General features: G+C 33.3%; 1 protein-coding gene, 1 long non-coding RNA gene and 1 other non-coding gene across 11 annotated transcripts; 2 read left to right on the top strand and 1 right to left on the bottom strand.

Moving 5' to 3' along the window:
* Nucleotides 1–106,046: 106,046 nt before the first annotated feature.
* On the top strand, nucleotides 106,047–106,120 carry Trnaa-cgc (transfer RNA alanine (anticodon CGC)). Its single transcript has one exon. It is a non-coding gene; the product is annotated as a tRNA-Ala (tRNA).
* A 130,499-nt stretch (nucleotides 106,121–236,619) lies between these two features.
* Pcdh9 (protocadherin 9) lies at nucleotides 236,620–1,102,923 on the top strand. Of its 9 annotated transcripts, none has more exons than XM_047552459.1 (6): nucleotides 236,620–237,154; nucleotides 238,957–241,535; nucleotides 298,786–298,962; nucleotides 557,537–557,638; nucleotides 799,835–800,036; nucleotides 1,100,743–1,102,923. In XM_047552459.1, the coding sequence occupies exons 2-6, from the start codon at nucleotides 239,157–239,159 to the stop codon at nucleotides 1,101,114–1,101,116; spliced, it is 3,234 nt and encodes a 1,077-aa protein (XP_047408415.1). In that variant the 5' UTR covers nucleotides 236,620–237,154; nucleotides 238,957–239,156; the 3' UTR covers nucleotides 1,101,117–1,102,923. The 9 variants fall into 9 exon arrangements, with proteins under 9 accessions (XP_047408415.1, XP_047408409.1, XP_047408407.1 ...); XM_047552453.1 differs by having other exon boundaries at nucleotides 238,368–241,535; nucleotides 799,961–800,036; XM_047552451.1 differs by having other exon boundaries at nucleotides 238,368–241,535.
* LOC124984623 (uncharacterized) lies at nucleotides 406,778–462,236 on the bottom strand. The gene is made up of 3 exons (XR_007108718.1): nucleotides 462,152–462,236; nucleotides 409,501–409,603; nucleotides 406,778–406,905 (listed from the first exon to the last, which is right to left on the bottom strand). It is a non-coding gene; the product is annotated as an uncharacterized LOC124984623 (long non-coding RNA).
* Nucleotides 1,102,924–1,123,477: the final 20,554 nt, after the last annotated feature.

Raw genomic sequence — 1,123,477 nt, 5'->3', positions numbered from 1 at the left:
ACCATTTAGCTTAGAATTGCTTTGACTTTTCTGGATCTTTTATAATTCCAGATGAATTTTATCACTGTTTTATGTAGTTCTGTGAAGAATGCCATTGGTATTTTGACAAGGATTGCATAGAATCTGTGAGTTAAATGACATTTTCACAACTGTGATTGAAAGACCTGACAAGAACAATTTTAGAGGAGTAACAGTTTGTGTGTTGCTTATGGTTTCAAAGTCCATAAATGACTGATTCCATTGCTTGTGGTTGGAGGTGAGAAAGTTCTATGAAGCTGTACTACACCTCCAACCAAGAGCTTCATAGTGGAAAGGCATGGAAGAGGAAAGCAGCTTAGGACATGACAATCAGGAAGGAAAGAGATCTCCACTCAGCAGGGACAAACTCTATACCCTAAAAGCATGCCTCTAGTGACTTGTCTCCTCCAGTCACTTCACCACATCTGCAGTTATGGCCTAATTAATCCATATCAGTGGATTAATACACTGGTTACTTCATAACCTAATCATTTCACCTCTAAACTTTCTTGCATTTTCTTGTACCTGTGCTTTTGGGGGATACCTCATGTCTAAATAATAAGAATCTGTATATTGCTTTGATAGTATGGCCATTTTAACAATATTACTTCCTCATGAACGTGGGAGGTCTTTCAATCTTCTCATGTCTTCTTTTTCTTCAATTTCTTTTTCTAATGTTCTATAGTTTTTATTGTAAAGGTTTTTCACCTCCTTGGTTAGATTTATTCCTAGATTTGTTTTTGTTTTTAAGGTTATTGTGAATGGTATTACTTTCCTGATTTTTTTCCACAGATGATTCCTTATTAGTGTATAGAAAAGCTATTGATTTCTATTTAATTTTAGTACTAGAAATTCTAGACAGAACAATTAAGGAAGAGAAGGAAATAAAAAGAATTAGAGAGAAATATGTCAAGTTATCACTGTTTGTGGACCATAGAATCTTATATTAAAAGATCCAAAACACTCCACAAGAAGACTGCTAGAACTGATACACAAATTCAGCAAAGTAGCAGGTAAGCAAAGCAACCTGTTACTTTGCTTTGGGTTTGTCATATATAACCTTTATAATGTTGAGGTTTGTTCCTTCTATCCCTAGTTTCTTCAGTGTTTTTATCATGAATGGATGCTGAATCTTGTCAAAGATTTTCTCTGCATGTATTGAGATGACTAAGTGATTTTTGTACTTAGTTCTATTTATGGGATGAATTACATTTATTGATTTATATATGTTAAAACATACTCGTACCTTGGGATAAAGCCAATTTAGTCATGATGTGCAATCTTTTTAATGTTATTGAATGTGACTTGCTAATATTTTATTAAGAATTTTTGTACCTAAGCTAATCAGGGTTATTAGTATATGATTTTCTTTCCTGTATATGTCCTTATCTAGTTTGGGTATGAATGTGATACTGGCTTTATAGAATAAATCTGAAAGTGTTCTACCCTTTTCCATTTCATGGAATAATTTGAGAATGATTGGCATTAGTTCTTCTTTAAAGGTGTGGTAGAATTTAGCTGAGAATCAATTCCTGGGGACTTTGCTGTGTTTTTATTATGGCTTCTGTCTCAATGCTAGTTATTGGTTGGTTTTTGTGTCTTTTTGGTTCAAATTTGGAAGGTCATATGTTTATGGAAGTGTTTTTCCTCTTGAGGCTTTTAAAATTCTATTCTTATTCTGTATGTTAGGCATTTTTATTAGAATGTGTCGGGGAGAGTTTCATTTTTGATCTTGGTTTTTTTGGGGTTATAAATGTCCCTTGTATCTGTATATTTATCTCGTTCTCACGGTTTGGAAAAATTTTTGTTATTATTACCCTGAAGAGGTTATCTATGCCATTAAATGGCATCTCTCAACCCTCTTCAATGTTAATGATTTTTAAATTTGGTCTCTTAATGTTGTCTCCAATTCCTTGCATATTCTAGTCATGGTTATTTGCTTTCTTTCCTTTATTACAGTCTGAGTGCTCAAGGTTAGCCACTTTTTCTTCCATCTCTCAGATTCTGTCTTCAGCATGGTCAATTCTACTAGAGACACTTTCAGCTGAACATTTCATTTAATGTATTGTTTTTCATGTCTGAGATATCTAATTGTTTGATTGGTTCTTTTTCAATATCTGTGTCTCCTTACTGAATTTCTCATTCATATTTTATACTGACTTCTTTAATTTATTAAGTTGTTTTTCTGTGTTCTCTTGCAATTCATTGATTATTTTTATAATCATTCTTTTAAATTCTTTATCTGATATTTTATCCACTTCAGTATCTCTGGGGTGAGTTGCTGATGAATTATCAACTTTAAGAGGCATCACATTAGCTTGATTTTTTCATATTTCTTGTATTCCTGTATAGAGTTTTATGCATCTATTGGGATGGATTTCTCTTCCACTGTAATGTATGGACTTTTTTAAGGGAATAGTTTTCTCTTGCCAATGTGTTCCAGAGTGATCTAGATTGAGACCTCCTCAGAGGTGTGGTATCCAACAGCCCTTGTGTTTATTCTCTCTGTTTTTGCTGTAGGAATGGTTGGGACCCATGGGTTGGGACGTGAGGGCCTTCCCCATCCAGTCCTATTTCAGACCCCATCATTAGTTTGAAATTTTTGTCTGTTCTATTCTTTGTACTAAAGTATAGCTGATTAGATTGTGGTTACCTTGTGTGTGGAAAAAGTTTCAATGTCTTTTTGCTGGGTTCAGTTCAGTAGCAGATTCAATTCTCTATCCTAATAACTTGTAATGTTCCTATAGACTCCCAGCACCTCATGGATAAGGGAGAAGCAAACAATAGCAACCACTAAAGCAATTTTCAACATTAAAGTAAGTACCTGGTTCCTACTGTGACATCTACAATAGTAATTACCACAAAAACAGGAATGAGGAGTTAGCAATTGCCAACAACAAAAAACAAAACCTCAAACTACAGTTGGCATTAAAGTAAACAGCAGGTATCAACTATGTTAACCTTAGTATTAACAACTGCAACAACATAAATGATGGGGGCAGGAGTTATATAACCTGAATAGTTCTAAAAGATGGTAAAAACACAGTTAACTAATGTTACAGTTTAGAGATGAGGCATCCCCCAAAAGTTTATGTATAAGACAATATAAGAAAATTCAGAGGTAAAATGATTGGGTTATAAGAGCCTTAACCTCATCAGGGCATTAATTGACTTGAAAGGATTAACTGGGTGATAACTATAGGTAGGTAAGGAGGAGGTGGATCACTGAGGGTATCCCTCTAGTGCTTATATTTCATATTTGCTGAATGGAGCTCTCTCTTTGCTGCCTGGTGCCATGTTCTGAACTGCTTTCCTCTGCCACACCCTTCCACTATAATGTTCTATCTCACCTCAGGCCCCAAAGAATGGAGTTGGTTTGTCTATGGACCAAGACCTCTGAAACCATGAGCCACAAATAAATCTCTCCTTCTCTAAAATTACTCTTGTCAGATCATTTGGTCGGAGTGGACAAAAATCAGACTAAAATAGCTAACAAAAAATAAAATGTGATAGTAAAGTAGAAAAAAAAGTTTAGATTGTCCAAAATATGAACAGGGAGAATGCAGAAAAGATGTAGCAAGTGATGACTATAAAGAATGAAGAGAAAAATAGAAAAAACAAAATAAAAAAGGAGATAAGAAGAGAATTTTGCTGTTAGCAGAAGAAAGAAAAGATAAATGAACTAAACCAAAATAAACACACCAAAACCCTACCCTCAAAAAATAAGATGAGAAAAAAAATGCTATCATTTAAAAAATTCAAAAAATTAGGTGAAGAAGAAGGAAATATAGGTATATAATAAAATATTAAAGAATTTTTTCTACTGAGGTGTTCAAAATTGTCAATGAGTGTAGATGATCACTGGCTATGCCTGGCTGTCCTTTTTCTGTTCCATTTTGGGCTATTTACTGAAACAGAGAATAGGAGGCAATAGCTTGTTCATGAGGTCTGGAGTTTGTTGATTCCTTCTATTTGTGTTGCTCACCAAGCTGCCAGCTGGAGTGGTATAAAACTGAAGCTGGTGGAAATAGCTCTCAGATTTCCTTCTCACCAGTATAAGGTAGGATAGAATGGGAAGTACTGCTGTTTGGAATTTTGTCTATACAGACCAAATCTATGTACTCTCAGGATGGGGCAACTGCAGAGTTCTGTGAGGGGAATTCTGGTAGCTGGAGCTTAGGTCTTATCAGGTCTTAGGGGCTTCCTTGGATGGTATCTGTTCTGGAGAGATTAGATCAACACACCCATAAGGCTGGGCAGATAATGATCTCTGCTGGGAGTCTTGATCTTAGGGGCCTCCCAAAATTATACTTCTGGGGCAAAAGGAGCCAAACCTCCACACAGTCTACTGTCCATGATTATTGCTTTCCCAGGCTTAGTCCCTTAGTGTATTCACACTCACCTGTTCCCAGTTTCCCAACCCTCTTTAGCTGGTCATGTGAACCATCAGCTTCAAAGAGAAAGTGAGTTGCACGCTCTCCCATTTTTTTGACTTGAATCCTTCTGGATATAATCTTCTCTGTGCCTGTTTCACTCCCATTCTGTTAGGTACATCCTAGGTCACATGGTAGCTCTTTGCTGGGAGAGGAGGCAAAGATTGGTACAATCACGCAGGTTCCCTCAGCAGCAAGCTACGTAAACTGTTCAAGATGACTCCCACCTCAGCCCTCTGCTTGCCAGTTGAGAAATACAGAGCACTTTCCAAATACCCGTTGACTGTGTAACCTCTGGATTGACTAAGCTATGGTTGCTTTTCTGATTTATAGGTTTTTCTCTGCAAAATTTCCCCCTTGCATTTTTCTCTCTCTGTTATCCCTCCCCTTTGTGGTTAATGAGCACTGCTGCTGCGACCACTGCCACAGCCAACTTGGCCCCAGTGTATTCCTTCTTGCTTTTTGTTCAATGCACCTGAATTTCTGAGCCTCTAAGAGACTCTGACTATCCAATATTGAATTTCAGTGAATTCCTGCTTTCGCCCACCTCACTGAGAAGCAGTACTCCTGCTGCTCAAATTCTTAGCCAGAGAGCAATTAGAAATGCTGCCTTCCTCTAATATGCCATCTTGAATTTTCTCTCCTTTTCCTTTTCAAATTATAATTTTCAGGCAATGGCTTGTGAACCCAGGTCTGTGTGCACAGTTTATGACCTTTCAATGTAGGATTTCTTCTTACTGTTTAACTTGTCTGACATTTTTTGTGAGATTCTATCATTCTTTTGCACTAATTTCCCATAGTAAAATGGCCTTGGAAATTGCTTCTGAGATTTATGGTTTCCTAATTTTTCTTCTAAATATGAGAAATTAGCATTGTTTTTAAATGATGACCTGAGTTAATACTTTCTTACTTGTGAAAAGGCTACAATTTAGTCTTTCATCTATTTCATAATGTTAGAGACAATACAACATATTGAACCTTTTCATTTTAGGGTTTTTTTTAAATAAATTAGTTAAGAAGTAGTTTTTTTTTTTTTTTTTCCAGAAAAGTTTATTATTGGACTTAAATAATAATGCAACTTCCAAAAGTAATAACATTCTTCCAGGGTGTAGCATACATGCTGGGAACATTCTTCTTCATTTCTCTGATGATGTTAGTAGATAATAAAGAAAGGAAACTTTCATCAAAATGTAACACTATGTCCTTGGGTATAACAAAAACAACAACAAAAGAAAATGATCACTTTCCAAAATGGTAAATTGGCTTTTAAATATATTTCTTAAATTCACTGAAGTTTCTAAAATAGACAGGAATAAGATAAACAATGACCTGTAGAGAAAAATCAAAGACCGACAGACACCACTGCTCTAATAGGTAGCGCTGCTGTTAACAAACCACCTATATCCATCAAAAGTTGATTCAAAAAGATTGAAGGCAAGGTCTCAACCCTGATTGAAATGAAATGTCAGCAAGGATAAGAGAAGAAAGATGGAGATTGTATTAAAAAGAGAAACTATGTTCAGAAATAAGCTTTGGGACATACAAGAATCTAAAATGGCATCTATATCCAGCAGAGAAAATTCATGGGGTCTAGAAAACTAGGTTAGTTTGTCTTTTTTGAAGCACTTGTTGAATTCAGAGTTGAATCTGAACATAAATGGATTTAAAAGAGAATCCTTTTTATTGATTTTCAAGGTAAGATGACATATGAGGAAGAGAAGTAGAAAGGAATAAAAATTGCTAAAGCTGTAAAAGCTTGTTATTTTCTTTCTTTCTTAAAGTTCTCAGCATAAGTATAAATTATATACATTAATCTACTTTAAGAAATTGTTTACAGTATGCCAAACTGAAAAAATTGGCCATTTATTTCTTTGATTGTCTTTATGCCAGCCCTGACTTATTCTCTGCACACCAGAGATTATAGAATGCCTAGAAGTATAGTCTCACCACTAATCCTGAGTTTGAACACAGAGACCAGAGAGTTAGTTCTTCATGGTGGGTGGGGAGTTGGGGTGTGGGGGTAAGAATATTGTATTAGGTTTAAAAGTCTAGATTTTTAATTTTAGCTCTAAGAGCTCAATTTGTATGATCTTGAAAAAAAATACCTCACTTTTTCTGAACCTCACTTTACAAATGGGGAGATAATCACTGATGCTTCCCTGACTTACTCAAAATTTGGGATAAAAAATTATGCTATAAAAATGTAGCATGTTGCTATTTCTGTATATATAATTTTAAAAGTTTTTAAACCTCTCAGTCTCTGCTTCTCTGTGGTTTACCTTAAAAGACCTCTTTAAGGGCCACTCCCTAGAATGTGACTGTTGACTTCAACTCCAACTAAGTCTTATGGCAATCTTCTCTTCTTTACACCATCACCTTCACAATTCTCTTACAATGATAAATTTTTCGTAAAAATTGCCTTGATTGTTATATTCCTTTTTAAGTAACTGATTCTACTATTTTTATTTAATGTATGAATGAAATTATTCAAAGTATTGTTCAATTAAATTAATTGTGTTGTTTACCATTTTACCATCTTTATTACCCATTAGTACAACACAGAAAAATCAGTATGATGAGGATAGCATCAAGTACTTCATATACAGAAATATTTTCTTTCCTATCAGTTATATGCTAAAAGTAGTCAGTTAAAATATAAAGTACAATACTGGCAATATCTAAATCAAAAAAATTTTTCACTCAATGAAATTAACACAGGAACAATACAAAGAGCTTAAAATATAAAAACATTCTTCTAATAAATATCCAATAATTAGCATACATGGTTACATCATAATTGAGCAGTCTTATATTTCTTCCTTCTGGGGTTTAAGTATGAAATAAAACTGTGTTTACTAAAAGCAAATTAAGTAAATATAATTTAGACCTTTTTATTATTTTTATTTAGCTTTTAATTTTTTACAGACTGCATTTTGATTCATTGTACACAAATGGGGTACATAATTTCGTTTCTATGGTTGTACACGATGTAGATTCATACCATTTGTGTAATCATACATGTACATAGATAGGGTAATGATAATTGAAATATGAAATTCTTTTTTGTTACTTATTTGTAAGAGTTTAGAACCCAGTTAGAAAATTTAGTACTTAAAACTCCGTTTTATTAGTTAAAATGTGATGTCGCATTATCTTTCTAAAGTATTATTTTTAGATCAAAGAAATTGCTGAATACAAACATGTCATTAAATTAACAGTTTATGTTTATTGTTTATGGTCATGTTCCATAAACTGTTCTATCTTCTTTGACATGTATTTTCTTTTTTAAGTTATAAGTTCCCTGAACTTGGCTATTATCATCATTGGATTAATCCAGGCAGCCAACAAAACATGTAAGTCATATATGTGCATGTGTATGTATACACACACTGAATAGATTACGTTCTTTACATTATTAAACAAAATTTGTGATAACCAAATCTGTGCCAAATCTGTGCCAGTACATAATTTTTTTTCTCATTTTTCAGATAGATTTTCAAGATGCCCTTTCTTCTTCATTGGCAATAATATGACAAAAGACTCTCAAAATTGCTTTCTACTCTGAGATAGCCCCATCAATGGATAAAAATTGCCTCCATATTCTGTGATCAAAGACTATGCCTTCAGAGATTAAGAATGTGCTACAGTTATATAGAGATGAACAATATCTCATTATGGAAATAGTGTGCATTCTGCAAAAGACAATAATATTGTAAACATAAGATAATGAGGAGAAAATCAAATACAATATTGAGCAAAACAAAACATTAGTTCTCCTTATCAATTTCACACTAGAATACTCAAACAATACATAGTAAAGAATAACAGTGTCAAATTAAAGCAACATGTGTGCATAGGAGTGTTAGATAACTCTACTACCCTAAGTTCTATGTCCCAGTGGGAAATGAACTGACCAATAGTATCAGCTGTAAAGAAATAATGAGAGTAGAAGTTAACATCAAGAGCTGAATGTACTAGAAAAACATCATAATTTTTCATGTAAACACAAAATTCATTCAGTTTTATCTTAATACATTATGTGTACAATATTCTTTAGGAAAATTTTATTCTCTTCTCTCATAGTACAAATTTCAGAGATTTTTGAATTTTCAGAGATTTCAGATATTCATGCCCCTTTAAAAGACCACTTTTAATGTTACTATTTTCTAAACAATATGGAACAGCATTACAACCTTAAATAAGATCATCAACAAAACTTTAAACATACAGTTAATATTTATTTTCAGAGTAAAAGTAAATTAAATTTCTACACATTATTTTTATCTTCTCTTGAGGAATATTTGTAAAGAAAGCACATTAGGATGAGATTACTCCAGACAGTTTGTAACTAAGTTCACATATCTCCAACACTTACCAACAACCCCACACTATGTTGTGTGCTGCATAAATACACACTCACCACCTCATATGTTGCTTGTCTTTGTATTATCAAGTGTTATTTCTTGTAGGCATGCATAGTCAGGTTTTGAAAAATAGATGCAATCAATAATATTTTTTTAAACTTGGCAAGAAAAAGGAAACATAAATGATGCTCAAATGGCCCATAGCAAAGGCCTATGTATTTTGTGAAAATGATGCATCCTAAAAATTTACCTGAATGCCTTTTTGAGACTTAAAGTATCCAAAGAGAGATCAAAGCACAAGAGACAACTGGTATCTGATCTATTGGGAAGGAAGAAAATGATAGAAATGCTATTTGTAATAATTTTCGCCCAAATTAATTTTTGCTGATATTAAATATAATATATCTGATTTTTTCCCCTCATGTGTCAGGTGAACACTCTCCATAAGATAGGTTATATATAGTATTTTTTAAATTTTAAAAAAAATTTTAGTGTGAAGCCAGAATTAAAGACAGGCACATAATGTAGAATGGGTAATTGGGTCAAATCAAGAAAATGGAGGCCTATCTGAGTCTGGAAGTTGGAAACTAACCCTGTGCAATATTGGAATGTTCATGTCTCCAGAGCCCTTTGATACCACCCCTCCCAAAAAGATTTTTAATGAAGCAACTCCCGAGCAGACAGAGAGCTACTAATCAATGCCCCCTGGGCTGCTGCTCCCTTCCTGCCAAAACTCTACCTTGGCCCTTACAACTCAATCCCTGACCATTGCACCTACACCTCCCAGGCACTATGCAGGATAGAGGGAAATGAACAAAATAAGGGGGAAGAATGCAGGAGAACAAAGGAAACTTTAGATGTATAAAAGGGACAGGACTTCCTTATCCCATGGATTCCACCTCTGGATCCCCTTCTTCCACCTGGGGGAAGTCATTTTTACTATTCTTTAATAAAGTTTCTTTCTTTCCACTCTATGCTTTCTTAGCATGCTTCTCTGGTATTATACTTCAACCTTTGAGGAAGCAGGACTCATCAAGATAATTGGTAACTGGTGGTATCAACAGCAGCTAAGCTCTTAGAACTTAAGCATTCACTCTCACTATACTGAGATCATTGTAGTTTATGTTTCTAATTGAGTAGTCTGCAACCGATTCTATTTACATTTAATCAAACTAACCTTCAATAAATTGATAAACAGCTAAAGTCTCCTACTGAAAGCACCCAGAAACCACTCTGGACATGGGAACTCACTCAAGAGATTTTATTAAGCGGACAGGCACAGTGTCTCCCTGCAGGGTGAGAGAGAGAGGGAGAGAGAGAGAGCAAGAGACGGAGCAAGAGTGAGGAGGAGAGAGACAGAGACCACAGCTCACAAGAGTGAGAGCGAGGGAGAGAGAGAGAAAATGGTGGTGGAGCCATTCTTAAGTAGTGGAATTTCGTGGGCTAATAAGAACGAACCAATGGCTGTTCAGGAGGTTCAGCAGGATAACAATCTGGATCAATTACTGGCGAGGAAGTTCACGGGCTAACAACCTGGGTTGTAAAGTGGTGTGGGGGAGGGAGAATAATGGAGGCAGCAAAATAGATCTTATGCCAATACCTACTCCTCCACCCAAACTGAAGATAAAGAAAATACTAAATATGCAAACATAAGCATGAACAAACAACAAGAAAAAAAATCACAGCAGCAAATCACTTAATTTCCAGGTAAACACAGTTATAAATCATGAATTATATTAGTCATAGGTCAGATATTGAACAAAGTTGTTATAATAAATAAATAAATTACATTGATGAGCCTAAATATATAAAATCAACACCTCTAAACTTAGTTTATGGTAAGTTGTTAAAAGATACAAAGTACGTATTAGTCTGTTTTCTGTTACCATAATAATATATATGAGGGTGGGTGATTCATAAAGAAAAGAAATATTTTATCTAAAGTTTCTGCACATGCAAGGTCAATGGGCTATATTTGTTGATGACTTTCTAACTGAGAGTCCAGAGTCATTCCAGGGCATCAAAAACCTAGGGCATGACAAGAGACAAGGAGTGAAAAAGAAACATGGAGTGTGTGTGTGCATGTGTGTGTGTGTGTGTGTGTGTGTGTGTGTGTGTGTGTGTTCTGGTTCCTCTTCTTATTAATCTTTCATTTGGGAGTTCCACCCAGTGACTTTACTGATAACTACCTCCCAAAATCCCTACCTATAGACACCATGGTCAGATCAAGTTTTTTAATTCTCACAATGGGAATTAAATCTCAGAATGAGTTTCCAGGGAAAAATATATTCAAATGATAGCAGAGTGACCTTAAGGAAAAAAAAAATGTTCTTTCTCCTCAGAGTTTTACAGTAATGCATAGAGAAATGTAAATGGTTATAGATATTAAAGTTAGTGTTTTCCTTTATAAGAAAGAAAAGATACAAATTTGTTGGTCTAGTGTTAGCATTCTGATAGATGCAAACAAAGTAGTATTTTATCAATAGTATTTCAAGCCAGGTGCAGTGGCGCGCGACTATAATCCCAGTGGCTCAGGAGACTGAGGCAGGAGAATCTCAAGTTCAAAGCTAGCCTCAGCAATTTAGTGAGGCCCTAAGCAACTCAGTGAGACCCTGTCTTTAAACAAAATACAAAATAGGGTGGGGATGTGGCGCAGTAGTTGAGTGCTCCTTAGTTAATCCCTGGCACCCTCCCAAAAAATAAAAATAAAAAATAGTTTATCACTATCAGCTCTTGGTTAAAATACACACATCCAATCTATATATCAAAAAAAAAAAAAATGGGATATTGTAACAAATAGAATGTAAGAGAACTTGGAAAGAAATGTATGCTATGTAACAATGTTTTGGAAATAGATACTAAGAGATGTTTTGTTATTTTATTTAGTTCTCAGAAGTGACATAAATGTACTGTTCATTAAGGAAACCTATACCTGCACATAAGAAAAAAACAAAAACAAATAAGACATCTAGGAAATGGAAATTCCTGTGTTTAAAAAAAATCATCTTAAACCTGTTTGTAGATTATGAAGCCACTTGTAAAATATAAATAAATAAGTAAATAAAAATTTCTAAAAAATTTTTAAAAATCATTAAAATGAAGATTTGTTTTATAATAGGAAATACATATATTAAAATATGGAATTCCTGTGTAATTTCAATCAAAATGTCTTAAAAAGTGAATGTAACTGGAAAATGACCATCAGGATGAGATTTAAAACTACTTGATTCTCCCATTTAGATATTTTATGAACTATCTTCTTCATCATTTAAAGACACTCAATTAAATGAAGAAACCAGGATGAGAATCAGAATTTCTTCTACAGTATTAAGCAAGGTTATTTGAAAATATTGAGACCTATTATTTTAGAGTAATTCACACATTTTTTTATAACAAATAAATAAATACACATATACAGGGCATGTTTGCCCTATTTTAAAAGTTTCTGATAATTGGACTACAGAATAATTATTATAGTGCCAAAATGACTAAATAGGGCTTTTAAAAAATGTGAATAGGAAGGTAGGTTAAGAAAAAGACAAATAATGATAGAAAATAAAAGATGAATCAAAGAGTTAGTGGTTTAAGTTAAATTTATGAAACTCTCAGGTTGAAACTAGAAATTGGATAGAAGATATAAGAAGGAAGAAATGTGTCACTTGTGACAACATTGATGAAACTAGAGATCCTTATGTAATGCCAAATAAGCCAGGCATAGAAAGATAAGTACTGCATAATCTAATTCATATGTGGAATATCAAAAAGTCCATCTTAGATAGGTTGAGAGTAGAATAGGGGGTTTTCAGAGGCTGAGAAGAGGCTGGGGAAGGAGGGATCGAGCTGTGCTATTGCGTAGCAGAATGACTATACATAATGATAATGTAAGTATATTTAAAAAGGTATAAATAAGGAAGTATTTTGAATGTTTTCACCATAAAGAAATGATAAATGTTCAAGGAGATAGCTATGTTTAACCTGATTTAAAATTAATGTATGCATGTCTGAAATGTTATATAAAATTCCATAAATATATGCATTTTTATGTTTTTATATATCAGTTAAAATTAATTTTGAAAAGGAAAGAATAAAGTCTCATGAAAGGACATTGATGTTAACTGAAGCATTGTCTCATTTAATTCTTATGACTCAATAGCCATGTCGCCAATACAATACTACTAACATTTTACATGTGAAGAAATAGAAGTTTAGCGAGCACAGGTAAATTATACACGGTTACCAGGAAAACGATCTTGCTACAAAAATGAAATCCCATGTATGGGTGTTTTCTCTTAAAAGTCAACTAGATAAATTATGAATTTTAACCATTCTATATAAATAGGAATATACAAAATGTAACATTCAGCAAACAACTAATGTTAAACTAATGATCTCATGATAAAAAAATGATGCTTACTAAAAAGGATTAAACTATAGTAAAAGTAAAAGATAAATCATAAAGATGTAAATGTTAAATAATCTATTGTGATTATTTAGGTACCATCAATAAAGTTTTAGTCAAAGATTTTTCTGAAATGTCTAGAGGTAACTATTCTGTATACATATACTTCTGAGAATCATTTTAGAGTAAAATATTATGTCTTCTTTTAGTGGCATGTTTGTTTTTGCATTATGTAGAATGAAATAAAAGATCACCACCTTTGATAGCCATAATGAATTATATTTTATTAATAGTTAGTTTCCATATAAGACCATGCAAGCATAAGATCATCAACTTATGTTTAATTAAAAGACAAATAGACTAAACATAACTGGACTTTGAAAATACACTTAAATCTGATTTTTGATTAGTGAAGTCTTTCTCTCATCAATAATTTAGTTACTCAATTGATAAATCCCAAACCATTTCTTTTAAAATCCTATTAGCATACCTACATCCTCATTTCCCTGTAACACTTGTTTAATTATACCAAAGACTTTATTCAAATACAACCCCAGAGAAAAAATTTTAAAAGTGGCTCTCTAGCAGAGGTGATATCTAACTAAAGGTCACATGAAATTATACAGTAAGCTTAGGGGAAACTGTAAAGTGGTCGTGGAAGACAGAGGAATTGTCCTTGGGGAAATGGTCCTCCTTAGATCTGTGAATGTGCTGAATATGTCATGCAAGTTAAACTCACACACATTTTCTTCATTAAATAATTTTGAAATTAGCTGCAAATCAACTAATGTCTCCTTTTTCTCATTTTCACTATCAATTTTCGATTTCAATTTCTTCTCAAAATTCATTAGACAAATGTATTTGTCTTATGATCTTATGAAAAATATTCTAAGAATGCTTATTTTTATTAAAACTTTGATAGTTCAGCTGAAATCTAGTAAGAAAAAATACAAAAGAGAAACACACTGTAAGTTCAACCCTCCAGCAGCTTTTTAGAATGCAACCCTAGATATCCTTATCAGACTTGTTAGGTTTTCCTGTCATTTGGTCTCTGTCTACAAACTTCAGCCTATTTTAGTTTCATCTTCTGAGAAAAATAATAGCCTGGTGCCTGCTCAGTGAATGTAGTACCCTTTGGCTCTTAGAATTGTCCCTACCTTAACCCTTATGCTCTTAGAATTGTCATTAGTTTAACTGCTGAATTGCAGACCATCCAAGCAGTCCTATGTCAGGTTGACTTGTCCAGAATCATGAATCTACACTTAAATCCAGGCTGTGGGATCCTATCCCAATTTAATGCCTGCTCATTTTTTTTTTTTTTTTTTTTTTTGGTAAAATGATTAATCTTACTCTCAATGATGACTTTTCTTTATTAATATAATAATCTTTGTGAACTTCTCTTGAAAGTGTTTAAAGACTTTTATATGTGATATATTCTGAGATACAAAACATCTCCCTTCATTTGTTCAAATATGTTCTGTAATTTTTGCCTATTTTACAAAAGCACAAGTAAGGAAGAATTCACTTATAGAAATGGAATTTTTGCTTCTTGTATTTGTTTTTCCCATGTAAGAGTTATAATTTAATGGCTTCAAGGTGTTTGCAAAAAGCTTTGCTCCAAATCCTCCATCCTATATAAAACTGCTTCTAGTAGTAGAATATTAAGAAAAGTAAATAAAGTTAAATTAAAATTGAAATGAAGACTTACTTAGAAGTCCTGAGTACTTGATTTGCAGCTGAAATAATTATCAACCAGGAAGTTGAAATAATACCATTTAATATAAACTTGTAAAAAATAATTTTAAACAAAAAATTCTCACAACCATTTTTTAAGCAAAATGGTGTTTCTTTTACTTCAGTTTATATCAAAAGATTGGAACTCCTTGCAGCACACTCCTTTTAGTCAGCTTTTTCACTATTGTGACTAAAAGACCTGATAAGAACAATTTTGGAGGAGGAAGAATTTATCTGGGGACTCACAGTTTCAGAGATCTCCCTCCATAGGCAACTGGCTTCATTCCTTGGGGATAAGGCAGAACCTCAGGGCAGAAGAGTATGGTGGAGAGGAGCAACTCACATGATGATCAGGAGGCAGAGACACTAACCTCAGCTTACCAACTACATAAACAAAAGACAAGCCCCCAATGACTCACCTCTTCAAGCCACACCCTTCCCACCTTCAGTTACCACTCAGTTAATCCCTATCAGGGGATTAATTCACTGATTGGGTTGAAGCCCTGATAACCATTCATTTCTTCTCTAACCCTTCTTGAATTGTCTTACACATGAGCTTTTGGTGGACACCTCACATCCAAACCATAACATTCCTAAAGATCCTTATGTTGCTATAATTGGAGCACATTATTTTCCACTTCCATTTCTTGAATTCATATCTTGATATCTTCTTGCTAAAGTAAATTCTCAAATCCATTCCTCTTTTACAGTTTCTTAGTAAAACTGAAGAAACTATAAATTCCTTCTTTCGGATAAACCTGTAGATGCTGCTGTGGACTTCTCAGTTATATCAGCCAACACATTCACCATTACCACCTTTCATGAGAATTAAAGTAGTTTGAACTAGGTATTTTGTCTCTCAAACAGGAAATAATCTTAAACAACACATATAAAATTATAAAAGTATTTCATGATTCAGTTTCTTTTAGGATATATATATAAATATGTATATTTATAAATATGTATATGTATATATGTATATATATATAAATATGTATAAAGATATATTTTCTTGAAAAATAAGGCCTAATGCAAAATTTATATAGTACAGAATTATGTATCATACAAAAATGTGTCCTGCAGTACCCATATATAACAGAGAATGATCTCAATATAAGTTTTGATGTTTGGCTTTGATATAACATTCCAATACCATTTATATTAAAATTTTGCAGTTATTTACAAGGGAGACAGGTAGAATAAAGAAAGGGAATCAGGAAGAGAAGAAGCAGTGAACAAGGGAGTTACCAGGGGATGAAATCAATCAAAGTATGTTATGTGCATATATGAATATGCCACAATAAACCCCAATAATAATTATACCCAATAATAATTGCATTTAATTTATTACTTAATCATAAATCCAATTAGAGTTAACAGAATATTAGATTTTAGGAAGACTATGTAGATACATGATCCATCCTATACTATTGTCAATGCAGGTGAGATATTATAGCAGCACATGATTTAACATCATACGATATAATGTTTCTGAAGATATTTCACCCTGAATTTAGAAATTCCAAATTAAACCAGGTATTTCTTTAAAAGAAACAATTACTTTTTGAAATTTATGATTGAGAGTGGCTTCACAATTGAACTGATATGTATAATATGGGTCATGTGATTCAGTTCCACTTCTACTTTTGTGATAACACTTTTTTATTCTTTCTTTAGTTCCCAGTTGGTTCAAATACATACTCTTCTGCTCAAGACATTTTCTCTCTACTTCATGCCAACAGGCACCAAGCTCAACTACTATCATGCCTTCCATATGTTTAATGGTTAAATGATGTATTATTATGACTTTCCTAGGAAGTGCTCCCTGAAAAGCTCATATGTTTGAAACACATATGAGACACAATATTCAGAGGTAAAATTATTAGGCTATGAGGATCAAACTCTTATCAGTGAATCAACCCATGTGATGGATTAATAATCTGAATAGACTACTGTATGGTATTTGTAGGCAGGTGGGCAATGACTGGAGGAATTAGGTCACTGGAGACATGCCCTTTATAGTATTGGGTATACTTTGGCCCTGCATCCATGTTCTCACTGCTTCCTGAGTGACATGAACTGTACTGTTTTTCTTCACCACACTCTTGCACTATTGTGGTTTGCCTCACTTCAGGGTCAGAGCAATGAAGTCAGCTGATGGACTGAAACTCTAAAACTGTGATCCTAAAATAAACTTCCTTTTCTGTGTTCTTCTTTTCAGGTATATCCGTCACAGCTATAAAAATCAGACTAACACATCTATTCAACATTAAATTCCCCTGTCAGGCACAGTTTTTATATTAGGCTACTGCCGAAGTCACAGCTCTTAATTTCCAGATGAATGTGGTTGACTTTGGAAGGGCTTCAATTCTTGTTTGGGCAACTGCAACACAATTATGCAACACAAAATATATGTGCAAAAATATTGGTTGTTTTACTTTATAGAATTATTTGGGAAGTGACATGATGTGCCAGGTTTCATAAACTTTATAAAAAACTTATTTATAACTTTATTGTTCCCTTATTTGTTGACTTACAGTTTGAGAGTAAATTAAGTGACTATTAACCAATCTAAAATATTTCTAGACATTAGAATGGTGGAGTATAATAGTTCAAACACAAATAGTCACTAAATGCCCAGTTGCTCGATTCTCCATTATAGGATCTAAACTAGAAGATTCTTGGTGTGAGACGTCTCCTTGCTTGCATTTGGCAATTTAAAACAAAATAACAATGCTTCTTTTGAAATTATGACTCATTATGTAGGTCTTCATTGTTCCTCACTACTAATAAGAAAACAAAAAGGTAGAGTTGCATCTCAGGTCATTGTTATGGTGGAATGGATTTAATACCTACCTTAGTTTCTCCAGCCCACATACAGGATTCACATTATTTATAGTGTCCCCTTCATTGGGGGTGGGGGAGTAGAAGCACAGTAATATTAACAACCACTTCTCTTCCCCAAAACAAGATATATTAAGGTTTATACTACATGGCTATTATTCTCATAATACCAAGGATAGAAGAAGAAATTGCATTATCATTGGTTAACAAATTTACTTGGGAAGATGGTTTACAGCTGATCAAAACTGTCTTCTGTCTAGGTGATGCTACTGAGGAAATCTGATTTGGGGTTGTGGTTGTGAGAGCAAACTAAATAAAGGGAGAGAAAAGCACCTGGAGTGAACACTTGGCAGAATCTTCCTCCTCTTTTTCTCATTTTGAATGTCAAAATGACTAATTTCAGACAGGATTGTAAGTAATATGTATGGTACTCCATTCTTTGCTTATATGTTTCCTCTTTTTAATGTAGACATGAGGAAGATTGACTTTTATGTTAGGAGTTGATTTAATGGCCATTAGCTTCTTCATCATGCTTAGTACTCCTTCCAATTGACCACTTAAGACTTGTACTTGGCATATATATTTCACTATCTACAGTGACTATTATGTTTTCTGAACACATGAAGGTGCTTTCAGTGTGTCTGTATGGAGCCTGCTTATTTTCCCTAATATAGATTGTGGCTGCTGTTTTCAGTAACAGATTTGAAATACACCAAATAAATTGTTGTATATAAAAACATTTTCACACACTGTATGAATCGCTACACAAAATTAAAACCTAATTTGTATAAATCTTTCTTAGATGAGTGCTAATTATTAAAGCTATAAATGTGTTTGCATACTAGAGAGGGTTGAGTCCCATGAAGAATCACTCTATGGCCTATTTATTTACCAAGAATGAAAGTTCACATCTAGCAAGGAAGTAAAAGGAGAATAATTGTTGAAGTGCAGAATTAAATCAGACTATGAATGTGAGTAATCAGACTATAAAAAAGAAGGAAATATGATCTATTGTAGTTAATCTTTTCTTATTTTTCAGTATTTTAGTTGATTTTATCTTTCATTTCTTAGCTTGTAATGTTTATTATGCTACAGGAGATAAAGGACACAATAATGGATATGAACATAGTATATGTTGCAGGCAGATGAAGTTGCTACTCTGCACAAGTGCTGTTTACACTCAACTTATCTCTGTGCTGTTGCTAGGCTGGAAATATGATTATAAATGTGGTCAGATGGCAAACACAGACAACTCAAGATCAAAATTCCTCATCCAGTTAATGTAGAAGAATCACATCCAAATTACTATCAGAGAAATGTACACAAATATATCATGACCCAGAGGAAGTAGCTATACCAATGCAGGTTGTTTCTTTGTTGGCAGAGAAATATTTCAAAATCATTATGAGAAAGTATTAAATATAAGGTGTTAGCCATCACCAGCATCTTCATCATCGTCATGTGCTCCCTCTCACAGGCACAGTCTTACCTGCTAACAAATAATATTTTATCCAACTCACATTATTTAGTTGCCAGGGTCTTTAAATTCTAAAGACAATAAGGCATAAAATAAATTTGAACAATTAAAGAGAATTTTGGAAGTTAGAAGTTGAGAGAGGAATCAAGAAAAAGCCTCTGATATTCTGTCCTTAATACCCAGACTTTATATATAAGATGAAGTTTGTGGATCATCCAGAATTATTTTATATATAAGTACCAAAATCTTGTTTGAGCAATTGTCAGTTTATTTTGTGTTTGTTTTATGTAGCTGACAGAATAAGTCATAATTTTTTCCTGTCATTTAAATACATTCATAAAGTGGCTCTAAATTGAAGAGTGCTTGCCTTGTTGAATTTTTGCTCACTCCTACAAAATGACACCATAGTGGCAGTCTGGCCATAAATATACTGTTGAATAAATCTGAGAATATGTGTATTCAATACTATTCCAGGTTTAAAAAATAGACAGTAAGCACTTAAACTGTAACCAGACCTTATATTAATATTCCTAGCATGTCCACTGACTAAATAACATCTATCCTTTACTTCAACATCATTCCTTCAAGTAGAATTACTGGATGATACGCTGCACTTCCTTTGCAACATACCATATAAAAATTATTAAGTAAGATAAACAAAAATATGGAACTTGCTGTATAGTTCTCAAATGTTACATTGCAGTTACTCTCCAATACCCTTAAGTATATGGCAAAATATATTTGCGAACTAGCAAAATTTAAAAAACTGAGGAATTTTAACTACTGATAAATCCTAATCAAAGTATTTATTAAACCAAAATTTCATGTCAAGGTATTTACTTCTGTAATGTGATAAAACAGATGGTATATGCACATACACAGATACACATACAATACATAATGAAATATTTTACTTAATATCTGTCATACTTGCTCTGTCAGATTTTGATCGCTGTAATGGTTAATTTGAATTGTCAACTTGATTGGATTAAGAGATGCTGATGATTATGTCAATGAGGGCAAGTCTAGGAATGATTGGAATGTGGGATAGTGAACTGAAGTGGAGACCCTCCCTAAGCATGGGCAGCACCTCCCAATAGGATGATGACTTGGATGAAATAAAAGTTGGAAGAACAAGGAAGCAGATGCAGATGCAAGCTCAACTTTTCTTGAACAGGTTCTTGATTGCTGCTTCGATCATCTGAGGATATTGGACTCTTGCTTCTTCACTCTTACAAAGTGAACTCTGCCTGTGATTCTCCAGGGAGTTTCCAGAAACCTTGATCTTGGACTAGGGTAGCACTGTTAATCCCTCTTATTCTGAGGCTTCCGACTGCACAGTTACTGGTTCTTTCAGCTCTCCAGCCTGTAGATGGCCATTGTGGACAATCCAGGTTCTGGTCACGTAAGCCAATCTGATAAGTCCCCTTTTTATAATCATACTTCCTGTTATTTCTGTTACTCTAGAGAACCCTAACTAATACAATCACCTTATGCTATTTTATAGATTAAAATGGTCACTTCAAAGTTTGTGGGTTGGACTGGGATAATAACTCAGTTTTACAGTGCTTGCCTAGCCCCACACATACAAAAAAATTGGGGGTGGCAAATTCCCCTAATTCTGAATTTTTTTAAGATTAATAATGCTTGTATCAACTCAATAGTTGCATTTTAGAATACAAAAACCTAGGTTAAGGATAGGATCAATTTAGGGGGTTTTGTATAAAACCATAAAATTCAAGTTCCCAAAAAGCTTAGTCAATGAATTTCTCTGTATGAAATTGAGAATTGGTTTCTGTAGATACGTAATTTCTCTCCATTGTCACCTTCCATAGCTTATGGCAGAACACCCACCAACATCAGGTAGCTCTGTGAGTGCAAAATCTTGTCAATGACACTTTATTTAAAGAGTAAGCAGTCCTTCTGGAATAACAGGTTTTCTCTATATGTGCACATAGCAGTGCAAAGAACATGCTGATGTGATCTCCAGAAGGGGAAGCGAATCTTTTTCTGAACCTGAATGCACCCAAGCTTTCATACTATTTGCTCTGATGAGCTCAAGAAGAAAGCCATTTTCCAGTTTTGAAGTCTCTTGGGTTTTGTGTGTGAACCTGAGTTCTGGTGCTCTTCCCCTTTCTAGGACTCAGGTCTAGCCCACAAAAGCTGGATCTTTACTCAGTTTCTCCACTAGGTTCATCACTCTCACCCCAAAAACCACACCTTCAGTAACTGTCTGTAGGACTCCTCACCAAAACCCTCATCTTTCTACGTTCTGTTCAACATAGACCTGGAGTTTCCTAATAATGTAATTTGTGTGCTTTGCATTTTCCTTTACTTTTTGTGTAAACCATGCTATTTTTATATATGTGTTCTATGTTTTTGCTATCCTAAGAGAACATCCCTGGAGAAGATACTGAATAGTAATTTGTTTATTCTTTGGAATGGGAGATGGGCAGTTTAACTTTTTATTTTGGAACTTGCATTTAAATTGTAAAGCTTAAACATACAACATTTTATTGAAATAATACTTTGAGCAACTTGGCAAAGACCCTTTTATTCTTCCTGGAGTTGTTTCTGTAGTTTCTGCTATTATTAAACTAAAGAACTACTTGATTTTCTTATTCTGTGCCTTTTTGATAGAAATGTAATTGTTATTTTTTTAATTAAATATTCAATATTTTTTCAAGGTTTTCTTGTAGCTTTTCTTTTTTTTTTTTCATAAAGAGTACAATTTCAAAGTAAAAGTTATATTTTAAATTACATGAGCACCTAAATCAAATGATAAAGTTGATTTAATTATTATAAAGTAAAAACTCTATTGAGAAGGGACTATATTATTAGTGCTCAATGATCTACCTTTTTGGGATCAGTTGCCCAAACTCAGTTTAAATCAACATTCGCACTATTAAGAATTTAATAGTGCACATAAAAGTGAAAGCTGAATTATTCACATATGCCACTGTTTCTTTAGCATAAGAACACAGATGTTTCCAATTAAAAATCTGAGAGATTTTTAGTTTACTTGTCTTATTTGAAATAATAAAAATGAATAAGATTGTCACATTATTTGTAAATCCACAGTATTCCATAGTGAAGATATAATTTGTTTCAGCAGGGGAGGCATGCATTTTAATATTGATTTTTAATATAATCACCACCTATTGCATCTTTGAATTTGAAAAGTAATTGGGTTCAGCATTTATACCTCACATTTAAGAAACAAGAATTAGGTAGTTAGCTTTAATTAATACTTCTTCAGTGTTAGGCTTTGGCAACACAAACTGTATCATTAGTTCTGATAGCATTTGCACTAGTATATCCAGAGAGACTTTTCATTGCACCCAGAAATGACCTCAGAACCACTGGCTTTGAGTAAGTCTGAACTCAAGAGACGCACTCATGTAGCCATGAACTCATCTGCCAAGTGATCTGTGTTTTGTAGAAGGATGCGGAATTGATTGCAGTGTTCTAAAGCAACAAGATATGAGCAATTTTAAGTGACACTTGACCTGAATAATAATCTTTGTGGTTCTTAAAATCGCACAGCAGCAACTCATATCATAAGTTTATCCATCTTTCTTCCTCCTTTAAAAAATTCTCCTCTGTGGAATTGATTGGTTTTGACAACTGAAATATTTACAACTTTATAAACATAAGCACTCTCTTTTGGTGAACCTTATGATCTCTAGCAAGGTGAGGAGAGAAAAATATATCTGAAAATTGCTATCCTTTCTTTTCTCCTCAAACTGTATTCTTTATCTGACATAATAGGAAGTCTAAGTCAGATGTGACAACAAATTCTGATAAATTCAAGAGAGTACAGAGATTGGGATGATTTGTTGTGGTATTGACTTTAGCTTTGTAACCATTTCTTTTCAGTTTAAACATATACACAAAGGAGAAAATTTAAAAATCATAAAAATGATGGTAAGAATATTGCACCTGAATATTCCTCAGTACGAGTATCAGTCCTATAGAGTAGAGTTGTATCTTTCTGTAGATTTTTAGGACTTACAAAGTAAACTGTTTATTATAAAGTAATAAAATTTTCCATAAAAATAAAAGTTACTGTCATAAACCTGAGCTTCTAATCCCAAGAAAATAAGTAAACATTAATGAATTCTTTTGCATTCAAATAAAAATAAAGATACTTAAAATTTCAATTGTTTTGAGAAACTTTATACAAGGGACAAGAAAAATTTCCAACTGGCATTTCCAATTTAAATGACAATTCTCCCTTTGTACCTTATCAGTCTACAGTGAAAATTGGGTCCAGAGAACAGGAACTTGGAAAACTTTCTATAGTTATGTACCAATATACAGAAGGCTTATTTTAAAGATATAACATGTATTCCTTTATTCAGTATTAAATAATAAAGCTCAGAAAAATGTTCAAATGTTAAAAATTATTTTATCACCAAATAGTAAAATATTTTCTTAGAGTGGGACAACAATAATATATTTTTTACCTCATGTTTTGATCTTGGTCAGTCAGTAGACTGAGTAAAGAAGTTCCATCATCATTAATGTGGAGAGGTATCTGTAGTCCACTTATGGAACAATAATAGAACATAAAAAGGAAGGGTGAATTTACTCTTTTCTTGAGGTGAGACTTTTATCTTCTCTTGGCGTTGGACATCAGTCCTCCTGATTCTTGGGCCTTCCAGCTCTGGAGCTTACAACAGATGTTCCCTTCTCTCTTTTCTCCATTATTCATCTTTGAACTGGGAGTTCCACCATCATTTCTCCTGTTTCTCAGAAATTTGGGCTAAGACTGAATTAGGCCATGAACTTTCCTACTTCTCCAGCTAGCAGAGAGCATATCATGGAACTTCTCAACCCTTGCATTCTCATTACTCAACTCCAAAATCTCCTCTTATGTGTCTATATGTATCCCATTGATTCCATTTCTCTGGGAAACCCTGATTAATAGAGTTGGTGAATTTATAATCAAGAAAAATATTTGAAATATGTCCAGAGTTCAATTCAGATAAGATAAAAGATACTAACCCCTGATATCCAATAAAATCTACCAGAAAAATGAAAATCAAGTAGTAGTTAGTCATTATACTCTATCATATCTATCCTTTAAGGGTATTGTCAATCTTATTTAATAGATTCTACTACAAAGTAAAGATTCTTATTAAATCTTCAGTATTACAGGCAGATTTAGCACCAGTGTCTTCTACCAAATTGAGCCATCAAATTTAAGACCTATAGCTTTTATTTCAGAGTCTCTCTTTCTCTCTCATACTCTCTCTTTTATTATCTCTTTCTCTCTTTCTCTCTCTCTCTATATATATATGTCTCTATATATTTTTTTGTTTGTTTGCTACACATTTTGGGGTCATTAATTGTAGTCTATATTCATGGTATAATATATTCCTGGTACATGTTGCTGACATAATGGTGAAGAATCATAACTCCAGAAACTGGAAACAATAATCAAAGGCAGACATTATCAAATTAATCAAACAATAACAGTTTAACAAGTTTGAGAAATAAATATTATGTATGAACGGTTAAGTAATTTAAAATATATGAAATATTTCAAACAATGCTTAACATGTAATACTGTCTATATAAATGTTAGCTACTACTATTGTTAAGAGGGGAGAGGGCAGTATAAACATATATATGAGTTTTTGATAATTTTCTGCAAGACATTCTGAGAATATTAGTTTTGAAGCAATAATGGTGAACAAGAAGAAATGAACCCATTTTTCCCACAATGAGGTATATGATGTATGAGAAAATGAACACTTCTCTCTAAAAGACTGGAGATAAAGTAATGTATTCAGCTTCTAAGAAGCTTGATGTGAATATCAAGGAGTGTGGTAACAATTAGAAGGGCATAGTGTAATGTTTGTGAAGGGCAGAGAGAAATGGAGATCTGGGAAGTATAGATCACTGTTGGGCCGATGGTGGGAAAGTGCATTGAAAGTCAGGACACCTAAACTTTTGAAATAGAATGCTAAATAACAATAAAAAAATAGACATAATATATTTAATTCAAATTACTTTATTTGAGGGGGGAGGCAATGGGTTTAACCAACAGAACATTTGGCATACTACACCTGGGTGTCTGGCACAGCAGTATCTTCAGTCTCAGCCCATTGAGGTAGAGTTACATTGTGACATCACAAGTGACTGTGGTATTTGCATTATGGTGGCTTCCACATTTGGTGATTACAGTGACTACAGACTGCACTAGAGATAAAAAATGTACATAGTGTTCATGTGTTCATGTATCACTCATTCAATTAAATCACAAATTTAGGTTGAGGATAGGGAATGGTCTTTGAAAACAATGAGAATCTAGATTTGTATTGGTCTTTTTTAATTATCCTATTTACAGATCTCTTATACTTTTGCTTTCTAGTATATTTATTTTTTCAAATTACATAGTACTTTTTCCAGTATATGCAGAGTTAAAGAAAAGATAAATAAAATGGTACGTGTTCACCTATTTCTCTTAATTTATCAAACACAAAATTTCTTTAAAGGACTAAGGAGGAGTATGAATTTGTCCTAGATAGTTTTCATAAATGATCCATTCATTCTTAATCATTTAACTGTGACTCCAATTTTGATAGTAATTTTTCTATTTTTAACAAAAAAAAGGCAACAGAATTACATTGTGCAATTTGTCTAAAAAATGGTGATTGTTTCTTTTTATTCCTTCTTTTACTTTCACTCATAAAGATTATGCAACACATGAACAATATCCTCTATTTTGTTTTTTTTTTTTTTTTTTTTTTGGTACCATGAATTGAACTCAGGGACGCTCAACCACTGAGCCATATCCTCAGCTCTTTGTGTATTTTATTTAGAGACAGGGTCTCACTGAGTTTCTTAGCTCCTTGCTTTTGCTGAGGCTGGCTTTGAACTTGGATGCTCCTGCCTCAGGCTTCCAAGATGCTGGGATTACAGGCGTGTTCTACCACTCATGTTCTAACTTCTTGAAAGTCTTGTTAATATTATTTCTCAAATGTTCAGATATACTGCTATACTACTAATAGCACTAATATTTAGATTATGTTACTAATGTCTATCCAGGGCTCCATTTGCATTCTCTGACAATTCACAACCCATTGGTTTAGCCTCCAATAATCATTTGTTTCCATATGATCTCTTCGAGAAGATTAAGACCAATTCCTTGGGCATTTTTATTGCCATGATCTACTTTTCTTTACCCTCCACAGAAAGAAAAACTTCATTATTTGATATCTAAGAAATTACATTCTCCTTCCTTACTTTATCTGATTTTTATATGTGAATAGTTTAATGATTCCTACTTCTCAGTTTCATTTCTGATTCAGTATCATTTGGCTTGTTGCCTCTCTCTTGGCCTGAAGTCCATGGTTAACTATTTTTTCTTGACCTTGTTTCAGAGTCAAGCAAATTTGTCTTAGAATTCCAGTACTACCATGTGGTATTTAATAGTGCAACATCTAGGTTCAAATGATCTGTATTTGAATTGAAAATGGCATGATAACTGTGGTTTATTTCTTTCATCTAGAACATGCAATCCCCTACTACATAGAGTTGTGGTAAAGATTAATGGAGTTAAGGAGTGTTGAGCATGTTAGAGTCTAGTTAATAAGAGCCCCCATAAAACCTTCTGAATTAAACCACTATTTATTTTTTGAAATGGCCTCTCTGTGTTGCCCTGGTTGGCCTCAAATTCCTGGGCTCAGAAAATTCTCCTGTTTTAATCTCTCAAGTAGCAGGGATTACAAACATATGTCACTGTGTTTGGCTTGAACTAATTCTTATGAAGCACTTGGTTATTGCTGTCACATAGTAAGCATTTAATAAATGACAGAAAATACTACTATAACTCATGATAATAGTAATATAATATTCTGTGTTATGGAAACCGTAATAACCTATGGGATTATCCTTAAGGTGGTTAGATGAGTTCTGTGAAGTAGCCATCACAGCACTAGGTCCATGGTGGGTGATCAATTACTGGCAGTTATTAACATCCTGGTCTCTCTTGCCTCTAGAACTTTGGCTATCAATCAATAAAAATCAAGACCTCCCCCCCAAAATGCACTGACTTCCTGAAACTTTATTTTATAATTTCAATAGTACAAAAACCATGGAGACATACATAATGTAAAATTATGTTGCTTATCTTCAACTGGAAACTTGAATCATTTTCTTATTCCCTTGATATGATTTCTTAAAATACTATCAAAGATAGTTGTTTTAAAGATTTGTTTCCCTCACACCTGAATTTCTGCTATTAGTTGTAGAAAGATGCAGTTTTTTTTAATAGACTTTATTTTTAGAGCAGTTTTAAGTTCACAGTAAAATTGAAAGTACAGAGATGTCTCATATACTTCCTGCCCTCACACATAGGTAGCATCTTTTTTTACTTTACTAAAAGATCAAGTTTGACTGACATGATTTCCCCAATATGCATTTCTATGATCCAAAATATTTCAGTCTTTATAATATTCTTTTTCCTTCTTCACATTCTCAGTAGCATTGATGTTCTACTGCCTTTTAAGACAAAGTTTCCCAATTCTATTCCCTTCTTTATCCTCTGGGAACCCACTCCTTTAATTATCTCGTCACGCTGTAAAATATTTAACCTGCCCCTCTCAATTGGTTTCTGACATTTTACTCTCCAGTGTCACAAGCTTTGAAGAAGCTTTATGTAACACTTAGGTTTCCTTCTCTGTTATTTCATTAGCACTTCCAAATTTCTCAAAAGAGTGATATGTATTGACTGCTTGTACTAAGTCACTAACACTCAGCTTTCTTAGAAACTTTTTAAATGTTTGGACGTTGAAAGATACTACTCACCTTCCAAAAGTTACCAATTACCAATCCTCATACTAGAAGCTCTCTCCAGCCTTCCTCTCCTTACATCTACCATGAGCATTTGGCCACACTTTGAAATAGCCACAGAAACAGTGTAAGAGAAGACATAAAAACAGGAGGCATCTATGTGTTCTGGGAACATATCCAAGATTAGTCCCCAAAATTACAGGAACCAGGAAAAAAAAGGAAAAAAAAATGACAAGTAGTGAAAAAGAGCACATATTTCCAAAATCAAACTCAGAGTTAGAAAAAGGAGTTTCAACCATGAGATGTCACTGTTTAAATACTTTTTGTACAAGGCAAGTGATCGAGCTTCCATTTAACCTGGTAATTTGTGTTTGTGTGAAATTGGCACAAGTAGCTTAAATCAACAGGGTCTACAGTCATTACTAAGCTGGATGTTTTTCTCTCTGTGATTTCAATATTATTGATTAAAATGACAAATTAAAATGAATTTGAAGAGGCCTGTGAATGTGGCTAAACACAGCTGGAAATACGGTAGTAGGGAGTCATCAAAAGAACAAAAATGTTTAAATACTGTTCTTGGAAGTAGGAATGCCTCCAATTATCCTTGACACTAATTGATTACCAGCAACTGATAATTGTTAATATCATACACAATCATCCAACTTAGTCCATAATTTTGAAAGTTTATTTCACTACTAAATAGAACTAGAATATCATGGATAGGTATGGATTTCAGTAAAATAAGCAGAAATTTCTAAGTTAAAAATGAGTCCATTGCATCAAAATCACACTAAGACAGAAAGAAAAAAATCACCACTGTTGTGTTAAACATAAATGAGGCTTTTTCTCAGAAAGCAGAACACTGAAAAAAATGTGTCCTGAAATTTCTTGCAAAGGGGTACTTTTTTCCTGTATATAAGATTTTGAACCTTTTTAATCACTATTAAAAAAAAGCTAAACATAGGTTATTTTGTGCTCTCACAGAAATAACCCTTTCTGATAAATGTTAATATTAGAACACTTAACTTTCTCTATTTTTCCTAAAGAATGAACATGAAAAATTTCAAGCAAACGTGTAAAAAAAAACCACACACACTAACAAAATAGACAAAGTCTAGTATCTATACAGTATTAAACTATTAGTAAAATAGAAGAATTATGTGCTGTGGAATTAGTAACTGAAGATGATTGTAATAAAAGTGGAATTTAAAATAAAAAGAAAACAGCAATCCAGAAAATGAATAATAGAATTGCAGAGTATTGTGAAGTAGCTGTTTTATATCATCCTCACAATTTTTATAAAATTTGTACTATATGTTCACTAATAATATAACCCATTTTTCTTTCATGGAGACCTTGAATGTACTTCCTAATAAACTTATTTTAATATGAAGCAAAAATTCATATGAAGTTATAGCTTTAATACACAGTTACACTTTTTCTAGTATATATTTAAGCAAATATATGAAATTTAAAATATATGTCTACGCACCACCTACAATCATCTTGCAGCGTGACTAGTTGTAGGACAAGGAGATTAACTCTCTGCAAATTCATTTGTATGTATTTAGAGAAATAATCAGTTAACAATTTCAGTAGTGATAATTTTTCTCATAACATTAAAGAACATGTTAGTATTTAAGTTTTAATATTTGATATTTTAAAATTTATGTCAAATTGCAGCCCATTAACATTGTGACAAGTAGAATTAGGTGCATTACCCAATCTTTCCATTATTTATGAGTTACCCTTCATTTTGAATTGGTTTTAGCTTTCTAATTTCTGTCATTACTCAACATTCTAATCCCTGTCATTACTGATAGTACTATTGAATTTACAAATGATTCTTAACATTTAGTAATGAAATAAAATCCAAATGTTCAACTTCATTTATATTATGAAACCAGTAAGGTTATAAACTAAAAAATTCTGCCCTATGTGTCCCAACTTCTCAGTAATGGTTGGTAGTAGTGGGGTGTGACATGCACCTAGATCATTGTAGTGCATAAGATCAGGTGTTGGAAGTGAGGACAAATGAATTACATGACAAAATTAAAAATAGAACAATTTCAAATATTTTATCAAGATGAAATGTTTTTATAAAGTGAATTTAGGTATACTTTATACAAAATAAAATGTAAGAGTGCACTCCTATAATCCCAGTTGCTTGGGAGGCTGAGACAGGAGGATCCTTAGTTCAAAGCCAGCCTCAGCAAAAGTGAGGCATTAAGCAACTCAGTGAGACCCTGCCTCTAAATAAAATACAAAATAGGACTGGGGATGCGACTCAGTGGTCTACTGCCCTTGAGTTCAATTCCCAGTACAAAAAAAGAAAATTTTTAAAATAAAAATAAATAAAATATACCTATTTTAAAATTAATTTGGGGAAATTTTGCAAATGTATAGGCCTGTTCAACTGCCACTCCAGTCAAAAAAAATTTCTTTTTACTCTTCATCTTTTCTTACTCAAACCTCTCAACTATTAATATATTATTTATCATAGAATTTCATATACATGAAATTAAATATTTTGCCCATCCTAGCATATTTTACCTATCACAATATTTCACATAAATGTAATTATATAGAGGGAAGTCCTCTGTAACCCTTCTTTCTTGACTGCAGCCCTGACACGTCTTTTTTATTTTTTTCTTCCACATTTTTATTGATGCATTATAGTTGTACATAATGGTGGGATTTGTTGTTACATATTTGTACACGTATACAATATAACAATATAATCTGTCCATTATCATTCCCCAGCATTTCCCCACTGCTTCCCAACCTCCTACCCTTTGATCCTTTTCTTCTACTGATCTCACTTTGATTTCTGTAAATCCCCTCCTTTTCTGTTTTCCTTTCTAGTTTCCTCACATGAGAGAAAAGTTCCAAACCTTGACCTTCTGAGTTTCTTTTTTTTTTTTTTTATTGTAAACAAATGGGATACATGTTGTTTCTCTGTTTGTACATGGCGTAAAGGCATGCCATTTGTGTAATCATAAATTTACATAGGGTAATGTTGTTTGATTCATTCTGTTATTTTTCCCTTTCCCCCCACCCCTCCCACCCCTCTTTTCCCTCTATACAGTCCTTCCTTCCTCCATTCTTGCCCCCCTCCCTGACCCTAACTCTAACCCTAACACTAACCCCTCCCACCCCCCATTATGTGTCATCATCCACTTATTAGCGAGATCATTCTTCCTTTGGTTTTTTGAGATTGGCTTATCTCACTTAGCATGATATTCTCCAATTTCATCCATTTGCCTGCAAATGCCATAAGACCTTCTGAGTTTGACTTATTTCACTTAACACAATGATCTTTAGTGTCATCCATTTTCCTGAAAATGACATAAATTCATTTTTGTTTATGACTGAATAGAACTCCATTGTGTATATATACCACATTTTCTTTAGCTATTCATCCATTGATGAATACCTGGACTGCTGCCATAGTTTGACTATTGTGAATTGTGCTCCTATAAACATGGGTATGCATGTATCACTACTAGATACATGTCTTAATGACTCTTATTTTCTTGTATTTATAACATTCTCCACAATTATAATTAAATAATTATGTTTTGTAATAATACAATATTTATTCTTTTCATGTATATCAAAAGATATTAAGCTGCTCAAGAATAGAGTCTTTCTTGTATGTAACTGCATCTTCTCTTTCTAACAGTGTCTGGTTCAAAGTATCTACAAGTTCTCTGAGAAGAAGAATCTATGTATACTCTTTTTTTATCTTTAGCTGTTGCAGGGATAAAATAAATATCTCTTGTATGAATGAATGATGAATTGAACACATAATTAAAATGATAACTTATTCTTATTTATTTTTTATTCTTCTTAGTTATAATTCAACGCCAGGATGCACCTTGACATAATCACAAAAGCATGGAACCCAACCTGCTCCAATTCAATCTCAGCACTTCCCACTCACTCCCTACTCCTTTCCCTCTACTTCACCCCTCCTTCTTCAATCCATTTACAGTTTTTGTTTGTTTTCTAATTAAGAGAAGATACATTCTGCAAAGTAAGAATGTTGGGTTTTGGTGTTGTATTTTGAAAACACTACTTTAAGTCACTATCCAGCACTATAATTCTAATCAAGTTCTACTGCATCTACCTATAGATTGAATATGTGTGGCACTAAGGGCTGAATGGTAGGCAGAATTTTTACAATGACCCTTAATATCTTGATATTCTGACTTCTAGTCTACACATACCTTCTTCTGGTTATCCTGTACAACACCAAATTAGGTGCTGCCTTGAAAGGATTTTACATATGTAATTGAAATAGTACCTCAGTTAAGTCTTCAGTAAGATTTTATAGGTGAGAACTAAGACCCTTTAATTACAGGCCTAAAAATTAGATTCAGGGAAAATCAGAGAGATTTGAAGTGTGAAAGAAATTTCATGCAAGGAAAGTTATCTTTTTCTGGTTATAAAGATGGTGGGGAAAGTGGCAAAGAACATGGGCATCCTCTAGAAGTCAAGGGGGATCCACAATTGACAGGCAGAAAGAAAATGGGGATACTCGTGCTACAGCTGCAAGGAACTGAAATGTGCCAAAAACATGAATGAGCTTAGAAACAGATTCTTCCCTAGATCCTAAAGAGAAAACACAACCTAGACAATGCCTTGAATTGCAGGCATTGACACAGTGAGTACAGACACACTATAACCAGATTTCTAACCCACAGTCTTGTAGGATTAAAAAAAAAAAAAAAGTGGGTAATGTTTTAAGGTAGTCAGTTCATAGTAATTTTCATGCAACAATAGGAAAAGAATTAAAGGTATCTACAGAAACAATTCGTTTTGCATGTGCAAAGACCGGTTTTACAGGGTTTAAATGAATTCAGTTTGATCATAATGTTTCAAGACAAATTTTAATTGATTTATCATAAAATCTAGATGAAAGAAAGCAAGTGTGTTAAATTATTTTATTGCAAACTTCCTATAATTTAGCTCTAGTCAAAAAGACAATGTTAATGGTAATTAAGAAGGTTTAAACAAGGGCTTTCAAACAGACATTGGATATTTGGCAGGGATTTTGCTATTCATGCTCCAGTACAAAACCCATGCTTACTTGTTTGTATATGCCAGAGAGATAATCCAGATTTATAGATTTCAAGAGTTTGTTTCCTTCAACATCAGTTGACCTTCATCTCTATGGTTTCTTGTGTGTGTTTGATCCCTGCGGCTTCATGTGGAAATCACAAAGAGAAGAGAAAAGGCACGCCCCCCATTGTGTTTGAAGATCAGATCTGTGCCATTTCTCTGTGGCTTTCCATAAAAGAGGTGAGTCTGCAACCTGCAGACTACAATAAGCATACCTTCTCTGTGTAACTGAAACAATGCAAAAATTCTGAATCAGGAGAACAGGACGTGGAACAAACAAGGCAAGAAGGGGCAAGATGGAGAAGAATTTGTGATTTTCTTCAGTACCCAGACAACTGCTCTGCTAAATTATATATGACCCCCAGCACAGTTCTTCTCCATAATGTGTTGAGAGCAGCACTGAGCACCCCTTGTATATCTGAGTCCCTAACATTACTGTCTCATGTTGCTTTATTACCATAATAAACTTGTGAATCCCAGTAACTAACACAGTGGGGCTCTGACGGCAAATTCATTTTCATAACCTCTTTTGTTGTCAAAAATGTGATCCAAAAGGGTGCCAAGTCAGCAGTTCCTAGCTGCTTATTAATATAGCACATTACAGAGATTCGTTTAAAAATTCAACAGATGTACTATAATGAAACATTTTACTTATAATTACAATTATGCTAACAGTTAATAATAATTGGGCTTCTGTGCCTATATTTCACTTTGCTCTAAAGACAATTGGGTCTTTTCAAAAGTAGATAACCTCTCAGCAGGTATTCCGCTTAAGAAGCCAGCATAATCAAGTCCAAGTAAAAACTGGTTATGGAACAAGCAACCAGTGTGCACCTAAGAAACAAAGGAAAGTGTTTTGGGGATAACTTGTTCTTAAACAGAAAGCAGTGATGCAAAACAAAAACCAGGATGTTCAACAACAATAAATAAACACAGGACATAGGAGGCAGGAAAAATGTGTCTTGTGATTAGCAAAACATTGTTTGAATTTATTTGATACATAGAATTAGATATCATGGCAATAAGCAAGCTATTCAACAACAGCTCATCCCTTACAAAGGCGATTCTTGAAGATTTGACAGAGGCAGGGAATTTCCATTTTAATGATTATCATAATATCTATTTTCCATCATATGACATTTACCTCTGTTACAATATCTATATCTTATTATCAAATGCAACATAAAAATTATATATCAGATACTATGATGAGATATTCAATAACAAATAATCAAACCTCTCTAAATACAAAATGTACATTTCAGGTTTTATTGAATAAAAAATTCCTCAGAATAGAAGTGTTTAGATGTCACAGTGAAATGTGTAGTTTTTAATGGATTCCACTAAATGCTGCTATTGCCTCCGCATGCTGAATTTTAATGTTAAGTCAATAATCAAGTAGAGATGGCTGAGTTTTAAACTGGTGGTGCAACCTAATGATAAATAATAAACAGGTATTCATCGTCTATGTTTTAAGAGAATGTACTTGAAAGTACTCAAAATTATACTTTAATTATAAAAGCTTAGCAAATAACAAGTACTAATTATAGAGTAGTAAACAATCAGATATGCTTTCTTCCTTCAGGGAATTTACAGTCTATGGAAAGAAGTACAATAAATAAATATATGATTATAAGTTGTGAAAACTGTTGTAATTAAAAGTAGAATTGTACTTTTATCTCAGGCAGACAGAGTTAATGAATGGTTTAGACTGGTACATCTCACACCGAGCCATTTTAGCTGAGACCTCATTGCTCAGAGAACAAACTTGAGTGAATGGGTTGAAGATGTGGCTCTAAACTGAGAATATGCACAAAGGTCTCTGAGATGTAAGCCAATGTAAATACAGCAGATTATGAGTCACCTGGGACACTGTTGAACATACAAGGTGAATTTATTTGATGAGAAATCTCTTAAGGCAGGTTAAAGAATTTGGGCTTTTATTTTAACTACATTGCAAGTTCATGAAATTTTTCTAGTATATGGAGGATAATGATGATTTTTCAGAACATCACATTGAATGCTCTGTGGAGATAGAGCAATATGTGTGAGACATGAGTCTCACCAGGGAAATCAATTTGGAGGATCTATAAAAATCTAGGTGAATAACAATAATAACTTAAACTCAGCACGCAAAACTGGGTCATTGGGAATGATAACCGTGCATTGAGTCTCTAAAGTTTCAAGATACATTATGCTGTTAACACTGCAGAATTGAATTTATTTATATGTTTGCAAAGATTTTATGACAATTGTTGCATAAGATTTTATTGAGTATTTTAGTAATGTTATAATTAATAAAATGAATGCATGGCAAATCATGAACATTGAGCAAAAAAGTGAAGTAAGGCTCAAAACTATAGTATCCTAAATATTTACTGGAAGGGAACACAATTTGCATATCAAATTTCTAGAAACTAGTAAAAGGAAGGAAACATGATTTCAATTTACAAAACAAAACCATTTCAAAAAATTCTAAAATAAAACTATTTCTGTTGAAAAAAAGCAATTCTCTATGCTGATATTCAATGGGAAATTTCTCATGGAAACCCCAAATGAAAATATTAAATCTGAAAAAAAAAGACCACCTTAACTCCTTAGATCTTATTCTAAAATGCTATGCCCAGATTATGGCAAATTCTTCTTGAAAATTATTTTTTGCTTATCCCAGCTCTTCTTTCAAATGGTCCTGGAGTCTTAATGAAGCATTAAGTCCAGAATCTGATTTTAACATCACCTTAGTTCATTATAAATTGAGGCAAATTGTCCAATATGGGGGAAAGGTCAGAAAAAAAGTATGAACATCATCATTACGTCTACCAGGTTTGTACACACTGTGCTGAAGCATGCAACTAGTAATCTCTAATGCAATAACTCCATTCAAAGCTGTCTCCTTATCATGTACAACAATGGCCTGAACATTAGGAAAGAGGACTGTATTGGTGCATGGGAGCTGGACAAATTAGGAAGACCAAGGATTATACTCTCAAAAGGCTTGGGTTTGAGTACTAAATCTATAATCAGCAAAGTTTTAAGTTCTTTAAGCCTCACTTACCTGGATATAAAGTGCTGATAAGACTTGACTAAACCGCCTTGAGGATTAGATGAGATGATGCATGAAAAGTATCATTACAGTGTCTGGTGCATGATAAGCTCTTAACACATCATGTCTATTTTACTTTACTTGTTTTATACAGAAAATAAAGTTTATTTAATGTTGCTTCCAAAAATTTAATGCTTTCAAAAATAATGCCCAGTGAAGTTGACAATCTAATGAAATTGACATGTAGCAGAACATTTTATTTGCTTATCGAATTCCAGATACCACGATGTATTTTAGATGGTAACTTATCATAGTATATAAAACTTACACTGATCTTCGTACAATTTCTCAGAGCAGGAATGATCCCAGCTATTCTTATCTATCACTAAGGGAATGTCTGCAAAGAGATTTCAGGGTGTGGGAGTTGGAGAACTGTAGCAGATGGAGAGTTATAAGGAGGGGTACATATAAAAATTACACAATAGTACTTTATCTGTTTTACTGGAAAGCAAACCTTCATTTCAGATCAAATGATATGTTGATATTTTAGCCTGAAAACAAAACATATTTATGAATCAATCTTGTGCCTTCTTTTTCCTCTTCTGTATATATTTTAACACTGATTCATTAATTTTAGATACCTGATAATTTCATATATTTGTCCTATGAAATGACTGCACAAGAAAATATACAAGAATTTATATCATCTAGCTTTTGTGATTATTCTCAAAGATCTTATCTATAACTGTGCATAACTAAAAGTCTTTGGTCTCAAGAGCTGAACAACTCTTTCTCTATATGTTTTATAACCTAGAATAACTGATACAGAGTTTACAAGTTGGTTTCACTTTTCATTTACCTTTCAGGCTTTATTTACAAATATAAGGACATTAAAGATAATGCAACCTGAAATTTGTAAACTCCATATTTCAACATGCTTTCCTGAAATAGCAGTGATTTGGAAATATATAAACAAGTAGGATGTAAATACATTTGTGTATAATAGTCTGCAATTTTTTACCATTCTCTTATCCATTATGAGCACTTGAATATACATTATGTAATATTCAGAGGTAAAAGTGGCCTCAATTCTGAGCATTTCTATAATCAGAGCAAGCAGGGGATATATCAAAAATTTGAATAATACTTTTTAAAACAAGTGTAAGTTGTAATGTTTGTATTCATATTCATCTTGTACAGGGAAGAATAGGACCAAGTGTCTCTAAGGAGTTGCTTTGATATTTAATAGAATGTGCTGAACAGCTACTGGTGCAATATTTTCCAATTTTCTTCTAAGTATTCATGAAAAGTCAAAAGCATCCAAGAACTGGTTTAATGCACAACAGGACTGGCAGTAAACCTGTTATCAGAATTGGGACAATTTTTCCCAAAGTACAAAGTCATAGAACTGAATTGAATTGTGTAATAGGTATGTCAATTAGAAGATATTTTGTTCACCTCCTTCTTGCATTCCTTGGTTTACAAGTACAGTGTAGAAAACAACTAAGAAATTAGGCATCCAATCATTGATGATATCATTTGAGACAAACTTGGTGCTTTTGTTGGCTTAAATCCCACTCAGAAATAGTCATTGTCATAAAACAATAGGCAGGATACTTTGGAATTAGGAAAAATTGTAGTTGTATGTTGAATTTTGAGATTTTTATTTGTAAAAGTAATTTGTTGTTGGCAGACAGAGTAAAAGCCTTGGTAAATTAATTATTATGATATCCCATATGCTCTATCCATACAAGGATCAGAGAGGCAAGAAAAATGGGCAGATGGAAGGAATCACAGTTTGTCAGAACATTACTGGTAAAGCCCTCAGAGAGTAGAAATTAAGCCATATGCTAACGCACACTGACCTAATGTCTATGTTTGGTTCAGAAAAGAGGTTTCAATCAACGGCCAAAAGACTGAGATCTGAGCCAAGTGAACACCCAATATTCCATTGGTAAGCATGAGATTATGACAGATCATTCTCAATTCAAGGATCAGTAAATCGAGGATAACCTAGGACTGAAAAACAGATTCTCTTCTCTGCTGAATTTCATGTCACAATGCTTGAAACTCAATATCTTTGCTGTCACATTCTCATAGTGCCCTCTACTGCCTTGCTGGCAAGCTCAGTGACAACAGGTTGAATGACAGCTGAGGAATGGACTTCCAAGTACCAGGGGTCATTAATGAAAAGGAAAAACAGCATGAAGATTTCCTTTCTGCATGTTCTTTACTAATAGAAGACCTATTTTAAAAAGCCATACTAAGTTTCTTGTAAGTAATACTTCTCCTTCAGTTCCATGTCAAAGATCCTTCATAAATATCTCTCAGACTATTCTATACAGAGAAATGAAAAAAATGGATTTTAATTGAACAATTATTAAATTTCAAGTAAAAAATGTTTGATACACTAGTTCTTTAATTGATGGAGAGTTAATTGGTAAATTATAAAATTATTGCTTAAAATTTTACATAAAAACATAATGTTCATACTGAAGATTAGGAACCCATAAAAGAAGCATACTATCTCATTAATTGTTGAAATTATCATTTTGTAAAGCCATAAATGATGCTAAAATGCTTTTATGATTGAGACAGTCCAGTTCTATTTATAAAATTGAGAATTATCTTTTTAAATCAAAATACTTACAGAGAACATTATGCAAAATAAACATTTCAGATGATTGCAAAGACAAATGAAACAAACGAGAAATTATTTTGAACAAAGCTCAAAACTGGCAGCAGAACTTTTCATATTAGCACTATTCCACCTTTTAAAATTCAGTTGATGGGTCTCAGGAGAATTGAGAATGACAAGTAAAACAGAATGCAAAATAAAGAAAGTATTCTGTTCAAATTAACATGGCTTGATGATTTTAAGGCTATTTCTTTTAAAGACATTCTGTACTAAGTGAATATAAAATGGGATTTAAGATACCACGTGCAGATTTAAAATTGAGCTCATAATTAGATTCAGTGTCACAAGTCAATTTTATAACACATACACAATAGAAGATAGTTTTGTTTTGAAGTTAGTTTTATGTCAAATCACACTTCGATATTTCTTTTTATAATAACTAAAGGTAAAACCTGATGTCAAAGTGAAAAACAATATGTTTTATACCTGGTTTATATTAATAGTGCAAATTTATCAATGAATATTATAACCAAAAGCAGAAAGAAACACAACAATTTGTTCTCTTTCCAAAACAGAAATAGTAAATCACACAAACACATAATTTGTTTGGTTATATATTGTAAAGGTTATGTTTATACTACGAGCTGTGAATGAGATTAATGAGTTTTCTCAGCACAGTAAACCTCCTCCACGGAAACAGAAGCTAAATTGCAATAAATCACAGGTTTATGTTCACGTATTTATGGGATGGGGAAGATTTAAGGTTCCTCAGTAGAGAAAGCATTCCAAAGTAAAAGAGAAAATTATGGCTTCTGTAACATAAAGGTAGATAAACTGGGGTAGGCTCAAAATTGTGCATTCAATACACTTTAATGATGTCAGTAATTTATTAAAAGTAATTATCATGGCACAGTTTCATGCTCATACTTTACCAGAAGTGACAAAATGCTAGTTCAATATGTTAGTTACCATCACATGATTATGTATCAAGACCAATTAAAGTTTTGGATTTTTCTGCATTTATCTAAAAACTCAATACTACTTTTTTTTTTTTTTTTTAATGAGTTGGCGTTATCATTGGGTCCTAATGTACATACTTCATAAAGACAAGGTCTTTCACATTATTTTTAGGGGAAAAAATCTACCAATGGTATTAGGCTATCTGATGAGAGCATAATCCGTTAAATTGACTTATATATATAAAGAAGTTTTTAACACAGATTTTGTGCACAAATCTTGAATAAAATTCATTTTTAATTATATTTTATTTTTATTCACTATCTCTCTCTATCTTGTGAATTTGTTGTACCTTTCTTGAAAAATTAAAATCAAATGCAGACATACAGTTATAGCAATATAGACCCAGATGCCAAAGTCCTAGGGATTGTTACTTTGTCCATTTATTGAAATGGCACTGTTGAAAGCAGCAGTTACCTTTCTACACAATATCCCAAAAAATAAAATTAAATAACAGTAGAATTTGATATGTATTTTGCTTCTGGGAATGTCATTCAATCTGATTCGAACACAATGCATGCAAAGAGAAAATCAGATTGTTTCAGAAAAATCAAAATCATTTCAAATGAAAGATTGATAATCAAAAACATTCTCATAAGAGAATCAAGATAATAATTCCAATCCCTACAAATAATGACACCTCAATAAACTTGAACAAAACATTGTAGGGACTGAAGTGCCTTCTTCAAGACATTTCAAATGAACTTGCTCATTCATCTATCTTCCAAAAGAAATCATAAATTATGTACACATGAAAGTGGGTAAAAAGTCTTTGTGAAGGTTATACATACTTAATTAGTTCTTCAGGAAAAAGGGATTTTTGAAAGAAGAACAAGATGTTTCTGAAATTTAAGAAAAAAGTAATTTTTCTAACAGATTTTATTAGGTCATTTAAGAAATTTGTATCTATTAATAAATAAACAATTTCATATTTCTCTATTATTTGAATCCATCTAGTTTAACTATTTCCAAATTGCATATGTCTAATCAGCTCTAGTAAACTGTAATGCAGAAATTCAAAAAAATGATAATATAAAATAGTACCCTTAAAACAGTGAAGAATCCATTTGTGGATATAAGATTAATATAATACATCAAAAATTCTGATATTTTCTGAAAAAAAAATGCAACATATTTTTGCACATTATGCAATCTCAGAAAAAGAACATACCCTAATTCTAAATAGTAAATTGTCAAAAGGTGAACTATTTTTGAATTGGTACCTTTTAAAACATGACATTGTTATTGAACACTTCAGTACATATTGTATAAAAGTGTTATGTCACCTTTTGCCCATACCATCTCTGTTTACATGTTTTGATTCTTCTATACAGTAAAACTATCTGTTGACAATGACTTGCACATAAAATAAGTATATTATTTTATTTTATTACAGAAACCAACAAAATGACTTGTCTTATTCCCAGCCAATTTCTTCACTTCTGTCTGAACATGAAAAATTATTTTTAAAAAGTTATGTGTTTTTAGTAATGGTTCACACTTGTTCAGAATTTTTATTGGTCTGAAAGGAACTATCTTATTATAGAAAATTATAAAAGGTGACACTTATCAAAAATAAGGCAATCTGTGTACTATATTTGTTTTATAAAGTTATGCTATATAAGATGAGGTTCAGAAGTAAGAGTATATTCAATTTAGTTCTTTCTAAAAATTTGCTCATTTTTTTACAGGGAGTTTTACTTAGAAACATTTTAAATCTTCACATTTGCAAGAAAACTGGCTTGCTAAACTAAGTACATAAATTTATTTTTATTATAAAACCATAAAGGCATACATTTTATTTAATAACTTTCATGAATGAAATAAGAATAAAGATAAATCTGTCCCCATAACAAGGAGCATCACAACCCACCTTTACACATAGCATAGTTTAAGATTTATTAAGAATTAGTTCAAGAACACAAAAGTTTAAGGTATTTAGTGTTGTTAATAAAGAGTTGGGGGAAAGCAAGCAAGTGTTTCACAGGTTCAAGGTAAATTCTGATATACACAACATCCCAAATTACTAATATTATACTAAGGTTAAGATACAATAAAGACAGATAAAATAAGCTAATACCAACTTGATGTCAGAAACACTTATTTTTCATTCATTCTCAGGTGAATTGAAATTTCCAACAAGTAAAAGTAGGCACAGATACTTTCATTGATGAATACATCAAACATAAAAGGGGAAAACAAAACCAAATTTACCTAAATCTTGTTAGAATATAGAGCAAGTGGAAACATACTCTAACTTGTTTTATGATATCAGCATAACACCATTCTGAAAATATGATAAAGACATCACCAAAAAAATTTGCAAATATATCATTAGTGAAAAAAGCTTTGAAAATGTGGACAAATAAAATTCATCAATATAATAAAATATAATACAGTATGTCAAGTGGTGTTAGCTCAGGGAATGAAAGAAATGATAATTCTTAAAAATGAATGATATCCCATATGCTCTATCCATACAAGGATCAGAAAGGCAAGAAAAATGGGCAGATGGAAGAATTTTAAAAGACAGAGACACAATTAAAGGCATATTTATGGTTTTTAAAAGCTCATCAATTAAAAAATGAATATAGATAGTATTTTAAAAATCTATATCAAGATAAATCATCAGGAAGAACTTTGTGTTTTTATTCAAACATTTTCAACATGGCAAGGAAATAAACTCTCAATAGTTTTATTCAAAATTTTACTTGGTACAAAGTCAGGATAAGAAAAGACAAGAAAAATAAATTTTAAAAACTAAAAGGAATAAAGAAAGAAGTGAAAGATAACTGTCCCTCTTGACAAACAAGATTGTTTATACAGAAACCTGATATATAAAATTCTAAGAGCTCTATAAAACATCTAAAATTATAAGTGAATTCTGTAAGTTGGAGCAAAGTAAGTATACAAAAAGGAATCAGTATAATTTTTATAGTAATGTGTAGGTAAATAATGTATAGCCCAGTACCTAGCAATAAAAAAGAAAACATGAAGATATCATCAATAGGTACTAAAACTAGTCAATGGAAATTTAATGAAGTATGAAATTTTTATAAATTTTATAAAGATATTCCCTTGAAGTACTAATTAATCACAAACCCAAATGAGAAAATGTAATGGAGAAACCCAGGAAATACCAAAAAAGTGATCACCTGTTACTAATATTAAGGCAGACTGACATCAAGTAACTCCTGATAAGAAGGTTTGAAAAGGCATGATATCATTTCTGCACTATTCCTGATAAAAATGCATAGCCTGGAAGTAATCATAAGGAAACATCAAATAATCTCAATTGAGATACAATCTACACAATCCTTGGCCTTTATATAGTCTTCAAAAATGTCAACTTCAAGAAAGTTAAACTGAGTATATGTTCCAGAGAGTCAGGGCAACCAAACACAATGAATGCATCATCCTTGGTTTTTGGATAAAATAGCTATAAAAGACATTATTGGGGCAATTGATGAAATTTAAATATAATAATGACAATTTCCCAGATTTTGGTAATATACTGTGGTAATATAAGGAAATGTCCTTATTCTGAAGAAATACACATTAAAATAACTGAAAAGAGAGGATAAAAGTTTCTAACATTTTGAATTATCTGGAAAAAAGTTATATCTGTATTCAAGAAAGAAATAATAAAAAAAAACAGAAAAATGCAAGCAATTTGTGAATTGCATAAAGGAGTCACAGAAATTTCTTGTACTGTTTTTAAATTTTTTCTCTGAATTTAATGTATCAAAATAAAAACCATATTCGTGCAAATGAAGAGTAATATGAAACAGGAAAGAAGGGAGCTTGTTGGGGGTAACGTAAGTCAAGGAGGTAGTACAGCAGAAATGTATGGTTGGAAGACATGATTCCTTCCATTTTAAAAGATAAAATTGTTGTCCCATGAAGGATAGTAGAAGAAAACCGTGGATTAAACAGTTGAGGAAACAACTTGCCATCTGAAAGATGACTGTATTTAGAGGAAGGTACATTTGTTTAGGAGATCTGTTGTGTCCTGGAAGAACAAAACAATAAAGAGAATCTCACAGGTCCAACTTACAAATGAATTTCATTAATACTACATGTTTCATTCAAAGACCATTACAAAACATATAGTTCAATATCAGTCCTATATCTACTAATTCTCAGTTGAATGTGTAATTTAAACTTTATGTGCATGACTTTTCTCACATGAAAAAGGAAAAATGATGCCCAGTATATGCTATTGTTTGAAAATGTTATGTGTGGGAAACGTAAATCATACGAAAAATTTCAGAGTACGAACCACATTCATTATATAATTAAATTCCTTAAATACTCAATGAGAAGTAGTTACACACCTGTATAAATATAAAAAGTCATACCATCTTTCCTTATTAGTAAGTACAAATTGTGCATATCACTGGATTTCATCTTTTATGCTGTAAACACTTGCAAAAAAGAGACATCAATAGCTAAGGTAAATTTTCATTGAAAGCTTTTGACTTAATGTATGACCTTTGAAGATAGCAAATAATCATTAAGATATTTGATCTTGATTTTTTCTGCTTTTTGAGCATATCTTCTGTTTTGAATAGTTTGATCTGTGTGCTATTGGTAAATACAGATTTTTGCTAAAAACAAGCAGCTTTGCAGATGTTTTTTCAAATGTATCTGAACTGCTGTCTTGGGATCTTGGCCATTTCTTATAAAATGAGTTGCTACGTATACTTTAAATGTCAAGGCATGCTCTCAAGATTATACAGGCTTTTCATGATGTCTAACTTAGCATATTGTCACATTTTTAATTCTACTTACACTGATTTATGAACAATCACAATAAATTCTTTTGACGATTTATTTTCTGAACTTTCAAAGCTTGATCTAGCACTCCTGTTAAGTATGTTTTCTATTATGTTCCATGGAATACTGACTCATCTAAAACTTCAGTAAAAATCACAATCATTATGCGCATTTCAAAAGTCATTGAATGAAATATTAAATTTTAGTCATGATGTTGGATATGATAAGCATATTTGTGCTCATATGTATGCATATGTAATGAAATATACAAATGTCATAAAATTTCAGCAGATTAAACCCTCACTTTAAATGCTTCATAAATCAGTGATGATAATATATGTAGCTCACGACATGAGAAGAAACTTCAGAATACATTGCATACTTATGGTAAATATGAAAATATTATAAAATAAATTTAAGGTTCCACCTGCTTATGGTGAAGAAAACTATCCTATACTTTCTAGTCTTAAATATTTTAAGGCCTAACCATTTATTGCTATGATGATCTTTGATAATATATATTACAATCTCATTGCTATATATTTAGAGCCATAGTTAGTTACTCAGTTTGGTAGTGGAATTTTTGAGAAATGGTCTGACTATACAAGAAAAACTATTAAGGTTTGTTGAAATTAAAGTGATACATGGAATATGTATTAATATAATACTCAGGATATTTGTCCATGTATCTGATTTTAATGATTAATTTATTTATCATGCCACCATAATTTTCTCCACTTTAACTTATTGAATTAAAAAACGCCATAAAACAAAAGATTTAAGACTGATTCCAAAGAAACACCCTATGTATTGTGCAGCTAAGAACTTTAAATTTAGCCTAAGTTTGAAAATAAGCAAGAAAGACAAGTCAAAGAGAAAATGATGGGACTTACATTTAGAATCCTTAATTATAGGTGATTGTGCATAGTGGACTAAGTAGAATTCCTTACTTTTTTAGGTTAGTCCAGTAAGTCAATAAAATGACCAGAAAAATGATTTCTAATTGAAAATAAATTCAAACTAATTGTTCAATAGATGTTTGGTCCTTCTTGTTATTTAAACCAGCTGTTTTCTTTTCTTCTCCTGAACACATTTAAGAAATGACTCTGAGATTCCGCAAATGGGTCAAACTACCATCCAAAGAAAGCACATTAGAGTATGAGCTCTTTGCTCTCTTGCTCCAGGATCATTCTCTCTTGTCTGGACTGTCAGAGAGATCTTTGTAAGATATAAATCAAATCCTTCACTCTTCAAACCTCCAATGTACTTTACCAAACTAGATAAAGCATCTGACCTCCTTACTAGGTTCTACAAAGCCCTTTATGAACTGTTCCTTGACTAAGTCTCAGTTACAATCTTATAGCTAGCATATTTGTGCTATTCTCACCAAACTTCTTTTTTATTATTTTTAAATGCTAAAAAATTCACATTAGAATTAGCCAGTTGGACTCAGTTTAGTCAATTCCAATTTTTCTGGCAGCATCTGAAGAGGAGAAAGTTGAACATATGCCTTCTTCTCTCCATCAGGCCTAATCAGAGCAATGACCTTGGCCACATCAATGTCACAGAGCTTCTTAACTCCTTGTCTGACTTGATGCTTTTTGGTTTTGGCAACCATAATAAACACGAGTATCTTGTCATCTTCTGCCTTCTTCATAGCACATTTAGTGGTCAGGGGAATCTCAAGCATAGTACAGAGGTCAAGCTTATTTCTCCTGAGGGTGCTCTTCTGATATTTGGGCTGCCTCAGGAGACTTATTGTTTTAGGCTGCCAAAGGTGGGTGACATGCATACCTCCCTTTTTTGTGTCTGTGGATACTTTTACACCGTGTCTTCTTGGCCCTCAAAGCCTCAGTTTTGGTTTTGACTTTGGGAGGTGCAGAAGCTTGCATTTCTCTTTCAGCACCATCTTGGTGAAGAGTCCTCATCATGCTTCTTAAATGCTACCCTGCTTTCTGATGTTCAAATAAGCCAAATTCAGTACTGTTTAGGGTTATTGTATTGCTTCCTCTATTTCGTGGAAGGCTTTACCTCCAAATGTTTACCTGCAGGTCCATTTCAGTTCATTCAGAGAACCTATCTAAGTAGATATTCACTTCTACAAGCCAGTTCCTTCATTATGATATTGTTTTATCATTTTCACAGAACTTACACATATATGTGATGATATTCACATATATGTGGTGTTATTTTGACTTATTGGTTACTTATAGTACCATGCCACAAATACTAATAATAATATGACATGGACCAAGGAGCAGGTGATTGACTGTTGCTTTGCTACTATAACCCAGCACCAATAATACTGTCTGACTTATATTTTAGTCATTTAGTAATGAGTGTTACATGATTGAAAGAATGAATAACTAAGAAAATAAAAACTGAGTACATAGTTCTTTGATTGTCTGACTAGCAGAAGAACATGAATTAAATTATCTGAAGGAGTCATTTTCAATCCTCAAAATCAGAAAATCCTGTGTTAGGGTCCAACAAGGCCGAGCCATTGAGAGGATGGATGACTATAGATGCAGTAATGCTCACATTCTTCAAACTGAGTATATTTTAAAACTACACTCAGGTATAAGAGTTGTTGGAGAAAAATAGTTCTGTGTATTGAGACAACAATAATATAACAATATGTTAAGAACATTGATGTACAGGAATGTGTGCAATATCCATAAGTTTAAGGCAAACCTATATCAATTTTTTTCTCTTCCAACTAAAATGTAAGACATTTGACAATATTACGTTCAGTATTATTCCCCTGACAAATCACTTATTTATATCTTAGTTTTCATACAATTTCTTCCTATAGGCAATATAATATAAATATATACATGTTACAGATTTATACACAGGTAAGTATGCTATAAATATGTATATAATTTGTAAATTCATTCAAGAACACTTCACTGAATATAAGATTCTTACATCTCTTTTTGAAAATGAATTGAGGAATACAAGTTTTTAGGGTTAACTGCTGCTTTAATAGTCAAATATGTTGTATTTGAAGACTCTTCACACTATCCCATTTAATTACTCTTTTTGTTTCAAGGCCATTAGGTGATGGATTATCTTCAAGAAGTCTTATTTCAGTTGAGTATGGTGGTGCACATCTGTAATCATAGCACCTTGGGAGGATGAGGTATGAGGATCATGAGTTCAAAACCAGCCTCAGCAAATTAGTAAAGCCCTAAGCAATTTAGCAAGACCCTGTCTCTAAATGAAGTATAAAAAGAGCTAGGGTTGTGGTTCAGTGGTTAAATGTTCCTGGGTTCAATCTCCAGAACCAAAAAACAAAAAAAAAACAGGATCATTTCATTTAGTCCTCAGAATAATTCTGTAAGGGACATATTATTATCGTTTCCATTTTAGGGATAGTTCATATGTTTTAACTCTTTTACTCTCGAGACCTTAAATTGTATTAAAAATAATTTTAACTAAAATATTAAGCTTGCTTAGTAATTTTATAAGCCTATTAAAAGTTGAAATAGAAAATTTTCCAAAAAGCATCTTTAACTCTAATATACACAAATTGGATCTTATATGTAATGATTGATAACAAGAATATTAAATGAATCCAACTCATAATTATAGAGCAGTCACAGAATTTTAAACATATGCACTAGCCCACACATATAATATATAAATATATATGCACACACATATGTATACATATGCATTATATACATATATTTAGATTTATATAAAGTATACATATAAATGCACATTTTTATATGTATGTGAGATTACTCTTCAGGACAGCTAGTAAAACAAACATCTCAGGTAGTCTGTTATATCACATCATTGAAAAATACATTAAAATGGATCATCATACTCACAAGCATTTATGAAGAATTTTATTAAGACAAATCTACAAAATATCATTTTCAGGGCAGCATGGAAAGACATGATTCTAAAGAAAATCAATAACTGGAAATCACTAATGTGCATATGTTCATGAGGGAGGTTTTAGGAATATCTATCTATAAAACCCAACGCTGAACAAATGTCAATCAATCTAAAATATATTTACAATCCTTTCTCCTGTTAAATGCTGGAATGAGAAACACAGGATTCCATTGAGAACTAAGCATGCATTGTGGATGAAATTATAATAAATTAATAGATTGCAATATTGGATGAATAATATGAATTCATGTTTAAACTCCACAAAATTCTGTTTATTGCAAGATATTTTCATTACAGGGACAAGAAGGCCTTCTGCAGTTCAGGACACAGCTGAATAGGAAACTCAGCCAGACGCCAGAAGGGTCTTCTATGACAGCAGGAGCTGAAGTGAGACCAGATCATAAATTACAGCTACTGAGGTTTTCAGTTACAGTTGCCAACATATCAAGCAGCAACTTGATGGCCAACAGATAGTCCTAGAGAAAAGAAGTCCAGATGTTTCCACTTCAGAAAATAGTCTGCTTCATGACCCCATCACAAACCTGCAAAAGCCAAATCTCTCTTGCAATACACCCTGACATTGTAATGGAATGCAGTGAGGGAAGAAGCATGAAAGATCAAGAAATCTCAAACACGATCATTTTTATCTTCTTTTCATAGAATATTATTTTAATGATCAGTTCAATATGTTTTAAACTATGTGAGAATAAAATTTAAACATCATATTATTCTAAGTGATATTTATGGGCATAGATAAAATGTGAGATTAGTTCAAGAAAAAAATTAAAATGGTATGATTTTCTTGAATAAATAAACTTTGTGGCCATTTTTTCTATACTTGATGTACTTATAGGTTCTCATTGTGCACAGTTTTACTTTGTGAGTTCAACTTAAACAAACACTATTCTAAAAAATATTCACATTAATTATTGATGTTTTGTCAAATGTTAGTGGAAATTTCAACTTGTTTCTATAAATCAAGGTCATAATAATATTTTAAAAAATAAAATTGGGATATACAGAGAGCTTTCTGCCGAGTTTATGTACGTTTTCATAATGGGCTTGTGGAAAAGATGATCTTTAATACATTTTTCTAATCTTATGACATTTTAGTTGTCCACCAATTTCCAACTGAAAAGTCACCAAATACAATATTCATTTGTTTTTTACATAACCCACACTTATTAATTGTGTGCTGTGTACAGAAATCTCTCCTTTTAGACTGAAAACACAAAGATAAATGTAATACCATTATTAATATCAAAGGGGCAGATATCTTCACTGGATATGTGTTCACTGAGTTATGCAAATAAGAATAATGCAATGAAATAAGATCTGTTATAAAGTAAAGTTCAAACTGCCTGGAGACCAGAATGGGAGAACAATAATATTGCTTTGACTGCTTAAAAGTACTTCAAAATGTAGGTGACTTTTGAGTTGTAATGGAAAGATAAATATTTTGGTAGACAAAAAACAAGGCAATGTTACTTTAGTCCATGCAAGTAGCTTGTAAAAGGCATAGTACCATGAAGAAAATGTGTATTTATAAAATACTAAATAAATCAGTGTGCCCCATATATGGGAGGCCTGGCAGTAAATGACAGGAGGAACAACTGGAACAGAATCCAGTGACTGGACATGTCCAGTAAGCAAATGACATGAATGAGAAATTGCAATTTATTTAATACTAAATAAAATAACAGAACACAGCCATTGATTGAGCTGCCAGGATTCTTATTATTCTCCAAAGTATCTCCCTTCTATCACAATTATTAGCTTCCTAAAATATGTGTTTATTAATAAGGGAGCATTTGCTTTATATCTTATTATTCTTAGGCTTAAAATGGTCCCCAAATTCCCTATTATGTAAGAGACATTGCAGTGATCCATTTTTTTTTTAATAGTAAATGCATAAAATTCTACATACTTATGAGGTGCCATGTGATGTTTCAATACATGTATACAATCTGCAATGTTCAAATAATGGTAAAAATCTAATTTTCAAACATTTGTTATTTCATGGTGATAAAAACATTCAAAATAATTTATTCCAGCTTTTTGAAATAGGCTGTAAAACACTGTTATCTATAGTCCTCCTACTATGCAATAGCACACCAGAACTTCCTCTTAGCTTAGGACCCGTTGCTCCTTTGTATAGTATGTAAGGCACTTCACAATCTGGCAAGGCCAGCTTTTAGTGAACTTCCCACTTTTCTCTCTCCCACACATTACACTCTAGCCTTAGGGAAATCTGGCTTTCTAGTTCATGCTTCAACTCAGTCTAATTATCACTTCCTCTTTTAAAGCTTCCCTGGTGCCTTTAGGCAGTCAGTCACACTCCTCTGTCTGCTCCCATGAAAGGAAATAATTGGCTGTCATTCAAGGATCTTATGGATAGTATTCCAGTTATTGAGACAGACGCTGGATTAAATAACCTCAAAGGTCATTTCCAATACTTCATTACTTTTCTACAAGCTATTATATTTACATAAACATTACTTACATCAACAAGCACAATTACAAACTGAAGTTTTGCATTTGTTATTCAAATAAAATAAAATTATGTCTCACTTAACCTATCAGCTACATTTATATTTTAGCTTAGGAACTTCTTGTGTCTTCCAGAATGGTGGCACTACACCATATAGTGTGCATATGTGTGTATATATATATATATATATATATATATATGTATATGTATATATATATATATGTATATACATATACATATATATATATATAATGGAGCTATCTAGCACTTATGTATTATATATAAAATTAGTATAAACATGTAAATATGTATTAGTACAAATACATAAGTACTAGATATATAATATATACTCATATATATAGTATTTATTATATATATAATAGTATAAATACATAAGTACTAGATGACTCCATTATCTAATAAAATTGTGTATTAGTTGACTAGGCCTGCAATACAAGTTACATAAACTGAATGGATCAAACAACAGAAAATTCTTGCCTCGAGTTCTGGAGCCTAAAAGTTCAAAATCAAAGTATTAGAAACGTTAATTCCTTCTGACAGTTGTGAGGGACAATTTGTCCCATCCTTCCAGCCTTGCTCCTGGTGGTATGCTGACCATCTTTGTCATGATTTGGCATGCAAAAGCATCACGCAATCTTTGCCTTCATCTTCACGTGGCATTTTCTTTGTATACGCTTCTGGACCCAGATTTCTCCTTTTATGATGATATCAGTCTCACTGGATTAAGGAGCCATCACACTCCAGTGTGACTCATTTTAATTAATTATAACTGTAATGACCTTATTTCCATATTATGACATACTATGAGGATATTATGACATACCATGAGGTGCTAGGGTTTAGAAATTTGATATTTGAATTTGGGGGGAAACATTATTAAACCCATAACATATAGACACATATAGTATACTATTGATATACTATTATATTAGCATATGTTCATACTATTATAATAGTATTTAGACATAACTATCATACATTGATAATATATAGAAATACTATCAGCACATCCTCATCCTAGATAGACATATCATTATATTTTATATTATGTAGATACAAAAATTATCAATAGATATATAATCTATAAGAAATGGACATCATTGACCCATTCCAGACAAATCTGTAAAGTGATTTAGTTGTGAGTTTCCCTGAGATACTTGCCAAGAGCAATCTTTTCTCTTAATCTTTTCTCTATCTAATAATTCCTTGAGGAGAAATCCACAAAATTTTAAGTGTGACATATTAACAGCATCTTATTCAATGGGTTTATAACACCAACCTAATTTTTTTTTTCTTTTTCCAGATGAACTTCCAATGGAACATGAATTTGAGGCTGTAGCTTTCAAAATTATAATACTATGACTCTAATTTTTTAAGAAGTATGATAGTTGAACCTGCCTATAGTAAGTATATAGACCCATTTATTCCTTAAAGACATGGAAAAATGGGAAATTTTTGATAAAGTCACATTTATACTTTTTTTTCCTTTCATATTGGTAATTAATCTTTCAATGGCAACTTAAAATACAGTAATATGAATCAATATTATGTGTGTTTGTGTGTGTTGTCATTTGCTAAAACCTATTTTAATTGGATCTCCAAAAATAACTAATTACATGAGAGCTGATGAAGTAAATAAAGCAGCTTATGAGTAATTGAGTGGTAGAAAGTTATAATGCCTTTTGTGAAATAGTTCTTGTACTAAACTTTTTTGCATAAACTGAACCTCTTCCCCTTTTCCCTCATATATAATCTTTCCCAGAGTTTCAACCAGAGTTTGGAGAAGCATCTGAAGTAAAATTCATGTTGTTTTTAGAATTACTGCTTTCATACAACAAAGCCTTTGTTAACTGGGGCAACATTTTAATGCCTGTCTCCATTGGGACAAAATCCTTTCCACAGAGTTTATTCAATCATGCACACATACACAAACATTATTTGTGTTTGCATGTACAGCAATAAGTAATATATGGATATTATGCATGTATATATATAAATGATTTTTTCTGGTAGATTGTCACTAATTACTTGCAAGAAACACATTTGTTTCTAAGTTAAAGCTTAGGTTTTTAACTGGGATTCCTGCTATATCAGCGTGACTTTTTTCTATTCTTATTTCTGTCACTTATTAACTTCAAACCTCAATTTTCCTCATTTGGATAACAGGGATGGATAATGACATTCTTATGAATACATATAATATCATGATGGTAAAGCAGTCAAACAGTTGAAGAGATAATAGTAAAATCTCAATTAAAAAAAAAAAAAAAAAGAGCTATCATCATCAATATCACCAGTAGCAGCAGCAGCATGGTCATTTAGTTTTGGGGGATTTATTTATTTATTTTAGACCAGAATATTTATTGGGTGGCTAATCATTGAAATTCTCAAGATGAACTGGATGCTGCAACAGCTGCCCTCTTGGGTTTCAGAGTTGTTCCTTCATGGAATCTGTGCATGATTCTGTGTTATACAAACTGTTTTTTGGGGGGTTTTATTTGCCAGACTGGGGATTTAATCCAGGTCCTTAGGCATGCTAGGTGAGCATTCTACCACAGAGCCACACCAGCCCCATTGTTGTTTCCTTTTGAAAAAATATAAACCAAAAATGCCCATCTCTATATGTTGGAATTAAAACTGATCATTTCACACATTTTAATAGACTTTTCAGAAATTTTAAAAGACTGTGAATGACATTATTTAATCAGCAAAATAATGTTTCACATGAAATTTTAAAAATCCAACACAATCTAACATTAATAAACCGAGATATTTATTACATAAAATAATGTAAAATAAATTTTATATCAAATCATAATATATAAACTAATCTTTGATTATCATCATGTTACAATCATGTTATCATTACTTGTTTCACTAAAATATTTACTGGAAATCTTGAAAAATTTCAGTGTGACACAGGCAAATGATATTTGGGACATACTTTCTTCTGATTTGTTGACATCAGAGCTTAGAGTTATGTAATGGTTTTCAAATGGTTATTTTCTTCTGTTTTTATTTTTGAATAATTCACCCTGTTTTAAAATACTTATAAAAGATTATCTTTGCCCTTATAATACTATTTACCTTGCATCCTCATTTGATAGAGCTTAACTTGCTGTACTAGGATTTATGGATAACATTTACTGGAGTACACTTTTCTATCTCTTTTCACTTGACTTTCCTATGTCCTCTACTTTAGATATTTCCCATAGAAGAATGCACGTCTAAATTTTACCTTTTAGCTGATGGAAGATTTTTTAATCATCTAATATGGAGTTAAGCCTGTTTACATTTGTTCCAATGACTGACAGAATCAAGAGTTTCATGCCACTTTCATTTGACACAATTTTATTTGCTCATACCCTATCTGGCTTTTTTAGGTTAATTGCTTTTTATTTTTCCCCTTAATTTTCATTTTCAGAAAAACAGAGATTTTTTTCCCCAGACCTTCAGTTATTAACATTTCTACTTAAATCTGTTATTGTCTAACAAATGCTTATATTAATCAATTCCTTACTCTTTATCCAAAAGAAGGTAAATAGTATTACATATTTTAGTTTCTTATTAACTTTTTTCAACCTCTATCATGCCATTTTTCCCATTATTTACAATAGATTTATAATTAAATATATTGATTTTTCTATTTTCTCTTTTGGTTATAGATCTCATTCCTTATTTTTAATTCTTGGTAAACTTGTTATTAGACTTTACCAATATTTGTTCATGTTAATTTTTATCTTTACTTCTACCTTCATATATTTAATTGTGGAAGCACATCTTTTATCCACATGTCTATAGGAGTGATCTTTCTAAGTAATTATTTAAATTTATTTTCACAGTAACAAAATAATACCTGCTGTTCTGACAGTATTCTTCTGTAAATAATCTGAATATGTCTCTCTGCTGGAGTCTAGGATATTCTCTCTCTCCTGATCTTTCGTAATTTTACTAATTCATAAGCTTTCATTTTAGAATAACCTCACATCTTATTTTTATCAAATTCTTCCTCTCTACCATTCACTTTATTTCCTCCTGCTTATTGTTCATTTGGAAGTATGTTAGAGAGTCCCATCATAATAACCACATTCCCTCATTTCTGTTTCATGGTTGCTATCTTGCTATTCTTCCATAGTATGTTTTGGAACATTCTCTTGCTCTGTCTTTTAAATATCTAAATATCATTATTTATATATTTAAGTCATGATATCTAAATAGTGATATTTAAATAGATATTTAATAACAATTTTAAATATAACTGAATATCTTTACATAAATATCAATTTCAGTGTTTCTCAACCCTCACCCTGTCATATATATTAATATTTGTAGGGTTCACTTGGATAAAGGGCAAGTCTGCTCTTTCCAATAGTTTGTTTTAAATTTTTAGTGGAACGATTGATGTTTTTCAGTAATGTCCACAAGATTTATAACTAGTGCTATTATCCAAGTATAGTCACTAATATCTTTCAGTCCATCAATTTGTGATAAAAGTATTTTTGAAACCAGGTACAGGGGTGCATGATGGTCATCTTAGTTATTCAGGTACCTGAGGCAGAAGGACCACTGGAGTCCATGAATTCAAGACCAGTCTCAGCAACATAGCAAGTCCTTGCCTCAAAAATAATTCTTTTGTTTTAGAAAGATATCTCTATCAAAGTGGATATCTATATCAAAGTGACATTTTATCATTATGGATAGTAATCATGTTCTTCAAAAACCGAACCTTTCTATTTCTTTTGTTTTATTGGCAGCAAACATGTTGTTGACAATTGTTTTGACAGTTGGTTAAGAGAAATGAACCTCTGTAAAAATGAACCTCTAGCCCAGGAAAAAGCTTGGGTGACCTCTAGTTTCTTTTCTCTTGCCATCCTCCTGCTATTATTCCTTGTCTTTACCCCTTGAAATTAAAGATAGTTTGTACGTTCTCAGAAAACCCAAAAACTTGAAAAGAATGTCTGGACTTTAGCTCATCTGTGTGTCTGGTTTGACTAACCTGCTGAGAACTGAAAGTGGCACTCCTCCTGGGTCTTCAGGGTGGTCTCATGGAGGAAGAGCCACCACCGAATATCAGGCACTGAGTGGGATGTGGGCAACGCTCATGTGACTGGATAGAGCTTTGACCATATTTTTGGCCATGATCTCTTTCCTCTTCCTTTTATAAAAGTAAATAAATGAATCAAAATTAAATAATTCAAGCCCTGACTTCAAAATAAAAATAATTTTTAGTATTATTTAGCAAAAACAAATTCCCAATTTTTTTAATGATAAAAAACAAAAAAAAATGAGTATGCTCTTGACTTCAGTGTCACAAGACATTGGGATTAGCTTATTGAATTGGAATCTGATATTCTTGTGGGTCCCTCATAAAAGATTTAATCCTTTTATGCCCACAATGGATATTTTGTAGTAATTTGCAATAATACTTACATATAATGCCCAATGCTATTATAGATATAAATATGCAATGCCCAGATCATTGCCTCATTTGATAAATGGCCAGTAAGTTGTTTAACCTGAGAACAAAAAGAATGATTTAGGTACACTGAGGCATATTTATGTGTGGAACAAAATTGATGGGACATGAAGATATGTAAACACTAAGTTATGTAAAGTATAAATCACATTAGTAGAAATATCTGGACTTAGAATTGATTTTTTAAGAAAAGTGAAGTTTTTTAAAGCTGTAATGAAAAGTTTGAAAAGTTTGAAATAGTACCTTAATTCAATAAATATTATTCTATAAAATCACAGAAAAACTTATTTATATATGACAAAGTACTAGCAAAATCAATTTTTAGAAGTTAACTTTATGTATCAATAGTTTTTTAAGAAATAAACTTTTTTAATTTTCTTAAAAGTAATTCACTGATAATTTTCATCAAATATTAAACTGTGACTAATATTTAGTAATAAATACAATAATGATGAAGGATCTTTTTTTTTTAAAACTAGTACTACTGTTGACAAACCTACATCAAAGACAAAAAAATAAAACAGCACTTCCTTATTGCTAAGACACAGAGATCACCTCTTAGAGCTCTAATTCATTTTTACTAAAATAAGAATCCTTCCTTTTGAGTCTTTTGTTGTTTTTATTTTTTATTTTTTATTTTTTTTACATTTACATAGGGTAATGATGTTTATTTTTTTCCCTTCCCCCCCACCACTCCCACCCTTCTTTTCCCTCTATACAGTCCTTCTTTCCTTCATTCTTACCGCTCTCCTTAGCCTAACTCTATACCTAACCCTAAACCTAATGCTAACCCCTCCCACCCCCCATTATATGTCCTCATCCGCTTATCAGTGAGATCATTCGTCCTTTAGTTTTTTGAGATTGGCTTATCTCACTTAGCATGATATTCTCCAATTTCGACCATTTGCCTACAAATGCCATAATTTTATCATTCTTCATTGCGGAGTAATATTCCATTGTATAAATATGCCACAGTTTCTTTATCCATTCATGATGAAGGATCTTAAAGAAAAATCAAGAAATTGAGATAGTCAAAGATGTTCTATTTAGAAAGAGCTAACAATTGGAATAATAACAATGGCCAAAACAACTCAACAAAAGTTCAAGATTACAGAAAAATTATATGTGAAATCAGAGAATACATTTTATATTCTTATAAAACAAGGAACATCACTGACAGTAAAAATTGCAATAGCTAATCATTTAATTACCTGAGAATTGTGACTTTGTTAATGGTCTGAATGTTTGTTACTTCTCAAAATTCATATGTTGAAATTAATTGCTAATGACATGGAATTAGGAAATGAACCTTTGGGAGGCAATTAGGTCATGAAGTCAGAGCTCTTCTTAATGTACCTAGTGCTTTTATAAAAGAGGCCCCAGAGTGCTTTTTTGACCTTTCTACCATGTAAGAATGCAAAGAGAAGTCTACATTTAAGTACCAGGAAAAGGATCCTCAACACCCAGCTTGAACTTGAACTTCCCAAAGTTCAGAACTGTGAGAAATACATTTCTGTGGCCTATAAGTCATCCAGTTTATGAAATTTTGTTATAGCAGCTCAAATTGACTATGAAAAAATGGGAGATCAGGGAGAGGACTACACAGTATGGCCAATACAGAGCACTATCCTGTGGTAGGGACCAAGAATAAAGTCACACAGTTACACATGAATCATGAATTCAGGCACTTAACAGAGGAAAATAAAATTATTTTCAATAAATTTCGGTTCTAAATTCCCAGTTGTTATGAAAGTACTTTAAAATTTAAATTTATGAACATTTATATCTCAAAATAAACTATCACCGTAATGTATAAAGCTGCTCTCCCGCCCATCAGGTACAACTAGTTTCCCCGCTGCCCAACCACTTGTCAATCTGTGAACATCCTAGCTAGCTATTGGTTCATCAGTCAGCTTGCAAGTATCCTTCTCCGATATTGGTCCCCTGTTAGCCCAGCGGAATTCATCTGTTTTACTGTAGCTTCCTTGCCATCTTTTCCATTCTTCTGTCTGTCCTACTCACTTTTCTCTATCCTCCTGGCTTTCCACTCTTTCTAGCTCACGCCCTTTCTTCTCCTTTCTGTTTTCCTCTCATGTTATCACTTACCCTACAGTGAGACACTCTGTTTGCTTAATAAATTCCCTTATGTGATTTCCCGTGTCCGGTGTGGTTTCATGGGATTTCCTTACAATTACTTATTCAAAGAACAACCTTGTCAGGAAGCTCTGAGTTTCTTTATTCTTTAAAACTATGCTGAGTTTTTTTAAAAATAGAACCCTACTTTAATTTCCAAATTTTTGTATCATTTTATGCTTGTTTCGTTGGAGCTATTTTGACCCAAACTCTTTGAATATTATAAACTACTATCAATATTGTAGAATCAGCTGAAAAGTTTAGATTTGATCAAACTCTCTGAGAGTTTGTCTACTTCTATTTTTCAAAGACTGTGCTGAAGTTTCAAACAAATGCCAAAACCACAATTTCTAATATAAATTTTTACATATCCTTTTAACCTTCTGCTACTCTCTACTCTTCTTGGGAAATCTGCTATGACTGCCCCATTTGAGTCAATAGATGTAATATTTCCCATACACTCTATGTTTTTTGTTTGTGAGTTCATCCTCTGCAGTAACAACCTTCCACTTTGTCTCTCTGGACAGTTTCCACTGTTATATTTTTCTGTGAATCCCAAAATGGTACTTACATTTGACAATACACTATAAGTTTAAAAAGTCATTGTGAATTCAGCTGATACCAGTCTTCAATTTAATTTCTCATTTCTTTTTACTAAAACAGACACAGAGCAAAGTTGACTTTTTCAGTCTTATAATGGTTGATTCTCCTATAGTTTAGCCTAGGTAAGGAACTGTCTTCAACTGAGGCCCTAAGTCAGCAGACAGATTTGTTCTAGTCTTTGTTTATACACGAAACAATTCCTTTATGGCTTCCAGCTTTATTCAGATCAGTTTTAACTTTGAGTGTCATGAGTATTTTAAACCCCATTTCTTAAGATCCATATTTGCTTCTTCTCTTTCTATGGGCCATGTGACTTCAACAACAGTTGAATTCTGAATATTTCTTTTGTTGTTGGTCATTTGGACATTTCTTCTTATTTTTGAACATGGATGTGTAGTAAAAGTTCAATGAATATATTTGCTACAGAAAGTAAGGTATTCTAGCATGTCATTAATCAGTCATCTTCACTGGAAATCTTGAACACTGTTTAAATATAAAGATATGCTTCTCTGAAATAATTTTGTTCAGATTAGCAAGTGAATTTTGCTTATTTTATTCTTGAAAGTCATAGTTTCTCTTAACAAACTAAATCTTCAGTGTTACCCAGAAATTGACAAGCTACTAAGAAAATTTAAAATAAATTAGTTTATTACATTTATTTCCTCAGAAATATATACCTGGATATTTTAAAACACTACAGTATTCTCTTGAAATATGATCCAATTTTTATCCAAAGTATAAAATCAAATGTCATTCACAATATGACTGGTGACTTGCTGGTGGTTTAATAAAACAATAAAAAATTGACTAAGCTCTCAGAATTCTTCTAGGCTGAAATATTTAAATTTATTTTTATAGTTAACCAGGTTGCCATAGTAATGGTCAAACGATAACTAGAGATAATGATATTTTTAAGGTGAAATAACAAGAGATTTAATTTGTCCAGAATGAATACATTTTCTCCATTGTCCTAGTTAGAAGTTAAATCCTATTCTTTTTTTTTTTAGTGACATATTAGCAAATTAGAAACTACCTAATATTAGCAAATTAGAAACTACCTAAATGCTTTAAAAAATCTTATCTGTTGAAAAATTTACGATCAACCTTAAATTTAATTTCCATTTTCTCATTTCTAAGATCTTCTTTGTTCCTTAGGCTATTGCATACAATACATTCACATACATTTAAAATCATAAAAAGACATAATGATTGTGTTAACTTTTTGTGGGAATGCTTATGTCTCTGTATATATTCTTTTCACACATTGATTTTTGACATTAGTCTTTCTCTCAAAAAGAATTAATCTCAGCTAATAAAACTGTCTTTACTTGATAAAATTTTTCCAATTGACCAGTCCTGTTTCTTCATTTTCTATATATGATTCCCTATAAATTTATTATTTTTCTGTAATGTTACACCCTACTACTACCTTCAATATTTCTGCTTCCTAATAATGGAAAGCAAACTTATTCAGCAATGAGGCAGTAATAATTTGTAAAAGCAACGGTAATGTTTCAAACGCCAAGTTCTTAGCTTGAAAAGTTAAAACTTGGCAGGCATGCTTTATAGTTCTGATATTCTATCAAATTTTAATAGTTTTAATTGCCTAATTATCTGCTCCAGTGCAATAATAAAGCCTTTTAATATTTCATTTTCTAGTACAGGAAAAGGTATTCCAGTCTGTGCTAGAGAACCTTCTAACCCTTTATTGAATGCTAAGTTGAAATTCTTTAGTATAATCTTGCACTTTTGTAAGCCAGCTCCATCTGTCATCTCACTTTTGTTCCCCCCACCTCCCTCTTTACCCAAATGTTACTTGTTTATTCAAGGAACACCTCTGTTTCTTTCTTTTATCTTTTTCTCTTTGGCAGCTCTGCTTTTTATATCCATTTTTATACTCTTCAATAAATGTCTCTCTATTTCTATGTGTCTGTTCTTTAATGCAGGCAATAACTGCATTTCTGAATTTTATATGCCTCCCCACGCCTCTGAAAAGTTTTTCTCTACTTCCGATCTTGCCATTAGCACCTCTCTTAATCTGCTGGTCTGTGCTGTACTGAATAGTTAGGAGAGAATCAATGCTTCTTTTCAGGCACTGACAGGAAGAACTGCCTTGGGCACACTCAGCAGAACAAGAGACCAGGAGGTCAACAACAATAAGAGGATTTAAAGACAACTTCTAGGCACTGAATTCCTACTTAGGAAATTCTGTGATCCATTTTCTGTCTCCTTTATTGAACTGATCAATCGCAAAGAAATAACTCATGAAAAATTTATTTATTTACAATTTTAAGGATTTAGTCCTCACACCAAGCATACATGAGGCATTCCAGGGTTTTATGTACAAAAATACTGTCATGGATATTCAAAATAGTACTATTTTTGTATCCAAGATCAGAACTCTGTTTCTATTTCCCACACTGTTTTCATTCCTCCTGTCTATCAAATTATTCAGCCTTATTCTTTATTTGGGTATTACCTGCTTGTTCTGAAAATTTTGACACCTCACAAATGAAAATGTTTACTTTCATTTTCATTATAAGGTAGCAAAAGAACTAGTCAACGGAAATTAGGACTTTAAATATTCTTCAGTAATAATGCTTAAATTATAATCAGCTTTAGAAAATGATTTCCTTAGGGAAAGGTAATTTTCAATTCTTAAATTTGATAAGAAACCAAAACAGTCACATTTTAAACATCATTTATCTCTAACATACTATTTCTTCATGAAAAGTCAATGCATTGCTATTCACAGGAAAATATTAAACCTAATTAAAAGATTTCCCTAATACAACTACTCCCATCATTAAACATAATACATCTCAAATGCATCTCCATAGGTATTAACTATATTACTATCTCTACTTAATTAGTGATTAAGGGGGAAAAAAATCAAAGTTCTTTTTATGACTTCAGGCAAATACCAATTGGAAAGTTAGACATAACTGAAACCCATAATCAGTCTCAAAATTTGATTAGTTTTAGTAGGATTAGAAATAGAGATTACATATGTCTTCAAATAATACTTTTTTCCAAATAATGCATCTGAGAAGAACCATTCACAAGAAAGGATATTTACATGCTAACAATATACTAAATCAGGCTTAGATTTTGTGCACCATACCTGGCTTATTATTTTACAGACATGTTGAAAACAACTAAGAACATGGGTCATTTGCTTTTAGAAGAAGATTTTGATGAGAATTTCAGTGACAGAAAAAAATTCAAAATTATAAATGATGAAGAATACAAGACACAGCAAATGAGGATTTAGTTAAAAACTGAAGATTAGCATTTGATGAGAAATTGTCTTTATTGTAATTTTAGAGATCAGAACTCTGTAGTGATAATCATGAAACTCAAGATCTGAGACTATAAAGGATAAAAACTTTAAAAGAAAATATATATTAAGGGATAGCAGTTTATGGATTTTTTTACATTTTCTTTGAAAACATTTCTAAATAAGTTAAACATCTCTGCTTTGTTTCCAAATCATCTCTCTTAAAAAAAAATGAATTAAAATATTTACTTCTTTAACATGTTTATTGATGTCATTAAAAGTCACCTAACTTATATATAGGCTATATTAAACTGAACTCTTTTAAATCAGGGAAGAGAAATCTTAAAAAAAAAAAAAAAAAATAGGTAAACCTGTGATCAGTTCTAAAATTATGCATTCATAGCTGCTTTCAAAATCCAATTTATGAAGAAGTAAACAGAGCTGATATCTTAAATGAACAAACTCCATTTAGCCTCACCAAAGACATGCCAAATGAGTTTTGCAGGTACACTTTATTAGATGCGTCTGTAGGTTCACTTGTATTTCAAAAGTGTTGCAATAGTTAACTTTACACCTAAGCCACAGAGTGAGCTGCAGGGTGGAGTGGTCGCTAAGCAACCTTACCAGGAGAACATTAAGTACCAGATTTTCCTCATTTAAATCTGTTTGAGAGCTCGAGAAGTGAGAGATTTTTATGGGAAGAACTTTTCAAGTTGATTTGGCTAAACTCAACAGACTGTAATTTGTATGCCTGAAATCCTGTCAGATTGGCAAAAGCCAAAACAACAGAAATTGCTTGAAGAGAATACGATTACTGCTGTGGGAAGGATTTTTCTCTGAGGGGTAGACTCAGTTTCATTGTTAAATAAAAAAGACATATTTTTCAAAACTTGTAGAAATTTCATATTTGGTGTACTTCTATTCCAATTCCACTTGATGACCTTAAAATAATTATTTTATTCCAATTTATTATACCATAAAAATTAATCCAAACTTCATCACAGATATGACTAAATAGAAAAATCTTTATTTTTTTTGGTATATTTAAATAGGAAATATTTAAATTTTTAAAAGGTTCCCACATTAGCAAGTCAAGAGGAGGAGGAGGGGGGAAGAGACTGGATAGATCTTTATATTATTTTTGCTTTCTTTAACTTTTAGAAATAATTATTGCCTTCTTTGAATGTACACATTTTAAACTATGTGTGCACCTGAATAATTAAAAATAATTTTAATTATCAAAAGTAATTAACAATTTTGCCTTTTTTTGAAATTTATATTAATAGCCAGACTATATTCACTTATAAATTGTATTTTTCATTGAATAATAAGTCTGTGAAAAAAAAATCTATGGTTTTGTGTGAGCTATATAGTCTACTAATGTTATTCCAATATATTATTTTATTATATAAATATGATTTATATAATTAATTGGCTCACATTAGTAAATAAAGTGCATAAAATATTAATTTTGTATTTTATTCTTAAATGTAAATTCAGGGGTATTAAAAGCAATTTTGCCATGATATGCTTGTATATGTCTCCAAGTGTTCCTTGGTGTATAGAAGACTAGGTCACAAAGATGCTATATCTTCAACTTTACTATAGACTAACAAATTGGTGTCCAAAATTTTCTACAAATTAACACTCCCAGTACAATATACGAGCATCTTAGTTGTCAAAGTCTTTAAATTTGTTACAACAGACGTTTTCATTTTTTTTTCATTTTGCCAATAGAACAAATCAATACCTATCTTATGAGTGATAATGAAAATGAGTATCATTTAATATGTTTCTTGTCTCATGACATGCACTTAGGGAGATTGCATGAATGTTTAAAATCTTCACCATCCCTACTTAAGGTGAGCATCCACATGTTACTTCTCACTGCATGAGGATTCAATTCCTCGGAGCCATTAAACCAATTAAATGTGAGTGTCCCTTCTGTGCACAATATTAAAAAAATAATAATAACAGTTGTGATGTTATCATCTTTCCTCTGTCCTGATATTACAGAACAAAGGCCTGCAGCTGAGCTCAGATGGCCACAGTGGTCCTTTCTAACCAGTTCTTGTGATCACACCAGGATGATTTCAAACATGGCTCTCAGAGAGGCAGGCATGAACTTTTTAGGAGGGATAGAAAAAGGGATAAAGAGGAAACTTTCAAGGGAGAAAGTAGGTCCTCTCAGAGAGAAGAAAAATGGCATGACCCTCCTTCCTTTCAGTTTAATTGGCCGTTCCCAGGGAAGTTTCCAGAGAGTCCCACCAATGTCCGCCTCTCAACTTTTGACTAACAGCAGGATTGCATAAGACTTCCAAATATCCACTGCGTGGTAAAGTTCCCGGGTAACTATGGGTCATTTTGACCCATGCTGATTGGTTCTAATTAGAACTTCTTCTTACAGATTTTATGTTTAAGGAGAATTCTTATATCCCTGAGTTCTGGAATCTTGTCTGAGGGTCATAAAAGTTCCTCCTTCAGGGTAACATGTGTTCTCCTTATCAGCAGAGAGAAACCTTTCTTCAGGCCTAAATTTCTTCTGAAGTTAACAGGTTGTTTACTAAGGAAACAACCTATTTGACTTAACCAGATAAGGCTGCAGGTAAATGGCATTTTAAGAGGAAGCATGTGGGGGTTGGCACAGTAGGCCCAGTTTTTAGAATTATCCCTTAAATCATATATTCACTGCACACTGCTTTACCTCTCACTGAGATCAGTAATGTTCCATATGGGTTTGTCGTAAGTCTTACCTCCCTAAGTAAGACCACGGGGCTCGATGAAAGCCCACCTATCAATGAGCATTCAGGGTGAACGAGAAATTGCTATTCTAATGGTTCCTATGAGTTCTTAAAATAAATTGTGGGCACTAGTTTTTGATGAACTTAAAGTGTTGGAAATTTTATCTCTATGTAACTATTTGCTTTTCATTCTTTCTGTGTCATCTTTTGATGAAAAAAATTCAAATAGTTCTTGCTAATTTATCAATAGTAGCCCTTCTGATAAATTCTGTATAAGAAAGTCTCTTTCTATTGAAATTATTATATATTAAAACTATGTTTGCCCTTCACATTTGAGCAGAACTTCAGTATGAATGTCAATTCTTGAGTCTTTTTGTTTATGTGTTTGGAGAAACATTTAACTATACCTTTATTTTTAAGTATAAACTCAATTATAGTATCTGTTTTTCCTTTATCCAGTTTTAATATTCTATTTCTCTAGGGATTTATTTGCTTCATATACATTATCTAATTTATGGGCATGAAATGGTTTTTAAAAATAGTATTCAGCATGTTTATTTATAAAATATCATATGTCAAAGGTAATTGTATCCTCTTTATTTTATGTGAATTTTTACTATAACTTTATCATTTCTGTTAGGTACTTTTACAAGCAATTATTTCTTTGATGTTCATTTTTGCATGCTTAATTTTTTGATACTTAATTTTTAATTAACTTCTGCTTTTTTTCTTTCCTTCACTGTAAATTTAATTTCTATTGATATTTGCTCATATCTTGAAATTGATGCTTTTCAATAAGCTTTCAATCTTTTCCCTTCTTCATTTAAATTGCTAGTTCTCTACTTAGAAGTTACTGTTTTTGTTGTTGTTATTTTTTATGCTGGGGATAAAATCTAGGCCTCACCAATGGACTGGAAAATGTTCAATCATGGTGCTACACATTCCATCATGTCAATTATAAATTTTCTATATATATTTTCTATTACTTTTGCATGGCCTACCAATTACAAATTATGAGTACAATTATGATAACGGTACTCATAATTGTATATTAAAATTTATTAAAAATTCCAACTATTAATTTTTATATATTTCTTCTTATATTTCTCTTAACTTTTATTTTATTTATTTGAATGTTATATTGTAAAATGTTTTATCTTACAGGTTTTCTCTCTTTTGATGTTTTATCTTAAAATAAATTTATCAAATACTACTATCCTAATAACATATAAAAAACAAAAATAAGTGTTGCAGCAAACATCACAATAATGTTAATGACATAATATTTCCAAAGTGTGAATGTATAAAATTATCAGCCTAGATGTGCACAGCAAAATACATAATAAATGTCATTCAAATAAACTAAAACTTTACCATCAACAAACATTCTGTAAAGGAAGTAGTATGGTTTTAATTCAAGAATTTGGCAAATGATCCAAGATGTTAGAAACTAGGTGAAAAAAAATAATATGTTAATAATGACAAATCCAAACATGTAGGCAACCTTTAGAAATCAACAATTTCTGAATAACAGAATGAAGACAAAATGTTTTTGATCTAAATTTCAGTAGTTAAGCAAGTTCCTTTATCTTTACATATCCTGCTAGCCTACACCTAGTAGGAGCAAAAAACCTCAGAAATCAGGTGACAGTTCCATGTTTTCCCCAGCACAAATTTACTTACGGTGTAATACCTGGTATATTTTGTGAGCCCTTAATGGTATAAATATATATATATATATATATATATATATATATGCCTTTATATATACATAAAATTATTCATATATACATAAAATCATTTATATATGTATATATAAATATATATATGTATATATAATTTTATGTTTACATAAAATTTGTATTCATGACTAGACTTTGTCTAACACTTAAAAAATATTTCAGTGGCTATTGAACAGTATTTGGAAGACTCAAGAGGAAGAGAAAGAAAACCCAGCCAGTGAAAAGATGAACTCAAAAAATTATAAATATTATAAAATTATAAATATTTTTATATAAAATTTTATGTAAATTTTTCTAGTGAAATGATAGAAGAAATTCCTATCAGAAACCCACGTATGTTTAGAAATTGTTTCTTAATTAATTCTAGAAAACAGTTTGACTTATCCATTTATTTGGTAAAACTATATTTAAAAAAAATAATAAGTGCCAGAGAGAAGCATGATAAGTTTTTGTTTTATCATCTGTATAACTTTATAACAGGCATGACTTTGAATTTGTCTCTTTAATAGATTTAATGAGATATAATGTGCCTAGGAAGGGAAAGGAAAAAAAATAAACATTATGTTTTGTCTGTTTTGGTTTTGTAGTAAGCATAGGTTCTCAATAATACAGCATTGGAATGAAATGGTTCTTCTCTAAGAAAAGAAGTGGAATTGGAAAATATTGAGTACTGGAAAATATTTAGTACTAGAAGTAGCATTTACGATTTATCTGTATAATTACTGCGCAGATAAAGGATGAATTCACCTGTAGCAATAAAATTTTTATCACTGATGATTTCAGTGTCCTGAATCTTAATATCATCAGAGTAGCTAGGTTAGACTGTTGGTTTAGAATTTATAATTCCATAAAGTCTATTGAGTGGCAGGTGGCCATAATCATCCTCTATTTTGGAATACATCCTCCACTCACCAATTATGGAATTGTGTTGCATAGTACAAGTGCTTGATATTATCCTAGAGAAAATAAGTAACCTGCTTTAGTTTTTTGAGTGATATTTATTCTAGCTGAACATTCAGATCCTAGCCTAGAACAAGGTCACGTTGCTTCATTAAGTTCTAACCTTTATTTAAAAAAAAAGATGAAGAAAATCTATGTTCCTTTTAAATAGATCCTTGCGAATGACCAGCTACAGCAACTTATTTCCCTTAATCATTTTAGACAAAAAGAGATGACTACTCGCTATTATAGCCATAGACCTGCCCAAAGAAGCACCATCAAAGGACTTATGATGTAGCTATGTACTAGGCAAATTATATATTCCCCAGGGTATAATATGGAAAATTTAAGATTTAGAATGATGCTGAGACAGGTGTTTGAGAAAAAATAAATAGTTACAACATAAGAAGTATTTACAAAAGCCTGAATTGAACTGGCAGTAGCTCTCCTCATGAAACTAAATGAAGATGTTAAAACCCACGAATCTGAAGGTTTCAAAAATTACTCTAAAGAAAATGGAGAGAAAAAAGGTGGAAACATTGTTCACAGATGAATCCAAATGAGGAGAAACTGGGCCACCAACAAAAAAAATTAACAATATGGGAAAAATAAAGACTTGAAGTTAATCATGAATATTTTTTATTGTTACCTGTTATGACTTAGATATGAGATTACCCAAAAGCTCCTGTGTTTATGCAGGACTATTCAAAGATAAAATGATTGAATTATGAGAGCTGTGACCTAATAATTAGTATATCCTACTTTTGAAAGGACTGAGTCAGTGGGAAACTTCAGGCAGGTGGGGCATGGCTGGTGGTTTTCATTGGGGGCATGCCCTGGAAAGATTCTTTTCTGGGGCCTCTTTCCCCACACCTCTCTGCTTTATTACTACCATGAGGGGAGTATCTTCCCTCAACCACACCCTTCCCCATGATATTCTTCCTCACCTTGGACCTAGAGCAATGGAGTCAGCCATATTGAGACCACCTCTGAAACCATGAACTCCATATGAACTTTTCTTACTTTAAGTTGTCCTTGTTTAGTATTTAGTCACAGTGACACAAAACCTGATTAAAATAGAAAGTTGCACCAGGAGTGGAGTTGTTACTGTGACTAACCTGACAACGTGGTTCAGAAGCCTTTGGAGATGGACCACAGGAGGAATTTGGAAAAGTTTGGAGATGCAGATTGAAAAAACTTTAGAATGTTGCAAGCAGAGTCTAAGGGCAATTCTGATGGTAGCTCAGAAGACCAGAATGCAGAAAGTAAAGACTAGGCTCATGAGATTTTAGAGAGAGACGAAGACACTCTCTTAGGAATTGAACTCTGGACCATTTGTGTTACATTCTAGCAAAGAAGTTGTCTATATTTTGCCTGTGTCATGAGACTTTGTGTGTGGCTCAATTTTAAAGTGATGGATTAATTAATCTGGCAGAAGAAATTTCAAAGCAGCACAGCACTCAGTCAGTGGCATGGATTTTGCTGGTAGATTTTACCCAGGCTAACTGTGAGAATTGAGAACAGAAAGCAGACCTAAAGGATTTTAAAAACTTGCAGTTAGACCAGAAAAATGCATGAAATACTGGGGCCAAGGAAGATGTGTTTGTTGAAGAGATTACAGTACCAATAGAGATATGAAGTACTTCACATTGAGATAATAGGAACAATAGCTTGAGGGCATCTCAGGAATTTACAAAACCATACCCACTATAGGCTCTAGGCTGCAGACAGAAGAAATTGATTTGAGATCATGCACAGAGATTCCTGCTTGCACTGGAGTACCTTGGAAGTTGTTTCACCATACTCAACCATGGAGGTACTCAGAGGCTGCTATAACCATGATCACGGGGAGTGCAGCTACTGTATCAACTGGTAGTAGACCTTTGTGTCATCCGTGTGGTGCTACAGGAATGAGATTCATGGAGGTTTCACCAAGATTTCATAGTAAGGCCTGGGAGACCAGGCAAAAATGTAGCAGGATCAAAGTCCCTATGGGACATTCCTGAGATGGTGATGAATGAATCTGTGAAGGTGAAGTTAAAGCTGGAATGGAAACTCCAGGAATTAAAATATATTAGTAATGTGGGTTGTCTGCTGAGAAAAGCTGATGACTGCAGAGAGCTAGGCTAAAATAGAGTCCAAGTGCACTGCAAACCTTCAAAGTCAAAGGGGTGGGACTGCCCAAGCCCTTTAGAAGTAATATCTCAGTCACGTGTCCTAGATGCTATTCAGGGAATCATGGGATCTGTTTGACCAGTTGGGTTTTGTTTTTGATTTGACCCCTTCTGTTCTTTCTATTCACCTATTGGGATGAAAATGTTTACTATGCACCACTGTATATTGGATGTATGTAACTTGCTTTTGAGTTTTACAGGGATTCATAGCCAAGAGTTTGCATTGAGTCTCAGAAAAGACTTTGGACTTAGAACTTTGGGCTATTCTAGACTGTTAAGGCAATGAAACTCTTAAGGTTGAACTAAATGAAGCTTGCATTGTGAGATGGCCAGGATTTTAGGGGACAGGTACAGAATATTATGGTTTGGATATGCTGTATCCCCAATACTCTTCTATGAATATAAAAATATTTAGTGGAAAAATAATTGAATTATGACAGCTGTAACCTAATTGGTCCATCCTAGTTTGAATGGTTAACTGGGTGGTAATTGTAAGTAGTTGGCACATAGGTAGCTGGGTTGGGGAAAGTGGGTCACTGGGGGCATGTCCTGGAAGGGTTCACATTCCCTATGACATCTTTACCCACCTCTCTTTTCTTGGCTGTTGTGGGAGGAGCTTCTTCCCTTTGCTGGGTCTTCCCCTATAATGTGCTACCTCATCTTGGGTCCAGAACAATAAATTCAACCATCTATGAATTGAGACCTCTGAAACCATGAATTCCAAATAAATTTTTTCCTCTTCCAAGCTGCTCTTGTTGGATATTTTGATCACAACAATGCAATTCCTAACTAAAATATTACCCACAACATATCATGTATTATTTGATGTCTTAAAAATGAGCCAAAATCCCCTCAAATTTAATAGAAATTTGCAAAGCAACAAAACCAAAATAAAAAAACTTTTGATTTTAAAATACTGAATGATTATCAAGCAATAAAAGTGGTCATTTTGTAACACTTATCAGATAGCTCAGAAAATTCACAGGAAACATCCTACACAAATTTTAAATTTTGGTAGCATTGTTGGAATAAGCAATGACCTTCTAAAATTACTATTTTGAAGAACTGTCATTTGGATATAGAAGTTCTAATGTATACATTTATAAAAATTAAGTTATTTTCTTTTAGCAAAATACATAATTGTGTGTTTTTAATAAGTTCTTATTAAAAATACTTTCAACTCTTTAAAGATAAAAGGCAACTAATAATAATAAAAGGCAAAAAAATAATATCAATCTAATACTAGAGAGAATTCATAGCAGCTTAGTGAGGAGAGAGTAATACTTTAAGGAATATATTCAATTAAATTTAGTCAAAGCCAAAATTTATCTCTTCAGATATCTCTAGTTTTATATAAATCTCTAGTAAATTTAGTTTTAAAAATTAGTATTTTGAAAACTAAACACAGAAATGTTATTTCTATTTGGAGAGCCAAGAACATGATCTAGAAAAAAATAAGATAGTTAAAAAATAAGTCATGCTGTATCAATGGGTAGCAGAAAAAGAATTAACCAAATTGGATAAATAAAGATCATCTCCAGTCTCAAAAATGATACTCATCCCGTTAGAAACAGTACACAGTGAGGAAAGGCCTCCCAGCTTGACTGATAAAGTGAAAATATAAAAGTTTTTTAAAAAAACAATTATGGTAATTTCACAGTCACAAAGTGGATAAGGGAAAAAAAGCAAAAGCTTAAACTCTGCATGCTAGCTACATGGGGAAGAGTGGGTTACCCTGTCTGCCATGATCGCAGGTTTTACTCTATTACTGCCTGATATATTTGAGCATACCAAATAGGTATAAAATGATAGTAGATGACCTCCTGTGGGATTTTGTGCACCGAAAACGGAGGATGAATCAGCCTGAATTGAATTGTGTTTCTCTCTCCCACAGATAAATATTGCATACTAAATCAGTTTCAGTGTACTTGTGTTGCTTTCCCTTTAGCTTAATATATGCAGTGTCAAGTTATTTCAAACTGAGTACCGTTTGACTCTATGTACACAGTTTGTCTAAGGTAAAAATTGGAAACAGTTTATAGTATAATGAAATTCTCTTCCCACTCCTACTATTTTTCAGGGAAAAGTGAGAAAAATCTGTGAGCTGGAAAACTGACTTAACTGGTATTTCTAATACTATGTAGTGGCATGAAAAACCCTACCCTTCACATTGCAATATAACATCCTATATTATTTCATTCAAAGACTTTTGCAAACTAAGATGGTCTTTACTGTCTAGGCAATTGGAATAAATGGAGTTAGGTCATATTTTCCCGAAGAAGTTTTCACTAGGAAACTATGTTCTTGAAAGCATTGTCATCTCTATATCTTCTATCAGAGACATATATTTTTGTGTAGAACCGTATCCCTCTCTGAATTGTCTGTGTATGTGTGTTTGTGCATGTAATATGCACATAGTAGAGTTTAGAAGCAGATAGAGGGCACTCGATATAAAATTTTTGAACAGCGCTCTAGTGGAAATAGAATAGAACCTGTGCTGCTCCCTTTTCTCCTTCAGACTTTTTAACCAACACCTACACAAAAGGCAAGAGACAGGTAGAAAGGAAATTGGTAATTACTGATCTAGAGAACTACATAGTAAATTCAATTCACTTATATTGGTTAGGATATTAGAAGAACTGCTTTAGCAATATCCTAGAGTAATGATAGTTTAAAGAAAATGGACATTTATCTCTAATGCAGATCAAGGTCAATGTGGAGATTGACATTTATTGGTCTATTGCACTCTGTTTAGTTGTCTTTCATTCTTCTGGAGATGACCTGACCTCAGATGTTAAGGAAACTCACCATCATGTGTACACTCTACATGTTGGGAAAGGGGAAAAGAAAAAGAAGGATGGGGAAAGGAGAGGTTTCATTTATGGACTGGGTCATAGTTTTCTTTAAGGAAAAAATCCTCAAGATAAAATAAATAAAAGGTAGGTCACACTGACCAGAAATTAAGTCTCATGCCTCCCTTAGGTTTGAGAAAGATGGAAAATGAAGTAATCCTTTCAGGTAAACTTGACCCTGGATAAATTCCAATGATGGATGACTATAGATATTGGGGAATGACCAACACTGTCTGTCCTTTTACTGTAACTTGGAAACTAAAATTCATAGTACTCAATTTTAGCACCTTGACTGAAAGTGTCTTTGTCATAGTTCCCTAGTCTCCTTATGCTGTTAAGACATATATCCCAGATGAGAGATGATATGGTATGACTGTTTAGAAAATCATTTCTGCAGAAATATGCCTTTGATTAAGTCCTGATTCTCCTACTTTGTTGACAAGGACTTTCCTGTACTTCAGTTTCCTCATCTGTGAAAATGGTAAGCAGGTTACTATAAATATTCAACATATTTTTGGATACACACACTTAGAACAGTACTTGGCACATTAGAATACAATAAAATTAGCATGTAGAATCACATATCTGCTTTACTATAGACTAGTGATTTTTATCAGTCATATTTTTTCTTCTAAGTCTGGTTATAGACTTCTATTTTATTTTCTTTAAACTCATATTATTGAATATTAATAATATAAAACAAAATCAGGTCCTGAGAATTACAAGTGATCTTTTTTATTAAGTTGCAATATTTGTTAACTGTTTCTAACAAAAGGATTTTTTAAAATTTCATATCCATCTCTATGAATGATGATTTCATGAATTGGCTGAAAAGAATTATTGATTAACCTATTCTTATTTCTGTATTCCTAAAAATAATATTAAATTTATAAAACACTGCATATCTGACTAAAACACAAAATCAACCAGAAACTAATAACTGTTTAATCTTCCATTCCAAGCATATAGCAATAATAAAGATTTGTGAGTGCCTACCACAGCACAAAACAGCTTGAGGAATACAGCTCAGAATGTCGAAGGCATTCTGATGAAAGAAAGTCAGATAAAATTTAGGAAATTATGTGGAGTGTAAATTATAAGCAAACATTAAACACAGCAAAACCATGGCAAGTAGCTGGTGTTCTGCATAAGCACAGGGTGAGGCAGTAATAATAGAGTATGCAGTTCGTGCTGAAGCATGTGGATGTACAAATATCCAAGGGGAAAAACATCACTGCCTACCATGATGGATCAAGTGAATGGATTTTATGTCTCAAGACAGAAAAAATAGAGAACAAAATGCGGCTTTGAAAGAGGAAAATAGTAATGACAATAGAAATGAGAGAGAGAGAGAGAGAGACAGAAAGAGAAAAAGTTAAGAAGGAAAATAAATACAGAAAATCTCACTCAAATTCATGCCTGAAAATGGAGGTTAAGACACAAGACAGATTCCACACACAATTTAGTGTTAATTAGAATTCCGCTGCTTCCATTCTAATAGTGAATAGGTTTCCAAGTTCTTTCTTATCTGTCTTCACAACCAGAAACCACTACCTAGCCTCAGGCTTGATATTACACTTCACTTTTCATATACACTTAGCACTTGGGAGACTGTTGCTGCTTGATAATCAGTGAACCTCAGACCATAGCACCACATTCATGATTCTGGGGCCATATGCAGGCAAATCAAAACTGAAGGTAGGTATAGTGGTCTTTCAAAAACACCAACATTTGGAATACAGAACTATGCTGGCATTTATAACCTAGAGATATCCTCTCTGGCATGGTAACTGCCAGTCCCATTTGGCCATTAAGTACCAATTCAAGTTGAGATGTACTATAAGTACAAAACACATACAACATTGAAGACTTAGTACCAAAAATATGTAAAATATTGAATTACTGTTTTTATACTGACTACATCTTGAAATAACATATTTTGGTAATAGTGAGCTAAGAGCATTATTGAAAATCATTCCATTTCTTTTTACTTTTATTAATGTCAGTATTAAAATATTTTAAATTATATAGACTGTTCAAATTATATTTCTGTTAGACCGAGGTCATCTAAAACTTTACCTACCACAAGGACTTTATTTAAATTTAAAGAAGGTCTCTCTACTGAGTAGAGACTTATAATTATAGTGCATAGTTTGATGCATGCACCAAAGGACAAGGACACATGGTTGTCTTGGTCATCCAGAACACCTATACCTGTCCTTTATCGTAGGGCTTTAAAATATCTGCTTTCCAGAGTAAGAGTAAAAGAAAGAGTTAATACTCACTGAAAAAATATGGTCTCTGACTTATGTATTGACAGGAGGGTGTAGAATTTAATGGATCTATTCAACATTAAATATCTGAGAAGTCAGTACTTGATAGCCATGCCACTTAGTAGCAGGGAAGCACTCACTAGGTCAAATATCGCATTTCCTCCATTACAAGTTGCATGCTTGTTTGTCACATTTTAACATCTTTAGAAATCAAGATGCATCTATGATTGATGACATCCTATAATTTCTGTCTAGCAGACAGAATTAAATAACAAATACATCACTGCCTGTACATGAGCAAGTGTCATTGTTTTTTGTGGCATTATAATGCCACTAATATGTCTACATTTTCATCAAGTATTTAAGAACCATCTGAAAGAGAAATCTGAGTTTTGTGAATTTTTATATACCTTTGTAGACACATTCTAGTAAGATCAATGGAGTACCACCAGGAAGCCTTTTAGAATTGGTGTCCATATCATAAAAAAAAGTTATAGAGACAATGTAGAGCAATATTTAATAGAACATCCTTCATTAACTAATTTAATAGCATGGAACAATGTATATTGAAAATAAGTAAGAATATTACAAAGACAATGGGGACAGTAATTCAAACTTTAGATATGAAGAACTTTACACATAAAACAACTTATGTCACTTATTTTCCATTGACTGTGGTGATACAGAATCAAAATCTATGTATGTAAATCTAACAGTACTCTTTCAAAAATATAAAAGTTAAATGATAACTTATAGTAATGAACTGAATTATAGTTTAATTTGCAGCATTTTTTTCTTCAGGTTTTAAAAATAACTATGCTTTTGATGTATACCCTCTTAATTTAACAAACTAAGCCACCTATACTTTAAGATTGAAAAATAACCCATTCTCAGAGACAAAGTATTTAGTATTTATTTTTAGTTCACCAACTTTAATTATTAATGTTTTTAGATTATTCTATAATTACCAATAAAATACTGAAGTATAAGGTACTATATGTCATCTTCTCATTCAACTGTATTTAGACAGAATGCATTGATTCTCCAATATGAGAAACAAAAATATTAAAGGATTTTTTCCTACCTGTTCTAATTCCTTTCCTATCAGCCTCCTAATGTTTGTTTATGTTCAATAGTCTTAATCCTTTTCCTAAGTTTATATACATAATACACATTATTAATCCATTAATTATAGATAACATTTATTGAAACTATACATATGATCCCTCAGTCCTTCTGTCTTGTGATTTATGGCTGTATATTATTTGTTTATTTTATCCAGGTTTATAATATTTACATTATTAAACTATAATTAATTCTAAAACTATAATTTCCTTCTTCTTTATACTGATATACAAGACTCACAACATCATACTTAATTGGGCATATTTACTTAGTTATGTACCTTTTCCTTCCTTCAAGTTCAAATATGATCAAATCCATAAAGAAAAAAAACAAAATCAATGTAGTAAAATTGTGTTCCCTGAATACTTTAAAAATTATATCACATTGTTTCTGGAATAGACAGATTAAGGCTTCTTAAAGTGACTTTTGATTCTTTTAGATTACTTTTTCATCCTATTAATAGAAAAAATATATACTGAGAAAATTACAAATATCCTGGGATTGTGATTTCATATACTTTAGGCATTTTTGTAGGCATCTCTTTATTTCTTAATAATATCCTTTTAAAATTTAGTATTTAAAAAAATCTATTCTGGAGTTTAAGTTAACTGTTTTTTTTAATTTCATAATCTTCTGGGTATTTTTATTTCTTTTTCTTTTTTGTAATTTTGTGTGTCTGTATATATATACAACTTTAAGTATTTTTTTTCTCCAAGAAAAGTCTATGAAAGATTTTATGAGTTATTTTTCATGTGTGTGCTTGAAATTATCTTCATCTTTTGTCCCTAAACTTAATTTGGTTGGTGTACAAAGAGGATGACTGGCTTACTTAACACCCTTTCCAGGCTCCAGGTTCCCTTGCCAACCTCTAATATGAAGCCTCAGGAGAGTGAAATTCAGTTTCAGTACTCAATTCTCAGTTTCCTGACAGCAGTGGGTGGCTAAGAAACACAGTTACGTCTGACAAACCTCAGTGAAATTCTGCGAGCAGAGGGAAATATCTAAAAAAAGAATAATACTTATGTTTCTGTAGAAACACAAATAAAAAGACTCAGCTGATGTGCTCCATCTGCCCTCTCCAACCTTTTTACTCTTTTGCACATAACTGTGAAAATTAGCCAAGATCAGTATGAACATCTTGTGACCATGAAGCAACAAGTGTGAGGACAGAAGCCTACATGGTAAGCCAAGATTTAAAAAATTAACAATGTTTCTGGGTCCCTTCTAACTTGACTGAGATGTGAAACATCTGTCTACTCTGAAGTGAGTGGCCCAGCAGCATAGTGGTTAACACTGTCAGAGTCACTAGGCTGACTGACCACATTCTCATAAATTTGATCAGCAAAATGACAGAGAGCCCAAATGACAGGGAATGGTTATGACTTACACAGACACCGGACACAAGATCAGCATGGTGTCAGCTTCTTATACCTCTAGTCCAACAGGTGACACTGAAACAAGGACCAGAGGACAGAAGATACTAAAAGTTTTATTGGTAAGGGAGTTTTCAGCCACGTAATGGACAAAATGGAAATTCCATGTCTCATCACAAACAGGAAACTAGAAGTGAACCAACTTTATACAGCTCTTCAAAAGACTGTCTAGATTACCACGTTCCAGAAAGGATCACAAGGTATTCCTTGAAGAAATGAATGGACAGTCTGTGGTTAAGACATTCCTATGTGGGGACAAACAAGTTGCTAAGGTGTCATAACGGAGACATTTCCCTACAATTACTTGTGATGTGAAAAAAAGAAAACTTTGCTTATGTAAGTTTAACTTAGCCTGGTGTGCTTTTTACTAATGAGCAGTCTATGCCTACCTAATTTAATTGGGTAAAGAATTTTAGATTTGATAAAACTTTCCCTCTGGACTTTGGAGGTATTGCTGTCTTCCTGAATTCACTGTGACTTGGGATTTGGGATGCCAATCTGATTTTCATTCCTGCTTCAGTGATGTAGATGTTTTTTAAGGACAATTTTAAGATTTTCTCTATGTTCTGATATCCTGTTGTGTTGTGGGACTGTTCTCATTCACTTAACTGACCTTTTCAATCTAAAGAACTCAATTTGTCTTTTGGAAATCTCTTTAAACGTTTATTTAATAATATTCTCACTCAATTTTCTCTATTTTCCTTTCTGAACATCATATTAAATTACTTTAGGTCTTCTTTAAAATAATCAACTTTATTTTTTAGTTTTCTCTCAACTCATCTAATATTTCTCTTATATTCTGGAATATACTCTTGACTCTGTCTTCCAAATAGCTGATTCAATCTTCAGTTTTGTTCCTTGCACTAATCACTAGTCACTAATCATTATCTTATTGAGTTTTAAAATTTTAACATTAGCCATCATAATATACTTAAGAATATCTCTGAGATTAATAAATTAGAATTTTAAAATATTTATTTTTCTTTCTTGCATTATTTTTAGGTTAGTGTTTTATTTACACACCTTAAACTTTCTCTTTCTTGCTATTAGCTTTCTTCAAATCTCATGACTTATTGTTACTTTTTTCTGTTTTCGATTCATTGTACACAATTGGGGTACAACTTTTCATTTCTCTGGTTGTACACGAAGTAGAGTCTATTCCATTATCTTTCATTCCTATTGTTCATTTCTGAAATTTAAGTATAATCTTAACTTAAATACACTGCTTTGTTGAATTCTCATTGCAATTTCTACACGCCTGTATACTCAAAGTGAAGGACCGACTGTGGGTTCAGTGTTATTGGACAGGTGCTTTTAAAAGACAGGCTTCCTTTTAGGATTGTGATTTGGAAGAAGTAAGCATACATAATTTTGATCTATATAATTATTTCCTAAGTAACTGATTTTTATCCAGGTGGAGTAGTTTACTTTTATGACGTATAAAGATATATACTTATATTTTTTTTCCAGGCCAGTTTGGAAGTGCAGTCTTCTATGCTATGCTCTTTCTCTACACTCATCATTGAAGATATGAGTCGTTACAGATAAATTTCCACTTCCTGTGGGAATTTCTAGACTGTGTGTCTTCCTATACTTTAGTAAAAACTGGCTCACATAGCAGTTAAAAAAAATACTGCATCCAACTGCAAGAATTTAACCTACAGATGCATTTATATGCAAATTTGAATAAAGATATATAAACAAAAGTGTTTTGGTTGGAGCATTTATAACAGCAAATTAACAACCTAAATGTCCATTATCATAAATCAGTTTATATAAAGTATATATGCATATATCAGGATATTATAGAATAATTGAGAACAATGACAGATTTATTTGTGCCAATATGGAAAGAACTTCAAAACCTATATTAAGTGATGAAAATATCAAGTATACAAGTGAATAAACATTCTTTAATTTCTATATTTTATGTGCTATGTACATATGCATATAAATTCAGAGATAATTTTTTGAAAAGTTGTTATTAGTTATTGCCTCTGAGAACAGGATTAAGAGACTGGTAATAGGACATGGAAGCAAGAATTTACATTCATATTTTATATTTGTTGATATTTTTATCATTTGCATATATATATCATTTGCATATTACTAAAATATATTTCAATATATATATTCATGATGGTAGCATGATTCCATAAATATATGAAAACCATTGACTTATTATATATTACAAATATGTTGTTTTATGTTATTTGAATTATATCTCAAAAGAACAATTATTAATATATATGTGTGTGCATACACATACTTTTATCATATTCTGTTCAAAAGAATAATTTAAAATTTGGTTCTCAGGTCAAAGTCTAAGCTACAATGATATACAGGGAGCAAAGGAGCTAGCACTATTGTGAATTTTGAAAACAAAATACTGAGCACCTTGTATGTGGAAAGCAATGTATGTTTATAATGTAATTTGCCTCTAGTTTAGGTATAGAGGGATCATCGCCCTGTTTTAGAGATGAGGTAACTGAAAAAGAACATGGGTTATTTGCCAAAGATTATAGGGTATTTTGTGGGGGTTTTTTTTGTACCATTTGACTCCATGTAAGCTAGCAGAGAGGGGTTAGTGATGATAAATAAACAAAAATATGATTGATTCAAATACGGAATAAAATCTAATGTATTGCATGACAGGCACTTATATCAAAATATTATCTGATATTTATATGAAATTTAAAGTACACTAAACACTCATCCATGGATTATCTGAAATTCAAATTGAATGAGATTCTTTGTATGTTGGTTCGTTCAAGTTAACAATCCTAAGGTTAAGCACAAACACAAACTTACATAGTCTTATATAGAGGGGAGATATGTGGAGAAAAAGAGTATCATTGGGTTTCCAATCATAATTGGAATTATAGCCCTTTTAACATGGTGCAAGAATAGTCTTCATGGATTTATTTGCTCTGGGTGTCCACTTCTGTGGTGGGTCAGCTTCAAGAAACTTTTAAAGAACTGAGCTTCTGGTGAAGGCAAAACAGAAGAGGACCTTGTGAAGAATAGATGGAATACAGGGATGTACTTTCGGTCAAAACTTTTAGTTCAGTATTGGAAAATGAGCATTCTCCCAAAGTAGGTTTATGGATAAGAAATGTACCTAGAAGAATACAACCCCTTTGTCCAAAATGTTGTTTTCAAAGACTTCTATAAAAAGAGAGAGGTATTAATTTGCACCCAATACATAGTTGAAAAAAATGAAGAAAATAGAGAGCTGTAGGAATCAGTGATGTTGAACACAGTAAATAAGAAAACACATGTTTCACAGAATAATAAAGCAAAAACATTAACCCAGAGTGCATTTCTTGGGCATGTGAAAAGAGTTAAGATAAATTTGTTTTCTGGTTAGAAATATACAGTCTTATCTTACTGAGTTTATAAATTCTGTTACCTAAAATTAAATCCTGTTAAAGCAGTCTTTCACTCCAAGCAGTTTTAGGATCATGTCTACATATGTGTTTCCACACATAAACATGCATGTGTGTGTGTGCCCTCATACACATACATGTGCACCCTTCTATATGCAATCACATGCATGTTTCAAGTAGAGTAAGCATTAATTCTGCATAGAATTATAAATTATAAAATGCATATGCACATATATATCACATATGTCCAATCTTTAAGAACCCTGGGTTAGATTTTTAAAAGAAAGAATTTTCATGTAAAACTCTATTACCTTAAACTATAGTATTCCCTCCTCTTCTAAACAACATTTTAAAATGAGGATATATGAAAGATCTTCAGAGGAGTGACCCTTTGTTTTGCAGTGAAAGAAAATCTTCAGGGTTACCACCCTTGCTGCAAAATATCACAGAGTCTGTGAAATAAGAAAGTCAATATGTATTAGACAAAGAGAAGAGAGGAGTGGAGAGAGAGAGTGAACAGGAAGCCAGTGATGAGGAAACAGCAGGGGTTGCTTGTTGAGCCCAGTGACCTTTCTCTTTTTCTAATACTCTGAAGATTGTGTAGATCACTAAAAATATATTTCTTTAATTCTCTAGTTTTCTATATACAGGTAAAAATTTATCTCTCTATTTTCTATTTAACTTTAGCAATATTCCCCATTGAGGTTATTATGCTTGAAATTCAACTCAGTGTAAGCTAAATAGGAGAAAATAAGTATCTGGAAGTTTTTCCTAATACTATTTATAAAACTTGCCAAGAACTGCTAGTATTCTTCCCCTAACAAGTCATACTATATGCACCAAGGGAAATGAAACAGAGCTTAGAGTGAGTCTTGCAGCCTATTAAACATTTAATAAGTAATAAAGATCCATCAAAGTGTGGACTATTTTTCACATATTACAACTGCAGACAGTCATTTCCCAATTTGAACTATAGAAGTAAGAAGGAGGAAAGTCACTGTGACAGAAGAATCAAATATAAAGTGACTAAGAATAGCTGATAGATTGTTTTTCTCATTTGTTAATATGAATTTCCAATGTCTGAGTCATGAATGCAGCCAGTTTTGTGCCATTGTCTGTGTGCTTGTGTTGCTGGCACGATATCTTAAAATATTGAGATCCTGTTTCTGATCCAATGTCATAATACCTGTTTTGATATCTTCATTATTCAAATCCCTGGATTGTAATTTGTCTTGTCTTGTGATATCAGGGACTAAAACCAGTATAGGAGACATTAAACATAATTTGATAATTTGGCATACTTCTCCTCCTGTTGTGATTGTGAAGACTGGCTAAGTTCACCAAGTATGGTTGTACATTTCAGTGATAGCAGGTTCACCAGTTCACTTCACAAGGAGCATATCACTTGTTTCTTCTGCATTTCACCTTCCAGATCTAGCCTACCTTGTAGCCATTTTTGAATAAGGGACATTTCAAATCAAATTTCCCTTATGTGTTGTGGTAGGTAGACAGCTTTCTAAAATGCTCCTAAGATTCCTGACCTCTCCTCTTCTTATCCTGCATAATTCCCTCTCCTTAAGTGTGGGTGGACCTGTGTGTATGAAGGGATCTCACTGCTAAGGCTGTGCTATGTTAAATGGCAGAGATGAAGAGATTTTGCCTGAGTAGGTGCATTCTAATCAGAGAGCCCTCTGAAAGCAAACTCAGTCTTTTCCTGTGCTCAAAGATTCTCTTGCTGGCATTGAGGACATAAGTCATCTTGTTGTAAGAGGGTAACAGGGTAGGTACTGAAAGTGGCCTCTAGGAGCTGAAAGTGATCCTCAAATGATAGCCAACAAAAAAAGCAGGGAACTCAGGTCAAATCATAAATAAAAACTACTGTCAACAATGTGAATGAATTAAAAATTGGATTTATCTCTAGTCAAGACTTCAGGTGAGAATGTAGCCTGCCTGAAATCTTAATCTTAGACTTGCTAGAATCTGAACAGAGAATACAGTCAGGTCCAGATTTTAGACCTACTGAAACTATAAGCTATAAATGGACGTTTTTTACTGTTGAGGTAATTTTTTATGCCACAATAACGGACTGATACAAATGATTTCTAGGCCAAGGTCATCATAACACAAAGTAAAGTTAGCTGATATTATTTTGAGGATTCCAACACTCTCAGAAAGCAAGATGATATTAATATAAGGCCCCACTCTGTGTTGAACACAATGTGCATACTACATAAGAGTTGCATGTGTGTCTCAATAAATGATTAACCTGTAATAAAAACACTGCAGATTACAGATCACTTTGAGACATATTGACCTTTTAAATTTCAAAACATCGTTAGGAGAACCATTATTAACATACATATTTTGAAGTGAGAAACTTAACTCATAGAGAGTTCATGGAACTTGACAAAAGTCCCAACATTAGTTAAGTGCACAAAATTTCCACTTGAATCACTCTACCTATATTAAACAGAAGTATTAAGAAAGTAAGTATATGGCAATGTATTTGAAAAATATAATTCTGATTAACTCATTAAGTCAAAAAGAGATGGCATCAGGAAAACCACTTCGAGGGTATTATTTTAACATCTTTGAGCTTCTATTCTCTCATTTATAAAAATGAAATTTGAAACAGTACCAAAGGCATAGATGTAAGAACATTTACAGGATGCAGGTTGATAAAAGGAAAACATAAAAAGTGGAGTTTTAAGTTTATAAAGTTCCATACTATACTTATAGATAGCTTCAGCTATACTGAAGAGAATTAATTTTCTATTATAATAAAATTTTTAAAGAAATAGATTTGTACACTTAAAGAAAAATTGTTTCAGGCTGTGATTAAACTGTTCCAGTCTTTTTAAACAGTTTAATCAACTATTAAGTATTTGGATTGTTAACAAAAGTGTTGGTCACACCCACTCTTTTTCTATTCCCTCCACAGAAAAGAACATAGAAACCGAAGTTCATTTAAAGCAATAATAAAAAATTACAGTTCTCATTTTGCTACCATCTTTAAATTTCAAAAAAAATCAAAATCACTGTAGAATATTAGGCAAAGAACTGAGATGCTTCTTGAAAGATCTTTAGTTTTCTGAAAGGACAGGATGAATCTTTTCATTAAATACTGGAAAGAAAGTCGTTTAGTAAATACTTTGTTAAGACCTTCTCATTGAAATTACTTTCTTCTTAAAAGTAAAAGCTGAGACATCATCATTTTTGTACTACTTAAATATTAAAATAACAAACTAAAATATAATTTTTTGAGTTTAAATGGGTTAGGACTTGACAATGTATTTCCAAAATGTATTTAAAAATTTACTTTTTTTATTTCCCAAATTTGCACATACAATTTTGAGTCTGGTAATTACTTTTGAAATTTCCAAAAGGATTCACTTCAGTCATTTACCCAGAATAACTCCAATGACTCTTGAATAGGACTTCCTGACAGATACACTTAGATATGAAACATCTTGCAATATGATTGACAGATTCTCATATACACACTAGAACTTGAGATGGTAGATGTCATTTTTGGGGACTGCAAAAAAAAAAAATGAGTTTAAAATATCCAGTACTAAATTTAACTAGTAATTTTCTTTACAGTCATATAAATTAATAGATTGATAAATTGATTCATAAAGAATCACTCATACAAGATTCTATTCAGAGAAAAAAGTATAATAAAGCTTTCACTATTCACATATATTTGCTTCTTCATTTATTTTGTTACCATGTCTTGGGAGTGGAATATTCTCAAATTTTTAAGTATTTGTATTTGCTTCTTTCTAGCAATTGTGTTTGACTATGAAGTATTTGAAAAGAATAAAAAAAAAATCAAATCCTTTTTTATTTGCTGTAGTTTTATGATTTATGATTTATACTATCCTAAATCCTAATAGTTCTTCCCTAGTACATAAAGGCAAAAAAAGGACTAATCTACCATCAACAATATTACATTCACCCAAGATACCTTTACATAGTTGTCACAGGAAACAAAAGTCATCGTTCTTTCTGTGATGAATGAATCTTCATACACAAGAAAATTCCTGCATCTATCTGCACTGAAAAAAAAAAATAACAAGAAAATTGTGATTTTGATCTGTCTATATTTTCATATAGAGTAACACAAATGTAAATATCAATCTTATCAATAAAGAGAGGGAAGGAAATAAAGACATATATGCAAAGTAGGAAGTTTCAATTTTATAAAAGATTTGGAGATAGGTGAAAAAGAGCAAGCTACAATGTCTCTGCACCCCAGGCTACAGAACTACTGTACATGTTCAAGGTGCCTTCAAAATAGTGCATGTTGACAGTACTTCTTGAGTGACAGTACAGAATGTCAACATTTTTATAAACAACATTCATATGTATAAGTGATTATAATTATAGGCATACATATATACATGAACAATTAGTAAGCAGCAATAAAGTAATACTTTTAGTATTTTATTTGGTGACTTTTTATATTTTGAAATACTATACCTCTTGGATTGAGATTTTCCACGAATAAGTTTCTAGGAACTAAAAGAAAAAAATTGGGCTTTTACTTTGGCACACACAAGCATATCGTGAAGAACCTGCAAATGGATATTGTGAAGAAAAATCATAAGAATTACATATAATACTAAGATCAATTTTATAAACACTGAGAAGTCTCCTACAATAATTAGCAGATCATTTTTTGACTTGACAAATTGTTACTAAAAAAAAGTCTCTATCTCAAGGAGAAATTCAATTAGGGGCTCGAAGTCCCCATTGCCTGAGCAGCAGTTACATACACCTGGTCTCTGTCTCAGTGCTTGATATTATCTATAAGTGAGTGACAGAAAAGTCCAGGCTAACAAAGGCTCACTCTGTTCTTGTCAGGAAGCACTGGTGAATCTTTCTTATTAGAAGAACCCATGCATTTTCTCTGTAGAAGTGGAGTCTTGGAGTAGGTAAAAGCTTTTTCTTATTTTTAACCATTTAAATTCCCAAATCCAAGAAGATGTCTCCCTTTATCATGGAAATGCCTGCCCCCTTTTGGCCAAAAACCAGCAATTTAATTTACATTGAGAAAACACAAAGCATAATAACCTCTTTTTCTCCACCTATTTGTGCTTAAATTATAAAGTGGGCAGTTCTCAAAGTAAAAGAAAATGAATTATTATGGTGCAGAATTGTAGTAGCAAGGGAACTACTTACTATCTTTTCCGTTAATTGCAAGTGAGGCTTTGGAACTACCATATAATTTTAATTTCTGTGCAAAAGAAAAAGACTGTTCAAAGTAGTTCAATTAAAAGTAGTTAAAATTGCATGTTGTCAGCTATCACAAGTTTATTACTTCTCCCTGGATTTAAATAATTATAATACTAGCATTAATAAAAGGAATCTTAAGGTTAAGCAAGATTACAAGTTTGGATGTAGACCCGAGATATCTGTACTCATTTACAATTGATTTTACATATAAGTCAAAGGCATCACCAATTATTGAGGCTTAAAAGAAAAATAAAAACTTCCATTTTGAATCGGTTGTTAATTTATTACTTGATTCTGATATTGTGATCAGGAAATACTGTTTTGTGAAAAATATACCATAGAATATGAAGAACAAGAAATATCTAAGGGCAAAAAGAACCGATTCAATCATGAATGTGAATACTCAAGTAATGCCAAAAAAAAATTGAAGTTTTGGCAGAAAAATAGAATGATTTAAAGTGAGCTTGAGGTTGGTCAAATGCTCACCTTTGATTCTGTGATTAGGAATGAGAATTAGGTTGCAGTTCCTGTGACAGAGAGGAAAAAGGAACTCTTCTTGACTTTCCACTGAAATGGTGATTATTTAATCAGAATGACATCAGCTTTGCTTGCTTTTTTTTTAAATTGGTACTGAGTGCTTACATTTAGATTTGATGACATACCATTTCTTTGGCAGACAGAAAAATAAATGATCAATTTTTAAAAAATTACTGGAAAACCTATAACCTCTTGACAAAGACTTATTATTTTTAATAATTTATTTAATTAGGTAGGGTAACCATAAAGCAACATTTTCTTGAGTTCTTCTGGATCTTAAAAACTTCAATGGCTCTTTGTCTTGATTTTCTGGTTTTCTTATGTAATTTCAATTTGTATTTATTTGCCAACATTGTCCATTTTCTGAAAAATACCACACTCTCATACACACACACACACACAACATACACATAAACACACTAACCCTTACACGCAAACCCATAATCAGAAATAATGTGTCTTTCAGGCTCTGGTTTCTCTCCCTACTCTAGTTTATTAGGAGAAATTCAGTAAGGGGCTGTTGACAATGGCAACAGCGGCCTGATGGTTGCTCTCACTTTGACAAAGCTTTAGGTAGGCTTCTTCCTGACTCCTGGTCCTGATCTCCACTTTTTTACAGCATTAACATTAGAAAACTTGGAATTTCAAATTCTTCATCTTCCCTTTGGAGATGTAAATCTTTTTAAATGTCTCCTGTAACGTTTGCAATCCAAGGATGTGGTTCTTCAGGACCTGAGATAATCAAGAAAGATGATCTCCTAGCCTCTCAGTTTCTGTGGGAGGGTGGGAGCCTAACTTTATGTTGTGAAACCATCTATGAGAAAGTGCTTTTTCTTTAGGTAAAGTCAATAAACAAAATGTGGTTTAAAATACCTGTCCTCCTGCTCTGAAAAATAAACTCAATTTGACAGTCTGGCACCCCTGTAAACCCAGATCTTCTGAAGACTGAGGGAGGATTTCAAATCTGAGGCCAGTCTCAGCCACCTGGAAAGATCCTATTGCAAAATGGATATGGGATGTAGCTCAGTGGTGGAGCACCCTGGGTTCAATCTCCAGTATCAAAACAAACAAACAAAAATGACAACTTTTTTTTCACTGAAGTTTTCTTTCTTTTATACAGCCTCAGTCTTTATAAAGTTTTCTTGCCCTTTTTAATTTTGACTAGTGCACTTCTTATGACAGAACCAAATTTGAGGTGGTATGAAATGTTTTTCTTCATCATATGATATTGTAATTTTTTGTTAAAATTCTCCATCTAAAATCTCTTTCTGAAACTTCTTTCAATTCATATATAGGAATTTTTCTTGATAGTTATGCTTTTTTGAGTTTGTTTTTCCATGTGGACCAAGATTAGGGTTAGGTCATAGAATAAGAATTTTTAAATTTCTTTTGTGCCATGAGCACCTTTAACAGTCTATAAACTTGTGTTTAGAAATATAATAAAGTTAAAAACATTTGAATTCATAAGATAAAATGCATAAGGTTAAAATTGAAGTCAATTGTATTAAAGCACAATTATTAAAAATTTTAAATTATGATAAAACAACCTATTTGCCTTTTCAACACATTAAGTAACAAGGTATAGTTGCAGGTTACTTATCAACAATAACATCAAATTGGTGATATATGATATTTTGGTATTGCTGCCACAATAAGGTAAAAAAAGATAAAGAAAACATGCATTCTCTGCTGGAAAATATCAACAGATTTGCAATATAGTTGTGGAGTTTATGCATATGTATATATGAATAAAGTACAAACTTTTTGTTGGTGAAACATACATTTTTTTCCTATTCACTTACATGGATTGGTTGACTTACAATAAAATGTCCAGAAGAGAGCTTTGATACTAAACCAGACATGTCATTAAGGCCTATTGTAACTTTTGATCATTATTAATGAATTTGTGTACAATATTATGACTGAATCCTCAAAGAAATAAACTATAAATCTTTTTCATGTATCTTTCTTATAAAGCTAAAGCAACATTAGGACTGATATTCAAAAGGTTGGAATTCCAACACAATTTCAAATCATCTTTATTTTTACTAACCTCTAAGTTCATGAGTGTTAAATGTACTTATCATCTGACTATGCTAAGTTCAGATGCTTTAGGGACAAACTGCTGGTTTTCAGTGGTATTTTCATAATGTGAGATAGGAAAGAAGCCCCCAAGAGAAAGAGTGTTTCAGATATGGCAGAGATATTGCAGGAATTGCTCACTTTACAAAGCATTCTTTAACCTCTTACACACATGAACTTTTATAAGAACATCTCCAGCAATAATATATAAAACTGAGTTTGTTTACATATTAAAAGGGCAATACATGTTTCTCTCAAATTCTGGCTGCTTTCTAGTCTCCGTGTTGTAAGGATTTTTTCAATTAAAATTTTGAGTAGAATTATACTTCATATATATTTAGCAAATTATCACAAATATGTATAGTTATTATGTCAATCAAAACTTTTAAAAGTCTTTAAAATTAATGAAAAGATAAGAATAAATAAACTATCCTTAAGAAAGAAGTGTTATATTTTACAAGAATTTGTAACTGACTGATTATACTCTTCCATTTATGTTTCATTATGATACTAGGAACTGTCAACCTTAATGAATGCAAAACAACTATGAATTTAAAAACAATGAACAATAACAAAACATGATTATAGAAAATAGGAACAAAATCAGAGTGAAAATATTAATTCCTGAATATAGTAGCTTATTCAATTCTCTAATGGGAGGTGAGAGGTAATGATAGTAATATTAAACTAAATACATTTAAATCCTATGTATTTATAAATCAGTCAGAAATTACTATTATGAACCTGAGTATGGTTTTTACTTTGCTATGCATATTTGGTACTTACTAGCAAATTTCCGTTTTTTAGTTAGTTTTAAAGATTTCCTTTTGAAAGTTACTAGGAAGAATATAAACAAAAATAATTCAACCCATATTTGTGTTTATTATATAAATCTGGTAAATCCAACCCATTCAGTCCCATCAAATAATGTCTATGAAAATTCCCTGAAATTAGAGCACTTTAGAATTATAAGATCAAGCTCAGTCATAGATCATTGTTATGGATTTGACCCACTAACAATTAAAGGATTTGATGAGTAGATTTGACCAGTGTGCCATCTCTCCTTGGCTGCATAAAACACACTGGAGTAAGAAAGAAAGGAAAAAGACATGACACTTTGGTTCCACAGTTTGCTCCTTTGCCAAGAACACTTGAATCTTTCTTTGGGGAGATGAAGGTCTGCCGTGTATATTTTGATGTGATAGCCGCTCAGATTATCTATTGACCTAGCTCTATTCTATCAAATGCCAAACAGAGAGAGAGGTTGTTTTAAAGAACAAGGCAAACAAAAGCTGCATCATGATATTTTCTGTAGAAAAGAACCAGCTCCATATTTTGATTTTATTGCATCAATAGCAGCTAACAAAGGAAAAATTTGTTTTAGGGGCAAAAGAAAGAAGTATTTTGTAGTATTTTTTAGGAAGAATCATCCACAAGGATGCAGCTTTCATGAGGTGATTTCAGTTTCTAATATACCCAAAGACATCAGTCAAGGGCAGATACATGGGCAACACACACATAAAGAAGCCTTAAAAAAATAGAGAGGAAGATATAATTGTGGAACCTACAGTAATGGGGCAAGACAGGTGCCAGTTCCAGGAACCCAGCTGCTGAGTAGTCCTACTAATGTTGTTTGTCTCCTGATTTATTATTACCCACAGGTCACTGACTGTTTTAAGACCTTTACAACTGTAATAACTGGTATTTAAGGGTTTCCAGTTACGTGTTCATACTCTACAACTTAGTTAGACCTAAATATTGTCTTATGCATATAGGATTGTTGATTAAGAAAATAATATTTACTTTTTGCTGAAGATATCAGCATGGTTCATCAATTAATGGAAGAGGTGATATTTGAATTATAAAGGTTTATGTAATATTCATAAATAGAATTACAAATTTATAAAATGTACTGAAACTACCTTCCTTCTGTGGCATTTAACTTCTAGATATAATAATAAAATTCCAATGACTTAGAGAGCAAATTAAACTAAATTGTTTATGTGCTCAATCTGAGAGATAGAATATAATAAACTACTATCAAAGGATGTAAACAGAATTTACAATTCAAGTTTTGGAATCTTCTCTTTCTTATTGCCCTGTGTGAATTGCCCTTCCATGAGAAGACACTGAATGTCTTTCATCCTATGAAGGACCAATAAAGTTTCTGGATTCCAGCAGGGGTTCACTAATGCAATAGCAAATATGGAAGTTCAGTTTATAACAGTTTTTCTTTATCAGAGCTACTTAAGAAAACTGTAACATGCATATACAGTATACTTGTATCACCAAGGGAATTAACTGCACAACTTTACTTCCTTAAATTTAAGGTATAAATAGTGAAATATCTAATTTGAAATTTTTTATCAATGTCATGTTTTTTTCTCAAAATAGTCTACCTATGATATTTGCTCAGTTTTGTGGTAATGAATTTAGTTCAATCACTGATATCCTTCTTCCTTTATAAGCTTACTCTAAAGCAAAATAAGTAGACCTTTTGCATATTAAGAAACACAACAAATGCAATTGCCTTATTTGCTATCAAAGACATAGGAAAAATTTTTAAATGGAAAATACAATTGAAAAGTCTTTTAAGTGAATTTATTTATTCAATGATACTAGCAAAACAATAGAAATTTTAGAGCCATATTTCAGTTACTGTCTGTGCAATTTGTTTCTACTCACATACGACATAATAATATTTTAAATTACCTGTTAGGGTTTGTGTTACAGGAAGATGCATTACATTCTCAGCTCTTGTGTCTTCACAAGAGAAGATTTCGAGCAAGATATGAGAAGAGGTAAACATAAAGAAAATTTTATTAAAACAGAAAGAAGGAGCAGGGAAGCATATGAGAGAGAGAGAGAGAGAGAGCAAGAGAGAGAGAGAGAGAGAGAGAGAGAGAGATCATCTCAGACAGGAGAGCAACAATTTCCAGTTTTTATTGGGTTTAAGGGACAGTTCCAGAGGGTCAGACACCACCTCCTATCTCTTGACTGACAGTTGAATTGTATCAGATGTCTAAATCCCTATTGTACATGTATTAATTAGAAGTGTCTTAGTGAACTCAGGGGGTTGAAAATAATAAGATTAAATATATAATAAGATTAAATAATATATTAAGGACCTAAAGGCAACTTTTTATCTTGACTCACACAGGCATATCGTGTTTGAAACTTGATTTCATAAACCTTGAGGATGTTGGATTCTCTAGCTTCCGGTCAGCGCAATCTGTCTTTCTTTTATCAAGAGAGGAGTTTTGGAAAATACTCTTCAGCCCTGTGTGTAATATGTATTTATGGTGCTATTATGTTGAGTTGGAGCAGGCCTAGGATGACTTTGCCTAAGTTGTTTCTTTAAAAAGCATGTTGATTATTAGGATATAGGCTGTCTTATAGTTAACCCCTCATTTTCCATGTTTTCACTGCTCATATATACCTGTTTCCTATAAGTTTGAATCTGTAATGCTTCTCCAAAAGTTCTACGTGTTGAAAACATGGTCCCTAATGCTGCAAGGTTCAGAAGTGGCACTTTTAGGCAGGAATTAAATCATGAAGGCTCTGATCTTACCAGTGAATTAATCCAGTGATGGCTAAAGGAACTATAAGGTAGTAGGACATAACTGGAGGAAGTAGGTCACTGGGGGCAAGCACTAGACAGGTTTACCTTCTCCTTAATCCAGCCCATTCCTCCTCTTTCTGTTCCCTGAACTGCCATGAAGCTATCAAGAAGCTGCCATGAACTGAACATCTTTCTTTTGCCATGCCCTTCCTCCATTATGTTTCTGCCTTGGAATCAGCCAACCATGGACTGAATCTCTTAAACATGAGCCAAAATAAATCTTTCCTTCTCTGAGTTGTTCTTCTCAGGTTCTATGTGTTTTGGTCACAGTGATGAAAAGCTAACACATTGCCTTTCCTAGTTTATGTGACTTTTTTTTAACTGAAGCATACACTCTCTGAAAAGGTAAATATACTTCATTGTTTTTGTTAGCTTTTTCACTGCTGTGACTAAAAGGACTCGACCAGCACAATTATAGAGGAGGACGAGTTTATTTGAGGGCTCACGGTTTCAGAGTCCATAGAAGGTTGAATCCATTCCTCAGCGCTCCAGGTAATATCATGGCAGAAGAGTGTGGCAGAGGGAAGCAGGTCACATCATCAGGAAGCAGAGAGAGAGTCTCCACTCTCCAGATACAAAATATATACCCCAAAGTCACGCCTCAATTTCAATCTCCTCTAACCACACCATACTACTTCAGTTACCACTCAGCTAATCCCTTTCAGGGGATTAAATCACTGATTGAGTTAAGACTTTTACAACCAATCATTTCTCCTTTGAATCTTCTTGCATCATCTCGCATGTGAGCTTTTTGGGGGACACCTCATATCCAAACCCTAACACTCATCTATTATTTTAAATACATCATCTCCCTTACATGTAATAAAGAAGTGCTTTTCTCTTTTGAATTTTTCTAGAGCTGAACTCAGTTCTGTATCTGAAAAGAGTTGAGAATATCTACAGCAGTCCAAATTTTCTCCCAAACAAAAAATGAAGTGTTATAATAGATGCTGAGAGCTCTAGTAACTAATCCCATTTTTGGTTTGTTCATTTGTAGTAGGATCCCACTGACTAGCAGCCAGTCCATGGCATTTGGCAAATGTTTTGGTTTCCTACTCAAGCTTCTCCCCTAATCTAGAATGCTATAGGTTAATCTAATTTCTTGACAATATCCACAGGTCTTCCATTTTGTAGAAAAATAAAGTGAACTATCAAAAGGAAATACCAACTTTTATTTAGTTTTTCTTAATCTCTGAATATATCTAACAGGTCATACCTCTCAGGGACCTTTCTCAATGTATCTTCTACCCTCACCCCACCTGCAACTAACTTAAGATAATTTTACAATACAGTTGATAACTTGTTTTGTATAAATCATGGATCATCCTTCAACATCTACCTTCCCAGAACTTTCACAATGAGTATATATTTAATACTGTCTTTCTTTTGCTTCTGTGACAACAAGCTCTTCCATTTCTTTTTTCATCCATCTCTCCAAGTTCTCCTTTTCTCTTTCTTTTCATCCCTCTATTTCATAAACATTGGCTTTTCTAAACCAAAAGAAAACTTGCAAACTGTTAAATCTATTCACAACATATTTTTCATCTAAGTAGTAATAGTGTTCATAACCAATGAGAAGCTCTTATAACCACTGAACTCTCAAATTCTGTAATTTATTTCATTTATACTTCCAAAGTTCTCCATCACTAAGGTTATTAGCCTAACTTTCATCTGTCTACATGGAATATCAAGAACTTCCTCCTTAACCATTTTCCCTATATTTTCTGTGGCCTCCTCTAATCTCTTATACGCGAAAACTGGAGAAACATTTCAAATATGCAACCTGAACGTATGTTATACACATGTATGTGCATACACAGTATGCGCATGCACACACACACACTTACACACATCATTTCAGATTACTTTTCTAAGGATAAAGGCAACATAGGTAACATGGTCCACAAAGTGCTGTATGGTTTTGTTTTGATTTCTGCCACTGCCTTATTTGGAATGACCTCTTGCTACGTGGTGGACACTAGTTGTCACTGCTTTACTTCTAGTTGCTTCTATGTGTCCTACTTTATTCCTGTCTGCTCAAGGTTTGGCGACTGATTGCTGCTTCTCTTTTAGAAATGCTTCCTTCTTCCCTTTGACATACTTATCTCTTATTTTTCACTCAAATTTTAGTTCACCCAGTGCTTAATTAAGGCACCTTGCTTTCTTTGAATTCTGAAAAAAAGATTTTTTTTTTTTTTTTGCAATACATAGTAGTCTTAGAAATATCAACATTCATTTAATTTTGTGGCTTAATTTATTTGATTGATCAGGGCAAATCAAGTCACAGTGAGTAAAATGATAAAATGTTCCTTACTCTTCTTCTACTGTCTTACTTTTTTGAATTTTGCCAATTCTTTCTATGCCTCTATGAAATTTCACCTACATTACCTCTACGGATTAGCAAAAATTTACCGTCTCCAGTCATTGGTCATTTTACTTATATTCTACTCTTATTTAAATGATTTTTCTAAACATAAAACTGATCTTGCTCTTCTTCTATTTAAATCAGTTCAAAAATTTTCTATGATCCTCAGAATAAAGGGAAAATAGCTTAATTTGGGTTATAGCTATTTTGTTCTTGGATAAGGACTCTTGGTGTTTATTCATGCCCCTCCCAACATTTTATGACAATGTGTCAAGGGCTTCCTTGCTCTCCTGGTTCTAGAAGAGTCCATTCTTGCTGTTTTCCTATCTACTACTCTCAGGGTATCTCCTTGATCACACAGGGCTGGTTTTGTGATTTTTAGTCCAACTTACTATAGCAGTTCAAGTAAAAATTACATTAAATAATATTAAATTAAAACTGCCTTCTTTTGTTTGTTTGTAGCTATCACTTAGCTACATCCTCAGCTCTTTTTAAGTTTTATTTTGAGACAGGACTTGCTAAAGTTTGCCCAGGCTGGCCTTGAACTGGTGATCTGCCTACCTCAGCCTCCCGAGTAGCTGGAATCACAGGCATACACCACCATGCTCAGCTTAAAAACCCATTCTTTAACTTCAAGTCATGTGCTTGTTACATTAATTTGACTGAGTGGCTTGCATACATTGTTTTGAGTGAATGTACACTAAATAGAAATTTCACTTTCCAGGGAGCTAGCATTGTACCAGAGAATTTTTGCGGTATTGTGTATTTAATTCCACGTAAAATGCATTTAGTTTATTTATTTTTTCCTGAAGAAATCAGGAATAGAAAGAAGAGATCAAGTGTAATTCAATAGTGGATGCAGAACTTTGATTAATATTAGGTTTACTATTATTTTAAAGGTAACATATCATTAAATTTCCTTAACACATGAAAATGTTCTAAAATAACTCATGATTAATCATTTAGACAACTTCCTTTCCATTTTAAAGTAAGTTTACATTTAAAATTGTATTGATTTCAGACTTAATATCCCTGTAAGTAACATGAATCACACTTGCCGTTATTCCTGTACATGCAAATGTAAATTATAAAAATGAGAAAATTATAGGCAATTTACATTTGTTGTAGCTTTGTTTCTATGGCAGTGAGGGAAGATGACCATAATCTGTCACCTTGGTAACCAGACAAGCACATAGCATCATTTGAGACTGCCCCCACAAAGTGCTTCTCCTCAATTCTCAATGACACAATAAGAAGGACAATATAATCAACTTTAAAATATCTTCAATAATGTGGCAAGCTTTGATCACTTTACAAAGGAAGTCATTGTCATTAACACTTCCCTAAGTGTCTGTATGGCATTCACTATTGCTGAATTTTTTTTAAAAAAAGAACACGAAAAAGAAAGGAAAAATGGAAAAATCAATGTCTTTGTCATTCTTAAATTATTCCCTGAGAAAGATTCAGTTTGTCACATTTATAAGAAGTAAATGTTCTTGATTTAAAAGAAAGAAAAGAGGGAAGAACAAAAGGAAAATACTAGGAATTTCTGTGTATCATTAGCTTTCAAAAATATCTTGGTCTTTAGTTTAAAATGATTTATTGGGAAGAAGAAATATTTCAAATATCTTCCTCTGGATTCATGTTATTTTTAAAAAGATGCTTATTTTTTTAAAAAAATGCTTCTGATATTCAAGCATGATTTTAGTACCCTAATGATCTACTGTTTGCTCTATTATACAAATGACTTACAGGATTTATAATTACTTAATATGTTTTGAATATAGAAATAAATATTCATTTTATACGACCTTATATAACTATGTACACACAAGCAGCTCAAGAAGAAATATGCATGATTGAAAGTATGTACACTTAAGCATTTCATAAAACAGTAACTCCAAAATCAGTTAACAACAATAATTTTTAAAACATACTATGAAGATGACATTCACATTCCTTAGGCTATAAATGAAAAGCTCTTGATTCTAGGGCTAAAGTCCACATTGTACAGAAGTGTTATGAATTAGATCAACAGTTGAAATGTAGCCAAGTATACAGTTAGTGAATTTATGAACAGAGGAGTCTGAAAATGTGTACAGTCTGATGCAAATAAAGATATTTTACATTTTTTGCTTAGATCACACAAGAGATCACTAATAGAAATCACTTTTGTTGTCTATAGACTACAAAGAGAAAGTGTAAACATTCTTAGGAACTACAATTAGTATTATAACATTGTTATTCCATTCCTCCATGTTAATATTGGATGCTTTCATACATTGTTCTAAATTTTTTCTATGGAAACAGGAATTACTGAGAGGGATCTGGTGTTTAAACAGCAGAGTTGATCAATTTTATATAGTGTTAACTTATTCATATCGATAGCAATTCCTTTATGTGACAGCTTATATATTTGTGGTTCTTAAGCACCAAGAACAATTGAAAAAAAAGTTGATTATTTGCAATCTATAGGTTTCACTGTCAATTCACACTGTGGAATTTAAGGTACCTATATGCTCAGTCATCAGCTTCTGTATATCACTTCTGCCCCATTTCTAAACATTTCCCAACACGACTCTGAGTTCACTTTTTCTACCTACATTTGTTTAAAACCTTCTTAGGAATTCAGTCCTCAATTTCTTTTTTTTTTTTTATTTTTATTTTTTGCCTTCAGCATCTTTTACTCCCACCATGTATAAACCATTTGGATAAGATTTACTGTTAAGAATGAATGGATATTAACTACAATTGAATAGCTGAAAACTTAAGCAACATCATTATACTTCACATACACTTTACTAGAATAAATCACAATGGGACAAAACAAATTCTACAATTTAGCCATAAATCTGTTTGGCCTATACTAAGTCATGAACAACACTATGCATCTTAAATGTGTAACTATCCTCAAGGCTTTTTTGTTTTTCATTATCGATTACATTCTGAAATCTGAAATCTTCACTCTCAACTTCCCATACTGCTTGCCACATCATTTCCAACCTTTGTCAATATTTTAGCCTCATTCCACCTAAATTGGTTTTGGATTCTAAACCACTGTTAAAACAAATCACAACATCCTACTGAATAGATCATTATAATCTTTGCTGTAAAATCATATTGAGCATTATCTTCATCATTTTGTGACTTCTTTTAGTTTCCCTTATGGGAGCTCTATCTATGTCTCCAGATTTCCCATTTTCAGTATTTTCCCTCCTTGTCTTGCTGAGCCAATGACACTGCCTTTTCATCCTTGAGTGAGACTAAAATCATTAGACCTTCTTTTCACTTCACCTTTCTCTAGATAGACCCAGAACTTGCTTCTCTCAATTCTAAAACGCACTTGTCTCTTAATACATCGATCCTCTTAGAAAACCCTTGACCCCAAACCTTCTTCTTTATTTATGCTCTAGCAAATATCCTCTCTCTAGTCCTCTGTACTCAACAACAGAAGTATTCTTTTGATAAGATATGTGACTTATCACAGAGGGAGATCCAAGTAACTAATCACGATTACTATGACCATTTCCTTAATGTCCATTGTTGGATCATTTTCAATATGTTAAGGTCATTATATACTACAGAAAATCCATTCTGGTATTTTAAAAAAGCTTCCATACAAGATTACCCAGGAAAGTCTGTTGCTGAGAATATAGGAGCTGGGAAAAGAGTGAAAATGCTTCTTGCAGGTCAAATTTTTTTGCAAAGGTAACATGTTTAAAGTTCAATGTGCTATAATACGAATAATTAAATATGTGCATCTTAACAGATTGCCCTTCAAGAGTATTTAATAGACACTTTTCAGTATGGAATAATACATCATTTGGATAAAAAAGTTATAAGTAAACTATTATGACTTGAAAATTCTAAGATTTTATATTCTGATTGGATGACATATTCAGACCCTCCCCAACAAACTTCTCAAATCTTTTACTCTTCATCCCAATTCTGATATTCTGATAATTCCCACTCCCCAGTCATTTTCACAAATTCTCAAAATAATACTAAAATAATTCAATGTGTTACACAGCAAAAATCGATGATGTCTTCATACTAGTCAACATGGCTCTGTGCGCATCCCTTATGAACATTTACTAATGGAAAAAACTCATAAGCCTATTAGTTCATTTATTTAATTCAGGTTCAGGATTTGAAACTTTGCTGGACAAAGTATAGTAATTGAATTAATAGCCTTTTGTACATTTTCCATTTAGCCTAATGCAACAAAAACTTATTTGTTGCCTATTTCACTCAGTGTCAACCTTGTGGTTGAGAACTAGGAAATAGAAGACGATGAGATGATTTCTCTAACTGAGAAACATTCCTCATGCTAGGTGTCAGATGCATAAGCTAAGATAAATCTCAATAATCGCAAAATACTAGGAAAGAAAGAATAAACAGTGCATACGGTGTAATGGGAGCATAGTTGAGGGGCACTTCACCCAGCCTAGCGTGGGTTTGGGGAGTGTCAGGAGAGTGAATGATTTCAGATAGCTTAAGGCCCTGAGTTTGATCCCCAGTACCAAAAAAAAAAAAAAAAAAGAATTGTCTGTCAGATAGCAAGATGAGTGCAACCAGAGGAAAGTAGATGTGAAATACTCTAAGGTGTTTAAGGAATTGTGAATATCTTCATTCAAATGTAGGAATTGGAGCTATGCAAGTTGGGAAAAGATTGACAATAGAAGGATTCGTTTAAATGAATTAAAAACAAGAATAATGTCAGTAGGCTTGATTCAGTGGTGGCAGAATTGAGACCATTGATAAAATGCTATATAATGAATGATATAATGATAGATAGAATGATGTAAATTTCCAATGTAGATGCACACCAAGCAGTAAAATGTACAGTTTTGAAAGGATAGATAAATGGGTAGAAAATATGTATCTGACAAATATATATAATTATAAATGAATGCATACTTGTAGAGACAATTATTTAGATTTTAGAGTTAAATACAAAAAATATGTCAAATGTGTAACCTCAAGGAGTTTGAGGAGGATGGATTTTGAAGCATCTTTAAAATGGCAACCATTAAGTCTCCAGATTTCAATTCTGTGAATATTTCCAGAAATTTGGCAGAGGTCAATTAAAATACATTAAACATCATAATCTAGTGCTTATATATTCTTTGTATGTATGTGTGTGTGTGTGTGTTTAATTTTTTTCAAATGTTATAATCATTCACCCCATTAATTTTTCAAAAGAATAGACCTCTAAAAAGCATAATAATTATATCAGAGTTAACATAAGTGGTATATTTGTTACTCAGTTCAGGTTCTGATATGTTTTCCACATCTGGGAAAATGGGATAAGATGGGTTAACTGAAGGCTTAAAGTAGTACAGAAAGCATGAGTGAGATTTTTTTAAGTTTATATAGAAATTAAATTTATCAAAAAGTAGAAAAACGAACATTTAATATCCAGATAGAATTTAGTTTAAAAAGATGTTTTCTAAACATAAAAGAATGTTTTTAAAGTTCAAAGGAAAAATATAGTGTAACTACACAAAATTAGCATGTACTTCAAAGGAATGAACTTAATAAAAAGTATTATCAAACCAGGAAAAGCATTTGAGACAAATATAATATGTGATTAAAATGATGGTGTATAAGAATTCACTATAATAAGGCTAAAAATGTCCCAATAGAAAGGTAGACAGAAAACATGAGCAGAGTATTCATAGAAAGTAAAATACTAAAACTGAAAATTAAATTAAAATGCTTAAAATCACCAGTAACAACCAAGTAAATTCAAATTACAGCAAGAATAAGGTAACATTTTTGCCTATCAAATTCTGCAGACAGTGGTATTGCTGGCTAGTTTGTAGCCAGAGATAAGAAATGTCAAACTTTGAAGATAGAGAGGAAATTAATGAAAACTGAAGAGCTATCTGGCAAAAATTATTCAGAATCTTAAAAATATCCATATTCTTTAAACCAATTCAACTTCTAGGATCATATCATTCCATTTGGTCATGAATATATAGGAACAAATATACTCAGAAATATGTATGCACATATATAAAAAATTAGCTAAAATAAATGTCTAACAAGAAATCAAGTCATGGTCAAAAGAGAGAATCTTTGTAAATATAAAAAATGTTTATGTCAAACTTTCCATGATTGGGTAAATAAAATTTAATTTTCAGATAACTCAAAAAAGTAAGAAAAGTGTAGCATAATTTAAAAATATGTATGTATTAACATGGTAAGGAGGTGAAAGAAATGTGTTTTCGGCAGAAAGTTCCAATTAAGCTGTCTGTCTTAATTACTTAGAGAAACCACTGGGACTATGGGGTATATTTTATTATTTATTTTTATTTTCATCTTTTTTTAAATTGTTGTTTTTAGTTATACATGAAGTAGAATGTATTTTGACCTATTATACATGTATGAAATATAATTCCCATTCTTGTGGTTATACATGATGCAAAACACGATGGTTAACTGGGGATATTTTTAAAGTGTGCTTATCAGAAGATTTCTGGGCAATAATCTACTTCAAGAAAAAGAAGATAGCCACAGTGGTGCATGCTTGTAATCCCAGCAACTTGGGAGGCTGAGGCAGAAGGATCACAAGTTTGAAGCCAATCTGAGCAACTCAGGAGACCATAACTTGAAATAAAAAATAAAAAGGACATAGGATGTAGCTCAGTGCTGGAGTACCCCCTGGAATCATTCCCTAGTACTGGAAGAGAAAAGATAAAGGAGGACAAGGATGAGGAGGAGGAGAATGACAACAAATAGTATTGGAAACTTGAAACTTTAGATTTTTTCTTTCCTTTTTTTTTTTTTTTAAGTTTTCTGAATTTTGCTTCTAAAGTGATGCTTGACACCCTTCATGGATACACATATAAAATAAAACTGTTTCCCTTGCAAGCCAATAACATTTCCCTACACACCTGCAAATGGCTTTGATGCATTTACAAGTTGTTGACCAACAATTTGCAATAATATTTAATGGTGGAAATTCATCAGTGGACCGCAGAAAAAGAGCTGCACGCAGGGGAGAAAGGGAAGAATATGGAAGATGCTATTTTGTAGTTTTAAAGATATGTGCTCAACATGTGTGAACCACATTCTGGTAATTCCTAGAAAGAACTGGAAGAAATACTTTCCAAATAAAAGCAGTAAATACCTAAGTAAGACTATAGCAGTTTTTTGTTGCTGCTGTAAAGAATTGCCACAAATTTAGTAGCTTGCAACAATGCATATTCATTTTCTTGGAGTTTGGGAGGTCAAAATCATAAATGGTTTCACTAGGCTAAAATAAAAGTTCTGGCAGGCTGCATTTCTTCTGAAAGTCCTAAAGGAAAATCTACCTTCTCACCTTTTCTGACTTCAAGAGACTTCTGGATTCCCTGACTCCTGGCACCCTCACTCCTTCAAAGTCAGTAATTATCTGTGAAGCATTCCTAAGGACACCATCACTCTGTTTCTGACTTATTTAAGAAGCATTGCAATTACATTGGGTCTACCTGGAAAATCCAGGATTATATGTTATTTTCTAAAATTAATTCCTTTTTGCCATGTGAGATAACATGTTGACAAGTCCTGAGGATCAGGATTTTTAGCTAGGGCAGTGGTCAATTATTCTACCTATTACATACAGACTCCATATTATTTGATCTAGAATCTACATACTGGGTTAAAATGAAGGTCTTCATGATTATTATCAAGGAACAATTGTTATCACTGGAGGCTGTGGTGCACTCCTATGATCCCAGCGACTCAAGAAGCTAAGACAGGAGGATGGCAAGTTCAAAGCCAGCCTCAGCAAAAGTGAGGTGCTAAGAAACTCAGTAAGACTTTGTTTCTAAATAAAATATAAAATAGTGCTGGGGATGTGACTCAGTGGTTGAGTGCCCAGGAGTTTGATCCCCCTGTACCTGCCCCCTCCCAAAAATGGAGCAATTGTTAATTGGGTTTTGGAACAAATTTTTTTTTTCTTTTTTCTTTTTTTTTTCATTCCATTTTATTTTTATTTCTGTTATTTATCTGTTGTTTCTATTGTTCTAGTAGCTGAAACAATAATCTCGACAGGGGCTAAGGTCTTGTTTATTTCTTAATCATACTTAAATAACTTTTGTTTTGCTAAATGGTTTAGGACTTTTCACAGATTGTTTTTTAAGAAGGAGATACAGAGTGGTAAGTAGAATCAATGTATATGGGTATGTCAGTATGAAGGTTTTATGATATTTCCACAGATTTCAGGCGGGGAACTTTGGGAAGGAACAGGTTAAAGAGGATAATGTTATATATATATAATGTCATTAAAATCTCCACATACTCAAAATCTTTAGCTGAATACCTTCAATACTTTGGACATCATATTGTTATTCCTTTAGATATAATCAAATGTTAATATTAAATAATGGAAAGAAGGATGATATCCATTGGAAATCCAGAATAGCTGAGTTATGATAGTTAATATTGCGTTTAGGGTTTTGATCCTAAGTGCTTCCTAAGATGGGGTTTAGAACTATTTTTTTTTCTTTCTCTTTGTTTCTCTATATACTTACCAATTAGTATGTGAGACTCAGGAAGAATTCTCAGTGATGACTCCTTTGACCACAGAGAAATTTCTGATTCATTTTTTCCGTTTTCACTTGTTTGTCTGCGGTTTATTCCATATTTACTAATTCTCTAGGATTCATTTTTGCCCTTCAAAATTTGCATTTTGACAGTTCCTCAGTGTGTTACTATGTACATGTCTACTTCCAACAGACATCCACTCAATGTTAAATTCTCTGATGTGCACATTAGTAGATCTACCAGATAAAAATACCTGTTTGTATCAGGATACGTTATATATCTCTTTGGTTTAAATCTATAACTTGGGAGGCTACTTATATATATGCTATTTCAAAATATGTGTAGACATTGTATTAGCAAATCAACAATAGGTAATATAATCTATAGTTGATTGGAGTTAAGAAAAATGTATTACTTTTAAGTAATACTATTTAGTATTATATCCCTTCTTTCCATAGGATGAACCATATAACTTTATAATGTATATGTATATGTATTATACATATACATATACATTATAATATGAACACTCAATGAAACTGTCATTAATCTTATTTTCAATGTTTAAATTGTTAAAAGGAATAAATAGTACACCCTACTTTAATGTGTTTTGTTTCATTCAATTTACTCTTTTATTCTAATCTTATTAATGTAGCTGTAGGTCTTTTAACAAAATATTTTTATAGTCATAAATAAGATATCTTTGTCAAAATAGTAAAAATGTATACAATATAGCACAAGACATAGTTATTTAATTATTAATTTAATTTCTTCATATGCAAAAGATGGGTATGATGTTTTTCCTTATTTCTGAAAGAATTTCAAGGGAGATATTCATCTCACTGAACCATGGAAAAAAGAAATCACTTAAACCTAAAAATGTAAACTGGAAAGAAGAGATTCTAATGGCAGAAAGGATAGCCTGCATGCAGGGCAAGTGAACAGGTATATGTATTTAAGTATTCGTGATGCTATTAGAGCTCATAGAGTCATACAAACAAGTTGTACTTAATTGACCATAGATTTCTAAAGAAACACTCAAATAATATTATAATACCTTGAATCTTGTATAAAAAAAGGTTAATGAACATATACATATATACACACACACACACACACACACACACACGGTGATGTTGGAAGTCACTTCCCTGCCAAAAGCTTTAGTGTTTTATCTAGCATAGTATTTAAATGAACAATTATAAAATCAACAAAAGAATTCACTGAGATCTTTACTATTTCATTTTGTGCCAGGTTGCTTTGTCTGATATTGCATTGCAAAGACAGCAAATTAACCCAAACCTGGTCACTAAAAATGAAAATCAAAAAGATTTCTTCAGTAACAGAGTTCTAGGACCATACTTAACTTAATTGTTTCATATACTGATTTTATTTTTAAGAAAACATGGATTGCTATTATTTACATCCAGGGATATTAGAGACAATGAATCATAATTATTAAAAAATCACTGTATGTAATTCTTAAGACATCTACTTGTTCATCAACTCAGCATCCCCTTCTTGATCCTTTGAAATCACCTCCTCAATTTTAATAATTGATTTCAGAATAATAACAGTTAAAAGGAATACAGAAAACTGATAAACCATTAGCAGAAATACTTTAATAATGTTCTTTTCAGCTCCCTTAACATTCAGTATGTCTTCATGTTTCCCCTCTCCTGATGTGTGAAACAAGGGTTTTCTATAGTCTAAGCTCCACACATGCTCTGTAATTAGTCTGTGAAAGTGGTTCAGATAAACATTGAAGAATATCATAGTCAAAGCCAAACATCACATTAACATTGGTGTTATTTTTTTACTGGTTAAAATAATTGTGCCAAAAGAAATTGCAATTTCTCTTTATTTGGAAATTATAGTTACCTAGGATTCTTTTTTTTAGAACCAAGTGGAAGACAGAGAGAGAGAGAGAGAGAGAGAGAGGAGAGAGAGAAATGAAAATAAATCCTTGTAAACCTAAACAGTACAGAAAAAAAAATTGTTACTCAGAATTAAATTTTGACTATGTGCCTGAAGGAAGAATTTCCAACCTAAAATGAAAGTATTATTTGACTGTTTTCTATTGAAGTCTACAATAGTAGAATCATTAAAGATTCACACAGTGGTCTACTATGTGGTGCTAGGCATGCACCCAGTGGGTGTTCAATATGTTCTAATTATTGCTGCTGTTTCAGTACTCTAAAGCGGACTTGGAACACTGCTTAATCAATAGAAGAAGAATATGAATTACATTAGTGAACTTTTTTCTTTTTTTTCTTTTCTTTTTTTTCTTTTTACCTTGGGGTAAGGATAGCAAGGAGTAAATAGTAAATACTAGATCCCACTGACCCAGCATTGGTGAAAGAGACACAAGGGCAGCATGAACAAAATGTCTACCCCAGGGCTGGGGATATAGCTCAGTTGGTAGAGTGTTTGCCTCGCAAGCAAAAGGCCCTGGGTTCAATCCCCAGTACCAAAAAAAAAAAAAAAAAAAAAAAAAAGAGAGAGAGAGAGAGAGAGAGAGAGAGAAAATGTCTACCCCAGGGTCCAGGCATTACAACAATTCCCTGTCCAGCTTGGGTCATCCAAACCCATGTTTAGGGAACATGGCAAATTCAAGCTCCTGTTCTATTTTCTCTGATAATTCACAGGATAGTTAAAGAAAACATAAAAGGAAAAAAAGGTTAAAGAAAAGGAGGAAAATGAAGGAAGGAAGTAGGGCTGGGAACATTCCTTTGGAATTTCACTGTCCTCAGGGAGAGGGACACTAGGACTCTTGGTTAGAGACAATGATTCTCCCTTACTATGAAGATTATGTGCATTCCTGGCTCTAATTGTGACAACTGAGAAAAGCAAAACTGCCTGTAAACATTTCCAAATATACTCGGCAGATGATATCTCTCAGCTTTAAAACTACTATTGGACTTTATCTTATGGAGCGCTTGTTAAATTAAAAATATACCAAGGATATAATGCACACTGCACCAGTGGTTTTCAACTTTGGCTATATGTTGAGATCATCCAGAGAGTTTTTGAAATTCCCAATGTGCAGGCAAGGACTTAGTTCAATTATATCAAAGTGTGTAGAGTTAGGACCTACAAACTGTTTTTAAAGCTCCTCTTCTCCAGGCTTGTTATTTGAATGTCATAAGCCACTGTTGTGAACTACCCTCCTGCCAGAAACTTTCAAAACTGATATTTTAGCTTAATAACCAAGACAAAACTATAGCTGCCTCCCACTTATCCAAGTGTCTGGATCTAGAATTTTAATATGAGAAATGAAAGATGTTACCCATCATGGAGAGTCCACCATTTTCAGTATATGCTCTTTTATATACATAGAATCTCAATCAGTGCCACGCTGCCAAACATAAATTATTCCAATAATTTTTAAAATGAGGAGACCAAGGTTTTGATAATTGACTCAAAAAAAGTTTCCAGGTACAAACCTGAGGCTACCCACCTCTTTCTCTTTTAGAACTTGAAGTTATACTACAAAGGAGCTTTTCCATGAGATCCCTCCAGCAGGATCTGTGACCAGAGCCAGCCTATGGAAAACTTTTCCTTAAAGAGAAAGGGAAGGGAAGGAGGAAACCACAGTGTGCTTCTGGATCAACAACTCCAACATTTAAACGTGAATCTGCATAGGAAGGTTTTGTCAGTCAAGACCTAGCAGACACTAAAACATAAAATAATGGGACATGAACATGAACTCTAAAGTTCATGAAAAAATTTGGTGATGAATACAGGGGAAAGGATAGTATGGGCATAATAGTGCAATTTTAATTTTTTAATCCTTTCTATTAGGTCAGTGTTTTTAATATGCAAACACAGTCCAAAACCACATATAATCCCCAAATTAAAACAATATCTTGAGACTGGGACTGTAGCTCAGTGGCAGAGCACTTGCCTAGCATGTGTGAGGCACTGGGTTCAATCCTTAGCACCACTTTAAAAATAAGCAAAAGAAAACAAAGACATTCTGTCCATCTACAACTACAAAATCAATTTAAAATAATAATATCTTGAAGTTTCTAATTCTTATCTTGAAATGACAGAGACATAGATATTATGTACATGTAATGGTTGCAGCAATCAAAACAGAAAATGAGATATTGAGGGACTGCATCATCAGGAAAATAAAATCCCTGAGGAAAGTAGTTTTAAATATTGTAAATTTATATTTCATTTTCATACATTCTATTGAAGTAAAGGGGAAATGATGTGCAGAGAGAGGAGGAATAAAGAATTATAACATTCATCCACATAAAAGAAAAGGAAAAAAAAACTTAATTAAGTCACTGTGGAATATTACCTTATAATACAAAATGTATTCTGCTTCTTTGTTAATTATAATAGAAAACTTAATGCCATATTTCATTTTTCGAATTATGTGTGTTCTAGGTTTAAAGGCAGCTTTATATTTTTCTAAAATGTACATAATAATTATAATATAACTCTACAAGGGCTGCATATTCATATAAATCTGTTTTAAATTAATGCACTTTAGCAAAAAATATGATTAAAAATTAAAATTGTTCGTATTTTCCAAGGCATAAGTCAAGAAAATTTTATTTCACTGTTTAGTTCTTATTTCCTTGTTTTGTTTTCTAAAAGTTACTTGGGAATACTATAAATAAAATGTAAAGAGAAATTATGAGCTTTATGTTGAAAGAAGCATTTGTTTAGCATTTCCTTTTTATCATATTATATAAGAGTTTGAAATGACTGAGAGCATAAATTTTTAGCTACATGCTTATTTTACTTAAATTAAAATATTTTCAAATATTTTAAGCAACAAATTCTAAACATCTACAAGACAGTAGTTGGGAAAATAAATGACCTACAAGGACCAGCTACTGGGTTGGTAATCAAATCTATAATATCGTGTCTTGAAAGGGAATCATGGGGCTGCATACTAAATACCTGACATTATTTTTCCTACTCCCAAAGAGAATATGACTTTCCCCTGCAAAACATTTAAATTGTAGTTTGTATCCAATGCTCTCAGACTCTCAAATTGTTTAAGACTTTAAAATTTAATCAAGGGATTTCTTAATGGAAGCAAGGAAGAGCAACATCAGAAATACATTTGACAAAAGGGTAACAAATTTCTACTTAATTATTTACAATGGCCATATACAGCTACACAGAGACAGAAAAGTAGTCAGACTCCTGTGCGTCAAACTCAGCCGTCTGAAAGAACAAGGGCATCAATTCGTCCTCACACCATGCAAACAGTTTTCAAGATTGCATCTTGTTGATCTTGATGAAATTACAAGACTAGGATCTGAAGCTGCGTGCTGGTAATTTATGGCCACAAGTCACTCTGAATTGAACGTTTTCAGGGTACAGAGAGCTTACTTGTCATTTACATGCATCTCATTTTGTCAACTGAAACATGTTTTTCATCATTGCTAAAAGCCACCACTGTTTTTTACTTTTTCTCTGAGTCTGTCTCTCCACATCTCTCTTTCTAGAATAAAGCAGACATGCTTTCCACTGAGCCCAATATTATAACAAACATCAACATGAAATGATAGAATAAAACAATTTACCCTACTAAATTTAGATCAGGGATTTTCATTTTTTTGCCATCTACGGAGCTAGAATTATGGTGTAATCAAACATTTCAGTTGTTTTGTTCATAGAAAAAAAACCTTATCTATCATAGTTTGGATTATGCATGTGTTTATATTCTCCCACAAATAATTGTCATGGTTTTGTATTTATTTTCTCCCACAAATAATTATCCAGCTTTTCTGTTGCTTAGAAATAGAGATACACTTTCAGAATAATATCTACCATTCTTGAAACCTTTACTATATATTTACTAGCCTTGGTATTTTTAACTTTCAAATTGCAATATAAATTAGATTTTAAAAAATTTTCATTGGGGTATTTTTCTTCAAGGAATGATGGTGTGAATAAATTTAAACGTCTCTGAACAATTCTGGTTCTTGAAGAAATGCGATCAACCTAACTTTTACAAAAAAGGCAAAAAGTATAAGTAAATACTAGCTGGGTATGGTGGTGTACATCTGTAATCTTGTCTACTCAGGAGACTGAGGCAGGGGATATTGAATTCTAGTCAACCTGAGCAACTTCATGAGACTCTGTCTCAAAAAAAATATGAGTAAATCATGCATACATTTATGAGTTATAGGCTTTAATTGGATAAGTTAAACTCTCTGACTACTCCAGATTCTAAGAATTTATGTACAACCAGATGCATATCACGATTGAAATGCTTCAGTATATATTAAATCTTGCTTTATTTTTCAGAGTATCTAAGAACTGACACCAGAGAATCTTATGTCATATTAAAAGAAAGATGATTCACTAAGATAATTTAGTGATATATACAATATGCACATGCAACAAGGTTTTGTTAGAAAAACTGCAGAGAAACATTTGTGATTTCCAAAAGTTGTAAGATCATTGAGCCCTACAGTCAGAAGGAATCATATGAATCAGAATATTCAATCTAATAGGCAATTCGTTTACCACATTCTACATAAGAAGTCACTGAGTCACTGAGACACAAAACATGAAAATATACTCAAATCTAAAACCCCAAACCTTTTATTGCATATTAAGTATCTCATTTTTGTCTCTTACTGAAGCAAAAGAAACAAGTTTCCCTAGGATCTCTGTCTCTCTTCATTATGATACAAATATATATGAACTAGAAATCACATTTCCCACATTTAATTAACATGTTTTATAACTGATCTCTGTTCATTTCAGATTCAGCATCCTATCTACAAAGAATAATCACTTTTTAAACCTATGCTATTTGAAACTGTCAGAATTATTGTAGAATGTTGCACTTAACTTTTGCCACATAAACCATCCCCCAAATTCCTTCTTTTTGGTTTTAAGGATTTACTATAAATTTGAGAGAGAATTGATACAGGATAATTGAGAAACATTCACAAATTATGATACATTTTTGTTTAACTCCATGAGAACTCTTAGGCATTCTGTTTTCCAAGGAGTCCTCAAGAATTTCCATAAGAATGAGTGGTAGTAATAGATATAAAAAATATATACTTGCCAAGAAATGATAGTGAAAGAAATATCATTCTATATTTCAAGGACCGATCAGATTCTGAGATATTATCTAATTAGCAAGATAACTTGTTTTTAGCCTTCCCTGAGATAAATTGGAAGACATGAAACTCTGGGTTCAGAGTCAAAGAATTTTATTACTGTATTATTCGTCATGGAGCAGGCGACATATCATTCTCTATTGCCCCCAAGTTGCATAAAGAATAAACAGAATTTGCATGCGAAGTTTATGTCACAGCTGAAGAACTTGGAACTTAGGAAACCCTAATCTTTTTAAAGTGGCTACTAACAAAATCATCCACACTGTTCTTGGAGGGAGATATTATCACTTCTAATCTGGTCAGCAAACAAATTTGTACTCCGTTCTGAAGACTCTATTGCTATCAGCCAAGGTTGCTTTCCATACAAACATCCTTGAACTTTAATAGAGGACAAAAATTTGATACTACTGAGCAAATGAAATCGCATGAAGAACTGTCTCCTGACATTAATATGTGACATTGCACTTCACTGTAACTGTAGGATTTTAAAACTAGTAGAAACAACTAGATCGGGCAAATCTATTACAACGATCCAAAGAAAGACAAACACCTGACATATGTTTGTCACTAAGGTTTGTGGAAACTTTCTATTGAACTTAACTGATTTTTTTGTTTGTTTGTTTGTTGTTTTTTTTTTTTTTTTTTTGGTTAGAATACTTAATCATTTCTCTCTCTCTCTCTCTCTCTCTCTCTGTCTTTTTTTTTTTTTTTCCAGGGTGGCCGAGTACCGTACTCAGGGCCTTGGTGCATGCAAGACAAGCGCTCTGCCACTGAACTAAATCCCTGACCCCCTTAGTCATTTCTCTTGATCTGAGTACACTCTTGGTACAATAGCAGGGTCAGCAAAACTGTTAGATGATTTTTTAAATTGAAACATTCATCTGTTTTGCATGACATCCAGCCTAGTTATAATTAAATTTGATGAGTTTTAGAAATTAGTAGTTTTTGTTTTCAAGTTATCTTTCTCATTCTTTGATTGACGATAGTAAATTGCTTGTGACCATCAAAATCCATCTAATTTTTTCTCTCCCTTCTTCTGTATCTCAGAAATACAAGTTATAACATGTATTTCAGATCCCCGTGCCTATATCCAAGTTCAATCAATGGGCACAAAATAGGGAAAATATCTCTACTCCCATGCAAGTTAAATGACACAATAACCTACAGACTTACACTGCCTGGAATTATCAAAGTTCGTCAGAGATTTCACGGAAAAATCACTTTAATTCTTTGCAATCAAGGTTTATTTTAAAAGTCAGTGTGGGCATTATAAAAAAGGAAAAAACAATCCACAAGTAGGGAAGAAATGTTTTGCATTTTTTGCATTTACATATAAAAGGCATTAATTGATAAAAAATTAAAATGCTAATTACTCATAAAAAAACCTAGTGGAAATATGGACAAAAGATATAAGTAAATAAATCAGAAGATAATACAATGGTAAAGAAATACTTGAAAATATGCTCAACTTTAGATGTCAAAAAATATATAATTATATTGAAATAAGGTCCATATCACTAACTTGGCAAAAATTTGAATGCATATGAATATAAAAACCTGCATGTTTGTAGTGCTCAGGAATTTTCATACAATTGCCCAAGTATTTAAATATTGGTGTAATTATTCTGGAAAATAATTGAGTGACATAAGATGAATAAATAAGCACTTAAAAATTTGTCCCACGAAACAAGAAAAAGAGCACTTTAGCAGTATTGCTTTTAAATACATGTAAATGGAAACAAATCTCCACAAAAAGAATGATCAAATAAATTTTCATAGAATGAATAATGTGCGGAGAAAACTGATTGCATTATAGCAATGATCATCAAAATTGTACAAATAGAAAATACAACATGAAATTACCTTTAGAAGACAAAGATAAATACTGCAATTGTAAAAACACATGAACATAATACATATGTTACAACAAGAATAAAAGGAACGATAAATAGATTTGGAATTTGTGCGTTTCTCTCTCTCTTTAACAAAAAGACAGCATGGTGAAAAAAAATTACAAAACTAATGGCATCATTTCCTATGTTTAAATGAATAGTATGTTCACAGATTTTAATTTATTTATTATTATGATTCACAATTTGCACATAAAACACTGTGTATGTACCAAAAGATGGGAGTAAAACAGCTTGAATATGTAAAACTGCCAAAGGAATGGTAGATATCTGAACACACACATACACACAGGAGGAAGGAAAGAAAGGGAGAGAGATTTTAAGAATTTTTCTTATTTGGAATTCCTTTAATGATCATTTTTATATTGTCAAATGCCAGTTTTAAATGCACATATAAGTGCATTTTGTATATGCGGAATGTTTTAAATGAAAATTCATATTTAATAACTCTTACATGCATAAATGCTTTATTCTTATTAGAAGTATGGAAGCACGACCTAAAAGAACCATAGTAGCTTCTCTTTCTTTTTTTATTGACACATAAAACTATGTATTTATGAGGTATCCCATCATGTTTCAATACTGTATACATTGAGGGATGTTCCTATCAGGTTAAGAATATCCATCTTCCAGAAAATTTAACTATTCTTTTGTGATGAAAACATTCAAAGGATTTCTTCTAGTTTTTAGAAATATAAAGTATGTTATCATTTCCATCTTCGATACTAAGCTCTTAAATTTGAATAATAACATCTTTATATTATCTGTTGTGATCACATGACAAACTTCAAAGCAATTATGAGCTGGCCAGATTACTGCGATTCATTCTCCCATGTGGCTTATCAGTGTCATTATATATTTACTTGCTCAAAATAACTTTCCATTTTGGGCATATCACATCTTTTCTTTAAATTTGGATATCATTTTTGTAATATTCATTTTTCTTTAACATACAGCTATACTACATTAGTTTTTAATGAGGAATAAGAGAATGAGTAGAGACCTTTAGTTTCAAAATTTCATCTATAAGAAGACAAGTACTGTGAGTGAGTGTAAATCCATATCTGTTAAAAAATTGGTTTATGTAGAATTTTCTGAGTAAATTTGCCATAGTGTTGACAGTATTGTGTAATACATCTGTTTTATAGACTAATCAATTATTAATCATTGAATTTTAAAATGAGACTCTTGCAAAATTCCATTAATATTTCATGAAACTTTGCTGAATTTTTGTGGTGTCTAATCCATGTGTTTGTTTCTGTGGGATCTATTGATGATTATTTTAAAACACTTCCTTTATAAATAATGTCTGTATGATATGTTAATATTATGTATCATTGGATTAGAGATTTGGGGGACTCAGCTCTTCATGTCAATGATAATTTTCTAATTTCTGGAATTTCACAAACCATCATTAGACTTTCTTAAAACTACAGAGAATACAGAAATCTTAATTTTTGTAACAATGACATTCCCAATATCAATAAATAATGTAAGACACATAGAACCTTCTTTCTGATTTACTCTTCATCTTTAGCTCCTATAACAGGATAAAAACCTAGGCTTCCTTTGATTTTCTCAAAAATAATATTACACTAGAAATTTGAGGTTATATCCTAAATTTTAGATTAAAATTATACTTTAGATGCCATTGACTATATAGGATAAACTTATATTTGTTTGCCAAAAAATTATATAAAGAACCTCACTACAAAAATATAATTTTACCTGGTAATAAAACTTGCAACATTTGTAGCTGCAAAATAAAATATATGAATGTACTTATTTATTGCATAGTGAAATCAATTTTTTTCTGATGGTTTTTATTCAAAATTACGAAAACAAGGAATACAATTTGAATATGGAAGAACAATAACTGAAATTTTTTCTTATTTTTTGTAGTGAGTAATTTTCTCCAGTGCACAAAGCCAAACAAAGATGTTAAGTATAAATATGTAGATAGATAGAAAATTTGACCTATGATTAACATAATCTACAAGAATTTCGAACATCAACGATTATAGCATAAAGACAAGAAAAACTCTTATAATTAAAATACAAACTTCCCAACACTTTCCTCATTATTTACCAATGGCTCTCTACAACTGTTCATGCTGTTTCTTCTGAACAGAATGCCTAAACCATTTGTTCCTTTTATTTCTCTTTCAAGTTTTAGCTCCAGCATTACTTCTACCTACACACATTTCTCTGATCTTCCTTAGAGGAGAAAGCAATGCCCTACATCTTAAAAAAATTTTAAACCTCATTGCATTAACTTGGTCACCACCATGCTGTTTATTTTTTTATTTGTCAAACTTCAGTATCAAAAATTGTTAAATTATGTGTCCCTTTTATGGGACACAAAGTCCTTTGAAGACAAGATTCTATTCACCTTCTTATTACTAAATTTACTATAGGACTTAAACATCATAGGCTTTTAGCCAACATCTACTGAAAATTATAATGAAGTGAAACACACCAGAAAATAAGGAATATAAGATTAATTAAAATTTTGTTATACAAGTGAAATTAATTTTTATGTATTTATATGAATTACGAGTTTAAGTATTTATCATTCACACATTTATATGAAAATAAGACATCAAATTTTTCTGAAGTGCTGACTAGAAATGCAGATTCCTGGGCTTTACAGACCTAAGAAATCAAAATGTATGTTTCTTGGGACTCTGAACTCTATAATTTTAATTAACTCTCAAATTTATTCTTAGGTATAATTTGAGAATAAATCCTAACTAAATAATATAAGGAAAATGAGATTTTTTTTGTTTTCTTTTGATTTTCAAAAATGTTATTAATTTAGATTAGTTAAAAGACTGACATATCAGGCAAAACTCATTTTGGATTCAATAATGAACAGAGTTCTATTATAGCTTCCTCAGTCAGAGATTTTTAATAGTTTCAAAACAAAAAGAAAAATGTTCAAATGAACCATTTTTTCTAAATTACCTCTCTGTTGACAAAATTTATTGGAGTACAATCAAAGCTTTATGTAATAGTCATTTATCTATATCACACATATAAGTATAAAAACAGTAGTCAGAAGATATACCACACAGCCAAAATCTTTGAAACTTTAAATATAATATGTGAAACATAAAGTATACTCCCCTAGCCATACTTACTAAAATTGTTATACCCAATCCATGTTCCTAAATGTAATTATAGCCATGTAATGCTTAATGGCATTTCAGTCAGTGATAGACCACATATGACAGAGGTTCCATAGATTATTTAGTTCAGTGATGTTGTAGCTACCTCAAGTTTTTAAGTACACCATATAATACTTATACAACAATCAAATGGGCTAAAGGCATGTTTCTTAAGCAATGCAGAGTTTATTATACAATTAATGAAATAATATAAGTATATGTTTCAGTTATTAGCCTTCTCTTGTCAAGGAACTATATGACTTTCAAATGGATATGTATTTCTGTATGGATGAACACACACAAGCGCACATTCATGATTTTTTTTTCTTAAGTGCCATATGGTCTATTTTTAAATGTTTTGTCATCCAGAATGTATAAACTTTTACTATTGATTTGGCTTATCTAACTCATTTTCAGAAGTGAAATGAGATTTCTGATTAACTTGACTCATTCTTAAATGTATAGATTAAATGCCCTTTAATGTGTCTGCTCACATCTGGTATTCCAGATGTTTTCTGTAATAATCATGTGAAAACCAACACAGTATTTCCAGGGACATGAAAAACACTTAAGAACGAATGAAGGTAGAATTGTGTTTCTTTTTGCATATTATTTCCCAGAAATTATGTATTCTATACTGTACTACCTAAATTCAATTCACCAAAAAGCTAAACACTCCTAATCCAGTCTTAAGTAAATAGTATGAAATGTATTTACCATTTGAGGTTTCTTCTTAGTGCAGAAATCTTACCAACAGAATTTCCTTAAAGGAGAAAACTTGAAATATTTTCCTTATCATGATTTCTTTTTAAAATCAGAACTGAGTTTGATGAGTATAGTGCAATTTGAGCCAGATGACCATCACCAGAGGCTGCACAGCCACACAGAAACAGCCTATAAGGCAAGATTCCAGTTTCAGGTATTAAGAGAGAAGCTGGAAATAGGTAGGTGTCACTTCCGGAGTGGTTGACATCAGACAATAGGTGGGGACACTAAAGCACTGGGGCATGATGCATGTTTCTTGTGAGGGGCGGTTAGATTATTTGCATACAGGTGTGAAGGTACTCCTTTTTTATTACAGGAAAAAAAAAAGCTGAGACACAGAAGTTTTTCTTCGGCTCACCTGAATTAATATTTGAATATCACAATATGAATGCTAGCAAGCATTTCTGAGTTTATGATTCTATACAGGGAGAATTCAGTGAAAACCACTAATTTGATAGTTATTTTTTATTCAATAATGGTGTTTTGTACAAAGCCCAAACTAGAGAGTATATTTGACAGTTGTTAATTTAAGTATTTTAATTCCAGTATTTTGACATGCTAAAATGATGGGCATAAAAAATTAAGAAAAATGAATAAAGAATAATGAGTGATTAAGACATCATTTATGAGTTAGACAAATTCAGAGTGGTAAATACAGAATAGGGAAGGCACAAATGAACAAAAATATCTATGGAAATAATTCTACCCCAATGTGAGCTGGTATTTATTTGGTGCTTCAAAATCAAATTAAAATATAAAAAGCACTGTTTAAGGCTAAATGGAGCAATATTTTATCATGTTGGAGATATCTTTTGTTCAATTCTGGACATCTATGTTACAAAGAACATTAGCCAACAATTATTTAATGAAGAGAACCACCATTTCAATTTACTTTAACTTCTATCAGCATGTTAATAATTTGCCAAGCACTTTGCTAGATATCATAGAGGGTTTATAAAGCATTTTATAGGGTACATAATTTGTAAAATTATGGTAGTGGTGAAGAAAACTCTGTATGAGGTGGAATGAAGTTGGAAGGAACACATTGCATTCACTTTGCATATATGAAAGAGTAAAGCCTTAGAATATACTCAATATGCATTTAACTGCATAGAAAAACAACTGAATGAACTATATTGCAAGGTAATAATTTTTCTATTAATCTACATATTCAAGCAGAAGATTGGTGACATGTTTCTGTACTCCATAAAAAAAAGATAGGGCTATATTTTACATTTGGTGAAACACTAGCAGTTCAAAATTTTCTTACCAGTGTTTTATGGCATGTGCAAAAATAGAACCTAAGGAGCCTGCCTCTCTTTCTTCCCAATACACTTTGACTTATCTGCATGATATTGACCAGGCTGCCTCATCTCCTTCAGCAGTAGATAATGCATTATAGCTACTTTATATTAGAAAAAATAGGCTGTGAAATGTTGTTCCAACTGTGCATACTGTGTCCAGGAGAATACAATAACTTCCCTTTTTAAGAAGGATCATGAGGTTATAAAAAGTCATTTACTACTTAGAAAAAAACATGGTTTTACTATTTCTGATGTCCACACACACACACACATATCTTTATCTTACTATTTTATTTATATTATGAAAATTATTTATATTTTGTCTCTTCTGTCATGAGAGGGCGATTTGGGATAAAATTTTAAGAAAAAATATCCAGTTTGCTTATTAACTGACTTTGACAAAAATACAGCACGTAAAAACATAAAGGTTAAGAATGTACTCATTTCGTGGGTTTGGGTTTTGTGACTCAGTGGTAATGTGCTCGCCTAGCAGGTGTGAGGCACTGGGTTGGATCCTCAGCACCACATAATAAATAAATAAATAAATAAATAAATAAATAAAATAAAGGCATGTATCCATCTACAACTAAAAAGTTTTTAAAAAGCATATACTCGTTTCATTTTGAAAAGTATAAGAGATCATTATGTGCCAATCAGGATTCTTAATATACCATACAGTTTTTTTCTCATATCAGTAGGTTTTTAACTATATAATACAATAACTCATTGATCAATAATGAGAGAAAAGTACATTTTTACATAAAGATATAGTAAATTAATTGATCATTGTTTATAATTCAAGCAATGTGTAATACAGCACTTCAGAATGAATGTAAGAAAGTTCTTGGAACTGGTAACTTTATATTTTGCCATTATATGGCCTTTATTTCTACAAAATCATGTTAACCTTAGGATCTCTTTGACTATGACCAGGGTAGATAACTTTTACAATAATCTTCAACATTTTTTATTATTGCATTATAATTAAATGTAATAGTAGGATCTGTTCTCACATATTTGTACAGACACATGACCTAATTTGGGACAAGATGGGAATTTGGGTGGGAACACTGACCGGTGTAAGAACAGAGACAGGGGTGGTAAATTTTTCAGTGATGTAGGCAACTGCACTATCCCTTGGGTACCACTTGATTCTGACTCCCACAGTCCAGTATCCCCTTGCTTCTGCCTCTCATCTGAGTCAGATTCTCTAATTTCCCCCATGTTTTCTGAGACCTATCTAGCATCCTTCCAACATGTATGTATTTTGAGCCTAAGAGAGTCAGTCAGAGTTTGGTTTTGGTGCTTACAGTCAAAGACCTGAGTGTGTGATATAATTAATTCACCAGGAATTTGTTTTGATATGTAACAGAACTACAGTAATATAATTGATACTTTCTTTTTAGAATTGAACATGTGGCTGTTAATTTGATCCTACATCCTCCTTGTTCCTAGAATATTCTCCTTTCCTTCAATTGCCCTATTCTTTTGGATATCTTAATATGTTAATATGATCTCTTAGCAGTCTGCTATCTTCTGTGATATCTTACCTAAACAGCCTTACTCATAGTTACTCCATTATTCCTTTTAGAGCTCAGATCTTTACCAGAACTTAAACTATATTATGGTAATCACTGTCCTAGAAAGTTCCATTTAGAAGTGACATGTATCACAATAAGAGGTCTGATACATTAGTATTGTATACTTTAGTGTCTTACAGTTGTATTTTTCACTGAAATACAGTGTTTCATACCGTTCATTTTGTGTAATAGAATTGATGGTGTATTTCTCAAGACTGACTTATTTAGCCCCATTTATAAGAATTGATTCATTTTGGAACATTTGACAAAATAGTTGGTACCCAAATAATGCTGTTTACAGAAAACATAAATACATTATTGAATGAAGAATGAACTGAACAATCAAAAGTTCTCAGAGATGATGCTCACAGCAAGAGAACTAAATTGCATAAAAATCAAGTCACTACTCTAAAATACATGGTGCAATAAAAACTTGAGTGAAAATGATGAACTCAGTGTAAGATGAACTCAATTTTTCAGCCATTGCCATGAGTGTAGATGCACATCCAGCTGTTATGTGAACAATTACCATGCCTGGAGGGAACTGAATGGATGCTGGCACCTATTGGTAGATGGAATAAAGGCCTAAGATATTCTTCCATCAAGAGGCTCACATGCCATATGCTACAAATGAATACATTAAATTGGCATAATGAAGAAGATAACACATTTTACCACTGTTGCTTACATTGCAAAAACCATAACACCATTATATAAATTGCCTATAATTCTTTGAATGTTTTTTTCTTGCAAATCTTTAAAAATTTAGAAGAACACAGTAGTGGAAAATAGTCCAGTAGTTTAGTTTGATAAAGAGTGTAAGGTACATTGAATTTTGACCTATATATTATTTCCTCCTTTTTTCCTTGATACTTTCAAGCTATATTAAGGTACATTGCATTTACTACTTCATTCTCTATGCATATTTTCAATAAGGTATGATACTGCATAGGAAATATGGAGGTGTGACACTGAAAAATATTATTTACATTAGGTGAATTATGAATGTTTAAATTGTCAAATTTTGACTTCTGGTTAACTGTTATTCCTGTGTTTCTTCTATAAAAAATAAACAATATATGGTATTGTTTAGGGTTTGAGTCAAGGGGTCAATAAAAGCTTGACAATTGGTTAAGAACTGATGTATAGAACTCTTAGAAATTAAAAAGTCTGCAGGACCAAATATCTTTAGATCTGACAAATCAAAGTGAGACTAAATGGGTAGGGTAGAAACTGGTAGATGGAATAAAGACCTAAGCTTATTCTTCTATCATGAGACACCTCACATGCATTATGCTACAAACCAATACATCAGATCAGTAAATTTGACCCATTACTCATGACAGAAACTTCACATCACTGAAAAGGAAAATGGGCAGACCAAGGTGAGAACACCTGGAGTGATAAATGGTGATGTGCATGTGATGAGTTATCCTAAAGCCTCTCATAATCAAATAGGCTGTGTTCTACATTTCACTATGCACAGTACAACATGCAAAATGAATTTAGAACATAGTCTTTCCGGCCAAGGACTTTAAAATTCAAGTCTGGTGCCAATATATGCAGAGTAAAATATGAAGAATAGTAACTTAAGAGAATAATAAGATGCAACTTAAATGGACTGGGTCAAATTTTTGTAAGACTCCTGAAAAGTTGAAGGTTTCCTGCAAAAGGTAGTTTGATGTGGTCCATAAAGGATAAAGTTAGGTGGGGAAAGAACCTTAGAAAAATGCCATGGAAAGAAAAGCCAGAAGCAGCAAAGCCATTACATTACCAATGAACAAGCTTTACTTTAGTGGAAAAAAGGAAAATAGCCTGATGAAATGTCAAAGAATAATTTGATAAATGTTTGGTAAGAAGGAGAAGATAGCTGATGAAAAATATTTTAAAAGTGCAAATCTTTGAACTTGACCTACTACAGAAAAAGGAAATACTGAAGAAAACACACAAATTTTATTCAAAGCTAATACATATTAATGCAATTCCCAGCTAATGCCTGACCAATGTGCAGGATGTAATCTAGCTAAAATAATTTCCCCTGCTTTATAGTTTTAAAGGAAGGAGAAACCTCCAGGAGTTAAATCATCTAGAATTTCCCAGATATTATTAATATTATGTTGGCAAAGTATTCTAGGTGTATGTGCTAGTATCAATTTCTGGTTTCTTCCTTATAAAAATGCTTTCTGTTTGCTTAGAGTTTATTTTGAGATTTCAAAAAGATAAAAATAAAATAAGGAATTTCTGCTTAAGATTATTTTGTAAATTGAGATTTTGAAACTTTTATTTCTCTTACACTCTGCTTCTTCTTTTCAAAATTCACAACAATGGTTGATTAAATATGTAAGTAGTTCCACGCATGGTGGCACATGCCTGTACTTGCAGCAGCTCAGGAGGCTCAGGCAGGAGAATTGTGAGTTCAAAACCAGCTTCAGCAACAGCAAGGTGCTAAAAAACTGGGTAAGACCCTGTCTCTAGACAAAACATGAAACAGAGTTTGGGATGTGACTTAGGGGTTCAGTGTTCCTGAGTTCAATCCTCAGTACCCTTCCTCTCCAAATAAATGTAAGTAGACATTTTAAATATCTAACAAAATAAAAATTTCCAGATATTAGTGACAGAATGAAATCAGTGGGTTGGGGGGTTAAGCCACATAGTTCCTGAATGTTATAGTCAGTTTTGAAACTCTTTAACAAATTCATGAGATAATCAACTTGTTAAGAGAAAAATGTTATTTTTCCTCATAACTTGAGAGGTTTCAGTCCAAGATTGGAGAGCCCTGCTGCTTTGGGCCCACAAGGAAACAACACATCATGGCAGTATCATATAGCTGAGCAAAATCACTCATTCCATGGCCAGCAAGTCAAAGAAAGAGAGAAGAAGGGAATGAAGTACCACTATCTCCTTCAAGGATATGCTTCCAATGACCTACTACCTCTTACTAAGCTCCATCTTTTCAAGGTTCACCACCTCCCAATAGTGCCAGTCTGGGATCCAGGATTTTAACATGTGGGCCTTTGGGGGACATTCAAGAACCAAAGTATAGACCTAGGTTTCAGGTTTCAGTGTAGACTGTAAATGCTTAAGTTTACTTTGTCTAAATAAGAACAATAGAAATTGTACCATAGATGATGGCAGACCAGAAGAAAGATCAATTTGTAAATTCAGGGCTAATAAGAATTTCAACTAATAGTAAAAGAAGCTTACATAAGTTCACATCAAATAGAGCTGAAGTTATAGCTTATTTAAATGTATCTGGGGAGTAGATAGACAATGGTCAACTAAAAACCTAGATCAGTCCACCTCCAGCTTAGGATCTAAATTTATAACTTCTTCAGTCTTAGTTCATTCAGGCTGCTTCCATAACAGGGTACCATAAACTGGGAAGTTTATAAACCATGCAAGTGTATTTCTTATAACCGTGGAGGCTGGGAAGTCTGAGATCAAGGCAGTTAATGTCTGGTGACGGCCTGCATTCTGACTCATTGATAGCTACTTTTTTTTTCTTTTTTTACTTTAACTTCATGTGGCAGAAATTGCAAGTGAGTTTCTGTGGTCTCTATTATGAAAGCATTAATCTCACTTATGAGATTGTGAATGATTTTAGGGTTTCAACAATCTTTGGTATGCCAGGATATATTTTCCCATCAGTTATTCTCAAACATTAGTGCTCATTAGTATCACCATCAGATTAATAAATCTGGATTGGTTTTGAAGAATTTGAATTTCTAACAAATTCACAAGTAATACTTAACCATGCCATGTACAACAGAAAACAAGACAATATGGAAGAGAAGCTCTTTTAGCTGTTGGGCACTAGCTAGGACTAAGTGCCTGACCATGCAACATCAATAGCAGGGTAGAATCACACTCAAAAAACCATAAGGTCAGGTGGATACAACAGCAATTCATCAAGCACTAGAAATGATACACTTGAAAATAAGCCCCTGAAGACCAGGAACAGATCAGGTAGAGAGGCAGACCAGACTTCCATATTACATCTTTGTGTCATTTCTGACTGTCCTTCAAACTTTATACCTGTGACCTCCCAGAAGACTCCTCAAGGCTGACTGACAAGATTGGACACTAATTCAGCTCTTATTTACAGATGAAAAAGTTGTTACTAAAGAAAAACATGCTGCTTCTGAACTACAAACTTTTTCAGAACTATATCTGAGACAATCACAGGAGGAAATGCTCTCCCAGTGCAGTCCTGTGCAGTGCCCTTGGTCATTTACTTTGGAGAAATAGAGATGTACTTATGTGCAGACACACACTGAATCTAAGGCATGAATGGCCTATCTGTTTGCTAAAGATATTTAAACATAAAGATAGGAAAATTGGAATGAAAATACTTGACAGTCAAGTGAATGGATCTATTGATTGGTGAAAAACACACGCCTTTGTGTCTCCCATTAATATTCACCAGAAAATAATGTTTAAAAAGCTTAACAAGGAAGTCATGTTGATCTTCCTGACAGCTGTCCATCAGCTTCTTTCCTTATCAACTCCCATGCTTGCACAAGTTATCCAAGAACAGAGAGTACCTGATAGCAGGACTGTAAACTAGGTATGTGGTCAAGAATTTATGTTTTCTTTCATCATCCATAAACCTGCCAGCAGAAGAGAACAACTCTGAATCCTTTGTCTTAGCACCATTCCTCTAAAAGATCTTTAGGTACCAGGTTAGATATATTGGATCCTTTTCACCTGGAAGGTGCAGCCATTCATTCTTTCTGAAATTGTTGTCTACCTCAGAAAGCAGTTTGCATTCCTTAAATGCTGCAATGCAGCTGTAAGCATTTCCATCGTAGGACTAAAGAACCTCTGATTTACTACATAAGATCTTGTACTACATTGCCTCACACCACAGAACTAATATTATGGTGAAAGAGGTGTGACAATGAGCTTTTGATCAAAGAATTTGTTGCTCCTACAACGTATAGCATAAACATACGACAAGCTTAATAAAATGATAGGATGGTGTTAAAGTCCCACTAAAAAGAAGTCATGATAAATATATCTGCTGAGTTTCAGATGGTATTTTCCATCATATTCACTGAACCAACAACTTATATATGGAGATAGATCCTCAGTGTCTAGAATGTGTTTAGGAAGCATGGAGTGGAAGCAGGATTGGCCTGTTTAACCATTACTACCAGAAACTGCTTGAGAAAGATGGGGGCAAGACTAGTGAAGTAGGTTTTGAAGAATAAATTTGAGAAGACTCGTTATATAAGGCAGAGTAACCGTGCGCCACTGGTATAGACTGATAAAATAGAACACATGGCAACAAGTTCACTGACAAATTTGGATTTTCAAAGGAGTAAAGAATAAATTGTTCATGTAGTAAAACTTGGATGATTTGTCAATTATATGAAAAATATGAAGCTGGAAGATTTTCTCATATAATAAAAAAATTACAGGTAGTGATCATTGAAATGTGAAAAAACAAAGGTTAAGACTATAAAAATAATATATAAAAATACAAGACCTCAGACTAGGGAAAGATATCTTAAAGATGTAGGAAGCATGAAACATACAAGAAAATATTTATAATTTTGATGAATTAATTTAAATTTTGCCTAAATAAAGCAAAGGGACCATTTTTAATAGAAAGAACAGTATTTATGCTGGGCATATGTATAAACCAAATATTGAATTATTTTATTGTTAGAACATCTCCAGTGGTAGTAAAATGATAGCAAAATGACATTAAAATGGAAAAACTGGCAACAAGGAAAACAATTTACAGAGCAGGAGATTCAAATGAGCAGTGAACACAGAAAGCCTAACATCACTAGTAACCAGGGAAATGAATATCGAAGCACAATTAGACATCATTCTCACCTAAATGGATGAGAATTTTAAAATGTCAACAATGACTGGAACTAGTGAAGATGTAGAAAAATAAATCCTGAAATTGTCTCATGCTCTTGATAGAACTGTAAAATAACAGCAGCATTTTGGAAATCAATTTGCTCCTATCTAGAAAAGCTTAAGAGGCACTGTCTCATTTAGAATGATATTCAGGTATAAGTAACTGCAAACCAGATTACATTGGTTTAATCAAAAAAGGGCTTTATCTCAGACATTAAAATAAAAATTATCTGGCAGGGCATCCCAGGGCTGCAGCAGTGGCTAACCATGGCCTCAAGGAACCAGACCTATTTTGTCACTCTGACTTCCTTAATGTGTGGCAGCTGCACCTCCTGGATTGTCACAATTCCAGACTAGATAAAGGTTAGGAATAATAGAGTCAGCACCGGCAGTGTATGCTTATATTGCATTCGCCAGAACTTTCTCACATCTTATCCACCTCTAGGTTCAAAAGAGATCGGGATCCACAGCAGTTTGCTTTTCAAAACTCTGCAGTTGAGATAGTTAAATGTAAGGGATTTTGAGGAGCACTGAGTGAACCATCCTTCTATACCTACTTCACAGGCATAGTTATTTGAATATGCATATCCTAGTTCCTTGCTACTCAAAGTGTGTTCTATGTTCAGTGGACAAAATGCATAATCTCCTTGAATCAGTACCTGCATTGTAACAGGGGTCTTAGATGGATCCATGAACCAATTAAAGTTTGAGAAGCACCACTGTAGAGAAAGCCCTGCACCTGTAATCACGTGTTTTGTATCTTACAAGAAAAAAATGTAAATAACCTAAATGCTCATCTATAATAGAATACATAAAATTTTCCCAATAGAAATATTGACAGGGCAGTTAAAATAAATAATAGGGTAAAATTAAATAATGTAGTGACTAATATTAATAAGGACAAGTTCCAGAAATATAGCACTGATTTAAAGAGACAAATGAATGCAAAATTAAATCAACAGCTTGATAAATATATGTGTATTTTAAATGCACAAAACAGTGTTTCACATGGATCCATACTGTTTGGAAAGCATGGATTAAAAGTTATATTGTTGGAAAATGATTGCTATCTTCATGATACTGGTTAACGAGGTAAAGATGAGAAAGAAAATGTGATTGGAAAAGAAGACAAGGTGATTTCAACTATCTTTTATATTTTATTTCTTTAAAAATCTGAAGCAAAAGTGGTACAATGTTAAGATCTGTGCTTGTGTATGTGCATCAGTGTCTGTAAAATTATTCTCTAAATTTATAAATGTTAAAATATTTCATAAAATATTTTTAAGATAAAATGAATATAGCTAATCTGGTAAAAAGATAGTAATGGTGTAACTCTTTTTACACTGGCAATTTGTTCTTAAATGATTTAGCAATAGCTGGGTAAAATGAATACATTATTTATGAAGATTGAGTAAGTCAGCATTAGAGCAACATTTGTAACTGATTTTTATGATAGTAAGTCCAGGACATCTCAGTGAATTTGTAGTACTCTCCTGGTAATAACAGTTAGGAAACTAAGAATATATCTGAATACATTCACACATATTTATAACAGGCATGCTTCATAACTGTTAAAGATGAATGGAAAATGTGCTGGAGTGGAAAATTATGCCTGTTGTTGAAAAGTAACTGAATACTCTTGGAACATATATGTCATTCTCCCAGGCTTTTCCTTTTCTGCTTTGACGTCATCAGTTATGTTTATTATGTTTACCCATTTTCAAAATATTAAGCTGCCTGGGAAATTTGCCCCCTAGTTTTCATCATGTTTGCACCATTTTTAGTATGCAGCTTTCTCTGGTTTCAGTGCTTAGCACCAAAACTGGAAATTGTGTATCATTTTACATGATGACATCTTTAGTATTCTTAATGTGTGGCAGCTGCACCTCCAGGTTCATCTTGATTCCAGACAAGATAAAGGTTAGGGATGACTGAGTCAGCACCAGCAGTTTATACTCATAATACTGCTAGAGAGAAATAAGCCTTGGTGATAAAAGTATCCACTTTGTTTCTTTGCTATATTTACCACTTTCATGTTTAATAGCCAAAAGATAAGAAAACTCACAGGGAGAAATGTAAGTGACACACTGTGAAGACACACGAAGGGTGTAAGAACCAGAGTTTGACAAAATCCCACACTCTTTTCACTCTGATCTCTTTGAATCTTCCACTGTCTTCAGAATATCTTAAAATTACAACCCAGAGATTTGTAGGTTCCTACTAAGATTTAAGATGTTATTCTGATATTGGCCTCCTATACTATTCCTTGTATTCTATAAGAAATGTCTAGATAGTTGATTTTTACAAGAAGCTGATCCATGGCTACTTGGCCATTTTTACCTGCACACACAAGTGCCTGAAGCTGGAACATTTAGAGGGTAATTATATATCTCGAGCTGTTAAACTTTCAAATTGGCAAATCAAAAAAGGAAAAAAAAAACTAAATTATCATTAGTTTCACATAATATATTTCTATTCCTAGTAAATGCAAAAGAACCACTTAAAAACTAATAAAACTAATGAGTATTCAGTGAAATAGCCAGATACACGGAAACATACAAAATAATAGCTCTCTCAAATGCCAGCAATAATCAGTTAGGAATACAAACACACAACTCAAAGTAGAAAAAAAAAAGTGACTAAATATTTAGGAATAAGTTCACAAATTAGGGAAATATATTATTGAACAAAATAGTAAAAGAGTATTAAAAAACACATACACGCTGCTAAGATTTTGATATGGTTTGAGCATGGTCCCCTATGGCTGATGCATGGGAAGGTTGGTGTCCCGTGCATTGATGTTGAAAGGAGATGGGACATCTAGGAGGTGGCGTCTAGAGGTGGTTCTTGGGAGCACACCTGTGGAATGGATTAAGGTAGTTCCCCATGGAACCCTGAATTAGCTCTCAATAAAGGACATTGTTATAAAAGCCTGTGCCTGTTGTGGTGTGATCTCTTGCTCATGAACACACTCATGCCATGATGCTACCTGCTGTTTGGCCCTTACCAAAACCAAAACAAAAAGGGTAATCCAATCTCAGACTTTCAGTCTCCAAAACTATGAACTAAATAAAGTTCTTTTCCTCATATAGCTACCCAGCTTCAGATAATTATTAAAGTAATTGCTGTAGTTTTGATCTGAAATGTCTTACAGAGCCTGTGTCAAACTCTTTGTCCCCCACCTGTGGAAACTTTTGGGAAGTGGTGAAAATTTCAAGAGATAGGGCCTAGTGGGAGGTCTTTAGGTCCCTGGGGAGATGACTTCAAAGGGGATATTGGGTCCCTCGCTTCATCCTTACTGTCTTGTGTTTTTCTGTCATGAGGTACATGACTTTGCTCCATCACATGCTCAGACCATGATGGATTACCAAAGGTCCAAAGTGAAGAGTACAATCAGTCATTAGACTAAATGAAGTCTCTAAAAGTTGTGTGCCAAAATAAAACTTTTGTCTTTATAAGTTGATTATCTCAGGTATATGTTCCAGTAACAGAAAGCTAATGTCATAACAAGAAGTATACTAATCAAGATATTATATTCCTGGATAGGAAAAATCAATAAAAGAAGTCAGTCATACTAAAATAAATATGCAATTGCAACAATCTTCTTCAAAATTATGACATGAAATAGACATATGTCAACATGGAAATATACTCAGTGTATATTATTAGTTGGTTAAAAAAACAATGTAAATTATCTGGGCCATTGCTATTCTTCAATGGTTGTAAATACATAGAATACTTACGGATTACATATATTTTCTTCTTTTCTCTCTATACACATCTACAAAAAGAATGGACTAATCCATCCCAAACTCTTGTTATTGTACACTCCAAGAAATGTTGGGGAGACAGGTTTTTATATATTTACATACCTCTGAATTGTTTGAAATTTTTATGATGATCATATATCTGAAAAGAATTTTGTTTCAATAAAGAAACAAGTTAAGATATTTCATATTGAAAGATATAAAGGAATTATTTTTGGAAAACTCTGGTGATTTTATAAAATAGTTTCAAGAAAGTTATTCATTTTTGTGTGGAACCTAATGAGTAAACCCTGGAAGCATAAAGTTACATCCCAGAGGCAGCAGAGGTTGGGTATATGTTGGTCCAAGAACACAAAATTTAAGTTAAACAGGGAGAATAAATTTAAGGGATCTGCCATAAATTACTGGCTATGGATCATAAAGATATATCATGTATATACTTGAAAAATAGCTAAGACAATAGATTGTACTAGTCTCACAAAAATGTGAAGTAATACATACGTTTTTTTGGATTGATTGACTCATTCCACAATGTACATGTATAGCAAAACTTCATGTTATACAACATAAATGTATAATATTTAGTTGCTTATTAAAAAAGGATAATAAGGCTTATTTATAATGGTCCCCAAAGTTGTCAACATAGGAATCTTTGAACCTACCAATGTGTTACCTTGCACAGTTAAAGACATTGAAAATGTGATGAAGGATTTTGAGATGGGAAAACTATCTTTGATTATCCAGGAGGGCTCAATTTCATCACAGTGTTCTTAAAAGAGGAAGGCAGAAGATTGGATTACAGAAAGGAGGAAAAGATGTCAAGACAGAAGCAGACAGTGACTGATGAAGCCATCAGTGGGAGAAGGCCAGAAACCTTTAAAAACTGGAAGAGTCAAGAAACAGACTCTCCCCTGGAGCTTCTAGAAGGAACCCACCTTTCAACTTCTTGATTTTAGCACTGCAAGACTGATTTTGAACTTCTGGGCTTCAGAACTCCAAGAGACAATATTTGTATTGGTGGAAGCTATATAAGCATGTGGTAAATTTGTTACAGCAGCAGCAACAAAACAAATATAGGCAGGAAAAGTGCAGTGAGATAAATCTGGTGCATAATTAGGGCAACTGGGCAAACTGTGTATCAGAAAACCTACAGGTTGATGAGACTGAGTAAATTTGTCAATGTGTAGCAAATCAAAAATACGTCTACCACAAATGAGAAATGAGAGCCACCTTGGTGTGAGTAAAGCCAAAATTTAAATCAAAACCAGAAATATATAAAAACCTAGGATAATAATGAAAGTAAAGACCAAGACCTGTTAGTCAGTCAATTAGCAAACCATTATTGAGTGTTTAATATGCACAAGACATGGGATGGAAGTGTGTTTAGGAATATGAATGTATCTTTCTAGAATTTAAAATCAGGAAAGACAAAAAACCATTGAGTAAATTTAGATAGATATGTGATATGATCAATGCTTTGTAGAATCATTACTCTGGTGATATTAATGAGAGTTAAAATAAAGTGACAGTTACCCACAAGAAGTGCAGAACCCTATCACCAACTTGGAAGTCCCAAGGAAAGCCGAGAGTAGAAGTGGAAAGAATCAGGTCACAAAAGCTGATGAGTTACAGATTAAAAGATTGATTGCGTCTATGTATTGATTGGAATCTACAGGGGTAATCTGGAGCTTTTCCCTGGGGAGGGAGGTCTTGAATTACGGGTGGGTATCTTAAAAAAAATGATGCTTTTATTTCCCTGAATAGAGAGCATCAGTCTTATATGAAGAAAACAAAAGCAAAAATTAAAAAAAAGACTACATCAAACATGTCAATGTCAAACTAATATTCATAGCCAAACTAATGCCAGTCTGCTTCTAATTATGCCTATAATAGTACCATTGATCTACTTCTAAATTGCATAATGGAGAGATGAAGAAAAATGTACATACATGTGCATGAACACAAATTTGCATACTTTTCTATGCAATATTTTGTATTCTATTACGGTTTTGGAAGGATAATCTATTATTCAATATTCACATTTGTTTTCATGCTGTAGTATTCGTTTTAAAACATAAAGTTTTTGAGAGAAGGGTAGTGTGGTCTTGTTAATCTGTTCCAAAGCCATTTCAGTGTCATGCACACATTACACACTAATTGGATTCCTGATGCATCTTTAAAAACTAATTTCAAAACACTAAGTAATCAGAGGCTTTGTCTTCAATACAAGACATTGCATCAGCAAAAAGTGTTTATTACTCAGCCACCTGTGTTCTGCACAAAGCAATTTAAGCAGACACAGTCCCTGCCCTGAGGAACTGTCTAAAGCCAGTGCCATTGTAACATTCAAAGACTGTCAAACAACTGCACTAATGACAAACACAAACCTCTAACATTGAAAAATAAAAGCACCCACTTCAAAATGTTACTTGAATCAAAAGATAAGCTAGTACTGGAAAAAAGTAACATGAGAACTTGCTAAATATTCAATCAACACTGTTGAACTAAATAATGCATACAACAATCATATTTAGAGTTGAACAATGAAAAAATTAAAATGCAAATATAATTTCTTAATTAGAGTCGATGACACATGGTACACTCCACAAGAAATGGACTTTAGTTTGCCTACTAAAACCAGGTTCCTATATGTCTTTTTACAAATTTCATTAGATTGTGACCCACTTGCAGGTGGGGACCAAGAGATATCAATGTTTATATATCAGTTTTTACCACAGTATATAGCATAAAATACAGATCTTACAGAAATTTTGAGGATGACTAAGAATGTACAGCATAAAATGATAATGGAGTAAGTTTTCTACAAGTAGAGAAGTTCCTGTCTATGCCTTCACCTTACCAGGCTATGTAATATTTGTGGAGAATTATGAATGTGTTCATTCCCTTTAGTGAAAAGGGAATGTTAGATCTCCATGACTTTTCTATAGCATTTTTTCTCATCGTACGGTTTTTCTCTCTTTGCTTTATACCCTCCACTATCAAACATCTCTTCAATTACAGACAGAAGGGTTAAATGAATTTCCAGTGCAAAGCATGTGAATCTGTTAGATAAATCAAACCCATTAGATATGGTACTCAGGATCACTGCAGGACTCCAGGGGACCCCATTTATACAGCTGCATAAATGTAATTAGGAATGCTATCCCCTAAGTTGTGCATGGTGGTGGCTCTGAGTGAGCTAAGACAGAGCATGGGTAGTTCTTAGTACAGCAACGACCTTCTCACAAACTTATGTGCACAGACACTATCCAGTTAAAACGATGTCTTCTCTGGAACACTTGGTCTCCTTACACTATACATGTGTTTGTTCTCTCAAAATATAACCCATTATTTTCCTTTCAGTGGATAATTACAACATTAGAATATTCACAGCATCCTCATAAATCTGTTCTAGGGAAAAGGAATTACAGTACTTCTATCCAGCCCTGGAATATTTTAGTCAATAAAAATTTGAGACCAGAAACACATTAAATTAAATTAAATTGTTCAAATTAATTTTAAATTGTTGATGATAATCTAAAATCAGATATGTGCTGGAATAGGAGATTTAAAAAATGTCTGCCTTTAAAGAGTATTTTTTTGGGTGTGTGTGGGGGAGGCACAGATAAGAATTACCGAGTGCATATAGTGATGTTTCAGAATCAAGGTATCAGGGAAATTTTCATGAAACATTTAAGAGAGATTTTTTGTATGACTTACATTGCCTTAAAAATTCACATCTTATTTAATCATTTTTAAGTGGTATCAAAAAGAAGGACAAAAATAAAGAGAGACAGAGAGAGAATGATACTAAAGAAAGGGAAAAATAGAATCAAAATAGTAAGGAAATAAAATGTTCCATTTTACATGTTCTGCAATAGGCTGACTAATGGGCCTATATCAAATCATAATCTGCAGAATGTGTAAATGTTACCTTATTAGGAAAAGAATCTTTGCAAGTGCATTTAAATTAAGTATTTCAAAATAGATTACCCCCTAGGATGGTCCTTAAATGCAATCCCATGTGTCTTTATAAGAGATATGTTAGAAGAGATAGGGACATAAGACAGAAATGAGGACATGTGAAGAAAAAACAGAGATTTGAAAATGCTGTGATGCTGAACTGAAAGACGGAGACAGACCACACAAATTGAGGATTCAGTCCAAGAAGTAGCAAAGAAACATTTTCTCCCTAAAGTCTCTATAGTAACTTTGTTCTCCTAACACCTAGGTTTCAACCCAGGAGATTGTACAGTAGCTTGGACTTCTGATTCCTGAAATACAAGAGAATAAATACGTCATTTAAACCTCATGGTAATTTGTTAAAGCAACCAGAGGAAGCTTCAGATACAGAATTGGAGTCCTTAAACATTCTTCAACCGAGTTTTCTCCTTTCTTAAAATAATAATTTCCAATACAACAACTTCATGAAAGTTTAGTAAGTTAGTAGATATTTTTCTGTATCTCTATATTTATTTGACCTACACCATTCGTTTATTGCATTTTCCTCTAACTCAAAAGTTTACAGTTAATATCTCATCTCATGTGATACATACACTTGGCATATCTTCATGATAATTTATTTTTGTTTAATATTTGTCTGTTAGTTCACAAAATTTCCCTTAATATAAATTATAGATATTTTATCTTCATTTTATGTTATCAGAATTTAAAATCCAACAGAATCAGTAATTTATTCTGTTGTTGCTGGAACAAATTTGATGGCTTGAACAACACAAACTTACCACCTTCCCATCCTAGATGTCAAGAAGTCAGGCATATACTTTTCTGGAAAAAAATCAAGGTGTCAGTGAACTTACTTCTTTCTGAAGTTTCTGGAGTAAATACCTGTTTCCTTGCTTTTCAATATTTTGAAACTTTTTCACATTGCTTGGCTAAAGCCTTTTCTTCCCCTTCGAAGCCAGCATCAATGGGTCTAGTTCTTCTTGTGGAATCATCTCTCTGTGCTCTAACCACAATGGGTAAAGGCTCTCTGCTTTTAAAGAATCTTATGAATGGATTAGGTGAATCTGAGTATTATAAGACAATCTCTTATCTCAAGATTTGTACCCTTAATCATATCAACAAAGTTTGTTTTGCCATGTAAGGTAATATTTCCATGTTGTTGTGGTTTAGGCATGAGAAGTCCCCAAAAGCTCATATGTGAAACAATGCAAGAAAATTAAGAGGTGAAATGATTGAATTATGAAAGTTTTAACTAATCCCTGATAGGAATTAACTAGGTAGTAACTGTAGGCAGGTAGGGTGTGGCTGGAGGAGGTGGGTCTCTGAGGGTGTGCCTTAGGGGTATAGAATTTGTCCCTGATGAGCTGAGCTTTCTGTTTCTTTTTTTTTTTTTTATTTATTTATTTATTTTTTTTACGTTTATATAGGGTAATGATGTTTATTATATTTTTCCCCTCCCCCCACCCCTCCCACCCCTCTTTTCCCTCTACACAGTCCTTCTTTCCTTCATTCTTACTGCTCTCCTTAGCCTAACTCTAAACCTAACCCTAAACCTAATGCTAGCCCCTCCCACCCCCCATTATATGTCCTCATCCGCTTATCAGCGAGATCATTTGTCCTTTAGTTTTTTGAGATTGGCTTATCTCACTTAGCATGATATTCTCCAATTTCGACCATTTGCCTACAAATGCCATAATTTTATCATTCTTCATTGCGGAGTAATATTCCATTGTATAAATATGCCACAGTTTCTTTATCCATTCATCAACTGAAGGGCATCTAGGTTGGTTCCACAATCTGGCTATGGTGAATTGAGCAGCAATGAACATTGATGTGGCTGTATCTCTGTAGTATGCTGATTTTAAGTCCTTTGGGTATAGGCCAAGGAGTGGGATAGCTGGGTCAAATGGTGTTTCCATTCCAAGCTTTCTGAGGAATCTCCACACTGCTTTCCAGAGTGGTTGCACTAATTTGCAACCCCACCAGCAATGTATGAGTGTTCCTTTTTCACCACATCCTCGCCAACACGTATTGTTCCTTGTATTCTTGATAATCGCCATTCTAATTGGGGTGAGATGAAATCTTAGGGTGGTTTTGATTTGCATTTCCCTTATTACTAGGGATGTTGAACATTTTTTCATATATCTGGTGATTACTTGTACATCTTCTTCTGTGAAGTGTCTGTTCATTTCCTTAGCCCATTTGTTGATTGGATTATTTGTATTCTTCGTGTAGAGTTTTTTGAGTTCTTTATAGATTCTGGAAATTAGCGCTCTATCTGAGGTATGGTTGGCAAAGATATTCTCCCACTCTGTAGGCTCTCTCTTCACATTTCTGATAGTTTCCTTTGCTGACAGAAAGCTTTTTAGTTTGAATCTATCCCAGTTGTTTATTCTTGCTTTTATTTCTTGTGCTATGGGAGTCCTGTTAAGGAAATCTGATCCTGAGCCAACAAGTTGAAGATTTGGACCTACTTTTTCTTCTATAAGATGCAGGGTCTCTGGTCTGATTCCGAGGTCCTTGATCCATTTTGAGTTGAGTTTTGTGTAGGGTGAGAGATAGGGGTTTAGTTTCATTCTATTGCATATAGTTTTCCAGTTTTCCCAGCACCATTTGTTGAAGAGGCTATCTTTTCTCCATTGCATATTGTTGGAACCTTTGTCTAGTATGAGAAAATTGTATTTATTTGGGTTTGTGTCCATGTCCTCTATTCTGTACCATTGATCTACCTGTCTATTTTGGTACCAATACCATGCCGTTTTTGTTACTATTGCTTTGTAGTAGAGTTGAAGATCTGGTATTGCAATACCCCCTGCTTCGCTCTTGCTACTGAGGATTGCTTTAGCTATTCTAGGTTTTTTATTCTTCCAGATGAATTTCATAATTGCTTGCTCTATTTCTGCGAGGTACATCATTGGGATTTTAATTGGAATTGCATTGAATCTGTATAGAACTTTAGGTAGTATAGCCATTTTGACGATATTAATTCTGCCTATCCAGGAACATGGGAGATCTTTCCATCTTCTAAGGTTTTCTTGAATTTCTTTCTTTAGTGTTCTGTAGTTCTCATTGTAGAGGTCTTTCACCTCTTTTGTGAGATTGATTCCCAAGTATTTTATTTTTTTCGATGCTATTGTGAATGGAGTAGTTTTCCTAATTTCTCTTTCTGAAGATTCATCACTTATGTATAAAAATGCATTGGATTTATGAGCATTGATCTTGTAACCTGCTACTTTACTGAATTCACTTATGAGTTCTAAAAGTTTTCTGGTGGAATTTCCAGGTTCCTCTAAATATATAATCATGTCATCAGCGAACAGGGATAGTTTGAGTTCTTCTTTTCCTATTCGTATCCCTTTAATTTCTTTGGTTTGTCTGATTGCTCTGGCTAGAGTCTCAAGGACGATGTTGAATAGAAGCGGTGAAAGAGGGCATCCCTGCCTTGTTCCAGTTTTTAGGGGGAACGCTTTCAGTTTTTCACCATTTAGAATGATATTAGCCATGGGCTTAGCGTAGATGGCCTTTATAATGTTTAGGAATGTTCCCATTACCCCAATTTTTTCTAGTGTTTTGAGCATGAAGGGATGCTGTATTTTATCAAATGCTTTTTCTGCATCTATTGAAATAATCATGTGATTCTTAACTTTAAGTCTGTTGATATGGTGAATGACATTTATTGATTTCCGAATGTTGAACCAACCTTGCATCCCTGGGATAAAACCCACTTGATCGTGGTGCACTATCTTTTTAATATATATTTGTATGCGATTTGCTAAAATTTTGTTGAGAATTTTTGCATCGATGTTCATTAAGGATATTGGTCTGAAATTTTCTTTCCTTGATGTGTCTCTGTCTGGTTTAGGTATCAGGGTGATATTGGCTTCATAGAACGAGTTTGGTAGGGTTCCCTCCTCTTCTATTTCATGGAATAGTTTGAGGAGTATTGGAATGAGCTCTTCTTTAAAGGTTTTATAGAACTCGGCTGAGAACCCATCTGGTCCTGGACTTTTCTTTGTTGGTAGGCTTTTGATGACCTCTTCTATTTCATTGCTTGAAATTGGTTTATTTAAGTTGTGTATGTCCTCCTCGTTCAGTTTAGGTAGTTCATATGTCTCTAGAAATTTGTTGATGTCTTCAAGGTTTTCTGTTTTGTTGGAGTATAGATTTTCGAAATAGCTTCTAATTATGTTTTGTATTTCACTCGTGTCTGTTGTGATGTTTCCTTGTTCATTCCGAATTTTAGTAATTTGAGTTTTCTCCCTCTTTCTCTTTGTTAGTGTGGCTAAGGGTTTATCAATTTTATTTATTTTTTCAAAGAACCAACTATTTATTTTATTAATTTTTCCGATTGTTTCTTTTGTTTCGATTTCGTTGATTTCGGCTCTGATTTTAACTATTTCCTGTCTTCTACTACTTTTGGTATTGGTCTGCTCTTCTTTTTCTAGTGCTTTGAGCTGTAGTGTTAAGTCGTTTATTTGTTGATTTCTACTTCTTTTTTTGAATGCACCCCATGAAATAAATCTTCCTCTAAGTACTGCTTTCATAGTGTCCCAGAGATTTTGATATGATGTGTCTTTGTTCTCGTTTACTTCTAAGAATTTTTTTATTTCCCTCCTGATGTCTTCTGTTATCCATTCATCATATAATAGTGTATTATTTAGTCTCCAGGTATTGGAGAAGTTTCTGTTTTTTATTCTGTCATTTATTTCTAATTTCAATCCATTATGATCTGATAGAGTACAAGGTAGTATCTCTATCTTCTTGTATTTACTAACAGTAGCTTTGTGGCATAAAATATGGTCTATTTTAGAGAAGGATCCATGTGCTGCTGAGAAGAAAGTGTATTCATTCTTTGTTGGATGGTATACTCTAAATATGTCTGTTAAGTCTAAATTGCTGATTGTGTTGTTGAGATCTATAGTTTCTTTATTCAATTTTTGTTTGGACGATCTATCCAGTGGTGAGAGAGGTGTGTTAAAATCGCCTAGTATTATTGTGTTGTGGTCTATTTGATTTCTGGAATTGAGAAGGATTTGTTTGACGTACGTGGATGAGCCAATGTTCGGGGCATAGATATTTATGATTGTTATGTCTTGCTGATTTATGCTTCCCTTAAGCAGCATGTAATGTCCTTCTTTATCCCTTCTGACTAGTTTTGGTTTAAAGTCCACATTATCTGAGATGAGGATGGATACTCCAGCTTTTTTGCTGTGTCCGTGTGCATGGTATGTTTTTCCCCATCCTTTCACCTTTAGTCTATGGGTGTCTCTTTCTATGAGATGTGTCTCTTGCAGGCAGCATATTGTTGGATTTTTCTTTTTAATCCAATCTGCCAGTCTGTGTCTTTTGATTGATGAATTCAGGCCATTAACATTCAGGGTTATTATTGTGATATGATTTGTATTCCCAGTCAATTGACTCATATTTGTTTTTGACATGATTTGGTTTCTCCTTTATTTGGCTATTCCTTTAGGCTAGCGCCTCCTGTTGCTGATTTGCATCGTTGTTTTTCATCTCTTCCTCATGGAATATTTTGCTGAGAATGTTCTGTAATGCTGGCTTTCTTTTTGTAAATTCCTTTAGCTTTTGTTTATCATGGAAGGATCTTATTTCATCGTCAAATTTGAAGGTAAGTTTTGCTGGGTATAAGATTCTTGGTTGGCATCCATTTTCTTTCAGGGCTTGGTATATGTTGTTCCAGGCCCTTCTAGCTTTTAGGGTCTGGATTGAAAAATCTGCTGATATTCTTATTGGTTTCCCTCTGAATGTAATTTGATTCTTTTCTCTCGCGGCCTTTAAAATTCTGTCTTTATTTTGTATGTTAGGTATTTTCATAATAATGTGCCTTGGTGTGGGTCTGTTGTAATTTTGTATGTTTGGAGTTCTATAAGCCTCTTGTACTTGGTTTTCCATTTCGTTCTTCAGATTTGGGAAATTTTCTGTTATTATTTCATTGAATAGATTGTTCATTCCTTTGGTTTGTTTCTCTAAGCCTTCCTCAATCCCAATAATTCTCAAATTTGGCCTTTTCATGATATCCCATAGTTCTTGGAGATTCTGTTCATGATTTCTTACCATCTTCTCTGTTTGTTCCACTTTGTTTTCAAGGTTAAATATTTTGTCTTCAATGTCTGAGGTTCTGTCTTCCAGGTGTTCTATCCTATTGGTTATGCTTTCTATGGAGTTTTTAACTTGGTTTATTGTTTCCTTCATTTCAAGGATTTCAGTTTGGTTTTTTTTCAGTATCTCTAACTCTTTATTGAAATGATCTCTTGCTTCCCGTATTTGGTCTTTTAACTGTTGATTGGTGCGATCATTTAATGCCTGCATTTGCTCTTTCATCTCCTCCTTCAATGCCTGCATTTGCTCTTTCATCTCCTCATTAGCTTCCCTGATCGTTTTAATTACGTACATTCTGAACTCCCTTTCTGACATTTCTTCTGCTGTGCTGTCATTGGGTTTTATTGATGTAGTATCTAGGTTTGTTTGGGACATTTTCTTCCCTTGTTTTCTCATAATGGTCAGTTGTCAGTGGGACCCTGAGATATTGCAGTTTTCCACTATTGGCTTATAGTGTCCCAGTAGATTTCCAGTGTATCACCTCCCAGCCTTCAGTAGCCTGATGTCTTGGAGGAATCTGATAAAGCAGCTCATTCGAAGAATACTGCCCCTAGCCCCCTACTGGTTCCACGTTTTGGAACTGGCTCTGTGCGGAAATGCTCTCACTGTGGGCCTGCACCGTGCAGCTGGCCGTGTGGGAAGAGCCCACTGCCGGAGTGTGGAAGACTACCTTGGGAAGACTCAAGCTGCCCTGCCCGGCTCTGCTAAGCCACCTCTATCTGGGCCTGCCACCCGGGTTGAGCTTTACCCAGTGGGCAGACTCACCCGTGGCTCCACTTCAGTCCGAGTCTCTCAATGCCTCCCCTTCTTAACTCCTGGGTTCTGGAGCGACCGGGGGTGCAGTCTCCCTCTAGGCCGCCATCTTGGATCGCCCCGTGAAGAGAGCCCGCAGCCGGAGTGGGCAGAGCCGCCTGAAGAGGTCTCCGGCTGCCCTGTCCTTATCCCTGATGCTGACTGCAGATCGAGCCTCTCCGCTGGTTCTTTGCAGGAGTACACTGCACTGCAGGGGCTCCGGGACTCGGAGCCTGCTCTGTTCAGAAAGGCTCTCACTAGCGGGCCAGTTCCGTTCCGAGAACCTGGAGAAGCTGGCTGTGTGGGCGGGGCCCACCACCGGAGTGCGCAGGACTGCCTGTGGATGACTCTAGCTGCCCTGCCCGGCTCCGATAAGCCACCTCTATCTGGGCCTGCCACCTGGGCCGAGCTTTACCCAGTGGGCAGACTCACCCGTGGCTCCACTTCAGTCCGAGTCTCTCAATGCCTCCCCTTCTTAACTCCTGGGTTCTGGAGCGACCGGGGGTGCAGTCTCCCTCTAGGCCGCCATCTTGGATCGCCGCTTTCTGTTTCTTATTGCGATGATCTGAGCCACTTCCCTCTGCCACACCCTTGCGCCATGATGTTCTGCCTCACCTTGAGCCCTGAGGAATGGAGACGGCTACCTATGAACTGGGGTTGTTATTCTTCCCAATACATCAATCTACTATATAAATTATATATATTTTGAACCATAGAAATTTAAAATATGTTGAAGATAGATACTTTAAATAATAATAGCAGTCATATTAAACAAAAACTTTTACACATAATATTTTATTCTTAAAACAAATTAGAGATGATTAAATAAAAATCAGAAAGAGTAAAAGTCTTGTCCAAGGTTATTGTAAAACCTAATACTCTTTCTAGTACATTCTTTCATACATGAATATTATATTTTCATCACTGTGTCATTATTTGCTCATGTTAATACCATGAAATCTAGTTTTTAAAAGATTACAAGTAGGTTTGTTTGTACCATGAAGTCTAGTTTTTAAATATTACAAGTAGGTTTGGTTGTACCTTCTAAAGAGAATCTAAAGATAGCCTCAGTCTTAAGAAGATAAAGGTGGAGAAATGAAGTCTCCAAATACAGACAAACTTAAACTTATAGGGCAACTAATGGCAGTTCCAAGATTTAACTGCTTCTTTTAGGTCTTTTAGAGCTCTCCCTCCCTATTGTTATAATATTCCTTAATATCCCTGACACAAGAGTTTATTATCCTTTCTATGCAAATTCAGTTTGATATGCAAAAGCAGTTTCAAGGTCAGTACTCTCTTCAAATCAGATTCCCACTTTGAACAATTCCTTTATAGATTTTTCTGAATTGACAGTATATTACCTTGTTACATGAGACCACATTCATTTTCTTTTTTTCCTCCAAACATTGGTATTAAAGCCATTTTTTCACATTTAAAATTATAATTTCTGGCATTTGCATATGTCTTATAATCAGTGTCGGGAGAAATGTGCCAGATGACAATTAGATTCAGAATTTGAGGTTTACTAACAACCCAGGGGTAAATCTTCCATGGGGCTTATCTATTAACCTTTTTGTATCAATTTAAGTTGTTTATTTGGTGGTGCAACACACTAGAGGTTTGAAATTTAAGTTAAATTGAAATCCTTAAATATTTTTTTAAAAAATGTCTTCAAAATGAAGGTATTATGATTGGGCATTGCAACATTTTTGTGTTTTATACACAGAAAATTGCCTGTCACATACCAGGCAATGTAATCAAAGATGGTAGAATTGCCAAATTTCTCAGTATAGGATGAATTCTTTCAAAGCTGGAAGATCATAGTGAATGGATTTATACATGATGAAAAATGACACAGATGCCAACAGCTATCAAAAGAAAAGTGCTTTGGCAGACTTTCAAGAAGAGCTAGTTAACTTTCAACAACATTTAATTCAATTATGATAAAAACAACAAGAATTTAGCCAAATAGGAAGTACAGAAAGAATAATGCTATTTTTTGATAAGACTGCAAATTTTATACTGATGTTTAAAGATGCTTACAGAGAGAGATTTAAAGACATATTAGAAGTGTGTCACAATAGCACAGTGTCTCTCAGTTACCTGTGGGTAATTTAGCAAAATTCTTTGTACTCTGCAATTATATTAGGTGTAGTCTCAAATTCTAATTATAACATTTAAGAGGGAAAATGAGAGAAAATAGAAAAGATATCATTATTAATTTTTGATTCATTGAAAATTGTTAACATATTGTCCAAAAGTCTATTATTGATTTTACAACTAACATTTTAGCTTAAAAAATATGACAACCAAGTCATAATTAAATGTTCTATCAAAATTTCACCAGTGTGCCAGAGATTTAAGGGACCATGACTCACTGGGTCCAGCATGATGTTGTTTTGAAAATTAGTGAGAACTTGTCAAGAGAAAGACGGTCTCATGAAAAGAGTCAAGGATATAGACTTCAACAGTCATTTCTAATATTATTCATCTATAAGGGTTAGGTTTTAGTTTTAATGAATTTTCATTAATAAATTTCCATTAATGTTATTTAATTGAGAAGTGGTCATATGATCCCAAATCCCACAGGCATATGTTAGTTTTAAAAGTTTACTAGTTTAATTCTTTCAATGCCACAGTTAAAGATGTCATGTTATATCATTTGCTAGTAAATGATGGAACTAGAGAACATCATGTTAAGTGAAATAAACCAGACTCAGAAAGCCAGGGTGAGGTGTTTTCTCTCATATGCAGAAGTTAGACCAAAATAAGGTAAAAAAAAAAAAAAAAAAAAAAAAAATATATATATATATATATATATATATATATATGGTGAAGGAATCTCATTAAAACAGAAAAGAGATCAGTGGAGCAGAGGAAGTGGAGTGAGGGAAAGGGATGATGGATGGGGAAAGGGAGGAATGGTGGCATGAATCTAATCAAACTTTCTATGTATATATATGAATTTAACACAGTGAATTTTACCTTTATGTATTTTTTTTTTTTTTTTTTTTTTTTTTTAGGTACCAGGAATTGAACTCAGGGGCACTCAACCACTGAGCCACATCCCCAGCCTAATTTTGTATCTTATTTAGAGACAGGGTCTCATGGAGTTGTTTAAGCACCTTGCTTTTTTGCTGAGGCTGGCTTTGAACTTGCAATCTCCTGTTTCAGCCCCCCCAAGCCACTGGGATTACAGGTGTGCACCACCACACCTGGCTTGTGTATCTATAATTTACTAATTTTTAAAAATATGTACATAAATAGAAGATCATTAGAGGAAATGGAATGAGGGAGAGATGAGGGGAGGGAAATGGAGACTGAATTAGAGCAAATTATATGCCATGCTTGTGACTGAAAGCAAACACTTCGGTGAGTCTTCATCCTTCATGGAAGATCTACATTGCTGGTTGGTTTCTGTGTGTTCCATGCCATTTAACCTTGGCAAGATTGCTTTTTGGAAGTTCAGGCTTATTCCTTACCATCCACTGAGTTTTCCATTGTCGTAAAAAATGAGTAGCCTGATGTTGGGCACCTCAGCTAAGATGAGCATTTACTATATTACAACCAGTAAATCTACAAGTCAGTTGAAATATTGTAGAGGGAAGGATACCCACTACAGCAATTCTCTGCCCATACAGCAAGAACACCAACTGCATGTCCAGTGTTACAAGTTGATATTTCCTGTTCATGAGGACCTTGTCACCTCCCTGCATCTTTCTCTCTACTTCTTTTCCATAATTAAAAAAAAAGACTGTATTTTCTTAAATAATCACTCCTAAATCTATTATTTTAAAATCCTACTAACCCTGTTTATAGGTACTCTGAAGCTATGAAACTTCAAGCTTTCATTGCTATATGATCCCCTACCAAAGATTGAATTACATAGTCCTTGTCTCTTATGGCTCTTACTCCTTTTCAAACTTGCTCTAGTTTTATTTTTACCTGTCCATCAATTTAAAATCAAATATTTGGGAAACTCATTAAGAAAAATCCTGTTGACTTATCCTTCTTTATATGCATGCTTATTGTCCAGAGGCAGCAAATTTCATGTCACCTGTTATTTAATAATTTCATCCATGTTGATAATTTCTTGATTTTTTTTTAATTTTTTGATATGATTGTTCCATTTCTTGATAGTTTACTTTTAAATATTACCTATGAAATTCTATGGATGTTTGTAGCTTTTATCTCTCATACTCAAACACCTACCATAGCCTCCCACCAATTCCCCAACCCAAAACAGATGTTTCCCAAACTATGCCATACAAGTAGAACAAAATTTTGGGGTATGGTGCTTTATGTTTTTTTTTTTCATCAACATCACTTTTTAAAATTCTTGGATATTATATACACAGTTGAGCTACATGATATATTAGCATCTTACTTGCTTTTACCATTTCCTTTGTTTGTTTCATGTAGTAAAGTTATTTTTAGTTGGTAAGAGTTTGGGGAGTATTTTTCAATAATTCATCCCCAAACTGTCCCACAGAATTAAATATTTCTTTAATGCAAATGTATCAAAATTTTCATTAGTGTTTTTCCTCATAAGAAAAACTATCTGAGGGAAAATTTTAATAGAATCCTCCCTTTCTTTGCTCCAACATAAATTTTTTCATTTGTATATATATATATATATATATAATTTGTATATATATATATACATTTGTACATATATATATATAAAACTTTATATATATATATATACATACATATATCAGTTACTTGACTATCATTCTGAGTATGTGCTGGTCTCTGTTTCATATATTAACAATTCTCCACGAGTGTCTCACATTCCATAGCTCTCAGATATCATTTAAGAATGAAGGATACATAACCCCATGCATTGGATTCATTAACTGGTGATCATTATAGGAACACATCAGCCTCATTAAGAATTTGTAGTTTTTTTCTCCTGAGTTTCTAGGTTTACTGTACTCAAAGAAAATTACTCTAATTTCAAAATTGCCACCCCCATCTGGAAACAAATTCAAGAAGGATTCCAGGAATTCCTGCTAAGTACATAGACTTTCACTTAATCCTGTTTTTATTCCATCAAGTCTATATTCAGGTCTACCTGTGCAGATTTCTCTTTCACAACTTTTTTAAAAATCCAATTTATAGAAAACTTACCAGTGTTTCCCATCTGAGGAGGATAGACAAGAGAATCTTTGAAGTTCATGGTACAAACTTTGAATCTTCAGGTTCCAACCACAGTAGCACCCCTTTTTACAATCTACTCCCATTCTTAAGATTCTCCATGACTAAAATACTCCCTAATCTCCTGCAAGATTTAAAACCAGATGACAGCGCTGAGTTTCATTCACATTCCAGGTTCAAAACTTTTTTTCATATGTTATCTTTTGCTATCTTCTTAACTCTCATTTTGGTGCTTATGTGTCTATGACTTCTCAAAAATCCTTAATTGCTGTATTGACAGAGTTTCCAGAGAATGTGGGTATAGAAGCTTGTGTTCAACTCACCATGTTTACTGGCTCTCTGCTTCTTTTTCAATCAATTCCTCATTAGTGAAAATTTCACCCTAACTGTTGTCCTCATTAGGCTGCAATGTTCTTTATTTCTCCCTTATCATAAAGTCATGATGCTTTCATTTCCTAGGAAATGGACAGAACTACTGTGCATTTTCATGATTTTCAACACCAGTCACCTATTGACTACATCATAATCTGGAATTAGTGATGTTTCTACCTGCAGTTACCTAAACAGGAACTTAATCTAGATAATGCAGAAATCATCCTAATATGTGCACTAGCTGAAAACAATTATCTCTCTCAGTCAACGATGGTTTAAAGTTGTTTATTTAAATACACAGAATCTATATGCTGTTTCTTGATGAAATTTGTGCTTCTCTAAGACATTTTCTATTGACTCATTTTGGAACATTTTTTTCCCCCAATTTCTACAATTTTTCAGCTTTTCTTTTTTATCTGGGAATTATGGTTTTGCTGCTTTACAGGAATAAGAAGTGCTATAATGAGTCACACAAAAGTATTAACTTAAAATGTGGCATCAGAATTCCTCTTAGAAAAGTAATGATTATTGTTCAGCAAATTACACCACTGAAATTATATGCAGAAAGAAGAAAAATCAAGCTCAACATTGTTAAAAACTAAAAAGAAGAAGAGATATAACCTAAACAGTTCTGCCTTAGTCAAAGAGGAATTTGTTTTAATGGAAGTTATAGAAGATTGGGTGAATTTGGAAAAGAAGTCAGTGAATAGTGATTATTTTGTATTAAATCCAACATATGCAGGTTCAGAATGTCTGGCCATGAATTCTTAGGAAGGGAGAAGAAAAATAAAATCAGGTGAAAGTACAAACAGAATTTTAATTCTATTTTAGTGCTTCATTTCTCAGAAAGAAATGTGAATGAACTACAGCAAAGCATTAGGATATATTAAACTATATGGTAGACAGAAAAAATGTTCCTAAGATTTCCTTCTGTATATTAACATATGCTTCAAATAACTCATAACTTAAGAAAAGGAAGTAGGAAAAGACTGTATACTATTACCTCTGAATTTGAAAATCTTATCCATATTGTGACTTAGTGAACAAGGTATGTGGTTGGAAATTTATGAATTTAGTCTAATCAGGATTTTCCCAGTCATGAATCTTAGATCTAGGATTCAACCAAACATCTGTCCAAACTTGGCCTCTTATATGAGAGATAATTTAAGGAGGGAAAGAAAATAGGAAAGTATAAAAGATGTGGCAATTATTTTCCACAAGAAAAAGAATTATCAGTGATGAAATAAGATATTGGAAAACTGGCCAAAAATAATGTCAAAGTTTTTCAATTATACCATACTATCCCAGGAATTATTTCCTGGTACATTTATTTGCATGCCTTATATTTTCAAGACTATATAGTTGATAATGTTGTCATTTAACATTATTCTGATTTGATTTTGTTAACAAATACTTTCTTAAAATAATTAGAATTGGTGGGCTGGGGTTGTGGCTCAGAGGTAGAGTGCTCATCTGGCACATGTGAGGCACTAGCTTCGATTCTCAGCACCACATAAAAATAAATAAATAAAATAAAGGTATTGTGTTCATCTACGAGTACATTAAAAAATTAGAATTGGAAGAACTATTTTTATTTTGTTTATTTGTTTAATTTTTTTAGGTTAGTTTTCAAATGTGGAATCTGTATTGTCATTTTGTAGTTCTAGGATCCATGGAATACACCTTGAAAATGATGGATTAGATGATTCCCTAAGGTGCATTCAAGAGCTAATATTAAATGATTTCATCATTTCCTTGAAATATTGCCCCTTCCAGTGTGTTTGGTGGATGTTCTGCTGCAGCTTATTAAACAGCAGATGCTTAGGTATCCTGCTGTCATCCAGGGAGCAGGTTTATTTTGTAGCAAGTGACACTTCCAGATGGTGAACTGGATGCAGTCTAGCAAGCTGTTGATGAAATGGCTGACAAAGTGGTGTAAGACATCCATGGGCAGTCCAAATTCCATTCAAGCTCAGACACTGACACCATGTTTTACATACACAAATAGTTCAGAACTTAATATCAGGGTTCAACTTTGTCCATTAAGTTCATATAGGTCATACTTTAGCATTGAACTTGATGTAATTATGATATCAGAGTACTACCTTGGTAGCTGATTGTATAAAGGGTTTCAGTTCTTCCTTACATGTAAAAATGTGTCATATCTACTCCACTATTGGTATATGACTTCTTTACACTTAACAACATGTAACCTTAGCATACATATGCTCTAGAATATAGGTAGCAAGCTCTGATTTTTACTTGCGTGTATTTCAAGGAAAATCAATATTCATGAACATTTTTCTTAACTGATTTTTAAAAAATGTATCATTTTTGAAATGATGACAATTTACACATTTAGCTGTTTGTATTAATGTATAGAAGCAGACTAATAGGTAAGAAGTATACACACTCCTAAACTGAAGAAAATATTGAATAAATGAGGTTGCCAAATCAAAAACAAAAGCAAATAAAGACTTATTTTAGAAATCTATTTGTGTTATTCTGAAATATATATGATGGCATTGGCATACTTTCCTACCTTATGCCTATGTGCTTCATAAGAATAGGATTTTACAGTTATCTCACAGCAAACTTTTCATAAATGATGTGTATTGGAATGTGCCTATGCTTTCACTAATTATATTGTTGTACTTTTCACAGATCTAGCAGTATCCTGATGAAACAAGATAATTTTGAGAATTAACCAAAGAACTTATATTCATAAATTTTATGATCCAGGTATAGTTTCATCTACACATAAAAATGTACTCTGTCCCTATATAAGACTAAAAAGAAAATGTTCAAAACTTACTAGAACATCTGTGTTAGTTATCTATTTATCACATAACACATTACTCCAAGTTTATCAGGTTAAAACAACAAATGCCTATTATCTCACAGTTTCTGTGGGTCAGGATTATAGACATAGTCTAACTTGGTTTTCTTGTTTATAGTGCCAATTAGATGAAATTGAACCGTCAGCAGGAGCCACAGCTTCATGTTAGGGCACATATAGTTGTTGGGGGTCTTCCTTGGTTCCTCGCTACACAGCTGCTTCATGTCAAGGTTGCTGATCTCTCCCATGATTAGTGATCCAAGAGAGAAGAAGCAGGAATATTCAATAGAAAAGTCATAGTCTTTTTATAACCTTCACTTGCACTGGAAAATCCAACACTTTTGCCATTTTCTCTTCCTTAAAAGAGAGTCCAAAGCCAGGCATGGTGGCACACACCTGTAATCCCAAGTACTCAGGACGCTAAGGCAGAGGATCACAAGTTCAAGAGCAGCTTTGTTGACTTAACAAGACCCTGTCCCCAAATAATATTTTTTAAATGGTGGGGGAAGGTGGATGGGAATGTAGCTCAGAGCCGGAATATTCCTGGGTGCAATCCCAAGTCCAAAAAAAAAAAAATAGTAAAAAGAAGAAAGAAAGATGAAGAGAATCTGAAAGTCCCACATATACCTACACTCCTACTCAAGAAGAAAGCGTTATTGAAGAACATGACTACCAGAAGGGAGAGATTACTGGGTGCCACCTTAGGGGATAACTACAATAGTATTTTCTTTCCTTAAGTAATTAAAGTAAAAGTAACTTTGCTTATAAGAATAAAGAATTAATATCCAAAAACTATAAAAAGCAATATTCCCACTGAGGCAGTTTTCCATTCCTTATATAAATACATCTAACTAAAATGTTAATAGAAAATTGACTTCACCTAATTTTACACTAGGAAAAATAAATTGTTCCTTCTTTAAGGAGACATACTTGACTTCAATGGAAAACATTTATGCATTTGGATATTATATATAAACACACATATTTATGATAAGTAATAAAAACACCATTTGATAAAGGACCTTTGTGAACACTAATTGTAATGCCCTGAAGCATTACAAATAAACACATTATAACATTGTAAAAGATGAAAGATTTTTAAATGTGCATTTTATATTTTGTCATAACATGATAATGCCTACTAATTTTAAAATTTATATCATTTCCTACCATAATTGATATTATTTACTGTATAAGAAAACATTTTTTTACTCTGAAAAAAAGAACAATAAAAAGGAGATTTTAGCCTATATCTGATATAAAAAATAGCTAACACTGAATTGGCAGTGAGAATGGTTTTTGTCTTCTTTTACATCATATTTTCTCTAATAGTTTTAAGATTTTTTTAACTTATATTTCCTATCATTCCAAGAACCTAATGTAAAACTGTTCCTATGCAAGTGAAACTTGAATTTTTTAATTATTATGTTTGCAGTTAGTAAACCTACACAATGAAGTAATTCAGCAGATTGATTCATTAGAAATGTGTAGAAAATATTTGTTGTTTCACAAAGTCATTCTCCAAAATCAATAGAACCTCCCACACTACAGATTAACACTCATCCTTTTTTTTTTCAAATAATCCTAATTACCATCTCATATCTAAGCCTTGAAAACGTAGCCTATTTCAGATCAATATTTCACAATAGATACCTTTAATGATAGCTATCCATATCACACAGCTTTTGTTTGTTAAGCTGACACAGAAAATTAGCTCTGCTTTTTCTTGCTTATAATTTGCACTTGCACATGAACCAGATGGCAGTAAGAATCAGATAAAAGAATAATAAACTTAAGCTAGAGAAATTGAGATTGTTTGAAACAACATATCATTTCAAAGATATAAAAACCCTGATGGTTAAATCCTTTCCCTTTTGCTCCTTGCATGAGCTGTCTAATGCATTTATTTCCATCTACCTTTATTGGAGAATCTGTCCATTAAATTAAACCACGGAAATGCAGGGCAGACGAGTCTTCGTTCAGGGAACTAATAAGCCCACTAAGTCATGAACAGTACATCAGATGTGCTGTAGTTTTTCACCTTTCTTACACACCTGGGAGGCATTAAACAATTTTTGCTCTGAAGGGGACTTTTTTTCTTGTCCACTGGAAATACTTTTCTTACACAGACTCTAAATAATGAGCCACTTTAAGGTAACTCTGTGTAGAGGGACTTGTGTAGCAGAAGTACATCACAGGATGCATGCTATTAGAAACCCAAGCTTATTACTTTGATGTGCCAAATGATGCCACAATTCAAAAACTCCTAAAGCTCTGTTTGGCATTCAATGAGGGAACCAAGTGACAAATAAAGACATTCTAATGTAGCCTTGCTGTCTCCACATCAAGGCCTGTGTGAAACAGAAATCTGCTTCCTATAAAAAATTTCTCTTGAGACATTTGCTCGAGCATAGATCTATTGGGAGATTATACATCTGTCTTTATTGCATTACAGCTATCTTTAATAGAAGATTAAATATAGTTATTAAAAAAGTTATTCTGACAATGGATTAAAAAAAGAACATAGGATGTTGAATTGGTGAATGTAAAAGAGTCAGATATGAAAGCCTAAGAACATATCAATTTCAAATTAAACAGTGAAATAGAGATAATCCATATATTCATATGATTTAATTTCTATAGCTGCATTAAAAACTAATATAGTAAAAATGGAAGAATATTTAAAAATCTTTTAAAAATTTAACCATATTTGCCAATTGTTTAAATGGATATTTCTGATGATTAGTTATCTATTTCAGATAAGAAATCACTTCATAAATCCAGGGCACTAAGAAAATGTGAATATGTGTGCATGTGAGTTTCTAAGTAATAAGCATTTTCAATAATAACTATAATAAGCTATAATTGCTCAAAAGCCATTTGTTAATAAAACCTGAATGTCATGATACTGTTTAAACAGTATGGTGTAAGTATATGAAATAATTCTTACATTTTCTAAATAAATAAAACAAATAAGTTTTGGGATAAGTTATGTATAAGTATTTTATTGGCTTTTGTCAGTGTTTTTTGTATGAAAAGTAGGTTAAATTATGACAGAATTGAAGAAAGAAGGATAATGAGAAATCAAATACATATAACTGACATCTACATATTTGCACCTTAAAATTTCATCTCTTTCTATAATAAGTGACTTCTATTCACATTATTAATAATAGATTTTAAATAAAGTATTTATAAAAAGATAATATTGATAGATATCATCTTGAATTGAGAGAAAAAGGTTGAATTAATTCAACTTATATTTGACAGTTAAAGATCTCTCCAAAAATAACTAGTTTACTTTTTAAAAAATTAACTTTCAAAATTCTGCAAATGAAAATAAGTAAAATTTGTTCTGCCAAAACAAACAAAATGCAACATTCCTTTCTGTCCTCAGAGTTTAGTGCAATTAAACAAAAATAAAACATTTATTATTCATATTTTAATATTTTTAAATACACAGATTGAATAATGGAAAATTTTTAAATATCATTATGTCTACTAGTTAGTAAAGCAATGTTGAGTGCCATCTGGACTATATTAATAGTTGCTCTAGTCTTGCATAAGAATACATTGGTCTGCTGGACAATTGCAAAGTATTCTCTAAATTTTGACAAATAGAGCATAGAGGTCCAGAGAGCCCCTAGGGGAAAAGATACCCAAATGGGAAGGGACAACTACCTAAATGTCATCCCTGGACTCTCAGGAAATTACAGAATATTGGAAAAACAGACTGCAATATGGAAGTTGGCTGCTAAGGAGTAAGGTATTTAATTATTCATCAATTCCATTCACAAAGAGCATTCGAAGTATGTTTTGGTGCATTCACCAAGATAAACCATTGGAGAGTTTATGAACTTACATCTGAACAAAGGGAAGATCCTACCAACTCCTTTAATCAACTTGACTATTTCTATTTCCCCAAAGATATTTTGAACTTCTTCGTGTTTACTTGTCTTGTCTAATAGGAGTTTTAGTTTTACTTGTCTTGTCTAAGGAGTGTTAATTTAGTATTTAAAAAATTTAAAAGTTGTATGGTTTTGGTTTGTTCTCCTTAGGAATAATAAATTATCTGATATACACAGAGTTTTTAAATCTTATTTTATTTCTCTTTTTTTTTTTGTTAATATAACCATGGCCTAAAATTCCTCAAGTCTGCAAAATTTGTCTATTTTATTTATTGTTTCTGGGCTAGACCTAGCCACTCCCTAATGAGATAAAGGCAGATAATTTGAAGATATCATGAAATAATACAGTTGGGTGGAAAAGCAACTCTCTCTATTGCAAGGTACCATGAACTAGTTCTTTAATTTATCTATAAAGTTTAATTTGGAAGTGTTAAGTATAGACTGCATGTGACAACCTCATCTTCTGATATTTAGGATATCAGAAACAGCATTTGGTATTTTAATGCTTTTGGAGACCAGATTATTGGTTGCTCTGTCAATATGATTGCTGATTGTAGGCAGAGATTGCCTCTCTTAGCATGCTATATTTTCTTCTTTATAGGACTGCAAACATGATCATTTCTTGCCTAATCTCAATTTTTTTTTCTAGTAATTCTGCTAAAACAGCAGAGAGCAGCCAAAACACACCATTAATCTAAATTTTTCTAACAAATTCTAGCAAAACTACAGACTTGGTAGGCATGTGGCTTGCCATTGGAGTCATCACCAGTGATAGTTATTCAAGTGTTTTGCCATGTCCTAACAGGACTCATCACCTTTCAGCCAGGACACATATGCTCTCCATTCTTATAGCAATGCCAATGGTACATAATTTGAATTTATTTTATAGCACCTCCTTTTTCTGTATTAATTAAAAACTAATAATTTGTAATATTTGATTACAAATAGACCACAAAATACTAGTAGTTTAATGTAGTTTAAATGTGAATTAGCCTATTAAATTGACATGAATTAAGAATGAAGTGATAACGAGCTTTCTGGTTAGTCCTATCAAGTAATAATTTTTAGATATAGATATACTACTCCATAGTTAAGGAGGCATAGCAAGATACACTGGAAAAATTGAAGTCATGTATTGTTCTAATTCTCTCACATATGGTGTGGTCCAGACTGGAAGATGGCATGCCTCTGTGAAGTTTTTCTGTGAAGGAACCCAGGTTCCTTCTGTTTTGTTTCTCTTTCCCCACCTTGGATACTGATTTCAACTATTTGTCCAAAAGACATTATTTTCAATCCATGGCTCAGCCTTTGGAAATGGAACAATCACACCGTGGATAGGCAACTTCCTTTTGAGCAAGAGATTCAAGTGTTGCCCAGGTTATTTCTATTGTTCATGTTCTATTACAGAGAACTCAATCACTTTGCCACACATAGCTGCAGAGACGCTGTAGAAGATGCCTCTTTGATGAAGGACTTGTGAAGCCCATTTCTTATAGTGTCGTCAGTAGACATATTTCATCTGTCATTCCTTTAAGGCATTGCCTTGATTGCAGTAAACACCCTCACTAGATACAAGCTCCATTTCATAGTAGACTATATATAATAACTAATCCATGTGGGCACATAGAGGTCTGATTGCTCACAAAATTAAGGACAACTCCGAAGGTTTATTCAAGTTCCAGAGTCATCATGTGCTTAGCCATAACTGAGCCTAAGAGGATTCTCTTTGCCCACTCTATCTTTCCCTGCTCCCACAGTTCATTCCAAGTGTCCTCCTTAACAAATATCCTATGCACTAAACTCTATATCAGAATCAGCTTCCTAAGGAATCCCCAAATCAACAATGATCAAGCATTTCACTTATTTAATAGACATTTAAGTGCATCTGAACCACAAATATTTAGTTAACCACATCAAGGTATACATTGTGAATTCTACACATGCATTTCCCACCTGATTCAAATTCACATTAGTATGTTGAGATTTTCCACTATAGTAAGTTATCCTCCACCCTTGCCTTTGTGCCTTCAGTATCAAATGCATAATGAGCATGAGAAAAACTATGAGGCTTTAATCATTTCAGCATATCTTCCCATGCTTTCTTAATATACTTTTATGTCTGCATCTGAAAGCTATGACTTAATAGGCATAAGAAAGCTCCTCAATACTTCATTCCAATTCACATCAATTTAGTAAGCAACAATAATATTCCTCCCCTCTCCACTTTTATATGTAAATGCAAACCTTCAATTAAATGGTAGATACTAAAGCTAATAAATTTCATACTACTGGAGACTAAATAAGAAAGTTATTGGTTGGTCTAATAAGCAATGCTTGTAAAAGAAAGAAATGCAAATATAGGAAGGAACATGAGGTTTATGAAGGTTTCACAAGAACAGAAAGAATAAGCTGCTCCTTTCCATTCTTAACAAGAGATGTGAGGGGAAGACCAGATGGAAGTTGCCAGTGGGCACAGGATTGACTTTTCCTTTGAATCAGGGAAGAGATGTTCTCTAAAGGTAGAAACAAACAAAGCTGATAAATTCCTGCTGGGTTGAAGATAAGGTTTCACTCTCAATAGCTTGTACCATTTCTATCCTGCCATTTCACATTTTTCTTGTGACAAATGAAGGCCAATATTTTAATACATTCTACATTATATCAATTACCATAGTGAAGTTTGCTGCTTTGACCTTTTCAGCATTCCTTCAATAATTTGATTGGGCAGTTATTATACTTGCTTTCTGTTTACAACATTTAACCTGAAAGAGAGATATTGAGCTAAACAAGCAAAAATACTAAAATAACACAGAGACTTAATTTGAGGTATAATGTGCTATAAGTCAGGGGACCAAGATGCCAGTAAGCCTGGAACTGCCTTGTGAATTTCCTGATTGACAGATGGAGCAAGACAAATGAAAATGATAAGTAAAGCAAGGACAACAAAAACCAATTATTGGTATTTTTTAAAGGTCATTTACATGAAAATTTTCTCTAATATATAAGATTCCATAATAAAATTTTTTTAAAATAAATTCACAATTGAGAAAAGTGAAATGTGCCAAACTTAAAATAGAAATCCATCAGGTGGCATATCTTGAGCCCCTAGAACAAATAATTCTTTGGGTTAGGAACTAAGTTCAAATAAACATAATACATGTTTTAAACAGCTTACCATCTCCAACTGAGATTACAGACAATGAGTGTGTACTGACAGAAATCCAGACAATGGAGTGATCTTATTCCAAGAGCATTCAAAAACATGAATAAAGAAGTAGAAGCAATGGGCAGTGGAAATGATGGACGGCTAAATCTTGCCAGTCCATGTAGCAGAAAGAGCAAAGAATAATAAAGCTGTGGTTGCTTGTAAGATAGTATTTTCAGTGAGTTATTGGAGTATGATGAATGGAATACAGCATGTGAAGAGGGGAAGAAAGACACAGTAAATAGTGAATAGGACATACAATGCTGAAAGGGTGAAGCAGAGGTTAGTTGAAATTAAGTATGATGGAGATGACATTTTTAGATATGAACAAGAAAGGCAGGAATGTAAGATGAAGTAGGAGAAGAGTGAAGTATATAAATCTCAATTTTAGAAAGATGATTTAAAATATAAACTAATTTTAAAAATACCTCAAATTCATCCAAAGTTCCTAAATATATTCTATGTATTCACTAACAAAATAATAAAATTTATATTTCAAATTTGTTAAAATCCATTGAATATGAAATCCCTACTGTTGTGAAATAATGACCCTAATATTACGAATATGAGTATAAAATTATGAAATTACTTACAAACAATATCCCAGTGCCCATAAATTGAAATTTATATAACTTTTAAAATTTACCTTGTATTTAGTTCTGAAATGGTACATAGTTTTTGGGGTTTTTTTTGGATCATATTATATTTCTAAATTGCTAATTTATGATTCTCAGATTAATTAATACAGCCATGTACTTTTAAAAAATGACAAAAATGCAAAGACATGAAACAATATCTCATATACTGTACATTTGATTGCTGAGAACTTCAATTGCCTGTACCTTTGAAAATGGCCCAGTTATATATTTTGTATGCAAAATATACATTTTATATTTTATCATGATAGTAGTGTAGATACTTTGAAAGGATTTTCTACCAAAAAAATCTTTTTGAAAACTTACAATTTTACATGCTGATAGGCTCTCAAGAAGTACAAAAACAAACAAACAAACAAACAAACAAAAAACTGAACTCTGCTTCTGGAAAGATGAAATAGGCATTCTTTCCCTTATTTTTTCCCTGAGTAGAATTATAAATACTGGTCATTACACATAAAATAAGTATAAGAAGACTCAGAATATATGAAAAGAAAAATTAAAATTCTCAATGGAGAACAAGATGAGTTCCATACATTTTTCTTTTGCTTCATATGTTTAAGACTTGGAGGTGAACTAGCCAGCAGCTCAAAATGCCAATGAGGACAAACAAAAAAAAAAAAAGAAGAAGAAGAAAAATAAAGTCACCAGAAAAGCCTTTATTTCACTGATGAAAAGATCAAAAATGTGCAAAAGAACAAAATGTAATACTTTGAGACATTAATTTATCTATTTCAGCCAAACAACATAGGAATAAAAACTTTTGCAAACAAGACTTAAAGAAGAGATTAGATTTCACCCTAGCCAGGATTTACCACAGCATTCAATATATCTTCCAGGGAAGTATCAGAGAAGGCCAACAAGAGAACCAGAATTTCCATCTTTTCCAGTGCATATCATCCAACCCTGCTTGGCAGCAAAGAGGTCCCATTCTTTTTCCCTGCTAGAAATGAACAGAACAATATAAGAAATAAAAAACTAAATAGAAAGACTCATTAGCACAAGGTAAAATACAAAGAAAAAATCAGTAAATTTTGATAACAAATTATGCAGTATGGAAAGAAGAGAGATAGTAAATTTTAAAAAATTAATAGAGTCTCATGGAACTGTGGAAATATAATAAAGAATCCAAACTCTATATCATCAGAGTGCTGGAAGGCAAAGAACAAGAAAGCAGAGATGGAAAAAAAAAATCTAGAGAAAATAATGATTAAAACACAAAGTTGACAAAAAATATAAACCTACAAATACAAGAATCTGAATGGATTACACAAAATTAAATAAAAGCAAGGAAATTCACAGCAAGACACATAATGTACAAACTTTGAAAACAAAAGATAAAGAACAGATACTGAAAATAGCAAGTGAAGAAACACCTCTGATTAGCTAAAGGACAAAACAACTGGAATGACAGCAGATTTCTCACCACAAATCTAACAGGCCAGATTAAATTGCACCATATTTGCCAAAGACTGATAGAATTGTCAACCCAGAATTCTATATCCAGAGAAAATATCCTTCAAAATAAAGAGAAAATTATGTCATTTTCAGATAAAGGAAAAATAAGAGAATTGTTTACATGTTTATTCTAAAAAAAATCACTAAAGGAAGTTATCTAAACAGAAAAGAAATAGCAAAAGAAGAAATCTTGGAACATTAAAAAGGAATTACAGACAGAGTAAAATAGAGCAAATTAATATCTTTTTCATCTTGAGTTTTATAAATGTTTTTGCTGATTGAAGCAAAGAAACTTACACCATATGGTTTTGAATGTATGTAGAAGAGTAACTTAAAATAATCTTATAATTAAATGAAGTAAAAGGAAGAATGGCACGTCAAGTTTCTGCACTGCATTCTAACTGGTAAAATGTCAATGTCAATTGTGCTAATTGTGTAGCTATCTTGCAATATCAAAGAGTTACACTCAAACAAATCCCACCAACAATGTATGAGAGTTCTAGTTGCTCCACATTCTTAGCATCACAGAATCTACTATTTTATGTGTTACTATCTTTAATTTGGGCCATTATAAAGGATGTGAAATTGTTCTCATTCTGGTTTTAATGTATAAATTCCTAGTGACCACTGATATAATTTTATGTCTTGTATTTTATTTTCTGTACTTATATTTTAGTGTGCAGAGATATTTATTTATTCTTTTCACTTTTGGGTAATGTGTAAGCACTGCCTCCTTCAAGATTACATATATATATATATATATATATATATATAATCTTGATATATATATATATATATACACAGGAATATATATATACAGGAATGTATATATACAGGAATATATATATATTCCTGTATTTTCTTCTACAACCTTTATTGTTTTGATTTTTATGTGTATGTGTGTGTAGTCAAATTTGAACTATAATGTGGTGCAAAACGGGGGACAAGATTCATTTTCTAATACATTTATCAAATTGTTTTAGCAACATTTGATAAAAAATAATTTTCCTTTTTTCCATTGAATTGCTTTTGTGCCTGTTGAAAAACAATTTAATCTATCAATCATCTTGCCATTCTGTTCCATCTATTTTTTCCATCCTTAGACAATGCCAGACTATTTTGAATACTGAGTTTATTTATTTATTTTTATTATTTTGGCAATACAGGGATTGAACCTATGGACTTACATGTGCTAAACAAGTGTTCTACCACTGAGCTATATTTCTAACCAGAACACTGAATTTTACAGTAAATACTAAAATAAAGTAGCATGATTCTTTCACCTTTTTTTTCTTTCATCAAGATCATTTGCTTTATAGGCTCTTTGCATCTTCATATAAATTTCTTCAAACAGACCTGTTGGGATTCTATTAAGGCTATGTTGATTTCAGAATCATTTTAAATTAAATTTATATTTTAACAAAATTGAATCTTTGACAATGATTATCATATATCATTCCAATTAGAACATCTTAGTTTGTCTCAGCATCATTTTTGGTAGGTTTTGATTTTTTTTAGTTTTCACTGTAGATATACTGTAACATTTCTTGCTTTTTTTCCTAAATATTTTCAGGTGTACAATACTATTATATCTAAGTCAATCATTAGAACAATAACAGCATAAACATAACAACAATATTTCTTAAAAATTATCCCATACACACTGAGTTGAGTGATTGCTAATTTATTATCCAATAAATTTACTTATTCCCTATGATAGTGGAATAATTATAAAAAGTATAGAATAAACCTAATTTATTTACAAAATATGCTAGTAAATATATCAAAGGCAAATATTTGAGATTATTGTTTTAAAGAGGTAAAAATTAATAAAACTTATGCAAGCAGTTAAAACTATATTATAATAAATAACTCATCTATTTAGTGCTAAGGAGGTTAGTGTTCTGGCCTACGTGTCCATGACTACCTACATGACTGCAGGCAAGTTATATAAGCTCTCTTGTCCCTTTACTTCAGGTTTATTCATCTTCAAAATAAAGAGGATAAGCTAATTGATCCCTAAGTCCCACTCAGTTCTAAAGGTATTCTATTCCAAAAGATCTCTCAAGGATTTCTCAGCTAAAAATGCAAATTTTTGACATTGAAAAATTCAGAGAAATTACTGTATATGTTCCATGTGGTATAGTGGAAACAATTATGTTTTGGAGACATGGTTTATGATCTCAATTATGCTTCCCTGCATTAAAGATATGATGATGTTCTAGTCACTAATACTTTAGAATATGAACTTACTTTGAAATACGGTCATTACAGATGTAAGCAGTTTTTTTAAACAAGGCAATACTGGAAAAGGGCCTTCAATCCAATATGACTGGTGTCCTTATAAGACAATTTGTAAGTGTACACATGGAGATTACAGAACACCATATGACAACAGAGGCAAATTGGAGTGATATAGTTGCAAGTCAAGGAACACTAAAAATTGCTGGCAAACCACCAAAGCTTGTAAGAGACAAGGAAAGACTCTATAACAGACTCTAGCAACACATCAATCTGGTAATGTGAGAAAATATGTCTATTGTTTTAAGCCACCAATGTATGGGACTTTATTATACCAGCTGTAGGACACTGATATATATGGGATACAGATTATTTATATAAGCTTTGCTATTTTCAGTATGTATGACCATAGTACTTAACTATGAGCATCAGTGGTTAAATGAGCTTTTATTTCATACAGTATAAATTTGGGAAAATATATCTACTTCCAAGTTTGATTCTTTGCATTAAATTTCAAAACATATAAAAATGACAAACATTCTCTCACCACAGGATATACTCAATAACTTAATATATAAAATAATTATATTATTAGTGGTTATTATTTGAACTCTCAGGGAAGTTTTAACATAAAAATCTTGCATCTTCTCCTGGTTATCATGTTTACCTATGTCAGGAATTCCATTAATTCTTACTTTGCCTGCTAAGTCTCTGTACCAAGAATCCCAGTATGACCTAGTTATATTTGCAACTTCCATTTCAGTGAAATTTTTACCATTTCCTCTGGTCAAAATTGTCTTATTGGGCTGAGGTTGTGGCTCAGTGGTAGAGTGCTTACCTAGCATGTGTGAGGCACTGAGTTCGATTCTCAGCTCCACATAAAAATTAATAAATAAAAGTACCATGTCCATATACAACAAAAAAATTGTAAAACTTGTCTTATTATACAGAGTATCTATTTCATCAGTGTTACTAATTCAGAGAAAGAATACACAAATTCCACAAGAATCACTGGGAGCCATGATGAGGGAGTTATGCTTCTTCCTCTTGATGGAACCATGTATCAGTCATTGAATGCACTCATGCACTATTTCCAGGAGGGCAATGCATTTGAGGTCTTTGTATTTTTCAAAATGGTCACAGTGATATTTTACATCACATACCCTTTTCTGTAATGTAAATTGTCAGTGACATGGCAGGGGGTGGAGTCTAAAGACACCATTTCCTTAACTGAGTTGATCTTAGTGAGTAGTATAGCCCAAAGTAGTGTCAATGATAATGTTATGGGCTAATCATAACATGTGTCTCAGAGAGCTCACTACTGGAACACTCTCTTTTATTTATTTTTTCATGTTTTTATTATCGATTCTTTTTAGTTATAAATGACAGCAGAATCCATTGTGATATAATTATACAAGCATGGAATATATCTTATTCTAGTTAGGATTCCATTCTTATGGATATATATGATGGTGGGATTCACTGTGTTATTGTCATATATGTACATGGGAAAATTATGTCAGATTCATTCCGCAGTCTTATCTGCTCTCCCCTCCCTACCCCATTGTCTAATATACTGAACTTCTAGTCTTCCTCCTACATCCCCCCACCATGTTGTGGGTTAGTTTCCACATATCAGAGAAAACATTCAACCTTTGGCTTTTTGGGACTGGTTTACTTCATGTAGCGCAAAGTCTCCAGATCTAACCATTTGCTGGCAAATATCAAAAAATCATTTCTCTTTATAGCTGAGAAATACTCCACTGTGTATTTATACCATATTTTCAGTATCCATTCATCTGTTGAAGGACACCAATGGTGGTTTCATAGCTTAACTGTCATGAATTGAGCTGCTATAAACATTGATGTGACTGCATCACTGTAGTATGCTGATTTTAAATATTATGGATATATACAAAGGAGTGGGATAACTGGGTCACATGGTGGATCCAAAATAGGCTATAAGACCAATAGAACAGAACAGAAGACACAGAAACAAATCCACAAAATACTGTTACTTCATTCTAGACAAAGGCACCAAAAACATACATTGGAGAAAAGGTAGCTTCTTCAACAAATGATGCTGAGAAGACTGGAAATCCATATGTAATAAAGTTTAACTCCTCTCACCTTGCACAAAACTAAGCTCAATGTGGATCAAGGACCAAGGTATTAGATCAGAAACCCTACATACTAGAAGAAAATGTAGGCCCAACGCTCCAACATATCAGCTCAGAAACTTTCTTAACAAGACTCCTAAAGCACAAGAAGCAAAATCAATAATCAATAAATGGGATGATATCAAACTAAAAAGCATCTTTTCAGCAAAGGAAACAATAATGTGAAGAGAAAGTCTACAGAATGGGAGAAAATTTTTGCCACCTGACATTTCAGATAAAGCATTAATCTCCAGGGTATACAAAGAACTCAAAAAACTTAACACTAAAAAAAAAAAAAACAAAAAAACGAATAAATGGGCAAAGGGACTGAAAAGACACTTCACAGAAGAAGAAATATGAAGGTTCAACAAATATATGAAAAAATGTTCAACATCTCTAGCAATTAGAGAAATACAAATTAAAACTACACTGAGATTCCATCTCACTCCAGTCAGAATGGCAATTATCAAGAATACAAATAACAATAAATATTGGTGAGGATGTGGGGAAAAAGATATACTCATACATTGCTGTATGAGTGTACATTGCAAATTGGTGCAATCACTCTGGAGATTCCTCAGAAAACTTGGAATGAAAGCTCCTTTTTCAGAATTAATCCTCAAGCCTAACCTATGTAAAGAGATCATGTATAGGTATCCAGCTCTCACTCTTAGGTGAGCTACTGACATGAACTGCAAGCTTTCTGCAACCTCAGCCCCAACCTCAGCTTAAAGCCCCAATTACCTGACCACAGTCAACCAAAAATTCCTAATGAGGACATTCTAGCTGAACTCAGACAACCAACAGAAAAGTGAAAGATACTAATAATATATTAAAGCTACTTAGTTTAAGGGTGATTTGTTGTACAGCAGTAGATACCTCATTTTGTTGACTCTAAATTGACTTCAATAGCCATTTTATAGGAATAATTACTTTTTATAAATAGAAAGCATGATTAAATGAGAAAATTTTATGATTATACTAGTTACCATGTCATTCCCATTATATAACACCCTTAATTAGATACAATGCCATGTGGGATATTTTGGTATTGGATTGGACATTCTGAAGATCATAAAATGGTGGCAATTGCAGAAATAGGGAAGGCAAACCCCTAACTAGATTGGGTATTGATTGCAGTGAGAAGAATCTCTACTCCCTTCAAAGTGGAAGGAACCTGATATGATCTGTCACCTGATCTTTTTCCTGAGTAATAGTGCAATAATCAAGAGCAAACACTGGTCTTTACTTCAGTGGTTGAACATTCTGCAGTATCTAATTGAACCTTTGTGATAGGCAACCCATATTTCAGGCAAATCTATAGTTTTTTTCATGCATGCTACTATAGTTTTTTTGTTCACAGGCACATTTCACCAGTAATTGGCTAAGGAAAGAGGTTTGTTGAGGGGTGCATCATGGGTCATCTAGTCCATCTGGTTTTGGAGAGTCTGCTACGTGGTAGAAGGTTACTAACAGACATTAAAATGAAATGCAAAGATCTTCATAATTTGTATCCTTTTCTATAAACCCATCCATATAACTGTTTTGTAGACCTCTTCATCCCCAGTCTTCAATTCTCATTCCCTCCTAGCTATTATTGACCACACAGAATTTTGTGTTTATTTATATATTAGATGAGATATCTCTTTCCATAAAAAGTGAATGACTAAGTATTTTTCTCACAGATTTGGCCTCCAACATGTCTCTATTCTACTGATGTCTTTCAGAGCAACTTACAAGTAAGGGTATTATGTAGTAATGGCCTTTTACTGATAATGCCAACAAATTGTGGCATTCCATCTGTGAGTCTCAGGTGTTTTTTCCTCTATCAATTGGTCAAAAGTTAGCTTCCATAAGGACATAGTTGTGAGTTGAAGGATAAACATTGAATAAACAGAAGTAAGTGACGAGGGAGTCTGGGCCATCTGTTCATCTAATTTACTTGTGCTTTCTGTATATGCTTCAGCCTACTCCTAAATGTGTCACTTCCATCGAATATTCAATTGCTATACCACCTGCCTAACCTTATGACTAACTAAATTCAAAATAATTTAGTTCATGGTAGAAAGTTCTGGTTATGCAATCTCTCAGTGTTTCTTGGTCAGTATTTAGAATCAGATGCTAAGACAAAAGTAATTGTACCAACTGTACATTTCCACAGGAGGGTAGTTATCTGCTCTGGTGGGCATAGGACCCTACATGATTGTTCTGTATTCAGACACAAAACAACATCTTTTTTCTACCACAGATACTTTTGATTTATTTTGTTTTTTTAATTATTTTTTTTCTACAGACTGCATTTTGATTTATTATACACAAAGGGGTACATCATTTCGTTTCTATGGTTGAGCACAATGTACATTCATACCATTTGTGTAATCATACATGTACATAGGGTAATGATGTCTTCTCATTCCACCATTTTTCATACCCCGACCTCTACTCTTGAATAAGGATCTGTGTATAAAAAGGCTATAGCAACAAGGCAGCCTGAATGGAAAACTACACTTGTGAATCTTATTCAATACTGATAGTGTTCAGAAATTCCTGATTAGGGTTTGGAGCTGTTTTCTCAAGTGATGTACATATTCCTTTTACAATACAAGAAGGTTTACCAAGCAAGATGGATCCTCCTTAGTGTTATATAGTATGGTCATCAGAGGTCCAAGGAGTTCCCAGAGAGGGGACCTTGGTTCAGGGAATCAAGAGGAGTTCTTGGCTTACATGATGGAAAATAATTTCAGCTGAGACCCAGATGAAGTTTTATTTATGAAAGCAAGGGAGAATGGGGGCTATAATAAAAGTAAGAAACTTTTAAGGTAAAGCAAAAAATACACATTCAAGGGAGAATGTGGGTTATCTCTAAAGAAAGAGATGGCAACATTGGTGTGCATGTTAATATTTATAGAGGGATAGAGGTGAACTAAAGGTGGAGTCAGAGCAGATTTACACAAGTTTGCATTTTTTCCAGCACTTGTGCCTTGCCCTCATATTACTTTATGAAGGCAAATCATGGATCAGGGACACCCAAGGGCCAAAGGATAGAAAAGGGACTGGGTTGCTCACAAAGACTTGCATTGAATTTCAAAGCTTCAAGGTCATATCCTGCATTCCAAGACTTCTTTGAAACTTCTGTTTTGAGACTCAGTCTATATTTCCTTTTCTGAATCTCCAAATTCCTCGCATTATTGTGTGCAATGACTTGTCTTTAATTTAATGCAAAATCTTCACTAATTTTTTAGGTTCCTAGGTTATTATCATCTTCTGGCAATATTTCCCTGTGGTTACCTTTACTGAGGTCATAAGGTAGCTTTGGAGGCTACACATTTAGTCTCTTGCAATGCAATCCTATAATCAGAACTTTGGTCTGATTTTAAGCACAACTTATCCTATAACTATGGAAGTCTTAAAATCTACCACAGAAGATCTTTAACTTTAATAACCTACCTACCCTAAGTTGATAATTACCTTATTGTAAGGTCTTCAAAGCTATAAAAACATTATGTTCCATCTTTGCTTAATTATAATTGACTATACACTGATCAGTTGTACTTACCTTACACTTTCAACTCAAGTGAAAATATGATCATAATGCAGTTGAATACAAGTAGCTATTAACACCCTGTTTCATAAGGAACATAGCTACTTTTCATTCACAGTGAAGCCAACTCTAAAGTTGCATTCTCACATCAACTTTCTAGGGCCCATCCATGTCAGTGACTTCAGCCCAAGTTCCCTTGAAAATGTGTTGCTAGCTAAGGTGTGCATGCAAATGCCTTACTAATGTACAATAGCCCAGGTAGAAAGTGGGTAGTCAAATTGAATGTGCAGCCAGGTTGGAAAAAAAGCTCATACTAGATTTGATACCAAAATGACTATAGCTTCAGACACTATCATATTTGGGGTTGGACTTGAGAGTTATTGTGACTCCCACTGCAGTAAAAATGATTGAGACTGACAGTACTGATTCCAGGAGAGGGGAGACACCTCTGCATTTGGGTATTTCCTGATGAAACAGAGGAATTTGTCGTCTGTGGTCTTCTACTGACAGACAACAGAGAAGTAAAGTGGGAATTAGTAAATTTAGGTGGGTGCATAAGTTAAACTGAAAACAAATTTATAACATGTAGTATATATTCAGAACTTAGTAAAAATTATGTTCATAATCTTGATCTTTACTCCAGTTATATCTGGATTAATGATAGTAATTGTTATTACTTTCTTTGGATACTCCACATAGCAGGTATTTACATACATTTGCCTTGGTGTTATACTACAACTAAAATGTATACATTACCTTTAGGTTTAGAGATGCACTAACTGAAGCTAAGAAAGATGCAATAACATCTAGTTTTATACAATTAGTCTTTGTGATTCCAATCCAGTTCTGTCTGAATCTAAAGTCCATTCTTTTTCTACTGCCATATAATAACTCAATAAAAACAAGTTGTTCCTTAACTGATAGAATAAGTAGGGGATATGTTATTACTCTTATTTTACAAGTAAGAAAACTGAAGTTCTAATAGGCAAAATATCATATCCAAGTTTGCATTCCTCAAGAAAAGAAGTTAAATAATGACTACAGGAAACAGAAACATTGTTAAAATATGACTCCACTTAATGTTATGTATTTCATTTTACCAATGCTTATTCTTCATTTCTGCCTTCTAATTTGGTTAATATTTTTCTAATCAGAAAGGAATACAAAATTCTATGAAAAGATGCCATAATATAGACTTTGCTCAGAAAGCAGTCCTGCTAATGGAAAACCACAGACAAATACAGTAACTCATAATGGAGAAGAAGAGGGGGTCTCTATAAATTCTTGTATAATGATTAATAAATCAGCTTTCTCTTCCTGCATTAGTAGAAAGTTCTAGATGTAACAGGGTGGTCTGTGGTGGTAATAAAAATGCTTCTAGGGTTTGTAGTGAGGCATTCAAGTATGCATATGTGCAATAGAAATGTACAGACCTGGGATTTAAACCTTGCAGTCACTTGATAATTACGAAACCTAGGAAAAGTTAAATGAGCCTTTTCTTTCCTTTTTTTTTTTTGCCAGGGATTGAACCCAGGGGTGCTTAACTACTGAGCCTTTTTATTTTATTTTTTATTTTGAGATAGGATATCTCTAAGTTGCTTAGCGTCTCACCAAGTTGCTGAGGCTAGTCTTGTACTTCCAATCCTCATTGGCTCAGCCTCCATAGCTGCTGGGATTACAGGTGTGCAGCACCACACCTGGCTTCCAAATAAGCCTTTCTGATCTCAGTTTTCTACTGTCAAAAATAGGGATATTCAACTTGTGTCAAGGAGAGGTAACATTTTCAATGAGTTTAATAGGTGCCTAGTTTCAGATTTTTAACACCTAGCAGCCCTGTGGTTCAATTTCACTATTCTAAACTCCTATTTTACTGTTTATATATAAAAAGAAAAGGCAGGGATTTCATTCATTTTACTGTCAGTCCTCATATATTCCCACAAAGTTAGTCACTAATAAGGTCAACTTTCAGCTGCTAAGTAATTAATCTGAAATTGCTAAATACTCACATGAATAAAATCCTGGTTTTCATCATGAGTCACTCACTAAAAACGAAGAACTGTTTAAGGTTGTGTAAAACATTGATTAACTATCTTTCAAAAATAAGAGTCCAGGGATATTTAAACTGTGTGCTTTTCAATAGCAGAGTATTTAACTCAAATCACTAAACTAAGACATTTTATGATTGAGGATGAAAAAATAAAAGAGCTCTTGACTGAGAAAGGGGTAACAGGACACAGGGGAATGACCCTATTCCCCATTTTTGTGACAGCATATGAAGTGTGGTGCTGTGAAGTGAACAAACAAAATCACATATGGGGAGAGGCAACAGCTGTCTCCATAAAGCCTTTGGCCTCCTGCTGCCCTCCATCCTAGAGGCAGACATGGTGGATGATGGCTGCCCACCATGCTATACTTTATTGCTTCATTGACTGTGTTGCAAATGCTGACAACAGTTTACCAGCCGCAAAGAAATTATTTGATTTACTCAAGTTCCTTTGCTACCATTCCAGAGTCTTGCATGTCCTTGGTTAAATGGTGCCCTTGTAAGACTGCAAGGCAAAAAATAAACTGTTTTCCCCTAAACCAAATAGATATAGTGCTGTGATGTGAAATTACAGGAAAAAAAAATGTGATTTGGGGAAATTACAGTTCCTTGTTTAGTATGTATTGTGCATGCCCTACAGCCTTCCCTAACCAGTAGCTCCCAATTTCATTTAAATTGTAATGATTTCCTTTAAGGACAATTAAGTTGCCTAAGAGCAGTGCATGCATACTAATGTGGCAGAGGCGAGGCTTAGTGTAGAAGAGAGTAATAACTGTTTATTAATATGATAATTAAGTGTTAATGCTTAGCAACTTAATGATATCTGTTAAATAACTTACATTTTGGAGCCAAATTCTGGCAAATGGAATTCTATTAAAAATAACAAAATGGAGCAAATATAAAAATAAATGATGCTAATCTGCCATTAAATCACATATATTTTTCTGATTTGCATCTCATATTAGAGAAGTTTCCTATTCTCAGTATCCTACCAAAAATGCAAAGCCAGTGCAATTATTCGCACCCATTTCAGAGAGTTTTTCAAGTTTGCGGAGGTTCTTATATTTTCAAAAGAAAGGAGAATAGAAAGCAGAGATGAAGATGGTTACCATTTTAGAATATCTTTATAAAGTCATTCTTCTGAAAATATGCATATTTTGGATTTTCAAAAAATTCTAAAATAAGAAAGTAAAATATCTAAAATGTGGTATTCAAAATTTTAATACTTTCTATGGGTCCTCATTCCCCAACCTCATCTGTTCATAAATTATTGCATAAATAATGAATAATTCCAAATTCCCCAATATTATCTGAATTCTTCTTCTATTACAACTCACTTTTCAATTTTCAAATGAATATTCTCAATTATTCATTATTAATAATGATATATAAATTTATATACATATACATTTTACATTGTCACTGACCATACTTAATTTAATATCATTTTACTCAATGTTAAATGCTATAGGAAAAGTAGAAATTGTCAATGTTCTTACAAAATGGGTAACAGATTAGCTTTCCAAGTGGGAGGTCATATTTCTATAAATTTAATGAACAAGGCTTCCATGCATTGGTATGCTGTTTCCTTTGGGGAATTTTTCAACCTACTTCTTAGGTTGAAATGAGATATTACTGTATCTTATTCATTGAGTAGGTTGTTTTTGTTTGGTTGGGGTTTTTTTTGCTCTCTCGTCTACAGTCTGAACCTAAAAATAAAAAGAGGAAAATATCCCAACAAAAATCACATTCCTGAAATCCTGTTGCTTTTGTGCTCTCTCAGGCGTCTCATCACTGTTCTGTTGCTAACACGTACCAAGTGACTGAACAGAGTTCTTGAAGAGAAAAACTGCATGGTGACATTCTCTCTAGAGAATGATGTACATAAGTATATGTGGAAATAAAGGAGGTGAGTGATGGGTAGAGTAAAAATGAGGAAATATTCATTGGGTTTAATCACAAATAACTTTTTATGACCTTTAAAAGGGAAATATTCTGAGAAAGAATATTAGGACCCACATTAGACTGCCAGGGGTTGAAATGTAAATTGAATTAAATTAAGTCACAAAATTTCATGAGGCTTGTCTATACAGGGAGAGAGAAATATAAAGCATTAGCAAGAAGAAAAATATAGAATTGACAATTTTAAAGGAAGAGAATACCTTTACTTAGTATGATTAGATATTAGAGAAATGGCAATTCAGAAGAGTGACTGAAGATTAGCATAAAAGGAATAAGACATGATCAAACAATTGGATTGAAAATATCAATATTGTTCAAATGACCATACTACCCAAAGCAATCCAGACTTGATGTAATTCTCATCGAACTGCTCATGAATGTCTTCCTAGAAATAAAAAAACTATCCTGAAATTCATATGGAACCAGAAAATACCCAGAATAACCAAAATGGTCCTAAAGGAAAAAATAAATCTACAGACATCACAATATCTGACTTTAAAACATATTATAAAGCTATATTAAACAGTATGGTACTATAACAAAAACAGACACATAGACCAATGGAACATAATAGAAAACTAAGAAATTAATCCATATTAATTTAGCCAGCTGATTTTTACATAGGCATGAAGAGCATAAGTTGAAAAAAGACTGTCTCTTCAACAAATGATTCCAGTAAAAACATATACACATATGTACAAAAATGAAGATAGGACCCTGATCACTGTACACATACACACACACACAAAAAAAATCTTAAAAGGATCAAAGACCTAAATGTTAAATCTGAAACCATGAAATTACTATAAGAAAACATTGGAGAAACACTATTGGAATAAACAGAAATTTTTTAGATAGAACCCCAAAGACCCAAGCAAGAAAAGTAAAAATAGACACTTGGGATTATATCAAACTATGACTCTTCTGCACAGAAAAGGAAATAATTAACAGAATTAAGAAATAACCTTCAGAAGATATTTTTAAACTATTCATCTGACAAAGTATTGATGTCCAGAATATATAAGGAACTCAAAAAGTTGAACACCAAAAGTCTAAGCTATTAAAAAATGGGCTCAAGAACTAAGCACACATTTCTCAAAAGAGGACATATAAATGGCCAACATGTATATGAAAAGTTGACCAATTTTACAAATCAGAGGAATGCAAATCAAAAACACTGTAAAATACCATCTCAACCCAGTTAAAATGACTACTATCAGAAATACAGAAAATAATAAAAGCTGACAAAGATGCAGAGAAAATAGAACACTTAATACACTGTTGGTAGAAACAGAAATTAGTACAGTCATTATGAAAAACAATACAGAAATTCCTTGAAAAACTAAAATCATAACTACTATATGATGCAGCCATTCTATTAGCAATTCTATTAACTGCTCCACTATTAACCAGCAATTCTCACTTATTATATATTCAAAGGAGATGAAATCAATATATTGAAAAGATACTTGCATTCCCATGTTTATTTTAGCTGTATTCACAGCAGCTAAGATATAGAATCGACCCAAAGGACCTACAATGGATAAAGGAAATATAGTATATTTGCATAATGAAATACTATTCAGCCACAAAGAGAATGAAATCCTGTCATTTGCGGCAACTCAAATATAACTGGAGGTCATTATGTTATGTGAAATAGGACAGACACAGAAAGAAAAATGTCACATGATCTCACTCATTTTCACAAAGTAATAAGTCAGTATTGTAGGAGAATCCAATGGCATAGTCATTACAGAGACTGAGAAAAGCAGGGAGTAATGTGGATAGAAAGACATTCCATAAAAGGTACCAATATACAGAGGGGAAGAATGACAAGTTTTAGCAGAGTAGGATAATAATCAATCAAAATAATCAATGATGTATTTCAAGTTGGTTAGAAGAGAATGACATTCCCAATATAAAAATGACGAATGACTGAAGAGATGGAAATGTCTGTTACCCTGTTTTTATTATTACACATTGTATATACATTGATTGAATTACCATGATGTACACCATAAAGCTGTACAAATACTATGTCTGAATTATCAAAGAAAGAAAGAAAGAAAGAAAGAAAGAAGAAAAAGATGAACTAAGATCCCTGAGGAGGAAGTAGGAGATAAGACTCAGGGCATAAAATGAAACATTGACCTTGAACCTGATGAAACTCCTCTCTCTAAAACTGAAAGAAATGGGGTGAAGAAGTTGTATTTGTAATTACAAAAACTGGAGCCTCATACTGAATTTGCACAAACTTCTCAATGAAATAAATAGCACTGTTACCTAACGTTTTCTTTACTACAAGCGGTTTTATGTTCAGAGTATTTCTCTGCAAAATACTAAGCCATGAAGTTTTCAAAATACAGACTCACAGCACAGCTGTCATTATATTCCTTTAGTCTGCAGACCTCTCAACCTTGAAGGTTGTAGACAGTCTAGTTAGTGTTTCCTATTTCCAACTTCTGGCCCAAGTTATTGTCTTGGGCCTGTCTTTGGATCTCTAGGGTGGTGAAGAATTCTTTCCTATTTGGCCCCAAGTTCATCCCTTTGGCTTCTGGTCAGAATTATACTGACATACTGTCTACCTCCCTGCAAACTTGGCTGATCTCCATAATGTAACTGGAGAAAACGTCTGTCTCTTGGCTAACACTTCTATCAGACAGGGGCATAAGTTCTGCTCCCTCTATTAAAGTATGCTAGGTGTTGTTTGTCTTTTTCTGCCTGACTTTGGTCATTCATCTTTCATCTTTTATAAAATGTAATAAAGAGGAAAAATGCAGAGAGGACATAAAAAGATTGCTTTGCTAGTAAACTACTGATATTCAGCAGTTTGAATTTCCATTAATATTCTAAAAGAATGGAAGTCATTTGTTATGTAATGTGTGTTTACTGAGCAACAAGTGAAATAATGGGATGCAAATCTCTTGAAATAGAGAATAATAGTTTAAGTTCTAATTTAAACGACTTTAATTTGATTTAATGATGGAAAGAATAGGATGTGTATATAAGATTCAACCATGTGGAAGTAGTGAACAATACATTCCAATGAAAATGTTTTCAAGGAATTTTTGTTTTTGTTTTTTTTTTGTTTGTTTGTTTTTGTTTTTGTGGGGAGGAAGTTCTACCTCTACCTTCCAATTGAAGAAAAAGCTAGAAAATGACAAGGTCTGACTGGAGATACTGCACACCAACAAAAGCTTTCCTTCTTTCTGAGCCTAATGGACAAACTGGTGTGCCAATGGTTTGGAGTTAGGTAAATGGATAACCAGCAGCTAAGTTTATTAAGGTATTGCAAGTATGTATAAGAAATTTATCCCTCAGTTCCAATGTTTGTGTTACATTTGTTGTAATGTTGCTTAACCAGATTTTCTAATACAACTTTATGTCAGAGTGCTTATAAGAAATTGTAAGCACTCCTTAGGGGAATGAGGTAAACTACTTTAAGTGGACCACGTTGTCAAGGAGATCATAAGACACTAAATCAAAAAGCTTTGTGCTACTATAAGCACGGAGGCTTTACTTTTTATTAGCTTTATTTTTTAAAAGGAATCAAAGATAATAAACTAATGATTTCAAGATGGAAGCCCATATGTTTATATTTCCTCCCTTTTGTCATAATAGAAATTAACAAGTAAATGTGATAAAATCTATAACAGAGCTGGGGAAAAAAAGTTTCAGTGCTGTTAGTAGAAAAAACATGGATTGATTTTTGTAAAGAGAAATCAAATATGATTGTATTAAAGAACAAGCCAATTTCTTTCATACAGCTTTTCATTATATATTCAAATTTTATGTGTGTGTGTGTGTGTATGTGTGTATATATATGTATATATATACATATGTATATATATATATATATGAGTGATGAGCAAAGAGAAAGTAGTTCCTTTTATACACCTGCAATTAATCCTCAGATTTTTATCTCTGCTTCTTACTCTGGCCCTCCATGCTGGGTGCTGACTTACAACACAGTGCCTCTCTGGAATTTTGAAGGATAGTTAAGTTCTCATTTCTCACTGTAGTCCCCTTATAGTATACTTCTGTATGGTTATATTTTAATTAGTTTTATCTCTGATTTATTAAGAAATGCTAATTATATATATATTTATATATAACATGATTTATATAATTTATATATATAAACATGATGAGGAAATAGAAGTTTAATAGACTCCTACTCTGCTAAAATCACCAGTTTGAAGTTCAGAGTCATTAGTGTTACATGTGAGATTATGCTTGTGCTTCTATCTTTATGTGTGTGTGTGTGTGTGTGTGTGTGCACATGCATGCACATGTGAGTTTTTTTAAGTGGGATATATTACAGAAGTCTGGAAACTTTGCCAGGAACAAAATTGACAGTGATTTACATTCTTAGCGGCCACTTGGTGAGTCAAGTAGATAGTTCAAGACAGAGCATCCAGTTCAAGAAGGCAATTAGGTGTTTGTTGACTATTCTAAAAAAGAAAAGGAAGAAAGAAAGAAAGAAAGAAAAAAGTCTTTTAACAAGTAGTAAAATTTCCAAATCACAATAGTCTTGATATTACCTCCTTTACTATGTGCTACTCATAACTGCATTTAGACTAAAAGGCATTCTCAATACCCCACAGACAGAGGATGAAAGAGTGTAGAGATTGTTGAGCGGTAGGCAGAGATTAGATCAAAGACTTAAGGAACCCCCTTAGCACCCTTCACTGAGCACAGCTGGAGACTGCATTCAGAAGTGAGCTTTGCCCTCCAGCTTCTATCATCAGAGTTGCTACCTCACCTGAGGATTCCTTCTGAGAATTCTCCATGCATAAGAAAATTCAGGGACAAGCAGCCAAAAATCGCCCATTCCCTTCATTCAAAAAACAAACAAAACAAAAACCCCAAACTTAATAACATGCCATAGTCCAAAACAAAAAAAAAGTCACATTCTTCGAATCTGAAGTAAAAATTAACAATAAAAAGTCAAACAGAACAAAAGACTATCCACTTAGAAATGTAATAGCATCTCTTAATGAACCAGCATTAAAAATCTAATTAAAATATGACAATACAGAAATATACTATGAGGGGACTACAAAAGAAATGAGAACTTAACTATCCTTCAAAATTCCAGCCAGGCACTGTGCTATAAGTCAACACCCAGCATGGAGGGCCAGAGTAAGAAGCAGAGATAAAAATCTGAGGATTAATTGCAGGTGTATAAAAGGAACTACTACTGGGCACTATTATTATAGACACACACACACACACACATGCACACACACACACACACACTGTTTTTGGTCAGTTTTTTTTGCCATTCTGACAAACAGATTTGGCAAGAAAATTTTTAGAGGAGGAAACATTCATTTGGCATTCACAGTTTCGGAGGTCTCAGTCCCTAGACACATTTTCATTGCTCTGGGCCCAAGATGAAAGAACATCATGACATAAGGGTGTGGAGGAAAGTAGCTCTGGACATGGCAAACAGAAAGTGAAACAGGGACAGTCCACCAGGGACAAAATATAAACCCCAAAGGTACCCAGTGACCTAACTTCCGCCAGGCACGCCCTCCCTGCCTACAGTTAACCCATATCAGTGGATTACTCTATAGATTAGTTAAGGCTCTCATAACCTAATCATTTCACCTTGGATGATTCTTACATTGTCTCACACATGAGCTTTGGGAAGACACTTCATATCTAAACCCTAACAAAGAACTTAACTCCCAGCAAAAAGACAAGGGGCTTTTCTCTGAGGAATTTAAAATTGCAATAAAGTGAGAATAAAACTTTCTAATGGAGTACTGGAGCCACAGAGTAAAATTCTCTCTCTTCTGGAAATTTCAGAGGCCTCACCTGACTATCCATATATTTACACTAAAGTGAAGACTGTCCATCAACACCAACTTTTCCCCATATATTAAGGTCTCTGCAAAATTTATAGTCACAGATAGTGATAAATTATACTCTGCACAACAGAAGAAGAAACCCATACCACATTTTCAGGGTTTAACTATTAAAATAAATGAACAACCAAAGTTTAGCAGATGTATAAAGAACACCAGTGGTATGAAAGATAACAATCAGGATCAGTGGGGGACAAGCTGATTTTCAGAGAAATACATAATTCAAAAGAGGATATTAAAAATATCTACTTAGAAATCCAGAAAGATTAGAAAAAAAAGTTAAATCTTTAGCACAAAAATAGAATGGGAAGGGGCAAAAGGTGATCAGAGAACAAACCACCCAACGATATCAGAACATTGGGATTTGTATGCAAAAATGATATGTTTGTTATTTCACTCAATCAACAATTACTTACCAAATGTCTGCCATGTGCCAGTGAGTCATACACCTTATCTCCAGACTCCTATATTGAAAAGATTTTGACTGAAGACCATACCAAATATTTAGGCTTAAAGTCCTATTACCACTGAGACATGAAAGAAAATGTCTAAAATATTAATGTGTAGAACATAAAAATCAAAATTGAGGTGAGAAAATCTGAACACTAGAGGGATTAGACAGGGTAAATTTTGATGCAAAATGATGGGATAAAAATAAGGAAGGATTTTGGATGCTGAAAAACAAAATCTACCTACATCCAACATCTTGTGAAACAGTTCTGAGTGATCAGCTTAAATAGCGAACAGGCTCTCCAGAAGTTTTTCCACTCCTGAGTAGTATCTTCTAGTACCACTGCCAGGCCTCCGTCCCAGGTGTGCTGAATCAGAACCTCCAGAGGCAGAAAACTAGAGAAAGCTAGGCTCCAAACAGGAACTAAGGAAAGGAAGGGAAATGTGGTGGTTGGAAGAGCAAACGCACAAACTTGAATACAAGGGTTAGCTCCAAGAGCACCCAAATCATAGATCACTATTGGTGGCAAGCTCAAATGCTTCCTTGCTGTGGTGAGTAGGCACCTCTGTTTTCCCTCTTTTTCTGCCCTTCTTCTCTGTTTTCTCTTAGAGTGATTGATTATTTCCCTACCATTGATGTGCAAACTCCAAACAAATGAGCGTTAATCAACGTGAGCTTAAGGCATTCATTTTGCTTTTCTTTTTTTTTTTATCATCTTTAAATTCTTTTTTTTTATTGTAAACAAATGGGATACATGTTGTTTCTCTGTTTGTACATGGAATCAAGGCATACCATTTGTATAATCATAAATTTACATAGGGTAATGTTGTTTGATTCATTCTGTTATTTTTCCCCTTCCCCCTCACCCCTCCCAACCCTCCCAACCCTCTTTTCCCTCTATACAGTTCTTCCTTCCTCCATTCTTGCCACCCTCCTTAACCCTAACCCTAAACCTAACCCTAACCCTAATGCTAACCCCTCCCACCCCCCATTATATGTCCTCATCCACTTATCAGTGAGATCATTTGTCCTTTAGTTTTTTGAGATTGACTTGTCTTACTTAGCATGATATTCTCCAATTTCATCCATTTGCCTGTAAATGCCATAATTTTATCATTCTTTATGGCAGAGTAATATTCCATTGTATATATATGCCACAGTTTCTTTATCCATTCATCAGTTGAAGGACATCTAGGTTGCTTCCACAATCTGGCTATGGTGAATTGAGCAGCAAGGAACATTGATGTGGCTGTATCTCTGTAATATGCTGATTTTAAGTCCTTTGGGTATAGGCCAAGGAGAGGGATAGCTGGGTCAAATGGTGTTTCCATTCCAAGCTTTCTGAGGAATCTCCACACTGCTTTCCAGAGTGGCTGCACTAATTTTGCAATCTCACCAGCAATGTATGAGTGTACCTTTTTCCCCACATCCTTGCCAACACCTATTATTGCTTGTGTTCTTGATAATCGCCATTCTAATTGGGGTGAGATGGAATCTTAGGGTAGTTTTGATTTGCATTTCTCTTATTACTAGAGATGTTGAACATTTTTTCATATATCTTTTGATTTCTTATACATCTTCTGTGAAGTGTTTGTTCATTTCCTTAGCCCATTTGTTGATTGGATTATTTGTGTTCTTGGTGTAGAGTTTTTTGAGTTCTTTATAGATTCTGGAAATTAGTGCTCTATCTGAAGTATGAGTGGCAAAGAAATTCTCCCACTCTGTAGGCTCTCTCTTCACATTACTGATAGTTTCCTTTGCTGAGAAAAAACTATTTAGTTTGAATCTATCCCAGTTATTGATTCTTGCTTTTATTTCTTGTGCTATGGGAGTCCTGTTAAGGAAGTCTGATCCTACGCCTACATGTTGAAGATTTGGACCTACTTTTTCTTCTATAAGATGCAGGGTCTCTGGTCTGATTCCGAGGTCCTTGATCCATTTTGATTTGAGTTTTGTGCAGGGTGAGAGATAGGGGTTTAATTTCATTCTGTTGCATATGGTTTTCCAGTTTTCCCAGCACCATTTGTTGAAGAGGCTATCTTTTCTCCATTCCATATTGTTGGCCCCTTTGTCTTGTATGAGAAAATTGTATTTATTTGGGTTTGTGTCCATGTCCTCTATTCTGTTCCATTGATCTACCTGTCTATTTCGGTACCAATACCATGCCATTTTTGTTACTATTGCTTTGTAGTAGAATTGAAGATCTGGTATTGCGATACCCCCTGCTTCGCTCTTGCTACTGAGGATTGCTTTAGCTATTCTGGGTTTTTTATTCTTCCAGATGAATTTCATAATTGCTTGCTCTATTTCTGTAAGGTACATCATTTGGATTTTAATTGGAATTGCATTGAATCTGTGTAACACTTTAGGTAGTGTGGCCATTTTGACAATATTAATTCTGCCTATCCAAGAACATGGGAGATCTTTCCATCTTCTAAGGTTTTCTTTAATTTCTTTCTTTAATGTTCTGTAGTTCTCATTGTAGAGGTCTTTCACCTCTTTTGTGAGATTGATTCCCAAGTATTTTATTTTTTCGATGCTATTGTGAACGGGGTAGTTTTCCTAACTTCTCTTTCTGAAGATTCATCACTTATGTATAAAAATGCATTGGATTTATGAGCATTGATCTTGTAACCTGCTACTTTACTGAATTCACTTATGAGTTCTAAAAGTTTTCTGGTGGAATTTCCAGGTTCCTCTAAATATATAATCATGTCATCGGAGAACAGGGATAGTTTAAGTTCTTTTTTCCAATTCATATCCCTTTAATTTCTTTGGTTTGTCTAATTGCTCTGGTTAGAGTTTCAAGGACGCTGTTGAATAGAAGTGGTGAAAGAGGGCATCCCTGCCTTATTCCAGTTTTTAGGGAGAATGCTTTCAGTTTTTCACCATTTAGAATGATATTGGCCATGGGTTTAGCATAGATGGCCTTTACAATGTTAAGGAATGTTCCCACTACTCCAATTTTTTCTAGTGTTTCAAGCATGAAGGGATGTTGTATTTGATTGAATGCTTTCTCTGCATCTATTGAAATAATCATGTGATTCTTAAATTTAAGTCTGTTGATATGGTGAATGACATTTATTGATTTCCGGATGTTGAACCAACCTTGCATCCCTGGGATAAAATCCACTTGATCGTGGTGCACTATTTTTTTAATATATTTTTGGATGTGATTTGCTAAGATTTTGTTGAGAATTTTTGCATCGATGTTCATTAAGGATATTGGTCTGAAATTTTCTTTTCTCGATGTGTCTCTGTCTGGTTTAGGTATCAGGGTGATATTGGCTTCATAGCATGAGTTTGGGAGGGTTCCCTCCTCTTCTATTTCATGAAATACTTTGAGGAGTATTGGAATGAGCTCTTCTTTAAAGGTTTTGTAGAACTCAGTTGAGAACCCATCTGGTCCCAGACTTTTCTTTGTTGGTAGGCTTTTGATGACCTCTTCTATTTCATTGCTTGAAATTGATTTATTTAAGTTGTGTATATCCTCCTGGTTCAGTTTAGGTAATTCATATGTCTCTAGAAACTTGTTGATGTCTTTGAGGTTTTCTGTTTTGTTGGAGTATAGATTTTCAAAATAGCCTCTAATTATGTTTTGTATTGCACTCGTGTCTGTTATGATATTTCCTTGTTCATTCCTAATTTTAGGAATTTGAACTTTCTCCCTCTTTCTCTTTGTTAGTGTGGCTAAGGGTTTATCAATTTTGTTTATTTTTTCAAAGAACCAACTATTTATTTTGTTAATTTTTCCGATTGTTTCTTTTGTTTCAATTTTGTTGATTTTGGCTCAGATTTTAACTATTTCCTGTCTTCTACTACTTTTGGTGTTGGTCTGCTCTTCTTTCTCTAGGGCTTTGAGTTGTAGTGTTAAGTCATTTATTTGTTGATTTCTACTTCTTTTGTTGAATGTGCCCCATGAAATAAATCTTCCTCTAAGTACTGCTTTCATAGTGTCCCAGAGATTTTGATATGATGTGTCTTTGTTCTCATTTACTTCTAAGAATTTTTTTATTTCCCTCCTGATGTCTTTTGTTATCCATTCATCATATAACAGCATATTATTTAATCTCCAGGTATTGTAGATGTTTCTGTTTTTTATTCTGTCATTTATTTCTAATTTCAATTCAGTATGATCTGATAGAATACAAGGTAGTATCTCTATCTTCTTGTATTTGCTAACAGTAGCTTTGTGGCATTAAATATGGGCTATTTAAGAGAAGGATCCATGTGCTACTGAGAAGAAAGTGTATTCGTTCTTTGTTAGATGGTATATTCTATATATGTCCGTTAAGTCTAAATTGTTGATTGTATTATTGAGATCTATGGTTTCTTTATTCAATTTTTGTTTGTAGGATCTGTCCAGTGGTGAGAGTGGTGTGTTAAAATTGCCTAGTATTATTGTGTTGTGCTCTATTTGATTTCTGGAATTAAGAAGGATTTGTTTGACGTACATGGATGAGCCAATGTTCGGGGCATAGATATTTATGATTGTTAAGTCTTGCTGATTTATGCTTCCCTTAAGCAGTATGTAATGTCCTTCTTTATCCCTTCTGACTAGTTTTGGGTTGAAGTCCACATTATCTGAAATGAGGATGGATACTCCAGCTTTTTTGCTGTGTCCATGTACATGGTATGTTTTTTCCCATCTTTTCACCTCTAGTCTATGGGTATCTCTTTCTATGAGATGAGTCTCTTGCAGGCAGCATATTGTTGAATTTTTCTTTTTAATCCAATCTTCCAGTCTATGCTTTTGATTGATGAGTTCAAGCCATTAACATTCAGGGTTATTATTGTGATATGATTTGTATTCCCAGTCATTTGACTCATTTTTGTTTTTTGACATGATTTGGTTTCTCCTTTATTTGTCTATTCCTTTAGGCTAGTTCCTCCTGTTGCTGATTTGCATCGTTGTTTTTCATCTCTTCCTCATGGAATATTTTGCTGAGAATGTTCTGTAATGCTGGCTTTCTTTTTGTAAATTCCTTTAGCTTTTGTTTATCATGGAAGGATCTTATTTCATTGTCAAATCTGAAAGTAAGTTTTGCTGGGTATAAGATTCTTGGTTGGCATTTGTTTTCTTTCAGGGCTTGGTAAATGTTGTTCCAGGCCCTTCTAGCTTTTAGGGTCTGGATTGAAAAATCTGCTGATATTCTTATTGGTTTTTCCCTGAATGTAATTTGATTCTTTTCTCTTGCGGCCTTTAAAATTCTGTCTTTATTTTGTATGTTAGGTATTTTCATTATAATGTGCCTTGGTGTGGTCTGTTGTAATTTTGTATATTTGGAGTCCTATAAGCCTCTTGTACTTGGTTTTCCATTTCATTCTTCAGACTTGGGAAATTTTCTGATATTATTTCATTGAATAGATTGTTCATTCCTTTGGTTTGTTTCTCTAAGCCTTCCTCAATCCCAATAATCCTTAAATTTGGCCTTTTCATCATATCCCATAATTCTTGTAGATTCTGTTCATGATTTCTTACCATCTTCTCTGTTTGGTCATCTTTGTTTTCAAGATTAAATATTTTGTCATCAATGTCTGAGGTTCTGTCTTCCAGGTGTTCTATCCTAGTGGTTTTGCTTTCTATGGAGTTTTTAACTTGGTTTATTGTTTCCTTCATTTCAAGGATTTCTGTTTGCTTTTTTTCAGTATCTCTAACTCTTTATTGAAATGATCTCTTGCTTCCCGTATTTGGTCTTTTAACTGTTGATTGGTGCGATCATTTAATGCCTGCATTCGCTCTTTCATCTCCTTCTTTGCTTCCCTGATTGTTTTAATTTTGTACATTCTGAATTCCCTTTCTGACATTTCTTCTGCTGTGCTGTCATTGGGTTTTATTGATATAGTATCTAGGTTTGTTTGGGACATTTTCTTCCCTTGTTTTCTCATATTGGTCAGATGTCAGTGGGACTCTGAGATATTGCAGATTTCCTCTATTGGCTTATAGTGTCCCTGTAGATTTCCAGTATATCACCTCCCAGCCTTCAGTAGCCTGAAGTCTTGGAGGAACTTGATAATGCAGTGCTTTCAAAGAAACCTGCCCCTAACCCGCTACTGGTTCTAGGACTTAGAGCTGGCTCTGTGCGGAAAGGCTCTCATTAGGCAGTCTGCTCCAAGAAGGTGGCCGTGAAAGGAGCCTGCTGTCGGAGGGAGCAGGGTTGCTTGGCAAAGTCCCTGGCTGCCCTGTCCTGGTCCCTGAAGCTGCCTGTGGGCCGGAGCTCGCCACTGGCTCCGGGACTTGGAGCTGGTTCTGTGCAGAAAGTCTCTCACTGGGGGGCCTGCTCTGAGAAGCTGGCCGTGTGGGAGAAGTCCACCGCTGGAGGGAGCAGGGCTACCTGGGGAAGATTCTAGCTGCCCTGCCCTGCTCTGAGAAGCCGCCCCTGTCCGGGCCTGCCGCCCGGACTGAGCTTCACCGGGTGGGGGAGACTCACCCCGTGGCTCAATTTTAGTCCGAGTCTCTCAATGCCTCCCCTTCTTGAATCCTGGGTTCTGAAGTGACATGAGATGCAGTCATCCTCTAGTCCACCATCTTGGATCGTCCCGTGGAAAGAGCCTGCCCTCATTTTGCTTTTCTAATCCTTTTCTTTCCTTTAAAATAAGGGCAGTAATACTTATCAAGAAGTACTTCAATGACTATTTATCAAAATAGCTGTATGAGGAATACTTCGCATAATACCTACTGCATACGTGGAATTCACTCATAGGGAACTCTTCGTACAGGTGAATTTGTTCTTGCTGGCAAATATTAGAGTCATTTTTATGAGATTCCCACTCAAATACTAATTGTGTTCCTTTTTCTTGAAAATATTTAAAAATACAATTAAGAATATGACTGCTACAGTTGTTGTTTTTATTGTTACACTTAAGACCATCTTTAGTAGGTTACTGATGTGAATATTCTTTCTGGGACATAATGTTTAAAATAATGCATAATTCCAATTAATTTTTTTTTTTTAACCAATAAAAGAAACTGAAAGGCGATGACTGGCAAAACTTAGAATGTACAAGAACCACCAGGAAAGTTTATTAAAGAATGCAGACTCCTCTCCCACAGTTTCTGATTTGAACTGTGCAGCATTTCATTCATCCAGAATTCCCTATTCTGCACTTGGGAAATCATTCCATGCACATAAATTTTTGAGAAATTAAAATATCTTCGTCTGTCTCTGAGTCAGCTATTTCTGGTTGAACCATTTATTATGTCTTAAACTATTAATAGAGTTTAATATCCCCATCTTTACTCTTACTTTAATTCAAGAGGAAGAGAGTTCTGCTGTAGGGAAGTCAATTAAACCACTCATTACTATAAATATGATGAAGGTAGAAAATTTTATATTACCATAACTCCTGTAAGGTACTTGCATACAGATTTAAGAGAAAGCTGGCCAGAATATTTATGTTGTATCAACTGCACAGGTGTAAACTGTGAATACATCTACAGTTGGGGTATTTGATTAGTGCTGGTGCTGTGACATGATGACTCAATACACAAAAAACATCCAGGATGAGCTTAGATGGGAAAAAGAGCTGAATGTAGTCAGGCTGCCAATCCAGATTCTTATTTGGGGATCTATAAAAGCAAAGTCATTTACTTTAACTTTCAATTCATCATGTACTATCCAGAAGCCATTAGTTCATTTGTTTATTCAGTAAATGACAACTGATCACCTTCTCTGTGCCAAAGAACTAGTATGAGATTAATTTACTTCACTGCTACATGAGGGCTTTTGGTACAAAAGCAGAGTTCCATTTTTTGTCCTGAGTTAAAAGAATAACATTGCTGTTAAAAGACAAAACTGGGTATGACAATTTTCATATGAAACCTATTTGAAGTTCTCTTTGCACCTCTGTCCCAGGGGAAAGCTGGGGAGTTGACTTGTTCTGAAGTTTTGCATTTATCAACCTCAGACAGTTTCACGTAGATGATTCTTCATTGGAGAACTACACAAATGATATCATTCTAATCCATAGTTTGATTTGCTTATCAAAAGAGTCACTCCTGTTTCAAAGCCTCAGGATTCTTTCAGTTTTCCATAACCTGTCTTGTAGAAGGCTCTGGGAGAGAGTCTCTTCAAACATGTCCATTTTAATTATACACCAAAAAAAAAAAAAAAAAAAAAAAAAAAAAAGCATTTCAGAACACTTTGAGCAAGTACAAACATATGCTCTTCATTTTTTTTTCCCAAATAAGTATGTCTGGAAGTATTAAAATAAGATTTAACTCTGGTGAAATATAACAACTAAGTCAATACTAAGTAATGTATTAAGTAAAATTGTAAGTGATTGAAAAGCTTGTTCCACTAATACCTCTGAAAAGATCTAGTATTCAGATTTTTAAAATTTATTCATACTGGGTTAAATATAAAATATATGGATACTTTTTAAAAAAAATTCTGTGCTATGCCTCTCTGTCAGAAATGATTTACCATTACTTCTGTAGAAAAATCAGGTTTGATTTATATCATTTTGACTTACAATACTTTTATAGTTCTATAACCTACCTTATGTGTTAAAACTATTTTCGCTTCACTTTTTTAAAAACTCAACAATTTTTCAAGGATATTAACTTTACAAAAACCACATCATCTGAAGAAAACAGAAAGGGAACTTTGAAATGACCTGAAAAGATTACAATGGTTATCTAATACAGTGAAGTCCAAGTAGTAAAACTGGTAGAAGGAAATAAACAAAACTGATGAGATATATAGATAGTAATCTGTTAATGGAAAAATAAATAAGTTCAAGGAAGATCTAGGAGAGATAATGAGACAGAGAGTGAATAAGACCTTCCAGAGAGAAAGCCATTTTAATGACAAGTTGATTTTAGTAATTAGAAATTTTGATACTGAAAAAAGCAATCATATCAACAAGGAAATGCTGGCAGCTTGAGGGTCACGTGGACTAAAAGGTCACTCTTTTGATTATAAAACAGTCTATGTAACCACTCTATTTCAGTGAGTTCAAGACTTAGTCCTGAAAGGAGTCACTGGAAGAATTAATGTGAAGGAGGCAAAAATTTTACAGACACCCAAATGGGTGAGAATTGTTTCAAAAATAGAAATTCCTCAAACTAAGAGAACAGAAGATAACAGAGCATAATGAAAATACTACAATGTGTCTGGTGCTTTAGAGAACTGTATAACATTTTTTCAACCTCTTTTATTTGATCCCTGCACCCACCAAGCAAGAGAAATGAAGGCCATATGATTTCTTTTGCACATGAAAAGGCTTACACTCAGACTAAATTTTCCAGACTGTCTGTAGTTTCCCTTAGTATTCTAACTGTCAGCATCTGTAAATGTTCTTTTTTTAAAAAACAAATTATTACTTCTGATATACCTTTTTTTTCCAGTCAAAAAACAATAAATATCATGATGACAAGACAAGGATGATGCATTCTCTGAGATCTCTTATGCCTTCCTTTTGGCAGAGGAAAAGAGGGTGGTATTAGCGTTCTACCCACACATGGTGGTGCAGAGAGCTGCTAAATCAGAGTTGCATGTCTTGTCATTGCTGAACTATCACCTACAAACCAGATTCCCTTCCCTCTGAATTTTGAGATAGATTTTTTTTTCTCCTTTTTTCCATTTAACCTTCTGCTGGGAGTTGGAACTGCTAATAATCATTCCCCTCTTCTATCTTCTAAAGGGATGCAGAAATGTGAGACTATGTTGTTCAAAATGTGTTTTAATCTGTGTTATCTCTACTGTGACTGAAAGACCCCACCAGAACAATTGTAGTGGAGGAAAAGTTTATTTGGGGTCTAACAGTTTCGGATGTCTCAGTTGGTAGACAGATGGCTCCATTCCTTGTTGCTCCAGATGAGGCTGGGCATCATGGCAAAAGAGTGGTGGAGGAGAGTAGCTCACTTGATGTTCAGAAAGCAGACAGAAACACCTGACCAGATACAAAATACATAGCCCAAAGGCATGCCCCAGGGACCCACCTCTTCCAACCACACCCTACTCTTCTCTAGTTATCACTCAGTTAATCCCATTAGGGGATTAATTTGCTGATTGTGTTAAGAGTCACACAGCCCAGGCATTTCTCCTTTAAATCTTCTTGCATTGTCTCACCCATTAGCTTTTGGGGGACACCTCACATCCAAACCATAAGAAAGTGATATGTCCTCACTAACACACATGCTAGAGAAAGCTGTTCATGGTGAACCTAGGTGCACCCAGGCCACTGTCTTGGCAAAGACCACTTGAGGGTAGATTAGAGGATGAGAACTAAACCACAGTCTCTTTCTGACCCTAGATAAGGAGGGAAAGAGCTTCCACTTAGGAATTTTGCTAGATTGGTATATTCAATTGAGTGAAAAGCAAAAGTAAAGATAAAAGTAAAATAAGAAAAAAGAAAAGTCTTACTATTTGATGTCCTTCCACATGAAAAACGGAATTATTTCCCCTGTAAAATAATCCAAATAATGGTAGCTAAAACATGGCAGAGGCTCAATTCTTTATCACTGAGTTCTTTAGGTAGTATAAGATTCTATAACAGCTCCAGAATCCTAAGGTTTCCAGTTTTTTTACTTTTTTTTAATACTCAAATACTCAAAATTCACCTACTTAATAAAGAAAACTCCTGCTTCCGCCACTAATTCCAATAGTTAAAAGAAAGGAGAAAAGAGAAGGGAATGATTAGGCACACTTCTTTAAAGGCAAACTTCAATTGCACACATCAGTTTATTTTACAGATGTTAGTCAAAACTAGGCCACTTCTAGTCCTACTTGCAAGAAGACTAGAACATGAAGTTTTGACCCCACATGCATATACTCCAAGTTAAAATGCAGGCTTCTAGTTCAATACTAGGAAAGAAAAGAGAATGCACAGTGGGGACAAGCAGCAATTTCTACTACACTGACCAACTACTTACATTCTAAAATGCTCCTGGAGGAGTAGAAAAACATTTACATTTTTAATCATTCTCCCTGTGATCAACAGTTTTCAAACTATCTGAGATTTTACCTTTTCCTAACTTGATGGATGCCAGTGTAGTCTTGGCTGCTTCAGTTTTTTCTTCCTTTTTTTTTTTTTTTTTTTTTTTTTTTTTTTTTGGTAGGTGTGAAGAACAGCAGTGCTTTGACCCTATGCTTCTCTGCTGTCTTGCTGTCAGCTCTTTCTTGTTTATGTTATCATACTTACTTGGGGTACTTCCTAGTCTTTCAGTCATGTGTGATATTTTCTCACCATATGCCTTTCAGAAGAGATGCACAAATAATTATATGATTATTCCAGCAGTGGTGACACTGAAAAAGAGAACACTGCCTAGCATGGTGGCCCAAGCCTGTAATCCCAGCAGTTTGGGAGGCTGAGGCAAGAGGATAGGGAGTTCAAAGTCAGCCCCAGCAAATTATGGAGGCCCCAAGCAATTTAGCAAGACTCTGTCTCAAAACAACAACAACAAAAAAATGGTTAGGAATGTGGCTCAGTTTTTAAGTACCCCTGGTACCAAAAAAATAAATAAATACATAAACAAACAAGCAAAAAACAACAGAACAGTAATGAGACTAGTACTAGGTTATTAATCTGTAAATTAATTGCCATGGAAATTTTAAAATGCATGAATTATTTACTGAATTAAACTCTCATGTGGTCAACTTTTTATTTTTTATTCTTTAAAAAGACACATTATGGAGATATGTTTAAATACAAAACCTATACTAAAAGCATAGAGTTTGATTAGTTTGGAGATAAGTATATATCTGTAAAGCAATCATTATAATTTATACCATAAATACCTATTACCTCTAAAAACTTTCTCCTATCTCACGTATTATTATTATTGCATATGATAAGGACATTTAATATAAGAGCCATCTCCCTTAGCAAAATTTTAAGTATTCTAATTTGTTAGATATAGTCACTCTACAGTCAACCTCTATGGTTTAGTTACCTTGTATAACTGACACTTTGTACTGTGTGACTGACACTTCCTTTCTTCCTGTAACGAGCAACCACCATTCTAGTCTCTACTTCAGTGTTTGGTTATTTTAGTTTCTTCAGATAAGTGGTATCAAGATTTATCCATTTTTAAATCAGATTCTTAGATTTTTATGATTTAGTTTTAAGAATTCCTTATATATTTTAGATATTAACCTTTTATCAGACATGGCTTACAAATATTTTTTTCCATCCCATAGTTCACCTTTTCAGTTTTTGATTTTTTTTGACATGTAGAAGCTTTTCAGTTTGATATAATGCCACTATTACTGCCTGAGATTTTGATGTCAAATTCAAATATTCATGTTCAAAATCAGTCCCCAAAACTTTTTCCTTGTTCTCTTCTAATTGTTTGAAACTTTCTGGTTTTGTTCTGTTGACCTCTAATCCAACTTTGGTTTTGTTTGTTTGTTTGTATTGTAGTGTTAGGCATCTAATTTCATTCTTGTGTGGGTAGACATCCAGTTTTCCCATCATCCTATGTCAAGGAGACTACTCTTTCCCTGTTTTATGTTTTTGACTCCGTTGCCGAAGATCAGTTAGCCACACACGTAGGGTTTGTTTGTGGAATCTCTATTTGGTTTCCTTGGTCTGTTTGCCTGTTTCTATGCCAGTATCACTCTTTTGATTATTTAGCTTTGTTATATATTTTGAAATCAGAAAGTGGAAGCTCCTTCTTTTGTTCCTGTCCAATTTGCTTTGTCTATTTGAGATCTTTAGTGATTCCACACAAATATTAGGATTTTCTTTTTTCTGTTTCTGTACAAAGAAAAAATGTCATTGGGATTTTGATAGGAATTGCTTTGTATCTGTAGAGTCTATCGGTGGGATCAACATTTTAACAATATTCTTCCAAGACATGAACAAAATATTTACTTGTGTCTGCTTTAATTCCTTTCATTAGTAATTTAGTTTTAAGTAGACACATCTTTCACTGTTAGGTGACAGACAGATGAGGATGGTGGGAAAACAAGGTTAAGAGAATGATTCTATAAAATGGGCCCACTATGCTAATCCCCACATGCTTTCTTTTCTAAGAAGCAATTTATCTGCAGCCTTGCCTGGCCTAAGTGGACAGGATATGTCACATTCCTCAGCAATCTGTTATCTACAGGAGAAATCCAGGCCCAAGATAACGTCAGTATGAGGAACCCAGGCGATTTTGTGACCAGATCCTAAAACTCTGGGAAATAAGGATAATTCCTCCTAACAATAAAATCTCTTAGAATATATGGTTAAGAATCCAATTGGAAGGCTAGGGTTGTAGCTCAGTGGTAGAGCACTTGCCTAGCACATGTGAGGCCCTGGGTTCAATCCTTAGCACCACATAAAAATAAATAAATAAATAAATAAATAAATAAATAAATAAAATAAAGGTATTGTGTCTATCTACAAAATCCAATTAGAACCTGTCAGCATGGGCCAAGATAACCTAGAGTTGTCATGACAGTGGGGACTTAAAAGTATGAGGTCATACTGCCATCAGTAAAAAGGCAAGAGATGGACCTGGGCAGGACTCTCTGGAAACTTCTCTGGGATCCCCAATAAAACTGAAGTGCAAAGAGAAGAATAAGAAAACTCCTGGTCAATTTGGGAAACTACTGGATTTGGGAAGCCTGACTCTTGCCCTTGGCAGGATCACCTGTTATGATAATCTTAGGTCTGCAATTCAGTCCTTTCATTTTAAACTGTGTGGTGGGGTTTGTTACAGCACACCTAGAGGCAATAAAACTGCCTGGTCCACTTTGTTATGTCACTCTAAAAGGCAATGGTCTTGACTTCTGGACCTACCTATCAGGCAATAGAATAGGAAGATCTTAAAAAAAATATATATATATATCCAGCTTTATAAACGTTGATGCCTTATATAATATAAACATGAATCAAAGGGAGGGCGTGAAAAGGGCAAGAGTAAGAGTGTAAGAGTGTTGTTTAAATTGTAACATTTCTATACTACACTTTGAATTATAGCTCTTAGGAGCATAAACTTGGTGCCTTGAGAAACTGCTGCCTGTGATAAAGGCCACTTCCCAATATGACTTGCAGATGTTTCTCCACCTGTATTCTGATTAAGTAAACTGCTTATCACAATAATTCCCACGCATGATCCTTGTTCATACAGGCCAAGAATTCAAGCCCACCAATGTTGTAATGGTTAAAAAATGATGTCAAATTTTCTATAAAAGCCCTGCGTATCCTCACTCAGAACCCAGACTTTCAGAGCAATAACTCATCTGGGTCCACTGGTATAAATAAACCGGAGTTTTCCAACCCTCCCAGTAGAACTTGGTCTCTTGGTGAACACAATTTCCACAACATCACCTCCTAGGTAAGTTTACTCTTAAGTTCTTTATTCTTTTCGCTTCTCTTTCAAATGGGATTATTTCTTAATTTGTTTTGGAAAGTTTGTTATTAGCGTATAGAAATGTGATTGCTTTTTGTTTGCCTATACATGTGATATTCTTAATCTCAGAATTTACGCAACTATATAAAAAACCAACACATACTTGTAGAAAAATAACAAAACAGATGAGAAAGAAGCATCAGGTAAAGTAGAAAAGTAAGAGGAAGTAAATATGCACGAATTCGTTATGCTCAATTTCATGAAAAAGAAATATTTGGAACTCAGGGAAGAACAGACTAGATAATCAAGATGATCAATGGAAAAAACAAGGATGTCCAATTTAAAGGACCTATCTATATTATATATGAATTGAATGACACTCAAAATATATAATTGAAAATATCCCTAAACAACTAAATTGTTATTCAAAGTAGGAAGGAAAACAAAGTCACCTTTTTATTGACTTACTTCTATAGCTGCCCACCATCAGTTGATGCATAAAGTAATTGAATAGTTACTATCATTTGTCATGTTTCCTTTAAAATAAATAAACCCAACTTTCTTGACTTCATGGAAAAAATGCTACCAAAAGAGAGAATCTTCAATCTTACTATAAAAAGGAAAAACTCTGGATGATATTATTTATAGGTAAGCATTACTTAACGAAAGCATGGCTAAATGAACTCTTAGTCTTGATGTTGTGTGTGGTCTTTTTTACCAGATTATGCCCATAATTAAAACATATATCTACCAAAACTAATATCTAATACTGCTGTCCACTGTCTGTTGTGACTCCTTTCAGACTTGTTTCTTGCCATAAACCTGAGGAAACTATGTGTTTCAATCAAATTTTTCATTGATGTGACTGAAGACCTAACAAGTACTATCTTCGAGATGGAAAAGTTTATTTGGGGGCTCACAGTTTCAGAGATCATAGTCCATAGACAGTGGGCTCCATTCTTTGGGGTTTGAGGTGGGGCAGAACATCATGGTAGAAGGGTTTGGCAGAGGGAGATAGCTCAGGGAATTGTACCAAGAAACAGAGAGCTCTACTCATCAGGAACAAAAAAATATACCCCAAAAGCACAACCTCAGAGACATACCTCCTCCAGCCACACCCTACACTTACTATCTAGTTAATCCCTATCAGGGGATTAATTCACAGATTAGCTCTCATAATCCAGTCATTTCACCTCTAAGAATTCTTGCATTGTCTCACACATGAGCTTTTGGGGGGATACCTAGCATCTAAACCATAACACTTTGTAATAAAAGCACTCCTGCCTTTTAGTTGCATATGAGTAAGGAAAAGTTTAAGGAGATCAGAGAGTTGAACATAGTACCTCACTGAATTATTCAATGAGGTTAAGGATAAATGAGAAATAGTTTAGAGAATATTGAATAATAATTCCTTTGGAAAGTGATAGTAGGCAAATGCATTTTTCTCAAATTATTTTCTCTACCTTCATATTTTAAACTAATTTTCATTTTATCTTCACATGAAGGTAATTCCCCAATGTATGTGTTGGGTTTCTGTATTAGTAATTATTATTATAATCATCATATCATATTTCAGTGCTACTTGAAACAGGGTAGATTAGGCGCCATCCTTGATCTCTAGGGTCTTTGCTACTAGACAGAAATGATAGTCCTTGAAGACATAGTAGATAAGGCTAACCTTGTTAGACCACAGAAAATTTTGAGTGTGTGTATACTTTTTTCTGTTGTATTTTCATTCTTGTTTTCACTATCACTATCATACCTAAAGTATGGTTTTCAGCATCAAGGAAGTAGGATAGTGAATCTAGGTACATTTTTAATTCTTCTTAGGCAACATAAAATAGTTTTGTGTCCAAAAGTAGGTTATTCTTTTGAGAATTATGCAATGTTAGGTAAAATGCAAGAATGGTAATTTTCAGACTGAAGGAAGATACCATGTTACAGCCATTGGCATCTTACTGAAATTTCAGTTGGTTGCATAATTGCTCTCTTAGGAAAAAATATGTATATGCAAAACCTGTTATACAGCTTATGAAACACACTGGAAAAACTGAGATACCCATAAAATATACCAGCAGAGGGATATAAAAGTAGACTAGAAAAAAAATGCCAAATAACATGAGATTCATCTGATTTTTAAAAATGACAACCATTAGGTTTTCTATGACAGGGAAAATCCACTGTTCAGATAGCCATGGAGGGCAGATCCCAAGATTCTAGGATTGAAGGATAGAGTAGAGTTCCAATCAGGTCACAGAATCAAGACTGACCCATCTTGAAGTAAAACTTAGAATTCTAAGACACAGCCTGCTTCTACTTATACAGAAGTAGAAAGCTGTGACTAGGGAACAGATGAATTCTGAAACATTCCCTCATAATGTTCTAATCTAGGTCCAACTCTGAATCATGCAGGTTAAAACATCCACAAGAAAGACTTTCAGTCAAATTGGCATTGGAAGATTATCAGAGGTTCCAGATAGGGGAGGTTAAGGACATCTTAGAGGAAATGAAGCAAAAACTTGAGTAGTGGAACACAATGATAAATATTCATCATTTGCTTTTGCACATAATAAGGATGACCAGCATGTAAAGAAATAAGAAATGAAGAAAGTTTTAAGATTTAACAGAAATGCTAATGAGAAATATGTAGAACAACTATTTTAAACAAAGGATTCTCAAATCAACACTGTGTAACTTGACATATTTAAGTCGAGAATAAATAATTAAAATTGGAATAGTCAAAAATGAAATTATGATATACTTTGTACTTATTACAGACTCTAAGAGGATATGCTAATTGTGATTTAGGAGCTGGGACATATGATGTGCAGAAGGAGACACTATAACATGAATAAGTATGCAAATTTAGGGCAGTCTCCAAAATTTAAGTTGCAATTACAAGCAAGACTGATAAAGATTTTATGTAATGAGATGCAAGAATAGTATGTTTATAAGCGATACCTGTCCTAGAACTATTTAGAAATTACAGGTTTTATTTTAATTTCCATTACTACTTAACCATCTAAATATCCTCTTTCTACCCCAATAAGGGAGCTAATCTTCAATATTTATCATTAATATCCAACACTGCAAATCTTCTTTAGCTATATTCAGACTTTCTGAGCTAAGGAAATCTCAGCTTTGTAGTCATTAGTGATCATTATCCTTAAATGAAAATGTACTGGAAATAACTTTTATATCATTCTTAGTGGGTAATTTAAAGAATAAAATGGGAATATTAATGTTGAAAAGTACAGTGTAATATCCACAAAGCCTGCTGAAGAGAATATCAAGCTATAAGCACACCAGGGAAAGAGGTGTCCTTCCCTGATAACTTCATGTAAGATCTGTGCTCTTCTACTGTCCTTACCAGAATGAAAGAAGAAGAAAAAACACAGTCCCATCTTCCAAAACCAAGAGAAGGAATGCCAACCATTTCAATCTAACAAGTGGCCACCTTACTTCTCAGTGACTTGAAGCACCATTCTATTGTTGAAAGATAAAATAGCTCACCAAGACCCCAATTCATTCTTGATCTCGCTACATTTTAATCTGGTAATTTAATGTAGCTTTAATTTTCAATCTTAATGAAACATTTATGAACATGAAGTCTAGCTTGGCAGATACTATCATTTTACTTATCAATAAACCAGACACTCAAGGATACCATAATTTTGTGGTTCTCCTGAAATCTTGACTCAATAGTTGATGGAATTTTAGGCGTGAGGAATGATAAAAGCAACAACACGCTGACCAGTCCACTACACAGGAAGCAGGACAAGGCCTCACTGCTGTTTCATTTAGACTCAAATTGTACAGCACCTACTGAGATTATGCCACATACCAATCCAAACTACTCCCAAATCCACTCACCAGAATGCTCCCTGTCATAGTCACTGACACTCCACAGATTCATTTAGCATTAAGGTTGGTATTTAATAATCAGAGGTTGATTCCATCCATATCTATCATTACAACAGTTTCTGGGGATTGTATAGCCTTCTACCTATCATTTCTTTCATTCTCAAATTAATATAAATCTTTCCATGCCTTTTATTTTGTGTAATCCAACAGCATTTCAAAAGAAATGTGCTGCATTCACGGACTAGTTCTAGAAACTTCATTTACTTCCTTAAATGGAACCTTGTTTTCCCCTAGAAATTGCAACATTTTTTGTATTCTCCATGATCAGAATTTGGTCCTCTTTTCACCTCACGTTATTGGCCATAAAGGCAGGCAGTAGAGACATGATCTAATCTCCCAAACATACTTTTCAATGCTGGATCATTATTTTTCACCTTCAAAAATTTTTTCTTTCCCTCAAATTCAGTCTCTTGTCTTCCTTTCTCATTAATATATTTCAATGGGTCATTTGCACACATTCACTCAGAAGTTAAACTGAACTAAAAGCCTCTGCCATCATCCCAAATCTTGACCTAAGACTGAAAAATATGCTTATCTATTTGAATATCCCTCAATATACCAAGTCTAATTTTAAAAATAGATACATTTTCTATTTGGCGACCACCATTGCATTCTATTTCAGCATTTCATTTCTAAGAGCATACCTGAAACTTCTAAAAACTTGAAATTATTATCCTAATTTGTCATCTCGAATTTCTATCCTTTTATAACACCATTTTTAAAATGGAATACCTGCTACGTAGAGAATGATTTTAAACATTTGATTTTGCAATGGGTAAAGAGGAGGAATGTAATCTTAAACTTTGAGAAGAATATAAATGTCAAAGTGAATTTCTTTAAGTTGTGAAAACAGGACATGAGAAATAAACAGGAGATATTTTTGAAATGCTTTCACTTGAAAAGAGTGAAATGTCAAAAAACTAATTATTTGGTAAAGTTTAACTAAATAAAGATATCAGTTTTGAGGTTAATCAAGAAAAACACAGAAGGCAAAATTAAAAGAAGATATAATCATATGTAAAAGGATTAAAATATGAGTGTCATAAAACGTATATTAAATGAAAATCTTAGACAAAGGAGCAGCTTTTTGAATAGGGCTTAAAATAACTGGCTCAGGTTAAGGCCCTAAGCAACTTGGTGGGACCCTGTCTTAAAGTAAAAAGTAAAAAAGGTTGGACATGTAATTTAGTGGTAAAGCACCTCTGGGTTCAAACCTCCTTGTTGTGGGTAAAGAGACTGGTGAAAACTAAGCAACACTCAGAAACAGTAGAACTTGGGCTTATTTACATATTCGGACCCAGATGAACTAATGAGAAATTCTGGGTCTGGAGCATTGGGGTTACAAAGGTTTTTATGGGGCAGTGCAGGAGATCAGGTTCTAAGGGAAGTTACTGGTTACTCATAGGTGGGTTTGAAATTGAGGGTTGCTCAAGAGGGAACAGCAGTTAGGACAAGGCCAGAAGCTTGTGGTGGAAAGCCTAGAGACAGAATCAGAAACAGTTCTCTGAGTGGGGACTTTCACGTTGGTCCTGGGCCCAATTCTGGTTTAACTGAAAACTTCTCTTCTATGGCCTAAAGGCCTGGGTCTGTTTTTGGTAATTTTCCTGTTCACCAGTATCCATAAATAAATAAATACTGACTACGGAAGTCAAAGAGAAATTTAAGTAACTATAAGCATGATGGAAATTAAGCCAGTAGCTGAAAACTCATAGGTGGGATATAAAGAAAACAAATTAAGTCTTATAGTTTGTGATCTTCTGTATCATATTGTTGGTTTACAAACTTTTAAACGAGATTTTCTGAAAGAAACTTTTAAGGTCATAAGTTCTCCCTACATACAGCTTTGTTTTTCAGTGTAAATCATTCAGAGAAGATATAATCCCCACTGTTCACAAAGGAAGAAGAAACAGAAAATTAGGCTTATGAAGTACATGGCCAAAGAGGTAGTAATCTCCCTAATTGTTCCAGTTACTCTGGGTATAAACAAACTCACTCAGAAGTCAGTGACTAAAAATGATATTTATTTTGCCTGTAGATCCACTACCTGGGAGGAATGTCAGATAATTCACAGACATATTTTAAAGCCTTTACATAGCAAAATCTGTGCTTTTAAAAGACACGAATGGATAAAAATAAATTCAGTCTTAGAACTGAGACTGTCCCAAAGAGAATAATTCAAACTCTCCAAGAACCTTAAAGTGTTTTATCCTTAGGAAAGGGTATGTCAGGTAGAAGGAGAAGGAGAGGCACATACATGCATCAGTACTAACCAGGATTCTAAGTAAAAAACAGCACAACTTCCCTTCTTCACAAACTCATGATAACTGATTCAGTACTAGCTTAAACTTGAAAATGGATTTTGATGAACTTGAATATGCATTTTGAAATGCATACTGAAAAATATCCACCAGAATGAATGTAATGCATTGATCTGAGATTTTTCAGAGAAATGAGTAGGAAAAAAAGAGTACCCCATCCCATTTTATGAAATTAATGGTACCCTGATAGAGTGTCCACCTCAATACCTTTTCCTCACTTTACCCCTCTCTAAGGGAAAACCAAATTCATTAGAGAAACAATGATCAATGATTGAAGTAAAGCAACACATCCTCAAGCTCCCTTAAGATTGCACCTAAAGAAGAATAATATTATGGCATTTGCAAATAAATGGATGGAATTGGAGAATATCATGCTAAGTGAAATAAGCCAAGCCCAAAAAACCAAAGACTGAATGTTTTCCTTGATAAGTGGAGAATGATATATAATGGGGGTGGGGGTGGGGAATGAGAGAATAATGGGGGAACTTTAGAATATGTAGAAGGAAATGAGGGGGGGTATGAAAAATGGTGGAATGAGACAGACATTATTACCCTATGTACATGTATGATTACACGAATGGCATGAATCTACATTGTATACAACCATAGAAAGGAAATTATGTACCCCATTTGCGTACAATCAATCAAAATGCAGTCTGTAAAAAATTAAAAGCTAAATAAAAATAATAATTAAAAAAAAAGATTGCAGTAGGCACATGACTATTTTGCCCAGAGTACTGATTATTAAATCAGGATTCCAACAAGACTTCTATAAAAGGGCTGATTCAGCTTCACTTCATTCCTACTTCCTGTCTAGACTGCAGATGTCACTATTAGAATGGTTGAAGTCATTTTGGAGTAAGAAGATTTGGTTCGTAATTATTTGTCTACTTGTAATATTTTATTTCCTCTTTCTAAACAACATGGATTTACTGCCTTTTCTTCATTGCTTACTCTTCCCTTCCTTTTCTCCATTATTTAATACTATATGAATGGAAAGGATATAACAACCGCTTAAAATTGATTGATGCTTAGTGAGACCCTGTCTCGAAATTAAAAATATTAATGGCTGGAGAGGTGGGTCCATGGTTATGCACCCTTGGGTTCAATCCCTGGCACCAAATAAATAAATAAATAAGATTTATGTTTCTTATATATCAAGAAATCCAGGACTAGGTTAATGGAACTAAGATGTCCTCAATATTTCAGGCACCATCTATGTATGGGCCCTGAAATCTTTGAAATGCGGCTTTTATTCTAAATTATACCCTAGATTCTACACTCCTAAGTAAAACAAAGACATTATAGAAGGTAAAAGGGGAAAAAATGGTCAAAGTGGAGTGACAGCTGAATCTCTCTAAATCTAAGAATCAACAACTTTTCCAGGGAGCACTACCAGATATTGTGCTACTGTATTTTTTGATCAGAAATATGCTTCTTAGGTTCCACCTAAATGGGGAAAGAGTCCGGCAATCATATTTAGCTGCGCATGTTACCAAACCAATCACAATACTGTTTCTGTTAATAAAAGAGGAATAGATTCAACATTCTGATCTTTATTTGTTTAATCTTGTGTACCAAGCCAAAATCATTAGAATATTAAAACTTACCCCTAATTAGACAAATGGAAACAATATTTAAGATAGGAAAAAATTCATGAAATTTCCAATGGCAATTTTAATTACTGTAACAAACAGGCCATTTGGAAGATCTTTTGAAGAGATCACATTAGTGTATGGCAGCATTCAGATTGTTAGATTTATGATTAAATCAGCATTCTGTCCCAACTTATTAAAATACAGCAAGGGTAAATTTTTCCAACTTCCCAGTAAAAGCTTGAATAGTATTACATTCTTAACCCAAATGTCCTTATTATATTTTCTTCAGGCGTTTTGCCATTTTGTTACATCTTATAGCAGCAATAATTCTCTATTCCATAAAAAATAGAATTTTACAAGCAAGACAAACAGTTCCATAAATTAAGAGGAATACCTGCCTATGCCGAAACAATACATTTCTTTCTTATTCATACTTTCGTGATGTATTTGTTTTGGAATCATGCTCTCATTTTTCTTAAATTTACCGCTTCTTTTTATGGGTTGAAAATCAGTGAAAAATCGGTTGACACTTAGATTATCAAGAAGCAAGGAATGTATAAGAAAAATGCATATTTCAGATATGAATGTTTTCTCAAAACATGTATCTCATCCTAAAATGTTTCTGAATGTACTTCATAGTGTAAGACTTTTTACCCAATATGGTTTTTTAAATTGACAAATAAAATGTGTGAGTGTGTGTATATGTGTGTGTGTGTGAAGTACAATGTGATGTTTAAATATAGGTACATATTATGTAAGGGAATTATGCTTATGCTAACTACCATATCCATCATTTCATGCATTTAGCACTTTCTGATAATAATGTTCAAAATCCTTCCATCTACTTTGAAATTCCCACTACACCATTGTTAACCATATCACCCCTACTGTGCAACACAATGCTGGAACTCTTCCTCCTACCTAACTCTAAGCTTTGTATTCTTTAATCAATCTCTGCCCAGATTCTCTTCTTCCTTTCCCCAGCCTCTGGTAACTAGGCTTCTAATCTCTTCTTCTATGAGATCAACTTCTTTATATTCCACTTTCCAATGAAATCATGAAATGTTTTTCTTTCTGATCATAGATTACTTGATATAACATCTTCGAGTTTTATCCATGTTACTGCAAATGTTAGGATTTATCCTTTTTTATGGCTAATAGATCACAGTGTGTGTGTGTGGGGGGGGTGTGTATGTGACAATGTACTTTTTAGTGATAGTGTGTGTATATGAACTATGTATATACCTATAGTATACACACAGAGTTGAGAATTTCCTATTGTTTTCCGTGGATCAATTTATCTCTTTAGCATAATATATTTTCTTCTTTAAGAGAACGCCTAGTAAAATTAATCTAATTCTATCCATGATAATTGCTGAAGAAAATTAATTTGTAGTAACAATAGCAGAGCAACAATAGCTTACACTTCGCCTTTCAAAGAGCATACACATTTTCTTTCTCAAACACTGCAAGTAAAGCCGTTGTATCTAGAGGAGTAAGTGCTTTCGTATTTTCATATTTGAATTATGTAGTTTTTGATAGAAGCAGAAATAGAACCAAGTGCCTTCTCTAAGACAGATACTTCAATAAGTCATGGAGGCGATCCAAGATGGCGGCCTAGAGGGAGACTGCACCCCCATTCGCTCCAGATCGCAGGAGTTAAGAAGGGGAGGCATTGAGAGACTCGGACTGAAGTGGAGCCACGGGTGAGTCTGCCCACTGGGTAAAGCTCGGCCCGGGTGGCAGGCCCAGATAGAGGTGGCTTATCGGAGCTGGGCAGGGCAGCTAGAGTCATCCACAGGCAGTCCTGCGCATCCGGCGGTGGGCCCCGCCCACACAGCCAGCTTCTCCAGGTTCTCGGAACGGAACTGGCCCGCTAGTGAGAGCCTTTCTGAACAGAGCAGGCTCCGAGTCCCGGAACCGCTGCAGCGCAGTGTACTCCTGCAAAGAACCAGCGGAGAGCCTCGATCTGCAAGCAGCCTCAGGGATAAGGGCAGGGCAGCCGGAGACCTCTTCAGGCGGCTCTACCCACTCCGGCTGCGGGCTCTCTTCACGGGGAGATCCAAGATGGCGGCCTAGAGGGAGACTGCACCCCCAGTCGCTCCAGAACCCAGGAGCTAAGAGGGGGAGGCATAGAGAGACTCGGACTGAAATAGAGCCACGGGTGAGTCTGCCCACTGGGTAAAGCTCAGTCCGGGTGGCAGGCCCAGATAGAGGTGGCTTAGCGGAGCCGGGCAGGGCAGCTTGAGTCTTCCCAAGGTAGTCTTCCACACTCCGGCAGTGGGCTCTTCCCACACGGCCAGCTGCACAGTGCAGGCCCACAGTGAGAGCATTTCCGCACAGAGCCAGTTCCAAAACGTGGAACCAGTAGGGGGCTAGGGGCAGTATTCTTCGAATGAGCTGCTTTATCAGATTCCTCCAAGACATCAGGCTACTGAAGGCTGGGAGGTGATACACTGGAAATCTACTGGGACACTATAAGCCAATAGTGGAAAACTGCAATATCTCAGGGTCCCACTGACAACTGACCATTATGAGAAAACAAGGGAAGAAAATGTCCCAAACAAACCTAGATACTACATCAATAAAACCCAATGACAGCACAGCAGAAGAAATGTCAGAAAGGGAGTTCAGAATGTACGTAATTAAAACGATCAGGGAAGCTAATGAGGAGGTGAAAGAGCAAATGCAGGCATTGAAGGAGGAGATGAAAGAGCAAATGCAGGCATTAAATGATCGCACCAATCAACAGTTAAAAGACCAAATACGGGAAGCAAGAGATCATTTCAATAAAGAGTTAGAGATACTGAAAAAAAACCAAACTGAAATCCTTGAAATGAAGGAAACAATAAACCAAGTTAAAAACTCCATAGAAAGCATAACCAATAGGATAGAACACCTGGAAGACAGAACCTCAGACATTGAAGACAAAATATTTAACCTTGAAAACAAAGTGGAACAAACAGAGAAGATGGTAAGAAATCATGAACAGAATCTCCAAGAACTATGGGATATCATGAAAAGGCCAAATTTGAGAATTATTGGGATTGAGGAAGGCTTAGAGAAACAAACCAAAGGAATGAACAATCTATTCAATGAAATAATAACAGAAAATTTCCCAAATCTGAAGAATGAAATGGAAAACCAAGTACAAGAGGCTTATAGAACTCCAAACATACAAAATTACAACAGACCCACACCAAGGCACATTATTATGAAAATACCTAACATACAAATAAAGACAGAATTTTAAAGGCCGCAAGAGAAAAGAATCAAATTACATTCAGAGGGAAACCAATAAGAATATCAGCAGATTTTTCAATCCAGACCCTAAAAGCTAGAAGGGCCTGGAACAACATATACCAAGCCCTGAAAGAAAATGGATGCCAACCAAGAATCTTATACCCAGCAAAACTTACCTTCAAATTTGACGATGAAATAAGATCTTTCCATGATAAACAAAAGCTAAAGGAATTTACAAAAAGAAAGCCAGCATTACGGAACATTCTCAGCAAAATATTCCATGAGGAAGAGATGAAAAACAACGATGCAAATCAGCAACAGGAGGCGCTAGCCTAAAGGAATAGCCAAATAAAGGAGAAACCAAATCATGTCAAAAACAAATATGAGTCAATTGACTGGGAATACAAATCATATCACAATAATAACCCTGAATGTTAATGGCCTGAATTCATCAATCAAAAGACACAGACTGGCAGATTGGATTAAAAAGAAAAATCCAACAATATGCTGCCTGCAAGAGACTCATCTCATAGAAAGAGACACCCATAGACTAAAGGTGAAAGGATGGGGAAAAACATACCATGCACATGGACACAGCAAAAAAGCTGGAGTATCCATCCTCATCTCAGATAATGTGGACTTCAAACCAAAACTAGTCAGAAGGGATAAAGAAGGACATTACATGCTGCTTAAGGGAAGAATAAATCAGCAAGACATAACAATCATAAATATCTATGCCCCGAACATTGGCTCATCCACGTACGTCAAACAAATCCTTCTCAATTCCAGAAATCAAATAGACCACAACACAATAATACTAGGCGATTTTAACACACCTCTCTCACCACTGGATAGATCGTCCAAACAAAAATTGAATAAAGAAACTATAGATCTCAACAACACAATCAGCAATTTAGACTTAACAGACATATTTAGAGTATACCATCCAACAAAGAATGAATACACTTTCTTCTCAGCAGCACATGGATCCTTCTCTAAAATAGACCATATTTTATGCCACAAAGCTACTGTTAGTAAATACAAGAAGATAGAGATACTACCTTGTACTCTATCAGATCATAATGGATTGAAATTAGAAATAAATGACAGAATAAAAAACAGAAACTTCTCCAATACCTGGAGACTAAATAATACACTATTATATGATGAATGGATAACAGAAGACATCAGGAGGGAAATAAAAAATTCTTAGAAGTAAACGAGAACAAAGACACATCATATCAAAATCTCTGGGACACTATGAAAGCAGTACTTAGAGGAAGATTTATTTCATGGGGTGCATTCAAAAAAAGAAGTAGAAATCAACAAATAAACGACTTAACACTACAGCTCAAAGCACTAGAAAAAGAAGAGCAGACCAATACCAAAAGTAGTAGAAGACAGGAAATAGTTAAAATCAGAGCCGAAATCAACGAAATCGAAACAAAAGAAACAATCGGAAAAATTAATAAAATAAATAGTTGGTTCTTTGAAAAAATAAATAAAATTGATAAACCCTTAGCCACACTAACAAAGAGAAAGAGGGAGAAAACTCAAATTACTAAAATTCGGAATGAACAAGGAAACATCACAACAGACACGAGTGAAATACAAAACATAATTAGAAGCTATTTGGAAAATCTATACTCCAACAAAACAGAAAACCTCGAAGACATCAACAAATTTCTAGAGACATATGAACTACCTAAACTGAACGAGGAGGACATACACAACTTAAATAAACCAATTTCAAGCAATGAAATAGAAGAGGTCATCAAAAGCCTACCAACAAAGAAAAGTCCAGGACCAGATGGGTTCTCAGCCGAGTTCTACAAAACCTTTAAAGAAGAGCTCATTCCAATACTCCTCAAACTATTCCATGAAATAGAAGAGGAGGGAACCCTCCCAAACTCGTTCTATGAAGCCAATATCACCCTGATACCTAAACCAGACAGAGACACATCAAGGAAAGAAAATTTCAGACCAATATCCTTAATGAACATCGATGCAAAAATTCTCAACAAAATTTTAGCAAATCGCATACAAATATATATTAAAAAGATAGTGCACCACGATCAAGTGGGTTTTATCCCAGGGATGCAAGGTTGGTTCAACATTCGGAAATCAATAAATGTCATTCACCATATCAACAGACTTAAAGTTAAGAATCACATGATTATTTCAATAGATGCAGAAAAAGCATTTGATAAAATACAGCATCCCTTCATGCTCAAAACACTAGAAAAAATTGGGGTAGTGGGAACATTCCTAAACATTATAAAGGCCATCTACGCTAAGCCCATGGCTAATATCATTCTAAATGGTGAAAAACTGAAAGCGTTCCCCCTAAAAACTGGAACAAGGCAGGGATGCCCTCTTTCTCCGCTTCTATTCAACATCGTCCTTGAGACTCTAGCCAGAGCAATCAGACAAACCAAAGAAATTAAAGGGATACGAATAGGAAAAGAAGAACTCAAACTATCCCTGTTCGCTGATGACATGATTATATATTTAGAGGAACCTGGAAATTCCACCAGAAAACTTTTAGAACTCATAAGTGAATTCAGTAAAGTAGCAGGTTACAAGATCAATGCTCATAAATCCAATGCATTTTTATACATAAGTGACGAATCTTCAGAAAGAGAAATTAGGAAAACTACCCCATTCACAATAGCATCAAAAAAAATAAAATACTTGGGAATCAATCTCACAAAAGAGGTGAAAGACCTCTACAATGAGAACTACAGAACACTAAAGAAAGAAATTCAAGAAAACCTTAGAAGATGGAAAGATCTCCCATGTTCCTGGATAGGCAGAATTAATATCGTCAAAATGGCTATACTACCTAAAGTGCTATACAGATTCAATGCAATTCCAATTAAAATCCCAATGATGTACCTTGCAGAAATAGAGCAAGCAATTATGAAATTCATCTGGAAGAATAAAAAACCTAGAATAGCTAAAGCAATCCTCAGTAGCAAGAGCGAAGCAGGGGGTATTGCAATACCAGATCTTCAATTCTACTACAAAGCAATAGTAACAAAAATGGCATGGTATTGGTACCGAAATAGACAGGTAGATCAATGGAACAGAATAGAGGACATGGACACAAACCCAAATAAATACAATTTTCTCATACTAGACAAAGGCACCAAAAATATGCAATGGAGAAAAGATAGCCTCTTCAACAAATGGTGCTGGGAAAACTGGAAAACCATATGCAACAGAATGAAATTAAACCCCTATCTCTCACCCTGCACAAAACTCAAATCAAAATGGATCAAGGACCTCGGAATCAGACCAGAGACCCTGCATCTTATAGAAGAAAAAGTAGGTCCAAATCTTCAACTTGTTGGCTCAGGATCAGATTTCCTTAACAGGACTCCCATAGCACAAGAAATAAAAGCAAGAATCAACAACTGGGATAGATTCAAACTAAAAAGCTTTCTCTCAGCAAAGGAAACTATCAGAAATGTGAAGAGAGAGCCTACAGAGTGGGAGAATATCTTTGCCAACCATACCTCAGATAGAGCGCTAATTTCCAGAATCTATAAAGAACTCAAAAAACTCTACACCAAGAATACAAATAATCCAATCAACAAATGGGCTAAGGAAATGAACAGACACTTCACAGAAGAAGATGTACAAGTAATCACCAGATATATGAAAAAATGTTCAACATCCCTAGTAATAAGGGAAATGCAAATCAAAACTACCCTAAGATTTCATCTCACCCCAATTAGAATGGCGATTATCAAGAATACAAGCAACAATAGGTGTTGGCGAGGATGTGGTGAAAAAGGAACACTCATACATTGCTGGTGGGGTTGCAAATTAGTGCAGCCACTCTGGAAAGCAGTGTGGAGATTCCTCAGAAAGCTTGGAATGGAAACACCATTTGACCCAGCTATCCCACTCCTTGGCCTATACCCAAAGGACTTAAAATCAGCATACTACAGAGATACAGCCACATCAATGTTCATTGCTGCTCAATTCACCATAGCCAGATTGTGGAACCAACCTAGATGCCCTTCAGTTGATGAATGGATAAAGAAACTGTGGCATATTTATACAATGGAATATTACTCCGCAATGAAGAATGATAAAATTATGGCATTTGTAGGCAAATGGTTGAAATTGGATAATATCATGCTAAGTGAGATAAGCCAATCTCAAAAAACTAAAGGACGAATGATCTCGCTGATAAGCGGATGAGGACATATAATGGGGGGTGGGACGGGCTAGCATTAGGTTTAGGGTTAGGTTTAGAGTTAGGCTAAGGAGAGCGGTAAGAATGAAGGAAAGAAGGACTGTGTAGAGGGAAAAGAGGGGTGGGAGGGGTGGGAGGGGTGGGAGGGGTGAGAGGGGTGGGGGGGAGGGGAAAATATAATAAACATCATTACCCTATGTAAACGTAAAAAAAAAAAAATAAAAAAATAAATTCTGAAAAAAAAAATAATAAGTCATGGAATTACTGAAAATAACATTTTAGAAGCATGACTTTCTAACATCTTTTCCTCCTTATACAAGTACCTACTAAATGTCAAAAAAAAAAAAATTCCAAAATTACTAAAGTTCTTAAAGACATATGTGGCTTAAAAACTTTAGGATTCTGAAATATTTCTTATGTTATTCTAAAAAAACTACCTTGACAAAAATCAAAACTTATTTACAGTTTTATAGATGTATATTAAATATCTCTGAACTTACATAGTTTCTCTTCAATTGGAGCAGGCTTCATTCTTAAAAATGTATTAAGCAACCACTATACATACAAGTTTTACTGGATGTGGTGGTGTACTCCTGTAATCCCAGAAACTCAGGGAACTGAGGTAGGAGCATTTCAAGTTCTAAGCTAGCCTGGGCAATTTAGTGAGAACCTGTCCCAAATACAGAATAAAAATTTCAAAAAGGGGCCTGGAGTTGCAGTTTGGCTGTAATGTGCCCTTGGGTTCAATCCTCAGTCCGTGCACGCGCACACACACACACACACACACACACACACACACAAAAGAAAGACAAAAAAAGAAAAGAAAAGAAAAAAATAATTTTAGTTTATAAACAGTCACAAAAAAATAAAAAGTTCTGGTTTGTTCAAGGACAAAATTAAAGCTAAAATTAGTTACACTTTAATACCTCATATAATTCTTTTAAAATTAAATGTTCAATACTTTGTTTTTATTTCAAATAAAATGCAGTCCTGGACTGCAAAGGAAACTTAGAAAGATATTCTGGTGTTGGATAATCTCTTCGGTCTACCAGCATTGTTAAAATTCTACTGGAAACCTCTAGATTATTAAGCAGACACAGGAATGAAAATATGTATGCTGTGGCCTAGAGCATGTAAAAATTTAGATAGAATTTGTTTCTCATAGGTATTCAGTAGAGAAGAGGGAGAAAGAGAATATTTTCTTTGAGACATCAGAAAAATGTTTTCTGTATTTGTTTTTTGTATTCTGTATTATGATAGACTTGCAAAGGTAAACATTCTTATTCTCATTTTATTGATGAGATAACATAAAGAGAATAAATTTATAGTCTCCATCAACTTTGTCTGAGAGACTTTGTGAAGTCAAGTACTTTCACTGCACTCTCACCCCTAATAACCTGCACTGCTCATAAAGTATTAGCAAGAAATAAATGCTTGCCAGGTTACATAACTTAGATTTGGGGGATGTCTGTTATGAGAACACAACCTAGGAATCCCCAAAGTCATTCCAGATAGAACAATAAATGTAAATATTTGAATATATCAAAAGTATAAAATATAAATTTACTTTAGTATCACCTATGTAGAGTGCTAATGGGAAATCAGATATTAAAAACCAGTTGGATCCATGTTATGGAAATCTTTCAATGCCAAATAGCGCCTCAGAAGGGGAAATTTAGTATACACTCAGCAGGCTCAATAAGAACATATGAAGATTAATCAGCAGTAAGAAATGTCTATAATAAAAATGCTTTCTAGGGTAATAAATCCAATATCCTACTTTTTTAATCTGTTCCTGTGTTAGATAGATATAGACAACCCTTATAAGATAGTGTTTTTAAAAAAGACATGTAATAAGATGAGCTGAAAATAATCACTCTTGGACTAATAGTCAAATATTAACAATACTTTGAGAAAACCTATAGATGACAATGATATTATTAGGAATATAAATGTTTTATACTATTTATTCAACTAACAGATACTTGAAGAAATGTTGAAAGCTTTTTTGGTAAAGGCATGGTTGTTTTCCCTTCCATTATTAGTAGGATTATTGTTATACTTTAAAAAATGCTTTCCAGGCACGTTGGTGCATGCCAGTAATGCAGAGGTTAAGGCAGAAGGCAAGTTCTAGAACAGCATCAGCAATTTAGCGAGGCCCTAAGCAATTTAGCAAGATCCTGTGTCAAAATAAAAAATGTTTAAAAAGGGCTAGAAATGAGGCTCAGTGGTTAATTTCCCTGGGTTCAATCCCCAGTAACAACAACAATAAACATGCTTTCCATGTGTTTCCTGTCAGTCATGGCTGGCTTCTATCTGCAGTATATTGAATCATAGATTGGCCATCTCTCACACATGATGGTGGGCAGTGGGCTGTAAGACCCTGACAATACTGCAAGTAAAAAATGAAGCTGCAGAGCTTGGAAGTGAAAAAAAAAATAGAGATGGTGTCCAGTAGTTTTAAGGAATCACCTATATTAATGAAGACAAGCAAATTTCCTAACAACACTAGGAAATATGATTGAGGGTTTTTTTTTTTAAATCGTGTAGAAAAATAGGGCACACCCAGGAACTCAGAAGAAAAGTAGCAAATTCTTGTACTATATCTCACCTCCTCCAACCATCCATGTACTAAGATTATAAACAGAATGACACTCAGTGAGTGTTAACTTAAATAAACAGTAACAAAAAAAAAAGATAATGAAATTTATTCAGGTCCTTGAAGATATCATAGAAGTGACCAGAAGACAATGTTGGAAGGAAGACAATAGCAGACCTAGTAAGAATGACTAAATTCATTTCTCTCAGTCCCAGCACCTCCCCTGAACAAATAATTGTACACACAACATCTATGCATATTAAAACTTCCAGATATGGTACATACTATTCTAAAACCTCTATAATAGTAAGTGATAAAGAAGAATCACTCTTACAATAGAAGTCATCTAAATTACAAAGGATAGCCCATATTTTTTATTACATTTGATTTGGTTTAAAATTAGGAAGATGAACTACAAAATTGACTTTTAAAAGTTTACTCATTTGTACATCTGATCCTAAGAAGCCTTGAGATCAAAAGATATTAATCCATTTCCCAAGAACAACAGATTTTATTTGACTGCCTTTGGAGTTGCTGTATAATCAACTCCTCTCCTGTAGCTTCATAATATAGTTAGGATATTAAAGCTTCCAAGATGTCCCACTGTAACAAATCATCTTTAATTTGATTTGAGTTAAATAAACTTATTTCCTCAGAGAATTTTTTTTGTTTATTTGCTTCTTTGCAAACCAACCTAGCAACATCCCTTTAATACCAGTTTGGGAAGTGATAGATCAGAATGCTTTAACTAGTGCTAACTCAGCTTTGGCACTGTGTATATGTGGGCCTGTATTTGTGTACCAAATCACAAATTTGATAACTTTAAAAAAAGCACATTTGTCAGCTTATGTTCTGTAGATCAGAATTCCATGACTTGAACTACTTTCTCCTGTGGAGTCTGAAGATTCTCTTCCAAACCCATTTCCATTAAGAGCAGATTCAATTCTTTAGGTTTGGGAGCAGGTAACTTATTTTTCTTGGGGGACATAAGTAAGAGACCACTCTTGGTATCTAGAAGTCCCTCTGTAGTCCTTGAATCATGACCCCTTACATTTCTTTGACAATATCTCTACTGTTAAATCCCCTTCATGTCATTATTGTCTATAATTTTATCTTCTCTGACCATCAGGCAAATACTTTCTGCTTTTAAAGGGTTAATACCTAACTATCTCCCTCCCTCAAGTTGACAGGACCATGTAACAGTCACAGGAATGAAATCTTATAATCTGCACAGTTCAAAGATTTTACTGGATCTGTACCCTAAGTGGGAGTGGTAAATCTTCAAAGCCATCCTAGAATCTTGTTTCTATAGAGTCAGATAATTATTTGTCATGGATAGTATGCATGCATTATATTTATCAGCACCCTTAGCCTCTACTTACTAGATCTCACTAGAAGACAGTCACCATAATACACTCCAGTTATCACAATTAAAACTCTAGAACTTGTCAAACATCCCTGACATGAAAAATTATCCCTCGTTGAGGATGGCCAGTTCAAACCCTATTTTATTACCATGGAACTTGATGCAAAATAAAAATATGCATAACGTTGCCTTATGTTTTAAAATATTCATCTTAATATGAATTTTATTAATTAATGTAATTTTGTTAATAACTTGGGATGATTAATAAGAATATTATTCGAACACCAATACAATGTGCATTTTTATTCATATGGAATCTCAGCCTTGGTTTAGTTCTTGTAATTGAGCAGCAAGCATGATAAACCCGTTTTAAAATATCAGACAGATAAGATGCAGAGTTTAGTAAGTTCAAGAACTTCAAAGAAATTGATCTCTACTTAAAATATTTAATAAAAATAATATCTCAGAACCATATCTGCCTTTAAGTTCTAGTTTTCCTTCAGTTTGTTACAGATTTGCCACCTATGGAATTTTTTCACTCTCTTCAGATTTATTTATAACTTCAATATGGGGCATTTTCAGAGTTTTAAGTTCCACAGTTTTACAACCAACTCTGTAAAATAGAAGTATCTTTTATTAGTTCTAAAAAGTATCTTTTGTGAGTTTCTGGGGACAGGCTCTTCAAATGTACTCAGATTGCTGAAAATATTCATGTCCATCCTCTCGTAATATTTTTGAATTTATAGATTTTGTAACATCCCTTCTTGACTTTTATTTCTCCAGGTTGAAGAGTTCTAATTTTTTTTTAAATCTCTTGTTATATGAAGCATTTTTGCCTCCATAATTCATGAGCCTAAACTTTTTTGATGAGAGGATGGTCTGCCTTTTTGAAGCCTTGCTATCAGTTGTGTGGAAAGAAGAAACAAAACTTGACACTGGTAAAGCATACATCAGGTCATACATGACTTCAGACAATCTAAACCTGGATTCTCATTGTCCTTGCTCTAACCTAAGAATTATATCACATATCATTTTGGATTACTAAAAATTAAAAGGGGTACAAGGGAAAAAATATAGTATTCAACTGATAGAAGTCTCTACTAAATTTATTCACTCAAGAAATACATTTTGAAAACTGATGCTGCAAGTTTAGAAGCTGCAACTCCTACCCCCCATCCCACCACACACACACACACACACACACACACACACACACACACACACAGATACCCATACTTGGTAGGGTCTGGTCCTCTTTTTGTCTCGTAATTCTTATACTGCTGTGAAGATAGGGAGAGGTGGACAAAGATGGTGCCTATCCTATACACATTCAACTTTTCAAACATTAATAAGTATTGCTAGAAAGCAATAATTCAGTAGTTTATGTTCTATGATCAACTCCTGGGCGGATTTTACTAAATACAGATGTCTAGACCACACCACAGGATTCTCTGAACCATTCATTTCTAGTGTGTAGTACTCTCTGAATGCTCAAAAGAAACCATTAGATAAATTTAGTGTATAGTCAAAGTTCAGTATTTATGGACAATTACTTATGGCTGTGTATAGCATCATCTATTGATCAATTAGGGACTGCCACCTTAATAATGTTATTGTACTGTTGTGAATTTTCCTCAAACTGGTAATTTCTTGATCGATATGCAGTTTTCAGAAATGCATATGATACTTTAGATCTGAGGGTACCATTATTTTGTAGAAGTGTATTGTGTTCAAAACTCCACATTTAAGATTCTCTGTGTCAAGTCATATTGTGATGTTATATTTAAGGCAAGTGCACAATTACTTTACTGGAATATGACTGACTTAATCAAATTAAAAATAGAGCAATTTTCAGGTATCTACTATAAGAATCTATATTTAATGTCTTGTGAAGTTGATTATCCTTACACCTTTCATAACATCTCTCTTGATAATCTTTGGATTTTGATACACATGTCATTTTATTCTCCAGAAGATTAAGTAACATCAATAAATAGGTTTATCAATCACTTTAGAATTCTTATTTTTAATAATAGGTTTAGAACCAATAAGTAAATGCAACTTTAAAAATATTTTACTCACATTTTCCCATCCATTTAAGTTCTAATTGATATTATTGACTTCTATTCAATTATTTAATCTATTACCAATTGTTTTCTTGTTTCCCCTAAACATTTGTTTCTTAACATTGCATGTGTTTTCAAAAATTTTGTATGTTTTTGGTCTTAATTATTTTTCTATTTCTAAAAGCAAATAAATGAATAGCAACTGAAACAAAACTCTATTATCTAACCAAACTGATTTCCACTAATGAAAAATTTACTCTTTTCCTTAATATATATGATTCCATAAATATACCTGTTATGGTTTAGATATAAGATATCCCACAAAAACTCATGTGTGAGACAATGCAAAAATTTTCAGAGGTAAAATGATTAGATTACAAGAAGTGTAACATAATCATGGAATTAATTCTCTAATATGGTTTAACTGAATGGTAACTATGGGCAATTAGGGTGTAATTGGAGTAAGGAGGTAACTGGAAATCTCTGAGGTTTATATTTTATTCCTGATGAGCAGAGCTTTTCTCCTTACTGTTGCCATGTCCTGAGCTGTTATCCTCCATCCTGCCCTTCCACCATGATGTTCTGCCTCACCTTGGATTCAGAGCTATGGAGTCTACCATCGATGGACTGAGACCTTTGAAACCATGGGACAAAATAAACTATTCCTTCTCTATGTTATTCTTGCAGGGTTTTTGTCATTGCAATAAAAATGTTGACTAAAACAGAAATTGATACTGGAGTGGGGTTGTTGCTGTGACTAACCTACTCATGTTCAGAAGCCTTTAGAGCTGATTTGTGGGGGAAGTAATTTTGAAAAGTTTAGAGAGACAAGCTGTAAAAGCTTTGGAATATTGTAAGCAGAGCTTAATGAGTAATTCCAGTGGAACTCAGAAAATCAGAATGCCAATAGGACTGCAAACAAAAACGCCTGGGCTTGTGAGGTTTCCAAGGAGAAGGAAAACTCTAATGGAAATTGGACAAGAGGTAATTCATATTGCATTCTGGCAAAGAAGTTGTCTAAATTTTGTCCATGTTCTAAGACTTTTTGTATAATTACATTTAAAGGTGTTGGACTAATTAGTCTTACAGAGGAAATTTCAAGGCAGCAAAGCACTCAGGCAGTATCATGGATATTGCTATGTCTTTTTGCCAAATTTACTGTGATAATAAGGAGCAGAAAGATATGAAAGCTTTACAGCTTGTCCAGAAAAGTGCGAATCAAACTGAAATTAAAGATTATGTACTTGTCAAAGAGATTACAGCCACCAAAGAGATGCTAAATACTTTATCCAGAAACAATAGAACAGATGACTTGAGGGCATTTCAGAAATTGGCAAGATCATACCTATCTCAAGTTCAAGAGTATAAAAGCAAAAAAAAAAATTAAAAGACCACAGGGGTACCTTGAAAAAACAGGGCAGCCTAGCAAGAATTTTCTTCATGCAAAGTCTCCCAAGCACCCAAAGGCTGCTGGAGTTGTGGTTCCAGGAGACTTGACACTGCTCCAGATGGTGATAGACCTTGGGATTGTGCTGGTTCTGTAGGATCTGAAGATGCCAGAGGTAGAGGGTAATGGAGGTTTCTTCCTAGATTTGAAAGGAAGACATAGGAGACCAGGCAAAGTGTAGCTAGTTTGGAATTCAGGCAGGCAGCCCCTGAGAAGACAACATGTGAAGATGTGAGAAGGATATCAAAGCTACAGTAGAGACCCCAAGATTAAAAGATGTCAGTAACATGTAATGTCTGCTCAAGAAAGTTTCAGAAATTGAGGAGAGACAAGCCAAGAAAGAGGCCATGTAGACTGCAACCAGCAAGACCATAGGGATGGAGCTATGCAAGTACTTTGGGCAGAAATTCACAATGGTATGTGCTCTAGATGTCCTATGTGGGGCTACACAACTTGATTGCCTGACTGAATTTTCATCTTGTTTTGTTCCCATCCCTGCTTTCTATGCACCTATTTCTTCCTTTTAGAATAGAAATGTTTACTCTGTGCCATTATATATTGGATATATGTAACTTGCTTTTGATCTTTATAGTCACGGTTGAGAGTTTACCTTAGATCTTAGGAGACTTTGCACTTGGACATTTGGGGGATGATTCTAACTGTTAAGACTATAGGAACTCTTAGAAATAGACTAAATATCATTGTGAGATGGGATGAACATTTGGGGCTGAGATGGAATTTATGCATTAGATATGAGGTGTTCCCCCAAAATCTCATGTTTGAGACAATACAAGACTTTTCAGATATGAAATAATTAGATATAAATTGTGGACTAATCAGTGGATTAATGCTCAGTATGGATTAACTGGGTATAGCTGTAGACAGATAGGGTAAAGCTGGAGGAGGGAGATAACCAGGGGTGTCTTTAGGGTTTATATTTTGTCCCTGATAAGCAGAACTCTCTTTCCACCTACTGTTACCATGTCTTGAGCTGCTTTAATCTGTTATGCCCTTCTGCCATGAAGCTGTTCTTCACCTTGGACCCAGAGATAATGTAGACCACTGTCTTTCAGAGACCTCTGAAATGTGAGCCAAAATAAACTTCCTCTCCTACACTGTTCTTATGGGGATCTTTTATTCACAGCAATAAAAAAGTTGACTAAAACAGTACCATGATCCTACCTTTTATTGCATGCTACCAAACAGAAATAAATATGTAAATGCTGCTAAACTTTATCCTTCTCAGAAATAAAATTGACTTGTATTCTTAAACTGTTGAATTACATAGAATCACATATTCATAATATTTTCCCCATATTTTTTTTCCAAAATTCCTGGTATTTTCTCATTTACTCATCTCTAGGTTTCCTTAAAATACTGGTTTTTAAGTGTTTTACCACACCTATCAGTAAAATATTTATTTTACATGGTGACCAAAAGTATATCCAAACAATGGATGATGATCAGAGGTCTCCCCCAATCTACATACTTCCCTCCAATTTTCTTGGATTATAACTCAATGTGTACCCATATATATATATGCCATTGAGTTTCTTGCTGAATATCCAGAACTAGATCTGATTTGTTTTGCAAAAATAAAACAATGTCACATTTCTTTGACTTCTAGTGTACCATACAATTAATACCAATCAAAAATGCAAGATTTTTTTTTTACTTTCTCCTAATATTAGTTTTTCAAAATTATTCTGGAATTCATCACTTCCTTTAGAAAGTCATAGAACAGAAACTGGATACAATTTGGGCTTTTGTAGTGTTCCAGAGTCAGTGTGTGTGATGCCCCATTTCAATACTGGACACAGTCCTATAATAAGAATTTAATCCACCTCCCCACCAAAAAAAAAAAAAATTTAAGGTTGGTGAACTTTGCATTTCTTTAAGAAACAAAACTTTTTGCCAGAAACTACTTGCCAAAGACACTAAAAATCATTTATTTTTATAAAGGTTATTCAAGGCAAGAATAGTTTGCAAATTTCTACTTTAAATATACAAAGGATCTGCTATATTTTCTAGGATGATGATGACTCGATTCCAAAAATACACACTTTTGAACCGAAATGTCTCACATGGGAAGAAAGCCTAAAGGCAAGAAAGTTTAGATATTTGAAATTACCAAGTTTTTTTTGCTAACTTATATTACTAACATATACATAAGTTATATTACAGTGTTAATATTTGTGGAAAGTACACAGAGTTTTTCTATAAATTTCTAGGGATATTATATTTATTATTTTCAGTTAGGACTCATAAGACAAGAAGGCCAGTACAAGAAATAATATCAGCAAATTGAAATAATTTATAGGAATTAGGACAACAAAGATTGAGACAGAAATACCACAATCCAAAGATTAAATATTTGCTGGATTATGTCATTAAATAAAATATAAAAGACTTGGCCACCTTTTTAATCTACTTACGCTATCCTACTTATGCTATCTAATCATAGGACACCATATTTAAATAGCAGAAAACAAAGGGTTATTAAAATACATGTAAAAATGGGTACTAAGTTACAGAAAATCATTTAAAATATCGGTAGTTGGAATTGTTAGTTTCTCTTTTCCGCAGTATTTTAGATTATGCAGCTGCTTTCTTTTAACAAACATTATCAAGTAATAAATATATTTCTTAGTCACAGTTCTAACAGTTTTAAACATTCTTTAAAAGTAGAATAGCTAATCTAGGAAACCAAAAATTTAGTGAGGACTGAACATGTAAACTAAGTATAGTATACGAGTTGATTGCTACAGATTTGGAAGGCAGTCTGTGTTAGAGAAATAGCCTGGGTTTTGAAGTGAAAATGAAATGAGTTTGAATCTGTGCTCTATCACCAAAGCGCTAGATGAATTTACCATGTCACTGAGTCTCTACATACAATTGTTCATCTCCAAAGTGAAGATATTAGTTCCCAGAGATGTGAAAAGGCTCACCTGAGAGTTGTCGAATGCGAAGTTCTTATTAGAGTGCCTACCTAGCTCATCTACACATTCCAAAAGGGGTAGCTATAATGTTAATCAGTGCCCAAGTTTTCCCAAGGATAATGACTTAGGATGACCACAGCAACTCATTCAAAATACAAAGTGTGAAATCTGAGTACCTACTTTCAACAAATTCAAGTTCTGTCACCTTTGAATCACATATATTTTGAATAAACCAACATGGACTTGATAAATTTCGCTAGGAATTAAAACAATTTCAACTATGTTTTTAACAGATTTTCAAAAGTACCCCTTGATATTTGCAATGAGTTGCTAGGAAGAGATTTCTCAGAATGCAAATAGGGAAATGAAATCAATTTGCAGATTGAAAATAGAAAATTAAATGATAATAGCCCTGCCATTTTGAAGGTCTTTAATCCTACAAACTCATATCATTTTGGGTCCTTGTTATGTTACTCTTCTATTCAAAGGCATGAGAAGGAACAATTGGAATAAGGGCAATAATTATCTTTTTTGTGTATGTGGAAAGATTGGAAATAGCCTTTTAAGAAGGACTGAGATGATGAAGAGTAATATAAATAGGTGACTAGCTCATGGTCCTTAGTTATATTTTCTGTATAAGTGCTTATGTTTGGTGTGAGAATATTTGGGAGTGTTTATATACAAAATCATTTGTCAACTACATAATTTCTAAGTTTCTGCAAGGTTCCCAGGATTAAGACAGGAGCTGCAGAGCACCCAAAAAGAAAAAAAAAAAAAAATGCAGTACTATCTCCACATCTTAAGAACTTAGTTTTTGGATCAAAGAAAATGTGTAATATATAAATATGTATAGAGGGTGTTCAATGAAATATAAGTAGACAGAAGGATAAGAGGACAAAGAAATGGGTAGGGATTAGTGATACAAGGAAAAAGGGAATGTTGCTTGGGGGAAGAATAAAGGTTTTCTGGATGAAGGGATGACTTAGTTGAGGAGACCTTGCCATGGAAAAAATAAGGAAATAAAGGGAAAACACAGGTATAAGGTGGGGAGGGGAATGGAATCTTAAGAGGGTGAGAAACCACAGTGATAGTTAAATTTTGGACTAATTAAGATTTCCTGAAATGCACATTCTTAAAAATAAAAGATGAAGATACTTTTAATTTTTCAGTTTTGCACCTATCTGTCCTCTAAATACCTTATATATCAGAATCTGATAAAGTAGAGGTGATACTGGATGACTTCATATCAAACATAGAAAAGAAGAACACATATATTTCTTGCTCAATCAAAAGTGTTTGTTGAATTTGCGGCCCATCCAAGAGCACAGACACATACATGTACAGTACAAATGCTGGTCTCTAGGGCAATAGGGCTGTTTATGGCGGCTCTGCATTGTTGAAAAGAGGAGGTTGGCCACAAGAGGTAGTTCAGAGAGACTGAGCAAAGACCCATATTCAAAAGTCAAAAAACCTAATCAGTTTTCAGAGGGAGGCTATTTGTTGAAGAAAGTTAATGTTGCCTGAAAGAAATGTGGACAAATAAATTAGTTTCTTGGCCATGTAGTTATGGGTTATTCACTCACATAGCAAAGCACAGTTACTTGCTTAGATTCCTTGAAGCTGCATGGAGCTAGGTGGATGGTATGCGAAGTTAGTGTACATTTTTAAAGAATGATTCCAGTTGCTCTCACACAAAAGACCCCACAAACTTCTAGGGTTTAGCTCCAGATCCAAACTTTGTAACCAAATTTTGAATCCAAAATTTTGTTTATTTCAAATTAATGCCTTAGAGATGAATATTGAAGATTGTCTGGAAAATCAAATGATAGACATTATCTTTCTAATTATCTGAACTTTTCCTTACCTGTTGGCTGTCAATGTGGAAAGAACAATTTCTCAAACTGGAAGATAATCAGGTTACTACATAGATTTATTTGTAAATAAATATAGAAATATAGAAAAATACATATACATATATACACATACATATATACATATGTAGCAAATATCTTTATCATATATCAAATATATATATATGTATATAAATTTTTGAAATGCCTCTTCTAATTGTTGTTCTTTTGTAAAAGTACTCCTTCAATAAATAAATTTGGGAAACATCCTTTTCTCGGGAGTGGTGGTGATTTTAAATGGTAGTACATATTACCATATAAAATGTTATATAAAGCTCAGATAGATTGAACAACAATCAAAATTTATTTGATCATAGAGCCAATTTCTCTAGATATTTTATACCTCTTATGAATGTTTAAAGTACACTTCATGGGAAATGCTGCTAGTAGTAGAGAAATGACCTTTTCAAATTCTCTCCCATCACCTACCTCCACCTAAGTGTTATAGAGGGCAGGATTATGGTCTTTATTCATTATGTATTCTCAATATATTGTGTGTTATATAAATTCTGGTTGGGTTCAATACCATTTTTGTTCAAATTCCCTTCATAATTTGTGTTGTTTTTCCATTTAAAGTGTATTAAGAATATTCATTATTTGCTAAGTGCACAGTTTTTAGATTTGGATTTTATCATTATCATGTTGATATATCTTTCAATAAAAATGAAGGGAAATTAAGTTAAAAAATGTTTGAAAGCCTTTAACTGCTTAACTAGCAAATATTTGGGGGGATGAGTAAGGCTTTATAGCTATGATATAAAATTCAGAGTTGGAAAGGAATCCATAACAGATTTGATTACATTTAAAATTTAAGTTAATATAAAAATATAATTAAAGTTGAAAAGCAAACAAGAGATAAAAATAGTTGCATTTTCTGACAGTCTTTCTATTCAAAATTCATTATTAGCTCCTGTATTTCAGTAAGATAATATTAAGAATTCATTTGAAAATAAAATGGTATGAATATGCAACTACCAAAAAAATCCAAACCCTATAGATTACTTTACTCTTTATTTAATAAATGATCAAATAAAGTTAAAAATAATTCATTGTTTTCCCAGATTATGATCAATATTTTTAACTTTTTTTAATTTTAGAAAATATTTGTGTACATATTTTTAGTATGTCTTCAAGTTGGTATTTGTCTGGAAGGCAATTTGGAAATATCTATCAATATATCATTTGCATTTCTTTTGCCCCCATAGTTTCAGTTGTAGGTACTTCTAAGTACTTATTCTGTAGAGAGATAAAGGAAACAGAGAGAGAGAGAGAGAGAGAGACAATACAATGGTCCATACTACTTGGATTTTTAGAAATAAATATGAAATGTTTGGGAATAGTTAATTTTTTAAAGTTTTCCAGCCTTATTGTGGTATAATTGATTAATAAAATTTTATACCAATATTTCCACTAGTACTAATAAAGTTGCATGCAATGTTCCCACTAATATTGATAAAAGTATTTTCACATGAAGCTGTCTATTAAAAATACAAGTATCTAGCCTGGTGCAGTGGCTCATGCCTGTAATTCCAGTGGAGTGGCTTGGGAAGCTGAGGCAGGAGAACTGCAAGTTTAAATTTAGCCTCAGTGACTTAGTGAGGCCCTAAGCAACACAGAGATTCTATTTCTGAATAAAAAACAGAAAGGACTGAGGATCTGACTCAGTGGGTAAGCACCCTGGGTTTAATCCCTGGTACGAATAAATAAATATATAAAATACAAGTAACTATATGCGTAATTGTATGCAAGTATTCAGTGGGGGGTAGGGAAGAGTCTGAGTCTTGTGTTGTTATGCGCCAATCTGCTAGCCAGGGAAGACACTAAGAGAGGAAACATTTTTGCTTTACATTTTAGATTTGTTCCTAAGGGGTTTAGATTTTATTCCTAAGAGGTTTAAGTGTTCTTTTTTAATTTAAGAAGACATTTCAACTTTGAAAAACATTTTCACATATGAAGACCTATTCAAAGTGAACCTTAAACCGTAATGTGAAAAACCAACAAATATCATATCATACTAAATTAAATAATCACATTACTTATCTGGATTTGTTAAAATATTTACAACACCCTTGCTTAAGTTTTTGACAAAAAAAAGAAATACTAATTTTCAGGTATCTGCTGCACTTTATTAGGGCTTCGAATTTAAATAGGCAGATTATATGAATTTAAGATAAAAAGTGACCAGAGAACACAATGCAGTCTTAACAGATACCAGAATTACAAGCGCCAACTATAATTCATACTGGCACTGTATTTTAAAATATAAAAGCAGTGAAAATTCTATTGTGTGAAAATGGTCAAAATTGGAAAAACAATAAAATCCATGTAATTCAATATTTAATATGAATGGTTTATTTAAGATTAGATTGAGACTGGGCAATACTTATATGAACCTTTAAAACAATAAAGTCCTAGTAATAAACCTATTTTTGTTTGTTCTAAGTAGTTATACCTGACAGCAAAATGCATTTTGACACATTGTACACAATAGAGCACAACTTTGTCATTCCACTGGCTGTACACCATGCAGTCACACGGGTTGTGCAATCTTACATATGAATACAGTAATAATGCCTGTCTCATTCCACCATCCTTCTCCCTTCCCTGTGTTGAGCATATTTTAAAGAAAACTTGCATATTTTGAAGAATACAGAATTTCCTGAGGGTTTTTTAAAAACGATTTTTGGAGAAAAGCAAACAATTTTTATTCTGGGTGACTTAGACCTCATAAAAGATTAATAGAATGCTAGTAACCTGGTCAGCACATATATTTATTTTACCATAATCAGCTGAGCTTTGTTAAATATATAATTCTGTGTTCCAGCAGAGATGCATGTGGCACATGGGACCACTGGCTGCTGTATGGTAGTGTCACATGTCTTGGATGGACCCACCCTGAAACCTCAACAACATCAACGACCATCACTAAGTCTGACAACCCCTCAAAGTGCAGGATAGTTGTGTATAATGCATTGTGACCTTTTAGATTTCCTTGTCCATTTCAAACACAGATAACTCTCTTTTTTTTTTTAAGTGATAGAATTAATAAGACAAAACCCAGACCTGAATTAAAAAGCAAACAATCTGAGAAATAGCTGTGCAGCAAATTTAAAAACTAAATGATAATTACCTCAAATGAATTTGAAAACTGCAACTCAGTCAGTTTGGGCTGTGATAGCAAATTACTACAGGCTGGGTAGCTAATATATGACAGATCTTTATGTCTCACAGTCCTAGAGGCTTGGAAGCCCAAGAGGCACTGGCAGATTTTCTCTGCTGTCTGATGAGGACCCATATCCTCATTGATGGTCTTTTTGCTGTAGCCTCACATGGCAGAAAGGGCAAGCAAGTTGTCTGGAACTGAGGGCATTGACCCCATTCATAAGGGCTTCAGCTCTCTGACCTATTCTCCCAAAGACCCCACCTCCTAAAAGCTATTGGGGATTAAGATTTCAACATATGAATTTGGGAAGGTGGCTGCATAACTATACAATCCATTAAACACCAATGGAAGATTTTTCAATATTCATGAAGGAAAAAGTAGAAAGGAAGGGAGAAAAAAGAAATGAGGGAGGATAAGGATGTATCTGGCAGGTAGCTGGGTCAGTAGACAGCAGGACAGAAGTATGTACCCTGAGGTTTAAGCTGGTTGTAGGAGTGTTCCCCAGGAAGTGCAGATGTGGATGAGGAAGTGGGTAAACATTCTAAATGTCAGCATCCAAGGCAAATTGATGAATTTATATATAAATTAGAACACACAGGACACTTAACTTGGTATATAAATGATAGTTGCTGCCCCTCTCCAGAATCAGGCCAAGAACAGTACTTTGTTTTCGTTTTTTTTTTTTTTTTTCCTATAGTTTTTGTTAGAGCTTTATGGTTATACATAGTAATAGGATTCATCCCAACAAACTTAGACATACATGGGAATCCATTGCAGTTCATAATTGCCCCTTTTCCTTCCTCCTTTTCCCTCCTGTTCCCTGCTCTTCCCTTATCTTTCCTCTACTCTACTAGACTTCCTTTCAGTAGTCTAATAATTTTTATTTGATTGCTTCTTTATGTGATCCTATCCTTCCCTCCCCCTTCCCTTTATTTTATTTTAGCTTCCACTTTACTAGTGTGAAGTAAAGTTTCTAGCTTTACTCTAGTTTCTGAGTTTGGCTTATTTCACTTAGCATGTTTTCTTCCATTTCCATCCATTTATGGGCAAATGCTATAATTTCATTTTTTTAATGGCTGAGTAGAACTCCATTGTATACACATACACCACAATTTCTTAATTCATTCATCTATTGACAGGCATGTGAGTTGATTCTATAATGTAACTATTGTGAATTATGCTGTTTTAAATATTGATGTGACTGTGTCACTGTAATATGCCAATTTTAGATCTTTTGGGAAAATAGGAGTGGGGTAGCTCATTCATACAGAGGTGCCATCCCTAGTTTTTTAAGGTATATACAAAATGTTTTCCTGAGTGGTTGTACTAGTCTACAGTTCCACCAACAATGTACAAGTGTTCATTTCTTCTCACAGCCTCATCAGCATTTATTTTCATTTGTATTCTTGATCATTGCCATTCTGAATCTTAGTGTAATTTTGATTTGCCTTTCCCTGATTGCTAAAGATGTGGATTTTTTTTTTTCATGTATTTATTGACCTTTTGTGTTTCTTCTACTGGGAAGTTTCTGTTTATTTCTTTTGCCCATTTATTGATTAGGTTATTTGGGGTTTTATTGCTAAGTTTTTTGAGTTCTTTGTATAGTCTACATATTAATCCCCTATGGGAGGATGAGTAACTGACCAAGACTTCCTTCATTTCTGTGGGCTTTCTCTTCACCTCTTTATTGTTTCCTTAGCTGTGCAGAAGTTTTTGAATTTAATGACATCCCACTTATTGATTGCTTTATTTCTTGTACTATGGGGGTCTTGTTAGGGAAGTCTGTGACAGCACCTACATGATATAGTGTTAACCCTGTTTTCTTCTAGCAGTTGTAAGGTTTCTGGTCTAATTCCTAAGTCTTTGATCCATTTCAATTTGAGTTTTGTGCAGGATGAACAATAGGGGTCTAATTTTATTTTTCTACATATAGCTATCCACTTTTCCCAGCACTATTTGTTAAAAGACTCCACGGTTTATTTTTGGCACCTTTGTCAAGTATCACTTGGCTATAGGTTTCTAGGTTTGTGTCTTTGTTTGACCTCTCTTTTATCCTATGAATTAGAGCTGACTCCAAACCTGAAGAGGTAGAGATGAGAAGAGAATCTAGTACATCAAGAAGAGGTGATTCTGGATGCCTGCCAAACTGGCTGGAATTCTGCACAGGATCAGGACATGGAGGAACTAAAAGTAAAACCTGGATAGACAAAAGACTGGGTAGAAAGTAATAGAAACATCAGAGGAGGCTGGGGCTCCATGGGTATTAATGCTCAAGCCTCATACTTCCATTGAGGATACCTAGTTACCACCTACTTACTGGTGGGCTCCTATCCTACTAAACTCAACATTCTTATTGACCTAGGACTGGGTAGGCTGCCTGCAGTAATTAAGGACTGAAATATGAAGGGACCAACAACAACCCTACAGGGAAAATCTAAAGAGCTCACTTGCAATTTAGATCCTGGGAGAGCATTTTGTGTCTAGTTTGTTTTTCTTTTGTTTATATTTTTTTGCTCTTTTCTATGTATTTGTCTTTCCACATAGAAACAGTAATTACAGACTTTTCAACATGATGCAAATTTCCTGCCAAGTAAAATGGAGGAAGAGATTCCATTTCTTAAGGCTCTTCTTCAAATGACTTTGCAAACACACATACCTTGGAGTTAATTCATTATCTCAGTAAAAAAATGATCTTTTTTCTTTTAATATTTAAATTCTGCTAAACAGTAAAGCAACAAAAACTATCTCTGCTCAAATGCTGTGGCTAAGGACTACTTTTCCAAACAACAAAATGGTATGACTCTATCCTGCGGAAGTGGGAGAACCAGGAGCTAGGGAAAGTGAGCAAGAAGCCATGGCAGCGCCCTGCGAAGGTGAGAGTTTTAAAGCATTTCCTCTGGATCATACAGTCTACATTCAAAATGACAGAGAAAATTAGGTGTTTGCAGAACTTACTTTCTTAAGGCAGAAATAATCAGATTACTGAAGGCTGTTCTAAGGGCAATGAGCACAGGTGATATAGTATTCATTCTAATATAAATTAAGGAACTCAACGAGATATATATCTAAATCTAATATATCCAGTTTATACAAACAGTTGTCCTTTGGTATCCAGGGGGTATTGATTCTGGAACTCTCCTGTGAATACTAAAATTTGCAGATGCCCAAATCCCTGATATAAACTAGCACATAATTTGCACATAACTCATGCACATTCTTGTGACTACTTTAAATCATCACTAGATTATTTATGACACCTAATATAATGTAAATGCCATGTGAATTTTTGTTATACTGTATTGCTTAGGGAATAATGACAAGAAAAAAATGTCTTTGCATGTTCACTATAATGCATTTTTTACCTGAATATTTTCCATTTTTTACCAGTTGATTCCATGGAGAAAAAATATACAGGGATATAGAAGACTGACTATATGTGTACATCATTTAAAATAGAATTTTTCATATATGAAATAATTTCATGTTTATTTCAACTCTCCTGAAAATACCTCTTGCAATAACAGTAAAGAAATGCAGACAATAACACAACAGTAAAAATCATGGAAGTTAATAAGCAGATGTGATGTTTCAATTAATTTTTGGAAGATGAAAAACAAAGGGAGCTTATATTCATAATACAGTAAGTTTGGAAGTGACTCTAGAGCAATTCAAACCTGACAATGAGTTTAGGAGTAAGTATGACAATATGTGACTTTAGGTTAAGCCAGCTGATATGTGCAAGGGAAACTTGAAATCCCAAATCTTAGTCTTAAAATATACATGATCATTCCTTAATGGGTACTCCTCACCTAGTATGGATTCCCTCCAAGACTTGAATCCTGGACCCTGGCTACACCTATCCTGTGCTTCACACAGCTTCACATGGTTGATTAAAAATCAACTCAAATCAAGAACTCTCTAGCATAACTAGGATAATTTGAGAAAAACTAACATTAAAGGAACAATAACAGGATTTAAAAAAAAAGGCCTCAGAAAATGCAAAGGAATATAGGAATATTTGGAATTAAAATGTGATTTAATTTTTTTTTTTTAAAAAAGCAATAGTAAAAGAGAGAAGGAAAGAAAAAAAATCTTCTGTACTCAACAGTGGCATATAATAAAATAAGAAATAATTAGAAAAAAAGGCTTTGTGCTACGTAACACTCTTATAGATTCAGAGATTCATGTGAGATAACCAGAGCTATCAGAATCACACAATGCCAATTTGTCCACTAGCAGAATATTCACAGTGAGCCACAGCATCCTCCCACAGATCATTCACTAGTTGAAAGGAGGGACAGGTTCTACAATGAAAAGAATTGCACTTACTTCCTTAAGAAACTTACCATACTTCACAAACCATTTGACACTGTGGTCTCCTGGAGTCACTGAATGTGAAGGAAATAACCTTACCTACGAAACATTATTGGCCAGAATGCCATTTAATCTAATCAAGGCCCAGTACTGTGTTATATACTATATGATAGTCACATGAATTGTAACTAATCCGAATTAAAGTGTGCTGCTAATACAAAATACATACCAGATTTTATATAGCCTTAGAAAAAGAAAGTTAAACATGTTAACAATTTTTAAATGTTGAAATGATGTACTTGGATTGAATTAAATATTAAATAACTCATGTTTTGAAAATGGCTATTAGAATATTTGAAATTATATCTTTAAGGGTTAGTACTGCTAAAGATCCAGCTTCCAGTTTACAAAAATGCATGTGACAGAATGAATTGAATCAACCTAATAGGAAGTAACTAAACAAATCCAGATTGTGGGATAGTCCACCCTACAACTTTCTTGAACTTATCAGGAAGTCTAGTCATAGCAGAAATTGGGAATTCTATTTTAAACTGGGACTGAAAAAAGAAAAATAGAACTACAAAGCCAATATGAAGAGATTAGACCAAATTTAGTGTGAGGAAAAAACACGAATGTTTATTAACTTTCTGAGAATGGGTAAAAAAATCAACATAAAATAATATATGATATTATGGAATGATTATTAATTTCTTATGTGTTCAAATGATATTGTTATGCAGAATATCATCTTTATTCTAGGAGATGTATTCTGAATGATTTTGTAGTCGTGTCATCTGTGGGAAGTCATCCTTATCTAGCAGAATCAGACAAGGTTGAGCCATGGGACACAGAAGCCTGGCTTCAGGAACTAGCAGCCACAGAAGTATGTGGTGCTGTGTGGGAGTGGTTCCCTGTCTAGTTTCCCTGAGAAAATGGCTTCCCTAACTCCACCCCATCCTGTTCATCACAGAAGAAGCTCCTCCCTTTCCAGGCCCCTTTACCTGTGTGTCTATAAATAAAAGAGTTGGGGTACACCATGTTGTTAGAGGCCAGAGCTGATATGGCCAGACCCATCACTCCCTCTCTCATTTAAAAGCTCTTGTGTGGCTCTTGTGTGTTTATTGACTAGATAAGTTTATGGGTAATTGATTGATTTACCGCCAACTCCATCCTCCAGGAGCTAACCTTTTACTCATCAATGCAGGATGTGGCTGAGAGACCCCCACAGTCATCTATCTCTTAGGTGTGAGAAAGAAATCAAAATATGGAATAAAATATTAAAAGTCACTAAAACTAGATGGAGGATTATGCTATTCCTTTACACATGAAGTTTTCTTATTAAAAAGACAAGAACCCAAGGGCTGGGGATATAGCTCAGTTGGTAGAGTGCTTGCCGGGTTCAATCCCCAGCACTGAAAAAAAAAAAAAAAAAAAAAAAAAAAAAGACAAGAATCCAAAGTTAGAGGTAATTAAGGATGGACAAAAGGTTTACATGGTCATCATTCATTTCTCTATTTTCTCCTTAGTGATGGATTATACAGAAACACCAGAAGTAGTATGATGATTATGCTGGTCAAAATTACATCATTATTATAAATATTAATTATAATTGAATAAAATTATATGAAACATTTATGGATATTTATTATAATTAAAATATTCAATTATAAAAATAAAAATTGCTTTTATACTACCTTGCCATATATTTCACCTTTAAATAGGTAATTTCATAACTAGCTTTATAGCAACTTGGCAAAATTGCATTTTAATATTACACATTTATCTTGTTTGACTTGATTTGAAATTTATGCTTTACTTTCTCTTTCTAATCATAAAATTAAATTTACAATCTTTAACGCTTTAAGTGCAAGTGAGCCTTAAAGAAAATATTATAATAGAATCCTAGTAATCCCCCCCAACTGCAAAATACACATAACATTGATTACAACTGATAAAAAGTAGACTTTTCCATAAGTTTCACTAGCAATCAATCTACAGTATACGGAACATATAAAAGTATGGTACATTAGACAACATTTCTATTATTTTTAAATATAATATGTATATTTAATACTCAACAAAGTCGGTACTACTGGTGCTTCTACATATTATCATAGAAAAACATTTTTTCTATTATTCATTCACTTTTGGGAGTAGAAACTTTGTTAAGTGCTGGTGTTTCAATTTAAATAGGCCACATGTAAAGGTACTTCTCTCTTTACATCTTTTTAGATCCTGAGTACCCTACAGAGTCTCAGTCCTAATGATTAATGAGTAACTCCCCAAGGAGACCTGAAAAATCAGCACGTGTGTAAGTTAATGAAACAAGACTGAAAAATGTTCGCATTAAAATTAACACAAACAGGAAATACAGGAAGAATATCACAAGAAGATAATTTTGTTGCTTTTTTGAAAGAAATATTTATTGTAAAGTTTTTAATCATATACTGACAGCATTATGTTGTTATTTTATCTACTGCTTCTTATTTATATTTTGCAGCTCTGACTTGATAATTAATTTATTCAAAAGCTCTAAATTACTATTTAACAAAAACATGGTTAATAAAAAGTATTTCATTCAAATAAATTATTTGGCAATGCATTATTAGTATTAATTCTTGAAGTCATAGCCAAAATTGCTTAATGGATTACTGTTATAATTAAGGTAATTTCATGATATATAGAAATCTTTGTCAGATTTATGAAATTTATAGATTAAAAATTATCCCTTAGATCTATACATTTCCCTCTTTTAGGTATTTTCATTTGTATGCATTACAAAAAATTTCCTCTAGATGGCAGTGTTGACCATAGTTAGAAATTATTTTAGAACAATTTTAACTCTTAAAATGACACTTGAGCTAAATAACGTTTAGTTAAAAATTGATTTTTTTCTTTGTACTTCTGCCTTTTTTATTTGCTTTGAATGAATGTTTAACCTAATTCAGCAATTTTGGGCTCATTTATTAGATTTTTATTGCAATTCGATTTGCACGTTTCCAGGAACAATTAAGTTGACCCAAAAACTTTAGAATAAAGTGATCTGTATCCTTTGGAGGAATTAAAGAAAGTTACAGAAACTGTGGTAAGCAGGATGAAAGTAAAGTTAACAAGTAACCACATGAATTGCATTATTTTTTATAACGTATCTAATCATAGATTTGAATTGAATTATAGGAAATTTATTAAAATTTAGACGTAGAACTGAGGTAGGTTTTTATCTTCTATTTGAAGTAACTATAGTTTTAATTTTATCACTTTGATAACTATCCTCAGTCACAGGTACATAATAGAATATAAGACAGCCATGTTTTGTCAAATATTATTGGTGGGATATTTTTAATTATTATATCGTAAAAACAATGACAAAGGTACAATATAAATTTAACTTTTATACTGACTATAATGCACACAAAGATAAAACAAAACTGTCTCAGGCATATGCCTCATAAAGTATACTATATTACATTTTCTGAAAACCAGGATGTGTTAGGAGATAAGAACATTGTTCAGTGAGTTAGAGAACACTTAGAATATACCCCAACCTCTACTTTATAGATGCCAGTAGCTACCCTTTGCCTTCTCACCAAACCTCCTTCCATCTTTCATTTGTGGCAATCAAAATACCTCCAGATACTGCTAAATGTCCCTTAAAGAGATAAAATAGCTCTCAGGTAAAAATCACTATTATAAATATTTCTCCTTTTTTATACATTTTCTTTTCTCTCTTACAATTACAAACTGCCAATACTGTTGTTATAGTTCATGTTTTAGTCCTTTAGTGAATAAATTAATCAGGAATAAGGCCAAGTAAAATTACCACATGACTGTAGTTAGCGCTTACATTCATTAGAACTCTTGTAAGTAATTGTTATAAAAACTTCTGGCACAGTCCTTGAGAAAGAGTGGCAAGGATATTATTAGACAACAGTAAAAAATAGAATCAAGTATTCACCAACAATAAGGATTTTCCCATTTCTGATTCTTTCTGTGCATCATCTTCACATTTCTTATTCTTTCTCCTTCTATCTTCCTTGGTATTCTGATCTACATAATCAAAAATTGCTTCTCATCTGAGTATGCATCACTTATGGTTCACTGTATAATTAGACTGATTTTAGAGTATCTCTCAGTGATTCAGGTCTTTTGGTGAAGGGTATGCTTGATATATCTTTAATTCACTGTCTTCATAAAGGCAGCCAACTATTGGCAGAATGGAGTGGATCCATCACTTCCCAGTATGCTGAGATGAATCCATACCATGTAAAAATAGCTACTTTGCCCATAATTGTGTGGATGGAATGGAGGAAAGATGTTTCCAACAAATGAGGAAATCATGTCAGCTTTGAGATGATGCAGAGTGAGGACCCATGAATTCTATTACCTTTTGTTAACACCTTCCATATGCATCCCCACATTGCTCAGCAAATGTCCTAAGTATTCTTTGGTAGTCCTGCCTTCCCCTGAAAGGTACCAGGCTCCAAAAAAGACTTCATTCTCACTTCCAGCCCAAAATAAAACTAAAATATAGTGCTAGATATCTAATCTCTGTGTGGAAGAAAATGACCTAAATCAAATTAACATGGCAATGGTGCAGAAATTCCTAGACCCTGAATAGTCCTTGTATCAAAAGATTGTTCGATAAAAAATCTCAGCATGATAAAATGATAAGTTTAGTTCTTTCTCCAAAGTTTTCTTTTTGCTTTATTTTTTCACCTGATAAACCTGATATTTTGCATTTAAGATGCTTTTTAGTTCCCTGCTACTTTTAGTTTGGTCCACATATCATTATCTTCTGTATCCTCTGGAAACTTCTTGGAAATGTAGGCCCTCAATTTTCACTAAGATCTAAAATATCAGAACCTTCATTGTAATTTAATGGGATTTATGGACAATCGTTGTTCACACTAAAGTAAAAGAAGACAAAATCAAGTAAAGGTAATAACACCAAAAGGCTACTTTAATCATTAAGAAGTAAAATTTAGTATAATATTAGGCTTATAATAGTAAACTCAGAAAACAATTTGGATAATAAGATTTAAAATGTACTAGAATACTAGTCATATATAAATATATAACTAAGACCCTGCTAGAGAGCATTCAAACTTAAGATAAAGATAAAAATAACAAAATTTTAAAAATCTGGAGTGAGATTATGATGGATATTAGCAATGTAGAAAGATGCTCAGCATAGAAAACCCATGTCCTAAAAAAATGAGGAGTCAGCTAAATCATGCTTGAGATATTATACATTTTTGTGCTAATTGTATGGATTTTTTCCAATAGAGGATGTTTTTTAAAACTTTTATTAGGTGCATTTTATATAGTAGCACTTTTTAAGTAGATTTTTGAATGAACTAATTAATAGGTTTATGACATTGGATTTATCCTTCATGTTTTATAATCATATAATTCTCACTTTCACTTTTTCCTATGAATTGGGTTATTAACCCGAAACATTACCTGATCGCTCAGATCTACTTATCTGTTATGCCAAAAAGTCAGCCTCCTTCCATGATAAGAGACAAATATTACTTGAGAATAATACCATTACTCTCTTTTAACATAGCCATTAGAGATACCTCCTCTGGTATGGTTACCAATGGTTGAAATTAAGCAAATAGATAATTTTACAATTAGGCCATAGCTGTAAAACACAGGTGCTTATTTATATTTAAAGATTAAACAAATACATGAATAGTTCTTCAACATGGAGACATTTATATTTTCAAAACTACCATAAAAGTATTTACCTCATGTTTACAAATGACATTTTTCCAAAGGAAATTTTTCTAATTAGACTGTCTTATAAACTTCATATGTAATATTTTTATACCATATTGCTTTTTAAAATGAATCTGTATTATATCTTTGTTTGCTTTAATTTTAAAAATTATTCTTATTCACAGTGCTGGGAATCAAAGTCAGGGCCAAATGAATTCTAGGTGAGCACTCTACCACTGAGATATACCCACAGCCCCTAGTTTACTTTGAAGCAGAGCAATCCCATTGTATACAGACAAGTTGCTTTGAGGCTCTCCTTAGCCATTCTGAATATTTCACCAATTTGAGGCTGGAGCATAGTAAAATCGTTTGCAGGGGAATGAAGTGAAATTCTGTATTTTAGAACTTTTAAAGGCTTATATTAGGAAATATTACAGAATAAGATTTTATTTACAAAATTAAAGAATATATGTATATGTGATATGGTCATGCAATTTTTGTAAGCAGAGTAACACTGAGTTAAATCCAAAACTGTAACAGTATCATTTAAAGGCTAGGCAAAATCTTCATTTCTATTACTTTGGTGTTATCAGTGATAAGAATTAAGCCCAGGACTGCAGAAGTAAACAGTACACCTGGTTTCCCTGACTTGTTCTAATTCAATTAGAGGGAACTGTGTTTGAAACTTGGTTGCTAAGAGAATACTGTAAGAGAAAAATGAGGTTTATCCATCTTGCCCTATATATTAGTATGCCTACTTATGTACACATTATGTTACAAATATACGTCAAGAAGAAAATCATGTGAGTTTATTAAAAAAAAAAACTGAAAACATTATGAGGTAAAAAGGAAAGAAGAAAAGGAAATGCAATTTCCAAAAATGTTGTTTCAGGTCATACAAAGTTCTCTTTTCAACAATATGCACTTATTAATGAGAATGTAGTGAAAGAGTTAAAAAAGAAAAACTCCTGTATTAAATTTTTTAAAAAGTCTTAATAGATTTTTAAAAATTGTAGTAATTGTGGTCAAATGTTGTTAAGCTTAAAATGTGTTCTCAATATTTTTTTCTCTATATTTTTAAGTGTAAATAGAGGTTCTTCCAAACAATGACATGTTTTTATACATCTTTGGATATTTATCATTTATATGTGTTAATGGAATAGAAAATACTTGATATTTTGATCTAACAGCTTTTACCTACCAGAAGTAAATTTTATACAGACCCCAAAAGGAAAGTTTTTCATATTACATTTCACTTGAAATTACATGACTTTAATCACATTATTTAAATTTAAACATTACATGTGTTTTTATTAATATAAAACCATTTTTTTTCATGTTTTTCTACATGATTGTCTGAGCCCTTCCAGTGAAGGTGAGAACATTTGTTATGAAAGCTGTCTATATATATTCTAGAATCTTAAGTAATAATAAAATCTGAGAATTCAATTTTTTTCTTTATTTATATAGTAATCATGGTAGAACAGTGGCATTGGAAAATGTCAGTTTATATTGTGATAACTATTAGGGCTACAAATCTGACATTTATAATCATTGTCATAAAAATATAGTAAATTGGTGTAAATTTAGTTCAGTCATTCAAAGAGCATGAAGGGTATCACCTGCTTTCCTTTGTGATTTGATTACCTTGGACTAGGTTTTCCTTTAAAAAAAGTTAGAGAGAGAGAGAGAGAGAGAGAGAGAGAGAGAGAGAGAGAGAGAGAGAGAGAGAGCCGGTGCTATTCATCAAAAGGAAAAAGAGCTAATAATAAATCTTGAAGAAAAAGAATTATCCAAGGAAGTTACTACCCGGTTACCAGTTTGCACAGCCTTAAAAGGTGTTAATTTTCTTTTTGTGGTGTTAAATTTCTGCATTGTCATTTTCTAAAGTGATAATGCACACAACCCAAAGCATTTTTAACATACTCTTTCCCCAGCAGTTTAATAGTCAAGTCTCTTTTGTGAAATGGGAATAATAATGCCTGCTGTGACATCATTCCTGTGATTGATTAATGTCTGTTGATACAATAAAGCATCTGGATTAAAGGAATGTTAGAAGTATAGGGCACAACAATACTTTTCTTTTAATTTTAAACTTTGGAATATAGAACTTGCATATTAGAGTTGAAAATATTAGTCTTGAAGTCCTTGAAGAGGGCATTTGGGCATGTTAAATACTACAGTCTATGTTTTCTCTATGGAATGTAACTTACAGAAAAAAATCTTTACAATCTCTATGTGAAACATAAATTTAAAATGCTATGCATTCATTAGAAAAATCCTAAGTGAGAATCCACTTAACAAACTGAACTGTCTAATAATTCAGGTTATTACATGGAAATTATTGTTTAATATATAAATAGAATAGTGTTAAATTTGGGGGAATATAAAATACATTAACTCCACATCTGTTTCTGTATAAATCTGTAATAGCAGTTTAGCCTTCAGTTAGATGGCCAAAGGTGACTTAGCTTCACAAGCATCCCATGACCTATATAACCAGTAGAAAACACTGAGGCAATTTTTATAATTGCCCAAATTGTATAATTCAGGTACAACACAGATGACAGCATCATAATTCCTCCTTATACAAAGTATGCACTGGCAAAATTGAGAAAGAGTTAAAAAGATCTAATTAAAATTTAATGTGATATATATATATGTATATATGTGTATGAAATCTAAATTGAAAGTAAAATAATTGGATATCTAATATTTTATTAAGTTTACTAAAGGAAAAATAATAAAATTCAACATAAAAATCAATAGATACTTCGTTACAAAAATAAAATTAAAGATATTTCCCTAATTCATAATTTTAAAGATACAAGTTTTTTAAAATAGTATAGGATAGATTGTGAATACTTCTCATTATGCAAATGTCTTGTATGGTGTTTTGGGCAGAAGTCTCAAGTTACGATAGCTAAAAGGTAGGAATATGAACATTTATATTTAATTTTCTTCCAGGAATATTAATAAAATCTCTAATAATAATTCTCACTGCAGAGTTCAGCAGTAAAAACATAATAGGGTAAATAAGCCTTCACTAGTCTGGCTTTAAGAGGTAAAACTAATATGATTAGGAATTCCAATAGTTCAAATAAACACCTACAAGACAGAATGCTGTGAGACAGTAGCTCTATTTCTATTTTATATTCAATCTCCTTTGAAAAAGAATCTAGACATATCTCATTCTGGGGCTTTGACCTGTGGTTTACTTTAATTGAAGTCTCATGGTCATAAATTTAATCCTGTGATGCTTTTTTTTTTTTCTTCCCTAACCTTCATCCTGTGTCCACACTAAGATTTCATTTATAAGCATGGGGGTAATAATAGATTCTGTCAACACATAAAGCTATCCCTTAGCAAACAGAAACAATTCTGCTTAATAATGATGTTAAATAATTATTGCTAAGCTATGTGTTGCAACTACATGACTTTGAAATGACTACAGTATGATTAGAATATAACTATAATGCTCATGAAATGAGCTGGAAAGTGGCTGTGCTGCTGTGTTTATTGTAAATGTATCAGAATGATGGTTCATTTATTTTAAAATAGTTCAGAGCAAAAAAATAGGTGACAACTGGAACAATGTACTAGCTTTAATTATAGATTTTGCAAATGGTAAAATGATCATTCACTATGGTAAGATAAAAGAACCATTCTTTTATTCATTCGGATTATTCTATGAGGTAGCATTTTTCTGTTGACATGTGGACACTTCAGTGGTCCTTTTTATTCTTAAGTTTTGTATATTCTTATCCTACAAAATATTACTGTAATTGTTTCATTGTATAAAAACACTATCAACTTACTGCCTGCAATATAAGTGATTTATATTTCACATATAAGGCATTAATGGTTTTTACATTAAGCTTTTAGACACTGTAGTTTTGCTCAGAATATTCACTATTAGAAAAGTTTGAATAAAAAAGTGGGGCTTAAAATTTCAAGTGGGATAATTGTGATGCCAAACAAGTTAAATAATGAATTATTTATACAATATATAGTTTGGTAAGTATAATTAGTGTTGTTTTCTTGACCTTTAACCTAAAAATAAATGTTCATATTTAAAAAGAAAACCAAGTGTTCAAAACCAAGAGATACTCCTGACCATGCCCTCACAGAGCATATGTATGTGAAGAGCCTTTAAGGCCCACACATCCCAGAACCGTATGGGGAACACAGAAGTTTAAAATAAATGTTCTTTATTATTCCTGTAAATTAGAACAAGTTATTTATGCATTAAGAGCTTCTCAGAAAACCTTTATAGTTCATTCAGAAAATATATACATATGTATATTACATATATATGCATATATATATATATTTTTTCAAGTGAACTGTTTAATACCTCAAACATTACTCAGGTATCTGGCATTATGGGTACAAGCAACTACACAAACATTTGTGGTTAACTGTTTCTAATACCTCAATCAACTATATATAGTGCTTTAGGGGCCAATATTTAAGGAATAAGGCTAATCCTTTCGGGAGTCAGTCCCTCCCGCTCTTGTATGAAAATGAGAAACGTGTGAACGGTATACTACAAAACTGGAGTCAGAAAAATGAATTGCATGGAAAAGAAGTAATACAGCAAAGTTGGAATCAGCAGAAAGTGCATAGGGAAAAGGAAATGTTCACAGCTTGGGAAACAGCTGCTCGGGATTCCTTCCAGCCTCTGGGAAGCAAAGTTTACAGTTAGGTAAGCTGGAAGCGCGTTTTGAAGCAGCCGCGTGTACAGGCGAGCTCGGGCTGTCAGGTTTCCGGGCGCAGCAGGAGCAGAAGGCAGGGACTGCCACCATCCTCTGCGGCTGCTCGTCCGGCTCCGCCAGAGAAGACATTGCACGCACAGAGGATCCCAGAGGCTGCAACTTTCCTTTTCCCCAAGCAGTTTATACGACCCTGCATGTAGAAGCACTAGATTAATTTTCTTTCCGGTCTTGATTGAGATTAAAAAATCTTCTGCCCCACCTTTAGCTATCCGCCCTTTCGCCCTTCTTTCCGTTGTCCCTGCCAGCAAAAACCCTTGCAGCACCAGGCATACGTTGTTGTTTAATGCGCTCCGGGATCTGCCTGACCGTGTTCCCCACCAAGAGGTGGCTGTGCGTGTCTCCCATCTGTGTATTTTGGCCCCTCCACTTAGCAGTCAGAAGCGCAAAATGTGCACCCAGAGACCAGCCGCCTCGGTGACCCTCATACGCCCGCAGCGGTGATCAAGGTTGCTTGGATCCGCGCTTGGGCGCCCAGCAGGACCGCTCGCGTTCGCTCCACCGCTAGAGCTCCGGGGTTCGCTGCCCGGCAAGCGCCTGCGGGCACCGGCGCCTCCCACCCTACAGACCCTTCCAGGCATGCTCAGTGCACGTCCTGGAACCCGGCTCTCCCGGGACCAGGATCAGATCTCCGGGTTTTCGCGGCTACCGAGGGGGCGCTGAGGAGGGGAGGCTGGGAGACAGTCAGCGCCTTGTTCAGCGACCCCTCCCTCGCTCGGGCTGCGGCCGCCCGCACCGCAAGATGCAGGCCAATCAGGGCCCGGGGGCGGGGCCGAGGCCGTCACGCCCTCCCTCTGGGCTTATTGAGAGTTATATCAAGAAATTCAGTTCAGAGAGAGGAGAGAGAGAGAGGGAGAAGGAGAGGGGGCAGAGGAGAAGGGAAAGAGGGAGAGCATGCGAGACAGGAAGGAGCGCCTGGAGTCTCTGAAGCACGAAAGAGATAGCCGATTACGAATTTGTCGGGCAACTGTCACCCGGGAGAGCAGCCAGAGAATTACCATCACCCCAACTCTGACGTTTCCTACAAGAAGTTAGAGACTTAAGCAGTATTGACATCAGATGGAAATGGTATGCTCGATGCTGTGGGAAATACTCCTGAGCTGAAGAAGTGCAACTGGATGTTGTGTGTGTTAAATACCAGAAGAGCCCAGACCCAGTGGGTAATAGAGATGAAATGTGGAGAGAATGACTAACGACAAATCTGTGAATTTGTTCTCGGGAGTTGCTAATTTGCCAGCCTGAAGCCACACATTTCACAAGGAGAAAACGTTTTGCTGCTTCTGATTTCTCCCCAAACTGGTGCTACCAGATGCATGGCTTTCTATGTGTTGGAACAAATCATTCCTAACTGCAGCATATCGGGAAAGGGGAAAGGTTGAGGCAACTAACGTAAGTGTAAAGTTTCGCATGCACAATTGTAAATTCTGTGTTTAGATATGTCCTCAGTGGAGACGAGGGATGTTTGTAATTGGGTAGACGGTTGGGGCAGAGCTCACCTACTCGGCTGTATCTGCATCCCTACCTGCATCACTCTGCCGGAACTAATCGCGGGCATCAGCTACCGTGCAGTCTAATGCAGATAAGATTAGAGCCTGAGAACTGACCAGTCCTACTCAAGTGGGTAGCTGCCTGGAGCCTTGCACCCATTTAAATTGCAGTCAGGGGAGCATCTGAACAGGAGCGTTTTTACGTGCATTACTAGGTTGCAGTATTTATGTGTGGCAAATGTTACTAATCTTATAACCAGAGATGGGGGTAAGAAACTGCATTTTTTCCTCTTTTTTATGCTCAGAAGAAAATATTGTGGTGTTACATGGGAATGTTAGCTGCATTTCACTTACATCTCAGCACTCTTCTCCACCCCTAGGACAAGGAATTCTATATTATTATACATTTTTTAAAAGTTTTAATGTGTGCATTAGTCCTAATGAGGATAATTTGACAATATGGAGAAAGGAGAACAGACTCTGGGTAAGAAATTTCAAGTCTTGGTATTGTGCTTTTAGGCAATAAGGATATGTAGTGGCCGGTGACTATTGCTTCTGATGCTGCAGCAGCATGTCCGGATGCTCGATTCCCAGTAAGATTGTATTCAAAGGCAGTTGAAGAACTGGTAGGAAAGAAAAAAGATACTCTTTTTAGAAGAGAGATGACTCAGTGTGGCAGATAAGAAAACACATCATATTTGACATGTGACAAAGCAATTAGCAGGAACCCTCACTAAATACTTAGGGTTTTTCACTTGAACCCAAAACAACTGAGGGAGGTGGGTTAGAGGCCAAGAGGTGGGTAAGACATCAGGAAGAGAAGAGAACAAGAATGCATGTTTTGAATTTAAGAGTATCCAAAAAAATAAAAAGCGTGGGGGAAATGCAGGTAAAAATAGCTGCTGTCCTTAATCCAAAAGTAGGTAATTTCATTTTCTCTGGGAAAATGCAACAAGCAGGGAATATTCAGTGTTTTACCCTCAGAGTTAACTTGCCAACAGTGGCAGAGCAAACTGCCATGTTTACTAATGTGCAGTGGAAAATGTGGTGCGATATTTTGTGACTGTGTTTTTATTTACTGAAGAATAATATTGTCTGTACAATTGTGTTGACAGTGGCTGTCTCCAAATAAGCGGTGAGATGTAATGCATCCTCCAGTCCATGCACACTTCCTCTTGCAATTCGTGCATCCCTCAGTGGAAACCTTTAAACCCTAAAATCCAGGAAAAGAAAATAAATACATTATCATGGACCTGAGGGATTTTTACCTGTTGGCTGCTCTGATTGCCTGTTTAAGGCTGGATTCTGCAATAGCTCAAGAACTTATTTACACTATTAGAGAGGAATTGCCTGAAAATGTGCCCATAGGAAACATACCAAAGGATCTGAACATTTCTCACATCAATGCTGCCACAGGGACCAGTGCCAGCCTTGTCTACAGACTGGTTTCTAAAGCTGGGGATGCCCCTTTGGTGAAAGTATCCAGCAGTACTGGGGAAATTTTCACAACCTCCAATAGAATAGACAGAGAAAAACTCTGTGCTGGAGCTTCTTATGCTGAGGAGAATGAGTGTTTCTTTGAACTTGAGGTGGTGATCCTCCCCAATGACTTTTTCAGGCTGATCAAAATAAAGATAATTGTCAAGGATACCAATGATAATGCCCCCATGTTTCCATCTCCTGTCATCAATATTTCCATTCCAGAAAACACTTTGATCAACAGCCGCTTTCCAATTCCATCAGCAACAGATCCTGACACAGGCTTCAATGGTGTACAGCATTATGAATTGCTAAATGGGCAGAGTGTTTTTGGACTGGATATCGTGGAAACTCCGGAGGGAGAGAAGTGGCCGCAATTGATTGTTCAGCAAAACTTGGATAGAGAACAGAAAGATACCTATGTGATGAAAATCAAAGTGGAGGATGGAGGCACTCCACAGAAATCCAGCACAGCCATACTGCAGGTCACAGTAAGTGATGTAAATGACAACAGGCCAGTGTTTAAAGAGGGTCAAGTGGAGGTGCATATTCCAGAGAATGCTCCTGTAGGTACCTCTGTAATTCAGCTCCATGCCACTGATGCAGATATAGGCAGCAATGCTGAAATCCGGTACATTTTTGGTGCCCAGGTCGCCCCTGCAACCAAAAGACTCTTTGCTTTAAATAATACTACCGGACTGATTACAGTTCAGAGGTCCTTAGATAGAGAAGAGACAGCCATTCACAAAGTGACAGTGCTGGCTAGTGATGGCAGCTCCACTCCTGCCCGAGCAACGGTCACCATCAATGTCACTGATGTAAATGATAACCCTCCAAACATAGACCTCAGGTACATTATAAGTCCCATCAATGGCACTGTGTATTTATCTGAGAAAGATCCTGTCAATACAAAGATTGCCCTAATTACAGTTTCAGATAAGGACACAGATGTGAATGGCAAAGTGATCTGTTTTATTGAAAGAGAGGTCCCATTTCACTTGAAGGCAGTATATGACAACCAGTATTTGTTAGAGACCTCTTCTTTGTTGGACTACGAGGGCACCAAAGAATTCAGCTTTAAAATTGTTGCCTCTGATTCTGGGAAGCCCAGTTTAAATCAGACTGCCCTGGTAAGGGTTAAGCTTGAGGATGAAAATGACAACCCACCAATTTTCAACCAGCCTGTAATTGAGCTGTCAGTTTCTGAAAACAACCGACGTGGGTTATACTTAACAACTATTAGTGCCACAGATGAAGACAGTGGGAAAAATGCAGACATTGTTTATCAGCTTGGACCGAATGCCTCCTTCTTTGATCTGGACCGAAAGACAGGAGTTTTGACAGCCTCCAGAGTCTTTGACAGAGAAGAACAAGAACGATTCATTTTTACAGTAACTGCCAGGGACAATGGGACCCCTCCCCTCCAAAGCCAGGCGGCTGTGATAGTTACTGTTCTGGATGAGAATGACAATAGCCCCAAGTTTACTCATAATCATTTTCAATTTTTTGTGTCTGAGAATCTTCCAAAGTATAGTACTGTGGGGGTAATCACAGTGACAGATGCAGATGCTGGAGAGAATAAAGCTGTGACTCTTTCCATTCTAAATGACAATGATAATTTTGTGTTGGATCCTTATTCTGGAGTCATAAAGTCAAATGTCTCATTTGATAGAGAGCAGCAGAGTTCCTACACTTTTGACGTCAAAGCCACTGATGGGGGACAACCACCTCGTTCCTCTACTGCAAAAGTAACTATCAATGTCATGGATGTGAATGACAACAGCCCAGTTGTCATCTCTCCACCATCTAATACTTCCTTTAAGTTGGTGCCTCTCTCAGCCATCCCTGGCTCTGTGGTAGCAGAAGTTTTTGCAGTGGATATCGACACTGGAATGAACGCAGAACTTAAATATACAATAGTGAGTGGGAACAACAAAGGCTTATTTCGAATTGATCCGGTAACAGGTAACATCACCCTGGAAGAAAAGCCAGCACCTACCGATGTGGGTTTGCACCGCTTGGTGGTCAACATAAGTGATCTGGGCTACCCCAAGTCTTTGCACACACTTGTGCTTGTATTTCTTTATGTTAATGACACTGCTGGAAATGCCTCCTATATCTATGACTTGATCCGCAGGACTATGGAGACCCCATTGGACAGGAACATAGGGGATAGCAGCCAGCCCTATCAAAATGAGGACTATCTCACCATCATGATTGCCATTGTTGCAGGGGCCATGGTGGTCATTGTTGTGATCTTCGTCACTGTTCTGGTGCGCTGTCGCCATGCATCCAGATTCAAAGCAGCTCAGAGGAGCAAGCAAGGTGCTGAATGGATGTCCCCAAACCAGGAGAATAAACAAAACAAGAAAAAGAAAAGGAAGAAAAGAAAGTCTCCCAAGAGCTCCCTTTTGAACTTTGTTACTATTGAAGAGTCCAAACCTGATGATGCAGTTCATGAACCTATCAATGGGACAATAAGCCTGCCAGCTGAGCTGGAGGAGCAAAGTATAGGAAGATTTGACTGGGGCCCAGCACCTCCAACAACCTTCAAGCCTAACAGCCCTGACCTGGCCAAGCACTACAAATCTGCCTCTCCACAGCCTGCTTTTCATCTCAAACCAGACACTCCAGTTTCTGTGAAAAAGCACCATGTGATTCAGGAACTCCCTTTGGACAACACCTTTGTCGGGGGTTGTGACACCCTTTCCAAACGCTCTTCCACTAGTTCAGATCACTTCAGTGCCTCAGAGTGCAGTTCCCAAGGAGGCTTCAAGACAAAGGGCCCCTTACACACCAGACAGGTAAACGAGCACTTTTACTGGTCTATAAGTACTGCATACAAGTGCCCAGTCAACCAGTATTAACGTGCCAGTGTGTCTATTGTTTTGGTCTAACTTTAGCTTAGTTACAAAGAGGGAAAAAAAAACTTGACCCCTTTTCTATTCCTCTGGGGCTCAGTCAAGAATTTTTAGAACAGCTTTGAAATTTCTGAGTTCTGAGAATTATTTAACCTCCCAGTTTCCTTCAAATGGCAAAAGATGAAAAGAGGAAATTATTCCAAAATGTCCCAAGATAATGTTTGCTAAAGAAGAAAACCCATCCTAATATGCCAAATTCTACTCCTGGGGTTTCCAAATTGACAGCTTCAAGATTTTCACATTACCTTTTGATCTAAAAAGTCACCTTCAAATCTCAAGTTTTAAATGACGTTTGAAGGTCTGATGCCACTTGTGTTGGAGCTGTGGTTGCTAAAGGGGTTAATTTTTTTAGTCTCTAAAGAAGATAGTAGAATATTAAATGTACATCAGTTGTGAAGCACATGATTGTTGATAGATTGCAACTAAGCCATATAGGAAGTCTCCTCTTTGATTTCAAATTGTTTTATTGTAATATAGTAAATTTGGTCTTTAATAGAAAGATTTTCAGCGTCCACAATGGCCAAATACACTTTCAAAAAAAAAAAAGAAAAAAAAAAGGAATGCTATCTCCCTAATATAACTGATTTATAGAGAAAAGAATGAATCCATTGTAAATACTCTCTCATCTTAGTAATGCATAAGTGATCTGTCATAACTCATTTTAAACTGTGAAATATGCCATATGAAGAGGGATTAAGAGGCTGAGAAACTCATATTTCAACCAAATCCAGAATTAGTTTTTCTTAGGTCTAATAATTCCTTGCTAATAAAGATTTAAATGCAGCGCTGTCTAATTTATTTCACTGGTGCTTGTCTGTTGCCACAAAATTTGAATGTCGATAATAGCCTGTAGATGGCACTAGGGTATCATGTCGCGTTTGCTGGCCAGGTGCCAATCCTGCAGTAGTAAGGAAAGGGGGGAGGGCAAGATCAAGCTGGTAGTACAGCCAAAGATACCTTTTATTTAATGATAGTTGCTCTGGAGCAACTAACATTTAAGTTCGTTTGCTTGCTCCTTTTGGTTTAGCTCTCACTACACCAACTTTCTGGGATTTCCTAATCCAACTTGTCTTTGTTGGTATTGGACCACCTCTGGTGATGACCCAGCTGTATTTGTTAAAAATCAGGAACATTCAGATTTCAGAAATTCAAGTAAAACAAAATTAGTTTTCAGAATAGTCTTGAGAGTCACTGATAAGACTGTGGAAAAATCAAGGGATTTTCTTTTCTGGGGGTGGGGTGGAGTAGGGTGTCTAACTGAAACTGTTTCCCCCTTACTATCTATTGCTTGAAATGACTTTAAGACTTCCTAAGATACTTAGAAAAATAATGTTGATAATTGATCACACAGATGCTCCCAGAATATTAAGCATATTGTCTATGGTTACACAAAGAAAATCTACATTTAATTTTTTAAATATCTAGAGCACTTTAGAGGTACACATATTTGGAGCTTAAATGTGCAGAATGAAATGACTTAAAATAAGTAAATTAATATTGAAGTCCTAATAGAGATTATAAGTTGAAGTTGGAACAGTGACTTATTTTCATGTTAACTTTATTAGAATTTGAAAAGAAGTTGATGTTTTAAAATTTAGAAATTGTCCTGGCTTAGTAAAGATTTTTAAAGGTTGATAAATATTTTATAATGATAATAAAATTAATTGATAGCACTAAATGGGCTTAATTAAAAAGTTGCTATTTTAATGAAAAAAGGAAATAATTTTTATTTATTTTTATTATGAAATTTCACAATACATTTATGGTATTTTATGATTTGCATACTACCTTGACGAAATTAACGTGATTTGAAACTTTCCATATAAAATTTGAAATTTGCTTTCCCAAGAAATATACTAATAAGCTTTCCACAATATCTTTCTTTTCATAAATCTGATGGGTATTAGCACTGAGGTGTAAGCCAATCTTTCCTGACTTCTTTCCAATAGTTGAACTTATATATAGTGCAGGGACATAAAAGTTAAGTGCATTTCAGCAAAGAATGGAAAAGACCTTTTGTTGAGGCTTCGTCAGTCCCAAAGATATTTGTTTATATGATGTAATCTTTCAAATAGGATGTTGAGTAATTCTCTAACTGGAACCAAAGTGCACTTTACACATTCTTTCTGACCATGCGTCACTTTGCAGTTCTACCATAGGCATTTCAATGTTCAAATGTAGCTATAATTCACTATTATGATAAAGAGCTAGTAAAATTGCTTTGCTTACACCTTTTAGAAGTTTTTGTGTTCAGAAAAGTAGTGATTTGAGAAAAAAGAAATATTGGAAGTAAGGAAAGAGGTAATGGTGATATGTAGAGCAATATGTACAATTTTAAGGAAAAGAAGCATATTTTCTATAAATAGGTGACATAAATTATATACTATCCTTTAAAAATTTGTTGTCACTGAACTACATGATAGTTGTCTGAAGATGTTGTAGTTAAGGTAAAAAAGTCAAAATGCTTTTTTAGTTCCTTCACTTCAACTAGTGACTTTTAAACAAAATGAGCTCCTGAAGCTGTACAAGTTTGAAAAATATACATGTATCACTACAAAAGAACTTTATAAACTGATATATAATCTCTGAAGATTTTTAGTTGGGTGGACAAAATTGCCATTAATGGTGATATTTTTCACTAATGGTGCTAATTGATAATGGGCAAAATGGAAGATTCTTGAGTTAAGCGTGACCAAAGTTAAATATCCCTAATTTGTATTGTCTATTCAGTGAAAACATAATGTCTAACTTCTACATCATGGGGTTGTTTGTGGGGCAGTGATTCCTATTTTGTTTGACTAGTTCCCACGTGCTTTTCCCTTGTGTTGACCCGCAAAGAACATACAGTTGTAAATTATTATTTCTCATTCACTCTATTTTGCTAAGCTTTTATATTTTTCAAATATAACAAATCCATCACTAAATTTTCCATAAATTTTTGAAAGTGACCTTAATATTCACAGATTGAGAATTTGCATTTTAAATCAAAAGATCATGTCCTGGTGTTTATTTATATGAAAAAGCAAAGTTCATTGGTCTGAGTTTAAGAGGATGACAACATAATAAATTTCTTTGGGGTTTTAAATGATAAAGTTAATTGGTGTATTTGTCTAAAAGGAGAAAGGTATTGTTGATGAATATGATTTAAAAATTGATGGATATGATTTAAAAACATGATATTGGTCCTCAAATTATGGAATGTTCCACAATTGCCTAGAGTACTTCTTAAAACACAAATTTTTATGCCCTCTCTAGAGAGGGTCTGATTGAGTACCACTGGATAAGATCTAGAAATTTACATTATTAACAGTTTCCTAGGTAATATTGATGTTGCTAGTCCAGGGACCACACTTTGAGAACCTGCCTTAGCATATTAGAACAAGAAAATATCAGCCTATTCCTCTTTCATATTATCATATCCAGTGGACCTGTTTTTGCACAGTCCAAATCTCAGCCCATTTATTGACAGCCGTTTTATTGTAGCTGGAGGCTTTACAGTAAGCTGTTTATTGCTGTTTCTCAACCCGTTGACAGCATTTGGGGAATTAATTTTCTTGTCCCCAGTGTGCTTTTTTTTCAAGAGGTAGGCCTGGAAATAAATGAAAATGTTAACATAAAAAAATGATCTATTTACATTTGACAAGTTCTTCAAATAATAAAATAATCTGTGAGAGTTTCACTAGAGTTTGATTCTGGGTAAACAGTCATATTTAATTTTCTAAATGAAATGCTCATTTTAGAGCTTAAGCATCCTGACTTTAACTTTTTGTAATCTAGACTATTTGCTCATATATACATTTGTATATAAATTGAAGAATTTGTACCTTGAAAATGTGTATGCATGATGTACTCAGGTGTATTTGTGTGCTTTTACAGTTGTAAAGGGAATTGTTTCAATTCCAAACCATTTAGAGATACTATATTACATTTATGATTACTTTTCATTTTTGAGTAATCCACTACAATCACTATTGAAATGTTATTATCTCATGTAAAATGCACAAGGCAGTCACAGAATTGATATTTAGAACACTCAGAAAGAAAAATGCAATTGAAAGTGAAGAGAGCAAATGTTAACTTTGAGGCTAGCAAAAACTTTAAGACATTTTCAACTACTATATTTTAGAGTACATACATAGTGATGGTTGAACACCAATGGCGTGTCATGAAAAACTGCCCCCTAAAATGCAAATTACTTAGCAGGGTTGTCAGTTGTGATTTTTATTTCTACTTCTCTTTGGCTGAGTGGAAGTCAGTTTTCAAACTTAGGAGGTAGAAGGTAGGAAGAACCCATTAGATACTGATGCAGGTTTTGAAATGAGGATGGTTATTGATTCAAACTGGTTGCCTTTTCTCTTGGATTTGTGAGACAAATATTTCATGATTTTATTTTCATCCTGATACTCCTAAACTATGAAATTCAAGGTACACTTTGGCATTCATTCCTGATAATCTTACGGAGAATAGAAATAAAAAATTGCTACTATATTAAATACAGACATACTTGCTGATCCCTAAATATTTGTTAACATGGAGAAAATAATTTTGGTAGTTAAAATATTCTATTCTCTTATCTTCAAATTTTGTTGCTATTGTAGATATAGAAACAATATACTTTAATGAGTTTCCTAAGTTTCAAATGAGTCATTATCATAGCATGAGAGATCAGGCTTTGGCATTAAAATTATCTTGCAGGACTGGGGTTTAGCTCAGTGGTATAACACTCGCCCAGCTATGAGCAAGGCTCTGGGTTTGAACCCCAGTACTGCAAAAACAAAAAATTACTTTGTAAATTTTGTACTTGTAATAATATATATATTCTTATGTTATATGCATATTATTATGATTTAAATAGTGGCAAGCTATAATTTACCCTCTCGATAGCACAAATTAAAATATGCAAAATAGAAAAATAGAGAATTTAGATTTAATTCAAAACCTCAAATCTAGAATCAGATTTCTTCATATCACTTTTGACTTATATTGAATCTTAATGTTTAATTTTCATATTGACATACACATAATAGCTGGAAATTACATCCAAAATACTAGATAAGACTTCTTAGTGCATTATTTTTCATATTGTATTATTTTACACTGCAGTATGAAGTAAGAAAGTGACACTTGTAAATCATATTATCTTGTAAGCTCTGTTTCCACAGTTATTTTCATTATTTAGATTCTTTATTTCTAAATATTTTTGGTTGGGGGAATTCAGAAGTCAACCAAATGCCAAAGCTACAGTGACTCTGTTGGTCCAGCTGCACCCGTCTGAGTGTTCACCCGTTTTGGGGGCCAAGTCAAACGTCTGTCTTGCTTTGTTTCAATACTTGCTTGCTTGTCTATACTGGAAAACAAAACAAAACTGAGAATCTACTGGATTGTTTACTACTTTTACTTGAAATCCTTAGGGTAAGCTTTCTCTAAATTTAGTCTGATGTTTTCATGAAGTGAATTCTTTATTAAGACTATAAATTAACCTTTGCTAATGTTAGTTAATCAGTTAATATATATTTAGCAAAGATGGAAAAGAATTAAGAATTATATGATGTGGAATTAAAAAACTTGCTTTCTTGACACCCAGTTTCACATTTAATATTCTTTCCAGACTTTGCACATATAAGGACCCTAAAATTTTTATCAGGCCTGTTTTTTTTTTAATTTTATTTTATTTTTGTATTTTTTACAGAATGCATTTTGATTCCTTGTACACAAATGGGGTGCAACATTTCGTTTCTATGGTCAGCTTGTTAAAATAAGATTGTAATCATAGATTAGACATTAGTGAGAATTTACAAAAGAAAACCAGGAGGAAGCTTACTCTAAAGTTTCATGGAGGCATAGGAGTCTGACTTTCCAAGTAGTAAAGCTAATATCTTATGAAATTTTTAATAGATAGCATTCCTAAATTTATATCATACTAGAGAAGGAAATTCAAATGTAACATAGAAATGTGAACATAAAAAGATATACTCTGCTGTTTAAACTTTTATCAGTTGTTATTTTAGAAAACTATAAAATCTGTCAAACATTTCATTTAGAAAGGAACACAAGCTTTTTGCCTTTGTTTAATACAAACCTATTGGGCTGTCAGTCATCAGAAACATAAAACGTGAATGATAGATTATCATGATTGACGTTTTGCTTTTGACTTATATTCTTTGTTCCCTAAGCCAACATTCATTATAATTTGAAATTCCTACATAACTTAACTGCCCTTTTTAATAGTAAAGAGTAATGACAGGAATAAACTGGAAAAGCAAATTATCTTTAATGTCTCTCATTCATATTTTTGTCCTATAGATAGTTACATCGCTGATGGATGAGAAGAGTGGCAAAATCAGTAGAATTTTCTGTGCCATAACATATAATTTTAAGGAATTCAGAACTCGGAGTCATTCATTCAGGATTTATTTTTATATATGTATCCATTATTTAATGGCTTGTAAAAATATTTACCATTGATCCTTATTTGATTACAATGCCATAAGCACACATTACATTTATTAAATGATAGATTTGAGACCACCTTTTATTACAGGTGGTGAAGATGTAAGCACGGGCAACATCTATGAGACATATTTGATTAGATTTTTTCTAATCATTTTACTCTATCCCAGTATTTGGAGGTAAAAATAAATGAAATTTACTTCTTTTTTCTTGACAGGTCTCCACTACATACAACTTCAGCACATATTAATTTATAAATATTTTTAATTATTTGAGCTGTTGGAAAGAATGAAAATTTGGTCAATTTTATCTTGTTTGTTTAGTATCTTGTATTTAACATTTCTTCGAAGTTTATCTATCTGATCATCTCTACATTTTATTATTACACTGCTTCACTAATATCCAGTCTCCAGGCCTTTTTCAGTCTGTTAGCAGTTGATTAGGAAACTCTCTAATCCCTTTCAGGGTATTGAGGAGCTAATGGTTTGCAGAGTATTTGGATCTTTAAGCTTCCATTGTAACTGGTATGAAGAATTGTCATTGAGCTGATATTTGCATATATCTCTCCTAGTGCTAGTTACTTTGCCTCCTTTTTTGTCCTCCTAATCTTCAGCTTTCATCCTGAGAATATTTATTTTAGTCGGAAATAAGCATGCCAGTGATAGAAATTTGGGATTCACCTCCAAATGAATGCCATCACAGACAGGGAAACTCTGGCACATTTTGCATAGATCTGTATGAACACAGTGAACCCTTCATAAGCTCTTAGATTGCAGGAAATCAGTGCTGAAAATTAAGTGGGGTTTTAAAGATTTGCAAAGTAGAGAGCTTTGTATAATGCTAGTATTGCAGGTGCCTATTAAATATGAAGTAAAGGCTTTGTAATATAACTAGCTAACACATTTCCTTCCATATTAGAGTGATTTATAGCCTAGGGAATTAGTCTTGCCTATTTTGTCCAAATGCAGAAACATTGGATGCATCTGAAAGAATAAAAATCTCAAATATTTGCAGTAGAATGGACAGATTTGGTCCTTGATGATTCTAATTATTAAATATAGATGATGCACACGGGCCTGCTTGTGGTTACTTGTGGTGCCTCCAATGCCCCTGATGTGGACTTCACCTCTCCTGAGAAGAAACTCTCAATTGTGCATGCAGACTCTCAACGTAAATCAGATTAAAACCCTAGGTGTCTATGAGACTGTATAACATTACTGTAATGAAGAGGGCTGTATCCTGAGTGGTTGTTCCTCATAGGAATTCTTGTTGAATCATTTCTCAGACTATTTTTTAATTCCTCTTTGCTTCATTGTATTTGTGGCTCAGTATTTCATTCCAGACATACATGATTTCATTATATCTACCTTCATGACAGTAAATGCCTTGCAGTTCTTTAATGCTCAATGTCTTTGACTAGCTAGCCCTGTTAGATGTAAATTGGTGGAAATAGCTATGCATATTTTTAAATGATTTTACAAATTCTATATTTTTTGCCTACCAGAAAATGTATATAATCCATGTGCAACTCACAGTAGGCACAGTGGCTGACTGAGACTCATCATAGATGATTCATTTGGAAAACAAAATAGGGTTTTGTGTGTGTGTGTGTGTGTGTGTGTGTGCGCGCGCGCGCGCAAGATAAAAGCAATCACAATTCAACAAATGAGGGTTTTGGTTGTTTTATTTTGTTTTGTTCTGGTTTGTTTTGTTTTGTTTTTTTCCTCATTAAACAAACCTTAGTAAGGAGAATAGAAACACAGAAGGATTTATGAAATGAAGCTGTATCTTTTAAAGGAAGAAAAATGTCTTCTGCTGACAGTAGTTCTATAGTAGATTTTTGCTGAGGAAAAAAAAAAATACTAGTGCTTTTTTGGATTCGAAGGATGCAACCAATCTATGCCTCTGTGTGATAACAGCTGCATGCTGAGGACTTTCAAATACATAGCCACATAGGATTCTGCGGGAAACTTTTTGTAGAAGGTGCAAGTGACAAATGGAGACAAAATAGAGTGAGTTTTGAGTTGTGAGTTGATGCCCTCCTGTGTCATATATTCATGTCATTGAACCGATTTTCACATTGGAAGTCTGGAATCACAATAGCCTTTCCTCTGTGTGTCAGCTGTGAACACACCTGGACTGGCAACTTTTTTTTGCTCCATTTCTTGTTAGTCACTAGGTGGACTGTATTTCACTTGTGTTATTTAATATACATCTAGGTTATTAGTTTCTGCATATATTTTCAAATGATATGAATTATTTCTGCAGATCTATCATCTATATTCATCTATATCTGTCATGCATGTTTTGTTTCAAGATATCCACAAATCGTGAATCAAAATCCACAAAATGTTCTTTCCTGCTGAAAATACAAAATACCTTTTTTTTCTAATTTATGGTTTCAGATAATATGTTTTTCCTTTGCTAGGTTTAAAATTGTTTTTCTTAATGATGTCTTTTCCAAAGTTAAAGAAAAAAACTAGATTTTAGCTATATAAGTCAATAATATCTCAGTACATTCACAACCCATTCAAATTTCCAGCATAAAAGATCACAGAATTTATATTACAGAAAATTGTGGGGTTTTTTTGCCTTGAAATTGAAATAATAATAAAAATTGCTTTACACTATAGTAAAAACAGACATACAGTCTTTAGGGCATTTTAGTGTGACATGAACTCATTTTCCTTCTTGGTCTTGACAGCAAGATCTTCTGCCAAACAGTGACAGAAGAATATGTTGAATTCATTGATTAATTTTTAAACATGGTAATAATTAAGAAAAGGCATTTTGACACCTAAAGTCTCTATTTTAGACAATTAAATTTTGCTTTAGCTAAGGGTTATTGATTTCTGGATGATACTGGGAGCAACACTCCTCAGGGTTTAAACTATTCCTGCAGGACCATCTGTTATTGGCAGGGCTGTGTATCCTCTCCAGCTGATGCAGGGTCAACCCCAAGCAAATAGTCAGGACTATTCAAAACACAGTCCTGGATCCCGATGCTCTTCAGTCTCAAATGGAAGACAGACAAACCAATTATTGGTATATTATTACTTATACCATAATGATTAAGGAGAACATAAGAAAGTCCCTCAAAATAAGACACTGTGTCTTACTCACTGTATTTCCAACACTGAACCTGCAATAGTGCTGAGAATTGTGAACTTGGTAGACATTTAGTAAGTGTTGATCTAACCTGAGAGACCTGCTGATGTTGGAATTATACTTTATGTATGTAAAGTTTTTGCAACTAAATATTCTAACACCATGTAAAGAAGAGATTGTCATTCCTATTCAACATACACTTCTCTATCACTCAGAGACATCTGTGCTTTCCATTTTTCTCCCTCATTTCTTACACACCATTATGTCTGCCAATCATACAATGTTTTCATGTATATATATTTTATAATATAATCAGAAGTGGAATGGTGAGCTAAATAAAAGTGGATCAGCTTCCATCTCTTTCAAGCTTCCTAGTCCAAAACTTTTATTAAGCCTATGAATACTTTAATTACTATCTACGCCTAAACATTATGATAAATAGGTTTACTTAGATACCTGTTTGATAGAGATGCATATATTGGAAGAAATAAGTGGTATTACAGTGAAGTTCCCTTAATAGAATTTTCAGCTATTCACACAGTACACTAGAATCCAGGATAAATTCTATAAAAAGAAGCAAAATAATAATAGAATAGTGATTAATGCAGCGTCTAGCTACTATATTAATTTTAGAAAGATAACTTTGGTGTCTAACAGAACTCATAGGATAGTTTTATATTCTCAATTCTCAAATGTGCCTGTGAGATTATTTAGCCTAGTTAATTTTTTTCCAGCTGAAGAAACAGACTATGAGAAATAGTTTGCTCTTTGGAATAAGAAAAATGATGTGGTAAACCACTACATAAAAACCGTGTGGTATCAGTTACATCATTTAGATGTACCAGATCTTGATTTTCTTGTCTGTAAAAGGGATGTAATCATGCCTAATCCAAAAGTTGTCCTGTGATTAAATGACTGAGTTTATTAGTTTTCCCATCCTTTTGTTAAAGGAGCTCCATTTGCCACTGACAGGAAACCCATCTTCACTTAATGAATGCTCTCTTATTTTGTTTTTTATGGTTTTCTTGAATCTGAGTTTCATTATCTTTTTTATAGGTGAGTCATCAGTGTTGTTCTGTTTTTCATTTAAAGCACTGTCTGACCTTTGGTTATTGAGAGTTCTGAAATGGGATCAGAACACAGCATATGAGATGTTTTGTTTTGGTCTCAGTTCCTAGTGTTTTACATTGGCATTATTGCTTCATCTGGAGTATTTTACCTATTTCATTTGCATGTTGTGTTTTAAAATTATTCTCTTCCTTTTAGTATTTGTTATTAATTTAGCTTTTTGTCAATTACCCATAGGAGCTCCACCCGTCTGGGGATTTTCACCTTATACATCACTCCTATTACAAAACATCATATAAGAGAGTGAATCTGTTTCACAGTCAGTACTTAACACAGCTGGAGTCATTTGAAACCTGCTGGTTCTTGCTTCCAATTATTCCATAGACTAGAAAGCATCCCTGTTGAAGTAATGGCATCCATGGTGTAATCAAACTAGTCAAAATGCCCCGGAGTATATGACTCATATTTCTGGGATTCATCAAATTGATGCCAGGGGCATAATATCCAAGAGTTTTTGCTAATTTTTTTCTTGTTTTAAAATGCTATACATTTAGTTATAAGAAATTTTTAAGGCTTAAATATATGTTTATAATGCTTGAGTATATGGGTGACATAATAACATAAGTGACACCCAACAAATAAAAAGGTAATGCAGTATGTTTGTACCTGAAAAATACATTTTCTTAATATCCTGGGGTCAAAATCATTTCCTTTTTTTCTTAAAAAAATTAACCCTATGGAGGCAGGGTTAGTTGAGATCATCAAAATAAATTTGCTGATTTGAATTTGAAGCAAATATAGTAGGGATTTGTAAATAATTCAATTAACATTATTGATTAAGAACTAGAAAGAGTTAAATTTTGATGGTTTCATTGTGTTTTAGAGAGCAGATATTAAAATTTTAACTTCTTATTGGACTTTCCTACCTTCTCCATGCATCCAAGTTGATTTTGAACTGGGGTTTGGGTTCAATTCTAGTTTTGTAAAGGACAATGCCTCAGAGAGAAGGACTTTAAAAAAAAAGTAACAACAACAAATAGACAAGAATACTTATTATTTGTGATTGGAAAAGTTTAATCAAACAGATAAAACATGGCAAATTGGTACTGCTTTCTTTAGGCTTCTTGTTTTACACTAAGATGTGATTTCCCATTTTATTGTGTCAGAACATGTGCAAAGTATGGAATAGTCTCTTGGGAACCAGAACTCATGGAGTTGTTTAATGTCGACAGCATGCTATATAGAGTAGATGCTCAATAAATTCTACCTAATTCTGCCACGTGGGCAAACATGGAGATATATAAAATTATAGTGTTAAAAATACTCTAAATGGTAAAAATTAGGTTTTACGGATTTGTTTTGAAATATACAGTGTTCTCCTGGTATCAAGTGCTATATGTGTATATACATGCTTTATATAGTGAAAGGTACCTTAGGGTGGTCCTATTTGTGTTGTCCATATTGGTATCTTTTATTAGCTTTTACAAAGGAGAGCTCTAGGCCATCTTATGTAAATTCCAGTTCAGATAATAACCAAATACTTACTCTATGAAGAAAATGATATTTCCTGCAGTTCACCTCTCCCATCTTCCCCTATGCAAACAGGGTTCACATGGTTTTCTCATTTAGCAACGTGAGGATACTTTTCTGACTGCTGTACACATATTTGGATATACATCTGACAACTAGACCATATCAAAACAGCACTAGACTATTACTGACATGTATATTTTCCTTGATATTAAATTTATTCCAGAATTGTCCTAGAGTTTAAAATTTATATTCTTTTAAAATTAGCTGACATGTAACTATGACATTTTCTGCTGCCAAAGATCTGTCATATAATCTACCCACTGATATATACAGAAATTTGTCCTTTTTACTTTTTATTCATTGTGTTACTCAACACACAACTAACAAGGGACTGCTGTTATACAAGAATAGTGTAAGACAACAGGAAGTTTTTTTAAAAAATTATTACATTCTCTTTGCTTTTGCAGTGAATTTTAAGCACAATAGTTTTTTTTTTTTTTTTTTTTTTTAGAATTTCCCTATTAAAAATGACGGTTCTCTCATTTTGAATTGATGTCATCATTTCCCTGAAATATATTTTTAAAAGTCTCTCTGTCTCTCTCCTTTTTTTTTTTTTTTTTTGACTGCTCTTGGAGACTTGATCTTTCAATGGGATAATAAAATTCTAAGATCTATTACTCTAATTATAAGAATGCCATGTTTAAATATATTCTCTAGTTAATTTAGAGAGAAATGTACTTTTTCATCCTTAAAAATCATAGTCCTTTTATAGGCAAAGGTGTTAATAAAATATAGTTGCAAGTAAAACTTCATTTCCTTAACTGAGATTACCCTGTTTACTGTACTGAAAATTACATGGAAAATGCAGCACACATTGATAACGTTGAGTAATAACCTGCATCAAAATGGATAAGGGTTCCAAAAATGAAGTTCCACTCGAAGAGGATTCAATTGTGAGTGGGATCTTCGAGTCATTATATTCTGAGAAAGAACATTTCAGCCTTCACTCTTTGGAAAGGTATAAGTTTAACATAGAAATGGAACATAGATGTTAAACTCTGACTAGAATAAATGTTTTGGTTTAATTGACTTTTGCATCCAGATGGTCATGATTTTGGCAAGTCCATTTTCTTATGAATATTTATCACAATATTTTAGGGAATCAGTACAATGACATAAACATTAAAAATAGAGACCTTTATTGTATATTCTTTTCCTTAAATTGAGAAACTTGTACTCTGAAAATTTGCTTTTATTTCATAGAAGAAGAAAATGTCACAATTGGGATTTACATTTTAGGCAAGATAGACTGTTATATTTAACTCATTCATTTCTAAAACACTAATTTACATATGGATGAATATTTATAAAAGTAGGTTATTCCAAAATTTCAGTATCACTTTTTGGCAAACATCTTTGTTTTTGAAAAATAATACATATAATGCTTCACCTGCACATTCTGTTGCAAACATATTTTACAAGAAAAACCTTTACTGCCAGAAAGAGTACTATTTTAATTGCAATTAGTCTTGTGTGATAACCATCAAGCTGGTGCCTAACTCTAAAAGGATCTTTCCAACTGCTCTGTGGCTGCTTAGGCAACTATCACCAAGTAATTACAGTAATTAAATAAGCTACAACATTGAAACCTTCTATAATATATAGATTTCAGGAATAAAATGTGAACTAACACTTGTTCATTGACTATATTAATGAAAATATAGTGCATTTTTTGGGAAATAAAAATGAATTGATACAAGCAATCATTTAAATACATGTAATTCACTTTTCAATCATATAAAAGTATGGACAATTTGGTAAACTAAGTGAGAACCAAGCAAAGGGAAGAGTAACCTTAGTAAGAGAGACACCTTTAAGTAGAGGTTGGCATGGAACTTATTTGAATTTTGTCCTGTCTGTAGTAACCAATTTACGAATAAACAGAAATATGGAAATCATACCATTACTCAGTGACAGTTATTTTGATGGTTTGAAAGTTTCAGTTATTTGCTTATTAAGTTTTTATAAGTGACTATGGATTGAATTACTGGAGAAAATAAACCAATAGTGTTTATTAAAATGAATATTTACATAGGCATGTTTTCATTTGTGACTACAATAATACCTATTCAAAACTCTTTATACTTTTCTAAAATTTCACTTGACATCTTGAGAATTCAGTTTTGTCCTCTGAAAATTAAATAATTGGACTCAAATTTTTCCATTTCTATTATTAAAAATTGAACTACAGCTTTTATGAATCACTTAGGGAAACATCACTCCTTGGCAGGTTTCCTCTTGCCGCCCAACATCCATCTGGTCTACTTCTTTCTATCATCAGTTGATATATGTTCAAACAGTGCAAATCAATGCTAACATTGGTTCAAGAAAGTCAGTGTCAAACTAAGTCACGTGGTTCAGTGTCTCTTGTGTCTCCTGACAATGAGGCAGTTGCAATATCTCCACTGTTTATATGATCTATGTTATCACTCTTGGGGATTCACATTGAATCAAGTTTTTTTTTTTTTTTTTTTTTTTTTTTTCTGGTAATGGGGATTGAACCCAGGTGTGCTTTACCTCTAAGTTTCATCCTTAGCTCTTTTTACTTTTTATTTGGAGACAGAGTCTCTCTAAGTTGCTTAGGTCCTCGCTAAGTTGCTGAGGTTGGTCTTGAACTTTCTATCTTCCTACTTAAGCCTCCCCAGTCCCTGGGTTAACAGGCATGTACCACCACACCTAGCTGGAGCATTATTTTTATATTCTTTGAGATCTCTGCTTAATTTTCTCCTACTAAAATAGAAAAATATACTTTTCTCCTCAAAAAAAAAAAAAAAAGGAAAAACCCAATACTGTAAAATCTCAAGCAGATCATTGGTATTTACTTAAAATAAGTACATAAATGTCATTTTAAATATGGAATATTACTCTTATTGTGTTTAATTTTCTGTAGTAAGGTATTAAGGTGAATTTAGTACAACATAGTTTTGAGGAAATATATAAATATATTAAAAATATGCAAAACATAATTTAGACTGATGATGTTATTAGCAATTAGCATAAGTCTTAGCAGAGCTAGTTAAATCAAATAATTCTCATTTAGACAGCCTGTTTATTCCAAGCAAAATAGAGTAAAATTGTAGAAATAATCTGAATAATCAGAATTGCCTAACTATTGCTGAAGGAAAATCAAATTTAGGATTCAGAGAACTTAATTGAAGTTTAGTTGAAAATAGCTCCCAAATATACCACCTGCATGTCTAACAAATGAAATTTGGTTGCATGGACATAAATTAAAACTGTGTCTTGCCATAGAAGAACCTATTCATTGTTTTTAGAATAATGCAGAATGAGGAGCTACAGACAGCTCTGAAGCCTGTGCAGCTCCCTAGACATCCATCCTACTGTAATATCTCAATCACTTGGAATATCTCACTTTATTTGGATATATCACAACCTACTGGATTGTGCTTCTTCTTATAAAAACTTGGAAAGCCAAACCCTTTTTTTGTTATTGGTGAATAAATGGTAAAGAGATTATTTTACATCATGGGTGAATGGATTTAGGAGTCATAGGCAGAGGAGACATAGCTCCAGAAATGCCAGATTTTGGCAGCACTTTTTTGTTTATCTTATTAAGTAACCTTTCCTAGTGCTCATACCCTGAATATGCAGCATCAGATATGCCTTTCTTAAAATGTTCTAGACACTTCTGTTTTCAAGATGGAGTAAAATTATAGATGGGGCAAACATATTATAGAGCAAACATAAATTCAGGGAAGAATTTATGTTTATATTTATGCTGTAGTCCTCCAAGTATGCCAAAATGTATCTTAAATACGTGATGCAAAAGTGGGGCATTTTGTATAATGCTTTAGTTTTAAGACACCAGTACCAGAATCATTCAATTCAGCTCTTGTAATACATCCTGTTGGCTTTCAGGACAAAACAGTGAACTCCAGTGTTTTTTAGGATAAGACTTTAGTGTTCCCCTATTTGAGGAGCAAATGGTATAGTCAAATGGTATATAGCAAATGGTATAAGAGGTGGGGAAAATATATAAAATTCATAATTTCTAAAGTTTTATTGACAGTAACATTTAAATAAAAGTTGGTTTAGAAGTTACTAAAGTTTTTTCTTGTCTGCGATGACCAATTTCAACACAAAATAAGAGATGTGGCAATGTTAGTATCACACCCAATGGCAGTCAACCTGGTGCTGTTGTAAATACTACAGATTTCACATCTCTATCCCCTTGCTTCTTTCTGTGCATATTCCTCCAACTGCTCACATCAAAGATCTGTGTCACAACAAGTGGTGACAGCTTCAGTAGTGACAGTTCCTGTATGCTTCTTTTTTTCCCTCACATTCAGAAAGGACCAGTGGCAAATGTACTTAAATATTTTTAGTCAATTCTTCATCATTTCTGGTGACTATAGTAAATGTGTTTAAAGTTGCAAAGAAAATGCGAGAAATTTCTTTGTAGTACCAGATGATTGAATCAGTGCCTGTGTATACTTAATTGTTTCTTAACCAAACACTTGAGATTTTCTAATTCGTGGGCCAAATTGTCCATTTATTATGTAGATTTTGCCCATACATGGAAAAATGATGTAAATAATATCAGTGCTAAATTAGTATTATAATATCAGTTAAATTTTCTACATATGTATATACACACATACATATATATATATTATTGGAGAATAACCATATACTCCATAGGCATGTAATGCTTTTTAAATATTTGTTCCATGAATATATGGTCATTAGAAGGCTACTAAAAATAAAAGCCCAAAATATTTGAATGTTACTAATACACAAGATAGCAAATTATAAGGAATATGAGGCAAAAATATAAAAGAAAAAATAGATTTGTGTCAATAGAATGCCCCAGGATTTTTGCATAAGACATATATGATCTGTTCTCAGCAATAATTGATTAAATGAAATATAAGCAGTCTCTGGCTAGGTGAGAAGCTGGACAGATCAAGATTTAAAATCCTGTGAGTTCATGGAACATTTGTCAGGTGAGCCACTCTGGGAACAATACAGCAAATCACAGCTATTTGATCAATCAAATCAGTTCTCTATTGTAAAAGTACAAAGAGATGTCATCACTGGAATCTGATTTGGAATTGGAAGCTTATAGATTAATGAACTTGTGTAGACTGTGCCTTCCAATGTCTTGACTGAAAAAGAAATAATTTAATTAGGAATTTGGACAGAAGCAACATCGGGAAACCATAATAAAGGTAGAATAGTATTCATATGGGGAAAGTTAACCTTCAAAAGAATAAACTTGTGGATACTATGTTATTGAAATTAAAAATAATTATTTAGTACTTTAATATATTTAGTCATTATTACTAAAAATGTGAACATACTTTTAAATCTATGTAAAAGTAACTGACCAAAATAATCTACAATAATTTCAAAAAATAGCAAATAGTTTCATAGGAGAAATGAAAGATATCTGAAGCTCTGTAAAAATATTCAGTTTGGTACCATTATCTCTTTATTTCTAGAAACTCCATTTGCAATGCTTTGAAATTAGGTTTCCAATGCCAGATAATAATAGCTGATGTTTACTTAATGTTCACTATGCATATAGTATTATTCTCTGCACTTTACATGTATTAAATCATTAAATAGGACCAACTACTTTGAGACAGGTATTATTATATTTTTTTCCCTACTTTAGGTTTCAGGTTATTGTTTCAGGATGATGAGAAGACTCTGAAATTCCACAGTTAGCAGTCCAATGCCAGAGATATTGCTCTCAACTGCTAAGCTATATTGCCTCTATCACTGAACTGTTTTGTGTGTTTTTATACTGGGGGTTAAACCCAGGGATGCTGTACCACTGAACTACATCCCTTGCCCTTTTTATTTTTATTTTGAGACAGAGTCTCTCTAAGTTGGTGAGGCTGAAACTCAAATTTGTTATTCTCCTACCTCAGGCTCCAGAGTCACAGGGATTATAGGTATGCATTACATGTCCAGCTTTTACTTTTATTTAAAAAATAAAATTATGGTGCACGACAGCAGAAGTCAGTTGTGCCACAAATAAATTATTTGTTTAAAGGGCAAAATTGGATAGTTGAAATCTAATTTAGCATTTTTTTCACTTCTTCAGTGTATACAATTTGTACACATAGCATAATGATACAACTACACCTGAGGCATTGGGAAATTCTCTACAGTTTACAATGAGCATGCACAGACACTACGTAGCAGAAGGAGTGATTAGCATTTGTATCTTTTAAGCAGTAGAATTTTGGATATTTTTCACCAACAGTATATTTTAACAATGAATTTAAAGCAATTCTCTTGTCTCAAAATAGAACAAAATTTGTGATTATTCTTATTTTAAACTACTCTTTGTATCAGAGAAGAGAAGAGATCTAGCAGAGTGGGAGATCAAACTTCAATAACAAGTAAATCTCACTTCTCTACTAGACTAGAATGATGCTTTCTTGTTTTTTTTTGGTTTTGTTTTGTTATTGTTATTTTCAACTTTTATTCTAGCCCCTGTTCCTGAATTGTTCAAAAATTTCACCTACCATCCACCTCTACACAAAATTGCCAGCAAAGATCAGCATGGGTTTTCCCCCAACCTATCTATCATGCATGGGAAAACACATCTTCATATCTATTTATAAACATGCATATAATAAATAACTTTATTGTTGTTTATAAAATTTGAATGTTTTTCCTAGAGTAGGTTATCCACTCTTATCACCCACAAACACAAAAATTATTCAGTTTTTTTATACAGTTCTATAAATGTATCATATTACTGACTTCTTTATGCCTTTCTTGCTAAAATCTGTAACAATTCATGGTAAAAATTTGTCAGCCATATGTTCAACTTTGAATATCTCCCTTATGCCTGACAAGGGAAGAGAGTCACTTCGGTATAATAAAATTAAATTTGTTTATCTTGGATTATCACAATGGATGCATTTTAATAAAGCACCCAGGTGAGAATGTTACAGTTTTAAACTGAGGTGAAATTGAAGGTAAAAATGAAATACTTGAGAGCTTTGGATGAACAGCTTTCCCTATCCAAATTTGGCAAAAGAAATTGATTCTGGAAATAACATGCGTACCTTTTATCCATTGTATCTTCATTTGGATCATGGAATCATTTTCATGCATGTTGTTATTTAGAGCATAAATTCTGTCACATTCCTAGAAATATATGCGATCTGCCTGTTCAGAGAAGGGTGTCTTAATATAAGACAAGCAGACTAATTTGTAATTCCAAAGCCTATAGTTTTGAAATTCATTTTACTTATGTTTTGAAGTAATTACTCAGTTTTTTCTCCAAACCTTGGTTTGAGATCTATTTTGGGGCAACTGCTTTTTTTTTTTTTAATTCATTTTTATTGTAAACAAAAGGGATATATCTTGTTTCTCTGTTTGTACATGAAGTAGAGGCATACCATTTGTGTAATCATACGTTTACCTAGGGTAGTAGTTTTTGATTCATTGTTATTTTTCTTTCTCACCCCCACCCCTCCCATCCCTCTTATCCCTCTATAGAGTCCCTCCTTCCTCCATTCCTGCCCCCTTCCCACCCCCTATATGTGTCATCATCCACTTATCAGTGAGATCATTCGTCCTTTGGTTTTTTGAGATTGGCTTATCTTACTTACTTAGCATGATATTCTCCAACTGCATCCATTTGCCTGCAAATGCCATAATTTTATTATTCTTTATGACTGAGTAATATTCCATGGTATATATATATACCACAGTTTCTTTATCCATTCATCAACTGAGGGGCATCTAGGTTGGTTCCACAATCTGGCTATTGTGAATTGAGCAGCTATGAACATTGTTGTGTCTGTGTCTCTGTAGTACACTGATTTTAAGTCCTTTGAGTATAGGTTGAGGAGTGGGATAGCTGGGTCAAATGGTGGTGGGCAACTGCTTTTTTATGATGACTCTTACTGACAAACATTAATAGAAAAATTTCAATAATTCTACTTAAAGAGCAGCATTGAACATGTTAATTGAAGGTAAAGTTGATGTTATTATACAATAAGAAGTTAGGCACACTTTGGATTGTCTGTTGATACAGGAAAGGTAAATTCACCTATTTGTTAATGAACTAGAGTTTCAGGGTTTTCTTTGTTTAAGTTAGTAAGTTATAATATTAGGAAAGCATTATTTTTAGATATAAACTGAAATGCAGGGATACTTACTTGGTTCTCAGTGGTATATATCAATGTGAGGGGGAGTTTTTGTTCATTTGTTTCAAAAGTCATGCTTATGAGAAGTGTTATTTCATCCCTTTGTGATGGAACTCATGTTTAGTCAGATAAAACATAAAAACAAGCACTTAAGTAATCTAATGTTAGCAGATTTTGGTGGAAGAACATGACACTGCTTTGGTTTCACTATAGGTTACAGTCTTCTGGTAAAATTCCTAGTTTGGGTGTGGAAATCCTTTCTGTCCTGTGCACTTGAATATGGTAACCTACAATGATCATTGATTCAACTTTCTATATTGCTTAAAATATAGCTGGAGTTGTCTTTATCTAGGGGCTAAACATATAAGGCTTTCTGCAGAATTAAATTAATTTTGCATTGACATTCTGGATGTTGGTGATAATTTATAGTGACATTATGCCTATTGGTTATGATTGTGACAGGCAGGCAGATGTGATCCAAATGGACATTCCAAGAGTCAAATTTAATAGTCTTAGCATTGAACATTTCTGCCTTAAGGAAAGCAAAAGCTTTCCAACATATATGTTGTCTTTTACCTCCATAATCATGGATTAATACACATCAGTTCTAGGCAGTTGAGTAATGACATGAGAGGATTAATAAAACTGGACAATATTTTGTGAATGTAGTTAAAATTCTGTAGCGTTTTTCTATAGTGATGTGGTAGGTATTGTAAATGGCACCAGCTTCTGGCCTTTATACCTTTAGAAATTCAACAATATGGATTACAGAAAGAAGTGGAAAACAGCTATGTAACTAATGCTCACATAATTTTTCTCATCCAATACATTTTTCACAAATATCAGGAATTGGTTTAATTGAGTGACCTGACCCAATATTGTAAAGTATACAACGGTACTTATTTAATTTTAATTACTTCTATTCCTTAAAAAAATATTTACAGAGATCTGGGCACCTGTAATCCTGGCTACTGGTTATGCTGAGGAGGATTACAAGCTAGAGATCAATCTGGGCAACTTAGGGATATCCTGTCTCAAAATTAAAAAAAAAAAAAATCAAAAGGACTGGTGATGTAGCTCAGTGGTAGAGTGGTAGAGAGCCTCTGGGTTCAGTACCTAGTACTGCAAAACAAAAAGGAGTGCTAGGTCCATGGCCACAATTAGAAAACTAGATTAGATGGAAAATGAATGCACACAAAATATCTCATATATAATTATATACATTTTGCTTTGTAAAATGTCCTTGAAAAGATTATTTTATATCATTCTAAAATTTTAATAAAAATATTTTAACTTTAATATATTGAAAGCTCCCCCAGTTCCCAATTCTGGTATTTTATTTCTTTGTTTTTGTTTTCCAAACTATGCAGCTTGTCTATTATATTTAGAATTGGGGCACTATTTTCTACTACTGAGGCTGTGTATATTTTTTTACATTTTTTGAGAACTTAGTGACCATATTCCAAATAACATTTGTTTGGGGTGGTAAGTATCGTACCCAGGCAAGAGTTGTACCACTGAGCCACATCCCCAGCCCTGGACTTATTTTAATACAGGTTTCTGTTGGGAGTGTGATTCTTTAGATTTGTTTGTTTGTTTTGTGGTGCTGGGGAATTGAACCCAGGGCCTTGTGCTTTTGAGGTAAGCACTCTAGCAACTGAGTTATATTCCCGGCCCTACAATGTGATTTTTTTTTTTTTAAAGGTCTTTTTAGTATAGCATGTAGACCTCTTTTCCTTAAATTCATGAATTCTAGTTTTTAACCACAAAATGTATTTGAATGCTGTGCAAGGATTAGCAGAAGTGAACTATAGTAATAAGAGAATTACTTTTTGGTATCACTTTTACAGTCTCAGATCACTTAAGGAATGGCATTCTCATAATTTCCTATATTTTTAAAACTTGCTTTTTTAGTTACTTCTTGAAATAGTAATTCTAAAGCTAAAAGGGTCAAGACTGCCAAATGTGTTAATCATGCTGCATATTGGGTGATTGAGATTGAGTCTTTTGAATTATAAAATCTACTAACCATAATGATGGAGTTCTAAATGCAGATAAAGTAAAAAGATTATCTTTAAGTTTTTAATAATTTTTTTTACCAAATTTAGAAATATTTTAGCTTGTGAAACCTGTCTACTTAACTTCCATAAATCAAAGCATTAAAGGATATTTATAAGTTCTTATTAGTTTCTAACATTATGAGAACTGTCAAGCCATTGATATATCTTAATTTAGTGGGAATGTGTACATATTTTTTGGTTAAATGAATCATTGCTTTGCTACTCTCAAGGTCTTAAAGCACAGTATTGAGAAAACATAGCAACTTGTTAATTAACCCCTGTTACCTCTGATCAAACAAACAAAAAAGATACTCTTTGCCAATCACGTTACTTGAAATACATTTAGTCCTCTTATTATCCTGGAAATATATTCCCACCTTCCTCCCCTGCACATCACACACACATTCACACACACAATGCAAATGTGGTCAAAAGGAACACCTCCACTAAGAAGTCAGTACATTCCTTCCTCCCATAAACAGAATGTCAATGGCTCTGATATCATTTATCTCAGACTGAAAAGAAAGTTGCCATGGTAAGTAAGGCAAAGCTCATGTTTTACAGTTTTATGTCCCTCACTAAAAGTAGATTCATGTGCACCCTCCACAGAGCCTCCCTCTGTAATGTCAATTGACTTTTTTGCAGAAAGTGTATATGCTTTCTATTCTGACCAATCAAAGGTAATTTTTGGTGAGTTTTAGAGATCGACTGGGCGCTTGACATGTGGTACTATTCCATTCAAATAGTGGGTGTTTGGTACTGGAGAAGTTTAGGATAAGTTAACTTGTCTTGCTTGATTTTAGATATAGTAATATCCTAATACTCTAAAAGTGTAAACATGCAACTTCAATTTACTTACAATAGATTTCCTCATACTGCTTTTGTGGTCCAGATGTAAAAAATGACAATTATAACAATATGCACCTGGTCATTCTATAATGGTGTTCTGATATTGCCCAGCACTTTTTTGTAGAAATAATCATCTAACTATATTGGTCATTAATTAAATGCAAAGTACATCTTTTCAGTCATTATTCCTTAAGTAACTCTTAGAGAATGATCATAAAGTGAGCCCTCAACCCACATCACTACTCCAAGATAGGTTTGTATGTTTATTTCTTTTTCCTTTCTCTTTCTTTCATTTAAGTAAAGAATCCTATAGAAAATAAAACAATTGTTTTCATCTTGGAAAGAAAAAAAACTTGGTGATTTATATTTAATTGAATTTCTGAAAAATAGCCCCTATTTACATATCCCAAATAAATTGCCATGTGTAACTATATGCCAAAATGGATTAAATGTGGCTAAAAAGGTCACTTAGTGTACTATACAATATGAATAATAAATGTAAAACACTTGATATCACATTTTCTTATAACAGTCTATAGGTAGCATTTACAATACAGTATATTCTATTGCTACTTTGTGAAAGGAATTCTTGAAATTCTTAGTGAGACATTATACAAAGCATTATTATTGAAGAGTTATAGGGGGAAATTTCCCAATTAAGAACTGATAATTAAAGGTATTTAAATTACTTATATTACAGAGTAGATAAGAAGCTCCATGTAACAAAATATTTCTATTTTGTTTCAACTAAGTTTATATTTCAGAAAAATAAATTGGACTCAAGAATTAAGTGATATAATTTAGAAAATTAAAAATAGCCAAAGTAATGTTGAAATGTGTTATATGGACAATTTATTAATACAAATTACTGTTAATAATTAGTAGAATTTTTTCATCCCTGTGATAGCAATTTAAGTTGAATGGGAATTTAGTATTATATAGGGATGCATATTAATATCTATATTTGCTGAAAAGTGTTAAACACACAATTAAAATCTTTCCTCATTAAAATGGACTTCTGTACACTATAATTTGAATTAAATAATGAATATATAAATTATTTAAAAAGTTGTATATCAAAATGTATAACGTTCCGTTTTTGGCTATATTTTGTAAAACATTTTGATGTTATCAGTATGACTCTCACATATGTCAAATCAATTATTCTATTTATTTAAACAGATATATACCTAATGTATTTAGAAGCTTATTGCACTCATATAATTGTATATATTGTGGCTTCAAAAGTCTGTACTTATTCTTGCTTTAAAAAAGTAGTGTGTGCATTTTTCCAATTTATTTTTAATTAATTATATTAAGGATAACATCCTTTACTAAATGTACTTTAAAATTCACAATAAAGTTTCAGAAATTGTTTTGTACAATGTTGAGACTTTGTGTTGAATTTGTTTGTGAACATTTTTTTAAAATTGTGCTCTGGTCTTCTGATAAGGAAACCCTTAATCTGCTTGATAAAGCGATGAGTTGAAACATGTGGTTTGGTAAATAACAAGCCCATTTCATTGGGAGGATGTTTTCCAAATGAAGAATTCTCGCACATGTGGAACCTCAACTAAAAAACACCAACTGGGCTATCCAACCACTAAATCCCTAGTTACTCATATGTCCACTTTTCAGCATTGAACTGTCAAGGAATTTGCACTTTTATGGAATGTTTTAGATTGCAGAGAAACAGTTATAAGAAGGTACTGTGGAAAAAATATATTCAGGTTCATTAAACCCGTTAATGCTCAATTTGCAGAAGTTAAACACATATTTAAGAATAAAACATGTTTGACATGCTATGGAGAAATATAAAACTAGATTCTCAAATATAGTAAATATAAATATACATTTTTGATTCAGGTTTGCTCATTGAAGGATAGACTCACTTAGTTTTCTAAGAAAATCCAGGTTTCTGGGCCATGAACAAGCCCTGTACCATTAGAAATTACCAAAACATTTAACGTCACCCTATGAAGCCTGTTGAGAAACAACCACTTGACTGTTTATTATCCCAGAGAAACACACTACATCTGTACTGCTGTGTAGGGGTGTATTTGCATTTGCTAAGTGTTTCTTCCTTTGATTCCCTTGAAAAGAAGGTGGGTGCTGAATTAAATTTACATAGCAAATAACCTTCCCATTTGCAAACTGATTATTTTATTTATATATTTGTTTAAAAAAATCATTAATGTCATTAAAAAAATTCCAGCATATTTTATTTGAAAGGGGACTAATTTTGTAGGGACATTGATTTTAAGTGCAGAGGTGAAAACTTACTGATCATAAATGTGGAATGAAGGTTCACAAATTGCTATGGATTTCAAGGTTACATTCATCTAACCAGAGCTATTTAGTCCATCTGCCCTATTTGATAGGCTTTTACATTTGTTTGTTTATTTTATTTTATTTGTAGATGTTTTTTATTTCCTGTTGAAAGAAATTTATCAGGTACAGTCAACAAGTGTAGGGAGTGAAAACATGGTCAGTTTGCTTTGAGGTTCTGATACTACACACAAAACAGAATACATGTTCACTTTCCACCCATAAATAAAAATAATTTACATATTGAAGTCAAATGTGCAGACTAATATGACTGGGTATAGGGCTTATTGATACATTAGTTAAATATTTAAAAACTGGACATGGTAAGATGCTTTTCTACAGAAAAGAAGTTATTTTAAATACATATTTTGCCTTTAGTTCTTTGAAACTTTTTTCTATTTTAATGACATCCAGAAGTTCTATCCATTCTTTTACTCTTTAATATTTTTTCATGAGACGTAATTATTTACAAAGGTATTGCCCACAGTTTTATTCATCAATAGTGCACATTTTGTCCAGATACATTAAATAAAATATTATCCAAATTCTTTCTCCACTTAATTTTATTTCGAAAATGTAGTCTGATGTTAAACTTAAAGGGCTAAGTATTTATCATTACTCATGTTTTAGAGGGAGCAAGTGATTTTTAACTGAGAAGAATTGGAGGGAAGGAAAGAATTTATGACTAACCAACAGTGTATTTTGATAGATAGTAACACTTAATTTACCCTCTGCTATTAATTTAACTACTTGATCACTAGAAATAAAGTGTGTAATCTTAGAAATGGATATGGATATGGATGTGTTTTCATATATTTATATTCTAGAATATATTATGGTACTATCAATATAGGTATTAGAATATATTTATATGCATATATATCAATATGAATGAAATATTAATTGTATACTGCAAAAGAATAAAATTGAAAATTATGTATTCATTAAATATGACCAGTTGTATTTTATAATCAGATTTTGACACATATGTTAATGCAATAAGTACCCTTGATATTATTTGAATAATATATCAGTTTTCTATTTTTGAATGGAAATAGTTCTTGAAATTATCATTAATATTTTTATTAAGTATCATATACTGAGATCATTATTTTTACTATAGCTTCTTCAGTTATTTTAATATATTTTCTTTTGTAGAGCACAACTGCTCAGTTTTTGAAAGCATGTCAGAAACTACTGAGATAAACATAAAAGTAAATTCAGAGTTCTCAAATTAGTTTAAATATATTATTATTTTGAATTTTCCTTTGATCATATTTAAATAGCATGACTTTCCAAAAACAACCAGGATGATTCCACACTTCATTTATTTAATAAGTATTAGTTGATCATCTATATTACAGTGTTTGTGCTTTACCATGTAGATCCTTTCACATTATTTGATGTTTCACATTATGCTCTGACAACCTCCTGAACAGAAGATTTATAAGTGAATAATATTAGGTGGGGAAGGGGGTAAAATTGAACATTGTGTTTACCAAATTGGATTTAATGACATGCTGCATATTCAAACAAAACATGGTAGAATTCCTAGTGTAAACTAGGCACTCTATTAAAGCATTTTGCATAAATGAATGACAAGTTACTCCTTATGATGGATTTCATTTTAAATACTTAATAATTATCATTTGCACTGTTTTTGAATAAAATTTCAGATAATCTTCTTATAGGATAAGTTACATACTAGGGTCAATTTTAGTTTTTTATTTTACTTCTTTTTCCTCTTGACATACTTGCAAGATAGAACAAAGTTGATTCCCTATTATAAGGAACATAACTCAAACACTTTGTTTTTTTTCTACAATATTTGTACAAGTATTTCATATAAGTCCAGAAAAGTCATCAGTCAACTATTTTTTGCCATCTTAAGTGTAAGTATATATCTAATAAAATGCTATTTTTTCTCTGAACTACCAAATACAATAAACACTGTAAGGCATTTTTCTTTTGTCGTGATAACTGTGTATTTTCTTTGCATTATTAATTCATGACATACAACCATGTAAGATTTTTGGAATTAATTCATTTATAAACCTTAACTATTAATGAGTACACTTCAGAGGCTGTTCTTAAATGTATGTATTAAATGCATTCATGTAATATTATGTCTTTTGGCAATTTCTTACTTTAATCATTTTGGAAATGTGCAATAACCTTAAGTATATAAATGGTTGTCAATAAAGCAGAGGTATATTTACTACTTTAAATATTTTATTTGAAAACCAGTAGGTATTAAACTTTTTTGTCTTAGACTTCTTTCAGTATCGTTTAAAAGTTGTAGGTTCAGTCTCCAGACAAATTTGTATATCTACATACATTTCTTTAAAAACTGAAAATGCAAATTTCCAAAGACTTCATGTAGCCCATCTATTAAAATCTTCCAGGGGCCTGTGGCCCTGGATAATTGCTAAATAATAAGTTATTTTATTCTCAGTGCAACTCTTAACAAATATGCTTTGAAAATAGCTTGGGGTTTTTCAAATGAAAGGAGTTTAATATTCTTTTCCCAGCACAAGCTATTTTTTTTGAAAATGAACTTTCTTTGGAACCAGTTTCTTCCATAATAATGGCTAAAACCTCAAAATAGTTTTGCTTCCTTATCTTATGCAGTAGAAAAATGAGGTAATGCATTAAAGACGTACATTTTGCCATAGGAATGAATACATTGATCACATCAATGAAATGCTCTTCATGGCATATATAATTGATGCTTTTAGCAGACGTGCAAATAAGCAGTCAGGGCTAGCCATGTGGAATAAGGCAGCTTTAAATTTAAACTTCCTTTTATGTATGCAGTCCTATTTGTTAAATTTGTTTTCTTTTTTGTATTTTGAAGGATGTATACTTCATCCTTTAGCTGCTCTAAGATTGCACAAATAATCTCTATGGAATAATACGACATAGCTACAGTTTCCTGTTCATTCTCATATTTCCAACCTAGACTTTGTCTGATTTTCTTTTGTTTTATAAAGTTAATAAAAATAAAATATTTTTCCTTATTACCATGTAAGTTTATAAATTAATTTCACAAAAAAATCATGTTTGAACCCCACAAAAAAGTGTCAATTCAGATTCTATACACACTTTTTGGAAAATTAAAAGTTCAATCTATGAAACTTTTTCATGGTCACATAGCTCATATTTGGCCCAGTTAGAAAGTTTCTTTTTAATTTAATCTCATCATTGCAATGATTATGTTGGATTTGAAAAAAGAGACAAAAATAATATGTGTCTTAAAGTAATGAAATGAAATAAAGTATTCGTAATATGCCCATTTATGAATACGCACCATGAAGTTGCTCAGAATTTATTTTTAAAAATACATACAAAAGGGGGCTGGGGAGATAGCTCAGTTGGTAGAGTGCTTGCCTTGTAAGCACAAGGCCCTGGGTTCAATCCCCAGCACCCCCCCCAAAAAAAAATACATACAAAAATATTTATAATATTTGGCAATATGTCTGATATGCAGAGATTTTCTCAGTACACTTTCAAGTTCTCTAATTCATGATCAAAAAAAGATACTCAAACTCATTGAATTAGTATCTTTTTGTTTTGTTTTGATTTCCTGTCAATTTTCTACAAGAATTGAGAGATGAGGGAAATTTCTCTCATGACACAGGGGTAAAATGTCCTGGGTAAGATTTCTAATCAATAAAAACTTACTTTCAAGTTCCTATTACCATTTTCTACCACTCCATTTCTTTGGGATGCATTTCTTTATTCCAATTCACTTAATTGCTCTTTAGTTTTTTGTCTAGTTCATGTCAGCATTAGGGCTACTGTACCTAGTAGTTGTCATTCACCAAACACCTTCCACATTTTCTTTTCTTTATAATTTATTTTTAATCCTCTAAAGAGTTCTGTGGGGCAAATGTTTATCCTTACTTCATAAAGAAAATGAGTTTCAGAGACACTAAATGATGTAACCAATGAATTTGATTAAACTTCACAGCAAACTATCACAAATTCAACGGAAAACCGCTTCAATGTCTTTTTTCCTTTCAAAGGTACTGATCCTTTATATTTTAAAACTTAATTGAGGCACATTTACAGTCTGTAAGGCACATTTATTGTGTTCAATTCCTTAACTTTTAGTAAAGTTACCAAGATGAGCGCCCATCCTAGTTTAGTTTTAGAAAATGTTGGTCAACCCCTTGTACCCATTTACTGTTTATTTCTGTTTCCACTCTGGGCCTCTAGCAACCACCAATTCCATTTTTGTCTCCATAGAACTGACCTTTCTGGACATTTCATATACATGAATACAATAGGTAATATCTTGTATCTTGCTTTTTAGTAATTATTTATGGCCCAACTTTTAAATGAATACATCTTTATCATTATAATTGTTGATATTGTAAAAATTTAGAAATGCTTCCATATTCTCCTACAAATGGGAATCCTTTTCCCCAGCAGTCTTTCTAGTAAACACAGATCCTAACTTTGCTCAAAAAGTTCTGGTGAAATCAAATAACCACTCACAAAAATAACACATTCTCATTATTATTTTCAAACTGGTGTTTCCGTCCTTTGACACTTAATAAGTAATACAGTAATTAGTTATATTTAAGTGATCTCCTATGAAAGAAAACAGCAGTCAGTCAGAGTATATTGAGTATATTTTCATACACTTTTTTTTTTTTTTTAAGTAGCAGAAATTGAACCCGGGGGCACTTAATCACTGAGTCACATCCCCAGCCCTTTTTTTAGTATTTTATTTTGAGACAGGGTATTGCCAAGTTGCTGAGGTCCTCATTAAATTGCGGAGGCTTGCTTTGAATTTGTGATCTTCCTGCCTCAGTCTCCTGAGCTGCTGGGATTACAAGTGTGCACCACCATACCTGGCTCATACACAGTTTTTTGACAGTGATTTGGGTATGGCTCTGATAGATCCTGTTATGGAGATTTCTCAGTTGAGGAAACTTATCCAGGTTTCCACTGTCTATCAGCCAACACTTCTCCCTGGATACATAACATAATCATAGCAGTTATTACAAAAAGCTCTCTTGTGTTCCCTATTTGGTAAACATCCCCTACTTTGTATTAATGATATCTCTATTACTTGTTTGAAACATTTTCATTTTTTTCTTCTATATTTTTCCTTCTTTTATTCCATTTGCACCCTCACCTACAAAAATTATAGAACAATAGAATTTTCCATCTCCCCATAGTACATTAAATTAGTAGAAATGAACATTCACTATCTCCTTGCAATTCTTTCTAGGGATAACTGCAAACTCTAAACTGCAAATTTTAAAGGAAAATAAATTTAACATAACAATAAATATGAATATTTTTATAAATGAGAAACAAATATTTATAATATGAAAGAGCATGCAGTTCAAAGTTTGTTTTTATCTTTAAGATCTCATTCCTGGGTTTGGGTGAGCGTGTTGAATTCCCTAATTGTAAATTTTAACCAAATTTGAAAATAATTTTATTTTCTGAGCAAATATTAAACAGATAATATGAGGTGACCAGAAATGACCAATATCAGAGTAGTTCACTGAGGACTCCTCATACCTGTGAAGAATCAAGTACCAAATAATAATAGTGATGAAAGAGGAGTTATGAAGCTCATTTTGTCTTTGTTCCCTGTTTTAATTAGGGGACAATGATTTTATGAGCATTTTTATATTTGTAAAGCATAGAAATACTAATTATGTTAAATTTTCTAAAGTGTTTATATGAGTGCAATAATCAGTAAACATTTATAGAAGCTTAGAATAGCATATAGCATAAGTAAGCATCATAAAGTGTTTGATAAGTGATATTCATAAAATTCCCTAACAATGTTTTCTTCCTAAATTAACTTTAAAAGCTGCTTTTGCTTCCACAGTCTTCTGTCCAATCAGCTTTAATTTTTTTATCTTGTTTCATATAGTAGACAAACCCTGCAACAATCTATATATATAAATTTGGAAGTCACATTGTTTCTTGTTTCTGTTGAGTGTGTATAACTTAAACACTAAGGATACTGAAGTTAAATATTAGCCCTGTTTGTATAATAAAATCTGATTTAACAAAAATATTTTAAACTAGTTTCACTTCCACAGAAGTATGGAAAGAATTAGAAAAAGCTCATTTCCATGGGGATTTCAGGAGTCTTTCAAATTGAAAAATTAAAAGAACATTTCTTTGAAGTTTCCTTAAACTTATAACTAGGTTTTCTCTTTAATTGTTACTTATAACAAAAGTTTCCCTTCCTTTAGACAGAAGTGACCAAAAATATATATCCAAGGTAATCCATGGTGAAGTAGACTTTGCATAAGGGAATATCTATTTTTATGACTTATTTCTTTTGCAAAAACTCAGGTTTTAGAGTTTCACAGACAGGCAACCTGGGATTCAAGATCATGTCTGAACTGTTCTCAATTTCAGACAAGATTTAAGGCATTGCACTTACTCTTCCGTTTTTATTTTTATTGTGTTAAGTATAATGAAACTCAACTAGACAAAAAATTACATAAAAGACTGCAAAACATCCCTTGTGAATGGAAGAAATGAAGTTGTAAGTGACAAATACCCGAGATGACTATCTTTTTCTTTTTACTTGTGTGTGTGTGTGTGTGTGTGAATCTCCTAGAGTACTCATAAACAATGGACCCAGAACTGAACCTTCAAGGAAGGAAAGCTCTTGAGATAATGACTTCTTTGATAAGGGATTAACTTGACATTTTCCACCTTAATAGACTAAATAAATTTATTCTGTATACATTCAAGATCAGGGATCTTGAATATACTGATCTTGAGTATACTGGATGTATACTTGTTTACAAATAAACGCGACTTTAGTGAGGTCCATGAGGATAGTAAGAATGCTTTGGGCTATAAATGGGGCTTCATATGCACATTTCCAGTTCATCTTTATAGAGTTTACAAAGGCAATAAGGTGTAGAGGGATAGGAATGGAGTTAGGAGGTGTTTGCCAACAGAACTGGACAGTCCCTGTTGAACAGTATTCCCTTCCTGCTACTTATAGAAAGATCAGACTCTTTCATGAGCTTCCCCCAACAAATACATGGAAACTATGGATACTTCTGGAAATTAATTTACTAGATGGGGTATTTAAATCACATGATTTTAAAAGGCATGACTTTTCACACAAAAGTATGGAAAGTAAAGTATGAAAAGTATCCCTCTTATAGATTATCTACATAATTTTATCCTTCTTGAAGTTTCTACGCTACTCACTTTAAATTCTACTATGCTAAGTTTAACCACCAATGCTTAGTTATTCAACCTTCCTTCCATTTTATAAGATAGCCTAGGGCCCTACTAATACATTTCTAACACTGCTCCTCCAGTTTTGAATTCATTTTGTTAAATCTGGATAAGTATGTTCTTGCCATTTGGAATGCAAAGCTCTTAAAAGGATTCTATGACAGCACTTATAAACCCATGGGTTTTATATTTGTAATATAAGATAATGTATTTGCAGCCAAGAAGTTCTATAGAAATGTAAACTATTCTTTCTGACCTGGATGTTCAGAGAAACCTTCACAAAAAAGTTTGAAGCTAGAAAGAAGCACCTTAAGTTTAAGTCAGTAAGAATTTATATTTGTTTGAAATTCTTATCTTTTTAGTGCGTATTTATCCAATATTCCCACTCTCTCTCACATACCACGCAGACAGATGCACACACACACATACACACACACAAACGAAAAAACAAAAAATAAACCAACAACAAAAAAAATGTAATGAGTTTGAAAAGTTCCATTTCAAAGATGTGGAGTATTTTTCTCCCCTATTTTAACATTGACAAAATTAAGACTGAAGGATGGAATATAAGGTAGAAGAAGAATATGTATTTATGTGTACTAAAAACTATGCTAATCCTTTAAGTCTTCCAGTAATCCTTTTAATTATACTTGGACTTGTCCAACTTTTTCAAAAAATTTATCTTCTTTGCAAACTAAAATGTGTATATTTATCATGTACAGCATGTTGTTTTGAAATACACACACACACACACAATGTAGAATGGCTAAATGGAGCTAATTAACTTATTACCTTATTAACTTGCCCCACTTTTTGCAGGTAAGCATCCAAATAGTAGCGTGACTTTCTAGTGTCAGACCAAAAACAAGTGGTGCAGTTCCAGTGAGAACTCCTGGTTTCTGATGAAGTTCTGTTTCTTTCTTTACACCGTTTCTTGAAAGAGGGCTAGCAAAATTTTAGCAGAAAGAAGAGGAAAGGGACAATGCTCTTGATAGTGGCCTGAGACACAGCAGGGAGATGAGAGAAAATAGTATGCACAGGAAGACAAGGTAAGCCCAGGTGAGGGGTTGAACAGGTTTGTGCAGAAAAGGGGATAGAGGTAGGCCTGAAGCAATTGACTGCAGGTAAATGGTCCTGAATGATGGGAACAAAGGAGTTTTTAGAGATACAGTCCTCATGTTCATTCAAATACTCATCAAATATTTAGTGCCTATTTTATCACAAAATCAAAGGGTCAACAAAAGGGAAAAGAACCTCCTCCCCATTTCCCAGAAATTATATTTTCAAAAATGTATATTTTCTAAGGACTTTACATTCTAGACAGGAAACTTTATTAAACAGATACAGTAATTATAATGTGATAAGTATTTATTTGTATTATTTGAGGAATTGAGATTTTGTCTCAAGTTTTAAAAGCTCAGGGAGTGAATTGCATCTTTTTAAAAGGAAATATTTTTAGGATGTACATCAAAGTAGTAATGGATACGCAAGATCAAACATATATCTCATTGCTTTGAAAATTCAGTTTTAAGAGATCACTTATTAGTAAAATGGAGGTCAAGGCCTTGAGAACATCTTATTTAATCATTTCTTAGTGGTTTTCGATAAGAAGGAAAATAGAATTAGTGTTGGATGATTTACCCCCATTCTCTACCTATATAAGATCCAACATTTTAAAATATTACTGGGATGGATTAAGAATCTATACAACATAGAACGCCAAGAAAACAGTTTCTTCTATCTGAAAAATAGAAAAAAAATGGTCTTTGCTATATTTTAAAAACATAGGATTTAAAATTTCAGAGAAGTTTGAATTAAAAATAGTAAGACAATTCATATTTTAAAAGTCCTTGTTGGCAGATCTTTATTATTTAATTTACTTGAACCCTTCTCCATTCTACACTTTAATCACTAATTCAGATTAACAAATTTTTACTGGATAATGACTAAATATCATTTTTGAAGTGGAAATCCAAGGTTCTATCTTGGAAACTACCTTGTTCAATTTGCTAGTTTACCTTTCTTCTCTATTTTGAATTAATTATGAAAGCAACAACAGAAATATTTTCCCCTAATTTAAGCTGTCAAATTCTAAGTGATCTTACCAGGAAGAAGTCTCAAATTGATGGAAGTAAAAATCGACCCCACAAATACTCATACGTTAATTAACTTAAACTTCAATACTGCTCATATTTAGCATCTTTTCCTCTTTTCCCACCTAATATTTTGATGTGTTAGAGATATGAACCACAGCACCACAGAACAGTCAGAGAGCTAGGTGTGAAAGAGCCAGTGACAGAAATCAGACAAGACATCTGCTTCAGGGTCCTGAATTTACAGTGGTTTCTCCAAGAGTCTTTGCATATTTAATATTACAAGAGAACCTTCCCCCAAATGTTTGGATATTGTAAGCCTTACAAAAGGAGTATGCAAGTAAGCTTTCAAGTGATCAATTTTAATGTCAAGAATGGCATAAATATTTGAAGTGCTTCTGTGACAATATCTATAGTTATATTAATTTTAATAATGTTATTCAAGGAACATTTGTTTCATTTTATTTAAAAACTCAACTCACTGCTGTATTAATATAAGCACATTAAAGCATCACTTTTTTCTTGGTGCCAAGTTTCTTTTTCCTTGAAGCATTTTCTTAGTAGCCCCTTTTTCTCTTGTTATGTTCCTTATCTTTACCTGGAACAATCTTTTTCTAGATTGTCACATGACTCTCTTCCTTGCTTTGTTCAAGTCTCTTATCAGAACCACCCCTGCAATGCCATCTATCCTCTTTTTAAAATTTAAATTAAATTTATTTTTATATCGATAATAGAAGTTTAAAAGTTATACATATCACTGTGGTAGCATGTGATATTATGATAAATGTATATACAGTGTAATGTTTAAATCAGATTAAATATATCTATCTCCTCAAACATTTTTATTACTTTATGGTGATGACTTTCAAAATCCTCTGTCCTAGCATTTTGAAATATTTAGTACTTATTGTTATCTGCAGTCAGTTACCCCACTGCCCTTGCATACCAAAACTTCTAACTCCAGGCAGTGACTTAGTGTCCACTGATAAAGCCCTCCCCCATCACTCTCTACTTCCTACACTCCCCTGGTGACCACCATTCTTCTCTCAACTTCTATGTGATCAATTTTTAGACTCCACCTGTGAGTGAGATCATGTGATCCTTGTTTTTCTGTGCCTGGTGTATTTCATTTAACCTGTTTAGTTACATCTTTCTCCATTTAGCATCATAACGCATATAATGTTATCTTGTGCTATGCATTTATTTTTAATTTTGTATATCCTTATACTAAATAGAAAAAAGTTTATTAGACAGATTCCTTTATTTACAGTTAATCTGTATCCTTGTATTTGCCATGTGTGACATAGCATATGAAGTAGACATTAGCCACCTGTGACAATTTAATTAAAAGTAAATAATACAAGACAATATTTGTTTAGTCACACTTAGCCACAATTTAACTAGTTAACAGCCACATCTATTTATTCTATGGACACCAACACAGAGGGTGACATATACTAGGTGTGTAATAATAATGCTCAGTAGACAATGAAATCCAAAATCTTAAACAAAAAATGTATACTTCTTAAATTGAGACCTTTGTTATTTAGAAGAAATTATTCACATGCAGTCTAGATACTTATTAAACAGTAACATCTAAGATTCCACTGAAAATCACTAGATTTTCTTCTCGTATCAAATGGGATTAAAATATTTTTTATTAAAAGAGGATGCATTTGTTTATGGATAATAACTTACTGATATTAGCATACAACTTATGTTAATAAAATTACATATTTATTTTAGTGTCAGAATACATGATTGATTATGTGAAGAGTTTTACAACTCCATTGACAAATAAAAAGTACTTGTAGTTAATTTTACATCCTACAATTTAATAAACAACATTGTCAAAACAGAAGTCCCAAAATCTTTTTAAAGGGGAGGACTTTCTTTGCTTTACATTTTCAGGTTCAATAAAGATTTAGACAAAGTTTTGATAATAAGAACTGAGAATGTTGAATAAGAAAGTGATAATGCTAGTACAATATTGATAAAACGAAGCAGTGACATCATCTCAGCAAGATCAGAAATCACATGTATGTGGGTTAGTAAACCCAATTTTCTTTTCTACTTCAGTGTCAAATTCAAATCTAGTATTAAGCAATTACAAATAAGCTGCCTTGTTAGTTTTATTACTGTATATTTTTATGACATTTTAAAAATTAGATTTTACTCTTGAAATTCCTCATCTTAAGAACACAGACTTTAAAATCTGTGTATTGTGGATATAGTTACATTTTTCTTCATCTCTATCAAAAAAACAAAACAGATAGATGTCTAAATTTTATTACAAGCAGTGGGCATATATGCGTGATGTGATCATGTTTGTGATTATACCCATATCTATGCATCAAGAAGTATGAAACCTTTGATGCAGTTGATAAGAGTATTATTTGATCCATTGTACTTTAGAAAAACAGAGTTTTGTAACTGTGCAATTTAAGCTGTCCGAATGTCTTCTGCTGGAATAGAAACCGTATCTAAGGAAACCCATTATCTAATCCTCACAGGTTATAGCAAGCCATACTGTGTAAATCAAATCCACCCTTGGATACTTTGGTGCACATTTCTATACTCTGCCTTTCCTTTATCCCCAGAGGTTCAACAGACACAAGGAAAGACAGTTATGATTGTTTTCAGTTACTGAAGAAAGAGGCTTTTTATATTTACTGGGAGGATCAGAGAGGCATCCTGTAACCTGGAGAGCTCCCTTGGCTCCAGGTTTTAAGTCGTTGGGTGTGTTTGTTCTTTTGTTTGTCTTTCAGGGCTGCCTGGAACAGCATGACCATCATGTTCAGCTTTGATGCCTGTGGGAGATAGGTTAGATATGAAACACAATACAGAGAAAGACAGATGCTTGCTGCATTCGGATTGAAAAGTTTGAAAGAACAAATGTTAAAATTGTTTAGATTCACATAGTGAAACAAAGGAACAATAACAAACAAAATCTAGTAAATTTCTGGGCAATTTATCTGTAGCTTTCTTTATTAATTAAAAATGCCCCATTGAAAATGGTCTGAATATCCCAGTTTTTGCTTTGCAATATCATCTTTCATGCAGGTTTTAACAGTTCACCCTTGTAAAATCCCATGATTTTTCCACAACCGAAATTAAAAGGCAGTTAATGTACATGTTTATTTAGGAAATATGGCAAGGCATTATGTTAAAAAATAAACATTAATGTGACTAACATAGTAGTTAGAGTTCTTTTTCAGTTGTCTTTCACCAGTTTGAAGTAATTGAAAGGAAATAACTTTTCCTTTTCCTGTCATGCATTCTAATCTTTTCCTCTTATGGCAAATCATTAAACATTAGTTCTATTTTAAGGCCTTGCTACTCAAAATGTTGTCTGCCCATAAACCAGAGGCATCGATTACTTGAGAGCTTTTCAGAAATGTGAAGTCCCCACACCTATTGAATGGGAATCTGCATTTCAGCAAGATTTCCAGGTGTTTAGAATGTATATTAACATTTGAGATGAGGTGTTAATGTGTGCATTATATTGAAGTAGACATTTCCTAATCCTACATACATTTTTGATTCTTATAATGAAATTGTTTTAACTATATCAAACAATCAAGTAATGAGTTTTCAACTTCAGAATTGTTCAACATACTCAAAGATGAGTCAACATAATTTATTTTCAAATTATCCTTACCTATCAAGATATGTATTGCTAATTTAAGCACATAGTGTTTAGATTCAAGACAGAATTTGACATGTAATTCTTTCAAACAACGTATAGTTTAATATTCATTGTTAGTTTATGTTTTTTAGTACCAGAACAGGTTTTTATTTTTGAAAAATCTTTATTGCTTATTAAAGATTTTTTCTGACTACTTGAAGCATATCATTTGTAGATGGTACCTATAGACTAAGCAAGAGAGGGTTTTTTTGTTTGTTTGTTTGATTGTTTTTTAAGGAATATGTTCACAGTGTTATGTCTTTAATAATTTTTAAATATAATAGCTTGAACATCTGAGCAAATTATTTCAAGTGGTTGGTTTTGGTTTGTTTACTCTGTATTTTATTAGATTCATGTGTAAAGATGTATTGACTTGTAAGGTTTTCTTATTTTGTATATTGTAATCATTGATAGTGTATGCTACCTATGTAATAATATATTTCACAAGGGGTCCATAATCCTGATTTATGACATTACATTTACCACACATATCTAAGATAGTATATTTTAGCCAATATTTGTCCTCTTCTCCTAGTTCTAATTTTAACTATTTTATGGTAATGTACTTGAGAAAAACTTCCTTTTGGCATTTTAACTAATGCTTTCTAGTTTGAAGTCATCCATTCATTCAACTATTTTTAACACCAGAAAATAATTAGTGAAAGATTACCATTTCAACTTGTGTATCAAAAGTCTCACTAATTATGAAGCCTAATTCATTTAATAAACACTTATTTTAGCTTAAAAAATTAACTTCTTTATGTGCCAAACATCTTCAACCATAGTAGAGGTGATTTGGACTCTTAAAGTAAAATTTAGGATTAAATAGGAATTTTTAGAATGTCATAGAATTCTTCTATTTATTGATAAATATTGCACAAAGTAACTCATGGTCCTATAGTTCCAGAAGTTTGATTATAGTATTATCTTAGCACAACTAAATATTAATGTATATTACTTAGTATATTTTCTGTGGAAAAAAAGTACAGAACACATAATTTTAAAGTTATTTATGTGCCTCATATACAGTGATTAATGGTTTTACACAATTACCTTAATTAATAAAATTAAGAAATACCCAAAATTGAGCAAATAGATTAGAAACCTGTATTGCAGAAACATAGTTAAATTTAACATGAAAATATAACTTGGTAGTGGTGGTAGTGTTCACTTTGATTTTTTAAAAGAAATACAAATAACATGTCTATTTTAATTGCCAGGCTCTCTAGTGGATCAAGAAATCAGGGCAATATTTGCTCAAGGATAGTGATAGATATGAATATATAAGTAGTTATCATGGATAGCATTATTAATATGTGCCATAAAAAAGGTGTTCACTATGTAGTTTGGACATTCTGTGGAGACAGTTATTGCTTGCAGCTGAGCGGATCAAAAAGGGATGCATAAAGATGACTTACCTTTTGACAGACCAGAAATGTTCAATCTAAAAGAATAAAAAATAAGGCTGGGGATATAGCACAGTTGATAGAGTGCTTGCCCCTGCTTGCTGGGGTTCAATCCCCAGTATCACACACACACACACACACACACACACACACACACACACACAAAGAAAGGAAGAAAAAAAGAGAAAAATAGTGAAAAACTACTTATGATGTCCATGTTTTTTTTTTTCCAAAATCAGTCATGTTTTCAGATAGAACAATTTATCAACAAACCTTACCCTACCCATATCTTTGTTTTAAAACCTATATTTCCAAAAATTCATAGAGATCTCAATAAGATACACATTATATTATCACATGGACAAAATTTATGCATTGGTCAGAATTAGCACAGAATCCACAGATGAAATTCTGACTCCTTTTCCCACTATAACCTCTAGCTTCAAAGTTCTTGCTGTTAAAGATGCTGTATGGCTTTTATTTACAGTTTTGTCTCAGTGTCATTTGATAGAATGCTCGGACACCAACCATCTGAAGGAATTTTTATTAGACAGTTTTACTGACCAGGGGATTATGATCTAATGACTACCTCCTTCTTTGTTGGGCATGGAATAGAAAATTTAGTTACACGTGCAAATTATCAGCTGTTTTAGAAAGAAGAAAGTGCGGCAAGTAGGGTACTACTTTTATGTTTTAAGAAGAGAATTATCAATGCATCATAAAATGATTTGCATATATATGAAAAGACACTGTGCATCAATTTTACATCATGTTTTCCAACAACTTAAAGAATATTTTATAATGTTGCATATTTTCTCAAACAAATGGTTATTTAAAAATAAAACAGTGACCTTTCATTATAAAAATTAAAAAGTTACATTGTGTAAACAGCACATTTCTCCTTTGACTTCATTCACAATATCTTTTTTTTAACACTTCAATTTTTGAAAAATAAAGTGTATAACATACAGAAGTGTTGTAATTAAAGTGATTGCTCTGGGCTGGGTTATAGCTCATTGGTACAGTACTTGCTAACATGCACAAGGCCCTGGGTTTGATCCCCAGCACCATAAAAAATGAATGAATGAATGAATAATGAATAAAGTGATTGTATTCATGCAGGCTTCTCTGAGGCATTTCTCTTTAATTATATACCAAAGATCCAATAGAGGAATAGTAAAATACTAGTTGAGATATTTGAGGTTTAAGGTGAATTCAGATAAAAAGAAAGAAAGAAAACAGGTTGTAGATGCAGGAACTTTTAGGGAGTCACTTCATAGTGGACTTTTTTAAAAACTAGGCATTTACCCACACTGCTCAAAATTCTACTTTCAATGTGTAATTTCATAATTTTTCTTATTTGTTAGAAGTCCAAGGTTAGAGTTGCTAGAAACAGATTTGATTCCTGCCACTTGTTTGCTTTCTGGTTTTGGGAAAAATCTTTGATCCTTAAATTTTTGCAGTATTTTGTAGTGAAGTTCAAATGTACTTAAAGGACTAGGCAAATATTATTTGTAATTATTATTAGTATTGTTATTTTGTTCACTGATAATTGCTATAATAATAGCTACAGTGGTTGTAGCAATCATTCATATCTATACATTAATTGAGTTTGATTTTTTTTTCCTCTCAGCATCAGGATAAATAAATCCACTGAGGAAAAAAGAGGCATTCCTTCTGATCCTTCCTATAATGGCATCTTCCAACATTCCAGGGATGTTAGGGATAGTAGTGAGAAAACTCTTGAAGACAGGATAGAAAAACCTAAAGTAAGAAGGATGACTCAAAATAAATGTCATCTATGACCTAACGTTTCCAGGAAGGACTAGTAAACATTTTATTCTACTTCTTTCAACCAATGGTTGCTTTGTCTGGGAGGTGAACATTTACTAGCAGTGTGTTAAAGGATTTTGATGAGTTGAGGAGTCAACAAAGATTGGTTCATTTAAGTTCTAGTCAGTAAAGATTTGGGATGCATTCCAAGTGGAAGGAAAAGTGACTCAAAGTTTTCAACAAAGGGATAACTTGGTATGGACTACAATTTAAGAAATCATTCCATTTCCATGTGGAGAATTGGCTTTAGTGAATAATAAATGAAAAGGAAAGACTAAAGGAAAAAGGTAATGGACTAGGATGCAGCTAAATGGTAAAGAATGTGGCATTTTGGATATGCACTACACAGGTGTATTTTGTCAGCTTTTTTGCCTCTGTGATTACAAGATCAACAAGAATTATATTAGAGTAGGAAAAGTTTATTTGAGGGCTCACAGTTTCAGAGGTCTTAGTCCTTAAAAGACAGGCTTCATTCCCCAGGGTCTCCAGGTGAGGCTGAACATCATGGCGGAAGAGTGTGGCAGAGGGAAGCAGATCACATGGTGATCAGAAAGCAGAGAGAGAGAGAGAGAGAGACTCTGCTTGCCAGATACAAATATATACCCCATAACCCCACCCCCAATGAACCTTTTCCTATAGCTACAACCCCACCTGCCTCCAGTTACCACACAGCTAATCCCATCAGGGATCAATTCACTGAATAGGTTAAAGCTATAACCCAATCATTTCTCCTTTAAACCTTCTTGCATTGTCTTACATGTGAGCTTTTGGGCGACACCACATCTAAACCATCACACAGGTGGTGGCTCTATCAGGACATATTGACAGAAAAGACATGGAAGTGTCAAGGAAAGAAGATTGTTTCTACTCTCTTGACTTCTTTAATACCTAAATGAAAGGAGAAAGGGAATTCTGGTTCTAGAGTAAATTTAGGAGAAACTAAGATTCCTGTGTTAGGTAGAAAGAGTTTAAAATGACTACTAAACATCTAAATAGGAATATCATGGCAGTAGTTTAATTTTTAATTTCTGAGAAGTAAGGAGATTGTGTTTGGAGAGGTGTATTTGGGACCCATCATGCTGGTGTTTTTGTACCTTGAAACTAGATATCAATGTTGGTAGCAGGTAAGAGAAGAGATCCAAGGACAAAGCCCTGAGACACACTCACATCACTGACAGGGGAAGGGCAGCTGCCCAAGTACACAGAGGAGGGTGTCCTATTGGGAGGAGCAAAACACCAAGTGTTCTGGGAAAGGGAAGGGCTTACAGGTAAATTTTCTGCTGAGGTTGCTGGCAAGTGTTAGAAACCAGAGAAGTGGCCACAGGAAGAGTGTTTTTCTGTGTCTTGGAAAGAATGGTTGTGCACCCATTTTGTGGTAGATTTTTCCTGTCCTAAACTTTCAATCACTAATATGTTCTTTTTGTGACTTTTAAAAGAGAAAACCTGATTCCTTTGTCCTTCCTTCTTTCCATGATAAGTCTCTGTACTTTGATTTTACACTCCCTTACGGAGCTGGCGCCCACTGTACTGCTGGCCATGTTTAGGATACTTCTACAAAATGCTCTTTTTGTACTGCCTCCCTTAATTGATTACCTAAAAAGACTTAAACACCATCCCATCCCAACAAGCAGCAAACTGCTTTAACTTTTAGGCTTTCTCGTTGTATTCATATTAATTTCACAAACACATTTGAAAATGGTGTGTCTGTACACTTCTTGGACCAATTCCTGTCTTCCCTTTCTCTCCCTCTCTCTCAAACTTCTTGTGCTATGACTTTTCTCTATAATTTATGAAATTGCTCTGTTTAATGACACCAATGATTTCCTAAACACTGAGACCAATAGCTTCTTAAAATTATTCTCCCTATGAAGCTGCTTTAAGTAGGACATTGAAAAAAAGCAAACATTTGTACTGTTTTCAAGTTTGATTTACCACTACTTAAATTTCAATAATAAATCCCCAGGAACTCCTCTTTGGACTTAAGCTTTTCATAGACCCTAGTTGGAAAGCTGCTCTTCCAGAAAGCCAGCATTATGCTAATGTCTTTTGTAGAGGACAGCAGCTAAGGTAAAGGGCAAGCTGATTGTCTCTGGGTTCCTACACCTCTCCCACTGTTAAATTTCACATTAATTTGAGATTGATTTTTAGTAATTAAAATCACAGTTATATTAGCCTCTTGACACAGATTTAAAATAAAGAGCTTTAACTTTATAAACGATAATGCTTATTGCGGTTGATGGTGCTAAAAGGTAACAATACAACATTTGGAGTTGCTATCCCTGAACATGAGCCAGCATCATAATCTGCTTATCAGTGAGAAATGTTCAGGGAGTGTGAAATTCAGCAAGACAAGCCAAAGAAAATTAATTCAGACTTGCCTCAGAAATGCCAATTGACCTAATCTCCCCAATCTATTAATTCTGAAGGTAGAAGGAGCAATAGATAGAAAAGCCCAGGGGGTAATCGCAATGACACAAGACTTAGGAGCTGCTCGCAAAGTCAGCTCCGCTCATGAAGACCAACTGGGGAATTCTGGATAGTTTTTCTAAATGGGCATAGGTCACGCTGAGTCTCATAGGTCAAAAGCAAACTCCAGAAATCAATAGCAAAAAGTGAATTAGGGCTCTTGAAGACATGCCTAATGTGATGTGTTGATTTAATAATGCAAGTGACTCTTGGAATTGGAGGCATTCTGTGATGATAGTGATACTGCCGTTTACCGGTGACGAGTTCTGCTCCCTCTAATGTCGAAGTCTGAACACTAGAGAAGCATGTCAAGGCAAGCATATTAAGCTGGTTTTATTTAAAAGTAGTAATAATACAGACATCTCCCAAGGGGGAGAAGGGAGTCATGTTCTAGAATCCCAAGAAGTGAGCATACCCTACATCTTTTATAGGCTAAAGTCTCTTTTGTTCTCCAGTTCTCTCCCCTCTTATCTCTCCTTCCTGCCTATGTGACTAGGCCTGGTTTTGCAAGTGTGATGCATAAATCGAGGAGCAAATGGGCAGGGGAGGGCCAAAGTGATTCAGCCAGGTAAGGGCCCAGGGGGCATTAATTAGCAGCTCCTTCCCTGCAGTCCTTGATTAGGGCAGGTAAATTTGGTAATCAATGGGCTCCGGAGATCCTTGACATTCCATTCTTCCAGGGGCAGTCTCCAACTTCCAGAGGCAGATGGCTTTCATGGCCACCATTTCTTTGATTTGACCCGATCCCCTATTTCTATACTAACTGCCTGTCCCCAATTCTGGCTTCAATAGCAAAACCATGTGTTCTGTGAGCCACACAGGAACCTAGCAGTTATCTTCATCAGGAGATTTGAAAATAACAAAAGCTTTTGAATTGCATATTTATGAAATGGTATAATTGTAAAAAACAAATGAACAAAAGAACAAAACAACAACACACACAAAATACCACTCCTGACAACTGTTGCCAGTTACAGAGCAAAGAGCCTATTTGAAAGTTAAAGTTTGTAGACATCAAACCCTTTAACTGTTCTTTCATTCTCAGTTGGATATAATAAAGGGAAAATATGTATAAAGTGATTAAACTGATATTCTAGGAAATACTATAGATTACTAAAAGGCATCTCAGTACATCATACTTAAATACTCATTTTCTCTGTCATTCTAACCTTCCACTTTTCCTTTGGAGGAAAATTTTTAAAGAAATTAAAATTATTTTCTACTGGTATTTTTCTTTTTTCTTTTTGTACCAGGGATTGAACTCAGGGCACTTAACCACTGAGTCACACCCCCAGCCCTCCCTTTTATGTTTTATTGTGAGACAGGGTCTCACTAAGTTGCTTAGGGCCTCACTAAGTTGCTGAGGCTGCCTTTGATCCTCCTACCTCAGTCTCCAAGACGCTGAAATTACAGGTGTATGCCACCAAATCCAGCCTATCTCCTGGTGTCTTAAAAGAAACTCTGGCCTAGGCAATTACTTGACCATAAATACTTGCAGCAATACCTAAATTTTACCCTGGATTTTTCTTGGGTGTTCGAAATACAGATCATGTAATTTCCAAGAGAGCATAGTTTTAAGACTACATTGCAATCAATATTTGCTTCATGTTCTACTACTCTTAACCTTTCCCCTAAACTTTGAGCTTGAAATAGGTTTTAAAAAGATGATAGAACTAGATTCCCAGGAAAAATAAGGATAACATATTTAAGAACTTAAGCAAAAATGATATGGTCTAACTTCTTTTTATCATTTTTTTCCCCAAATAACAACCCTTGGTTTTAGATGAGCTATGTAATACTTCCTAAATGATGACTTTAAAAGGCTTCCAAAGTAGTTAGCTTCAAGTCTAATAGATAGCATATGACAGGGATGAAAACTACATTTAATAGAAGTAATTTTTAAAAATTAAATAAACAGTTGTTAACACTACAGATCTGTTTTTGCTTAACCTGATTTGTTAGGACATAGTACCCATAGTTTTGATTGGACCTGTAATCTACTTACTTGAAAACTCACTTCATAGTCATTTAGCAGAGATGTACTGAATAGGAATTGGCTGATGGCCTGTAGATAGATTGCTATGGGTCAATCACAGTCACCGACCTTGCTTCTAAATCACCTCTACATACTTCACCCCGAGGCAGTCCATTATATATACTAGTTATGCAGATGCTCAAATGAAGAATAAAATTTCTACATGTAATTTTGTGTCTGGCATTTCTGAAAGTCAGTACTGGCTCTGAAAAAAAAAAAATCAAATGGGCCTTAGACAGTAACTAGATGAGGTCTTGATAGCTTATTTTTCTTATCTACAAAAATAATTTTAGTGTCCAACTTACAGTATTTAAATAATGTAAACTCAACACAGTGCCTGGGACAAAGTAATACATTCACTTATCCACCCCTTAACAAGTGTTTATTGAGTAATTACTATGTACCTTAACTATATTTAATTGGAAATACAAGCATAAATATACAAGTTGGTTTTTACAATTTTTGTTCTATGGATTTGACAGTAGAACTGGGAAGAAAATTAGGCAAGACTTTGCATTGTGCTATTTCTGGTACATACAGAGTATTTAAGGAATTTTTTTGCCAGGATATATATTTGACACTCGATTGGAACTCAGAAAAGTCTATTTTCCTCATGGGCTGTTTTGTGGAATTTAAAAATGAAATTATTTGTGAAGTCTTTATTCAATGTCTGAAACATAAGAATATAGCAAATGTTACCTATAATTGTACATGTTTAAGATGAAATATATGTTCTAAATCCAGTAAGATTTCTTTTGTAAAGGTGAAGGTGAGAGTGATTCATAAAAATGCCACAGCATAGGTAAAGACCTGGGGTGAACAAGAGTGGCACTTAAAAGAAGTTAAAAGGTTAGACATGACAACTTCATGGGCAGACTCACAAGAATAGAGCACCGAAGTCTGAAGTTATGAAGAGGACAATTGTAAACTAAGAAAATATGGACATTATTCTACTTTGTAGTTGGATTACATAACATTTTAATGTGAAGAGCTCACATAAATGAATGCAGACATTAAAGCAATACAGAATAGTTACTGAACACTAGAATGGACAGTTACTGTGTACTAAGTGCTTTACTCGTAGTATCTTATTTATTCCTTCTAACATATCATTTGCCTTCATTTTACAGTTGAAGAAATTGACACAGAAATAAGTGACTTTCCCCCAAATCATGCAACTACAATGGTGGAAATGGAATTCTAACATGATTTAGTTTGACCTTTAACTTCCAGATAACTTTTCTCCCATCCTAGTGATCTTAGCAGGATTTTTCTCAGTGCACATAAAGATAAGAGGAGATGGTAGCAGTAAGAATTTAAAAACTAATAGCAACTGGACTAAGATAATGGCAGTGAGATAAAGAGGAAAGAAGAAACTTGAGAGTCAACAGTATTTGGGACCTGATTTTACGTTGTGCTGGAGTAAGAAGTATATTCAAAGATGTCCTCCGGGAGTGGATCATCAGCTGTAGCTAATAAAAAGTGAAGCTTGAAGTCTCGCTTGCTGGAGGGTATAAGCAAGAGAAGGACAAAGCAGAGAAACACCGACATGGGTAATAAACACTAATATTCAAGGGTTAATGCAACAAAATTGTAGGGTTGGCAGGGGAATGGGATTCATCAGAGGGTGAAACAGAAAGTTATCAGAGAGGTCAACAGAAGGAAAGAAGGAAAGAGGATCAAACTATCAAATGCTGCCAAGATGTTAAGAAAAGGAAAGGCTAGAAGATTAACTGGATTTGATGAAAGGACTCTTGGGAGACTAATTTCAGCAGAATGCTAGAATCCAAATGGCAGTTGAGTGATGGAACAAAAAATTAGGGTAAAGAAATGAAGAGTCAGTGGAGATAATTTTTTTAAAAAATGTAGTTTCTAATACAGTAGACAAGATATAGAAACTTGGAGGGGTGACATGTGGCAAGGAAGTTTAATTAATGAGAGGAAGTGTCAATTGTTTCATAACTATAAATGATAGACATTTTCAATTTCATCTTTTAAAGCCAACCTAAGTCCTAAAAGTAGTAGATCAGTATCAGAGATTTTACATAAATTATGATTAACTGTAGAAATAAATACTAGGCACACTTTACTGAATGCTTTACTGAATGAAGAACTGGACACAAAATTCCTATTCATAAAAGGCACTCTTAAGCCAGGCTCAGTAGCATATGCCTATAATCCCAGCAGCTCGGGAGGTTGAGGCAGAAAGATCAAGAGTTCAAAGCCAGCCTCACTTGCAAACTCAGTGAAACCCTGTCTCTAAATGAAACATAAAATAGGGTTGGGGATGTGGCTGGGTGGTCAACTCTCCCTGAGTTCAATCCCTAGTAACCACCCCCACCAAAAATATAACACTACCAAAGGGCACTTTTATTCTCACAACAACCTGTAAAAAAAAGTATGATTGCTTATCCCAATTTTTTGAGATGAAGAAGTTATGACTAAGAGAGATCATATAGTTGCCAAGGTTATACCATAATTAAACTTTTTTCTATCTGACAACAAATCTGTATCACATATGGAACTTTTAATTTTTTGTGATAATCAGATCACAAGAATAATTATTTTTATTATAATTGAACAGATTAAAGTAAAGTAGCTACAGAAGAAGTTTGAAAGAAAGGAAAACCCCATAACAAAACCAGATTGATTATGGAACAGACAAGGATAGATAAAGAGCAGAAATAATCTGTTATTACTTAATGTTTTGTTGCAGATACATTATTTTCACTTTGTATAAAATTTTATTGCCATGGGAAAGTGAAGCCAGGGAGAGCTATAGTTGAAATATTTCTAAATACGGGTTTTTAGTCCTAATAAAGACACTCCCTTTCATGTTTGCTTTTTGTTTTCATTTCTGGAAATCATTCAATAGATGCTTTAATAATAATGTTTTGATAGTAGAATGATTTTAGTCAAAAGCCTTAACACTGTCCTGAAAGTACCTTTTAGTTGAAAAAGAAGCGAATAGGAAGAGTAGGGCAAGATGTATGAGTGAAGATCCAGGCAGATCATCTGGTTAAGCATGGGGGATTGAACCTTAAAAGACTTATGGGACCCTGAGCAATTTGCTTTATGTTGGTAATAATCACAACACCACTTATTCCTACTTCCCTTATTAACTTTCTCTGCATCACCGCTCTTTTTGAGTTCATCTATCTTAATGAAACATCCGTCTTCTGTCTTTCGTTCCTGCTTTGCATTTGAGACTTTATAGGGGATTGAAACTAGCTTCTCAGTTGGACATACGTACTAGCCAGAGGCTAACTTTGCTTCCAACTTAGACTCCATGCAATTTTCCCCATTAGGCGTTTGTTTCATTGTCTACATGAAAGCAATAAAACTTATCAGCTAGCTCAATCAAACACATCAGCTGGAAACATCTTCTTGCTGTGAATGAACAGACCAGTTCCAAAAAACAACAACAAAAAGACTTCCCTGGATTGTGCTGTGAAAACATTCTGGATCTACTGTTTGAACCTTTGACTCATTTTCATATCTGCATGTTTGTGTATTTCTAAAATTTAGTGAGTGCTGGAATTTTACAGAAGTAATTTCATATGGGTTTATATTAATGGAGGCATGGAATTGGAGGCATGAGTTTTAGGTGAATTTGGATTTATAGAAATAAGTATTTTATTCTATTTATATTGAATTTGAATGATAATTAAGTTTCCATTCTCTTTCTCATCCCAAGGGAAAATGTATTTAGGAGGTCTTTTCCATTCATCGAAGACACACTCTGAACACCAAATAGGGAGCATAATGGAATGGGTGGTATATTAAGAAAGTAGAAGGTGAGGGCTCAGGTGAACCATGAGAAGCCAGATCTCATCTTAAACAGACATCACCATCTGTATAAATGGGTACCAATCTGTTATTTCTTAGGGTAATTTGGGCCTTTTAATATCCCTGTTCGTTCCAAGCTATGCATATTCTCCTATAGATGGCTAAAGTGGTTTATGTATGGGACGATAAGTGGGAGAAGAAGTTTTCTACTTATACACATCATGATGATGTATTTGTGACACATTTTAGACTGTGATAGGTAGGAACCAAGTAAGTTTCCTTTTTATCAGGAACAATAAAGATTACTTTGTAACAATAATAATGATTTTAGTTGTTAAAAAACTAGCTTCTCTGAGGAAGATCATAGATCTCTCAGGCATGCACAACTGACCGTCCAAGCTTAAAGGATCATTTTGTACATGTGGAGGTGAATTTGACAAAGGACGCTCACTTCTACACACATGTGGGCACATCACGCAAGAGGAATTCAAAAACAAATTTCCTTGCAACCTTTCAGTTTATGGAAATGCCTTTTTATCAAAGAGCGTTTAGTTTTGTTTAGATCGAAGTCAATGAATAAGTATTTTTCTGACAAAAAAGAGACTTTAATTTTCTTTGAAATTTACAGTGACTCATTAAAAATCAATTTGACATTAAAATAAAATAAATTAATGAAAGGTCAATTTAGGATGGAAATAAGAATTCTAGGAGAGAGGCATTAGTCTTGTATTGAATGCTACAGCAAGGGTCTCCCACATTGAATTCCCCACTTCACTCATGCTTACCTGAACAATATAGTTTTGGTGATTGGCTCAAAGTACAGAGAAATTTATTACAATTGTGTTTATCATCAGCAATGTTTATATCCTATAGAGAAAACAGCATAGCATTCTTAGCTAAGGTGCAAACAGTACCATTTAATAAGCAGTAAATTCCTTCATGTTTTTTCTTTCCCTCAATGTCTGTCTCTATTATGTAGATATCATAGTCAGTATTTTGCTTCAAAATTAGTACTTTATCTACAAGTACAAAGGAGAAGTGGTATGTATAGAGTTGTGGGTACTTTAGTGAGATATACAAATTTTCCCATAAATTATTCTCCACAAATTCTTTTCCCCACAAATAAATGTTCTTGCTGTTTTAAACAACGTTTTGTACAAAGACCATGTGGTCTGTAGCAAAGTAAAGATACTTTTAATTTTTCTGAATTCATAAAAAATGAAATAATATCAATACATTAATTATAATGTTTAAAATCTTTAAATTATATGGACCGGTAAATTTTGTTGCCCCCTCTATTGGTTAGTTTTCACTTGAGAAGTAAAATCTGTCGAAAGTTGAAAAGAGTTAACTTTTGGTTGTGTACAAGATGATTTTTTTAAAGCACAAATAATTCATGCATGCAACTTTAGAGATCAAGCCTCTTGGAGGAACTTTATGGTTTGATAGGAGGGTGGTGGGGTTCTGTTTTATTTTTGTCTTTTAGCTAGAGGCATACAACATCATTTTCTGCCTGTAAAGAGTACTTAGAATTCGAAATTCAAAACATATCAAGGCTCACACTTCCTGTTGCCTTGCTAACCTATTTTCCAGGGTCATTTTCTTTCAAGTACAGTTAAAATTTTTCTCTGTCGAACTGAAGTATGTACCAGAGGCTCTTGGGATGTGAGTTCACCATTCCAGACTTTTATCTAGAGCAGGTAGCCTAAGTGAATTTTCCATCTTGTGAAACTCCTGCAGTGAGACCACAGAGGAGAAAATGGAGCTAAGTACTGACAGATGAGCCACAAGTCCTGATATTGTGAATTAGGGTTGTAGTTGGAAAAAATATATATAATTTGCTGATCTTAAAGGATATACCTTTCCAGGGTCTAAACTATTTACCCTTGCATTTCTGCTTTAATGCTTCTCACAGGAAGCAGGACTCAGTATCAATATTTCTCAGAGGATGTAACTCCTCACTATCCACCCCTATTTTCAGTTATTTTTATATAACAAATTGCAAATTCTGTTTATTCAAGATCACAACAGGAAAAAATAACTTATTGTAGATAAACTTCAATCCTCTCCTCCTGCTCCATTTTTTTTTCCTTTTTCAGTCTTTCTGTACAAGGCAACCAAGATATTCTAAATTTCTATTCCTTTGATTTATACTTAAGTAAACATTTTATTACTATTTTAAATTTTCAGAAACATAAGAAACAGAGTTGTGGAGAGTTAAGTGACTCCCTACTTTCAGACTTTGCATCTGGCTGCAAACTTCTAATTTTTTTTTTTTTTTGCCTTATATTACTTGGTCATACAATATTTTAATTTTGAATTAGCTGCCAGTGTCTTAGAAATCAAAAAACAATAGCTTCCATTGAATATTTGCATGAACTGGCAACATCACTCCATTTCTGAATAGTCACACACACACACACACACACACACACACATAACCTCTGGAGTCAATCCCTGTTACTCACTGGAGTTTGAATGATTCTCACTACTATCTATTATTCTCATCACTGGAAACCATGCCTTTGCTGCCATATTTCATCTTAATCCTCATTTAGCTTCATTTATTTATTTTTACTGCCTGTTTGTTTGCTGAAGTCATTTGAATTGGCTGAGCATCCTATAGGAAGGGCATAGGTGTTACAATTTTCTGCCAACTCTTATGAATTAATATATGCTACCTGGAGAGCTGTGTTTAGAATGATGCTGGGATTGTGTCTAGACTTAGCAAATGTGCCGTCACGAATTCTGTCTGCCAGAAGAGGCTGCAAGAACAGCCATACTAGGTAGAGCTGACATGCACTTGAGATTTGAAGGACAGAAAGGATGCCTGAAATAGTCCCATGACAGCAATTGGAAGAGAAGCTGATATTTACTGAGGACTTTTTTGTCACACATTAACATGCATTCATGGATTTAGGCTGCATAATAATCCTGTTAACCTCAATGTTCAGATAAGGAGCTGAGGTTCAAAATCTCATCTGATGTGATAAAACTAGTAAGTGGTGGTCTTAATTTTTAGCTGTGCATCTCTATTATATTATGTTTCCTTAGTGTTTTGAAAATTTTCACATCTTTTAGAGCAGCCAATGAAAAGCAGGTACCTCTAGCAGTGAACCCTTTAGGGAAATAAATGCAACTGCTCTCATTTATTGAGGGCTTACAATGTGCCTGTCACACTAATAGGTAGTTTATGCAGGTTATTTCATTCACTTCTACAATTTCCCAGTATGTAGGAAAGTATTATTATCACCACTTTATAGAAGAGAAAACTCAGGCCTCAGTGGCTTCCAATAAGGTATCCAAGATCACAGAACCAATAAATCACCCAGGCAGGATTTAAATCCTGAGGGATAATTTCTCAAATGGCTAGTTTCTATGCATGACACTGTTCAAAGTGCTGGTAGGAATGCATAACACAACCAGAGTTAAAACATTACAAACTTAATTTTGTCTGGGTCTAGTTCCTGAGAGTGCAAATGAGATCATAGGTAGCTCAATGGCTTGGCTCAAGTATCAAGTTTCAATTCTGATGCAGAAGTACAAAAGTCATTGGTGCCCTCATTTTAAAATTCTTCACTAACTAGTATATTTTTATGATTGCCTATCGGTCACGGTGAATCCCACTATTATGCACCAGTAAAAATAATGGAAGATTGAATTGGAGTGCATATAATTAATAAGAAATAATATTTCTCATAGGAAAATCTACTAAGAAAAATAAAAATAACAGAAATACATCAATGAAATTATGCTCCCACTTGATAAAAATGAAATTATATATGCATTATTTAATAAAGAAGAATTCAGTTTTTTAGGCCAGGAATTATCAAACTTTAGAGCATCACCCTTTGATCACTCCAATGGTACTATGACCACTTTTCTCTCTGAGTCATGACTTCATACAATTTTTGAATCATCCCCATAGCTCCCACTTCGTTTGGCAAATATATTCCATATGCATTTTCTGTCATGTGTCCATTAGAATGTTATATTGCAAAAATGTGATTTTTAAAGGACGGTCTCAGAGAATCTCCTTTGTTCTCACAAACAGAATGATATTTCTCACCAAATATTTCTTATGTTTTTCTAGAAAGCCACCCTCTTTATCTGGTATAGAAATAATCCCTTTACAGTAGAGTTTATCAATAATTTCTAAGAAAGCTTTAACAAACATTTCTTGAAAATTTATGTGAAATACATTCCTCTGTGTTAGGAGAATAATTGCTATCTCCATTCACAAGCAAATAAGTAATGTCTATAGTTGCGTTACATCAGTTCTTATTTCTTTAAAGTTGAACATTGCGCTCACATGATTATGTAAGTATTAAGTTTTCTTAATGAAACATTAAAATGCAAATACTAAATAAAACTTTACAAAATGACATAAGTAAAAGTAAATTGATAGTTCATAATGCTATAGCACTAATGCATTATTCAAAGGTCTGAATAACATAGAAAAGTTTTTATCCTCAAAGAATGTACCATTTAAAGTGAGATACCAACATATAAATATGAAGATAGGTATTTTGTAGTAAATGTTCTGAAAGAAGAATAGACTCATAACAAAATATTTTGCAAAGATACATTCCTGAGATTTGGCAAGCTGGAAGAATTGCCCACATTTTAAAAAATTTATTTATTTTGATTCATTGTACACAAATGGGGAACAGCTATTGTTTCTCTGGTTGTACACGAAGTAGAGTTGCACCAGTTGTACAATCATACATGTACATAGGGTAATAATGTTTGTCTCATTCTGTTATTTTTCCTTCCCTCACCCACTCCCCACCCCTCTTTTTTCTCTATACAATCCATCCTTCCTCCATTCTTACCTCCCTCCCACCACCCATTATGTATCATTATTTGCTTATCAGAGCAATTATTTGGCCTTTGGCTTTTTGGGATTGGCTTATCTCACTTAGCATCATATTCTCCAACCTCATTCATTTACCCGCAAATTGCCCACATTATAATTTCACTTAGTCAGTGAGAAACAGTAGAAAAAGGAACAAAAACCCATGTGAGTCTTTCACCAATGACTGGACAAAAAATGTAGAAAAGGAAAATATGGACTGAAAAGTTGAATTCTTGTACACAAGATCTTGGTTAAGAGGAGAAATTTTATTAATTTAATCATAAAATATGTTGCTCTTAAATATCTTATTAGGAAAACAGATGAAGATTTTGCTGGATTTTTCAGTAACTGACTGTTAAGATATTATGAGTGAAAATTGACATGGCAGTCTCAAAAGTTACTGAATAAGTTAAAGCTCTGTTTGGTTTAAAAAATAATCTATTTCGTTCATTGTGGAGTATATCAATGATAATAACCAAAAAAATAAACACTTTAGAATCTGCTATAAATTTCTAGCTAAAAGAAGTATAATCCACAATAATTTTATAAATCATCTATGCTAGAACTTTTGTTTACAATAAAAATAGAACTTTTCTAATGCAGAGCACTGGAACATATCAATATCAAAATTATGAATTTTATTAATGAAACATTAAGTTTGAATACAAATGGCAATGAGCATTGAAATTATACATATATGTGTATATATATATGTGTGTGTGTGTATGTATATAAACATACACACTAATTTGAGAATTTTATTACTTTGATTTCCTGAAAAGATGAATTTTCAAAAATTGCATAATTCTTGCTTCATACTTGCTTCCTTGGTTTGCATGTCAAATGCAGTCATTCTTTTGTGGTATGACTATGACTGTGGTCTCCATTCATAAACAAACATTGATTTTCTACAGTGATGATGATAACTACCACTGTAACCAAGGGAAGTAGGATAATGCCTCTGAACTTGAAGAATCTGGAATATTTTGTGAATATGTGAGTGTCAGAAAGAATACATAAAATATAGTTTGACTACTTATTCCACCAACACTCATTAAACAATTAGTGGAACTCTGGCTCAGACCTAGAAATGATAAAATGAATCTACTCTTCCTCATAAAAGGGCTATGAAGTCATTCCAAAAAGCATTTCAGGGATTCAGAGAAAGTGGAGCTCCTTCAAATACAAGATTTCAAATGCTTAAAGATTAGGACAATATTTTAAATAAACATTAAATGATGGTTGACAATCGGTAGACTTTTTTGGCCATTTTTCTGTGTATTCTTATAAACCATTTTTAGAGTCACTGGAATCCTTTTTCATATTCTTTGTGTAAAACTATTTTGCTTTCCATATTTCCTCTTCTTCCTTGTTTATTTCTCCATGGTTATGAACATTTTGTATCAGCCTTTAGCATCAATGTTCCTGAACTACAGCAATATAAGATGGTGATATGATGCTGAGGCTTAGCAGGGGGATTAGATATTGAAATCATGTCCAAATCAGATAGCTTACATCAGAAGAAGGGTGCAAGAATAAAGGTTTTGTCACAACTTGTCATTAATGTGAATGTGGATTTTCACCAGCTCTTGGATAACAAGTTATTTTTTAGAGAAGTTGTCTATAACACAATTGCATTTATCAGTGTATTTTCTTCTCTCCCAGGATTGTGTTTGTCTTTTTTAATATGAGCTTTTGTTATCTATTGCTGTAAAGCAATTTGTTTCTTTTTGAAATAGCAGGGATGGGACCTTAAGCTCTTGAATACAGTTCTGCTTTCCTATCCTTTGTTCCTTGGATCCATTAGGGCAAGCTTGGTTTCTGACTATTTCAGTAACTCTATGTCCCTTCATACATTAGTCCTAATGCTACTGCTAACAGTGGATTATGAATATAGCTTCAGATAACGGATCTGTCTTTGGTCTGATCATAACACTGTATTTACAGTCATGGTGGAATCATGAATAAAAGGGAAAAAAACAAATATTCAGACAGAATAGGTCTTAGAACTTCAGTATTTTTAAAAGTCTGCTGAAGCAAATTCAAAATGGATAGGTGCCAAAACTAGGCCTCAGTTCGTTATTTAAAGCAAATGACTCAAACTGTTGATTTTTCTGCCACAGGGGAATGTCAACACTTGTAAAGAAAAAGATATTGACTTGAAGCAAATGAGTCAGAAGGCCACATCAAAAGCCATTCTATGGTTAAGTGAAAGCTTGATGAAGAGTGGCTTTTCGACTTATGAAACAGTAAATTTGACTTTATGGACTGGGGAGTTACACAGTTCTTATCAAAGACAGGTACTGACTTTATTGATTTTTGTATTAACATCTTGAATCTTCACAATAATACTATAAAATAAGTACAGTTATTATCCTCTTCATTTTAAATAAGGGAAAACATAGCCACCACCGAGTTCAATTTTTTGAGAGCCATGATGTTATTAAGTAATAGAAACTGATTAACACCTGTACAGTCTGGTTTCTGTCTGCTTTAAACCATTTCACTAAATGACACATGTAACCTTTTAAAAACATCAAATAATGTAGTCTAAACATTTTATTCTTAGATTGGACTGATAATTTAATAAATCATACTTAATTCTTATGAATCCGTGACCGTAAGAATAAGGAAGGATATTATTATTATAGGTCAAGAAACCAAAATTCAAATTCTATAATGACTAAGGGCACACAGTGTTAAGAACCTTGCTTTACAGTGTTTTTTCTAAACTTACATGGTTACTAGTGCCATGCCAAGTCTTTTTACAGGGTTAGCGCAGCAAAGAAAAAATATATTTAAGACAATAGGAATTGTGATGAAGTTGTGGTTTTTTTAGGCAGACAAGTGTACAAATGCAAACATGGTACACAGAGACTGTCTATTCTCTGTAAGTCACTATATTCCAGCATTATGCATTTTTTTTTTTTTTTCCGTACTGGTGATTGAACCTAGGGGCACCTAACTGCTGAGACACATCACCAGATCTTTTTATGAAAATGTCACAGCCTCTGCTGACACTTCATTTAAAATAGCTTTCACATCCACCATGACTCCCTGGCCTCTTATTCTGTTAATAAAATTTGATATCTTTATGAGTACCTTACCTGTAATATATGGTTGCTTGTCTTTTCTGTTAAATATGAGTAAGTGTAGTGAAGGCAGTCTTTGGTTTAGTGTTGTATCCCCAACTTCTAATGTACAACCTAGAGCAGGTGTCCAAAAGCCCACTGTGAATGGACTGAATCCGTGAAATCATTCTGACCAGATGCCTCTTGGTTACTACCTGGATTTCATAAGAATCTACTGCAGAACCAGGCATCTTACCCAGTAGGCAAGCTGACTCCACACCACAGCATTTCAGACTTAAGAAAAACAATTTAGAAAACTAAATTAATCGTATTGTTTTACATGTTGCTAAATCATTACTTGTAATAAGTATATTAAGTCTGCAGAATGAGTAGAGTTATGTATCTTCTAACTTACAGGGTGTGATAGGCTGTTAAGAAGGAATCGTAATTCAACAAACTAGTTATTCAAATATGATTTGTTATACTAATAAAATGTACAAATGAAAATGCATCCTAGGAACTTTTTAAAAATCACAAGGAAACTAACTTATTTTTTAAAAACAAGATAACAATCAATCCTCATTCAAGCCCCAAAATATTTTTTAAATGATAATGTATCCAAAATTGACTTATGCTCCAAAAATAAACCTTCTCAAGAAGAGCTGCTTGCAATATAGGTGAGAATGACTTACTTTTCCCCTGGGAGAAATGGAGAAACAGATAATAGAAGAAGGATGTTCTCTTTTTATTGGGTTCAATCTTCTGACATTTAGATCAGTGTATTCATGACCATTTACAAAATAAAGCAACATCATAGCTACTGAGGATGAAAAGGAGTTGATAACTGTAAGATCTTTAATCACAGAACATAACACCTACAAAATATTCACTCTTTTTCCAATGTATACAATAGTACATTCTACAGTGACAAAAGTCAGCTTTAGAATTCAATGTCATACTGAAATTTTAGTAATATCTGGGTGAACTTTAAAATCCAGCATGCAAAGCAATATTTATAGTATGATCTCAATAAAAGTCATTGCATTTTATAACATCCAACCATATTTATGTTGTAATTTATTTCTTAGCTTAAGGTCTTTTTATTCTTTAACACAATTCACTAATGAAAAAGCAAACAGAGAAAAATGATATCATAATTGACAATTTTTTTTATTTCCAATAAAGATTTTATGTGATTTAAAATTTGTTATGAGTTCATTCTTTCCCATATTGTTTTTCAACACACATTCTCAAGTACCTATACTTTGCTAGGCCCTGTTTACAGGCCAGGGATGCTGTGGTCACTAAGATGTCCCGATTCTCCCCTACTGGGGCTTTCATGGAAATGTATAGTCAACAAGTCAACTGATAAGAGTTTATTGTCTGAAGAGCTAAAAGATACACTGAAACCAGGATGAGACCCTCACAGGCATATAAAGCACAATGTCTCTGAGGCCTAAGATGAGAATAAGCTCTGCTTGAGCAGATAAGGAAGGTGAGCAGAGCAAGCCATAGTGAGGCTAGAGGGATGTGGGAGTCTGGCAGGGCATCACAGAGCTGGATTCCGATGTTATATGCTTCTGCTAAGTTTTTAGTTTTCCTGTTCTAGATATATTCTGTATTTTTAACAATTTAGTTGAAATATATATCCATGTTATTTAAAAGGTGTCAAAATGTCACAAAAAAATGTATTGAGGCAGTTAGAATAGCAGAAGAAAAAACCTTAACGATGCATTATAATTGCAATGTGTCAATGCAGGTGCATTTGGCAGTGAGCAGAGATTGAAACTCATAACCACATCAGAGTGGATTAATAACTTAAAAACTAAATCCTCTAAACTTTCCGTTAGTTAATTTTTATAATAAGGTAAATGAAAAGAAACATGTTATTTATTCCCTTTGTAAACTGCAGGGACCTCTTTATATCTTTTGTTTCAAAATTCCTATTGGCTGTAATTATGCTTTTTCTATTGTGATGTGATTTCAGATCACTAATAAACTGAGATTATGTATATTGATAGTTTTCCTAACAATGTACAATAAAAAGTAAGTGACTGGTTATTACTTAAAGAAAGAATTGTGTATTCTGGAAACCCTTCCATAAATCAGTAAATGATCTGTTTAAATTTTTAAGTTCATTTTTAAGTTTTGTATTTACTTTTAATTTTTTGTTTGAGTTTCTTCAATATTCTGTATCTGAACACTTTGTAGATAAACAACTTGCAAAACATTACATGGTGTTTAAATTGAGTCATTTGATGGAGCAAGCCTTAGGATTAAGAATAAACATTCCTTTTGGTCTACTTTTTGGCATATGAATAACTAAAACCAAAAATTGTAATTACTACCTAAATGTATTACTGCAAGGTAAAGTAAGATTTTAAAATTATAGTTAGGGAGATTAATGTTTTTGATGTTAGTTTATAGAAATCTCTGGAATTTTATTTTATTTTAAGTATATCTCTTTAATTCACACAAAAAATTATACACATTTATGATGTAGCATGTGATGTTTCAATACAAAATACACATTGTATGATGTGTAAATTAGGGTAAGCTTATTTGTCTTCGCAAACATTTATAATTTCTTTGTGGTAAAAATTACAAAATTCTTTTTCCTAGCATTTTGAAATATCCAATATATTACTGTTTTCCATGGTTACCCTACTCTGCAATAGAACACAGAAACTCTCTTCTTTAACTGTAACTTAGTATATGTTGACTAACTTTTCACCATCCTTTCCACCCTACTACTTTCTCTAGCCTCTGGTAACCATTATTATTTTCTAAATTTCTATGAAGTCATCTTTTTTAATATTCAAGCATGAGTAAGACCATGTGGTTTTTGTCTTTTCTGTAAATGGCTTATTTCACTTAACATAATAAACTTTAGTTCATGTTGTCACAAACAACAGGATTCTATCCTTTTTTCCAGATTTACTACATTCCATTGTGTAATATAGCATTATCTTTATCCATTTACTAGTTGATATGTAAATTATTTCCATTTCTTGACTAGTATGAATAGTGCTGCAGGAAATATAAGCATGCAGAAGTCATTTTGACATATTGGTTTCATATCCTTTGGACATATATCCAGCAGTGAAACTGGTAGATCCCATGGTAGTGCTATTTTTAATTTTTTGAGGTGTCTGTTTTCCATAATGGCTATACTAACTTGCATTCCCATCAATGGTTTGAAAGATTTCTCTTTTCTCCACATCCTTGTCAGTACTTGCTTTCTTGTGATTTTGATAATGGTTTTCTAACTAAAGTGAGATGATATGTCATTGTGGTTTTGGTTTTTCAATTTCCTGATGATTTAGGATGTTGAGCATTTTTTATCATATACCTGCTTACTGTTTGTATGTATTCTTTTACGAAATGTCTACATAAATTCAGTGGCTGTTTTCAGTCACCTTATTTTTTTTTCTTATTTTTTATTTTTGCAATTGAGTTGTTTGAGTCTGAGACAGTCTTAAATATTCTGTCTCAATCCTTTGTAGATGAGGTTTACAAATATTTTCTTTGATGCCTTGGGTTATCTCTTTACTCTGTTGACTGTTTCCTTCGCTGTAAAGAAACTTTTTTGTTTTAAACAACCCCAGTTCTGGAATTTTAAATGCTTGGAACATAATGATAGTGAAGCAAATTTAAACTTTAAAGTTAACGCACCTGTAGATGATAATTTTTAATAACTGTGTTGGGAAAATGAAATGAAAATACCTGATCTACTTTCTGAAAGCACTATTCAAGATATTATTTTTTTCAAAAATGGCATTATAGATCATTTCTTAAATATGTATGATACCTGAAAGTAGCTGGGTTCATCTCCATTAAACACTGATACATTTATGAACAATTGGTGCAATTTTAATTGAAAGCAATGGCCTTTACTTCCACATTTTTATTTATCAGGACTGGCTAAGATCTGCGTGTGCTTCTTTATATTGGATTCCTTTTGATTCTCATTCATACACAGGGAGTTGCTACAGTAACGAAACATGTGAGAGCCAGGAGTAGGTTACTTCTCTTGGTTTATAAGCCAAACTTAAAAAGTGTCACTATCTATATTTGGTAGCTAATTAATTGTCCTAACTATTTAGCATCATGACCTAAATGTGGAAGAGCTGGGTAGCAAATAAAGGAATGTGAAATTACATCCAAGATTTTGACCATATTTTCTCATTAACTTTGCTAAATTTCACTACTGAATGTAATGACATACTGAAGAAAGCTATTTTTTTTTTCCTCTTTTAGTGACTTCAAATCAAAGAGCTAATTTTTTTTTTTTTTTTTTTTTTTTTGGTTCAGAGCACAGCAGTTGCGTATTCACAGACAGTTTTGTATAGTCAACTGTCTTTTTTCCTGAATACATTATTACTGAAATAGTAATGTCTGGGGTACCCGATCAGTTTTCCTTTCCCTCTGATGTGCAGAAAGATGTTAAAGACTCTGAAGCAGCTCATCTTCTCCACTCGCTCGGGAGCATTAAAAGAGGGCATTGAAGTATGGCCAATTTTATTTTCTGATGCGGACTCCTGCCGGTCAGGAAATAGGTCAAAATCTGCTGACCTTCTGTGAAGAATTTCTTCTGGTGATCAGATAGGAATGGCTTTTGATGGTGGTTCTGTGAGTTAGGAGTCCAGCGAGTGGAAGTCAACACTGCTTGAGGTATTTGGTATGGAGCATAAAAGATGAACTTATATAAAATTAAGTTATACCAAAATTCCCAACAGAATATATCCAGCCCACTTCAATCAACCAGTGTGTTGAAACTAAAGTTCTAGAGATAATCTTTCCAGAGAGTTAGAGTCTTTGAAAGTTAATATGTATTTTGAAATGGTTATATCTTAGGAGAAATTAGAAATATAATTCAATTCAAGAAAGAATCTGACCTATCTTCTTATCTCATCAAATGTTATAATCCACAAATGTTAGTTTTGTGCACATGTATACTATTTAGGATTGCTATCTAGGCCAATAAGTATTAATAAATGGAAGGAATAAAGCCAAGGAAAATTTAGCCTGAATATAAAAAATTAATAACACTAAAAATTATTGGCTTTTTAATTGCTTCCCAGAAGATGTGGCAAAAACTCTACTCCTAGGGTCATTTAAGGAGGCTGACTTGAACAAAATACTCAGACAGTGGATTAGGCTAGCTAATAAGTTTTGGCCCTCTCCAATTCCCAAGCACTGTTGATTGCACATCGAATGTCACAGTTATCACTTTAGTAAGTCCAGAGAAGGGCAAAACTCTTTATAATCCACAGAGGGATTTTATTGTTGCTATTATTATAACATCCCTCATTGTGAAACTAATGGGAAAAGGCACAAATTACAGACATTTAGCAAGGCGAAATAGTCTCCTTTTCTATTATTCTCCCTTATTAACTACTAATTTCCCTTTCCCTACTCACATTAACCCTGCCTGACAGTCTCTAGGAATTAAAGTGTCAATTAGGCCCCAACTCCTATGCATTGCAAAGGTACATTCTACAGGCAGCAGATCTGCTGTGAGTCCAGGACCAGAAGAAACTGACCCCGTCCTTTTGGAGTTTGGTGGTAAGCCTTTGAAGCTTACCCTCAGATAAGCGGCAAGAACCTTGGGTTCTTCGGATAATTTACGCTTAGAACAAGAATGAAGGAAGAGATTTAGCTATTCAGAGGAGGCTGGAGTCAGAGGGCACTAAGCCAGGTGTTTCTGTCACTGAAGAGCTGTAAGCATGGAAGTAGCAAAGCAGACTTCCTGAATAATTCATCACTGCCCTGCACTCTTCTGAGGCCATACTCTTATTTATAAACATAGATTATACTGTTATTGATTGCAGTCCTCACAGAGGCATTTCATTAACTGCATGGATTGTCTGCATACACGTTGTTCCTTGAGAGTTTCCTTGTATTCCAACAGAAATTTATAGTCAAAGTAAAATTAAATTGTCTAACAATTGTGACTTGTTCTGAGATCAGGAAGGGATTTGGAAATGGATTTTACTAGATATGCAGATCATTCTATCATTTTATTCCATTAATTGGACTGTGATACAGAAGTGTGATAAACAGCACCATAGAAAAATACTCTTCCTGGGATTCTCTCTACTTACCGCACTTGCCAGTCTTGTTCCAGTTGGACTGTCTGAAATTTCAAATAAATTCTTCCCCAGAGACTTGGGTTTCAGAGATGCTTAAAATATCTAATTGACTAGGAAAATTGTGTAACTGCTCCACAAACTAGCTCCTAACTGCATGAACTGAAAGGATGAGATTTTCATTGTAACTAGGACTGTATTGGTGTTCAGAAGGAAATCCAGAGGCTGACTCAGTAGAATAACTTATTTTCTGATGCTCTGGTGAGCAGAAGTAGCCTCCCTACAGGCACATACCTGTAATTGCAACAGGATGGGAGGCTGAGGCAGGAGGATCATGAGTTCAAAGCCAGCCTCAGCAAGTGAGGTGCTAAGCAACTTAGTTGAGGACTGGGGATGTGGCTCAGTGGTCCAGTGCCTCTGAATTCAATCCCCATTAATCCCACCCCCCAAAAAAGTGACCCGGAATGATTTTTGTGAATCATGCCACAGTAGCTGATTCAAATGAATTGCTATTTTACATTTGATTAAAACACAATAGCATGAAGGATACCACAGACTGAATGTTGAATTTAAATCACAACCCTGAGATAAGAATAGCATGGACCTAACAAGATTGGATTTTTAATCAAAACTGTGATATGAAGGCAATTTTCTACTGCAGGGAAGGAAACACATAAAACTTTTGGAGTTTTTGTTATTGTGTTTTGTTGTTGTAGATGATGACTCGCTAGTTTGAAATTTGGGAAGGTAAAGAAAAATGAATCATAACAACTCAGAGGAGTAGAGTTTCCCAGATGGCAGAGATGCACACCTCAGGAGTCTCTTCAGAATGTCTCTGAGCTGGATAGGTATTTTGAGAATGGAAAAAATAGGAAACAATTCACATCAAGCACTTTGCTCATTTGCATTGTTGCAACTGTGCAAAAAATTATTGGAAAAAAGAAACAAGAAACCAGATAAAGTCCCTCTTCTAAAAAAAGAAAATATTTTGTTGAATAGTTTAGTTTCATTGATATAATTGTTTCATTTTTTTCCAATAACAAGTATAATTTTCCCCTTTGAACTTTTTTCTTAGAGTTGATACTGAATGAATCAATTCTCTCTCTCTCTCTTTCTCTCTCTCTCTCTCTCTCTCTCTCTCTCTCTCTCTCTCTCTCTCTCTCTCTTTCTTTTGTTACTTGGGATAGAAGCCAAGGGGTATTTTACCATTAAGTTACATCCCCAGTGCTTTTAATTTTTTTTTTTTTTTTTTTTTTTTTGAGGTAGTGTCTTGCTAAATTGCTTAGGTCCTCAAAATTTGCTGCAGTTGACTTTCAACTTGTAATCCTCCTGCCTCAGCCTCCTGAGTCACTTGGATTACAGGTCTGTGCTGTCAAACCCAGTTTCAGTGAAGTAATTATCTAAAAAGATATATTGTCATATGTTAGGCAAAAGTCAAAACCAAACCAAAACAAACAAGCAAACAAAAGCAACTTACCACCTGCCTATTTAGTTATATTTCTCTGATTTTCTTAAAAACTCTAAAAAATGTTTAAATACATTAGAAATCACAATATTTAAAAAAAAAAAAAATTCTCCCATTTCCAGGACCCAGACTGATTTCTCTGACCTTCATTATTTCCTACTTATGATCCAAGAATTCACTCTATGACTTTCTTTTTGTAAATTCCATTATATTTTAAGAAGTACTGTGATGGTCCGCACATACCAGTGGAGTGCCAGAGGTGACAAATCACAATGGCTCCAAGTTATGTCAGTTCTGGCTTAAAGGGTGCAAACAGTGAATCTTTTCCCTTGCAAGAAATTCTGAACTCTTTTGCAGGGTTTAGTATATCTCTATAGTGTTCTCCACTGTTCTGGTTTGCCCGGGACTCCCTAGATTACCAGAGTCTTGTGTCTCAGGGTCTCAATTCCAGACAAATGAGAACAGTTGCTAGGCTGATTTCCCTCTCTAATATTCCCCACTCAAATCTCTCCCTTCCTTTCAATAATTTCCAGTTTTGTGATACTGAAGCAATCTTTTAACTTTGCCAATCTTCACTTCCTTTGATCTTGAAACAGGAATGTTAATGACTTCTCCTTTTCCTGGTTCTTTTGAAGACTCAAGATAGTGTCACTGGGCCAGTGTCTGGCTTATTATTCATGGAGTGATACTCTTCCTCATTTGGAGTTTGATATTGCTAATTCACACTAGGATAATTTTAATGTGGTAGTTTATGCATGTGGTAGTTTATGCACTTTTCCTAAAAATTATAGTTTTAGCAAAACATAAAAAAAAAAAATAGAAGGCAAGTCCCATTGACATTTTCATAAACTTTCAACAAAAAATATTTATTTCAGAGATATCCTGGTCAGTTTGGGCTGTTGTAAAGAATACTAGAAGCTGGGTGACTTAAACAACAGAAATTTATTTCTCACTGTTTTAAAATTTGGGAAGTTCAAGATACAGGTGCTAGAAAATCAGGTGTCTAGTGGGTGCCCTCTACCTGTTTATAGAGAACCATTTCTCTGTTGTATCCTCACTGGCAGAGAAAAGAGAGACAGTGACAGAGAGAAGGAACAGAAAGAGGAGGATGTGAGGGAGGAAAACATTGATTCTCTTTTGTTCTTATAAGACACTAATTCCATTTGCAAGGGCCCCATTCTCATGACCTAATTATCTCCAAAGATCTCATTTCCAAATACATTGCAATGGGGATTTAAGGATCAACAAATGATATTTTGCTAAACACAAACATTCCAACTTTCAGTCCACTATATTATGAGTTACATCAATCTTCCAGACAAGAATAAATAGACATTTTGTTCATTAGCTTAGGATGTATGGAGCAAAATGAAGAAACATATGTATTTACTTTCTTTGGGCCTAAAATAAGAACTAGTATCTAAACTATTGCAATTTGACTGTCAAAAATATTACTAGACATAGTGAAAGAAATTATAAATTATAAGAACTTGTATGTGATATACTCAGGAAAGATATTTTAATTATCAGTACTTTAGAAAAAAAATGTTAAGATTCTGACATTCAGTTACCTTTGTACGAAGTTTACTTTTCAAATCGCTCCATTTCATTTGGCGTCTAAACTCATCCACAGATGCTTTATGATTTTCTGGTTTTAATTAATGTCAACCCCCAGGTTGCAGTGAGAGTTGTTTTATTTTCCTGCCAGAGCCCAGACTGAGAGAATTATGCTGGCAGTGAAGAAATGATGATGCCCATGAAGATTTCAAAGTAAAATTTCAAACTTCCCTAAGATCCACATCTATTTATGTGTTAAATTTAAAGTTTTCTTTTGGTAAAAGACCTTTCTAGTCATCAGAAAAATGTATTTAATAAATATTTTACTTAAAATTGACCATATTAATAATCATATTTCTATTTCATTAATTCAAATGCATTGCTATTTAATTAATTTACACTAATTTGCATGACAAGTTTATTTTCCATTTTCTATTCAATAAAATGAATTTTTCAGAGTTATAACTTATCTTTTCATGATCTTGTGTGAGCTTGAAATCCAGTAGAGTTGACCCGAGTTATAGGTCAGTGCTTTGATCAGATCCATGCCATCTCAGAGTCTTAGAAAATTACTTATAAGCTACTAGGTGAAAGGGAAATAAATTGCCATTAATATAATCTATATCCATTCATTTAAATTTATTTGAGTAACTGGACACAGTGGTGCATGCCTGTAATCGTGGCCACTTGGGAGGCTGAGATAGGACTATTCCAAGTTTGAGGCTAGTCTCTCTACAATTTAGCCAGACCCTGTCTCAAAGTAAAATTTAATAGGTCTGGTTAGGTAGTTCAGTGGTAAAGCATTCTTGGGTTCAATCCCCATACCTAAATAAACAAATAAATAAATGAGACTAGTTAGTATATGTATGTCATAAAGACGTGAATGTTTCAAAAATGCATAAAAGAAAACCTAGCTCTAAAGAAATTGTCAATTTAGTGGAGTTACCCCCCCACCCCCACCCGACCCCTTGAGGTGTGTGGTACTGGGGATTGAAACTAGGACTTCATGCATGCTAAGAAGGGTTCTACCGCTCAGCAGTGTCTCTAGCTCTGTATATTACATGAATCATGAGAGCAGTAAGTAACTTAAGTAAAATATGTTCAAAGTGTTGGGACAAGGAGAAAGTAAGGGAAGGCTGGAGATATGATGCTGATGACATCTATTAATACTGAGGAAGAAATATGTTCATTCATTCAATCACGAATGTTTATTAATACACGTAGGGCATTGATCAAAGTACCAGAGATGTAGGGAAGAATAGAAATGATAAGCAACTTATTTTATAAAGCAAAAGTATTAAAGAGATAAAACATTGTAAAGTAATTATTTAACAGATAATACTAAACAGTCTGTGGAGCACTGTTAGAGAAAGAGGCAAGGGGGGTGTACTATGTAGGCCATATTCTTAAAGATACAATATTTAATCTGCGATCTGAAGGATGAAATTGGGTAGTCATGTGAGAGTCAGGAAGGTGAATATTCCAGGCAGAAAGAAGAGCAAGCCAAAAACTGAAGCAGGCTTATGTTTGTCAATTGTGTTAGCATTTATTTTGGGGTCGAAGGTATAGACAGCATTTAGCATTTATGCAAAGGCCAAAGGAGATTTATGTTGCTTTTACAAATTATTATTCTCACAAAATAACTTCCTTCTGTTTGTTATTTCAGAGTGAATCAAATGTTTTACTTATTTTTTGTACAGTTCTTAGTATTCTGGATATTTCCTTTAGGGCATCTAGCTTCTGTCAACAGTGAATAATTCCTCAGCAAATACAGAGGGAATAAGGGGACTGCCCCTGGGACTTAAAGAGAGGATGACTTAAAAAAAAAAATCATCTAATGGAACACATCACACATCAGTATATGTTCCATTGTTATGGAAAATACAAAAATACTTGTTTCTCCCCAAGTTTGGCAATTCGTACTTAAGATTAATATCCAATTTCCACATAAATAGATTTTTTTCCAACACTTCTCTCATTTGGAAATCTTTTCATGCTTTGGGAATGCTATAGCCTCTGCTACACTAATATCAAGTAATCACCAAACCAAAAAGCCTTATGACAAATTTTAACACATTAGAAAAGCCTGAAGCATTGAACTATCTCTGAAAGACCTGTAAGATTTAAGAATGATACTGGAATTATTTGAGTTTTCTGGCCTATCACATTCAGTTTCAGACAGAGTTTCAGTTCACTTCCGAAAAATAACTGATGTGCGTTTATAAAGGTGAGTTGGTGAGAAATTGTGAAATATCTGATAAACTAGGATGGGATGACAAAATACAAAATTGAAAATCATCTATGTAGACAGTAATACCCCTTTGACAAAAATATGCAATAAAAAGAATATGATGAAAATTAGGTAAAAATAAATGATTATACAATGAAATTCCTCAGCACAGCATAAGCCACGAGCATGAGATAGAATCTTTTTCTTGCCTATTCTAACCCGGTGATTGTCTTGTATGTTTATTTTTTACATCTCATATCAGAAAGAGTATTTGCCTTTTAAAATTTCTGTTTATTTTTATTAATTTATCCCTTTCATTTATTTTCAATTCAATGCACCAATTCTCTTTAAATTAGTTGCATGAAACAATATATGCCTTGAGCAAGGTGCCACAGTATGTGTGGGTATTCATCGTGTGTGTTTTTAATTCTGAGGTCACAAGGCCAAATGAGACTGGTATTGCTTTTGTCATTCTTACAAAATGATTTCCTTTGGCAATTCAGTTATTTCAGAGTAAACTAAATTTTTCATCAGTGCCTATTAGACTGTAAATGTATTATTTCTGCAAATGGTAAACCTCCAGCAACTGCAGATAAAAGCATCATAGAAGAAACCTCTGGGTAAGCTGAGGATTTTTTAATGTCTACACTTTTCAAAAACTTGCTTAAGTTTATGACTTCTATCAACCCATATAGAATGCCCTTAATGTATAAGGCATTTCAAGGGATACAAAGATGAAAATGAGACAATTTTTATAGGTGAGAGGCTCATAATCTGACAAACAGAAAATGTTTAAACAAAATTTTAAGTATGTTATAAGAAGCACCATAGTATTTTAAAAAAATCATATACATGTGATTTTTAAAATTTCTTTAAATATTTAAAAATATATTTAAAATACTTTAAATGTTCAAATATATATGTTTGTGTGTGTGTGTGTGTGTGTGTGTGTGTGTGTGTAGTTTTGTTTTAGGAATATAATGATAAGACCACATGCCTTTGAGCTGATGGGTTTTCCTGTCTTTTCAGAAGGACACTAGTCATTTTGTAGCTGCAGACATTTTGTTGAGATGCTTAGGTTTATCATGTCTAAGGGATTCAATTTAGTCAAAGATGTAGAAATACTCTGTGATCTACCAAAGACATGCTAATTGTAGCTAATTTACTGATGTGGAGAAGTTCAAAAAGTGTTCATAGGTTTAATCTGAAAACTGTGTTGTTCATAATTTTTTCTTCATTAATAAGGTAAAATCAGAAGTCTAGCAATGTCTTGTTTTTACTCTGAAAGGTACAGAGAGGCCTTAGGCACAAGTGGATTTCTGGAAGCAGCAGATTTCATAAATTTGAACTAAATTGTATCGGCAAGGAGTGCTGCCAAGTTCTAATTCATTAGTTCACTGCTTGCCAGAGTTCTGTTTCCTATCAACAGTAAAACATACAGGTTTATTCTAGGGGTATAGAATGTTCTTACTTCTAAAAGGCAGCTTATGATTTTATTGAATAAAAATTTTACAATTATTAGAACAAATATAACACAAAAAGGTCTTGTATGTCTTTTGGTTATAAGCAGATAAAATTGGTGGGAACATGTGAAATCTCATTCCAATTTCTCTCATATAACTTGTGATGAATGCTTTAAGAGATGGAAAAGTATCCTTTAGAATCTTTTCATTATCAAAGTCCTATGAAAAAAGAATTGTCTGTCCTTAAGAAAAATGATAATGCAGGAATAGGAGACCACCTGTGCACTAATGTCTTAAAAATGATGTGCCCAGAATTGAGTGAATATGTTCCTTGCAGCTCTACCATGGTTGTTATTTTTTGAGGTCTTTTTAAGGTCTTAAAATTATGTCTCTGGGCACAATATTTTTCTCCTCCTGATTATTCTGTACCTCAGTTTTGATCAATTGAAAGGATGAATTTTCTTCTACCTATTGAGCAAAAGATTTACCAGCTTGCAAAAGAGAAGTAGCCCCTACTGTGAGTGCTGTATGAAATGAGGTCCTTGGATCATACCGGATCTTCCAGCTCTAATGTTATAGAATTATAGAGTGAAGGATTTCATTTTGGATTCCCTACCTAAATCAGAATTATGACCATTTCTTCAAAAGAAAGTAAAGAATTTCAGCCATCTGTTTGCTAGTGAAACATAATTTTACCTACTTTTCATTCACAGATATATAAACACACACTCAGGAGTCCATTAACAGAAATGGCAAAGAAGTTAGGAAATAAGGTCATGTCCCTTGCTGTGTTACATATTAGTTTTCCTAAGGAGAGAGAGATGGGGAAAATATAGGTTTGGGAAGATAAAGATTCTGTTTGTAACAGAAGTTTGAATCTAGTAGCAGAAAAAAAGAAAGAAAGAAAAACAAACAAACAAACATAGCAAATAGCTTTATCTCAAGACAGTGCAAAGGTAAAATCCAAAAATGCGATTTAAAAAACTGACAACAAGGATATAGATATTCAAGTGAAATGATTAGTTTTGAATAGACTGACTCTCAAAATACAAGATGATCCTTTCACTGGACTTTGAAGAAGGCTGCTTTTTCTGAATTAAAATTAAAAAGAACAGAGGAAAAGGTAACATAAGGAAAAGTCACATATGGTTCAGATGGAATTAATACATAGGCAACATATCATTTACTCAGTGGACAATGGGGAGCAATTGGAAAAAGACTTGGGAAGAGGAGACCCTCAATTAAAATTGGTTAAATAAGGTTAATCTGGTTGCAGCACATAATTGGATTAAAGAGGATTAATTATGAACTCTGTTTGCAAGTAGTAATGCAGTGGACAGACACAGTCTTCCTGGAGTTCTGTTAGATGAGTAAACACCATGGAATGCCTGTGGTTACAAAGGGCAAGTACTAGTTACTCTACTATCCAGTGGTTTTATTGGCAAATTACAAACAAGTATGCATTAGTTTTAAACATTTATTTTATAAATTGTTATTCTCACTCCTTGGTATAATTACAAGCACTTATTTCTGATATACTATGTATTATTATGTCACATGACAAAATTTTTAATTATGAACTCAGCAAAACTGAGGGGCCTCATGGAAATAAGCCATGGGGTCATTGAAATGAACATGAATATCAATTACTATTATTGTGATTAACATTCATTCAAGTTTTCATCCATCCTTTTACCTAGCAATATAGTCAAAATATGGCTTAGTAAATGTAGAATTGCTACTAATACTGACCTTTTTTCAATTGCTATGGAAAGCTGTGCCTTACATTTATTGTCTTAATAAAAACTCAAATTTTGTTTAATCCTTAAAATATGTACTGCAAAATTCCTGCATCTGTATGGCCTGGATAAGACTTATTTTCAGGATTTTGGTTTCAAAAGTGAATGCCTGATACTTTTGCTACTGAGAAGTTCTGTTATCTTGAATCTTAGTTACTTCATCTACAAAATGGGGATTAAAAATGCCACGTATGTTGGTAAAGATTAGATATGCTAATTTATGTAAAAGTGTTCCGCTAAAAATGGAGTTTTTTAAACTCAAATCTTTACAGATGTATTTTCATTACTATTGGCATTTCCTGGTTTTAAAGTTAATAATCTTAGATTTTTTTTTAATAAGGAGAAACTTTGTTTTTTCTTTTTTTTTTTTTTTTCTACATGGAAGTCGAAACTGCATTTTCTTTGTGATTTCCATGTAAAAACGAATCATAAAACTTTATGGCCATTAGCACTTACAACTTGATTTTTTCCTTAAATATCACATTGTTTTATATGAAAGTATGTGTTTTATTATGGTTTCTTTCCTTTCCTGTAATACAATGAAAATCATAAACATGGTAATGAATATTTATCAAGTTCTAACAGTGTGCTGGGCACTGTACTTCTATTAAGATGCTGACTTTTCATCACATCTGTAAAGTAGGTACTATTATTGCAAACATGTCATAAATAAAGAAAATGAGGGTTGCACTTACAGTGTCAGATGCAGGGTCACATGAGTAGGGACTGAAGGAGCCTTCAAACTTAGAGGGTCAACAGCAGGAGCCCATGTTTACTTACCACCTGTCTTCATGCAGACTAGAGGGTTTTTAAGGATCACAAATTGTTGGACAGGTTTCTGCCTTGCTTTTTTTCCCCGACATAATTATAAGCTATTTATGCCTTATAGCACATTAGAGTAGGGGCTTGGGAGCAGAGGTTTTAGTACAAGCCCAAGGAAGAAAATGCCTGAAATTCTGTCACACAGATTTCTTACTCACCTTACTATAGTTGCAGCCTATGGTGGATACTGAATAAAAGGTTCTTTTCTAATATTTAAAAAAAATTTTAATTAGTTATACTTAACAGTAGAATGCACTTTGATACATCATATATAATGGAGTATAATTTCTCACTCTTCTGGTTATACATATGTAGAATCCCACCGGTCATCTAGTTATATATGTACATGAGATAATAATGTCTGATCCATTCTACTATCCTTCTTACCCCTACACCCCTCACCTCCTTTCACTCCCTTCTACCTCATCTAAAGTAACTCTATTCTTTAAAACTTTCTTTCATTAAATGATTCCATTCATAACTACAACTGGCAAGGCCACACTGTGGTTTCACACATAGGAATTAAAAACCTAATATAATACTATTTTTTTCTTTTTTTTCATTTTCCTGAGATAGGGTATTGCTTATGTTGCCCAGGCTGGACTGGATCTCCTGCCTTAGCCTACCAAGTAGCTGGGGCTTTTAGGCATACACCACCACACCGGGCCTATAATACATTTTTAAAGACCAAAATAACTTGTCTATTTATTATATTCATCCAGGGACAGTTTTCAGTGGCTGTATTTTTGCTATGTAATATGTAGACCAGAACCTATGAGAACATAAAACCTCCAGGCCTTGATCAGCTTTTTCTCAGGCTTTGAAGGGTAAATAAAAATGTTTTTATGACCTGTGTAAAGAATGTGAACAACTTCAAAAGGACATGGAGGGAAAAAAATAACTGAATTAAAAAAAATACTAAGTTTTAAATTTAAATGAATATGTTGATTGATTCAGAAAAGTGGTAATTTTAAAAAGAATGTTGGCTTCTTTTGCCTTAATCTTGTCATTTAAAATTAAAACTTGCACGGGTGTTCTCACCAAATGCTAGTTATTGCATATAACGGGAAACAATATAATTACTCTTTTCGTTTCCTTTTTCTTTCCTATGTCTCCCTGCACATGTGCACGCTTCTGTTACCTAGGAGAAGGAATGAATGTACATCAGCTGTAAAAATCCTAAGAATATAAGAATTCTTATAATTGGTTCCTAACTGTCTGGGGAGAGCTGCTTCACACAAAGAAATGGTCTTGAACAAATCTTATTTGGTAGTATGATTCCTTCAAATCACAAAGGGGAAGAAAAATACAAATTCCAATTAATGTAATTTTTCAGGAAAAAAATAAGAAGTAGAAGGTATCTTTACCACACTAGATATACTTATAAATTCTCAAAGCTACTGAGACTTAGTGACTTCTGAGGACTTAAAGTATGTTAAAAAGATAGACCCACATTTAAATGCTGATCTCAACTTTTCACTGGGGACCACTAAAAAGCCTTTCAGAAGAAAAGACTGGGATCAGCAAAACATGAAATCATTACAGCAGCAGACTTTCTAGGTCTGCTTTATATTATGCTTTTGAAAAGGACATTTGTTTAAGGGTATGATGGTTTTATCTTGCATGTAATGCTCACTCATTTACTGGGGTATACGGTGGGAGGAGAGGAAGAAGGAAGTGAGGTCACAGACTCAACAGCAAAGAGAACAAACCCAGACCCCAGCTATTTCTCAGCAATTCATCTGGAAAGGCATTGTCCTTGCACCTTATGAGAGGAAGAAGGGAAAGTGGATATTGTAAACGTGCCCATGAAATACAAGAAATGATTTTGCTTTGGGAAAGGTGATAGTTGGAAACAGTCCCCAGACTTCCTGGGCTTCTGCCAAAATCACTCCATCTCAGTTATTATTCCTTTCGATTGAAACAAAAATAAGAAGAAGAACTGGATATGGCAACTATTTCACGCCAATTAACACAGCTATGAACATTAGCCAAAGAGGTCACATTAAAGTAAGGACAGCATGGACTATCTCTAGGGAGAGCACAGGAGTCTGAAGAGGAGAGCAAAGACCCATACTTGCCTGTGTGACTGGATGTCCTCAAACAGCATGACCTTGCTATCCTAGTGCATCCACAGTTCTGTTTGTGATGTGAACTTTCTCTCCTTTTCTCCACCCACACCTCTGCTATTAAAAAAGTAAATAAAATACATGAGTCAATTTGGATAAGGGCAAAGATAAAGTCCTTTTATTTTGTCAAAAATGTTCATTTCTCATTCAGAAAATAAAGTTCCAATGGAACATTTTAGTCTCCTAGCACCCTATTTTCGGCTGTTGCAAATAAGAAATTGAATAAAACAGATTTCTGTCTAAAAACAATGGTTTCAGAAACCTTTTCAGATGAACCATAATACTTGCAGAATAGATAAAATGCTGTAGGCTAAAGGAGGGGAGCAGAGAAACGGTCCATTAGAGCATCTTTCCTACATTGTTTATCTACTTTGTATGTATAAAAATGCTTCCCTTTGCCTGTGGGCTCTGATATAACAAAATTCAGAACCATGAATGAATAACTACACTTTATAAGGAGCCAGAATCACAGAATCTGGCAAACTGGAATCTTGCTTCCCAAAGGAGGGAGGGAGGGAAAAAACCAGCTTCACTATTTACTTTATAATATGTTTAGGAAAAAAAAACAAAAAAAAACCAAAAAAAACCCTGGAAGTTTGTTTTGACTGAAGTAGACTGTTCTGGCAGAGTACTTTTAATATGAGGGAAAGAAGTTGCCAGTTATCCACAAGCACTGAAAGCATTTCAGAATTGGAACCCATTCATATGTCCTTAATGTAACCACTGCCACTTCTAAATGTGAGCAGTCTCAAAGATTCCTGGAAGGATCTATTTTGGATAGGGTCATTTGCCTGCTTCATAGATATTTTTTGTGCACTTTACAAAATACACTGAGCAGATGATTTTTCAAGATCTCCACTGACATAAATAATGTCAGAAAGTCTGAATCAAGAAGTCCATCAGATCAAACCAAGGAATTTCTAATTGCTTTGGTTTATTTTAGGGGAAATTGGCCTTACAACTCTATCAAGGTATTTCAGTTGGATGAAAGAATAGATGCCGTGTATGAGACTCTCCAATGTACAAATCACCATACATCCACAAATTATTTTCATATGTGTTTTTATTTTTAGCTTTGCAATATCTTAATTTATAAAATAAGTTAACCTGAGCATGTAGCTTCACTAACCAGAATCTTAGCAAGGACTTTACTGAACACAAGAATTTCTACTCCATTCACTACCAAATGTAACAAAGACTGTTTAGTATGAATTTCCTGGAAACATTTGAAGACATTTCAATGTCATTTTATGTTGACTGAAATGGAACGTGGACTATTTCCTCAATTACCTGCCTAAAACATTCAGCAAAAAGAGACCTATTAAATCTGAAGATTAAAGGCAAGCTAGCTTTATAGCAGACAAAATTAATTCTTAAACTTATTGCCTTGCAAGTTAAGAGCAAAAGACTTTCTGATTATAGATATTAAGACCCTATAATGTCATCTTTCAAAAGCAAGTGTTAATATAAAATCCTTTTAAAATATGATTTTGGTGTCATTTTATTGATAGATAAATCATCTGTTCTGAAGTTTGAGGAATGTCATTGAAGTGACTTTCTAAACACTTTAGGAAGACTTTTCATTCATTACACTAGTATATTTTATATCCTATAAAAAATAGTACAGTAACCAGCTAAGAGTAATTTGCCTTTAAGATGGACTAGTTTGCATTAATGCCTCTTAGTCTACCCATGAAAGTCTTCTGTTACTGATTGGAGGATTTGAAAAGTCATAGGATGTCCCTCTGAACATTTGACTGAAACTTTCAGAGATGTTCTTTACAGAGACTTCTATTTTATACTATGGAACATATGGCATAAACTATAGTCTGAGTGATAATTTAATAGGATAGATATGGTTTTCTACTGAACATGGATGGGCTCTTGTTGTTATTGAAAAATCATGCTTCATCTTAATTAAGACTCTTGAACTTCAGTGCTATGAAGGAGGTGCAGAAAAATCCTTCAACATTCCTATCAAGTATGAATGAGAAAAGAACAAAAAAGTTAACAAAGTAAAAATAATTAATTTAGAACACTTGGAAGAAAACTGAGCATATAGTTACTCCATTTACAAGCATTTTGCTTAGTGTAAGTTATGAGCTCTTGAATAATCCTACTTATTTGGTGCTTGATACTAATATTTAGATAGTTGTTCAAAGACAGTTTTGGAGAGTCATTAAGCAATACATGTTGAGATGGGTATTTTTTTGTATTGTCTTTGCATTATAATTATGGTGTATAATAGATTTTCCTTTTAAAACCAGTTACAGAGAAAATGAATGTCTGATTTCAGACTTTTCATTTCCCTGTTATTTTTATGTCAAACATCAAAGATGTTAGGGAGTGTGAAAATCTTATAAAACAGGCACTTATAAAACGGAATTATTTTTGTAGGTTAATATCTATAGGAAATCCTTGTAGGAATTATGGGGTCAAATTGACAGGTGGGATTTAAAGAACTAACAAACACAAGTGGTTTTTAATTCAAAAGAATGTAATGACTGACATAGCATTTCCTATTTCATCCTTTTTTCTCTTTTTTCTTTTTTTTATGTGTAAAATAATATTAAGTTGCAGAATATTTGTATGTTCTGATTGCCTGTTTTTCTCCCAAACGCACTCTACGCTCATCTTCTATCAATGGTTTCAAAAAGTCAGTGAGAGGACTCATAAGGACCATTGTATCTGATACAGAAAGGTAACCTCTGTCTATTAGCATTCTTTAGCAGTGTATGATAAAAATCATTCATACAGGGATTTAGGAACCTTGACATTTTTATTCTTTCAGTGTCAGTATGGTATATAGCAAGTGTCTAATGTTGAACACATTTAGTACATGTCCTTATTCCTAGAACTATAGATATTTTCTACTTAGGGACATTTTATGAAATGGGCAGATGTTTCATTAGTTGACTGAGGTGGTCAGAATTAGTTCTTTGTTTGGACTATAGTTTGTATAGTTTAGTAAAAACACAACAATATGATATTATATGCAGCAAGACTTTTCTTTTTTACCTGAACACTATTAATTAAGATGGAAAACAATATTATTGTTCTTAGAATACAGTTACATTTTACAAAGTTGCACCATTTTCTTTCATTTTAAAAGTTTCTTCCTTAAATTGTTCTTTGGGACGTAAGCCTACTATCATTAAAGAAAATTAAAAATCTCTTTTGGAAATTGTGTAGCAACACTAGGAATGGGAACTGTTATTCTAAAGAGTACAATTTGCATTTCCTCTGTGTATATTTTGTATTTAGAAAGCTTCCCAAATGTACCTTTTGCCTTTCTTTAGTCTGAAGGGAGTTCCTGCATGATGGTTACTATTGTCCATCAGGGATACCTAGGACCTGATTCTCGTGGGAAGAAATGAGCAGTGTGTTCCCTGTGGTGTTTATTCTCCTAAAATGTACAGGTGCACGTTGCTTATGACTCACCTGATTACCTACAAGAATGCATTCCTTTTTCAATTTCCCTTTTATAGTCTACTTAATGCATGTAACAGCCAGTACAACTTTAAAGGAGATTGGATTCAGCACAGGATTTCAGATGGTGCCCTCTGTCACTGAGGAGCCTTCATTTATGTGAGGTATCTCTTATCTTCTTCCTTATTCCGTGGAGACTTGCCTGCTGTCTACCTGGCCTGGAGAGTGTCCTCTGCCTTTCTCCTTTTAGATTTTTGGGACTTTCTTAAGCCTAACAGAAAAGTAACAGAGAAGATTAACACAGAAGGAATATCATTTTTTTTTTTTTAATTTAGATACTACAAATCTCTTTTCTTGCTAGATGGATCATTCTGAGGTAATTGTTTGGTACTAGGGATTGAACTCAGGGGCACTTAATCACTGAGTCACATCCTCAGCATTATTTTTGTATTTTTTATTTAGAGACAGGGTGTCACTGAGTTGCTTAGTGCTTCACTCTTGCTAAGACTAGTTTTGAACTAGTAATTCTCCTGCCTCAGCCTCCTGAGCCGTTAGGATTACAGGCATGCACCACCATGCCAGGCAAAGTAATTGTGATGCCTGAATGTTGCTGTTTATGAATAAAAGAAAAAGAAGGAAGAGATGAGTAAACTTCTTTTTGATCCATATCACCTTATATTCATGTACATCATGAAGTCAGTGTCACCAGTATCACCAATGCTTAGCACAAGGAACACTGTAAAATCTCAAGCCCTGGTGCATACTAAACTCAATGACAAGGTTTCTGAATTCCAAACCTTAAATTCCTAACTATTAAATCCTTGATCTACCACATAGGATTGTTGTGAAGTTCAGTTTGGGATATTTATGGTAAAGTTTAAAGAGTAAATGTACATAAAAATGAGTTATTAAAATGATTATTATCTTGGCCTATTGCTGCTCAAGATGCTAATAATGTATTGTTGAAACAAACTAATTATGCTATATTCAGAATATTTTAAGGGCTATAAATCTAGTTATGTAATACCTGTTTCCTCATTTCATTTGCTTACATAGGATTTATCAGTTTATTTTAAAGTTTTTCAAGGATTTCTATTTCAGAAACCAACTAATCTTCCGATTATTTATTTGTGCTCATTTATTCTTTGAGTATTTTATTTTTACCTTAGTTTAATACCTTTGTACTCTCAAAGGTAATCTTTCTTCATTCTGTGAAATTTTTCTGAGCACATACTATGTGCCAAACAATTTTAATTGCCTGGAGAAGCGCAATGATCTAAACTATCACTTTTATTTTCATTTAAAATTCAAAGATCAGCTTCAAATGGAGACATTGAAACTGTTGCTGTTTCTATAGCCATAAAATCAAAATTAATTATAAGTTCTAATTGTCAAAATACCGATTTTTGACATAGAATCAGTTTGAGCCCTTTGTCCTAGGTCTTTGATGTAGAGCAATCTTATTTCCATATTGAATCAATATAGTATCGTCGATGAAGCAACTAAGGGCGATAAATGGAACTGGATGAAGGCCCACTTATTAGCACACACAAAAGTTTAATCTGCTTGGTTTTCCTAAGATTTACAATTCCAAAACAGTAAGATGACAGGGGATTTATGGTCTACATTCTGGATCCAAATGAACATCTTCTGATATTTACATGTGTTTATCTTCCCAGGCTTTTACATCAGGAAAACTGTTGTTGCATTGATGGTAATGTACAATAGTAGTCACCAATACCACCATAATGTTTTCTAATCCAGAGTGTAAATAGTTATTTTATATACCATTTCAAATTCTATACTTAGAAATGGTGCAGATACAAATCTTGCAGTCACTGTAAGTACTCACACTTTATAAATAAAGAATTGCTGATGATGCAGAATGAATTACATATGATGGTGCCAGAAAATGAGGAATGATAAATGGGACACAATCTGTTGGTTGAGACTCCGGATCCTGTTACCCTATGCAATCCCATGTGGGTGTGCAAAGCTCATTCCCTGCCTTGCTACTTCTCACTACCCACCTTCCCTGTGTCTGCATTTCCACATTCATTTCTCCTTGTCCCACTCAACATTCAGCCAACCATTCCTGCTGCATCTGTGCTTTTCTAACTGTTGTCCATTTAACCAAGCAAAATAGATGAAACCTTTCTGTAGTCGTGAGAGATTTTAGGACCCAAACTGTAATCAATCACTTCTTTTTTCTTCTTTTTCTCTTTATTCTATACCTATTTTTGACATTTCAAGTTGTTCTCCAAAGATAGCTTCCCATAACCCACAAAACAGAAAAAAAGTAAATGTTAGAAACAATTGAGGAAAAATGCAATTGAAAGAGAAATCAGGATCATAAAAGTGACCTAGAAATTATTGTATGTCCTACAGCCTTACGAGGACAGACTCTTTACTTCTTACTTGACTTTAAACTTTGTAGTAGCCAAAGATGAGAGAAATGTGCTACACATGATTCACAAGATCTAGAGTGTCCCTTTCTCAAAATAAGAACAATTATGTTTATTCTGGGTAGAGGAAATAATTCTCTCCTCTTAGGATAAAAAAGATCATGAAATAAAGAGATCCATGGAAAAGACACATTGGAATTCCCCAGGGATTTTGAAGAAACATCGGTTTTAGGTGTCACTTAAGTCACTTAAATTAGAATCTTTGTGGTAGAAATCAAGAATTACTATTACCTTCAAAAGCACTGGAAGTGATTACAAAATGCCCTCATGTTTGAAAACACTTGCCCTGAGCCATACCTCCAAGAGAAAAGACTGGGTGTTTAGACTTGAAGCACCTAAAAATGAGAAGTATATGCTTATCTTTATTATTTTCTAGTGCTTTGTGATTTCTAAATCAGCCAGTTTGAATTATCTACTTTAATTGGCTTTTTGAATTTGCAATGCATATTTTCCTCCTTATTTTTCCATGTATGGATTTACATTTACCTTTGCTCTAATGGTATTCATGCTGTATGTTTTTCAAAAGAAAAGCCAAGATATACATGGATTGCTACCTGTGGTCATCATAATTAATGATCAGTTCTGGCAACATGAGCCAGACACTTGCTTTGTATGACTAAATTCTGGACCCCAGGAGGTACATTTAGTCTTTCAGACAATAATTGACTAAATGTGGTCTTGTCATAAATCAGTATCCACCGAAGCTAGAAAGCAAGTTCTTTTATGATTTAACCCTTCCTTAAACCCCACGAATATGGTTGTTCTAAAATATAAGACTGTGAGAAATGATTAGAAAATTGCATTTTCTAGTAGGAGAATGAAAAGCGACAAATGGAGTTACATTATGAAGGGTATATTTCGGATAAAGAAAATATTCAATACTGTCACAAAAATAATTCCTAAACCAAAGAAAGACTACTTAAAATAATTCAGTTGGCTTAATTATAAACGGCTTATCATTTGTGACCAAATATAAGCTGATGGAAACTACTTTGGAGTTAATGGAAGCTAATTGCTTTATTTCAAGGGTTCATATGCAGAGTCAGATTGGGCACTGCAGAGCAGATGTCATGCTATGGTGCAACCTGAACCTATTACCACGATTGCCTCTCAACTGGATTGGGTAACCAGATGTACAAGTCATACACTTTGAAAAGCAAAACTGCTAATTTTCAGAACACTTCTAATTTTAAAGTAATGGCCATGTATTTGGGATAAGTTCAAATTCTTGTTGATAATGTATATTAATAGCCACTGAAAATTCAAGAAAATAGAGCTTTCAAATAAGTCCCTAAGTGGTTTTGTTTTATTCACAGAGAACTGGGAGTAAAGGAGATGAAGTCAGAGAATTTTGTATTATCACTCTGTTAGTTTCATTGGTAACTTCTGTGCTGGAATCGAATGGGGAATTTGCTCTGATTGCAATATCCAACTGTGCTGAATTTCTGAGCGATTAAGACTTGTTAATAGCAGTGAAGATTCAATAAGGCTGCTCACAGATTCCAATGGCAATGTTGAGCAGTCAGGACAAAAACTAAATTATTTTAATGAAGCAAATTTGATTCACACATAGTGTGACAGCCAATGTCAGAAGAAAGTCTTTCATTACTGTTTCAGATGGTTATGTTATTACTTGGGTGATTTGACAGAATCCGCCATGGCTTATGCAAAATAGGACATGGCATATGTCAGGGCAGAAGAAGATGCACATGTGATAGCACTGACTAGAGTTTTGCCCTTGAGAATTGCAGGGAGTGGTGTTTTCTTCCTGGTAAAGGTATCATCTTAGTGTTTTGCCTTCTGACTGGGAGATCCATTTCCTCAATCACACAGATAAACATATTGTCAATGTTGCATTATATTATTTTACTTTAAAACATAACTGTTTCACTTTGTTTTGTAGGTGGTTTTTGTGTAGTCGGACCAAAGTATTTACTCTGACTTGTAGGGGTCATTCTCAATGACATACTAGCATATTAGAAATAAGTTTCATTGTAAATTTAGATCACTAGGTAGCACAGACTATAAAGAAAGCACAAACAAATACAAACCATGAAAACTATGTTTTAAATCTTCCATGAATATTGCATAACACACATGTGTAATACATACCACATATCGAGCATTTATGGTATTCCAGATAATATGTAAACAGTCCAAATAGTTCAACTAATTTGGTCCTTACAACTCAATGAAATAGGCAGATATCATCTTGACCTTTTTATAGAGGAAGACACTGAGGATCAATGAGACTGGGTACTTTGCTAAGAATCTCCCAAATGTAAAGATGGGATTTAAAGTCCTTCCTACAGAAAAGAAGTTCATACATTTTCCATTTAGCTAAAATGGACTTCTTCCCAGTGTGCTAAAAATTCTTATAAATACCAGTTTAGGTAAGAAATATGTCTCTCTGTCATAGAACATTTTCTTTTTCTTTACTACATGATTTATGCATGACTACTGAAAATAAGACTGGAATCAGATTGTTTATGGGCATTCCTTTCAGCTTCAAAAATTTTTAGAAATTTTTGACATGGAACTGAACATATTTTCTCTCCTTTTTGGACATTTTTTGAGTTGTGCTTTTAAGTAAAAGCCAAGTAATCGATTATGGACAAAGCAAATCAAATAATCCCTGTGGTTGATGACATTTTTAGGCCAAGCAGCTTTTTTAGTAGCTGGAAGAGACCACCAGTGAAGAAAGAATTCCCTTTCATTCCTGTATATAAATAGCACATAAGTAGCTTTAGCAGACTCTGTAACAATAGCACTACCTCTCACAGTGGCACACAGAGATGAAAAAAAATGTGGATAGGTTAAATGTTCTAAAATGTATTATAAAATTACATGTCACAGCAGCTGAAAGCCAATTTCCATTACAGCATAGCTTCACTGCACAAAAGTTGAGTCATCTCTATTTTGGTAACTCTTCTTTATCACCAAAGATAATTCACACTGTATTTTCATCCTCATGATGGAGGCAAGAGGATCACCCCAAAGTTTTGACCTACAAAATTACACTTGACAAAGCAGGCTGAGAAAATGGTGATAGATACTCTGATGCTTTCACTGATTTTATGGTTTGAGATTTCAATAGACAAGATTTGATTTAAATGGATTACCAACCAGTTGTCTTCTCCACATGACTACTTGAATATGACTTGTCTGATGTTTATAAATTCATGACTCTTCGTAGACGAAGGTAAAAAATTTACAGAATAAAGTGGTTTTATGAGAAGTTCTGGCTGCTCACATTGCTGCACAGGAACATGCCACGATAAATAAGTATAACTAATTTTCATGTCATTTTAGAGAAACTTCTATTCATAAACATGTATAATTAGGGAACAGAGAAAATGGATCCACAAGTATTTTAACATTATCATTATTAACTAACATTTGTAAAATATAAAGTTAAGGTCCTAATCTTTTTATTTTTATTTTTTTAATCAGTGTTGGAGCTCAGACCCAGGGCCTCATGCATGCCAGGCAAGCACTCTACCAGTGAGCTACACCCTATTGCAGGTCTAAATGTTTGACTCAGACCTCAGTTTCAGTCTCTATTTCAAACCATTAGACAATGTTTTCAATCTGAAACTGTAGCATTTATGTAGATCATTTAGCTAGCCTTTGTTTTTAGTGCAATTAAATATATCATTTAATAAAGGGTATACAATTAAACGGGGGTATTGCATTCTCAAAATACAAATTCAGTCCATCTTAAAATATTTTCTTCCTTTGGTATTATACGATGCAACAACTCAAGGGACTGATCACATGTCTAGAAGGGGATGCCATCTGGAACACAGGCAATATGAAGAGGACAGGTCCTGTGGTGAAGAGGCAATTCACTGCCCACCAGAGTGCTTATTATTAAAAGTTTGAGGAAATCAGGACAGTGGAGAGTCAGTCATAGTAGTTGAGAAAGCAATAGGTACCCTAGTGGACGTATCAAACAGGCTCTTCCTTGTTTCCAAGAGCAAGAAAAGTTATTTTAAATAAAGGTAGCACTGAGTTCTTACAACCAAATACCAGGTTTCTACTTCTCCTGCTATTGGTAAAAAATCTTTCAATCTGAAAAGAGTCTGACAGGAAAACAGAACAGCACCTCTGTCCACTTTACAAATCTACTGAAATCCCTCCCATTTATATATTTTCCAGGTCTTTTTGTTTTCAACTGACACCTGATACATGTACTACTTGCATTTCCAAATTCTTCTTGCCTTTTCCCATTCTTCCCTCAGACCAAAGTTGTTTATAATTCATTAATTATTGGAATATCATAAATACTGCCAACTGACTTTATTTATTTTGTGTATGTATGTATGTATTACAGAACTGGGGATCAAACTCAGGGCCTCCCACATGCTAGACACTCTCTTACTGAGCCACATTCTCAACCTTTTTTTTTTGTTTTAAGGCAGGATCTCATTAAATTGCCCAGGTTGACCTCGAATTTATGATCTTCCTACCCTCAGCTTCTCAAGTTGTTGGTATTACTGGTGTGTGCCACCTCACTTGGCTCCAGCAGGTTTTCTTATTGTGAAATTACCTTGTCTAGAAAGTACTAGTATTTGACTAGCTGTTCTACCTCATAATTTTAGAAAGTCATAAATTTTATGTGAATCGATATGAGAAAGATCAAAAAAGAAAATTATCATGATAAATGAGATCTATGGGAAGAAAATGGAGAGAGGTATAGGTCATATACACTGGGTAAACACAGTTGGGTTTTAGATTATTTTTTTCCAAGCCAAGTTCTGGAGGCAAACACAGTTTGACTGACTATGACATCTCCCAAGTAGCCTCCACCATCCCCTAAGTCAAGGCATTATTAAGCATCAAACAAAATAAGAACAAGAAAAGAAAATTGTTAATGTATTTTCACAACTCACAACAGAGTTTTTGATATTTCTGAATTAGTACTGTATCTTAGAATCAATGACATCTTATAATTAATTAATAATTTTTTTGTGGTGAATGAAATGACATCTCAGTATACTATTTAATTGATGGCAAAATAGAATCAATGAAATGCATTATTAGCAAAAATGGTGCATGGTAATATTCCCTATCCAGAAATAATTTGCATAAACCCATGAATATTGTATAGGAGACTGGGAATTTTTCATTCCTCACATTTCATTGCTACCTACTAACTGGAGCATCCTTCCAGTTTCTATGTTAGCAAAATCAGCCAATACGTTGTTTTGTTTTGTTTTTTTTAACCTTTCAAAAGTCAGTTGTTTGAAAGAGTTTTAAATATGCATTTGAAAACAGAGTTCAAGGAGTTTTAACTGCCACCTTAATTGTGCCAGATACCACCTTTAGTTTGTAAAGCTCCTCAGTGTATTTTTAGATGGTTTGGTTACTCCCATGCATGCTGTTAATTTTGTTCTTGCTGCTGTTGGTAGTATTTTCAAATGTCACCCCACAATTCAGCTTTTATCCCTTACTAATGTACTTTTGAATTAAAGAAAGAAAAAAAAACAACTTTAAATGAAGAATGCATCTGTTTAAAGGAAAATGCAGCAAGAGAGAATTGGCTTTGGAAACAAAATTTCATTACTTGACTCTCCAGAGTCATCTTCTGGCTGTGCCAAGAGAAGAATAGTGATTCCAGGTCCCCTTGGAGTGACCATGTACATGAACCAGGGTGAAGGGGAGTGCCAAAAAGGAATGGCTTATTCTGGAATATTAAAGCAGGTAATTCTGTGAGAAAGGGTGATTTATATCATTTATTGCAAGTTTGTGTTTTTATCTAAATGAAATGACCTATATCTAAGAACCTCAGGGAGTGTTTTGAATTTTAAATTCTTTTGAATGCTGATCTTTGCTATATGAAAATGGGAGTTAAAAATTTCAAAATGCTACTGATGCAGTTTCAAGTGCTAGTCTTAAAGATTGACTTTCATACATTTTCATTTCTATCTTTGATGAAACCTATCTGACTAGGAACATTCACGGGAATCTGTAGGTAGAAGTCTTTTCCATTCCACCCTCACTGTGGGCTTTTTAGAAGAATACATGAGACTTCCATATATTCCTAAACTAAATTAGGACATGAAACAGTCATCCTTTCAAGCATTGCTTTTGATTAATTTATTGCATGAAAAGTCAAACCTTGACTATTAAGATATTTTCTTAGCAATGTCTTTTTATAACCTTTCATTTCTAGATGAGCAACACAAGAAGTGGCAATGCAGTCATTTAGATAAAACACAAGCTGCCTGGCAGGGATCCTGGGTTTGTTCCAATTCTCCTCTTAGGCAAATCTTTTATCTCTCTTTGATACAGACTAGGGTTCTGTAAAGCACTAAACTAATGAAAAAGGGGTTGTCTTTTTCTCTAATGTTATGACATAGAATTCAGATTTGAATTTACAGAACTGTAATGGTGAACACGGCTTATAGTCATGTAGTGCAACTTTTCAAGTAATGTACAATTTCCAGCTCAAGGTTACTTGTGGTCCCATTCAGCTTCTATACAAATGCATATGCATATATAAACCCATAAGTTTTAAGAAAGCCTATTTTACTATGGGGTTTCAGTGATAGATAAAGCTAAAATCTACTTCTCTGTTACTTTATCTATTGTACCTATTTATATCTTCTGAAAGTAAAGTGGATTAAACAACTTTTCTCCAATTTAAGTGTTACCAAAAGTTTGAAGCAGCTGATTGTGCCCTTCTTTCATTGTAGACAGATCCAGATGTCACCTTCCACATGTATTTTATACTTTAATTTTTGAAATCCTGCATTGCTTTTAAAATCTAATATGCAGATTATGTATGGGCACAGGAAAGCCCATAGATAGACTAGCTATATAGCAGAATACTTTTGAAGCTTTGTTTCTCATGATTTGGATACACAATCTGTGAATTTTTCTTTTGAGGTGCATCACTAAAATATCTTACAAGATGTCATTTTAAACTCTAGTACACAAAATGAGTATGGCAGAAATTCAGAAAACATATAAAGTAGTCAGAATAGACTTCCTGGATATAATTGGATTGGAAAAGCAAGGGATGCTTAGACTTTTAACTAGAAGAAAAGCTCAGAAGCATTTTCCTTCTGTCTAACATAACATTTTGTTTTAAATTCTTGAATTTTATGGACTTCATAATACCTCAAGATCCTCAAATTATTTTCTAGGTGTACTTGGTCAACTGTATCTATCACCATATATTTAAAGTTCACTTAGGTTTTCTAATGCTGTGTTCTGTATTTGGCATGAATTACTATTAACTTCTATCTGGTTGATTTTAAATCACTCTTACAGTCTGTTAAAATTATTTTGAAATTTTGCTGTTATCTGCAATTTTTATGAACTACATGATGCCTTCTATTAGACATGCTTTTTCTACATCTTAATCTAAGTCATTGATTTAAACATAGTAAAAATGGAAGATTTTTGAACTGCCCTCAAAAGTGAAGTAATACCATTTTTTCCTTGTTACCACAGATAAAAAAGTCAACTTTAATTTTCTAACTCTTTGTTTCTCTATACTTTCCTAAAACCAATAGAAATTTCCATCATGTTTACATAAAGTTATATACATATAAGTATACAAAGCAACCAGATAGACATTTAAACTAGATGAAACATTTGAGTTTGTAATACTGGTGAAAAGAGAACACTTGGTTTCTGATGATATAAGAAATTCCAGGTAGGCATTTTACTGATCTGGTGTGGAGATCAGGTTGTCAAATCTGCTGATAGATGATTGTGCAGGTATTGAAATGTTATTGAAAGTTAGTCTGTCATCAGAACAATGAAACAGGTATGAAGACCATGGCAATACAATAGAACTGGAATCATGCATTTATCACACCCATAATCCCTGCCTTAGAGGCACTTGACCCTGGCAAAATCCTAAAGTTCATACTGTTTTCCCATTTGTAACTGAAAGTAGCCATTCAGGTAGAAACTGAAAGGTGTATGATAAGATGAAAAAATATATTTAGTTTCTTTGAATTTTATTTACTAATTCAACTTTTCTGAATTATCCCAAAGTTTTTTTACATTTTCCCATTTTTTATTAATGTTTTCTAATCAGTGATATTGAAAAATAACATGATGCTGAAATATTGTAAATGTGAAATTTTTGATCCTGGTTTTATCTTAGAACCAACCAATTTATAGGTTTTAGAAATCAAGATGTCAAAATTTCAGAAATGCATATGAAACAGTTGGGAGAATTTGCTAGGTGAAATTACATGTGCTAACCCTTTAAAATTAGGAAATTGTAAAGAGTTCTTTATTTTTCTTTCATAGCAATTGTTTTTTCTGGAGCAATGAAATAGTCATAGTGAGGTAAACTGTCTCCCATAATCAGTGGAGATAATATCATTTCACATCCATCCCCAAACTGATAACATGTACCACAGTCACATCTTCACCCCTTTTACAATCCCTTTTGTGGTCAATAATAACATGTTGAACCCCAATGGTTCAATTATGGTTTAAACATGTAAGCCTGAATTTCACATTCCATTAGAATATATATATCTGGTTTACACTGTAAATATATAGTCATCCATTTCAATCAAATATTTTAACACCTGATTTTTCTTTGCTTTGCTCTTATTTGTTCCTTATATTGTTCAATCTAGTATGACTTTATTATTTTTAATTAATATCTTACTAAAGTCTCCTCACTGAAAAGGCATCATAGAGAAAGAAATCTATAATAATAGCCTTTAAGCAATGTACCATTTTGGAGTATTATATCTATTAATTTTAGATATTCATATATGGAATAAGATTGAAGAACTACTACATTTAGGATTCAGGTTGTATATTTTATATGACAATCAACTTATAGCTTTGCATTTTTGTTTTGATTTTAAAACAGTTATCTTTGCAGTAGTTTGTTTCTAGCAGCAAGATAGTTTCAGCTATACATTAAAATATTCTTTACTGAAAAGTTAAGACTACATTTATTTCCTATTTCTGTCTTTGTGTGTATAGAAAGTGAAAATGCTCATTCATAATAAGAAAATGTAAGTCTGGTAGGCACCAAGGTTTTAATATTTAATTTTCTACATTATAAAGCAGACTCTTCTCTGCCTTCCCATAAATGCAGAAATGGAGAAGATTAATTAAACATTAAACCATTATTCTTCACAAAAGAAAAGTCCATTGCTATCATGTTTGATAGACTTTATTTCCAAGGTGATATTTCTCAAGTCTAACTCTCATCTCTTTTTAAAATTTTAAAAATAATTAATAATAAGTAATGTAGTTATTTTTGTCTGTTATATTCTTTCTGGTACTATTATGAAAGACTTTAATATGAACTCTGGATTGAACCAAGAATAGATTATTTTTGATATTATCATACCTAGCTCTTATCTGTTTATTTTGTAGTACAAGTATCTGAGAAGATAGGAAAACAAATATCTTTTCTAGGTCTCTTAGCTAAAGAGAACACACACACACACAAGCACACACACATGCACACATGCTTGATTCCAGAGAAGAGTAGAAAAGGCATCATAGAAAAAGAAATCTATTATGTTGAGTGAGGTTCAAGACTGTACTATTTAAACCAGGGACTCATATTGATAGCATGATAAATTCAGAAGGTTAAAAAAAAAAAAGCAAGAAATATTGTACTCAAAATGTACAGTTTGAATATTGAACACAAACTCATATATTTTTCATGTATAAGTTCAATCATGCAGTGTTACCTTTTAACATGCATAAACCTAACTCAGAATTCCCTGCCCTTTTTACCATAGGCATAAGTACCATGAACAGAACTATAGTATTTGCCAGATTCTGCTCATCCCAAAGAGGTTTTCTTTCATTCCCCTCCACCTTTATTTTTGGCTAGGCAAAGTTATTAGCTATTCTCAGTCAAATGGCAAATTGCTTTTCATATTCTTTAATGATATGGAGAGTATGAACATACAACCACCCAACATAAAATACAAACATAACAATTGCTGAGAACTATTTTTAATAGTAATATCACAACAGTGTTCTTAGAAGATTAACTTTTGTCCTGAGGTGGCATCATGCAAATATATAAATAAAAATTTCAGTGATCAGGTGGTTAGCACCAGGTCTACCATTGGGAAGACACAAAATGATTAGATAGACCAACTTCAAATTTACCTTTACTTTGTCTTCTCTGCCCCTTCCTGAGAGTAAGTAGTTTCAGTAAATCATTAAACCCAAGTATTACTAAAATTCTTTGAATAGGAATGTAGGCTGACTACCTCATCCTTCTCTCCCAGGAGGCACCTCATATTGTAACATAACTGCAGAAGCTCGAGATCCCCTAGGGGAATTCAAGCAATGGAAGCAGATGTAACATGATCATTTACCTCCAGAAGCTTCCCTAGTAATAGACTCCACTTTCTCAGTTTTACACATTAATAGAAGCAAAAGTTTACAACAAACAGTACAAACTCAGGGTGAGATGCCAGAGGGGAAAAGTAGAAGGTTGATAGTAATCCTACTGAGTGATATGACTTAAATAAAATTAATAAATAAATAACCGAAGGAAGGACTTTGTGGTACCCAACTGCCATAACTTTGATTAACCCTGCTGTGTTTCAGCACCAGGTCATGCAAACCCTTTGACACTGTTTCTTTCAGATGTCAGTCACATTTCAATAACTTTTCAGCATGGGCTTGTAAGTCCTGTCTCTTCATTGACTTTGAATGAGACAGGTTGCTTATGAATGCAGCTGAAAGTGTCACTCAGAGATACTTGCATTGTGTTATCTTTGATTGGCATGTCTGGAGATTGTGGAAAAATTCCAGCAAATCCAAATATGCTTCTCTGAACACTGACTATCTTTACATGAGTATTTTCTCTAGGAGAATTGACTCACTCATAGACATATGATGAGGATCCATTATTGCAGCGTTCCTACTTGCTATAAATGAGGTAAATCCTAAAGGGGCAGGTTCACCAGACCTGGTAACTCAGGCTGTTTACAATTTTGATTCCCACAAGCTTTTGGGGCTACAATCTAACTAATGGATCACATTAACTGCCACCTGCAGAGCCTATCTAACAACCCAATTACTTTGATGAGAATACCTGTGTAATATCCTCCTACTTGGCAAAAACAAGTGGTGCTAAAAAGATCCCTAAATATCTAGTTCATCTGGAAAAAAATAATAAAAGCATTTCCTTCATTAACGAAATGCTAGACACATTGCTGCTTTGTGAATTATTCTTATGGACAAAGAAATGCTTATGTCCCAAGTATTTACACTCTTGCAACAGATGTCACAAGCTGTTGATAGACACATTAGTGCAGTTAGAGAAGGTATGACTTGATATGAAGACAGGAAATGCATAGGGAAACTGACTCTGGAGATGCCTGGAGTTATTTGACTTACCTCAAATTCCCTTTCCCACAACACAAGTCACTGTTCTGTTGTAGTGTAAACAGGGTGGGAGACACACACACACACACACACACACACACACACACACACAGAGGAACCTGCAGCATTCTGTGTTATCTGAAAAAGGATCATTATTAAGGTCCCCTAAGCTCCCATCATCCCACTGGAAAGTAGGCTTAGACAGCATAGCTAGACTAGTAATGTAGGAAAAATACTCCAGGAGTGGGTTCCTCACCCCTACAATGAAATTAATGACAAACACACGTAGACAATTAGGTACTGATAGAATTTTAGTCTGCCACATGCCCTGGGCAGGGATGCTTTCACGAGCTCCCTGCCAGCCTGCTCTTGCACTGATTTCACTAGCTCTGCAGACCTGCCTTCTTATAAAGCCACCAAAACAGAGAAAGGTCACTTCCAAGGGCCTTTTGGATTTGTCTCTCTTATGTAGAGATCGCATTCAATATATTTACTATTAATCTCAGGACTATCTTTTAATATGCAAATATCTCTGGGATCAACATGAAGTAGCTAATTTATATATTATTATTTATTTAATTCTATTGCTTCCCACATAGCAAGGATCAATTAACATTACAAACTACAAATCTTGATACCATTGAAATAAAATATTGTGGTCTAAGATAACTTGTGGGTATGAGGGATATTTGAGAAATACCAAAGTCAAATTCTACCTAGTTTATTTACTTTGCAGGGGGTAGTTCTTGGGCTCAAACCGGAGACCTTTCACAAGCTAGACAAACGCTCGACCTCTAAGCTATACCCCTCGGCCCCCAAATTTCAACTATTCATACTTTTGCAAGGTGACAGCCCTATTTCTTATAAAAATAAGAAGGAAATTTGCCTGTATTCTTCTTGCCCATGCCTGCCTTTCCACTGGCAGAATTCCATAACTAATGATTTAATGATTGAAGAGATTTTTGTGATCTATCATAGGCATCTATTCATCATGTATTGTATTGTTTTCTTATTTAAACAACTGATCTACAAATTAAATCTTTTTAAAAATGCATTTGCAAATTGATTTTTGGTTAAACTGGATGAATACTTATGTAAAGAAGGTCAAATTTTAATCTATTCAAGTATATACCAAGTTTACTAAATGAGACTTGGGTTAAGATTGCTAAAAGTAACATATCTTCACGATAGTCCTCGACCTGTTACAGTGTACAAGCTAAAGCCCAGGCTCTGGAGCCAGATGGTGAGATGAGTAAGAGATTAGTGACATAGGTTCAAAAAATCTCCAGTTCTTATCTCTGTCACCATGTATACCGTGTCCACAATTAAACTGCAGCTTTTTTCTGTAGTTTAATATTTCTGTAACAGAAAATATTTTAATATTCTATAACAGAATATTTTAAAATTTAAATAATTTAATATTCTGTAACAGAAAATAATATTTCTATAAGACTATCTTCTTTCTGCCCTAAATTTTCCCTCTCCTACCCCAGACAAGGTTAAATTACAGAGCTCTAGTTTCAAACTAGCCTTGCACAACCCATGAAAGGTGTGGGTATAGGGCACATGGATTAAGAATAAAGGATAAAGGAAACATTTGTTACTAATAAATAGTATTATCTTTCCATTGGCAACACCCACACACATACTCCAAAGGAGCTTCAGTATCAGACACCATAGGCATAAAGTCACATTTGTATGAGGCCCAATTTATGACAGACCCAAAGCACTTTTCAGGCAGCATTATTCTTTATTGAATTGAATAACCTAAAACTTACTAGTGTGTCTCTCTGCCCAATTGTATATTGCAGAAAATACTGATCAAGAAGCTAGGAAGGCAAAATGGGTGAACATTTTATGAGTGTCTACTCAGTGTCCCACTTTTCATGCATTATTCTACCAAGTTCTTGCATACCTGTGAGCGTTCCTTCAGTGCAGATACCGAATCTAAAGACTTGCCCAAAGTCACAAGTTTCATGAGTTGCTGATCTGGGATTTGATTCCATGCCCAGGTGCTTCAAACTTCTTCCACATGATGTAATTTAGGAAGTTATTCCAGGACTGGTCTGGATCTTGGGAATAGCTAACTTAATAAAATCCAATGGTGTGAAACTAAATGCATTTGTGTCATTAATAGGAATGCATCACACAAAAGGGACACAGAAATCTCTTTCTCAAGACTGGTGAAATCATTCTAGCATTGCAGTTTAAAACTTCTTGAATAACAAACCTCTGCTAAGGCAGCTGGAATCCACTGTAGACAGCAGTGACTGTGGGGGAAGGGCAAGGACATCAAATCAAAGGAAATCCAAACCTCTTCTGCTCCCACTTGTTCTAATTCCCTGTGCATTTCAAAACAAAGGTCTCTCTGCTTTCTCCTGTCTCCTCTTCCTCCTTCAATAGTTTAATCTAGACAGAAGAGAATTCCTGCCTTGGGAGGCTTATAATCTACATCAACAATGCCACATGTACACAAAATAGGCAGAGAGACACACTAGTAAGTGTTAGGTTATTAAATTCAATAAAGAATAATGCTGCCTGAAAAGTGCTTTGGGTCTGTCATAAATTAGTACTGGGTAGGGAACAATAAGTTTATTGTTTTACAGCAAAGAACTGATTAAGAAGCCCCGCAGGACCTTCCACCTTGTTTTGGAATTAATCTTTAACATGTTTTTCTACTCCACAAGATTGTAAGCTACTTGAGGAAAGATAGCAGGTTGTTTATTTACTCATTTTTCATTACGCATTTAATATTCTTGTAAGTCCATTTAATATTCTCGTATTCTTGAGCATTCACTAAATATATATTATATTCTTCAAATGAATATATATGCAGACATCTGCATTTATCTGGTTGAGTTTAAAGTTTTCATCAGTGTTACATGTCATGAATAACAATGATCTGAACATATTTAAAAGTTGATAGTCACATGGCATACTACAAATGACACTGCTGTAACAATATGTAGTAGTTAATGAGTGCATGCTTTTCATTCTTTGAAACCGTGAATTACTTATTATTTAGTATTTTTTAAAAACAAAGCTATAATTCTAAATAATTGTATAAATTACAATAAAATATTCATATTCAGTCATGGACAGGAATGGTAGAAAGCATTTTTGTTCATTTTCCCTTTAATGATTCAGATAGAGCATATTTTGAAAATTAAGATACTGCTTGAGGAGATTCTTTGGGACTGAGTAATTCACTGATTAATCTGAAATAATTTTGAGTAATAACATGAAATAGGCATATAAATATATTAAGGAATTTTATGAAGAAATAGTACAATGATCCAACAATATTTTGATTTTTTCCATAATTTCTTGGAAACCTCTAACTTTTTCTCAGTATTCAGAACTATTCAGTTCTTCAAGACCTTGCATTTTAATTAAATAAGAGTGAGATGACAAATATTAAGTTTTAACTCTCTCCTAATCATGCTCTCACAGTTTAATAATCATACTAACCAACGATGGGTATCATAAAATTTCTTTAGTAAGACACATCTGAGTACAAGAAAATGAAATGAAAGTAGGGCTTAAGCAAAAGCTTAAAATGAAGCTTTTCAAGTAAGGGTATGTTTACCAAAAAAAATAGAAAACATCTTTTTGCCTTCTGCATGCAAATGAAGAGTTTTATGTCACAGGAAATCAAAGTCTTGATTGGCTCTAACTGGGAAAAGGCTGGTACAGAAAAGGAAGGAGCCCCAGGTAATTATGCTCCTCAACACTTCTTGGAGGAAATGAGCCACCAAGTATGCCCATCTGAAAGTAAGAGTCCACGGGTGCAATAAATATGCATTTGCTTTCTGCTCCTGGAAACCTACCTTTCGTGAATCAAGTAGGAATAAAAAAGAGGTCAGAAAAAAGGTTCCTTGCTACATGTCTAGAAAAATGAGTGGATTTTGTTCTCCCAAGTTCAAAGGTAGGAATTATGTGAATTTTAAAGTGATTTTCTTAATATATCAATGAAAGAATAAAGGAATGAATAAGAAAGACTAGAAAACTCAGGAAGTTTGCATAGTGATTTTGGTTAGCTCTATATAGTAACTGTTTTCAATGTCTATGTCACTTACAAAATTGTGACAGAATTGTTTCTCCAAAAGTATAAAATTAGTTTCATGGGTGACCTCAACTACAAATCAAAAACAATGTTATTTGTTACCCTAGAAGACTGGTACAATGAAGGTAAGTCTAACTGAAAAAGATTCCTTGCTTCCAAACATTTAGTTAACACTGAGCTTCAACTTTCTCATCTGTAAATGGAGGTAATGTATGCCACATGAGGTTATTATTAGGAATAGACCAGAAAAGATATATAAGAGGCCAAAGAGTTGAAGACATCAACAGATATTGTTTTCTTTCCCCAGGCATCTCTACCACAGGAGGAAAATGGTTAGTACTTTTATATTCAAGTGCCCTGAATACAGACCCTGGTTTCCTTTAATACTGTTGGAATTGCCACATCTGCAATTTACTTATTCACAATTAAGAAAAATAAATAAAAGCAAGAAAATATCACTATCAGGAATGTACACCAAATAATAGGCCTTGGATAAAGACCTAGTCAGTAAATTCAATTTGGTCATCTTGAACTTGATGCATGTTCTTCTTTGTTTTTAGAGTATATTCATCATAATTCCCCATACCATGGTGAAAACCAGAACAAAAGAAACAAAACAATTGAGGATATTGGGGACCAGAGTAGTTTAGTGACTTCTGTAAAAGTACGTACAGTTATTTAATGGCACAACCCAGATAGTGCAGAATCTTGTGTGCTAACAATCAAAAGACCACCTTTCACTTTAAAACAAAAAAATTTTTCATAAAGACAGTTCTAGTCATATGATCTTGCATTAAGAAGATACAGTTCACTACTATTATACAAGTACTTTCTCTAACCAAAAATCCTGAAGGATGTGTACACATAAATGACATTCCCTTGAGATTGCTGATAATATGTAAAAGATATGAAAAAGTGTGATAAAAAGGAATATGGAAAAGGGCAAGGAAAAATAATTTTTCTGTATGATGGGGGGAAAAAAGCTTAAGATACCACAACAAAGACATTAAAAGTTAACAGTGCTCCAGGCAGCAATATGTTGTAACTCTCTGGCAAAACACAGAACAGATTTTCCCAATCCCAATACAGTAACTCATGGGGCCTGCAGATTCAACAGTTTCAAATGACAGCTCATGCTTACTTTCTGCTTGTGGGACAAATAGTTGGAGCTTCCAGAAGAAGCAAGAATAGGAGTATGTATAAACAAGACTACATTTATAGCCAATGTAAAGCATACTTGCAAAACTTATAATGTACATTGATTTGTGCATTTCATACCAATTTCCTAATATGAAAAATAAATTTTTATATAAAGTAGTACCCTGCAAGAGAGGAAGATTATTTTATTTTGTTTGTATTTTTTACTATGTCTGTGTCTGTCTCACTGCTTTAATTTGAAGTAGAGCTGAATGACTAACTTTATTATAAATTTATGTCTTTTGAATCTTGCTGAGTATATACTAGAAAGTCAGCAGTTGGTAAAGAGATTAATAGATAGATAGATTTTGTTAACAATGAAATGCTCCTTATTGATGGAATACTGCCTCTATTCCAATTTCCTCTACAGTAGTCCAAGTAATTTCTTCAAAACTAAGATATTTTTCAGCTGTTTTTAAACATATGCTGGCTCCTTATTACAAAATCTATATTTTTACATCATTAATATATGAGAAAGTAATTTGAAAAATGTAAAGTATTACATCAATGGAGAGAAGTGCTATCAATTTATTTCAGCAAGTATTAAAAGAGGACCTAACATGTGACACTGAAGATTCAAATATTAATAAAACCTAATCTGGGTCATGTTGGATGAAGAATTTCTGTGACTAAACAACTGAGGAAATGGGACTGAACTATACATAAAGGACCATGTCAGCATTGAAGGAGCAATTGAGTTTATTGTGAAGGGGAAGAGTTAGAGATAATTACAGAGAACATAATAATTTAAACTAGATCTTCAAGTGGTAGAAAGATTAAAGGAGGGGAAAAAATAAGCGAAGAAAGAAAGATTGGGTAGGTCTTTCAAAGTTGTTGGTGAAAGCAAAAAGCAAAAAGCAAAAATACACACACTCCTTTCTAACTGTACATAATTCCAGGGAGTATCCATGGGGGCTAGTGAGTAAGGGACAGTAACCACTTCCAAAGGGGTGTCCTGTGTACAGAGAAAGATCTGTTGTTCATTTTATTATGAATTTCATAAAGACTAAGACAAGAAAAATGATGCAAATATAAATTCCTTTTTTAGATGCACTGTCAGCCTTCTTTAAGACATTTACATAAATCCTTATATTATCTTTTAATTCATGAGCACATTATGCAGTGTAGTTCAGTAGACTTGCTTTTAACTCATATACTACATGTACATGTATTGGATTGAGGAAAAAAAGAGAAGTCTTAAGTTCTTCAGGCACTTCAATATTTTTCTCTTCTTAGGGATGGCATGACATAATTAAGGAGTGACACATGAAGTTATAAAGATTTGATAAAATGAACACATATTTATTGTTTCCAGCATATATTTTCTGAAAAAAATCTATAAACAGACAATGGAAAATTTAGTGATATAAAACAAAAGTCACAAAGTGCTTAAAACCCAGTGTTCCTAGCCCAGCCTGCTCACTAGTCCATCTCTCAATATCTTCTTAACCATTCTTGTCCATCCTTTGAGGTCCTAAAGATGTCTGTTTGGTGTACTCCTACATGCCACATCCTAGTTGTTTAAAAGCCATTGTAAATAATTGCTTAAGTATTTCCAAAATATGTGGGTTTTCCCCTCTCTGGGTAGGTTGTGTCACTTGCCAAAGAATGCTTCATTTTAAGGGATACTCCTGAAACCCTAAGAAACAGAAGATTTTATGCCATTTCCATGACTAAGTAATCATTTCTTCCAGACTGCATAGCCTTCTAGGGCTTGCTTGACTCTAACTTTTGTCCATGACTCTCTTCTGTGCTAGTTTATTGTTGAATAGCAAGTTTTGCATTCATCTGTCTTAAATTAGACAATATATGCACTAATTTAAATGTCCAAAATTTTGTAATATTATGTTTTATATATATATATATTTATATGTATTTTTTATTTATATATTTTATATGTATTTTATATTTTATGTATGTATGTATATTTTGGTGCTGGGAATTGAACCCAGGAGCACTCTTGTCACTGGTCTGCATTATTTTTATTTTGAGACAAGGTCTCACAAAGTTCCTGAGTCTGGCCTCAAACTTTGATCCCATGTAGCTGGGATTACAGGGGTACACCACAGTTTCTGGTCACATTTAACCCTTAAATGATAGTAAAGTTGATATAAAATTAAAAAAACTTTCCTAACTTACTAATACAATGGTAATTTTCGTGATGGTGAGGAGGAGGATGCATTGATCTTCACAATTACAAACTTTCGTTGGTAACTGCTTATAGCAAACACCTAGATATGTCATGTATTTAATTCTAGGTTAAGATTCAGGATCTCCAAACCCACTTGATGAAAGGATGATGATAATAACAGCAATAACACTAACAACAACAAAATCAACAGTTAAATATTCAATGCTCCCCCCACAAAAAAGATAGCAAATTCTAAACCTTTCAGTGCTTGAGGCTCATGGTAGGTTTTACGAGAGGTTTTTATTTTTTCATCTGCAGCATGGCTGAGAGGACATTCTGCTTCTTACTGATGTATTCTAAACATGATCTGACACAGTTTGTGCTTTAATTCAGTGTTATAAACCACCTGCTACTACAAAGAAGATGTTTTAAATCCCAAGCACAACTAAATTAATAATCATATGATGCACGCCAGGTCATATAGTTTTTTTTTTTTTTCTGAGCAAATAAACTAATTTAAATAAGTTACTTGTTTTACATTTGGATGCTGACCCTAGTAAATTGTGGTGACATCCAGAAAATTACTTGTTAGGAAAAGGTATTTAGGATAAATAGGTTGTAGTGTGAAGGTGCTGCAATGCCATAGACATAAATATTTAGGAGCTTGATTAAATTTTGATCCAGAGTTCAGGCCAATCTCCAATTGAATACTATCATACTCTCTGTCTTCTTGCTTTGCAAAAAGCTATGGGCCACTTGCAAAGTTAATTTAAAGGTGGATGTGTGCATTTCACCTTGCTTGGCTTGCAGGCAGGCACAATTATAATAGATCTTACACAAAGAAAAGCTGTGAGCTCACTTTAATGAAGCACAGACAAACAAAATCCATTGTGCCATATGGCAATTATGCCATACCATTGAATTTATTACCAAATAAAATGGTTAGTTTATGCATTTCACAGTTTTTTAGTATACATATCCAGTGTTTTTTAGAGTTTTTTGTAGCATTACTTGTCCAGACTTTTGCGAAACAAAATAAAAAGAATTAGAAAAATTTTTTTCCTTGTTTCAGGAAGTGTAAGAAAATGAAATCAAACTAGAACAGTGAATAAAAGTACAGGCTATTTCTCTCAAGTCTTGCTACAACTGTCAGAAACAAGGGAAACATTTAACCCAGTGAATATAACATTTTTCTGTTCATTTGGATAGGTGTATTCCTGTATCCAGTCTTCACTGTAAACTTCTACAGCATACAATCTTTTGTTTTTAAAGAAAAAGTAGATATTTTCTTTCTTTAAATTGATTTAACATTGACCCTGGGAACTGTTAACTGCCAGTTAGGCTGCAAATTTTTATTGAGTTCGGACCATCTCAGTATTGAAAATTTAACATCAGTTTTCATTTATGGAGTGATATTATACTTTTCTTAAAATTTTATATATCCTAACCCTGCCCATTCAGTCATCTTACCACATTCCTCATGGGAATTATGCTAACACATCTTTTCTTGGGGAATCACTGATCAGTTCTTGCATTTTATGTGGATTATTTCAAAATCCTCAAATAAGTTATATTTGAGATCTGACATTTTTATGACTCAAAATCCTTTTTAATTTACACCCTTAATTAGGTCACATTAAGGAAAGTGCTTTAAAAAAATCCAATGCATCCATTCATCTGTGAAAGTGGACATTTATATTACTACTTCAGATAAAATTGCTCTCTGTGGTTCAGGACTCCAGATGCATTTAACAGTGCAATTTTGTAGCATGTATACATAGACAACATTATAAATAGGATTCAATGTAACTTTTATTCTGGCTATAAATTTGTATTTTATTCTTTCCCCTCCTTTCTGACTTTCACGTTCCCGTTTTCCATTAAAGCCATTCTCAAAACAAACTTAAAATATGATGATCAGTGATGCTTATGTGTAGAACTCTCTGCAGTCCCTCCCCTAGAACAACGCTCCATGTGAGCCCTCTTCATACTTCCACTTGGGTATGCAGTTTGACTTTCTCAATGAAGTTGGCAAAGATCCTCAAGGCTGAAAGGGAAGGAGGACAATAGTGCTTTTCTTTGGCAGTAGGGAAAGATGCAAGAGAACACAATTAATTCCCTACTCTAGCCTTCAATGGTTCAATTCAGCTGGGCCCGTTCACCAGCATTTTCAGAGATTGGCATGGAAAGGAGTACAGAAAAATGGATCTACAGATTTGCTCCTCAACAGACAACTCACTTATATATAACTTGTCAAATTTGCCACCAATTAGTGTCAGTATCATAAATTCTTTACAAATTGGTCAAGACACTTATTTTTCTTGATGTTTTTTTAAAAAAAGTTGGTTCTGTTCTAAGAATATATCCTTAAAGCTCATCTTCCTTGACTACATTTATTTCTTTTTAAAAATGGATATTGTAAAAGTATGATAACATAAACTTGTGAATAAAATTTGGCCTAGCTCATGTGGAAATGGAAATTCCCTGAGAGGCAACATTAATAATGGGTTGGCACAATAAGTTTGCTAGAATGGGTTTGACGCCTTGATTGCATTTCTGAGGTACATTTGTTGTTGCTTTGGGGAAAGTATGTATATTGGGTTCAACAGAGCATACAATTTTGAATTAACCTCTTACATTCCTCACCTTGAACATAATGATTGCAATAGGATCTTCTTGTGTATTTATGATCCGTGGAAAAAAGAGATAACAGATTTGATTTTATCAATATTACTAGCCTTATTTCAATCAGTTGAACTCAGAGGGAGAAAATATCAGTAACTGCTCACCCATCTGTTCTGTAGTATAGAGGTTGGTTGACTTAAGTCTCATTCCCAAGATTTTTTTTTTTTAACAAGTTGAATTCAACAATAATTAAACCTATTCAGGGATAATAATTAATAATAATGATATTTCAACTGGCCCTCTTAATCTTTTTCCCCTCTCTTCCTTCCTGACTAGATATGTAGAAGAACCTGGGATAATCACCAACTGATTTTCAGGAGTTGTATCAAATGTTGTCAGGATCGTTTTTCTGGGTAAATAATTTTTAAAAGTTGAGAGGCAATTAAAAACAATTTATAGGAATGAAGATACCATAAAGTTTTTAACTATAACTTTTATCTTTTTTATACTTTATCTTTTTTCTATAATTCTGTGTGGCTGTTTCCAGCATTCTATCAATTGGTATTACTATCAATATTTAAATATGTAGACTTGGGAGTTTTCAAACACAGATAGAAAGTCTTTCAATATCAGGTATCTAAGAGAAAGGGTGAACAAAATAATTTGTGTGGTGCATGGAATTATATCATTTCTTTAAGAGATCAAAACTTAAAAAATATTGGAATAAGGCAATGAGAAAAAAACAAAAATATGCTAGTCAAAAATGAAGAAAAATTAATGAGGATGTAATAGCAACTCAAATGGCACTAAGTATTCCCAGTGCTACTCCAAGCAGTTCCCAATATTTAGTTGTAAACATTTGCCAGTCCAAGTTCACTGCCTGTATTTTCTCACTTTTCTCAAAAGCACCTGAGATAGGAACTGATAGTGTTCCTATTATCTTTACAGGAAACAAAGTCTTATTGATTTTAAAAATATGAGAAAGTTCTATTTTGCAACTCCCTCCCTCTTCATCTAATGAAATGAATACTTGGAGAATTTAAATAATGTAGTCAGAATTACTTAACTGGTGGCAGACTCTGGATTCAAAACCATACACTCTGACTAGTGCCTTTGGTCCTAATGCTGTCACTGCTTATTTAAGTTGGTAAGTGATAAATTTTGAAAGAGTATGTATTATTATTCGTATCCAGATATGAAAAGAAAATGTCACATATTTGATTTATTAATTAATGGTGAATCAGTAAGCTATTGCATCTGATTCAAAGGAGATCCCAAAGTACTACACATTCAACTCAAATAAGGAATGCTGAAATAAATTAACAACGTATGAATGACCAGCAAAACAAGGCAGTATCCAAAGGGCTATAGTCAATTGCATTCCATTAGACAAAATTTGCGTTTTTAGTAATAGGAATTTTTTCTAGTAGTAACTGTACTAAATAAAATTTAATCATCGTAAGTGTTTACTCGCTGAAGAGACATCAGGACAGGCTATTTTGTCCTCAGAAAGTCCAAGCTTAGGTGGGAGCTTTACTTTTCACGTAGATACTTCTAGTTATATGACCAACAGTCACCTTGAAAACTCACCCAGGCTTTACCAAATCCATGTACAAATCACAAATCCAATTTTTATTACTAAACAATGCTAACACTGTGTTAGGTCCTATTCAAAAACAACATATAGACTCAAGGTTACAAAATATTATTTATTATGGTTAAAAAATTCTATAGCACTAGGTAAGTAGCTATGGAGATTAGCATGTGGTAAATCCAAACCAGCCAAACTTAGTCCATGCCATGTATTTTTTTCTACTATTTAAATTCTATCTGTATAAAACTGTAACTACAACAACAACAACAACAACAAAAACACCCAAATCAAACCAAAACAACAAAACCTTAAAGAAAGACAATGCAATAATAAAAGGAGGATATAAAACAGATTGGTGAGAGTTAGGGTACCAAACAAAATTAAAGTCTTTCACTTTTTTAAAAAATACAAAGTGTACAATATCTACAAAATACAAATCTTACCAGATATAAAGTAAAAACTCCAGGCATTTTTCTCCCTTAATTTCTATTTAGCACAAAATTTTCTAATACATGGACACATGTATTGACTTCCTCTTTTCTTCTTCCCTCACCTTGGAGACTTTGTTTATAAAGTCAAAATGCACAGAAAGGAACTGTTGCATAGTTCTGGAGTTATTTAGAATACTTCTGTAAACATAGTTGGGTTTTATATTTAATTTATATTTGTCAATATCATATCTATCCTACAGAGTAACTGGCAATCTATTACTTTAGACGTGTTTACAAAAATGTTTTTCAGCTTTTCTTCATTTGTCTCTTACTTTAAATTCTTTAACAAACTATGAGCACAGGTAAAACTATATAACTGCCAGATGCCTCAAAATTTTCTATTTTAAAAAATATATTTCTATTGTAGAAAATACATTTTCATTAAGTGAAATTTATTTTCATTTAATGTAAATGAAATTTTACTATAGTAAAATAATAAATTAATAAATTGATGACAATATACAGTTTTATCTGTTTTCTACACTGAACTAATCAATTGTTCTGTTTTCAAGTCCACCAAGCTAGAATTTTCTGCTGAGTTATAATGAAGTTATGTTGTGTTCTCTAATTTGAAAGTAAATAAATAAGGTATGGGTTACATTGTAGAAAGCATTATTTTTTATGTTTGTACTAAACTGAACATCTTGACTTTTAATTATCTCTATCCAGTAAAACAAGAGGGTTAATGCCTACTTCAGTAATCATTTTTTCATGTAATCCAGGTGTTTGATGAACAAAGTTTCAAGTTATTGTATCAGAAAACACTTGGCTTGACAGTGCATGAACCAAATGATATTATATGGAACAAAAGTAAGCATTTCTGTTTGGGGGACAGAAAGCAGATTCATGATTGGTAGTTTTTTGAGGAACATTAGTAACAGGTGACAGTGTTGTGGTTGAAGTTTATAAGATATGGAACACTGGAAATTACCTGCATTAGGAGTGCATAACGCACATTCTTTTGCCTTTTTTCTAGAGACAAATGCAAAAGAAACAGAGTCATAAATATTTTATGTGGTTTTCACTTGGATAAAGTCATATTTACCTAATTAAGATTGCAGGCTGCTTTGATCTACTTCACTACATCTGGGTACTATGCTTTTACTCAGTATTATATTATGAATTCAAAATTAATTCCAATAAAGTTTCAACCTGAGGCGAAATAGTAATAAGGAACTAGAGTCTAAGAATAGGAAATAAAAATCACATGAAAACCAATGAAATAATTTTATCTGAAATATTAAATGTTATAGTGGGATCAGACTCAAATCACAAGGAAAAGGAGGCCCACATACATGACATTATCTTAAAGAGGCCTTACACACATTTTACATTTTAATCAAAAGATAAAAATATGAGTTATACAGTTTTTTTTTTTTTAAGTTTGGAGAACTCATGTCTTCACTTATTCTTTTATTTCTCTGATAAAACCTTAATTAGTTTACTTGCTGTAGTAGGCACAGAAGATCCAGAGCAAATGCAAACCCCTTCCTGAGAGGAGTGGAGATGCTGAGGCTAAGGGAAAGCATTGCACACAGGGAGTTACAGGAGGCTGCACCTGCTGTGGATAAGAGTAGCATGCATAGGTTCACATATAGCAGGTTTACATACAAATCTTCCCCACAATAGCTATGTGTCCTTGGCTCAAAGGGTTTCCTCACCGATTAAATGACAATTGTAATAACTGTGTCACAAAAATACTTTGAAGGTAAATATACTCAAGCATTATACATCCTGCCTGGCACAGAATAAGTGCTTAGAGTAAACTTAAAATTAGAAATAAAAAAAAAATGTGATGAGGGGAATGGTATCCCCATACTTGTGTATAGAGCATTGTTAGAGTACTAAACAGGGCACACCTGAAAGATGGAGACTGACTCTACTAAATTTGTTGCAACGTAAATGCAGACAATCACACAGGTGTAATCTAAGTGGCATTAGTCTGATACAAAATTGCACTGTGAAAAATGTGACAAAATGAATGTGCTTACTGATAAGGTGAGGACACTGCCATGAGACACCTAATGGTGTCTCTAATAGGACAAGGGAGTTTCCTGAAATTTGTATCCACTCTATGATAATAATGCAATTAGTTATATAAAATTATAACTTTATCATAAATAAATGACAATGGAGGCATGAGAAGTTAAATTAGTATGGAAAGGAGTAATTCACATGTAATTCACATTTTTTGTGACTATTATGTTTTGTCTTCTGTTCCATTGGTTTTATGGATGTCACTCTGAAATGAGACCTGACATGCTAATTTCCAAAGACTATTCTGCCTTCACTGAAATAATTTTAAATGTATGCCTTTAGAAGAATGAGTGACAAAAAAAATCTTGTTGATTTTATAATGGATAATTAAAAATATGTAAATATAATATGATAGTAAATTTTAAATTTCTCCAAACTTACTTTTAAAAATTAACTCTTTGGTAGTACGCTAAGGATTTAGTATATATTTTTATCACAGATAACAACTTGACTGGTGTTTTTTATTTGGAGCTTTCGTTAGACCATAGATACACAATACAACCTAAGTTTTGCCCTTTTCACTTCTCATTCATCTACCTGAAAATAAATGTTTGCTTATTTGTTCAGGTAAGTTTTATGTAGCCTGCAGGATCATTTGTCTAAAAGAGTAACATGGAAAATGTGTATTATTAAAGCAGAATGAAAATGACTTTATCTTAATACCACATGCTACCGGAATCATTATTTCTCTTATTTTATATCTCAGTTTTCTGCACTTAATTTGACCTGTTATGTATGCTCTACAAAAGTGACTTGAAATTATGTTACATAAATAAATACATATATAATATATGTAAGTATACAGTGTATTATATAATTGTTTATACATAGAGGGAGACAGAGAGAGAGGAAGAATTAGATTTCATTTTGGTTAAAGGAATATTATACTAGGAAACCATTTGGAAAAATTGGATGTGATTTAGTGAAACGGGCATAAGATTCAGTCAATGCTACCTACACATTTGTTCTGACCATCAGTCAACAAGTAGGCATCAAGTAGTCTCTATTTCTAAATGCTAAAAATACAGAAGGCATTGGATTCATTAGCATTTCGGTAGATGAGACTATTGTTTTAGTCGGTTTTTTTGTTTCTGACTAAAGAACCTGACAAGAACAATTTTAGAGAAGGAAGTTTGTCAATCATTGTTTTATAGGTCTCAGTTCACATATGGCCCACTCTATTCCTCAGGGCCTCAGGTAAGGCAGAATGTAATGGCAGAAGAGTGTGGTAGAGGAAAGCAACTCAGAGCAACGTACCAGGAAGAGAAGACAGAGACTCCACTTGCCAGACACAAATTATATATTCCAAAGCCACACCCCCATCGACCTACCTCCTCCAGCCTCACCCAACCTGTCTTCATTTACTTCTCAGTTAATCCCTATCAGGGAATTAATTCACTGTTTAGGTTAAGACTTTTACAACCCAATCATTCACCTCTAAACTTTCTTGCATTGTCTCATACATGAGCTTTGGGGGAACAACTCATATCTAAACCATAACAATTACAATCCTTTGAACAAATAAATGCTATGATTTTATACTGAAATGATTACTATAAAGAACATGAAACAATAATAATTTTGGAAATCATTATTCTGTTTACTTAGTTGAAGTGTGTCATTACAGGCTTACACTTCAGAGGCCACCTGGTTTATCATCTGCACAACTTACTCTGTGACTTTAAAAGATTTATGTCCCTGCTTTAAATTTCTGTAAATTAATACTTTTGTGTAATAATTTCCACATGTTGAACTTCAAGCTATAATATGATGACTTAAAATTTGCACATAGATGTTGCTTTATCAGTCTATTTGCTATTAAATTATTTCATGTAAGTGTAAAGCCTCCTCAACTAAATTGTCAAACCCTTAATATCAAAGGCCCATCTACTTCTTTAAAATATTATGAAAATATAGTATTCATAAGGGTTACATGTGTAAAAATTGCTCATGTGTTGTAGTTAAATATAATGATATTATATAATGCTCTTCAAGAAACATATTGTCCTTTTACCAGAGATTCATCACAAATGTTTTGATTTTTTTACTCTCATAATTTTAAAAACTCAAATCTTCAAAATGCAAAAGAGCTTGTTCCAAAACCAAATACAGTAATATAATAAATATTGAGCCAGCTATTTTCATTAGCCCAAAGAACTATTCTGATCTAGAATAAAATATTCTACTATTTCTAAAATAGCTTGAAAGTCAATTTAACCTTAATGGAGACAGCTTTTTTTAAAAAAGAAATCTTTTGTCATTAGGATGCTAAATATTAGGATATTTTAGAGACATTTATTTAAAAGGTTAGCATAAATATTGATTACAGATTAGAAAGCATTAGGCACAAATTTTAGAAAAACCTTTTAAAAAATCAGTAGTGAAGGTTTATGTGTGCTTATGAATTAGGGAAGATATCCAAATTTGGACTGAGTCTATAAGTATACCAATTGAAGGCAGATACATTTGAAAAATGAAATATGCCAAACTATGTGATTAGGCTACATTACTGGCTTACTTAGGAAAATGAATTTGATCATTTTCATAACACAAAATTACCTAAATCTCATTGGCAAAATAGAACTTTAAAATAAATCAAGATCATAGCTGGTAAAATAATGTTAGGTTATGAGCCCAAAGCGGAGAAAAAAAGGATAGAGGGAGTTAAACTCAAGTTCAATTAGTTAAATAACCTTTTTTTTTTTTCTTGTGAGAAATGAATGATTAGTCTCTTTCTCTCTCTCTCTTACTCTCTTTCTCTCTCTCTCTCTTCTCTCTCTATCTATCTCCCTCCTTTTTATTACCAATTTTACATCTTCATATCTGTATTTGCAATTAGGTCTGTTGAAAGAAAATTTTATAAAATGTGCACATATTTATTGGTCTGCATATGTTTTCAAGAATCTGGACTGAGTATGTTAATATTATTTCACATAGACCGCACAACTTTAATCAAAAGTGGGTGACTGTAAGATGGCTATCATGGGCCTGAGTCAAAGTGTTGGAATCATGGTAAAATGTTTTGGTGACCTAATTATTAATTTTGCTCTGTGGTTCCATACTATAATATTATTCTTTATGACATCATTAATATGAAAAATCAGGCCTATTTCCTCAAATATGCATTATTGGAGTACAATTAATGTATACTTATTCAAATTTATTCAAATATGCAACTTGCCCTAACCCCAGTTTTTTTATTGATACCCAATTTTATTAAAATAGTGAATTTGTTTGATTTAAGTATGTTGATTTTAATGTTCAACGTGCAAATTTAATCAGTTTCTGCCATGTTCTTGTAGATTATTATTTATTTTTGTAATAAATATTTGGATTGGGCTACATACTATAGAAAACTAATGGTATGCAGAGACAAGTTTAGGTAGCCCTAGGATGGCTGCTGGTGTTGGGCCAAGAGGTGGCGCATAGTTAGTGTTAACACGGCGTGATCTACTTTTGCCTGATTAGTTAATGTCTCCTTTGTGCTAGTGGTCAACAGCTATTCCTTATTCTTTCTTGATTGGTACCCAGGGGTATGCTTCAATTATGCTAATCCTAAGCTGATTGGCTGCCTTAGTTATATAGGACACACACCTATAGGAAGCACCTCTGATAAGCAGCACCTCTGATAGATCGAAGATCACAGAATGAAGGTTGCAGTTCTTAGAATGGAGAACTAAAACCACACCTGTAGGTCGCAGGTTGCAGGTCACAGGATGCACCACTAAGAAGCACCTCTGATAGAAAGCACCTCTGATAGCACACACCTCTAGCACGCACCTTTAGGATGCAGGATGCAGGATGCACCTCTAAGAAGAAGCAGCAGATAATAATAGCCTCTCTGAAAGAGTAGCACCCCTAAAATTAAGCAAAGTCTCTCTTCCTCTAAGCAAAGTCTCTCTTCCTCTAAGCAAAGTCTTTCTTCCTCTCAAAGCCTCTCTTTCTCTAAAACTAAAAGTAAGCAAAGCTTCTCTTCCTCTATAAACTAGTAGAACAAGCAAATAAGCAAGTAAGCAAACAAGAAAGAAAGCAGCCCACTGGATAAAGTAATAAAAGTAGTTCAGTTCCAGTCCACCTCCAATAAATTACCGTGAGATTGTTGCTACAGGCGGCAACAATGGTACAAATGGAGATTAGTTTCTTCTCTAAAAATGGCTTCTTAATTTTCCTTAGGTGGTATGCTCTATCTTGAAAATGATATAATAAGTCATTTATCAGTTTGGCATTGGTAGCTTTTTTAGTGCATCTGCCTTATTCTCATTAACTGTTATGAATGAAAACATCATGTATTGCTTATTATGCATAATTTTCAATTCCATATAGCTGTGCTGTCAACTTACCAGCCAATCATCTGTGTGTAACATTTAGTTATTTTAATTATTTTAAATGATACTGCATCCTGAATCAGAACTGTATTTCTCATAGTACACCGTACTAAAATTAACATGGTAGTATGACCAAATTAACTTTCACCATAAAATTTGGACTCAGAACTGACAATTCACCTGCTGCATCTCACTTTAAGATGACATCTCTTAGTACACCGTACTAAAATTAACATGGTAGTATGACCAAATTAACTTTCACCATAAAATTTGGACTCAGAACTGACAATTCACCTGCTGCATCTCACTTTAAGATGACATCATCCTTTGTTAACTTAAATACAGAACAAGTTCAGAATTTAAACTAATGTTTAAGATAACCTTGAATATCATACATTTTCTTGTATTTTGTATAGAACAGTGTCTCTTTTAACATCAAGCACTTACATACATATAGCATATGACAGGTATTTAACATGTCTATGTTGAATGAGTGGATAGATTAATAAACAGCAAACATATAAAACACAGAATGCAGAGAACCTTTCATAAAAAATCCAACATAATTCTCACAATGGCTCTGAAATGAACTTGGGAATGGTTACCAACTGCCTTCTACAGAGGAGGCACTTTACATACTTAATCTCTCTTAGTCCTAACAGCATTATCTACGATTTGCTCACTTAAAGATTTGAAAAGTTGAATGACTTGGTCCACGATATCACTGTCTTATTGCGTATTGACCAAATTCTTATCCAACTCAGAATTCCATAAACACTTATTTGGCTGTACCACAAACTGATGTATAGATATAGGTACAGATAGATATAAACATACAAATGCAAGTATATTTAAGATACATTTCCCTGAACCATATATTTAAGTATATATATATATATGCTAATATATTTAAGTATATATATATGTATATATATATATAATTTCTGAGATTATTAGTTTTAATGATATAGATTATTAAATATTATGTATCTGATAAACTAAGCATACTCATCATGGGTTGTTAGTGTACACTGAAGCAAAAGTCAAAATATTAGCTTTTCTAAATTAATAAATATTATTCTTCAGATATGTGTAAATTTAATGGACAAAAAGAAAAATAGAAAACTGTGTATTTTTTTAAAAAAGGAATAAAAGAGAAAAGAAAAGGAAAATTTCATTTTTTCACTCGCTTTGAAAAGAAGCTATGCCATTCCAGCTCTTGTTAATCTCCTTAAGGAGGCTGCTTTTAACATGTAAGATTAGATCACTCTTGGTTGTGCATCATCAAAAAATCTTCAAAAAAATAATGTCTTCTTTTAAAACTAAATTTTTAAAAGTACAGATTTATTTCACAAATAGGCAAATTCTATAACTTCATGTGCTCATTTCATCCCTGGGTACACAGAAAATCTGTGGCTAGCATTATTTATATCAGGACTTTCCTGTCAATGACGCATTCTTTTCCAGTAATCTGGAATGTCATTCTCAAACCTGTAGCCAAATGGGATGGTATTTTATGAGCTAAAACAAAATGTTCTGGTTCTTGTGTCTTTATTTCCAAAGTTTAGAGTTCCTTCACTCAATGGTATGACTTCAATTAAGCCTTTTAAATTTTTCCTTTTACTTAATTTTATTTTAAGACCCACCCCTCCCTGCAAAGAAAAACCCAATTACAATCCCCTGTATGTTTTGTCTTTTGCCAAATAGTGAGCAATTTCACGTCATCTTTCCAAATCTAGTTGTCCTCCAACTAGAAAAAAGAGACACAATATTGAATGAATGAAACAGAAACTGTGAGGCCAAGAAGTTCCAATCTTAAAAGAGTATTAGTGACAGGATAGATGATTTTAGAGTAGTAGTGATACAAAGAGGGAGAGAATTTGTGTTCAAAGACAAGATGATGTTGTACAGGACAAATATCAAAAAACAAATAGGGAAGAGGAGATAGTTTTTATGTCAGTGAAGGAGAACTCATTTAAAAGTGAGGCTGAAAATTTTATTGCAGAAAATGGGAGTAACAGAAAAGTTACAACCATATCTCAGAGTTTGGTAGTTCTTGCCTATAATTGCAACTACTCAGGTGACTGAGGCAGGAGGATCACAACTTCAAGGTCAGCCTGAGCAATTTAGTAAGACTCTGCCTCAAGACTAATAATCAAAAGGACTGGAGATTTAGATCAGAGCAATAGGTTCAATAACCAATACCACAAAAAGTAAATGAATCAAAGTCATTTTTTAACCAGATGTGATTTGTATGTTTAGTTATTTAAAGGGTTCATTTGTAAAGTATTGTGTTATATAGATCTGAAACAAATTTATAACTACATGCCAAAACTTAAATTGTATATAATTGGTAAGAAGATGACTCTAAAACTCTAAGGGATATAGGGGAGTAAAGAACATCAAAGTGGATACATCTAGTCTGAATGTCTAAGGGTTCTTTAAACGTCCATGAGTATTTATATTTACTTTTTCAGATTTCTATAAAAATATAACTTCTCATGGATGGTTAAAAAATCTGAAATATTTGTGTTTCCAGTTGGTTACTGTATAGACTCATTGGTTAGAAATAACAGATATCCACATTTCTAGCTATCATTACAGTTAAATGTAGCCTAAAACCAAGAAGATAAGCTTAAAACTCCAGGGCCTAGATTGCAAAAGTAATGCTGTAGGTTGGTTCGTCACATGAACTTCATGTCATCCTTTTCATGACATACAGACAGGGGAAGACAGAGCTTAGAATGTAGTTGCGGGGTAAGGCAGTTAACAGCAAGCCCCTACTTTGAATATATATTTATTAGTTAAGTGTGTCCTTTTATCTAGAAATTTCTGATGCTACATTGTTAAGACCACTAAAATCTAACCCTACCATAACTACTGAAATTTGATTGCAATTGACTTTTTTACTACTAGATGCAAAGTTGTATTTCACTTAGCCCTGCAATTAGTCACCAAATTGACTATGTGAATTCCCTATTTGGAGATCTTCAATGACTCCCCACTGCCAACTCAGTGACAAAAATTCCTTAGACAAGTATTTGAGGCCTTATGCGTTCCATCACTCTCATGTATTCTACTGTGAGCTAAAGTATCCCATATTGTCCATGGTGCATCATTACAATTTGTATTAAGGTAACTTGTAACAATTTTTCTTACTATTCAAGCAACATAGTAGAAAATTGGGAAAAGGAAGAAGAGGGAAAAAGAATAGAAAGTCTTTGTCCTTCTACTATTTGAAGGAAATGTATACTAATTGCTGACATTGTTTGCAAGATTAAAATTATATTTATAACCTTCTAACATATTTAAGTTGTCCACTTTTTATAATATTAAATGATATATACATTTTGTGGGCATCTCTGTGTTACTTGTAAATAGTTGAAAGTATAATTGTTGAATCATAAGACAGAAGGATTTTGAAGTTTTTCAAATAATACCAATGCATTCACCTTCAGTCACACTGATTTAACCTCACAACAAGAAAGAGATCACTAATCATTTTCACCAATGTGTTGGTATTTCATATTTTAAATTTGCAAATATTTATACATTTTTTAAATTTTTTTCTAGTAATATTTTTATATTCTTATTTAGTTTTAAATGTATAAATATTTTATATGTATAATACTTGATCATATATATGAGACATTTACTCTAGTTTTTTACTTAAAATTGTTACTTGTTATTAACATTCAAAAACATTTATGTGGTAGAACTGTTTAGTTTCATTTTTTTTGTCATAATGCTTAGAAAAAAATTTTGGAAAATATTTACCTTATTTTTAATATGCATTTTAATAATTATTAGTATGGTATTGCCTTACTCTATAGGGAATTTATTTTTGCATGTTTTGAGAGCTAAAAATAAAAATGATCTTGTCTTTAAATTTTTCATTTGTGAATTAGCTTTTTTGTCACTATGATTATGATTTAAGTTCATTTATTTACTTGATCTCTATATTTTCATTTTATCACTCTTATCTGTAATTTATTATTTCAGTAGGTTAATGGATTTATAGTATGCTTTATATCTAGTAGTTCATGTCTAATCAATTCTTCTCTTTACCAGAATATATCAATCTTCTAAATTATTAGAAATTTTACATTAGAATCTCTTTATCATGGAAACTCAGTGACCCCAGGGAGAAAAAGAAGATATGTTTTGCTCATTTTAGGAAGTATGAAAGATATAAAGATGATAATGTGGGCATTCAACTCATTTTTTTTTCTAATGAAATTTTTTCCTTTCATTACTGAAAACTCCTTTTGACATTTCTTACTTTATATGTAAAAGCAAATATTTGAGAACTATTTTGGCAACAATAACATTTTTAAATATCAGTGTTTTATATTTTGATGTATGATTTCAAGTTTAGAATATGCTGGGAATTTTAGCTATAGTTTGCCCATTTGACAGATGAAAATCATTGAGACTCAGAAAGAGGTCATGACTGCAAGATCACAAAGGCACTAACAAAGGAACTCTAGTATTGCATGAATACAAAGTCTTGATTATTTTTATTCATAAACTGCTGAGAATCAAAGACTCAAGGTCCATTTCTAGTAGTTTCACAAACTCCCTTATATCCCTTGCATTTAATGCATTGTAGTTGCAGCTCTGAAGGACTTACAATTTTCTGATATTTTAGTGTTAAAAAAAAAGTCTATTGAAAACAGAGCTTTCTGCATTTTTCTGATAAAGAAAGCTTACTAAAATTCACATTTATACTATGGTTACTGTAGAAAGAAACATTTTCACAAATTCTTAGTATTGTGCCTGATATATTGTGAAGATTTAGAAATCTTCAATTATTTAACAGCATTGGTATTCTATGGAGAAATGATTCCATTGAGGAATTCCATTGCATTCCATAGCGACACTGGTACTCTATTTAACAGTGTTAGTTACCATTTGTTGTTGTTATTCTTTTTGTTTTTGCTTTCTATGTTATTCATTGATGCTTATTGCAAAAGTAAATTTATGTCATTATTAAAGATACTATAGCATAAACCTAGATTTTAAAATCACTCTGAGGCTAAATGTTCATGCAGTGACACACACAGAAATATTTGTTGGTACTTGTACATCAACATAAAAAAACAAATAAACAAAAATGTTACCATAATTTACAATTGCACTCCTCTACATTGGTATGTTTTTCAGTTTTGTAGATACACATAAAACTAAGTATATGGATAAATACACACACGCACAACTCAAGTGTATTTTAGCTGATGCTAAATTGGTGAAGAATTTATATCCTATTTAATTGTCAGCTAAGCAATCTACTTTTGAATTTTTTAAAGAAATCCTGCTAATGACTGGATTACATCGGATCTTAGAGAAAAGCTGAAATACAAAATTCTAGCAAGTTTGCTATTCACACACAAAATACTTTCCCTTAACTTCCTTTCTTCTGGCTGTACAGAGACTGATTCCATGAATGATGTTTAAATTGCAGTAGACATCACAAATACAGTTTTTGGAATACAGGTTCTTGTTTATAATCAGGTTGCCTCTAAAGTCTTTCTTTCTGAAGAAATGAATGAAAATATAGAAATCAGAGTTTGCTATTTTGTCTTATGTGAGAAACCTCCATTGCTGGGTGAAAGTGGCAGGAGATCAAGACAAGAAACAGCACTGCACTGGGCACTGATAGACCCTTGACATCTATGGCCCTGCTTTCTGTTGATCAAGAGTGCTTTGCTGGTCATGAACATGGCTAGGTATCCACACACACTCTCAAGAGTGAATCAGACATTGCATCCATAAATCACTCCGCACTCAAAAAATATACCCATTTTTGAGTGACTGAATTTCTTTCCCAGCAGTTTTCTCTCTTGGCTCCCTCTGTGCTTTGTGCTGCTTCTACAGAGGCTTTTTCCATAGATATCCTGTGAACAGCCTGAAGTGCAGATGTTCAACCTCAACTAAATAGGTTGAGGAGGAATGAAGAGCTTAGAGCAATTTGCAAGCAACCAAGCAATGACATTCTCAGTGTTTGCTGATAATAGAACACGATAAGTGGAAGAGGGAGGGAAAAAAAAAAAAAGGATTATAAAATATGTGACAGGAAGAGCAATTAAAGGTCTTTCTGGCAGAATTTTTGGCAAAACTGTGGTAAGATAGAAATTGCAGTGATTACTTCTTTGTACTTACTCATGCTGTTTCCAGTATTAATTCTTGCATTCATAGTTCTTATGTACATGTGATTCATGATGGAAATAATTCCTCATTTCAGTAGTCTGTACAATAATGAAGTGAGAATGATTTAAGATATGAATATTTCCTGTATGTTAGTAGGTTGTATTTTATAGGTATGTAACGGTTTATATTTTGGGTTTTCCAAGTGCTTTTTCTTCCTTAGACAAAAACTAAATAATTCATATAAAATTATTGCACAGTCCCTAGTACATACTGAGCACTCAGTAAATTAGCTCATTATTATTTTAGTGCTATGTTTACTATATTTCTTAATGAATGATATAGGCATAAAAAAGACAATAGAAGAGGAATCTATTTAATGAATATGTTATAGGTTAGCCAGCCTAAAATGTATTAAAACCTTAAGCAACAATCAGGTTCATTACAGACTGCAAAGGAGTGTTAAGGAAGATGTCAACCACTTCAGAGGCAAGAGTAGAAACACACAGACTTAGTGACATGTCTACTCTAATGTTTTCTTTTATTTTCTTTTAAATATAGTTCGGTGATTTAAAATCACTAGGAGGAGTGTGTTTGAACTTCTGGAGATGGGTAATAGATGTTATATGGTGCCACAGAGCACAGGGACCCATTATTATATTTCATTGTCTCTTTTATTACCTGAGGGTAAGTGCAGGCAATAGAACAAGGTGTCAAACTCACTTTTAACCTTTGCTAGAGGAGGAAGCTAGATGAAGGGTTGAAAGGTATTTCGAAGTTATTATCCTTAGAGACTCCTCACTTGCTGTCCCTTTGCAGCGACTGCATGAATGCAATCCAGTCTGAGGTGTCGGCCCCTCATAGCAAGTCCCATTCATTCCCATTGTGTTCTCCCAGGGGCCCTTGGCCTGAGTGCCTCTGCTTTACGTAATGCATCGTAGATGAGTTATCTCTCCCTGCTGTGTGGTCTAGTCAGATGAATTGTGCTTAAAAGCACAATAATCTCCATTTCTGAATGTTTATAAAAAGTTATTACCTTATACTTATTCCATTTAGAATATTATAGATCAAATGTTAGATTTATTGATTATAGTGTACTTTTGTAAGTGGAATGTAGAAGGTCAGGTAATAAAAAATAATATTAGAAGTCATTGAAATTTAGTTCATTTACTTGAATTTTACAAATTTAAGTCCATTAACTTTTGAATTGAATTTTTTTTTTTCTTTTGCACAGGACTTGCTACTAACTTGGCACATAGAGTATGTTCAAGTGTGTGGAGAGTGGTTATTTAGATCTGTCAAGTCAGATCAGTTCAGCCAATTCTCCAATAATCATTTCTGTGACAAAATGGAAAACTGGAGCATCAAACTGAAGTGCTCAAAAGTAAATTAATGGCAACTGTAGTATTGGAAGCCTTTGGAGATTCATGTAAACTGATTTTATTCTTGATGACTTTGGTGTGGCTTTGTGGACCAGAATGATGGAATGAGAGAATAATAACAATGTGAATCCACAGAAGTCTTGTAAAATGATAGATTGAGGGGTTCAATTTCAAATAAGTATTAAATAGGATTACCTGAAATGCCATTTAGTGAAACTGCTTTGTGATTTATTACATATCTATTTCCTTTCTAGAAGTACTTGAGCAATTAGTTTACCCAAACCTTTCACCTTTATATCAGGAATCATTTCTTTGCTGTTTTGTTTTATACTGTTTTATGATATCATTTGCATTGGTTTATTGTCTTTTTATACAATAATTAGCTCTCTTTATTTACATTTCAATAAAAACCATATTTTAACCACCTTACCCTATCGCATAATAATAATAAATCTACTTCATGGTATAAGAGCAAATTGTGGGAATACAAAATTTTTCTACCTCATTCTGACTCATGTTTGCATTATTTTGTTTCTATATTGTAACACTTTTGGTTTATGGTGACCATGTTAACTATAAAGCTTGAGACAATTTTAGGTTAAAAAAATTAAATCAGAAACAGGACTTAGCTAAATCCTATCCAATTCTACATGTATAGAGTAATAGATCTGGACCATGCTTCAGAGATCACTTAGTTGCTTTACATAACAGATGTGAATGTTCACAGCATTTCATGATTCAGAGATGACATGAGTGCTTTAACATCCTGCAGTTGATATTCCTTACTGCAGTATTCCATAGCATTATTTAATTCAGTTTCTAGAGTAATTTAATTTTCCTCTGTCTTCTGTTGTTGTTGTTTTTGCTGCTTGTTTGTTTGATTTAAATCTAGGTAATAAAATTATTTTGGTGAGTGGTATGCTTCGGGGACAGAAATTAATTGTGTGATTAATTTAGTGTGTATGTGATTATGTGTGTTCATCTGTGTGTTCAACCAAATCTGCAAGAATGACTTTTGAAGAACTGCTTTAGCTTCTGCAATGATTCTTAAATGTTTATTCATACATATCAATAACACTTATCAACTTCACCAGGATGTTATTTAGGATTAGCTCATTAGAAAGTACTTAGCACATTCATACAGGCTGCTGAGGTCCATACCTGATGACATGCCCCACAGTCAGCATTTTAACCCTTCACTTATTTTCCTCATTTTTGTCAGTTGTACATGTATAGTTTTTCTTTACATCAAAAACTCACAAGTGCTTTTTTCATCGTAAATTTGCTTTAGTGTGGAATCTAGGATGTTAAAATTAAATTCCCTTTTCTTCCTTTATGAAAAACATTTACCATAGATCAAATGACTACAAGAGCAGAAAGTTCTCTTAATGGCAGGTTATAAAAATTTGTGCACAACTACTGTCATAAAGAACCCAGTTACTGTCATACCCATAATGAGTTCCTTTTTCTCATGGTAAACAGTTTATTAAATAAAGTTTATTTTCCATTTTATTCTGTTGCTATACTTCATCTGCCCCACCCCCATCCCCTGCCCCCACCCCCTGCCACATTGGATGGTTTAGGCTTAAATTGGTTGGTGCCTGTACATGTAATTCGTTTATTTTGTGATGCAGGTAATGTGCTCAAATTGGCCATAATTTTCACCAGGGTAAATGAGAAGAGAAATTAACAGGATAGTTTTTAGTTAGCCTTGCATTTATATTTTGAAATTATTTCAGTAATTCGAATTCTTAAAATATTTTAAAAATTGTGCCAGCCAAACATTTGAAACTGAAAGGAAAAAATTTAATACCAGAAAATGATGTTATATTATTGTTGCTTCACACAGTTTTTAAAATAGACCTATATTTTAGAACGATATTAGGTTCACAGCAAAATTGAGAAGGTGCATCCCTCTATACTCCCTGCCCCCTCACACATTCTCCCCCTCCAACACCCTCCTGCACTAGTATTTTACTTTTACTACTAAAAAAGAAAACAAAAATGCAGAGATGAAGAAATAGTACAGTTACAAAATCTTCAGCACTGCTATCTAACATATGGATGCTCCATTGTACACTGTGTTTCTCCTTAGCGGTATAAAAGAGAACCTCTGATAAGAGCAGTTAAAGAAATGTGAACAGCTTCTAAAACTTGTCCTTTTGCCAGCCTTATGTAATTAATCATGATCCCATTCCTCGAGCTGCTGAGGATTCTTGTTGTGTTGCTGAGAACTATATCCATCTAGTGGCAAATTATCTGGAGAAAATTCAGTTTTCCCTCTCTTGCTTGGTGCAATGAGAATATGTTCTAGGGATAGAAGATTTAAATGAAATGAATATTTTTAGTAAATTCTGAAATAAACTCTTCTAAATCTAGGAAACAGAATGCTTTTGAAAAGATGTGATAGAACTTTGTAGGTTGTGGCTTTGTTGCATTGTGATATGACAGTTTAATTAATACAGTGACAGCAATGCTGTATCCTGAAAGTGCAATATGAAAAACACTACCCTAACACACACACACACAGAGTTTATTTTGTATTACTTCTTTGTTGATGGCTACCATATGTAGATATTAAATACTTTTACCAAAATAAGTCTCTATTCTAGTTTCTTTTATAAAGTATATTCTGTAAGACACTAACTATATTTTAACAAAAATGAAAAAGTTGCTTTTCTTTATTTTTACCAATATAATGTCTATAATGGTAAAAATGAACCTTCTGTTTCTTCTTAGTTTTTAAATATTTTTAAAATATTGCAATTGCAGCTTCAAGTTTGGTATGGTGGAATCAGGTATTCCTTTAGTTTCTTTCTAATTGTGACTATTGGCAGAATGTAATGACTCAAACTGCAGTTGTTTTGACCTTGTGTTGTTTTATAGCAAACCAAACAATTCATGATAAAGTATTGTCTGAGACCTTGCTTTACATTCATTTGGTTCAGCCAGAGAACTAATCATTTCTTTATGGCAGGCTCAGGAGTTAACAAGTACTATGATAAGCTTTTTATATACATTATCTCATTTAATCATTGCAACGAGGAACTCATTAGAGGAACTGAAGAGCAGAAAGCTAATAATGCATCTAAAGTCACACTGCTATAAATGACAGAAGTAGAATTTGCAAGAGGTATTGCCCTAATGATTAATTTGATAGGCTCATCTTTGTCAAACCTGTGCCTGCTCTTCTGCATTATTAGAGAAGCTGTGGTCCTGGGCACTTTTTTCTGACATTGTTTCACATTTTCTATCCAGATGAACACATGAACTAACCATGACAACCCTAATTATATTATCTCTTTTTTTAAAAAAAATAAAAACTTAAAATATTGTCTTCATTTGGTAATACTTTTGGTAATTCATACTTTTAGAAGTAACAACTTAGAAACTCCCTGAGTTTAGATCCAAACTGGAACAGTTAACATACAATCCAACTGGATTAAATTGTGGTATATAGAGATTGTTAAGAAACTCTGAAATCCTACTTGGACACAGCTGTATTCCACGCTGTCTGAGTAATTGGAATGCAAGTAACACTCGATTGAGTCACACACAAGCCAAAGACTAATGCCTACTTCTGTGCTATTCATGCTTCAGTGAAGGTGGTAAAAATGAACAAAACAATTTGAAAGAATATTTGTCACTTGGAAAAAAATCTCAGGCTTTAAAATCAAAATATATATGTCATAAGGAGAATCAAATGTTTCACAGTTTTCCTATCAGCTAAGAGAGACAACTAGATTTTCAACTATGGGTTGCTTTTTATTTCTTAAAAATATTATGGCTTCTAGATTTTAGTCTGAGATTTTGGCCAGTTTCTGGGGCTGAGGAAATAAATTGTAAGTTCATTGAATAGAATGAAACTACTTTTAATTCTACAGACAGTATGGTAACATGGTTGAATTTCCCCCAAGAATGGAATTCAGAAAATTTACTAGATTTGGAAAAGGGATAGAAGATTCATGAGCAAAGAACTGGGAAGAAAGGAAGAAAAAAAAAGGAAGGGAGGGAGGGAGGGTGAGAGAGAGAGAGAGAAGAAAAAAGAGAGAAAGAGAAAGGAAGAAAGAAGGGTGGGAGGAAGGGAAGAAGGAGCTGAAAACCTCTCAAGTCTTTCTTGGTAGGTGGCTCAGCAATGCTGGAATGGGGTTTTCTCTCAGCATTCTGTTTTACCTATGACACCTTGTGCATGCTACTCATTTGTGTCCATAATGTAAGAAGTAAAGATATGCTACACTTTGAATCTTGAATGTCCCCAAAGGCCAATGTGTTGAAGGTTTGTTCCTCAGTCACAGCACTATGGGAAAGTAGTGGAACCTTTAGAAAGTTGTGCCTAGTGGAAGGAAGTCAAGTCTTTGTGCCCATGAGGGGGACATTGGAAACCCAACTCCTTCCTATTTCTCTCGTTGCTTCCTGGGTACCGTAAGATAAGCTTCTTCTGTCATACTCTACCACCATAATGTATTGCCTCACCACAGGCACAAAAGTAATAGGCCAACTGACCATACACTAAACCCCTGAAACTGTGTGCCAAAACAAGCCTTTCCTCCTTACAAGTTGGCAGTCACAAGTATTTTGTTGTAGTAATGGAAACCTACACAGTTTTCTAAGGCTAGGACTCAAAGGGAAATGCTTTAGATATATATATTGCATACAACACATTGAATATACTCCATAAATGTCAGTATCATTCTTTCCTCCCCTGCTGAAATTATGACTATTAGCTCTATTAGAAAAGCTACTTAGGTTGGGTTAATCTACTTTCATCCTTGGCCTGGAAATATTATTAGCAAGAAGTATTTTTGTTACAAAATCATCTAAGTTATAGGAATGGGACACTGAAAGAGGAGAAGAAAATAGAATCATTATTTTATTTTTAAAATCAAGTATCCTCACTAGTTCATGATTAAAGTTCTCGTCGTTCCATACTTCACTGAGGACTGTCTTGTTCTGTTTGTGAATACCCAAGGAAAGTTCTGACTGCGTGTTTGAAAGTATACATGTTTTCTTTATTTCCTACAACTTTATGACAGTTAAAGTATAGAGACCATCAGTTCTATCAGCAAGAGTATTGGTCATAGTCAATAGGGATATATGAAGAAAATCAGAAAATTCTTGATTTGCTTTTTCTTTCATACCAAACTTACCCATTCCTTATTTGGCAACTTTCTGACACCTCCTTTTCCAAGTTACCTAAAATCAAAAATAAATTTACTAAGCTAAATTACATAAATAATACTGGAACTAGGCAATAATATAGTAATATTGTCTTTGGTAAGACTGTTACCACCGGTTACCAGTGATGATGCATTCCTCTTCCCCAGATGTGAAGATTGAACACCCAGTCAAGCATAGAAAACAAGTTTTATTTAAAGAATGTAACAGATTTCTCCACACAGAAAGCTGCTCAGAGCTGGGTGCCTGTGGAAGGGGGCACATCTTCTCCTTTTTATAATTTCCAGGTTTCTTTCTTTTGATGTCCCTTCCCTTTATCCAGTCCATGCAGTGAAAAGGCCGTGAGGGCAATTCAAGGGGAGCCTGCTGGGAAGGACAATCTCCCCAGAGACAGATAACTTTTGCTGAAAGTATTAACATTCCAGTATCCCAGAAGCAGATGACTTTGACCATAAGTGAGGGGAATGTGTCCTGAAGGTATCAACATTCCATTTCCCTACCTTCCCAACCTTATTCAGATTCCATCTTCCCAACCCTACAGGATTCATCTATCTACACTAACTGCCTGACTTTTGTTCTTGCTTCAAGACCATCGGTTCCCAGCTGCATGATCATCCGTAGAACACTACACTTTCTCAATGTCACTCCCAACACATATAATGGCCAAAAGCCCCAATCCTTCCTTTATAACTGCAGTCATTTTGGAGGCAGATATCAACTACACTGGCCAGGAACCTTTTAATTCTTCAGTATTTAAGTAGAAGCATTGGTCTCCTAATGAGAAACAGAAGCAGGGTATGCTAATTTTCAGAAGCATAATTAGAATTTTTTTTTTTTATCTGAAATCTGTTACTCCAAGGTGTTTTTGTTTGGTTCAGAGCCCTGAAATTATAGTTGATGATTTTAATTTTGCTGTTTTAAAGACAACTTAAACAATTACAATTTATTTTTCATTAATTAACAACAGTAGAACATTAAATATCCCTATATTCCTTATAGCTCTTGCCTTTGCTTTTCAAATAGTAACAACTGACATTTCTTTTTGGGTGTTGTGTTTTCAGTCATATGCTATCAGTATGATAACTGATAGTTGCCTATCTACTTACTATAGAGGTTCCTAAGATTTTTTTCCCCCTTTACTTAGTGTTCTAGAAATCTGCATCACTAATAACTGAGATTCCCGTCAATAGGTGAATCTGAAGGCTGATCAGGTCTTAGTAAAGCTTAAACAAATATGAGAAACTGATTCATATTATACACATTATTTTTCTGTAAGAAACCTAACGATGTTATAAGACAACGTTACAGTGGGAGAGAAAAAACTCTGGCTCCAAGGATATTCTCATTGTGTTTTTTATGGGAAATAAAATGAAATAACATAGGGGAGAAATCATGTGGTTTAGTGCTTTTGAGATGACAACTTTAGCAAACAAGGTACACTGCCATCCAGGAAGGCCAGAGCAGCATTAGGCAATGAGAATGTCTCCTCTGTCACGGAGAATAAGCTACAAGGGAAGAGTTACGATCCTGGCAGTACTTCAAATCTCTACGGGCCCTTAAAAGCAAAATTTTTGCTTTTATCCCTTAGATTTTTGCCTGGATTCTATTAGCTATACATGAATCCAAGTGATTGTTGAATAATTTCCTTTACAATTCAGTACAGGCTTAACAAAGAATTAATACCCAACTATGTTATTGAAGTTTTGCCTTTGCTAAAAAATGAGTGTTATTAATTGGTAGAGAGAAAACTACAGAAAATAATAGTAATTTTAAAAACCTGAGAATACTGGAACATTTGCATTGCTTTATATGTGTGTATCATGAGCCAGATATAAACTATTAAATTTTTTGATGCATGTATTAAGGAATTTTAAATCCCATAAAATAATCTTAGAACAACCTTGTAAATGAAAAGTGAGGGGTCTTATTGTTACCTTAAATTAAAATCAGAATGAAAATCAGTTTACCTAAAACTGGTAATTTCAGCATAGATCAACAAATCAAATCAAAGAAGAAACTATGGAACTGGTCTTAGGACATATCCAAAATCTTAAATCTTGTGATTGTATTGGATATTTTCCCCTGTGGTTTAGAAGTAAGTATAACAAATTCCATTTAGGGGATAACCCTAATATTCACACATACAAAAATTATAAAAGAATTTGAAAAGATATGAATCAAATTGGAAGAAATAATATTGGAACTTAAAGTTATTTTATACTAATTTCTTAGGGGTCACATTTGGATTGACACTATAAATAATCTAGGAAATTAAAACAGAAGTTTTGTTGACATACCCAAAGCAACATGAACAGTAAACTGCTGCCATGATATGAACCACGCCACAATGTTCATCTATTGACTTGTATCTATAATGATTATATGAATACTAAGCAAATCAGGCAACAAATAAGGGGCAGAGAAGGATCAGCTATGTGAGACTTCAAAGGCATTACTCTCACAACAATACAGTGTGTCCTTGCTGGAAACTCTGAACAAAATCAAAGGTTGTGACTGCTGTCTCTGAGTCTTGGGCATGTGCACTAAAATCTGCATATAACAGTAAGAGAACAACATTGGCAGCAAGGCCTACAAGTCATGGCAATCCGCATATTCACAAAAACATAATAATATTTGTAGTTGGAGTTTTATAAACTTCAGCTTTTGTAATTTATGACAGTGTGGCTTTAGGTTTGCAAAATCTTCACTGTATTAACTTCATCTCTTGCATTTTTCATGTAGACTTTTGTGTAGATAAAACATAGATTTTATTTTGCACTTCAGTTTTACTTACATTTATAATATTTAAGTCATTTAAATAAAGAACATATGTGAGCTTAAATTCCATTGCACCAAAGGGATGTAGAATTCATTTAAATTAATACTTGAGTTCAAACATGATATGAATTTACAAATTCACTGGAGGAAAAACAAAGTGTAACATTTTAAGAAGCACTGAAAGGAGAAAGAAGTTGAAACTGAGTCATCTCATACCCACTGCCAAACAGAACAAGATTTAAGGAAAAGTACAATGAAGTTCTTCAAATGATAGCACACTTTTTAGATCCACGATCTCTCTAATGTTAAACAAAAATAATTTTGGTGAGGATTGTGGAATGAGACAATATGAGTACTGGTTCTACCAGTTTCTAGCCATATGATCTTAGATCAGGTCATTTATCCTACCTGTGATATAATTTCTTCATCTATAAAATAGTTCCTGTCTCAGATCACATACAAGTTAACAAATATGAGCATGTAAAATGTGGTTGATTCAAGTCTTGTTGTGATTGTGATATATTCTCAATGGAATACCAGATCTCTTTACCCTCATATTTTCAGAGAAGCTTAATAATTTTCTTCATTTTTATTCTTAACACTTCAGAACTTTATTGCAATTTTGCACAACCTTTGATTTTATAGTTGGTAATGATCAACTCAGTAACTACTATTTTTCCCTTTTGATGTTACACAACATTCTTTTTTTCACCCTCCAAAATTTAATTTCCCATCATTTAATTGTTTATGCTATATGTTAAGCATATTGCAAGCACTAAATGAAGAAACAAGGACCATTGTTATTTTTAAGTTCAATACAGCATTACAACTTCTAATACCATTTTAAGCTAAGAATTTATGGCCTGAAAACATGTATTGAGAAAATGTAATTTTATAATAGTATCCTAAAGCCTTGCTATTAAGTGTTTTCTGAAGGCTAACATTAGCATCACCTGGAAACTTGTTAAAAATGCAGACTATCAGTTCCCACCCAAGACATAATAAAGCAGAATCCACATTTTCACAAATTCCCACAAGTGATTTATATACATATTAAAATTTGAGAAAAACTACTTAAACCTTTGATTTAGCTGGCATCTTTCTCAGTGATCATTTATTCTATTTGTTCAACAGGTATTAGTGTACCTTTTTTGGGTTCCTGAAATTTTTTCCTTCTAAGGGTTTGAGATTATGGTTAATGCCAAGGGGAAAGGTTGGTATTGAATGACCATGCTAAGGTCTCAATAGATGTTCACACCATAACTTGGAATATGGGAGAGTTGAAAAACTAATTAAGAAAAACAATGTAGGGTGGGCAATACTGTCTATTTTGAGGTGCTATTATATTTTGAGGTGCTATATATATTTTGAGGTGCTATTATATTTTGAGGTGCTATTATATTTTGAGGTGCTATTATATACATTAGAGATGACTCCTTATAGTTATCGGTACACTAAAATCTTCCTCCAGGAACAACAAGGATAAGAAAAGACACGACACCAAATACAGAATTTGTATGTTTTGCCCAGAGGTATCTCAATGAACATATGAAAAGGGACAAAAATAATACTGGAATGGAAGCAAATTGAAGGGAGGATATTCATGATTGAGAAGATTTACTCTTTGAACGAAGAGGTCCTTCAAAATTATGGCTTCCCTTATATATTTAAAATAGCTTTATTTATAGCATTCATTCAACTAAATAATTCTTTCTCAGAAGTTTTGTTTTTGGGACCAAATATGGTAACTTTTTATAAAAAACAAATAGCCGGGCTTGATGGTGCACATCTGTAATCCTAGCTACCAGGGAGACTGAGGCCGGAGGATCACAAGTTCAAGTTCAACCTCAGTAACTTAACAAGAACCAGTCTCAAAATTAAAAACAAAAAGGAATGGATGTAAATCAGTGGCAAAGCACCCCAAGTTTAATTCCCCATTAAAAATAAGAAGAAAGAAAAAATAGAGAAATGCAAAGAAAACAATTATAAAATACTTATGGTACTCTATATGGCCTGAGGCAGAATCCAAATTTGTTTATTCTTCAGTATACCTATGGCATAATTAAATACAAGTGTATGGTATATCTCAAAAAAAAAATGAAGGAGAGAGGAGAGTAGGGGGAGGGAGAAATAAGAAAGGAAAGCAAGGTATACATTCAATAAAGATGTAATGAATGGAACTTGAATTAAGTGGTTGGATGCATTCATCAGAATTATATAGTTCTTGAGTTAAATCATAGCTATCTCACCAATAAGAAAAAATAAGTAACAAACATTAAAAAATAAAAATATGATTTTATGTAAATGGGCAACTATTTTTATACTTGTATCTAATGAAAATGAAAAGAATGATTTATAAATCTCTATGCATCCCCCACACAACATATTTCTTCTTGTTACAGTGTTATCCCTCTGACTATATAATTGGATATTATAAAATAATACAGATAAGATTAATTAATATTTGTTATGTAGTTCAAACCTTAAAACTTCACTGGTTGAAAACATTTTAAATGAAGGCAATGAATACAAAAGAAATTTTGAAAGAGGTCCGTGTGTTCACTTAAATTCTTTTGTAAATATGAAATTCCATCATGTCTCTAGTTATGTTTTCTAGCATTATTGCTACTATGCTCAATTTTTTTCCACCCTATACTACAAATTAAATATGATTCTATTAATTCCAGTGTCAGAGACTTACACTACAACTGTGCTTTTCTTGCAGTGTTTCTTTTCTTTGAAATAAAATTGTGAGCTGAAACTGCTCAATATTTCATTTCATTCTTTTTTTTTTTTTTTTTTTTTTTGGTAATGCAACAGATCTTACAGAGTTTAGAGGCACTAAACCCAAGTACTCTGAATTCTGATGTCATATTGTGCTTTAAACCATAAAACACTTTATCCCTTGCCAAATGAAATAACAATTAGGCTATTTGCCTAAGTCTTCTTAAGACCTCCTAGGAAGAGTAATGACTCTCCCTCTTTAAAGGAGAACAAGATGACCCACTATCTCAGAAGTTTAAGCCTCATTAACTAAGATACTTAGTTCATTGTTAGGATTTTCTTATGACTGTTGCCAAAAGGCTAAATTATTTTATATCAATCTTAGGAGTAAAAGTCTAGAAGAAGATATCAGAGTGAAGGTACTGTTTTGTCACTAACCAATTCTCCATGGAAGATGTATGACTGGCACATACTAGATGCTTAATAAAACTCAGTGAATGAATGGATGGTCTGCAATACAAGTCCTGATTTAGAATTTCATCTGAACTTGCTTGCATAACCACTCATAAAAGCTGGGTAAAACTAAACTGCAATTTAAAAAGATGTGAGATCCAAGAGACATGGGTTAATGTAATGCATTAAACAACACTATGACCTCATTCACAAAACTAGAGATAAATGTCACATCAAGCCACTCAAGCAGAAATTCTTGTTCTTCAGGCAGTAACTCTGAGAGACTAAAAAAACCTATGAAAAAAGAGCAAATCCCCTATCTTTCACATTGCAAAGTAGCAGCAATTCCTAATAGTGAGGCTCAGCAGCTTTTTGGGCTGATCAGGCTATTTTGGTGCTATATCAAGAGAAAATTTTGACAGTCTTGGCTCACAATTTAACCTCCTTCAGAACGGTTACAATCTGGTGGGGGAATATCCATGGAATACTAAACATCTATCTTGTTTTAAAACCAGCCATTCTCTCATAAATAATAGCTGTATTTCATGCATGATCCTCTTTTTGTTCTGTTGCTACAGAAGCAGCCAACTAGGCAACAGAGGAAGCAAAAGTAAACTAACATATTCCCAGTTCTCTTGGCATCGCTGATGAAAATGTCTATGATGCTTATGATGATCCAAAAGAAACCAGAAGAAAAAACATGTTGGCTTGTGTTTTTTTTTTTTTTTTTTAAGTTAAGTGTGTGTAACAGGAGAATGGGGCACGGACAGCCAGTGTTTGCCAATTGAGAAGAACAAAGCTTGGAGGGAGAATGTTTTACAGCTCCAAAGCATGCTTCAGTTCATGGAGACTAAGACATGAGCTTTTAAAATATTTTTAACACTCAGAACTTGCTTTCACCATTTATCTGCTAGTAATGGTTGAATTACTTACTATATTAAAATTTATTTCTTAAGGAAGATTAGAAAGTATAAACCTTTCTCTCTGTAGATTAGAATAAAATGGGGTTTGTGACATATTTGTAAAATTGGTACTAAGAAGATTTATTCTTGTATCCTTTAATCTTGCTCTCATGGAGCATATCAAATACTTTTCTATGGCCTAAAACCCGGAAGCCTAGTGGAGGGTTTTAACACACAGGTTTTCTTGAGGGAACAGTAAAGCTCTTTTGAAATACAGGCAGTCCAGGTGTTGTGCACTAGAAAAGTACCTTAAAAATGACTGTGCATGCATAAACTGTGCAAAGAGATCTTAATGTTCAATGACAAAAATTAACAATTTTTCTGTGATCTTCTATTTTTCTTTCAACATTGAAATTCTGTTTTTTTTTTAAATATACAGAGAAATGAACAAATAGTAAAACTATTTTTAATGCATTGTAATTTACAAACTTACAAGCACTGAAAATGGGTTTATTTCTAAAAAAAAAAAAATGAGACTCACCTTCTTCTCTTGCCATGTAGCATGTGATATGGAAGGTACATCTTAGGTTTTGGAGAATTGCCATACCCTTTTCTTAGTTTGGATCAGTTTGCATTATTTCATCACTTGCAGTTTCCAGATTTTGGAGAATCTCTAGGAGTTCCTTAAAGGGGAAGACTTTTGCTGGTGTCACTGACCCTGGAATGTCATTGTCTTCATTACAGACACTTTTCCTCATTTACATCGACTACTTTTCTTCACTGTGTTCCTGGGCTGCAGATCAATGATATCTTGGGCTTGACTGTGTCAACATCCCTACATTCACCTATTTCTTGTATAGTAGTTATATTCCATTCAGATTTTACTTCTGATGCTATCACTTGTTACTTTGCTGTACTTTCATTTTTATTGACCACATACCTATTTTAAATTTCCATTTTTATAAAGTATCGTGTGGATTTGTCACCGGGATACAGAATACTGCAGAATTATACCCTTTGCTGTGTGTGTACTTTGAAAGAAGTGCCAAGGTTGGTCATTGATATTTACTTAGCAATTTGTGAACTGAATAGCTAGCAGCAAAGTTTGTGTTCTATAACCGTGCAAACTGTGTTTCACCCACAGTTAATATACCATGGTAGATGATATTTGAACTATGTTGTTGGGAAACGTGTTATTTAACTAAACCATGGTAACTAAAATTCACACATCAGCTATGTGCAAATGAGGCCTGCTTTTACAGATAATTTCTTATTGAGTCATATCATTTAAAATGCTTTACATCTAAAGAATATTATGCTTTTAGATCTTTATAAAAGAGTGAAGAGTGAGAGTCTATAGGAGATATGTAGTTTATTTTTAACCAAAATTACACCTATGTAGAATTTCATGAGTATTAATATTTCCCTTATTTATAAGCATAACTAATGAGAAAAGTATAGGTTATATCCAGTGGGGCTTCACAGTAACCACTAGAGGGTTCTTTTTGGTCAAGGATATTTGGTTTTTAATCACTTTACAGATTCTGAAGTATAACGTCATCAATTCAACTATGTATGTGATGAGGTTGTGTAGAAGTCACTCTTGTTAACTTATAAGAAAATACTAATTTATATTAAGAAATCTAACTATCCTTTACTTAACCCTTAGACAAACTTATTCTTTATCCAAAGTCAAACTTGTTCAGGCATGGGATAAAATTATTTATGGGAATGTTGTTTATTGGTCATAGAAATAGAACATAGAGTTGAGTTTCAAGGTATTTTTTAAATCAAATAACATTCAATTGTTTGTCTCTTGCTATTTGAGAAATATTTTTCTTAAGATCATAGATGCCAATTATAACGTGAGTACTGTTGAGTGTGCATTTAAGGAGTCTGTTGGTATGCATTTAAGTTTCCAATGCTCATTTGTCAACATTGTTCATAAGTGACCCAAACTAATTTATTTTATGACATTTTCTTTGCACTTTATAGTTAGTATAGTAATATTTCACATATATTTAAAATGACAGACACCAGAAGTGAATATTTAATGTTTCTTTATCCTTCTTTTTCTTATCATTATTTATTTTTGTTATTTTAGTTACCTGTCTTTAAGGACATAAATATTGCTTCATTTACAGATTATAAAGTTTAGGATTCTCAGGGCAATATTCATAGATCACTATCTTGAGTGTTTTTGTACTGGAAATATTTCCATCAGGAAGTCACCTTAAATTATTGGTGTAAAACTTCATTCATGGAATGAATGTTTCCCTTAAAGGAAAACACAGAAAGTAAAATTTTCCAATATTTATTCCCTAACAATTAGGGTGTGTGTTAATTAGATGTGTAATTTCTAATTAGTAATAATACTCAAGATTCGATGACAACATATATCAGAAATTAGTGGGGCAAATGTCATCTTCATAAACGTTTAATCCATGTTCTACATTTAGAAGAAATTTGGACTGGAAATTAAAACACAGTATAAAATCTCCTTAAAACTGAATTGCAAATCTCTTTGAAAACGAGTGTTCCCACCACATGCTAATAAATAGATCATGTCAAGTTTATATTTGCAATCTCATAAAGGCAGTTTCCAGAACAGTCTTCTCTGGTATTCATGGATACAGCTCTCAGAGTATCTTGAACTACGTGATGTATATTCTGACATACTGTATTTCAGAAGTCCTTTGTGTTCTGGGCTCGGTTTTCTGCTGACAATTTCCCCTCCAAGTTTTTCACCTTGTTACTAGATGAACAATACCCCGATAAAAAAAGAAGAAATTAAAATATATGTATATATGTATACATACACTGGATTGAGGAGGTCTCATATAGGTAGTTAAGAATGTTAAGCCATAGAGCTGATTATTTTCCTATTCTATTTATGTCATTTTAAACCATCATATTTCCTTTTCCCAGTTGAAGGTTGACATTTTAAATTAATATATAGACTCTGTCTGTTCAATAATGCTGGTGACACCTTTTTTTGTTACTCTAATGATTATTCAAGGCTGATGTAAGAACACTTCCCACTAGACATCACCAAATATGCCCAACCTAGTTATGTTTCCAGAGTGATTTTGTCACTGCAACATGATTAAAATGCCACATTAAATATGCAAAACTCTATAAAATAGAATTCAACAGATAATAAATGCATATTAATAATACATGACTTATTAATCTGTATATTTTGGCTGAATGAAACTCAGAATATGCCTTCAATTCATGGAGATTAGCTGTACCTTTTATAGTTACTTTCTTTACTTTGGATAAAAATTTTTTTTCAGGATCAACCAAGACTTGATATCCTGTCTATTTATTTATTTTATCTTCATAAATTAAAAAATTATTTGATAGATTGAAATTTTTCAGTTATTCTGGTATTTTTTTGAGTTCTTATTTTCATTCAATGAAGAACAAGTAAAAATCAATATTAGAAAAAACAGTTTCAGAAGTTTGCTGTTAATTTTATTTAAACAATATAAAATTTTTTGATCTCTTTATTTAGGAATCTAATACAGGTAGAGCTCTGAACACAGGTATTTTTGCAACAACATAAAAACAGGGTGAAAGTAAGAACTACTACTTGTCTGTTTAAATTTACAACAGGATTTTTTTCTCAAAATGTTTTTCAGAGAAATAAATGGAAATCTAGAATGAGAGGTTATAGAATATAAAGAGATAAGTAATTCATGTAATTTCAGTTTAAAAATTAAACCTCAACTTAGAGTAATATTAATCAAAGGTATGAATGTATAAAACCTAAATTACATCTTGTTGGATGCCAGATAGGGTCACTCCATGAAAGAAAGTTAATTATTCACAATAACCAAGATATAGAAACAACCTAAAGAAAGAAAGGATGAAGCAAATGGATCATTTACTACACCAGAATATTACTCCATCTTAACAAGGAAGAAAATCTTGCCAACTTGCGACATAGGATAAATCCAGAGAAAATTATGCTAAGGAAAATAAACCAGACACTCAAAGAAAAATATGTGGAATGTGAAAGAGTTCAGTTTATAGGAAGGAAGGATGGAAGGTTGTTGCCAGGGTCTAAGGGTGAAGCAGGGAGGTAGGTCACAAGGAATGAAATTTTAGTTATGCAAGATGGTAAAGTCCTAGAGATCTACTTTAAGGCACAGTGCCTATAGTTAACAATGCTGCACTGCTTACTTAAAAATTTGATATAAAGGTGGATATTAAGTGTTCTCATGACACATATATACAAAAACTAATAAAAGCATGTTGGTGTCAACTTTTGTAGGTAATAAATATGTTATCACATAGATTGTGGAAATAGTTTTAAGAATATATGCTTGTCTCCAAACTCATTGAGTTATATAGTTTTTATGGACAGAATACACTCTGCTTTTTGTATTTCAATAAGATATCAATAAAATGGTTTAAAACTTATTGAATTAAAAGTAGAAAGTCAAAAAAAAAATGATAAAACAGTTGAACTCCTGGTTCCTGCCAGTTAGTTTCTGGGAAATAATCAAAATAAGGAAATAATCAAAATAATCAAAATAATCAAAATAATCAAAATAAATGTTTTATTTCAGATATAAATAACAAATGTAAATAAAGGTAAGGTAGGATTTTATCAATTTAAGAATAAAAGATTTGCAGTACAGGAAAGTGAATATAGGAAATACTCAAAGGCTTTCAATATATTCCAAAATTAACCATATAAAGAATCATCCTGTTCTATGTCATTACACACAGATGATATTTGGTTAAATGTAAAACAAAACAAAACAAACAAATGTCACAACATGCTTAAAATATCACCACCACAACAATCATTTATCTCTTGTGATTGCCAATGTCCTCTATATCTCTATCTTGTATTTAAGTCAGTTCCCCCACTATTGTCAACAAAATTAATTGTATGTTATTTGAAGTTTTAACTATAGGACAATAAGATATGGATATTTCTTTTATTTCATATTATATCAGAAAGTTTTTATACCATCACTACTGCTTTAATAAAACAAAGCCTCACTTAATGTTTGGCAAAGGTGTAATGGATTCCCAATCAGAAAGTTGCTATGTGTACATTTTACAAAGCAATGAAAGTTCTTCCATTGGATTTCTTAACAGGAACATGCAAATGATTTCATAGGATTGTTTTCTTTATTACATACCAATACATATATCATAGACAATATAACTAGACATAATTTTTGTGTGCATATGTGGTGCTAGGCCCTCATGGATGCTACGCAACATAATATTCATGGAGAGGCTAATTCACAGTTTGTATCTTCTGTTTACTCTCCTCCATTCGGAACATTGACTATATCTGTTGACTGTCATTTTAATAAGATATTGACACAGGACAAGTGATCCTGAGTTTGCCTAAAATTCATAACTTGCTTTTAGTTTCTATTTTTTAAAATTCAAATTATTTCATTGATTCTGATTTGCTTATGTACCTTAATTCACAAAGTAGTCATAATTACTTGACAAGAGCATTAGAATTAGTAGTAACACTTTGTAGAATAGAGTTTAATAAATTACTAATTGAAGTTGTGCATAAAAAGAGTACTTTGGACATTGGCTACTAAGCAAAGAATGTTGTTATTATAGTGTACATCTATCAGATTACAAATTTTTGAAAATTTTGATTGTTATATATTTCTCACTAAAATTCCAAATGATGTTCTGACATATGTTAAATACATAGATAAAATATTCATTTCAATATATTGGTAATTTGTTAATGTTTTCATGTTTAGGAATGATAGAATTTTCTTTTAAATCTCTATAAATTTTATTAATTTACCAAAATACTGTTTCTTCTCCACTTAAAAAAACACATTTAGAAACTATTGTTTCACATAAGTCATCATTTTTGCAAATGGTAAGAATTGATTCATGACTATTATAATTTCTTAATATACCTTTTCTATGTTATGAAATGTATCCTAAATGCCTTTTTTTTTGTAGTCTTCATAAATCTGTCATTCTACGCCTTTCTTACTCTCGTTTCCTATGTTTATCTAAAATATTTTCAGGTCAGGGTGATTATACTCCTCATGTGTTTTCTTTTTTAAAAATCCATGGGTCTTGGATTTTGTCCACTACCAAAAAGTGACATTTTTCTAGGTTCTTATTTGTAGACCTTTATAGATCAGTTCCTGACTGGCAACTTCAGGGCAGCATTAGAGAATTGCATTCTGATTTATTGGAATGCTGTGAAAGAATTAGACATAAATGTGAGGGAGGGCTATAGATCATAAACAGCATTTATTCTGATATTTCAGCCTTACTTTTTTGTAATAAAAATCCCCTTAACAGTCTAATTTATTAAATTTGTACTGAATCTAGAATTTCCAAGGTGCTATGTTCACACCTTATAAAAATAAGTATGATGTAGCTCTTGTCACCAATTGGCTTAAAGTCCAAAGAGGATGAGATATTGTACAGGAAGAACTTTAATCAAAGACTTTTAAATAAAAGTTGACAAGTTGGAACGATCACAGAGGGGATGGATAGGAGGAACATTTGAGATTTGAGCTTGCCCTTATATGGCCAGGTAATCTTTTGACAGGTAGAAAGAGACACAATGGGAGGAAAAGCAAAGATGGCTTTGAAAAACATTAAAAGTTTTTTGAGGAGCAATGTGTTAATTCCAATTCTACCACAGGGAAAAACTCAGATGTAGAAGATGGCCTACGAGACATTTATTGGAGGATAAATGGGAGTGAGCTATAGAACACAGGGGGAACCATGACATTAATGCAGGTCTTGTATCTGTGAAAGAAGAGGTGATCAAGAAAGGCTCAGATAAGAAAAGTTCTATGAAAGCCTTGTTCAGCTTGATGGGGCAACTGAGAGTGGATGTCCCAGCACGAATGCTGGAGCCACATTCAACCTTTGGTGGGAAGCAACCTGGGATAGCATGGGTTCAGTACTGAAAGGTTGTTGCTGAAGTCTGTAGACGACTATGCTCCTATGACAGAAATTTGAGTGGCAGATGTCCATTGACATCACATCTATCTGAAGAAATACCAAATAGTTCCATTTGACCAGAACATTCAGAGTATAACACAGGAAGGGGCTGGGACCACATCATGAAGGGCCTGAATGTATAGATTAGGACTATGTAGCTAAAGGTAAGACACTGAAAATTTTAGACTTTTATACAGAAATATCACTTAGAAAGAATTATCACTTAGGACCATAACTAAATTCATATACATACACTGATATGCAGCATTGACTTCACAAACCCACTTAGTATCTACTATACCAATTCAACTGAAAATATTACGTAGATGTTGATATAGGAATGACTGAAATGCAATGTTAGAGAAACAGATTGACAGGAGAATCAAAGATTTGGTAAAAGATAAAACATAAGATGAAAGAATGGAATGATAAAAAGTTCTAAGTATAAATCTAGATTTCTCAATGTTTATGTCATCCATCCATTCATTCTACACCTATTTCTATTATGTGCTAAATATTATTTTAGATACTAGTAATATGCCAAATCCAAAAGAAATAAATCTTTTTTAAAAAGAGAGAAAACACAAAAATCCCTTTTTTAATGGAGTCCACATTTGAATGTGGTAAGATTGAAAAAGAAAAGTAATGATTTTATCATGTGGTAATAATAGTTATGAAAAAAAAATCAGAGCATGCATGTGAACAAGGAATGCCAGGAAGTAAGAGGAGATCAGGATGACTTCATCAAGTAATGATAGAAAACGAAGAAGCAGAAATAGCTGGAAAACCATTACTAGATGTTACCAGTGTATTAGGTTTCTGAGGGACAGCAATAGGAAGAAGAACCTAACAGGGCAAAGATCCTGAGGGAGTAGCATTTCTGAATTTCTGACTTGTTCAGTAACAGCAAGGAGGTTGGGAAATTTGGAGAAAAGAGAGTGATGGAGCAGAGTGGGAAAAATTCCAGAGATCCTTGCATGATGTTGATTAGGGATTGGGGTCAGGTATCTTTTAGGACAATACCCAATTAAAGGTTGATTTTTAAACTTTTGAGTGACATGCTCTTGTCTTCAATTTTCATTCTGTTAGGAGGAAAATAGATTGTATGAAAGAAAGTTCATAAGCAGGACAACCCCATATGAAGCTCTTCCTTTATCGGTCAAGCGATTTTAATGATGAATGTAGTAGGAAGAATTCAGAATTTGGATATATTAATCAGACATTAAAAACTGTTACCCTGCTATTATTGTGTGTATTTAATTCTCAGAGTTTGGAGTAATCATAAATAAACATATGTCATATGTTACTTTGAGTAAGAAAAATAACTCTATGTTGTACATACATTGAGAGGAGCATTCAATATGTCTTGAACAAATAAGATATTCTATGGATCTTTTTTCAGCAGTCTTCAGAAAAAGAGTTTTGCCGCATGAAATTTTATAATTACTTCCATTAACAGTGTCATAGAAATTAAAAAGGAGTTTGCAAATGCAGATTCTTCTGTCAAAAATGCTGCTCCTTTCCCTTAAAGTTTAGTTCTCCGTTTCAGCTGAGAAATCTTTCCTGACTGAGTATGGCCACATCACAAATTTCCCTGAAGCCACCTTGTGCTCCTGTGGCCCTCTCTGGCCTTGCTGTGACACCTAATGCTTTCCAGTTCTTGCTGATTTAAACTTCTGTCTTCTCCTCAGTTCAGTAGCCCTTAGCTGAGCAGCCTGGAATGAGATTTCTTCTTCTGCTTCATTATACAGCTATTTGATTTACCAATTAATGATGCATGTTTATAGTTATTCACATATTAAAAAGGCATAGCTTCTCATAAATTTACTGAACCTTATCCATTATCACAAATTCAAATGCCCTATTATGTTAAATTTCCATACATAAACTCTCTCCCAAGTAGAGATTTTTATTTATTACCATCTATGAGAGATCTATAACTGAAATAATGAAAAGAAAGTACATAGGGAAGATTCTGGCACACAGGAAGTGCTCAACATGTTCATGGCCATCATTTGTTTTTTTGAAATATTGGAAGTCAAATGTTTTAAGTGCAATAGTTAAGTTGATAAACATATTTGTTTATTTAAATTTTTATTTTTCCTTTTAATTTCAATTTGATTAAAAGTTTTATATAAAAATTAAATGTAAACCAGGCATGGTAGTGCACACCTGTAATCCCAGCAACTCAGGAGGATCATGAGTTCAAAGCCAGCATCAGCAAAAGTAAGCAACTAAGCAATTCAGTGACAACCTGTCTCTAAATAAAATACAAAATAGGGCTGGGAATGTGGCTCGATGGTCAAGTGCCCTTGAGTTCAATCCCTGGTATACTGCTCCTCAAAATGTAAGTGGCTAGAGAAGTAGCACAATGATAGAGAATGTACTTGTAAGATTCTTGGTTCAATACCTAGCATAAAAAAAAATTAATAATATATTCCAAATATTTTTGTCAATTCTTTCCAAATTCTTCCCATTTCTAAATTTATGCAATTGAATAATGGGGCTGTCCATTGTTTCATAAATAACATTAGAAGTATAATTTTGACATATAATAGTATTCTATTTTTATTTGCTATTATAATTATTGACATTCAATTATTACTTCCTTAATAAGTGATAAAACGCATTTGGACAATCCTAACTAGAAAATTCAGATGAAATATTCTACTTCTGTTAATAAGGAAAGGGATGAATATTGTTGCAGGGGTTTGGAGTTTTTTTCCATTCAAAGAAGAGAATGTATTCGGTTATGTATAAAAATACAGAACAAAGGACATAACTATAAAGTGTGATAGAATTTAATTCAATTTGAAAAGAGAGAGAGAGATTTTAGGAACCTTTCTGGGAAGTGTCTATCATAATTAAGAGAGTGACAATGATTCTGCGGTCCTTCCGGGAAGAATGAACTGTTACAAGGGAGAATTTAGAGCAGGAGATGGCAAAGCAAGGTTGAAACCCTAGTTTTTCCACTTCTCTCCCTTATGAAAGTCAGATTTTAAAAATCACACGTTTTCTTTGAGACAATTAATTGGATTAATTTAAATGTTATGCTACATGTGAATTAAAAGTGTATGCGAATTTAAAAGTGATGCCCTAGAATCTTCCTATATTCTACCTAGTGAGCACTAATAAAAAGCACCATGTCTGTTTCTTTCACTTTATGTTTATGTCAAGTCAGAATATTCCCAGTTCTTTTCCTCTTCTTTATTCATTCTTTCATAACTGACCTAAATAACCTTCATCTTCGTACACCTACAAGAACAATAATCTTGTTCCCCAAAGAAAAACAATTGTACTAGGTTTAGGACGACTGAGAAGTTTGAGGCAAAGCAAACTATTTCAAAAGAAAGAAAAAAATGTTGAAAAATGATAGATGAGGTGGATTTTATTCCTTGGTGTCATGAAATAGTTTCATCATTTGGCCATCTGCTCCTAAGAATTTTATTTTAAACAAGAGCTTACATTGTTTTTTCTTATCTATATCACACCAAGACACAAAGGGATTGCAAATAGAAGTATTCATGACAACTGATCCATTCCCTATTGGGAAGACACATGGCACCTAAAGAATGTGTATACTTAGGAGAGCAAATCCTATCTCCATCTCTATCTTACAGAGTGTCTGTTAAGGGACCAGGGAGTTCTGCTCTCAAGTGCAAAAATATGGTCTGTGAATGTCACTTAGAGCATTTGCCTAGCATGCAGGAGGCCCTGTGTTCCATCCCCAGCACTGAAAATAAAACAAACAGGAACAACCCCAAGTATAAAAATAAACTAATATATGTTGGGAACCAGAGTCCCTATAGAAACATTTTAGGTTCTTTGTTGGAGTTCAAAAGAATATTTTGAATGTTAATGATAATAAATCTATGTGCTCCTATAATTCATTTTTACTCTTAATACTTAAAGTAGATTAGACTACATTATAACCGTTTATATTTTTTACAGTTCAATAGAACTATTCCATAGTACTCGTTGGATTTTCTTGTTCCAGATAAATTAAAAACAAAACAACTTCGTGAAGAATACTTCAGGAAATAAATATCCTCTTGAATTGGTTTCAGGACAAAACTACCTTGTATTAAATTTACTCTATAACCTTTGCTACTATAAGGAAAGAGAGAGAGATAGGGACAGAGAGACAGAAAGAAATAGCATCTTAGACCATCCCAACTGCTATATGACAAATATCATAGATAGTGGGCTTTAACAATGAATGTTTATTTCTGACAGTTCTTGAAGTTGGGAAGTACATGTCTGGTGAGGATCTCTCTTCCTGGTTCCTAGACATCCAGCTTCTTGCATGGTGGAAGGGCTAAGAAATTCTCCCTGCATTTTTTATAAAGGCATCAATCCCATTCATAAAAAGAGCAATCATGAACAAAACAAACCCACCTTCTAATACCATCACAGCAGGCAGTAGGATATCAACATATGAATTTTGAGAGGACACATCCAGTCTATAGTAGATAGATAGGTAGAAATTTTTCATTTAATGGAATAAAGTTACGGATATAGGCCTAGATTTGCCTCAAGAAGGCAATAGCAAAACTGCTGTGGAACCAGAGGGATGAGACCTCAAGCTGTAGCATTAGAAATTAAAACCTCTAAACAACTTCAGAAAAAAATTACATTGGAAATCCATGTGCCTATTATTTATTAAAATTGAAAGTAGTAGAGATCTAGCTAGTATCCAAGAAAACTTCACATCTCAAAACTAGATACATTTACCAAATATATTTTATTACACATGGAATAGTTTGGGATAAGAGTTTGGTTAAAGTTTCTGCATAATTAAAGTTGAGAATGTGAAGATATGATTCACTGATTTTCTTTAATATTTTAATGATCTCTTGAGATTTATATGTGCTAGCTTCAGTTCATAGCCTTAGTTAGATATTATACTACTTTACATCAAAGAAATTCCTAATAGTTTTCATCTTTTCCCTCTGTTGCTCATAATATGCAATGTCATGTTTTTCTGTAACATGCTTTTATTTTAATCCTAAAAATTCTTTGGAGGGGATGGGGATTATGTTAATCAACCATATCATAATCTCCAAGATGGTATTTTTGTTCTTGTAACTTCTCTGCATTTAAATTAATTGGACACATGCATTTCAGTAAAAGCAAATATGAAGTGATTGACAGCATGAACCAAAGCTGCTTTTATTAAGATGGGTCTTGATACTTACTGTCAGATTGCATAGATCAACATTAATGCATGAGAAGCAAAATGGTTGTCGGTGGCAGATATTTGTCAAAATTAAATTGGTCAACTTTATACAGTCTCATGTACAAAATAAACTATTTTGATTACTTTCAGATGTGTTCCATTACCATACTTTCTTTGGAACTTTGAAACCCTTTGATACTTGATATACAAAATTACATCATAACTTTATTGAAAACATTACTTTAAAGCGGCAGGTCAGTGAAACTATGACAATTTTCCAGACCCATTCACCTTTACTTTGTTCTGGAATGACATTTCTCAAATTGTGATCCCCAGATCACTTGCATAGGAATTATCAATGAGTAATTTATAAAAATTTAGATCTTTAGGCCCTACCCCCAAATATTTGGTCATGTATACACAGCAATCAGCAATTTTAACAAGCAATATGTTTGATAATTATTGAATGTTAATGCCTGGATGCAGCTGCTGTGACTTGGATTTTATGAAATTAATTGGGCATCTTTAAATGTCCTTGTGTAAAACCAAACTATTTTCATCAAGAAAATATACCAGTCATTTTGCATGTTGTAAACCATTATTTTAGAAGTTTGTTGTCATTGTTCTTGTTGGAAGAGAAAAAATGCACTAAAATTGTTGGTCTCTGATATTCTATACCTTGATTGGATCTATAAAGGTGTAATAAATATTTGTAAAGCAACAAAAATACTAAAATTTTAATATTTTCTCATATATTATTATATAATGGAACACATGCTATAGTGTAGAAATTTTGGAATACTTACCATGATGCTACCACTATTTTTTGGAAAAATATTGCATAAGTCATTCCCTTTCTGACCTTGGATTCCCATATATAGAACTTCACCCTCTGCTAGACACATTTTGGAATTTGTATCCTTATGTGATCATATAGAGGAGAAAGATAATACTGTTTCTTCACCCATCAAACGATTTGTGGCTAACACCCCTATAACAAAGTTTAGCAAGGAAAAGTGAATGTATTTGTTTTACCACTGTTTTACATGACATGGGAGTCTTCAGAAATGAAGACCCCAAGCTCCAGAGAAAACTGTATTTTTATGAACAACATACAGAAATGTGATTGGAGAACAAAAGGGTATATAAGCCAATGGTGATGAACTGTGGGGAATTTAGCAGGGCCTACTGGTTCATATGCTTTTCTGTACCTTCCTGTCTTCATTTCTTTCCTCTGGGAATAGGGCAGGATCCTTCTGGAATTAGGGAACTTATGATTCATTTTCAGGGTAGGGACATTGGATAAACCTTTTTATGACCTCAGGGGACAATGGTGGGAGTCATTTAGAGAGTGATCTATAGATCTCTCAGTTTTCTTCAGCTTAAAATATTCAGTCTTTCAAGGTGCCATATTTTGGAGTACAATGTTCTTAATCCTATAATAGATACCTAGAAGTCATCAGTTATGCCTCAGGTGTTATGGGGCACAACTTAAGAACAGACCGATCACCACTGAGAAGTCCAAATTTGAGAGTCTTTATTAAGCTAGCCGGCTGACTGTCTCACACAATGCCCCAAAAAATGGCTATTGGGAGAACAGCCCCAACCATAGGATTGTAGGGGTTCTTATACCAAAAATCACATCAATCTTAAGTGTCTGTTGCTATGATTCGAAATTACAAACTAACTTGAGATCATCAACAGAGGGAGAAGTGGGTCAAAATGATCCTTACCTAGGTACAAAGTAAAGAATGGTTGCTAACATCCACACAATCCCTGTTCACATGGTACATTGTTTAAGAGCAATAGGAATCAAAAGAGAGCAATTTTTCTTTACATAGGAATTGTCATTCTGTATTGTTAAATGTGTCACAGTAAGTAACCGATTATGGGTACAGAGGCAGGGTGTTTATTTCCTCCATAAAATGGAGTCTCAGAGCAAAATAGAGTCTGTTTAGTCATTTCCCTTAGAGTTTGGCCTATAACATTCTCATGGAGTCAGATCTGTCAGTCCATCACACAGAGATATATATCAACAGACTAAAACCGGCTTTATGAAAATCTCTGCAGCTTTCAAAAAGAACTCAGTCGTATTAGTCATATTGTAACTTGTAAATTTTCTGGGCTTTATCAGGTTATTAAAACCTATATTTTCTTAAGTACTCTCTTAGTACTGAATAATTTTTCTTAATTTTGTGTTGATATTCTTTTGATAAATTGGTTCCTATAAGAATATTAAAGTGAGTTTGCCATACATATACTATGACATTTTTAGCTTTTGTAGATAGATATTACGGAATTACTTTCACCATTGTATAAATTTGTAGTTCTACCAAGTTTTTTCCAAGGGTGGAAATTATTGATTAGTTTTAAATGTTTAAAATTTTGTCAGTTGAAGAGTCATAAGTGATAGATATTACATACTGATAGTCATTGGCTTTTTATAATACTTAGTGAGTCTAGTCTTATATGTTTTTTCTTTTGTGATTTGGAGGGTGGTAACCATTCATTTTGGCCTAGTAAAATATCACTTTCAACAGTTAGGCATGCAGTCTAAATCACTAAACTATTAAAATTGATTATCCTACTGCTGTTGCATAATTTGGGTCTTCCCATTTTCTCTATTAGGCCTGGAGATGGAGGAAGTGTGGAAGGAAGGTTGATTTTCTTTAAGGAGAAAAATCTCTGAAAATCAACCTTCCTTGATCACTCCTTCCATCTTCAGGCATAATAGACATAAGGGGAAGACCCAAATTATGGGCCTTCTTTGTGAAGTTAGCAGTAATGAATATGCAAACCTGAGGGTTCTGATTATTGCCTCAATTTGCTTTTGTCAACATATATTCCAGACTACCCTGAGTTTAAGAACTTGATAAAAATATGGACAATTGACCCAGACCTATTGAAATGGAATCTCTGGCAGGGAGGGACAAAAAAATCTAAATTTTAACATTGCCTGTATGGAAACTATAATTTGAGTAGGAATGCTTTGGGGGAAAAAATTCAAGAAAACCAATTTATATGTAATTATTAGATTTTACATTCAGAAGCCAAATTGAACAAATAATTAGAAATACCTACTACAGATCACAATGTTTTTTGTAAAATGAGCTATTAAGATGCATAATTTACAGAGGAAATATACATTAAACCTGAAAATAATGATTTTGGATGTCCTCTGTATAATTTAATCGGTAGCAATTGCAATGTTTAGATGAAATAGTAAAGTTCAACATAAAGCAGTTGATTTGCTTGTTCTATGTAATCACTACAAACAAGCACAGCAGGCAGATTACTGAAACAATTGAGAGGCTGAAGAGGAAAGTTAAAAAACAGTAAAGACCACTTTCTTGCAAACCATGAGGTATTAATTCAGTGAAAATACTTCAGTGAAAGGCTACTTTTCTATACATTCACTCTTACTGATTGCAGATGTCTGTTGACAGATTTAAATGAATTTTTTTTTAACATGTGAAGGAGAAATGAACCTCTCCTTTTTTTTTTTCAGAGCAGTTATACTTGTCAGTATTTAATGTCAATTAGAGTTTAAAATTTATGATTGATGTCTTTAAACTTCTTTTTGGTAGGTGTATACAATCAAGTGGTAAATTTTTCTTGCCTTAGTCCATGATGAAAAAAAGCAGTAAAATACTAGTCATTAAAAACCTCTCCATCAAAACAATCTGATATTATTTAAAGTACATATATTTATATTAAAATATAATAATTTAGTCTGTGTCTCCTAATGGCAAGTCTGATAAAAATCAAGAACCTGCCAACTACTCTTGAAGCTTTCTGGATCACAGAATGTCAAGTGGGAAGCTTAATGAACTCTGTCAAAAGAAGTTCTTAGCTTTTTCCTTGATGTGACACCAAGGATGAACCATAATCACATCCCAGCACATTCTTATGAATATACCATGTGCCCTCACTTATGACCAACCCAAGATTTTTCTGGGAAGCAGAGCAATTAGTACCACAGATTCTTTATCAATTAATTTGCTTTAAACCTGTTCCCATTAGTACTGTTTATTCTTAGCCTCCATAAGGGTAAAAAGGCAACAGTTTAATTAGAGAAAATTTCCTCTCAGTAAATAAATGTAATGATTTCTTTACCATAAAGAAGTTTTGTGGTCTGCAAAACAAATTCAGAAAGAAAGGAGATGGTTTATTATTGGGTGTGAAAAGCACTGGGATGAGATCAAGCAGCTCATTCTCAGCACTGGGCAGCAAGGGAGAGTTAAGCTGGCTTGAAACTGGTTGAATCCTTTTCAGGCAGGACATAATCCTATCACTCTAAGAATTTGATTGAATTTTTTTTTTAATTAGCAGTTCATAATTTTAAAATACATATTTCAAATTATTTTTTGTTGGGTGTTATTACCACTTAATTCCAGTGCAGTTAACAAGAACAAACCTTTGTTCTATTTCTGGCTTTTTGAGGTTTCAGGGAAATTTGGAAGATGGAGAAGGTAACTACTGTCATTTATGATGTTCTTAAAAAAAAAAACCAAAACTTTTTTAAAGAAGGCTTTTTATAATCATTCTAATTTTCTATGAAATTCTTGGGACCAGAATGCATTTTATACTTGGAAGTTTTATGAGTTTTGGAATATTTGTATAGATTTAACTGGTTGAGCATCCTTAAACTGAAAAGACAAAATACAGTATGTTCCATAATTTGGAACTTTTCAGGTTACCACTCAAAAAGTTTCAGATTTCAGTTTTTGCATGCATTTTCAGATTAGGGATGATAAACTTGTATCAATACAAGAAGGAATTATGAAAATGTAAATTAAGTGCATTTTATTTTATGCTGCAAAAAGCGAGCATCAAATGTGAAGGAAGTGATTCTATTTAGCATTCATTTTTATATGAATTTTATCATAAAAATATTCACATCTTTAAAATGTCAAGAAACTTTTAAAAAATTAAGGAAAGAAGCTTTTTATGGAATTATATTTTGTTTAAAGATCTTTCTAATATAACAATTTTTCATTTGAAGAAGAACTTATGAATTGAATAGTTTGGACAAGGTAACAAGACAGTGAACACATTCTATTAGGATTACTCATTATGACATTTTTACATAATGGAAGAGTTTCACTATTCAAAGTTGTACTTATTGATTTAACATGTATAATTCTGATAAGTTAAATGTGCCACTTGGGGAAATGTTTAAAAGAGAGCTATTTATTTTTTTCTGCTTTTAATTTTTTGCTACAAAAAAATTTTGTAAACTGCAAGCCACAAGCATTCAGAAATGAATTTGAGGTTTGTTATGCAATACCCATGTCCTAATGGTAGCTTTGCCCCTTACTTGTTTAAAGAGAAACAGATCATTTCATTTTTCAAATTTTCATTTTATTCATAATTAAAATGTAGATAATAATATCCAACACTTAAAGATGTCATAAATGAATGTAATAAATATGTAGTGCCTCTTTTCTAAGAACAACAAATATGTAGTTCTTTCTTTCTAAAGTATATGGTTAATATTTACTTTCCCTTTTTCTACTTTTAAATTATGATCATTAAGATATTTTTGTTATATATATATGACTTATATTCTTCTTTTGGACAGTCCTTGTGAAGGACTTAGTTTGCCAATTGTGGGATTTTTGTTGAGTAACAAAAACATCTCTCATAATTAAATTGAAAAAAGTATAAAGTAGGTGGCTAGATATAGAAATGAAAATATTTCATTGGAATCCTGGGTTAAGAAAGAAGAAGCTATGCAGCAAATAACCCCGGTAGGCATGATGGCCCTAGGTGACTTCCAAGCTTAGCCACATGGCCAAGTGCAACATCACTAATAGGTGACAATGCTATTGAGGATACAGGCTCACACATTAATGTGAATATGTTCTATCTGCTGTGAGTATAATTCTGAAGTGACATTATACGTGCATGTCCTTATATTATGATTGGGGGAAATGTTTAGCAACCTTGAGCAAATTGCAGCCAACTTGGAAATATTGAAAATGGTCATATAGAGATAAAATCTATTAATGTAGACAATTAAGAGATGGATCATTTTATTTTATGTTAATCCTATTTTTTCTTCAGCAGGAGAAACATTGATAAAATCCCTATAATCTTAAAATTATATAATAAAAATGATGATTTCTTTTTTTCCTAAAAGTCCTCTTTCAAGATTTTTAAGTATACATTTCAGTCCAAAAAAATAAAAATTAAGAACAAGATTTCAGCATTTGTGGTTTAAATCAAAGTATACATTCTCTTTGGGTTTTAAAACTGATCCAATTTTATGGCTTGCTTTTTAATGACTGTTAATATTTCACTGAATTGATAGCTAAGCATGTGTAATTTACATCTCCCTTTTTAAAAGCCTATGTGAAACAACACTTAATGTGTACATCAAGCACATATCTTCTCATTTTAAAAATAAATTTCTTAAGGTAGAGATGCTTAATGTAATTAAGCAAATATTTTAATATGTGATTCGTTTGACCATTTTCTCCAGAAAATATATATTAAATTTTACTTTTACCAGAAATATAGCAGGCTGATTTTTTTCAACCCATGACTTTTAAATTTTAGTCTTTAAAAGCATGTACTGATTTTTATGTCCCAACCTGATGGCTAAGTATTCTAATTAACATGATTTCTAAGCATAGGCTTCCTTTTTTTTTTTTTTTGTCAAGTCTAAAATCAAAGTATAATGGAAGGATTTGCAAGAGCAAAGTTTTCATTTTTTAAATCAAGGGAAAGAGCTTCTCCTCTGGCAGTCATGAGGCTTTACAATTTTCATGTCAATTATTTGTGTCACAGTTACCTCATTTCTAAAGCAGGAGTGGTGGTAGACAGTATTCACCAGGAGAAATTTTCAAGTTCAATATTAATAATGGGTTAAAAGTGTGTATTAATTCCTATACCATACCATTATGGGGTGATTAGTGATAATCATATCCATGCATGTGGACATGATTAATCAGCTTCAAATTCAATTTTATCTCACTCAGTTTTATTGGAGTTGAAGTACAGTTAATATCAGAAACTAGTGTATAATTTTAAATTTTAAAAATTATTAGAGAATAATCATACATTCAATTGAAAAATAACTAAAATAACTGCTTGTTTTCACATGTTATTTTAGAATTAGACTAATAAAAAAAACTTTGGTTTTGTTTTGTTTTTTTTTTTGCTTTGCAAGTGAATATTGCTAAACTATTAGAGTTCACTCTTTAAAAAACAAAGTTCAGTTATGGAAGGTTGGGTGGGGAGAACACTTGACTGCTTTTCTTTTTATTCCAATCTGACAATGCTTAATGGGCTTACAATAAAGAAGGATTGGATGCATGATTAACATCATGTAAGCAAGCTTCACTCCAGTTTTCTGACAAGATACCAAATCCTCTGAGTTTTACGTGAGAAGTAATCCCAAGATCCAATGTCAGCCTAATTCCCCCAAGACAGCTTAAATATTTATCATTTTCTCTTAAATCAAGTAATTCCTTAGTTTCATTCAGATTCCATTTACACATATACATGCACACACACACACACAATCAATGTCTTTTTATGTCTATCTACCCATCTATCTGCCTGTTCACCTCTTTCTTTACACAGGGACACGTACACACACGCACACACACACACACACACACACACAATGTCTATTTGTATCTGTCTACCTACTTTATCTGTCTATTTACCTGTTTCTTTATACAGGGACACACACACACACACACACACACAAACACACACACACACATATATTGTTTCCTTTTGAATACCCTAAAGGATTACTGAAATGTATGTCATCTGTTTCTCTTCATAGCTCTTTGTTGAAATATATATTATAGACAAGCAAAGCCATCAAATTATATCTTTAGGAAAGTCTACAACTGGAAAAGATATGAAGGGGAGAGACATTTATTGTGATTACTAGTCTACAGTCTCAGTAGGCTAGGATTATTGTAAGTAAAATTGATTTTGTCCATGATTTGATTTTAATCTAGTTTAGCAGAATCATATTCTACAAGGAACAGATATTTAATTTAGTACATTATGATGAAAAGACTTCAGTTCAGAGTAGTTTCATGCATTTGATATGATAAAAGCACTAACTGATTATTAGGTTTTTAAAAATAGTTATTCCTTTTTATTCTATTACCACTTAAATAATTTCCTGTGCTCATAATATTTATATTAAATCTAGAAAATATTTTAGGCTCTTGTACTGATACTCAAGTTGATTGTCTCTGTAAAACACATCAATTTATGAAAGGATAAATAGAATTTAAAATTTTCTGTACAGGTTGTTTTTTCTGATCTAGAGATTTTCAGAGAAACCACTTGCCATAGAATGAGTTGGAGCTGTCTAGTTACAAGCTACAATTGTAAACAAGGGTCTATGGAAACCAATCTCCTGTAATTTTCCAGTCTACTGTTTTCCAATATCAAGAAGTTAGAACACTTGGCAATTTTGAAGATGCTGCCTAACAGAGGTCTCTAGCACTTAACAGTTGAGACCAGATGGTACTATTTTCTAAGGTTAACACTGAGTCCAGGAGAACTACCCAAGCAAAGAGAAAAAGCAAAGGGTAAAATCAGAGGGTGGTATCATATTTCTTTTTTTCTGTTGAATAATCTATGCAAAATTTTCTTGTTCTGTCTCCAAATTTCTATTGATGGGGTTCTTGACACTCTATAAATATCATATCGATTCATCATATTTCCTGTGGTCTTATAACCTACTTATTGTAGTTTTGTGTTACAATAAATATCAAGAATATATTCTTCGTGTACATGTGTTACATAAGACTTTTCTTCACTTTTCTGTAAATGAATGACCAAAAACATTTTTTCACTCTATGCCATTAATATTCTTCCCAGATGTTTTACTATATAAGATTACAAAGTTAAATCCAAATGACTCTATGTAGGCAGCATGCTTTTTGTTATTGTTTTAAAAATAAAGAATTAGGAAGCATGTCAGACCCAATGGGCAAATTCACATGGTAGAGAAGAAAGGAGGATGAGCATCCTAATATTGTAGTAGTTCTTTTTTTTTTGCTTTGGAAAGCGTCTTTAGTTCTATGAGCCTCATTTTCATTTACTAAGCTTTATTATATCTACCTGAAAGAGATATTGTGTGTTAAAATTATGCAAAGTAGATAAAGTCACTCCCCAAACTTAGCACAAAGTTGGCCATTAATAAATACTGCTTCTGAAATTTATGCTTCCTGGTTCCCTTGTGATCAGATAGTCTCTCATGAATTCTACACAGTGAATTGCCATTGGAAGCAAAGTATATCCCTGCCAGGCCAGAGCATGTAATTACTTGTGGGAGATTGTCCAGAACTTTATACTTCCTTATGCCATGGAAACCAGCAATGTTATGGTGAGTACTTGATCCATAAGCTAAGATCCTAAAGTGAATAAAACAGAATAGAGCCTTTAGCTGGCCTGCCATGGCCTTATAATATGAATCATGAATATGTCTCTCTGATGACTCCCTTTCCCTTTTAAAAGAAAGGTGATGAATACTGTTCGTCCTTTTGTTCTCAGACATATTAAAAAAGACTGCATTTATATCATCATTTTAATTAATCTGAAGCATGTTTTGCTAATTTCTCCTTGATTGTCTTAGGACTCAAATTCATTCCTAAATACTTCCAATTTCAGAAGAGTTTTTAATTCACTAGATTGCTGTATGAAATATATCTGTGTATGATTTTGCAAGTATAAAAAAATGGAACAATTCTTTAAGACCAGTGCTCCAGATGTTGTACAGAACACACAATTGTTCATAGTTCCTGATGATTTCCTTTTCTTTCCTTTTCAACATATATCTGCCTCTGCAAATGTGAGCTAACAATATGCAATGTGCAATATGTAGTCATAGAGGGAAATGGCAGGAGATGGGCTTGCCTTTTACATTATCTAAAATGGTTAACATTTTGAAAGAAATCTCGCATCCTCTGCAAATTTTTCTCCAACCATTCTTGGGAACTGCAAAGAAGGCTTTTCTTTTGTCAGATGACTCAGTAGTATGCTTGTGTTCATTCAGATAAACACTGGGATTTTTCCTGCAGTAAGTTGCAGGATTTGGGACACAGGTCACATGTTTTAATGTGTTGTGTTTTTCCGTTTTTTAATCTATCTATCTAATCTCTCCAATTTCTTGCCTGTGTTTCACTATCTATTTGGGGCAAATAAGATTGATAGTGGTACCTTGGTTTCCTGTCACTCGGGGTCGGTGAAGCTGTGTAAGATACATTGCCCCAGCTGAGTCAAGGGAGCTCCCCTTCGGCCTAGGCCTTATCAGTAATCTTTGACTTCCACTGGCTGGAACTGCTGGAGCGCTCCACTCCATCTCCTCCCTCTTCCAGATTCAGGAGTAATGAGAATTCCCCCGCCGTTACTGCCTGAGAGTCCTGGACTGAGATTACATCAGCTCATTTAGCTGGAGCTTTTCAGGCACTCCTTGGCAGGAATTGATTTCCTTATTTTGGTTTCTTTGCTTTTGGATTCTGCCCAAAAGACAAATTCAAGGAAGTGAATTCTGCCCTTACAAGGTCTGTTTCAGATAATTACCTGAAAATGTTAGAGAATGTAAGGGAGAAGGGAAGTTGTCTTTCTTTATCTGTATACTCACTAAGAACACATCTATAATGCACTTTAAAAAGGTGCCTTTCTTCTTCAGAGTTTGTTGAGAAGAAAAATGGAGAAGAATGAGAAAGTTAATTGATTTGCTTTCAAATGTTTTACTAGGAATATTCAAAAAGACTTAATGTCCTGAGGTTCTATAACAAAAAAGTAAATTATACATATATATGGATCTACATATATATTATGTATTTTAAACTGATCCTTTCTTCATCAATCATGATGTCATTTCAAATATGCTTTTGTCAGTTTTCAAACCACAGCTTCACTGCTTTTGAATATAGTTATTATTTTATAAGTATGCTAGATATATATACAGAGATATGATTAAAACATTGTTCTGGCTCTCAAAGACCTTGCAGTCAGCTGAGGCAGTCAAATTAACACAAGAAATAATACCTGCTGATAACTGCAATGATTGCAAGAAACCCGGGGTGTGATGGGGCGCTTCTGGCTTGCTTATCCTAGGTTTGTGGGAACTGTAGAAGAGTTAAGAGAATACACGACAATTGTTTGGAGGGAAAAGTTCAGATTTTGTTTTTGTTTTACTGTTACTAAACAACACAATTCTTTTTCTTCTCTATTTTTTTGATATAATCTAACTCTACATGAGTGAAAAAAAAAACAGTAACTAAAATATAGAAAGTCACTGAACTTGTCAGCTATGCAAAATGTAGCTTTGATTTTTTTATAATAATTTTTAAAAATTGAACAAACCAGACCTTATTTGCCAAGCCAAATAAAATGTTTTTATTTCCTTCATAAGTATTTTATGCAGGGGAGTTTGATCCTTTAAGGAAAATACATCACAGAAGGTTCAAATACAGTCATACATCACTGAATAAAGATGATACTTTTTGAAAAATGCATATTTAGACAACTTTGTTGTGAAAACATTCATAGAGTATACTTGCGCAAATACAGATGTATTTGTAGATGTAGTTGTACTTGTGCCTGCTCCACCGTGGGCTACCTGGTATAGCTTTTTGCCCACAAACCTGTATAGCATGTTATGGTGCTTACTACTGTAGGCAATTGCAACACAAGGTAACTATTCGTACATCTAAAAATAACCGGAAAAATAAACAATAAAAGACAAAAAAATGTTATATCTGTACAGGGTACTTGCCCTGAATGAAGCTTGCAGTATTAGAACTTGCTCTGGGCAAGTCCTTGAGTAGTGAGTTTGAAGGACTAGGACATTCCTATAGTTTTCAGTAGACTTTGTAAACACTACATACTCAGGTGATAATATCTTTATAAAATGACTTTTCTTTCCTTAATGAAAAATTGACTCTTCTGTCTATAATATTTTACTTATGAACTTTTAGAAAAACTTAAAAGCTTAGTATTACCTTTTATGTAGCAACACTTAGATTAAAGCCTCTCCCCCCAAAAAAAGCTGTATGAAAATACGAAAATATTTTCTCGTTTAGATTCTTATTCTATATGCTTTTTGTTTTTAATATTTTTCTTTTTAGACATTTCCTCCTCCAACATTTTCTTTGTTAAAACTTAAAACCCAAATAATCACATTATCCTAGGCCTATACAAGGTCAGAATCATCAGTATCACTGTTTTCCACTCCACATCTTGTCCCACTGGAAGTTCATCAAGGGCAATAACATACATGGAGCTGTCTTGTCCTATGAGAGCAAGGCCTCCTTCTAGAACACTTCCTAAAGGACCAACCTTAAACTATTTCACAGTTAACTTTTTTTTTTTTAATTAGAATGGGTATCATCTAAAATAACAATGAAAATTATAGTACAACTACATAACTACATAAACCAGGGACATAGTCTTTATAACTACATAGTGGTTTATAACTACATAAAACAGGGACATAGTCTTCATATTTTTATTAGGCTTTACATACTGTACGTAATTATATGTGCCATGTTTTTACAACTGGCAGAGCAGTCGGTTTGTTTACATCAGCATCATTATAAACACGTAAGTGATGCACTGTCATACTTTATAAGGTTGGTTGTGATGTCATTAGGCAATAGGAATTCTTCAACTTCATTGTAGTTTTATGGAACCTTTGTCTTGTATGCAATCCATCATTGATCAAAACTTTGTTATGTGGCACATGATTGTATGCGGATCCATAAGGAATTGTGGAGGGATATTCCAATACACATCAACTGGGTGGTGATTGAGGAGAAGATGGAATAATTCTATATTACTTTTGATGTTCTATTTGGTTTTTAATCTGTGAGTGTGGCTTTCAGAGTGGTTTATGTGTACTAATTTAGGAAGAGAGGAGGAAATAGAAGCTAAAAGGAGTATCTGAATTATCTTATATTTCTGTTACATTGTGATTATTGTCAGATCCATGGTACTGGCAGTGTGGGTGAAAATGAAGGGATTAATAAAACAGTCATTTCAAAACAATATCCAGGTCTGAGAATGATCAGCTATAACAACCAGGTGAGAAAAAAGTAATCAAAAGTGTTTATTTCTGAAGTGTCATGACAGAGTGAAAACAAAAGGAAACAAAACCAGAAACAAACAAAAAACCCAAGTGTGGGTGGGTATGAAGTAACTAGATTTGAAGTTCAGCTCTCCATTTCTAATATGCGGGAGTGTAGGGAAATTATCTCACTTTCCAGGACTTCCATTTCCTCCTGGGTTAAATAAAAGTAATAATTCATAGAGTGCAGGGTTACTGTAAAAAATCGCAGGGAACAAAGCACAGGACCTAAGCATCACATCGTGTATGACAGCCTTTGTCCTGTGGAGAGCAAAGTGGGGCTCAGACACTTTGCATGACTGGCCTCAGGAAGTCTTTCAGCAACATGTGGAGAGTTTGCTCTCCTCATGACTTACAACAGAGAAGGTCCAGTGATGTGAGCAACTGCCTAAGTCATACAGATAATGAGTGGCACTCCTGGAATTCATAACCAAGTCTCTGACTTCAGAGCCAAACTCCCTCCTACCCAGCTCACACTCAGTACACAGAATCTCTCCTCTTTACACAGTGTTCATCAGACTTTTTGAGGACATAGTGAATGAAGTGGGCTGTCATCCCAGCAGAAAACTAAAGCAAAGCAAAAACAAAAGCAAATAAAACAACCAAAGGACATCCATATAGAAAAAATATTCATTTTATGAATGCTCTTGAGGTAGTAAAAACCTCTGAAAAGCTTATAGCTTCAATAGTTATTACTGAAGAATTGAAAAAAAAACTATTCACTAGGAAATCAGTGCAGCAATAGAAATGAAACCATCCTTTTTCATTCAAAGTATTTTCCTCTGTTAAGTTTCTAGTGCTATTCTGTTTGATTAGGCAAGTATTTGGTATAACCATTTGTGTCTTAAAAGGACATTTAGACCCTCTGGGGTCCAGACCCTCTTTTCAAGATAACTACATGATTACACTCTTTCCTGTAGAGTTCAGGTCTCTGCTTAAATGTCACAGGTCTTCCTTGAGGGATTCATCAACAATCACCCTCTACAACATGTTGCATTCTATACCCTGTAGTATTTGTATTTCTAACACTATAATTAATTGACAGTAAATGTAACTTTTCCATTTTTTTTCTGATCTCCCCATTAAAATGGGACACCTAGAATAAGATCAGCACACACTAAGCAGTTGATATCAATTGTATAAGTGAATAACAGAGTTTCTAGAATGCCCAATATGTGCATGATGGTGCAATTGTACTTACTGTTTTAGGTAAAGGGGAAAAGAACAAGAAGAAGAGGGTAGAATTAAGTGTGAATTTGTGGTTCAGGGTGCTTGAGTTGCCCAATGAGAACTCAGACTTGCTGGGGAATGAGGGGAAGAAGAAATCAGCACAGAGTTAGTTGCAGATGGAATTTCATTTATGCTGTAGTTATCTTGTAAAATGCCCCTTTAACACATTTTACTCCAGAAATGTTGAAAGACCCCTTTAAAACATATAAACTACACCTAAAAAAAGGGAGATTTTATGTGTTTACAATTATCGGAAAGTTGTCATCTATTTTCAGGTTAGCTGTATCTGGTTAGTTCCAAAATATAGGCTTCTCTGTGCCCAAAGATGCCTTTATCTCCAGCTGAAAGCCCTTTTCAAAAGTGTACTAAGGTATAGAAGCTATTAATACAATTATTTGTTACCATTTGAGGGTCAGAGTTTAGCCAGTTATACAGAGTTTCTATTTAACATTGATCATAGGCATGCTGTTATTGCCATTTTAGATTACCCGTGTTCTTCAAAGCATAAAAGTCTGTTGCCCTCATTTATAGTGATACTTCTATAGTGGGAGGAAAAGTATGTGTAGTTATAAGTTCAATTACAGCTCCTGGTTTATCGGTGGCAGTGTCCTAAACTGGACCATGGCCCTGACGAGGGCAATGCAGTGAAAAATGAGGATCACGCTGAGTACAATGGAAACTTAAAATGAGATTGGGTTTAAATTCACAGCTGGGACTTGCACACTTGGCACAAGAGAACATAAGGTCAGTATAGTAAGATAAGGAGTGTTCAATCATATCCAGCTGAGAAGCTAAGATACTGATTTTGTGGATCTGTTTTAATGCCTAGAACTTTTCCTGGATGATGTACAGTTCATATGTGAGTGTGTATATATATACACACAGACACACAGGTCTATGTGCATACTGAACCTATGAGCTGGATTTACATGCTGAGAAATAAAAATCCTGAAGTCATAAAAATTCATTTTCCAGTAACATAGCAAATAGTCTTTTAAAATCTTTTAATAAAAGAAGAAAATGCCAGATCATATAAAACATAAAGATTTAGATACAATGTTTCATTGTGAATTTAAAAGCTTTTGTTTCAGCAGTTTGCTATTTAAATTGGATTTGTATGATATATATATGTGATATATATATGTGATATATATATGAAGACAGAGAGAGAGAGAGAAAGAGAGAATATGCAAGAAATATTAAATTTTTTAATTTCTATTTGACATCTGTAATTATAGAGTTTCAGAGAATAACACTCAAAGTGAGAAAACAACATAAAATTATAGGAAAGACAAGAAAGGAAAGAAAGAACACTACATTTTATTGATGTTAGGTAATAGTGATTCTATATATATTTTTGGCAGTTGTACTATTCATCCTTGGAATTAATATAAATGCCAACACTCTTCACTATCTTTAGAGGAAGAAAAAAAAAAAAACAAAATTCCTGATTCATTTAACGGTTTGAGAACAAATTGGTAGTTATTTTTAGGAACAGTTTCTAGACTTAATTCTTTGTGAATTCAGTCTTACATCAGATACTAGCCAATGTCTCAGCCCCCACTTCTTTCTACAAATTAATGTCAGCTTGTTTTATTTGTCTGCTTTTCCTAATACATAATTTGCAAAAGGTTATCAAAAGGGTATCAAAGAGTAAGTCCAATTTAATGCTAGGATTGCATGAAAATTTCACAAACCTAGGAAACACCTAGTTAGTAGGTTTAGTTTAAATACATTTCAGTTCTTGAATGGCCAACTATGGTGCTGATGATGATCTATGACCCACAGGTTGAACACTAGTTATTTCCAAGAGTTGTCATGTTGGGAATTTTCTCTCTGAGTTATTTTCCTATATCAGTTGACAATGGATAAAAAGTTTGAATCTAAAAAATACGTTAATAAATAAATAAAGAAAAACAGTATCTCCCTTTGGATCTCTGTCTTTTATTTATTCACTCATTCAACAAATACAGTGTGAGCAGTTAACTACTTTACAAACACTGTACCAGATCTGGTCCCAATCCTTATAAAGCCTCAAGGTTTCTACAAAGTTTGTGGATAAAATTTACAGTCAAGTAATATGGAGAAGAGAAGTGAACATATAGATCCATTTATAATTACTCAAAAGACACTGGCCAAATATAAAAGGGATTCCTGTAGCTGCTGCTATACATTTGCTCATTATTGTCTTGCAGTGATAAGGCAGCACATTGCCTAAAATATAACTTTTCAAGAGAAGGCAAAATAACTCTATATTTTTATTTGAAATCATTCATTTTAAAGTATTGGTACAGTTTCTTTTGTTGTTCTTGTTGTTTATCTGCAGAACAAACATATTCAGCCTAAAGGCTAACACTTTGAAATGCATCATCTATACAAAATATTTTGTTTAATGTGTTTTCCACTCTAGATACTGAGTCTCTAGTCCTAGAAGATTGAAATTATCACTGTGTATATGGAGTTTGGGAGGCAATGTGTTAGTAATGTTGTGTGTTTAATAAGAGAGCAAAGCTTGTTCTTTTAGGAAGCAATTGGTGATGCCAAATAAGTGCCCAACTGTGGCGAAAGTAGAAAGGAAATTTGCTTGAGCAACTACTAATATCATGGATAATTTGTGCTGATAGTGCTGTTTCATGATACAAGTCAATGTTGTTTGTATTGTTCGTTTTGTAAATGAAGAAAAATAACAAATCTAAACATACAATATAACACATGCATGTTCAAAATAACTGTAATCCTGAAATCATAGGTGTTTCAAATGATATTCTTGCAAGACATTGTGCAAGATAGTTGACTTTGCTGATCCTCAATTTCTTTATATGTACAGAGAATGTAATAATAAAACCTTGCAGAATTTCTGTGATATTTATCTGAAATAAGTTGAATATTATGAATTGCACTTCTATAGATATTGGTATACATGTATCACTGTAGCATGCTGATCCTAGTTATTTTGGATAAATATCAAGGAATGGGATAGCTGGGTCATATGGTGGTTCCATTTCTAGTCTTTTGAAGAATTTCCATACTGTTTTCTAGACTAGTTGTACTAATTTGCAATCTCATCAATAATACATAAGTATACTTCCCCTTCATATCCCCACCAGCATTTATTGTTATTTGAATTTTTGATGATTGTCATTATAACTGGAGTGAGATGAAATCTCAGTATAGTTTGATTTGCATCAAACTCTAATTTCTAGGATATTGAACATATTTTCATGTCTTTGTAGACAATTCGTATTTCTTCTTTGGAAAAATGTCTATTTAGTTCTCCTGCCCATTTATTTATTGGGTTATTTGTTTATTTGGTGGGTTTTTTTTTTTTTTTTGTCTTTTTTTTTTTTGTTTGTTTGTTTTTTTAGTTCTTTGAATGTTCTGAATATTGATCCTCTGTCAAGGAGTAGCTGGCTAAGATTTTCTCCCACTCTGTATGCTCTCTCTTTACACTCTCCATTGCTTTGTTGTGCAAAACACTTTTAGTTTGAGTCCATTCCATTTATTGATTCTTGTTTTTATTTCTTGAACTTTAGGGGTCTTATTAAGTGAGTCAATGCATGCACCTATATATTGGAATGTTTTCCTTGTTTTCTTCTAGTTTTGGAGTGCTTCTAGACTAATTTCTAGGTATTCAATCTACTTTGAGTTGTTTTTTGTGCAGGTTGAGAGATAAGGGTCCAGTTTCATTCATCTACATATGGATAGCCAGTTTTCACAGTACAATTTTAAAGAAATGTTGTCTTTACTCCAACATTCGTTTTTAGCAGTTTTGTCAGAGATTGAATAACTGTATCTATGTGGATTTGTCTCTGTGTCTTCTAATCTATTCCATTGGTCTTCCTGTCTGTTTTTTATGCGATGCTATGCTGTTTTTGTTTCTATAGCTCTGTGCTTTCATTTGAGATCAGATATTATGATGCTTCCCACATCACTCTTATTGTTCAGCATTGCTTTGGCTATTCTGGGTCTTTTATTCTTCCATATGAATTTTAGTACTGTTTCTCTTATAGTTCTGTAAGAATGTGATTGGTATCTTAACGGAAATTTAATTGAATCTGTAGATCATTTTTTTGTAATATGGCCGTTTTGACAATATTCATTCTTTCTATCCAAGATCATGGGGGATCTTTCCATCTTCTGGAGTCTTCCTCAGTTTGTTTCTTCAGCGTTCTGTAATTCTCATTGTAGAGGTCTTTCATTGTCTTAGTTAGATTCATTCCCAAGCTTTTTTATTTTGGTTCGGATTTTGTTTTGTGAGGTTATTGTGAATAGAATTATTTTCCTGATTTCTTTCACAGCAGATTCATTACTATAGTATTAGAAAGCTATGGATTTTTGTATGTTGATTTTTGTATCCTACTACTTTGCTGAATTTATCAACCCTATAAGTATTTTGGGGTAGAGATTTTAGGGTCTGATTATGGGATCATGTTATCAACAGAGACTTTGACATTTTTCTTATTCTCTTTGTATTCCTTTAATTTCCTTCTCTTGCCTGATTGCTCTAGCTAGCATTTCACGAACTCTATTAATAGAAGAGGTAACTCTGGACATCCTAAAGTGCTATTTTTATCCTCATTTAAGACAGGAGAAAATGGACAGAAAGGTAAATTAAAGAAGGTTTACCCACAATTTTAGAACCATGGTTTGAACCCAAGCATTGTGACTCCAGAACAGGTTTATAACCAACAAAGAACAAGAATCTCTAAAGAATATAGTGATCTTACTTAAATGATTACCCAGAGACACACTTTTATCAAGAAAGTTTATTGATCATCTGTAATATTGAACCTCCTTCCACTCTTGATTGATATAATTAATGTATTCTGCATTAATTGGAAGCAGGAAATCAAATACACACAAAACACAAAAATAAAGATGCATACATATATACTATATGGCCACCTAGTTAAATAGAATAAATATACTGATCAGATCCAGAAATAATCATATTTTTATTAGTTGGGTTTATATTGATTTGTGTGTGTGTGTGTGTGTGTGTTATCCTTATTCCAAACAAATAAGTATTTTTCTCTTAAATAATTAATTTGCAATTATTATGTCATTCAGCACATTAGCTACCTTATAAGAATTAACATATAAATTAATACCTACAACTTCTCATTTGAAAATAGCACTTGGTTTGGCAGATTTCACCCTAGTAAATCTGTTCATGTTTACATGTTGTGTCTTAAAGTATTATGTTTATATTTCCATTGTTTTTTTAATATTGCACAATTTGTATTTAAACACTATATTTTTCTTAGAATATGACTTTACCATTCCAGGAAGGTGTAAGATACATAATTCTATTTGAATCTTATTGAAAATATCCAGGAGGAACATGGAACACTTAAAAATGCCCAGTGAATGTGGACTGGATAATTACCAATTGTGTCCATGTTACCTGTTTAGGTATACATAAACTTAAAATCATAACAAATGTAGAATTTTCAGAACAGCTTGATAGTTATAAACTGTAACTACTCAAAGTTCATGTTGGCCAGTGAGTCCCAAAGCAACTGTTACTCTCATATTTAATATTTTGACAGGTATATGATAGCAATATAAAAAACCTCAGAGCAAACAAAAAAAATTTTTTTGTTTAGCATTTAGAATTTTTTTGTATACTATTTCTCAAAGGGAAGAAAACAGGTTGAATCAAAATAGTTCCATTACTGCATTAGTCCACTTTGCGTTAACTTAACAAAATAACTGAGATAATCAACTTAAAAAGAGAAAAGGTTTATTTTGGTTAACAATTTTGGAGGCTTCAGTTCATGTTTGGTTGACCTCAATTCTTTTTGACCTGTGGTGAGGCAGCCCATTAAGGCAGCATGTCCCTCAATTCCCTTTGAGGGCATACCCCTAAAGACTTCAAATTTCCCTCTAGATTCCACCTTTAAAGCTTCCACCATTCTCCTTAGCACCAAACTGGGGACTAAACATTTAACACATAAGCCTTTGGTGAGAATTTCAGATCCAATCTATAGCTGTGACTGTAAGTAGAAATAATTAAATATAATACACCAAAAGGAAATTGAATTTTATAAAGACCAATTCAATAGTGAGAACTATAGCAGAACTTTCTGCAAGAATTCATCCCTCAAGTTATTTTTAGAATAGTAACATTCTCCAATGTTTTTACTAAACAGAGATATGCTTATTATATCATTGCCAAACTCAACATAGTCTCTCTTTTCTATCCACAAAACATACATATGTATGTGTGTATGTATATATGTATGTATGTATGTATGTATGTCTCTATGTACCTATCTATCTATCTATAATCTATTATCATCTACTGAATACAAATTAGAGTACCGGGTAATATGACAAATCCAGGGACATTTTATAAATGTTCCTGATGAGGGACTGTGACTTTTCTCAGGATTAATTTGGTCCCATTATTTGTATTTTTAACTTTTCAAACTCCTTTGGTTATAGCAAGTTTCTTAGCATTAAAAAATTGCAATGTTTTCCTTCTGTTCTTTTCTGAGGTGTTGAATGGTAATATAATAACTGTCAAAAATTTGTGTATATCTATTATATGTGCATTAGGAAAAAAAGCTAAAACAACTTTGAAACTTTACCAATCCTAAATTGTCTAATTTCTGAGCTGCTAGTTATGTCTTTAAATGAATAATTTTCAGAGAAAAACAGGACATGCAGCATAATCTACAGTAATAAATCAAAAGTTTTTGAACCACTGTTTAAAAAAGCTCATATACTCCAAGATAAAATGTGAAAAGATATTTGTCCCCCTCTCTCTGTGTGTTCATGTGTACAACAGAATTTGTTCTCATTTTCAAATTACAATATATGAAAACAGGAATAATACAATTTCAAAATAATATATTTTTGAAAGGCTTATTCAATATTCAAGTTGGCATTTTCAACTAATGTGAACTGATACCTTGAAATTTTGAAAATTCATTCAAGTACATGTTCAGAAAAAAAGTTTCAACTTCAATGTTTTACTCTTCTCTATTTTTCTTTTTCCTCCAATCTATTTTTTATTTTCCCAACCTTTCTGCTACAATTGGTTGGGTGGGTGTTCTCCCCCAGGGGCATGTGAGGGAGATGGGGAGCAGAAATCAGCAGTATTGTTTTCCAACACTGATGCCTACTTAAGACTCATGATTTTGGAGCTTCTTGGAACTGAGGGGTTTCTTCTTATTGTATTCTTTCTAATGAAGGATGACAATTATATCTAGCTCATAAGGTTGTTTATGAGGATTCAATGAGTTAATATCTGTACATTGTTTAGAAGAGTACCTGGCATATATACATGTGATTAAATGGTAGATGGAGTCGGTACTGTTATCCAGGTAAATCATGAACTTTGCTTCAAACATGGACCTTGATAAATTCTGGAATAATAAACTTAAAGTATATCATCTGTGTCATCAAGAGTTCTAATGTAAGTGGCAACTTAGCTTAGAAGGCAAATCACGCATTGTATATATCACCCTTGCAGTGAATTACAAACATGTTTTGCATTGTTTTGGTGTGAAAAGATGGAAGGAGACAAATTCGGCACAAAGTCACTATTTTTATTTTTTGAGGTAGCTTATGGAGATTCTCTCCATCTGTCTCTCTCTCTTAAACATTAGAGAGAATTATAATGCCTTTTATGTGTATTTTAGTCTCTGCCTCCCTTCTAATACCCTTTACATGTTTTTAAGGCTGTTAACTGAAGTTTTCCTCTTCACAGTGTCACACTGCGTTCCCTGTATTCCAAAGCACTCTGCTGCTTCTTGTCCTACGTTTGTTTTTTTCTGTGCTATTTGTGGCTTTCCGTCCTTCTGCTACTCCCTTCCATTCTGGGGTTCCTGGAGGACAGAGCAAAAGTGAAGTTCTAGACATATGTATGGCCACTGACTTGGCACATATATTTGGACAAAACACTGCCACAAGTTCCTATTTCCATATTTTACAAAATGAGTTGGGCAACTGAGATAGAAACTGAAAATTCCCATTTTCTGTCACTTAAAAATGGCACCTAATATCAGTTCTTCTGAGACAATCTTTATTTGTCCAGGCTTGGGCTCTCTTCTGCTCCCACTGGCTTCTCTAGCACAAGACACTTCATGGCACATGACCTCAGCATCCTTTTTCAGATTGTGGGTTGCATCTCTACACCACAACTCCTTTCAAAGCTCTGAGAGAACTGCTTACTTGCCACGTCCATATGGAGAGCACCATATGGGCATCTGCAGCACATCAAATTCATCCTGTCTAAAACAGGACAATCCTCTGCTCTGCCTGTCCTGTTGTCTTAGTAGAAAGCATAACTACCTTCTGAAACTAGAAACCTTGAATTAACCTCTGATTTCCCACCCTTTACTCTCACCACAAAACGAGTCACAAAGTTTGGTTCTTTCTGCCTAATATATACATTGTGAATTTAAACATTTTTATATAAATTTATGTGAATATCTCATTTCCTCTAGTTCCACATTCACCCCCCACCACATACAATTTCTGCCTGTCTTTTGTCTGAATGGCTGCACGTCTCTCTTACCTGATCCTCTTCTATGTACTGTAATACAACCCACAATTTGTTTTTCAAGCTGCTGCTAGGGTGATCTTTTGTAATTCAAATATGATCCTTCTGTGCAAAACTTTCCATTTTCAGCTATCCTTCAGATAACCTTCCAAATCCTTAACCAGACTTATAAGGTGATCTGAGAACTGACCCCTGCAGACCTCACTTCTCTAAGTTCTTAGAGCCTATTAACCTCTCATTTCTCTCTTAGCCTAAGGACATGCATTTCTCCTGCCAGAAATCATCTTCCCTTACCTTTCCCTAACCCATTTTAAAAAGGTTAACTTGTACTCTCACCTTGATGTCATTCTCTCAGAATGGACCCCTAACCCCACTACTGGGCTCCCAGCAGTGTCTACTTGCTCCCCATTTGCTTACCTATGTCATTCTTGTTCATTGATGCTTCTTACTATTTAACACCAAATAATTATTTGGAAAGTCAAATTTTGAGTCAGAAATGCAAGTGCCAAATTTTAACAATATTTCTTGTAGTTAAGTGACTTTATGTCACTTGATTTCTCTGAGTTTTACTACTTTCACCTATAAAATATGGAAAATAATATCATTCTCTCAGGGATGTATAAATTGTAATAATATCATATGATATCTAACACTTCATGGAACACTTAAAAAACAGAATGAATGCTAGTTATTACATCTGAACATTCCCCAGTCCCCAAATTTTCAACTTTCCAATTTATCATTTTTGTAATACATTCATCCTGCCTATAAAATAAATGATTTAGCAAATAATATAATAGTTTAATGTATATGAAGAGAGAGAGAAACTGAAAGGCAGGATTTTTTTTTTTTTTTTTTGCCTGCCAATGTTGTAAAAAGCTTCCTTAATTTTTTTTTCTTAATTTTCTAAAGGATTATTCTAACACAGATCATGGAGACCATCTTCACAAAAGATGGTGACAAAAGGATAATGAGTCAACCCTCACTATCCTATCAAACCTAGCTGTCTTGTCTATTCTCCATTACTATAACAAAATACCTGAGGCTGGGTTCTTTACAAAGAAAAGAAATTTCTTCTACCAAATTAACTAGTTCTTCATTCTTACATTTGTGCTTCCACAAAGTCCTAGGGTATGAGCATAATGTATCTAGTTTCTTTACAGTGGTATTAAAAGGATGACCTTTACTTCAGTATCTAAAGAATTCTTATTTCTATGAAGAATAGTTCCTTTGTCTTCTCATTTCCTGAGCCCTCACCAGGATTGTTATAATTTGGATGTGAGGTATCCCACAAAAGCTCATGTGTAAGACAATGCAAGAAGGTTTAGAGGAGAAATGATTGGGTTACAGCCTTAACCTAATCTGTGAATTAATTCCCTGATGGAATTAACTGCAACTGAAGTGTCAGAGTGTGGCTGGAGGAGTTGGGAATTGTGGTGTGACTTGGTCGTATATATTTGTATCTAGTGAGTGGAGCATCTCTCTTGCTGCTTCCTGATCACCATGATGTAAGCTGCTTCCCTCCGCCACACTCTTCTGCCATGATGTTCCACCTTACCTCGAGACCCAAGGAATGGAACTATCCTTCTATGGGCCAACACCTCTGAAATCGTGAGCCCTCAAATAAACCTTTTCTCCTCTATAATTGTTAGATCCTTTAGTTACAGCAGCAAAAAAGCAGACTAAAATAAGAATCATCTGTAGAATCCTGCTTTAAGTATTCTAGGTTTTCTATACCTTGCACCTTCTTACTCTTCTAACCTCTTCCCATTATCCAATTGCAAAGATACTTCCACATTTTTAGATACAGTTAGCACAACTATCCCATTCCTTGGTACCAATTTTGTCTTAGTCCATTTTCCATTGTTACAACAAAATAGCTAAGTAGGATGTCTTATAAAGTAAAAAGTTTATTTACCTTACAATTTTGGATGCTGAAAGTCCAAGATTGTGTAGTCCCATTGATGTGGCCTCTGAAGAGGTTCCTTGTGGCTATGCCAACCACATCATGGAAGATGGTACTGTAATAATAAGAGACCATGTGAGATGTAAAGATCACATGGGAGACAGGGATAAAGAGAGCAGGGAGACAACAGTTTTGCTATTTTTTTTTTTTTTTGGCTCCTGGGATTGAACTCAGGGGCACTTAACCAATGAGACACATTCCCAGCCCTTTTTATTTTTTATTTTGAGACAGGGTCTTGTTTAGTCAGGGCCTCACTAAGTTGCTGAGGCTGGCTTTGAACTTGAGATCTTCCTGCCTCAGCCTCCTGAGCCTCTGGGACTACAGGCTGTGCCACCTTGCCTGGCCAGTTTTGCTTCTTTATTACAAAACTGTCACAAGAACTAAGCAGGGAACTACTCTACTCCCTTCTGAAGGAAGTACCCTCAAACCACTAATGAGCTCCCACTACGCCCTTCCTCATGAAGACCTCAACACCTGTTGACATGCCACACTGGGAACCTCTCTTTCAACATGTGGGTACTAGGGGGACAAATAACCCCCAAATCCTGCACAAGCTTAATGTTTTCATCCCCTCTAATAACATGTTTGCATTTTGTAAGCATTTTCTGGAGATAAGATAGCTTCACCCAAATGCTGTAGTAGTAGGCATTCCCATGCTGAGGAAATATTTTGGAGCAGAATATATTTCAGCAATCTCTAAACATTCTTTGAGCAGAGCCTGACTTCTGGTGCTACTGCATCTTCATTTGTGGCCATTAATACAATTCAAAAACCAAGTGAAAGAATAAGATTTCTAATCCCCCAAAGGTCTATACCTATTGCTTGTTGAGCTTTTAGTTGTATTTTTATTATGAACTATCAACAAGTTTGTATATGTGGAAGATTTCAATTAAAATAGACAGCAGGGTGATATTGAATCAATACTTGTTGTTTTGTATCTAGGGGAAAAGAAGTAATATGAAATATGGAAATCTGAGGAATGTAAATGCTCTAGGAGATCTGCTGTGAGACATACCCTCCTGCTTGTAGACAGACATGATTTTTAGAGCAGAGAATTTGCTGGCTTAAAGAAGACAACTTGCCAGTTTCATTAGTTTTGTATCTTATGCTAGACAGAGTCACTGTTCCAATCATTAAAGTAAACCATCCCATGCTTCCATTAAGTTCGAGCCAAATGACAGCATATTTTAGAAGTGCTTTGTACAATAACAATATGTAACTGCCTACTGCTCATAGATGAGTAAGCTTGTGATAACTTTACTATAAACTGCATTCTGTTCTCTCATTTTTTTCATTCTTGCTTAAGTTTAATTTTCATTAGCTTGCCAAGAACATAATTATTAGTGCTTCTTTTAAATACCCAGTGAGACCACACTGAAATAGAGTCATTTTTTAAAAAGTAGACTATTTGCAAATATAATCTAATGCACCAATATAGTAGAAATTGAGTGGGTGGGATCAGCAATTTTCATTCTGGTAAAATTAATTTTTTTCCTCTGTCTACTCAGGACTATGTAGAGAGTCCAAACACATTAGATAGGAAGAACAATGAATTGCTTAGGTATACTTAAGGAACATTTTAGAATAAATGCTATCAGATCGTGGGGTATCTTTTACAATCAAAATTAGGATGGGAAATCTACCTGTGAAGAGCAATTCTCTAGTGAAGAAAATGACATGTTTTCATTTTTAAAAACAAGGTATTTCATTATTTTGTGCCATACTGTGCGTTCTACATGGTATCAGCTTGGGATTCAGAAGAAACTGCAGGAAATCTGTGACAAACATTTAAGGTCAACTAGATAACATTTTCATTCTCTGTGATTCCCTCTGAATTTACTATTGTTCATTCCAAAGTCATTGTTCTCTGAAGGCAAGAAGCAGAACAAACACTAACTGTTGGATATCTTGTCTTGTTGTCTATCTGGAGACTTTTTTAACTGCATGTAGTTCTTCAGAACGTGGTAGGAAAAAATGTATTTATGTTTGTACATTTTGTGTCTTTCCTGAACATATCATTTTCCTATGGACTCAGCTTAAGTTTCTTAAATTGCTAATGTACAAGAATTTCCTAAATTAGCAGTTATTTGTTAGACTAGCTCAGTAAATATCTCCTTTGTTTGAAAAGTTAACCCTGAAGAAATGATGGGACTACTCAGTGAGCTATCAGTAAGTGCTTGGTGCCTTGTTTACAAGCACACGGGCTCCTTTACAGTCTTCCTTAGGCACCACAGATTCCTACAAAAGGTGTTAATAGGTTCTTGATATATGTACATATGCCTCCTGGGCTTACACTCCACCAACTATAATAATCTGCCCCTTGAGAAAACTGTTCGTTGCAAAGAGGAAGTAGCTGATTGCTTTTCCATAATGCTCGGAATACGTCTTATCCCTATAGTTATAGCGGTCCAAGTATGAAACACAGAATAGTAGCTGATTTGTTAATTTTCTACAATTTACACATTCCTACTCTTAGCAGCATCATTCCTTAATAGAGGCCTATAAAACAGTTTGTTGGGACTGCAAAAATATACGTTTAAGATTCATTTTAAAGCAATGCACTGGACCCATGAACTAATTAGGTCTATGTTGTTCAAATATTATTGTTCTTTCATTTATGCACATGTTTTAATAAGCATGGAGAGAGCAGAGAATTAACACAAGCCACTTTCCATTAAAGTATGAAGGACTGATTAAGGTAGGCTAAAAGTTAAACATAATAGATTATTTTTAATTTCAGACTATTAGAAATATCTGAGTACAATACAATTATCTGAGTACAAAAAGTAATTTGCTTTTTCAGGGTGACTAAAATTTTTGGTCTATAAGACTTTAAGTACATGTCAGCATCATAAACCCTGCAGTATTTTAGAATGGCAGCGTCATTCAGCTCCTATGCCTTCACCTGAAGCTGTTACAGGCCCTGTGTTTGTCTGCCGGCATAACAGAGGTACATGGCCAAAGATTCAGTTCCAGAGATGGGACATGAACAACTACTGTATGCAAATCTGTATGAGTCACTGGTCAGGAAATATCTGTGAATAAGGCAGAAGGCCTGCTGTATACTGCCCCTGACATAGTGGGAGAAGAAAAGGATTTACTGAGCTTTTGATTCAAGCCAAAGAGCTTCACAGTTAGCAGGTCCAGAAGAACTCCCCTCAGTCATATTTATTCTGCCCACCCCTCCCCCTTTCCTGTTATTTTTGTTTTCCTATACAGTCTGATTTCTTTCTCTTGGCCTCCTTCCTCCAAGGATGAGAATATACATCTGTGTGGGAGTAAATGCCCTGAGTCACTGCACAGCCACACGAAGAACAAACAGAAGGGACAGGCAGCATGCTATGCTTTTAGCAGTATGGCCTTATTCTCTTTCCCTACTGACAGTGTTACTTTAGGCTCTGAGCATATGGACAAGGGTTTTTCTTCAAAGCCACTTAGGACACATATATAAAATTTACTGTACCTTCCTGGAAAAATGCAGTGTTTGTGAACCTCTTGAGAGATGGATGGATTTATAGGTGGGGAGGAAAATGCACCCGGCCAAGCTTTTAAACACTGGTTTCCATGCCATTTTCAGCCACTAGGATATGAATGAGGAGCTCTCATGTTAGGCTATAAGATGAGCAAGTGTTTGAATTCTTTTGAAATAAATTACTTATCAAGATCTCTTTAAAGGATCCATCAATTTCACCAGTCTTGTGTTTGGAATCATAGGGTTTTTAAGCTCGATGATCAGTGATAAGGCAGTGGGCAACACATGTAATGACAGAAATGGTATGAAAGTTATTTTTCTATTACTGAGAAGAAGCACAATATCAGAAATAGCCTTTTCTCAATTAATCCCTTTAAATTGATTTTCAAAGAAATCTGCTTCATAAATTACACTGTATTTTGTTAGTACAGAAACTGGTAACATACCCTACAGTGTTTTGGATGAATAATCTTAAAGTATTAATCCATGTATATCCTTAAATTAACCTTCCAACTTGGCATTAGCATTCCCATTTCACTATGTAAGATATTTTTAAAATCAAGAGAGTTGGCTTTTGGTATAAGTAGGCATATATTAAAGCTCAAGAGTTTGATGGCATGCTGTTAGACCCTGTTTTACTTGGAATGGTAATGTACAGTCTCACTAATATATTTAATTTTACTAAAAGGCATTGCGCTCACTCCTCCTTGAATTTATCTATGAAGCTGTATCAAGAATGTTTCACGGTGAAATTGTGAACACAAATTGATAGGCAGCCGGGTGGGGAAAGAAACGGCACTCATAGAGATCTTCTGGATGTCAATTTCCAATGAACAGAAGGAGGGAGAGTCCTTTGTACATAACTATATAGTTTGCATAACTTAACCTTTAAAGTGTTGTGTGATTTATTTATATATAAGAAATCAAAAAGAAAATGCCACTCTTTTCTATTGCAGATGTCATTCTGGTTAAAGTTATAATTAGAAATGCACAACTTAAGTATTTGGACAGTGCTTTCTTTTCACTTGGGTGGGACTCAAGGAGAGAGAGAATGGGGATGGCAAGTGCCCTTCAGCAGGTGCTACTTGCTATGCAACTCCAGAATTTCCTCTCAGGGGAGCTCGTTCGTGGACACCATGACCTTCTGGGGAAGACATTATAGTGGGTGCCAAGAAATCTGAATTCTAGATGGTTTTGTAACTAAGGGACATCACTAGCCTCTGCTTATTGCCTCTCCTCCCCTGCCTATTGGCACACACTTACTGTGTTCCATACATATTAGAGTCCTAGTATTTTGTGGTTATGATATAATCAAGATGATAAGTTCTTTACATGCACTGCTGTATTTGAAATGTCCTACCAGAATATTTATTAGATTATTCTGAAATTGTCTGTTCATAACTCTAATTCTCCTGGGTAGCAAAGACTATATCTTATTGAAATATTAGATGCTCAATAAGATCTGTAAAGTTGTACTAAACTGAACCACCCCTGTTAGTCTTCTTTGATTTCTCTGTTGTTTGGGTTTTTACCAACTGTCAAAAGACTAAAAGATCATATTTTTTCCTTATTAGGATATGATGGGTTTCTTATGTGTTTTCTTTGTTAAAGTTATATTATAGTATAGGTTTTTTGTTTTGTTTTGTTTTGTTTTTGGTATATTATACTTCCTCTCTGATCACAGACTACTGCTATTTCAATTTTATATTTGTAGTTCAAATGACTCATTCAGACATGGTGAAATAAATATATACCCTTAATATATTGTTCCTAGTGAAAAACTAAGTGGGGAAAAATTGTAGACCCTTACTTTCACGACACATTGTAACATATAGCAAAGCCAAGGTGCTTGCTAAAATAGTAATCTTTACATTGATGCTGTGAACTTGATTTTAGGTCTTTTTTAAAAAAAGAAAATCTATGCTTTTAAAATGTATTTTAGTTGTTCATGTGATAGCTGTATTTAGATGTTACTAAGCTTTATCAGTTCTATCAAACAGAAGGAAGTATATTTGATTGACCAAGATTTGTTAAGTCTGTCCTTATCTGTTAATCTAAAAACATCTTTTAAGAATTATTTTCTAAAGTAGTCCTAGCATATCTCTCTTAATGCTGAGTGTAAAATCCATTAGCAGCCCACACTGAGGGCTAATTGCTAGAGTGTAATCTTGGCAACAATTTTATAACTGCTTGTGAAGCCCACATAGCTAAGGGGGAACATTATCCTATAATAATTATATTCTCAAGGGATTTTGTTCTTAACATATCATAATAGCATGAATAATGGCATGGGCCACTGGCCAATGATGGAATAATAATCAGTTGGGATGAAGAGCTCCTACCAGTACAAACTACATTTGAAGTATTTTTGAGTTCATTGTTCACATGACTGGGATTTTACAGTTAGTTAAACACTTGTCATTTTTCTTCTTGACCATTAAAACACTACAGTATCATTCAGAAGGAAGAGAAGGCAATTAAGAGAAAAATATGAAAAAAGAATAAGTAGAATATAAAAACAAAAACACAAAACAGATACAGAAAATAAACAATAACAATTAACCAAAGTTTGAAAGTTGCTATGGAAAGACAAAATGAAACAAGAGCTGATTCCTTTGAAAACTGGAGCACCCATCACATTCAATTAAATTTTAAGAGCAGGCATGATAAGGATACTAAAAGTCTTTAATACTTGACAAACCGTGATATATTTTCCACTCTATAGCTAAATAACATTTTAAAATCTAGGATTTAGTGACTTTGGAGACAATTTGAAACTTTTTTTTTTTAAGGTAAGAGAATAGCCTTTCTGTTCATTTTCTTTCAGGGTATCCCCATTGAGTTATCAAATATGAAAGCAAGTGATACAAAGCAGAAACCAGAGGTGGACAGAGAAACAAAGTTGTTTAGCATAGATGTCTCGACACCTTGAGCTGGGAAGCAATATTCAAGGTATCATGGATTGTGCAGGGAAAGAAAAAAGACTGGGAGGAAATTGCACAATACCCTATGTAGTTACCTGAACTTAGAATTTATGTAAAGCCTGGTGAAAAATCAAATAGTAAAGGCAAATCTGAGCCATGCTGTGCAACAACTCAAACACTCAGTTGAGAACACCCAGCATATCAAGGCTTATAGCTCATTACCAGGTCAAGAAATGATAAAGATACTGGCAAAGATTTGTGCTTCCAATGTTATTTTACCCAGAGCTCTGTTGAGTCTACCCCAAACTCTCAGGTATCTGAGTAATTTGCCCTACCTCCCTAATTCTCTATATTTTATGCATGACTCAGACTTTCCCCGTAATTTGTGAATTCCCGAAGGATGACATTTCTGTTTCTCTGCTATATTTCTGCCATCTCTGGGTGTACAATCTCTACTTCACCCTATATCTGGGAGGATATGTTTCAATGTCCTAAGATCTTCACCAAAATAAGAAAAAAATCCACCACCAGTATTTTATATTTTTAGTAACCATGCTGAAGATTTGAGAGGCCATGCCCCTAAATTTCTTCTTTTCCATTGTTTCCCTCTCATCTCATTCAGAGTATTTTATTCCCCTTTCTGAAGTCCTGATGCAAACTGACATCAATGCCCTAAGGGACTCCCCACTACCTTCATGAATTTGCTCATGTTCTTGAATTATTAATGTTCAGCAAGATTTAGTCACAGTCTTTTCCTATCTCTGAAACTGTAGTGTAAAGTCAGCAGCCTTTGGAAGTCCCAGGATATACTTTAACATCTGCTATTCCATTTATGATACTCGATTGAAAGAATTAGACTTGTTTTAAAAGGGATGGCCTAGAGCAAGCTTAGGGCATAATTCTCTTGGGAATAAAGAAATGAGTGAGCTATTGCACTTTGTACGTGCATGTGCATATATTGGGCACAAACACACACTTTCATACATGTAAGAAATGCAATGACTACTTCTGAGGCACAATTATATTCCACGTGAAATTGGCATTTTGGGAAACATTTTGATAGCTATACAAAATGTGCTGTGAATTTTATATCTTCTTCTTAGCCACATTAATAGAACATTATTGTCAGGTTATATTTCTTACTAGAAAAGGATGTTTTAAACTTTTCATTTTGAAGTGTTCTTTTTTCCCCCATTTTTTTCCCCATTGAAAAAATTCTCAGAATAGATTTCAAATATTAGTCCAAATTCTTTCTTCAGTCATGTAAGTAGTTTTGATTGGTATCTAATAGTACTTGTGGTTATACTCCTCATCCCAGTAGAAACCTGTGTCTGCGTGTCTTATATTGTCCCAATCTCTGTTTCAAAGCTAGTACATTATTAAGAGGAGTTAATTTTGTCAATCCCATTTATCTTTCCCTGGATTAGGCATGGCTGGTCTAAACCAATTTGAGTTGATTTAATGAGAGGTTTGCAATGGCATTGAAAACAGAGTGAAATGCCAGCACTTTTATGGGATATAAACAAGGTTATAAACACACAATCAGAATTATTATACTAAAGGACCACAGAAGGTAGCAAATTGATGATGAATCAACTACAAAAAGTAGAAATATACAGACTGGTCATTGGGTTGGGGAGATAGCTCAGTTGGTAGAGTGCTTGCCTTGCAAGCACAAGGCCATGGGTTTGATCCCCAGCACTGCAAAAAAAAAAAAAAAAAAAAAGGACTGGCCATTGATGGCAATAACTAAATCAGTTCTCTCTCTAACTGAATTCTTTAGATAAGCCAATAATCTTTTCATAATTTTAAGCTATTTATTTCCTTTCATTAAGCCAGGCTCAGCATTCTCTTATTATTTAAATCTCTTTTCAACTATGGCATATTTTTATTTAATATCCAAAGGTCCACTGATTTTCTGAGAGGAGGTGATCTTGGGGATAGAAACTGGGCCCTTGCATATGCCACCCAAGCACTCTACCACTGAGTTATATTCCCAGAACCTGGTCCTATGATCTACACTATTTCCAGGGTCCTATTTTCTATATATTTAATCATTGTTATGGCATCCCCATCCACTTCATCACAGAGAAAGAAACCTTAAGTTTTTCCCTTTCTTCCCTTCCCTTCCCACATCCTACCGATTACTGTTCTATCGATTCAAACTTCTCTCTCTCAAATTCAGAGTCCTTCTGTACCTACTTCAACAGTCTTGCTTCAAGTCTCAATCATTCTGTACATGGATTTTTGTAATAGATGCCATTCACTCTCTCAGCCTTCTACCTCTTACCCCGACAATCCATTCTTCGAATTGCTTCCAGGAGAAGATTTCTAAAATAAAATTTTGGCATGTCATCTTCCTGCTTAAAATCTGTAAGCAATTTCCTATTTCTCGCGAATAAAGTCCAAAATCTTTTGAATGACATTTAAAAACATTTTTTTTTCTTTTCCTTTTCATACATTGCCTAGCTGACTGCTGTATGAATTCATGTCCCAATTATAGTGAATTCTTGAAAATTCTCTATGACTTATTTCCTCACAACTTGATGGTTTTTCAAATCCAACTCCTTCCATGTATTATTTTATATTGCACAGTAATTTGTATTGCAAAATCTTTTTTTATTTTCCAAGACTGTCATGGATTAGCTTTCTAACACCTCTTGGAAGCATTCAGTTTTCCTCTGTAGGGTTCCCACAGTGTCGATCCACACCTCCTTTGGAGACAAATTATAATAGTTTATTTTCTAGTTGGTTTTTCTACTAAACTCTGAACTCTTGGAGCTAAGCACTATTTGTCAATTTTGTCATTGTAATATTTCTGGTATTCTCATTGTGCCTGGCACATAGTGGACAAGCAATGTTTGTTTTCAAATGAATAGTGAGGAAAAAATTGCTAATGTAAAGACAAGGCTATCTGTATGTGACATCAGACTGACTTGTTAAAAAGCTTCAAAGAATTGTTTTTGTTTGCAATTGTCCTTGTTATAACACATGGCCAGTTCCATGCTTGTTTGCCTTTGTTTTATTTTGTTTTAACTTAGCTACTTGAAACCTTGTTTTGTAGTTTTGCATTGTTTCTGTTCTGGATTATATTCAGTAACTTAGAGCTAAGCTGGCTTTGCCATTAATAAGAATTTAAATCACTAATCTGGAAAACCATCAAAATCACATTTTTCACTAACATTAAATATTATTAATTGATATGAAATTTAGGAATGTCATGCTTATATTGAAAGATTCTAGAACTCAAGATCATCAGATGATCTGCTGGAGATTACTTGTGGCAGATAAGATGATGTAATTAAGTGGATAATATAACAAAACACACACATACACATTCCTTCAAAATCTCGGAGACTCAAAATATCAAGTTTACATTTCATTTGTGTGATAAGTTTCGTGCTTTTTAGATACCTCCACTCCACACAGCCTTTCAGGACATCCAGACTGACAAAAGCTTGGGACCCAGAGATAAACCATCAGGAGGATGGGGCCTCTGCAAGGGCAAACATGTAGAAAGTGGAGAGTAGAACAAGTGTTATTTATTTGTATCCACAGCTTTAAGCTGGTACTTCATTTTGATCACTATTCAGAGGAATAGTTACATGCATTTTCTCAATGCCAGGGACTAGAAAGGTAAGGAGGATGGTTATTATTTTCTTTCTGCCCATCATGTTATGGAGTCTGTGTCATAGATGTGGCTGGAGCCTCCAGTCTTGGAAAAGTTTGTAAAAATTTTTTGAGGTATCAAGGAGAGAAAGTAAAGACATGATTTATTTCTTTCCAGTAGAAGCAATATTGCTTTTCATTTGACACTCAATTTTTAGAAGTTCATTTATGTTTGTGTGTGCCCATGTAAATATATATGTATATTTGAAGATATATTTCTGTTGAATTGCATATAGAACATTAAATAAAGTATAAATACAAATTTAAAAGTAACACATCATTTAACTTTTTTCATTAGGACTTTTTCACTGTGAAGTACAGTATCTATGTTTTTTAGGTACAAAAATGAATATACTGGCTCCTAATGCTGACAAGCCTAGGTTTAGTTAACACCAACTTCAGAGCCAACTGGGCACACTTGCTGCAATGAAGTCATTGGCCCTGGGCTCTCTTTCCTTTCCCATTTCCAGATACAGCTCTCTAGTTGAGCTTTGCTTCTATGTGGGTTCTTGTTACATATTGTTCTGTGTTTTCTGACTATTTTTACACCCAACTTGTTACATCCTATCTCATTTCAGGTGAGGTTATTAGGAGGATTGTATCAATTAATATATAAATGTTATGTATTTATATTACATATTATATATTAATATAAAGTAAAAGAGGATCTAATACTTAAAAATCATCACAAGTGTATTAGTTATTGTGACAGTGAATTTTTAAAAGATTTTTATTGGTGCATAATTATACATAGTGGAATTCATTGTGACATATCCATACACACACATAAAAAATATTAATTTCATTCCCTAGTACCTCCCCTTGCCTTCCACTCCTCTCTACATCTAATTCCCTTCTAATTACTTTACTCTACTGGTCTCCCTTCTGTTTTCATGAGATCCCCCTTTTCTCCTTTTTCTCTCTAGCTTCCACATGAGAGAAAATATATGACCCTTGGGTTTCTGAGTCTGGCTTATTTTGATTAATATGATATGAGTTGCATCCAATTTCCTGCACATGACGTAATTTTGTTCTTCGTTATGGCTGAGTAAAACTCTATTTTTCACACACACACACACACACACATACACACCCCTCACATTTTCTTTATTTATTCATCTGTTAATGGACACCTAGGTTGGTTCCGTAACTTGACTATTGTCAATTTTGTTGCTACAAACATGGGTATGCATGTGTTCCTATTGGTATTGCTGATTTAATTCTTTTGGGTAAAAACTCTGGAGTGTGACAATTTTGGTTGTTAACTTGACTGGATTCAGAGACACCTAGAAAAGTGTTAAAGTACAATTCTGGGTGTGAGGGACACCAGTATTACAACTTTTGCCAGAGGTGATTGGCATGTGGATCAGCAAATCCAGCATGGGAAGGAAGACCCATTCTGAATATACACAGCACTGACCAATAGGCTGGGAACCCTGATGGAGTACAAAGTAGAAGGAGAAGCTTGCAGGTGCACATGATCAATTCATCTTGAGCCAGTCCATATTTTATTGCTTTCAGTCTGAAAACAAACTCCAGATTCTTTAGCTTTTGAAGGGGGACTTGAAACGGCAGTTTCCCAAGGAATTCCCAGGCCTTATTCCTCAGACTAGGGCTATATCATCACCCACCTCTTTTTCTACAGTTTCCAGCTTTTTGAACTGTACTTCCCTCTGACCCAGACTGGTTTGCCTGACTCTCCAGATTTCAGACGACCGTATTACAACTATCCAGCCTCTGGTCATGTAAGCCAATCTAAAAATTCCCCTCATATAATTTATGTATATAAGCTATTGGTTCTGTTCCTCTGGAAAATTCTGACAAATACAATTATTATCTCTATCCATTTTTTAGTCAGAGTCCTAAGGTAGAATTCCATTGCCTTGGCTTCTATACAAAACTCAAGTCATTTAACTAAGAAGTGTGACTGGTAAATCATATAATATAAATTGTTAGGCCTCACGTTCCCAACCTTGGAGGATGTTTGGTTAGTTCCAGCTAATGTTCTCAAACTGGTTGTTGGAAAAGGGGTTCCTTGAAGGGAAATGGATGTTAGAAAGGCAAAACAAATGCACACCTACCATTTGGATTATCCTAATAAACACTTGCATATTCATTTAATCTACCCATATATATGTATGTATGTGTGTATATATATAAATATGCCATATACATGGCATATTGATGAATTATAATTTTTATTTGTAATATATTGTCTATGAATATTTTTATATATTTAAAAAAATCTACCAGTTATAATGACAGGATTATTCCAGAGTAAATAGAATATACATAAATTTATAAGTCATAAAGAAACAAGTTTTCCTTCTGAAAACTTATCTCTTTAGTATTTATTTATCACTCTATCACTTGATTCTTTCATATAGATAATTCTGTATTTTTTTCAAAATTGCAAATATTTTACTAGCAAAATTTATTAAATTTATTAAATATTTCTTATCTTCAACATTCTGACCCTCCACTCCCAACTCCATTCAGTATTACAATTTTTAAATTAATCATCTTTGTCAGTTCAAACTTCTATAACAAAGTACCACAGACTGAGTGACTTATAAAAACTAGAAATCTGTTTTTTATAGGTCTGGAGGCTGGTAGTCTGAGATCCAGGTGCCAGCTAATGTGATTAGGTCCAGGTTAGAGCTCTCTTTCAGGATGCTTATTCTTGAGTTCCCTTTGTATCTTCACATGACACAAAGAGGGGAAAGGAACTTTCTGGAATCCCTTTGAAAAGGGCACTAATTCTATTCACAAGGACTTCATCCTCCTGCCCACTTTCCTCCCAATGGTCCTGCCTCTTGATAACATCATACTGGGGGTTATGTTTCAACATGTGAATTTTAGTGGGGACATAAACATTGTTAATAATACTGAGTAAAAGATTGCTTTTTTGTTGCTGTTCAGTTTTGGGGATCACACCAAGGGCCTTGCACATGCTAAGCAAGCATTGTACCATGGAGCCATTTCCCCAGCCCAAATACTGCTTAATGAGAAACATAACTCTGGGCTTTTATTATGATCTATGCTTTTATTTTTGTAAACAGGTCATGTTAATGTGATTAGTATTAAGGGCTTTTACTATTATGAAGTAATTAAAAAACATTTCTGACATAATTGCCTGCCCCTCCACACCAACCAGTTCTCTCTCCAACTTTGTAAACAGATACCAACTATGTGACCTATAACTCAATATGATTCTGACACTGACTACCCAGAGTTACCATGGACCTCAAATGAGGGTCTTAATCCCATGGACTGACCCACTTCAGACACTAATCACAAGTATCTGGGCCCTAGGGTGCACACACTTCTGACATGGCTACAGAGTTGAGAGTCACCATGACTACCTCACATTCAGAATTTCACTAGAACAGCTTACTGAACTCAGTGAGCTTATTATTAACTCAGTATGCTTATTATTACTGGTTTATAGTAATGGCTATTATAAAGGATACAAGTAAATAGTCAAAGAAGTACAAAAAGAAAGTTCCAGAAGGTTCCCTAATATGAGAACTTCTGTTCCCTTGGAATTGGAATGCGAAACCCTACTGGCACATAGATGTTTTCCAAAGTCAGAAGTTCTCTGAACCCCACCATTTATGGAGTTTTGTGAAGGTTTAATCAAGTAAGCATAATTCATCATCAACAGTATATTCTTCCACTTTCTCTCCACTGAGGTGGGATAGAGCTGCAAGTTCCAAACTTCTAATAAAATTCTGGTCTTTTTGGAGAATAGTCCATATCCTGAAGCAATCTGGGGGAATGCCAATACTTGCCTCATTAGATCAAAATATTCTTCTCTCAATAACAAAATTACAAGGATTTTAGAAGTGTGGTGCCAGGAACTGGGTACAAAGATCACATTTATAGTATAAGGGAAAAAATGCAGCTCAACTCGGGACTCGGCAGTTCCAGCCCCCTCTCACTGAACTGCCGCTCAGCTCGCCTGTCTCAGTTGCAACTGGACAATAGCTCCCAGAAAAATCCACCGCTGACACAAGGCCTCACGCAAGAGACTTAATTACGCAGACGACTAGCGCGTCAGCTACGGGGTGAAAAGAAAGGAAAAGAGAGAGATGGCATGAACGCTTCTCCCAGATATTGGAATCTCACGGGCTGGAAGGAACCAATAGCAGAGGAGAATACTTGCAAGCTGACTGGTGAACCAATAGCTAGTTAGCATGTTAGGACTTAACGTGAGAAGCAGGAAAATGACTGTAGTGTAGGCCGGAAATTCCTGCAACGTAAGAGGTGGGGGGGAGGGGGGAGCACAGATTGACAAGTGGTTGGGAAAGGGGAGAAATGACTGCACCTGGAAGTACAGAGTATCGATTTTGTATTACATATAGTACTTATTATATTATAATACCATAAATAGAAAAAAGAAGAATGCATTATTTAGGTAGGTGTCTGTAACTATTAGATATACAATTCACAAGGAAACTAGATATAGTTTTAGCTTAAATCAAATCAGACTTTGGGCTTATGCAGGTTATTTCAGGCAACCCACAGTGCTATTAATTTATTAGAAATTAATTTACTATTCTATAATTTCTAATGTATAGTAATTATGTTATAAACATAATCATTTAGTATTAATCTCAGGTCTCCAGTAATCTTAAAATATCTCTTTAAAAAGCTTGGCATTTGGGGTCACTCATGTTATAGTCAATGTTACAGTATCTTCAATCCAAAAATATTCATCTTAAATTAAATTCATTTTATACTATAAAGTTCCAAAATGACTAAACGAGAAGCAACATCAAAGGTGATTTCCTTGGATTCTAGGTAAATTCTTAGGTCCATGTATGATTTTGTATAATTTATTTTAAAGCATTTGTGATCTCTATTTCCAGTCTAACACCTGTTTTCATCTTTTACATATGAACAGCTATTTATTCCTTAATTTTAAACTTCTAGGAATTGTTTCTTTACTGGACCAACTTACAACTATATTCTAGTAATTATAATCTTCTTCCTAGCATGACCCCTCCCATCTTTCCATTTCTATTTCAATTATCTTTTCAACAATTTGATTACCAAAAACCTGGTACAAAAGATTTTGCTATTCTTATTTTTCAGGTTTTTACTGGGTAAATAAACTGCTCTTCCACATTCTCAATTGGTTTTCTTTACCACAAGGTTCAAATGATGAGACATTGCAGTAATATGTCTTCACTGATGAAATAGAACAGTCTGGAACTGCCCCAGCTGAGAGTTCCTATCCTTCATTCCCATGCTCTAGGGCAGTGCTTGTAGTGCCAGAGAGAAATTTTATAACAGTTCTGTCATTTGAAATCAAAGTACAGTTCTTGCAAAACACACTTTCCAAATACCAGTCAGATTTCTACAGCAAGACAATAATGGTACTGTATAATCAATGTAAACCTGGAAATTTCTGTAAGGTGGTACATGTTGATCAAGAAACAAAGCTTCATAATTTTATATTTATACTGTTTGTCACTTTGGATCATAAGGGTTTCAAAAGACAACTGTCGTCATGAACAAAGAAACCAAAAAACCTTTCAAGTAATATTTTTAGGGTTGAAAAGTTTTATTGTGTTCTTGTATATCATAGAATTCATACAGCATAGCCACCTCCAGGCTCCCAGCTGAGCGTTTGTTTATATGTAAGTCAAGAAGCCAAGTACAGCAAGTATTTCAGTGCAAGCCAAGCAGGTGACATCAATGCATGACTTAACACTGACAAAGTCCAGTTCCAACACTACTTAACCTGGAATTGAAAAGGAGTTAAACAGAAACCCAAAACCTCTCCTGAGAAGATTTCATCACCCCCGCTTCCCATGAAACTGCAACCAGAAAATAGTGTAGGATTTTGTGGGAAGTTGAAGGGAATGTAATCAGGGATTGAGGGGCCCTCTAAAGCTGCTTTTAACTAAGTCTGCGGGGTAATCTGAAAACTAGATCCTCCAGCCTAGTGCTGGGTATATGTTAAACCCCAGTTTTAATTTACAACTGGTAATATAGTTTCCTTGGCAGTGATTCATAAATCTCCATTTCATCCGGACAACTGCTGCATGATAATGGTGCTTTCTCCGGAGCTGCTTCTATCTCCCCTAAGCCTGCTTCTCAGACCACGAAGGCTTCCGCTTAGAGAATACCACCCAATGCCAGTCTTAACAAATGCATAGCCTTATTGAAAATGTGCTGGTGCCTCATATTGTTATGCAGGTCCATGGTCATTAAAATTTTATCATATAAACCCTGCTGTCTGCATAGAAGAGGAATTGAAAATGTTGGCAAGGGATGATCACATATTTTATCAGAATCTCCTGAAAGGGAAAACCAACATGTTTAGAGCAGGAAGGAACCAAAATAACATTGCCTGTAATTTAAATAGAACAAAATGTCAAAAACCCTGAAATTGACATTTATCTACTGTAGTTCATTTTCACATTTCCCTTGAATGTCTCAGTTTCCCAAAGTTGTGTGACAGTTTGATCTAGTTGCACATGATATGATTTTCATGTTTCTCCTGGAAAGCTGATATTAATCAAAGGATGCCACAGAGACCTGAACCTAAAGGCAGCATGCTATTGATTGCAGTGTTGACTTATCAAAGACCTGAGAGATTAGTGTGTTTAGAGCTTTATGTATGAATAAGATTTGAATGGCTGGAACCTGATTTAGCCAGCATCTTTTAGCTTATGAAAGGAGATAAAATATAAAACAGTGGGGGGAAAATCCAATCCCACAGTACCTAAAGCATTCTCTTCAAATGCCCATGAATTTCCCCAACAAAATATCCTTCCCTACAGTTGTGTCTGACTGCATTTCATTGTGAGCACTTTATGTTTTTCTTTTTTGATTTAGGACAAACTGTGACTCTACTAGAATGCTCATATGCTGTTCCAATTTCGGTCAATGGCATGAGTAATCATTTTGAAAAATGAAAATCTATCCGTTTTGAAAATATATAGGAATTGCTTTTTCTTGTCATATTTTAACATTTTATTTTCTGGAACAGTTTCATGATTTATGTCTGTAGGTTTTCAAGGTTAAAATCAGAGTATGGTCAGATAACATGTTAGGGGATAAGAAAATCAACCAAGGAAAAACGTCAGAGTATGTGTTAACTTTTAACATTTGTATTATTCTTGAGAAAGGCAATTTCTTGTTTGTAAGCACGCTCTGAGTGGCATTTTGCAAATAATGATAGATTTGCTCTGTTCATCTTTTCCTCTTCAACATTTTGAACTGTTGTGAAGTTTGATGGGAAAATTTCTCTATGCTAAGCCAAGTTGATTAGATAAATTCAAATTTACTTCAGAAGTTTTATCATTATATATATCCTGTTTTTTCTGTAACAAATCAAAATCAAACATTTTAATTAGATAATTCAATACATAATTTAAGTTTCATATAAACATGTTATATATTTGTTTAAGCAGTTTGCTTTTATTGAAGTCTAATATGTGACTTTAGACTTAAAAGCTTCATCAGTTGAGGGAACCATTACATTCTGATGAATAATTATAAGCATTATACCCCTGACCAAAAATTTTATTTATATAACTGAGAAAATTCTTCAACTTTGTACATACCAGGAAGAAATCAACAATTATTTCATGGTAAGTGGACTCACATTCCTTTTTCTTTAAGCATCACATAACACAGGTGTCTACCTACTTACACATATATAGATAAATGTATGCACATGTGTATGCTCAAACTCACTACTATTAAGCTGCTTTTCTTCAGGACCTTTATATTCAGGAACTGGTCACACAACTTTTTTTCTGTAAGAGTGATATATGATTTATTAGGTTTGACTTGAGTAGTTGTGCAAATTGACTAAACTTTCATGTAAAATATCTCTAAATGATTATCTAAAGACACTTCTAATGGTTGAAAAAAATGCTTTTAATTGACTGAATTTTAAGAAATGGGAAACATTCTAAAAGAAGAATGTAGACCTAAATAATGCCATAGCATATTTTGCAAAAAATATTAAATATATTTTTCCTTCAGAGTTGGTACTCTCTTATGTTGCCTAGGGTACTATAGGTGAAATATTGATATGTATTACATTGCACATTGGTTTATGGTTTCATTTCTTCCTTATTTAATTGAATTTGCTAGATTATCCATAAAATTCCATTTCTACTATAAAAGGTCTTTGGGCTAGGCATGGTGGCACATGCCTGTAATCCCAGCTGAGGGAGGCTGAGGCAGGAAGTTTGTGAGTTCAAAGCCAACCTCAGCAACTTATCGAGGTCCTAAGGCAATTCAGTGAAACTCTGTCTCCCTGTCTCTAAATAAAATATGTATAAAAAAGGACTGGGGATGTGGTTCACTGGGTTCAATCCCTGGTAACAAAAACAAAACAAAACAAAGCAAAATTTCTTTGTATGGATGGCACACACATTGTTTATACTTCAAATAATACATAACATGTGTTTAAGATGATTTCCCTCTTTTATTTATGGAAAAATCAGAATCCTTAAAGTTTGCAAGTTGTAGTGGTGATTTTCTTAAAAAAATAATTTTAATCTTAATTTCTTCCTTATCTTTGCTACTTGCTGTGTTCAACAAATACATGTTTCTTTCATTTACCATTACTGAATTGAAATAGATGTCAAATGTTCAGGGATAGTGAATATCTTGAACATCTTGCTTCTTGAGATTTTATCAGGAGCTTTTTTTTTTTTCTCCCCTCCCAGTACTGGTGTTCAAACTCAGGACCCATCCATGCTAGGCGTGCGTTCGACCACTGATCTTTGTACACAGTCCTAAGGATGACTTTTAGTATACTACATATTCTATCAACTTTTCTTAAGCAAAGAAGATATTTAAGAATCTTATGTCACAGAAAGCAGAGGTGGCAATTTCAGGTTTCTGTAATATTTATATAGGGTAGTATTTTGAAAATTTTCTTGACCTCCCATCAAACTCATAAAAGACCTGCCACAACACTGAACATCATTCCCTCACTCATTGTTCCAGGAAGAAAGATTCATTTTTCCCCCTTCTTTTCTTTTATCTTTCTTTTTCTCTTTTTCCTTTCTTCTTCCTCTCTCTCTCTCTCCCTCTCCTCCACTCCCTTTTACACTGAGTATTGAATCCAGTGTGCTTTGCCTCTGAGCTACATCTTCCACACTTTTTAATTTTTTATTGTGAGACAGAGTCTCTACATTGCTGGTTGCTGAGGCTGACCTCTCAAAGAAGTTGTAATCCTCCCCAGTCACTGGGATTATAAAGTGTGTGCTACCACACCACCCTCAGAAAGATATTCTTAAAGCAACACACCATATTTATCAGAACTTTACATGCAACTTCAACATCTATCTTCTCATAGACTGGATAATGAAATTTGCTCTTATCAATGTTATACTTCCTCCCCTTTTGTCTTTCAGTATCTCAGCTATGACAAATGAAATCAGCCTCTAAATTTGTAAAACCACTTCCTGAATAATGGGTTATTTACCTCTCCCCTTAATTTTTACCTTTTCCTTGCTTTTCTGATGCTATCAATTTCATACAAACCTTGACTTTTTACTGTAATGACTCATAGCTCTAACTATGGAATATATTTCCTTTTTCCACTTAAACATCCAATGAAAACATAGATGCCCTTTTTAATAGCATTTCATCACAGAAAGAGAGAGGGAGAAATCCTAATTTTCATTGTGTAAGAGTAAGCATTAGGGTCTTCTTATTTCTGCATCTATATACAAGAAATAGCTGAGAAACTAGATAGAAAATCAAGGGAGTGAGTCTATTTTGTATGCTGAGGATTTCCACAGACCTTCTAATTTATTTTTATTTTTATCTGTTCATCACAGAAGTCAAGAGTGTGTAATTTAGAAGAAAACTCAACAAGCAGAATAAAAACATATTAGAAATCAGTGACTCAGATTTTGCTAACCATAAAAACCAGACTGGTAGATCTGCAAATAATAACTGATTCTGATTGCTTCAAAACACAGCAGTTAACAGTGGCTCAGAAGGGAAGCTCTTCAAATTGTTACTCTGTAACTTGTGTGGAACAGCATCAATTTTGTTATAAATTAAGGATTACCTTAAACATTGTGACCTTATTATAACCTAAATAATACTTTCAACTCAAAGTTCTAATTGGAAATGAAGACACTTGTCCTAATAGTCTCATAATGGCTTTCATTCAGTATTGTGCTGATAACATGTAAAATCACCCTACTTTTGTGCTTAAATCTCAATGGCTAATTTCAAAATTCTTTTTTGGTGCAACTATACCTGGTCTCTCTCTCCTTAGATGTTCACTCCTCTTATTAATACTAAACATTTTTTGGAGAAAATTATTATTTTTTTTCTCTACTTATGATTAGTAAATTTCTAAAATGTCAAAAGAATCTGACAGGTATGGATTTTTTAAAAAAGCACTGTCTAATCACATACAAAATAAACATTTCTAATTCTCTAAGCAGTGCATTAGTGAAGTAAATATTTCAGACATGAATAAAAGAAAAAAACCCAAATAATTAAAAAAAAAATACACATTATGGAATTATAAAAACAGACTAATGGACATTTTGGAGTTACTGAGTGCTATTTGAGTTGTAGATAGGAAAAGAAAATTTCTGGAAGAAATTATTACTGTGGAAAATGCAGATAATTTTTAACTTCATTATCTATATGTATATTTTAATTTTCAGAAATAACTTGTTTTCTTGCCTGTTTGCTTATTACAAAAATTATGGATATTTCCAACTGTAGATTATACTGTGTTTTCATTGTTGGTTCTTTTCTTAACACCTGCTTTCAAAATCATTTATGACTGGAAAATAAAATGAGGCAGCATTACAGCTATCTCAAAGATTTCTATAAATGGTTTGATTTTTTACTCCCTTATGCTTTGAATGCAAACTTACTTTGAAGCAGTAATTCTTTCTCTTGATTTTATTCTGAAAATGTCACTTTCAAAACCATAGCATATAATTATAGGACTACTTATTCTAAATTTTCTGTATCAGTATTACCAGGAATATGAAGAGATTACTGTGAATGACTTATTTAAAATACAAAATAAACAAACTGACTTTAGAAGTTAAGTATTTTAGATCTTCATAGAGCTACTTGTTTTTATTTTAATGTAAAAAAAATTAAAAATTTAGCTTTCTAGGTCATCAGATAGCACCTTGACTCACAATGTGAGAAGGATAAAGGTAACTTTGGATATATGGAGTAAGAAACTGATAACCTCCTGTGTAGAGGTATGTGTGTGTCAACTTTCTGTTGTTATAACAAACTCCTGAGATAATCAGCTTAGAAAGAGAAAAGGCTCATTTTGATTTACAGTTTTGGAAGTTTCAGTCCATGATGGGTTGGGCAGTTGCTTTTGGATTTGTAGTGAGGCAGGTCGCCATTTTGGGAATATGTGGCACAGCAAAACGACTCCCCTCATCCTGGTTAGGAAGCCCAAAATGAATGTGAGGATTGGGGGCCCCATAATCCCCTTGAAGGACACACCTCTAATGACATTAAGGCCTCTCACTACACTCCACCTCTTAAAGGTTCCATCACCTCCTAATAGTGCCCCTCTGGAGACCAATACTTAAATATAAGGACCTTTGAGAAACATTCAAGATTCAAACTACAGCAAGGTGCTAAGGAGAGATAAAAAGCAAACTGTTCTTTTGAGGAAGAGTGTAACAGAGAGTACCTTCTAACAGAGATACTGTCCTTGCTTCCGTTAAAGGTACCTAACTAGGAACGAATTCTGTCTTTAAGAATCTTCTAAGTATACTGAATTGCTAGAAACATTGTCTCCCACTATGCCCATTTATGCCCATTGAAAGTGTTTTACCATTGGTTTAAAACACAGTTTTGGAACAAGGGATGCCTGGGACTACATTTCTTCATTTTTCCATGCAAGATAAAGTGTAGTCTCTTTCTGATATTTGGGTCACATAGCAAGAAAAATGCTAAAATCTTGCAATACTGTGTGTTTTGTAAGACTTCTGCTAATTTTTACAATAGATTTGACAGGATGATGAAGGGTTTTGGTTTATTTTGAAATATTATTTATTAAATTGAGAGACTCACCTGGACAGATTGAAAACATAATAATAAAAAAACTTAAAATTTTTGAATTTGGGAATAGAAAAGAATAATGAGAGGTTGCATCAAGTGAGAATTATTATTTATGTTTAAATGTTCTCACCAGAATTTTGATGTGTTTTCCTGATTAGAGAAAATGATGAGTAAACATAGTTCTATAATGCATATTGATCATTCAAAAGCACACTGTAAACTAAATGGCAAAACAACTTAGTCAAGGCTCTTAAAACACATCCAGGGAATTATGCCAGTAAAGGAAGCTGCTTTCTAGGGAACACAGGGATATTAGCTTTTGAACGAAGAGGTTGAGGAGCTCTTTATATTAGAGATTTAAAAAGAAGAAGAAGAAGCAGATGTCATAAGAAAGATAAATAATTCTCTATGACTGATGACTGGGGAGAGAACCTGCAGGGTAGGACAGTTTTTGTTTCAAAACTATTGTAGGATGTTTTAAAGAACTAAAAAGTTAGCAAGTGTAAATAGCTATAAGATTGTATTAATATTCTTTTAAAGTAGCTATATTTTTCATGCTGCTTAGTTTGCATGGCTTTCATATTAAGTCCCACATAAGAACAAGTTGCAGGATAATATCACTCTCCTCTGGTGTGCTATTCCTTTCTGATGATAAAAAATAAAACATTTTAAGTATTTTATCAAAAAAATTTTTCCTTGTCTTTCTTGGCTTGCTATTATGAGTTCATTACAGCAAAGCATTATTTTTCTCATTCATTTTTATGTACACAGTATTTAAGTCAAAATATTTATTGAATGAATTAAGAAATTGAGGTGGGTGTATTAAGATAGTTATTTGAAATTACAAGTTCATAAAGGTTATTTTGGAAGCAAATGTGATTTCAAGCTCACATGATTTTCCCACAATTATCTTTCAGACACAATTCAGATCTAGTAGTATACATTAATTTAATAAAGGATAAGATCTTTGAGGTTGCAAAATATGTCTGCCTCTGGTAATTAAATTTGTGGGTTATTCATCAAAATTAAGATGCCTTTAATTCTAACATATCTCTGTGTGCAGTATAAACATAATATTTAAATAACACTCCCCAATGAAGAAATGAAATCATATTAGCAAAATACTTAGGAGAAAAGTATATCAAGAAAGTTCAAGAAAAGTAAGCTTTAAAAATCACAGACTCATAAGCCTTGATTAAATAACTCTTAATGGTTAAACATCTTTATCTTCTTATCAAAATGCAGCATGTTGAAACAAATTTATTATGGACATACAGTGCTTTACTCTTTTGAAATGTAGAATAACTATTATAAGAGAAAATAGTGTTTATTTTGTAAAGAACATAGCACAAAAGAGAGAAAGAGTAGGTACAAAATTATATAGACAGTGAAAATCCAAATAATTACACATATATATGCTTTAACTTAACTTTCTTCATTTTAGAAACTTAAAATTATTTTATTGATGTATAACTGATATTAAATAAAATGCACATATTTGAAATGCAACTTGATATGCTTTGATGTGTGGATATATCTGTGACAGTATCACTGCAACCAAGCTGTTACACATATTGAATACCAGCAAAAGTTTATTCAAACTTCCTAACCACTCCCTCTCACTCTGTCCCAGTAATTTTCAATCTATTTTTTCAGAAATGGAAAATGGTTTCAAATTAAGCACATAGTGGATATTCAAAAATGAAAATTAAGCATATTGATATTGTTTATGCTCTGAAGCCATTATTTTCCAAGAGTATAATTTAGTTAATATTTTTATTCCAGTGGCATGGTCATAATTATGTATTTTGAATGTTTCCCTGCAGTCTGGAGAGAAAAGAAGATAAAACAAAATAAAGGAACTTTCTCAAGAGCAGTAGAAACTTCTGAAAACACAATGCAAAGAGAAGAAACACATTCATATTAATTTTTCTGGGACATCCCACAAATTATACTAGAAGTCACCTGTTTGATGTTTTTTTATACTTGGTCAGTATTCTAATGTGGCCCTGTACCAGATACCCTGGTTTTTCACAGGAGAATTAAGTGGATACATGAGAGCTATATTCTTCCCTAACATAAATGTAACACACACACCCACACACACTGTACATTTTACTGATTTAAAGGATGCATAACTCACAATTTACAAATCATAACATACACTTAAATTTCATTTGTAGAATGCTCTGTTAATTGGCAGAAAAATCACAAAGGAGTACACTTTTATACATGTTGGTTATATTTTCATTTATGTTGGTAAGTAAAACAATTAAAAAAAGATGTCTTTCAAAACTTCACTCATTCATCAATGATATAAGAACTTCTTTGTTTAACCATGAAATCATTTTCAAATATTAGAGTATTACACCAATTTCTTTTTGCTATTTGCAATGTAATAGCTATAGACATAAAATATTTCAGTTTATTCTGCATTATTAATTTTTTTTCTGTTACTGTTTTAGTCTGGATAATCAACAAAGTCATGAATAAAACCCCACTATATAGTGTTTGCCACATTTTAAATAAAAGTACTTCTACTGTGACCAGTTGCAACCTACCAATGCATTATCACTAAATGTGAAACTCAAAAAGGATGCACATATCACATCAAAATATACTATTTCCACCACATAGATATGAGAGGTGGAAAAAACTTCAAGAATATAGATGAAAATAAAAAAAACAAAACTTATTAAATTATAAATTTATACATATTGATTTTCATAAGAGCTTTGTTTAATAACTGGCTTACAAAATTCCTGAAAATTTGACATGTTATTAGTTGTAATACATCATTACCCATGTAATTCAACAGAGGAACTGTAACCAATGGCTGTTCAGTATTATCATAGTTAACACAAGTCTGAAACAAAGTTTTGTTTACTAGTGATCACTGTTTTGGGTCACTCTTTGGTAATATCAATTTAAACTTTCAAGGGATTGTCAAGTTCTATAACTACTGGTGTAAATGACCAAAGGTTATCCATTGTCTCTTTAAGTTAGAATATACTGACTTTAGGTAAATTTCCCAAATCAACTTCTATTAGCTTCCTGATAAAAAATACAGATTAATACTCAGACACACAGTCTCAAGGCAGGTTTCACTTTTCAAAAGTGCTGAGGCATGATAAACAATGGCAACCAGAGCTTCCACTCTTACCACTACTTTTCCTCCTCTTCCTCTTACTTCTTTTTCTTGCCTTCTTTTCTCTGTTACAGATGCATGACTTACAACATAAAATGTCCTTATAAATATAGCATGGTCAATAATTGTTAAAAAATATTCAATTTATTTTTAAAAATTCTTCCTGATAGACTCTGTCTGTGCTTTAAATTACATCCAAATATGCATTCTTCCCAGAGAAACTTGTTAGTTTGTGTTTCCTAACTACATTTTTCTGATGTTGGTAGCTTGTTGCTGTGGCAACAACCAGTGGTTAGCCATCATGAGCCTATCCATCCAGGAGCTTTGGAAAGGCTGGTCAAATGCCAGGAAAATGTGTTGATTGAAAACTTCAAGAGTGTCCACTTACTTGTCCAATCTTTGATACAAATTGAGAGTTCTTTGCTCTGTTTGCTTCCCTTTGGGCAAACTATCTTTTATTTACTTGTTTCAAATTCTTGACTATTTGGTGTCACTTTGAGTAACTGTTAAAACAAAGGGGGGAAAAAGATTCACTTCAAAAATGTATCTATTTCATGTGCTTTCCTATTTCCTGGAAGTTGATTATGTTAGCATATATAAGAGGCAGTTTTACTACAGAATTTCTGGTATGTCTTTGAAGTTCAGAAATTGTGTTACAAAGGATGCTAATGTGATTGCTTTTTTATGAGTAAAGAAAGGCAAATGACAGTTGGTAGAAAAGAGAAAAAGGAGTGTAGGACTGGAGAACTAATTTGGAACAGGTGTTGATCATTTTTGCCTAGAATAAGTAGTGTAACTGTAAACAAATGGTCTTATAAAAGAAATCTCAAAACCAAAAAGGTTAAAAGCAAGGTTTTCCATGAGAGCTTCCTTAAACCCCCTCCTGAAAAAATGTTACTGGAAAACAGACGTTTCAGAGTGGTTAAAAGTGGTTGGTTGCAAATAAGAGCCGAAAGAGAAAACTGCATTGCAGTGATTGGTTTGATTTGGTGAATAAATTGCTATTTTCAGATTCAATTTGTATCAATAGGCAAAAGTCTGTACACCTGCAGAAACTGTCACACTCTGTATCCAGGACTCTGATGCAGCCAATCTTAAACAATCACTTATCTTTTGATGATAATCGTACCCCTGTTCCTGAAATCTTAGCAGAGGAAAGGAACCTTTGATATTTGATGGTCAAGCAACATTCTTTTCTTTCTCTAATGGAAAGAATATCCTGCTTTATACATTTAAAGAATATCACAGAAAATTCTACCTGTTTTTAGAATGACTTGAGGGTGTCGAATTGCTAGAAAGATTCACCTTTATTAAATGTTACTGAATATCGGAACTGCAAGATACTGTTTCCTTAAGAAAGTAAAGAAATTATGTTTTTGTTATTTAGAATGTCCAATGTAGCAGGTTGAGTTAAATAGATATTCCTGAAAGTCATGCATAGTGTCTATCTAAGAAGAAAAGAAGTGAAGTACTTTTGCATACTTTTTACCTTTCATAAGTGAAGGTTGGGGGTTTAATAACTCAGTCTTCTCAGGTTTTGTTTCAGTGTCCAAGTTCCTAAAGACCATCTCCTTGTCTGTCCTAGAACTGAGGACTGGGACATTCCTATAATAAGAAGAAATCTTCCTTTGTAAGTCCCTAATGCCCAGAAATTTATTGCTTCATAACATTTTTTTCTAATCTTTTACATGATGAATACTTAAAATATCCAGGTGATGTACACACATGTATGCCTGTAATATATATATATATTATATATAATATAATATATGTAATATAATATTATATATAATATAATATATATGCTTGTATATCACAGATATACATATGTTTATATACAATATGTGTTATATGCATATGTAGAGAACAAAAGTAATTTACCTTTTATAATGACTATAATTAATATAAAAAATGCTACCTCCACATCCTTAGTACATTCAATGACATATAAACTTTTAAACCCAGAGGTATAAGAAGAAAAATATGTAATTTATTTCAATGATACTTTTCTGGTATCAAAAACTTTTATGGGCACTTGAATAAAATAAAGCTATAATGCTTGTCATATAAGTGTGCATTCAAGTATTTAATGATTTCTTTTTCCTTGTTACATTCATTTATTAAATATTCTTTGAGTGCCTAGCACTCAGGCTTGGTGGGTGAGAGAAGTGCAACTCTGAGTGGTTCCTGCAGAATCCCACTTAATCTTCTAAGAGGGCTTGTAAGGTAGAGCAAAATATGCTTCTTTCTCTGCTACTAGTTGCACAGGATAGCAATACAACATGAGCAGTTGTCACTTTGCTTCTTGTTTGAAGCTTGACTAGGTCTGCATTGGGCATCTGAGAATGAGTTGTACACAGAATGACAAGAAATGTAAGGAGAGACTGAAGCTAAAACTGTGGAAAAGGAATGTGTTTGTTTCCCTCACAGAGAATGCAAAAGAAAGATTGAAAAGTCAACATGTAATGATATAATGTAGATATTCATGTAATAAAGAATTTTGCATTTAATTGCATATTTTCTCTGAATGTTGTTGATTTCTTATACATATTTTGGCTACTGATAGAGATTTCATATATTCTGATTTTGTACATACAGAGCACTGAATAAAAATATACTGTAGTCCCATGTAATTCAGGTCAATCGATGACAGATACATAATCCAACTTAAACCAAACACATTGTTATTGGTATAATGGTGATTATTCTATTCCCATAACTCTGCCTGTGACATATTACAACAGACTGGATTGATTTATTTGACCTCTTGTCAGATATTTGTTTATTGACATGTGGCATTTTTCCTTGTGGGGATCTGGCTAGTAAATAAAAGAAACATGCCAGATATGTATTTTACTATTTTGACTTTTGTAGCTGCTTTCTTCATGCATAGTCAGTGTCAGTTCCTTTTTTTTTTTTTTTTTTTTTTATCTTACTTTGCAATCAGTTTGGAGAGAAAGGAAGATAAGCACTTTATCTGCTGTTGGGGGATACTTTTTTTAGGTTCTGCTCTCCCTAGTCCCTGTTTTGTCTTAGGGTAATACAGACAGATATGGATATTGCTTGGGTTGTTATGTATTCAGCAAAGTTTTACGTAAGGATTGAATTAAAAAATAATTTTGACTGTCAGTGTACTTCAGCTTCTATGGAACTGCAGCTTGTCAATGACTGATGGGAGAGGGCAGGTGGTGAATTGTGTTGACATCATCTCATGTGAAATAGTGTAGTGAAACAGGGGTCATTGAACATCAAAAAATAAAATAAAACTTTTCTTTCTTATTTTGTGTTTCTGTGTTTTTTCTTACCTCCACAGTGTGTCTACTTGCAAGTGGTACTTTAATTTTATTTAAAAAGAAGCACACATTAAAATTTTAAAAATATATAATAAGATTAATTGATTTATGTTTATTGTGAAATATAATGGAAAATAAAAAGGCTTGTTTACAAAACAAAAAATATTAAATCTTTTAAATATAAAATAATTATCTGTAGTTAAAGAATTCTAGTTGGGGGGAAAGTGGGAATAATGAGATTATTCAACACAGAAAATTATGAGATAAAAACTACTCTTTTCTATATTTATCCAGACACTGCCCTATCCCCTGATACTATAAAACCAACACAGTGGGATCAATGTCCCAGGAATATGCCTGGTAGACTTCTCATCCCCATCCATGTATGGTTTGATCCTGTCCAAGAATCCCTTGCAGGTTTTTCTCTGCCTTCCACATAAACTCCATCACTGTCTACCCAGAATTCTCCCAGTTTGAAGTTATTCTTTCTTTCCTTAAATGTTTACTGAGAACTTACTGAAGGCAAGGTAATGTTCAGAACTTGGGAACACATCAGTGAAAGAATATGTTTTAGTCAGCTTTCTCACAGCCATGACCAAAAGACCTGACAAAAATAATTTTAGAGGAAAGTTTATTTGGGTCTCAGTTTCAGAGGTTTCAGTCCACAGATGGCTGCCTCCATTGCTTTATATCAGAGGTGTAGCAGAACATCATGGCAGAAGAGTGTGGTGGAGGAAAGAGACTTAGGACATGGCCAGTAGGTAGTAGAGAGAGAGAGAGAGAGAGAGAGAGAGAGAGAGAGAGAGCACTTCTCTTACCATGGAAAAAATATAAACTCTAAAGTCACACCCCAGGGACCCAGCTCTTCCAACCAAAACTACCCACCTACAGTTACCACACAATTAACCCCTATCAGGAGATTAATGCACTGATTATGTTAAAGCTCTCATAACACAATCATTTCACCTTTAAGTTTTCTTGCATTGTGGCACATATGTGCTTTTGAGGGATGCCTCACATCTAAACCATAAGAGAATACATTGCCTTCTTTCAAAATACTTAGTCTTGCAAGTCCACTAAAACATTATAGTAAAAATAAGTAAAGAGTAAAAAGCAAGAAAGTATTAGGGAAAAACTTTGGGCAACTATTTGAATTGGCATTTAAAAAAAAGAGTGGAAAAGAGGGGTGGGAGGGGTGGGAGGGGTGGGAGGGGTGGGGGGGAGGGGAAAATATAATAAACATCATTACCCTATGTAAACGTAAAAAAAAATAAATAAATAAAAAAAAAAAAGAGTGGAAGATTCTTATAATAACTTTGTGAAACAAGTTATTTTAAGGAAAGGAAAAAAAGTCACAAGAAAACAATGACATTAATAATGGAGTTGATCGAGGAGTTGCAGTTGTCTTAGTGGTAGTTGAGAGGAAAGTGAGAATCTCAATAGGACTGGCATAATAGTAGAAATAAGGTAAGACTGAGTGTAAGAATCTTCAAATAAAAAATAATGGCATTGGTCAAATAAATTCCAGCTTAAATTTTAAAATGATTTTGAGTTGGGAAGAGGGTCAGATAACCATATTTAAGTTTCAGAAAGAAAATTAATCATCGATATGCAGATTGTATTAGTGAGGTTAGAGAAAGAGATTAGAACAGGCTGTTTTACAAGGAAGGACTGAGTGAAGTGAGAGAGCTGAGGTATTTAGAGGAGAAGACTATTAGTATGCAAATTTTGATTAGTTATGGAAAATGAAGAAGAAGAAAGATTTAGGAAATGGATGGGAGATACATGCCATCTCACCTACCACCTGCCCTCAGACTGAGTACTAATCAGACTGCTTAGTGTAGTTAACCTGCTTATGGCTCTAGAAGCCAACATTTCAGAAACCTACACTCATCAGAGAGGCCAAGCAGGGGGATATGTATTTGTCATCATTAAGATAAGATGACTCATAGTTTTCGTTTGCTTCTTTGGGGGATCTCATGGGAAAATTTCTTCAATCTATTTTTTAACTCTTTATTTGGCTATCCCTCCTGTTCTCATCTTGTCATTTGTTTATGTTTCTTTTGAAAAGTTATGTGATTTTTACTTTTTAATTCATTTTATCCATTTATGACTCTTGGATGACTATATTGCAAGTTCATTTAGACTCCTGATGATGTTATTTACCAAACATAACTTTCCTTATTTCAAACATAATTTGCATATAATTAGCAATTAGCCAAACATTCGCTAGATGGATTTGCGAGCCATGTTAGTTATTGCAAGATGGTGTGTAAGAGAACATACTGTTTTTAATAGGTGAATTACTTCATTTCAATAAAACTTTGTAAAATCAAAATATAAACAGAGCAACAGAAAAGAGTTGGATTACTACCAAAACAAGGGAGGTATAAAAGCATGCCTGTGTTCACATATTTGTTCTTAAATCCAACTGAGTTATGTATCTTTGGGTCTTATATGTTGCTATTTTTCCTTTACCTATGCCATTAATTCTAAAGAAATATGTACTTTCTAAAATATCAATATAATATTATTTTTATATGTATTTTTCCTCTGTATACAGCAAAAACTTTTAACATTTTTGTCCCTATTTACTACTTTGTTGAGTTCATGTGAACTATAGTTTTATAGTACCTCCCCCTTGTAGGATACACTCCAAGAGCCTTAATGAATGCCTGAAATTTTGGATTGTACCTAACTTTCCATATACAGTTTTCTCTATGCTTATATATCTGTAATAAACTGAAATTCATAAAATTAGGGACAATAGGAGATTAACAACAACTGTCAATAAAATACAAGTATAATAATATACTGTAATGCAAGTTATGTGAATGTGGTCTCCCTCTCTTTCAAAATATAATTTTGTAATTTATTTTCAGACTGTGGTTGACCATGGGAAATTGAAACCTTGGAAAGCAAAATGTTGAATAAGGGGTGGCTACTGAATTCATACATTATTCATGGCAATGCTTTTCTGAAATTCCTCGAGATTTGGTAACTTTTGCTTTGTAGGAAGTTGTTATAAACAATTGTTATTTTACATTTGGGGTATATTTGGGTTCTAAAGATATTAAAATAGTCAAAGTGTCTAAACTATGACATACAATTTTCTCTTCCATAATTGAGACAAAGAAAATTAAAAACAAATCTAATCAATAAATCTGGTATAATGAGTATATACCCAGTAACAAGTGGGTACCTCTCCTTCTCCACACAGATACCATGATGCCCATCTGTGGGTACCCATCTGCCTTATCCTTGTAAAAAGAGTTGCTTAAAATTATGAGGAAATATCAATGTCTGCAAATTGCTTACAAAGAAAGATTTCTTTAGATTTCCAAAAGTGATGGTATAATTTACTTAAAGTGAAACTTCATAAATTGTGAAACTGAGTGAACGTTCAGAAATCTAAAATGTATTGTGTTGTTTAAATTGCATTTTTGGTTTATACAGAGCTACTTCTTTTGGAGCAGAGTTTACTTATGAAATCAAATTGAATTCTACTCTAATTCTGTTCAACAGATCACGCTTCTGCTCAAATGAAATCATTCTATTTTTCTAAACAGTAGGAGACAGGATATGGACAGCTTTGTCTAGCCTGTGTATGATTCACATTTGCCCATGTATCAGCATCTCTTCTTCATACACCGAAGCTATTTCAATAGCATCCACATTGTTAAATTCAGAACTATTGGAAGTTGCACATTGATTGTATTGCCCTTCTGAGAGTGCTAGAAATGCTCTCAGAGGACAAAAAAATGCCTACTAGAAAATATCATTGAGCACTTAATGGGTGCCCTTGGGTCCTATGTAGTAGGTGCTATTATTGAAAAAGACTGCAGTGCAATAAGTATACTATTGAAGCTTAGCATGGTGAATTCTTATGTAGAACCTACATGTGAATATAATCATATGAAAAACCAAATGCTTTCATATCGAATCAATATTGTTATATGAGACTATTGCTAAAATATTAGCTATGAAACAAGTCAAATGTACTTATGTTCTGATTTTGGTAAGTAGTAACTTTGATGATGTAATGGGTCAGTGAACTATTGGATAGAATGTGGGAAAAGTACAAATAAAATTTACTGGATTGAGACCAAAACTCATTTTCAAGAAGTTCACTTGCAAAGCTCTATAGGAGATTCATGTGATAGTAAAGCCGAGGTAAATTGGCAAGATAATGGGGAAAATGACACAATAACTTCCTCTGTATAGAGGCTTTGAGCCAGTGCACTTATTTGTGAATCCAATTTATCACATTCATCTCTTAAATTATATAGCCTGCTTTTCCTGAGTAGCTCAAATTATTTTACAGACATTATCTCATTTGTCCTCATAAAGAGATGGGAAGTTACTTGAATGAATGCTTCATGGCGTGAATATGTTAATGAATGGAAATTTAAATAAGTGTTTTTAATCCCTACTGTATCACCCACTGGTTTTGTGACAATGATAAGTAAGTTAACCTCTATTAGTCTTATTTTCTTTATCTAAATGATGGGGAAATATTCATACTTCTCACTTGCTATCACGGGGAGTATTATTAGAAGTCATGCAGACTCTCAAGACAAATCTTCAAATTCTTAAGAAGAAAAGGGATGCTCTAAACTTAAATAAACTTAAAGCTACCCTAATGCATATTTTGTTACTGAATTAACCTCATCACATGACAGGTTATACTTGTGTCCCAATGACTTGAAGTATTGAAATTAATTGTTAAACTATTCCTTGAGCTTCAAATATTTACTGGAATTGTGCTGGTGTGAGAGTTATTGAGATGAATGCTATGGTTGCTACTTTTCAGGAATTCCTATTCTAACTGGAAGGACAGACACACAACAAACTCGATTAAAAAAAAAAAAAAAGGAGTTGAGATCTACAATTACTGTGAACAATGAGCCAGGGTTTATAGATGAAGGAGTGATTAGTTCTGCATGGACAGAATAAAAAGACAATATTCTGGAACAAATATTAGAAAAGGTGTTGGGGCAAAATGTGAAGGACTTGAAGAGCAGATACAGACTGAATCCTATTAGCAGAAACATTGAAGCTTTTGAGCTTCTCGAACCTAATCAGTGCACTGAATTTGTTCTATGTATTTAAAACATAATTGTGACAGTGGTTAAAAAAAGTAGAGTAGAAATGAGTTGCAAAACAGCAACAAAGAAGGATAAACCAAATATGATCTGATGATTTCTAAGCATGGTGAAACCACAGAACAAATAACCAGAAGTACTGAAAAGAAGCAAGGCTGAATGGGGAGAAGGTGTTACTCACAATGTATAATTTTTTTAGGTTGTTTATATTTTTCTGTATCCCACCTGCCAATTTGCATTTGAAAGTCAGGCTATGTTTTTAACAACAATCCAAATTTGATAGTCACATGCTCCTAGATAACAGCAGAACCATGGAAGCCAGTGTACCTGTCCAGGGGGAGTAGAAGGAAAAATAACACAAGAGAATGGGGACCAAATCCAAGTAACATTTACAGCGTTGTCCAAAAAACAGATGCCCTAAAAGATAGCAGGAAAAGATGGTGAATGAAGAAGCTGAAGTCAATTATGAAAATTTTGGAAGAGAAATCTCAACAAACAGAGGGTAACCTATTGCTAAATGCTTTATTCGTCAAGAAAATGCCCCTGGGACCAAATCTCATTTTGGAAGACATGGAGTTTGTTCTTTGGAATTAGTAATTACAGATTTGATGTGGAATTGGAGGTAATGGTTATGTTGTAATAAAAAGAAGATAAGCAAAGACAATTCAAGAAGTTTGCTAAGGGAAGGAAAGAGAGACAGCTTTCATCATTCCTCATTCCAAGAGAAATAGTCTCAGAAAAGATCTTTGAACACAGAGGGTGTTCTAGCACATAAACAAAAACAATAAAGATGCGGGCAATGGAAATTCAGAAGAAAGAATATGGTATTTTTAGAGTAAAAAGCCACAAGAAAGAGAAGAGGTATGAGATCAAAACCACAGTTTGAAACCAAGTGAGCCACTTTTTCCCAGGAGATAGAAAAGTAGTTGGCCTGTAGTGGTAAAGAACTAGGTCGCCCGCTGAAGGGTTATGTGTGGCAGGGACAGCTGGGAATTTGAGCAGAGCGGTTGTGGTCCAGAACATTGTTAAAGAAAATGGGAAAGGAAGCCAAGCTAGATGTGATTACTGTGCTTGGTGGCACTGAGGATAAAGCAGTGATTTTATCAAGTGAAATTCAGACTGCAGGTAAGTAGAAGAACAGAGGGAATGTTCTGGTAGAAAAGACTGAGGATATCCATTCTTTCTTAGCAAGTGAACAAAAAGTTTTATAGGACATAGTCAAACTAGAAAGGACATTGTACAAGAAAAGGTGAGAAAAAGTCCAACATAGGACCATGCAGGAGTTACTTGTGCTAGTTCCTACCTCCAAAAACTGCTAGTCCTTTGTACATGAAGATAAGAAAATCTTACCTATTAGGTAGGCTCAGAACAGTTATTTGGGGGGCGTATTCTAGCAAGAAGCATACAATGAAATTTAGCATTAGTGTCACAGTACAGAAAGTATCCCTTCTTTTAGTGGGGACAAATAAATTGTCTAGATTCATTGACAGAAAAAAGGTTATATAGTCTGACTGGTTTAAGATTTGAACAGAAAAATGCACATTTTGATCTGGGTTTTAAAACCTCAACTATGAAGGAAGCAAATATTTCTGAGGAGCAAGTAAATTGAGATCCAAATGGAATGGTGATAGAGCATAGGGATGCACACTGAGAATTAGCAGGAAAGCGTGAGATTCAGAGAATTCTTGACTTCTGATGCTAAAGACTTCCCTAGTAGTGCCCCTCCCTGGTCTACCCTCATGCCTTTTCTCTCTTGACTGCCTTACCATTTTTCATAGTTAAGTTCAATAGTCTTACATTTTAAAACTGTTTTTCTCCAATCCAAACTAGTTGTTATATGCTGAATCCATTATTTGTCCTATTTGACCTCTGATCTTTTTTTCTTGTCCATCAATAACATCCAACATCTGGGAAAAATGAGTTTAATGTTTGAGTAATAATCACTGAGCAGGCTAGGTCTATGTATGAGTTGTAGGTCATGTGGTCAAGACATGGACTTAGTTATCTGTTTAAATACAGAAAGTTTTATAATTACAGTTTGTAAAAATAAATGCCTTTATTTACTTCCAAGAGTTTATATAAGTGAAAAAATGTCAGAGATATGAAGAAAGAATTATATATACTACCATTATTCACAAATAAGTGGTTATGCATATGGCATGTTCATAAGACGAAGCAGTAATTTTTAAAAGATCATTTAATTATGTGGGAGAAAGGCTTATATTATAAATTTGTCTAACAAAATATAGGGTACAAAAGTATGATCAATATTTTAGGAGAGAGAAATACTTGTGACTGTGTGTGTCTATAAATTTGCATGGATATGTTACATGAAAACCAAGCATATGTTTAGGAAATGTCCTGGAGAATCTGCAATAGAATTTTAGCACTGGTTATTTCTGAGAGATTTCATGGTTGATTTATGTTTTTCTAATACCTTCACCTAGGTACTTCACAACTTTTATAGTGACCAGTATCACTTTTTTAATCATAGAAATGTTATTAATAAAAAAGAATACTTACGTGATCACAACAATAATCTTGTTATGCCACAGTTTTTAGGGCACACATGAGCGCATGCGCGCGCACCGCGCACACGCACATACACACGCATTTTCACACATTGTCTGGATCTTAAATGAATACAGTAACTTCACCTAGTAATTGGGCCTAATTATGTCCTCCAGGTCTGGGAAGTATGTTCTTTTTGTCACAGTGTCTAATGCCAGCCAATTTACACTTAGGTCCTGTACAATTGATCTCTGAGCCTATTATATAATAATATTCCAGACTTTCTCTATGGTGCGATGCTTTAATCTTTTTCCATTAAGAAAGAAATGTTGTGTCTATTTGGGGTATTTAAGTGTTAAGCATTTGACTTAGTTGAACGAGGGGAGTTGTAGGAACTATCACAATTATGGGGGTAGGAACCAGATGAATCAGAGTCTGTCTCCGCTGTTCATGAGATGGAAGCAATGTGATTCACTAACCATTCAATTTATTTGTAGTCTTCCTGTTCATTAGTCCATGAATAGTATTAACTGGGTGAAACAATGATTCAGAATTTTCTTATCAGTGTTCATTCAACAGGAGAAATCTTGAGGTCCCATGGTTTGTTTTGCTCTTTTCTCTCCTTCTTGCATCAATGATAAATTAGAAAAAGTAATTAAATACTGTTGGTAATAACTTGCTTGTTTTACCTTGAAAAAGAATGTAACTCATTACAGAAATCCCGATGGCCAGGTTTTTCTTGCTTTCTCTTTGTCTCATGCTTATGCAGGCACTTGCACACAAACTTAGTACTATGTATTTAAATATTGTTTGGTCAATTTGGCTATAGTCCATCTCACTAAATTTCATAATTACCAATAATATAACTATTACTAAATGTACTATTAAAAAGATGAGTTATTAAGGCCTAAATATAGACCAGATGCTAAAAAACATGCTGTACAAGAATGACTTATTGCTGATGACTTCAACATCCATTGGCTAATATTTATACTGAGTAATTATTTTATAACTTTCTAAAAGGGTTAAATTCATTAACTATCTCATAGCATAAAGTTCAGTTCAACAAATAACAATGGAATCACTCCTAAATTTTTAAATATGATACTTTACATAAAAATATGTGAACAATATAGTGCTTTCAATTTGCAAACAAAAAAAAAAAGAAGAAAGAAAAATAAGGAGGGTAGGAAGCAAGGAAGGAAGGAAAAAAGGAAAGGAGAGAGGGAGGGAAGAAAACCAGCTACTACTACTACATGAATACTCTTCTTAAAGCACGGTTCAATATTTATGCTTAGTTTCATGATTTAATTGATAATTGAATTAAAATAAGTTCTCTTTATAAAATTATAAAGGTTGGCATTCTGTTTTTGCTGAGTAAAAGTAAGATGAAATTGAACTAAGGCACTCAGTTATTTTGGAGTACTGGGTTGCTATTATTCATAGTCAACACATATTTCCAAGGAACAGGCAATCTATTTGTGAATGCATCTATCAGGCACAAACTATTTTTGCATGATAATTTCATGAGGAGCAGCCAACAATTTTTAGCTCTCTAACCATCATGCATGACTCTAAATAAGTTATTTAATCTGTTGGTACTGTTATAGTTAATTTGATTGGTCTTTTATAGGCTTCTCTAATTAAAAATGAAATGCCTCAGGCCTTATTACAATGTTCTAGTGATGTTTCATATGGGAAACTGTTTTTTACATGACCTCCATGGGTCTATATGCTATAACAGATATCTTATCATTGGCACATCAACGCTACTTCTCAGTAGTAAAGTCACCTCTAAGGTATTAATTTAGTAGATATCTAATGATAAGCACTTAGGAAACTTTTAGTCTCCCAAGATAAAATAAAATGCTAGTTTTAGAAAACTAGTCATTATTTTAGTTCGTCTCTAATACAAGAAGTCAATAAAAGGCATTTATAGATAATAGATTTTTTATTAAATATTTTAAATATATTCTTATTTTGTTATCTTTTAGACTGAAAATGCAGGGTATAAATGCAGATTTTCCTGTTTTCATGACTAAATTGAATATACTAAATACACTGAATAAACTGCCTAATAAGTATTGTGAATGACAGCTCTATAAGCAAGCATTTGATATTATCTTAACATAGAGTTGATGCAAATAACAGTATATATATATATATATATATATATGTATATATGTATGGAGTAAAAATGTGGCACTGTGAAACTGAGTAGCAATGTGTGAGTTTTTGCCCATATGTCTTAATTTCCTTTATCTAAGTTTTATATTGATATAGGGAATTGTATTATTCATCATCTAAGTCATATGATTATTATAATAAATATCATAACATCTGAAATTCTTTTGAATCCATAGGAGGGTAACTGATAGTGATTAAGAGTTAAATAGCAAATCTTTCTGGTTCAGAAAAAAATAAGTCAAATAATCCCGCACTTGACTTCACCCAATAGTTGCTGCCTTCTGCCAACAGTGATTGATCTAAGTTTGAATTACTTTCATTTGAATTGGCAAAGGCCAATAGAAATGTTAATATGCCCTGAGGTGTATTTCTGTCATTAGGGACAAGATAGTGCTCCATGAGTCAAGATGGAGAGTTTTCACAGATTGGGCAATGGTTTCACAGTTAAGAAAAGAATAATACAAATAGAACTGGATAATCTATTAGTAGGGGATTTGAAGGCTCATAGAACATTTATGAAAATAATCGCCATCATCATCACAATCTGTTAACTAGAATTTTATTATCCAAAAGCTGTGAAAAATGGCTTTTCTAATATTAGTTAATGCCATTCTCTTGACTTCCAAGCATACCTGTTCTGTTTAGAATTGGTATGGTGTTATGCCCTGTGCCACTGTGCTGCAACTAAGTGAAGTTAGCTTCCTGCCTCACAGGCTTCTGTAGGCAATAGAAGAGAGAAGAATGGTTGAAGACCTTCCCACAGCCACTGTACTTGAACATAATGGTTTACCTCTTCTAATTTAACTGACTGAGAATAAAGGCTGTAAAGTACTGTAGTATGGGGTTTGAATCTGTCTTCTATATTAGCTAAGGGATTTTGAGGAATATACTAATCTTTCTAGGCTTTGCTTTTATCTTAAAATAACCAACATCATCACAACAATAATAGTAGACTATTTCAGGGAAAATGAGAGCTTAGAACATAATGATATATATTAAGACTTTAGAACTGTGCCTACCAGTTATCATCTTTAATAAATATCAGCTGTTATTGTATCAGTTATTTTAATATTTAGGAAACGTAGTTTGGCAAAGTAACGTAGAAAAGGACTTTCCATTCAGTCTCTTTAAGGAGAAACACATAAAGAAACAGCAACAATGCAAGACAATTGACAGTCAATGAAAAAGGACCTAGATTAGTGAATAAAGAAACAGCTTTAAAAGCTAAGGATGGATGGAATTTGACATGGAAGAGAACCAAGCACAGGGCCAGGGCTAAAGGACTTGCTAAATAAGGGGAGCAGATCCAACAAGGTACATAAATGTGAAGGTCTTTAATATTTTCATAAATCAATTAAAAATCCTAGATAGCAGCAGGAGAGGATCCAGGTTTTGCATAACCTGAAGTATATATACTTTCAGAGTTCTTTATAACAAAGCAAACCACATCACAGATTAATTAATTATAATACCTTCAAAAGGGCCTTGTGCATAGGTATTAACTTCATCATAAATCCACATGTATCTAGCAAGAGAAATATGCACTAAGTATTATAGAACTGATAAGGGTGACCTCAAATTATAAACAGCTCTGAAATCCTGGAAGAGGAGTTTAGAACAGTGCCTTTGAACAGTGGTTTCTCAAAGTTTGGTACCAGGATTAGCAGCCTCAACTGTAGGTAAGAACTTGTTAGAAAGTCGCATTCTAGAGCCTAACTCCAAATTTCTGATTCAGGAACTCTGAGGCCAGGAGCCTGCATTTTAACAAACCCTCCAGGATTAGCATACCCACTAACATTTGATAATCACTGTGTTGGAAGATGGATTTTGGACTGTAATGAAGCAGAGTTTTTAACAGCAAACTGAATTTAAAGGATTTATGCTCACAGTCAAGAATTTAGTATTATATAAATTGGAGTAAGATGGGAAAGTGACGATGTTGTTACATGGATTGGTATATATTGCTTATACCAAAATACATACAAAAAGGGAAATTGATAAGATATGATGGCTACATACTGAATAGAAGTGCTGTGTTTACATATGAGTCCTGTTTCCAGGTTGCAACGGACAGCAACAATGAAAGTGAGTAAAGGCAATCGGATGAAAGAAGAAAATGGGATTGGTAGATGGGGTTAAAACTGAAAATTCTGTTTTGAACATGCTGACATATTGATGAGATATGTAAGTAAAAAGTGTGTGGTAAGCCAGGTACAGTTGCACATGCCTATAATCCCAGTGGCTCGGAAGGCTAAATGAGGAGGATTGTGAGTTCAATGCCAGCCTCAGCAACTTGGGAGACCCTAAGCAACTCAGTGAAACCCTGACTCTTAATAAAATACACAAAAGGTCTGGGGATGTTTTTCAGGGGTTAAGCACCCCTGGGTTCAATCCCCAATACAAATAAAAAAAAAATAAAAGTGTATGGTGGCTGACAGGGTAAATATGACTGGAGGTTAGAAGCAAAGATTGAAAGTATAGAGTTAGCATATATACTGGATAACAATATAATACAAAACAATGTGTAATTGCACACTCTCCTCACCTCACAAAAATAAACCAACAGTTTTATAGATTGTGCACTCGCTGATTTCTCCTTGTTCAAATTGTTGACATAGAAAAGAAATGTGATATAGTTCTTTTCCCAGTGGGTAGCTAGTACTTAAAAGAAATTCCACTGTTGGTTATTGTGCTTTTTACTTCCCAGTAACCTTGAATAGGCTCTAGCAATTTTAACTGCTACAAAGAATGTAAACAGAAACAGAATTTGTTGGGAGCTTTTTATTATTTTGTTCCGTATTATTACGGTATTGTTTCATTCACTGATTCCAAAATCTATACTACTATATACAATACTAATTGGGAATTATTCCAACTTTAATAAAGTCTATCTACTTTATTTATGTTTCTGTAGTATGTGCATAATAAATATATTTTAATATCATGATAGATGCTAATAGGAATTTAGAAGCCTTCCCAGTGGGTACAATCCAGAAGATGAGAAGCATTTTCATATACCAGTTATTTTCGAAGCAGTGATTTAATTGAATTCTGTCTTTAATGATATAAAGTTAATATACTCATGACTACCCACACTATTCCAAAATTGACTATCAAACATGTGAAGAAGGACAGCTGAATAAAAATGTGAGCCATAGGTACAAGTTTTCACAGATACATAGGTCCTGGTACTGGTCACACAAATTTCTGATCAGTACTTGCCAAAAGGAGAAATATGGAAAATTCAGTGGATATCACTTCTATGTAAGAAGGATTCTTATTCAAACTCCACAACATAGCCTGAGCATAGGACATGGTTAGTAACCTTTAGGCAGAGTAAGTGAATGGAAATTATTTCCTCCATCCATGCAGGAAAGCTAGGAAGAGAATAATGATGGTTTAAAACTATGGCACCAATAATATACTCAAAAGAATATTAACCACAGTCTGTAAAAATAAAAAAAAAATTAAACAAAAGATATTAACCAAATTAATATGAATATATCTTTACAGAGAATTTTAAATTTTAAGATCATTTTATTAAAGCATGTTTAAATAGTTAAATTTAGACTCTAAAAATTAAATATCTTAGCCGGGCTCTGTGCTGCATGCCTGTAACCCCAGCAACTCAGGAGGCTGACGTAGGAGGCTTTTGAGTTCAAAGCCAGCCTCAGCAAAAGCAAGGCACTAAGCAACTCAGTGAGACCTGTCTCTAAATAAAATACAAAATAGGGCTGGGGATGGGGCTCAGTGGTTGAGTGCCACGAGTTTCATCCCCGGTACCCCCCAAAAATAGAAATATCTTAAACCCCGCATAAACCTCACCATCTTACCGTGTTTTAACTTCTTTGGTTTTTTTCTTTTGGTCTTTAGACTTACACATAAATATATTTACATATTCATTAACACCGTGTATAATCTAATTTGTAATTATTATTATTATTAATAGCATGGATTGAACCCAACGATGCTTAACCACTGAGCCACATCCCCAGCCCTATCTTTTTATTTTTTATTTTGAAACAGGACCTCGCTAAGTTGCTTACAGTTTTACTAATTGCTGAGACTGGCTTTGAATCTGAGATCCTCCTGTCTCAGCCTCCCAAACCATTGGGATAGAGGTGGGTGCCTCCAGCTGTAATTTTTTTACTCAGTATTAAATCTTGAATATTTCTAAATGCTTTTACATTTTTACTATTGCTATTTTGATGACTTCGTTACTCATTGTAATAACTCATATTTTCAGATGTATTTATGAATTTCAACTATTAGATTTGCTGCTATAGATGTTTTCAGGGATTAGCTTCTTCTGTTTTTGTAAACATAGGAAAATTTTTCCAGAAAAATATATTTCAGAATAAAGTTTTAAGGGTATCTATATAATATATTCACACATTGCTGATAATGTTGAAACATGAATGTATACAAATACTTTGAGTCTTGACATTGGAGGTAACTTAGGCTTAGACATACTCTTTCTTTAAAGTGTACTGTCCATTTAAAATTGTATAAATTCCTTTTGAAATTGAATTCTTTATCATATATTGGAAAAGTAAGTGAAATCATATTTCTCTTTAAAATTATAAACCAGTTGTAACTGAGAATAAATCATGACTATGACTATGAATATGGCATTATTTCTACCTTATTAAATATGTATATTATAGTTAAGTATTATATAATAATAATATTGTATTATATATGTTGTAATATTCACCACATAATACTTAACTAAATTAATGAATGAAAGTGCTCACCAAAAGATGCTTTTTTAAGGCAAAATGTCCTTAACCCAAGGTATAAAGTTAAAAATAATTTGTTTTTAAATATATTTTTCCACTCATCATCCCCCTTCTTGTAGGTTATTTAGTTCCAAATGATGGTTCAAAGTCAAGTGTGGAAAGGTCTGTACAAAACCACCAGGAATGGCTAAAAATACTTATTTCTAGATATCACCAACCAAATATTTAGGGGCAAAACTTGGGAATCAGTATTTTTAATAAGCTCCCTAGATAAACTGATAACTTCAGACAGAACTCAGAAGCAAATGACCTAGATTGCCAGAAACACCCACTTCCTTTCTATTCTGGTTTTGTGTATCTATCTATCCACCATCCTCAATGCTTCAAATAAACCGCATTATCTTAGGGCTTGAACTAAAGGCATTATAATATTTCTCCATGTAGGAGTCAATGTTAATCCTGTTATTTAATGATGCCTGCTACACCCTTTTAGATTTATCATCTAACTCTGTCTAAGTACATTCTGGATATAAGGCAGGAATAAATACATGTGAAATAAGCAGAAGTATATTATATAAAAGATATTTAAATACCTTACTGATTCTTTGCTTAAATTGAGAAAATACAAATATTACCTAAATTCAGCACAATAGTTTGAAAATTGAAAATGTGCATATATTCTATAGAGGCTACATACAAATGCACTTACTGGCATTATCATGGATTAAGTTAGCATGATTGTCCATGTAGGAGTACAAGGGCCTGATGAAGAGGAGTTTGGCTTTAAGGAAAGCAAATCGTACATGGTATAGGGGATGCCAATCTTCTGGAGTACCCACGGAATGTCTGAGGAGAATGAAAGATGGGCTTAAGTTTTAAAGTGTGACTGCATGTGTATGTGAGTGGTGCAGGTTCTGAAAACAAAGAGACACTATAAATTGTTCAGAAAGGTCTGCATAGAGAACCACTTTGCATAGCAAAACCCTTAGCCAAGCATGCTTACTCAAATTCAGAATAGAACATCACCAGTTTAAAGCAAATTCAAATAATAAAATAAAATCCTTTTACTTTGCCAAATCAACTTCCTCTCCCATCTTACAAAATTGACACAAAATGATTGAAGAAACATCTTCAAAGTCACAAGTGAAATTTCCAAGTGAGAAAACCTGGATTCCAGCACCATGCCCAGAGACCTGATGATCTCTGCCAAAAGTCTTCCAAATATGTGCGTTTAAAAATGTGTGTTATGTAACGAAATTCTTATAATAAAATGTAAGGTACACATTCCTTTATTTTTTTTAATATGAGTTCAATATTTTGTCTGAATATTTCAGTGGAATTTAATAAATGTATAGAGTTGTGAAAAGGTTTTCAATGTACAATATGGCTTCTATCCATATGCTTGCTCTAGACACATGTATGTGTACATATACATATATTTACATATACATATATGAGTGTGTGTGTGTGCATATATAAAGAAAAGGTTAATTTTACCCTCCAGCCTACTCCCTTCTCTGGATTAAATCAGGGCCCCCTGATAACAACATATTACAGAATAGGAACATTTTTCACTGGCATTTTTCTCTTTTCAGTTTCTCAAAGAACTTCATCAAAACTAATGGGACTATAGAGAAGATTGATCTGAGGCTTGGTCGGGTCTGTTAGATCACCAGTGCACGTGGGAATGGGCACATCCATCTGCCTTCCCTGGAGTCCAGCAGGATGGGGAACTCATGACAGATATTATAACTTTCAAAGAGACTTTTTTTTTTTTTTTTAATAAAGGCTCTTTCTCCCAATGCTATTTTCTAATAATGAGTAGCAATCTTTAAAATAGTTCCTGTAAAGTGTTATTTAATTTTGTAGGTGTAATGGATAGGCTAGAGAGTGAAATACCTTGAGTATATCATGACTAATTTTACCACTGGGACAGACTCCTTGGCAGTATATGAAGTAATGAAAGTTCCTGCTTCAAACTATATTGGTTCTCTTAATCTTCATTTAAATAATTGGATGTGATGTTTCCAACTATATTCCAAATCCAGAAATCCTAGGTTTGTTTAATAATATGTATATCCATCAGGGGCTAGTTACAATTAAGAAACACATCTTGTGTAGATATCCCTAGTTACAAGATTGAAATATCAAAATAATTTTCTATCATTGTGATTCCTTAAAACAATGTGGTGATAATATATGTTAGTAATCATACTGTGGGATGACATTGTAAATTAATTGAACCTGATTTTTTCTTTTTCTTAATTTCGTTTTTTTTTAAAACATTACTTAAACTTAAATTGTTCACAGTCAGTGTAAGAGGACAAAATGTGAATTTTTTTGATTAAAAGGACTTTTAAGTATTCATCTAATATCTTCATTGCAAGGAAATTTTTGGAAAGTTTCTTTAAAAACACTTTCAGAAATATATTTGCTCATATAATGAATTTCTAAATTTTACACACTTACCATATATTTGTATGTGAATACACTGTGTTTATCAACAAAGCAGGTCAATCAGATTGCTTGGGATACTGTGAAGAGACATCTGGTAAAGGCCTGTATGTTGTGGCAGGTGGTTTCATTGACTGGTGGTTGGTTCTACTAAAATCATCTCTGTCTGAATGTGATTTCTGTTTTTAATTTTGAAAGCCAACCAACAAACAACAAAACTAGGCTTTCCATGTACAGACAAGAATTCCAGAAAGACCCAAAGGCAGATGGCTATAAATGAAAGGACTAGATAGTCTGATCATTTAATGGACAGATCAATATGTCACTTTTGAAGACTCTTCATAATATTTTTGAACAGAACCAAAAATAGATTAGTAAACCTCATTATTAAAATAAGTCATGTGATAAATGCATAGGAAAAAAGGAAAGTTCTTAGAAGATTGAACCATCTTTTTTTTTTTTTTTTTTTTTTAACCAGGGATTGAACCCAGTGGCACTTAACCACTGAGTCACATACCCTGCCATGTTTTATATTTTATTTAGAGACAAGGTCACACTGAGTTGCTTAGGGTCTCCCTAAATTGCTGAGGCTGGTTTTGAAGTTGCGATCCTCCTGCCTCAGCTTCTTGAGGGGCTGGTATTACAGGCTTGTGCCACTACAGCCCGCTAGATTAAACCATTTCTCAGGAAATGTTACTCTTTAGTGAAAGTGAATTCATGAGTAATGACATTTAGTATATCACTAGTCTTATTTAAAAATAAAACATTAATGATCAGTGGTCTCTAAAAATTAAGAGTTAAAGAGAGAAATAAGTGCAATGACTGGATTTTTTAAACTCAATTAATTGTAAAATTAATTTCTGAACACAATAGTGAACTTTAGTACTGACTCAAAAAATTTAAGAAGTCAGATTTGAACACATTTGATTATTATACCCAGTATAAAAGAGTTTTATGTTTATATCTAGATTAGAAGCATTTTCATATAAAATTTGAGAACTTCGTCATATCTATTTTTTATTTGTGTTTTGAGGAGGATATTGAACAGCATGCAGATTTATTATAAGCAACTTTAAAACCCTTAAAGAATATTTGCCAGTGAGTTTATTGACTTAGAAAATTAGATATTTAAAAATAATTTTTTAAAATTTATGATTACTCTGTTGCCTATATTCAAGCAATTTGTAGTGTAGTTTCACATAAAACCAAGTGCTTTAAATGTTAAAATTTTCACTTCAAGAAATTTTTAAGATAAAGACATTCAACAGAGGACTCTAACTCATTTTTTTTTCTTTTATAATGACCAGTTTGTTTGTAATTATTTCTGGGAACAAGGAGCACAATTTCACACAGATATTAATTTTACAAATGAGATGATACAATAAAAATATGTTTTGTACAAGAACTTTGAGGTATTATAAATAAGCTGAAAAATCTTCCTGATGATGACTAAATTCTCACAAGATTCCTGCAGAGTAGTCACCTGTACCAATAGAAATTAAAATTAGGAAAATAAGAAGTAAAGCCTAAAAATACTTAATATATAAAGTGTATACAAGTTTTTTGTTTTTTTGTTTGTTTGTTTTTTGTTGTTGTTGTTTTTGAATGGTAAAAGAGTGTTTCCTTCTAGAAGCTTCTCTCCTTAAGCTGAGTATATGAGAGCCACTGTTACCACGGGGGACTCTCCTGTTCCTTCTGTCCCACTAGGAGTTCACAGCCTGACTGTACCATCTACTTCTTAGATCCCATGTTGCTCTCTCTGTCTTTCAGTCACAGCCAAACAACGCTGGTCCTAATTAAACCAAGGGGATTGACATTCTCTCCTAGGTACTTAGAATGCTGTACCCAGAGCATTTTCAGACCTTGCCAGCCAGGAAACAAGCCACTGCTTTTCCCATTTTGGGATTTCTTCCTACTCTTGTTTTGTAAGCAATGGGAACAAAACAAACTAAAATTGGGATTTCTTACAGAACAGCATAGTCTATTATTCTTGCCCCTCCATGATTGGTGAAATAATTTTCAGGGACATAATTTTTAAGATTTTTGTGGCATAATTTTTAAATGTTGTACATGCATCGGAAATTATTATGCTATTTTATACTAACCAATGTGACCAATATAAGCATGATAACTAGATTCAAATCTTCAGACATTATATCTCCCGCTTTTATTTGTGTAAGGTAATTTTAAAAACTAGTCTATCAGCTGTGTAGTTAGAAAATAAGCACTTGAATCAGACAGACCTAATTGTGTGTTGAGCTTATTAGCTATGTGACTTCAGCAAGATGGTTTGACTTTCTAAGTCTGAGAATTTTGTAAAATGTGAATAGTTCTAATCACTGTCACAACTGTCATTTTGTAATGACATTTGTCTCTTTGGAAATGAGTAAAGGATGTTAAGTACTTAGAAAACTGACAGGCTCATACTAAGTATTCAATGAATGCAAGTCAATAATACCAAAAAAAGACGTTATATAAATGACTTTGCCACTTTAAAAGTACCAGGAAATTAATATTTTCAACATTAAGGAAATATTTTGATATTTATTTCTTATATTCACTAAAAATACAGTGAATAAAATCAATTGTTCTTGAATTAAGACTGAAATCTACTTTTTAGCATGGATAAAAAATAAGAATGGTATTGCTTTCTTTCTGTACAAAGAGATATTGATTCCATTCCACATGAAATACATTTTCCCAGAACTATGATTGCAGAATGGAAATAATGTCAAGTTACTTATTCTTTTAGAAGTTAAATATACTTAGCTTAAAGGTTCAAAGAAATAGGAGAAATTTGAAATACAGTCCTTAGAATTCTAAGTGGGTTTGTTCATCTCCCTTTAGTTCTTTTTCATGTTTTTTTCTTTGCTTTTCTCATCTAACATCAGCCTTTCTAGTATTTGCTGCTGACTGAAAACTGTATCAACCTTGATTGACATCTCAGAATGAATTAATTAAATTTAGATTTCTAATGCATGCAAAATGGGTCTTGAAGGATATATAGGAGTTTGCCAGACTAAGTACGAATGAAAAAATTTATAATCTGAGCAAAGGTAGAGAGTTCAGAAGCAGATATTCTAAGGTAGAGAGTAAAGAAACAGGTATTCTAAGGATGGTTGGTGGAAGAAATGACTCCCACAGAAGGATGGAGAGCATGTTGGTTTAGATTGTGAAGGACTGAGTCTTTTTAAAGAGTTTGTCGTTTTTCTTGGTCTCTATTATCGTCATTGGTATTGACAGAATATTTGGTTTGCTTCTTTTTTTTTTAATTGAAAGTTAATAGCACGACTTAAAAAACTTTTTTTTCATTGGACTAAATCTACATGGGCAGCAGTGGGGAAAATGAAGAACAACATGACAAAAGGGAAGAACCAGTAGCATTTATTTTGAACACTCAGAAGAGACAGCTGACGGGAAACTGAACTGAGAATTGCGTGTGGAGGCTGGTTATAAGAGATGTTTGAAGACCATTGCCAGGAATTTATGATGGGAAGTGGATCTGGTGAGTTATAGGCAAGAGGGAGTTTTGTTTTGTTTTGCTTTGGTAATTGTTAGGGCAAAAAGTTACTTCTTGCACCAAACAGGAGAGAATTTGAAGTGGGGAGAAATATAGGTTTAATTTGAGACTATATTGATTAAGGTAGTATATATGAAAACTAGAATCACAGTAGGCAGCTAAAAATGTGGTAGTTTGGAACTCAGAAGAGAGAACGGAGTTAAAGATAAACCTTTTAGATCTACCGGCCGTTGGGATATGTGATTTGAAGTTAAGACCCACTCCTGCAGTCTCCCAAAGGAGGAACTCCATTATTGACATATCACTTTTACTTTTTTTTTTTAACATATTACTCTTAATTTTCCTTAGTTGTAGCTCCTTAAACTAACAATGTCCAAGTTATCTTCTCCTTTCTATTTTGCCCTCTTTTTATATTTGGACGCTATTGCTCTTCTTGAAAGTGAATTAGCTCTTGCTTATTCTTAAGGTCTTCTCTAGCTATCCAATTTATATAATTCTTCACATTAACATTTCTCATATCATTTTGGTATCTTTGTAGTGTCTTTTTCTCTCTCTTCATATATATATATGTATATATATATGCACACATATATATACAAATGTGTGTATATATACACACACACACATATACATATGTGTGTATATATAAACTACATAAATAGTGTGTATATTATATATAGATATATAGATATAGATGGATATTGATATATATTTGTATATCTATAGATATCTTTATATGGCACTATCTACATATATAGATATCTTTATGTATAAATATCTATCTATATATGTGATTGTTTTGTGAGTGATATAAGGAAAAAATTAGCAAAAAAACCCAACTCTCTGTCTTTATCCTTACTATACTCTCAGTGTAGCATATAAGCATATAACCTGACCAGAAAAGTTTCCTCTCTCTCCCTCCCTCCCGTCTTCCTTTCCTAAGTAAATACATTATTCAGTGAATGAATGGATATGTTTCTTTTGAACATGCCCGATTTTAAGTTCCAATATCATAATCCTATATGAAGTCTCCCTTGTGCAATAAAGGGAATATGTAAAGGTTTATGAACCATCCCCTTACTCCAGTCTCTTCTGTATTGAAACTCTGTGCACAGTTGGGAGTACAGCTCTCATCTTGCCACCAACTAACTCTTCCCTTTTTTGTTCCTTCCTACACTAATTGAGATCTTAAGTAGGTTTTGATTCTATACTGAATTTTCTATAAAATCTTTCACTTTTGAATTCAGCATAAGGTATCCATCTAACATTTTAGCTTTTTCTCCCATGGTTCTATAAGTAGGGTACATTCCAACCAAATGGAAGTATTCACATTTAGAAAGTGTGTTCAGTAATTTCATGATACTGTAAGTTTGATTGGACATATATTCAGTAAATATTTTTGCATGCTTATTCTGCATCAAGTTTGTACTTGCTGAAGACAAACATAAACATGAATTATAATTTTGATGCTATTTCTTTTCTTAAAATACACTCTCCTACATGCATCGCTTATTAAAAATCATCAAGTCTTTGTTCAAATGTCACTGTCTCACTGAAGTCTATCTCACCCACCCTAATTAAAATTATAATTACTCATTCTCAGCATGGGGTACCCCAAATCACAAATAACCTCATTTGCTTTTTCTTTTTTTTTTTTCCTCTCAACACTTAGGTTTTAACATGCCATATAATGTATGCACTTATTTTGTCTACTGAATATTATTTGACTTCACTTAGAGTATATGCTCTACAAGGGCAAAAATCTTTGATCATTCAATAATGCATCCTAACTGGAAAATAAAATGTTCTGAGCAAAAACTCTTTTTTAATGAAATCTCCAAGCTTCCAAGCTGTGCTTTATGTAGCTCATTTCTTGTACCTCTCTGACAACACAGAACACTTCGCTGTGTCTTCCTATCAAATAAGAAGTTCTGCAAGTCTAGACAATGTTGTTCACATCTTTGTATCTTCTATAGCACTTAGCTCATTAGTTCAGTAAACAGTGAATAATTAGTGAAGAAAAATGAATGAGGATGATACACTGGGATGTAATCTACTGAGATGTTCTTTATCTTTGTTTCAAATATTGTTGCCCAGTCTGGACTAGGTGAGTGGTTGTCTCATTCACTTAGGATTTTAAAATTTCAAATTAGTGTGTCAGGTATTTTAGATAGCAATACTGTGGATGATTTGTTCTTTCTGACATGGTTGAATATATCTTATTTAAAATATTCTGCAATGATTTTATAGATTGAGATTGAACTCTGCTTGGAGGACGGGTTCAAAAGGCTGCAGTATTTGCTACAGGAGCACACTGTATGATAAATGTTCAAATGTTCTTTTCTTTTTTAGAATCACAGCCATCTTTACAAAATTAAAGGTTAGATGTGATGTCAAAATTGAACAATTATCCTAAGTTTCAAATCTAACTAACTCCCAAACTTGGGATTTTGAAAATTGATTTGAAAATTGGTGGCAGTTTTTTCAAAAAGAAACAAGTTTCTTTGCATGTCTTGGCCCCCACCTCCTTTAGTGATGGACACTGTCACGTACCAGCATTAAGCACAGTCTCTGACTTCAGGTGCATTTACCATTTGGGGAATGTGCTGCCCTTGTTTTGTTAGCCTCAGCATTTTCCAAAACCTCACTTCGCCCATGGTGCTTGTGAATATATCACTGTCCACCTCTTCTGCTGCTCGTATTTACCGTTGTCTTATGCTTCAGCGTTTCCGATGCCCTTGAGAAGCTGTAACCAGCCTTTACATTTGAAAGAGTGCCAGCTCATTTAGTTAGGCTGTGTTTGAGAGGCATGGATGAATTTTTTCTATCTAACATTTAATAAAAAATAAATTAAAAATGTGACTTATGCCATGACATGCTTAGCATTACCCTTCCAGGTTTAAATTTGAGAGTTGTCAGTGCCCTCCCTGGTCTGGAAACTGACATGTTATCAATCTAGTGCGTGGGTGACAAGGCCGCTGATGTCTTCCCAAGGCTCTTGTTTAATAATTAATTTTTCATTGCAGGCATGTTCAATAAATGGATTACAAAACTTAAGCCCGTTTAAAAGGCTTTAGAAATTCATTATTAGTTTTAAAAGATGAATGCACAAATTAACTGTCCCTTGATAGATGAGGCATACCATTTATAGCCAGGGCCTGTGTGATTTTAGCCTATATTTACACACACTGTAGAACAGGATAAAAAGTCAGTATGGTTTTGTACACAATGTCACTGAACCACCGAGGAAGCGATTCTTTTCAAAGAAGACTCAAAAGGAGAGATCAGATGACAAATTTGTGCTTTGAACATTTTCCTCTTTGCTCTTTCTCTCAGAAGTCCTCCACCATCTAGTCTCTTTACAGGCTCAGTGCTATTTCTGGAGTCAGCACCTTGAGCTCAAATTTTTCCACAGAATAATAGTATGATTTAGAATGAAAGGAATCTTATCAGTCATCACATCTAAATTTCCTTGATTAAATGTCAGTGGCAATTATTAAGCTGTTGTTTGTCAGCTCCACACTCACCCTTTGTGATTTCAGGATTGGAACTCTGCAAACTGCTTTTGCCCTTTACCATCTGGCTTCCTGTTAGGTTCTGCCAATAGAGCGCGCTGGAGGGAAACAGTATGGGGACAGGAAGCTTGCTTTGTCCTTTGCTGGCTCTTCCTTTCACCATTGCCCAACCAATGGCACTTCATCCTGGCAGCAACCATTCACTGGTTGCAGTACTAGTTTCTTTTTATATTCCTGGAATCAGTCTCATCACATCTCCTTGAATTGCCAAAAGTAGCCAGGCAGTGTCCTCATTTCAGAATTTTGAGTCACAATGCCGGGGTGCCCTCTGCCAGACTCCTAGTTTCTGCTAATTCTGAACTCTTTCTTTGTTTCCCATACTGTGCAGGTGTTCAACCTTCTCACAATTCGTCATAATATGTTAATATGTTGCCTCAATTTCTTTTTTTTTTTTTTTGTCCTAGTCTCACTTTCAGTGGGTTTCTGGGGTCCTGCAACACCTCGTTAGCGATCCCTGCATTAAATTCTCTGTGTTTAAACAACGGATAGGATTTCTCTTTTACCAGTTGGACCTTGGGTGGTACAAGCAGCACTGACAATCAATCTCTTAATCAATAAGTAAATCCGATTTTTCTTTAGCTTTTAAAAGGACTTAATATAATTGAATGATTAGAAAATTCTGATCACTTGTATCTTAAGATATTGTACATGTAATCATACTATACAGAATTTAAAACATGCCTTTTTAAATCAGATTGTTAGCAGGTTGCATCACAGTTTATTAACTAACTAATTCCTTCCTCCCACACTTCCTAGCTTTCCTGTGTCTGTCTTGCATATTAAGCCAACATTTGAGAAGGAAGGACAGTATACTAACTACAATTGGGAGAATGTTTCTCTATTAACTGCTGTGTGAGTGTGGGGGTCTGCTGGTTTAGTCTCTTTATTTCTGCTCCTTCAAAGAAATGAGAAGCTTCAGGTAAAAAGTAGAGAAGTTACCCTTCCATTGATTTAATTGCGGCACTAATAATTTTACTTTATAAAACTATACTCTTACTTTATACCCATGCCTCAGATTTTACTTAATAAAGGATATGTCAAGAAATATTCTATTTTCCCCAAATAAAATTAAGCTTGAGATACCAGCTGCAAATAGTTTTAGAAATTTAGAATCATTGATTTCATATTTTTCTAAATGCACTATCAAATGTGTTAGATATGTTCAGAAAAATAATCAATCTTTTTTTGGTTAATTATTTTCCCTTAATTATATTCATTATTTTCAAAAAATAATTCACAAATGGCTGTGATAGGTAACTTGACTGACTAAACAATAATGGAACACTTTTAGTAGATCATTCTTTGTGAAGCACTCTTTATTAAATAATAGTGTTATCCGTTTCATGAGAAAATTATTTCATGAAAAATGAAAATTGTACTGCCTAGAGTTCATCTAATCTAAAAATCTAAAATTTTATTTATTATTAATTATATATTTTGGTACTGGGGATTATATCTAAGAGTGCTTTACCACTGAAAAACATTCCCAGTCTTTTCTGTTTTTTGTTTGTCTGTTTGATTGTTTGAGAGAAAATATTGCTAAATGCTGAGGCTGGTCTTATACTTGAGATCCTCTTGCCTTAGTCTCCAGAGTCCCTGTGATTACAGGCATGTGGCAGCACATCTAGCTAAAATTCTAAATCATTGTGTCTCAATTTTAATGTAAAGTATTTCCCTTCTTTATTATGTCAAGCCATGATTTCTTCTTTGCTACTCTTACATTTTAACTGTGGTCCATTCAATATCATTTTTTAAAATCTAAATACAGAGTATGGACTTTTACTTTGTAGCATTGATTTGCAAGTTTATAAAGACAATTAATAGGCAAGAAAAATGATACAATTTGTCCCTCAAAATTTTTGGGGATGAAATTCAATGACCTGTTTTCTTGCTGTGCTGTTTTTTGTCTTCTGAGGCAAGAATTTTTATCAATTTGGTCTGTTGGTATGACTAGTCCAGACTCCTTGAGAGCTTGATGTCTGGAATTAGTCATTAATTAGCCAGTATGTTTGTACCACCCACTACAATCATCTGAGAATGTCAGGGGGTTGTGAAGTGGAAACAGAAATTAAGAAACTGCAATTAAGACTCATCTTTCGACAGGAGTATGGTAATATATATTAAAGAATAAATAAATTAATATCACATAAGAGGTATAAGAGTCAAAGAGAAGACCATTGCTTAGATAGAGTCAGGCTGGTACTGTGACAAGGAAAACACATTCATTTCTGAAGGCTTGGTATGGATTTCAAGTTGTCTCACTCAACTGGAGAGGATAATTTCCCCACTGTCAAGTTAGCTTCCTTGCTTGTCCTTGAGACAGTGACAGTGTTACCAGAGTTAAACCCAAGGCCCAGTCAGCTCTGGGGGTCTCAACAGACCAGGTCTACCCAACCATCCCAAAAGTCAAAACCCATCAAAGAGTTGAATGGCAGTGAAGGCAAAAAAGGAATTTATTCTCCATGTGATCACACAAGGAAAAATAAAACATCAGTTTAGGCACTGAAAGACTGAAACATCTCTCCAGGTGCTCTTGCAATTATTTGGGAAAGGATGGAAGACAAGGGTCAGAGGCTTGCATAGTTGGTGATCTTGGCCAGGACATGGTCTAGTTGATCATTATTTCAGTATCAGTCATGCAGAGCCTTGTGAGCTACAAGAAAAGTACTGCTTCCTGGGGTGTAGTTTCTACTCTTGTCAGAAGATGTTTATCGATCAGACTTTTGTTCCCGGAATCCAAGGTGACTGCAGGAGAGAATAACTCAGAAAGAACAAGTCCAAGACGGAGTTAGGACAATGACTTGTCTTCCTTCAGGCTTAGGGCAATGACTGGAGACTTCTAGATGCTGCTCTGGTGATCTGGAATGGGTTATTGTAAGAGCTGGTGGTTGGCGACCTATTGACTATGATGTCCCTATAAACCTTGAAGATAATCTTTGCTACTTTTATGTTGGTGCCTTCAGCACTGAGTGGGTTCAATTGGCAGCTCTAGACAAATTTTCTTTAAATGATTTACATGTGTACATGAGACTTGAGCAGGAATCCGACCCAAAGTTATTGATAGAAGGGAGACCCATACAAAAATGAAGGCAGAGAAGGCAAGTTTTTATCCTGCTTTTTAGATACACATCAGACATCTGTAGGCCCAAATGAAGAGTCTGTGCTTTTAGCAAATGCAGCATCAGTCACAGTAATACTTTTTCTCCTTTGTACTCCCACTGCTAGCAAAGAAAGTAAAAAACTAAGGTACTAAGAAAATACCTGATGAATAAGCATATCTATAAAGACAATGGAAGCATCTGTGTTTGTAAGGGAACAGCATCCTCCTTTCTTTTCCTTAATTCTTGGGTTATGATCTGCTCCCTGTCAGATCAAGAGTCAGAAAACAATTGTGTAGTGGTTACTGTTCACTGCCTTCATGTATTTCTCTAAAACCCTGAAGTTGTGACACTGTACTTTATCATAACATTGGTAAAAATGTTCTATAAGTGCAGATTTGGAACAATTACCAATTGAAAGGATATGATAGTAAAAAAAAAAAAAAAGTAATCTCCTATTTTTTCCCACCTCTGAAATAGTAAGGCATGAGACTTCTAATAAGCGGTACATCATGGTGGTTTTTACATTGCCTCCTCCTATTTTCATTTACATTTATGCTAGTGAATCTTAATAAGGAAACATTATTATTTTCTCTTGAGAAAATATTTTATTTCCTTTATGAACATATGCTTTACTTTAATTCTGAAATAAGCAATTTATTTTGGTTTTTGTTTAGGTTTTTGTTTTAGGTTTGTTTTTATGTCAAGCTCATTTTTAATGTTCATTTAATATTATTTCCCAGAGCCTGGTCCAGTGGTGCTTGCCTGCAATCATAGCTCCTTGGCAGACTGAGGCAGGAGGATGATGAGTTTGAGGTCAAAATGAAAAATAAAAATGGCTGGGTACAGCTTAGTGATCAAGCACTCCTGGGTTCAATTCCTAGTACTTAAAAAAAAAAAAAAAAAAAAAAAATTAAAAGTTTTCCAGACTTGAATTCAGGTGAAAATGTTAATGGGATTGAAAAGCAGTTAAAATTGCATAAATTAATTTGAGTAAAACTGAAATTATTAAAAAGGAGTTTATTAAAAAGGAGTTCATTAAGAAGTAGTGAATCAAAATTATACTTTAAAAATATGTAGCTAAAGAAAGTACTTTTATTTTGAAGTCTTTAGTGATTCTTTGATACATACATTAGTTTTCTTCTTAAGAGTTTGTATGCTTTAGTTAACATATACAGGAGACAGGTAATTTTTATAAAAGATCATTAATCATAGATTCCGGGTCTTGGCATTCAAGATCAAATAGCTCACAGAGCCACTACTCTTGCCCTTGTTCACTGCATTAGGAAAAAAAAAAAATGTGCCTCATGGTTCGTTTCTACTTATAGTTTTTAGATACTTAATGGATTGTTGCAAAATTGAGTTTATACCTGCTGATGTATTGGAGCTCCACCTTGATTCTCTCATAAATATACAGATAAATTACGCACCATGGACAGATTCAGGGCATTGCCTCATTAAAAAATAAGAGCATATAATATGAACTCTGGTTCAGATGAGATGTATAACTGGAAAACTGGAGTCTGAGCCATACTTAAAAAGAACACTAATATTGCAAATATGTTCTAATATGAGTCTTTTAAAAGAAACATTAACATTAAAAAATAGCAAGAAAACCAAACATGACGAAGAAATAATGCCCAGGTTCTATTTTCTTGGATATCCTCTGTAGTCAACCCTGTTCACTAAAAAAGGTGTTTCTATTTATGGAAAAAAAAAAAAATGAAAGGTTTTGGTCAAACTTAGGTTAAGTGGTTGGTAGAAGATGGGAATTTATTGTTTACCTGATGAATGATGAAAATATAAAATATAAACAAACAGTGAGTATTTTATTAGAACTCCAGTGTGGAGACTTTTTTTTTTTTTTTTTTGAGGCGTGGTTACCAGGGATTGAATTCAAGGGCACTCAACCACAGAGTCACACCCAACCCTGTTTGCATTTTATTTAGACAGGGTTTCACTGAGTTGCTTAGCGCCTCAAGTGCTGAGATTGGCTTTGAACTTTCAATCCTCCTGTCTCAACCTCACAAACTGCCAGGCAATGTGGAGACTTCCGCCATCTTTGGAAATGTGAATTCTCTTTGCATATAAGTGAGAAACTGCTATGAACTGTTTGCCACTTAATTTTGTTCATGACACTTACTTGTTTCTCACCTTTGCTTAACTGCCACTAATGTAGCTTTTCATCTTTATTAATTTATTATTTATCAATTCAATTCATTCATAATATTCAAGTGTAATTGTTACAGAACTGGGGTCTTCGAGAAACTGAGGCAATGTGAAATCCCCCTTCAAACCTCAGTTCTTGTGATCAAGCTGGAAGGATTTCAGACATATCACTCAGAGTAACAAGAATGAGTTTATTAAAGTGATAGGAAAAGTGGAAAGGGACACTTAAGGGAGAGAGTGGATTCTCTCAGACAGGAGAGGGACAATGTGCTTCTCTTGTGCTTCAATTCTACTGGGGATCCCAGTGAAGTTTCCAGAGAGTCCTGCCCAGGTCCCCTTCTTGATTTTTGAAGAAGTACCTATTGTCTTAGCAACTCCAGGTCACCGTGGCTCATGGATTGGTTCTAATTGGATTCTTATCCATTCATTCTTACAGATTTTGTGGTTAGGAGGAACTATCCTTATCTCCCAACATTTCAGGATCTGGTCACAAAAGTCTCCTGGGTTTTTCCCATTGACTTTATCTTGGGCCTTCATTTTTCCTGCCGTTAACAGATAGTTTGCTAAGGAATATGACATATCCTGTCCACTTAGGCCAGGCAAGGCTATAGGTAAATTGTTCCTTGAAAAAGAAAGCATATGGGGTTCAGCACCGATGACCCATTTCATAGAATTATTCTCTTAACCTCATGTTTCGATCATTCACACCGGACTATCCCCTAATATAATGTCCTCTTGAGAAAAAGAAAAGAGGGAAAAAACGGAATGCAATAAAATGTACTGTAACTCCTGAGGGTTCACTTGTCTGGCTAATGCTTGGAATTTGTTGCTTGTATTGTTTAAAATATTCTGAGTTGTAGAACTTAATCCTATTTTACCCCTCAAGTTATAGAGACAAACAAGATTATTATTTTAAACCTCATTTATTTTGACCTTTATATTAATGAAGCCATTCACTGGACTATTATCAGAATTTGCTAAAAAGTTAAAAACTTTGCAAACAATTTTTGACAAATAAAACAAACCAAAGAAGCCTAACACACTTTATTCTTCCATTTAAAGTAACTAATATCCTTTTATCTATAAAAAATCACAGATACTTTCAATATAATGCTATGTTCCAAAGAATTTATTTTTCGTCGATCTTTGAAATGTGCTATTCCAGAGCACTTTATTTGTTTCTTCTAAGAAAATGGCCTAGGTTTCTAAAAGAGCAGTAATTCTGAATTGCTCTACAATGCAGGTAAAACGCTGCCATTCTGAAGCAGTAGCCCTTCTTGCTCCATTTGTTGAGTCCCGGTTGTGTGGATGCCTCACTCTGTTCTTTAATATTCTGTGAGAGTCTGAGGAAGTGGCTGCTAAACCAAGTGCATAGTCAATTAGACACTCTGTCGCATGAAGTGAGAATGTAAATTTTAACAATAATTTAGATATCTAAAATAATTCACAAGTACACAGAATTGTTAGTTCATTATTCATGAAAAATGTGATTTAGAGCTGAAGCTGAGATGAAAGTCTTTCTGGTAAAGAGGTTGAATAAAAAAAGACTTAGGGGCATGGAGTAATTTCATAAAGTGCTATTTCTACAATCAGGAAGTGGCATTCATTACTTGATAAAATTAGTTGAGGAATAAATTTTATTCTGTTTCTCAAATAAATGTATTTGTAAGATCATAGGAAGTGAACCATTGGAAAAATGAAATTAAATTGTAGTTTATTTTATGGCTGAAATCTCTATATTAAGGAACTTGTCTGTCTCTAATAGCAATGTGACTTTCTGATTTCATAAGATCATTTGGGATTTGAGTGGTCAGGATGTGGAATACATTTCTTGTTAACAGATGAAATCCATAAACGAGTTAAATGATTTTTAAAATATTCTGCATTCTAGTTGCTCTGAACTGTTTCAATTGAAATCACAACCAGTTCAGAATTTGCAACATACTGAATATTGACACCAATACCTATTCACCATGATTGGGAAATGAGTAGTCTTTAATTTCTGCTCTCCAAAATTCCTTCTGTAAGACTCACCTGTGTTCTTAGTAGCCTCATTGTTCCTTAGCTTTTGTGAAGTTTTCTGTATCTCTTTAATATGTTAGCAACTTTGTACATCATTTATTTATCTGGAATGGCTCCCCATAGTCTTCTCTGCGATCACAATCAGTAACAAAGCTCTGTATAAGGTTCAGATCTCCATGGCACTACTACTAACACCGAAGCTATGGAAAAGTTTTCTAATGATTCTGGACATTCATTTCTTCATCTATAAAACAAAATAGAATACATGTTTGTCCCTATTGTACCTATGTCTGAAATTCTAATTTCTAATAACTCTTTCCTGATTATGTTTTCAGTGGTATTCTTGCCCTGTTCCTTAATTTATATTACATATGATAAATATTAGGGATATCCTACTTTCTAAACCACTTTTTAAGCACTCAGAGCATTATATAGATTAATGTTCTTAGATAAAGAAAATTCAGTAAATATCTCAAAAATCTTCTGTGTTAGAGTGTAATACCCTGTCTGACTTCTTTTTGAACACAAAATTCACTATCTTCCCAAATGGTGCCTACTGAAGAATTAACTGTATAAGGAACTTTTAAATTTTCTTTGTTTTAGACATTTGAGATTGGACAGGGAATGGGAACTGGAAAATCTGCTAAATGTGAGATTTTTATTGTAGAAATGACAGAATGAATGTTAAAGGCTTCTTCAAAATGCAAAATTTTATTTTCATCTTGCAAATACTCAAATTTTAATGGCTTCAATTAGCCTATATACTTTTCTTCAATCAGTTTTATTTCTTGGGAAGTACTGGGTTTTGTTCAAGTTTTAGAAATGAAATTCCCAGTTTAAAAAATACTTTCAAACAGATGTTTATAGTGTCATGGGGCACACTATTAATTCATTAGGATTTTTAAAATAAAACATCTATTTAAGTTTTAGAGACACTTTCCCTTGATTCAAATCATGAATATATTGTCCAGCCTCTTCATCTGGTAATCATTATTTAAAAGAAAAGTACAAAACAACGTGGAACATATCTTTTCCAATCATGAAGCTGTAGTATCAAAGTTTTGAGCTTATGCAGTTCTTTGCAATATAAATCCTGCCTAACAATGATTTAACCAATTAAAAAAATAATGAGGTGCATATCATCTGACTCTTTTTTCATTTGTAAATTTATTAGTATAATACACATTATGTAGGTTATTGAGTGTGATGATACACTAGAAAAAGTGCAAAACAAGGTCAAATTGGAATGCAGATGAGGTCGTAAACTTTTAAAATAGTCAATAAAGCAATTAATGTATCAACAGCATGTGCTATTAAGTAGTAATGTAATGATGCCACTGATCACACCAGGGTCCTCTGAGTGTTTATACATAAGTCGGGAATCTGGGCTTTGTAGACATTTACCATGGATGCTGCAGAAAAATACCATCAGTTAGCCTTGAAGTCATTAAAATAATTTTATTTCAAATGTTTCCCAGAGACTCAAAACATGAATATTGTAAAACATACTTTGAATAAAATGGAAACATCTAAAATATAATTCAGAGCCATTTTTAAAAACTTACTTTTTAAATTACAAAAGCAATACATATTCATTGTAATACATTAAAGTAAAGCTGAACTGCAGAAATTAAAAATGAAAATCTCTGCCTTATCCAGTACCATTTGAGGAGACAGAGTTGAGTAACAATTTAGTTTGAATTATTGTCCAAGTTTTCATCCCTTTTCTATGAATATATAGTACAGTGTATATATATCATATATATGAATATATTTGCCTATTTACTATATGTGCTTATCTAATGTATAGGAGCTAGGCTTGTCCAATATATGCATAGATAGTATAATAACAGAATCTGCAGAGCAGATTTATTTTCTTTCTACGATGTGTTTATTTTTAAGTTAATCTTGAACACTTCAGATATTATTGTGAATGAAGCCAATCATCTTATGGAACAGTACATATATTAATGTTCAGATCTTGCTACATATTTTTAGGCATCCCGAACTCTCATGTCTTCAATATCCCTAAAAAACTTGAAAAATCCCTGTTCAAAGGCTACTACAGAAATTTTAATAAGACATTCAGTTAATTTATGTTCCTGGAATAAAACAAGCAACTAAATGTCATTCTTTCTCCACTAATTCTTTAAATGAACCACCTAATATTTGGTCCTTATTTTCAATACCACATTTTAAGGATAATATAAAGTCATCCTTCATTCTATGTTCTACATATAAGACAGATTATTCAGTTGCATTTGTTTTGTCATGATCATTTATTTAAAAGGAGACCAAAGAAAGTACCAGAAATGCACATATTTCTGTTTTGTTTTATGTAATGAAGAGACCTTATAAGAAAAAAGAAAATGTGTGAATTTACGAAGTCTTAGGTCATATACACAAGTGAAGAGATTTGATAGAGTGGCTGTTGACTAGATGATTTATGCTAGGATTGATATTAATTTTTCTGCACCATTTTCTCCTCTCAGATTATGTAACAATTGTGGACCATTCATTGAAACTAAAGAGCACAATGTACTTCAACTTCAATATACAAACACCCACAGATATACAACTAAATATCCATTTTACTAATTTATATACATTCGTAGTTGAGAGATGATAAGCTATTATCAGTCACCTTGCAGTTATTATAGAGCTTGAACAGTACAGTAACTGAGCACCATTCAATGAATAAATAAATGTTCTATCGGTCATGCAAATAAACTAGCTTGATGCCAGGTAGGAATCAAAAGAGAAGTATAGCCTATGAACTTTGATATAGCCCATAATTGAGGGGAAAAACAAAACAACAACAAAAAAGACATCCCTTGGCTTGCTAACATGAAATTTCAAATAAGCTTTAAGTGGAAAACACCTATTGTAAGTATTTAACTAAATATACAATGCACTATACAAGACAGCAACTTGCTCATATGTCAGGTTATGAAAAAAACTTAAATATGTGGCATAATCATAAATAGGTAAATTTACTTCCTTGAGCCCAATATGTGACTCCATTTTGGAATTAGAATGTTGAAAAATTTAGCATTTATAAGATCTGAATATTTCCTCTCTTCCCTTTTACAAACGAGGAGGCCAAAGACCAGATTCTTTTAATGATTTGTCCTGGGTTGAATAATAAAAGACCCTAAAAATAATATTTCCAGAATGCTTGGGAAGTATTTTCTTGCAACATATGTGAATCTTATAGAAACACTCAAGAAGTTAAAAAAAAAATGATGATTGAAATTTAGATTAGAGATGTCTTAATAACATATGGCAATTTTCAGGAATATTTTAATGTTTGATTTAAATAGTTCTTCAAACAACCCTAATAAGTAATAAATATTGTCCCAGGCATTTAAAAAGACATAATAAATGTTCTAAGTGTTATAATAAGTGGAATCTGAGATGAAAAGAGATTTTCTCAGTCCTACCCTAACATTTGATCAAGTTACAAATTTATTTACATTTGTCTTCATTGAATTTTGAATTTTGTTGCTTAGTTTGAATATTTATTTTTACAACATAAGCATATAAAAAGACGTATAAGTTATAGCCAGATACCTACAATTGTGAGCATTTGTTTCTTGGTTAGATTGTGTTTCATTAGAGTAACAGTGCTCAGGATGAGAACTTTTTCAAAAAGTACCTTTTCAATACAATATCATAATTTTTTTTGAATTACATCAGTGGAAACAAGAGTGAGTGTATAATCTAAAATTTTATGATTTCTGTTGTCAGAGCACACACTAAACTTACGTTTTAATTTGAGAATATTTTAGAAGCCATCTGCTGCATCTCTAGTAATTTTGAGAATGCAATCAGTTCCTAATTACCTTCTCAAAAGAAGGGTAAAGTGAAGCAGTGAATAACCCAAAGATTATTTATATTTGCCTAATTACCTTTCTGTTTTCTCTTCCTCTTTTCTGTTTTCTTTCCTAAATTTTTCACACATACACCTCACCTCTCATACAAGCATTTTTTTTTTCATGAATTACAAATGAAATTCTTATTTTAGTCATCCAACTCTTATGGATAGGGAAAGGAAACAAAGTATTCTGTCATTTTACATAATCTGCAAATTTAATTCTATCAAGTAGCATTTCGAATTTCAATAGATTTTTTTTTCCTTTACATATAGTTAACAACTCTGATCAAAATCTTTTAGCCTTTCAGGAAAAGAATGTGCTCATGGAATTCAAAACTCATTCCATGGAAAACAACGAGATGTCTTTTTCCCTCCATTACTTAACACATGTAAATACGTATGCATGAAGAAACACATGTACCAATTTATATATATCTCTATCACATAACTGTACTACTAACTCTAGTAGGATCTCCATTTAAAGTTGCTCTGAAGTTCTTCAGCAACTTTTAAATTTGCTTGCATGTGCAAAACCACAGGATATCATAGCAGTGGTAGATACTCTTTGCTACCTGCAACAAAAATCCAATTCACACTCTCATAAACAAACAACCAAAAACATTGACTATTTTTATTGTTAAGACCAACTTACACAGGTTTCTATTGTGACTTGATGAGGTATTCTGCTTCATTTCCCTGTCTCTTTCTTTCTCCAGCTTTGCTTTGTCCTAAGATTATCTTCTAGTAGGCTTCCTTCATTGCAGCACAATTGCTACAAATGTTCTTTAGCTCCCATAGAACATGCTACCTAGAACTACCCAGCTTGAGTCCTAGGCTTCCCTCTTATTGAACCAGTTTGTTTGCTGGCTCATCTTGATGCTATTCCTGGTATCCAGGGGATGTGATGTGTATATTGATTTAGGTTGGGTTATGCACCTACCCTTAAACTGATTGCTATGCAAGAAATATAATAATACAAATTGGTAAAGTAACTAGAACCCACCTTTGAAGCCAGGGATAAGATCATCTTTTCTAAACTTTGATCATGTACAATGTACAAAAATACCAAATCATATAATATACTTCATTAAAGGAATAAAAAACAGGCAGAACTACATTTATAATGAGAATGAATGTAGAAAATTATTTTCTGTAGCTTTTGATTAAAATATCATATAATTTGCTTCATTAGTATATGTATTTTATTGTAGAAAGCACTTCAATTACCATCCATCCATGCTGTTATGCTAATTCAATAGCATAATTCTGAAATAAAAATAATAGTAATTGTAGTTTATTACTCAGCAATATTTTATAAATTAAATTTTTAATAATTACAAATTTGTATACTCTATACAAATAGTAATATTTGGAATATCTATTATTAATATTATTTTATTTATAGAATATAGTAATTCTATACCATGAATGATATTAATAGTATTTAGTTAATTTTAATGCTATTGATACTAGAAAATATATATTCATACTATAGAGTACTTAGAAGAATATTATTAGAGCCCGATTCTTTGATGTATGCCTGCAATCCAAGTGATTGTGGAGGCTGAGGCAGGAGGATCTCAAGTTCAAAACCAATCTCAGAAACTTAGTGAGGCCCTAAGTAACTTAGCTGGACCTTGTCTCAAAATGAAAATTAATTAAAAATGACTGGGAATGCGGATCAGTGGTTAAGTGACCTTGGATTCAATCCCTGCTACCCCCCCCCCCGCCCAAGAAAAAAGATTATTAGAACTGTACTTTTCAACTGAAGTTCTACAAATAAAAACAAGGGAATAGTTACATTTTATTGAATAAGTGTGCAAGATTCTGTCTTTGGGCTTTTGTAATTGGCGACCTGAGAATTTCTAAAACTTAATGTCAGATTTATTAATAGAGCAAATATTTATTGAGCACTGCCATATGCAATAAATTACCCCAAATCATTGCAATTAGGGGAGAAAGTAAACAGAGAGCATCTCAACAGTTGTAAATGCTATGAGATAAGGAGAAGGGAGGGAAGGAAGGAAGGAAGGAAGGAAGGAAGGAAGGAAGGAAGAAAGGAAGGAAGGAAGGAAGGAAGGAAAGAAAGAAAGAAGGAAGGAAGGAGAGAGAGAGAAAGAAGGAAGCGGATGGAAGTCAGGGTAGTGGATTCAAATATGGGTTAGGTGGGTTAAAAAAGGGACTTTCTGAGAGTGGAATTTGAACTGAGAACAGAAATGAGAAAGAAAGAGATCAAGAAAGTCCTTGTCTCATGGGTAGGAGTTTTGAGGGACACTGCTGGAGATATTCAGGGTTTAGGGGAAAATATGAGTACAGTGATCCATATCTGGAGTTCACTGGTTATTTCAGAAGCAAGGAGGGATAACATGAGGGTAAGAATGTAATGACTGGGGTCAGAGTAAACAAGGTCTGGAGGATCATATATGTAGATTTCAGATTTTATTGGAAGGAAGCTATTGTAGAAATTTGAGCATAAATGTAACAGAATCTGACATGTTAGGACTATCTGGGCTGTTGGATTAAAAAATTATGTGGAGGTTTAGGGTAAGTGTTTCATGTTTCATACTCAAAATATTTTTACTTTCAGTGTACCCTCACTGTTTTAATAACTACTTAAGTTGCCTCATTTAAATTCTGACTACAATTCTATAAATTAGATTGCATTTTTTATTTCCAATTGTCATATTAGCTAGTAAATCTGAGAAAGATTAAGTGAATTTCCTGGTGCTAAAGTAGCCAAGCCAGGGGTTACAACATAGGTGTGACTGCTTGACCACAGAGCCTGAACTTGCAAACAATAGTGTGGCCTTTTATCATGTCTCACTCAGCTTCTTATAGTCCATTAAGAACTGGTAAAGAGCATATTGTTCAGGACTAATACAAATCTAATTAAAGGACAAAGACAAAAGTACTTATTTTAATAAATATTTGCTTCACAAAACAATTTTAAAAAATAATCTTATCAATTCTGATTGCTTTTATTAGGCTAAGATTGTATTTTTTAAAAAACGGTATAAATGGGAAAAATGGAAATGTTTTAATTAAAAAATAAATTTTGCTTATGTATGGACAAGTATAATAAAATTATTCATAAATATATAACAATGCAATTTTAATCAACATAAAACAATATATGGCTTGTGATACATAGGTCATGCTTCAAGCTGCATTATAGGACATTTAGATAATACATACATAATCTCTCCCACAATCTTGCAAGCACACACATATCTGCATGAAAGTGTATATGTGTGGAGAGAGAGAGAGAATTTGTGTGTGTGTGTGGTATGGTGTCATAAAACAGAATATTTTCTACCAAAACATCTCTTGCTCAATAAATAATGATTTTTTATAAATTAGGGAGATTTTTGACATGAATCTTTTTAACCCGACTTGAAGAAATTATGTTACTGCTTTGAAAAACTATTTCCTGTCTTCAAAAGTGTATGTACATGCTCAGATATCCTATTTGAAAATTGAAATTCCATCAGTGACCAAGGATTGATCATTTGAAATTACTTTCGTTAGGTCATCATTTTTTTCACTTTTGTTGACTATCACAGAGATTGGTGTTGCATTTTTTAAAGGAAAATTGCAAATGTTAGATTCAATCTCTATCTCTGCCTAACTACACACACACAGACACACAGACACACAGACACATGCACACACAGAGAATTTTTAGTAGTCCATAGAGTATATAATTTGTCATGCACTAAAAGGTTTCAGATATCCACTGGATTGAAATGTGACCGAAAGTGCCCTTTTTGGGAATAATCCTTTAAATACCAATGAAGTTGAAATGTAGTACATATTGTGAATGGATATGCATTCTTCAATTTAGGCATTAGGGGAATTTATCTATGAAAAGAAAAAAACTGAAGATAAGGAAGAGAAATACAACAACCAGTACAGAGTAAACCCTGAAAAAATGAACTAAAGATTTTCTAGAGCTTTTAAGATCTTATTTAAATTTTTCAACAATGGTGAGTTAGGTATTACTGTCACCATTTTAAAAATGAGAAGACTAATTAACTGCTCAAAGGATGTTAGACCCAGACCCACTTGACCTCAAAGTTATGATATTCAAACCATATAGTTCAAATGCAAATATGTGAAGGAAAAACATATTTTCAAGAAAATCAAAGAGGTGTGTACAGAGGCTATTTGACTTGTCATATTCAAGAAATACATAAATGATCTTAATTTTGACAAAAAAAGAATGGGAGAAAAGATCAAAATCATTTTTTCCTAATTACCTTGAGCATTACACACTTACCTATCAGCAGTCTCTTTCTCAGAACTTGTAGTTAACTAATGTAAGCAAACTTTCTTTTTTATTATCTTTTTTCTCTTACAATGTCTTCAAATTTAAATTCTTAGTGAAATTATCTTTTTTGAAAAAATGGAATATATGACAAATATAAATCTACTTCCAGACCAAAAATTTACATTATTTTAAAAAACTGTTTATAAAATAATATTCAGAATATATAAATAACTCAGAGAATATCAAGCAAGCAAGAAAACACACACAATCAATAAATGGGCAACACAACTAAACAGATATTCCTCAAAAGAAGAAAAAAAATGGCCAACCAATATATGAAAAATGTTCAACATCTTTAGCAATTAGGAAAATTAAATCAAAACTACAATGAGATTTTATTTCTTTCTGATTGAAAATCAGCAAGAACAAAAATAATAATAAATGTTGGTGAGGATGTGCTTAAAGACAGATTTCATACATTCTTTAAATTTATCCAAAGAAAAGAAGGCCAATTCTAGTTCTAACTTTATAAACAAATATTGTATTATAAGATAGGTTTTGTAATCAAATACCTATCCAGATCTATTTTCATATATATTCTATAATTCTGACTTTTTAGTGTATCTTGGAAGCTTCTACAGGAAAACACACATTTTATAGAAACTGAAATAAAGGATTTGTTATTTTATTGTATATTTTTGTTTCTAGTAATAAATATTTATTGAACTAATTTTCCATTCTAAATCTTACCTAGGGCAGACATTTAGACCATGTCCTATGTCAATTTTCACTATTGTTTCAATTTCTTTTTAAGTGTTTAATAAAGTTTATAATTAGTATTATGAGAAATCAAGAAAGTGACTGGATATTGCATTCAGCAAGTAAAGAGATATATGTTTCATAATAGTAAGAATTCTGCTTATTGGTTAACCAAATAGGACTTTTTTTTCTTTTGGATAGAAATTGTAGAAATAACAAGATTTTTAATAAGATGTAAGGATTCATTAAATCTAAATTGAATCCAGCTTCAGATAAGTAATTATAGCAGCAATAAAAAATCTTATTCAAGTTTTCTTAAGAATAATTTATACTGCCTTTTGCCTTTTCATGTCTTTTTCTTTTATTACCATATTCTGACAATGTCTTTATGGATATTACTTTATGTAGTCTGTTAATAGATTTATCACAGAGACTATATAGCACATATTTAAAATAGTCTGGAAAAACACATGGAGCTTACTTTACTAACCATTGTACAAAGACTATGAAGAAACAAATATAGCCCATGAAACAGCTTGGGACTAGCATGTGTGTTTTTAAGCATTTTTTTGTTTATTTTGTGGTAGAATTACACCAAAGCTCACCTTAATGCTCCTTACTACTTGGGTTTTGCTAAAAGATGTATTTGACAAATGTTCAGTAAAAACGTACAGAGTGCCAAGTATTAAGCAGAGTTAAATGTTTTAATTAAATGGACAGGACAAAATATGATTACAAATAATGATAAGAATTGTAATGCAAAATAGGGGTTTGGAAAAGGATAGAGTAACCTAGTTTATATTGAATCAGGAAGTATAAGAAGTAATATTCAAAGAGAGACTTGAAAGAGAAACAGAAATTTCTAGAATATATTCTGAAAATGTCTTCTGATGAGTGGAGATTGAAGTGATTAGAAACTATGGGAGTTTATTAGCCAAGAAAATATTCATCTTATTTAAATGGGAAACCATTTTAGGTAGAGGGGTACATAATTCCATTTTTTTACAAGGTTATCTTGACTGCCTTGTGAGAAATTGACTTGAACTTGTGGAGATGAAAGTGTGTGTGTGTGTGTGTGTGTATATGTGATGATCAAGGTCATCTGTTGGTGAATTACACGGGACTGTGAAAGGGAATAAGGGTTTTAAGAATGTCTGCAATTTTTGAAGATGAATAATTGAATAATTAGTGTTGCCATTTTTTGAGATGGAGAAATGTGATTTGGAACAAGTTGATGGAAAGAAAGATGGATTCATAGATAGATACATATCACAAATTAATGTGTGCCATGTAAATGATATTTGAAGCAGTAGAAATAAAAGATAATACTTAGGAAAAAAATGTTACTCAGGGCTGAACCATGAGTAGTTTCAGCAGTCAGTTTTTAAATACAGGAAAATGAGATTAGAAAGCATGAGATATAGGCAAAAGGATAATGGAAAATAACTAGTAGGTGATGGAGTGAGCAGAGTCAGAGAAAGATGAATAGAAAGAGGGGATGGGAGAGAATGCAGAGGTTGGGAGATTTAAGTATATTGTGATCAATTGTGTAAAATGAGGACTGAAATTGTTCACCTTATTTGACAGCCACAAAGGTTATTGGTGGTCTTATAAATGTAGTTTTTGGAGCCAAAAGGGAGATGCTCAAATTGAAGGAGATGGTTTTTTCAAGAAGTTAAAGCCTGATTGAGAGAAGAGAAAGTAAATGGTATTTTGAATGTGATAAGGGATGGTTGTGTTTATCTTAAAATATGAATCACTGTGGGAAGTTTGTATGCTTTTGGAATATCATTAGGGAGGAATGATGAACATTCAGGATAAAGAAGGGAGAAAACGGGACGGGAGGAAGTGAATGGGTTCTGGAACACAGCATGTCATATCACCTTTTAATAGGAAGAAAGATACTTCCACCATAGTTAATGGACAAGACAATTAAAAAGATAGATCGGGGACAATGTATATTTATCAGCCTTTTGAACAAACTGTGAGGGACTTTTGAATGGCTCTTTTCTCAATAAAAGTGATGAAAGGGCTTGAGTTTTCCTTGGAATCCATAAAAAGGCATTGAGTTACAAAAGGAAAGACCTAATTATAATCATGCATCTTTTAATTACAGGGATGCATGCTGAGAAATTCATCAGGAAATATGTTGTATAGATGTCAGAGATTGAACATTAACTAACACAACTATGATGTTACTAGGTAATACAGTCTAAGGGACCATGGGATATGTTCAGTCCATTACTGACTGAAATGTTGTTATTCTGTGCATTATTATGAAAATTTGCCTAGAGTCCATCTAAGAAACACATAAGAAAACTCCAATGTTTACAGTTTTATTTTATGTAGGACCTTAATGTCTTTGATAAGGATATTTTTATATTGACTTGACATTTACAAATTGTCCAAAAGAAGTCATATTTCTCTCCAAACCAAATATGAATATTCACAGTAAGAATAAAATATAACTATATCATTCTTTATAAAAAGTATATATTCTTTACAAATACAAATGTTTATGATTTTGGTCCTTACAGTTTATATACATGTACTTTTCTTATAGTAGGTAAGTAGTAGCTTAAAATGAGAGAAATCTAATCATTGTATGAGTCTCTCATCTATGATTCAAAAACTTCTACATTAGAAGACTAGATAAATATATTTTCTAGATGATATAAAAACACTAAAATGGAAACATTTTAATATCACATAAAAAGTTTTTTCTATAAACAAAAATATCTGCACAATAGGTACCTTTCAGAAACATAAGTCACGCTCAGAAACATAATAAGTAATACCATTTTTTTCTTGTAGCCATACAGAAATTGCAGTAGCAAAGGAGAAAATCAGTGTTTTTTTCCCCATATTTGATTTGTAGAGTTACCTTACCATAAATATCTTAAAAAATTGATCTGAAAATAATCACTTAAATGGATTCCATTTTAGCATCTGATAATAATTCTCCTGTTCCATTATAATGAATGACAACAATAATAGCAAGACTAAAACTCCCAAACTAACAAGAATCATAATCCAAGACAAAAACATCAACATAAATAACCTGAACCTATTCATCTAAAATATAATTCTGGTATTTGGTAAATTAATCTTTCATATATTGACTTAATGCAAAACTTAAACAATGTTAAGGTTTTCTTTCTATTTATGTTATGAAAAACCTTTAGAATATTTTCAAAGATAAATCAGGTATAAATAAAAATATTATTTTGGCATATTTTCACTTCACATTATTTACATGTATTTTGGTTATGTGCTTCCTTCAAATATTACAGTTTTGCCTAATAATTAGAGATCTTTTAACTGCACCATAGCTATTTTCTATACAAAATCTGGTGTAGTGAAGCATTTCCAGGGAGGAGATCAGATTTCACCAACAGCACTATTTCCCAGCACTTCTTTCTGGTAGAAGCTGGGTTCCTACTGGAAATGATGCTACTATTAGGATGATCTGAAGTGCTCTGGAGAGAGGCCTTCTGCTCAGTTACCATTCAAGCTGGAACCTGCTATGACAGTTGTCAACAGTGCCCTTTTTGATGTCTCCCAGTTGTGTTCCATTTAGAATAAGTACTTTAAGTGACACCTGCTAAGAGAGCTAGAATAGAGAAGCTGCATGATTCTGGCAAACATATGTAGACAATAATATCCCTTCCCTACCTTGGGCAATAACTTAATAAAGCCTTTAAGACAACAGAATCTTAAGTAGTCATCCTTTTTGTTGCTCATGAGAAAGAGGGATATGGATAGCAGCATCAAAACTTTCTTTGTGTGCCTACAGCTGGGATCTGGGCACTACCGTGTTATCCTGCTGCTGTGACTCTCCAGCCATATGCTGCCGTTTACAGTACAGCCTATGACTGAGGTTGCAATGCCTGTGAAATTGGCATACAGACTGTCATCACTGTACTCTAAATACCCTGCAAGCCAGATTTTTCTTCTTTCTATGAAAATTCGACAAGATTTCCTAAGTGTCAAGTATATAGATGATATATATTCTAAATATAATGAAGTATACCATTCAAGAAGAGCAAAATAGTATATATTAATTATTACCTATAGAGTATAATGATCTCAAAATTTTATGAATAGAATGAGAACTAAAATGAAACAATCCAAAACTATTATAGGTTTCTGGTTAATTAGGAAAGTCATTTAAGCATAATAGAGTAAGTGTTTTGGATCATCGGGGCCAGGGAGGAGATCTGCTTTTCAGAATTAGAGAAATATTTAAATGAAAAACATAAATAAAAAATTGGGTTCTGGTTTCCAAAAGAGGTATCCAGTTGCAAGATTTTGCCTTTGTGCAATGAGAACATGATAATGCAGATAGTTCAATGGTTCAATGGTAAACTAAGGTAAAATAAATTCTCTTCATTCCTCTAAATATCAGATTTGTCCTTTTTCTGTTGATAACAAACAAAATGTAATATCCTGGGCTAGATCTGTCACAGAAATAACAAATTACCTCGTGAATTTAACTTCCCCATCTTTCCTAACTTCCACCCTAGAAGACTTGCCGCAACCCTAGCTCTACCTGCCTTGCCTAACTATTGGCTCCCGTTGTCTGTCTACATCGCTCTTGAACTTGACTGAGTTTGATTGCTTTCTTCAATAAAATATTGTATGTATGGGAATAAGGTATGTGTCTTGAGGAGAAAGATCTAGTTTATTCATGGAAATCATTTGAAACTCAATTATTTTACTGGAAATAAAAATCAAGTACTAAAAGATTCCATAGATGAAATGGACTTTAGCTAAAGAGGTCTCGTGTAGTCCTCTTCAGAGTCTGCCATGTAAGACTTTAAATACATCTCTAGTTTAAATGCTCCTTAGATTGAATGCTTTAAAAATGTCTATTGTATCTTGTACACATTTATTTGTATAAATTCTTTAAGAGGAATATCAATATTTTCCCTCCAATATTCAAAACTGAAGTAACTAAATAAATGCTTGTAACTGAAAACAAGTTGCCCAAGGAGATTTTGGAATTGAATTAGATTGATTGATGTGGACAGTAGGCAGCAGTCACTCTATATTTTTCCTTAAAGGACAAAAGTTTGTCCCTGTCTCACTTTTTACATGCCCTGTCTTTCAGAAGTATTTCCCCAGTGCCTCATTTATCTCTACCAATCTCAGCTCCTTATCTGTGTCTTTTAAGTGTAGCAAAAATCCACCTCTTATAGACTGCTTCATGCAATTAACTATTTTCCACTGATTACTGAATTGCTCTTCCACACAGTTTTACTTGGAAATAGATTACTTTTCATTTATTGTAAAGTTGCTGTGGGAAAGGAATAATATCACAGCACTTGTTATATAAATTTATTGCCTTTTGACCTATCTTCTTACTATTATTTCAATTTGTTCTACTATATTGAGATCTCCCCAAGGTCAAGTAGGTTACTTTTGTATTCCCAGCACCTATTTTTGTTATTGTTGTTGTTCCTAGCACATAGTGTGTACTTAATGAAGGTTTGCTAAATGAAAACTTTTTAATGAATATAGAAGTGACTATTGAGTGATTCTACTATTTCTTTGTACCCTTACCCACCTACATCTCTTTATCATTGCTCAAAGTAAAAATGGTCTGTGTTGACTAGAGTTTTTTTAAATTCTCAGAAATGGTTTTCAACTTCCTCAACAAGTGGTTATCCCCCATCTGCAAAGTGGTTAAAAGCAAGCTCTGTTAATTGTGCCTCATTCAACTAGCTGGGTGCACTTGGGCAAATTACTTAGCAAATGGAAATAATAATACCTGTCCACCTAGTGGGATGATTTTCAGATTAAGTAACTCCATACATAGAATGCACTTAGGATAGATAGTGTCTAACACGTAGTAGGAATCACTGTTAATCATTATTATTCATTCTTACCCTAACCAAAAATCCATTGAGATAATTTGACATTAGAATGGATCATTTCTCTCTCCCTAAATCAGTCATATTTTATTGATATCTTTCCAATTGAGCAAACTTCTTGGTGTTAAAGAGAATTCTGATTGGTATAATTTGCTAATTTGAGGTACTTTTATACCTGCTTTCTGTAACATGGCCTATCCATATCTCTTCTGCTCACTATAAACTCTACTAGGATAGACAGGTTTTGTAGGCATTCATCATGCTGCATATGGCAAAGAATGGACTTCTTAATGGGAATTTTAAACTCACAATTTTCTTTTATTGGTTTAGTACCATGATTAATATTCTCAAAATAAACAAAGGAGAAAAAGCCTGAGTATCTCTAACATCAGACAGGCTTTTATTAGTGTCATATCAAAAGTCATTTAACTATTATGTGGTTAAGACTGTCTTATTTAAACCAGGTTATGTCATAACACTGCTGTGGAAAAGGTGAATAGTTCACATTGTACTGCGTGTTCAGTCTCATAATTAAACCTAGCAATATAACATTTCATTGTAGAGCTACTTTTGATTTCTAATTGGTTTAAGACCTGAAAAAATCTCTCTATATGCAGTTTAGGAGTTTTGCTCCCAAAATGTGTGACTTAGTTCAATTGTTTAAAATTAGAAAGATATTTTACTTTAGAAACAAGGTGTTCTAAGATGTTAGGTACACTAGCTAGCCCACAATTTGTCCATAAATTACTTCTAAAAATAGTTCTATAGAATGCTACTAATACATAATTATGATGCAGAAAAGTACTTTCAGAAGTTGAGATTGGGATGCTAAGTCTAAACTCTAAACTGTGGTTTCCCCATTTCTCTGCTTCTTTTGTAATCCAATTTCTGTTCAGACGGAATCAAGCCTCTTTCATCTCAAACCTATTATAGTTCTAAGCAGCAACTTGGGAAAGGTAGGCACTGGAATGACTCTGAGGTGGGGTTGTAACTAGAGAGGGAAGACAATGGGGTTGGATTAAGGAAAACAACTGAGATTTTCTGTCCTATTTTTTCTTGTAGCTGCTCCTTTACATCAGTGGTCTCCAAAATGGAAAGCACACTCCCCAGGTATAGTTAACATTAACCCTTGTAACACAGGAAAACATACTAGACTCTCAAATTATTTTTTTTCTTAAAGATAACAAATAAATTTAACCTTCTGGTATTAAATGTGTGTGTTTTAGTCAGCTTTCTCACTGCTGTGATTAAAAGAACTGCAAGAACAATTTTAAGGAGGAAAAACTTGTTTGGGGGCTCACGATTTCAGATGTTTCAGTCCATTTACAGCTGGCTCCATTCCTGGGGAGTCAGGTGAGGTTTAGCATCAAGGCAGAAGAGTCTGGTGGAGGAAGTGATGATCAGGACGCAGAGACAGAGAGACTCCACTTGCCATATTTAACATATATATATACCCTAAAGGCATGCCCCCAAAGATCCACTCCTCCTGTCACAACCTACTCAACTTCAGTTATCACCCAGGTAATCCCATCAGGGAACTGATTCAATGACTGGATTAAGGTTTTTATGATTCAATCTTTGCACCTCAATATTCTTGCATTGTCTCACACATGAACTTTTGGGGGATACCTCATATCTAAACCATAACAATGTGGAAGATATTCAGTCTCATTGCCAGGGTCATTGTGGCTATATATGACTTTGTGAGGCACATACAAAGGTATCCCCAGGATATATAGAAAGCTGTATATCAGAAGAAGGAAGAATGAATGATCATAACATGGAAGGAGAGACAATGGCATGTTATCACACATTTGCTTTCATTGTAATGTATTATGTTCCAGTTTCTCTAATGCAGTTAAACAAAAAAAGCTATATTATTGCATTTTAACTAGACTAATCCTCAGTAAGTGGACCTGTGTTCATTTTTAAATAGTGTGTAAAATTGAACATAATACACACAAACATTAGGAAAATGGCATATCTACTCCTAGTTTTGCATCAGACACATTACACATTTTTCTAAAAAAAAAAAAAAAAACTACTGTATAATCTATCTGATCTGATAAGTAACATAAAAAATTAAATGTAAAATATTTTAAATTTTGGTGTTATATCATCCCTCTGTTATTAACAAAAATTTCACCATAGGTTTGTAGTGTGTCTTGATAGCTTGATAGACTGGTTAAAAATGAGAATTACCTAGATAAGGTTAAAAATGAATTGTTACTATAGCAGGTTCACATTCATTTTTCTTTTTCAAACTACTTGAAGTATATGATCAAGGCATTTTGAAACTATGGGTATAGACTACCAGCCAGCCATCTCTTTAGTTTTCTTTAATATTTCCATTATCGGTCTGTCCTCTTCCCCTTCTATCATTCTGCTTTGTGGCTTGTAAGTACACTAATTTTTAAACTGGCTATGAAACAACTCAGTCTCATGAATTTTATTTCAATTAAAATATAATGGTGTGGTATCTGTTAATTAATAGTTCCTTTTGTTTGTGCTTGTATCAACTTATATCATAAGAATGAGTAAAAAAAAAAAGGGGGAGCTTTTAGACTTCTGAAGGATTAAAACAATATTCTAAAAGGACTTGCAATTTCTAGTGTGAGACTGTTGGAGATTGGGAAAGAGGTTAGTGTTGAGGGACTGGACACAAGGACTTTGCCCTGGGGAGGGCACTACAAGAACAAAATGGAGCTAGGAGGGAGGCTAATTCTCCAATGATATTATAATTCAGTGAATGAGAACCTAAATTCAAAGGAAGCAAGGTTATAGGTTTAAAGTGTGGTTACACCCTGTTTATATAGAGTGTTGATTGTAAAAGGAGATGGGTTCACTAAGTGAAAAATAGAGGAAGAAAATCCCTGAAGCTACTTGATTGTTTACCTGCGCCAGATGACTGTTTTATATATATAGGAGGAGCAAAGAACAGATGGTGACTAGTCTTCCACCATAGCTTCATCTCTTTGTCTTATTTTACTACTTTAAAGGAAGGATGGCAGGCCAAGTACTGGAGTGAGATATAGAGTTCAAGTTTCCATCAGAATTACCAGACTCAAGTTGGTCTTTGAAACACTCTGGTTTGCCAAAACCAGTTTCAGAGTTTCTCAATCAATGTAATAAAGATTAGAACTGTGTCAAAACATTCTTGCGAAAAATAAATGAGTTTGTGAACTGGGTTTTCAGATGGATATTTTTGGAAAGTGCCATAGATCTGAACAACAGAGTCACAAATCAGTTATTTCAGGACAATTGTAAACTATACTCTAGTGGTTGAGAAAAATGAATTAGGAAGTATCGCACAAAGTCTTTGTGAGAAAGGATAAGTCATTTCTTAAGCAGGAGAATGACTAAAAGCATATAGCTTATATGAACTAAGCCATATCATCTTTCAGGACTCAACACTGGGTTCTAGTGCAAGGTAAGGAAAAACCCATAATAAGAATAGGCACTATACACAGATAAAATGCTTTTGAAAGATGATTTTTCTCTAGGTTTTATGGTAATTTTCTTCCATCCTTTACTGACTACTGTTTGTTTGTGAATGTACTTATTGTTTGATAGTAAGACATATGACTATAACACAGAAGAGAATTCAGTTTTCAATATTTTCTGGCAACTCTACAAAAATTAGAGCAATTACCTTGGATAAATAAATTGATTTCTTGCAATTTTGTGTGTGTGTGTATGGATATGTGTGTTTGAACAGGCATTACAGTTAAGTGGCTTTCTCTATACTCAATGTGGAGTAGCATATAAGTAAAATAGGAAATACTAGACAAACTCATTTTTTCCATTGATATTAAGTATGGTTGCATTGAATGAAGGTAAAATACCTAAGACAGAATTTATAATAACATTAATTGCATTTAAGTTCATATTTGATGATCTAATTTATCTTTTGGTATAGCACATCACCATTTAACAGTATCTTGAAGTCTTATCTCTAAAGTAAGAATACCACCTTACAAAAAGGTAAAAGAGCAAAGAGCTCTTTAGTCTTATGCCTTTTCACATAAAATATCTGTGGGGCTTCTAAGGTCTCTTGGATATATTTTTTGAAAACACTTTCTTTCATTTTATTATTCTTGTTTTGTTTCTGCTCTTCATCAGGACAAACACACGTTCAAGGACACATCGGAAGGATAGAATTTATGGCCTGCTTGTTCCCAGTGTGCATTAGATTTGCAGTCATTGAATAGATTAGTTTAAGCAATTAAAAGAGACACCATATAAACCTTACACAAGCATATAATGATGCCAGGAGGCAGTAATGGCCTTGGGAGAATATAAATCAAATAATCAGAATAAGATTATATTGTGGTTCCTTTTAAAAAATGCAAGAGAGAAAGCATAAACTTTTCCATGCATTCATTCTTGATCTTATTTAATGTTTTTGAGAAGACAGGAAAAATGTGGTTTTCTGAAAGGGATTTTTAAGGACACATCAGTAAACATTATTCTGGAGGTTTGTGCTTGGTTTTGTTTACATTCATTTGCATATTATGGACTGCTGTTTGCATAATAAGACCACTGTTATTTCTAGTCAGTCCACGGGTGATTACACATATGAATAACACAATCCTGTATCCTTTGTGATATACATTATTGTAATCTTTGAAAGTATCCTGACAATTCTTGGCACTGAGGAACAGTGAATCATGCTGCAGAGTGTTAGATGACAATTCTATAGTGTTATACTGCCATTTAAAAGGCAGAAGAGTCTAAAAACACACATACAATTTGTCCAAATATGCTTCAAATATGCAATGCTGTGATGAGAAAACTGAGCTTATGCACGAATACAGATCTGGATAAGTTGGCCCTCTTTGATCAATCTCTATGACTGACAGGATTGCACAGTGATCTGCATTTATAAGAAGGCCAAACAATTAGAAGGAGTAGGTGGCAATTCTGACACTGATCATTACAGGATAGACATAAAGATTTGATACAGACCAGTCTCTTGTTTTAATTTTTAAAATAAAAATATAACTTCAAAGATTTTTAATCATAATGGAGGAGAGCAGGTTGGATAGTAATATAAACCTCGCACTAGGAATACTCCTATTGCCCGCTGGAAAAACTGACATCAGTCTCAACAGGAAGGGAGAAGAAAACTGGTTGTATGTGAGAAGTGAGGCTAAGCCTTTTTTTAACTCCTTATTTTTTCTTAAGGGCTGCCAAAGAAATGAATCATATACTTGTTATTCTCAGAATTCACGTGAGCCCACAGAATACTACACATTTAAACAAATTATTTTTTAAGTTCTTCTTCAGTGAAAATTATGTGAGAGTAATAATCACCACTCTATGCCTAGTGTTAAGCATGTAGAGTTTTTGAATGTCTAATCAGAGTTTCAAGAAATATCAACCTAGATCAGCTTCCCTAGGTGTGAGATAATCTAGTTTCCCTTTATAAGAATATCTAAGGCAGGTATGCTTTACTATTTCCTCACTTTTCAAAGAGTATGCATTTAAAATTGTGGAAGAGAACAAGGGAGGATTTCATCTAGAGTAATACTGAAATAGCACAATATGTGCACATACTTTGTACACATGACTAGAGACCAAAATACAGTTATCATTAACATGATTATTTTAAGACCTGTGGTGTTTCCATGAAACTTTTTGCTATAAATTTTCATTCTCAAAAGATAAAATGTAGCTAATTATGTCTCAAGAGTGTGTACAAGCCACATTTCAGACTTATTTAGTTGAAAAACAAATCTACTAGCTAATAGAACAGATTTAGCTTCTATAATTGATTCTGTATATATCTGTGAAAGTAAGATTTTGATAGAAATCCATTTTAGATGCTTTAAGTCAAAGCAAGTGTATTCCTGAATTTTTTGATAACACTCTATAAAGTAAGTCAATCATTGCTTGTCATTGAAAAATGGTTTGAAAGGGTACTTAATTGATGTGTATGATCTTGTTTCATGCTGAAAAGTGCTGAGTAAGAAAGTCACATTAAGATTTCTCCATCATGCTATTGAAATGGAAGAGTACAAGATTCTTTTACCTGACAGGGTTATGTTATGAAAATAATTATAAGTTCTGGATTGTAGCCATTCAATTTATTATTACTATGTATACTTCTGAATGTACAAAAATGGCAACAAAATGATGAAGTGGAAAATATATGCATCATTCACTTTTCGGGGGGCTCTGCATTTCAAAAAAGTGTTAAATGATAGGTCTTAAAAAATAAATGTTAGTGGGCATGACACTGCTCATAGCAAAATAGGGGTCTGGATATTAGGTATATTTCAAACATTCAAGAAAAAATGGAATCACTGAGATGGCTTCATAATAGCAAGAGTAGCAAAAAAGAAAAGTTTATTTTAAATTCTGAAAAAAGTAAACCTGTCAGCTTATGGGAATGATATAGAAATAAATTAGCACTGTCAGTCTGGCTTTTGTAGGTCTTTATTATATTTTAAGGAATAAAACAGACACGTATGTTTGAAGTGTTAGAGCTAAGGGGCTCCAGTTATGCTTGAAGGGAGTCTGTGCCATGTTGTAACATGCAGGCTTTGAAATAAGAAGGTCCCAGTTGGAATTTCATCTCTGACAATATCTCCTTAAGTAATATTATGCCATTCACAGGTTCAGGATTTGTTCTCTATACAATGGGGATAACATACGAAATGGGATATTATAAGAGTTATAAATCATATGTATGTTATTTCTAAAATATTATAAGTTGTTATTTTAGTCAGTTTTGCATTGTTGTGACAAGAACAACTTGGAGGAGGAAAATTTTATTTTGGGATGGTGGTTTCAGAGGTCTTAGTCTGTAAACAGCATAGTCTATTGCTCTGGACCCAAGGTGAAGTAACACATCATGGCAGAAGGGCAGGGAGGAGGACAACAGCATAACCCATGGTGGCCAGGAAGCAGAGGGAAAGGGTTACAGGGAAGATGCACCCTTCCAGGGCACACTCTAAAAGACTTACCTCCTCTACCTACCTCCATTTACCACCCAGTCAGTCCATTCAAACTAAAATGGACTGATTAGGTTACAGCTTTCAGAATCCAATCATTTCACCAATGAACATTCCTGCGTTAATATAAGAGTTTTAGGGAGACACTTTATATCCAAACCATAAGAGTTGTCAAACAAAAATGTAATATGTTAGTATCAACTTAGAAGGAGGTTTCTGGTGTTGTATAGGGACATTTGTCTTTAGACTACTTTTTAATAAATGATTTTGATGTAGATTAATAGATTATGCTTATCATATTTGCATGCAACACAAACCTGAATTGACAGCTAATGTATTGGATGATTGACAGAATCAGAGTTTAGAAAAATTCGATGGAAACAATACACCTAAGCCATCAACATGAAATAATGTCCTCCACTCTGATACAAGAAACCAACTGCAAGAACCAAGGACAAAGGAGTCAGGATTTGACAACTTCTCATCATAAAGACTTGGGAACTCTTAGTTGATTGTAAGTGTACTATGAGTCATCCTGTGATGAGAGTGCCAAGAAAAGCTAATGGAATCTTGGGCATCATTATTAGAAGTATACTGTACAAAGCCATGGGAGGTAATTCCCACAGTTCTCTGCAGTGATCAGAACAGCTGGAAGATAATGTAATGTTTTGAACATTGCTTTTTTGTGAAACATTATAAAATTAGAAGAGGACAAAGAAGTGTCTAGAGATGATTCCATATAAGGAAAATTGGTAGGTTAAGTGTTATGATTACCTGCAAGTATTTCAAAGACTTTTTCATAGAAAAAGAAATAAACTTCTTCTTTTAAACTTTATCTGACAAAACATAAGATTAATGGAAGTTATATAAGCAGGTAAATTTGGATTTTCTGTAATGAAGTAACTTCTTTCTAAACTGAACTGTTAAAAATGGAATGCTTTCCCTTATGAGGTGGTAAATCTCTTGCCAATGTAAGTGTTGAAGCAGATGCTGAATGATCTTGTGTCAGAACTAGATGAGAGGCTTCTTCAATCCACAAGCATTTGCTGAGTGTCTGCTAGGTACCAGTGCTAGAAAATTGATAAACAGAGGCTACTCAATGACATTAATCTAAAAATAGCAATATGTACCACAATGTAGTGATAGAGCATCCAATCCATTCCCAGTCCTCTAATTGTTGTGAAATTCTATGTTAAGATTTAAGAGGTAAAAATGAACAGATCAAATTGAACACTTGGTGTCAAAAATGTTTAGTTTGATTCAATTTTAAAACTATACTGCATTTATTATTAAAAAGTTACATATTTTTATATTTGTATTCCTGTTTTCATATGAAATATAAAATTATATTTATGTATTGGGCTTATGTATGATTTTTGTCACTTAAATATACACAAGTCTCAATATTTGAGAAAACTGTATTACATTACAGCATCACCACCCTAAGGAACTTTCTATAATGATGGAAATGCTCAATTTATCAACAACAGCAATAACCACATGTGTTTTTTGAGCATTAAGTAGTGTAGTTGAGGAACTAAGTTTTAAATTTTATTTAATTATTATTTCTGTTAAACAGGCATATGTGATGAGTAGCAATAATTTAGGGCCCATGCTGCCTTAAACAAGAAGATTCACTTGATATCACTACAAATAATTGCACTGTCACTTAATAAACATGTACAGATATGATCAAAGGGACTATTTGTGTTCTTGTCCTTAGGAGAATTTAGATACATGCTTTTATTTAAGGTCATTTTTCCCTTTCAATATAATATGGAACTTCTCATCTTTGACAAAGTAAAGATTCCTTGGGACTTTAAACTTCCCTTTTCAGTTGTTAGGTCAGCAGCTACCTTGGTATAGGCCTTCTCCCTTGTTCCATTCTTTCAAGTTGGTCTCTGAGTTAGGCATTGATGTTTGCTTTTGATAAGTTTATTTATTCACATCTTTGGGCATCAGGTTGCATGCCACTTCTAGTTCATCATTTGATTTCACGCCATTCCATTTTGTTAGCTCATGCTTCCTGATTCTAAGTTACTAACAAATCTGTACAGAAAACTTCTCCAATTTTCTTGTCTTCACACTGCGTCTCATTCTCTAGCCTGTTTACCGTGGAGTTCATTTTTTCTTATAAATGTGCCACCACCTCTATGAACATGGTTTTGCTCTCTCAACCTTACAGGGAGACACCGGACACTAAACTCAGAGTGAATAGTTTTTACTTCACTATGAAAGCAGCTTAACAGAGGTCAACTTAAAATTACAGACTCAGAAATTTAGAGCAAAAATGCATTTAGGAAATATTTTAGTCTCTCTACTGCTCAGTGACAAAACTGCTTCTTTTTTCTTATTTCTACTCTTTCTAGGAAATATATCTTAATATTTTCTAATGAATGACACTGTTTTCGTAAGAAAACCCTCATTATGGCCAGCCACTGCAGGTCTATCAAGAGAGACTCCACAGAGAGTGGCATGCTGAAGAATGGGTAAATGCAACATATTTGGCCTTGGATGTTTCAAAGTTTGGAAATGTCTTTGCTACACACCAAACTTTCTGAAGCATTACTTGTTTGTTGTTTAGTACTTTCACTTGCTATAAATACTTTTTATGTTATCCATTTGATACTTCAAACAACTCAAACAAGTGGATTAATATCCCTCTTTGCTAAACGAGAAAACTGAAGCTCAGAAAGCCAAGAGACTTGCCCCAGAGTATGTGTATCTAGTTGCAGACACAGGAGATGAACTAGGTCTTCTCTTGCTTAAACTCCTAATCCCCATACCAAGAAATGAGGATTGTGAGAATACATGATACATACATTTAAAAGTAATATAATTCTGCTATTTTCTCATTCATGGCATATATTAGGAATGACAAAAATTGCCAAAAGATTCAGGTGATATACATTCAATTCTTAAAAGTGGAAAGCACTCTTTGACCTTAAAATTCTGGCTTCTGTTTTCCATTTGTAATTTGGTACTGCTTTGTCTAGTTAAATATTTATACTTCTAAAATACAGTTTGGATAAAATTTACATCTATTTTCACATATTTCGTCTTCTCTCTTATGCAACAACTATAGCTGACATTAAAAACGATCAGAACTTATTCTATTTATAAAGTAATAATGTTCTTGTCTTTATCATGTTATTAGGGCATAATGAGTTGCCGTGATTAAAAATAATCAGTCATTCATAAGAAATGTAATAAATAAATTATGAAACATTCTGCAATAGATTAATAATAAATATCTGATCTCAGGTGTGCTGACCCTGAAGGGGAAAAAGAAATAAGACATTTTAATATAAATGGGAGAACAGTGACTTGTAAAAGGTCGTGGTTGGAATGTTTGAGCAGGTTGCTTTTTGGGGTATATGGAGGAGGCTGTAATAACTCGAAGAGTGTAGTCTGGAAGACTTCCTAAGCATATGGAGTGGTGAGAAAAAGTGGCACAGAAATGCTAGTGAGGAAAGAAGAAAATTGGATGAATCAAGGGAAAAGCTTGGGGGAAGGGAAAGGCCTGAGGGAAGGAAGAGAGAACAGATGTCGAGATGGCCATTATGGGTTTTTTGACATCACGAGATTATTTTGAGTACATTTTTTAAAAGAATAAGCTCCTGTAATAGTTCAATAAAGGGCTGAACCGGCTGGAATAGCTAAAGAAGGTTTTACATGATAGCACTTTCCAGTTTCGGCATATTGGTTGAAGGAGATTTTAGAATTAAAAATGTCCTATGCTTGGGTATGCTGGAGGTTTTCATTTTATACAGCGCATAGCATCACAATGACTTTATTTTTTATTGTGTGTTATTTCCTTTCTGAATGTGAGAACATCATGCAAAGTCTGAAAGATTTCAAGTGCTCAATTTTTCTTATTTATAAAAAGAAGCATTTAATTGTTTTCCCAAAATGTGAAGAAACTTACTTTGGATAATTTAAGACATTATGTTTAATACATTAAAAAATAGATATTTAATAAATTTGGAATTTTATGTGATGATTGTCTGGCAGATACAAGTTTCTGCAATGCTTTCAATTCACATGTGTCCAAGATCTCTCACCCCCTAAATTACAACATTAATTAAACTTGTATATACACTTTTACCTGAAAAAAGTATTAATGTGTAGATGCATGTCTCAAGTATTTCAAGGAATGTCTGTGGACTGGTATCTAATCTATCATTCTGACATTGGGCAGAAATTTTGGCAAGAAAAAATCTCAAGAAATTAAAAGGAAAACTCTTACACTGAAGTCTGTTAGAATCCCCAAGGATCTTTTTCATATTCTACCCTGGAAGTCATCCAATAGATAATTTATAGTTATAAATTGAGACACAAATAGATTGAGTCAAGAAAAGCGCCCAGTAGGTCCACATTTCTTTAGAGAAAATATTTACTTAAAAAAAAAAAAAAAAAAAAAAAAAAAAAAAACAGAAGCAAAGAATTTGACAATGATCCAGTAGGACAAAGCCAGGGAATGTGTGAGCTCTAGGTCAGAGTGGTCTATCTTTTTACTGTTCAGTACTGAAGTGTGCTATCACCATGATTCATCTTCCTTATGGTTTCTGTGTTTACTAATACTGTTAGATTTTTATGCTTTCTCTATTTTTATCTGGTATGCTTAGCCTGTCTCAAAGGAAGCAATACATATAAATGCAAAGAGAAGTACTCCATTTGAGCCTAATCTTTAAATGTATCAGATTCTATTTTCTTGTCTAGAAAGTACTAAGAAAAAGATTGTGTTACATGTCTGTTTAATGCTTACCTTATTGTCAATAAAGACACCCATATCACTACTGGTTTTCTGAATATAAGCTGAATGTAGTATTGAGTTTGCACTATGTGCTCATTTTGCGCAGCTATAAAACTCAAGAATTATCAGTGCAGGTGACAATGTATTATTGTTTTCATTGTTAAGTCTGGAAACTATTCGTAGCATTTACCAGTAGTTTTAATATTTATACCATTACAATGTTAGTATATTACTATTGAACACACAGAATGAACACAAACTACTTTCCCCAAAGAAACATTATATCTGTTTTCTCAAAAGAAAAAGAAATAGGTTGCCTCACTCAAAATAGTTTCTAGATACAAGGTCAGGAACAAAGATCCTCTGCTTTTAGATTGACAAAGTGAGCTCCTGTGTCCATTTTATATTCACTCATTAAATTGTATTTTTATTATATCCCCAGAGAAGACTAATGAACATTTGAAGTTTTCTCAAGGAGATGCTGCCTCAATTTTTGTTGCCTTTGTGCAACAAAGTGTTTGGTAAGATGATTTGAATATTTTGTCATATCATCTCTGCATTGTTAGAAAAAGGGAAAATTATTTTCAAAAGTGCTAACACCAGTCATTAAAAACAAAGTTTATCAATTTAGTACATTTAGAATGGAAATCATTAAAATTACCTAAGTAGTTTTTTTTTTTTAACTTTAATTAGATTCCCATTGAATTTAAACCCATCTCCTGGATATTCAATTATGAAAAGCAACTAAACCAAGTAGCAAATGCAAAATATTGAAAATTAAAGATTGACTTGAGAACCACAGCTTAAGGACTTATTTGGCATTTTCACTCTTCCGAAAATGGAGTCTCTTACTATTCCAGTGTTTGACCTTTGCACATCATTTTTTCTATAATTTTTTTATAGATGAGGGTTTTACTCAACTGTTTCACTGTTGTGACCCAAAGGCCTGAGAAGAACAAGTTTAGAGAAGGAAAAGTTTATTTGGGGGCTCACAGTCTCAGAAATCTAAGTCCACAGATGGCTAACTGCATTACTCTGGGCCTGAGGTAGACAGAATATCATTAGAGAAGTGTATGGCAGAGGAACGGCTGGGAACATGGCACCAGAAAGCAGACAGAAAGCTCTGCTCAACAAGTACAAAATTAAATCCCAAAGTGTAGGGACCCACCTACACTAGGCACACCCTACCTGCCTACAGTTTCCACCCAGTTAATACCTATTAGGTGATTAATGCACTGATTAGATTAAAACTCTCATTTCACATGTAAGCTTCTTGCATTTTCTCACACATGAGCTTTTGGAGGACACCTTGTATCTAAACAATAACAAGAATCACATAAAAAATAGATCTGCTTATAATTGATGATGTTTTTCTTTGACAGTATCTTTAGTACTTGAGAAGTTGTTCTGACTCAATCTCTTTTGCACCTTTGAAGACAACTACCTCTAACCCCTCTCTACTCAATTGTGGACTAAGGAGAGTAACACATGCCTTCATTTAAAACTTTAAAACTCTTAAGTCAGCAAACTTTATTAATCAAAGTTCCTTTTCATTATCCCTTTTTCTAATGGAACAACGTTATCTGACGTATTAAGTAAATACTTGCTTAGCAATTTTTGTTAGACAAAGACTTCTAAAAGTATAGTCAAAAATTTTGAACAGCATTAAAAAGTTACTTTCATCAATTAAATTCTGTCCAAACATAATTATGTGATATTTTTGGCTACCTAATATTATGTTGAAAATATTTATATTACATTGTTAACTTAATTTCACTATTTCTTAAATTGTGCAAATGTATATAGGCTTCTATTACTCCCTTTGGGAGCTCTCTAAAGAATTCTGATTATTTTACAATTTTTTCAATAACTATTTAGCAACAGGGAATGTGTGTCTGATGTTGGGAACATAATGGTGCTATCAATGGAATTTGTTTCTTGCCAACTTGGTCCTCAAAGTCTAATTAAGACCTTCAATCAGTAATGTAATTCCCATGATTAAAAAAAAAAAGCACCAAACCTGAGTTCTTTGATTGCTTTTACAATGTCCTTTTAAAATGTCACACGAGTGGAGGATTCACATATATATCTTAACATATATCACATTGTTTCCATTTTAGTTCTATTTTAAATTATGTGTTTTAAAGAAAAATGTAAATGGCATTTTTTGTACTAAAACCATGTTAACATCAACACAAATCAGTAGAAAAAATAAATAGAAGTAGAAAAAATATACAGAGGTTTGTATATACAGAAGTGTGTGTATATGTATACACACATACACATATCCATTGAAATGGGCTTTCTAAGCTGTTACCTTTTAGAAGTGACCAATTCAATAAATCAGTTGTGTAAGGTTTTGATTATTTTGCCAGTTGATATTCTATACAGGTGAAAATGTGATGGAAGAAAGGTAACTATGCCTAAACATATGTGATTTTGGATAATTTGAAAATAAATCAGCAAAGTTGTTGCAATTTTATAAGTTCATGGAATGTGACTAATGTAATTTGCATTAGTGATATATTTCACTTGAAAAATATTTTCTTCATTCTATACCATGCCTTAAAATGGTAATGAATACTGCGACTTTCTGTTTTCTTAAATGTTCAATTATAAATTCTGCTAATGTAGCAATTGTAACATCAATGGATAGAATATTATGGCTTCTAAAGAAAAATATTCATAATCTTAACTACTACTTCATGTTAAATCCAAAGAAGTAAATAATAATGTGAGAGTGACCTTCATTATTTCTTGGGCTGAATTTAATTAACAGGAAACCAACTTTTTCCATGAACACACTTGGCCCTTTGAAATTTGTTGGAGTGATTGAATTCCTGTCATGAAGTCTTTATAGGATTTTCAAAATTACTGGAGGAAAGAAAGTAGATAAAACAAATCAAGATGTATAACTTATATGGCAGTTAACAAAGCACTCTAATTCACATGGGGTCCAGTGATATGCCATTGCTTAGAAATATGTAATTATATGTCACTTTTTAAAATTAAAACAATTCTTCCCTGATTATTTTCTTCTAGATTGCTTCTTTTAGATGTTTATAGAACACTGACATCTAATTTTGACTGATGACCAAAAGATATGTTTAAAAGTAAATGTATTTTAAAGTGAACATGAGGTCATCAGAAGTGTTTAGATCTCAGTTAAGTTGCAGAAATATGAAGACTGATTTTTATTGCATGAAAGTCAATTCACAAAGCTTTTAGATAATTTCTGAGATTTCTGTACTTTTTACACTCTTCTTCTTAATGCCAAATTGCTTCCTAGTCAGTACTGTTGATTCTTGGACAACATGAGTTTAAACTGTGAAGATCCATTTATATTTGGACTTTTTTTTTTTTTTTTTTTTTTTTTTTAGTTCTGTAACAATTTGAAAAACTCATAGAACTGCATAGCCTAGAAATATTGAAAAGGGCATGTCATTACAGGACAAAATATATGGATATAGTAGTCAATTTTACCACCAACTACCATAAAACATAAAATAATCTGCAGGCTTTGAGTTGTATATTTGTATTGGCATCTGGAAATCTTTCTGCTTTCTGATCATCATGAGAGCTGCTTCCCTCCATCATACTTTTCTGCCATGATGTTCAGACTCATCTTGAGCTTGATGGAATGCATCCAGCTGTCAATGAACTGAGACCTCTGAAACCCTGAGTCCTCGAATAAACTTTTCCTCCTCAACAGTTGTTCTGGTTGGGTCCTTTAGTCACAGCAGTGAAAAAGCTAACTAAAACACACAAACAGCATAGCCTTGAAATATTGAAAAAGGCATGTCATTACAGGACAAAATATATAGATATAGTAGTCTATTTTTATCAATAACTACCATAAAACATAAAGCAATATGCATACATACACACGCTCTTACCATACATGGGCTATGGCAACACTTGCAGTGCGGAGTAACATAAACAGGCAGTATTAAGTCATAACTAAATAAAATTTACTTTTGGACATACTATAATAATTTCCTGGACTCTTCCTGTTGCCATGTGGTGAGTTCAAGTGTTGTATCTGCTTGTACATTGGTGTGATGCTAATCATCTCCATGGGGGCAGCTAGTCTTTCCAGTAAATTGCATATTACAGTAAAAAGTGATCTCTCAGAGTTCTTGCAATTTTTCAATATATATTATGCTTGTAATAAAAAAAATTTGTGTTAATTAACTGTTTATGTTATTGGTAAGGCTCTGTCAACAGCAGATGCTTAATAGTTTTGTGGGACTCAAAAATTATAAGCAGAGTTCAAACCAGAAGCAGAGTGGGAACCCCAGAGAGCTCTGAGCAGCCCCACTACCACTGCTGACCTAGTTATCATCCCACCCCAAGAAGAGCTGAAGCATCTTCAGCCTGCTGAAATCACTATCACCACCATCATTACCCAAAACTGAGAGCCAGCAGCTGTCAGCAGTTACCTGCCCTCAATGTGGCCTATACCAAGTTAGTTACTGTGGACAGTGGCACAGGAAGTAGTGGCTCAGGAGGCTTCACACTGGTCATGCCTGCCAACAGCGACAATATCATCACAATGACAGTTTTGGAAACAGTATTATGGTTCAGTGGAAGCAATGGATATAGTTTCATCAAGAGGAATGACTTTAAGGAAGATATATTTGCCATAAAGAATGCCAGGAAGCACCTTCACAGTACAGATCTCACACGACAGACACTGTGCTTTGATGTTTCCCAAGGAGAAATTGGTGCAGAGAAAGCCAGTGTTAGAAGCTCAGAGGGAGTTTTAGTTCAAGGCAGCAAATATGCTGTAGACCATAACCATTATACTTCATGTCCACATCACAGGGTTCCTTCACACAATTACTAATAGAACACAAGAAAAATAAGAGTGGGAAAAAGAACAAGTGATCATAGAATGCTCTAAAGTCAGCTTCAGCAACAATAGCCCTGCCCAGGGTGAAGGTTTCCACCTTACTACAAGCACAGGCCCTAAAAGCATCACCACAGTATTCCAACCTCCTGCACAGGGGGAAGCAATGGAGGGTGCTGACAATCAGGGTGCAAGAGAACAATATAGACCAGTGAGATGGAATGTGTCAGGGTTACAGACCATGAGTCATTGGGGTCCTAGAGAGGTTGGAAATGAAAAAGGTAAGAAACAACAAGATGAGTCCCAACGTAGTAACATTAGTACCCCTGCAACTACAACTACCAACACAGACACAGAAAACAACCCTAAATTACAAGATGGCAAAGAGATAAAAGGAACTGATACTTCAGCTGAGAATTCATTCACTTCTGTCAGAGGAAGGCAGTCCTAGTAAATGTCTGCCTAGTATATCTACCATTATTGGTCATTCAAGACAAAGTCAATATGAAGTTTCACCAATGTGAAAAGAACAAAAGAGTTGAGTTGGAGACCTTAAAGGCTTGCTTTTTGCCTACTGACCATATTTAAACTTCTTTGGCAATTTGTCATAAAACTTTATCACTTGACTTTTTTTTTTTTTTCAAAAAAATTCAACCAACTGCAAGCCTTTCAATAAAAACTTAAATTTTTAAGTTACACTGGATTTTCAGCTGTGCTTCTAACTCCCATATAACTCAACACTTAACTGTTTAATAGTGTTCAGTGTCTATGGAAATGACAAAAATGTTCTTAGTGGGTTAAATGAGTTCAGAAATCATGGGGACACTTTTGACATGGCATTCCCAGCATTTCAGAAAAAAACATGTTGATTTCTAGTTTACTGGTTGTGGCTCAGTGACTTAATGCAAGAGTAACCCAGCTTCTCAGTTTTAGTTATTAGTTTACAAGAATGTTTTTTCTTATTTAATATGTTTACATAATTTCTTATCCAATATTTTTATTATGGACAGTTTACAACTGGCCAACTTTCTTGAGACTATCTTTCTTATTAAGAGAATGCCCTCATTGGAAGTTTGTAATTATCAGACACCTTTACAGTAAGAAGTGAGGCAAAATGTTATTTGTTAATGTTTTTAACTTTAAAACTGTAGTTCCCTTATTTCATCTGCTAGAGTATTTATTTAAGATTTTTGGAGGCTCTGGATGCCACCTTTTACACATACTCTGTATTATGCAAAGAGTAGTATATTCAAATAGGCATTTTTATCATGATCTTTAAAAAACATTCTGTGAATAATTCTTGAAATTTTTGTATACTTGAGGAATAAATCTGTTATTTAAAATTACACGAACCTGCATATGTTCTTACTTTAATGTATGTACTTGCCCGTCACCAATGGGACATTTGTAAGTGATCATTTTATACATAGGTCCAAAAGGTGGGATCAAAGAAAAAGATTAAATTTAGTATAGAAACAGCAGCAAGTGCTCAAAGGAAAAAAAAATACCATCAGACAAACAAGATGGGAAATTTGAATAGTTTCATTTCTCAGAAAAATGTCTAAGTATAAAACTCAGCATGACGAATCTCTGTAAGAGAACCGCCTCCTCTCTAGCGTGGGTAACTCAGCTGAGTGACACTTCAATGGAAATGGGGAGAGCTCCTATTTATGTTTAACTTAGCTTAAAAACAGCAGCAAAGCTCTGCGCCTAATATAGAAATGCTCTCAGAAGATCTAGCTTATTTCTTGAATAAAATAAAAGAACAAAACTTTTAAAAAAATTACATCAATGAATAGCCTGTCCTACTTGTTCTTGTAAGGGAAGAAAAATGAATGGAGATTTATTTTTGTAATGTAATATATGAGAAAACTAATATGAATCTCTTAAGTATTAACTGCTGTAGCATATACTATATATATAGTATATGTTTTTAAAATTAAAATCACTTAAATCAGTGTTACTGATTCCTCATCTTTCTTCTCAGTTTTTATCTCTGGCCTGATACAATTTAAGTCATGCCATGAAAAACTGAATAATACTCCTTCTGTACCAATGCTACTCTCTGACTCTGTTTTGTCACCCTGAGCAATCCCCTGTGTCATTTGATATTATTTCCAATCTGCAAAATTAGTTATGGAATTCCATATTACTCATTCAGTCCACCTTGTTAATGCCAATTTTGTAAACATTTCTCTTCAAATACTTGGTTTCCAGAATTCTTCTCTTCATCATTGGTTTTCATTTTAATGAATTGTTCTTTCAATTGTAGTGGAGGAAAGGAATCCATTTCTTCCCCATAACTGGGGCTATGGCCGACACCCTTATAACAAAAGACAGGTTAGCAAGAGAAAAGCATGAAAAATGGCAGCTTTCAGAACAAAGACCCAAAGACCGAGACATTTTATGCTTAGGTACAGTGAAGCAGGGCCAGCCATGCTGAAATGTTCTGGACAATAAAGATATGATGCAATTATAACAGACCAAAGCAGGAAACCCTGCAGTTTGTCCAAACTGTTCTTGGCCTCCCGGTTGTAGCATTTCTTCCTCTCAGCTTTGAAGCAGGACCCTTCTAGAATAAGGCCCTTATGACCTACTCATCACACAAGGGTTAAGTCAGAGAATTTATCTATGACCAATTCTGGGACAGAAAGGTAGAAAGAGATGAGAGTAATACTTTTATTTTTTATGTATGGCTTTGGGCAAAAGGAGCTAGTTTCTATGACCCATTTTGGGGAACAGAAATTTTGTTTTTTGTGACTTGCTTCAGGAGAGAAAGAAGGTAAAGAGATAGGGGAGTAGGAGCAGGTTAGGGAGGCCTTGGTGCTGAGGCTGCTTCTGCAGTTTTCCAATGACTTTTGGGTCAAAGTACCTGGTATGCCAAGTGCTATACTTTGTGCAATGTTTTCTGAGTCTCAACATAACCATATCACCCCCTGACACACATCAAGTTCAGTGTTAGGGTTATGATTGATTTCATTTTTTCTGCCTTCAAACAGGGAAGTCTCCTAGTCTTGAACACACCTTCATGAATCGTTCTTTTAGAAATGTCAATCATAGTTCTACTTGTTTTTGGAGACAAAGTTCTTCAGTTAGGTAATATATACCAAAAGTTTCCTCTGTTATTCTTATAAGTCTTATCAGCTTAAACAATCATGAAAAGAATAAAGGAACCTCTCAAAATCAATTCCTTTGTGTTTTACTATTGTATTAGTTAGTTTGGGATGTTAAAAGAACAGCCTTGGTGAGTTAAACAAAGGAATTTTGTTTCTCACAGTTCTGAAGGCTACAAATATAAATTCAGGGAACCCACCCAAAAGGTTTCTGGTGGGGATTCTCTTCCTAGCTTGCAGATGGTTGTCTTCTCATTGTGTCCTCACATGGCAGAAAGAGAGACAGCAAACTCTCTGGTGCCTCTTCTCATATGTCCACCATGAGGGCACCTCAGTTATGACCTCATCCAAACCTAATTACCTCCCAACGGCCATCTCCAAGTACCACATTAGACACACAGGTTAGGGATTCAACATGAATTTTGGGTGAGGAGGACACAATTCAGTTCATAGCAACTCTTCAGAGGTATGTAACATGATCTTCTGTTTTTCACTTCATGACACCCCAGCAGTGCATCTTCATTTGCTTTCTCTATCCAAATCTCCTATAAGGTCATAGCTTCCTAGCAGGCATCACATTTGCAGATAATGTGAAACCGGAGGTGTAGTATTCTGTTAGAAGGCTATCTTGTAAGCTGGACAAAAGCAAGGGTAAAAATAGAGTTTATTGCAGCTACCTGCACAAGTATGGTTGGAGGATTATGCAGCTTATCAGCACATGTCAGAAAGATGTTGGGATTTTAGTTGCGGGAAGTCTCAATATTAGTCAATAGTGTGATGTGACTGCCAAAGTGCAAATGCAATTTTAAGCTACTTTAGTCGGCACATAGCTTCCAAAATAAGGGAGATAAAAACCTCACTGTATGCTATGTCTAACTACAAAGCATTGTTACATTAGATTCTGGGTGCTACATTTCAACGATACATATTAGGGTGAATCAAAACCAACCCTTATAAGCAGCCTCCATGGAAACAGAAAATCCAGTCTAAAGCAATACTGGATTGGAAGCTAAGGCTTCAAATGCTTTATAAATTGAAATAAAATGGCATCTCCAAAAACAACTCCTATTTTCCTTGCAAGGGGTGGGGGAACAATGACAATCTAAATACACAAACATCTTAGAGATTTAAGGAACAGATTTATACTTGTTATATTTACATTACAACGACTGCTTGTTTACTGTCACACTGCATCAACTTCTGAAAACTTAATTCAAGCTTCATCATGATCAGTGTCTCATTCCTTACTAAGGTCACCTTGGAGTCATCTAATAAATCACCTGTTTCTAAGTCACTTGAGAAACAGTAATATTGGAAGGTGATATTTTCCCAAGAAATTTTTATTTCAAGACATGATTAGCCATATATCCTTGTCATTTGTTTAGTCTGCAAATAAGCACCTGGAGTATCTCCTCCCTGTAAGGCACTGTTGTAGGTAACAGGGCAACTAGTGAGCAACACTAACAAAGTCAACTTGTTACTAAAGTAGTCGTTTAACTAAGCTAATTATTAAACTGGTTATTAAAGCAAGATAATTGTTAAACTAGTTATGAAACTGTGTTAAAACTTCTTTTCATGTCTTTTTATTGATTGACTTCTTTAGGCATCCAAACTGGAAATGGGTTCATGTTCTTAAAGATGTGTATGTCTTCTTTAAATGGAACTCATAAAATTAAAATATCTTTAAGAGGCTGATAGAATATAATTCCTCTTTTTCTGAGGGATAGTTTTTGGAAAGATATTGCCTTATATTTAAGCATGTATGGTGCTTGATAAACCTAAAAAAGTGACTTGATGAATCCTTCATGCTCCAAAAATAATTTTTAAACCAGTATATCTCAACTGATTTTATTTATTTGTATACTTAAGTTTATTCCTTAATGTTATACTGATTACAGTATTCTGATAAGAATAGATAAAATGATTCACTAGGAGAGCAAGTTTCACAGGAAATCCTAACACAGAGTTGGATGACCAAAGATTGATTGATTGATTGAGAAAATTTACTGGAGAATCTGATTGCATTTGAATTCTAATTTGTAATATGAATATAGTCTGGTAAGAGTCTTGGGAATAATCTGATCATTGATATTCATAGACATATAGAGGAGAAAGAATAGGTGGCCATCAGAGTTATGATTTCAAATACATGATCTGAGGGAGAATGGGTTTAAGAGGAGGGTTGGAAATGTCCTTGGTCTGGGAGAGACTTGTGCTGTTTTGTTTTTGCACTCTATGCTCAGAGCATGAGTGTGGTTCCTGAGCTGAGACCTGCTGTAGTCTATATCTAGGAGTATGGGAAGGGCCCAGATTCCCAGCACTCTTGATAAATTAGTGATCATTGACACTAATGTTGCTCTTGTAATAACCCAGAAAGAACTCTCTGCCAACTTCAGCCTGTTTGAAATTTAGGCTAAAAATTTGTAGAAGGTAATGTGGTGAGTGGAGAGAATGGTCTAGGTTTGAATTACCATTTCTAGTATTACTAAGGTGACCTTGTGCAAAAGACTGAATGTCTGTTAGTACCAGTATTATAGATCATGGGGAAAAATGTTTTCATTTTGCAGGGTTTGAGATTACATGTGAGGAATATGTATGTGTACAATTATATACGTGTTTAATTACATGTTTAAATATAGTATACAGAGCTGCATATATATGTGTATATGAGAGGGAGATTCATAACTGTCATAGTGTCATAAGTCATGGGTTAGCAGAAATTGGGAAGCAAGAAGAAAATTTTGTTATTTTAAGGTTGTGACAACTGTTGGTACTTGGCAGATAGTGTTACCCAATGCCATTATTCTAGAGTATTGACCTTGCCTAATTAGAAGCTTCTTCTCTTCATATTGTGTCCTGGTCAAATTTATCTCCCTAGTGTGAGACATCCTGCTTGTCATGTGCCCCTGCAGTTTTGCTTGGTTTACTGAACTGCAGAACTACTGCATTCCAGCTGGAAGTCAAGAGGAAAGGTAAGGTAGAGGTGACTATTATGTCTTCCAGTGTCTCTGCAGAAAATAGACTGTGTTTTTCTTGGTCTTCTATAATTCAATTCCCCTATCCTTTATTTAATGTAAACTCACCCAGTAAAACTCTGAACCCAAGGAGAAAATATATATGTACTAGGTATACTGGGCACAATTATGGTGAAGAAAGCTATTTCCTACGCATGCTGCATGTTGGGTTTGTCAGTGTGGGGAATGGAAGTGGTAAATGAGGACCTGGCAGGGTTTACCAGCAGCACTCACTGTCATCATTAATGGGTAAAAGGTGTTGGGTGGACTTGGGATGAGTAAAGAGCAGAATAAAAAAGAAAGGAGAAGACATTGATGCAGTCAGAAATAATATGTGGAATATTTTTTTACAATAATTTAAGGCATTTTGGGGAAAAAAGTATATGTATAGAAGACAAAAAAAAAAACAAGTGATTTTACAATAACTGATCTTTTAAGAGAAGTTGTGGATGTTTTACTCATTCGGCAAAGTTTTTTTTGTTTGTTTGTTTTGATCACTATTATCCTCGGGTGTTGATGCTACTGGGGATGCCGGGATGAATAAATCCTACTAGGTAGCTAACTCAAAAGAGTATATAGTAAATAAATATAATATTCTGGCTTATGTCTTCAGTGTTAGCATTTTTAGGTAGAAAAAATAAAAATATATTCTCACATATGGATGGGTATTCTTTAAAACTGGAACTTTGTACAGACCAGTAGTGCCTGCAGCATGTGTTTATATGTGTATATTTGTGCATACACTTTCTGATTTAAAATTTTTTTTTCCCTCACAAATCATAAATCTGGTGACATGTGGTGTTATTTTCTGCATTCACACCATGAGGTGAACAGCCAAGATGTAATGTAAGTTACAGATATAATTGATGTCCCTTCAATCTGGACCTTACATTTAATACCTTACATTTCCTAGGCTTCTCCCTACTGTTTATCCTCTTGGTAAGCTAGTTCACTCTGTTATGAGATGAGTTTATTTTGTATGAGATGAGTCAGAAAAAATATAAAAACCAGAACACTCATTTCTAGAGCACATGTGATGTACTAGGCACTTCCATGTATTTGGAACAAATAGTTAAATTGCACTAATTTTTAAAGCATGTCTGTGAGGTTGTCAAATAGCTCTGTTGTGGGGAATGTCAGCTTGAGTAATTAGAAGTGTCACTGTGGATGCAGGAGGTTAGACACCACTCAATAAATGCAGGGAAGCAGGATCTGTATCAATTACTGCCCAAGGTGCCTTCCACAGTGCCCTGTGCTTTTGCTAGTATCCTATAGTGCACTATCAGCACCCTGCTAGTTCATGGAGGAGAAGCTAGCCTGTGCATAACCATATGAGAGGTTCATCTATGCAATGCAACAAAATTCAGAGAAGCAACTTGCAGAGTTGAGTTAGCAGGCCTGTGGTAAAGCCAGCTTGCTTACCTAAGCGCAGATGCTCACCCCGCCTTAAAACCATCTCTAGCAACAGATGAAAGAAATAATTGCAACACACCCCATGTTTATTTTATAGGGAGGGGATTAACATACAAATTCACCTTTCCCTTTGAAATTTTCTTTTAAACAGCTAGATCCCTGCAGGCACTCAGAAGATAGAAACTAAATCTACATATAAAAGGGAATTGGGAAATTAAGGTTGTTATCAGGACCCTGTGACCTCCAAATTACCCTCTGCTTAAACAAATACTCTAGAAAGTTCAATCAGGTAATCTAGTTAGCAACATGAATTCTGTTTTTTGTTGTTGCTCACCTTTGGTGAAGATCTACCTTCTGTGTCATTACAGATACTGACCCCATCAGGCAGACATGACCCGGGGAAATCATTTTGCTCAGACACATCATCTTTGCTCTCTTCAGTTTACTCCTCCAGCATTTAAAATAATCATGCAAGTTGCTTATATTTTGAAAACAGGAAATTTGGTGACAATTTCATTTGTGACTGCATCGTATTTCTCATTTGAAGTTATAAGTCCAGTGATATCAGTATTGGCTCTTTCTATTATGGCTGAGAGAGATGCAATCTGCTTTCCACACCTTCCACTTCAATTCAGACCTTGCTGGAGATACTCCTCTGTCCAGTTATCCAACTGTACAACTTCACCTCAATTTGCCATTGTCATGAGCAAAGGGTACATATTTCTGGTTCCCTTAAAGGTGAAAAAAAGAAAAAGAAAAAGAAGTAAATGAATAATCAAACCCAAATCTTCATTCTTATGGAGTATTTCTTAATATATTTGCATGTGGCCTTGGACTGGAGTCTTTGCAGAGAAGGTGCAGGGCTGATTGCACTGTGCACTGTGGCTTTACAAGGCAGGATGGAAGACATTTCACCTTGTAAACATGGAGAAAAATAAATTAAATGATAAAATTCAATATTTTCCTTGCTTACAAGCCAAGGGTTAAGTGTATCAGATAGAAAATTCACATTCAACCAGCTGTCCTGAGTAATGAGAAAAAATAAATACACAAAGGGAAAACCTGTCCTATGCCATATGACAGATGGATGGATAGATAGCTTGTGGAAGCAGAGCTGTTTGTTGTTAAGTAGACAATTTTAAGCTCTTCACATGGTTTTAATCATTTAAAAAAAGTCCACATGATCACCTGTCTTGAATGTTTATTTGCCTTGTCAAGGTCCTGGCAGGACTGAGTTATATTTTTTAGCAGAGTATTTTCTGTGTATAGACAGCTGTGGTCATCTGTTTTATTTTTAAAATCTTGCCACTTAAAATTATTAAACATTAAGAGGAAAATCTTCTATCTAATCAAATATGTACAGTGATTTAATATTCAAAGAGAAAGCAATATTTTCCCAGAACAAAAGCCAATATTTTCACTTAACTAATAATACTAAGAGTAAAAAATATTACAAATACCCCTTTCGGAGAACCTGCAGTGTTTCACAATCTTTGATATTTTACATCAATTATCTAAAATTTTTAAAAGATTTCTGCATGGCACAGTTTAACAATGGTGATTTTGTAGATGAGGAAATTAACATTTCTAAAGGTTGAATAAATCTCACAGCTGCAGATCTTTATGCTATTAAGTGACAGAATCTGGATTCAAATCTCCTATTTGATTGTATTCTATTGCTGTATGAAACCCAGACACAGGAAGTAAAACCCCCAGCTTCTGAGAGAAATTTGTGAATTAAATTGGAGGATACACAACCATTTTTTAGTTTTAGCTGAATCTCATTTTGCTTTAATATAGAGGTATTTTTCTTCACTGTATGCACTAACTTAATATTTACAAAAATTCTTTGATAGGCAGTATTGTTATCCATGTAATGGGCTAATTTTATTTACTCAGTTAACTAATGTTCCTATAGTTATCTAAAAGTGATTATGTTGGTAAAGAACCTAGACCTTAAGGGCCAAAGACATATTTTCTAACTACTGGATTCTTCTGACAATTAAAATTATTGAAAGTTGCTTAAACATCATGTTAATTCTAAGTCTGAAAGCCTTACTGTGTCTTTTAAGAATTTAATTGCTTTTTTTTTTTTTTTTTTTTGCTTACATATATAATCAGAACTGATGCCATATAACATTGTGAAATATAGAAGTTACTATTTCAGGGTCTTCTCTCTTCTGCCAGTATCCCTTTTCCCTTTATCTTGTTTCTCTACTCATTTTTCCAAATCTCTGTTCTATTTCTTGTTTCATTCCAACTAGTCTGCTAAGATGATAGTTGATAAAAGATTAAGGCTCTGCGTCTCCCAGGAGTATTTACATTTTAATGGGGGTCTCTTGCCGATCAAAAAAAGCCTCCAAGATGCAGAGGAATGAATTCTAAAGGTAACAGGCGGGAGTGATATTTTTAGATAGGAGCATCTGGCTTGCCCCTCTAATCACATCCCATAAGCTGCCTACTCCATTTATTTGTAAGACCTTGGCTTTGCTGTTTACAGTGAGAAGGTTCACTGTAATTGCACATGCTTTTTTCAAAGGTTTAAATCCCGTCTTAGAGATGGTGTGACATTGGTACCTCAATGTTTATTTTCTCTCCTAGTTCCACATTTTTGATGACTGGAACAAATTCTAAAATGCTTTTTCACGATGATGTAAGTCCTTGAACAAAATGAAAATCTGTTGTTTTAGTATATTTGGAAGAGAATAATTCAGCTGTCATAGGATGAAAGACTTGTCTAGAAATGCCATCTTTCCCTTACTGTGTTATGATGCACAACTAAAAGGGAAATACCATTTTGGATAAATGGTAGAGCCCTCTTAAATATGGAAAAAAATAATGCATAATAAAGCACCCAGAAAGCTTTTGTTATTTCACCTGCAGAAATCTCTCTTTAAAGCACGTTTAGCTAAGCTAGTACGCCTACTTGTTTTATCAACTGAAAGAACTGAAAAGATTAAGAAAAAGTTTTTTTTTTTCTTTTAAGCATTGATTTAGCATATATGCTAGATTGAATTGGGTGTTCTCACATAGTAATTTTCTATGCAAAAATAGATACCCTACTGGGTAGTTTCAAACCTAAATGCTGAATAATTTTCCAAAAGGCTTAGTAATTAAATGCGATGATAATACATTAAAAATGGAAAACAGAGGAGACTTTCAAACAAACTCTTGTAGTGAAGAAAGTTGAAGAAACATTCTGAAAAACTTGGTTTTCATTTGATCAATGAATTCATACCCTGGTATTTGAGTGCGGAGTACAACATTGCTATTTGACACAATATTATGGTTTAGATGTGGTGTACCGCAAGAGTTCAAGTGTAAGACAAAGCAAGAAGGTTTGGAGGAGAAATGATTAGGTTCTATCTTTAACCTAATCAGTGAATTAATCCCCGATGGGATTAACTGAGTGGTAAGTGGAGGCAGATGAGGTGTGACTGAAGAAAGTGATTCATTAGGGGTGGGGCTTTGGGGTTTATATTTTGAATCTTGAGAGTAGAGTCTCTCTCTGCTTTCTGATCACCATTTGAACTGTATCCCTCTGCCACACTCTTCCACCATGTTATTCCTGCCTCACATGGAGCCCTGAGGCATGGAGCCCCTGTCTATGGATTGAGACCTCTGAAACCATGAGCCCTTAGATAAATTTTTCCTCCAAAAATTGTTCTGGTCAGATCTTGTAGTCACAGCAGAGAAAAAGTTGACTAAAATAATTAGCATTTGCTACTAATTTTAATATTGGTGTAAAATTCTCTGGGCATTTACCTATTTCCTGCTTTATATTATTTATTGTTCTTACAGTCTGAGAATGTTTTTGCATTATCAAGTTTACAATTAAACATAAACTTTTTACTGCTGTTACAGGAGCTTGTCTTGTGTTCTCCGGCCTTGGGCTCTTGCATGAGAAAATTTCAGGCAAGACAAGACTTAGTAATAGAATAGAAAAGCTTATTGGAAGGGAAAGGAGAAAGAAAAAAAAAAAAAAAAAAGACACACTCAAGGGAGAGAGTGGGTCCTCTCAGGAGAATGATGACATGTCCCCTTTATTTCTCAGTTTTATTGGGCCTCTTAGGGAAGTTTCTAGAGAACCCTGCCCAGGAACCATCTCTCAACTTTTGATTGACAATAGAATTACACCTGATTTTTAAGTCCCTATGAAAGTTTGTGGTCTTACCCACTGGTAGCAAAATGAAATCCATGAGGGGAGGGGATTTTACTATTAAAATGATATGTTGAAGATCCAAAGGCAACTCTGGGTCACCTTGGCCTAGGTTGACTGGTTCTCATTGGAACTCATTCTCACAGATGGTCAGGGGTCTTTGCTTTAATTATTCTGTCTTTTTGAGTCCTGGAATCTTTGGTCTGTATAAAGGTCATAAAATTCCCCCTTCAGGGTAACATATTCTTCTTATTGGCAAGGAGGCCTGACATTAGCTCTGCAGATAACAGGTTGTTTGCTAAAGAATGTAAGTTGTCCTCTTGACTTCAGCCAGGGTAAGGACAGAGTAACCTTAGATAAATAGCTTTTAAAAAAGAAAACATGGTGGCAGTTCGGGGGTCATAGTATACCATTAACTTTATGTTCTGAGAACTCATGTCTATCTGCTTCTATCAAGGCTGTACTTGTTTACTTGTTTTTTTTTTTTTTTATGGTACTGGGGAGTGAATCCAGGGTTGTTCCACCACTGAGCCACATCCCTAACACTTTTTTGTATTTTATTTAGAGACAGGGTCTCACTGAGTTACTTAGGACCTTGTTAAGGTCCTGAGGCTGACTTTGAACTCAAGATCCTACTGCCTCAGTCTCCTGAGCCATGGGAATTTTAGGCATGTGCCAGGCAAGGCTGTACTTTTTAATTTAATTTTTTTTTTATCCTGCATCAAGATACACATGAAATAATGTAGCAAAATAAATAAGCATATACATTTGGACTCTTCAGTATAGATTCTGCATACCAATTAATATCCCAAGTGCAGGTATAGATAATTTTAAGATGTTAAAGGGCAAGAGAAGTAGAATACCTCATAGCAAGGAGCTGAATTTTTTTTTTTTTTTTTGAAAAGTCTGTATACATTATTTTGGCTTACTGATCAAATATTTCTCACTATAAATCAATTAAATTCCAAACGTATGTTAGAAATAATACTGGTATAACATATATCTATTTCTGATATCCAAATAAATATTAACATTTGGATAGTTTGAGTTCTTGATAACCTACTAGTATTTCCAAATAAATATGGTGAACCAATTTATGTCAATATCACCATTACTCTCTGACTCCTACAACTTTGATTTTTGAAAGTATCTTTAAAAACTGCATTAGTCTCCACAAACCCACATCTGTTACATCTTGTTAATTCTACTCCAGGAATATCTTTCGTACCATTTTCTACCAGTTTAAAGTTTCTCCACTATATTCTATTTTCCCCTAGCTTACATACTTCCAATAACTACTTGACTTTCCTCCCTTCATCCAATGCTTCTTGATTAACCCATCCAACTCACAGAATCCAGAGAACTTTAACATTACTGCTTCCCAAATAAAGTATGAGCTCATTAGCCTAGGTATGTATGATATACACAATATCACCCCCAAGCTACCAATCTAATCTCATCCCAAATGTTTCCCTTGAACATAATTAATTTACTAGCAAAAATTAATGATATATTCTTCCCTTTTAAAAAATCCCATACTTTTCTATCTCTTAACAGATATCCATGCTGTTGCAATCCTCTGGTTCAATCTAATTTTCATCTGCATGTATTCTATTCCCACCAACACCCCCATCTGACACTGGCAAAGGAGAAAAACAATTTGTAGTATGATGTTGTTCTTTTAGCTCTCCAGTGCTCATCTTTACCTTGCCTATGTAATTATATTTTGCATGCACTGCAGTAAACTGTATATTTGTGATAATGTTTATACTAAGAGGTAGTTTTTTTTTTTAAATGGAGTAAACAGTTCACTTTTAAAATTCATTATTTTTCAGTAAAATTTACACTAAAAGCTTACTGCTACTGACTCTTGGATTCCTCATCTGTAAAATGGGAATAATAATTTGTTAGCAGGCTGTTTTCACAGTTAAGTAAGATAACAGAATGTGAAAGCACTTAAGCATAGATATGTGTATTCTACCTTTCATTGTGAAGTATCAGAGATGGGTAGGCACAGGATGAAAACTTCAAAGAAGTTGTCTGACCTGAATTATTCCACCTTCCTTACAGTGTCTTGCTGCAATTCCAACCATGCACTTCCTGGATGGATAAGTTTGTAGTTGAACATACTTGAATCATACGCATTTAAATAAACCCAGTGTATGTTACTTGATTAAGATCTTAGATGCGTATCCTAAAATGTGGCTTCTAAACTACATTTCTCTTCATTTTAAAAGTAGTTTTCTATATTAAGGGGGGAAGATTCGTGGTGAAATCACAATAGTTTTTTTTTCCTGATATCTACTTATTTATTTTTGATCTTTATATTCCCTTTTCTTACTATTGACTAACTTCGCTATGTTTTTTAAATTTATTAATGAGGAAACTGTGGTGCTTGTTTTGAAAAACCTTTTTTAAAATTTCTAACAATGATTTTATGTCATAAATATCCCTAAAAATACTGATCTGTGGCATTTCACACATTTTGATAATGATGTATTTTCACTTCCATTCTATTCAAAATAATTTTTGATTTTCCAACTGGCTTCTTTTAAGAGAAGTTATGGGTGATATTAAAATGTGGTACTTTGTTTATAAAAATTTGAAGATTTTCTGAAGGTCTTTCTGTTATTACTCTTTCATTTAATCCCATTTTGATCAGAGAACTTACTTTTGAGTTGAATTTTATTTAAATTTAAACATTGTTTTATGCCTCCAAATATCAGCTATCTTTGTACAGGTATACTTGAATGTGTATTAGGCTCCTGTTAGGTAATGTGCTCTTTACAGTCAATAACAAAGAGTGGTTTAGGTTGTGAAATTCTTCTGTATACTTACAGATATACATTTCTCTTTAAGTGCTATGAGTTTTTGCTTCATGTATTTTGAAGTTTGGTTAGTTTATGCATTAATGCTCAGGATTGCTATGTTCTCTCTCTCTTTTGGGGGGGCAGAAGGAGGGTACCATGGATTGAAGTCAGGGGCACTCAACCACTGAACCTTATCCTCAGCCCTATTTTGTATTTTATTTAGAGACAGTCTCACTGAATTGCTTAGCTCCTTGCTTTTGCTAAGGCTGGCTTTGAACTTGGGATCCTACCACCTCAGCCTCTGGAGCAACTGGGATTACAGGCGTGTGCCACCATACCCAGTGGTGTATTCTGTTAATAGACATATTATTACAAAATGACCTTCTTTATTAATGGAAAAAAATATATATATATATATTATATACATATATATATATATACATATATATATTTTTTTTTTGTTTGTTTGTTTGGAAATCTACTTTAAGTGTTGTTAGTACACCCACTCTAACTTTCTTGTGAATAATGCTAGTATATCTACTTCATGTTTTTGCACATTTTTGCTCTGTTCTTACAATTAAAATGTACTTCTTGTAGTACATTAGTTAGGTGTTGCTTTTTATCTGTTATGGAAATTTCTACCTTTTTTGAGGGGCATTGATATTACTTAGATCAAATATGGTAATATGTAACAATAAGTTTAAACTTATCTTGCTGTTTGTTATTTATTTGTTTCAGTTATTTATTTCCCCCCTTTTTCAGTATTGCTTTATATTGAGTATGTTTGTGATTCATTATTATATTCATTATTGTAATATTGGCTGTAACATTTCACTTTACTTTACTCATAATACTTTACTCATCCACATGTAATACAGAAACTTCATAATAGTGTATTCTGTATCATAAACATTCTAAATATCAATTTTGTACTCAGAAACTCTTAAAAGTAATACTTTATGCTATTTTAAGTTTTTTGGCAGTGTATTCACTTATATAAGTGATATACCTTCTATAAATTTCCCCTTCAAATGTATGAACTATGAACAAAAAAGTTTTTCTTTTGTAATCTGGTCAATTTGTTTCCAAGAGCTTTTGAATACTAAAGATTAAAAGAGAACAATGTGTAGAAACATTTTCCCCAGTTTATGATTTTAATACAAGAAAAATAAATATAAAACAAGTTACTCCAAAAAAGTACTCTTTTTTTGCTCCTTTTAATCCTTTAGTCATATTGTATTTCTCCTATTTTTTCTTTGTACTTTTGCATAATGTACTATAAAATATTTTCTTGGATCTTTGTCCATATTATTAGAAAAAATAAACTTATTTGGGTGTAGATAGAAGAAAGTTTTGTTATTCAAACAAAGCATATGGATTTTCATTTCCATTCATTACTTTTTTTTATCTTATTTATTATTCAAAAGTTGAACATGGTATATGGATCACACAAAATCCATTTGAACAATACCTTTATCATAGTGATTAATAAGTAACTAGAATAATCAGAAATTTGAGAAAACATTTTTTAACATTCTGTTTTTCTCATCAACTCCAATTGCTCTCTGTAAACTGAAAAGTCTTAGTGTTTTCCTCAAGAAATTATTGACACACAGTATAATGTTTTTGAACAAAAACAACATTTTTAGTGAAGAGGTAACTGGACTAGAAATTTATTCTACAAAATCTCTCTTCTGAAATGATGTGTTTTAGAATAGTTGTTAACAAACTATTGTGATTTTAAAATGAAGAAAATTTTAGTAGAATAAAGACCAGTGAATTGAAAGTGGATCTAGTATTAAAAGAAAAATCAAATGTAAAACATTTTATTAAAAAATTTAAATTTTGCACAGATGGAAACCTAGTCAGCTTATATCTAATTGTCCTTTTAGACTTCTTTACAATTACACTTACTTTTCATTTTTACCAAGTATATATTTTGCTTTATCAAAGAAAACATGACCATTTTTCAAAGAATGTAGCACAAAAACATTTTAAAGTATGTGTAAAACTAGTAAAGAAGCCATGAATCAAGTCAAACAACTATTGTAAAACAATAAATACTTACCTTTCTCATTTCCAAAGATGTTGAGTCACAACTCCAAAAATAAATATTATCTGACTGTGTACTAAACATTACTTGTATATAGAGTTTCTATAGTCTTGAGGCAGACATTTTCATTCATAATCTTAACCTCTCAGTGTTCCAATTTTGATTTATTTAGATATAATTTATTTTTTATTAATTTTATTCTAATTAGTTGTACATGACAGTAGAATGCATTTATACATAATGCATACATAAATGGAGTGTAATTTCTCATTTTTTTGATTGTACATATTGTAGAATCACATCAGTCATGCAGTCAAAAATGTACATGAGGTAATAATGTCTGTTTCACTCTACTATCCTTCCTACCCCTATACCCTTTACTCTGCCTCCCCTCCCCTTTACATAATATAAAATAACCCTGGATATAAATAAGTTGTCCTTTCTTCTATAATAATTCATTATTAAAACCAAAAATGCCCCCATGAGAATCTGCTTATTTATATTAAGTAAGTACATATCCAGAACACATATGCACTCAGTTAGTAAGTGTTTATCAGGAAAAATAATATTTAGTCAATGTATTTTTTAGTGATTGTCATTGTTCCTCTTGTTTTCCAAAAAGTTTTATGTAGATTGATCTAAATAAAGTTTTAATGATTCAAAGTTAAAATAAAACCTTTCAAAATAGTTCAGCTTAAAGCAAAAACAACATGCTACCCAAAGTCATGCAGAAATCCATTTCCTTATAGTACCTCATTCATCATATGCTACTCAAGTGAATAAATCTTCCCTTTTTATGTGAACATTCTGATATTGTTTATCAACATGAAGAAATGCATTGATAGATACTTCTAAATTAAGTTGAATAATGCAAAAAATCAATAAAATTTTCATAATTCTATTGGAATTACCTGACCTGAGATAGGTATATATGTGCAATTCAAATTAAGGTGATTTGCATGTGTGATATTTGCATTTAGATAGACCCACACTATATGAAAATGATTCTCAATTTAACAAGAAAAATATTCCATAGACTTTCCCACTCTTCCAATGATATCATCGTGATGGTCTTAAGTCGAAAGAGTGACAGGGAAAAGATACAAACTTAAAAAGAAATTAGTTTCTCTTTCCTTTGTCTTAAAGCATAACATCAATACAGTGGTTTCTGCATGAAGATAGGAATTACTGAAAAGAACATTGCAAACCCTAAACAACCACACGTAAAGATTGCTTTTAGATTTGTGGCTGCTGTAGTTGTTTACAGGGTGTCCTACAGTTTGTTTCTTGTACCTGAATTCAGTCAAGGACCTCCATTCCAAAGAGTCAATATTCAATCTTCATAGAATTCCCTATCTCGTGACTACAGCTGAATTAATACATTATTGTGTCTTACAAATATCACTATATTCTTGTTCTCTGGCATTTTTAATATCAAGATTTATTCTCTTTTACCATGTTAAGGAAATCACTTCATTTAAGTTTCAACTATGTAACTATGATAATTTTAGCTAAAAACATCCTGCGGATACTTTCCTCTTTTATTTTTCCCAATGATAACTCATTTTGCCTCTGTGGTACTTGAGAACCTCTAATCTAACCATCAATTATCTTTGAGAGTTAAAGTCAAAGCTTCCCTAGTTTAGAAGACTAAAATATCTATCACATAACAGTGGACAATAAAGTGTATTCTGAACCATAGAGGATGAACCAGAGTTTTAAAGTGAGAAATACATCACGCAGTCCTGCTTCGTCTGAAAGATCATTAATATATTTTTTTTTCAAGAAATGTCAACTTCCTACATATATTCAGTTTGCACCAGGCATCAGGAATAAAAGCAGTGAACTATCAACAAGTTTATTGCCATCTCAGAGCTTAGAGATCAGTTGGAGAGAAAGGAAATAATAAGAATAAAAGAAGTATACAAATTTGAATAATGAGACATACAATACAGAAAAGGGAGAATGATCCAAGTTTCTGTTCTACATACAAAAATTTCATAGAATGGTTTGAAGTGTGATGTTCAGAATAAGAAATCTCCAGATGTGAAACTTGAAGCTTCTACTCCACAAACTTCTGCAAGTTACTAAGGTTGAAATCCTTATCTATAAAACAGAATAATAAAACTAACTCCCATATTTACCAAATAAGATAATACACATAAAATTCATAGTCAAATATCTGGCAGTATGTATATTCTACTATGATGAGTGTAGTAGTTGCTTCATGGATCTGAAAAATAAAGGTATATACTAAAAGGAAAAAATTTTATTAAGAACCAAGATTGCCACAAATGTCTATGTCCTATTTCTTATTGCCTGAGAGGAAAATTTACATCATCTAAATGGCAAGTGTTTTGTTTTGTTCCAAATATCTAATTTATCTATAGGTCATTCAGTCCTTGATGGATTAGTAAGATATGTCATAATTTGTGAAAAACAGTCTTAGATTTATCTTTAGGGGAATACATATTATCTTCATTTTATAGATAATCCCATTAAAATTTAGGAAGTTTAAGAAACTGGGCTGATAGTTTTTTCTTCTCTTCCTCCCTCCCTTCTTTCCTTCTTTCTTCTGGTTTTGAGACTAAACCCAAGGCCTTGTGTATGCTCTACCACTGAGCTACACATCTAGCCCTCTCTCACTGTTATTCATCACCAATAAAATTGCAATTCAAACTCATCTGTCCTTAAATCCAAAGACATTGTTGCTTCCATTATATTATCAACCAGATAATAATTTTTTCTCTCTTATCAGTTAATAAAAGAGCCAGGTATGAATTCAGGTCTCCCATTTATATGTACAGAGATCCAAGTACCATTTACTTATAGTTCTAACCTATCATTAATATTATCTATGTTTCTTTTGAATTTTAATTTTGTCACCCAATATCTTGGCATAACTGTGCATACCTTCTTCCAGAAATAATTAAATATATTTTTTAAAAAATGAACATTATTTTAAAATAATCCCTAATTATTCCCAGATACACCTAGCTTTTAGGACTCACAATTTTAATTGGAAAGCAAGTAAGCAAGCAATAAAACTGAAATTCAGAAAAATACTATAAGTTGTATTGTTAGATTGGGAAATGGTTCTGATGACTATATGCATACCTGTTGTTAAGCTGTGATGTACATTATCTCTAAAGAATATTAAAAATGGAATTAATTGAGTCTGCTAATGCTGCAAAGCATAGCTTACATAAGAAGTTAAGGAAAAAACAGTGATTATTTTAAACCCCAAGAAATGCCTTTGTATGATTGACCACTTCATGATTAATACTTATATGGGTGGTTCTGTAACTAAGTTAGAGAACAGTGACTGTTTTATGATAATTTAATTGGTTGTTTATTTATTTATGTTGCATAAAATATTCTTATCTCTCTTCTACTTTTCTGTTAAGGTATACATTATAACTGAAACAATAAATCTCTAATGAAAAACAACTGTTACAAGATAGTTAGGCACAATAATTTACTTTCCATTGTTTCACTGGAATTAACAGTAACAGTTCACTTTATCAGAGATTATTACTTCATTTTATTTGTGCCATTTGTCATCGTTTTTCTACTTCCACAAAGTAGACTTAGGTTTTTATGTTATAAATTGGGAAACACAGACCATTGAGTTAAAATCAAAACAACTTAAAATGATTTTGGCCACCTTAAGAACTCAAGTTATAAAATTGAATGAATTAGTGAAGTGTGAAAACACAAACATGAAAATGGAGCAAAAACATCAAAAGAAAATGGTATCACAAAATATTTACTAAAATTTCCTCAGCATATAATTATTTTGCTTCTTGCTTTATCTGCTTTTTGCTCTTATGCCTCATTGAGTTTTCACATTTTTCCTAGGTAGTATAGTGGTGAAGTTCATTGTGGAAAAGTCAACTTAGTGAAATAGCTACAATGCCTTATTACCAAGTTATTTCACTTAGTCAATGTCAAGTTGAGCTCTTGGGCAACACTAAGGGGGAGTCATGCTCTTGTCCATTGTCAAGACAGGTGTGCCGGCAGCTCTGAGTTCATTGAGTGTAGTTGTTTGTCAGTGTGATTTGTATTTATATGAGTTCTGAAATTGTAGAATTCATTACTTTTGGTTAGTATGATTAAATCTATGTGGATATTTGTCTTCTGTTAGTTCAGTTGGAAACTAATGATTCTTTTCCCCTAATGTTTTCTGCCTAGCCTATGTTTTTATAAAATTATTGCATTCTAAACGTTTCATATAAAAACAAATGTCATGTTTTGAGCTGTTTAATTAGAGCTAAGGCAAATTAATATAAGTTTTCTTACCAATGTTTACAAAATCCAAGACACTTTCTAGGATTCTAAGATTTGATTGATAACACTTTTTTTTCCCCTGCCTTGTTTGCCTGATATTCAAATTGCTGAAGATCTAAACAGAAGAACTGAACATTTTGTCTTGACGGGAAAACAACAACTGGAAATATCTCCTATTCTGGCAAAGTAATTTTATAAATCTAATTTATGAACAAACTAGGGCATTCTTATTCCCAATTTAGATACTAGGGTCCAATAAATCTATTGTGCTATTGTAGTGATAGCAAGCCTTGAAGTGCTTTTCTCAGTGGGTGTCAAATTTGGCTGTATTATTTGGATTATGAAAGCACACCAACTACAGCATGATTATATATACTGTTGACAAGCCATCTTGATCTTTCCTGTTGAGTTTTACAAACCAGTTACTTAACTTATTTGCCTGAGAAACTGAGAAATTTATTTTCTTTAAATGATTCTTTAATATTCTCTTCAGTGACACTACTGAAAATGTACTGATGTCAAGGATAAAATGTATTTTATATCAAAATTATTTTGCAAAGTTCTTCATAAAAAGAGTACATTTGCTTTCTGAAGAAAAGAGTCACAGAATATAAGAAATCACACACACGGTACAAAGTATAGGATCTAGAAAGGCAAAGTATTGTGTTAGTTTACTGTAAAATTGAATAGTGTGGTGGTTTTCTGAATGGAAATACATTAAAAAAAAGTCCAATATTTCTTTGTAAATATTATAAATTCTTTATAAAATGTTGTAAATCTAAATGTTTTTGTATTTTACTATACCTCTTATATGGCTCAAAAAATAAGTTTATCAGAAATGTAATACAATTAATTATGCTATTTATGTAGTAACATGTTATCTCCTATATGTAAATCTCCATATTAATATAGTTATCTTAACAATTTCAACCAACTTACAATTATATAAAAATTTTTGCATACTACTACATATTCAAGAAATGTTTTTGTGGATATATTTTCCTCTCATAACTTTGATTTCACTATATACTGAATTGCAAAATGGAACCTACAATAGTCCCACATGTTTATCCAAAGAGCTAGCTAGCTATCATTTATCTGTATCTATATACACACATATCAATCTCTGTCTATAACTAGATAGATAATTTGAATGTAAGAAAAAATGAAAATATTTTTCCTTAAATTTCCCAAAGTAAACAATGAAATTTATCTTTTTTATGAGAAAGAGCTAATATAATATTTAATTTGGAATTAAATATTACTATTAAAAATTATTTCTCTGAACATTTAAAAATATTTCTCTTTTTGTAGTTTTGTTTTGCTGATGTGTCTTTTGATTTTTCATCTGACTTTACAGTTACAGCAGAAATGTATCAGAAATCATTTTGGAATCAAAATCTATGAAAACCTTCAAAAGTTCATTCCTTTAATATGATTTAGGGCTGAAAGACAGTTGAAAGGGTGTTTTTAGCTGACTCTGATATTATATGGAGGAAGTAACTGAGACGCAGAAATGCTAAGTGAATTTACTTTAATATTAAACACCTAGCAAGGGGCAGAGCCAAGATTTTTACTCAAGGCTTCTGCATCCTCTGAATCAAAAGTGCTCTGGTACTCTTTCAAGAAACATAGTTTATAAATTATTCTGTAAGGTATCCAGAAAGACAGATCCTACAATTTCCTTCCTGTTGTTATAGCAGGTACTAATATTTGCATCCATTTGCCTACTGATTTTTCCCTCCTTAGCTGCCCATATGCTTTATTCCCAGTAACATAACAGTTTTATTCAAACAAGTGGAAGAGGACACATATACATTCGTGCATATACATACACATACATACATGTACTGGATTACCTCATTCATTTGTAGTCACTGCAAATACACATTCTTTCAGTCATTCCACAGTACTTTGTGATACAATCAAGTATTTGAGGGAAGGGACATGTTGGTAAGCATTTTCTGTCACTTCTGGATAAATCTTAAGAATTTTTTTTAAGTCATCAATGGCCCTTTATTTATTCATATGCAGTGCTGAGAATTGAACCCAATGCCTCACACATGCTAGGCAAGTGTTCTACCACTGAGCCACAACTCCGTTCCAAGAATTAAAATTTTTAATAGCATTAAACCAGAGCATAATTAGTTGGATGGAACCAATGTTTGATAATACTAGGTATTAAAGACTTCACATAGGAAATTTCTCCTTTTTAGTGGTTTTCTTGGAGAGCAGAATAGTCATGTCATCTGTCTGGTGCATCTTATTCCTGAGAGAACTGGAAAAACCAATGTGTGATGACATTTTTATCTTTGATTTCCTGTGTATGTGTGTGTGCATGTGTGAGTGTGTGGACATGTATGCTTGTGCTTGTGTCTGTGTATGGTGTTTCTTCATTTTTGAATAAAATTAAATACTTACATTTTTCTTCTATATCAATCACATTAACTTATACTTTGCTGAGGATATAGCATAATCCTTCTGATTGACCATGAGATTTTAGTTTTGTTTTTTTTATTTTTTTTATTTTCTACAGATACCTCAGTAATGTATTGTCAAACCACTGAATAGGAAGAGATGATTAAGGCTAGGTGATTAGGCCTGGATTTGTTTTAATCTTATGCTTGATATTTTGTCTGTAATGTAGACCTCATATATTCTGAGACTATATTTATATTTTTTATGCTTTTACTACAACATGACTAGCTCATCTTTGAAATTACACAAAGGAGAAAATACAAAGTAGTATTTATTAATGGAATTGAACTCATAAATAAAAATACACAATATTCTGTTCATAGATGATGCAGTCTTTACAAAACTCTAAGCCAATCACTTTTTTTGAAGTAAATAGCATGTGGGTGGTAGTTCAGAGCTGGAGTCAACAAAAAGAGAGCATGAAAAACATTAGTTGATGTGGACAGAAAAGATCGGTTTCCCTTCTGAAAACTTTAAAACCCTGAGCACATTCAGTGTGCAGGGACACTTAATGCATTGTTCAAGTATTTCCTGTACATCCAATTTTTATGAGAACATTAAAAGACTTCTAGTAGACAGTTTAATCACATTTTCTCTCACTACTTGTAAGAGTGCTCCTTATATGGAGGTCATCGTCATAAAATAGGGAAAGTCTCTTGGTTTCTCGGTATGCCTTTTCATTTTCATGTTTGGGAGGAGGGACAGGAGATGTGAAGGGAGAAAAATACAACAAAGCAGATAACATAATGCTTATGCTGTCTTGCCATTGCTAAATTCTTTTTCAAATGTGAGCTACTTAGTATCTGCAAAACACGTCCTTGTGTGTCTCTGAACTTGACTCCACCTTCTTCCCGGTTTTCCAAAGGAATCCATGTTCATACCCTTAAAGATGAGTAGCAACAGGACAACTGTTCATAATTCCTATAGTGTATGTATGGCCAGATGAAGTAATCTTGTAAAAATGGCTTTGTAAAATTTTCATGTGCATACTTCTTCAATGTCATCTAACCTAGATATCCTGTATTAATAGACTAACTGCTGTAAGGAATATGATTTGAACTCTGAATCAGGAAAATAAGGCACTGTCCTTCCCAGGTCTCATTTTCTACTTGTAAATAATTTTTAGTTGAAGTTTTAGTTACTGCTGTCACTGACAGGGCATAGGAAAGTACTAGATCAAAATTACTGTTTTAGATTACGTTTTATAACAAGAACAATGGAAGAAATAAATTTTGGTCATTACATGAAAATTGCACAAAATGATATCAAAGATCACAAATCATGTTTTGAATGACTAGAGCCTTGCAATGAGAGCAGAATGCCAAATAGCATTACCTTTAGGTTAAAAAAAAGACATATATACCACTATTTTGAGATAGTACTAAATTTGTACAGAGCTCAATCATACCAGAGGAATATAATTCAAAGGAATATAATTTCCTTATACATTTTACAAGGTAAATGACTTTTTTCTTAATGTAGATAATCAGAAATCAGAGGCAAAATTCTTATTTCAACCAGATAATTGTCAATTAGTAGTGTGACAATATATGCCTTACTTTGTCACTGAGATAGCATTATACATCACTTAGGAGCTTGTAGAGCACAGTAATCATACATGTTTCTCACTCTCAGGAATTACAAAGAATTTTGAAGGTACACTTACTGCAAAAATTCCCTATCTCATTATTTCTCTCAGTGTGTCCTAATATTTCCATTATTGTGTAGGATAGATAAGCAAAAAAGTTCTACAATACTCTGACACATTACAAAAGTACACCATTAAATTTCATCATGTGAATGAGTGATTGTACGTATGTGTGCAGACTGTTATGGTACAGCACAAAGTTTAAACTATTCAAAGGTGTGAAAGTCTCCGGTTTCATATTTTCACAAAAATGAGGGGATAAAAGTTATTCAACTTAATAATAAAAGTAACATTCAATAAGTTATAAAGTATGAAGATATGAAACAATATCATAATGAAATAGGAAATCTAATAATTATATTTTTAAAGTATGAAAGCTTATTCTGTGAAGATTATTAAAATATTTTGTTACCATACTTTTGGTAGCTTGAGTTTCTAGAATTTTGTGTACAATTTCAAAGAAGAAAAGGGGAAAAAATCTTATTTTGTTAAAAAATAATCTTTTTTAAGATCAATACACTAAAAATAATGAAATTAGGTCCTCATGTTTGTGTCTTCTGTATAAAAATCATTTTCTGTACACACACAAAAAATTAAGTACTTAAGAGGGAATAAAAGAACTTTTTATTAACTGTACAAGTCATGACCTTGATACTGTGGGTTCTGTGGTTGTGCTTCATCCTGATAGGGAAAGTTCTGAACTGTGGAAACACAAAACCAAATTCCTTTCTGATCATATATGTCTTAGTCTGTTCTGGCTACTCTAACAAAATACCTTAGATTGGTTCTTTCATAAACAACAGAAATTTATTTCACACAGCAATGGAGGCTGAGAAGTCCAAGATCAAAGTACGGACCTGCTTTCTAGTTCAGAGATTATAACTTCTTGCTCCATCCTTCAGTGGTGGAAAGGGGAAGCCAGCTTCTCAGGACTCATTTTATAAGAACTCATTTCTTTCATGACAGCCCTGCTCTTATGACCTAATTACTTCCTAAGGGTTCCACCTCTTAATATTATTGCCCTGGAGATTAGTTTCTGACATATGAATTTGGGGAAACACAAACATTCAAAATATAGCAATGTGACTTTAGAAAATTTCTTCTATGTTCTGAGTTCAATTTCCATATCAACAAAGTGGGAATAATACTAGCCACCTGGTTTATTGTTGTGAGAACATGAAATTCTAAACCTAAGAAGCAAACAGAATACAGCATCTGATCCTTGTGCTAAATACATGAAATCAGTTATTACCCTTTTCATCATCATCATGATCCTGTCATAGTATTAAAATTGAAGCCAGTCAATGCTTTTTTAATTGGTTCTTTTTAATTATACATGACAATAGAGTCCAATTTGATAAAATTATACATACATGGAATGTATCTTAGTCTAATTAGATCCTCAGTCTTGTGAATGTACATGATGGTGGGTGTTATGGTTTGGATGTGAGGTATCCCCCAAAAACTCACATGTGAGAAAATGCAGGAAGGTTCACAGGAGAAATGATTGGGTTGTAAGAGTTAACTTAATCAGGGAATTAATCTCTGATGGGATTAATTAAAGTGGTAGGGTGTAGCTGGAGAAGACTAGAACTGGGGCGTGGCTATGGGTTATATATTTTGTATCTGGAGAGTGGTCTATCTCTCTCTCTCTCTTCTTTCTGATGATACAAGCTTCTCTCTGCCACGCTCTTCTGCCTTACCTCGAGCCCCAAGAATGGAGCCGGTCTTCTATAAACTAACACCTCTGAAACTATGAGCCCTCAAATAAACCTTTTTCTCCTCCGCAACTTTGCTGGTCAGATCATTTAGTCACAGCAGCAAAAAAGCTGACTAAACAGTGGGATTCATACACATACACAGAAAAATTATGTTAGATTCTTTCCACTGTCTTTCCTTTTCCTACCCACTCCCTTCCCTTCATTCCCCTTTATCTAACACTCTGAACTCTATTCTCCACCCCTGCCTTACTGTGGGTTAGTTTTCACGTATCAGAGAAAACATTTTGGCTTTTGGTTTTTTGGGGTTTGCTTATTTCACTTAGCATGACAGCCTCCAGATCCATCCATATATTGGCAAATGTCATAAACTCATTTTTCTTTATGGCCGAGTGATATTCTATTGTATTTATTTACCACAATTTCCCTATCCACTCATCTGTTGAAGGGCACCTAGGTTGGCTATATAGCTTAGCTATTGTGAATTGTGCTGCTATAAACATTGCTGTGGCTGCATCACAGCAGTATTTGGAGGAATCTCAGAGTACTTCTTTCAAGTTTTATTTTACAGGTGAGAAACCTGAGACTCCCCTAAAGCTGAAATGCCAAGACCACCTGGAAAGTATGCAGCAAATTGGAAAGGAATTCATGGCTCATGACTTCCAGCCTTCTGTTCTTTGCACATTATATTATTTGGAGAGAGCAAATATAAATGCTTCTATCTAAACATTTTCTCACCCTTACAATGATTGTGACAGGGGTGCTATTAAGAGAATATGAATTCAAATAAGAACTGAAATCAATCAGTTTTATTTGATTAAGTATGAATACTATGGCTACTTATTTTTACTTTCTAGTTAACAAATGTGCATTGCCTAGGTCTTATGGACTGAATTGTGTTCCACTGAAATGTGAATGTTGAAGTCCTGATCACTGTTAATTCAGAATGTGACTGTATTTGGAGGTAGGATGTTTAGCAAGCTAATAATATTAAAATGAGATCATTAAGGGGGTCCTAATTTAGTATAACTGGTTATCCTTGTAAGAAGAGAAGATTTAGACACAGACACCCAGAGAGGGAAAGTTTTATGAAGAAAATAGCAGAAGCATCTGTAGGCCAAGAAAGACACCTCAGAAACAACCAACACTACTTTCATCTACATATTTATCCTCCAGAATGTGAGAAAACAAATTCCTATTGTTTAAACCACTCCTTCTGTTCTACTTTGTTATAACAGTCCTAGCAAGAGAATTCATAGGCATGGACACTCTTTTGACATTTTATTTACTTTGTAAAACAGTTGAAATTCAAAACTAGTCATTCCAAATTCAGCAGAAGAGTTAACATGCCCAAACGAAGACTTTAATAGTTTCCTTGATAAAGTGACCATCTGAGAATTAGAGGAAAATGATGATACCTAGAAATCTCTCACTTTTCTAACATATTTTCCTAGTCCACATTTCTCTGATTCTTTATGCTTTTGTGTGAAGTTCTCTTAGGAAACAATGCTCCCGATTCTGTGTGCCTATCATTTCCAAGAGAACACAAGAAAATAGGGACTCTACCTGCAAGCACTTATCACAACAAATTGTGTGGCACACATAAGAACCTGACAAATGCTCCTGAAATTACACTGGAACCTCTTCATAATGCTGCTCTACATACCTGTGTTATGTAACTGATTGCCTTGTTGGTAAAACAGTCTTATAACATGATCTTTTAAACATTTAGATAATTAAAATTGCTTGGATGTTCTCCAGGAGAAACTACCTCATGCCAATGTTAGTGTAATGAAATTCTAGAATGGCAATTCTGGTTCTTGGTTGTAGAGCTCATCCTTGGTACCTAAAGCTAATTAACATAGCAATACAAATCTTAATCCATGAAGCTTACAAGTAGAAAATCCAATTAAGGTGATGTGATATTAATTAGAAAAAAATAAGAAGGTTGGATTGAGAGGCCTGTGACAAAGCCTCAGTATCAATGCGATATGTGTTCGTCAACTGCAGGTCAGTGAGGTATTGCTTACATCACTTTCCAGCTTCAAATAATTACTCTGAACTACTGTGAGGATAATTTCAATCATTATCTCAATAATTCATTTTAATTCATTTATTCCAAAGCTTGAAGTGCAACACAAAAACTGGTGATATTTTTTTCCTTTGCAGATACTATATAGTAGATGAGTAATGGAACAGGGGGAAGTATACTCAGGGGGGTACTAGTTAAGAAGCACCTGCCCCCACACACTGCTCAGACAGCGTAAGGCTGACAAGTGCAGTGCCAAATCAGTAAGGAGACTGGTTCCTACTTAAACTTATTATTTTGGTTAATGATGCTTCTCTGGGAAAATGTTTTATAAAACAAAGCACTATTTGGTAACATAACAATGTGATTCAGGTATTACTATTTTCATGGCTGTTTTATTCAAATGATTATATATAGATAATAAATAAAGGAAGTCCTGCAATGAATGAATTATGATTAAATTACCATATCCAGAGGCAAAGATTCATTTTAAGAAGTATCATTTAAAATCGTTAGAAAAATATTTTTATGTTATAACCTATTTATTTTATTACATGTTATTATATTATAACACATTTATGTGTTATAAATGTTGTGATAAAGGGAACATAAATAATTTAAAAAGCAATCAAATATGCTATTAATGAAACAGGGATTGTATATGTAACAAGAATAAAATGAGGAAGTACAAAATTAACTTAACAGGGTTAAATAGAGGATCAGAAAGAACAATTTAAGACTTGATGAATGTGCCTATCTCAGACTCAGAAATGAACAAGGAATGAAGCTAAGACCCTTGCTTGAGGAGAAACAAACTTTTAGATTCTAGTGTTACTAAATTAAATCAGATCTATGCATTGTGGCTCCACTGCATAAAACTCAAAAATGAATGGATCCAGAATTCTAAAAATAATAAGTGAGTAGTATATTAGTGAGTATATATTATTATGAATTCAGTAGAGACACAAATATAAATAAAGGATTTTAGTACTCTAAGCATGGGGTAGGGAGTTACTTTCACCATCAAAAGCCATTTGATTGAAAGAATATTTCAGTCATATTTTAAACTCTCTGAATGAACAATAATCTATCACTATCCCTGTATTTTCTAGTCCATTTAAAAGTATTTCAGAATCAAATATTGACAGTTGAAACGAATCGACAGGAAATAGATTTAAATTTATTTTTAGTCTATTTATGACTTTTAACTTTATGATTTAAATTCTTCCTATTTCCAACATGACAATTTAAGATCATTTACTGAGATCTGTAATATTCTGCACACTCATACACAAAAATGTTTGTATTTGCTCCTTTTATTTATGTGTTCATGCTACTTGGTGAGTTCTGAAAATTATTAAGAGCTTGTATTCTATGTCCCAGCACGCTAGTATGCCTTCTATATATCCAGATCCTATCTACTGAAATAACAATTTGACTATATTATTCAACTTGAAATTCTAAACATTCTAACTGTAAGCAATAAAGTTTCTATACTATGGAATATACCTGCAGGTATTTTTTTTTTTACACAATGTATGTACTTGATGTATGCATGTATGTATGTGTGTTTGTTCATGTCTGTATACTTTTTATATAAATATTAATAATACTGAAAAAATTGTGAGACTGATTATATACTTTTCCATATTTATTATTATATGTAACACATTATTATATTATGATATTTGATATATTAATAGTAATTGATCAAATTTCTTATGATTATTCTTTAAATGAAGAGATAAAATACTGGTAGAATTCCATTTTACATTGCATTACTCAGAACATCAAAATTTTTAATCTGTATTCAGGCTTAATTTTAAATTCAAACTTCAGATTAAAACCCCACTGTGGGGAATATATGACAGGAGGACCCTCAGTCATTAAAACGTTTTTAAACATAGGGTTATTAAATCTTATTGATATGTCATGTACTACACATAAGCATCAAATGGACAACATTTCATGAGATAGAATATACCTACTTAAATGAAAAGAATTATAGAGATGCATTAATAATTTTTTGTTTATTTTTGGAAACCACTTCACCTTTATTAATAAGGCAGTAATAGAACAGTATCATGGCCAGTACTTGGGGATTGTAACCATGCCATAGAATTTGCATCTGGGTTTTTTTTTTTAAACCAATTATCTTTGTGTCTTTAAACAAATTATTCAATCACTCTATATTTCAATTTTCTTATCTATTAAAATGAGCATGTTCGTTGCATATCTTCTATTGAGTGGTGATAAAGATTCAAACAAATAATACAATGCTATATATCTGGCACAAAGTAATTCACATTACCTGTGATTATGGTTTTTTTTAATATTAATTTGGATGTTAAAATGTTCTCAGTTATATAGAACTACATATGTTATTTTTCTTGGTTAAGATAAAATCTTTATGAGTTAATTTATGAAATATAAAAATGTTTAAATACAAACTTTTCAGAAATGTCTCTGTTATGAAACAGGATTTAGATATAATTATATACATAACTAAAAGATGTGATGCATTTCTCCTCTCATTCTCTTCAGTAAAGATTTGGTAAATATAATTAACTATCAAGCTTGTGCCAATTACACAACTGCTTATGTGTCTTAGCCAGGTGTAGCATAGCTTATAAATTTTGTGAATCTGAAGAAATCGCCTGGGTTATGTCATTTTCCTAACTTCGTATAGTGGACATACAATTATTTATTACTTTCTAGGTGTTTCTTTTGAAATTAGTTTACATTTTTCAGTTATCTAATCATGCAGTATTATTCATGTTTTATCTTCAGTTTCTGATTTGAGCATAAATATTCTCTTAGTCTGTGTCTATGAGTCTATGTCTCTTAGTCTGTCTACTACTGGTAGGATATAATTAAATATTATGTAAGCTATAAATAAAAAGTAATAAAGAAACTTTGAATTCTATTGGTTTCTAAACTGTAATATAATGAGATTTTTTAAAAGATGATGAAAAGTGATGAGTTAGAAAAGCATGGCCTGATCAATAATAGCTAGTCTTTATATCATTATCCTTTTTCCAAAGAAGAATTGAAGGGAGATGATTTTGATCGGCTCTATCACCTGAAGAAGAGCTGAACTGTAAAGCCGAATGGGATTAAGATCCTCATATCAAACACAAAAGGTCAAATTAGAGCCATCCACAGTAGTAGCAATGAGAACAGACTGCATTATACATCATCATATCATTGACAGACAATTACATTCAGAACTTTCCAAGCATCACACAGTGACAATATCTGTCCACCAACAAAGTTATTCAAGCCAAAGACCCAGGGAAGATTTGAACATAAGGAAGTTACTTCTGGGTGAGTTGCTGGATTAATTTCTCTTATTACCTTCCTCCCACACATCTCCTATAAAATCATGAAAGTTAAAGTTAGAAAATGCCTATTAGTACTCCTTGAGTCCGCTCTCCTCCTCATTCAGAAGCACTTCAAGTACACTATCTTTCCTTGTTTCATAAGTTAGGCGGGGAGATCTACAGAAAAAGCATTCAGAGAAGTAGTTCTGAGTTGAAGAAGAAACATCTGATCTTTTTTTTTAATTCCAAATGCGATACTTAACACTTAGAGCTAGATATATATTTTATATATTCTCATATATTTGTGTAGAAGATTGTCAGATTTTGTGAAGTTCATGTTTGTCTCACATTTAATTTCTGCACCACTGAATCTGTGCAAAGTCAATCACAAGATTGTCAGTTTCACTCAGGGGCCTTTTTTAATACCAGAGAATAATAAATTGAAAAGATGACATGGTTCTCTGTATGAAAGGAAAACAAAATACTGCTACTACTTTATACATGAGGCAGGTTTACCTAGGTAGCAAGCTATCTCACTGGCAGAATGGAGTTGACAGTGTTTACAAAAACATTCTTTTCCTCTTAACAGTGATATTGGTGTGACAATATACCTCAATGCTCCTGCAAAGCAATGAGCTACACGACAACTGCCTCCAGTGACATGAGTACATTTCAGAACAGTTTAAATGACCACTAGAGCTTTTATTCTAAGGATTGGTCCAGAAGTCTTGCTAACCACTCCCGTTACCTCAGTCCCACTGTGCTCAAAATAGACAGCAATCATATAACACCCAAAGGGAAGAAAACCCAGCACACACAGTCTTCACCTGCTGTGTGATATTCTAACAGATTTATAATATATTTCAGTCTTTTCAAGTCTCAGTGAGGTCTGAATATGTGCTTTGCTCCTACTTTATGTGTATGTGCGGTGTATTCATGTAGCAAATTTTAGATCTGTTAGGACTTCCACTGGAATTGACTTTGGCTTCACATATTCTTGGTAAAATAAAGATTACTTACCTAATGTGAGAGAACTACAGGAAATGAATGTAGCTCTTCAGCCTGGTTTTGTCAACTGAATAATGCATCGGAATATACACAAGAGCACTGAGTTACCCGAGTCATACAAAAGAACAATTCTGAATCTAATTTTGACTTTTCTGTCTTAAAATATAGACTGGTTTTTTATGGAAATACAATCTCTGTGTCCACAGTTACCATAATTAAAGATAGTAAAGAATATTGAATTTTAAAAAGCTATCCAGTATTCCTAGTTTACAGAGTTTGGGAATGTAGAACATTTATTGTCTGCGATTTTCTGATTTACTAGAGAGTTCTCTGACATAATTCTGTTCTCAGGTCTAGGACCACGTTTTGCAGGTAGATAGATGATGTCTTTGTGAGAGGGAGCTAAAATGTACATTAGTTTGTTAAGCATGTATTTTTGTGCCTTTCTGTGTACTGAAATTCAGTACAAGCATTGAACATCCTTACTCAAAAAGGATGTCTCCTTTACTAAATTCTGAGAATCACACTAAGACAGTTTTATGTAAATGATAGTTTTGCAGATTCCAAGAATAACTCCATTATCTGGCGTCACCATAATTTCAGAAACATTCTTATGAAGAAACATTTTTTAAAAGACTGATTGATAATATACCAACATTCAGGAAGTTATTGTTTTAGGATGCCTTTGATTTTAGATAGGAGTTCGTTTTTAACTTTTTTCCTCACTGGAAAAAATTACAGCTCACTGGAAGCAGGAATTCACTCAATAGAATTGATTTGGAACACAAAATGCTACGTAATTTTCAATATATCCATGTTACATAAGTGCAGAAAGCTGCATAATTTTACATTACATGGATTGAGGATTGGGGATTTGTGTTTGTTTTTGCTTCCACAATTGCCTGTAAAAAAGATGATGAATTATGAGGTGGTTACAGGCTTTAATTTTTTGATTGAGTGGAGGGATTGTATTTATAGAAGGTCATTCACTCCTGTGGGGAAGGTTATTAATATAAGAAATTATGTGCTGAGGTAAACCACCACAGTCAGACAGTGAAATTCATCATTCAAGACTTGTTTAGGGACATGCAAAATGCACTGTAAATTGAGCGTCTCCCTTTCAAGGGGATTAATGCTGTAGCTGGAGAATTTTCAGAAACTTGTGATAAGAGTCCTGGAAATTAGAGACAGTCAAAAATATAGTTAAGTTTTTCTTTATTTACCTAGAAAATAAATCTTCTTTCATTCTTGTTGGACATGTCTTATTTAAATATTCAGGGTAAAAAATGTCTACCTATTCCTATTATTCCTGAATAAGTTAAAAGTACAAATCTTAAAACTTGTGGGTACATTAAGTCAAGTCTCTCCAAGTAAATGCAAGCAATGTTTATGTAATAAACACACATTCTGCTGGATAATAAGGTGCCACTGCTCACTCTGGGCATAGTGTTGTAAGGGTCACAGGCAGTGTATCATGAGGTTATCCTAGGGCAGACATGTTATTAGTTACATGGATATGTTCAAGAAACTAAGAGTGTGAAAAATGTTCTATTTGTTTAAGAAATGAGCACCGTGCTGGTTTGAAAACCTAATAAGGAGTAGTAAAGACACATTGTGTGTAATCTTATATTTTAGTATTGATTGACAGAGCCTCACTTTGTGTTGTCCCTCATACCTTTCCTTTTTTTTTTAATCTGATTATCACATTTGAGCCTATTAGCCACTTTCCCTGACAGGCAAGAGAGGGGTTATTATCTCTGTAAGGAGATTGGGGCTTAGGTGCTACATCACTTGCTCTGGTTTTACAGTGAATACAAGGTTTTTCCATTATCACACTCTAAGGGCAATGCCTCCATGCAAACTGTTTAACTAAAAATCCCAAATAGTCATTTTTTTCCAATTAGGCATAGTAAATCTATAGAGCTTTTTGAAGAGCAATATAACATGATTATAATGTGATTCCACAGCAGAACTGGAAGTTGAAGATGCTCAATTTGCTTGAAAAACCATTTTAAGAATCCACTACCTACCGGATACTGCACAACACTAGAGACATTAAAGTGAAAATATACACAAAAACAGGTAAATTATCATAAGAGAAATGAATGTTAAAGGAATTACATTTGCTGTAGATGCAAAGACTGACTAAGGAAGGTGTAAGTTAATGACTTTGGCTTTGGATAAGTGTCTTTAAGATGCCTGAAGGAATTAAAAATGGAATATTTAGCAAAAAGCAACAATAGCAAAAGTTTCTGGGGAATTAAACATAGGAGAACAGTTGGTTCTAAAGCAGTAAGTATATAAGAGACAAGTGAAATTATGAAATTCAAGGAGTTTCCCAGAGAAGTAAGAAGTAGCAAGAAGATAAGCTAAAGAAGAATGTGGACTAGGGAAACACCAAAGTAAAAGGTGTTTTTGATGGATAAGAAACGGTCAGAGAGGTGGAAATGACCACAGATAAAGAGAAGTGTCAAGTTAGTAGGGAAGAAAAAAAGAGTGATTGTTTTTCAAGGGTAATTGTCAGTGTTAACAAAGCTAAGGGATAATTGGGAACTAAAGAAGATGAAGAGGGAAGGTACAGAGCAGTCTTTTGAAGTGTTAAATGAGGAAAACAGAATTCAGAATGCCAGTGAGGTAGATTAAGTATAGGTAAATTTATTTTACCATGATGAAAAAGCATCTTAATAAATCCTATAGAAGTGACGAAGTTGCACCTTTATTTAGGTTTAAATGCATCTGATGCATCTGATTATAGAGGGAGTTAGTAGTCTTATCATGGTAGTATTGAAATAGTGGGTCATCCATTTGATCTCTGGGCACATATTCTACCTCTCTGTTTATGTATATTTTTCATATACATAAGGTGGGAAAATTAGTAAACACTATTATGACAGTGATTCAAAAGACTGCTAAAATGGTAAATAAGAGATTTTCATTTTCTTTTTCCTTAGTAACACTGAACTTGAAAATCTGTTTCTCTTTACCTTTCTTGCCCATACTGTCAAAAGAAGAGTAATAAAGTGCTGGGTCTGGGGGTGGAGCTCAGTGGTACAGCATGTTTGGAAGGCCCTGGATTCAACCCATAACACAGAATAAATACATATATGTAATGAAATTAAAAATAAAAATGCTAAGTCTACTAATAGCATTAAAAGAGTTTTAATGACATAAGTTGATGATGAAGACACTTTAATAAGAAGTACTCACACACACTAGGTAAATTAAAGCGGAAATCTGGAGTCTGAGGAGAGAAAATGAAGAACACTTGAGTTTTTACTGAAGTGGAACAAAGAATGATAAATGAGGTGTGTTCTCTGTCCCACTCTGTGCCACTTTTTCACTTTCTACTAAGTATATCTGTGTTTCCGGAAACTTCTGTGTACTTTCTCTACACTAAATCCTCTTGAATTGTACATGGAAGCTTTGAATGGGTCTTTGAATACTCCTATACTTCAACTTCAGTTTCAATCACCTACTGAAACTTTCTTCCTTCTCTCTTGTTTTACATTTCCACAAAAGCATGGGTGAGTAAACACTCATCTTTGAGTGTAGTTATATGGAGTTCTTAACTTAAGATACTGGCCATCCATATTTTGCTTCCCTTGGTGTTTTAGGCACTCCCCTTGTTCAATGTACCTGTTCTGCAGGGCAGGAGAATGAGAGCAAGAGGTGATGTGTTGGTGATGTATCTTCTATCGAGGGAGGTCTCCACGGATTTGGTTAAAGTGGAGGGGTCTGTCTTTAGTAAAGTTTATTGTATACATAGTGTTAAAATGAAAACAAGATGCGTAAAACTTGCAAAATTTTTCATATAAATAAAATATATTATTGCTTTGACCATTTTAGTAAAAGAAGGTTTGTGTCTATTTTATTTTTAATTCTTATTTTATTCTTTTGGTACTGGAGGTTGAACTCAAGGGAACCTAATCTCTAAGTCACATCCCCAGTCTTTTTTATTTTTTTATTTTGAGATAAGTTTTCGCTAAATTGCTTAGGGCCTCACTAAGTTGTTAAAGCTGGCCTAGAATGTATGATCTTCCCGTCTCACTCTCCCAAGTTGTTAGGATAACAGGTGGGGCCACCATGCCTGGCTCTTTTTTATATTTTAATGAAATGGAGAGAAATCTTCTTGCAGATTCTGTTTTGCTTATTTGCTATTTGACTTTCATTCTCACACCAATTGTCACTTATTTTTCATAACCTTATTTTAGACTGACTCACAATGAATAACTATCATAAAAACAAATGGCAAGCCAACACATTTATTTGACCAGAGCCCTCTTGAGATAATGTCTGAATTTCATCAAGACTATAGTGATTAGTGTTTCTGATTATGGTAATCAAATAACTCATTAGTGGTTATGTTTCAAAAAGGATTTAAAATATAAAATGTTTCTAGAATATGGTGAGTCATCTGACTTGGGCTTTTCAAAGATGGCAAAAAATTGAAAGGATAATTTTGGCCCTTAACATTCTACATTAGTAAAATATGCGTTAGGCTAGTGTATCCCATTTTTACTGGCAATATATTCTCAGAGGCTTAGCTTCATGGCACTTCATTTTAAACTGTACTCTTGTTTATACATGAAAATAAATTGTGTAAAAGTTGTTGCCTTGTCTCATTTGACATCAACATAAAACATCAAATGAGTGGATAAAGCTTTCAACAAGTGAAGTGTGTGTTTTATTAGTTGATATTCAATATATGAAGTAGCCAATTGAAGCAAGGAAAAGTAGGCACTGACTTCATTTTTAAGGAAACCTTCATTTGCAAGTAGTTTCAGTTTAATGAGCAGTAGAAAATGAGGTTTTGTTATCTTTCATGTGCACTTTCCACAGCTTGTTTAAAAGTTTGTAAATATTTGCTGAATGTGCCCTTTGTTAGGTGTATATGTGGGTAACGGGTTTTCCTTCCCTGGGCAAGCTTCCCTGGTTGTGTTTAGCTATTTATTTTAATAAGACTATGAACAAATTTCTCCACTTTTCCATGCTTTAGGGAACTCACCAGGGAATAAGAATGGAAAGAATACTGTGTATTTTGATAAGATATGTACAGTGCCAATTAGCTTTAAAGCACAAAATGTGAGTTGGTAAAATTTATTCAGGACATATAATCAACCATTAACACAAAAGGGCCTAAGTTATAGGGTTAAATTACATACATGGTTACCACATGTAGACCTTGGCTATATTCAAATGCATGTTTTTCAGAGTGGTTTTAAGTTCCTCAGATTCTCTGTTTTAGTGGATTTTTAGACTATCTTATTGGTCCTTTGGACCACACAGATTCTGAACATGGGGCTTCTTGGCTTGGAATGAGGAAAGGTGCGTTCTGTGAGTACATTTGAATATTGAGTTCAGCAGATGGTTTCTTAAGATTTGGTTAAAAGATCCTTCCAGAGGGAATTTTTCCACCTATTAAGCTGAATGGCCATCTGGACTGAATGTGCTAGAGACTCTAAATCCAATCTATTGATAGGTCTTTGTTATTAGCCTCTTGCATGGCAGATAGAAGAACTCATAAACTTTGTAAGTGTGTAATTTAAAATATGGGATTGAGAATATGTCTGAATTTGTCTTTGCTTCAATTATTTTAAATAGAATTAAGATAATTTTTTACCATATGTCACCTAAGTAAAACAAAATACATCATTCATTGGTCATTAAATATTTCATCCTAAATCAGTCAGTCTCTGCTCTTTAATTTTCCCATCAATAAAAAAGGTTAAGAAAGAAGTCTCTCACATCCTGTTCTAATGTAATATTCCATGAGTCTACCAAATGTTGAAGTCACTTAAAGAGCAAGAAATTGCTACAAATCCTTGCTTGCAAGTACTATTTTCAAGCCCAGATTCCAAGAACAGAGTTTTAGTGCCACAGTTGGGAGAAAAAGAGAGACCTAATAGAACTTAAAAAGAACTGAGGCTGAAAGAAAGGCAAAGAGGGACTCAGAGTTACTGAGCTCAGTGTCAGGAGAATGAATCATATTTATTCTGATTTCCCATTTCTTTTCATGTTGAGTCTCAAAAGAAGCCGACTATCTTACCCAGTTAGCTCCTTCTACTTGCCTACATGCACACAAACCTCCCACAAGCTCTGAGCCTCCATAATCTGGAGAGTGTCATATTTTGTTTTTTAACATGTCCTATAGCGATTTGAGTGATTGCAGAACATTCTGGATTACAGAGTTAATTTAAACAGTATCTTGTCATAGAGATAAGAAACCAACACAAATTAGTGTTGATGATCTCATTCTGTTTATCTTAAGTCTCTTGGCAATCAAATGGTAAGGAAAAAGATACTATGCGAATAGTGTAGCAGAATCTTTTTTCTTTTCTTTCTTTCTTTCTTCTTTTTTCTTTTCTTTTTTTTTTTTTTTTGATTGAAGGGGAGAGAAAAAGTCCACTCAGTCTTGTCACATCCTAATCATTTAAGGTTGGAAAAACACTGTTTAAAACTGTTTTATAAAGAACTCGAAATTATGAAAGAATGTCAATGAAAGATCACAAAGAGCTGTGTTTCAATAATAATGAATTTTAAACTGAGGCAATATATATGTTTTTCTAAAATTATAGAATTATATATTATCTTATCCATATCTGGAATTATATGTTATCTTAATTTGAAGTGGATTTCTATCAATATTACTAATATTAAAAGAAATGTTTTATAAAATGTTCTCTTTATTTATTGTTTAATCAAGTTGAATTATCATCCCCTTCTCCATGTTAATCTATCATAAACTTAAATATGAAACCTCAATAAGCTGCATTGAATATATTTATTTTAATACCATTTTAAGATAAAAATAGGCTATTCTCCCTCAAACAGCTATCATTCTGTATTCTTCTGAAGAATGCCATGTAGGGGTAAAACACCCCTATAAAAATGACATAATCAAATCCTACAATTTTAAGGTATTATCCTTTCTCCCCTTCTATTTTGAATTTTTGAAAATAATAGCTACATATGCTGCTGAATATATTTGGGGGATATAGAGAGTTCATTAAAATGATCACCTTTTGAATGCTGAAAACTCCTTAAAGACAATTATTATTTCTAATGAGTATTCTTTTAACCAATTCATTATAACGTACTTGGATGAATAAATGAATTTATTTGGAAGATTCCTCATATAAGTATTTCCTGAGCATTTTGTGTTTCCTGAGTAGAATTTTAATCATATAGTTTTTTATCACACATTTTTATACAGTTGTGCTTCGTATTTGTTAATATATGTTTTCAAAGTAGATTTCTCTTTGTTTCTTCAATCCATTTCTGTTTCACTTTCATACCTTTCTTCTCCAGGGGAACAATTCCCTGAGGACGAATCAGGGACATGTTCACATCTAGAGAGTCATCTAAATGCTAAGATTCTATCACCCGAGGATTAAAAGATGAACAGTAAAGCAGTTTTGCTAAAGTTATATTAGTTTGGAACTTGGAGACAAAGAAACTATTCAAAAGACAGACTCTATTAGCAATGACAAATCAACAGATATTTCCTTGTTTAATTATATTCTTGCAGGGTTTCTTTGCCCAATTCCATAAGAAGAAACATTTCTAAGATCTTGAAAGTGAGCATGTTTCTCAGTTTTGTTCCTTAAAATACACAGAACTTTAATTTTAAAAATAGATGTTAGAAACACTCTAGCCTTTTGAACAGTCACAGCTAGATAAATTCTAAAATTGTAGAAGACTTTCCATTCAATGTCACTGTTATTAGTTTATTTAATTTGACCCTATTTATTCTAAAATGTTTCAAAAGATATTTGAAGTACTAATTTATATCTGAAAAGAAAATGGAGGTATAGTCACTAAGTGGAGTTATAATCAATAAGTATCAGATGTTTGTGATTTTTTTCTTTCTGAATAAAAAATATAAAAGGAACTGTGCAAGGTGGTGACTACCTGTAAACCTAGGGGCTTAGAAGACTGAGCAGGAGGATCCCAAGTTCAAAGCTACCCTCAGCAACTTAGTGAGGTTTTTAGGAACTTAGTGAGATCCTGTCTCAAAATTAGAAAAAAATAAAAAGGGCTGGGGAAGTGACTCAGTGGTTAAGTACTTCTGGGTTCAATCCCTATTATCCTCCCAAAAAAATGCAGATGGAAAACAAGAGCTAAAAGTTGCAATTTAGTTTTAATACAGTAATACACATTTTGAAATATCTCAGCATTGAGCAAATGATTTTAACAAAAGCGGTTTTTTTCATTCCCTTTTTCTAAATTATGTACACTCTTTTATGAAGTTAGAGACTGTATTAAAAAAACCAAACTCCAACATAGGTTTCAGGGTGATACCTGAAATAATATATTACATACGTACTGCATGCTTTAGTCAGTTTTTTCACTGAGGTGACTAAAAGACCTGACAAGAACAATCAGAGAAGGAAAAGTTTATTTCGTGGCTCATGGTTTCAGAGGTCTCAGTTCAATATTCTGGGCCTGAGGTGAGGCAAAACATCAGGGTGAAAGAATGTGGTAGAGGAAAGCCACTCAAGACATCACACCAAGAAGCAGAGAGGGAGCTCCACTCAACAAGGACAAAATATAAACATGAAAGACAAGCCCCCATGACCTGCCTCCTCCAACCACACTCTACCTGCCTACAGCTACCGTTCAGTTAATCCCTATCAGGGAATTAATGCACTGATTAGGTTAAGGTTCTCATAACCCAATCATTTTACCTCTAAACCTTCCTTCATTGTCTCACACATGAGCTTCTGGGCGACACCTCACATCTAAACCACAACACTGCATTTGAGTCTTGGAGAGGTGGAGTAAATTCTCTACTTTAAATTCATTTTACAGACAAGAGCACTAAGGATGTCAGATAGTGGTAGAGCTGAGGTTCAAGTATAATTCCCCCAAATGCCATTTGGTAATTTCCAGAATATCCTGGAACATAACTTTTACAATCAGTAGTTAAAAAGTTGTGCATTTTTACTCAGATGTAGCTAGGGTACAATTTGTATATGTGAAATCAAAATATGAAATATTAAACTTAGAAGCATACATTTTGAAATAATGTTTTCAAAAAATAGTTTCTCTGGTTTTGATACCAGGTATTGAACCCAGGGGCACTTTACCTCTGAGATACATCCCCAGCTCTTCTTCAAAATTTTGTTTTGTTTTGTTTTGAGACATGGTCTTGCTAAGTTGCTCAGGCTGGACTTAAACTTGCTAGCCTCCTGCTTCAACCTCCTGAGTCACTGGGATTACAGGCAAGACTGGTTGGTTGTTTTTAATGTGCAATAAAAAAACAAGGCTTACTGTGTTCCCACCCCAACACCTCAGTACTATTACATATAAGAGTTCAAACTTCAGAATGTGGGTCAGTTTCAGAAATTTTTCCAGGAAGAAAAGAATATTAAACCATTGAACTTATTTAAGAATTTGCCTTGAAAAGGCAGTATTCAAGTAACTGGCACAGCCTTGAATTCTAAATTTACTTGAAAGCACTCTAGATTTGAATCTCTGAATTTGTTACTTGATGCCTTTGGCAGAAGGTTGACATATAGACTTGTTTCTAACTACTGGCATGCAGATAACCAACTCTAATATTATTTTAAAAACTTATTTTTTAAAATGTATTTTTCATAATATGAAGACAAGCTCAATTTAAATTTTTCTCTTTACCAGAGAAACTTGAAAGTACAATTATAATTCTCAGAATATTTCTTTAGTAATATTCACCCCAAAATGCAGAATCCATTTCTGCTAGACATTAACTATATAAGTTAGTGCAATATATGATTTGTTTATATCACATGTATAAATTTATAAATACATATTTATATAGCATATAATTTCTCATGTTTATATACTTTAAGCTAAAATATTTCAGAGAATATAGTATTCAATCATTGGAGTCAATTTGGTATAATAAGTAGTCTCTTAATACAAATATATGCATATATTCATAAGCTTGGTGCATGTGTTCATGTATGTGCATGCACATATAAATGGAATTCATAAGTGGCTGTTTCCATATAGGAGAATATTTACTGTATGTAGATCCCATCATTATGTTCCTGGACTCATCTGTTTTAGACCCAGTGTGCATCTTAATGCCATTGATGCTAGTTATAAACATGATATAAAGTTATATTGTTGTTTTCTAATAAGTTACTTTTAATATTGTATTTTGCACATTTTCAGAACTCTCAGAAATTTTAAACAGTTAAAAAAATGCATTTACTTGTCCATTCTTAAGCATTACTACCTAGAATGAAAATTAAATGCCAATATACATAAACAAAGGCAATGGTTTATGTTACATTCCATGAAATTTGTTCAATTTGAAAACGTAGCAGAAAGACTTACCCTCAGATTCCTAGCATACACTTCTAAAACAGGACCTCTTCCACTATGTTTGGAATTATAAGAATGCTCTTAGTCAATCTAATTTTATTTGTGTTGAGGAAATTTCAGTTATAGTTTTTCTTCAATGTGTAAATACAGTTCAATGATAAATGTATAGAAAAAAATCTAAGAGATTTTATAAAAATAATGAAATAAATTTAAATCATATGCAAAATAATGGTTTTGGGTATAATCTTGATTAATTTGGCACTGGATAGTGTCTCTTTTTAAATATGTGGAAAGTTCTTAAGTCCCACATTGCCTGCTACTATTTATTTGAAATGCAGAATTAAGTTGCAATGCGCAAAGCCAACAGACATTAACAGTGCTTTCCTCCAGCATATAACATATAATCTTTTTGTAATTTAAAAGCTTTCAATACATTATTGCTCTTGTAAAATAGCTGTACAGTAAGGTAAAAATACAAGGATTGGGGAAACCAATGGAGAAACCATAAAACATGGAACGTTAGTGTTTGAATTATACTTTCTGAGGAAATTTTATTTCAATTATGCCCATAACAACTGGGCCAAAACATTGCAAAAAACTCTACATAACATCCATGAACCATTTAAAGAAAAGTGTGGCAATGTTCACGGAGGCAGCTATTTTTGATCTACAGAAAGGTGGTCTTACATTGTTCTTCCTTGGTAAATAATGACCTAAAAATGCATTCGGTTTATCTATATTGAGTTAGAGAGGCTGTAGTAATTTCTTATGAAGGATTTTTGGCTGCATGTATTTATTTATTAAGCAAAATTGTATTCTCATCCTACACCCAGCCCCCCAGCACTTCTGCCTTAAGCCCTCTTTGTCACAGTTAACAATCAGTTCACAGAAATTTGCTCTATTTCATATTTAGAGGGACCCAGCTGAGTAACTTTGATACAAAATGCTATTATTAATTATTAATCTAATTTTCAAAAATTCTATAAAAATGCAAAACCCTTTATCCCTTATTCCCCAATTTTGCAGAAATGGAAGCAAAATTCATCTAGTCCTCCCTGAATTTGAAGGGTTGTTTGTATTTGGAATATAGCTGTACTACCAGTTCTATCCCTGTCTCCATTTATCTCTGTTCCTGCCCTTGTCATAGCCCCTTAAAAAAAGCTTTGCCCATCACACATAAAAAAGCAACAAAACTCACTCACTTTCTCAGAGAACAGAAAACACAGAGAGTTGCTAAAACTTTATACTAACCAAAATGTTTATGACAAAAGGTTGCTCTGAAATACCATTTAAGTAATAACACACGGAGAGAAAGCCATTTCTTGGTTATGGTGCTTGGCACCTATACATTTTATAAAACTGTTAAAATTGCTTAAAAAATGTCAGCCAGGCTATGACAGAGACCATTAAATTTAGAATAGCATATAAAGGTGGAATTTCTAAACCGGGGGCGGGGGGGGGGCAGTTTCATCAGGCATTCAGTTTACTGAATTTTTTCAGACTTAGACTTAAATTTCACATTCTTAGATATTTTTCCCCCAATCATTTCTTATATTTGTTAAGATGTTCTCTGTGTATTAAGTTTTCCTGTATCTTAACAGTTTTGGAACATATGACTTCCATTTATTGTACTATAATGTGGTAAATCGAGGTAAATATCACATTAATGCTTTAAAAGTAACCCACATGCAACAACAAAGTACACCATAAGATATTTATCTTTTTATCTGTTAACTTCACTTGATCAGAGGGACTATAATTGTGGGAACCAACTGGTCCATTTAATGGCCTGTACTAAAATACTATATAAAATCAGCTTTTGTTTTCTCATAAATCCCACTTGCAATAGTCAACTTCTCACTGTTCATTGAGCAGTTGTGACTACCTCCATCTGGCTAATCTCTTTGCAAATCTGGATTAAAAATGAAATGACTTTTTGGAACAGGAGAGAAAGAAAATATTTTTGAAGGAGAAGAAAGAATAGGGGCTACCTCTGAGACATCAATAAGGGACAGAAAAGGTGTCCTTAGATTGAAAGGAGATCTGGAATGGGGACCCTGAGAAAGCTCAAGAGAACTTACATAGAGGAAGAGAGGGGATTGTGGGTGGTTTCCTGGTGGTACTGAAGCAGATCCCAGTCATCTTGCATAAGTGTAGAAAGGCCCCAAGAGAAAAAAAGAGAGTCAATTTTGCAAAGTTTACTTGTGGGGGAAATATGGTAGTTTCCAGAAGTTGAATAGGACCTAATTTTTTCATAGAGGCAGTGAGTAAAAATATTTTCCACTTACCTTTTAGCATATTGCTGTGATGAAATTACTTCTTGTCATGAACAGCTAAGGGTCTAGGTGAAAGGACAAAGCAAGATGACTGAACTGCTGCTTTGTTTAATATTCCTGCTGTGAATACTCTCAAGTTATGGTTTCACTGTGCCCTGTTTTTGAAAAAGCATTTGTGATATAAAGTTTATGTATTAGAAATGCTAATTTTGCAAGTAGCTCATTTAATGGGGTCAAAAAAAAGAGAGAAAAATGAAAAAGTAGAAGGATTGACTGCAAATAAATCATCAGAGAAAAGTAAAATAGATGAATGTAAATTATCATATAATTTCATAAAAATTCATTTATTCTTTTTCTCCTTTTTTTACATTTGTGATTTTTTTAGATATACATAATAGTAGAGTGTATTTTTACATATTGTACATATGTGGAGTATAACTTCTTCTAATTAGGATCCCATTCTTGTGGTTGTACGTGATGTGGAGTTACATTGGTTGTGTATTTATATGTGAACATGGGAAAGATATGTCCCATTCACTCTACTGTCTTTCCTATTCTTAGCCCCACTTCATTCCCCTTGGTATAATCCACTGAACTTCTATTGCCCCCACCTTGTTGTATGTTAGCATCCACATATCTTAGATTTTTTTTATCAAAGAAAACATTTGACCTTTGGTTTTTCGGGGATTGGCTTAGCATTATTTCACTTAGCATGATAATATCCAGATTCATCCATTTACTGGCAAAAGTCATAAACTCATTCTTTTTTTGACTGAGAAATATTCCATTGTGTATATATAACTTTGATGTGACTATGTCACTGTAGTATGCTGTTTTTAAGTTCTTTGGGTATATACCTAGGAGTGAGATAACTGAGTCAAATGGTGGTTCCACTCTCTTCTACTTAAAGTACTTATAAAGTACCTACTCATAGTGCAGGCATTGGGCTATATGCTGGTAACAAACTCAGCAGGAAGAGCACATCCCCTCTTGAAATAAAAGAAAGCAAAACTACCTTTAAAGGGATTACAGAAAGAACTGAAAGCTTTAGTACCACAGCAGAAGGAAGAATAATCGTGCTCTTAACCTGGCTTTAGAAAAATATTTCCTACCAAAAAGGAGAGGATGGACTGTGAGTCAAATCAGAAGGGACTTACCAAGCACATATCTTGTTCCCTTCTGAAGGTTCATGTGTTCAAGACCTGATAGTTATTAAGCTCTTTCAAAACCCTTGTAGATAATCCTGTGAGGGGGATGCTATGGATTTTTAATAAAACCACAATAATTCTTTTTCTATCTCTTATTCAATATCAAGTATTTGAAAAGTTCAGAAAAAATAAAAAGAATTAAGAAAAACACCTGTGTCCAAAAATCTGAAAATCAAAACATGCCAACATTTTATATTTTTTTCAAATTAAAAAAATAAAGATGAGAGGCAAAACAAAAAATTTTAAAAAAACAACTGGGCTCCGTACGTACTATGTATACAGCTGACTTTCCCTTTCTAGCCTCTTTTGGTCTGCCTTTATAAAAATTTCACATAAGTAATCTCTACTGTAAAATTGACAAGTATTGTAGCCATTTGTATTATTATGATTCAATAAGGTATTTGTATAACATTTGGTTTTAACATTTATCATACTGTGTTTTCATTTTAAATCAAATTGTGTATTTCTAAAGCTGAATATATATATATAATATAAATGTATATTACATATACATTTACATTATACATTTATATTATATATACATTTATATTTATATTATATTTATACATTTATATTATATATATGTGTGTGTGTGTGTGTGTGTGTGTTCAATGAGGTTCAATAAGCATTTCACTTTGTTTTCTAATCCTGATGAAAGATTACAGAAAAATAATTTAAAGGTAAAGGATATATAGCAAATATTAGACAGAAATCCATAGGTACAGGTTCCAGGTCCTCATATGAGACAGATTATGTTCCAGGAAACTGAATGATTAGAACAATTTTTCAGAAAAGATAACTTACTGGGTCATTGGAATACAAATTTAATCAGTTTCTAGGAGCACTTATAAAAGTATGTGTTTTGATATAATATTGTTTAGGACAGCACATAGAGGTCTTTCTTTGTCTACTTATGCAGTGAAAATTGTTCATATGTGTTTGAGAAGGTATTGTAGAGCCAGGAACTGTTCTGTGTGTGCCCATGTGTCATACTGACAAACAGCATTGGGGAAAACACCTTCTAAAGAAATGGTCAACCCTCATCTTTTCTAGTTCTTTAATTTTTAATAATGATAACATAAACAACTAAATGATTCCAGAAAGAACACGAAGAGAAAGAAGGAAACGTGAGGGGGTGGTATCCTAGAAGGTTAGTGATAAAAATACATCCCAAAGAGAGAGTAGTCAGTAGTGCGAAGTTAGGTGAAGACTAAAAATTGACCTCTGAATTAAAATATGAAAATCCTTGCTGATTATGGTAGAGCAATTTCAGTGGGATTGAGGTGGTGAAAAATCTGATACAAGTGAATCTTTCCAAATGAATGCAGAGACGTTAGAGACACAAAGTATAGGAAATTCTTCAATACAGATTCTTTTCTGCCAATATGAATTTATTCCTTCAGAATTTTTAAATCAAAACTCTTAAGAATGTTTTATAATTCTTCATGAAAGGAATCCTTACTTTATTAAAATGGGGTAGGAATAACATTTTCAACAGGAGTTTAACAAATAGAATTGTTATTTAATGAAATCTATAGCACAAAATATGAAGCTACTGCTTCTATAATGATCCCAAGAATTTTATAACAGTGCCATTGATTTTTAGCAAACAACCATGATTTTTTAAGGAGGTGGGAGGAGTAGTGGAATAATAGTGCACATTGCTGCTCCACAAGAGATGGGTGGAAAATGTAAAGAACCACCTTTAAGCAAAGAAAACAGCTGTGTCTTATTTATGGTTATGTGACTTTCATGAGCCTTTTGTTGATTTGCTACTGTTGACATTTTTTCTCTTGATATCATGCCTATGAGGTGCTTTCTTAGGAATTTATGTCAAAAATAAAAGAGCTATAGTACCTGCTTATGTGGCAAGTTTGAGTGGGTATTTCTATAGGTAGTGAACAACAGTCTTCACAGGGAGTACAATAGGTGTTGTGGAAAAGCAAGATTTATCCATGTATTAAAATAAGGCTATCAATCACAGGTAATAGAAAGCATCAAATGGGTTTTAAAGTGTAAAACAAATGTAGTTACAGTGATTTCTGTTTAATATGATTGTTGTTATTGAGCTGTAGACCTCTCAAGTTTGATTTACATATGTACCTTGCAATATTAAATCTGATTTAGCAAATCCATTTTAACCATAGTTCATTATATAGTCATTCATATTTAATTTGGTGAGCAGTAAAATTTTTTGGTGGGGGAAATCTTGATATTTTTAAAATAAATCTTTCTGTTTCAGACAGCAACTGTTCCTGAGGTAGAAACCTGTTTGGAAGGATTCATTGTGATTAAAAATTTTTCCCTTAAGATTTTTTTTCTTCAAGTTTTGGCTAGTTATAATATTTGATCTCAAATTATTATTTGCAGTGGTGCTTTTGTTTTTTTGCTCGGATTTGTAGCTATGTAATTCCCAGAGGCAATTTGCATCATAACTCTCAAATATTCTAAAAAGTGAGGAAGTAACAGTGGGTTAACATTTTCCTTTGAAAATTTAACATTCACTGTTCTGCAAGTAGAGGCTGCACCAAAATTAGACCCAAAAAAGATTTGGTCGTGGAATTTTGCTGGGATAGGAGGACCTACCTCAGTGTCACAGTCCTATTTCAAATGCATTCATTTAGCTCATGTTTCATATTTCTTTGGGGTGTGGTTAGGAGCAAAGAAAAGATGGTTAAGGCTCACCCTTGGCACCCCAACTGGGTAGCACTCCTTATATGAAGTCCAATTCTATAAGGTCTCATTGGTTCTATGCTGATTTTAATGCACTAATGATTTCTGTCTATCCTTAAGTTAATCTTCACATGCTCTGTGATCAAACTACTATGAAACTACTCGTGACTCAAGACAATTCATTTTTTTTCAGCCTTTGTATATGTATGTTCCTCTGTCTTTTTTTTTTTAACATAGCTTTATCGTGGTCAAAGTGAAATACCATAAAATGTACATTTTTGAAGTGCACAATTTGATCAGATTTGACATGTATGTAACCAATACAATCAATATCAAAAGAATTTCCATTATTTTTAAAATTTGAAATGATGCATACTATTTTTGCACGATTTATTACATTGTAAATCAATCACCTTAAGATATATAGAACCCCATCCCCACATCAACTATTTCAAAATTAAATGGCACACTTATAAATATCTCAGAAGTCAAGGAAGAAAGGACAAGAAAAGTAAATAAAAAGTGTTTTGAATTAAGTGATAATAAAAGCTTAAAAGATCAGGATCTGTGAGATTGAAACAGTACTCACATAAGCATCTATAACAAAGTACTTGTATCAGAAACTAGCTAGAATAACAATCAAATTATTTTCAAATTATGTAGTAGGAAGGACACAATAAAAGTAAGAGCAGAAATATCTGAAATAGAGAAAAATAGTACAGCTAAAATTTGATAAAAATCAAACAAGTCTAATCAAGAAAAAAGAAAGAACATAAAAATTAATGTCAATGGAAAGGGAGCTATCAAAACAACCCTACAGATGCTAAAAATATATTAAGGTAATATTATAATTATATGCCAACGTATGTGGTAGCTTACATAATGTGGTCTATGTTAGAGAAGTATCCATGTGCTACTGAGAAGAAAGTGTATTCAGTCATAGAAGGATGAAATATTCTGTGTATGTCTGCTAAGTCAAATTATCAATTGTATTTTTTTAGTTCTATGACTTCTTTATTTAGTTTTTGCTTAGAGGACCTATCTAGTGGTGACAGAGGCATTTTAAAGTTAGTATTATTGTGTTGTGGTCTATTTAATTCTCGAAATCGAGAAAGGTTTGTTTGAATGTACATAGATGCTCCATTGTTTGGGGCATAAATATTTACAATTGTTATGTCTTGTTGATATGTAATTCTCTTAAGCAGTATGTAATAGCTTTCTTTGTCTCTTCTGATTAACTTTGGCTTAAAGTTCACATCATCTAATAAGAGGATAGAAACCTCTACTTGTTTATGAGATCCATGTAAGTGATATGTTTTCACCCATATTTTCACCTTCAGTCCATGGATGTCTTTGCCTACAAGGTTAGTCTTCTGGAGACAGCATATTGTTGGGTCTTGTTTTTAAAGTCAGTCTGCCAGTCTATGTCTTTTGATTAATGACTTTAGGCCATTAATGTTCCAGGTTATTATTGATATATAATTTGAATTTCTGGTTATTTGTGTTTATTTCTCCTTTTTAATTTGAATTAGTTTCTACTTTGGTTGATTCTTTAGTGTAGTCCCTCCCTTTGCTGATTTTCACTATTTTTATTTGATCTTCATGGAATATTTTGTTGAGAATGTGAAAATGTTCTGTAGTGCAGGCTTTCTAGCTGCAAATTCTTTCAAATTTTGTTCATCATGGAAGGTTTTATTTCATCTTCAAATCTGAAGCTTAATTTTGCTGGATATAGGATTCTTGGTTGGCATTCATTTTCTTTCAGAGCTTGGTATATGTTATTCCAGACCTTCTAGCTTTGAGGGTCTGAGTTGAGAAATCAACTGAGATCCAAATTGGTTTCCCCCTGTACATAATCTTATATTTTTCTCTTACAGTCTTTAAAAATCTATCCTTATTCTGTATATTAGGCATTTTCATTATAATGTGCCCTGGTATGGGTATGTTGAAATTTTGTACATTTGGGGTTTTGTAAGCCTCTTATATTTGATTTTTCATTTAATTCTTTAGGTTTGGGAAATTTTCTGATATTATTTCCTTGAAAAGCTTGTGCATTACTTTGGTTTGTATCTCTGTGCTTTCATCTATCCCCATAAATCTTAAATTTGGTCTTTTCATTTTATCCCATAGTTCTTGGAAGTTCTGTTCATGGTTTATTAACATCTTCTCTCTGTGGTCAATTATATTTTGAAGATTATATATTTTGTCTTCATTGCCTGAGGTTCTGTGTTCCAAGTGGTCTAGTCTGTTGGTGATGCTTTCTATTAAATTTTTAATTTGGTTTATTGTTTTCTTCATTTTGAGATTTTCTGCTTCTTGTTCTTGTTGTTTTTGTTTTTGTTTTTTTTTTCCAAACCTGTCTTTATTGAATTGATTGGTTGCTACTGGTATTTGCTCTCTTACATCATCCTTTACTTCAAAGATTGGTTTAACTATGTACATTTTAAACTCCTTCTCTGACATTTCTTCCACTGTGGTGTCAATGCATTTTGTTACTGGAGTATCTTGGTTTCCTTGGGGTGATTTGTTTCCTAGCTTTTTCATGTTGTTTTGTGTTTACTCATCTAACAGTGTGAATCTGAGGCAGCAGGGTTTCTACCCTGTGTAATTATATTGTCCCCAAAGGTATCCAGTACCTCACTGTTTAGGGGGAGACAAATAATAACAACAACAACCAATGCAATTATAGCATTAACCAAATAGTTCCTACCATGACATCTACAATTAATTATCATAATAAATTATGATAATTAATTAATTATCATAATTAATTAATTATCATAATTAACATAAGTTACACGATCAGTTATTTCCCATAATTAAAACAGTAAGTTTGCAAAAGGATTTACATTTTCAAATAGTGAAAGGGAGAGAACAGAAGTGATACAGGATGTAATAAATATGAGGGGGGAGGAGAGAAAACAGAAGTAAAAGATTAAAAGAAGAGTGAAAGAATAATAGAGATTGGCTGTTGGCAGAAGAAAAGAGAGAAGAAAGGGAAACAGGTAGGAGAAAAATATATACATAAAGCAAAATTTAAATTAAAAGATTAAAAATAAAATCAAAAGAATACAACACAAAACTAAAATATACTAATCAAACAGATTATTTAACAGAAAACTAATCCATGTAAAATAACTGGTTTCAATAATGCTAGAGATAAGAAGAAGAAAAAAAATCTAGGAAACTGTATAAATGTCAATGTACCATTAAGGTCACAAACTGTGGGAAAAAAAAAAAGAAAGAAAGAAAGAAAGAAAAGCAAAGAAAAAAAAATCTTGATGAAAAGTTAAAGAATTCTTGCCATGGCAGTTCAAAATATTCTCAGCTTCTCTTCTCAGCAGTTTTAGGTGGGGTCTTTTGGAGTGTGATGCTCCCCACTCTGGATTGCTGGAGTGAGAGAGGTAATCCTACAGGAAGAGTTCTTGGAGGCAGGGTTTAGGCTTAGGTGGACTCCAGGTTCTTCACTGAATGCTAATTGGTATGGAGATTTTAAATCAGTGCACCTCCAGTGCCCAGTACTTGCTGGTGCATGCTGGAGGACTTTACCCTACAGCTCCCCTGGGTTCCAGTTGTGTGGTGGCGGAGCCCATTCTTAGACCCCTACATCACCTGTGGACCACACATTTCCTGGTCTCAGGTTCAGTCTCCAATTTCTCCTGTCCCCACCCTTCCAATTCCTTGCCAGATGCATCTCTCCCAGCTGGCCCTGCAAGCAATAGGATTGGAGGAGTAGGGGCACAGCCAGGTGGGTTTCTGTGACCAGTTGCCCCCTGTGTAAATTTCTTTCCAAGTTTGATTTTTTTCCTGGTTATTAAACAAACTCTAGCATGTGCTTATTGGGCCTGTATTTCAGGCTAAACTCGGGACTGCCAGGAATTGGGCCCCTCTGTGGCTGGTCCCCCTCACAGCAGCTTCCTTTGTCCTCCACATACCGCCTGGAGAGATGGTGGTTTCTTTCCCCACACACTGATATTGTGCAGCATGTCTTAGATTTGCCAGGCAATGTCCTTGATCTCTAAATGCTCTGTACTCAGACATGCCTAGGGTCTCCCAAAAATGCAGGTTCCTTTAATTCCCTTATCCCTCCACTATGCTCATGGAGGGACTGCACTGGCTGGTGTATCCAGCCTGGTCGTAGCAGCCACAGTGGCTGTGACCCTGGGGATTTCTTCCTTATTTTTTATATCCATCCTCCTGAGTCCCTGATCTGCTTTGAATGTTTAGTTTTAAATTCCAGTAAAGTCCCTACTATTTTTTTGTTCACCCATCTTGCTGAGAATTTGCCTGTCTGCTTTCTTGGTTTCACTCCACGGAGCAGACAGGAAAACAACCTCCTGTAGTCAGCCATCTTAGGTCCTTCTGTCTTGAATGCATGCTAACCATGTTCCTCTGATCAGTTGATCTTTCGAGACTCTGCCCATGTTTCAAATCCAAGAGTCTAGTCATTCCTTCTTCTTTGCAATCTGTGCATATACTTTACACAGCATTTTTACATGTCGTGACGGCTATCTGTTTCCATGTGTGGTTTCACTGCTAAAGTGGGAATATTATGGATATTAAATGCCATATGTCAATGAGCTAGTAAAATCCTAATACAGTATGCAATCATCAAATGATTGAATATCAGTCAAACAACAAATGAACAGAATAAATGAGCGAATGAATGGGCAAATAGATGAACCCATTGAGGGAGATGTAGCAGGGTAGAAATAACAAACGTCTTATCACTTAGGAGTGCCTTTACTGGGCAAATAAATGTTACTGAATATTTCTGAATCTCTTCTCCATTTGTTAAAGGATTCTGTTTTCTATTCATTTGCAGAAGATTCTACTGGATAACACAGAGTTTCTTTCATGTGAAGGTATAAAGTGTTATGCAGATAAAGGTTGTTTTCAGGTTCAAAGGCATTATGATATATTCATGAAAAAAAAAAAAACAAAACCCAAAATATGACAAGTTAAAGAAAGAACTGATGCTGAGGAGGAAAATAAGAGATTGAAAGAAGAGTTTAGTATTCAAAATAGTGTCCTGAGGGTCAAAGAAGTTTTAACCTTAACTCAGGAATTAACTCTGGCTGCACATTAGAATTACCTGAGTATTTAAAAATAACTTATGCCTGAGCTCTAATTTAAGCGGTGTGAGGCAGGGCTCAGTCATTGACATTTTTAAGATGCTCTCCAGGTGATAGAACAGTTGTGTGAACAACTGCTGGGACACAGGAATTTAGGAAATGTTTCTTAGAAGAAAAACTGCATAATAAATGAGATGTTTGAGGAAGATTAATCAGCTTGAATACATATGAGGAGAGGCCAGAACAGAATTTGAGTGATGAAAACATCCAGAAACATTACAGATAAAAATAACCATCTTTAAGGCATACCCCCACTTTTCTTGTTTAGATAGCTAGGGAAACTGCTATGGAGAGATAGGTCCTCATAGTTAATAATGAAGTTGTTCAGACAAATTTAGGAACATGGAAGAGAACAAAATCAGCAAAGCAGCATTGTACAAACTACACATACAATTTATTCAGGTTGCAAGCAGAAGTTAAAATGTCCTTGCATTCCTTGAATTATCTGCATAGAGTTCCTAGAGGAGGCAAGTTTGAACAGCATTGAAATCAAGTTGTTTGTAGAGCAGACAGTCATGATAACATGTTTATAATATGGGTGTTTAGGATTTAAGGGTTAAGTTGTACCTTTCTAGATGTCTTTAGCTATTTCTCTTCAACAAAATAAATGAAACAGTTGATATCCAGTGTTTAAAAGTATATTTAAATATTTACTATGGTGATCCTAAAGTGAAAATATAGTGAGTTCAATAAACTAAATTCTAAAAAGTAATTTGTTTTTAAAAATATTTTTAACAGTAAATTCCCAAAAGATTTTTCATTGAGAGGGGCAAAGTAACATTTTATTAATGAAGAAGAAACATGGCATACTAATTTAAAAAAATAGTTTTTTCCCCTGTAACTAAAAACATGCTATGTGTTGGATCTTATGGAGGAAGAAAGGATATATATAAATGACATGCCTCTTCTGGAGCAATTGCAGTATGTTTTTATTAAAATAGAACACTTAGATATTACAAAGTTATGCCAAACAAATGACCAAGCAGCAATACTTTAAAATATTTATTGCCTTGCTGGGCAAAGTGATGCATTCCTATAATCCCAGTAGCTCAGGGGGCTGTGGCAGGAGAATCCCAAGTCATAAACCAGCCTCAGCAACTTAGGGAGGCCGTAAGCAACTTAGCTAGACTCTGTTTCAAAATAAAAAGGGTTAGGGATGTGGCTAAGGGATTGAGTGCCCCTGGATTCAATCCCTGGTACCACAAAAAAAAAAAAAAAAAAAAAAAAATTGCCTTGACTCAGTGAAGAGATTTAAGGCAGAAGGAAACAAAGAACCTAGAAGTTCATATGTTTTACTTTCATATGAAAAGCTCTTGTGAGGAATATGGAAAGCAGCCATTTTAACATTTTTTACAGAGAAAGGCCAAGCCATAATTTAATTTCTTAGGCTCTATAATTCACATCCACTTCCAAGGAATTATTTTAGTTTGTTTGTTTCTTATAAAGACATTATATTTAGAACAGGAAAAGTAAACTAATATTTTAAAACACTAAACTTTTATTTTATCAGTTTTATCTATTTCACATATATCATTTATAAAGGCAGTTTGTGTGCTAAAGAAGGAAATAGGGAATAGTGGCAAAATATTTAATAGATACAGGGCCATGTGGGGAAAAATACTATTATGCTCCCATTTCCCCATCTATAAGTAGAATAATAATGATATCTGTGTTAGAGGCTAATGTGTGTATAATATCTACCAAGTTCTTAGGTCATACCTCCCACAGAGAGTAGCACCATGTAATTAGCTACTGAAGTCATAAATTTAATAAATAAATACTGCTTTAAAAATAACAACCATACATTTCTTCAGTTTTGCAAAAACGTATTGACAATCTGTTCATCCAGAGAATATTTTTTTACCTTTTTGATAAAGGTTCACTATTAATGCATGCATCTGCAAGTGTAGACACTTGTTAGCTCCAATGGCATTCCATTATTAGGCTCATAGCCAAATAACCTCGCCTCTCAGTAGACAACAGTAGACACTCTAAACGTGGAGTGGTTTGTCACGATTATTTGGTAATCTCTTTCAGTGTAACTCACACAGCAAAAGTGACAATATTCCTGTCACTCCTCAGAATTGTCCCAGCTCTGCGGGTTTCCACATTCAGGAGAATGAAGAAAACCATTATGAGGTATGCCATATCTCTATCGAGACCATCTTAGTACTGAGCAATTTTCATTTTCCTCATGATTTTAAATGCTCTATGGTAACTATTACAGATATTTTCTTTACTGACCTCTTTTATGGTCACATTTTAATTTTAGGGCTTAAAGTAGCGTTAAGTAAATACTTTTACAAAAAAATCAGTGATAATCTTTTTCCTGTGGGATAATTGTCCAACTACTAAATACAATGTTCATGACACTGAATAAAAAAATGATGTCTTTCTAAACCTAGTTTTGGAGAAAGTAATGGGTGACTTTCTTTTGGACTTAGAAGTTTTGATTGATTTCTTTTTTAATTGAGCCTAAAGGATATGCACATCTGTTTGTTGGAAGAATGATTTTCTTCATTCCTCTATACTCAAGGAAGATACAGAAGACAATGGTACTTGGTGTGATTTAGTTAAATTGGCAGTTTCATTGATCTTTTCTTTTTTAACCACTTTTCCTCAATTTTATATATTTCCCTGCCATTTCACCTTAAAAACTATTACTTTCTTTTTTTAAAAAAAAATGAATTCATTCACAGTAAAATGGAAAATTGGTGGGTTTTTTCTCCTCCTTTTTTTGTTATTTTTGAGAGAGCAATTCAGTACCAATTATTCCACCACAGATGGATATAGAAATTTGTTTTCTTACATTCTATTTTTTAAAAGTGTTGAAAATATGAAATTTATCACTCTTAACCATTTTTAAGTGTATTTTTCAATAATTTATTATATAGTCACCTTGTTGCACAATGGAATGAGTTAAATACTTATAAGAAATTATGTATAATAGTTATCTATACTAATAACAATTAATATTAATCTATATCTAATATTAAAACATATATGCTGCTTCCTCTAGTTTTAGTCATAATATACAGATGATCCATAGATAAATAAATGTGTATGTATGTTTGTGCTTATGTTTTATTCCATTTTCTCACTGAATATAGGTGATATAAATTGATGTAACTAGCAAGATTTCATCATTAACTTATCATTCCTAACCTATCACTTTTAATTTAGGTATGATAGTCATTGTTTACTTAGAAATATTAACATCAGTTATTGAGACATTTTTGTCGACACTGCTCTAAGAACTTTATATGAATCGCTATAATTCTTCTAATCTATCACTGAATATAATACATGCTACTACTTTATCTGCCAGTATGGGAAAATGTAAACAATTAAATACTGATAAATGCTTATTTATGATTGATTTAACATGCATCTTGCTTTGAGATATGTTAGAAAAGGGAACATTTTTATACTTATTGAAATATTGTTTGCTTAACCCTGTCAACAACCCCATTAGGGAGGTATGATTATTATCATTTTGCAGATGGAGAAACTGAAACATAAAGGTTATGTAATTTATCAAAATACACACATTGTTGGTGGGGTTGAAATATAGTAACAACATGAGTTCTGAAATTACAAGGATAACTAAGTTGTGATGCTATCTTAACTAAAAACAAACATAAAGTCTCTCACAGGTTTCTGTCAGGAATCATAGAAATTACATAAAAACAATAGCGAGTCACAACCTGAAGACAGGAGAAGAGAGTAGATGACCTAAGTCAGATGCTAACTACCAATAGCAGTAGAAATAGTTCCGATCAGTATTTCTTATCTTGGAGTCATATAATGATTCTATTGTCAAACTGCATAAAAAGTAGTTTTCCAAGCAAGTGTTAAAGAAAATGGTTCATATCTGAAGTTCTTTCTTAAATCAGATTTCAAGCAAAGTGCCAAATTCAAACTAACTGTCCTGTTCAAGAATTCCCTTCCTGGCATACCTTCTGTTATTGGATACCCAGAGCACCATAGTAGTAAAAATAAAACAACCGAAGTAAAAAAAGTGCTTATTATTTTCATTCCTAAATGCATATCTACTTTACTTTGATCTATACATTTTATTTTCATTTCCCTCCTGCTGTGTCCCATTTCTTTACCATGAAAGAGCACAGGATGCAGACAGAGATTTCAGTGTCTATATTCTGCAATCTATAGGAAAATGTCTCATAGTTATTGGAATTCACACAAACCTGCATCTCAGTATGAGTAGCTGTTCCCTGTCACTGTTTTTGATGCTTGAGCTAAAGAGTTTTTACAAAATGGTCTAGTGTTCAGTGTATGAATTTTTGAGATAAGACTTCCCTTGTAGGAATGAAATCCGAAAATCAATGTCAGATGGAAATCTTAGCTTCAAGAGTTAGGGAGATTGGTGGAAGGGTTTAAAATGAGTGTGAATTTTAGCTGCCAGACCTTGGAAAGGTGGCGGTTATCATGGGTGTGAAATTCATAGGTGCAGATGGTGGATTAAGATATCCCAGGCTGGACCAGTGCTATAAATCTCCACAGCAAAATTGAGAAACCCATTTTGATAAGGAACATATTTTTGACCTTCTATAAAATTTTATAATGTAAGTTTTGCTGGATTAATAAATTCATACAAGTTAAAATTTTCATTGGTTTCATGAAAATATCAAATGTATCAAATATTGTGATGTAAATAATAGAATACAAGTATGTCATATGGTGAGTAAGAACAGTGAGTGGGAAGAGAATGTACCTGAATAAAATGATTCCTTTTTCTATTACTATATGTCTTGCATTTTACATGCATAACACATTTCAAGACAGTAGTTTCCAGGATAAATATAACCCATTCCCACTAATGATGAAGTTATGAGACTTGAGTCTAGGTCACCAACCAAGGGCATAGAGTAGAATGAAATGATAATGTTGTCTTCTACCTTCAAAGGAAAAAAAAATTTCTTCAGTCTTACTTGGTTTTGTCTTATATTTTGTTTTCTAAAAAAATTCATATACCAAATAATATTTAGTATATGAATACGCTACATACCTTTTATTTTCCTGTTCTTGCTAATTTTGAATATTATATGCCTGCATTTTCCTGTACTTAGAAACAATATAGTCATATTGACCAGCATACTTAGCTTTTAATAAATAATTATTAGTCCTTGGACAAGGTATTATAATCAATTAAAATTATAATAATTAATGAATGAATCACTTCAAAAATTACAGTTTTGTGTCACAATATTTGGGAGTGTAAGGGTATTTACAATTGTTAATTTTTTACTAATAATTAACTAAATTAAAATAAACCAGTTAATTTTCATTTTCTTCATAAAAGTAGGACTTCCCTAAAACATTTACTGTATTAAAATATATACCCAAAGACACCCTCACACACAGTATATGCCTATATTTTTGCATACATATTTTAGGGATAGTTCATGATATATAAAAATATTTTAATTATCAGTAACATACAAAATTGCCCTAAACATTCAATGAATTGAGAAAAATGATAAATAATGTGCTACCTCTCAGTCACTCACTGAGAAAGATCGCATATATAATGACCAGTGGAGAAAGCATGTTGACTAACAGTCTGGCTTACTAGATAAGGACGTAGTCCCTCCTTCACCCTTTTATCATGTAGTCCCTAAATACTAAAGGGAGTCACCTCAGTAATGTTTCTCAAAGGCTAAATAATGTACTTTATGTGGCTTTATGGAAAAATTTTCAGTTCAATTCCCTGTATTTCTGCAACAGATACAAATAAATCAGTTAATAAATTTTCTACCAGTTCAGAATTTTTTCAATTATTTAACACTATGTAAAGATTGGCCATCAACTTCTTTTACTCTTTAATAAACACATTCTGCCAATTCTTCCTTCACCACAGAAGAAGTGGACTTGGTTGTATTCACAGGAAGAGCCACTTTTGACAGATTTGCTGATGGTGTCAGCAATGGTCACAGGCTTGATGGACAGCCACAAACCTTGTGATGGCCCAGCTCCTGCTAATTAGTTGTTTGACGCACTCTGTGTGCCACAGTCTCAGTCTTACCAGCCAAAGACATCTTTACCATTCAGAATGACAGCTGTGATACAGCTGTTTGTGGAGAGAATGGAGTACAGAAAAAGAGGGAACCATAGAGCCTATCATCAGAGGTTTGTGAAGATAAAACAAACAAACAAAAACCCCAATGGGTGGAATAAAAACAGTATAAATCTGTTGAATGAGTATAGAAGTCATGTTCATTCATAAAATGACAACGCATAATATCTGACTGTGAGAATTAGAGAAAAATACAGGTACCTCCCAAGTTCATTTTAAAGCAATTGAAGTTGCATCTCTTTTGATTAAAGTCTTCAAGCATTTGCTTGTGGAATTAACATAGTTGTGTAGAGTTGTTGGAAGTTTCTGCCCATGTCCATGGACACTAATGAGAAAGTCTTGTATTTGAACACTTGCAGAGTTCATGGTCATACCACATATAGAAATGGAAAAAAAAAATAGAACCTCCTTGTGATGTTTAGAAAAGTGTACTTACATTGAAGTAATAATGAATGAAGCTCTTTGCATTTATTGCTGAGTGTGAACTGTGAGATTCCTTTTTAATCACTATTCGAATAATCTATCTGATGGAAACTTATAGTACCAAATATTAGAAGTATATATTGAGTTAATTAATTAAGTATATATTGAGTTAATCTAATTAAGTTAAATATTTTTCACATAAGTAGTTCATATTATAAAATCCTCATTTTAGTTTCAAAACATCCAATAAAAATGCTTTAATGCAATAACTAATAATTTATATAATAACCAATCACAGACATGATTTGTAAATATGTTCTAAATTATGACCCATATTACAGAAATCATAACAATGAAATACACTTTTATGCTTGTAATGGCATCTAAATATTTATAAAATATAAATATTGTTATACTCTGATGTCATGTAATGATTATTTCAGAGGGCCTGAAATATAATATGTTGTGTCATCAAATTGGGTAATACCAAGGTAGAATTATAACTGGTCTTATCTGTTCTATAGCACAAGCAGATATAAGCAGAAGAATGTTAAACCAATTTTAAATGATTCAAATAACTCATCTATGCCAGTAAAAGATAATATAAATTACATAATTCAACTTTGACTTGCTTTTAGCTTTTACTTTTAGTAATTTTAAGTTTAAATATATTAAAACTTATTTACAAATGCAGGAAGCTACATGGAATTATTCTAATTATTGAGGAATAATTACTGGGACTTTTATCTTCTATGGATTAGGTTAGACAGTGCATTTATGTCAGAATATAAGTATACTGTATTTATTGAATACAAACTAAATCTTGAAAAAGAATAAGCAAACTGGGTGAGGCGGCACTTGTCTGTAATTCCAGCAGCTTGGGAGGCTGAGGCAGGAGGAACGACAGTTCAAAGTCAGCCTCAGCAAGAGTGGGGTGCTAAGCAACTCAGTAAGACCCTGTCTCTAAATAAAATACAAAATAGGGCTGGGGATATGACTCAATGGTCAAGTGTCCCTGAGTTCAATCCCCAGAAACAAAACAAAACAAAAAAAAAGAATAGGGAGAGGTCTTTTCTTTAAGTGCTATTTTTTCAATTGTGGAATTAGAAGAAATCAAGATCTTTCCTTATCTACAGAATTGTATATGAGAGTGAGAGAGGGAGAGAGAGAGAGAGAGAGAGAGAGAGAGAGAGAGAGAGAGAGAGAGAGAGAGAGAAAGATTCCCTATTCAGCAGATCCATGGTAGACTCTAAACCCGAACATTTTTGAGAAACTTTTCAAATCCAATGAGTTTTTTATGGGTGTGGACAGAAGGACTGAAGGCAGAGTTTTAATGATGCTTAGCAGGTCATGTAGCAAAATTAGTGTCTTGCAATCTGAGGATCAGGATGAGTGTTTTGGTCTTTGTTTCTAATGGAACAGAAGATAGAAAAATTCAGCAAATTCTGTAGGACAGAATAAGTTGGGTAGAATGGAAAAGAGTAAGGAGACAGAGAATAAGTGTGAAAACATAGAAGAGAATGAGAATGGAAAATACTATATCCTATGATGTATATAGTGTAGCCAAGTGTTATTTCACTTAAACTACTGGTTTACTTTACTATGCATGTGTGTTTATACTTTGTCACAGTGTGGACTGGCCATTGTGAGTCAAAATTGAAAGTTTGAAAACCAGTGGTAATGACTGTGGGTGTGGATCAGTGGCATAACGCTTGGCTAGGAAGTGCAAGACCCTAGGTTCAACCCCCTACCCAAAATAAATAAGTGAAAAAAAGAAAGGGAAGGAGGGAGGGAAGAAAAAAACAAAAAACACTGATTAAAAAAAAGTAACACATACTTACAACTTATCATTTATCAGATTCTTTTCAAAAGCACTTTTATTATACTAACTGCACTAATAACTCCTTGGGATAAAATCTGCAACTCCTTGTTTACAATTTAGTAGATGAGGACATAGAGAGCTACCTAGCACAAAGTCATCTTAGCAGATAAGGTGCTCTAAAGGATTCAAACCCAAATGGGCTGTGCTCTGAGTGACTAATCTATGATTACTGACAAAGATGGCAGCAAGTCCAGGATTGACACTAGCCTTCTGACTTTCAGTGCAATTCAGTACTGCTCTACTTCATCAGTTCCCTCCCTGCTAGGAAGCTCCAAATCCCAGAGAGCATTTGCTAACCTTGGTTTATTGAATCAGTTTTCTAGACTGAATGAGGTTAGAAAGGATTGCTATCAATACTTCCTCCTGGTGTTTCACAAATGAATTCCCATATAAATGCATTCAACACACATAAAGTAAATTAACCTATTTTCATTTGATTAACCCATTCACTTGTAAAGTTATATGACTAGAAAACCATATTCAAAGAACTGTTATACCGTATAACCCATTTTTGGTGAATACTGGTCTAGATCATGAATGATACCACATGTGAGGGTAATATGAGACTAGCAGAAAAATAAATCATTATTTGGCTAAATTTTTTATTTAATTTTTCAAAATGCCAACTTACATGTTTACATTATAAAATTGGAATAAAAGTAGTGGGAATGCTACAGGAAACTATTTAATAAGAATTTATTTTCTAGCTGCAGAAGATGAAAGTCCGCTAATGCCCCGGACTCATAATGTCCCATATAATTCTATACAGTGCCAGTTAAAGTCTGAGAAGGAGACAAAAAGCAACAGCCAAACCCCGCAGAAAAACAAAGCATAATGCATGCAGAGTTTATAATGAATTCTAAAATAATGAAGTTCACACATCTAATATATACTACATATGTGAGTTTAGCCCACATACAGAAATAGGAATTTTTTTAAAGCATACTTTGGAGAAGCAGCTTATACTCTTTCACATTTATCTCATAGTCTAATATGCCTATTCTGTGGGTATATAATTATTTCTATATTTTTGGCCTGGAAGCTAAGCTGCTTTGAAGTGTACTTTCTGGCTGAATTATCTCAATTTTAACTTGATGACTATTTAGGACACAACATGTATCCAAAAAAATGCCTATTACAAAATTTTAGCAAATCTCACATTGCTATTTAATTTCGAGTAATTTGTAAACATGCATTGTTTTTCCTAAAAATTTACAAGAGTTTTATTTTTGTTTTCAAAGTGGTGGCTGGTTTATTTATTCTTTTATTGACCTAGTTATATAAGAAGTCTTTTAAGCGAGACCATGGAAAATCTCAGCTTTCCCTGGGAAGGAGAAAGCAAAATGCATTTTGGCAAGTCTAATCTCCATTTTGAATATATCTAGAAAACAGTATATGATAAGTAATGTCTTAAATAAGACAACAATTGATACAAGAAGGAAAGACAAAGTTAAATTCTAAATATGGATTGGAAAATATATAAACTGTAGAAGCACATAGTGTAATGCTTTACAGCAATAAAAAAGAAAACATTGACATGTGCGAAAGCATAAAGAATCTCAATGGTGTTATGATAAGTGAACAAACAAACAAACAAACCACAGACACAAAAGGCTACATGCTGTGGGATTTCAGTTCACCGACATATTAGAAAAAGCAAAGCTATAGGGACAAAAATGAGAACAATTGCCAGGTGTTGGACTTGAGGGAAGATATTAACTACAAAGGGGCACAGGGGAATTTCAGGGGTGATATTGATGTCCCATAACTTGATTGTAATGGTGTTCTTAAAGGAAACTTGCACCACTAGAGTTAAAGAAGTAAGGGAAACTCTATTTAAGACTATTGTAATAGAGGACTGATGGGGAACCAGAAGTTCACTGAAACAGAAGGCAGGAGAATTTTTAAACTTTTGGATGCGAGTTAATGGAAAAGTACTGGATGACAATATAGTTGGTCAATATAGTTAGGTCATCTGAGTTTGCTAATTGGCTTTTATCATGGTGAATTCCTTGACTTATCAGGAAGACTAGGAGGTAGGGGCACTATCTTTCCTGATGAGTACATTTCAAAGGAATGGTTTCCAGGTTCTTCAGAAAGGTGATTCTGGGTTTTAAAAATGGCAAAAAAAAAAAAAAAAAAAAAAAAAGGTACATGTCAAGTAAGGAAAGAACTAATTTATAATTGCAAGTTTTCTGGATTAACCCATAACAAAAAGAAAGCCAGGAGCCTACAGTCAAGAAGAAGCCTGTCTAAAACTAAAGAAAGAAGTTTCATCAAGCTGAGCATAATTATCTGTCTTAGATTCCATGACTGTGCGTTTGTCAGAACTCATAGAACACCACTCCTAAAAGAGTGACTTTTACTGCATGCAAATCATAATTCAACAAACCTGACATTTAAAAAATTCAGCTGGGAAAAATGTCATCACTGACGCACAATGAAGGCGATGTAATCATGATGCTATGGAGAAAGGAAGAAATGAGGCTGCAGCCTCACCAGGAAGGAGTCTTTTTCCCTTCCACCTATGAAACACCCAACATCTTTCACTGGTGACATGAGAATTTATAAATCTAATTATTCCCAGGTATCAGAGATCAGTTCAGAATTACAAAATAAAGACCATAGTTGATAGAAATAATGTATTTCCTTATGTATCTTTCTGTTTACTGAATAGTTAAGAAAAGCAAGAAGCCATTACTGGGATGAAATGTACTTGATTAAATTCAATAAACAGATATATTGAAGTGCTATTCTCAAACTCACTGTATCCTCTGCTTCACAGAATTGGAGCTACTGTCCTTTTTATTTCCACCAGAAGTTGATGTACATAGTTAGGTAAGAAAAGTGTTTCAGCAGAAGTGAACTTTGCTTGATGGAATGTGTTTTTCAGAATGCAATAGTGCAGTGACAGAAAGAGAAAAGAGAGTGTCTAGCTGTTGACTCCTGTACTGCTGAATACTTTAATTCCAGAATCAGAGAGTATCTACTCTCTTTGTACTAGGGGTCAGAGGGCAGTCCTCATTTGTAACATGGAGTAAGCCGAAGGGGCTTTAGGATATAAGGAACTAAGATCTTCAGGGAGGCATGCTTTAAGTTTCTTACTAACAGGATTCATGAATTTCTTTCTCCCCTGTTTTTAGTTACTTTTTGAAAATACAAAAGGCTCATTTACCAGCACCTGTAGGAATGAACATCACAGAAACAATCAATCAACACAAATACTTTTCCTATGAGGCTCCCCAGTGACCTTGAGAAGTGTGACTAATGACTTAAAGGATGGAACAGGCAGAAGTTTTGTGATAAACAAAAAAAAAAAAAAAGTTTCAGCTGCATGATGAAGAGAAATAAAATGAAGAGAGCTAGATATATGTTTAGTTTAAATAAATCCAATAAATTCTATAACTGCTTTGTGCAGCCTTGGTCCTGGATCAGAAGTACTCAGCCTGCACAGTAATCATGACTTTCTCAATAAACCTCAGCCTGTTACGGTTCTTACCACATTTACTTTCTCAATACGATAGTACATTACAGCTATCTACTCGATTATGGTCAGAGTTCCTAGCAGTTATTGATAACCGTACCATAGACTTTATATCTCAACCAGCACAGGCATGAGGAAGGCAATCAGAACAGTGAAATTTCTAACCTGGATATATCTTCCTGAAATTCAAAGATGATGACTCATTTCTACAATTGAGCTTGTGATTCTCACTGTGGCAAAACTTCTCGTGTCATTTTTATTTTTAGTTCTTTGGCACAATTATAGAAAATTATGATAGGAAAATCACAGCTCCCAAAAGGAGGAGCAATGACTGTTTTTAAGAATTCCAAATGTTGGAAAAATTCAAAAAAGTGGTACAATGCATTTCTTGGTGGAGAAAGGCAGATACAAATTTGTTTACTAAAAAAATGAAGCAAAATTGCAAGATGGTTTTAATTTACCTTTCCCCTGCTCCACCCTTTCTTTCTGTATCCTGCCTTCTATTCCCTTTGCCTTAGTTACTATAAAAAAATGTCTATGCTTAAGGCCTACCTTCCTCTTCAAAAGTCTCCTCTCAGTATTTTGTGTTCATTTTCTGAGTGTGCAGCAGAGCTAAGTTAGATGAATATATGGTTGATGAAACTGACAATTTTAAGTAGCTGGTCTCCCACTTACCTTTCACTGAGATGCAAGTGAGTAAAATGAATTAGCATAACAGCCAGAGGTGTTTGCAAGCTGAGTTCACAGAAACCATGCCACAGTGATTTGATGTATTAGAGTGACTTCTCAAGAACCACAACATATGGGGCCAACATTTCAGAGCAGTACCTGTATTTTAATGAATCATTACAATCCACATTATGCATATAGTTCTTCCTTAAGTTATAAGCAAAATGGTGCCTATTAGGTCTGCAATCATAAAGTTTTTTCATATATTCTTGTGAACTTTTTCATATATCTTTCTATATTCATTAGAAAAGTGATACATTTTACAACTAGGAATTCAGTAATTTTAGCAATAGGGGTATGCTAAATGTTTGCTTCTATTTCAGCACCTAATCTATTTAAAAACTTAGAGACAGTATGAAATAAAGATAAGAATGGAAGATCTAGGTAATAATCTAGCATAACCCTTGCAAAATAGTAACTTCTGAGTATATTAGTAATTAATATATTAATACAAATATAATTACTACTTAAGTATGGCAACAGCTAGTACTAATAGTTTTTTAGTGAGTTCAGATTATTATGAATACATGATATTTCTGAGGGCACTCTGTACTTGCAAATCTGTACATTCATTATTTGAAAGTTTCCAACTGCCTTTACTAACATCCCTCTATTACACAAATACTCTCATGTTTCCTTTCCTACTTAATGTTTGCTAAAAAATGTCTGCTGTAGAAAATAGAACATAGCATTTTTTTTCCAGGGCAGAATGCTCCGCTCCGTTTTTAATGCATGAGCAGGCGTTTTGGTTCATTAAGCTCAGTGGCACTGATAGTAAACTAAAGAGGAATGAAAGGAAGAGGACTGAAATACCATCATCCCACTAATGATACTGAAGCTGCTCAGCTTTATTGGGAGTTTGCCCAGACATCCACTAATAGAAGGCTTGGTCCAGGATGTGAACTTGGTATTAGAGTGCCAACATTGCAGATCAAGAAAAGGAAAAAAAAAATTGCTAGAAGAATGTCTGGAATAATTTAAGGAATTATCCAAAATAAGTGTGTGTGTGTGTGTGTGTGTGCGCGCGTGCACATATGTGAATGACTACATTGGTAGGTGGGATTGAGAGAAAAAGGGTGAGAGCACAATAGAATAGAAATAAGACAGAATAAATGATGGAAGTGGGAAGTATTCAGTTACCTAAAGACTGTTTTGAATAAGGAGTCACAAGGATTTAGGTATCTCAGAATGTATGAACTGGAGAATATCCAGACTGCTCTGTGTTACTTTTGTATTTAAAGCATTTAGTTCTTGAATGTTAAATAATTTCGGACAAAAGTGCCTCTCTTAAGCGGGGACTAGAATACATGGCACTTCAGATACCCATACACTTCCATATCGCTGCTATTTAGGTATTTACTAGCACTTACTTACAATAACTAACATTATTATTTCCTTTATAAATGAATATTATTGTTCCAGTTTACCCCTGTACATGAGGGAGCAAACAGAAATGTGCCCTTTGAAACTGGAGGGAAGAAAACAGATTCTCTGTTCAAATTGGGCCTATGCCCAGTTTGAACAGAGCATCACTCAGCTAGCTGGGGATGGCAGCTTTCGTGGCCTCTGGCTAACACAAACTCCTCAGTGGCTTTTCAGAGCCACTTAGAATCAAGTTCCAGCAGGCTCAAAGTAGAAGCTGCAGCTGCAGACACTGAGGAACACCTATATGGTCCTAGACGCATGCTCACTGGCCCCATTCTGAGTTCCTAATTTTGTGTTTATTTTGTGCTGAAATCAGAGGTTGCAGAAAGGGACATTCTTCTCACCCTTTTTCCCATCTTTTTTTTTTTTTTTTTTTTTTTTTTTTTTATTAGCCCTCAGAGTAAGATCAACCTTTTGGAAATTGCTCAGGTATGCTCTGAGATACAGAGCAAAGATTGGACTCAGTGACATCTTTGCCCTTTAAAAAACTCAGAGCTAAACACAGAAGTCCTTTTTATAAATTTAATGGTCTGATAAAAGCAAATGAATCAACAGAACAGAAACAGTAAGAAGGCCAGGTTTGATCACTACCTGAATTCATACTGGACATTTCAACAAAGTGTAAGAATTGATCCATGGTTAAAGCTTTTATTGCAGAGAGACTTAGCTACAGAGATAAAAAATGGTACTTTTTTAAAAACTATACTAAGAAGATGCTATAAGGGGAGGGCATGGAATATATGGAAGCAATGGGAGGAAATCCAGCAGAGATGTCCATAGTAGAAATACATTTTTAAAGTAAAAGTTTCATGAGAAGGAACTATAAACTATTTCTGGATCCAGGGTGGTCACACTCAGCAGAAGTCTCCATTTACTACCTATGTTATTGTAATTCCTTTAATTTACTTCAATTTTTATTTCTACATACTTCAAAATAAATATAGAGGAGAAATTAAGTGTTCTTATTAACTAGGAAACTAAAAGGCCTTTATAAAACTAAAAGCCTCTTGGAAATCAGGAACATCAGGTGTGAATTAGAATGTTAGTTGGCTTGACAAGGTGTAATTCCTCTCTCCCTTTCTGACCTGTTGCTTGTTCATCCAATGTTATGCTGAGAAAGTTTTATATTTCTGAAAAGATAACTGATTAAGGAAAAATCTTATACTTTAATGCAAACAAAATCTTGAAGAAATTGTACAACACAAAATGTTGTTTTCTAACATTATGGCTCATTCAGAATATCACAGATAATTAAACAGATTCTTTAACTATTCAATTTAACAAATAAACTGTTCATTTTAATAATGTACCAGTACATTGCTTATCTACTATAGACAGATATTTTCCTGGACACTTTGGGGATATACATACATTGAGTTCCTAACTTCTATGCCTTAATTTTCTAGAGCTTGAGACTGATCTTACACACATACCTATATTGCTGTACTTGATATATATACAAATATATATGTATGTATATATTACAGTGTGTGTATATATCTGATATATATTTGATATATATATACATATATGTAATATATTTTATGTGTGTGTATATATATATATACACACACACAATGTAATATGGCATTAAAGGGCAAACAGGATTTGAAGATAGCTTGATCAGGGCAATATATCAAAAAACAAATCATGGAAAGAGTGAGATTTGAGCAGGGCCTCAGAGGATAATAGGAGAACTACCAGGACCTTAGTAAGCTCATCAGCAAAGAATACTGCTGGAATGCAACAGTCTAGGAATAAGGGATAGGGAAAGTGAAAGGTATGAGATGGGGCCATTTAGTGACTCTTTGATGCACAGGCCCACAGTCAGCAGAAGTAAATGTAGATTAGTGATACTGCTGATATGAATTGGAAACCAGAAATGATTATCAAAGTCTTTTTGAGATAGGCAGCAACATGAGTCTTTAAAAATATTTTTATTTTGGAGAGAAGCAGCACAATGAAATTTGTCTTTTTTGCATGTGTAATTCACAAAACTTCTCATAAAGGAATTTTCCCCTTTCATAAAGTGATGTTTTAAGAGCAGGGAAAGAAGAGGATATAGCGTAGACAAATGTTTGTATCAATTAGGTTGATGTGACCCTCTTCCTTTATTTTCCTTTCCCCCTCTTTAAAGCCCTCCCTTTTTTTTTTTTTTTTAATTACTAGCATGTACTAATTATGCATATTTAAGAGGTTCAATGTGATATTTCAACACATGCATATGGCATACACTGATCGAGTCTGGCCTCTTTCCATACCCTCTTCCCTACCTTTAGTAATCACTAGTGTATTCCAGGTCCCTCCCTCCCTTTCTCTCTGCTCCCCCCCACCCCCAAACTCTCTCTCTCTTTTCCCTTCCCCCAACTTCCTTTAACTTTCACAAATGAGAAAGAACATGCAGTACTTATTTTCTGTGATGGTTTATTTCACTTAAAATGATGTCCTCTCATTCCATTTCATTTTGCTACAAATGACAGGATTTAATTCTTTATGTTAAATAGTATTCCACACTTTCTTTTTCATTCATTCACCAGGCACCTAGGCTGAGTACATAACTTAGGTCTTGTGAATAGTGCCACAAGTATGGTATTGCTTTGATATGCTGATTTCATTTCTTTTGGCTATTACCCAGAGGTGGCCTTCTTTCTATTTGAATACCTGGAAACATTGTAAACTTGATAGTTACAAAAACATTTATTTTACCTATGGCCTGGTTAACTACTGTTATGAAGTCAACTAATAAAAAATATTATAATGAAGAAAACTCAGTCTAGCTTTGGTATTCTTATGCTCTTTCTTTATAACCTTCTTCCAAATGAACAAATTACTACCAACCCATTCTCCCAACACAAATCCGCAGAAATCAGCAAATTCACAGAATTTTTTCAGTACTTATTGGATTACCTGGTGAGTGCAGCATGTTATACTCACACAGATCAACACGAGAGACAAGAATGAAATGAAAAAGAATGATATAATACTTACTATATGATAGATGCTGTAGGAACACAAAGAAAGCAAATGGATTCTGATAAAGACCAAATCGAAGGACCAGTTGTGGGGAATAGTTAAAGTGGTGATTGGGAATTCAGCAGAAGAGCACTTAGAAGCAAAAAACCCTGAAGGTGGAGGGAGCAGCAGGTTAGGGTGTAAGCAGCACTTGTGTACAGGAGGAGCTGAACTTCTGGAGCAACTGGAATAAGTTCTTCCCAAGTAAGGCCTGATGACAGGACTTTCTGGGGGAAAAGCAACAGTAGCAAAACAAATGAAAAGTTCCAGTACAATGAAGTTAATTATCTAAACCTTCAGATTTCTTTCCTGGAGGACTTCTTTATCCCTTTAATAAACCAATGTGACTCATTATTCTTCTATAAGCTGATTCATTTGATGAATATTAGTTACCTCAAGAGGTGATTAACGTGACTAGTGCTCATGGAACACATGACCATGAAAGCAGGCTTGAGTGCCCTCAGTCAACAAATAAAACGTGACTCTCTTGTTAGAGAAAGAGAGATGGAGATCTTTCAAGATTCATTAGATACCTCATACTGGGGCACTTTCTTTAAGGAAACTCACAACACAACAAACACACACACAACACACACATACCCACACATGCACATGTTACTGCTTATTATACATTTGACTATACACCTGTTATACCATAGACATAATAAATATATGAGTTAAAACAGTCTAAGTCATTATGTAACTTACAGCTACGTTCAAGTTTTACAAAGGAGTTAAAAGATTATTTCTACTGCCTGAAATAACGGAGCACTTGTGGAGCAGGTGGCATTTGATCAGAGACTTAGAGGAGATGTAGGTGTACATAAAGGACTTTCCAGGAAGAGGGAACAGAATGGATCAAAGTCTGTCCAGAGCTTCAGAGGATGGTAAGGAGACTTGGCTCAACTGAATGTGTATAGTATATGTTGAAAATTAAAGATGATAAAAAGAGTTTAATCATATCTAGAGACTGAAGGACACCAAGTGTCATAAGGCATTTAAAAGTCATTCTATAGATACTGCAAACTTGTAAGTTGGTGAATTATGATATCATCATGAGAAGAAACAAACTTTGAGGGACTTCCTGAGGTTAGCATCATTTATCTTCAATTACAATACTGTGGGCAGATATATCTTATGTACTGAAGTATTTTGTTGGTGACAGTTTTAAGATCTATCTATCTATCCATCTATCCTCTTTTAAGGGATTTATTTGCCCTTAATTTGTACAATAACAAAAAAAAATAGTTGCCAATACCTTGTTTTTAAACCAATGAATAAATTACTTTTTAGAATCTGTTTCTTTAATCCGGTTTAATAATATACAAAATTAAGCAAATATTCATTAGTCTAGATGAAGTCATACCTATATATGCAACATTTTGAGAACAATTATACACTGTGTACTCTGGATTTAAATATAAACAGTTTACAGTACAGACAGAGAAATGCAGGTTGCTCATCTTCAGTAAATGAAATGGAAAGAAAGCCAGATGAATGGGACAATTTGGAAGGACAGAGAGAAAGTATAAGCACTGCTATGCTGTCCAGTGTCCTTGCCTCACTGGCCAGGACTGGACTGACACATTATTTGTGGAGTAGAAGTACATTGAGGAAATGCCAGACACATTATGACCACCTGCAATTTCAATTTAGAGAAGAGAAAATGTTTTTTAGATTTTTAAAAATGTTAACCAGTTTCTCAGTGTCACATGAGATAAATGTTATTTTCATAAGTGATAATGTTTCCACCAAGAGAATTTCTGAGGAGTCAGTGTTCCAGATAGAAAATTACTTGCTTTTGCATTTGGTGACTCGACTTCCTACCTCAAAGCCTATATTCAGTAAGTTATGTTTTAGACAAGTATAAATTTGTTTTTAAGGATGGAGTGAATTTTATATATTTATAGTTTATACATAAAATGATGTAAATACCGATTTAAGAATAGCCCATGTATTTTTAAAGCATTGTTCATGATTATCTTAGATAAACCTGTAAAACAATCATAATTTATCCACCTGTAACGTTGGAGATATTTCCTTCCCAAAAGTCCACGGATGCATTTATTTCTTTCATTTTGCTATATTTCTATGGTTATGAATTCAGTAATATGCACAGCTTAGGTATTATAGAATGCATTATGAAACAATCCTGGAACTTTAAGACTAGAGTGCCAAAAAATAAATATTATTTATCCATACCTGGCATAAGAATTTTTAAAAGATTATTAATGTTGCTTTATTTATAAAATATTCTCAAGTAATATGCTTCAAAATGACATATTGTTATATATTTCCTAGTAATAGAAGCTTCCTAAATTGAAATAACAAATAATAATATTCTTCAAATAGCTTCATTTAGCTGCATTTAATAGATATTACATAGATGATCTTCTCACTACTACTAATTATACAAATATATATATATCATGTATATGTAAACTATTTTTCATGAATTTTCTCATTTAAAACTCAAAGAATATTAAAATCCCCATTTTTGACAGAGGAGACTACTGAGATAACAAAAGGTATAGCAACAGCAGAATCAGTGTTGAGATTTGAATTGTAACCCCAGGAACAATTGTTAACACAAGATCATACTCAACACCATCAGGTATTTACAGACTACTGAATTGATTAATGTATTAAATTATTCTGACAAGTTAAGGGAAAAAGCTGAATATATTCCATTCCAGTCCATTCCATTACACTGTCCATTACATGCTCTTTATATGTCAATTAAAAATTGTGAGTTAATCCTTCTCATGTACAGAAAATTTTTTTTTCTTGTGTAGACCTAAAAAGGTGATCAGTCCTTGAGATAGTTTGAGATCATTAAGGTTATTCATATCATTACTATGAAATAATGAAGTACAAAGGAACCTGAGAAAGATTCCTGAATAAAATTAGATATTTGGGGCTTTGAATATGTCATTTTTCTAGTTCAGCAATGTAATTTTTTTGCTTTTCTGCCATTTTTCTGTAGCCCAATGGAGTTTTGATGTCTTTTTGCTAATGATTGCCAGTTTTCAATTCCTGAGAGAAGACCATCTTATTTGAAAGGCACTTGTCTCATCCTTCATCAATTCTGTATTTTGGAGTTGCTGCTGTCACAAGTGATGATGTCTGACATTTGAACTTCATAGGATGATTGTACCCAGGGGCTTTGGAGGCAGCTGTGTTTGGTGTCTCATGGACATTAAAAGTAATGCCCTTGCCGTCGCTTCCTAACGAACTACTAGTCATATAGTAAGAACCATGAATCCAACCAGTGTTTTATCATTATTCTACTTACTTTGATTTATTTTTCAGTATTTCAATAGCACAATGCAGCCAACCTCTTGTTTGTTCTATTCACTACAGCTATGCATTGAGTTGAGTGCTTTGCAGCTATTTTTCTTTTAATAATAACATTTCCTTTCTTCTCTGGTATCCTGGAGCATTTTTTGGATTTGCTCATATTCCTTCTGTTTGTCTTTTGATTCCAGGATTTGTTTGCATTCATTTGTAATAAACTGATTTTTTTTTTTGTATTCAAGCCAAGCCTCTTAAATTATCTAAATGTGTCAGTAAGTTCTAGAGGATGTCTTATTTCATTTCCTGTTCTGCTTAATTTTATAGTATTAGGAATTGTGCAACCTATTGTAAAACTAATTTGAATAATTTCTTATTCAATTACACTTTTGATGTGTTGTCTTACAAATGCATTTTTGAGATTTCCTTTCATGTTCCCTTCCTGTCTCTATGTCTGGGCAGAAGGAGAGAGCCATCTTTTGTCAGAGATCTTTTAGTTGAGGTTATTTTTAAAATGAGCAAGGTGGGAAAATGGACTTCTTTCATTTCATGCTACTTACACATAATTAATCTTAAATTGCCACTTGATATTTGACAGTGCATTACTTCTTTTCCAAAACTACTGTGCCATCTGTAGGGATGTGTATATGTGTGTATCTTACAAAATGGGGAAAAGCAATGATAATTGGTAGCCAACCACTGGGGACTACAAGGAAAGCAAGCATGTTCATTTTGCGGAGCTCTCTCATTTTTAGGCATATTGTTTTGTAGCCATCTATTTTCAATATATGAATACATCTCAGAATGGAGGCTGGTCTATGACTGTTGCCAAAGCAATTATGTAGCCAGCTGTAAAATTAGCTTAAGATTTGTACTTGTCTGTTTTTCTGCCACCCTAGAGAATTCCTCCATGTGATTTGGAGACTGTGGATTCCTACTATTCAATTTGACACAATTCAAAAGAGAAGAAACATAATTAATAATTGTGAATTATATATATAATATATATGTATAAATGTAGCTTATACACACACCTCTCTGTATTCATTTGCCTTAGAATAAATCACTGCTTGCCACACTTTTTAAATGAGCTCCCAGCAAATCTTCTGATTTCCAAAATGACCATCTTCTCTTTCACAAGAGACGTTTTACCCTCAAAACAACATTGCTACTGTTTCTATAGTGATGCTTCCTCCCTGTTATGCTGAATGAGAGTGCACCAAGGTCCTAGGTTCTCTACACCAACTCCTGCATCCCCCCATTTGCTTTCTGTGCACGTGATGCTCTGTCCAACTGTAAGTGGACATCCACTGTAAAAGTAACAAACAAACACTGAAGCTGTCCTTCCTGTTTTTGCTTCTCCTAGACTCTGTTCTTCAGTTGCTGATCTCTGCTTTATTACACTTTAAATCCACCCAAACTCCTCCATAATCACAAATTCCTAATGGTTTAGTGTCTTGTAAAGTATCTTTGTTTATAAATGAATTTTTCTTATACTTTTTTTTAAAGTCCTAACATGTAAAAATTGTCAACTGTTTGTTATTCCTTGTTTAGGTCTACAGATGCTGAAATTCAGTTACAGATTTTACCTCTCCACCATCACACCTAGCATCACACTCTGCAAAGATACAGTTAGATTTTCAAGGCCTAAATGCAAAATGTTTTTCTTATTAATTCTATTTTTTAGTTGGTACTACTGCTTTTACATTCAACATGTCTGTGAATTTGATTGCCCTTACCCCTCTCCCTATTTCACTCTCTGCATCTTCTTTTTACCCCTTCAGACCCGTCATTATTTTTGTATCTTTCACTATCTGAGAGAATTATTTCTGAACGTTTTAGACATTTCCTAGATTGAAGACTGATGTCAAATGCTCATCAAGGAAAGGAGAGGATTAGATTAAAAGTTTTGTCTTCTCTAGTTTTCTATCTGTGTTTAGCAGGTTAAAAGTTAATTTAAGCACCATTAAGGTGAAGGAACTGGTGGGAGTCATTGAAATATGGGAGCGGGTGCTGTTCTTTACTGAGTTCAGAAGAATACAGTGCCAGATAAGGTATTTTAATTCACAGGAGCCACCCACCAGAAAAAAGAAAAATGTAGGTTCTAAGGAGTTGAAGAATATTTTCTCCTCTATGAACATCAAACATGGGGTATTTGAAAGAAGCAGTGCAATGAAGATGTGTTTCCCAACTGAGGAGTTGGTTTAAACATAAAACTGAAAGATGCCTAGAGGGAGAAATGGGAGAAAAATGATCTGATTGCCTTCGCACATCTCTGAAGCTTGAAATGGGCAGAAAGGCAGGCACATTTTCCCAGAGGAACCCCCTAAAGAAAGCCTGTTCTGAACCTGGTGATGCCAAGGCTTATCATATTCTCTAATCCTTTGGCCATTTCTGATTCAGGGTTCTCCTGTAAAACTACTTCACCAAGTTTGAGAGGCTTAGGTGAAAAGTCAGAGCCTTCTGGAGAGAGAGCAATCCCATGTTATTCAGATTTACCTTTTCTTAAATTTTGCTTCCTGTTAATTCTGTTATTACCTACTTATACATTGTCACTTGCCCTTTTCAATGAAAATGCATTTTAAAGACACATATTTGACTTTCTTATCTGTGAACTTATTTCATTTTTAAAACTTTGACTAAGATTTTTCATATACATTGTTTTATTTAAGCTACTCAAATAGATCTGTAAGTAGTTATTGTTTTTTTATATATAGATTATAATTACTACCACAATATGTAAGAGGGTCCATTGTCAAGTGTTGAGAGCTGTCTGAATTTTAGGATAGTTTTCTAAAGACAAAAAAATTCAAGAAATTATTTTGAAAGATGTCACCATATTAGTAGAAATATTACTCGTGAACTTCTCAAATTTTTAAGTTTGTGTTTTGCTTATTCATGTTTAAACCATTTGATTTTTAGAAGTCTCTCTTTTCTACTGATTTCAAAAATAATTTATATAGTAATACCTTAATCATTTTATTTATTTATTTATTTACTTACTTATAGTACTGAAAATTGTACTCAGTGGAACTCTACCACTGACCTATATCCCCAGGCCTTTTAATTTTTATTTTGAAATGGGGTCTCAGTTGGTTGCTGCAGCTGACCTTGAACTTGGAATCCTTCTGCCTCAGTATCATTATTCATTTTTAATTTGACTGCTAATTAATCTTAGACACTACACTTAACCTAAAATCATCTATAACGACCATGACTATAGAACAGAAACAAAAATTAAGTAATATCAAACACTAGAGAAACTGACATTTCTCAAAATTCACCCTTCTAAAAATTAAGTTCCATCAGGATTTTTATTGACATCAACTGAAGAATTGCATTTTAATTTAGAGTCAAGAAATAAAATTTAAATTAGCAGTATGAAACTTGATGCTCTGTGCCTTTCCCCTTCTTCTAAGGCAAGGTTATTTGTTATGCCATGCTTCCATTTTTAATTGGCAATAACTGAGAGTCTGATCTGTAGTTATGGCCTTATTTTTATACTGAGAAAGACAGATGCACAATAATTGAGTAATCTTTTTTTTTTTATTTCCTTACTCTCAAATTCTTGATGCATAGTATTCACTTTAATTCACAGTACAAAGTCTAATCAGTTCTGGTCATTGGTTTAAGTAAGTTCTGGCAATATTTTAGTGAATAACTTTATCAACTACTGAACACTGTGATAACTCACATGAGGCATTTATCAAGTCATCATTCATGTGATGGCAAGACAGGAAAGCAGAGTTTACAATGAAGACATTTAATGCTTTAATGAATTGTTTTGGTGATTAACAATATCTAATTTTAAATCCAAACTCAACTTTATAAAAAATAGAGATATTAGAATTGGCTGCCTTTCAAGAGAAAGAAAGAACTTTAGGGCCTGGCATGCTGCCTGATACATAACATGTGTTTATGGTACAATATTTAGGGAGAATTAAAGTATATACTGTAGGTCCCCCAAGTTATCCCATAACTGTATAACCTATGGATTCTAGTATAAACAAATATGAAGGGGTCATTAGCCTTTAAACTCTCTACAGAGCTTCAAACTCTTAGCAGAAAATTACAAATAAATTAGGAATTCTACTTTTTTGAGTCTGGTTAACAAACATATGGGATTATATAAGAAAAGACAGGGTAAAACGTGATTCTTATGGTAAGTGGGAACGTTTCCCTAGTTGACATTTAAAAATACATAGTGCAGTTCTTTTCACTGAAATAGACACTGGAATGGAAACTGCCCAAACTCTCTCATGTAGAAAAGAAGGAAAATGCTAAAGCAGCTCCTTACCCTATACTTTATATGCTTGGTGTATCTGGCATCATGTGTTTTCAATGAGAACCCACACGCATTAGTGTTTACTAAGCAGCAGGATGCACAATCTCCTACTGCAGTTCATGGGAAGGCAAGCATAACATATGCTTGACTATTCCACAATAATTTATAAGAAGATGCATGTAGATCTATATCTAATATGAAATTAATTTTTGCCCTCATGTACACAGAGTTCTGTAACCAGATTTTAACACAGTGGTTTGTGATATTGTAATCCCTCATTCGTGAGCCATGTGTTTGAATTATGGTTCTTGAATTATCAAAGTCATCTTGCTGTTTGAAGGCTGCTGGCATTGTATTTGAAGAAGTTTTATAATCAAGACTAGCACCTTTAGGGGAGATGTTGATATTATCCCTGTAAGGGGGTACAATAGATGTTAGTTGGTGGCTTGAAACCAATTTTATTTTTATATTTCATGTATTTACGGAACAAGCATTATTGTCCACAAAATACTAGAGTTCTTAGAAATTCTCTCTCTCAGTCTCTTTCCACCGCCCATCCTTCTCTCTCTCACACACACATAAACACAGGTGGATGTTTTTTAATTTACAATCTATTGTCTGCCTACTTAGCTCTAAAATTCTAATACAAAAAGAATAATTCAATGAGCTTCAAAAGTATGAAATACTTTAGCAATTTTATTAGAGAGAATTTAATACCTAGGGAAAACTTCAAACCTTCAGATGCATAGTGTAATGAGTCTTTATCTAGTTAAATGAGTCTTATTCACTGTTGTAGCCTCAAAACAATTATACCAGTATGTTCTTCTGAGCACCTATCGTAAGGCAGATATTCCCTAGGTATCCTCATTGATCTCATTTACTTCTCTTAGCTTGATAATATTATAATTATCACCACATTATAGCAATATAAAGTGAAAGGAGTTATATACAATTTTATTATCATGGAACATAGCACTGCCCCGTTTGAAGAATAAAGGAACTTTGGATAGTGTAGAGGAAAAAGAGGTGGGAGGGGGTGGGAATGGAAAAACAGTAGATGAAACAAACATCGTGTTTTATTTTTATTACTGACTTTGGTAAAGATCCACAAAATATGTTTATCTTATCTGCACATAGTGTGAAGTCAAATCTACAAGGTGGATGACAGAATCAGGGTAAAGAAAAATCTTAAAAGTGACTAGAATTTTTTAAGAAAACAGATTTATAAAACAGTTTTATATTATTGTTCAGCATATAAGTTAAAGTCAAGGAGAAATATAAATAGAAATTCATTTGACCTAGATTCTCAGTGAAAAAAAAATGATAAGATTTGGAGGATTAAATTGATTATAATCTATTGGAATCCAGGAGGTTTACATTGTCATTTAAAATGATATTGTCTTGTTCAGGTTCTGGGTTAAGGAATTTAATTATGTGAGCGCCCACCTGTATTTTGGGCTGGTCAGGTTTCAATTCACTTCTTGACATTAAAGTTTCAAGTAGGCATGGCTGCAGTGAACTGTATACAATGCAGGAAGTCTTAGAAGCAATTGGGCATCATTTCCTGTGGCAGCCAGGTGTATCCAGAAAACAAGAAGCCCTGGGAAGCCAGCCATGGGAGTTCGGGAGGAGCTATGTTTGTTCTGTTTATCTTCAATATCTAAAAGATTATCTTGAAGAACTGGAGTGAGCAAATCTATGGCATTCGCTTCCACAAGTGTATAGACATGAGGAGAAAAGCCTGACACATTAAGAGAAAAATCTTTAAAGTATAGAAGAACTGCTGCACAATGGAACAGGTTGAATTGATAAGTAATGAGCTTCTTTTCCTTAGAAATGCATTTCTCATATTAAAAGATAAATTGGATTATTTGACATTCACTGTTCCTTGAAGCTGGAGATTTTGTACTTAAAATGTGGAATGAAATAGTGAGAGAAACTCACTTATGCATATTTAAAGTGTATAAAATGGCATTCCTCCTGTAATTTAATCTTTATTTTCTAACATTTTTGTATGTAGTATGGCAACATTTCATAGCAAACAATTATAAGAAAATCTACTGTCTCATGAATGTTTGTTTACTAAAAAAATACTTTCTAATCAGACACAGGTTAGGTTGGTTTGATTTTTTTTCTTAACTTCTCTTTTTTCTCTTAACTTTTACTGAAAAAATGGTAAAAAGGATAACAGAATGGTTTTTATAATATGTAAAGGTAACTTAAAATGCATCTATCTTCATATTGAGATTATGTATTAGTTGTTAGAACTCATGTTTTTGACTCATAATTCTGAAAAAGAATCTATTTATAATCGTTCATAAGTAAGTGGTATGACATATCTCTAATTAGCCTGTGTGTGTTGCCATCATCCATTCAACCACTTCTAACCATTAGTAATAGATATTAATGCTCAAAGTCTTTCTTTCTTTCTTTCTTTCTTTCCTTCCTTCCTTCCTACCTTCCTTCCTTCCTTCCTTCCTTCCTTCCTTCCTTCCTTCCTTCCTTTCTTTTTTGTACCAGGCATTAAACCCAGGGGTACTTAACCACTGAGTCACATCCCTAGTCCTTTTTTTATATTTTATTTAGAGACAGGATATCACTAAGTTGTTCAGAGTCTCACTAAGTTGCTAAGGCTGGCTTTGAACTTGTGATCCTTCTGCCTCCGCCTCCTGAGCCACTAGGATTACAGGTGTGTGCCACCATGCCTGGCTTGCTCAAAGTATTTCTGACTTCATGAGCATATTGTCAAACTGGTCAAAGTGTTTGAATTTAACTGTTTAATTTTAAAGACTTGCAAGTTGAATCCCATGGAATTTGATCCAGAACTGTTTAAACATCATACTGGCTTTCACACATATATTTCATTTGGCCTCACCGAAAAAGGTAATATAAAGAAAATGAGAAATAATATTTTAAGAGAATAAATATACATAAAAGATTTAATTTTTAAAAGGCTCTAAAAATGTCTTACTAAACTCTTCTTTGTGCTGTTTGGGGGGTTTTTTGTTTGTTTGGTTGGTTTTTTCTTTTGTTAATTTGTCATGCTATTTTTTCCCAAGACGGTTTTATGGAGAGTTGCTCTATAGGTAAAGCGCCTCCAAACATTGTGTGTACGGTAGATAATAAGCATGGATGTAGGCGCAGCCAGATATGGGCAAATTACCTAAAGTTTTATTCATTAAATTTAGAATTCAAAAAGATATGTCAAAATTCTAGAGGAGAAAAAGAAGCAGATTCTTTTGTTCCCTTGTGAATTGACTCATTAACCCAGTGAACATAACTTACTTGTGCAATTCTTGTTTGAGAAAAGATGTTGCACATAGTGGAAGCCATATCTCACTCTCTTTAAGTCAAATATTTGAAACACATCAAAGCTTAACTAATTTTGACACTGCCCTCATATTTTGTTTCATATTTTTTTTATTTTGATCACGTATCTTTTACTGAGACTCTTTATTACCTGGTACTGCTTAAGATAGTTCTACAAGAGAACAAAGTTCTTGTAGTAGGTAGACATTTTTAAATAATCAAAATGCAGTTTCAAAATATCCTGGAGGAAGGGGATGAAAGAGTTGTCACATATTCTGATTGGGGGCTTGAAGAAAGCATTAAATTTTTTTTTTTTTTTTTTTTTTTTTTTACATTTACATAGGGTAATGATGTTTATTTTATTTTTCCCCTCCCCCCACCCCTCCCACCCCTCCCACCCTTCTTTTCCCTCTACACAGTCCTTCTTTCCTTCATTCTTACCGCTCTCCTTAGCCTAACTCTAAACCAAACCCTAAACCTAATGCTAGCCCCTCCCGCCCCCCATTATATGTCCTCATCCGCTTATCAGCGAGATCATTCGTCCTTTAGTTTTTTGAGACTGGCTTATCTCACTTAGCATGATATTCTCCAATTTCGACCATTTGCCTACAAATGCCATAATTTTATCATTCTTCATTGCGGAGTAATATTCCATTGTATAAATATGCCACAGTTTCTTTATCCATTCATCAACTGAAGGGCATCTAGGTTGGTTCCACAATCTGGCTATGGTGAATTGAGCAGCAATGAACATTGATGTGGCTGTATCTCTGTAGTATGCTGATTTTAAGTCCTTTGGGTATAGGCCAAGGAGTGGGATAGCTGGGTCAAATGGTGTTTCCATTCCAAGCTTTCTGAGGAATCTCCACACTGCTTTCCAGAGTGGCTGCACTAATTTGCAACCCCACCAGCAATGTATGAGTGTTCCTTTTTCACCACATCCTCGCCAACACCTATTGTTGCTTGTGTTCTTGATAATCGCCAATCTAATTGGGGTGAGATGAAATCTTAGGGTAGTTTTGATTTGCATTTCCCTTATTACTAGGGATGTTGAACATTTTTTCATATATCTGTTGATTACTTGTACATCTTCTTCTGTGAAGTATCTGTTCATTTCCTTAGCCCATTTGTTGATTGGATTATTTGTATTCTTCGTGTAGAGTTTTTTGAGTTCTTTATAGATTCTGGAAATTAGCGCTCTATCTGAGGTATGGTTGGCAAAGATATTCTCCCACTCTGTAGGCTCTCCACATTTCTGATAGTTTCCTTTGCTGAGAGAAAGCTTTTTAGTTTGAATCTATCCCAGTTGTTGATTCTTGCTTTTATTTCTTGTGCTATGGGAGTCCTGTTAAGGAAGTCTGATCCTAAGCCAACAAGTTGAAGATTTGGACCTACTTTTTCTTCTATAAGATGCAGGGTCTCTGGTCTGATTCCGAGGTCCTTGATCCATTTTGAGTTGAGTTTTGTGTAGGGTGAGAGATAGGGGTTTAATTTCATTCTATTGCATATGGTTTTCCAGTTCTATGAAGCCAATATCACCCTGATACCTAAACCAGACAGAGACACATCGAGGAAAGAAAATTTCAGACCAATATCCTTAATGAACATCGATGCAAAAATTCTCAATAAAATTTTAGCAAATCGCATACAAATATATATTAAAAAGATAGTGCACCACGATCAAGTGGGTTTTATCCCAGGGATGCAAGGTTGGTTCAACATTCGGAAATCAATAAATGTCATTCACCATATCAACAGACTTAAAGTTAAGAATCACATGATTATTTCAATAGATGCAGAAAAAGCATTTGATAAAATACAGCATCCCTTCATGCTCAAAACACTAGAAAAAATTGGGGTAGTGGGAACGTTCCTAAACATTATAAAGGCAATCTACGCTAAGCCCATGGCTAATATCATTCTAAATGGTGAAAAACTGAAAGCGTTCCCCCTAAAAACTGGAACAAGGCAGGGATGCCCTCTTTCACCGCTTCTATTCAACATCGTCCTTGAGACTCTAGCCAGAGCAATCAGACAAACCAAAGAAATTAAAGAGATACGAATAGGAAAAGAAGAACTCAAACTATCCCTGTTCGCTGATGACATGATTATATATTTAGAGGAACCTGGAAATTCCACCAGAAAACTTTTAGAACTCATAAGTGAATTCAGTAAAGTAGCAGGTTACAAGATCAATGCTCATAAATCCAATGCATTTTTATACATAAGTGATGAATCTTCAGAAAGAGAAATTAGGAAAACTACCCCATTCACAATAGCATCGAAAGAAAGCATTAAATTGAGATAAATTTTAACTTGTATCCAGAAGGAAGAGTAGAAGTTTGCCATGCGGTGAGATTAGGGGCAATATTTCAGAAGAAATGTGGAAAGAAAAAATAAATATAACTGACTGTAAAGTAGGCTTTATTTTGCATGAGTGGAGGAGGGAGATCTAGAAAGTTATATGAGGGCAGATTAGCTGTGTCTCATTTGACTAATGTAAATAATAAAAAAGTTCAGCTGATAGTGGCAGGGGCATACATGTATGATAGAAGGCCACTCTGGCTACAATGTAGCCTCAGGGATTAAAGTCAATTTCATTCTAACTCAGAAGGATGAATTAGAAAAATACCACAAAAATCCCTATGAAGCGATGAATAACAACAGTAGACAATCATAATCATTTTGCTTTTCTTACCCTCTGTGCTTAATTTCTTCTATGAAGAGCAGTCAAAAAGAGTGGTGTTAACTGGGCTTCAGTCACTCTCTTTAGCCCCAGTCTTACTTTCCTTTCTCTTTTTTCCTTCATTCCCCAAACATTTTTCCGTCATTAGTGTGTCACCAGTCTTGCGTTTACTGAAGAATCTCTTGTGAACAGTAAAGGTGATGTGACTTGTACATGTTAGTGTGTGAGGACAGGGAGGTTGTTTACAAGAATTTTCAAATTAAGGTGAACAAACACTTGAGTGACAAAGTGTCAGATTCACAACAGTTCCTGTATAAAAACTACCCATGTGGATATGGAGGATAAGTCCTTGTTTTTCTGAATTAATATTGTCATTTTGGGAGGTATTTCAGTTAGAATACAGTATATGGGCAAGAAAAATACATGGGAAAGACAGACAGGAAAGGAATGGAAAATTCTATTCTTTGCAGTTCAAGAAATCTGTGTTCAAATCTCATCTTTCTCGCTTTCTTACAGTAAAACCTTCCATAATTCATCTCAACTCTTTTCAAAGAGAAATGAGGAAGACACATCTATTTCCTTCCCTAGAGTATTGTAAACATAAAATAAACAATAAATGCAGCATCTGGCCCATTGTTGGCTTTCAATCAATGTCAGTTATGATGATGATTAAGGCTCCTTTAGTTAAAGGACACCATGGAAACTCCTCATTATTGTTTACTGCTGGTAGTTGTTAAACTCAGCATTAACATTGTCCCCTGAAAAAGTCCTTTTCAGTTGTTCAGGCTTTATTAAGAGACTAGATATGGTAGTGAAGGCACATCTTACTATAGGTAGCCTTGAACCATGACTGACAGTTGCAGGTTAGACCTAGAAAAGGCATGGAAATTGTGGTCACATTAATCAAGCAAATTCATGAATAAAAATCTTGTGTGGTATGGTTGACTCTAAATTCAGTATATAGTGTATCGAGCCAGAACTATTTAATTGTACCTTTTATTCTACCACAGCATAGCATATCTATTTGTATTACTTTATCGTATATAGGTTTTTAGTATAGCTGTGTAAATACTATGCTAATTTATATGTTCCTCAAACACAACCATATTTTCCTCATGTTTTTAAACCCTACAATTCCTAGTAATATATATGGTACATGGTAAGCATATAATGAATGTCCACTCACTAAATCAGATACACAATCTATTTTTCTCAATTTACTTTTGAACAGATTTTCCCAACTAGAATTTAACAATCTCCTGTTGTGCCTTTATATCATATGTCTCTTAATCTTTGTGCTTAACACCAAGTTTATTTCACAAGCAGATTTCACATGTCCAGTTTCCATTTTTGGTCCTTAATTACTCTGGGCTTATGTCTGTGATACTATTGCCTCACATCATGACAGAGAAATCCTACAAATACCTTCAACAGAGCACTTAACATATTTCTGTTCCCAAAGTCCTTAATAATACTTTTTGCATATGGCTAGTATTCCTCAAAAATTTTTTTTAAAAAAACATGTAAAAGGAAGGTACGTCAGTTTATTTGGGTAAATGCATTTGTTAGAAAACATGAAACTCACAGCCAACATTATAAATGATTCTAGTATTCGATTTAATTGTATATTATCTTCTATAAAAATTTGATGATGACTTGAAAATGAGTTAGTCAGTATTATCGAAATTCACCATGTAAATAAATGTAATTAGAAAACTAATTATAGTATTTCGTCATGGTGAAATTACCTAATTTGCCCAGTTGTACTGTTATCTTCGTAGACTAGTATTGAATTTAGCCATGCTAAATTTGTACTGCATATTATATTTTAGCAACAGTTTCAGGAACCCATTATTAACTGTCAGATGTCATATTATATCAGTGAAATTTGAATCACTCATTACATTTTGGCATTTATATTGTGACAGTAAATCAGTCTAGGAAGCCTATTTAGAGGGAGATTTTAATTTTTGCTAATTTATTATTTAAAAATATATATATTAGCAATCTACCAATTATATTTATATGAATACATTCAATAAACTTTTCTTGAATCAAAAGCAAATGATTTGAAATCCACATTCATTTGTTCATCAATTTACAAAACTCCCAGATTTTTTTATACTTCAGAATTTTTCACTTTCATGAGCACAGTTCACTAATATATAGTACCCTCAGATATGAGTGGTAGGATTTACTTTTTTCTTTTTTCCTTTTAAATATTACAATTGTTAACACATTTCCATACATGCACACATTGAGCTTTGGTCACATTCACTCTTTTCCTACCCTGCCCTGCACCAGCTTCCACCCCCTGTGCTACTGATCCCTTCTTAGACTCTCATAGTCTATCTTCTACTTTCAGATCATCTTTGGGTTTTTGTTTGTGTGTTTTTTTGCACATATGAGAGAAACCTTGGGATTTTTGTTTTTCAGTGTCTTATTTGCTTAACATGAATAAACTTGATTTGCATGGGAAAACAAAGAATAGAAAAAGAAGAAAAAATGGTTTTTGGCTATTTTCCAAAGGTTGGCAATACTTGAAAGAGTCAGAACATACTCATCATAGCATTCTATGCTTCACCCCTATGGATTTATTTACATTGTAAGTGATTTTTGAAAAGATTACTTTAGGCAATAGCAAAAATGAAGTCATCAAAGGAGAATGATAGCTTGACATAAATCCTGTAATAATGAATTTGGATACATTTTTTAATAGCATGGTTTAATAAATTATTTTCTTCTCAACTCTCAATTATTCAACAATTTCTATGTTTTTGTTTTTTATTTTATAGATATTCTCATCAAATATACATACTCTGCCATGTCTTTTACATTTTATAATTCATATCCAAATATTAAATCATATACTATTCAGTAACTCAGCATGACACTGTGCAGTCTCCCTAAAGGGAGAAAATATACTTGGAGATAAGCAATTAGGTATTTTAAATATTTAGATACCCAAATATCATTCCGCAGTCTTAGTCTCCCTTATTGAGACAAATTGTTCCCTGGTTCTGCATCCATAAACATCACCAGAGAGAACATTAATAATCATTAGGTATGATCCTCCATAGAAATTGGAAAATAGTTTAATGGGATTTTCACTTAAATGAAGACCAACCGTGAGCAACACTTCCTTTGCCATGCATGGATCCTCGAGAACTGAGAGATAACCACTAACAAGAAAATGATCACTTATCTTTTGGTTTGCTCTTTCTTTCTGTCTGAGTTCAAGAATAAAAGACTCAAAAAGCATAACTGAGATAGTGATCCAACACTATTAAATGTTGAATAAAAAAAAAAAAGAAGCATGAGAAGCTGATTTGGTCATTACTGAAAACAGTTTGAAAAACATGCAGATGTAGTATTTGGGTTTCCAGTGTTGATATCTATTGTTTTGGAATGATTGTGTTTTGTCTTAGATTTGCTAGATTTCAGAACTGTCAGAAATTTAGTATAATCCCAGTTGTGAAGTGACAATATCCACATACATATGTACAAGTCCCTCTCCCCGAAAGATTATGTATTTCCCCAGAGGCTTCTCTCTGTAGGAAATTCTTAAGGAAATTCTCATTCAACAAATACTGTAGGCACATATTTATTCTTGCCTTTTCTCCGTTCATGTTCTTTTTTCTACTTCTTCTCATTCTAGCAAAGTAATCTGCCATACATCTTTTATCATCAGTATTTTTTAAAATAGAGAAATAGAAAGGTACAATAACAAGGCTATCTTATAAATAAAAAAATATATATATCTACTAATGAACTTGAGACAAAATTTAGAGGTGGATTTGAACTATGGATAGGTCACACATACTTCTGGTTCAAATAATTTTATTTTTTAAAGATGTAGTCAGTCATGTTGGCACATGCCTGTTATCATAGCAGCTTGGGAAGCTGAGGCTAGAGGATTGCAAGTTCAAAGTCAGCCTCAGCAATTTAGTGAGGCCCTAAGTAACTAAGACATTGTCTCTAAATAAAATATGTATTAAAAAAGGGCTAGGGATGTGGCTCAGTGGAATGTAAGCACTCCTGGGTTCAATCCGTGCTACAAAAAAAAAAAAAAAAAAAAAAAAAAAAAAGATATCAATGTACATCCCATAGGATACATTTTCAAAGAAGGTGACCTCTTAAAAGTATTATGTGTCAGTTCTGGGTATATCTCCATAGTTTAACAGTTTACTTTGGAAGTAACTTGGAGGGAAAATAAGTGAAAATCATTTCTGCCACACTGGAATGAGGCTTTATAAGAGCATATTGAGAAAGAAATGAAATCTCCCAGTACAACCCATCTTCCTCCCCATAACATTTGTTAGACATCCCTAAGCAAGAGGGAAGGTATTTTGTCATGTTTCCTAGCACAGATTCACTAAAAATTATTCTATATTGCCCAATGTTTCTGACTTATGGAAAAGTCATAGTATTATAATTACCCCATAAAGAAAAGCTGATAAGGACCAAAAGTTGTACTTTTCCCCACAGATTTTACTTAATCAAAATTGTTGAATTATATTATTAATAAAACCATTGAAACTTATAATAATAACATCTGAATAAATGCTTAAAATTGTGAAAAACAATTTGACTACATACAAAAATAAAAGAACACAGCATTGTGGGACTGAATGATCTATTATTATATCATTAATATTCCATCACGAGGCAAATACATGCAGATACCTGGAGTGTCCATTAATGTCTGCAATGAGCACAATAGATTTTAATGTGCCTATAGTGTACTTAGGGTTGAATTAATTATGTTAGTCACATTTAAAATTTTATTTTAAAATTCTTTGGCCACTTTTCTGAACATTTAGACAATTTTTTTTTTCTTTAAGGAAAGAAGCAAAGTAAAGAAATCATAAAATTACAAAAATTCTCTTTTAGGAAAACACAATTTTAAAATTTATTATATTTGCAAAACTCAACAAAAAGGACTTGTTTTTAAGACTGGGCATAATCCTTTCCCTTCTATTTGTCCTCCTTCTCTAAGTCTTGTCTTAACTCCAGCTTCCCACCAGAATCAAGTGATTAAGAATATGCATTGGTTTTCTTCCTTAGCACTTTTGTTTAGTAACTGTTCCTTATTGGAACTTTCCAGGCAATTTGGTCAGCTTTCAAGTTTATTTGCATTTTTAAAACGACATGCAAAATAAAACACCCTCAGATCTGATTAATGCTTCCCAGTTTAAGTTCTGAAACACAAACAAACAAGCAGGGCTGGCCAGCCACCTGCAAAATACTAAAGGAGACTTCATGATTGTTGGGAGAGAGAGAAGTACATGAGGGATTTGGGGGACAGGAAGAAGTGGGCAGAATTGACTACAGAGAAAATGAGTTTGGTCATACATTTTGAATAACGTGAAATGTGAAAGAAATATTTTAAATGACCTAATATATTTTGAAATCTGCTTTGGTAATGTTATGATGAGCAGTTCAGAGGAAATCATTCATAATTACTTCTTTAAAAAAATTAACTTTAATGATGACAGCAACAACGAGAAAAAATGGAACTTACATAGAGTTTGGAGTTAAATTGATCCTCTTTCAAAGTACCCAATATCTACTTTTTCTGTTCGCTGACTCTTTAAAGGGAGGGAGTATCTTATAGTGAGCTTTGGGAACTGAATGGCTCCAAGAATGAAGATCCTCAAAAATGCTGCCCCTGTTAATAAAGGAGGTGGGAATAACATGCAAAATGTTTCCAATATAGTTCCTACAATCCTATGAATTTTTTTTATTTTATGATATCCTTTAAGGTCTATATGCTACCATTTTCCTAGAAAATTTGCACATCGTGTAGTTCCTATGGTAGCATTTTTTAATGTTTTTTGGTGAAATTTTGTGTTATTCCAATAAGTCAGTTTCGAAATATCCTTAATTATGCATTTTGTTTGGACAACTGAAACTCATTAAGCTGACTTCCTGGAGTTTGTCTCCATGATATCTTACAGAATATGTACTTTTTTTCCTCACTTATTCCTCAAAATCAATTTCTGAGGTGGTTATTAATATCACCCTGTTTTACAGATGGGCAAACTGAAGCTCTGAGAAGTTAAGTATCTTTCTAAAGGTTTCATAACCAGACAGAACAGAGTAAGAATTAGAATCAAATAGTTCTTTTTCAGACCTTGTTTCTATTTGTTTTCTAGTCTCATTGCAGCCCTATGGTACAACCTACATTAGCCTCTGAGTAGGGCTATTTATATATTTGAGTGATACTAACTACTTTTAAAGAAATAGGATATTGCATCTCTGAAAATGTGACTTTCGGCATGCCACTGTTAAGAAAATTAAAATATTATATACAGTTTCTTACTATATTATATCTGAGTTCTTATTTATGGTGGACTACTAAAAGCAAGCAAACAAAAAGTTGTATTTTCTCAAATGCCTAAAATTATATAATGAATTTTTACAAATTTAGGTTTTCTTTTATAATTATTTTTCAAAATGTTCTTGCTTATAGCTATTTTTTCTACTGGGGTGTTCTTAAGCATGATAAAATATAGAGAAAGTAGCAAATCTGTGTTAATTGGAAATCTTGAATACAGCCATGATGGTAGTCACGGGGGATTTTTTCCTGATGGAGATGTGCTCATTTCATCAATCTAGACTGCTCATGTTACATGATATGGTAATAATTTCTGTTAGCAAATTATTCCATCTTTCATATTAAAAATTACTGACTTTAAGGGATTTGCAGAGCAGGTGGGAAGAAACTTTGGGGCAAATCATTATAGTACAGAGTGACAAATGAAATGAAAGCTATAGGTAGGCAGGACACCCTGAATGTGAATGAATCAATCCAGACTAAGCCATCCTAATAGGTTTCTGGGGAAGAGAACCATCAATTGACGTTTAATGACTTAGGAAACTTGAAAATGGACTTTCCTTCCTTACCTGTTTACATTTCAGACAGCTCAAAACAGTTAATGAAAAAGAATGGACAACAAATTTTCCTCACACTACCATAATTAAAAACTAGCAAAACCAAAAGACATCTAACAATGTGAAATTCAAGGATTTATATTTAACTACCATTTGGGCGTAGGCTGTCTAACAAGCAGAAGAATATGGGCATTCCCTGATAGGCAATGATGCATGGAATTTAAATATTCTTCATTTTTCTGTAACAGGAAAATATGTGTTCAGTGAACAGAAAAAGCTTTTTTTTTTTTTTTTTTTTTTTTTTTTTTAATTCTGAAAATTGCTAGACATAGTGTGCTTTACAACTTTACACCTACTCACCCTAAACACATGCCATTTGAGTAGATGCTTTCCTGGCTTAGATCAAAGTTTTTAGGCAATGTTTCTTTTTGTGTGCACTCTCTTTTGAGCTAATAGAACACCCACAGTATATGCAAAAGAAGTTGCTTAGGCATGCACAACCCTTTCTTTAAACATTTTTAAGTATTAATAATTGAGGTTTCAGAACATATTATTTAAACGGTTACAAAGCTAATGCAAACGCACGAGAGGCAAGCTGTGGATAATGTTTAGAGTAGCATTGCTGTGACTAATGTGGCATCTTGCTGGAAAGTTGACTACAAAACAAACAATAGATGAGAATGTTGGAATCCATGATTGGTTACAGAACTCCCTTTGGTTCTACTTCTGGATTCCTCCTTTCATGAAATGAGGATGGCAGGAGAGGAGAGGAGATAAAAATGTACAACGATTTTTTTCCCTCCTAAGTGCTTTAATCCTTCAGATCCTGTACAGATTTGAATTTGTTCCTTGTTCTGTGACTTTCATTAATGATAGTGAATGAAGCATATTATCAGCGCTATTCCACTTATTTGAAAGTATGGCCATTTTATTTATTTATAGATGTGGAAAGCTCTAGAAAATATTAAACAATTTTTCTAAGAATTGAAAATAATGGGTGGATTTTATGTAATGGCAGCAACATAGCCCACTGGAGGCATTTAGTGTCCAGAGTGGAGTAGCCTTTGACTGATTAAGTGGGCAGACTTTATTGACTACATTATTAAATATGAAATCTATTAAACTTAAGTCCAACCTTTCCCCCCTTCAAATGTTAACATCGGTGCCAGTGCAAGAGTAAAACTCGTGACATTTAGAAAGGAGAGAGAATCAGATGAGATTTACCAGAAAGAGGATATATAAATAATTGAAGAGGAATGTCTGTAACAATACAGCTCTTTTAGATAATACGTGACAAAATATTTCTCTGTTTTCTGATGGGGAAGTTTCTAATAGCAGACTCAATCAGCAGTTCCTTAGGCAATGCACTCAGGGTAATTTTGGAGACCTCCTTCCACGTTTTGATTTATCACCCCCGTCTCCCAAGGGCCCTCTATGTGATTGCCTTGGCACTGATATTTATGCTGGATGAACTCAAAGTGCGGCACTTAACATGATGTTATCTTCCTTAGGTCACAAGAGTGCCATCTTTCAAGTACAGTTGGGTGATTTTCACACCACCCCATATCTCACCAACACTAGAAGTATCTCTTCCTCACAACGTAGAAGGAGTCCACTAGTCCTGTAAATAAAATTCAGCAAGTCTCACTAAACACTTTTCTTTCCCCCCAGTTGGGATGCCAGTTCACAAAAGAGGAAAGTCAATGCGCTGAAGTGGGATAAATTAGTGCATTGGCTCATAGTCCTAGCTATGCAGCTGTGTCATGATTTCCTTTAGGGGTCCAGGAAAATGTAGCTTTTCATGCCTGATATTCTTTCTATTATTGTTATCTATCCTCTTCCAAGGTGTAAAGAAATGACCTTTCCCCTTGAAATGCCAAACTGCTGCTTTCAGAGAGACTGCTATTGCTTCTAAAGAGACAGGCCTCTGCTTCGCTCTTTTGAAGCATCTGCCATTGCAATCACAGGTAAAGTACTTAGCAGGATGAAGACAGTGCCATGAGTCTCCAAGGTAGGCTCAGTCTCACAACAGGGCACTGGGGTTTGCCACTGCCTCAGTGCGTTCAAGCTGCCAGAGCACTTCTTGCATGCTGATATCTTTAGATAGCAAGACCTTCACTGTCCTTGTTTACATTCTTAAAGTGAGGCTTTTCTCTCTGCTGAAAGTTTGCTGTCTGACAGCTTTGGAATTTGAATTTTTCCATGTCTTTTCAGATCAAGTACAGTGGCACTGACAGGAGCTTCCACACTGCCTTGTGTTCTTTCTCTGTAAAACTTGGGCTAAAGCCTGGTGCCAGCTATGCTCACCAGCAAGCTGGACCCCAGGACAAAGATAGCAGGCTGTCCCCAGCTCATAAGGCACAGAAATGGCTTTGTACCAGGGTTTGCTGTGAATGTTTATATATATACATATCTTTTGATAAAGTGAGGTCTTATGGAAAATGGCTTCATTCATATACCTGAAGATTAAGAGTGAAAAAATTTTCCTTCCAATCCCTTCCCCAAACTGATGCCACTTCAAACAAATATTATTAGGTTGTTTTATATGTAGGCATTGTTTGGAAACTCAAATTGTTTTCTCTGGGAAACTTGAATGTAATCCTCTTCTTTCATTTGCATAACATTAAATGATCAGCATGCAACTTGATTTCCATATATTCTTTTGTGTACTCCAATCTACCTTCTACTGAAATAGACTGGGAACCTAAAGTATAGCAGGTCATAATAAGTCCAGGTTATGGGTGTCTGTAAATTTTTAAAGTGTGCAAATACATTATATTGAAATAGCTTTGTGTTTCTTTACGTTAAAAGCAAAGTCAACATTTTTAATATAGGGAATACTTTTCTTAAGGACTAAAGGTTACAAATAACCAGCAACTATGTGACTATGACTCCAGAATATAGCCCACCACATACCTTCTCAGTGGGTTTGATAGGTTTTTAAAATTTACTTGTTTGTTTATTTATTATTTATTTATGTATTTGTTGTGACAATGCGATTAACCTCAGGGCCTCATGCACTCTAGGCAGGAACTGAACCACTAAGCCCTATAGTGTTCTTTCATTGAACTTTTCTCAAAATGATTTAGAAATGCCACCACAATCAGATTAGTATTAACACAAGACAGGGAGAAGGGGAAGGAAAGAAGAAATACTGGGCATGGAAATGGAGAAAACTATGTTTTATGCATTTATGATTATGTCCAAATGAACCCCACTACTATGTACAAGTGCAATGCACTAATTTTTTAAAAAAGTAAAACAAACAAAAAAAATTACTTATTTATAATTTGATTACTATATTATATAATATTTCACCAGAAATAGTATCACTTATTGGCTTAATAACTAAAATTCTTCACTAAACATGCCCTCATATGATTTATGTTTGTTCCTGAAAACATGCAGAATTTCTGTCCCTGAGAGCATTTAAACTCTGAATATAAAACTCAAAGATAGTTTTTATTAGCTATTACATAAGTCTAATTACCTTACCTAACCTAAATTTTATCCTTAAACTGTTTTAAGATGAAGTGTTATTTAAGCTTTGGCATTTCAAAAACCCTCTTGCTCAAATGCAAACATTAATGGAAATTAATATGAGGAAATGCCAACTGAAGAAACAATGAATCAGCCTATCTATTTACTGCAACAAAAAGGAAATGTTAACAACAGTGGAATAAGACCTGAGTGTCCTGAAAACAGGAGGTTGTCTGCTAAATTAAATGTAGTTAAAGTTTGGATGTCTAATTAGTGATTTGGATAAAAAAAGATTGGTATTAGTGTTTTTTGCTTTCAAATGCATAAACCAGCATGATTGCTGTTTCTCTCTCTTCATGAGACTCCTGTGTTATCAAACCTACAAATGCAGGAAGGTGACATTGAGCCTTAAATGAATGTCTTTATTTTAAAAAGATTTTTTTTGCAATTTATCTGATATTCAGAACACTGAGTAGTAGACTTCCCAAAGCTCATTTTCACCAGTAATTACTATAAAATATTAAATAAAGCTATGCAGTGATTATGTAGACATAATAAAATTGATATCAGAGGAAGCAGGGGAGAGAACGGGAAGGGCCTGATGAGGTATTAAGTGCCTACTCTGAGCCAGACATTCTCCAAACCACTGTGAAACAAAAATCAATAGAGGCATGAGGAATTGTTACCTAATCAGGAGGCAGACATGTAAACACATAATTACAGCATGAGAGACTTATTAAAATAGAAGACAATAGAGAACTCTGGAAACATCTAGAAAGGCTTGGCAATCATGGAGATCGGTAGCCTGAAGGTGGCAGGACAAAGGACACTTCAAAGGAATTTTGAAATTTGAGCTGATTCTTAAAAATGAAAATAGGAGTTAAAAAAATAAAAGAGAGCTAAAGAAGAATACAAGAATGTATTTCCACATAGTGGGAAAGTGTGTTCCAATGCTTGTAGGCTAAATATATAAAGTATTTCAATAAGTCAATGAGGTTGGACCCAATGGTGTTATGTGTAAGTATGGCAAAAGAAGGATATGGAAAAAATAGAATGCAATCTTGTGTGTCTTGCTAAGGAACCAGGAAATTTCATCTATATCATAGAAAGGCAATAAAATATTTTAAGCAAAATTCATGTGAATTGAATTTGAGTTCCAGAAAACAAAATCAAAACCAAAATTGTTCTAGTGTTGGAAAGTAGCATGTAATTTTTTTTCAAGTTGATAGAGCTGGTTAATTTAAGACATGTCCCCTTAAATATCATCTCAAGGAACTGAAAGAGAAAAGTAAATGAAAACTGAATAAATTTGCCATGTTTAAATTTGGGGAGGAGTCTGACTGGATGTTAGTAATTTAATTTCACTATTCATACTAATACTAATATTATTTTAAAGATTTTTCAAAAGATTCGATTGAAAGAAAGATTCTATATAGTCCATACACTGAAGGCATCCCAAGACTTTGATAGTGAGCTCTTCTTGGGTTATTAGGTTTAAGGTAATGAATGAGTAGGTCATGGACTGAAGATTTTATGTTTTGTTACCTGCTTTGAAGCTTTGGAGCTATTATTATGGGCAGGATAGGTAATATCAGTGTGTATATAAATTTTCATGAAAACATGCTGTACTTTCAATATGTGGATCATGTTTCCAAAGAAATAACTATAAGGCAAAATGGTCTATGCAGTTTTCGTGTTTGCCACATTTCTTTTCCCTTATCAAATAATACTATCGAACCTGACATCACTGATCTAGTTGGACTTAAATGGCCCTAAATTAAACACAAAAGAAAAAGAAAGAGAAAGAGAAAGGAGATATAAACATACAACCCAAAGTGAGGAAGGAATTTATTTAAACCTCTGATGCATGAGTTTCACATTAGGGTATCAATATAGGGCAATATAAATAAATGCCTGTATATGTTCTTCGGTTCTGTTTGTATGTTGCAGCTTGAAAAGCACATTTTTCTGCAGCATACAAGTAGATCAGCTGCGTTTTCACAGACCACTTTGTAATTTCATAACATCTTTTTCTCATCATCTCTACCCTCACTCTCTTACACACCTATTGCTAATCAATAACATTTTTTTCAAAGTCTTGATTGCTCATTTGTTTTCTCTGAAGTTTTGGTAAACCATACGTACCCATGGAAAAATGCTTATTGATTCCAAGGCAAAGTAGACCTTTGAATACTGAAATTTAAACATATATTGTGTTTTTTTTTGTTGTTGTTGTTACAGTACACATCTCAGTAGTCTCTGACATCTTCAAAGAAATTGTTCTAAAACACTGCTAATCCTTACCCCTCCCACCAAATTGCTAATACTCAGAGACTAGAATTTAAGATAGGTGTGGAGAGTTTTGCAAGAGAACTTTAATCAGTGTGATTACATTGTCAAAAAATAGAAGCTTAAAACATTAAAACAAACTAAAACATTATAGAATTATAGAATGATTTTAAAGTGAAGAAGTAGTGCTGAACCAAAGGCATAAAATAGATAGGACTATTATAAAAATGTTAAAGGAGATTCTTGATGTTCCAAAGGGCAATGAGATAACATGCATATACTGGCTTTAAAGATCCACTGGGGGAAAAATTATCTTTCTATCATTGTTGCTACAGGTTTCAGAAAATACTTTCCACCCATAAAAATAGTATTTTAAAAGAAGCTATTTATTGTGGTTGGTAACAATTTTCAGGTGATCAGAGAAACTAATTATTACTCTGTTTCACATCCAATCTCTCTTACATGCATTAAAGTTCCTGTTGGGTTTGTAAGTTAAAAAGAGATTACCTCCAACTTTCTCACATTTCCCCTGATGTGTGGAGAATTTTACTCTTCTTTTACAATATCTAAGATGGTGATAAAACCTTTAATTTAAACGAATCTATCATCTGTCAAGCCTGGTTTCATGTACTAAAAATTATCAAAATAGTATCACTGTTTTATGTTTCTATTTGTACCCAATATTGAAGTTCATAAATTATTTATTTACTATTGTAGAAGGTCAAAGGACTGAGATAAGAAAATCCTCTTGAATCTGAAAGTAAAACTGTGCATATGAAGGTAAAATCATGTACGTATGCATTCAAATGAACCACATTCCCCTATTTACCTCTCTGTAGGAAGAAACTGATGAAACATTAGCACCACATTTTTTAGATGTATGATTTCATCTCTTTATTTTACTCCTAGAGGAATTTATGGAATTTCCAATGTTTCACCCTTTCAGTAGATCTAATGCATAAAAACTGATGTCTTACTTTTGCTGATGTAGATAGTTATATATGTATGATTTATATTTATGTATATGTAAATACCCATAAATTATAATCCCCTGTGAAAAGAACAGAAATCTTGGTAGGCAAGTACATTATCCACAGGCCCAATCACTCACTTGCCTGCCATGTACAAATCACTTAACTTGACAAGCATTTTATTTTAGTTTTTGGTCAGTAAGTTCAGATAAATAGAGCTTTAATAATAACTATTCTATAGACTTTCCATGAATATAGAATACATATATGTATGTAAACATGTACATTTATTTATTTATTTGTAAACTGTTTAACATAGTGTTGGGAATGATAACTAAATAAATGTTAGCTATTATTTTCATCCTTTGTTAATTGAAAAGCTGTTTATATTTCTCTGGCAAAAAAACAAAAAGTCTAGAGAAATCAAGAAATGAGTGAAGGCTACAAAAGCATAATTGTACTCTTTAATAACAGTGGTCCCATCACAGCAGATTGGGAGATTTGCACTTTGTCAGCACTCAGTGCATATTAAGGAAACAATCAATCAAGGCTTCGTGACAACACAGCAATTCCTAATCCATTATTCATTTCTGAAATTCTAGTTGTAAGGCAAAGGTCTGTATGTTAGAGCTGATTTCCCATTTTTTTCACATGTTATTATTTTGTGGTGAAAGAGAGGAGCGACTTCTCTCCCATGGACCAAATCCACACCAGTGTTGAACAAAATAAAATCAGAAGGTACTTTGAAGACATAAGAGATCAGCTTCCAGTCAACATGGGTAACACACTGCCCAAACCACTATTACTCCTTTTATAATGTCCTCACTTTGTTGACTATGACAGAGAAGAAAGAGGAATTCATAGGCACTTAATCTTTCACACTCTATATTTAGATATCCACTTAGAAATGAGCACATTCAGCTGGTGGCATACATAGAAACATGCTTTGAACTGCCTTTGAACACCTAATTCATGAATTCCAAACCTCTGCTCCTAGGGGAAATACGGGACTGGGTTCCTGGGAGATTTTGTCGCAGCATTTTCATGTATAGATCAATACATTATCATTTTTAATGTATGTTTCTGTTTAAAGACGTCTTGTTTCATACATACTGTTAATTCATTAACACTGAACTCATGGCAAAGAGCAGAGTGAATCATGCCAAAGCAAAGTTCATCTAACATCCATATTTTATTTATAATGTATGTCATAGACTTTTTGTGTCCAGAAGCACTAAACAGCACTTCAACACCATGTTCATAGTCTATATTAAATTTCAAAATCACAAAAATGTAAGAAACAAAAAGTGGCATTAAATAGATCTTAAAAAGGACACTCAATTAAGATATAAGATTTGAAAAAGGAATGGAAAGCATTTCCTTGTTTGAACTCCACTAGGAATGTGTGCATCAGGAGACACAATTTTCAAAGCTCTACACATTTCTGTGAATGTCTTAAAAATACTATGAATATTGATTTGGGGATTATGAAGAGATTTTAGCAAGTAGGCAAATTCACAAACACAGAATTCTTGAATGATGAAGATTGACGATCCCTACAACATGTTTTAGTTTTAAAAACTATATCCTTACTCTACCAGTGCAAAAAATGAATTATAATAGCAACAAAATGGCAATAATAATGATTTATTAGATGTATGTCATGTCAGGCACTGGACTAAGCACTCTCTACTTTTAACAACCATGATTACACTTCATTTCTATAGACAAATGAAGTTTTAATGAAATAAAACCAAACTGTCATGGTAGAAGTGGACTTGCAAGAATGTAATTGAATATTGCATTGTTTATAATGAGAGGGATATAGCAGTTAAGAGATTAGAGTCTTTGAACATGATTTGAACCCTAGGACAGATTTTGTGGCTCTAGGAATAGTGTCTTTCACTGAAGTACTGCTTTCATCTTTGCCTCTCTTGTTCAAGGATTTACTTCTTACTTCTGAACATGCTACAAAAATGTAAAATAATATTTCTCTCTTTGCAAGTTTTGTGAGACCATATTTCTCTAATTTTTGGTCATCTAAATAAATTAATATTTTTCTCAATATACACTCCCTTAAAATGGCTAACGAATCATTTCTGTTCCTGAGGTTCATTTGTAAATGAGTTTGGAATTTTCCTCTATAATTGTGGTGGGTAATATCCCAGACTAGTCCTCTAAGCACACTTATTCCATTGTGAATCTGGATGAGGTGAAGAACATCAACAGAACTTTGGGAACCACCTTTTATAACAGTGTTGACTTGGGAAAATGCAACTGCTGGATGGAATGACAAAAAAATTTATCCCTGGTGCTGATGATCACATTCACTTGATGAATGGCAGGGGTGATATGGGGACTCATGTAATTTGGAGGTGTTCCTGGAGATCTAAGAAAGGAAACAGAAGGACTCCAGAAGCTTTGGAGCTAGGTAGGCAGAGTGAGAAGAAGGAAACAGATTGAGCTTGGAAGATGGGAAAGAGGAAGGCAATGGAGAGTAAGGTAGGAAACCACAGGCATTGCTAGTTGTTTAACACGATTTCTACCTGGAAAGTCCTCTTGAGGCCAGGGACCCTTCAACCTGACAGGTATATCTTTTTCACTGTTGACAAATGTCGATATTGACTGATAAGCTATTTTCTTCACAACTACCACCAGTTGTGTTTGACCAGTTTTCCTCATCTCCCTACTGCTCTGAATATTTTTTTTTTCAAATCTTTCACGTATTTTCTTTCGCCAAAGCTCAAAATAATGGAAAAAAAATAAGCTTTTTAAAAGATTCACTACTATTCCTTTCCCTCTCAAAAATAAATTTAAAAACTTTTGTACAGATCTGGTACTTCCTAAACAATATAACATAACAACTCTTTGCATAGCATTTGCAATGTGTTAGTATTTTAAGAGATCTAGAGATGATCTAAAGCATGTGAGAGGACATTATATGCAAAAACTATGCTACCTTACAGGATTTTATAAAAGGGACTTGAGCATAAATAGATTTTGATATCTGTGGGGGTCCTGGAATCTACTACCCACTATAGGAACACTACTTGTTAGGGTAGCCCAAACAGACTAAGACAAGAATGGTAATATATTTCATTTTGTTGTGCAAAAATCAAAGACAAATTGGTATGACATACTTTTCACCAAAGAGTTCAAATCTAAAATAAGTTAAGTAGTTTGCTCAAAGTCAGCAAAATGTGAGAGAAAGGCCAGGGGTGGGGGTGGATTTAATTCAACCATTTTTACTCCAAAGCCTAAACTTCAAATAAGGAAACTATATATACTTCCCATAGATGTAATTTGACTTTTAAAATTTTATTATGGATATATCATTTAAATATTTTGCTTTTCCTTTAAAATCACTTTCATTTTATGTAATTTATTTTTTGAGAAATTTTGTAATTTATCAAGATATAAATGTATTGTTACATGCTGAATAGGCTCTTTGTTAATAAATATATTCACATTTCTGCCTTAAAGGGCTTCTGTGAGTCTTTACGATACCATTAGGAATTTTTCATTACTTTCCAAGGAGATTTTTTCTTCCTAATGTGTTGAAATATTTCTAGATACTAATGCTTTTGTGGCAAATTTCAAAGTAAAGTTGTCTCAGGGCAGCATGTAGTTTAGAAGAGTTTCTCAAATGCTTTCCTGTTCTTTGTTACACTTTGTATTTTTAAGTTCTTTGAAAGTAGGTACAGTTCCTCATATTCAAAAAGATGTTAGAAGAACCTAAACTAGATTTCTATTGGTTTAATTTGACATCTCTTTGAAAACATGCAAGTTGGCAGAGACAGGATTTCCTCAAGGAGGTCCGGAATTTCAGTTCAGAAAAGACCAAGGTTTGTCTATAGACTCACTGTTTCAAAGCATTAACGCTGTGATATAAGTTGAGAAGAACACAGGGCCCCACACAAGATATCTCAAAGATCAGCTGGGCGTATTTTCAAATGAAAGAATATCCTATAAAGTTGACTCTTCTGTTTGAACTAAAAGTTTCTAATGTTTCATCTCGATGTGTAATCCTATCAGAATTTGCAGTTGTTGCAAGTGGAAAAAATAATCAACAAATATGGGGAGCAAAACACTGGAATATAATTTCACTTAAGGAGAAGGGATCATATGGGTTGTCTTTAAATTAAATGTTAATAGATTTTAAAGTAATTTACTATCATTTATTTTAAATGATGTACAGAACAAAGGAAATAATAATCATCTGTTGCTATTTTGATGTCTTTTTCCTATTATGATGCTATTTTAACTTACTTTATAATAGAAATGCCTTACCAACAACAACAAAAAAATCTAAGCTTTTTTTTTTTTTTTTTTTTTTTTTTTTTTTTTTTTTTTTAATGTTGTCATTCTAATAGTCTCAGGCAGTCAAGATTCCTGGGCCTCAGGCCCTGTGATCATGTTTAGTGACATGACATTATTATTGTCTTTCTTTGGTAGGTGGTAAATTGAAAGAGCACCTTTTCTTCCTCCTTCAGCATATTAAGTGGCCAGTTGGAACTGACCCTGTCTTCCCTCACTACCGGGCATATAAGAAGCCTGATGTGGCATTCCTTATATGTTAATATGACAGCACCCTGGTCAGCAGCAGTCCTCAGCAGTTCATTTAGTTTTGTCTCTGGGAGCCCTGGGAACATTAAAATCAGCATCAGTTGGTGGTTCCTCATGTTACCAGAGACTTCTTACAACCTCATTTCTCATTGTCAGTCCTATTCATAATTGCATACCTCTGAGTCCTGCTTCTTTGACTCATCCAAAGGACTAAAAATCATGCTTTTCCCTGAGGCTAGATATAGACTTACTGACTCTTGGAATTCATTGCCTTTAAGTGGCATAACTCTTCCATTCCACTCATTCCTGAAAGGCATTACAAAGTGTGACTTACAATTTCTCTATCTGTCCACCTATGATTATCACTATCTATGAACATATTTATGACATCATTTGTAAAGTTATCACATGGGCCCCCTTTACTACTTGCCTACATACAAAACAGTGGCAAGATTACTAACCAAATTTAATGGATACTAAGGATTGCTGTCTCACAAGCTGTTTTAACAAATCAATCACTTCAATGCATTGTCAATATTAGCTATGTGTCACATTGAACTGAACTCATGTATTTTATATCTTATTTAGTAGGAGTAACAGTAGTAGTATTGGTCAAAGCACAATATACTAGCAGGATATTGCTGTGGAAAAATTAAGTAATATAAATCTTTGTATAACCAATTATTGTAACTTGAACAGATGATGTATACAGCTAAATGTATATACTAAAAATGCAAATGCATCAGAATGTTAAACTTAAGATTACATGGATAAGTATATTCAGTAGTGAATATTCAGTAAGCTGTTAATAACAATGAGAGAAAAACATTTTCTCCCTTTTCATGTATTCTAGAAATCATGTCCTGAAAGTGGAGTTATCGAAACTACACTTATGAAAGGCTTGAGCTACAGAGGGCTGTTTATATTTAGAGGATAGCAACAGAGCATGAACATTTATGAATACTCCCACATTAAAATAATGAAATTATACTTCCTAAGACTGCTGTTCTTTTTTTTTTTTTTTTTTTGCGGTGCTGGGGATTTGAACCCAGGGCCTTGTGCTTGCGAGGCAAGCACTCTACCAACTGAGCTATATCCCCAGCACTGTTCTTTTTTTAAGGCCAAATATTTGATTAATTATGTTTTGACAAAAACCAAAAAGGGTATTTTCCTCCTTTCATAATACAAGGAAAAAATAAAATGTCATTGGCCACCTGATGATATCCTGCTAGTCTTGGCAAAAATGGAGGTCAAAAATTAGTTGCAGAATCTAAAAAGCAGTTTAGCAATTTTAAAATTATAAATATTTCATGATCCTAACTATAGCTTATTTGTATTAAGCTTGATAATTTTAATATCAATTTATAATGTGGCCAAATAGCTGGGGAAAGCATTATTTGTCATAAAAAGACAAATATTACTTGCTTTTTAGACACTGCATTTTGCTGATATGCTGAGATTCTTACAGGAGATTTGGGTATTTTACAAATTATGGAAAAAGATATTGGAGATGCTACAACAATCCAACTGAAAACAGCATAGTCACAAACACACACAAATACACAATTTAAGTACATATCGAAATATATAAACATTTGAAGGCATGAAATAATACATTTCTTTTAAATTTTTTATCCATAAATTATAATTTTACATAATAGTCACATTCATTATGCCATATTTGTGCATGCACATAGCATAATTTAATCAACATTTTTCTAGTATCATCTTAAATATGACTTTTAATCATAGTCAAATAAGAAAACAACCTATTATAGAATCAAATTTCATTATAGACAAAGCTTGAAAGCATTAAAGAATTTTTAAGTATATGAATGCAATTTCATATGAATCTTATTTTTGAGACAACATCACTGAGTTTTCCTAAAGTGAGATCCTCTTAATAGTTAAATATATGAAACTCAGAAAATATGTTATTTTTCTGGGAACAGAGACAGAAAAAGGAGGATCAAGAGTTCAAAGTCAGTCTCGGCACCTTATCAAGGCACTTAGCAACTCAGTGAGACTCTGTCTCTAATAAAATATGTATAAAAAGGGCTTAGTATGTGGCTCAATGGTTGAGCATTCCTGGGTTCAATTCCCAGTACCAAAACCAAAAAAGTGTTATTATGACATAGTTTTTTATTTGTATGTAGAGTTTCTAAAATTTATTTTCCTCTTCAAAAGAAATGATGAAAGTGGTTCATTCAAATTTTGAAATCTGCTTTACTAAATTATCTTATTCATCAGCCAACAACTGTAATGTGTGGTATAGTGTGTGTGTGTGTGTGTGTGTGTGTGTGTGTGTGTAAAAGAGGAGAGAGAAATTGAGACAGATATTAGTAGAAAGTCTAGAGAGGGATCTTATTCTTTTTTCAAAGTAACTTTTTACTATTATGGTTTTTACACAGAAAGTCAAAGAGAAGGAAGACATACTTTAAAAAATGGTTGAGAAATTTGTTAAGTGGTTAAAAATTTTGATCCATTCTCAGTTATATGGCACATGTTTTTCAGAGATGGAAATTCATCTGATATACAAAGACTCTCAGCTAGAGTTAGGACTCTCAGCTAGAGTCTTTGTATATCAAAGACTAGTGCCCAATAATTTTATTTATCAAAAGAAAAGTAAACTAAGGATAAAAATAATATGAAAAAAGAACACAAAGAAAAGGAATATGTCATTATTCTTTCAGGACTAACAACATGAATCATCTTTCTAAAAAATGAAATACATGACAATATCCATACTATATTGGAGGATGGAATTATTTTATCCTCTAGTATTTTAGGTGGGTTATTAAAACCTCTGTTCCAACATATTAGTAGTGACAAAACGACATTCCTATCATCTGTCAACCAGACTGAAATATTCTTAATTATTTATCATAATACCTTAACCAGCAGTTGTTCACAATTTAGGTTTCCTTATATATATTTTCAAGTTTTTTGGAAATCATATTCTAAACATATACCCAAATCCTGTTTATTCTGAGAAGGCTCTGATTCACTGCTTGCATGCAAGCTGATTTGCTTGGGTTTTGTTTCTTGCCATTTCCCCACCCCTTCATTAATTGTATACATGTTTACATGTTTGACTATAATGGCCCCAGAAGAAGTATTACTGCCCATCTTGTTGATAATCATATGTTACACTCTCTAAATGCATAAATGACATGATCAGCTATGATTGTATTAATCCTCACTTTAAGTATCTAATGACTGATAATGCATTTACCAGTTTAATCTGTGTTTTAATAGACCCGTAAGTGCATGCTTATGTGACAAAGCATACTGACACATTGAAAACTGATGTTTTATCTCTGTTGTTATTATTATTTTTAAAATGAAATGCAACACAATAGGGTACATTTAAAGTAAACATTGAATTTCAGAACTTAAAATTTTCCTTTGAAGGAAATTGTTCTATAATTCATAATAAAAAGGATGTCTGTGGCTTTTGGGCTTTTTCTTTTCTTTTCTTTTCTATTTTGGTACTGATTGAACTCAGGGGCACTTAACCACTGAGCCACATCCTCAGTTCTTTTTATATTTTATTTAGAGACAGGGTCTTTATGAGTTGTTTAGGACCTCTCTGAGTTACTGAGGTTGGTTTTGAACTCCCGATCTTCCTGCTTCAACCTCCCAAGCTTCGGGATTACAGGCGTGCACACCACTGTGCCTGACTTTGGGCTTTTTCTTAACATTCAACTTTGTAAGTACTCTACAATTTTAAAAAAATATGAGCATGCTATTTATGACCCCATAAAATTATGACAAAAACTTTGTGAATCCTTTTTATGTGTGTGTGTATTTAAATTTTATTTTCAAAAGCCTGGAAACATATGCCTGGACAAGGTATCTGTTCCCCAATCACAAAAACAATCCTGTGCATGAAATAAGACTTTTAGACATTCTCCACTGTACAAAGAATTTCTTTAGACTGGATATTCAAGTTTAACATTCTATTTAGCTATGTATAGGAACTTTTATTTCACTGTCAGTGTTTGGAATATTTCCTTTTGTCTTATTTCTTTAAAACTTTATCCATTGATCAAACTGGAAACTAAATTTGTGTGTAACGTTAAATATGAAGAATTTGGAAAACAAAATTAAATACAAGTAATATATACATTTGTGGGTTTTTATTTTTTGTGAGTTTAGATTTAAATCTATCTTGCAGTTATTTACAGACTTTCACACACCACTTCCTACAAATAATTGTCTTTGTCAATTATCTCTCAGATATTCTTGAAAATATGTATTAAAAAAGTAGACTACTGCTAAATTTTAGTCAAGTCTCTTACTTTTACAGTGCACCAGACACCACTGAGTTAAGTTACGTGATTTAAATCACAACTGCATTTCTGTACAGGGTATCTCACTAAAACGACACTTAGTGACTTATAGTTTCAATGTATGCTCATTTAAGATTCAAGCAGTGGCATCAAGAATCATATCTTAATCCATTTCCTCTGAGTTGTTCCACTGATAGACTCTGCTTTGTGCCCAGCATGCATGCACAACTCAGATAGTCTCATAACACACCCTTGTCCAGGAGTTTACAACTAAGACATGATATTCACCATATCTCCTTCTGAAAATGGGCCACCTGATAATCACCCTATCCATCTCCCTGTGAAAATGAGCCACGTGCCCATACCTGAATACCTATTAATGTCTGGGAGGAGAGAAGGTGCTGTTTGGAATGTCCTCAGATTAAAGGATTCAAAGTAAATAAGTCCATCCAAGGCAAATTTGGGCACTATTCCTAAAAATGTGCAAGTAGATTCCAGACTGAAAACAACATCACATTTCCATTTCATGTCAGCTTCGAAATTTTAATATGTGTAGCCTCTGGTGGTCACTAGAGAACATTGCAGTATGTGTGTTTTGTGCTGTGTGTGAGAGTAGTCCTCTGATAGATTTTGGTCTTCTAGAAAACATTTAACTTCTTAAAGCAGATATTTTTATTAGTGATATTAGGGGGTTTGTAATATTTGGATTTCTCCATCTGTCTCTGTCTACATGTAAAACACAACCACTTAAATCTCAAAGCAGTGAATGCAGTAGCACTCCTACTTAATGAAGGCCTAGTCAGAATTATCTTTGCTGAGGGCACACACCTGCATGTAGCTGGCATCTCAAACCTGGGTCTACCTGAAGTTCACTGCTGATAGTAATTGATTTCCTTCCTTCAGTCAACTTAACATAGATCAAGAGTGAAGTGGCACTTGGCTCACGCACAATCTCAGCAGCTGCAATTTTGCTGTTGCCTGTCATACAAAGCACTTCCATGGTTTCCACAGAGGCTGGGCATGTTTCTGAATTAATTTTGAGACACAGACTGATTCTTCCCTGTACATCAGAGTTAGGGAGCATCTTACACTATTCATTCTGAAAAGAAAATTGCCCACAATATTATCATCCAATTCATATCTTTCCCTTTCTGTGAAACACTTATAATAACTTTAAAATATTTCACTCACATTACCTTAATGTTAGGAGGTAATGCTTTATTTGTATCTTCCAAATGTTAGGATTAATAAATCAATAATCATATTACCAAAACACCAATACGTACTAAGTTGATCTTATTTTTTCTTCAAGTTAAACATAGGTTTTTGCCATCCTGAGCTCAAAAACAGTTATGACATGTTCTTATTCTCATAATGTGTTGAAGATATAATATAGTCTCAGTGGCTATAACAGGTCAGATCCTCAGGGGGACACATGCTGGTCCTTTTGGAAGTGTCATACAAAACCTGAAAAAGTCAGCGAAGAAAAGGTTGAGTTAGGGAAAAAGAGGCCAGACTTTGCCCTTCCTTGTTCAATTTAAATGACTTTGAAGAATTAGGATTTGAATCACATTTAAATTAATTCATCATGTACACTTTGGGAGAACAAGTAAGGGAAATAAATTTTCTTTTGCTGGAGTAATGTTTAGAATAAGGCCCACATCATATGTAAGTGGTTTTGTAGCAGACAGTACCCTGAGACATAATACTGACATGTGAGGATTCATTAGTTTTCAAGAACTATATAACATATCATATGGAATAAAAAATAAGGCAAAATACAATTTTAAAGTATGAATTTAGATGAAGCTACTTTTGATGTTTGCAGTGTCACATCGCATGCTCTAGGAGTCTGTGCTACTGTCCTTTCCTTTCTCATATTGTCTTAATTGAGCCCATCCATGTTTTATCTAAATTGATGCAATGATTTCATTGCTGCTAAACCACTTTCTTAAGGAGAAAAATAAAACAATAAATAGATTTACTTTGGGGGGACTCCAGTTAAATCCTGTGTTCTGTGTCCTACATTCCATGTTCAATTACAGGTTTGTGTAAGGTACAAGGTAAATATTGGAGTCTTTCTATTAAGATTTGTTACAGTAATAATAGTATTTATTGTTATTATCAGTTTTTAAAACCTAGACTGGGTTACAATTAGGCATTCCAAATATGGCATAGTTCAAAATAATTCTTGTTGCTTTTATTTGTTGACTGTGAAAATTTCAGAAAAAAATGTGTTGTTTGGATAGCTCTAACATTTTAAACCTGTGGCTAATTCTTCATTAATATTACCATATTCTATGTTCAGAAAATAATTTATTTTCAATAACATGTTATGCTGCTTGAATTTACACTGCTTATAGTTTGTTTAATTAAACATGTGAAAAACAGGCATGTGTGGAGGAAGTCACATAATTACCATGCAGTGTTCATAGCCTAAGATGCTTGTAAGATGTTTGTCAAGAAGACTTTTATATGTGTCCATATTTATGCTTTCTTTATTTAGGGAGCTGTGGGCTATTGTTAACACTCATTATCAACATTTTTTGTTCTTTCTTTTTTTTTTTTCTTCCCAACTTCTTAAAGATATTCTCGGCCTTTTAAAAATATTTGAATATGATTTAAGTGCCTACAGGTTTAAATTTAAAAAAATAAGTTATCTTTTAAACAAAGATACTTTTCGCCTACCATTTTCATTTAAGCAGCTCATGAGGCAACAATTACATGAGAATTCAGACTGAGACAAGCCACTAAGGTACTGTTTTCAGTACCCAAGTGGTCTCCACGAAACAGAGCATCTAGGGGTATATTTTCTTTTAACTTGACTTCATTTCTCCCTAATTAGTAGTGTGCAATGTACCATTGTGATGCCTGCTTCACCCCCTTGGTTCTTGCACCTCCCCTTGGGGATTTCCCAGCTGTTTTGCTCTCCTGTTGTAATTGAAATCTTACTTGTTCCAGCCTGTAATTGATAGTGAACCCAACCATTTTATGTTTGTCATGCAACAGATGTACAACAGAAACACTCAAACTGGCATATGGAAAAACTGCCCTACTAGAGTGAAATCAGATCCGTTCCTATATCACAACCCCATGCTCTCAACATGTTATGTTTTTCTTCTCCTTACAAGTACTTGTTTTTACAAAGTCAATATGAAAGTCATAATATTCATTTGTTATGCGGTTATTCTTCTCTGGCCATATTATAAGACTGTGTCTCTGTAGTAAAGACTATACAGAATAAGGTAGATACATTAACGAATAAAATAGGGTGCTCTGCATACTGCATACTTCTTTTGCAAAGTTGATTACCAGTTTAAATAAAATAATTAACCTTACATGAACGAGTCTATTTCTATGAATAAATCAAGAAATATATGAATTAATTGAATTATTAACTGTATTTTTGGTTTTTAAATACAAACACAGAATGAAACAAAATCAATATAATTGCAGCTGTAGTGAAAAATCATAACTTTCTGCTTCAAGTAAGAATAGTATCTTTATAACATAATATATAGGACTTTTGAGTAGTTGATTGTTTATCACAGAATATATTATGTTGCAGAGATGGTACTGAATGCTTTGTGATATTTGTTGATAGACTTTTGTATGGATTGTTGGGCCGCAGTTGCTGGAATAATGTGGAATGAGACAGTGTGAACTAAGCAAGATAGGGACTAGGGGAATTGGTTACATCACAGGGTGGCCAACACTACGTCCAAGTGCAGTATCCATGACACTAAAACTTCTTGAGCAAGTATTTAATGAAGTCCTATCTTGAAGTAAAATATGCTAGGAAACTATTTGGGTGGTTGTGGATCTGGAAATGTAATGAATAATACTTATATAGGTCCAAGTATTCCTTTTAGTTTTTATTGGAACCCCAACCAGTATCTGAGAATGTGAGGACTAGAATAGATGGGAAACATAATTGGTAAGTGTTAGGAGGTGTGGTAAGTAACATTGAAGAAGGATCCAAATCATAGCTCTGAGTCTCAGTGGAGACATGAAGGGTTAATTAGCTAACGAGGGAAAGAAGAATGAATGACTGAGTAATGGGGAGGTAGTTCTGAAGATCTGATAGCAAGTAGATGTGAGGATGGAGAAGTAGAGGCAGACAATCGAGTTAAAGTCTATTAAAATACCAAGGTAAGATGCCAGAATGGAAAAGACAATCACAGTGGATCATGTGTCCAAGGACCTCCTACTGCTTGGGAAAATGTTTCAAAGGTATAATTGCCATGACTTTCTTCCATGCTCCATGAAATGTGAAGGAAAGTAAAAGAAGAAAAGGACCCAGATATCATTGCCTGACTGACTGGAACCTGTCATAATATTAATAAAAGGGGAAAGATATTAGAGAAGGCAAAACAAAATCAAAACAGATTTTGGTGATAAAGAAATTTGGGACATAATATCTTGGAAATTTTGTTGACATATCTGGGTGCAGTGTAAAGTAATTATTTAGAATTAGAAATCTGGAATCCAGGGTAGATAAATCTAATTGAACATAAACAATAAAAGTGATTATTATATATTAAAATGTTACATAATATTTGAACATATTTCAGAATCTCCTATAAGACATTTAAAAATAAATGAGTTAAGATATTTTTAATATAATATTATTTTTAAAGTTTCTTAATACCCTTCATCTTGTGGAATAAATAATTTTTATATATTAGGAAAATCATTAAAAGTTTATTGTTATACTCAGTTTACAGAAGTACAGATCAGATAATCATTTGAGAAAACTTCTTTGCACTGGTTCTAAATGTATTTGCTGTGCTCTTTGAATTATTCAAATAAGTGACATTATTTTCAAAGTGATCATTTCTCCGTTTTGAATTAAAGTCTGTTACTAAAGATATATAAAAAACTTTAAATATATTATATTATAAACAGAACAGAACATATATTATAAACAACAGAAAAATGAGTTGCTCTAAATAATTCTAATACATCATATTTTCCCTTTAAGTAAAAAGAAAGACACTTACATTTAGCTATGTTTGTAATAATACATGGCTAAAAACACATACATTTTATTTCAATTGTAATATTAAAATGCAAACATTCACATGGGTTTTTATGTACTATAGTTTTTCATGCTAGCATGAAAAATTGTGTTAATATTGGTTTAGTTTTAATGAGGTAGAACAAAGGACTATAAAATATATCTTGTACATTTTATCTATTAATATCAAAGTAAGTTCCCTCTATTAAAAACCTGGCTAAATTTAGCATTATTCTTAATGCATATATGAATGTGTACAGAGTATTTATTTTATTATAAAATTAGAACTTACCTTTTTCCAAATAAACCTTCAGAAGACATAAACATTTTCTTAAATATGAATATTTTCAAAGATTAGAATAAATAAAAAATATTTCTGCAAGTACAAAGTTTGAAGAACATAGTATTGTTAAGTTGATTTTACTAAAATATTTCTCAAATTACTGAAGTGTGCTTAGAGAAGGCCTTTAATGAGAAAGTAAAAATGGCTTTCTAGTTAGACCACAGTGCATTATCCAGGTTTACAGAAAACTGAAAGATTAGAAAAGGATAATATGGAATGAAATATGTGTTCTGCACATGAATATATATTAAGCTGGAAGTCATAGTAATAAGTACAAAATTGGAAAATTTGGCATAGTGGATTAATTTCATTTTAAATTTTCCATGCTTTAACTTTAATTTTTGATGTTTAATTTTTTATTTATGTTTCAGTGAAAATTCAGTGTCCAATTTCATTTGCAGCATCTTCCTAATACTATTGCATTTTCTGGCACATTTTGATTAAAATGGCAGAGGGAGAAACCCTTGGTGTTCATTCCCAAGTGTGTGTATTTGGCAGTCATGTTGTGTAGCTACATCTATTGCCTGGGGATTGCTTTCATCTTCTGGAAGCCTGTTTGACAAAAAATTTACCAAAACTCATAGCTACACAAAGATGACACATAAGATTATTGGTTAAAGAGAAAGTCATTTAATGTGAAAGAATTGAAACATGCAATGTTTTGTACCTGATTTTAGAAGGCTTTAGAGCAAAGGTTTCTCTTCACTACACGTTTTGCCCTTTCTCTTCCCTGGTAGTTGATTTAGAAAAGAGAAGCAGAAAGTGACAAAGAAGAGAAAGCAAAGGAAAGGGAGAAAGAACAAGTATATAAATGGATGGATATCTAAGGGAAGCTCAATGCAAAGGAGCTGGAGTTGACACAGTTATTCTGAGCAGGGTCTTTGGAGTCAGACTGCTCTGGCTCCTTCACGTATTCTTGCCTCAGGTGTCAACTGAGAGTCTCCAAAGTATAAGCTGAGGCCATTGACCTTCATAATTTTGGCGCATCCTATGACCAGTGTTCCATCCATGAATACATATGCCATTGAAACCCTCACAGTATTCACACAGGTCATCCATATATTGATGATGATAGCAGATGATGAGGATGCTAATGGCTAGCATTTAATTGTATTCTTATTACATGTTTGTGCATTTGTAAGTAGTTTTTCTGCATGATCTCTTTTACCCTTCTGGTTAAGTATGTGAGGCAGTATTTTATATTCTAAGGTTTAAGTCTCAGATAGGTTTCTTTTCACAGATGTACAGCTAGTCCATCAGGGATCTGGAATTCAAGTCAAAATAATCTAATCCAGAATCTCACTTTAGCTGACCAGTCATAGAAATCAGAAATAAGATATGCTAAGTATGGCTTCATTCAGAAACATTTCCTCAAAATCCATGAAGAACCAGAAACTGTTCAGATACCAATAAAGAAAAGGTGTGTGAGGGGGGCGGTGTGGGGGTGTTTTCAGCCTCAAACAATTCAGTTTGTCTCAAATAAGGCAGATAAATTAGCAAAATTTACCATTTAGTGAAATAAATGCTGATGTAGAAGCACAGAGAATATATTTAAACCCTGTGCTTGCAAGTGTAGGGTTCAAATGAAAACATATTAGAAGGAAACTGTTGAATGGATTTACCAAGGTCAAGAAGTTTGCTAGACAGACAGGTCTCAGTTTCAGGAAGATATTCCAAACAAAATGAATGATATGAAAATTTTTAGAAAAAATATGTGCAAATGACACTGAAATATAAAAGGATATGACTAAAGAAACAAGAATAGTTTGTAAAATTTTCATAACTAAAAAATAATTGATGATACAGTAGTCCTCAAATTCATCTTAGATTGTTAGGGAGAAGGTCTCTGGTCAGATTTTCATTCTCTTTTATTTCTAAGACATGTATAGCCAAAAGAGGGGTAAAGGTTATAATAGAAAAGGTTTTCAATTTTGAACTTCAGTGTTCACCACTGTGGACAATATCAAATTCAAACAAATACACAGTTTCTTTCAACTTTTTTTCCCCATGTGACTACATGTTTTCTCACTTTTTTTCCCCCTATCTATTCTGTGCACAGCTGCTGTTTTCTTTGTTTCTGATGTTTCAACTCACTTAACATTACTTTCATGCTCAAACCTCAGTATTTCTTACACCTGGAAAAAGGAATGCTAGTTCTTTCATATTTTAAATTGATATGTGTTTGATTTGGAACCAGTAGCTCAAATTAAATACTTAGAATTATATTCAAGCTTTTTTCCTCCTAGTTTTTTATAATCATGTAAATAACTCCTTTAGTGTCCTTGAAAATCTCCTTTAATAAATATGTTTTAAATGGATTGGGGTGGCAGTGGAATGACTTCAGTTTTCCCTTTTAATTTCAAAATACATGACACCTCCTAATATTGTTTGCACAAAAAAATAAAGTTCATTGATTTTAAAATTCATTAATTGAAATATTTATAGGTATCCTAATGTAAAAAAAAAATCATCATGTTTGGGTAATTAGGAAGAGGATGTGTTCTGTAGCACTACAACAAACCCCAAAGAAAAGTTAACCCAGCATATAACACAAATTCAGTGGGAAAAATTGAACTGCAGATCATCCATCACTTTGGTGTTGTGACCTCTGCTGAATCTACTAGCAAATTCTGTGTTATTGAATCACAATGACAGAGCCAAATACAAATGTCATGACTTTGTTGTGTTTCCTAGGTCTTGCCATATCACCATCACCATTTTATATTCCCTTCCTGGGGACACTTTGGAAGATTTAGAGGCTTTCAGCCTAATCTGACTGGCTCCACACAAACAGCTGGAGCTTTGCCAAGAGCCCAGCCTGATTATGTCAACAAGGCAGCCTCATCCACATGGGAGCTCCGGCCGGGTGTGCGGAGTTCTGGGAACCGCCATGAATTAGCTTTATATGCTCGAAGAGGCAATTTCCTACAAAAACAGACTTCAAAAGCTGCCAGAGGAAATTGTTTCCCATTGGAAAGAGGCCTAGCTGGCGATTGTCTTTAGTGACTATGTCAGTATGGTAGGCAATCTTCAGGTCATACCATGCCTGGCCCTGGCATTCAGTTTCTCCGCAGAACCACATCCATTTAGCACCACACACATGGATGCATTTCTGTAATGATTATGGGGCTCTTGTTCTCCACCCAATTATTTAAGTCATTATTTTTAAGTTTAAAAGTTAGCTAACTATACAGATATTTTCTGACCTCAACTTACAGAGAGTTGCTGCTATAATTTAAAAGAAGGCATTCTATTAAACATAGTATACAAGTTAAGGAGAGAAGCACAAAGTTCTCTGCAGTTCATTAGCCTTTTGCTAAAGTGTTATATGGAACAGCAGGAAGCTTCACTTATAGATGTATTTAAATATTAGTGGCATTTAAGTAAGGGTTATGCATTTTGACTAACTCTTCACTGTATTTCTTTCCATGGAGTGTTCAAAGGCTACCAGGAAGGTTAACTCTTAGATTTCCGATGTGCAATGAGTTGGCATCTTACAGACAACAGCAACACAATATGTGCTACTTTTTGTGCTTCCAATAAAGAAAACATCTCAAGATTTGAAAGGATTCTAGTGTTCTTCTTAATTTCTACAAAATTTAGCAATTCTAATTTGGGGTACAGTTTTATCATACATACACATCTGAAATTTCATAAACATTTTGAAACATCATTAGGAATATAGAAATTATACCCAGAACAACAAATTGGCAAATAAATGTTATAGGAACACAAAAGCATAAACACTATGTGTACATGAAATAGACATGTTAATGCCAAGGAATGAAATTATACAACTTTTTCACTGTGTGAAAGCTGGTCTTTTCTTCCAAAGGGACAGATATTTTGGTAGCAAGTTGATTGACCTTAAATATCTGTCAGTTTGTTATCAGCTTTTCTAATAGTACAAGTCACAGACAAGTCGTTTCTATCATCCATCATCTGTTCTCCACATATTTCTTCACAGCATAAATAATTTGTTGGAATTACAAATTAATAAAAATGGCTTCCTCTCCTTATTTGTACTTTGAATCTCTTTTAATCTCATAAAGTCCTACTGTGGAAACATTATTTGATACTTTGCTCACACAAATGTAACTTCTTTTTTACATGAAATTAAGTTAAATTCAAACTATAGGCAGAAGTAGGAATGTAAAAGTCATGATTCAATCATCTGTTAAAAAATTACAAATTAGCTAGATATCTAATTTTGTGTACCCAAATTAAAATAACCTTCTAGACATTGTGAAGAATGTGAAGATAAGAAACAGCACCCACCCTCCCTGATGTACTCCCTCAGTAAGAAAGACAGGGAAAGAATGCAACATGATGCTGACGGAGAGAGGCACAGATATAGGAAGATGGGATTATGATCCTGCACGGTGAGGTGGAGAGAGCATCAGGCCAGATGTTATGGGGAAATCAAATTTCAGATTATAAACAATCTGAATTTCACCTATAGAAATATGAGTAAAGTACGGAGAGAAGTTAATGCCACAAGAACCCAGCTCCAGGGATGAATTTCATTTCAGTTTTTTCAAAAGGAAGGAAGAAAGGAAATAAGTCAGGCATATTGCCTAATGTTGCTCTGAGAAATCAGTAAAGACATTACAGTAGCTGTTTAGAGCAGCACAGCTCTCCGTAAGTATATTTGCTTGGCATTAAGGTGTAAGATTGTTGGGAAGGGGAAGGACTGACTGGCTGGAAGTGGACAAAGTAGCATTTGTGATTTAAAACAGGAATAATGAGAATGAAAAGAAAGGAAGACCCTGATGCAAAGAGATAAGACAACAGATTGATGATGCAAAGAAGAGGCAGGATATTAAGATGCAGAGCCAGAGTGATTTGGGATGTGCAGTTTCCGTCAAGGGTATAGGGAGCACAGGAAGAATACAGGTGACAATAGAAATAAGTTCAGGAATGTGCATGACCAGCATATCACAAGTATGGCATCCCAGGGGCTTAAACTCTTAGGAGAATGATCAGGACCAGAGAAATAATTAGTAATCATCTGATTTGAGACAGTGTCTGAAAGTCTCTGAGTTGATATTTCCAACTCTTTTTAAGACTCCAATCAGAAAAAACATATACATTTTTAAATTTATTCTGTTAAATATCTGGACAAAACATGAAGACATTACAACCGAATTCATTGACCCCATATATAGAAAAAAATATATGGGTAGGTTGATAAATAATCATTGCTAAATATTTCCACTTATGCATGATATATATCTGATATGCAAATACATAGATAAGTGATAAATTCTTCTATAAAATAGATATACAGATTTTATACAGATTTGATTTTCCATAGGTATCTGAAATATATTAATGATTATAATTTATTATCAAGAGAGGTATAATTTAGGGAAAACATTAGAATGTTCAAGTAATTACATTTCTGAAAGGTGTTTATTTTAACAAGGAAGGACATCTTTATCCAAGATTATTGTAACAGGGGATAGGAAGTGGGCTAAACTCCACACATACTTACACACACACACACACATACCACACCACCACCACCAACAACCACACAAACCTGAACTTTCAGAACTGGGTGAGAGAAATTACAGGCCATTGGTGTTTGCTAATTGTCCTTACCCAAAGGAAAAATATACTTTATCCCATTTTCATGAGAGGAGGTTTTTATTTATTTATTTATTTTATTGTTTCTTTTCAGTTATACATGATAGTAGAATCTTTTGGGATATAATTATACAAGCACATAATATATTTTATTTAATTAGGACCCCATTCTTATGGATATACATGATGATGGGATTCACTACCGTGTGGTAATATGTGTACACCAGAAAATTATTTTGAATTCATTCCACTATCTTTCCTTTTCCTATTCTTCGCTCTTCTGTTCATTCCCCTTTGTCTAATCTACTGGATATCTATTCTTCCCTTCTCCCTTATTGTGGGTTAGCCTTCTCATATCAGTGAAAACATTTGACCTTTGGCTTTATGAAACTGGCTTATTTCATTTAGCATGAGAGTCTCCAGATTCATCCATTTACTGGCAAATATCATAAAGTTATTCTTTATGTCTGGGTACTTCTTCATTTTGTATATATACCACACCTTCTTTATCCAATTCATCTTTTAAAGGGCACCTCAGTTGGCTCCATAGCTTAGCCATTGTGAATTGAGCTGCTATAAAAATTGATGTGGCTTTACTACTGTAGTATACTGATTTTAACTTCTTTGGATATATACTGAGGAGTGGAATAGCTGGGTCAAATGGTGGTTCCATTACAGATCTTCTGAGGAATCTCCATACTGCTTTCCAAAGTAGTAGCACCAATTTGCAGTTCCAATAACAATGTATGGGTGTACATTTTCCCCTACAACCTCACCAACATTTATTGTTACTTGTGTTGTTGATAATTGCCATTCTGATTGGAATGAGATGAAATATCAGTGTAGTTTTAATTTGTTAGATACGTCATGGAATCCAAGGATATAATTTTGTTTTAGTTATTACCTTCTAATTCAAGAAAATGAATTCTGCATAAAAATTTTTATATGCCATAAGTTTGGTAAAAGTTCTAGTTTCATTAAAAATACCCAGACGATACAATTTTTATTTATAATCTTTAAAATAATATTTTGTATCATGGGTTAAATTTTGTTCCTCTCAGCCTTCTTTGCTCCCTTTGTACTGTAATTCTGTCAAAGGGAATTTTCTTTTAAGTTATTGATCAGTTATCATTTAATTTTGAAAATTATAGTGGATTCCTGTCATTTGGTTTGGACCCAAAACACACACAGACACACACAACTACTTGTGAGAAGATAATGTATTTGGAAAGTGGTGTTCAAGGAATTATGTAGAACTTTGGTGCTTTGTTTTTACCACTGAATGTGTATTACACTATTCACTTGCCCTTACCTGCCACATATCTTACCCTCTTAGAAATGTCCGATATGCTCGGGGCATGTCTCATGTGAAGGAAATATCTATACTTAAAAAATTTCCCACTAATTATAACCCAGTTTAATAATATGATGACTCATATGGTAAAAGTTAAGATTGAAAGCCAGTAACTCATTGATAACAATTGATTTGGACACATCTTAATATACAAGTTCACTTTGCAGTCTCAGTTTCAATTTGATGCTTCAGATGAAGTTCTATTTATGAAAATCAAATAGAGGTTAACCGAAGATTACACTGCTCTGTTGTTTAAATGTCTCGGCTTTGATCTGACACCAACATGATACCCAGGTTTGATATCCGTGTTCCTATCTGTTTTATCTTCCTGTCTCAGAGTTCTTTCCTCATGGCAGCTAACACAAGTGGGGAGCAAGAATTAGGACGCTTGTCACAGCTCGCTATCATTGTGGAATTCCCTTGTAGAAATTCGGAATATAAAAGACAAGGAACACGATGCCTGCTTAGTGGAGCTTAATTTCTAAGAAATATTGTTGTCCTAAATCTATGCCTTACACTTGATACTATTTTAAAGAGTTTTTTTTAGCTTGAAACAAAAAGATATCCTAGATGTGTTTTTAAAATGCAAAATGCTACACACTAGCTAAAAGGAATAATAATAGTATACATTTTGGGTAATCAACCTAACATGCATTAAAAATTTGTAAGACAGGAGACACTCCAGCCCAAGAATTAATAGCCTCATTTGTAGAGGGCATCCAACCACAGAGCCTGAGTCTCTATAACTCATATTCCCCTTTAGATTCCAAGAGACGGCTTATAGCAAACCATGGGATGAGCTTATATTTCTGGGTATTGACTTTTCCTAAGGGACCTTACTTATTTAATAGCTGCAGCTGTTTCTATTTTATGTGCTTTCTATTAATATTTTCACTTTGGTACTCAGCCCCAGGCACAAAATTTGTGGAAATTGTAATTTAAAAAGATGAAACTCAACAAAAATTAAATATTAGCTAGCGCTGTGTGTGTGTATGCTAATCATCTCTAATTCAACTTCCCCTTTTCTTGCCAGATCCAAGAAAAAAATATATTAAATTATTTTTGCAATTGTGAAACATAGTCAATTGCTTAACCATTTATTTAAAATATCATGAGTTAGTTTATATATTTTCTGGCATGGGTAAGTTGAAATATGTAAATTCAAATATTTTGGAGTTCATAGAAGGGAATTAGTGATTTTCCTACATAGACACCTACAATTAGGATACCAGGACTTGATTTTAATCCCTGCTGGATCTTTATTAGTTACTTAATCTCTTGATCATTTTTCATAATGTAAAAATAAACAATACCTTTTATTATACATATATACTTACTTATGGGTATAGGCATATTAATACTGTGTCTTTTGTTGGTATTACATTTCATTGGAATATATTCATTATTTAACTTTAAGAACTCTGAGAAGATGTTTATAGGAATAATTTCAGGGTGGTCTTCTCCTTTTTGGAGCATCTCATGATGAAGGAGAGTTAATGACCACTGACAAACCAGATAGCCTCTGATGAAGTAGCCTACAGCCTTTTCAAGTCAAGTTAGACTTTGAGTAGTCGTCAAGCCGTGAGCTCCCTATTTAATCAGCCAGTGTTCATCTCCCTTCAGGAAGAGTCTTGCCTCCATTGTTAAATTTATATTTTAAATATATGCCATTAGCCACTGAGGAGCAGAAGTTCATGTTGCATATTTTTTTTTCTCTAGCTGCAAGTATTTTTTTTTCTGGTTTTATTTACATTAAGTTTTTATTGATGTTTTTGTAATATTTATAGCATGGCAAGGCCAATTTGCTGTTCCTTTGTTTTGCTTTCCTATCAACAAACTCAAAACCAAAGGTAATAAAAAGTTGGAACAGTTTCCCTTTCTTTTTATATAATTTTTATATGCATTAGCCTTAGGGTTGAATGCAAATGAGCTATTTTTGAATATAAACTTTGAATTTCTGAATAATGATTTGAGGAGTTAAAAATAGGCTGAAAACTTGTGATTTTAAAATAAATCATAGAACTCCATAATTCTAAAACAAAATCTACATTTTTTGATATTCTCAAAAGGATAACTTTTTATTTCATTTCAGATCAATTAAAGTAAAATTTACATATGGTAAAATTCACCCTTTTCAGTGAATCCTTGTGCATTTGACAAACATATACAGCTGTAAAACTACCACTACAATTAAGCTATGAAAAATTTCCATCATTCCCAATAATTCCCTTATGCCTCTTCTAGTTAAACCCTCACTGGTCACAGGCTAGCCCACGGTAACCACTGACCTTCTATTTCTGTCCCCATATTTTTACCTTTTCCAGATGTTGTATAAATAGAATCTTATAATTTGTAATCTTTTAATTCAGAAGTGTTTTGATCACTTTTAATAATGTCATTACCTATAGCTACCTTCATTTGACTGTAACACCTAACAGAGTAAACAACCTTATTGAATGTGAGTGTGTCATGGCTATACCTTTCTACTGATAGTATACTAAAGAAATATGATTTTTTCCTCTCCAAATTGTTATTATTATTATTGGTGTAAGACCAAACACAAATTTAAGGAGCAATCATTCTGAATCACCACATGATTTTTAATAAGTAACTCAAATTTCCTTTTATAATGCTTTTGGTATTCTGCATCTTCTCTCTGACTCCCTGCACTCTTCATCACTTGTTAGTATAACATATTAATATTTACAAAGACAAGTAGTGATTTATGGCCATTTAAATTAGTTTAGCTTTGTTCTTCTGTTCTAAAACATTGAATGTGCTATCTGATAGACTTTTTCAAAACAGTGCTTTTCTTGGATGATTTATGATATGCAGTGTTGTTCATAGATGCCCACAGTTTTACCTTGAAAATAAATTGAGCAACGCAATTAGGGGAGAGATGCATATGGGTAAGAAAAGTGTGCACTTTTGATAATTGGAGGTAAACTCAGATTTGGTTCTGTTGTCGGAAGTGTTTACTGTCATTGGTATTGTTGAGTACTTTCATTATGTTAGTGTTGTTATATTTCTTTTTGAAAATGGTTGCATCACTGGAATTTTGAAATTATTTTGCCTTTAGGATAAAATAACTATCATATGAGAACTTTGAAAGTTCCAAACTATGCTGTGTTCTAAAGTTAACATTCCATGTTTCTTTCTTTTATTTTTTCTGTCAGTATTTTCCTAGGATGTTACTGAAGATTTCAGTTTGAATTTAAATTCTTAAGTGAATGTTTGTATTTTATCTTCTTTTAAAGCAGGTGGATAGAAAGACGATGAGATCTATTTTTATATTCTATAACAAAATAAAAAATATATTGTTGTTTTCATTAACACATTTTAAGAAAATATGTAATAACTGGGAAAGTTTATCTTTTGTCCTTTATGATGTGCCTCTAACTATCCCCTGGGTTTAGGAGCACAGAGGACTATTACCTTTATTGTCCCTGAGTATTCTCTTTAAGTGATTCACTGTTACACATTAGTTCACATTTACAATATCTTTGCTGCTTAGAATTGAACTTGGACCAAATATGGATGTATGATTCCCTTTCCCTAGGTTAACCATCTCTCATGAATAGTGCACAATCATCCAGTTGCTCCAGGTTTGGATGACTTTTCTTCACTTCATACATCCTCACCATCAACAAGTTTTATCAGTTCTACCTTAAAAATACAGCCAATGCTAAAAACTTTTCATCACTTCAAACACCACTACCAGATCCCATACACCTACCTAGAGTACTAATTAGAGCTTCTGACAGTCATTGCTTTTACTAGCATCCTACTAAAGTGACTCATATGATCCAGTCCCCTCAACCTCCATGAACTCATTTTCTGCCATGTCCATGTATGTTAGTTTCCTTATACTGCCCCAACAAATTACCATAAACTGAAAGTAGCAGGAAGTAATCTTACAGTCTAGAAGACCAGAAGTCCAAAATCATTTCAATGGACTAGGGTAAGGTGTCAGCAGGGTTTGTTCCTTCCTAGGGAAGATTCTACTTCTTGTTTTTCTTACTTCCTGCATCCTCAGCTAGTGATCTTATTTGCATCACTTCAGCCTCTTCATATCCTTTGTAGTCAAACTCTCCTCTGCCTTCATTATAAAGACACATGTGATTTCAAGTGTGTTCCATCTTTATGGCCCAGGAAAACTCCCTCCTCTCAGTATTCTTAGCTTAATCACATCTGTAAATTCTAGGAATGAGGACGTGGAGATCTTTGGGTGATGTGAATCAATGTCCCCCAGCATTTGAATTGCTATGCTGAACCCAAAGCCAGTTGTTTTAACAAATATAGCTCCTATATTTTTCTTTTCTTTTGTTTTTTTTTTTTTTTTTTTTGACTAAAACATGGCCTCTTCTTCATTTAGGCCTGTGCTCAAAGACCACTTCCTGAAAGAGATCTCCAACTCTGCATTTTAGAAATGTTTCTTTCTGTACATTCACTCTCTAGTTTTGCATTATTTTCTTCACAGCCCATATAACTGATATTACTTAGTTAATTCATTTCTTTTTACTATCTTAGCACCTCCACTACCATAAGGACAGGTTCTTTATTTGTTTGTTGACACATCCCCTGGACCTAAAGTATCTGAAAGAACATAGTAATCTCTTAAATACATATAAATAAATTAATAAAATTTTCCAATTATACAAGTAAACCTACTTATAATATTAAGTAAATTGTTTAAGGGCAGAGCTGAGATTTGATCTCAGAATTACCTGATGCCAAAAATCATATTCATTATATTACATCTCTTTTATAGGGGGATTCAACTTTAACCAAGGATTTTATTACTAGGCATTTATATAAGCAACAGGAGAAGAACTCACACCAGAAAACATATCTTTTGCATTTATTTCAGGGACTCCTAAAGAATGATATACTTGTAACTGGTATTTTATTTTTCCTGACTTTGTGCCATTTTGGAACCCATTTCATGACCATTTGGTGAATCCAAGCTCAGAGAACGATTTATGTAAGTCCTTGAATATGTTATACAATATGGTCCTTAATATGCAAGTTATTTTTCTATCATGCTAAAAATGTTTCTGTAACATTAAATATCATCATCCTTTAGGTAGATTCATTGAAATACTTAGGGAGTCTTTAGGTTTTAATTTGGACTAAAACATAATTTTATATGTAAAATGCTTTATTTTTCTTTATTAGTTTTTTAACGATAAACATTAATGCCTTACCAAATGATTGTGATCAATTATACAAAAACGTACAATTCAATTTTTAAAACAAGAATGATTTCCCTCTATAGTGCCACGTAGTATATGATTTCTTTTTGGCACCATTTAGTGTATCAAGCTGTTTGTCACCCAGCCAAATTCTTGAATCACTGCATTCATGTGGAGTAGTAGCTAGAAAGTGTTAGAAAACTAGCATTTCATCGTGTTGACTTTGTTCTGAAACCACATCTACTTTTATCATTTCCTTGGCAATTTTCATTTAGCTAAATACATAAGTTAACAAACTTCCATGATACTTTTTAAAAGTTTTTGTAACATTAAACGTTAACTTTAATCAGGGTTCAAACAATAATGTTTATAGTCCTAAACATTATACTAATTGAGTAAAACAACAACAACAACAACAAAAAACTACATGTCCAAAAGAAGGAAGGATGTTTGCTTTGTTCCATGTGTTCATTCATTAGCATCCCGGGTGGTACAAGAACATTCTAGAACCATTTCTTCACATTATTAGAAAGTGCTAACAAATTTAGAATTAATTAAAATTAAAGAATGGTATTTCATTTTCTTAAAAACAATAGCCTATTTAATTTATTGAAATATTTATCCTAATAGTTTAGCTCCTATTCTCTGTTTATTGGTTATACTGATAAGGGAAGTATCCTGTAAATTGTGATACCTGGCACTAGAACACTAAAACTGCTACAAAAGCCTATCCTGTTACAGAAGTAGAATCACTTATACAGATTTCGGACTTTTGCTTTGGACATTTCTGAAATATGATGCATTCTTTCACCTTAATCATTTTGATGAGTTGAAAATTTATTTAATAATACTTTATCTGATTATTGGGTGTAATGTTTTTGAACATTTAGCTATATACATATTACCTCAAGCCAATTTAAAAAATTTTTAAATTTCAAAATTATGCCAATTATGTATGGCAAGTCAACAAAATTAATTTATAAATTTTTATTTCAGATCTATTAATTCAAACAAGGGATTTAAAAATAGATATCTGAAGTGAAGTAATTCATTTCTATATGATTATGAAATGTTTTGATATAAAAAAGAAAAATAACTTTTATAAAAAAATTATTTAAATCTCTTTCATTTTTCAAGACCACATAGTATTTTCCTAAGCAGAATGCTTTGAAAATATTACGTACTACTTAAGTTTGAGTTTAGTGGATAACACACTTAATGAGATAAATTCACGGAAAAGAAAGTCAGATAACGTGATCTTTTCGACAACTCTTAATTTTGTGTCAGAGAATCAGTTTAGTTGACCAGAAGAAGCCATTTTATAATCTGAAATAAAAATAAATGAAAACATTTGGGGCATTTTGGGCTCCATATTAAATTATTTAGAATATTTAACATTAGAGCAGATGCTGAGATGAACCAATATATACTTTGAGGATGAGCTTTTAGACACACGACTGTTATCAGTCTGTTTTCCTAAATATTAACACATTATCATTTGCAATTAAAATCATGGTAAGATGTCCTATAGGAGCTCATTATTTAAATAAATCCATTAAGTTTTTCATGTAAAGAAGCAATTTGAAAAATGCTATTTCTATCCTAATCTTTGAAATATCTATTTATTTTTTAATTTATACTTTAGTCCATATATTCCAGATGTATATCAATATCTGCTAACATATATTTATAAGTAGCTTGTATTGTATATAAAACTGTGTGCATAAGTTGAGCACACTTTTATTTACAGATTCTTTCCTTCTTTATGAGTCATTACTCAATATGCACCCTTCATTTGATACTTTATATGAAAATAGTGTGATCATCAAAAATATGTAATATTTGCACTTTAATATTTATGAAAAACTAAAAACATACAAATACATATTGAAAGTAGAAGTGTGTTTTCAATGCAGCATATTAAAATAATCTCAAATTCCTTCATAATTGCAATCTTATTACTGTTAAGTTTATAATCTAACATAATAGAAATTATGAAATAGGCTGCATTATTTTACTCAAAATTTAATTTTACACTTACTTTACTATTAAATGTATAATTATATGTTACAATCCCTGAAAATTTTGAAATATCTGTTAAAATTTCAGAGTAAAATTTTATACCAAAATTTATTATCAATCCTTACCTGGTACATATTTGATAGCCCATATTTATTCAGAATTTATAGATTACTTGTCTTTATTTAACACATATCCTTTTAAATTCATAATGAAAGTGGTTATAAGTTAATGATTTAAAGTATCCAGAGTATTATAAATTCAGATTAATCCGTTGTTTGGTATAGCACTAGCACTACATAATGAAAATTTTTATTTATAATTATGACTCTGAACCATGTTATGAATTCAAAGTGGTAACTTCTTGATGTGATACAGATTTTAAATCTTTGAATATTATTAATTCATAAAACATGTTCAATTTAACTTTCAACTAACTTAATCAGAAATGTTCATTACCTAATAATTTTAAATAAATGTGAATGTATGCTAGCACTTTTAAGATGTGTGTCAACAAAAAATAAATACATAAAAAATTGGATTTTATATATATATATATATGTATATGTATATATGTGTGTGTGCAATTGTTGAGTCAAACCATGCTGATTTATACTGACATAAAGATATTTATATATGTTGAGGCATAAAAGTCAACAATAAAGGAAACAACTTTTAGCATTTTACAAAAGCAATGTTCATAAAGACTACTCTTTGTAAAAGAGCAAGATAGAAGACTGTATGCAGGCAAAATTAACATGTTGCTTAGCTAAGTCTCTCTGACATGTTGCTAATTATATACAGTTATAGTATCAAAGCACATTGGGGATTGAATGTACAACAAAATCTTCACCTAAGTATATCAAGTTCCTACAGAAACAATTAGTAGAAGAATTCATTTTTAAGACTGAGGTTCTGGACACAGAATTTGTAGAACTGCTATGAAATAAATAGGACTTACTAAAAACAAAAGTTTCTGCATCATTTACTGTTCAAAATTTATCTCTTTCAGAAAATAAATGTTCTGGCTTACTCTCTTAAGGATGCCATTTAAAATACTGACTTTTTCTATGAAAACTGACTAAGTACTTGGTAGAAGATATGTTGTGCCGTTGCTAGTGAAGTATGACTCTTATGAGTTTGGCTTCCCAGAAAGTCTCAGAGGGATATAAAATGGTCCGTTTAGCTTATGTTTATATAAACCCTATTACTCTGTAAGGTTCAAAAAGGAATAGCTACTATATTTCTGTGATTCAATTTTCCTCTTGTTGCCTATTACTTTCTGATCCTCTGAGGTATCTTCATTTTTTCTTAATCCAAAGGTCTAAGAAAGATCTGAGTGGGAAAACAGGATTGCACTTATTTATCTAGTATAAAGTACAGCTTTCAGCTGTACATAAAAATGGAGATGAACCTTTCCACCTTTAATGTACAAATATAAAGCAGAGAATTCAAGGTCACTGGAGATATAAAAGGTTTTCAAAATATAAATAACTAAAAACATACAGTTCAATTTGAATTTACACTATGATCACAACTTGATATTCATAGCTCATGAATAGAATAATTTTATCAGAGGAAGAATACTTGTAATACTCAATGAGATAAAAGGAAGATAGAGAAGCAGGGGTAGTGACAAAGAAATCCTGCTAAAAGCAGAAAAAATAATAAACTAAACCTAACCTTTCATCTTACTTTGAAATTGTGTCTAATATAGTACACAGCACAAAATATGGATTAGGTTTTGGTTTGTCTTTTAAGACTAAGCCATTGTATTTGACAAGCAGATACTAATTTTAGCTTAAATGTTTATAAAATAACTTACTGGAACAAGTTAAGTATAAAAATTTTCTGATTATTCACAATATTCCATCTTAAAAATCTTATTTACTTTGAATTATTTTTGAATGAAGTGTAATAAGTAAGCATTCCCTTTATTTCAAAATGCCTGCAATTCTCTTTTCTATTGGTCCTTTACCCTTTCTAATGAATTAAAATGAAGAAAAATTAAAAACGCACATGACAGTTATCCTCCCTACTTAATTCATTTTTAAGGACTACCTGAAAATCTAATGGAAATGTTTTTGTTTAATTGAAAAGTTTTCAATACCAAAAGAAATCTCCAAATGTTATCCTAGTAAAAGTATTTATGTTTAACTAATCTAGACTAGAGATGGGTAAGTAATAAAATCCAGAGCCTTTTTCTAAGGTCTTTTTAAGGTTCTTCATTTTATTAAAGAAAGAGTCAAGCAAAAAAACGCCTCATCAATTACTTTAGGAAGAAGCAAATGAAAAGTTTTACGATGGTAAAAATAAATCAATGCCTGAGTGGGCAGCTCTGCTAAGATTTGAGTACCCAATAGGATTTGGCAAACAAATGGTTCAGGTAGCTTTCTTTTATTTGTTTAAAATACTGCCTAGCAGCCAAGCACTTTATCTTTCTTATGCTTGATTGGAGGAATTTTGAACCAGAGCACATCTGTTGGCTTTGGCTATACCAATGAACCTCTCCTTCGTGTAGGGTATTTTGTTGTAATCGTGCATATTGACACCCACCTTAAATTCACTTAAACCTTTTGGATTTTCATTTGTTATAAACCATGAACCCCTTTTTGACAGGGAGTACAAATTCCTCTTTCTTCTGCTTATGTTTTCTGGCTTTGTCAGCAATTGCTACGTGGAAGGAGAGAACAACCATTTGTTAATAGTCTGTTTCACGTATTGTCAGTTTAAATTTCTCTTGTGTTTCTCTATTCTGATACTATATCAGAACATATGAGTTTAGATTTGGTCACCTTCTATGTTTATTCTATATAAATTAAAGTTTTATTTTTAAAAAATGATTAAAATTGGAATTGAAGCAAATCTGTGCATCTTAGAAACATTATCCAAATATTTCAAGTTTAAAAAGTAAACAACAAAATCTAAACATCGCTTCAATGCAGAAATACAAGTATAAAAGCAAATTTAAGTCCTGCTTATTTTGAGTTTATTTTAATTGAAATAGATGCTTTGTATTTCAATTGAATCTGCCCATGGCTAGGAAAAAAGGGTGGAATCATTCATATATCTGAATCTATGAAGACTGCTTCTCATCAGGCCAAAATCAGTCAAGGTTTCAAATCTTGATAATAAAAATGTATTCAAAAATGAAAATGTTATCAGTAAAGAAGCAAAACTAGAACTCTGTCCTTTGGGGATCACAGGAAATTCTATGTATTTTTAATTCAGGATTGTTGATTTATTTGAATTTACTTATTTTGATTCAAATTAAGATAGTCATCTGAAATCTTGAAAATAATTCTTATCTTTTTTTATCTATATGATAGTAAAAATCAATTCAAATGAATAATGGAATTGTTATAAATATACCAAAATAATTGTACTTAAAAAAGGTCAAAAGTATTAAAATATTACAATGTTATGCTATGAAAATTAGAACAAAACCAGAATATGCCAAAGCTGTTAATATGCTCATTTCATACCTCTTAAGTATTACTGTAAAACTTAATGTAGGATATTACAAAGGGTTAATTAGTTGAACTAAGTTCAGCAACATGTGTCAGAGAAGAATGTACTTTATATGAATTAAAATTCCTAAACAAAATCAGCCCATTATTTTTTTTCCTTATGGAATGCCTTTCATAGTCTGAATTAGGAGGTACAATGCAACATTCATCCTTTAAAAAGTCAGAAAAATTTCAACATTTTATGATTTTTGTTAACAGTGTAATTATTATTTACTTCACAATTAACTGAGTTCTACCCTAAATAGACAATACCACCAACATACCAAAGCCCAGAAATTCATGCTGTATTTTGCAAAATTTGTTTTTTTATCCATTAGAATTGAAAATATTTGTTGAAATGCATAAAAGCTTTTTCAATACCCAGAGGAATGTCTCCTCCCTTTTTCTCCCTGTGCTACTAAAACATGGAAAGAATACTAATGCTAAAACTATTCTGAATGTGAGTGTGAGAGAGAGAAACTTGAGCACATCCCATGCACTTGGATTCTTATTCTGGCCTTGTTCCTAATGATAATCATACTAATCTAGGATGGATTTAGTTTTAGTTTGTGTTTTGTAGACACCTTTGCTATCTTATTTAGGCCAGAGCATGATGTCCTGGAAAAGAATGTGTAATCTATCTGAGACATATATGTGCCACCCTCCATATTTAACATTATATGAATTTGAAGCAATTACTTAATTTCTTCACACCTAAATCTTTGGTTTACTAGATAGAATTACAATTGTTAACTTACAGAATTGTTCTGTGGCACATGTACATTATATATAAAATACCTGTTATGACTAGTGGCACTTAATAAGTTTTCCCTTAAACTCCAAAGAAAGACTTGGAAAGCAATAGCATATGTCATTTGTTTTGCAAGTCCAATATATTTGTTTTTAATTTCAAAGTTCAACTTTTAGAACTAGTGCATTTGAAAATGTTTTTTCACTCAGAGTCCCATAATGTCCATTTGATGTTTGCAACCATATAGATATATTTAAGTAGTTCTTTTCTATGCATCAAGTCAAACTTGTGTCAGTTTTGGGTGACTAAAAGGCTTCCATTATTATCTGTATGGATAAGTACTTATTTCTATAAAATTATAACATTTACAATAAAATCATAAGCTGTTTTAGTCAGCTTTTTCGCTGCTATGACCAAATGCCCTGACAAGAACAATTGTAGAGGAGGAAAAGTTTATTTAGGGACTCACAAAGTTTGAGAGGCTTCAATCCATAGACAGCTGGTTCCGTTCTTCTGGGCTGGAGGTGAGGCAGAACATCATGGCAGAAGAGTGTGGCAGAGGGAAGCAGCTGATATGATAATCAGACAGAGAAAGAGAGAATCCACTGGCAAGATATAAAATATATACCCCCAAAGCACCCCCACAATGACTCACCTCCTCCAGCCACACCTTACCAGCTTTCAGTTACCACTCAATTAATTCTGTCAAGGGATTAATTCACTGATTATGTTAGAGGCTCTTGTAACCCAACCATTTCCTCTGTAAACCTTCTTGCATGGTCTCACACATGAGCTTTTGGGAACACCTCACATTCAAACCATAGCATAAGCATTTAATATCATTTATATGAATTTATAAGGATACTTTGTAGCATCTTTACTATACCACATTTTTCCTATAATCTTCAATAATTTTTTAATAGTAGCTTAATAAATTTCTCCTAAAATTCTATGCAGGAAAGAAAAAAATTATGCAAAAACTAAACTAAATTAAATTGTTGGGGCTTAAATTTTCATGGTAGTTATTTACTCTGAGGAAAGTTATTGAATACTCTGAAAAAAAAACATTTTGTTGGAGGACACTACTTTCTAAACATTCTTTGTAAAAAAAAATGTTATTAACTACAAAGGACTTTAAGTTCCTCCATGAAATGTTACATATTGATTTTTCAGAAGTTCATAAATTGGATGTCCATTTTCTTTTTCCTTGTGAGCAATGCATAAGCTAAAACTTGGTAACTTTTTTATGTTTCACCTCAGGCCTACATTTATACGTTAATGTGACTGTGTTTTACTAATTAGTATTAAACTGTGGATAACTTGATTATCATTTGGTACATTCATTACTGCTGGTATTTTAAAGATTGTATTTTGGTAGTAACATTCACTGTTTTTTAACTTACCCTCTGATGCTTTATTTACACCTTTTCTTTAGAATCTAAGTTGTTTATAAACCTGAATTTCACGATATTGTGTGTAATATGGTACTTGTCCCCGTTTCATTTTAGAAGCAGTTGAAGGATAATTTGTCAGGTAGCATAGCATGGGCTAAAAAAAAAAACAAACAAACAAACAAAAAAAAACTACCATACTTATTAAATAAGGAAGTAATAGGCAAAATGTACTCAGTACTCTCTTGAAGAACTCCAGGAAATCAACGCATTATTTAAAGGTATTTTTCAGGCTTTAATTTTATATGCTTGTAATGTTTATGTCTACTCTGATATCTGTTTCCTTCTTTCCTTTCTTCTTTCTCCACTCATTTATACATCCACTATCATAATCTCTGTTGCTAATGTGTTAGTTTAAAGAGTAGGATAAATACAGCTTCCTTTAATGCACGCCTCTTCTGTGCATGCTCACAGCTGATACTGGTTTTTATTGCTGTAGCAGTCACCTTAGGAATTCTGAGCATCAGAATGCCTTCAGGTGGCCTTCTCTGTTCCAGTACAATTCATGCATCAGGCCATGGTAATGATCTTCTAACGTATTGACAAGAGAAAAGAGTTGGTGCTGGTGGAAAATCAATATCCACAAACATCACTGACTCCATTCGTCAATGCTCCTGTCAGAAAATGGGAAAGTGGACAGTTCTAGTTGAGCAATCTGTATTTGTGGGTGTGAGGAATTCCACTGACTGTTGGAAGGAGAATTCATTGGTCTTCTCTTGATCTCTCCCTGTGGAAACACCTGCAGGGTGACAAAATTAACCATGGAATTGGGATAGTGTTGGAAAAGTTGTGGTCTGTGATGATGACTATGCAAATTATAAATACCAGGGAGTGCTGTCACCATTTGACCTTAAAAGGAGAGAAAAGGTTTTAATCCAGAGAAAAAGGACACAACTCATAAACCTGTTTGTAATCATTTTTTTAAATATTGTTTTTGAAGCTGTAATGACTACACTGTGGTCAGCTAATCCTAGGTTTAGTCCTCCTTTTCAGCTGTTAGTGCTCATGGAAATGACATTCCATCCTTAGATGTAGTGATCTGCTCTATTGTTTCTTGGTACTCTGTTGCTCTCTTTCTTGCTAATACTATTTTAAATCCCCCCAGGCTCCATCAGTGCCTTAGGCTATAAAATCAGAATAGAAAATGAGTTGCTCCTAGACAAATCAGATACATTTTATATGCAAATAATTTCTCACTCAGTATCATCAGAATACATTAATTTGAGTGTTTGACAGAGTGATTTATCAGTGTCTATCATATGTCTCTTAAATATTAGAATCTTCCTGACCCAGCAGGAAGTGGGACTAAACCTTACAAGTTTGTCCTTTCTTATGTTCTGTTTTTCCTTAAATGCTTAGTATATTATTAGCTAATTCATATGAAATTTAATATAAATTTATGTTAGGGATTTTTGCCTCCATATTTTATATTTTGGCATCTTATTCCTTCCAGTTAAAAAGATCTTTATAGGTATTAAATTTATCCTAAAATTTCTTTGGTCAAGAAAATACTGAAAGAAGAGACTCAATTCATAAGCAAATTTATTAAACTTCATTATGAATTATGACTTCTTAAAAATTTATTTATATTGTAAACAAATGGGATACATCTTGTTTCTCTGTACATGAAGTAGAAGCGTACCATTTATGTAATCATACATTTACATAGGGTAACAGTTTTTGATTCATTCTGTTATTTTTTCCTTCCCCCAACTTCTCCCACCCCCGTTTTCCCTCTATACAATCCCTCCTTCCTACATTCTTGCTCCCCTCCCACCCCCCATTATGTGTCATCATTTGCTTATCAGCGAGATCATTCGTCCTTTGTTTTTTTGAGATTGGCTTATCTCACTTAGCATGATATTCTCCAATTTCATCCATTTGCCTGCAAATGCCATAATTTTATTATTCTTTATGGTTGAGTAATATTCCATTGTATATATACATACCACAGTTTCTTTATCCATTCATCAATTGAAGGGCATCTAGGTTGGTTCCAAAATCTAGCTATTGTGAATTGAGCAGCTATGAACACTGATGTGGCTGTATCTCTGTAGTATGCTGATTTTAAGTCTTTTGGGTATAGGCCAAGAGGTAGGATAGCTGGGTCAAATGGTGGTTCCATTCCAAGTTTACTAAGGAATCTCCACACTGCTTTCCAGAGTGGCTGCACTAACTTGCAGTTCCACCAGCAATGTATGAGTGTACCTTTTTCCCCACATCCTCACCAACACCTATTGTTGCTTATATTCTTGATAATCACCATTCTTATTGGGGTGAGATGGAATCTTAGGGTAGTTTTGATTTGCATTTCTCTTATTACTAGAGATGTTGAACCTTTTTTTTCATATATCTGTTGATTGCTTGTACATCTTCTTCTGTGAAGTGTCTATTCATTTCCTTAGCCCATTTGTTGATTGGGTTATTTGTATTCTTGGTGTAGAGCTTTTTTGAGTTCTTTATAGATTCTCGAGATTAGTGCTCTATCTGAAGTATGTGTGGCAAAGATTTTCTCCCACTCTGTAGGCTCTCTCTTCACATTGCTGATAGTTTCCTTTGCTGAGAGAAAGCTTTTTAGTTTGAATCTATCCCAGCTATTGATTCTTGCTTTTATTTCTTGTGCTATGGGAGTCCCCTTAAGGAAGACTGATCCTACGCCAACATGTTGAAGATTTGGACCTACTTTTTCTTCTATAAGATGCAGGGTCTCTAGTCTGATTCCAAGGTCCTTAATCCATTTTGAGTTGAGTTTTGTGCAGGGTGAGAGATAGGGGTTTAGTTTCATTCTGCTGCATATGGATTTCCAGTTTTCCCAGCACCATTTTTTGAAGAGGCTATCTTTTCTCCATTGCATATTTTTGGCCCCTTTGTCTAGTATGAGAAAATTGTATTTATTTGGGTTTGTGTCCATGTCCTCTATTCTGTACCATTGATCTACCTGTCTATTTTGGTACCAATATCATGCCATTTTTGTTTTGAATTATGACTTAATCTAGGATCGTGAAGATCTGTTGGTTGTGAACCTTGTATATGTCTGAAAGAGAAAGATAGAGACAGAGAGAAGAGGATGAGAAAAAGGAAAGAGGGAAGGTATGAGAAAAGGAGGGATTTTCTTGAAATTGAGTACCAGTGAGGAAAAATATTTTCATGTAGCAGTTATTAGAATTTGGTGAGATGTTTTAAGCATGTGAAAAACAACATTATAATGAAAGCTAAATGAGAGTATTCCATAAAATATCTTTATTACTTATTTCCCCTTGTGATTGCAAAATCTTGACAAGAATGCACTTGGTACATAAAAAGGTGCTCCATGCGGACCACAGGGACTTCATTAGCAGATTCCTTAATACAATGATTTGGGACCTGTGTTACTTAGTATTTCACTGCAAAATAGCAAGAATACCTCTTTCCACTTGCTTTCTTCTGGTAGATGTCAGACCCAAGAGGCTATGAGATAATAACTCAAATCAGTATTCTTAATATCTGTATGTTAACTGTTTTAATATATTTTATTTTTTTACAAAATGAAAAAGAAATGTATTTCTAGACAAATCTGAGAGAAAAAATACCTTTACCTTAACTAAACATACTTGTACTAAAATAACACTCAGTGGATTTACAATTGATTCTCAAAGTTGCTACTAGAAGAGGTTTTATTTCATTGTCAGTGTAAGTATGATAAAACCAAGAATAAGTATGGTAAAATATGAAATCATATTTTCATTACTAAAATTAACTACTTACTTGTTCAATACTCAGTTTTCTTATTTGTAAAATGTATCCATATTTTAAAGAGTTATTTAGCAATATCATAGAAAAGTTCTCTGTTTTCATATCTATTTTTCTTAAGTTTGAAAATTTATGCCAAACTAATACTCATTTCTTGAAATTATTTTTTCTATGTAATTTGTTTTTAAGTGAGAGGGTCTCACTATATTGCCCATGCTGTCCTCAAGTGATCCTCTGGCCTCAGCCTTTGCCATAGTTGGACTACAGGCATTTGGGCATGTGCCACTGCTCTCAGCAAAGTGTAAGCTCTCAGGCAAAGAAAAGGGTTTATCTATGTTAAAAGTTGAAGTGTGTCATCATAAACATAACTGCTCACTTTTGTCTAAATTAAGTAGGTTAAACAATAATAAGAGCTATCACTGAATGAGTAGTTATTTGTTCCAAGTACCTTATGATTATTATATTTTTAAGAACATTAAAAGATAAAAGAAATGTTGAACAGGATTTTAGTGGATGTGGAAACTGGGTCTCTGAAAAACAACTTATCCATAGTCTTTCGTGTTCGTAAGATTTTCATTGCTGTGATCAAAATGCTGAACAAGAACAACTTAGAGAAGGTAAAGTTTATTTTGGCTCACAGTGTCAAAGGTCTCAGTCTATGATTGGCCAACCCCACTGCATGGACCTGAGATGAGGCAGAACATTATGGTGGAGGGGCCTATCAAGAGGAGACCCGATCAGCTCATGGAGAACAGAAATCCAGGGAGGACACAAGGGGATAAGATAATTCCCAAGGACACACACCCCGTGGCCTACTTCCTCTAGTCAAGCCCCTCCTTCCTACAGTTACCACACATTACAGAAGTTCTTTCAAGTTATTAATACATCAAACAGATCAATCCAATGATTAGGTTAAAGCATTCATAATCTGATCATGTCATATCTGACACCTCATATCCAAATCATAGCCATTTCCTAACTATTAATGAGAAGACCAAGTTTAAGTTTGTGTGGTTCAGTTGAACTGTAACTCTGAAATCTTTACATAAGTTATTCATGATTTGTTGATTATTAAAAATAAGTGTCAGAAGGTATCTTAAAGAAAAAGCATATATAGTTATATATATGTGAACTTAAAATTTTTAAGTTCATAAAAAAGAATTCTACATCCTCTGTTCATATTTTTTTTAAACACACACACACACACACACACACACACATACACACACACACACACAAAGGCTAACATGAAGTGTTATTAGACACGAAGGCTAAATGAATTGTGTCTATAAGCTTTTACGGTAATAAGTAACAAAGTACATAAAATGTAATTCACAAACATATAGTCATTTTAGCTATTTTTATGCTTAATTCTCTTTTTCCTGGTATTTCATATCTCTTTTTTATTTCTATGTCATATGTGCACTTTACAGATTTATTATTATTATTATTATTATTATTATTATTATTATTTTCATTATGTTGCATTCTTTAACCATTGGTGCCATGGCCAAAATGCAAAATATTGTTATAAAATTTAAAAGTCTTCAGATCATATAGATTTTTGTTAAGTATATTTTCAGTGATATTCAATATATACTCATTAAGTAACTCTCCTTTTTTAAAATTTTGCCAACCCTAAAGCAGATACTAGAATTATAAAAGCTAATAAAATAGAGTCCTTACTTTTAAGATACTACAAGTATGGAAAGAGATAAGTATAAACAAAGAAATTAGAAGGCACTGGACTGAAAATCTATATGGATAGGTGATAAATTGTTATAATCATGTACTATTATTAGATAAATAGGAAACTTACTGTCTGGACAATGACATTAAGCAACAATTTAGCAAAGACTTGGGGACTAAGAGCCTTGTTACTACATTTGGTAATATACAAGCCCTCTTATTTATTGCAGAGCAGGTGTTCTTAGAATAAAATTGAATACCACAAACTCCATAAAGATCATTGTCATTTTGCCTGTTTTTGGTTAAACCTAATTTGAACAAAATTTTCATAAAACTTAATATGTAGTCAATGTACTATGCATGTAGTAACTTTTATACCCAAACTCAATGTACTCTTTAAAAAAAAAAGTGTTTAAAGTTTTTAAGTCATACAAATACCTTTAGTGTAGCTTTTCAAAATGTAACCTCCTAAAAATATTTTAAAAACATATAAATGCATTAAAAAATCCTAGGATTGGTCCTGAGAGTCTGTATTTCTAATAAGTTTCTGAGATTTGCTGATACTCATGATTTAGAGACTATACATTAAGAAATAGGAACCAAGAGTGTTCATGAATAATCTGCATTCTGTATAAAATGCATTTTGTAGCATGTTTCACCACTGTCATCAATTGGTCTATCTTTTCTTAACCACAAAGAAGAAAGAGAAATGTTTTAAATAATCTCAAATATAATTGGGTGTAACTTAAGTGACTGTTTAGGAAATATTAACAACTGGTTTCTCACATGCCTTCCAATTTGTTAACAATCAGTTAATTTTAACAGCATAAACTATAGAAGCAAATTATATTACAATATTATTATTTTTCAAACATCACACATCTGAGAACATATATTTTACTAGAAGTAGTAACCTCATATTGTCTATATTTTTATGGACCTTTGTCTTTATAGACATTTTGCACAGTCTAGATTGTTTATGACATATTGATAATATACCATCATCTTACAAACAATTAAAATAAATTTTCAGCAGCCCTGCCTTTCCTCAGAGAAAAAGAAATCAAAATATCCAAATACAACTCTTTTCCTTTGCAAATACTTGCCTTGCTCAGTAGAATGACATTGTGGGCTGTGATCTTCCTACATATGCCTTGTTCCTTCAGAATAATGTCTAGGTTCTTCTTCAGGTCTGGCCACTTTCGAAGCACTGAATCAAATTAGAGATGAAACAAACTCAGAATCTTCTTTCAAAAAGTGAAGCTTTCCCCTGGTCTAAGCAGTGAAATCTAGGTATTCCCAACCTGATCTCACCATAGTCACCACTATTCCACACCACCTCTCCAGGATGCAACCAGAAAGTAACAACCAGTTATAGCACTATATATCTGTCTCTGTTTGGTTTTTAACCATATAAGAATTCAGAAAAGATTTATTTTTTTTACAATTATGAACACAAAAAATTTTGATTGATTTTTATTAAGACTTTTATATTGCTTTGCAAAGGGTTAAAAATTCTCAGGAACTGATATGTATATTATTGGTGGGAAACAATAGATTCCTTTGCCTAATGCTTTATAGATTTCAAAGTATTTGAAATTATTAATAATATCACAAATATCTATTTAATGTTTTTATGCTGCACATCTTATAAATTTATGTAATACCTTATCTTATTTAAAGCTTATCAAAAAAGTTTTTTTTTTCAAAATAGGATATAAATGATGGTGAAGTTAAGGAACTTACACACCTGTTCAAGTACAAAAGTGGGTTAGAGACTTTACCAATCCTAACTTTAAGTTTTCAGATGCCACCCTACTATCATTGTTCTTATTTAAACAATGAAAGAGACCAGAGTACAATGATTTTCTAATTTTTCAGTTGGAAGCATTAAAAAAATAGTGTGTTTAAGGGTACTGACAAAATTCATACACAGTATTTAAACTTTCAAACAATGAAATAATATATGCTTGGAAATCCCCAGGTTTAAAATAGGTTATGTATTGTTGAAAGAAAGGAATGACAATGGAATGAAGAAATCATAACTTACAAGCCTATGATATAAAATGATCCTGGAAGTTACTGTATGTTTGTATTTTTGTTTCTCATTACAGGAAAAAATGCTTAAAGATGGCCTAATTTCATACTGCTAAAAATATTCTGTAAATCTGGCATTCACTGATGAACTGAACTTAATGTTTGAGTAATTCAGTGGGATTTATATTTGAATTATTAAGGGAAATGTAAAAGTGCCTGCTATGAGAATTTTCTACTTAAACTATTTACTTATTTGAGGCAGAAGGGAAAGTGTAATGAGAGGCAGAATTATGAATAAATTTTAAAAGCATAAATAGATACAAATAGCTCTATTTTCCTTTTGAGAAATGCACATCACTATTATTTATTATGCACATATGTTATGGTTTAGATATAATATGTCCCCCAAAATCTCATATGTGAGGTAATGCAAGAAAGCTTAGAGGTGAAATTATTGGGTTGAGTGTATTAACCTAATCAGTTCATTAAACCAATTATAAGGATTAATTGGGTTGTAATTGTAGGCAGGAGGCATGTGACTGGATGAGGTGGATCATTGGAGGTATATTTTGGGGTATACATTTTGTCCTTGTTGAGTAAAGCTCTCTCTCTCTGCTTTCTGTTGAACACGTCCTGAGCTGTCTTTTTCCACCATGGTCTTCTGAAATGATGTTCTTTCACTTTTTGGGCCCAGAGCAATGGAGTTACCCCTGTGTGGACTGAGATTTCTGAAAAACTAGAAGCCCTGAAATAAAATTTTCTTTCTCTGATTGTTCCTGTCAGGTATTTTGGTTGCAGCAGTGAAAAAGCTGACTAAAACAGCATATTAGTTTTCAATATTTAAAAATCGATTGCCATGTTACTGTACTAAGCATCGTATTAATTTGTTTCATTAAATGCAGCACATTAGGGGACATATTATCACAATCTTATGTATAGAATTTTGAGAAATGAACTTCCTCACTTAAGGTTAATTACATGGCAAGGATTCATACGTAGCAGAGTCACACTACAATCTAGGAATAGTGCTCCTAATTTGTAGACTAGTTATTTAATTATGCTAACGAGTCTATGTGGGCTGTTGGAACTGTGGGTAGTTGATGACTACCTCTTTGCTTCCATAACAACAAAGACAAAGGTAATCACACACAGCCAAGATTACACTGGGCAAAAACATTTAGCAGATGGGCCAGTTCCAAAATAGTAATGAGTAGTTTGATTTGTATTGGATACTGTCTTGGAAACTTAAGTTTTTAGCAAAAGGTAGTTACATAAATTTCAAATAGCTTCTAAGCTATGATTAGTCCACATCAAATTATAACGCTTGAGGCTACTCTGTTTTTATCATTAGAGCTCCAAACTGCTAATTGTCTGGTAACACTGAGTCACCCACAAAACCAAATACCTAAAAGGAAAAAAATCAAATCAAATTATATCTGGGATTTAAAATTAAATTTTAAAATATTTTGACTGGAATGCTTATACTTTCATAAATACATATCTAGGTGTTTTTATATGTATCTGCAAAGATATATATATAGATAGATAGATAGATAGATCTATACACACATGGATGAATTCTAAAATTTGATATTTTCCTCCTGGATTTGACCTATTAAAAATATATTTTGTGTTCATGAAAGGCATGCTGTCCACAGTTAGAGCCACATTTGGTAACCCATTGAAGAAGTCATTTTTTTTTTTCTAGAATTGATTGATGATTTTCTGAGGAAAAGAACAGTGGGTTTGGGGGAAAAAAATGTCATAAAACAGAAAATAAATATGAACTACGGCGGTATTTGGCAACCTTTTATCAACTCTGCTAAGCCAAAAGGGCAGTCTGCCAAACCTCAAATGCAATTGCATTGTATCCAGAGTGGATAAAAATACTGTAGCAAAATAAATAAGAAAAAAAAGGCAATAGTATCATCTTAATGTGAAGAAAATATGGAAGGATTAGAATATTTCTACCATTTTAATCAACAAACCTATTAAAATTTTCTGATAAAATGCAAAATGGAGGAAAGGTTCGGATACAGTCCCAGCGGGAGAGTTCTTGGTTGGGTGACTTTTTGCCTGTTATTTAACTTCAGTGAACCTGATGTCCATCCTGTGTAACAGAAGGGGATTAAAGTCCATCACCACTCACCTCCTCCCAGCAGTAAAACCCACATTTCTAATTTTATACATCAATATGAAACTTTTTTTTTCCATTTAGTTAGAAAGTTCCATCTTTCTTAAAAATTCTCTGTGATTACAGAATTATTATCTCTGGATTTCCTCAATTGGGTTCAGCCCTAAATTATTGTCTTTAGACTTGTGTACTGTGTATCCTAAATATGTTAGATGGTAAGATTAATTCTCTTGTTTGGCAATTAGGACACAAGAATATTCTCCAGAGATTTGCTACATTTCTGTAGGATCACAGTAATATGTGTAATTTAGGAAACACTAAAAAATCAAAGTTTTCAGACTCAGAACTATTTCTGTAATACTAACAATGGTAGTTCTATATAGTCCCATTTAGGGACTCATTTAATGGTCCTAAGAAACCTAAGCAAACAGTGAATTAAAAGATATTTATTAGATGTCTAAAATAAGATGGATGGTAAAGTAAGATACATTCTTACACTCCTACCAAAGTAGTCCTTCTATGAAACCCCTGTGGTGTTATAAGCTTGGCTCATGGCCTCAAAACCTAGAAAAACTTCTCCAATGTCAGTGTATCAAGGATTGTGCTTGTGGTCTTCATGTAATTATGAATATCTCTCCCTTTCATTTTGAAAAGTATTTGAAATTAGGTAAGTACATACTTTGTCATCTCAGAATAAGAAGTACGGGAAATCACTACATACTTTCTAGAGTTGAACTTCTGGTCTTCATAACTCTTCTACTTCTGGGAAGCATCAATTATATCCCAAAATCTGCACAAAATGCCAATAGTCATATAGAAAAATTAGATCAGCTATGATAAGAACTAACTTGACTCTTACAAGGATAATTTCAACTCATTAATGACATATCCTTTAAGCAGTAATTGGGCAAAGGAATCCACTTATTTTTTTATTTTTATGTATTCATTTGTTTTATGGTAGCACTGCTCTAATTCTGAAGGGGAGAGGTAAGAGACGACCATTGACCTTCTGTGCTTGTAAAAGTACATATCCTTTTACAATCTTTACTTCTATCCCAACCAGGAAACTTTGTAAAGTGATTTAAATTTTATTCTTCAATATTAAGCAATGTAAGAAACAAAGTATCAGCAAGAGTATCTTTCATTATCCCAAGTGACTTGTCTCCTCATCTCCTTATATGTGTGATGACTGTATATATATATTTTTTGATCTAATTATTGGTAATCTTTACTAAAATGAAACATCAAAAAGGCTATTAACCCAGTTATACAACTGAGTTATTTGAGGTTTATTCGAAATACAATGTAGCGAACTATAACCTCCTGCTAAGGGGAGAAAAAGAGAGAATTAGATGCATATAAGTAAATTAGATAGCCAGGTTCCTCACTGGTAACAGTGAAGTCACATACTCAAATGCTGTTATTACAGCAGGATTTCATTGATCTTAACCAGGCAAATGGCTACTTTTAGCAAAATCATGTTGTGGTCACTCAGCAGTCCCTGTCAAGCTCAAGGCTGAGTTGTTCAAGTAGCCTCTGGCACCCAGTGAGCCAGAGACAACCGGTTATTACACCAAGCGAATCACACAGATCACTTAACAGCATGTCTGTCTCAGTCAGTTGGAAAGCACCTTCACATTTGTGGTTTATTCTACAAGCCAAGCATAGTTATGCCACACATGTTTCCAGATACTGTTGAAAATACTTTACTAAGCAAAGGAATATAGATGACACTTCTTTCTCATGGGTCAAATTATCTGTAACATTATCCACACATTTTTGCACTGAGCAGTCTCTAAACCTGTTTGCAATATGCATATGAAATGAATCATTATTGTAATGAAATTCGAAACACCCTAGAGTAATGGAGAGGAAAGGAAAATAAAATAAAAATCTGCTGCCCTGATACTGAAGACAGTCAGCAGAAGGGGATTGCTTGAATAAGTGGTTTTGTGACTGTGAAAAGTTGCTGTAGGAGCTCTTGGGGGTGGGAATTAGAAGGTGGTAAGTGGATGCTCTTTGTGCACATTAAATGTTCTTTGAGGATCATTGAGGCTTTGCTGTCTGAATACTTTGAAATTGTTGTTTGAAATTTTAAGTAGTTGAAAAGCAAAAACTTGTTTTGTTTAGCTTTGAGATATTGCCTTATGACCTAGTGATGACTTCATAGACTGTCTCAGAGGTAAAGTACTCACCACTCTGCACTGGATAGCTCCTTAATCAGGCTATTTCTTGTAAGGGGAATTACATGTTTATAGAAAGCAAAAAAGATAAAAAGAATGCTTGTTTCGTGGCATAGGGCTAAAAAGCATTTATTAGTTGTGTACCTCTAGGGACTGGATGCCCCCTCTAGAGAGACTGACATGGTAATTAATTGCACCTCTTTGTTACATCCAAAGGAAATTCAATCCTTGCCTTTATGGCGTACTCAGAGTCCATACTAATTGTAAACCTATAAAGTTCACTTTAATACTTGAATTCTAGATGTATGTCATAGAATTAATAACTTCTGTACTTTATTATTTGACAACTAAGTTAAAGATCACTCTGTGAGAGTCCCTGAAGACCTGGCTGAATTTGGAAGGAGCAAGATTCCTTATGATAGCATATTAGTACTTTTAGAGTGCTGCTAAGCTGACAGAAAACTGACTTAATTAGTAAGTCACCTCATTCTTTGAAATAATTGGGAAAAGAATGAATAAATGGGAATCATGAGAAATTGATTCATGCTACTTTTTTGTTTTCATCAATTGTTTTGTAGTGCTTTGGAAATAAATAGTTTTATAAGTAACACATTAGTATTTTTTTATTATATGGGTAGAAAATTTAATGTTTTGTGATCCTCATGAGAGAAAGAATGAGTACATTTAAGCTTTATCATACTCTATAGAAATAAGAATTCTTTATTTCAGATTGAATAACCAACAAAAAGCATACTGCATGCTGTATTTTTCAATTAAATAAGGTTCTCCATTGTTTTTAAGCATAGGCAGTACAAAATATGTAATTATGAAGATAGTTGCCCTATTTCTGATTTCTTTGTATTCACAAAGTAAATTGTATGCAGTAAGGAAACATTTTGCATAGTATTTACAAATTAAATTGTTCCTTCAAAGTCCTACATGATTCAGTATCCTTGTATGTATTATTCCTGTGCACATTTTAGCTGTAGTAAGTTGAAAAGCAATTTATTCTTTTCAGAACTTTGTTTCTGTGATCTTTTAATATTTAAATATATTATTATAATTTTATTGCTTAAATGTTGATTAATATTAATGGGAATAAAATTTTTAGAGCAGACTAAAACAATAAATACCCTTAAGAGGGGGAAAAACTGATTAATGAATTCTATGCATAGTTGACCAATGTAAAAGTTAAATTTATATTATGTTACAGTCTCTCCCATACTTATTCAAAGACACTTTGTTAAAAAATAAATTAACTCATCCACATGTGTAAGTTAAGGATTCAACACATAAATACATTTATGTACTTATTATACTGATTTCAGCTCATGAATTCTTTAGAAATATGCTATTTAAATAAACTGTATTTTTAAAAACGATTATAGTGAATTTATACAATTTGAAGAGAGAAAAACTAAATGTACTGAAGATTATTTAAAAACCTTTAGGACTATTTTCCATTTGCTTAATAATATAACTTAACTTTCAAAAGGTTAAGATGTACTATCTTTGAATATATATATATAGGGCACATAATCTTTTGAAAGTTAAGATGTGTGATTTCTAAGATATATAAGTGTTAGGTTCTGTTTTTGAATCGCACATATATTTGAATTATGGAGTAAAAACTAATTTTAAATAACATGCATTATTTTCATCTTTGATTTTGGACTCTCTGTCCCTATTTTCCCATGAAGTCTAAATATAGGAAGACTGAATAATGTTTTGAAAACTATGTGCATTGAGCAAATTATTTTAAAGATAACCAAAAAATGGCATGCTAATTTTGAACATTTAGGAATTATATAAGATTCCCTTTCTTGTATTCACATATTAATTTTTAGAGAGCTCTGCTTGATTTTTAAAAGCATTTTCCCCTTAATCCTCAACCAAACAAAATGATAAATTCTGACACTCTGGTAATTTGCATAACAATTGGCTACAAAGAGTAATTCATTAATATTCAATGAAGTTCTAATTTGCACAATGCCTGAAGCAATATGTAAACTTCATTTTGCTTTAAGATGGAAATTTGTTACAGTGCAAATATCAGTAAGTATAATTTTATTAATCAATCTCAATGAGCATTTGATTCTGTGACCTTGACAATGTCTGTACTTTTGTCCTAGAACACACAGGAAAAAAGGAAACTAAGGTCTCCATATATTTTCTGTTGGTCACTACTTGTATTTTACACATAATTCTAAGTGTTCAAGCACACTACAGTACAAGGGACATTCATTATTCAGAAGAAAGCTAATGTTACTTGTTAACCTTCACTCAAAAAATTTAAGTTTATTTTTAGTTATGTTCATTAATTTAGTCTACTAGTACTTGTGAATGTTCATTGTTTTCCTACCAACTTCTGAGGAGGTTCTGGAGCTTTTAGACTATGCATTTTGAGTTACGAAGGATGCATTTGCTATGAAATAAGACTGGGAATGCTTCAAATGAACCCTGGCTTAAGATAAACTAAATGATAATAATAATAATAATAATAATAATAATAATAATAATAATAATAGATTATCCAGTTTTTACCATGGGCAGGCAGGGTTTTAAGTGCTTAATATGTATTAGCTCATTTAATCATCATAACAACTCTAAGAAGTAGATAACATTATTATCCTCATGGTAAATAATAGAATTAGTGTGGTTGTTAAATGTGTTAGTTAAAAGAGCAATTTGGCCTATTTTGTTAAAGTCAAAATTTGATTTCTACCAAGATTTTCTGGCTAGGTTTAAATGTACAAGGGTAGTTAACCAAAATCAATATGCAGGTGATGCATCTTTCTGACAAATTCTATTCTAAGAATTTTCAGATTAGCAAAATACTTTTCATTTATTCATCTGACATTCATGGATATCCTTGAGCAGTTACAGTGTTCATTACAGGCCCTGAAGATTCACTGGTCAGTAAAAGTCAAAAAAATCTTACCATTTTGGTGCTTACATTGGATCGCTCATGACAAATGATAAACAAGTAAATACATATATGTATAATACATTTTTAGGTAGTGGTAAAGAAAAGAAAACACTGTAAATTGATTTGCAGTGTTGGTAGGGAAAGACAAAATTTCACTTTGTGTAACTAGAAGTTGCTTCTCTGAATGGTTGAACAATGATTGAATGAATTAATGACTTTCTCTTGTTATACAATGAGGGAAATAGTTTATAAGAAGGAATAGACCATAGAGGAAGGAAAGATGTGTTATGGGGAGATAGAAGAGTAAAACTGTGTGAGCTATGTGATTAGTGAGGTTGCAACAAATGGACAATAGTGCAAACTTTGATGATCATAAAAAAAAACAGTTTTCATTTTATTCCAAGTTATGATAAGTCGGTGGAGAATTTTGATCCTAAAAGATGACCATGGTTTAAGACAGAAAACAAACTTCAAAGCAGGTAGCAGGGAGACAGTGTAAGAAGTTTCTTATTCTACCTACATGAATAGGTCTCAGAAGGTACAGTGGAGGTGATGGGACATAATCAGATCTGGGGAATAGTTAAATAGGTTAACCAACTATTTTAGTCAGCTTTTTCTTTGCTGGGAATAAAAGACCTAACCAGAACAATTGTAGAGAAGGAAAAGGGCTTCAGAAGTCTCAGTCCCTAGAGAGTCGGCTCTGTCATGGTGAAAAAGTGTGGCAGAGGGAAGCAGCTCTCATGATAATCAGAGAGCAGAGAGGGAGACTCCACTGGCCAGATACAAAGTATTTACTATCAAAGCCACACCCTAAATAGCAACCTCCTCCGGCCACACTCTGCCCACTTATCACTCAGTTAATCCCCTTCAGGGGATTAATTCACTGATTGGGTTAAGGCTCTCACAACTCAATCATTTCTCTGCTAAACCCTCTTGCATTGTTTCACACATGAGCTTTTGAGGGACACCTCACATCCAAACCATAAGGCCAATGAAGTTCTTTGTTGACCTAGAGTTTTAAAGCTATCAACCAGAGCTATTTCCAATAGCTCCAATTTCAAGTACATTCATAAAATTTCTTCACCTGGTTCTTGGTATTATCAATTGACATACACCAGAAGGTAAAATCGTGGCAAAAGTTTCGAGAAGAGATAATTTAAAAATCTTTTGTCTCTTATATTAATTGGATGTAGAGTGTTTTAGTTTAACTAGAAGGTAATACAAATTGCATTAAAGGAAAAAATAGAAACATATCATGAATACACATTCTTTCCTGAGAATAATTTATGAATGAAATAAAAATTTGTTTCATGTTTCTCAGAAGATAATGCTGAGTACCATTATGTACCAGGGAGAGTAGGTTTATTTCACATTAGATCTCTGCTGATGTGTTAGGTGCTGTGGGTACAGGTCATGTGCTTATGACTCATCAGGGTGATAAGTTGTTGGTGATATTACTCTAAGGCAGCGTGGTTTTAAAAGTGACACCAATAGTGCACGGTCTCCATTTGCAGCCACCTGTCACTGACATGATATGTGTGGTGGAAGACTTTTCACAAAACTGCCTGCCTTTTCTTGTTCAGTCAGTGTGCTTACCTTCTTGACCCTTTGACTGAATACATTATCCCCAATATTTTCCAATTTAGAGAATAATGATTTAGGGACATAAATCATAGCTGCTAGATTAAAAAAAAAAGACTTCAAAGTAGTGAAATGTGGTTGAGAACTATGTAAGACAAAGGGCAGTAAAATATCCTCTTAAAGAGAAGTAGAAAGGCAGATTATTTAATCAAATTATTCAAAAATTGTGGAATCAGTTTTCTGCATCTATGCTGCTCCAGTCATTTCAGATTGAAGTACCTTCTTTGGGAAAGAAAAAATGATATTATGATAGGCTACAGAGTGAAATGCAAGAAGCAGATCTGAACCTATTCGGCAGCTTTGTGAAATTTCAGTGGGCAGAATCCAAAGAACCCTGCCACTGTGGTAAAGTGATGGATCTATATTTTTATGTGTTCTTTTTATTTATACATGTCAGGAGAATGTATTTTGACATACCATATATACATGGAATATAACTTCTCATTCTTGTGGTTGTACATGATGTAGAGTTACAATGATCATGTGTTCATATATGAACATAGTAAAATTACATCTGATTCATGCTACTGTCTTTCCCTTTCCCATCCTCCCTCCTTCCTTCCCATTCCCTGCTGTCCAATCCAGTGAACCTTTACTCCCTCCTGTCTATTGTATGTCTGTATCTGTATATCAGAGAGAACATTCAGTCTTTGTTTTTTTAGAGATTGGATTATTTCACTTAGCATGATAGCCTCCAGTTTCATCCATTTTCCATAATTTCATTCTTCTTTATGGCTGAGTAATATTCCATTGTGTATTTGTACCACATTTTCTTTATTGATTCATCTGTTGAAGGGAACCTAGGTTGATTCCATAATTTAGCTATGGTAATTAAGCTGCTATGAACATTTATGTGGCCTGTGTGACTGTAGTATGCTGATTTTAAGTCCTTTGGGTATATCCCAAGGAGTGGGATAATTGGATCAAATGGTGGTTCCATTCCAATTTCTCTGAGGAATCTCTATACTGCTTTCCAGAGTGCTTGCACCAATTTGAAGTTCCACCAGCAATGTATGTGCTAGGTTCTATTTTGAATCCCACATATATTTGGATTATGGTGTAAAAACTAATTTTAAATGAACATGAATCATTATCGTCTTGGATTTTGGACTACTTCTCTGCCCCTATTTTCTCAGAAATCTACACATGGGCAGACCCAATAAGTTTTAAATCAAATGCAAGACTAATACCTTAGAACACTAAAAAAATATTTAAAGTTCTATTTTAAAAGGAAATTCTCAAGCTGGAAGATCTTTCTAATCTGAGAGAGAGTCTTAATAACTTTTCATAGCATAAGAACTTTCTTCTAGGTCATTTCTTTGTCTACTTCCCTAACTATCCCTGTTTCAATCTAGGAACTAGGCTGTACTGACTTTCTTGAAATTCCTCTAATGAGCTATATTATCTCACTGCATTATATCTTTTCTCTTGTTATATTCCTAGCACATAATTTTATTCCTTACTACTCACACCACCTTTTAAAGTCTTCTTTTGCCACACAAATGAAATTTTAACTACTCTTTATAGCCTTGCCTAGAATTCTCTTATTTCTACTACTCTATTAATTTTTTCCATTTTGACTAATAACACATTTACTACAACTTTTTAGTATTAGCAACACAAAGAATGATTATGTGTTTACAGGCCTGTCTCTCCTAGACTTTGTTCTTGAAAGCAAGAGTTATTTTATGTATTATTTTTACAAACAGTGTGTGACAGAAGCTCAATAAATATTTATTGATTGAATTAATTCCTTAAAGCCAAATTATATTCTGAATAATAAAAAAAATCACTTTTCAATGTATTACTTAAACATCCTTCATATGGAAACATTGAATGGTGTTTACATTTTCTCAATATCATCCAAAGCTGAGCAATGGTTATAATTATGTAACTTTTTAAAAAGAGAGAAGTCAACTTGTTTGAGGAAGCTATTTCTATTTATAGTAGACTAGGATACTGCTTAAATGATTGCTGCTAATTGAAGAAAGGAGACTAATTGGTTGTTAGCAGTACCACTACATTAATGATCACATTCCATCAACATATTTCATGGTAGCCTCCCATGTTCTGCAAACAAGGGTCCACAGCATTATCTTTCCCTAGCCACATATACACTAAAAAATGCCACAATCGTATATACAAGTGGAACTGACTGAGGAAATAACTTCCTTCACACATCTTCAAATGGATCAGGATGGGCATGACATATAAGTGCTAGCCATCTGCAGATGGAAGCCAGAAGTACCCCATAAACCAAATGGGTAGCAATAACTGGTGGAAAATACTCCCCTCAAACCACACTAATTTTCCTAGGTGTATAAAATAGATGTGAATGCCTAAACTATTTGTTTGGTTGAATAAATTGCTGATTAACTTGTTAATATTGCTTATGGAGTAGGGGAGGGAGATGCAGACACTCATCCTCGTGCATTACTGAGCTACCACCGGGCAGCAGTTGCGGCTTCCCAGAGGAGAGAGGCGCTCATGCCATCCAAAAGCAATGAGCAAGCACACAAACAAATCAGCAGGGAAAGCAAAAGGATACAGCAGAATCCAATGTTTGTGTAACAAAGAGATGCTGTTTTATAGCCACAGTAAAAGTTCAGTTGTAGAATAAAATGAGTGCAAACAGTACTTCTGTAATGAGCTGCTTTAAATTGACAGCACTATCATCTTTTACCATCTTTGTGAAACATTTGTATTAGCTTGATTGGCAAAGAATAAATAGAGCCTACTTCCTCTCTCTATCATGTGAATGCAGAAGGATGTCTCCTATAGAAATAAGGAAAGCCCCAAATATAAAGGAGGCATATAAACACCATTCCTACTCAGGAAACCTTACATCACCAGTAAAGAAAGAATAATGAAAGAATGGGAATACATCACATTTTGCTTGAGAACAATTCTTGTCATAATTGACAAGAATGATCTGATGAAAAGTATTTATACTTTTCACAAGAATTATTGAATTAAAAGTACCTATAAATTATTTATCAGGTTATATCCTTTTTGAAAGTACAAGCAATAAGTATTTTTAATTATTTCACTATAACCCTATACCTAGTATGATTTATTTGAGTTTACAAAAGAAAAACAACAGATATGATAGAAAATAAATTCATGAAACTTGATTACCTTCTATTGTCCAGCATTTAAAACTCTACCTTCCTTTTTTTCTTTCTTATTTCAGTCTCTCTGTGAGTTTGATTTAGTCTCATTTACAAACTTTCATTTTTGACCCAGGACTGGAATCTAATTAGGATTCATTCACTTTAATTTTATTTATTAAAAATACTATACACGTAGCCTTGTGTGTTTTAGTGAACTAGAAATAAAAAAAGGACCCAAAATGCTAACAACAGTGCAAAGGCGTTTTTTATGGTTTCATTGCTTAATCAAGAACTTTACAGTGCATTATACACATAGAATGAAAAGAGAGTTAACAGGCTGCGGTACAGTATTGACAGCAGGAGAATTAAGGTCAAGCAAAGTTGAGCGGCAACATTATTGCCAGCTATTCTTCCTTGTAGATCTGAACTTTAATCCACAGAGATTCTTAAAGCCTCAGGTGGAGGTTGGGTGATAATGGTGGCTGTTATCCTAAGGAACAGATGGTAGAGTGAGTGACACCTATAAATGTGCAGGCTGTGTTGCTTCAGTGACAAGATGCTAAACCCTTCTGGCACTGAAGTAAAAAGACAGGTGTCTTGACACAAAAAAGAAGGATCAAAACTCTGCCTCCAACCATGTATAACAGTGTAGCAAATTCCTCATACCTAAGTAACTGAAAATCTAAATTGGGATGTATTAATATGGAAAAATTACTCCTGGATCTCTCCCATAGAGGTTTCTTCCCTCCATCACTCACTCTCTCCCTCTTCTTCTCCTTCCACCTCTGTACCCCTTCCTTTCCTCTTTCCTCTTAATTAGTCCGGATATATATCATCTAGTAGTAAGTTAACAAATCATCATTACAGTCTGTTTCTGATTTAGTAGTTTCATGCATTTAAATTAAAATCTCTATTTCTTATTTATCTTACAAACGGGAGAGTATTTCTGTGAAAGAATTAGACATGACAGTGAAATTCTTCAGTTACCTTTATGTGTACTTTAAGTGTAGCGTGAAGTCAATCACGTGCATAGATATGTCATTTATTACAATTGTAATTAGCAGTGTCAGGTTTAGAGATTCATGTGGCCAAGAGGGAAAACACAATAGTGTAAAAACCAATTTAACAAATGTACTTACTTTAAATTCCATTATCACTTCAACAGATTACTTGTTTTAAAAGGTATTAAAGCTAATAACATTTAATCTACTTGCTTGAATGTAGCAGCATTTTTGGGGAAGCCAATGAAAATAAAGCTTCAATAATCAAGTACAACAGCTGTTAAAGTTTTTGGCATGCTTCTTTCTAAAAGAAATTAGGTTCTAACAGCCAGCTCCTCATACTCTTTTTTTCTTCCCTTGCATTTTAAATGATACAGTCACATAGTTTTCCAGAAAGAGAAATAATGTGGTGGAACAATAAACTGTTTTATAATACCCCAATAAATATTATGAAACTAGTAATGAATAAATAAAATCATTATATATGTTGAAATACAACACAAGGCTTGTGTGTGTTTATTGCAGTGGTAATGTGAGTGAATAGGACCACTAAAGCCAATGTAGTATTGGTATTTAGAATTAATTACACCTTGGACCCTACTTCGCTTCACCTGTAAAATCAGTGAGTTGTCCTAAAGTCATACTAACTTCTTTTCAACTTTGTTATTCTAGCCTCTGTCTTCATTTGATTTATATATAGCAAAATGAATTCACTATACCCACTGGCAATAATTCTAATTCTTGGTGAATGAATATAGCAGACCTACAGCATGCACACTGTCAAGGTTAACTAACATTTGGAAATCCTAGTTCTCCACAGATAAATCCTTGGTTCACTGCAATGTTTGTAGACTAAATGTAGGCTCACTTTCTAGGTCTTCTTACTACCATATGACAGTGAATTACAAATTATCAGATTCCTACTGCTGTTACCAAATATCTGAGAAAATCATCCTAAAGGAGGAAATGTTTATTGTGGCCCCTACTTTCAGAGGTTTCAGTTCATAGGCACTTGGCCTTGTCACTTTGGGCCTTTGGCAAGGCACGGTGGAGAGAGCATGTTAAAGCAGGGCAGCTCACCTTGTGGCAGTCAAGAAGCAGAGAGATATAGTGAAGAAGGGACCAGAGACAAGATATATTCTTAAAAGGCTCACCCCCAGTGACCTACTTCTTTTAACTAGGCCCCACTATCTACATTTTTTAGTCTCCCAATAGTACCACCAGCTGGGATAAAACTTTAACACATGAGTCTTTGGGGAGCATTCCAGACCAAAACAATAACAGAGAATATATTATCTCTTATTAATATATATGCAATAGTTTGCAAAATTTGAATTGAGAGCAAAAGGGAATTTTGGTGTTTTTGTTTGTTTCACAAAGGATCCTGCCAAAATGAAATCAAATCTATTAAAATGAGAAGAAAGTTTCATTGAAACTAAGTTATTTCTGAATTATTTCTGGGTTTTATTTAGTCTTTTATGTATCAACACACAGTATGTAACATTCAAAGTATGTGAACCTAGTATCTGACTTGAGACCCCACTCTTCAATGAAAAATATACACATGTAACTTGGAAAGTGTACATTTATATACATGTATGTTTACAAATATATGTATACAAATGAATACATGTATATAGACATCAGAAATTTTCACAGTTAACCTATAGTAATATGACAACTTATCACAATTTTGTGTTTTATGAGGCTCGATAAGATATATGGTCTGTACAATTTTATTGGTGGAATTAAATTGTATACCTGTGTTCTATGTTTAATAAAAGCACATTTTCATATCATTGTCAACTGATGTGCCCTTGAGATAATTTATCTAGTTGTATGTGTTAATACAGACAGTTCCCTTCTATTCTGGACTTCATGTGACCCTGGAATAAATTCTCAAGGTGATAGATTGACCGACAAGAAAAGAATTTTCAGTGACTGCATTGTATAAAACCACATGAATATACCTTAATAGACCCTTGGAGTTTTGTGAAGTGAAATTTGCAAAGCACTCTGGTGGAGCAAAGTAAGCATTCTAAATAGGATATTATTGATTTCCATTGTAAAATTCATAACACAGGTCTTTAAGAGTCTTGGAATAAGTATCTATTGACTTTGGGTCAGTAGAACAAAGATTTTTTTGGTGCATAATTCAATATGTTTGGGTGGTAATTGATACACTATAATATTTATATTGTAGAAAAGTCCACATGATAGGACAAGAGTTAGGGAGTGCAGTTTATATATTTTCAGAAAACTATTAAAACAAAATGTTATTATATGTGTGCATATGAATCTAAAAATCTTTACAGCCCTGCAGTTAGTCATTCTAACATTTCCAATAGATGAGAATTATTTTACTGAAGGGGTTACCAGCATAGCATAGTAATGAGTTTTGTTTTTAACTTAATTGTTTTCATAAAACACTGCCCGTGTTATAATATATTGAGTATTTCATCACAATTCCAAAACATAAAATAATTGTCAAACATTAAATCCTCTGTGTTTTTATGACTCACAACTTTGACTTTGCTGTAGTTATTTAAAATGTTATTAATTTCCCTATGTATTTATGTGCAAAGGATCACTGTTGCATTATTACAGATTAGCAAAGCAATAACAGAAAGTAAAGTCAATCCACCTACTCTTATAATAAATCCATTGTGGTGTAAGATGATAGCTAACCTCACACAATAGCTGTTGCCTTGCTAAAGAGTTAGAGCTGGAGAATTTGCATAGTAATGGTAAATTGCCTGTTTAGAAATTGTCTTACATTTGAGTATTAACTTCCCTACATTATGTTTGATTGATTATTTATTGAAATTTAACTCCCACAGACAGCATATCTTGACTGACTAAGATAAAATACAGTTTTAAAAACAGTTTATGTGATCATTCTCCTGAAATGACATGAGACTTCTTTTTTTAAATCCTGCATAAAGTTTCATAGATTAAATATATGGCTAAGAATTTCTGGCCATATGCAGGAATACTATATATGAGAACATTACATATGAGATTATGCACTTGAAAAACACATAGGGATGTTTGATTTATATGAAAGAAGTGGCTTTTCATGTCATTGGATAGGATAGAATGTTTTCAAACTGTCAATGGAAGAGTTGGTTATTTATTTAAATGTAAACATTAAAGAAGCCCTGGCCTCATACTGTACACACACAAAAAGTCAGTCTGAACTAAATTAAACAACCAAACACATAAGGCAAAACTAACAGATTTCAAGAAGACTATATAGAAATATATCTCCACCTAGCTCAACTCTTACACAAAGCAGACAGAAATCATAAACTGTGCAGGAAAAAATAATCCACTATAAGAAATGAAAACCTCTTATTATAAGTTCCCCAAAAAAGAGAGTTAAAAATAAAAAAAATTGCACTTATTTAATTTAAAAATGATTACTATGCAAAGTATATCATAAAACCTTATGAATCAATAGGAAGATGAAAGTGATTCTTTGGGTGGGAGTACTGGCAAAGAATATAACAAAGAAAAGACACAGGTTCATAACTATATGAAATGTTGTCCTACCTTACTAATTATCACAGATGACTGAGTAAAACCACCATGACAAATCATTTCACACATTTCAGATTGTCTAAGTAAATAAACAAAAGATCTAGCAATGCTCAGGGGTCTGAATGTGACTTCAATGAAATCCTTATTCATTATGGAAAGAATAATGGGTAGATCCACTTTAAAAAACAATTTAGCCTTACCCAGAACATACCATGTAACCAAACTACCCTGCTTCCAGAGAGATGCTTAAAAATAATCTTGGGCTGGGCACAGCAGTGCAGACCTGTTAACCCAGCAGCTAGGGAGGCTGAGGCAGGAGGATCGAAAGTTCAAAGCTAGCCTCGTCAATTTAGGGAGGCCATGTACATCTTACTAAGACCCTGTCTCAAAATAAAAAATAAAAAAATGGGCTGGGGATGTGGCAGTTAAGCATCTCTGATATCAAAAAATAAATAAATAAATAATAAAAAAATGGAAATAATATAATCTTGGTCAACAAGAGTATTGATAACTAGACTTTTAGCTTTACCCAAATGGACAATTTTTTTTAGTGAAGGATAGATAGGCCAGCCCACCATTTATTTTGGCTACTCACTAATTTAACAAATATTTGTTTAACACCTAACATATGCTACGTATTGCTGTAGATGCTGAGAAAATGGCAGCAAACACAACAGACAAAAATTCTGTCCTTACGGAGCTTGCATTTTGAAAGGAAGGCCAGAAAATGATCATAATGAGCAAGTGAATTCTGTTTTACTGAAGATAATAATTTTAGGTAGACCTATAAAGCATGGAAGAAGGATACAGAGTGCTGAGAGGCAGTTACTGTCTTAAATTACTAATGGAGGCAGAGAATATATGTAATCCATATTGGAGACTGAAATTAGTTTTGGTGGTTCTCTAAGGAGAGGCTAGGTTCCAAAGCAGAAAACTTTCTAAGTTGAAAAAATAAATAATAAAAGAACTGTGGATATATTAGTGCTGTACTGTGTAGAGATACTGCTCAGGAGGTGAAATCTTAACTTTCCCAATTGCCAAGAAAAGGATCATTTCAATCTGCCCCAGGATAGCAGGCATTTGGAACAGAAATTCCTTCAATGTTATTGTCCTGACTAATAGAAATTGTAAACCTCCTAGGAGGTTGCCTTGAGGCGGAAGGATGCTGGCTATGGAGTCAAACAGACATTTATACACATCTTGACTTTGCCAGATTTCACCCAAATGAATTTGAGCCAGTTTCCTCAGGGTCTGAATTACCCATAATCCACAGGAATTTGGGGAGGATTAAATAGGGCAGCATCTATAAAGGACTGGGTTCACTCACTGACTGACACTCAGAAAGCACCATACCTGGAAGACATTTGTCACTGAAATTGGTGCTTGGGGGCTTAGGATTGCTGAGACTTCCTGGAGCAGGCCAGAAGAGGAAGACTGGAAAGGTTTTAGAAATACAGTGGATTTTTAGAGAACCAGAAAATTCTGGATGTTCTCCTCAAATTGGAAGGCTTGTCTCTGGGAAACTATGCCCGAGTTCAGTGCTGCCAGTAAAGAAGGAAGACTAAGTGGAAAACAACAGGGATTGACCACTGATTTCACACAATAGCACTGCTGTGAGGCTTGCAGGAGGATGCCTTTGGTTTGGTGGGATTGCTTTATTTTGTTTTGATTTTTCCCTTGAGCCTTTAAAATATTGTTTTGGAGCCCAGAAAAAGAAAAGAAAATACTGTTTCTCTTGTATCTTGGGAGATGCTAGAACAAAATTTCAACCTGAAATTTAGGGTAGAATTCAGTGAGTAAGCAACAGTTCCAAAATTTAGTGTTATAACAATAGGGAGATTCTGAATGTGCCAATTCAGTATCTGCGAAGTAGATACTGAAGTAGATCTGCAAATACACAGTGATTTAACAGACAAAGCACTATGAAATGTATATATTATTCCATATTACAGATTAGGAAGGGTCAATCAAATGATACAATTTGCCCAACATTGCTAAATAGCAATATGCTATAACAGAAATTTATCCTGAACCTTTATGTCTTTTGCCCACGCTATTCCCTGACTACTTCAAACATGATTCAAATTGGAAAAAAAAAAGATATTTTTTTATTGCCAATTTCCAACTTCCATACCTTTATCTTTGGAGGAATCTCTTTTTTCAAAGTGAATTAAGTACTATTATACATATACAAAAATCTTATTATGCTGCCATGGGTAATATGGAAGGCATAGAATTTTCCATGTGATTTAGGAGTTGTAACACTGGGTCACTAACCAATTGGTGGTGGTGGTGGGGGACATTCTCCAGTTGATTCTGAAGATAGTTAGTTTTGGAAAGCAATGGGTTAGACTTTAAAAGCATCTTTTGGTAACAACTAAAATAAAGCATCAAATATAGACTTGGTGCTATCTTAACACCTACTTTTTAAAAGTTTTCTCATTGGAAAATATTAATAATATGGAATTACTTATAAAGTATTCTGTGTTCTTTAATGTGCATATATTGCCCCAAGACTACATCAGAAGTGCTAGCTTAAGAGATAGGAGTTGCACCAAATGGCACTGGCTGGAGCCAAGAGTCATGTGACTGATGCCATCAAGAAATAAAAAACAAAGTCACAGACTAGAGGTCCATAATTCATTCTACTTCCCACCTGGTAACTCAGAACTGATTTATGACTAAACATTTGTCATTTGGAGAAACTTCGTTAGGATGTTGGATCAATCATTCTATTTTGACTTGGTTTTGAGAAATTTTCACTATCATTTGTGTTGTTTTTTTGTTTGTTTTTTATCCTTGCAGGATATTGCTTAGACGTCTCCTGTAAATCATTATTGATCGAGTTTTTATTTTTTTCTCTTTTTAATATATGCATGTTGAGATATTTTCTTTCTTTGAAATTTAATCCAGGGTAATATTCTACAAATATCAACAAATTTACTATTTGTTTACTATCCACCCAAATGATTAGGTTTTTATTTAGGCTGTTAAGTTATTCACCAGAATTTTGGTTTTCTTCAATGAGGCTAGTCCTAAATTCTTGCCCCACAGAGCGGTTGAAAGAAGGTGGTTGTTTAATCTGATGGTTTAGGGTACAAGTAATAGACACCATAATTCAACCAGACTTTTTAAACAATAAAAACAACTTGAACTTATCATGATTTACTCACATCAAGGACTCAGTAATATCACTGAGAAATTCATAATTTCCTCTGTATTTTGCAATTCAGCATCAGTTTCCTTCTAAGACAAGTTCTTCTTATGGTTACAAGATAGACGCATGTGACACTTTGACAGTTTTCTTCACATGCATGTGTCCATAGCAGCAAGCCTTTCTGTAAGTATAGCATGACTTTCTCTTTTGGTCCTGTTGAATCAGCTTGTGGAATGGATCTAATTGTTGATCAAAAGCAGTCACATGGCTGATTCTCATGAGGATTTACTTTGAAGCTTGGAGTTATGGCCAGCTGCCCCAGACGCACACAGCTTTATGTAGCACACTAGATTCAAACCACACTAGATTCATAATGAAAGGTGGGGAAATGGATATTGGCCATTCAAATATATCACCACTGAGACTAATAAGCTATGTAACTAGGGGAACATTGGTGATGTTCTCAGAACAATACCAACATAGATGTTAAATATTTGCTCCATTAGAAACTAAGAAATTAAACCACATAATGAAACATAAAAATAACTGTTTCATCCCTGGGCAATGATGTGTGGTCAAAATTGTCACTAAGTTATAGTATAACATTATCATGTTCATATCACTATTATTTTAAAGCTCCAAAGATTTTTGCTCTCTTTCTCTAGATAGGTAAGTTATAGTCTAAAGTAGTAAAAAAAAAAAAAAAATTTGATGAAAACCACAAAACCTCAACAATAGTCAGCTAGTAAAAGTCAAGATGCAGCATGACCCATACATGGCCTATTGAGCGATGCTTCTCTATTGAGGAAAATGGTGAATTAATACTCTCATTTGGTCAATAGCTTTCTATTGGATTAAAGAGCAGGAGGAAATAGATCAGAATGACAGACATGCAGAAATCTTGCCTTTATGTTGTTTATATCGTGTGACTTATTAGTAGAATTGTATTTCCTGATGCACACTTAAATACATACACATGCACACACACACACACACACACACACACACACACACACACACACAGTTTTTCCCTTAATAGATATAGGATCTCTCAGGTAAATGCTTTTGAGAGAACTCTAGATGTTTCATGTTAAACAAAGAGAAATGTAACAGTCAAATGAATGCAAGTTAAAGTAAAATTTTTGTCACTAAGATAAGTGGATTATTTGGGCATAGGTGAAGGAGACTAAAAAATGATACTTTTCTAAAAGATCAATCTGAAATTATCCATCAATACTGAGGCATGGTGGTGCACACCTGTAATCCCAGTAGCTTGGGAGACTGGGGCGGCAGGATCATAAGTTCAGTGTAAGCCTCAGAAACTTAGCAAGGCCCTAAACTCTTTAGTGAGAATCTGTCTCTAAATAAAATATTTAAAAAGGACTGGGGATATGGTTTAGTGGTTAAGTGCTCCTGGGTTCAATCCCTGATACCAAAAATAAATAAATAAATAAAAGAAATTATTCATTACTATTACTAAAAATATTCAGGTTTTTTGACTCAAAATTTCACTCAGGTTTTTTGGCTCAAAATGCATACTCCTTGATTCAGACATGGATTGATATACTGGTTACTATAACCAGAGGTCAGTGGGTATGTAAAGCACAGGTTAAGTTTAGATGGAATGTTGTTTACTTTTGGAGAAATCTAATGGACAAGAAAGTTGCTGTCATGTTAAATGAATAAATCAGGTACAAAAATGTGCTTGGTAGTATCTCATTTTTTAAAGAAAAATGTAAATATTGGATCATGTGCTAGATACCTAAGTGTTGATAGTGTAAATACTGAAGAATAATTTCTAAAATTAGGGAAAAGGGAATTATAGTGTACAGAATAATCAAAGTTTAGAAAACTCTTACTAATGTTTATTGCCTAGTGATAACTGTAGTTTGTGAAAGTAAGGGCAGGGCATGATGAATGATTCTCTTCTTGGAAACAGGAATGCAATGTTTAAATACATTTAGAAATATATTTTAACTGACTATGTAAAATTGTTAAATGTCATCTAAATTGTTTTCAATTGATAAAGTACATGTTCAACTGAATGTAAAGAATTTCTTCATTGAGTTGTTTGAGCACAACTTTTATGGAGACACCTAGAGAAAAGTTTTCTATTTACAAGTCTCTGGGGAAGTGCCTGCATGACTCAAAGTAAGAATAGAATTTTAACATTAGAAATATTCTATCAATGAGAATTAGATTCAGCTGCATGTGGAAAACATGAAGTAAGAGTCACTCAAAATGTATCACAGATTAGTTATCAGAACACAAATTAAATCTGGAAATGAGTGGTCCAAGGTTTCTGAATTGCCTCATGGGATGCTCGGAGACATGCTGTGACATCCTGGCATGTGAATTACTTTTGCAAGATCTCCACAAGTCCAGGATTTTAGAATTCTAGCCTGCAGTCATCTATTCCAGGCAGCCAAAAACAGAAGGAAGGAAAGCAGGTGAAGTCAATCCTTTTTAAAGAAACTTCTGAGTTGCCTCACACATTTCCACTTGTAACACATTGGTCTAAATTTAGACATCTGGTAATACCTAGATGCTAGTGATACTGGCCTTTTATGTCTTTGGCAGTGTTTCAGGCTAAACATTATAGTACTATTACCAAGGAGGAAAAGATGAATGCCTATGGGTGTAGGCAGCCAGCAGCTCTGCATATGTGTAATTAAATTTCTACTATTGATGATTGCGATCTGGCTATAATTTCCTTAATGAAATCTATACTTAATCTAACCTGTTTATGAAGTTCTTCTCAATTAGATAATCTCATTTTACCATTTTGAAATTTGAGACTTATACTGTTAATATTTCAGCACACAGATAAAATTAAATCATGCTACAGTAATCCTTAAAAATCAATTTAAAAGAACGTATGAAATCTTGCATATAGTTGGACAATACTTAACATATTTCAATACTTCTGTGTTGTACCTAAAGTAAGTCAGAAAATACATAATGATAAGGAGAGTGATAATGTTGGGGAAAAGAACATTTGATGTCAAATGCAAACATTAAACATTGCTAAGAGATATAGCACAAGTATATTACAGTATGTTAATATACTTGAATGAGCTAGTAAAATAAGAATTCCAACATTGGCTTATTCTTGGTAAACATCAAAGTTCACTATTTTGTAGAAGGTGCTATTTGTTTCAGTTTTGTTTCCTCCATTGTTCATGACATCTTTGACAACATTGTTCATTATATACCTGCCTTCTCATGGCACCTGCCTGAGAACTATACAGCCTGTAGCTTGGGCTAAGGGATATTCTAAGTGTCTATAATTCTTTCTTTTCTTTCTTTTTTTTTTTTTTTGACTTGGTGATGATGGTGTCTCTTTAGCCACAAGTGCTAATGACCAAAGCTGAGATGAAAGAGAAATAAAAGAGTGTAGAAGGTAAAGAGGATAAGCACCAGGGGGAAAAAGAAAAGACAGAGGAAGCATGCAGAGACTGTAGAAATCCATGAGCAACTATGACAGTGTATCGATCCTTTCAGTCAACTAAATGACTCTCAGAACTGCTTTGATGCTAGTTTTAAACAAATTTGCTGTTTCAGAAAGTTTGCATTCTTGCAATAAGAAGAACAAACTAAAACATATGCATGTGCAATTGTTTAGATTAATTTATGTTAAATGAGCCATAGCTACATAGTGGATCATTAATTTAGAAATATTAGTAATATCCATTATTTCATGACAGAAAAGAAAGCTTATTTATTTGACTGAAGTTATGTGTAATTACCTCTCATAGGACATGCTCCCATATTTGAGATATTCTTTCTGAATAAATTCTAGACCTATGCTTTCCAATAGGACTATAATGTATGTCACAAATGCAAGCCACATATATATAAATAATTTCGGATTTTTTTTTACTATTCATATTAACAAAAGTAAAGAGGAATGGGAAAAATGTTAATTTATCAGCAAATTAGTCATAATTTTATATACATATATATATACAATTTAGTTACAAGTCTGAATGATTACTTCAACAGGGAATCTATGTGAAAATATTAATGTACTTAGAGCACATCTCTATTTGGATTAGTCACATTTCAAGTGGTAACTAGCCACAAGTGGTGACTGGCAATCCTATTCAACAGTAAGGTTCTGGAGATGACCATGATTGATATCTCTTCTGAAAATAAATAAATGAAGATGCCAACTGGGGCGATATCTCTCCTTTACTCTTCCTTACTTTGTTCCTTATTCTTTATTAGGCTACTGAATAATTGATATTAAATAATATATATTGAAGAATAAATTTTATGTTAAGCATGCCTCTGCAAATAAACTTCTTCCTAATCCTAACTTATTAATGATTAAGAATTTTTAATTTAATAAATCAAATGAATGTGAACTCAATGTTTTTATTAAGTGAATAAAATTTAGAGTGGGAGGAAAGAAGAAAGAAATAACACGGAAATACATTATAAGCCCATGTTAAAAAATTGGAAAAAATTGGAATTATTAAATTCAGAATCCTAGAAGCTTAATATATTGAGATTTACTTGAACAAAAGAATTAGAGACATTATCTCTTCAATAATTCTTTTTTATTAGCAAAATAAGCTCATATTAATGAATCACAAATGTTTGGGGCAAATTTTCAGAAAATACCTCTAAAAGTTGTCGTTTGATCCTTGGATGCAGCCTTTTCATCCTGAAGAAATTATTGTGTGATTAATTTTACTGAAATAGCCTAATATATAACTAAAACTAGTTCATAACATGACAGTTGCATGATTAAAGTAATGCTTTGTCATTAGTTTTCAGGACTGATGGAATTTTAAAAATCCAAATCCACAAAACTATTATAAAAATAGTTGAATTCATTTGTTCTACCAGTTTAGCATAATATTTCAGTCACTAAGTCCTTAGAATCCCAAAAGATATTTCACATAAAACCCAAATAATGGAAGCCTAACGTGTATTTTTAAATTTTCTCCTCCCAATTGTTTTCTTTTGGTGCCAAGGACAAAATATAAGTGCTGAGCTAATAAACTCTTCAGAGACCAAGCCCTTACTAATTATAATTTCCTATGCTGATTTCTAATTTCTTTGTACTATCAGTAACAGTTTTAACACCTTGTCAGGCATTCAGGAACTTCCATCTGTGCAGCATGGTGTATTCGTGAAATAAACCCATCTGTACAGCTGATTAAAAGTTGGATTAAATCCATGTTTTGACTTTGCCCTGCAAGAGGTGAAGCCTAGTACAGTTGTTGCCTTTAAGGGAAGAATGCAGAGTGACTTACATGCATAGAACTAATAGATGAAATTTTCTTTTGTTTGTTAATTTTAATCCAATCCTAATTTAAATAAAATATATAATATTTAAATTAAGTTTGATAGCATGGCCCAATTAGAAGTAGGAAATACTTTTCATGATTTCTTTATAGTAAAAGGCATGTCCGTAATAAATTCTGTCCAGTTTTATGCTACTTGCTATTGGCTGTATCATACATCCGGTTATTTGCAGGAAAATTATAAAGACACTTTCTCTTTCTATTCCTAGCCTACACACCAATCTTTTGATTGACTTGAAACTTTGCAATTACCACTTCATGCCATTACTTCAGTTAAGGTTTTGTTATTTTTTTAAGCTGCATGTGTCGTGGTTAAATTTTTTTTAATTAAGATAAAATATATTGAGTACATACTATGTACTAGATATGGTTTGAGACAATGGAAATAAAGCAGTGAGCTAAATAAAAATTAAATTATTTGCTTTCATAGGACTTTCATTCTATTATGGATACCACCTAAGAAATAACTATTTAAGATATGTATGTGTGTGTGTGTGTGTGTGTGTCTGAGACTCTCCCTGGGTCTCTTTAGTTAGATTTTTTTTTTTTTTTTTTTTACATTAGTGGATTGTAAGAGAATTGTAGGACAATAAAATTGACTGGGAAGAGAGGGGATCAGTTTTCAATAGAATGGTTTTGCATGTAACTGAAGAAATAACTATTGAGTGAAGATCCTAAGGAGAGGAGCAAGGTGATCACATTGGTGTCAGAAAAGCATTCTAATCAGAGAGAAACTCTTTTCCTAAGTCAGGAGAGCACCTGGTATGCTTCAGATGGATAGCCACAGTCTGGTCATGTAGTCAGAATTTGCACCTGGGGATTGGTAACCAGAATCTGCTCTTTTCAATACTCTGCACAACCTAATATGACCATGCTCAGGACAGCAGGAATCTCATGCCATTCCTAGTGAAATATAAAACCCTGTGTTACAAAATATGATTCATAAAATAAAACTAAACAAGAGAGGTTTACTTCCATGGACAACCTCTGCAAATCGAAATATTGCTTAAGAGGAATAGAAATGTAAAAAAAAAATGTCATTTCACTGTAAAATTATAAATAGTTCCAGTGAGGAAGAAATCAGGGAAATAGTGACCAAAATCAAAGAGACTGCACTTGGAACTTTCTGACATATTAATACTTTTCAAAGATAAAATATTGATAAAAAAACTAGAAGAGAATCAAAGATTAATACAAAAATTGTTTAATTTGTATGAATCATGTTCTTAAGTTTCAAATCCTGGATTTATTTTATTATGAGGAAATCCTAAAGAAAATAAAAATGATTTATTTAACTTATGCTGTAAATAAGAGCATAAATGAGGACAACAAGGCCCATTAAAAAGGGAAGATGTTTATGTTAAAGTAAGAGAGTAGCTGGAGAACTACACAGAATGCTGGTCATATTATTACATTAAAAAGACAAACATCAGAGAGACCTGAGTTTGAATTCCAGTTTTTCTGTTTAGTAGTTCTATGAATTTGTACATGGCATTTAATTTTTCTGTATCTTGGTATAGTCAGTGACATGTTAGGTACGTGTAGTTTGGGATTATGTGAATAAAATTTTAGAGTAGTCATCAAGGTGTCAGGTACATAGTGGGTAATATTTGGAGTTAATTTGAAAACTATGATATGATTCTTGGTAATTTACAACTTCCTAAATTAGTTCTTCAGTCATTTTTGCATTCAACTCAGTACATATTGCAGAGGTACAGACCTCACAGCGAGTCACAAATGGGGAAAATGGTCCCTCCTACCAGTGTAGAGGAATGATCTATGAATAATTATCTGCAACATGATGAAATATATATTGACTAAAACGAGAAGTAGTAAGTACACCACAATCTGGGGGCCAAACCACATATTTTTTTCAGGTGTTACTGGAGTCCCGGTGATAACATAGGGAAGAAAAGAACAATTGAGTGGGTTCATAAAGAACGAAAAGGATTTTAAAAGGGAATTTGGCAATGACATTTCACAGAAGAGGGTAAAAAGAGCAACAGGAGAACAATGAACTCCTGAACAAAGGAATTATCCCAAAAAACTTGAGAGAATAGTTTCAGAGGGCCTCCATCATGGTAGATGGAGACATGTTCATATTGACCCCTTGTAACATAGGAAAGCTCAATCATCTATTCAGGAAATGCATTCATATCCAGCTGAGGAAGAACTCCCATGATATATCCAAGCATCCTTAATTCTAGGTCATCAGGTCCTGGTTTACTACAGACAGCCTGCTGGCTTCAGTTCAGTTTTAAAAGTGTCTTTTTATGGACAGTAGATTATATAGATACTTTACCCAAATCCCAAAGCAACATTAGGCATGTGAAAAATGAGAAGTGACTTACTTTTACTACATGCATGTCCTATTTCCCATGACACTGATAAGTCCCTATTCCACTTCTTATTCTTAAAAAGTGATTCTTTAAAAAAAAAAAAAAAAAAAGCAAACAAATGTAATGTCATTTTCAAAGGAAACACCATGTTAGTTCATAATCCTTAAATCAAAGCTGTTCAGGTAAAAGGTTTTTCCTTTCGTAAAGCTTTAGCAATAATCAGCATAAAAATAGGAACTTAATCATCATGCAGATAGAAACTGATAATTATAAAGGATTTCAATGTCATATACTTAGAAAATAATACCCAAATTATATCAAGTGAGGTAGTGGATGGCAAGATGGAAAAAAAATGCCAGGGAGCCAAGTACCCAAACTTGAATCTATAAAACAAAACTGTCTGACTAAAGGTTAGTAAATATGAAAATTGGCTAAAAGTTCCAAGGACATGGGTAATGGTAATTATACACAATAGAATTATTGCCCACTGAGTGCTGAATTTACCTGAATGCAGGCCACTTTAATGCTTAGGTGATAATAACAATACGTCATTTGGAGTATTGTAAATCACCTCCAGGGATCACTATGAAAACTCCAGGGCTGAACAATACCCAAGTGTGGAACCTTGATGAAACACAATAAGTACATAGGTTTCTTTTATAGAACAAGTAGGACTAAAATATAACCACAGTTCATTATGTTTGGCCCAACAAGCTCAATCTGTTTGATATGCTCTGGAAATATGTTACATATATTTTTAAATTTGCTGATGGGTTCCTCCCTAGAGTAAAAATGTCTAGTAGATGAGCAGGAAAAAGAAGTGACTCCATCATTTTCCCCCTTTCTTCAGCACAATGATAAACCATCTGTTTGAGAACTGTTTTCTTCCTCTCATGCAGAAGCAGACGGTGATTCACACAGGGACTGTGCAAGCACGTTAGGTCTGCAAGGTGGCTTTTTATTCCACCAGGTAAAGACCGGGTGAGTCAGACGTTGGCTCTCATAATAGCAAGTCTGTCTCCTGTGACCTTCAGTCCCTTTTGAATATAACTAAAGAGACTCAGAAAGAGTCTTATTCTGCAACTTGAAGCTGATCATTATGAATATGTTTGGACATAATTGTCTTGTTTCTCTATGCAAATATTAATGGAAAAATTGCAGAAATAGGTACAGACAATTATTCAGATCATCTTCTGCTGTTCAATATAGTAACTACCAGCCACATGTGACTGTTTAAATTTAAATTAATTAAAATTAAATTAAATTTTAAAATGTAGTCCTTCATCATGCTAGGCACTTTCCAAGTGCTCAATAGTCACATTTCCATCCCTGAAGAACATTTTATTAGAAAGTGCTGACTAAACAAGTCCTTTTCTTTTACTTTTTCTTTTTTCTGTTATATGATGAACACTCATACACAGACGACACACCAGCAGACTGATTTAGAATCAGTCATGTAGTTTAATGGATACTTCTTATTATCATAAAAGTGAAATTCTACAAGTTATACATTTAGTTTAATTTATTCGGGTTCATATCTAATCAAGAAAAACTTAAGGGGGTTGCTGGCATTCTTTGTAATCAACTAAATATGAATGACTAAAATCATTTTTTGTTGGATTTCCCCTCCTCAGGCTTACTTCCACTAAGCAGTGGGAATTTAAATATAGGTAATAGAGAAAAAAATGACTCTAATATGATAGATACAAATATCGAGAGTTCTATGATATTCATAATCTTTGCAGAGTTTTGCAAATATGTTACATATTTGTACTTGATATTTAAGAATGAATAATCAAAATATAGTATTTCCAACTTGTGAAGTTTAAAGTTATCATAGTTTTATTTTTTGTTATTCTGATTTTATTAAAGTATTCTTTTATCTATGTTGATCCTCCTTTGTGATATTCAGAAATATCATTATATAATCCAAGGTTAATACCACCTTGTGGGTCATTTATATATGAGTTTAGAGGATATTAATTTTAGAATATAAAAAAAGATAATATTTCTGATTAATGTCATTTTTTCAGAGATAACTCAATTCATAATGGTCTATAATAGAAGAATAATAGAGTTTTCATTAGCTTAAAATTCAACAAATATGAAAAATATCCAAAAATAATTTTGTAGATAAAGAAGGAATACTAGGAAATTGAACACTTGCCTGTAAACAAGTTCTGTCACTGATAATAAGGTATGCCTTAACTTTGTTTTATAAATTAGCATCAGATGGAGCCACACAGGATGGGAATTTTAGGAATGTATAGAAACATGATTTCTTTTCCTAATGCAAGTGTCTTGAGACCACACAGGATGATTCCTAGAGCAAATCTGATCAGATTTATGCATGAAACATACTGTATTAATAAAGCTGTTTTATTGCATTTGCCAGGTGGTTTCTTGTACATAAAGCTATATTTATGAAGCTGATATAATGTTATTTTTCAAATTCCTTATGCCAGAATATTGGTTACCTTATGCTTTGTACTTAGATTTCAGTTGCTCTGTGTTTTTTGTGAAATTTCAATTATGATCAATTTAAATAGTCTTCTAAAAATAGCAAAGATGCTCATTTTTATTGGTTGCTTTTCTTTCTTACAATTTTATATATGGTCCAAGATATCTTTGCCTTTCTAGAAATACTATTATAATGTTTACTTATTATGTCTGTCAGCTTCTCTTTCCAAAGATATATGTAACTTTCTTATTTAATGCATATGATAATTTATGGAGAAAATTGTGTAAATCCCATTTATTAATAAGAAACTTAGGAATGGAAATCAACTTACCTAGTGACTGTAGGAAGCAAAAGTCAGGGTCCAAAATTTGAATCTAATTAAAACTGAAGGCACAACCTATATTTATCAAAATTCAATGCTGCCTCCTTTCCTATGGCAGTAGTATTATCTGCCAGATTTAAATTCTGATATTAATGCAGGGAAATTGGTATATGATCTTGAATCTTGTCCTTTAGCACTTACCTTGATTGTAATTAAATTATGACTCATGCAATTAATGATTTAATATCTGCCTTCCTTGTCAAAATGTAATATCCAGGAGGGCAGGAACCATGGTGATTTCTTACTAAATGTTTATGAAAAGAAGAATAAGGAGAAAGAAAAATGTAGTGTACAGAATGACAAAGAATAAAGATGGAAGGGATGAAGGGATGAAGGAAGGAAGGAAGGAAGGAAGAAGGAAGGAAAGAGGGAAGAAAGGAAAGGACAGGACTATATCCTTCTGTGGGTCAAAAGCTAATTACACAGATTATCAAAATTAAGAAAAGTTCTATGAAGAAGTACAGAAACACAATAGGGGTACCAACTAAATAGTATGCGACATTTAAGCTGAGTCCTGAAGGGTGAGTGGGAGTTAATTCAGGTGAAACTGGAGTGATAGAGAAAAGTCAGAAGTGCTTTGTAGTTCAGTCTGAGAATTTAGTGTTTATCAATGATCATATTTGTTTATTTATTACAAAAGTTTATTTGGCTTCATGACTTAGAATAGATGAGCAGGGATAAAGTGTGGATGTTATGCCTGAAAAGCCAAAGAAGGAAGCATTTTCCAGCATGGCAATGTTAGTTACTATTGTGTAAGTAGGTGAGGCTGTATGGCCAATGCTGGGGCAATACAGGAGAGATGAGAAGCACAGCTCAATGATGACTGATCCCCAGTGTCATTCTGCCCACCATCCAATCACCTGCTGATATCCCACTGGTGAAACCCAACAGGAAGTCAGAGGGCAGGAGACCCATGCTAATGGTATCTATGGGAATTGTCCTCCTTAGTGCAAAGCAGATGAAAAAGGGGAAATGTCTATCACATTGTCAGGGATTAATCATTTTAAGAGATAACTTAAGCATTTGGGCTTCCTGCTAAAATGAAGAGATGTCAGATGTTACTGAACCTGTTATTAAGCTACTTGCTTACTTAGAGTTTATAAGTAGTACCCTTTCTGTGTATAGTAATAACTGAATTTTGTTTCTACCTCTATATCTGTTCACTGTTAAAAGGAACATGCACCATATTTTGCAACGAAAAATGCACTGATTCTCAATTTGCCACCTCTATGTTTCCCTCAATAGAGATTTATTTTCAAAATATTATAGAATCACAAGCTGTTTGGACAGATGCAAATGGCTACGGGTTTCTCAGTCACTTGTGTTTGAGAGATTACCCTAACTTTCACTCAATAAGCTCCTCCACCTTCTAGCCCCCCAAAAAATCTTTCCTTTATTTAGAAATTTCAAATATTTGTGTTCATGCAGACTCTTCAACAGGAAAGATAGAAAGTTTGATCCAATGTATGATCAGTGAGTTTTCCCTGATGTTCTACAGTTCTGTGGTTCTATTTCCTGGTAGATCATCTAACTGAATGCCAGTGTGTGTGCTGCAATGGACATATAAGGGCATCATCTTCAAAAACAGCAGCCCATGGTAACTTCAATCACAGACTGATGTGATCTTGTTCAATTTCTAATTGCAAATCAGTTACATGTGGTCTGTAGGTCGAGTTTTAATAGCCTAAGTATATTTTGGTTGGTAGAATTGTAACCACACTGTTATAGTGGCTCCAAGAAACCTAGGAAATTACATATTTAAAAAAAATATTTAGCTATTAATGATGCCAGAGAACTTTGGTAGATTGCCTTCCCTAATATTAATTTTTCTATATTATCCCCAACTTTCATTGTAGTACTGACCCAATTAAAGCATCAAGCACTTAACCTATACTTGTGAAAAAAGCAGTTTATGATGGGTGTAATCATACTCCCATAGGTCCAATTATCTCAGTTGGCTCCCAATTAGTCCATGGAGTTGTTAGGGCCTCCTTTTAATTAGATCTCTTCCTCTCAAAGAACAACCTTTTTTTTTTTTTCATATTTCACTTTATTATTTCCTTTACTGGAACCCTACAGGGTGGGAATACTACTTTGAAATGTACTTGTTTTTTTGATGGCTAGTTGAGTCTTCATAAAAGATGATATTTATAACTGGCATCTGCTTTTGAATAGAGATACAAATGTATGTCCTTCTATGAAAATTAAATGCAAATATGTACAATGTGAGATGAGATGTATTTTGTATATTTTAAGTTTAACATTTTTCTTAAACCTTATTGATCTTTTGCATTATCTCCTTGAATATGAAAATCAGCACAGAATTAGCTTTTTTTCTATCTGATTTATGTATTAACTTTATTACCTTTAAGGACATTAATTTATGTTTTAAATTAAGATATAATAAAATCAGCTCTAGAAGGAAGACATTTGATCTGTAGTGACATTTTGCCTGTTAAATCTCCTCTAGGCCATAGATAAAGTACCAAGGATAAAAGGTTGCTTTGTCAGCAAGGGGTTTCTTTCATATTTGCTTTCTGGTAGCTGGTACACTCTTGCATTCTTTTTAGAGTTCATCAAGAAAACTCTTTGAAATTATAGATTAAAATCCAGCATGCATTGTGTCACTCTTTGCAGCAGCTTTCTGAACTGTTAAAAATACTGTTTTTTTTATGTGGATAGAACTTTCGCATTAGATTCAGAATTTATATAACTTTATACAAGTACAATTTCCTTCATCATATCTTGTATACGCTCTTCATTTAGTGTATTCCTCTGAAGAACAGGGAAGTCAGCCATTTTATCTTTAAATTTATTGACCTTTCAGAAATTTAGGAAACTATGTTTCATAAGAACTGAATTACCTTGCAAGTTTGGTTGTATGGGGTTAATGTTATATAAGTATACATTTAAGTTTTGGTTTGGAAAATCTGGCTAACCATTTAGCCATTTAATATAAATTTAGTCCAATTGTTTTAATGATTCATGCCTTTGATTTTATCTACTATTTCCCTAGGGGAGAACATTTACACATTTAATGGAGTTATACAGAATATCAATAAATAATAGAAGTATGAATATGCAAAAAATACCTATAGATATTAAAATGCAGATACAAGATTTATATGAAAGTTTCTTGACTGAGACCATGTAGGATGATAAATGGAGACTTGACTCTATAAACTGATCTATCCTCATCTTCCTCATGGCAAGTATCACATTACTATTATTATCTTTCAAGTCCATTCACTGTACTAGGCAGACAGACATAGGGCTCAGACTTTACTCTGCAGCTGAAGCTCTTTTGTATTGATTGGAATATTTACAAGGCTTTCAATAAATGTTTATGGAAGGATAAGGGAGAAGAGAATAAAAAGGATTTTTGTTAATATCTATTTTGTAGCATGACTCCATAGACCAGATTGACTACTATGACATTCTTTTAGTACTTCAGGGGAATAAAAGGTTATACTGAACAGAGCTCGACAAAATTCACTATCCTGAATTCCTACCACAGTGAGTTTTGTTAGAAAGAAGCTGCAGAGAATCTAGTCCTTTGTTGTCAACCTGTTCAACATAGCTCTTTTCTGAAAAGTATGCACCATGTACTTTTAGTAGAAATTCACAAGGATCAGGAACAATATTGCTAGGGTAGTTGTCAATTTTAGTCTCCCATGAGCATAGAATAATAAAAATGTATATAATTTAGCATCACTACTTAATAAGATTAAATGAAAAATACCTGAATTAACATTAAATCAGGCACCATTCTGATTGATGTGACTCAGGATTGGTCTCATGTGGGACACAGAATGAGGAATGAATTGCCAGGATGTTGCTTATTGATCAGTGAATTCTAACAATGGAATGTGTTTAAAGAAATTAGGCTTAAATAATTCCTTAAATTTAATGCACCTGCAGTTTCCAGATAATACCTTCCCTTTGATCTCAGGGGGAGACTGTCTCCCCAGGGTCTGGACATCTCTGCCACTGTGTTTCAGCTATGCCCTTGCTCCTGCTGGTGTGTCTCTCAAAGCTTTGTCACGCTTCAAGTCCACATAATTCTTCTTTACATAGTTTAGACTTTATTTCTGGACTTAAGATAATAACTGGGACAGGGTTTATGTAACAGAATTTAAATACCTCTACTCGACCCACTTATATGACTTAACTTGTTTCAAAGCAGCATTATTATACGTCTTTTACATGTAGTTTTAAGTGATAACCACATTAGATGTTTGAAAAAACTTATTGAATGAAACCACTATGTGGTACTCTAACATCATGTTACAGTAGCTGAAGTCAGTTGTTACACCTATTATCCAGGAAGCCAAAATCTCAAATTGCAATTTGGGCTTGCTGTTATATAGAGTAAACCTTAAGCCATGTACTCACTCATCCCAGTAACTAAATTTACCAGATACACAGGGGTTACAGTGTTAGAATATTTAATGCTATCATGGCTAACACACTATTTTTAGCATTATTAGTCTCCCCCTTGTCCTTCCCTTACCTCTTTCTATTTTTCTCCCAACATTATTCCTCTAGCCTTTATTCCTCTCCTTACCTCCTCCATATTCTTGTTTTTCTTCTATTTCAAGTATCAAATACATTCCAAACTCAGATTTGTATTCTGCTGCAGTTCTAAATGCATTAGAATTATCTACACACTCCAAATTAAAATATCCATGAGGATGTGGTTTGGTGTGTCCATAGCGGCATCTTGAATTCTGTTACTTTCCCTTCTAATGCTTAGTTGTGTTTGCAAAAGATGAGATATGTCCTCTATATGCATGCCAGGCATTCTTGAGAACTCTAGCCCACCTCCCTTTCCTAAGCAATGTTTTTTTTTTTTGAGTTTTTAACTTTATTTAATTTTAAATCACTTAAAAATTAACATGTATTTTTTTTGTGCAATTATAAACAAACATAATGTAAAGCATAAGGGGATGAGCAGAAAAACCCTGGATCTCTGAGTTCAAAAGCTGTTATTTTAAATTATATGAAACATGTTACGTTGCTTAGAAAATGCATGAACAGATAAAGATGTTGAATATGTGTGTGTGTGTAACTTTATACATATCTATATCTATATCTATCTATCTGTATGCTCATACTGTTTATATATGAGTTGGAGGGACTCACAGATTTCTGTCTAAAGACAAATGACTAAGGTCCTGAAATATGTTATATCCCTAACCACACTCACTAAGCCACATTTTTGTTCTGATGTTACATGATGTCTTAGATGTACAACTTTTCTAGCTAAGGCAAGCAATGGATGGCACATGGAGTGGAATAATCTAATGGTAGCTATAAGGGCTGGATTTCTCTGATCAGGATGCTGTGTCACCTAGATCCTAGATAGCATTTGAACCTCAAAAAGAAGTTGGATCTCAGAGGGTGGAGATGAGGACACTAAAGTTCCCTTATCTCTTTGAGCTTACATTTGGCTCAAGTGCATAAATACACATCTCCAACTTTCAATCTCTTGTATGTAGCAAGCTCTTCATTTAATTAGGTAGCACATAAAAGAAAAAGTTCATCAGTGATTCCTCAGTAATCAGTGGACTGATCAGAAAGAAGGATCCCTATTATTTCTTAGCAGTTACTTTGATCATGTCCCATCCCTGTCTGTGCTAAATGGGTATGTATCCATGAATCCCTGATTTAGAAAAGTGGAATGTTTGGAATCCACAGGTGCTTCATAAAGCTATCAAAAGTATCACTGCTTGCTAGTAAAGTTGCAAAAATGAATGTATGGTAGGTTATTATAAGAAGGAGCCCTCAGTATTAAAATGGGATGTTTGGTCCCTTTTTTGTTGTTGTTTTTATTTTTATTTGACTATCAACCCCAAGACCTTACACATGGTAGACAAGTGCTCTCCCACTGTGCTAAGTCCCCAGAAAAAATGCGATGATATGGGAACAAGATGTAGAAAATGACCCTGACTTTATAGCATAACTGCTTCATCCAAATGTCTTATTATTTCTAAATAAAATGATTCATCAGAAAGTAAGTAGAACTAGTTATAGTACCTATTTTAAGAAAAAACTCACCTAAATAAGTTTATTTATGATAATAAAATTTAGATTTGTTTGACATATTGTGCTGTAATACTTGAAATTGCTAATAAGTCTCTAAAGCTTCTTTATACATTAAAACAAATTAAATCTATCTATTGTAAATGCACAAATATGTGAGATGTTAAAACATATGTTTCTCCTTAAGTACTTTTTAAAATTTTATCTATTTTTTATTTGTTCTACTTAGTTATACATGAGGAGAATGTACTTTGATACCTCATACATAGATGGAGTATAATTGACCCAGTTATCCCACTCTTTGGTTTATTTATACCCAAAGGACTTAAAATCAACCTATTACAGTGATGCAGCCACATCAATGTTCATAGCAGCTCAACTTACAATAGCTCAACTATGAAACCAACCTTCAACAGTTGAATGGATAAAGAAAATGTGGCATATATATATATATGCCACATTACTCAGAGGAAAAAAATTATGGCATTTGCCAGTAAATTGATGGAGCTGGAGAATATCATGTTAAGTGAAATAAGCCAGTCCCAAAGAATAAAAGGCAAAATGTTTTCTCTGATATGGGGATGTTAATTCACAATAAGTGGGGGGGGGGGCTAGGGAAGAATAAAATTACTTTAGATAGAGGGGAGTGAAGGGAGGGGAAGGGGAAAGGGGGAAGAAGGAGAGTAGAATGAATCAGACATTATTACCCTATGTACATATATAACTATACAATCAGTGGGAGTCTACATCATGTACAACCAGAAGAAGGAGAAATTAAGCTTCATCTATGTATGATGTATCAAAGCAGTGGACTTTTCTAAGTTGGTGGGACCATAAATACTTGGTAATGGTCCTTCATTTTGGAGTCACTGCTGAGCTGATGGCATGGCTACTGCCACACAGCCTCACCCACAGTCTCCAGTATCCATTCTCAGTTGCTGCCACTTGTAAACCTCTCTGTGTTTTTGTGAACTCCAGTTTTCCTTTTCTCCTCCCCTCCATTCCTCTTCTCTCCCTTCCCCTCTCCTTTCCTCCCCTGCCTTCTCCTCTCTCCCTTTCTCTTCTGTCTTCCCCTCCCCTCTCCTTTCTCTTCTCTTCTAAGGAGTCCTATTCTTTCTTTATCTCTGTATTTACTGTAGTCTCCTAGTCTTGGTCCATTTTTCCCACTGTGATAGATCTAAATGAATGCAGTCAAGTAGGAATGATAGCAGTGTTGGAGTACCTGTAAATCTGCTACAAAATTCCTTGAAGTACAATATTTTAAAATAAGTAATTCATTCTGAAACTATGCTGCTTTACTATTTCTAAGAAATCATTTTTCCATATACTTTGCTTTTATTTATATTACTATATTACTTTATAACTCAGACTATGCGGAATACTGAAAGTTGAGTACTGTGAATGCCTATAAAGAATTTCAAATACAAAAAAAAATCTCAATCATTTATCTAAAAAACAAACATTTCTATTTTAAAACAGCAACTTACAGCATGAAATAGTTTCATTTTTTAGTCTATTATAAAAATATTAATAACAATTTTATTAATGGTTATTTATTAATAAGGTGTCATTAATATTAAGATTACTACATGAGCCATGACTTTAGTAAATATTTATCAGGTAATATGTGGTTCACAAAGAAAAGTTATATAGATAATAAGGATCTTTCTCAAAATATAAAGAGATAATTACTATCAATTTAATGTTTTTCTCTTTGAATCATATTTTCCATGAATTTGATTAATTAGTTAATTAATTAATTTTGAGGTGTTATTGATCAAACCCAGGGCCATGAGCATTCTAGGCAAACATAATATCACCGAGTCACAACCCAAAATTTTTTTTTTTTTTTTTACGTTTACATAGGGTAATGATGTTTATTTTATTTTTCCCCTCGCCCCCACCCCTCCCACCACTCTTTTCCCTCTACACAGTCCTTCTTTCCTTCATTCTTACCGCTCTCCTTAGCCTAATTCTAAACCTAACCCTAAACCTAATGCTAACCCCTCCCACCCCCCATTATATGTCCTCATCTGCTTATCAGCGAGATCATTCGTCCTTTAGTTTTTTGAGATTGGCTTATCTCACTTAGCATGATATTCTCCAATTTCGACCATTTGCCTACAAATGCCATAATTTTATCATTCTTCATTGCGGAGTAATATTCCATTGTATAAATATGCCACAGTTTCTTTATCCATTCATCAACTGAAGGGCATCTAGGTTGGTTCCACAATCTGGCTATGGTGAATTGAGCAGCAATGAACATTGATGTGGCTGTATCTCTGTAGTATGCTGATTTTAAGTCCTTTGGGTATAGGCCAAGGAGTGGGATAGCTGGGTCAAAGGGTGTTTCCATTCCAAGCTTTCTGAGGAATCTCCACACTGCTTTCCAGAGTGGTTGCACTAATTTGCAACCCCACCAGCAATGTATGAGTGTTCCTTTTTCACCACATCCTCGCCAACACCTATTGTTGCTTGTGTTCTTGATAATCGCCATTCTAATTGGGGTGAGATGAAATCTTAGGGTAGTTTTGATTTGCATTTCCCTTATTACTAGGGATGTTGAACATTTTTTCACATATCTGTTGATTACTTGTACATCTTCTTCTGTGAAGTGTCTGTTCATTTCCTTAGCCCATTTGTTGATTGGATTATTTGTATTCTTCGTGTAGAGTTTTTTGAGTTCTTTATAGATTCTGGAAATTAGCGCTCTATCTGAGGTATGGTTGGCAAAGATATTCTCCCACTCTGTAGGCTCTCTCTTCACATTTCTGATAGTTTCCTATGCTGAGAGAAAGCTTTTTAGTTTGAATCTATCCCAGTTGTTGATTCTTGCTTTTATTTCTTGTGCTATGGGAGTCCTGTTAAGGAAGTCTGATCCTAAGCCAACAAGTTGAAGATTTGTACCTACTTTTTCTTCTATAAGATGCAGGGTCTCTGGTCTGATTCCGAGGTCCTTGATCCATTTTCAGTTGAGTTTTGTGTAGGGTGAGAGATAGGGGTTTAATTTCATTCTATTGCATATGGTTTTCCAGTTTTCCCAGCACCATTTGTTGAAGAGGCTATCTTTTCTCCATTGCATATTGTTGGAACCTTTGTCTAGTATGAGAAAATTGTATTTATTTGGGTTTGTGTCCATGTCCTCTATTCTGTACCATTGATCTACCTGTCTATTTTGGTACCAATACCATGCTGTTTTTGTTACTATTGCTTTGTAGTAGAGTTGAAGATCTGGTATTGCAATACCCCCTGCTTCGCTCTTGCTACTGAGGATTGCTTTAGCTATTCTAGGTTTTTTATTCTTCCAGATGAATTTCATAATTACTTGCTCTATTTCTGCAAGGTACATCATTGGGATTTTAATTGGAATTGCATTGAATCTGTATAGCACTTTAGGTAGTATAGCCATTTTGACGATATTAATTCTGCCTATCCAGGAACATGGGAGATCTTTCCATCTTCTAAGGTTTTCTTGAATTTCTTTCTTTAGTGTTCTGTAGTTCTCATTGTAGAGGTCTTTCACCTCTTTTGTGAGATTGATTCCCAAGTATTTTATTTTTTTCGATGCTATTGTGAATGGGGTAATTTTCCTAATTTCTCTTTCTGAAGATTCGTCACTTATGTATAAAAATGCATTGGATTTATGAGCATTGATCTTGTAACCTGCTACTTTACTGAATTCACTTATGAATTCTAAAAGTTTTCTGGTGGAATTTCCAGGTTCCTCTAAATATATAATCATGTCATCAGCGAACAGGGATAGTTTGAGTTCTTCTTTTCCTATTCGTATCCCTTTAATTTCTTTCCTTTGTCTGATTGCTCTGGCTAGAGTCTCAAGGACGATGTTGAATAGAAGCAGAGAAAGAGGGCATCCCTGCCTTGTTCCAGTTTTTAGGGGGAACGCTTTCAGTTTTTCACCATTTAGAATGATATTAGCCATGGGCTTAGCGTAGATGGCCTTTATAATGTTTAGGAATGTTCCCACTACCCCAATTTTTTCTAGTGTTTTGAGCATGAAGGGATGTTGTATTTTATCGAATGCTTTTTCTGCATCTATTGAAATAATCATGTGATTCTTAACTTTAAGTCTGTTGATATGGTGAATGACATTTATTGATTTCCGAATGTTGAACCAACCTTGCATCCCTGGGATAAAACCCACTTGATCGTGGTGCACTATCTTTTTCATATATATTTGTATGCGATTTGCTAAAATTTTGTTGAGAATTTTTGCATCGATGTTCATTAAGGATATTGGTCTGAAATTTTCTTTCCTCGATGTGTCTCTGTCTGGTTTAGGTATCAGGGTGATATTGGCTTCATAGAATGAGTTTGGGAGGGTTCCCTCCTCTTCTATTTCATGGAATAGTTTGAGGAGTATTGGAATGAGCTCTTCTTTAAAGGTTTTGTAGAACTCGGCTGAGAACCCATCTGGTCCTGGACTTTTGTTTGTTGGTAGGCTTTTGATGACCTCTTCTATTTCATTGCTTGAAATTGGTTTATTTAAGTTGTGTATGTCCTCCTCGTTCAGTTTAGGTAGTTCATATGTCTCTAGAAATTTGTTGATGTCTTCGAGGTTTTCTGTTTTGTTGGAGTATAGATTTTCGAAATAGCTTCTAATTATGTTTTGTATTTCACTCGTGTCTGTTGTGATGTTTCCTTGTTCATTCCGAATTTTAGTAATTTGAGTTTTCTCCCTCTTTCTCTTTGTTAGTGTGGCTAAGGGTTTATCAATTTTATTTATTTTTTCAAAGAACCAACTATTTATTTTGTTAATTTTTCCGATTGTTTCTTTTGTTTCGATTTCGTTGATTTCGGCTCTGATTTTAACTATTTCCTGTCTTCTACTACTTTTGGTATTGGTCTGCTCTTCTTTTTATAGTGCTTTGAGCTGTAGTGTTAAGTCGTTTATTTGTTGATTTCTACTTCTTTTTTTGAATGCACCCCATGAAATAAATCTTCCTCTAAGTACTGCTTTCATAGTGTCCCAGAGATTTTGATATGATGTGTCTTTGTTCTCGTTTACTTCTAAGAATTTTTTTATTTCCCTCCTGATGTCTTCTGTTATCCATTCATCATATAATAGTGTATTATTTAGTCTCCAGGTATTGGAGAAGTTTCTGTTTTTTATTCTGTCATTTATTTCTAATTTCAATCCATTATGATCTGATAGAGTACAAGGTAGTATCTCTATCTTCTTGTATTTGCTAACAGTAGCTTTGTGGCATAAAATATGCTCTATTTTAGAGAAGGATCCATGTGCTGCTGAGAAGAAAGTGTATTCGTTCTTTGTTGGATGGTATATTCTATATATGTCTGTTAAGTCTAAATTGTTGATTGTGTTATTGAGATCTAAGGTTTCTTTATTCAATTTTTGTTTGGAAGATCTATCCAGTGGTGAGAGAGGTGTGTTAAAATCGCCTAGTATTATTGTGTTGTGGTCTATTTGATTTCTGTAATTGAGAAGGATTTGTTTGACGTACATGGATGAGCCAATGTTCGGGGCATAGATATTTATGATTGTTATGTCTTGCTGATTTATGCTTCCCTTAAGCAGCATGTAATGTCCTTCTTTATCCCTTCTGACTAGTTTTGGTTTGAAGTCCACATTATCTGAGATGAGGATGGATACTCCAGCTTTTTTGCTGTGACCGTGTGCATGGTATGTTTTTCCCCATCCTTTCACCTTTAGTCTATGGGTGTCTCTTTCTATGAGATGAGTCTCTTGCAGGCAGCATATTGTTGGATTTTTCTTTTTAATCCAATCTGCCAGTCTGTGTCTTTTGATTGCTGAATTCAGGCCATTAACATTCAGGGTTATTATTGTGATACGATTTGTATTCCCAGTCAATTGACTCATATTTGTTTTTGACATGATTTGGTTTCTCCTTTATTTGGCTATTCCTTTAGTCTAGCGCCTCCTGTTGCTGATTTGCATCATTGTTTTTCATCTCTTCCTCATGGAATATTTTGCTGAGAATGTTCTGTAATGCTGGCTTTCTTTTTGTAAATTCCTTTAGCTTTTGATTATCATGGAAGGATCTTATTTCATCGTCAAATTTGAAGGTAAGTTTTGCTGGGTATAAGATTCTTGGTTGGCATCCGTTTTCTTTCAGGGCTTGGTATATGTTGTTCCAGGCTCTTCTAGCTTTTAGGGTCTGGATTGAAAAATCTGCTGATATTCTTATTGGTTTCCCTCTGAATGTAATTTGATTCTTTTCTCTCGCGACCTTTAAAATTCTGTCTTTATTTTGTATGTTAGGTATTTTCATAATAATGTGCCTTGGTGTGGGTCTGATGTAATTTTGTATGTTTGGAGTTCTATAAGCCTCTTGTACTTGGTTTTCCATTTCATTCTTCAGATTTGGGAAATTTTCTGTTATTATTTCATTGAATAGATTGTTCATTCCTTTGGTTTCTTTCTCTAAGCCTTCCTCAATCCCAATAATTCTTAAATTTGGCCTTTTCATGAGATCCCATAATTCTTGTAGATTCTGTTCATGATTTCTTACCATCTTTTCTGTTTGGCCAACTTTGCTTTCAAGATTAAATAATTTGTCTTCAATGTCTGAGGTTCTGTCTTCCAGGTGTTCTATCCTATTGGTTATGCTTTCTATGGAGTTTTTAACTTGGTTTATTGTTTCCTTCATTTCAAGTATTTCAGTTTGTTTTTTTTTTCAGTATCTCTAACTCTTTATTGAAATGATCTCTTGCGTCCCATATTTGGTCTTTTAACTGTTGATTGGTGCGATCATTTAATGCCTGCATTTGCTCTTTCATCTTCTTATTAGCTTCCCTGATCGTTTTAATTACGTACATTCTGAACTCCCTTTCTGACATTTCTTCTGCTGTGCTGTCATTGGGTTTTATTGATGTAGTATCTAGGTTTGTTTGGGACATTTTCTTCCCTTGTTTTCTCATATTGTTCAGTTGTCAGTGGGACCCTGAGATATTGCAGTTTTCCGATATTGGCTTATAGTGTCCCGGTAGATTTCCAGTGTATCACCTCCCAGCCTTCAGTAGCCTGATGTCTTGGAGGAATCTGATAAAGCAGCTCATCCGAAGAAAACTGCCCCTAGCCCCCTACTGGTTCTACGGTTTGGAACTGGCTCTGTGCGGAAATGCTCTCACTGTGGGCCTGCACCGTGTAGCTGGCCGTGTGGGAGGAGCCCACTGCCGGAGTGTGGAAGGCTACCTTGGGAAGACTCTAACTGCCCTGCCTGGCTCCAATAAGCCACCTCTATCTGGGCCTGCCACCCAGACCGAGCTTTACCCAGTGGGCAGACTCACCCGTGGCTCTATTTCAGTCCGAGTCTCTCAATGCCTCCCCTTCTTAACTCCTGGGTTCTGGACCGACTGGGGGTGCAGTCTCCCTCTAGGCCGCCATCTTGGATCGCCCCGTGAAGAGAGCCTGCAGCCAGAGTGGGCAGAGCCGCCTGAAGAGGTCTCTGACTGCCCTGCCCTGATCCCAGAGGCTGCTTGCGGATCGAGGCTCTCCGCTGGTTTGTTGCCGGAGTATGCTGCGCTGCAGTGGCTCCGGGACTCGGAGCTTGTTCTGGTCAGAAAGGCTCTCACTAGCGGGCCAGTTCCATTCCAAGAACCTGGAGAAGCTGGCTGTGTGGGCGGGGCCCACCGCCGGAGTGCGCAGGGCTGCCTGTGGATGACTCTAGCTGCCCTGCCCGTCTCCGATAAGCCACCTCTATCTGGGCCTGCCACCTGAACCGAGCTTTACCCAGTGGGCAGACTCACCTGTGGCTCTATTTCAGTCCGAGTCTCTCAATGCCTCCCCTTCTTAACTCCTGGGTTCTGGAGCGACTGGGGGTGCAGTCTCCCTCTAGGCCGCCATCTTGGATCGCTCCAAAATTTTATACATTTTATAAAGGCATTGAGAAAATACTTTCTCCTTTCACCTTACATTTTTATACTATTTTTGAATTCTGGTAACAAATTTTATACATATCTATAGAAAATATCAATAAATCATGGTTTTCTTAATCAATTACACAACACTCACAAATGGTGCAAAGTTGTAAAAGCATTTCTGGCATGGTTGATCACTTCTTTGCCTGCTCAGAGCTCACTGACTTTGTGCTGTGCTGGGAAAGCTGAAACGCCCTGCCCATGACTTTGAACTCCATTCCACAGATCTACTTGAAAGGTCATAGAATAAGGTTATTGCTCATTTCTTTCTTTAATTATTTTCTTTTCTTGAAAAACAGGCATTTTTAAGCTAATTATAAAATTACCACATGTTATGAGAATTCCTTTCACTTTCTTTGAACTATTTAACCTTTCACTTAATAGAGGTATAACTTAATGATCTATGGTTGATTCAAGGTCTGGAATTGGAACAGCTCATATAATCTATATAGAAAGTTTTACATGCAAATGTTAATGGCGCCAACCCAAATGTACTGAAGGAACTCAACTCCTGCCCGAATCACAATCTTCTTGTTGCCTGGGTCATTCTTTTAATTGGCTTTAACTTTGTTTAACTCAAACTTTTTTTTTTTTTTTACCTAAAGTAAAGACAGCACAAGAAGCAATGGCTGGTTTGCTTTTTAGTATACACATGCACATATGTATGTTTGTGTATAATTATTATAATACATAATAATTATCTTGCACATATCACACTTCTCAAGGAATGTAACATAAAAAGCCTTATTTACAATTGTTCAATTTTAAGTTTTGAAGAGATTAAGGTACTGAGATGACTATTAAACAAAACCTGTGATCAAGGTGATCTCAGTCCAAGAACCCTTAAAAGGACTCTTTTCTATGACTTCCACTCTGTGGTCAGTGATGGTGATATTGCCGTCTCCTCTGAATTGTCATGCTTTCAATAGGATTGACTTCTTATCCTTTCCTGTCCACTGAGATGATATACAGATGGTCCTAAACTTACAGTTTACAATTTCTTGAGTTTGGGATGGTGCAACAGTGAGGTTTGTTCAACAGAAAAAAATACTTCATATTTTAAATTTTAAATCTTCTTCCCTAGGCCAACCATATGTAATATGATTTTCTCTTGCAAAGCTGGGCAGAAACAATGGGCAACATTTCCCTGTCAACCCCTTGATAACAAGGGTAACTGATATTCAATCATAGGCTGTGTTGCTAAACTATGTCTGGTAGGTTGTGTTCTGAGTGCATTTTACTTTTTTTTTTTAACTTACGTGGATTTATTGGGAGATTAACACCATTGTAAATCAAGGTTTATCTACAGTTCCTTTTCCTACTCTTTTGGAATTCTCATCAGTCATTTCTAAGAAAAGGTATGGCAGAGTTATAAGTATAAAATATCTGGATTTAACAGATCTATTTTTAATCTGGAATGGAAAATTCTATCTGCTTGGGTGGAATCACCATTACCTTCATCTATTATGTCTTATCATCCTATATATAGGACACCTATAAAAACCTATAAAACTTTATAGGATGGCTATAAAACTGCTCAAATTAAGTTTTAATAGATGTCTTATGTATAGAATGATGGGAACTAATGAATAAGCTAGGCTCATTTTTACCACATTGTGCATTTATCTTTCATACTCTTGCAACTAAATATTGCCTTTTATTTGGTCACCATGTTATCTTTTGGTATAACTGCTATATAATTAAATATACCTTCTTCTTGTTGGCAAGTTGCCTTGTCTGAACTATATGTTTATTTTCTACCTTGGTACCTATATTATGCATTCCTGTACTGATGTGTATAGATTAAACACAAAATATAATATGCATTATTACAAAATTTAATTTATGTAAGTACATACACCCTACATGCATGCAAAATTTAAATAATCTTTTACTTAAAATACTGGTCTCTGAATTTAGATACGAACTGCTATATAGTGTGTATCTGTGCCATTTCTTTTTTCATTTCTTGAGAGTCCTGTGCTAACATGGATACTCACAAAATAGACTGACTCATACTTTCCATTATTTATGTTTTATATTGTCACTTTTAAGATACAAATCTTAGAAAAAATATTTATTTTGCACATTACTTATCTTTACTTTGTCCATGACTATAACATTTAATAATGCTGGATACATTGAAGAGATAATTAGTAATATTTTAAATTTCAAATTCATTTAAGAATAGGCCAAAGATTTTATACTAAGTCTTTGAACTATTTCAGTTTTTAAATAATGAAAAATTTTAAGTACTGTATTACTCATGTGCTCAGAAATTGGTCAAATCTCATTTGATGTATTCCTTTACTCCATCTACACAAAAACATTTGCTTTAGATGATATTTGAAATGCTTCAATATTATCTGGTACATATTAAAATTATTATTGGTTATTTTCTTTCTACAATTGTTAACCATTTTCCCCTTTTTTTGAAGGGTGAATTAATACTGTTACCTGAGTGATGTTAGTATTCTGAAACTGTGACAAAATGCCTGAGATATCTTAAAAGGAAGAAAGAGATATTTTGGCTCATGGTTTCAGAAGTTTCTGTCTATGGTTGTTTTTCTGTTGCTTAGGACTTTGTTAACACAGTACATAATGATAGGAGCACTTGATGGATGAGGACTATTCACCTTAAGGTTTCTGGGAAGTTACAAAAAAAAAAAAAAAAAAAAAAGAGCAAAGGTCTTTTTCCCAGGGACCTAACTTCCTCCAACTGCTTCTCATCTCTTAAAGGATCTACCACCTTCTAATAGTGTTCAAGGTCTTCAACACATAGGCCTTTGGGAAGCATTCCAGGTTCAAAATATAAAAACTCTGAACAGTATATACTGTGCTTTAATTCTGAACGGTAAATTCCATGGCCTTTTTCCCATCATTTATATGTTTCAAGGAGTTTAAAAATTTTAGTGAAGGTAAAACAATTTGATTGAACAACTAAATGGATGGAAAAAACCAGTAGTGCCAATTTAAGTAAAACTGATCCTGAACTCTCAGAACTATTCTTGTGTTGTGGTGAATTTAAAGTGAGCCCTTATCAAAGGAATGAAAATAATTTAATGCCTTAAAGATACAATGAAGTAAGTGTTAAGTGAAGCAAAGTTTTTTTTTTTTTTTTTTTTTTTTTTTTTTTAGGTAGCCATCCAAATCAACTACTCTAGGTCAAAAATTGCTGTGTTCCCATGAAATCATTCAAAGATCTAAGAAAGGACAGATCTACCATCTTCAACTATGCTTTCAATGTCACTCTAGAAAAGACAGAGGGAAAGGGCATTGATGATCTCAAGTGAATTTTGACCCAGAAATCAACTGCATCACCAAACCTAGCTGCAAGGGGTGCTGGAAAATATAGACCTCTAGCTGGGCAACCATTCCAAGCTATAAAATTCTGTTACTATAAAATAAACAGAGAACAGAACTTGAAATATGATTATCAATATCCACCATAGTCCCTTGGGAGTAGAAATAAATTCTTTTTAATTTAAAATATACATATATAAGCTTCAGAAATAGGTGTATAGAAATATGAGAATTGGAACTTCCATTATATGGAGCAATAGATTCAGATTGATATTGCATCAAAAGTTGTGCTACAAAAGAAGTAACTTGTTGACCTCATTGATATCAACATCAAAGCTTATAGATCCATTTACCAATATCTCCTCGTAATCTCTAATAGTGAACAGTAATTTGTCATTAATAGAATTCTTAAACCTATTTACATTTTCAGACTTTAATTCTTCATATGGAAATCAATTTAATGAGTTAGCTCATGGTTTACAAAATTGTCATTTATCTTAGTCATATCTCAGTCAAGATTCTTCGATTTTTTTTCATTGTTCTGATATGCTAGGTTTTGGTAAACATAATTATAGTCACATTTTCTATATTTCTCATAATTTTTAAAATCCAGTAATTATGAGCTTAAAAGGTTTTTTTCTTAAGCTTGTGCTTGTGCTTTATGGACAATAGACACTTAATTATACATTCGTAGGCCTAAATATAATTTTAAATTATTTAAAACAATAGCTATACCTTCGCTCTGTTGAGCAATAGGACAGTTATTGTCCAGATATGATTGCAATTGTTGGGCACTTATCATTAATAAGGCAGCTCTGAAAGATGCAAAGGATATTGACATACACAGAAAGCCACTCTCAAGTGTGTAGTCTTCCTCATCAACAGCCATTTGAACACATGAGTTTGGGATCCAAGTGGGCCCGGGAGAACATCTGTGCCTTTGTCAAATTCACACTCATCAGGCTTTTCTTTGTGCTCCTCCCTTTTCTCTGGGTCTTTGTTTTCCAAGACATTTCCACATCCAGGTCATGTATTATTTATTTTCTATTGATTGCTCTTAAGAGATTCCTTCATTTCCAACACTGGAGACCTCCAACCTCCCAATTTCAGAGAGATTATATCAATGTGGAATGTATTAGAGATAAATCACTTGTCTCAACATTCTCAGCTTGTAATGCACTTTGGGGTGAGAGTACATTTTTTGTTAAAGATGCAATTAATAGGAATTTCAGAAGACCATTTGCTTTTTTACTTTGAAGAGGGCTAGCCAATAGGTATCTGCAGTGTAGTGGATATCTATAGCTTTTGTGAAAAAAAGAAAATCCTATCTCTTGATTTAGCTGAGTGTTATACTGCATAGTGAAAAAATGATGAGGTTAATGTCAAAGTAATCCCCTTTTATTCACAGCTCCCCTTCTTCATTTCATTCTAGCTCTCTACAAGATGTCAGTCAGTCTTCTAAGAATGTTTGCAGGTTTAGGAACAAGAGAGTCCTAACTCTCTAAAACATTTAGAATGCACTACCTGGGTAATGTCAGCAATTTTCATAGTTACTGGATTTCATCTTTGGAAAACCTGAATAACTATCTCATAAGAATATTGTGAGGGTTAAATTTATTTTACACTAATGGTTATAGAAGTATGATTTTTAAGTTTTGATCTGGGTTCAGCATATTTTTGGTGTTATGGATTAAAATAATTTAAACATGTTAATGTTACAGTTTTGGGGATTATTTGAATTTTGACTTTGTGTAGAGGAAGCAAAAAAGTAAATATCCCAAAGTGCTTTACAAGCTGAGTACATTGAGATAAGTGATTTATCTCTAATGCATTGCACATTGATATAATTCATATAATTTGTTTCTCATTAATAAAATATTTCTTCAAATAAAAATAAATTCTAGGGGGTAGGATAGTGGGGGATAAGAGAAGAATGGAGGAACTTTGGATTACGTAGAGGGAAATGAGAGGGGAAGGGGGCAGGGGCATGAAAGATGGTGGAATGAGACAGACATCATTACCCTATGTACATGTATGATTATAAGAATGGTATGAATCTACATCATGTACAGCCATAGAAACAAAAAGTTGTACCCCGTTTGTGTATAATGAATCAAAACACAGTCTGTAAAAATAAATACATAAAAAAAGAAATAGTTAACAAATCATAGATATAAATAAATAAATAAACAAATAAATAAATTTGAGAGGTATATTTTCATTTCTTATAAATTTCAACCCACCTTTGAATCTTGATATTTGTTTTAGATTGTATTTCTAAATATATAGCTATATGTCTATATAGACAATGATATGTAATTTCTTTCTTAGTTTGGACCTCTTACAAATTAGTCAGTGGACAAGTATGATTTATAATTTGAAGTAGGATGGACTAAATTTTTTATTTTAGTTTCTTATATAAATGCTGTATGTATTTCCATTCATACTAGTTTTATCTAGTTAATATATTTATTTCATAGCTGCATAATTAATTGACTTGTGTTCCATAGAGAAACCGAGAATTCTATGAAATTCTGAAGGATTCAGAATGCTTATAGCACATATAGACTATGTTATGACATTTTCTTAATTTCTTCAAAAATGTTTTTTGAAAGCTGTGGACTAAAAGATATGCTTCATAAATGAGCTTACCCCTTTCCAGTTCCTGCAGTGCCATACCCTTACACACCTCTTACAACAAAGAGAATGGAGGAAAAGTCAGGAAGTCAGGAAGTCCAAATATTAAGAGGAGGTTCAGAAAGAAGTACACACCACCATGTTGCCAGAAATTAGAAGAAAATAAATGATTACCTTGACCTCATTTATAATCAATGCACTTCTATCTAATAAAAAAATTAAATCAATATTAGTGTTATTTCCACAAAGTCTGTGTTCACAATATTAATTTATTCCCATGTGTATCTTTGACACTGTATTTGTTGTCTGAGTCCCTTAAAACAAGCAAGTTATGATATATTATGCCTTTTGCCATATTATTTAACAAAGCAGTGTCATTCATCTGGAAGGATTCAGCAGTGGTGAGTTTTGAGTGAATGTATGGAAAGTGTTTTTTACAGAGAGCTGAGCTGAGAGTGAAGAGACAGATAATACATAGGAGTCTAATAAAGAGTCTGCTGTGTCCACTGAATCCCTCCAATCAGGATCCTCTGAGCTAAGCATTTTGATTGGATGACATTATCTTCTTTCTATTTATAATTATAAAATTCCTCTAACAAATTTATTTTGAGTATCTATTGAAGTTTTTTTCAAAATACAAATATAATAAGGTAAAAAAATGTGCAGTATCAACAGGTGAGAAAGATTCACAAAATATTAAATATTTCAATAGATTAGGATAAATTTTATAGTAAAAAGAAACCCTGAAGAGTTGTCCTAACTTAATCCATAAATTCCAATCATAATGAAAAAAATAACTGTCTCCTTTTTGAAGATTACAAAATTTGTATTTCAAGCTTGAACTTGCCCTTGATCCTCCCTCTGGCTTCAATTAATTAAAACAAGTCAATTTAAACAGTTTATTTTTCTTCTGTACTCTCCATCTGAATGAGGTTCATTTACCTTCCTGTTGAAGTCTCAACCCTTAGTCCCAATGTCTAATCCTTTATATGTGGGTTGTGTATGTATGTGTGTGTGTGTGTGTGTGTGTGTACACGCTCATGCACTTTTGATCCTTCTGCCTCTTTCCTCTTCAAAAGTCAATGCCACATCAAACCAGACAACTGCAACACCTTCCTACCTTTTCTCTGCAGAACCTATTTTTGCTCTGTCTAGTTCATTCTAAATAAAATAATGAAAGTAAAAATTTAAACTCATAAACATAATATTGTTTCTTTCCCATTAAAAATGCAATACTTTCATAATTAAAAAAAAAAAAATCCAAGACTTTTAAAAATACTCAGTTTTAGACAAATCTTCCCCCCGGAGTTGTGTCTTTCTCTCTCCTGCTCCCTCCACTCCAGGCACATGTTTCTATCCGTTCCATGTAAAGTTAACATGGGTAAGCCTCGGTTTCTGCTGCTCTTCAGTCACATAGACACTTACCTTGATCTGTTTTCTTGGTTGGACAGTCCTATAATTCAAGTTTCGGCCTAAAGCTCATAGCCTCCACGTGACCTTTCTTTTCTCTGTGGTCATATTAGATCAACTGCTGCTTTTTTTCCAATCATGTTTTTCCACACAGTTCTTCCTTGAAACTTGTCTTTTCATTCCTTGTGCATCGTCATCTGCACTAAACCATAATGAGTCCGATACTGGTTCTACTTATCGCTGCACACCCGTCTAGCAGTATAGGTGTGCCACTGGAACTGTGCTGCTCAGTATAGGTTTAGTGGCTATCTAAATTTAAATTTTTAATTAATTAAAAATTAAACAAAATTACAAGTATAGTTCTTCTGTTGTAAGTGCCACATTTCATCTGTTAAATAGGTAAATCAGGCTAATGGCTACCACATTAGACAGTTCAGGCACCATGTCCATAATTGAAGTGATGAAAATTCTGTTGAACAATGTGGCTTTACAATAATTAACATCTCAGTTGCTGACTTTCGAGAGATCACCAAATTGTTCTACTAGGATGTAATTATTAACATAACAAATAACTGTACGAATTACATTATTGGTATATGAACAGTAAAATTCTGGCTCTTTCAGTAAGGTCAAGAGATTTAATAATATAGGGGGTTCATAATTGCTATTGTTTTTGCTGGCCCTTTTGTTTATTTTTTTTAAATGAATTATTGTGATTTTATATCTTGGCATTAAAGAACTCAGATTTATACATTACAAGCCTTGATCAATTCTCTCAGAGAAAATTTCTCTTTGAAGTCATTGGGAGATCCAAAAAGAAAAAAGAGATAGAAGAATTGAGCTGGGGGCAAAATGTTATTCCTTTTCATGTATCTGTAAAATGAAATAAAGTATATTTGATGAGTTGCAGTCTATTTGCTCTGTTTCGGAACTTCCAAGGTACCTATGTTATTATGAAATATAAATGCCAAAGAAAACTAAATTCCCTGAAGTGGGGGTGGATATGTTGGAAGGCAGAGGAGAGACATTAGCAAAGAGATAAAGTAAAAGAATGAGAAAGTTGGGTCTATTGTCAGCTGTTTGTTGTGAATTAGTGTTTAATGAAGAATTGAAGTACTCCTAGTGTTTCTGATACTTCATGTCTTGGAAGTCCAACTTCATGAGTGTGTTCTCACTAAATCTTAAATGCTATACATTATATTTGGTATAAGTAAAATATATCATCTATTCTCAGTAGTTTTATATATTTGTTTAATATACATGTAACTTTTCTACCTTTCCCTTACCAATGCTTTATTGTTATAGCTATGTTCATTTTGTTTTTGAACTTATTCTGATATTTTCTTTCCAAACCCTTTCTGTTTATCCTAGGCAAAACATTTTTAGATTAAAAAAAAAATTCAACCCAAGACGATTGTAAATGATTATATTTGCTGTATTTTGTTATAGAAGTTTTTCCTTTCATACAGCATCCTAATGTATTTTTTAAATTTAATTTTTATTATTCTTTTTTTTTTTTTTTAAAACAATGTGTTCTTTGGAGGTGAAGATTTTGCTTTCTATTATTACAAATAGAAATGCAGTTTTACTGAGAGTGTAGACACAAGTTAAAATTCCACTTTCACTTTTTGGCCTCTTTCACACAATTAGGAGAGGACTTCTTCACCCTCTCAAGTCTTCCATTAGCAGAGGCAGAGCAATAGTCCTCCATTATTCCCCTAATCTCAGTTTAGGAGAGTTACATCCCATGTCAGGAAATCCCCACTTTGGCTCCAACAGCCCCAATCTCATGTCCTGTCCCCTGTGCTTACTCTGTTTGCACTTACATAAATAGAGAGCTGAGTTTTGTGTCTCAAAAGCTCTCTCTTTCCCAAAGAGGGCAGTGGGACCTCCCTCTATTGAAAAGGAAATGTGCTTTGACTTTCTCATTGGCCTCAGAAAGAGAAATAGTGTGTCTCAGGTGTCAAATATACCTGCAAGGTCGACAAAGGATCCCCACCTTCCTTGTATAAACTCTGACAGGCAGATATGTCACCCCCAAAGAAAAGGACACAGACTAGATCACAGTGGGGTGACTGCTTTTACTCTGACCCCAGTAGATTATGTGTCCTTATCCCACCCTGTGTGATTGGAGAAGAGCAAAGTCTCAGCTCCAGCAGAGCACAGAAGGTCTGAGAGACCAGGGCAGGCCAGAACACCCTCCCACTCTCCACATCCCTTGTCTTTCCTCCCTTCCACCCCACACAGGTTTTCTGTGGCTGAGACATGGAACACAGATCCAGGGTCCTCAACAAAATGGCCTGACTCTGCTGTTGTACCATAGAACCAAGACCTTGCAAGGAGGTATGATTCCTACTGTTAGTAAGAGGCAAAGTTAACTATCAATGACAGAACAGCCATAGATGGAAGAAGCCCAAATGGGGCCAGAAGAGGAGGCTCTGAAAGAGATTCAGCTCTTGTTTATTCTATTTATATAATATAAATTGAATTAAAGGATTAGTTACTTAATATTTTTCAATATATTTTCTTTTGTTTTCCTATTTCATGTTTCAGTAAATTAGTAAATGAGTTTCAGTTTTGGTTTCATGGATAGCCCAAGCAGTCACCTAGGGCACTGTGAGCAACAGGACTCTGTGCTTGATTTAGTGCTCTGCTGTTGCCATCTTCAAATTCTTAATTCTTTTGAACAAAGGGTCTTACACTTTCATTTTTCATGGGTCCTAGAATTGTAGCAATTCCTGATTAATTTTGCCTTTAACAAGATTTACAGCTTAGTTGTAAAGTTATCTCTTATTTCTCTATTTTCTTCAAGTTCCAATTCCATCAAGCATCAAGATTTGTCCTTTTATTTCTTAAATACTTCATAAATCCTCTTTCCTCCACTCCTGATGTCACTTCTTTATTTGAAGAAGACATTCTCACCTAGGCCATTGTTGTAGTCTTCAGATTCTTTTTGTTCTGTTCTTTAGTTCATCCTTTTCGCTGCTAGAAGTCATCATTTCAAGACAAAACTATAACCAGGACAGTCAGTTGTTTAAATGGTTATTACTTATGACTAACTAATTTTGTAAAATCATTTTTTCTATTCCATATATTTTACCTGAGATAATTTATCTCACATATTTAATGCATTTTCTTATTGTTTAGTAATTAATTCATTTTAATATGAATCTATTCTATAAAGAATATCCATCATTCTCTTTTTTAATAATAATGGTGTCTTTCCCCTTTACCTAAGATTGGATGATACCCATTTTTTTTTTTTTTAGAAAACTACATATCTTACCTTTGACTCATGTTTGTGGTGAGCAAGAGCGCAAATAAAAAAAGGGCAAGAAACTAAAAACACCATTTTCATTGTACCTATACAGTTTTTTGCTTATGCTTAATATTGTCTTCTTTAAGGACTGTTTTTTTTTTTTTTTTTTTTTTTTTTTTTTCTTTTTTTTTTCCTTTTGTAGACTCTAGAGTTAGGATGCAATGGATGGGCCAATGTAAAGTCCTTGTGATTTTGTTGGAGTAGATTCTGTTTCCTAATTCATCCCATACATTTTTTTTGGTACTAGGGAATGAACTCAGGGACACTTGGCCAACGAGCCACATATACAGTCCTATTTTGTATTTTATTTAGAAATAGGATCTCACTGAGTTGCTTAGCACCTCACATTTGCTGAGGCTGTCTTTGAACTCACCATCCTCCTGCCTCAGCCTCCCAAACCACTGGGATTACAGGCCTGTACCACCACGCCTGGCTAAGATACCCATCCCATTCTTGAAGCAGAGCTTAAACTAGCAGATTCTATTATTAAAACTATAGTTTGAAGGGGTAGACATCTGTCTTCTTCTATTTGCTCTGTTTTCAGAAATCGTGCATTTCACTTTAAAATATGTTAGAAACTCATTCTAAATTCTAGTTTTGAGCTACTAGTAGTAATGGGAAAGAAAACTTTCTATAGAACTTAAGAAAACTGATTTTGAAATTAAAATTAATTCTGATAGTACCAATCCTTCTTAATATATTTATCTACCTTGGGTTCTAAAGCACAGTTTTCTCATGTACAACCATCAAATTGTAATGCTTAGATCATAGTTATTCTGAGGATAAAAGTATAATTGCCTGGGCCTGGCATGGTGTTTCACAACTGTAATCCCAGTGACTCAGGAGGCTAAGGCAGGAGGATTGCAAATTTGAGGCCAGTCTCCATAATTTAGTGAGACCCTAAGGCACTTAGTGAAACACTGTTTCAAATAAAAAAGAAAAAGAGCTAGGAATGTAGTTCAGTGGTTAAACACCCCTGTGATAATCCCTGGTACCACAAATACATAAATAAATAAATGTGCAGCTGTTTGGCACATGGTGAGCACTTTATAAGTGATTGTTGATTATGATGTAGTAATTGTTGATATGCTCCTGGGGTAGATGCAGGAGGGTACAGATGGATTTTTATCATCTTACCATTAGAGCTGATGATTGTCTAAAATACAGGTAGAATTTTAACCAGGTAACATCATTGTTAATATTGCAACTGTTGCTGCAGTGCACTCACACCCACATCATATCTTTGGAGGATACAGAGGCCTGAGAAGATGAACCTCCTTGTACTGATGAGGAGTATATACAATCTAGCTATTTCTATTTTTGTGTGTGTATTCATAAGAAATATTATATTTTGATAATTATAACTATAAACAAGGATCTAGAATGATTACACAATTTTGCCATTGGTTTCATTTCCCAATCCACCATAAGCAAGTTTTAGTGAGTTGCATATAGAGTCCACTCTACTGACACACTACACCCCTGTGTGATCAAGTAGAGACAGAATGACCATGACCTTAAAGTATATATACATGGAGAATAATTAAGATCAAAGCAAATGCATACTTTCCTTTGAAAGTACATGATCACTTCCAGAGAACTACCTTAATGACATTTGTTCTGGAGGGATGAAGAATGGGGAAATATCAATCTGAACCTACCATTCCTATTATTGTTTAACTGATGGGAACTCAATTCCAGAATAAATCTAACTTTGACAAGTTCATAGAACAGTTGATGTTCAGATTGTTTCAACATTAACAGATAAATCTTAAATGCATCCACTTTATATATATCTATCACTATTGGGTGTGGTTTTCTATAATTCCTCACAGCTGTTTGAGTCATCACTGTAACCTTGTCCATTGATGTATGTTCAGTAATACAAGCTAAGTGTTCCCACCTTTCACATCTATAATATTATTTGAGATGTATCAGCAATTCAAGTTTTTCTGCTTTAATGTGCATTTCAGTTACCACTGAACCCAAAACATGAAGGTCTAATGAATTGGCTTTTATGCTTTCTTTACCTCCTTAAATGTTTTTGTTTTAATTGGTTGTACCACACCATATCCTGAACTACAATGAAGGTTCACAACATTGATGCTAATGGTCTCTTTCTAATTAGGACACAATGAACAAGTTCTGACAATGTGGTTTTAGAGGTTAGACACTACAATTAGTAATTATTGTCATCTTTTTAGGAGGAAAAAGTCTTAAAGCTTCCTTAATAATGTGGAAATTATATGTGTATATATGTGGTTCAATTTGTGTGTGTTTGTGAATTTGTACTTATCTTAGATGAATGCCTAGAAAAAATGTACATTTAAGATATTTTATTTTGGAATAATATATTAACACATGTACACATACATTATTTGGAGGAAAAAATACCACTTGATAATTAAATTATTTATTTGGCAAAAGTTTTATTCCCAGTTTAAAATATTCTCTCATAAATGTATTGAACATTTCTGGATCATCTCTCTATGTGTCTCAGACCTAGAGTTAGAATTATATATTCACATTGGACACAATGAAAACACTAATGAAAAGAATTAGTGTCATGCCATATATTTAACAGATTTAGCTATACTTTTTTCAATATAAATACATGCCTCTTTATAAAATATTTATAAAGTTGTTTTTACAATTTGTAATTAGGAAAGCATTTGATCAAGAAATCTAACAAATCATGAAAGTTGGAGAAAAGGGGCAACCACATTTAGTCATCCCAAGACTTACTATATACAAAGTATTATTATATATTACCTCTACCATTGAATTCTAAAATGTTGATTTTTTTTTTCATCAAGGTAGTAGGAAAAATTTATCTTTGCTTCGGTTATGTACACTTGATTTCAATTTAACTTTCAGATGTGAAAATAATTGCTATTTGTTCTTGAGGAAATTTGATGTAAAATTCTACATCAAAGGAGTAATAGGTCACATGCTAACATTTTAGGAAAAAAAATCCTTTTATACAAATCAAATAATATATACTTTTGTTGATTTTTCTAAGAGATTTTTAAAGATGTTTGACCCAATTTTTTGTACCTTTTTTTTTGAGAGATATTTTACTACCAATGACATTTGATCCCTTTTTGATTCTTGATTTCTTTCTCTCTTTAGCCTATTCATCTAACATGTTACTGTCGTCCACAATTTGGGGTTTTTATGTAAAGGAAATATAATTTCATTATAAATTGTACATATCAGACATCTTTATCCATGGGTGTTTCAGATATTTGCACTTATCACAAGTATTTTATTTCATTTAAAATACAGAAAATATTCTGAGATTTTAAATGATTGCTATTATAAACCAGTTATAGGATCTATAACTAAGATCCTAAAATCTTAGTTCAAACACTTTTATATGTGAAAATTCTTTTTATTTTCCTTATTAGCACAGCATTATGTTTACGTCTTGTAAGCAAAGTATACTTAAAAAATCCTGTTATATTGTTTGCAATCTAAACTTACCAAAAGAACAGACAAGTGAAAAGGCATTGGCAAACATACAGGTAATGCCAAGTGTTGGGAGAGAAAAAGAAATAAGAAAAAAAATTAATTAAATGAATATGTCAATGTGTTTGGGAAAAATCAGCTGAAAATAAATTGGTTAGTAGTATTTCTAAGAGGATAAAACTCAATACAAATTCAGAGGAAACTTTTAAATTTTAAACAGGAGGCCACTGGGAGTCAGTGAAAAGATCTAAGGGAGTAATAATGTACCTGAGCAAAGTAAAAATGTTCCATATGTTGGCAAATCCTAATCATTTCTTGCTGTGATAATTAATCAGACAGCTAAATAGTAGCCACTCACCTGCTTCAAGATATAAATATTAGTTTATGTGCACAACAAATTACTCTTTCATATGAACATTAAAAAATATATACAAATTCTCCATGGAAATGGGGAGATGTTCGATAGCTGCCTTTGATGAGATGATTATTATTAATTTAAGATTAGCATGCCCTAGACAGACTGTTAGCATTCCTGTTCATCTAAACACAGCCATGTGAGGGGCACAAGGCTGTCGGTGTGTTGGTGGAAGCTCTCCCACTGTTCCCAACAGCTGCTGAAATCACAAACATTTCAATCCTATTAATTCAACATGAAAAAATCATTAGCATTGTACTGAGGTGTTGGAACCAGCTCACTCCTGCTCAGTTGATCTCTCAAGTCAAATTAGAAAACCTCCTGCTCAGGAGCAATTTAGCATTTGTTGAATAAAACATATCATTCCGGTCACATTTTGAGGTGATGCTCTTGGTGTTTGTGTTAGAAGCATTGATGAATTAAACTCAAGAATAAAATTGTATGTTAGCATTTGAGAGGGAGAGCTTTTCTTACATTCAGGAATCTCTTCAGGTATGGTATTTAGAAAAAAAGTCATGTTTAAAAGAAAAAGAGACCATTATCATCAGTAATAATTCAAACTTTACTAAATGCCAGTATTATTCTAATTGGCAAAAATGTATTAACTCAGTTATTTCTATGAGTCTCATGAGTTTGGTACTGCTATTCCATTTCCCAGATGAGGAACCTGAGGCACAAAAATAAAAAGTAAAATCACATAGTGAAGATCATGTAGTGAAGAAGTCATGAGACTGAATTTGAATGCAGACCACCCTATTCTGTAATATATTGTCATTTTATACAAGAGAATGTACAAATACAAAATAACACCAAGAAATACAGAAAAGAAATTCCAAACTATTTTCTATATTTACAAGCAATCTTATTTTATTGCTGGAGGTGAGGAAACCGGTGAATGCCAGAACTATATAAATTTGAGATGTCTGATTTATGAAAGTCAATGTACCAGTGTCCCAGCTGGGACGAGAAAGTCATGTTTCCTTTCAGTTGAAAACTCTGTTCATATTTAGCTTGAAAGAGTAACATATTGAGCATAGTATAATTTTTCTTGTGTCTGAATTTCCTAATTTTTTTTGGTTGAGTACAATAAGGGATTGGAGGGACAATATAATAGGTATGCAAATTATATAATATATATAAAATGTGTATTTGCCCTTTTATATAGCATTTCTTTAATATACAAAGTAAAAACATCCTTGACTTTATATGTAACTTACACAAATACTGAGTGTGTATTTTGTCATTTGAATATATTTTGGGTATGATATATGCTAGAAGACTACATAAATTTAATATTGAGTATAAGGGATTAGTAATATGCTTTTTGTTTACTTTTAGTTTCTTGAAATAAAAAGGTAGTTCTCTGATATCCCTGATGAACATTTTTCCAATATCTTGCTTTAGAGTATATCGGCATAGTTTTAGATCTGTGATCCAGGTGTATAAGTTGCAAAAAAGAATTTTGGCTCTGTCAAGCTCATATCTTTCTCCTGAAAAATATTATAAAAATAATAAATATGTGCTATATGATATTGATGTCTGTTTAAACTCTTGTTTACAGTTAGGTTTGGAGACAAAGGTCAGAATCTGATACAGTCTTTGATTTTATCTCATGCCTTGCCTGATTTTTAGTTGTTTCCTTACAATAGATTTTTAAATTAATTAATTAAATTATTCATTTTAAATTTAATTTTATTTTTAACTGGCAGAATTTATATAAATTTATCATGTACAATATGGTGTTCTGAAATATGTATAAGTTGTGGAATTGCTAAATCAAGGTAACTAATATATACATTATTGAACTTGCTATTTTTCTGGTGAACACACTTAAAATCTACATTCTTATCTATTTTCAAGTATATAATACATTGTCATTAACTATATTCACACTGTTGTACTATGGAGTTTTAAAACTTATTCCTCCTGACTGAAATTTGGAATCCTTTACCAATTCTTCCCAACTTTTAATTTAAATCAATAAAAGTAAAATAAAATATTGATATGTTTAAGGCAATGAAATGAAACATAATTCTAAGAGATAACCTGGTATGACTTTTGCGTATTTTTCAGTGTTCTTTCATGTTATTTCTGCACCACCATGAGTGTCTGACATTCCAGACCCACAGGTTCCTCTCAAGCATTTTGTATAATTTCCTTTAAAGGAACCCAGTTTTTTCCCATGTGTCTTTTCATACACATAAATAGTGATCTCCATGATAATAGTGTTAGTGAACTTCTGAAATCGATTGCAAAGTGGTATGTAGCTCATGCTTAGACAGGACACCTTTACCTTTTAATTAGGTTCTGAAATAGACACATGAGAAAGAAAGCTTCAAGAACCACCGACCTATATATACATAAGGACTAGACAACAGTATGCAGGCTAAATTAATCCCTCTGGAAACACTATGCTAAAAGCATAATAGTAAACCAAGCAAAACCAAAATACAAGCAGTTATGTGTTTTTAGATGGAAAATAGAAATGAGGTAGGAACATAGATTTATGCTAACTGCTCAGTGCAACTTATCTAAAATGATTATTTTGAGGAATTAGTAAAGATAAAAATTATTGTGCCTTTTGATTTGTTAAACTTTTACTAAGATTATTCATTAAATGCACATCATTTTGTGTCTATTTTATTATACAGTGCTTGGGGGCAATTAAAAATATTTTAGTGACCATTTTTCAATGTCTGAGCAAAACTTCATAATGGTTTTAGACATTACCTTGAAAACTGGTTTTTAATTAGAAATCTGTATTAGTTTGTTAAGACTGCCATAACAAAATATCATCATAACAAAATACAAAATTAAACTGGGTTACTTTAACAATTGAAATTTACTTTTTTGTGGCTTGTGAAGCTAGAGATAGAAGATCAAGGTCTGACTATGTTTGGTTTCTCCTGACGTCTTTCTTCTTGACTTAGAAATGTCTACCTTCCCTCACGTGGTCTTTCTTCCTTAATGAATTCTTGGTATTTCTCTATGTATTCAAGCTGTGTCTTCTTATAAAGTCACCAGATTGGACTAGTGCCCAACAGAATGGCATGATTTTAACTTAATCACCTGCTTAAGGCCTTTACAATCAAATGCAGTCACATTCTGAGAAAGTTATGTTTGTAACATGTGAATATTGAGGTGATACAGTTCAGCCCATTACAAAACCCAAAGTTCAGGTATAAGAAAATAAATACTACATATAAAACTGTCATATAGTTAATATATGACATATATGTAACATATATTTAATATATTTATATATTTAACTGATATATTTAATTATCAGGTCATGTAAGGTATGTGAATCAAAATGTAAATCTACTCAACTCTTATTTAATAAGTACAATATTCCAATAAATTTACTAATTATTTTCATATATCTACTTCTCATTTAATCTTTAAAATTCCTACCTGAGAGGATAAGAATAAATTTCTACAGTAACAAATATCAGATTTAATCTCATGAAATTTATTCTAAATTTATTACTTTTTATACCATAGTTTCCTCATACAAATTTCCTATATATGCCTGTACTAGAAGATTGGTAATGCTGTTAACTTCACTTTGCCTGAGTTTTACATGATTACATGCATATGTGGTAATTTACACATATAAGTGTATGTAAACGTATGTGATATGTTATATCCTTTTATATGTGCATTCAATCTTTAGTTTATAAGCTAGTTTCTGATGGCTCATAAATTCCTTTTTATTAATTTGAAACTCTGTTCTAGTCTAATGCAATGAGATTTAGTTGCACAAGATTTTAGAAGTTTTGATAGTTAAACTTCACATTAAATTTTGGAGCATCTTGACAGCATATTGTGTCAAATGAAGGTAATGGAATATGCCTAGATTTCTCAGCTGCCCTAATTAGCTTATACTCATTTGAAACTTCGAGAAGTCAATAGTACAATCTGTTGTAGATATAATTGTGCATTGAACAACTATCTGACATTTTGGGTTCACGAAAATGTCCAGCACTATATTCAGGTGACTAAACAAGCTATTCCTTGTACTTTAGATAATCATATAATCAAAATTTACAGATTTTTCTAGCCTTAAGTTATTTCAGCCTTAATCTAATCAGTCTAAAATAGGATTGGGAGTTAACAAGGAGAGGCTGCATTCAGTAGTAGTTCTGAGCATGGGACATAGAATGGAGCTGGTTTTGAGTTTTTATTTTCCTACACAGTACTAAATCTTAGAGAAGTTATTTATATCACTTCTTCTTTGTAAATAGATTTGTTTTTCATAAGCTGATATGATAAACCAAGAATAAAATACATGTAGAATACCTGGCATATACTTAGTATGCAATATATAGGGCTACTGTTTTATTTTACCAGATACACATTTCAATTATTCTTCAAAAATGTGCAACTTAGCATAGATATGTGTTGATTAGCACTGATGTCTAGAATAGATGACTAGTATGCAAGAAGATTGGCAGTTATGCATTACCTAGAGTTTGTTAAGCTGTAAAGTCTGAGGGCCTGGTCCCTAAAACTGCCTTTACTTCTCACACAAGTGTGAGAAGTTGACACACAAGTGTGAGAAGTTCCTTGAGGTGCAATAATTCACTGGAAAAATTATAGAATTTAACAAAAATGACAATTGCATTTTATTACAATGCAAGGATATATACTAAAATCAACCAAAGAAAGATATGTATAGGGATAAAATTGGGAATATTACAAACTCAAAGCTTTCATTGTTGTCCAGATGTGTTTCCCTTCTGGCATCATTGTGTAACAATATGCAAGGAATATTGCCAACCAGGTCAACTCATCACACTGTTGTCTAGAAATTTTACTCAGCTTCATTATGTATGCATGACTGATTGACTGACTGCCCACTTGGTTGAACTCAGTCACCAAGTTAACAAATATCATGTGATACAAAGTCCCTACCCTAAATCTTTCTGGTCTTCTGGTCTGAATAGTCCATTCCCCAAGACTACTCAGTGTGAGATACCTTACCATAAGATCCATGGGACCAGTGTGTGTCCTAAACAAAGATATCCTATCTGGCATGACATGGATTGGCTCCCTGAAGCTGAGGGGGAAAGCCAGATCTTTCTTTCGACAAGGCCACATTACTTATCGCACAGGTATATTGCCTCAACTAAAATACATTGATGTGTTTTTTATTGAGCTATTATTTTATAAGAACACTGAAAGGTAATTTATAACATAAGAATAAAATAAGAAATGTAACTTTCTGTGAAAATTTTCAAAGTATACTCTCCAAGAGTCAATATTAATTGTATAAAGATACTGCAACTGAATTAACAGCTTATGAACTTCCAAGTGTTAGTGTTATTAAAAAAAAGGCTATTTTCATATCTTTTTCTATCTGTAAGTTATCATTAATCTTAAAACTGCTCTATACCCATGAGATTAGAACAATCTATACCTATACTGATTTTTCACGGAAATTTATTGAGATTTGTACATAAAATGAAACTATCTACCTGGATTGTTAATTTGTAGCATATGAGCATATATTCAGGCACATGCCTGCCAAATTAGTAAATGAATTCTTGGCACCAGGTCCACATTTTGTGTGTTTTTAGTTACAGGATTAGTAAAATTATCCCTCAAAAATGATTAGTGTAGAGGAAGGTGATCTAAATAATTAACTAAAGGTGATCAAGGGGCACTTTTTAAAATTCGAAAACATGAAAGGAGTAATTTGTGGCTGTACCTGATAGAACAATTAGGAGAAGTTCTAAGTTTCTATCCTATTGATATCATAGTTAAAGAGACATTGTGAGGGATGGAAATGTCCTAAAGAGGATGATTACGTAAATGAAAATACTCCCTGATGACTAAGTTTATAAATTACAGGCAGAGGATTTTCAAGGTTAGATTCAAAGCCATTGAGTCACATCTCAAATCTCAATAGGCCTCATGGTCTACATCAGAGCCCATAGGCTTTATTTGCCTTCCTAACAGTATAACCAGCACCTGCAACTGTTAAAATATATAATTTAGTAAATATAAATATATATTCTTGAATTGAAAGTTTCTATTTATTAAGATAATAGCATCACACTGGTGCATATGTATATTCATCTCTATGTATGTACATATGTCCAAGTTTATGAGAAATGAACAGGAAAAACTATGTAGATACTATGCCAAAAATTAGTACCTATCAAAAAGTTTCTCAGGGACTGGGGAGTTAGCTCAGTTGGTAGAGTGCTCGCCTCGTAAGCACAAGGCTCTGGGTCCGATTCCCAGCACTGCAAAAAAAAAGTTTCCAGATTTTTTTTGGAAGATTTTGAGATTGTAGATCAGTTAGAAAAAATTTTTAGGATCTTATTTTCAAATATTTTTCAATACACAAATAAAAATGCCAGTGTTCAGAGGCTTGTCCCATATTAAATGTCTCAATTAATCCTGTATTAACATAATTTGGAGATGTACTTCAGCAATTTATAAGAAATAACACAACAGTTTGACTTGGGTAAGAAAAAGAAAACAATCAAAGAATTTGATAGGTATTTAGCATTTGGAAATTTGACTTAATGACTTTGGGAAATGATTTTAAAATATTAAAATAGTTTCTCTTTAGGACAGTAATTTTTTGTACCTTGAATGGAATCTGATATTTGAATAACTTTATTTTCCAAGTTAGGAAAATCTGTATGAGTCCAGATAGATTTTATTTAAGCCAGGTAAATGTAGACATCAAATTTTATATTATATCACAGGAGTTAGTAGTATATTGAATTTAAAAAATATCATTGCCTAAAAAGCTGATGATAATGTTTTATTATAAAATCAAAGCATATCTTGGATATATGAAGGCAAAAGATACAAGAAAAAAGTGCAAATGTATATTTTTTTCTATTCAAGTTAATTACACTATTGCTAAAATCATACCACATATGGTAAAATTTTTATTGTACACACACACAGATAAAGCAGCATCAAATGTTTTAGAAAATGTAAAAGACTATGATGATGTTGTATATGTAATTTGTTTAATATTGATACAGAATATTTAAAATTGTGTTTAAAGACAGGTGTGGAGGAGAGATATGTTGATGAATAGGATGTGTAATTTAATGTCTGATAATACTAGTTTGATTTGAGGTATGGCATTTATAATATATCTCCCTTGACTTACTTTGGGTTTTACTGCTTGTGAATTATTGAAACTTGATTCACTTATGAGATATGTTTATCTCAATTCAGTTCAAAGTGAATTTCCTTTTCCTTTCCATGCAAGAGCTTATATTGATGTTCAGTGGGACTATAATCCATCATGCTGTGACTTGGGAAGCACATTTATAAACTTAATACTGTACAGATAATTTTCATTTCTATTGCATAGGAGACACAAAGTTTTATTTTATTAGGCTAATGACATAATATGCAGTTTCATCTGGGCATATGATTCAAGAACTCTAAAATGATCAGTAAAATAAAATGAATTCAAAATCTAGAGACTAAAATAACCCTAAAACACCATCTCTGTTTTCACTAGAACCATATTCAGACACAAATTGGATACAAACTGTCTGACTCCAGTAGAAATCCTATATATAACCATGAGGTTGTACTGAAGAAATTCCACAAGCTTCTTTAGCAGGTTACTTCAATTTCTAAACCTTTCCATTGAAAATAAATTAGACCTCTAATCAGGATTTATTCCTCTGATTGCTACCATTACCTTTTCCATAGTCTTGAGAAATAACCTGTCATTCTCTTTGAATGATTATTTTCTAAACCTAAAGATTTTTCTTAAATAACATTTAACCATTCCCCTGTGGAGTTACATTTATCCATGCTTTGAATAAAAATAAATAAATTGGGCCTGCATTAGTCAGAATGAGAGTTGCAGGGTATACATGGTGATATAATACAGACGTACACCCCCATCTCATGGATCTTAGATGTTAGTAACCATACATGAAATTCTAAACTGGAAGACTGGTCCCTGGTTTCCTGGAAAGTCATTCCAAGGAATTTAGTTCCTTCAAACAAAGATAGGTCATCTGATGCTTGGGCTGAGATCTTCAAATTGTGTAGTAGTTCACTAGATTAAGTGAAGCAAAACATTTCTAAGATTGTTGGCAAAGTATTCTCCCAGACACTTATGCATTAGAGGTTTAAGGTAACAGCTGATTTTCATTAAAACATTTACAAATGTAACACGAAAAGATAGAGCATCAAATACTTTTAAATGACAGTAAGGACTCTCAATATCTGTAGTTATAAAAATAAATTTGAAATAAAAAAAGAAATAGATTATAGGATATGAAGAAAATGAATGAATATACAAATTATTATTAATAAAATTAAATATTCAAATGATTTGAATTTTGTTGATTGTACAGAAATCATCTCCCTGTGGTAGAAGTACAAGGGAGCAAGAATAGACTTTCTGTAGATGGGGATATAGTGTAAAAAATGAAATGAATGCAAACGAAATGATCTGACAATCATTCAGAAAGCTGTAATAGGTTTTATTTTATTATTCTAAAAGCTTTGTGGTCATAGGGACTAAGATGGAATAAAAAATAATGTTTTATGTTCTTAAGCATTCTGAAATCCAATTGGTAAGTCTGACAAGTGAAACAGTCTGACTTATTGTAGTATATTATAATACATGCTAAAGTCTTGATTAGGGCACAGCATCATCAGTGCATAAGAAATCAGGAAATTTCAGGAAATGCTTCATGAAGGAGTTACTTCTGTGTTCCATCTGGAAAACAGAATGGGAGTCAGCAAGGCAAACTCAGCTTAGTAGATGGTAGATCCTTTCCCTAGGCAATGGAACAAAAATAACAGTGTAAGTTGCTAACTATTGCTAACTACAACAAACAATAACCTGTTCAGTGTATCAGGAAGAAAAGTGCAGACGTTGGGAATAAGAGTAAATAGTGGAAAATAAAGAATGAAAAGAATTATCACAAACTTCTTAAAATATTTTAAGAAGTTCAAATTTCTTATTGAAGCTAACAGGAGTAAAACAAATTGATTTGCAATTTATAACTGTCTCTGAGAGCAAAAAAAACCTGATTTTTAAAACTTCATGGATAGTCACCTACATATACTTAACTAAAAGCAGGGGGTACCTTGGACATTGTATTAAATCTATTGAGAGTCCTGATTCAAGGAAAATTGGTAATGAATTTGAGCCTGAGGAAAATGGAGGTTTAAAGGTGTCTAGCAGAATTCTAATTTAGGTGTCACTTACCTTGGAAGGATATGGCACTATCTTATTTTACTTATCAAAAGTACCCAGAGAGAAACAGATTAAGGGAGATGATGATTGCACTCCTAGGAATGTTGAAGGTTAGATAATTCTGGATTATCAAGTTGATATTTTATTGTTATCCATACCTATAAAACTGACCAATTAACAGTTTGTGAGCTCACAAGAGGCTTCTAGACTAATGATTGAAATATATATTATCAGTGAATAAATGGTAATTTATGAAAATTAAGTAGTTATTATAAGAATAAAAAGAAAGTTAGATAGCAACCATTAAAAGGCTAAAACTTTGGCAAAAACTAGCAATTTCATCACTTTACTTGGATAACTGCCCTACCTCAGTTTTTAAATTAATTTCAGAATCCCTCATTCCTTACATATGAATTTGCTCTTTTGGTTATTCTTTGAACCAGTTGCAATGTTTTTTCTGGTTCTCCATTATTTAATGTGATTCAAATGAACATTTGACACATGTTAATTCTATAATTTATGAGAGTTATGATTATATTCTCTTTTAAAATTCATCCTTTAACACTTTAACATATATGTGTGATATATATATATACATATATGTGTATATGTATATATATATGTGTGTGTATATATTTCCTATATGTGTGTGTGTGTGTATATATATATATATATATATCATATTCTGTCATAAGTCACTGCCCCGATATGGGAATGGTACTTGTCACAGACCAAATGGCTGTGGCTAGGAGGTAATTAAAGGAATGATGGTATTGGTAATCAAATTATATAAGACTTCATGGAAAAATTTTTAAATTTGACATTTATTCTTTGTGAGAAGGGAAATAGAAAGTGCCAAACTGATTGACAACTGATTGAAGGTAACATTCTGGCTACAGGTTTGATAGGAAACAGGGGGCCAACAGTAGAAGCAGGGGAATCAATTAGAAGGCTATTACAGTAATCCAGATGAGAGGTGATGATAGTGCAGATAATCAACCACGTAGGTAATGGTAAAATAGTGAAATTATATCAGCAGAATTTACTCTGTGAGAACGAGGGAAGTAAAATATTATATCAAAATACTGGACCCAAGAAATTGGAATGGTAGAACATTTAGGAAGTATTTGAGGGTATACTTTTTGCATATATTTTGGTCAAGAATCTCCTTAAGTTTCTGATTATGAGTTTTGTGGAGGAAGCCAGGCATCTATAAAAGAATTCTGGGCAAGGAATAATATTGCAAGTCATTAATCAGGTTATTGTGTTTCTCTGTGTGGTCTAGAGTTGGAAGGTAGAAGGTTGTGAGAGGGTAGCACAATCAGCATTTACTGATAATGTCTTGATCTTTATGAGGATTGTGGTTTGACTTCCTGAACATCCTATGTGGGTCAGAGTTATATATTATCATTTATAGTCTGGCCTTTATCCCTTTGCATCTAAAATCTCTCACAATAGAAAAGAAAGGTATGTGAGTAAATGAAGGGAAAGAGGGGAGAACATTTTTTAAAAATTACATCCATGTAACATGTATAGAAGGATTTTGAAAGTACCTTGGAAGAGACAAGGGAATGGTTTTCATATCTGCAAGTAGCAATTTTAAGCTCTGCATTGGATGTCTGTGCATTTTTCAAGGTGCTTCTGATCCAGGTTTAACTTGTCTCTACAAGGATACAACTCACTCGAATATTGTTGTTGGCTTGTGTAAATAACAGTTGACGTGAACAATCACCAAAAGAGTTGTGTTGCTATGGGGAGATACCTAAGCTAGTCATCAAGGTCATTTGTAAAGAATCAAGACATTTTCTGCAGAGGGAAAAAAAATATTCTGGGCACAGTCAACTTGATAATTGATTAGCTCTGCCTGTATTGTAATTTCCCCCACATTCGTCTTTCTTCTCTTTTTCTTTCATTGCATTCTATTGTCACGTATTCCTTCTCTAAATCTTGTGGCCTTCTTTTAAAGAATAATTTCCAATTAAGAAAAAGCTATGTACTTTACATTTTAAAGGACTCTTCTTGGAGTGAGGATCCTGCAAGCCCTCGGGTACAATGCTACTTTTAAACCCGTCCAACTGTTGTGTGGCCTTTTGCTGTTCTCTTTGGCTCTAGGCTCACCAGTGCTGCAGCTTTTCATTAGGATTCTGGGCAGGATGCGTCATGTTGGCAACTCTTTCCTTCCCTTTATTACCATGCCCTTCCTTTTACCCCCTTCTCTTTTGCTTCTTCTTGGATCTTTGTTACCCAGCTTCTTTTACCAGTTTTGACTTGCTTCCTTGTCCTCTTTGTCCTCTCCTGTTATGATTTATGATTTTGCCTTCTCCTTCCTTCTCCAGTCATCTGCTTCCAACTGAACTTCTTACCTTAAACCACTGACTAACTGCTTGATTTTTGTTTGCAATTGAATTTTTAAATAAAACACTGAAATAACTCACATTTAGAGTTATTCGAAAGACATGCAAATCCCTTAATATAACTTGCTTATAACACTTCTCTGAATTTGTAAAAGCTAATGATGCACCCTTTTATAAACACTTTATTTCTGAACATTTAAATTAGAAATGATTGTGCATCTTTTCAAGAATGATTCTTTTTCCCCTAAAGATGTTTCATATGGAAACTTCTCCTGAAAGAAGGAACCCTTTAATTTTTTTCCCCCATATTTTAAAATAAGAGGCAGGAGTAGACATGAAGAGGAGGCCATGTGATTTAGGGCAAAGAAAGAATCAGAATTAGGCAGGTACACTCAGAATATGAGTCAGATATAATTGGTTGCATATAAAGAAAGCAATGCCAACTTAATTAAGTCTCAAATAACATTGCAGAGGTATTTATTAGGAGAGCGCATGAGTACACCTTGCAGCAGGAGCGAAAATTAGAAATTTACACAAATCAAAAGTAGGAGTCTTTCATTGTTTATGACCACATTTGTTTTATTTTTTTTCCCATTTCTCTTTCTCCACAAAGAAGAAAATAGCTATCCACCAATCACATATTCAAAAGGTCAACAGACACAGAGGCAGGAATTTCTCCCACGAGAGGATTTGAGGGAAGAGGGATTCTGCTTGGCCTACCCTCACCAACTGGGTTCAATTAATAATTAGTGCGTAGGAAAGGTGACACTGTACAGTTAACCACAGCTTCAGGGAAGTCTGCCTTCAATATATTCTAATTGTTTAACTTGAACAATACACTCTATCTCTTGGAGATTTAGTTTTCTTACATATAAAATGGGGATATTGTACTATCACATTAAATGAAATGGCCACTAAGTATTAGTTATTATTATTGCCAAGATGAAAACATTAAATGCAATCATATTCTAGGTGTATAATTATTGTGAAGCACATTCTAATTTGTTATAGTCATATGCCTGATATAGTCTCAGCTTTAAGAAAATATATACTAAACAGGCAAGCAGCACTTACCCCTCTGCCTCATGAGGCCATTCCACATGGATGACACAGTATTGGCAAATATCCATGATTATCTAGGTCATGCTGAGTGCTGCAGAGTGGGAGGGTAGTAAGTCTTCCTTAGAGCAAGTGTATTTGGATAATGGCTGAAGATATATGACAACTAAAAGGATGAAACAGAGTAGGATGTCCCTTTGGGGTCCATGTTCACAAATTTATTCCTACAGAAAATGATTAGAAACCACACTAAGATTATGAATTGGAGAACTGTCTTTGGAGGTTCTGGGAGATATGAAGTATTTGTAGTACTTGAGGTAGAATGTGAGCAGCGCTGCAGGGGAAGACTGGAGAAGGGCACAGGAAAAGGTTCAGGCTTTAATACTTTTGAAAATTATTGGAAGATTTACTTATGGTGTATGATACTGGCCATGCACAACCTAACTGTGGCATTCAGAGTGGAAGTAGTTCCTAATACTTCAAGAGAGTATCACCAGGTAAAATGCAATTGAGAATATTTTAAAAATATAATTTCTCTATATTTCCAGGCATTTCTGTCTCACTCAAGATATGGTTGTGAGTACATAAATTCTGTCACATTATGACACTAAAATATTGAAGGTATAACATGAATATACAGAAAGCTCTTTTATAATTTACATTAACATCTCCCAAAGCATATTGCACATTATATAAATGTTAATAGTTGACACAGAACACACAAAATTAAAAAGGTAAGCAGATATCCTACTATTTAGTCCTTATGGCAGGACTTTACGGAGACATTAATATGCCAAAGTGCATGATGAAGTACAATATCTGGGGACGTTTAATATGTTGAATTCCCAAGATATACTTGATCTCAGTTGTCTTTTTCGAAGTCCACATTTTGGGACTTGGTTATAAGAAGAACTCACTTTAGGAAACATAATTTCATTACATTGTTTTTCCATATTGTATTATAACTTCTCAAATTGGGAAAATGTCATCAGCACAGACTGTACAACAGCAGGATAGTCTCATACATACTTCATTAAGAGCACTTGAAACTCCCCTGGACAAATAATTTTTGTATTAAATTAATGCTAATAGTTACAAAGCTCATAACATTGGGAACCCTTTGCACAAATGAATTATTTTCTAAGACAGCAATTGTTATAATGTGCATTCTGTGTAGGTCAGCACATTGTGTGTTAATTGCTATTTATATTATTCCAACTTAACAATATTTTTCCCTAAATTAGTTACAATTCCATTTGTGTTTTGGAGCCCAAGATACAGAATCATGAAGTTACTATTTATTCTTTAATTACTCATATTGTTAGAATTTTCTCTCTTGTACATTATTGTATATCAAAATTTATTGCTATTCTAATTTTATTTAATATTTTGGCTTTTTTGTTATTGCTTATGTTTCCACAAAACACAGTTAATATTTTGGTATCCTGCCAGAACTGTCTGCTAAAACCTTAAATTTTCATTTTATAGCAGAAATCCATGTGGCTTAGATGACATTTAACTAGGACTTTAATGGTTCTTTGGAAGAAAAAAAAATGTTTTCTCAATTCTTAAAAGAAACTACTAGTGATATATCTCTAAATTAATGTTTTCTTCCCTTTAATTTTTTTATTATCTAGAGCAAATCCTTTCAATGACATCTAGGAAATAGTCCTAAATTAAAAGTATTTAACAACATTTAATATTGCTTCTTCCCACTCATGTCTTAGTTGTCTAAGAGTTCAGAAGAGCTTAGACATGGTGGGTAGGTGATAGGAATTAACCTGGAAATAGCAGTAGGAGGAAGAGGAGGAAAATTCAATTATATCGTTAGGTCCACATATTGCAATTTATTCTTTTGAAGTATCATGATTGATTTTACTCAAACCATTGGTACTTTCATAAATTCTTGTCCTCTATATGTTGTTAATTTATCTTGCTGGCTGAGCAACTTTACTATGATTGCCAAGAAAATGACCTAGGTTTACTTTCAAGGTTTTACTTTCAAAGTTAACTACATTCTGCTGCCAAACATCTAGATAAGATCGTTTAGAGAAAGGTCTAGAATATCCTTCAAATTATTTAAACAAAAGAGATATCAATGTTTAACTCTACCTCTTCATTTTATTTTCACCATATATTAAATACCATCTCATCTGTTCATATTGGGGCTATAACAAAATACATTAGACTAGGTAATTTATAAACAACAGAAACTTATTTCCCACAGTTCTGAAGGCTGGAAAATTCCAAATAGAGGCATGAGAAAATTCTGTGTCTTTAAAAACTTTCTCTCTGCTCCATTGGTGACACCTAGTTGCTATGTACTCACATGAGAAAGAGCCCAGGGAGCTCCCTTCAATCTCTTTTATAAAAAGTACTAATTCCATTCATGAGGATAGAGCCTGCATGACTTTATCACTTCCCAAATGTCTGCAGCACTTACTATCACTACCACGAGAAGTAGGTTTCAATATAAATTTTAGAGGAACCCATTCAGACCCTAGTGATATTTAATCCATAATGTGAATATTTAAAGAAAACGAGTTGACAGATTAATAGGAATATTAATGTCCTAGGGCCTTCTTGCTACATAGTAGCAGAGTTGGGATTGAAGTCCAGATAAGAATTTTTGCAGGACCAAATGACAATCTATTGAACCACCTTTCCCTCTACTACATCTTCAAGATTTGGTATTGAAATATACATTATAAAAATGAATTCCTGTGTGAGGATAATATATGTTAGGCCATGTTAACTAGGTTTTGTAAATTTAGATAAATACAAATGTGGCAAATAGGAAGTAGTTCAAGAGCCTTTGTTGTCGCCACCAGGAGCTTGGAGTCTGTCTCAGCGCACATCTAGGCGGGTACTTGAAACAGTCCTGCATCTATGGGTCTGTAGGACTGCCCTGGGCTTCTAGTCAGGTACCACAAAAGATCAGGAAAGATGAAAAACAAATTTGCTCAAGGAAACATTGAAACTCTTCTCCTATAAACTAGGCTTAAAGTTAGTCCCTTTGTCAACATAGGTTATGCTTAAGCCTGGTGTTTATTTTGGACACCAATATTTCTTCTGGAACTTTAGCCTAATTGTGAAGTTTGAATAATCAGATCCATGTGTGAGCATTTGCTCTATAATTGAGTTCACATGGCAAATTAATCATAAGGTTTTTAGAAATTATAGTCTGGTGATGGCTTTTATGCCTCCTTTTGCCTTTAACACTTTGTAATTTTAAGAAGGTGAACAGGAAATGCTTTGTTATCTTTTAATTGTATTTTACATAGTTTGGAAACATACACATAAACAGGGTGTCGTTTTTCAAGCAGTGTGGTATAATGGATTAGAGAATCAAATTCAACTACATCTACAGTCTGGTTGAAATCCTTTTTTTAAGAAAAATATTGATTTTGATTCATTGTAAACAAATGGGGTAAAACTTATTTCTCTGGTTTTACATCAAATAGAGTCATACCACTTGTGTAATCATACATGTACATAGGGTAATGACATTTGTCTCAATCTATTATTTTTCCCTTCCCCCCACCCCTCCCACCCCTCTTTCCTCTATACAATCCATCCCTCCTCCATTCTTGCCTCCCTCCTACCCCCCATTATGCATCATCATCCGTTTATCAGAGAGGTCATTTGGTTTTTTGGGATTGGTTTAATCTCACTTAGCATGATATTCTCCAATTTCATCCATTTGCCCGCAAATGCCATAATTTACTATGTTATTCTTTATGACTGATTAATATTCCATTGTGTATATATACCAGTTTCTGTATCCATTCATCAATTGAAGGGCATCTAGGTTGGTTCCACATTCTAGGTATTGTGAATTGAGCAACTATGAACATTGATGTGGCTGCATCGCTGTAGTATGCTGATTTTAAGTCCTCTGGGTATAGGCCAAAGAGTGGGATAGCTGGGTCAAATGGTGGTTCCATTCAAGTTTTCTAAGGAATCTCCACACTGCTTTCCAGAGTGGCTGCACTAATTTGCATCCCCACAAGCAATGTATGAGTGTACCTTTTTCCCTACATCCTCGCCAACACCTATTGTTGCTTGTATTCTTGATAATCACCATTCTAATTGGAGTGAGATGAAATCTTAGGGTAGTTTTGATTTGAATTTCTCTTATTACTAGAGATGTTGAACATTTTTTCATATATCTGTTGATTGCTTGTATATCTACTTCTGTGAAGTGTCAGTTCATATCCTTAGCCCATTTGTTGATTGGGTTATTTGTATTCTTCGTGTAGAGTTTTTTGAGTTCTTTATAGATTCTCGAGATTAGTGCTCTATCTGAAGTATGTGTGGCAAAGATTTTCTCCCACTCTGTAGGCTCTCTCTTCACATTACTGATAGTTTCCTTTGCTGAGAGAAAGCTTTTTAGTTTGAATCTATCCCAGTTGTTGATTCTTGCTTTTATTTCTTGTGCTATGGGAGTCCTGTTAAGGAAGTCTGATCCTAAGCCAACGTGTTGAAGATTTGGACCTACTTTTTCTTCTATAAGATGCAGGGTCTCTGGTCTGATTCCAAGGTCCTTGATCAATTTTGAGTTGAGTTTTGTGCAGGGTGAGAGATAGGGGTTTGGTTTCATTCTGTTGCATATGGATTTCTAGTTTTTCCAGCACCATTTGTGGAAGAGGCTATCTTTTCTCCATTGCATATTGTTGGAACCTTTGTCTAGTATGAGAAAATTGTATTTATTTGGGTTTCTGTCCATGTCCTCTATTCTGTACCATTGATCTACCTGTCTGTTTTGGTGCCAATACCACGCCATTTTTGTTACTATTGCTTTGTAGTATAGTTGAAGGTCTGGTATTGTGATACCCGCTTCTTCACTCTTCCTGCTAAGGATTGCTTTGGCTATTCTGGGTTTCTTATTCTTCCAGATGAATTTCATGATTGTTTGCTCTATTTCTGTAAGGTACGTCATTGGGATTTTAATTCTAATTGCATTGAATCTGTGTAACACTTTTGGTAGTATGGCCATTTTGACAGTATTAATTCTGCCTATCCAAGAACATGGGAGATCTTTCCATCTTCTAAGGTTTTCTTTAATTTCTTTCTTTAGTGTTCTGTAGTTCTCATTGTAGATGTCTTTCACCTCTTTTGTTAGATTAATTCCCAAGTATTTTATTTTTTTTTTGAGGCTATTGTGAATGGGGTAGTTTTCCTAAATTCTCTTTCAGAGGATTCATCACTTATGAATAAAAATGTCTTAGATTTATAAGCATTGATTTTATATCCTTCTACTTTACTGAATTCATTTATGAGTTGTAGAAGTTTTCTGGTGGAATTTTTCAACTCTTCTAAATATAGAATCATGTCATATCATGTCATTGGCAAATAGGGATAGTTTGAGTTCTTCTTTTCCTATTCATATCCCTTTAATTTCTTTGTTCTGTCTAATTTCTCTGGCTAGAATTTCAAGGACAGTGTTGAATAGAAGTGATGAAAGAGGGCATCCCTGCCTTGTTCCAACTTTTAGGGGGAATTCTTTCAGTTTTTCTCCATTTAGAATGATATTGGCTTAGCATAGATAGCCTTTACAATATTGAGAACTGTTCCTACTATCCCTATTTTTTCTAGAGTTTTGAGCATGAAAGGGCGCTGTATTTTATCAAATGTTTTTTCTGCTTTTGATGCTTTAAAAATGATTTTACCTCCCTAAATCCCAGTATGCACACATATAAAACTTTGACACGAGATGTTGTGAAGTATTTATAACACAATATATATGAAAACATTTTTCAAATCTTAAAGTACCTCCCCTCTTATTTTTAATTGGTCTTAGGGTAATCTAGATGATTATGAATTCAAGCCCTCATGGTTACTTTTTAATTTTGCTAAGTTATGCTATGATTTGAATAAGTGTTCCTCAGAGGTCCATGTGTAGAAGTCTTGATCCTCACAGTGGCTTTACCAGTAGTTGACTGAAACTTTACAGGGTGGGGACTAGTGGGTGGTCCTTAGGTCATTGGAAACATGCTTTTGAAGGGAATGGTAGAGCCTTAGCCCTTTCTGTTTTCATTTTTTGTTTGCTGACTCTGAGGTGGGCAGTTCGTTCTACCTTGTCAACTGGTACCCACATCAGAAGCCCAAAACAATGCCTTCCCAGTCTTGAACTGGAAACTCCAAAACTGTGAACTTAATAAACCTTTTTCTTTATAAGTTAATTATTTCAGGCATTTCATTGTAGTAGTGACATACAGATTATGAGTCTCATTTTACTCATTTATTAAACACAATTAAATATTTATTCTGTGTGTTTTGACCCTGAGCAGTTTGAATAAATGATGCAAAAATGACAGTTATTTTACTATCACTTTACTATCATCCAAATACAATTGATGTGCCTGCCCTTCTACAGTTTTTTTTTCAGTGTGAAAAACAACTTGTATTTAGTAAGAATATTAAACTATAAAGTGACAGACTATGTTATATTGATCCTGATTATTTTGATCACTGTTGAAAATGTCAAAGTGATCTCTACTTGTTCTATTTGAGATGGTGGGTCTGTGTGAATAGACTATTTACAAATTATATGCACATACCAATATGCACAGATAAGTCATTTACAACCTTCTGAGAGTCAGATATATGAAGAGTATGCAGTGTTAATGCATTGATATATGTGCTTACTCAGAAAATACGACAATGAAGACTGACTATAACCACATTATGAAACTTTTGTTTCTTCCTAAAAGAGATTTTCAAAGGCAGCCTGCAAAAATTAGGAATATTTAAACAGCAGTGTATACTTTGTGGTTGATAAAACTCAAAATCAAAGTTGCGTTTATATGCTGTATGTATCTTGTACTGAGGTTTGTAGTCTATTTTTAAAGTTGTGATATAATATAAACAAGTGGGTAATATTAAGTTCCCTAATACATTAAAAAAATAAGCAAAACAGTTTATTTTATAAAAATTAACCTCTAAGATTATAGTATAGATGTGAAAAATCACCACAATAGGCAGCATGGTTCATGGTGAGGACTGCCATAGTTAACCTAAATAGGAACAGGTTCAGATATTCTGGAACGTGAAGCTTATGTAATTTGGAAGAGTTTTTTTCAGAAATAGATATGTTACTTTTGATAATTAAAAAAAAAAAAATATTACCATGGGGAAAGTTTGTTTTGGTTTCTCCCCAGACCTCGGAAAAGACTTGTTCAAGAGAAGAACTTAAGCTTCTTAACTGCAGGGTAATTCAATCAGAGTCTAGTTGAATGAATGTATGAGCACATCTGAAAAAGAACAAGTCAATAAGAAAAGGGTGGGTCAACCCAGAAATGTTATAACCAGAAAAGTCCCTGAGATAAATGTTCACATTGCCCATTCGAGCAATGTCATGGAGAAGAATCATAGCTAACAGATTTGGGTTTTGTCAAAAATACGGCCTCTACTGTGAGGCATCTCTGGTCCTTTTAAAATGTTACCAGCAAATGATTCCTTATTTCCAAAGCATTGGACTAATCTTCACCCAAGCCATCCCACTTTCTTGCTTCTTAAACCCCCACAACCAATCTAATGCTTGCAAGAAGAGGATGTATAGAAAGAATTAATAGATCACTCTGCACTTTTTATTTTAAATTAGCAAACAGGTCTAACAATAATATACTGTAATGGATTTAAGACTGAACATTATTTGGATATCTCTCGGAAGGTACTTGGTATTTAATTCATATACTGACCAGAATTTCTCCTTTACTGGAGCACACAACTGTCTTTCTGAAGCACTCTTTGTTTTATTGGGGATTTCACTAATCTTCCAGAGAAAAACAAAGGATTTCTCTAAATTAAGAGATCATGATTATAAATTACGAAAAAAAGACAATTATAAATCAAAGATAAATACCCATTTTTAACACTTTGCAGGCACTTTCTTGATTTTTCTCTGATAGTATCAAGCATGTTATTTATTAATCCTATTTCACACATTTATAGTGGTTCTAATTCTTGAAGCAGTTTCTATAAACCTTTCAGATAGGAATAATACACTATCTCTAGTTTGCTCTATGAAGTGTTTAGAAGTTCCAAGTGCTCCTCCTTGCTGATAAAGCTATGAAAGCAGAAGACATTACAAGAATACAAAGCATGGATGTGAAATGGAGCTTTTCTTTAAGTTAAATCACCTCTGAAATGCAGACACTAATGCACATCTCTATTGATCTATTGGTTTTTATTATCCATTTATTGCTGCATTTATTTGTCTCTGTGTTATTTATTGACACCTTTATACTCAAAGGAATTAGATGAAGACTAGACTTTTTATTATGGGGAAGTATACTGTTGTGGAAACAGAAGATTACATACAAAGATGTGCACGATGATGAATTATACATTTATATAATTTGTACTAAAACATCTTATAGTGCCATGTAAATTATAGAATTAATTTACAGAGTTGAAACCCAATTATAAACTACATACTGTTCAAGAATACAATAAATACAACATGTTGACTATTAAATTATTCATTCCCTTATTTTCAAGTACACAAATATCTCATTATTACATGTCCTCCTTATTAATCACCTCATTTTTAAGTCATGTATCTGTGAAACCCAAGTAAGCCTATAATTAACATTAGTGAAACACCAACAAAACCTGTGGCTTTGAGAAGGAGCTACTAATCACTTTAGTGATGTAGTTTTACAGTAAGGATTGAAAAGAAAAATATATTCTTCATGGCAGAAATTACACAGAGTAGATGTTATGTAATAGTAATTTAGAATTTTGGTCATATACATATTATAAAGTTTGGAGTTCAAAGGATCTCTCAGTCTAAAAAAATGAAGGAAACCAAATGACTGATAATTTGGGACAGAAGTTAGAAGAGTACTTTTTGAGACAAAAGCAACCTTTGATTGTGTTCGTGGTTCTGTCCTCAATGGTACCAGCATTTGTCATTTTTCTCGGGTCATCCTATGTGTATATGTACTTTCTTAACCTCACTCTCTCCAATAGAGGCAGCATGACTACTGCTTTTGGACAATCTTAATCACTGTTATCTGAGGGGTTTTTCCTCAGCCATACCCCTTAATTATTGCGCTGAAGTTAGGGAGAGAGAGCAGCAATTAATTTTTAGAATTTAAATTATTTAAGAATTTCGAATATCCACTCTTTCTTTGGTTTGCCAAAAAAGATAGTAGAGTGAAACAGACATTCTTACCGTATGTACCCATGTGACTGCCTGACCAATGTGATCCTACAATATGTTCAATCAGAAAAATGAGAGATTACACTCCATTTATGTATTATCTATCAAAATGCTTTCTACTGTCATGTACAACTAATTAAAACAAATTTAAAAATTAAAAAATTTAAAAAAGGGCATGCTATTTCATTTTAAAGGAAAACCCATTTAGAAATAAAGTGGGGATCTTTTATGTGATAGGAAACATTAATCTCATAAAATGGTAAAAACATATTTTTATAATAATGTCCAGTGCATATCCACTAATATAATCTGAATTTAATTGGTATTGTGATTAAAAGCAGAAATAGAATAATGGACACTTAGGTAAGCAAAATTAAATAATTATGTAGATCAATAGATAATTAGATTGTTAGATGTCACTCATTTACTCTTAATATCAGTGTCTTCATAACCATTACTCACTGCATTCCTGGACTATTAGATTGTTATCCATTTCTATAAAATAAATTTAATGTTTTCTTTAAAATAACATTTAAAAGCAATGCTCTTTCCTTTTTATGCAAAAACCTATATCCAAGTGTAAATTTATAATTTATTTTATATCATGTAGTACTGGCATACTTAACTTGCCATCACCTTGAATTCTACAACAACCTTCAGAAGTACAATAATTTTATCACATTTAAAGTAAATTGTAGGATGAGTAATGATAATTAAATTAATTGATATATCATTCACAAGAAATAAGTAGGGTTCAAAAACTGGGTACAATTATGTTTAGCAGGATTTGTTCTCCATGTCCTTATATAATGCAGGGACATGGTAAGGCAGGAGGGCTTCAATAACTTGCTTGTATTGCTCACTTAACAAAGTCTTTACTCCACTGAAACTTGATTAACACCATTAATTGGTTATGGAATTCACCTAGAATATTTTTTTTTATTTTTAAATGGCTACTTTGAATTCACAAAGAATAATTCAGGTAAACCTAAACCTATTTAGAAGTTCATGAATGTACAATGTATTCATTCACAAGACCTCAAACACTAACGTGAGCATTGCAGATTCTGAAAGAAGATGCACTTTGGTTCTTATTGTTATTTGTACCAACTCATATTCTTTACTTACATGATTATGTGTTTAATTTACCTCCTCTCTCCTAGACAATAATGTAGGTTAATTTCTGAGAAGAGAGTAGTATAGGTAGAACAAAACTTGATGATAGGGAGAGTTCCTGGGAGGAGAGGAAGATTGAATATAGACCTGGGATACAGATAGGTGTTAGCTGAGTAAAAAGGAGAGATACATGCCCCTTCCTAGGCCTCCTACACTTTCATTATTACTGAGGAAAAAAGGCCTATGGTCTTAGGAAAAGAGAATGGATGATTTATTCACTCATGGTTACAAAAATAAGTATATACTGCTTATGCAAAATATTTAGAAGGAATGGACCATTGCAAACATAATAGGAAAGCAAAGCAAATCCAAATGGTTTCCATGGAGGAATTTGCATGTGGTTTATAATTTGAAGTAATAATGCAACTTTTTGGTAGAGACATGCTTTGAGGAAGTAGGGAATGGAAAGGATAAAAGAAAGAAAATCCCAAGAGGGATACTTGGGGACAGTACAATCTCTGGCATAGGTCTGAATTTTTTTTGTTGTTTGTTTGTTTGTTTCCTAAGACAGCAACAAATTTTATTCAGAAAAAAATGACAGTGGCATAAGGCATACAGAATTTTGCAACACAAAACATTTATTATAAGGTATGTCATTTAAAAATGGTAAGAGGTGTTTTGTTTTTGAGAACATCTTGGTAAGGTCACCATGTTTAAGGTCTGTAACCCTCTTTCTGAAATCGTAAAAGCTTATTCTATGGTCAGATTATTTAAGAGTTATCCTACAGTTCCTAAAAAGAGACCTATGTTATACATTCTAAGAAATTAATTTAGAATCATACAATATTGGGTAGCTAACATATTCAGTGGAAGTAACCATGAGCAACAAACAGGTTAGATGTATTGCCAAACAAAATCTGAATTAAAGTAGTCAGATACTAAGAAAGGATATTTTATTCATCTTAACTTTTGTCAGTACTTTCTTAAACTAAAGTGAATTTAATTATTTAAACTTGTTATTGGATATGGACATTTGCTCTGTGTAAATATTTAACATAATAATATATAGCAATCTAGTTTATGAAAAAAGTCAATACAATATTGTTATTATAGACTCAAAATTATACATGTGTATATCATGAATAGTTCCACAATACTACAGTCAAAATTAATTATAAGAGGAAAATTTTTAGAATAGTCTTATGAAGGTAAGGTTTTCAGTATTAAACAATTGAAAAGGTTATCCAAATAATTTCTCTTTTCAAAGATCAACAGTGTCCATGTCCCTCTCAAAGAAAATTTTATTCTAAAATTATATTAGGAAAATTTTCTCTGTTTAAATGTACCAGATTTTCATTTCTTTGTGCCCATACAATATTCATTCTTGTGATAAGTAAGTGAGAATCCTCAAATTTTGAGTAGGCTGTTTCCTGGAAAACTGAAACTTTTAATTCATGATTGACTTTTAACATTATTAAAATAGTTCTATCATATTTAATCTGGAGAGCAAATGAATAAGATCTGTATTTTTTGTATTACTTTTGAATATCAATTTTGTGTAATAATAACAACGTTTTTTCATTCAATGTAAGCTGGCACAATCACTATATCATATAATTTAAACTATGTGTTTGAAGACTATAATAAAAAACAAAGGGAATTGTTTTAGTCAGCTTTTTGGCTGCTGCGACAAAATGACTCAACCAGCACAATTATAGAGGAGCAATATTTTATTTGAGAGCTCACAGTTTCAGAGATCTTAGTTCACAGAAAGTTGGTCCCATTCCTCCAGTCTCAAGGTGAAGTTGAACATCATGGCAGGATAGGGTGGCAGAGGGAAGCAATTCACATCATGGTGATTAGGAAGGAGAGAGAGAAACCACTCTCTAGATGCAAAATATATACCCCGAAGCCACACCCCAATTCCCTCTTCCTCCAGCCACACCCTACCACTTCAATTAATCCCATTAGGGATTAAATCACTGATTGGGTTAAGACTCTTACAACCCAATCATTTCTCTTCTGAACCTTTTTTCATTGTCTCACATGTGAGCTTTTGGGGGACACCTCACAACCAAACCATAACAGGAATAGTCTTAGAAATAATAAAATGTTATATTAGTGTTAGAAATACTAAGGTTTATAAAAATTTTTTTTCAGAAAACAAATATATATATATATATATATATATATCACATACTTTTTTTTTCAGTAGTTATCTATGTAGCTTTTAAAGACTCAGATTTACAAGTAAAGATTTTTGCACTGCTTTTGCTCTCTAACCCATGAAGGAGGACCATAATGAAAGAGAGAAGAAAGAACTTCATGTGCTGGAAAGGAATTGTGCAATGTAAAAAACCTAGGAACTGGGAAACAAAGACATAAAGTAAAAGTAAAGTTGCTGTTTGTGAGTTTGAGTCAAATCTCAGCAGGATGTTGCTGTCTGAAGCAGAAGCCAACAAGGACTAAAAAATCAAGTAAAACTATTGCAACAGATGTTCTCTGAGCATATAGCAGACTCCAAAAAGCTCAAGGCTAAAAGTGCAATTGACTCAGATAATGTTACCATGGATTATAAGAAGGATAACTAATTTGCAGTTAAAAAATGAGCATATTTCAAAAGTAACACTAACTCTAATTTTCATTATTTACAAAATAATTTATGTAGCCCAGGGTCTACTAGCCTTGAGTCCTCAAATCCTTCATGTGTAAAGGATGAATATGCAGTTTTGTTTTTTTTTTTTTTTTTTAAGAAAAAAGCTACTTAAATTCTTCTTTACTTTTGGCACTTAATGATGCTCAAGAAATAAGGTTGAAAAATATACTCTCAACATCAGACTACATGTGACCTTTAATAAAAGCAAACTTCAATAACTTGGTTACTGTTTGTCAGGTTAATTTGTTTTGCAATTTTCTTCTTCCTCAATACAAATAGATCTTTCTGTACAAAAAGTCAGTGCATAGACTTGGAAAAAAGAAAAAAAAAAAAAAAAAAAGAAATGTGGTTCTGAATCTATGGGGTCCATTGACTTAACAAATGTACTTGGAAGCACCTTGGTTCCGTATTCAATATATGTTGCAATCATATTTTCATGTCATTATACTTTGGGGCTTCCTTCTTCTCGGCAGCAAATGTATGTGTCACTGCATATTTATATCAAAATTTTCTTACTTCTCCATTGATCAATAGTATAGAATCTACTGTGAGTAAAAAATACTTTAAATTTTTGTTTGTATAATAGACAAGTGATGTTTCCTCTTCCCAAAACTCCATGTCTTAATCCCAAGAACTCCTGAATTCATGGTTTTATTTGTAAATGGACTTGAGATGTGAAAGAATTTAGGAATTAGAGAAGGGAAGATTATTTTGAGTTATTAGGATGAGTCAGGTATAATCTCAAGTTACTTAAATGTAGGAAAGAAAAGCAGGACAAGAAAGAGTAGGATGTAACTATAAAAGTCTGATCTGGGAGGCAACCTTCCTGGCTTTGAATATAGAGACAAAGACCTAGGAGTCAATGAATGAAGGTAGCCTTTGGGAAATGGAATAGGGTAGGTAATGAACCTTCTGAGTGCTTCAAGAGGGTAGATACTAACCCAGTGATAATGGTGTCCAACTTCCAACTCATAGAAAGATAAGATAATAAAACTAGGTTTTACAAACTAAAAGTCTGCAGTGATTTTTTTTATTGCAGCAACACGAACGATATATTTGCCTATATTAATGTTGCTGTAGAAACTCATTTCTAAACATAGAGTTACTAAAATATAAAAACAACATGTTTTAAGTGTTTTGTAAGGGGTATAAAGGCTGCCCAGTTGGAAAATATATTTTTACAATAAAAGCTAATCTCATACCTGGCAAAGAGCATTGCTGTCTTGTCATCTTGTATGCTTTTCTCTTTCAAAAGTTTAAGGATTAGGTATAATTGTTTATGGTGCCAAGATAATACAATGCATTCTGCTTTCTTCCAATACTCAAATTAATATAAAATCATGACAATTGCTGCACCATAGTTAAAAATAATGAAGATATGAACATTTTAGTAAAATGCGCAAAGAAAGCTATATATTAATTTTCATTAAGAAAAATAAAACTTACTCCCATCAGTAATACATCAAAGGGACAGCAGTTTTCAGTCCACAAATCTCATGCCAGATTGTGTAATGACTGTGTATAATGTACTCAATTAAAGATTTTTACTTGCCTTAAACTTATCTTGACAGGCTAATATTACCTTGTGTAATTTTTAATACCCAAGTCTCTAAAACACAGAAAAATTCATGAAACAATTGAAAACTTGAAAAAATAATCAATTTCAGTCCATGATATGTAATACATTTTATTTTAAATAAGAAGTTATTAATTTTACTGACAGTATTTAAATCATTTTCATATTACATTCATATACTCATATATATATATATATATATATATATATATATATACACTCAATATATATATATTGAATGATAGAGGGTCTTAATCCTAACTCTTGGTTAAGTTTGACTTTGGAAAATATGATGAAGATACTAATATTTCTCTTCAGCGTCCTCATCTTGATCTACTTTATTCTTTTACTAAAATGCATATGTCTCCTTAGATGAATGGAGATTGCAAATTTGCATTCCCCATCTCTGCCAAGCATATAATCTCTCTTGCACATTCTTCACTATCCCATTAAAATTTGCCTTCCTGTATGACAGCCCTGGAGATCTTTGCTGGAAGACAAATTAAATTAATAATTTACAATGATTTTTAACATATTATTTCCGTGTTACAAACATTTTTATTTTAACACTGATATCCAAAGGCGATGTTCTTCCTCAAAGCAATACATTTGACAGTGAAATTCTCATACACCAGAAAAGGGAATTGTTTATTTCGTTGGTAAAGCAGCCTTTTGGAAGCACACTAATCAAGTCATATATCCTTTGTCTTTAATACCTGTCAACTCATATGTTAAGTGAATGGGTCTTGAAATTATATTTGGTTTTGGAGAACATGATTGCATGATTGCAAAGGGCCACATCATGTACCAAGTAGCTTCTCCTGGATGGAATGAATTTTGGAACAAAGAAGCAAATAATTGTTTCTGAACACTTAATGATGTTCTTTTACACATTTGTATGTAGTGAAGGTTGAGGATCAAGAATGTGTTTTAAAATAGCAATGTAAAATATAACCATGAATATAGTTTATTTTAAGAGGAAGATAATCAGTTGGAATGTCTAGTCTTTTACTGTCCTTCATAGTGCCACAAGCTCCCTAAGTCTGTAAATGTTAATAATAGCAGTATAGAAAATATCATGTTATTTTCACAGTGAATTGGAAAAAACCTCCTTCCAGGAAGTTGTGCAGTAAATCAATTGTCAAGTCGTGTTTTCTACCAGCACATCTAGCTGTATACTACAAATGAAAAAGCCTGAAGACTGTCTGATGGCTAAAGCTTTCAATCTCAATTCTGATCTTGTCCCTGAACTGAGGGCTTACTGAGAAACGATATGTTTCCCAAAGATATATCAGAGAACACCATAACTACTATGACACTTTATGGGTGGTATAATCATCTCCCTAAACCAAATCTCTGAAAATTTGGTTCGGGGCAGAATGAATGATTCTATCAAAATAGCAGCTGAATGTCATGGATTTTTGCTTTGGGGTGTTATTTTTAAGTCCAGGAATTGTTTTGCCTATACTCCACATATGAGCTACAGGGCCTGTGGTTTAATTGCAAATTTGATTTTTCTATCACTGAAAGAAGTATACATTGAGTCACATACTTATATTAAGAAAGTTATGTATGTTCAACATTTCTGTGTATTTCTGATGTGGAAAATGACACCTTGATAATATTCAGAACTCTTTCTGACATTCCAAAACCAGAATATTTTTTCACTTTTAAGAGACAGCTACATATCAGTCTGTAGTTTTCCATATCTCTATATGAATTTTTGTTAATACAGTAGTGTGTGTAAAATCATGTCAATGGAAACGTTCCTGGAGTATAGTTGTCTTCAAACTAGACCCAACAAGCTGGGTGTGGTGGCACATGCCTATAATCCCAGCAATTTTGGAGGCTGAGACAGGAGGATTGCAAGTTCAAACCCTGCCTTACCATTTAGCAAGAACTTGCCTCAAAATTAAAATTGTATTAAGCACCAGGGATGTAACTTAATGGTAAATCACCCCTGGGTTCAAAACCCAGTACCACACACATGTGCAAAAGAAATTGAACTAGACCTGACAAAAATAAAAATATCATGGAACTAGATCACCAAGCATACTTTGAAGTTTAAATAAGAATTAAAATAAAAGAGGATCTTTGTGTTTAATTTGATTACTACCTCCAAAATAAACAACTAGTAATTCTTTTAATAAATAATTTAAAAGGTAAAGAAATTTCTATGAATGTCTGTGGAAATGGGTATGAAGATAAAAAAGCAGAATGATTTTATAGAATGAACAGAATGTACTCAGGGCATATTGAGGAGACCATATTAAACCTTATATTTTAAGCGTTACACTGGTTGATAATTCAATATTTAGCGATATATTCAGGAAGTATTCAATAAATGTTAATTAATAGCAATTAGATAACATCCTGCCAAACACCTCCCTTGCACAAAAGATAAGTGAGTGACCTGGGTAGAGACAGGAACATGTTTCTTTTCCATTGCTGCTAATTTGTCATCCTTATAATCTTGATAATCTCTTTGGGTTATTTCCACTGATGAGTTAATTAATTAATGTTTATTATCTGAATTTAATAAAAGAACCTATGTAATCTCATTTATCCTATGTTGATCAGCATGAACGGATAAAAGTATAAGTGTTTCTGGGCAAGTGAATTAAGCACTGCCTAAGCTAAGACACGTTCATTTTAAATGGCCCAGCACTCGAGGGTTACTGTAACTGAATAGCTGACTTTATGTGCTTTTTTGTGTGTTTAGCATTTTTTTTAAGTGCCTCATCCTTATTTTGTCTCTTCCTTCAATAAAGTGAAATAAGTAAAGAACACAACTATTTTGATTACACAGTCACCTCAATGTTGCTCTATTGTTTTCAAAATGACAAATGAAATGAAAATTACCAGGCTTCCTCTGTCTTAAGTAGCAACTACCTAGGTTCCTAGAACATGTTATGGCTATGTGTTTTGGTTGAGGACCAAGTACTACCATGCTAATTTGACTCCTTTCATTTTAATGATATATTCCGTGTTTGGAGGGGGGGCATTGCTAAAGATTAAAATATTAATTAAGGGAAAGATTTTTCAAGAAAACTCAAACCATATTAATTTGAAAAATTACTTATTATGATGTATCTTTACCTGTGACTCAAAGAATTGACCCAACCCCTGTGATCATGCATGCATTCCTAATGTCTTAAGACACTGAGCCCAACACCTGTGGGCTGAGACCCACACAGCACTGAAGTATGGGAGGATCCAGTACAGAGATAACTACTCTCTCATAGCTGGTATTCTTGTCTTGATGGGAAGCAGTCATGAGCATTTCGTAAGTGCCTCTTTTTAGCTCCTGGCTTAACAGATACATTTCTTGCTTCTTAACTCTTCCTATTTCAATTCTGTCTTCCAAAGTTTTTACTGACCAAAAGGTAAAATGGATGACTGGTCTCTTGTCATTCACTCCAAATGTCACAATCACAATTTCTCATCTGTTTATAATATGCACATTTGTTCTATAAATGTCTTCAAAATATGTACCTTAAATACCAAAATATGTACCTTATTAAATATAAATATTACTAATTATTAAGCTACTACTGAAAGCATCCAGAAACCACTCCAGACACTGGGAACTCATGTAAGAGATTTTATTAAGCAGACAGGAAGAGTGTCTGCAAGCAGGGTGAGAGAGGAAGAGAGAGAGAGAGAGAGAGAGAAAGCAAATGTGCGTGAGAGAGAGGGAGCAAGAGTGAGGAGGAGAGAGAGAGTGAAAGCAAGGAGGAGAGAGAGAGAGAATGGTGGGGGAGCTATTCTTAAGTAGTGGAATTTTGTGGCTAATAACAATGGACCAATGGCTGGCGAGGAGGTTGACCAGGCTAACCTCCTGAACCATCTGAGGAGTTCCAGGGCTAACAATCTGGGTTGTAATGTGGTGTCGGGGAGGGAGAATAATGGCAGCGGTAAAATAGCAGATCTTATACCAATAACTACCATTGCTGTGGCTGGAAATAATTGATGTTTTTATGGAATAGGTACCAGATAATTTTCTTATCATTTCACATATCTCAGTTGATGCTATCCTAACAAAAATTCTAAAATCAAAGTGTTTCTTTATTCTATTTTGTGGTGTTTCAGAGAGGTTAAGGAACTTGTCCAAACTTGCACAGCTAGAAAGTGATAGAGTATGAATTTGAACCAGGGTCAGGCTGACTCCAAACCTTTGAAGATGGAGTGTCTGTCTACAGCATATTATCTTTGTATTCCTGTCACCCAACATAACACATTATATGCAGGTGTTTTTGAAGCTGATAATGATGTTGCCACTAAGTTTCACGATCTTGCTTTAAGCCCAGGTTACTAAGCATTTCTAAATTAAATTATTTCTTCTGAAGAGTGTCTCCCACATTCAAATATATACTCTAATTTTCATGTTTTAGCTCAGCTATAATTAATGACTTCTCATCTGCATAATATTAGCTGTCTTTTGGCCCCCAGTGTGCTTTTTATTCTTCCCCAATCAAAGTATTTCATTACAACCACTTGAGTTGTGATCAATAGCTGATGAATAACATCAAAGGAAATTGTCTACAATCAGATGTCTATTGGGCCAAGAAAAAGTAGCCATGAGATAAAGGGCTTTTCCTTTCAATAATGAACAGTTGGATCTATTTATGACATATAAAATTAAGTTTCCTCTAGTCCTCTTACATTTGTGATCATTTATATGGTTTACAGAATTGCATCCCCAGCTTTAATTTATCACCCAGTTTTATGATATATCATTTTCTCTATCATTAACACATACTTCTTTTATAATTCTATAGTTCTCTCTGAGGAAAGAAGAGTGAAAATTGCATTTTGGATATTATTTCTTTGTGCAACATATTTTCACAATAAAAAAGAGGCTTAACTTGTGAATTTTTTAAATATATAAGAAACATAAATTTGTTTATGAGAAATACCATCCATTGCACCAGTTCTTATGTACTTTCTAGGTTGTCTTACTGAAATAGATGAGGTAAACTTTTTTTTAGGAGTGATGGGGGATTGAGCGATTTGTTGTTCTCCTCTAGTTATTGTGTAATTTAGGAGGAAGTCAGTTTAAGCAACAAGCATGTTGAATCAACATACAGTTAAGCTTGGAGAAATGTGTTAGCATCCAAATGTGATTAATGCTGGCATGGAGAACAGTCTTTCCCATGTCACCTATAAACATTACTACAGTAACAGCAGTTTATATGTTACATATTTTGTCTTTGTTCTGCATTTTAGAAAATAATGTCCTGGCATGAACAGATGCTGTGAAAAATATTCCCCAAGAATTATTTCAAGCATCCATATTTATTTCTATGAATAAAAAGACCTGAGCTATCTCTTTTATCAGATGTCCATATTATAAGTAAGCACTATAAATTTAACCCTTTGTAACCACTTGTAGTACAGGTGTTTATTTGATTAAAGAAAAGATATATGTTTTGTAGCTCCAGTTTTTATGGGACAATAAAACTGAAAATTTAAAAAAAATTGTGAATTTGATTAATATTTTGTTTATAAGCATTTGTGAACACAATTCGGTACAAAATATAAAATTGAATGTGTTTAGAATTAGAAATACAGTCAGTGTACTAACATTTCAATACTAATGTGATATTTAGTCAGATGAAAAAATATGTATTTTAAGGGACTCTAAAATAGAGCAAAAATGAGCAAATTTGGTGCATTATGCCACTTGCATTTTCTAAACGGGCATCTAGAGAATTGTTTCTCTAGAACATGTTTCCATAAGACTTATCTACTATAATGAAAATGTGAATTTACTTCCTTGTGTTAAAAGTTACATTCACCAGTTATTTTTTCTTTTGTGACATCAAGTCCATTATCATCATCCTGTCTTGTTATATTGTAATAATTTCCTATAATTTCTAAATGAATTGGAAATCTTCTTTGCCTCTCTTCTCTGCCAACTTTTTCCATTTACTTTAGTTTTCTCAAGTGCCAGAGGCTTACCTTATTGCCATTTTTTCACTTTACATTTAAAAAAGGATAAATCCAGTGAAATTTGCTTTTATTTAGACTCTTAATAAAACATGAATGATCTCTGTAAGGCAGAAATGTTACAGAAAGAAAACATCTCTAAGAAATATCTCATATTATGGCTCATATCAGCTTAGCCTCAGGCAACTAAACTGTCACCAATATGACATCGATCTCTACTTTAACTAAAGTGAAGACATGTTACAAAATTGAAGCTATAATTTTTTCTTAAATGTATAATAGTTTCATTCATAATCAAATTTCATTTCATGAATGAGCTTGTGTTTTTAATCAAAATTTATATATATTCCATGTTTCGTTTTTGCGTGTTATATGTCTGAGTTTTGAAACATAAAACTGAGAAACAATGATTTTTTTAACTTCATACCATGGTATACACTAACTGGAATAAAGCGTGTTCAGTACAGTATTATTAAGGAAAGAATAATCAGAACAGATATATTTGATCCATTTTTATTCTTTATGACTAAATATTAATTAATGAAAGTGTATGACCAGAAAGATTTTAAATAAATATAATTTTTCTTAATTTTGAATAATTTGTCTGTCACATGTATGTAGACTGTGTTGAGCAAATACATGTTCTCTTAATTACATGTACTCTTCTGAACCCAAAGGTGAGCAACACCAGAACTGAATGTGATTCTTTGCATTGATACAAAATTCAATCTAACCTAGTATATAACTATTATTTATCATATCAGTTATTAAAGTCCTAGTACTCTACACAATTAATTACATAAACAAACAATATATAATCCATTCTGTTAATGCAGAGCCAAAGCCAGAGACACATCTGTGGTATTGCTTGTAGAAGATAGTTAGAGGGAAAAACAATTCCTACAAGTAGCAATTGGTTCAACTATAGGGGTTGAAAAGAATTATGAATATTCAATGAAAATATCAATGACAATACTATGCATTACACTAAAGTATCTGTTTTAGTCAGCTTTTTTGCTGCTGTGACTAAAAGACCCAACCAGAAAAACTATAGAAGAGGAAAATTTTATTTGGAGGCTCATGGTTTCAGAGGTCTTGATCCGTAGACAGCCAGCTCCGTTCCTCTGGGCTCTGGGTGAGACAGAAGATCTTGATGGAAGAGTGTAGTGGAGGGAAGTGGCTCACATGATGATCAGAGAGCAGAGAGAAAGAGACTTCACTTGCCAGATACAAAATATATACCCCAAAGCCATGCCCCTACTACTCACCTCCTCAAGACATACCCTACCTGCCTTCAGTTACCACTCAGTTAATCCCCATCAGGAAATTAATTCACTGATTGGGTTAAGAATCTCACAACCCAATTATTTCTCCTCTGAACCTTCTTGCATTGTCTTACGTGTGAGCTTTACAGGGGACAACTCACATCCAAACCATAAGAGTACCCAACTGAAATATTAAAATCCTGGGTCATCTGCTATTTTTTAAGGACTTTTTAGTAGCAAAAATAACTTAGGAGTTTTAATTTATATTCAATATTTAACTTTATTGTCTATTACAAATTTATCCTGGAAAACATGCACACTTTTATATATCCATGTAGATGCACATATCTTCAGTATTTTAATTTTCAAAACTAACTTTTTTCTATCACTAAAAAGAAGTCTCATTCTATTATGATAGCAGTGATATTGGAGGTGAAAACATTCAAACAAAATTCAAATGCCATACATTCCAGGTTGATGTTCTCCCTTGGAACACTGGAAGCCTTTTCAACATCAGTTTGAATGTTTTGGTCCATGTTTGCCTTACTCACATTACATTTGGATAGCAATTTTCTGGTTTTATTGACACATGCTTGATAAATAAAAATTGTAAATCATATACATTGTGAAATGATTACCAAAACCAAGCTAATTAGCATATCCTTCACCTTGGTGAGTGTGTGCCTGTGTGCTTGCATGCAGTGAGAACACTTAGGACCTCACTCTTAACAAATTCCACATATGCATATGCTGTTATCAACATGCTACATGTTAGAGGTTCAAAACTTATCTCACATGACAGGTCCTTTGTACCCCTTTGACCAACATCTCTGTGTGTCGCTTTTCTGCCATCTCCTGGAAAGCACCATCCTATGCTCTACGGTTAAGTCTTTAACATTTTAATAAAGGATTCCACATATACATACACTTTATAAAACTCAAAGTCTGTGTTCTGAAAGGCTTATTGTATAAATTTTCTGTCAAATCTCTTTAGTGTTAGATATTTTAGTGCTAAAATTTATTTTAAATATCTTCAGTGCTTAACAATTTTCACATTTCCCTTCTGCAAAATGTTTTCTTTTTCTTGAGTGAACTCATTTCTCAAAGGAAGTACTTATTGAAGCACATCATGAGAATTTAACTTTCTTTATATTACTAAGGTTTGGATAAATCCATGTTTCCTTTGTTGCTATTTGAAAATGAAACTTACTACATTTAAGAGGGAGAAGAAATGAAGTTGCTCTTTAGGCTGCTCAGAGTCCTAGTAAAGCTCATTGTCTTCAGAATGAGACTTGGGTACTTGGATTCCTGACTCTAAGTACAAGACTCCTGACTTTGAGCAAGTTAGTCATCTTGATAAAGCAGTTTTATCACCTGAAAAAAGGAAATAAAAACACCTGCATGTCAGGAAAAGACATTACTGGGATTAAATTAGAAATATGCATGAAATTCTGCATAGTTATCCAGGATTAATGAAAATTTCTGCTATTTCCTTTGCTATATTACTATTATGGTGATATAACACAATATCAGAGAAATAAAATTCAGCTTACAAAAGCCTAGAAAATTATCTTAGGACTGAAAAAAAGAAGCATAAAACCAAACAATGGCAGTAACAACAAGCAATACCGATTTCTGTTGTTGCTGAAGCCTTATGAACTTGCTCTTAAATGAACATGAGTTTATTCGAAACATAAATAATTAGCCAGTTCAAACAAAAAGACGATCCTGGTAAATATGCATTACCTGGTTACTTAATTTCTGATGAATTAATCTAAAAATACTGGGTAGCATGGGTACTGACAATATATTATGCATATTATCTATATGAACATATATATTATTGTTTTTCATAATATCCTTGACACAACAATTTTAGTGCAAAGAACATGTAGTAGCACAGTGTATTCAGAAGAGACTCATTGTCTGAGTCTGATGCTCTTTCTCATTTTAAGATATCTGATGATTCCAAATGTACCTGTCATTTTGATGTAGATTATCAAATACAGCTCTAATTTTTACTTCCTATTAGTGTCTATATTTGTTTATTCCTGAGAAAACCTAACATAAAAAACAGAATTCTATGAAAAATGCAAGATATTTATGTTGAGAAAAAAGGACCCCAATTTAATTTGCTATACCACTAGAAACGGAAATCTGTTTTAATTAAATTTTCTATAAAGAGAATTTCAAACATAGGAAATGATAGAAAAAATTACTAATATGTGAAAACTATTTCCATTTTAAGTGGATTTTTATACAATTACATGAGAATCTTACTGTGTATAAGAAATGGCTTCGTTGTTGGGAAAGGGCAACACATTCTGCCAATTCAACACTTTTGATAGAACAAGTAAGTTTGCCTTTCAAAGTCTCATCTTGATTCATTATAGAACACATAATTTGTTTCCTTTTGTTGAACTTGCAGATTAATCAACCCAGTATTTTCAAGCTGGATTTCTAATGTTCTTCCCTGATTTTTCCTCACCTGTAATTACTCACTGGGAATCCTTGCAGTCCTCTGAGAGATTTCAGAAAAACAATAAGTTGTAAGGCGTTCTGACTGCTGTTGCATTCCAGTTCATGCTTCTCATAACGTTTGGTAGGCTTAGAATCCCATGTTTTATCAATGGCTTACATTAGTTTTAATTGCAATTATGTTCTAAGAAGGCTTGTAAAATTAAAGAAAGAAGGGAACAGAGTGACACCAGTCTTTTCCACAGGACCTCTTGTCAGCTTCTGTCTCATTATGTTAACAATCTGCCAAGAGAATGGAGTCAGATCTCAAGAGCAGACTAGATTGATTTACTTTACAGGCCTTTCTACCCAGCCTAATTATTGCATTACAAATAGCAATTCTTTCACCCCATGAAGAGCACTTTGATTAGTGTCTGCAATACAGGTGCTGGGGTCTGCTACAGTAGGTGCATGTTAACTAGCTCCTTGCCTCACAGTCCGAGAGCCCTAAAGACACAGGAGCAGAAACACAAGGATTGTTGTGCATATTTCTGAGGTCTGTATATTAACATGTTTGGAATTGTTATAGACGATATATGAAATTTTTATTATTAGGTAAAAATAGATCTACTATATAGCAACATTCCTTTAATAAAAATCATGAACCTAACATAGTCCCTCACTATCAATGTTATGTTTGAGATATGGATAGCTATTTTAAATATTATTTTGGAGAACAGTGAGTATAGCATTTCTGGTTGTGAATTGTAATTGCCTTATATATTAGCTTTCTGTGGTTGCCATAACAAATTACCACAACCTGGATGTCTTAAATAGCAGAATTTATTCACTCACAGTTCCAAGGCCAGATGTCCAAAATGAAGTCTGCAGGACCTAACTTCCTTAGGAAGCTTTAGTGGGAGAATCCCTTTCATGTTTTTGTACCAGCTTCTGGTGACTGTAGCAATCATTGGTGTTCCTTGGATTGTAGTGACATCACTCCAATCTGTCTCCATCTCTCCTTCTTCATATTGTCTTTTTCTTTCCTTGCATCTCTCTTAAAAGAATGCTTGTCATTGTGTTTAGCACTCATCTGGATAATCCTCAACTGAAGATACATTTTTTTTTTTTTACATCTGCAAAGCACTCTTTTCTATAAAACACAGACATACCAATTTTGGAGTCACCATCCAACCCACTAGATCTGAACATTTCAGCTGCCAGTTTGTAATTAGTGTTTTGTCACATATTTCCTAGTCTTAATTATTAATTATTTTCTCTCATATTAACTGAAAACTCATCCTAAAAGGCAAATTGTTTCTGTTCAAGAGTGGACTTGTGAGAAAGTGGTACTAATAGACTAAAATATTTTCCTTTATAAGGGAGGTATTTGAAACATGAAAGAGTAGCATTAGCACTACATGAAATAAAAGTGACAGAGTTGGGTGTGGCGGCACACAAATTTAATTCCAGCTACTTGGGAGGCTGAGGCAGGAAGATTGTAAGTTCAAGGACAGCCTCAGCAACTTAAAGAGCCCTAAGTAACTTAGCAAGAAAAAGGATAAAATAAAATAAAATAAAAATTAAACAAAAGGAACTGGGGGTGTGGCTTAGTGATAAAGTGCCCCTAGGTTTAATTTCCAGTACCCCCCCAAAAAAGGCCATAAACTGGTTAAAAATGTAAAGAAAATTCAAGTACTTAACTATCACTAGGTACATTCATATTGTTGTCCAAATATCATCATCCACTGCCCATACTTTCCATCTTCCCCAACTGAAATTCCCAACTCTAAGTGAAAACTTTTCATTCCTCCCTCTCCTCCACACCTGGCAACAACCATTCTACTTTATGTCTCTATGAATTTTACCTCTAGGTACATCCTGCTAGTGAAATCATACAGTGGTTTCCCTTTTGTGTCTGGATTATTTTATTTAACACGATGTTTTCAAGGATAATTTATATTGCAGCATGCATTGGGACTTTTAAGGCTGGATAATATATCATTGTTTGTATATATCACTTTTTGTATACTTTTCACCTATAGATGGACATTAAGGTTGTTTCCATGACTCATAAATAAATTCTGCTATGAGCACTAGTGTACAAATACCTGTTCAAGTTCCTTTTTTCAGTTCTTTTTGGCATATACCCATAGGTGGAATGGCTGAATCATATGGTAATTCTCTGTATAGTTTTTTGAGAAATCACCATATTGTGAGAACATTTTTCATTGTTATGACTGGGGGTAGTAATACTATTGGCATCTGGAGGATAGAATACAGGAATTCTGCTAAACATCCTACAGTATCCTACCTCATAAGCCAAGTGTAGTCCAAGATGTCCATACTGCCTCTGTTGAGGTTTCCTTACACAAAGTTTTAATTAAAGATGATCTTGGTGCTATTATTTTAAATATTTCAAATAATCTCAGAGAGTTATGAAATATGACATTATAGAATTTTATAAATAATGCCACAACCATAAGATGTTGTAGGATACAATTTCTCTTTACCCAGATGAAAGACCATAACTTTTCTCTCCTGTTTTTCTACTCAACAATATTGAGGAAGCAGGTGGACAGTGAAGAATTACTGCTCAAGTGCATTATGTCCCCTCAGGGCCTTTGGGGGTTAGTGAAGTGAGGTAGTTTTCAGCAAACAATTTGTGAAGTCATGTAGAAGAACTGCACATTAATCTCTTAAAATCATTGTTGAATTTCAACTTCCAAGAAAATAGTTTAAAACCACCTAATTTTCTTTTATTTAATGAACATATTTCTGAAAGACAAGCACATCAGTGGCCTTTGGAATCGTGAAGGAAAAATTTTGCAACGAATGATGAGAAGAAGAACTATTTAAAATAAATAATTTAAAATCTGTTTTGGCAATGGAATTTTAAAGCTAAAAGAAATTTGAAGTTGTAGACAGTCTATACATGTATGGAACCCTATAATATTACTGGACTGAATCGACAAAGTCTGTTTCATTGGTGAAGAAACTGGTACTAAAAGAGATTAAATAGCATCACTAAAATTCACCCACCTAAGGAGTGATGGAACCAAGAGGGAAACTACTCTGTTGTCTGTAATTTTATTCTGATTATCCACATTAACATCCCTGGTTAACCCTTCATTTTATATATTTACAAACCTGAGACTCAAGTTCAATGAGACAAAAAGTATCAAAAATCCCAGAACTAAGCCTAGCATCCAGTCTAGGTTCTAATTCAATCTGGGAATCATTAGAATCTTGGTCATCTACTGAGAGAGTTTTACTGGCACCTCTTAGCCATAGAGGGCATACTTGTCTGGGTGATTAGGAAAATTTCTTCTTTATTTTCAAAAATGGAGGTTTCCATTAGATTATTTGGTTTACAAATTAGAGGCAAAATAATTTGACTTAGAATATCTGACTGCACAAGAGTAAAGTTACATAGTACATTCTAATCAAAATTGCTTCACAGAGAAACTCAGTTTTGCTATTGGAAAGTTAGTTATGTTGCCCAACAAGATACAGCATTGGTTTGGTAGACATGGATTCAGATAGATAGATAGATAGATAAATAGATAGATAGACAGACAGACAGACTATATATGTGTGAGAGCATATTTATATATTTATATATGTATAGTGTAGATGACCTTGTGAAAGAACAAACCATGTTTAACTACAGAAAGTTTAGGGGATATTTATTTTGTCTGAAATTGCTATGAATATGGAAATGATTTCAAAATGGTTTCTTTACATCTTTTATAAAATACATGTATCTACACAAATAAAAAGTACAGGTTAATATTTTAGCTATTTATCTTATAATAAAGATTGAATAATTATCAGAAGAATACATCAATGATTTCTGAAATATTGAGTTGTTATAACATAATGAAGTTTCTGTGATCATTAATTTAGTGCAATTGAAAACTATTTCTTCCTTTCTTCAGTGTTATACAGTCTCAGAAAAATGATTTTTAAGAAATCTGTCATATTCACATATCACCTGTAGCATAATACTAATTACCAATGAATTTTAATCACCACATAATGTTCTGCTTTCAAACCACCAAACAAACATAATTCATGAGTTTATATGGTTTTCAACATAATAAAGATTTTCAAAATCCAAGATAGATAATGAGCTGAATCTATTATGGTTCTTCATCATGTTCATGTTTTCTGAGTCATGATAAATGCAATAACAATGCATAATAATTCAAAGAAAATTATGTACTAAGCACTTTTATATGTTTATTCTCATAGCATAAAACAAAGCATCCATTATATATCCACTTGTAAAAATATTAAAGTAACCATGAGAATATAATACTAAACCTCATCTAATAATTAAATAATATCATACTATGTATAGTCTCACATTCAAGCTCAGTTAAGGGCATTAACACTAATGTTGTTTTTTTCTGTAGTCTTTTGTATTAAGATCAATTAATAAAAAATATTTTATGAAGTTAAGTTTAAAAAAATACTTGTGTTGGTCAGGATCCAGTTAGGAAAACAGAAATTATATTTATTAATTTAATAGTTTTTACTATACAGACATGACTAAAAAGATATTGGAAGATTCCAACAACAGACTTACTGAAGGAACATTGGAATAATAACTGCTGGATGTGGTTATTCTCCTTAAGGATTGGGGCACAGAGAGGAGGTTATCAGAACCTGGAAGCATGCACATGGCACCCTATTGAGCTGGGAGTAGATGTCAGAGGATGAGCTCTACCTGGCTATTGTTGATATCAACAACTTGTAACTCATATTTCATAAAGATAAAATCCAAATCTCAGCAGTTCAGAAGAAAGGCCCGTGGAGTTAAAACCCTAAATGGTGCTATAAATAGCACATATATGAAATGTGATAGGTCAGGAAATGTAAAAAGGAGCTAGATTCCAGAAAGAACAATAAACAGAACCAACAGCCACAATCTTCATGAGGTATCATCCCTTGGGTGATTCTGTCAGGAGCTGATAGGGGCATCTTTTCTCCAAGGTATGGACTCTATTTCCATAGGGCCCTCCTGCATACACCAGTCAGAAGCAGACAACTCCTACCTTCTAGAATTTAGGAGGGGGCAAAAAAGATATGTATTTGCACAGTTCAGCTTTTGTATCCTAAAGAAGAAGTTAGAACAATTTGGATTGTAATACCATACATAGTGTAATAGCCGACACAATATCCAAAGTTAGTAAGTGTACCTAAAAATCATTATTGAAAGAGAAAGCATGATGACTTTTTAATTGACCCTAAAAAGAGGCACATCATATGAATCAATATTGTTGAGATTTTTAAAATAACCTGTCTTGTGGTATGGTAGTCAGAAATTAGACCCAGGTCTCTTTGAATGCATTGCTGGAAGAAACTATATTAAAAAGTATCATAAACTAATTATAACTATAATTAGTTACTAATTCTCAAATTTAGTAAATTCAACTTAAACCGACTAATTTTTCTTGCCAGATTTACAATGGTTTCAATGTAACTCAATTTGTGATTAAATATTTATATAAATGATGAACATTTAATCTTTAAGAAATGCTCAGATATTTAATTCAGTAAGTATTAATTGACCACCAATAATATGATTCACATGGTGTAAAGTGTTGGATATGCAATTATTTACGACGAATTAACTGATAAAATAGACAATCTTCTAAAATCTGTTATATAGAATTTATTTCCAATTTGGTTATATAACTTTCACTCAACTCTCAAAAATATTTGTTTAGAACCATTTTTTAGCATGTAGCAATCATAAACTTTTACAATGATTTATATTTCTATACAGGCCATATTTTTAACCTACGGGTGCATTTGTGTGAGAGTAACTACAAATTAATGCCTGACATTACCTGAGGGTGTCCCTGATGCAATCAATATAAGCCAAAATACTCTCTTGAGGAGTAAATTCGACTTCAGTTGTGTGATAATGTTTTTCCTTTAACTGACCTTATAAATTAACTTGCCTCCAACACACTCAGTTGTTCTCTGATATTTTAGTTTAGGTTGATTATCTGACAGACCCTTAGGCCAATACTGTGCACAGCTACCATTAACAAGGTGTTTATGCTTTGGATAATGCATTTCTAGAAATCACATTATATACAAGATTTTATTACAGACATCCGTTACAGAAATTCAGATGAGATCCTTTCAGCTTTGAGGTACAATGTCACCCATAGATGACTTTTTACATTTATAGAATACTTTCAAGTGATGATATGAAAGCATTTTGCAAACAACAGGACATTAACTAGATTTTTCAGTTGTGATATTTCTATGGGAATATCCTATACTTTAACCCAGCGGGATTGGCAAATGCCACCTACAAAATCAACTTTCATTTCTTTTTTAATTTCCTGTGTATTTGAACTTTCTTGTTGTGAGGTAATATGTGGCTGGAGGTGTGCCAATGTGTTCTACTTATCTCTTCTGAAAGTGTTAACGGGAACACTGCCATTTGGCATGAAAACCTGTCTTATAGATGAAAACTCAGTTTCCTAATTACCACTTCCACTTCCTGTTACTGTTATTAAGATTAATTAACTAGGCCCAACTTAGAGCATTTTTCTTTTATCATGTAGACATATTACCTATTTCTGTTGAGGAGGACACAATTTGGCCCATTTAATATGTAATTGGGAAAAATGTAAAGTCTGATAAACAATTTTATTTGCTAATAGGAAAATGGCTGACCAAATTCTAGGATACTCGGATATATAAACAATTGGAAAATTGCACATAGAAAGCAATCTAGGCAAACATCCTGACAGTTTTAATGAAAAATAATAGAATTGATGAAATCCTGAATTATGAGTATTTAATAAATAATTTTGTCACCAAATGTTTATTGGTAATTACTATATTTAAGTTACAATGATTTACAGCTGCTTCCAAATCCTTTTAATGTCTATTCTTGTCTGAGTTCTGCAAGAATCTCTGAAATTTAAATTTGTTAGTATAATAATGTACAAAGTTTATTAACATTAAAATGTAAGAAATGATTTATAACCAATGCACATTTGAATGGGTATTGCCAATCTTGAAACTATTCAAAAGCAATGAAAACAAATATAATAAAACATCACTGTCATAAGCAGAATATGTTGTCATTCCCATTATAGATGAGGAAATAATTACATTCAAATATTGCTTTTTGACAAGACAATGTGGTTAGCAAGAGAACCTGGATTAAAATTCATGCCTTCTGCCATATGGATAAGTGCACTGTCAGTAGTATATTACACTGAATCTCCTCTAGACCTTAAATCAGTCCATCACAAAACTTGAGTTTTTTTAATTTTCCTATCACCTGTTGGTGGTTCCATCAATTGTATCATTATTTCATATTTAGTGTCTTGTCTAGTAGGCATTTCTACTTAGATAATGTACATTATTAAATGATGGACTCTGTGTTTGTACCACCAAGTGTGCTTGGTGTCATGTTGATAGCTATCGGATGATAGATTTGGGTATAATTTCACTCTTCTTGTATATAGTAGTTTTTCCAGTATATCTCCAAATAATAGTACTCTGATTGGAATATTTTAGAACAAACAATAAAGGTAATTCTAAATGTAATGGAAACATATCTAAATATCCAAGTTAATATTTTTAGGCTATAAGTAAGTGTATTTATGGAAAATCTTGTGATATTTTAAGTTGAATCAGCTTAAATGGATTTAACTATGCAGATGGTTGTACCCAAGTATGAGTTTCTGTTTATGTTCTCCAATACATTAATAACCACATATGTTATAGAACAAGTAAAATTTCAGAATATTATTTTCTTTTACTTTTTCCTACTATTTGAACACTAATTAATAGCTGCAGATTGAACATGATGACATTATTTCATTTCAGGACTCCAGTTTGACTGTCATTGTAGATGAAGGAAACTAAATTATGTCAAGGTCTTCAAAACCAAATATGATACTACCAATACAACAAAATTAGAAATATTTCTTTACTTTTAAGCAATGTATATATAGTGTTATTGAAATGGTTTTCACCTGAAATTTGAATATATTATACATTGATAATGAAGCTATAGTTTTATGATCCTTACAAGGTTAGTGTCTCATTCACATTTTTAACTTAAAATGTGAAGTTTGACAGAATTACTCCATGCCATATGAATTCTTACATAAATAAATTTATATAGCATGAATATTATCTATTCTACTTACTTTTGATTTAAATACCAAGGTGTAAAGTTGCAAATAGAATTAAAAATATAATATTTCATAACCCAAAATGATGTAGTCAGAGTGTTGTAAAAATAATGTTAGATTTTTTTCAACTTTATTTTTCACGTGCACCAAATATTGCCCATGTTTCTGCAAGTGACGCAGCATTCTGTTTCCATCAGTGGAAGATGTTATTTTTATTTTGAAATATGCCATATTTTCAATGAAACTCTCTTTAGAGTTGAGAAATAAATATAATGACCATGATTTTAAATAGTATGATTATAATATGAAGTTTGAAAGCACATCATTATTGTATTTTTATATTTTATGACATTAAACATATTTTGCATATATAACGCATGTTTTAATTCTCTCTTTCTTGGTCCCTTCTAAAGAAATCTAATTTCAGTTAGTAGAAAAGATGTGGGTTTATTGTCTGAATGTTGAGTTTAGTGATTTAGTTTATTTTTCTTCTGTGATAACAAACAGATAACGATAGTAATTTTCAGATGTAGAAGTATCTGTGTTTACATTTTTTCTCTTGTTTACCTCATAAAAATTTAAAATAATCAGGAAAAATGAAGTCAAAATATTAATTTAACTTTTAACACTGCCAAAAAAATGGAAGAGGATGAGTATTTCACAGTACACTAGAGCAGGTGTTTATTAGCATACTTTACTCCATAATAACAGGAATCCAGTGTTCTCTTACTCTAGGTATGTCAATAGAAGTACACAGAACTTGTAAATTATTTCAACTTAGGCAAGGTACAATTTTTTAAACTTAAGAAAATATTGAAAAAAATTAAACCATTAGTGTACATATATCTGAAGCCCAGGTTCTTGAGACTTCTCATATAATTTGTGAGATTTTGAGGACAGAGTTCTTTCCTATATTCTGGAGTCAGGTTAAATTCTCCACTGGAACTCTAGTTCCATTCAAAGCAGATACTGAAATATCCTTCACCTAGAAATGTGTTTTGTTGTAGAAAGAATTTGAGGAAGAAAATCAGAAACGCTCATTTCTGACCCTGATTTTGACACCCATCAGCTGAAATATTTTGCCAGCTCAGTTTCCACTTTTGAAGAAGGATGAAGTTTTCCTTAGGTGACCTTAAAACCACAATTTAAGTAACTTAAAATTGTTTGCTGTGATGCTTGACTGGTACTTACGGTTAGAGCCATTCCTTTGGTTTCCATAGCCTTTGACTCTGTTTTAAAGCTTTTGATGTCTTTTACATACCTTAACTCTGAGCTTTGTGAAAGCAGATATCTGTGACGATTCTTATCATAACAGCAAACAAATCTAAGTATTCCCATAAGCACATATGTATTAGCTGACAGAATAAATGACTGATCACAAAAGTCTCTTTCACTCTGAAAATCTGTTAAACCCGTCTGCATCATCACAAGGTTTTCTTCCAACTTTTAAAATTAGACAATTCTATATATCTGTTGCATACTTAGTTTCTCCTTAAGTAAAATATGTTACCTACTTCCTACATTGTGATGCTGGATTATATGATGCAGTAAAACTCACTATATTCCATCAGAAAAGTGTTTAGATACAAAATGTTAGATAACTTAGTATGTCATGTTCATTTAGAAGGGACTAAAATAAAGAGCTTGTTTCTGTACAGTCACTCCTTGTATGATTTATCTGTGTCCATTAATCACTTTTCACTGGTCTCTACATCTACATTTATTCATGTAGGTTTTATGTGGTCCAATTATATAGTCAAGAAAATGCTCATCTAATTTCATGGGTGTATCTAATTTTCCAAGGATGGATTTCTTTAAATTGATAAGATAAAACTTAGGATACATTTTGAGGTGTAGTCTTTGCCAAGAAAAAAAGAAAGAAAGAAAAAGAGAAAAAGGAAAAAAAAAAACAGAAGAGGAAGAAGAAAGAAAATGAAACATTCAATAAAACTCAGGTCTGTGCCCTGATTTTTCTTAAGTCTTTGGTACTGTTTTGTCAACAGCTCCATCTGCAGACCAGGGACAGCTTGTGAACCTCGCTTAGTGATCAGATTATAAAGAACGTGCCCTCAGACTGCAGTTGTCTATGAAAATTTCATTTGAAAGGCAACACCAGAAGACACCCCTTTGAGGTTAATTTTTTTAGCAATGTCAGGTTTTATATGATTTCTGAAAGGTAGCTGTAGGCGATGTCAATGGAAATTCATGGGGAAAGAGGGAGGGAAGGAAAAGGTACCAATAACTATTGCTGAAGGCCTGTAATCAAGCATAATAAACTCTTCAGTCAGCTGTTTAAATGAATACACAACAAATTAATTTTTCCTTTTTTTACTGGAAAAAAATTGATTGAATCTGAACATATTCCCCCCACGAAGGCAGTTTCTAAGCTGTCACGTACTCAGCACTCTCCCTAGTGAGGTGAAAGAGAACAGCTCAGTTCCCACTGCCAGCACCATATTTTAGTTGTTTAAATAATATGTGCTCCTAGCAGTAGTATTGTCAGCAGTGCTTCCACACTACAAGAAGCAGTGGGGAGAGTCATGCTTGAATATTTTGTACTGGGGGTCTCTACCTTTGAAACACTAGAGGGCTGTATAAGTCTTTTATTGTTTTATTTATTTATTTACTTACTTACTTTTAGTAACCTTTAAGGGTGCTAGATTCCCTGAGAATATTGGGTTCACATTATAAATTAAATTCAAACCTCAACATTTAAAAAGGCTAGCAGAATTTATAAAGGCAGCATTTACTAGTGGCTAGATACTTATGTATGTGTTTCCTTAATATAGAGCACTTCATAGCATAATTACTATTCTTAAGAGCTACTTATTGAATCCATTGGTCTACAATGAAAATTTACCCTACTTTTCAAATGACCGTAATTTTATTCCCATACAGCTCATGGGTAATGTATTTTCCCACATAATTAATATATTTCTAAAGGAGCGCATTAGTATTAGGATGCAAAAAAGCCAAATGTATGCACCTGCAATGATTGTGCTACTATATGTCCATGTACATAGTAATGGGCAATTAGGAAGCTGAAATGAGTTAATGAGAAAATGCTTTGAAAATAGGTGGGTGCTATAGAAATGTAAGATAGCTATTTTTTTGCTATTGATCCTTAATTTTCCATGTTATCATGACTTTCTGAGGGTGGTTTCTCTAAGAATAGTAAATTGTGTTAGATCAGACAAAGTTGTGTTACTGGTAAATTGATGCATACATTACAAAAATGGATAGCTCTCAAACATTTTGGTCTCAATATATGTGTATGTGTGCATACTTATCTATGTACATGCACACATATAAACTTTTAGTTACAGACTAATATGAGTCTTCTGCTTATACATTAATGTGGAATAGATACAACACTTTGCACACATCAGTACTTAAATTCTCTTTAAAAAGAAGAACAATAATTTTATGAAAGACGCTAACACACATATCCCTAAAGTTGTCCCTTTTTATCAAAACTGAAAAAGTGTACTGAGACTGATCAGCTTACAAAACACATGACCTAATAGTTGTTTAATTATTACAAAGCTAAGATTTCATCAGTGAGTTAGAACAATAGTTTAGGAATGAAGGACTTGAGTTTCAGGCATTTATAACAGAAAATGATGGAGAAGCAAAATCCATTGAGTCAGGAATATAAAGCAAGGATTCAAGTAGTTTTAAAAGACAGCTGAATATGATAGATGTCTTAGGAAAATGTGAAAAAAATAAAGTAACTGATATAGATGCAAATGTTAGGGTATCATAAAGACAAAAAGAAAAGTGTGGGATTTGGTGACATATTAAGAATCCAGGTGAGGAAAAGATCATTGAAAAAAAAAAGAGAAGTAAGGCCCAAATTTCCCAGGCAGAAAAGAACAGCACTGAATTCCACGACTTTATATTAAAATAGAGTTTTGTTTATTTTTTTTTTCTTACAACTCTTGTGTTTGCAATAGGAAGCAGAAAAGTTAAGCTCTCTCAAGAGAATAAATTTTCTAGCAAAAAAACAGAAGGTACAAAAAAAAAAAAAAGCCTAGAGTCTAGGAGCCCTTGAATTCTCTTTTATCAATTAGTTTTGGAAACACTTTGACTCAGAGGACATGGACAAGAATTAAGTGAACAAAATTAGAATAAGAGGTAAAAATGTATATGACTCTATTAGAGTTATCTATTAATTCATTCAAAATATATTGTACAAGCACTAGACAATAAAGATCTAGAAGTCAATAAACTACGTTATTGTAAATACGCAGCAAGTCACTGAACATTCAAGTCTATAACATGTAAGTGAAAAGGAGGTACATGAGGTGGCAAGAGCTCTGCGGAGTGTTAATTGAGTATAGAGAGGTACAAAGGCTGAGGATATTCGAGACATAATGGAGGAAGGTAACCATGGGAAATGTATTTTTTGCAAGATCTTAAAAAAATTAGAAAATGTAATGAACCAATAGACATCAATAGAGTTTTAAAGAGCACTTACTTTATTTTCAAATGTTAGAGGACAAAAATTATCATAATACAAAACAAAACAGAAAGTGACTTATGATTGTGAGTATCCTTTTCTTTCCTAGTCTTTCTGGGTTTACATCAGATTTATTCTTCAGTTTATCCACAGAAGAAACCCAGCTTATTTAATCTGAGGTTACCTGGCAAGACTATCCGGTGCTTCTCCCATAACAACCATGTTTCAGGGTCACCTGTACTTTATCTGCATTTGTCTATACTGTATCTGAGCCTGCTTTATGTGATAAATCTACATTTTTTTTAGAGACACAGATTTATTTTGGAAAGCAGATACTTATACACTTAAGGGAGAATGTGGGCTATCTCAGGGAGGAGACATTTTGGGGGCTAAAGTAAGAAATATACTTTAGAGGGAGAACATGGGCCATCTTTAAAGGGAGAGAAAGCAAATCTACATGTTTTTTTCTGGGCAAAATTAGGACCCAGACATTTTCTTCTGAGTTGTCTTTTATAAAATTTCTGTTTTTCTATATTCAGTCTCCTCCTCAGATTTAAGTTTGGAAGTTATAATTAAAACTTTGACAATCTGTATTGCTGAGAAATTTTTCTAAACCAAGTGATGTTCATTTCACTGGTCCTATTCCCTGCCTGGGAATGTTGCCTTTGAAGGAAAGAATGGGGGCTTGAAGCTTCTGTTCAGACCTTGTGTCTGCTGCTGATGAGCAAATGATTTACCTAGACAGTCATTCACTTTTAGCAAATGTGGTGAGTGGTGAAGTGGTAAGAAGTGAGAAATGCTCACACTAACACCTTGTGTCTTTTTTCACATAGAAATAGTAGATGAGCTCAATGTATACTTTCAGGTGGATACAGAATACCTATTTTGTCTGATGAATATTTTTTGCATAAGGAGAAATTAGGGTTAAATAGTTATTTTAATTACAAACATGTTATTGAGTCTTTGGGTTGACTATGTTGAATGACCTCTCCCAGTAATTGAAAATACTACTGAATTGATGGCATGCCTTTAGGTACTAAATAAACCAGTCATCTCACAGTTATTTAATTTTGACTATTGATTTTGAAGACTACAAGTCTCACAAAAGTAAATGTGAATTGAATTTAAAAAATAATAAAGTAAATCTCTATTAATCAACAAAATATATATCAAACTGTCATAAATAGAAGAATCAGAATTAATACTTTTCTTTATTTATTTGATATGATATGTAGAACAATTTATTTTCTAATATAATCAATAAAATGATTTTTCAAGGAGTTATTGTCACATAAGATGGAAATTGAGACACAGCATAAGAAGAATACTTTTTCCCTTCTTTTTATATCATTTTTTAGTAAGAATCAGGCTTACTTCCAGTCAAGATTTTATATACAACCTACCTAATAATCTACTACTAATCTACTCTATAAACAAAGCAGAATTTCTTAGGCAAAATTAATTACTGATTCAAATTTGTATCAGGAGTTGTGAACTTTTGCCTTCAAGAATTCCCATTGTGATAAATAATTTAATTCACATATAAATATCAATTATTGGTAAAAGTACATAATGAAAGTATATATGACACCAGCTAACAGTCACTGAAGGCTATCTGTGGACATTTTAGGTCAATATTTTGTAATATTACTTCTTATTTCTTCACAATAATTCACCAAAACTACTTTGAAAAAATAGCAATATGTGGTCATAAGAATGATTATAATGAATGCCAGAATTAATGCCAGGCAGTTAGGATAGATAGGTGAACGGGTGGAATCCAGAAAATAGAGGCTAGTTTGGATGTGGGAAGTTGTAGACCGCCCCTGGGAGATTGGAATGTCACTGTCGCCAGAGCCCTTTGATCACCAGGATTACCTGCCCATAATATCCCTCTCAAAAGGTTACCAACAGGGAATTGCTAATTAGTGCCCCCTGGGCTGCTACCTGCCTGGATCACTCCATTTGGTCCTTCCCCTGCCCATCTGCTTGCCACCTTTTAGCCATCCCACTGGCATCTCCTGGGCTTGATCACACAGGCAGGAAGGAGAGAGAGAAGTGGGGAGAGAGCAGGAGAACAATGGAAACTTTAGTCTATGAAAGATTCAGGGTGCTCTCACTTCTTGGGATACCAGAATACTAGTCATGGCCCACTTCTCCTTCCTGGGTGAAGTCTGTGTTACTACCATTAAATAAAATCTACTCTACATGCTTGCCTTGGCATGCTTCTCTAATGTTCAAACTTCAACATTTGAGGAAGAAGAATTAGTCCCCAATAGTCCGCAGTATCAATAATCATGTAGCAGTTCTTGTAAGATTAAGGATTAGACACATAAACAAGTATTTAATGTATGTATAGGATGCAGTCTAAGTAAATTTATAGATGAGGAGCTAGGAAGTTGAAAAATTAAATTAATTATAAGGGACACAACCATTTAGATGCAACTCGGCAATCATATCTTTCAACTTCAAGCCTATGACTTGCCTATTTTGGATTCTAGGTTGCTATGCAATATTTGGAGGTCTTGTTTTCCATTATATTATTGAGTTGCTATTATTGTTTCCTAAAGAGTCATAATTTTCATGTTACTTCTTTCTTGGGCATCTTGGTATATTTGAAATTTCATACACACATATGTATAAATTTTTAAAATGTGATATGTAGAAAACAAGAAGCAAAACAACAAGCTAACTTTCGAGGTACAAGTGCAGTGATAATTTTATGTATCTGGGAGCTAATGATAACAGAATTTCCTAGGTTAATTTCTAATTGATGGCTCTGGAGACTCTCCTGTCACTTCTCTAACTTCTCTGATTGTATGTCTGCAAGTCAAGTTTGAATAACAGGAGATTTCCAAGGGACTGTGCACTCTGCACAAAGAATTTCAAGTGTTTTGTTCATGTTTTGATAAATACGTTTACAGCAATAAGAAGGTTAAAACAGAAATGACCAATTTTCCAGAACAACCAAGGGGCATAGTTGTAATTAAAACACAGTACTCTTAATTGACTAGCCTGTAGGAGTCTAGAAAAATACCAGACTAAACCATCATTTATTTTCTTGGAGTATTTGATAACTCCAGGCATTTTCCAGCTGTGACCAAATCAAAGGGTTTTTAAATTTTTTTCTCATTTCAAACAATGTGCAAAGCATTGTACTAGTCATTGTTAAAAAACATATGAAAGTATAAGAAACAGTTCTTCCCCTTAGAGCTTATGATCTGTTTGGGGGTGATAAGAAAAAGGATCTTGAAAAGTTCAATAGCAAGGCACAGAACAATGTTAGTGAATTATTATTTTATAAATGAATCATGTGACTTTCTATATTTAAAATATCACTATAAATATATTCCTTTATGAGAACCTTTGGGTAGAAGAGGGCTTGGATTTGAATTTGAAAGATGCCTAAAACATGGACAGATGGCAAGGAGAAAGAAAGATACTGGCTTATCTTTAGGGAATAGAGAAAGAAGATTCAGTTTAAGGTAAAGATTATGCTGGTGGGTTCTATATGTGTATGCTCAAATTTTAAACCCATAATCTACCATTTCCTGGTATTTATTCTCACTTGAGAACATTTCTCTTCTTAGTTTGTTTCCTCACCTGTAAAAACAGCAATAACATTTAGACCACATGGTTGGTGTGAGTATAAATGAAGTGAATCACTATTACAGAATGCTGGCCAACATAGTGACTGCCAGCTGTTACCATCCAGATAGGGGCTGTGAATTCATCCACTGGGCTGGAGGAGAGGCTGCTGCAGGAGCAAAATGAGATAATACGATCCCTGTGGTTTAGTGTTTCACGAAGAAGAAGGACATTGGGGACATTTGGAAATTTCTCTCAATTTTTCTGTAACTAATGCCTGTTTGTTTTTGAAGTCAGTGTGGTATTGGATAGCTCCATAGAGGGTAACAACTAATGAATGGTGACAAGCATGACTTGTCAGCTAAGCTATGTAAATTGACAGTGTGTCTGAACTAAACTAGTGTTAGGCAGATAGTTTGTGAGTGCCTGCTAGGCAAAAGGGGGAGGGAAAGACAAATGGGAAGTGTCTTTTAGGCTTTCCATCATCTTTGAAACTTCCTTGATTTGGAGCTTTATAAGCTACCCACTTTCTGTGTCATAACAGGTTGTAACATTGTATTTAAATGACAACTGCCACTGCAAGTAGATTTAACAAGGCAGTGTTCCCCAGAGGCACTATAAAATGTTCCCAGCAAACCTCCACATTTGTTTCTAACCACTCTGTGGACTAATAAAAGCCGGTGAAAGCAAGAAATAGGGCTGCAATCCCATTCTCTCTGCTGCTGCTCGTGTAAGACCATGGTTTTCCCTGCACCTGAGATGTTTGCCCATACAGCGTTATTTTTCAAGCTGCCTATAGAAACTGAATGGATCTTGGTGCCACCAATAGCTTTCAAAGCTTCAACTCTGATACAGCTTTGAAAGTAATTAGATAAAGAAAATTAATTCCAGTTAGGAACACATAAAACATTTCATTTGGAAACTGACATGAATAAAATTATAACTATGGTAAATATAAAATATGAAAATCTAAAATTACAATACATTCTGGCTCTAATATTTCCATACAAATTAATGTTTTGTTAACTCACAGTAAAGTATGCAATAGCCAGGAGACCAACACAACAATCAGAAAGTAGGATGCTCTTTTTGTTCAAAGCCTTTGGGCAGATCCAAACTCAGAATGAACTGGAAACAAGAAAATATTCTGCAAAGAACAGTTGAAGCAGTACATCAAAGGGAGCTCAATTGGCATGCTCTGTCTCTCTGTCACTTTCTTTCTTTCTCTTTTTAGTAGATAAAGGGTGGTGATAGGTGATAGATGGTTGGATACATAGATGGATAGATAAATGTAGATACAGATAAAGACACAAAGATAGATCATGCATTCTCAAAGGAGCCAATATTGCCCCAAGGGATGAAAATCCATTATCAAGAACACAAATATCTTAGATGTTATTTAGTGATGAGCCCTCCAAAGGGTCCAATATATGAACAGTTTTGAAGTATATATGTGGTAATAAAATTTCACAAGGCAGGAACAATTAGAAAAAATAGTCTCTAAAAGAGTCAGCAGTGAGATTGGAAAAAGAACAAAAACTGAGAGACACTGATATAAATCTATGGGCTTTGAATCACAGACAACTTTCCTTCAGTTCCTACAGTTAGTGGTCAGAGGACAGAAAGCATCATAGAAACTGAAATTACAAACAAAATAATTGCTGTTCTCTGCATATATATTGTGCACAATATCTGATATGTACAATATTTGATCAACATTATCATTGACTTCATACAACTCTCCAGATACTTATAAAGTACCTACTATGTAATGAGGGTTGTCCTTCATCTGGAATGTGGCAATAAATGTGCTCTAATGAAGAATAGAAGCTATATGGAAACAGATATCTAACTATGACCAAAGATGATGTTAGCAGACAGAGCTACAGAGCTATGAAAGCATGTAGTAGAGGAACCCTTGGAAGGTGAGTTTAATGATATTTGAATAACATGTAGAAGACAGATAGGCAAAGGTGATAGAAGGGAGTGTTCCAGTCAAGGAGACTACCATGATTAAATTCCCAGAAGTCAGAGGAGGTGTCCAAACAAATGGGATTCAGAAGAGCTGAGGTTGAGAGACAAGGAAGAGGTCTGTGAGACTGAAGTAGTTAACTCAGAGGTAGATGGAGACCATAAGTCATAGTAAACACTTCATAGTATTTCCAAAAAGAAAAGGGAACCCACTGAATACATGTAAGAAAAAGAGTGATTCACCTGATCAGGACCGTGTGACTGAAAGATTGGATTAGGTCAAGTTAATTTTCCTTGTTAATAGAAACAACATTTACATTGTTCTAAAAGTTTATCAACAAATTTCCTTCTAAATATTAATGAACTCTTGCAACCATGTAATGCTCTTGTTTAAAATGAAAATTAAAAAGTTGAAATTATTGCTTGGCAATATGCTTTCTGGAAATAGCAGAAAGAAAAGAAATTATGTATTGATTTATTTAGTCAAATATACAGTGTATTACATGTGGTATCATTATCATTAAAAAGTTTTACAGGGCATGTGGGACAGTTTGAATTCAGATGCCTGTGACATCTGCCTTACATTTCTACAGCAAATGCAGTAGTTGATCATGATGAAATAAGTAGATGCAGAATAAAGATATTTATATTTGAATGAAACTGAGCAGGTTTTCCAGTACCTATATGATGTGCATTGTGAAAGCCTTATGGAATAGTTAGGGCCCAATCCATATGTGCTAATGAGGAACTGAATACTGTGAGCTATAGTCATAGTATCTTTTAAACACCTTTTTTTTCCATAGGAAAATTTAAAAGAAGTGAAGGATGTTAAGCTCTTTCATTAACAATGATATAATTGTTCATGAAACAATACCATTGACCTATCGAAGCTTTCATCTTTTTTTCACAAATAGAGTATGTGAAAAACAACATTTTAACTAAATGTTTTCTGTAAAAGTTGGTGAGAAAATGTAAAAATTTTAATAACCAGAGCTTTCCTAACATAATTAACATATAAATTTAAAAAATGCACTCAGGGCTAAAAATAATTTGAAAGTCTTTCTTCTGCCAATGTATTGTTATTGTGCACAAATTTTTGTTGTTTGTTTATTTATTTATTTATTTATTTATTTATTTATTTATTTATTGGTACTGGGGATTGAACCCAGGGGTGCTTATCCATGAACTATGTCCCGGCCCTCTTTGTTTATTATTAAATTTTACTTTGAGAAAGGGTCTTGCTAAGTTACTTAGAGTCTCTCTAATTTGCGGAGGCTGGCTTTGAACTTGTGATCTTCCTGTCTCAGCCTATGGAGTCTATGGGAGTACGGGCATGTGCCACCAAGTCCTACTTATTTATTTTCAATATGTTAGTTTTACTGTTATTGTTCCCTCTTTTTGAATGATAGGTGTACAACAGTGCTTACAATTACATTTAAGTTAATCATATTTTCCTGAATTGTGTAACTTGTTTTTTCTCTTGAGTTTGTCTGTATTTGGGGAAGTTTATTTTGTTATAATATATTGTATGCTATTGCTGATTTTTAGTGGCCCCTGGGTTCATTTGGAAAGCTACAGAAATTTTGGAATGTCAATATTAAAAATGGGAAATTATAACTGACAGTACAATCTTATTTCATAGCAGTGAACCATGGATGAAAGTAAGGCCTATAAAAATAAAATGAAAGCTTGTCCAAAAATAGCAAGTTTCTAAAAGAGTAAAAGATAATACAGAGCAAATGGATATTGTCTTTAAATTTACAATACAATGAAATTATATATACTGACCCAAATAAAAATATTCAGGTCATCTAGAAAATAAAACGTGTATTAAATATGAAAGGCTTCAAAATTAGTTGATTGATTAATTTCATTCTAAATTGACAAGATCTCATTAATCTCTGTCTTTCCTCAATGAAAAGAAACTTTCTAAATTACAAATAAATAGAATGGTCATTAATTACAAAGCGAGAAAACACTGAATCAGCATCTAAATATCTGTGATTTTTTTTTTTTTTTCTGCTGCTTTCTGACTTGGGCTAATTTCATAGAAATCCAAGATGATGCAGTATGAAAGTGAAATGTTCTTTGGTGACAGCATACGATAAAAAAATACTGACATCAGCTTCCAAAGTGCCTTGATCATAATTAATCCTCCAAAGTTATTTACCAAAGACATCTAGAGATTAAAATTGGGAGTCCAAACTCTTAAACACATGTGCTGATTTTTAGCCAAAATAATCATAAGAAAGAAAAAAAATGAAAACTGTACCTGCATTATCAAAATTCTTTAGTGGTATTAAAGAAGATGTTAGAAAAGCAATTTAATTTGGTGATTTAGCCTATGAATCATCTGCCTTTATTTAAATAGAATTTTCAAACGATCATCTAATTAGATGCATTCAAGACATTGCCATGTATCAGGTGAGCTAATTTTCAAAAGCATTTGCATATAAAAATTATAGAAATTGTTCTTTTCAACATTGGAAAGAAATCTATGCATATTATATCACCAAAAGCAATTATGCCTCTATATTCCTAGATAACATATTTAAATAATCTATTGGGGATTTGCTTTTCAAATTAAATTACTACAACATTAACATTGCTATATTCATACAAAAATGAAGGTTTCAGATACATTAGTTCTGATCTAAAGCTTTTCTTCTCTTCATCTTTGAGGGAAATGCAATAATAAAGTTGGAACAAAAAAATTAAACACACATGAGAAGGTTATACTAAGTTCAGAGTATATTGTAATTTTTAGCCTAAAAGCTTCAAGAAGCTTATAATTGGATCCGGTACCTATGCTTGTGTGTAGGTGTCTGTGAATACTTGTGTTATTATACTATGAAAAATGCAATTGAGTTCAAACTTTTTAAAGTATCAATTCCACCTGACGTCATAGTAATTTAGATAATTGTATTATGGCACAAAGAGGATTATCATAAATTTCTGTAGTTACTGAGAGATTATTAAAAGACCATATCTAAAATTCATTTTCAGAATATGAATTATGTATGCAATATGATCAAAAATATGACAATAAATTCATTTGAGAAAATAGTTGAAGTCAAATGAGCTAAATTTAAACTTGATTTAAACAGATATGTATTAAATATTTATTAATATAATGTTATTACACATCCAGAGTGGTCATGATGGACAGACTAAATAAATGAATACTTTCTTAAAATTTTATTTTATCTTGCAATGTACATCCAGCACCCAACCTTTGATGACAGGTCAAAGTTCTTCTCTGAGTGTTGACTGAACCTTTGTCCCCTTTCTTACAAAAAACTCCAAATATGTATATTGACTATGAATTTTAATTTTGTTTTATGAATTTTAGCTTTTTTTTAGGAATCTGAATATAGGATTCTTCGAGATTTTAAAAATATTCCTCCATTTTTCTACAACTGCTCATGCCAATCTCAAGAGAATTTTTTAAAGTCCATCACTCAACTGAATCTCCACAAATATTTTTTACTCACACTCATCTTTTACTGCATTTTCATGTTATTTTGTAATATCTAATTAAGTTTTATACATGAAGTAGAAGCATTAGTAAAATAAACAGATTGGGAACAAAAACAACTTTGTGTTGGTTAGCACTGCATCCCCCACCTGTAGAAGAATATGTAGATAGCTAAACAGATCACAGTGTTCTAGCCCATCTGTGTGCCCTGCTCTGGATAGTAGTCAGTATGAAAAGCATATTTACAAAAATCATTTCAAGTATTCTGGAATATTAATCAATTGGGAGATTTAGATTATTTTACTGTGCTAAATTGTGAATATATTTTTTGGTTGGGACTCTGAACTTTATACAAATAACACAAAAATTCATGTAATATGCAGCTCCTATAGAAATCGCCCTTTCTCCAGTGACATATGTATGTTAATTATAATTATTTTTATGTTTAAATATATATGTTCCTGTATCAGGTTAATAATTAGTACAAGACCCTAAACATTTGAGTAATAAAAATAGTCAAACCCCACTTTCTGATTTTTAATCCAATTATTTATCCTATTTTCTTCATAAGCAAATTCTTTCTCTTAAGAAACATCACTTCCACATAAAAGAATAATTTTCATGGTTGATAATGTGTGGCACATATTCTTTGTATGATATTTCCAATTTTGGCTTTGCTTATTAATAGCTATTTGGCTTTGGACATAAATAAATTACTAAGTCTCTATGACATGTTTAGAATAGTGCAGGGTCTACAATTATCATGTATTAGTTATTATCTAAATATTGTTACTTAATCACTTTGAGACTTGCCTTCTAAATCAGTTAAAGATATTGACAACCACAGTGATTTCTGTAATTCAGAAAAGGTTGGTTCACGCACTTGAAATTTGTACTAAATTGTGAAGTTTACCAATCTTAGAATAATGAAGATAGGATCTAAATGCTGTACCACTGTGTGCTTCTGAAACTCCTTTCGTCACTTACAGTAATTTCCATACACACAAATGATTTACTATAACATCCATACCCTTAATATTTATTGCCATTTTAACTCTTTTTTTTAAAATAAAACTCATGCTGAAGTTAAGGATAATGGAACCAAGAGAGTAAACTAGGGCCACTGTTTGTGCAGTAACACCAGGAATAGGTGAGAAGGAAAGTGAGAACAGAAACAAACCAATGTGATCAATAATCATAAAATGCTCAGAATTTTAGGAATAATTTACAATGATATCATAAAATGTCTCTTTAGAGGAGTTTGTTTATGATTACTGAATTATAGTTAAAAAGGAAAAATATCATTGCTAACTTCTACCAAAACTGAAATTCTTATTTAAACAAATATTCAAATGCAAAGCAAGTAATTTAAAAGCAAATCAAGTTATCACTGAAGCAAAATACTAGAGATATCTATTTTAAAATATTTCTCCAGTATTATTCATGTTGCTTGTTTACTTTTAAAAATTTCTAGACATGTATACATTTTAAGGCAGCTTACTGACTGTACTAGCACTTAGAAGAGCAGAGATCTCATTTATATAACTTCAAAAAATAATAAAAACACTTGACAAGTGGCTTTTTATAAGTTAACCTAGACATACATTTCTTCTCATTTCAAGGTACTTAAAATGAAATTTCACATTGATTAGATAGCATTTATAAAAATTCTATTATCTTAAAATTGCTGTCTGGGCATTGTGTTTATGGCTTTCTAAATTGCTTTATAAAGAAGTTAAGATGACAGGTACCCTGATGGCTGTACACCCTTTAATGATTTTCTAACCATGGTCAATCCATTAACCTTCAAGACATTCCTGTATCACTATCTATATCTTCTTGAGTCTGAACTAAAAAATCTAAAAGATCAGGCTCAAGAAGATAGAATCCACATACCTACTTTGAGTAGTTGGGAAATGTATCAGTATTGACATGTTGGTATGAGTTAAAATCTTTATAGCATAAAGGAAAACAAACATCTGAATTATTTTAGGTTTTCTAACTGCAGCGAATATTTTGTAAAAGAGATGCTTCTTTCTGTGCTTTGGGGGTGTAGAGGTTTTAACTCTAACAATGAGGAAAAGTATGTTCTGCACACTTACACATGCATTCTAAATGATGAGGGAATAAAAACTAGCTATGTTCAGAATTGTGTTATTTTCCTTAAGTTAGATGTGAGATCAGTGCATATATAAATAGATAGAATTTTGTCTATATATGATGAATCTGAATTTCAGTAACATATTATTATTTAGAGGAATGACACCAAATGGAAAGATCCCAGTTTTTGCAGTAGCAGACCTATGTGAAAATCCCAGATTCATCAAAAATTTGTCATATGATCTTAGGCAAATGTACAGCCTCTCCAGATTTTACAAGATTTAAGCTTAAATCTTGTTGTCCAAGAATCATAAGCCCTATTCTTGAATAGGAATATTTCATTTTCTTTTGATATCTTTGCAATATTCCAAATAATTAATTGGCACTGATTTAAAATAGCTAATGTATAAGCTTAATCATATTGAATAGAATTTCATTACTAATATCATGTCACATGTTTCCCTTAGACTGCAATGAATAATGCTTTTTTTAAAGAATTTTTTTTCTTAACCTTTATTTGTTTATTTATTTTTATGTGGTGCTGAGAATCGAACCCAGCACCTACACCTGCTAGGCAAGCACTCTACCACTGAGCCACAATTCCGACCCTGAATAATCCTTTTTTAAAAGATGTTTTTCTTTCAAATATGAATAATATTAAAATGGAATGTTAATAATTTCTCAATGTTTTCAAAAATCCCAGTACTGAGTTGAGAGTTCACTTGGAATATCATACTAACCAGCATGAAATGAAAGAAATTAAAATTGTGAATCTGCATGCTGTGAAAAGCGAGACTTAAATTTGTAAAATAAGAAGCAAAGAGACCAGTCAGTGATAGATTCTCCCTAACAAAAACTGGGGTTACAAAATAGAACTTATTTGTACATGCTAAAATTGTCTAGTTGCAGTTCTAAGTTGATATATGATGTTGGTGGCCGGTGGAATTGAGAAATCTGCTAGTTTCTAGTTACTTTATGTGACACCAGACTACAGGTCAGAATAGTAAAAGAGAGATGAAATTTTGGGGAAAGACACCCAAGACATCAAACATCTACATCTGTAAACAAGAATACTGACAAGGAGTGTTTAACTGACTTGTAAAAGAGCAAGACCATTTTGGACACAGAGCCATAATCAAAGTCCAGGCATCCTGGCACCAGTTCCTACTGTTTTGAAGATAGACAAAGAGAGGGTTGAGAAAGGAAGTGATATTTGCTAAGTGTCACTACAAAGTCTGAACGATGTCTTAATTCTACCTAGTCATTCTACAAGTTACAGCATCATGATCCCTTCCAGGAGAGGGCAGGCACTTGAGGCTCAATGCAGTTATGTTGCAGGTTCCGTTGCCATGTTAGTTATTCTAAATTCATAAATGAAAAATTTGATCCTGTACCTAAATCTTGATCCTGAATGAATGTATATCTACATTTTAAGTGAAATATTTGACCACCACACTTTGCAGGAGACATAGCAGCATTTATAACCAGAAACACACAATAATTCCAGAACAATTATTTGCGAAGTCTATTAAATTTAAAAATTTGAAAGTCTGACACATTGCATTCCTTTTGTTTATTTAAAATATTATTCAAAATCATGTGATAACGATGTTAATGATTTTTTAAAAAGGAACTCTGGGATAAAAATTTGACTCATGGGTATAGGTACAATCAATAGTTTTCAGAGGATAAAAAAAAAAGGAAGAAAGAAAGAAAGAAAAATCCACACAGCTCTTTGCCAATTGTATTTATTGAATTTTATTCTTTGCCTTAGAGAATGGAAACTCATAAACAACCTACCAAATGAAAATATAGAATTTTATCTTGAAATCTTCACTTTATTTTTACAGATAAGGAATCTAGAGTAGCAGGAGTTTAAATTTCTTATACACAAAAAATTCTTTTCTAGTTATCAGTAACACTAAACAAACCCCACAAAAATAAGATTGGAGTAGTAAACAGAAATATAAATCATGACAATGGTTAAAAGTTACAAGATTATCAGCACTGATTTAAAATTAAATATACAGGAAGATGTTATGAGAAAACAATAGTGTTTATTTAATGTTAATTACACTTACTACTTTGGAAGTAGTTTAGCATCTAAACTGAGTGTAGTTTTTCATGTCTTCATAATAGGAAACTTGTTTACTGAGATTTTTTTCTGTAATGTTTAGAGTACCTTAGAAAAATCAAATGAATACTAATGATATTAAACTGAATTAGATTAAAGACAAACATTTGTTCTAACAGATAATTAACCTGAACTCAAATATCAACAGTTGTGTTGTGCTTGATAAGGAAAATATTTATTTCTTTGTTCAAATCCTTATAGTTAATTATATTCCTTTGATGGCACTGATATTAAATGAAAAGTTCCTATATTCAATTTTATAGCATGTAGAAAGAAACTACAAATAGAGTATTTTTTTTTTGTTCTGTTTTTTGGGTTTTATTTATTTATTTATTTATTTATTTATTTATGTAATGTATGTAATTCCAAAGTATAGCACAAGTCAACACAATAGTTTCATCTCAGGGATCATTTATTAAACTTTATTACCAGTTTTCTATCTGCTTTCAATCATATTTTCACACAAGATGTAAAATGAAATTGCTTCTACATGCATAAATGTTTTCAGTATAAATTATTAGTAAATAGTTCCTTTTAGATGGTACTAGATTCAAACAGAGTGTGTTTTTAAAGTTAAATCAAAATATAATGACAATTGATAGTTTTACCAGACCACTTCCATTTCGGAATATTCATTTATTAAGAACGTAAGTAAATATTTGTCAATCACTCCCATAAAACTGGCCTCATAAATTTTGAACTGTCATATTATCTGTTTTACTTATATTAAATTTTTGGTTTGATGATTAGAAAATCTATGTTATATATACATGTATATATAGATAATTTGGAGGGGAATACTGGCGTTTGAACTCAGGGGCACTGGACCACTGAACCACATTCTTAGCCCTATTTTGTATTTTCTTTACAGACAGGATCTCACTGAGTTGCTTAGCACCTTGCTTTTGCTGAGGCTGACTTTGAACTTGAGCTCCTACTGCCTCAGCCTCCTGAGCCACTGAGATTACAGGTGTGCGCCACCACGCCAGACTAGAAAATCTATTACAGAGAATCTAAAGATTATAAATTACCCATATTTATGTGAATAAAAGTATTAAGACATAATTTTATGTTTCCTATGAATAAAATTAATAATAATACCTCCAAACTTTAGCCCTTACTACAATTTTTTGAATATATTGATGGTAATAGAATAATATCATAAACCAATTTTATAGCAAAAGAATTCATATAAGGACAAATTAATTGCAACTCTATAATTCTTTGAATAATTAGTTGTTTAAATATTATTGAAGAATGAAAATATCTAGATATTTCTCATATGTAATAACTTAAGCCACTTCAGTTAATAATCTTATAAAGCATAGAATGTTAGTTCATTAAGGCTGCTGTAAGGAAGTACTGTAAATCATGGCACCTCAATCAATAAAATTTTTTCCCCATGGTGCTAGGGCTGGAAGTCACAAGGTTTCTGCAAGGTTGATCCTTGTAAAGGTTGTAAGGGAGAATCCCTTCTTTGCCTCTCTCCTAGCTCTTGATAGCCTCAGGCATTCCTTGGTGTGAGTGTGTCATTCTCCCTGTGGATTCACATCATCTTCCCTCTGCCCATGTGTCCATGAACACAACTGTTTCTGTGTCACCATTTTCCCTCTTTATAAGCCTGTAATCATACTAGATAAGGCCCTCATTTGAACTTATCATCTTTAAGTAGGTAGAATATTGTGTAGAAAATTAGGTAGAATATGCTTTTCTATTTCAGTTAGTGACTTAAAATTTCCCAGTTTCCTTAAACTTCTCTTACTCTTTCCATTTAACTTGGTGTCTATCATTTGCAGTAAGAGGTGTGTGTGGGGTGTTCATATGTATATTCTTATATTATCTGTGTATCTATATATCTATATAAAATATTGTAAAATTGGATAAGGTTTGATATTTTTAAATATGCTACTCTAGGTTTTGGGGTCCCAACTCATAATTAAAATAGTGATATTCATATAGTTTTTATTTTAACTCTCAATAGTTTTTTCTTTCAATGTATATTTATTGAATTATATATATTAGGTATATTTCACTAGTCTTAGTGATATCACTAATATACTATGAGAGATATCAAACTAACATTATTTAGACTACTTATTTATTTCGAGGATCTATTTGTATTATTTTTAAGCAACATTTGTTGCTATCTAACAAGTTTCAGCATTCTAGTACGTGGCTAAAGAAGACAGATGGATCTATTTCCCTCACAAAACTTACATTTGTATAGAGTAATGGATAATCTTAATACATAACGTCAAGTGGAAGTGAGTTAGGTAAGAAAACTAATACAAGAGTGTGAGATAGTGACGTTGGGGAGAAGCCTGATGGTCAGAGCTGGTGATCAAGGAAGTTCAATCTGAGGAGGTACCCTTGGTTTGAAGACACAGCTTACAACATTATTTTTTATACTGTTTATAAGAGAAGCCAAGTAAGAACTTGTGATCAAATCTCTTTTCCTTTGCTATGGTTTGTATAAGTGTCCACCAAACACCCATGTATTAAAAGCTTGGTGTAAGCCCATGGTGCTATTGGAAAGCTCTGGAACATTTAAGAAATGAGATCTAGTGGAAAAATGTTAGGTAAGTGGGGTCATAACCTCAAGGGATATTGGGAATCTTGACCCTTCTTGTCCTTTTCTCTATTTCTTGACCAAAACCAGGTGAGCAGCTTTGTTCTACCATATGATTTCTGCCTTGATGTACTGCCTTATCACAGGCCCCAAATCAATAGGCCAACCAATCAGTGATTGAACACTATGGAATTATGAGTCAAAATAAACCTTTCCTCCCTATAAGCGGAATATCTAAGTCATTTATTCTAGTAATGAACAGCTGATTAACACACCCTATGTTTAGTTTTCTCACTTACATGTTACAAATAGAAATTAAAACTTTGTTCACAGAGTTTTTTCCACTATGGTTTAATGAGCATAATGGTTGTAAAATAAGTCCAAGAAAAAGAGATATACATACCTGTTGGCCAAGAGACTGATCATTACCTTCCTTCATTTCATGTAGATGGGTCAGCTCACTAACTCCAAGTTAATATCTTCTTATACCTGCACTTTCTTCTTGCTCATGTCCTTACTTCCACTTTCTTATCCTCCATCACTACTTGACTTTCTGAGACTTTCCTACTGCTTGTTAGGAAACATTGTTGTGACCTCTGAGAACACTGGCTTCATTTCTGTCTACTGGCACCCTTCACGCATCTTCAGTTAACTTCAGTATTTATTGTCTTGTAGAACAGTGACAGGATAGTTGGCTCTGTTTAAAAAAAAAAAGAAAAGAAAGAAAGATTGAGGGCCACTCTCTGCCCCAAGGACATGCAATTTAAGTTAGACAATTCAGACATAAAACACAATGGCTGAGAAACTAGCTCATTTCAGAGAAAACAACCTGGATTTCTGTTCTTATTTCAGAGGTAGAAAACTTACTGTGACATATTTTTCTTAAAAGGAAAAACAGAACCAGAGAGAAGAAATGGTTTGCTAGGCAATACTGTCTTTAATTTTTTATTCTTTGTGTTTCAGATCAATTACTAGCTAAATTTTGTTTACAAATGAAACTATTAACAAAGTTCATGGTGTAGCTTTAGATGCATAAGGATACAGTAGATATTCCATATGCTTACTGTAAGATGTAGAACCATTGAAATAGATTCCATGAGGCAAAATCAAATCCAAAATTAAATGCAAGTTTAAATTAAGTAAACTTATGTAGGCAAAATATCACTGCAGAGAGTAAGAAAATACTGTCAAGCAAACTGGTTATCTGAAAACAGTGGTACAGAAATTATTGAGAACAATTGTGAGACAATAATGCAACTGTGAAATAGTAAAATCTGTTAAATACTCAAAACAGGAAAAAAAATCTAAGCTAAGAATGCAACTTGTCTCCTCGTTAACACTGAGCAAACTTACTCATACTACTCGACATGTCTATGCAAAGAAGTGAGGGAAATGTAGAAATTCTTCACAGAAGGAATGATTTTCAAAGATAAGCTTCCCCCCAAATTTTGGTTCATAAAAGCCAAGTGTTCTAGAAATACCTAGAAGGCTCTCTCCATCACTACTCCATATTGCCATCTGTATTTCATAAATTCCTATCACACAGGTTGCAGTAGGCACAGGCCTGTAATCTCGAAATCTCAGAGTCTGAGGCAGGAGGATCCCAAGTTGGAGATCATCCTGGGCAGAGCTCAGTGAGACCCTGTCACTAAATGAAAAATTGAAAGGACTGGCGGTATAGCTCAGTGAGTCAATCCCTAGTGGGGTAGGGGAAGAGAGATCAGTCTCATGAACTGCTTAAATCAAATAGCTTAACTTGGAGTGCTTATTTTTCCAATAAATGAATGAAGAATAAGTGAATTTAAAATAAAAGAATAAGTGAATTAATTTATAAATGAAGTTTGGGTGATGGTATCAAAATCAATGCCTGTATTTCAGGGTTCAGGGCTCTTCAGTAGAGAGCATTTTGTAAATGCTGCTATACATGTGGGACTGATGATAGAAAGACAATCTTGTGGTATTTGAGCTCTTTGAGGTTAAGAGAGAGTGCGTAAGAACAAAAAGTTAAAACAAATTGTCAGCAAAAAAAAAAAAAAAAAGTTACCGTGTTACTGGTTTTGTTAAAGCCAATAAAATCCTCATATGCCACATAAAATGTTGTACCTTTAATTATAAGAAAGAGTAGCTGACATTTTGGTTATATGCTTGTCACTCAACTTTTCAACTGTTCTCAAAGAAGAGGTAGAGAAAAATAATCACCCTAATCTGCCTTAACTCAGTATGAACCATCGGGAATTAAAACCATAGAATCTACAGAGACAGGGAAACAAGTAATTTAATTCCCAACCTCCTGAAACTCATATCTTTTCAAATCATTCAGAGGATTTTATTCATTGTGCTTATTCCACTGTAAAATTAGATGTACAAAGAAATATATAATCCTTTGTATTTGCTATTGGTTATAAATCTTTAGAACAAGCTTAGGCTACATTTATTTAAAACTATGCATCATGAACACATTTGCAGTTCCCCCTCCAATACTTCGTTAATACTACATAGACAGATACTTATTAAGATCATTTAGATGTGAGGCTAAATATAAATTGCCTTGAAATTATATTGGTGTGGCTTAATAATATATAATCCAGCACTGTACATAATACTAAATATGTATTCTATTTGTCAGAAATAAACTATTTGGGGATATATACTCTTGGTCCTCTATGGAAAAAAGAGCAAGTTCAGGCATGCTCATTTGTAAGTATGGACAACCTCAAGAATTTTATGTAGCTACAAAGAAAGTATAGTCTATTAGCTATTAAAATATTATAAATTTGAAGTATTTTACCAGTCATCGTGAACTTCATTGGGTCCATGGCCTTAGTTATAGTATTTCTGGGTGTTTTTAACCCTAATGCATATGTGCTCATTTGCATTTTACATAAGAGATTTCAATAGATTCTCAAAAGGCACAGAAGACAAAACAAAGAAACAAAATTTAAGATCAGTATAAATATCCATTTTGTAAAAATTTATTTCAGTAAATTTATATTTCCATTACTATAGGTGTTTTATAAGACATGCAAATGTTTGGAAATAACAAGACTCATATATACTATACTACCATATTTCTGACTACTTTCAAGTTACAAAGAGCTTTCCTGTGTATTCAATGTTAAACTAAATTTCTCTTTCTCTTTATTCCTCTCTTCTAGTCCATCCCTTCTTCCTTCTACTAATGTTAATTCTGGGACAATTCCTGACAGTCATTTTTTCTCTACTGTTAGATTCATTTTACCATATTTTTTCACAGCTTACTCTGCTCACATTTTTAGATTAAATATGCTGCCAGATGACCTTGATGCCTCTAAACAGATTATTTATATGTCAAGTCTGAGACTAGTATCATGACTTTCTTCTTCATATCTTGACTCCACCTTTATTTGGTTCACAAGAATAGCTAATTTTCAGTTTCCTCAAGTATTGATGAAGAGGAGAATGATAAAAATAACCTACCTCATAAATTTGGTATGAAAAAATAAAACTGATGTAGTATTTCACACTTTTGCCTCACACATTTAAATATATCAAGTCAAAGAAGCATCACTAAATTTCAACCATTACTAGTTTGTAATTAATAAAATGTAAAAGTCCCTCACTCTGACACTATAGTCTAATACAAGCATTCGTCACTATTAGGAAGAATAAAGATTTTTTTTTCGCCCCGCGGAGAATCTGACACATTGTAGGGTAATTCTTCTGGAAGCTTATTTTGGAATCTGCCAGGATAGCATGGTTAAAATTACTGGACTAATTCATTAGGGTACCAAAAGATATATTGTATCCTTCTAGGTAGTTCAAAAAGAAAAATCTATCTTTTAACTTACTTCTGACATTTTCTACAAATGAGGTCACCTTACAGAGCTTCTGGCAAAATAGCTTTATGAGGCTGCTTTGAGAGCATCCAAAAGATAGAAAGCCATAGAACCTCAGAAGCCAGTTGGAGGAATCTGTGCATGAGGAGTGAATGGAACTTTGAGCCAGCTGGAGCTGTGACCAGACATCCAGCAGAATTCCATCTGGACTGGGCACCAGAATGTCCTGCTGCCTGTGCACCTTGGAGCGTTCCCTGGCTTCCACCTAGTCTGGATCTCTGGCTGTCACCTCTCTACTCTGACCAACAGCTTGTTCCACATTTGACCTGCTCTGTTTTCTGGCTCTGGCTTCTGGATGTGCCCTGTTGCCATGACTACCAGTCCTCAGTTTTGACTCATCCTGGCTTCAGGTCACAGCTTCTGCACTCACACAGGGCCAGGAGCTCAGTTCCTAGTTTTGGATTCATTTGCATCAGTATTTGTACACTGGCTTCAGGCCTCTAATTCCATTAAAACATTCTTAGTTTCACCCTTCAGAGTCTGAGGTTTAGGCCCAGGTCTCATAACTGGAACTAAAAAAGAAACCATCAACTTGATATTTGATGTCATTTGGGCCCTACCTATGTCTCTCTTTAGTGGATTTTGGAAGAGCTTTTTTATCACTCACCCTTAGGGGTTAATATTTTTCTACCCTTATCCACTGTCTCTCAAAGCCATAAGTAAAACAATCTGGCAGCATGCATTTATTTACTTTTCTATGAAATTTGTTAGAGATAGCTTAAATATGTATCAGTCACTTGATTTAAAATTATAATGAATATGTACAAGAGGAAATCATGGGCAAGTGACTATATTGGACATAAGATGACCATGTAAATAGTTAGACTATACCATGTGCTTCAGCAGTAGATTAAGAAGTAACAACAATAAATAGAGCAAAAGGAGTCTATACATGGCAGAGAACCCTTCAAACGAATCATCTCTGTGGAGGTAGAATTTGATATGGACTAGCAGAATTTGGCCAGGAAACTAGGAAATGTAAGTTTAACTAAGTGGTTAAGAAGCAATAAAGGAAAAAGCATGGGATTGGTAAACTATGGAATATCATCTGAAAAAATGTTTGCTTTCCATTTTGTAAAGAGAATATTATTAATATAGAAAATTAAGAGTCCATGAAAAAATTAACATTAGACTGGGTTTTCCACAGAGGGCTTCACAGCTTCCATAAGTAGGCTACATCTTATCATGCAGGGTCCCACAAGATGGCATGTTTTACCTATGCCTTAGAAAGATTATTTTTTATATTGAAAGTGGAGAAAGATTGTGAGTGGAGTAACCAGGTATAGGATGAAACTTTAGAAATATTCCAGCTAAGCAGGTATAGGTGCCTAAACAAACATAGTGAAAAAGAAAACACAGAAGGACTGGTCAGTAGAAGATACACATGTAATAGAACTAAAATGTTTATATGTTATATGCCTGTCTTTCTAAGCATATTGTTTTCTATGGGAAATGAAGAACATAATTTAAAAGAGACTTACTTTAACTTCTTAGAAGTGTTTTGAAGAAAGAATGTCTACAGGGCAGGGGTGCGTGCCTGTAATCCCAGTGACACAGGAGGTTAAGGTAGAAGGATCACAAGTTTAAAGCCAGCCTCAGCAACTTAGTGAACTCCTGAGCAACTTAGTGAGAACTGTCTCAAAATAAACTATAGGAAAAATGGGCTGGGGATGTGGCTTAGTGGTTAAGAGCCTCTGGGTTCAATCCCTAGGACCAAATAAATAAATAAAGTCATCTTGTACAGTATTTCTAAACCTTATGATGTATGAGAAGCACCTGAATAACTTTTTAATTCATATTCATATTAGCAAGGTGCTCAAATTTTTATTTTGAAAAGAAAAATAATTGTTTTGAAAAGGATCTGAGAAAAAGTGTCCATATTCAACCTCTAGCTTTTCCTGAAGTTATAACAAACTGCTTCTAAAACTTTCTTGACCTGAAGATATCGCTGTAAGATATTTTAATTGCAAACCAATAAAAAGAATATTTATTTGTCTTTATACCAAACAGATAATACTATACAGACTGTAAATGGCATAATTATGTAAACATGTAGGCAAATTATTCAGAAGAGAATTTCAATAAAATAAATCTTGAACATGATTGGAAAATTTTTGTCATTTTAAATGTAAATTATGGTTGGTCAATGAGTGTACAGGTATTTTATATTTTTTTATGTGTCTACGGGGCCTGAGAAGCTATACCACAGTTGTCTGACCGGATGGTTTCAATGTGTCCTGCTAGCAGAATTATAGTTGAAAGTCTGTGGTTCTTTTTTTATCTTGCTCCAAGCTCCATGGTGCTCAGCCAAGCAAGAAGCTCCAATTGCCTTCAAAGATGACTCTTCACTCGAATAAGCACTGTGGGGTGCAGAGTGAGACAAGAGTCTGGCCTCGTGCAAGAGGGTTTAACATATGCCTCATTTTAGATCAAACTCTACCTAAAAAGAATTCCACGGAATATTCAGGGCATGTACACATCTCTAATTCACAATAGGAAATTATGAATTGTGGAGTAAACCAGAGCAAATCTTATATTTTAATAGGTGGACTAGTAGAATCAAATAATGTAAGGATTATCTAGATTTTCAGACCAGGAATCTCTCTTTGAACCTGGTTCATATGTCAGGAGATATAGTAGTAATCTACCAGTCAATGGTACCAGGGTATAGGCTGATAAATGCATATATTCATCTATCTATTCTTTGAAAAAATAGTTGGCATTAGTTTAGAATATAGGCTGCTTTACTATGTTAACAAAATACTTGCATAATTTTCAAAACTTTCATCTTTATTTCTCAAACTCCTTTCTTGTCACTTACTACCGAAGATAATATGTGTTGTCTTTCCCAATGCCTTATAAGACAATGTTCATTCAGCTGTATTATTTTTCTTATGCTATCAGGGTCTTCCCAGATTTCTCCCCCTGACATTTGGGAGGATTTTCTTACCTTCAGTGCTACAGAATTATCGTAATGGTTAAAGGGATCTCTCTCTCCCCCTCTCTTTTTCTTCCTTTCTTTGGATAAATATGCACTTTTATTTTAAATATCCAAGAGATTGGTCTCCTAGGTAGAATAAATGATAAATCTGCCAAAAATTATGAAATATCATAAGACAATGCCATTAGGTGTTAAAACCTATTCAGGAAAAGAACAATTTACTGATATTTTTTATTTGGCTCAATTCATATCCTTTAAGCTATAAATATTAAGATTATCCTATAAGACTAGTTTGTCATACTGCTAATCTGTGGAAAAAGATGAAAAAAACCTTGATATTGAATTTTGTTGCTTAATATTATACATACACCATTGTTAGTTATTTCTTTTTAAAACCCTATGTGAATTCTGGATACTCCCTGGTTATGGAAAGTAACACAGACAACTGAAATATGGGACAAAAGGGTTACAATTCAAAATTGTCCTAGTCACTAATTACCTCACTCACATTTTTCCTTACTAATTCTCACATACATCAGGCTTCGGATTGGATTATTATTTCCTTTTTTTCTTTATTATTTCCTTTTTTTCTTAATTGCCCGTTAAGTGTCGTTCTGCTGTAGAAAAATGGGTCAGAACCCTATGTCCAACTTATTTATTCACTCATTGGTCCTTCATCAGTCTGTCCATCCTTTTCCACTTATTTTCTCATTCATTTCTCAGGGTTTATTTTGTCTCACTTTCTATGCTGGATATTCCTTGTGCAATATAACATACAATGAATATAAATCAGGAGAATTATTTGATGGTTTGATATTTGATATTTGATTCTTATTTTCCATATTGCTTTTGAATCAGTATTTTATTAGTTCTTTTGATTCTCATCTTTTATATAATTCATATTTTCTTTCAAAATTGTCACCTACACTGAAACAAAGTTACTAAATTTTCCTGTCTCCAGTCTCCAACACACATACCCAAACACACACATACACACAATTTCATTTCATTATTTTATTAAACAAATGTGGGAATGAAAACCTGAATATGTCAAAGCACTAACCTTCTGTGGGAAGGCTGGCATGAGCTAGTTTCAGACTGACTTAGGTTATTATATCCTAATTATATCCAAAGGGCTATGATATTATTAACTCCAGAATTATACGTTTAAAATTATAAATCAATCAGAAAATGCAGTTTTGCTTAAGCTACACTTCCTCTGACCCATCATTAGTATATTTGGAAGTTATTCAGATACTTTCACTGCTCTGTATATAGGCTATGTCTTCCAGCATCAGATTGTATATTTGTGCATTCATTTATTTGGATTATGATGAATCTAATTGTATATGTGTGTGGATAAAATTATGAGCCAATTTTATCAATTTATTTCCAGTGTTTTCATTTGAATTAGCAGCAAATTATGGTCTAAGGGTTGGTTCAACCACGCTTTCATGGTCTAACCCAGATAAACAAGGGCAAACCTCAGGGGACCTCTCAGTGGTAAAGCAATTTTAATTAGCAAATGATCCTGAAGCTGCACATTCAAAACAAACTATTACTCAGCAAACAATATTGGTGCCACCAGGGAGAGTTCTCATTCACAGCTTGTGAAAAGGCAGGAAGCTTTAGGGAAGAGCTGGTGAGGGGTAATGAGAAGTGTCACTTAAAGTTAGTTCCTGGAAGTAAAGATCAAAGTGAAGGACACTCATCCTCCTGGCACTGGAACTCATATCAAAGTGTCAGGTTTCAGAGTTATCTCAACTCTCAATTCCAGCAAAGGAAAGGAAAATGCTGTTAACTTTCTACAAGAAATAAATTTTTTCATCTCAAAATTATTAGACATTAAAGGAAATAGGAAATGGTGACATAAATATGACTATAGGTAAAGTGTCATATCACCAAATCACAATCTTAAAAAAAATTAATACATGGGATGATTTTTTACTATTTTTTTAACAAATATCAAATTGGTAAATTAGATTTTCTATAGATATTCTTATTTCTCTTTTTAAGAAATGTCTCTATATTCTTTATGAATTATAGTTCAGATTTGTTCTTTATAATACTACTACTAATAGTGTATTATGAATGATAAATTACTAGATGTATTGCCAGAAAGCATCATTAAAATATTTGTACTGATGACCTTAAAACTTCTACTTCACTTTTACATTGAAAATAAAAAGCATTTTCTTAGTCTATTTTGTGCTGTTGTAACAGAATACCAAAACTGGGTAATTTATAAGGAACAGAGATCTATTTCTTACAGTTCTGGAAACTGGGCAGTCCAAGATCAACAGGCCCACATTTAGCCAGTCTGTCTTACTGTGTAATCCAGTGGCAGAAAGCAGAAGAACAAGAGTTCAAGAGAGCAAAAGAGATCTAACTCATAGTCAGAAATACTTATCTAATCTATAATCAAAATTAATCCATTTGTGAGGGTGGAGATCCCATGACCCAAGCATCTCCCATTTGGCCCCATCTTCCAGCACTGTTGCATTGATGATTAAGTTCAAAACACATTTTTGGAAGGGATATAGTCAAACCATAGCTGTTATGTTATAGATATGAGGTGTCCTCCAAAAGCTCATGTGTGAGACAATACAAGAGGTTTTAGTGATGAAATGATTGGGTTACAAGAGCCTTAAACTAATCAATGTGCTAATCTGTTGATAGGGATTAACTGGGTGATTAGGGTAGGCAGGTAGGGTATGGTTGGAGAAGGTTGATCATTGGGGGTATGCTTTTGGGGTATATATGTTGTACCTGGGAATTGGAGTTGCTTTCTCTGCTTCCTGGTGCAATGTCCTAAGCTGCTTTCGTCCATCAGACTGTCATGATGTTCTGTCATGATGTTCTGCTTCATCTCAGGCCTAGAGCAATAGAGTTAGCCATCTATGCACTGAAACCTCTGAAATCTTGAGCCCCAAAATAAAACTTTTCCCCCTCTAAAATTTGTCTTGTTGGTTCTAGTCACAGTGGCAAAAAGCTGATTAAAACAATATATAACATTAGCCCAAAGTATTATTATTATGTCTTTCAAGTAAGTTTCACATGGACATGTATCAAGCATTTGCAGTCAGATATGAGACAAGATTGTTATGATGAGATGTATTAGTAACTGGTATCTGAACCTTTAAGTGATTTTATTAGTCTCTAATGTAAATGATGACAATAAAAGGAAATTCAGGGTAGAAAAAGGTGAAGAAATAAAAACCAAAATTCTGTGTACTACAAATAGCCAAAACAATTCCTACTTTTGTACATGAAAAGAGTTGGTGCCCAGGCATGGAGAGAAAACAAAGAGTGTAATTTTCCAAGGATATCTTCTCAAGCAGGAATGTTTCTCTTCCTTCAATATTCTATCTCCTGAGCCCCAACAAGTATGATTCACTTGACTCCATGGTGGTTTGTTGTCATTTTTAACTCACAAAGAAAAGTTGGAAAGAAAAGAGAAAGGGAGATATTAGGTATTCAGCAGGATCCAAATGTTGGAAAGATTTAAATATCATTTTTCAGATGATGTAGCTTGGAATCCATCAGGAGTTAAGTTTTGCTTCTGTATCAGGCACAGGAATGGCACTTTAAGTAATATCATCACCAACTCTGCAATTAATTGATGCACTCCAGTCTATTTGGCCACTTGCCCAAATACTAACCCTAGATATAAATAAATTCTCTCTCTCTCTCTCTCTCTCTCTCTCTCTCTCTCTCTCACACACACACACACACACACACACACACACACACACACTCACACACACACACAAAGCAGCTCACTCAACCATTGTGACAGAAACCACACACATTATTAATGATTCAGTAGCTGAAGTTAAGAACAGAATATAAAGACAAAGGGTAGGAGGAGGGCAGGGGGCAGGATGGGCAGAAGCAATAATGGTAAGAAATGTTTGGAAAATCTTTCAGAGGAAATATAGCAGAATGCAAGTACTTAAAAATTGGAAAAGAAAATTGAAACCTGCTAAAGAATAAGAAAACACCCTTTCCTCTGTTGCTGCTTCAAAACAAAAACTTCCATACCATAAATGGAATGATAAGCCATATTAAAGTGCATCTGATTTCAAATGTTTCAAGGCCTATTTTAGCATAATTGTTTTCCCACAAGCCCATTCTAACTTACTTCCCAAGGTGTGAAATGTAGAGAGATTTATTATTAAGTCTGATGGGTCTGATGGTGTTTCACCTTTTTTCAGATGACCAGTGTATTCTCAGAAAAAGTCATTGAGACTGAAATTCTGTGTCTTAATCAATACTTATTGAACTCTGTTCTAATGCTAGGAACATATTTAACAGTAAAACTAACATGAGCCTGTTACCATGGTACAGGTAAACTAGTGGAAAAATACCCAACCATATCATTGCACTGGCTATTTAATATATTTGTATTTTCTTAAATTTAATCACTTTCCCCATTATTGGTAGGTTTTTCTTGCTGTGTTTTGTTTGGTTTTGTAAATGAAGAGGTACATGCAAATAACAAGAAGCAAGGGATTTACTACTGACAATGATTAATACAAATTATGACCCAGGCTTAGTTAGTGAACCTTTTTAAGCCTATTTCCTTTTTTTCAAAAAGAAGAACCTAATTTCTTCAGAGTTGGATTAATATAAAGCATAAAACCCCTAATGTAGTAAAAAGAAAATAAAAAAATGTTCAAAAAATATGAACATGTTTCAATCTTTTCTTTCTCTTAGACATCAACATAGTATTTTACCAAATTTGTGAAGGGACTGCAAAGTAGAGCGTCTCAATATTTAAAATACCATTAAGCAAGTAATACTGGCAATTAAATTACAGCATAATATTTTCTTAGCACATCGATTATATGACACATTCAAAATTAGAATGCGTGTATACATTTTTAAAGAATACACTGTGAATAAGCAAATAGGTGTTTAAATTGTGTTCATGAGACATAAAGATTTTACCATTTTAGATTGAAGATAACTCATGTTAATGATATAAAGAAAAAGTCAATCACTATATATATGTATATGTGTACACATTCATGTATGTATTGAGGAAAGACATTAAAATTAAAAGTAATTAACAAATAAATGATCATGACTAAACATTACCCTTAAAAATAGCTTATTATATAGTTTAAGGAATGTTCTGGAACAAATGAATAAATACTCTTTAATTACTAAATATACCTCTTAAGCTAAAATGCATTTTTATTTCAACCTGGGAAATTGGAACAGCTATAAGAAAAAAGAATTAAATACATCTCCAAGTAATGGTGTTACTGCTGATGGTATTCATTACTTTTAAGTGAAAAAGATCTATTTTTTTAAATCTATAAAAGATCTATATTTTAAATATATTGAGAGTATTAATATCATTTAAACAATTTATCCAATGAAGTTGTTTCCCAATACAAATATGATTATAGATAACATGAAGTAGTTCGCACCACTGAATACAAAAATAAATAAATAAATACAATCAAAATCAAACAAAAGAAAGTTTTTCCCAATAGATATCTTGTGGAAGCTCTGGAATATTAAGCATTAAGCTTATTATAAATATCCTAATAATAGGTAATCCATGGAAGTAGTACCACCTGGCTCTCACAAATGTGCCCAGAAGTTCCGGAGATCTTTCCTTCTTCTATTGGCAAGACAAGGTTATTACAGCATCTATTTCCACAAGTTCTTAGAGTATAGTTCACAGAAACTCCCCCTGACAATTATACATCAACTAGTTCAATATTTGATTTCAAGTTACTGTAACATGCTGCAAGGGACTGAGAATTTTGTTTAAAGTCATATTCAGAATCAGAACTAGCATAGATATTAATCTAGCAAAAGCCCTCGTGATGTCACTTGGGCCACCAATTAGGACCCTTGGCTCCTAGTCTCTTTATGCTTTTCCATTTGGCAATCTTCCTGAAATGCTTGTGATCCCAGCAATGTAAGAATCCCATATGATTAAGTGACTTTGTGTGCAGGTGACCACATGCCAAGTGACTTTTTTTCATTTGCATTAGCCCTTCACCTAGACAAAACAAATGCTGTGGTGATTCAGCTAGAGCCATTTACACAGGAGAACCTAAGGGACAGCCCATTGAAAATTACAATGATGCACACACAAGCAGGAACTGAGATTTCTATGACCTGTTCAGAACAGGAGAAGACACTCATGTAACTACCTGTAGCATTTGAGATTCATTGATCTTGATCTACCTCATTCTGGATCCTGACGCAACCTAATAAATTCTAATATAGATTGCCTCTTGGCCCAGGCAAACAAATGAAATTAAAATAACTTTTATAGAGGAAGTCCAAAGTTGATTTTCTTCTTGATCTTTTTGGTGTGATTTACTTATCTGCTGCAGGATCTAGTTATGCTTTATACTCTTTAAATATTCAAGTGCTCATTTTCTTTGGAGGATTTAAGAAAGCAGTAGCAAACGTCTTGGAATTCCCTAGGTAAATGTATGTATATATGCATATATCTATAGCCATTTACCAAGTGAATTCTCACACATACACACACACACACACACACACACACACACACACACACACATATTCATTGTTCAATGGTAAAGTACTTGTTTAGTGTACACAGACCCTGGATTTGATCCCCAGCATTGCAAAACATAAACAAACAAGCAAAAAAAAACAAAAAAAAAAATCAACCTTTTAATTTTCTAAATATCCCTCCACTTCTTGTCAGAATATTCTCCTATAAGCATTAAACACTTTTCCAAAAGTAATAACTTAGAGTTTCCATTTCAAGAGACAGCAGAAGAGGGGATTTTAAAAACCCCCTGGCCAGTGCTTTAAAGCATGCATGTACCTTTATTTTTTTTTATTTTTTATTTTTTGCATGTACCTTTAAATGTGTGCAACATGCCTTTCACAGTAGGAGAATGACACTTATGACACTTATTAATGAAAAAAGGAAAAAAAAACCAAGAGCTTTCGAAGGAAAACTAGATTTTTTTTTTCCTTTAAGAGAGAACAAAGTACCTAACTAAATTTGTTTTTCAAGGAGTATCCTGAATGCAAAGAAGAGGGAACTTTTCTAATTAGAATGTAATTCTAGAAACCTCTGATAGTGTCTTTACTGAATTTGGAGATTTTAAGTCTTCTCTGTTAATTAACTCAATTCACTATCATAGGATGGACAGGGCACTTTACTGCTCAACATTAGTATTGCACTTTGAGGCAGTAGGTCCACAGGGTTTCTACCACTCTGACTGTGTGCACAACTGGCTTTGTCCAGTAAGGGACTGAGCTAAGCGAAAGCCCTGCTGACACATTTTGCTTAGGTTTTACTTTACTTTTTTTTCTCCCCCTTTTAAATTCTTTCATTTGTTTTGCCAACATGCCTGCTTTTCTGGCACACCTGCTTTCTTCTTTAGACAGTGTTCGTTCTCTCAGAATCAATTGCGAGCAGCTTGCAACCAAATGCCTGATTAAAAAGTTAGCAGACCTTGAGTGCAATTACTTCAGCTCTATAGCACTCAGGCATTAAACCTGGTGTTAATTGTTTCCCATTTTTGTAACGATCCTTATAATAGGATAAAAACAGAAGAGATCATTTCTTGCAGTTAAAGCAGCAGAAAATGAAGACATTCACTCTGATTAATTATTGTAATATGAAATTAAACACAATTAGGAGTAAATACATTTTAGAATGTTTTTTGATTCCACCAAACAACATAATTCCTGCTGAGTCAAAAAGTATACCTATAAATTATTGTAACAAATTATTCACCTAAGGATAAAGGGTTTAGGTAAGAGATCATCTTTATAATAGTACTTTAAAGAATTTTTATACCGTTTCTGAGCATTGCTTACCTTAATTACCTTAATTAATGTTTATCATAAATATATATTCCCTTTTAAGTCAATTTACATCTATAGTGTTTTAAATTTCCTTATACATTATAATTTTAAAAATATATTAGAACTAAATATTTAAGAATTGATATTATATAAGGAGTGTGTTAAGAATATTACTTTAAAAAATTTCACAAAAATTGTTTTATTCCATCATTTCATTTCATTGAACAGAATCTGTCAGTAGTAAAATTCAACACTTTATATGTTTTCCCCATGTGAGAATTGTGGGAAGACACTTATCTGCTTTCTAATTCTTATTCTGAACAGCTATGTTGTGCCTTATTTTTTTTTACTCATGATAGGGAAACTGATGTTCATCATTGGTCCAGTCGTACTCATTGGACTTAATTGCTGGTTTTCATTTCTGAAATTCAGACTGTGAATCTGTATTTTTTTTTTTAACAGTGCAAGGGTTATCAATAGCAGTGTCCCTTTAGTTCCCAGAGAAGACATTTTCTGTAGGAATACAACTTTCTGAATGACTGTTAGAATGAAAATGATTAAAAAAAATATTAAAAGAAATCCTTTGAAACAATCAACAGTTATATAGAGTCCATTTTCACTCATTTACATATGCTTTTAAATTAAAAACAAAGTCAAGCAAAGATGCTTTTTATTTCATCTGTCAACTCTGATATATTCAGTAGTATTATTTGAACAGATAAGTATTTGCTTTTCATGTTTAAAAGGAAATTAAGTCAAACTATTTCTTTCATTTTGACACTGACATTATGGAAAAGAAAACTTGGTGATTATGTAGATTGTTACATGTTTTCATTCAACAAGTACTTTGCCATAATGTAGTATATCAGTCCCTGCCATTGAGAAATTTATACCTAACTGTGATTGGCCACAATTTTACCTATTTACAATTTTGATAATAATTCAGAAAATAAGCTGAAAGTACCAGCTGAACTAAGAAATCCTAACAGAAAAAATGAAGAGTATATACAGGTACTGTTATTAAGCACCCAGCATTGTTTGAACTCATACTTAAAATTGAAAAGAAACATCACTACATCCATGTTTATGTTAATTGATTTAAGTGGATACCGTAAAAATCAAGAGGTCCTCAGGAGTTTTGGGAAACATATTTCAATAGACTCTCTATTGTTAGTTTTATTTAGAGGATACCAAATTTGTGTTCCACAGAGGAAAGTAAACTAAGTGGACCAGAAGCTGATTCTGGAGAGTTCTAATTTTATATTTTTGTGTGGAATTACAAGCGAGTAGCACTATGGATGGTAGCCTCCCAGTGTAAGCTCAGGGGCCATGCACCACCTGCATTTCCTTTATTGGACTTCCCTGAGTAGATTGGGTCCTGCTATTACTATTACTTCTATCATACCCTAATTTCTCCTTCATAACACCTATTAAATTTGTAATTACTTGTTTCAGTCCATTTAACTTACTGGAATATAAGCCTTCTGAATGTAGAGACTGTGCCATTTTTGATCAGCAAAGTCTCTTTAGTATCTAACAGAATCCCTGATAGAAAGCAGGTGAAGTAAAATTTTTGTTAATTAGCTGAATAAAGAGCTCTAGGGAATCTCTTGAGTTATCTGGAACCTTTCTATCTCAGCACATTTTTTTCACATTTACAAATTAAGACACAGAGTCATGTGCCACATTACAACAGTTCAGTCCACAGCCAACTGCACATATGAAGCTGATCTCATAGAAATATAATGGAGCTGAAAATTTCCTATTACCCAGTGGAATGCAAGGCTAAGGAAGAGGCAGGAGAAAGGAAATTATAAGAGACGAAAGAGAAAAAAATCCCCAAGATAATTCACAGGGAATTGTTGAACAGAAGCTTTGGCAGACCTCAACAAGGTCCTGTAAGATTTAGAAAACATGGACTCCCAACTCTGAAAGAATTTCATTAATGAAGAGGGCGACTTGTGGTTCATTAGTTGCTTATAAGAAAAATTGTGACGAAAAAACCACAACAAATAGGGCCATATTTCTGAAATAAGTTACAGGTTCTCAAGAGAACACACAAGCAGGTCTTTTTGGAGGTGTCTCAAAAAAAAGCATTGTTACTATAGGAGATGACTTCTGCTCCATGATTTTTACTGTCCCTGAAGACCTTCCGGGGAACAAGATGTGGCATGGGAAACAGTATCGTGGTGATCCCCATCTTGTGTAGGCCTCTGATAAGTGATGCTTACTGTTTTTGTTTTTAACAAAATTGCCCAAAAGGAATAACAATAAAAATCAAAAATAACTTATAGAATAAGGAAATTAAAATGTGTTTGTAGAGTTGTACAATGGGTTTGTAATTTAAGCTGACGGTTATTATAGGAATCAAAAATTGAAAAAATATTAAGCAGAAATGCTACATGAATCTAAAGTAAATTTGTCATTGAAGAAAAAATACAAATTTAGTCTGTCCTATGCCAAAGAGTGCAGCGTTCATAAAGACCAAAGCAATGTGCAGTAAAATCTTAGGAGTTTCACATTCTCTCACCACTAACTCACTGACTCACTCACAGCAACTTCTAGCCTTATGGTCTCCATTTATAGGAAGTACCCTCTATAGGTATATCGTTTTTATCTTTTATACTGTATTTTTCCTGTATCTTTGTTATATTTAAATATGATTAGATATGCAAATTCTCACTATGGTGTTACAGATGCCTACAGTATTCAGAACAGTGATGTGCTGTATGGGTTTGTAGCCTAGGGCCAGTAGTTTATACCAAATAGACCATGTATTAAATAGGCTACACCATCTAGGTTCCTGTAAGTACAACCTATGATGTTCACACAAGATGAAATTGCCTAACAACACATTCTCAGACTGTACCCCTGTTATTAAATGGCACATGATTCGATATCTTAAGCTCCCTCTGTTTAAACATGTATTCTCCACATTTATAAAGTATTCTAATACCATACTTTCTGAGATATCCAATGAAGTCTGATAATTTAGATAATCTCCCTATTATTTTATTTTGCTAATACAAAAGGCTTTGTGATGCAGTAATAAAATTAGCAAATAGAATAACTTGAAAGGTTTTTTTTCTATTCATTGCTAAAATAGATTAAGTATCAAATTGTTGACTTTAAATTCCTTTTTTCAACAAAAACTATGCTTGCATATTTTCTTCTATTTCCCTGTAAATATTAGGAGAGATTATGTGTGTGTGTGTGCATGTGTGTGTGTGTGTGTGTGTGTATGGTGGGGGAAGAATCAGAGGATTATATCCTGGCACTAAGAGAACATTTTTCTATCACAGTTTCTTAGGAACTATTATTGGTTAACTGAGGTGTTTGATCAGTTATCATCCAAACTACAGGTCTGATGAGACGCTCCTAGATTTTCATATCTACGAAAAATTAGTGATAGAACAAGATGTCTGAACTGCATGCTCTGTGTGCTTTATCAGTCTGTGAAGCCTGAGATAAGATGTCTCCACAGACATCACGCTCAGTGATCTATTCCAGGAAAGGTAATTCCTTAATTCCCAAAGTGCCATCATCTATCTCCTTCCATCTGTCAGACGAAGACATGGACTAGATCAGAATTATTTTCTGATATGTGCAGCATTTCATCTTTATGAAGATAACTCTCTGAAATATGTCTGTAGAAGGATCAAGATTGGTTTAAGTCATTGTATATAGGAATTAAAATGTCTTTTTAAGGAGAACTTTATATTGTTTCAAAAAAATTTAAAACGAATCACAATCATAGATTACAACCAGAAAATTATGCATACGGAAATAGATTTTTTGAAATACAAATAATTATATAAGACCATCCTGTACAATTTAACAGGGCCTAATCAGAGCTAAAATATTAGAATGACATATAATTACTGTGTACCAACATGTGTGCACGCACATACACACACACAGACATACACTCAGTAGAAATAAGAATCAACATAGTACAGAACAATGTTATCATATTTTAAATTCTTTAGAAATGGCCTGAAATCCCCTTCATCCCCCCACCCCAGTCTATTTACTTCCCCTTCCCACTTTTCATTTTTTTTAAGACTTTGGTTTTTAGGTAAGTTTTAGGTTCATTGAAAAATTGTGCATCATAGAACAGAGAATTTCCATATATACTCTCTTCCTGAGTAGTTTTCCTATGATTAACCTCTTGCATGAGAGTAATATTTGTTACAACTGATGAACCACTATTACAGCATTTTAAAGTAAAGTCTATAGTTTATATTACCATTACCTACTGTATTCTAATCTTTTATAGCCTAGATGATTTATTTTTTTTTCAAATATTTATTATACTTTCCCCTACTTTTCTAAGTATACAAGCATAGACAGATACTGCCAGCAATAATTTCATTGAAAAAGATACTCAAGGCTAGGGATTTATACAGCATTTAAAACATTGCATATATTAGTATATTATGTATCTTTGATTTTTCAACACCCTAAATACAAACTTCGTGAAAATTGATGTATTTGTTGTAAATTGCAGGATACTTTCATGTCCTTATATTAATGGCTAGACCAAATTTTACCACACATTAAGTTCCCCCAGTCTTGGAAGTTTTGCATGTTTCCTCTGGAACCCTCTCTGTCCTAGACAAAAATAAGAAGGCAAGTCTGTGTTCACTTGTTGGATCTTAAAGTCAAGTGGACTTACCAAGTATTTACTTTCTTATCTCTAAAAAAGTTGCTAAGATTTTTGGATCTTTCCTTCTGTGCTACTGTATCCACATTTGGAATATAGTATTTGAGAGAGAGCTATCTCTTCTAAAAGAACTACACATTTCTGAGTATAACTCATTATTTTATAGATTCTACCTAATTTTACAGAAGCTTTTACATGTAGAAGTTCTGGACATATGTTTGAATTCTATATTTGTATTCAGGGAAAGCAAATTATCCCCAGTGCAAAAATAACTGAGATTGGTGACTCAGTAATGTTTTCAAAGGAAAGACTAAAAAGCCACAGGGCAAGTAGCGATTATCACTGAGATGTAGAAGTGATTTTTGTTTCAAATATCAGGCTCAAAGTCACAGTGACTGTCTGCAATAATAGGTGGATTTTTTCTTTTTGAAATAAAGTCCAGCTACTTAGACTGTTCAGAACAAAGACTCCTCTACCCAGGAGAAAAGAGATATAAAATCTTACTCATGTTTATTCCAACTGGGTTAGTTTCTCTGTTTTCTTAAGATCATTATAAGGGCTCTGATTCTAGCAGAGTAGAGTGGTAGTTATATATTACATTTTTCAAAGCAAGAGAGGATTAAAACATATTTTCCTTCAGCTTATCGGGACATCAGTGTTTTACATTCTTCTGAATAATGCTTATTAATACTTTCAAAAGTATTTTGATATTATTTCCATATACAAATGTTCCAACTCAATGTGTATGTCAGAAACTTGATTCAAAAGCTTTTACTCTGATTTCTATAATTCAAAACTCCTTATGAAGTCCATCACCATTCATCTCATTCTCTCATTTTGTACTGCCCTCACTATTATTACTAAATTTATGATCCAAAAAGAACATTCCTGCATATAAGCTGAATAAGATTGAGACTGATCTTTATTTAAGGAACAGAAATTATGCAGTTAGAAGAGTGCTGTCCTTCAAATTTGCCCTTTTTCGTAGCTGCACTTAATATTGTCATTTCTCAAAATGTTTTGGCACTTCACTTTTATAATGACCCTCACATATATTTTTAAGCTACAGAAGAAAATGTGCCACATGACTTTATAATCTATCCTTTTTAAAGTTTTAATGCTCATGACTAAAAATATATTTTAGTAGTCTCAAAAAATAAAATCGATTCATTAAAGGCAAAGAGTTGGTACTTTGAAGCTGTCCACAGTAACATCGTGTAGGGTCTCAAAGCATTTCAAAACCACACACTCCAAGATCGTTTAAAATTTAGTGGTATTGCTGTAATGTAAATTTATATCATTAAGTACCTAAGACTTAGAAGAATAGAGTAGATGATCTATAAAATTTCTATTAATAAAATTTTGTCTTCTGATAATCACAATTGTATAAGATAAATTCTACATTCAATAAAATATCATTCCTAAATAAGCAATTTTTGTCAACTGATCAGACTCTGCATTATATGGTACTAACATATTCACAAAGAGACTTTTCTAAAAATGAAACTTGTGGTATCAGAATTTACCTATGTTGAGTAGGGGTTGTAGTTTGATGGTAGAGCACTTGCCTAGCATGTGGTGGGCCCTGGGCTCAATATTTAGCATCAGTGCCACACACATACACACACACACAAAAAAAAAAAAAAAGAGAGAGAGAGAGAGAGAGACAGAGAAAGAAAAATTACCTACATTAATTTAAGCTTTCTCAGATTAAATCAATAGTTTGAATTTTATTAATAAATAATGATCTTATTCATGATCTCAGTCATGTTTTACAATTCCGTTCTCTAAAAAGGGATAATTGCATGATCTAAGACAAGGGCAATGTGTCTGACTGTATTGGTATTTGTGCGCTAGTTTTGTAACATGGATTCATATACAGATACATTCACACACAGATGTATGTGTTTTATCAACATTTTAAAAATTCTCTTCATTTTTCCCAACTTACATACAAGAAATAAATATGACTTGAGAATTACATATCCAAATCAAAAGTCTTTTCAACTACAAGTGCATTTTCAGTGATGTCCTTTGGAAGAACTAAAAGAAATAAGAAAATGTATGCCTTTGATGGCATAAGCATTTTTCATAATACAAAGAACAAATAAAATAATGTCTTAGTTTTCTTATTTTTAGTATGTATGTATGTGTATGTGGGTATGTGCACATACAGTGTGCAGTGGATAGCTATATCATATTATAATTTCTATCTATCTAATCACCCACCATCTACCATTTTCATAACATTGATTAATGAATCCAATATTTCAGTTGAAATTCCAAGGATCCTTTTTGTATGTGTGGTCTATCTAGTTAAAGACAACCCCATTCATATCCACACTACTTTCCCTCCCAGAAAATTCTAGAAAACATTTATAGGATATTTGTATGATAGCCTGGAAGAAAGAATGCAATTCTTGCCCAATAGCATCACTGTCATGTTCTAAACATGTATAGAAACATCTCCATATCCTTTAACTGTAATTTGGATCTTTACCTATTTGTAGACCATGTCCCACTGTCTACTTTCTCTGTGTAACATAGATGCCCACTATGCTGTTAAGGAGGATTAAGCTTTTTAACATGATGGTTTGGTGAGTCCTGTGCTAATTATTGTTAATATGGCTATATCCTTAAATCACAGACTAGAAACGTATGCTCCAGGAGTATCATTCCACTGCCATTTTCCATTTTTGCTAAAGAAGCCATGACTCATGGCTCAGAATTAATTGCAATCCATAATCTGACAGTGACAGATATATGTTCAAATAAATTTTTACTACAGTACATTTTTTTTTGTAGTACTGAGCATTGAACCCAAGGGTACTCTACCACTGTGCCACACCCCAGCTCTTTTTTAAATTTTTACTTTGAAACAAGTTCTTGCTAAATTGCAGAGACTGACCTCAAACTTAAAAAAAAATCATCCTGCCTCAGCCTCCCGTGCACCACCACAGGGAGTACAGCTGTGCATCACCATACCCAGGTTAATGTTCTTCTTCATGCTACAAAAATAAGATGGAAAGTGAAATAAATAAAATTAAATTGCAATGTATGACTCAAAGTCAGTTGAAACAGATCATAGTGCATTTCAGGTACAAATTACCAATACTTCATGAGGATTTGTGAACAATTTTATTGTATAGTAAAGGCATTTGTCGAAGATTTTAAACCAAGATCACTTCTACCCCTCCATTTTTATTTCTTTTCCTAACTTGGAATAACTTGATCAGTGTTCTACAGGCTTGAATTACTAGTTTTCATTCTTACTAGGTAATTATGATTGTATGCCTGTTCAGGAATATACCAGGAAAAGGAGCATGTGTTTGTGTGGGGTCCATGTTTAAAATCTTTTGTCAAGTGGCTATGGTCTGAGTTTAATTATAATATAAAATTGGGACTGTGTCTTAAAGCTACCACTTATTTTTTTTTAAATGGTCTGCTTTGAATTTACAAGTTTTATTGTATATTGAGAATTATTAACAAGGGGAAAATCAGGGAGATTCCCATTTTCACTTTTGTTAATTCTGTGAAAGATAGCCAAGACAAATTCTTGAATCCTAGATGTTAAATCAGACTTCATTTCTGTTATCAATATTGACAGGTCTGACACATATTTTTTAGTGATTTATCACTATCTAAAGAAAGGTCATCTTTTTTAAAAGACAGCATGTTATATCAGCGACTCCCATATATTTACTCAATAAATGTGGTGATAACACTGTAGTTTCTAATTAAATGGCTACAAATATCATGTAAGGCGATTTTATAAATATGATAAGGGTAACTCACTCCATCATGCAGATTTTTTTTAACTAGAAAATTAAATTGAATAGGGCTCTTGCTGAGTTGTGTCTTCCATATTTCTGTACATATAATTTATAGATGCAAAAATTCTGCTTGTAGATTCAGGAACAGCTGCTCCTGTTAAATGTAGTCACTTTATATTTTATATGCTCAGATAAAGTACTACATTCCTACTGGGCAACATTTAACAGTAAGAAATGGGTTCAGAACATTTCAGATAGCAGGAACTAAATAAGAATATAAGTGAAATAACCAACAATGAAGACAATTTTTAATCCTCTTTGCTTGTTTTGACCCCAAAGGATCCTGAAGGGTTGGGGGATTTTCCCAAACCAAAGAGGGAAGCTAATTCAAAACATTTTCATTCTCTCATATTCCACCAGCGAAAAACAAGTAGAAGAAAGTTTTCTGTTTTATGTTTGCTCAAACATTTAAATTGGAGATCCATGGTTACACCCAAAAGGAGTTCAAAGAGTATAATTACCTCTCATGTTTCTTAAAGATATCAGTTGGTTTTGATGGCCTTTTTGTTTTTTTTTTTGAAAAAAAAATTCATCCAACTTTCTCTCAGATCATCCTGAAATCAAAAGGAAATATCAAAAATTAATCATGTCACCATGTCATTAACATGAGATGTCCCACTATGGAAAGTCTTAAGAGATATTCAGAGCACTCTAGTAAACCCAGAAAAATATATAGGTCCTTCATTTAAGGAATACAAACTAAACAGGCCAAGTTTAAGTCCATGTGTGTTTCTCACACACATTATTTAAAAAGTCTTAAAATCTAAACACACAATTGTATAGTAAGGTAGAGTGAAAGGTGACAACCCTGTCCCAAAATGAAAGTTACATAGCAGCAGATAGCAAACCATTACAGAGCCAAGTACAGAGGAACATTCTCCTTTCCCCTGAAAACGCCACTTGACTTTAAAAGACCAGGTAATATCCATACCCTAGTGCTTCTTTACATGTCATAAGCAAAATTAGAAATCAAAAGGGTCCATTTTAGTATTGCTAATACCTTTATATTCCTCATCAACCGTCAGTGAATTTATACATCTTCTCAAACACAAACTGAGTCTTACCCCTAGTGTTCAAATATTCCAAAATATAAGCCTTGGGAGAGGAAAGAAGGAAAGGCTGGCGGCCAGTGGAATGTTGTCTTATTTCATTTTGCAATTTCTGAATCAGGACAGCACTCTCTGAAAAGTTCTTAATGGTGAAAAATAGCTGTTCCCAAGGGAAAGCGGTTTATAGGATGGACAATGATATTTTCTTACTACTCTGGCTTTAGATTCCTTGTATCAATTTTGGTTAATACATCTTAATTCAGTAAATATTCATTATACACCCTAAAATGTCAAGCATATACATTCTTTACAAAACTTGCTGGTTTTGATTTCATCAACCCTTATTTGAGGCTGTTAACATTTCTCTACTCAGATTTGGGGGGAAAAAGAAACACATACTCAAGGACATGCAAAGTTAATCATGTATTTGTGTCAGAAATAGCCTATTAGAACAGTCTTTGTTACTCTTATTCCATTCTTATTTTATTTTCATAAATTGACAATGAATTTCAATTAATGGCTGGCAACAGATCTGTGAATTGTTCTGGCATAAACTTAGCATATACAGCCCCTCCTTTTCAAAAATTTGCCTGCCTGGGTTATTGTTGATTAATACAGTGAAAGTCTCCTATTCATGAAGTGACCTTGCTTAAGTCTGCATAGCTTGAAGGCATCAGAAGGGAATCATATTGTGAAAAGGTGACACAGTGACTGGCTAAAAGCATCCTGAGAAATTATGGGAAGTAACTTAATGGATTCTACTTTTTAGAACATAATATCTTTAGGAAAGTTTGTGACATAGTTTTTATATAGTCCACTGTATGAGATGTTCCCTGAAAAGATCATGTATTAGGCCATGTCAGAAATTATTAGATTATGTGAGCTATAACCTGCTTAGTGGATTAATTCATTTGATGGATTAATAATTGCAAAGGACTACTGGGTAGTAACTGTAGACAGGTGGGGCATGGTTAAAGGAAGTAGGTCATTGGGCATGTGTCTTTGCTCCTTGCTTTTTCTACTCATGAGCTGCCATGAGCAAGCAGACAGCTTTCCTCTGCCATGCCCTTCTGTTATGATTTTCTATCTCACCTCAGGCCCGGAGCAATGGAGTCCCAAGACTATTCTGAGACCTCTAAAACCATGAGCCCCAAACAAACTTTTCCTCCTCTCAATTGGTCTTGTCAGAAATTTTGTTCGCAGTGACAAAACACTGACTGACACACCACAAGTGTATTATTAGTTGCTAGAATAGCATCTACTATGCAGTAGGGGCTCTGTACCGATTTGTTAAATGAACAGATGTGTGAGCAAGGTTAATTTTAAATGGTTTTATGTTGGAAATCAGAAAATACAAATTTTATTTTGGTTCCTTGTCATGACCTATGAATGCAAGTCACTCTACCTTATTTCATCATCTGAAAAATATGCAACAGATTAAAATAGAATATTAAATCTCTAAATAATTTTTAGCTTAAAACATAGACATAAGTTCTGCATTTGTGGAATTGTTTTAACATATGTACATCTGATAAAAAGCATAGAAGATTAACCCAATGTATCAGTTACAAATAATAAAAAGACTCCTAAAGGAATTCTATACTCAACATATATCATTTGTCACCTCTAGAAGAGTTCTTCATGATATTATGCCTTGAAAGTATTTCTTATTCTTGATAATGGGCACATGTTTAGTTATAGACATTTTTAGTTTTGCTAAATCATAAATCTAAAAATTTCACTCAGGATTTACCACTTTGATGCTCATATTTCAAATATAAATGAGAAATAGCATGTTCATTAATATTAGTTACCCTTACATTGAAACTATAAGAATCTCAATTCAAGTATGTTCTATTAAAAGTACAGATCAAAATATTTCTAATTAATATAAGAAATATTTGTATTAAACTATAATTTTAATTCTTCATAATTTTTAATAATTCTCTTTGAGATGATTTCTTTTACTACTGTGAGAATACATTTATATGTGTGTTCGCGTGTTTTAGAAATGGAAGTTAATATATTATTTCTTAAATTGGTTAAAAGAACTAAATAGAATTAAGGATAATATTTCATTGAAAATATATTTAAATAATTTCTACATATAGAGTAATACTTTAAAAATTCCTAAGTACCTTTTCGTATTTCAGTAATAGCATTTTATAATTTTTAATATGACACTTTCAATGGCAATCATTAACTAGACATGTTATTTACTAGATTTTTAATGATTGGCTTTAGTATAGGATCCATGTGTTATTTGAGGACATAGCAAGGTCTTTTATTATAATAATTTAAAAGATAGATAAAGTAAAGAATGAAAGTTAGAATAGCAAAGAGATCAGAAGATGGTTTGGCGTTCCTAAGCACAAGGGAAAGCATAACAGATTTTTCTGTTCTCTTGAATGGGATCTAATTTACACAAATTAATAAAGAGAAATAATTACAAACTAGAAAATGACTATGATATAAAGGTAATGCATAGAAATTTTAGTGTGGTCAAAATAATAAAATTAAAATCCCATGTTTATGATCAAGCAAAACTACTCTTTCCCTCTCTCTCTGTATCCTTTGAAGTACTAGGGATTGTTTAGGGGTGCTCTACCATTGAACTCCATTTTCAGTCTTTTTATTTTTTTATTTTTTTTGCTAAGTTGCCCAGTCTGGCTTCAAATTTATGATCCTCTTGCCTCAGCTTCCCTAGTAGCTGGGATTGCAGGTGTGTGCCACCATGCCTGGCTCAAACAAGTCTACTTTAAATACTTGGTACATTCATAGTTAAAAATCAGGTTATATATATTCACACAAAAAGATACATTTACACAACTGCAATCCAACTAAGTAAAACATTTACTAACCTGATTCTTATTCTTAGCAACTGCTTATAAATATTTTTCAAATTAATATTAAAAATGTAATACTTACATTTTTAAAATTAACAAAATAAATAGTTGGTTCTTTGAAAAATAAACAAAATTGATAAATCCTTAGCCACACTAACAAAGAGAAAGAGGGAGAAAACTCAAATTACTAAAATTCGGAATGAAACAAGGAAGTATCACAACAGACACGAGTGAAATACAAAACATAATTAGAAGCTATTTTGAAAATCTATATTCCAACAAAACAGAAAACTTTGAAGACATCAACAAGTTTCTAGAGACATATGAATTTCCTAAACTGAACCAGGAGGACATACACAACTTAAATAAATCAATTTCAAGCAATGAAATAGAAGAGGTCATCAAAAGCCTACCAACAAAGTCCGGGACCAGATGGGTTCTCAGCCGAGTTCTACAAAACCTTTAAAGAAGAGCTCATTCCAATGCTCCTCAAAGTATTCCATGAAATAGAAGAGGAGGGAACCCTCCCAAACTCATTCTATGAAGCCAATATCACCCTGATACCTAAACCAGACAGAGACACAACGAGGAAAGAAAATTTCAGACCAATATCCTTAATGAACATCGACACAAAAATTCTCAACAAAATTTTAGCAAATCGCATACAAAAATATATTAAAAAGACAGTGCACCACGATCAAGTGGGTTTTATTCCAGGGATGCAAGGTTGGTTCAACATCAGGAAATCAATAAATGTCATTCACCATATCAACAGACTTAAACTTAAGAATCACGTGATTATTTCAATAGATGCAGAAAAAGCATTCGATAAAATACAGCATCCCTCCATGCTCAAAACACTAGAAAAAGTAGGGATAGTGGGAAAATTCCTTAACGTTGTAAAGGTCATCTACACTAAGCCCATGGCCAATATCATTCTAAACGGTGAAAAATTGAAATCATTCCCCCTAAAAACTGGAACAAGGCAGGGATGCCCTCTTTCACCACTTCTATTCAACATCGTCCTTGAAACTCTAGCCAGAGCAATTAGACAGACCAAAGAAATTAAAGGGATACGAATTGGAAAAGAAGAACTCAAACTATACCTGTTCGCTGATGATGTGATTATATATTTAGAGGAACCTGGAAATTCCACCAGGAAAGTTTTAGAACTCATAAGTGAATTCAGTAAAGTAGCAGGTTACAAGATCAATACTCATAAATCCAATGCATTTTTATACATAAGTGATGAATCTTCAGAAAGAGAAGTTAGGAAAACTACCCCATTCACAATAGCCTCGAAAAAAATTAAATACTTGAGAATCAATCTCACAAATAAGGTGAAAGACCTCTACAATAAGAACTACAGAACACTAAAGAAAGAAATTCAAGAAAACCTTAGAAGATGGAAAGATCTCCCATGTTCCTGGATAGGCAGAATTAATATTGTCAAAATGGCCATACTACCAAAAGCGCTATACAGATTGAATGCAATTCGAATTAAAATCCCAATGATGTACCTTACAGAAATAGAGCAAGCAATTATGAAATTCATCTGGAAGAATAAGGAACCCAGAATAGCTAAAGCAATCCTCAGTAGAAAGAGCGAATCAGGGGGCATCGCAATACCAGATCTTCAACTATACTACAAAGCAATAGTAACAAAAACGGCATGGTATTGGTACCAAAATAGACAGGTAGATCAATGGTACAGAATAGAGGACATGGAAATAAACCCAAATAAATACAATTTTCTCATACTAGACAAAGGGGCCAAAAATATGCAATGGAGAAAAGATAGCCTCTTCAACAAATGGTGCTGGGAAAACTGGAAAACCATATGCAGCAGAATGAAATTAAACCCCTATCTCTCACCCTGCACAAAATTCTACTCAAAATGGATCAAAGACCTTGGAATCAGACCAGAAACCCTGCATCTTATAGAAGAAAAAGTAGGTCCAAATCTTCAACATGTAGGCGTAGGATCAGACTTCCTTAACAGGACTCCCATAGCACAAGAAATAAAAGCAAGAATCAACAACTGGGATAGATTCAAACTAAAAAGCTTTCTCTCAGCAAAGGAAACTATCAGTAATGTGAAGAGAGAGCCTACAGAGTGGGAGAATATCTTTGCCACTCATACTTCAGATAGAGCGCTAATTTCCAGAATCTATAAAGAACTCAAAAAACTGTACACCAAGAATACAAATAATCCAATCAACATCAACAAATGGGCTAAGAAAATGAACAGACACTTCACAGAAGAAGATCTACATGCAATCAACAGATATATGAGAAAATGTTCAACATGTCTAGTAATAAGAGAAATGCAAATCAAAACTACCCTAAGATTCCATCTCACCCCAATTAGAATGGCGATTATCAAGAACACAAACAACAATGGGTGTTGGTGAAGATGTGGGGAAAAAGGTACACTCATACATTGCTGGTGGGGTTGCAAATTAGTGCAGCCACTCTGGAAACCAGTATGGAGATTCCTCAGAAAGCTTGGAATGGAACCACCATTTGACCCAGCTATCCCACTCCTTGGCCTATACCCAAAGGACTTAAAATCAGCATACTACAGAGATACAGCCACATCAATGTTCATTGCTGCTCAATTCACCATAGCCAGATTGTGGAACCAACCTAGACGTCCTTCAATTGATGAATGGATAAAGAAACTGTGTCATATATATACAATGAAATATTACTCCACCATAAAGAATGATAAAATTATGGCATTTGCAGGCAAATGGATGAAACTGGAGAATATCATGCTAAGTGAGATAAGCCAATCTCAAAAAAACAAAGGACAAATGATCTCGCTGATAAGCGGAATATGATATATAATGCGGGGTGGGAGGGGTTAGGGTTAGGGTTAGGGTTATGTTTAGGGTAAGTTAGGGAAGGAGGCAAGAATGGAGGAAGGAAGGACTGTATAGAGGGAAAAGAGGAGTGGGTGGGTGGGGAGGAATGGGGAAAAATGGCAGAATGAATCAAACAACATTGCCCTGTGTAAATTTATGATTACACGAATGGTATGCCTTTACTCCACGTACAGAGAATCAAAATGTATCCCATTTGTTTACAATAAAAATAAAATAAGATAAAATAAAATGAAAAAAAAAAGAAATCCCAATAGCCAAAATAAAAAAAAAAGTATTTTACAATATTCATTGAATGCTATTACAGAATTTATTAGTCATCTACTAGGCATTTCTCTTTTTCTAACTTTTTGATATTTTTTGCAATGAAATAATGAATCTTACCAGCAAACTTGTGCTTGAAAATTTCTCTACATAATTGCACTGAATTATACACTTGAATGTGACCCATTCATTGTTAAATGCTATGCTATATCAGTAAGAAATAGAAAAGAGAAATACTCAATCACTGAGATTTCTTAGGTGATTCAGTCCTTCTGTGACTCTTGAAGAACAGTGTCCATGGCAGGTGTAACTTCCCTAGGCATCTTAAATTTTCTCTTTTCTGCCTTTCTACAAAACTGCAAGATAAATGTATTGTATAGGTGCTTGGTGATGATTCTCACATCAAACCCATGTGGACCTTCAGACTTAATGGATCCTGGACATACTCATACATGTATACATGGCACTATAAGCTTATGTCGCCTCTGATAAAAGAACAAAACTACCTGGTCAGAATTCATAGCAGCATCACTGACAGAAATAATGAGGAGCTGTCTTAGTAGTTACCTTTCCATCTCATTCTTTCTCAGGGTAGTCAGTGACCTGAAACTAACCTGTCAGTGATAAATCAGGTAGACAAAAGTGACATTTAACCACTAACCAGAAGAGCCAATATTTAATAATAATAGTAATAATAATGATAATTCCCATGGGATAAAATTTAATGGGCAATATAGATTTAGGAAAACAAAATGCAAATGTCCAAGTTCTAGAAATTCTGAAGGAGTCTCCTGAGCATGCATTGTCCCTACTCTGTGCAGAGAGGGTTTGACAACATTTACAACCTAGACTGGACATATTTCCATCAGGGTAAGCTAGGAATCCCCATTCTCAGAGGCAATAAATAAATAAAAAAAAATTATCCTTTTCTCTCTCGAATATACAATTTTAGGTTTCCTGAAATGATAAAGGTAAGCTTTGCTTTCTCTGAGGAGGAACCATGAATTCTACACTGTCTCCCCAATCCTTTACTCCTACAGAGTGTCCTCACCTTAGAAAGGGCCCTTAGCTTACTAGATCCATAGGTCCCTTGGGAAGCATGCCAAAATTCAGTGCTTCTCACATTTCTCTTCTAAAAGAATAATGCTTTTTTTCTCCGCTGTGAAAGAATCATATCTTTAAAACAAGCCAAACATTGATAGACCCAGAGGTTTAAAGAATGTAGCTTTTAAGAATTATAGCTACCTTCTATTAAGTATGTACAGCATGTCAAGTATTATATATCTGGAACACTTCTTATTTTATCTGTTTTGATCCTTAACACCAAAGGCACTATTTTCTTCTTTATTCAAAGCCAGGGAATAATTCAAGGAGATAAAGTTCCCTGAACTGTGCCAGCCTTTGCAGAGCCAGGACTACAAGCCAGGAGGCATGGTCTGACTTTCCCCTTGGTTTTCCTTAGCCCAATCTGAACAGGTGCTCTTGAGTCCTTCACGACATCCACAGACACTCTGTCTCCCAACTCTTCACTCTTCTGAATTGTTTGAATTTCAATTTACTCAGATCCTCTCCATACATCTGCCTTGATAGTTCAGACTAGAATTCCTCTAACATCCATCATAATCATGATAAATTAATGATGGATTTGCTTGATCAATTTGCTTCATATCATAATATTCATATAACAGTTCTTAGTCCACATGCATCACCACCCCCACCTTCCATCAGGCAGATAAATTGTGCACAATTCTGTCAATTAAGTCTTAAACATCTTTGCATCAAATTAATAAAGAAATAATTTCATAAATCACATAGTTTAAACATTATATCACTCTAACTTAGTCTCCTTGAAAATAAATTATACAAAATTTGTTTTATTTTTAAATTCACACTTGTAAATGTTAAGAAAATATCATAGCATAATGTATGTGAGATGGAGTCTAATAAACAGTGTTTGAAATCATTTTAGACAAATAGGTTTTGGGGGAGGTTGTAGGTCAGTGGTAGAGCACTTGCCTAGCACCTGTGAGGCACTGGGTTTGATCCTTAGCTCCACATAAAAATAAATAAATAAAATAAAGGTACGGTGTCCATCTACAACTAAAAAAATTTTTAAAAATTTGTTTCACTTTTTAATTCTTAGTGAATCATAGTAGCAGGTATATAATAGATGCTTAATAAATATTTTTTTCTAATGGACACACTGCAAGAACTGCTGCATTGCAGAATAACTGGCATTGCCTATTTTGTACATTAGTTAGGACAAAAAATTGTAATTGAGGTAACACTATGTTTAGAAAACTATCACTAATATAAATTTTCTATAACAGTTCTTAATAGTTTATGAAACTTCTAGAAATACCTTATAAATATCACAAAATTATTTGTTCCTTTAGTTTTCTCTTACATTTTGCTTTTTTCTCACTCACCTGAGTTATACCTAAGAGAAATTCCTAGAGGAATAAAACCAAAGATACTTTAAAATCTGTAGACTGTTTGGCAGAAGAGTCACTTTAAAAGCCATGTTTGATAGTCATGTACAACAGACAATCTGTTCATTGTCATTAATATTGACTTTCCCACAAAAGGGTACTGATAGAGTAAAAGCATATTGAAATACAAACAGAAAATATTGGTTTTCCCTAGAAGGTTAAATTCTTATGAGAACAGAAATAATACAATAAATAAGAATGTTAGCATGACCTTCCTTATGCAAGGAAAAATATACTTCCAATATTAATATTCATGTTTGACTTGCTTTTTCTGTAGCACTCATCTAGGCACGTGTCAAAACCTTTGAGAGGAGAAGGATGTTCATAAGATAGTTGTGCATGAAGGTGAAATGTGTTACAATGGATGCAATTAGTACCATTTATGATTATAGTTTATGTGATGTTGGAATCAGTTCATTAAAAATGTACTGAACTATCAACTCATTTCACACAGGTCATTGAACAGCAATAAAGCAGTATCAGCTCTTCTCCATTATGACTCTGAGCTGGATTTGAACCAGTGACTCATAGAAAATAGGCACTGTTCTATTGTCAGTCTATAAAACCACATTTATAGAGTTGCAGTATATCTCTCTATTGCATTTGCTTCTCACTGCCTTCCTGTTTTTTTGAAATGAATATAATCTGTAAATAGTCTCTTGAAAATCACAAACATTAGGTAGCACAAAATGATGATAGTATACATTATATATTTATATTTCATATATTTTATTTCTATATTCATAATTTTATTAAATCTGAATAAAAGGTCATGGCATGATATTGAATGATCTTTTGACTGTTAAAGCAGGATGAAAATTAAGCTCAGTAGTACAGCACAAATTTACTACTCTCATGCAATTCTCTAAGGCCTAAGTGTTCACCCCGGTTTGCTGTAAATATTCTCATGTCTTATGAATTACATCAGCTAACAGAACATTTACCAAGAGAACTAAACCGTGATCTGTACTGAAATGCATATTTTTATTTTATTAAAATAGTAACATTTATTGAAGTAAACTTACACACGTTGGCTTGCTTCTGAAAATGATATTGTGAAAATAAATGCAGAAGTAATATTCTGAAGACCTTTAAACTAAAATATTATGTAACCAAAAACTGGTTGAAATATCTGGGTCTGTGGGCAATAATAGTTTAATCATTTAATCTCTAAGTAAATATATAGTTCTTTTCATAACAGTATTTTTTCAAAGAATTTCTTTAAAAGTATTTTGTGAAAAGAACAATATCAACTGCAACTTCACAGAACTTGGTTATTTAAAATAATATTAATTAGTCGTTCCAGTATTGGTTTAGAAACACCAGATATAAAAGTTGCCCTTTAAAAACAGCAAGTAATAGTGCAGGAAATATATTGATTGCAAAAATTGTTGTAAAAACTTCAAGTAAGCACAGTGCCTGATCATTCAAAAAAATGGAATGTTGCATTATCTATGTATTTATTCAGATCTATTTGGCAAACATATTTGCATATTTCTTCTATTTAGATATTTTCTATAATTTTGTTGACTGGTATAAGTATTCTATTTTGCTGTTCTTGTAACACTTTTCAAAGACTTTGCATTAGCTTTATGATTTTGAATCATACAAGATTGAAATTATTTTTCGTACTATGCCAGTGAATATTACCTAATAAATAGAAAATAATGAATGCTTGTTCTTAGTTTTGCTTTAGTCTTATTTTGGTTTTACACTGTGCCATTTGTTGCAATGTTTTAAATTTTGTGTTCCACTGCACATAAAACGTTTTCTTTGGGAGGAGTGTTAATCAGCATGTCCTGTGGTCTTCTTTGTAGTCGCAGCGCCGTGTTACCTTTCACCTCCCCGACGGCTCCCAGGAAAGCTGCAGTGACAGTGGTCTTGGAGACCACGAGCCGGTGGGTAGTGGAACCCTGATCTCACACCCTCTTCCTCTGGTTCAGCCACAGGACGAATTCTACGACCAGGCTTCTCCGGACAAGAGGACCGAGGCAGATGGCAACTCCGACCCCAACTCTGGTAAGTTCTCTTTAGAATTTTGATCGCTTGGCATTGTTATGGTTTGGTTGTACACTGGAGGTTGTAACAGTGATCCTGGGGCATGAGTAAATGGACATTTAGTCATTCTCTGCTGGCTTTATCGTTATATTCTTTGAAATAGATCAAGTGTATTGTGCTTGATATACTGGCTGTTAAATTCCATGATTCGTCTTTATTTTATGAACCATTAAAAAAGAAGAAAAACGGTACAAGTATCGAATGAAGCCATTAGTTTTAGGATATACTGATACCAAAGCTATACAATGTGAAATCACATATTTTAGAACTGATAAAATACAGTTAATTAGAATGTAATCAAAGAACAATAAGATATATATATATGTGCATGTATGTATGTATTGTCTTATGCAATAATATTTTCCAATGAACACTTTACAGGAAAAAAATGTTAAATAGCTATTGAAGTAAGTAATGACTTTGCTTTGTATTTTCTTTTCTTCTATTTGAGTTTTGGATTCATTTTGAATGTTCAGTAAGGTGTACTCCACCAGAACCTTTCTTCTCCAGAGATCCACACCCTATCTCAGGAATAATTGTTCATTCAAAACAAATCCTATAAGGGTGCTGCTTCTTAGTTAATGGAGGAAATCTTGGGCAAAGGTTGTTTTTGTTCAATATACATATAATATGAAATTAAAAACCTCACTGAGTAGTTCACCTTTATTATAAAAAAGAAAAAAATGTTCAAAATTCTAATTCTGTTCAGTACTTCAGGGTAATGAGCATAGTTTCTATCTTATTTAAATTAAAAATTTTCTTCCAAGTGAGTGATGTAGATAGTGGGGATGGGCCAGAGGATATACAAAAAAATATCGGTAACTTTTTTGCAATTTTGCTGTGTAATTAAAACTGATCTAAAACATAGTCATCATAAAAAGAAAATATCCAAACTAAAAAAAGAGAAAAATGGTGGTCTTTTTGTTTGTTTTTTAAATTCATCTGCCTCAAACTGGTTGCCTAAAATGGGAAATGGGGTAATGGTGAATTTTTCCTAATTTCCTAGCTTTTTAACTCCTACTGCTTCAGATATTAAAGTGCCTCTGGCATTTCTGTGATTGAAGTAGGAATATCAAGAGGAGGTAAAAAGCACAAAAGGGCTTTCTTAACCAGTTTCAGCTGTGGAATTCTCCGACTTCCAGGATATTAAGATGCCTTTCTATCCAGGGAGAGAGGAGATCTCTCGTAGGTGTGCTTCTACCTGTTCCTTCCATCCTGCGTGAACCATGCCACTGTGTCTCTGGCGCCGTGGTTTTCTCATAAGCAAATGTTACACATGTGGAGTTACATTTGCATCTTCTTTCATGGTTCATGGTTAAACTCCATGCTGGCTCTGACTCTTATTATTTCATGTCCTATATGTTGTTTGTATAAGGAAAATACAGGACATACAATATCTAGCTTCTTGGCACTCATCAGTGTAAATATCAATGAATCTAAATGGCTCCACTGAACCAAACTTTCCTAGACTTAAGTGGAGAGGTGGGGGTGATACTGGTCTTGGAGATCAGGATCTAGTCCTTGGTCCCCCAGTGTTTAAGATTGAACACCCAAGAAACGCTGAGGCAAGCTGAGAAAGCAAGTTTTATTTAAGAAAGAGACAGAGGTAGCAGATTTCCCCTAAAAGAAGCGAGGCCAGAGCTTGGTGTCCTCAGGAGTGGGTATGGTGTGTCTTATAGACCCCAGAAACCCCCACCTTCTCTTTCTTCTCTTTTAAGGGCAGGAAGGAGCTGCACAGGGGCAATCTCCTTAGTAACTCCTTGTGCTAGGAAGTTAGATTCCCATCCTAGAGGTTAGCTCTTGGCAACCTATTGTCTTTTCTTTGAAACCAGCCCTCATCTTCAACTCCCATGATTCATGACCTGCACTCAGTACCCACTTCACTGCCTCACTTTCTTGAGGAATATGATATTTCCTATCCCCTAAGGCCAGGTTAGTCTGCAGGCAGGTTGCTTTTTGGCAAAGAAAGCATGTGGAGAGTCAGTATAGTGGGCTCATTTTATAGGATTATTCTCTTAAACTCATGTTCCCACAATCCTCATCTATTTGTCTCCTTACAGGGTAAGGAAAACTATAGCAGCTTTTTCTGACCTATTTTTCTATTCTACTACTTCCTTCTCTCTATTTTGAAATATCTTTTATTGTTATTAAGCTAATAGTCTAAAAACTAGTACTTCACTGCCTCTTAAACAAGTGTGTGGGACCGGTTAGATCTTCTTGTCTTTCAGTTCAAACAAAGACAAAGAAATTCACATGTTAAATATGCTAACCTAAAATGTTTTAGAACTTGTCTAAATAGTTTACCAAAGCTATTTTACAGAAGTACCTTCAAAATACTTACGTTATACCAGGTGGAGGATTTACCCTTGCCTGAAACAGTGTTTCATGATTATTATTTTTAGCAGAATGAAATAATTTAGATAAATAATATGCAGGTTAAAAGAGCACTGTGAGGTTAATCAGTGGGTTTCAGAAGTTGCTGAACTCTGGGTAATTTTCTAGTTAACTAATTGAATTAGGAATTTTAAAATATTCAACTAGAAAGCAATAGCAGGTTTTAGGATTCATTAATGAGATGGACAAAGTCACAATTATAGTTATATATTTTGTTTGTCATAGAATTGTGTCTGTGGTCAGCCAGAGCCAACTGAAGTATCTTAGTGTAAAATAGCAAAATCATGTTATATATATATCATCACTATCATAACTGCAATCTGTATGCACAAATGAAACTGACCTTTGTCCTTTGACTCCCACAATACTATGTACTAAAGACAGATGTGGAGAAAAATTATTAAATACAAATGCTCATCTAAATGCACATTTTTACAAAAACTGTAGAGCATAAATTTAAGACAAATATATGAAGATTTTCTGGAAAAATTATTACTAAAAATATGTGGTGATATTAAATTTCTTTTTATTTCATTTTATTTGTCAAGAGAATCGAGATATTTTGAATACTTTAAGCAGACCCCAGCACATTCTAGCTGTCATTTTTTCTCAAGTCATTAAAGAGAATATACATTCCAGAAAGACAAAAAATTAACAAGAATGAGACAAAATTAGTACTTTGTTGGTGGTTGGTGAATTGATCTGGACCAATGAACAGACAAGTTGTTTTTTAGACTAGAGACAATGTTCACCAATCTTCCTCCGCTTTCTTTTAAATGCACACATGAGGAAGCCCACGTTTGAATTTTCCAAACATAGAAAAAGAAAGAGAGAGAGAACATTTTCTCTAGCTTTTAAAGTATGCTTAAGTTAAATTGCCCTTGGCTAGAACTTTATCCAATATGTGTAGTTACTCACACAATGACTTTTTAGACTTGGGCAATAGCACTGGGCCAGGTGCCAAATGGGAGAAGACAAAAGAGATTCTAAAGCTAGAGAAAAAAAAAAAAAATTATACCTTTGAAGCCTGCTTTAAGAAGTCCCCAGAGTTTTTACCAATGTAGTCATATGGAAAAAGAGGTCCAAGGAATGACACAACCTTGCATATATACTCCAGCATTCAGCTCAGCATAGTGACTTCACTCAGGAGAATAATGATCCATAAAATGTCTCTTAAGCCAGAAAAAGCATGTTTCTTGGTAGAAACACACTCCTTATCCCTTACTGAAAAGAAAGAAGAGCAAGAGAGGGAAATGAGGAACCTGAAGGACCAAGGTAGCTAATAGCTCCTTAGACATTCATTGGACTTAAAATTTTAACCTTCTATATCAGCAGCCTAGAAATATTAAGAGATTCAAACTAAACTGTTTATATTTGGCTATTATTGTGGTATATTATCTTTAAATTTCACAATCCCTTTTTTAGTAATTAACTGAGGAATTCGTGAAAAGGGGGTGCAGTGGAATTGATACAGTAATCATCAGTAGCAAACATTTTGCTATATAGACCTCAACTGTTTCCCTTTCTTCACTGGAGTTTTCTGTCTGCCATCTTACAATTTTTGAAAAGCATATTTTGTAGCGAGTGAAATAGAAGCAATTACTGTCCATATTACCTGAAAAGTTACTAAGTAATATGTATTGTACCTGTCAGATCCTTATTTTTTCCCAAATATAATGTTTCTTACTTAAAAACTTATTACAAATTACTCCTAATTATAGTAACTATTTTCATTATACATTTTTTAAATAAATTAGTACAAATGGTTTCATGCAATAGAGGTTTTTGGAAACTTTGAACTTAAGTTTATGTTCTCACATCTGAATACACATATGCTATGGCATGGATACACAGTTCTGCTTTATTTCCTATTTTAAAGTTTTGGGTTGATGGCATTATACATTTCATATTACAGCCAACTTTTGCTTTATGAAAAGTAAATGATGAAGGGCTTTACATGTGTTGAAGTTTAGATATGGAGTGTCCCCCAGAATTCATGTGTTGAAGCCTTGGCATTATTATGAGGTAGTGGAATCTTTAGAAATTGGGATCCAATCAGGAGGGAGTGAGGTCATTGTGAGCATACCCCTTGATGGGAATAAGGGAACCCTATCTTTTTCTCCTGAGATTTCACTTCCCAGCCTCCATAAGGTGAACAGCTCCGCTCTACCAAGTGCTCCCCAACCAAGATATGCTGCCTCATCACAGGCCCAAGAACAAGGAAGCCAACTAACTAACCATGGACTGAAACCTATGAAACCATAAGCCAAATTCAGCCTTTCCTCCTTTATAAGTTGATTGCCTCTGGTATTTCATCACAGTAGACACAAAGCTAACACAAGATGTAAATTAAAAAATAAATGATGCACGAATTGGGCAAAAATTAGTGGGTTATAAAAGTATTATCAAGAGTAGTCTTTATTATATCAGGTTCCACTCTTAAGCCACTAAATTACATGTACTGGAAAACAGTTTTCATTTTCCCTTTCCTTTTTAAATGTATTTATTTATCTATTTATTTATTTATTTTGGTATCAGGAATTGAACCCAGGGGACTTAACCACTAAGCCACATCCCCAGCCCCCTTTTCTTTGTATTTTATTGGAGGTAGGATCTCTCTCAGTTGCTTAGGGCCTTGCTAAGTTTCTGAGGCTGACTCGAGATTTGATTGAACTCGAGATTTCCTGCCTCAACCTCCCAAGCCGTTGGGATTACAGGTGTGCTACACCGTGCCTGGTCCTTTTTAAAAATTTTAGGGGCTAGGGATATAGCTCAGTTGGTATAGTGCTTGCCTTGCAAGCACAAGGCCCTGGGTTCAATCCCCAGCACCACAAAAAAAAAAAAAAAAAAAAAAAAATTTAATCTTCATTATATTGATATGGAAGAAACTTCACTTCTCTTCCCCCTTTATTTTAGAGTTTCAGTATAATGCAAAAATAACTGCAACATTCAGACTTTTATGTCATTTGCAACTTGTATGTCAGTTTTCTCTTTTGGTCCATATGGGTCTCAAATGAGACTGTCTTTATTCCAGTCTTCCTGACCTCTTCATGAATGGCGCTGATACCATCTTCCTATGGGAGTGAAAAGAGGTTTCTCTGAGAGTGTCTATCGATTCAGTGCTTAGATGTATAGGAAGGCCCATTAACTCTCTGAAATATTCCTGCCTCCCTGGACTCTGCCATGTAATCTAGCCTCAAGGACTCTTTCATCTTAATCTTCTAGGCTGCTCTTGAGACCTAACCAGCTAATATGGGATCTCTCCTTTTTATTTCTCAGCTTTTCCTCTCTTTCCTCTTCTCAGTCAGTATAAGCAAATGTATTGAATGTCTTGTGTTGGGAATCCCCACTATTTTCCTGGATAATTTCCCTCCAAGACACAATTATTTATTTATCTGTTTACTTACTTACTTACTTATTTTGGCCTCAATAACAACCAAAAATAGTCTCATGATAGGTTTAGGACTTTGCCAAACAGCTAAATGCTTTTTTTACTGTTTCCCATTCTATCTCATCCTTATCTAAGTAGTGAATATACAGCTGATATATGAAGGATATTGAAAAGACCGGGCTAGGTAAAAGGGCGTATATAGGAAGAAAAATAACATATTAGTATTTTAAAATTATTTTCAAAAACAATTTTGTAAAATTATATTTATTGCTAAAATAATTATTTAGCATTCTAATAAAATATACTATGTATCAATGTGAAAAACAGACAAAAAAGAATTACTTTTTAACAAAGGATTTTCAAGATAACATGGTGAACAACTTTACTTCATTATTTATTAGTTAACATGAAATATAGTTTTTTTTAGTAAAATGCAAGGTATGTACTTGCTTTGACTATCACAGAATGAGTTGGTGTCCTAGAAACCAAGAATTTGGTTTGTTTATTTTTCCAGCATTATAAAAAAAAAAAAAAACTTTGGAGACAATAGGAGATAATGTCAATATGACTAGGTTTTAAATGATATGTGAAATTTGTTATTTATTTAGCTAATTATTTATTTTATTATTTATTATCAGTGATAATAGAACTGTGCTTTTGTTAAGAGAAAGTCCTCACTACTTGTGATAGATTCTGAAATATTTACAGAAGAAGCAGTGTCATGTTTAGAATTTGTTTTAAGACTCCTTCAGCAAAATAGTAATCATCATAATAATAGTAATTATAAGACTAGATTAATCAATGAAACAAGTATTTGTTAGGTCAACTGATGGCTATTTGAGTAGTTTTATACTATGGTCTCTAATTTTTTTTGCATGTTTTAAATTTTCCAAAATATTGAGCTAAAAATGTCTAAAACAGTAAAAAATTGGTAGTATAGTAAAAAAGAATCAGTATATGAACTAACAAACACGCGTTTTATTTTTTCTTCTTTACTCTCTTGTTTTGACCCAAAGATATAATTTAGTGTACAAAGATATAGGCAGATGTTTTTGTATATAATGTGCACATTTTATCCATTTAAATTTGCTTCAAATGGGGAAAGTGAAATAAAGCACAGATTTTCAAATATATGCATATTTGTAAGATGAACAGAATTTGATGATTGCCATCATTAAAGATCTTTGAAGTAAAATAAAGTCTTTCAAAATTTTCTTCTGGAATTCAGTAATAAAAACATTAACCACAAAACTGTTTCTAAGACCCTCAAGAGAACTTTAACAATAGGCAAGTCTGGTATCCCTTTGGTGACAAAATACCTGCTATCTTTACATTCTAAGCACGTTCAAATCATAGAACATATTTATCCAACTGTACCACAAATGATGCACATGTGTAATTTTTATCAATAATATTTTTTTTACTTTATTATTGTAGGCAAAGATACATTCTATTCCCAAGAAGCAGTAAATCATATTGCCATAAGAAGTTAACTTATTAACATGATGATCATAGACCATTTATTCTAAGAAAATAGTAAGGGGATTTTAAATTGAAGGTTTTTTTTTTTTTTTTTTTTTTTAAGCAGACTGAGGAAAGAATTTTACTGATTTAAAAACAGACAAAAACAATTATATGATCAGATCAGGAATGGGCTATTACCACTAATTCAGAATTAAGTCCTAATCCTGTCCCATTGAGAAATAAGAATAGTTATTTTTATTATGTGGTATGTCTTTAAATGTTATTTTAAAGGATTTTCTGATGTTTAATCATGTGCAAAATTGCAGATTAATTTTACTTTGTAAAAGCCCTTCCTTTCATGCACCTCTGATTTTACCTGAACTAAGTTATAAACCATGTTTCACTAAATACAGTTTTGACAATTGATATTTTTGGTTAGTATTTATTGAGGTCTTTTTGAGAACCAGGAATTTTAGTAGTTGTTTCGCTATGTTGTTTATGATCCCACACCAATACCGTAAATTAATAGTGTTATAAGTAAGCCATGCCTGACTCCACAGTTAATGTTTTTGCTATATAGAGAAACTGCCTTCCATGAATACATGTTTTATTGTATGGCATGACTCAACACAATTATCACTGGTGTTATATTTTAAGTTATAGGGCACTCATTTTATTTTTAATAGTAATTTTGAGAAATTGAATGTTAAGAAGTGAGTTGATTGGATAGTTAGCTATGAGCGTGAAAAACTTGTGAGAGAACTGTTTCTTCAGTTTTGGGTAATTTTCATTTTATTTTGTTTATTGTTTATTTGGGGTAATAATAAATTAAAATTAGACCTTGGTGAGACCCCATTCAGCATTACATTGTTTTGTACAGAGGCATGAAAATGGAAGTGCTTTGGTTAAGTCAACAAAGATTGTAAGTCAATAATAAGACATGCATATGAGGGGTCATGTCTGTGCTTTTTCACTGGAACCATCTTTACTTACTTCTTTTCTTCAAAGACAGTATGTTTGATTATTTAATTCATACTTGCTGCCCCCATTATTCTCTAGAACTGCTTGATCATGTTTTATGTTTCCATGCAGAGTGGTTTCTTACAGACAGTAGGCTAGCAACATTTTTTCACTGAATAAATATTTTGATATTTCACAAATACATGAAAATACAGTAAGAAAAATTAAATGTGTCCTACGATGACAAAATCATCCAGATAAACAAACACTTAGAAAGAAGTAATGTACCATATTAATTATAGTTATCTCCTCTTTTAACTGTTGATATTTTCCACAATTTTAATAATACATTTACAATTCTATTTTTCCATTGTATTGATATAACATATGAAAATGACCTGAGACAGGACCGAGGAAAAAAAGTAATTTATATTTGTATTTATAAAGTAATTTACATACACACACACACACACACATTTGTATATGTACATCATATATATTATATATATAATATGTATGCATATATATTTATATCAAGTACAAATTTACAAAATAGTCTTCCTTATATGCTTAAATATGCAAGACGCACTTGCTCAGTAAAAAAAATAAGCATTTAAAAAATTAGGCATGAGAGACAAGTTGTCATTTTGGAAAAATTAAAGCTAGTTAGTAAAATAAAGATTCAGAAAAGTCAATGAACATAAAATTACCTTATTTAACTCCAGTCCTTAAGAATTGTGTGAATTCTCTAAACTTCAGGGGGGAAAATCATAATATACCTCAAAATTAAACATAAATTAGATTTTTGTCATAATATTACATAATATTATATTAAATATTTGTGTAAATCATGATTTCTAATTTCTGTGTAAGTATTCATATTGAGAAAATTACATAAATTCAAAGAAAATTTCTCTGAGATCACATATTATAACCTGCTTATATTGGTATCCCCCATGGGATTTTTGGAATCAATTCAGGGTAATTCTACACAGTGGTCCCTGAGTTAAATAATCTACAGCCTAAGAGAATACTGTAGAGAAACGGTAATCGATCCTACTGTGATTTGAATTTAAGGTAAAAATAAGGTTCTAATAGTTCAACAATATAAGGAACATAATTTGATTACACTTTTTGTTCTATGAGAATTTAAGTTCTTCACTTTATTAATATATTTTTCTAAATCTGAGTTCAAAACTTGTCTATTAACTATTTTCATCTCAAAACTACAGAGGTCACAATATTTACTGGTTTAAAAACATCTAGATTATAAAGCACAAATTTACTACCATGTCTTTATCTTTCTGTCAGTTTGATTGCTTCATAACAGATTACCACAAACTAAGCAACCTTAAGCAACCCATTCCTCACAGTGATGTAAATCAGAAGTCACAGTGTTACTTAGATAAACTTTCTGCTAAGGATCCACAGGCTACAACTGAGATGGCCAAGCTGCATGCTCATCTGAAGGCTTAAATCAAGGAAGAATGGCTCCCAAGATTATTCAGGTTGTGGGTAGAAGTCATTTGCTTGCAGTTGTAGTATTAGAGCCCCAGTCTCTTGATGGTTGCCAGCTGGAAACTGCCCTTAATTCCTGGAAGTCAACCTCAGCTGCTGACTAGATAGGCCCCCAGCATGAGTGCTTACTTCTTCAAATCCACTTGGGAGGTTCTCTGGAGTATGTCTGCAGCAAGATAGAATTCTGTGTAACCTTTGTCACAGTCTATTGGTTAGATACAAGTCTCAGGTCTGGTCCACACTCAAAGGTAGGGGCTCATAAGAAGTTATGAACATCAGGTGTTGGGAATCTTCAAGGATCACCTTAAAGTATGCATGCTACAGTCTAATTTCAGCATTTTCCATTACTTGCTCTATTACTTTAGTCAAGATAAGATTCATCAATGTATTTACTATGTCTCTATTCATTCTGCCAACATTCCTGTAAAATTTACTTTGTTTTATTCTGCAGGTAGACATTAAAATTAAGACTCTAAAGTCAGGCAGTTTAACAATTTAATTCAAGAGTTCTCAACCTGGTTTCTTTGATCTGAAAAGCCCATGAGTATGTTTTTAGGTGACTATGAAGTTTTTGCCATTTGTGTGTGTGTGTGTGTGTGTGTGTGTGTGTGTGTGTGTGTGTGATATGTTAGGAAAATGTTCTAAACCATAAAAAGAAGCAAACATGGGCAAAAAAAAAAAAAGGGAAAGGGATGTTGAGCTATTTTTTTTTGTAGGAGAGAAGATATTGGACACCAATAACTAGTGAATTAGAATAAATGCTAATGATAAGGTATTAAAAAAGATCTTAAATTAGAATAAGTCTTGGGTCAGGAAATCAAAAAATTCAATAAATTATTATAGTTAAAGCATAAATTATCTAAATGAATAAAATATGTGCATATGAATGTACACCCTATACTTATGTATATGCAACACAGGTTTCTTGGTGTTGTAAATATCATGGCCAGTTGGACAAGCAGTGAAAATTTCATTGTCTTTGGAACTTATGAAGGTTTGATTAACTCTACCACTGTCTTGAGGTCTTTGGTTATTATCCTCCAAAAGGGAACTACTAATATCAGATAATATTGTTCTAAAATGTAACATAGTAGATGCCTAATGACTGATATTAATTGTTCAAGTAAATGAGAATTAAATGAGAGTGGATTGAGACATAGGTTGGGACCAGATTTTGAACGATGGGAAGGAAAAGTTAGCTAGCTATAGGACACAAAGGAAAAGAAATAATTAAGGGTATTTCTCAGATTTTAATTCATACTACTTATTGGAAAACTACACAATTAAATAAGTTAGAGAATACAAGAGGAAAGCTCTGACTAGGAAATTAGCATTTTTAAAATTAATTTTAAAGTTTAAACTACTGGGAAAAATTACCTGGAAACTAGGGATATGATTCTAAGTTGGAAACTGAGAACTGACAACATAGAAGGTGAATTAAATTCTGGGAGTAAATATGATAACTGGAAGAGAGAGAAGGAAACCAAAAGAGAAATCATGGCTGACCTTATCAGTTAGGTCAGGCAAAGATGAGGACCCGTGAGAGCAAAATTAAGAAGGTACTATCAAAAAAATATTGATAATTTCCTGGGATATTTGACTTATATATATAATTCATGGTGGATTTTATGTGTAATGTAGAATTTGACTAAGAATGCAGATTGTTAGTACCAACTAATCTAAATCCTAACTTATTGGCACCAGAACCACAGGAATGTTGACACAATGCAGACTTAGTGTACAGAGATGAATACTTTTAATTGTCATCAATAATGAAAGGACATAGAAGCAACAAAACTTAGACCTTAATTATTTAGTAAAAGTTTTAAGTTTAAAAAAAATTACCATTGTGAGTTTTGAATTGTAAAATTATTTGTAGACATCAGAAAAAGAAGTAAAATTCTAGAAACATTTTAGTTTCAAATTCTGAAAATTGTATCTATATTCTTTTGACGTGACTTTTTTTCTCTTTACTATATATGATTGGTGGTTCTAGCACAGTTGATTAAAGACTGATAAATTAGGGTAAAACATTTATGCACAATTATCTTCATTGTATTTCTTAAAAATACATATGCTTACTTTATGATTTTAAAGTATTTACCATAATATTGAGTTTTCAGAGTATATTCTCCATTTTATTATTATTTCATTTTAAAAGGGTGTTCAATAAAATAAGTGTTAGTGTTGTTAAAGGATTGCTATAAAATAAGCAGGAACATAAGCTATGTCTTCTGGAAGGTTTTAGATCCATGAATTTCAAATATGACATTTATTCTGCAAAAGAATTAACTTTGAGTATTCATTTCTTATATAAATGTAAATGTTATTAGTAATTATCTGATGTGTTTGAGCTTCCTTTGGGGTCACAAATACCGTGTGCTTTATAGTAGCATAGAAAATATTTGTGAGAACAATATGCCTCCTGGTGTAGAGTAATGGTAATACCAGCTGCCACTGCTATAGAATCTCATTTCAGGAGCTTCCTTCATGCAATCCATCCTTTAAGAAGTCATGAAGAGGAATGGTATTTACTTAACCCCAAAGTATAATTTTCCCTAGGGGAGAAAAACTATTCTTTCTGTATTTGTGTTTTGTAGTAATTTCTGACTAGTAAAGGTGATAGATAGGCATGACAATCAGTAGCTACATGTAAAAATAAGAACTTACTGAATATCAGTAACTTTAAAGAGCAAAATTACCTTTTTCTAAACTTTAGCATAAAAGTATCTTACAAGAAAAAATGCTAATAAGAATTTGTATTCGTAAAACAAAACTAAGATGTTTCATCTTATTTTTATATCCACAGATACAGGAATAAATAAAATTCTGAAGCTATAGAATAATTTTAAATTTTTGAAGAAATCATAGCTACTTGTCTAAAATAGTTCAAATTTCCTTAATGCTATTTTGACATGTATTCCTGTCAGTAGGTTAAGAATTATTTAGATTAGTATGATTGACAAAGCATGGATACCCAGATTTTAATAACATTAAAGTAACATTGCCAATAAAATACAGGATGGCCAGCTCAATTTGAATTTGAAATAAGCAAAGAAAAAACTTAAGTCTACTTGTATCCCAAATATTTCAGTTTTATAATGTTTCTTGCAATATGTGGGAAATACTTGATGTAAAACATTATTCATTGTTTATTGGAAATTAAAATTAAACTAATTTAACTGTCCATCCTGTGTTTTAACTGGCAACTTTACAATCTATGCAATAGTTTCAGTGCAATACAATAGTAGGGATAAAAATGCTAAGGTCAAAAATGCAAATGAAGATTAGGAGTCTAGACTATCATAAGATTTTCGTTGAGATTCCTCATGTTTAGCCAGGAGCTCATCACTAAATGTATAGTTGTTTGCATTCCCAGAAAATTCTCACACTTCAACATCAGAAGTTCAGTTTGGTCTTATTTTCATTGTTACAAATGATTTACCCCACCATGTAATGGTGACTTTGAGATTGGTTTTTTACTGTTTGTTGTCAACAGAACTTCTGGTTAAAGTGGAGTCGCTACTCCTTGTTTAATGGCCTTTTTGATATATCACATTTTTGGATCCTTATGTTTCTTTTACAAACTTTATAGTTTTCAAGATATAATTACTTCTAAAGGACCCTATGTCAACATAGGATGAGGTCAGGAGGGAGACAGACACATATTGAGACTAAATTTACTTCTGGAACTTGAAGGCATGGGTCACATACACTATGAATGCCCAAATTACATTTTTAAGACATATCAAGTAAGACACTGAGGGGAAGTGTGTGGAGGGGGTAACTACTGTAGATAAAGATTAGGAACAAATCACACCTCCTGTCTTTGCCAGATGCTTGACCTAGATCATTACACTGTGCTCCAGTTATCTCATCTGTAACATGGGATTGAGAGCAAGTCTATGTACCTCATAGACTTGTACACATTGCAGAGGGTTAATAGAACAAACAGAAAATTTCCAGGTTCATAGTAGGTTCTTCAATCATGTGAGCTTATTACTGTAAAAATTCAAGTGAAAGTAGACAGTTACTTAATCACACTCTTTTATTTCAATTCTGTTCTTTTAAGTAATATGCAGGCAGAGATCCATGAGACCAGCCTTCCCTATATTCCAATTTCTTCCCAGTTGTTTGAAGAAAGATAGGTATTGTTTGTTAGTATATCTTGAATCTCTGCCTTTCATTTCATTTACATAGACAAATTCATTTTAATAACTGTGATTTTTGCCTGAAGAATTACTCTCAAGAGTTACTCTGAATTTAGTCTAAAAAAACTTTGACTCACAACATAGAAGGAACTTAATATTTCCATACGATTGAGCATCTACAGATAAATTTGTTTAGTGTGAAATTTTGTCTAAATATATGGAATCTCAATGAAAATTTTATGATATTCTGAACTTCTAATCTTCATTTCAATTTTGGACTTTTATAGATTTATTGCTAGTAATTGGTCCAAAACCTCTTTATTGCTTTATAATAAACAATAATCTCATAATCAGTTCTGCAAAAGGAAATACACTATACTCTGAATAAATTTGACAATGAATATTTGTGCAACAGCTGCATGTTTAAAAATAAAATAACAACAATTTCTACTTAAGTGCTCATTGGAAGGAAAGAATTAAACCATGAACTTCCTAAAGCAAAGGCATTGGTTTCATTGATTTTTTTTTCATGTTTTTGTGTTTTGATATGAACAGGCATTTTATCATGACTGAGCATTCAATTGAAATACCCTTTCTCATTAGGAATACTGTAAGAAAACTTGATAAACTTCTAAAATTTTCCATGAATGAAAATAGAAATTGCTTCAGCCAAGAAAGGGAATATATTTTGTTTTGTAAGATGCAATCTTAGACTAAGCGCAGTGTGACAATTGTGAAACTATCAGAGAGACCCAAAATAGACGTAGAGGCCCCACAGAAAAAGCCCAGGCTTAGGAAAGGTTCTGTTCTACCATAGAAAGAGTAGAGCCTCATTGGAATGTTTTCTCAAAGGCCTCTTTTTAAAGGGAAATATATTTTTAAATTAAGTCAAACAGGGTCTTCATTCAGAAGAGGATGCTGAGTTCTGGTTTAAGCTGCTTAAGAAACAGCTATAGAAAATCTTAACAGTAACTCTTCAGTAATCTCTCCCAAGTCAAGACTATTGTGCAGTAGAAGATTATGACTGAAAATAAGGACTTCAGGTATTTTGAGCCAGAAATACCAATACTCCACAGGCAGTAAAATCTTGACATAAGCAGCAAGCAGCATAATAAAAAGGGAAGAGAAATTGGCCTATATTCTATCAGTTTTACGTCTTGCTAGCACAATCAGAAGGCTGTTTGGTGCTTTAGTTCATGTATTGTTCAAAAAGAGTATGGAGTGTGAAAGTATTTTACCATCTGCCGAGACTCCAGGAACACGTGCTTCAGAAACAGGCAAATTGAGGTTGGCACAGGCCTTATGATATCTGGTCGTGTGCAGAAGTCTCAATTATCTCACCCTTTCCTCTTTTCCTCTCACCTTGCCTCTCTCCCTTGCCCCTCCCTTACTCTCTATTTCTTTAAGGTAATAATATGCATATTCTAAAGGATATTAGACACATTAGTAATAGTAAATAGTGTCTGGCAGATAGCAAGAACCCAGGAATATCAGAATGACTTCTATTAGGTAATTATGAAGTGCTGTCTCTCCTTACTGGAATCAGTGTCCTCAGATTTAGTCCTTCTAATATGATACTTCTAAACAAATTTGACTTGATACACTGAAAAGACAACTTGAACAAATAAATGAAGAAAAACTTGTGCAATACTTTAATGAAGTGCCCCAATTTTAAACATTTCATAAAGTCAATTTTGACTCTTTAAAATTTCTTATTTATATTGTTTCTCAAAAATAAATAATTTTTTAAAATATGAAATGAAATATATGCATCATTATGACAGTGGAGTTGATAAATAATAAAAAGTTTTAGAATTCTCAGATGTTCAGCTATTAAAAAATCTGCTAAATGTATATAGAAAATACAAATTTTCACAAGGAATTTTTAAAACTAATAACCTGCTACTGTCTTGTGTTCATCTTCACATAATAGTAATTCATAAACTATTAAGTTATAGTCGTAGACATTTGAATTATAGGAAGGTTAACCTGTAGTGAAATAAAATTAGTATAAAGTGATAATGACAAACATTCACTTTAATGTTACAAAGTATTTTAAGTTAGCAAAAAGAATATTAAATTTGTAATAATTTAAATTGCATTCAAAATGCTATTGATACGAAAATTGAACTTTCTCTTTTTGTTGGGGTCCATTTTTCTGTTTTCAATGTCTCTGAATTGCTTTTTAATTTCCTGATCCTTGGTAGAAAGCTCAATAGGTGGTATTTCCTTTCTCCTTTCCACTGATTCTATAAGCAGCTAGAACGGTGCTTCTTTATACGTGGATCACATGCTTCAATGTGCCCCCACTAACAACTCATCACCACACTTCACAACATTACTGTCGCCCACTGGAGCCCTCATTTAATACACCCCAAATTAGAGTCTCTGTGGAAAGAGAAGGAGAAATAAAGGAGACCTCGAGAGACCTGTGAGCTAATCTCCTTGCTTCCATTCAGAACCGTATTAAATAAAGATCATTCTCTTTCTGTTTTCTATACTGACAGGTACATTTTTCTTCCCCTCACAATTCGAGATGCTGATTTTGATCTACAAAACCTTTAAAATCTATTTCCCAATGATTTTGGGAACTGTTACTTCTTTTTTTGTCCTATGGTGATATAGAGGTCAAATGAAGCAGAACGCCTAAAGAGTCCCTAGGTTTGATTTGGGGGCTGAGTGTTGCTAAGGGTATCTCCTGCTTGGAGGAGTTTGACAGAACTATCTTCTATTAGCCTTTGGGGTGAGGTTCAAACTCTGTCTATTCCCTTCCTCTTTTTCCTAGCTCTATTAGTTTGGGGAATTGGAGGTTTGAGTGAATGATGTGACTTGTCCTTTTATTCCAAGCATCTGGAACAAAATGTTAACTGCAGTGCTTCCTCTTTGTACCAGTAAAGCAAAACGACTTTCTTAATATTAAAATCATCCTGCCCATAACAGCTTATGTAGAAGAAAGGTATGCAATTGTAAATATGTGAGGTCTTGTAATAATTAAAAAAATAAGTACGGTTTCCTTAAATTTTTGACTTCAAAATTTTTATCCCAGGCAATTAAGGCCAGTTTATGGAAATCAGAAATAAATTGAAGGCTTCTAATCCTATGATATTCTATAAACTTTTAAAAATCAATTATCATTGACACGTATAGTTTTACAGAAATATTTTATCAATTTTTGTCATCTAGCTAACTATGTACACCTATACTTTGTTTTAAAGGATAAGTATACCACAAAATACAGTTATGAAATGCTTTCTGGCCCAGGTTGTTTCCAAAGAAGCATGTCTCTCCTTTGCAAGCTCCATTCATTGTTGGTTGATCATGTATTGAATCAGGTTTCCATTTACTTATTCATATACATTGCAAATTTTTACTCAATACTTACTATGTCGTACTATGTTTGAAGAAGTATTTTTTATAAATTGTTGAATTTTATGAAACTTTCTCTACATTTTTCTTTTTTCTATGAGAAAGATGATCATATATAAAATATATGGCCACATAATAATTAGGTACATTATAAAACAGTCACAAGAATTATCAACTCCATTACTAAACTTCCTCAGTTATTTTTACTGAAAATTTCCTCAGGTTTTTTTTTTTTTGTGTGTGTGTGATTTATAAAATATACTCATTTGAAACTTTTAATACTTAAAATGGCCAACAATAAGCTTAATATTCTATGTGGCAGATGTTTAGATCTTGGATTTATTTTCCAGGTACCTAATAAAAATCAATTTTTGAGTCTTATTCATTGATACTATGAGAATACAGAATTATAAATGTCTAAGATGTTAATCCAATGCATTTGTGTGACATAATTACAGTAGCCCAGAAATTAGTACTAACTTTGAGAAACTGTCATAATTTTAACCTAAGAAGTCTTTATTTTGCTGTTGCTGTAAGTAATTTGTGTGGTAGGGCCCTATAATGTTTACCTTCATTGACTAAGATTGCTATCATGTGTTAATGAAAGAAAAGCAGAGGGACACTACATAATTTGTAACACATTTTGGATTTTAATAACAATATATTCATGTGCTGAGCATTTGCAATGTACTAGGCACTGTGATAAGTCATTTGCCTTGCTAAAATCATGACATCCTTTTTCATAGACTTATGATTTATAATTTTTACATACTAAAAAATGAGGCTTAACTTCATTAATAATTGCCTCAAGGTTAAATACTGATGAGGGGAAGATAGGGTCTTGGCACTCCCTCAACTAATGCTTAATTTTTATTTTATTTATTTAGTCATTTTGGTACCAACTACTGATCCCTGGGGCACTTAATCACTGAGCAACATCCCCAGTCCTTCTGAGTTTTCATTTTGAGACAGGGTCTCACTAAGTTGCTTAGGGCCTCCTTAAGTTGCTGAAGCTGACTTTGAACTTTCCATCCCCCTGCTCCAGCCTCCTGATCCACTGGGATTATAGGCATGTGCAATCATGCCTGGCTAAAGTTTTATTTTTAATCTTGATATTTTATTTTTAGCAAACAGTTGTTCAGTGAAAACATTTAATATTTTAATAGAAGTCCTGTGCTTTAAGTCAACTTTTTCACTGCTGTGACTAAAGGACCCAACCAGAACAACCATAGAGGAGGAAAAGTTTATTTAGGGACTCACGATCTCAGAGGTCTTAGTCCATAAATGGCCAACTCCATTCCCCAAGGGAGTAAGCGGTGGGCTCCAGGTGGAGGATGAACATCATGGTGGAAGAGTGTGGCAGAGAGATGTAGCCACAGAGTAATCAGGAAGCAAAGAGAGAGACTCCACTTTCCAGATACCCCATAGCCACACCCCCAATAAATCACTTCCTCCAGCCACACCTCACCAGCCTCCACTTACCACTCAGTTGACTCCATCAGGGATTAATCCACTGATTAGGTTAATGTTATAACCCAATCATTTCTTCTCCAAACCCTCTTGCATTTTCTCACACATGAGCTTTTGGGGGACATAGCACATACAAACCATAAGATCCTGAAAACCAATCACTTCTGGACTCAATAGTAGGTGCTGTGATCTTAAATTAGCAATTAACTAAAGGATCTTATCTTTCAAATCAAAAAACACAAAAGGACTACTACGGTTTTATTGCGATGACTTTAGCATAAATAGTTATGGTGACAATAATAGAAGGCTAAAATTTCCTTTTACCTTTTGCTTAGGAAATGTTTAGATGGTTGTGATATTAATATTTAAGCTTCACATAAAAAGAACTGAGGCTACTTAGTTTAGGATGGCCCACCAAAAAAAAAAAAAAAAAACCAAAAAACTAGTATCTAGTTGGCATTGTCACTTTTAGCAAATGTTTTATTTATATATATGTATGTATATGTATGTGTATACATATATTGTGTTCAGTTTAATTTGAGATTCAAATAAACTATGAATAATTTTTATCTATACTATAAATGATCTTGACCACACTTACATTAAAGCAATACTTACCTTTTATCTGAAGTTCCAACTTAACCGAGTACCCTATTTTTATCTGGCAACCTTACACCTAGTGAAAAACATATGTATACCTACTAGTTATTAGTTTTATCATAAGTGTTGAATACAAAAAGATTAAAAAGAGACCAGAAAGAAGACCTTTTAGTTCATCCTCACTTCCTTCAGAAGCAAGCATGTTTTACTCCAGATTCCAATGATTATCCTCATCATATTCTGCCAAAGTAATTGTGTTCATTTAACATGCTTAGGAGCATCCATTGGAGTACAAATGTCATGAGACATTTCACTCAGAGCTGTGTACCCAGTGCCTAAAAGAATGTCTATCACAGAGGCAAATTTCACTGTGTGTTGAAGAAATGATGAATGAATGAATGAATGACGAATGTGAAAAAGTGGTCACTGCAATTATATTAAGAAATTTCCCTATATTAAAGAAGGAACATATTTCTTGCCACTGATAGAAGCACACATGCCTTGGGTAACTCTGTACCCAAGACATGAACCATCCATTTATTCTCACTGCCTGTCCTCCCAATTCTGATTTTTGTGGGATAAATAAGTGAGTGGTTGAGAACCTTGCTCCTCTGCAAACTCTAATCCCAAGGACCATTCACAGATGAAAGGGCTGCCTGGAGCTTAAAGAGCTGCATGAATGCTGAAGGCAGCCCTTTGATTTCAATTTCACTGCCCCAAACAGCATTTTAGATCCTACAAATCTTGGCAGACCCTCGAGGAGGTGAATGTCCCTGTTATCCAGAATAACGAATCATACTTGTAAAAGTAACATCAGCCAATGTTGCTGTTGGAGTCAGAAAAAAGGTCTTCAGCATGTGGTGTATGAATCTGTAAGATCCAACACAGAATTGCAGAGGAAGTCTTTGTAATCATCCAGCCAAATGTGATATTATATCACATTATTGTCTTTGCATCATCAAGTCTATTAAGATAATGCATGAAAAACATGTTTCTTCATCCGGCAAACTGATAAATAAATGAAATTCTTAAATAAATAATCAGAGCACCAGTTTTGCTGAATGGTCTGTCATGTGGACATTTCATTTACCGTTTAGCTGAAGGCTGTGCAGAACAAAGAGCAGGATCCAAGTAGACAATAACTTTTAAATATAAATGAGTATTGTTCAGTCAATGGTTGTGTATTTTTAGGAGTTACTTGTAAAAATCATATCCTGTTTTTTGCTATTTTCTGTTTTGTCCATTTCATTTGCGTGTTTACTTCCAGAACTTTTATTCTTAACCTTTGTTGTGGTACTGTAAAAGATCACAGAAATCAATGTTAGGGGCCCTCTGTCTTCTATAATTATCCATATCAATGCTTGTTGATTTTTCATTCTCACCAGTATGCATCTTCTCCTCAAATCTAGAGTTGGTCTTCAGATAGCAAAACTTGAAACACTTTTTTTGTTATTTTCATTGTTTTGCTTTGATACTAAGAATTAGACCCGGGGGTACTCTACTACTAAGTTACATCTCCAGTCCCTTTTATTTTTTATTTTGATACAGGGTCTAGTTGAGTTCCTTAGGGCATTCCTAAGTTGCTGAGGTTGATCTCAAACATGTAATCTTCCTGCCTCAGCCTCCCAAGTTGCTGGGATGACAGGCACATACCATTGTGCCTAGCCTTGGATCACTTTTATTATAAATACACTTGTAGCCAAATATTTGACCAAATATTTAGAAAGTGTTAAAAAGAATTTACAGATAGCTCTAGTTCATCATACATATGTATACAACAGAAGATATATTTAATATACCATAAACATCGCATATAATTTAAGAGATGGACAGTATTTTGAAATATGCTTCAGATGTATTCAGTGTTTCCTATGATTCACTTTCTCTCAACCCTCCAAAACCTAATAAAATCATTTTTCAGTCAGTACATGACCACATGACCATTTCATTTAATGGGAACGTTGTGACCTTATTAAAGAAGTATTAAATCTGGAAAAAAAAGATACTGTAGGAAGTGATGAAATAGTTGATCCTATCAGCAGATGTCTCTTTGGAAAAATTATACAGAGAAAAAAAATCTGAGAAACATTGTTAATAAATAGTTTACAATGAATGACATGATTGAAAATATATTTACTATTTATTGTACTTTTCTATAATTTCAGTTCTTTATTTACATCTCATTAAGGAAAATAACTCATGTTTATGACTTTTAGTTATTTTTTTATATACTGGACTGATAGTTTTGCTAATCGCTTTTGGAAAAAATATCAATGATGCACCTCGTCATTAATACTTTATAAGATTCTAGTTACATAAGAGAGATGGGCTTATTTTGGTTGGTAATAAATGTATATTGATAATATGTAATTATCTGCCTGAAATCAAAATGTAGAAATTTACTTTTACATTTAGATATCAGAAAATTTAGTGTGAATAAAATAATTATCCTTTATTTATAATGAATTTATGAAAACAATGTGCACACATGTAGCTATTTGTCCATCTATATTCACATTAAATTAGTTTTAGAATATTTCCATTCTGCAAAAAATGTTCACAGTATGGAATATTGTATGTTCAGTCAGGTACACTGGAAAAAAATAGATTTCAACCTGAAAAGGAATTTCTCTCTTTGAAGCATGCAGAACTCTGAGCTGCAGAGAAAGTTGCTGACAAAGTCAAAGAAAGCCTAAGATAACAAAGTGTCAGAGAGGGAGAGTTTGAAAATGAGAAAGAATGGGATCGTTGGTACAGTGCTTATTTTGAGAAACGATATTTTGGAATGTACATTTGACAACCTAAAATATAAATGAAAAACACAAAACATATCTAGATGTATAAAGAGGAATCAAATACCCATCATTAATAAAAGAGAAATGCATTATTATACCCACGTCTAATGAATGGGATTTCAGTAGAAATCAGTGGAATAAGACACCACCCCTAAAATTTGAACAGGTATATTTAAAGTTATTTTAAAATTTTGTGCTACATAGTGCATTTGGTAATATGTATTCCTTTGTTGATTTTTGACTATATAATTAGATAACAAAATCTTAACAGAAAGAATTATAAGGCACTAAAGTATAAAACTCTTCATAAGCTGATTAGGAGACCAGAAATATGCCAACCTTTTTTAAACCCTTACACTTATGAATAAGTGTCACAATCTACACATGTAAAATAAAAGCGGTGAAAGGGGGCTGTTTGTAATAATTAAAATACATTAATTAACATTCAGTTATTCCTTAGCGCTCTATATACAAATGTCAATGTATAACTTAAAAATGTATATTCAGTATGTATTTCTATGAAAAGGTCATAAGTGAGCTTACATGTTCTCAAGTAAATTAGACTGTTTCCCAGGACTTGTGTATAATTTTAGTATTGCTGCATAATCCTAGGTAAAAAAAATAGTGGATCATAATGTGGCTTAAAATTTGGCTACCCTAAACACACACATGCACACATACACACTTAGTATGTTTATCTAAAATTTTATTCAATATGTTCTCGAAGATATAAGAAAGTTCAGGCATATACTCTGATGTCAGTGACTATACTAATAATATCCTTTATTGCTATTGCTAAAATACAAAGCACAAAGCAGATTTGACAAAATAATGCAGATATTCCTTGATTTACAATAGGATTGCTTACCAAAAAATTTAATGTAAGTTAAAAACGGTGTTATATCAAAAAATGCATTTAATTCTTCTCACCTTCTGAACATCAGAGTTTAACCTGGTCTACATTTAGCATGCTGAGAACACTTACGTCAGCATCTGGTTAGGAAAGTCATCTAACAAAAGTCTATTTTATAATGAAGTGTCGAATATCTCACATAGATTATTGAACACTATACTGAAAGTGAGAAACAAAATGGCTGTACAGGTACACTTTCACACCACCATACAGCCGAAAAATCTAAATTGAATCATAGTAAATCAGAAACTGTGTTCTCCATCTGAAGAATATGGAACAGACTCAGTTTCTAAGTCCTAAGTCCTAGTATAGCAATTAAAACATGCACTCACACAAAATGTTAGAAGAAAAGTGCATAATCACTTGTTTGAAAAGTGCTTTTAGTTTGTATTTTTTTTTCAGCTATTAGAATAAGAAAACCAATAGGGCATGGTGTGCATGTCTGTAATCCCAGCGATTTGGGAGTCTGAGGCAGGAGGATCACAAATACAAAGTCCACCTCAGCTCCCAAGGGAGGCCCAAAGACACTAAGGGAGACCCCATCTCAAAATTTAAAAAAAAGTACAAAGTCCTGGGGATGTGGCTTGTGGTTTCATACCCCAGACATTTTGGTTGAATACCAAAAAGATAAGAAGAAGAAGAAGAAGAAAAAAAAAAAAAAGCTGCTACAAACAATAAGATCAGAATAAAATATGATTATTTTTTGTATTTTAGAAAATAGTCCAATTGACAAATCAGTAATATCAATTCCTAAACGATTCTTCAGTGGGCACCATTATACAAAAGTGTCTTGTCTTTGAATCATCTCACAATGAATTCTGAAGTCATGGTTCTCATCAAGAACTTTAACACTTGATTCTGAACAGTATGATATTCAAATCACTTTGAAAGACTGCACAGTGCATGCAATAGTATGTTTTTGGTCTATTGGTCTAATAAACTCATCAAAAGTAGATAGAGGAATGGAAGCAGTTTAATTCCACTTCTGGTATGCATATTTCATTCATTCATTTGTCCTTTTATTGATTCAGAATTTACTGAGGGCTTCATGTGACTGAGAAGGAAATATCCATGAGATAGGGTTTCAAATTGAAAAGTGCTATAATTGGGATAACATCAAGCATCTGAAGCATAACATTATATCAGTCAAGAGGCTTATCACTGTCAAACATTGAAATTGAGATCCAATTCTGAAATTTTTCTTTAATAAAATTTTAGGAAAATTATATTAGGGACAAAATCAATCAGAAAAAAATTGAAGTTCTTAATGTCTGCTCTGACATTTCTCCTCAGTGGTAGATATCGTCTAAATTGAGAGCATTCACAAAGTTAAAATTATAATGCACAGTTTAAAAGATTGTTAATTAATGGTATATAATGTACTTAAGTAATTTTCAGGAAGTAAAATCTGTTGCAAATACAAGCCATTCATATTTCAGGTAATAACTTCTTATACTTCACAGATATTCTTGAACTAATTCAATGGTGATATCCTAAATCCTCAGAGGTTTTAAATATTCCCAAATAGAGATGTTAGATATTTCTTTATTTTAATTAAAAATATGTAAAACAAATACATATTGAATTTCTATAGTAAAAAGAAAAAGCTTTTATCTTCAGGGGATAATCATACAACTATATGTCTAATCCTATCAAACAGCAAAATATAGAGGTCATTTAAATTATTAGCAGTTAATAAAAATTCTTAATAAATGAAAATAGCATACATATATTTTGTGTATTATAATTACTTCAAAAATAAAATATTTTTAAATGTTCAAGAGGTGACTTTGCAAAAGAAACAACTCTAAATTTTGAGTTATACATAATGAGAAAAATAAATGACAGTACTTTAAATTGTTCACTCTAAGTAATTGTTACAATATGGGCATCTCTAAGGAAAGCTAGTATTCTAATTGTATGCTACTTTGATTATTGCTGTCTTTCTTTTAGAGCAGTTTTATAGATACACTTTACTAATCAAAGCTATTTCAATTTAGTAATATAAGGTGAATAATTAAAAGACCAAATATATGAGCTCATTCTCTCATGTTCTTGATGAGGTTCTTATGAGGCATTTATAGAAGATCTGGTAATTTTCCCCTTTCCCCCAAAACACATTTTAAATTTATAAATACACCCCTAGTTGTTTAATCTCCATTAACGTGTCATGTGCTAGACAAATTTAAGCAAGCACAAAATTTTGCATGTTTAGATTAATTAAATCATTAAGTCAGTAGTTACTACACTGCAAATACCCATTTGGCCCTGTTGAATTTATTATCTAATATCTGTGGGCACTGATTAGCAGTTTGGCTCATTATTAAACTGAACTTGTTGCATAAATCAAGGCCCTAAAACATCACTTAACATGGTTGTTCCCCAAGCCATTTTTAACCTTTCTTGCTCAAATTCTTCATTTAGTTTTAAAAAGATAAATATGCATTAATTTATTGAGCATAATGTTGAATATACAGTATTACAGTATTTTAACAATTATCTATCAATTTGTTTACTGTTTCTATACATTGTCTACATTTACTTTTCCATTTAATAGAAAGGTAACTAATAAACAAAACACAACAAATTATTCTATCTTTTGAGTAGCTATGGTTGACTTCAGTATAAATAAATGAACGATGTGTGATTCAGTTTTCTATTAGATGTAGTTAATTGTGGAAACATGAATCAAAACAAAATTTTCCTCTTGTGATAAAGGATAATAGCATAGATGAGAGTTGTATCAAATAGATTTCAAATATTTGTATTAATTTTCAATCATTTGAAGTCTATTAAGACAATAGAGTAGTCCAGTGATGGAGAACTTTTATTGCTGCAGCCTTAAAAGGTTTTGACCCATGTGTTTAGTCAAGCTGGTCATATATAAAATTTGCCAAATAACAAATATCTGACAATATGTGTTTATTAAAAAATTAAAATATAATGAATGTGTCTCGAATTTACATATGCATGGGTCTATGTATATCTCTGTACATATGCATTTGTGTGAATACATTTTTATATACACATACATACATGAAAATATACAACTACCTTATTTTAATACTAGATTTTATTTTCAACATTTTTTCTAAAATTAATAGCAATGTTCACTTTGCTGGTGTATCCGTTAAAGACTCATTTCTTGGGAAATAAAATAGAGAATAGGCAAGTTTAAAGAAGACTTGCTATAACTTTTTTCCTGCCTGAACAGTCGTTTGTAATATTAATCATATTTTCATGCACATGAAATAAAAGAAATTTCTACAGAATATGGAATTAAATTTTATATTTCAATTTTGGGTCAAAATAAAGTAACTTTTCAAAATCTTAGGAATAAAATGTATTGTTTTTATTTGTAGTGAATTATGGCATTTCATAATTATATGATCATATTAGTTAAATATACCTTAATGTTTTTTTAGCAAAGTCTATGAGTGTGCATTTATTATACACTCCAACAAAATGCACTTTATTATCCTATTCTGCTACAGGATTATACTAAATTTTATGCTTACCTTCCTGTGATAAGAAGAAAATCTTACACTATTTGGAGGATCTATATCTATTAATTTTTTATAAAATTATAATTTGAAATAATATTATCAGTGACTAATCATAAATTCATTCTAATTTATACTATTAATACTAAAAAAAAATTAACCTCTATTTCTCTCTGGTACAAATATCCTGAAATTTTAGTTTCTAAATTTTTTTTTGTCACTGGGGAAGGATTGTAATTTTAAAAATCTTTTCTCATACCAGAGTCTGCTTCAAAAAGATAGTAGAAAATGAAAATGCTTTTCTAACCAACTAGAATAGAGCATGCATCACAGGCAAACCACCAAGAGACTACAAAGAGCATAATCTCATGCCTTTATATAGCCAAGCAGAAGCAACACATTACATTCATGTTTTCAATACAAACAATAATTAGTCCTCAAGTATAAGGCCTTGACAGCACCATTTGTCACACATAGTTCATTGTAACTTTATCTGGTAAGTGGTAAATGATTAGTTAAATGGTTTGTTAGTTAAATGGTTTCATCCAGAAGAGAAACAACCTTCTCATGTCTTTATGACAGGAAGTAATTTTACAACTTGAAGCAAATTGGCCATCAGTTAGGCTCCTACCCTCTCATTAAACCTGGGAAATAAGAATGTTATCTTTCTTGATGTTGACTTTTCAAAGAGATGACTCCCAGGTCCTCAAGAAGACACTTCTGAGTCATAAAGCTAATCAAAGTACTATCTAGTTATCACGAGGAGATTTATCTATCTATCATCTATCATCGATCTATCATTCATCTATATTGATATAGACAAAAATAAAGAGAAGATAAAAAGACTTGACACTTTAGGTTCTTTTTTTCTGGTACTGGGAATTGAACCCAGGGAGCAATTATACACTGAGCCACATCTACAGCCCTTCTTTGTATTTTGTTTAGAGAAAGGGCCTTACTGAGTTGCCTTGGGCCTTGCTAAATTGCTGAGGCTGGCTTTGAACTGGAGAGCCTCCTGCCTCAATCACCAGAGCCGCTGGGATTATTTAAATTCTTTTTTAAACACATGCTCTAAGAAGAATATAAAAGGATTATTACCTTAAAATGTTTTCAGGTAAATGTTTAAAGAAAAAGGAAAGAAACAGTATCTCTTCCCTTATTTTCCACAAAGAGAATTAAGCCCCTTAGTCCTAATTTTCTACAGTTGTTTATTTAATCTGTAACCTGAAACTGCCTTAATTTTGTCTGTCTTAATCAGGTATAATCAGTATCAATCAATATATTTCCCCCAAGAACTATCTATTTTCCTTAAAATAAGAAATTGAAGTCATGTTGGCATATTTCTTTCATCTAAATTTTTCCATGGGGATGATTCTTCAGAGGACCATGTTTGGAGGTTTTCTGCTCCTTAGTTTTAATTCAAAAGGTTATGATCAAGTATGTGACTATTTTAAGTACAATGCAGTCATCATGAGAATTTTATTGGTATATTTTCTCTCTCTTCTCTCATATAACACATCTCTTTGTGATATTATTCTGACTTCAGAAAATATTTTGCCTCAATACATCAGTTCTAAATTGACTAAAATTTAGTGAAATCCTGTTTCCAAGTAGATATTTTGTGTGGTTCTGTGGTTACATTAGAAAACAAAAAAGCTGTAATTGCTTCAGATATGCCCCACCATCTGTTGCCCCAGGTACAGTTATCTCTGAAAAAACCTTATGATTAAAAACTGTGTAAAACTACAGTATATATAATATTTTTAATCCCTCCATGCTCACAAATCTGATGAGTACTACTACTGATACATTCAAGAATTTGGTGTAATTTGGAAGAAAATTATATACAAAGTATCACAACTTACAAATTTGTTTCATCCTTTGAAAAATTATTTCTTTCTCTTTAGTTTTCAAATGCAAACTTATAATTAAAAAAATTATTTCCCCTCTCTGATTCAAAAAGAACATTAGTCATTAATACTTACAATTGGACTACTGATTAATGGTTTTGAGATGTTCAAAAATAATTTTTAGTACTCTATTTCCAAAATGATATTTTCTTGTAAGAAAAGTCATTATCTATTTTAATTTTTTTCTCTGTTGTAAATGAATTTCATGTATGGAATAATACACTAGGTCATAAAGCAATGTGCCTTATAGTAGCATCATTATTCAGTTTTAGACTACATGAAAACTATTTTCTAGGGTAAGAATTTATATCATAGGAATGTTATCCCATATTTATCTTTTCTAAATTTATTTTTACAAATTCATATTTCAATTACATTATATGTGTTCCAGGTATATGATTTTAGTTCCTTTCCTATATGTATGTGAAATGCAACTATGATTAATATAAATTATAAAAATTATCTTTTACAGTGATTAGAAGAAATATTCTGAGACAGGTGGTCTTTATTCAGTGGTCTTTATACAAGAACTGAGAACACATAAACAGCATCTAATAAGATTCCAAAAATGAAATCTTATCAGTTTTTAACACTCCAAATTGAGATAAAAATCTCCAGCCATTGATACAGGTTTGAGGATGCAGGAACATTGTATTCTTGAAATAATATCTTTTTTTGGAACTTTGTTACTGCTGTTACCCTTAACTTTAAGGTGTGGTGAAAGCAAATGTTCAAATAATGCTCATTTTGTGTGTGCGATAGTAGAAAACCAACTATATTAAAATGTTTTCTCTTTCTAGCTTGGCTTTAATTTTCCTTCAGTTATTCTATCTATCCACATATTTCACTTTCTAAACAAGCATTTTCCTATACTCTTAAACCTTGAATAAACAATTATTGTTATAACCTCTTTCATACTGTTTTTATCTTGTTACAATTATTTTGAAGTTTTTTAGTAAGTTTCCTAAAATGATACCACCAAAATGAAACTATATTTGCATCACAACAGAAGAAATAGATATAATGAAAAAATCAAACAAACCAGTTGTAGTACAAATATATGATACATTGGAATAAAGCAATATAAAATCCTCAATTAATGCAATTTATTTTAGAAGAAAGAAGAAACTCATAGAAAAGTAAGGGAAATTATAATGATTTCGAAAAGTGCTACATGTTCCTGATATTAATGCAGATTGAGTTAAGTTCTTTTGGTTTTAATATCTTAAACCAAACATACATTTTGATAACACTGCATTCTGAAAAGTTCTGATTCATCAATAAATCATTAAATATTGAGGTAAGAAAGCATTAAATAGAATATTTTACATTCTTCCTTCCTCTGTCTCTTAATACCCTCTCTGTCTTTAGAAGCTTAATTCTGATCTCTGAATTAATAAGGGCATTTGGTTGATCATGTCTCATGCTGAACATTCTCTTAGCTGAAATTGTGTTTTAATTTTTCATATTTTGTTGAACATAAAACCCTGCTTGGTTGACTGAATCTCACCTTCCTTACTGGTGAGTTTTCATCACTTTCAGGATGAGGAGAAGCCTCCATCTTAACATATTATTTGTACTTCTTGGAACTAGAGGTACTACTCCAGAGAGAGTCACATCAAGTTGATTCTCCCTGAAAGTCTCTCTGGGTGATATGCATTTCTTTAAATAGTTGACCTCCCATACATGACAGATTCCCAATTTTCTCTTTTAATTTTCATTTTTGTCAATAGATAATTTTCTATCAAAGTTATCATGAAAACTCACTTTGTTTATTTGTAATGTTACTCTTTAATATTTATGTCATAGTACAGACATTTTTTTTAATATTCTAAGTGATTTTCTCATCCTGTTTTTTTCCTGCATGAGTGCCTCTTCTGTATTATTTTGCATTAAGACAACTAAATCACTGGAATTTTGTACTATTTCAGTATTTTAAATCCTATAACTATTGCAGATATTTTTTCTTGCTTATAAAAAATTCATTATTTTTAGATAAAATATCTTCTAGGCCAATTGTTATTCTGTCCACAAAAACTTCTTCCCTTGAAGCTTAAAGCATAGCAGATCATTACTTGTTACAAGTTAATTGATTTCTGTTTAATTTGACTTCCTTTCTGTAGTAGATCAAACTACTTGACAAGACTTCAAAAATGAGATTTTACTTTTGGTTTTTCCTTCAAGATAGTGACCAAGTAAGGGTAAATTCTGGCATTTCTTGGCTTAAATTTTCATGCTATTTCTTTTAATGTGATTCATTTTAACAAAGATACAATATTAGAAAAATCATGATTTAAATAAGAAATTTATTTTAGGCCAAGTATATTATTTACAAAATATTGGCATGCAAAGAGGTGCATCAAATCAATGAGATTCTGAGTAAACCAAGATCACAGTTGCTTTTTTAATGTGTAAAACAACAAAGTAAGTCAAATAAAAAATTAGTAGTAGTATAAAAATTATGAATTTCTGAAAATTGCTCCTGTGAGACATTAACACAAAATTCTCCTAGAATTTTTAACTGAAATAAATATAGGAAACACATTTTTTTTCAGTTATCTTAGGCTAAAATTATCTTGTAGTATTAAATAATAAAGAACAATGACATGTATATATTCAACAACAAATAAAAGGTGCCTGTAGTCTTAGTGTAATTTTGTATCTAAAAAAAAGAAAAAGAAAAAGCAGAATTGCTTGTATTCCAGAAGAGGAAGGGGATCAGGGGAAAGGGGAGGGGAAGGTAAAGGGATAACAGAGGAGGGAAAGGACGAAATGTCACATGCGTGTACAAACCAACCACAATAAAGACCTTTATTCTGTACAATTAATATGCACTAATTTCCAAAATGTTATAATTTGACAGAACCCAACAAATTTGGGGATTAATTTACATATCTATTTTTTAAATTATATATTTCATTATATTTATATTTATGTTTATATATGGAATTTAGAAGAGATTAGTCAATATAAGATGTAAATTGAAAAAAACTATATGTAAGAAGAAATATTTATATAAAATATTCTTATTTTAGATATAGTTTTAGAATTTCTGAATATGAGATAGAAAAGTAAATTTTAGAGAAGTTTGTTTTCAGACAACGAAAGGGCTAGGCAGCAAACAACAAAAGCAAACACGGAGAACAACTTTCATTGAATAGCTGTATTTTTCAATTTTCTTAACTCTCAACCGTTTCCAGATAATGGTAGATGTAGATTAGAATTAGATTTCCTTAAAAGAACCCTCTTTCTCTACTAAACAATGTGTGGATTTGTTGTTTCCAAAATTCTTTTTTATTTACACTCTGAATTTAATTTTTACATGGCTGAAAAACCAAACAATTCAGGGCTGGGGTTGTGGCTCAGTGGTAGAGTGCTTGCCTGTTGTGTTCGAGGCCCTGGTTCAATTCTCAGCACCACATGTAAATAAATAAATTAAATAAAGTTCCATGACACCTAAAAAAACAAGTAAATTTAAAAAAACAAACAATTCATGCTTTAATGTGTATTTAATAACTCTGGAAAAAGACTTTGTCTCATGCATATTATATTTAATATCTCTAGAATTTTTGCTTGTTACTAATCATATTAAGAGCTTTTTATAGATTTAAGAAATTTCTTATCTAAGCCTCAAATATGAACATTTTCCCATTTTAATTAAATAATCACTATGGAATACAAATGTAATCAATGTTGTTTGACTGATTACCTGGTTTGAATAATATGTACCTATATGAATGTATTAAAAAATAGGAAACTTGAAAACAAATCCACATGACATCTATGAGAAATTACTAAAAAATTCATTTTCCTCTGACTTTCTTTGATTATCATGATTTTTACGGACAAAGTCAATAAAAGTCACTTTTGATTAATCTACCTTGGAAGACATGCCAATCAGCTATTATGACATTCTGCCTGACTGTCTTTTTTTTGTGGTACTGGGGATTGAACTCAGGGTTGCTCTACCATTGAGCTATATCCCCGAACTCTTTTTCGTATTTTTTGTTTTGAATCAGGGTCTCTCTAAATAGCCCAGTATGGTCTTGAACTTGTGGTCCTCCTGCCTTACTCAGTCTTCTGGGTGACTGGGATTACAGGTGTGTACTGTCATGTCCAGTTTCTTAAATAGTTGTAATTTTTCTGTGGCCACATAATCTCTATAACTGTTAAGCTATTCAGTTAACTCTAATAAAGTATTCTTAAACTTTTAATGTCTTAAACTCTAAAACTTTTCAATCAAATGTAGTATTCATAATATAAGACACCTGCTATAGTTAAAGACAAAATAAGAGGCCCAGAGCTCTCAGGAACCACCCAAGCCTCCATATCACCATGACTACCACCTCTCCAAGGGACTCTCAGGCACCTTTCAACTCCTAGAGATCCAAGAAACTCTACCTTTCAAATCATGTCATCCTACATGACTGTCCTATAGCTATTTTTAAATTAACATTTTGATACTCTTGCCATACCACCCTACAGTTTTGTTATAATTGACAGAACTTGTCAGAGTTTATTGCTTAATTTCAAGTACACTGGCTGTATTGAATCTACAGATAAAAGTATGATTAAGAAGATATGAAGGCACAGATTCTTCATGTATAAAGCAAACATGTTATAATTCTTTAATTGTGTTAAAGAACAGAGCATATCCAAATCAGTTTTTGTTTTTTAGAAACAGGAGAGAGCCAACCACTAAAGCAAAATTTCTTGGTTTAGGTAAAAGTGAAAATATAACACATGTATTTAAAATGAATAAAATCAAAAAGAATATGGGAAAACTTTCAGAAATATTGACTGTTAAGAAGCTTAAAAGTCAACCGTTGTTCAAGTTCTTTCCTTGTAAAACAATGGAAAATTTTCAGGATAATATTCTCATAACAAAAGTACTGTTTTGTACTGTGTGCTAGCTGTGTTGAGTTCCGTGAGTTCTGTTCAAGGAAGAAAAAGAAACAAACAAACAAACAAATGCTCCTTTAACCAGCTCCAAATACAAAGCTCAGGAATTTTTTATTCTGGATGTCTTTCTTCAGTGAATGTAGAAATGAATACCAAATTATAGCAGATTTTAGCCAAAGGAATTGTTTAGATGTTTTCTTGTCCAGAAATTTTTATTTTATTTAAATTTTCAATAGTTTATATAAACATGCAGTGTGTACATACTACCTATGTATATGCATGAGTATATATATGTATAATATATATGTACATATATGTATATAAATATATATATATATATATATATATATATATGAGGTTTTCTCCTTTGAGTGCAAAATAAAATAAAAAGTAATAACAGTAAAAAGCCGATGGGCAAAAATTGATTCATAAATGAGATGGTGGCATTCATCTCAACGCTCTTATTGGAAACCTAAATCTCAGTAAATTTGTAGCCTAAGGATACAATGGGCTTAAAGGATTTCTGTCTCTGAAGAAAAATTAGAAGGCCTTTGAGGTAAGGTAAATGGAAAAGGTTGTTTGGGCAAATGTGGAGCTCTAGCACTATTAAATGTTAAGCACCATCAGGGGGTATCTCAGTCATTAACAAGAGTGGCATGTGGGAGATTGTTTCAAGCAGAAGAAAAATTATAGATGGCTATGTGAAGGTGGCCGGATGCCATAGGGAAATTCTGTCAAGCAAGAAATGATTTTTTACAAAGTTATTGTAAAGAAAAAGTGAAGAGGTTATGGCCACTTTTTCCCTTCCTTTGCCCAGTGTCTCAGAATATCAAAGAGCAAGATAGGAGGAGTCAGAGAGGGGAAGCAGGAGAGGTGTCTTGGAGGTGATTGGATCACTCAGTGGCAGTCAACCAAACACTTGAGGACCTCTAAAGGGGTAAAATTTCAAGAATTATTATGTTCCAGTTGTTTAGCATTCTTTATTATTTTTACAGTGTTTTTGTGGTTTTGCGAGTTAGTTTCATGGATGCTTTTTATAATTTCCAGGATGTTTGTATTGCAAGTTAACTTCTGCTGTGTTACTGTAACATTCTCTCTGTAAGAAAGGATCATTGAGGAATTGATTCAGTAAGTTTGTTTCTGACCATGTTATAAAACTGAACACAGCATACATGCACAGAATACTGTATTTTCAGTCAGCTACTTTCTCACACAGCACTAGACCATCCATCTGCCAATTCTGAGAAATACCCTGGGATTCAGAGCGCTGAAAGAAGACTTAGATGTTCTCCCAGCTGGAAGCATGTAGTGATAACAGCAGTGACATAAATTTCAGGAGTTCTGGGGTGGGTTTACTTCTCCAGGGCTAACACAACATTGTCTTCATATTTTTCTTAAAAATAATTGCCGGTGCACCCCTGTAATGCCAGTAACTGGGGTTGGGGTGGGGGTTGCAGAGACAAGAGGATCCAAGACTAAGACCAGCTTGGGGAACTTTGGGAGACCCTGTCTCACAATAAGAAGTAAAAAGATGTAGCTAAGTGGTAGAGCACCCTGGGTTCAGTCTTTATTAACATGGGACATGGAGAGTAACTCAAAAGATGATTATCAATGAAGATAATATGTGTTTTTAAAAAAATTAATGTGGCATTCTCTGTTTGTGTTTGTGCTTTTGATTATGCATATTCTAAATAATAATACACTCACTTTGTTTTCATTTTTTCCTTTGAAGAGATGATATTAATCTGGTCATTGAATTAATAATTGCATAGTTTAATCAATTAAATCTGCTTAATTTAAAGGCAGGAAAACACATTGATATCTTAAGATGAGATTTTATTTTAAACTGTTCTGAAAAGTTACAGATTATATTAATCAGACCTTTGGATTCATTTCTACATGTGCTGCATAAAATTTCTAGTTATGAGCACATCATGCAATGACTTTTTTTTAATGCCATAATATTTCACAGTTCTTCCATCAAGAGATGGAGTATATTTCACCACACTATGAATCTAGTAGTGTCATGTCACTTGCTCGGACAATGAGGTGTCAGCAACTGTGGCGTAAGCAGATTTGAAAAGGGTTTTTACAGAGCAGCTTGCTCTCTTTTGTTGCTGGGAATTCAGAGACTTGCATACTAAGAAGTCTGGGTTAGCCTCCTTGCAGAAGAGATGCCCAGTTATCCCAGTCATGCCAACTAAGCCCAGATACCAGCTGATCTTGCAGTAAAAGCAACAGATGCATATTTAGTTCAGCTTTCCACAGAAATGCATTTGATGTCATAGTAAATATTTCCTTCCAAAAGGCATTGCTAGAATTGAAAATTATACTTGAAGTAGAAATCCATAATTCACTCTGAGAATGCTAGTTAATTTACTTTGGTGAGTATGTGTGTGTGTGTGTGTGTGTGTGTGTGTGTGTGTATTACGTATTATTACCTTGATGTTCTGACATTTTTCTTTGTTCAAAGGTGTTGTCATTCATCTGCCTCAGATTTAATCCAGCATTATTCTGGTGTATTTTCTACTTTCAGTTCATTGATGTTTATTTCTTCCAAAGTCTGTTGGAGTATCTAAATAAAGCCTTCATGGTATTATCTACCAGATAGCTAACAATGTATGCACTGACATTCTGTAGTGAATGCTCTCTCTTGCTTCTCTCCCATCAATAGACTGTTTTTTAAATAAGAGGTCTGTGTTTGATGTCATTTGGAGCAGAGGAAGCTTATATCACAGAGCTACAGCGTGCTAACCCAATAGATTTGACCCAAGATAAATCACTCATTTAGTGTGCTCAGCTTGAAACACAGAGGTTGACCACAAAAGAAACACAAGATCCTTTATAGTTACCTTGTCTTAGGTCAAAACTGAAACTGAATTTGTTGGTCATATATTCATGTTCTAAGATCATTCATTCACCTCTACATTCCACAATATAGTTCAATATCATTGTTGGTCCTTTAAAGGGAAAAAGGTCAGTGGCATCACAGGCCACTTCTGAAGCCCTCCAACACAATGATTGAGGTCAGGTTCCAGTACTCTACCTGGAGTCAGTATCACCACCTCTTTATTTTCATGGCAAAGCTACTATTTTTTAAGATCAAATAATGAAGGGAAGGGAATATTTTAATGGACCTGATTTCTAAAATATCTTTTTAAGTTCTTAAATAGATAAAATATTCTTCATAGAAGTTTATACCCTAAAAATAAATTGATAAGAATGAACCTTGAATCTCACTTTTTCAGGAAGTTTAGACAGAAATGCAGAGACAGAAATCTGTTAATTATGTAGAAGGGAAGATTTTTTTTAAGTTAATTTTATTTTGTGCACTTGGAGTTCACACAAGGAATAGTAAAGTTATAGCTATATTGAAAAACTACCAAAGTTATTTTAATCTCTTACTGATAATCAAGACAGTAATAAAAGGAAAGCTTATTGTTTTCAATGTGTATCAAATAAGAAATAGATATCCTCTCCAGAAAAATAATGCATAGGTGCATTTAATGAAATAAATAAATGCATGAGTCAAGGGCCTGTGATATATTGTTCATCTTTATTTACTTGATACAATATTCTTACCACCTGTTTGCCTGCTCAATCTTACAGATACAAAGTGGTTGGCACACTCTGCCAACAAGCACCCCCATGCTCCAGTCCCCGAAGTTATGAATATTACCCTACTTCCTCATCTCCACCAAAATTTGCATGCATTTTGCATGCTAATCAGGTGCCCGTGGACAAATGATCTTCCCTAACTGGACTGACCTTACCACTTTTCCTTTCAAAACATTTTTATTTACCTTTAATTTGAATACCACATTCTCTTCTCTTTTCTAGTTTATTTCTTGTTGGAATTATTTCCTTCATAATCTTAAGGTACATCTACCAATTTTAGCACTTCCTAAACTATGCCTACTTCAGTTATGAGACCCTACAAGTCAATAACCATGTTTCATTTTTTCCCCTACTAATTTGGAGTTAATCTGGAATTGATGAAACATTTTTGGCAACTTATGAAGTAATGGAAATTATTCTGAAAAATATTCAGTATCTTTATTTCTGGAGTTAGAGATGATCTAGAGAACTATGAAGAGGTTTAAATGAATAATATAACAGCATAATGGATCATTTGAACCTAAAGTAACTGAAACTTAAATGAGTCACTCATAATAATAACTGATGGTTTTCTACTTTGGTCAATATTTTGATAACTATGGTAAAATAGTTAAAAAAAATAAAGATGGAAGTGTGCTGGCATTGCCAGCACCCTGGAAGAGCAGTTTCCTGCTTGGAGGTGTGAATTACTTGGGAAAATAACAAGTCTGAAATAATAAAGGACAAAGCAGAATTAGATTTAAAAGGGTGATGCCTGATGGGTCTTTTAGCCCTGATAGGAACTGGAATTGAACAGTTGAACAAGGCCCCAATCCTTTATTTAAGATGAACTTCATCAAACCTTTCAGGATGGACAGGATCTTGAAGAAAACAGGTTGTTTTGTGCTTGGCAGGTTACGCCCATCTCTGGATGGCTTGCTTGGTCCTAAGGCTGTGAGCTAAGGGCAGGGCACCAATGTGATCTGAGCTTACTCTAACTGGGGAATTTCACCCAGAAATTCCAGAAAAGCAGCTTCCCTGCTTTATGTTGGCACTAACAAACCCATTATTTACATATGGCTTCTGGAAGAAGTGCCTAGGTTGTTTGGAGCAATAATAATTGGTCATAATCTTGTAATTGTTCGTTTTTAAGAGACTCCAGCAATAATGATCAATTGCCTACTCAAAAGCCACCCTATTGAGTATATTGCTTTAAGATATTACACTCTTATTCAATGTGTTCTAATATGTTTTACTATATGAAATATGTAAGATAATTCATAAGGTTAAATTGTTCCTCTTCCTTGGCTGCAAATTTCTACTTCCAATAAATGGAAGTCATAGAATAACCACTTATGAGCTCTAAAATTGGCATGACTTCTTGAGTTTCTCCCATTAACTCAAGTTAAATATAGCACTATTTGGATTCTCCCAAATACTCTGATCATCTCTAACAACTTTAGAAGGATTCTTACTTGTGAGGTGTAGTTATAGCCTCTTACAAGAGAGAAAACACAAACTGCTCTGTCAAAATTATGGTTTAGCTACCTAAATTATATCATGAACTCACACTGTCCATACAACTTACAGATAGTAAATTGCAGTTCAGTAGTACATCTGTTGGCTGTCACTTCAAACACTGGGATAGTTAGCAAGAATATTGCTTTGTTTCAGACCATAAACAAATTTTAAAAAATTTTACAAAAAAAATCTTTGCTTCACAATGGAAATAGCTTTCTTTAGGTGTTTCCATGGAGTATTTTCTCTCTAAATGGCAAAGTTTATTACTAGACAGATAAAATGATTAAACTGATCTTGGAATGATAAGTTTTTTGAAGATACTAAAGATTTATGTTTAATTGACAAATAATAGCTGGGCATATAGACATTATAATTTGATATATGTATAAAATATGAAATGTCTAAATCAGGAAAATTAGCATATATATCTCATCTGATATTATTATTTTATGTGTTGGGAATCCCTAAACTTCTCTCCTCTGGTTACTTTAATGTCTACAATTAATTGTTATTGACTGTGTTTGCACTTCTGTGCAATACAACACTCAGACTACCTACTCCCTTATATTTTGATGCTCCTAACCATCCTCTCACTATTCCTCTTCTCTCCCCTTCCTGGCCTTTAGCAGACTCTATTCTTCTCTTTATTCCTATGCAACTTACTTTCCTGAAAAATTAGTGAGGACACCCAATATTGACCTTTATATGCCTAACTTATTTCATTTTACACAATATCCTCCAGTTCCATACATGTTGCCACAAATTAAAAGATTGCATTTTTGTACGGTAAATAAAAATCTACTGTGCATATATCCCGCATTTTTATTAAAACCCATTCATCTATCAGCGCATATCTTGGCTGATTTTCCATGTTGTCTATTGGGAACAGTTCTTGAATAAACATGGGCAAACACGTATCTCTTTGATATAATGATCTCATTTCCTTTAAATGTGTACCCTGATCTCCTCACCTCCCTACTTTTTGGTCACCTTCCTTTAGTCATTTTGACTCCTGATATAGGACTCCTTTATATTTATATATATTATATATATATATATATATAATATATATATATATATATATATATTTTGTATGATCAGTCTAGTGCCCATGCATTCCTTCAGTTTTTGCTTGTATTGGAAAGCTTTTACTTCTTTATTTCAAATGATAGCTTTGCTAAGTATAATATATTTGTTAGGTAATTTATGTATTTATTTTTCTTCTTTTGGAACTTCAAATAGTCATTCCATTCCTTTCTGACCTATAGAGTTTCTTCTAAGAAATCTGTTGTAAGTCTCATGGGATTTTCTGTATATGTGATTGGCACTTTTCTCTTGAGGTTTTAAGAATTTAATGTTTCTCTTAGATTTTTGAAAGTTGGACTATCATATACTGTAATAACAATATTTTGGTTAAATCTATTTGGGATGTTTTGGACCTGTGAACCTAGATGTCCAAGATTAGGGAAATTTTCACCTATCATTTTATTGAATGGGTTTTCTATGCCCTTTCCCTTTTTTTTTTTGTCTTAAGGAACTCTCACAATTCAAATTTCATTTGTTTGTGTCATGATGACCCATTTTATAAGACCTATTGTCAAGGTCAGAAATTCTTCTTCTGCTTGATCTAAGCTGTGATTGAGGTGTTCAACAGTATTTTTATTTGACTACCTGAGATTTTTTTAATGTTATTGTATTTCTATACCTTCATTTTATGAATGTATGTATGTATGTATATATTTATTTATACATGGTGCTGAGGTTAGAACCTGGTGCCTCACACATGCTAAGCAAGTACTCTACTACTGAGCTACACCTGCAGCCTCGCTACTTGTTTTCATTTCTAAGTTTGCTATTTTATTCTTCTTCATGATCTCTGCCTCTTTGTTGAATGTCTCATAATATCCCACGAATTGTTTTCCCAGTTTCTTTAAACTGTCTGCATTCTCTTGTGTTTCAGAGTTTTTAAGGAACATTGTTTTGAATCTGTATCAGACGTTATATCAAAATCCTAGTTTGAGGGTCTGTTGCTAAAGAGTTATTGTGTTTCTTTGGAAGCATGATATTTTTTATTCATTTCTTTTTTATTCTTCTCATGTCACTATCTTGATATTTGTGCTTTTCCTGGATCATATGTCTCTAAGTTTTATAAGATAGTTTTCATAGTGAAATCCCTTAGTCCAAGTGGTGATACAAGGACTCAAGCAGCAGAAGGGTGGGAAAAGGATGGGTCACAGGTGCCAGGAGGAAGAACCTTGACCTTTCAGGTTAGAGGGCAGTAACTTTCCCCTGCATGTAACCATCTGTTCCCATAGCAAAAGTCCTTTTCATGGACTCAGGTGATGTGGTCATAGTTCTACTGTTATGTCCAGCAACCTGTAGTCTGAAGGATGGATGGGAGACTATGTGAGTTATTTCTCTGAAGTAAAACCGCCATGCGTACTCCAGGATTCCCTACTAGACTTCAAGCTGGTGATGACTGTGGAAATATCCTGTATCTGTAATTCCTGGCAGTCTCAGAGGTGGGGTCCAATAGAACTCTCTCTTCTTCCCTTTCCCCTTCCATGGAAAGCACCTTCAGTTGCAGAGCTGGGTTTATGGTTGTCAGTGCACTTTGCTCCATACTCTGTACTGCTATCGTAGGTCTCCATGCTTATATTGTTTCTGTGCTTTCTTGCTGGATTTCAGTGATTTTCCTCAACCACTCACTAACTCACTACAAACTAGAACTGATTATTTGTTGTTTTGTTTTAAGGAAGAGTAGTCAAGTATTGGACACCTATATTAGATCATCTTGGAATTGCTCTTTTGAAGGTTTTAATTCCAAAACATTGAGTAAGAAATCAGGTGATAAGAAAGTACTATCAAATAAATTAAAATGAAATAGCATTACAGATAGGTGACTCTACACATTCATTTTATTAAATGCATATATATATGTTATTTTTCTGGAGAGAATACCTATTTCTTTAATCACATTTTAAAAGTGAATCATGACATCAAAATGAACTACTACAAGCAAAATACATATGCACACATTTCCAATTTTATAAACTATTTGAAAAATATTCTTAAGCCCATGTATGGATATTGTTTAGCAGAAAATAAAAATGACACTTGAAGACAGTGAGATTTATATAAAATAAAAGTTAAAAAAAGAAGGCAATCCAAGTTAATGTAAATATGGTCTTGCAGAATACTAAATTTTGTATTGGCATTGAGACAAAATAAATCAGCATTGGTAAACAGGATGAGAGTTAATTACATGTATTTGGGTGAATAGTAAATATAGAATTTGTGATTTCAATACAAAGAGAGCTTTGGGAAAACATGAAGAACTATTAACAAGACTTCGTGGAAGTTCCTTGTCTTTCAAACATTGTTGAGGTAGAATTAAGATCTTGCTTCTGCTATTGCAAAATACATTTTATGATTGATCAAACCAGTTTTGGACTAGGAGAAGACAATGACTGTATGATTTTCTGATTGTCTAGTTTTGACAATGTACTGTTCAGTAGTTTTGACCAGATAGTACTTGTTTGTCAAGTCACTGAACTTAATAGTAGTTTCAGAATTAGAAATGTATGTGTAATTTAGGTTTAAGTAATTGCATTGAGTGTGAGAAGTCACACAAGGAATGTCTCTCAATTTGTATTAATAAAAGTTAAAAGAACAAATCTTTCTAGGAGTAATTATCAGTCAACTCATTAATATTTTATCTTTGTCATGAAATGAATAGTATTGAGACAAGTAAAATAACAGAATGATTGTTTAAATGGCTTAACTGTTTAACTGCTCCACATGTTCTTAGCATGGATACCACCCAGATGAAGACATAATTTTATCATATAGTGTGCAATACCAAAGGTAAGCCAAACCTGACAATAGATTCCATAGTTCTTGTCTCCCTGACAGGAGGATTTTGGTCAGGAGGCGCAGAGTAGATAGAATAAACACAATGTTTTATTTTGGAAAACAAAATTACACAAAGACTACTCCAGAGAATGTGGGTTGCAACAGCCCAGGAGAGGAGATGGCCCTGTGTTTTCTTTATTGTGGGCTTTTACAGTATTTTTGGAATTCACACATACCACGAATTATTCAATGGTTACAGCTGTTTCCAGCCCTGGTTTGTAATACCTACAATGACTCTGCCAGGTTGGAAATTTCCCCAGCATTACCTAAGTGTAACCCAAGCTGGGAGGGTAGGTAGCAAAAACACAATGTAACTGCTATTACAATGAACTCAAGGACACCCGAAGGACAGTGCCTCAGTGTTCTGCGCATGCTCCAAAATTGGCGAATTCCTTAAGCTGGCTACACCCCGCCCTTTTCATTTTAAGAAGGTATTATCTTGCTGCAAAGGTGAAGGAGGAAGTTTATGTGTGGGTTACCTGTCACCTGAGGTGGAGTGAACTTTGTCTTTTCAGATGGAGTGAGTCCTATTCTTTCTCCCCTCATTGCTTCTCATGTGTGCTTATTTACCTACTGTAGCGCACGGGCGCATTAAATAATGTCATGGCATAAACCTCAGATGTGCAATATTCACAATAAAATGTATTCCAGGAAAAAAAAAAAAAAAGGAGCAGAACACAATTTTGTCCTTTTAAAACGGGAGTACTGTTCTATTTTATCATGTTAGCTTAGGTGTGTAATGATATAAGCTTTTGTCTCAAGACATTACCCAGAATGACTTCATGGAGCATGAGTTTCTCATTGGTTTTCAAGAGGTAGATTTAAGTCTGAGACTGAAAGAGGACATGAAGAGAAATAAATGTATTCCGTATCCATGTGAATAGTCATGATGCTGACTAGAAGAGGTAAATTTTTCAGGAACTAACTAGGATGACAGTTGGATGGTATAAGTTTGATATTATTATGTAGAACTCAGGCATAGCTTCAAGTGGTAGACATTACCCACAAAGAAGAAGAAATGGAAACTACCATCAAGTCATTCATTTTCATGGCAACACCTGGCACTCTTCACTTCTTGGAGATGCATGGACTAAAATTCAATTTCTGTTGCTGAAATTGAAATCTTTTGAGAAAATCTTATTGTAATTAAATTATTCTGCTTCATGAAGAAAACTTGTTTTTGAGTTTGAAGTAATGTACTTTTTCTACCCATGTTTTGCCTGCATGCCTCCTTCCAATGTAAGTTTGTTCTTGTGAGGAGTAGAAATAAATGCTATAATTAAAAGCATCTCTGATAACATTGTACTTCAGGGAATTCACTTTTGCTGCACATCTTCTTTGAGCCAGAAAACACAACAGATGGCATGTTTAATGTAATCTCCTTATTATTCACCACCCAGAATTGCAAGAATCCTTCACATAGCAAGGTATGGCCTGGCTTAACTATCAGGATGTCTTGGTGCTTCTTTTAGCCCATTCATGAAATGATATTGACTTGCCAGTGACAGTAAACTTTTAAAACTTTTGTATAATTTTTTAAATTTGTTTTGAAATTCCAAACCCTTTTCTAAGCATAATCTATTTATAAAAGTTTGCTCTCTGGAATTAAGAAATTACAAGTTTGTGTCTCCTATTTTTGATACTTATAGTAAAGTTTGTGGCTCTGAAAACATTTTTAAAAACAGAAATTAAAGAGTTTAATATGAGAATCAGAACTCCAACAAAGTAGGAATATCTGTGGAAAAGAAGTTTAGAGATACGACATCTTATAGATCAGTCATTGACCACCATTGTGGGAAGAACTATCACCATGGTCAGCATTAATTAAGAGAACTCCCACCTCTGTACCCTCTTCCATTTCCATTTACACATTCTTCTTCTGTTTTGATTCTTCTCAATTATTTTCAGTATCAGCTTACAAATATACAGAAGAAAATTTATCATAATTCACATGATAATTATTGACTTTATGAGATATAGCTTGTGTGTCATAAGAAGCATTCACTTAATGTTTACACTTCTGTGGTTTTAATATATTCATGAAGTTGTGTAGTCATCATCACTATGAATTTTAGAGCATTTTTATCACCCCAAAAAGAAATCCATATCCATTAACAAACATTACCCACCTCTACCACTACTCTGTATGCCTTCATATTTGACAATATTTAGCACTTCATGCAAGGTTTAAAGACCTTTACCACACATGCATTATGGCAATAACAGACGTACTTGTTTAACAAACATTCATTGAATATCTCTCAGGTTCCAGACAGAATGATAGGCTTTAAACACAGCAAAGGAAAATAACACTGTATCCCAAAATTCAAACAACTTAGTAAGAAAATAAACTCATAAGAAATATAGCTGTGCATGCCAATAATTCTGGGAAACCTGAGAAAATTATTTCAACAAAAATGTTTTAAATCAATACATAATTGTGCAAGAATATTTGTTTAAAGTTACCTAGCTTGAGGGAAATATAAGTTTATGTATAGATATTATAAGAAATTATATATTAACTTTTAATTGAAATATTTATTTAATTTGGTGCTGACTTCAATCACACTTGAATTCTTAGTCTTTTAAGATGCATAGATTTTATTAACCCTAGAAATCTGAGAAATCTAAGGTACATTTTAAAGAAAGATATTTGAACATCTTTAATTTTTTTCTGGTTTAAATTCAATTTTGACTCTGAAAATATTACATGGACTTTTGATATTATTTCCAACATCAACTCACTTATGATTCTTCAGTGAGGGCTCTTCGAAGATTTTTTTCCTCAAATTTAATACTGAAGAAGATAAATTTATCAGATTTATCTAAAAATGAGTTTCATCTTTGTCACTTTCCTTTCTTCTTACCACTTCTTACTTCTTTTACTCCTAAAACATTTGGGAGCCTACTGTGTACCAGGTACTATGCTCGTTTATTCTGTCAAGCTACTCCAAATCCTTTTTATTATGTGGATGTCAAGAATATGTAAAATAGGATTGACCAATGTGTAATTTCTTACCCTGCCTTTCATTGTGACTTTTTAATTGATAGCTTCTTCTCAACCCTTTCCATCCCCATCACATCATGATATCAAAAGTCCAAGTTCACAGCAAAATTTTCTGCACAGATAATCTATTTTCTACCACTGGAATGTATTCCTCTTAACAGTTGTTTTCTCATTCATGTTTTTGACTTTCGACAAATTAACGTAGCAATATTTTGTTTGGTGATGATTTACCATTGCATGTCCTTGCTACAATATTTTTCCAGTTTAAAGTTTAGCATTTTGGCTGATGATATAGTTCAGTATATTTATATGAAGTCATTTTATGTAGTAGATTTTATGATCTCCATTATGGAACACTTATTTTGATTTATATATTTATATTTTAGTTGTGGTTAATGACTACTGCAGAATGCAAGTAATAGGAACATCAATTTCAGAAGCAAGAGTTGCCCATTTATTATGCATGCCAAAACTACAGACAAAGCAATTAAGAAACCATGTACCTGTAGAATAGAGGGGCTTCCATTAAATGTGGTTTTCATGGTTATTTCATAAATGAAAGTAAATTTATTCTAGAGGTTCCACCCTTACTGGTTGATCTCTAGTTCTCCTTTATCTACTGTTCAGGGGTTGGGAGTGGGGGGAGGCCATATTTAGTGTCTTTTAAGTGAGAATGATAAAAGTATAAGTTATCTTGCCTTGCAGAGATTTAAAAAATAAAAACAGCATTCACGTCTACAAAGATTAAAAATGCAGAAGACTGCAAATTCATGTAAAGTGAAATTATGGATGTTGGCAGAGAACAATATGAACTCAGTTGGTTCCTTCAGTTGTTACTGAATTGATTGTGTTACCTCCCATTATTAGTCTATATGTTGTAATCATTACAGAAGAATAAATTTGTGATATTCTATATCTAAGGTACCATTGAAAGATCAATTTTCCTTTTTTATGCTTCACTCATGGGCTATGGATACTTCACTGTAGCTTGTAGTTTTGGATATAGGACTTTTTCTTAAAAATATATTAGTCCCAGATGGAATTAATCTGGAGAGTACTATTTTATAAGTTGCTGTCATAACCAAGTTTTCTAGATTTTCTGTTCAGATAAATCAAACTATAGCCAACCAGTAGACAAGAGGAACACTTCTTTAGGCTCTGTAGCACACACACTTCTCTTGACCACCCTCAGGTGGGTAGTTATTACCCTCACTTTAAAGGTGAAAAAAATTATAGTTCACTCAACTTAAATTATGTGTTCAAAGCTAGACAACTAGCAACATTTGGTTCAATGCTTGCTGTTCATGTTGAAAATTCTCACTGAGACTCTGACAAACCATCTAAAAGAGTAAATTTTTCTAGTGTAGATGGATTTTAGTGATACTTGTTCTCTTACTTCAACTATTTTCATGGAACAAGTTAAATACAATAGGAAAAATAATAAAAATAACAAAATTTTAGATAATTTACAGGGTCTCTTGATAGATATATAGCATACCAATTTTTATCTCAGTCTAATCACTGGTTATGATAAAAGGAACAAACCAGAGATTAGTTTGTGATCACAGTTTTTCCACATTCCTCTGGGCATCAGCACTTTAAGAAATAGTAAATCTCTGGTAGAAGTTTATCAGCTGAGCTTACAGTTGTGTGTCCTATTTTTCAACTTTTCTTGAATCCGTCACTTTCTAGGTTTTAGCCAAGTTTGCTGAGCATCAGAATTCTCAGTCAACAAAGTGCTAAAATCCATAACTCTGAAAACCCTCTTTTAACCAATAACTAATGCTCTTCAACTCAAGTGGAACTGCAAAACTTAAGAAAATATGAAAGCAATCCCCTATCAGCTAAACTGGCAGCTTCTATTTCAATTTCTTTGGGGATTCAAAAGTAATAGAAATATAGATATGAACTATGCATCCTATGTAGTCTATTTCAGGGTTACAAACTAGGGACAATGACAAATCTCTAGAATAGTCAGAGCATACTAAATTTCTGGCAATATAAGTTATTTGGCTCTGTCTTAATTTGTAAATTATAGGCAAATAGTATACATGATGATATTTTTACTTTTGCTGGAATATATATTTATTTGGTAGTAGACTGGTTTGATGTCAAAATCAATAATAGTAATTCTGATCTCCTATAATATTAGCAAAGATTTTTTGAAATTAATTTAACTCATGTAAGAGCTTGTTACTTTTCATTGAGAAAGCCTGTCAATTACTTAGTTACCTGCTGTTTTTATTCAAGCAATTACAATATCGTTTTGATTTTATGTATGTATATATTAACATGCACACACACATGTATAGTTTGATATTACTGTTTCTTAATGTGCATTTACATGGGGAAAAAAGAAAATATACACTATCGAGATAGAAAAGTCTTTCTCTGAATATATTTACTGTTGAGTTATACCTGTTTTTATTTTAATTACCCATAGAGGCTATTTCTCAATCCTATGGTAAAGTACTGTGTCTTGTCTTTTTTATAGCTTCTTTTCTCTTAGGATTTCATTCTACACAAGAATGGAAAATTGAAAAGGAGTGAGTTTGTAGCAAAATAATTGATGTCCCTTTAGGTTTTCCCCATGAGAATTCTCCCATAATAGCTGAAATTCCCCTGATTTAGGTGTCACAGCTTAACTTGTCAATATGTAATTATGATTCCAAAACAAAACAGATTACTTTGAAGTTATGGTTTGGATGCTGTCCTGCTGAATAAAAAGAGAAGCACTGACTAGAGAAAGGAAATATCTCATTAGTAGTTTCTTATTTAATGATCTACCAAGGTTAGACTCTAACTGTGAATGTTATCTTTAACAATCTTAAAGAAGATTCCTCCAGAGGTTCCATAATAACAATAAAAATTTGAGTGTATGACCATAAATTTGGCTGCTATGATTATGGGCATTTTAAGAAGAAATATATATGCACATGGCTCTGTATGTGTATAAAATCTATGTATTAAAATGTAGCACCTAATCACAGAGAGCCACACACTTCATTTATAATGAACATTTTTGGATTATACATTAATTTTGAAGTTCTGAAGGAATAAAACCCTCAAAGTAATAAAGCATTTATATTTTAATAGTTGATTTGAATTAACAAAATGCTTTCTAACCTCCTGTTGATTAAAAAGTAAAGACTACCTGACTTGGATTGTAGAAGAAATTTGCCTTCACATTTTCCCTCTGCTGTGATATTTTATGATAATCACACTTTTTAATGTAGGTTAAAACTAATCCAGAGTGGTTAGCTTACATATTTTAATCTGCTGACTTTTTTTGTACTACATACATGTGCTAATTTTAAATCAAAACATATAATTAATGTATTTATCAAATAGCTACTACCTATGACTTTGTGCTAAGTATTGGAGATATAAAAATAGTTTCTTCTCTCCGAGGGCTTGTCTAGGGAAGGAAGTCACAATCACACATAATTTGCTTATGAAAGCTTCAGTAAATTCAACATGGAAAAATTACAGGGTGTTTTGATTATGAGTTAAAGAAACTTGATCTAACTGGATGGATATAGTCAGGGAATATTTGAGAGGAAATGACACTTTAGCTAAGACCTAAAGAAAGCAGCAGTGGTAATAGATGAAGAGGATACTGTATGGTAAGAATAGGGAATTAGAAGGCCTAGAACAACTTAAGTAGGACATGTTTTAAAAATTCAGTGAAGGCAATGCATGTCACTGAAGAGGCCGATGGAGCTCTTACAAAGTCTTGAGGACTTTTAAGACTTTTCAGCATTATTCCAAAAAAACAGTTGAGAACTATTAAGGCAGCCTCAGGGAAGTTGTATGTAAAGACCCTGAGATTTTTATCTCAAGCTACTCAAAAATAATGGTACCTTTCACTGTGGTAGGACCCATTAAAGGTGTGAAAGAAATTCAAAATACAAATAGATATGTCTGGGTCAGGATCCAGGAAAGCATTAATGCTGAACACGTAAATGTGATTATTTTGCAGAGTTATTGCTAAGCTGCTTCCTATCTCTTCGCCTAAGGAGTTTATCCACAGGAGATATGTCTATGCATTTGGCAAGGCCAGCATCTACAGAACAATGAGGGCAGGAGCCACATTGAGTTTGTTAACAAGTGAGAAAGACAGGATAGAAACTTTGAGGGGAATATCTTTATCAAGAATCTTGGGGCCAGGTGTGGGTGGTGCAGCCTGTATTCCCAGTGACTTGAGAGGCAGAGGCAGGAGGATAGTGAATTCAAAACCAGCCTCAGCAAAAGTGAGGTGCTAACCAACTCAGCTAAATAAAATACAAAATAGGCTGAGTGGTCGAGTGCCCCTAAATTCAATCCCCGATACTCACCCTCCGCCCAAAAAAAAAAAAAAAAAAAAAAATCTTGGGTAGAAAAGCATAGTTAAGTAATAGTTATATACACTGGCTTAAAGAATTTTTTTTGAAGATAAATATGATTTAATCTGGAAAATCCATAAGGAGTGGGAATTTCAGGTGGAAGAGATTGACTTATCAGGAGGATATTTAAAAAGCTAGGGAAGTCACAAAATCACAAGAATTGATAAACAAGCTCCATTTGTTAAAGAAAAAAAAAGTGAAATGAAAATAAGATGTGTTGGTAGTTTGTATGTCATCAACTTGATGTTAATCCCACCTGAAAGACATCTAGTTTCTCTATGTTTTATTAGGCTAGATTATTTGCATGAGGAGGAGAGGGGGCTCACTAAAGAAAGGGAAGAGAAATGAGATTGTAGAGAAAAGGAGGCAGAACAGAGGTCTGAGGAGACTGAAACTGGTTGGAAAAATTGGCTGGGGAGACAATATAAAAATTTGATCAAAGAACCAAGGTATTTGTTGAGCAGCAATGTTGATAGTTCCTGTAAATCTGGTGCCCAAATATGTATTTGAAATATACTAATTGTTGGGTGTGATTTTTCTCTAGCAATTGTTAGGAGTTTGGTTATTGGCAGACAGAAAGCAAAAACTGAATTTTTTGAAAGATGGTGTTTTCTTGAGTAATTTTCTCCTTAATGACAAGGGCTTTAAGCTATTGACTGTTTTATGGAAAGATTATAGAATTTTAAAACTCAAATTAGGGAAGAAAATAGAACTAGGGAAGACTAATGGACAGGGAACAAGTGAAGGAGAAAATTAACTGAAGACTCAATAAGGTGAAAGAACACAATGGTAGAATAGTACAGGTTGTCTATGTTCATAGGCAAATAATACTGACTGATAAATTGCCCTGAATGTGACTGAATTTTCACCAAAAAATAAGAAAAAAACATCATTTTTTGTTTTTCCAAATTAAAAATGCTGTCCACCCCAACACATGTGATTTAAAGTTAATGTCACTGTCAATTTGCTATAGAGCAATAGGCACAAAATTGCAGGTGTTTAATCTATTTGTAATCAAATAATCACTAATATACAGTAGTAGACTATTAATAGTGAAAACATTGACTATTTTATGACCTCACAAGTATCATTTGTCCATTAATTTTTGAGCTTTTCATTTGTAATTCCACAGTGGAAGTAACAGTCTATCTCAAAAGACTTTTATGCAATGTGACTAATAAGAATAATTATACTAATACAGCAGTTTTATGTAGTTGAACCATCATGTAATAATGAGAATGGTAACCTGGAGTACAACAGATTTGTAGGGAAGAAAAGGAAAATTATTTCTCTCAGCAACAATTTAAAAAAATAAAAAGAATGTCAATGTCATTTATATACTATTTTAGTTTAAGTAAAGCTTTGATAATGCTTTATGTTTTGCCATAACATTCATTCTATAAACATTAAAATTTTCTACATAAAAATTTGGTGAGTACATCACTGATAATTCTACAAATACTGAGCAAAAGGTCAATTGTTTTAAATTACATATGTTTTTATTCATAACAGGGCTTCCATGTATATTTTAGTATTGTTACAGGTAAACCATAACAATTCACAATAGATGCCCTGAAGGACCAGAATTAGATCAAAGTTTCAGATATAATATGTGAATGTGCTATTTGTGTAGAGTAATTTACCATATCACAATGAATATTCTCTCAAAGGAAACAATTAAAATTTTATTACACTTCACATAATATATTTTGACAGAGCAAAAGTTCTTGCTACTTTGAAGTAGTGGCAAGATTTTGTTTCTGGTATGCCTGAGAATAATAATATGAATATTTAAAGGTTTATTCTAATATAAAAATGATATATTTCCATTAATGAATAGTTCATTAATGTGGATATTTATCCATTCTGGTCAATTTTGCTTTTCCTTTATGTTCTTCAGTAGTCAATGTTCAATCATATAAGCACTGAAATTATAAGAAGACATATCTTCTACATTTACTAATTTTCCTGAGATTTTGGAGAGTCATTTATTTTAATACATTCTCTAATCAGCAAACGAAATAGAGTCTTTTAAAGATAATTGTCATTTGGATTGTGTTGTCTTCAATGCCGTATTCCAGATACATTGCCTTAATCTCACCACTTTGTGAAGTCATTTTCTTTTCCTAAGGTCTTATTTGTCCTTAGTTTGTGTTCACTATAATTCTGCTCTAATTTTTAATTGAAATGTTAATCAAGCTAATTGATGATTCATAAAGAGTTTTATGAAAGAATACAGAGAAAGTTCACTTTGCCCGGTTTTCCCAAAGGTAACATTTGCAAAACTATATTATAATATCACAACCAGACATCAACATTGATAAAATCCATGCATCTTGTTAAGATTTCACCAGTTTTACTGGCACATGTTTGTGTTCACATAATTTTATGTTCTGTGTAGATTCAGGCAGTCAATATCAAGGTAATGAACACTGCCAACAACAAAAAACTCATGTTTCCCATTCTTAGTCACATAATACTGTTTCCTATAGTTCTCTTCCTTCCCTACCTCATGCCTAAAGCTTGATAACCACAAATCTATTCTCCATTTGTTGAATTTTGTCATTTCAAAACTGTTATGCAAGTGAAATTATATAGTATGTAATATTTCATGTTGACTTTTTTTTAATTCCCTGGAAATTCGTCTGAGTGACTGCATGTATCAATAACTCATTCCTTTTTATTGCTGAGACATACTACATGTTAATATTGCCTTATTGAATGATTCACTCATGGAAGGATATTTGTACTCTTTTCATTTTTGCCTATAAAAAATGAAACTACTATTTAAATTTGGTGTACAAATTTTTGCATTAACATAAATCAAATTTTAGCAGAATAAATGACCTAGAGTAAAATTGGGTATGGTAATTGCATGTTGACTTCTGTAAGACTATGAGTTTCCAGAGATGCTGTGTCATTCATATTGCACTGTAGTACATGAGTAATTCAGTCTCTTTTCCTCTTCACCTGCATTTGTAATTGACTTCAATTAATATTTTCTCATCTTATCTCTTGTCTAATAAACCTATAGATGCTCTGAATGTTCTTCCTGAATAGAAATGACTTCTATGCTGTGTCCTCACATGATGGAGGGACATAACTCAGGTGTCTCCAGTATCAGATTAGGGCTCCACCTATATGATGGTATTTTAGCCTTTATTTCCTCTTCATAGGTTCTCCCTCAAATACAGTCACATTGGGCATTAACCTTCAAAATGTAATGTTAAGGGAACACATATATACATTCTGTCACTAACAAGCACAATAACACAGAAAATGTTTATTTATTAAACAATTCTTTAGGTATAAGATGCAAATCAGTAGAAATGGAATAAAAACCAGAAAAAAAATTTTTTTTAACTAAAATGTACTTTTACATTAAGCCAGTGTGGACATAAATGTATGTGGTCTGTATGACAAGACTGAAATTTTACTTTTGAAACCCTGTAAGTACTACAATTTTTCTGTGTAGTTCTCTTTGTATAATTTGAGAATAAATGTAAAATCCCTGAGTGTTTTTTACTTTAGAAGGGTCCTTAGGACAATTATAAAGAAAACTTTTTATTGAATTGTTGCCCCTGGTGGTAAATTTGTGTTTCACTAAACATTGTTCCAAACATGTCCTCCTGTTTCATTATGTTAAAGAAAGAATTGTAAGGGCTTAAAATGCCTCTGCATTTATTTGTCATTTGCATCAGAATATCATGTATTTGCATCATGTATTTGCTTCAGAATATCATTTGTTGAGGTCAAAACTATTGATTTATTAGCAGAAAGATGGAATTATTCAGTATTGTAAAAATGAAACACATGGAAATAATAATTGAAGGTCAGTCAGAGATTGACATTCTGGTGTAATGAATGGGAAATGGAGGAAGAAGACAAATGTCAAGGGAAAAGGAAGCCCATTAAAATACAATGTTAAATGACCCTTTTAAAACACCAGACCACATTCAAATCTAGTGTGATAGTGTCATGTATGCAAAGTCTGCCTCTTTAGCAAGTGAATAAACTCTTGGAGAAAGGAATACAGATTCCATCATCTCCTGTGTAGCACCCAACACCCAACATGAAGCTCTTCACAGCAAAACACCCAATGCATTTTCTGAATGGTATTGATGTAAACTGAGTCCAGCACAGAATTGAATGAAACTCTCTTTCTCTCTTCCTCTATGACAGGCTTAATATCCAGTAAACAATTGAGTTTTAAGAGTTTGAAAAAAAAGAAAAAAAAAAAATATGGAGTGAATGTTTCCCTTCACTAGTTTCTTCTACTTATATAACACTTTTATTGTACCTATATTTTCCATATAATCTCAGCAGATTTCTTGTGCTGTTATCATACCTTTCCAAACCTTCCAAACTAATTACATTGTGCTTAATGACTATGAGGTGTCAAAATACCTACACTAACATTTAAAACTCTATTTTTTACTTGTGGTGTAAAAATTAAATGAATGTATCTAAAATTTGAGCATTTTTTTATAAGATGCTGTCTTAAAAAGTTATAACTAGATGCTGAAATAATGACCTAATTGACCATTAATACTGGCCTTTAATTTGGTTCCTGAGATTTAAAAGATAATTTCACTTCAGAACAACTAATAACATGCCAAGTCACTTTGAAATATCGACTGTTAAATTCCTGACAGGCAATGTTACTATTAGTAAAAAAATGCATGTAAAAGATATAGCAATTTTGAATGTAGTCTTTTATGTCCTTTGAATTTTGTTTTATATACTCTGTCATATTGTGCGAAGAAAGGGAAAAAGAATCTAGCTTATTACTATTTCTTTATTAGAAAAGGCACTTTTACGTTGAAAACAAAGCAAAAAAAAATCTGATGTCAACTTGCTTCTTTACATGGAGGTATAACTGGATTAACATCCTTGGTTTTCCTGTGTACATTGGAAGCTCTCCTGAGAGCTTATGGATATTTTCAGAGGCCTTGCACCCTTGATGCTGGTGTATTCTGAAAGTTTGTTTCTTTATCCCTGCATCTCATTGGCCAAAGTGAAGCACCAAAACCACTGTCCTAAAAACTAGTTTTCAATGTAATTATCAACTTTTAAAAGTGTATTCTATGGTGGTGGGAAATCTGAAAAAACTGATCAAAATCAAATAACTTTCCATTAAATATTAAAATTTTATGCTTTTAGAAGTTCCTTTGGGGAATCTGCCACCTTGAACTTCCCTTAGGCTCAACTCCTTCCTTATACCATGATCCTCACATTCTTTTACCAAATATTTTCTCAGATCTTCCATTTTCTGTTATCCTCATTCCCTTCTCCTGCCTGGAGCAAAACAACAAACACAAACCAAGAATTTCTTCTCTCAGGCCAAGCAAGGTAGGGGCTTCTCTATTTTTACTCAGGCTCTCAACATCTTTTTCTAAAATCTTAGCTTTTTCTCTAATCAGCTTTTTTCCTGAAGAGGAAACATGGGACCAAATGTTAAACCAGTGAATAGATTAGCACTTTATTTTTATATTCTGATATACCAATATTTTAGGAGGTAGGTATATCTGTACAGAGAAGTGTGTGTGAATACCTACATATTTTACTAAGGAATGTGACTCTGGCTGCAGGTTACATCAAATTTTATGAAGTACCATTTTTATACCAAAAAAAGTCTGTGATTGAGTATGAAAATGATGAATGGTAGAATTACTTGAAGATGAGATCACTACATGAGAGAAATACAGCAGAGTGTGAAATCTAAGATGGAGATGACTCCCAAGCTTTGTCTCTAGCGGCATGAACAGCTGCTCTGTCAAAGACTGCCATTCTCTCCAGTTTCTGTGAACTCAGACTGAGAAAGTTCATTCCAGGAATTTGTTTCACTGCACTTTCTAAGCTTTTTTCATGCATCTTTTCATTATTGGATCCTATGAATCTTGAGGGCATATCAATTCATGAAAATGAAGGAACAATGTTTGTCACAAAACTAGGTAATTATTCTTCTACACTTAAGATGTTATCACTGTTTACTTATTTGCATGCTGTTATGTTCTCAGTATGAGTGAAAGCATTGTACATAAGCATTTGGAACTCTATTGAGTTAAAATTTCAGGAGAGAAATTTATCACCAGAAATGATTTGTACAGCATTTTATTCCCAAACATGAATGAGTATATGGTATCCAGAATGCACATTTATTGATCTGAAACAGTTAAAAGAATATGTACAGATTTTATTAGTCATATTATATTTGTATAGCTTTCTGAGGGAAGAATATTCTCCACATAATGTCTATCAGAGAGAAAAGAGGTTATGTCTATGTGCATGGGTATAACCAACCCTTCCATTGATTTATGGACCCCTCCCCAACAAAAAGTTCAGAGTATTGGAGATTTGAGAAAAAAAGACCTACATTATGTGTATGATGTGTCTGTATGAATTTAATTTTATATTTGCATTTCTGAGATAGATGAAAGATGTAGAAAAATCACTTGTGGGAGATAACTCCCTGTTGACTGTGGATCAAAAAAAAAAAAAAAAGTAAAATGTGTTGGAACTTCAGCAGCTAGACAGAATATTTTATGACAAATATCCTAATTTTAGAGAGGAAAATTCAAATAAGTAGAAGAAAAAATACATCATACTCTGTATTTTAAAATTGTCTTGCATTTCCTAGGATTGATGATTTTAGTCAGATATACCACATTTAATTTCCCTTCCATTTCTCTTTTTATCATCCATACTTTAAAATACCATGATTAAAATCTTTGCCACACCTTTGGTAAAAGAATATCAAAATGTCCCGTATAAATTTTAAAAGAAGTTGTCTTGTCATTGTTGCTTTTAGATCTACCATCTGTTAAGATTATATCTTTCTGGTTTATTATCAACAACAAAGCCCTTTCTTTTATTCATCAATAGTTTCTTGAGCCTAGACTATGTGCCAAGTCCATTTTATCCCCTGGTGGTCAATGGGCAATGTTGACAATGGCTTTTACAAGGGGCTGTGGTGAGGGACTGTAGGACTAACAACAAAAACAAAAAAGAAACCTCTATGTAAATAATAACAGTATTTTAGTTGTGCCCTAATGAAAATAAAATTAAGTATTGTGATTAAAAACAAAAAGAGTGTGGGGGTAAGTTAGTCTAGGTAGGGCTTACCCTCCAGGAGCTAACACATAAATCCAAACTTGAAATCAGAAAGATATAAAGGGTGGGAGAATGGATTTAGCAAAGAGCATTGCAAAATACAAGTGTGTGAGTGTCCTGAGGATTGAAGGGGCTTGAATCATGAAGCAGATGAGGAAGTCCACTGAGGGTGAGGTGTCACAACTGAGGCTGAGCTTGCTAAGGAGAGAACAAGGGACTGTGGTCAGATCATGCAGCACCTTGTTCTGAAAATAAGTTCAGGTTTTATTTTAAGCACAAGGAGAAGCTATTGTGAGGTTTAAAGCAGGGGAAAGACAAGCTCTCATTTATAATTTTGATGAATCACTCTGGCTAGAATGTAGAGAATAGATTTTATGCTAGCTTTTGTAGAAGCAGGGAGAATAGGTTAAAGTATATAGCAACTGCCCAGGCAGGAGATGGTGGTTTTGGCTAAAGTAGCAGGAGAGAGGAGAGAGAGACAAAGTGGATTTGTATGATCTATTTTGGAGACAACACCAACATGACTTGCTGATACATTCAGTTTGTGGAGAAGGAAAGGGAAGAGGATTCAAGGAGGACTCCTAGGTTTTTGGCCTCATAATTGGGTGGACTGTGATGAGAATAGGGACATAGAAATGGAGTGGGAACAAGTTGACACATGAAGTGTTGGGAGGAATCAACAGCTCCACTTTGGGTAAGAAAAGGTTGAAGAACCTATAAAACATTCAAGTCAATGTGAGATGTCAGTCTCTGGTATCTAATTCATCAGGCCTGAATGGTTTCCAGAAAAAGAATCCATGAGTGTTAAATAAAAATAAGTGCATTCATCTATTAAAGAAAGCTTTTAGAAGTCATGGAATTTTGATATAATAGATACTATATACATAGTGTATAGTATATGCTATAGTATGTATATACCATATATATGTATAGTATCTATAATAGTCTGAACAAAATTCAGAGTATTCAGAGTATTATATGCATGTATGTATAATGTGTATATATGGGTATATGTACATATATATTCATATACACACATTCATATGTACACCATAAAACTTGAGATACACAAATAAATGTATGCCTATTCCCCAAATTTTAATATAAATGAGAAATGAAATCAAGTTTTTATTCTCCCTTCTTTGAGAGGGCTCAATGAATCTTTTTCTTTGACTCAGTTTCATCCCTCTCCATCTACTAACTATAGGGAGACAACTTTTGCTCTGCATTGAGTATATTTGCTCCGCAGAGATCCACTTATATTTAAAACTAGGAGTTCTTTTAAAGGTTTAATGATATGTAAAACATAGCAGCCAACATGCTGGGCTCAGAAAAAATATATCAGAAATCATGATGTCATGACCAGTGATGGGTTTCTATTCTATCATGAGTCTGGATATTTCTTTTTTTTTTTTTTTTTCATGAGTCTGGATATTTCTTTTTTTTTTCCTTTTAAATAATTTTATACCTTCTAGTGCCTCACATGGTTTATGAAATTCCTAGATTGCACAATTCCTGATTCTGGACAGAAGTTGAATCACTTTTTCACAGGTAGAGTGGAAGAGCAATTAGGCAGTGGTGCCACTATTGGTATTTAGACAAAGGTAGAAGTCAGATAATGGGACTTTAAATCAAAAAGACATTTTAAGTTATAGCACAGGGACAAAGATGTCTAGAGTTAATTCTTTCAATTCTTCAAGCAAAGAATATTGAAGAGTCGTGGCCATTTTATTTGGTGATCACTTATTTGAATTCTCGTGATTGCCTACTATAGTAAGACCTTAATTGTCTAACCCGGCTGAGCTGCCAAGGATAGAAGGCAGATGAGTGCCATCCAGGGAAAAGGTAAGAACATGATAGAAGGCTGCATGAAGAAAATACACTGAGCAGGCTCAAGTCATACTGTGTTTACTTATAGCAAGCAAGGGGAGCAGAAGCCCACCTCACAGTTCCCTCCAATGGGCTCCTCCGTGCTGTGGGCTCACTGCATTGCTGCACAAATGACATAGCTGCAGGCATCCTATTCTGTTGTTCCCCAAAGACTATCATTCTGTCTTCTCTTGAGGTTTGAAATACAGAAATCTGGGACTGTCTGATGTCATTGACTATGAGCTTAAGCACAAAGGAGAACACAGAGTCTGAGACAGGGAAAGATATTCCCACAAAAGGCAATAATGAAAGCACATGCCATGAGGGCTTTTTATCTGGAGCCAAGATGGAAGTCTTCCTGGGTGGAAGACTCATTCTTGAGTGACCCAGTGGAGTCCAGCAGAAACACTGCATGCACATAACTGCCTTTCTCAATACTGAGAAACAATTATTTTTAGACTCAATAATCTTGATACTTGCATTTTTAAGCTACCATTGCTTTTTTTTTGGTCCCGGAGACTGAAACCAGGGGCACTTAACCTGAGCCAAATCCCCAGTCCTTTTTTTTTTTTTTTTTTTTTTTTTTGAGACAGAGTCTTGCTAAGTTGTTTAGGGTTTCACTAAGTTGCTGAAGTTGGTCTCAAATTTTTGATCCTCCTATCCCAGCCCCCAAGTCACTGGGATTACAGGTGTGCACCATCATATCTGGTTTACTATTGCTCTTACATGCATGTGGATATGATGCATCTTAGATGTGAATGTTGAAGTAACTGGAAACTTAGTGTGGCAAAATGATCAAAATAGGGGCTTTGCTTCCCTTTAACCTCCATGTGAGTCCTGACTTCTGTATTTGTAATTATTTGCAGGATTAAATGACACAACATCTAATAGTATACTGGTCATAAAGCAAACCTAGTGTCCTCCTACAACACCAAATGTAAATTTTCCTCCTTTGTGGGCATAGGAAAGAAGGGGTTCAGGAAATATGAGTTATTAATAACTTATTTGTCCCCACGATTTTTTTTCTAGATAACCAAGATTATCAGGTTTCAGGGAAATAAACATTTTAATATTACTGGCAGGGAATATGTTAGTCAATAGAAGAGTTAGACTTTTGATTCTTTACTCTCCTGACAATTCTCTTTCTATTATGATCAAAGATAAATATAGCCAATAGAAGCAACAAATTTCACAGTCATTGAATAAGAGAAACTCAGTGGAAAGTTTCTGCTCAGCTTTTGGATGATTCTTACTGAGCCCACTAATCAAATCTTCAAAACTATGTGCTTGTCAGCTCTGTCATTGAAGTACAAATTAAGAACCCTCAACTATTACCAGGTAATTATGTCTCACTTCATTGACAAAGTCTTCCATTTGGTTTACAGAATTTTAGTTTCCCTAATTAAAACTAAAAACAATCCTAGGAACAACTTATAAAATAAGCCATTTGAACCTTTGCCCTAAGGAGTCTTGAGAACCAAATTTTGGCTTCCAGCTGACTGCACCCAGAGTGGTCTGAAGGGAATCCAGCATTTTCCAGACTAAGCTCCTACTTTGCATCACTGAGCTCTTTCACTGTTAGCGCCTGCCCTCTCTGCTTGAGGCGCTGACTTCGCAATTGCTCCAGAGGAACTGACTGTGGACTAGGGCACTTTCTGAAAGTTTCAAGGAGGGAAGAAAGGTTTTTTTTTTTTTTTTTTTTTTTTTTTTTTTTTTTTTTTTAATTTCTCTGTGTGCCAAAGAGGGCTTTGGGGGTATTTTCTTCCTCAGCAACTCTTTAACTCTCCCCTTGTGAAATATCTTTCTGTGCACTTTGCAGAGAATAGAATCTCACCAGAGGCCCTCTGAAATTGACTTCAGAAAAGCTAGATAGAAGTCAAGTGCAGTATTACCTCCCTCCACCCCTATAGGCAACTGCAGGACAGAACCTTGGTTATGCTAAATTTTTATGTTAGAAAGGACTATTTTCAAAGTATAAATTTGTGTAATAATATGTAAGATGAACACCCAAAAACAGTCTTTTGAATTAAATAGACTTTCTTTCATGCTGTAACAATACAATTTCATAATATAGGAGAAATAAATGGTGGCATAACTGATTCATTATTGTTCTCTTCAGACTTTGTGCATGGTTTGATCATACTTCCGATGCTGTCTTTGGATGCAGTTCATCACAGTCTTGATATGTACTCCTCATGTGGCTTTATGCTTATCAGGGTCAATTGCTTTTCTAGTATATCTTCTCCTTCAGATGGTGTATCCTTAATTTTAAGTCTAACAGAACTAAACAGATGCACATTTATTATGTTATATAATAGGCTAGTTTTATTTTTTTTCTCTAGATTTTCCCTTTACATTTAAAAATACTTGCTAAATTTACAGGAAAATTCTATTTTATCTAGTTCATAGGGCAATGCTGGTTCTGGATACAGTAAGACAAAAGCAATACACAACACCGTGTAATCACATACACTAGGATTTCAATACTTATGAGGAGTGAGCAACATATGTTTCTCTAAAGTTTTCTTATTTTGTGGGAAAGAAATAGCCTTGATAAAAAACAATTCTGAAATATATATTTGTAGACTAGACTTAATATTACATCTTAAATATCTCAGTGAATATATCATAATAGTCATTTTTGTATTCAAAAATTTACAATGTTGCCCCTTAGGGATTAACCAAGGAAATTCTTCTAAACTTCTAACTAAGTCTTTCTGATACAAAATTATAAGCTTCTATCATAATATAATTAGGTTGATACGTTTTTGCATGGTTTATGAGCAAACAAGAAATACATTCATTTTCCTACTCTGCGACAGATTGTTTCTTTTATATTTTTCTCGACTCCATCTGAAGTTGAAAGTGTAGACTACATCCTCAGCAGTATTTAGGTATCTCTTCTCCATAATCTTATTGATGGGCTCTTTTGTAATTTGCAAAGCAAAATTAAAATCGACCTGTAATCTGTTAAAACAGTGCTAAGCACTCACATCAACCATTAGCTCTGATATAACTCCTTTATCTCTGTGAAGAAGGAAAAGTTCTTAAGTATTGATTTTAAATAGCAAAACATAGCCACCAATTCAGTTTATCCGTTACACACTTAGGTTCATGGTCTTTGTCCTCCCTACTGTTTGGTTGCCTTTATTGTTATGGAATAATATAATCTTTTGTCTCATAAAATAGTGCCAGTAGAATTTCAGGGTAAATTTAACATGTTAAAACTTAGCCTATCTTGGATAATATAGTATTAGTCTAATTCACATGCAGAAATTATAATATCATCACCTATTCTAAAATGTCCCAAGAAAATCCACTGCAAAGCATTCAGACAGTTACATTTACAGTTACATTTTCTATGTCAAAATAAGGGTTTTCTTAATATTTCAATCAGTCTTTCATATGTCAAGGATAAAAGTGTGAGAAAAGCTAGAAGACAGTGAAATTGTTTTTTCAGTGTTCTAATTCATCCTACCAGAGAAGATTCAAGGTCAGGATATCTCCAGGATGTGTGTGGACATTATAGCATAGGCCAGAGCCTCTAAGAAAGTTCTTAATTCTCTTAAAAGTCCTACTAGTTTATGTTTCTGTTACATATTGAGGTTCAGATATCAAGTGTCTTAGAAGGAATTTCAAAATGTGATTTGTTTTCTTTGAATTACACATAATTTCCATCTAATTTTTGCATTATTTTACATTAAAAACATTGAAATCTACTGAAGATGTTTATATTTTATTGTTTTCATAGAAAAGACATTTGTAAATCATCTACAATAAGTGTAAACCATTTGATTTGATCACATTGATTTATCAAATTTAATTCTCCTTTTAAATTCTGAAATGTTTAGCTGTAACAAAGAAAAAGATTGAACTGCTATTTTTTTAATGTCATGACATATTCTGTATATGTGTGTGAACAAAATGCATCCAAAAGTAAACCAACTGTTTACACACAAAGAAATAGATTTTATACCTTAATATTGAGTAACGAATTCTTTGTTATTGAAGTCAACTTTTTCCTAGTAACATTTTTCTGGAACAAAATAAGCAACATATAGAATATTCCATATATATAATTGTTAGACATATATCTTTGTCTATAATTTTTAACATTTTGAGATATATTTTGAGACCCAAACTATTGTTAATTTAGTTGCTTTCATAGGGCACAGAACCTAAATTCATAATAGGTTCTCATTGCATTCAAAGTTGGTAATGATAGTATATGTGCTGAATATGAGTCTGAAGCTAATTTCATTAAATAATATATTGTCTTAGATCATAGAAACTGAAAAAGTAATATATAAGTGTTCCTTCTCCTCTAAATGGCCCACAAATGGAGAACATTGCTGCATTGATGACAAATTTCAGTTAAGTGTATTATAAATCTTCTATAGGACGACAAATTGAGAACTTAGTATGCATATAACATTTCAAATTATTTCAGAAGGGGAGATTAAAATAATAATGTAAATCTGACTCAGCAAGTAACAATGGAAATAAATAATTAAAAATATATTTCACAGAATTATTTTTCGATTATGACCATTTGGGTGATAAAAGGAACAAGAATGTATAAAATCGGTAGCTAGGTTTCTAGTATAAATGACTCAGTACTTCCATTATTTATATTTGATAATCTATAAAAATGTAAAAAAAAAGTATTTTTGTTTCTGTAAAATTTATCTTTTATCTTATATCCAAATATATGGTCCATATATTTAAACAGACATAGATAACTCCATTTTTTGTATATAATATTATTTATGTTTTCTCTAAGGTCATCATTTCATTTAAGCTTGTTACACAACTTTAATTTGCTAATGTGCTATTTTTCCCCCAGTTTATAAAATTATTATCTCTTCCTTTAGAAGCTCTGAATTTCTTTAATGCAACCTATTTTGCTAAAATTGACATCCCGTACCCATTTAATAAAATTTCACGCTTAGGTGATTTATCTGTTAAATAACAAAAAGTGTCCAACAGTGTATTTATTTGTCAGGGCTCGATTTTTGATATAAATCACAAATATTATAATTACAAATTCATTTGAATCCAGAAGAAATGTATTTCTATATCTAAGTATCCACTTAAAAACTATACATCCTTATTGAAAAGATTTGAGGCAGATTAGAAATACAATATTGCATTAATCTTAAAACTCCCTTCTTGAAAAAGATCTTATTTCACTTTTGATTGCTGAAAATAGCCCTACTTTGAGTTTGCAACAGAGAATACATTGTATCAAAACTCCAGTTGTGGCTACATTTAATATCTAGAAAATAAGTGTGTGACTTTTTAAAAACTTACATTTAGGGGTTAAAGAGTACTCCTTAGGTGGTTGAAAAAAATAATTACTATTGATTAGCAATTGCCTCAGCTCCTCTAGAAGGATTACTTAGGTCCTAAAATACAGAACAGAGTGTTATAAACAATATTGTGTTCTCCCCAGTCTGTCTTGGACTAACCATTTCTTTGTTTGAAATGTCCTTTTGACATAGCTTACACGTCTCAGGGGCTTTGATATAAGAAGCAATTTAGAACTAAAGACAATTTCAGCATTTACAAAAGAGAATTCTCAGAAATCCACAAAAAAGACATATAAACTCTAAGTAAATGGAATAGAATAATTATAGTACCTATCAATTCTTACTCATTATATGTAAAAAACTTTATGAAACTCAGATTAAGTAGTTTTTCTGGATTTATATGACTATAATGGAAATAGAAATGTCTCCAAAATGTATAAAATTGGGGATATTGGATAATTTCAGAGAAAATGACATGACTGTGTAAGTATAGAGACATTTGGCATTGGTAAGAGACGCCTCCGGATACTTTCATAAATTTCCAAGTGATTTAACACACAATTATTTGCATAGCCAGTCATTTAAATCACATTTCTCTTGAGGTCAAGTTTTCTTCCCACACATACCATCTCAACAAAATAACTAATTCTTTAATTCTCACAGATGTTTACTTTCTCCTTGCAAATTTTTTTGAAGTTGTTAATAAAGTCAGTCCACAGACCACTTTGCATGCCACAATTTAGCACATGCATGTCAGTAAAAATTTTGCATTCATCTGCTCAACTTTTCCAATAGTTTAATTTTCCTATGAGTAATCATCAATTCCTTCAGTCAATAATACATTCCACAAATACTTAAAAGAATTTCAACAATGTAATACACTTACATGCTAAGCATTGGAGTTATAAGAACATACAAAGAACATTCTGCGGTTATGTTGGTTCCTTCTTTAGCCATCTTTCAAATTAATCCAGGGATTTTATTTTGGAATTAATCACCATTTTTAACCAGTGCAGTTATACATCTTTTTTTCTTCAGCTTCTACAAATTATTATTGGCGCAAAGGGACAAATCATCAGCATACTAAACCCATTATGCTGATTTTCATAGTTAGTACTTTTCCCAGAGAATATAATCAGTATCTTATTAATTTCAGTATATCCAGTTCCTGAAATATGTGTACAGAACCTAACTGAAGGCAACTTCTGCTCTCAGTAATAAAAAAGTAGCTGGAACAGGTATCAGACCCTGGCACTGGACTCAATAGATAATTCAGGAGTTATTTGAGTTATGCCCCACTGATGTGAGAGAATGACAGTGTCCAAATGAGTGCCTCTTAAGCACATCTGTACTGAGAATCTAAGGTTTACTGCAGGGGCTCAAAGAAAGAGGTGATCTAGCAATGAAGAATGAACATAGGAGGTAAACTTTTAGCAGGCAAGTATTGAGCTTAGGAGACCACAGGAAAATATCTGAGAGAGATCAGTAAACTGCGAACTATATTATATTCTTGAGATCATAATGGTATTGAGCTTCACTGTATTGGTATGGACTGTATAAGGCAGAAACTGGGGTGTACATTGGTTTCAAACCAGACTGGAGTGGAAAATAAGTAGGAACAAAAGGTTATGGTAAACAAGGCACCAGCAGGCTCATCGTTGGTGGACTGGAGAGAGAACTTCACAGGACGCTGACAAGTAATAGACACTCTACACTAATATTCTTTGTTTTTAGACTGTTCATAAATGAGTTTGCTTTACTTTCAATATTTGGTGATAGATAATGCTAGAAAATTGTTAGGTAAAATCTTCACATAATATGCATTTATTTCTTCATTTCAAAAAACTAAAGTTAGCAAACCTGGGTTACTTGGTCCCTGAAATTGCCACGTTTTGTTATACTTTCATGGTACAGGATTTTTCCTTGTGATTTGCAATGCAGAAAATTCAAAAATAAAAACAAACAAAAAAACACAATTCACAAATATATGCCAATAGTTGATCATATCCTTGAATTTAAATTAGTCAAATATTATTTCCCAGCTGTACTAAAGAACTTCTATATCATTGGAACTTTACTTTTTATGTTTGCTATTGATTATTTACAGAGTATGCAAAGAATTTTTAAAAATTGACTAGCTTTTGCTGTATGTATGCTTTAAATTTGACATGGTTCTAAAAGTCTTTCATTCCCTGTCACCTCCTTCCACCTGGTTCTCCCCTAAGTTGCCAACTTCTTTGTGATTCTTTATAATAGGAGAAAGCAAGCCCAGGAACAGCAGAAGGACAGGTGATTTTAGGCGCCCTTTCCTCACCTGGTGAGCAAGGCTATGAATCATATCTTCTGCAGTGAGACGTGTTGTGCTTCGAGTCTCTTTCTGTAAAAAATAACAGTCCAGCTTCCCTTTGGCAGAGAAGGCTTAAATTGGATATGGTCCTTTGGGATCTGAGTTCCAAGGTCATTTAGGGAGGTTACATATCATGTCAAGGTAAAGACACTAATGGTCAACATAAAATGAACTATTTTCCAGTAGAAAAGATCAGATTCCTTAGAAAATGAGAAATTAAGAAAAAAAAATTTAACTGCAGTGACCCTTAGCTTGAAACTCTAGCTGACAAGCTTGTAAAAGTAGATTAGCCACATTTCTGAAAATGTCATGAATTACTTTTGCTTTCCCTCAATTGAGAGTAATGTCAAGGGGCTAATCAAACACGTTGTAGTAGAGAAATCAAGAATATTAGTCTAGAGTATCATTTGTAATGTTGTAAACATTCAGTATACGATGTCTCTCTAGTGTGTTCATGAATCACTTGAAAGGTAAGGAATGACTGTTCTTTGATAAAAATGCCAGGCTATTTAGTCAGCCTCATCCCTCTTCCCTCCAACCACTTCATATTAGTTAAGATGAGGTTTAGTTGCAACAGAAAACCCAAAATAGCATGTGGCATAGACAAGATAAAGTTGTTTTTTTTTTTTTTTTTTTCCTCTTATAAATGTATAGGGCTGGTATGGGACTTTGTGCATAAGGGACTCAGCTCTTTTTACCTTGTGCTTTCACTATGCATTATCTCTCACTTAAGGCCCAATTTGTCTTGTTGTTGTTGTTGTTGTTGTTGTTGTTGTTGTTTCAGGAGTTGAATCCAGGGGCCCTTAAACATCGAGCCACATCGAGCCCTTTTTTATATTTTAGGTGGAGATAGCATCTTGCTGAGCTGATTAGGGCCTCAAAGCTGCTGAGGCTGGCTTTGAACTCAGGATCCTCCTCCTCAGCCTACCAAGCTGCTGGGATTACAGACATATGCCAAGACTCCTGGCTCTAAGATGATCTCTTAATAAACTAGGAACGAGTGTGGTGGAGAGGGGAAAAAAGGAAAACAAAAAAGAAAAACCATAGATATTATTTTTTACAATTAGTTACCTAGTACTAATACTCAAGGCTGTCTGGAAAATATATCATGGTGGCCAATGTCCATCCAAAATATGTATTTCCATAGAACCAGGAAAGAAGAGATATTGAAGGAAAACTAGAAGTCTCTGCACTCACTCAGAGTCTCTCACTCGTTTCTGAGAATCTTTATAAAATATGAGTAATCTTAAGATCTTACTATATTATACACTATTTGTATATAATATGTGTTGTAGAATTTTAAAATGTTCATACAAAAGGAAATTTAGAGTCTATGGCATATTAAGTTTTATAAATTTTCTAATTGTACTTGAATTTCTCTTAAAGCTTAACCCTTTCAAAAATTATATAAACTATAAATACAAATGAACCAACAGTAAGCAGATTAACATATAGACTTTATGTGAAAATAAATCAGAATTAAAGGTAAAATTTTCTTCTGTTGAATTTATCTCTGAATTCTACTCTCAAAAATGTGAGATAAAATTAAAAAAAAACTTGTTTTATTTCAGTTATGTTCACTTTAAACTAAATATAGAAGGCAAGAGTTTGAATGAAATTTTATATTTTTCTTTGATTAATGTTATTAAAAATTTGTTTTATACTTCAGATCTCAAAATATAGTAATGTTATGTCCATGAATCTTAAGTGGTATTCCCATAAACCCTCCTTTTAATTCTTTTGATTAATACTAAATAACAAAGACAGTGATCTTTACAGGCACCCTTAAAATATACTCAAGTTCAATCAGTTCTTTGATAATCAAACTTCAACAAAAATGAATTTGGGCCATAAGCAGTGGTGTGCACCTATAATCTCAGAGACTCAGGAGGTTGAGGCAGGAAGGGCACTTGAGCCCAGGACTTTGAGGTCGCCAGGGCAACACAGACCCTAGCACCAGGTTTCAAAAACTAATAAAACAACAACAAAAGAAGTTAATTTAAGATGTTAGCTATCATTTAAAGTCTTTCATGCTAAAGTATATTTGTCGCAAATGTTTTAAAATGTAGCGTATTTCTTATAAAACTAATATATGTACATAAGCTCTTACACAGCTCTATTTGATATGTGTTTATTTCACAGGGTTGCAGAAAAGTATATTTAATTCTGTAATTACATGCCCAAGGAAGATTGGAAAACTGGGTTAAATGAAATTTAACAATTTAACATACTTCTAAACTGAAATACTTTCAAGAATTTTTTGAGATGTGGCCTCACTACGTTCCCCAGGCTGTTCTTGAACTCCTGTGCTCAAGTGAGTCTCCTGCCTCAGCCTCCCCGGTACCTAGGTCTACAAGTCCCACACCTGGTTATTTTCAAGAACTTCTAATATACTACTCTGCATTGTATCTTGCAGAGAGGAAAATGTGATTTTAAAAACATATTTGACCATAGATCTCTTTCTTTGAAATAAATAAATAATCTCATAGAGCCTGTACTGGATAGGGAGAGTTTTAGGAAATGTTAAAATTATTGATAGATATACAAATGACAGGTTTGCATATCTATTAAAGCCAAATCTTTAACTTTACAGTATCTGGGATTTTAATAACTAGAAAAAGAGGCCATATAAGGGTGATACAATGTTCATTTCAGAAGCACTAGGAGGATCTAAAATAAGATACCCCTTCAAGTAAATATTTTCAATCTTTTATAATTAAACAAATATTTTAAAAATTTAAATTGATTATGAATAATAATCTTATAGTGTTTAATAACATGTTTATTATTTCTCTTTGTTCATCTAATTCATATCTGCCTCCAAATCAGCAATTCTTTTTAAAAATATATCATCACATTGTACATATTTGTGGAGTACCATGTAATACTTTGATATATGTACACATTGTGTAATGTTCAAATCAGAATAAGCCTATCTATGTCCTCAAATATTTATTATTTCACTGTGGTGAAACATTCAAAATCCTTTCTTTTAGTTTGTTTGAAATATGCAGTACATTATTGTTATCTGTAGTCACCCTACTGTGGATAGAATACCAGAAGTTATTTCTCCCATCTAACAAGTGATTCTTTTGAATGCCTTTGTTCATTGTTTTCCTTTTGCTGGACGTAATTTATTTACCATCTTTTCTTCATTTAACCAGTCAGTTCAAAAGCAAAAACAAAGTAAAACATGTATTATCAAAAGTCTACCATGTGGTAGGAACAATGTTGGCATAAGAAATGCAAAATTAAGAGAACTATTCACTATGGTAAGGTCACATTTAAGTACAGAGAAGAGACAAAAAAAATCATACCTAGTCAAAACATTTCTTGAAATTATATAAAACTCTTTAGAATTGACTAGAACAAAGAAAAATATTCATATTGTAAGAATATGAATCATACTTAAGAATACCCATGACTTATTTCTTAGTTTTTGTTAGGATCAGAAAGTGTTTATTTACATATAAACTGGGCAATTTTGAATTAATTATTCTGTAAGTGAGAATGAACATACATAAATTCCAAAGAACAGAAATTGTATTGGTTTTCTGATCATAGTACAATAAAATTAGAGGTTGATAACAGGATTTAATAACTCCTGCATGAAGGATTCTTTTAAAGAAAAATTGTAGGCTATTGAAAAAATTCCAAAAAATTAAACATCGTATAACCAAACTTTATGTATATTCTATATGTATGAATATTCAAAGGTCAAACCATAGTCCAAGGACCTTTAATCATTAACCTAAAAAACTAAAAAAGAAAATTAATAGCTGCTCAATCAATTTGAGAAATTAAGAGGAAAGATATTATATCCAAAGAATTAAGAAAAAAGAAAGTAATTACTAATTAATTTTAGCTAATAAGTAAAAAGGAAAATAAGTTAGAAAATAGGAATATGGTATAATGGGTAATTATGTGTCAAATCTGGGAAGTTGAGTCTAATCAATGGAGAAAACAAAACTGTAAATACTTAAAATTTTAAGTTTTTTAAAAAATCTGTCTTTTACTTGTTAGTTCAAGTAATTCTGTAAATAAAAAAATCTTACTCATAGACAATCTAAAGTTTGAGTTATAGGAAGGGTCCTATGGGGTTTTGATCACCACCTCAGAACCTAGAAGTGTGCTTGCAAGTTACCTTTACCATTTATGGTTTGGTGAAATTGTGCAGGTAGGGGAACTTCTAAGTGACTTATATTTCTCATCAGTAAAGAGTGGTTAACAATAGAACCTACCTAGTAATACTTTAGTAAGAATTAAATAACAATATTTATAAAGTACCTAGTATAAGTTACATGCTATAAAAAGTATTTGCTAAATCTAAAATTGTACTTTTTAAACTTTAATTTGCATTTATATAAATTCCCCCATAGTTGTCTGATACGAGAAAGAGAAGATCAATAATCAAAAATTTGTTCAAAAAACACACAGTATGTTGAAAGCATTCCAAATATATGTTATTTTAATGTAGGAGATTAAAGACATCTCATTTATAAGCATCTCATTTATATTTACATTTGTCCCATGTAAATCCCACAACTCATTCCCTCTCTTGTCTTACTTTCTCACTGATGTATATAAATACACATACATCTGTGGTTATATTTATGTACATATGTGTATGTAATATATATGTGTACATATATATACATATATGTCACAGATATATGTGGATATATAAACATATACATATATTTGATTTATATAGATACTAGGTTATATGTAATGGGATGTTTGTGTTATAAATACATATATATATATATATATATATATATATCAAAATTCTTCAAAGTGTGTAGGAAATATATTGGAGAATAGTGCCTTGGTAAGAGAATAAAATGAACTGCAGTGCTCTGAGAAAATTCTGAATCTTCTGTCAATTAGGGCTGTACATTTTATATTTTAAAATTTATTCTTGATTTTCAATCATAGCATTTTATTAGAAAAAACTATATTGATGCTAATACTGATCAAATTAGAATCTTGAGATTGTTTTTCAATTATTGGTTACTTTGAAAGTGTGTTTCTTAAATAAAAAAGATGAACCTGAGTATTATTTATGAGTGTTACTTATAATCATTTTTTAAAAAGTCAAATTCTTTCTATGCATATTAAATCTGTTTCACTCAAATGTAGGACATTTAAATCAGATATCACTATAGTTACTATCATCTCACACATGCGCACATAATTCATACACACACACATATGAATTAATCCAAGCACAAGAGTTTCATAAATTATAGGAAAGAATAAAAATGAAATTTATAAAAAGAAAAAAGCCTATCATTTATAATTAGTAATGGAGTTTTAATGCAAGGAATGATGCTTTGAATTACAAGCCTGTTATTTTGTAAAGTTAGAAATGTGTCATCTGTCCTTCCTATTAAGTTTTGGCATAACATATCTTGTTACACATTGAAGAAGACATAATTGTTATTCTCAACGTTAGAGAGTAAAATGATAGGCAGTGACACACACACACACACACACACACACACACACACAGACACACACACACACAAATACACTCATAATATAGAGCTTCTACCTTTTGTGGTGTTTTAATGTTTACTCTAGACTACATCCCTAATAGTCTCCCAGCATATAGATGGGAAATAGGAAACTCCCATTCCCGTGTGACTTAAGATTTTTAAAAAATTGTTTTTAATTAATACATAATATTTGTATGTATATTTGGGGTGTATTGTGTGATGTTTCAGTTTTGATACACATGCATTGTGAAATAAATCAGTGTTTAGCCTACCCATTGCCTCATACATTTATCATTCATTTGTGGTGAAAACATTCAAAATCTTCTGTTCTAGATATTATGAATATTCAGCACAATATTGTTAAACATAGTCACCCTACTGTATAGTAGAATACCAGAATTTACTGCTTCTATCTTTAGTGTTTATCCATTGACTCCTTAACCTTCCTTCCCTTCTGCTATTCCCAGCCTGTGATAACCGTTATTCTACTCTCTACTTCCATGACATCAACTTCTTTAAATTCTAAATATGAGTGAGATTACTCAGTTTTTATCTTTCTCTGCCTGGGTGATTTCATTCAACATGTCTTCTGTGTTCATCTACATTGCCACATGACAGAATTTCATTATTTTTTGTGGCTGAATATTATTCCATTGTGTTTATCTATGGCACATTTCCTTTAACCATTCAACCATTGAAAGATATTTAGATTCCGTATCTCAGCTGTTCTTGGCTATTATGAATGCATTGCAACTTCCCCAAGAAAATTTCCATTCCTTAGTTATTAACGGTAAACAACAATACGACACCTATGTTTTCTTTGTGTAAAATGAGTGGAGCGAGGTGCATGGTCACTTTTATATTTTTTCAGAATTAATAGGAAAGATAATATCTTAAAACAAGGTGTGATACAGGGAAATTACTGTCAATATTATACCTACTGCAGAAAGTAATCACCTCCATGCCAACAAGAAGACCTGCTATGTGGTTCAGTGGGAGAGTATGACAAGGTTACTAAAATGTCAATCTAATTAACCTAAATCTCCCAACAATTGCTTTGTATACTCTGCTCATTTGAACAATGGGAAAAAAAGGTCAAGTCTGAAATGGAGAATATAGCAATACTATTTTCCTTTTTTGTTGTTTTCCTCTGCAAGGGCATACAATGACTCAAATAAATGCTACCAAGGCACTCCTGTCTTTGTGAAGTACCACACAAAGCATATATACCTCAATATACTCTTAAATGTAGGTAAAGTGTTTTTGGCAATAGATGCTTATGTAGCAAACAAGTGATTAGTTTGCTACATAATTGAACTTCATTTCTTTAAAGTTAGATATGTAGGTAAGTAGCAAGGAAGCTGAAATAATTGTAGGATTATAAAGTATATAGTTTGTGAAATTGTAAAATTGTGAAAGTAAAATCTTATCAAATATAGAAGCCAAACCAATAAGCCATCATCTAATTAAGACAAGCCTGATTTTTCTCACATTTCTTGAAATCTTTCAGTAGCTAAGTTGATTTGTTTTAATTTTGCATCTATTTAACCCAAAGAATGAATACGTAGAAATAGGTTACTCAACATCAGGATATTGCATTCTGGTTCACCAAAGGAAAAACAAATCTCAAGATTTCTCCATGAAAATAACAATTGTTCTATTTGTCTTCATTATAAATGACAATAAAACAAGCATAATAAGAATTAGCATTCAAATCAAGTAAAGAAAATTAAGTATGCCTTGTGTTTTTCTTATTATTCAACGGTGATCATATGATCTTAGGATACTGTATTAGTCAGGGTTCTCTAGAGGAACAGAATCAATAGGAAGCATGATTATAAAAAGGGCATTTATTAGATTGGCTTACAGGAACAAAAGCTGGATAGTTCACAATGGCCATCTGCAGGCTAGAGAGCTAGAAGAACCAATAGCTACTCAGTCCAAGAGGCAGAAGCCCCAGAACAAGAAGAATCAACAGTGATACCCTAGTCTGAGACCAAGGCTTCTGGAAACTCCCTGGAGAATTACTGGCAGAGTCCGCTTTGGAAGAGTGAAGAAGCCACAATTTGATATCCTCAGAGGATTCAAGCAGCAATCAAGAACCAGCTCTAGAAGAGTCAAGCTTGCATCTGCATCTGCTTCCTGGTTCTTCCAACTTTTATTTCATTCAAGTCACCATCCTATTGGGCGGTGCTGCCCACACTTAGGGAGGGGCTCCTCTTCAGTTCACTACCCCACATTCCAACCATTGCCAGACACGCCCTCATTGACGTCCCTTAATCATCAGCATCTCTTAATCCAATCAAGTTGACAATTCAAATTAGCCATTACAGGTACCAAACATTAAAGGATATTTAGACTTGTTGAATTATTTTAATAACCAACCTGTATTTAAATGAATAGTTTGTTATTCAAGTCGATCAGGGAATATTGGATCTACCTAAATAAAAATGGGTTGCTTTTTAAAATATATGTGATGTGAATGTGGGGTGTGTGTGTGTGTCTCTGTGTGTGTGTGTGTGTGTATGTTTGAATGTTCAATCAGATCTAAAATTTATGTAAGGAGTAAGCATATCTCTAAGTTAATATTGAAAGGTTAAATCATCATATTTTGTGAAACAGATATATGTTCATTAATCAGTTTTTCCTAGTGAAAAAATTCTGGATCTCAGACTTTGACAGAAGTTGGATTTCACAATGGGTGACAGAAAGGAACCCAGGCCTTGGTGGTCATGGGAGCTTGCTGCTCTTTAAAACAAGGCATGGAAAACCCTGTATAAGTATGAAGTTCATCTGTGTCTGAATAGGGAGAGAATTATTTGGCAGTCACACATTACTAATTCTGTGTTTAAGCAGGTAAATCAAGGCCCCGGTGTCCTGACCTTGTGTGCGTTCAACCACTGGAAAGTACGGGGCTGCTGGGACTGAGCAGACTACCTGGCCACCCAGGAGCACTGAGGTAGTGTGATGGCAGTTCTGGTCAGCGCTGTCACCCTCTTGTCCCATTCCCAGATTTTCTCACAGAGTAGGATCCAAAATTAATTTGGATTTTTATTATATTTTTCTTAGAAAAAAGATATTGTATCATAGCACTACTGTTTCATATTTATATTGCATATTTACTTTTGTTCATATTACATGTTGCTTGAGAGACAGGGTTTTAGGGAATATCTTTCCTAATATGTTTTATTCATTTTTTAGATGTTTTTCTTCTTTAACTACCTTACAGTATACTTTATAAATTTGTAGCCCCAATATTCATTTCTCAAACTGACTGAGATGAATTTCACATGGACCAGATTTAACTTTGAGTTACCTTATCATTTTGCTTACGTCCTACTTTAACAAAATTTGAGATATAAATTACATGTAACACTGAGCATTTCATTTTACCTTCTATTAATGTAAAAGATTAAAGTGTCAGAGATTTTCAGTCTAAAATGCAATGATTGAAATAATTTTAAATTATTTAATGGTCATCTATTATGTTAACATATTCATAGAATATAAAGGAAAAATATAAAATTACTGAACAGTAAAGATATTTAGGCTAACAGTTATAATTACAATTCTATTTTGTATGTTTCTTTTAATTTGACATTTGCATTTTATGACAATATGATTTTCTATACATATACACTTAATGTGGAAATTGAAAATGTTGCAAATTTCCTCTATCTTGATGACTACCTCACATTTTTGTTTTTTTACTGGTAAGTGACCTCCAGAGAACATAGAACCAGGAATCATTACACAAAAAATTAATTAAAATGTTTAAATGCACACACAAGTATACACAATAAAATGATTTATTTTAAGGAACTGGGTCAAGAGTTTGTGGAAGGTGGCAAGTCCGAAGTTCATAGATCCTGTCAGCAGGATGGAAACTCAGAGGCTGAGTTTGTGACCTTGAGGCAGAGTTTGTTCTACATCAGAAAACTTAAATGTTTAATCCTAAAGTTTTCAACTGATTCGACAAGACCCACCCACATAATCCTTCTTTATTTAAAGTTAACTAATTACAGATACTAAGCACATCTGTAATAGCCCTTCACAACACCACCAAGATTAAAATTTGATTACATGATTAGGTGTATACCTTAAGCAAGTTGACACACAAAACTAACCATCACATCCTTCATTAGTAAAATCTAATTTTATTTTAGAGATTGATATCATTATTGAAAATAACCTGTTAAAATTTTACAAAGTACCTTACACAAAGAGGATATAAATTATTTAAATTGTTTTGAAGAGTAGTACTAGTCTAAACCTACTAAACTAAATTTTGGAATCCTGTCCTTTAGAAGATTTTTATTTACTCTTTCCTACAGATACATTGTGACTTGTCCTTAGCTCATTTTATATATTCAGACCTTTAAAATGCAGACAAACATTGCAATAACTGAAAACTGAGGGCCACACATGTAACAGTCTCACCAATTTACAGAAAAATCTAGCAATGAGTTTCTCTGATTCTCTGGTTCACAGAGTTACTGGAGCACATTTCCCCAATCCTTTCAATATTTGCCTGCAACTGAGTACTTACTCTGTAGGAAGTCAAGTACTGTGCCTCAAATTCATTTCCACTTGGATTCTCAGAATGTGTCCCTCTTTGGATACTGGTGCTTCTCAGATGTAAAAGGCTAATATGTAGTCCTCCTGGGATAGGGCAGAAACTAAACCCACTCCCTGATATCCTTTCAAGAAGAAAGAGAAACAGAGCCAGGTGTGGTTGTATAGGACTGTAATCTCAGTGTGGAAGATTGTCTCAAAATAAAAAAATAGAAGGTCTGGAAAAGGTCTGGGGACATTGTTCAAAGCCAACTCCAGCAATTTAGCGAGGCCCTAAGCAACTTAGCAAGACCTTGTCTCAAAACTAAAAAATAAAACAGGCTGGGGTTGTGGCTCAGTGGTTAAGTACTTCTGGGTTCAATCCTTACAACCAAAAAAAAAAAAAAAGAGAAAAAGAACAAACCTTAAATGAATGATATATGTTAAATCTAGGAGAAGGTTGGGATGCTGTGTAGAAAAATGCTCAATTTTGGCTCTTCTTTTCCAGATCTTCCATATTAGGATAAGAACTAGAATAAAGTCATCTGTCATTTACAGTTATATGAAGGAAAAGATTCTCCTTCAAAGGGGCAAGCTTAAAATATCACATTAGTTAAATTGAATTGAGCTCTACTGAATGTAGTTAAAACTCCTATCCAAATCCAATTTGTTTTCCCAAGAGAATTAACTGACCTGGTGTGTGGAGGGCAATCATAAGTTACTTCCACTAGAATACAAATGAGCAGCCATGGTTCACAAGGATGGCCTTTCAAGTGTACTGTTCGATTAAGAACAATGCTATACCTAAAGACTCATTGGTCTCATCTAATTAAATAAAAACAATAACCCAAACAATTAAGGACAAAGTCATGACCTTTAACGATTCCTTAGCTTGTCACTGATACAAAATGAATTTTAATTACTACTAATGGTTTATTGTATATCTAAGGTATGACAAAGTGGTAATCTGCCCAAAGGAAGTCTTCGGTTACTTTTGAACACAAGATAGCCTTCTGGGAGTCAATATTAATTACTGTTATTCAGAAACAAAAGTATATAAAGTTCTCAAGGCATTTTCTGACAACTGTCAGCATAAGTGCACATAAAATTTTAATTGTGTCCTGGGTGGCATCTAATATAAAATTATCCTTACGAGCTTTTAGAAGAACTTTAAACTTTAGTTGCCATGTACAGAAGGCTTAATAACAAATTTCCTGATTATATTGTTCAGGCAGCACAAATTGCATTTAATTTACGTGAATAGAACTGACAGTTTGATGTGTGGTTCAGATCAAATTTAATTTCCTACTAAAATTACTAAGTTTGAAAAACCAACACTACAATGTTATGTGCTTACATGAAACTACAATTGATTTTACAATACTTCCTTCATGAATATGTGCATGTGTATAAATAGCTTTTTTTCTAAACTTAATGTATTATTGTAGTTTTATTTAGAAAGCTGGTTTACAATCAGTTAATAATATTCTAAGTTTGGGGTTTCATTTTAGATATTTCTTAGAAATAAATTTTGGAGAAGCATCAAGGCAAAAAAGTAGTAAATGTTGAACTTTTATTGCCTAAGGATGTTTTCCAGTTACCTATTATTGTGTAAACAAAACAAAATAAAACAAATATACCCTACAAATTTACATAATTTAAAGCAAAGATCCTTTGTGTAGCTTCAGATTCCCTTGGTTGCCCATTGGGACTGAGCTCAGCTGAGTCATTCTTCCAGCCATGGTGGAGCTCTGTGCACTGGATTCCCAATCATACGGTGGGTGACTGGTCTAAGATGGCCTGATCACATTTCTTGAGTAGTTCCTTGTTGGCTAATGTGATAGAAGTACCGGGCTACTTGATTTCTCTCTCATCATGCCAGGGGGAAACTCAGGTTTGTTTTTCACATGGCAGCCTTGCAGGATTCCAGTGGTGAGAGTGGGAATGGAAATGGCTTCCTGAATCCTAGACTCAGGACTGGCACAATTCCATTTATTCTACATTTGGTGGCTGAAAGCAAACCCTAATACCATCAATATAGAAAGCATAAATAAATAGACTTCTCATAGAATCACAATTCAAAAATGTGATTATGGAAATGGATGTAGGATTGTGGTCATATTTGCAGCCTGTGAAAGAATGTTTGTTAAAAAAAGGAATAGTTTAAGACTCTATACAAAGATTCTGACTTGGTTGGTCTCACAATCACTTCTATAATGCTCATCGAGTAGCAATAACCCATGACAACATTCAGAATACTTAGGTTCTCATGAAATAGGGTAGGTCAAAATCTTAAGTGTTAATTTCCCCACCTATAAAATGGTGAATCAGAGTTGATAATTCTAAGACCCCAATTAATTCTACAATTCCTGCCATCTAACTTTAGTTACTTAAGAAACCATTTCACACTTACTCCAGTATCATCTACTACTCTTTAACACAAAGAATTTCCTCAATTATACAAAGTAATTTATATTCATTATGACCTTAGTATAATCCATTTTTTATACTTACATATAAAAGGGTCAAATTAAAAGGGTGAATTCTAGAGAAATTGTGTTCTCGTCTATAAAACTTCAAAGTAATAGATATCTTATTAGGTACTTAAGTTGTCTAAACTATAAATTTTTATATTCAGAGACCATACTTACTTGAATTTTTTGTTTTGTTACAGGGTTTATTTCAAACCATTTATTTCTGTTTTATTTTTTTTTATTTATTTTTTATTGTAAACAAATGGGATACATGTTGTTTCTCTGTACATGGCATAAAGGCATACCATTTATGTAATCATAAATTTACATAGGGTAATGTTGTTTAATTCATTCTGTTATTTTTTCCCTTCCCCCCACCCCTCCCACCCCTCTTTTCCCTCTATACAGTCCTTCCTTCCTCCATTCTTGCCCCCTCCCGAAGCCTAACTCTAACCCTAACTCTAATCCCTCCCACCCCCCATTATGTGTCATCATCCACTTATTAGCGATATCATTTGTCCTTTGGTTTTTTGAGATTGGCTTATCTCACTTAGCATGATATTCTCCAATTTCATCCATTTGCCTGCAAATGCCATAATTTTATCATTCTTTATGGCTGAGTAATATTCCATTGTATATATATACCACAGTTTCTTTATCCATTCATCAATTGAAGGACATCTAGGTTGGTTCCACAATCTGGCTATTGTGAACTGAGCAGCTATGAACATTGATGTGGCTGTATCTCTGTAATATGCTGATTTTAAGTCCTTTGGATATAGGCCAAGCACCTGGCAGCTTTGAGTTGGTCCCAAGTCTCTCACTATCTCCTCTTTGAATCCTGCATCCTGGAGCAACATGAAATGCAGCCGCCCTCTAGTCCGCCATCTTGAAAACCCCCCTTATTTCTGTTTTAAAATGTATTGGTTCTTTTTAGTTTATATATGACAGCAGAATCCATTGTTATTTCATGAAGAATATCTTATCATCGAAAAGGCAGAAGTTGACGGTTGGGGTATACACTAATTTTCATTTCATTTGTGATTCTTAGGAAGAGTCCCTTAGGAGTTTCTGTTGAACTAAGTGTAACTGATGAGGATAGGATGAGGACAAAGCTTAGGGAGTATAAAGCAAGTAATGATATAGACAAGAGAGAAATAACAGTTTTCACAAAGATAGAGTGTGGTAGTCAATGTGCCATGCAAAGGAGAAGAGAGGTGAAGTTGAGTTTTTGTGCCAAATGGTGCTTGATTACCATAAAGTTCTTGGATGTCACCCTGTGAGTATCTGGGTTTTTCAAGAGGTGAAAAATAATGTTTTCTAAATCATATAAATCTCACATCATTCCAAGTAAATGAGACTGCCTGAAATATGTGTAAAGGAAAAAGGAAATCTGCAAAATGCAGGCATGATCTGAAAATAAAGAGCCCAAGAACAGATCGAGAAGTTCATGAATTTTGAGAGGGTAATGTGGAGTGGAGGAAAGAAAAAAATTAGAAAATCTATAAGGCCAAAAAATGGCCATTAGCAGGAAAGTGATAAATATTGACTTCAATGAAAGTACTTTCAGCAGATAACAGTAACATCTTGTGTGAATGTTGCAAAGAAATGGAGGTGGTGGATGTAAACTTTATAAACTGTATTGAGAGTTTTGGATGAAAAGGAACAAGGATTTTACTTTTTAAATTTCATAATGAGTGCATTAGATATTCAAACATTACAATGTATAGATGGATATAAATGTATATGGTTTATTTGAAAACTTTAATTTTATTTTATATAGCAGTTTTAGAATCAAAATACTGTGTTGAAAATTTTATGTCTTACTAAAGAGTAAGTTTTTGTCAAATCTTTGCCTTATAGTAACCTCTTACATTTTCTAGAAAGAAACATATTCAACCTCAAATCTATAGTAAACTTCATCTGATATGTAAGTTAATTTTATGTGTCAAATTGGCTAAGCCACATTTTCCAGATATTCAATCAAACATTATTTAGAGATTTTTAAAGGTAAATTTAGATGAGGTTACTATCTTAAATAAATTGATTCTGAATAAAGCCTACTACATAATGTGGGTGGGCCACATTCAGTTGGTTGAAGGTCTCATTAGAAAAAGATTGACCTACCCCAGTGTGGAAGGAATTCCAACAGAAACCTGCCTTTGAAATTGAATTGTAGCTCTTCCCTGGGTGCCCTTTCCACCACTTTCAACCTATTCCACAGAATTTGAACTTCTCATATCCACACAATATACCTATTGGTTCTCTTTTTCTGGAGAACCCTGACTAATATACCATGAGATGTGACAATTGAAGAACAAGGGGAAGTAATTCTGTAAAAGTTTCCATTCTGGTAAAAATAATTTCTTTTAAATTTTTAGTTGTACATATTTGTTGAATGTTTGCATATAAAAAATATTGAAAGTATTAAATCATTGCCTCCAGGTGATATGTTCTTTTTATATATGTTTTCCAACTCCTAATTGCTTTCTTTACACACATTTTAATTGTTATTCTATCACCTTTCTTTCTGTCTCTATGAATAATATGCAGAAACCAACATTACAAAACACTAATTAGTGAAAATATAAGTGAAATGTTTGTATTGTATGAACATCATTAACATGAAAGATTTTTTAAAAGTGTCTTTGTCACTGAACTAGACAACCAAGGTAACTCTAATGAGAACCGTAAAGAAAAAAAAGACATTTTTACCTTCTCGTATTCCTTTATTGCGTTTTTGGTTTGCCAGTGGCCCTATCAAACAGCTTATAAAGGCAATAAATAAAAGTGATTATCTTTTGCCCAGGGATAAATCATGATGAATTTCTTGGAGGACCTTTTTGGTATTTAATGAAAATTTTTCTGGATGATTTTTAAGACAAACCTGTAGCACACATGTTTGCCTCACTTTAGTCACTGAACTTTCCAAAGCAAAAAGACTTCCTACTCACTGACTGCATTATACAGTGATCAAATGTGACCTGGATAAAAGATTTATTTTAATTAAAACAACTGTTTGAATGACTCCTGTGTTAATCTTTACAGAGTAAACACTAAAGACTGTTCAATAGTCGACAAGACTCTACATGATTTGGCCCCTGGCTTTCTCCTTGACCCCGTCTCCCCATACATCTCCCTCACCTCCCTCTGCTCAAGCACTACAGACTCTTTTTTTTTTTTTTTTTTTTTTTTTTTAATCCTTCAAACATGCAAAGCAAATTCTGACTGGAATGTATTTGTGCAGGAATCTGCATACCAAACTCCTTCATTTTTTTTGAGTTTTCAGTTGAAATCTCATCTTCTCCGTCATCCTTTTATGCTATATAAAAAATCAGTTGACCCTGTCATTTTTGTATTTAAAACTATTTTATTTCAAACTATGTATAAAAATTATATCAAAAACATACTAAGTAGTTAATATAGACAATCTAGACAGATTTCTGGTACACTCCAACCCAGACCCAGTACTTACCAAGAGTAACATAGTGATCAGCACTCGCTGTACATAAGCATCATCAGCTGACTAATGAGCCCCAAAGACTCAGGGGTCCCCATAACTGGGCTGCTCATGATCAGTGTGTGCAATGCAACTAGTGGTTCTTATTTAGAAAGCCAGAAATAGTTGAATAGAATCTTGGTACTCCCACAAAATGCATGTTTGATAAATACATACCCAGTCATTCCCATACTTTTTAAAGTTAGTATCTATTTTCATACAATAGTGTTAAGAACTACATACACAAACTCATGTATAGATATAATTTCAATAATTTCATTTCATACTTCCAAAATATTTCAAAGAGATTTGTGAGAGTTTTTAGTCCTTAAATTCATTTACCTGGTGCTATGGTTTGTATATGCAGTGTCTCTAAACGTTCCTGTTTATGTAGGAATGTTCAGAAATGAAATAATTAGATATTGAAAGTAATAATCAGTGGATTAATCCATTTAATGGATTAATGATTTGAATGGACTAATTGGATGGTAACTGTAGCCAGGTGGGGTGAGACTGGAGGAAATAGGTCACTGGGGGCGTGCCCTTGGAATTTTATCTTATTCTCTGTTTCCTCCTCTTCTCTTTTCTGCATTTTGCTGCCAAAAGCAGAGTAGTTATCTTCTGCCATAATGTTCTACCTCAACTCAGGCTCAGAGAAATGGAGCCAGTGGACCATGGACTGAACCTCTGAAACCCTGACCCCGAAGTAGACTTTTCCTTCTCTTAGTTGTTTTTACTGGTATTTTGGTCACAGAAATGGAAAGCTGACTAATACATTTAGCCATGTGAAACCCACAACTTGCATATAAGTCTGCAATTAATACCTTAAATTATCTATTTACCTATTGATAAAAATAGTTTTGTGTCTGCTTTTAAATGTCTGGTGATTTCAAAGTCAATTCATAACTATTCTGGCACACTTTCTGTGATGATAGAGAAGCATGTCCCCATAACTCAAGATCAGTATCTATTGAGCATGTATCCTTTTTTAAATATTACATTTATATATAACCAAATTTCATGAGTTTTACCTATTCATTTGAAACTTTTTGCACAGTTCACTAACATTTTTCCTATTCCCCCAAATTATTATATATAATTTGTTCTTGTATTACCTGAAAAGTTTAAAAAAAATCAAAATTTTCTTCCCTAGTGATCAGTCACAACAGTCAAACTAATAATTGGAAGGAGTCTTCTTTTAAAAGTTTTATTTTTTTATTAGAGACATGTAAAATTTCAATTTTATAATATATGGGAAGCATTTAGAAGATAGCCATAAAATAAGAGCAAAACAAAAATTTCTAAAAACTCAACAAACAAGTTTATTTTTATGTTAAAAGAAATTATGCCAAATAATTAAACTAATTTCTGGTTATTTTGGTGATGATGATGATAATGATGAAAATTAGTTCTATTACATTCTGATATGCACAGAATAAAAGAAAGAATATCAGATTAACAATCAGAAGACCTATGTTGTTACTTCAACTGCCTTACTCCTTGAGCTGTGTGATCTTGAATAAGTCACCTAATAAGTTCAAAGAGATTTTTATATTATTCATGACATAGGAGTAGTATTTTTCCTACAACTATATGAAATAATGAGTACAACCAGGTGAGATCATATTTGAAAACTTATTTCTAAACTTAAAGGGACATACAGATCTCTGTGTGTGTGCATGTTCGTGTTTGTGCATATGTGTACCTGTGTATGCAAGTGAACTTTAAAATACCACTTGATAATTCCCTCCTTTCTACTTTACTATTGCAAACAAAACTAGAGTACTTCATAAATACTTTATACTGGACATTTTTGGTTTGTTTCTTTGAAACTTTCTTCTAATAACTAAAATTATATGCTTGGGGGAAATGTTTCTTCATACTCCTATTCCAATTCTGTAGTTATATTTGGGACTGCCAGGAAAAATACTGAAAAGCATGTCACTCAGGGAATGTCCATCAGAGCCCTTCCTGTGCATTATGTTAGATATGTGAGCATAGGAGAAAAGGGTTTTCTGAGATTTGAGTCAAGGATCTGCTGCTTTCTAAATAGTCGAAAGGAGATTTTCATCTGTTATGTTCTGAATCACTCATTTGGTATGAAATTATGAAATTGCATGATTTAATATGAAATTATACTCTGAATAAAGTACTATAAATTGTTGCATTGGGGAATTATTCCTACCAGTTCTCTTCTCATATCTAAGTGTTTAATGGGAAACTGAACAGAAGTGTTAGTTAATGTTGCAAACTTATTAGCTTATTATTCTCAGGGAGTTTCAGCAAGAATGTTTGTGACCACAACACAGAATGTTGGACTTAAAGAATTGCAAAGATATTCAGTTTATCTTTTTTAAAAAATTCCATATTGGCTAAAAAAGAACATTTTTTCTACATGTGATTCAGGGTCCAGTAGTAAGTCACTGCAAGGGAAAAAGGCATACCAAGAAAATGGTAAGAAACATTTTTAATGTTCAAATAAAACACTTGATTTTTATATTAATTTACTTTCTACTTTTGAATATTGCATATTCTGAGGAATATAATTTAAATACTGTTCTTTTAACTTTTTATCAGAATGTCAACAATTTAGTGGCTCATTGGTTTGGTTTCCATTCATACCACTTACACATGAACAATGAAGCAGATTTGGATCAAAGGATTAGTAATACTTGTTTATTACAGAGCCATTTAATACTTCAGAGGCCAGGTGTGTTTTTATATAATAAACTGTGAAAAAAAAGTTAGCCACTGTTTTATAGTAAAATATGCCTTCCAGGTATTAGTAACTACAGTGTTTGTCACATTTGACAAGAGTTATTTTTGGATTTTTTATGAATTTCAAATCTCCAACAACAGATTATGCTGCCCATATTCATTCATGTACTGAAATGGTTGTCAGCCTTGAGGTATACTGTATTGGTAAGAGTTATACTGAGTCACCCATAAGTATAATCTAATAAGGTGTATGCAACTGAGGCTATGCTAAAAGAAGCTGTATGTGAGAGAAAGGAAACAAAGCATACTACAAAAATTTAATTTAGGTATGGAACATGGATTGAATGCTTGTGTTCTCCCAAATTCATATGCCAAACTCTATTCCCCAATGTGATTGCATTAGGAAGTGGGGCTTTGGAGAGGCAATTATATCATGAGTTTGGAGGCTTCACAAGTGTTATTTGTACCATTACAAAAAAGGACACCACATTTCTTTCTTGTCCTCTTTTTATCATGTGAGGATCCAAAGAGAAGATGGCAGTTTGCATTCTAGAAATGGGTGTCCCCAGAATCTGACCATACTGGCACCCTGATCTCAGAGTTCCAGCATTCAGAAATGCCAGAAATACATTCCTCATGCTTATTAGCCACCCAATCTGTGGCATTTTGTTTCAGCAGCTTAAACTAAGACAGTATCCTAAAAACAAACAAACATCTATCTTTAGAAAATTAGAGTTTTTCATTTTCCTGATTTTTACAAAGATAATTGCCCTTGACTATTTTTTTTTCTTTGATACCAGGGATTAAATGCAGGGGTGCTTAACCACTGAGTCACATCCCCAACTCTTTTTTGTATTTTAGTCAGAGACAGGGTCTAGCTGAGTTGCCTAGGGTCTCGCTAAATTACTGATTTTGTCTTTGAACTCTTGATCCTCTTGCCTCAGCCTCCCAAACTGTTGGGATGACAGGTATGAGCCACGACTCCCAGCTTGCCCTTGCCTTTTAATTCTAAAGAATATCTGCTATCTCTAAATTATAAGATTGTATAAAAATGACAATATAGAGTGGGAGCCAGTTTGATTTTCAGTTGTAAGTTTATCTGGTTTACTCTTTGAAGCTGAAAGCTCAATATGCATTAATGAAAATGTTATTTCTAAAAGCAACAGTAAGGAAAATAATCAAATAAAAACAAACTAAGCATATATATTGCCTTGAAGACATTATATAATCTTATTTTCAAATTGTCTAATTGAACGTTCTACCTTCATAATCCTGTGGTCCACATAAAGCTCCCAAAGTTAGGAATGGTATTAAAATTAAATTTGATGACATTAGTTTATTTTTGTTTTTTGTTTTGTTACTTTAAATTTTGATTGCTGTTTAATTAAACATGGTATCAGATAATAAAATTAATAAAGTAGTTGGATAAACATGCACAAACTTGTTGACTTCTCACTAAGCTAAGTTCTTAAAACTAATAGCATAAACAAATTAAGATAACACTGTGGTTAAATAAGGGCATCTTGCAATGAATAAGTAATGACATTTAATACATTTAAATTTAGTAACATGAAGAATAAATGCTCAAAAGCAGATATTTTTATTAATGACAAGATTGTAGTAGTGTAGTTTTAAAAGTTATAATAGTCTTAGAAATACATTTTAGAATCATTTTGGTATGAAATTTCAGAAAATTGAAATATACACCTTTAAACTTGGTATAATGTACTATTATTGTGTTAATTGTGAGAAAATAGAATAATGTATAGAAAAAGTTTAGGAAAGTAACTATTTTGGGCAGATTATTATTCATTGTGGTATATTTTGCTTGGCTTTGTAATGCAACATTTGTTTTCTTAAAACCATTTTCAGGTTTTTAAAATAAGACATTTGTTTAGTTTTTTTCTAAAAGAAACATTTGGGATCTCTGACATTAAACAAATATGTCTAAAATAATTATTATTATCCTTGCATTTTAAAAGTAATTAATTATATGAAGAGATTTTAAAACTGTTTTTAAATACAATGGATCCTTTCTATTTCTTTTGCTCTTTTGCTCAGTTTCTCAACCATCTTTATAGAACATTGAATGAAAATGGTGTTAACTCATCACAAGTGAAAGATGTTCACATTCTCTTTAAGGAGATAAAACTTTGCTTATTGTCCACAAATGAATATCAGAATAACTAAATGGTATAATTGAAAAAATTATTACATGAGTTTAATTTCCTTTTGTTGTAATTCTAACATTTCTTCTAGTTTATAATTCCATATATTCTTACTACTTTTTTTTTCATTTCTGTAAGTTTTAATTATTTTTAGTACTTATTTACCTTGATTTACCTGCAAAACCTGGAACTTAGAAGTCTAAATGAAACCTGTAGCCTTCTCTACATTTTAAAACAAAATATGCTTCTTCACATTTAGAAAATAGTTTAAAACTATTTTTTTTCTCTGAATAAATATTTGTTTCTTTTGGGCAATCTTCACATTCTATTTCTTCTACTGATCTAAACCTTTAAATTGATGACTTTCCAGTGGAATTACTTGGTTAATACTTTAGGATCTGACTGAAAAAGAATCTTAGGATGGACAGAACACTATTTTTTTAAATTCCTTACTCAAAATAACTAGCATACTTACAGGTAATTTAATTGTTAATTTTTGATGAATATTCAAATAGTTTTATACTTTCTATTTATTTTACATATCTTTATTATTTAACTTTTAAAAGTATAAGCCATGAGGTATGGAAAAGGGTGCAGTGGTTTAATTATGAGAGAATAGAAAGGGGGTTAAATTCTATAAAGGAATAGATTAATAGTCTGGAACACACTCATGATTATCTGGAACAGCTGGTGCCCTTTCACCATCGCTTCAAGTAAAAGTCCTAGTTCTATGATTCCCGGCCAGAAATAACATCAGTCCAGAAACTCTGAATCCCAGCAGCACAGATCTGCCAAAGTTGTCTGAACGTGAGCAGACAACTAGCTTCCTCAGCCCACACAAGATGTGTCACTAATGCGGTGAGGAAACTCTCCAACTTCATACCCACATCTTTAAGCTACTACATCTTACCCATGGTTAAGTCATGTTCTAGAGACCATAACTAGTTCTAATTCTGTCAATTAGCTTGAAAGTGGATAATACCCAAAGTACTGTCATAGCCCAGTACTAAGACAGAGAGAAAGAAAAGAGAAAGCAAGGAAAAAGGGTTATTATAACATGAAAGAGAAATTAGAAAATAAAACCAATAAATATTTATGCATTGTAAAAATAAAAAATCATTTAAATTTTTTGTTGAGAAAATTTTTTAAATATAATAGTTTTGCTCCTCTATTTGCAGCTCATCTAAAATGTCTTAAATATTTAAATGCACTGATCTATTTGTCAATGTTTTCCAATACTTTGTTGGAAAAATTGATTATTGACTCACTTTTGGGGAAAATATGTCAGCATTAAAGATTTAGTTTAAGGTTTTCTTCTTACAAAATAAATAAAAATAACATATCTTAGGAGGTAAGGAAGAGGACATGGAGACATGTGTAGATACCATTTTTAAATGAATGTTAAGGCTCAACTCAAAATGTTTCCATTGTTTTCTAGGATATCACTGATATTCTTTCCTATTAAGAATCTATATGAAAGATCTGGGCACAATGGCACCTGCCTGTAATCCCAGTGACTTGGGAAGCTGAGGCAGGAGGATTGCATGTTCAAAGGCAGCCTCAGCAGTTTAGAGAAACCCTAAGCAACATAGTGAGACCCTGTGTCAAGATAATAAATAAATAAATAAGAGTTGGGGAAGTGGCTCTGTGGTAAAGTACCCCTGGGTTGAATTCCCAGTATCACCCTGCTACCAAATCAATATTGAAGAAAGGAAAGTCTCACAAAAATTTAAGAGACTCATTCAGAAAACATTGATTAGGCTTCAAATTATGTTGCAAATTGTTTGAGATGTTGTTCCACTCTTTAAATAGGTACAATGCAAGAGAATTCTTGGAAAATAAGGCAAACATTTTGAGCATACATACCTTAAGAAGAAGAACGCTTCTTGAGACTTTCATAATGCCCCATTCTCTTATTTTAACATTATGCCTTGCTGTTAGTAACAGTGCTTTCAAATGCCAGATGGAAAACAATGATTGTTAATCTGCTTTCCTTATATAACTTTTAATGAGTATATCATGGCAATCCATTGAGATTAAGTATGGACAAAGACTGCAGTGCTTTTGTACTTGATAGCAATATAGTGATGCACTCTCCTTCTCAAAATAAATGTAAAAGCAGAACTATCTTTTATCTGCATGTTGTCTTTTGTCTTTTGTTCTTTAGAATGGTGGTCTTATCACAACCTCAGTCTGATGGAATCAATATTACCAAGAAAGTAGGGGACAAAAGGAATCAAAGACCAAAAAAAAACAAACAAACAAAAAAAACTTTACAACAAAACAGGGTTTCCTTTTATTTATTTATTTATTTTTACCTTCAACAAGTTTCAATCATTTGAAACGATTTTTAAAATCCTTTTTCTGTAGCTACTTCTGCACTATCATGGTAATAAGCACAAAGAACAACAATCAAGAAATCTAATTTAAAAAATGAAAGACAGAAAGAAATACAGAAACAAGCAAACAAACAACATTGAGCTTCATTCCCTAGCCAAAGAAAATAGGAGAAAACCAGTGGTAAAGTCCGTGAGGTTGAAAAACACTTTAAAAAAGAGATTAGTAACATATTTCAGAAGGTACTATTCTCCCCAGAGAAACTCCTCAGAATTGTAATGCAACCCACACCAGCAAAGGACTTAATCATGCTATTTAACTGGGTAAAACATCTTATTGCCTACCATCTAACTTCTTGGTGAAATAGAGGGACTGTGTTGTTGACATTAATCATATGTTCATGTTTTCATCGGATCTTTGAGTACATGAAATAGGCATTGCTAATGTACACTGAGGATTAGTATCATTTCTAAAGAGCATTTATTATGCTACTAGGTTGATGAAGAATGGGAGACGATTCTTTTTCTTTTCAATGTTACAGTTCACTTAAGGGGGAAAAAAGATACCACAAAGACACTTAATAGATGGCACAAGATAAGAATCTCAAAAGTACAGATAAAACTATGGAAATAATTTACCTCAATGAATAGATATCTCGTACTCAAAGCTGGGCAGTAAGAGGGAGCACAATGTTCCTAAGTCAGCATGAAGTTTTCATCTCATTTCAGATGGTTTCAGGAGATAAGCCACACACTGTCTAAAAATAATGAAGTCTGAAAGCTTGGCCACTGGGAATCCTTGCCACAAACACATATCTTCTCCTGCTCTGACACTATTAATAATTCCTTTCCATAGTCAAAAACATTTCCAAAACCCAGGGTCATAACAGAAGGAAGAGAAGCTTAAAAAGAAATTAAAAACTACAGTTTAGTTTGAAAGTGTAAGCAGAGAAGTTATTACCTAATAAACTCTAGTAATTGTTATTTAAAATATAAAATATCAATATATTTGAATTGCAAATGCAGAGAGAAAGATGTGTATGTGTATGCATATGTGGGTTCATGACATGTTTTTACAATATGTCTGTGATTATGACCACAACTCATCACAGAAGTTGTGAATTACTAAATTCCAGGAAAAGAATTTCTTTTTATTTTTTTTTCCTTTCCTGAAACAAGTTAAGCCTTTATTTTTTTTTCCTCAGTGTGACAATATAACTTCTTTCCAGTGTGCAATACTATCTTGTGTTCATGTGGTATTGATCTGTATGAGAAACCTTCTGCCTTATACCTTTGTTGTGTAACTGTGGTATTTATTACATTTTTATGTTGCAGGTACAGACTAGCTACTCTATAAAAGAGATATAAGAAGAAAAAGACCAAACAAATCACTTTGATCTATTAGACACTTCTGCAAACACACACACACACACAAATCTTTAAAATGTCTTCAAATAATAAGAAAGAAATGGCATAATATCCAGTTAAATATAGTTTTATTCAATATCCTATACACAGTCAGATCTCATTCAGTCAAGCAAACAATGTAATTAGATTTTGTAACAAAAGTGATTCTACTAATACACAAACAGAAAGAAAATGAGACACAAACTTTTTGTGGTTCAGAAAGCTTCATAAAAAAACAATTTCATCCTTCCCCCAAAAATAGTTCACTTCAGTGTAGTAGGTTCTATTTTCTCAGTTGTCAGTACTCGTCTTGGCATAAAGATGGGGCATAGAACTTGAACTTTCCAATTCTCTTAAGTGGGGACTCGTTTGTGTCTGAAGAGATGCTGTATTTCAAGTCCTTTTCAACCTGTCAGTATTTGAGAGTTGTTAACTTCAACCTTCTTTTCTGCCTTTTGAAATCTGACACTGAGTTGTCCCATATTTCCCAGAGGCCTCGATGTGCAATTAGCCATTGGATTCACTGAGTAATTACTTCATTTTTCATGTAAAATGCACTTGATTTATTATATACTTGGGAAGGAAAGGCAGAGGTAGGTCAACAGTGGTTAGAGGAGATTAAAGGAGATACTCTATTTAACTGTGGAAGCAATCAGTACCCACAAAACTGTTGGAGAAGGGTGGAAAGGTGTCACTCAAAGTTAATAGTAGTTTTCTAAATGAACCTGCCAGTACTTTGGACATTACCTGGTTAACAAGAGAACATTAAAAAAAAAAAAAAAAAAATCTGTCTTACAAACTCAGCTAAGGAAGTAATGGAATGATGCATTGATCAGGACAAATTCAAGAAAGAAGTTGCTAATTCTCAGTAAGAGTTTCACAGTTCTTACAAATTGTATAACTCAGTGTAGTTGTACTGTTTAAAATAAACAGGAAAGCTTTGCTGTGATATTCCTGCCTTTCCTTCCAGAAAAATTTTGCCAGCAATTGCTGTGCTAAGGTATATTTTTCTAAATGGATTTTCCTTGCTCATGGATAGGTTACTCTGACTTAAATAAATGATATTTCATACAGTAATACAAAAGGTATGAGTGGCTGAGAATGAAGAACGATTGTTTCCTTTTGACTGGGTACTTGCATTTTATGTGTAGTTTAGTAGTTGATACTGTGCAGCTGAAAATTACTCTTCAGTTGCTTGGGAAAACACATTTTAGCAAGATGCCAGTACTTTGTTTCTGTTTGTGCAATTGCAGGATCACTAGGAGCTTCCTCAGTAGAGTAGTTTCCTTCTGTGGGGCTGGCATCTGAAGAGAGGATAATTGAGTGACCTTGTATTGCTGAGGAGGAATGCCAACTCAGTAATGGAAGACTCCCCTGCGAAGGGAACTGCTGAGAGTTTTCATTGCCCAATATAACAAAGCAGGGTGGATCTTTCAGAAATTATCAAGCTGGCTCTGAAGGGACCACACTTCCACTTCCTCTGCCATTTCTGTTTTTATATTTCTAATTCTAGTCACCTGAGAGATATTGAAACTGATGGAGGAAAAATAAAAGCTACTCCTTTTGTTTAATAATACATGACTTATTATTTGTATAATTGATATTTTTCTGTAATAACATCTGCTTTTTCACTTTAGAGACCATTGTATGATAAATCACCTCCAAAATTACTTCAATTTGATTTATTTTAATGTTTATTCAGAAACACTATGGTTGTCTATGAACACTTGAGTGACATAAGCAAGATTAGTATCTTGGATAATTTTTTTTAATAAGTAATGGATTCTGTTATGTTTTCTTCAAAAATTTTTTTGTTTATAGAAAACAGTTTTACGTCTTTATAGAGTACAGTGAGATGAGATGTTCTGAAACATTTTTACATTTTGTATTTATCAAATCAAGATATTTAGGTTACCCATCATCTCATGTATTTATCATTTGATTGTGTTGAGAACATTCAAAATCCTCTCTCCTAGTTATTTTTAATTACATGATTTTCTTTGACTTCCTCACATATTTGGGGCCACTGTTTCAATGTGGAAATGGGAAAAGGTTTTCCTTAAATAGTTTCGACTATGTAGATCCTCATCGACACAGTGTACTTACCTTTTCTAAAAATTAGAAAGTCGAGAAGGCTAAGCTTTGTACTTTGGGGTATCAGAAGTACACTCAAATAAGCGCCTTAATAGTGTCACCTGATGTACATAAATTAAAGGAGGGTGCAGAGATAACTACAGAGAGAGAGAAACCAATCACCCATAAGAGTACTAAGGAAGACTTATAATGTATACACAAAGTATTGAATTGGAAGAAGGGCAAGAATCTTCTACCTTTTAATTTAAAGAATAATGTGAATTCTTCATGTGATACTTCTTCTACTTTCTCCTCCTTTTCTTCTTATTTTAACAATTTGAAGAAAACAAAGTGTCAGAAAAAGAAAAAGTGTCAGTATGTTTTACCCTGGCATAGTAATTTGGGAATGATTATAACATTGAAAGATGGATAAAAGTGAAAACACACATTCTGCATGATTAGTTCTTCAAGGAGTGTTCTTTAAGCCTGATAGGGCTAGTTAATCTTAGTGTCCTAGAACTGAGGATATCTCAAGGACATTAATGTTCAAATCCCATAGTCACTTGAAGATATGCCTGCTCACGTGGAACTTAACCAAGCATGGACTGGTCTTTTCCATCACTATGGTAGTTGTGTGAATTCATTGATAACACTCACAGTCCTGGTATGCATCTTTGCTTGCAACATGCACCGAAGATAATTGTGTAATACAAAATGCAAGGTTCTCTATTCCCAGCATTGCTTTTTTAAAAGTTAAATATATGTTACACCAATGTATCAAAAGTGCTTTGCATGGTCATTCTCAGTGCACTGAGAATCAGTCCCTAAGAATTCATAGAATGCAATCTATAAAAATTTAAAAAATAAATTATTAAAAAAATTTAAAGAAGAATTCGTAGAATTAAAGAATAAAATAACATGTTATGGTGAATTAGCAGAAGTTTGTGACCTATAAGGAAATGTGAAGGTATCTGTGTGTGTGTGTGTGTGTGTGTGTGTGTGTGTGTGAGAGAGAGAGAGAGAGAGAGAGAGAGAGAGAAAGAGTTTAAAACATTGTATCAGTAAATATACATACACAGAATTTAAGTCTGTCATGACTTTTAGGCATTTAAACTCAGCAAAATTTCTGAACTTTGATGTGTACAGACTTTTCTCTTCTGGGGAATCTTCATTCTGACAAAATGGTTAATCAAAATATTTGCACAAAACACAGTACTCTTATTTTCATCTTTTATTAGCACCACAGGATCACAGTCTCTTTACACAGCATTTGTAACTCAAACCTCAGGTGTTCTTCCTTTGTGCTCATTCTGTTCATAATTAAAATAAATAGTATTATTTCTTCTCTAAAGGGTTTGCTGAACAAAGACTCTAGTTACTGGAAGCTTTCTCCCTTTCCCGTTGGAAACGTAGAATTCACTTAATACATAAAATTATTTTTTTAAATTTTATTGAGAATCAATTATGTCTAAACCTGATGCTCAGTCCTAGGAATAAACTAGGCACACTGGTGCATACCTGTAATCCCAGAGATTTAGGAGGCTGAGGCAGGAGGACAGCAAGTTCCAGACCAGCCTGGGAAACTTAGTGAGGCTCTGTGTGAAAATAAAAAAAAAAAAAAAAGACTGAGGATGTACCTTAGTGGTAGAGTGTGTCTGAGTGTCCTTGGGTTCAATCCTTAGTGTGTATATACATATATACACACACACATACATATACATACATAGTCTTAGCTTTGACCACAATGTTAGAGAAAGATGTGTTTCATTTTGAGCATGCTGATTTTGCAGTATTTTTGGACAACACAAATAAAACATCTGAGGGGTAATGGTTTGTTATGTTGTGGGCAGAAACCAAATTATAGCAGCTTGAGATTTAAAAGAGAGGTAAACAGTAAGAGACATTTAAAGAAAGTTGGCTTTCAGCAAGAATGAGTGAAAGAGTGGGCTAAGTGGAAGGTTTTTATTTTGTTTTGTTTTGTTTTTGCTTTGTTTTTAAAAAGCAAAAAGATTTGGACAAGTATAAAGCTGATGGGAAAGTGCCAGAAAGGAAAGGAGCACTGAAGACTGAATAAAGGAGGCATAATTGATAGTATTTAGTTCCTGTGAAGGGAAAAGAAAATTGGATGCAGGATACACATGGAGGAGGTAGGATTGACAGAAGTATGCCAATGTTGATTTGAAATACAAAGAAGCAGGCAGGGTAAGTGAGGATAAGTCAGGACGATTATAAAGTTATGGCAAATGGCTGAGGGTAGATAGTTCCCGACCAATGACACCTGTTTCCAAGAATTAATATGCCATTTTGAGAGTTGGGAGGACACTGAAAGAGATCAGGGGTTAAACAGAATGGGGAAATTTTAAAACAGTCATTGTAGAGAAGAGAGTTGCAAGATAGTTCATAAACAGTATCTTGGTATTCTGAGGAGTATTCTGCTGAGGTTGGAACCACAAATTAATAGTGACACTAACCTGTGAGATTCTGAAATTTCTTTCCTGAGGTGTGAAAATGTGCATGTGTACACACACACACACACACACACACACACACACATATATACACAATCAAGATTTTTAATAAAGATCTTCTCTGAATGTGGCAAGATATAATAAAACAGGACCAAAAGATATATTTTTTTTCTGGTACTGAGAATTAAACCAGGGGCATTCAACCACTGAGTTACATCCCCAGCCTTTATATATATATATATATATATATATATTTTATTTTGACACAGGGTTTCTCTAAGTTGCTTACAGGCTCAATAAGATGCTGATGCGGGCTTTGTACTTGTAATTCTCCTACCTCAGCCTCCTCAGCCAATGGGATTACAGGCATGGGTCACCAATGCCCAGCAAAAGATGGTATTTTCATGAGAGGATCTATATATTTTGGTTTTAAAATAACATTTTTAATTATATGAAGAGATAGTATTCAGTTTTCAGGTTTTCTTAAATGTCTTGATGTGTGTCATCATAAATTGCAACATATCAGCTTGTGTTTGCTCTATTAGAAAGCTGACAGAAACACTTCAATCTTTTGCATTTCTCAAAGAATTCTGGATTAACATTTGGGGTATATTAATCACTTTTGTTTTTTCTTCTCCCTTTGGGTTCTTTTTAATAATTCTGTATTTTCAGATTTCTCCATGCTATTCTGCAATTCCAAATTAAAATATTATCATTAATAGTCTCCTTTAGCTAAAATAATAAGTTTGATATGGGTCTTGAAATTCATAAAATTTGCTGATCACCTCTTCATATTTTTTTAAATTCTGGAGCTCATATCAATTGAAATTAAAAACCATTTTGTATGATTATTCACCTATGAAAAATTTTCATATATCAACTTTCAAAATTTTTAATTACTTTCACTTATTTGATTTTAAACTGAATATTCTTATAAACAGTGATGGACTTTACCTCCCTTCATTCTTATGGAAAAGTCTTATGTGCATTTTTTATGTTGAATCACAGTGTAGCTATTATTTTAATAAATATAGTCAGCCTATCTGCATTCTAGTTTGCAGAAGGGCTACCGTCTAAGAAAAACCAGTGATGCTTAAACAAATAGATTATTGTCATTGTCTGTAACAATATCTCCAGAGGAAGTTTATTTTTCTTATATCATCTTTCTTTAATTCAATTTTAGGCAAGTTACTTAAGCCCCATTTTTCATCTATAAAGTGGTTATGACAGTAGTGCCTATTTTGCAGGATTTCTCTGAGGGTTAATAAGAATTTTTAACATAATACAGTGGCAGAATGTTAGTACTATGTAATTGTAAGTTATAATGATGGTAATGAAGATGGAGGAGGAGAAAGGTGATGGGGCACTTCACGAGAGGCAATCATGCAGGAAAGGCAAACGAGAAGGAGTGAACTTTCAAGAATGCTGATGGTTTGTCCCTGAACAAATCGCTGTGACTTTACCTTAAGCCAGCCTTGCTTTAAGGTCATTTTGAAGAAACACTCTACAAGTAAGAGAAACATAGTGTGCTCCATTCTAAGATAGTAATTTCAGGTCTGTGAACTTTGGTGATGTTATATTATGCTGTTCACCAGTAGGCAGATAAGAATATGATATTGCATTTATATCTTGTGACTATTGGAACAAATTCCACAAGCTTGATGAAATACACACACACACACACACATACACACACACATATATATGCATACACACACACACGTGTGTTTTTTGTTTATTTCTCTCCTATTCTGAAATCAAATGTGCTAGCAGGACCCAAATTCCTCCAGCAGCTTTAGGAGAGATTCTATTCTTTGTCCTTGAGCTTCCATTGGCAGGACATGTTCCTTGGCTTGTGGTTGCATTTCTATAACCTGTGCCTCCTTGGTCATGTAGTTTTCTCTTCTTCTCTCTATGTGTCTGCTGTGTATCCTTTGTAAAGACAGTTGACACTAGACTTAAATCTCATTCAGAGAAATCATGACCATCTCATCTCCATCTCATCATCCTTAATTTAATTACATCTGCAAAAGCTTTTTTTTTCATTGCAAGTGAGGTCCCATTCACAAGTCCAGGGATTTGAACACAAACATATCTTTTGGGGACCTATTCAACTTCCTACAGGTATACATAGGTTACATGTTGGCTGTGTTTCTAAAAAGTTGGTACACTGTCCTCTTATTCAATTTCATATTTAATTTATCTTTTCAATATTAAAAGTTGCACATATTTTATTTGAAGATATAATCAAGCCTCTTCCAGGGGATCTTAAGTTCACATCAGACTCCCCTTTTCCATAGGTCTATAACTTTAACTTGTTTCTCTTATTTTGATTGCTTATCATGTATTGTTCTAAGATCTGAGGTATTTACAAAATGCACACTCTGATCATATACCTTAATAATATGATTCAATTCAACTTAGGGAAGATTTTCAATATTGTTATTTTTAAAGTTTCTAAGAAGATTTCAAAGTACTACTGAGGTATAGAAAAACCATTGTTTATGTGATATTTCTCAAAAGTTTAGGCTCAAATTATTTTTTCAGAATTGAATTGAAATCTATGGAATCTATTCCTGAAAGATGTGTCTGTGCACACAAAGGCAAAATGATGTGTGAAAAATAGGTTCTAATGTGAGAGACTAAGATTAAGGATTCAAAATAACATGTTTGTTTTGTGAATTATTGTTTCCTATATCAAATTTTCTTTCCTTTTAAAAATTGACACATAAAACTATATGTGATTTTCATGTAAAACCTGATGCTTTGAAGTATGTATGCATTGTAGGATAACTAAATATGTGTAATCAATGTCATAGAATTATTATTATTTTCATGGTGAGAATACTGAACTTCCTCTCTCTCTCTCTCTCTCTCTTTTTCTATTCTCTTACTTTTCTAAAGTAAGTCCCACCAACCAAGTGAATTGCTCTTGGAACCATTCTGAATTTCAGGGACTCAGTCACATGTTGTGTTAAACCAAGCATTTCTGTTTATAAAATATATCTCATCATAACACATACCACTGATGTTATCAGTGTCCTGAAGCCTCAGCAATGTAGCAGGCTTTACCATATTTTCACTTTTTATAACAGTATCGATGCTCATACTGAAAGGTAGTTTCTTTTGACAGTTTTTATAAAATTGAAATTCTGTGTTAGCCACCTATGATAGAATCTGTGATGTTCATAAAAGCAGTTTTCTTATTCCATCTTCAAAGAGGTGACTGTTTTTTGAGTGACTGACAGGGAGCAAGATTCTGCATCATGTGGCAGAAACTGCCGACCTCACCATGGCCCATTTCCTTTCAAATTGTGCAGGAAAATAAATGATAAAAAAATGTGAAGGAAATGTTTCAGAAACTATCTTTCATGTTTCTAACCACATTACACAACACATGGAAAGGCTAATACTGTATTTTATCTCAGTTAGTGCAACTCATAGTCATGCTTTCCACAGAGGAAGAAAAGATTTAAATGCAGGTCTTGGTTTAATTTAGAACTGATTGCTCATTAATCTTTGGAATAGGTATGCAAGCTGTCTTCCAAATGAAGGGGAGGCTGTTGGCTGCTTACCCTAAACCCTACTGTGCTGTTTTCAATTTGTTTTTCCGTATGATATTTAGTCTTTCATTCAGTGTTTAATACTAAACATTAATGGGGAAAATATTGCTTAATGAGCTGTTGTGTTGGGCAGAATGCAGTCAAACACGCCTCCTTTGCAAGAGCTTGCCAGCTTGTGCCGGTATTTAGATAGTGTCATTAATCAGGAAGCTTTTCATTCTCCTCTACTCTGGAAGACAAGGGTTTCCCGATGTCACAGAAACATGCCCTTTTAATACTAGATATGAATTAAGACATAGGATATCTAAGTACAAGTCATCATATTCAATTACTGTGGAGCAAATACCCCGTTTATGGCTCATAGTGCTTTTGTTATGGATTTTATTAGGCCTGACGAGTAAATAGAGTCCAGAGTTAAGAGTTCATTCTGCAGATGCATAGGATTTGAAGATTTTTCTATTGGAAAAGATCGACTAAATAATCTCATACCCAATCAATCAATTCTAAAAGCAGCAAGCATTAAAATAAGTATGTCTGTTCCCAGGGAGACTGATTTGCATCCCAGGTTTTCATGTGGCTTTGATTCTAAGAGTTTATCTGAAGACCACTATAGAAGAATACAGTGATGGGCAATACCTGGTAATTTTCCACCCAAAAATATCTTCTACACATGATTATGGAAAAAAATGCATTTAATTCAAGTTCAGATAACCGCTTTCTTCTATTAACAGAGAAGACTTAAGGAATTTCAGGGCAATTATAAAGTCCAAAGTAAATAGAAGCAAGAAAAACCATTAATGAACATTTAACACAAATTAAGTCAAATCAATTCACAAAGACATTTTATTTATTACAGAGTACTTATCTATTTAAGAAGTTAAAAAAAAGATGCTAATAATAAGTAATCATGTGCAGACAACAGATTTAGGACTTTAGCCACAAGCTGCCCTGAACACACTGAGAACACTGAGGCACAGCTTCTCTCTCGTCACTGCTAATAGTCAGAAGAGGACAAGGCTTCCTTACTTTTTCCTCCTGAACCTATTTAGATGGCTGCTGTGGCAGCAAAGGACAATCTGAGTAATAGGAAATACGTGTCAGTCAAAAAAGTTTTATTTAGTGTAATCCCTTGTCAGTAAAATGTGGAAGTGTAGATTCTGTTTTAATAGGGCTGCCAACCATCAGTCAAATAAAGAGAAAAGTTCAGAGTCAGTAAAGCTAGTCATCATGACTTTGCCCAATATTTTCCAATGGTCTAAAACTGCTTTGGTGTGCAAGATGAAAAAAAAATTAACAAAACTTATATAATTGAGAATGTTATTGTTTCACATGAATGTGGATTAGAAGTCTCTTTAGTCATATCCAGGAAAAGCAATTGGCTTCTGGTGTGTGTTTCTCTTATACTGCCTAGCAAAGGTCTGACTGTATGATACAAGTAAAATCTTAGGGACAAAAAAACCTCAGAGATTCTCTGAACTAACTCATTTTTTTTCAGATATGGAAATTGAGACTCTTGGAAGCTGAAAGTGGTGTACCCTAGGATATGGTGCCAATGAGAAGCAAGCCTGAGATTAGAAAATGTGCTCTTCTGTCTCATTCTCTGTTGATGGTCATTTTGATTACTCCAAAGCTTTTGCCCCCTTTTCACTCACTGGTTACATATATAATTCAATTAATGGTGAATCTGCCTTGATAAATGTGGCCCAAATTATTGGTGGCCTGTAATAATCAGCAGTCTCTAATATAGGTCTTAGTAGATTTTTAAAAGGAGTTTATACTAATTATTTTATCCCTAGGGATTTTTATGAGGAATGCATTTTTATCGTCATCCTTTTTAAGAATAGAATGCCAAAGCCCTGAGAAGAGATATAACTCATCTAAGTTCATAGAGCTCATGTATCAGACAACTTTCCAAAGTACACTCTCCTCCACTGTCTGGGTCCACAGAGGGTCCCAACCTCAAACACAAACTATGTTCAGAAATCGACCTTTCTCCAAGAACCCTGAGAACATTTTATGTCATATCTAGGTCACCAGCGTCGATTTCCTTTTATTTAAAGAAGTTTTACTTCAGAGAACATGCTGCCCTGTTTGCTCTTGCAACTTTCTTCAGACCACTGTATTTCAATTAAAAAACTTTGTGCTGGTTTCAATTCATAGGTTAGGGTTTTGGTCCCTTCTGCCATAAGAGGTATACAATTTCTTATAAAATTAATTGACCTCCCTTTACATCCCTTTGCCTCTCCTTTCCCCCTTTCACCAACAACATTGCATAAGTCCCAGGATAAGAGTATAATAAGACAAAAACTTTGTTATCACCCCTCACACAACCATATTCAAAATAAATTCTTCTATCCTTTAAGTCAATATAACTTCAAAACCTTAGATATTTCCTCACTGAGTAATTCTCTTTTTGAGGTGACTGCTCACCTCTAGATGGTAAATAGACTAACATAACTTTTGAATCTTCCAAATTGTAACCTTTTAATCCCTGTATAGCCATGCTCCCTGAAAGCTGTGTTTCCAAATTAGTATTTAAATTATTTTTATTTGGGAGAGAGGACTTGCAGTAAGGTCAAGAATCAATCATTATTTATAAATTTCACACTTAAGAGTTTTAACAGTATTGTCCTACTGTGATTTTCTTTGACAATTTAGGAAAATAGGATTGAGTAAAACATACCATTTGTTTGGTTGAGAATGACAAGTACTTTAATGTGGCACATACTTATTCATTTATTTACTCATTCATGCATCATTTTTTGGTCATGCCTGCTTCAAAAGTGATTTTATTAAAAAACAAATTTTTAAAAACTGTAAAATCATTAAAAGGAAGAAATACAAGAAATTTTTATTAAAAGTGCAGTGTGCATGACAGAAAGGAAAATTTAAGATTAGCTACTAAAATTGAGCTTAAAACTTGGCTATGTGTTTCTTGAAGGTCAAGTTTAAAAGGGAAAGGAAATGGATTGGGTAGCTGTCATTTTCTAATAAAGGAAAACAGCAGTTCATTAGAAGACACAAATTTTTCTTTAATGTTGAATTCTGGGAGGAATTTCATATGAGCTGTTAAGAGGGGCTTTGAAGAACACAGTGGATGTTGTCTTTGTTAGCAAGCTTTTTTTCCCTTTAAATTAAAGATGTTTAAGAATGACTGCTTCATTGGAAAGCTCAAAACCTAGTAATTGTCAAAGGTTCTCAAAGTTAACTTTTATCCCACAGGCAGCTCAGATGTTCGGCGTTCTGGTGATCTCAGTAGATAAAGGGACCACGCTTGGAAAAAGTTTATTTATAATCATAATCATATTTCTTGCTCTGCAATGATTTAATAAATCAATTAGATATCAAGTGTCCAATATGCCCCTTGAGCAGTGCAAAGTACTCTGAGGTCTTATTCAAAATGTAAGTTTTAAAAAATTGTTCTTAATCATAACTATTTGAATTCTAGTTGGAAAAATAAACCAGACTGTGTTAAAGAATGCTAAAAATAAAAAATTAAATTATATTTTGTTATATTCTGTTTATTATTCAGTATGCCAGTGTTCAGAAAATTGCTTCCTTGAAGAGTCAAAGGGCACATGTGTTGGGTCCTGCTGGCTGCATGAGGTCTCTATAGCAGTTATTCAGTCTTGCCATTTGTGTTAGTGAACTTTTCATTGTTGTGACCAAAATCCCTCACATGAACAACTTAGAGTATGAAAGATTTATTTTGCCTTATAGTTTCAGTTCACAGTTGGCTGGCTCGTTTGCTTTGGGCCTGCATGAGGCAGAACATCATGGCAAAAGTGTGGTGGAGGAAAGTTGCTGAGTCCATGACAGCAAGGAAGCAGAGAGCTAGAGAATGGGGTTCTGCACAAGAAATACCTTTCTGAGACATGCCCACAGTGACTTACTTCCTACAAGTAGACTCCAACCCATAAAATTGCCACTTTCTCCCATAACGCTGTCAAATTATTAATCCATCAGTGAATTATTCCACTAATGAGGTCAGAGCTCTCATGGTCCAATCACTTCCCAAAGCCCCACCTTTGTATATTGGTACATTGGGACCAGACCTTTAACATACAAGTTTTTGGAGATATTTCATATCTAAACCATAATACCATCATCACTGAAATACAATCATGGGGAATGCTAAATAAATGGGTATTGCTGAATCTGGCTTACTGAAGTGGTTTGTGAAGCTGTCATAGCAAGTAGCATTTAATTTAATTCAAAACCATGTGACACTAACTATTGATGTATTAAAACTTTAGTACCCAAGAGATATTCTTAACTACAGAGATAGAAATTAAGATTTTGATGATAAGAATAAATTTTGGTGCTGAATAGGTAAATTGATTCATACAAAGACAGAGTTTAGAATGCATAACTTTTGGAAGGATAGCAACTTGTCACCTTTAGGTGTGCAGTCAAATGCCTAAAGACAAGATGTTGAATAATATGTCACCAACAATTGGACCGCCATTCATCAGTCTGCTGAATTTGTTACACAGAACATATGAAAAAATGATAAGCCATGCTATAATGTCTTACACCTTTACCTTCATAAACATGCCTTATTGAAGAACTTATCTATTTTGGCATATTTTGAAAATTCATTTTTAAAAACTTAACTAGAATATATTAGATCACAAATATCAAAGACTTAGAATATGATTTTGACATTTCTGTATTTAGCACTTGTAGGATTATTAAAAATCACTTTGTTGTGTACATGCATACTTATCTTAATGTGTTTGCCAATTCTACCCATTGTGTATATTTCTTTATATTCTTGATTTATAAAGCTAATATATTTGTGTGTGTGTGTGTGCGTGTGTGTGTGTGTGTGTGTGTGTGTGGTGCTGGGGATTGAACCCAGGTCCTTTGCACATGGTAAGTATATGCTTTATCACTGAACTAAAACCCCAGCTAACTGAGTTGTACTACCAAGGAAAATAAAATTATATTGAATTATTACATTATTTTTATGACAATTAGGATTAATAAGAAAAATGAAATGAGATGAAATGATATTTTCTTTGAAAATGGAAGTTTTCCCAATGGTGATCAGAAAACTGAAAACATTTTTCATTTTCAACAAAGGCAAAACCAGCGGGTATAGAAGAAAAGATTTTCCCTTAGAAACTCATGAATGCAGTAAAGTTGTCCACTTTTGTATGAAAACAGGCAAAAAATGATTCAGGGTCCTAAAAGTATAACTGATTTAAGTCGAAATTAGTAATGATAAGACATACTTTATCTTTTTATTTTGTTAATTCCTGTACACATAGAAAGATATTCTCTCTTTGTACCCTACTTCCACATACTCAAAGAAATTCATATCATTTACAAATCTGAATTTCATTAGAAGATTTCTAAATTAATATAATTAAGAATTAGAAAAGATAATAAGCAACAGATTTGCATTTGTCCAAAATGTATATAGAATGGTTTTATATGATGTGTGGTTTTCTGAAAGTTGTACTAATCACTTATGTTCTTGTTAAATTATGTGTTTCATTTATCCTTTTTCTAATTATGAAAGACTTTCAGTGCAGTGAAAAAATGAAGTACCTATGTACTGTCTACTTGGACTTAGCAGATATTAGCACTTTATTTGGTTCTAGTTGCTTAACTTTTAGGAAAGAAATAAATCACTACACGTAGGAAGTTCTCTCCATTCTTCCTGCCTTGGAGTATAAATTCCAAATATGTATGGTTTTGATTGTTTTTCATAGACAGAGTTCCACCAAAATATATGTTAATTTTGTTTTACATTTTACCTAAGCAATGTCATATTTTCACCCTTTTGCAACTTTTATTTAAAAATCAGATTATTTTAAGAGTATTTTAATAATATATGTATTTATTAAAGGTTACTAAATATGCAACTCTAATCAATTGAATAATAATACATTTTGTTCAAACTCCATTTAGATTTTGATTTCTTATTCAAATATATCTTGCATCTGTGTGAGAAGAGCGAGGCTTATTTGCATAACTTTGTAACATATAGAAAGGCCTTTGTGTAAAACTGGACATGAGGCAGTATCTTGAGGGAAATTCTCCACAATTCCCTTTTGAGTATTCTGTCCTTTATTAAGAGACTGTGCTATTTATTTTAGCAGTAATACTAAGGACCAAGAGTGAGATTGGCAGTGCTCTCACAGAGCGTGCAGAATTCCAGGTATAATCAGGGAGCTAATATGGTTTTACAATGATGAAAACACCATACTTATAAAGCAGAATGGAAATAAGTAGATATTTGGGTCCTGAATTTAAACGGAGACAAATGTCTCTGTAGGAAATGGTCTATTATGGGTTTATCTTCAATTCATTTCAGAAATACACGACAGTAGACCAGTGGACCAGATAATCACATAGAGCTGAAAGTGTGAGCGATGCAGTGTAGCCATTCATTGCTTTTACATTATGTAGCAGGCAGAAAATTGGTAAGAATTCGAAATGCTTGTAAATAGCAACTTCTCTTGAATAGCGGTATCCTGAATGCTTACTAAATAAAACAATGGGAGTTTTGCTGCACCAGAAGGTTCTCTGATGTCACGTCTGCCACAAAAACACACCTGAAAATGAAGCTCCTTTGGCACTGAAGTTCTGAATTCCATAACCGTGCTTTAAAAAAAAAGAAAGTAATGGGAAGTGTTGCCGAAGGCATCTTCCACCTGCACTCAGCAATCCATTTTGCATCTTCTTTCTGAACTCACTCCATCTTCCCACTCATTAATTTTTAAATTCAAATGATTTGTTCTGTGGGCACATTGCCATTCTCCATCTACATATAAGGACGTGTCCCTGCATCACGTCTCAATCCCACTGCTAAATGAATTTTATATTATACAATCCAGGTCTAGGTCTTTGGAACAAGGTGAATGGCCCAATATGTATGGCTAATTCAGGTCCAAAGAATAGATTTTATTGGGTTACATCAGTGACTTGGGATATGCCAGGCAGCAATGTCTCAGTAAAATCAATTTAGGAGCTTTGATTAAGTATACAGCTCTGTGTATGCCTAATCAAACTTTATTTTGCTCAGACCTATTTAACCAGGTTTGCAAATATTGAGTCCATATTTTTAAAGAGATAACTCTCCATTCAGTATAAATCCACCTAGTGATTACAGGATACTTATTTTACTTCCTAATATGTGGATGGGGGATTGGGGTCACAGAACAGAATTTACCCAAGAGTTGTTGATTCAGCTAAAACAAAAATGCCCTGTCAAACCTCTTTTTGCAGTTAGTGCTAGTCACTGCCAGGAAATAGCTTTCTGAAACTGAGTTCTTAAATTTAATCTCCACTTGATTGAATTAAACACACATATCTGAAAGAGAGTAAAAGGGGGAAAAAAAAGTTATCTCATTGCAAACAGTTAAAGAAAGGCATGGCTGGACTTTTTGAAGGAAAAATATCCTGACTTCAACTTTTTTCAAGGGCATAGTCAGGGCATGGTTTAGGCATTTTTTTTTAAGTTAAGAAAGGTTACACATTTGTATTCTGACAGGCATTCTATTGTTTTCATTAAAGACTGAAGAATGAAAGACCATGAGAATATTCAGCTGCACCTGATAAGATTTTTTCTGTAAAGATGACCCTAACCTGTAGAAGATGATTTATGAAATCATGGTTTTCATTATTAGACTTGGTGCTGACTGTGTTGTTTTTGATTGATGAGACTGTAGTTTTCGTCTTCTTTTGTCTTCAGTAGAGAACAAGGGCATAAAAACACTGCTAGCAGATGAAATTATGTAAAACGTGACAATAGTTAGGGACAGGTGTTTTGAATGGAAAGGAAAGGAAAGCATTAAAAATAGCTTAGACACAATACTGTATGAGGCTGTATTTTATGTGTTTTAAAATAGACTATTATTTTTAAAGAAGATTACATACTGTATGGCAGACATTTTGTAAAAGTTTTCCTTTGCTACTGAAGAAAAAAATCTTAGAATGCAAGAAAAGAGGTTTTATTCTTCCCAGTATATAAATGTTCTGACAGAGAATAACATCCATTATATTATAAGCAAACAGAAAATAGATTAGTCTGTGTATATAGTATATAAAAGTATGTCTTTTTTTACAGTTAATAATATCTCTACAGCTTGAATTTCAGAGAATTTTCTATCACATTAAAAGCATTCAATATGAAATAATATTTTTGTTACTTTTATAAGCTTAAAGATTGTGTGTATGTGTGAATATATTAAAAATTCTAAAAATAATGTAGGAAAATCTAAAATGTGATGGGGATAGACTGTTATAGCTAAGCTCTGGACACAGTATCTGTGGATACTGTGGGGCTTCATTCAGGAAGCATCTTCATGTCCAGCCTTTGAAATACTTCCTTGTAACTATCAGAATCTCTTCTCATTTAATACTTTGTTCCTTCTAATTTCTCAGACAAGGTAAACTTCATGTAAAGTTGTTTAAAAGCCATAAATTTTATAAAATACAATCACATGTATAATTAACACACCCATACCAATGACTAATAGCTCTCTTCTATTATAAATTTTTATTATGTGCATATAAGTCTTAGTGTATCTTTGTGCACATTTTGTTGGATTGATTATTTTGTTTCTCTAAAAGTTGACTAAGAAAATAAACAAGGGTGAATCCAGGCCTACCTAGTATTAGTGCTACTGCACATTATTTAAGAAAAGAATATAAAATTATTAGACAAATATTACTTAAAGAAGCAAATAATTAGGATAAGATCTATGTAAGTAAGAATACTTCAATATTAAGTTTCATTAACTTCCTGATAAATGTTATTTCTACTTTTCTTTTCAAAATGGGATAGGTTTTTAAAAAATCATTAAGCATAGGTAAAATCTATCAATTATGCTGACCTTGTCAATATCACCACCAACATTGTCCTTGTCATCATAGTTTATTGAGCACTTACAAGCCAGGCAATGTGTAAAGACCAGGTGTTAATTATCTCACAATCTAATACTCATGAACTACGGATGTGTGTGATCCTTTCAGCTGCATTATAGAAATGAGGCAGTTAATACTCAAGAATGTTAAATACATGCCCAGGTACATACAGGGCCAGTCAATGGAGAAGCAGAAGTTCGAATCCAAGTTTCTAGGAATTTAGAGTTAAACTAAAGATGACGATCACTAAAATGAAAACCAACAACAACAATGCAAAATAAAGTAAACGTGTCCATATTCATACAAGGAATACCTACGTGTATGATTATTGTGTGCTTCATAAATACGTCAGAATTTTTAATGTAACAGATTTAATATCAGGATCTTTCTGGATATTAATGCTTGGGAGCATTGGAATATTCAAATCACAATTCATCACAATTTCAAGCCTCATTGACACCATTTATCCTGTGTGTTTATGGAAATAGTAGTTTTCTTCAATGAGTAAAGGAAGCATCACCACAACATTTTCTAGGCTTCCAAATTTTACCTAGTATTTTAGCAGCTAACAAAATGTTAGCAGCATTTCAGTAACAAGATTTAGGGGTCATCTAAAAGGTCTAGTATTGACTATATTTATTCTCTTACAAATTCAAAAATAGCCTCTTCTGGAGGTAGAGTGTGTAATGAGAAAGTTTAAAAGATTTATTTTTCAAGTAAAAATACATAATTCAAAACTCACCTTATTTTTTAAATGTACAAAAAACAAAAATTATTAAATCCTTGTGCAGGTGGTTATTAAATTATTTTACAAATGAAATTCATTAAAATGCTAATCATTTAACAAGTTATTTAAGCAAAACTTCTTTTACGAATATATAGAAATAATAATGTTTCTTCGTAACTCATGACTGTAAGTGTTGAATCCTTGCTCCACCACTTATAACTATGAAAGATGCCTTAAGACAACACTTTTCAAAATTCTCTCCTGAATTATGATCAGGAAGAAAAGCATAGACATAAAAAAATCACTGGGGGCCCAAAAATTCTGGCTTAATTTGTCAGTTTAATTGGAAATGCATTTGAAATTTTATTTTTACCTTAAAAGGACCTGTGAAAGTTGAAATCTATTCCATAATATATCTATCCAGCTATTCCATAAAAAGTTACATTGTATTTTCCATTTTGAATCTTCCTATAAAATGGAATCACTAAGAAGCTATCAATTTGCTCTGTGTAAATTGTCCAAGAAAAATTGCACTGGAAAAGATTCGATAGGCAAGGAGGATTTATTCAAGATTATTAAAATATAGTAGAGACATTGTACTGTAACAACAAAAGATAAAAAAACCATTTCTGAGAATTGGGGAAAACCAGTGGAAAAACACCAGAGGGTGTTGAGGGAGGAAGGGTAATCAAGGGAATGTGTCCAGCTTGCTTTAGCCATTCAGTTATTCCTGAGTTTGCAAGTGATTTTTTTTTTCCTTGGTGAGATTAACTATGTTTGCTGATTTTCACCTGAGAAAGACTGGGAAGAGGGATGCCATCTCTTTCAATGTTTACATTTCAAAAATATGCCTCACAAATTCTTGAGAAAGACAAGTGACCAGAAGAATTATATACATTTCCAAAAGACAAAGAAAGAATTCATCATTGCAAGTTTCCATAGTAAATACTGTAATAAAAGGGAGGTTAGAGGTCTAGCGTCAGAAGTAACCTGTGTAAAGTTAGTCAAGTTCAGGGGAACTTGGTCAGAGTTTAGTCACAGTATTTGTGTAATCCAGAATCAAGCATTATTTAGTATAGCATACGACCGACTTTGCACCTAATTTTGCATAATAATCCTTTCAACAGGTACATTTATAAGTACTATGTGCCAAATAGAATTCAGAATGTATTATGGTCATTGTCTTATTTAATCACATCATCTTTCTCATGATCACCACTTTACATATGAAGGTTCAAAACTTACAGGACTAACCAGTGAAGAGGGTGCATGTCTTTGTCTCACTCCCAGTGACAATATATTCCACTACTTCCCCAAGAGTTTCAAAGAATAAAATAGCTTCCAGATTCTTCATTGCAAATATAAACATATTTTAGTATAATGGGTTAGATATCACCATATGTGTTACTCAGTCTTGCCATACAATGCATGATAGCAGGAATGAATAAAATAATAATCCATTAGACTGCCATGATGAATGACACTGAATTTATTTGATTTGGGCACTATTGTGAATGTCCCTGAGGCATCAAAATGCACCAACTACTCATGGTCACAGTGCTTGTGAAAAGTTAATTAACAGACTATAAACGTTTATAAACATCGTCTGTGCTTCAAAGCTCTTGCCCACTTTCCCATTTTGTAATTACTGATGAAAAACAAAGGTGAAGAATTCAATATCTATTATATCTGACTCACATGCCAGTTTAGATGATATATTTTCTTTATTGAAGTGAAATTCACATAACATAAAATTAATCATTCTAAAGTAAACAGAGGAGTTTAGTACCTTAGCAGTGGTGTACAAGCACCACCTCCATCTAATTCCAAAGCGTTTCATCACTCCCAAGTAAAATTCCTTATCCATTAAGCAGTTACTCCTCATTCCTTCCTCTCTTAGTCCCTGGCAACTCCCAATCTGCTTTCTGTTGCTAACGCATGAGGTCTTTTTCAAATGCAAATTTCCATTATTATTCAAAGTACAAATAACAGGTAACAACCATTTAGAACAATATTTAATTAGAGGGTACTGTATTCTGGGGAACATTTTAAACATAGATATCAAAAAATTCAATGGATCCTAATGCCAAATGAAGAGAAGTTAAAGTGCCTGTGGAAGAACACACAGGTGACACCAGGGAGACGCAGGTTGACCCCATTGACTCTTACACAATTTTCACTGGGCAATCCTCCATTTCTGTGGCAGACACAGACACAACAATGCTTTCATTGAAAACGTAGAGGCTTTACAACTTGATTAATGCTAAAACATGACATATGCACAAAAAAAATCAAAACAATAAACAACAGCCACATGTATACTCCTACAGGTTTCCTGACAAAGGAGATAAATGGGATAGGCCAGGAACAGAAGAGAGGTCCCAGAAAGAAGGAAAACCCAATCCTCCCCCTTTTAAAGTTCAAAATAAATTATTATTTTGTGATTTGTCCACCCACGATACCCATACTGAATTTTTGCTGCATAAAAATGAAGAAAAAATGTGTTTCAACTTAAATACATTTTGCCTTAAGGAGCTTCAGACAGTTTGAACTTGAAATGCAGCCCCTGAATGAATATTTAATTTCACTTTCCTTATAAGTGAAGTTGAATCACTTTTGCAAGTCTGAGGGTGACAGTTTCAAATTTCAGCTCAGGCAGGCAATCAACAGAGAATAATATTACAGCAGGGGAAAAAGTTGGTGATTCAGTAATGACATTTTAATGTTACAGAACAGAGTATTGGTATAGAAATTTGCAATCCCTTGTGATAGCTTTCTGTTGACTTAACAATCAATACCATCATAACAATAAAAATATGCAAGTCTCTTGCTATAGGCAATGCCTAAGAATGAGAACTTGTCCATCATTTGTTACAACCTTCCAGGTTTCCTACACAACAAAGTATTTTCAATGCATTTAATCTAGTGTTATAAAACAAGGCATAGACATTTAAAGATATTGAAAAAGTATTTCTTCCTCTTGGCTATTATTTATTAAAGCAAAGATGGTTTTGTGGAACACTTTTTTACGTTAGCCTCTAAAACTCATTTGCATTTTTATTTCAAATTCAAATAGCTTCAAATGCAATAGAGGGTATCTTATCATCATTAAGCATTTATTAAGCTTTCACATTGTGTGGCGCCATAATGCTATAATCAGGATTTAAGACAGACATGGTCTCTGTCCATTAGAATAGTGTGGCCTATAACCTGATCAGTGACCACAAAATGGACTCTAGACCACTCAGTGTCTTAACTGACTGAGTTAAAGAATAATGACTGAGAGAATCTGATCTTTTCTATTAATGATGTTTATAAATTGATCTTTCTTATGATCCACAAGCATTTTCTCATTCTTGACATACTTTTTCCATTTCTAGGGAGCCTTGAAATGAACTGTTGTTATGTCCATCTTCTAGGGTGGGAGGAAAGAATGAGAAATAGCAGCCATTTCCAGCTTTTTTAAATTTTGAGTTAGGCAACTCTGATCATTGAAACTTTCCAGGATTGTTTTATGGCATAATTTAACTCTGACTACAACAGATTTGGAGCCCCACAAAAGATGATGTAAAGATTGGATACCTCTTCTCCACCAAATACCTCTAGGCATTATTTGTTCACTCTACAAAGGTTTATAGTGAATATCTATTTGCCAAATTTAGCGAAGACAATGAAATATGATTGTTATTATGATTCCTTGAGAGAAAGCATAATCTAGAAAGAAAAGTGAGAAGTATTAAAGCCTTACTGTAAGACCATAGTTAGGAAATTGACTCTATATTTGTACAAGAACTATATGGAAGTGCAGATTCCTTTCCTGATCTAGGACATGTGTATCCTGGGAGATAAAAATAGAAATTGTCCTTAAATGAGGAGTAGCAGTATCTTAGGCTAATAAGGGCGAGAAAGATCCTCAAGAGAGAGGTAACAGCATTAGCAAAGGTGCATCAATCTCGAAGCATGACATTTCCTCAAATTGTACATAATGTGATATGGAAAGAGGCTGTGTTGTATAGTGATGAAATTTCTGAAGATAAACCTGGAAAAGAACTTTGAGTATCACTTTTGCTCTAGTAAACAACAGCAATTGAATTGTCTGACTTTCAAAAGCTATTTTGGGGAAGATATGATAGGAATGCATTTTAACTCAGAGTGTTTTTACACAAAAGCATATTTTTCCAGTCCTTGGGTCCTGTGTGATGAGTGCCTTTCCCATTAGGGAAAGGTCATCAATTCTCTTTCACCCATTCACTGCTTTCTAATTTCTATTTGTAGAGTACCCATTATGCTAGCCAAAGTTCTTGACTGCAGAGAGGAGGATAACCAGTGTTGACAGCCTCTGCTCATATAGGTTCAGTCTATTGTATATTCAATGTATCTTTGCTACAGTGACTATATTCTTTCTCATGATTCTGTGGGTAGACTGGGAAACATTCTACCGGTCTCAGCTTATTCTGAGTGCTGCATTTACCTGAACTTGGTGGTCTAGGATGACCTCACTCAAATAACTAGCCTAGATTCAAGAGGTGGAGAAATAGACTTCTTTCTTTAAAGGAAAAAGCTGAAAAGATATACGATCTCATGACCTTAGGGGAGTTAAGAATGAATAAATAAGTGCACATATCAGAAAGTACTTTGAAATAAATGTAGTCTAGTCCTGAGTCCACAGACCATTTCAGGAAGAGGGAGCAGCTACAGATTTTCTTAGATGTTTATGTTTATCTGTGACCTAAAAGTCAAAAGGAGACAGTGAATTCAATAGCTCAGCTTGAAGAGGGAGGAAAGAAAAGGTGTGTGTTTGGGGAGCAGAGATGAGGTCAGAGTATTTGTAGAAGAGTGAGCTAGGGAACAAGGAACAAAGAATGAACTTGGATTTGTAGTCAGAATCTAGTGGATAGTGGCAAGAAATTTAAACTTCTCTTTTGACACTTCTTACTCCCTCCTGTCTTCTGTGAGTTTGTTTGTAGTTGTTTCGTGGTGCTGGGAATTGAACTCAGGACGCTAGATAAGTGCTCTACCACGGAGGTATTCCCCTGACCATGATTTTAACAGTTTTTGCAAATGTGATGTCTTATATCCCTCCTTATGACAAAGGCCTATATAACGTCTGCATATAATGAATGGTCAATAAATGTTTACAATCTAAATGAAAGAGGTAGAGGAAGAAAGTGGCACTGACAAAAAATTTGAAAATATTAAGGATTATCTCAACCATTGAACACATCAGAAACTTTACACAGTGCTTTCCCTTTATTTTTTTTAATCTTATAATAAAAATCACACTACTATTAATCCCTTTGTAAAACTGAGACATGAAACTTTAAGTAATCAAGTTATTTGCTCAAATTCTCCCAGAAATTATTATATCTGATTATTCTTATTAAAACTACCAACATATCCTTTTATATTCTGTCATGAAAGAAAAATAAAAGAGAATAAGTCAGTAAAAACAGAAAAGCTGCTGTTCACTGATCTTTTTTTCTCCTCCCCATCCCCTTCCTGCTCCTCCCCCTCTTTCTTCTGGTACTGGGTATTTAACCCAAGGGCATTTTACCACTGAGTCACATTCCCAGCCATTTTTATTATTAATTTTGAAACATGGAATCACTAAGTTGCAGATGGCCTTGCTAAGATACTGAGGCTGACCTCACACTTCCAATACTCCTGTTGAGGACTCAGGAGTTGCTGGGATTACAGATGTGTGCCACCACACCTGGAGCACACTAATATTTTCTTAATTAATATTTATATAATGTCATTTTGGCTTACCACAGAAGAGAATGATCTTGTGTGTTTTGAAAAATGTAGATTCTAGTGCCAAAATAATAACTATCTATTAAATCAGTTTCATGGCCAATCTGGAAACTTTTATTTTAAACCCCTTACTCCCTAAGGCTGATTTGATCTTACAAAAAAGAGTCTCAATGGTTCTTATTGGAATTCAAGGTATTTATCCTGAAAACTCTGGAAATATATGTTACTCCATCGATGAAAATTTTTACGACACTAGAGAACAAACACATTTCGAAGATCAGTAAGATTCAGTGTAATTTCAACTTTTATACAATACACAAGTTTGTAGAAGAAATGGACTACTCCTTAGAAGATCATCTTACAGTAGAATTGTTCCAATATTTCAACATAGTTTTGTTCTACAATAACTCCTGCTTAACTCTTCAAACATTCTTCAGAAGAATGTGCTTTTACAAAACTGGGGGAAATTGTTTAAAATTCCTTACAAATAAAAGTGTGCACCTCAAGAGATTAATTTTTGTGTTTTTATAGCTTTACTTGTTACAAAAAGAACAAATCACTTGTCAATTCTTTTTTTAAAAATCTAATAAAAATTTTAAGAAAACAATGTTTTTATTAGAAAAAGTTGACCATGTTTTTAAAAAGTAAAAAATATTTTACAAGTGACTTGTTATATAGAATAGCTGTGTCCTAGTGCAGGCCATATAGCCCACCTAGAATAGCTGTGTCCCATATGTGTGAGCCAAATATGTACTTAAAATTTTCTGGCAATCATGTTAAAAATAGAGATCTGTACTATGATAATAATAAATTTGGTATGATAATTAATATGAAATTAAGTTGTATAAAAATGATAAAGTCTTTTTGCATTAAACAAAAGTATAACTTAATTTGCTTCATTTTAAAAATTTAAATCCTCATTGAATTTAGCCATTACATACATTTTCAGTGCTCTCTTAGCCACTTGTGACTACCATCTACCACAGTGGATACCATGGAGAGAATATCAAAGCTGAACATAAGCAAAATTGCAAAAAAGCTATGTATTCTCACCTATAATATATAAACTAACATGTATTATCTGTGGACAAGAAGAGCATGATAAGCATCTCTTTATGAATTTTCACTTTTTTTTCTATTAAATCACAATGCCTTATCAGAAAAAGAAATAATAATTTTGACCTCTAGTTTCTTAATCCTCCCCACATGGTGACACACCTTCATTTCAGTAACATGTACCATACCTCATTAGATATTGCTCAAGCTGACACAGTGGTTCATGCCTATTAATACTAGCGACAGGACTCAGGAGGCTGAAGCAAGAGGATTGCAAGTTTGAGGCTAGTCTCAGCAATTTAGCAAGGCCCTATGCAACATAGTGAAACCCAGGGTTCAATACCCATTGCTTCTTCCTTCTCCAAAAAAAGGTCCTCAAAAGTGAAAATGCTATTGTGGATTTTTTTGATCAGTTTGTTATTTTAGTCCTTTAGAAAGATGCATACTACTCTAATGACACTGCTTAATATTCTTAGTTATCTTAATTTTTTAATTTGTTTTCAGAACTTACTGATATAATTTCTTGTAAACACAGAGAAAATGACTTTTTAATATGAGGACATATTTTCTTAGTATATGAACCTGTTGTTTCAATAGAATCATTTGGATGAAGAAGAGTCAGTTCTAGTTGCTGGGAGAAAATGGAATGAATGAGAAATAATAGAGCTCATAATGAATAGGTAGAAAAACTCTCTTCTTTTTCCTTATGCTGTTTGATAAAATTATTTATGACAAAAGAGAATATTTGACATTGAGAGTCAGCAAAATGTTTAATGATGATTCACACATGATGAAATACTTTAGGGTCTGAATGCTTAATCCTAATGAAGATATGGCAGGTAAAACACTAATGTTCATACATTTCCTAGTCAATGAGGAGAAATTTCTCTCATAGGAAAGCAGAGAAAAACCTTGACAACTAAATTGTACAGGTATTAATTTCAAACAGAATATTCATAAAAATATGCCTTTAATTTTTTTAATTAAAGAGATTTTGTTTTGGCAGAGTTTGTAAGTTTGACTCTTGTTGAAGTTTATGTTTTGTATTAAATTTTAAAGTTCTTGGTGATTCTTTTCCTATGGAAATCCTACCATAACTCAGTTAATTCGGCTATTAGAAATATAACCAAACCTAATAAAGTTCTTGGAAATATGAATTACTGTATTTCAGGTGTGAACTTTGTCAAGTATTTTTGTTACTTGTAGTATCATACAAATAAACAAGTGCTATGTAAAAATAGAACAATAAAGAGCAAGTAATTACTTTGTCATAGAGAGTGTATCTCACTTGTAATAGAAATGATGATATTAGAATATTAAGAGGAGTTAAAATATAAATTGCAAAAACATAGAGTAATAGCAGGAAATATTTAGGAAAATCTATATACCAAGAGTATAGAAATTTGTTGTATGTGAATTAACTTTTTGCAGAAACTGATGAAATAGTGATATACATCAAATTTTATGAGTAAAACTTTTGAAATTTCAAATTTTTGATAATACTGATAAAAATAATAGTAATCAGAATGTTCCTACAAACCAGTAAGTATGCTAAATGTTTTACATGCCAGACCATTATGTTAAGTGAAATAAGCCAAACTTAGAAGGCCAAGAGTCATATGTTTTCTCTCATCAGCTAGAGAGGAAAAGGAAATGAAAGATGGGAGTGGAAATGTAAAGGAGATCAGTAGAAGAAAGTAAACAAGGGGCAAGAGATAGGGAGTTAGGAGGTAAGTGATGGGGAATAATATTGGCCATATGTTGCCATTTTGTGTGCATGTATGAATATGTAACAACTAATCCCATTATTATGTACAGCAGTTATACACCATTTAAAAAAAAAAGTGGAAAGAGGAAAAAGAAAAGAAAAGCCTTTGCAAAAACTTCATATTTCCTGTCTTGTTTGTTTAAAAAAAGGAAAGAAAAAAAATTCCTCAAACTAATTTCATCTAGTTGCATTCATTTTTCTGCAAAATGACAGAATTTCATTCTTCTGGTTGAATAGTGTTCTATTATGTATGTATAGCACATTTCATAATCCATTCACCCATGAATGGTAACATAGGTTGATTACCTATCTAGGTTATTGTGAATAAGGCTATTCACATTATCATTTTGATGTACTGATTTCATTTCCCTTAGATATATATACTGTGGTTGCATTGCAAGATGAAATAATAGAAATCCCTGAGACAAGCAAAAGTTGGAATTACAACCAGAAATGACAATTATAAATGCAATATAATTGCTCTATTATATGTCATGTATTTGATAATTTATTAATTCTACAAAATCATATAGAATTAGAAGAGGAGATCTTAGTTGATTGACTACCTTTTATTGGTCACTGCAGTGTTTACATAGACAACATATTCTCATTGATACTATTGTACTTAATAAATTTCAAAGGACATGATTATTAACCAATCTGTTTTACCACCCACTCCAAGGGAAATGTGACCTAAAATGCTGAAGATTTTAGTACATTCAGCAGTTCTGCCTCAATTGCCACCAACTTGAGAATCATGAGTTCTTGTTTAATCAGGAGGTATTCAGATCATCTAGCAAGTTAATTAGGAAAAAACAAAAACAAAACAACTTTTCACATTCTGCCAGTCTTGGAAACATTTGAAAAAGTGAATTTATGTATATTGTACGTGTTCTTCAACATTCAGATATATATCTTAGAAATTTTTTTTCACATGTAAAACCATTTGAATTAAAGAAGAAAAATATATTTCAATGATGATGTTTAAAGAAAAGCATAAATACAATAAATGATTTAAACATCGCCTTTCCTTCCCCCCCCAAATATTGCCTTCCTTTGAACTTAAATTTGTAACAATGTTGTTTTAAATATAACACTAAATCATAATATGAATGGAATAAAGACTTTTCTAGTCCCAAACTATATGCTTCTATTTTCTCTTGTTCACATTTGATTTTAGGCATTTGGGTCTGACATATCCATCAAAATAAAAGTAAACAATGATGAAAAGTAAAATGTTCCTTCAACACTTAATTCCGTTTGTTGTTCTTTAAGTGAACTATTGCCATGTGACATTTGGGAATGACATCCTAGATGTTTAAATCAAGAAATTGCTCTTGTCTTGTATTTTTGATTCTGTTGATGAAAAGCAACTTTTGGTGTAGCTGTCAAGGAACTTAAGAGCTGAGCCCAAGGCTTAACTATAAGAACTAACTTTTTCAAAAGCAAGATGACTCATATTTCTTTATTGTTTTAGTTATTTTCTTTTCCTGAATTATATGTGATTAGATATTAACATTGAATTTTATTCTTTCTTTTTTATGTTATCAGTGCCACCTTATTAGAAAACTCACTTGATATGTGGAGGTATTTCTTTATTTACATTATGGCATGATCTAAATGAAAATTTGAATATTTGTGTGGTTGGGAATAATATATGGTGTTATTATACTATAAATAGGTGACAATTTTCAAAACATTTAAAATTCCTTCTCAGGGATATTGAAGTGGGTAGGTTAGCTGTCAATGCAAATTTTTCACCTATGTTCTTGCCTATGTATTTAAATTGAAAAGACACTAGATTGGGAGTAGTAGACAAAAATTCAGAGAAAGAAAAGTGTCCAAAACAGTAATACTTAGAGTAGTTTTTCTGCACTCTGTACGCTCTCTTCACTTTTGCAACCTTATGTGGAACAAATTGATGCTCTATAAGGAACATTTGCTGACGAGGTTGAGGACTTGGATTATCCTTCTTCTTACCATCAGCAGTGGCAAACATTGCTTCTAGCTTCTTTTGATCTTAAATTTCTCATGGTTAACATGAGAATCTAGAAACACAAGCTGTAACACCCCCTTCATCTTGGCATGATAGCTTGACAAAGAAAAGGGGAGAAAGGGATGATTTTTTTTTTTATCAAAAATTCAGATTTATATTGACCGTGACTTTTGGGTAAAAAAGAAATTTAGTTGAAATTATATCCAGTGAAACAAAGTAAGGAGGACTTGGGAGAATGTGCAACAAAGTATAACCTATGAATTAGAGATGATTTATGAGTGTCACTCTTACCTTGATATGGTTCTTATATACTTATTGAAATACATAGAAATGAAAAAATGTGTTGCAAATATAAAATCACTGAAACAAAAGGCTGATTTGTGGTATTCAGGTATGTCAATTGGAGGAGAATCAAAGATAACACGTATGAATCATACAGCCTAGAGAAAGAAACAACTAATTACAGCCAATAGTGCCGTGGATGTAAGACCGCAAATAATATCCTAAATAATTCCACATTGCCTTGCAATTTTAAATTAAAAAACTTTATTTTTTGTCTTGCATTTGGTCTTGCCACTAATTGCACTATTAAGAACCTAATTGCTTGTGATATGAGGCCATGTTCACTATTAAGTAAGGGACAACTAGTTAATTGTTGGTACAAGTATGTAATTGTAACTTACTGAGGAATTACTGACACTATGCTACAGGTTGTTTCCATGATAATTAACTTGTATAAACCTGTAGAGGCATCACAAGACATATGTTTTTCAATAGGTAACTGACATGGAGGATATTTATTTATTTATCCAATATTTTGTTTAAATGCACAGCACAGAGAGTTATAAATACACATCATGCGTGAAGTGAGAGCTTGTATTGGTTGCTTGGTGCCAGCAATGACAGAAGAAAATGGGTATATCCATGCAAGAAGCATATAAATGATGTATAGTAGGACTTTAGGAAAATTATTACCTACAAGAATATGCATTTAGGGATTTGGGGAATTGGAAATGAAGAAAAATAGGATGCATACTCTTGAAGCCATGATGATGGTTTAGATAAGGTAGACAAAGTCTGAAAGAGGTTAAAGGAAACCTAAATTATCCCTTAGTATACTTGGACAGTAGTTAGTTTTTCAAGAACTTGACCTAGTTTGAGTCAAAGAAGAGTTATATTTTAAATGTTTAGAATGGATGAATGAGTTAACAATTTCCTAATCAGAGGGACATGAATGCAGACAGTATTGATATAGATATTTGAGTGTTAATGGCACAAGGAATACATAGAACAAGAGTAAATGTTAAACATTTATAGGTGTTTGGGTCAATAATCTTAAATAATCTAAACATATAAGCCATATAATCACTTTAGCAAAGAAAAATTGATTTCATTATTTGTTTCTTTTCTTTTTTATTTTTTTTTGGTGTGTGTGTGTGTTTGTGTGTGCGCACATGTATGTGTGTGTGTCTCAGTGCTGGGAACTAAACTCAGGCCTCACACATGCTAGACAAACACTCTACTCCTGAACCATATCACCAACCAGCCCCAAACCCTGTTTTACAGAAAAGTAAACTGGACTGGGGATGCAGTTCAGGGTGGTTGCTGAGCATGCCTGAAGGCCTGGGTTCAATATCCAGTACCATCAAAAAAAAAAAAAAAAAAAAAAAAAGGACATTTGGCATATGGCAGAATCAGGATTTTGATTCACTCAATCTGACTGCAAAGTCTCTGCTCTTATTTAGTGGCTCCTGAAGGGATCCAGACCTGAACCTGATGACAAGACCTTTTGAGATTAGGTGGTAGAAATTGAGCAAATATAGGATCAAGAGTGTGCAGTGTGCTTTCTAGTCAGAGCCACATTAGATAACTTTGTCTTTTTAGAATCCTCTATTTCAAGAAGGAAGGTTTTAGACTAATCACTAGTGGATTCAGAGATATATTCAGCAAGGAAACATTCATTGAATGGCTACTGTTTTCAAAGCCCTGTACTGAACAGAATCACCTTAATGCCAACTTCACCAAAGCAAACTCTCTGCCAATTACTTTCTGGCCTTGAGAGACACCATTGAATAGAATGACAGCTGAAAGTACTTAGCAACTTTTAATATTTTTTCTGAGATGATTTATTCCAGAGTGAGCAAATATAATCTCTCTTTAGTGTTTCTCAAAGTGTCATCTGCTGAACACCTGCATGTAAAGTACCTGGGGTATTTTTAAAATGTGTTTTTTTAGTTCCAACCTATAAATAGAAATCAAAATTCTAACGGGGAAGAAAAGAAATTTTTAATTGTTTGCCAGAACATTTTGCATGTTGTTTTTACTGATTTTTAATTACGAAAATCTGTCTCCTCTGCATAGAGAAAATTACGTAATGAACTTTTATAAATCCATCTAAAATCAATGATAATTAAAAAATTGCATTTTGCTATTTTTTATATCTTCTTTCATTTTTTCCTCTCTCCTTTCTTTTCTTCCTCCCTCCTTTAGTCCTATGCAATTCATTGATCATGCTTAAGAAAACCATAATTTTGGCTTTAATTCACATTCAAATGTCCATAATTGTCTCAAGAAGAGTACTTATACAGTAATATTTTGTTTTTTAACAACATTCAGATGTTGCCTTTGAATCTATAAATCTCTTTAGATCTATCATAAATGTTCCTGCTTCACTCATTTAAATTTTTTTTTCATGTGATGGATATTTTGATGAAACCAGGTCAGTTCTTCTGTGCAATGTGAAATATGGAATATACCACATTCTGGACGTGCTTTCAATTAAGAATAAGTACTTATAAAGATTTTTAATGTGAATGTCTCTTAAAATCTGCAAACCCCAGAGTTTCTGATTCTGCTCTAATAATTGGCAGAGGTAAACAATGGAAATGGAGATAGGCACAAACATAAAGGAAGATGCACCTGTGTATGCATAAGCACACACACACAAATTAGGTTAGGTAATTTCGATATGCATTTTGGGTATTATTCCTTGAAGTTCAAGACACATTCCAGACAATTATTTAGTCATTTAATGGTTTACTTAGAAAAGCAAACAACTATTTCTGTTAGATTTGCATTTCATTATTTGTCAGGCTGGGTGGCTTGTTGTCCATGTAAGTATTGCCTATTCCAAATAGTTCATGTTGTGATGGAATCTCTCAGTATGTTGTCATTATCATCAGTTAATACAATTCCGTGCCCTGGAAGCTGGTAGCTTTTTATTTTCTCAAGGTCTACATCTTAAAAACTTACAAGTCTCTAAATAGAAAATTCACTGGATAAGTAGCTTAGATGACCTTGTTCTTTAATCATCTAGATTCATTTTCTAGTAATGTTCTACATCTGTGTATTCTAATAGATATAATATTTACATTTCATTTATTTTCATTTATTACAATTTATTTCCTCATTGATAAATGAACATAAAATTATTATAACTCATAAGTCTCAAAAATGAAATTCAACCAACTATTCTGAGTGATTGTGGTCATCATTGCCATTGCCGAATTGCAATTGTCATTAAGCATTTTATGCATATGGCATAATAAGCATTGAACATATAGTATATTCACAGAAGAATGTGGGGGCATATGAAAATCAAATGCATTGACACTATGAGTTATTACTTTAAATAAAACTTCCAAACTCTGTCTATATCAATGACTTATACAGGGTAGGAAATTAAATATTTTTTGAATGAACCAGTGCAGAGTTTTGATGATATAACAATATTAAATGTATATTTTAGTCATTTTCTTGTTTATGGAAATTCTTTGGTAACAAGTTACTTATGCAATTTGGTTATTGGCATTTAGACTGCCTTTTCTTGACAGATCATACTTAAGGGTTTAAATTACTTTTCATGTTAATCAATGAAATTACAAAAGTTATACAACACATGAGTGGATAACTTTATGAATTTAAAAATAAAAACATTTTCTCAACTATGCCACATAAAGTCTAGATATGTTTTAAGTTCATTAGCACAACTGTCATTTGATTATTAGGTTGAGAATCATGAAACAATTCACAGTGACTTTGGAGGTTTAAGTTTTGGACACAATTTGTTTCTTTGTCTCATAAAGGAATACTTGTTAACTAGTATTCAAGCTCTACAAGAAAATATTTGTGGTACTAACAAAATTCACTTGAACTTTTCCTCCAAATAATAAATGTGAGATTTACTTGAAGTCTACAAAAAGATGTAATTGAAAGAATTCTCATATCTTATTCTTCTCTGAATATTTTGCTTTTCTCTCAATTATGCTCTAATAAGTCTATTGTCAATTAGGAAACATATCTATTATTTAAATATTATTCTGTAGGATTCTAGTCTACACTGCAGTTTGGGGTCATCCAAGAAGTAGTGAGAACTCATTGTTGGGATACTTTTAATGAGGCAGGATTTTCACTTCATTAATAAAACATTGAAAAGGACTGAGTTCCAGCATCACCTTTAGCTCTAGCATGCTCACCTTTTCTTTGTAACAATGTATCTAATTTGTTGTATTAATTTGTGTATATTTCATGTATTCGCCAGAGAAATTCACTTAATTTGATCATGACCTGATTATTCAAAGCTTAAATGTGAAGCATAACCTTTTCTCCTCAAGTGGTGTCACAAAAGGTTACATCTTAGTCGCAGAGCAGATCAATGACTGTCATGCAGAATGAGGCTTCCACCAGCTCTGAGTGGCACCTGGTGGTTATTTATAGCATGACCAGCAAAGCCATCTATCTTTTCTGACAGCTTGCAGTGTTACTAACCCAGCATCATGTTTTCCTCTAACATTCTTTGTAAAACATCCACCCATCAATTCGTCATTATTTTATTCATTCCATTTCTAAACAAACATTGTATATAATATATATATATATATAACCATATATATATATATGTATATAATTGAATTCAATTTTTAACCACCCATTAAAGAAAGCATTAATGCTTCCTGAAGGCTGTTAAATATATTGTTGATCATTCTTTCTTTAGCATTAACTAGGTCTTACATATATTTTATATAATATATATTATATACAATGTTTGCTTAGAAATGGAATGAATACATATTTATATCATTATTTATACATATATATATCATTCAATTATAGAAAAGCAAGCCCTAAAGACCCATGGAGCCCATTTTCTAATAGGGAGTATAACCTTGAATATATTTAACTACAAATCAAGCCAGCTAATACTGAATCCCACAAAAAAGTGGAATCACAAGAGAAAATAGAAAGGAAATGTCTCTTCTGCAATCTTTCTCTCTAGAATATCTCTTCTAAGGCAATTTTGTCAATACCCCTAGCATGAGTATTCTGTCTCATTTCACTAGCCAGATTAGATCATATATATAAGCATTTTGAGCTTTTGTAGCCATAGAATGCCATGTGTAATATGGGTTAGGTCTGGGTCTCCTGTCAATTATTTTGACACAAGTGCACAGAACAGGAATGGAACCTGAGAGTACACACTCTCACGATGTGGGGTCAGCTTAACCCACAGAACCTGAGTTAAAATGGGACAGTGGCAATAATAGGATATATAACTATAGGAAGTGCGGAGAGGGAAATGGACAGTGGTGAGTGAGCAACAATTGCCAAAAAATACCATGATAAGAATTTACTTTTTACCATGAGGAAAAAAATAGCAATATAAAGCAAGCAAGTAGCTTATGATAAATTTAACTGAGAAAATGATAATGTGATCAAAGGAATTGAATTTACATGATACTGTATGTAGTTAAACCCTCAGATATTTAATTATTTAGCCAAACAATTCAAAACACAGTCATTTCTTCTGGAGGGTACTAGAATCCTTGTGGTATGTTACTTTATCTTACTTCAGTTGTTCAGCAACTAAAAAGGAGCCTGATAACCACCATTTTATGTGATAAAGTTGGAAACCAACAAAAAACCTCACTCTGTAATATGACATATTTATATTTAACTGAATTTTAGTAGGTTTTCAATAGATATTCACTTACTGAGCATAAACCATATATATATATATATATATATATACACACTTTCCCTACCTCATCACTTTTGCCAAAACCTGTTCAGTTCTAGGCAGAAAAATTTACCTGAGAATTTCAATAACAAGAGGATCTCCTTAAATTATTCTATTGTGTTGTAAGCCAAAAGCTTAACTACTATCTAAAAGCTATCTAAAAAGATAAACTGTGGACTAATCAAATGTGATCCATATACCTGGGGTCAGCCAAATTTGTTTGTATTAAATAAAAATCAAACAAAAGATTGAGGATATGTCTGTTTTGTAAGAGGCAGTAAACAAACATGTATAATGAGGTTTCGTTTCTGTTTAAAATAGATGTGGGGTAGAAGCTAAGAAAAAACCTGTAAAAACTAATACCCCAAAGTGAAAGAATATCTCATTTCTATCAACTGAGTACTTAATTAGCTAAAAGAACTTGAAGAACCACTTTAAGACAAGCTACATTTCTCTACAGGGTAGCCTGCAGCAGGAATAGACACGCTGAGCAAATAAAAGTCATGGAAGGTTCTGGCTGAAGAAACAATTTTATTCAGATTTAACTTTACCTACCAGAGCAAATCTTGATTGGGTGCTAGGAAGGTAATTGTTCTAGCTTTAGTAGCAGGTTTTTGCATCAAGGAAATTTTTTTTTTTTCTAAATTTCATGTGACTTGGTTTATCTATTAGGAACTAGGTAAGTTATAGATGTACACAGCTAACAACTCTATTGCTCAAAGCACTCCCTTAAACTATTATGTCATCTACTAATACCAAGTTAGCAACAGAATTTGACTAAACAGACAAAACCAAAACATAAACCACAGCAATGGATGTAATAGATGTAAAAAATAAATTTTGTGCTGAAGTACATGAATTACACCCACCATAGATTCTCTCTTATTCTTGACACCTCAGTTATATAGCTGTTTAGTGATCAGTTTGGTGGCAAATTAGGAAGAGAGATACATAGTTACAGACTGGCATAATGAAAGCAATACCAAATGAAATCTCCCAGCATGACAGTGGCCAGGACCTCACCAACCTATGGAGAAAGCATTCACAATAACCCTTTCTGAAATTTTGACACAGCAAAAACTCTGAAGAACTCAGAGCCCTTAAAGACATTGACATCATTGCATAGGAGAGGTGTTTGGATCCCTAGTGATGACCCTCATTTATCCATTTTGTATCCCTAATCTCTTTAAGAATTCTCCATGGACAATATGAGAGTCCAGATTCTTACCCTCAGTTCTGAATCTTTGTGTTTTGAGAAATCAGGAGGAATCCCCAGCTTATTCAGTTACTGAGAGTTTTGCCATTGAAGCAGTTTTCCTTTTTTGAGAACAACGAAGTTTGAAAAATGTTCAAAGTGGCTCTCTGTGTCTTTGTAATGAAACCAATTATACTTGAATCTATTAAGAATGTAACTATGCAATTAATGAGGAATATTTGTTTATTTTCTCTATATGTATGTGTTCAATGGGATCAACAAAATTATGCTACAAATGGACAATGATGGCAATTTCTTCAGGGGATTGCTGCATAGGATATATATGTATATATATATATGCAGCAATATATATATGGTGAATATGCAATTGTATATTAATAAAAATATGTTGGAAGATTTTGGAACCAAAAAAAATGTGTATAAAAATCTTAGTCTTCCAAAGGCCTGTATTTTAGAGAATACACAGCTAACGGGTTTTGCAATACAATCAATGATTGACAGCATTTTCTTTCAATCATGCCAAAACAGGGAAGAAATATTATGGCTATTTCAAAAGAATTAAAAAGGTAAAATAAAGTTAAAGAACATTATATTTTGTTTTTAAAATATATACCTATATGATGATTCCATAGATTAAAATTTTGGCAAGTAATTAACATTATATTACCACTAAATAAATAGACAAAGAATTTACAGTACAACTAAACTGCAACTGTTTCTATAGGTATGCACACATAATTTAGTTTATATATTTTAAATTTTATATACTTTATATGTCTTGGTGTAGTTGCCTGAGGGGACTAATTAATAAAACCATTTTTATTGGTTGGTTTGTTTTATTTAAGTGTTTAATCCATCTGAGATACATTTTTTATGTAATGCAATATAAGAGCTCAATTTTATTTTCCTCAAGATGGATTACCAGCACTTTTTATGCCAGCAATTTTTATTAAATAATTGATCCTTCTCATAGAATTGAGCTATCACAATGCCAAACATTAAATTCTCACATCTGTATGCATTCATAAAGTCTCATATATTTGAATGTATTTATATATGCACTATTATACTTATAAAAATTATTTTTCTACCAATGCCATATTAGTTGTATTATAATAGTTCCATGAAATTTTCTTATTTTTACCCTCTTACCATTATTGACTATTGTTGAAAATTGTCTTTCCATATAAACTGCTAAGTTTTAATATGTGTACTACATAATTACTTCTAAAAATCTCATATTTTCTCCTCATGACTTAGCGCTATTTAAAAGAAATGTTTTATTTGTACTTGTGATATCTCTTACATTTGATTTTCCAGGGCATTCATCTGGTCCTAGACTGTGACCATCATTTTATTAATTCATACACTGAATGACTAATTAGAAAATCAGGTTTGTTAGCATCAGAATTCTTCCTGGAATTACATTTGAATCTCTATGGGTCATCTTTCCCCATGAGCAATTCTGTATCACTAGGTCTGGTTTACATTTCACTGAATTTATCTCCCTCCAAATGAGGAGATATGTTAGATTGATTTTCATTGCTCAATGTTGGCTCTTTCTAGCTCAGGAATGGTATTGGAGTTCCCTGGTGTCATCAGCTTGGTTGCAATATAAATAATCTCCCAAATTTCAGTGGTTTTAAAACAAATGTTAGTTCTCAATCATGAAACATGATGAATGTAGTAGCTTTGCAGCAGGGCACCTGTGGATTACTCCACATGTCTCATCAATTTGAGGATTCAGTCTCAGGTCGAAATCTCTGCAACACAGATTTCCATCTGCCCAGTTCTTCTCTGGGTGGGATACTTTCTGATTTTTAACCAGAAGTTCCCAGGTCCTGTGGTACTAGTTGCTCCAGTCAAGTTTTCTTCATTGATTCTTAGTCCTCATTGCACCAAGCCAAACTATACTTCAGTTTTCTATACATTAATTGTTTTCTATATATCAGACAAAATGGAGTTGGTAATAGAAAAAGAGAATATGTTCCTAGGGGTCACCAAATAAGACCATCCTTGAACTGGATTCAAAACAGTAGCTTATTTTTCACAAGAATAGATTTTGACTAATATCAAAAAATATTTTATTATCTTTACACTAACTCCTAAACATTTTGTGATGTGGAATTTGACAAAGTAAATTTGGCACATAATGGAAAAGCATTCTAGTATGTAAATATTGTAAATATGCAGGACTTCTTTCAAATTACAGGCGCAATAGTATACCAAATAAAATGTCCCTAAGGAAGAATAATAGCTATAACTAAATCTCCCTACAAAAATGGGAATTGTTAGTTTTTCTAGATATTTTGAAACCAAACGTATACAGACTTAGACAAAACTTACAGGAATTATTCCATTTTGAACATATATATATATGTTGATACATTACTATAAAACATATATGACATTCTAAATGATTCCTTGAAATATATAATAAAGTATATAATAATATATAATTATAATATTAAATTATAATTAAATTAATTATATTATATATTATATAATTATAATTATATTATACAATATTATATATTGTATAATATAATTATATTATATATTAATTAGATTAAATAATATTAAATTATAATTATAATATTAAAATATATAATAAAATATATAATAAAGATATATTAAATATAATTAATTGTTAAATTCACTAATAATATATATATGTTCAAAATGGAATAATTATATATATATATAGTTTTGGGTTTTTTTTGTACTGGGGATTTAACTCAGGGACACTCAACCACTGAGTCACATCTCCAGCCCTATTGTTCTAATTTGTATTTTAGAGACTGGGTCTGACTGAGTTGCTTAGTGCCACTCTTTTGCTAAGCCTGGCTTTGATCCTCCTGCCTTAGCCTCCCAAGCCACTGGGATTATGGGTGTGGTCACCTTGCCCAGCATACTATAACTTTTAAATTGGCATCAATCATATATTTACCTCATTACTGTTGAGAGCCCGTATTTATTTACTAAATATTCTAAGTACAACTTGATCCACCAAAGAAATCTCCAGCACTGTACCTAGCAAAGCAAGAGAATAATTGTCAAAATTTTGTTAATACATACACTTAGTATTAACTTGATACATTACTATAAAACATATACGACATTCTAAATGATTCCTTGAAATATATAATAAAGATATATTAAGTATAATTAATTGTTAAATTCACTAATTTTGTGAAAATATTTTTGTGTATTTGCACAAAATAAATGGTTCCATAGATTTTTTTTTAATGAAATGAAGTTAATGGCATGTATGCACTCTGTAGATCATTTTGAAATAGCATTATCAGTTTCAAGTCCAGTGGTGCATTAGTGACTTTGCTTGGCCACACATATATTGCCAGGACAATGTTACCTGGCTAGCACAAATTGGATAATCCATGGAACTAACAATAGAACATTCAATGTGGTTATCCCTAAATTAAACACATTTAAAATAGACAAGAATTAAATGTATAGGGACATTTATACCAAGTCTCTAACTCCAAATAAATACTGAAATTCAATTCAGACTATTTATTGTTCTCTGAATAATACTCATTAGATGTGAAATTTTCATATTATTTAAAAACTGGAATTGATTTATATCACACATGTTGCATATAATAATATGTATTTTAATGTGATATTTTTAAAATGAAAGGTTTGAAAAATGCAGTTTCTATTAATCAAAATAATTTTCTAATTAATTCTGAGTTCCCACAATACCCTTTCTATACAGGATCACACACACACACACACACACACACACACACACATGAATTCATGAATGTACGTGAATATGCACATATGTGTGTGTGTGTATATATATATATATATATATTTCATACACATACATGCATAAGTTCTCTGTTTTCTTCCTATTTCTTCCTTAATAGATGAATTCCTGAATATTGGGACCAAGTCTTATTTAATGTTGTTAAATCTGAATTCAGACTTCAGTGGTTGGTATGTATATATGATAGTGAATGAAGAAATTTAATAATTTACTTTAAACATTCCAGCATATCGTTTTCTCCTTTCAATGGTTCATAGTCTCAGAAGAAGTCATTATTGCACAGGAATAATGATAAATATTAAGAAATAATGTGTAAGTTTTACAGCAAATCTTATGCTATGAGCACACAAAGAAATAATGCAGAGAATTAACCTTGATGACATTATCACATCAACTTTAGACATGTTTCCAAGGCCTCATATTCTACTTTTTAAAGAAACAAACAAAAATAGTTTAGAAATTTTCCCCACGCTGTGCTTCAAGTTTCCAAGAATGTGATTTAACTGTCAGGACTGAACACCTTGGAATTTATCTTCTGCCTTTCCATTTCACTTCCTTGCAGAATGGGATAAAAAAGTGACAGATATCAGTGTTTAAAATTGATTTTCTGAACACATAAATAACCTAAATTGCAAGTACATTTTATTTTGAATACTAGAGCAGATCTTTAAAGGTTACCTGCGTATATCTAAACATCCTTTTTTCAATACATAACAAATATTTGTAGCGCTTACCTCATTTTACAAAACACTAGTACATGTTTTATTCTATTTGATTTTTATAACAAGTGAGTGAGATAGTCACATAATTATCTTTGTTCCAAAGTCAAGTAGGCAGAATCTCAGAGGAATTAAGTGATATTCCCAGGGGCTGAGTTTGAATCCAAAGCCAAATGTGAGTTCAGGGGCCTCACTCTTTCCACAGACCTGTTTGTGTGGTTATGAAATTTTCCTGGCACTAATTAATAACTCTTCCATTTATGTGTCTGCATGGGAGTTTATCAATATGGCATGAAAACTAGCAAATACTTGTCATGTAATACTAAGGTCTATTTAAGTTACATGTGATGTCAAAGTCTGTCCAGAAATATGTTCTTCTAGAATTTATTCTACCATTTCCAGTTTGAGGTATATTGTGAAGAGAACACCAAGTAAAATGTACACCTTGTGTTGCTATTTTCTATTAAATTGGTATCAAAGTCACTTCTACAACAAAGGGATTTCTTAAAAATAAAGTGAGTTTTTTCTCTGCCTTTCTATGTGCACATGAAGACGGTTTATACTAAGGATGATAATTTTCTCATTTTTCACATTCCCTTCATGTCCCTCCAAGTTGGTGGTAACATATTAGGAAGTTCCTTCACTCCACATTTTAAAAAAATTGTAGTGTTGGCGAAGGTCTGGTAGTGAGAAGTTGACTCTCTAGACTTGCTACTCTAGTTGTGCCTTTAAATGAAAGTAGCAACACAAATATCCCCTTATTTGTCCATAATATATTCAAAGCTACAGTTTCTATGTTGGTATACACTTTTTTCCATTAAGAAAAAAGTGAAAATAAGGCAGAAAGAAATTCTGTTTAATTCTCCAATAAGACAAATAAGGAACACTTTAAAGGCAAACACATGGATACAAATGTACATCTCTTCCATGAATTAACAATTTTTAAGATAGATTGCAGATACTTAAACCATGAATCATGAAGAACATTTCTTCTAGCATAAGTCTTATTATTTCATTCTTCCTAACAATGAAACCTCTGCAATATCTATGCATTCCAGAGTGAAACACAGTGGAGCTCAGTATGTTTGGGAGGAAGTGGGCACCAAGGGTAAGAAAAAGCATAAGATCCAAAGTTCTTTGAAAAATGTTATCACAGAAGAATTCATATTGCTACCAACATGAAAAGAAGTTTCAACTTTAGTTCAAATTGTTCATCACAGTGATGTAGTTTTAAGTTGACTTTGTTTATTAGTAAGAATAATGTTTTTCCAAAACTGGTGGAGAAGGCTTAGGCTCAATCTACTATGGAAATTATGTGAGTTAAGATTTTGTTGCTGTGACCAAAGTAGTTGACAAGAACAACTTAAAGGAGGAAAAGTTTATTTCAACTCATAGTTTCAGAGGGTTTAGTTCATAGTTGGCCAAATCTATTGCTTGAGCCAAGGTGAGGCAGAACTTCATGGTGGAAGGGTATGGCAAAGGAAAATAGTTTGGGACATGGTGGCCAGGAAGCAAACAATTGAAAAGTGTCAATCCGTAGAGTTCATAGTTTTTGGTTAACACACTGGTTTAATTAAGGATGTTAAAAATTTTGTTTTTCATATTAATTGATTGTGTGTGTGTATTCCTCTCAATGAGTTATGATTTTTATTCAATATTTCTCAAAGTGCCTTTATTAATGACATTTTCTTTAGATATATTCCAAATCTTTTAAAGAAGTGGAGATTTTGGATTTTCACTTAATTTAAGAACTTGAGTGGGAGGAGATAGATTATGATTGTCAATTACTTTTTCAGAGATAGAACATTTGTAATTAGATCTACAATTAACTTTGCACAATTCAACATTGTGCTATACTATTTAAATGGAGTTAACAACACAGATGTTTTAAATGACAATGCATACTTATTCATAATAACCCCTTTGTAGAGTCTCATGATTATGTAAGGTCATCCTAGAGAGAATTATGAGTTTATGCAAAACAAGTCAAATTTTCCAATTTTACAAGAATGGATAGAGTGTGATTTTTTAATCACTTCATCTTTTCTTTCAAATAATTGTATACATATATATATGTATATATATAAATCTTGTAGAATGTTGATTCATGTGCAGTTTGCATATGATTTATATTGACAATAATCAACTTTTACATAAAATATTATATGCCAGACACTTTAAGTGTTTTACATATTAATTTCTTACTCTTTTCCAATACTTCAGAGGTAGGTATTCTTACGACTGCTTTTCAAATGAAGGAACAAAGACACAGAGAAGCAAAGCAGCCAAAGACCAAATGGCCAATAGTTTAAAGCAATGTGAATTCAAGATGCCTGTTGGATTGCTAGCCTTTGATAGCTATAACTTGCCCAGAGCTCACCACAAATCTCATAAAATTTAGATAGCTCTGCTCACTAGGGACAAAATATAAACCCCAAAAGCATTTTTGTGAACTACTTCCTCCAGTCACACCCTACCAGCCTATAGTCACCACCCAGTTAATCCATCAGTGAATTAGTCACTGATTAGGTCCAACTTTCATAATCTAATCATTTTACCTTTTAACATTTTTTTGAAATGTCTCACATATGTGCATTTGAGGGACACCTCATATCTAAACTAACAGTAATAATGAGATTTATGTTTTAGGGAAACATTCTGGGTAAGTGCTTGAATGTGTACGGTCCCATGTAATTCTCACAGTAATTCTCTTAATTTGGTAATACTATCATTCAGTTTTATAGATGAACAAATTGAGGTTCAGAGACTAAGTCATCTGAGCAATGCACAGCTCCTAAGTTATTGATGTCCAGAAACTTCAGGTGTGTGACTGCAGAATACATGTTCTTAACCAAATTTGCCTACTAAATTGTGTAGTCCTACTATGCTTATTCACTTACACATACACACACAGGGACACAAACACTATATTTCTCCTTATGTCAAAATATCTGCTCAGTATTCCTGCTAATAACCTAGTAAAATGGATTCATTAAATTGTTTAAGTAAAATGACTACTGTATTATTTACTTTATAATTGGTATCAATGAGTAAAAATCCTTAAGGAGGTAACAAAAATGAAATTTCGTCATAGTATTTCACCTCCTTGTTTAAATTGGTACAACCTGTGGATCTTTACATCCTCAGAGGTAATGTGTGGAAGAGATGTTTACTTAACAAGTTGGGTGTTAAGTACCATTAGAATCATCAAGCAAATATTATATCTTCTTTCTTAATATTATTTTGAGGATTAGTCTTTTGAGGACACTCAAGGTTTGTGATAATAAAACAATGTCTTCATTTATGAGAAGACATTCGTCTTCTCAGGGGATGTGGAAAAGAGGCAAGCATCCAATTTTCTGGACTTTAAGGGATTACTATACCAGACTTCTACATTATACCCATTTTGTAACAGAGATGTAATTGAAAATCTTTAATAAGTCAGAAATATAATCTGTCTTCACTATTGACAACTTTTTACCATCTTTCTCATTTAATTATATTTATATCAATGTTTTTAGTTAATCTCATCTCTTTTAATAAAGCTGTAGTTAATTGGGATTGCAAATCATCAACTGTGATAGCAAGGTGTGAATATCTCATGTATAGAAGTAGTTCTACTAACAACTTCTTTATAAAAATATTATTTTATCTATCTCAGGAAAATTTGAACAGTAAACCAATTTTTTAGCTTTATAAAGATCAGTGGGTGTTACATGTGAGATTGGATAAGATTCTAGAGGATTCGCTTTAGAAAAGTTATGGGAAGATTAAAGAAAGAAAGAGAACCCAGTTTTCGGCAAAGAAGGTGCACAGAGAAGGAGGCTGAAAACTAAAAGGTGGAGAAACAACATTAAACCTAAAAAGCTAGGAAACAGAGTTATCTCAAAGAACAATAAAAAATAAAGGGCAGGGGAAGAGTCAGGAGACAGGACCTGTGTTAGGAAAGAAACCTGAAGGTCAACTCAGGAGCTAGCATTCAGAGATAGAAAAGAGATGGGGAAAGACAATGTGATTGCTGATGCTTGGTGGTAGTATTCAAGTTGAACATATGTTTGCAATTCATTAGCAAAAAATAGAACTTAAGTCTCCCTTTCTGGGCAGAAGACCATACAATTTCATTGATAATCTGAGTATTATTCTCTCCTAAAGGGCCATTTTGAGGACACATTACTAAATAAAGCTGAGAACAAATATGTATTTATTGCATTCTCTTTCATCAATTTCGTGTAGACACAGAATAACAAAAATAAGAAAATACAGTCAAAATGAGAAGGGGGGAAGACAACTAAGACAAGGAATATATTCATGCATGAAAAATTTGAAAGCTGCAAAAAATAGTACTAGTTCCAAATGGTTGCTCTCAGAATGGATACATTCTTACATATGAGAATATGTCACTTTACATATGAGAATATTGAAGTTTTAAGTTGTTTATGAATTAAATAGTAAGTAGTAAAATATCATGATAAAAACCCTTATAAGGAAACATATTTTCTGCAAAGCTATTTTCAAATCATGGTGACAGCAGGGGTGTAAGAAGGTAATTAACATATTTGTGCAGCTACCATGTGCCAGCAAGTGTGCTCCATACATATGGTCTCTTTTAGCAAAACTGGCAGATATTTGCTAATCTTGTATCTAGATAGTCTCTACAACCAACAACAAATGTCTTTCTCTGTTCTGTAAGCATATAGTACTTATACAGTGGAAAAAGCATCATGTTATATTCAGTGATTTCTTTTCCTTAGAAATTTTGTAGCACTCATCACTTCCACCACTTTGGAAGTCTTCACAAGTCATTTGACTGGTTATATTTTTTTACTGTTGGTTGTTATATAGTGTCCTAAGATGACATTAACTCAGAAAAAAAAGTGTGGATGTAGACACAGTCCCAATTTTTTCTTTGGGATGACATTGAAACTCATTCAAGGAGACTCTTGGTAATATTTTCTGCTCAGAATTGATTAGCACTTTGGACAGAAACTTTAGGCTCTAAAATGTAAGAAATATGGAATTTTAAAGATGGATTAAAAAAAAGCAGATTGTAGTGTCTCCACCTAAGAAGTCCATGATGATTCAATACTACATAGGAATAGAATCCATGCCATATCAATTCCATTTACTTTTCAACTTCAACTACCTAAATAATTCTATTAAGATGAATACCATTTGTGAAGAAAAAAATAAAAATTTTCAAATCTGGAAAAAATGAAGTATATGCATATTTAAATACAAGTTTATGTTTTGTGTCTTAAATTATTATAAATGTTTACAATAACAATAATACTTATTATTACCAATATGTTTATATTTTGGTGTTATTTTATATCATATTTTTTGTGATTTTTTGGTTTAATTAATATTATCTTGTGTGAATAGTAAAGACCTTTTTGTAATATTGACTACTTATAGCTCAACATTTCAACTTAGCAAATATTTAGACTACCTTTAATATCTTGTATTATTAACTACAGTTTGTTGTACATGGCTTCATGTCTGTATATTACATGGAAGAAATCAATCTACCAGTTTTATTGTGGTTTCTTCACTTTATCTTTTGAAATTATTCTTTCAAAGCAGATGGTATCTGTGTGAACTCAGAGATATGAGAGTCATTTTATTCAATGGGGACAGTTTTATGTACAAGGCATTGTGGAATTGTGTTTCCAAATTCACACTGTGGTTTTCCCATGCAGATAGATAGGTCAAAATGAGCACGGATGTACTGAAGACATGTGTGTTGATTAAATTCAGTTGCTGTGATAAAAATATCCATAAGTTATCTGTGCCTAGCTTGTAGTCATATATTGAATGCTTATGTTGTCACATTCAATCCCCTTAAATGCTGAAGTTAAATAAAACTAAGGAATGGAAAATTTGTTTTGTTCCTTGAAGGTTTCAATGGACAGTTAATATTTATAATTGGCATGTGAATGTTAGGATTAAAAAATTAAGGATTTTTATGCCATTTATTAAGAGATCTGTTAATGTCAATGTTTGATAATGGCAAATTTTTGCAAACATTGAGACCTACACATCCTTAAATATTACAGAGTCAGATATGGTTTTGTTTGTAGATATTAGGAAAAATCAAAACTCACTTTGTTTCTTTATAGCTTATGAAGTAAGCTTTACTAGTCTCCAAGGAAAAGTCAAGATGTGCATTTAAATAAAGATATTAATAACTTGAGCTAGGGCTCTCTTCAGAAAGCTGTTAAGTGGTTTTAGATATTTTGTGTAGGTAAGAGTGTGAATCACTAACGACATGCAAAATGATTTTGAGGGGCTGGCCTTTTGTCATTTTTCACTTTGTATGCAGTAAATTACCAGTTGCATTGTAACATGAATCCTAATAAATGCATTATTCAGGAGATATTGGAAGAAATTTAATAGAGATATACAAGTTTAGTTTCAGTGTGTATCTATTAGGAACATGCATTGTAATAAGTCCAACTTCTTTTACCAAATAGATTATATATATGTGAATATATATATGTATATATTTATGTATATATATATTAATACAATGAATAAGGAATATATGTTCATTGTTACTTATTTATAGTTCATGATCATATGAAACATTATTATAAGTAAGACTGGCAAATGTTAATATTTCAATTCTCTTTCCCTACTTAAAAAAAATTCCTGTGTGCTTGATTTGGCTTTTTGCTGAAATTTTGACCAAGTTTACCTTCAAAAATCACTATACAGGTAATAATAAAAAATATTTTATTTATCCTGTGAGACTTAAAATTCTAAATTCTAAAGAAAATTTGAGTAAACTGCTACAGTTTTATACGTTTAATTATCCATGAAACTACAACTATCAGTTGAAGTTCCTAGGCTATCTATTGGAAATAAACACAAAATTTGAAATGTATATATTATGAAGGCAAGAGAGTTCATAATCACATACTAGTGTTTAAACAAAATAAATATAAGAATAAATGATCAAATATAATAAGCAATGGTTCACTGATATGTCATTGTTTAGGTAATGTTTCAGTACTTCATTGAATTAAAAACATGTAGGAAAATTCTTTTAAAATGTACAACATATAAATGCTTGACCCTCTGCTCCTCTCCTCTATTTTTTAAGTTCAAGAAGATTCTAAAATAATGACAAGCATAAATGCTTAAAGCATAAAACTCATTTAAAAGGTTTTTAACTGGAAAATATTATTTTTAAGGATGAGAGATCTGGAATCATTTTTAATATTAAGACATATCATTAATCATTAGAGAAATGCAAATCAAAACCACGATGAGATATTAGCTCATCCCAGTTAGAATGACTGTTATCAAAATGAGAAAAACTAAAAAATGCTGGCAAGGATGTGGGGAAATAGGAACTTATATGCTGTTAGTGGAATGTAAATTAGTACTGACATTGGGGAAAATAGCATGTAATTTCCTCAAAAACTTAAAAGGAAACTCATAGTCTCCAGCAGTTACTTCCGGTATATACACAAAGAAAATGAAATCAACATGTCAAAAAGATATCTCTAATTCCAAGTTTACTTACACAATGGAATATTATTTAACTCTAAACATATGAAGTTCTGTCATTTGTGAAAATAGAAATGCATCTGGAAAACATCATCTTCAATGAAATAAATCAGGAAGAGAAAAAAAAAATACTGCCTGATAGCATTCATAAGTGGAATAAAAATTTTTATCTTATAGAGAATAGAATAATGGTTACCAGAGACTGGAGAGAAAAGGGGGAAAGGTTGGTCAATGGGTACCATAGTATTATTTGAAGGGAAGAAAAAATTCTGATTTTATAAACAGCAGGGTGAATATAATTGATAATAATACATTATATATCTCAATAATACATTGTATACCTCAAAATAGGTAGAAAAAAGGAACTCAAATGTACTCACCATAAAGCAATGTGAGTAGTTTAAGGTGATGAATATGCTAATCACTCTGAGTTGATCACTACATAGTCTATATATGAGCCAAAACATCTCAGTGTACCTCATAAAAATATACAAATATGTCAATCAAAATAACTCAAAAGTTTAAAAAATAGTAAGATATAGTCATACTAACTAACTTCAAGTAGGGCAAATAACAAAACAAAATTTTTATGGTATAGATTGTTTTTCTGTCAAATATCCATTTCTATTTTAAATGAGTGAGAAACAAACAAATAAAATTTGAAGGTGCCATTAATAAACCTAGATCTTGAACCAGTACATTTTCCCTTTCGTGATTATATATTGCACTGGTAACAGTAGTATGCTTTTGAGGATGCATTTTGGAGGTAGACTACTAGGATTCAAATTATAACTGGGAAGCTTAGTTGCTCTGTAAATTCCTTCTTGTTACTTATTGTCTCTTGCCTCAGTTTTCCCACATGTGGAAAGAGATAATAATACAAAGTTCTTCATTAGGTTGCTATGATGACTAAACACATGAATCATAAATAAACTGTTTTGGCATATTGTGTGGAAAATATAATATGATATATATGTGAGGTATTAAAATGTTAAACTAAAAATATTATATGTTGATGTTTCTCTTGCATCAAAAGCTTCACACATGCACAATCTGATGAAACTGATATCCAATAATATGGAATTAAACTTACACCCAACTTTTACTTTTGCCTTTTCCTTTAGTAAATCTCTACAGCAGTAATCTCTCTCTTTTTAAAACCCAGCAGCTCTATAAGATCAATTAAATGGAATTGACTGTTTTTAGCTAAACTTGTAGAAGCTGAGTAATTGCTAAGAATGTCTTTTTGCTTATTTCACAATTGGTTCTCTTCGTTGTCAAGGTAACGATTTAACAATCACCTTTTCTCACTGCCTCCTCCTCCCTGAGAAAAAGGCATGTACAAACTGATCAGTCCTTTTAAAACTGTGGCTAAAAATATGAAGTAGAAAACACAGATTGATTTTATGTGCAAGTAGCAATTTTTTTTTTAAGCTGTAGGCAAGGATTCTATGGTTGTGGTTTACAAGATAAAGGAATCATTTCCTCCAGGCGCTCAGGAGAACTACCTTCTTCCTATCAGATATTAATAGTTAAGCAACATTGATAAAGGTTGTGTTTTATTGAGTACTTTCCATTTACCATGCACTGTGTTTTATGTAGCTCCATACATTTTTTTAAAAGAATTATCTTTCCCAATAAGTTATAGGTCATATATTATATGTCACCAGTTTATAATTGTGAAAATTTAGACTCAGAGAAATGAAACATTTGTCTAGATTCACTCTTCAAAAGTAGAAGAGATAGGATTTGAACCCAGTCATGTGTCTACAAAGTCCTTACTCTTAATTTCCTATATGAACTTCCGAAGCCTCATTGGTTTTCAAGGCTTGTTTCTATACAATGTCTTGTACTTTAACCCCTTGCACTGTTTTTTGTTTTTTGTTTTTTTTTCTAGTTATTTATAACATTTCAAATTCTTAGGATTGTTCTGTACCTAATCATAGAGAATTGGGAAGTATTTGTATATGCCTTTGAGTTTGGCCCTGTTTAGGTATGATTTTCTTCACCATTAAATTGACCCAGATTCCTGAAAGTCACCATTACTCTGGGAATATTGCACTTTTCAAAGATGCATTAACACTCTCGGGTTTCAAAGTATTTTAGTGACTTGTGCTAATATACTTGGGAAATGGAGTTAATGCATCTCATGAAAGTGCCTACATTTTAGGGAGTAGGCACTATATAAATATGAGAAATCATATGTTACCTATGCATACATGCTAAAATTCAGCAGAAGTATGTATAATTCTGAGTACAGAGTGCTCTTAAATCATATTGTTCCTGTGTGATTTTTATTTTCTTGTTATTTTTCCTTTCTCAATTAACCATGTATTCATACCTATAAAAAACACTCAAATGACACAGCAAGGGAGGGTCACATCATATTCTTTTTAATTATGAAAATAATACAAATATAGAAGTGGTATTGACCAGCACTTAATTACTTATAAAGAACAGAAACGTTCTTGTGAAACAAACAAGCAGTGACTCCAATACAACAAACGCAGACAGAAGGAAGAGCAAGATAGATTTGGCACTGTGGTTCAGTAATTCATCAGAGACCACTGTAGAAAGAAGATGAAGTCCAGAAAGACAGGCAGACACTATAACTCTCAGTGTTGCCACTCTGCCATTGGCTTTGAAAGACAGTTAACGTAGACCTGTCCATGAAATGCTGTTACTTTCTTTATTGGATTTAGACACAGTAGATAAAATATCCAGGACAGAAGAATAAAAAAGGGAAGGGATGTGGTGAGAGAGGTGGGACTGGGGTTGGGAGAGAAGCAAACTACTAAGGAATGACATCCTGCAGAAAGCAGTAATGCATAGGCTTCATGAACAAATAAGAGGTGACCTGAGATAAAAGAATTTCTATATTTACACTGTACTAGCACCATGCCTTGAAGGAATATTTTATAATTTAAAGCAAAAAATAAAACAAAAAGTGCTCAGTAACATAGAAGGAATAATATCAGTATCTACTCAGTCACAGATACTTAGAGGAGAGAAAAGTGTGAAATCTTTGGTTACAAATTGAGCAGTTATTTCCTTCCTTCCTTCCTTCCTTCCTTCCTTCCTTCCTTCCTTATTGACTTTCTGCAATTATTGCCTCCTGAAAATAATTATTGATATACTAAAATTATTTAAGAAGGTGTAAGATGAAATAATGTATTTTTTCATAGCATACTTTTTGTGCAAACAGGTATGATACTATATTCATTAAAAAAAAACTGTCCACTGTAACTTCATATTACTTTATAAAAAGATTGGAAGCAATATGAAAAGAAATTGTAACTGTTTTGAAATAAAATAGTTACAAAGCAGTCTCAGAAGATAATGGAGATGAGATAGACATTAGCATGAAAATAGGAATACTTTTAACCCTAATTCATTTTAGGCTGTATGAACATAGAAAGCACACCCATGTATAAATACATAAATAAATTTTAGAAAGAATCCCTACTAACATTATGTTTTCATAATGATACTAACGTTTGCATGTATTTTGACCAATTTTATTCCTTAATCTTCTTTCTTTGAGTATAGAACGACCCATAATGGTCTTGGTAGATCTGATTATAACCTCAGATATATAAACTGCTTGAAGCGGTTCATAGAAGAATGCTTAGAAATTTTCCCCATAAAATGGAAGCATTCACAGAGCTTTGTTCAACTCATTACTAATATGAGATACTTGTAGAAATGTATATCATACAATGTTCCTAATTGTCAGCTCATGCACAATGAAGTGCAGAAGTCACTGAATAAAGGACAAGTTTATCATTCATGATATATATAAATCTATGAATAAATGAATCAAAACATGTGACTGGTCCTCACTGGACTTTTAAGGTAGATAATTTGCTCAAAAACAAAACAAGGCAAGAATGAACTGAAGGCTTTGATCTTTCTCTTCTGAAACTGAATACTGGTATATTTTCTGAGATGGGAAAAAATGTAAGATGGACAGGTTAATGCTTGGGACAAAATGCTTTGGAACTTGTTAAATTGAAGAAATCCATTTGCTATCCAGCAGGAGATGTGGAGGAGGCAGTTGGATAAATAGATCAGGAGAGAACAGTAACAATAAAAAGTGAGGAGAGTTCAGAGGAATGAAGCAGATGAGAAATGCGATTAGAGCTGAATTGATTGCCAGATTGAACGGAAGGTCATTATTGACATAGATTAAAAAAAAAGAGTTTTCATTGAAGACAAGTGAGTATGGAACCTTACCAGTGTTCACAAGTTGAACAGAAGACATAAGTTGGAGAAACAAATACAATCAACTTTTGAGAATTTTTTTGCTAAATTAAAAGTAGAGAAATATAGTTAATGAAATAGAAAAGTCAAGATAGACTTTTGGTTTGTTTCTGTTACATTTATATGTTTATTTATTTATTTATTTTTTACTGATTAATATGATTCATTCAAAAGTAAACATAAATGGAATTGGTGAGAGAGATTATTGTTGAAACAACTTTCTAGAATAAATGATGAGGTGGTATCGAGAACATGCCCTTAGACAAGAGAATAGACAATTCAATCACAAACAGAAGAGACATCTGAGGACACACATATAGATATAAGTTGGCTGGTAGGTGGAGATGTTTCTGCTTTCTCAAATTGGTAGAGAGCAAAGTAACCAGCCAGAAATGAGGTTGGGAAGAAGGTAATGCACACTTGAGAGAAGAGAAAATAACAATTCCTAGTGAGCAGGCTTGGGTATTGTGCTATGTCTGAAAGATCTACAAGAAAGCACAAGAAACCAAGGAAAACACTGGTCATTATGGAGGGGAAATTGTGAGTGTGAGGGTTGTGTGAGAAGAAACAAACTTTTCATTCTGTTAAATGCATTCTTCTCATTTTATTTGAATTGCTTTTTCATGTGTGCAAAAAAAAATATGTAAACAAAGAGAGAAAAATAAACTTCAGCATTATCTCCTTTGTGAAGTATTTTGCTGAATTTTCTTGGTAGAAATAACTTTTGGGGGGCTCCCTTAGAGTATGACATTTGATACTAATGATTTTTTTTTTTTTTTTTTGGTGCTGGGGATCGAACCCAGGACCTTATGCTTAGAAGGCAACCACTCTACCGACTGAGCTATCTCCCCAGCCCCTTGATACTAATGATTTTTATTTAAAAAAAAAATGAATAACTACTTCCCCATTGTATTAGGCATTTTTTCCCACCCAGGTAAAAATTCATCTTTGATTAGTTTTGCTATATGCCCTTCTGTAGTGTCTGAAACAGTAAATAAGGATTGGTTGATCAGTGAGAGCTTGCCAGGCAACATGCACTGGGACAGAAAGCATGAGTGCAATTGGAAAAATCTCTAGGTCTTAGAAGGAAGTGTAGATTCATCAGATATTTGGAGAATGAGAGAATAAAAACTTAAAAGAATCTTCTTTGCTACTGATTTGAGGGAATGCTGATACCATGAACCAGGAAAAGGGATTCATGACAAAAGCAGAGCTCTCTGTGAGATAGGGGAAGTGGCAGATGTGAAGAGGATTAAAACTAAGGAATGGGTCTGTTGAACTAGCAGAAGTTGTGCACCACTGGATACAGCAAGAAAATATTTCTAATATGAGCATTCTTTATTTCTTTCCAGTACAATGTTGGGAAGAAGGCAGAGAGGAGGTAGAAGGAAGGAAAAAAAAGTGAGGAAAGAGAAAAGTTTTAGAGAACACATTAAATTTTTTCTCATGAAATATAGTTGCATATCTGAGGAAAAAAAAAAAGAAAGAATCAACAATATTTGAAAAAGCAATGCCACAGAACCTATATCCTAAATTTTTGATTGTGATAAATCTGGTGGTTAGTGCTTCTTGAAGAACATATTTATGAGAATATTACTGTTAGACTTAAGGCAACCTTTCTTTAGCTACCATATCTTAAAGGTATTACTTAAGAGTCAAATACCTTTACTTATTTTAGTTTAAGGAAGAGATTATTCAACTTTAAAATTAATATCCTTGAGCAATAAAATGATATTTTACTTAAAATATGCATCCATTTCTTTAAAATAAATAAAACATTTAATTTATGTGGAATTACTTAGAAAATAAAAGGAAATTTGATAGATTAATATAATAATTTCACAAATAAGAAAAGTGAGGTACAGCAAAGTTAGTGGAGGAGCTTAGTTCAGTGTTTCTTTCTTCTAAAATACTTTGGTCAAACTCACTAAAGCGTGAAAAAGTTTTTTGATGTGAATAAAACTAGATGGTATACTGCCTACCTTAATATTATAATTATTTTGAGGTATATAAATCATACTAATTGAGCTGTCACATATACTTATATTTTATTAAAATTAATTTTATGTGTGTTTAACTGGCAATTTAGCTGTAATCCAAAGTTCAACTACCTAGTCTGACTCATTATAAATACTGTTAAAGTCAGGTTATGACAAGATTTGAGTGATTTCTACTGCCAATTTTTTTTTGTACCATAATAAGTTTTATGCTTAATTTTCTGGATTTATTAAAACTACTTTGTCCCCTTATAAAATGTGTTTCATCATTTTACTTCTGATATCATGAAGATTCTTGTTAAGACCATCCGAGGTTATGATCCTATTACCTTTGGTTTTCACAGGCTGTTGTCTGTTGATGCTGCAGTGTAAATCAGCATTCCTTCTTGCTATTAAGTCACTCAAGTCACATTTCCCCCAAGATGGTACTGAAGTATAAATTGCTACTGCTGAAAATTCACTTTCTACCAGATGTTCAAGAAAGGCTATTATGCTTTCACCCTACATATGGCTCAGTTGTTCTCCTTCTACAGAAAACATGTATTAGATATTAGAAGTTTGCTGTGAATGAAGATGATAAAAAATTAATTGCAACATATTAGATACATCTTTGTGACTGTTACAAAAGAAATTGAATTAGAACTTGGAACACAAGAATCATATTTTCAGCAGACATCTCAACATTAGGTACTTATACTTGTCCCTTTCTAAATTCTCCCTTTCCTAAGAGTACTACCCAAATTTAGGAAGCTGTGGCCAAGCACTTTCCTACAAATAGTCCACTTACAGTCCTCTCTCTGGAGTAAACGGAAAGTAACAGATTTGTTCCTTTAAGCATGTCCGAGTCTTTGATTACTTCTATTACTGCACAGTCTCTATATCTGGCTATTAAATTGTACAATTTTCCTTCATCATAGACTTGGGCTGCTTCAGGTTGAGCACACTGTACTCTGTCTTCTAATTCCAGTAAAGTCAATTATATAAACTCTTTTGCTTTTACAAAATGCTCTTTAGCACACTGGTTCTCTCATAGCAGGCAGAGCCAAGCGAAAGAGAATTGTGGAACCTTTTCAGGTATAGCTGTGTTCTGCTCAGCAGGTACATTTATTACTAATGGGTAAAATAGTCTCCTTTTTTAGCTACATAATGCTTCTGAAGCCTTCCGTTTTCTGGTTTTGATAGACATTCCGGTTACACTGAGGGAGGAAGGTGAATGCCATTGATCGCACCATGAAGCTGCCGCAGGAGCACTTTTTTATCATTCTCTTTGCTTCATAAGACAGTGACTGCATTTGTCTTAATGGGCTGATTTGCATTGTATACTGTGGTCTTCACTTTCTTAACCACTTGAATCTGCTTTCTGGTGTGTATAAATGCACGTAATGAAAGGAGATTCCAATATTTTGATTTCATATTTACAAAATAAATATTTGAGTACAGAGGATAACATTGATCACTTTGGTGTATATAGTGTAAAACAGACATCCTCTAATTCTAGCCTCAGTAAAAGTTAAATTTTTAATGTTGATGGATTGTTTTACCTCTTTTTTTTTCCCCAGACAACTATTCATATTAATAAATAATACAGAATCATATGTAGATTCATGGCTTGCTCACACTAGTGCCTGATAGAACATCCCTAGCTAATAAGAGCTAATTGTACTTTTGAGGAAAGCATGATGATTTGGGGGTAATGAGAAGATAGTCTTTTCTAATGTGTATGTGATATTTACACATCTAAGAATTTTATTTTCATGGAGCCTATACTGATGAAAAGAGAGTGAATTTCATGTATCCAATGAGCTTTTTATTCTAAGTGTTTTTCTCTTGCTACCCAAAGTGAAGTTCATGGACCAGTAGACTACACAGCATCAGATTTACACGGGAACCTTATGAAAATGCAGAATCCAAGACCTCATACCACTACTGCACCAGTAATTTTCTATCTCCCTCAATCTCTCTCTCTCTCTCTCTCTCTCTCTCTCTCTCTCTCTCTCTATCTCTATCTCTATCTCCATTTTATTGTTTGGTGTGCAGCACCAATATATGGGGCAGTGCAAATTGGAGAAAAAAATGACTTTGTCTAAATTTTATGTAAAGATTGTAAGCCATTCTGTTTTCTTGAAAAATTTGTAATTCATTTTATCATTCAGAAAAAGGAGAAACCTTTGACTCCTGAGATAAAGCATTTTGTTTAACTCTCTGGAATGCAAAGGAAAGTATCAAACTAGTCGTTTATAGTCTTAATTAATTGTCCCAGTAGGACAGCATATGCCTAAGGAGGTAGTACTCTTCCTTACAAATTATCACTTAGGGGGTGATTAAGCACTACTTCTACCATGATTACAAACAAAAGTCTGAGTCATATATACACATATATGTGTGTGTAGATGTACATAAGCTGTTTTTGTTGTTGTTTTTGTTGGATAGTTTGTCCAAGCAGTGACATCACATTTTAGTTTATTCCAAGAACAATTAGGTGTTTTTCTTTGGGTACTAGAAAGAAACAACTCATATTACTGAAAACAGAAGTGACTTTCTCAACTCTGAGTAATGGAAAATAACTCACTCACTTAAGGGACTGGACTCACAAGACCCTGGATCCCTGAATATGTGTGATGTTTCCCTTTCTCTGTTTCAGGAATTACTGCATTAAAATATTTAAGAAAGTTTGACTCAAGTACCTCCTAAACTAGTTTGTGCATTAGAATCACCTGGGGATCATTCAAATATTCCAAAACTCAGGCCACATTCTGGAACAACTAAGCTATAATATATCATGGTAGGATACAGATTCCAGTACTTTTTGAGATTACCCCAGTTGACTCTAATCTGGAGATGATTTTGCGATCCATTATCAAAGATGAAGATGTATCATGACTGATTTGAATTCCAATGTTAAACTCCCCTGATCTTTTTACTTAATTTCATTCTTAGGCCAACAATTCATACTTTAACCAAGCTTCTAGAATTAATATCCCTTCCTCACTTTACTTCCGATAATGGAATGCTCAGTTTTCAAAGCATAAAGATCTAAACTTTCAAAATTAGTGTTTAAGCTTTAGCTATCTCTCTAATCCAATCCTTCCAAATAAGTATGTTAAGAACAAGGACTGGATCTTAGATATTCTCATTTACCCCCCACCCCTAGTGCTCTGCTGTACACATTTTTACATAATGACAATAGTGTATTAGTAAGGGGATAGGGAGGAGGCAAGGTTTGTACCATTGCCAATTTCTATGGTGAAAATACTCCCACTGTGGCTGATTTCACATTAACAATTGCCTGCAAAATTTGTAACTATTTGGCCATCAGCCCTTGCATACTGGTACAAGCTGGCTCCAGCATACCATGCCACAGGTACTCAATAAGTAAAAGTTATTAAGTAGGATAAGGATTAGGGATGGAAGTAGAGTTTCTGATACACATATATTTTCCCATTACCATCTATTTGCTTGTATAAATTGTTCAACTTTATAATCCAATATGGCATTTATTTAGTAACTAAAGAAAAGAATAGCATTTGTTACTGTTATAAATTTCTTTGCAATTTACCTGGCAATCACATATTGTTCAGTGCAATTGATGTGGCTAAAGTAGCTATTTGTTAATTCTCAAGAAACTGTATGACAACATTTCTCAGCAAAACATAAGGACTTTTCAAACCATTATAAATTTTTTTCTAAAATTATATGCCTCACATTTTGTATGTATTGCTTTATTGTCATCACAATCTATGGAAGGAATAATGCCTTTTATGGGGGCAGAGTTGATTATATGGACACTAAGTTTTTTGATGGATTAGAAGGTATATGCCTTTAAAAATGTAAGTTAGCTAAACTACTAAAATTTCTATTTTGCTAAGCTATTTTTTTCAAGAGTAATACTAAACAATTGTAAACAATTTTGTGCATTCAACACAGTACACTAATTTTAATTCAGTGAACTCAGAGAAGAATAGAAATGTATAGTATCCCAGAGGAGCCTGAAGATTAAAAAGTATTTTTGGCTAAAGATGATTTATTTAGTTTTGATATAACTGAAACCATGCAAAGGGAATTTTCTAAAATGTAACAAATGTGATTTGTAGTCTCAAATTCCACATGAATGAATCACTAAAGGAATGTATGAGCCAAGCATAATCTTTTAAGAAGGTTTAATATGCTAGTGATATCTGAAAAACTGACTCCCGATTAATTTATTTTAGCATTTGAAGACAATCCCTTGGGGCTACACTTAGTAATGGGAGGGAGTGGAATATGTACAGTCTCAATTGTTGACCAGCGTTAGCCTTCCTTATTTCAGCCTCTAATAATTTCCTTGAACAGATATGAAAATCCTTGACCAATTCCTTTTGCAGTATTCTTTCCAGAAATGTGAATAATCTTATCAGTATTATTTTTAAAAGTGAGGAAACAACCAGAATGTATGTAGGTAGTCGCTTCCAGTATTGTTACCGGCACAGATTCTATGATTAGGATGGAGTGTCACCAGTGAAGGGTCTACGTGCTGGAGAAGCTTAGGAAGTTTTGCAGGTTTTGAGTGAGAGAATTCTGAGACTACAGCTCCTCCTGTCTCTGTCACTCAGCAGCTATACCTGTCTCAGCACTGATTCATCTATGTGACCTTGGAAAAAGTTACTTAAAGCTCCAGTTCACTCTATTCCGATACCTTTCAAACAGAAAGATAGTTTAAAATTAGCTAACTTATAGTAGCATTGGTAAAACATCCATTGAATGCTTTGCAGTCCTCATGAGGAATTATCAAGGCTTTCTATAAATCGTCCTTATATATTAAATTTCTACTTTTTCAATTTGAGTTTTACCTCATTTGGTAGAATTTTCTGAATGTTTACCAATTCTCTTCAAAATTATTGATATTCTAATGCTACTGTGTAAAAAGTATCAAAGTAAGTCTTATTGCCTATGGAATTCATTTCCTCATTTTTCCTACATGTTGTTAAATTACATTCAGTCTGAGAGCTAGACCTGGTGGCACATGCTTGTAATACCAGGACCTCTGGTGATTGAGGTAGGAGTATTCCAAGTTCAAGGTCAGTCTCAGCAATTTAGGGAGACCCTCAGCAACTTAGCAAGACCTTCTCTGTATATAAAAAAATAAAAAGAAGTGGGAAAGTAGCTCAGTGTTAAAGCACCCCTGTGTTCAATCCCCAGTACAAACAAACAAGCAAAAGAAAGACAACCAAAAAACCTTTATCAGAGTGATAAAGTTCTTCAAATTTGAGAAGGTAGCAGTTCTGTATTTAGATATATGCCTTATACTTTTCAATGATAAGACTGCTTTCCTCTCTCTTTCTTATTTGTCCTATTATTTAAATCTGTAATTTCAGTATACTTTTATTTGACAGTGACATTAGTTTTCTATCATGCTAATTTCCATTGTATATTTTAAACAATATCCACAACATTTATATCTCTAGCTGGAAGTCATTACCTGTCATAAAGCCTGGAACACATAAGTGGTGTAAGATAAAGACATTAAAATGGCACTATTGATTTTTCAAATGATAACACACAAATTTCATGTCACTCTTCTTGTTTTTTTCTCGTTCCTTTTATCTAGAACACAGATGCTCTTTATATAAACAAACTGTAGCAGTAAACTGGTTGTGGGGTTTAGATAATGATATTCTGTATGAGAAAAACAGTTTGCACACCTCCTCACCATATTTTCCTGGGCTATGTAGGATTTACATAATCTGTATAACATTAAAGGATTCAAAAGCAAGCCCAGAGCTAACTGTATTGAATCTAGAATTTGATGTGATATGCAGATATTTATTAGAATCTAAAACATCAAACACTTATGTGCAACTTTAAACACAATAATACATTTTGTCTTCATCTTTATTAGGAAAGAAAGGTACACTGGCACTAGGACAGTTGAAAGCTGAAATGGCAATATTCAAACTGACTTTCTAACACTCTTCTAAGAAGAAACTTTTCTTATCATTTTTGTAGTTGTCGTCTTTTTTATGGTGTTGTTTTTAAGCACTCCAGAAATTTACGTCAAAGAACATACCTTCAATACATCAACACAAACTCAATAACAAATGAAGAAAAAAAAATTCCTTTTTAAAAAAAAATTAAAACTCCATTGCAATCATTAGCTTCCACTTTACAGGCAGAAAAGAATATTTGCTCTGTTTACATCCAGAGATCATACCCAATGTCACAAAGACTGTCAATCTCACATTTCTCTGCACTATTGCACTAGGTGACAGCCACGGTTAGGAAGTGGACCTTCCAACACTGTAAACAACCCTGAAGTAGAACCCTATGAATAAACATGCTTCCATGATGCAGGGGGTTGAATTCTTTACCTCTGGGGCAGCAATGTAAAACAGTCTTAATATCTTCCACCTGAAATATCAGGCCATGCAAGTTTCTACTGTAGTTCAACTGTAAACAGCAGTGAATCACAAGTTATGATTTTTAAGAACCAGAAGTGGACTATTTGGGTCCTTCTGGGGCTAAGGCACACCCTCCCACAAAACAAAACAAAACAAAACACTTGCTACTTTGATTTCAGTCACTTTTCTGTCACATAAACAGTACTACTTCCTGCAAAATGTCATCTGGGGGGATTTAATAGGACAGCATACAGTTGGTATAATTAAAAGCCACTTAATTTTTAAACTGAATTTTTAGGTCCACCTTTTACTATAAACTTATAGTGTATTTTCTCATGGAAAAAAATTTGGAGGGTCACATTTTAGTTCATGGCAAGTTTATATTCATGAAATGTGACTTCCTCCCTTCTGGATGATAACAAAAGCTGTCCTGAATAAGATTTCACATAGAAGCAAGGTGCTATCATATTGTGCTGGTGATGTACTGTATCCCACCACACTTCAAATTAAATTAAGTGTGTGTAAGTTAACCAACTGAAGTAATGGGGAAAGTCAGAAAGAGACTGAGAAAGGGGCTGGGGATATAGTTCAGTTGGCAGAGTGCTTGTCTCGCAAGCACAAAGCCCTGTGTTCAATCCCCAGCACTGAAAAAAAAAAAAAAAAAAAAAAAAAAAAAGACCTAGGAAGCAGTAGATATCAGCAAAATGTAGAAAAATTAAAAAATTGGTGCATCCTTTTAATTCTCTGTTTCAGCTATATAGGTTATACCTTCTTAAAGTTAACTTTAAAATGATTTCTTCATAATGTGTGTAGTTCTGTTAAAAGTTTAAATATTATTTTGAGATAACAGAATTGCTTCTAAATCTAAAAAAAGTAAGATTATTTAATTCGACTATTTGTATTTAAATAAATAACAATAATAATAATAATCCAAAATAAGCCAAACTTTTCTGAATATGAGATAGAAAAAATAGTAAAGTCTAGAATAAAATAGACCATGTATTTTTTATGAGTTAATAGAATTGGTACCAGAATTTAGGGAATTAATGTTTCCATTATGCCCAGAATATGATTATCTTTACCTATAATAGCTTTTTATGTATTACAAAGAGAAAATTAATTGATCTGTTCCAAATCTTCAGGACATTAAAATGTAAGACTGATATATACTTATGTGTATATAGTTGTGTACATTATATAAATATACATGTATTTATGTACATATATATGCACACAAAAATATAATAATATGGTCTCTATGGTCCATGAAATTATATAAATCATATTGCAAAAATGTTTATTATATCTACAATATTTTTTAGTCCATTTTCTGCTGCCGTAATAAAATTCCACACACTTGGTAGTGTATGAAGAATAAAAAATTATTTCTTACAGTTCTGGAGACTGTCAAGTTCAAGAGCATGGTGCCAGCATTTGGTGCCTTCTTTCTTTGTTATAACACGATGGAATGTCATGTTTTGGCAAAGGAACACACTTGATTTTATAGCAAAGCTACTCCTGGTATAACTAACCCATTTCCTGAAGATGGCGTTAATCTATTCATGAGAGTGGAATCCTCATGACAATCTCCTCTTGGAGGTCCTGCCTGCTAGTAGTCTGATTGTGGCAATTAAATTTCAACATGAGTTTTTGAGGGGTCATTCAAACCTCTGCAATTTATACATAGAAATATTTAAAATAATGGAGAATGAATCTCACAGCCAGATGAATTAAATAATTTTAGGTGTATGATTCAGGTAGTAGTGCAAGGAGCTTTAGTAGTAAAGTGTATACAGAAATTAAGCCAAAAAAAAAAAAGTTCAAGGATTTCTCAGAGAAAACTTCCTAGCGAAGATGATATGATTTACATCATTGTGCTTGCAGTTATAAGGGAGGTATTGATAACTCCATACTTTAAATAAAAAATGGCTCAACATCACTAGGTGTTTGCCAAGTTTGCTATAATTTGCATACACCAGAGACTCCTTTAAAAATATTAATGCCTAGATCTTACTTTCAAATATTCTGATTTAATTATTATGGGGTGTGATCTACAATTGAGATTAAAAAAAACACCCTAGGCAATTTTAATGTATAGCAATATTTAGAGATCACTGGCATAAATATGATACCCTTTAAAAATTATGTATATCAGAAAAGCTATTTCCTTTTTGGTAAACAACACTTTTTATATTTGTGAGTTTTCTTTCTTAAATATATTTGTAAATAATTCTGTTATTTTAAAATTAGAAATGTTCTTTCTACTTGGATTAAAAAAGTAATGTGGGTTATTTGAGTTGTCAACAGCTGGCAGATGCATTCCATGGAATTCTGTGGTATATTAAAAATGAACACATTGAAACCTTACATATTAATGAGAATAAATATCAAAGCAAAAAGCCATTTATTTTAGGAAAGCTTAAGAAGCACTCATACAGTATGACATAGTCCACATAAAGTTTCAAAACAATAAAATAATTGCCTTGTTTATAGGGGAGTAATAAAAATAAAAAGCATGAATAGATATAATATTCATTAAGTTCAGGGCAGTGATTACTGCTGGGAAATGGGGTGAGGAACAGGATTAACGAGAGGTCACAGGTATTGTGTTTTATAATAAGATATGACAAAGCTCATGGGAGTGCACATGTGTTTGCCATATTATTCTTCATAGGTTTTGGTGTTCTACACATAATCCATAGCCAAATGGAAGAAAGACTCTTTCCAATTCTACTGGTATTTAAATAACACCTTAAGGAATTAGGTGGAGATAACTTGCAGAAAAAAGAGGAAAAATCCAAACAGAATAGGTTATGACATATATTTAACAACTTACCAAGTTTAGAAAGTGCAAAACTTGGATGCTGTTGTCTTCTCGAAGGGAAATGAAACTCATAGTTGATTTTTAGTAGGGTAAAACTGAACAATGAGGAAACTCAATAGAGACAATTTGAGTTGTAAATGTATACAGTTCTTTATTAGCAGAATAAGAATTTTTATACTTTTGGTTTGAAATTTTTCCATATAATTTAATTAACTTTTAAATGTTCAACCAACAGATAAAAAGCATTTTATTTTAACCATTTTTAGATTATTTAAATATTTTGGAATATATTCATTTAAAAGCTTCCATAATATTTTCCAATAAGGAGTTTTAAACTCTGATAAGAACCTTAGAAGATCACTGGACCCTCAAATAAAAAAAAAAAAATTCTATCTATGCAACATTGTACAATTTTGTAAGCCCCATAGACATTAACACATAGACTCCTCTGAAGTTCGTACATGAGCTCCAGTCTATGTAGCTCTAATAAATTAAAGCATCGTTGTGAATAGTATTGTTACTATTGCTTTGTAGTAGAGTTGAAGATCTGGTATTGCAATACCCCCTGCTTCGTTCTTGCTACTTAGGATTGCTTTAGCTATTCTAGGTTTTTTATTCTTCCAGATGAATTTCATAATTGCTTGCTCTATTTCTGCAAGGCACGTCATTGGGATTTTAATTGGAATTGCATTGAATCTGTAAAGCACTTCAGGTAGTATGGCCATTTTGACAATATTAATTCTGCCCATCCAGGAACATGGGAGATCTTTCCATCTTCTAAGGTTTTCTTTAATTTCTTTCTTTAGTGTTCTGTAGTTCTCATTGTAGAGGTCTTTCACCTCTTTTGTGAGATTGATTCCCAAGTATTTTATTTTTTTCGATGCTATTGTGAATGGGGTAGTTTTCCTAATTTCTCTTTCTGAAGATTCATCACATGTATAAAAATGCATTTGATTTATGAGCATTGATCTTGTAACCTGCTACTTTACTGAATTCACTTATGAGTTCTAAAAGTTTTCTGGTGGAATTTCCAGGTTTCTCTAAATATATAATCATGTCGTCAGCGAACAGGAAGAAGTTCAATTTGGAAGGATTATCTAACATTGTTCAGAACATATTCACTTACTTTTTTATATTCTCATTTTCAAAATGTGTATTGGAAATCTAATATGTATATGAAATGGGCCAAGACTGAAGCATAACAGTTTATCCTTGGACTCTTGACTATGATGGGAGCAACTAAGAACAATTTTAACCTTTTAATAAAAACATTTATGTTTTTATTCTAAAAAATGATTAAAAACTGAGAATGTTGGTATAAATAAAACATCAGCACTTTTTTGGGGGGTGGATAACTTTTATAAAAACACAAGTGTATTGTCTACAACTAGTGATATCCTCATGAAATTCTTAACATTCATTTGGTTTTTGGGATATCTTGTCATTAATTCAAGAATCATCAGTATATGAATAAGAAGACAAGGAATATGTGGCCAATATTAATCAATATCAAAATAAGAATGCTAGTTTAAGTTGGGCTTAGGTGACCTGAAAGAAAATGATGTAAACTGAAAAAGTATAAATAGACTATTATATAATTGAATCATTAAACTTATAATTGAATTAACTAAATTATTATATTACCTGTGCTTTTTGGTTTTTTCAAATGAAAAAATTTGGCAATATCATTGAAGAATTTTTTAAAAAATCAAAGAACGTGAACTTTAATAGAAAATGATTCTCATTGGTTTTAGATTGAATTCTTCCATACTAAGGAAGAAACTTGGTATTTTTACAATCACATATTCAAGAAGATCAACTGATAAGCTCTTAAGGCTAGTTTACATTTTGAAAAAATTTACATTTCCTACATATTTTTAAAAGTGGTAAGCAAAGATTGTTTTCCATAAAGAAAGAAAGTTACAAATAATCCCCTCATATCTACTTCATTTCTCCTCATCAGAAGAAGGCAGAATCAAAAGTTTTCTTCAAGTCCTCTGTTATTTGGGGTGATGAATTTTTAAAGGATAAAGAGAAGAGCCTCCGATAGTCTTTTATATGCACCATCATTAGGGAGGAAGGAAAAGATGGGACATCATTAGAGAAGTCAAAGTTTATTTGTATTTTGGATAGATAGAAAAGAAAGGTTCCTAAGTCCTTCACATTAATGTGCTATGATTTGTATTCTAAATGCATTTGTGAATGTTCTTCAATATTATAGATGCCAAATCTTATGGCAGAAAATTCAAATTTGTTAGTTTTTCCTTCAATTATAACTCCTTATATTTTATTTGCTTAGATATAAACTTTTAGGCAGCTATAAGAATAATGTTTTTTTAATACCTCCTCATAAACTGACTGCATATTATTTTTAGAAAAAAATAAATGTTTTTAAAGAAATGTCTTTGGAGACTCTTTTTCCAATGAGGGAAAATATTTTGGTTTGAAAAGAGATTAAGAGATCATCATTATCAGGACCAAAAGGAGTGTCTTAAGATTTTTTAGTTCCCAAGCATGATATTTAGATATAAAAAGTTATCAATGCTATAAAAATTATTCCAAAACAAATACATTTATTTTTTTTAATTTTATGAGTTTTCATCTGATTATTATCAGTGAGGTAGATTTCAATGAAGACATTATTTTTAAAATTTTATTCCTGAATTACTGTTAATGAGATAAATATATATCTAACATATATATTACTAATGAGTCATATATCATATGTATATAAAAGTATTGTAATTCAGGAATAATAATAATAGTAGTGTTTTTAAAAACATGCTCTGGCCAATGTAGAATTCATTGACATCCTAATTTCAGATTCTCAGAAGGAATTTGATTAGCCCAGCTTGGGTCTTCTACCACTGCAGAAACATGGCTGCTGGGAGCCTCCAAAATGACATTTCCACAGATGTCCCCATGGGTGTCCTCAATGATTTGAGGATTACTGGGAAGAGAAGCTGATTTAATTAACTTCAAGAGTGTTTATGTTAGCACAGTTAAAAGTAATTCATCATTATAATAGGCACTGGGAGGAACAAAGAAAAAGAACCAGAACCTGCCTTTAAAGAAACTAGTGATTTCCTGGGGAGAGATTATAGTGTTGGGGACTTGCAAAAAGGAAATATTAGAGAACAATATCACATAGACTACCACTATGTATAAAATGCACTCAACTGCTAGCGAGAAGAATAACTCTCTAGGTCAGCTCATTTTATTGAGCACAGCTTTATGCAGGAACTTAAATTTGAGATTATCTTTGAAAGGATGAAGTCAATACACAGTATGACTGGTTGAATTCAGTCTCTTTTTATCTATCCTTTTCCTCCGAGCCTCTAGTAGTCACTATTCTACATTCAGGTAATTATTTTCAAGCTTCTGCACATGAGAGAAAGAACATGAGGTACTTGTCTTTCAGTGTCTGACTTAGTTTACTTAGCATAATGATGTTAATTTCTATTCATATTGCTGCAAATGACAACATTTTGTTCTTCATGGCCGAAAATGTTCTAATACATTATATATGTAGATAGATAAATAGATAGATATAGATTTTTTTTAAGCCATTCTTCCATTGGTGAACACCTAATTTTATTTCACACCTTAGCTATTGTGAAGGGTACTGCCATCAACACAGGAATGCAAGTATCTCTTTGGTATGCTGATTTCATTTTCTTTGGGTATATACACAGAAGTGGGATAGCTAGATCATATTGTAGAACTTTTTTTAGTTTTTCGAGGAAACTCCATAGTGCTTTCTATAATAACTGTATTAGTTTACTCTTCCACTAACAGTGACAGTTTCTTTTTCTCCACATCCTTGGCAGCATTTGTTATTTTTTTTTTTTTTTAGTAGCCATTATAAATGGTTGAGATGATATCTCATTGCAGTTTTCATTTGCATTTCTCTGATGGTTAATGATATGGAACTTTTTAATATATTTGATTGAAATTTGTATTCGTTATTTATTGAAGTGTCTATTCAAATCATTCGTCACTTTTAAATTGGATTAATTGCATTTTGTGGTTGTTTCAGTTCTTTATATATTCTAGATATTACTCTTTTGTCAGATAAATAGCAAATACTGCCAAATATTTTCTCCTGTTCTGTAAGTGGTCTTTACACCCTTGTTTCCTCAGTTATGCAGAAGCTTTTTAGTTTAGTGTAATTCTTTTTGTCAACTTTTACTTCTGTTTCCTGTGTTTTGGGGCTCATATACAGAAAACTCTTGACCATAACAATGTCTTAAAAGGTTTTCCCTCTATTTTTGTCTAGTAGTTTCACAGTTTCAGGTTTTACAAGTATGCCTTTGATCCATTTTCACTAGATTCTTGTACAGGGTAACAGTAATGTTCAAGTTTCAGTCTTCTGGCTATGGATATCCAGTTTTTTCACTGTCATTGATTGCAGCCTGTCCTTTTTCTAGAGTGTCTTTGTTAAGAATCAGTTGAATATAGATGTGTAGATTTATTTCCAGGATCTCCATTCTGTTCTATTGGTCTGTGTGCCTGTTTTTTTTTTTTTTTTTTTTTTTTTTTTTTTGTCCAGCACAATGTTGTTTTTGTTATTATGAATCTACACAGTGTCTTGAAATCAGGTATTGTGATGTTTTAAGCTTTCTTTTTTGTATTCAAGATTACTTTGCCTATTGGGGTCCTTTGTACTTCTATATAAATTTTGGAATATTTTTCTGTTCTTTTTCTTTTTTTCATTTTTTTCCTCCTTTTTTTGTACTGTGATTGAGCCCAGAGACACTCTACCACTGAGCTCTCCCCAGTTCTTTTTATCTTTATTATTATTATTTTTTTATTTTTTATTTTGAGATAGACTCTCCTAAGTTGCCCAGGATTACTTTGAAGTTGCAGTTCTCCTGCCTCAGTTTTCCAAGTAGCTGTGATTACAGACATGAGTCACTACGACTGGCAAAGATTTTTTTTTTTTTTTTTTTTTTTTTTTGGAGTTTTGTGAAGAATGCCATTGTTATTTTGATGGGGATTGCATTGAGTCTATAAATTGCTTTACAGACTATGGTCACTTTAACAATATTGTCTTCCAATACAGGAGCGTGGTGATTCTTTCTATTTTTTTATGTCTCCAATTTCTTTTATCAATGTTTTTGATTTTCATTGTAGAGAACTTTCACTCCCTTTAAATTTTTTCTTAGGTGTTTTGATTTTTGTAACTATTGTGAATCAGATTGCTTTCATGATTTCTTTCTAAGAAATCTTCTTATGGATATATGAAAGTGCCAATGCTTTTTACATGTTGCTTTTTGTATTCTGTAACATTGCTTAATTCATTTTTTAGTTCTAATAGTTTCTTTTGAAGTGGGGTGTGGTACCAGGGATTGAACTCAGGGTCAGTCGACAACTGAACCACATCCCCATCCCTGTTTTGTATTTTTATTCAGAGACAGGGTCTCACTGAGTTGCTTAGCACCTTGCTTTTGCTGAGGCTGGCTTTGAACTTGCAGTCCTCCTGGTCTCGGCCTCCAAAGTCACTGGGATTACAGGCATGCACCACTGAGCCTGGCCCTACTAGTCTTAAAAGTCTTTTGTGTTTTTTATATGTACTGTCTTATCATCTACAAATATAAATAAGTTGACTTCTTTTCTTCTTATTTGAATGTCTTCTATTTGTCTATCTAGTTTACTTGCTCTTGCAGTACTTTATAGTTTAAGAACCATGAGAGTGGACTCCCGTGTTTTGTTTCAGATCTTAGAAGAAAAACATCCTGCTTTTCCTCATTCAATACGATGTTAGTTGTGTGTTTGGTACAGTCCTTGTGTACCTAGATTTTTCAGGATTTGTAATATGAAAGGATTTTAACAAAAGTCAGAGCAAAAATAAATGAAATAAACACAAAGAAAATAAAAAGATTGATGAAACCAAGAGTTGGTACTTTGAAAACATAAATACAAACAACAAGCTTAAATGCCTCTACTTAAGGGAAAAAAGATAAGATCCAAATAAATAAAATCAGAGATAAAAAAGGAGACATTGCCTCTAATATCATTAACATACTAAAGATCATCTGAGACCATTGTGGACAACTACATGTCAATAAATTATAAAACCAAGAAGAATAAATAAATTTTTTAACACCTATAGCCTACAAAAACTGAACAATGAAGACAGAGAAAACTGAATGTACTAAAAATAGTGAAATTTAATCAACAATAAAAATCTCCTAATAAGAAAAGTCCAGGACCAGAAGGCTTCACTGCTGAATTCTATCAGACTTCTAGAGAAGAACTAACACTAATTCTTCTCAAACTAACCCAAAGAATTAAAGGGAGGTAACCCATTCAAACTCTCTCTAGGAGGCCAACATTATTCTGATAGCAAAAAGTAAAAGGATTAAAGAAGTATGAAAAAAAAAAAAAAAAAAACAAAAACCTGTAACCAAATACCCCGGATGAACATAGACACAAGCATTCTCTACAAAATACTAAAAAATTGAATCCAATAATTCATCAAAAAGATAATTCACCAAGACCCAGTGGGATTTATCCCAGGGATACAAGATGGTTCAACATGTTAGTCAATAAATCATCTGAATAGAACAAAGTATAAAACTCTGTGATAATCTCTGTAAATATATAAAAAGAATTTCACCTCCTTTTACATTTTCATGCAGGATGAGTTAAAAGCCTATTCAAACCCTCCCACAGTACATAGTCTGCCTGTAACATGCATATAATTAGATAATCTCTGCACCAATTGGATCGTGAGCATGCTGAAGGCAGATCAGTGTTTAATCTCACATTGAGCCAAGCACCTACTCCTTACATGGGTGTGTTTGGCTGGTTAGTGAGCTGGTTAGTTGTCTGGGTATATTTTGAAGGAAGAGGCTAGTTTGGTCAAAGTTATGTAAGAAGGGAGATCTATTAGGAGTGATAATAATTGTGAGGGAAATGTCTTACAAAACCAGTGCACGTTTATGTAAAGTAATATATTTGGCTGTATCAGCTAGATGAATCTATTTATGGAGTTGATTAGAGGGTAGTGATATGAGTCTGTACTTGACCTAAGAAACTTTGGGAAAGGCATTGAAGAGTCTTAACTAGGAGAGTGTCCTCATGGACCAAGAAGACCACAGAACAGTTTATTGTGGTAAACTGAGCATAGAGTGGTGAGGTCATAGCAAAAGAAGTGGCAGTGAGAATGTGACAATTCACTTATGTTCTAAAACACTCGAAAGAACAAATATCAAGGAAATATTTTAACTATTGTAGGTGGGGGTGATAAAGAAAGAACATTTTTAAATCTTCCAAATTTTGAGTTTGGGCTATAGGGACTATTCTAAAGTTAAAGCAAAACTAAAATTTTGGCTAAAGGGAGTTTGCTCTGGGGGTAGATGTGTTAAAAACTGTTACTTTAGACCTATTGAACATAACATACAATGAATATTAAGTAATATAATTGAATAATAGTGAGGCTTTTGCAAAGGCCAATTATGGGACATTTAATTAGAATAGTTAAATGCACTTATCCCCTTTGCAGAAAGCATTTTCCTTTCTTGGCCTTTGACCTACATGCCACTCTTAAGCAGTCTTGCTATCTATTAACACTATCAAATAATTTTCTCTCAGATATTTACTGATAAAGTTGTTAACTATTGTCTATTTGCAATGACATGTTCACTTCCTTCAGAGAATTACTGAAGCCACAAGAATCATCAAGACTTAGAAGAATATTTTAGAATTTAGGAACACAAGATAGCCTAGATTCTTTCCCAAGCTTAAACAAATGAAATGCTGAATAAAATGTTGTCATCATAATCAGAATAATAATAATGAAGTTATTGTCCTTATTTGAGACAGGACCTCCATAAATTGCTGAAACTGACTTTGAACTTGAGATCCTTCTACCTCAGCCTCTGGAGCTTCTAGAGCCACTGGTGGCCGGAACCACCATAACAAATTCATTTTTAGTCACTGAAGAATCTAGTGAAAAGAAAATATTACAGGATTTTCAATTTATAATTCTGGATGAACTTTCCCTACATTAGTAGAATTGTCTAGATCTTTAAAAATTTTCTTTTTTTTAAATAGAACATCTTTGGACAGCTAGATATTGATGGACTTGGTTTTTAGCCTTGCTGAAACAAAGACTAAACTCATTTGTCTCTTGGAGTTGATCAAAACTTTCCAAATCTTAGATTACTCATTTGTAAACAAAATTTTTGATGAGCTAGAGTATGGAACAAAAAATACACGGTGAGTACAAACAATTGTTGTATTATTTTATAGAATTATTAAAAAGTTTTTAAAACAGCATCGTTGAAAATATTCAGTAAGTAAAAATTTAGAAGAGAAAGCTATATTGAAATTAGTCAAGTAAATTGTTCTTATGTTCAGGTGTGTTTTAAAATGTCATCAGAACAGCTGCTTTGGAAATCGCAATTTGAAAGAAAATAGTCTATTAATAATTTTGCAATAACCAGATCAGATAAATTCCATCAAAACATTCTGTTTAGGAAGCTCTGCAAAGTATTAAAAATAGATGTTGTTTAAATTAGATTAATGTTTTCTAAATTTTATTTTGTGGAAGTAATTTCTTTTATTCATTTTCTGAAGCATAGACCTGGCATTAGAAACATTTTTTGTGGGAATTTTAATTCACTTGCTGAATTCCTAAAGGTATCAGAGATTTTAGCATTAAAAAACTGCATAAATAACATTACTGTTCAGTGACATTGGCAACATCATAACGCTGTTTGGAAAAAAAAAAAAAACTTTGATTACTACTTGTATTGTTCAAACCTGATTTGTGTGTTCAAACTCTTGCTCATTCTTTCTTCTCTACTTCTCCTCATTCACTTTGTATGTCTTTCTAAATATGTAATTTTCTTTCATAGCTTCTGCAGAGTCCTCTAGTCAATGGGAAAGTGCTTTCTCTCTTTTCACTGCTCATTGCTCTTTGGTCATATTTTTCTAGATAGCACCTGTCATTCATTGCCACTATTTAGGCATTTGATTTATCAAATTCATAAGAATAAATGATTCTTAATGGCAGGGACACTTAATGATCTTTAACTTTTATATCATATTGTGTAATAGTATATGCATGGTAGGTTTTATTAAATATGTTTCTCTGAATTGCTATAAAAAGACAATTTGTTTATTATGGTATTAGCTATTTATATACATTCTAGATTTGGTACAATTTTTGAAAAATTATCAGTAAAAGAAACTGAAAGCTACTCAAATTTTTTAGCATCAAGTTCATTTCTTATATATTTGTCTTATTTCCCTATTTTTTGAAAAATAACTTTTTCTGAAATGAATGAATAGAAGTTTTAGAAACATTCCACTGCCTTCCTTATTTTATTATGGCAGTTTCCAAAGCAGTGGTTCTGTTTATTGTGTACATGAAGTAACAACATAAAATGTAGTTGATAAAATATTCAATTATTTTGTCCTCTAGGAATCACAAGTCACTTACATACCATTAATATAATTAGTATAGATAGGAAAACTTTTTTTCTAACCCTTAAATAAGATTATTTACAGACATATAACATACGTATTAAGATAATATAGTGGTATTGGGATATAAGAATTTGAAAAGATTTTAGAAAAGCATTATCCTTAAATTTAAATGCATATTTTGACTAAAACTCTTCCAGACAGGTTTTGATCTTATGTGTATATTGCATACATGTACTTTACATATATTATATATTTCAAACTTTCAATTCATCTTTATGCTTCATTTGTAAAATGATTTTCTGAACACTCATGTGAGTTGGGCATGGTAGTATTTAATATCTTCAATTCACTGTAGAGTATTGATTGTTTACTTTCATGATTGTGTGGCTCACTGAACATTGTGATTTGCTTCCTCTGCCCAGCATCTGGAAAAAACATTGTACTGTATATTGCTAGCCTGGAAAAAGATCAAAATTTAAATATAGTTTTTATTAAATGCATAGTTTTTGCATTGTCATAAAGTCAAAAAATTGTAAATCTGCCCCAAGTTGGTGGGGGATGTCTGTCTGTAGACTCAAAGTCAGTGGAAGATGACAGAGGTCAGTTGGTAAGCCAAGGCTTCTAAAGCTAAGAGTGCAGCAGAATGCTTCCTCTTAAAATCAATCTGCATTCTTAACTAGATAACCAGAAGAAAAAGATGGAAGAAGTCAAGTAGGAATACAAAATAATGAGGAAAAAAGAATGATAAAATAATCACTTTGAAGTTATGACTTGTCCTTCCATGTCACTATTAATCATGGAATGATAGTTTTGCTATTAATTTTACTGTTTGAGTCATTATATAGGATAAGTCCTGCTTACCTGTTCAGATACTAGTATTTAACTCATACTTAATATAAAAGTACTTTAAGATATAGTTTCTTTCTTTTTTTTTTTTTTTTTTAAGCTTCAATCAATGTTTTATAGAAGATTGTGTAAGCTCACTAGGAAAAGCAAATGATTTTATCCCCTTGTCTCTTGCTGAGCCGCATTAAGGACTTTCTGGCCTAGTATATTTCATTATATCAAAGGCTTTTCACTTCTGCTGGGGGCTGAACTGTTGATTGAAACTAAGAAGGAATTTGACTACTAAGACGACCAAAAGGAACAAAATGTGACTGAGTTGCCATGATCACCCGTTGTACAGTTAGGATTATTTTATGATTTGAAAGAATCTCTTTCACTATAACTTATTTAATTTCCTGAAACATGTTTATGGTCTTGGTTGGATGACTGCAAAATATTATCTGAAACTTAAAAATAGCAGGCAGCACATATTTTACTCTCTCTGTTAGAAGCAAATAGATTTTCCTCCTAGCAGCATTTTTGGGTATTTTCCTTTCATTAGTATGATACTTTTAATACATAGTTTAATTTCCCTTTGTTAGCCCACACTTAAATCTCTCCCAGTTCCTTTGATGTGGTATTATCAAAACTGCATGTGATTTTATACATATTACCAAGATAGGTCTGGACATGGAATTTCAAAGATTTTCTTTTTACACTAAGATTTTAACCTGTCCTCATAACTCAGTCTCTTTAATCCTAGGATTAACCTAGCTACAGTTCTATAGATCTTCTCTTTAAAATGTTGCAATGTCTTTTTGCTATGTAGTGAAAAGAACTAACACAGGACTCCAATTAGGACCTGACCCTTGCAATGTGAAATGTGCCATTCACTCCGTTTGTCTCAGACATTCGTGTCGACTCTACATCCACATTCACTGCACACAGTGAACAGCTATTTTTCTGGGGCTGTGTTTGGAGTACTGTCGTTCTGATCCATCAAAAAATATATTTCTATAATGGCTTCTCACAAAACGGTGTGAATTTCCAGCATCAGATCACATCTTGAACACACCATTTTCTAGGACTCAAATTTGTGTCCATTTTTGACTGAAAAATTCTTCCCTAAAGAGTCAATAACTAAATTTCCCACTTTTATATTTGTTTTCCTTTTTACTGGCTAAGAAGAAAAAATAAAGGAGACTATTCAGCCAAATATTACCAGTTAGAAGCTAATCGTAGTGTGATAAATACAAGATTGAGCATATCTGACTATGATGAGCTTCACACTATGAGAAAGTAGTAGGAATTTTTCTTGGTAATCCAAACTGATAGAACATTAACAACTCGGATATAATGTCACTACAGGACTATTTTTAAGTACTCGAAAATATGTTGAGCTTATTTAGTTATTTTGGAAAGATATAGTCATGATTATGACCTAATTGTGTCTTACTTTGTTCTTTGCAACATTAAACTTGATTTGTTGAATATTCATGTTTCAAATTTTCAGGTACTTTTCACTCACTTTGTTTCAACTATTGTTTATTGAAGAAATTCTAGTAAATAAATTAGCTTTGACCTACCTGACCATGCTTTCTGCTTTTGTTTTATTAAATTTTGTAAACTTTATGTATCTTTAAAAGACTACAATAAGTGGCAAACTGCTTGAAAAAGTGCACAATACTGATCACACATACAGATTTAATTCGGCACAAATATTAAATGATTAAGAGTCAAGGAGTGCAAAGTCAATTTTATCTTCAATTTAAAAATTTTTTTTAAAAGGCGTAAGTAAAGTTCTTTGGAAATCTCTGGATATATTTCACTGACATAGAATCAGTATTTGGTAATTTATTTCCAGTTATGTGTCTTAAAGCATTAGCAGTTTATTACAAACACAGTGTAGTTTATAAGCTTAATATTAGGTGCAAATTTCCCAGGTTATTAGTTAACTCTGAGTACATATATTCAAGTAGAGTTATGTTGTAAAAAGGTTGTAGTCAACTTTTCATCACTGTGACCAAAAGATCTGACAAGAACAAAGCAAAGGAGGAGAATTTGGCTCACAGTTTTTGAGGTCTCAGTCTGACAACCAACTGACAACTCTCTAATTCTGGTCTTGAGGTAAGGCAGAACAGGACAGAAGGGTATGGTGGAGGAAGCAGCTCAGGACATGGCAATTAGGAAACAGAGAGAGGACTCCAATCTCCAGGTACAAAATATGAATCACGAAGGCAAATCACCAGTGATGCACCTCTTCCAGTCACACCCTACCCGCCAACATACTACACAGTCAATCCATATTAGTGGATTAATTCATTGTTTAAGCCACAACTCATAATCTAATCAACTCACCTCTGCAAAATGGTTACATTGTCTCGTATGTGAGATTTTGAGTGAAATCTCATACCTGAACCATAACAAAATACCATCAAACAATTTTCCATGTAATCAAAGAAATTTATCTTGCAACTTAAAATATATAACTACCTTCCCAACAATTTGGGGGGGCACTCAGAAAGATTGCACTTCATAAAATTCATTAAATATTTGTGATTATAAAGGGTATTACTTTTATATTTCTAATTTTTACTTATAAACTGCTGAGAGAATATAGAAAAAATGCTTTTCAACTAATTGCATGATCATTGTCATGATCATAAACTTATGAAAAAACTAAAATGTTTAGAACCTAAATGTTAATATTATTAAGTTCTAAATTCTAGTTGTATGTTAGGTAAGTTCTGAGTTACCTCCCTCACTTCGTTTACGAATTGTTACTGATTTATAAAAGTATTTATTTGTAAAAGCATCTGTTTATTTAAAAAATAACAGAATGTCAGAATAATAAAGAATTGTGTTTTTTAACCAATCCACACCTTACTAGATAAAAAAGTTCTAGCTCTTAACTGATTGATGATTTTAATATTTCTGAGTGAGATAATTAACAAACATCATTTCATTAAAAACAAATTTATTATTTCTTAATCTTCAGTCAAGGAATCATATGTTGCCCAAGGAACTCACACTGAAACTGTTTTCTAATGCCTCTTCTTGAAGTACCATACAGGAATTTGGCAACATTCTTTTCATATGTAGCATGAATCTTGTAATAAGTCTTATTGATCAAATTTTCTAGCCTTTTGATAATTCCAGTTTCTTCCAGGTATACCTCATTTTGGGTCCTCTTTCTTCAATTGATCTTCAGAAATTCCAATAACACAGATTTTAGCCAAACCACTACACACTGGAATAAACTTATGAGTTCATAGTTATTATTTTACAAGAAAATATTTAGTTACATTCTCTTTCAGGTTTCCAAATGTTAATTTTGTCTGTAAATTAAGGATTAAGTGCTGAATTGGCAATTTAATCAAATATTAGTTATTCTTTCTTTCCTGAGTTACAAGCTAGATAATTGAATAAAGTTTTGCAAATAGATTTCGTGTTTTAAATGTAAGATTGACAAGTCACCTGAAACACACATGCATGCAAGTATAACATGCATACGTACATATACACACGTCATGTGAACTAAGAGCATTTTTTCCCAAAAGTCATTAGTTTTGAGTATTACAATTCTCTTTTTTCCTTCACTGTTTGAGAAATATTTTAAGTGCTTGGAACAACAAGCTTATAGGATATCTCCACTGCATATAATATCAGACTTACTACTATAACATTGTTTTGTACAACCTTATTCCTAGAAATTGGCATTGTAAGATTTACCAACTTTTGAAATAAACGTGAAAAAGAAAGCAAAATATATCTATGATATTCAGGGTTTAACATTAACTTTCAAGTAACTTTCTATAGTGAAATAAATTTTCCTCCCTTGAAACCCAAGTTAGGAATTGGAAAAGGACAAAGAGATAGTCATTTTTTTTTAATTAAAATGGTCTTCTTTGCCCCCCTCCCATGATATTTATTGAGATATAATTTGTAAATGAGAATCGCATGTATTTAAAGTGTATAACACAATGTTTATATATATACAGTAAAATAATGACCGCAATTATTGAGTGGTATAATTCTTTCTTATATGCTGATATTCTCTGAAGTTTGAGTCCTACAAGAATTATTATTTTTTTTTCTGTTAACACAACACACTTCCAATGGAGTTCTCATTATACATCTCCGACTCTTGGCTCCAGTTCTCACAAAAATCCTTTTCATAACATTCTTGGCAGGAAAAAAAAAATAAGTCTTATTAGGAGAAGGCAAAATAATTTCTTTCCTTGTGAAAGCTTTCTAACAGTTTAAACCCATAACTTCATTTCCTGTGCCTCTGAGCTACACTATGTAGAAGTCAGTCCTGGTAAGTTATAATTAGACATGTAGGATAATTCTAATGATGTCTTACAACTGATGAAATCAGTCTCAGCCCTGTCTACCACCTGATTACCATGGAAACCATTGCTGGCCAACCAAGTAATTCTGATCAAAAGGAATTATTATTAATCCTCCTAGTATATGTTGGATAGGGATTTGCACAGCTTTTGTTAAAGTTTCTTGTGGAAACTGAAAGGTCCAGCAAGGGTAAATATTAATTCTTAATGTGCTGGAGAGCAAGAATGGCTTAGTCTCTGTGGGGCACAACTGGCTCTCAGTAAATCAGATATTAACAGATTATGGGATCAGCCTTGCACTACCCAGGGATTAGAGATAAACAGGTGAATTTGTAGAGGAGGAAAATAATTTCTAAAGCTGACTTAACCAAGTCATTGCCTTGTCAAATTGAAATTTAAACAAGAAAGAAAGAATGTGTAAGGAATTTCAAATTTGTTAAACAATATTTATAGTAATTTCCAAGAAATCAGATGATAATATTGAACAAGTATGTTCCTCCATTGCATTTGTATTAATGTGAGATGCTGAAAGTGATGACCAACTCTGATAAAAAGCATGCCATAGTCCAAAGGTCTTGTCTACTTACTTAATCTGTATATTCATCCAAGCTATTGTTTAAATTCCAAAATTATAAAATCAGAGGATATAATAAATATTGCCAGAACTGAAGAAGACAATGTGTGTGTGTGTGTGTGTGTGTGTGTGTGTGTGTGTGCAGGCACGCTCTGTGTATTGAACCCAGGGCCTCACACCCACTAAGCAGGTAGCCTACCACTGTTACCCTCAGCACCTGAGGACAGATTCTTAAACTATAGAACCATCATGCGAAATCATGTCATGCAATGTAACATTGTTTTCCAAACTTGCAGATTATAGTCCATGACAAAAAGGAAAAAAACAAAAAACAAATGAACAACAACAAAAAAAAAAAAAAAGAAAATCATCAGTATTAGTTACATTAATATTTTGTCTCAATAAATCATTTTAAAATTTCTTTTTTGTGTAGGTTTTCTGGTACTATAAAGAGGGCAAAAATCAAGCAAGATTAACAGAGGAACGAATTCACTTAAAAGAATGAAAACTTAAAACCTTGAACAATGTCATACTTTTTCAAAGATATGCCAGAATTTTAAAACTAGCACCCCCACTTTTTTTTTGTTTTTGTTTTTTTGTTTTTGGTCTACTAAAGCATACTAACAGTGCCAGCTAAAATTTTTTCAACTCCTTGGCCCAGAAATGAATGAAAATGTGCTTTGATGTATTCATGGAGTATGTAGCTTTGTATCAAATAGGTTTATTTTATGAAAGATAAGATAAAGTCAAACCAATATTTTCTGAATCCTTCCTTGACTTTGCATGCCACTTAACATATTTCCTGTCTGTTCAGGTTTCTGGTATGTGCAGTGAGCCCATTGCTTTGTTCTTGTTTTTGGCATTCATAAAAGAGTGAAGGCTGCAGTTGGTATTTGTGCCATGTATTCTTGGCTTGCCCCAATGAAACATGTTAAGTTTCTGCAGCTGTGTAAACTGAAAAAAGAAATCTCGTGTAGATATGCCTCGAATTAAGAACTACCATTTACACTCTCTGCTAACTTATTAAAGTTAATCATGAAGGTAAATTGTGCCTCATTTTTTTCCTCTTATTTATTTATGTTTTTATGTATGTATTTATTTTTAGCCAGTAGTTAAATATCAAAAACCTGAAAAAGAAATAATATTATGATGTGCAGAAACTTGCTTCTATGCAATTTGGGTGTTCAACTACTTTCAAAACTAAATTATTCTTTTATTGATAAATTAATTTTCTATCCTAATAAGATCATCTTCAAAGCTCATGTCAAAATGATTTAGAGAAAATAAGACTAAAATACTACAAGCTGAAGGTGAATTTATACTTTTAATCAATGAGTATTTCTAATTCTAAAATCACAAATTCATTTATTTGAATAGTTACATACATATTAATAATTTAATCTTACACTTTAGGTTTACTTTTTATCATAAAAATTTATTCCATTATATCCTTCTTCATTGAAAAAATACTGGTCCATTATAAGACTAACAACAGGAAAAAATAGTGTACATTTTCCCAACTAATTAATCAAAGATCTGTCTTAATAGTGACCTTTGACTGAAACTTCTGTGCTTTTATTTCAGTGAGAAAAAAATGTATCATTTTTGGTTTTGAAGATTAGAGCATTTTGTTTTATCCTTACTGTTTTCCCATTATTCCTTAAGAGTACATTTATAGAGCCCGGTCCAGTGGTGTACACCTGTAATCCTAGAGATTCAGGAGGCTAAAGCAGGAGGATCACAAATTGGAGACCAGCCTCAGCAACTTAGTGAGACTCTAAGCAGCTTAGTGAGAACCTGACTCAAAATAAAAAATAAAAAGAGCTGGGGACATGATTCAGTGAGAAAGTGTCCTCTGGTTTCGATGCCCTGTACGTCGCCTCCAAAATAAAGTACCTATGGACTCTGGATATCCTTTAGAGTTTTTATAGTTATCTCTAAACTTTTCTTTATTTTTTACCACAGTGTTTGTAAGGTTCAAGAAACTCAAAGCCAGGTGATACATGTGGCAGGCAGTTTTTCTGCAGCCATGCTTTGTGTACTAGACAAGAACCCTTACAGAAGCAGGAGGTAGAATCCTCCCCTATGCCTTTATGTGGTTAGAAACATTACCTACAAAATTATGATGTGGACAAAATCAGATAAATTTGTCTAAAAGTGATTCAGTTTAGATTAAGAACCCAAGCAGATTATTCTTGTGAAGTAATGGGATTCCAATTTGCTATTTGCATATATAACCTGGCAGCTAGGTGTAATCTCAGGGTGTATAAAGAAATGGTTTTAAGATTTATAATGGAGAAACCCAGAAACAGTATAGAAGAAATGTAGTACTGAGAAGTCATAAACCATGTACTGTTTTACTCTGTTTCATAGACATCTTAGTAGTTTTCATTATTCACCAACTATTATCCTTTCCTAATTTATGAAAATAAAATCCACAGTGAATATAATAAAATATGGAGCAATATAAATATAAAAAAAAGTTCTACTTAATGGTGATTTTTGCCCTAAAATTACTATTATAAAGATAATTTATTAGTCTTGGAAGCTTTCTCCTTATATTTAGGAATTTCAAAATAAACCACTGAAATTAAAAAATTTTACATGTATATTTTTGGAAAAACCTTGAAAACAATTGAGATTAATTCTATCTATTACAACAGAAGACTTTATTTTCAGCTTATATTTTTTCAATACTTTATTTTAAGAATAAAACCAAAATTTTCTTTTAATATATTCTCAGGTGGTTTTCCTAATAATTTTCCTTCCCTCCTTCAAGACAAAAAAATCTTATAAGCAAAAACCCAATGTCCTAAATTTCCTTTGCTTTGAGAAAACAAAATTAATCTATAGCTTTGGTGGGTACTTTTCAAAAAGTTTGGCAATATTCATGTGTTAATGGATCTTGTTTGTCCATATCCATAGAGAAAGTGTTCCAAATAACACACTTCTCTTGCTAGTGAAGCAACATCCAAACAGTGGTTTTAATGTTCTAGAGATGTAAATGGAGTGTATGGTAGAATAGCAATAAAAAAGCAATTTCATTTAGGAAAACTCATTTCTTAGTGTATATCTTGTGAAGGGATATTGTTTGATTAAAATAAAAGACATTAAAATTCAATAAAGACAGTATGATCATGGTTGAAGGAAGTTGAGTCATCTTAAAGTTAATTATGCTTGTGGTTGCTTTTGTGGCTGTGCAGCTAATATATATGTAATGTAGAATCTGTATGTTTCCTTGAAATCATATTATGAAAACAAGATAATGTTTCTATGTGTGATACAGTGGAGGAGCATGTGCGCCTGTGGGAGGGAAGATAGAAGAAAGGCATAGAATATAAGAATATGAGAGCTTCCTTACAGAAAAAGATTAAATTAATGTTCTATTATATTTATCAAAGTGACTCATTAATGGAAGAAAAGGTGTGAAGGATTTATCATTTGGGCTGTAGAAAACCCTGTCTGAACCCTAACTCCTTCCATTCATTAGCTGTGTAACTTTAGACTTACTTCACATCTCATTTCCTCACCTATAAGTTGAAGCTGATGTTTGCTTTACATAAATCATATTTCAAAAATTATGGAAATGGTATATATATTATAAAATTCACATCATTTAAAAAATCATTATTAGTAAACATGGTATTTATAAATATAATCTTTGTTAGAGATATCTATGTAACTCCAGCCCAAAATTTAAAAGTCATCTTCAGACATCAAACTTAAGGCATTAATAATAAATTAAGCAATGGTCTAATTTCTTTTGTCCGTGGTTACCTATTTCTCAATATAAATAAAAATGGCAGTTACTTTAGTGTTGATTTACATGCCTCCTAGATTAAACAAATAAAGAGTAAGGGAAAGTCCCTAAGACATTCTTTTATGATTGAACTATAAAATGTCCCCATTCAGTTATTATTGCATTTGGCACATGAACATGTGTGCTTTCATCTTCCAAGAGTGTGATGAAAGAGTCTGCATCATGTGGAGAGAAATCAGTTTCCACCAAGTGTTCTCTGTATAGAGTTACTTAATCAATTACATATTTTGTTTAAAAATGCTTATTATTTTTTACTTAATATGATTAGGCAATTTACCCTTTCTGTGATGAATGTTTAATTAAAGGTAAACTTTAAATTGTCCAACAGATGTTTTAAGAATAAAGTATTCATTTCTATTAACTTACAAACTAAAAATGAATTGAAGAATTGAATGCTAAAAATGATTTAATCTAACCCTTGTTAGCTCTTCTAACAAAGCAGAAATGTGTCTGTGATTTTAGTGAAACAAGAAATTTTAATCTCATGAGTGGACAACTTCAGGGTATTCAGTGAAATGAAAAGGAATGTATGTGTAAAATTTTGTATACTTTATAAGACACATTGTAGTTTAATCCCATAAATAAACTGTATGAAACAATAACATGAATAATGCTCTCATTTTAAAGAATAGATCTAATTAGTATTCATCAATCATAATAAGATCACCAATAACAACTTGTGCAGTTTCCCATTTATTAAATACTCAGTGCATGGCAAGCTGAATATTTTAGAAGGATTTATTTTTGTGTTCATTTATTTGTATTTAAATTGTACATGAAGTACTGATATACATATCCATGGTTAAGTGATTTGTACATTCAATCCAATGTATCTTGAACAGTTGTCCTTTTTTTCAAGTGGTAAAAGCACCCAAAATCTACTGTATTAGGAAATTCATGGTGTATAATACTATGTTATTAACCATTGAAGTCCTCACTGCTGTATTTTATTTTTTACCAGCTAAAATATGTTGATATATTATTAACTTCATTTTTTAGATGAGTAATGTCTACATACATTAAGCTTTCTTTCCAAGTTCATGCAGATAAGAAGGGACTATTTCAGACAAAACTGAACTGAATTAAAGAAAATGAATTAAGATAATCGCTGATTTGAAGACACAAATTTATCCAGTAATAGACAATAGAAATGTTTCCAAGGATTGGCAGAATCTACGTAGTTAAAATCCAAGAGGAAATGGTTGTTCTATCTTCTTCTAAGTTACAATTTTTGCACAAAATTCTCTGAATAAATGTTTCTTCATTATCTTGAACTTCTACCAGTTAGGCTCAGACTGCCTATATTTTAAGCATTTTGAACATTTGGGACCAAATGCTTCAGTGTTGGGAAGAACTGAAATCCTTTCTCATCCTCTTTAACTGTTTGCAGATATCTTTGCTTACTGAGTTGGCTTTGGTGCTAGTATGAGGACAGTCTTGCTGCTATAGTAACCCAAACTTTCAATGACTAAACAAAAATGCCCTTGTTATTTCTTGTGTCAATGTCCAGATTGGTCAGTGGAGAGATTTCTAGTTGCTACATGATTTGGTAAGTTTTATACTCTATCCCTGATTCTCCAAATTTGTCAGACAAAGAGAGAGACAGTGAGTAGTGTGAGCTTTCATGGACTGAGCCTGGAGGTGATAAATAAGTTTCCTACATAAATCCCACTGAGCATAACAATCGCATACTTGATATCCAACAAGGGGAAATGACACCTTTTTTCTTCATGTATGCTCAGAATAAAACAGAGCAGTTGTTTGTGACTAATAAACCAATCTCTGCCATTTCCCCTAGACTTATTTGCTAATTCAAATAAGTATCAGCAGTTATTTAACTATCAACAGTTGTTAAGTATTCCTTTCCTTGCTAGTGCCTTAATGTGTCTGATGCACTGTAGGAATGCCTGATTTGGTCAAATGAAATGTTTCTGCCTCTGATATAAAAGAATTGCCAGAATATTTTTTAAAATAAAAGTGAACTCTTTATTGAATTATAATGTGGTTCTTAAAAGGTATCTATATCAATTGTACTTTCACAAATTGAAAATAATCAAACAGCACTCAGATTAAAAAATATAGTTTTTCAACATCTCCAGAATTCCCCATAGAAGTCCCTCTTTAGTTGCCTTTTTGGACATGTATTTTAGTCAACATATGTATGGAATTATTTTAGGTATACATATATAGAAGTGGAATTGTGGGGCGTATGACATGCTTTTTTCTCAGTTTCAACAGATAGTGCCAAGTCAAGCAGTATTCCAAAAATTGTTTTGCAAATTTATGCCTCCATGAACAGTAAATGTGATTTCTGGGTGTGCCACATCTTCACCAATAATCAGTGTCCTTTCCTTTTCCTTTTAGAGATTTCTATCAACATGCAAACCATTTCATCATGATTTTATTTGTATTTCCTAGATAACTAATATGACTGAACACATTTTAAGCCTATGAGTTGTATGACTTGTGATAAAAATTCCAATTTTTCAGTGTGCTTCTTGACATTTCAAAAACTGTTTTCTTTTCATGTTTTCAACAAGTTGAAATTATAGAAGTTACCCATTATTATGAGATCTGCATCCTAAATTCCAGATTTATCATCAAGGGGTAACGTGAGTTCAGTTGATCCTCTGCAGCTGCAGGTTATGCCACCGTGGGTTAACCAACTGCAGTCTCAATCAATTGCAAATCGAAAACACACACACACACACACACACACACACAAAAGTTGTGTCAACACTGAGCATGTACAGACTGTTTTGCATGTTATTATTCCCTGGTTGATACAGTATAACAATTATTTATATGGTGTCTTCATCAACTTTTTTGCTGCTCCAACTAAAAGACTCAACCAGCACAACTACAAAAGAGGAAAGGTTTATTTGGTAGCTCACAGTGTCAGAAGTCCAAGTTCATTCCTCAGGCCTCAGGTCAGGCATGACATCATGGCAGAAGAGTGTGAAAGAGGGAAGTGATTCAGGTCATGATCAAGAAGCCGAGAGAGACTCCACTTGCCAAATACAAATATATACCCCAATTCCCACCTCCTCCAACCACACCCCACCACTTCCGTTACCACTCAGTTAATCCCTTTTAGGGGATTAAATACCTGATTGGGTTAAGACTCTTACAACCCAGTCATTTCTCCTCTGAACCTTCTTGCATTGTCTTACATGTGAGTTTTTGGGGGATACCTCACATCCAAACTGTAACATATGGCACTTACTTCATCCTAGGAACTACATGTAATATAGTGATGATTTAATGTATATGGGAAGATGTGCACAGGTTGTACCAAATAACCATGCCATTTTATATAAGAGATTTGAACTTCTGTGGATTTTTGTATACATAGGAGTCTTAGCACCAGTACCCTTTGATACAAAAAGACAACTTTATTAACAACTATATCAACCCCGATCCTTTACTATACACCAAAGAGAATTGCTGTTATCTACTCTTAGCTGAATTTGGATAAAATTTTTCTATTATGATTTTTATGCAAGTCACAAAACTTGTTTCTGAATTAATATTGAAGATAAGGAAATCAGTGATAAAATTCTAGCACACAATTGAATGAAGTTGCTAATGAGACTTTCTCATATTTTTTTACTTCAAAAAATTATAATTTTATATTATGTATAAATTTAAGCCTTCTAATGGAAAGTTTAGGCCTATGATATCTTTATGCCAACATTTAAGACAATTAAACAAATTAAAGCGTGTTCAAGGTTCCAAAATTCAACTCAATATGGAAAAATTACTTAAGAAGTAAAGTTGGTATGCTTCACTGAATTTGGAAATAGAGTTCAAGACATAGGAAGAAGTAGAATTCAACAATATGAACAATCCAGAATAAAATTGGAAAAACTAGAGTTATTTTTGGAATCAAAGATAATTTAAAACCTTAGTCAAATTTCAGCATAAGAGTTTTGAAGGTATTCACAGTCAGACCATAAAAGTTACACTTCCATACTCAATTTAAATTAAAACACTTCTAAAGTATAAAGCAAATGTAAGAAAGTGCAACAAATTGTGCTTTATTCTTTTGATTGCTAGGAAATGATTTTTTTTAATATCAAAGTGTTTTGAAGAATAATGCCCTTCCTTGGCTGATATCCTAACAGTGCAAATGACATAAACTATCTGAATGAAGAGTGAGGGAAAAAATCACTGATATTCAGAGTCCCATTGTAGAACTCCAGACTTATAGCACTGGAAAAAAATAATTTCTTCCCAAGACCCTATCTTCTGCTATAATCCTCCAATTTGTATATGTCTGCAATTCTGGGATCCCAATAGAAGATTTATTTTTTAGCTGTTTAGTTATTTATGAATATCTGTAGATAATTAAGACTGATATTTTATAGCTCACCATTAAAAGAAACATTTTATTATTCTCAGGCAATATATAATACTCTAGTTTCTCCTTGTCTTAATGAATTCAATTTTAATGAATTTTGTGTGAGAGTTGCCTTACTATATATAATATTAAAGACTTGGCATGTGAGTGAACATGAAGTGAATTATCTCGTGTGAGTTATTAACACATCTTAAAGCATTATCACGGTTTTAACATACTGGTGACTTTCATATACCAAGTTGTTTCATGTGATAAGAAAGCAATTAGTATGCTACCAATGCATATGTTCTGATAAGACTTTTATACTGAATTACCAGCTTTGATAAAACCCTGGTAGCTTCTGTTTAATAACTGATTTATATGCTCCAGATAAAGCAGTAATACTCACAATCAGCATGACATTAAGGGAGTCATACATCCTATTTTACTTTTTTCAAAATGGATTTCTACTTAAAAGGAACTAGATATAGACACAGTTACTTGTCAAAGGCTCATAATTTACAGTCTCATTTAATTCTTCAGTTTCAAATAATGAATAATTCCACCATCTATCCTTCTAGACACTCTTGCTGTCATATCCTCCACCATATCCTGCATCACAATGTATTTTAGAAATTAGCAGTTTCCCAAGCCCATATAACAAACTCCTTTTATGCTATTCCAATCTTCTTGGGGGTATTGTCTTGACTTGAGGTTTCCACATTCTGATTTATTCTTCACATTTTAAGTTCAACCTCACTTCCACTGAGCATGTGCTGATTTCTAGGCAATTAAACTTTTCCTTCTTTGGGGTCTTCTCGCATATTTTTTCATAGACCCTTATAGCACTTTTCCAATATTATTGAGTTATTTCATACATCATTCTCCATTTCTTGTACTCATTTTGACTCCTATATTCCATATTATTATAGCTAGACTCAAAAATTTTCCCCAATTTTATGAATAAATGAATGAATTCATTATAGTTTAGTAATAGAAAGTAACTTACCAATAAAGTTAAAATGCTTTTCAGTGTATGTGCATTTTCAGTGTATGTGCATGCCATTTAAATTCTACATATAATCTAGGTTCATGGTGTTTTAAAAATATTTGATGTCAAGTCTTAGTACTGTAATTCCAGTTCTTTGGCCTCACCTGTTCTTTTAACTGCTCAGCAACTATTGATCACCCATTATGTGCCAAACACTGCATTCGACTAATGACATAGCACCGAAAAATGAAGAAATTCTTCACTTTAATGGACCTTACTTTAGAGGCATAAACATAATCAAATATTTTAACTTAAGAAGAACCTATTCCCTTTGATTACATTTAATGGGCGATTTGTTTGTATTGACCTTTTAAAGACTGAAATTTGCTAGGAACAAGGTCAAAAATTACCTGAGATGCCATTCTCTCTGTGTAAAATACAGGTGTGTATAGATGTTTAAGTGTTCTGCATATTTGTTTGTTAAAAAAAGCTGGAGAGATTCATGTGACTATGATTAAAAAGTGAATTGGCATCAGCTGTGATCAAACTGACTTCCTTACCATATTTTATAGTTTAAAATTTTCAATCATTTATTTCAGAATATTTCGATAACTTTATATTATATAATCTATACATTGTATTTTGTGATAAATGTTTATTTTTCATATCCACCATAAATGAAAGGATCTTTGGATCCAATTCTGTCAGCATTATTGTATTTAACTCTTTGGTCTAGAAAATTAATTATTGCATCTTGACCATGGATAATATCTGACTGCTCTACTAACTTCAAGCGAAATAATCCAAACAAAAGGTCATTTAACATCATTGAAATAAAGACCCACTTGTGAAAGTCTAATTAGCACTCTTTATTCAATTTTTATCAGGGAAAATGCTTATGTAATTATTGCTGTATTTTAATATTATATTGCTAATAGGAGACTTCTAATATGAGAGTACATAAAAATTGCAAAACCTTTTTCATGAAATTTAAATAAGGGAAGCCCAAAGGGGATGAATGTTTAAGCTGTATATTTAATACCTGTATATTTAATATGCATAACAGTGCATAGAGTGGGACACTTGATATCAGATAACAAGAATTATAACATTACAATATAATGTAGCTCAGTTCCTTACCTACAAATAATCAACTAAAAGATACAATTTAATATGAAAGCTTACATGTGTTAAAATGATCGTTTAAAATAAAATCCATTTCTGCAGTATATAAATTTTTCATATTACCATGCAGATATTATTTTCTGTTCTCTAGATTTGTTTATGAAATACATAAATATTCTTAACGAGAAAGAAGGTTTTTATTAGTTGTCAATTACATTTTAATTAAAATAATTTTTATAAGAACACTTTTTATATATTAAGTTTATGTAGATTTAAAACTGATGAAATTATAACAAAGATTAATTGGTTAGTAATCATAAATATAAAATGTAAAAAACTCAAAAGGCACTAAAATTAAATCAATAATTAACATTTATTCTTTTAATTAACATTTGGCAAGTTTTCTATTGCAAGTTATCTGATATTATTTAGTTGATGAAAATTCTAATTGACATTTAATAAGTCTGTTGATTAAAATATATGTTGTTTTGTCTTCCATTACAAATGACAATTACCTGCTTAAATATCCCTTTCATTTCACAGATTAATAAGAACAATAGTGTTTTAATATTCCTCTAACCCCAAGACTGTCATTTATATGATTTATACTTTATAGGATTTTCCCAATTCTGAATTCCTTCCTTGTAGTAAATTAAGCATCTTCCTGAGGGCATTGAGCCATGTTTTCCTGGTGTGCACAATCTATGCCCTGGGAGTAATTGAAGCACATTGGGAGCTATGTGAACTCCATCAGGCTGGTGGGGTGCTATTTAGTAAATAACTGCTTAGGTTGAATTGTATTCACCATTTCTTCCTTATGCCAAACATGTTGTCATTTTTATTTTCTAACACCCTCCACAATGCTGCTTTCTTGCTTTCTCTTGTGTATATTAATAGTGAGGGTGGGTCTCAAAAGATTAGAAGGGAAGACCCAGTCTAGAAACCTCTTCTTTATTATTTCATCGCTGCCAACACTGCTTTTCTTTACCCAGACTCTTCTTTTTCCCTTTCCTGATTTTCTGTAAGGTGTGATGAAAAACTTTAGGTTTTCTATCATACTAATTTGTCTTTTCTCCTGAAGTCTACATGTCTATTTCAACTACAGCCTGGTACACGAACAGGACTCCATCCAATTCTCCTCTCATGATGAGATATTAGTTTTTCAAATTTTACTGAACGTTAAATATGAAACAAGTTTAAGAAATTGAATAGCTCTCATGAAATTGATTTTTTATTTAAAAATATCTGACATACTATCATAGTTATGGTAAGACAAATGTGAACCAATAATTATTACTTTGAAAGTACTTCCTTCAAAGTAATCATTCTACTCACATTAGGTAAATTACCTCAAGGCTTAGACTTTGTGTTGTCACAAATTCCCAAAGATATCTTTTAGCAGACTTGTTCTTTCTCTCAGATTTTCCTATTGGACCTGTTAGATTGTTTTATTCACTGAGTAGTTTTACCAACCAATGCCACATATTTCACTTAATTATTTATAGTTAAGGTTTATCTGAATATAAAAATTTGGATAATAAGTGTGACCTACCTTATTTTATAACATTTTCATACAACAAATAGCCAGGAAGTACATATTTAAATGAACCTATGTTTGCTTAAATGTAAACAGAATTTTGCACACACACAAAATTTTTGTGGAGTAAAATCATTAAAACACAACCAATAAAATTATCTTGCCACTTCAAGTATATTCTTAGAAATTATTTGGAAATACTACATTGAATACAATAAATAGTGTTGTTAATTATCAAAACCAACAATATTAGAAATCTGCTTATTGATTATACTGGCTTGCTATTCCTCCTGTGTTTATCTGATAGTCTATGAAGGCATATCAGAGAGAATGATTAGATGCAAACCCTAATGAATCTCACAAGTCTGTGGATTGAAATTGTCCATGTTCTTGCAAAGCTTTTGTTTTAAAATCTCTTGCCATATCAGCAATACTTTTGACATAATAGCTGAATGTATCTGTGGGTGTCTTGGTTATGAAATATAAGACGGCTGAATGAAAGCCTTTTGGTTCTACTTTAATTTTGATAAAAATCGAGTCAACAAATATGTTTAAACCCTTGCATGCCCATGGTGTATAATAGATGGTAGAAGGATGGTTTGGGGGAAGAGATGTAAAATCCTTAAAAATACTCAATAATATAGGATATGAGTCAATTCCTCTGTGGACTTATAATACTACACCAACCATATTGGTGTTAATTCAACATAAACACTGAATGGAACATAGTAGAATCAAAGTTTCATCCTTAACTGTGCCATTTACTAGCTTTATAATCTTGATATATGTATTCATGTGTGTGTGCACACTGTGTGCCAGTTTTTTTCTTTATAAAATTAAGATATTAATTCATAACTCTTGGCATTGAATTATTAATTGAATATAGAAAAAATAACTTTATATTGTTTCTCACGCAAACAAGATGCTAAATAGGTTTTAATATCTCACTAATAAATAAAAAAATAAACTCAGAATTTGCTCCTTTGAATAGAGTATATGATAATACGAATTTATAAACTTAGTAGGTGCATATCTGACCTGAATGGAAAATTACTCTAGCATGTCCTGGGAACTGGATCCACGTGGCTATCATCAAATTTCTTGAGATGAGGCCACTGCAAAGATGTATAGTCACTTTAGTTTTATTGAAAAAGATTTGTTATGGTTTGGATGTGTGAGACAATGCAAGAAGGTTTAGAGGAGAAATGATTGAGATATGAGAGCTTAACCCAATCAGTGAATAAAGCCCCTGAACGGGATTAACTGAATGATAACTTAAGGTGGGTAAGTGTGGCTGGAGGAAGTGGGCATTGGGGGCATGCCTTTGGGGTATGTAATCTCTGTCTGGTGAGTAGAGTCTCTCTCTGCCACCTGATCATTATATGACCTGCTTCCCTCCACTACACTCTTCCACCATGGTATTCTGCCTCACCTCCAGTCCTAAGGAATAGAGTCAGTTGTGTATGGATTGAGACCTCTGAAATGGTGAGTCCCCAAATAAACTTGTCCTCCTCTAAAACTGTCCTGGTCAGATCTTTTAGTCCCAACAGGGAAAAAGCTGTCTGCAACAAGAGTGTTCAAATATTTTTAATGAATCGATGGTTAAATCGCAGACTTGAAATTTTATTTGTGAATAGATGAATTGCCACGTATAACCTCCTTGTGACTTAGGAATTAACAGTCAAGTATTTCTCTAAAGAAATTGGAGGGAAAGTTCTTTTGCACCCACATTCCAGGGCCATGCGTCTCCGCTGCACTTTGTGTTGACCTTCATTGCAGTGTTCATCACACAGTACTTTAGATGTCATTTTTACATATATCTCCTTTCAATACAGCTGACTCAGCAATGTGCCAAGACTCTGCTATATGTTACTAATAAAAAATGAATAACAGACATTTACTGCAAGAACAGGGCGAGGAAGAGGAAGAAAACCTTGATGGCAGGAGCTCGTCACCAGGTTGGCATCCCTCAGCTACTAACACAGGGTCAATGCTTGGTTGCGACTCATGAATTTTGCCAGTTGAATAAATAAATATACTATGTCATTGCTTCACTGGATTAGCAGCATCTTTAAAAATGCATTCTGCACTCTCCCTCACACAACCTGGAGCCAAGATTTTCAAATATGAGGACGACAGAACTGGATTCTCTTATTCTTATTCTTTTAGTTTATCCTTATCCCTACACATATTTGCTATGTTTATTGATGTGGAAATGTGCCCTTGATATATTAAGGGAAATAATTATGTTAAAATGCAATGTGTAGCTTGATTCTAGTTGGGGATAATGTATGAGTGTATCATTCATTAGTAAAAATATAGTTAAATACACCCAGAATGTTTATAATAACTTTCATTGTGTGGTTGAATAGAATGTGATCTTTATATCTCTGAATGCTTGCTAAGCGTGAATTGCTGTTATAAGTGTGTGGGGGGTATATTTTAAAAACAGAGAAGAAACTTAAACTAAAGGTAAGATGAAAAATGACCAAGGCATCTGGATTTGAGTCTACCATACCCATGATAGCCTTCTTGGCTATGTAGGCTAGGGTTCCTAGAATCTTATGTGTCTTATTCAATGCCTTTCTCAGGTGAAAGTGAGTGATTCAATGAAGGCAGATTCTCACTAGCATTTGCATTTTCCTTAATAAGCTCTGCAGTGCTAAGGATGAACCCCATCCTAATTTGCCACCTCACCTACAGTTAACAAACTGCCCTTGGCTGTCAACAGCAATCCCTGCTGTGCCCTTGTCTGCTAGTGATTCAAACCAGTTGACCTCAGTCTTAAGAACTTTTAAAATAACCAGCCAAAGTTTTTTTTTTTTTTTTTTTCTTTAGCTGCAGGCCATTGTTCTGTGTCCTTCTATCTTCTGACATTGTGAGTGATGTCCTTCCCTTAGTCTCAGGGTTACCTTGAAGATATTTATAGAGCAGGTTCTGATCTCTCTAAGGGAGTTTTACAGTGTAGAATCTTCAAACTCAGTGTTTTGTGTCCTCCAAACTTCATTTCCTAACATATTTACTCTGGAAAAGTGCTCTGTATTAGGAAACATTTTTCATGTATTCTTTTTATTCACTGTGGGTGCAAAACATAAAAACTTAAAAATGATATGACAAGTGAAAAAACAATCAAGTCACATCAGAGATTTTTGTTGTTCACATCATGATCAATATAAAATTTCCCCCTCTCTTATTTAAATTGCTTGTTCTTCTAGAAATGATATCAGCTTGTTTTTCCTATATACTGAATTCTTTTGTGCACATTCTTATTAATCTCTCTTGCTTTTCTCAGACATGTCATTCTTTAAGTACTTTGTTTACCTACAGTCTGATATACAATCCTATATATTGCTAAATTGGAGTAGTCAGCATCAGAGTGAATTTTGCTTTATGCACACATTTTGCCACAACAGAAATGGGAAACAGAATATATTCTTTCTTATTTTAGTTCCCTATGGTAATACTGTACGTTCTAGAACTAATTAAATAATACACTTGTTAAAATGAAACAAAAATTCTCTTCCCCCCTTCAACTCTTACATTTAAAACAAGATCCTGTTTTATGTCATGCAAATATGACCATTTATCCACTAAATGTTTAGCCACTTAGTTATTTGCATATTTATATTAGTTTTAACAAATGTTATCTTTTTAAATATCCAGACATATAATTTTTGAAAGTTTTAACATGCTGTATTGTTTGATTTGAACTAATGCTCTATTTTTTTTCATTTAAATGACTGATAAACCAAGAGATAAATTTTAATAATCCAATTTAGGAAAATTGAAAATGTATATAGCATTAATGGTAATGCTATATACTCCATACATTCAATCATTGGACATTTAATTAGTTGTGGGACACACACACACACTTTCATTCAGTCTTTGTGTAAGATCTATATTATTTTACCTGCTTCATAGATGAGGAAGCTAAGAGAAAAATAATAAGTAAGCCAGGTGCAGTGGCACATGCCTATAATCCTAGTGGCTCAGGGGCTGAGGCAGGCAGATTGCAGTTCAAAGTCAAGCCTCAGCAAAAGCAAAGTGCTAAGCAACTCAGTAAGACCTGTCTCTAAATAAAAATACAAAACAGGACTGGGGATGTGTCTCAGTGGTCTAGAGCCCCTGAGTTCAATACTCAGTAACTCCCAAATATATATATATATATAAAATATATATATATATAAAATGTATATACATATATTTTTTTAAGTAATTTGTCTGATTTGTAGGCGCTAACATTCAACCATCTTTAACATTTCACTACATCTGTACAGTAAGAGTTGTGAAAATGATGACAAACTTTTATTGCCTATACTGAGGGAGTTCAGAATGATACAATTGTATATATGTCCAGTGTAATCCTTTGCTACAACTTTAATCTAGTCCTACAGGAATGTAAATCAAGGCCACTATACAAGTTTTAATCCTTTGCACAAAGTTTCTGCAAAAACACCATTGGTTCCTAAGACTTTTATCAATATATCCAAAATAACCTTCACTTATCCTCATGTTTTTAGACTTACTGACTATAATATATTTTATATCCTTTATACATTGAGTAATGTAGATCAAATAATTTAAAAAAGAGATTATGGGCAACCTGTTCTACCATCTCATACAGAGACTCGTTTGAAAAACTTGTTCTGAAATTCTCCATAATACTACAAAAAATAATATAAACTGTTGCCCAAGCTGCTACTACTTGTTGCCATATCTAGTTTCTTTAATTATTTTTAGGTACCAAAAATAGAAGAAAAGATATCAAAGCTTTCATTTACAAGCTTACTAAATAATACTCAATTACCTCAGACACATAACATTTAATCTGTTTGTATTGCTTATAAATACTGGCATTCTTATGAAGTTTATTGAATTTTCTTTTACCATTATAAACTTGAAATATTTACTGGGAGTTTGTACCTTTTGTGTTGACTGAGCTTTGTGTGAATAAGATGCCATACAAAGACCCCAAATCTTGATTGTTGCCACTACCTAAAGATAACTCACAAAAATAATTTAACCCTGATTTAATCCTTAATGAGTCACTCTGGAGGGAGGGAAACAAAAGGCAAGCAGGGGCTAGAAAACTTGTATTTTTCTGTTCTGAATATATGTATTTAAAAAGGTAGCCATCCTGTGAAGATGAAATTCAAATAAAGCAGTTACCCAGATCTTGTGCCAGGGCCCCTGACTTCCAATTTACAACTGTGGCATGAACAAAATTTCCTATCTTGAACAAATACAAAATGAGTCTGAGTAAACTAGGGAGCTCTTAGATTCCTATACATGAGATATAGTTAAATGTATTTGAAAGGACATGCATTTATGGTAGAATAAATACAAACAAGAAAAGGAAAAGGTGAGATACATCATATCAATAAGACAAGTGACTCAAGACATTTTTCTTCATTATGTCAATGAATATGCAGTCCAGAAGTAGTGTGGGTAATCGAGAATCACATAATTAGCATTTAACTGTTATGGTAGTAATTCAACTTTGTAATCAGACATGTTTAGCAAATATATTAAACAATTACTCTTCATAGGTTCACAGCTTAAATTATTATGACCAACTCTATTTTTAAATTTTTTTAAAACATTAGTGTCTCGAGAGATTCTCAGTGTTGTTTTACTCATATAGAAAACATTTTATTAGTCTTTTCAAAGGAATAGTGTCAAATTTCCTGATGTTGACACAGTAGTTAAAATCCCCCTTTTCTTGCTTTGCTGTGTGTTAATATGCCATAGGAATGACAGCATGTGTCTTCCTAGTTTCAAATTTAACACATAAAATCAGAACTTATCACATAACTAGATGGTAATTATTCTTAATAGAAAATGCTATGATAAAATGCTCTAATTATAAGTCTTGTCCAAGAATTTTTTAAATGTAGAATTCAACTTGTACATTACACAAAAGAATATTTACATATATATATTATATATATATACCATTTTAGTAAATAGAAAAAGGGAATTAATGGTAAAATATACATTATTTTCTTGAATATAGTCAGCCTTTATTAAGATGATACCAAAATATGTATAAAATTACTTAGCATATTTTTTAGCCTTTAATGAATGCCTGATGATCTGAATTCAGGTAAAAGTCTTTTTTAAAGAAACTGGGCAGTGGTGCATGCCTGTAATCCCAGCAACTGGGGAGGCTGAGGAAGGAGGATTGCAAGTTCAAGACCAGCTTCAGCAACTTAAAAAGACCTTGTCTCCAAATAAAAAATAAAATGGGCTGGGGATGTAGCTCAGTGTCAGAGCACCTCTGTGTTCAATCCTCAGTAGCACTCCTGTGTTCAATCTCCAGTACCCTGTGAAATAAAGAGTTATGGCTAATAATTCATCAAAGGATAAAGAATAACATCATAGAAATTTAATTCTAAAATTCTCTCTTTTAAATGGTATTATCAATTTCCAATTAATTTTTATAAATATATGAGTTTCCACATACTTTCTGTGAATAATAAGACGTATGCATTGGCTTATAATATTACCTAGCATAATTTTCTGTTCTTAGAAACAATTTCAAAGGAAACATAAATTTGTATTGTCAAGGGTGAAATAATAATCTAGAAAATAAAATACTGTAATAAAATAGATACGCCAATAAATGAAAGGAAATTTAAGATCATTAATCATGTCAATGAAAGTTCTCTTTGTAGGTGTGGTTTAAATTGAGGAAGTATACTTTTCATATTCTTTTTTTGAAAAGGAAAATATTAGAACTAAGGATTCTACTTATTTTATTAAACTGCATTAACATTCCATAGTCCTAATTCTCATGTTGTTGCAGGGAATGATTCTTTTGTTTTTATTTTGTGATGAGTTCAATAGAAAGAAAGAATAATACTTCTAACAAGCCAGAGAACAGACCATGTGGCCAAGCTGATAACTTCCTTCCATAATCAGCATTTGTACAAACTAAGAAACTTTCTACTTCTCTTTTTTCTTTCCTTGGTTCTCAGTTCCTATCAGCTGTACCATTATGTCATGATGGACATGGTTATAATTTATTAGACTACTACTTATCTTTCATTAATTGCATTTTAGAGGGATGGGATTTCTTCACTTTTTGTTGCTGATGAGATTTGATGCAGATTAGAATACTTAAGGAGCTCAGAGTCACCCAGGTCTCTTTGACATACTCATCAAACTTTCCTTAGGACAGTCCCCCCAACAAGTAAACCTTCCATAGGAATCCAAAATTATTAAATTCATTCTAACAGGAATAATTTTGTAGAAAATATACTTTGGCAAAAGTTTCGCCTGTTCGTATACTATAAAATGCTATGACATATAATCTTGAACATATTAATATTTGGTTACATCATTCATTCCTAAAATGTAATTTATACCTTTGGAAATGTCCTAGGAGGACAAAAGAAAAAACAAGACCAAATCACAGGCAGTTTTATTTTCTTTATTGTGTGGAAGCAGCATAACTTCTGTAATGATTGAGGTGGATTTGCCTCTTCCAAACACACAAGATGGATAATAAGGATCTTGAATAAAACTGAAAAAACATTTAAATAAACCTATAATTTATTGGTATGATTTCACTATATTCTTGCTTTTGACAAATAGGAGAAACTGAGTTACGTGTTCAGGACACTGAGTCAGTCTAAATGTTTGCTGGCTGCTCCATTAAATGTTATAACTTCAGAAGATTTTGAAAATAAAATTTGGTCACGACCACAGTTGTCAAAGCTTAATGGTATTCATCTGTAATGTCTTTTACAAAGCTCTTTAGAGAGAAGGAAAGATCAAGTTTTAGTTGTTTTATAGAAGAATGTATTCAAACTAGATGGCACAAATGTACAAACAGAGAAACAAGATGTATCCCATTTGTTTACAATAAAATAAATTTTAAAAAAGATGGCATACTATAATATTTATCATTCTTTTGTGTCTAACAGCAAGTATCATTATAAAATGATGACCATAATAGAACTTTTGATTTTCAATTTTTCCTTCAAATTATGCAATATTAGTGCATGCTAAATGTATTAGTCAGTTATTTCACTGCTGTGACTAAAGGGACCTGACCAGACAATTGTAGAGGAGGAAAAGTTTATTTGGAGGCTTTTGGTTTCAGAGGTGTTAACCCATAGACATCAGGCTTTATTTTTCAGGGCTCTAGGTGAGGCAGGACATCATGGCAGAAGAGTGTGGCCAAGGGAATGAGCTCACATGGTGATCAGGAAGCAGAGAGAGTCTCCACTTGCCAGATACAAATATATACTCCAAAGCCACACCCCAATTCCCACCTCCTCCAGCCACACCCTACCATTTCAATTACCACTCAGTTAATCCCTCTTAGGGGATTAATTCACTGATTGGATTGAAATTTTTAGGACCTAATCATTTCTCCTCTGAACCTTCTTGCATTGTCTCATACATGAGCTCTCGGGAGCACCTCACATCCAAACCATAACACTAAAATATTGGCATTCCATATTTTTAGGGTTTGACTACCTTAGTGCTGCAAACACCCTTTTTGTTAGCAAATGAACTGTGATTGAACATTTTGTTTTAAGGTATGTTTGCAAGTATCACCAATAAATTTCGCTGGTATTTCTTTACTTTTTGATATAATATAAATAATTGAAGATTGGCTGATATAATTTCATATAGTGCCTAAATCTTGTAGATTATTTATAGATGCATCTCTTTGCCTCTTCCCTGCAAACACAGTGATATTTACTCAAACAGAAATTAAATAGATCTGACAATCTCAGAGAACCTTTTTCTTTCTCCTTTTGTTGTTGTTCTGTTGTTGTTTGTTTTTGTCCTGGTAGTACAAACTTTTGGCCAGTGTACAGCAATGTAGTAATAAGACTCTGCCTAGAGTGATTATAAACACTTCTGGGAAGATTGGCAAATAGCCATTGTTGTCATCTGCTGCACAGACTCTCTTAATTCAAGAAAAGTTTCTCTTAATTCAAGTTAAATTTACATTTTCTGGTCTTTTGTTCATATATAGATGAAATCTCAAGGCTCAAGAATGCCATCCAGGCAGACTGCCTGATGTTTGTGTTCTTTCTATCTGTCTTCCATACATTTTTTAATAATTCCAGAGGAAAGCATTTACCCTTTCTGAAAAAAATTGTTTATTCTCAGGTTTGCTGAGATCAATTTTTTTTTTCTTCAAATATTGAGCAACATTCCATCTTATCCTCACTCATTTAATCTACTTAATATTATACAGAAAAAGTCTAACATTTCATCCACAAACACTAGAGAGATTTGAGGACATTTCTTCTCCTGATGTGTGTCTCCTACTTCTGATGCCAATCTAAGTTCCTACATAATTCAGAATGTTTTCTCAGATGATTCTCCTAACAATATCTCAGTGTTCTCAGTTGGGCACTCAGAGTTCAACAATGCTATCCCAGTGACCTCTGATCAATGCAGAACAAAAGTCAGACTATTAACTTCATTGCTGCAGATAAAATTCTAAGTATGAGCCCTATGAATCTGTTAATGCATGTTATCTCTACCATCCAGACTACAGGTTGAACTTCCTAAGTATCTGAGCCTATACTAAGTGTGCCTCATGGTATCTTCCAGCTGCAAAGTGCTGCTAGTCAAATTGGATAAACTAATACAAATTCAAAGCAATGTCAATGCAATTGTGATTTCTCTTCCTTAGGGCTGTAATTATTCTAACTTTAGATTAGCTGAAATCACAGTAAATATTTTGCAGAAGGAGGACATTATTCTACATCTAAAGCAGAATTTGTAAGGATTGTTGTGATTTATTTTTTAAGATTTTTTCTTCTTCTTATCATAGTTTTATTCCATGTAATGGTAATATTCACTGGTTGCCTGAAATGGATTGTTATGGTTTACATATTAGGTGTCCCTCAAAAGCTCATGTCTCAGACAACACAAGAAGGTTTAGAGGTGAATTGATCTATTTATGAGCACCTTAACCCAATCAGTGCATTAATCCCCTGATTGAGGTAACTGGGTGGTACTGTCGGCAGGTAGGGTGTGGCTGGAGGAGGTGGGTAATGATTCTTGCCTTTGCAGTATTTGTATTTATTTTATGAGCTGAATTTAGTCTCACTCTTTGATGTCATGCCCTGAACTGCATCCCCTCTGCCACACTCTTCTACCATGATGTTTTGCCTCACCTTGGGTCCAGAGCAATGGAGTCAACCATTTGTGGACTGAGACCTCTAAAACTGTGAGCCCCAAATAAACTTTTCCTCCTCTAAATTGTTCTTGTCAGGTATTTTGGTCACATTGGCAAAAAAAAAAAAAAAAAAAGACTAGAACACACATGAACAACTGATAGCATCCTTTCAACATTTTATTCCCAATATTGAAGGATAAGATAGGTCAGAATACTCAAGTCATACTTCCTTCAGAGTACCCAGAAAAAATAAACAAAACAAAATTCCTTTTTCCCTACTCTTTCTCTGCAAAATAGCAATATCTATTAAAACAGCTTGGCATTCACTGAAGCAACAACACTTAGAATTTAGTAATGAGGCATTCCTCTGGCTTCACATCTGTTAACATTTTTGCTGTAGTCTAGGATTTGAAGGAAAACCAATAAAAATTCCTGACAGTAATCAGGAAATATTTTGAAGAGCTAACACACTAGAAGTCTATTCTTAATTGGGAAAATACTCAGTAATCTTGTAAGAATTTATTTACAACCTCCCAGTATATATTTTTATTTTTCTATTTTTGCTACTTTTACATTGTCTTCTAGATTCTTGATGTTATAATAAAGTGATGCTTCTTTCCTTTCTCTTTGTTTTCATAATATTTTATTTCTCTTATTTTACATGTCTCTTCTTTATTTTCTTAACATTCTTACCTATCTGCCTTTAAGATAATATGTCCTTCATATTTCTAAGATGAACGAGAGTGAAAGGAAAATGGAAAGTGGCTCCGACGGAAGACAGAGGAGGATAAGGAATGTAAGATGGAAAAGGGTGGAACATTCTATAGCAAAACAGTCTGAGAGTTGGTCCATGTTATTTGGATACTACCTAGGAAGATTTTGTACAGTTTATTTGTGAGTGGTGCCAATTGATATGCGATATATTCTACCCATCAAGAGACCGCATTTATCATAACATGGTCAGAATCAGAAGTGTGGCAATGTAAAGTAGGTGGTCAATGAATCTGAAATGTTTTCTGGAACAGATAGATTTCTGGAGGGCATTTTGGCAAACACAAACACTATCTTGGACATTTAGTTCATAGCACAGTTATTTCTCTTTTGAAAAAAAAAAAAAGAACAGTAATGGAACTAGAGAAGTGAGAGATGGAAGTAAAGGATAATGATAGAGGATAACTGAGTTTGGTTTAATTTATAAGAACATCTTTATTCATAATACTAGCTGTTTAACTTAAATTATTAGCTAAAATTTATTCATCTTGCTTATTTAAAAAATGTAATGCCAGGTATTAGCCTCCACAAGATCTCATAATTTTCTCTCATTTACATTTTTAGAATTAAATTTTTCATATATTAATACCATATGGATTGCTAAGAAGTTATGGGCATTTTTCTCTGAGCAGCACTAATTCTTTTAATAGCAGATGATTTTTATGCTCTTAGATGTGTGGGTTTTTCCCTTATTTTTATAACTCCATTCATAAAAGAAAGCAGATATCAATTTTGTCTTTGTTCATGAATCCATAATATTTTTAGTATTTTGAAATCAATCTGTTTATTTTCTGGGAGGCAAAATAAAACTATGACATAATAGTTTTCAAGTTGAAGTTTTATACTTCCAAAACTGATAACAAGTTATAGTGAGAAGAATTATACTAGCAATTTGATCATGTAGTTAAGTATAATCTCTCAGGAATAACATATGTTTCATATTTCCAGCAAAATTTAGTAGCAGCCTACAAAAATTCTTGTTTAACTCCTGGACTTAACTAACCATTTTTAGAGGCCATCTTTACTTGGACATAGCAAGTATGCTCATATTTAATAAAATCTACTTTGAAATTTATCATAATCCATTAACCTTTGCAAAATTTTTCAGGTCAAATATTTTCTATAAGAAAGGTCCCAGGAGTAGAGGGATACTATCCCTTCTACCCCAAAATTTGAAAAGTGGTTTATTACTTAAGCCTACTCAAGAGTTTAATGTACACTCTAACCAGACAGTACTTTATAAGAGTCATACAAAGTGACATATGCCAGAGTAAATAACTTTTGTAGTGAAGTCAGCATCTTCACAATTTTGTAGAAAACCAAACCCATTTGTTTATTTTCATTGCAATTGAAAAACACTGACACATGAAAGCAAGTTGATCAAATCTGTTCCAAATTGCAGAATAAAATTTAAAGTGTTAGGGAAAAAATGAAAATAAATGAACCACATAAAATACACGATGTCTTGGCTTTTTTCAATGTAGTCTTCTTTTTTAATCTTTTGAAAAACAAATCTATTTTTTCATTGATTAAAATGACTTTTTTTCTATTAAAATGGATATGAATTTTATACCAGATGAAAACGCACACACACACACACACCCCTAAAATTTATGTATTAAAGGAACAAACAGAGCCTAGAACTGCATAAGGAGACATTTAGATCACACTATTTACAGAGGTTACATTGTTTTTTTTTGGTGGATCCCATATCACAGGTGAGTAGTTTGTTTAGATATACATACAAATTTATTTTTTTCTCCTGAACTTACTTTAGCTCAATCTAATCAAAGACTTTTCAAATAAAAAATTGCTCATACGTGAGAATTCCCAGAATAATAAACAATTTAATCTAAAGCAAAGGTCTACATCTTTTCACTTGTGAATTAAATTTATAACATATACATAGATGGAGATTAATAGAAAAATAAATTTAATAATTTAATAATTATAAGTTTATTAAAATTGCAATGATTTTATTTTATAAGTGCATCTATATAAGTTGAACTTATTTAATTATCAAAATGCATCCTCGAATTCATGGGTAATGGGCGCATAGAAAGATTTTGAAATATAAAAAGAGAGAAAGTGAATTAGAAGCACTTGCATTTTTTTCCCCTAGAAGAGCCCTTGTCTTGTGACAGTTTAAGTCAAATGTGTAGGTGTTGATCTGCAGAGCAATGCACTTGGAATTAGGCACACGATGCTTGTTAACAGTAACAAGGCTTGTTAATCCAAATCTCTGCAGACCCTGCTGAAAATATCCTTTTGTGCATAGGTGCAGCAAATAATGAACCTATTCCCTCTGTGTGTTTGTTTAGCTCAGGCAGTGCCTTCAACTTTTATGTACAATGTTTCAGATATCTAGGGCAATTTGCAAGATTTAGCCTCCAGTCTATTCAACCTCAAGTCAGATTATTTTTACTCAATTATTAGAAGGAGGAAAATTGGGCAGAGGCCAAAGAGAAGTAACAAAAATATTAAATGTGAATACCAGTTTTGGGACATTTGGATAGGTGTGGAAACCTTGTCATTCTGAGAAGCAGAGATTGTAGCTTAATAACAATGTTCCATTATCTGACCATATCTTCTATTCAAGAAATGAATTAACTATTTTCAGGGAAGGAAAAATGATACTTAATATTAAATAAAATATTATTTAATTTATACAAAAATAAGGAACAGTTACAAGAATTCCATGATGGAGTAACAAAAGAAATAACAATACCTTATTTCCAAATAATGGAGCATTATAGAAATATTGTTCTTCCTTGATTTATGTTGAGTAAGGGGCTCTTGAATAAGCATCCTTCATAATATGCTATAACTCTGAGTTTTAAACATAACTTTAACAGAGTTCTAATCTTTAATATCTTCCATTAAACTGTAATTAACAGTTCTACGTATTTTTTTCCCATGAAAAGCTAAACAGCAGATAAGAATTTGATACATGTTTTTATACTACCTATATGGACTATGGAATTGGTTTGTGGTTTTTAAAGGAGAAGCAACTGCTTAAACACATTTCACTGGATATTTCTGTTATTTCCATTTCTTTGGAGGACAGTCCCTTATTCTAGGAAATACTATTGGATTTTGGTATACATTGCCACATTTATAAGTAACTGTCTAGAACAATATTGTAATAAAACCATTCTACAAATGTTACCTTTATATGATAAAAGTTGTAAACATTTCAGAAAAAAAATCCATTTGTTATAAATGACATGTTGAATTTGTATTCCTCTCTGCCATAAAAGTATTCACCATAGGATATTATTATTGATCAAATTCAAGCTTGTTACCCAAAAGTACAATAGTCTGACTTTCAGGGAGTTTTCTATGGCATTTAAGACAAAGATTGAGGTAAAAAGTATTTATTTAAGCCACTGCAAAATTGGATTATTAACTAATTATCCAGTTTAAAAAATGATTTCCACTGATATGGGACATGAGCCTCCAGTTAGAATTCTGGAATCATAGAAGAGAACGAAATAGTTTGGGTTTGTTTTTCTCTAATGTGCATACTGACCATATAAGGAAAATTCTGTTTCACACATTCGAGAAGCATAATCCAAAGGGGAAATAAAGTAAACTATAATACTGATGAGTACTATTCCTTTTTAAATTAATTTATTATCATTTCAGGTAATACCAGAAGAAACTGTTGAATTTGTTTAAAAAAATTCAACCAGCAAGCAGTTAGATACTTCATGCTGGTTTTTTTTTTTTTTTTTTTTTTTTTTTAATATGGAGATTTTAAACAATGTTACTACTGATACAGTCCATTTCTTTCTTTCTTTTTTTCTTTTCTTTTTTTTTTTTTTTGGGTGCTGGGGATCGAACCCAGGGCCTTGTGCTTACAAGGCAAGCACTCTACCAACTGAGCTATCTCCCTAGCCCCCAGTTCATTTCTTAATCAGAAGTTTCCTAGATCTTTGGTATCAGAAAATTTTTAAAAAAGGGTAAAAAATGTGTCTTATAAGAAAAATAACCAGGATTTTGGGTTCTACTAGGGTAACAGACACTAAATTTGGGGGCCAAAAAAATTGAATAACTCACAATCTCTTCTGAAGGTCCCTAACTTAGTGAGTGGTGTTGAGCTTCTCACTTCCCTCTTTACCTCTACACACTGTACACACTGTCCTTCAGGAGCTACCCTGCTCAGCAGGAGGTTTAGGTAAGACTGCAGTGGCTGGAGAGTTTCCAAATGTCCTTGTCTTCCACTCTGTGGAACATGAGCAATCACCCCTCTGAATAGTAACATCTGTCCCTGAAAATGGCCATAATAATTAATCAAAATAACCAGAAAGTGACATTGGCATTGGCAAAAATGTACTTTCCAGTGACCACTAAGGAATGTTCAGCATTACCAGCAGGATGATAGCTAATTATTCATTAGTTGTATATGAGTATCATTTCTGTTCCAAACTGTTTCAAAAGGTATGAACATGTTACAGGTTTGGTCTCTGTAACACTATATTAGAATGCTAATCCTTACCTGGAAAACCACATTGCTGCATTGTAACCCTCCTCAATATGTCAATTTTAAGTTTCCATGAACTTCTTCCCCTCCTTTTTTTAAAGACTTCAGAAATAAATTTTTCTTCATATTTTGCAATATTACCATATAAAAATAAATAAATGAAAACATTACTTTTATCATCCTTGGCAGTCAGAACTTATTACTTGATATCCAAGTTAAAAATCTAAAATTGATTTCCCATGTGAAGCCAGTTTTAGCCAACCATCTGCTCAGGAGAGAGAAAAGGCGGACAAAGCTTATTCTTTCCTGCTGCCGCTTCTCACTGCTGTTAGGTGACTACTGGGAACCTTAAAATAGGATTGCCAGGTTTAACTTTTCAGAATATGGAGTAGGCACGTGTGTCTACGATTTGGGGCAGGGAGAGTTGTACTTAGCCAGAGGGAGTAACTAACTTACTGGATACTAACATTGCTAAGTGTATAGACAGTCCTGCTTCCCATCTCAAATTCATGATTCTGTGATAAAAAAGTGAGGATTTTGAATGTCTAGATCACTTGGGAGCCTATGCATAAACTTAAATGTTATTACAATAACTGGATTTCTTAACCTAGTAGATTTAAATTTTGGGAATTCAGATATGAGAGAAATCTAATTTTGGTACTGGCTATTAATTAAAATAACATTTAGGAACAAAGAGATTCGATGAAGCCAGAGAATTTGAATATTTCTACAACTGAACATGGTCTAATTATATAATTTCTACAATTGAATATTGTAGAAAACTTAGAAAACTTTATGGTGTCCATGGGGAGTCCAGTCTAAGAAGTATAGAGTTTGCTAATTTGCCATTGTAAAATACACATTAATGGAAAGAAGGAAATACTTAGCGCAACACCAAAATAGATACTTAAATTTGGCATACGAAAACAGACTATGAAATACCACAAATACTTAAATCATGTTTTAAATGACCATGGAATTCAGAGGAAGGGAACATCATGTTAAAGATGTTTTCTATTGCAATATAAAATTTTCTTTTATATTAAACCCTACATTTATTTTTCTCATATTTACGGAGATTTTCTTGGCCTCCTGGCTCCTTTTCTTCATTTATCAATGTCTGTATGGTGTTCAAGCATTAAATCTCTCTGCTTCTAGCCCATCCAGTCACGCACGCACTCATTCTCATTTTAATGTCTTCCTCTCTCTCCCTCACAGTCTATTCCTTTCTGTCTTCTTTCCATTATATTACCTAATCCTTACACATAAAGAATTTCTATACTGTCTGCTTCCCCTCACAGAATCTCTTAAATATGTTGCTATAATTTTAGAAGTAGGAAGATTCTCATCCTTGTACAGAATGCCTCCCCTACATTGAAAACCCTAAAGGCTAAAACTTATCAACTGAAACAGAAATAGTAGTTTTTGAAGCAAGAAAATGTTTACTATTTAACACCATTTGACCTAAACCTCTTCAATAATTTAGTGCACATGACCTCTGTAATTATTCTTTGGGAAAAAAAAAAAAAGGCAAAAAAGAAAGATAGAAGAGGAGAAAGAGAGGGAGAGAGGAAAAGTGGATGTATGGGAGAGAAGAGAAAACTACATGCATTATATTTATCTAAGACTCAAAACAATTAGACATTCAAAAGGGACTATCTAAGTGTTTATAGTCAATTCTACTATTTAATGAAGGTAAAACTAAAACCAAAGGTCATGGTTATATTTTACTTTTCCAGAGTTTTAAAGAATGTAATCTAAAAGTGTATCCCTTTGTTTTCCCATTTTTCCGTCTTGTTTTTATCCCTTGTGTATGCCAATGTCTATCTAGGAAGAAAAAATGTTATTTTATTTAATAGTTGCCAACATTTTAAGTTCTTTAGTCTTTGTCAGGAAAATAGTGAATGTAGACAATTGCAAACTTGTCATATCATAGTTCTTGATGCTTCTCTGCCCTTCAAAGGTGACCTCTGCCAGTAAAGCATCTCTTTCAATTCTGGGTATTTTCACTTGAACTTTGTTTAAAATCTGAATTGTCTGTCTCAATTATACAAGTCACTGTGCTCTACTGAACCTGATTCTACATTCTTTGACAGTGTTCAAAATACTGAAATAGGATAGACCACTGAGATAAAATTTCATCAAGTGTGTACATGTAACATAAGGATGTTAAGAGAGTTTCCCAGGGTTTTGTTTGTTTCAGTGGCTAAAAAAGTATTGTTTCATTTTAAATAGTCAGGGATCTCAGGAATAGCAAAACTGAAGGATCACAGTTTTTCATGTTAAGTGTTAAACATATTAAGTTTCAAAGCTAAAAATTAGTGATGATTATTCCTGTATTTCTAGTACTCTGTAATGAGAACCAATAATCTTCCCTGGAATATTGTAGATGCTTCAGTGAAATGTTTAAGATGTAATGCATTGAAATGTTCCAAATTGCATTTTACCTACGTGGAAATCACAGCTGAAGCAGTAGCTTTAAAGAATAAAAACTTCCCCTGTGGCTAGGATGAGATGAAGGCTGACCAAGGGCAGACCACACAATTGGCTCCCCTCTGCCACAGTGTTGCAGAATAAATTTAGAATAATAAAGAGGTATTCTCTATTAGTCAGTCCAAACCTGTGTCCCTTATTGAACACAGTATTTAGCATGCAAGAGTGAACACAGATTAGAAGAAAGAGATTCTGTCCGGGGGCAATCCTCAGCCTCTTCCTGGGCAGGTTTTTTCTTTCAGATATATTTCTGCTTGAGTGTATTTATTGCTGCCTTTTTCTTTACTTTGCTAGTGTTACTAGCCCTTCAAACTTTGAAAAGTTTCCCGCCTCTGAGGAGGAGAAATGATGAAAGTCGTTTAGGTTGGAGGACATTGCTCCGGTGGAAAGGGTTTGCCCTCTAAAGCTTTTTAAGTGTGTCTTTTGGGCTATAAGTGAGATCTGCGCTTGCTTCCAAGATGAACATATAAACTCTGTTTTGGTAAGGCATTACTTTCTTTAGTTGCCTCTTGGGTGCTACTTTCTCAACCACTGTGTATGGTTTGCTGAATCATGAAAAAGAAATTTTTCTGTAGCTAGAAATCTATTCCATGTATTTGGAACAAAAATTGGCAATATGATATGAAGATCCAATAAGAGAATCTATGATTTCTTGCCATATGTAGATATATTTGTGTATTTTACTATCTTTGAGGCTTAACTTCCATGATAGTTTTGTTATTTATTTGTTTTTTTTTTTGCTTTTCCACCTTTCTAGGTGCTGGTGTTTCAGTGGTGAATAAAACCATCTGGTCCTTCATTCAGGGTTTAAGTTCTAAGTAATTCAGAGATTAAAAATATAACTTTGAGTTTAAGCAGACCTAAACTATGATTCTAAGTTGGCCATTTGCCAATCCAGAGAAAATGGATACACACTGTAAATCCTCGGGGTCACAAAGTTGTCATGGGTAAATAACAGATTAAAATCACTTTTTTGAAGAGCATGGAACATAAAGAAAGCAAGGAGACTAACATGGAACTTAAATTTCAGGAAAAATACACTAAATATTAGTTGCTAGCATTGTTTGATGTGTGCTTAGAGTCTAGCAGTAATAGGAGAAATTTGTACATTGGCTGCATGGCAAATGACCTCAAACTTCCAGTGAACCTGTAAGTACATATAGGTATCCTGATTCATAGCTGAAGAACTTGGGGCTTAAGGCAAGAATTTAATTAAGATTAACCCAAGTCTCGCAGCTGCTACTTGTCAGAACCACAAGGAACCAGTTCATCTGATGCCGAAGCCCCTGTGTTTCTACTGCATCAATCTGATACTTAATCAGAGACTTCCACTCCTTGAAGAAGGCATTTTTCTCTTTTCTTCCTCAGAGAGAAAAAAATTATATGTTTCAGAATTCTTCTGTCAATTCACTTCCTAATAGAAATAGCACTCTGGGAACATAACCTGGAGGGACATTTTGACCATCTACTATTAAAATTACCTCCCCTTCATAGCAGCACATTCTCCCTAATACATTCTGTTCCAAACCTGTCTCTTATACATAAAGTCTACATATAGCATGGCTTCCAATCTAGGGCATTTGGGGATGTAGAAGAGGGTACTGAGAATAATTACTCTGGGTTAAGAGTTGTAAACCAGCTGTACCCCATGAGAATAAAAAGTATGGTCACCCTACTTAGAGAACTTTGAGCTTTAGATTATGTGTTAGAATAGTAAACTATTGATCATAAAAAGGAAAAACACTCTTCTTTACCCCTACATATATATGGACACATAAAGATTTTCCTCCTAAGGCCAAAGTAAAGTCACTACAGTATTAATGCAGCCTTCAGTCCATGCTCAGTCACCCGCTATAACTGTATAATAGCAACCTCCACGTCTCCTTGCTCCTTCAGACTACAGGGAAATGAATAACTGGCACCTTCTCCTTATAACATTTGAGTCATCTATTTTATATTTTATGTTCAGAGCACTTATGGTTAAAAACATCTTATGTTCTCTTCTAATTCTTTGGTCAGTGCCTGCATATCCAACCCATGTATTTGGGAGGAAATGTGCTGTATAAAATGGTTTGTTCAATCATAACTAACTATCTCTGCAGAGGAAGATGCATTTGTAAACTGTAATGCAAATTTTACTATCCAGGCAACCACCAGTTATTTGCATTAGTTTCTTATTGCAGCCAACATCTTGGAAACTGACTTCTAGGTGAAATCTTTTATATGGGAATAATAAAGAGAAGTAGGGAAATGATAAGAAGAGCATTCAGAAGGTGATTGAACACAGGGAAGGGGGAGAAAGGATAAAAATAGAGCCAGTAGAAATGTACAATAAGTAGCTGTTATGATTTGCCTCTGATTTTACTGAACTTTAGAATCCCATTTTGGGTTAGAGAGTTTGTTGAAATAGATTGTCTGCATTGATCAGGTGTATATCATGAAATTTAAATATATAATTTCTTTAAAGACAATTTATTATATAGATAAAATATTTAAGTAGTATAAGAAGAGTAAATAAATTGGAGGATGGACTATAGGTCCGGTTTTATAATACTGTTACGAGAAGGACTTTTCAGCAATTTAGTTTTAAAAATCACATAAAACTCATAATTGAAAGGAAATGTACCTCAATGGAATAGAAACTTTAACTCAAAATAGAGTTCAAAATCTTTGAAGATAGAGATAGAATTAATAATATTATAAGACCATTTAGTTCCCCCCTTCTTCCCATATCTTGCTAAAACAGTACAGGCAAATTATACTATGGTTATAATTACATTGTGAATTTCGGTGTCATATTTAAATTGATGATTTGCGCTTTGTCCCTTACCTGCATTTACTGTCTTTTATTTCTACCTTTCCTCTTCCTTTTTCTTACTAGCTTCATTCCTTTTCATTGTTTGTTTCAGACATTTTTTCTTTTTATTTTGTTGTAGTTACGCACAGTTCTGAGAACATAGGGCTCCTTGCAGATCCAATTTCCTTAGAAAAGATGCACTTCACTTCCTTGTTCTTAGATTTATATATAATCATACTATTATATTTCCATTTCTAGAAAATTATCCCCTTCCCCTTTTACTCATACCTTTCAGAAATACTAGCTATAAAACCATATTTCCAGAAAAGTTGCACTGTGCTCATGTAACATTTCTGCTTGACTGTAGTTTCTTGTCCTTATTATTTCAAATAAGAGAAGCTCAACTCTTCTGAGGGTTCCTATCACTTACAAATTAGCATCAGGGTTCCCCCTCCCCCTTATTTATCAGAATTAAGCCAGGAGGAAGCAGTGCCTCCATTTATGTCTACTTTCTCAGAGATAAAATTGACTTCAAGGCAAGTCTTAAATTTTATCAGATATTCTACGTTTAGATACTGAGTGTCTTGCAGTTTCATGATAGTTAATGCACCAAAAGCATTGCCAGCTTTAAAATGAATTAGAAAAGCATTTTCCGTGTTGTAGGCATTTCGGTGAAATATCTCCTTCTCTCTCTCTTTTCCAATCAATTGTTGCCTTTGTACACTAGCCTGAAAAACACAACGTTCCTCACAGTGGCCTTCTTTGGTCCATTTTGCTCCTCTTACCGTAGTCCAGAAGTTCTCAGAGTGAGGGTGAGGGAATCCTGGGGGTCTGGAAGATCAAAACCTTTTTCACAGTAGTACTAAGACATTTCTTTTTGCCTATTGAACTCTTGTTTCCTCCTGTTTGGAGAGATTTCCACAGGATACATTCTTGTGGGATAGTTTCATGATCTGACCACTAATGGAATCTGTGCCTTGTCTTGTGTTTACAAATTTCCCATTTTAATTTCTAATATGGTATAGGTCGATAGGTAAAACAAAAATAAATCAAAGCACTGTGGGGACTTTAGTGTTTTAAAAGTGCGAATGGTTCCCAAGACTAAAATATTTGAGAATCACGACTGTAGGCCTGTCTTATAGGTAATGTTTAAGCAAGTCTCACTGATCACTATAAAATACATAATTTGTTGCAATTGCAAGCATTTTTTGCTTATTCTTCATACTTTGTGAAATTATAATTGTATACACCTTAAGTGATAGTCATACCAGCATTTTCAGTGATAGCTTCTTATAAGGGTTGCCAGTACTTCTCCAGGTTTTTTCTTCTTTCTCTGTTCACTACAACTATAGAAGTCTTTATGTGTGTGGACAATATTTTTAAGCACTATATAAAGAAAGAGATGCTTATGTTTATTTCATTAGAGAATATTAGTAACAGCATTTTTAATGTAATTGCCATGAACTTTTGATAAAATTCACAAATATCCTTATTTGAAAAGTTAATTTAAAACATGTAGTGAAACAATGTAGATTGACTTTTACTTCTTATCTGGGTCACTATTATCTCCTTACGATAAACAAAGTTTTATTTTTCAACTTTCTTTTTTACTACCATGTGAATTTCATTTTGTATGACTAAGTCAATGTTATTTCAGTTGAAAATGCTGAGAAATAGAAGTTTCCAGAAGAGGTAAATTTAACAAATTAGACATTCATATGGCATGTCAGCATTAATAAGAATTTAAATATATAACAAAATTAATAGTGACATTCTGCTGCATCTATTAAGACTATTTAATAAATCAAAGATCCAGGTCAGTCGACAATCAGATTGTGATCATTATGGTTTCAAATTCTTAAATTAGGAAGATGGATATAAATCTTTAATCTAAGTTATATTGACATTTATTTTATGAAACCAGTAATAACATATTATAATAATAATAACATGGATATTAGGGTGTTAATAAACATATTTCTTCTGCAAGCTTTTGAAGTCAGTGTTTCTTTTATTAAAATATATGCAAGAAAGATGAATCAGACTTCTGTGAATGATAAAGACTTCTTATTTACTTAACAAGAACTCTGTCATAATGGCTGTTTAATGATGTTTTCAAGGACTGGAGGGGTTTTCTGTTTTTCTACTGTGTCACCATTTGTTCATTGTCTTGCCAAATGGTTGCAATATGAATGCAATAATGCCAAATATCACCTATGAACTTTGTTCAAAGACAGAAAGTAATGTCTGGGAAAGAGGGACTATTCATTTACTACTATTTAATAAACAGGAATGAATGACATTTTCAGAAACTCTCTAACAGACTTTTCCTAATATCTCCCAGCACACAAGTGGGTCACATGGCTATTTCATAGGGTGAGCAAAGCTTAGAAAGTGCTGGAAGTGCCTGGAATTTCAGGTGGAAAAAATACAAATTCATTGTGGTTTATAATCAATTTATAAATAATTGGTTTTTAATCACTTTTCTAGGCTGGGTACTTTGAAATTCTGAAAAATATACTAGCTCTATTAAAAAGGGAGTCATTAGCAATTCATGGAAAATGGATAACTTTTGTCACAAGTGATGTTATAAAAACAGACATGAACTAAATGCCCAGAAATTGAGATAGGAAGCCCAATCTGAGTAGTTGGGAAGAGATGAACACACATGCATGTGATCCAAATCTAGAAGGCAGAGTAAAAGGGTTGGCCAGATTAAGACATATGGAACAGCAATCAGAAAGATATATGTCTGGGTCCTTACATGGTGTAAAGATCTGAAGTGATCTCAGTAATGAAGGCTGGTTATCACTCTATAAATTATAACTGTTAGAATACAATTATAGTGTCTGTAATGGTTAATTTGAATTGTCAACTTGATTGGATTAAGAGATAAAGATGATTAAGAGGCTTCTGGGTGTGTCAGTGAGGGCATGTCTAGGAATGATTGGAATGTGGGATAGTGAACTGAAGTGGAGACCCCCTGTAAGCATGGGCAGCCCCGCCCAATAGGATGGAATAAAATTTGGAAGAAAAAGGAAGTAGATGCAGATGCAAACTTGGCTCTTCTTGAACGGGTTCTTGATTGCTGCTTCCATCCTGTGAGGATATCAGACTCTCACTTCTTCACACTTCCAATGTGACTCTGCCAGTGATTCTGCAGGTAGTTTCCGGAAGTCTTGGTCTTGGACTAGCATAGCACTGTTGATCCTTCTTGTTCTGGGGTTTCCGCCTTTTGGACTGCATAGCTACCAGTTCTTCCAGCTCTGTAGCCTGCAGACTACCATTGTGGACTATTCAGTTTCTGGTTGTGTAAGCCAATCTAATAAATTCCCTTTTATATTCATACTTCCTGTTGATTCTGTTCCTCCAGAGAACCCTAATACTGAGTCACACTCCTCACCTTTTACAGGTATGTTGTTTCAAGATTCAAATAGTGCTAAGATAAAGTCAGTATAATACTTGTCCACAGTCATATCATTGTATTAGGTCAAGTATTTCCACAATGTTATTGTTTCCCTACACTTTTAATGTGGTGCCAGGAAACCTTATCATTTTGTTTTCTGTTTTTTTATTTTCTCTGTTTGTTGTCCTGGGAAACAAGATTCCTTAATACATTCTGTTAGATTTCTTTATCAGTCTCTGGTAGATTCTTCTTCTAAAACCCAAAGGAATTGAAAGCTCTGAGTGATGAGACTTGAAATCCACTAGATTATTATTATTTTTGTTGTTGTTCCTTATAAACAACAAAAAGATGCCTTCAAGTCAAGCAGTTGAAATCTAACACCTTTATTTGTGCTATATTTGCTATAAAATCATTGTTAGGACTGTGTGTTTTCTGCATAAGTCCTTTTGGGATTTAATTAATTTGTTAAATAGTTCAGTAATTATACAGCCCCACTTCATCCCACCTGTAGGATAGCTATTCTATGAGTTTCCTAGAGTAGAAATGGAAACCCAATCAAAGTGAGTGGGCTTTGTCACTCTTGCAACTTAGTAACTGCTAACTACATATAAATGATGATGCTATATTTTTACCCTTTGAGATTTTTATTACTTTTGTTATGCATTGACTTTCATTAAGAATTATTTTAAGATTGAAGAATATTTTTCTACTCTTCATCTTACAGCAATTCCTTTCCTAGGAAATTCTGCAACAGACTTCTCCTAATGTTTTCTCATCCATAAGGAGTTACATGGCTATTTCACGGGGTGAGCAAAGCCTAAAAAGTATTGGAAGTGCCCAGAATTTCAGTGCCCAAAAATTGAATAATTGGTTATAAGTCACCTTTCTGGGCTGGGACTTTAAAATTCCCAAACATATACTAGTTCAGGAACAGGTAACAGATTTTCTACTGGCATTGATTATCAGAGCTGTATTTTGTAACTAGTGTATTTAGCTGATTATTAGAAATAAAGTGGACAGACTTCATACCAGGAAAATGAAGACAGAAAAATACTTTCTCTACTTCCAACTTTTGTTTGCATGACCTATGACAGCAAGCATTTCTTGAAGTGATAGGACAGGAACAGGCTGCACTGGCCTGAAGGGAGTGCATGTGAGTGAGCTGGTGGGGATTCACAAAGCTGTTAGACTACACTGGAAATAGCTGTGCTTCTTGAATTCCAGCCTTCTTCTCCTGATTTGAATTGGAAAAAGAAAAAAATAAAAGTATAAGACACTAAGTTGTGACCCAAATGATGCTCACTTTTCCCCCACTGATTTAAACAAGTTTTACAATATTCATGCATAAAAACAAATATGTATTTTTAACTTGCCATGGGTGGCATTTTATTGAAGAACCCTGCTTGGTTTTGATTTTTACTGCTTTTTTGCTTCATTCATTACCGTTTTTTTTTTTTTTTTCTTCAACAAAAGCCATTTTCTAGAGTAAGTGTATAGAGAAAATTGCAATTCTGTTTTTTTGTGTGTGTGTTTTAAATTTAAATAGCTTTATTAGTATGCCTTAGAATAAAATCTGCAAATGTACTATAGGTTTAGGTAAACATCTTACCTTAGGAGAATAGTCAAATGTGTTCTCATATTTACTTATTCTGACTCTCACATTCAAATTCCAAACAAGTATCAGTAACATCACCAAATCTCTTTTCTCAGCCTCCTATTTTAAGCACTGTCAAAAGGAGAGGGGAAATCTTCACTCTTGTCTAAATCACTTGAACATCAAAAATAAGCTGCTGGCAAGAGATAGAAAGATGCAGACTGACTCCAGGCTCACTACACACATTTTAGAAGTTCTTTTTAGTACAAGAAATGGTGCAGCCCCACCTTGGGTGAGCTTATAGATCTCCCCAAGTTAGGTGAAAAGACCTTGGAAGAGAGCTAGGCTGATTATCCAGGAAAAAAAAATAATAATAATAATTGAACTCTCATGGGGCAAGACTACATTCTAGGAGCCTTCAAATACATTTCTCATTTATACCCCATGGTAGTTCTACAGGATAAGGATTATTATTCCAATATTTATAAATGAAAAAAATAAAGTTCCAAAAAGCATAATCACTTGTCCAGGGTCCACTATTTGCATGTGTAATACTAGGATCTAATTACAGATGTGCCTAATTCCAAGCACAAAATTTCTCCTCCTGCACAGTTCAGTTCAAAAGTACTGTCTTAATGAATAGGAGATTCAGTGCTGCCTTACCCCTTGGCAGCATAATCAACAAATCTCACAGCATGCAATTAAAATTGTTTTGTCCAGATTCATGCTATCTCCATATTATGTATCACTTTTATTATTTGTTGTGTTTTCTTCTTTTCTTCTTAATGTAAGTTTTGTTGTATTCATTGGGTTTAAATCACAATTTTGAAAAAAATTACCCTAATATATTTCAATAAATATTAGCCATAGCTTGATGATATACATGGGTGTTATATTGATCTTAATTTTGGAAATTTTCAAGTAGGTACCAAAATGTTGTTGTTTACATATTTAAGATGTATGTGTAAATTTAAGAACGAGTTTAAAATCTACTTAAATATTATCTATAAAATTTTTCATTTTATTCCATTTAATGAGAAACCCCAATTTAGCATAGTTGTAAGAATCAACAAAAGCAAGAGTAAGAAAATCTAATGGGGATATAGAATTTTTGAAAAGACAAATCAGATCCTAAATTAATTTCAATGTCTCTAAATCTCCAAGGTCTTTTGTTCTTACAATGATGCTAACCTAAACCCATGAGTATATATTTTACAAAATGAAGTCATAATCATTTCAGGAGCAAATTTCTAAATACACTCAAATGAGCACATTTACAGTAATTTCAGATATATTAACAAAAATATTCTATACTTACTTACTTACTACTATCTTACTATACTTACTTACTTACTATCCTTACTGAAAATATTACTCTTAACATGTGTATAACATTTAATAGCACAAGGGTGTTTTCTAGTTTTTGTTTTGTTTTGTGTGTGTGTGTGTGTGTGTGTGTGTGTGTGTGTCAGTGGAGATAGGGGGTGAGGGTTGTTGTTATAACTGAACCCAGGTCCCTCTTGCTTACAGGTCATGTACTACTGAGCTATACCTCCAAGCCTGAAAGCTATTTTCCTTACTCCAGATTTTCTTTAAAGCATGAGATACAATATCTGTTAGCTTCATTTCTTTTAGTCTTGTATCATATAACACTGGAAAAATCATTTAACGATTTAGAATCTCCTGTTTTGGTTCTATAAAATAAAGAGCGTAAGTCAAAGTATTTTTTCAATTGTGAGTAACTAGAATTGTATGATAGCAAATACATTTCTATTGTTAATTCTGTAATTTGAGTATATCTCTTTTTTTTTCTCAGAAATCTTGATTACTTCACAAAGGCATCAATAATTATAAAGGTCACTATGAGCAAGCACAGTTATTTCACCCTGATCATTTTTGTTGTGACACATTTGGGTGAAAAATTGTTGTTGTTATCTATCTCTGACATGCAGAATAACAGGGGAAGATGAGAGGAAAGAAAAATATAGTTCTTTAGTTAGTTCAGAACTGTTTGTTCAGTCAATGATAACAAAGAAGTATATAGAGCATAATTTTATCTAGACATTTAAGATAAAATACTTTTAAAACAATCTTTTCTATGGTTTGCTGTTATGTTTAGAAAGAGGACTGAATACTCCTAGAATATATTTTATTTAATCAGTGATAATGTAATCGTGTCCACTAACATCTTAGAGTGGTTGCCAATTTATTATCTGAATTCAAAGCCTATTTATTATCCCAACCATGTGTGTATACATTGAGCCAGAATATTGAAATTATTGACCCAAATGATTTTGATTTTAGTGTAAGACTAATGAAAGATTCACATTTATATGAGTTCCTGTTTACATTTTCTTTTTAAAGCAGAAGTGACAATGCTTATTATAGAAATAATAACAAAATATGTTTTTTTCCAGGTCTCACCAGTCTCTTTTTCCCATCCCATTTTATTAATTTATCTCTCTTCTTTATTTTTTCTTGTACTAGACCTTATACCACTTCCTTTCCTCTTTTGACTTGCAAATGAAAAATCTATAATCCTCTACTCAACTGAAAACTTATATGTCCCAAGCCCCATGATGAGCTTTTTGATATACATAATTTATTACATACAGCAAGCATATGAATAAAGGTATCACATCCAAATCTGTGAATTTAGAATGTGGTGATTTAGTATGAGGAATTAAACTAAGCTTCTCACCGAAAGTCCTATGTCCCACTCCATCAGAACTGCCCCAAACCCCATAGATCTTAACTTAGTTCTATCTCTCTATCCCTATCCCTATATCTGTCTCTATCAATAAGTCATCTATCTATTCCATCTATTCACTTATGATCTTAAGTAAGAATAAGCTATACAGCATTGGGTCATAAGAACTGGTACTATAGAATATTTACAACATTTGAAATCAGTGTTGGAGATATAATGAATGACAATTGACAGTAAGCCTTCTTTTGGGTATCCAAAACAAAGTAATATTTATCAAGTCACTGATCATGTATTTGAGAGAAGATAATATGCCTTTGGCAGATATTAGGCCCTTAGGAATAAAAAACAGAATAGATTCAAACTTATTTTTTAAAGAATTTATGTTTTCATGAAATGGTTGTTAATGAAGAGGGAGATGAGAGGATGTCTGTGACAACCAGGATTTTCTTCCAGCTCCCCCAGAAACACCCTTAATAGGTTGATGTCCCATGACAGACAGGGGACATGGTGTATGGTATGTGCTCAAGTTTCCAGGGTAACTCCAATTCTTATTGTCCCTATCCCTGAGTCTTCCTCTCCAGTGTGGTAGTTTTAAACCTGGAAACTATATGGACATACTATGTACAAACTATTTTTATTTGTACCTGGATATCTCAATAGATTGAAATATTTTTTGATAAAATAAATCTTACTTTTTTTTTATCATCCTGCCATAACCTTTAATTGAGTCAGACTATACAGAGTGTTGTTCTTTTGGTGGGAACTTTTAAAATTCTTTATTAAGCTTGAGTAACGTAATGAGATTTCAGAGTTGATAAGAAAATGTGATATAAGAACACTGTTTTTAAATGTACACATTTTGACCCCATATTTTACCTCATATTAAGTATGTACTGAAATTTGGTTTCAAAAAAAAAAAAAACACAGACAAAAAAGCAGATTATTTTGCTGATTTTTACAAAATTTTTTCTCTTATTGCATGAATCTTTTCTCAGGTTCTTATATAATCTCAGTCCTATTTTATATTTAAAAAATTCCACAGATATTTATTTATCAGTAGAATTATTCTTCTAGAAGCATAAGAGTCCTGAATACATCAATAATCTTCAAGAAAATTTATCAATTGTGTATTGAATACAAAGATTGAAAAGGTGTCCTTCACCTTTCACCATTGCTCAAGACTCATCACTAAAATTTAGAATTTTATTGAATGTTTAAGTGGCTTTCGAAGCTATATTCATATGAGGCCTCCTATCATGTTTATCTTTCCCAAGATGCAGAACTGTACAAACAAAAACAACAAAAAAAGAGCATACTATTATGACCGTCATTATTTTGTGAGAATATTCCCTTGGGTGCTACCACTTACAGTTTCTCTTTAATTGAAAAACCAACAGAATTACTTACTACATATGCTGATCATTGATTTAGATTACAACACTTTGCTTGCATTCAGTGTAATCTCTTCATTTTCTTGTTTGCAAACAACTGCATTTATTAAGTATGCTGTGTCTTCTATTACACGTAAGTGTACTTTTTATCCACTTAAGAAGCAGCACATGTGCATTATGGGAACATCACCATCTATTCCACTCCTTTTTTTCTGATCTATTCCTCAAAGTTGTGTATTAATTACAGCATTTTGCACTTAAAACATCAAATTAGAGAGAGAGTAGTTGATATTGAAAAGATTATGAATGTTTAATATATTTCAGCTGAGAGGGAAGTTTGAAAATTCTTAGTTCTTTTACATAGTTTTGAAAGAAAATGTGAATGTAAATATGCCTGGACCTCTCATAAGTAAGTATATTAAATTCTGTTATGGACACTTGGTCATGTTGTAGACTTTTATGTATTTGATTATAGTTAAGTACAAAGAAAGCCCACAAAACAGGGAAATGTTTGCTAATCCCAAACTTTGCTGGATTTCCTTCTCTTGCCTCCTCTTACACAATTATATAAGTAATCCATGATACAAATAAATACTGTCTTCTGGAAATCAGAGAAGATAACTTCTAATAAAAGAACATCTGGGTGCCAGTATTCTTTAGTGTATCTGCCTTTATATTTTATCCAAGAAGATCTGATTCACTAAATGCTATGAAAAGGAAACTTCGCAGTTTGCCATTTAGCCCAGTGACATCTGAAAAAAATCTCAGAAAAGTTCCCCTCAGATATCAGATCCTCATCATTCTGTCTAGGTTTTCACAGTATGTATTCACGGTAGTTTTCCAACTGGACTTACTGCCACCAGATTCCACCCTACAGAGTCACCTTCTACCATTTATTCCAGATGAAAAGTAAAGCAGTATTATCTCTTTTACACTTAAAATCATCTATTTCTCCTATCAGCCACAGCATACTGTTCAATGATAGCATCGTACATATTATCCCCTAATAAGTGCTAAAGACTTGGCACATTTTTTCCTTCATCCCCTCTCTTTTCACTTATTCAATTGATACTTCCTGAGTTCCTACCGTGTGCTCAGTATAAGTGATAAGCCAGTGATAAACAAACCTCAGCCCTGCCACAAATAACTTAATAATCTGCTTTTTATTTAAAAGAAAATTTAAGCTTCACCTCTGGAGACATGGTTCTTACCTTTCACTAATTATTTTTGTTTCCACAATACCTATCCACAATTCTGCAATTCTATAATATTTTATGCATATTTATTCTATGCATTTCTAAGATTCTCATTCACAATATATCTTTCAAATTATTCATTCATTTAGTAAGTATCCAAAAGCTACTAATTTTTGCCTGCATCTCCTCTCCCACCCATGGCATGATGCTTCCATCCTTTCAACGTTCACATACTGTGCATTATTTTCAATATTTTGAGTTTTCTATTCATTAGTTATGCACTAGCTACTTCTTCCATGTGCCAGATCCTCTTCCTACATAACTTTGAAAACACAGCACTAACTCAACTTTAAAATACATATATTTTTTCATATATGTATATGTATATGTACATATATATATTAGTTGTAGGTGGACACAATATCTTTATTTTATTTTTATGTGGTGCTGAGAGTCAAATTCAGGACCTCACGCATGCTAGGCAAGTGCTCTACCACTGAGCCACAACCTCAGCCCCCAACTCAACTTTTAACATAAAAATAATTAGCAGAGGTACTGTGGCTGTGACTCTTTACAGGTCTTCTCTTTTCCCACCCGTTTTTGCAACATAAATCATTCCTTGTCTGAGTGAACAAGTGGTTATTTGCAGACATGAAATGCCATCTGTTTTCTGATTTTTCTTTTATCAGAGTATAGATTTATGTTTTAAATAATGTACATCCAGGATTCTAACATCAACAAATAAGAATTGAATCATTTTGCAAATAGAAGGAAATTTACACTTGAAGAATCCGTCTAGAACTCTACTCAAGGTCACACAACAAGCCAGGTGAAATATAATACTATACAGGAAAAGGTGTGAGAGTTTTTTGATTTCTATCTAGAACAACATTCAAGAGTTAAAGAGTTATCAATGTAATACATGTTCTTTACACAAAGAAGAAATCAATTATTCCTCTTCCAGTGAGTTTTTAAATCTTATCTTAAGAAAGAAGGAATGGTCATGTTTTTACCCTACCTGGCTCTTTTGAAAATAAGAGCAGTGTGCTGCTTGCAGAGATAGAAAGTCAAAGCTTCTTCTCAGTTCAGTCATGGTGAGGCAATTCAAAAATACAAAGATGCTACCTTTATAGAATTTTTGATGCAGTCTACCCTAAAGTGGGGCTGGCTAATTTTATCTCTATGGGAAATGAAAGGGCATAATTCAAGTCCTAAAATGCAGGCTGCCCAGGAAGATATAGTGAACCTACTGACCAATCTCTGCTTCACTTTATGCTCTTCAGATTTTAAATTTTGGGTTGCAGTGGCAAAAAACATGGTTTTAAACAAGGAATATAGGAGTTGCACTATAAAGAAAATTTTAGATGAGATGCTTAAGAAAGAGTTAAATCTGTGGAGAATATAGTAGACGGTACTATTTCTCCTTTTAATTTGGCAATAAATGTATTTGGAATTTATTGTGAAAGCTAAATTCTGAATCCATATATCCAAACATACAACATATTTCACAAATGATTTATCAAACATTCTGAAAATTATGAGATAGCTGTACAAGTTTTTCAAATAGCACAAATAGCAACTCTTTTGTATTCTGAATCTTTGTTCTATCACTAGAACAATATTAGGTATTTTTAATATTTTCACCTTAAATGTTTAAATTGGATTAACAACTGATTTCTTTAAGTTAGCCCATATAATTTGTATGCCTTGGAAAAGCATACATTTTTCTCCCTCTGGTGACTTTCTAGTCTTAGTATTTTAATTCAGTTTCATTTGACAAATTTGTATGTATCATATATAGCATATATCATGCAGTACTCAAGTTATGCAAAATTATAACACAAAATTTCCTCTCTGCAATTTTCAAAATTTATCCCTAATTAATAGCTTCATATTCTTTAAGCAGTGTGTTTTAAGAAGGGTTCAAGTGACATTATATCATTTTCTCCTAGGAAGATAAAACATAAATTACCATATAAATTTTTTTAAAAGTCTGTGTATATATGTGTGACTGCATGTCTATATATATTTATATATGTGTGTGAGTTTGCAAATACAGACAGAGAAAGAGATAAAGGGAGAGGGAGAGAGAGAGAGAAAAAAAAGAGAGACTGAAGCATATTTTTACTATAAATTGTATACAGGATTTATTTTGAGCAACCTGATTTCATATCAAGGCATATTGGACATGGATCACTTTCATGACAGTCATAACCTGAGCCCTTTAAACTGAATACATGATAAATTCCTTCTCTAAGACTTCTACAGTATAAGCTACCTTCAAGTTGTTCATTCATTTATGAAGGTTTAGGTTTGGTTCTCTGAATTGGGGGAAAAATTGCAATTCATGATACCAAGAAATGAGCATAGACTTCTTGTCATGCAACATTGAATTTGTGAATCTAACCTGAATATATAATGTGAGTTTCCTAAATTCGTTGGCAAGTTCCTCTTTTATGAAATCACTGAAGCTCAAGGCTCTATTAGATACACTTGTTGACACTTGGGTGCCTTAAAAATGTACCTGTTCACTGAAGAAAATGATAAAGCAGACAGAGCATTTGTAGAGTTTAACAGTATTTGGAACCTCCTAGTTACATTATGCAACTCTCATTAGGAACTTTCAAGACATTGACATGAAGAATATATTTATAATTGCAAAGCTTGTCAGCAGCTAGTACATATGCAGGACTAAAAATTTTAAATAGGTTCTGATCACTTACTGTAGCACAATTCTCTCTCATAAAATTGTGAGTTGTAAGTGGATGCTATTTTCTTTTCCTTGCCATTTCACTGGTGTTGGTTTATTTTATATCATAGCATTAGACTAAAATGAGATAAAAAGAATTAATGAATTGCAGATTATTGTTAAAGTAAGGGAAGATACTGGTATTATAATATATTAAATACTGCTTTATAGTGAGTGTGTTTGCAAAACATAAAGACATCCTTTGGGTTCATTCTCACAAAAGAATGAAAATCAAAAAAACTAATTGTATTCCCATTTGATCGTTGCCTCATGGCAGAATGCTGGATTGAGATGGAAGTCACAGATCTATAAATAATGCCTTGGAGTACTCCAATCCCCATTTAATAGAGATTAATGCTAGTTTGTGTAACAGTAGGAAGTAATAAAAGAAAAGAAAATTCAGCACAAGTTATATAAGATAGATGGACATGTGAATGGAGTGATGCTCTGCAAAGCTAGTCTCAGTTCTCTGTGACAGTAGTGTCTAATGTCATCATACAGACTACTCCTCTTTCCTAGCAGGTGATGAGAGTCATAATTTCTGAAGCACTGTTGTGTCTGGGATGGTCTTGTCCAGACTTTTAGGTAACCATTAGGTGTCACGTTTGTGATCCTTCTGTCTCCAAGAATTATTAATTATTTAGGAGATTACTAGAGGATGTAAGGTCAGAGGGCAGCTTCTTTTTATGATGAGAGTGCCAAAAATAATTTTTAGAAAAGAAAGTAAGAAAAGAAATGGAGTGCCATGAAACCAACCAATAACCCAAACTATTCTCTCCAATTAAAGATAACTCAGTATGCACCTACCATGCTTGCCATTCATCCACAGCATTTGAGAGAAATTATTCCATTGAGGAAATGCATTCTTCAGCACCAGCATTTGGAAAAATAGATACGTACATTTTAGACTGTGATTTAATGTTAGCAAAGTTGTTTCTCTTTTTAGTTAAAATAAAGAAACACATTTAGATATGCATATTAGGAAGGTATCTCTCTGGTTCTAAGAATGTGTGAGTAGCAGTATTTTTTCCCAGAAAAAGCATTAAAGAGATAACATTTAAGTAAGGAGATGAGTATGTCTGTATAAAATTCTAATGATGGCCTTATAAAATACTTTTTTGGTTGAGATAAAAATCATCATCTGGAATAGAACTTTCATGACTAAAGTCATTGACTTCTTTTTTGAGTCTGCATGAAACTGGAAGATTAGCTTCTAGGAAGCAAAAGCAGATCAATATGACTCTACTTATCTGATATTACATTTAGACCCCTCTAACTAGCCAAGGGAATTGAAGTCCCTTTAGCAACTAAGTTTGAGCCACAGGAGAGTACACATAAATATCAGGATTTAAGTCACTGTTGACTCCAGTTTTCATATCCAAAGAGAAGCTATTAAGATAAATTCATATAGCATTAGGTTTTATACATAAATCTCAAAGTTATTTGGTTAAAATTCTGTATCTGAAGGTTTTGAATAATTAAATACTTTTTAAAAGAATTAATAGGTTTAATTGGTCACCCTTATTTCTGACTCAGAACTTGACTTATGTATAATGGCAGAACACATTTGTTCATGTTTTCAGAAATCACTTTTCCTGAACTAATTTCCACTTGCATATACAGAAGGAACAGATCACAGTTCTTCAAAGAACTTTCAGAGCAAATTCAGTCATTTGTCAGAGTTTGGAAAACAAAAGAAGCTGAGTGCTGTGAAATGTAAGGTGCTAAATGGGTCCCATGACGGTACTTTGAAGGATATTAAAAAGATTACCATTTCACCCAATTATTTTGTTCATAAGATGGGAGTTTACTTTGTCCATGATTTTCTATCATTGTGGTAATTTATAAAAGAAAATTTTAAGAGTGTGAAGAAAGAAAAATTTGTACAGAAGAAAAGTGATTGTACAAATACTTTAAAATAAGAGTTCATATAATTTATTTTGGAACATTTGAGGATATAATGATATTATTAATTAAATATAGAATACTCACATTTTTATTAATTTCATGTCTTAGAAGTGAGGTCTGAATATGTAGTCTGCAACATCTGAGGGCCTATTTCCTGACATATTTATGAATGATGGTATTTTCCCCATAAGACCTGCATGTTCACATGTTCATGAAATGTTTAACAAGCATTGAAACAAGCATTCATGGCATCTATGCATAAGTCACAAGTACTCAAAACATTAAGCAAACATAATAGTGTCGCATAAAATGGAAATGTGTCCTCAGAATTTTCATAACTTTTGCAAATATTAAATCATATGTGTGTCAAGTGCATGAACATTTTTCTTTTAATTCCTTGAAAATAAAAGTTTTGTTAAAAGTAAACTGTATAATTTTTTGCAGTCAAAAGTAAAATCCATAAGTCTTCAAAGCCATCACATAAAACCATTGAACATTACTGAAAAATCCTATGGAGTAGTTCAGGAGGGGAGTAGAAGGAAAAAAAAAACTTGGTAAAATCATAAATACTTCATTGAATATTTCTGAACCTTGGTAACAGTCACTGTGAAATCAATATTAATCTAATAAATGAAAAAAAATAAAATCAGTTCACTGAAGTTAAAATCATTATTCAATATAGACTAATTCTATTTCCAGTGAATAGGGAGTATAATTCTTATGAGTGTAAACATGGTCATATATTTCACCGTTTCATAAATATAAATGATATATTCACCATTGCTTTTAGTCTGGAGGAGTTCATTCTGTTGGCAAGCACAATTATTTAAGGGAATTATATCTTTATGTTGAATGACCAGGGATAAAAATTGAGACAACTATAAATTAATGAAACCCTTTACTAGTATGCTCGTTGAAAATGTACTTACAGTAATCACCTTCTCTCTAGATATGTATTCCAGGGGATCTGACTGACACCCAGATAATAGCTGACTGACTTTTAAAAACTGCCCAATATCAGCTTTGGGAAATGAGTACTATTTATATCTATTTAATTCAATTATTTATTCATCAAACAATTGGTGCAGCTAGTCACCAGGAACATAGTAGACTCTAGAGACAGAGGGGTGAATGGAATAGAAGGCAGCCTTTGAGAAACTCCAGTTCAAAAGTAATAATTTCAATAAAGGATATTGTCAGTAAACATACTCAGGGAGCTCAAAGGAAGGAGCAACAAGCTCTTCGTAATTTCATGGACATTTTCACATTTGAAATAACTTGAGATAAACTTAAAGGATGAGCAGAAATCAATCAAAAGATGGAGACTTTTGTTGCTTAATTTGTTGGCTAGAGAAGAAAGTCTTGTAATTGTTAATACTGCACAGTCAAGGAGATTAAAACAATTTTTAAAAGGAAGAAAATAATGCTATCTGCTCAAGTTTTTAATATGTCTGTTTTTAAGGAAACATAACAATAAATATCATTTCTCAAAAAATATCATGTTATCATTAGAGTATAAAAATGATAAATGGTTGTTTCAATACTGATTATTAATTAGAAACTTCATTTTTGTGTCTCAGGGGTCATTAAATTGATAAGTTATGATTGGTAGAAAGTAAAACATCTAAGAATTATTAAAAATATTACTATCTTGCCATTATTGTATGAACTGAAGAACTGGGAAAGTATGACATCATGTGTCAATGTTGCTGTTTAGAAACATCTTAATTAGTTGTTGATTCTCTGATATTTTTCCCAATAAATTAATATTGATACTAAGAGATAGTGTTGCAATGTAACATAGGTACAATAATATTGGAGATCATTTATTTGTTCATGATTTCAGAATTAAGTAGTAGATCAATTCTGCTGGCCACTACTAGACTATTTCTATGACACCAAATATTTTGGAATGCATTTGAAAGGTAGAGATTATAATATATAATCCTCCTATAGTGGATTAATCTAGTTAATAAATAATTACAAATAATTGTGCTTCTATTAGTAAGGCTATGTTGTGTGAGTACAAATAAATAAATCAGTATGTTTTAAAGCTATATTCAGTAAGTACTTATTTTATTCTTTTTATGGCATGAAACATTCACTCAACTTAATTTATTAATTCATCCAAAAATCAAGGCATATTTGTTATTTGTTAGTCAGGGATTCTATGTGACAGAGTGCAATAGGAAAAAAATATAAATCAAAGATACAATATTTTACTTTCAAAAAATATTCAACCTTGCATAATGGAGAAGAAATTCATTTCATGTGATATTCTATTGAGATAGAATATCAGTTTCACCATATAGTGAATTATAATGTTAAGTGAAAAAAAGCATAATGGAATAGTAGTATTTCTTCAACAGCGTAGATACAATGCTGATTTAGATTAATGAATAGTATGTAACATTGTTGCAACGTATATACTTTGTGTGTGTATAAGAGAAAAATCTTATGGATCATTAAACTGATGTATTACCAACATTTTTTACTCTAGTTAAAAGATACCTTTTCTTCATCAGAAATGTTTTAGAACAAAATGGAAAATACAGTTGTAACATCTTTCATTTGGCACATTAAACACATTTAAGTGTCTGTCCACCAAAGACTTTCACATTTGATAATTTCTCTCAGGATCGACATATTATTCCCCAGAGTTGTAAACCTGATTTTGGTTTCTATTAAACCATACCAGACAGGAAATATCTGAAATCACTGTTAGAATTAAAATGTAAGGGGACCTGTTTAACTCTTGTTACAATGACATTTGACTGCTTCCTTTAATCTCATTTTTAGAATCTTTTAAAAATCCATAACTGTTTCACCACAAACTGTAAATTAATATTATAAGAATAATGAAAAAACAAACTCTGATTTGTTGTTGATAATATCACTCTAAGTCTGATTACCCATGTCCATCATGTCAGTCAACACCCAGTTTACATAACCTGAACACTCTCTGGTTAATTTAATGGGTTGGAATGGAGTAAGGCATCTTTGATGCACAGAAGTAACTGAATTAATAGCTTGAAACATTATTGTTTTTGGAGAGGGTGGAGTAGGGTGGAAGTGGGCATGAAGAAAAAGTACCAAATGAATTCAATTTTTATTTATTAGGTTTTTATATTTTCTGAGAACTGAATGTGATATATATTTATATATATTATATTACATATTATATATTATATTACATATATGTTATATTATATATAATCATATTATATTATATATAATACATTTCTTTTACTTACCCCAAAATATGTCTCAACCCTCTTTCTTTCCTCTATCAGTATATGTACATAATTAACATTCAATTTGGTGAAAATTCAAAATATACATAACTAGTAACCAAAGCAAGTATATACAATGGAATGTCTGATTTTAAGAAAGAAGGAAAGCCTGCTATTTTGACAACAGTGATAAAACTGGAGGTTATAATGCTAAGTAAAATAAGATAGCCAAGTGTGGTGGTATACAGCTGTAATCCCAGCTACTTGGAAAGCTGAGGCAAGATTAACACAAGTTCAAGGCCAGTCTTAGCAATTTAGCAAGCAACAGTGAAACCTTGTCTCAAAATAAAAAAATAAAATAAAAAGGACTGGGGGTGTGACTCTGTGGTTATGTCCCTGGTTTTAATCCTGGCACCAAAAAAATAAATAAATAAATAAATAAAATAGCATAATAAAGAAAAAAATACTACATAATCTTACTTATATGATTTACACATGGATGCTTTAAAATGTTGAATACAATAGAAAATAAAATGGTGACTACTAGCAGCAGGGGAAAAAATGGGTTGATGTTGGGCAAAGAATATGAAGTTGGAGATACGTGTAATGAATAAATTCATAGATCTAAAGTACATGAAAATTATGATAATATTGATTCATATACTAGAAATTTGCTAAGCAAGTACTTTTTGTATACATACACAAAAGATTACATGAGAATTAATATATAATTGGCTTAACAATATTTCACTATGCATTAATACATCAAATTGTACTTTAATACACCTTAAATAAATGCAATAAAAATTAAGTTTTTCTTATAAACCAAAACAAAACAAACCACACAAATAGTATAATATTCTCCATAGTATCATCAATATTTAAATTTTCAATAAATGTCTTTTGAAAATACTAACACATTTATTGTTTTCTGTTTTTATTGTATAGTTTCTAATAGCTAAGGTCACTCTGGGAACTACAATGGAATTCAATGTAATTCTCTTATGAAATTAGATTTCACCCTTAACAATATTAACATTGTATTTCTAGAGCAACTATATGAAAAAAGTACATAAATATGTTAAAACAAAAAGAAAATATTCATTACAATCATAATTGGGAATGCACAAATAGAAAATTCTTTACTTGAATAATGATTAACATATTTCCATAAATTTCATGTTGTCAAAATTATCATTTATATATTAACCAGAGCTATTTCTCTTTGACCGTAGTACTTTCACACAGATAATTTTGTGTTAAATCTAAGTCCTCTGAAATTAGTATAAAGGGAAAATCAAGCAGGTGTATTTCATAACACAAAACCACCTATTACCTAAATAATTAATTAACCTGTTTCAATATGAATGTTATGTCTTTGAAATGTTATTGCTCCTTCCCACTGGAAGACTGACTTGCTAAGGAAATTTGTTATTATTTTTATTTAGAAATCTTTTTGAATGTTGATAGCAATATTAATGTAGTATGTTGCATATGAGGAAAATGAAAAATTAGAAATTCTCAAAGTGAAAAGAACGATCTTAGCTCACAAATGAAACACTGGCACAAACAAGATGTGTATGCTACTGTCTTCCTATTAAAATAGCACAGTGACGCTATCTTTTTGCTATTTTTACTGCTATCTGGAGGTTGAATGACCAGACTTGCTTCCTTCCGACTTGTGGCTGGGGTAACTAGGTAGTATATAAAGTTCTTGGAAAACAAGCAAAACCAATTAGCAAGTTGACTTTGATGTGTGCCATCCTTGAAAATGACATTGCACTTCCCCTGAGGAGATATGATGCTTCTGAGCATTTCAAATGAAAAATGAACACCAAGGATTCAAATTTTCTTGGAAGAAAGGCAGTGGGATATAGTGCTTTTAAACCAGCCTGATGAGGGTGAAAAATGAGTGAAGTGAGAGTCAAAAGGTTCTTCCACATACATATTAGTGAAGCTCTCATAGAGAGGCAGACCATTTTTTATATTCATTGAATCTCATCTTCCTTATCAAATAGATGCTCATTATGTCATGTTTGTTCTCTTCAGACTATCTTGTTGATCATTAGAAATTAATGCCTGATAACATTTAGTGTGAACTACACTGTGCTTTTTAAATACAAAGTTCATTTTCCCTCTATATACCAAACAATTAAGCATATTTTAATTATCCTAAGATCTTAGTTGAAGATTGTCTTTTAGTGATAATAAATTAGAAATTCACACTCTTGAACTGCAGCTCTCTGATAACTGTTCACTTCATCTCTAAAAATAATTTTCACACTAAAAAAAGCAATTTGCTTTATAATCAAGTGAGCCTGTAAAAATTCCTCGAAATCCTCATAATGGACACAACAGGAATGCCTTGTTTTTGCTTCTATTTTACTTTTTTAGTAGCTAGGAAAACAGTCATTGGTAATTCCCTCTTTATCTCAAATACGATGCTTCCTCTTATTTGATGTCCCTCACTCAACTTAGCAACTCTTTTATTTCAGTATTCACCAATTCTGCCATTCTTCACATTAATACCTACCCCATTTCTCGGTCTCATCCATTATGTTTCTTTACCCATGAGCCACGTGGCCTATTCCTACTAATTAGATTCACTTAAAGAATTTGACCTATCAGTACATATTGGATTTGAATTAGGGTCATTTTAAAGAAGTACATTTGTTTTCATTGTGAATTTAGATGAGAAGTTTAACAATTAATAGATACTCTGGATAAGAGTTCACTTTTAATCATAGCTGTAAAAAAAGTGGTTGTACTAGTTTTCTCCTATCCAAGTTGTTATATGAAGATCTATCCTGTTTCAAAATAAATTATTGGAACATCTAACCTATACCCTTTATACAAGAATCTATGCGAAGTCACATCTTTTTAACTTTTTTTCTTTTCCCTTTAATAATTCTACTCTTATGCATCCTTTATCACTTCCAGTTTGCCCTTGGAATAGATGGCAAAGCTCTAAGTGAAGGTTTAATTATAGCCATTTAGAGACAACTTAAAAACTCCTGTCTAATTTACTGCAGTTCTAAAGTAGTCTGGGTGAGAGTTTTAAAACTACTAATAGATAAGTTGCTTACAGGGAGATTTGTACAGTTTGAAATTCTTTTCAAGGAGAAATGAAAGAATCAAGAGACTTTTTTGTAATTAAAATACCATGAGCAGGTTTACCTTAGAGTTTTTTCTCTTTTCCCGTGACTTCACATTCGATTGCTTAAATGACAATTTGCATATTTTCCATTCTAAGGTGACAGCCCAACAGTGTTCTGCTATACTTCTGATTTAGAACATGCTTTTCATTGTATTTGGTTTCATTTTTCAGAAAACAAAAACTTATTGAAATAATCAAAAGTCAATATTACTCAATTTCATTCCTAAAATTAAACCTTACAAAGTCTGACACAGAAAAAAAAGTTAGTTTGAATTATTTTTAATCCATATAGAACCTACTTTGAAGATATATAAGTTGTGTACAACTCAGTTTTCTCTTATTTGGAGCTGGCATGCATTTTAGTCAGATAAAATATGTCCAATATAAAATGAATGAGTGTCCCAAATGTTTGCCCAGTAAAGTATCTCCTTACTTTAAATACTCATTCTTTTTTTTTCCCCATAATGAATTCTAATCCTTTACACTTTGTAAGATATACGTCTGTTGACTTTTTAGCACAAGTTAAAGCCCTGATTGAGGTAAGGAATAAAAACATTTTCCCTGTGAGAAAGGCTCTGGCCCAGATAATGGTCTTCAGAAGAAGAAATATTTTCACCCTTACTTTTGAAATTAAATTTCAAACTCTTCTGTTCAAAGAAATAAATATTTTGCGGGTAGATAGCTAGATATTTTTGCAAGTGTTGTGAACATTGACACTTCTTTTTGTTTCTCTTCCTGATGTGTGTGGTGAATATTTCGTTCTCAACTTGAATCAGAGTTAAATTTCTGGGTTCCATAGGAAAACAGATTACATCATATCTTATATATAAGCCCACGGGGAAAATATGATTTTCTCCTTTACACAACCAAAATCCATTCTCCATTCTGTTCCCCCTATATGTGTCATTTACTACACTTATTACAATGTCAATGTACTGTGGAGATTTGTATTGCTTTTTCCTTATCACTTTTCAGGTTCCTAAAATTGTTTGCAGTTGCTTCAGTGTAGCTTACTAAAACCCATGAGTTAGGGAAAGAATATGTAATATCTTCAGACACCATAGATATGTACAAATATTTTATAGTTTTTACCTTGAAATTCTAACTATAATGCTATCATTTATCTAGTTTGACTGTCTTGTTTTCCCAGTATTAGAAATCTTCTTATCCTGTGTTTACTAATTTGCAAAGCCCTGTATACTCCTCAGGATTAAAACCTATATATCCACTAACAAATGGTGTATGACCAAAAAATTCAGTTAACTCTGAAAGAAATTATGTGACTTTTATGTTAGCTACATATTAATTCCTGATCTAAACTGTGTTTGAATGACTTTTGATTTCACTAGGTCCATATGTATTTTAAGTGTAAGCCTTCTTGAGTGATTTTTTTTTTTCATTACTAGAAAGTAATGGTTTGTTTTTGGAGTTTTATTTGTTTGCTTTGTTTTAAGGCACAAGTTACTCTCCCCAACTGGTTTTCTCTCCAACTGCAATTCTTTTCTTATCAAATCACCAAAGTAGTTTCTACTTTTTATGAAATAACTCTGGAAAACTGCTGGTGCTTCCACTTTATATTATATGCACAAATAGAATTCAGAGATGATAGTTTAAACTTTTTCTTTGTATATAACCCATATCGTCAAGAAGAATTGGCGCCTCTCCTTTTCTGTTACTGCCTCCTACCCTGTTCCTCCTGTCTTTCTTTTTCTGGGGCAAGGCACCATGGCACAGAGGGAAACCATTGTGCCCTGTACCTCCTCCAGGTCCTTTCTTCCCCGAAGTGAATCTCAGTTCCACCTTGTGCCACGGCAGCACTGCCTGGCTGCATCTATCTCACAACCCTGCTGCTCTGCCTCCCTATAGATCAATGGAAGGATTCCATCCTTTCCAATCATTCCACAAAGATTTCTTCATCAAGTTGTGTGTGCCAGGAACAGAATTTTTACATCTCATGATGTTTAAACTTGAAAGTGTCAGTTAACATGACACCTAATATATGATAAAACATGATGCTGAGCGCTGCTCTAATTGCAACATGAATGCCAGGTAATTCAGCACTCTAGTTACCACACGTCTTAGACTCAGAGCTTTCTAAGTATTTACTTGGTGTCAGCTGCCCTGGAGAAGGCCTTTTTCACACTTAGTTCCGTCTATATATGTATAAAGGGGGTTAGTCAGAGATCACCCTGTACAGTTCCTGCATGTCAGTCTTGCTAATTGTCTTTTCCTACCATTCAAAGAAGAACATCACAATACAGTGAGGAAAGCAAGAGATCATGTGACACTGATTTATATTTTTTAAAGTATTTACTAAGACTTTCAGTGTTTAACTCACATTAGTACCATGTTCCTTGCCATATTAAGAAAAACTATTATCCTCTAGTGTCACACTGCTGTTGAAAGCCATCATATTTCCACTCTAGGATCACTTCTTTGTAAGTTGCACTCAGCTGCCCAGTCCTTCTCATATCCTCTTGTGATGTACAGCACACATGGTAGGACAGATGGCCAGAGAGAGGTGTATTATCTATGCTCAGGCAGCAATTTCTCATGCATCTTTACTATTAGCATATGACTCTTCTGCCCTTATTTTCTTCATCTGCTGGTGTTAGGCGAGGTAGTCACATCTGCTATACAGATTGTTGGATAGTTCCTGTTAAACAATTAGAAAGGGATTGCCTAGACAGTGGAAAATTCCAAGTGTCTGTTTCTGTATGGTTTCCCTGGAGAGCCAAAGGCCATATATTGACAGCTTGAAGGTGACTTGCCTGGTAAACTCTTGTCATCTTCCTATTCAGCAGCAAACTGCAGGTTCACAGAACTGAATGACCTATGCTAGTTTCCTTATTTGCTAGATTTCTAAAAATCTTAACTTTACATATTACTCTTAGTGACGAATGAGACCATAAACTCAGGCATAATCCTCTTACATATAAACACTCAACTGGCTAATGCATAGTAGTTAGAGCAATCCGAAGGTCTACTGAAATAATGCTCTTCCTAGACACTTAAGTAAATAAGATAAGCATACAGAATATCATTTCCTAACTTTAAGAGGTCTCAATTCTAGTGGAAGCAATTCTAAAATCCTTCTAGAATCACAGTTCTTTAGTGCAACCCCTAAAAAGAGAACCTTATGTTGTTTTCAGTTTTCTCATTTAACTTTAAAAAAATGCATTCTGCTCAATGACTTAATGGCACTTTCTGATGGAGTCACTGTGAACATTTGTAGTTAAAAAACACGCAGGCATACACACAATTACTCACTGTCCCTATCTCAGAAGTACTCTTTTACAGAGAGCACATCTCTGAATGCAGGCAAGCACTTACCCACCTCCAGTGAAGGAGCTAACAACTGTAAAATGAACTCAGGATGGATTACTTCTCTCCAAAACCAGAGCTTGGGAAAGGTGGTATAAAGTATTATTACATCTTTGAAACGTTGAATGAAAATTATTCCAGCACGGTTCATGTGATTAGATCTATTTTCATTTGAGCACACAGTTTGCACTTCTCTTCATCCTCCAGGCTTTTTGGCAAAGTTATTTCTATAATCAATCCTTTAAAGAGGAATAGAAAATGTAACCTAGAGTCTCTCTTTGAATGCTTTTTTCTTTAGTTCCACAATTTCAATATCTTTGAGAGATGTTTTCCAAATAGATTTTAATCAATTATACTAATGAATAGAATTGTACCTTTAGGATCCACTTGTTACAGAATTGGAGCTATTACTGAAATATTGACTTGAAAAACCTCATTTGTAATAGTGACCATACCTAAAAATATGGAGCAAAAGATATGTTGAAAGGAGAAAAGAGAAAGATCAGGCAAAAAAGTTAAAGTGAAAGAATGTTTGACAGATAGCTATGAGAAGGTAGATAAGAATTTTATCAGTTCTCTCTAAATTGCATAGTCAAATTTCAAGAGAAGAGACAGATGTAATTTTATCAGTCTGCTTTCCAAATATTTCTTAGCACATGCTGTCACATTTGTTTGTTCCCACAAGTGCTCAATCACCCTGCTTTATTGTTGGAGGAGGAAAAGATTTTCTGGCTAATTCCTTCTAAATCCTTTCATATCCTTGACTCCAGCAGACTTTGGGATGCATCGGTGGACAATTGGTTAGCTTACGCACTGAATTATGTATATACTTTGCTTTTTGCTTGTGATTTCAGAATATCTGATGTTTTTTAGATTGAAACTATTTCTAGAGTAAAATTATCTTAATTTTTTTTTTCTGTTTTATTCTACTCTGCTCCTTTCATATCTTGAAACAGCAGTTTCCAAATGTGATTGCTGAACTAGCAGGAGTAGCATCTCTTGGGAACTTGTTAGGAACACAAGGATTTGCACCCCCTTCCAGATCCCCTGAACCAAAAACACAGGAGTGAGGCCCCAAAGTCTGGGTTTCACAGAGACTCCTAGGTGATTCTGATCCTTCTAAGGTTTGATAACCACTGACCTGAAATATACTTTTCATACTGTAGCTGTACTGAGTGTGCACACACTAAGTTGATGTGATTGATTGTTCTCCTTCTGTCCACATGCATGGAGAACTAACCATTTGGGCTCCACTCTATTTCTTCCCAGTCATGGTGATCACTTAAAAATGACGATATGCCCATGACAGAACACAATATTCTCTCTGTATCTAACATATTCTGTACAGTTAAACCAGTTTCTAGTGATGTTGACATAACTCTTTTCCATTATTTAGCTACTATTCATTACTACATATGATAGAAGACCTCATAACTGAAGTTGCTAGAGCCAACTTTTCATAGTAGTCTCAATGAAGTTTTTTTCTTGCCTAATGATACTATAATAATTGATCTATTTTCATACTCTGTTCAGTGAATCTAGAATTTAAAGATACATGTAAGGAAAGATGGTTTGATTCTGAATTCTTCAGGATTTTTATGACATTTTCTCTCTTCTATGTATTTATCCACACATAATTTTAAAATATTTTAGATTTTGGTTTTATTTGGGTGACTTGCTTTCATTTTTCCTTTCAAGCGTAATCACAAAAACTTTGTTTTACACATACATGTTAATGATATATAAAATATTTCATTAGATTACATATTTGTAAGAATTGCAATAAGATCATTAAATTGTATAACTTTTAAAAGGAAAAATTACAATTTTATGATGAAATTTGAGAACAATCTAAGGTAGTTCTTATTAAGTAGACAGTCTAGTTGGAGAGAGTTTAGTTTCAGGAGTTGGTTAGCTGTAAAATAATTACCTTACTTCAGAAATTCAGTACATGAGAGGCTTCAGTCTTTAAGCTTTAGGTTATCATAAATGAGAGGTGATGAGTCCCTCTGCTGTACCAAGATTTGGATTCCTGTTTTTAGTATTTGGGTTCAACCTCATTTTATTTCTTCTATTTTTATGATGGTAAATTTTGAAGCATGGACATTTTCCCTGTATTTATACATGAATGGTTTTAATTTTCAGAAGACTTCGAATAGTCTAACTTTATAGGAAGTCAATTGTGAGGATGAGATACACTTATCTGTGTTTGTTTTTTGTTGGCAAGTTGAACATCTGTTACTCATTAACTGCACAATACTCACAGGGGAGAACTAACTCATGATTTTTTTTTTTTTTTTTTAAGTATCTCACACAGCACGTTGACCCTAATGGAGATTCATTGTATACAAAAGGATAATGGACTAATTGAGGGGTGTACATTTCCAGTTTAGTACAATGGTTTTAACTCTAAAATACTATATTTATTCAGCTCATATTTTATCTTCAATAATGTTAAAATCCATTGTTATAAAGTATTCTGAATTTGCTACCTCTATTTTCTAAATTCTGCCCTCAATTTAATAAGTGTTTTCTAGCATGCCTGTATTTACTTTACAAGTTAGAAAGAAAATATTGCAAGAGGAACTTTAAAACCCTGTCAGTAAGTATTTCAGTTACTTATCCTGGTGTTTCTTATTAAAATCATATTAAAGTATAGGAGTATTACTTGTCATAAAAGAATGGGAGGGTAAATATTCTGCACTTTCTTGTTATGTTGAGCAGAACAAAACAATTTGCTGGCTTTAGGGACTAGTAAAAACAGCATGAGATGAGTAGGAAACAAAAATACCAGGAAAATGATTCAATGGAAGGATGGGGATGAAGAAGTACCAGGGATGCTGGGTAAGTCTGAGTTTTACTAGTGAGTGTAATACTGTATGGTTACTTCCATGATACTTGGTAACAGATTAAGAATATTCTATCGGTAGGCATCTAAATAATAATCTCAAATTATAAAAATGTAGTCTAATGCCATCTGGCAAATATTGACAATTTTAAATCCAGTAACTGGCAATGAAATTTCCTGTATCTTTTCATAACAATTTGGATGGTTTTAATAGAATCGATTAATATTAGAAGACTCTGTTAAGAAACTTTCATGAGTATTTAGCAGTTTAGATCTGTTTCAGTACAATTTTCAGTACTTCGTGAAGTGGCAGCAGAGTGTATGGGAAGAGAACCAACCAGTCAAGTGCCTTTGGACACATCCTTTCATTTCTCTGAGCCTAATCGTCCTCAATTAAAACATTAGCTGTGGTGTTCTCCAGGCGTTCTTTTGCCTATAAACTACTCTGATCAATCTGGCCTCATCAAAGAGGTACATTTTGTTGCTCAGCAAAAGAATGTACTCTGTTTTATAGATATGTGCCCTCCAGTTAGAGACAGTTTAGATTCAGAAGATGAAATGCCACTGAGGCTTGTGATCTTTCTGATAATCCACCTGGGTGCATTTTGAGAGGTGCAAGTTTGATCAAATGGTATTATGGAAAATGCCTGGGCACAGGAGCTGGAGAGAATTGACTGGAAACCCATCTTCCATTTACTACTTGTGTGATTTGGGACAAATTACTTACAGGGTCATCATCTAAAAAATAAGAATAAAAGTCTATCTTCTTGAATTGTTGTGAAAATTGAATAAAATAACATGTGCAAAGTGCCAAACTCAGTGATTGAAACTGCTGTTCCCTTTCTCCCCAGCTTTCTGTCTGCTACGATCTAAATGAACAAGAATTCCCTAATCAAATTTCTAAAAGTAGTATTATTCCATCAATTTTAGTTCTTCCCTGATGCTCATTTTTCTGGTATCTTTTTTGTTCCCTGTCAAATTCACATAAGTCCCTTGTTCTCTCCCTACTCCTCCTGCTCCTAGTGCTACACAATTTACCTAAAAGCTCAACACTCATTAACAATATGTAACAAAGAGGAAATAAGTGTTGAATTTTGAAATAAATTATACTAATATAAATACATGCATTTGGTAGTCGATTTTCATCTTTTGAGTCTAAATTATCTACTTTGCTCTCAGTCTTGATCACAGTGGCCTGTGTGATGTTGGTAGCTAATAATGACTTCTGCCTGTCTTTGCAGTGTCTGGCAATCTGCTCTGCAGCAATTAACCGAGAAATTGTCATCATTGTTTATACAAAACTCATCAAGGAGGTCAGCAGATGATAATAACATTTGCCTTTCATGTATACAAAATACTAATAAATGCATTATTTGAAATTCTTAATAATCCCTTGAGATAAACAGGTATTATTATTTATGAATTGTTCATTTTAATTGAGTCATTAAGTGGATTTTCTAAGATCTTGTAAATAGAGAGCATCAGAAGCAAAACGTGAAAGTTAGACCTCCTGTTACACTGTGCTTGTACCCACACAAAGGGCAGTCTTTGAAAACCTTTGATGGGATACAATAATGAATTTCATCCATCTGTTAAATACTACAACATACTCTTAAATACAGTAAGTTTTTTTTTTCCTGCTTTGTTTGGAATGATAATTAAACAGACACTGGTTACTATGTCTAGTGGTATGTACCTGTCATCCCAGTGACAGGTTAGGAGGCTGAGGAAGAAGGATATCTATTTCAAGGTCAGCCTCAGCAACTTGGTAAAGCCCTGAGAAACCCAATAAGATTCTGTCAAAAAAAAAAAAAAAAAAGAAGAAGAAGAAGAAGAAGAAGACGACTGGAGCTTCAGCTCAGTAGTAAAGTGGATGCATATCAGATGAAAGGTACCATATTTGCATTTTAAGTATATGATTCAATAATGTTAATTCTATCCCCATTGTTGAATAACCAATCTCCTGAACTTTTTCATCTTGCAAAACTTAAACTCAGTAGCCATTTAATAGCAAATCTCCACTTATCCTTCTGCTATCCAGAAGTTTGACTACCCTTGACACTTCATGTAAGCTCATGCAGCATTTGTCTTTTTGTGATTGGTTTATTTTGCTTACTCTAAGTCCCTTACTCAAATCCCAATCATCTAACATATGACCACCCTGTGTCATATGTTAGAATTTCTTTTTCATGGTTCAGTAATATTCCATTATAATATAGACTGCATTTTGTTTAACCAATCAACCACTGTAGTCATTTGGGGATTTTTTCCCCCCTTCTTTGTGTTCAAGTAACTATTATGAATAACTACCTCTATAAGAATCTGAAGTTAACTCTTGGATATACATACACAGAAAAGGTATTGCTAGATTGTATGGAAATTCTAACGATCATTATCATTATGGGAGCATGGTTTTATTATTTGCCATAGCAGTTTTGCCAGCCCTCTACTTTATAAGACATCCTAGGTATCAAGCTTAGAATGATTTGATATTCATTGTCTGCTCTCTGCCTCATTCTTTGATAAAACCCGTGATTGCATTTTTCACATCTACAGACCCTGCTTCCTTACAGCCCAGGTTTCTCTGTATCCATATCCTTATAATCACATCTTGTAAGCTTGTCCTTTCAATGAATCTCCTCCCTCCAATACAGCTTGCTTTCTTGCTAGATAACCTTTTTATGGAATAATCCTGATGTTGTCATACCCCATTTGTTGAATACGATATAAGATTGAAGCTGCTGAGTTGGATGATCAAGATTTGTCATCATTTTTATTTCCTATCAGTCTAATTTCCACTATTTTCCTTTGCCAACTCTGAGTTCTAGCCTGGTTGGATTAGTTACAGACATATTTCCTTCACATTCTACTGTTCTTGCACATTTCTATGCGGTATTTGGTATCTGGAAAGTTTTTAAACACACTTTCCATGCCATCCAAATTCTTCGTGACCCAACTAAAATTTTGAAACCGTAACTGATTTCAGGCTTATATTCAGCCTCTCTCAAACTAGGACCCCAATAGCAGTTTATTGATTTTTATTCTATGGCATTTCTTTATTTTCATCTTGTATAATAGTAAGTTTTGGATCTTGAATTTCATACAAGATTTCATTTTTAAACAACAACTTGGCAGGCAGATTGTGCAAGTGTTTTTATTTTTTCATATTCTTAAGTAATATAATAGAGCTTTTACCACACAATGAGCAATCGATATGTATGTGTTTTGGGGGAATGATCAAGAAGTAATTAAATATAAGTTCTGTGGAGTTGGACACAGTTCCTTACCAGTCTTTAAAGAGAGAGCTTTGTATTGCTAAACGGGAAGAAAAAGGGAAGAAAGTGTTAAAGGAAGGAAGGTGTTTGTATTTGAACTTGAAGACCACAAGTCGTTTAGGCAAGCCACTTATAACTTTTCTGTACATAGAAGAAAGGAAACAAATAAACCAAAAAGTTTGGCTTCTCACATATATCCTTGAGGAAAAATTGTAAGTAATGACAACAGTCTATTTCTTATTCAGAAGTGGTTTTTCACTTAGTGTTTGGCATTTTGTTTATTTGTTGTTTTTAGTTTATTAACCTGAAGGCTAAAAATTAGTTCAGTTTAAAATTAAGAGCTATTTGATCTGGTTCTTCAAGTTACAGCTCAATGAAATTTCAAGAACATTTAAAATTTAAAGGAAAAAAAGTAGTTTTTTTCTGTGGTTAGAAGGTTCAAAAGGATACATTATTTAGAATACTCTTGAATTTTGACCTAAAAATATCATAAAATGTATTCTGAATGACCTTCCCGCCAACAAAGGGCAGAACTTTAATTAATTGAGACAAAAATATCTCCCTTGAAATGTATAGACAAATGTTTTTCTGTATAGGCAGAAAATACAGAATGTCAGGTAAATGTGTATCTATGTTTGAATAGTGACTGTGTGATCTTTAACCATCCAATAACACCTGGACATCATGTTTTAAAGGCAAGTTAAGTGAAAAATATTTAAACTATTTCCTTCACTTTCCTCATGTTGCTAGACACTTTTTTCTGGAGATGCTTATCTTTTTTAAATTAATGACCTGGATTTGGAAAAAAAAATGTTATTCATAAAGCATTTTCTCAAATGCAGAGAAAATTTTACCCCTCTTCCTATTTTTGAATTCACTACATAACTTTTAAAAAGAGCATCTTCTGTCATCAAAACTGATAGCCTTAGTCAAAAGCTAATATCTGTTAAAATTTTATCAGCTAATCCTGGGTCAGAATTACTGCTGTAACTTTCTAATACCTACTACAAAATATTATTTTGTGAATTTATCCATGGCAAAGAAGTTCAAAAGATGTAGTTTGAATAACATGATTCTAAATCTTAAAATTAAAAAAAAAAGATAAAACAGTGACAGTCGTGAAAATTACATCCGACACCAGTCAAAAATAGCAAGGAAGGATTTATTCAAGACTATTTCAATAGCAGAGAATAGTTGACTTCTCTGCTGAAACTAATGGGAGTGAACTAAAGGAGAGAACTGAGGAACTTTAAAGGGAGGTTGGTCTATGTAATTAAGCCATCTGTGTTTGCTAATTGTTGTTTATGCAAGGTAGGCTCCTACTCTCCCACAGACTGGAAGACAGGGGCCTTATTTTTTCTTGATGATTCTATTTCAAAGAGATGGCTCCTAGGTTCTCAAGAAAAACTTGGTGGTTGAAGATTTACATCTCCAAACACCACTGAAAGGATTTTCAGTTGCAAGTTTTCAAAAGTTGCAATTTCTAAGAAAGGGAGGCCAAGGACCTTGGGTTAAGGATAAACCTGTTTAAGGTGTCGCCAAGCTGAGAGGAATGTTAAGGTCTTTTTGTGATGCAGGGGCAGACAAGGGCCTCTGGGGTGCTGACACAGCTCTACCACTGAGTTGTGGCCCCACCCCTTAGGCCTTCTGGATAACAGTGGGAATCCACTACCAGCTACTGAGTGATCTTTCCAGATTGTTCTTTACTACACTTCCACAGGAATAATTCTGATTTTGTTTGCTGCAGAATTCTTCCCAAAGAAGTCATTTCTACTGCTCTCAGGAGAAATTTCATTTCCAAGATTTCTGACAAATAAAATGTCATTGCCAATGGATTAGACAATTTTCGATCATTCTGTCAACAATTTCCAATACCAGCCTTTCAATCAAATGTATTGCTTTCAGGTTCTTTCCCAGCCCAACCGCCACCACATTCCATGCTCATTTACAAATCTGGGAAAAATCACTGTTTCTTTTTAGTTTAGCTACTTCTGAATGTTTAAGTTAATATCATATGACTAAAAAAACTCACTCAATTGAGTCATATTAGAGTTATTCCTACAATAAGAAACATTACCTAAAATAACTCTCTTTTTCAAAATGTGACTTTATACTTTCCTAAGCAGTATGTTATTTTTAAATCAAAGAAATTATCCAGTATGCAAAAATATAGGAAATCTGCACTCAAAGCAAACAAACAAAACTGGCATTTTACTAAAGAAAAATGGAGGAGACCACCTTACACTTACTTTTTATCAACTCACAATTCTATTAAAAAATAAACTAATCTGATTCTAATTTTATGTTGTAATATAATTATAGAAAACAAAATTATGTAAGTACAAAATGGTATGTCAAAGTGATACAGATAAACCTTTAAATATTCCTGATGTATACTAAATAAAATGAATTAGCAAGTACAGTGTACAGATTTAACCACACAGTCTTCTCAAATAATCATTCAAGTATCTACATAGTTGCAGAAAAGGGCACAGATGTTCACCCTTAAAAAACCTGTAATTAAGACACATTTATGCTCTGCAGATGCAGCCATTTCAAAAGACTACCAAGTACACTTGTAAACATATCCAAGCCAAAGAAAGCTCCTTTTGAACTTTCTTAGTTTTATTTTACAAGAAAAACAAAATAAGATTCTTAAATATTCAAATGTATCATTAAAAGCAACTTAATTAATACAGCATTTACTACCTAGCCACATATATTTTATAGGATATGTTGAATTTAAATTCATAATACATCTTTTTCCAGATAGTTTCTGGAATTTTTTAGAAAGATTTATATCACTCCTTTGTAATGAATATAAAATGAAATATTTCAGTGACTTTAATAAGCCTGATATAAACCAGTATTTGGACATGAAAGTAAATTAGTACTTAATGAAAGGAATAGGAAGAATATTTTAAAATTTTGCATTAATAATACATTAAATAATATGGACACTTATTTTTATTTAAAATTGCTTTGAGCATACTAGAAAATAATTCTGAAATGTGTTCATTACCAAAGGAACAGGATCATCTATACTTTTAAATTAATTTCTAAATTATAATTTTAACTCATTTTGTAGTGTTAAAGATAGTTAGAAAGTATTCAATATTTTTAATAAAGTTAAATTTGCCATACTTAAATCAGTGTCCATATTTTTCTGTTTTGAACATTTACAAACTCTCTACTTATTTTCTTTTCAATATTTAATTTGTTATCTAAATTCCTTAGACTAAGTCTTCATTTAAATGTTCAATGTGTATGGTACAAATATATTTACATGTTGACATCTTGATTACACTCTAAGAGATGTGAAATTTCAAGGTAACTTCTAAGGATTCCATAGAAGTTGAATGAATTCCTTGCATTTTATACTGAAAGTATCTTTTCCTTCCTTTCTAGACTTTACAGATTTTACAAAGTTATATTTCTAAAACATTTTATTATTATTATTATTATTATTATTATTATTATTATTATTATTTTGCAGTGCAGGACATCAAATCCAGGCCCTGGTACATGAATGCCAGGCAAAGGCAAGTGCTCTGTCATGTGGAGCTACATCCCCAACAGTCTAAATATTATTACATTCTCTTACAATTGTTTTTCAGTGGCCTCTTACCATAACAATCTGACCTGGATAGTACAATGCTCATGAATGACCAATGTTTTACTTTCCCAGGTCTATGTTCTATCATCCTCCCTTCAAATATGTGGAGCTCTATCTGATCTTACAGTTCCCCATGCTTGCCATTTTATTTCATTCTACAGGGTTGTATGAAACCTTTATCCTTACACTGACCACCTTTGAACCCAGAATTTTTCAATCTTGATGCGATATTGCAATTACACTGTCAGGAATGATTTTCAGAAAATGCTTCCCTGGAGAGAAGCACTTGAGTTTTAAGATACAACCTGTAGCTGCAATTCCAACAAAATATTTAGACTCAAAGCAGCATTTTACTTGACAAAGAAATGTTTGTTTATTCAAATAATTGCTTTTTGAATTTTATGTGTTGAGGTCTCTATTCTAAATTATGTAGACACAGACTCTGTTCCATTTATCACTGTAAACATGGCTTTATTTATTTGCAAGTAATTTTTTAATGATTCAATCTCTTGGTTATTTTTGAAAATCATTTGAAACAAATATATACACGTCAGAAAAATAAAATGGTGGTGGTGAGGGTAAAAACAAAATGGAGATGTTTAGTATTTTCATTTATGTAGATATGAACAATATTGAAAAAGATAACATTCACAAATGAATAAATGAAATAAATACAAAAGTTGCATTAGCACATAAGACTTAGAAAATTAGTTCTGTCATACCTTAGGTGTGATGTTCAAAATACAAAATACAATTATAATTATTGCTGTAGCTCATTACACATAACCACAGTTGATGAGAATTGCTGGGATTTACTGGGCATGTAATAGTTGAGGTAAATTATAATGATAAGATGGCTGTTAGTTGCAGTATTTCTACTGCAACTAAAAATAACCCAGGTGAACCAGGCTAATTTAATTATAATTATATATATCCAGGTACATTGAATTATAACAAAACCAATTATGTATTGGGCATTTGCTAGTAATATTTATTAGATACTTATTGTATATCTAAGACTTAAACATACACATTTAATCCAAGAACTATGAAATATTCCATGAGAAATTACTAGATCTATGACACCCCATGTTCCATTAGGAAAATGCAGTTTAATTAGGTAAATAATATACTCACACAAACATTAAATAACTTTCAAGATAACAATAGGAATCTTACAATCATGACCAATTTATAAAGAATAAATGCCATTGGAAATTTTTAAAGGCAAGAAATGAATTTGAGTTGGCATTTTTAAGTAAAGTAAAGTGGAAACTGATTTAGGAAGAGATGAATGATATTATAAGGGAAGAGAAAAATAATAGAGATTCTTGAGAAATGATTATTTTGTCAATAAATATAGATAATATGCAAATTTTATGGAGATAATATTTTGGCAGTAGGTAGTTATTAATAGAATTGAATAATATTTGTAATATAGACCATATTTCTGTAAAGATTAAGATTCTAACAAACATGGCATCTGGGAAGAAATTTTTAAAAAAAACTATTTAATTTATTAGTTTAATTATACAAATGTATGGTGTTCAATGTGGTAATTTGGTACATGTATACAGCGTGTAATGATCTCCCAGGGTAATTAACATTTTCATCATCTTAAATACTCCAAAATTTTAATTAACAGTGATTTCTGTACAAATTTGTGAGATACTGTGTGATACTACAGTCCATGTTCACAATGTCTACTGATCAAATCAGGGTAATTAACTTTTCCATTTCCTCATTGTTACTTTGTGTTTGGAGTCTTCAAGCTCTTCTAGTTTCTCATAAACTTTTAACTTGGACAAATGAAATTATAAGAAATTTAAACATCATGCAGTAACCTATAAATATGAATAATTTGCATGTGTCAATTTGAAAAAGAAAAACTTATATATCATTCCGGTTTATTCAGAAGAATCAAATAAAATTTCATATTATTTTATCCACTCATTTTGATTTGGTGAATCCTAGTATTAACATTAGTTGGTAAAGAAAAAAATTTTACTACATGTACATTTTAAGTGGTTTTGAAAGTATTATAAGAAGTCATAAAGATACCCTTCAGATTCACAAAATTTTATTATAATCTGTCACCATTACTCCTATATGATATATGTGACTTTTGAATTTTAATTGTTAATGTATTATATAATTAATCACATCATTCACTTATTCAGTAAAGATTTACTGAAACCTTACTATTTATCAAGCAATCTATTAGTTTATGGAGATTTGAAAGAAAAAGAAAATGTTACTATAAAAACAAAATCATAAATAAAACAATTTTCTAGTTGAGATGCACTATAATACTCTTTGTACTTTCCATTCACATACCTTGAAAATGCCACTTGATAATTTTTCTCAATTTTTCAACTATAACAAGTCCATTTCTTTTCAACTATTTCTACCAGGGTAAAAGAAACACAAAATAAAAACAAAATAAATATATGTATGTACACTTTATACATGTACATTACATATGTGTACATATACACACGTATGTGACTATCAGTTTACAGTGTAGTCGCACATTTAAAAGAATAGAGATAACACTCAATTTGAAGGGATCTGTTCTGTTGCTAGTGCTCCAATTCTTACTTGAATTGGAAGTCACTTTTTTTTTTATAACTACTCAGCTTTTCCTGACTCGAGGTAGCTGATGACAATGTGCCAGTTAAAACATCATCTGCACATGTTGACAAGTGTCTAAGGGAGAGTACCAACTGTTTCAAATACACCAAGATGACTCAGAAATAACTGTCAGACGGCCATGTTCTCCAGAGGTGGCACATCACTTGGACTACAAGAGCCATTAAATGACATTTCTCCAAGAGGGAACTTTGTCATTTTGCAACCTGCCTGCTGTAGGGCTTCACTTTTGCCATGTGATGAGCCAGAAAATAGCGTGTAGAAAGGTATTGAACAAACGTAGGAGGGAGCGCTATCTTAACACGACTATATGCATATAAAAGAAAATAAATTAAGTTCCTTAGTCTTATTCCCTTTTATAATAAAGGAAGGATGATGCCTCAAAAAGGCAGCCATGATGAAACCAGCTCTTAGGAGGCACACATCCTTTCTGAAGTACAGAACTACAGAATTAGAAACATATCCTGAGCCTTTCTCTGTTTTTGAATTTGCTAGCATCAGAGCCTTTATTTGATCAAGTCCTCCATTCACACTGGCAGTTGTACAATTATGTTCTCTCCTGTTTTCAGCATAATCTTTGCATCTACTCTGCAGAAAATGCGAGAAAATCAATCTGTGCCTCACATATTTGAAGGATGTAACAGCATCTAGCTATTTTTTCCACTTCAAGGTTTTCTTTCTTATATAGAGATTTTTTTTTCCCATCTGTAATCTGCAATGGAGTTTCATTCTCTATTTCATTCCATTTTCTGTATACACTGGTAATGTATTTCTAGCTGTCAGAAAATTAGGCAATTTAATGCAGTGGGTAAAAGGAGATTTTCCTAATCGTTTCCACATAGATCCTAAGTATATCAGTTCTACAATGAAGAATTTTTAAAAACAAACTTAATGCTGGGTAAGATCTTGCTTTAGACAGTTTCTTGAATTAAATTATCCTGTTTTCTGCATAAACATTTTAAACTTTACCAGTTATGGTCAGTATCAAAGTTCCTAGAATGAAGTTAACCATGATTGAAGACTTAGGACCACCTCTCTCACAGTTCTACAGCTAAATGCACCTGGATATTTGAAGTAAATCAAATCATGTCTAATTCATCAAATTCTATCCACCACAGGAATATGTGTTTAAATAAAATAAGCACAAAAGTATAAAAGAAATGAGAAAACAAACTTTGTTTCTTTAGAAACTGCAAAAGTAGTAGGCCCAACATCATTATGCCAAGTCTCGATGTGTGTTCATGGAGATATGTACACAATGACATGGGGAAATGAATGCATTATGCATGAAAAGAATATGTTCACATGTACAAATATAGTCACTCATATTTAAGTACATTTTCTCATATGGAATTCAATAAAAGTTGATCTCTGCCATCTGGGTTTTACATAGTTTGGTTATAGAATTTTTTGTAGATTTGGTCTTGAATCTAGGAAAAAGCAAAAAGGATTTGAACTAGTCTTCTCACAATTTCCCATTAAAATTTCAGTATATACCTTTTGTGAAAAACCCTCCAAAATTATTATTTTATTATCAAACTTTCATTTCACAAATTTCCCTTGCATTTCCATTGAACTTGATACATGTAGTTCTCAAATGATTTCTAGCTAAATGTTTAAGTTAAACCTTTTAGTAGACAACTTTAATCTACATACCCTCTCTACCCTCTTTTCCCCCCCTAAAGACTTAAAAGACCGTATCTATTTTCTATCTATCTATCTATCTATCTTGAATTTGTCATTTATCCAATGGAGAAAGTAAAACTTCTATTAAAATGAAGATAAGTAAAATAAATTTGAAGAAAGTTTATTTATTCACACAAAGAATATAAAAAAAAAATAATTGTTTAATCACATGAATCACAGAAAAAATAAGTACCTTTACTCAGTTTTCTTTCTTTATTGATGAAGGAATAAAGAAACTAGATAAAATATATGACTTGCATAAGTTGGAAGTTGTTGCTCACAAAGGCTTTTGTTTACATATGATGTAGTAGTCCTTTTATTACATATTGTACCTCAATTGTTCAGTACTGATCAACTTTCATAATCACACACATATGCACACACACATATACCTCTGTCATACCTGTGACTCAATCCACATATAGACAATGAGACAGAAAAAGAAGCAGAGAAGAGGGTGAGAAACTTGCACACATAGATTTGTCAGCTCTAGGATTCTAAGGTGGTGATCATCTTATCACATATGAAAGAATGTCCACAAAAGACCTTCAAAACTGATAGAGATTTTCCACCAGAACACATTTTTTTCTTTTTCCATGAACATCATTCCCAGAATCCCAGTCCAATCCTTGTAATGTTGTGATCTTCCCATGACAATGACTTTGAAAATAGTTCCCTAATAATAGAAACCAAGTTGAGAATCTAAGTTGAGTTGGGCATTCCTGAAATGGAGCTCAAGAAATACTAAGTGAAATAATCCTGACAGAAAGATAGGTTTCCACTATATATATATGTATATACCGCTGCCAAGACACCTTGCTCTAAATTGGTAGACTGAGTTTAAACACAAAAGATTTGAGATTACTGTTGAAACACACAATTTAAAAATTATATTGATCAATTATTTGGAAATGCAGAGATGATTTACAATAAAATTTCTCTGGTATAATCAAGATTTTTACCAATTTAAAAATCCAGTAATGCAAAATTAAGAGATTGTTTTCTTCTAAATTAAAAAAATGTATTAATAATTAAGATAGTATATCTAATTTTAGCTAAGTAAGGAATTTTGGATAGCTGTTTAAACACTAACCTAGGCAATGATTATCACTGCACAAAAATTTACACATTTTACTATATTGGTCCTATAAAATGTACCTTTTAAATAATGCAATATCTTGAACCATTTAGAAGTTTAAACTTATTTTACTTTTCTTCTTTCTTGAATAAGCAAGTATCCAAAAATATGTTTTAAAACTATTCCAGGTACTCAATTTTGAAATCTCATCTTCACTATGGTTACTGATACTGGAAATAACAAAGGAGCACCATAAAGAAAAAAAAAAAGAAAGAAACCTGTTCAGATAAGAAAACCAATGGCATAAAAGACTTATGTATTTATTACTACCTAATTAAGTCACATTTTCACATACTACTAGCTCCATGTGAATACTGTCTTTGTATTGTCCTGGATACATTTGCATTAAAATTCATTAATCTGAATTAATAATTATTTACACACAATTAATCTACATAGCATACATTCACAAATAATTAGAACAGTGCATTTAAACTCAATTAATTAGAATTATAGTTGGAATGATACTTATTTTACTGCCAAAGACAAAATTTTAACTAAGTAGAGGAGTAAAGGGGTGTAATTATGAGATTAGTGCACTTCTCTTCCTGTCGGATGAGTAAAGTCATTGTGGGTCTGCAGATCCAGTCTGCTTAATAGATGCCAGTGGTGCTTTTGTGTATAGTCAATGCCCCATTGACTTAATAGAAACACACTAGGGCCATGTTATTATGCAGATTACCTCATCAGCTCTCCAGCACTGGGGTATATAAGAGCACTTGAGGAAGCACAGTGGTCTCCCCACTTCATTTGCTCTCAGTGACCCATTGTTCTAAGGGTTTTCCATCAAAAACTAACTCAGCTGGGAGAAGCAAGGGCTTAAAAGAGCATTAGGTACTCAAACAAATACCATATCTAGTGCTAGGTAATTGCTTGCAATTCAGTTTCTGTTCCTGTTAGTTGATCCTCCAACTCTAAAATTCCATATATTACAAAGGTTATTGATGATGTTAAAAAGAACCTTCATTTAACATTTATTTCAATTCACCTTGAAATCCACTACTGCTTGAATGCAATCAATCATTGAGGCTGGAGCATGAATTATTTTCAGTTTTATTCAGATAACCTAATATTACTTTCATTTTTTTAATGTACAATTGATTCAAGCCACATTCATTACTTATAGGGAGAAAAATCTGAATAACAGCATAAAAGCAAAACAACTTTTAAATATTGTCAAGTAAAGACTGTAAATAGTTGCTCAAACTATTTGATGTTTCCTTTAATTAACATTCATAAACACATACGAAAGAAAACCTCTGAGTTTTAAATTCAAATTAAAAGTCAAGCTGTTTTAGAAGAGGATAGGCATATTGCACGCCAAAACATCCTTTGAGAATCACAGTTAAGGTTTAATAAACACTCTCCTGTTTCTGCCGCTGGTGTGAGTTTCATTTTGCATATGGTGACCTTGGCTTAGGACATGGAAGTTGGTTATTAAACTTACAACTTGCTATCAAGGTGGACATCAACTTTTGCAAAACAATCCCTATTGATACATTTCTCATTTTAGCAGCTTATCTTTTCAGCTATCACACTAATATCTAGGGTATCAAACAAGGACATATGCAAAACAGGGCCCTTAGTTCTTGAGCAAAGGAGACTCAATGTAGCAGATTCGCTTTGCGGAACTGAGTGTGATCATCTCTAACATTTCATACCAGCTGCCAACATCTCCCACGTAGACTGTCTACTGGAACCAAAAGCACCTTTGCTCGGAGCTAGCCAAATCCACCTCAAACTTGTCTTTCTACCATCCCTAAACACATATGAATGTTATATAAATAACTACCATCACCTTAACCCATATTCATCTGTTATGCTTGAAAAATATACATACACTTTTAGCATATGTAATTACGTACTGATCTTTATGAACTCAAAGGAATAGAGATTCTGAAAATTGAATAGCCCAAATTCCCAAATGAATAAACTGAACAGTTCAGCTTAGAGATAATTTCTAAAGATGATCTTTTTTTCCCATTTAATTCTAAATTCCTGTTCTGACACCTTCAACTCACAACACAGAAGAAATAGTTTTGCTTTGTCCTCAATGTAGTAGATTTGCCACTGTTACTAGACAGTCTCCATGTTTCTCCTGGAATGTAATTCATCTTCATTGTTTCTGTGCTGACAGGATGGAACCTGCTTACAAATTTTACAGCTAGCAATACTTTTTATTGTTGTTCTGAAAGGGCTCCTGAGGGCTTTCTATTTTATTTTTAGGAACATTCTGAATTTTTTTCCCCTTTATTCTATACTTTTCACTATTATGAGTGATGACCCTAGAATATTGGGGAGGAAAAACCACAGACACCCACCAAACTCTGTAACTGTCACAAGTTTTAATGCAATCTTCTAATACTTTTATTTCTTGCAGGTGCTATGTTTTAACTATGTTATAGCTAATGAAGAATATGAACAGCCTTTGTGGAATGCTGACATGAATTCACACTAGGAAACCTTCATTGTGGCTCAAATGTCTTTCCAATGAAGGAAAAAAAAAAATGACACCATTAGGAGCATAATGTTTTTCATGTGCTTTTAGGTATTGAATTAAAACTTGAGACAACTAAGGAGGTCAATTTTATGATGAAACTATGAAATTATATCACTGTGTTCTAAAGGAACTGTGTTCCTTTAAATGTCTTATTTTACTCCTATAAAATATCTTAGATATAATTGTACTTGAAAGTGGCCAATAATAGAAGTCCAAGAAACACATATAAGTTTAAAAATGAATGTGCCATCTTGGGCTGAGGTTGTGGCTCAGTGGTAGAGCACTTGCCCAGCATGTGTGAGGCCCTGGATTCAATTCTCAGTACCACATATAAATAAATGAAAAAAAGTAAAGGTCTATCAACATCTAAAAAAATGAACGTGGCATCTTGTTAACATTTCAGGAACTACTATCTAGAAATCACCTTGGAAGAGGTCATTTACCCTCATATGAAAAATAGCATAGACAATCAAATAGACACACACACACACAAACCAGTGTACTAATGGTTAGACTGAAGATTGATGTATAAAATACATTTATTTTGCTAGAAAAGGCAGATTTTACATTATTAGTCTTTTGTGTAATCATTTTTTACAGAAATTTTAAAATCCAGTTGGGAGTTAGAAGTCTTGAACGAGTATACAAAAATACATTCAATCTAAATCAACATTCATAAATAAAATGCACATCCTGAAAAAATAGTTTTCCATGCGTATTTTTTACTGTTTTTTTAAATCAATTTATAATTGTAGAGCGTAGAAAAGTGAATTTAACTATTTTTAAATTATTTTAAAATTTGTTAAAACCTTTTTCTACCATGCAAATTGTTAATCATTTATGTCTACACTGCAATATTGATACCAGTGCTGAGAATCAGGTTCAAGTCCCCTTCCCCTAGTGTTGAAGATTGAACACCTAGGAAATGGTGAGGCAAGAGCATGAAGTTTTATTTAAAGGATGGAACAGAGATAGATTGGGACAGAGGCTCCTCTGCAGAAGAGGGGGTCTCAGTTGATACCCAAGGGAGTGGGGAAGACCTGCCCCTTCTATAGATTTTAGATTTCCTTTGTTCTCATGCCCCCTCCTTCTCCCATCCTACTTATGTGACCCAAAAGGTGGAGTGATCCAAGGACAGGAATGAAGATGCCCAGGGGTACAAGCAGGAAGGGGGCCACCTATGGCTACTCATTAGCAACTTCTTATAAGGTGGAACAATTCCCTGGAGGCAGATAACCTTGGGAACAGGTTGGAGGAGAAGTGTCCTGGAGGTATTGATACCGACATTTACCGGTGATGAGTTCTGCTCCTTCTAATGTTGAAGATTGAACACTAGAGAAGCATGCCAATGCAAGCATATTAAGCAGGTTTTATTTAAAGGTAATAATAATACAGACTTCTCCCGGCAGGAAGAAGGGGGCCATGGCTGATGTTCTAAAATCCCCAGAAGTGAGCGCATCCTCCATCTTTTATAGGTTAGGGTCTCTTTTGTTCTCCAGTTCTCTCCCCTCTTATCTCTCCTGAGAAGCCATGGGCAGGGGGAGGGCCAAGGTGATTCAGGCAGGTTAAGAGTCCAGGGGGCACCAATTAGCAGCCCCTTGTTTGCAGTCCTTGATAAAGGCAGGTAAATTTGGTAATCAATGGCCTCCAGAGATCCTTGACATTCTATTCTTCCAGGGGCAGTCTCCAACTTCCAGAGGCAGATGACTTTATGGCCTCCATTTCCTCCATTTGACCCGATCCCCTATTTCTACACTAACTACCTGTCCTTAATTCTGGCTTCAGTATTAGCTTTTTATTTCCTCTTGAATCAGCCCTTTTCTTACTGACCTAATCATTCATTACCTAGAGTGACTGTCTTTTTACCCTCCCCCAAATAATGCATGTTTTTTTGTTGTTGTTGTTATATCTGTATAAAAATAGCTATGTGATATCTGGTAAATTAGTTCCAATGTTTTAAGTAGTTTATTTTTAGAAAAAGGGTCATAAAAACAAAAAAGTAATTAAATTCTCACAGAGGTGCCATACTAAAATAAATGTGATTATGTTTTTAATATTTGTTAAAACTGATACTTTCTTTTAATTAGTAGTTTTGTTCAAACTAAAATTATGAACAATTTACTGCATATTGGCTTAGAGAAATGATAAAATTATGTCAAAGTATTATTCTATGATAGTAAACTGAATTTTGGTGAGCAAGTTAATTATGCTGCTTGCATTGTATCAAATTTTAATTTTAATTATAATTGTAATTCACGTTACATTGCTCAGAGAATATTACTGCTTAAAAATTTTATGCTAGTTATAGAAGCAATACATTCATTCCATTTACAATGACAATAAAATAAAAAAATTCTATGGGCTTTCTGCATTAATAAACTTATTGGAGGATATTTTAGAAGTACCCTGGAAAGTATATAGTATAGATGATATTCAAAGATCATTTGTGCTCTCTTCCAAATAAAGGTGTAGGTCCCATGCTTAAGTTGTTTGTAGCTATCCAACCTCTATTTTCTCAGTCATAGAGAAATTGTTAGAACCACATACAAATAGGTTTTAATCAAATCATTTCTATATGAGCTGATACACTTTGATCAGGAGATAACTGCTGTTCCTCATGGTCTTCCAGTGTTAGAAATAGACATCTGAGAAGAATTAGCCACAGGAGATTGAATCTTGGCATGGAATGCAGCAGCTAGGAACTATCATATAAGCAGTGAAATACACAGCTATGTTTACCATCTGCCTTCTTCCAGGAAGAGGCTAAGGGTGTTTATAAAGGACTTGGGAGCCTGCTGATTGGAATGACTCAAAGAAGTAATTGATAAATGGTTTCATTCATTTTCGGATCTGTGGCTGATCTCTGTTAGACAGTGTTCCCTTTTCTTCACCCAGAAAATTTCTAGTTTTTCTAATAACTTGTCTTCTAAAGTTTTTCTCCATAATATTTCCCTGAAGGAATTTTTTGGTTCAGAAACTCTGACCTCAACTACATCCTCATTTAGACCTTTCACTTTGGGGTTGTATGTTGCAGTTCTCCCCATGCCTCCTGATAACAATGCTGTCCACACTTCTATTTATCCATCAGAATCTTACCCACTCAAGTCCCATATTGATGCAAACTTCTTTACGACAGTGTGAAATTTCTGAGTCTGTTGATTCTTCCTAATTCCTCTGAAATTCCAATTTATTTTGCCTAGGCATATCCTGTGCTTCTCTCTTCTGAGAGACTGAACATTCTGTAGTGGCAAAGATTGTAACTTACTCATGTTTCCAGGTCTTATTTTTTATTTTTATTTATTTTTTAATTCTGCACACTAAGATGAAGGCCAGGGAGGGAACCTTGGGATACATTGCCAGGCTTCCTTTCCAGCTGTGCAAAGAACTAACCCTGTGTCCTTGAGCAGATTACCCACAAGGTGTGTATCAGTCTCCAGGACTAAATGGTATATTGTGATGGCAAAACCAGACCTGGTTGTGAAATGAAATTACAAAAAATTTATGGTAAGAGTTCAGTACCTGGGGAAGGGGTCAGTTCCCCTCCCCCTCTCAGTTTTTCTCCAGGAAGCTTAATTAACCATGGGTCCCTACCTTTTGCATTGTCAATAATTGCCCTAAAACTCTTACTACTACCTCCTGGAATGTAATAGAGGTCTGTGAAAAGAGCTGTTTCTTCTTATCTGTTCTGTGAGCATACTTTATGTTAGAGACCCTGCATGGACCTTCGATAGCATAGACTAGGAATTTTTTTTAAAAAAGAGGAAAAAGCCCCAATGATAGAATAAGCCTAAGATGATGTCAAATAACCTATAAATATTATGAGAAACTGTGCATCAGGGTTCAGAATGTGGAAGTGCTAATCTCCTCTGGGCCCACTGACGTAAAATTAAGTTTGGATTTTCCTACTTTCTGAGTGCCCTCTTGTCGTTTCCACAACAATAGTATTGTTGTCATAGAAATGTTGGGACAATTAAATGGGATACATGATTCATGCTAAAAGCTGCATGTCACCTGGTAGGTACTGAGCATACATTTCTTCAATTGGTAAGGAAGGATAAGGAATTTGACTCGTTATCCTGATAGGATCTTCTTTTGCTTTTAGAAGAAATAGACTTTGTCTCTAAATGGACCAGAAAGAATTGTTGCTATGGTCCCAATGTAACATTTTTAACATTTTTGCTTTTGCACTTTGTGTCCCTTACTTTTTATGAAGAAATTACATTTTTTGTCTTTAAATAGATCTTACAACTCTTTTTCTTTTTCTTCCCTTTTCATGTGTCTGGTACTGGGGATTGAATGCAGGGCCTCCCAAATGCTAAGCAATTGCTGTACCACTGAGTTACATTCCAAAAGTCTTTTTATTTTATTTTGAGACAGGGTCTCACTACCTTGCCCAGTCTGGCCTCAAACTTGTGATCCGCCTGCCTCAGCCTCCCAAGTAGCTGGGATTATAGGCATGTACCACTGTGTCTGTCTCTTCATGTCTTTTTTGAAGTGAAAAGGATTGACAAAGAAAAAAGAATATATTAGTGGGAAAGACAAATCAAGGCCCTTATACTTATAGATCAAGAGACATGAAACTATATAAAGGGCATAAAAAAGATATTTGAAGATACATTTTGGTTTAGCAAATACAGGAGTCAGAAAAGGAGGGATATTATGGAAATTGATGTCCTTCTCAAATATCTGAAGATGCAGATTAATTCAAAAGAGTGGCTTTCATGTTAACCTTTAAAATACAATGTTCGTGGAACAGTGCGTTAGGGATTGTGTAAAAGTTTAATTGGTATTTCAGTTTTAGATACTTCATATGATTTGAAGACTTTAGTATCCATTTAAACATCTGTATCTTTCAAATCATTGATATATTGGAACCCTCCAATATCTTAACTTGGTTCTGATAAATTGATTTTTATTACTAAAAGCTTTCATTTTTAACTCATAGAATACATTCATTTTAGCAAAACTTTAATTGACCGATATTTTGATTTCCATGCAATTTTTCATGTAATAAGCTATTTCTTACCACTTAAAATACTTAAAATGTCTGTTTTGACAGTCATTTGGGTGAAAACCCAAAAAAGACTAATATTACAGGGCATATCAATTTGAACTTTGTTTCCATTGACGTTTTCTCCTGAGAACAGTGCAGAAAGTATAGTCAATTCTCATTATTTTCAGTAGTTATGTTCTATAAAGTCACCAGGAACACTGAATTAGCCAATACTAAATCATTGTTCCCTAGGGATATACAGGGTTAGGATCCTATGAGCCTCTAGTCACAATATTTTCATCAAACAATCAATATATAACCTTGTTTTATGTGTGTTTGTGTTTAAAGACACCTCATTTAATATATACTGTTGATTCATTAACGTTGAACCCAATGACCTGCAGCACTATAACTCAAGCTGAACAAAACTGATCTAACACATGGCTTTTTTTAGTAAGGCACAGGGCAGTCTCCTTTGGTTAGGAGATTGCACTTCAGCCCTATGCTTGGAAACCATGTTAAGCAACAAAATTACCAAAAAAAAAAAAAAAAAAAAAAAAAAAGCACAAAAATACAAAGAATATAGCTCTAAGTAGACCAAGAACAGGTCTGTCTTTATAGCCAAAATGCTAAAAGCAAAAGGCAGAAAGTTACCTTGTTGAACTTCGTCTGTGAACTTGGATATCAGGCAACTCAAAATTCTCTGTTTTTTGTGCAGGCATATGTATATGAGTAAGTGCAAAAAATGGTCATTCATTTTTTTGGGAGGGGCATTTTATTACTAAGTAGATGAATTTGTAAATACACTCTCCATAATAAGGAGGATCAACTGTACTTGCATCTTAATCAAGTCAGGGTATTAAAAAACAGTATCTGGAAGTCATTATTAAGGTGAGACCACATAAGCAAAGTTAAACAATGACACATCTATATTATGCTGTCAGACTGAATTGTGAAACTTACCTTCAACTTGTATTCTAGGCTTGTCATTCTGGTGTAATTCAGGGACAGATCGAATTAACTTCACCTGGGAGCTTGATGGAAATGCAGATGCTCCTTCCCCATCTCACCTGGACTTCCTGAATTACAATATGCATTTTAGCAATTTGCAAGCGTATTAAGGTTTGAATAGTCTGAGTCACAGGATCTAGTGAATTAATCTCTAATTGACGAAATTGTGATAATAATGTTCTCCTTGTCCATCCAGGCAAAAAATGAAGCAGGTTTATATAAAAATTCTAGTTATACACTTACATGCCATAAATATGTAGAAAAGGATTTCTTGGTGGTAGAAAGAGGGGTGGGCATATTTTTCTTTTGTGTTGCTAAATCAGTTGAAGTGAAAACCTTTCTACTTTTCATCTTCTTTTATATGTATAAATTCCTTAGAGTCTATTTTTCAGCTGCTATAGCACTTTTAGTTATTCTTGAGACATTATTTTATTTGTTCTTTTTAGTTATACATGACAGTACAATGTGTTTGGATATATTTATTCAAACATGGAGTACACTTATTCTAATTAGGATCACAGTCTTGTGGTTGTACCCAGAATGGAGAGTCACTGTGGTGTATTCATATATGTACACAGGAAAATTATGTCAGATTCATTCCACCTTCTTTGCTATTCCTGTCTCCCCTTCCTTCCCTTCTTTCCCTTTTGTCTAATCTATGGAACTTCTATTCTTGTTCCACCCTCCTTGTTGTGTGTTAGCATCTATATCAGAGAGAACATTCAACTTTTGTCTTTTGGGAATTGGCTTATTTCTCTTAGCATCAGTGTTTAGATCCACCCATTTATTGGCAAGAGTCATGAAGACATTCTTTTTATGGCTCAGTAATATTCCATTTTGTATATATACCACATTTTCTTTATCCATTCATCTGTTGAAGGGCACCTAGATTGGTTCCATAGCTTAGATAATGTGAATTGAGCTGCTATAGACGTTGATGTGGCTGCATCACTGTAGTATGCTGATTTTAAGTCCTTTGGGTATACACCATGGAGCGGAATACCTGCATCAAATGATGGTTCCATTCCAAGTTTTCTGATAAATCTCTATACTTCTTTCTAGAGTGATTGCATCAATTTGCAATCCCACGAGCAATGTATAAGTGTACCCTTTTCCCCACATCCTTGCCAAGGATTATTGTTACTTGTATTCTTGATTGTTGCCATTCTAATTGGAGTGAGTTGAAATCTCTGTGTAGTTTTGCACTTTTAGGTTTTTTTTTTTTTTTTTCTTACTTCTATCTAAAATATTTGTCACTTTCTAGAATTACTTACTATAATTACACTTAGAAAAACTATGGACAATTTTTTTCTAAGAAGAGACTTTGCAACTGATAGGGGAAATTAGTTTATGAAACAACACTCTCAAGATCTTTCAGATTTATATATTTTCTCATTAAAAAAAGAATAAGCCAGGTGTGGTGGTGAATGCCTATAATCCCAGAGATTCAGGAGACTGAGGCAGAAGGATCTCCAACTCAAGGTCAGCCAAAACAATTTAGCAAGACCCTGATTCAAAATACAAAATGAAAAGGCCCAAGGATTTAGCTCAGTGATCCAGTGTCTCTGAGCTGTTCAATACCTAGCACGGCAAGAAGCAAAACAAAATGAAGCAAAGAAGGAAAAGGAAAAATGAAAGCAGGAAACAGAAAATTTAAGGAAAAATTGCCTTCATTGCTGAAAAGAAAGATATAATCTTGTTAATTTCTTTAATGATTGCCTTAGTGTTAGATACTTTTTTATTTTAGTTCTACCTTTTTTGAATAATTGAAAGATCACCTCTCTTTCCTTAAATATGTCCAAAAGATTTGGAAAATCAGAAAGAACCAGATATTTAGCCTCATATTTTTCCAAATTTCCTTTAAAGTTAAAAACTTAACAAAAGTTAATTTTGTAATGCACGAGGTTATAAATAAGATGAAAGTCAGTAGTGGAAAGAGGGAGTAGTATTGTCCTTAAAATATCATCAAAATCACTCAAAAGCAAATTTTAGTTTCCATGTTAATAAGGAGCTCTTAGGGGCTGCTAGGTTCCAAGGAGGATTTTCTTTCTTGCCAGTTGTTTCCATTCACAGTATTTAGCTACCTAGTGATTGATTTGTGCCAGGTGGAATTTTTCCAAGCATGTAATATTTACAATTCTCTATTTACTAGTTCCTAGAGACAGTCAGATAAAAATACAGCAACAAATAGTTCTATCTTCCAGATAGAGGAATGTACACAATTATATTAGACTCAAAGTCAGAGAGATTCTAGAAAGACCTGGTTTCACATACAGAAAACATTACATTATGTTTGTACAAAGATGAAAACCAAAGCTTTGTATCAAGTTAGCATAGAAGAATTTAGTTTATTTTAGATTATTAGGTAAAATATTTTAAGGTAACAGCCATATAGATAAAGAAGTGTTAGTAAAAACCAAGAAAGATATAGAAAAAGTAGTGATATATAAAATTATTCCTATGAGCACCAGTAGAACTTTTTAAGGAATAATTTGAAAATATGTCAAAAGTCAGAATTGAATGAAAAATGATACAAAAATACAACATTAGCAATGTCCTCATTTATTTTCAATACCCACAGATATAGTGTGGGAAGTTATTTATCTAGGTTGATGTATGAAATATCTCCCTCCCACTAGCCATGAACATCTTTTAAATTCTACTTTTTAAGTATGCTCTTGAAGTTTAGGTATTAATATTTTTATCTTTCAACCTTTTCCTGCCTTCAAGGTTTTATAACACTATTGATTTCAGTGCCAGTGAATCATTACGGTTTTTGAGGACCACTCTCTTTCTACCAGTATGTAAGTGCAGCTGCTAGAAAAATGTATTTTAAAGAAACCATACTTAGATCACAAGAAAAATCAAAAGAGGGGAAAGTAAAGGAAGGGATTTCATTGAATCTTGGATCAATAGTATTTGACCTTATCCAGCATGTAATTGATTGGCTCTTCAAATCTGTAAAATGGAGGATTACACTCCCTGGTTAGAGAGGCTGTTTTACAGCCACTATGTACATTTGTATTGATCATAACTGCATTAGGTCATGGTTATCGTTTAACAGATAGGTCAGAATGGAAGAATCCATTTCAGTGCTCCACAGAGCTGTGATCCATCAGTAAGCTGCCAGATGTTTGTGACAGTCAGTGACAACTAGAAGTTTTATTTTGGATATGCAACCTCCTGGAAATGCTTTCACCTCTTAACACATTATATAGGACCAGTGACAAGTTCAGTTATACTAAAATTTTTATCCCCTTAAAATTCATATCTTGGAGCCATATATCTCATTTGTGGCTATATCTGGAGATGGGACCTCCAAGGAACTAATTAAGGTTAAGTGAGGGTGTGAGGGCAGTCACTGATCTGAAAGGATTAGTGTTCTCATAATAAGAGAAGCATCCCTCTCCCTGGGAGCACAAACATTTCCTGCAAGAAAACAGGAATGACCATCTACCAAATGAAATATGCCTCCAAATGAAGGTTACTGGGTTGGCATTTTGATCTTGGAATCCCAGTCTCCAGAAATGTGAGAAATAAATTTCTGTTGTTTAAGTAATCTGCCCTCGGTATTTTGTTAAGGCAGTCTGAGCAGACAAATGCAGTTACATAGAATGAATAAAAAGATCAAAAGCATGAAAAGGCACTGATGACGACAAAGGAATTTCTGAATTAGATGATTCATAAACAAAGGGACCAAGAGATTTCTTTGGAATATTAGTTCATGACTAAAGTTTAGAAGTTCTTTCATTTCATTGTCGAATGCTGTTTACAGTTCTAAGGGAACACATGCAAATGCACCATAAGAAGATAATGTGTAAGGTGGAACTGGTTTATTTGTTCATTTTGAGGATGATGACTTGCAATGGACCAAAATTGAGGAGAGATGGCTCAGAATACTGATTTAGCTACTTTTTTGGCTTTATAATGTTGGGCATATCCGTTAATCTCTTTTTAAGAGGCAATTCATCATGTGTAAAATCTAGATAATAATACCTAAGTGGTTTATGTTGAAATTAAATGAGGTTATATGAACTAACTTAGCTTAGTGCTTGGTCCCTAATTGTCACTCCAAAATATTTGAAGATTTGAAACATTTCTTCCATTTTATCTTATTTCATAAATATGCATCTGATTAAATAAACTATTATGTTTTCCTTTTAAAACCAAGTCAAACATATATCTTCCTCCCTTAACCCATTATCTACTTTAGATAAACAATAAGCAACCAATTTCTTGAAGAGGACTAAAGTAGATTTATAAATAGAACTTTTTGGTATTTTTAGCAGTAGGAGACCCCTAGCATGAAATTTATAAATAGGATCAAATCATCTTTTCATGATTTGCTGCCTTCATGATTCCATTATCTTTTAGAAACCTTTAAGTGAACATGCCCAGGTACAAGTAGTCATAATGGATTCATCTGCCGAACTTGACTTGTCAAAGAGGATAATTTCCATACCTATGTGTAAGTGTCATATAGGTGGTTCAATGAAGGAATTCACATAAAGGATTAATATGGAGTCTGGCATGGAACAAGTTCTTGATTAATCATTGGTACTGATGAAGTTATTAATATCAGAATCTTTACCTTATGTGTTACACAGGACATCATCTTGCTTATGTCCAGTTGATCTTATATATTTTGCAAGAATGTACTTGAGAAAACATTAGCAGTAGTGTTTGTTAAGAACCAAATCATATTTTAGTCTACAAAAGTTCTCCATATCTAGTAAGTAATAAATATTCTCAGTGATTCCATGGAAAAGTGAAATGAAATCTGTAGGAGAGCTGTTAAGAGAAGAATGACATAATCTTAAAAAATCCAAGAGATTCAATCTGATCCTTTTGAAGCATAGATGTAGAAACAAGAAGCAGGTAAACTTGTTTAGAGTTTGTTCCAAAAATTCAGGCAGGAAATGGTAGTAATTTGGACAAGGGGTGGAAGAGATGAGAAGTGTCATATTTTGGATTGATTTTGAAGATCTACAAAATATGATTTCACATTGAATGTGGGGTGAAGCAATGATATTTATATAAAATAACTACAAGAATTGTATCTTGAGACACCAGAATAATTGATTTTTCATTGGCTAAGAGGCAGAGAAAGAAAAACTGAGGCTATATGAGATCACATCTTCAGTGAACATAGTTAGAAAAGACATCTGGAGACTAAGGATTTAACCCATTAATGCTTCAGTACTTGCTAAGTTGCAAGTTTCAACAAAGAAATTTGAGAAGGAGTAGGAAGTTATGTAAGAAAATAACTCCAAGAGAGTGTTTTCTCCAAGCCATGTGAACAAAGTACAGTGTTACCAGAATAAAGAAGTGAGCAACAATCTCCAATGCTATGGGGTAGGGAATGGAATTTCTTATCGGTTTTCAGTCTACATAACTGGGAAAATAATACTATTTTTAAAATGTACTGGGGAATTAGAGAGAAGAGGTTTAAGGCAAAAGCTAATGACTTTAGCACAAGTGAAATTTATGTCATGGGTGAACCTTTAATTCAATATGTTTGGCATGAAATATGAATCTAGAGGTGAGAGGCCAGTTTTATCTGGAAGGTAAGAATTTTCATAAGAATAGATATAATATGGAAACTATGGTGTTATACAATATTAATGAAATGTATAGTGGGCAGTGACCAATAAAAGTATTTTGGGAAGGCTCAAAATTACAATAAAGAAAATTTATAAAAAGAAGAGAGGTATACTTAGAGCAATGTGAGAAGGACCTCTCATGTGTAATATGTTTAAGTCAAACATTTCTTTTGACTACACATTTGTACCTGAAATGTAATTTTCATTCACAGTAGGGAACAGGGATTCTCCAGCACCAACCTTTCCAACTCTGTAAGACATGCAGCAGTCATAGACTTTACTCTCTTACCTTATAACTGGTGCCTAACATTTCCTTCTGCCACACTCCCCCTGTTTATCCAGGTGGAAAAGCTTCCACTACTTGCTCACCCAGGTAAAGGTAGCACTGTTGGGGACTTCTATCAGCAATGCTATTTCCTATTGCTCCAAAAGCCCCTGGTACTCTCATCAGCTGCTTTTGAAGATGCTGGCACTTGATTCCCTTGAAACATTGAATGCTAGGACTTCTGCCAGGGTGGTAGCACTGCTGCTGTGCAAAGAGCTTTCAATGTGCCAAAGCTATGAATTATTCTGTCTTCTCCAAAGGATAATGCCACTCTCTGGTACATCCTAGGAAGAAATGCTCTTAACTTCTATGCATTGATCATAACCATTTGTGTGTTGCACACCAATAGTGGTAACTTGGCATCTATAAGATGATGGGAATGGAAAAGAAAAAATGAAAAATATAAGCTTATAACTTTAAATCATCCCTTTTCTCCAACAACCAAGTCACACATTCTTGATTCTATGATTCAACATCTGTATTAAGGGCCTAATGTGTGCCAGCATGCCTGCCTGCTGGTTGGCCTCTGATCAGATGTTTTCCACATTCAGTTAACCTCATCCCCGTAAGGCCTCTGAACCCCTGCTTGTCAAACTATATTTTTCTGAATTGCACCACCACAGCTTCTGAGGAGGTCTGGCATGGGTCTCAGAATCTATTTTTTCACTAGTTCTAATGTACAGATATACTTGTTGACTACTTCTGGCATCTCATTTATGTCTGAATCATATGTATGTGCACAGTTTAAATCCCACGCTGAAACTCTTACTAAACAAGAGAAGAGGAAGCTTATGTGTGGCACCAAATCCAAGTGCTGCAGCAGGAAAGAGTGTGACTTTTAGGAAATAAAATGTAATTGTTGATGTGGAAGTCAAATACAACCTTGAAGAAAATGATTTCAGCTAAAAGGTGGGGTCTTGATTGCAAAGTCTGAAAGGGTGATGTGGAAGTGGAATCTCTTAGGCATTAGATTATTAATCATTGGCAAAATCTGGAAGCGAAGGGAAAGGTTAATTGTCATCATACAGACATTTGAGAGACACAACAATAAGTTAGGGTAAAGTGCTATTTTTTGTTGTGGAATTTTATTCCTTGTTTTTTGACAGGGGACAGTTACAGAACATTTTTGCAGTGGAAAGAGCTTGCAGACAGGAAATTGAATAGAAGTGTGTCTGTATAGTGGAAAGGTTGAGGGTTGTGAGGGGGCGACCCACTGATGAAGGTGCAGAAGTGTCTGGCAAGCAAGCAAGACCTTGGAAATGAGAAAAGCAGAGGATATCTTCCTCATCCAAGGGAAGAATTAAGTTAGAGTAAAGAAAAAGAGATAAAGAAATTGAGGGTTTCGTATTCTCAGTTAAATAACAGTGGCCACATTTGCCAAGAATGAGGTGTTTAGGATTAGACTGAGGCCTGAGGAAAAGCTACCATGTTGAAGTGTCCCAAGAGTCAATAAGCAATGATTAAAGGAACTGTTGAACAACAGTTGGGGTCGAATTGAGGTTGAGCAGCATAGATTAGTAGAAGAGCCTGTCAACATCAGTTTTTGAGTTGTTCCAGCAAAAGCTGGCAGTTCAGGAGAGAAACAAAGAAAGCAGATGGGGTTAGGTTTCTGCATGGTGGAGAATTAACCAGGCAAGCACTGCTGAAGGTCAGCAGAGCTAGGCCTGCTGAGGTCCAAGGAGCATCTGAAATGATCAACCAGGGGGTAAAAGCTGGAGAGGAGGCAAGTAAGGCCAAGGAGGGGTTAATAAACTAGGGAATAGGAAGTGACCAAGGTGCTTGTAGGCATTCAGTAGGCCCAAGAAGGAAGACGTGATGAATTCTGTTTGTAGAAAATTTTAGAAGTTGAATTTTTTGGAAGTAGTATAATTCTGAATGGTAGAATTTTTTTTTTCTATGCTGACATTTGTTTTGATTTCTGATTTGTAGTCTTTATGATAGCCAAAGGCCTGAAACATTTATGTATTTTAAGTCCAATGAATGATAAAGGAATTGTAACTGTTAAAGATATATATATTTGTTTCATCTAAACAGAGCAACTCACTAAAACTATTAAAATTCAAGATGCAAATGCAATATACTATTGCATTCTATTTGTGTATTACATATGTTCAGAAACATGAATACATTAAAATGCACTTGGTATGCAATTGAACCAGAGCTTTAATATATTTTTCTTCAGAGACATTCTTAAATTTTCCATGCTAGGTACATTTTATATCAGTGTATAAAATTTATATAGCTGGTTGTAACTTATAATTGTAATACATAGTACATTTTCAGTTATAAAAATATGTTCTTTTGACACAAAACCCCTCAGGGCTCGAAAGAGTTAATGTACCCCCAGAATCCTAAATTTAATACGATGGAGTGATTTTATTTAGGTGAAGATTAGCATTTTTATTTTCACTATTGTTGTTGACTTTTTTTATTAGTCTTTGTGATTGCTATGCATTTATTTAAAATTAATAAAAACACTGCTTAGAGTGTTTGTGATTCATACATTTCTGGAGCCGAGAGGGACTACTGGCATCCATCTGGGTTAATGCTTCATTTTACAGACCTGTAAGGCACACCAACTTGGTTACCCGACACACAGTGAGAAGAGAGTTGAGTTGTGCCAGGAGGCAAAGGCCAAGGACCACGAAACAGTGTTTTCTGGACAGTAAAACCTGTGCTAGTCTCTTTGAAGAAGGGATTTTAGAGGGAAAATTCCTCATTCCTGCATACCCTAAGTTCCTTATTAGAAACCCAGGCTGCTCCACTTACCATGGGCCTTAGAATGGGGCATGTCTGTGGTTGCACCATTGTGATGAATGAATTTATACAGCAGTGCCAAACCCTGGTATTGATTCTGAAATTTCCACCTCTCACAAAATAAGCCTCCTCACCTTGCTTTCAAAACGGAGGGGGAAAAGTGCCAAACTTCCATGCTAAAGGTTATTTCAGCAACCACTTTTGCTAAGAATCTCTCCTCATGTGCACATTCAGTTCATGCAGTAGCAGTGTTCCTGTAGGAATAAAAACTCCTTATCAAAGAGGAATGTTTTTAGTGGTGGTGTGCTTATCATGGAAAATAACCAAAGATATGAATGATGACAAGAGACTTCTCATTCTTGCTGGATGGGGTGTTTGAATGCAATCGAGAAATGCTGGCTGTTTTGTCCCTACTTCAAGAAAAGGGAAATGCTCCGTATTAATTAAACTCATTTGACTTGGTCGTGTAAGTGTGACAAATAGAGATGTGCCAAACTGCCTGAAAATAATTTGGGTCATCGGCAAATCACTGTGCCTGCCAGTTTGCAGACAATTCCTAGTCCTTGTGGTCTGTCACATCTCTTTTCCATTAGCTATTTACCATCTGATGAGTGAAAGAGTACACCAATTTATTTCTTGAAAAAAGATACCCTGCTTCCTTGACACTTTTCATTGTGTGGCGTACACTCTAATGCATTTGCAAATCGTTCATCAGGGTCTTTCCCCAAAACAGGGAGTGTTATAGTAAAAGAGATGGAAAATACTGTTTTGATGCCTGACTGTTCTGGTTAATCATGATGGAATGACAACCGTTGTTAGATGAGCTCATTCTCAGGGGAAGCTTCAAGACACCTGAAGGAGTACTTAAAACAGTGGACATTGCACGTCTCTGTGGCTTAGACAGCAGGCAGCTTTCTTCCTCTGTGAATGAGATCCAAGACATCATTTACACTCTTGAGTTTACAGGAAATTCAGGGTAAACCTTTTATTTACAAACAGAAAATACTTGCCAAGACTGAATAAAAAAGCAACTGATTAATCAGCATGCAGCCTTCATCTTGAAGGGCCTCATTGCCTGGCCCTTTTGAATGCTCAGGAGATTGGCCTTGTGTGAGAGGGATGTAGTGTGGAAATGTCTTTGATAGCTCAGTGATTGAGTCCATCATGCTTTGGAAAGGGACAGGACTTGGTTTAAACAACCCTGCCTGATAGAACACAGAGTGTGCATGGCTGGAAAAAAATTACCTCATTACAGCTCAGTGCTGTTGCCCTTTGGAGTAAAATGAGAGAAAAGCTTGCTCTGGTACTTCTGCTGATAAAATTCACTTTCTGGAACACAACCAAATCCCAGCATATATCATCTGAGAGAAATAAAGCAGTCAAAAAATTGTATTCCTAAATAGGCCTGGAACATCTTGGCAACTGCTAAAGCAACACAAATAAGGAACAGTGCCCTACTAGTTCGACCCTTAAATTATGCAGCTGTTCATTACCCGAATTATACATCTCAGGCTGCCCTTTGGAAAAAGGCATGGAGCACAGAACTGGAACAATCCCTGAATTATAGTACAATAAGAAAGACCTCCTAAAGTGTCACATGCATGTAGTGGAAGATAAGAAAGGCCAGCTTAAGTTCTTGGCATTTTAAAGAAGGCAATCAAGAAAGCCTTTGAATTCCTTAGTTTTCTTTCTCTTCAATTCATTTGCATTTTTGTGTTAGTTAGACAAAGCATCCCATTCATGTTTCAGCAGTCCTGTGTCAGTCTTCTTCTCAAGAGATGTGCATGTGTGTTTTGGTTTAAACTGCACCGGTATTTACAGATGGGACTCTTAAGAAATGTTAGTAACAGAAACAGCAGGACTACTATATTTGGAGAACTGATAATGATAATATAAGTTATCTCAGGAAACAAAGACATCATAAATATAATGCCATCATAAAGGCAAAGGGCATGACTCTGAAATTAATTTTGCTTCTTGTATTTTACATTTTGCAGACAGTGACACACATTTCACTAGTTTGAGACTTGCATTGTATATTTGGATTCTTTTGTTTTGCTGAGATTCCCATTGCTTCCACTATACTATAGCATCAACTTACTTGCCTTCACTTGTGTTGTGGTTTCACTTTTTGATCACTTTTAGGTTGCCTTAAAATATTTTATTTATTTGTTTTCATTCACTTTATAATTTTAAATAAAATTAATGAGGATACTGACATTGTATTCATTTTTTTTTAATTTTTTTTAATTTGGTTCCAGGAATTTAACCCAGTGGTGCTTAACCATGAGTCACACCCTCAGCCCTTTTTTTTATATTTTATTTAGAGACAGGGTCTCACTAAGTTGCTGAGGCTGGCTTTAACCTCCTGATCCTCCTGCCTCAGCCTCATGAGCTGCTAGTATTACAGGCATGCACCAAATTTTTTACTTAAATTTACATGACTAAATTAACTCTTCACAATCCTCCTTAACAAATGCCTTGGTAAATAGTGTTAGGCATTCTCCCACATAGAATAAATAAAGATGATGTGGGATATATCAGCATTATATCAGATAAAATGAGATGATTTCAAAGTCGATTTCTTGCCCCCCCCAATCTGAACTTTCTGGGCTCCTTTGTTATCTTCTAAACCTTCCAAATTTAGTGTAGTAGGAAGAATGACCCCCATCCCTGTAACCACGCCCATGTCTCAATCCCGAAGCTGAATGTTACTGCACACTGTAATAGGGACTTAGAAACTGTAATTTAGATCATGGATATTAAAATGTGTAGATTTTTTCTGGAATATTCAGGTAGATCCAATCTAATCACATGTGCTGCAAAAGCATATGATTGTCTCCATCAGAGTCAAAGACATAGGTCAAAGAAGTCAGAGAGATTCAAAGTGGGAAAAGAACAATATTGTTGCTGGTTTGAAGAGGGAAGGGACAGTGTGTCAGGTAAAGCCGATGACCTTAAGATGCTGAGGTAGCTCCCGACTGACTGCCAGAAAGAAAACAGGGACCTCAGCCCTGTGAGGCTCACTAAAGTGAGCTAACAACTTGAAGGTGCCTATAATGGGACTCATCCTCAGAACCTCAGGACAGGAATGTGGTAAAGCTCTTCCCTTGATTTTGGCTTTGTGAGACCCTAAACTGAACACCTTGTTGAGTCCTCTGTACCCAGACTTCTGACCGAGAGAAATATGTGATAATAAATGGATGTTGTGAAACCACTAAATTTGTAGTGATTTTTTACAGTTGCGAAAGAAAATTAACACACCTGTCTTCTAGCATTCTTTCAGAAATTTACCTTCCTGGGAAAATCACCTATACATTATTATTTTTATCATGAAATTAAATGCTTATCTATTGCAATTTCAATTACAGATACCAGTAAAATTGTGGGTTGATCGTTTGGTTTTGTTGTTTGCTCACTCATTTGGGGACTGATAATAAAAAGGGATTCCAGTCACTGAATACTTGATACTTGATAAATCGACTCTGGTGACATTCTAAAGTCCTGAGTGTTGCTTACTCTTTGACTTCACTCAAGTTACTTAAGCTCATTTCCTTTATCTGTAAAAGGAGACTAGAAGAATAATAACAGTACCCATCATATTAAGAGGAGTAAATCTGTTAATATGTGTAATGTCCAGACTATAATAAATGCTTTATAAGTATTAATGGTTATTATAGTTGTCCATCTTTATAGTTGGAAAACTCATTTAACTACTTAATAGAAACTTTAAAATGGGAATTGTATTTTATTAATTTTCTAATATGTTTAAAAATATAACTGTCACTGTGCTTAAATTTTTGAATCAAAACTCCAAAGTATTTTAAAGTTGAAGGAAGTTCATAAGTAATGTTGAGTCCAATTGATGTGGAAATTTCTTCAAAGTATGGATCTTAAAAATCCATATATGTTTAGATTAATTTTAAGTCCAGCGAAGTCAAGTTTATCTCTTTGAATTTATGAAGACATCATTAAAGAATGAGCAGTCCCTGCCTGGTTCAGAGCAGAAGAGGCAAGACACCCCTTTGCCATTTTTTCAGTTGTACTGAGACTTCGATCTAACTGAAGTGGACACTTGCCTTGTTATAGCTTGCAGCCCATACAGCTGCTAGCAAAGCGTATGTAAACACACACTTGAAGTGTGCATATTTATGTCTCCCTTGAGCGCAGTGGAGCCACAAGCTCTCCTCCATTCTGCCTCTGTTCTGCCCTGACCATGCCCTCATTCTGGAGATTTATGGCTATCACTATACAAAAGTCCTGTGCCTGTTAGTACAGGAATAGTTTTGGCAAACCAACTCAGTGCAAATGTACACCTTGTAGCCCAGAACACACAGAGATATAAGATGTTTGTTTCTCTTTGGGTCACTTGAGCAGCAAAAGAAAATCAACAGAGTCATTAATTAGGTCAGTGGTTCTTAAGCTGCAGTGTGCAAGGAAAGCAGTTGTGGGTTTGTTAAAATGCAGATTCAGATTCAGGACATCTGAGGTGAAACTCAGGCTCAATATTTCAAATAATCTCCCTGATGAATCCATAGCTATATATCCTTGCACCACACTAAGGACAGCAAAAAATGACAGTAATATTCAAATTTTAGTAATTACCTGCTTTTAAATCAGATCATGGTCATCTATGAATATGTTGACTATGCAACTTAACATTTAAAATCTTCCAAGTACTTGAATGTTATACAATAAATATAGATTTGGTATCTTCTGTTATGTAGGGAAAACTATAACAATGAAAAAGTTTTCTGGGTTAAATAATTTGCCTTGAAAGGAAAAATCTCACAAAGGTTTTTGACTTAGACCTTAATATTTGAACATGTAGAAAACCTAGTAATAAAACTCTGTCTAGTAATTCAGATTTTGTTAAAAAAGATATCTGTTAACCTGTAAATTACTCAGAGTAAGTTGGTTAATCACACAGGGTATCTTGAGTAGTCCATTTAACTTGTTTACATAATGGGGGATATAGTATTACTTGGGATTAGAGCTTTTGTGTAAGAATTACCATGAAAACACTCAAATATTTCTTACCAATGGGGAAATGTTCTGAGAATATATTGTTTGGCAATTTCATCACTGTACAAATATCATAGAATCTACTTTGAGAAATTAAGATGCGTGTAACATTCCTAAGAGATAGTCTAATAGGACCACTGATGTATGTGAGCTTCATCCTTGACCAAAAGGTGATTTTGTGGTGTGTGGCTATAATGTAAGAGAAAGTTTAAATTGAAAGGAATAAAATCATTTCAAGGAATTTAGCAGGTTTGAAACAGCATATATTTGACAAATTCTCATTGAAGAATACCTTTAAAAAAAGTTTAGCTGTCGCTGTTTATTCATCATTCGACAACAGCTGAAATATCAAAGGAACTGAGTTTCTTTGGTGATTAAAATCTAGATCTGGCCTTGACAGTGTTTCATAGCATTTAGATTTATTCCAATACCATTGGTTTGGGACAGTAAAAACAAGCTACATGGCAGAAAACTGTCACCATGAAAACTATCCCCTCAAGAAAGATTTTCATTTGTCTCAATTCTACAATTCTTCTTGCTGAGAAAATTCATTAGGATCAAAGTAGTCAAGCACAAAAAAGGAAAGATCCTACAATTTTTAAAACATTTGGTGTTGTTTGTCATGTGAATTTTGGTTTCATATCTATAGCAGTTTTATTTGAGATAACGGGAAATAATATTTTTAACATTATGTATTTATTGAATGACTGGATATTTGTAATTGCTCTAGAATTTAGATTTGAGGTAAAAAGTGGAGAAGACTTTCTTTGATTTAAGAAAGCTTACCTTTCCACCTTTTCCTCCGCACAGTTACAAAGGGACAGTGATTGAGGACTTTTATATCAATATACTGCTAAACTTAAGGAAGGATAGAATTTTAATAGGTATCGAGATAGTCAACTTTCAAGAGCATTAAAATTAGGTGCCTAAAGAAACAAACAAACAAAAAAATGAAAAGAGGCATTTCGAAATGATAGCAGGGCTAAAGAAAATTAAGAAGTGAATTAGGAAAAAGAAAAACCCATGTTGTGCTACATTCTCTTTTATAAAAAGTGAGTCCAGAATGTTTATAGAGCACTCTTTTTCCTGTTTTGCTGTTTAACTCAACTACAATTGTATGTTTAAAAAAGATGAATATCACAGGGAAAATGAATGGTTGTATTTTCTCTGATTGTTAAGATAAAGCAAAGCAGTGCACTCACTTCGCAAAATAATATAATCATGACAGGGTGGATTTGCTCACAACTTTATTCTGAGCATCTCATTATACTCTAGATATATTCTGCTAATAATTTTCAAGAAAATACCTGTGGTGTGAGAAGCAAATAAAATATCTTCGTCATAAAAAGGCTGATTACTAATGTAGCCAGAATGCCAGAAAACCATGGTCATCTCTAAAATGTAGGTTAAGCAAAGGGGTGTAGAAAGAGTTCCCTTAGGATCATCCTCATACTTTCGTTGTTCTCTTTACTCTATAAAGTTGAAAAGAATACCTTCCTGGGCATATTTCAGCTCTTCTGTGATCATTAAAGCTCTAACTGCATACATGCTGAGAATGGAAGTTCTCTTCTCGTCTATTATACTTTTACACTACTGAGGAAGTGAAAAATACAAGTCTCCTGAAACTAAAAGATGTGCATGTATGTGGTGAAAGTTTTCATTAATAATCTCAAATCATATACTGCCAAGGATCTGCCATGTTTCAAGCTATGGCTATTTGGGGTTCTCGTGTTTTTCTGCCAATATGAAAACTGGTTTTATGAGATAGATAGTCTATTATTGTTACTTCTGTTTCCTTACTGCTCCCCCACTCTCCTCTCTCTCTCTTTTTTTCTCTTTCACCTCTACCAAAAAATACTTCACTCTGCAGAAGCAATGGAAGCCTAAAATAATAGAATTCTTCTATGTCAGAAAAATTAAAGTCATAAAGGAGATAGAGTTCTAGAATTAAATTAGAATTGAACAAGTCAGTTATGTGTACATCCATCAGCCCACTGGTCAGGATCTCATTTCCACTGAAGCAAACTTAGCTAGAGGGCAGATAGAATTTCAACACAGAGAACCCCTCTGCACCACACACTTTTCACAATAAATTATGTTGAGAAGAGAAGGCACTTACCTTCCACTGAGTATATGTAATATCTTTAAAAACACTATTCTCCTATTCAAGAACAGTTAATTAAGTTTATAAAATGACCAAAATAAGTATAAAATCAAATATTAAAAAAGCTTTTGAATAGATCAACTTTTATCATATCCAGAAAGTAACTTTCATGCTGTTGCATCCATTATTTGACACATTAAAATTAGCAAAATCCCTCATTTTAATGATTAGTCATTAAAAAATGTTTAAATTAGTACTCAATAATACTTTGCTAAAGTTTTGATATGTCAGGTATGTTCAAATGCATATAAACTTCTCAATTTTATAGAATTGAACATTTAAATTTTGGTTTCCTAATTAATGTACCCCAAATCACAAGACACACATGTAAAATGTACTGTTTTTCTAGAATCAGGTCTATCTGAATCCTGTGGAGTAAAAAAAAAAAAATCATTCACCAACTGTAGGCAATCCTTATACATTCTTAATTATGTTTGTTAACCAACTCTTTTGCTATGTTCTTAACAGTACTTTGAGTTTCTAAAATCAGGAGCACAGATTTCCCTACAGGCCATGCCAAAGATTTATTTAATTAAAATCCTTTTCATGTAAAGCAAATGTTTCTCAAATTAATTGAGATCTCACTGCCCTATTATTTACTTTGTGCACTTATAAAAAATATAAGACCTGCTGTAAAAACATTGGCAAGAATGTATTTGTTCCAGATGCTGATTTTAGTTCTTTTGTGGCAGCACAATTCTTAATAGCCACGTTATGGAACCAGCCTCAGTGTCAGTCAACAGACGAATAGATAAAGAAAAGGTGGTATATGCAGACAAAGATGAATGAATTTATGTCTTTCGCTGGTGAATAGATGGAGTTGGAGAACATCGTGTTACATGAAAAAAGTCTGAATTAGTTAAGGGTTGACTGTTTTCTTTATTTGAGAGAGAGAAAAAAGAAGAAATCTCACGAAAATAGAAGGACCAGTAGAGTAGAGGAGATCTGGAAATTAAGGAGGGAAAGTAGATGTATTAGGGAATGAGACTGATGAAATTATTATTCACTAGTATGATTATGTCACAACGAATCCCACAGTTATGTATGATTATAATGCACCAATTTAAAACATAAAAAAGTAAGGCCTACTATGGTTGTTACCCCAAAAAGCACTTTGAATTTTTAAATGTCCCCAAATTACTTGAGAAGTGAATTTCTTATCTAGACACTGAAATGAAATCATCAGACACGGAAGGCCACTTAGTCTGTATTTTTGTTTGTTTGTTTATTTTAATACATAACCTCAGATAAGTCAGCATCATAAAGGCAGTTGATAATACTGAATCACAGAACTGGAATTCAATAGCATAAGTCTCAGGATAAACCAAAGTCCTAGGACATGATGTGATCATTCAAGAGATTGGACATGCTCACCTCAGATATCAATTCCCCAAAGCCTTCCAGGATGGAAAATTTGTAACTACAGGGCAATAATTCCTGGGAAATTAATAAAATCCTCTAGTTTTCCCAAGAATAGTTATCTGTTTTTGGTTGTTTGAATTTCTCTGCAAATATCAAATTAAATATCAGGAAATAAAATTCAGAATAATCTTAAGTTTCCGGATATATGTAAATTGAATGAAAAGTTCTAATTATTAATGAGCCTAATTTTGACATCATGTCATTTTGAGTATGTTTCAATTAAATGTCTTCATATTTGATATTGGAAATATTCCAAATATTTTTCTTTTTTAAACTTCTCATTCTTCTGGTTTTACATGATGTGGAATCACACTGGTTGTGTAATCATATATGCACATAGGATAATAATGTCTGGGTCATTCTACTATCATTCCTCCCTCCCATACCTCCTCCCCTCTCTTCATTCCCCTCTACCTAATCCAAAGTACCTCTATTTTTCCCTAGTCATCCCACTTCTCCTTATTGTGAATTAGCATCTGCATATCAGAGAGATCATTCAGACTTTGGGTTTTTGGGATTGGCTTATTTATTGTCATTACATTCTTATGATGTTTCTTATACATAAACATTACATGCTTTGTATTTAATGTTGCCTTATGTACAAGTGATATTCAAGCTTTCTGTTAAGAGAAAGTGATATTCTCTTAAGGGGGAAATCTAAAGAGAAAAAAATTATCTAATTCTTGTATGGTAACTTCTATAATTGTAAAGAAGAATTTCCTTAACTTACTATGTTTAATTTTTAAATTTCTATATAGCTTATATATAATAAAGCATATTTAGGCAGACTGTTTAGTTGCTAAGTGATCTGGAACATTTGGAGTTATGAAGAAACAATTCTTATGAGACATAAGGCAGTATTTTGGACAGAGATTGATACAATAACTAAAAAATAGAATCTGACTGAAATGGTATTAAAACATTACACATCACCAGCAGGTCTTTTATCATTTAAAATTTGGAATATAAACAAAGTTTTAAATTTAACTTCAGCCTAGTTGTGTTCAAATGACAAACCTCACTTATTTTCCTCTTTACAAAGCTATAAGAACATTAAACTGTTTTTCTCTTGGGGCCCACAAGAAGTAATTTGACATTTTTCAAAGCATCTAAATTATTTTATATTAACAGGTTCCTCTTCTTTTATTAATATATAATAAACTATTTTTACTCCATTATCTCTGTTATTAAAATAATTCAGATAGCTTTGTACTTTTCAGAAGGTTATATCACCTCTCAACCAGTCTGGCCTGCTCTAAAGTAAGTAATGTAGGCCATATAAGGTATACCTGGTGATTTTGCAATTAGCACCAAATCCCATCTCACTTCTGGTGGTTCAAAGTGTCAAGTTGGTATTGTACTATGGATTTTGTAAACCAAAAATTATTCTGATATGTCTTTAAATGACAGTTTTAAATTGACAAAATTAATGAGATCTCAAGGCATGCTCTCTCCTCTGTGAGTGGGAGGGGACTCCTATGAAGACCTTAGCAGGGGGTCTCTCAGATCTGTTTTGGTTCAGAAGTGTTCTTTCCATTATGTACCCATTTCTACGTGACTGTCTATCTTTAGAAGGGACCCAAGTAGAGAGGATGCTGAGAGATGGAACTGGACTATCTACTCTCATAGGATTTTCTAGTGTGTGCTCTGCCAAAAACTAGGTCATTATTACCTTGCTCTTGTGTAGCAAAACTTGCAACACAGGCCTCTAGAAACCATGCTTTCAAATACATAGAAGTCCCTTGTAATTTGGACTAATATTTTACTGCCCTACAAAGAGTAAAATTCTTCTTCTTTACTGTTAAAAACCATAAAAAAAAAAAAAAAAAAAAAAAAAACTGAACTGGCAGGAAGAGGAGTTGTAGGTCAAACCACATTTCACAGTTGGAGAATATTTCATTCTGCCTACCACTGGGGCTAAAAGTCTTAACTTTACAATCAGATGGCCCTGGGTTTAAATACTGGCATGACCATATATTAGCTCAGATCTTTTGTGCAAAATTAATGTCTCTGACTTTTTGTTACTTTTTTGCCAAAATAAGCATAAATTGTTCCACTTCACATGATAATTAAAATTTAAATGAGAATGCATATCAGATACTTTGAAATGGTGTTTGTCAAAAAAAGTCAGCATTTTTCATTCATTTATTTTTCTTATGTTGGTGCTCATTATTATTTTAGCTAATGTCATTATCTAAACAAGCTAACAAGTCAGGAAACACACAAATACTAAGTGCATCAAGTATATACAAAAGGTCAGAGAGCAAGCTCTTTTTTTAAAAGGAGATAAGTAGAAGAGAAAATTCTCAAATACCAAATGAGAAAAGAATTAGAATTCAGAAATTTAGTACTTTAAAGTAGGTAGAAATGAATTTACTCATTAGATTAAGAGTGATTGCCTTATACTTTGTTATATATATCCTGGTGGCCCAACATACAGGAGCAGCCTGAAGTAAATAGGAAGGGTTTCCATGGCGTGTGCTCTCAGCTTAAGCTATTGTGATGTGATTAAAAAAAAAACAAAGCCAAAAAAAAAAAAAAAAAAAAGCAAATAAAAAAAAAACCAAGGTTTTGAAGTCCACTTTAATAACTTTTAGTCCTAACTATGCATGGAATGCTTTATGAGGTTTTGGACAAGACTCTTATCAAACTTTCATCATTTATTAGACAGGTGTACAAATGCCTATTCTGGAGGAAGAAACTCGATAATATGAAGTTAATGACTATTAATATAATTTTAATTGGAGAATATTAAATTGTTATTTAGGATAGTTGCTCAGATGGTAGGGTCATCCTTACAGTATAAGTGTCATACCATGATCTGTTCTTCACAAAATGTTTGTTCAAAGATTGACAGGAGTTTGTGTCCCCACTCACGGTCATCTCACTAAGTGGACAAAAGAAGTAAATCATAAAGAAAAATAAATCGTATGGTATAATCTGATCAGGAAATTATTTTAATAGTGAAAATATACTAATATGATGGTTCCTATTAGGCACTTCAGACAAAGAAGACAATAATATCAATATAAACTTAGGGATGAGAGAAATTCATATTAGGGAACTGGCTCACTCAGTTGTGAAGGCTGGCAAGTCTGATCTGTTCATGGTAGGATAGCAGGATGGACATACTTGCTGATGTTTTAATCTGGAGGAAGAATGGCCCGGTCCATTTTTTTTTTTCTCTTAAGGACTTCAACTGGTCAGACATCACCCACTTACATTATGGAGGTAATGTGATTTATTCAGAGTCTGCAGATTTAAATGTAAATCTTAAATAAAAACTACCTTCATAATGACAATTACATTGGTGCACTTTAATCGAATATCTGGTTACCATGATTTAGCCAAGCTGATGTATAAAATTGGTTTTACCAAGATTCAATTCACTTTTTTTCAAAATTGAACTTAAATTATCCTATTATTAATGAACCATTCTGTTACTTGGCAAATACACTTTTCCTTGGTGCTTATGATAGACAACAAAAATAACTCTGAAAAATTTTAATGTGATGGTGGGCATAGCTCAGTGATAGAGAGATTGCCTAGCATGGCACAGGAACCTAAGTTTAATCCCCAACACTGAAATGAATAAATATATAAATAAATAAATACTAAAATATTTGAATAAAAATGTCTATGGTATTAATATTTTCTCTTTTCACTTTAAAACCTTCAATTTTGATACAAAAAGCAAAAAAGAAACAAAATCAGAAAGCAAAGACATTTGTTCTTAGGTCATTTCATTTTAAAACTTCTATCCAAAGTAATTTTTCTCCTTCACAGAAGAAGCTGGTCCATAGGGACCCCACTGTTTACTTCAAGCAAGAGGAGAAAGAGCATTGCAAAGGGACAAGCTGCTTGTGACTGTGCTGTGCAGAACACGGCGCCCCTGCTGGTCTGGCCTTCGCAGGGGGTGCCTAGTCCATCATTTCTACCTCAGCGCTGTATTGGTATAGCAAAGGGAATTTCAGATTTCCGATGCCTCCTGCAGTTAGTGTCTGGGACCAGGTTAAAAATAAAATCTCCATCTTTTCCTTTGACAACTATTCTGAAAGTATAACACTTAATCTTGTTCTTGAAAATCTACACATACTATATTAAACCTACACACACACACACACACACACACACACACACACCACATACATAATTTTTTCTTACCTAAGATAATAGTTCCCAATACTTGCCTTTTTAAATTTTTTCTTTGCATTTGATATTTTATCTAGAAGCATGTGCAAGTAAGAAAGCCTTCATTGTAGTAGGAATCCTGTATGTTTTCAGTTCTATCATAATTAGGAGTCTTTGCAGTTGTAAATGCTACCTTTAGGTTAAATATAAACCACGCATCTGTCAGCATCAATGTAGGAGAGCGAATAATGCCATAAATGCTAAGAGAGTAAAACTTGAACCGCATTGAAATGAGCTTGTCATTGCAATGAACAGTGACAAATGCATCCCTACTTAGTCCTGTGAAAGAGTAGAGCTAATAAGTACATATATTTTCGTATATATATATGAAAAAATATATATATTATATATAATATATATTATGTATATTACATATATTATATATTATATATATAAGATATACATATATATATATATATACATACATATATCTTACTTTAACATAATGCTAAAGAAGGTGTAATTTTCTAATGCATGCTGTGTTGTCCCCTTCATCTTTGGCTCCTCTTGCTCAATGGTACTCTTCCCATAGTAGTGAGAACTATCTTTCCCAGGAAGGAGTCATCTCTCTCAGGAAGTCTTCTCTGAACACTGCTTCCCTGAGAGACCAGGACTCTGCTTTATGTTACACTAGTAAATTCTGTCATAGGGTATGTCACTTTGGCTGACGACTTCTATCCTAACCTATGAGACTTCTGTCTTCTGGCAGAGCCCTGCAGTGGGGTCTGTAAAAATGAGTATTTATTGAACAAGTGAATTAACATACAGTAATGAGTAAAGAACTGATGAGCTCTGTTGAATCAATAATAATGACCACTCATCAAAATGTATTAATGAAAAGGGTCTGGCAACCTTCCCTTTCGATAAAGTGAAGATTGCCATGGACAAACCACTGCAGTCACTGTGAAGAACTGATTGAAGGTCTCTTTCTGACACGGTGCACTCTCCCTCTCAGACACCGTACTTCTTTTTATTTCTGGACTCCATCTCCCTTGAATGAGCACAGCAGCATCACTTCACAGGGGAAAGTAACTTAGCACTTCTAAATGCCTCAGACATTTGGAAGGTACTTCTTTCCTAGGTGAGCCAAGGAGCATGGAGAGCCTTTGAATCCTCTTCTTAGTGGAGCCACTGAGCTCAGCCTTCTCTTTGCTTTTTAGAAAACACCTGCTGGCAACTTTGATTCTCTATTATTCTCACTCTCTGCACACTCTTCCTTTCTTTTATAGCATTTATCACAATCTGCAATTACTTTAAGTGTTAGGTTATTTTGCTTTAGTGCCAAAGAGGCAATTTAGAACCCTCCCTCTGATACCCCCTCTCCATTTTCATTACACTATTAAAATCCTAGCCCCCAAATAGAACATAGAAATTAAATATATATATTGTGCTTCAGTTGAAGTCCCTTAGCTTTCTGGCCAAGGAACTTGCTGTTCCTGACTTCTCCTATAGAGAAAGCCTAGCTTGTGTACTCATTTATTGCCACTGAACTATAACCCTCATGGGATATGCTGCAGTTCAAGGCTGTATCCCCCGTACCTAGCAGACTATCTGAAACAACTAGGGGATCAATAAGGATTTGCTGAATAATAAACCTTCTGTCAACTCATTTGGATTGGTCACAGTCTAAATAAGTTTTCATTAAATCATAAAACATTTTAAACCATGTTATGCTATATTCAAAATTTATTTCAGCAAATCCTCAGAGACATTTAAACTCACTTATATGATAGTTTCTTAGTACAGAAAGTCATGTCCAGTGAGAAATTCCAGCAAGTATTAAACCAAATAAAGAGATTTATTGTAATCATTTACTTTTCCTTTGGCACTCATGTAGTTTGGGGCCAGAGAGTTCCCATAATAATATTTCAATATGTGTTGGCCAAGCTTCATCCCTTTCATGAATGGATTTGCCAAGGCTGGACTTTACCCAGTGACAATCAGATATGACTCCACTTTAATTTGAAAGGACTCGAGTTGTTTGGAGATCCTGAGGTCTTGTTTACCCTATATTCTGCATCGCATCAGGATCAAACCTTGTTTTCATTAGCAGTGTTTTAGTAAATACACACATGCATGCACACAAACTTTCTCTTCTCAGTAGAGTTGAAAATTTGTGTCTATAATTATTTACTGAGGTTGATTCAAACAACTCCTAATCAGGATCCTTCCAACTATAATTTTCTCTTAAAATGGAGAGATATATTTCTGAGACATTATCTCAGACATAAATAAAATATCCCACAATGCTCATTTATTCTCAAAAAGATTCATAGTCTTCAGATGTGTGCTTCATTTTTTAAAAAGTGTATCTGCTTTGCTTAAAATATTGTAGTCAGTTCAGGAACAATCTTATGCTGAGGGCTGGATTTGATGAATATAGGTCTTTTGTACTTGAACACATAACATACTGCAGGCATTTGTTTTATACAGGATTGTTATTATGTGTGGGTTTTTATCCCTCATGTAAAAAATAAGCCTTGAAAGTCTTTGAGATCTATACTTTAATACTTCTATATGAGAAGAATTTTGAAGAATTTTATTTTCTGGAAGTTATTTTTGTCTTTTATCTTTTCTTTAAATGTGAAGGCAGGACTTTCCCCTGCTCCCAAATCACATTTTCCTCTTTTTGCCTTAGTAGAGAGTGGGATGGAGAAACAAACGAAGCACGGGCAACAAATCTGTCCAGTGGGCTATAGCTGAAGCACAGTAGGTGCTGGCAGAATGGATGAATGTCTGAAACCTGGTAAATATGCAGCCTGGGCAGGAGCTTCTGGTGGGTGCTGAATTTTGCTTCAGGACATGCTGAGGCAGACACTTGTATAGACAACTGCTTCTAAATATGTCACTGTATCAGCAGGAAACAGAAGATCTCCCCTCTTCCATTTTTCAATTCGGGAAATGGGACTCTATGAGCAATTACTTGGTGAATTAGCAGGCACCCTGAATAAACATCCAGTGCCAAGCTTTTGGAATAGTGGATTTTAAAGAGCAAAGCAAAACAGGAGGAAACTATCAAAATAAGCACTGAGCAGACTTCTGTATGATTCATACCGTGTGCAAGTGGTGTGTGAGGGAATGGAAGGCTGGAGTGCAATGTTTCTCAGGCAGTTCTGCTATTGAGCACTTACAAAGTGTTTTTAATCCTCTAATTGGGTTCAATTCATTTAATTAGCACTGAAAAGATGCAGTTTAAGTGTTTAATAAAGCATTTATATTCAGAACAACTACCAGATGCTTTTCTCTGTAGATGTTGCAAAGTTATGTTTCTTTTTTCTAGAAATGCAGTACTTTCATATATAAGAAATACCTTTATGCTTTAGTAGGATGTGGCCAAGTTCTGAAAAGAAAATTTGTGTTTATGGTGTTTCCTTGAATTTCAGAAGGATCTGTTTTTATACTGTCCATCCAGCTCACCAGTGTACACTTATGTTTATACACAGACTCCAAAATCACACAACCATCTATTACTATAAAGAGCTGAGAAACAGCAAGGCTTACTTGGAATGACAAGGGTTAAAAAGTGATCCCTGAACATCTTATTAAGAACCCATCTCTTGTATTAGCCACAGGGAAAGAAGTTAGAGGTATCATGAATCATAGTGTCCTTCATCAACTAGGGAGAGTCTCTTCAGTGTGCCCACTTTCTCAAGGAATAAGGAGCCAGAAAAACATTAAACATAGATTCCTCAGGATAGCTGGGCTGGGAAACGAGGGATGGTAAGGGAAGGTGGCATAATTAGTTGAAATTATATCCTTGAATTGAATCTGCACCTCTAGTGACTGAGCAGCTCCCAGAATCAGGAGACAGTAGCTATTTTTTCAAACTCTTTAATCTAGTTTCTCTACATCTCAGTAAAAATCAGAATAATTGTTAAGCTTTCAGAGTCTGCCAATCATGCAGTCACATAGGCAACGATGGCTGAGGGTTTTGACTCAAGTTACAATTATAAAAGTAAAAGAATTATACAGGTTTCATTTATAGTGGAACCTATCTTGGTTTAATGATGTACACCTTATAATATGACTTACTAGTCTCTCTTCTTCCATTATAATTTTGCAAATTCCTGACTCCCTGTACTTAACCTAGAGTGAAAACACAGACTTTTTTCTAGAAAAGAATAATTTTTAAAATGTATCTTCTTGAAAATGAGAAAATAAAATAGTAAGAGCACTGCCATTAGAAATGAAATCTTGAAATGGTTAACTGAAAGCAGATTCAAATATATATAATCCTAGTTTGGGGACAAAGCAAGGTTTAAGAATTACTTTTTGAGGTATGGCCCGATTTTAAAAAGAATGTTCAACTTTAAGGGCCAGTCTCCAAGAAAATGTGCTTTGATATTTCTTTGAAGCTCAATTCAATATCTTTGTCTAAGGGGGAAAAAAATCACATCTTGACTGTAGAAATCATATTGAAACACCAAAGTGCTTACTCGTGCTGCCGCTGTCAGTCACACTCGTCACACTCTGTGACTGTCCTCAATCCAGGCAGAAAACCCTTTCTCAGTTAACATGGATCAATTGGAAAGAATATAAACCACTCCACTGGCCTTAAGACACATGATGTCAACTCACACACAGGTTTTGTGAGTGTTCAGTAGAAATGAGAGCAACCCAGGATGTTCTGAAACATAATGAGGTTAGAGCATAATATCACATTGTAAATTTTCTGGGTTCTATGCGAAAAATAAAAGTAAGCAATTGAAAAATAAGTTCATTTCCTATCTTAACTATTGCCTCATTTACCATAAATGGCAATATCATACTTCTAAGGCACTTATTATTTTCAAAATATTTTTCTTCTGATATTGACAAGGTGCTCACAAGTTTAAATGACACGAGCCTTTTGAATTGTAGACCAGAGACAACTGAAAAATATTCTTGGCAAGGTTTCTGTAATTAAAAATATAGACAGAATAAATGTAATAAATTATAACAATTTGGTAAAGCATTTTTTTGAATGTTTTAAAAATAATTGTCGAATGATGAAATGTTTCTGGGAACAAACTTAAGAAGATTAAAAACTGATGAATTTTGTGCAACTACTAATTATAAAGTATCCTACATACATTTTTGATACCTGATGGGATCTTTGAAAGATCAGTGATATTTTATTTATGTTTCAACATTGATCTTTAATAAGTAACTAAAACCTTCTTAACTAGATGTTAGATGATGCCAAAACAGTTCCAAGGATTGAGGAAAAATACCAACAGTTTTAATGAAATTAAAGACATACACAGAAATAAACGCATTAAATTTATTCTACATTTCAGAGTGAGGGAAAACAGAGTATAAAAATATGAATGCAATGGCTGTGCATCTTTCTTTTCTTTTTTATAGTAACCATATACAATTGTTACCCGATACATTACTCTAGTTGTTTTTTTATGCTCACAATAACAAATCAAATATTATATTCCACAATTTCAAAGATAAAGAATCTAAGATGTTTTGAAGTTGGATGAGGCCCTTAGTATCCACTGCCTATGATGACTCACACATATGACCTTCAATGCTAACAATCAAGTCCATGACCCTTTAGCTCACACAGCATATGTTTTACATATTTGCATAGTTCAATTTTTTGTTACCCTTAGGCTAATATCTTTAAAAGAGTGATTAATATGGTACATACAGGAAAAAGGGAAAAGTTTTGAAGGATGTATTTCAGAACAAAATAACTTATTTTTCTTTTCCAAGATCTTTTCCAAGTGTTGATACATTCTCCTATTCATGGAGGTGGGCCCCCCCAGATCAAAGCAAATGAAAATAAATTTAGAGAAAGTAGTAACCTGTTCCCTGCTTTCCCCCAAATATGCAACACAGCATTGTGGCTTTAAGTTATGGCATAAGGAATTTAATTAGCCTACACACCAAAAGAATCCCTGACACCGAGGGTTTAACAACTACCAGTCTGGCAACAGGGTTATTGTTGAGGTTTCTCTTCAACTTCTAAGATAAACTAACACTCTGCAAACCTAGAAATTTAATCTTTGATTTTTTCAGAGTTTGGCAGGGGGTTATTAAGACTATCTATAAGACTTTTACATAGAAGAGCATCCTGATGTTTAGAAAGATAATTATATTAAAAGAAAGATAATTCTGACTGCTTTGGAGGGGGAAAAAAAGAAAAAAGAAAAAAAGAAAGTCATATTTATGAAGCCTGGAAGTCCAGTGTAAAGTGTTGTTGTTGTCTAAGTGAAAATACCCTCCTTGAAACTGAGGCAGAGAGTTCAGATGGTAATAAGGGGAGGCATTTTGTTTTATAATTTATAATTTCAATAGTTTATTGTTTTACTTAGGTTCAACATATTTATTTTCATTCTGGAAGGGTTTAATATTGAATACATTTTCAAGATGCTTTTTTCATTAATTTCACATATGGAAGTATGATTACCGTGAGTTAAAATGCATTGTGCATCTGTGAAAATGCCCTTTTATCAGTGTGTGTTTATGACACAATGGAGAAGGCATGGTTTTAACCTCAATGGATAAAATATTGGCAAAGATGGAAGACTAGGGAATACACACCACAAAAACACTTGTGGGGTGGGGTGACATGTGTGTAACTGGGAAAGAATCCACGCTTAAGTTTTATCAGTCTGTACCCTGGTTTAAACCATATGAAAATGTAATCAAGGCGATATAGGAGAGAGATAATTTTGTTGTCATGGTATTTAGAGCAGACAAGCTTAAACTGTGAGAAGCAGGAGCTGGTGAAAACAAGGCTATTAGTTTTCTGGATGCAAAACAGACAGAAACTGGACAGAGGTTTGATAGAGTAATGAGAGGAATAATATACCTGAGATGTATTACACGGAAAAAATAAGCTATGGTTCCTGTCAATTGTCTGAATAGGAGGTGGGGATGGTCTGCCAATTTTGCTTCGTTACAATTGTAATGAACCTCTGCTTCAAAGCTATTTCATTGCAATTCAGTCAATCTCATGTACACAAAATCACAAGGTAAAGCACATAGTAAATCTAATTTTGTGACTTTTTTTCCTTCGTATCTATTAAAATTACTGGTGCTCATTAATAGCAACCAGACACATTAGGTTTAATAATTGTGAATTAAATAAGAGTGACCTCCTGCCTATGCATTTTTGAATGTTACCCAAGCAATGGACACAGTGACCCTATAGAAAATTTAGCCTGCATAGAAATGCATGTGCACAAAGATCATTCTTAAGTTACATTTTTCTAAATAAATTCCTGAATAATGAAAAGGGAAACATCCTGTTCTCACTCTGAAGCCTGGCTTACTGAAAAGAAGAAAATCAGAAATTTAACCTTGTCATCTCTAATTGTGGAATAGACTGACATAGTTTAACTCTACACATATGTAATCTGTCCTTAAAATAATGTTGGCTTCTGAAAACCTTTCTATTTCTATCCCACAGTCTAAAAACAACTCACCACAAGTCCCAGAGACATTATCAGGGCATTTTAACCTTAACCTATGGATCTGGAGAGCAAGTTCGTCACAATCTAAACACTAAAGCTTATCCTTCTCATTGACATAGAACAGCTCTCTGAATAACTGTTTTCCCTCATCAAAGCTCACAATGCTGGAATGACAAATATTTTTTATACAAAATAAAAGTAGCTAGAGAACTTATTGTAATAATACACATCATATTTGTATTATAAAGACCTTATGTGTCTCTGGGTTTTATTTCTATAACATCAATAAATGATATTTCTATGAATTATGAAAAAGTACAATACTTATAACTCAGTCAAATTGGGAATCCCAGAATTGGAGTGAAACATCATAGCTATTCTGTGTTTGCATGTGTTCAGGGATCCCAATTTTCAGCATGAAGATATTTTTAAGGTAAAATATTTGTGATAGGGTTCCACTATCTTAATCATACCTCTTTTTCAGGCACTTGGTGAATTATGTTAATTATATTTTTTAGACTTTTTTTTTAGTTGGCAATAGTCCTTTATTTTATTTATTTATATGTGGTGCTGAGAATTGATCCCAGTACTTCTCACATGCTAGGTAAGTGCTCTACCACCAAGCCACAACCCCAGCCTGGTGAATTATATTAATCAAAGTGTTCCAACTAATTCCACTTTATAGATAGCAAATGTCTATCACTTTTGATTATTCTGTTTGCTTAGAAAATTTAACTTTCCATAATACTTTGCTTTGCAATCAACTTTCCTCAGCCACCCTTATACTATTATTCTATCTTTTCAAGTGTTTCTATGACATAGAATGACCAGTGACTGCATCTTCACTTGCAGCTATTATAATTGACACAGAGAGTTTTAAATTACACTGGTAATGCTTATTTTAGCTCCCGTTATGAACCTAAAATTAATGTCCTCTCTCAATAGCAGAGATGCAGTAACATGCAGCTGTGCTTTGGAATTGGAAGCTCTAAATCCTGGCCTAAGTTCTAAATAGGTATGCAACCTTTTGCAAGTCACTTTGTATCTTTGAACCAACTTCCCTGGTGAAAAGACTGGAGATGAGGAAGTGGTTCCTTAGTGTCTCCCTTAGACACTTCTAACACAATCTAGTCTTCAATAGTCACCATTACATCTACCTTTTTCCATCTTTTAAAGTAGAAAACATGACGGAGTAGTGGAGTGGGGTCAGAGTTCCAATGCTATTCTTTTAGATGCCAAATGGACTACAAAGCCTCCCAGGTTTCCCACAAACTTTTGAAGTTTGCCATCTATGTCACAGTACTCTGCTCAAGTTTGTCTGTTCTTCCTCCTTTACAATTCTTCTTTAGAAAACAATAAAAAGAAAGGATGGCAAACTAGTATAGAATGATGGTCACAAAGCAGCTCCTATTTCATAGGTACATATGTGCATTTCAGTGATGCAACCTCAACTGTATTTTCTGGACCAAGGTTGTAAGATGGAGAGGAGACAGTTAAAAACAGCCAGGTGGTCCTGCTGATTCTCCTCCCAGGGATAATGAGCAATGCCCCCGAGTAAACTGCTGTGGGCAACATGAACACATCTTCCCTCAGTTCCTCATACCTCTTCAAATGTGAGCATCTTGACATGCTGAGTGAGTTTCAAGGGCAGTTTTGACTATACCTGAGTTTTGCCTTAAGCATTCACTTTAAAACCTAGTCAAGATGCAGTGCTACTACAGGTTTAAAAGAATAAATTCCACAGCAAAACAAAACCTATAGAAAGACAAAAAGAAATCAGTTTATCATGAAAGAATTCTCTACACTATCTATAAAATCTGTGGTTTAGAAACAAACCTTCTACTCCTTAGAAGCCTAGCAATGTTCTGCCTTTTCAGTAACATGATGATTATTTTTATATTATTGCTCATGTTATTGGAGAGGGAGATGCGTATGTGTGCAGGTACACACATGTACACACACACACATTTCAGTTGACTGCTATTTTGTACAAATGACTCACAGTTTTGGAATTGTTTCTTAATAATTTGATTCGCCAAGTGAAAGTGAAGTATCTGGATTAAGTGCAAATGCAGAACCCTCTGGAAGAGATTGTTATAATAGTTCCTTTCCTAAAGTTAATTTTTGATGTAAAGCCAAATATTTTGGCAAGGTATTTAGGAGGTACAAAGACACTCATTTAAAAAATTGTTAGAGATCTATTTCCTCATGCTCCTGCATAAGTCACTCATCAAACCCAGCAGAGGACCACAGGGCAAAAAGACCAAGGATTTTAGGTGTCCTGAGGAGTCATTTTGTGTATCATAATGAACATCTGCACTGCTATTCTTGTCAAGAAAGGGAAACACTGAATATGTTAACGCTTGGAAATGCAGTAATTCTTTTTCTCCTGATCTTACTTAATAGTTCTGTTAAAACTATATTTTTGGATTTTAAAAGTGGAAACTTATAATGTATCACTATTCATAGTGAAGGAATTTTCCTTTTAAATATGACCAGAAGAATTAAGAAAAGAAAAAATAACCAGTGAGCTTTACTCACACATAGGTCTTTGTAATCTATCTGGATATAAAATATAGAAGGAGGTTTTCATATGTCTAGTTTTGTTGCCAGAGCTTAAAATAAGTATATGAGCATATACCAATAAAACTAAGATGTCCACTAAGAGCTAATTATAAAATCATTGGATCTACTTCAGAAAGCATCACATTATTGTTTCCTGGAGTATATGATTTCTAATGTTCAGGTAGCTACTTTTCCTGACTGAAAATACAAGATCTTGAATTAATAAAGACTCTATCATGCAGTCACCACAAACAAACTGCTAAAAAAAACAGGAAATGTGGCCTGTGCCTTGTTCTCTAATGATATGAAGAAAGCAGATGGCTTGAGAAAAGATGTGTCAGAGCAAGGTGGTAAAATCATAAACAGGGATAGATTGCCAGCTTACCTCAAATCCAGCCTGCTTTCCAGTCCCTAAGCTCTCTTAGTGCTGCCACTCAAGTTGAACTTCACTGCGTCAGACTCTTGATTAATGTGTTTAAACACTTATGCAGTGTCTGTGTGTGACAAACTGAGCAGAGGACATTTTCACAATCAATATTGATCATCCCAGCCAAAATGATCCTAAGTTAATTTGCATCTGTCATTGGGATAACCAGACAGAATGGGATGTCTTGGCTCCTTTCCATTTAGTTGGTACATTTTGTTAGGGACTTCAATACCCTGACCCCAGCATGTTTTCTTCATAGAATGAAATTTAAAAATAAGGCAAAAATTAGCATGCCCTACAAGAGAACAGCAAAAATAATGTGACACAAATTTGCTATCAATTCCAAATCATCATCATCACCATCACACTTTCTATGCTCCCAAATGTATACTGTGTGGTCCTGTTAACATAATTCATATCATTTTATCAGTTTGGATCATGATTTACATTTAATACAGTTGGTGACACAGTCACCTCACAGGCCTACGATATTTCTTAACTATTGGCACAAGAGCTAAATACAAGAAGCCCTGTGGTACTGAACAAGAAATGAGTCACACAAGCAAACTTCTACTCCTTAGTAAGCTTCAGGGGGGAAGCTTGAGTGGTCTACAAAGGGAAAACACAAGAAGTCTATTTCAAATCTCATTGGAGTTCAGAAAATACAGATAAGCCTTGCTTATCTTTTAGCATGAACCACTGTAGAGAATGGAATTTTAAGATTTGTTTGTTTGCTTGTTTGCTTTTTAAACAAATGTTTTACCAACATAACCCATTCATCTACAATGACCATTTTAATCAAACAAACAAATCAAAACAGGTTAAAATTTCATGTATTGAGTGACAACCCTAGGAATCGAAAGTAGGCAGCCAGTCAAATACCATACTTTCAAACAACTTTTTAAAGTAATGATGAGCATGAACCAAAAACATATTTCATATATATACAAAATTGCTCAGTGTTATGTTGATCTTTATCCATGCTTATTCACCTTTACTCACAGAAATGTGATCATTTTTTAAATTATTTTTTTTTATTTTTGCAGACTGCATTTTGATTCATTGTACACAAATGGGGTATACCTTTTCTTTTCTATGGTTGTGCACGGTGTAGATTCATACCATTAGTGTAATCGTACATGTACATAGGGTAATGATGTCTTTCTTATTCCACCATTTTATATATATAAGGAAAATATGATTCATTTCTTTTGTTTCTAGTTCATTTTAAAAAAATCAGTTAGAACATCATCCTTTACCCCTGCAAATAAGTGGGTTCAAAAATTAAATCTTCATTTTATAATACATGCACAAATCCCATGGAAAATGATTACCCAGCTTTTGAAGGAAATCTTTGATATGTTTCCTGGTTCATGACTTTGACATTCTTCAACTTAATGTCATAGAATTTAAAGAGCAGGTTGTAATCATTGGTATATATTTATAGTTTGCTTCAGGAGTCCAATCAAGCAAGATTGTACAGCAATGCCAGATATATATCTTATGCTCTGCCTAGGGTGTGTGCAGCATATTCAATTAAGAGGAGAATACATTTTGGTGAATGTAGCAGTAATTACTAGGAAGCCATGCTTTTGATTTAGTGAACAACACTCTGACAGGGAAAGACACTCAGTTAAGTGGCCTTGCTTAAAGGGAGAACACTCATGCTACAATGTGCTAATCTTATGTCATCTATTTAATCCAACAACTTCAGTTCATCTTCTATCAACTGGGCTATATTTTATTAGAATGAAACTTGGAAAATATAATCAAGGTCTACAATATATAGTTAATTGAACTTAAATAATAGGATTATCAACAAGGTACTCCTAAGATAGTTAGCTTTTGGATAGGTAGTTGACTCTGTGTGTGTGTGTGTGTGTGTGTGTGTGTGTGTGTATTCCACCAAGTAATATATCTCCAAGAAGTTTATTGGTTATACCATGGTTGTGAAATATGCTGTCTGTTGGAGTTCTATTTATACTCTATGCTGACAGAACATTTTGCATTTTAGAGTATTTTGCCCAGAAAAAAAATACTCTTAGAAATTGATTTTGAATCAAAGCCATACCAATTGTTCTAGACAACAAGTTAACTTTATAAATCTTGTCAAAGGTTCACAGATCTCGTAACCTTTGAATGTCATCTAAATTAAAAAATAAAAGTTCATTGTGCAGGTTACTTCTATTAGAGAGAAATGAACTGATGCCCTAAATAGTATTGATAGTATTTGGTAAGGCCCAGCTGTCATGTGATTTTTATTGATGTGGTAGACTGAGGCACAGAGGATAATGCCAGAACTCAAAAATGGAATCAAATGCTTCCATTACATTTTACTGCATGAAGTTGAACAGATACAGAAACTCTTATGTATTTTCTAATAAATTTATTTCTAATAAATATAAGCCTGATCAAGTTATTTTGTAATGTTTTGGATAAGCAGTGTGTAATATTTGTTAAATATATAAACACATCATTTCAAGAATTTTCTCTAAGTATATTTAAAACACATGAACCATTTCATTCATTCATACTAACATAGTTTCCATTGACTACCAAGGTTGCCCTGAAATCTTAAATAATTTTTATTCTTAATTATTATTTGAATAACTGATTTACTTATCACTATAGTTTGTACACAGTGTTGTTTCTAAACTGGTCGTGTCTGATGGGATTATCAGTGGGTGACTACAGAGAATTTTAAAATGATGTTTATATCAGTTAAAGCTTCAAAGCTTGGATGCAAATTAGAAGGTTATATTAAAGGTCACTAATGAGGATTGGGGCATAACTCAGTGTAGAACATGCTAAGCACACTTGAGGTTCTGGGGTAAATATCCAGCCCCAAGCAAAGCCATTAGGATTTTATACAAGGTATTCTTCAGCTCTGTCAAGGTTCTAGGCACATCTCTCCCTCATCTTGAACTGTCAGGCCCAGGGTTTTGATAGTTTCTTAGTTTCCCAGGTCCTTGCCTCTTTCAACACTGGTAGTTAACTTTCTGAAGCCCACACTTTATGAAGAATCCCTTCATTAAATTCTTCCACTAATCTCGTTGAGCATGTTCTCTTTCGTGTCAAGACACTTAAAATTATCTAAGCTGTGCTGGCTGAAGGGGAGTCAGGTTTTCTCAGGATGAGTTCAGGGATGCCTTAATGAAACTATCTCAAAATTGCATTCCTCTGCCATCTCCCTCAAACATCCATACATTTGGATTGAAGCAGTTTTGTAAAGCTGTCACTGATGTTTACATCTCCCTCCAAAGATAAAAATTAACATTTTGATCAACAATATGGTAATATTAATGTGCTTATCAGAATAGTCAAACTCCAATCATGCTCATGTGATGGGTCATTTTAATAATAGATAATGGAGAATAATACAAATATATTTTATTATAAAGGAAGAACAGGTCCAGATAAGAACCTAATGTGACTACCATAACTCTTTTTAAAAAAGTTATTGGAATAACCCAGAAGCAAAAGACAACCAATCCCTCTGAAGACAAGATCAAATTTTACTTACCAAAGGCTTTCCTCCTAGACAGAGAACCTCATGGCCGTTTCCTTTCCATTTGTTTTTTTATGTTTACATGGCACTATTCTGAGGGCAATGCAGGTATTCCTAAAGTTTTGCATGCAAATTTTATCTTCATCTTGACAACTTTTTTAAGATTTTCAATTAAATATTAGAGTACACTGAGGTTGCAAGATTTTTTTTCCATCTGAGACAAATGTACTATGTCTTTTATATACTATGTACTTTTATATAAAATTATAATGACAATGATTTTTCAATGATAAATATGGCAATATTGTGTCTATATTATGTCTATTGAATATTAGGAACTAGTGGTCAAACTACCAATAAAACAGTAGCCTAGTTTTAAAAAGTGTGACTTCTCTCTTTTCAGTAAAAAAAAAAAAAAAAAAAAAATTGGCAGTCAATGATTTGATAAGCAGAGCAGAAAATATGAAGGAAAATTTCAGCCAACTTTATATAAATGTTAAAAATTCACATGCAGTATTTATCATTTTAGGAAATAAATTCATCTTTCAAAGACCTGAATTAATGAAGTATTCTCTGGATTTGCAAGGTGTTTTAAAAGATAATCTTACTTTTTAGATTGTAATGGGTAATCCTATGCATCACCCTGAGAGAGAAAGATTTCTCTCTACAATACTCTTTTATATAGGCCATTTTCAATAATGGAGTAATGGTATTTTCAACAGTTCCCTTTGAGATTCTTTCAAAATATAACATTTTATTTTCCTATCTTTAGAGTAGTTTTTCTTTATACAACTGACTGTAAGCAATGAATTTCACAATGATATTCTATAGGCCTTCTAATATCACATATTAGCTTCTTTTAAAATCATCCCCCCCCAATCTTCATGAAAAGTAATTGTATCCTTTATCATGGTAAAATAATACATTTGTAGAAAGTCTAAACTACATTTATGTTTTCAATGTGTTTGTTATTCAACTTAATGTTTTATACATATCTTCCCATTTACTTGAAAGTACCTGTACCAAAGACTAAATCCTGCACAGTTATCTGCCTCTTATTAGATCTCTGCCCCAGAATAATTGCTAATAATTACTTTGGTGTCTCCGGGCTTTAAAGAATTGCTTTGTTATATATCCTGTAAATCTGGATTTCTGAAGACATCTAAAAAGCTCTGTTGTTGAAGGAATTATGAACTGTCTGGTGTGATTAAGTGGTGAGAGGGGATATAGGAAGCACCCTAATTATGTTTTACTTGGAGTAGTCCCATTTGTTGCAACTCCAAAGTAAGGCAGAATATAAGTACTTTTGAAAACATCTATTTTGCCCATGTTAATACCATTTAGATATTCTAAATATTCTCTTGGTGAATTATTAGGTTATGGATTCTTACCAATACCTGTAAGGTGTAGGTTAGAAATAGCCCTGTTATTAACTATTTCTTTGATGGAAAGTATTTTTCTCCTAATGGTCTATATGCAGTTTTTATGTTAGCGTGCTGATTTGGGATCTAGTACAAACCTTATACATGTTTTTCTGTCTTAAATATTTCTAATAATTTTCTGCAATGTCCCAGACTGCAGCAATAGATGTTGAGGATATAGTTATTACAAGAGCAAACTACTTAACTTTGTGGCACTTACATCAAAGTGAGAGAGATTGACTATTAACAAATAAATATGAAGTGATAGCTAGTGAAATATGGAAAGAGAAATAAAGATGGGTAAGGGGATAGAGAATGACAGAGTAGAGGAGATTATTATCTTTAACAGTGGTCAGGAAATGATCTAGTGAAGAATTGACTGAAACACCTAAATGAAGTAGAATGGGTTATTCTACATAAAATAAGAATGTTCTAACACAAATGGTATGCCTTTACGCCATGTACAAACAGAGAAACAACATGTATCCCATTTGTTTACAATAAAAAAAAAGAATGTTCTAGGCATAAGTAATAGAAAATCTAAAGACTGTGAGACAAAACTGAGCATGATATATTTAAGGCATAACAAGAATCAGTGTGGCACACAGAAGAATATAAGGATGGAGGTTGGTGTGAGATTAGGAAACTGGGCAGGACCAGATCATAAGGGGTTTTCTGGACCATGAGGAAGAGTGTGGCTTTTCCCCAGATAAGATTGGAAGCAGGCGAGTGAAGTATTCTGCTTTACATATTGTGTTAGGCTGAATAATAGTTCCTCCAAACAGATTTATACCTCAGTACTCAGAATGCATCAGTATGTTACCACCTGTGGACAAAAGGGGTTTTGCAGATGTGATTAAGGATCTCACTTTGAGATGAGATCATCCTAGGTGATCTATTATAATCATAGATGTCTTCATAAGAGGAATACAGGAGGAGTCAGAGGAGAAGGTGATGTGACCTTTAAAGTAGAGACTGGAGTGATTGAGCTTGGAAAACGGAGGAAGGATCCACATTGCAAGGAACACAGATGGCCTCAAGAAGTAGGAACAGAGAAAAGAGAATGGATTCTTCCCTCAGAACTTCCAGAAGAAACCAGCCTAGCACTGTGAATTACCCTAGTGAAATTGATTTCACACTTTTGACTTCCAGAACTGTAGGAGTGTAAATGGGTGTTTTAAGCCACTAGATCTGTGGCAGTTTGTTATAGCCCAACAGGAAGCTAATACATGTATGCTGCCTTTAGTTACAGATTAGAGACTAGAATGTTGAAAGAGTGGAAGAATGAGTCCTGATAGGAAATGATGGTACCCTGAGTTGCTAAATTTGCAGTGAAGTTGATGGACTAAAGGACTTACTAGGTGACTGATTATGTGATTTGAGTAGAAGAAAAGTGTTGTATAAGTTATTGCTTAGGAATAAATTTTAACAATTTTAGCAGCTTATAGCAGCCTAGAGTTATAGTCTAACTTTTTTTTTTTTTTTTTAATCTCAGGAGTCTAGATGGGCTTGATGTGGTTTGGGTACCCCAAGACTACTAAAATCAATTCAGCTGAGCAGGACTCTGATCTGGAGGCTCAGAGGAAGAATAGGCTGGCAGATCATTCATTGGCATAAATCAGTTCCTTGTGGGTATAGGACTGAGATCTCTGTTGTACTGGACTTTCGATGGGGGGGGTGTTTTCAGTTCTAAGAAGGTGTTCTCACATCCTTTGGTTCTTTCACCTTCAAAGCTATGTTGGATCTACCCACTGTCTTTTTCATTAACTAAAAATCAACTGATTAGTAAACTTACTATACCTGTAAATCCCCTTTGCTGTATAATTCATCATAATTACTGGTGTGACATCTTTGTCATATAATTCAATATAATTACTGGTGTGATTCATAGTCTCAGGAATTATGGTGGGAAATATTGAGAGGAGGAACATTTTAAATTTCTGCCTAATAGGTGTCACGGATGACTAATTCTTAGGTTTTTTGTATTCAGCATCCTGACAATGGGTATGTCACATGCAACGATGATAAATTCAGAGACAGTTGCAGGTTTGTAGATTTGGAAAAAAAATACAGAAATTATGTAATTTGGAAATTCCAGTTAGAAATCTAATAGGGAGTCAGATAAACTGATATTGTCCCTAGAAGAAAGACAAAGGCCTAGACAGATATATGAGGAAATCATCAGCATATATATGTAAGTCCACATTATAAGACGGTTCATGTAGGGAGAATATAGATAACAAGTCCTGAGCATTTCAATAGTTACAGGTTTGGAGAAGGCTTCATTGCCATCAAGGGAACCCATGCTTATTGTGAGGTTAGTGACAGACTGGAGGAATCAGAGTGTGGCAACACCTGAGATGGAAAATTCTTGGGCTCCTTCTCAGATCTACTGAATGAAAATTTCTGGATAGGATCAAGAAATCTATGTTTAAAAGCCTTCAAATTAATTCTAGTGCCTAATGAAATCTGAGGACTTGTAGGAGTTTAGTCCTGAGAATAGACAGGATAGAGAGACTAAGTCCTCCAAGTCTTTGAATCTCCAAGTGTGATTCATGAATATAAGCAGCAGCATTAGTTGAGGAAGTTTGAGAAATTCAGGAACTCAGGACCCACCCACACTTACTGACGCATAATCTGCATTTTAATAATTTCCCTAGGTGATCCATATGCATATTAACATTTTAGAATTGCTCAGCTATGATATTTTAATCCAAAATGATGGTTAGACATTCCAAGTATAAAACATATACACAAATACACTTACAGGACACTTGGACTATAATTGATATTTTATTCAACTTAAAAAATAATACATCAGACATCTTTAAAATATATAAATTTTATGTCTTTAATTCCATGATAATTCATGAAGCATTTCTTCTAATTTTCCTGATGGTCAAAATCAGCTGGGACTCTTCCCACTGAAGACTGAGAAGTTGAACCTCCAGCCCGGAGTCTAGGAGAGAATCCAGACAGCAGTGATGAGTGAGGATCTTTGGAAGACCCTGAGTATGAAAATGAACTTCAACAGTCCCCATGCCCAGTCTGATTAAATAGTTCTGGGACATGGGAAACAGAGGATATTGTGTAAAGGGAAATTACTTCACATTATGTAATACCACCCTAAATTTGAACTACGACTTTTTAAAGGGGACATAAGATTATGGAATGTTGGGGGCTATGCCATGCGCACTCACCAAGATGGCGCCTGGCAGCCAGCCAGAAGCTATTTTGATCACATCGGTAGTAGGCGAGCAAGGTGTTCCCCAGTGCTCCTGCTCCCGCCTGCTCGTGATTGAACAGCTGGCTCCTCGCCTGATCTCAACTGGCGTGGCCCCGCCCTCCGCCTCCTGGAGGGAATATAAGCAGGCAGTAGGTAGAAGGCAAGAGCAGCAGATAGCAGAAAGAAGCAGAGAAGCCATTAGCAGAAAGGAAGAAGAAGTGGCAAGCAGATAGAAGCAGCTAGTAGGGGCAGCGGCGGAAGGCAGATCGCAGAGCGGAGGACTGAGAACACATCTTTAGGTTGCAGATCACAGTACGCGGAACACATCACTAAAGCACCTTAGGTAGACGCACCCTTAGTTCACAGGATGCAGGACGCACCTTTAAGAAGAAGCAGCAGAACTAAGAAGATAAGATCTCTGAAAGTGTAGTCTCTCTCTCTTAAGCAAAGTCTCTTTCTCTCCAATAAGCAAAGCCTCTCTCTCTCTCTCTCCTCTCAAAGCAAGTAAGCCTCATTTCCTCGATCCTCTATAAACAAGCAAGCAAGGAAGGAAGAACTCAGAAATAGAAGTGGCTCAGTTTCCAGTCCACCACCGATAGAGACCCGCGCAAATTGTTGCTGCAGGCGGTGACAAATATCTGTGGATTTGGTACCACAAAGAGCCAGCGACAATGGAAGTTGTTTATTCCTTTTAATCTTAGTTTTCCACCAGAAATTACTCTCTAAAAAATTATTTCATTGTTTCAAACCTTCGATCTGCTTTATAAAAGGGGTTTCAGATCAATGAGATTTACCTATTTTTTTTTCTTAAAAACAATTCAATTTGCAAGAAATGGAGAATAATTTAGAAGACATCAGTACATGATTGAGTTTTTTTATGAAAGACATCAAATCTCATTAAAAGAAATTATGAACTATAGAAGAAAGTAAATATGATCCTCAATAATGTAAGTAATTTAGTCAAAATTTATTTAATCAATAAAAGTCTGTCTCATTAGACTATTGTCCTTCATTTGATAACAATATAAAATACTAATGGTGAATAAAACATTTAATGTATCCCTGATACATAAAAGTATTAGAGATAATTTTCCTTTTAGCACTTAGCTTTAGCAGATGAGGAAAAAGTCAGCTAATATTCATGCAATGAAGGAGAAGAAGGCTGAAGATGTATAAAGAAGTACTCTCCATTCTTTGTGAACTATAAAGTCTGTCCAAATAGCAATATCCTCTCTGGCAGAGAATCTGCTGCTTGGGGTGGCCATGTGTTATTGTATTTGGACTTTCTCCATCTGCAAATGTTGACTTTTCATCTGTGACCAAGGAAAAAAAATCCGTATGAGAACGTGTAAAACATTTAATCCTTGTTTACTTGTTAAGCAAAAGTTTTGTTAAATCCTGCTGGTGTGGGCTTTTGTGTGTGTGTTTTTTTTTTTTTTAAGGTGACTATAGATGCATTCACAATTTTCTTAAATCTGAAATACAAGATAAAACTTTGATAAAACCATCAAGTTTTTATTTAAATGTAAAAATATGTAGAGTTATCCTAAATATAATTTCACAATCCAAAACTGGAGTGCAACCTAAGTAATAATCTACCAGAACAAAAGACTTATAATTTTTTTTTGCTCTGACTTCTACTTCTCATTAATTAAATATAAATAACTTTGAAGAGTTTTATTATCAGGTTATATGGATGACAAACCACAGTGATATTTAAAAAAATAAAAGAATATATAAATCTCACACATCAAAATCTGATCTTTTTCTCTTAATTTGTAATAAAAGACTTGGAGTTAGGAAATCTGATATTACTTTCACAAAATCCACAATTTTTCATTGTTGTGCTAGGGCTAAAATCAGTTTCTTTTTGCCCTACTTATGATGATCACATTAGTTGAGATTTCTTAATTGGTTCTGATTTTAGATATTTTATGCAATAATTTTCAAACCTAACAAGAGCTGAATTAAAAGAATTTAAGTGAATAAATGGGAAATATTTCTCTCAAAATGACAGTTGACCCTCAAGTATCTGCAAAGAAATGTTTCCAGGAACCATTCCCCCACACCAAAACCCACACACGCACATGTCCCTTATGTAAAATGATTAGTATTTGCCTATAACCTATGTACATCATTCTATGTATAGATTTCAAAACAAATTTACTGATTTGATTTTTAAGCAACTCAATAAATACAGACCATGATTATGGAATAGTGGATATTAGGGTGTCTATGAAATATATTAGACTTATCTAAATCTTTACCTTTAACTTTCCTGTTTAAGGTCTTATACAAAATATATAATTAATCATTTTGCTATTACATCTTGTTTAAAAAAAGAATATGAAAGAAAGGAAAAAAGATGAACTTGAGGTTGAAAATGAGTTAGTAAAAAATACTAAATGTTTTTGCATCCCTCTTTGGAAAAATTAAAATTAAAATTTGTTTTCCTAAATTTTATTGTGCAAAGAATGATCAGGTTAAGTAAGAAGTGTAAAAATTAAGATTTTTCTCAGCACGTTCATAACAGCAAGTGTAGAGAAAAAATATAAGATGTCAAGGAAATGTCTTTATCAAACTCAAATCAGTATGTGTATCTACTATTATAAGATGTTTAGTGATGCACAAGTGTTAGCATTCTACACACTTGTGCTAATATAAAGCCTTAGGGAAAAGCATCCAAATTAGAAGTTTGGAGAAGAACATTTTTCATAAAAATAACTACATATGTTTTTGCCACAAAATGCATTATAACATGACAATCAGATATGTTTTTCATCAACAATAAATGTAATAAAACACACAAATAGAATCAAGGATAAACTTACATGATTTTCTCAATAGATGCATAACTTATCTTTGATAAAATTCAATTTTCTTTCATGATATAGGCCCTGAAGTTATTAGGTTTTTATATACTATACCTCAGCATAGCAAAGGTTAGATACAGCCGACCTTAACCAACATCATACTGAATGGGTTAAAACTGGAAATATTTCCTTTAAATCAAGAATAAGATAAGGGTATCATCTCTCACTAATCTTATTCAATATAGTAATTGAAATTTTAACAAGGAAATAAGAGAAATAAAAGATATGCAAATACAAAAGAAGTCAAATTATACCTTTCTGCAAATGATATGATTCCACACTTAAAAAACCCTAAAGACCCCACAGAAAGACTCTTAGAATTGATAAAATCAGCAAAATAGATGGATACAAAGTCAACATTTGATAATCGACTTTTTCAGTAATAATTAACTCATGGAGAAAGAAATGAGGAAACCAATTTTATTCACAATAGCCTCAAGAATAAAATATGACCCTAGAGGATGGTATTCTCTCTTTAACAGATGGGAAAATTAGTATTGTGAAAGTGACCATATTACTGAAAATGATCTGCAGATTCAATGGAATCCCTTTGAAGTACTAATAACATTCCTCATTGAACATGAAAGCAGTCCTAGAATTCATATAGGAGCAGAGAAGACTCTGAATAGTCAAGCAATTCTGAGCAAAAAGAGAAATGCTGGTGGTATCATAATACCTGATTTCAAAACATACTACAGAGTGATAGTAACACAAACATCATGGTATTGGCATGACAAGAGGCAAGGTAGAACAATGGAATAAAATAGAAGACACAGAAATAAAACCAGACATCTGCAACCTGATAATTTTTAAATGAAGATGCCAAAAAATACATCAGAGAAAAGATAACATCTTCATCAAATCACTTTGAGAGAACTGAATATCTACATGCAGAAGATTGAAACTAGATCCATATCTCTCATCCTGTATAAAAATCAACTGAAAATGGATCACAGATCTTAAGGTAAAAACTGAAACTTTGAACCTGCTAAAGGAAAACAGAGAAAACACTTCAAGATATAGGCCCAGACAAAGATTTCTGAAATAGGACCCAAATAGCTCAGGAAAAAAAAAAAAGCAAAAATTGACAAATGGAATTACATCAAAGTTAGAAGCTTTTGTAAAGCAGAGGAAACAATCAACAAATGAAGAAACAATCTAAAAATAGGAGAAAATCTTTGCCATCTGTTCATCTGAAAGATGATTAGTATTTAGACTATATAAAGAACTCAAAATATCCATCCACAAAAGATCAAGTAATCTAATCAAGAAATAGGCAAATTATCTGAAAGGACTCTTCTCAATAGGAAAAGTATAAATGGTCAATAAATATATTTAAAAAAATCAGCAAGGCACAATGACACGTGCCTGTAATCCCGGTGACTTGGGAAGCTGAGGCAGGAGGATTGCAAGTTCAAAGTTAGCCTCAGATAGCTTATCAAGGCCCTAGGCAACTTAGTGAAACCCTGTCTCAAAATAAAAAATAAAAGACTGTGGATGTGACTCAGTGGTTAAGTTTCTCTGAGTTCAATCCTTGGTACCAAAAAAATTAAAAATAAATAACACACACACACACACACACACACACACACACACACAAATCATCAAATCATCAATATCTTCAGCCATCAGGCAAAAGTAAATCAAAACAACATTGACTTTATATGTCACCCCATTCAAAATGGCTACTAATCAAAAGTAAACAAACAAACAACAAATGCTAGAGAGAATGTGGAACAAAAAGGAATCGCTAGATATTATTGATGGGGAAGCAAACTAGTACAGTCACTATGGACAACCATGTGGAGTTTCCAAAAAACTAAAAATAAAAGTACCATGTGATTCAGATATAACATTCCTGGATGCATACTGAAAGAACTAAAGTCAGCACACAAAAGACATATCTGTGTATCTATATTTATGGATTCAGCCTAGGTGCCTCTCAGAAGATGAATGGATGAAGAAAATATGGTATATATACATGATGTAATATTATTCATCCAAAAGAAGAATGAAGTTGTGTCACATGCAGAAGAATGTATGGAACTGGAAGCATTGTGTTAAGCAAAGTAAGCCAGACACAGAAAAACAAGTATCACATATTCTCTTTCATATGAGGAAACTGGTGGGGACCTAAAAGTAGAAGAGGGACTATTAGGGAAGGGAACAGGGGCAGGGTGAGAAAGAAGAGAGAGAAGAGCAATTGAGGTTACTATGGAGTATGGATGTCATCAAATCACATGTACACATGAATGGAAATGTCACAGTGAAACCCATTAATTTATACAGTTAATATGAGTTAATATTCGTAATAAAAATGAATTTTGAAAGATGATCCCCATTGAAGAACTTAACAAAAAATTCAGTGAGATGTGATCCAAAATGATATGAAAATTACTTATATTTTTTCACAATTTCATTGTAATAATCTGATTAAAATGTATTTTACCCAATGGTAAGTTCTAAGAAACAGTAAAATGTCTAAGAAAAATTAATTCACTGGCCTGTGGATATAGATTACTGGTAGAGCACTTGCCTATTATATACATAATAGGCCCTGAGTTCGATCTCCAGAAAAGACAAAAAAGATAGAAAAGTTATTAAAAGGCAAAAACTTCATACTATCTGGAATCTAATCAGGAATGTAAAAGAGTCTGAGGATTTTTTTATATCAGTTTGAAACTTTGGAGTTAAAAGGTTTCAAATAATCAGGTTGAAAAACTACTGGTCAACAAGCCAGAAGCTACTTGTTAATTACAGCAGTGAGTTAATCAATGAAGTAATAGTTCTGCTTCCAGGTATAATAAAATGAGATTAAGGACCACTCAAGTATCTGCTAAAGTCTAGTTGGAGTTCCACTAACTTGGATTGTTTCACATTTTAAGCCAGTAGCTATAGAAGTTAGTAATGCAGGCAGTTTTCTGAAACTTTTGGAAAATATTTTTTGTTTTTCAGTGAGAAAGTTGCTTGTGCAAAGATGGAATGAGAAGTACTTTGACACCTGATATAAATATTAACCAAGACAACTTTCAAGATCCTTTTGTCATATACTTTATTTTAGTTTTCAAAATATAAAGAAAGAAGTAAATGACTTATGCAGTTTTATCAGCACTTGAATCTTTATACAAGTGTTCCAAAATAAAGAATGACTAACCTCAAACTGAAGAATGTGAAAAGGACCAAATAATTTCATTTTATTAAAAATTAATTTTTCAGTGTTAAAAATATCATGCCAGAATAATTCAATTATTTTATTTTTAAGGAAAGAATTTAGTATAATTATTGAATTATAGAAATTATAAGCCATTTGGAACCCTGATCAGAATTATAAACATTATTTCATGCTGTAGCATAACTCAGACTTTACAAAGTTTAAGAGAAACATAGAAAACACATATATCCATGAACACATATCAAACACTCCTATACCCACATCCACATGCAGACATGTAAATCCTCAAGACATCTATTAATCCAGCAGAGTAATTTTTCTAATACATATTAAGTTTGTTGAATGTATGAATGAAAACTAATATAATTACTCATCATGTAGAACATTATTTATAATTATAACAAAAATGTGTCAAAGGTAGAGAATTTTAGCTTAATGCATACCATAATACTAGCAATAATTCTTTGATAGTTAATTTATTTGATGGAGAACCATAGCTTATTTTCATTGATAAATTGAAAAATGTTAATATTCCATAAAACATGTTTTTAAAAAGCTTTTTTCTTTTTGAAAGTACATGAAATTCACATGGTTCTAAAAATGAGAGAAATGAATTGGAAACCACCACTTCCCTGCTAAATCTCTCATGCTAATGTGTCAGCATCCACCTTAATTAGTGTAGGGACAGGTACTAGATAATTTGAGATAGCTCATATACCTGGTACCTGAGAAATTATTCACATTATTCTATATAAAGAGAACCCTGAATCTTAACTAACAATTCTCTGTATTCATACATAAGTGCCCCTGAGATTTCCAGCTTCTTAGTGCTTTGTTTCCAGGTGCAGCCCTTATGTGGCTCTTCCTGGAAGGTTTCTCCTGTTTGGAGTTGCAACATAAATTTCTTACTTTCATCTGTGCCAGTGTGATTGTGTCTAGCTTACGGATGGATCTTCAAATATTACGCACTTAAAAGATTTACCCAACAATGTATAAAGCTTCTATAAGTTTATTTACAGACATTATCAAATTCCTTCAGATTCATTTATGAGTGAATCATGAACAGAACATTTCTCAAAGAGATTTAAACAGCAATTAACATCATTTAATGGCAAGAAACTCATGTTTTTTTCCAGTTAGCGATTTTGCACAGCACAAAACTTTAATTAAAATGTTACAACTTGGAACAATATCTTTTTGTCTGTTACCTTGTAGAAAGAAGAGTCTGCCTGAATTAATGACACTTTGTTTTCCCCTCTCTTTTCACTGCTCCTAAGCCAATTGTTTCCAAGGTCATATTGCAGTTCCAGAATAAGTGTAGATAGACTTCTGTTAACGGCTGTATTCCTGGTTCCTTGTTCCAATGCTAGTCTACTGTGTGTGTTCAGTAAATTTTTGTGGAATAATTAAATTTTACTCTTTATGAGAAGAAAAAAATAAGATTATACTCTATCAAAATGTGTCACTCAATTTGTCAACTTAAGGTCTACAAATACTTATAGAGACTTAAATATCTCATTCTCAATCCTTGGGTAATAGGTCTTAATGTAATTAGATGATTGTGTATGTAAAGTAAGGTTAATTTAAAAACAACTATGCATATTTTTTTACTTTTTTCCCCAGACATTATTACCTCATATACATATATGATTGCATGACCGATGTGATCCTACAATATGTATAATCAGAAAAATGAGAGATTACACTCCATTTATGTATGAGCCATCTAAATGTATAAATGTATTTTACTGTCATGTACAAGAAATTAGAACAAATAAAAATCTTTTTTTTTTAAAACCCTGAACTAATGACATTTCTGAGGTAGCTGATAATCCGCCCCCCCCCCATACCTTTGGAGATAGTACCAAGAAAAGACAAACATTGATGACACTGGAAAAGTAAAGATTATGGGTTGTGCATCAAATTGATGATTAACTACTTCATCTCTGTTGAAATTTGAAAGGAGTAAATGTATCTAACAGAAGTTAAATATTTCATTTATTAACTGCCACAAAGTATTGCTAAGCAAAAGAATTCACTGTTGAAGAGTTTTTGGTGTGAGCTTTGTGAAATCAGCATCTTCTATTATAATTACTTAAGCTCTGCCTTTAAGCGGGGGGTATCTTTATTAATTCTCAGAACATTTTCAACCTCATAAAATTTTAATTAACAATTAGCATTGTTCATAGATCATCACTATTGCTCAGCACTATGAGGGAATCAGAAGACTGATAGATCAGTTTCTTTTCCATCAATGAATTTTCAATCTAGTTGGGAGAAAACTAAATTAAAAACTTTTAAATGTTCAGAATCTTCCCCCAAAGACAGAAATGGAATTGCAGCAAGAGTTGGAGGAGATCCATGAGGAAATTTATTATTCCTCAGTAAAGGAAAGGGCTGTGCAAATCTTTAAGGTATCTATGACACATGGATCAGTAAAGTTATTACAGTTTGCTTGTGGTATGTGGGACAGAGGCTGACCCTTGAAGGAATCAGTAATTGAAAGAAAACAGGCCAGGCAAAAAGCTCCTCCTAAACCTGAGATTCTAAAGCAGGAAACATGAATTGGTTTGAGTGAAGTGTGTTAGCTTTGTGGATGAGAGTCACTAGTTATGCCAACACCAACCATCCAGTCATGAATTAGTTTGAACTTTTAAAGTGTGGTCGAATTATAAAGGGCAAGAAAGGCTCATAGAGAAATTTAAATTAAATATCCAAGGAAGTAGGTCATCACTGGAGGTTTTTGAGAGAAATAGTTTAAAGTAATGAATGTGTGTTTAAACAAAATAAAACTGTTTGCTTTTGAGGGACTGGGAATACACATCAAATGGGAAGGAATTTTACAGTTATCCTCAAGAATTATCTTTTAGATCTAAAGAACTGACTCAAATTTGAGATTGTATGAAATAGTGCATTTTCACCACATTGCTCTTGCATCTGATGTCTGTTTCCGATACTTACTAGATTGTTACTTCAACTACTGCCTTTCTCAACTGATCTTTCTTCATATACAAGAAATAATTAGAATTTTATTAAGGCAAATGGATGTAAACATAAAAGGCTCACGATTATTGATCATCTGGAAGTATTAGTTATAATAATGTGGATTTCAGCAAAGACTTCCATTCCAGTTATTTTTCAGGTATTTTAATTGTCATGTAGGTAAACTTGCAGGTATGTTTTTGTCTACCTTTTTTTTTTTCTTTTTCTGATGACTCTGCTTTAGAAAATGCTTTATAACTGAGGTTTTCTTGCCTATGCACTTAACCTCATTCATAAAATCAATTCCTAATTTCCAAGCTATCACTTATCACTTGACTATTTAATCAAGGGGGAAAAAACACATGAAAAACTCCAATGTATTCCTTAACCATTTGACTGTTATTTTTCAATAAAGAAAATATTTTCTTCTTTACATGAATGGAAGAGTTTCCTTTTGAAATACTGATTTAAAAGTGTGCTTTAGATTACCTGCTAGTGAAATAAATAAAAGAAAAATCCTATCATGATTTTCCCCCATGAATGTTAGATTCCATGTGATTCAATTAGCAATTTAGCTTCAGTTTTGTACTTTAGTAATCAGAAACTAGTTAGGCCTACAGTACCCAAATACTGTCTTTGGATGCAAAAGCTTTCTTTATTTACTTGGTTTTCAGAATACTTGCAGTGGACTTCGTATGACTTTAGTATGATAAGTTTATTATGATATTCTTTAAAATGAGTATTTAATCTTTTTTAAAAAGTTGTGAAAATATTTTCATATGACTTTAAATGTAAAAATAAATGCCTATACAGAAAAAACAATATTTTATATAGCTATTTAGAATGTTCATTTTAATGATGTTTCAAGTACTGTTTGCTTCACATTTTTGTGCACTTGTAGAATTTGCATATTCAACTCTGCAAATAAATTTTCCTACTTTTTATAGTTTTCATTAAATTTAATTTTTTTCCTGAGAACTCTTATAATATAGATCAGTGATAATTCCTATATTATGAAGAGATTGATCAAAAAGAGTTATCCCTATTTACCCAAATGTATCTTTTTGTCTATCAAGACAGTTAGTTTTATTTCTGTCTATAAACAAAGGCTAAAGGAAGAAAAAATAAGTCTTTGTTCCTCTGGAGGAATTTGATTGCTTTTCTGTTAATCTTTGCATATGTGATACTGTGTATATGGTACTGGGGATTGAATCCAGGAGCATGCTACCACTAAGCCACAGCACTAGCCCTTTTTATTTTTTTACTTTGAAACAGGGTCTCAATGAGTTACCAAGGCTGGATCACTTGATACAATTTCAAGAAAAAAATGAGATAACCCCAATGTATTTTCTCTCTCAAAAGATCATTTTAAATAAGGATCCTAACCACCTTCTTTCTTAACATTCTCTGTATCTTGTCTCTACAGATGGGCCCCTGGGTCCCCGAGGATTAGCTGAGGCAACAGAGATGTGCACTCAAGAATGCTTAGTTTTGGGTCACTCTGATAACTGCTGGATGCCTCCTGGCTTGGGTCCATATCAACACCCGAAATCTCCTCTCTCAACCTTTGCACCCCAGAAAGAATGGGTCAAGAAAGACAAGCTTGTGAATGGGCACACTCTGACCAGAGCCTGGAAAGAAGACAGCAACAGGAATCAGTTCAATGACCGTAAGCAGTTTGGCTCCAATGAAGGCCATTTCAACAATGGCAGCCACATGACAGACATTCCTCTGGCAAATCTGAAGTCATATAAGCAAGCAGGAGGTGCTATTGAGAGTCCTAAGGAGCACCAACTCTAAGATAAGGCTATATGGGACCTAATAACCTTAATCTAAATAGACATGCTAATACCGTGTGTGTCAGAGCTTTATGTATCCAATAGATCTCTACAACTATGCCCCTTATAGCAGGGATATCCATAACTTTGTGTTAGCACCATGGAGGAGACAATGTTTGGCAACTTGAGAGAGAAGATAGTTCTACTAGCCATGTGATCTTGTTTACTAGAATTAATTAAGCTCTCCAGAGATCTCTCCATTGTGCAATTTATTTTATTATTGCATTTTATTTTGACCCTGGACTGCTGCTATGAACAATAGAATATGCATTTGGAGAGTAAGAAAGTTTCATGGATTAGAGTGACTGACAAACATATCTTTAGAAAATTGTGCTTTTTTTGTCATTGATTTATGCTGGGACCGCTATACTTGACATTATACTTCAAACAAAACTTAAAAAGATAAGCATTAAACCTATTGTGCTGTTAACAACGTTAGTGAACACTTGTAAGTCAATCAGTGTTAAAGTATTTGTAAATAGAAGCAAGTTATTATTAACAACTTTTGTGTACTTATAGCGTTCACCTAAAACTGTTGTAGCATAATTCTGTGTTTATGGTTGCTTCTTTCCCTTTTTATTCAATTTACCTCTTTATTGTTATTTTTGTTGTTTCTTTTAGTGAGGTGTTTCTGCGTTAGTAGTCTGTCTTGACACACATCATTCAAAGGATCTTAAACGCTTGTGTTTAAAAATGGTTCTGAAATCTGATTCATTTAATGGTATCTTATGATGTCGGAATTCTGTAAAAGAATAAAGATATAAGGAAAAAATAAGAACTTTATACAAAAAAGAGGAGTTCTGCAAAAGCTTGGATATTCAGAACCTATTTTTTTTATATCCTTATTTTCAAAGTAGGCAAAAGCAAAAATCACTTTATTAGTACTATTAAGTGAGAGAGTAATGGGAAAGTGTTATTCGTCAAAAGTGATATAATATCCTGTACTTGTCACTCATGCAAAACTAATGTATCAAAATTAGCATATATTGAAGAAAAATCACTATTCAAAAATAGTTTCAATTTGGCAAATGTGTGTCTACAACTTTGTTGAAATGACAGAGTTTGTGTTGATCCTCATATACAATACTGTTGTTGTAACACAAGTGTTATTAGACCATAGCCACAAAATATTTAATGTGTTGTGCCTTCATGATGTAACAGAACATTCTCCAGGTAGGGTAGTTGGGGGAAATAAAGGGATAAATCTCTAATTATTGCTGTTTAACTGTTTGTTATCATAGTTGGTCAATGCCTGGCAGGTACCAGCATTTTGTCACTTAGGTCAAACCAACACAGTGACAACTAATGTTAATAAGATCTCAGTTGCACGTGCAAACAATCCAAATTTGAACATTCTTAGGAGGTTTTTGTTAAGGCATGACAGATGATTTAAACAAATAAATAGCATGCAACAAAATGTCTTTATTGAAAGAAGTGAAAGTTATCTTAATGCCACGGTTCACCATCAGTTTAAAAGTAAAAAAAATAAATAAAACAAAAAAAATTTAAAAAAAAGGTTTGCTAATCTGATAGTTAATTTGTTCTTACCAAAAATAAAATTACTTTGTAAATAGCAGTTCACATTTTTCCACAATATAATGGAAAATAATGGGTAGGGGTGCATTGCTTATTGAAGTACATTTTTGTCGGTTTGTGAGGGGTGTTTGATGACTTTGACAGAATAAATATCTAAACAATTATCCTTGTTACTGCTTTGCCAGTTCTACGTTATTTACAATTATTCAGCTCTTGCAATAAATGTTCTGAATTCCTGATTGTAGTGTGTTAATTCTTGGTCAACATCCAAAGTGATTAATAATGCTCTAATTGTTGGATAAACACATGATGATAAAACTTCACTTTCATTTATAAATCAAGGAAGATTTGTTGGGTTTTGAGACACATGTTCTGAAAATATGGGTCTAAGTTAAAATTTAAATTTCTCTAATGATCTACAAAATTGTTTTCTGGTAAAATTTGTGGAGAAAGTTTATTCACATTCCAGTTAAGAGTCATGCAAGTTTCATCAAAGTGAAATCTCGCATCACAGACTGGGCAGAGAGCCCTGATCAGTCAGTGAGTGAGGTTAACTTCTTGATTCTTTGTTTCTTGAATGAGATTTTAAGAAACAACCCTCACCTGTTTCATTGTTGGCCAAGGCAGAAGCCCATTCTGATATTATGGCCCTAAACCCAGGGACACGACTTCACTGAATATTTTTCAAATTAGGAAAATGGGCACAGAAAGTTATCAAGAATAATGAGATGCTCAAACATTCCATGTGTTTGTATTTGCCACACAGCAACTGCTCAGTGGACTCTTGTGGGAGTTTAAGGCTGCACAAGAAGGTCTTCCTCTAGAGGTTTTGAAGAGTTGCGAAATAAGAACCAGAAATCAGAAGCACTAGAGAAAGTGTACCTGCTTGGACCACGGGCTGGATGTGACAGCCTCACCTCACCCTGCAGAAACCAACCTCTCCATTGATCCAAGGCACACTTTGTACTCCCTTTTCCCTCACAGAGATACCAAATAAAAAATCCAGAAAAGAAGCCATTCTGAAAAAAAAAAAAAAAAAAAAATCAGATACCAGCATTTCTGCCAGTTTAGTCCCTTTCTCCATTGTGGTTCTTAATCAGGTAAGTCATTCCACCTTGAAGAGTAAGAAAATTTAAAATCATTTTTCCTTTCTATGTTTTCCTTCCTATAAAAAGCAGCTTGAGATACCCTCCTTTCTATAAACAGACTGGAAACTTGGAAAAGGAGCAACTATTCTCCCTCATGCCCACATTATTTCTTCCAATAAATACTACAAGATCCAGTCTTATCAAGGCATTCTGTGAAATTTTAAGAATAATAATGCACAAATTGAAGAATTTATTCAAGTAAATAATACATCCCTAGTGAATATTGCATAAAGATCATTCATGATTATTTTGTAGACATTGAATATTAAGAAACGTCATTTACCTAGAAATAAAAGGCATTTATATTACCTAGGAGAGCACATCTATATGAAATATATAAAAATAATGATTTTAGAGTGATTATCAAATATTATGATACTATATACTAACACATTTCTGAGGCACTTACACAATCAAGCTTTACAAAACTGAACATGACCTATTAAATAAGCACTTCTACACATACTCTAAATAAAATATGCAGAAATAATGGTCATTCATTAATACACAGTTGAGTAGTCATTCTGCTGTACTGATGCTATTCAGCAAATCTTATTCAGAATCCCATCTTTGCCTAACTAAAACTAAAAATGCAGCTGAGATCCAGAGCCATTCCAGTATTTATTAAACTGTTGGATAGAAGCCAGGAATACTTAATTATTATTAGTGAGGAGTTTTGGCAGTGAGGGATGAAAGGAATGCCTTGTCAATCTCAATTCTAATGTGGATGCCAGCATGGTGCTTTGTATGAGGGCAAACCAAACTATGAAAAGGAGAACTGGTGTCATAAGCCTAAAAATGCTCCATTGTTCTGCTTTGTTTTAAATAGAGCTGATCTTCCCTCCCTAAAGGAATTCCCTTCATTGGTTCTTTGAGTGAAAGTGCTTTAAAACCCTTCTAGTATTCTAAAAGCCACAGTGATCACATAACAAATTCTCTAAACATCATTCTTCCTCTTTCACACAATGTTATTCTAAATTTTAGTAGGTATCAACCAGGCTTTTCAGCATTCTAAAATATATAATTCCAAAATATATAATTCCTTTATTAATCCCTTACTACTAAAGTACTTTTATAAGTATATGCTACTAAAATATGATTATTATACACTATTTCATTTATATTTAGTTCACCAAAATATGTTAACAAATATTCCAAAGATATGAATTTTCTATTATCCTAGTGCCATCACCATCTATTTTAAACATTAAATAAGGACTATAATTTTGACTTCTAAATGTACACTTTTAATCTTTATTGCTTGGAAGTCTTAAAGGGTGTGTCATTTTGAAATGAGTTCTGTCCCTGTTTTAGTTTCATCTTAGTGTACCACATTGTTCTTGAAGCCTTATGGTAAAATTCTCTTCTTAAATAAGGTCTTTCATTTTTCTCTCATTTTTTTTTCTTTTTAATACCCCATGGTTGATTTTTCATTATTATACATTCCATACAATTATTATTGAGCTCATTCAGTGCCACATACTTAAAGTCTACATACTTGAAATATATTGAGATGTAGTGAACTTTTTGAATAATATAACAGTGCTATTTATATTAAAACTCTGGATTTTATGGATCTTTGCAATTCTTCTTAATGTCAGTTGTTTGTTTGCTCATTTATTTGCTGTTCATCTTCAAGTCCACCAAAAATTTTGGTATTATTGACAAAACCTTGAATAATGATACCCAAACAGATAATAAGTCAAATAGTCTTCCCATTGAACTTGACAATAGTCAGTTTCCTACAATATACTGTTAGGTAATTCTAAATAAATTTCACCATTTTTACACTTAAGGACACTATCTATTTTTAATTGTTCACAAATCAATTTTGGTACAAAGTATTTTATCTATGAAGTAACTTTGCCTTATTACAGAAAAAAATGACAACAAAAAGATTCAAATTTACATTCACCATTAAATTCATCCAACCACAAGTATACTTCAGGGGCAACCCGACAATTCTGGCTTGAGGGTGGGGCATCAGACTGCTAAATTAAAGACACATAATTGAACACTCCCTCCTCCTGAAAGCATTTTCTTCTCTTGGATTCCTAGAAATTACATTTTTTTTTCTATTTCCTCTTACCTTACTGTCCATTTCTTCTCAAGCTTTATTGCTAGCTTCCCCTTTGCTTCTGACATATGTGAATACTTCATAAGGTCAAGAATTTCCAGACTCCTTTTCTTCTCTACACTTACTCTTCTAGAAAGCTCATCTAAAACCACAATTTGAAATACCTTCTTTATGCACTCAAGTTAAAATTCCACTCTGAAACTCTTCCTGAAATGCCAGGATATTTAATACAAAAAATTCTTTATCATTTACATTTGGATATTTCAGAAATTAATCAAAGTTAACCTGTTGAACAGAATTTGTAATCTCTTCCTTAAATTTCTCTCTCTCTTCCCTCTGTCTCTCTGTCTCTCTCTCTCTCTCTCACACACACACACACACACACACACACACACACACAACTGCACCCAGTCTTCTAATTTCTCAGTTAGTGATACCACCATCAGTTATTCAGGCCAGAACATTGAGACTTATATTTTCTCCTTCAGATTTATGGGACATCTTTAACTTTTTGACCCAAATTTGTATGACCCAAATCATACAGTCCATAATATCTCAATAGCCCTTTGGTCAATTTTGCTAAGTCTCAACACCTCTTTTCTGGATCATTACACAAGTCTCCTAACCATTGTTCTAGCTGATTCACTTGTTTCAATTTTTCCTCTTTCAGTCTTTTCCTCTTTCACTGTCTTTTATATGCTTGCAGTTAAGCTAGCCATACACCTTAAATGTGAAGCCTTGCATAAGCAGTCACTAGCCTATTTGGCAGATTATCAGTTGATAACAGAAATAATAAGCTATTTTGTGAATCACAGAAGAGCTATTTGACTGACCACAGAACATCCTGTTCACAGAGCACAGGAAAAGGGGTATGAGGCCCCAGGGCCCGAGTGACCTAAAGGGAGCCCGCCACATAGACTTTCTTCCAGGAGAAGGGGTCCACAATCTCCCATGGCCCACCTTGCTTACACTATTCTAGCCTACTGTCCCCTCACTGCTTGTTAGACACTCATGTGTGTGTCTGGTTCATTCTGTTTGTTCTGGATTTTCTTCAACTGGAAATAGTTTTTCAGGGAAGAATCCCTGCAAAGCATTGCTCCTCTTCCTCAGATCTTAGCTTAAGGATAGTCTTCATCCTCAGGACTACAATGATGCCCAATTTGTTTTACATGGATAGAAGTAAGCATAGAGATATAGATATAAGTACAGATACATGGTCATTTTAAACATCTTAATCATTAGTGTACCATACTATGGTGTTAATTACATTTACAATGTTATGCAACATTTGCTATTTCCAAAACAAATTTTTATTATTCCAAAAAAAGTCTGTAATCATTAAACAATACAATCCCATTCCTTCCAGTATCCATCTCCTGGTAATCTCAAATTTACTTTCTATTAATATGCATATTCTCAATATGTCAAGTCACTGGAAACATTCATTATTTGTTATGTTTTGTGTGGCTAATTGACTTAGTATAATGTTTTCAAGGTTCATCCATGTCCTAGTGTATGTCAGAAATTTATGCTTTTTATAATTGAATTATACAACACACACACATATATATACATATATTGCATTTATGATTTATGTTTATCCATTCATCTGTTAATGGGCTCTTGGATACTTGCTACCTTTAAAATATTGTGAATAGTGATGCAATGAACATTGTAGTACAAGCATGCTTAACTTACTGTTCTCAATCTTTGAAGTACATACTTAGGAATGGATTTTCTGGGTCATACAGTAATTCTAAGTTCAGCTTTTTGAGGACAGCATCTGTGCTATTTTACATGATCACCAGCAATGTATTTGGAGTCCAATTTCTCCCATCCTAACCAACATTTATTTTGCACCTTATTTATAATAACAATTCTAGTAGGTATAAAATGGCATCTCATTATAGTTTTGATTTGCATTTCCATAAAGACTAAGGGTCTTGAACACCATTTCATGTACTTATTAAGCATTTGTGTATCTTCTTTGGAGAACTGTCTGTTCAAGTCCTTTGCCCATTTTTTATTGTGTTGTCTATTGTTAAGTTTTAGGAATTCTTTATATAGTCTGAGAATTTAAATACATACCACATATATGGTATACAAATATCTCCCCTTGTTTTGTAGGTGATATTTTCAGTTTTTTTGATAATGTTCATTGATAAACAAAATTAAAATTTTGATAAAGTCTAATTTGTCTGTTTTTTTTTTTTTTAAATTCCTTTGTTTCTTGTGTTTTTTATGTCACATGGAAGAATCTGTTGCCACATCCAGGATCATTATGATTTATTTCTATGTTTCCTCTAAATGTGATAGAGGCTCTTTTATTTAGGTTGTTGATCCAGTTGTGTTAACATTTGCATAAGTGTGTAAGGTGGGGGTTCAACTTTGTTCATCTGCATGTGAATTTTGCTAAGTGTCTTTTCTGCGTTGAGATGATCATTATCTTTTCCTGCTTGTACTACTAATGTGATGTATGACATGGATTGATTTTCTTGTGTTGAAACACACCTGCATTCCAGGAATAAATTCTTTTGATCATGTTTAAATGTACAACTTTAATATGATGTGAAGTTGGTTTGTTAGTATCTTGTTGAGAATTTCTGCTTCATTGTACAATGGAATGTTTGCTTAAAATTTTCTTTTCTTGTGGTATCTGCCTCATTTCATATTATGGTAATATTGACATCATAATATGAAATAGAGTCTGTTCTCTCCCATTTTCTTTTTTGAAGCAGATTAAGAAATATTGACTTTGGTTCTTCTTTAAATGATTTGAAGAATTTACTAGTGAAGTCATTGGTTCCTAGAATTTTTGAGGAGGGAGGTTTGGGATTACTGATTCAATATCTTGTGACACTTCTTTTGATATTTTCTATTTCTTCTTGCATAAGTTTATTCATCTGATTCTATAAATTTGTTCATTACATCTGGGTATTTCTTGATATCTAGTTCATATTATTTGACTATAATCATTTTATCTCTGTAAAGACATTGGTAATGCCCCTACTTTATTTTCTCATTTTAATTATTGTAAGTTTTATTTTGTCTTTTGGTTCTTTTTCAGTCTCTCTAGAATTTGTCAACTTTACTCACTTATTCAGAGAAATAATTTTGGTCTTGTTGATCCCTCTATAGTTTTTCTGCTTTCTGTTTCATTTACTTTCTCCCTAATCTTTATTATTTTCTTCCTTCTGCTAGCTTCAGATTCAAATTCACTTTTTCTTTTTTACTTCCTCAAGGTGTTAAATTAGGTTATTGATTTGAGATCTTTATTTTTTAACTTAAATATTTATAGTCATAAATTTTCCTCTGAGCATTGCCTTACAGTCATTCCATAAAATTGGAATGTTGTGTTCATTTTCATTCATCTCTAAGTATTTTCTATTTTGTTCATGTACATGTGATTTCTACTTCCAAACATTGGTTTCTCAAGAGTTTGTTGCTTTATTTATACATATTTGTAACTTTTATAGTTTTCCTTCTATAATGATGCTGCTGCTGCTGATGCTGGGGATTCTACCCAGGGCCTCATGCATGCAATTCAAACACTCTACCACTGAATCACATCTTTGGTACTCCCCTTTATCGTTGATTTCTAGTTTCATTCTATAGTGGTCAGAAAAGATAATCTATACATATTAAAAATATTTTAATTTCTTGAACCTGGTTTTAAGGCTTAATAAGCCTGCCCACTGTATTTTAAATGGCAATTCCTCCTCAACTTTCCAAAATCATTGATAACCTGCTCTACATTTTTTCCACTATACTGACTGCCTTCTAATAATAATTAACTTATTTAAAATGTTCATTGCTTATTGTCCGTCTTCTCCCTCTAGAAGAACTAGAAGGTGAGTTCAAGAAGGACTAAGATTTTGAACTGCTGTTCACTCTTAAATTCCCAGTCTTGAATCAAACCTGGCATCAAATAGATGTTCAGTACATATTTAAAATGGAAATGAATGAAAGAACTACCACTCCATCACCCAGACTTTTCATTTCTAAAAATTGAATACATGGAATAGGGATAAATTAATGCTGCTAGAGCATCAGCTCAGTTTTCCCATATGTACCAAGTTCCTGAAAATAATAAATATAAACTAGTATTCTTTCTATGTTACAGAGATGGGAAAATGGTAACAATATTGTGAACTGAAATACTCTTCTCTTCACATTTATCCCCTGCTATTCCCTTCAGTTTCTTATTTGTAACTTGCCATTTTCCCCCCAAGGGGACTATAGACTATTTTTCTATAACTTGAGGATAAAATTATTGTTATTTCTAGGAATTTGCTGCTTTTGAAGAAAGTGCTGATGAGACACTTTTCATTTTTATCTTACACTTTTTGTTAATGGAATTCATGTTCCCCTTAATAACCCCACTTCATTGGGAAATGTGACTGCTTCTAATTTAATAAAAATTGTTTTTTTCTTTGACATGTCAAGAATTGAGATCACACGAACCCCACTCAGGGCTGCAACTAGGCACAATTCCCACTACTGTGTCTTCCACCTTCCCCATGGAGATACTATTTGTGGCTCTCAATCTTAAAGAAAAGGCTAAGGTGATAGCTAGCAGCTACCATTTTTGAACCAGATCTCATTTCTACCATAAATAGCTACAAATTACTCTTTAAAAAAAAAACAGATCACAGAAAAAAATGAAAGTAACAGAATCTGTGTATTGGTGTGTGTATACAAGATGTAGATATACTCATGTCACTGATTCTGTATACTTTCCAGGAATGGGCCATTTATTTGACTCTGAGTTTATTAAAAATGAAGAAAACAAACTGAAATACAATTAAAAACACTCCATTTACCAGTAGAGTAAATCAAATGTGATTTTTGAACTTCAGTAGGTCACATGTCATCTTTATAATTACCACCAAAGCCTGATAACAAATGTCTCATTAGTTACTACTTATAACAAACTCATGTTTTCAAACTTTAGCATTGTTGTAATGGTTTATATAAATCACAAATCTCTATATGTTATATAAAATTCAACTTAAATTTTTACTTCATTTATAATAACAATGTTTTTAAATGTTAAATTACATATCACCTAAGTAATCTTGCTTACAAGATCCACCCTTTGAAGCATTATAATAATGGCATCTCCATGAATCCACAGGTCTTACCACTGAACTCCTATCACCCTCCAGTTCTCCTCTGCCTTATGCAAAGTACTGTATACCTTACAGAATCCTATACACTCAAAGGAGGGAAAATGGACTGTGCCTCACATAGCCAGGACGATTATATACCCGTGAAACAAAACGTACAGATCCAGCCTCAGAGATGTATATTCATCCCCTCCACGCTGTTTAAAGTATCTCTGATAAAATTCTGCTTTGAATCTAAGAATCACTGCTTCTGCATATGGGAGTAATTTCAAGATTTAGTGTAAATCTTTACTGTCCAGGGCATGTAGATTAGATGGGATTTAGTTCGTTTTCTTAAAATGATACTGATGTACAGTATTTTTTAAATTTAGTATTTTATTTTTATTTGGTGGGGCAATGGAAATAGTGAAGGTCTCATAAGGGCCAGAGACCTTTGCAGTGACTGACAGAGGGGACTGAAATACATTAATCCACAAAGTATAAATTTCCTGGGAATATCTATCTAGATACACAATTTCAGACTGAAACTCATATGGAAAATGCTTTAACTCTTTTTTTTCTAAAGACACATAAATATATCTAAAATATATTTTTTATCTATTTATCTAAATGTGTATTTATGTAAAGATATCTACATATATACATAGTTTTATATATATATATACATATATACGTAGTTTTATATATATATATACACATACACACACACACATACACACTTATACACTCTTGTATGTTTTTAGTATTTATTCCTAAGAACTTATGTTATTATTTTTGTGTTAAATTGGTATGGCTTATATAATTTTAGAATTCTAAAGACACATAATATGTGTCTTCAGAAAAATCAAATGTACTTTGCTTTGTTTATTAAAATTTTTTTTTAAAGCTAACACTTATAAAACCCTTATTCTTTGTTTAGCATAGTTCTAAGGATTTAAATATATTAGCATTTAATTTTTCCATGCACTTTTTCAAGTAGATATGTATAAGTGCTATCATCATTTTACAAAAGACAAGACTCAGATTCAGAGAGATTAAATGAACCTACTCCAGACCCTAAAGTTAGTGTGTAGTAGTGCCAGCCTGGGCTGACTGTGGGCATTAATATTGGGTAATAATCCCTCCTTATGAAAGATGCAAGCACTTTTTGATCATAAGACTGAATGAGAAATTGTCATTTTTATACAAAAGAAATAAAATAATTTATTAACTAGTGCTGAAATGAATATCCCCTCTTTCAATTGGAGTTTGGTTTATATAATGGATGATGCACGTATATAATGGTTTAAGTGTTTAATTAATTAACTATGTAACAATCGTGCTATGTAGACTTTTAACAAAATAAAACTAAGTTTAGAATGAAGATAGCCTAAACTGTGTTTCTGAGAAATTCAGCTTAAGTCCCTGATGCTGAGTAAAATGTTCACTTCCTTTTATGTGCCCTAGGTGTATCTATTCACAGCTCCCACCTTTGTCCACTTGCCTTCTGTTCCCTATTTTGGAAAAGCAGGTGAGCAACAAAGTGAGCCATACATCTGAATTCCATTGCCAATAAACAGGGCATTAAAATGAGACCAAAATCAGTCTGATAATTAACTTTAGCAAGCCCATTTTCTTCCCGTCACGGAAATGCAGCTCCCATTGACATCAAGGGGAGCAACTCGCTCACATGGAGAAGAGAATGGATTCCCCAAGCAACGTGGAAAAAACTATATGTTAAGCTTCAAAGCATAAATGCCCTCTCTCACTGCACCACCAGTTTTAATCAACTGTTCTTACATCTACAGTTTGGCTTATTGTTCAAATGTAGAAATACCTCTTAATTTGACAAACAGGAATCTCAGAGTAAACATATGAAACAAATCACTTATAATGCCAAGGTCATACCATGCAGTAGTATTTCATCAGTCTTTCCCTTCCCCCAGGAAAGATTGACCATAAATTCTAAATGTCAGCTCTCCGTAGTTCACACTCTGTAACACACTGGTGTAACAGTGTGATAACAAATGACATAAAGTATGAGATATAGAAATTCAGTTGCTAGTAGGTTAATAATATCTTTGATAAGCCATTGCTCTAAGCCATTTGGAAAAAGTAGATTTTCATTTATTTGTTGGATTTTGATATTTAGTTATTTGCCACAACATAATTGCAGTTAATACTTTCATATCAAATTACATACTTCTTTATGTGTGCACAGTTATCAGTATAAAAAAATTGCTAATATTAAACTTCTTGAGAAAGAAAACATAAGTTAATATTTCCTTTAAAAATATTAACCATGAAATCTTTACATATTTTATCTATTTATATCTGTATCTACCTATCTATATAAAGTTATCTGCATATTTACATTTATACATAATTAGAGTTATACACACGCACCCACACATATACATTTTTGAATGTTTTCAGTATTTATTCCTAAGAACTTAAGCAATTATTTTTATGTTAAATTGGTATGGTTTATATAATTTTAGAATTCTAAGCAAAGAAGATAATCAAGCACAAATATCCATTTCCCAGTGGAATGACATTTAAAGTACCTAGTGCTGATGAAATATCACTAGAAAAGAGATTGCTTTGGTTATGCATTCTAGGGGCTCATGAATTAATTTAAGCTTAAATGGTACAAAGTGAAATTCTTAACTATTTAGCTCATGTTTGATGCCTCCAGGAATATTTATTGGTAGTGGAGTTCCTTACAATATTTCACTATTTATTAAAATTAATAATGAAATGAGGAAAAGAAGATTTAGCTTATAAATTCTAGTTTGGTAGAAAAATTTAAAAGAAATAATGGTCCTGAATCTCATCAAACTGAGAAATTTTCATATTCAGTGTAAAACCTGGCATTTTATATAATTGACACAATTATCTTTTAATGAAGTAAAATGGGGAGAGTAATAATATTGAATTCATGGGCTTATTGTGAAGATTAAATGACTTAGAATGGTGTCTGGAAAGTCCTAAGTGCTCCATTTAGTAGTAGGAGCACTAGTAGCAGGAGCACTGAATTTCTTCCAATTACAAATTTATTAAAATACAGTAGTTACACAGATCATCACAAATGCATTATTTTTAGTCTACATATTGTTATTATCGAGATTTTCAGTAATGAACTTCAGGGAGTTTCAGTAATGGACCTTCTCTAGTCTCAGAGAATTTTTGCCTCCCCTTTAGAGAACAGGGATGCCACTTGGGAATAAGTCCTTCAACTTCTTACCAAAGCATTTAGAAAATCAGCTAAAGTCCTTGGTTGTCTCCCTTTAGTTCTGTTGAAATTCTTCCACTTTCTGAATCTATGTCTTTGAGCTTTTTTCCAAGCACATTCTATAATTATTATATCATTATTCTGTATTTCGGCCTACCCAAATTCAAATGCTTACACAGGTCAATTTAGAATAAATACATAAATTGTGTAGGAATCCACACTTACTTCTTTTTAGATGAATACCTGGCTATTTAGACACCTCAGATATAGTGAGCCCATCTGAAGCCAGATCTCTTGTCTTTAGAATATGTCAAAGACTTAAACTAATGAGCAGATCCACAGGCCAATCATGGTTCTCTTCATTTTCCTTGCTCCATTTCAAATGTATTTAAGGTTTCTCAAGTCTGTGTAACTTAAACAATAAATAATAAAAAAATACAAAGCCTTCTTCCTCTCACTTGATCATCGATATCATCTGTTTCATGTATATTGCAATCTTTTTTTTTTTCTTTTTTTGGTAGCAGGAATTTGAACCCAGGGATGCTTAACCACTGAGTCAAATCCTTAGTCCTTTTTAATATTTTATTTAGAGACAAGGTCTCATTGAGTTGCTTAGTGCTTCACTAATTTGCTGAGGCTGCCTTTGAACTTGCAATTCTCCTGCCTCAGCTTCCAAGCCACTGGGATTTCAAGCATGTACCACCATAGCCAGCTTGTTACAATCTTCTTGAAAGGGCAATCCATCGATCTACAACAATTTTATTGCAACTTCTAAGTATAGGACAAAATTTTCCTGCTAAATTCTGAAAATTCTCTTGCCCAAATTTATTTCTAATACAAGGACCTTCTTTAAGGCTTTACTTACCTCAACTTCTTAGCAGCCCTTGATATCTTAGAGTATTCTACAACTTTGTTTTCAAAACAAGAAACTCTGCTGAAGGCGGGATGTCTAAGTCAGTCAAGAGTACTTGACTGATGTGCACGAGGCCCTGGGTTTGATCTCCAGCCCTATAAACATACTAATAAACAAACAATTATGCTGGGCTTTATCCTAGCATCTTCCTAGTAATTTTTTGTGAAATTTTTTCCCCCAAGTTTTAAATATTAATTTTTCTCAAGATTATATCTTCTCTCCTTCTGCCTACTGTAGATCACATGCATGCCATGGGACACTTATGAGTATCCCATGTCTACAAATGGCCCAACTTTTTCTCCTATACACCAGATCTGTGTAAATTATTAGCCAAGTAAACGTCCCATAAAAACTTCAAACTCAATTTCACCCAGTTCCTCCATGCAGTTTTTGTGAAAGTCAAATCTTATGCTTTCAAAATGTGACTAACTTCAGAAATGGAGTGGGAACCAGAGTTTCTGTGTGGCACGGGTGCTGTGTGCCTGCTGTTGTATTTGCTGTGATGAGGTACACTAGAATGACCCTACCGTGGGGGCGGGCAGGGAGTTGATCATGCTAAGGGATGAAGGGTAGTGTGACAAACCTTTCTGTGTCATAAACCACTAAAGCCACTGAGGGCCTGGGAGTTGATTGGCACTTTACAAATATGGGGCATTGCTCACATTGCATTTGATACAGAGGTCATAGCCTGGTAGTAAGTTCTAATATATATTTATCTTGAAGTTATAAAAATATATTTTACTCAAGTAGCCCTGTAGTTTACCTAAAATGAAATCAGATCATGTCTTTCTGAGTTAAAACTGTTCAATGCTTCCTATTACTTTCAATCTAAAAGTCCAGATGTCCTAAAATAGCTTGCAGACTCTGGTATACTCAGCCTGCTATACTTGAGCCTCTTCTCAAGCTTCCCCCAAACACAGATCACTCCATGATCCCAAAAAAATCCATCTCCCTTTCTTCAAAACCATCATGCTCTTTTCTTCTTGGCCTTCGTGGGTGTGTGTTTGTGTGTGTTTGTGTATGTGTTCCTTCAGCCAATATATTCTTTCTTTTCATTCTCTTTCTGAGTTGTTAGTTAACACCTTCCCACTCTTCAGGTGAAAGTTAAAATATGATTTCCATTAGAAAGTCTTTTCTGATTGCTCCCAAGTAATGAGATGCTGGCCTTTTCATAGCACTTAAGCGTGTTTTAATTGTCTGTTCCTTGCTGGCATCCCATAGTGGACTCTACACTCCTTCAAAACAAGTATTATGTCTGTTACTTTGCAGTTGAGTTCATTGAGCTTTTGACAGAGGTTCAATAAATGTTTGTGGAATCAATAAATGTTTGTGGAATCAATTCATGAGTGAAATCTAATTGTAGAGTCCTATACAAAGTGAAGTGTTTTAGTTCTTGTAAGTGTACTTTGGTATTATTAAGAGTACTTAGAAGACAACCTGAGTGCTTGTTATCGAGTATTACAAGGCATTGTAAAAGTGTTAAAGGCTTTCTTAAGACAATTTAGGAGAACTGTTATGTGTTCTTCTCTGATATCCTATGTGCTGTAGCCTCCTCCCCCAACACATACACACAATTTTCTTAATGTCTAGAGGAACAGGAGAGGTACACTTTTTGTTAGGAGCCAAGATAAAATTTATTCCTTTTGTCAGGCTGGAGTTGACACACAAAGGCAGGAGTAGAGGTAATCCCTGCTTTGGAAGGCTGATGCTATGGAAAAGTTGATGTGTTCCCCTACCCAAGTGCCCCTCCTATACACTCTTTTAGTGTCTTGCAAATTGTCATAAAATTAAATTTTGATTGTCTATTATTTGTTGGCTACCCCCACTACCTGGGAACTATCTGGAAGTAGAAACTGTATCTCTGTGGAATAATAACATCATTGAAAAAATGATTGAGCTGTGGATTTGTACTATGGCAGGCATTAATAAAGGTATACTGTGAGATATTCACTAAAATGCTCCTGCTGTCAGAAGTATAGAAATCTTTCTATAACTATACAACTCAAGTAGAATTTTAAAGAGAGATATACATCAGATATGGGTTTGATTAAATGTTCTTTAGGTATTGTTTATTCCAACTTGATGTTCAAAAACAGTGTAACAAGCAGGACTTACATATGGAAAGAGGTTTGTAGGATAACGTAGGGTTTGGGGAAAAAAAAAAAAAGAGAGAGAGAGACCCAAATTTAAGTCTGTTCCTTATAAGTGTGTAAGTGTGATACTTCTGTTGGAAGGTTTTTTTTTTTTTGTTTTTGTTTTTTTAAATATCATGATAATAAAGCAAACATTGAACACTGCTTATTCAACCTGAAGTTTAAAAACCTTCTGTTCCAATTTCATTTTTTCTTGATTTCTCCTTCTTCAATGTTATACATTATAAATAATTCAAAATCATTTCAAATTTTCAAATTTAAGTATGAACTACTCAAGAATTATGCAGTAATTGTTAAACTGCACCATAATATAAAATGCTTGAGCTGTGAATGTGAAAAAAATCATTCAAATATAGTTGTTCAAAGTTTTATGCATCAAATATTGAATTATGAGTTATCAGACATTGTTTTAAAAAGTGCTGTTTGCTTGAAATACTAAAGGATATTCCATAAGAGACAGTAATTTGCACTTATTTAATGTTCCAATATATAAAAGCAGTTAAACTTATGTAGGGGGGAGAAACTGCATTTTAAAATTTTCTAAGAATTTCTCCTACTGCTCAAAATTGATCTGGATTTAAAATTATTGAAGCTAGCAGAAAGACAAATATAGAATTTGAAAGTATGTTCTGAATTTGAGGTTTGATTTTGAATTTGTGTTTTGGACACACTATCATTTATTTTTCTTGGGAGTTTGTCCCCAGTGCAACATTGACTGATGTGGATGTGAAAAAAATCTAGAATTAGTGGTGAAGTGTTAGAGAGACCTTCATATGGAGGTGGTTACAATGTTGTTAAGACAGAGCACAAGAGATTACTATTATCTTTATTTATTCTGTTATGGCTTAGACATGAGGTGTCACTCAAAAGTTCATGTGTGAGACAATGCAAGAATGTTTAGAGATGAAATGATTGGGTTATGAGAGTCTTAATTTAATTAATGAATGGATCCCTTAATAGGGATTAACTGGGTGGTAACTGTAGGCATGTATTTTGTAACTGGAAGAGGTGGGTCATTGGAGATGTAGAATCACTCACTTTCTTTTCTGGTAAATGACAGAAACTGGAGAAATAATCACAAGAAATAACAAAGAGACTTAAGCCATAGTTGGACTAGAGAAGCATTCCCTGGGAATCCTTAGAAATAGGAAGGGAGACAAAACTATGAAAGACACATTTTCTGCAAAACAAATCGGAATGGGGACTTGAAGTATGTTATTTTGATATTAAAGAAAATGAAAATACTGCTGAAGAACTTGGAAACATAAGTGTAAGTACTGGATTTATGCACAGCATGGATTGTGTTCATTTATATTCATAAGCATCCATGAGCTTTTAAATAGGTTTATTAGAAAAGTTTGCTTAGATATGGAATGTTAGAAAACGTGGTATAATTTTTCTCAAGGAGAGAGTTAAATGGAAACTTGTTATATAGGGTGCTAGACGCCCCTAGAGTCTCTACTTTGCTGATATCTTTGTTAGTCCTCTATGCTTGGGCATTACTTTACTCTCTTTCCCATGGCTGTAATTCCTTGCTTCCATATAAAGATTATTGACTCAACATGGATAAAGACATAGTCTTGATTGCAATTCAACTGCTATTTGAATTTAAAGTGTTTATTGACAGAAGAGGAAAATGTGCTTTCCTGTGATTCACTTCCATCATGACATAGAGCTTTCATCCCTTTCTTCTTCTTCTCTTACTTTTTATTTTTAAACTCAATTTTCAGGAAAATGTAATATGATGTTGAATTGCTACTTTGAACATTGAGAGCAACATCTGCAAAAGGGACCCTAGTTTTCTTAACAATTCAAAACAGGGAATTAGGAAGGTCTTGTTAGGGTTGACTGTACCAAAGCCAATATCACTATACAGAATATGAAAAGGTCACTTCTGGGATTCTCCCTGGGCCACAGTGAAAGGTGCAGTTATGATAGGAACAGGAAGGTATTCATGAAAGCAAATTCTAAGCATTTGCCCTGATGGCATCTTGAAAATTCTAATAAACAATTTTGTGGGTCATGTCTTAATATAGTTACCATTTTTTACAATAGTTAGTTTTTATCTTTCACCAAGAGACACTTGTTGGAATACTGTTAGTTTTATACAGGCTAAAGTGCAAAACTTTCCCAACAATTTTAATTAATTAATCACATTTTTTCCCAAATGTAATTATATTTTTTAATTGGAAATTTTACTTTCACATACCACCAAAAACTAATATCATTAACTTCAATTTGTTCAATTTATTTTCTTTGAAAAATTGATGTTATATCTTATCTCTATGATATTTATTTAAATGTTCATGGCAGTTAATATTTCAACAAATGTGTATCAATCCCATTCTGCTAAAATATATTACCTTTTATGTATAGCTGCATATGAAATATTAAAAATATAATCTATGCTTACTAATCATCTTGTGGTTTTAAATTTCTAAAAGAAAAGCAAAAAATAATAGGAGGCAATCTTGTAAAGATTATCTTATTTGAAAGAAAATGCTCAGTAATACAAAATGAAGTGTAGAGCTGCTTTCTTAATCATATGAAGCATACACACAGATGAAGCTAATTCTGCATTTAGTAGGGTTTATACAACATATTCATTTAATTATAATTAACAAATGTATCCTATAAAGATAAAGTAAGCATTGACATTAATTTTATATTTTGACATTTAAAATATTTTTATTAAGCTCAGTGAGATTGATAAAATTTTAAGTTTCTTTTTGTTTTAAGTTCATTTTTTGTTTTAAATTATTATGCTCTTTTATCTAAAATACATTGATAGAAATCAGGTAATTATAAATTTCCAAATGCAAAGCTTGCTATTATTTTTGTTCTGTGTATTATATGCTTCATAATTGCCATATGTTCAATTTTCAAAGGGTGAACTTTCAACAATCTGAAAGTCTTATTGTCATAAATTCAAACATACTAAGTGTCTTGAAAATGTTAGGCACAGAAAACATCTCCTTTCAGAAATATATTCTCATAATATTTTTGTTCAATTGACAGCACATATGGTCCTTTTTATTACTGAAGTTGAACTAGGTCAATAAATTTTGAATTCCTCACTGCAAAATGGAATCAAGCCATGATTTCTTAACATATTAATTAAATTAAATTGGAGGTACTTATATAAAAGTGGTTCAAGAAGAAAAAACTTTTCTTTGGTTTTAGTATGTGTGTCTAGCATGTGATGTTTGTGAATAGTCTTACATTTGGAAATTTTATAGTATTTGACCCTGGTCCAATTTTAATTACAATGAATTTTGTTTTCTACTTTTGTTTTAATATAATTTAATAATTAATTAGATTTGATCAGGCACTGTGATTTTAACACACATTTTTCTCAGATGCCTTTCATACAAAAACTATGTCACTTAGTCCCATATTTTTTCCTTTTGCTATGGGTCTGATTTTATACTGATTATGTTAAGAAATAGAACAGGTATTCTTCAATTTCATCCAAGTGGGTATGTATAAAAGTTCTAGCCAAAGACATGACTTTTAGGGTCATCTTGAACTGATTTGTGTTTTCTGTTTTAATAAGAAGATAACTTGATTGGATGTAGCTCTCTTATTTCAAGGAAGACAAGAGAATCACTAAGTGCTAACCCAGAGTCCTGAGCATATTGAGCTTATGTATCACCCCAGCAAAACACCAACTTCATGATTTCCTTTAACAATCAATGGTTTATGCCACTATCACCTAAATCTTTGGTTCGGAAAGATAGAAGGCAACTCTCATAGCCAAATAGAACTCCAATTCTCATCAACTGTGGAGATTAAAAGAGGCCAGGAAAATCAATGTACTAGGATAATTTGGGTGATTTTTGCATGCCAAAGAGAAAACTCATGAAAAGTGGATATGCTAATATGAATATTAGGTGTCTTTATCATTATATTTGACTTTCATACTGTGATAATCCGAGCCCATGGCATTTAACTTACTATAGAGAGTTGAAAAGGCAGCATTAACTCACTGGAAAAAGATGAAATAAAGACATTAAAAACGTGGTATTGGTTCTCTTCTTATGCTTCAGGAATGATATCCTTGAAGCAACATTGAAAATACAAGATCATTAACCTACATTAGCAAAAATTATACACATATTTTGGAAGCACATGAAAATAAACTATGCTCAGATTAGCAATTCTTTGGTCAGTTTAAATATAAATATTATTATCTACATTATATAATAGGATCAACACTTGCTTCACTGTGAAAACCATTATTTTACTTTTAAATCAGGAGCTATATTAAGTTTTTATTCTTTGGGTTATGGAAGCTGTAAAAAGCTAAACAGAAAGGTATATGCAAAGAGTAAAAGAGTTTATTTGTTAGAATCCTTATTTTTTAAAAAAGCAATAGTACAGTGATCCAGAATGTCCTTTTCCCTCCCTATTGACATTCAAAAACCATACCTCCAGGTCCAAAAAGGGGAGACTATACACCATAAGGAAGATGTGTCTATTTCTCCTCACCTGTGGTGCTCATAAACTTTTTTCTTTCTTCTCTCTAATCTTCTGAAAACAGTAGCTTTGTCTGCTTTTATCCTCTATGCTATGCATAATAACTAATAAATAATAGCTGTGTCTATAAATCTTTGCTGATTTACCAACAAATTTTCATCCTCATTAAAGAATAAAAAAATCTTAACAAAAACAATGAGATACAATTTTTAAGCTATCAAATTAGCACATTTCAAAAGACAAGTGCTTAGTATTGGAGAGGATGTGATGAAAGAGGCCATTTTATTCAATGCAAGAAGGAGAAAAAATTGGCACAAGGATACAATAATTATGCACGTTTCCTCATCTGTAAAATAAGGAACAGAATACTTAATTCAAATATTGGGATTAAGTAAAACATTACATAAAATCATCCAGCCTGGTGCATAGTAACGCTTAAATTCCTGATCACTTACAGAAAAGAGTCAAGAAATCAAAAATTAGAAGAAATATAAACATATTTCTTATTTTATATTTTGTGTCTCCTTGATCATCAACTTGAATACCATGCTTCTCTAGTTTGTTTTCTGTAACATTGTCATTGAGAAAATACTAGTAAAATTCATTGTTTATTTAGCTCCCTTACTTTTTATGCAAAATTAAAACTAAAATCTTCTAATGTAAAATTACAAGGTATATCAGGTGGAAAATAATACAATTTATTCCCAATGAATAAGCATATATATGAGGCAGTGTGACATAGTAGATGTTTGAATTTTTAAAGAAAGCATTCAGACTCTGATTTTCTATCCCAATTTATAATTCATTCAAATTTTTATGGCCTCAAATTGTATTCCTTTATAGTAGAAATGATCAATGTATCAATTTTCTGAGGTTTCTATTATATTTATGTTAGCCAGCTTGTGTCACTATGACCAAAATATCTGAAAAGAACAGCTTAGAGGAGGAAAAGTTTATGTGGGCTCATGGTTTCATAGGTCTCATTCATGGTTAGCTGACTCCTTTGCTCTGGGTCCAAGGAAAGTTGAAACAATATGGCAGAAAGGCATGGAGGAGGAAAGTTGCTCAGCTCATGAGAGGCAGGAAGCAAAGAGAGTGAGAGAGAGGAGCCAGGGATAAGACATATAATCCCCAAGGGTGTGCACCCTGTTACCTAATTATTCTAGACACAATCCAACTGCCTATAATTTACCCCTAAGTAAACCATTCAAATTATCAATCCATCAATGGATTAATCAAGTGATCAGGTTATAACTCTCAAAATCTTATCATTTTACCTCTAAACATTCTTACATTCTCTATCACAGAAACTTGAACTTACATGGGGATACTTGATATCTAAATCATAGCAATGTTAAATGAGAAAATATGCAATGAATGTATTGTACAATTTATACAATCACAGAAACATATTAAGAATTAGATCTACAACTATTTCACCTAAATATAAGAGTTAAGATTGGAGTACTTTAGAGAACCTCTTTGCACTTTCCAGTCAAGGCTCTTATCCAACCTCTAGGCTGTTAAGGGTGTATGATTTCTTTTCATATTCATATCCCTTTAATTTCTTTCTTCTTAATTGCTCTGGCTAGAGTTTCAAGGGTGATGTTGTAAAGAAGTGGTGAAAGAGGACATCCCTTTCTTGTTTCAATTTTGAGAAGGAATGCTTTCAAT

This window comes from Sciurus carolinensis, chromosome 5, assembly GCF_902686445.1.
Source record: "Sciurus carolinensis chromosome 5, mSciCar1.2, whole genome shotgun sequence".
Classification (NCBI taxonomy): domain Eukaryota; kingdom Metazoa; phylum Chordata; class Mammalia; order Rodentia; family Sciuridae; genus Sciurus; species Sciurus carolinensis.
Note: the sequence above shows the minus strand (reverse complement) of the source record. Positions and strands in the feature narration are given on the sequence as shown.

Coding starts and splice junctions, on each gene's coding strand:
- Pcdh9 (XM_047552451.1), top strand. CDS start 238,500: ATGGACCTGAGGGATTTTTACCTGTTGGCTGCTCTGATTGCCTGTTTA. Junction 298,963..557,536: donor ACAGTTCTTATCAAAGACAG/GTACTGACTTTA, acceptor AATCTCTTTCAG/TGTAACTCACACAGCAAAAG. Junction 800,037..1,100,742: donor CAACTCCGACCCCAACTCTG/GTAAGTTCTCTT, acceptor TTGTCTCTACAG/ATGGGCCCCTGGGTCCCCGA.